This window comes from Aspergillus aculeatus (assembly GCF_001890905.1).
Source record: "Aspergillus aculeatus ATCC 16872 unplaced genomic scaffold ASPACscaffold_4, whole genome shotgun sequence".
Classification (NCBI taxonomy): domain Eukaryota; kingdom Fungi; phylum Ascomycota; class Eurotiomycetes; order Eurotiales; family Aspergillaceae; genus Aspergillus; species Aspergillus aculeatus.
The window spans coordinates 732,104-1,660,172 of record NW_017962979.1 but is presented as its reverse complement, the minus strand read 5'-3'; the positions used below and the strand labels follow the sequence as shown (position 1 = coordinate 1,660,172).

General features: G+C 52.9%; 310 protein-coding genes and 5 non-coding genes across 315 annotated transcripts; 158 read left to right on the top strand and 157 right to left on the bottom strand.

Annotated features, from left to right (window-relative positions):
- Nucleotides 1-1,207: 1,207 nt before the first annotated feature.
- ASPACDRAFT_76768 (uncharacterized protein) lies at nt 1,208-2,458 on the top strand (the record flags this gene model as incomplete). Its single annotated transcript, XM_020204784.1, has 4 exons — nt 1,208-1,572; nt 1,635-1,908; nt 1,968-2,303; nt 2,374-2,458. Coding segments are annotated over exons 1-4 (803 nt in total), but the record flags the coding sequence as incomplete, so codon positions are not given.
- Nucleotides 2,459-3,313: 855 nt separating this feature from the next.
- On the bottom strand, nt 3,314-6,170 carry ASPACDRAFT_76767 (putative C6 finger domain protein). Its single transcript, XM_020204783.1, has 6 exons — nt 5,828-6,170; nt 5,639-5,751; nt 5,336-5,580; nt 5,094-5,286; nt 4,426-5,015; nt 3,314-4,363 (listed from the first exon to the last, which is right to left on the bottom strand). The coding sequence occupies exons 1-6, from the start codon at nt 6,155-6,157 to the stop codon at nt 3,468-3,470; spliced, it is 2,367 nt and encodes a 788-aa protein (XP_020058723.1). The 5' UTR covers nt 6,158-6,170; the 3' UTR covers nt 3,314-3,467.
- A 6,111-nt stretch (nt 6,171-12,281) lies between these two features.
- ASPACDRAFT_41208 (uncharacterized protein) lies at nt 12,282-13,999 on the top strand (the record flags this gene model as incomplete). The annotated part of the gene is made up of 3 exons (XM_020200911.1): nt 12,282-12,357; nt 12,430-12,603; nt 12,660-13,999. The coding sequence occupies 3 exons, from the start codon at nt 12,282-12,284 to the stop codon at nt 13,997-13,999; spliced, it is 1,590 nt and encodes a 529-aa protein (XP_020058722.1).
- A 6,880-nt stretch (nt 14,000-20,879) lies between these two features.
- ASPACDRAFT_41206 (cation:proton antiporter) lies at nt 20,880-22,736 on the top strand (the record flags this gene model as incomplete). Its single annotated transcript, XM_020200910.1, has 2 exons — nt 20,880-21,974; nt 22,026-22,736. 2 exons carry the CDS (start codon nt 20,880-20,882, stop codon nt 22,734-22,736), a joined length of 1,806 nt encoding a protein of 601 aa, XP_020058721.1.
- Nucleotides 22,737-24,925: 2,189 nt separating this feature from the next.
- Nucleotides 24,926-25,939, top strand: ASPACDRAFT_41205 (GPI anchored serine-threonine rich family protein; the record flags this gene model as incomplete). Its single annotated transcript, XM_020200909.1, has 5 exons — nt 24,926-24,980; nt 25,035-25,113; nt 25,170-25,304; nt 25,364-25,722; nt 25,797-25,939. 5 exons carry the CDS (start codon nt 24,926-24,928, stop codon nt 25,937-25,939), a joined length of 771 nt encoding a protein of 256 aa, XP_020058720.1.
- Nucleotides 25,940-26,946: 1,007 nt separating this feature from the next.
- ASPACDRAFT_76763 (WD40 repeat domain-containing protein) lies at nt 26,947-29,753 on the bottom strand. Its single transcript, XM_020204782.1, has 7 exons — nt 29,420-29,753; nt 29,082-29,224; nt 28,069-29,011; nt 27,724-28,009; nt 27,451-27,651; nt 27,315-27,390; nt 26,947-27,222 (listed from the first exon to the last, which is right to left on the bottom strand). The coding sequence occupies exons 1-7, from the start codon at nt 29,422-29,424 to the stop codon at nt 27,080-27,082; spliced, it is 1,797 nt and encodes a 598-aa protein (XP_020058719.1). The 5' UTR covers nt 29,425-29,753; the 3' UTR covers nt 26,947-27,079.
- Nucleotides 29,754-30,281: 528 nt separating this feature from the next.
- On the bottom strand, nt 30,282-32,390 carry gem1 (ERMES complex Ca(2+)-binding regulatory GTPase GEM1). Its single transcript, XM_020204781.1, has 2 exons — nt 32,332-32,390; nt 30,282-32,276 (listed from the first exon to the last, which is right to left on the bottom strand). Exons 1-2 carry the CDS (start codon nt 32,339-32,341, stop codon nt 30,385-30,387), a joined length of 1,902 nt encoding a protein of 633 aa, XP_020058718.1. The 5' UTR covers nt 32,342-32,390; the 3' UTR covers nt 30,282-30,384.
- A 740-nt stretch (nt 32,391-33,130) lies between these two features.
- ASPACDRAFT_76761 (SYLF and SH3 domain-containing protein) lies at nt 33,131-34,972 on the top strand. The gene is made up of 4 exons (XM_020204780.1): nt 33,131-33,245; nt 33,328-33,431; nt 33,510-34,576; nt 34,638-34,972. Exons 1-4 carry the CDS (start codon nt 33,203-33,205, stop codon nt 34,657-34,659), a joined length of 1,236 nt encoding a protein of 411 aa, XP_020058717.1. The 5' UTR covers nt 33,131-33,202; the 3' UTR covers nt 34,660-34,972.
- A 2,949-nt stretch (nt 34,973-37,921) lies between these two features.
- On the top strand, nt 37,922-40,557 carry ASPACDRAFT_24572 (putative telomere silencing protein Zds1; the record flags this gene model as incomplete). The annotated part of the gene is made up of 2 exons (XM_020199274.1): nt 37,922-40,285; nt 40,345-40,557. Coding segments are annotated over 2 exons (2,577 nt in total), but the record flags the coding sequence as incomplete, so codon positions are not given.
- Nucleotides 40,558-41,372: 815 nt separating this feature from the next.
- Nucleotides 41,373-41,914, top strand: ASPACDRAFT_41200 (SNARE domain- containing protein; the record flags this gene model as incomplete). Its single annotated transcript, XM_020200908.1, has 3 exons — nt 41,373-41,398; nt 41,562-41,670; nt 41,756-41,914. The coding sequence occupies 3 exons, from the start codon at nt 41,373-41,375 to the stop codon at nt 41,912-41,914; spliced, it is 294 nt and encodes a 97-aa protein (XP_020058715.1).
- A 7,569-nt stretch (nt 41,915-49,483) lies between these two features.
- ASPACDRAFT_115185 (arrestin family protein) lies at nt 49,484-51,541 on the top strand (the record flags this gene model as incomplete). The annotated part of the gene is made up of 5 exons (XM_020195884.1): nt 49,484-49,542; nt 49,626-49,769; nt 49,834-50,152; nt 50,211-50,639; nt 50,693-51,541. 5 exons carry the CDS (start codon nt 49,484-49,486, stop codon nt 51,539-51,541), a joined length of 1,800 nt encoding a protein of 599 aa, XP_020058714.1.
- Nucleotides 51,542-52,883: 1,342 nt separating this feature from the next.
- Nucleotides 52,884-55,062, top strand: ASPACDRAFT_76747 (PH domain protein). Its single transcript, XM_020204779.1, has 4 exons — nt 52,884-53,173; nt 53,259-53,384; nt 53,464-53,556; nt 53,616-55,062. Exons 1-4 carry the CDS (start codon nt 53,048-53,050, stop codon nt 54,816-54,818), a joined length of 1,548 nt encoding a protein of 515 aa, XP_020058713.1. The 5' UTR covers nt 52,884-53,047; the 3' UTR covers nt 54,819-55,062.
- Nucleotides 55,063-55,702: 640 nt separating this feature from the next.
- Nucleotides 55,703-56,915, bottom strand: ASPACDRAFT_41197 (uncharacterized protein; the record flags this gene model as incomplete). The annotated part of the gene is made up of 2 exons (XM_020200907.1): nt 55,703-56,432; nt 56,506-56,915. 2 exons carry the CDS (start codon nt 56,913-56,915, stop codon nt 55,703-55,705), a joined length of 1,140 nt encoding a protein of 379 aa, XP_020058712.1.
- A 1,562-nt stretch (nt 56,916-58,477) lies between these two features.
- ASPACDRAFT_41196 (lactoylglutathione lyase GLO1) lies at nt 58,478-59,680 on the top strand (the record flags this gene model as incomplete). The annotated part of the gene is made up of 4 exons (XM_020200906.1): nt 58,478-58,511; nt 58,599-58,634; nt 58,722-59,435; nt 59,499-59,680. The coding sequence occupies 4 exons, from the start codon at nt 58,478-58,480 to the stop codon at nt 59,678-59,680; spliced, it is 966 nt and encodes a 321-aa protein (XP_020058711.1).
- A 239-nt stretch (nt 59,681-59,919) lies between these two features.
- On the bottom strand, nt 59,920-61,525 carry ASPACDRAFT_41195 (uncharacterized protein; the record flags this gene model as incomplete). The annotated part of the gene is made up of 2 exons (XM_020200905.1): nt 59,920-61,417; nt 61,509-61,525. The coding sequence occupies 2 exons, from the start codon at nt 61,523-61,525 to the stop codon at nt 59,920-59,922; spliced, it is 1,515 nt and encodes a 504-aa protein (XP_020058710.1).
- Nucleotides 61,526-62,351: 826 nt separating this feature from the next.
- ASPACDRAFT_115172 (uncharacterized protein) lies at nt 62,352-64,783 on the top strand. Its single transcript, XM_020195883.1, has 5 exons — nt 62,352-62,498; nt 62,551-62,760; nt 62,813-63,261; nt 63,316-63,543; nt 63,617-64,783. The coding sequence occupies exons 1-5, from the start codon at nt 62,394-62,396 to the stop codon at nt 64,512-64,514; spliced, it is 1,890 nt and encodes a 629-aa protein (XP_020058709.1). The 5' UTR covers nt 62,352-62,393; the 3' UTR covers nt 64,515-64,783.
- Nucleotides 64,784-64,891: 108 nt separating this feature from the next.
- Nucleotides 64,892-67,706, bottom strand: ASPACDRAFT_25504 (calpain-like protein; the record flags this gene model as incomplete). Its single annotated transcript, XM_020199339.1, has 7 exons — nt 64,892-65,908; nt 65,971-66,162; nt 66,223-66,328; nt 66,381-66,641; nt 66,699-66,963; nt 67,013-67,199; nt 67,275-67,706. 7 exons carry the CDS (start codon nt 67,704-67,706, stop codon nt 64,892-64,894), a joined length of 2,460 nt encoding a protein of 819 aa, XP_020058708.1.
- Nucleotides 67,707-69,137: 1,431 nt separating this feature from the next.
- Nucleotides 69,138-71,126, bottom strand: nimX (cyclin-dependent serine/threonine-protein kinase CDC28). Its single transcript, XM_020204778.1, has 4 exons — nt 70,703-71,126; nt 70,075-70,583; nt 69,845-70,008; nt 69,138-69,773 (listed from the first exon to the last, which is right to left on the bottom strand). Exons 1-4 carry the CDS (start codon nt 70,737-70,739, stop codon nt 69,503-69,505), a joined length of 981 nt encoding a protein of 326 aa, XP_020058707.1. The 5' UTR covers nt 70,740-71,126; the 3' UTR covers nt 69,138-69,502.
- Nucleotides 71,127-71,646: 520 nt separating this feature from the next.
- Nucleotides 71,647-72,935, top strand: alkB (oxidoreductase, 2OG-Fe(II) oxygenase family; the record flags this gene model as incomplete). The annotated part of the gene is made up of 2 exons (XM_020200904.1): nt 71,647-71,938; nt 72,112-72,935. The coding sequence occupies 2 exons, from the start codon at nt 71,647-71,649 to the stop codon at nt 72,933-72,935; spliced, it is 1,116 nt and encodes a 371-aa protein (XP_020058706.1).
- A 546-nt stretch (nt 72,936-73,481) lies between these two features.
- On the bottom strand, nt 73,482-75,226 carry ASPACDRAFT_58687 (cytochrome P450; the record flags this gene model as incomplete). Its single annotated transcript, XM_020203378.1, has 3 exons — nt 73,482-74,648; nt 74,727-74,981; nt 75,050-75,226. The coding sequence occupies 3 exons, from the start codon at nt 75,224-75,226 to the stop codon at nt 73,482-73,484; spliced, it is 1,599 nt and encodes a 532-aa protein (XP_020058705.1).
- A 1,338-nt stretch (nt 75,227-76,564) lies between these two features.
- Nucleotides 76,565-77,730, top strand: ASPACDRAFT_41189 (MDR family NADP-dependent oxidoreductase; the record flags this gene model as incomplete). Its single annotated transcript, XM_020200903.1, has 3 exons — nt 76,565-77,324; nt 77,375-77,541; nt 77,596-77,730. The coding sequence occupies 3 exons, from the start codon at nt 76,565-76,567 to the stop codon at nt 77,728-77,730; spliced, it is 1,062 nt and encodes a 353-aa protein (XP_020058704.1).
- A 1,512-nt stretch (nt 77,731-79,242) lies between these two features.
- ASPACDRAFT_41188 (uncharacterized protein) lies at nt 79,243-79,661 on the bottom strand (the record flags this gene model as incomplete). Its single annotated transcript, XM_020200902.1, has 2 exons — nt 79,243-79,334; nt 79,460-79,661. The coding sequence occupies 2 exons, from the start codon at nt 79,659-79,661 to the stop codon at nt 79,243-79,245; spliced, it is 294 nt and encodes a 97-aa protein (XP_020058703.1).
- Nucleotides 79,662-83,146: 3,485 nt separating this feature from the next.
- Nucleotides 83,147-84,651, top strand: ASPACDRAFT_41187 (putative salicylate hydroxylase; the record flags this gene model as incomplete). The annotated part of the gene is made up of 5 exons (XM_020200901.1): nt 83,147-83,212; nt 83,277-83,334; nt 83,388-84,126; nt 84,201-84,532; nt 84,608-84,651. The coding sequence occupies 5 exons, from the start codon at nt 83,147-83,149 to the stop codon at nt 84,649-84,651; spliced, it is 1,239 nt and encodes a 412-aa protein (XP_020058702.1).
- A 423-nt stretch (nt 84,652-85,074) lies between these two features.
- ASPACDRAFT_1879632 (TAPT1 family protein) lies at nt 85,075-88,888 on the bottom strand. The gene is made up of 3 exons (XM_020198172.1): nt 88,598-88,888; nt 85,649-88,226; nt 85,075-85,534 (listed from the first exon to the last, which is right to left on the bottom strand). The coding sequence occupies exons 1-3, from the start codon at nt 88,612-88,614 to the stop codon at nt 85,310-85,312; spliced, it is 2,820 nt and encodes a 939-aa protein (XP_020058701.1). The 5' UTR covers nt 88,615-88,888; the 3' UTR covers nt 85,075-85,309.
- A 1,012-nt stretch (nt 88,889-89,900) lies between these two features.
- On the top strand, nt 89,901-92,209 carry ASPACDRAFT_58683 (uncharacterized protein; the record flags this gene model as incomplete). The annotated part of the gene is made up of 8 exons (XM_020203377.1): nt 89,901-90,165; nt 90,221-90,357; nt 90,415-90,497; nt 90,559-90,656; nt 90,712-90,832; nt 90,887-91,709; nt 91,773-91,878; nt 92,127-92,209. 8 exons carry the CDS (start codon nt 89,901-89,903, stop codon nt 92,207-92,209), a joined length of 1,716 nt encoding a protein of 571 aa, XP_020058700.1.
- A 117-nt stretch (nt 92,210-92,326) lies between these two features.
- ASPACDRAFT_115161 (putative alpha-amylase) lies at nt 92,327-95,245 on the top strand. The gene is made up of 9 exons (XM_020195882.1): nt 92,327-92,978; nt 93,031-93,069; nt 93,126-93,241; nt 93,296-93,404; nt 93,454-93,682; nt 93,741-93,903; nt 93,963-94,109; nt 94,164-94,404; nt 94,498-95,245. The coding sequence occupies exons 1-9, from the start codon at nt 92,811-92,813 to the stop codon at nt 95,203-95,205; spliced, it is 1,920 nt and encodes a 639-aa protein (XP_020058699.1). The 5' UTR covers nt 92,327-92,810; the 3' UTR covers nt 95,206-95,245.
- Nucleotides 95,246-96,347: 1,102 nt separating this feature from the next.
- ASPACDRAFT_1265 (uncharacterized protein) lies at nt 96,348-98,785 on the bottom strand (the record flags this gene model as incomplete). Its single annotated transcript, XM_020196943.1, has 2 exons — nt 96,348-98,239; nt 98,296-98,785. Coding segments are annotated over 2 exons (2,382 nt in total), but the record flags the coding sequence as incomplete, so codon positions are not given.
- Nucleotides 98,786-100,189: 1,404 nt separating this feature from the next.
- ASPACDRAFT_76740 (uncharacterized protein) lies at nt 100,190-100,933 on the bottom strand (the record flags this gene model as incomplete). Its single annotated transcript, XM_020204777.1, has 1 exon — nt 100,190-100,933. A coding segment is annotated over one exon (744 nt), but the record flags the coding sequence as incomplete, so codon positions are not given.
- A 3,325-nt stretch (nt 100,934-104,258) lies between these two features.
- ASPACDRAFT_115157 (putative MFS transporter) lies at nt 104,259-106,247 on the bottom strand. Its single transcript, XM_020195881.1, has 5 exons — nt 105,965-106,247; nt 105,895-105,909; nt 105,439-105,840; nt 105,003-105,359; nt 104,259-104,864 (listed from the first exon to the last, which is right to left on the bottom strand). The coding sequence occupies exons 1-5, from the start codon at nt 106,151-106,153 to the stop codon at nt 104,520-104,522; spliced, it is 1,308 nt and encodes a 435-aa protein (XP_020058696.1). The 5' UTR covers nt 106,154-106,247; the 3' UTR covers nt 104,259-104,519.
- A 715-nt stretch (nt 106,248-106,962) lies between these two features.
- ASPACDRAFT_t96 lies at nt 106,963-107,033 on the bottom strand. The gene has a single exon. It is a non-coding gene; the product is annotated as a tRNA-Gly (tRNA).
- A 102-nt stretch (nt 107,034-107,135) lies between these two features.
- Nucleotides 107,136-110,043, bottom strand: ASPACDRAFT_115155 (putative DUF21 and CBS domain protein (Mam3)). Its single transcript, XM_020195880.1, has 4 exons — nt 109,649-110,043; nt 109,329-109,542; nt 108,593-109,262; nt 107,136-108,542 (listed from the first exon to the last, which is right to left on the bottom strand). Exons 1-4 carry the CDS (start codon nt 109,892-109,894, stop codon nt 107,480-107,482), a joined length of 2,193 nt encoding a protein of 730 aa, XP_020058695.1. The 5' UTR covers nt 109,895-110,043; the 3' UTR covers nt 107,136-107,479.
- A 1,635-nt stretch (nt 110,044-111,678) lies between these two features.
- Nucleotides 111,679-113,372, bottom strand: ASPACDRAFT_76738 (putative C2H2 finger domain protein). The gene is made up of 3 exons (XM_020204776.1): nt 113,254-113,372; nt 111,970-113,191; nt 111,679-111,919 (listed from the first exon to the last, which is right to left on the bottom strand). The coding sequence occupies exons 1-3, from the start codon at nt 113,340-113,342 to the stop codon at nt 111,902-111,904; spliced, it is 1,329 nt and encodes a 442-aa protein (XP_020058694.1). The 5' UTR covers nt 113,343-113,372; the 3' UTR covers nt 111,679-111,901.
- A 593-nt stretch (nt 113,373-113,965) lies between these two features.
- Nucleotides 113,966-118,457, top strand: ASPACDRAFT_76736 (HECT domain protein). Its single transcript, XM_020204775.1, has 3 exons — nt 113,966-114,326; nt 114,391-118,087; nt 118,154-118,457. Exons 1-3 carry the CDS (start codon nt 114,121-114,123, stop codon nt 118,274-118,276), a joined length of 4,026 nt encoding a protein of 1,341 aa, XP_020058693.1. The 5' UTR covers nt 113,966-114,120; the 3' UTR covers nt 118,277-118,457.
- Nucleotides 118,458-118,693: 236 nt separating this feature from the next.
- Nucleotides 118,694-120,042, top strand: ASPACDRAFT_76735 (uncharacterized protein). The gene is made up of 5 exons (XM_020204774.1): nt 118,694-118,760; nt 118,885-118,953; nt 119,008-119,352; nt 119,422-119,581; nt 119,637-120,042. The coding sequence occupies exons 2-5, from the start codon at nt 118,918-118,920 to the stop codon at nt 119,924-119,926; spliced, it is 831 nt and encodes a 276-aa protein (XP_020058692.1). The 5' UTR covers nt 118,694-118,760; nt 118,885-118,917; the 3' UTR covers nt 119,927-120,042.
- Nucleotides 120,043-121,678: 1,636 nt separating this feature from the next.
- ASPACDRAFT_115144 (uncharacterized protein) lies at nt 121,679-123,611 on the top strand. Its single transcript, XM_020195879.1, has 2 exons — nt 121,679-121,913; nt 122,046-123,611. The coding sequence occupies exons 1-2, from the start codon at nt 121,892-121,894 to the stop codon at nt 123,524-123,526; spliced, it is 1,503 nt and encodes a 500-aa protein (XP_020058691.1). The 5' UTR covers nt 121,679-121,891; the 3' UTR covers nt 123,527-123,611.
- On the bottom strand, nt 123,573-125,153 carry ASPACDRAFT_115141 (uncharacterized protein). Its single transcript, XM_020195878.1, has 2 exons — nt 124,124-125,153; nt 123,573-124,033 (listed from the first exon to the last, which is right to left on the bottom strand). The coding sequence occupies exons 1-2, from the start codon at nt 125,017-125,019 to the stop codon at nt 123,739-123,741; spliced, it is 1,191 nt and encodes a 396-aa protein (XP_020058690.1). The 5' UTR covers nt 125,020-125,153; the 3' UTR covers nt 123,573-123,738.
- ASPACDRAFT_115140 (hydroxyacid-oxoacid transhydrogenase) lies at nt 125,111-127,016 on the bottom strand. The gene is made up of 3 exons (XM_020195877.1): nt 126,354-127,016; nt 126,242-126,300; nt 125,111-126,197 (listed from the first exon to the last, which is right to left on the bottom strand). Exons 1-3 carry the CDS (start codon nt 126,770-126,772, stop codon nt 125,191-125,193), a joined length of 1,485 nt encoding a protein of 494 aa, XP_020058689.1. The 5' UTR covers nt 126,773-127,016; the 3' UTR covers nt 125,111-125,190.
- Nucleotides 127,017-127,250: 234 nt separating this feature from the next.
- On the bottom strand, nt 127,251-128,527 carry ASPACDRAFT_41174 (uncharacterized protein; the record flags this gene model as incomplete). Its single annotated transcript, XM_020200900.1, has 2 exons — nt 127,251-127,579; nt 127,663-128,527. 2 exons carry the CDS (start codon nt 128,525-128,527, stop codon nt 127,251-127,253), a joined length of 1,194 nt encoding a protein of 397 aa, XP_020058688.1.
- Nucleotides 128,528-129,241: 714 nt separating this feature from the next.
- Nucleotides 129,242-129,815, top strand: ASPACDRAFT_1854328 (uncharacterized protein; the record flags this gene model as incomplete). The annotated part of the gene is made up of 3 exons (XM_020197385.1): nt 129,242-129,467; nt 129,526-129,621; nt 129,684-129,815. Exons 1-3 carry the CDS (start codon nt 129,378-129,380, stop codon nt 129,813-129,815), a joined length of 318 nt encoding a protein of 105 aa, XP_020058687.1. The 5' UTR covers nt 129,242-129,377.
- A 353-nt stretch (nt 129,816-130,168) lies between these two features.
- ASPACDRAFT_41172 (putative MFS sugar transporter) lies at nt 130,169-131,840 on the bottom strand (the record flags this gene model as incomplete). The annotated part of the gene is made up of 3 exons (XM_020200899.1): nt 130,169-130,330; nt 130,410-131,680; nt 131,747-131,840. 3 exons carry the CDS (start codon nt 131,838-131,840, stop codon nt 130,169-130,171), a joined length of 1,527 nt encoding a protein of 508 aa, XP_020058686.1.
- Nucleotides 131,841-134,541: 2,701 nt separating this feature from the next.
- On the bottom strand, nt 134,542-136,261 carry ASPACDRAFT_115135 (uncharacterized protein). The gene is made up of 4 exons (XM_020195876.1): nt 135,885-136,261; nt 135,441-135,813; nt 135,265-135,382; nt 134,542-135,212 (listed from the first exon to the last, which is right to left on the bottom strand). The coding sequence occupies exons 1-4, from the start codon at nt 136,038-136,040 to the stop codon at nt 134,792-134,794; spliced, it is 1,068 nt and encodes a 355-aa protein (XP_020058685.1). The 5' UTR covers nt 136,041-136,261; the 3' UTR covers nt 134,542-134,791.
- Nucleotides 136,262-137,728: 1,467 nt separating this feature from the next.
- On the top strand, nt 137,729-139,887 carry ASPACDRAFT_76732 (putative isoamyl alcohol oxidase). Its single transcript, XM_020204773.1, has 3 exons — nt 137,729-138,216; nt 138,287-138,487; nt 138,542-139,887. Exons 1-3 carry the CDS (start codon nt 137,963-137,965, stop codon nt 139,782-139,784), a joined length of 1,698 nt encoding a protein of 565 aa, XP_020058684.1. The 5' UTR covers nt 137,729-137,962; the 3' UTR covers nt 139,785-139,887.
- Nucleotides 139,888-140,676: 789 nt separating this feature from the next.
- ASPACDRAFT_115132 (arylsulfotransferase family protein) lies at nt 140,677-142,426 on the top strand. Its single transcript, XM_020195875.1, has 2 exons — nt 140,677-141,565; nt 141,644-142,426. The coding sequence occupies exons 1-2, from the start codon at nt 140,747-140,749 to the stop codon at nt 142,322-142,324; spliced, it is 1,500 nt and encodes a 499-aa protein (XP_020058683.1). The 5' UTR covers nt 140,677-140,746; the 3' UTR covers nt 142,325-142,426.
- Nucleotides 142,427-142,826: 400 nt separating this feature from the next.
- Nucleotides 142,827-143,363, top strand: ASPACDRAFT_1854323 (Bys1 family protein; the record flags this gene model as incomplete). The annotated part of the gene is made up of 1 exon (XM_020197384.1): nt 142,827-143,363. One exon carries the CDS (start codon nt 142,827-142,829, stop codon nt 143,361-143,363), a length of 537 nt encoding a protein of 178 aa, XP_020058682.1.
- A 441-nt stretch (nt 143,364-143,804) lies between these two features.
- Nucleotides 143,805-144,881, bottom strand: ASPACDRAFT_41167 (uncharacterized protein; the record flags this gene model as incomplete). The annotated part of the gene is made up of 1 exon (XM_020200898.1): nt 143,805-144,881. One exon carries the CDS (start codon nt 144,879-144,881, stop codon nt 143,805-143,807), a length of 1,077 nt encoding a protein of 358 aa, XP_020058681.1.
- A 1,143-nt stretch (nt 144,882-146,024) lies between these two features.
- Nucleotides 146,025-147,246, top strand: ASPACDRAFT_50932 (zinc-dependent alcohol dehydrogenase; the record flags this gene model as incomplete). The annotated part of the gene is made up of 4 exons (XM_020202415.1): nt 146,025-146,175; nt 146,227-146,594; nt 146,638-146,716; nt 146,765-147,246. 4 exons carry the CDS (start codon nt 146,025-146,027, stop codon nt 147,244-147,246), a joined length of 1,080 nt encoding a protein of 359 aa, XP_020058680.1.
- A 65-nt stretch (nt 147,247-147,311) lies between these two features.
- ASPACDRAFT_41165 (putative C6 transcription factor) lies at nt 147,312-148,892 on the bottom strand (the record flags this gene model as incomplete). Its single annotated transcript, XM_020200897.1, has 3 exons — nt 147,312-147,653; nt 147,703-148,144; nt 148,192-148,892. The coding sequence occupies 3 exons, from the start codon at nt 148,890-148,892 to the stop codon at nt 147,312-147,314; spliced, it is 1,485 nt and encodes a 494-aa protein (XP_020058679.1).
- Nucleotides 148,893-149,750: 858 nt separating this feature from the next.
- Nucleotides 149,751-151,044, bottom strand: ASPACDRAFT_115127 (sulfotransferase family protein). The gene has a single exon (XM_020195874.1). It carries the CDS (start codon nt 150,879-150,881, stop codon nt 150,108-150,110), a length of 774 nt encoding a protein of 257 aa, XP_020058678.1. The 5' UTR covers nt 150,882-151,044; the 3' UTR covers nt 149,751-150,107.
- A 68-nt stretch (nt 151,045-151,112) lies between these two features.
- Nucleotides 151,113-153,274, bottom strand: ASPACDRAFT_1886662 (uncharacterized protein). Its single transcript, XM_020198435.1, has 4 exons — nt 152,374-153,274; nt 152,185-152,305; nt 151,825-152,105; nt 151,113-151,764 (listed from the first exon to the last, which is right to left on the bottom strand). The coding sequence occupies exons 1-4, from the start codon at nt 153,226-153,228 to the stop codon at nt 151,204-151,206; spliced, it is 1,818 nt and encodes a 605-aa protein (XP_020058677.1). The 5' UTR covers nt 153,229-153,274; the 3' UTR covers nt 151,113-151,203.
- A 691-nt stretch (nt 153,275-153,965) lies between these two features.
- Nucleotides 153,966-155,610, bottom strand: ASPACDRAFT_1886661 (cytochrome P450; the record flags this gene model as incomplete). The annotated part of the gene is made up of 2 exons (XM_020198434.1): nt 153,966-154,316; nt 154,393-155,610. 2 exons carry the CDS (start codon nt 155,608-155,610, stop codon nt 153,966-153,968), a joined length of 1,569 nt encoding a protein of 522 aa, XP_020058676.1.
- Nucleotides 155,611-156,617: 1,007 nt separating this feature from the next.
- On the top strand, nt 156,618-158,093 carry ASPACDRAFT_58664 (uncharacterized protein; the record flags this gene model as incomplete). The annotated part of the gene is made up of 1 exon (XM_020203376.1): nt 156,618-158,093. The coding sequence occupies one exon, from the start codon at nt 156,618-156,620 to the stop codon at nt 158,091-158,093; it is 1,476 nt and encodes a 491-aa protein (XP_020058675.1).
- A 370-nt stretch (nt 158,094-158,463) lies between these two features.
- Nucleotides 158,464-159,684, bottom strand: ASPACDRAFT_41160 (uncharacterized protein; the record flags this gene model as incomplete). The annotated part of the gene is made up of 3 exons (XM_020200896.1): nt 158,464-159,300; nt 159,373-159,477; nt 159,529-159,684. 3 exons carry the CDS (start codon nt 159,682-159,684, stop codon nt 158,464-158,466), a joined length of 1,098 nt encoding a protein of 365 aa, XP_020058674.1.
- A 484-nt stretch (nt 159,685-160,168) lies between these two features.
- Nucleotides 160,169-161,960, top strand: ASPACDRAFT_50929 (uncharacterized protein; the record flags this gene model as incomplete). Its single annotated transcript, XM_020202414.1, has 3 exons — nt 160,169-160,496; nt 160,563-160,809; nt 160,871-161,960. The coding sequence occupies 3 exons, from the start codon at nt 160,169-160,171 to the stop codon at nt 161,958-161,960; spliced, it is 1,665 nt and encodes a 554-aa protein (XP_020058673.1).
- A 460-nt stretch (nt 161,961-162,420) lies between these two features.
- ASPACDRAFT_115124 (FPP/GGPP synthase family protein) lies at nt 162,421-164,589 on the top strand. Its single transcript, XM_020195873.1, has 7 exons — nt 162,421-162,757; nt 162,825-163,072; nt 163,150-163,304; nt 163,380-163,540; nt 163,603-163,704; nt 163,771-163,955; nt 164,056-164,589. Exons 1-7 carry the CDS (start codon nt 162,646-162,648, stop codon nt 164,386-164,388), a joined length of 1,296 nt encoding a protein of 431 aa, XP_020058672.1. The 5' UTR covers nt 162,421-162,645; the 3' UTR covers nt 164,389-164,589.
- Nucleotides 164,590-164,728: 139 nt separating this feature from the next.
- On the top strand, nt 164,729-166,017 carry ASPACDRAFT_115122 (DUF967 domain protein). Its single transcript, XM_020195872.1, has 2 exons — nt 164,729-164,963; nt 165,068-166,017. Exons 1-2 carry the CDS (start codon nt 164,928-164,930, stop codon nt 165,656-165,658), a joined length of 627 nt encoding a protein of 208 aa, XP_020058671.1. The 5' UTR covers nt 164,729-164,927; the 3' UTR covers nt 165,659-166,017.
- Nucleotides 165,756-168,311, bottom strand: bipA (Hsp70 family ATPase KAR2). The gene is made up of 4 exons (XM_020204772.1): nt 167,936-168,311; nt 167,699-167,863; nt 166,535-167,640; nt 165,756-166,481 (listed from the first exon to the last, which is right to left on the bottom strand). Exons 1-4 carry the CDS (start codon nt 168,118-168,120, stop codon nt 165,916-165,918), a joined length of 2,022 nt encoding a protein of 673 aa, XP_020058670.1. The 5' UTR covers nt 168,121-168,311; the 3' UTR covers nt 165,756-165,915.
- Nucleotides 168,312-169,210: 899 nt separating this feature from the next.
- On the bottom strand, nt 169,211-172,292 carry ASPACDRAFT_76728 (putative translation elongation factor EF-1 subunit). Its single transcript, XM_020204771.1, has 5 exons — nt 171,962-172,292; nt 171,796-171,867; nt 170,765-171,544; nt 170,532-170,714; nt 169,211-170,474 (listed from the first exon to the last, which is right to left on the bottom strand). Exons 1-5 carry the CDS (start codon nt 172,185-172,187, stop codon nt 169,267-169,269), a joined length of 2,469 nt encoding a protein of 822 aa, XP_020058669.1. The 5' UTR covers nt 172,188-172,292; the 3' UTR covers nt 169,211-169,266.
- Nucleotides 172,293-172,633: 341 nt separating this feature from the next.
- On the bottom strand, nt 172,634-176,830 carry pan2n2 (poly(A)-specific ribonuclease). Its single transcript, XM_020198433.1, has 4 exons — nt 176,370-176,830; nt 175,011-176,308; nt 173,841-174,956; nt 172,634-173,785 (listed from the first exon to the last, which is right to left on the bottom strand). The coding sequence occupies exons 1-4, from the start codon at nt 176,496-176,498 to the stop codon at nt 172,855-172,857; spliced, it is 3,474 nt and encodes a 1,157-aa protein (XP_020058668.1). The 5' UTR covers nt 176,499-176,830; the 3' UTR covers nt 172,634-172,854.
- A 423-nt stretch (nt 176,831-177,253) lies between these two features.
- ASPACDRAFT_115110 (uncharacterized protein) lies at nt 177,254-178,250 on the bottom strand. The gene is made up of 2 exons (XM_020195871.1): nt 177,791-178,250; nt 177,254-177,711 (listed from the first exon to the last, which is right to left on the bottom strand). Exons 1-2 carry the CDS (start codon nt 178,143-178,145, stop codon nt 177,389-177,391), a joined length of 678 nt encoding a protein of 225 aa, XP_020058667.1. The 5' UTR covers nt 178,146-178,250; the 3' UTR covers nt 177,254-177,388.
- A 616-nt stretch (nt 178,251-178,866) lies between these two features.
- ASPACDRAFT_1854309 (Zn(II)2Cys6 transcription factor) lies at nt 178,867-181,543 on the bottom strand. Its single transcript, XM_020197383.1, has one exon. It carries the CDS (start codon nt 181,503-181,505, stop codon nt 179,016-179,018), a length of 2,490 nt encoding a protein of 829 aa, XP_020058666.1. The 5' UTR covers nt 181,506-181,543; the 3' UTR covers nt 178,867-179,015.
- Nucleotides 181,544-181,741: 198 nt separating this feature from the next.
- On the bottom strand, nt 181,742-184,974 carry ASPACDRAFT_115105 (ESCRT-0 subunit protein HSE1). Its single transcript, XM_020195870.1, has 9 exons — nt 184,480-184,974; nt 184,320-184,369; nt 184,213-184,247; nt 184,058-184,133; nt 183,861-183,959; nt 183,672-183,792; nt 182,996-183,613; nt 182,741-182,941; nt 181,742-182,687 (listed from the first exon to the last, which is right to left on the bottom strand). Exons 1-9 carry the CDS (start codon nt 184,517-184,519, stop codon nt 182,104-182,106), a joined length of 1,824 nt encoding a protein of 607 aa, XP_020058665.1. The 5' UTR covers nt 184,520-184,974; the 3' UTR covers nt 181,742-182,103.
- Nucleotides 184,975-185,967: 993 nt separating this feature from the next.
- Nucleotides 185,968-188,674, bottom strand: pakA (mitogen-activated protein kinase kinase kinase kinase STE20; the record flags this gene model as incomplete). Its single annotated transcript, XM_020199313.1, has 4 exons — nt 185,968-186,072; nt 186,127-186,461; nt 186,521-186,620; nt 186,674-188,674. 4 exons carry the CDS (start codon nt 188,672-188,674, stop codon nt 185,968-185,970), a joined length of 2,541 nt encoding a protein of 846 aa, XP_020058664.1.
- Nucleotides 188,675-193,582: 4,908 nt separating this feature from the next.
- On the bottom strand, nt 193,583-195,824 carry ASPACDRAFT_115103 (putative nucleoside transporter). Its single transcript, XM_020195869.1, has 3 exons — nt 195,017-195,824; nt 194,278-194,959; nt 193,583-194,222 (listed from the first exon to the last, which is right to left on the bottom strand). The coding sequence occupies exons 1-3, from the start codon at nt 195,359-195,361 to the stop codon at nt 193,729-193,731; spliced, it is 1,521 nt and encodes a 506-aa protein (XP_020058663.1). The 5' UTR covers nt 195,362-195,824; the 3' UTR covers nt 193,583-193,728.
- Nucleotides 195,825-197,490: 1,666 nt separating this feature from the next.
- ASPACDRAFT_76723 (putative RNA binding effector protein Scp160) lies at nt 197,491-202,073 on the top strand. The gene is made up of 5 exons (XM_020204770.1): nt 197,491-197,713; nt 197,776-198,232; nt 198,300-198,553; nt 198,608-200,876; nt 200,928-202,073. The coding sequence occupies exons 2-5, from the start codon at nt 197,860-197,862 to the stop codon at nt 201,911-201,913; spliced, it is 3,882 nt and encodes a 1,293-aa protein (XP_020058662.1). The 5' UTR covers nt 197,491-197,713; nt 197,776-197,859; the 3' UTR covers nt 201,914-202,073.
- Nucleotides 202,074-202,734: 661 nt separating this feature from the next.
- Nucleotides 202,735-203,313, bottom strand: ASPACDRAFT_58652 (cytochrome b5-like heme/steroid binding domain-containing protein; the record flags this gene model as incomplete). Its single annotated transcript, XM_020203375.1, has 3 exons — nt 202,735-202,908; nt 203,002-203,128; nt 203,195-203,313. The coding sequence occupies 3 exons, from the start codon at nt 203,311-203,313 to the stop codon at nt 202,735-202,737; spliced, it is 420 nt and encodes a 139-aa protein (XP_020058661.1).
- A 2,080-nt stretch (nt 203,314-205,393) lies between these two features.
- ASPACDRAFT_76720 (putative ubiquitin C-terminal hydrolase) lies at nt 205,394-209,385 on the bottom strand. The gene is made up of 3 exons (XM_020204769.1): nt 209,025-209,385; nt 208,755-208,955; nt 205,394-208,675 (listed from the first exon to the last, which is right to left on the bottom strand). The coding sequence occupies exons 1-3, from the start codon at nt 209,253-209,255 to the stop codon at nt 205,820-205,822; spliced, it is 3,288 nt and encodes a 1,095-aa protein (XP_020058660.1). The 5' UTR covers nt 209,256-209,385; the 3' UTR covers nt 205,394-205,819.
- Nucleotides 209,386-210,028: 643 nt separating this feature from the next.
- Nucleotides 210,029-212,805, top strand: vps27 (ESCRT-0 subunit protein VPS27). Its single transcript, XM_020204768.1, has 5 exons — nt 210,029-210,170; nt 210,250-210,382; nt 210,459-210,740; nt 210,807-211,575; nt 211,640-212,805. The coding sequence occupies exons 1-5, from the start codon at nt 210,103-210,105 to the stop codon at nt 212,569-212,571; spliced, it is 2,184 nt and encodes a 727-aa protein (XP_020058659.1). The 5' UTR covers nt 210,029-210,102; the 3' UTR covers nt 212,572-212,805.
- Nucleotides 212,806-213,149: 344 nt separating this feature from the next.
- ASPACDRAFT_1865946 (uncharacterized protein) lies at nt 213,150-215,951 on the top strand. The gene has a single exon (XM_020197869.1). It carries the CDS (start codon nt 213,592-213,594, stop codon nt 215,599-215,601), a length of 2,010 nt encoding a protein of 669 aa, XP_020058658.1. The 5' UTR covers nt 213,150-213,591; the 3' UTR covers nt 215,602-215,951.
- A 386-nt stretch (nt 215,952-216,337) lies between these two features.
- ASPACDRAFT_76718 (BTB domain and ankyrin repeat protein) lies at nt 216,338-221,944 on the bottom strand. The gene is made up of 3 exons (XM_020204767.1): nt 218,655-221,944; nt 218,480-218,597; nt 216,338-218,419 (listed from the first exon to the last, which is right to left on the bottom strand). Exons 1-3 carry the CDS (start codon nt 221,716-221,718, stop codon nt 216,544-216,546), a joined length of 5,058 nt encoding a protein of 1,685 aa, XP_020058657.1. The 5' UTR covers nt 221,719-221,944; the 3' UTR covers nt 216,338-216,543.
- A 3,184-nt stretch (nt 221,945-225,128) lies between these two features.
- Nucleotides 225,129-229,122, top strand: ASPACDRAFT_76716 (putative autophagy protein Atg13). Its single transcript, XM_020204766.1, has 3 exons — nt 225,129-225,830; nt 225,918-226,016; nt 226,110-229,122. Exons 1-3 carry the CDS (start codon nt 225,603-225,605, stop codon nt 228,729-228,731), a joined length of 2,949 nt encoding a protein of 982 aa, XP_020058656.1. The 5' UTR covers nt 225,129-225,602; the 3' UTR covers nt 228,732-229,122.
- Nucleotides 229,123-230,322: 1,200 nt separating this feature from the next.
- On the bottom strand, nt 230,323-232,820 carry ASPACDRAFT_41140 (WD repeat NOL10/ENP2 family protein; the record flags this gene model as incomplete). The annotated part of the gene is made up of 6 exons (XM_020200895.1): nt 230,323-232,259; nt 232,319-232,372; nt 232,432-232,501; nt 232,560-232,640; nt 232,704-232,732; nt 232,784-232,820. The coding sequence occupies 6 exons, from the start codon at nt 232,818-232,820 to the stop codon at nt 230,323-230,325; spliced, it is 2,208 nt and encodes a 735-aa protein (XP_020058655.1).
- A 365-nt stretch (nt 232,821-233,185) lies between these two features.
- ASPACDRAFT_76715 (uncharacterized protein) lies at nt 233,186-238,310 on the top strand. Its single transcript, XM_020204765.1, has 5 exons — nt 233,186-233,554; nt 233,606-233,894; nt 233,962-236,793; nt 236,843-237,496; nt 237,546-238,310. The coding sequence occupies exons 1-5, from the start codon at nt 233,513-233,515 to the stop codon at nt 238,175-238,177; spliced, it is 4,449 nt and encodes a 1,482-aa protein (XP_020058654.1). The 5' UTR covers nt 233,186-233,512; the 3' UTR covers nt 238,178-238,310.
- Nucleotides 238,311-242,895: 4,585 nt separating this feature from the next.
- Nucleotides 242,896-243,499, top strand: ASPACDRAFT_41136 (uncharacterized protein; the record flags this gene model as incomplete). The annotated part of the gene is made up of 2 exons (XM_020200894.1): nt 242,896-243,248; nt 243,304-243,499. 2 exons carry the CDS (start codon nt 242,896-242,898, stop codon nt 243,497-243,499), a joined length of 549 nt encoding a protein of 182 aa, XP_020058653.1.
- Nucleotides 243,500-243,686: 187 nt separating this feature from the next.
- On the bottom strand, nt 243,687-246,485 carry ASPACDRAFT_76713 (translation termination factor GTPase eRF3). Its single transcript, XM_020204764.1, has 6 exons — nt 245,011-246,485; nt 244,898-244,950; nt 244,683-244,844; nt 244,307-244,630; nt 244,089-244,250; nt 243,687-244,027 (listed from the first exon to the last, which is right to left on the bottom strand). Exons 1-6 carry the CDS (start codon nt 246,416-246,418, stop codon nt 243,962-243,964), a joined length of 2,175 nt encoding a protein of 724 aa, XP_020058652.1. The 5' UTR covers nt 246,419-246,485; the 3' UTR covers nt 243,687-243,961.
- A 397-nt stretch (nt 246,486-246,882) lies between these two features.
- Nucleotides 246,883-249,230, top strand: ASPACDRAFT_41134 (RanGTP-binding protein; the record flags this gene model as incomplete). The annotated part of the gene is made up of 6 exons (XM_020200893.1): nt 246,883-246,903; nt 246,956-246,987; nt 247,051-247,108; nt 247,172-247,240; nt 247,308-247,342; nt 247,394-249,230. 6 exons carry the CDS (start codon nt 246,883-246,885, stop codon nt 249,228-249,230), a joined length of 2,052 nt encoding a protein of 683 aa, XP_020058651.1.
- Nucleotides 249,231-249,634: 404 nt separating this feature from the next.
- On the bottom strand, nt 249,635-251,339 carry ASPACDRAFT_76712 (BSD domain-containing protein). The gene is made up of 2 exons (XM_020204763.1): nt 250,350-251,339; nt 249,635-250,262 (listed from the first exon to the last, which is right to left on the bottom strand). Exons 1-2 carry the CDS (start codon nt 251,332-251,334, stop codon nt 249,901-249,903), a joined length of 1,347 nt encoding a protein of 448 aa, XP_020058650.1. The 5' UTR covers nt 251,335-251,339; the 3' UTR covers nt 249,635-249,900.
- A 785-nt stretch (nt 251,340-252,124) lies between these two features.
- Nucleotides 252,125-252,934, bottom strand: ASPACDRAFT_115068 (tautomerase family protein). The gene is made up of 2 exons (XM_020195868.1): nt 252,693-252,934; nt 252,125-252,630 (listed from the first exon to the last, which is right to left on the bottom strand). The coding sequence occupies exons 1-2, from the start codon at nt 252,816-252,818 to the stop codon at nt 252,367-252,369; spliced, it is 390 nt and encodes a 129-aa protein (XP_020058649.1). The 5' UTR covers nt 252,819-252,934; the 3' UTR covers nt 252,125-252,366.
- A 925-nt stretch (nt 252,935-253,859) lies between these two features.
- Nucleotides 253,860-254,673, bottom strand: ASPACDRAFT_76710 (uncharacterized protein; the record flags this gene model as incomplete). The annotated part of the gene is made up of 5 exons (XM_020204762.1): nt 253,860-253,948; nt 254,017-254,113; nt 254,186-254,337; nt 254,423-254,602; nt 254,661-254,673. The coding sequence occupies 5 exons, from the start codon at nt 254,671-254,673 to the stop codon at nt 253,860-253,862; spliced, it is 531 nt and encodes a 176-aa protein (XP_020058648.1).
- A 561-nt stretch (nt 254,674-255,234) lies between these two features.
- ASPACDRAFT_76709 (nitronate monooxygenase) lies at nt 255,235-256,543 on the top strand. Its single transcript, XM_020204761.1, has one exon. It carries the CDS (start codon nt 255,302-255,304, stop codon nt 256,436-256,438), a length of 1,137 nt encoding a protein of 378 aa, XP_020058647.1. The 5' UTR covers nt 255,235-255,301; the 3' UTR covers nt 256,439-256,543.
- Nucleotides 256,544-258,178: 1,635 nt separating this feature from the next.
- On the bottom strand, nt 258,179-259,510 carry ASPACDRAFT_58639 (uncharacterized protein; the record flags this gene model as incomplete). The annotated part of the gene is made up of 6 exons (XM_020203374.1): nt 258,179-258,324; nt 258,369-258,558; nt 258,611-258,769; nt 258,832-259,017; nt 259,266-259,401; nt 259,482-259,510. The coding sequence occupies 6 exons, from the start codon at nt 259,508-259,510 to the stop codon at nt 258,179-258,181; spliced, it is 846 nt and encodes a 281-aa protein (XP_020058646.1).
- A 1,268-nt stretch (nt 259,511-260,778) lies between these two features.
- ASPACDRAFT_76707 (serine hydrolase domain-containing protein) lies at nt 260,779-262,296 on the bottom strand. Its single transcript, XM_020204760.1, has 2 exons — nt 261,074-262,296; nt 260,779-260,998 (listed from the first exon to the last, which is right to left on the bottom strand). Exons 1-2 carry the CDS (start codon nt 262,160-262,162, stop codon nt 260,861-260,863), a joined length of 1,227 nt encoding a protein of 408 aa, XP_020058645.1. The 5' UTR covers nt 262,163-262,296; the 3' UTR covers nt 260,779-260,860.
- Nucleotides 262,297-263,486: 1,190 nt separating this feature from the next.
- Nucleotides 263,487-265,540, bottom strand: ASPACDRAFT_76706 (uncharacterized protein). The gene has a single exon (XM_020204759.1). It carries the CDS (start codon nt 265,460-265,462, stop codon nt 263,507-263,509), a length of 1,956 nt encoding a protein of 651 aa, XP_020058644.1. The 5' UTR covers nt 265,463-265,540; the 3' UTR covers nt 263,487-263,506.
- Nucleotides 265,541-265,958: 418 nt separating this feature from the next.
- ASPACDRAFT_115054 (putative pyruvate dehydrogenase E1 component alpha subunit) lies at nt 265,959-268,011 on the top strand. Its single transcript, XM_020195867.1, has 4 exons — nt 265,959-266,307; nt 266,373-266,506; nt 266,584-267,038; nt 267,128-268,011. Exons 1-4 carry the CDS (start codon nt 266,200-266,202, stop codon nt 267,625-267,627), a joined length of 1,197 nt encoding a protein of 398 aa, XP_020058643.1. The 5' UTR covers nt 265,959-266,199; the 3' UTR covers nt 267,628-268,011.
- On the top strand, nt 267,775-268,558 carry ASPACDRAFT_76686 (thiamine-binding protein). Its single transcript, XM_020204757.1, has 4 exons — nt 267,775-267,898; nt 268,003-268,108; nt 268,185-268,287; nt 268,370-268,558. The coding sequence occupies exons 1-4, from the start codon at nt 267,833-267,835 to the stop codon at nt 268,431-268,433; spliced, it is 339 nt and encodes a 112-aa protein (XP_020058642.1). The 5' UTR covers nt 267,775-267,832; the 3' UTR covers nt 268,434-268,558.
- Nucleotides 268,559-276,453: 7,895 nt separating this feature from the next.
- Nucleotides 276,454-278,058, top strand: ASPACDRAFT_76674 (class I SAM-dependent methyltransferase). Its single transcript, XM_020204756.1, has 4 exons — nt 276,454-276,599; nt 276,699-276,778; nt 276,838-276,999; nt 277,082-278,058. The coding sequence occupies exons 1-4, from the start codon at nt 276,574-276,576 to the stop codon at nt 277,765-277,767; spliced, it is 954 nt and encodes a 317-aa protein (XP_020058641.1). The 5' UTR covers nt 276,454-276,573; the 3' UTR covers nt 277,768-278,058.
- Nucleotides 278,059-278,426: 368 nt separating this feature from the next.
- Nucleotides 278,427-281,591, top strand: ASPACDRAFT_76669 (uncharacterized protein). The gene has a single exon (XM_020204755.1). The coding sequence runs from the start codon at nt 278,491-278,493 to the stop codon at nt 281,410-281,412; it is 2,922 nt and encodes a 973-aa protein (XP_020058640.1). The 5' UTR covers nt 278,427-278,490; the 3' UTR covers nt 281,413-281,591.
- A 1-nt stretch (nt 281,592) lies between these two features.
- On the bottom strand, nt 281,593-282,878 carry pup1 (proteasome core particle subunit beta 2). Its single transcript, XM_020204754.1, has 3 exons — nt 282,715-282,878; nt 282,576-282,623; nt 281,593-282,426 (listed from the first exon to the last, which is right to left on the bottom strand). The coding sequence occupies exons 1-3, from the start codon at nt 282,838-282,840 to the stop codon at nt 281,782-281,784; spliced, it is 819 nt and encodes a 272-aa protein (XP_020058639.1). The 5' UTR covers nt 282,841-282,878; the 3' UTR covers nt 281,593-281,781.
- Nucleotides 282,879-283,197: 319 nt separating this feature from the next.
- On the top strand, nt 283,198-288,455 carry ASPACDRAFT_76667 (FG-nucleoporin NUP159). The gene is made up of 3 exons (XM_020204753.1): nt 283,198-283,570; nt 283,638-284,319; nt 284,373-288,455. The coding sequence occupies exons 1-3, from the start codon at nt 283,484-283,486 to the stop codon at nt 288,242-288,244; spliced, it is 4,641 nt and encodes a 1,546-aa protein (XP_020058638.1). The 5' UTR covers nt 283,198-283,483; the 3' UTR covers nt 288,245-288,455.
- A 283-nt stretch (nt 288,456-288,738) lies between these two features.
- On the top strand, nt 288,739-289,914 carry ASPACDRAFT_1854279 (uncharacterized protein). Its single transcript, XM_020197382.1, has 2 exons — nt 288,739-289,014; nt 289,189-289,914. The coding sequence occupies exons 1-2, from the start codon at nt 288,822-288,824 to the stop codon at nt 289,722-289,724; spliced, it is 729 nt and encodes a 242-aa protein (XP_020058637.1). The 5' UTR covers nt 288,739-288,821; the 3' UTR covers nt 289,725-289,914.
- A 256-nt stretch (nt 289,915-290,170) lies between these two features.
- On the bottom strand, nt 290,171-291,730 carry ASPACDRAFT_76666 (telomere maintenance protein PBP2; the record flags this gene model as incomplete). The annotated part of the gene is made up of 3 exons (XM_020204752.1): nt 290,171-290,193; nt 290,259-291,150; nt 291,224-291,730. 3 exons carry the CDS (start codon nt 291,728-291,730, stop codon nt 290,171-290,173), a joined length of 1,422 nt encoding a protein of 473 aa, XP_020058636.1.
- A 1,077-nt stretch (nt 291,731-292,807) lies between these two features.
- ASPACDRAFT_41120 (uncharacterized protein) lies at nt 292,808-293,908 on the top strand (the record flags this gene model as incomplete). The annotated part of the gene is made up of 2 exons (XM_020200892.1): nt 292,808-292,993; nt 293,057-293,908. 2 exons carry the CDS (start codon nt 292,808-292,810, stop codon nt 293,906-293,908), a joined length of 1,038 nt encoding a protein of 345 aa, XP_020058635.1.
- A 232-nt stretch (nt 293,909-294,140) lies between these two features.
- Nucleotides 294,141-298,936, bottom strand: ASPACDRAFT_24799 (RecQ family helicase MusN; the record flags this gene model as incomplete). Its single annotated transcript, XM_020199291.1, has 4 exons — nt 294,141-294,673; nt 294,723-294,801; nt 294,865-298,451; nt 298,510-298,936. The coding sequence occupies 4 exons, from the start codon at nt 298,934-298,936 to the stop codon at nt 294,141-294,143; spliced, it is 4,626 nt and encodes a 1,541-aa protein (XP_020058634.1).
- A 594-nt stretch (nt 298,937-299,530) lies between these two features.
- On the top strand, nt 299,531-301,734 carry ASPACDRAFT_76664 (putative Kelch repeats protein). The gene is made up of 3 exons (XM_020204751.1): nt 299,531-300,042; nt 300,098-300,243; nt 300,296-301,734. Exons 1-3 carry the CDS (start codon nt 299,598-299,600, stop codon nt 301,724-301,726), a joined length of 2,022 nt encoding a protein of 673 aa, XP_020058633.1. The 5' UTR covers nt 299,531-299,597; the 3' UTR covers nt 301,727-301,734.
- A 1,817-nt stretch (nt 301,735-303,551) lies between these two features.
- On the bottom strand, nt 303,552-304,624 carry ASPACDRAFT_41117 (aldo/keto reductase family protein; the record flags this gene model as incomplete). Its single annotated transcript, XM_020200891.1, has 2 exons — nt 303,552-304,492; nt 304,573-304,624. The coding sequence occupies 2 exons, from the start codon at nt 304,622-304,624 to the stop codon at nt 303,552-303,554; spliced, it is 993 nt and encodes a 330-aa protein (XP_020058632.1).
- A 559-nt stretch (nt 304,625-305,183) lies between these two features.
- Nucleotides 305,184-307,208, bottom strand: ASPACDRAFT_115029 (pyridoxal phosphate-dependent decarboxylase family protein). Its single transcript, XM_020195866.1, has 2 exons — nt 307,077-307,208; nt 305,184-307,012 (listed from the first exon to the last, which is right to left on the bottom strand). The coding sequence occupies exon 2, from the start codon at nt 306,835-306,837 to the stop codon at nt 305,317-305,319; it is 1,521 nt and encodes a 506-aa protein (XP_020058631.1). The 5' UTR covers nt 306,838-307,012; nt 307,077-307,208; the 3' UTR covers nt 305,184-305,316.
- Nucleotides 307,209-307,413: 205 nt separating this feature from the next.
- On the top strand, nt 307,414-309,262 carry ASPACDRAFT_58626 (proline iminopeptidase; the record flags this gene model as incomplete). The annotated part of the gene is made up of 9 exons (XM_020203373.1): nt 307,414-307,456; nt 307,535-307,779; nt 307,836-308,080; nt 308,151-308,236; nt 308,290-308,454; nt 308,514-308,534; nt 308,586-308,724; nt 308,790-308,886; nt 308,951-309,262. 9 exons carry the CDS (start codon nt 307,414-307,416, stop codon nt 309,260-309,262), a joined length of 1,353 nt encoding a protein of 450 aa, XP_020058630.1.
- Nucleotides 309,263-309,496: 234 nt separating this feature from the next.
- ASPACDRAFT_41114 (guanine nucleotide exchange factor MON1) lies at nt 309,497-311,699 on the bottom strand (the record flags this gene model as incomplete). Its single annotated transcript, XM_020200890.1, has 5 exons — nt 309,497-309,505; nt 309,572-309,806; nt 309,896-310,077; nt 310,161-311,029; nt 311,093-311,699. The coding sequence occupies 5 exons, from the start codon at nt 311,697-311,699 to the stop codon at nt 309,497-309,499; spliced, it is 1,902 nt and encodes a 633-aa protein (XP_020058629.1).
- Nucleotides 311,700-312,014: 315 nt separating this feature from the next.
- Nucleotides 312,015-318,513, top strand: ASPACDRAFT_115023 (cellular morphogenesis regulator DopA). The gene is made up of 7 exons (XM_020195865.1): nt 312,015-312,299; nt 312,381-312,505; nt 312,565-312,714; nt 312,777-315,007; nt 315,119-315,348; nt 315,400-316,865; nt 316,920-318,513. Exons 1-7 carry the CDS (start codon nt 312,209-312,211, stop codon nt 318,177-318,179), a joined length of 5,553 nt encoding a protein of 1,850 aa, XP_020058628.1. The 5' UTR covers nt 312,015-312,208; the 3' UTR covers nt 318,180-318,513.
- A 240-nt stretch (nt 318,514-318,753) lies between these two features.
- On the top strand, nt 318,754-319,569 carry ASPACDRAFT_76661 (uncharacterized protein). Its single transcript, XM_020204750.1, has 3 exons — nt 318,754-318,982; nt 319,068-319,173; nt 319,232-319,569. Exons 1-3 carry the CDS (start codon nt 318,828-318,830, stop codon nt 319,310-319,312), a joined length of 342 nt encoding a protein of 113 aa, XP_020058627.1. The 5' UTR covers nt 318,754-318,827; the 3' UTR covers nt 319,313-319,569.
- Nucleotides 319,570-319,802: 233 nt separating this feature from the next.
- Nucleotides 319,803-321,062, top strand: ASPACDRAFT_1854269 (putative HIT finger domain protein; the record flags this gene model as incomplete). Its single annotated transcript, XM_020197381.1, has 2 exons — nt 319,803-320,123; nt 320,278-321,062. Exons 1-2 carry the CDS (start codon nt 319,856-319,858, stop codon nt 321,060-321,062), a joined length of 1,053 nt encoding a protein of 350 aa, XP_020058626.1. The 5' UTR covers nt 319,803-319,855.
- Nucleotides 321,063-321,410: 348 nt separating this feature from the next.
- On the bottom strand, nt 321,411-323,480 carry ASPACDRAFT_50902 (putative glycerol:H+ symporter (Gup1); the record flags this gene model as incomplete). Its single annotated transcript, XM_020202413.1, has 4 exons — nt 321,411-322,409; nt 322,459-323,040; nt 323,099-323,166; nt 323,219-323,480. 4 exons carry the CDS (start codon nt 323,478-323,480, stop codon nt 321,411-321,413), a joined length of 1,911 nt encoding a protein of 636 aa, XP_020058625.1.
- A 351-nt stretch (nt 323,481-323,831) lies between these two features.
- Nucleotides 323,832-325,075, top strand: ASPACDRAFT_1854267 (acylphosphatase). The gene is made up of 5 exons (XM_020197380.1): nt 323,832-324,125; nt 324,231-324,261; nt 324,357-324,369; nt 324,450-324,519; nt 324,609-325,075. The coding sequence occupies exons 1-5, from the start codon at nt 324,111-324,113 to the stop codon at nt 324,786-324,788; spliced, it is 309 nt and encodes a 102-aa protein (XP_020058624.1). The 5' UTR covers nt 323,832-324,110; the 3' UTR covers nt 324,789-325,075.
- A 1,934-nt stretch (nt 325,076-327,009) lies between these two features.
- Nucleotides 327,010-328,213, top strand: ASPACDRAFT_58621 (alternative oxidase; the record flags this gene model as incomplete). Its single annotated transcript, XM_020203372.1, has 3 exons — nt 327,010-327,272; nt 327,334-327,624; nt 327,703-328,213. The coding sequence occupies 3 exons, from the start codon at nt 327,010-327,012 to the stop codon at nt 328,211-328,213; spliced, it is 1,065 nt and encodes a 354-aa protein (XP_020058623.1).
- Nucleotides 328,214-328,950: 737 nt separating this feature from the next.
- Nucleotides 328,951-331,286, top strand: ASPACDRAFT_76658 (uncharacterized protein). Its single transcript, XM_020204749.1, has one exon. It carries the CDS (start codon nt 329,247-329,249, stop codon nt 330,798-330,800), a length of 1,554 nt encoding a protein of 517 aa, XP_020058622.1. The 5' UTR covers nt 328,951-329,246; the 3' UTR covers nt 330,801-331,286.
- A 435-nt stretch (nt 331,287-331,721) lies between these two features.
- Nucleotides 331,722-332,537, top strand: ASPACDRAFT_41106 (uncharacterized protein; the record flags this gene model as incomplete). Its single annotated transcript, XM_020200889.1, has 1 exon — nt 331,722-332,537. The coding sequence occupies one exon, from the start codon at nt 331,722-331,724 to the stop codon at nt 332,535-332,537; it is 816 nt and encodes a 271-aa protein (XP_020058621.1).
- Nucleotides 332,538-333,443: 906 nt separating this feature from the next.
- Nucleotides 333,444-336,830, top strand: ASPACDRAFT_1080 (KAR9 family protein; the record flags this gene model as incomplete). Its single annotated transcript, XM_020195309.1, has 2 exons — nt 333,444-334,070; nt 334,245-336,830. Coding segments are annotated over 2 exons (3,213 nt in total), but the record flags the coding sequence as incomplete, so codon positions are not given.
- A 310-nt stretch (nt 336,831-337,140) lies between these two features.
- Nucleotides 337,141-338,052, bottom strand: ASPACDRAFT_41104 (GNAT family N-acetyltransferase; the record flags this gene model as incomplete). Its single annotated transcript, XM_020200888.1, has 3 exons — nt 337,141-337,308; nt 337,404-337,513; nt 337,653-338,052. 3 exons carry the CDS (start codon nt 338,050-338,052, stop codon nt 337,141-337,143), a joined length of 678 nt encoding a protein of 225 aa, XP_020058619.1.
- A 413-nt stretch (nt 338,053-338,465) lies between these two features.
- Nucleotides 338,466-340,016, bottom strand: ASPACDRAFT_1886615 (uncharacterized protein). Its single transcript, XM_020198432.1, has one exon. It carries the CDS (start codon nt 339,956-339,958, stop codon nt 338,513-338,515), a length of 1,446 nt encoding a protein of 481 aa, XP_020058618.1. The 5' UTR covers nt 339,959-340,016; the 3' UTR covers nt 338,466-338,512.
- Nucleotides 340,017-340,247: 231 nt separating this feature from the next.
- Nucleotides 340,248-340,777, bottom strand: ASPACDRAFT_41102 (succinate dehydrogenase assembly factor 3; the record flags this gene model as incomplete). The annotated part of the gene is made up of 3 exons (XM_020200887.1): nt 340,248-340,333; nt 340,389-340,488; nt 340,550-340,777. The coding sequence occupies 3 exons, from the start codon at nt 340,775-340,777 to the stop codon at nt 340,248-340,250; spliced, it is 414 nt and encodes a 137-aa protein (XP_020058617.1).
- Nucleotides 340,778-341,064: 287 nt separating this feature from the next.
- ASPACDRAFT_41101 (S-adenosylmethionine-dependent methyltransferase) lies at nt 341,065-341,919 on the top strand (the record flags this gene model as incomplete). The annotated part of the gene is made up of 1 exon (XM_020200886.1): nt 341,065-341,919. One exon carries the CDS (start codon nt 341,065-341,067, stop codon nt 341,917-341,919), a length of 855 nt encoding a protein of 284 aa, XP_020058616.1.
- A 253-nt stretch (nt 341,920-342,172) lies between these two features.
- ASPACDRAFT_76656 (mRNA splicing protein SMD1) lies at nt 342,173-343,134 on the bottom strand. The gene is made up of 3 exons (XM_020204748.1): nt 343,013-343,134; nt 342,901-342,950; nt 342,173-342,694 (listed from the first exon to the last, which is right to left on the bottom strand). Exons 1-3 carry the CDS (start codon nt 343,024-343,026, stop codon nt 342,393-342,395), a joined length of 366 nt encoding a protein of 121 aa, XP_020058615.1. The 5' UTR covers nt 343,027-343,134; the 3' UTR covers nt 342,173-342,392.
- Nucleotides 343,135-343,379: 245 nt separating this feature from the next.
- ASPACDRAFT_114999 (uncharacterized protein) lies at nt 343,380-346,655 on the bottom strand. The gene is made up of 3 exons (XM_020195863.1): nt 345,862-346,655; nt 343,966-345,780; nt 343,380-343,893 (listed from the first exon to the last, which is right to left on the bottom strand). Exons 1-3 carry the CDS (start codon nt 346,216-346,218, stop codon nt 343,405-343,407), a joined length of 2,661 nt encoding a protein of 886 aa, XP_020058614.1. The 5' UTR covers nt 346,219-346,655; the 3' UTR covers nt 343,380-343,404.
- A 208-nt stretch (nt 346,656-346,863) lies between these two features.
- On the bottom strand, nt 346,864-349,790 carry ASPACDRAFT_76655 (uncharacterized protein). Its single transcript, XM_020204747.1, has one exon. It carries the CDS (start codon nt 349,742-349,744, stop codon nt 347,045-347,047), a length of 2,700 nt encoding a protein of 899 aa, XP_020058613.1. The 5' UTR covers nt 349,745-349,790; the 3' UTR covers nt 346,864-347,044.
- A 1,461-nt stretch (nt 349,791-351,251) lies between these two features.
- On the bottom strand, nt 351,252-352,768 carry ASPACDRAFT_41097 (uncharacterized protein; the record flags this gene model as incomplete). The annotated part of the gene is made up of 4 exons (XM_020200885.1): nt 351,252-351,588; nt 351,650-351,709; nt 351,762-351,842; nt 352,329-352,768. 4 exons carry the CDS (start codon nt 352,766-352,768, stop codon nt 351,252-351,254), a joined length of 918 nt encoding a protein of 305 aa, XP_020058612.1.
- A 9,103-nt stretch (nt 352,769-361,871) lies between these two features.
- Nucleotides 361,872-363,457, bottom strand: ASPACDRAFT_1886611 (uncharacterized protein; the record flags this gene model as incomplete). The annotated part of the gene is made up of 6 exons (XM_020198431.1): nt 361,872-362,312; nt 362,441-362,511; nt 362,612-362,991; nt 363,053-363,120; nt 363,212-363,248; nt 363,332-363,457. 6 exons carry the CDS (start codon nt 363,455-363,457, stop codon nt 362,029-362,031), a joined length of 966 nt encoding a protein of 321 aa, XP_020058611.1. The 3' UTR covers nt 361,872-362,028.
- Nucleotides 363,458-363,805: 348 nt separating this feature from the next.
- Nucleotides 363,806-365,826, bottom strand: ASPACDRAFT_1879587 (glycoside hydrolase family 15 protein; the record flags this gene model as incomplete). The annotated part of the gene is made up of 4 exons (XM_020198171.1): nt 363,806-364,618; nt 364,669-364,994; nt 365,048-365,541; nt 365,604-365,826. 4 exons carry the CDS (start codon nt 365,824-365,826, stop codon nt 364,141-364,143), a joined length of 1,521 nt encoding a protein of 506 aa, XP_020058610.1. The 3' UTR covers nt 363,806-364,140.
- Nucleotides 365,827-366,276: 450 nt separating this feature from the next.
- Nucleotides 366,277-368,194, bottom strand: ASPACDRAFT_50896 (sugar porter family MFS transporter; the record flags this gene model as incomplete). The annotated part of the gene is made up of 5 exons (XM_020202412.1): nt 366,277-366,528; nt 366,582-366,658; nt 366,721-367,066; nt 367,124-367,596; nt 367,660-368,194. 5 exons carry the CDS (start codon nt 368,192-368,194, stop codon nt 366,277-366,279), a joined length of 1,683 nt encoding a protein of 560 aa, XP_020058609.1.
- A 1,636-nt stretch (nt 368,195-369,830) lies between these two features.
- On the top strand, nt 369,831-371,006 carry ASPACDRAFT_76649 (V-type ATPase assembly factor PKR1). Its single transcript, XM_020204746.1, has one exon. The coding sequence runs from the start codon at nt 370,113-370,115 to the stop codon at nt 370,650-370,652; it is 540 nt and encodes a 179-aa protein (XP_020058608.1). The 5' UTR covers nt 369,831-370,112; the 3' UTR covers nt 370,653-371,006.
- A 626-nt stretch (nt 371,007-371,632) lies between these two features.
- ASPACDRAFT_58610 (anaphase promoting complex subunit 2) lies at nt 371,633-374,625 on the top strand (the record flags this gene model as incomplete). The annotated part of the gene is made up of 2 exons (XM_020203371.1): nt 371,633-372,211; nt 372,286-374,625. 2 exons carry the CDS (start codon nt 371,633-371,635, stop codon nt 374,623-374,625), a joined length of 2,919 nt encoding a protein of 972 aa, XP_020058607.1.
- Nucleotides 374,626-374,887: 262 nt separating this feature from the next.
- Nucleotides 374,888-376,316, bottom strand: ASPACDRAFT_41090 (TauD/TfdA family dioxygenase; the record flags this gene model as incomplete). The annotated part of the gene is made up of 4 exons (XM_020200884.1): nt 374,888-375,251; nt 375,355-375,627; nt 375,706-375,971; nt 376,041-376,316. 4 exons carry the CDS (start codon nt 376,314-376,316, stop codon nt 374,888-374,890), a joined length of 1,179 nt encoding a protein of 392 aa, XP_020058606.1.
- A 3,910-nt stretch (nt 376,317-380,226) lies between these two features.
- On the bottom strand, nt 380,227-381,668 carry ASPACDRAFT_1854247 (Ty1/Copia family ribonuclease HI; the record flags this gene model as incomplete). The annotated part of the gene is made up of 3 exons (XM_020197379.1): nt 381,118-381,668; nt 380,570-380,872; nt 380,227-380,460 (listed from the first exon to the last, which is right to left on the bottom strand). Exons 1-3 carry the CDS (start codon nt 381,367-381,369, stop codon nt 380,227-380,229), a joined length of 789 nt encoding a protein of 262 aa, XP_020058605.1. The 5' UTR covers nt 381,370-381,668.
- A 5,468-nt stretch (nt 381,669-387,136) lies between these two features.
- On the bottom strand, nt 387,137-387,517 carry ASPACDRAFT_1854244 (uncharacterized protein; the record flags this gene model as incomplete). The annotated part of the gene is made up of 1 exon (XM_020197378.1): nt 387,137-387,517. The coding sequence occupies one exon, from the start codon at nt 387,515-387,517 to the stop codon at nt 387,152-387,154; it is 366 nt and encodes a 121-aa protein (XP_020058604.1). The 3' UTR covers nt 387,137-387,151.
- Nucleotides 387,518-387,784: 267 nt separating this feature from the next.
- Nucleotides 387,785-388,410, bottom strand: ASPACDRAFT_41085 (uncharacterized protein; the record flags this gene model as incomplete). Its single annotated transcript, XM_020200883.1, has 3 exons — nt 387,785-388,016; nt 388,081-388,096; nt 388,206-388,410. 3 exons carry the CDS (start codon nt 388,408-388,410, stop codon nt 387,785-387,787), a joined length of 453 nt encoding a protein of 150 aa, XP_020058603.1.
- Nucleotides 388,411-392,771: 4,361 nt separating this feature from the next.
- ASPACDRAFT_1854241 (FAD-dependent oxidoreductase) lies at nt 392,772-394,642 on the bottom strand. Its single transcript, XM_020197377.1, has 3 exons — nt 393,723-394,642; nt 393,424-393,630; nt 392,772-393,314 (listed from the first exon to the last, which is right to left on the bottom strand). The coding sequence occupies exons 1-3, from the start codon at nt 394,413-394,415 to the stop codon at nt 392,874-392,876; spliced, it is 1,341 nt and encodes a 446-aa protein (XP_020058602.1). The 5' UTR covers nt 394,416-394,642; the 3' UTR covers nt 392,772-392,873.
- A 5,472-nt stretch (nt 394,643-400,114) lies between these two features.
- Nucleotides 400,115-402,943, top strand: rfeD (putative transcription factor RfeD). The gene is made up of 5 exons (XM_020204745.1): nt 400,115-400,710; nt 400,922-401,090; nt 401,143-401,294; nt 401,379-401,783; nt 401,833-402,943. The coding sequence occupies exons 1-5, from the start codon at nt 400,597-400,599 to the stop codon at nt 402,496-402,498; spliced, it is 1,506 nt and encodes a 501-aa protein (XP_020058601.1). The 5' UTR covers nt 400,115-400,596; the 3' UTR covers nt 402,499-402,943.
- ASPACDRAFT_1854239 (arginase family protein) lies at nt 402,943-403,987 on the bottom strand (the record flags this gene model as incomplete). Its single annotated transcript, XM_020197376.1, has 1 exon — nt 402,943-403,987. The coding sequence occupies one exon, from the start codon at nt 403,985-403,987 to the stop codon at nt 403,085-403,087; it is 903 nt and encodes a 300-aa protein (XP_020058600.1). The 3' UTR covers nt 402,943-403,084.
- A 467-nt stretch (nt 403,988-404,454) lies between these two features.
- ASPACDRAFT_41080 (uncharacterized protein) lies at nt 404,455-406,302 on the top strand (the record flags this gene model as incomplete). Its single annotated transcript, XM_020200882.1, has 1 exon — nt 404,455-406,302. One exon carries the CDS (start codon nt 404,455-404,457, stop codon nt 406,300-406,302), a length of 1,848 nt encoding a protein of 615 aa, XP_020058599.1.
- A 410-nt stretch (nt 406,303-406,712) lies between these two features.
- Nucleotides 406,713-408,215, bottom strand: ASPACDRAFT_76646 (uncharacterized protein). Its single transcript, XM_020204744.1, has one exon. The coding sequence runs from the start codon at nt 407,755-407,757 to the stop codon at nt 406,951-406,953; it is 807 nt and encodes a 268-aa protein (XP_020058598.1). The 5' UTR covers nt 407,758-408,215; the 3' UTR covers nt 406,713-406,950.
- A 1,579-nt stretch (nt 408,216-409,794) lies between these two features.
- ASPACDRAFT_50892 (aromatic alcohol reductase) lies at nt 409,795-410,839 on the top strand (the record flags this gene model as incomplete). Its single annotated transcript, XM_020202411.1, has 3 exons — nt 409,795-409,827; nt 409,885-410,144; nt 410,218-410,839. 3 exons carry the CDS (start codon nt 409,795-409,797, stop codon nt 410,837-410,839), a joined length of 915 nt encoding a protein of 304 aa, XP_020058597.1.
- A 543-nt stretch (nt 410,840-411,382) lies between these two features.
- ASPACDRAFT_50891 (cytochrome P450) lies at nt 411,383-413,016 on the bottom strand (the record flags this gene model as incomplete). Its single annotated transcript, XM_020202410.1, has 2 exons — nt 411,383-411,810; nt 411,885-413,016. The coding sequence occupies 2 exons, from the start codon at nt 413,014-413,016 to the stop codon at nt 411,383-411,385; spliced, it is 1,560 nt and encodes a 519-aa protein (XP_020058596.1).
- Nucleotides 413,017-413,857: 841 nt separating this feature from the next.
- On the bottom strand, nt 413,858-415,024 carry ASPACDRAFT_41076 (zinc-dependent alcohol dehydrogenase family protein; the record flags this gene model as incomplete). The annotated part of the gene is made up of 3 exons (XM_020200881.1): nt 413,858-414,032; nt 414,094-414,451; nt 414,511-415,024. 3 exons carry the CDS (start codon nt 415,022-415,024, stop codon nt 413,858-413,860), a joined length of 1,047 nt encoding a protein of 348 aa, XP_020058595.1.
- Nucleotides 415,025-415,742: 718 nt separating this feature from the next.
- Nucleotides 415,743-417,496, top strand: ASPACDRAFT_24798 (uncharacterized protein; the record flags this gene model as incomplete). Its single annotated transcript, XM_020199290.1, has 2 exons — nt 415,743-416,161; nt 416,317-417,496. 2 exons carry the CDS (start codon nt 415,743-415,745, stop codon nt 417,494-417,496), a joined length of 1,599 nt encoding a protein of 532 aa, XP_020058594.1.
- Nucleotides 417,497-418,226: 730 nt separating this feature from the next.
- ASPACDRAFT_1854235 (GFA family protein) lies at nt 418,227-419,097 on the top strand. Its single transcript, XM_020197375.1, has 3 exons — nt 418,227-418,452; nt 418,533-418,732; nt 418,789-419,097. The coding sequence occupies exons 1-3, from the start codon at nt 418,309-418,311 to the stop codon at nt 418,895-418,897; spliced, it is 453 nt and encodes a 150-aa protein (XP_020058593.1). The 5' UTR covers nt 418,227-418,308; the 3' UTR covers nt 418,898-419,097.
- Nucleotides 419,098-419,680: 583 nt separating this feature from the next.
- On the top strand, nt 419,681-420,799 carry ASPACDRAFT_58599 (mandelate racemase/muconate lactonizing enzyme family protein; the record flags this gene model as incomplete). Its single annotated transcript, XM_020203370.1, has 1 exon — nt 419,681-420,799. One exon carries the CDS (start codon nt 419,681-419,683, stop codon nt 420,797-420,799), a length of 1,119 nt encoding a protein of 372 aa, XP_020058592.1.
- Nucleotides 420,800-423,060: 2,261 nt separating this feature from the next.
- Nucleotides 423,061-423,725, top strand: ASPACDRAFT_114962 (CVNH domain-containing protein). The gene is made up of 3 exons (XM_020195862.1): nt 423,061-423,257; nt 423,376-423,557; nt 423,613-423,725. Exons 1-3 carry the CDS (start codon nt 423,116-423,118, stop codon nt 423,616-423,618), a joined length of 330 nt encoding a protein of 109 aa, XP_020058591.1. The 5' UTR covers nt 423,061-423,115; the 3' UTR covers nt 423,619-423,725.
- A 1,482-nt stretch (nt 423,726-425,207) lies between these two features.
- On the bottom strand, nt 425,208-427,277 carry ASPACDRAFT_58597 (uncharacterized protein; the record flags this gene model as incomplete). Its single annotated transcript, XM_020203369.1, has 2 exons — nt 425,208-425,693; nt 425,796-427,277. 2 exons carry the CDS (start codon nt 427,275-427,277, stop codon nt 425,208-425,210), a joined length of 1,968 nt encoding a protein of 655 aa, XP_020058590.1.
- Nucleotides 427,278-427,573: 296 nt separating this feature from the next.
- On the top strand, nt 427,574-429,316 carry ASPACDRAFT_41069 (arylsulfotransferase family protein; the record flags this gene model as incomplete). The annotated part of the gene is made up of 3 exons (XM_020200880.1): nt 427,574-428,138; nt 428,200-428,265; nt 428,328-429,316. 3 exons carry the CDS (start codon nt 427,574-427,576, stop codon nt 429,314-429,316), a joined length of 1,620 nt encoding a protein of 539 aa, XP_020058589.1.
- Nucleotides 429,317-429,775: 459 nt separating this feature from the next.
- ASPACDRAFT_41068 (uncharacterized protein) lies at nt 429,776-431,591 on the top strand (the record flags this gene model as incomplete). Its single annotated transcript, XM_020200879.1, has 6 exons — nt 429,776-429,876; nt 429,942-430,450; nt 430,503-430,908; nt 431,002-431,154; nt 431,262-431,327; nt 431,393-431,591. 6 exons carry the CDS (start codon nt 429,776-429,778, stop codon nt 431,589-431,591), a joined length of 1,434 nt encoding a protein of 477 aa, XP_020058588.1.
- An 841-nt stretch (nt 431,592-432,432) lies between these two features.
- ASPACDRAFT_76644 (uncharacterized protein) lies at nt 432,433-433,886 on the top strand (the record flags this gene model as incomplete). The annotated part of the gene is made up of 2 exons (XM_020204743.1): nt 432,433-433,348; nt 433,430-433,886. Coding segments are annotated over exons 1-2 (814 nt in total), but the record flags the coding sequence as incomplete, so codon positions are not given.
- Nucleotides 433,887-434,920: 1,034 nt separating this feature from the next.
- On the bottom strand, nt 434,921-436,272 carry ASPACDRAFT_76643 (uncharacterized protein). The gene is made up of 4 exons (XM_020204742.1): nt 436,116-436,272; nt 435,670-436,042; nt 435,481-435,598; nt 434,921-435,404 (listed from the first exon to the last, which is right to left on the bottom strand). The coding sequence occupies exons 1-4, from the start codon at nt 436,257-436,259 to the stop codon at nt 434,960-434,962; spliced, it is 1,080 nt and encodes a 359-aa protein (XP_020058586.1). The 5' UTR covers nt 436,260-436,272; the 3' UTR covers nt 434,921-434,959.
- Nucleotides 436,273-438,264: 1,992 nt separating this feature from the next.
- On the bottom strand, nt 438,265-439,179 carry ASPACDRAFT_58592 (uncharacterized protein; the record flags this gene model as incomplete). Its single annotated transcript, XM_020203368.1, has 3 exons — nt 438,265-438,296; nt 438,354-438,377; nt 438,666-439,179. The coding sequence occupies 3 exons, from the start codon at nt 439,177-439,179 to the stop codon at nt 438,265-438,267; spliced, it is 570 nt and encodes a 189-aa protein (XP_020058585.1).
- A 521-nt stretch (nt 439,180-439,700) lies between these two features.
- On the bottom strand, nt 439,701-439,813 carry ASPACDRAFT_t95. The gene has a single exon. It is a non-coding gene; the product is annotated as a tRNA-Leu (tRNA).
- Nucleotides 439,814-440,687: 874 nt separating this feature from the next.
- Nucleotides 440,688-441,410, bottom strand: ASPACDRAFT_58591 (uncharacterized protein; the record flags this gene model as incomplete). The annotated part of the gene is made up of 1 exon (XM_020203367.1): nt 440,688-441,410. One exon carries the CDS (start codon nt 441,408-441,410, stop codon nt 440,688-440,690), a length of 723 nt encoding a protein of 240 aa, XP_020058584.1.
- Nucleotides 441,411-442,435: 1,025 nt separating this feature from the next.
- Nucleotides 442,436-444,446, bottom strand: ASPACDRAFT_41063 (uncharacterized protein; the record flags this gene model as incomplete). Its single annotated transcript, XM_020200878.1, has 3 exons — nt 442,436-443,490; nt 443,890-443,997; nt 444,110-444,446. 3 exons carry the CDS (start codon nt 444,444-444,446, stop codon nt 442,436-442,438), a joined length of 1,500 nt encoding a protein of 499 aa, XP_020058583.1.
- Nucleotides 444,447-445,183: 737 nt separating this feature from the next.
- ASPACDRAFT_58590 (uncharacterized protein) lies at nt 445,184-445,906 on the bottom strand (the record flags this gene model as incomplete). Its single annotated transcript, XM_020203366.1, has 1 exon — nt 445,184-445,906. One exon carries the CDS (start codon nt 445,904-445,906, stop codon nt 445,184-445,186), a length of 723 nt encoding a protein of 240 aa, XP_020058582.1.
- A 236-nt stretch (nt 445,907-446,142) lies between these two features.
- Nucleotides 446,143-448,469, top strand: ASPACDRAFT_114953 (ankyrin repeat domain-containing protein). The gene has a single exon (XM_020195861.1). It carries the CDS (start codon nt 446,263-446,265, stop codon nt 448,048-448,050), a length of 1,788 nt encoding a protein of 595 aa, XP_020058581.1. The 5' UTR covers nt 446,143-446,262; the 3' UTR covers nt 448,051-448,469.
- A 165-nt stretch (nt 448,470-448,634) lies between these two features.
- On the bottom strand, nt 448,635-449,640 carry ASPACDRAFT_41060 (uncharacterized protein; the record flags this gene model as incomplete). The annotated part of the gene is made up of 4 exons (XM_020200877.1): nt 448,635-449,060; nt 449,284-449,386; nt 449,449-449,510; nt 449,608-449,640. The coding sequence occupies 4 exons, from the start codon at nt 449,638-449,640 to the stop codon at nt 448,635-448,637; spliced, it is 624 nt and encodes a 207-aa protein (XP_020058580.1).
- A 414-nt stretch (nt 449,641-450,054) lies between these two features.
- On the bottom strand, nt 450,055-451,843 carry ASPACDRAFT_76641 (uncharacterized protein). The gene has a single exon (XM_020204741.1). The coding sequence runs from the start codon at nt 451,721-451,723 to the stop codon at nt 450,362-450,364; it is 1,362 nt and encodes a 453-aa protein (XP_020058579.1). The 5' UTR covers nt 451,724-451,843; the 3' UTR covers nt 450,055-450,361.
- A 1,763-nt stretch (nt 451,844-453,606) lies between these two features.
- Nucleotides 453,607-455,120, bottom strand: ASPACDRAFT_76639 (uncharacterized protein). The gene is made up of 2 exons (XM_020204740.1): nt 454,725-455,120; nt 453,607-454,651 (listed from the first exon to the last, which is right to left on the bottom strand). Exons 1-2 carry the CDS (start codon nt 455,102-455,104, stop codon nt 453,760-453,762), a joined length of 1,272 nt encoding a protein of 423 aa, XP_020058578.1. The 5' UTR covers nt 455,105-455,120; the 3' UTR covers nt 453,607-453,759.
- A 1,254-nt stretch (nt 455,121-456,374) lies between these two features.
- On the top strand, nt 456,375-457,018 carry ASPACDRAFT_41057 (60S ribosomal protein uL24; the record flags this gene model as incomplete). Its single annotated transcript, XM_020200876.1, has 4 exons — nt 456,375-456,396; nt 456,456-456,502; nt 456,560-456,622; nt 456,752-457,018. 4 exons carry the CDS (start codon nt 456,375-456,377, stop codon nt 457,016-457,018), a joined length of 399 nt encoding a protein of 132 aa, XP_020058577.1.
- A 1,170-nt stretch (nt 457,019-458,188) lies between these two features.
- Nucleotides 458,189-459,052, top strand: ASPACDRAFT_1854223 (uncharacterized protein; the record flags this gene model as incomplete). The annotated part of the gene is made up of 1 exon (XM_020197374.1): nt 458,189-459,052. Exon 1 carries the CDS (start codon nt 458,216-458,218, stop codon nt 459,050-459,052), a length of 837 nt encoding a protein of 278 aa, XP_020058576.1. The 5' UTR covers nt 458,189-458,215.
- Nucleotides 459,053-459,176: 124 nt separating this feature from the next.
- ASPACDRAFT_1854222 (uncharacterized protein) lies at nt 459,177-460,436 on the bottom strand. Its single transcript, XM_020197373.1, has one exon. It carries the CDS (start codon nt 460,326-460,328, stop codon nt 459,228-459,230), a length of 1,101 nt encoding a protein of 366 aa, XP_020058575.1. The 5' UTR covers nt 460,329-460,436; the 3' UTR covers nt 459,177-459,227.
- Nucleotides 460,437-461,068: 632 nt separating this feature from the next.
- On the top strand, nt 461,069-464,140 carry ASPACDRAFT_58583 (uncharacterized protein; the record flags this gene model as incomplete). The annotated part of the gene is made up of 3 exons (XM_020203365.1): nt 461,069-461,496; nt 461,550-463,668; nt 463,748-464,140. 3 exons carry the CDS (start codon nt 461,069-461,071, stop codon nt 464,138-464,140), a joined length of 2,940 nt encoding a protein of 979 aa, XP_020058574.1.
- Nucleotides 464,141-466,221: 2,081 nt separating this feature from the next.
- ncr1 (sphingolipid transporter NCR1) lies at nt 466,222-470,474 on the top strand. The gene is made up of 3 exons (XM_020204739.1): nt 466,222-466,517; nt 466,582-470,023; nt 470,087-470,474. Exons 1-3 carry the CDS (start codon nt 466,245-466,247, stop codon nt 470,188-470,190), a joined length of 3,819 nt encoding a protein of 1,272 aa, XP_020058573.1. The 5' UTR covers nt 466,222-466,244; the 3' UTR covers nt 470,191-470,474.
- ASPACDRAFT_1854219 (uncharacterized protein) lies at nt 470,432-471,043 on the bottom strand (the record flags this gene model as incomplete). Its single annotated transcript, XM_020197372.1, has 2 exons — nt 470,432-470,452; nt 470,573-471,043. The coding sequence occupies 2 exons, from the start codon at nt 471,041-471,043 to the stop codon at nt 470,432-470,434; spliced, it is 492 nt and encodes a 163-aa protein (XP_020058572.1).
- Nucleotides 471,044-472,069: 1,026 nt separating this feature from the next.
- Nucleotides 472,070-476,262, top strand: ASPACDRAFT_114950 (putative importin beta-4 subunit). The gene is made up of 3 exons (XM_020195860.1): nt 472,070-472,384; nt 472,454-474,782; nt 475,009-476,262. The coding sequence occupies exons 1-3, from the start codon at nt 472,339-472,341 to the stop codon at nt 475,973-475,975; spliced, it is 3,342 nt and encodes a 1,113-aa protein (XP_020058571.1). The 5' UTR covers nt 472,070-472,338; the 3' UTR covers nt 475,976-476,262.
- A 295-nt stretch (nt 476,263-476,557) lies between these two features.
- ASPACDRAFT_114947 (uncharacterized protein) lies at nt 476,558-477,401 on the top strand. The gene has a single exon (XM_020195859.1). It carries the CDS (start codon nt 476,978-476,980, stop codon nt 477,317-477,319), a length of 342 nt encoding a protein of 113 aa, XP_020058570.1. The 5' UTR covers nt 476,558-476,977; the 3' UTR covers nt 477,320-477,401.
- A 3,758-nt stretch (nt 477,402-481,159) lies between these two features.
- On the top strand, nt 481,160-482,372 carry ASPACDRAFT_76632 (PLP-dependent cysteine synthase family protein). The gene has a single exon (XM_020204738.1). The coding sequence runs from the start codon at nt 481,182-481,184 to the stop codon at nt 481,980-481,982; it is 801 nt and encodes a 266-aa protein (XP_020058569.1). The 5' UTR covers nt 481,160-481,181; the 3' UTR covers nt 481,983-482,372.
- A 250-nt stretch (nt 482,373-482,622) lies between these two features.
- On the top strand, nt 482,623-485,047 carry ASPACDRAFT_41048 (putative C6 transcription factor; the record flags this gene model as incomplete). Its single annotated transcript, XM_020200875.1, has 6 exons — nt 482,623-482,721; nt 482,778-482,890; nt 482,958-483,046; nt 483,100-483,767; nt 483,906-484,663; nt 484,789-485,047. The coding sequence occupies 6 exons, from the start codon at nt 482,623-482,625 to the stop codon at nt 485,045-485,047; spliced, it is 1,986 nt and encodes a 661-aa protein (XP_020058568.1).
- Nucleotides 485,048-486,165: 1,118 nt separating this feature from the next.
- On the bottom strand, nt 486,166-487,009 carry med7 (mediator complex subunit MED7; the record flags this gene model as incomplete). Its single annotated transcript, XM_020203364.1, has 2 exons — nt 486,166-486,690; nt 486,746-487,009. The coding sequence occupies 2 exons, from the start codon at nt 487,007-487,009 to the stop codon at nt 486,166-486,168; spliced, it is 789 nt and encodes a 262-aa protein (XP_020058567.1).
- Nucleotides 487,010-487,302: 293 nt separating this feature from the next.
- Nucleotides 487,303-488,436, top strand: ASPACDRAFT_41046 (phosphatase PAP2 family protein; the record flags this gene model as incomplete). The annotated part of the gene is made up of 4 exons (XM_020200874.1): nt 487,303-487,449; nt 487,513-487,606; nt 487,666-488,005; nt 488,061-488,436. 4 exons carry the CDS (start codon nt 487,303-487,305, stop codon nt 488,434-488,436), a joined length of 957 nt encoding a protein of 318 aa, XP_020058566.1.
- A 190-nt stretch (nt 488,437-488,626) lies between these two features.
- Nucleotides 488,627-490,001, bottom strand: ASPACDRAFT_25131 (NAD(P)/FAD-dependent oxidoreductase; the record flags this gene model as incomplete). The annotated part of the gene is made up of 2 exons (XM_020199308.1): nt 488,627-488,847; nt 488,912-490,001. The coding sequence occupies 2 exons, from the start codon at nt 489,999-490,001 to the stop codon at nt 488,627-488,629; spliced, it is 1,311 nt and encodes a 436-aa protein (XP_020058565.1).
- Nucleotides 490,002-491,060: 1,059 nt separating this feature from the next.
- On the top strand, nt 491,061-494,067 carry optE (small oligopeptide transporter, OPT family; the record flags this gene model as incomplete). The annotated part of the gene is made up of 12 exons (XM_020199281.1): nt 491,061-491,333; nt 491,386-491,619; nt 491,684-491,830; nt 491,887-492,085; nt 492,139-492,653; nt 492,703-492,924; nt 492,974-493,027; nt 493,083-493,164; nt 493,221-493,337; nt 493,432-493,616; nt 493,701-493,751; nt 493,831-494,067. The coding sequence occupies 12 exons, from the start codon at nt 491,061-491,063 to the stop codon at nt 494,065-494,067; spliced, it is 2,316 nt and encodes a 771-aa protein (XP_020058564.1).
- A 456-nt stretch (nt 494,068-494,523) lies between these two features.
- On the bottom strand, nt 494,524-496,560 carry ASPACDRAFT_41043 (uncharacterized protein; the record flags this gene model as incomplete). Its single annotated transcript, XM_020200873.1, has 2 exons — nt 494,524-495,342; nt 495,397-496,560. 2 exons carry the CDS (start codon nt 496,558-496,560, stop codon nt 494,524-494,526), a joined length of 1,983 nt encoding a protein of 660 aa, XP_020058563.1.
- Nucleotides 496,561-497,264: 704 nt separating this feature from the next.
- ASPACDRAFT_25511 (Zn(II)2Cys6 transcription factor) lies at nt 497,265-499,022 on the bottom strand (the record flags this gene model as incomplete). Its single annotated transcript, XM_020199342.1, has 1 exon — nt 497,265-499,022. One exon carries the CDS (start codon nt 499,020-499,022, stop codon nt 497,265-497,267), a length of 1,758 nt encoding a protein of 585 aa, XP_020058562.1.
- Nucleotides 499,023-499,714: 692 nt separating this feature from the next.
- ASPACDRAFT_76627 (F-actin-capping protein subunit alpha) lies at nt 499,715-501,290 on the top strand. Its single transcript, XM_020204737.1, has 7 exons — nt 499,715-499,880; nt 499,960-499,978; nt 500,085-500,200; nt 500,258-500,347; nt 500,410-500,462; nt 500,527-500,664; nt 500,723-501,290. The coding sequence occupies exons 1-7, from the start codon at nt 499,824-499,826 to the stop codon at nt 501,072-501,074; spliced, it is 825 nt and encodes a 274-aa protein (XP_020058561.1). The 5' UTR covers nt 499,715-499,823; the 3' UTR covers nt 501,075-501,290.
- A 36-nt stretch (nt 501,291-501,326) lies between these two features.
- On the top strand, nt 501,327-502,571 carry ASPACDRAFT_114930 (PEX11 domain protein). Its single transcript, XM_020195858.1, has 3 exons — nt 501,327-501,591; nt 501,687-501,886; nt 502,119-502,571. Exons 1-3 carry the CDS (start codon nt 501,435-501,437, stop codon nt 502,515-502,517), a joined length of 756 nt encoding a protein of 251 aa, XP_020058560.1. The 5' UTR covers nt 501,327-501,434; the 3' UTR covers nt 502,518-502,571.
- A 327-nt stretch (nt 502,572-502,898) lies between these two features.
- On the bottom strand, nt 502,899-503,599 carry ASPACDRAFT_114929 (uncharacterized protein). The gene has a single exon (XM_020195857.1). It carries the CDS (start codon nt 503,440-503,442, stop codon nt 502,912-502,914), a length of 531 nt encoding a protein of 176 aa, XP_020058559.1. The 5' UTR covers nt 503,443-503,599; the 3' UTR covers nt 502,899-502,911.
- Nucleotides 503,600-503,743: 144 nt separating this feature from the next.
- On the bottom strand, nt 503,744-505,062 carry ASPACDRAFT_114928 (D-2-hydroxyacid dehydrogenase family protein). Its single transcript, XM_020195856.1, has one exon. It carries the CDS (start codon nt 504,894-504,896, stop codon nt 503,871-503,873), a length of 1,026 nt encoding a protein of 341 aa, XP_020058558.1. The 5' UTR covers nt 504,897-505,062; the 3' UTR covers nt 503,744-503,870.
- Nucleotides 505,063-508,486: 3,424 nt separating this feature from the next.
- On the top strand, nt 508,487-509,704 carry ASPACDRAFT_41036 (uncharacterized protein; the record flags this gene model as incomplete). Its single annotated transcript, XM_020200872.1, has 4 exons — nt 508,487-508,504; nt 508,581-508,653; nt 508,722-509,210; nt 509,325-509,704. 4 exons carry the CDS (start codon nt 508,487-508,489, stop codon nt 509,702-509,704), a joined length of 960 nt encoding a protein of 319 aa, XP_020058557.1.
- A 588-nt stretch (nt 509,705-510,292) lies between these two features.
- ASPACDRAFT_1854203 (uncharacterized protein) lies at nt 510,293-513,200 on the top strand (the record flags this gene model as incomplete). The annotated part of the gene is made up of 8 exons (XM_020197371.1): nt 510,293-510,445; nt 510,508-511,152; nt 511,221-511,305; nt 511,366-512,423; nt 512,475-512,660; nt 512,724-512,890; nt 512,951-513,069; nt 513,128-513,200. Exons 1-8 carry the CDS (start codon nt 510,331-510,333, stop codon nt 513,198-513,200), a joined length of 2,448 nt encoding a protein of 815 aa, XP_020058556.1. The 5' UTR covers nt 510,293-510,330.
- Nucleotides 513,201-514,770: 1,570 nt separating this feature from the next.
- On the bottom strand, nt 514,771-515,504 carry ASPACDRAFT_114927 (uncharacterized protein). Its single transcript, XM_020195855.1, has one exon. It carries the CDS (start codon nt 515,419-515,421, stop codon nt 514,783-514,785), a length of 639 nt encoding a protein of 212 aa, XP_020058555.1. The 5' UTR covers nt 515,422-515,504; the 3' UTR covers nt 514,771-514,782.
- Nucleotides 515,505-516,315: 811 nt separating this feature from the next.
- Nucleotides 516,316-516,983, bottom strand: ASPACDRAFT_114926 (uncharacterized protein). Its single transcript, XM_020195854.1, has 2 exons — nt 516,770-516,983; nt 516,316-516,692 (listed from the first exon to the last, which is right to left on the bottom strand). The coding sequence occupies exons 1-2, from the start codon at nt 516,880-516,882 to the stop codon at nt 516,500-516,502; spliced, it is 306 nt and encodes a 101-aa protein (XP_020058554.1). The 5' UTR covers nt 516,883-516,983; the 3' UTR covers nt 516,316-516,499.
- Nucleotides 516,984-519,197: 2,214 nt separating this feature from the next.
- Nucleotides 519,198-522,282, bottom strand: ASPACDRAFT_1879572 (WD40 repeat domain-containing protein; the record flags this gene model as incomplete). The annotated part of the gene is made up of 9 exons (XM_020198170.1): nt 519,198-519,653; nt 519,705-520,164; nt 520,213-520,480; nt 520,544-520,800; nt 520,939-521,163; nt 521,200-521,429; nt 521,487-521,809; nt 521,864-522,113; nt 522,144-522,282. Coding segments are annotated over 9 exons (2,607 nt in total), but the record flags the coding sequence as incomplete, so codon positions are not given.
- Nucleotides 522,283-523,003: 721 nt separating this feature from the next.
- On the bottom strand, nt 523,004-524,714 carry ASPACDRAFT_41032 (sugar porter family MFS transporter; the record flags this gene model as incomplete). The annotated part of the gene is made up of 5 exons (XM_020200871.1): nt 523,004-523,735; nt 523,788-523,800; nt 523,854-524,084; nt 524,141-524,486; nt 524,537-524,714. The coding sequence occupies 5 exons, from the start codon at nt 524,712-524,714 to the stop codon at nt 523,004-523,006; spliced, it is 1,500 nt and encodes a 499-aa protein (XP_020058552.1).
- A 1,423-nt stretch (nt 524,715-526,137) lies between these two features.
- ASPACDRAFT_50875 (glycoside hydrolase family 1 protein) lies at nt 526,138-527,961 on the top strand (the record flags this gene model as incomplete). The annotated part of the gene is made up of 2 exons (XM_020202409.1): nt 526,138-526,200; nt 526,255-527,961. 2 exons carry the CDS (start codon nt 526,138-526,140, stop codon nt 527,959-527,961), a joined length of 1,770 nt encoding a protein of 589 aa, XP_020058551.1.
- A 239-nt stretch (nt 527,962-528,200) lies between these two features.
- On the bottom strand, nt 528,201-530,002 carry ASPACDRAFT_114923 (uncharacterized protein). Its single transcript, XM_020195853.1, has 4 exons — nt 529,664-530,002; nt 529,483-529,609; nt 529,294-529,420; nt 528,201-529,230 (listed from the first exon to the last, which is right to left on the bottom strand). The coding sequence occupies exons 1-4, from the start codon at nt 529,823-529,825 to the stop codon at nt 528,330-528,332; spliced, it is 1,317 nt and encodes a 438-aa protein (XP_020058550.1). The 5' UTR covers nt 529,826-530,002; the 3' UTR covers nt 528,201-528,329.
- Nucleotides 530,003-530,542: 540 nt separating this feature from the next.
- ASPACDRAFT_1886572 (Spg1/Tem1 GTP-binding protein) lies at nt 530,543-532,108 on the bottom strand (the record flags this gene model as incomplete). Its single annotated transcript, XM_020198430.1, has 4 exons — nt 530,543-531,126; nt 531,177-531,251; nt 531,302-531,594; nt 531,658-532,108. The coding sequence occupies 4 exons, from the start codon at nt 532,106-532,108 to the stop codon at nt 531,028-531,030; spliced, it is 918 nt and encodes a 305-aa protein (XP_020058549.1). The 3' UTR covers nt 530,543-531,027.
- Nucleotides 532,109-532,989: 881 nt separating this feature from the next.
- On the top strand, nt 532,990-534,898 carry ASPACDRAFT_114918 (ribosome biosynthesis protein RRB1). Its single transcript, XM_020195852.1, has 3 exons — nt 532,990-533,321; nt 533,392-534,652; nt 534,708-534,898. The coding sequence occupies exons 1-3, from the start codon at nt 533,123-533,125 to the stop codon at nt 534,730-534,732; spliced, it is 1,485 nt and encodes a 494-aa protein (XP_020058548.1). The 5' UTR covers nt 532,990-533,122; the 3' UTR covers nt 534,733-534,898.
- Nucleotides 534,899-535,568: 670 nt separating this feature from the next.
- ASPACDRAFT_1886570 (uncharacterized protein) lies at nt 535,569-538,086 on the top strand. The gene is made up of 6 exons (XM_020198429.1): nt 535,569-536,023; nt 536,086-536,525; nt 536,592-537,279; nt 537,359-537,468; nt 537,644-537,743; nt 537,804-538,086. Exons 1-6 carry the CDS (start codon nt 535,792-535,794, stop codon nt 537,962-537,964), a joined length of 1,731 nt encoding a protein of 576 aa, XP_020058547.1. The 5' UTR covers nt 535,569-535,791; the 3' UTR covers nt 537,965-538,086.
- Nucleotides 538,087-543,107: 5,021 nt separating this feature from the next.
- Nucleotides 543,108-544,575, top strand: ASPACDRAFT_41026 (putative GPI-anchored cell wall protein Pst1; the record flags this gene model as incomplete). The annotated part of the gene is made up of 3 exons (XM_020200870.1): nt 543,108-543,189; nt 543,307-543,682; nt 543,783-544,575. 3 exons carry the CDS (start codon nt 543,108-543,110, stop codon nt 544,573-544,575), a joined length of 1,251 nt encoding a protein of 416 aa, XP_020058546.1.
- A 254-nt stretch (nt 544,576-544,829) lies between these two features.
- ASPACDRAFT_41025 (DUF3431 domain-containing protein) lies at nt 544,830-546,040 on the bottom strand (the record flags this gene model as incomplete). The annotated part of the gene is made up of 4 exons (XM_020200869.1): nt 544,830-544,950; nt 545,022-545,603; nt 545,689-545,830; nt 545,914-546,040. The coding sequence occupies 4 exons, from the start codon at nt 546,038-546,040 to the stop codon at nt 544,830-544,832; spliced, it is 972 nt and encodes a 323-aa protein (XP_020058545.1).
- Nucleotides 546,041-548,218: 2,178 nt separating this feature from the next.
- ASPACDRAFT_1854192 (uncharacterized protein) lies at nt 548,219-550,622 on the bottom strand. Its single transcript, XM_020197370.1, has 7 exons — nt 550,501-550,622; nt 550,170-550,411; nt 549,999-550,109; nt 549,788-549,932; nt 549,584-549,738; nt 549,369-549,526; nt 548,219-549,312 (listed from the first exon to the last, which is right to left on the bottom strand). Exons 1-7 carry the CDS (start codon nt 550,607-550,609, stop codon nt 548,448-548,450), a joined length of 1,785 nt encoding a protein of 594 aa, XP_020058544.1. The 5' UTR covers nt 550,610-550,622; the 3' UTR covers nt 548,219-548,447.
- Nucleotides 550,623-551,280: 658 nt separating this feature from the next.
- Nucleotides 551,281-551,994, bottom strand: ASPACDRAFT_41023 (uncharacterized protein; the record flags this gene model as incomplete). Its single annotated transcript, XM_020200868.1, has 2 exons — nt 551,281-551,859; nt 551,941-551,994. 2 exons carry the CDS (start codon nt 551,992-551,994, stop codon nt 551,281-551,283), a joined length of 633 nt encoding a protein of 210 aa, XP_020058543.1.
- A 1,406-nt stretch (nt 551,995-553,400) lies between these two features.
- Nucleotides 553,401-554,895, bottom strand: ASPACDRAFT_114902 (DUF3425 domain-containing protein). The gene is made up of 2 exons (XM_020195851.1): nt 554,599-554,895; nt 553,401-554,540 (listed from the first exon to the last, which is right to left on the bottom strand). Exons 1-2 carry the CDS (start codon nt 554,744-554,746, stop codon nt 553,660-553,662), a joined length of 1,029 nt encoding a protein of 342 aa, XP_020058542.1. The 5' UTR covers nt 554,747-554,895; the 3' UTR covers nt 553,401-553,659.
- A 217-nt stretch (nt 554,896-555,112) lies between these two features.
- On the bottom strand, nt 555,113-559,972 carry ASPACDRAFT_25385 (uncharacterized protein; the record flags this gene model as incomplete). The annotated part of the gene is made up of 3 exons (XM_020199328.1): nt 555,113-556,936; nt 556,998-559,535; nt 559,610-559,972. The coding sequence occupies 3 exons, from the start codon at nt 559,970-559,972 to the stop codon at nt 555,113-555,115; spliced, it is 4,725 nt and encodes a 1,574-aa protein (XP_020058541.1).
- Nucleotides 559,973-561,067: 1,095 nt separating this feature from the next.
- Nucleotides 561,068-563,459, top strand: ilv3 (dihydroxy-acid dehydratase ILV3). The gene is made up of 4 exons (XM_020204736.1): nt 561,068-561,211; nt 561,287-562,689; nt 562,758-563,076; nt 563,141-563,459. Exons 1-4 carry the CDS (start codon nt 561,141-561,143, stop codon nt 563,187-563,189), a joined length of 1,842 nt encoding a protein of 613 aa, XP_020058540.1. The 5' UTR covers nt 561,068-561,140; the 3' UTR covers nt 563,190-563,459.
- Nucleotides 563,460-563,471: 12 nt separating this feature from the next.
- Nucleotides 563,472-565,046, bottom strand: ASPACDRAFT_1854188 (uncharacterized protein). Its single transcript, XM_020197369.1, has 6 exons — nt 564,763-565,046; nt 564,669-564,708; nt 564,430-564,554; nt 564,158-564,353; nt 563,770-564,073; nt 563,472-563,690 (listed from the first exon to the last, which is right to left on the bottom strand). Exons 1-6 carry the CDS (start codon nt 564,978-564,980, stop codon nt 563,659-563,661), a joined length of 915 nt encoding a protein of 304 aa, XP_020058539.1. The 5' UTR covers nt 564,981-565,046; the 3' UTR covers nt 563,472-563,658.
- Nucleotides 565,047-565,411: 365 nt separating this feature from the next.
- Nucleotides 565,412-567,620, bottom strand: ASPACDRAFT_114895 (putative GABA permease (Uga4)). Its single transcript, XM_020195850.1, has 7 exons — nt 567,412-567,620; nt 567,212-567,357; nt 567,102-567,149; nt 566,893-567,040; nt 566,219-566,838; nt 565,781-566,165; nt 565,412-565,727 (listed from the first exon to the last, which is right to left on the bottom strand). Exons 1-7 carry the CDS (start codon nt 567,497-567,499, stop codon nt 565,549-565,551), a joined length of 1,614 nt encoding a protein of 537 aa, XP_020058538.1. The 5' UTR covers nt 567,500-567,620; the 3' UTR covers nt 565,412-565,548.
- Nucleotides 567,621-568,293: 673 nt separating this feature from the next.
- ASPACDRAFT_114891 (uncharacterized protein) lies at nt 568,294-569,673 on the top strand. Its single transcript, XM_020195849.1, has 2 exons — nt 568,294-568,455; nt 568,509-569,673. The coding sequence occupies exons 1-2, from the start codon at nt 568,354-568,356 to the stop codon at nt 569,286-569,288; spliced, it is 882 nt and encodes a 293-aa protein (XP_020058537.1). The 5' UTR covers nt 568,294-568,353; the 3' UTR covers nt 569,289-569,673.
- Nucleotides 569,674-570,582: 909 nt separating this feature from the next.
- On the bottom strand, nt 570,583-571,451 carry ASPACDRAFT_76612 (uncharacterized protein). The gene is made up of 2 exons (XM_020204735.1): nt 571,405-571,451; nt 570,583-571,219 (listed from the first exon to the last, which is right to left on the bottom strand). The coding sequence occupies exons 1-2, from the start codon at nt 571,433-571,435 to the stop codon at nt 570,663-570,665; spliced, it is 588 nt and encodes a 195-aa protein (XP_020058536.1). The 5' UTR covers nt 571,436-571,451; the 3' UTR covers nt 570,583-570,662.
- A 951-nt stretch (nt 571,452-572,402) lies between these two features.
- Nucleotides 572,403-573,690, top strand: ASPACDRAFT_41015 (lactonase family protein; the record flags this gene model as incomplete). The annotated part of the gene is made up of 4 exons (XM_020200867.1): nt 572,403-572,546; nt 572,610-572,718; nt 572,777-573,250; nt 573,335-573,690. The coding sequence occupies 4 exons, from the start codon at nt 572,403-572,405 to the stop codon at nt 573,688-573,690; spliced, it is 1,083 nt and encodes a 360-aa protein (XP_020058535.1).
- A 992-nt stretch (nt 573,691-574,682) lies between these two features.
- On the top strand, nt 574,683-575,776 carry ASPACDRAFT_76611 (putative catechol dioxygenase). Its single transcript, XM_020204734.1, has 2 exons — nt 574,683-574,941; nt 574,997-575,776. Exons 1-2 carry the CDS (start codon nt 574,691-574,693, stop codon nt 575,679-575,681), a joined length of 936 nt encoding a protein of 311 aa, XP_020058534.1. The 5' UTR covers nt 574,683-574,690; the 3' UTR covers nt 575,682-575,776.
- A 421-nt stretch (nt 575,777-576,197) lies between these two features.
- Nucleotides 576,198-577,205, top strand: ASPACDRAFT_1854182 (carboxymuconolactone decarboxylase family protein). Its single transcript, XM_020197368.1, has 2 exons — nt 576,198-576,278; nt 576,337-577,205. Exon 2 carries the CDS (start codon nt 576,354-576,356, stop codon nt 576,984-576,986), a length of 633 nt encoding a protein of 210 aa, XP_020058533.1. The 5' UTR covers nt 576,198-576,278; nt 576,337-576,353; the 3' UTR covers nt 576,987-577,205.
- Nucleotides 577,196-580,221, bottom strand: ASPACDRAFT_1897353 (putative C6 transcription factor). The gene is made up of 4 exons (XM_020198724.1): nt 579,311-580,221; nt 577,615-579,228; nt 577,480-577,563; nt 577,196-577,426 (listed from the first exon to the last, which is right to left on the bottom strand). The coding sequence occupies exons 1-4, from the start codon at nt 579,920-579,922 to the stop codon at nt 577,343-577,345; spliced, it is 2,394 nt and encodes a 797-aa protein (XP_020058532.1). The 5' UTR covers nt 579,923-580,221; the 3' UTR covers nt 577,196-577,342.
- Nucleotides 580,222-580,449: 228 nt separating this feature from the next.
- Nucleotides 580,450-582,057, bottom strand: ASPACDRAFT_114883 (zinc-dependent alcohol dehydrogenase family protein). The gene is made up of 2 exons (XM_020195848.1): nt 581,189-582,057; nt 580,450-581,099 (listed from the first exon to the last, which is right to left on the bottom strand). The coding sequence occupies exons 1-2, from the start codon at nt 581,574-581,576 to the stop codon at nt 580,618-580,620; spliced, it is 870 nt and encodes a 289-aa protein (XP_020058531.1). The 5' UTR covers nt 581,577-582,057; the 3' UTR covers nt 580,450-580,617.
- A 187-nt stretch (nt 582,058-582,244) lies between these two features.
- On the bottom strand, nt 582,245-584,287 carry ASPACDRAFT_114880 (putative MFS transporter). The gene is made up of 3 exons (XM_020195847.1): nt 583,793-584,287; nt 583,674-583,736; nt 582,245-583,620 (listed from the first exon to the last, which is right to left on the bottom strand). Exons 1-3 carry the CDS (start codon nt 583,983-583,985, stop codon nt 582,362-582,364), a joined length of 1,515 nt encoding a protein of 504 aa, XP_020058530.1. The 5' UTR covers nt 583,986-584,287; the 3' UTR covers nt 582,245-582,361.
- Nucleotides 584,288-584,535: 248 nt separating this feature from the next.
- ASPACDRAFT_114879 (glutathione synthase) lies at nt 584,536-586,469 on the bottom strand. Its single transcript, XM_020195846.1, has 2 exons — nt 586,070-586,469; nt 584,536-585,950 (listed from the first exon to the last, which is right to left on the bottom strand). The coding sequence occupies exons 1-2, from the start codon at nt 586,369-586,371 to the stop codon at nt 584,702-584,704; spliced, it is 1,551 nt and encodes a 516-aa protein (XP_020058529.1). The 5' UTR covers nt 586,372-586,469; the 3' UTR covers nt 584,536-584,701.
- A 497-nt stretch (nt 586,470-586,966) lies between these two features.
- Nucleotides 586,967-588,457, top strand: ASPACDRAFT_114876 (sideroflexin family transporter). Its single transcript, XM_020195845.1, has 4 exons — nt 586,967-587,191; nt 587,240-587,373; nt 587,438-587,532; nt 587,606-588,457. The coding sequence occupies exons 1-4, from the start codon at nt 587,088-587,090 to the stop codon at nt 588,284-588,286; spliced, it is 1,014 nt and encodes a 337-aa protein (XP_020058528.1). The 5' UTR covers nt 586,967-587,087; the 3' UTR covers nt 588,287-588,457.
- Nucleotides 588,458-588,589: 132 nt separating this feature from the next.
- On the top strand, nt 588,590-591,575 carry ASPACDRAFT_114875 (AFI1/MesA family protein). The gene is made up of 3 exons (XM_020195844.1): nt 588,590-589,554; nt 589,617-589,677; nt 589,734-591,575. The coding sequence occupies exons 1-3, from the start codon at nt 588,935-588,937 to the stop codon at nt 591,393-591,395; spliced, it is 2,343 nt and encodes a 780-aa protein (XP_020058527.1). The 5' UTR covers nt 588,590-588,934; the 3' UTR covers nt 591,396-591,575.
- Nucleotides 591,576-591,718: 143 nt separating this feature from the next.
- On the bottom strand, nt 591,719-593,427 carry ayg1 (heptaketide hydrolyase ayg1; the record flags this gene model as incomplete). The annotated part of the gene is made up of 6 exons (XM_020200866.1): nt 591,719-591,824; nt 591,950-592,023; nt 592,135-592,267; nt 592,405-593,144; nt 593,200-593,274; nt 593,335-593,427. 6 exons carry the CDS (start codon nt 593,425-593,427, stop codon nt 591,719-591,721), a joined length of 1,221 nt encoding a protein of 406 aa, XP_020058526.1.
- A 1,254-nt stretch (nt 593,428-594,681) lies between these two features.
- ASPACDRAFT_114870 (DUF3500 domain-containing protein) lies at nt 594,682-596,310 on the bottom strand. Its single transcript, XM_020195843.1, has 2 exons — nt 595,930-596,310; nt 594,682-595,861 (listed from the first exon to the last, which is right to left on the bottom strand). Exons 1-2 carry the CDS (start codon nt 596,144-596,146, stop codon nt 594,771-594,773), a joined length of 1,308 nt encoding a protein of 435 aa, XP_020058525.1. The 5' UTR covers nt 596,147-596,310; the 3' UTR covers nt 594,682-594,770.
- Nucleotides 596,311-596,691: 381 nt separating this feature from the next.
- ASPACDRAFT_114867 (putative C6 finger domain protein) lies at nt 596,692-599,446 on the bottom strand. The gene is made up of 7 exons (XM_020195842.1): nt 599,210-599,446; nt 599,015-599,127; nt 598,092-598,958; nt 597,947-598,033; nt 597,596-597,891; nt 597,108-597,531; nt 596,692-597,043 (listed from the first exon to the last, which is right to left on the bottom strand). Exons 1-7 carry the CDS (start codon nt 599,351-599,353, stop codon nt 596,866-596,868), a joined length of 2,109 nt encoding a protein of 702 aa, XP_020058524.1. The 5' UTR covers nt 599,354-599,446; the 3' UTR covers nt 596,692-596,865.
- Nucleotides 599,447-600,154: 708 nt separating this feature from the next.
- ASPACDRAFT_41003 (fumarylacetoacetate hydrolase family protein) lies at nt 600,155-601,573 on the top strand (the record flags this gene model as incomplete). The annotated part of the gene is made up of 3 exons (XM_020200865.1): nt 600,155-600,509; nt 600,569-600,904; nt 601,026-601,573. 3 exons carry the CDS (start codon nt 600,155-600,157, stop codon nt 601,571-601,573), a joined length of 1,239 nt encoding a protein of 412 aa, XP_020058523.1.
- A 200-nt stretch (nt 601,574-601,773) lies between these two features.
- ASPACDRAFT_41002 (RibD family protein) lies at nt 601,774-602,676 on the bottom strand (the record flags this gene model as incomplete). Its single annotated transcript, XM_020200864.1, has 1 exon — nt 601,774-602,676. The coding sequence occupies one exon, from the start codon at nt 602,674-602,676 to the stop codon at nt 601,774-601,776; it is 903 nt and encodes a 300-aa protein (XP_020058522.1).
- Nucleotides 602,677-603,193: 517 nt separating this feature from the next.
- On the bottom strand, nt 603,194-604,450 carry fhpA (flavohemoprotein; the record flags this gene model as incomplete). Its single annotated transcript, XM_020203363.1, has 1 exon — nt 603,194-604,450. One exon carries the CDS (start codon nt 604,448-604,450, stop codon nt 603,194-603,196), a length of 1,257 nt encoding a protein of 418 aa, XP_020058521.1.
- A 1,686-nt stretch (nt 604,451-606,136) lies between these two features.
- Nucleotides 606,137-607,503, top strand: ASPACDRAFT_41000 (N-acetylglucosamine-6-phosphate deacetylase; the record flags this gene model as incomplete). The annotated part of the gene is made up of 2 exons (XM_020200863.1): nt 606,137-606,508; nt 606,577-607,503. 2 exons carry the CDS (start codon nt 606,137-606,139, stop codon nt 607,501-607,503), a joined length of 1,299 nt encoding a protein of 432 aa, XP_020058520.1.
- Nucleotides 607,504-608,087: 584 nt separating this feature from the next.
- ASPACDRAFT_1854168 (F-box protein) lies at nt 608,088-609,562 on the top strand. The gene is made up of 2 exons (XM_020197367.1): nt 608,088-608,617; nt 608,690-609,562. Exons 1-2 carry the CDS (start codon nt 608,143-608,145, stop codon nt 609,538-609,540), a joined length of 1,326 nt encoding a protein of 441 aa, XP_020058519.1. The 5' UTR covers nt 608,088-608,142; the 3' UTR covers nt 609,541-609,562.
- Nucleotides 609,563-609,863: 301 nt separating this feature from the next.
- Nucleotides 609,864-610,358, bottom strand: ASPACDRAFT_40998 (nuclear transport factor 2 family protein; the record flags this gene model as incomplete). The annotated part of the gene is made up of 1 exon (XM_020200862.1): nt 609,864-610,358. The coding sequence occupies one exon, from the start codon at nt 610,356-610,358 to the stop codon at nt 609,864-609,866; it is 495 nt and encodes a 164-aa protein (XP_020058518.1).
- Nucleotides 610,359-612,012: 1,654 nt separating this feature from the next.
- ASPACDRAFT_40997 (uncharacterized protein) lies at nt 612,013-612,959 on the top strand (the record flags this gene model as incomplete). The annotated part of the gene is made up of 2 exons (XM_020200861.1): nt 612,013-612,171; nt 612,231-612,959. 2 exons carry the CDS (start codon nt 612,013-612,015, stop codon nt 612,957-612,959), a joined length of 888 nt encoding a protein of 295 aa, XP_020058517.1.
- Nucleotides 612,960-613,490: 531 nt separating this feature from the next.
- Nucleotides 613,491-613,564, top strand: ASPACDRAFT_t97. Its single transcript has one exon. It is a non-coding gene; the product is annotated as a tRNA-Ile (tRNA).
- A 283-nt stretch (nt 613,565-613,847) lies between these two features.
- On the bottom strand, nt 613,848-615,944 carry ASPACDRAFT_76600 (class I SAM-dependent methyltransferase). The gene is made up of 10 exons (XM_020204733.1): nt 615,857-615,944; nt 615,731-615,765; nt 615,570-615,628; nt 615,381-615,427; nt 615,252-615,287; nt 615,020-615,138; nt 614,875-614,900; nt 614,736-614,766; nt 614,299-614,653; nt 613,848-614,225 (listed from the first exon to the last, which is right to left on the bottom strand). Exons 1-10 carry the CDS (start codon nt 615,911-615,913, stop codon nt 613,992-613,994), a joined length of 999 nt encoding a protein of 332 aa, XP_020058516.1. The 5' UTR covers nt 615,914-615,944; the 3' UTR covers nt 613,848-613,991.
- Nucleotides 615,945-619,986: 4,042 nt separating this feature from the next.
- ASPACDRAFT_114859 (putative chromosome segregation protein (Pcs1)) lies at nt 619,987-622,383 on the top strand. The gene is given in 6 exon segments (XM_020195841.1): nt 619,987-620,015; nt 620,034-620,036; nt 620,082-621,199; nt 621,253-621,693; nt 621,745-622,131; nt 622,194-622,383. The coding sequence occupies 3 exon segments, from the start codon at nt 620,257-620,259 to the stop codon at nt 621,966-621,968; spliced, it is 1,608 nt and encodes a 535-aa protein (XP_020058515.1). The 5' UTR covers nt 619,987-620,015; nt 620,034-620,036; nt 620,082-620,256; the 3' UTR covers nt 621,969-622,131; nt 622,194-622,383.
- Nucleotides 622,384-622,677: 294 nt separating this feature from the next.
- Nucleotides 622,678-624,410, top strand: ASPACDRAFT_76598 (galactokinase galE). Its single transcript, XM_020204732.1, has 3 exons — nt 622,678-623,350; nt 623,401-624,282; nt 624,338-624,410. The coding sequence occupies exons 1-3, from the start codon at nt 622,695-622,697 to the stop codon at nt 624,372-624,374; spliced, it is 1,575 nt and encodes a 524-aa protein (XP_020058514.1). The 5' UTR covers nt 622,678-622,694; the 3' UTR covers nt 624,375-624,410.
- A 286-nt stretch (nt 624,411-624,696) lies between these two features.
- On the top strand, nt 624,697-627,011 carry pfa4 (putative palmitoyltransferase with autoacylation activity Pfa4). The gene is made up of 5 exons (XM_020195840.1): nt 624,697-625,201; nt 625,346-625,517; nt 625,624-625,920; nt 626,013-626,091; nt 626,177-627,011. Exons 1-5 carry the CDS (start codon nt 624,792-624,794, stop codon nt 626,569-626,571), a joined length of 1,353 nt encoding a protein of 450 aa, XP_020058513.1. The 5' UTR covers nt 624,697-624,791; the 3' UTR covers nt 626,572-627,011.
- A 710-nt stretch (nt 627,012-627,721) lies between these two features.
- Nucleotides 627,722-628,507, top strand: ASPACDRAFT_1854162 (uncharacterized protein; the record flags this gene model as incomplete). Its single annotated transcript, XM_020197366.1, has 3 exons — nt 627,722-627,890; nt 627,978-628,045; nt 628,162-628,507. 3 exons carry the CDS (start codon nt 627,722-627,724, stop codon nt 628,207-628,209), a joined length of 285 nt encoding a protein of 94 aa, XP_020058512.1. The 3' UTR covers nt 628,210-628,507.
- Nucleotides 628,508-628,966: 459 nt separating this feature from the next.
- On the top strand, nt 628,967-629,799 carry ASPACDRAFT_1854161 (type 1 glutamine amidotransferase domain-containing protein). The gene has a single exon (XM_020197365.1). It carries the CDS (start codon nt 629,013-629,015, stop codon nt 629,769-629,771), a length of 759 nt encoding a protein of 252 aa, XP_020058511.1. The 5' UTR covers nt 628,967-629,012; the 3' UTR covers nt 629,772-629,799.
- A 113-nt stretch (nt 629,800-629,912) lies between these two features.
- ASPACDRAFT_40990 (WD repeat protein) lies at nt 629,913-631,494 on the bottom strand (the record flags this gene model as incomplete). The annotated part of the gene is made up of 6 exons (XM_020200860.1): nt 629,913-630,065; nt 630,120-630,246; nt 630,303-630,643; nt 630,712-630,778; nt 630,869-630,980; nt 631,191-631,494. 6 exons carry the CDS (start codon nt 631,492-631,494, stop codon nt 629,913-629,915), a joined length of 1,104 nt encoding a protein of 367 aa, XP_020058510.1.
- Nucleotides 631,495-632,363: 869 nt separating this feature from the next.
- On the top strand, nt 632,364-633,831 carry ASPACDRAFT_76596 (copper acquisition factor BIM1-like domain-containing protein). Its single transcript, XM_020204731.1, has 3 exons — nt 632,364-633,012; nt 633,076-633,389; nt 633,449-633,831. Exons 1-3 carry the CDS (start codon nt 632,799-632,801, stop codon nt 633,650-633,652), a joined length of 732 nt encoding a protein of 243 aa, XP_020058509.1. The 5' UTR covers nt 632,364-632,798; the 3' UTR covers nt 633,653-633,831.
- Nucleotides 633,832-634,989: 1,158 nt separating this feature from the next.
- Nucleotides 634,990-636,872, top strand: ASPACDRAFT_114847 (proline dehydrogenase family protein). The gene is made up of 2 exons (XM_020195839.1): nt 634,990-635,738; nt 635,822-636,872. The coding sequence occupies exons 1-2, from the start codon at nt 635,158-635,160 to the stop codon at nt 636,669-636,671; spliced, it is 1,431 nt and encodes a 476-aa protein (XP_020058508.1). The 5' UTR covers nt 634,990-635,157; the 3' UTR covers nt 636,672-636,872.
- Nucleotides 636,873-637,796: 924 nt separating this feature from the next.
- agdC (putative alpha-glucosidase) lies at nt 637,797-640,920 on the bottom strand. The gene is made up of 7 exons (XM_020204730.1): nt 640,677-640,920; nt 640,010-640,617; nt 639,708-639,951; nt 639,581-639,652; nt 639,053-639,526; nt 638,889-638,997; nt 637,797-638,823 (listed from the first exon to the last, which is right to left on the bottom strand). Exons 1-7 carry the CDS (start codon nt 640,885-640,887, stop codon nt 637,923-637,925), a joined length of 2,619 nt encoding a protein of 872 aa, XP_020058507.1. The 5' UTR covers nt 640,888-640,920; the 3' UTR covers nt 637,797-637,922.
- A 2,476-nt stretch (nt 640,921-643,396) lies between these two features.
- On the bottom strand, nt 643,397-644,716 carry ASPACDRAFT_1879545 (fumarylacetoacetate hydrolase family protein). The gene is made up of 4 exons (XM_020198169.1): nt 644,510-644,716; nt 643,900-644,454; nt 643,723-643,819; nt 643,397-643,658 (listed from the first exon to the last, which is right to left on the bottom strand). The coding sequence occupies exons 1-4, from the start codon at nt 644,535-644,537 to the stop codon at nt 643,451-643,453; spliced, it is 888 nt and encodes a 295-aa protein (XP_020058506.1). The 5' UTR covers nt 644,538-644,716; the 3' UTR covers nt 643,397-643,450.
- A 284-nt stretch (nt 644,717-645,000) lies between these two features.
- Nucleotides 645,001-645,501, top strand: ASPACDRAFT_58526 (uncharacterized protein; the record flags this gene model as incomplete). The annotated part of the gene is made up of 3 exons (XM_020203362.1): nt 645,001-645,130; nt 645,193-645,242; nt 645,328-645,501. The coding sequence occupies 3 exons, from the start codon at nt 645,001-645,003 to the stop codon at nt 645,499-645,501; spliced, it is 354 nt and encodes a 117-aa protein (XP_020058505.1).
- Nucleotides 645,502-646,181: 680 nt separating this feature from the next.
- Nucleotides 646,182-648,055, top strand: ASPACDRAFT_50849 (Ygr210 GTPase family protein; the record flags this gene model as incomplete). Its single annotated transcript, XM_020202408.1, has 10 exons — nt 646,182-646,217; nt 646,287-646,348; nt 646,497-646,765; nt 646,852-646,945; nt 647,003-647,034; nt 647,091-647,302; nt 647,360-647,565; nt 647,620-647,799; nt 647,850-647,970; nt 648,029-648,055. 10 exons carry the CDS (start codon nt 646,182-646,184, stop codon nt 648,053-648,055), a joined length of 1,239 nt encoding a protein of 412 aa, XP_020058504.1.
- A 110-nt stretch (nt 648,056-648,165) lies between these two features.
- Nucleotides 648,166-648,850, bottom strand: ASPACDRAFT_1854152 (uncharacterized protein). The gene is made up of 2 exons (XM_020197364.1): nt 648,310-648,850; nt 648,166-648,224 (listed from the first exon to the last, which is right to left on the bottom strand). Exons 1-2 carry the CDS (start codon nt 648,673-648,675, stop codon nt 648,213-648,215), a joined length of 378 nt encoding a protein of 125 aa, XP_020058503.1. The 5' UTR covers nt 648,676-648,850; the 3' UTR covers nt 648,166-648,212.
- A 195-nt stretch (nt 648,851-649,045) lies between these two features.
- On the top strand, nt 649,046-651,289 carry ASPACDRAFT_114837 (SET domain-containing protein). The gene is made up of 4 exons (XM_020195838.1): nt 649,046-649,483; nt 649,618-650,207; nt 650,288-650,876; nt 650,936-651,289. Exons 1-4 carry the CDS (start codon nt 649,148-649,150, stop codon nt 651,059-651,061), a joined length of 1,641 nt encoding a protein of 546 aa, XP_020058502.1. The 5' UTR covers nt 649,046-649,147; the 3' UTR covers nt 651,062-651,289.
- A 590-nt stretch (nt 651,290-651,879) lies between these two features.
- ASPACDRAFT_40980 (uncharacterized protein) lies at nt 651,880-652,498 on the bottom strand (the record flags this gene model as incomplete). Its single annotated transcript, XM_020200859.1, has 3 exons — nt 651,880-651,991; nt 652,070-652,154; nt 652,246-652,498. The coding sequence occupies 3 exons, from the start codon at nt 652,496-652,498 to the stop codon at nt 651,880-651,882; spliced, it is 450 nt and encodes a 149-aa protein (XP_020058501.1).
- Nucleotides 652,499-653,934: 1,436 nt separating this feature from the next.
- ASPACDRAFT_24821 (carboxylesterase/lipase family protein) lies at nt 653,935-655,590 on the bottom strand (the record flags this gene model as incomplete). Its single annotated transcript, XM_020199293.1, has 1 exon — nt 653,935-655,590. One exon carries the CDS (start codon nt 655,588-655,590, stop codon nt 653,935-653,937), a length of 1,656 nt encoding a protein of 551 aa, XP_020058500.1.
- A 1,934-nt stretch (nt 655,591-657,524) lies between these two features.
- On the bottom strand, nt 657,525-658,580 carry ASPACDRAFT_58520 (putative 3-beta hydroxysteroid dehydrogenase/isomerase; the record flags this gene model as incomplete). Its single annotated transcript, XM_020203361.1, has 2 exons — nt 657,525-658,111; nt 658,166-658,580. 2 exons carry the CDS (start codon nt 658,578-658,580, stop codon nt 657,525-657,527), a joined length of 1,002 nt encoding a protein of 333 aa, XP_020058499.1.
- A 3,005-nt stretch (nt 658,581-661,585) lies between these two features.
- ASPACDRAFT_1886530 (zinc-binding alcohol dehydrogenase family protein) lies at nt 661,586-662,662 on the top strand (the record flags this gene model as incomplete). The annotated part of the gene is made up of 1 exon (XM_020198428.1): nt 661,586-662,662. One exon carries the CDS (start codon nt 661,586-661,588, stop codon nt 662,660-662,662), a length of 1,077 nt encoding a protein of 358 aa, XP_020058498.1.
- Nucleotides 662,663-663,627: 965 nt separating this feature from the next.
- ASPACDRAFT_50846 (uncharacterized protein) lies at nt 663,628-669,313 on the top strand (the record flags this gene model as incomplete). The annotated part of the gene is made up of 5 exons (XM_020202407.1): nt 663,628-663,653; nt 663,783-663,838; nt 664,896-668,326; nt 668,637-668,735; nt 669,128-669,313. The coding sequence occupies 5 exons, from the start codon at nt 663,628-663,630 to the stop codon at nt 669,311-669,313; spliced, it is 3,798 nt and encodes a 1,265-aa protein (XP_020058497.1).
- A 1,438-nt stretch (nt 669,314-670,751) lies between these two features.
- Nucleotides 670,752-675,499, top strand: ASPACDRAFT_1886529 (uncharacterized protein; the record flags this gene model as incomplete). Its single annotated transcript, XM_020198427.1, has 3 exons — nt 670,752-671,197; nt 671,269-673,695; nt 673,769-675,499. Exons 1-3 carry the CDS (start codon nt 670,931-670,933, stop codon nt 675,497-675,499), a joined length of 4,425 nt encoding a protein of 1,474 aa, XP_020058496.1. The 5' UTR covers nt 670,752-670,930.
- On the bottom strand, nt 675,475-676,514 carry ASPACDRAFT_1854147 (uncharacterized protein). Its single transcript, XM_020197363.1, has 2 exons — nt 675,952-676,514; nt 675,475-675,894 (listed from the first exon to the last, which is right to left on the bottom strand). Exons 1-2 carry the CDS (start codon nt 676,427-676,429, stop codon nt 675,773-675,775), a joined length of 600 nt encoding a protein of 199 aa, XP_020058495.1. The 5' UTR covers nt 676,430-676,514; the 3' UTR covers nt 675,475-675,772.
- A 333-nt stretch (nt 676,515-676,847) lies between these two features.
- ASPACDRAFT_1854146 (uncharacterized protein) lies at nt 676,848-677,546 on the top strand (the record flags this gene model as incomplete). The annotated part of the gene is made up of 2 exons (XM_020197362.1): nt 676,848-677,259; nt 677,291-677,546. The coding sequence occupies exons 1-2, from the start codon at nt 677,156-677,158 to the stop codon at nt 677,544-677,546; spliced, it is 360 nt and encodes a 119-aa protein (XP_020058494.1). The 5' UTR covers nt 676,848-677,155.
- Nucleotides 677,547-678,567: 1,021 nt separating this feature from the next.
- Nucleotides 678,568-679,842, top strand: ASPACDRAFT_1854145 (formate/nitrite transporter family protein). Its single transcript, XM_020197361.1, has 4 exons — nt 678,568-678,876; nt 678,939-679,059; nt 679,116-679,472; nt 679,547-679,842. The coding sequence occupies exons 1-4, from the start codon at nt 678,589-678,591 to the stop codon at nt 679,714-679,716; spliced, it is 936 nt and encodes a 311-aa protein (XP_020058493.1). The 5' UTR covers nt 678,568-678,588; the 3' UTR covers nt 679,717-679,842.
- Nucleotides 679,843-680,133: 291 nt separating this feature from the next.
- On the top strand, nt 680,134-680,205 carry ASPACDRAFT_t98. Its single transcript has one exon. It is a non-coding gene; the product is annotated as a tRNA-Ala (tRNA).
- An 828-nt stretch (nt 680,206-681,033) lies between these two features.
- ASPACDRAFT_58516 (uncharacterized protein) lies at nt 681,034-682,031 on the top strand (the record flags this gene model as incomplete). The annotated part of the gene is made up of 2 exons (XM_020203360.1): nt 681,034-681,244; nt 681,304-682,031. 2 exons carry the CDS (start codon nt 681,034-681,036, stop codon nt 682,029-682,031), a joined length of 939 nt encoding a protein of 312 aa, XP_020058492.1.
- Nucleotides 682,032-684,292: 2,261 nt separating this feature from the next.
- On the top strand, nt 684,293-687,376 carry ASPACDRAFT_58515 (non-ribosomal peptide synthetase; the record flags this gene model as incomplete). Its single annotated transcript, XM_020203359.1, has 1 exon — nt 684,293-687,376. One exon carries the CDS (start codon nt 684,293-684,295, stop codon nt 687,374-687,376), a length of 3,084 nt encoding a protein of 1,027 aa, XP_020058491.1.
- A 1,014-nt stretch (nt 687,377-688,390) lies between these two features.
- Nucleotides 688,391-693,059, top strand: ASPACDRAFT_1879541 (uncharacterized protein; the record flags this gene model as incomplete). Its single annotated transcript, XM_020198168.1, has 15 exons — nt 688,391-688,658; nt 688,710-688,936; nt 688,990-689,269; nt 689,325-689,558; nt 689,621-690,339; nt 690,389-690,551; nt 690,602-690,841; nt 690,888-691,086; nt 691,138-691,209; nt 691,274-691,324; nt 691,376-691,440; nt 691,492-691,676; nt 691,730-692,163; nt 692,217-692,303; nt 692,366-693,059. The coding sequence occupies 15 exons, from the start codon at nt 688,391-688,393 to the stop codon at nt 693,057-693,059; spliced, it is 3,918 nt and encodes a 1,305-aa protein (XP_020058490.1).
- A 2,025-nt stretch (nt 693,060-695,084) lies between these two features.
- On the top strand, nt 695,085-695,747 carry ASPACDRAFT_40969 (uncharacterized protein; the record flags this gene model as incomplete). Its single annotated transcript, XM_020200858.1, has 1 exon — nt 695,085-695,747. The coding sequence occupies one exon, from the start codon at nt 695,085-695,087 to the stop codon at nt 695,745-695,747; it is 663 nt and encodes a 220-aa protein (XP_020058489.1).
- A 1,157-nt stretch (nt 695,748-696,904) lies between these two features.
- On the top strand, nt 696,905-699,285 carry ASPACDRAFT_40968 (S53 family peptidase; the record flags this gene model as incomplete). Its single annotated transcript, XM_020200857.1, has 9 exons — nt 696,905-697,113; nt 697,168-697,431; nt 697,482-698,016; nt 698,068-698,264; nt 698,313-698,450; nt 698,500-698,676; nt 698,735-698,910; nt 698,979-699,153; nt 699,213-699,285. 9 exons carry the CDS (start codon nt 696,905-696,907, stop codon nt 699,283-699,285), a joined length of 1,944 nt encoding a protein of 647 aa, XP_020058488.1.
- Nucleotides 699,286-699,394: 109 nt separating this feature from the next.
- Nucleotides 699,395-700,608, bottom strand: ASPACDRAFT_114832 (GNAT family N-acetyltransferase). Its single transcript, XM_020195837.1, has 2 exons — nt 700,001-700,608; nt 699,395-699,920 (listed from the first exon to the last, which is right to left on the bottom strand). Exons 1-2 carry the CDS (start codon nt 700,497-700,499, stop codon nt 699,664-699,666), a joined length of 756 nt encoding a protein of 251 aa, XP_020058487.1. The 5' UTR covers nt 700,500-700,608; the 3' UTR covers nt 699,395-699,663.
- A 2,502-nt stretch (nt 700,609-703,110) lies between these two features.
- On the top strand, nt 703,111-704,461 carry ASPACDRAFT_1854143 (intradiol ring-cleavage dioxygenase; the record flags this gene model as incomplete). Its single annotated transcript, XM_020197360.1, has 2 exons — nt 703,111-703,342; nt 703,405-704,461. The coding sequence occupies 2 exons, from the start codon at nt 703,111-703,113 to the stop codon at nt 704,283-704,285; spliced, it is 1,113 nt and encodes a 370-aa protein (XP_020058486.1). The 3' UTR covers nt 704,286-704,461.
- Nucleotides 704,462-705,377: 916 nt separating this feature from the next.
- On the top strand, nt 705,378-706,268 carry ASPACDRAFT_114831 (uncharacterized protein). The gene has a single exon (XM_020195836.1). It carries the CDS (start codon nt 705,493-705,495, stop codon nt 706,048-706,050), a length of 558 nt encoding a protein of 185 aa, XP_020058485.1. The 5' UTR covers nt 705,378-705,492; the 3' UTR covers nt 706,051-706,268.
- ASPACDRAFT_1854141 (uncharacterized protein) lies at nt 706,256-707,315 on the bottom strand. Its single transcript, XM_020197359.1, has one exon. The coding sequence runs from the start codon at nt 707,144-707,146 to the stop codon at nt 706,349-706,351; it is 798 nt and encodes a 265-aa protein (XP_020058484.1). The 5' UTR covers nt 707,147-707,315; the 3' UTR covers nt 706,256-706,348.
- A 1,691-nt stretch (nt 707,316-709,006) lies between these two features.
- ASPACDRAFT_114830 (MBL fold metallo-hydrolase) lies at nt 709,007-710,416 on the bottom strand. The gene is made up of 2 exons (XM_020195835.1): nt 709,694-710,416; nt 709,007-709,574 (listed from the first exon to the last, which is right to left on the bottom strand). Exons 1-2 carry the CDS (start codon nt 710,264-710,266, stop codon nt 709,143-709,145), a joined length of 1,005 nt encoding a protein of 334 aa, XP_020058483.1. The 5' UTR covers nt 710,267-710,416; the 3' UTR covers nt 709,007-709,142.
- A 1,309-nt stretch (nt 710,417-711,725) lies between these two features.
- Nucleotides 711,726-714,109, top strand: ASPACDRAFT_1886521 (uncharacterized protein). The gene is made up of 4 exons (XM_020198426.1): nt 711,726-711,984; nt 712,043-712,159; nt 712,216-712,605; nt 712,666-714,109. The coding sequence occupies exons 1-4, from the start codon at nt 711,882-711,884 to the stop codon at nt 714,051-714,053; spliced, it is 1,998 nt and encodes a 665-aa protein (XP_020058482.1). The 5' UTR covers nt 711,726-711,881; the 3' UTR covers nt 714,054-714,109.
- A 1,348-nt stretch (nt 714,110-715,457) lies between these two features.
- Nucleotides 715,458-716,388, bottom strand: ASPACDRAFT_40961 (BTB/POZ domain-containing protein; the record flags this gene model as incomplete). The annotated part of the gene is made up of 4 exons (XM_020200856.1): nt 715,458-715,745; nt 715,815-715,960; nt 716,024-716,144; nt 716,203-716,388. 4 exons carry the CDS (start codon nt 716,386-716,388, stop codon nt 715,458-715,460), a joined length of 741 nt encoding a protein of 246 aa, XP_020058481.1.
- Nucleotides 716,389-717,351: 963 nt separating this feature from the next.
- ASPACDRAFT_40960 (uncharacterized protein) lies at nt 717,352-717,988 on the bottom strand (the record flags this gene model as incomplete). Its single annotated transcript, XM_020200855.1, has 2 exons — nt 717,352-717,513; nt 717,560-717,988. The coding sequence occupies 2 exons, from the start codon at nt 717,986-717,988 to the stop codon at nt 717,352-717,354; spliced, it is 591 nt and encodes a 196-aa protein (XP_020058480.1).
- A 680-nt stretch (nt 717,989-718,668) lies between these two features.
- Nucleotides 718,669-719,874, top strand: ASPACDRAFT_40959 (FAD-dependent oxidoreductase; the record flags this gene model as incomplete). The annotated part of the gene is made up of 1 exon (XM_020200854.1): nt 718,669-719,874. The coding sequence occupies one exon, from the start codon at nt 718,669-718,671 to the stop codon at nt 719,872-719,874; it is 1,206 nt and encodes a 401-aa protein (XP_020058479.1).
- A 1,715-nt stretch (nt 719,875-721,589) lies between these two features.
- Nucleotides 721,590-723,652, top strand: ASPACDRAFT_40957 (fungal specific transcription factor domain-containing protein; the record flags this gene model as incomplete). Its single annotated transcript, XM_020200853.1, has 3 exons — nt 721,590-721,778; nt 721,843-722,875; nt 723,585-723,652. The coding sequence occupies 3 exons, from the start codon at nt 721,590-721,592 to the stop codon at nt 723,650-723,652; spliced, it is 1,290 nt and encodes a 429-aa protein (XP_020058478.1).
- A 972-nt stretch (nt 723,653-724,624) lies between these two features.
- Nucleotides 724,625-725,372, top strand: ASPACDRAFT_40956 (uncharacterized protein; the record flags this gene model as incomplete). Its single annotated transcript, XM_020200852.1, has 2 exons — nt 724,625-724,907; nt 724,978-725,372. 2 exons carry the CDS (start codon nt 724,625-724,627, stop codon nt 725,370-725,372), a joined length of 678 nt encoding a protein of 225 aa, XP_020058477.1.
- A 1,438-nt stretch (nt 725,373-726,810) lies between these two features.
- Nucleotides 726,811-727,833, top strand: ASPACDRAFT_50838 (SDR family oxidoreductase; the record flags this gene model as incomplete). The annotated part of the gene is made up of 1 exon (XM_020202406.1): nt 726,811-727,833. The coding sequence occupies one exon, from the start codon at nt 726,811-726,813 to the stop codon at nt 727,831-727,833; it is 1,023 nt and encodes a 340-aa protein (XP_020058476.1).
- Nucleotides 727,834-728,665: 832 nt separating this feature from the next.
- ASPACDRAFT_58504 (putative secretory lipase) lies at nt 728,666-730,150 on the top strand (the record flags this gene model as incomplete). Its single annotated transcript, XM_020203358.1, has 1 exon — nt 728,666-730,150. One exon carries the CDS (start codon nt 728,666-728,668, stop codon nt 730,148-730,150), a length of 1,485 nt encoding a protein of 494 aa, XP_020058475.1.
- A 4,346-nt stretch (nt 730,151-734,496) lies between these two features.
- On the bottom strand, nt 734,497-735,369 carry ASPACDRAFT_40953 (zinc finger MYND domain-containing protein; the record flags this gene model as incomplete). Its single annotated transcript, XM_020200851.1, has 4 exons — nt 734,497-734,574; nt 734,635-734,722; nt 734,789-735,266; nt 735,351-735,369. The coding sequence occupies 4 exons, from the start codon at nt 735,367-735,369 to the stop codon at nt 734,497-734,499; spliced, it is 663 nt and encodes a 220-aa protein (XP_020058474.1).
- A 755-nt stretch (nt 735,370-736,124) lies between these two features.
- ASPACDRAFT_1897318 (uncharacterized protein) lies at nt 736,125-737,405 on the bottom strand (the record flags this gene model as incomplete). Its single annotated transcript, XM_020198723.1, has 1 exon — nt 736,125-737,405. A coding segment is annotated over exon 1 (1,179 nt), but the record flags the coding sequence as incomplete, so codon positions are not given.
- A 1,878-nt stretch (nt 737,406-739,283) lies between these two features.
- ASPACDRAFT_40951 (Zn(II)2Cys6 transcription factor domain-containing protein) lies at nt 739,284-740,952 on the top strand (the record flags this gene model as incomplete). The annotated part of the gene is made up of 5 exons (XM_020200850.1): nt 739,284-739,417; nt 739,492-739,769; nt 739,813-740,154; nt 740,266-740,402; nt 740,551-740,952. 5 exons carry the CDS (start codon nt 739,284-739,286, stop codon nt 740,950-740,952), a joined length of 1,293 nt encoding a protein of 430 aa, XP_020058472.1.
- Nucleotides 740,953-741,896: 944 nt separating this feature from the next.
- Nucleotides 741,897-745,242, top strand: ASPACDRAFT_50836 (uncharacterized protein; the record flags this gene model as incomplete). The annotated part of the gene is made up of 3 exons (XM_020202405.1): nt 741,897-742,869; nt 742,926-743,001; nt 743,055-745,242. The coding sequence occupies 3 exons, from the start codon at nt 741,897-741,899 to the stop codon at nt 745,240-745,242; spliced, it is 3,237 nt and encodes a 1,078-aa protein (XP_020058471.1).
- Nucleotides 745,243-746,413: 1,171 nt separating this feature from the next.
- Nucleotides 746,414-748,204, bottom strand: ASPACDRAFT_40949 (uncharacterized protein; the record flags this gene model as incomplete). Its single annotated transcript, XM_020200849.1, has 3 exons — nt 746,414-747,164; nt 747,253-747,921; nt 747,990-748,204. 3 exons carry the CDS (start codon nt 748,202-748,204, stop codon nt 746,414-746,416), a joined length of 1,635 nt encoding a protein of 544 aa, XP_020058470.1.
- Nucleotides 748,205-749,142: 938 nt separating this feature from the next.
- Nucleotides 749,143-749,703, top strand: ASPACDRAFT_40948 (uncharacterized protein; the record flags this gene model as incomplete). The annotated part of the gene is made up of 2 exons (XM_020200848.1): nt 749,143-749,610; nt 749,683-749,703. The coding sequence occupies 2 exons, from the start codon at nt 749,143-749,145 to the stop codon at nt 749,701-749,703; spliced, it is 489 nt and encodes a 162-aa protein (XP_020058469.1).
- A 451-nt stretch (nt 749,704-750,154) lies between these two features.
- ASPACDRAFT_40947 (uncharacterized protein) lies at nt 750,155-750,961 on the top strand (the record flags this gene model as incomplete). The annotated part of the gene is made up of 1 exon (XM_020200847.1): nt 750,155-750,961. One exon carries the CDS (start codon nt 750,155-750,157, stop codon nt 750,959-750,961), a length of 807 nt encoding a protein of 268 aa, XP_020058468.1.
- A 585-nt stretch (nt 750,962-751,546) lies between these two features.
- ASPACDRAFT_1854134 (uncharacterized protein) lies at nt 751,547-753,293 on the bottom strand. The gene is made up of 2 exons (XM_020197358.1): nt 752,725-753,293; nt 751,547-752,663 (listed from the first exon to the last, which is right to left on the bottom strand). The coding sequence occupies exons 1-2, from the start codon at nt 753,193-753,195 to the stop codon at nt 751,578-751,580; spliced, it is 1,557 nt and encodes a 518-aa protein (XP_020058467.1). The 5' UTR covers nt 753,196-753,293; the 3' UTR covers nt 751,547-751,577.
- A 1,788-nt stretch (nt 753,294-755,081) lies between these two features.
- ASPACDRAFT_t99 lies at nt 755,082-755,153 on the top strand. Its single transcript has one exon. It is a non-coding gene; the product is annotated as a tRNA-Arg (tRNA).
- Nucleotides 755,154-755,587: 434 nt separating this feature from the next.
- Nucleotides 755,588-757,519, bottom strand: ASPACDRAFT_1886517 (uncharacterized protein). Its single transcript, XM_020198425.1, has 2 exons — nt 757,405-757,519; nt 755,588-757,344 (listed from the first exon to the last, which is right to left on the bottom strand). Exons 1-2 carry the CDS (start codon nt 757,457-757,459, stop codon nt 756,035-756,037), a joined length of 1,365 nt encoding a protein of 454 aa, XP_020058466.1. The 5' UTR covers nt 757,460-757,519; the 3' UTR covers nt 755,588-756,034.
- Nucleotides 757,520-758,808: 1,289 nt separating this feature from the next.
- ASPACDRAFT_1854132 (uncharacterized protein) lies at nt 758,809-759,904 on the bottom strand (the record flags this gene model as incomplete). The annotated part of the gene is made up of 2 exons (XM_020197357.1): nt 758,809-759,652; nt 759,726-759,904. 2 exons carry the CDS (start codon nt 759,902-759,904, stop codon nt 758,833-758,835), a joined length of 999 nt encoding a protein of 332 aa, XP_020058465.1. The 3' UTR covers nt 758,809-758,832.
- Nucleotides 759,905-761,081: 1,177 nt separating this feature from the next.
- ASPACDRAFT_50835 (acyclic terpene utilization AtuA family protein) lies at nt 761,082-763,360 on the bottom strand (the record flags this gene model as incomplete). The annotated part of the gene is made up of 7 exons (XM_020202404.1): nt 761,082-761,647; nt 761,729-761,868; nt 761,949-762,152; nt 762,224-762,861; nt 762,937-763,115; nt 763,181-763,255; nt 763,315-763,360. The coding sequence occupies 7 exons, from the start codon at nt 763,358-763,360 to the stop codon at nt 761,082-761,084; spliced, it is 1,848 nt and encodes a 615-aa protein (XP_020058464.1).
- A 225-nt stretch (nt 763,361-763,585) lies between these two features.
- On the top strand, nt 763,586-765,669 carry ASPACDRAFT_1865825 (uncharacterized protein; the record flags this gene model as incomplete). Its single annotated transcript, XM_020197868.1, has 2 exons — nt 763,586-764,790; nt 764,869-765,669. The coding sequence occupies exons 1-2, from the start codon at nt 763,837-763,839 to the stop codon at nt 765,667-765,669; spliced, it is 1,755 nt and encodes a 584-aa protein (XP_020058463.1). The 5' UTR covers nt 763,586-763,836.
- ASPACDRAFT_114819 (fungal specific transcription factor domain-containing protein) lies at nt 765,606-768,569 on the bottom strand. Its single transcript, XM_020195834.1, has 4 exons — nt 768,485-768,569; nt 767,968-768,425; nt 766,655-767,888; nt 765,606-766,569 (listed from the first exon to the last, which is right to left on the bottom strand). Exons 2-4 carry the CDS (start codon nt 768,236-768,238, stop codon nt 766,002-766,004), a joined length of 2,073 nt encoding a protein of 690 aa, XP_020058462.1. The 5' UTR covers nt 768,239-768,425; nt 768,485-768,569; the 3' UTR covers nt 765,606-766,001.
- A 340-nt stretch (nt 768,570-768,909) lies between these two features.
- ASPACDRAFT_114814 (CVNH domain-containing protein) lies at nt 768,910-770,156 on the bottom strand. The gene is made up of 3 exons (XM_020195833.1): nt 769,667-770,156; nt 769,421-769,602; nt 768,910-769,348 (listed from the first exon to the last, which is right to left on the bottom strand). The coding sequence occupies exons 1-3, from the start codon at nt 769,806-769,808 to the stop codon at nt 769,340-769,342; spliced, it is 333 nt and encodes a 110-aa protein (XP_020058461.1). The 5' UTR covers nt 769,809-770,156; the 3' UTR covers nt 768,910-769,339.
- A 1,431-nt stretch (nt 770,157-771,587) lies between these two features.
- Nucleotides 771,588-772,539, top strand: ASPACDRAFT_58494 (aromatic alcohol reductase; the record flags this gene model as incomplete). Its single annotated transcript, XM_020203357.1, has 2 exons — nt 771,588-771,617; nt 771,685-772,539. The coding sequence occupies 2 exons, from the start codon at nt 771,588-771,590 to the stop codon at nt 772,537-772,539; spliced, it is 885 nt and encodes a 294-aa protein (XP_020058460.1).
- A 745-nt stretch (nt 772,540-773,284) lies between these two features.
- Nucleotides 773,285-775,615, top strand: ASPACDRAFT_58493 (uncharacterized protein; the record flags this gene model as incomplete). The annotated part of the gene is made up of 1 exon (XM_020203356.1): nt 773,285-775,615. One exon carries the CDS (start codon nt 773,285-773,287, stop codon nt 775,613-775,615), a length of 2,331 nt encoding a protein of 776 aa, XP_020058459.1.
- Nucleotides 775,616-776,622: 1,007 nt separating this feature from the next.
- Nucleotides 776,623-777,765, top strand: ASPACDRAFT_1886511 (zinc-binding alcohol dehydrogenase family protein; the record flags this gene model as incomplete). The annotated part of the gene is made up of 2 exons (XM_020198424.1): nt 776,623-776,962; nt 777,032-777,765. 2 exons carry the CDS (start codon nt 776,623-776,625, stop codon nt 777,727-777,729), a joined length of 1,038 nt encoding a protein of 345 aa, XP_020058458.1. The 3' UTR covers nt 777,730-777,765.
- A 1,458-nt stretch (nt 777,766-779,223) lies between these two features.
- On the top strand, nt 779,224-780,780 carry ASPACDRAFT_24860 (uncharacterized protein; the record flags this gene model as incomplete). Its single annotated transcript, XM_020199297.1, has 1 exon — nt 779,224-780,780. The coding sequence occupies one exon, from the start codon at nt 779,224-779,226 to the stop codon at nt 780,778-780,780; it is 1,557 nt and encodes a 518-aa protein (XP_020058457.1).
- A 195-nt stretch (nt 780,781-780,975) lies between these two features.
- Nucleotides 780,976-781,980, bottom strand: ASPACDRAFT_50831 (SMP-30/gluconolactonase/LRE family protein; the record flags this gene model as incomplete). The annotated part of the gene is made up of 1 exon (XM_020202403.1): nt 780,976-781,980. One exon carries the CDS (start codon nt 781,978-781,980, stop codon nt 780,976-780,978), a length of 1,005 nt encoding a protein of 334 aa, XP_020058456.1.
- A 1,698-nt stretch (nt 781,981-783,678) lies between these two features.
- Nucleotides 783,679-787,280, top strand: ASPACDRAFT_76581 (uncharacterized protein). The gene is made up of 2 exons (XM_020204729.1): nt 783,679-784,000; nt 784,068-787,280. Exons 1-2 carry the CDS (start codon nt 783,782-783,784, stop codon nt 786,939-786,941), a joined length of 3,093 nt encoding a protein of 1,030 aa, XP_020058455.1. The 5' UTR covers nt 783,679-783,781; the 3' UTR covers nt 786,942-787,280.
- An 843-nt stretch (nt 787,281-788,123) lies between these two features.
- ASPACDRAFT_1854122 (intradiol ring-cleavage dioxygenase) lies at nt 788,124-789,936 on the bottom strand. The gene is made up of 5 exons (XM_020197356.1): nt 789,627-789,936; nt 789,409-789,564; nt 789,209-789,351; nt 788,974-789,139; nt 788,124-788,907 (listed from the first exon to the last, which is right to left on the bottom strand). The coding sequence occupies exons 1-5, from the start codon at nt 789,874-789,876 to the stop codon at nt 788,444-788,446; spliced, it is 1,179 nt and encodes a 392-aa protein (XP_020058454.1). The 5' UTR covers nt 789,877-789,936; the 3' UTR covers nt 788,124-788,443.
- Nucleotides 789,937-793,531: 3,595 nt separating this feature from the next.
- ASPACDRAFT_24706 (MFS transporter) lies at nt 793,532-795,427 on the bottom strand (the record flags this gene model as incomplete). The annotated part of the gene is made up of 3 exons (XM_020199283.1): nt 793,532-794,539; nt 794,592-794,981; nt 795,038-795,427. The coding sequence occupies 3 exons, from the start codon at nt 795,425-795,427 to the stop codon at nt 793,532-793,534; spliced, it is 1,788 nt and encodes a 595-aa protein (XP_020058453.1).
- Nucleotides 795,428-796,904: 1,477 nt separating this feature from the next.
- Nucleotides 796,905-799,065, bottom strand: ASPACDRAFT_76578 (sugar porter family MFS transporter). The gene is made up of 5 exons (XM_020204728.1): nt 798,740-799,065; nt 797,937-798,673; nt 797,830-797,881; nt 797,429-797,779; nt 796,905-797,375 (listed from the first exon to the last, which is right to left on the bottom strand). Exons 1-5 carry the CDS (start codon nt 798,905-798,907, stop codon nt 797,085-797,087), a joined length of 1,599 nt encoding a protein of 532 aa, XP_020058452.1. The 5' UTR covers nt 798,908-799,065; the 3' UTR covers nt 796,905-797,084.
- A 3,897-nt stretch (nt 799,066-802,962) lies between these two features.
- ASPACDRAFT_40931 (Zn(II)2Cys6 transcription factor) lies at nt 802,963-804,686 on the bottom strand (the record flags this gene model as incomplete). Its single annotated transcript, XM_020200846.1, has 2 exons — nt 802,963-804,517; nt 804,589-804,686. The coding sequence occupies 2 exons, from the start codon at nt 804,684-804,686 to the stop codon at nt 802,963-802,965; spliced, it is 1,653 nt and encodes a 550-aa protein (XP_020058451.1).
- Nucleotides 804,687-805,331: 645 nt separating this feature from the next.
- ASPACDRAFT_76575 (uncharacterized protein) lies at nt 805,332-808,178 on the bottom strand. The gene is made up of 7 exons (XM_020204727.1): nt 808,065-808,178; nt 807,897-807,951; nt 807,696-807,795; nt 806,550-807,605; nt 806,402-806,493; nt 806,042-806,349; nt 805,332-805,986 (listed from the first exon to the last, which is right to left on the bottom strand). The coding sequence occupies exons 1-7, from the start codon at nt 808,153-808,155 to the stop codon at nt 805,595-805,597; spliced, it is 2,094 nt and encodes a 697-aa protein (XP_020058450.1). The 5' UTR covers nt 808,156-808,178; the 3' UTR covers nt 805,332-805,594.
- A 1,259-nt stretch (nt 808,179-809,437) lies between these two features.
- ASPACDRAFT_50825 (flavin-containing monooxygenase) lies at nt 809,438-811,489 on the bottom strand (the record flags this gene model as incomplete). Its single annotated transcript, XM_020202402.1, has 6 exons — nt 809,438-809,637; nt 809,704-810,396; nt 810,446-810,514; nt 810,568-810,733; nt 810,790-811,148; nt 811,228-811,489. 6 exons carry the CDS (start codon nt 811,487-811,489, stop codon nt 809,438-809,440), a joined length of 1,749 nt encoding a protein of 582 aa, XP_020058449.1.
- A 2,056-nt stretch (nt 811,490-813,545) lies between these two features.
- On the top strand, nt 813,546-815,986 carry ASPACDRAFT_1854116 (putative phenol monooxygenase). The gene is made up of 4 exons (XM_020197355.1): nt 813,546-814,713; nt 814,794-814,816; nt 814,876-815,404; nt 815,530-815,986. The coding sequence occupies exons 1-4, from the start codon at nt 813,591-813,593 to the stop codon at nt 815,916-815,918; spliced, it is 2,064 nt and encodes a 687-aa protein (XP_020058448.1). The 5' UTR covers nt 813,546-813,590; the 3' UTR covers nt 815,919-815,986.
- A 9-nt stretch (nt 815,987-815,995) lies between these two features.
- On the bottom strand, nt 815,996-818,306 carry ASPACDRAFT_76574 (putative extracellular exo-polygalacturonase). The gene is made up of 8 exons (XM_020204726.1): nt 817,580-818,306; nt 817,116-817,485; nt 816,991-817,049; nt 816,763-816,923; nt 816,506-816,694; nt 816,331-816,432; nt 816,191-816,265; nt 815,996-816,131 (listed from the first exon to the last, which is right to left on the bottom strand). The coding sequence occupies exons 1-8, from the start codon at nt 817,884-817,886 to the stop codon at nt 816,084-816,086; spliced, it is 1,311 nt and encodes a 436-aa protein (XP_020058447.1). The 5' UTR covers nt 817,887-818,306; the 3' UTR covers nt 815,996-816,083.
- A 334-nt stretch (nt 818,307-818,640) lies between these two features.
- On the bottom strand, nt 818,641-820,072 carry ASPACDRAFT_114789 (mitochondrial pyruvate carrier family protein). Its single transcript, XM_020195832.1, has 4 exons — nt 819,605-820,072; nt 819,492-819,507; nt 819,249-819,385; nt 818,641-819,174 (listed from the first exon to the last, which is right to left on the bottom strand). Exons 1-4 carry the CDS (start codon nt 819,793-819,795, stop codon nt 818,991-818,993), a joined length of 528 nt encoding a protein of 175 aa, XP_020058446.1. The 5' UTR covers nt 819,796-820,072; the 3' UTR covers nt 818,641-818,990.
- Nucleotides 820,073-820,361: 289 nt separating this feature from the next.
- ASPACDRAFT_40925 (L51/S25/CI-B8 domain-containing protein) lies at nt 820,362-820,856 on the top strand (the record flags this gene model as incomplete). The annotated part of the gene is made up of 4 exons (XM_020200845.1): nt 820,362-820,447; nt 820,525-820,631; nt 820,699-820,731; nt 820,798-820,856. 4 exons carry the CDS (start codon nt 820,362-820,364, stop codon nt 820,854-820,856), a joined length of 285 nt encoding a protein of 94 aa, XP_020058445.1.
- A 177-nt stretch (nt 820,857-821,033) lies between these two features.
- Nucleotides 821,034-822,113, bottom strand: ASPACDRAFT_58480 (DODA-type extradiol aromatic ring-opening family dioxygenase; the record flags this gene model as incomplete). Its single annotated transcript, XM_020203355.1, has 4 exons — nt 821,034-821,497; nt 821,584-821,744; nt 821,842-822,014; nt 822,075-822,113. 4 exons carry the CDS (start codon nt 822,111-822,113, stop codon nt 821,034-821,036), a joined length of 837 nt encoding a protein of 278 aa, XP_020058444.1.
- Nucleotides 822,114-823,309: 1,196 nt separating this feature from the next.
- On the bottom strand, nt 823,310-826,077 carry ASPACDRAFT_24971 (putative chitin synthase activator (Chs3); the record flags this gene model as incomplete). The annotated part of the gene is made up of 3 exons (XM_020199300.1): nt 823,310-823,443; nt 823,502-825,652; nt 825,708-826,077. The coding sequence occupies 3 exons, from the start codon at nt 826,075-826,077 to the stop codon at nt 823,310-823,312; spliced, it is 2,655 nt and encodes an 884-aa protein (XP_020058443.1).
- A 2,434-nt stretch (nt 826,078-828,511) lies between these two features.
- ASPACDRAFT_76570 (uncharacterized protein) lies at nt 828,512-829,431 on the top strand. The gene is made up of 3 exons (XM_020204725.1): nt 828,512-828,714; nt 828,778-828,962; nt 829,043-829,431. Exons 1-3 carry the CDS (start codon nt 828,677-828,679, stop codon nt 829,168-829,170), a joined length of 351 nt encoding a protein of 116 aa, XP_020058442.1. The 5' UTR covers nt 828,512-828,676; the 3' UTR covers nt 829,171-829,431.
- A 1,499-nt stretch (nt 829,432-830,930) lies between these two features.
- On the top strand, nt 830,931-831,553 carry ASPACDRAFT_40920 (SNAP receptor SNC2; the record flags this gene model as incomplete). Its single annotated transcript, XM_020200844.1, has 3 exons — nt 830,931-831,032; nt 831,219-831,450; nt 831,534-831,553. 3 exons carry the CDS (start codon nt 830,931-830,933, stop codon nt 831,551-831,553), a joined length of 354 nt encoding a protein of 117 aa, XP_020058441.1.
- Nucleotides 831,554-832,924: 1,371 nt separating this feature from the next.
- Nucleotides 832,925-836,653, top strand: argEF (bifunctional acetylglutamate kinase/N-acetyl-gamma-glutamyl-phosphate reductase). The gene is made up of 3 exons (XM_020198722.1): nt 832,925-835,792; nt 835,845-836,085; nt 836,153-836,653. Exons 1-3 carry the CDS (start codon nt 833,363-833,365, stop codon nt 836,206-836,208), a joined length of 2,727 nt encoding a protein of 908 aa, XP_020058440.1. The 5' UTR covers nt 832,925-833,362; the 3' UTR covers nt 836,209-836,653.
- Nucleotides 836,654-837,740: 1,087 nt separating this feature from the next.
- Nucleotides 837,741-839,858, top strand: ASPACDRAFT_40918 (Rad21/Rec8 N terminal domain protein; the record flags this gene model as incomplete). Its single annotated transcript, XM_020200843.1, has 4 exons — nt 837,741-837,802; nt 837,895-838,384; nt 838,441-839,013; nt 839,076-839,858. 4 exons carry the CDS (start codon nt 837,741-837,743, stop codon nt 839,856-839,858), a joined length of 1,908 nt encoding a protein of 635 aa, XP_020058439.1.
- A 2,173-nt stretch (nt 839,859-842,031) lies between these two features.
- On the top strand, nt 842,032-843,569 carry ASPACDRAFT_58474 (DUF3237 domain-containing protein; the record flags this gene model as incomplete). The annotated part of the gene is made up of 5 exons (XM_020203354.1): nt 842,032-842,100; nt 842,230-842,721; nt 842,812-843,132; nt 843,190-843,484; nt 843,541-843,569. 5 exons carry the CDS (start codon nt 842,032-842,034, stop codon nt 843,567-843,569), a joined length of 1,206 nt encoding a protein of 401 aa, XP_020058438.1.
- A 4,587-nt stretch (nt 843,570-848,156) lies between these two features.
- ASPACDRAFT_76564 (methylisocitrate lyase ICL2) lies at nt 848,157-850,369 on the bottom strand. The gene is made up of 6 exons (XM_020204724.1): nt 849,935-850,369; nt 849,579-849,867; nt 849,105-849,517; nt 848,620-849,043; nt 848,317-848,570; nt 848,157-848,263 (listed from the first exon to the last, which is right to left on the bottom strand). The coding sequence occupies exons 1-6, from the start codon at nt 850,353-850,355 to the stop codon at nt 848,256-848,258; spliced, it is 1,809 nt and encodes a 602-aa protein (XP_020058437.1). The 5' UTR covers nt 850,356-850,369; the 3' UTR covers nt 848,157-848,255.
- Nucleotides 850,370-850,879: 510 nt separating this feature from the next.
- ASPACDRAFT_40915 (zinc finger MYND domain-containing protein) lies at nt 850,880-851,622 on the bottom strand (the record flags this gene model as incomplete). Its single annotated transcript, XM_020200842.1, has 3 exons — nt 850,880-850,984; nt 851,052-851,210; nt 851,281-851,622. 3 exons carry the CDS (start codon nt 851,620-851,622, stop codon nt 850,880-850,882), a joined length of 606 nt encoding a protein of 201 aa, XP_020058436.1.
- A 1,702-nt stretch (nt 851,623-853,324) lies between these two features.
- ASPACDRAFT_50819 (asparagine synthetase B family protein) lies at nt 853,325-855,545 on the top strand (the record flags this gene model as incomplete). Its single annotated transcript, XM_020202401.1, has 6 exons — nt 853,325-853,490; nt 853,540-853,997; nt 854,049-854,132; nt 854,182-854,443; nt 854,539-854,923; nt 854,999-855,545. 6 exons carry the CDS (start codon nt 853,325-853,327, stop codon nt 855,543-855,545), a joined length of 1,902 nt encoding a protein of 633 aa, XP_020058435.1.
- A 3,497-nt stretch (nt 855,546-859,042) lies between these two features.
- Nucleotides 859,043-861,024, top strand: ASPACDRAFT_114756 (fungal specific transcription factor domain-containing protein; the record flags this gene model as incomplete). The annotated part of the gene is made up of 2 exons (XM_020195831.1): nt 859,043-860,562; nt 860,646-861,024. The coding sequence occupies 2 exons, from the start codon at nt 859,043-859,045 to the stop codon at nt 861,022-861,024; spliced, it is 1,899 nt and encodes a 632-aa protein (XP_020058434.1).
- Nucleotides 861,025-863,248: 2,224 nt separating this feature from the next.
- ASPACDRAFT_58472 (cupin domain-containing protein) lies at nt 863,249-863,908 on the top strand (the record flags this gene model as incomplete). The annotated part of the gene is made up of 3 exons (XM_020203353.1): nt 863,249-863,346; nt 863,544-863,775; nt 863,879-863,908. The coding sequence occupies 3 exons, from the start codon at nt 863,249-863,251 to the stop codon at nt 863,906-863,908; spliced, it is 360 nt and encodes a 119-aa protein (XP_020058433.1).
- A 1,955-nt stretch (nt 863,909-865,863) lies between these two features.
- Nucleotides 865,864-867,950, top strand: ASPACDRAFT_25432 (serine/threonine-protein kinase; the record flags this gene model as incomplete). Its single annotated transcript, XM_020199334.1, has 3 exons — nt 865,864-866,431; nt 866,495-867,809; nt 867,863-867,950. 3 exons carry the CDS (start codon nt 865,864-865,866, stop codon nt 867,948-867,950), a joined length of 1,971 nt encoding a protein of 656 aa, XP_020058432.1.
- Nucleotides 867,951-868,233: 283 nt separating this feature from the next.
- On the bottom strand, nt 868,234-869,110 carry ASPACDRAFT_58470 (uncharacterized protein; the record flags this gene model as incomplete). The annotated part of the gene is made up of 3 exons (XM_020203352.1): nt 868,234-868,287; nt 868,396-868,735; nt 869,091-869,110. 3 exons carry the CDS (start codon nt 869,108-869,110, stop codon nt 868,234-868,236), a joined length of 414 nt encoding a protein of 137 aa, XP_020058431.1.
- On the bottom strand, nt 869,096-872,012 carry ASPACDRAFT_114742 (ferric reductase family protein). The gene is made up of 2 exons (XM_020195830.1): nt 871,384-872,012; nt 869,096-871,329 (listed from the first exon to the last, which is right to left on the bottom strand). Exons 1-2 carry the CDS (start codon nt 871,542-871,544, stop codon nt 869,418-869,420), a joined length of 2,073 nt encoding a protein of 690 aa, XP_020058430.1. The 5' UTR covers nt 871,545-872,012; the 3' UTR covers nt 869,096-869,417.
- A 182-nt stretch (nt 872,013-872,194) lies between these two features.
- Nucleotides 872,195-873,343, top strand: ASPACDRAFT_76555 (copper transporter family protein). The gene is made up of 2 exons (XM_020204723.1): nt 872,195-872,918; nt 872,991-873,343. Exons 1-2 carry the CDS (start codon nt 872,476-872,478, stop codon nt 873,103-873,105), a joined length of 558 nt encoding a protein of 185 aa, XP_020058429.1. The 5' UTR covers nt 872,195-872,475; the 3' UTR covers nt 873,106-873,343.
- Nucleotides 873,344-873,629: 286 nt separating this feature from the next.
- On the bottom strand, nt 873,630-875,417 carry ASPACDRAFT_114738 (Gfo/Idh/MocA family protein). Its single transcript, XM_020195829.1, has 3 exons — nt 875,094-875,417; nt 874,894-875,027; nt 873,630-874,817 (listed from the first exon to the last, which is right to left on the bottom strand). Exons 1-3 carry the CDS (start codon nt 875,201-875,203, stop codon nt 873,703-873,705), a joined length of 1,359 nt encoding a protein of 452 aa, XP_020058428.1. The 5' UTR covers nt 875,204-875,417; the 3' UTR covers nt 873,630-873,702.
- Nucleotides 875,418-875,781: 364 nt separating this feature from the next.
- ASPACDRAFT_114733 (putative GPI anchored protein) lies at nt 875,782-877,123 on the top strand. Its single transcript, XM_020195828.1, has 2 exons — nt 875,782-876,448; nt 876,509-877,123. Exons 1-2 carry the CDS (start codon nt 876,032-876,034, stop codon nt 876,803-876,805), a joined length of 714 nt encoding a protein of 237 aa, XP_020058427.1. The 5' UTR covers nt 875,782-876,031; the 3' UTR covers nt 876,806-877,123.
- A 763-nt stretch (nt 877,124-877,886) lies between these two features.
- Nucleotides 877,887-879,508, top strand: ASPACDRAFT_1854096 (uncharacterized protein; the record flags this gene model as incomplete). Its single annotated transcript, XM_020197354.1, has 2 exons — nt 877,887-877,917; nt 877,977-879,508. 2 exons carry the CDS (start codon nt 877,887-877,889, stop codon nt 879,374-879,376), a joined length of 1,431 nt encoding a protein of 476 aa, XP_020058426.1. The 3' UTR covers nt 879,377-879,508.
- A 209-nt stretch (nt 879,509-879,717) lies between these two features.
- Nucleotides 879,718-880,865, top strand: ASPACDRAFT_40904 (palmitoyl-(protein) hydrolase; the record flags this gene model as incomplete). Its single annotated transcript, XM_020200841.1, has 5 exons — nt 879,718-879,800; nt 879,868-879,879; nt 879,989-880,079; nt 880,154-880,207; nt 880,281-880,865. The coding sequence occupies 5 exons, from the start codon at nt 879,718-879,720 to the stop codon at nt 880,863-880,865; spliced, it is 825 nt and encodes a 274-aa protein (XP_020058425.1).
- A 354-nt stretch (nt 880,866-881,219) lies between these two features.
- Nucleotides 881,220-882,277, bottom strand: ASPACDRAFT_1854094 (uncharacterized protein; the record flags this gene model as incomplete). The annotated part of the gene is made up of 4 exons (XM_020197353.1): nt 882,095-882,277; nt 881,985-882,003; nt 881,827-881,907; nt 881,220-881,725 (listed from the first exon to the last, which is right to left on the bottom strand). Exons 1-4 carry the CDS (start codon nt 882,134-882,136, stop codon nt 881,220-881,222), a joined length of 648 nt encoding a protein of 215 aa, XP_020058424.1. The 5' UTR covers nt 882,137-882,277.
- Nucleotides 882,278-882,444: 167 nt separating this feature from the next.
- ASPACDRAFT_114722 (putative short-chain dehydrogenase/reductase family protein) lies at nt 882,445-884,023 on the top strand. Its single transcript, XM_020195827.1, has 2 exons — nt 882,445-882,862; nt 882,933-884,023. Exons 1-2 carry the CDS (start codon nt 882,682-882,684, stop codon nt 883,775-883,777), a joined length of 1,026 nt encoding a protein of 341 aa, XP_020058423.1. The 5' UTR covers nt 882,445-882,681; the 3' UTR covers nt 883,778-884,023.
- Nucleotides 884,024-884,954: 931 nt separating this feature from the next.
- ASPACDRAFT_58462 (nascent polypeptide-associated complex subunit family protein) lies at nt 884,955-885,961 on the top strand (the record flags this gene model as incomplete). Its single annotated transcript, XM_020203351.1, has 3 exons — nt 884,955-885,000; nt 885,484-885,654; nt 885,717-885,961. 3 exons carry the CDS (start codon nt 884,955-884,957, stop codon nt 885,959-885,961), a joined length of 462 nt encoding a protein of 153 aa, XP_020058422.1.
- A 532-nt stretch (nt 885,962-886,493) lies between these two features.
- ASPACDRAFT_114721 (uncharacterized protein) lies at nt 886,494-888,884 on the bottom strand. Its single transcript, XM_020195826.1, has 2 exons — nt 888,642-888,884; nt 886,494-888,527 (listed from the first exon to the last, which is right to left on the bottom strand). Exons 1-2 carry the CDS (start codon nt 888,722-888,724, stop codon nt 886,970-886,972), a joined length of 1,641 nt encoding a protein of 546 aa, XP_020058421.1. The 5' UTR covers nt 888,725-888,884; the 3' UTR covers nt 886,494-886,969.
- A 1,036-nt stretch (nt 888,885-889,920) lies between these two features.
- On the bottom strand, nt 889,921-892,240 carry ASPACDRAFT_114720 (putative MFS transporter). The gene is made up of 5 exons (XM_020195825.1): nt 891,935-892,240; nt 891,567-891,857; nt 891,387-891,487; nt 891,184-891,331; nt 889,921-891,131 (listed from the first exon to the last, which is right to left on the bottom strand). The coding sequence occupies exons 2-5, from the start codon at nt 891,760-891,762 to the stop codon at nt 890,086-890,088; spliced, it is 1,491 nt and encodes a 496-aa protein (XP_020058420.1). The 5' UTR covers nt 891,763-891,857; nt 891,935-892,240; the 3' UTR covers nt 889,921-890,085.
- A 1,015-nt stretch (nt 892,241-893,255) lies between these two features.
- ASPACDRAFT_1879516 (uncharacterized protein) lies at nt 893,256-894,799 on the top strand (the record flags this gene model as incomplete). Its single annotated transcript, XM_020198167.1, has 5 exons — nt 893,256-893,285; nt 893,350-893,459; nt 893,812-894,116; nt 894,155-894,353; nt 894,406-894,799. The coding sequence occupies 5 exons, from the start codon at nt 893,256-893,258 to the stop codon at nt 894,731-894,733; spliced, it is 972 nt and encodes a 323-aa protein (XP_020058419.1). The 3' UTR covers nt 894,734-894,799.
- A 414-nt stretch (nt 894,800-895,213) lies between these two features.
- ASPACDRAFT_24842 (uncharacterized protein) lies at nt 895,214-898,801 on the top strand (the record flags this gene model as incomplete). Its single annotated transcript, XM_020199295.1, has 3 exons — nt 895,214-895,573; nt 895,625-896,677; nt 896,738-898,801. The coding sequence occupies 3 exons, from the start codon at nt 895,214-895,216 to the stop codon at nt 898,799-898,801; spliced, it is 3,477 nt and encodes a 1,158-aa protein (XP_020058418.1).
- A 698-nt stretch (nt 898,802-899,499) lies between these two features.
- Nucleotides 899,500-899,872, bottom strand: ASPACDRAFT_40899 (uncharacterized protein; the record flags this gene model as incomplete). Its single annotated transcript, XM_020200840.1, has 2 exons — nt 899,500-899,691; nt 899,756-899,872. The coding sequence occupies 2 exons, from the start codon at nt 899,870-899,872 to the stop codon at nt 899,500-899,502; spliced, it is 309 nt and encodes a 102-aa protein (XP_020058417.1).
- A 415-nt stretch (nt 899,873-900,287) lies between these two features.
- On the top strand, nt 900,288-904,346 carry ASPACDRAFT_24847 (DNA repair ATPase SMC5; the record flags this gene model as incomplete). The annotated part of the gene is made up of 7 exons (XM_020199296.1): nt 900,288-900,480; nt 900,673-900,965; nt 901,034-901,948; nt 901,996-902,883; nt 902,944-903,016; nt 903,075-903,202; nt 903,255-904,346. The coding sequence occupies 7 exons, from the start codon at nt 900,288-900,290 to the stop codon at nt 904,344-904,346; spliced, it is 3,582 nt and encodes a 1,193-aa protein (XP_020058416.1).
- A 21,424-nt stretch (nt 904,347-925,770) lies between these two features.
- Nucleotides 925,771-926,851, top strand: ASPACDRAFT_40895 (uncharacterized protein; the record flags this gene model as incomplete). The annotated part of the gene is made up of 2 exons (XM_020200839.1): nt 925,771-926,026; nt 926,106-926,851. 2 exons carry the CDS (start codon nt 925,771-925,773, stop codon nt 926,849-926,851), a joined length of 1,002 nt encoding a protein of 333 aa, XP_020058415.1.
- Nucleotides 926,852-928,069: the final 1,218 nt, after the last annotated feature.

Below are 928,069 nucleotides of genomic sequence, written 5' to 3'. Positions count from 1 at the left end.
GTTGCAACTTGGCCCATCNTAAAGCCGGTTTCATCAAAGTTGAAGACGTCTTCTTCAAGGATTCCGTACTCTGATATAGCCTCTTGAACGCGGTTGAACCAGGCCTGTATAACCCGTGGATTCTCGCACTTCGCCCGTTTGGCATCTAGCTGGCGGAAATAACGACCTTTCAAGGCTTCATGGCGTGCAACAAAGTTTGTAACCCATCTCTCTCCCACGGTTATCGGTCTCTTCTGATTTCCACGCTTTTGAAGCAACATATTGGCCATCTCACGAACTGCGGAGTTTCTTAGAGGTGCGCCGCGGGCGTCAAGCGAGAGAATCCACTTCTCAAGTATTTCTTCCTCTCTCGCAGTAAGTTTATGAGAATTGGGGCGAGTTTCTTGACGAAATGAACGGCCATTTGCACGGTGTTGAAGAGTTGAGCGAGGAACATCAAAAACGTCAGCAGCTTCACGAATTAAGGCAACTTGACCGGTCTTTATAGCTTCAAGGGCAAGGCAGATTCGGCCCTCTTGGTACAACAAGTCTTTTGATGATTTCGGCATTTTTGGTGGTGTAATTGACCGCTGAATTACTTCAGTTCTTGGAGGTGGGAGGATTCAGGGGGTGGTGGCTCGCTCGCTTGCGTGGCTCGCTCGGTTGACGATTACGTTAGATATCAGGCGTGGACTCTATCTCCATAATTCCCAGTTGCTGGCTTCAGAACTGTCTCGAGAGAGATTCGTCCACAGGATATAGAATTAAAAGAAAGCGGTCCATCATGAGGATTTCTCCACTCAAGATGCAAGCTGGATTCTTTCCTATTGACCTCTATTCCTTCTCAAAGTCAAGGTCTATAACATGAAGCTGCTCAAGATTTAAGCAAAACTTGAGACCATGTTCTGACTTTATCACTCAACATCTATTAGTTGCGATTCGAACTGAAATAGGATAGCCTAACCAGTACTTTGCCAGACTGGGGATGGGCGTCTTGTCGTATGGCGGCTTCTCACAACCTACGTAGTATTTTAGTCTCCCTGGTCACCTGTTCATATCTTTTGTCGCCCCCTCGAAGCATTGACTACAGATTCCTCAACACTACTTCCCAACATCTTAAGCCCAAATCAAAACTCATCATTTGAACTCTTCATGCCGTAAATATTATGCATCATTATAGTTCACAACCACTTCCAGATACCCCTCTTGCCCGTCTATCCTTAGCCAAGTTCTCCCATGTCACCACATCGTTGAGCCACAGAGGCCCATTGAACTGGGGCCATATCATAGGGAACAATGATCTTACAGCCACTTTCGAAAAGCCCCGGGTCACAAACACTTTGTCTGGGAGTAGTATTGTGCTAAGGATCTTTCGTTTCCACGATATCATGGTGAGACTCCGCCAGCGCTACCCTTTTACAAGCTTCATGCTAAGAAGTGATCTATGCCTAGGAAGAGCTCGATCTCTCCTTCTTTGCTATGGCTGCCACAAAGGCCCCATCTCAGCCTGCCCAGGGGCAAGCATCGAAGCCATCATTCGCCGTCGTCGTGAAGCTACCCTGTGTGGCAGTGAAATATCCTCGCGGAAACATGGTAGGATTAGATTCTCAGGCCCGCATATACAAACCACGAGACTAGGCCTGACCTGCGCATAGATCCGCCGCTTTCAGATCAAATTCTCAGCCGAAAAGGACTACTATGCAGCTCTAGCCATCCTCAGCGAGATGAATTGCCCATTTTCAGAAGCTAGTCCCGCCTCCATGCACAAACAGACCTCCTCGCAGTGGAACACAGGATCCTTCAGACCTGGCTCTATGTTAAGTGAGCTTACAGTACCGAATGCCATGATACCGTCCAACAATGGTATTGGTTTTCCTGTGTATGCACCAGGCACATGTGCCCGTCTACCGACGCCAAGCGTCACAGCAGGTATTGATCCCCACAGATCATGTCAGTCCGAACAGCATGTGGCTAACGAGAGGCTCAAGGCACATTGATAACGTCCGCATCTTCATCCACCCTAGGCACCAGCCATCCGTACCAAGCGACAAATACACCCAGCAGTCTCGCCAATTACGTGTATACAGACAGCAACCTTACGCAGTCCCTCAATGGCCAATGCCCACCCTCTGCCCTACAAATCCAAGGCACTTCGGAGGCTGACCCGTCCAGACCTTCCACTGCCACCCTTCCCCTGGAGACAGCGAACCTGGACCCGCCTCCCGCGAGGGTTCTTCCCTTTAATAGACCGCTCATGAAGAGGACTCACACAATAGCCACGACCGGCATCCCCGCTGGAAAAGTGGCAGCAATTGAAAGCACAGGTGGATATCTCCGACGCGCGCGGGGTAGAACTCAACTCCCATGAAAATCCTCTCTAACTTGGGTATACAGTGTCTAGACCATATCCAGAACTAGCCCCTGCAAACAAAACACAACCTGCCTCATCAACGGACCCCCCACCCCAGACTGAAACTCCCCGAATCACCGTCCTAAAGTACTCGAACCCAGCCGCACAAGTCCCAGCCCCAGCCGCTATCCCAGGCAGGTCCCAGCCAGTCCCTAGAGTCCCCATACCCCCTTTGCCCTCCTATCCAGGCCTCACCGCCACCGCAAGCAACGAGCAGCAGTCAGCTACCTCCTGTGACCAGCACCAGAAGCACTATCCTCTCGAACCAGCCATAAACAACACCCTCACCATCACAACAGCTGGAGCCCCACAGCAAGAGCCACCCCAGGGACAACAGCAGCAGACACAGCAGCAGACACAGCAGCAGCAGACCATACCACTCCCAACCCCGGAAGATCTCGCATCGTATGGTCCAGCATCCACGACGGAGCGCATGCAACTCGTTGAGTCCTGGATATGTCGCCACGTAGAAGACGATGGCTTTCTCATGCTTTGTGAGGATGTGGAGGGTATATGGCAGCGAATGAAGTTGGGGGTGGGCAAAGGAGGTACGTGATTTGGGCTGGTGAAATTTCTCCTTTGATACCTTGCTATTCTTGTTTCTTGTTCATCTCTCGCGCGATAGTTTCAAGGTCTCGTCAACTCTTTCGTCTTTCTCTCATTTCAGAGAGATGTTGTTGACGTGAAGCATGAAATGCCGCGATGTTGCTATATTCTTTTTGCGAGCCGTCGGGTTGTGGAGGGAATATCTTGTTTGATCTCACTATATTACCACCGACTAGGGCAAGAAGTAATAGAAAGAAGCGTGGGAATGCAGGCAAAGCATGATTTGTAATGAATAGAATTCACCTAAAAATACACGATCGCGGCAAGTAGCACCATGTGGATTGCCACGCGAAATTGCTAAATTAAAAGCCAATGGTTCGGAAATAAACAGCAATGCTTTCCGTTTTGAAAAAGTAAAAGTGGATGGGAGAAGAGAAAATGTTTCCAGCTCAAGATACAATGACACAAGTAGATAAAAGTTCCGAGATATAGCAATACCCGGTAAGTAACAGTTCTAGAAATTGAGGGTGCTTTACCGGGATCGATGATAGATCAAGCCAGCAAAGACGTTCAGGTAGCCTTCTCTCGTGAGGAGGGTGAAGTCCACAACCATACGACCCTGGGGTTGCGCGCCAGCAGCCAGATTGGGTGAGGTGGCGGTCAAGTGATTTTCAGCGGGGGGGATAACAGGGGGCGGGGAGGAAGCGTTCGCAGCCGCAGCCACTTGGCCCTCGGCGCCCACGGCAAGGTCAGCCAGGTGCTGGAGAGAACGCTGCTCATTCGGACCCAGGACTGGAGGAGCTGCAGAGCCGCTCTTGACGCCGCCGCCAATGGTTGAGTCTTGAAACTGGCTCTCCTGTGCTTTGGTGCGTCGCCATTCGATGAAGGTGCGGATTTTGGTGTCCCAGGCTGGGGTGTAAAAAATGTCGCCAAATTCGCCTGATTCCGCGGCCCGCTTAGCGCGGTGATCAATAATCTCCTCGACCTTCTTGATTGAGTCCCAGCACTCGTTGGCATATTCCGGGAGGACCGTGGCCTCGAGCAGGGTCATACTTGCCACAGCCAGACTGTGGATATCGAATGGAGACGTGAGACGGTATTGTGAGCTGGCTCTGTGCAATTCATTGACAACCTCTTCGGCGGCGTAGATGATCTCGTAGGGCGTGTAGATAAAGATATGGCGCTTGATCAACAATCGCAAGGTCCAGTACAGCTGATTCTGCAAGCTGTCGAGGAAGCTGGAGGGTGCTCCGTCCTCTACGTTCTCGGAAGGTCGCCGATAATCTCCAACCTCTGCGGCCTCCCCAAGTAGCTCTAGGCGCGCAGCCATGCTATTAGCAACTAACCGGCCAGGGCCAGTGTTCGACTGGCAAAGATTCTGCTCTTCTGTCACCAGGTTTGCCAATTCGACGAGGAAGGTAGAATACGCTAAGCAGGCTTGTGGTTAGTCCACGTTATCAGATGATGGAATGTTGCAGTGTGGTACATACAGCAAACTCTGGCAGTAACTGAGCCAAGAATTCGTTCGTCGCCACGGTTGCGAACGTCAAGCGTGTTCAAAACACTTGGGTCAGCCACACTAATAGCATACCACCGCGCCATTATCGCCAAGGACACCCAGCTGCGTCGGGCAAGAGATGCATCAGAGTCAACGTCAGGATCTGTAACCCGCTGAGACTTCCACAGATGAAGACCTTTAACCAAATCCGAACCGAGCTTGGTTGCTGACTGGATGAGAGTATGTTTGGGCACACCGTCTTTCATAACCATGTTGTCCGGTCCACGAGCATCGCAGTCGAGGATCATGAGTAGTATGCTCTGGAGCCAGATGAGGTTGACTGTGGTTGACCGCGTGATGGCTGGCTGGCGCGTGTAGTATAGAAGCAGATCCTGTGCGTTTTCGTAGGAGGTGACTCTCTCAAAAGAGCCGCTAAGGCGCTCCAAATTGGCGCGCGTCACAGTGTAAAGGCTGTACAGAAAGATTTCTTGCAGCTCACGGCCACAACGGTGAAGAATCTCAAGAAAGCGCTCTTTTGAGTTTGGCAGGATTGGGAATACGGGGTGTATCCTTTGATAATAGCTGCTGGAGTTTAGCACGTGGCCGTGTAGAGCGGGTGCATACAGCACTCTCGGAGAAGCTGTGGGCAAGGGCACTTACGCGTTCAGAGCACCTTCATCCACATCCACGGGAGTCATATCTTCGTCCAGTGCTTGCTTCGGGACATCCGGGATGTCGAGGCTGTGGGGTAAGTCATTTTCATTGCCAGTTGCCCAAAACAGATTCCCAGGTTTAGGTGCTGTGTTGTTAACCACGGAAGGATGGCATGGGTCGGTCGAACTTTCTCCTGCGTCTAGGTATAATTAGATATATGACATGATGATTATGATGAGGTAACCAACCAAAAGCTGTCTGAGGGCGTGTATTGAACGATGGTTGCGTGAACGAGGCACTCGGAAGCCCGTCAAACATGGAATACGTCCTTTTGCGACCGATGGGACCGTTGTCAATTGGAGGCGAAAAATCCTGGTATGCCCGAGGGGAGGAGACTTCGTTCATCGGCTGATACGGCATGTCGGGATGCACCATAGCAGGTTGCATTTGACTCTCCAATGTGTGTAAGCGCTCCGCCAATTCTTTGATGTAGCTATCACTCCGCATCAGCGAGACCCTTTTTGAAACCCGACACGCGCAACCATTCTTACCCTTTGCTTGGACCTCGTTTCATCGGGACTCGACTGAACTGACAGACAACTCCAAGGCGACGACAGTTGGAGCATGTTTCGACGCCAGACTCGGAGCTCGCATCGCAGCGGACCTAATTGAGAGGTACTGTCAGTTCGACCGCACCGCGTCGCGCGTGGCGAGCAAGGGAATTCGGGAATTCGCGTTACCTTCTTGCGCCGACATTCATCGCATGCGCGAGAGATTTTCGATCTCTTCCTCCTCGCGCTCTGGTCTCCGTAGCTTAGATCGTGGTTTGGATCGACACCGACTTGCTGGCTTGGCGTAAATTGGAGCATGTGCTGTTGTTGATGCTGATCTGGGGATGCAGGCCGACCCATGTCAGGACCACCGGGATTGGAGGAACCAAGGACCATTGATTGACCGTGGTGAACTCCATTATTTGAGCCGTCAGCAAGACCAGGGCCAGAGGTTTCGCGCGATAGCTCGGCGGACAAAAGTTCGTCGGCAGTCAACTGTCGGTTGGTGTAGTATTGCATGGCGCCCTGGCTCATCTGCGCCGCGTTGGGGGATGGATAGGAGTGGGCCGGAGGCATATCAGGATGCTCGCGGGAGTTCATCTTGGCTGTAAGGATGATAGCTATGGGAAAATGATATGGTGGATGGTGGAGCGATGCTCCGGTTCGATGGAGGAGAGAGTGTGTTGAAGGACGGAAGACGCGAGAACAGCAGGCAAGGTTTTACAGGCTAAACTTGCCTGGGCGGGGAGATTTTTGAAGGGGTTAGCGCCGAATGCCGTCGGCGACGAGCAGGACACGACGAACATTATTTCGCGACCAATTCACAAGATGGGTACATTATCATCGAGTCTGATGCAGACTCGGGGAGGTGGAATTTGAGGATATAGTTTCATACTGGGATGATCGCGCCGACGCGGAGGGCCGGCTTTTTGTTTCTGCGTCCGTCCAGCGAGCGAACGGATTAATACTATTTCCCACCGGCCCAGAACTCTTCGACCATCAGATATTCTTGCTTGGGAAGAATCCTTCAATTGGGTCTGAACGGGTCTGAATGGATGGCTTCAGGGCTTCTCGGATGTCGGTGGGCTAGTTCGATCTTTGCCTTGACTGTTGGCGATACGAAGTCACACAAAGCCATATGAAGCTTTTCTGCCTGAAGATCTGAACCTCGCCAATGTTCGAACTCGTGATTCAAAAGCCTTCATTTCTACCACTCCTTTACCCTTGAGGCTGGCTAAATGGATATTCTCTATGACATGCAAGCACTGGTTGATTGACTTAAACGTAGTTCAATGAGGACACTTCGTCTCGCCTTTGAGGACGAAAATGAGATATAGACTTTGTATGACTTCATCTCACGTGCACGTCTACGCTACAACAATGATAAACATCCCCCTTTACTCTGCGATTCTCTTCACAAAAGGCTCTAGTCAAGCTTAAAGATGTGCTTAAGTTAATAAGAATCGCCTCACTGATGATCGAATGGTCTGCATGTGTCATTTGTGGTCTGGAATCCCATTGACAATTTACTTGTTTTGTGTGAAGATGGACCTTCCACCACAAATAAGATATTTTCCGTTTATCTTGTAACGGAGTAGTTCATTGCCTGATGGCTGAGCTTCTGGATATTTAGACGTTATTCCAGGGTGATAGATATATCTGTGAGCAAGTGGAACAATCAATGGCTAGAAGTAAGAGCATTTTCGAACACAAGATCCAGAAATTGAGAAAAGCGGGACTAGTGCCTGAGGCTGTCTAGATGATGTCCTGATCCCGTATGTAAAAAGCGTTCTCGAAGAACACCGCCATTAGCCTTCAGCCATCATCAGCCATCTCTCACCCCGGCAGTCACCACGATTATCACCACCACCGCCAACAGAGTCAAGACTCGGGCCACAAAACACTGTCGCTTCAAATCTCCTTCTGGCCTCTATTCTTCCTCCACATCGCGGGCACGGTCCGTTGGCTGGGGCAGACCGGTGCACAATGGTAGGCTGTGAAACGGTCCACCCTGCGTACATGGGCACTGCGATTGGCGGATCACCAGCAGTCTCGTCTATCTAAACTCAAGCCAAGCATTTGATATCACTGGTTCTCATCGCCGACATGCGATCTCCCGACACACCACTTTTCGCTGGAATCTTTGGGATTAGCTGAGCTGGAGTCTTTTCAGATGAGTCTTTGTGGCGGACCGCATCGAGTCAAGACCTGAAAGTACTTCCATGCAAGAATTGAGAAAACAGAAGCCGATGGACGCACTCATGTAGGTACACGTTTTGAACAGCGTTAGCGATCCACTTTCGCGAAGCCACTCGGGTGAAGGGGAATGGAGAATACTGACCTAGTCGACAGGGTACCTAGGCAACCTAGACTAGATAGGCATCGTGCGGTAACTAGGTATGATAAACGGAATATTGGACCAGTTCAACAAGTGGAGTCACCGACTCAAAGCGTCCACGATTCTATACGACGAATTCTATTATACCAGAATGGCGAGCCAAGCCAATGCCATATGTCTCAACGGAGTTTGAGGCAAAAGATAGACAGGACTCGATGATTTGAAAGAATCAATTCCGCTGATTCTCCTACATGAGTGCCAACCATTGCTTTGCTAGTGACTTCTCGTGCTGATGATGGTGTTTCGGCTATTTTTATTGTTGGCTGGTAGGCGCCGTGTTGAAGATGAACCGGGGTCACTAGTACATACATAGTACTTGTAGAAGCCGATTCCCCCCCTCTAGCCCTGTCGCAGCGTCGGATTGTTTGTCAGGGCGGCCTGCACATATATGAAGCTATACATGCCTTCGAAGCATCTGCTGCCGTGAACCACGATCTTTGCCCATCTATTCTTCATCTGTCCAGCTGTCTGTTCTGCTGATACGAAGTAGCGCCTGAGGCCATACGAAGCAGTATTTAGCCACATTGCCAGGGCCCGCCTTCACAAGGGCCCCCGAAGGGGCCCGACTGATCCTTGAAATGGTCACTTTCATTGGTGGAGGGACAATCCACCAGCATCGTGTAGATCAGGCCCCGCCGCATGACCGACCGTCAAGAACAAAGCTGCAGTTGCCCCAAAGCAGAAACTGTGACGCCATCCCGCAGTCCCCAACAACTCGTGATGTTCAACGATGGGATCTCAAAGTCTCGACGACTTGTTAAACCGATCTGAAGACATAACAGACATCTGGCTGATCATGATGTAAGGCCATTATCGATTGAGTGATCTCAAGAAGAGCCTCTCCTCTAGATCTATGCCAGGCAAGCCTGAAGATAAAACATGTATCGAACCTGGATTGCGATGCGCGGTGCAATGGTGATCCTCAATACCAGGAACCTGGCCTGGGCTGGTCATTATTTCGCGGCCGGCGGTCCGCGTTGCCTACAGACGGTTCGCCCTGTTACAATACCAATACATCCATATCCTTTACGCCGACTTTACGCAGGGCCTGAGCCTACTTTACCTAACTGAATCTGACAACGATCACGGAGCCAGGAGGATTCTCGATCGAGACAACTTCAAGAACGTAGCACTGCAGGGGCCGGAACCACCGACAAGTCAACCTGGCTCCATTACTGAGCACCCGAGCCATTGAATAAGAGCGTCAGCCTCCAGACTGCACGTTAGCTAGTGCACGCACAAAGGTACGGCATACACTGTATTTGTGCCCTCCGTTGTCAGGGCTGATTGATGCATGCAAGACTCGACTTGAATTATCTACCGAGTATCTGTCTTGGTTCCATGCTATCGAAATCAACCGTGGGTAAAGTGGCAGTCAGCCAGTGTCTTATCCATCCGCACGTTCCTATTTTCCGCCAACAACTTTGTTGGATGGCTGGCCGGAACAAATTTTTCTTACCCCCTCAGACTGCATGGAAGGTTTTAATCCTCTTTTCTAGAACTTTTGACTGAAGTGAGCGTGGCAAATATTCTCTTTCACTGATCTGGCCGACTACCACTGGATGCTGTACTTTTTCTCTCTCCCAAGGCAACCGGAATCATTGGATCGGAATCTCGATTCAGGGATCCCACCAGTACATACATACAGTATTGACTTACACTGCAGTAGTCTGTCTGCTGGCGCCAGCCGATTTGGTTTACCCACTAAAACAACTGTCAGGGCCTCGTTCGTCGCAGCAACAGGCTCCTTGGTCAACCACCACTACTTATACAACACATATGACTTTATCTGTCTGCCTCTGACTCGCCGTATGTCTGTGACTTGATGGGTAAAAGGCCGGTCTGCCCGTCTGGGTAAAAGAATCCCACCCAACGGGCCACCGCCAGGTAAACCATTGTGGTTGTGGTCAACCGGGCCGGTTGCTTTGCTCTGCCCCAGGAATTTCGTAACGGGATCCATCGGTCACCCGACAGAGTTTGGTTCGCCCTCATGAACAAGCCTCCGTAAAACCAATTGAGGTCTCCATCTTTCTGGCTCCCAGTGCCCACCCCCCTCTCTTAACCCTCTTTAACCCGCATGTTCGAGCCCTAACCTAAGGCCCGAAGAGGGTATTCTCCGTGCCTTATCATTATCTCCTGCACGCAAGCTAACGATTTTCAGTGGGGCTAGCTTGAGGGTGGGCGTGAAGCGCGGGTTTAAACAACGGTCTAGTCATTGGAGTTGAGAATAGTTGCAATCGTGGAGAAGAGAGAGAGAGAGAGAGGAAAATCCGGATGAGAGAAAGGAAACAGGCAGCACGAAGGAAAACTTCCAATGCAACAACAGGATTCAAAGTATCGGGAGATCTCTCCTTGCATTGGGGTCTATGTACTGTGTGCATTGTTCGAGTTTGAGATTGCAATTGCAGCTGAAATGCTTAGGTTTTTATCATTTTCTCTTTTGTTGTGAAGACCGTAGCTGTAAGTCACAGCTCCGACACCTCTTACCCTTCTGGTGGTAGCTGCAGTGCACCAGGGCGAGAGCATTGGTAGGGTGTGAACTTGCATTGCATGCCTCGGAGAGACCTCTCTGTTCGAGACAGGCATGTCGGTTGCGGAGGGGGGGGGGGGGGGAAAGAAAAAAGGGCTAGCTAGGATGGGACGAGACCGCTTTGACGTACGACGCAAGTACCATTGCCATGTTGAATGTGTGTTCTGCCATCATTGCGAATGTTGATCGAGCTGATGATGATTCGAGATGACAAGGCAAGACAGGACAGGACAACCAAACAGAACATTTACCAGTTTCATACTGTCTGGTATGTCTCATTCAGCCACAAGGCTGACATCCAGGATCGCGTTCCTTGAGTTACTAACAGATTCGTTTCGTGTGTGACCTTGTGTGTACAGTGCCTACATTTCTTTCACACGAGGCTCGTCAAATGGTCAAACACAGAGAGAGAGAGAGAGAGACACACACACGCACGGAGTGAAACCCATGGAACTGGGGAACGGACGGTGGAGCGACAGAGAATCAAGATTTTTCATAGCTGGTGAGTTTGCCGAGGAGAAATACTAAGTGATTTAGTCGATGGTTTGGCGCAAGACAGATCTACAATATCATTATCAGTACTTCAGCAGCAAGATCATTATCGTCCCTGCCATCATCTGCACCATCAACATCATTTTCAGCTCGTCAGAATTGAGCAGAAATGATCTTGATTGGGGCAACATGTAGGAAAGTCAAAGTACTGTACAGGAAGTAGTAACTTAACTAACTTCAACTTCATACAACTCCGAACCGCGTAAGATTGTTACCAAAAATACATTCATTACTCTAGTTTCTTCTTCTTGAGGAGAGCAAAGAGACCAAAGATGCCACTCCCTTGCGGCCGCCGAATTGTTTCCACTTTCACACTCGCCGCTCTCTGGATTGAAGGCTCCCCCCCCAGAGGTCTGTCTGACTACTTCTTCCCGCTTTCCCCTCTCCCGTTTCCCCCCCTTCTCTTTCTCTTCTTCTTCCTCTTTCCACAGGGTTACGTTCGCAACTCTGCCTTCAGATCGATCGCTTTTTCCCTTTATCTTGGCCGCCACAGCCGGTATTTGGTGTCCTGTCTCACGGCCGGCGCCAAACGGTGCGTAGGCTTTGGCCCCCCTCTTCCCTCAATCCTCTTCTTTCTCCCTTATTGAGATTTTCCTGCTTCTTTTCTTTCCCACCCGTTGTGGTTATATGCTTGTGTCTCGTTCAAGACGATAACTGTTCTCGCTACGGAATCAACTCCCTTACTGCCTACTCTAGCACCTGAGTGTTGCGCTCTGCAGAAGAAAAGAAAGACGAAACTCACTACCGCTATCCCGTCGCACATTGCGCCCATTGGCAATTGAAAGCACCGGTAGTCTGTATCGACGTTGAAACCTCAGTTGCGATTCAACCCCTTTGACAGGTGAAAATCGGCGTTTCTGTGACTCGGTCTGGTACAATTTGGGATATTCCCCGGAGATACCCCTGCTTTGTTGGAGTTTTCCTTGGTTTCTGTTGGTCCGATCTTCACGACGGACCACATACCTATACCTCGAATTCTCGCCTTGACGGCCCTTTTCCTTCTCCCCCGACAGGTCTTCCTGTTCGGCTTATATCATATATCATAAACTCAAAAAAGGAAGAGAGGCGCGAGACTTCTCTTCCCCCGCTCTCAATTACACACCCGATTCTATACTACCTCTTGTCGCGAATCATCGCATGTTCCTCACCCAGTAACCGCGGCGATGCTTATCGATGGCGAGAAGTGGGCTTGTGAAGCTTGCGTCCGGGGTCACCGGGTCAGCAGCTGTCACCACAGTGGTAGGTGGTCCATGCGGGCGTCCTCCGCTTTGAGTTGTGCGATTGCGTTGTTCGCTAACCTGGCTGCTGCAGACCGCCCCTTGACCCACATCAACAAAAAAGGCCGCCCAGTCTCCCAATGCGCTCACTGTCGCGGCCTACGCAAGTCACGGACAACCCACACCAAGTGCGAGTGTGGTGATAAGAAAAAGCATAGCCACAAGAATGACACAGATCCCCATGCTGCTGATAAGCGGGATCTCAAGCGTGAGCATGATGGTGTTGGTAGATCGGTTCATTGTTTTCTGATATGGATTTTACAGAGGACTCCCGTCCGAGATGTGGCTGCACTCATGGACAGCGCTGTACTTGCGCGTTGAAAAAGGAACCCCACCTGGATACCGTCCCGGAAACCGGCCTTCCGCCGCCGCCAGCCACGGCTTTGTTGGATCAGCCCAAGAAGCCCCAGCTGACGTCGACCAAATCGGAGAGCACTCTCACCGTTTTCCGGGATGGTCACCACAAACCGGCTCACAAGCATAATGACATGGCTCACAAATGTGGTCTGCCCTACACGATACCTCGTTCTCACACCATTCATTCGACGACCGACGTGGCTCGCCGCTCGGTTGACCACCTTCCTCTGGCCCAGCAGACCTTGCTTAATGAATGTCTGGCGAACCAGCAGCCCCCTGAGCAGTTGACCAGCCACCGACTCCATCGCCGGGTCAAGTCCGAACATGGGTCTCCGGAGAGTGCCCCCGTCGTGCCGCCGAACGCTGTTCCGACGACTGTTCCCCCACTCGACCTCTCGTCGTTTTTCCCACCACCCCAGACTATGGAGAAGCCCAGCGACATTAGTGTCCCCGGACCTGTCTCCACCATACCCATGGCGAAGACTCCCCTGGACCAGCTGGTGACCAGCGGCTTGCCTGTCTCGTCGTATTCTACTTTCCCAACAACAGCCACGTCTCCTGTCAATTGCATGGCCTTCCAAGATCCTTATAAGGAGGCCTACTTTACCTCGCCGGACAGCGACATGCCCATTGGATTCAGCGCTCCCCCTGTGGACTGGTCGAGCTTTCCCCTGTATTCGGACGTCCCGGCTGCGGCCAGTACGCAAGCTCCCTCCTACGCAAGCTTCGACTATAATGCAATGGCCCCTGGCTTTCCGGCCCCTTCTTCATCTGGAGACATTTCTGAAGTGGACGATTTTGCCCCTCTCTCTGGTCTAGGCCGTACGGGCAGTGATCTCCACGACTTAACCAGTGTGAGCGAAGGCTCGGACATTGACCATTATCGGATTAGCTCGGCGTCGTCATTCATCGGTCTGCCCCAAGCTCAGCTTCTGTCATCCAACAATCTCGAGTCGATCGACATTGACGACTTCCTCAAGTCGGCCAACGAATCCACCGCCGCGCTTGAGCATCAGCTCCAGGCGAACATGGGGATGGAGTCCAAGCCTCTCCCCTCGCAAGATGCCTTTGTTGCCATGTCGACTCCTGAAGTGTACAAACCCATGACCACCCCGACGGCCAGCATGCCCATGACAACGTCTGCAGCGGATTCGATGTGGCCTGTGGGGCTGTACGATTCCAGCGCGACCTCTATGGACGAGAACAACACGGAGGCTAACTTCTTCGTGCAACCCTGGGTACAGTAGGGGTTCAATTACCGATAATCCTTGTGGTCTGCTAGCAGCACCTTACCACCACCTCCACACCGTCTGAGTGACGACCACCAACGTCTTCATGACCTTGATGAGAGATGATGATAAATGCCTGATTCTTATTGTTCGATTAGCCCGGTCCGCGAGTGACACTAAACTATAGCATCAATTGATCTAAAGATTTTTTTGGATTATGCGTCCGTTTGTTCTCTTGAGTTTATAGACTCTGTCAGCGGCGACAGTTTCACAGTCTGTCTGTGGCCATCCATTTACATCACATAACGTACATACTAGTCATATAGATATCATATCTGACCAATAGACCTGTTTACTGGCACTGGCCATCCATCAAAGAAACACGTTCCGGGTATGAGATCACACTGAGTAGTCACTGTACCTTTGCCCGATGCAAACCGTGTATAAGCTTGACTCCCCCGAGTTGGACTCAGCAGAACGCAGAACGTAGCGGTGAGCCTCACAGGTACCGCCCCGGGAGCTCAGAGCAGCGGTGTAATAGCAGGTAGATACGTATGCATTATGCAGCTTGCAATACAGGAGGTATGCGTATGCCATCCAACCGTACAGCTCCATCCTTCCAGTCAAAGATGACTGACCTATCCCAGAATCCAACCAATAACTGGCCTTGCCGAATAGCCGGCTGTCTTTCTCGAGACATTGCGTTTGTTTGTTTGCTCTTGTTACACCGTCGCGGTCGATTTGTGCAACGTCGCGCCGGTGGCCGCCCGGGATGTGTCATCGCTCGGCCGATACAAATATCATGATCGCGCGGGAGGAAGTAGCGGACAGGTTGCGGATGGTCGGTGTAATCCATGGACTGTGGACTGTGGACTGTGTGGCTGGACTGAGGGAGAAATCGTATACATATACTAGCCTGGAGGTATACACCTGTTGCCCTTTGGGGAGGGGAGGGGATATTGGGTGGATGCGGAGGGCCACTGTGTATTCCTTTTCTGGGCTTCAAATCACCGATTTAGATAGCCCATTCTGGTATCCCCTGTAGCTCGGGAGGGTCATACGGGTTGTAACTGTGCGGGTTCTTGATCGGGAATCGGTGCAGGGTTGGTTATGCACTTTACAGGAAGCACAGAGGAATGGTAAGTCAGCTTCTGCTTTTAACCCCATAGTTTCAGTATTATTCGGTGGAGATGGGTGACTTGGTGTGTGGAGCGGATGTACTGTATATTCGTGTGCACTATTTGTATACCGTACTGGTGAGATAGCCTCAACTTGTTAACAAGCGAAACCCACCCATTCCTCTACTCCGTACTGTCACCATACATGGCCTAAAAACCAGCACCTAGAATCACTGACTCAGACACACGCACAACCCCAGCGATGTTGCCAATCCAACCGCCGGTAGGATTCTCAAACTCGTCTGTTGATTTTGCTTCATCGTGGTCTACCAAACTTACTCCGCACCCCCAGAAAAGAACCAGAAAGCCAAGTCCCGACAAGCCTTACACCACGAAAGCTTGTTGGCGGTCCCTTGCATTTAGAGGGGAAGGAAGAGGAGGGGGGGAGGTTGGTTGGGGTTGGACTGTTGGAGCCTTTAGGAAACAACAGGGGGGCAGCAGCCGGGGGATAGGAGGTCGAGGAGGAGGAGGAGGAGGAGGGTTTATGCATGGATGTACTGTACTGTATGCAGGCCGGGTGGAGTCGATGATGAGATGGATGGGTGCGTCTGTGGACTGGATTGGAGGCGGTAAAAGCCTCACTATTTGGTTTGGTCCGGGAATCGACCTGTCTTTTGGAGGGAGGGGAGCGGTCTGTGCTGTGTGTGGTTTGTGTTTTACTGGTCTGAATACACCGATAGGCAACATTGGGATGGGGAGTAAGCATACGAGAGGGTGTAGTTGTGGATTGGTTCTTGGTGCATGCATGATACTCCGTACGGTGCTATATATTTTGGATAGGTGGTTTGGGGGTGACAATTACATGATAACTTATAACTTATGTATAAGTTGGGCGGTTGAGTGGCTATGCTAATGAGTCGTACAATTCGTGTTCTTTGTCTTGCGATCTATGTAATAACATCTATAGTAGTATATACTTTAAGGACATAGTACTGTGCATTGCTCTGGTTCTCTCCAAGCGGTGCAAATGTGACGCGATTGACAACTTCACAAACGACAGCTATAATACCATACATGCTAATCGGGGCAGGACTCGTACAATAAGATAGGTATTGTACTGTACTTGCCAATACAAAAAAGCATCCAGATGCGTACGCATGGTACGGATGGCAAGGCTGCTATGTCCGATCACTAACTGACAGAGAGGCTCACTAGCACTTCTCAAGATAATCTCTGTATCGGCTCCGATGACCCGTGTGGTCACCCCCGAAGGCGAGGCGAACAGGACATAAACTCTCCGGGAGCCTTGAGAGTCTGTGTGCTTGTTATCTCAAGCAAGCCCGCACGGTTGTTTCATCCCACTGCGCGCTGCCGAGGAAGGCAAGTCGTGCATACGTCGTTAGTGACTACACTATACGCCGGAGGAATCTGTCCCAGGGTCGTCTTTCCTACTCCCTTGCGTCGGAAGATTCCTGGTTGCTGAGCTTTGTGGACCTAAGTCTTGTTTGCATTGAGCGTTTACAAGAATCTGGCACTTTCGAGATAACAATGACAGTTCAATTCAACCAATTAGGGGCTTATTAATTCCATTACATATTATGATTTAATCAGACATAGAATATTGGTACAGCGTCGAAGCTGCGAAGAAAGTACAAGAGAGCTTACAAATATCAACTAGGATCCCCACATTCTTCTCCAAGGCTCGGCCGTTGCCTCAGTGTCCTTGTCCTTGTCCTTGCCCTTGCCCTTGGGCCTGAGAGTGTCCTTGAGTCTGGCTCTGGCCTTGGCCTTGACCCTGGGCGGAACCCTGACTGGGCTTCTGTCCCTGTCCTTGGGCCTGCCCCTGTCCCTGGGTCTGTCCTTGGCCCTGAGCGTATCCTTGAGCTGGGGTCTGTCCTTGCTGAGCGGACCCGTGAGTCTGTCCCTGTCCTTGGGTCTGCTGTCCTTGGGTCTGTGCCTTTCCTTGGCTTTGGCTCTGAGCAGAACCTTGGCTGGGCTTCTGTCCTTGAACCTGGGTCTGTGGCTGTCCCTGGACCTGACTCTTTCCTTGGGTTTGGCTTTGTCCTTGACCTTGGCCTGCGGCGGAACCTTGGCTTGGTTTTTGTGCCTGGGCCTGACTCTTGCCCTGCGCCTGCCCCTGTCCTTGGGTCTGTGTCTGCCCAGGTTGGGATTTTCCAGATCCAGCAGCAGATGAACCGCCTTGAGGAGTTTGGCCGGAGCTCGTGGTATGACCAGATGGAGATGTGGTGCCCTTCGATTGACCTGCGGAAGATTTTCCAGTACCGCCGGTAGTCTGGCCCTGGGTGTCCGGGCCTGCCATAGGCCCGTTGTAGACAGGATCCCCTCCGGGACCGACGCCGCTAGAATAGCCTTCAGAGGCAGAGCTCTGACCCTGAGGGGTGGAGCTACCGTATCCAGATGACTGACCCTGAGGGGTGGAGCTACCGTATCCTGAGGATTGTCCCTGAGGGATCGAGCTAGTGGATCCCGAGGACTGGCCTTGGGGAGCGGAGCTACCGTAAGCCGATGACTGACCCTGAGGAGTAGGGGTTCCAGAGCTAGAGCCGGAAGACTGGCCGTGCGGATTAGAGCTGCCGTAACCGGAGGGCTGGCTTTGAGCAGTGGTTCCAAGGTATCCAGCAGCTGCAGATTGACCCTTTGGAGACACAGTGCCAACATAGCTTGAGGCTACAGAACCTTTGGGGCTGGATTCACTGGCACTAGCCGGAGCAGCGGCCTGGGTCTGAGAGGGAAAACCTCCCGTGTAGCTGAAAGGAGTCGACTCATCGTCGTCATCAGATGCTGTTCCGACAGGGTTGTAGCCCGGGGGAAGCAATTCTCCATCAGCATCCAGACCATACTCTTCGGCAAGTTGGGAACTGATTAACTCAGGGTCCACAGATTGACCTTGAGGAACCAATGCGCTTCCGGTGTTAGGGGACTGAACCTTGGGCCGTGTTCCGCTAGGCGTGCCGTTGCTTGTAGTCGAACCAGGACGAGTGGATTGGTCCTGGGGACGGGCGCCATTGGATGCACCAGTGTTCGCAGAGCCCTTAGATGCTCCGGTGCTCGCAGACTGGCTTTGAGGGTGTCCGTCACTCGGTTTTCCTACTGTCGCGCTTGATCCGTCCGAGCCGGGTTGTCCCCGAGGATACGCGCTGTTGGTTCCTGTGTTTGTGGATGGAACCACTGGAGCCGAATTATCTTGGGGACGTGTACCGCTAGATGCTCCTTTGTTCGACGTGGAACTCTGAGGACGCCCTGCGGCAGAAGCACCGGTGTTGGAAGTTGAACTCTGTTGCGCTGTTTGTCCCTGAGGCCGGAGCCCACTAGATGCTCCAGTGTTAGAGGTTGAACCCTGCGGTGAAGTTTGTCCCTGAGGACGCGCTCCAGTAGATCCCCCGCTGTTCGTAGCTGATCCTGGAGGGGCCACTTGAACACCCGGGAAATTCCCTGTGGCTGGTACAGATCCACTACTGTAGCTTTGCGGGACAGGTTGCCCGTATTGAGCCGATTCGTCATCAGCCGTGGATTGTCCAAAGGGGTTCAATTGTTCAAAAGGAAACGCCTGGTCGGAGGACGTAGAAGCACCATATCCTGAGGATTGACCGTAAGGCGTAGGCTGACTCGCCGGATTCGCATCGCTGTATGCGGCAGTGCTCGTAGCCGAGGCTGGGTGAGTAGGCTGGCTTTGAGACGGGGCGCTCGGGAGACCAGTGTTCTGACCACCAGGAGCCGTTTGTCCGTTGGCGCTAGGCTGACTTTGACTCGACAGGCTGCTGTAACCGCCAGGGCTCTGACCTCCAGCACTAGGATGGTCTCCAGCAGCCGTGGTAGTCGGAAAAATCGCCGGTTTGGTGGTCGCAGAGCTTGCAGAGGTACTGGAACCGCCCGCGGCGGTTGCTGCGGTAGTGGTGGGTGGAAAACCGTTGACGGCAGCTCCGTTCATCATTGCTGGAGCATGATAGTTGGCGGTACCGAGTTCCTTTGCCGCAGAGCTAGGCCCGGAGATAGGTACTCTCAACGAAGAGCTGCTGGATGGGACATGTACAGAGGCCGACGAGACGGCGGCAGAGCCGGACCACTGGACAGTATGGCTTGAAGACGGTGTCGGGGAGGCTCGTTTCTCAAATGCATCATGAAGGGGCAGGGCCATGATGGAGCCGCAAAACCCCAGGATGAGATTCGCTGTCTGGACCTTCATGGCGAGGACTTGTTCCGAGAACCAAGCGCTGTACCGAGAAGATCAATCCCTGTCTGAACGTAAACTACCCCAGTCCCCACACAAATGAAAGACAAGGGTCGGAAGTATAGCTGAAGGGAGATACGTCGTTCTGACAGAGCACGAGGGATCGAGCTCGAGCAAACCCAGGGGGACACTGGATCTTAAATAAACCAAGCAAGACAGTAGCTTGGTACTTCGGTTCTGTTTATGGCCTCTTGTCCAATGGTTGTCCAACTCATGACCCCTAGAATGGAGGTCCCTTGATAGCCAAACATTTGAGCTTCGACGCCATATGGTAGCCCCACTATGAAAGGGCACCGATCAATGGAAGGCTATCAGTGCAGTGAATAGTGGTAGTTGCCCAGGTTAGGCTAGCACGTCATAGAATCAGCCTTTCCTGATGCGATGATCAGCGATCGAATGAGGCAAGCGGAACACATACCTCTTGGCCTAGGGCAACCACGGCCAGAAGAGGACAAACACCCACGGTAAACAATCAGCTTGGTCGCACATGAAGCTGCGCTGCGTTGGTCGGCCTCGAGCCGTCAAATATTTCCCAAACCTATTGCCAATCTGGGCCTAGTATAGGCCGATGGATTCTTCATTCCTTAGGCCCGTATTGTAGCCATTGGAATGTAGTATTTCAGACATATTTTGTATGTTTGTGGCACCCCTTGATTCCTGGAGTACGTAGACTTTCAGGAACACAGAGCTTGGGTTCCTTTGTTCTATTCAGAATTGAGTTTCACAGTTCAGTCTACAGGGCTATTGATAGACCAACCTTTATTGACTCGGTACCTTGAAGTGGTCAATGATCATCCGATCACGGATCAGGCTCATGTTGTACAGTACACAAAACCGCTGCCATTGACAGGCACGACAAGAGCGACGAATGAAAGAGGCTAAACGCAAGCACTGAGACTTGGAGTATTGCTTTGTCTTTGTTGGGTCAAGCCAGCGATGTGCAGCAGTTGGACGGCGCCCAGTGCCGCTCAAGATGTGTTGGGCTTGGCGAGATTCATGGGTAAATTGTCTCGATTTTCAAGATGAACATCAGCGACCTGCCGAGTCAAGAAGTGAGTCGCTTGAAGTGATCGCGCAGAGTTCTCTCCCAATCATAAGCATGGACCATGACACAATGAGAATAGCCAACTGGGGGTAGGAGTATTGAACTGCACTTGGAATAGATTAGAGAAAGCGGTAAGCGGAAGGTGGATTCAAGGCGGAAGGCGGAAATCGGAACCTTAAAGTGTGGGATGGCCAAGCCCGGGACTCTTGGCAGAAATCACCCACCACCTTTCGTCATCTTTCGAAGCTGTTTAGGCATCACCACCAACTGCCATCATAGTTATCACCACTCGTGCAAATACCTCAGAACAAGAGCCCTTAAGCTACTCAAACTGTACCAAAGGACAGTAAAAGTTCATCGATGGAGTCTTCTAACCTCAAAAGCTCAACTTTCAATCACCGCAAACAATCATTGCCTGACATATAGGCCTCCCAACCTTCTTTCTTATTATAAAGATCGATCATCCAATTTAGTGCCATTATCATCATGAGCTCCACTGAAACCGCATTTGCCTACGAGGAGCCCTCCGTTCACATTATTCTCAATCAATCCGGCTTCCTGCTAGTCCTCAATTTGGTCAACGTCTGCCTGGACAAACTGCTCTACTGCGGGCTTATCGGCCAGCTCTTCATCGGCATTCTCTGGGGTACCCCCGGGGCGAAATGGCTCAGCGACGACGCGGAGACCGTGATTCAGCAGCTCGGGTACCTTGGCTTAATTCTGTTGGTCTATGAAGGAGGTCTCTCGACTTCACTCTCTTCGCTGCGAGCGAACCTCTTCCTTTCGGTCGCCGTGGCATTGACCGGGATCGCTACCCCCATGGCTCTCTCCTTCATCCTCATGGAACTGGTCTCAGCGACTCCCTTACAGGCCTTTGCTGCTGGAGCGGCCCTCAGTGCGACCAGTCTGGGGACCACGTTTACCATTCTTTCCACCACGGACCTTGTCAAGACACGGCTGGGTGTTGTAACTACGAGTGCAGCGATGCTCGACGATGTTGTAGGGCTTGTGATGGTTCAAATCATCACGAACCTTGGTGGCGGTGGCGGCGATTCATTCAGTGCGGTGACTGTCATTCGACCGATCTTCGTGTCGCTCGCCTTTGGTGTGGGCGTCGTGCTTGTCTGCCGGTACGGTGTGACGCCTACCCTGCGGGTCCTCTTCTTGCACCGCGACAAATTTCCCAATGCTCTGAAGACAGTCCAGTTTGCTTTCCTGGCTTATACGTGTCTCTTGGTGGGGCTGGTTGCTGGTGCTACCTACGCAGGGACATCTAGTTTGTTTGCTGCATATCTTGCGGGTGTCTCAGCGACGTGGATCAGTGACTTCTTCGAGCAAAGCTCAGCAGCCGAACATCACACTTGTTTGGGATCTACTGCTGGATACGAATTGAGGACTCAGAATGCCTCCCAGGAGCGTGCGTCCAGCCAGGGAAGTGTGACTTCCGAGCGGGATGGGCAAGGAAACCCCTCGCAATCCGGTGACATGACCTCGTCTTGTGCAGAATATCCCACTGGCTCGCTGATTTACGAGAGGTACTATGCGGAACCAGCCAAGAGAATCTTAATTCCGCTCTTCTTTGTAAGTCATGTTCACTCCCTTTCTCGCCATGACTCGACTGATGTAGGCCAGGCCTCGATCGGATTTGCTGTCCCAATCACGGAAATGTTCAAGGGGGATATTGTCTGGAGAGGGGTCATCTACGCCATTCTCATGTTCCTAGGGAAAGTCGTGACAGGTACCTGGCTGGTCAGATTTACCTTCGGGCCGGTGTCGAGCTTGGTTCGGACATTGACAGCATTCTTCTCCTACGTCAAACTGGTCTGTGCCCGTTCACCGCAGGCTAAAACAGCAAAGGTGAAGAACAAGACGGCAAAGAAAGAGAAAGCACGCTCGAGGGACTCGAACACTGTAGCCACAGATCAATCCACAGATAAGGTCGCTGGTAGCGGTACGTCGGCGTCGAACGGCAACAATTCTTCCCAGGGAGCTTCCGCCAGCTCAACTGCGAGAGATCATCCAGGGCCTGAACGTGCCAGCTCGTCTAGCTCTCTTCCCCCCAAACCCAAATCTCTGTATCCATCGTCAATATTGGGTCTGGCAATGGTAGCGCGAGGGGAGGTAGGCTATCTCATTGCGTCTCTCGCAGAATCGAAGGGGATTTTCGGTCAAGGCCCAACTGGCGGCTCGTCAGACACTTATCTGGTCGTGGTTTGGGCGATCTCGATCTGCACCCTTCTTGGTCCCATTTGTGTAGGTACGCTCGTCCGAAGGGTAAAGACCCTGCAGCAACAGCGGACCAACTCGGGTGGCCCAGATCCGCTGGGCGTGTGGGGCATTTGATCATAGTGGTTGTCCATATGCGCTGGTGACCACCTAGTTAGGACTCGGTGAGAAGTCCAGTTGTGTGTATCCGAGCTGCTGTATATAGAAACAAGCAAGACATGCATAAATCGTACAATGACACTGGAACATAAAACCCGAGTACAAAACTAGCAAGGCAGATGAATATATTGCCGAGTTTAGGTAGGATCTGGCTGCGAGTCTGCTCGGCACACGTTGGAAAATCAGCTCCACGAGTTGCAATGATTGACTCACGTCCTCCAGCTTGCGTAAGCCTTCGTCCAAAGCAAGTATACCTGATCAATACAGATTATTGTCGGGACAACTGGATGTTTGAGCGGGCCCAAGGAGGTGACTCGGGGATAAAGACCCTCTATTCTTATTCCACATGCATATCCGATAAGCACATGCGGATGAAGCATTGGGTCAGAGATCGCACTAGATGAAGATCACTAGGCTGGCCTCGTTCCCTTTCTCGGAGACGTCGGTAGCTGACTAGAATTTCAGCAAGTCATCGGTCATGTTTAAAAGATGCGTTGGCCCCGATGCCGTTCGGTAACCGTGGATGCGGGCATCCACTATACCGCAAATCAGTATTCTTCTTGTGATTGCATATGAAGAGTGAGAACAATATCAGATGACAATGTACGACACATCTGTCATGATCACAAAAACTGGGAGCAATTATGTACTCTACCTGGTACTGTCCTGGCATCACTGCCTTTCGAATTGACTTCCAGGCACCGTCCCAGGATCCAAGCATTGGCAACCTTCAGGACTATTTACTCCGGCACGGTTTCCCGTGTGCTTGCGACGGAAGATGTACTCTGGATCAGTCGGCACTTACGTTCCGCGTTACTCTAGGAAATAATCTGTTCAAAATTCTGTCGATAGTCAGAGTCTGTTGCTAGCTCCCAAAGTCAAGCTCCGTGCAGTTGGGGGTCAATGATCCGTCCAGGTGAACACTAATTGATAGGTTTTTTTTCTTTCGCGTACTCGCAACATGCTTAACTTTCGGGTCCAATATGACTTGTCAGGTCAGCAGTGCATGATCTGATGCGTAATATTTGGTGACTGTCCACCGGGCACTTAGCAGTGAAAAAAAACTGCCTGGAGTGTCTGACGCTCGCGAACGCGAAACATTATGGTGCTGCGTAACTCAATTGTCCTGAATTCAATTGAGGGCGCCCAAAAGGTCATTGTGACATGAAGGTTTTCCTCCTTCAGACAAATCAATTATTGTTCAACAGGGTTCTCTAGGTCGAGCAGTGGCTTGGCAGGAAATGGGCGCACCATTACAAGAGCCTTGAATGAAGAGGTATCGCACCGATCGGAAGCACTCAAAGTGTTGTTCTTTTAAGATTATGCATCTATTGCCGCTATGTATGCATCAGCTGCGGTAGGTTGAGAAGGCTAGTGGAAGAGGGAAACCTTAGTCCAGATCCGGAATTCACCATTGGGACGCGGCACGTACGGCGGCTGTCTCTGGAAGAAAAGAAAGCGCTCCTTAGACCATTACAGTGGCGAGCGATGAAACGTCATTCCCCTCGAAGGGAGGAGAGGCGTGCCCTGTGCACACGAGGAGAGGGGAGGGATAGGGAGGGGATACTCCCTGGCTCGACTGATAGCAAGCAAGTAGGAAATCTCCTATCAACCTCCTGTCAACCTCCTCTCGAAACCCTTGTGTAGGCACTGACCACGGTCACGAGAATCAGCAATTGAACGCGTCTCCATGGGAAAATAGGTTTGATGAAGGGAATCGGACCAGTCACCTGCAGGAAGCCCCCCTCGCATGGGCGCACAACGGGAAGTGAACAACAACCACATCCCCCCAAAATAGACACAGGGCGTTGACTTTACCCTTCCGCGTCCTTCCTTCTTTCCTTCGTACTGTTTTCTTGATCTTTTCTTTCCGATCAGTCAATCCGGTAGGAGAACGGAGAAACAAGGACGATGACAGGATAGTGGGAGGGGTGGAGAGGATAGAAAGGTAATTGTACCGTTAGATGTTGCGGTGTGGTGTGTGTGGTGTAGAAGAAGTTATAAAGCTGTCGTGTCCCAGACCAGCAAACTCCCATCCATCTTTCCAAGCCAGTGTATAGCTTCTCCCCAATTTCAATTCTTCTAGTGTCTGCTGTGCAGTTTCCCCTCTTCATCTCTAGTTCTAATATCTCCTGAGCACCTTCACCATGCGTTCCTTGAGCCTCCTTCTTGCCATTGTCGCCTTTGCTGCTTCGGCTCTGGGTAGGGTTCCCGATTTTCGATCTCTGCTGGCCCTAAACTGACAGGACTCTCCAGCTCTCACGATCACCGCGCCCAAGGCTGGGGACCAGGTTGACTTCAGCAAGTCGTACAAGTTCCAATGGACAACGGTTTCGTGCGTTTTCCTTCTCCAGATTGACCCGTCATGCATAAAACTGACGGGCTGCGCAGTTCTGATCCGGACGAGGTCACTTTGGTCCTAGTCAACATGGCCTCCCAGCCTACAGTCAACAAGGTCATCACCCAGAATGCCAAGGTCTCGGATGGCTCCTATACTGTGGACATGATCACCGGGATTCCTGTTGCGTATGTTGTATCCTTGACTCGAGGTGGAACGGCAGCAAGACTGATCAGGTCGATGATAGTAATGGCTACCAACTGAATGCTATTGCCAACACCACCCAGAACACTGGCATCTTGAGCCAGTCGAATCAATTCAACGTGACTAAGGTTGGCAAAGTTGAGACGGGTAAGGATACTTCTAATTCAACACTATCATCACCACCATCACACATCTCACAATCTGCACCTACATCACCTACATCACCTACACCTACACCTACACCATCATCACCACTATCATCACCAGCACATGCACATGCACCACTATCTTCCAGCACCTACACCAGCACTAGATACAAGGCACGCCCCTGCATCTATCACAAGACCTCTTCACCATCTTCACCATCATCTAGCACCATTCCCTCCGCCTCCGTGAGACCGGGTGAGTACAGACAGGATATGAGATGAATGAAGTTATCTAACCTGGGTTCAATCTGTTTGTTACCTTAACAACAGCCACAGCATCTGCCACTACTGCCACCAAGACCGCTGCCTCCGCCACTGCCTCCGCCGGAGCTGCCGCAAGCGCAATGACCCTGAGCGGTCCCCTCGCCGTGCTCAGCGCCCTCGTGATGAGCATCTTCGCCGGAGCGTTGTAAACGACCCCAGTCCAAGGAAGGTACAGTGACACAATTCACAATTGACGTCGCGACTTTCGCCATGCGTTCCCGCTGTCACTGCACCAAACTATCACCCTCATCGTTTCGCCTCCGAGTAACGACCTCCCAACGCTCAGCCCGGGCGTCTGTCCTACCTACCTACCCAGTCCTCTCCCACTCTATATTTAAGATTCTAATCCAGGGTAAGGGTTGTATATACGCACTCATATCATCGCCAACTACACCATGAGTGGTACACACAAATTGCTTTGCTTTGCTTTGCTTACCTTGTCAGCTTTTGCCTTTGAATTAGTTGCATCACATCTCCTTCCACCCAAAACATACCAGCAATTTTGTTTACTCTTCCTTCATCTGCAACTGCATACTCTCATCATACTACCCATTCGATTTCCCCCAGAAATCCCTCTCTGACTTCATGCCCTTTGATCCTTTGCCATCACCCCTCCCCTCCCCCTCCCCCTACCTACACGAGTGACGCAACACGATACATTATCCATTTATCCCAACCATTTATCCCACCTGTTAATTGATTGACGAAAGCACAACCCCCTGTTACCTTTTTTTTTCTATTTCAATGTATGAAGATGTTTGTGACTCCCTGCCTGCAATCTTACCGTCGATGGGGTTTTTTGTGAGGTTGATAGTCGATACTTTATCTAATCATTGGCATTTCTTCTACACCCCCTGCCGATACAGTGATAGGTCACCGTAGTATAGTTCCAAGCTCCTCTCTTCGTTCGGATCAGATTGCTTTTCTCCCTACTACACTTAACCAGTCTTTTGCTGCAAGTTATCTTTAGGAAATAGGGTATCTCAACCAGGCCAGAGATTGGATAATGGCCCAAAGCAAAGGGGGAATGAGCTTCAACAGACTTGACTTGAACTGCCGCTTTCTGCTCCTTTATTTTGGTGCAACCGATTTAATAGCACACCCCTTCAATCATGGAAGAACAAGAATAACAGATATCCAACATAACTTGAAATTAGCGGTTTCATTTGGGTATAGATCTCATGAAGAAAGAAAACACATCATACAGATATTTACAAAGATCAAGGATGGGATTGGGAGGGAGCATGGCCTCCATTTTCTTTTGGTTTCTCTTCCCCACGCTGCTCCGCTCAAAGAGACCCCATCACGGAGTCTCCCAGTGCAGAACCGGACCCCGACGCCGCTGCACTGGCGCTGAAAGCCGGGGATGAGGTGTGGTCGTAATAATTCTCGTTGATGCCTTCGCGGGGACGGTCCCACGTGCGAATATGGCCTGCGGCGGGTTGGGGGTCAACGCGCGATCTTGATGAAGCATATACTTTCTTTGCGCAAAGGGTTGGGGAAGGGTAGGGGTGGGGGGTTTACCTTCAAGAGAAGACGTCATGATGGAGTTTTCTTGGAACCCAAGCCAGCAGATGGGGTCTTCTCCGACGATCTTGGACTATAATGATGTTTCTTAGCTGCCAGTCTGGGAAGTTGGGGAGGGGGAAAGAAAGCTCACCATGATCGGTGGCAACAGAGCCGTCCGCGCCCTGGGCTCGACGGGATGGCGAACGGTCGGATCATAGCTGCTGTAGGTATCGGCGGTCTGTTGCGAGTCGGACCGGACTCGGTTGCCGGCGGCACTATCGGCGCGATGACGGTTGTTGAGTTGCGTGTTGGTCACGACCATGCTTGTCCGCTGGCGCGCGTTCGCTTGGTGCTGGAGGAGTGTAAGTTTATGGAGCAAGCTTGACTGATGGTGTTCATCTGGCGGTGCGGAATGAAAACCTACCACTCGGGGGCGGTGGAGCATGCCCACGCTGAAGTCCCATAGTAACAACCGGCAATCATCACCAACACTGCCGAATCGATAGTTTCTCTCGTCGCAGCGCCAGGGATCGAATGCTACCGCAGAAACCCATGAGTTGTGGCCTTGGCATCGGGCTACGATCTTTCGTTCTGGTAGGGACCAGATCGTAACCAGATCATCTTGGCCGCCGGTCACGATGTATTTGCCGTCCGGCGACCAGCAAACACATATTAGACCACCATAATAACTGCGAAATATGTCAAGAACCCTAGCAGCAGTCAGCGATCTGTCTATCAACAGTGGCAGTACCAAGGATAGCCTGCATACTCTTCTCTCAAGTAGTCCATCACCCGCAAAGACCCGTCCTCCAGAACAATGGCCAGGTGTCTACGGTCCGGAGAGAACGCAAAGTGGGAGATCTTCTGATTGGCGACTTTCCATAAGGAGACCGGATTCGTCTTCTGATTCCTGGAGTTGACCGACTTGAGAACCTGCAATGGCTGCCGGCCCGAAGATTTCAGCATCTCAGCCGAAGGGCTGCTGAGTTCGGGTGTGAAAAGTGCATCCTCCTTCTCCTTATCATAAACTACCAACTGGCCGTTGGCGTGGGCGGCCATGAAGAGATTCTCCGACCCTGGAATCCACTTGATATGAGTTACGGCAGAATTGGCTACAACCCCGTTCTTGTTGATGCGCGCGTATTTCTGTGAGATCGGCTCGTACCATATAATGTCCCCGGCCGATGAACCCATGACGATATCGATGTGCGATGAGCTCTTCGTCAATTCGTTGATATCGTGGCTCAGAATGTGCGCTTTTGTGAAGAGAATTTTCGCCAGCGGCTCTTCTTTTTGCTTCGAACTGAGATCCAACCACTGGAATGCGCGGTTGATGTTGGCGAATGCGAAAAAGCCGTCTGGGTTGCGATCGTTCAGGCGTTTCGTCAGCGCTTCATGGGTAATTACCCGTGATACGAACGACGAGCTGCTCTTCACAATGTTGTTCTTCGGTTTCCTCCTCTTGAGGCCTTCTTTAACCACCGGCGCGGCCAGCGCGGGGTTCCCATCGCCAAACAATGGTGCTGTGGCATTTCCGTTTGAAGAGTATGTAGGGGCCTTGCTTTGGTTGCTGACTTGGACTAAAGAGAGTTTCACGCCCGAGGTTGGCGGGGTCACGCCAGTCGCGAGCGGGTTCGGGTTCACAACAGGCGCTTCCGAGGGATGGGGCGGCGGCGTTGCGAGGTGGAGGTTATCTTTGAGGTGATAGGTGCCTATCGCAAGAATTTGTGTCAGTGGACTCTCGATCACATGTCTTATGTGGGTGCGATAGAGCAAACGCACCTTCTCCAACCTGCAAAGAACAACCGCCTTCGGGATGGCTGATGATGTTGTTTGTTTCTACCACAGGCACCGCCATGCCGTTTGATGCACCAGCTGCATAGGCGACAGGGACGGTGTAGCGAGGTGGGGGAGGGGGAAGGACGCTGAATTGAGGGTTATCAGTCAGAAGGGAAGCCACATAACAGAGCCGTCATATTATGTCAAAGGCTGAGGGAAACGGGTCTGCCTCTGGAAACTCTCCAGGGACTCTGGCGCCGGACCTATGATGCTGCGGCACAGAGCGGAGATAAGGGAAACCAAACGGATGACCAGGGTGCGGTCGGGGTGGTGTGTCTTACAACATGGCTGCGGTTGCAACAGTGCCTCCACGGGAACCAATTGATGGTGAAAACAAGGATCCTCCGGGGTTGGTATGATATGATCGGGGCGTGATATCACGAATTTAGTGAAGCTAGCAATAGGCGGGCTAGTCAGGCAACGCTGAATATAAGTCCCCCAAGAGCGGCACCAGCAACGGGTGCCACTCAGGGCGGCTCTTTATACTGATATCGTTTATATAAGGAGGATTTTGCCGGGGCAACTTTTGCGCTTAGCCAGTATTGCAGGTCCTGAAGGGGGAGAGAAGCGACAATCGGTGGCAGAGAGGTAGCTGGGACGAGGAGGAGAGTTGGTCGAAACACAGGGACAATCCGCGGCCGTCCTTGAGTAGTTTAAGTAGACTTCGAGGCGGAGATTGAGGGGTGACAGGGGATATTTCCGGGCACGAATCGGCTGAGTTTGTGTCTTGGGAGAGAAGAGATCGGGATGAAGCCAGAGTCACTTTGGAAGTCACTTGGAAGGAAGCCTGGCAGGCGACAGACGGATGACCGGGACCTGGGTGGGAGGCTGGAGCTGACGGGCAGCCAACCGGTGGTCATGGTTATTCCGGGGTTAGTTTACGTTGGTTGAACTAACAGTATTAATTACTCGTAGACGGTTAGAGGCAAGTTCGCGCGTGGGGCCGGCCGGCAACTTTAGCATACTGGACTACGTAGCAGGTACGGAGCAAGTCCTCAGCCGATCCACGGCGGGGTTCACCATCAATGGTGCTCTTGGGCCCATTGTATTGTACTTGCCTACCTTACTCTCTATGAACGCTTTCCGATGCTTTCAATTTATGTACGTTAGCATTAAAAAGGCTCCAATTAAAGTGCATGGTTTCGTACAATATCCCAGGGCAATGCAGGTAGGCAAAATTGTCAAGGGTATCTAGTTTCTAGGTTTACAACTATCGGTACATAGTGTTGGGGAACCAGAAGCGCCCTCAGACCCCACTACCACTAACTCTCCGCCAGATCATCACCGCTGCTGCCCCCGCGCAGACAACCGCCCCCAGTGCGATTCCCCACGACATCCACTTGCCCTCGACATCTTCCTCACTCCGTGGGAAGGCCGTGCTAGGCTCCATAGCCGCCTCGGCAATGTGAACAAACACTTCTTGGATTGAACTCCACGTAGCGCTGACATGAAGAGGTGGACTGGGCATGTTCAGCATGGCCGTGTATTCATGAGGTTGATGCTCCGCCCGTTGGGTGGTTCGGTCCAGGTCCGCTTTAAGTGCAACAAACACACTCGCAAGCTCTTCCAAGTGCGGATACTTGGCCCGCAGAGCTGGAATATACGCAAACGAATCGGGATCAGAAGAGTCGTACGTGTAAACAATGACATCGCACTGGTCGAGAAGCTTGACCTGATTCTCCAGGATTGCAGGCTCGAGCTCTCCAAGTTCGTCCAGGATCAGATAGCATTGCTTCCCTCCAGGGAGCTCGACTGTATTCACAGCAGTTCGTGGCTGAATGGTGGGGTGATAGGTGGCGCTAAATCCTCTCGAGAGGAACGCATCCAACAGAGCCGATTTGCCGGATCCCGGAGCTCCAAGCACGTGGCCAAGAACGACGTTGCGCCCCACGCGTCCGGGCCGTCTCCTTCGCTTTCGTGGCCGCGTGACTTTAAGCGCCGCCGTTGTCGAAGGATTGCTGCGGTCGGATGACTCGAATCCCAAGTAGGCCAAGTACTCGAGCGTGGTCTTGGGCGATGTGAAAGTGGTCATACTCCATTGTGCCAGCCAGCCCTGAAGGGTGACGTGACCGGCCTCGTTCCGAACGGTGGAAGATGGGAATGAGCCATCCGCCCAAGAGGCAGGCAACCCTGGTGTCGGCGCAAATAGCGACGCCAACTCGGCGTCATTCAATCCACCATCATTATCCTTGTCGGAGAGAAGAAACAGGTTAACAAAGAAACGATAGCCCTCTGGCGACAGCTCAGCTGATGCGTAAGGGGGAACTTCAAATCTCGGATGGAGGAAGTTTTCTTGAAGGGACAAATTATCCGTGTACTGAAAAGCCCGTAGAATGATCCAGACTGTTTCGTGACGACCTTTTTCAGCATACATCTTGTTGAGATGAAGGAACCCGCGGCAGTCAATGCCTGAGGGAGTGACCGAGTGAGGATGTGCCCTTTGGATGGTCTCCTTGATATGAACAAGATCTTCTTCGCTCAGAGGCTTCTCGAAACAGCGCATCTGAAAGTCCTCCATTTCCTTGTCACTAAGATAACCATCCCGATCTTTATCACTCAGATAGAATATGCGTTGTAGCGCGGCGACAGCAGCGGGCTTCAGAGCAGACTCCTTCGAATCGAAGAGCGGTGCGATGGGATGCGTGACGGCTTTTTGACAGAGAAAGAAAGCCTCGTTGACATTTCGATGCTCGCGGGCACTGGTGCGTATACATGAATCGATCTCCTTGAACTCTGCCATTAGCGGGAGCATCTCCTCCTCAATGACTTGTGTCTCCGTGTGGTCCGCAGCCAGGTCGGACTTGTTCGCGCAAAGAACTACCGGTACATTAACCCCCAAGGAGCGGAAATACGGCAGCCAGAACAGAGCGACTCTTTCGTAACTGTAATGATCCGAGTACACAAGTAGGATCACATTGGATTTTCTGATTTCCCTTGCCAAGTTGTTCCGCTCTTGCGGAAGCGCGGAGGTGTCCACCACTGTTGTCGTTGTGACATTTTCGGGGGTACCGATGGTCGGAGGTATCGTGATCTGGGGTAGGACGGGCTGAATCTTGTTTGTGACGAAGACACCTTTGACAAGAGAAGTGATCAAGCTGGACTTGCCAGTGCCTTCGTCTCCACAGACGCAGATTCGCACTGGAGTGCTGTCAGCAACCGTAGATCAGGGTCAATTGCGGTCGGCTTGTCGAACCTGTAGCCATCGTGAAATGGGTTAGGAATGCAGCTCTGCTATCACCCTCCTCTGATCATTGAGTCATGCCTTCCTGATGTTGCCGACATGAAAACCAAGAGTTTTGTCTTGCTTGACGAAGGGTACTTTCAGGTTCCGATCGGTGACGGAGATGATCAGCGGAACCTCGGCGGTGGCTGTGCCGTTCTCGCAGCCTCAGGTCTCGATCGGAGGGATTGCATGGATGTGCAGTACTACTGTGCCGTACAAATCTGTGCAACACTTAATGCGCACACAATATGGAAGCGAAAACATGATCGCATCATATCAACCTACTGCGCTATAAGGTCGAGGCCTTCCTAACGACTTCCATTTGTCTGAAAGACTCAATTGCATGAGTTACGGCAGCCGGATGTGAAGGAAGCCGACCGCAGCAACCGCAGCCACAGGACGTAATAGAGACAAAAAGCGCATACCTACTCTTTGGGCTCAATATCGCGGGGCTGAGCACACGCTCAGGGTTTCTTTTGAGCCAGACAGGCCAATGCTCACTCAGCGACTTTTCAATAGAGCATAGGGCCAGCGAAATCAATTCCAGCATGCTGCACTAAGTGCATGGTGCCGCGGTTTCTTTTGGTCAGCTTGAGTTGGCAGGAGAAGCATAGAATGATCGTTTGCGAAAGCGAGTGGATGTCAGCCCGTCATTTGGGTTCCACTTCCGGTCGCTCCCTCAAGACCAAAGCAACCTACGGTTATCAACACCTTTCTTTTCTTTACTGCTCCCTGACTCTTAACTCTCTCTCTTTCATCCCACCCCCTCCTTCCTTGCTTCCTCTCCTCACTCTCTCCTCCCCTTCTTCACGGGCTTCTCAGGTCCGGAGTGGTTTTCAAGATGCCTCTCGGAATTCACAATCCGCTCCCTTCATCTCTGTCAAGTATGCATTACTCCGCCCGCTTTCCAACTTCCCCGCAATCACTTGCGAGGCTATTGAGCGTGAACTAACCCGCGGACAACAGGCGAATGCAAAAAGGTTGGGAAAATTCTTACGTCCTTCGTGGACCCCCGACAAGCATTTGGACCTGATAAGGTCATTCCCCCTGAAATTCTAGCAGGAGCTAAAGTAAGTGGGCAAAAGAGCCTTCCTTTGTCATACCCATTCCGTGGCGTTCTCGTCTCAGACTGACCGCTCTATCGCCAGGGTCTCGCCATTCTTACTGTCCTGAAAGCCGGCTTCCTGGGCTCCGCTCGCTTCGGTTCGGGGGTTGTTGTAGCCCGCCTCGCAGATGGCTCTTGGTCGGCTCCGTCGGCCATTGCGACAGCAGGGGCCGGCTTCGGGGGCCAGATAGGGTTTGAATTGACCGACTTCGTTTTTATCCTAAATGATGCGGCTGCTGTGCGCACGTTTTCTCAAGCGGGAACCTTGACACTGGGTGGTAATGTTTCGATTGCCGCTGGACCGATCGGACGCAACGCCGAGGCCGCAGGCGCTGCAAGTACAAAAGGTGTCGCGGCGGTGTTCTCATACTCCAAGACCAAGGGTCTCTTTGCCGGCGTGAGTCTGGAGGGAAGTATGTTGGTGGAGCGCAAGGATGCAAACGAGAAGATGTACAACAGTCGAGTGTCGGCCCGCCAGCTACTGAGCGGAACCATTCGGCCTCCTCCTGCCGCTGATCCTCTTCTACGTATCTTGAACTCGCGCGCTTTCTATGGCAACTCGAGACAAGGAGATACTATGTATAACGACATTCCTGTCTATGATGATAGCCATGATGATGTGGTATGGGAGGGTCGACGAGGCGATGCCTATGGAGAAGGTCTTCGGCGCGACCGGACTGGGGTGAATGGCAACGACGACTATGAGTACCGAGATCGTCCTCGTCGTGCGAACACGTGGGCCGATGATATCTATGACCGACCCGCGGGAGGTCTGAACCGGTCTTCAACGACTCGCAACAGCAGCCGCCCGGATACCTACGAGTCTTTCAACCGCAGCCGTAGCAACACCGCCCCTATTGATGAAGACTATGTGTATTCCGACCGCAAACCCAGCCGTCCAACAGCCCCGAAGCCGATCTTTGGACAGAGGACAGGGGCTGCCCCTACACTCCGTCAGGACCAGGCAGTTGCGCTGTACACATTCGATGCTGATCAAGAAGGCGACCTGGGTTTCAAGAAAGGCGATATCATCACCATCCTCAAGCGGACTGACAAGGCAGAGGACTGGTGGACGGGGCGAATTGGAGACCGAGTTGGAATCTTTCCCAGGTAAGCATCACCGTCCGTCAGATTCAATTTCCTGCGCCGGATACTAACCTGCCATGCGTAGTAATTATGTTGACCCTGCTTAAATACTTGATTCCCCTGCTTTAATTTATGCGAAATGACATCTTTATGACATCCCTGTTTCTGTCTTTCTCTCAATGCCTTCCAGAATACTCGTCCTCTTTGACCTTTCAGTTTCGCATCGGCGATTTTTCTCTCTTGCAAATATGTCAGCTCTGCAATTCCAAGGGTCCGCTTTTGGCATTTCATATCAGCACCGGAGTTCAAATTGAGTTGACCAGTGAGCACAGGTTTTGCTTGCACGGATAGGGGATGAGCCAGGTATTCACATTTGTGGGTTGTGGTTCCGACTGGGCTGTCCTTCGGGTGCGTGTGTTTGTGATTGTGCTTAGGTACTGCTTCCAATTTATACATAAGATGTTCTTTTCCAGTATGGGATTAGCCGGCAGACCTGGCAGTTTTAGAATGACTGAATGACTTATCGTTTACCGAGTTGAGATGGAATGATTGGAGAGGTCTCAGCCCCCTTTGTATTGAGGTTAGCTGCCGCTCAACTGACATAAATCAACCCCCCTTGCAAGGGCGCCTGGCATTGAACACAAAGACTCTGGCGTGATGGCTGGATGTCGCCAGAAAGTGGCTGCTGTCGTCACCAGTCGCTTTCAAGCGTAGGTTTCATAGGCATGTCCCTCCCTGTATGTCCGTCCATACCCCGTATGTTTGGAGGTATTAATGAATGTACATTCTTCAAAGAGCTTGAGACCGACTTTCCTCCCTGTGGTATTGCATCCTTGAGTAAGCGAGGTCATCTGGGCCTTTCCGCCTGAGCACTTACAATCATGGGCTGAGCGCACTGGATGGACCACAATCCTCACGTGTCAGGCATAACAACAATAGGGTCTTGCCTTGAAGGAAGGGCGGCAAACGGTGGGATGGAAAGTCGATAAACATTCCTGTCAGGTTCTTAATCCTTCTCGTGCTGCCACTTCAGTCTCATTAGCTTTCATTCTTCTCTCCATCCTTCTCTTGGCTACCACCGACGGAGTACTAGCGGAAGTGGGGGTGGGTATTTCCTTTCCTCCCTGGCGAGGCTCAACGATACGAGACATCCTGTAGTAAGAACGTACTGTACAGAACCTCTGAGCCGAACACTAGCAGCATGACTCACCCACAGGACAGCTCGAGCTGGTGTCAAAGCCTGATTCACGAGGCCAGGGAAGGCCTTACAATGACTTTTTGCATGTTCCGATGACAGCTCCATCGTGAATCAAATGATACACATAGAGCTCGAGCGAAAAGCTGACAGCTGAAGGTTGCGTGGGTACCGTACCTCGTACTGTAGGCAAGGCAGGAGAGGAAATCCCTAGTTAGCGTGAGTATAGTAAGGAGGGAACAAGGAAAAGACATCCCTTGAGCCCTCATGCTGCTGCATCATGGGCCGCAGGGCTTCAACGAACAGGTTTAAGAAGGGAAATCTCATGTTTTTAGGTAGTATATAATGTATTCAATTTATATCTTAAGCCACAGGTTCTTTGTCTAATGCGAAGGTAACAGTACAAACACCAAGTGAAGTAAGTGAGGGGAAGCATTTTGACCATGGGGAAAGACCGTGCCACTTGTCAATCCTAACCCACCAGCAGCACGGGGGTAATGTTGATCATTGATCGCCTACTGCAAGCAAGCGCGCGAACGAACGAACGAACGGAGGGGAGGTGGCCTGCCAGTTGATTAAGTTATTCCATACTGCAGTGGATGGATCGATCATGGATCAGCTGTGGAGAGGGCGGGCGGGCTGAGTCAGCCGGTAGTTCGGCCTGCGCGGAATCCAATCCATTAAATTTAGTTAGTTGATGATCAATCATTATTCATCCCATCCCATCCCATCATTCTAACATCCATATACTTCCAAGCTAGACTACTTCGACTACTCATCAACGGGTTACTGTGGGAAACTCTGTCTTTTTTTGTTTCCCCATTCCTCGTGGGGACTGTACCTGACAGAACTCAACGGTGTACCTGAGATACTAGGTACTACTCCGTACCTACCTCAACCAAACAAATCCGCCCAATCCAAACGGGAACCAGACAAGACGAATCTTCCAGATTCGACTGCGGTTGTAAATGGACAGACAGTAGATGGGTCTTTCTCTGATACAGTCCGTCCACCCCACTCAGGAGTGTATTCTCCCCTGATTTTCCCACCTTTCTTCCTTCTTTTATACATTTAAATTGCTGCTCTATCTCAGAAGAGCCAAGGACACCCTCACCTGTGTCGCGAAACAATATTAGTTGCTAGAATCTCCATCTATTTTTGTTCTGTCGACTCCGATCATCGCGGCCAGACCGACCACCGAACCAGCAACCAACCAGACCAAACCAACCACTTCTCGCAGGGACCACCACTCATGATTACTGGTACTCTTTCTTAGTACTGCTCCTAGTACTGCCAGTACAATAATAATACTCAGTACAAGTGGTGCTGTGCAGGCAGACAGGCAAGCAGTGGTGGGTACAATACTTACCTAGTACCTACCTGGGGACTCTCCAGCCTTTTACTACCTACTTGCTACCTACCTAACTACGAGCAACTAAACTACAAGGTTGTGAACATCTTTTCTCTCATCCTTTCCCTATTATCCTTTTTCTTCACCACCAACCAAACAGCAACCACGGCCACTCTCTCCCTCCTCAGCCTCGTTCGCTGGCCCTCCTCCTCCTCCTCTTTCTCCTCTTCAATCCCTCTTTTTCTCTTCACCCCCCCCCCTCCTCCTCTCTCTCCACCTTCAAACCGACTGCTCGTCACCATCCTCTCCTCTCCCTCTCTCTCCCGCCGTTGGCCGCCGGATGCCTAGCCGTCATCGTCATTTCTCACTCCTAGTCACCCTGGTGGTTGCTCCTCTTCGTCGACAATACGTTCCCCCGCTCTGATGATTCCATGACTATCCTCTACTTGTCTACTTTTGCGACCCTGGTGGTACCTTGACCTCCTCTCCACCAGGCGAAGTTCCTGGTCCTTTGTCAACCTCGGGACGCTTGCCTTTTAGCTCCCTCCCCCCCTCAAATTATTTGCTCCCATGCAGGTGCGTCACGTTCCCTTCCTTGTCTTTCTCTCCGCCCCTGGTCCCTGTAAATCGCCCCATTCAAGACTGGTTACGAGCATTTTCTGTTTCTGCTTTCGGTTCCCTGTCCTTCTACAGCTTTGCACTCGTGTGCGCTGCTGGTACTATTGCCCTTTGCCCCGTGGGTTGTGGGGTCCTCAATAAACCCCCCTGTTTCAACTATTTACGATTGCGGGATTGCGTCTAACAACCTCCCCTCTACGCGTAGGCTTCACCGAGCCCCTCTGAACCTGGAGGAGGATACACGACGCGGCGAGGGCATGTCCCCCAACTGTCAATTAGCGACCCAAGTCACCATGTAACGGAAGCCATCGGGCACATGTACGAAGATGATTACGACAAACGCGATTCTCGGCGCCTCAGCTATATCTCCTCCCCCTTAAGTGAAGCGATCACAATTATCCCTCCAAATCTTGCCGGCTGCGAATCTCCTACCTCTCCCCAAAATCTACAAGTGAAAAACCAGCTGAGTGAAGTGAACCAACGGCAAGTGAATGGGCAAACATGGGCGCAAGGTTCCAAGTCTGTGGAGAGCAGCCCGACGTCTCCCGCCTCGACCGCCTCGCCCGGCTCCACCGACACCGCTACTACCTCGTTCCCTCTCAACGACATCGATTACGAGTCCAATCCAGCCGCCGTGGCACAAGAGCTGAGCAACTTGGCTGCAATCCGGCGGATGTCAATGGACGTGGCAGCCACCGGGGATCCCGACCTGCCGAGTTTTTCAGTGCCGTCGATCCCGCCCTCTCCCTCCGACGATGAGAACGATGCTGCCCGCCTTTTCTGGGTCCCCGCCCGGTTACACCCGGAGTTGGCACCCAAGGAGTTCAAATCGTTCCTCGAGAGCAAGGCAGATATGATCAAACGGAAATCCGGGGATTTCTCGACCCTAGGCTCGGATGGCGAAGGCATGCGAGGAGGACTGAGACGGAAGCGGTCCATGCTTTCAAGGCAGATCGACAGCTCTCATGGCTACACGGATGGTGCGGAGCGGCTCGAGCGAAAACGCTCACAGACACAAAAGGACTCGTTGGGTCCCAACCTGCATGAATTGGAAACCTTGGTAGATGACTCGAAGTCGCGCACGCCGAGCGCTTCGTCAATCCTCAGCGATATCCAAAAGCTTGGGTTATCAGCCGACGAAGATAGACCGATACTTCCTCCAGCCCCTCCAGGTCACAGTCTTCGACGCTCAACAAGAACCCAATATCGCAAGGCTGGAAGCCTACGAAAGGGAGAGAAAGCCCCATACTCCAAACGGGCAGGGAAATCGGCGGACGGAAACGACCCTACAGGCGGACAAGCAGCTATAGGTCTGACACGGGTATCGACTGATCCCACGCCGAGTGTGACACGGTCGCAAGCCTTGGCCAAGTCTACTCAAGGAACCCCGCATACCCCTGACACAACATCCAGTTTCACGTCGGATTCGGCTTCCGAACCAACACCTTCAGTAAGTGACTCCGTTCTTCCCGATTCATCAGATCGGGCAAGCGCCCCTCCACCTGAACGTCAACAATGGCATTCGCGAATCAGCTCGAATGGACGCTCGACATTGAACATTCCATCCTCCGAACAGAGAATTCCCGAAATAGTTGAGACCCCACCGCCCGAAAGCAATGCCACACCCCCGAGCCCGAGTTCTCAGCAGCAGATCCCGCCCTCAAAGAGCCCTTCGGCAGCAGATCGATCACACGAGCGTCCCCCTAACAAACGTTCCGGACTCAGTCGCACACATGCAACAGATGCCGCCCCCACCCTTAACGAGTTCGCCAATAACCCGCAGCCCCTGCCCGGTAATACTATGCGAACCGACAGTCTTTCATTCATTCCCACAGTGTCGGAAGATCGCAAGTCAGAGGAACGCAAGCCCGAAGAAAGGAAATCCGAATCTAAGAAATCAAAGGACAAAAAGGAGTCTGAAGGAGGACGCAAATCGAGCTGGCACTGGCTTTTGGGCAACGAGGAGAAGGACAAGGACAAGGATAAGAAGAAAGACAAGGACAGCGATTCGAAGAAGCACAAATCGAAGTCTGCGGACAAAGCACACGATGCGTCTCACACCCCACCCTTGTCGAGTGAGACTATCCAGCGGGGCCGCGAAAGCCTTGTTATGGACCGACTGGACCCCAAATTAGAGGATGAACGACGCAAAGACAACACGCGGAGAGCTTCCGGCGAATCGAAGAAAGAGAAGGAATCGGGGCTATTCTCATCCATATTTGGTGGCAGTAGGAAGAAGAGCAACGGCGATAGCGGGCATCATCACAAGAAGAGCTCCTCTCGTAATTTGTCCCCTGAGCCGCCAGTTCGAGAATTGCGGCCAGATATTGATTACGCTTGGACTCGGTTCTCTATCCTGGAAGAACGAGCAATCTACCGGATGGCACATATCAAGCTTGCGAACCCTCGACGCGCGCTGTACTCGCAGGTCTTGTTGAGTAATTTCATGTACTCGTACTTGGCCAAGGTGCAACAGATGCACCCGCACATGATGCTCGCAACGTCAGCGGCTCAGAGACAGCAGCAGCGACAACAGGAAGAGTACCAACAGTACCAGCGGTATCAAGAGGTAAGTTCTTACTACCAAGGCTTTGACAGGCATCTGCTGACGTTTCCTTCTACTTGCAGGCCCAGGAGCAACAGTACACAGACAGTTCCTACGATGATCCTCAGATGTATGAATACAGTGACGAGCATCAAGACCAGTACCGATCCCAGTCGCGTGGGAGCAAAGATGGCTACGACAATGGGAATACATACGGCCCTGGCCATAGTCAATATGGGCATTCAACCTTTGGAGATGATATGCAGTTGGATGATGACGAAGACGATATGTGGTGATTGTGAATGGACAGGCTCTTTCTTCCCTTGCTACGGTCGAATAGTTGACGAGCATTTCTATACCCCTGCTTCTGTCGAATCGGGCGCCTTTTCGCAGCTTTGTACACTGGTGTTAGCTCCTATCTTTGGACCCGCGATATGTGGCAAATAGCACAGCGAAAGAAAAGGATATGAGGGTTTCTGTTTCATATTCCACTATACTCACAGGGAAAGCTGCTGTGAACCAACTTTATATAGTGCACCTTTGCATATTCCATGATGAGGGTATGGGGTAGTGCCTGATATGACCTGTTGTTGTTGTTGTTGCCTTGGCTTGATTTGATCGCATAGCGAGAGGGGTTTGCTTGATTTTCTATTCTTTACTGTCTGTATTAACGCTTTATTTTATCATAGAACCTGACCACCGACTGGAGGCTAGTAGCCATTGGCGGGGTTACTTGATATTGGCTGAGGATGTTCAGGATGCTCTGTAATTTTCAGATTATGTAGTTTCCAGTGCAGTCCTTAAGTGAATTATCCACCGAGGAGGGGCCGCGACCTGGCGATGAGTCTGGCACGTGACAGCTGTTTTCCCCACAAGCCTCCGCAGCGTCATCCAATCCACTCCCGCCCGGCCATGGACTCTTGACTTCCTTCTCCGTACTGCCTCATACCCCGGTCCTTTTCTTCATCTTTCTTATCCTAACAGACAACGCACTCCGCTTTACTTACCTGACCTAATACATCTCACGAACCGGATCTCTCTACAACTCCTAGGACAACCTTGCACCTTTACCCTCGCCCCGGCCCCGGAACGAACCGAAACAACCGCGAAAATGGCCGAAGCCTACGAGCGCGAACAGTATGTTATGTTCTTACCTTGATTATTCCTGCCCCCCGGCCCCTCTTCAGCTTTGACGACCAAAATCGAGTCCTTGGGCATCTTGGACTTTTGTTTTTGGAAGTCTAAGATGTGACGTGACGTTCGGAAGATATAATACTAACTCCAACTGGCACTCGGTTAGACAAAACAACGCCCTCCTCAACTCCCTCTCCTCGAAGGTCTCGGCGCTCAAGTCCGTGACGATTGATATCTATGATAATGCGAGGGATCAGGAGACGTTGGATCATTCGGTTAGTTCTCTTTTTTCTTGGTGTGGGGGGAAGGAGAAGGAAGGTGTTTGTTTTCAAAACTGACGTTTTCTTCGCTGCTGCACAGAACCAAGTTTTTTCCTCCCTGTCCACAAATTTCAAGGGCAGCGCCAGTCGGTTGACCCGCATGGCGCGGCAGGGCGATACGGTGGCCGTGCTGAAGGTCGCGGGCATTGTGGTCGTGGCGGGCTTGCTGGTGTGGATTGTTTTAGGGTGGATTTTTTAGGTCCTCCCATCTGGTTAACTGGTTGGGTTGGGTTGTGGGATTGTAATGAGTAACTCAGCTGGAGGCTGGGGGTTGAGGTTTCATGGGGTTGAGGGCTTGGGTCGCTCGCTGGTTTGGCCGCATTGCGGAGCGGAGCGGTGGTGGCTTTGCTGCTTGCTGTTTGTGGTGTGCTGGTCTTGAGGGGGGATGGGACACTAGGGACTAGGGTGGGTCATCATGGCTAGCTGGCTGGCTGTGTTTTGTCTTCTCAATCTTTTTTATGTGGGAGGAGGACGGGGTAATGTTCTGGACAAGTCGACTTGCGGGTTCCAAGGGACTTTTCTTCTCGTTTTGGTTCGTTTTAATTCTTATGGTGATGATGGGTTGGGGTTGGGGTTAGACTGGGTTTAATGTATAGCGATGATAGGGGGTTTGTTGTTCCCCTTGCTTTACTTCTTGGTGGTGTTCATAGCTTGTTTTCACTTGGACTGTACTTATAGGTTCGACTTTAGGGTTATTTAGACCGATGCATTTCTGTGGGTTCTCTCGCTTCTGGTGGGGGGATTACAAGGGTGTAGTGGGTATGTATTGTCTATTCACTAGATTCAGTTACGGGCCGGCGTAGTGGTCTGGGTTGGATCGTTGCAATCCTCTGGTAGGTCTTGTCGTTTTCTGATAGCCATGCCTTCGGTCAGTTGGTATAGACATTAGCTGCTAGATTGGTCGAGCCTATATTGTTTGCTGGATGTGCTGCTGCTGCTGCTGCTGCTGCTGCTGTGAGGTTAGTTGGGAAGATCACAGCGTCGGTTGTCTGCTCTCTTCTTGGCGGGTGCAGTACAGTTGAGCTAGAATCTGTTTTACCCGGAAGATAGGAATAGCTCACTATCTGTGGTTGTCGGAAGGCTCGTGCATCGCTGCCGTGGATGTATGCAACTCGTCTACAAACTATTTGACCATCCCTCGCTGCCTTGATTCGCCTAACATTGGGTCTACTCTCCTGTCAGATTCTGGTCCACATCAGAGACGCGAGTGACAGGGTGGTGATGGCGACGGCTAGAAAATGCTGGTGTCTGTTCGAACATTAGTGACAGCACTGTGGCTATGGCAGGACATGTCGAACATGTATCTATTCTCCCTGTGGCACCGCTAAAGGAAGCAGTATCAGTGCGTGCGAAGATATGATTCAACAGGGCAAAAAGAGGTGCTCCTAGACCTGGCACAGCCACGGCGGCGACAAAATCAGATCCAGACAAAGCGTCTAGTTGTCAGCATTCGTGGCAAGGCCTGGAGAGCAAACCGGACGGACAAGAAAGCAGCAAGCTCGATCAGTATCGAGTCGAGCAACAGTGGAACCAACAGCAAGCTTGTCGATAATGAGGATTGCACAATTAGTGGAATGCGGGCCGGCGAACAATACAACCATCCCCAAACTAGGCTCGACTCAAATAGGAAATAACTGGAGCAGGCTATCCACGGACGCCGACAAGCCGGGGCTACGATATCACATTGCGAGAGTCTTTCACCAATGGAAGCGGCTCTGTTCCTCCAGTTCGATCATTGGTTCAGAACATTATTGTCTGTCTGTGGTGTAGGAGCTCAGGCGATGGCACACGCTTGTCCGCTGCAAGCCAATGCTGTGGCCCTGAGAATCAACCGCACTAGCACAACATGAGCACCACTATTGTGAGAGGAGGCTGTGTGGGATTGACTGGCTGAATTAATTGGTTGCAAGGCTTGCTTCCGACATTAATTGTTGTTTAAAGAATAGCCGGGATGAAAGCGAATGGGAACCGACAGCGGTGGTTGTGCATGTGTATCTTGTGAGGGAGGCATTCTGGAACTTTTGTACAGTATCAGCATGCCGGTCAGCAGACAGGGCCAGGCCCTTGATTGGGTACATGTATACGCAACAAACGCCACAATGCGCAGGTGGCCTGAGAGGTTTCGCGGGCCCTCGCCGGAAATACCTTCTTTGGCACTTCCCCATAACGGATCGTGGGGGTTCAGTGGAAACCTCTGCTTCGATGGCCCTCCGGTCCAAGCTCAATATGACGCATACCGGCTGATCCGGGTGATCGTGCTAGGGCGGGATGGTGGTTCTCGATGCAGCATGCTTTGCGTCAGAGCTGTTGCGTTCCCGCGGTGCAGATCCATGATGGTGAGTATTACATGGGGGGACCAGGGGCATTGGCTTAAAGCATCTCTGAGGACAAACCTGCGGTTGAATCCAGGCTGTATTATCCAGCAGATTGGCTTATTCGAACAACGACGCCCGGGGTGTTGAGAAAAGCCAGGGAGGTGGGTGGCCGATCATGTTGATAACAGTACGTCATGGCCGTCTGTCCGCCACAGAGGGTTTGGAGACGATGAAGTCGATTCACGAGCGAAAGGTACCCCCTCTGCCCAAATCCAATCGTCCGTCTTGGGGCATTCCTTTCAGATCTGATTCTTACCCGTGAGGGGGGTCTATCGCTTTGAAGTCAGGAAGTCAGAAGGTCGTTCCAATGCTGGATGTGACCAGCGGGTGACTGCAGTGTAGATGCAATTGCACGATTATCTAATCGCAGTCTCGACCCCGGCGATATTATATGATAAGAAAGAGTGGATGAAAGTGGATGGGAAGGGTAGATCTCACCCTGATCTGCATGTGGCATGTGACGATGCCCCAGCTGCAAAGGTATTTTCCGGCCCCAATTTGTCTTTATGCGCTTCAGCAGTCGGAAAAGCATCACGGCAAGCTTGCCTTCTGAAAGACCATCAGAAAGGGGCATGGCGCCATTTCTCTCACACGTGAGCTCATCCTGTGAAAATGGGTCGATCGTGATATAGTTAGATGGTGGCGGCAAGGATTGCAGCGAACCTCGGCTGAAAGGTTCGCGTAACTCGGGTAAATTGATAACGAGATAGAGATTCCAGTGCGACAATCGGACAATTGATAAGGAGAGAAGGGGAGTGGTGGAGTGGTGGTTCCTGATAAGGAGTGAATGAAAAGGACGGTCGGGAAAAGAAACCGGACTTGAGGTTGAGGGCCGGCCACGTGCTGTCCGCCGCTGCCGCTTGTTGGTCCTTAGGCACCAACAGGCCTCATTCGAGAAAGAAAGGCTGGCAGGCAGTGGAGGACTGCTGCCCAACATGTACACAGCAACAGCAACAATCAATCTCCTCCGGTGGGCTCTTAAAGCGTCCGTGCTCGGTACCTGGCTAGGCTGCTAATAGTTCCGGTCATTATCATCAGTTCATCACCCTACAACCGCTAGACAGAACCGTCTGAAATCCGAAGCACACTAACTGGTCACTACTGCTGCAGGGGGAGAGTGGGTTGGCTGACCGTCCAACTTTCCTGACTTCTATCTCGACTCTAGAGTACTTCCCGAGCCAGCATACTTGGTCGTGTCGATCCGCTACGGAAGCCAATTTCTGGTACAGGAGTACTTCTGATCTCATCGTCTGGATCTTCATGATAAGTCGATTGGTCTATTCGGATTTTCCTATCACTGACAGTGATATGATGGCAGGTCTATGCCGAAAGGGGACACCGGACAGGACAGGGCTGGGCCGCAGGCCAGAGGACTCGGCAAGCCGAAAAGGGCCTATGGGCCCCTGGATCTTAACGGAGCACGGCATTCCGTGCCTTGTCTGACTCTTCGCTCCTGAGTCTTGAGTCTTTGGGCCCGTGCCTCGTCTAGACTGGATTGGTAACTGCACGATCAGAACTTTTTGGTCGCCCGGCTGTGGCGATAAACTGGCATGGACGACGCTTCATCTTCGAATGATCCTTACCCAATCCAGGCGCGGAGCTTACGTGCCCGTGTCGAGCACGTGCTGGGATTGTGTGGCTGCAAGATGAAATCTCCCTTGAAAACAAGCCTTACAACTGTAAATGCCAAGATCCATGAGAACTTTGTATTTGACCTCTACAGAGTTCATCACAGCGAAAGGGAATCATGATGATTTCGTACCAGGTTGCGGAAGAGTGCAAGGCGAGAACGAGATCTTAAAAGTTTACCTTCGGGAGGATTTTTGAGTGATCATGATTTGTGGTTTGCAACATCCCGAAGCCACAAATCGCAGGTGGGCCGCCAATTTGAATTTGTTCTTGTATTCCGGCCCACCTGATTGACTTTTCTGGCTCGGATGATGTGATCACTCGATGTGGTTCTGCAAATCACTCCTTCGATGATCTGGTTCGGGCATTTCTTTTGACTCACCGCGTCGATTGGCATACAATTGTCTCATCTGTCATAGTCCCATAGATAGCGATTGCAGACTTGACCATTCACTGACCGTCAGGGACCAAAATCCCTCTTGACAACGGAGCAGTGGGCCCAGGCTCTTGTCAAGCCGAAAAATCCTAGCATCTGCCAAAACTGAAAGGGGCCTGGAACATGCTTATCGCATCATAATTTGCGTCAAGAGTCGCGACAATCTCCTTCCGCAACGAATTCAATCGGCGTCACTCTTACGGTATATACCGGCAGATTTCGATTGCGCTCTTCAATTCCGAGGAATATCTGAGACCGCAATTTGTACTCATAGTCTAGCTTGCGATAACCATCGAAATTTCGGGTGGATGACAGCCGGCCGCCGAAAAGGATGCGGTTTCCCCCGACCCTTGCCGGAACAGTCCCCGAGAGCGCCCGATAGCGGTGTATGTTATTGATGCATCGACAAGTTTAGTCTACCCGGGTCCACCGTCCCAAGTCGGATGGACTAGGTAAGGAGTGGTAAGTACCGTAGGTAGTACATAGTAAGTCTAGGTGGTGAGTAGCTACGGAGTAAACCAGAGGGTCCGACTACCTAGTAGGAGATCGAAGTGTCCGTTCTAGAAGCCGGTCGGTCGCCCTCTCACATGAAATGTGTTTCTGATGCACCTCCTAGTATATGGACTCTGCTGGCGCCCCATTACCCTTGTCAGTTGACCCCCAGTCCTAAGGGTTGCAGCCGAGCTTGCTGAAATCATGTCCAGTGCGTGTGTGTTCTGCATCCTCGTGCGCTGAGCTGCAGCAGGGAACATTGAAGCTTTGGACATCGTCGTTGGCTGGAGCTGTGCTGAGCAATACAAACTTTATATTCTGAAAATAGAACCTGTCATACTACCACGGTCATGGCAAGCAACTGCAAGTTGACATCGGGCTGTTGAGCATACTTTTACTCACATTTGTCTCAGAATCGAACGGCCAATGTAACGCTGATAGTTAAAACTCCACACATTGTGCGTAGATTACGCCAACGCCCCGCCAATATCAAAAGTTTCGAATCTGCCCCTCCTTTGACTGAGTGAAGCTAGATAGCGCAATTGGGTGGTCTTATGTACGAGTATATCGGTCGGTCACACCGATTCATGTTGCTAACTTCAACTGTCAAAGATACCCGTGGTGGAGTGTGGCCCGGAACGCTAATGGTGCTGCCCGAAAGAAAATCAAATGGATAGATTATTGTTCTCCACTTCAGGCATGGGTTTGCGAAAACTTGAGCTTCATCCTTGACACTTGAAGCTCTGGAAGGGTTGCTGTCACATCGATTCCAACAGAGACCCCTACACCTCACTAACTTTGTTCCCAAATTATCCTTCCCCTTGCTATTGCTTTTGTGTGCTTGTTTCGCCCCCTCTCCAATCATACCTATTCCCGAGAGGATTGGCATGGCTTGAGCTGTTGGCTGGATGTCATGCCACCCGGCAGTTGGCCTCGGGGAGGACTGCATAAATTATTCCGTAGGGAGGAGAGGAGGAGAGGGGAAATCGTTGTAGCAAGCGAACAACATATGATCACGAATGTTGCAGGGCCCCCAGTAGCATGATAAGCAGATAGATCACCATCCTTGTGGGGCACCAGGAGTGACGAAAACTAGGGTGAACTGGAATTGGTTACGATCTTTTGCATACTCCCTGCAGGTGGGATCCAAAGCTGCTGCAGTGCGACCTGCGACTGCATGGCTGTGCGTGCGTGCGCGCGCGTGTGTGTATGCGCTTCGATGTCCATGAAACCGAGGGGTAGTGTATGTGAGAGCTCATGAGATCCAGTAACAGAAGAGATATTGGCTGCTTCTCATATCCAAAAGAGATTCGAGACATGGATGAGGTCGGGGAGTAGCAGCGGGCAGTAGCAGCGGGAAGATGCGACTTTGAGGGTGATTTACCTCAAGGAGACTAGACTACTCCGTAGACCGCGTATCATCATGCGGGAAGGATGATCCCGAGGTATGCACACATACAGCTGAGATACTCCGTGCTCATACTGTGTACTGCCACTTCCACAGTAGACTACGCATGTCCTCTGTAGATGGTGCGAATAATCCCTATCGCCATACTGATCGGCGCTATCGTTACTCTTCAGTGTGGCTGGCGTACCTGAATTACGTGTAGGCTTTGGCCACCGGATAACCAGACAGCCGTCTAGGGCTGATCTTACGAGGGCGTGATCGACTCAACCCCGAAGCATCTCAGGCGACGGAAAAATTCTCAGGGTCAGACCTAATACTCATGAGACTAATAAGGTCCTCCGGATCCTGCTGATTGCAGATGTCACTGTATGCTATCTCTTGGCTTAGGATTACCTTGTACGAAGTAACTCTCCATACTCTCTGCCATTGTTCTGCTCCTGCACTCGCAAACCAATTTTTGAGGTAGGCAGTCAATCCGTCCCTTTCATCTTCTTACCCTTTCTTCATTCACAATATCTGCTTTGTTTGTTGCTCGAATACAACCTTTGCTGGCCTATGCCTTTCTTTCTCTATTGTCTCACTCTATGGAGACTTCCTCAGTGAATGACTCTGTGGAGAAGAGTTAGTCTTTGTTCATCATCGATTGACTAACCGCCATTCCAGAACCTTTCTGAGTTTGATCGCATTATCTCATTCATCATCTCATCCTGTTCTATCTTTAGTCGACACGACATCTCAGTGTCGGGCTTAGTCATCTCCCTCTCTCTCTCTCTCTCTCTCTCTGTGGAGTTGATCGCATCAACTCCGGTTCTCACAATCCCATTTGCCCTCCTACCTAAATCCAATTTATCCATCCTTCAAACTACGTACTACTCGGACTAGTTGGGTATTTTACTACGGTTCCCGCCTTGCCACAGCCGGCCTCACGAGCGACACTCCGAAAAAAGACCCAGTGACGGAAACGGCTGCACTTTCAAGGCTCCACCACCACCATTTCCTTGCTTAGGCTGTGGGACCCGTTGTCGACCCCGTTTGGACTTTTGGTCTGCAAATCGAATCTGGACGGCACTCCTAAGCAGTCCCAAGCAGTGCACTCGAGAAGCCAGCCCAGCACATCACGGCCAGGCTTATTCTTCTTTTGAATTTTTTTTTTTACACCTTTTTATTTTTCGGCCCCCCGTCGCATCATTGCGGGTTTTTTTCCCTCTTTTCTTTTATCTTCTTCCTTTTTTTCATTTCCCGTTTTGATTTTCCCTGGCTGGGTCCTCCCTTTCGCAAGTCTAATTTAATACATCTATCTCCCCCTCCCACATCCACTACTCACTTTCTGCCATCCCACCTTTCCAGACATAACTACACCTTCGTCTTACCTGGCCTACGTTTGCTCTCCTGACAGCTGCAAATAAGCAGCTGTTAGAATAAGACGTCATGGCTCTCAGTTTCTTCGGTGCCGGAGGCGCCAGTCACGCGAAATACTTCGATATTCGGTGAGTCACTTCCATCGCACTTACTCCGGTATGCCGGCTGCAACTCCGATTTGACTAACATGCCCCTCCCTTGCGCCATACAGTCTAGATGAAGACTATATTGTCTTCCGAGGAGGTGAAGAAGAGGCTGCCAGCGCTCATTTGAGTGGAAAGCTACTTCTCTGTCTCTCTGAACCTCTCTCTATTAAGCACATCCGACTCCACCTCACCGGAATCTCTCGTGTCTGGTATGTGATGCCGTCCGACCCGTCGCAAATTCCCGAATCTCGCTCACTAACAATCTTTTCATAGTTGGCACTTGCCTTCCACCACTGCCGGCGGTGGTAGAAAGTCCTGGAGGGAGAAGGTTTTCTACGAAAAGACGTGGCGATTTAGAGAGGCGGGTAAGAGCAAAACCGAAGTTCTGCCGGCCGGCAACTACGAGTACCCGTTCGACATCGTCCTCGAGGGTTCAATGCCAGAGAGTGTTGAAGGTCTTACCGACACCTATGTCACCTATCGCTTCAAGGCGGAAATCGGACGCAAATATATGAAAGACATCATCGTTCGCAGGCCTCTTCGCATTATTCGTACTCTTGAGGCCAGTGCCCTCGAGCTTGCCCACGCTATGGTAAGCAATTTCAACCTCAGGAAACTTTGCGATGCCCACTGACCCGCAAACGTCGCAGTCGGTTGAGAATGTTTGGCCCAACAAGATCGAATATTCCATCAGCACCCCGACCAAGGCTGTCGTTTTTGGGACCAGCATCCGTGTGGATTTCAAGCTCATCCCTTTGCTGAAGGGACTCAGAATCGGCCAGATTGTCTCTCAGCTTATTGAGAGTCACGACCTCACCCTCAACCCTGAAGATCCTGACTCGATTCGCAACACCTACAAGAGTACTCGCACTATCTTGAATGATGAGCATGAAGTTGACGAAGAGAGTGGCCTCGATGTTATCGACGAGATGGCTGAAGGATACCAGTTCACGCGTTATCTGGACCTGCCGAAGACTCTGGCTCGCTGCTTGCAGGACACAGACACCCGGGGCATCAAGATCCGCCATAAGCTCAAGTTCCGTGTTCAACTCCTTAACCCCGATGGTCATGTTAGCGAGGTACGCATTTTTCAGTTCCCGATACTCACAAATCTCTTTCTAATTTTCAACAGCTCCGCGCTACACTCCCCGTCTCTATCTTCATCTCCCCTAACCTCGCCATCGATGAGAACAACAATTTGATCGATCAGACCCCTCAGTCCGCACAAAGAGCAATCAGCGACATCGCTCAGCAAGCTCCTCCCTTGTATGGCGAGCACCAGTTCGATCAGTTGTACAGTGAACTTGACCCATCGGGTTACCGAACACCAGGACCGGGAAGTGGTCCTGGCACTCCTTTCGGAGCCCTTAGCCGCAACATCTCTGTCGAAAATCTTGCTTCGATGAATGCGTTGACCAACACCGATATCTCAGCGTCTGCATTGCATAGCCGTCTGTCAAGCCTTCGTGCCAACCTACACAATCACCCCTCGCCGCCTGAACACGAACATCATTCAGATACTGAAACCCGCCGCCTTGGCGTTCCTCCCGATTACTTCGGACCTTCTTCCGGGGGCTCGGGCTCAAATTCCCACAGTCCCGCCAGTCCAGAGCTTTCCCGACGCCCCTCGGATGAAGTCATTGATCACGACCCTATTCACTCCGGCATGGCTACTCCCTACCATCCCCAGTACGCCGAAGTCGAGACCCTCAGCCGTGTCCCTAGTTATTCTACAGCCGTTCGTACCAGTGTGCGCCCGTGCGACTCTGGGCTGCCGGATTATCAAGCGGTGATCGCCGAGGACGTTGTCTCTTCCACTCCCCAGTCCCCCCAGCAGGCTTACATCCGCAGCCGTGGGAGCAACACATACCTGCCTTCTTTGGACTCCCTTCAGACTCGTACTGGCTTTCTCGGCTCTCGTGCTCCCCATCACGACGATGATGACCGACGCTTGCGTCTCGTTCAAGCTCGCGCCCGGTAAACCTAGGTCGCTTGTGATCAACGACTCAACGTGCTTCTTTCGAGTTTTATCACGAGATACGCAAAAACTACGATTCTGGGCGTGGCCGGCTCCCCTCCCGCTTATCAGCAAACATACTACAACCGCACATAATTATCCACTACGAATGGACGCGGGACGTCTTTAAACATCGCATTACACCCTAGCTCATGTCATCGAAATACAATCCGCACACACCGTCTCCTGACAACAGCATCGATCTCACGACGGTACTTCTTAAACGCATGTTGCATGGTTGGATTGGCGCGCAAGGATAGGAAGATGGAATACATGGCGTTTGCAAATAAATAATAGAAGGACTGGGACATTACGGACAAGAACCTGGCGTTATCTTACTTTGCTTCTCTTCTCTTTACTTCTTTACCTCTGGATCTCTTCTCTGAAATCTTCATTCGGAAGATGAGTACATTACGAGTTACGGTCATGACCAGCAGCAGTTCATATGATCTCTGCATTATGTATTTCAAAGCATCAAAAAAAAAAAAAAGAGAAAGACACCATGAGACTACATAGTTCATCATTATGGCTCGATCTGAATTGAATCATGAAACTTGAAGAAGATATTCCGGTCATATTGATACGTGAGTTGTCAAGTTGTTTGTGTAGAGTGCTCCTTGTATGCCCTCCGCTGCGGAGGGAGGGATGATATCATTTTGGGGATGGGGTGGCGGTGCGGGCGGCAGTTTGTGCCGCGCCCGATTTGGAAAGGTGTGTGAGAGGAAATAGTGGGGCCGGAATCGGGCATCTCCATTGCACTTCTTCCCCAATGCTGCAATTGGCATGCTTGCTTGCAGAGTTCCCGATGCATCTCTAGGCTCTCTGGGCTCTCTGGGCTCTGGGCTCTCTCAATTGCATCTCGATGATGGCCTAACTGAATTTAGCTGCCTGTCCGGATTGAGTGAGGTACAGTACAGTCCATGCTTAGCGAGAAAGAAAAGTCAAAAGGAAAAGAAAAGGAGGGGTCGACGACAATCCATCATGGGCGGTGACTTCATCGGTCGATCCCCTTTCCTCTCGACGAACGACGAGCTGCTCATAAACTCGCCTTCAACCCCTCTTCTATTCTCTTGATCCTCGATCGTCTGCTTCTAAACCATCTCTGCGTATTGGGAGAGACTGACTGCACTGTATGTCATTTTACTTTGATTTTTTACCCTTCAGTCCTGTTCCCCCTTTTCTTTCCCCATCCGTCGTCGTCATCCGACAGCCGTGACTGACATTCGCAGTTCCTATTCCCGTTCCTGACCAGAGAGCCCCACCTCCGCTTCAGCGTGGAACTCGACAAAGACAAGCCCCCCTAATCATCCGACTAGTCTTCGATCGCGCTTCCGGCTCCTCCACTCCTGCGCATCCGCAGCAGCGGCATTTTTCCCTTTACCTGTCATCTTTGCCCTCGATCGACTCGACCGCTCCGACCACCAGGTGTTTGCGAACCATATCCATTGTTCAACCCAAATCATAGCAGCAATGTCGGCCACAACCAGCCCCATCGAGCAAAAGCTCCCTGAGCGTACGGCGACCATTGGGAGCACCATGACCCGGCGCACCTCGGGCAGTGACGACGAGGCCATTCCCGACTCCGATAGCAATGAGGTATGCCGCGATAAGACATTAACCATCGCAAACCTCGAGGACATATGACTTACGGACTGTGCTAATTGTTATTTCTGCTCGTCAGACCACCAACCTTCTCCTTGAACGTCTTCGAGCTTGGAAGCACATGTGTGGATACCTGGAGGACTATGTTTCGACAACTGCCAAGATCTCGAAGTCGCAAGCGAAGGATTTCGAGAAGGTCTTGAAGGTGCGCGAAGCTGGGACCTTCGCCTATTCATGAAACTGTGTCGCGTCAGATGCTGATTGAGATGTAATAAAATGCGCAGACTGTCAATGAGCCGCTCCGGGAAGGGCACCACTTCTCTCAAAGTGTGGGCGGAGTTGCTTCATGGTTCGAGAACGTCAGGTCCAACACTCAGGTATGCTGCCAGAACTTGGAATCTTATCGAATCAATCACAGCTGCTAAGAGATGCGCAGGGTATGGTAAACTTGTATCTCGACTCGGAGAAGAACCTGAAGGGGTCCGTACTTCCGACGCTTGAGCGCCTTCACAAGGAAATCAAGGCCAAGTCCAAAGAGCTCCAGGGTGGAGCTGCGAAGGGTGCTAAGGCCGTCGATAAGGCTCGAGGAGTCACTCAAAAGCATATCGAATTGCTCGCCCAGCACACGGCCACGCTGGACGCGGCCCACGGTAACAAGATCGACACAGCGCACGACCCTTACATCTTGCGTCGGGGTGTTGTTCATCGCCTGAACAAGCAGATTATTGAGGAGAATAACAATCGTCAAGACATTATTGCGGTACAGAACAACTTCCAGCAGTTCGAAGCCCATGTCCTGCAAACCGTTCAGAGCGCCATGGAGCAGTTCACAGTCTACATGACTACCCAGCTCGACCGCCACCGGACCATGTACAGCGACATACTTGCCTCTGCACAGCGCGTTCCGCCTGACTTCGAATGGGTCAACTTCATGACCCGAAACGACCATATTCTCGTCAATCCTGACGCCCCTCCAAGATCTCTCGCCAATATCACTTTCCCCAACCAGGATCACCGTGCCACCAAGCCTCTCATTGAGGGCCTCCTTGAGCGCAAGTCCCGCGCCATGCTTAAGGGCTACAGCAGCGGCTATTACGTCGTGACCCCCGCTCGTTACCTGCACGAGTTCAAGGACAACGATGACCTTCGCAAGGACCCTCATCCTGAGCTTTCCCTCTATCTCCCCGACTGCGTCATTGGTGCCATCGACGGCGTCAAGTTTAACGTCAAGGGCAAGGACGTCTCTGGAGGCAAGGTCGGAAACGCCTTCCACACCAACACCGAGTTGAGCTTCAAGGCCACCAACCCGAACGAGGCCGAGAAATGGTGGACCATCATCAAGGACGCTACTCGTGGTCCGGCACACACTAGCAGCAGCACCACCACGTCGCCGATCACCCCCGCCCCCATCGACACGAATCAGCCCCCCGCCTACGCTGAGAAGGAGGCTGCTTCCGCCGGCGGCGCCACTCAAGCCCAGACTCCCATCACCCCTGCCAGCGCGGCTCCCGCCAGCGCTGGGCCTGCCGGTATCACCCGCACCGATACCAGCGGTACCGGCACTTTGCCCACCGTCAACACCACTGCTACTGCGGCTGGTGCCCAAGCTCCTTCCCCTATTGTGGAGAAGACCGCCTGAGCGGTCTGTTAATGTAGTCAGTCGGGTTTTCCCCTTGGATCTAAGCACAGTTGACTGCTTTCTGTTTTCGCTCTAATTAAGCGGTGAATTATGTTGGTTGTTCAAAGGAACCAAATCACTTGTGGCCTCTTTTGTTATCCTTTGCCTCTGATCTCCGAGTCCTATATTTTCTCCCCATTTGCCTCCAATTTGCCAGGAGGCGTAGCTTGATTGTATTGATTATAATCACCAAGCGACAAGCCGCTGCTCTGCAACACGTTTTTCTAATGTATTGAACCTTGGATGCTAGTGCTATTGTTGCTAGTTTGGCTAATGAAAGCTGGATTGTATTGGTCTACTATCATGAGTGAGCGACACCCTGACTTTGTGTACCATGTCCGTAGTATTTCCTTCGTTGTGAAAAGGACAGAAAGGTAAACGAGGTTGTAATAAATTGATCCATGGACTTGATGGTATTTGAACAGTAGAAATAGCGACGAACGGAAGACGCTTCGAGGGCACAATAGATAAAAAAGTGCGAATGGGAATACATACGCTTGAACTCATATCACGCAAAGCCCAATCTGTGCCCAAATGGTTGATGACAGTATCATCAGATAGAAGAATGATGATGTTCATGTTGCTGACGGTGATGAACGACGACGATGACGATGATATTACGAGCGCGCTCAGAGAGTTTGAAAGAAGAATAGATGGCTGGAGATTCAGGTCAAAAAGTTAGGTAACCAGCTTGCCAGACCAAATGTGGTTTCCGGATTTGGTATGGGGAATTGAGTGAGCAGCTGGACTTCTGAAACACGGGTGATCTGAAAGACCATTAGGCGTATAGCGGCAGCAGCTGGTTGGATACGAGGGCAGGGGAAAGTGGGAGCGACGACGGGGCTCTAGAAGTCCTCCGGACTTTCTAGGTCCTCCAGCTTCTGGCTTAGGAACCGACCCAGGGCGGCGGATTTGGACTCTAGGGCGAGAAGTATCTCCGGCGAAGCGGAGAGGTTCAGCGTTGCCAGACGGGCAAGGTCGCTACTACGGTCGATCTCGTATTGGGTCTCTAGGTGCGAGTCTGTTTGCGTGTCGCTTGTGTCACCGCCGCCGCCGCCACCACCACCTGGAGCGCTGGCGCCGTTACTTCGGCCGCCCCCGGTGTTGGATGATACGACGCTGGCGTAGGTGCGGACATTGTGGGTGTTGTTGGAGGTGGAGTCGGGGGTGTTTGCGCCTGATGCATGGTGGTGGTGGTGGTGGTGGTGCGTGGAGCCGTTCGGGGTTGCGTGTGTGTGACCGTTTGTGGTGCTGGCGGATGCATCCTGGGCGCTGTTGCTGCCCAACTTGGACGGTCCGATGGCGGCCAGAAGGACTTTGTCGGCTATTGGGGTGACAACGGCGACCGAGTCGTCGAGCTGAAAGACAATCGATCCGACGTCGCCGAGGGAAACGGAGGGAGTGGTCACGTATGACGAAGGATGGCTGGCGGGGTTCACGCCGGTAAGGTTGCCCGTTGAGGCATTCTTTGCGTAACAGGTATAGGCTGCGCCGTAGGTGGCGCTTAGATTGCGGAGTTGGCGGGATGACAGGGTCGAGGCGTAGGCGAAGATGGCGCCGTTGGTAGAAAAGACTCTGTTAAGTATGTGTGGTTAGCAGATGTCTAGTGGCGGTAGGTTTTTTGCAGTGGACGGATGTATGTACACACATTATCGACGTGATTTCGGGAGGTGAGAGGTTGTCTTCTAGCAGGTCACTCAGGGCCTCCGCATCTAGCATCTTGATATCTGGAAGTCCGGGAATCATGGCGATTGTGTTGTCCGTGGACGGCTCGTGGCAAGCTTCTGGTCCGGTGTTGCTGCTGCTACTGCTGATATGTTCCTCGATGACCCAGTCTATCGGCGGGGACCAAGAACAGTCCTCCGGGAAGAAGAAGCAGTTGTCCCAGTAGTCGCGGTCGTTGTGGTCGTATTCTATCGGGTCCTCCGAGTATCCAAGGAGATCTTGAGCGTATTGAACTGGGCTTCGTTCCCAGTATGGACGGTACGGGGGTTCGGGGAGAGCGCTGGGTTTCTGACTAGGATAGTCCGGTCGGACCGGTTGCTTGAATTCAGCCATATTTTCTCTAGAGCAGTGATGGAACAGGATTGCTACTGGGGATGGATGTAACAGAAGGAGACGAAGTTGTTGTGCAAACCAAGTGCGCTATCGTTGTGGGGAGACAGTTCGATGTTTTGGGGGACAAAACTCTGGGGGGTGGTACAAGTGATATGCGAGGGATACAAGATGCTCTGGTTCGCTCAAGGCTGACACTAGGCAAGCAGCTCGTAGGCCCAGACTTTCTTTGCATATAGAACATCATGGTAGTCATAAGCAGCAGGTCGGTGCGCAATGACGTTCCAGAACCCGGGGAAGTGAGCCGCGGAGGAGGAGGGGGCGCATGTCTCAGGGAAGAATGACGGCCCCGGGTGCATGGCCAGCATAAGAGGCAAACGCGAGAACACGAAGCAGCATCATAGTAGGCAAGGCAAAGTCAAGCGAGAAGAAGAAAAGAGAAAGGAAGAAAGTTTAGGGGCGTGGCTGTTCAGGTGGCCAACACGCACCAGAGCCAACATCTGCCGCGTATGCGAAGATCATCTGGCAGAGGATGATCCTAGAGAGACGGGAGAAGGGAAATGAAGAGCAGGTCAGAGCCACAAACCTTATTGTGATATATCTGATGAGTTCGCGTCAAGATAGGCAGAGGAATGCAAAGAGTGGTGCACCGCAATGGCTTGGGATTGAGTTCGAAGGAGAGATGTTGAGAAGTAGGAGGTGATGGTGGAGAAGGTCGAAGCCCGACAGACCGACAGACCGACCGACTAGACAAGACGCTCAGCTACGGTCGTTTGGCCGGCAGAATCCTTCCTGACGTGGGGGGTGACTTTCCGCCTTCGGTCACCGCCTTGTCAGCTATCAAGAGAAGCTCGAAGAATACTTCACAGCCATCGGACAGTATCATGATTGCACTAGTCAATTGAGATCATTTGATGCAGTAAGCGTTAAGTTTAGCAAGAACGACAATATCTTAGCACTTTCTTCTTTTTGACCCGCTTCTCATTTGAGGATCTACGACCCAACATCATTCCGAGTATTTAAGAATCACCTACGGAGTACTTCGTATTTTGTTGACATTCTACACCCCCCAAGTTTCACCAAGTTCCAAACTACTGGCAAAAACAGCTCTTCTGAATCTAAAGATATCTACCCAGAGCTTGATCAAACCATCTACTCATTTTCATGAATACTTTATTGGATTCGCGATAGCTTCATAATTGGGTTCACTAATCATGGGAGTGGATTATTAAGATAGCGTCATACACCGTGGACCCCACCTTTTTTTCGCGGGTTTCTCCTCATTGCTTGAACGTTTATTTAATGGGTTCGTTAGTTCTTCTTGTCTACCCCTCTTCCTGAACTTCCTCCCCTCCATTCATGTTCTCCCTTCCATTCTTCCGCTCCTCTTTCTCCCGGGTCCTCATTCCTAAATTCCCCCTTGTGCCTGGTACGGATCTTCTCCATCCATCTCCGAAGCTTAAACCTGGACTGTATCTGGACTGGCAGTTAACCCCACTTCCCCCCAAGCTAATCATGCTAATCGGTCCGGGATCATTGCAGGAACCAGTCGATCACTCGCAACCATGGCCACCGACACCTCCAAGTATAAGCTTCACCGTTAGTAATGGCCTGAGCGATCCTTATCTCACAGACACATTGAAACAACAGACTAACCGACGTCATGGCGGTTGGGAAAAACCATAGACACCATGATTCGGGTCAAGGACCCGAAGAAATCCCGTACGTGATTTCTCCCTTCCTGGCAGCAAAGTGTATGGAGCAGGTCTTGGCTAATGAGCTTTCTCTTCTTTTTTTCCCCCCGACTAGTGGAATTCTATCAGTTCCTGGGTCTCAACCAGCTGCAACGGCTCGATTTCCCGGAGAACAAGTTCTCGCTGTACTTCCTAGGGTACAACGGGCCGCAGTCGCTGCAGGGCGGGGACAGCCACTTCACCGACCGGAACGGGGTGCTGGAGCTGACGCACAACCACGGCACGGAGGAGAACCCCAACTATAGCGTGGCGAACGGCAACACGGAGCCGCACCGGGGTTTTGGCCATATCGCCATCTCCGTCGACAACATCGAGCAGGCCTGCCGGCGGCTGGAGGAGGCCGGCTACGAATTCCAGAAGAAGCTGACCGAGGGCCGCATGCGCCACATCGCCTTCGTGAAGGACCCCGATGGGTACTGGGTCGAGATCATCCGCCGCCACGATGAGGACCGCGGCACCACCACCGACCCAGCCAGCTACCGCTTCAACCACACCATGCTCCGCGTCAAGGACGCCGAGGCCAGCCTCAAGTGGTACCAGGAGGTCCTGGGTCTGACCCTGCTGCGCACCAGTGAGAACGAGGCCGCCGGCTTCAACCTCTACTTCCTCGGCTACCCCGCCGCCAACCCGGAGCTCAAGAAGGACGCCAAGAACCCCGTTGCCGAGTGGGAGGGCCTCCTCGAGCTCACCTGGAACTACGGCACCGAGAAGCAGGAGGGCCAGGTCTACCACAACGGTAACACCGAGCCTCAGGGTTTCGGTCACATCTGTAAGGCAACATCGTCCCTCAATTCTGCCGGTAGATATCTTGCTAATACTGGTTTGCTCCAAGGTGTCTCCGTTGATGATTTGAATGCCGCCTGTGACCGCTTCGAGAAGCTGAATGTCAACTGGAAGAAGCGTCTTACTGATGGTCGCATGCGGAATGTGGCTTTCGTCCTCGACCCGGATGGATACTGGGTTGAGGTGGTCCAGAACGAGGCACTCAAGCCTGCCGAGGTACCACTGGTGTAAATTAGCGTTGCAGCGCCACCCCGGCGTTAGATTAATGTGTGCATTGATTCCTTCTGACTTGAACTGTATTTTGCGAGAAAAAAAGCTATGACATGGGAATATTATGATATTGATATCTCACCAATGAATAGGTGACTTGATCAGTAGTGGAAATCCTTGGGTCCATAACTTCTTGAGGCCCATCAATGACCCAATATACCAGCGCCGTTCCGATTGTAGGTGGGTATGCATGAGCTAAATCATGTTTTAGCATTATCAGTCTCCATCATCACGTCCCGCAGCCATTCCCCAGCATATCTCTCTGCGGAGGTAGGCCAGGTCTCCGCCCCAACCGTCACAAGTGTGGCTCTGCTCTCCCCGAACCCCTTCTCCCGACCCCAAAAACAAGCTCGCTGCATAACATCCACCATATCGACCGCCTGTTGCACCAGGACACGCTCCGAGTGGGTTTTTCGTCTAGCCGCAGTGGACTTTCGCTTCGCTAAGGTCTTCTGAACCGGGGCCGGAGCTCCTGGCTCCGTCTTCTCGACGGCTTCACCGCGAGCAAATACCCTTACCCACGGTAGTGTCACATCCAAGCGCTTGACTCCTCGGTTGGGGTGGTTCAACACCGCCGGACCGCTAATTCCGTAATCAAGTCCGTACGGCGGCCATCGCGAGACCGACTTTCTGCGACGGATGGCGGTCTGATTTGTTTCCTCGTCATCCATATATTCTTCTTCAGCGGTGGCAGCGGCAGCGGCAGCGGCGGCCTCCTCGCTGAGGTATGCCAGCATGGGCGACAGTGGGGGTGATGTGGCTGGACTTTCAGAGTGTGCTGATAAAGCCGACATACTGCTGTCCGACAACGAGGGGTAATATTTGTAAATGCTTTCCTCAAAAATCTCCTGCGATGTCTTCGGCTGCAGAACGGGAATCGGATACTCCGGTCCTGTCAGATACTCGGGGAATGTGCGGGGAACGTCTTTCCCCGCGGAACGGAGGAAGAGAATCGGAGAGGCGAAAGCATCGAAGTATCGTTCTGGGGCTGTGAAGTATGATCGTCGAGCTTTGAGAAGGGGGATCAAGTCGTGCGGGGCGGTGGGTGGTGTACTAGTTCTGGCCGCTGCGGTTCGCTTCTTCTGAGTTATGACGTCGGCTGCTGGGGCTGCCGTCGACATAGTTGCCGGACTCGACTCTGCGGCATCAGGCATAGTAAGTAGACAATGCTCGTCAAGGCCAGTCCAGTCGCAGACTGGTTCGAGTGCTGCGACAGCGTGGACGGATTGTGCTTCTGTAAGGGAAAGCATTATGGCTAGCGAGCCGCCGATGTGCGTGCCGATGACCCCGAGGCGCTTCGGCCGCAGGTATTGGTGGATCCAATCGAAGCCTGCAAGGGTATCATGTACTGGGGTTGGATATTGATGAATAATCTTTTCTGGCGATGCTGGTTCTGCGCTAGTTGGTGCATCTGCCACAGAATTTGATACGGGCTTTTGTGCTTCTTGAGATGGGAATGGAGAATAGCCCAGCCGATAATTAATGGTTACTATGGTCGAGAAAGTGCTAGATGCGAGATCTTGCGCCAGCGACAAGCTGGTAGCGCTTTTTCCAGGGGAGACTGAGCCATGGTCACGTTGCTTGGAGATTTCAAATGTCTCGTGTTCGGCAATTTCAGGTTGCGTGAACAACGGTCCTGGAGGTAGATGGATGATCACACTCCCGTTCTGAAGCGGCAATTCATCTGGATGAGTTATTCTGTGTCATAAAGTCAGCTTTCTTGAGAGGTTTGTTTGTGACGTGGTTGGTGTTGACCTTACTGTAATGTAATCTGCCCATTATTCCCTACCGGGATATCAACGGCATAGTTGCTATACGTCGATGACGCGAGTTGCGCGCTTCTGCAGAACGAACGGGTAGATCGAGGTCGCCACGCAAAGATGGCGGTGTAGCTCCTCGCTGAGGCAAGCCCTGGCAGCGAGAATAGCAGGTGGCGCATAGCACCCTATGAGTAAATCTTATAAGGCGCAAGATGAAGGATGGAGTTGAGGATTGAATCAAGCATTGTTGATGTGGATTCGTTCGGCAGCCACAGTGAAGACCCCAGACGCTAACCATTTTGGGAAGTGATCCCAGGTCCGAGTTCATTTCCCAATTTGGAAGTCACCTTCATCCTCGCTCTATTCCCACCTGAGGTCAACAATGCAGTCTCCATTCTGGATCTTCAGCGAGACCGACATCATGCATTCATACTAGAGCTCTATGCGACTGAGTTTCAATGGACTCGGAGCCAATTTGCTGATATACGTCAGTAAGGCAGCTAGTATCCCTCACGATGACGCTAAGAAGCAGCGATGAATTGATTGGGAGGGTACTTATTATGAAACTGTGGCAAAGACAGAAATAGCCAGGCCTCCTTACATCGGCCTCAACTACTCCACCATGGCCTTTTCCGACCATGATAGACAAATCTTGCCAAATCCCGTTCCTGCTACTGCATGCACAGATCGTCTGGTTCAGCCAATGATGTCAACGATATCCACCCCCGCCTGATTGATTGCCGGTGGCTTATGAATGCCTGGACCGCGCGCCGACATGATTTCAACGTATTCCACCGAACATCGACTGAGGTGCAATTCTAGGGACCCAAAAAGACGGCAAGAAGACAGAGCCTGAAGAAAACCCCTCGGTGACGATACAAGTGTCGGAATCCAATACCGGCGGCCGCAGTGACATGGCAGGCGTACAGCCCGAAGCCTCTGCGAAACCAGACCAGGATGACCTTGTACCTGGCGTTCCAGATGAAGATCTGTGGTTATTGATCCGACGCTTCAATAAGGTACGCTTACTCACAGCCATGGATCGTGCAGTGCCCAACTCATGACTTCAAGCAAATATATAATGTGCAAGCCACGTTTGAACCTCGTGCGGGTGACCTCGACCTCAATCCGGTCCAAGATGAACAATTTCCGCCAGAGAAAGTGCGAATTACACTGGAGAGGCTCTATGTCTCTGTTATTGTAGGGCTGATCACGTTGTATACTCATGTCGTCAGGTTGCGGTCGTGGAATGAGCCCCGACGTACCTCGGCCTTTTGTGCAGTACGTTGTCGATGCTTGAATCAACGCCCTATAGACTACTGACAGATTCAAGACCTACTTCATCGCATGGTTTCGAGGTAGCCTCGTTCCCACCATTTCTCTCTTTCTTGCTGCTTTGATTCTGTTTCCGTCACTACGGCCTTTATTATTTCCTAGTCTTACTCCCGAAGACAACGGGGCCAAGACCCAGCCGCAGCAGGCCACAGACCAACCCAGCAAGCACAAGGGCGAAACTGCGGAGCAAGAAGCCAATAGTCTCATGAACAACATTGCTAAAATTGCAGTGAAAGCGGCGACGAGCAGACATGGCCAGGAAATCACTGGTGATAGTCTAGAAGAGACGCTTGCTTCAGACTCGACCACAGATATCAATACCATCCCAGATGCTGCGGTGACGGGGGACGATACCAAAAGGTCCATGAGGAAGGCGGTCGCCAATGCCACCACCCAAGCGATGCGTGTAATCAGTGACGGTACCGACATTTACGAGATGTTCTCCAAGTACGAGGTCTGCACGCTGGCAATATGAGTACGTTCAAGCTAACCATCACGCAGCGTCCTTTCTCCGACGCCGCCCTTCACCTCTGTGACGGCGCAGATTCAGCTAGTTGGTGTTCTTCTCTTGATCTGCCTGCTCACCTCCATCGTATCAAATGACTTCATTGTCAGAGCCAACAGCTTCACCCTCGGCTTTATCTTCTTTGGCGGTCCCATGCACCAGTACTCTATGAATTACCTTAATGAGAAATTTTCCGACTGGAAGAAATTCCTGGATCCACGAGAGTACGTACACTATGCCGTGGAAAGAACTTAATGGTTATGATCAGACGTGCTAACCTAGACACTATTCATTCAGAACCATTCTGAAGAACATCCCCAACAACGCTCAACTAACACTTACCCTCCTCCGACTCTGCGAAACCAACAACACTCCGCTCCCCTCCCCACCATCCTCCCTACAACCCCACTCCAACAACCCCATACCATCATGGATAACCTACAAAGACAAGCTCAAGATCACAGCCACTGCAGCAGCAGCAGCTAGCTCAACCAGCCTCACCACAACCGCCATCGCTACCACCACCACATCCACATCTACCTCCGAGCCCTCCACCTCCAAGCGCAGGAGATTCCTCCCCCGCCTCCTCCGCATCCTCCGCACAACCATCACACTAGCCACAAAGGGCCACTCCGCATTCAACCAAGCCATGGCAATCGCAGGCGCCACGCAGGGCACCGGACGCCTCCTCCTCACCATGCACCGCCGCAATTGGGAATGGGAGACCTCCGGCCCCGACACCTTTGACGCGAAATTCGAGCGTAAGCGCGGCACATTGGTCATCGACTCCTCCCCCTCCCCGTCCTCCTCATTCATCTCCCCAGAAAACGAGCCTTCAACCGCTCAGCTAGAAGAAGAAGAAAAAGGTGAGAACTTAAATCCATCTCCGATCCTCTACTTCAGCACCCTCCACTCCGCCACCCTCGAGGACCGCCGACTCGAGCACCAGAAGAAAGGAACGGTCTTGTTCCAGATTCCCATCTCCCAAATCCGAGGTCTCCGGAAGACGGAAGGGCTGGGTTGGAAGGGGAAATTGATCGTGGAGTTGGCGGCGGGGAGCAAAGAGTCGGTGGATGGGTTGGTGATCTGCGGGGCCGAGGAGAGTCAGACGTATCATGTCACCGGGATGAAGGCGAGGGATCAGTTGTTCAATCGGTTGGTGGCTATGGGGGGTCAGGCGTGGGAGAGGGTGTGAGCTTTTGGGTATGGTCTCTTTCGTCGGGGGGACATTTGGATATGATTCCCTCTCATTGTCATTTTGCTGTTTATATGTTCTCATAGGAACTTACATGTGTGGAAACTTTTGCTATACATCCATGCATGCATTATATGGATCTTCTTGGTTTGTCGCTGGGCAATGGGCATCGTCTTGGCTGCAATGTCTGGGTCGGTGATCGATTTGGAAATTGATATGACAGGGATATATTTAGCAGAATGGAGAAAAAGCAATCATTTGAATAAGCTGTGTAGAATGTATCTATCCATGAGAGAAGTATTAAAGATCCGATAAATAAATCCAGGCCTCCCTTACTCTGCACTGAGCAAACGAACCAACGCCCACATTCCAATGCCTTAAATACCAGACAGAATCCGAGGCTGCTTCTCCGAAGTCGCACTCACGGCCGGATCATCCATGTCTAGGCAAGCCTCCGTTTCATCCTCGGGGACAGGACGGAGAACCTCCAGCGATAGCTCCGAGTCCTTCGAGTAGACCCGCAAACCCACCACGCAGACGGCATTCCACGGATCCCCGTTCGCATCCAGCTCGCTACTGCACGACAAAGTACGGGCCGGGGTCCTTGGTTCCGCGGCCGGCTCCTCCGGGGGCATATCGAGATCGGAATCGAACTCGAACCCCTCGAGATACTTCAGATCGGGGTTGGGAGTGTGGACCGGAGCGCGCTTGTCGCGAATTGAGAGGGAGACTCGGCCCCTCGGGTGATCGTGGCCGTTGACAACATGTGAGCTGCTGACCTGGATCGTAGGGATAGAGCCGTTCTCTACTGGTTTTGCCTTTGCTTGTGAGACATGATCATGATCATGATCGGTATAAGCGTCGTCGGTGTGTTCCGCCGCGTCGGATCCCTTGTGGCAGGAGGCCCCCCGCGCAGCCTCTTCGGCGAGTCGCTCCTCGCGTCGGTGCCGTCGTGCCTCGCGCTTGCGGTCGCGGATCCACTGCTTCTGCAGTCGCTTCTTGGTCTCCTCGCGGAGCTTCCTTCGTTCGACGGCCCGCTGTCGCTCTTCCCGCTCCTCGCGGGCTCGTTTCTCGTTCTCTGTCTCAGGCACGATGCCCTTCGCGTGGGCCAGGTCGTACGAGAGGCCGATCTGGACCAGCTTCTCCCGGCGGGTGGGCGCAAGGCTACGCACCACGTCCTCGGTGGGCATCTTCTCGTTGTCGCGGTAGGCCGTGACTTTCATGAGGACATGATAACGGCCGGGCTCGAGGTCGACTTCGACGTTCACGCCGCGGTACATAAGATCGCTGCTGTGGCTGCGCACAAAATAGTCGTCCTCGCCTTCCCTTTGCAAGCGAAACTTGAGGACGAAATCGTATTCACCGGCTAGTCCTTTGTAGTACCGATCGTCGAGCTAGGAGTATAAATCAGTGACCCATCATAGTAATGAAGAGCACAAAACCATCCGTGTCATACCTGCGAGAGAACGATAACTACAGGCCCACCTTTGCTCACGTTGATGACGAACTTGGTGTTGTGATAGTCGGCGGACCAGGGAACATTTAATGTTGTCCATTGTTGAGTAACTGTCCAGTCATCATTAAAGAGGCGAGTTCGGTCGAAGTGCTGGTACTTCTTGAGAAGGTCATCATATGAGATCCAGAAAAACTGCAATTTCGTTAGCATGCTACGCTGTCCCGGTGCTGGAATTGCATTCGAGAAACCTACCCCATCGTTGCCAAACTTATGCCCTAACTTCGCCATCCACTCGGGTGTCCATTGTTCAGAGCCGTCGCTCCAAGCGCCATTCCATTCCTTTTTGCCCCATGGGTTTCTAGCTTTGAATCAGCATTCTTGCTCGCAAATAAGGCATTAGTAGCTCCTACCTTAGTCGCAGCAAGCGTTGTCCGTCGATTTCCCGCGCCTCCATGATGGAATAGGAGTGATTCTCCGAAATCCCCCTCCTGTCTCTGGGAGGCCCTCGGTAGCCCGGGTCCAGCCAGTTAGAGAACAGACCGCAGCCACAGCCGAAGAGGAACTCCTTGTTGACCTTTATGAGCTCCTCATTCCAAAACCGGTCTTTGTCTAAGATGTTACTAGAGAGTAAATCTGAAGTGACCCCACCAGTCAGGTCCTCAAGGGCCTCGCTGCGATGCGGATGACATTAGTAAATGCAGTCCAGGCAGGATGTATATGTGTCTTACCCTACAAATCCACCCTCAATTGCAGAGTAGTCACCATGAGCCTTGGCGTAGGCTTTCTCGAGCAAGGGCAGCCAAGTCTCGTTCTCATCCACGCACTGAGCAAAGTACAAAGCTCGAGAGCCCGTCTGCCAGGCTTTGCGATACTCTTCTTCGGTGTCTTTCCTGTTTATGTCGTCCCAAATTGGCCGCTCATCCACGGATTCGTCATAATCGGCGGCCCGCAGATACAGCTTATCGTCCACAATACATTGCTGCCAGTCTCCATCTACAAGATATTAGTATTTCGTCAAATCTGTCGAGCCGAATCGCCTCACCTCTGTAGAATACAAATCCGTATACGCCAACCTTCTCATTTCGAGCAACACAAACATCTTCAATCAGGCCGGGCTTGTTGCCCATCGTACACAACGCGGCCATCAGCCAACAGTCACCGTCGCGGCCTTGGCGTACATCAGAAGCAGTAGGCCCGTTGACGTAGAACTGCGGTTTCTCAAAGATTTCCTAATAATGGGAATGCTGATGAGTATAGCTCGACTGACCACTCCACGTTTGCCCGCTTCAGTATCTTAAACTCACCGTTACCCTCTTCACGCCTCTTGGCCGCAACTCCAAGTTTTGGTCCATCAGTCCATCAAGATAGTTCCTCCTTCCGCGCTTGAGATCTGCGGCGATATCGAAATGCGGATCAGAGTACTTCTGATTCAGCCGCTCGCATTCCCTAGCGATGCGCTCAACTGAACGTTGACACTCCTTCCGTGCTTGTTCGTAGGACTTTCCGGCCACCTGAGCTTGGATCACCCCCTTGGGTGTCCTCGCAGCCTTCGTGCGCGCATACGGATTGTCCGGCAATACGGTGTTGACCAGCCCCGGAAACTTGGAGTTGAAATCATTCCAGAATTGCTTGACAGTTTCCTGGGGCGGTTGGTTGGTCTTCGTTCGCATCCTGCTCCCGGAGCGTGACGAGAGCGGGGGAGTATATGCCATATCGGTATGGTCTTCACAATCCATTTGCGCAGTAGATCATCAACAAATCTGTTCTACAAGAGCAAGAACGGGTCCAATGCATGAACTAATCAAGGTTGTTTGAAGGTGAAACAGTTCCCCAGAACCGGTGGCCTCCCGAACTCTTATAAACAAACCCCATATGGGCCCAAGCCCGCTGGTCGCTGTTGCCCATATTAAATTGAATCCACGAGGTTCTCCACACAGCCTCAGGCCGGAAGTGCGTAAGGCAGGCCAAGCATGATTGGAACTTTCTCTTGCATGACAGGGGAAGAGAGCCGGTCGAATGGTTCGAGGCCAGGTCCGAGCGCTTACCAAGCGCTCGTATTGCTGAACCACGCGCACCAGGCCTTCTAAAATTAATGGCCACTGATAAGGCCGAAGGTGAGCTCAATAGCAGAGCCGCCGATCGTTTCACATTGGTTTTTCGGCCCCCAGTAAGCACGGCAGAAAGTAAAACGACGCAACTTGAACTTTGACGGGCCAATGTAAAACGTGGGACATTAAGCATAAGATGCTGACGGAACGGGAGAATTGAAAGATTACAGCTCGTGATGGCCCAGTGTCTGGGATGTGGTTAAGGACAGAAACGGTCATTAGTCCGGGTACCGTGCATGAATGTGTGGGCTTGGTGCATCTCCGAGTCCAGTCGAAGTGCATCTCGCTTGCAAGCGCTGATCCTTTCGGAGCTGCCGGGGGTTTGTGGGTTGGTTTAGGATGGAGCCATGGACAAGGACGAAATGCAAGATGTGTTCACCGTGAGCTGGAAACTTGAACGCAAGAGAGATAAAATGATTCCGATTGGGTCGATGGAGAAGAGGGGTTGACATTCTGGCTGAGCCTCCTCAGTAACCGGCTGATACGAGCAAGCAATATACATTTGCACACTCAGCCTTCTGCGGCTGAATCTCACTGCTTTTCTCATTTCGGCTAAGTTTTTGACCGCTCCTTTCCATGATTTGAATGGCTTTCCACTGTGATTCACGTCATTAGGGGAAGTACCTTGGAGGAATACATTTCGGTGTAGCAAGTAAGCCACGATCTGTAAATCAGCTGCAAGTGCAAGCATCCCTTTGCACCCATGCAGGAGATCGGAAGCCACATGTCTATCACCTCGGATAGCACTCCATAGTGTGTGACACTAAGGGGCTCAGCCTGGATTCTTTAGATAGAGACAGTCAAAATACAAAAAAAAAAAAAAAAAAAGAAAAAGAAAAGAAAAAAGAAGAAGAAGAAATGCAGTCGGGTTCAAGACGTTCGTTGTTCGTGGTAGAGTGGTGGAATGGTAGAGTAGGGAGGGAGGAAGGCAGTCGAGGAAGGGAAGGAATGAGACCACCCCGTGCCATCATCGGCTTGGTAGTTGAGCACAACCTCCACCCCCTCTCTCTCTCGATTACAGAGTAATCAAACACACATCCTGATAATCGATGAAACAAGGAACAACTTCATTCATTCATTGTCACTGCTGCTATAGAATGACCTCCTTTCTTTTTCTCCATTTACTCAATTATGGGTATGTACGCGTTAGTCAAAATACTCCTTGCGATAGCCAGTAACCTATTCTCGTTCCTGCCAGATCACTCCACAAACAACGCCATTGTAACAGAAGCAGAAAACGATGATGAGAAATGTTAGGAAAGAGCGGACTGTAGCAGCGACGCGGACAGGACTCAGCCTTGAGGGGAATAGATGCAGAGACCGCGGTGCTGTCCATGCCACTGTGCGTCATGGCATCTGCCACCGTCGTCCGCATTACATACATGCCTTAAACATGGTCGTGGTAACGTGCGGGCACGGTTGATTTAGTGGAACCCGTTTCTTGTCGTTGTCCGGGTGCGACCGGAGTAATATGAGCTGCCATTGGCGAAGTAGGGGTGCATGCAAGCCTGCTTGGCGGAGATACGCCGGGCAGGATCGTACTCGAGAAAGGCATCGAGAAGGTCCAGGCCATCCTCCTCGAGTCCAGGGACCAGAGCACGGCTTTCGTCACGCTTCCATTTGGGGAACGTGGCTTTGAAGTCGGGGAAAGAGGTGACTCCGGGCCAAGCGGCCTCGTCAGGAGTACCGAGAAGACTGTTGGTGAGCGAGTGGTAAGCGACTGAGCAACGTCATTAATTCCTGATTTTTGGAAAGGGCAGACATACCGGAAAATCTTGAAGATCTCGTCGATCTCCGAGTCACCAGGGAACAACGGCTTACGAGTGCACATCTCCGCAAAGATGGCACCGCAAGACCACATATCAACACCAGTGGAGTATTGGCGTCCACCCAGAAGGATCTCAGGGGAGCGGTACCACAGAGTCACAACCTGATCAAGGGAAAATGGCAAGGTTAGAAAGTCAAAGCATGGCATGTCCGAAGAATCGTGAAATACCTCATGTGTGTAGGTTCTGAGAGGAACACCAAACGCCCGAGCCAGACCGAAATCGGCCAGCTTGAGGTTTCCGTCGCGGTCAATCAACAGGTTCTGAGGCTTGAGGTCACGGTGCAGGATGCGGTGGCTGTGGCAGTAGCGAATGCCTTCCACCAGCTGAGCCATGAACTTCTTGACCATGGCATCGCCCAGTCCCATGTTCTTGCTCAGCGCAGAACCTTCCGGCAGGGCCTTCCCACGTCCACCCTCGCTCACAGGAAGAGCCTCCATGTATTTCTTCAGGTCAAGGTCGAGGAACTCGAAAACGAGGTAGAGCTTGTGGCCGTCGGCGTGCACGATGTTCAGCAGTCGGACAATGTTGGGGTCGTTCATCTCCTTCAGCAGGGAGATCTCCCGGATAGCGGTGCTGGGGACACCCTCATCCTCGGCCTCTAATCGGATCTTCTTCAGGGCGACGATTCGGTTGGGATGAGTGAGCTCACGGGCTTTGTAAACGACACCGTAGGTTCCTGCATTACACAACCAGAAATATTAGACAGTTTCCCAATGGGGTTGCTCTTGCACCAAAGTAGGAAGTTAAAGGTGCAGATGTATGATCGAGGACATCTTGGGGGGGGTGGGCACATACCCTCTCCGATTTTCTCGATCTTCTGATAGTTCTCCATTGTTGGCAGTAAATTGACCCTTTGAGGAAAACTGGTTTCCCACACACAGTGATTCTATAACGACAATTTCGAACCCCAAGAGATGAGACACCGTCAAGCTGTGGTCAAGCCCACCGACACGCGGGGTACAGGAAACAAGAGAGTGTGTGCACTGCACTGCACGGCGACGGCGTTCCTGTTGCCGGGGGAGGGAAGAAAGAGAAAACAATGGTTGGCGTCAAGCAACGGCGAGGAGGGAGAAGAAGGGCCTCTCGAGGTGCACGGGCTGAAAGGGAATAGGAAGAAAGGAGCCAATCTGGGAGTCGAGGAGAGAATTGGTCTGGCCTGGAGCTTCAATCGAATGTAGATTTACTTACCTACTTACCCTGGAACTTACCTTTACCTGTTGGAGTAGGGAGGAACTGAATCGACTGAACTGTCGTCTTTTCATTCATCCCTGCTGGTGGGGAGCCAAAGGCGGTCAGTAGCCGCCGTACACAAACAAACCCAAAATCCGCGCGTGGCACCGAGGGCGGTGAGCGCGTCCCCAGTTGATTCCCGCTCTGAACTTTTTTTTGGGGTGCCGGTTACAATCTTTGCCTAGTATGCTCTTTGTTACTCTTTTTCGTCGAATAGGTTCGGATCTTTCTTTGCGGAAGCAACAGATTTGTCCTCTACGCGACATTGGTTTGCTATTTTCAGCATTTATGACTGGTTGAACCATCGACCTGCAATTCCGAGGAGCGATCTGAACTGTCATAGCAGCACCCATGCAATAGTGCGGCCTTGCAGATCCTCAAGAGACTAACTGTGTGATGCAGTCCAGTTATAGGTCAAAAGAGATCTAGTTCGACTACACGCGAGGAAGGGAGCAAAAACACAGAGAAGAACGGGAACACAAAATCAAGAAAAAAGGGAAAAAAAAGACATGGCACAAATAAAGGACCTGAATGCCCATGAGCGACCTCCGGAGGCTGTCAAGCAACGCTACAAGCAATACCAAAAGTCCACGCTCACAGACATAAACTCGGATGGTAGCATTCTGGATCTTCAGGCGCTAGATGCTGACCGGCTGCCGGAGGATGTTTCAGTCACGCATTGGATCTCCGGCAAGGATCTTCAGCCCGTATTCGATCAATTTCTGGGGACAAGCAAGGATGGTGCGGAGGGATCCCTGAATGCGAAAGATATCCCTGTCTTCTCTCATCGCTCTGTGACCGGTCAGCACTATACACCACCATCTAACGCTTTTTTCTGTCTCCCTTTCTTTCCTTCCTCTGTCTACTCAGCAAGACAGGAAAGAAGGCGAGGGAGAAAGAAGACCCCCCCCCAAAAAGCATCCATTGTAGAAACAAAGAAAAGAACAACTGGTCGTCCTAACAGGCACATGTAGGTCTCCAAATGATCCCCTCCCTCCTCCCACCGACCGTACAAATAGAACTCCTCTCGCGGCTCTTCCACCGAGACCTATCCAACCCAAGACACAAGACCAACCTCCACCTGCACTACGAGCTCACGTATCCCCGCGCCGGGGAAGCAGCAGCAGCAGCAGCAGCAACTACTACCTCGACGATCGATTCCAGCGTAGTAGACCCCGGGCCCCCTCCCCCATCCTCCTTCTTTGCCGACGACCCAGCGCGAGCTATCCACCCGAAAGACCCCAGCGTGCACAAGCCACTCACCGTGCAGAGCATCCTCAACAAGAAACTGCGATGGGTGACGTTGGGCGGCCAGTACGACTGGACCGCCAAGGTGTATCCGGCCGAGCGGCCGCCGGCGTTCCCGCCGGACATCGCGAAGCTGCTGCACACCATGTTCCCGGAGACGGAGGCGCAGGCGGCGATCCTGAACGTGTATTCGCCCGGCGATACGCTCAGCGCCCACCGCGACGTCAGCGAGGAGTGCGATGCCGGCCTGATCAGTATCAGTTTCGGCTGTGACGGCTTGTTCCTGATCGGCCATGATGATGGCGCCGGCTGCGAGATCGTCCGCCTGCGCTCCGGCGATGCGGTGTACATGGACGGCACGTCCAGGTTCGCCTGGCATGCCGTGCCCAAGATCGTGCCGGGGACGTGTCCGGCCTGGCTCGCGGAGTGGCCTGGCGCGGCGGATGGTTCGGATGCCACCACTCAGTATGAGACGTGGAAGGGGTGGATGGAGGGCAAACGAGTCAATTTGAATGTTCGGCAGATGAGCCTCTCGGAGCCTCGTCCGTGATGGCGGAGATGAGATGCGAGGAAGTCTGCTAGGTTCATGATACATGCGTATGTTGCATGTGCTGGTCCGCAAATCATGCAGTTGTGGCGGCTGGTGATCCCAGTCCAAGTTGACAAGTGTGCATGTCACACCAAACCCTACCGTGGGCTTGCATACCTCTGCCTCGAAGAGTGCTCATAGGGGGTTCGACCGAATGCATTCCCAACGCATTGGAAACACTCTCATCATTCCGTCTCCGAAGGGGCGGTCCATTCGCATTCGCTCTTCCCCTTGTCCAAGCGAACCACAAACAAAGCAGACAATAAACCACAGGCGGAAGACCCCAGCGACAGTATCTGCAGATACTTGAACAATGTACAGCCGATTGAAGCCTGTCGGGCGATCATCGCTTGCAGCTTATACATAATCAGACAGCACATAGCATTTTCCCATTCCTGTACATAGAAGCTTAAGTCTTCAATCCAAACAGTCTAACCTAATTAGTAGCAACGAGATCAAAAGTAACATAAATAAATACAAGAATTTTTTAGCAATCAGGTTCGGCGCCTACCACCCCTCCAAGGGTGTCAATCTGACCCGCACCCCGTCCCGCGGACTTACAGTCGCACCCTCGCGGAGTTCGAGCTCAGCGTCCGGATTCTCCAACTCAAACTTGAAACGACCGACAAAGGCGGCCAGCATACATGCCAACTCGGATTTCGCGAAGCCCTGCCCAATACAACTCCGGGGTCCATGCAGGAACGTCAAGAAGGCGTAGTTACTGGTGGCCCCGCCGGTATTGGCCATCCCGGGTCCCAGCCAGCGCTCGGGGTTGAATTTATCGGCGTCCGAGCCCCACAGTTCCTTGAGGTGGTTGATTATCGCGGGGAACAGGAAAATGAGCGTGCCTTGGGGAATGGACTGGCCGGCGAGAGAGGTGTCACGGTTCGCCATGCGGATGGTCACCGGGGCGGAGGGATGGAAGCGGAACACCTCGTTGCAGACGGCATGCAAGTAGGGCAGATTGTCGAGGACCTCGGCTGAGACAGACTCTGGATTCTCGACGGAGATGGAGGGAAGGTTGGCGCGGATCTCTTCTCGGAGGCGGGTTTGCACGTCCGGGTACTTGCACAGTGCGTAGATGCACCACTGGAGGGCGGTCGAGGTGGTTTCGTGTCCGGCCGCGAGGAAGGTCATCATCTGGTCGACCAGCTCCTCATCTGTAAAGCTGCCGCTCTCGAGTGCTACGGACATAATATCGACCCCGTCCTTCGCGTGGCTGGTTTGCTCGTGGTCCCGCAGGTCCTTTGCCTCACGGAGCATCTGCAGTGCGACAGCGCGGATATACTCAGCCCCCTCGCGGATATATTTGTTCCTCTGCAAGGGCAGCTTGTGGACCCATGTTGGTACTCCCATCACAAGGCCCAGAAGGAAAAGACCCAGCTCCACTTTGGACGGCGGCGCACCGTTAATCCTACCGTACTGTCTGGCCAGCTCATTGGTGGGATCGCGCAGGGAGTTGAAGTCGCGGTTCATTCCAGCAAGACCGATAATGTCGAGTGTGGCTCGACTTGACCAAGTTGCCACGCGAATAACGTTGTCCGAAGAATCCTCACGCGCTCGTAAGTCCTCTTCGATGCATTGCACCATCTCAATGCTTTTCGACCAGAAGATCGGATACAGGTTCTTGATATGACGGTAGGAAAAAGCCGGCATCAGATTCTTTCTTTGGTGCTGTTTTCAGTCAGCTTGGAAAGGACATGCGATTTCTGCCCTTGTTGTGACACTTGCCTTGTGCTCGGCACCTTCTACCAACAGCACCCCCTTTTGGCCGGTGAGACGTCCCAGAGACTCCCGTACTAAGGCTGGTTTTTCGAAGTCATAGACCTTGGTCACCAAGATCTCACTCAGTCCCTTAGGACTGGTCACTATCAACCGCTCCAAGTTGCCAGTCATATAGTAGCGGATCAGACCATCATTTGGGATTTCTTCTACCCATTTAGCCAGTCGCTTCCAGTCATGCCTCAGAATCAGAGTGCTAGAATTGCCACGAAGCCATGATCGGCCCTAGTGGAATATGTAAGACCGTGTTCCATTTGATAAGAGTATATACACGGAAATGCTGAGACACTCACGGACGGGCTCGGAATCCGCTTCAGAGGTGTTAAGAACTCCGGGTAAAGAAATACTCGGTACACAATTCTGCCAATTGTGGTCAAGGCAGACAGGTAGAAAAATGTTGGCCACGTCGCTTTAAAGTAGGCATATGCAGCAAAGGCGATATAGACCGGTGTCCATGGTATGCCAGCCATTCTGCCAAGAATGCTGGAGGAATGGCTTTGTCCAGTGGCTGAAGAAGGTGATTTAGTACCAGATGAGTTGGGAGACTATTAGTTAAATAGAACGTTGTGAAAGGCCAACTAGTGGTAGCGTTGCGCTGTTTGACGAGTGTCAGATATAAGTATCATGATTATCAGTGAGAACAGCTATTTATAACATGAAATCGATGGAGAGATACGGATATGGAAAGGAAGCCTCGATGACACGCGGTTTCAAGGGGCAGTTGTAGACTCCCGACTCCCGACTCCCAACTTCCCAAGTCTAGGTACCTAGAGTGGATCACCAGGATTTCAGGCTGTGACCTCATCGGGATTCGGCGATAAAATGATAATCGGTTTGAGGAATATCAGGGGTGTTATTGGTCAACCACCACGTGGGGGTGGAGACCTCGTCGGAGTCCGCACAGCTTACTGAATTAGGAAGGATCTATTAACCGCCGCGGGCCATGGTCAGGTCACGGGTTGGATTGGGGGCCGACTCTATCAGATGTCAGTCAATAAGTAACCCCGTACCACCAGCAACTTACATTTCCTCCCTGTTTATCAGTCGAACATGAGTGACTTCACTCACCTCACACACTTCTTATTGTGTGAATTGCTCCCTCCGATTCCGACCGATCGCCCCAGTCATGACTCTGCCTATCAACTGCTGAGACATATCGGGTTAGTGGGCAGCTTGTTCGACACCTTCAGGCACGAGATGCGTTATGAGGATGATCCAACACAGCATATTTGAAAGACTTCAGGTTCCATCACTCAAGTCAGATGGGCGCCTTGTGTCCTACCAACAATCCAGCAATCTGTGTGCACGCGCCAGTTCCAGTCTCGCGGATGCCCTGGGCAAGATTGGGCCCAACGACAATTGTCTAGCAACTCCGTGCTAGGGTGGACTATATGAAGCAAATTCGTATGGTTGGGATGGAAGCTTGCGGAGCGCAACAGAATAAGTTACGAAGCCATATCCTTGTTCCAGCTAGCGCCCCCGGAGATATGTTCTGCTTCCTTCGTCCTCCGCCAAATCACAACTGTCGGATTCATCGATACGCAATCCAGCCCAGAGCACAATTCTTGCTACAGCAGTTAACAGGTTTGAACTGCATGATAGCTTAATCAATGATGCGACAAGGGTGACACAAATGATTATCAATCAGGCCATACCCCACCGACCAGCCGAGGTTGGCCAATTGTCCCGCTATCGTCATTGATTTACCCCTCCCGCTCCAGTCTTGATTTATAAGTCGAGGATCGCCCTGTCCTACCCACTACTCTCAACACCCAAGCCTGACACCCGTCAAAATACTAATTCTCACAATGCCTCAACCGAACAAAGCCATCATCCTCAGCAAAATCCCCAGTGGGGCGCCTGTCCCGGGTACCGATCTCACCGTGGAACAACGGGAGATTGACCTCGACCAGCAGCTGCCTCCGGACAGCGTCCTCACCAAAAACCTCTACGCCAGTCTGGATCCCTACATGCGTGGTCGGATGCGTGACCCCAGCATCAAGAGCTACAGCCCGCCTTACCAGGTTGGCGAGCCAATCACTGCCTACAGCATTGGGCAAGTGATCCGGTCGGAGAACCCCAAATACAAGAAGGGTGATATTATCTGGTGTATCCTCAAGATCGAGGAGTACAGTGTTGTCACCAAGGAGCAGCTGGCATGGCCCCAGACCGAGAAGATCGATGTGAAGCCTGGACTGTCGCTGTCGCATTACGCCGGAATCCTTGGAATGACGGGTCTGACGGCTTATTCCAGTCTGTATGAGATCGGGCAGCCTAAGAAGGGCGAGACCATCTTTATCTCCTCCGCCGCCGGCGCGGTGGGTCAGGTGGTCGGCCAGCTGGCGAAACATGAGGGATTGAAGGTGATTGGCAGCGTTGGTGATGATGATAAGCTGCGGTATATCACTGAGGAGCTGGGCTTCGACGCGGGGTTCAATTATAAGAAAGAGAAGCCCGGCGACGCTCTGGCTCGACTAGCACCCAACGGAATTGACATTTACTACGAGAATGTTGGGGGCGAGCACCTGGAAGCGGCCCTCACTGCCATGAACCCCTTCGGCAGGATTAGTATGGCCTCCCTCCTACCTTCTAGGTCCCTTCGCTGACGCATCATGCAGTCGCCTGTGGCATGGTATCGCAGTACAACTTGAAACCCAACGAGCTCTATGGAGTCAAGACCCTGATGAACGTGGTCGGCAAGCGAATCAGGATGCAGGGATTTATCGTCGGAGACGAGAATATGGGCCCGAAGTATGCGAAGGAGAGGAACGAGAGGGTGTCTGCGGTAAGTTACTTGGCTGGCTCACGAGGACCCATTCTGACCGCAGCTATGCTACAGTGGCTACTCGACGGCAGCATCAAGACGAAGGAAGACATCACCACTGGAATTGAGAACGGACCCGAAGCCTTGGTCTCGATGCTTCGTGGCGGGAACCGCGGAAAGGCTATTTTGAAGATCGCTGACCCTGAGTGAACTACACAAGGCGGGAGAGTATCTAACCTTTAAGCCCACGCTGCCTAATCACTCCGGACCATCATATGTCTTGCCTCTAGTGCTGAATACACATGAGTCTCAAATATGGAAATCTTGCCGTATCCCGCCGACAGGACTGAAATTCGGAGGCCTATGATTACCTTATTGCGCCACCATCTGCCGTAGTTCTATCTGAGAAGCCTCCATCAGAGCAATGATATACACTACTCAAAAAGCGCATAGCTCAACCATTACCAATCCACAAACCCCTTTCCCCCTGCACGTGCCCAACGCGATGGGTGGAACCACCATACCCGCCAAGCGAGGCGCTAAAGCTGGATCCGACGGCCCGGCCAAACCTTATCCGCCCCTGTGCGTTACACAACCGACCGCTGCACGTTCGTAGCTGTGGGCTGTGGGCCCCGCCCACTTTTGCTGACTCCCGAGGGGAGGGAGGCATAACAAGCTTCGAAGCAAAGCCCAATCAATCCCCTTTCCTGTCAGAATGTCCGAATAATCAGGTTCTTCGGATCCAACGGGCACTATTAGGTCTCTTCGAGTTGTTGAAAGGGAAAAGGCTCGCCCGCCTCGGGCACTGAGACTAGTATTCTCAGTGCCCTGCTCGCTGGATTTGTCTCAGGGTGTTTCATCCGGTGAGGGTCTCTTGAGATTGTAATGGACTCTTACTCCTTGAGTGCAGATCTAAGAGTTTGCTTCTGGCTTGGGCAGGGTATCTGCTGACTTGCCGAAATGCGGCCGGGGACGGGAGAGTTGTTCTTGGTGCGGTTATGGCAAAGTCACGGTTGGATTCAGTTACGTTTGGAAAGTACCTAGGCGAGGATCCAGCTAGTATATGTCTTTTGATAAGATGTAATGTATGGTCTCCCTCCCTTCCGAATTTGTTTTTCGAAAGATGCGCTGAGTGGTTTACACCCTGTCTCAGTGTCTACAAAGCTTGTCAGTGAACGGAGCCCATGTTCTGTAATGTATAGCGGACATGACAATCGCGCCCAAGGGATATTGGTAATAGCGTTGCCTCCTACTTTCTACTTCATTAAATCCTATCCGCTGTGGAACAGGGTAATTGAAGTGAGAAGTCTCGTGTAGAGCCGCGAATCGGGGTTGAGCGTCGCTCAGGAGAGATCTATGTAGAAGGGACAGTGGGACTGGGATCTGTCTCAATGTGATAGATTAGGCATGGATTGTCTATGGCACTGTACAGTACAATTGGTCAAGTAAGATACTCTGAGTTGGGTCTTCTGCCACGGCCACCTTTCCAGGTTCTCTTTTTATCAAGACACATGAATCAATGTTGACAGTTATCCAGCACTGTCGATTCAATCCTCCGTGTACATGCATTTGATACCGCCCGACGTCTAGGGATTCTTGTCCCCTCACGCTACGTTCTTACTGCGGGCCTCACAATCTTCACCGGGCAGAATCTGTGAACCAGGCAGCAATATCAGTCAAAATATGTCAGAAGCTCTGGTGGTTTTGCACGTATGCCTGCTTTCACAGTTCCCAGGCCATTTTTGGCCCTCCGTGGTTCTCGACTTTCCTGTCGGTTAGATACACCATTGGGTTCCGCCGGAACTCAACTGCCGCTGTGGGAGGGTCATGAGTCGTCAGCCGACTGGGTTTCATAAACTATCGCATAACAAGAGAAAAACGAATGTTCCAAAGAGAGCAGCACAAGAACAAACGGATGAAAGCGAGTAGGAAAACTTACCATTCACAACCAGCTCAGGCTTTTCCAGAGCCAGGTGAAGCCCCTCATAGTCTACGTCCTCAATATAGGAGGTAGGAAAGAAAGAGCGGATGGCTTCGGCCCACTTGTCCTCGGGTATGTAGTAGCTATCACGCGAGCGCAGGAACAACGCCGGCCCGCTGAACCGATTCGCATCGTCCTCCCGGAAAGGGAATTCTCCCATCGCTTCGCGGGCCTCCCACAGGATATTCTGCGGAATCCGCGGCCTTACATAGGGGTGATCGTCGTGATTCCAGATTTCGGAGGAGCCAAGGCCTCACCCCTGCATTCTATTTGGGGAGGTTAGATCAGGGCCATAGACTGGGAGATCAAAGCCAGATAGAAAGAATCGATGGACAACCCCGACGCTACTGGAGAGCATGATGGGGTAACTGACCCGATCCCAATAGTACATCACTCTGCGCGCTTCTCGGAGCTCGGTAATGCGCATCTAGAGGATTTGCCGATTGGCGTGGAGCCATTGTAAGTAAACCGGCGGAAGGGGTTTCCGGACAGGCGAAATGTCAATGGAGACAATATTGGCCACGAGTTTTGAGTCGTAGAGGGCTAGAGTCATAGCTCTTGGCTCCCCTGATGGCTGATTGTCAGTGACTATGAATGCTAATGTACCCTGTTTCGAAGGGTGAGATGACCCACTGGGAAGGCTTACATCTGATTGCCGACAAGAGACACATTTCTGAGGTTGTTCTCCTTCATGAGTCCTCGGATATCTAGCGCTAATCTGAGGTAGTCATGCCTCTATTTGGTGCCAGATTCGCCGTGGTTACGAAGGTCCTGTTGCCTGGGGCGTCAATTGCCTGGGCACGAAGCTGAAGGGTTCGGTGAGATTAGCACTTACCAGATTATACACATCTCGCCTAAGCTCGGTGACTAGAATCCTATGTGGGGGAATTCGGTGAGCATCCGGTAATACGTAGTATGAGGAACAGGCCCAAAGCATCCATACTTGCTAATTGAACGTAGTTCTTCTCTACAGCTGAGGAATCCATGAAGAACTATAGTGGGATTCGGTGAGTCCCCAAGCTGATCAGGATGTCCCTTGTAGACATCGAAAGCTATCTTTGATTTGGGGTTTTCTGTGTCGGTACGAATGAACCTCTGGAAGGGCATGAATTTGGAGGACTGTCGGGCATCACCAATCTTGGCGACAGTGATAGATGTGAAAACATTTCTACAGAGAGCAGCCCTTGCCAGGCGACAAGCACAGAAATTGATATCAAGTCTCAGGTAGAACCCATGCGAGCTATTTCAGAGCTTCCATGTCTCAGAATCTAGTTTGGTGGTTTGTATCTGGTTTGTATCTGGTTTGCATCCTCATCGGTCTTTTCCGCCCTGCATGTTCGGACTGCGCTAAACCATATTTGACTTAGTGCTTCGGTAGTCATCTATAGGTATACAATACTGACTAGAGTATCTGAGTATGTGCAGCATTCCTTGTACAAGAAGAGAATTGTTACCTGGGTTCGAGGTGAACGTTTCAAAGGACTACCAGAGGTCATACTTGAGGTTCCTTACGGTTTGTGCCCGGAGAGCTTACGGGAAAACCAACCATTCTATTCTCGCAAGGACCTGCCTGACATCTTCGCTCCACCTGATGCGAGATTCTACGTCATCCATGAGATCCTTGAGCCTAGAGCAGGTCGATCCCATACCTAATGTACTCGGTAAGCCAGCCTTTCTGATGCCGGCACGACAACATCTGTTTTGAGGGCCAAAACAAATTAGATTAGAGGCCAAATGCAGCGGCTTCAACAGGAGCCAAATGAAATTGCAACGGCTAACCGGCACATGAGACCAGAATGAGGATCGAAGCTATGGCGCAAAGACGCCCGCCAGTCCTGCTGATCTCGTCTGCACGGAAGTGACGGCTAGCCCGGACACCAAGTCTTGAATCCATGCTTTGACCACAGACCAAATGCGAGACAAGTCGATATCGTCGTCCAGTGGTGGGTAGTAGCTGTCGACAGAAATTGGATCCTTGGCTGGCTGCTGCAATGAGTCTGATACGAGTGGTCACGCTCCTGCTCGTATTGCCTGCTATCTGTGAAACATTGAAGACGATTATCCAATTGAGTTCGGGATGGTTGGTTCGAGTTTGGTGTTCACTGCGCACAGAGGGCTGGGATATCGCTGGGGGCAATATCCTAGTCAGCAAGGACTCGCAGAGCGTCTGGATCTGGACATCGGCTTGTCCTGGATCATGCCTTGCCGAAATGTCAGGATCTGATGCAAATTCAGGCAGGGGTTGGGGGCAATCCTCGAAAGTGGAGGTGGAGCGCCATGTTCGAATTGGTGGAATTTCGCAGACTAAATGAACAGTCAACGGATCTGTGAGCGAATGGTGTCAGTATGGAAGTACGGGAAGGTGCTACATCGGGGTAGGTTTGGAGGTCTGAGGAGATGATCTCCATGGGCAGGATGGACAGGTGAGAGGCGGACTGAATCTGGGGATGGATTGGAAATTCATGGGGAGAAATCGGCAATTGGAAGGGAGACCTCGATGCCGGACCAGTCGGCAATTGCTACAAAGCGGAAGAGCCGGGGCAGCTGAGTCACCATTTTCCACAGCTCTCATTGGATCCAACTGTCGAGCTCGCCTCTATAGAGTGGGCACTAAACCCAATTGGAGGTAGCGTGGTCCGGAAACCGGTCGCTGGGAGACTCGCGGCGGAGTCTCATTATTTCTCTCGGTGCTGCAACCCCAGACAGAAACATCATTATTGTAGGTACTGTGTATGGAGTATGTTGTTTGCTCCTCTCGAACCAGGATGAAGATGCACCTGATGCACCCGATACTTGGCCCTTCAATTGAAAGCTGATCACGGTTCCACATCTTCCTATTCCCCCTCATTTCTCCCCTCGCGGAGGCTTGGAGGCTTGAGATGCCAGAGGATTACCACCCGGCCCACCCCTTCACCCACCTCCCCCCTTAGACTATCCGTGACTCTGACTCTTCCCTCTCCGCCCTCTCCGGTCAAAAATGGGGATTGCCAAATGTTGGTTCATCTCCATTGCGCGGTGAATGGCAGGTTTCGTCTGGTGGAGAATGCTCGACTTGGGGAGATGTCGCGTCCTGCCGCCAATCCCGGCCCCCCCAGACAGAGAGCTTTCACAAAACAATCATGTTTGACCCAGCTTCGTATGATCCCGCTCTCGGCCGTCATTCCCCAGTGCGTCGAGATCGGAGGAGGTTCGGATCGATGGGGTTTATGGAAGGAGGTGTTTGTTTGCCATGAAACGCATTCTTATATCAATCGCAACTGCTCCTCCCCATTCCTGACTCTACCCTGTGGCAAACCAATTCGTTGCCCCAGATTTTGTACGGTACCAAAATTGGCTCCTATATCGGATATCGGCGCATCCAGCCAGCGCAAATTTTTATCAAATTAAATTCTCCTTTTTCTTGCCCGTCTTCCTTCCTTCTTGCTTCCTTTCTTTTGCTATCCTTTGTATCAATATCCTAGATAACCATGGCACTTGCGCAGGCCAGGACTCCCCTTGAGGTGATCATCGTTGGGTAGGTTATTCATCCATTTCCCGCTGTCACGCTGCAATTGCCACTAACATCGTTCTATAGAGCGGGTACGCCAAGATGATTCTTTTGGCAAGAAGATTGCACTGTTGCTGACAGACGCAGGCATTGGCGGCATGGCCGCAGCCCTAACTCTGGGTCTACGAGGACACCAGGTCACGATCCTGGAATCCGCGCCTAAGGTATGCCAGTATCGTTATAGACCTGGTTATGTTGAGGGTTTGCTCTAACAAGAAGGCAAAATAGCTTATGGAGGTTGGAGCGGGCATCCAAGTCTCTCCTAATATGCTCCGATTGTTCGATCGTAAGCATCAGTCCTCTGGCAGTCTGAGTGCTCGAACTGACCTCAAAATCCAGGCTGGGGTGTCTCTCCCTCCATTCACGCCAAAGATGTTGCCCTCGAGCACATCCACGTTCGTCGGTGGCAGGATGGCTCGTTACTGGGTACTATGCCCGTTAACAAGACTTACGGTCAACAGGTGGTCATCCACCGCGCGGATCTTCACAACGCACTCATTGACCAAGCGCTGGCGCTGTCAAATGTGAAACTGCGTGTCAACTCCACGGTCACCGATGTTCAATTCGACCCGGCAGCGGTGACGCTCGCGGGCGGCACCGTCGTCAAGGGCGACGTTGTCATTGCCGCGGACGGCATCAAATCCGGCATCCGGGGTCAGCTCCTCAACGACTACTCCTGCAAGGCCATCCCCACGGGCGATGCCGCCTACCGGATCATGCTTCCTCGCAGCGCGCTCGAAAGTGATCCCGAGTTGAAGGCCCTGATGGACGAGCCCCAAGCCACGCGTTGGCTCGGTCCCAATCGCCACATCATCGCGTACCCCGTGCGCAACCACGAGCTCTACAATGTCGTGTTGCTGCACCCCGACAGCCACGGTGTCGAAGAGTCCTGGACTACCAAGGGCTCCAAGCAGGCCATGATCGACAACTACCGGGGCTGGGACAGTCGCGTGACGAAGCTCATCGACCTAGTGCCCGACGACGAGGTTCTCGAGTGGAAGCTCTGCCTTCACGCGCCCTTGAAGACCTGGATCCGGGGTAACGTTGCCTTGATCGGCGATGCCTGCCATCCGATGCTGTACGCCATCGCCCCACGCTACCACACACGTTCCCCTTTCCCACCCAAGTCACTTCACTAACCCCTAGAACTAGTCCCTACGTCGCCCAAGGCGCCGCGCAAGCCGTCGAAGACGCCGCCGCCCTCGGCATCCTCCTCTCCACCATCCCCTCGCGCGCCGCCATCCCCGCCGCCCTGCGCGCCTACGAGCAGTCGCGCAAATCCCGCGCCGAGACCGTGCAGCAGTCCGGCTCCGAGAACCGCATCACCCTGCACTTCCCCGACGGGCCCGACCAGATCGCCCGCGACGAACAGTTCCGGACCTCGCTGACCAGCGGCTCCAACCCCGATCGCTGGTCCGATCGCGAAACCCAGAGACGTCTCTGGGGGTGGGATGCCGAGAAAGCCGCCCTGGACGTGTGGAATGGTAAGCTCTCCCGCTCAAAACAAATCCCTCTCATGCGAAGGAACCTCCGAACAGGGCACTAACACCCGTAAATAGAAATGCATGGCGACGCCGTCTCGGAAGTCCGTCACCATCTCTAAGCCCTTTTACTTCAAACTCCTAAAGCTTAACGTTTCATCGATTTCCCCTCATCTCCTGTCTCAGGATATGATGTGAAAGCTTTTTCAACCACGGATGATACCTAATGTCTTCAACGGCCTTAATCTAAATGATTCAACCTCGTTTTTTTTTCTTTCCTTTTTGTCGTCGACTATTACGCCCTTATTTGGTTTTTTTCTTATTTCAGCGGGTTTTCATGTGGATTGTCAGCGACTTCAACTCAACTTGATTTGTCGTATACCCCCCCCCTTGTTTTTCTTCTTGTTTTATTTATGTGGGTTTTATGGGCATGAAGGACTTGTTGGGCTCGGCTCTGGGGGTGGATGTTTTGTATATAGACTTCTTGTGTGGCTTATAGATTTGCTGTGCTTAGTGGCTTAACTTATTTTGGTGCATTGAATCAGTGCATTGTAGTATTACATCTGTGTCAAGTAGTTGCCTAGTGTGGTGTATGGTTGGGCAGTCGTTGAATGGCAGTGCCATTGCACTAAGCTGTCGCTCACAAAGACAAACAGCGTGTAGAATACTCTATCATGACTATACATACATTTGGCACAGCCAACCACGGCGGTAGATGGCAGGGCTAAGAATATACACATCAATCCCCGCCAGGCACTGGATGTCTAATCACCGACAACCTCACCAGATCCGCTTGGCGACCATCTCGTACCGCTGCACGTGATCCAGATGCAGCTCCTCCTTGCCACCACCAGCCTTCGCGTCCTTCTCCTCCTTCGCTTTGAGTCTCCGCAGACCATCCGGGTCATCGGCGTAGATCCACCGCCGGTGATCGTCGTTCACCTCGACGACGCCCCATCCGCCGACTCGACGGCTCCCCTCGACGGCGAATTCGCGGGGACGGGGCTGTGCTGCTGCTGCTGTTGGCGCGGCAGCCGGAGCAGTGATTCCGGAGGGAGCAGGCTCGTTTGTGGTAACGGCTGTGGGCCCTGATCCGCCGGCCGTGGAGGAGGTTGAGGCTGGGACGGCGGTGGGGTGGGCTTGCTGTTCTGCCTCGCGCAGTTTCATGGCCTTGTACCGGGAGCGGGCCAGCGCGAGGAGGAGCATGCCGAGCAGTAACTTGAGGATCAGGAGGACGACGTAGCCGGTCAAGATGAGGACGATGGTAAAGATGTAGACGGATGAGGCCGGGGTGGGCATGGTGTTGGCGAGCATCTGGCGGAACCAGGCCCCGGCGTAGGCGGTCGAGGTGGGGATAAAATTCCGGAAGGTGAGCGGGGGAGGGGAGGGCATGGGCGCGGGGACGTATTGGCTGTGGATGGCCGTGAGGGAGGTGGCTTCGACCGCGGTGGACGAGGCGGGCTGCTGGGGGAGTAAGGCGGCGATAAACATCTGGTAGGTCTGGACGCTGACGCGAAAGAAGAGGCAGGATAGTGGGATCACGGGCAGTCCGAGCCGGCGCATGAGGTTTTGGTCCGCGAACGCATTCGTGTAGTAGTCCTTGGCCAAAATGTCCAGAAAGCGACCGTAGATGGCCGGTCGGGTGTTGTTGAACTTGTTGATGTACGCGTGCTTGAGCCAGTCGACTAGCATCTCCGAGCCCAAGACGACGAGGAAGGGTCCTAGGACTTGCGCCAGCGTCGGGAGGTAGGAATTGGCATGGCTGAAGGAGGCAATGATAGATGACGGGACGATTGTGAAGGCCTGCGGGAGGATCGAGGATGCAGTTCGTGGTGGAGTCGACAGCGGCGTGCTGTTGGTGCTGGTTGAAGTGAGGCTAGATCCCAACCCACTGAAGATATTGAATGCCCCAGTTTCCACAATGTTGCGCGATGCGATGATCGTCAGCATGAGCCAGAGTTGGAAGCGTTCTACCACGTCCGCGCAGGTGAGCTGGAAGAGGTTCTCCTTTTCGAATTTTTTGAAGACCGTGGACTTGATCTCGACAAATTGATTGGAGAGCAACAGGGTGATCAGCGCATTGGAGTAAGAGTTCACCGCAACGTTCAGCGTCATCACCTGATAGAACAGTGCTGTCGAATGAATGACTGTGTAGCCTAACGCCAGCAAGAAGAGCCCAAACGGCCGGAAGATCTTGCTGCGGCCGTCGGGTCGCCGCTCCAGCGCTTCACGCGAGAATAGGCACTCAAGCACGTCCTGACCGATGGCGCCAAACAGTCGATCGCTGACTTCTAGCACATTGTAGATCACGTACAGCTTGATAGCTGCCTGTCCACGAATCCAGTGGTACATCCGGCTCGCATCGAAGCGCATCAGAACGCAGCAGGTAGCGATCATGAGCAAGCCCTTGAGGATGTCGGCCTTGTCGTCTGGCATTAGAGCTGACGGTATACTCTTCTGCCGCCGATGCTGCGCTCGGTGTCCGTGAGATCGGTGCCTTTTTCGAGACTCGGTTGCCTTGGCGCTGGAATCTCGTTCTCCGGTTGCCGTTTCGCCTTTGTGTGAGCGTCCCACGTCGAAGCCACGCGGTGGCTCGTCGATAGATGCGGTCCTGTTGCGCCTGCGCCATACCCGGCCCACGCCTTTGATAACGAAGCCAGACACGTACCGAAACTCTACACCCAAGTTCAAAATCCATGACTCAACGAGTATGTACAAAGCCTTCAGAAACCGGAGCGGGAGAATGGTAAAAGAATGCAACCACGCGTCTAGACATGCCAATATACCGAACCAGAGTACCTGCTCTACCGCCGGCGGCAGCATCAGGAAATTCATGAGTCTTTCAAGCTTGACTCGAGAAGACTCGTAAGGGAAGTCGGTCATTGCAGAGCGGTGAATGTACAGCGGTGATGGGCGACCCGATGCCAGCTCTAACTGGAGGTAAGTTGGAACGGATAAAGGCGGCAGAGGGATATTCGGGGGCATCGGTGAAGGCAAGGCCTGTTCTTTCATCTGTGGGGAAGGTTCAAGGTGTTTCGAATCCGATTCCCGAGTGATCGAAAGGCGATCTTGTTTTGTGCGAGACGCCCATGTCTGAGCCAGCCTGTCGTTCGTCGCCGGCAAGGTCTGTCGGCGTGAGCTAGGTGTTGACACCGCCCGTGAGTTTGATGGTCGATTTCGCGAAGAGGATGACGCAGGTGTTCTCCCAGTCGAGACGGTCGAGGTGTCGATGGAAAGATCTTTGGGCAGACGGAGTTTAGGTAGAGTATCGGATGTAAAGTTACGTTCATCCACAGACGGCAGGCTTGTGGGCTCTGGCGTTTCAAACTGCGCAGCTGCTCCATGCGTTCCATCCGATACTGCCCGTCGTCCGCGTTCTGATTGCTCCGGTGGCGCTGCACGATACGGGATAGACTGCGGTGAGGATGTGAGTTCCTGCATCTTGGCGGGAGATAATTTTAGCACGCGGTCTGGGTCCTTGTCGTGGTTCCTGGAAGGGGATGTGTCTCGCGACCACTCGGTGAGCGTTGAATGCGCTGTCGAGCCTTCGAAGACATCCACTAGGGATGTTCTCGAAGTCGTGCGACGACCTGGGGTTCGGGGGGGCTCCTCCGAATGCTCAAATACCATCCCTAGCACTTGATCCGACGCCAGCGCGAACTGACCGCTTTTCCGGTCGACGCAGGGGGTATGTTGGCTGGGTATTCCGTTAGAATCGTGTTCAGAGCTGTCACCGACTCCATCTGGCAGCAAGGTGGCCCTAGAATTAATCCGGTTGGCGTAAGTCGCTGTAGCGTCCGGCGCCGGCGTTTGTCCGCATTGCGCATCGGAGCCCACCACGGGCTGTTCGTCAATCTCCACGGGTTGATTCACACCACTCAAGACTGTTGGTCGCTTTGTTTTTGGTGAATTTGGGCTTTGAATTCCAGAGGCCAATGCATCATCTGCTTCTGGGCTTTGTGGTGTTGCTGGTGTCCATTCCTGCTGAGACGAGCCTGTCGCCTCGCCGTTAACGAAGTCCCGCCCTCGTTCGTTGTGACTTTCACGCATGCCGTCTATATTGGCTACCGTTCTTGGCGAGTCATTGCGTATAGATCTTGAATCAGCCGCTAGATCTGCGTCGTCTTCCGTGCGGAGCATTGAGGAAACCAGGGTCGCAATCGAGGAAGGCAAGGACACGATGTCAGCGGTAGCGCTCCGTGCGCAATGCAATCGGTCAACCGTGCTTTAAGGAGGGATCAACTTCATTTCGGGGTCAGATAGTCCAGTGAAAAGTCGCTATTACAGCCTACAAGGCAGGCCAGAGGTTGCGACCGTTGATAATGAGGATAAAGCGAGTCAGGGTCTTTGCTGAATGAAAGAACAAGCCAAGGGGGAGCAAAAGCCCGGGGACAATCATGAGGCGGTCAAGAAAGCGGTGGGGTGGGCCTGCTGTCATTGTAGCCCATGACTAAGCAGGGTCTTACTTCCCCACAATCTTGGTTTTGTCTTGACCTATCGTTCTCTTCTACAAATCACTCACGTTTTCTGGTGTTCCCCCTGCTCAATTGATCTTAGATTGGATGTATGTCTGATCTCATGAATGGTTCTGAGCCCTGATCTCAAAGTTATTTGTTGTGTTATGCTCTCACTGTCAAAGTCCTAAGTCCACACTTCCTATACTACCGAACTCGATAAATAACCACCACCAATTCGACTCCTTCAAGATGCCATCCATGCCATGCTGCTCCAGCCAGCGACTCAAACCATGCGCACCCCTCAAAATCAAGGGAACCACAAGCGACACTATTTATATATAATTAGCTATCAAGATCCGCTTACCTCAGCTTCTATAGTATATAGCCGAGGTGGCGTTTCCTGTGTCTGTCCCTGAGCAGTTGAAAAGTGACGCTAGTCACCTCGCCATCGACGGCAAGCATGGCGTGCTCCTCCACCACAATCACCTTCTCCCACCCTGGTTCTGCCCTGTCATTTGCAGCCATCAACCATGAGAAGGCTTGGGCCACGAGCTCCTCCGATCCAGGGCGTGGCCATGTGGGTACTAATTCAGTGAATTCTGTTTTTCTCCCCCGATGGTGTCATCGGCTCTTCCGGATAGTTAATGATGGCCAGCCAATACTGTCGCGCAATGGTCATGAAGGCCTGGACATCTTGCGATAAGCGAACTTTTTATCACGTAGCTCCGCATGTCATTTAATGAAGGCGCGCTCGAAATGACTCCATCGGGTTGGAGCTTTTTTTTTTCTACGCGAGCAGTCATCCCCTCCTTCTTCCTCACTCTCCCCCTTGACGCAGCTCCAAGCAAGGACTTGCTTCACTATCGACCTGAGAATCTCCCCGTACGAGCACAGCCTGGCTAGCTCTGGCAACGATGACGATTGCATCGGGCAGCTCAGAGACGTTGAGGGCGGATAGGAATGTGGATGAGACCACCCCCCTGAATCCAGCAGCTTTGGATACAAATGTCACAAATGTATCGAATTACCAAACTGTCTTCAAAGGGTCAACAAGTGATGTCCAAAGCAGCCATGACACGGACGAAGAACGTCCGCTAGTCAGTCCAGCAGAGTCCTCGGAGAACAACAAAGTGCAGGCGTTGGCTAGTGTCAAGACAATTATCGCTGTATTGCTACTGGGTATGACAGAACGACTGGCTTGATCATGATTTCGCTCAACGCTGACCTTGAGTAGGTGAATTTATCTCCAATGCAGACACCACTCTCGTTATGGCTACGACGGGGAAGATCTCGTCCGAATTCGATCGTTTGCGTGATGCCAGCTGGCTGGCCACAGCTTTCACGCTCGGCCTCTGCGCGGCACAACCCATGGTGAGCTAACATATTTCTATGGCTTCGAATGATGCGCTGACAGCTGTGGCCTGCTAGTACGGAAAGTTGAGTGATATCTATGGCCGCAAGCCGCTGTTGCTCTGGGCGTACTTTCTCTTCGGCCTCGGATGTATCATTAGGTGAGTTCTACGTCCCTTGCAACCACGTTTAGGAGAATCGCTCTGACTTAAGTCATTCTAGTGGGATCGGCTCGAGCATGTTAACTGTGATTCTGGGGCGTGCCATCAGTGGCTTGGGCGGTGCTGGAACAATGGCGATGGGTGTGATTATCATTACAGGTGGGATGGACAACGTCATGGCCAACTTTGATCATGGTTGCTAAACGCCTCGCAGATATTGTTCCCCGGCGAGATGTGGCCCATTGGCGTGCGTATGTCAATATCGCCATGACCCTGGGTCGAAGCGCAGGAGGTCCGATTGGTGGATGGCTAGCAGATACCGTTGGCTGGCGATGGTGAGCATTGCAGTCTATCACTTGATTCCGTTCCGCAACCTGACTGTTTGACAGGTCATTTCTTCTTCAGGGCCCTCTCACCGTGGTGGCTGCCTTGCTCGTCGTGTGGAAGCTCAAGCTTACCACCCCGACCACAAACAAGGATATTCGCAGGGTCGACTTCCTTGGGACGTCTCTCCTCGCCGTTGGTATCATTACCACGACTCTCATTCTCGATCAAGCTGGAAAGGCCTTTGCTTGGGTCTCTCTTACTACTGCTTATCTTGGCACCACTAGCGTGGTTGCATTTGTTTCGTTCATTATTGTCGAGCTTCATGTGGCTCCAGAGCCCATCTTCGATCTGCGCATCTTGCGCCGCACCAACGTGCTTCCCAGTTATCTCATCGGAGCTCTGCAAATCACCGCGCAGGTTGGTATGATGTTCTCAGTTCCCTTATACTTCCAGGTCACATCTCGCGCCTCGGCCACAGTCGCGGGCGGGCATCTTGTTCCTGCAGTGATCGGCAATACGCTGGGTGGCTTGATCGCCGGTGCCTCCATCCGACGAACAGGCCAGTTCAAGGTCTTCTTGATCGTGGCTGGGCTAGTTGCGTCGGTCACTTACTTCCTGCTTTTCCTCCGGTGGAATGGCAACACGGGCTTTTGGGAATCATTGTATATCGTTCCGGGCGGGATGGGAACTGGCTTCGCGTCGGCTGCGGCCTTTGTTAGTATGACTACCTTCCTTGTGCCTCAGGAGATTGCCATGGCCACTGGAGGCTACTTTCTGCTGTTCAACTTCGCGATGACTGCTGGTGTGACTGTCACGAACAGTGTGCTGGGGACCGTCTTCAAGCACCAGCTGGAGCAGAATCTAACAGGGCCCGGAGCAAAGAAGGTAATTGGGCCAATGCGCATCCTGTGCTGCGTGATTTCATTTATGCTGATTCGTTGACTGCAGATGATCGAACGGGCTCTATCTGATACAGATTATATCAACGGGCTCAGTGGACATGTTCACGGTATTGTGGTCCGCGGGTACGTTACGGGACTCAAGTACACATACTGTAAGTTGAAATGGCGGACCAACATTTGTCTTACATACTTACCGTGTCTCTTCTAGTGTTTGCTCTGTCTCTTTCGCTGCTCGGGTCGTTGGTGGGCTGGACAGTCCGAAAGCATCAATTGTAAAAACGATACCCTCACATGAACGCAGGCATTGGAAAGCCTTGGATATGTAGAAAAAGTGCTAAGCCCGGTTTGCACTGGATTAGAATGAATCAAGAACCTGTTAGAGGTAACTAAGTGAAAGCAGTAGGCACCATCCGTGACCAAGGCCAACTTAGACTGGCAGTCAAGACAGAAAATGCCTCAGAGCCAAAAGACGCGAGAGCTTGATCATAGGTTTGGCCGATGTTCACCCCACAGCTGTTCGGAATTGAATGCGGGGTGGTTTGATGTTGTTTAATAAAATTAGGCTTCTTCCAAAGTGCCGAGGCTTGGGCCCCTTCCTTCTCTTTGCAACCTTTCATTTCGCTTCCTCCACATCCCTTGCCCCCTAATTCGCTCAACACCCCGGCCATCACTCTTCTGCAGACAAGGCAATGTCCATCTGGACAATAGCGGGCGTTCTGCAGCCAATCTCTTGATGTTTCGCATCTGCATGATCGGACATAAGGCCACTTCCTAGATGTGATTCATTGGCTAGCTTGTGCTTCGGCTGCAGAAATCCTGCTCGATCGGAGCTTGAACCAATCAACTCGCTCGCATAAGACCGTCCCTGGCAGGCAACGATGCAAGAAAACAGTAGATCATAGGCGAGAAGAGGAAAAGACGGAGACTGCAGAAAGTCATCCGGTCATCCGTCCGTCTAGCAATTGAGAAGGCCCAAGCTGCTTTTGGGGCACCGGAAATGACATATAAGATGGAATTGCCGAAGACAACAATGCCGTGGCTGACCACCAGCCCCTGACAACTTCAATCGCAATTATCTGCGAAGATGAGGTTTTCGGCGCTTCAGACCCTTGTATCTCTGCCTCTCTTGGGCAATCTTGTTCGCGGTTTGTCTGCAGCGGAATGGCGGACTCAATCCATCTATTTTCTTTTGACGGATCGGTTCGGCAGGACTGATAATTCGACAACTGCGACATGTAATACAGGGGATCAGGTAAGTCTGGGCCATACGGCTACCACTACGAGCAATTCTCTGACCTCGCTAGGTTTATTGTGGTGGAACATGGCAGGGAATCATCAACCACGTAAGCCACTCCGCAATGCACAGTTTCGACATGAGGGATCTAACTTGTTCACGCAGCTGGATTATATCCAAGGCATGGGCTTCACAGCCGTCTGGATCTCGCCCGTCACCGAGCAGCTGTCAGCCAATACTGCGGATGGCGAGTCCTATCATGGATACTGGCAACAGAAGATGTAAGGCACTCTGTCGCCCATGACTTGCATACCATAATTGACCGAGAGGGGCAGCTATTCGTTGAACTCCAACTTTGGCACCGCAGATGACTTGAAAGCTCTGTCTGCTGCCTTGCATGAACGGGACATGTATCTCATGGTTGACGTAGTGCCAAACCATATGGTAGGTTTGTCTCCTCCAAGGTCGGGCGCCCAACTGACCGGAAATCCAGGGTTATGCTGGTTCAGGAGATAGCGTAGACTACAGTGTCTTTGATGCCTTCGACTCCTCGTCGTACTTTCACTCGTACTGCCTCATTACCGATTGGGATGATATCGATCAGGTCCGGACCTGCTGGGAAGGCGATACGATCGTCTCTCTGCCTGATCTGTACACGACGCAGTCGGACGTCAGGACGATCTGGTACGATTGGATTGAGCAACTCGTCGCCAACTACTCAAGTACGATCTCCATGTCACCTGAGCTTATAGGGACTATATGCTGACTCAAACTGCACAGTTGACGGTCTTCGCATTGACAGTGCTCTCGAAGTCGAACCAGACTTCTTCACGGGATACGTCAGCGCGGCAGGTGTGTACAGCGTTGGCGAGATCTTCAACGGCGACCCTGCCACTGCATGTCCGTATCAGGGATACCTAGACGGCGTCTTGAACTACCCGATGTGAGCTCTACCCTGCGCAGTGCAATCCACAAGAAAGCAGGCACTAAAAAGGAAACCAGCTACTTTCAACTACTCTACGCCTTCGAGTCCAGCAGCGGCAGCATCAGCGACCTGTACAACATGATAAACTCGGTAGCCAGCGACTGCTCCGATCCCACACTCCTCGGCAACTTCATCGAGAACCACGACAACGCCCGCTTTGCCTAGTGAGTGACAGCGTTGAACCTTTCTGAGTGCTACTTAGTAACCGAGCAAATCAGCTATACAAGCGACTACTCGCAAGCCAAGAACGTGCTCTCTTTCCTGTTCCTCTCCGACGGCATCCCGATCGTCTACGCCGGCGAAGAACAGCACTACTCGGGCTCCGGGGTACCCTACAACCGCGAAGCGACCTGGCTATCAGGCTACTCGACGACGGCGGAGCTATACCAGTGGATCGCGACGACCAACGCCATCCGCAAGCTGGCCATCTCGCTAGACAGCAACTACATCACCTACAAGGTACGTACCGTACAGCAAAACCACCTCTTCCCCATTCCTCTCTTGCCTTGCCCTCCCTCCCCAAAACCACCAGCCACTAACCCCTCCCCCCAGAACAACCCCTTCTACACAGACAGCAACACAATCGCCATGCGCAAGGGCAGCGACAACCTGCAAGTAATCACCATCCTGTCCAACCGCGGCAGCAGCAGCAGCAGCTACACCCTGACCCTAACAGGCACCGGCTACGCCGCCGGCACCACGCTCATCGAAGCCTACACCTGCACGACCCTCACCGTCTCCTCCAGCGGCAGCATCGCCGTTCCCATGGCCTCCGGCCTTCCGCGAGTCTACCTCCCAGCCTCCTCAGTCAACAAAGGCAGTCTCTGCGGTGGTGGCACCTCCGCAACCACCGCTACAACCACCACCACCCTCAAAACCACCACCACAACTACTTCCACAAAGACAACAACAACCTCCTGCACAGCAACAACAACTTCCCTTCCCATAACCTTCATCGAACTTGTAACCACCACCTACGGCGAGGAGATCTACCTAACAGGCTCCATCGCCGCGCTGGGCAACTGGGCCACTACAGCAAGCGGGAGAATCGCCCTCAGCGCGGCGAACTACTCCGCGTCGTATCCGGAGTGGTCCGCCACCGTGTCGGTGCCCGTGGGCACGAGTTTCGAGTACAAGTTCTTCAAGGTGGGCACCGATGGGAGCACGATCACGTGGGAGAGTGACCCCAATCGCGTGTATACGGTGACGGCGACGGCGTGTGCGGGGGCTACGGCTACGGTTGTGGATAGTTGGCGGTAGGGTTGGTAGTTTCTAGTTTAAGGAGGAGGGCGGGGGGGGGATTGGTTGGAATTATGGGTGGGAATAGGGGATAGGGATAGGTTTAAGAATTGTGGTGGGTTGGGGAGTATTTGCTCCTTGCTGCTTGGGGTTGGGGATGTTTTATGTTGAGTCGTGGAGGGGAAGAGCAAGCCTCTCGAGGATTATCCCACTTCATCATGGACTTTATTTGCGTATATGCTTTGGATTGTTTTTTTTTCTCTCTATATTTACTCCAAAGGGAGAGGGGCAAGAATGGAGGATATTGTACTGAATTTTGCATTTTCAAGAGTGTGGACTATGTAGAGCTTCGCTGCGTCTCGAGCTCAAGTCAAGAATCTTAGACTGGATAATCAAGGGTTATAAAGGTATAACTATCATCAAACACGTAAATTCACGGAGTAGACTCGCTCGGAGACTCGTCTACCGTGTAGTTCGTAGATTGGATCTTGAAAAAGCTTAAGGCAGGCGATTATGTAGTTGGACTATGCAGTTCGGAGAAGAGAGAAGAGAGTGACGGGGGTTGAAGAATGAAGGAACAGGGTGTTCGGTATCTCTGCGATGAGAGATGAGGAATGCAAAGGTATTATGGGAGAAGATGGCTAGAAGGGATGTTGTTGGTCGGGACGGTATGGTTGTACCGAAGGGGAGTAGGCCCGTTCGGTGGGTTGGTGGGGTTGGGATGGTGGGGGGTATGGGATGGGGGAATAAGCGTGCACGGCGGGAGGCGGTTGTGTGGTCGGAGCATAGGCTTCTGCTGGAGAGGACTTGGCATGTGTGGTGGTGGGAGTGAACATCTGGGCTGTCGAATGCGCTGTCACCGGAGAATACGCCTCAGTTGAAGATACAGCGTGGGTGACTGGAGAAAAGGCTACATAGCCGTGCTCCGGGGGCCTAGTCGTCTCCGGCATGCCGTTCTCTGGCAGTGAAGGATCGGGGTGGGGTTCGTGGTGTTGGCGCTCGTGCTCGGGATCGGATATGGCAGCATGCGATTCCTCGAATGGATTGAACGCCGTGTAGCCTTCATGGCTCATGGAGCTGATCGGGGACATGGCTTCCATAGCTGTAGCGGGCGGTTGTCCGGCGTAGTAGTTATAGATGTGTTCGTGGCCTTGATCGTGCTGGTGTTCGTGGCCGTAAGGTTCATGTTCTGACGGGTGTCTATTGTCAGAATCTTGATGCGATTCTGTGGCCGATGGGTTGAAGGCAATGTAATCGTCAGCGTTATGCGAGGCCTCATGCGAGCCAGCAGGGGAGGCTCTGTCTATGTGTTCAATAGCATGGGGCTCGTCGTGGTCCTCGTCGTGGTGCTCAGCGTGGTGGTCGAAGTGCTCGTCATGGCTGTGATGGTCGTCCAAAGGCGAATTGATGTTGGCAGAGGGATTGAACGCGACATAGCCAGCATCTTGATCATGTGTCGTCTGGTGTGCGTCAACCGGGTCAGTGGCACCCAATGCCAGGTCATCTTCATGCTGGCCATAACCGCCGTTGTATCCATTATGTCCGGAAGCAATATTGCCAGCGAGTGGCATCGGAGAGCTCCTGTCGGCTGGGCTGAACGCAGTATAAGGGTTCGCAGTCCCTGCACCGATCGGAGACGTCGTTCTTGTCTCCCAGGTTTCAGTCGGGTAAATAGGCGGAGGAGACCTCGTATTGCCAGGACCAGCTGGTGTGAATGACCGTCCAGGGTATTCATGATCCCCCACAGAATAAGGAGTGCCACTCAGCTGATTTGGGGAAGAGAACGGCTGATTTGGCATTTCCTCGACAGGGGAACGAATTGCGCCGGGTGTCAATGCTCGTGCGTTCGGTCCAGGTGCTGGGCCATAAGAACGGAAAGGAGCACTTGACTGTGAGTAGCAGGCCTCCTCGTTTGCGAACGGATTGTACCCTTCGCCAGGATCCTGCTGCTGGGTCGCATACGGCATGTGGCTATGATCAGGCATGGCAGACGGCGGTGCCGGCGTGTAATTGGATCGAGACATAGGTGTCTGAATACGTGGCAAAGGTGGTGCAGGTGACGCTCGATCCATTCCCCTATACCCTGGAGCAGGAGGCGGGGGAGTGAAGTTCTGACGCGACATGGGAGTGTGGGACCGAGGCATTGCTGGGGCCTGTTGCTGAGGAGCAGGCGTACGGGTTGACCGCGACATAGGGGTCTGGCTGCGCGGATCGATTGGCTCGCCATACCCCTGAGTCGGGGGCGCCTGATTGAAGTTCTGGCGTGGCCTCGGAGTCTGGGACAGCGGCATTGGGGCAGGCCCTTGCTGAGGAAGAGGCGGTACTGGAGGCGCCGGGGTTCCATGTCGATCAAGGGGGCTGTATGTGGACACGGCAGTACTACCAGACATAGACGCAGCATCTGAAAAGGAAGACTGGGTCACCGTGCGACTAAGTGCTGGGGGCTTATCATCGAATGTGGACAGGTCGGGAAGAGTTGGTTTGCGGTCTGGGGCAGCTGTGCCGGGGCGAGACGAGTATGCTGGCAACGTCGTTTGCGTGGTGCTCCGCGAGATACTCGTGACTATCGGGGTCTTATCATCATCGTGCATCCCGATTGTCGGCAAAGTGGGCTTCCTATCGATACCCATGTTGGGTTGGGTGGGCTTCCGATCCTGGAGGGCCACGCCTTTGGCCAGTGCCTTGTTGACCTTCTTCCGGACAATCTGCGTCAACCGCGAATTGATCTTGCGCTTGCAGTACCTCTTCAACGATCCATCCTCCGTGGGAATGTGGTGCCAGAGAAACAGCAAGTAGAGCACAACAGCCAGCAGCAGCTTGAGCATTGACAAGACCCAAATGACCAGAGTGAAGATCATGCCGACCAGAACAATGGCCTGTCGAGTATTGTCTTCCGCCAGGACCTTGATGTTGTGAAACAGCTGAGAAGCAGTAGATCCATCAGTACTATCCGTATTACTGCCACCCGGGAGCAAATCCATCTGCATGACCGAGTAGAGAGTGATAGCGTTGACAACCTGTCGCGGGCCGTCGGCGAAGATTGTACTCATACACGCTACAGCAAGGTCAGCCCATCAATCCTCGACCCAACAAACAGACACATGAACTCACATTCAAAAGAAAAGTACGCAAAGAGCGCGACATACTCCGCACCCTTTCGACTCTTAGTCAACTCCGCGAAGACCAAGAAGCGCCTCCACCCACGACCATTCTGACCCATGCGGATACTCTGGATGCGCACCGCGAGCGAATCCAGATAGCTGTGCGCGATGCTCCCCGAGCGCATCGCGCGAATGGCGCGCAACCACCGGTAGATCAGCAGGGCGAACGAGACGATAATGCAGACGGCAAAGATCCAGCGCGAGATCTTGAAGGGGATCGCAGGCTCAATTGAGCCCGCCCACCGCGAGAACGCCAACAGATTGACGGCCGTAAAGGTGTCCACACCGTAGACCGCCACCGAGACCAACAGAAACACATAGATCAGAAAGTACGAGAATCCCGACCAGCAGGATTCGGACTTGAAATCACTCAGGTTGATATAATCCCATTGTTCCTCCAGGGCCACGGGCCCTTTCTCGCGATCGCCCGAACAGAACATTATACACGGTGAACCACGACGTGTGGAAAGGAAAATATATTTTGCCGATAAAAAGAAGAGAGAATGTGTCGTGTGTGAATTTTGGACTTTCGTCGGACCAGCCGGGGAAAGTCAGTCACACGTCGCAGGCGTAGGCGACGTAAGAATGATTGGAGAGGTTTTTGTCTAGTCAGGGTCGGTCTTTCGACAATGGTTTTGTATGCGCTGACGAGGTTCAAAAAGAGCGACGGAGACGGGGAGGGGGACGAAGATGGCGGCAAGTCGCGTCAACAGCGCATAGCCGCTGGACAATGGGTGGATGTGTTAATCGACATGGACGAATCGTGCCTGAGCCATCGAAAGCCCGTCTGTGTGATATGAGGATAGCGCTGAAACGACAACGTGCGGCGGCGGCAGCAGCAGCAACAGCAGCAGCTGTCAGCGTAGTGGTAACGTTGCCAAGATAGGGGAAACAGTGTTGGGCGCGTGCGATTGATGTGCTTTCCTCACCACATACAACCGGCCAGAGAGTGTGTGGAAAAATCAGATAGCAGACGACAGACGACAGGAAACGGAGGAATAATTAGCTCTGCCCAAGCGCAACATCCACCTTCACCACCCAAGCGAGAGACACTCGGGGGTCGGGGAACAGGAATCGCATGAGTACGTAGTATGTGTAACTAGAAAGAATGTGGAGAATTGGCCGTCAGGAATGGGGGGGGAACCAGGCTGAAAGAAGGTGGCCGGCAAAAAGATGAAACATGGGGAGGGCGCTTGCCATGCACTATTCAATGATTTCAATCTATTGAGCACTGGTCCCTTGGGTCAGCCCAGTTGCTGATGGGGTGGATGGGGCTAATGGAAGCCCCTTATTGCGCTACTCTTCCAACTAGTTATCGCGTGCAGGAAGATTGAACGGGCACCGTTATCTCCCGAACGCTGAACCCCCTGATCCACTGAAGTGCATCAAAGTGCTGAGATCAGCACGGTCCCCCTTGCACGTTGCAACTGGTTCGTCTCTCTGCTTGGCAGTTTCAGAATGATCGTGTTCACTCACCATTTAATTGTTTGATTTGTTATCTTCCTCGATACTCCATAGATACTTGAACATACTGTCACAATATGGTAAGCGGAGGGGTTGGGGGTTGGGGGTTAGAAAAGCATCAAGCATGACAGGGTGATCGATCGGCTTGACCGATAAGTCAAGCCGCCTACCCCAAACTCAACTATGCCAATCGACGAGAAGAATGTGATGTTTGACTGAGCCACCAAGAAGGCTGGGCTAACACTAGAAGCAACGTCATCATTGCCATAAGCCAACCAAGCAAGCAAGCCAGATACGTGTCCAACAATTTCGTCTGCCAAACTTGCGCCCCTCCCTTCATTCAACTATCGCCACAAACACAACCCTAACCCATCCCCAACTCAATCAATGTCACATGGGTCGGAGGCCAGTCCGGCTGCTGCCCTGCTGCGTCTGGGACGCTGGGTCTTCGCATTCGAGATGCTAATGCGCAGCTTGCGGAGTTCCTCTTCCAGATCGCGGTTCTCCTTGGACCAGCGGATCTGATCCTCCGTGCGTGCTCTCTTCTCCCGGTCGTACATCGATTTGATCATCGAGAAGTCAGCGCGGAGCTTCTCCTCGACCTTGCCCGCGGGACTGGCCACCTTCGCCTTCTCGAGCTTCTCCGTCAAGTCGTTGATCCTCGTCTGCTGCTCGGAGACCTTGACCTGGCACTGCTGGAGGGCCGTCGTGACGGACCCCACGTTCGCGGTTGGTCGCTTGAGAATCGTCTGCTCGTCGCGGGCTTTCTCCTCCCACTGGGCCAGGCGGACCTCGAGGACCTTGTTGACTCGCTCCGCGGTGTCGGCCCGTTCCTGGCCACGCTGGGCGTCCCTCATCGCCAGTCCGATCTGAATCTGGAGGGTGCGGTTCTCCTCGGTGACCTCGTCGAGATTCTTCTGCATCATGAACGCTTGGCTTCGCGCCTGCTCGGCTTCTGCGCGCGCTTCCGCCACAGACAAGTTGCAGGCCACTTCGCCTTCCTGCATGCTCTGCTGCGCGCTGGCTCCGCTGAATTGCGCTTCCGCCAATTGTCTCTGGGCTTCGTCTAGGTCGAACTCTAACTTGGCCACCATCAGTTGTGCTTCGATCTCAATGGAGTTATTCTCTTTTTGGAGCGCATTGTTTCTCGCAATGGCGGCGGCCAGCTCTTGCTGCATCGCTTCCAGGGTCTGGCTATGCTGCAGGTTTGCTTGATGTGTGGCCCGGAATGCCTCATACTCTGCAATGATCTGCTGGTTATGAGCGAGGGCGACGTCGCGCTCCTGCTGCATAGTCTCCAGCAACTGGCTATGCTTCGGGGTTGCTTCGTGTGAGACCCGGAAAGCCTCGTACTCGGCGATGATCTGCTGGTTTTGAGTGAGAAGCTCCTGGTTCCTCGTAATGGCGGCGTCACGCTCCTTCTGCATGGTTTCCAGAGACAGGCTCTGCTGCAGGCTTGCTTCGTGTGCGACCTGGAAAGCCTCCGACTCTGCGCTGATCTGTTGTTTCTGAGCCAGAAGCTCCTGGTTCTTCATAAGAAGCTCCTGAAGCCGGGTTTCATTCTCACGGCTGTGCTCTTCTGCAGTGGCTAGGTGCTTCTCAACGTCGACAAGCCTGTCAGTACAGGCCTGGAGCTCATCTGTGCGTGTCTGTAGTTCATCTGTGCGTGTCTGGAGTGCATCCATGAGTGACTGCAGTTCCTGCTCCTGCTCCTGGCTGAGATGCTGCTGGCCTTCAATGGCAGCCTGTTGGCCGTGTGCCTCTGCGGCAAGCAGACGTGACTCAACGGAAAGGCACCTTTCGGTCCAGATGTTAAGTTCGTCGGTTCGGCTCTGAAGTTCAGTCTTCAGTGACTGAAGCTTCTGGTTTTGGTCGTCGCGCTCGGCCTCGTTCTGTTGACTATGCTTCCGAGCAGCGGATAGTCGTTTTTCAGTGGCTGCGAGCTTATCAGTCCGAATCTGAAGCTCAATCTTCAGTGACTGGATTTCTTGGCTCTGGGCAAGGTGCTGTTCATGCTCGGGTTTCGCCTGTTGACTGTGCTTTTGAGCAGCGGCCAGACGCTTCTCTGCATTAGCAAGCTCATCGGTGCGGATCTGGAGCTCACTCTTCAGAGACTCGAATTCCTGAATTTGAATATGGGTCTGTTTGGGCTCGGCTTCACCCTGTCGGTTATGCTCTTTCGCAGCTGCAAGCTCATCGGTGCGGGTCTGAAGTTCATGCTTCAACTGATCATGTTCCAGTTCACCCTGCTGACTACTCTTCACAGCGGTAGCCAGCCGCTCCTCCGCAGCTGCAAGCTCATCGGTACGGGTCTGAAGCTCACTCTTCAACGACGCAAGCCCCTGGGTCAACAGCTTCTCGCACTCAATCTCCACGCGTCGGCCACGCTCCTCCGCCGCGGACACACGGGTCTCAGCCTCGGAGAGCTTGTCAGTGAGGGTCGTCAACACATCGGTGCGAGTCTGAAGCTCATCCTTGACCGTCTGTAGCTCCTTATTTCTCGCGTTGCTCTTCTTCTTCGCGCCAGCCAGCTGCTTCTCCAGCTGCACGATGTGGTCTTTCAGGAACTGCTCCCGTGCCGCGTCCACTTCATCCACGACGACGAACTGGGCCTCGGCTCTGGCCATGGTGAGATTATTCTCCAGCTGGACGACCTTCTTCTTCAACTCGTCGATGATGCCCGCGTGCGCGTCATTCGCCTGGCGGAGCGCGCTCTGGACCCTGCGGGAAGTGAGGTCGGTCTGGTGACGGACGGTCTCTTCCAGCCGCTGCTTCTCCGCCTGGAACTCTGCCTCCCTCGTCGCCATGCACCGCTGCAGTTGCTCATTCGCACTCTCAAGAGACTTGGACAGATTCCGCAGGTATGCCTCGCATTCAGTGGGCCGGGGCTCGCCGTCCACCGCCAGCACCATCCCCCGGCGTAGAGCGGCGACTCTGTTGCAGAGAGCATAAAAAAGCCACAGCCCTATAACAAGGGTCGGGATCAAGACAGCCATGAAGGCAAGAACGCGGAGATGGCGGACCTCGCTGCCCACAGGTGGCACCAGCCACTGCGCGCGGTCCTTGATCGTTTCGTACAGCTCCAGCCCCGTCTCCACGCCGGAGCAGCGGTAGCTCGCTAGCCATTGCTTCTTGGTCCAACGATCCGGTAACCCACTGCGCGCCATGGCGGCAAGGCAGTCTTCGTAGCGGCCCCGTCCCATGGGGCTGAGGCCCGCGGTTATGCCGTTCAAATAATGGTGGCCTGGTATCAGCGCAGAGATGTACATCCACTTCGACCCGGCCGCTAGGGCCCAGAGGCGGCCTGCGGTACTTAAAGGCCGGCTGGTTGGAAAGAACCAAAGCATTCCGATAAAGGTCAGTTGGACCAGGTTAGAATTGAGGATTGTATCATGGGCGTTGGCGTAACATAAACGATAGAAGCTCGGGCGAGAATCGGGGGAGGACAGCTGCTGGACGGCCCAGTGGATATCGTGTAGCAAGGAGCGGATAGGCGAAATGATGAATCTCTGGGCCCCGGTCAGGGTCAAGGGCGCCAGGTCCGGCAGGAAACAGATGATGACTGTGATAAGGATTATGGCTTGGAAGAGTATGGTGCCCCCGTTGGTCAGATCGAGGTACGTCAGCACGTCGAGGCTTGAGGTGTGCGCCGGATCGGTGACCTGCCCGTAGAAGAAGATCTGTTCTGCGGCGGTTGACATCTTGTCGGATGAGGTCGAACCTGACGCTCAGAGGCTCTTGGGTGGAATGTTTTATGAAGTGATGAGAGGATAGGCTTTACACGTCTGTGTTGCTATGGTCAGTGGATGCTGCTCGCGTCTTGAGTGGTAAAGATGGATAGCTTACAAGTAGGAAGAAGTAGGATGATGAGAGACAGGTTGAGATCCTTTGGAAGACCTGAAGAATTCTATTCTTCTGTAAAGCTATCACAGCACGCGTCTGGCCGTCGAAGCTTCTCGGTGTCAATGTCACCAAAGCCTCTTCAGGCCTCCAGACATATGTCTGGGACTTTCAAGCGTCTTTCACAGGGAAGGAGTCTTGTCTTTCAAGCTCTTGGAAGGATGTAGAAGGTATCAAATGATTGCAAGTTTGCGAAAGAGATCTGTGGTTTGAAGGAGAGAGATGAGGGAGAGAGATGTGGAGGAAAGATGATGAGAAGAGAGGCGAAGAAGGAGAGAGATGTGGGAGAGAAAGGTAAATTAATAGAAGGCGAAATTTATGAAGGATAGAGTGAGGATGGGTTGCTACGGAGAGTAAGGGAGTCTAGTGAATATCAAACTCATGTTGTCGTGGGGGAACCAAGTATCGTCACCCATAGTAACATGATCACTTCATTCTCCCAGGCCAACATCAGGTAAGTGACCAGCAAAAGTGAATCTTTCATAGGGAAATTAGACTACTTTGGCCTTATTACTACTCTCGAATATCGAAGAACAACTCTGACAGCTTGTACCATACACAATTGGCTAGAACACCGAAAACAAGCACTGTATAAGAACCCTGCCATACAAGCTCGATAGATCAAAGAACCTTTTCCTGAATTCCGTGGATTTGCTACTTTGAACGCATATATGCACACCAAATGACTCTGCCCCATTAGATTGGCCTGCCTCCTCATCCATACCACCAGGCCAACATCCACCCCCGTTCTATCTACTTGGGCCCAACAATTATATGCAGTATATATCTTCAGCCGTAGCTTCATTTTCCTCAAGCCTGATTCTTCTTTGGGATCCTGGGCAATCCCAGCCACAACAGCAAGATTCCTCCAGAAAGCCCGATGATGAAGGGCTGCAACACTTTGACTCCGCGTGCCTGCGCAATAGCACCCACAGCGAACGGCAGGATAGCAGCGCCTCCGCCGCCAAACGCAGCCGCGAATCCAATGGCACTGACGTGAAGATGGCGAGGGAGGAGCTTGGTAGCCACCACCACCGCGGCCGGGAAGAACGGTCCCAGGAAGAATCCTTGCAGAGAAACAGCCACTGCGGATGAGTAGAAGTTCGGGACCAACCAGAGGACAAGACCTGCGGCGATAGCGCAGCAGGAATATATCTGCGGAGTGACGATGTCAGAAGAAATCGTGCATGGGTCACATTTAGGAGGGATTGAGAGTTGACGCATTGGATCTATGGAGCCTGGCGAGGCGAAGAATGACCGGACTGTGCAGTACAATGGGCAAGGGAAACATACTATAATTGCCAACTTCTCGCCGATGCGCGGAGTGATAAATCCTAGCGCCATGCGCCCCACCGTGATCCCAAGCCAAAACCCGGTAGCTGTCATCCCACTTGCGAAGGACTGACCATGTCGGACCTGGATCATGAATGTCACGATCCAGCCGCCCAAGGCGACTTCGATACCGACATATCCCAGCAGGAAGATGGCACAGATCCAGGTAACCCGCGCATAAGACTTCTTGAACAGCACATCACGAAGCCCTGCCTTGTTGTCATCATCTGACTGTGGCTCTCTCGCTTTGTCTCGTTCTGCCGATGCGTCCCAGAAGGCTGCGGCACAGACGGCCAGTTCAGTGGCCGCGCAGGCGATCTGCAGGCAGTAGAAAGAAGAAACATGTAAGCAAGAGCTTAGAACGATACAGGGGTTGGAGGGAAACCACCAATCTTACCAGAATATAGTAGTAATAGTACCACGGCACATGGGCCTTTGTGATCAACGACGTTGCGATTAGAGGGCTGATCACACCTCCAACACCATAGAGTCCATGAAGGAGCCCCAGAATCTGGTTAGAGTTGGCCATGTTACCTATCCAAGCATTCCACGAGGCATCCCCAAGTCCATTTCCGAAGCCTGCAAAGATGAACGAGACGACCAGGACCGGGTAGGGGGGGTGACAACAATTGATGATATACGCGATCACATGGCAACTGGGCGTCAACACGGCCACTCCTCGACGGCCTAGTTTGTTGTGAATTCGGCTGTTCAGAAAGGCAGCCGCGGTGTAGCCGACTAGCGGTGAAAAGAAGACGAGGGACACCACAGTGTAGGAGAGGCGGTAGTAGCTTTCCAGCTGCAGCAACTGTTCAGTGGCGATCCCACGGCTCTATGACGGTCGCACGCTTACATAGGGAATAAGAGGCTACTATGGTCAGTCTCGATCAAGTTCCAGATAAGAGGGTAAGGCGATCACTCACCCCGTAGGCTGCATCATTCATACCCATGACCAGAAAACTCCAGAAGGTGGCGAGGGTCTTAAAGACATTAGAGCGAGGATAGTTCCATCGCTCAGCCTCGTGGAATACCTGCGCCGGTTCTTCGTTGGAGTCGAGAGAATTCGCCTGATTCGTGTTGCGGAGGGGAATCGGCTCCTCCATTGCAGCCATGTTGGGGTCAAAAAAAATGAAGTGGAGTAGTGCGTTTGGACCCAGCAGAGTGAGGGGAAACTCGCACGAATATATATATGGTGAGGGTCACTTCCTTGCCAAGGCTGCCAAGTTGGTAGTGATGATAATTCCGATTCAATGCTTGATGGCGGTGGAGACCCCATCCTGGGTCCCTGGGCCCTGAGCCCTCGTGCTGGCTTATTACCCATTTTAGGCTTATTTGCACAGAATCTCCGCTTTTTTAGCTGGTACGCTACTTGTGCTGTATGAGGTCACTACTCACAATGTGCAGATATCGCAGTCATCCCGGTGCCAACACGAGGCACCAGCAATATAAATGTATATAATAGCTTTTGGTCGGTAGTGTATCCTTATCTGATCGAAGGGGACTCCTTGCATCAAACTTTATCTACGTACACCATGGTTGACGTCCCCTGGTCCGTTACACAACATCATACTCATAAGATGATTGGGGTTCTCAATATGCAGTTTGCTTTCCAACCCGGTCTTCATCCGACTGGGCTGGAGCTCCGATACATATATGTAGCCGATTTATTTTCTATCAGAGGTGGGTCTGCATGCACATGGAAGTATTGTACGTATGTACAATTTTGTGCGATCTGATGCCGGCGATGCGTCTTCATGCAGTTAGGCGGAACTGGATACACGCTCAGATTGAAGTGATGATAGCGGCTCTGAGAAACAATCTCTTAAGCACAAAAGTGTGTATTCCGTGCCGATGACGTATATCGGACGGAAAGATAGCAAGCATCGAAGAGAAAAAAAAGGGACAAAAAGAATGGTCATATTGCATCATCCGTGAATCGAACACGGGCCTCATCGATGGCAACGATGAATTCTACCACTAGACCAATGATGCTTATTGATACATGTTCGAATCTTAAGATACACTGAGTCGTTACTACAACGCGTGAGAAGAAAATAGAGCTTACCCACGAAGTAGTACACCAAATTACGTATAGCCCTGAACAATATGGCCGAGAGGTGTATTACTACAGTCGCTCCGTGTATGATTAAGGTATGAGACTCACGAACAAGCAATCTTGCAACTTCCATTTATTCTTACATTTAGTCAACCCGACTTCTCTAAATCATATTTTCCTTTTTCATCGACCTCGAATCCCTATCTCACAAATTGTGAATATTTCCCTCAATACGTATACTTCCTCCTTGGAAAAAAGGAGTGCTATCTATGCTGCTTTCCGAGCATTCTTACAAAAAATCAAATGAAGCCAGTCGAATGAATATACTGCATCACCCATTGCTCTGTCCAGCAGAGTCCACTTCAAGCACATACAGGGCGGGTTATTCTGGCGCAAGAAGAGGTGCATCCTCCGCGTGCAAATCACCACTTTTGGAGCCATGCCCACGCCGCTTGCGACGACGTTTCTTCTTCGATCCGCTGCCATCCCCATTGCCGAGATTAACAATCTCCCCATTCTGTTGAACAGGGAACTGGGTCTGGGGGGTAACATTGGGTGTATCAGACTCGGAGGAGCTGGTGGCGGTGCTAGTGGTATGGAGAACTACTTTGCGGATGCCGTTGACGTCGACCACCTGCTCCGTGATACTACCACTGCGGGCGGGACCCTTGTGTCGGTAGCTGCCGGGCCGGAGACGATCAGAGAGTTCGGAGTCGGTCGACTGGAAGCTATGCGCAGGGCTGTTGTCCTGCTGTGCACGAGTGCTGGGGCGAGTGTTATCGTCCTGTTCCTCATGGACAGCTTCCGGTATGGAGAGTGCCGGCCCGTCGCTCATCCGCGCCGTATCGGATAGGGAGCGACCATGACCTAACGTGCCGTAGCCTGCCCGAACGGCATATACACCGTCTCGCGCATCCATTCCGCCTTGCACTAATCCGGCACCAAGGCCGCCCTGCAAGCCAGAAGAAGTGCTTCTAACCAAGCCGTCCGCGCTCTGGCGAGACTCTAGATCAGTATGGCCAGATCGCGAGGGAGAGGCACTCCGCTTGATCTTCACACTCTGATATCTAGTCTGACGAGGCCGGCTGGCAAGATTTGAAGGGCCGAGATGCTTCAAGTGCTCACGAATTTCGTCCGTCGCACCTCGTTGAGTCACCAAGCCATCGGTGGAGTCGGAATTCCTGTCTGAATGGGGACGACGAAACTGGAAACGAGGCAAGGGCGCTTCGACAGAGCTTCGCCGGTTTTCCTTCGAGGCACCGTTGGTCGGGGGTTCCGCGGTGGATTCGCCTTCGATGTCGATCAGCGGGCCACCTGATTCGACAGGTAGCATCGGGGGGTCTTCCACAATCCGGCCTTTAGGGACTCGAGACTTGGGAGCCGGAGCCATACGACGGATCGCCTTGTGAACGTCGACAAAAACATCGGATTCATCGATGATCTCCCTATGATAGAATTAGCCATGCTCCTTCTCTGGTGTAGATGAAGTACATACTCTCCGATCAATTCCTCGATCACATCTTCCAAGGTGACAACGCCCAAAGCGCCGCGATCTTCACCCGGATATTCCGATACGAGAACCATGTGAGACTTGCCCTCTTGGAAAAAGTTGACAATGTCCAGACAGCTCGTCTCCGGGCGCGTCTCCGGAAGAGTAGCTAGGGCGAAATCCCGGACCCGTTTGCAATCTTCAGGGTCATAAGTGATGAGCATCTTGACCAACAGCATGCCGACGAAATTCATGTCATTGTCGGGCGCATGAATGGGGATACGGGAGTATCCCTGAGACAAAATAAGATCCATTGTTTCTTCGTCAAGTATAGTGTCCGCGGACATGGTGAAGACATCTTCCATGGGAGTCATGATGCTGCCAACGGACTTGTCCTTGAGGTCCAAGACAGCACTGATGATCGTGACCTCATCCGAGTTCAGCTGCTCCCCAGCTTCACCCAAGGTCTTATGCAGCGTAACCAGGGTTTTTAGGCCCGCTTTCTTGTAAATGGTTCCGTGGTCTTCCCCAAGCAGCTTGTCGAGCAATTTGGCAACAGGGTAGGCCACGGGAGACATGATGTACATAAGCGCCAAGACGCAGGGGGCCATCCATGCGCCGATAGGCAACCCGTACCGGACGCAAATGGATTGAGGCACGATTTCGCCAAAGATCACTAAAACACATCAGGCGGACGATAAGCAAGGACCTCTCGCGCCAAGGAAGAGGGATTTTCCCGTACCAATCAAGACTGTACTGCCGAGCACTGCTGGCCAGCCACCTCCCAGTGACCGATCGAGCACAATTGGAAGAGTTTCGTTGGTGATCACGTTGCTGAGAAGGAGAGTCACCAGCACCCAGTGCTTTCCCCGCTGCAACAGTCTCAGCACGCTTGCTGCATTTTTGCGTTCGCCCTCTTCACCAGAGGTTTGAATAACTTGTAGATAAACTTCATCCTAGATTCCCCGCGGGAGTGCATTCCCCAGAAATTAGCCTCCCGAAAGTGCTCGCAATGCGATGAATGAGGTCAAGGTAGACACGAAGGAGGGGAAAAAAAATTACCTGGCCCATTAAAGCTATCGTCAGACCAGCAAATGCACCACCGCTCAAGACCAGAGCAGCGGCAACTCCGAGATAGAGCCATAGACTAGGGTCGCTTGGAGGTTTGGGATCGACTTCGGAATGAATGACATAGGTAGGAGCGGCGGAGATGAGAGGCAGGTTCACACAGGCGAGAGTCAACAGCTTGGCAAGACCAAGGACGAGAGGCCGAGCGGCCAATATGCGGGTGGATGGGGATATCGCCATCACCGATGGGACAGATGAGAAAGAGGAATCTCGAAGAAAAACAGAAGGAGGGCCCTGAGCCTGGGCTACAACAAGGACATATTTATTTTAAAGACTAAGCAGTAGCGGCGGATTTTCGTTTGGGGGGGGATGGGGGGCGGGTGTGGGTGTGGGAGGGGATGAGATGCAGAGAGAGAAAGGTTCACGTTGCCTTAGTGGTCGGGCTAAGAAGGGCGCGGCGTGCGATCGGGTCAGTGCCGTAGTGGATAGAGTGACGTCGCCCCCAGTCAGGAAATAGGGAGAAAGGCGGCACAGGAGGTTAAGGAGGCGATCGCTCGTCTCCTATAAATATGATTTGAGTAAATCTTGTTCAGGAGTGCAGAGGGTCCCCAGGGGGAAGGGTTTCGCCTTGTGAAACTTCAGGAGAACCCCATACTGTTAAGATAAGACGGATGGATGATTGTTGATTGTTGATTGTTGTTCACGGACAAGAATTGAATTCTGGAAAGAAAGAAACTCAGCTCTAGCTCTGCACAGGGTCTAGCCCGGCGGAAGGAGTTGGAAGCTGGTGCCAGTGATGATGGGGGAATGATTGATACCTGAGGTATCCACGGTAAATAGCCGGTCGCGGCCGTGTTCGTCAGGCCCTCGCCTCGTTACAATTTCGATGAGGGAAAGGAAAGATCCGGGTAATCTGCCTTCGAACTCTCACCAATCAGATGCAGGAACTGCGATCTTGACCCAGAGGCTGGTCCGTGCCCCGTGACAGCTGTTTGCGAAGGAGGATGAGTCAGCCGTATAACCCTCTGTACATATACTGTTGTACAAAACAAACCATCTTACCTGGGTAGGAACCACACTTGGTCATTTTGGGATATTATAGATGACAACTAATTTCGCAATGCAAGCGCGTGGGCTATGCGCTGCAAAATTTTCTCGGTAGTCCAATTTCTTCCTCTCATCCTTACCTCGTATCGGAGTAGCTTCATTTCTCGTTAGGAAGGCATTGACCTAGCCGGACACAGCATGAGAGCACGTGTCTCAGTGCCTCATGAGATGTGGTTGGGGGGGGGGGGGGAGGAGGACGAGCCCAAGGTGACCAACTGACATATTCACAACCGAAGCTCGTCAACTACAAAATGAGGTTCCTCCTCCAGATCTTGTATATCTTTGTATGTCGATTGAGGCAAGCTTAAAATCCTGCCGTTCTTCTGAAGGGTTTTCTAGAGGAACTTGTTCACCACATAAGATTCAGGTTTGTGATCATTAGTGTCCAGCAAATTCGAATTTATTTATGAGCTACTGTAGGCTACCTACTCAATAGAGACATAAAAGATTCAAACAAGTAGCACTAGCCTACTGAAAGGGGCCCTGTGTGTCTAGTCTCCACTGCTTCAGAGCCCAGGCCAAACCCTGCGCCAGCGCTAATGAAGTGCTCTAATCCATAACAGTAATGGACTAGCATCATCTACCAGAATGAAGAGTTGCCTGCACACGTGCTCTCATCCGTTTCAGGCTATGGTCTACGGTCTACACAAAGAAAACCGCTTTAGCGAGCCCTAAGTGGGAGTAGTACAGCAAGATCAACAACAATCTTCGTCCTCTCGTCCTTTCTACACCTGGGACAGGTAAAAAGCTGGGTTAACTCTAACTGTCTCAATGTGACTGAAACCCACAACCCAAAACTGAGCCCGACTAGGATGTGTGTTGTACAGTTCATCAAGACATCGGTTACACACAGGTCATACGAGCTGAGCCGGCAGCGGAAAGAGCTCCTGTCTTATGTGGTCGATCCACCAGAGGTGCCGATTGATATCACCGGTAGAATAGCCAACCGGACATGTAGATCGTTGTGATTGTTTGATCTAAACTTTTGCCATACTAAAGTATGTACAAAGATGTACCCTACCACAACTCCAAAGTGTAATGCTCGAAATTTAGTGCAGAAACCCAAGAGGCAACGGAAACAAACGACCTCAACCAAATCATGTACTCATCAAATGATGCAGATAGAACATATGCATGAGTTTATTGCAGGAGAGGATCCTGGACCTCATGTTAGCTTGGTCGCTTAAATCATAGAGGGGAGGACATACGCGGAAGTGTTTTTGGTTGTTGCCTGCGCGGTTGACCCGAGCCATGTGCCGCATCTCTTGTCGAATAGCCCGAGTGCGCTCCTTACGCTCGCTTTCCACAACAAGGCGTTTCTGGGTGTCTGAAACACCGATCATTCCCGTACCGCCGTTGGCACGGGTGATGAGGGCTCGGTTGAGGTTACGACCGCGAGGTTTCTCATCCACATCCATAGCCTCGCCGTTCTCGATGGCGAGTTGATGGGCCGCACGCTCATCGGCAGAGGGGTAGTTGTGGAGGTTCTGGCGATAGTACTTGGCAAGGGAGCGGTGGCCAACGCTCTTCCCAGAAGGAAGGTGGAGTTCATAATCAGTGGCGTAGACCACGGGTGCGCTCTTGCGGTTGTCCAGCTCATCTTCATCGACGGATGACGCGGAGGTCTCAGTCTCCCAGCCCTCATCCTCGCCCTGAATCTTAACTCCTCCTTCCTCGGGCGTCTCGCTATTTGTGGACTCCCAATCACCCTCATCATCGGAGTAAGTGCTGCGGAAATCATAGTACTGGCCGATCTCAATCTGCTCATCCTCGGACTCGAAAGCAATCATGCAGTGGCCCTTGTCTTTCATGTGAGTGCGGATAGCGGCGGGGCTATTCTTGATAACATGACAGTAAGTGCATTCGCTGTTCTCATTAATCTTGCGGTAGAGGTAGTTGAGGAGACCTTCCAAGTCGGCCAGATACTCCTTCTCCGGGATGAACATGCCGTGGGCTTTGAGCATGTGCTCAGTGTTCTCCTGGATATCGGCTGCCGTGTTGGGGCAGAACAAGCAACGGGCAGACGAGAAAGAATCATCGGACATCTCTTCATCTTCACCCTCTTCATTTTCCTCTTCAATGGTGGCCTCCTTCAGAGTATCGGCCACCTTAGACACCTCTGCCTCACCGACGCGCTGGGGCTTATTGATAGGCTCGCCCAAGGAGAAAGTAGAGCTCATGACTGACGAGGCATCGTCGGCATGTTCGCGTTTCATACGTGCTTCGCGGGCCTTGTGCTTGGAGCTCTTGATATGGTTTTGATATGAGTTTTCGCTGTAGAAAGTCTTCTGGCAGGCGACGCAGGTCGTTTCAAAGGCGGCCTTGGCGGCGGCGGCAGTGGTGGTCGCTTTGGCGGCAAGAACCTTCTCGTTGAAAGTTTCCTGAGACACGGGAGGCAGAGATGCAATGCGACGCTTCATGTTATACAAGCTGGTTTGTAGGTGTCAGTCGCTGAGCTCAACAAAAGGCAGGACGGATGGCTTCCAACTTACTGCCAGTCTCGGCGCATGTGGTCCCGCTGCGCATCGCTGCCGCGAAACGCAATAAGACAGGTGTTGCAGGTGTATGGAAGGGATGCCATTTTTATTCAAAGTGACAAAGAGTGGCGCTCAGCAAAATGGGTATCACGAAAGTAGAAAAGTTGTGGAAGACGGGTAGAAAAAGTCGTTAGGCGGTTGTGGGTGTTATCAAAGCGGGGTATATATTTTCTTCACTGAACAAAAGTTCACCTCACAAAACAGCAGCTCAATAAAGATTGACCACTGTACTCTCGAAGAAAGTGGAACAAGGAATTTCAGCCAGACAAAAAGTTGTGACGAGGAGGGTGGTGTAAGAAACAACCAGAAGTTTGAGATATTCGCCCCTCGGAGAGTATTGATAATCAGCGCCGATAACTAATTAGTGTTCGTCCGACTTTTTGCATGCCTGAAAATCCTCGCCTTGCCGCTTTTACTCGTCGCTGGAATGACGTTCAGGCACGTGCCGTCCTGACTTGAGTAGGCTCAGAAACCGGGAGTCACGTGGCTCTCGGATTATTATTTGTTCCAGCTTCTGTTAGCCTACTTAGTAATTTGAAGGCCTGAGGCGGCGACCACGTCGGGGAATGCCCGTGAAGTGCCCAGTGCCCAGTGCTGTGCTGTGCGTGCCATGATATCGATCATCTGCCCTCCGTGCGCACGTCTTCCACCCCTCCTCACTGCACCACCGCGCATAAACAAGCAACACTACTATTACTGCTTCGGGCCATTCAAGATACCCCCTTTAACCAAGGTAAGGTATTACTGCCTGTACAAGCAACTTCCTCTTCCCCCTTCAATTTTCTGGTTGGGTGGTCGCGGCATGCTCCGCAGGTTGTCAAGATGACGAGGCTCCGCGGAGCTTCCGTGAGCTCATATGACGCCGCGCGCGGCGCTGGTTCCGACCGATCGCATCTACACCGATCCAAGCTCCCTCCCAACGCGCCGGAAATTGTTGTGTTGAACACAATCGATGTCTCCGACCCGGCTCAGGTTTTGCTCTGGTGTCGCGATGAGCGACGGCGCCAATTTAACCTTCTGGTTCGCAGGTGAGTGAGATCGGATGAAACGCAACTATCATACAATCCAGCAGTAGCTGACGGAAGGACCAAGATATAAGAACCAGCTTATGTACGGCTGCTTGAACCCTGGCTGTCAGACCCCAACCTGCGCGAGCTATCGGAGACGGATCACCGAAGGACCATATCGCCGTTATACAGAACTGAGTGCCCGGACCCTGGCTTGCTACTTGGCCAGTATAGACAATGCCGAAGCAGGACTCTGCTGCAACCCTCCTAGGGTACCATACGAACTGTCACCATATGAACCACAGCGCCGACCGAAACGCCGAAGTCGCACCCTGGTTGAACCTGCAGAGGCACTGGGCTCAATCGGGAGAAACCCCGATGACACGGCGGTCGTACGCCAGGACTCCCCAAGATCACACGGTCGGCTGATGCTGTCGAGCTCGGACAAGGCCGCAGACATTAGCACGCCTCAGGAGGCGGACTCGTCTGAGCAGCAAGCGGCATTGTCGGAGGATGAACACGCTGCAGCCCAGAGACAGAAGGATCCCAAATCGTTTACGCAAAACCTTTTCGACACCTTATCCTTGAGAATGATAGAGTGGTTACCTTTACGGCGGTCTCCGACCGCTCTCGACGCAAACATTGACCAGCACCACACTCGATCGGAACCTAGGCTGCCGAAGAGCGAGCCTGAGCAGACGCCTTCGCATTCTCAACGGACGAGACCACATATGAGCCGACAACGTACACCTCAAAATGCCATCCTTGCTGGTGGTACACCACATACTCCCTCATCGCGGAACGGCACTAGTCAGAACACCGCATTAGAGCTAATGGTACCGATTACGCTTACGGAAATGGATCAATGGCGTCGGAGTGGACGGGCGAATTTGGATGAGAAATCCCACCATGAACTGAAACCGGCGCGCAAGATCCCCGTCAACGCACATGCAGATAACGACGGATCGGCCAATGTGCCCTCACCACCCGCCTTGAGACATCGTCCTCAAAAGCATCGGGGGAGGGTCGGGGACATGGATAACATTGACCTGGCTTTGCAGCAGAAGAAGGAGCGGCGAGTGTCTTGGGATGGGGCAAAATACTTGAATAATGTTCAGTTTGTCGATTACTTGGATCCGGTCCCGTCTGTTGAAGAGCATCTTCCCTCGCAAGCTCAATCACCTACTGATCGGAAGCCCAGCCGTCGCAGCCCCAGCCGAAAACAGTCAGCAACGGCTGTCCAGTCGGTGAGCCATCTTAATAGCGAGGTGGTGAATGGATTGGCGCAGATGACGGCAACCTCCGAGGATGAGGAGGAGCGGTGGAGGAAAGAGCTTGCCCACATAGAGTTCACCGGCGGCTTTGAAGATTCCGAATGGCGCTTTGCGAACTCCCGACAGCGACAGGTTTACAATTTCATCGCACAGAGCGTGTTCTTTACCTTGAGCAGCACGAAACAGATACTGAGGTCGTTTCAAAAGCATGCGGCTGATTCATCCGAAGCGGATCAGAGCAGAGCAACTTCTAACCTTGATTTACGACAGCTACAGCCGTCGTTCATCAAGTTACTCAGTATCTGTCCCCGAGATGTTGTATTCCACAGCTTGTGGGTTGCGATGGAATCGTTATTTGTGCCGTCAAAAGAGCTATCGGCATCGGGCAGACGTTCGCGTCGTTCGTCTTGCAACTCCGCTACGTCCGCTTCTATCCCTGCTCCTATCCTTCGTCGGTCCAGTTCAGTGGGCATGGAGCATCTTACAGATACCAATGCTGCGGATGTTGCTACAGTCACCATGTTCGCTCTCGCGAGCTCGCTGCCTAGGGTCGATGCGCCTACATGGCGCGCAATCCTTCAGATGCGTGCTGCGGGCGGCGTGGCATCCGGCTCAGAGATGCAGAAGCATTCAGTATCCAGGTCTCGGGTAATCGTCGAGACTATCGACATGTTCGAGCATGAGCTTGCTCTACGACTGGTTGATCGCCTGGTGCGGGGTCTCACGGCACGCCTGGCGTTCAACGAGATCTCCAAAGCACGCCAAGTCTACTCGCGGGATTTTACCAAACGTCGCAAGGACAGCGCTCTGGACCGTCTTGTGGACAACCTGGTCCAGGAACATAACGTCATGTCAGCCGCCGGCACCACTCAGGAGCAGCCACCCCAGCCCGGGGCCCCATCGTTCGTCGCCGAATGGCTCCGGACTCTGCTGTTGCGGGAGTGGGATGGTAATCCCGAAATGCCAAAGAGCAGTTCTGCTGGCGGAGCTGTACAGATCCTGGCCAAGTTGTACAAGGAGCGGAACCGTCTCGGCCTTGTACCGGAAGACTTTCACACTTCATTTCTTGCCGAAAGGCTGGAGCCTCTGGATATGCCAGTGGAATGGCTAAATCGATTGCCGAGTAACAAAACCATGCATCTTCTGTCGTATCCGTTTCTGTTTCCGCCCTCCTCACTCGTTATCTATTTCCGCGCCTTGAATTATGCGGCCATGTCGAAATACTACGAAGCGGCGTTGACGACGACGAGGCACGTCACACAAACTGCGTTCGGGCCTATCCATATTCACGATGACGTCGGCCTGCTGGCACGTATGAAGACGTCGATGACCACCTACCTCGTTCTTACTGTGCGCCGAGATAGCGTCCTCACGGACGCGCTCAACCAGCTCTGGCGGCGCGAGAGGCGCGAGCTCATGCGACCTTTGAAAGTGCAGATGGGAATGGATGAGGGCGAGGAAGGTCTCGATCATGGCGGGGTCCAGCAGGAATTCTTCCGTGTCTTGATGGCAGAGGCTCTGGATCCAGCGTACGGCATGTTTACGCTGGATGGACGAACCCGCATCTCCTGGTTCCAGCCATGTTCCTTGGAGCCACTCTACAAGTTCGAGCTCCTCGGGCTGCTGATGTCCCTGGCTGTATACAATGGGCTTACACTTCCGGTCAACTTTCCCACGGCGTTCTACCGAAAGCTGCTAGGACTCAAGGTCAAGCAGCTTGACCATATTCAAGACGGCTGGCCGGAGCTCACCAAGGGATTGGAGGACCTCCTCGCGTGGGAGGAGGGTGATGTGGGAGACGTTTTCCTGCGGACCTACGAGTTCAGCTACGAAGTTTTCGGCAACGTCGAGACGGTGGACATGCAGAAAATTGATAAGGAAGCCCCGTGGCCGACACCGTTCCTGCCCCTCCGACCACCCCTAACCGGCACTCGGTCTCTCGGGTACTCGCCACCATGGTCGGAGGTCCGTCATTACACGGACCACGTCAATTTGAGTCCTCCCTCATCTATGGCAGCAGAAACGGCGGGTTCGTATCGGGACGTGGCCAAGTCCGTTGATCCCTTGCCCGCGCTGGCGGCTCAGTCGCCTACTCCCCCGGCAGAGGAAGCGTGTCTCGTGACGAACGCCAATCGCGGGCAGTTTGTGAAGGATTACATCTTCTGGCTGACGGACAAGTCCGTCCGGCCACAGTTCGAAGCCTTTGCCAAGGGGTTCTACACCTGCTTGGACCGGACCGCGCTATCGATCTTCACTGCCGAGTCATTCAAGACCGTGGTGGAGGGCATTGAGACGATTGATATGCGAGAATTGGAGCGTCACGCGCGGTACGAAGGCGGGTTCAGCGCGAGTCACCGGGTGATTCGGGACTTCTGGAGCATCGTGCGACGGTACCCTGCGGAAAAGAGGGCACAACTATTGGAGTATGTGACGGCTAGTGACCGAGTGCCGGTCAATGGGATTGCGAGCATCATGTTTGTGATTCAGAAGAACGGAGTTGGGGATGCTGTAAGTCACTGGCCCTTTCGCTCGACTACCGACTGTAAACTGTACAGTCGTACTGACAAACCGCAGCGCCTTCCCACGAGTCTGACGTGTTTCGGACGATTACTGCTTCCTGAATACTCATCCAGAAGTGTTCTAGAGGAGAAGCTGAGCAAAGCGTTGGAGAACGCACGAGGATTTGGCGTTGCATGAGAGGACATACATACCCAGGGGGAGCTGTATAGTTGTTATCTACTCTTGGTATTTATTCATTATAGTCATACATACCCGGTTTTTATAGGCATATGGATGGTGGGGACATTGGGGCATTATCTAGGGACTGTGGATATGGGAACTGGAATTACTCAGATACATATACTCGACTTATAACTGCGAGATTCGTGGTTTGTAATGTTGCCACCGGTAACCACTCCGTCAGTAAAAGAAGCAGGTGTGCGGGCGTGGGCGGAAGTGATTCGCCGCCTCCCCTGGCCCGCCACTTGTACCGTACCCGCTCTTTCGGGCTCTTTTCTCGGCATAGATTCATCCATCTTTCCTCTCCTCTCTTGTCTCTTGAACTTCTCATTCTCTTCCTCCTCAATCTGATTTTTGCCCCTCGTTGCGAATAATCATTTCCCTGTTCTGTCTTCTGCTAGACTATTGGAACATATCTCTTATATCTACATATATATTAGAAGTGAGTATATACCCCATTTACAGCGTCAGATTGTGGCGTTTCCCCTCCTTATCCAAATTTCACTATCAGCCCCGCTACCCCACGTTGCTCTGACTCTATGCTGACCTTGACCCTTCCACTTCAGACCCCAACTAAACCTACAATTACTAGACCGACCATGCCCCCAATCGTTCACTGCGTTCGCCATGCCCAGGTAAGTAGTCTATTCGCATCGAGACTTGCCTATGATTAACGCCTACTGCCCTAGGGTGTGCATAACCTTTGCACTGCCAACCACGTCATCCACGATCCCCTCCTCACCGACCTGGGCAACGAACAATGCAGCACCCTCCGCGATACCTTCCCCCGCCACGAACACATTGACCTGGTGACCGCCTCTCCCCTCCGCCGCACCCTCTACACCGCACTCCAGAGCTTCGAGCCCGTCTTCAAGGCCCGCCCCAGTCTCGAAGTGATTGCTCTCCCGGATGCCCAGGAGACCAGCGATGTGGCATGCGACACGGGCAGTGACCCAGATGTGCTGCGCAAGGAGATGGAGGAGAAGAAACTCCCTGTCGACTTGAGCTTGGTCTATGAAGGTTGGAACGTGAAGGTATTCTATTCCTGTTCAGTCTTTGCCTAAGATGGCCGGATGTGCTAATGGAGAGGGGAGAATGTACAGTCCGGCCGATTTGCCCCCACCAACAAGGCGATCAAGGACAGGGCCCGCGCGGCGAGACGGTGGTTGAAGGGGAGACCGGAGAAGGAGATTGTTCTGGTCACGCATGGCGGGTTCTTGCACTACTTCACGGAGGACTGGGAGGATAGCAGTCAGTTCCAGGGTAGGTGGTCATGGTGCATTTGTTGGAGATCTGGACGAAAGCTAACTCGGGATAGGAACTGGCTGGTCGAATACGGAGTACCGCACGTACGTGTTCTCGGAGGAGGAGGACAGGGATGATCTCGAGGGATATCCGCTGGGCGGGGACAATGCCACCTTGGTAGAGACCCTGGAGTCGCGGCAGCGCCGTGGGAAGTCGGGTCCGATGCCAAACCGAGAGCAGCAGAAGAAGCTGTATAAGATCGGTACGCAGGGCTGGGATGACCAGGGGTTGCAGCTGAGTACGGCGGAGCGTGAGGGTGCCAAAGTGCCGGAGGGCAAGGAAATAGATGGGGTTCGGGCTTAGATGGAGATTGCCTGGCTTTACACTTAAAGATAGGTTTTCTTGAAAGATCGTTGATATACTCGTAGTAGATAATGCATGAAAGACTAGATAGTATCAAAGAATCATCCCTTGTTTACTGGTATACGTGCACCGGCTCGCTGATAACGATCGAACAATAGCATTGTCCCTTCCAAGAACCATCAGGGACAAAGACAGCAACTGCGCAGTGGAAGCCTTTGTCAGTGAGGTTGTTCATAAAAGTCCAATCAGCCCAGTAACCCTGACCCTAACTCACTGTTGACATAACACACGATTCCCCACGCTGCGTGAATCTCAAAATCCCATATGACTGGTTTTGTTTACCCCCCAACATCCCCATGTTTCTCCCCTCACCTTTGCCCTCTTCTCATTCCCCCTCCCTTGGCCTTGACTTTTATATTCGCATATCCTGGGAGATGTCACCTCGAGGACTGACCCAATCAGATCGAGACATCATCTCTGCTTCCTTGATACATCCAGGTTCCTGTAGACCCGTTGGAAGAGTTGACCTTTCTAATCTTACGAGAGACCGCAGATACGCGTCTGTTTATCGCCTCGAGGCATGAGAGGATGAAGTGTGGAGACCACCCTGACCATACTATACTATACTACACTTTCGCCTTCATGACTCTCATGCCTCGTCCTTTCTCCCTCCTTTCGTCCTCCTCCTCCGCCCCCCTCCTCTGTTCTCCCTCCCTCCGTCCTTTCACGCCACTGCAGGATACTCGGTGTCGAGACCATACTCCACTATAACCTCGCCCGGGTATCCAGCATCCTCCGAACGTCCTCCTCCCTCCGTTCTCACCCCTCCGATCCTTCCCTCGGTTTCGACAACCTGACCACAAGGTAAGCTCCACCACTCCTAAGTCCAGCTAACACAACAGGTCCCCAGCGAACAGGCTCGCACCTCACCGCGGTGCTGGGGTCTAGTAGCCTCTCCACGAGGCGAAGCTAAGACGGGTCTTTAGAATGTCTGTCTGCCTTGAGCAGGGGCCGTGACATGCATGAGTAGAGTTTTAGCTTGTGTGCGTGGCTTGATGCAGCTGGTGATTGATACTAGTTACTAGGATCTGTGCGATCCTTGACATATCTGACGATCATTAGGTAGTATGCGCGCGATCCTGTGTCTATCTCAATAAAGAGGAGTCTGAGTACAAGGTGATATTTGCTTCTTTTGTGAATGCTAAGCAGTCGTTGTATGAACTTTGTGCTCCTCGATGCATGTCACGTCGCCTATAGTCTGTGCTTTACAGAATATCCTCCGAGGGAATGTTGGCAGAATGCATAGTGATCTACACGGTCAAATAACCACTAAGCCACACTCCACCGCTTGTTGATCAATATCTTTCGCAAAGTGTTTATACAGGTACCCAGTAAATATGCGTCTGCCTGGGAGAAGAAGGCTTGTACTGAGAACTCCGCTCTAGGCTGTCGACAGGAAGCCTCCCCCGGGCCGTAGCCGTAGACAGTAATCATCGGCATGTCGGCACGCAGAAAGAGTCGGTTCTATTCGACAATGCGACTTGAAACCATGGTGCCTATTTTGTCGGATCCTGCTTTTTTGCTTGGGGAAAAAGAAAAACACAAGATGATCCTGCCGGCAGGATTCCTGTTGCCTATGTAGAAGTCAGAAATGAATGCCAGTTATACTGAGGATATTTGACCTGTTGGTGAGTCGGTATGTACACAGTAGTAGAGAAAGCTATTTATAGCGGGTGGGGCAAAGCAGTGCCCCAGATGGCCTGAGGCAGCCAATTTCCATACCTTCCCGCGATTGTGTTTCATCTTTCATCAATCATCCAACAATCCCCAGACAATAAGATCCAGACCGACACTCCGGAACTCGTTCACTCTTTTGTCGAGTATATAACTTCTCCAATGGCATCCAGTCTGTTGGTGCCTACCTTTGGAATCTTTTCATGATCGGTGAATGAAGCAATCAGCACCATGCTCGACGAGAACCTCCCTAGTACGTCTTCTGCCTTCTGCCCTCTTATGCTCTTCTTCCCTTGTATACCCACCCGCTCACGACCCTCACGGCCTTCACCATGAACCCAACAACCACATCGCGACTGACTGACTGACCAACCCTCTAAAATAGCATTCTACCTCAAACCCTCCCGCCAAACCCCCCACCAAACCACCATCCACCTCTACCAACACGGCAACGACCCGCAACCGACCTACACCCTGCGACACCCGGACCCGACCACGATCGCGACCCCGGCGGACGCCCACAACCGCTACGCGGCCGCCCTCTACGACGCCCACGTCCCCTCCATCCTGTACGGGGAGGTCCTGATTCGCCCGCAATGGACCACCCCGACCCTCTCCGCCGACGCCATTCGCGCCAACAACGGCACCACCCCGGCGCCCGAACCCCTCCTCCCCACCACCTTCACCATCAACCTGTACAACCCGGACCAAACCGTCACCATGCACTTCAAGCCCAAGTCCTGGAACAGCCCAGCGACCTGGTGGTTCGAGATGCCGCAGCACAGCTTCCGGCAGCCGTCGTCGTCGCGGCTCGATCGCACCCAGGCCGACCCGGCCTCCGCCGACATCACCCCGAAGCTGCGGTTCGCGTGGCGGAAGGACAGCAAGCTGAGCAAGGATTTGACCTGCGTGCTGTCGGGCAAGACGACGACGCTCCCGGAGTCCAAGACCAAGGCGAAGGAGCCGGATATCACCGTGGCCATGTTCCAGTCGCTGAAGGAGCTGACCCTCTATGAGCCGAACCTTTACCGCGTGGAGATGGAGGATTTCAAGGGGCTGGAGGTCGTCTTGTTGTTGGCCGCCGTGACGATCAGGGATGTCTGGTTTGCGCCGCAGGGGTTGCGGGAGGCGTTCCGTGTGGGGAAGTCCGGGGCACCGGTAGCAGTTTCGGGGACTGGGGGTGGAGGGAAGGAGGGGGGCCCAGTCAAGCAGCAGAGACCTGTATTGGGTACGACGATGGGGTCCTCGGTGGCTATGGCATCGGGGGCTTTGAATGCTTCGCCCGCGTCGCCTCTAGCGCCGTCATCGTCACCGACGTCGCGACAGCCATCGCAGCAGCTGTCGAAACCCCTGCCGCAACCTGCGGTGTCACCGGCGGAGAATTGGCGCAAAGAGGAGGAGCGCCGAACGCGGCTGCTACTGGAGGAAGAGGAGCGGACGCGACGACAACGTGAGGCGGAGCGCCAGGCGGAGATTGATCGCGAGACGCTTCGTCTGCAGAGGATCTATGGGCAGGAGGAGGAGCGCGTGCGCATGCAGGCGTCCGGGGTGCCGGGGCCCCTGCCCCCGCGGATGAGTGCTGCTGCTGCTGCTGCTCCTGCACCGAGTCTCCCCCTGAGGCCGGCGAACCCGCCACAGCCACACAGTTATCCGTACCAGGATGGACGGCCCCGGATTCATGGTGCAGGGCGGGTGGATCCGCGGCACCAGTCGGTGGTGCGCTTTTCGTTGTCGCCGGAGCAGCAGCAGCAGCAACAGGAACAAGCGAAACCGGCGTTGCAGCCGAAGAAGAGCAGTTTCTTTCGATTACGACGGTCGTCGGCGGATGAGGCGAAGTTGAGTAAGAAGCGGAGTTCGATGTTTTGAAATGATACCCTTGCATATACTGTACCTGCATAAGAGATACGAATGGAGTCATTGTTTTAGGCGTCCCCCGTAAACATATATATTTTATAACCAGGACGCTTCTGTCCTGCTGTGAGTCCACCGTTGCGCTCACAAACAGAGAAGAAGTATACACAGCGTAGCCTCGGCCTCAACACCCTACCCGCTAGGACATCTATCTGATATAAAAGCAATCACAAAGGCCTAGCATCCACCCCCTCCAGCGTGATATTCACGGGCAGAATATTCCCCCGCGCATCGAACTCCATGCGATCGATACACACGACGCGATGATCCCGCGCCGTATCGTTGGGATACCGTCGGTGATAGACGATGTAGTACTCCTCACCGATCGTCAACACACTGTGATGGCCCGTACTCGTCCCGATCTTGTCGTTGCCCTGCAGGATTTTGGTTGGGGTGGAGGTAAACGGCCCCGTCGGCGAGGGACCCGTCACGTAGCTGACGCCGTAGGAGTTGTCACCCCAGCTGTACGTTATGTCAAATCAGTTAGCCCAGCTGCCCAGCCTGCCCACTCCCCCAGATTCAAACACACAACAAAGAAAAGGGAAAACTCACCCCCCCACCGAATACATAAAATAATAAACCCCGCCGCGCTTCAACACCCACGGCCCCTCCACATAATCGGGTGGGGTGATCTCCACAAACTCCCCCTTCAGGGTGGTCATACTCTCCGCATCCACCTCCACCACCACCGCGTGGCCCCAGCCCCCGAAATACAGCCAGACGCGGGGCGTATCTCTGTCATTGTCCCCGTCGCCCCCTCCGGAATCCTGTCTTGAAGATGTACTGGAAGGATAATCCACAAAAACCTGCGCATCGATCGCCTCCGCCCCCATCACCGTGCCATTCACCAGGGGCTCTCCGAGGACGTCCGCGAACGGCCCCGCCGGCGAGTTGGTGGTCGATCTGGCGACCCCGATGCCCGTGCCGTCGCCGGTGGAGAAGTACATGTAGTACTCGTATTCATCCTCCGGGGTTGGTTCTGCTGGAAGGGGGTTGTTTGCGCTGGAGTTGTTTCCACGTTGCGCAGCACCCTTGTCCTTTGTGATAGGCCGTCGAGTCACGGACGGCGCCCACGCCGCGCGGTTCGTGGACCAGGGGACCTGCGTGATGTTGAGGATGGTGGGGTGTTTGGTCCAGGTGATTAGGTCGGGCGAGCTGAAGGCGTCGAAGAAGGTTTGTTCCTCGTAGGCGGCGCTGTAGGTTGGGTAGATCCAGTAGTTCTGGGTCTGGGGTTGGGTTGCTGGGCCCGTGTGGCGGAAGAGGTGGGCTTCTGGGTCGGCGTACCAGGGCCAGGGGCCGGGGAGGGGGAGCGGGTTGCCTGTTTTTAGTACTTGTGGTTGTTCGAGGAGGGTTTGGGGGGTGGTTGCTTGGGTTGGGAGGGGGGTGAGGAGGAAGGGGAGCAGGGAGAGGGAGAGGGAGATGAAGGGGACGGGGAGGGGAGGGTGCATTTTGGGGATTGGTGGAATTGAGGAGGGATGAAGAAATTAAGAAGGGAACGACAGAGGGACAGGCAGATTTAAATCAGAGGATTCAGAATCGGTCGGATGATCTGCAGGCGTGATGGAATGCGGGGATGACCGGGGTATGCAACTAGTCATTGATTTAACTGATCTATGCAGCTAATACTCCATCGACTCCTCCAACAAGGCCCGCAATTCAGCCTTTTCCCCCTCCAACTCACTATTCAAGTTCGGCGCCAGATCCAACACGCGCTTCTGCGGCAGGGTCCCCTCCACCAACGACTCGATATCCCCCCGCTGGAACCCCAGATCCTTCAACCCCCGCGGCTGGTCGCCCAGCTTCACCAAGAAGTCCGCCAGCGCTTCTCCCAGCACCTCGCCCGCGCTCTCCCGTTTCACGTTCGAGATGTCCACGCCGAACGCCTCCGCCGCCGCCAGGTGTCGGTCTGGGTTCGACGCCGCCGTGAATCGGAACACCGCCGGCGCCGTCACCGCCACCGACACCCCGTGCGGGATGATCGGGTGGTCGACATCGTAGCCCGCGTGCTTGTAGCCCGGGTTCTGGCTCGAGATCGGATAGCTCATCCCGTGGCACAGATGCACGCCCGCGTTGCCGAACCCCACGCCCGCCAGCGTGGCCGCCAACAGCATCTGGGACTGCGCCTCGAAGTCCTCCGGGTCTTTCACAGCCCGGGGCAGGTACTTGACCGTGCTGCGGAGAGCCTGCAGCGAGAAGATGTCGGAAATTGGGTTGGCGCCCTGGTAGGCCGGGCGATTGATCGGGTTGGTGGGACGAGGGGTGCGCTCGTTGTACGGGATGGCCGTCCAGGACTCGAGCGAGTGGCACAGCACATCCAGTCCGGAAGAGGCATGAACAGCCGAGGGCATGGTTCGTGTGTTGAGCGGGTCGCAAATCCCCAGAGTGGGCTTGAGGTTGCGGTGCGCAATCCCCGTCTTGGCTTTCTTCGAGACCAGATCGAAGATGGCGGTGCCCGTGGTTTCAGACCCCGTACCCGCGGTCGTCGGGACGGCGATCAATGGGCGGAGGGCCTTGGTGACAGGCAGGCCTTTGCCCAGTGGGGCATTGACGAAGTCGAGAAAGTCGGCTTCGGGGTAGACGGTGTACAGATTCATCAGCTTGGCGGTGTCGATGACAGAACCGCCGCCTGCGCGGGTTAGCGAGGGATAGACAAGCAGGTAAAATACTTACCAACGGCAAGAAAGGCATCTGGACTATAAGGCTTGGCGAATGCGATCGCTTCTTTGACCCTGCATTGCTGTTAGACGTGCACGAACGGACGGAAACAAAGGTGGGGGCTCACGAGCTGTCCTTGGGCTCCACGCGCACTTTGTCAAAGACAGTGAACTCAATGCCCTCCCGCGACAACCCCTCGACAGCTTGTTTCATAGCATCCAACTTGGCGACATTCCCATCTGTCACAATGCACACCCGCTTGGCCTTCATGTTGGCAAAGTCCATGCCGACCTCTTTGGTGGCCCCCGGCCCGAAGCGGATGCTCGAGGCGGCCATCTCGAAGGCATATTCTTTCTGGCGCGAAGGGTCTGTCGGGGTGGCCATGTGACGACGGACATGTTCGCTGAGAGTGGGTGTGCGATGGTGATGATGGTGGTTGGGATTGGAATGGCAAGGACACGAGGGCGGATGCGTGTACTGGACTGTGCGCAGGAGGTTGAGGGCGCGTGTGGAGGCCGACGGGGCGATGCGGACGGCAGCGACCATCTTGGAGGATGATTATGTCGAGTGAGTTTCAGTGGGTTCGAGTGATGGTTAAGCAAGCATGAAGGTAACGCGAGGCTGTCCTACAAGACAAAAGGAGAGCGAGGAAGAAAGAGCGAGGAAGTTGAAGCAGCAGAGAAGCAGGAGGAACGGACGGTGTGGAGGCGGAAATGCGGGGAATGCGGTCGGCGCGAATGCCGAGGTCGGGGTAATTCTCAACTCCCCAAATTTGTGACCTTTGGCCTTGGTGAGTATATCATTGCTCGGTGATTAACTCAATCTGACTGATGCCATCGAAAGTAACTACGTCTCTCTTTCCTTCCAAGGTACAGAGGTACAGACTTTGGGTCTACATCTTGACGACCTATACTAAGGTACGGAGTACAGTGCGCAATTTGGCTAGTCGCCCGATTGGGAAATGCCGAGGTCGAGCCTTTCCCTCTCAATTCTACTATAATCTAATGAACTAACTCATATTGAATTACCACAGTCCACTATCTACTATCGTTCTTAGCTCTGTCAAAAGCTCCTCTGCCGTTATACGACGCTTCCACTCTCCATCATCATGGCCCTCTTGCTCGCATAAAGATCTTGTGAACAGATTCAGCGGACCCTCTTTCAAATCACCACCAAATAAGTCTACCAAAGCTGGTTTGACCTTGGATGGCTTGGCGGCGTCGACCACAGTCCTCCACACCAGCATATGAAAGTCATGACTGGACATGCTATCGAAAGCCAACTGAAGCAGAGCCATACCCATCGCGAAGACATCAGAGCTCATAGGATCAAACGTTTTTCTCAGTAGGATTTCTGCTACGTGTTAGCGGTCTCAGCTGTTATCACGTACAATAATACCAGGAGAGAAAGAAGAAGAAGGCAAGATTGTCACCTACCCTGTGAGAGATACCCCAGCGTCCCCGCGCTGCCGCGAACGTACCGCGAACGAGTGATCCGATCCAGGTCCGAGATCAGGACGCCCATCTCTCCGGTCGGTGTGCGATCATATACCATGTTTCCAAGCTTTAGGTCCTGGTGCGCAAAGCCCTGTCGGTGGAGCTGGACCAGCGCTTCGACCATCTGCAGCATGACGGGCAGCGTTTGTTGTGCCCGGTTGGTCGGCGGCAGTTCGTTTGCCCACAGTTGCAGACTGCCGCGTACCCTCGGCATGACCATCGCGTAGACGGCCCCATTATGCGCCTGAGTGTCGTTGGGCTGGGGGATCGTGAAGGTAGCGGTGGCCCTGATAATATGGTCGCCCTGCACCAGATTCATCATATGAGCCTCCCATAGCAGCCATGGGTCGTGCGAGACCTTGACTGCCACGTCCTGCTGACCCAGGAGATCCAGCTGGTGATCGGATGCGTCACTCAGCGGTATCCAGGTGCCACCGTAGACCAATCCACTGGCGCCGTGCCCTAGGATATCCTGCTGGTCTATCTCGAGTCGGAATCCGCCAGTGAACACCGTCGTTTGGTAGGGATCCTCGTCTTCCACAAGTTCGGATGAGGGAACACGAGACTTGAGGTCCGCGACCAAGACCTTTCGGGCTGTCAGGCCGGTAGAGGTCTGGCGCCGCTGCCGATAGCTCTTGTATGTTTCCCAGGATTCGATGCACTCGGGCACTTTTGGCCCTGGTGGGATGCTTGAACTACTATGTGGCTCCGAACGTGAGGTTGACGATGCAGATCCGAGCCAACTGAGTGACAGCTTGGAGAGACCGATGCTGGTTATCAGCAGGAACACAGACCGCTTCAGCATCTCCAGACAGCTGCAGCTTGCCTTTTCAAGAGAGAGAACAGCAAGTGAGTACGGGAGCTTGCCTAATCCCCTTTTCGGTCCTCAACGGCGGGCTTCATATGACTACAGGTCAGTCCATTATCGATCTGGAATAACCTGAGAGACCAGGCCTTAACTTATAGCCATAATTTCATATTGTCATAGTTCATCACTCTTGCAGGGACATGATTGATGAATGGGGCTCTTTCTTTCCCGGAAAGGTCGAGTTTGTGCTACTGATGCATCTTGATCTTACGGAACAGGGTTGCTTGCCTTTTCAAACTCTCTCGTGTCTCTCTGACGATCTGACGGTCTGAAAACATGCAGGATCTTACGAGGTGTCAGATACGAGAAGTCACATCCGCTGATCATCAGGAAACTAATCATGAGTCTCCGTACTCCGTACCCCGTTTTGAACTAGCATCTGCAGTCGTACGACTCGACAAGAAGATCATTGAAGTCAATCACTCGAGAGCACCAAGTACCGGTACTGTGCTTCGACCTACTTCCATGCCGAGTGCCAGGTGGGCGCATAACGTACCTACTAGTCAGTAACAGTAGATACATATTCAATATTATGCATCGATAGGTCAATGATCAAGTATTCTCTGCATAAATTTCCGCGCGACACATCGGCACTATTGATGATCGACTTGTCATATCTCCTCGTGATAGGATTCATCAAACGTGACTGCGGTTCCTAGTATATAATATATCAAACACTGAGACTCTAGGAATTAGCAACTTCCTGCTTCACCTTCGCAGTTCACCCGTCCTCATTTCTCTTTCTTCATTGCAGCTTTCGTGCCTTTACCCACCGCCAACACACAAGATGCAGCTCGTCTATCTCGTAGTCATGCTTGGTGCGCTGGTAGCAGCCGGCTCAACCGACCCGCATGACCAGCAAGCAGACCACTCGCTGGTAAACTTCCCACGGAAGACTCCATGAGGAGATCTGGAGCTGACGGTGTTCTTCATAGGTTCCTCACTCCGGTCACTTGCTAGAGACCATGGACTCGCCCTGCACCGAGGAGCCTAACATCCCTGGACCCAGGGTACAGACCGGCAAGCGATCGGTGAGTTAAAGGGGGTCACAATTGAAGTTGACGAGAGACAGACATGTTGACTTTTGTAACAGCTTCTTGGTGTGAACCGGAAAAGAGATTCCGAACTTCTCAGTGATCTGGTGGGCGGGAGCTTCGCTCCCGCTTTCCGCTCTTCCGCTTTCCTCTCAGCATTGTTAATACGCGTGGATTCCATCATTGGCTGAAGCAGCGCTTTACTGAAGGTTGTACAGTACCACAGAGGGAGGTGAGACATCTTACAGGGTGGTGATGCTGGAATCAACCCTTCGATCTATGTTCTGTACCCAGTAGGAGGTAGTTGGTTATATGTAAAGCACGGAGAACAGTACAGTACACTACGTAGTCTAATAATTGTCTGAAGCCGATCTCCGATAATTCGACGAGTGGCAAGCGTACTTCGGTGTGGGGATAGAGCGCATGACTGACTGCCATGGTCAACTCGTCTGTAAGGGTTGTATATGCCACAGTACGTGACGGCATTTCCAGATTGAATTCGCCCGATATCAACTAACCGGACAGATGACCACCGACCCCGACCTCATTCCACCTTCGGCGTCGTGACATGCGTGTGCCCACCAGTCTCCTCCGGGATTTCCCCAGAGGTCCGACCCGCCTCGCCAGTCTCTACTATTTTCTCATCCGTAGGAGGCCTATCTCCACCAAAGACATGCTGCATCTCCTCTAGGGAGTATTGCGAGGTCTGTTTCACAAAACCACCCAATTAGTTTACTCACTTTCACACGCCGATTCAGCAAGCCACGAGACAAATAAAAACGTACCTCTTTCAGAAACACGTACGCGTAGACCACCACCGCGTAATTGAAGATGGCAAACATCAGGAACATCCGCCACCCGATGTTATCGATCGCATGCGGCGTGATCTGCGACATCATGAAATTGAACAACCACTGCGACGCCGCCCCCACCGTGACCCCGATCTCCCGCATGCGGCTGCTGAAGATCTCCCCGACGTAGAGCCAGGGGAGCGGACCCCAGGACATGTTGTAGCTGAAGGCTTCGCAGTAGGTCATGAGGATCATGGCGATGCCGGCCGGGGAGGCGTGAGTAGCTGACGCGTTGGTCGGGTGGGTGGCGAGCACGCAGGCGATGATCAGCATGAAGGAGCCCATGGCGGCGGCGCCGACCATGAACGGCCAGCGGCGGCCGACGCGGTCGAGGACGAAGAGCTGGAAGACGCACACGCCGACCACTTTGACCAGCCCGAAGAAGCCCGTCACGAGCTTGCTGGAATTGCCGGCCCCGACCGCCGAGAAGATCTGGGTCGCGTAGTATGCCAACGACGTGTTCCCCGTCAGTTGAGCGGCGAGCTGGATGGTGAAGGCGATGAACAGGCGGTACCGGTTGGCCGGGAGGAGCAGCTCGCGGAAAGTAAAGCCCTCCTTGATGCGGGCTTCCTCCGCGATGCCGGCCAGGATCTCGTCGAACTCCTGTTGGAGCTCTTCGGTCTCCTCGCCGCCGCGGACCCATTTGAGCGATTCGCGGGCCTGGTCTATCCTGCCTTTGGATGCGAGCCAGCGGGCACTCTCTTTGACGGCCAGCATCCCGAACAGAAGAAGGGAAGAAGGCAGCAGTTGCAGGCCCAGAGCGATCTGCCATTGTTTCGTCGCGGACGGCTGATCCTTGGCCACAGCGTATGTGACCCAGTATGCGATCATGACCCCCAGAGTGAAGAAGAGCTGGAAGCATGCCCCGAGCCGACCCCGGAACTCTTTGGGCGACATCTCGGCCGCGTACACTGGAATCAACACAGTAGCAGCTCCAATGCCGAGTCCAGCGATAACACGACCAGCATAGAAGGTGCCCAGCGTGTGGGAGTTGATGACCTGCAGGATGGTGCCAACAGTAAAGACCAAGGAGCTAACAATGAGCCCAAGTCGTCGACCGAGATATTTCGCAATGGGAGTCGTGAAGAAGCAGCCGAAGAAAGCGCCTGCCTGAAGGATCGAAACAGCATTGGAATTCACCGAGGTCTTCTGAGCTGTAGTATATCCGAAATCATTCTGAAATGATGATAGGGTGAGGACGCCGCCTGATGTAGGGAATCATATGAGTATCCAAGGATTACACTTGTAAGCTTGAGTATGGCATCACCCACTGATAACACCGGTGTCAAAGGCAAAGGCAAAAGAGCCCATGCAACTAGCAGACACCAGGCAAATAGCCCGGAAGAGACCAAGCTTTCGCCCCATCGTGATGGCTAAATCGCTAGCCGGCTGGTTCGTGTACAGGTCAAGATCAACGTGCTCGAGCCAGAAGAATTTCGAGAGATATGAGAAGCAGACAGCGCAGGAGCGGCGGTTATATAGAACCGGCCGAGGGGCGGGAGATAATGGGAATCTCAAGTTATACCCCTGTCATTCCGTGATTGTCGCTTGCGCGTTCCTCGCGCCAGGGCTGGATTGGGCGATGATATTAGGTTAAGGATCCGTCCTTTCATCCCAAATATCTCTTGCCTGTCGTGCAATCAGATAACAGACCACGCGGTGTCAGTGCGGGAAGGCCCTGGTGTATGACCTGTCTGACCAGGCCTTGTCTGCCGTGTCCCCCGCTATCAAGTCATAGACGCAGCTCTAGTGTAAAAAAGCTGTCAGCGAGAGTTCGAGCTTGAGTCTTGATGCGCTCGACTCTGGGCTGGTGGTTGGCTCTGGATTGGCACAATTTGGGTGTCGATGACGTGATAGCCATCGTGACGGTTGCACCGAAGAGCCTTGGCCAGGATGGCAGTGGTTCAACAGGGTTGCGACGAGTTTGTGGCTTTTTCGCGCCTGGATGGAAGTCATTACACAAGTCTTCCAAGCCGGAGCTTCCAAATCTTAGCCATCGAAGCAGCGACCACCTTTGGTCTAGGATTGCTTGCTGGCATCGAAAGAGATCACGATCGATAGACTACCCCGCAATCAAAAGATCGACATGTGAGATGCACATGATTGGCGGGGCTGAAATTGGGGCTGGATCAACTGGGGTGGATAAGGATAATCAATCCTTTAGCTAAGATCACTGAAGTGGATGATGAAGATAATCATAATCAAAGAAGGTGTGGCATAGTAAACGGGTGTCTGGTGGCCTGATTCATCTGAAGTATGATGGCCTGGCAGGAGAAGCCTTCTTCCACCCAATCGAGGCAAAGGTCATGATGTAGGTTTGTGGCTGTTTGGCTGTCGAGATCACCATAGTGAGCCAGAAGCATTCTCCAGATGTAAAAGTAAGGTGGAATGTACTGCAAACTTGATGACCGGTAAGGTGATTGATTGTGGATTAGAATAAGTACGGTATGAAGTTTAAACAAGAAAGGCCCGGGCGAACAGCCGACTGCCTATTTGCACACCCACTTCCCAAAAGGGATGGGCTCGTCTCCTTCTTAAGCTCTGATGCCTAAGGCATGACATCGCCAGGCTGCAAGGATGCCTCGGCTCAGGGGGGAGGATAAGCAAACCAAACGTCCGCGGAGTCTACAACACGGATCCCATCTACTCTCTGCTCCGAGGCTGTCGGCGTCAGGCAAAGAAAGGCTAGACTAGTCCGGATGCCGCCGAGAAGAACTTGAGTCTAGTCAAGCTTATTATTAATTTATTTCCTGCACGAGCTCACCAACGTGAAGCGCACCAGGATTGTACTACTGCATCCTTGCAGGTTCCACCTCTGAGAATAGCATCCATCGTCGGGCCTAGCCCCCAAGTGCCTAAAGCCGACTGCGCAGAGAAAGCTTTGTCTACGAGGATAAGGGTGGACCAAACCGGAACAGTCAACAAGCTGAAGCCATCAGTACGGGTAATACGATGGATGCCGAGCTTTGTAGCACTAAGACACTTGACTCAATAGCTCCCTGGATGGAGGCCACACTCCAGGAACAATACGATCGAGTGACACAGAGAAATTGGAAACAGTGCCACCAACAAACCGTTCAATGCTTCAGGGTCGGAGTCATGATGACTCGTTCGAAATGATCGGAAATCCCGGCGCGGATCTGCATAACATGGGTGAATGACCTCAGATCCAAAACACAAACACAAATATGGGTTTGAATCTGGACGGATTGAGGTCATGTTCCGAAAACCAAAAATTGAAGAAGCTATGGATGGACGGTGGTTTTGAGTATGCTTCACACGCGAAGATCGTCACTTGCACCACATGGGTGCGGGTCTATCTCGTCATATCCAGTCGATTAAGCTTGAGGTGCTTCTGCAGTTGAGTTTGCCTCCATCAACGCTTGATGCTTCCGTCCGTTCCAGAAGGCATTGTTCCCAGAGACGCTTCGATTCACCGGCCAGAAAGACCAAGGAAACTCTAATCGGCAATTTGGCGGAACTCTTTTCCCTTGCCACCTTGCGCAAACTGGGTCCCTCGAGAAAAGAAAAAAAAAAGTCTCTGATCACTGTTCATTCTGTATCCCCAGTCACCGGAGAACTGAAAGCGCTGAACTCCGTCCCCGGCGAGACCGACCAAAAAAGCAGATCATGCAGATCGCAGGACAGAGGAGATAAGATAGGGACATCCTCCGCAATTCCCAAATTCAGGTCCTTGTCGAGTTGTCGCAGCAGAGACGGGCCAACATACCGTTCGGGCAAGCACCGGCCGGTGCAGAGCCGGGTTCGATCGATGGATTCATGGATGTTGGCGCGCAGTGGCCACTGCGTAAAAAGTTTAATCAGGGCGGGTGGAGACACCGCACGCTCTCCCTTGAACCTCCCTCCCTCCCTCCCTTCCTCCCTCGCTCCACGGTTCCGTATGCCAATAGACCGCTACTGTTCCATGGTTCACGACTGAGACATCCTGCTTTTCAGGGCATCCGCCTGGCTGTCACTTGCTCTTGGGAAATGACAAGGTGGGGTAGCTTTCAGCCAATCCCGCTGCCATCACCATCTCAATCTCCAGGGCTGACAAGCAGAAACAGGAAAATGGCAATGTTAATGCCTCAGGTGTATAAATTCTCCCAAAAGTGAAACCAAATCTCATTAAGTATAGTCGTAGACTGCCAACTATGACAGTCGGGCCCGTCGTCATCAGTATGGTATTCTAGATATCGCACATGCCAAGAAGAGGATAGACATTATCGGAAAATAGGAACCGAAAAGGAAGAGAAAGAAAAGATAGAGATCTAAAGAGCGAATGGTCTCGTCAAAGTAGGTTGTTCAGTGCTCGATCATCGTCCAAAAGATGACCCATCAGACACTACCGAGATGTCGACTTGTTTCTTGATACCACGGCCGGCCTCCAGCGCTGAGTTCTGCTGGTAGGCCTCACGCAGGATCTGTTCGACGCTGTCGGCGTCATCATCCCTCCGTTCCTGATTCTGTGATGGCGCAGTGCCATTTTTCGTGTTGCCTTTGTTGCCGCTGAAGGGTCCAGTGAGCTCGTAGGAGCGTGACTTGGCATTACTGGAGAACTTCCTCACAGAGGAAATCAAAAGTGGTCGGATACAAGGGATGGATGAGGTCATGATGATGATCACGTTCTCAGTGTAACCCCAGCGAATCAGTTCCACGCCTCCGGACGCGCCAATATCGGTCACACTAGGCACTTGGTCGAGTTTGGTGGTTTTGATGATAGACGCAATCATAGCGCTGGTGGTGCGGTCTTAGCGCGAGCCGATCAAACGAGGGATGATCCACTTACACAATACCCAAACTCAGCAGGATGATCAAACTAATCTTGATGCGAAGTTTGAGATTCAGGTTCCAGAAGATCACAGTAGGGAAAACTGCCAGGAACAAGTCGGTCGCGGTATTGATGGCTGGTTCAAACAATCAGTCCAGAGTTTCGGCCAAATGTGTAGGGGATCAGATGCGTACAGGACTGGAAGTAGGCAAAGCGAATGACCGCAACCGTGTTACCGCAGGTAGTCTCTGTTCCGGGAATCCATAACGCTCGGACATTGCGGCAAATACTAAGTGGTAAAACCGCGGCGATAATGTTGCAGACTAGCTGCAGCATCATGGCTGTCCAGAGCGCGATCTGGTATGGTTTCTTTCCGCCAAGGATTCCGAGCAAGTAGAGAACGAACGAGGAACGGGCAAATCCGGTGCTGAACGTGACGAGCGGTACCTGAATGGCAATGTCTTTCAACACTGCTTCCGTATCTGACAGTTCCAGACTCCTAAGGTCTTTGCCAAAGCCATGCCGGACGGAATTGGTTAAAAGCCCCATAGAAGAGAGGGTTAGAATCTGAAACGGAGACAGAAATCACATTAGAGGTGAATTGATAGCAAAAAGAAGGCCGCAGGTGAGTCACTTACCAGAGCCGCAATCATCAGCACATCGTCAATGTGGAAGTGACGAATTTTGATTTTAGCAGCGATGCGGAGAACGAGGATGAATGTGGTGATGCCGACGGCCGCCCAGAGACCACTCAACAGGGCCGGGCCGGCATTCGAAGAACTGTCGGAACTCATCTTGACAAGGAGCACATCCTGGCAACCTTCATTGCTTCAGTGCCAGGTACGAGGTAGATATATCTCCCGAGGGTTGCGAAAAGCCGAATTTGGGGTTGCAGTTTTATAAGCTTTCGGGTCCAGGGGAAATACGGTTTTGTGGCCCTGTCGACGGTGACTTGGCGAGGACAAGCAAGCAGTAAGAATACGAAGCACTGCAGTGGCAGCAGCCATCGGCAGCCATGGCAGTAGTTAAGATAATTTAAGACTGGCGTTGCCAGAGAACCGTGGCGCGGACTGGCGAGCACCCAGCCAAATTTTCGTTCCTTCTCCAATTTCTGAATCTAACCGTTCCTTTCCAAGTTCCGACACAGCCAATGTAACTCCAGCATGGCAGCTGCAATCCAGTGGTAATGCGGTCCCTTGCCTAATGGGCCGCTTGGTCCGATCACTGGGCAGGTCAGGTTCGGGCACTTCGATAGTAGTCTAGTGGTTCTGAGCTTCTGGTTTAGCGCCACGCTTGTGGACACAGTCACCACGAGGAGATGAGAACTTAAACCTCCCCCTGCAGAAATGATCATCACTACCACATGGCATTGAATCCAGTAACCATGCGCAAATGACGCCAATCTAGTCTATCTTTAGGGCGCCGTTAACAACTAAGTTAAATCTTAGTCTTTTAGTCGGTGTGTTCGATCTGCAGTGTCTGCCTCCAGTCTGGATGATCCCTTGCCCCAAGCGTTGGCTTCAACAGGATGCTGGGTCCATGGGGAAGTGTGGGAGATGGGAGGAGGAGAAAAGAGCAGTGGTGGGTCAAGGTCGAGAATGCGGCAGCTGGTAGGTAGACACATCGCGGTGACTTCTTTCGTTTGGAAGTTTTCCGCTGTCAGTCGGAAGTCCGTGACTATGGGTACGTGGCCCAGAGGGAAGCTATCATTAGTAGAGATACCATGACCATGGTTTTCAAAATCTCTTTACCCCTGAACGTGAACACGAAGAGAAGGTCCTGGCGCTGAGCAGCTGGAAGTTGTGGTCTAGCATCGTGAGACAGGTGCCTTGCCCGATGCGGGTGCCGGAACCGATAATGTTATTATCCAGGGATGACCGGATGAAATTCAAGCCCGCCTTAGCCGGATGGTGAAAGAAAAGCCCTAGTAGTAGCCAGCAGCCACCAATGACGGCCAGGGAGTTTGGCTTTTGGAATGGTGTAAAGCCTATTATGGCAGCATGCCAATTGTAGGGCTCGGAAGACAGCGGAGGGATGAAAGAGTGGATTCTGCAACTGATGGCTCCTTGGCGCAGTGCCACAGCGAGAGAGTGAGGGAGGAGAGAGAGATAGAGATGGGAAGCCGAAGATGGAATAGATGGAGGCAAGGAGCAGAGCCGGATTCTGCAGTGGACAATGGACAGTGGACAGACCTCGGTCACCACTGGAAATTGTCCCCACCAGGCCGAGTGCGGCACTTTGCCTCTTCCAGTTAGCCTGCATCCATCCAGATTGAGCAACTTCCGATTTGCCGAGCTGCGGTACACCTTCTGGCCTGAGTCCCGCTATCTAGACTCCAGGCTCCATCCAGACTCTTCCTCTTCGGTCCTCGGTTCTACCACTTCCTCTCTCCTGGTTGAACTCGTTTGACTAAACTCACTAAATTCACTAAATTACTAACCTGACTCCAGCAACATCATTATTCTCTGCCTGGCTGTGCCTGCATCGCACCACGGATCTTCTCCACTATTCTCCGTTCCCCTCGAACTAAACGCTCTTAGGGAACATCTCCGAGATGGCCTGCTTCCAATAGCTCAGCTCGTTGGATGGATCGTGATATGGTCTGTCCGTTTAGTACTCACCAACTTGAAGTATAAAGTACCTCTACTCCCTTAATCATCTTCAACTTCACATCCCAGTCAATCTTCTAGCAGTCCTTCTACTTTCCGTCCTCACAATGAAGGCTTCCTGGGCTTTGGCAGCAGCCACTGCTGCTCTCACTTCCACGGTCTCCGCCACCGACGCCAGCGATTGCCACTGTCTGCCTGGTGATGACTGCTGGCCCTCCACTTCCAGCTGGGATACTCTGAACAGCACGGTGAACGGTCGCTTGATTGCGACTGTTCCCATTGGTACTCCTTGCCATGCTCCCAACTACGATGCTGCCGCGTGCAAGGAGCTGCAAAGCAACTGGTACTACCCGCAGACCCAGTAAGTTCGCACCTCTCCTAAAGGACATGCACACGTCTTGCCACAAAGCTAATTCCACACCGCTTTACAGCATGGACACTTCCTCGTCTGTGATGCAAACCTACTTCGCCAACCAGAGTTGCGATCCTTTCACCTCCGTGGATAGACCTTGCCTGCTTGGCAACTATGTGGATTATGCCGTCAACGTCTCGTCTAGCGATGAGGTTGTTGCGGCGATCAACTTTGCCAAGTCCAACAACATCCGTGTCGTCATCCGGAACACCGGCCATGAGTGAGTTGCTCTGCACGTTGACATATGACGATCCACGGCTAACAGCAGCATTAGCTATCTTGGTCGTTCCACCGGTGCTGGTGCTCTGGCCATCTGGACCCACCATCTGAACAACATTGAGTATGTTGACTGGTCCGATTCCACCTACACTGGCCCTGCCTACAAGCTCGGTAGCGGTGTCATGGGATTCCAGGTTCTTGATGCTGTCCACGCCAACGGCCACGTTGTGGTTGGTGGTGAGTGTCCCACCGTCGGTCTTGCCGGAGGTTATCTCCAGGGTGGTGGTCACTCTGCTCTGAGCACCTCGTTCGGTCTGGGAGCCGATCAGTCTTTGTCCTTCGAGGTCGTCACCGCTGCTGGCGATGTTGTCACAGCGTCTCGCACCAACAACACCGACCTCTACTGGGCCCTCAGCGGTGGTGGTGCCGGTAACTATGGTGTTGTTCTGTCCGTTACCGTCAAGGCCTACCCCGATGCCACCGTTTCCGGTGCTGGCGTTGAGTTCACCGCGGCTAACGTCACTACTGACGTCTTCTTCGAGGGCGTCGCTCGCTTCCACGAGCTGCTGCCCGCTATGATCGATGCCGGTACCACCGTCATCTACGAGATGACCAACAGCATCTTCCTGATCAACCCTTTGACCGGTTTCAACAAGACCACCGACGAGGTGAAGACCATCCTTGCTCCTTTCCTCTCCGCCCTGACCGACCTGGGCATCACTTATGCTGTCTCCTACACCGAGTATGATTCGTACTATGAGCACTACGAGAAGTACATGGGTCCTCTTCCCTATGGTAACCTGGATGTTGGTACCTACAACTATGGTGGTCGCCTGATCCCCCGTTCCGTTCTGGACTCCAACGTGACTCCCTTGGTCTCTGCTCTCCGCAACATCACCAGCGAGGGTATCATCGCTGTCGGAGTTGGTCTCAACGTGACCAGCTCCAACGACGTTGCCAATGCTATCTTCCCCGAGTGGCGCAAGGCTGCCGTGACCATGCAGATTGGTGCTGCCTGGAACGAGACTGCCCCTTGGTCTCAGATGGTCGAGGAGCAGTACCAGATGACCCACCAGGCTGTGCCGCAGCTCGAGGCCGCCACTCCCGGCGCTGGTGCTTACCAGAACGAGGCGGACTTCAACCAGCTGAACTGGCAGGAGACCTTCTTCGGCTCCAACTACGACAACCTGACCCAGATCAAGAACAAGTGGGATCCTGACCACGTGTTCTATGTTCTCAAGGGAGTGGGCAGTGAGTACTGGACCGTGTCGGAGTCGGGCCGTATGTGCAAGGCTTAAATTTCTGTATATGTGTCTTCTTAGGATTACCTTGTCTTCTTGGATGTATATAATGATCGACGTGAACTATAGATTAATTAATTATAGACTCGGATTGCATTTGTCGGGGCATTTTTGTTATAAGAGAGGTTCAGTCGCTTTAATTTTCAGAATGCCTAGGGCATGCTGGTAATATATACCGTCGATCTACTCTTCAACGTGAAGACGTACCGTTCAATGCCATGGTTTTGACATTGAACATACTCTGCAATCATCCAGAGATAGCGAGAATATGCCAGAATGCATGCGATACGTCAGTGTTGTGCTGCTGCTGCTGCTGAAGTGGTGATGAATGATATCATGGGCGGCTAGGGAAAGCATGCCGGACATGAGCTGTCAATTTTCACTGCTGAATTGTGAGCCACGAGTCAATCTCATCCAACATCATGCAGAACTATCGGGTGCCTGCCTTCCTACAACATACGTCAAGGGTCCAAAGCCTTCAATAAACGATTGTTCTGCATGATCAGCCTTAATTAACCGAAATGGAAGACAGGAGATTAAGAGGACAATCCATTGCGCGTCCGGTGGCCATGGACCACCAATCAAGGGGTCTAGCCCGCTCTCCGCCTACCGGAACAGGCAAGAACCATCACCGCCCGGGGGATGATCCGACAAATCGAGTCCACTCGACTATACTGCCTTGAGTCCGGTCCCTCCTCCTCTTCCCTTCTCTGTGCCGTCCCTGTTTTAATATCTCTTGGCCCCCTCCCCCTCCCCCCGCTTTCTGCGATGTTTTATATTCTTCTTGACCGTCGCTGTCTTCTCTACAGTTGATTTCTGTCATTCTTTCGACCAGTCCTTACCTCTGCCCTTTGGGGATACGCTTCCCCTTTTACCCCCCCCCCCCCCCCTTCCCCCGTATTTAACCGTCTGTATATACAATATCCCCACAAATCGCCGATGATCGATAATCGACCAGCATGATCCGCACACTCGCCCTCGCCAGCAGCGCGGCGCTGCAACTTCTCCTCTTCCTTGCCTCCCCTACCGCCGCCGACAATTTCCCGTATGTCGGATACCGAACCGCGGCATTCCTGCCCCCCCAACTCAAAGTCACCAAGACCGGCGCCACGGACCCGGGGTACATCTTCGTCGGGCCGCGGGGCAACCAAGGACTGGGGACGGCGGCGCTGATCTACGATGAAGACGGGCAGCTGGTGTACGAGGGCCCGCCGGAGGTGACGGCCAACTTCCGGACGCAGCGGCTGTACAACGAAGACGTGCTGACGTTCTGGGCGGGGGACATGACGGACCTGGGGTTCGGGTACGGGACGGTGCACATCCTCGACAACACGTACCGAGAGATCTACACGGTGACGCTGGGGGGCAACTTCGTGTCGCCGTTCGCCGAGCCCCGCGACTCGTACATCGACCTCCACGAGAGCCACATCACAGACCGCAATACGCTGCTGGTGACCGCGTACAACGTCACGCAGCACGATCTGACGGCTATCGGGGGCGCGCCGGACGACTACATGCTGGACGGCATGTTCTTTGAGATCGACATCGCCACGAATGAGATTGTGTATGCGTGGAGTGCGTTGGAGCATCTCGCGGAGATTCCGTTGGAGGTCTCGAAGCAGGGACTCGGCGCCGAGTACGGCACCAAGGAGAAGCCGTGGGATGCGTATCATATCAATTCGGTGGAGCTGATGGATGAGGGGTATATCATCTCGTTGCGGCATTACTGGTCCGGGTTTTATATTCATAATAATGGCACGGTGATGTGGCGGCTTAGTGTAAGTTCATCCTGATCTTTGTGCTTGAGTTTTGAGTTACTTCGCTGTGTACGTTGTGTGAGGTCTAACCTCGTCCAGGGGGAGAAGAACACGGGCGACTTCGAGATCGACGACAAGGCGGTCTTCTCGTGGCAGCATGACATCCGCGTCTACAACCAGACGGCCGAGGGCATGGTGCTGAGTCTGTTCAACAACGCCAACACGCCGACGGAGACGGTGGCGGCGACGACGGGGCTGAGCTTCTACGTCGACCTGGTCGCCCACAAGGTATCGACGCTGCGCGCGCTGTCGGACGCGGGTGACGTGATCCACAGCGTCAGCCAGGGCAGCTTCCAGCTGCTCAGCCCGGAGTCCGGACATGTGGTGCTGGGGTACGGGTCGATCGCGCGGGTCAAGGAGTACGACGCGCAGGGCCGGGCGGTGCTGACGGCGCAGTTTGGCGAGGACAACGCGGTGGCCTCGTACCGCGGGTTCAAGTGCCAGTGGAAGGCGACGCCGTTCTGGCCGCCGGCGGTGGTGGCGATCCGCACGTCGGACGACCAGGCGACGGTGTCGATGAGCTGGAACGGGGCCACAGAGTATGACAACTGGGCGATCTACGAGGTGGCGACGGACGGGGAGGCGAGTTTCGTGAAGAGCGTGCCGCGGGCGGGGTTCGAGACGACGGTGCATTTGAGCGGGCTGACGAGTCGGTCTATGCAGGTGGTCGCGCGTGAGGGGAATATTCCGTTGGGCATGTCGGCGGTGATAGATGTGTAGGGTGTATAGATGCATAGCTAGAGCTAGACTCGCTGCTGCACATTGTACATTAGACTGTACCTTTATATTGAACAGACGCAATAGAAACTGCTTACCTTTGGCTCTGTTATACTCTGTTATACTCTGCTCCTACACTCCTATGCCTGTACTCCACTGTACAACCGATGAAGGAGCACAGTCGAACCGACAGTTACAGCTGACGTCGACCATGTCGTAACCGTACATGGGTAGATCGCACAGGGATCCGAGCTGTCCAACGTGCCCAGCTGTATAGCATACACCTTCAACTGGAAAAGATTGAGCTATATGAACTACACAGTCCTAAGCTATATAAACACATCCACCACCTCACCACAAACCTCATTCCATCACCAAGCCCTAACCAACCAACCCACCAACCAACCAACCAACACAACAAGCATAAGTAACAAGCATACAAACACCCTCCTCACCTATCCCTTATTAGAACCCGAACCCCAAATCCACCCCCAACACCAAAAAAATGCACTTCTTAACCCTCCTCCTCCTCCTCCTCCCCCTCCTCCCGCTCACAACAACCGCAACCGCAACCGCAACCGCAACCGCAACCCCCGACCCTCAACCCCTCACTCTCAAGCCCGCCAACGCCACAATCCACAATCTATGCCCCTTCCCCATCTACTTGACAGCAGTCTCCTCCACCACACCCCCCGAAATCCCCCTGCCCCCAAACACCACCTGGACCGAACCCTACCGCCACGACCCGCAAACCGGCGGGATCAGTCTGAAGCTCACCACCGTCCCGAACGGGCTGTACACGGGCGCGGCCCAGACCATCTTCGCGTACAACTACCTCGAGCGGACGGGGCAGGTGTGGTTTGATTTGTCGGATGTGTTTGGGGATCCGTTCAAAGGGTTTAGGGTTCGGTTGGGGCCGATGGGTCCTGCACCGGGGAATGCGTCGGAGATGATTGTTTGGGAGGATGGGGTGCCGCCGAGGGGGAGTCAGGTGAGGGTTGTGGGGTGTGAGGTTGGGTTGGGGTTGGGGGTTTGTGTTTAACACCTCTTTCTCTAGCTGGGGTTGGGGGGGGGGGAATGGGGGATAGGGGATGGAGGCTGATGGTCTTGGGAGAGGGGAAGTGGATTGTTTATTTGGGTTATTGGGGGCTTTGGATTCTTTGTTTGTTGAGGTGCGGTATAGGTATAGGTTGGAGAAAGAGATTGATAGTCTTTCGTTGTAGGGGTGAAGTATGATGCTGTCTGGATTTGATATTATTGAGCTTGTACAACCAAGGAGATGTGTGGAGAACGGAGACGCGAGCTACGATGGGCAATTCGATACTTGCTTCTAAGAGAACGAGAGTTATGATTCAATCTCAATCATGTTGAGCTAGCTGTTCACTTACGATGTAGGACATACGGCAAAGGAGGTACGATCTACAACCGCAACGGTTCGCTTGAAAGCAGGCTACGAAGGCTGGCTACGAACTACGGCGACGACCTAAATGCCCGCATGTTCCGCCATCTCAATCATCCGGTCCAATGCCTCCAATATCTGGGCCCGGTCCTCCGACTCCACGCAGCCCAGCGACCGCCGGCACGTCACGACCGACACATACCGCAGCACGGGACAGACCCCCTTCATATGCTCCAGCACCTCCGACCACAGCGTAGCACTGCCGTGGGCGTACGTCACGCAGATCTGTACGCGCTCCAGCGTCGGGCCGTACCTTCCCAGAAACCCCATCAGGGCCTCGAGGTTGATGTACGAGCCCGCGACCTCCACCCGCTTGAGCGGCGCGGGCGCACGCAGCGGCGGATCCTCACCGGCCCAGATCGCGCAGCGCAGGGGAATCACGTAGGAGCGGAAGAACACCCGCGGCGAGACGATATGTTTGAAATCCTCGAGCTGCGGCGCGTTCTGCAGGATCTCCGGCAGCAACACCCGCAGGTACTCGATGGCGCCGTTGTCCTCAGGCTCGTAGACATGCAGCTGGCGCAGCCCGGTCCAGATGCTCGAGATGCCTGGCGGCAGGTACGGTTGGGGCCAGTCGAGGAGCTGGATCGCGCGGCGCCCGGGCGCCTGTCGCTGGAACAGAACCAGGTAGCGGAGCTGGATCTGGCTGACGGCCAGCATGCGGCACAGCGCGTGCAGGCTCAGCATGTCGTCCATGCGGTCCGCCTGGTCCGGCGCGCCGTAGTAGAGTACCATCTCCCGGCACCGCGCCAGCTGGTGCTCCAGGGTCTGGCCCAGCTTGCGCAGCGCCGCGTCCGTCCAGAAGCTGTCGCACGGGGATTCCGGCGGATACACGGCCAGCCGCTGCGGGAATTTGTGGTAGAACTCGCGGTTGGCGATCTCGTCCACCTTGTCGTAGCCCCGCGCATCGAGGGTCATCGACAGAGTGCGCAAGCCGCACCGCGCGAAGGGCTGCAGTGCCTTAGCGCTTACCTTTCGGGATACTGTGCGGAGGCTGGTCAGGGTTTCAACCGGGAGGTGCTGCGCCATCTGCCAGAACAGCTCTACGGGCATATTCTCCAGATCGGGGGGAGGGGCTGGCTCGCCAGACTCCGACTCCATTTTAAGATTTCTACAACACGGATGCGTAAAGACGTCAGAAGGGTGTCGGAAGAGGTGTCAAGAACAGAGGTGTGGGGGAGATGGCGCTGGACGTGTGGGCCGGCGAAGCAGAGTGCTTCTGTAGCATTTATACTCTCCATGATTGCCTGCAAACTGGGATTCATGTCTATACTGTCGTTAGTTCTTGATAAACACCGATCAACCGAGGAAGGACAATAAGATTGTTGGATCTGACAAAGAGCTAACCTTTTTGTCAAGTCGCTGTGCCAGATCAGATCCCTTCGAAGTAGACCTTATGCTTTGTACAGCTCTGAAAAAAGCCCACTATATTCATTGTGTCTAGAGGGGTTGACGTCCGTCTCAGCCATCTGCCTTGTCGAATGATAGAGCTAAAGAAAAAAAGGTTGGACCCGAAGCGACGGCAAACTTAAAACATAGACATCGATTGTCGAGGTTTGAGTTGATCGAGCTGAGATGTATGACCCATAGTCGCAAGGCAAGCCTGGTAGCTTGATGGCTTGTGTTGGAGACCATCGTAGCTGTGGAGACAAACATTGTTAACTATGGCAATGAGCGTTGAAGGCGACGGAGAAACCGTTCAGGTTAAAATAGTCATCTCAGCGTGAAAGCTTGGAATTTCCAACCATTCCGCAGGGTGAGGAGCCAGACAAGACTCCAAAAGTAGTCCTGAACAGCATGCACATTGCTTTGCAAGGCAACCGGAGAAAACCCTCGGAGAATTGCTGCATGATGCATGCATCTAGCCACTGTGAGGGGTAGTCCATAGATTGGTAGATGGCAAAGAAGTATTGATGTGCATAGAGTGAGGAGAAGAGCAGAAAGCGGGGAAGAACACGAACAGACAAAGCAAGCAACCACCAACCACCCCGTAACTTGACCTCTTCTCCATCCACTCCATCCATCCTGCATGCATGCATGCAATGCTTGGGCCCCTCGGAGAAATACACAATCTGCACGGCTGAATCAATGCAAAGGCAAGCCAATCGGAGAAATAGCACCATAGGTCCCAAAGTCGAACCAGATTGGAGCTCAAATTTGACGACCGCCATGTCTACTTAAACCTTCCACCAGAGCACATTCTCAACGTCAGCTCATACTAAACAATCTTCTTGTGAAAAAGCAATGACCGTGGAATCCATCCCTCAAATCCAGACCGTAGCTCTGGTCAATGAACTCGGGGGCAGTGTCGAGTTTCGCGAGGACTACCCCGTTCCTACACCGGGTCACAATGAGGTTCTAGCCAAAGTGCTATACACAGGGGTTTGCCAGAGTGGTCAGTACACTGTTCGGATGATAACCCCATACTGAAATCCATGAAATGCAGACTTGCACACGAAGAACGGCACGGCTGCCTCGTCCGAGGGCACTCCTATCACAAACATCAAGATCCCCCATGTGGGCGGCCATGAAGGCGTGGGACGAATTGTGGCGCTCGGCCCAGGGTGTGGAACAGACCTAAAGGTCGGAGGGCTTGTCGGAATACGATTCTCAAGTCGGATCTGCAGACGATGCGAGTTTTGTCTGGCTGGAACCGAGCAGTACTGCATCAAAAGCACCAACCATCTCCATCATGAGGATGGAAGCTTCCAGGAGTACATCGCGTTGGATGCTGACTACTTGACGATCCTGCCGGATGATATCGACCCTAAAGTCATTGGCCCCGTTCTGTGCGCTGGTGTGACGGCTTACAAGGTACTTCACCTCACTCGCCACAAGTATATCGCTGACTGTATAGGCTGTTCTCAATGCAAACATCCGGGCGGGCAATTGGTTAGTGGTGGTCGGCGCAGGGGGAGGCCTCGGGCACTTGGCAGGTGGGTTGTATCAGAGCAGAGCAACCTCATAGAATGCTAATTGGTTAGTGCAATATGCGAAAGCACAAGGAGCACTTGTCATCGGCGTTGATGCCGGTGACAAGCGGGACTTTGTCCTCAAGCTGGGCGCTGTCGAATTCATTGATTTTACCACAACGGACCCGGTCCAGCGCGTCCATGAGATCACCGGACTTGGCGCACATGCGGCGGTGGTGACCGCTGGCAGCGCCAAAGCTTTCGCTCATGCGTGCGAGATGCTACGAGTCGGAGGGGCTTTGAGCTGTGTGGGAATCCCTCCAGGACGTCCAACCTTGCAAACGCCGATCGCCACCATTGTGATCAAAGGGCTTCGGATCACCGGCAACCTGGTCGGATCACTGAAAGAATGTATGGAGGCCGTGGATCTAGTTCGTCGCGGGGTGGTGAAGCCAGAGATCAAGGTCAGACCGTTCAAGGACTTGCCTCAAGTCTATGAGGAGATGGAGAAGGGCGATATTACGGGGAGAATCGTGCTCCAGATATCAGAGTGACCGAACATATTGCTGAGAGTGTAATCTATTCTGTGCAGCATAGGTAGGCAGACAGCCACTTCAAATCAGCTGACCAATTCAATCCGGCGTGGAGTGGTGAGGAGATCTTCCACATTAGCTTCCTCGGGCTCTTCCGTCTGACGGCTCAAGATTTGCTCTGTAAGCCTGTTATTATTACCATAGCCGAGGCCCAACAAGCGCGCAGGAGCTTTGACCAAAGCTTCGGCCGTCTTAGCCCGGAGCAACGCCTTCAGCATGGGATCTTGCTCCAAGAAGGGCAGCAATTTCTGGTACAGAGCATGCAGAAAGTCCTGCGGCCTCCACTGCAAGGTCGAGTGCACAGCGCTCGACCCCGGCAGCAGGATAGTATCTGCTAGTGAGTTCGTCACCTCGAAGCACTTTAACAACTGCCCGCTCTCAGCGTGATTCCCAATCTCTGAACCAGACAGAGCTTACCTGGTCACGGCCCAACGGGAGCAGGTCCGACTCGGTAAACCCCTGCAGAGAGCAGAGGAGAGAACGGCCCACGACTGCAGGAAAGCGGAAGGTCATGAGCTCAGTACAGGAAGTCGACGAGAGCAGCCGCTGCGACAGTGCTTTCTGCCAGATCATCGTGCGCATCCATTCTTTCGTAATGCAGTAGTCCGCCAGACGCGTTGACGGGCCGCCCTCTTGCCCTAGAGACAGTACTGCCAATGCCGCCTCGGCCTCTGCCAGACATTCTGCATTTTCCGAAGTGCCTGCACTCCCACGCCCGCCGCAGGTCACATCGAAGGTTGCAAACAGCCGGCCCAGCTGCAGTAAGCCCTTCACCTCTGCATTACCCTCGGAACTGAGATCAGGGATCACGACGGGAAGTGTATAGGACGGTTGTAGCCCTAGATGCATAGCATAGCCCCTGCGAGCTGTCAATAACAGCAACCCTTCGGCAGACAGCACCATTACCTCTCCGAGATCCAGAGCAGGAGAAACACCACCTGCTTGTTTGCAATCACATCAAAATCGCAGGCCATGCCCCCGGCATTCAAACCCAAAAGCCTAGCCCCCCCGATGGCCTCCTGTATGAAGGTCATAGCCGTGTGGCGTCGGTTGATCTTGGCGTGGTACACATGCAGGAAGAACGAAACGAGGATACTTCGCACGTCGGGGCGCTCTCGATAGGAGCTCGCGTCCCGCAGCCTCATACACTCGGCTGCCATGATCGTGCAGTCGACGGTGGCGTTTGTAGTGTGCAGTGGTGACAGTTGCAGCTGAGCCATGGTGGCGGCAGAGAGGGCCAGAGCTAGACAGAGAGTGTCGACTGGCGGTGCTGATTTGAGCTTCTCGAGGAGAGCGGGGGCATCGATGACCGGCCAGACGCTGTAAGAGGTTTGCCGGTATAGCTGAACAACATACGCCAGCGCTACGAGAGGGACTGCAGTGTGGTACTTTGGGGGAGCATCGTCAGGACTTAGAGACTGAGGGGCTGCATGTGTTTTGGGAGTAGACCATCGTCTCGCCTTGGGACCTCTGCGCCGGACGGGTTTGAGGTAGGTGCAATTGACCGGCTTGGGATTCTGGCGACAGGCATCGCAGGGACGAGCGCCGCTGCATTTGACTTTTCGGGCAATGCATTCATCACAGGCTTTTTTGACGAGGTGGCGCATTGTCGAGAGGAGAGTGTGGTAGGCGTCGTGAGGAGAAGGAGAAGGGAGGAGAGGAAAGGAAAGAGGGGAAGAAGCGGAGCAATGCAGATGATACTACTAATATGTAACTACTGGGAATCGAACGACTTGCTCTTTCCGCTTTACATCCAACTTGACGCCGCTTTTTGCTCACTAAGCGGCCCAGAGTGTGGGAGGAGTATAAAAGTGCGTGTCCTAAGTAATTTTGTAGTACTCCTAGATCACTCCAGGAATAAATACCTTTAAAAACAAGTTCAGATAATCTATCTATTTTTATATTGTCTAATTAGGCTTAGTTCTCAGCTGGCTCGCGTTTGCATGCTCTCAGAGGAATAAAGGTTTATAATCAACAAAGGTCTTCAAATTCAGAAAAATATTCAATAAATTTATCAATCTATAAATATCTGATAAGAATCCATAAATCAAATATCTGAATCTAAATCTGATCTATAGGCTCTGCCGACTAACCTAAAACCTGCCAAGAAACAGGTCGGGTCCAACCCGATCTGTTAACCCGCGGGTTTTGGCGAGGCCTCATCTCAACCTGAATTTTTTTTGCAATACTTCGCTATCCACAATGGATAGCAGTGGATGATACTTTATAGTAGAAGGTGTACGTAATTCATGCAACGTATCATGAAGGATCGAAGCCAAGATGTCTCAAAGGAGAACCACTGATGACTGCGGAAAGGAGGTCACAACGAAACTCGCCTGAGGCAGGGACAAACAAACAGAGGCAAACATGGATGGATCACTGCACCTATGGTCTGTACAGTCCGCCCTGCGCCACGGCATCTCTTCGGCTGCTTCGTTTTTACAATGGATCAACTTCTTGATCATAGCGGTTGACCACACGGAGGGGCGCTGCGTTCGATATAAGCTCACTCGCTCTCTTCTAACTTGACTGCTAGAGAAGGTAAACACATTATATGAACAGGGCGTACACACTAGCTGAAGGAAAACTCGAAAATCATCCTTACAAAAGGATGTAGTACATATGTTGACAACCCTACCAGCAAACACCCGAGATGAAGCACTAGGACTATCTCACCTACCACGACAAACTGCTTCATACAAGATACACATACTTTACATTCCCCATACCTTGCCACTTCTGCCCACTCGCGCCCTCAGGTCATCACTTCACCATTGAATAATCAGTCCTGCTCCCATCGTCACTCCAAGTCTTCAACCCCATCACCTCCCATAAACCCACCACGCCCCCACCAACCCCATCACAGCGAAGACCACAGCCCATCGCACCAACCCCCGCTTAATATGATAAGCAGCCACGCGATCGATCGCTTTGGAATCATTAATTCTCGGGAAAGGAATATCCTTGGGGACCTCCTTGCCCAGAGCCCGACACAGTGGCTCCCACCCATCCTTAACACTGAAAAACACCAACTGATCCGCGGGCACCACCTCCTTCAGCCACTCGAGATGCCGGTCATAGATCCAGGCGTTATCGCGGCTATTATTGTAGATCCGATCCCACTGTCGCTGCAGCAGGTCGATGTATGTCACGAAGTGCCGCATCCCAGGCAAGGGGAGCAGAACCGCCCCCAAGAACCACAGCTTAGCCAGGGAGCTGATCTGCTGCATACTCTGCACCCAGCTGTCGCGATCGCGCACGGTCACGATCACTTTGGCATTGGGATAGAGCTCGAGCAGTTCGGGGACAAATTGGCTGGCCGGGGCGTCGGTGATCGCGCCGTAGCCGGCGGTGCGGGCGCGCAGCAGCTGCAGGGTTTGGGGCTTGTTGCCCGCGAGCCAGGTGCGCAGGATGGTGTTCCACGATTGGATCTCAATGGGGGGTCCCATCGTGGTTTGCGTGCCCCCGTGGTAGACGGGAGCGTCCAGGAGGATTTCTAGGGCTGCAGTGAAGGATGCGGTTCCCGTGCGGGAGAGCCCGGCCCCGATCACCTGCAGGTCAGTGCCGGGGCGGGGGACGGACGCTTGTTGGCCCATGTTGTATTTCAATTCAAGCGTAGAAGGTAATAAAGATTGTGTTCAAGGTTCGATGGTGAAGTTAGAGTGGAGGAGAACCTGGGTTTAAATGAATGCCCTGAGGTGACTCTCGTTGGAGATGAGGTGATGATGGGGCAGTGCTGGAACAGAGCTAGTGCTGACCGCCACGGCAGGGATATAAATGTAGTTAGAGAATGACACCTCACATAACTATACTTACTAGACACGTTGGTAGCACGGTATTTCACATTACGTATAGTATACGTGTTGTCATTTATGTACAGTCATGCCATTACTCAGCCAACTACCCTCCACTGCACACCTACGCGATGACCTGCAACCGACTCGGCAACATGACATCCAGGGCCTTGTATTGCGTCTCCTCCTTCTCCTTCTTCTCCTCCTCCTCCACTGACAGCAGACACAGCCGGAGCACCCGCGGCCCCCAGCGGTGGAATTGCGGGGCTCCCAACGCGGCCACGCAATAGGTCAGGGACAGCAATCGCGAGCCGTAGCTGACTTTCTCGATCCAATGATCCTGAGCAAGGGTCCAGGTACCTTCGTGTATCTGCAGGTGCCGGGTGGCCTCTACAATGGCCGTGTCGATCCTCTCCCCCAGCGGAAGGCTCCACGGCAGCGAGGCGATGCGCTTCAATGCCAGCAGCGTATACCCGGTGACTTCCGCCGACGCAGCATCGCCCGTGATCTCTGCTGCGTGCGGCGTCTGAAGCAGCTGCACCGTGATCTCTGCGAGCACCCGCAGAATCCCCTGGTGACCCATCAGCTCCGGCAGGATCTCCGGCAGGTCGCCGTGGTCCCACCGTTGCAAGGCCAGTACCAGTGCCTCGGTGAGCAGCATCATCGAGTACTGCGGGCGCAGATTCTAGCACCCCAAAGTCAATATCAATGTACAAGATCTCAGTGTAACACGAGGTAAACTTACCCATTTGTCAGTCAATCCCCCTCGATGCCACCGCTGGCACAAATACCGGAGCACCTTAGAGATCTGTGGCTGGTGGCGAGCCGGATTGCTCGACGTCAGCAGCGCCTTGAGAACGTTGCAGTTGGCGCTGAACGAATCCGTCACTTCCAGATCGTAGGTCTTGAAATGTGCCTCGTCCTCAAACACCTCGACCATGCGGTCACAGCTCGTCTGGCGGCCCGTGCTGTTGAGAAAGAAGATGCACTTGGCCGTGTCGTCCGCGTCGGGGACCACCCCCGGGGCTGGCAAGGTTATAGTAAGTATATAAGGTCATGAACACCCTACAAATAATTCAGGGACCCAGACGGATTAAAAACATACCAAACCCGCACACTCCATCTGATTCCTCCAGCTGCCGCGTCACGAATGTGGTAAGTTTGTGAACGGCATCCTCGCCTAGCTGCTGCGTCGAGTGTCCAGACTCCAGCAGCGTCGACAAACACTGCCATGCGCCGAGCATCAGTAATCATTTCTTATCAAAACAGTTGTGTCATATTGATCGACACATACCCAGGAAATTTCGAACATCGTGATTGGAAACGCACTGGGCACCATTGCCCCAACTCCCTGCTCGACAACAAACCGCAGATACGCCTCAGCCCTGGCATCCCACCGCGTAGCATGCATGAGGTATGCGGCCGTCGAGGAGGGCGAGTTCAGCATCGCCCCGTGGGTCAGGTGGTGCGCGACGGCGTCGAAGTCGATGCGCCCGATGAAGGCCTCGAGGGAGTGGAGGAGCGTGGTTTTGCGGGTCGAGTAGAGCATCGAGGGGTGGAAGCGAGCCATCTTGCGCGCGTTCAGCTGCATCAAGGCCGCGTGGCCGGGGAAGCTGGCGCGGAGGTCGATGCCTCCTTCGGCTTTGAGGAGGTCGAGGAGGCAGGGAATGAGAATTTCGAAGCCGACGTGATCGGTGGCAAGGACTGCCTCGTTGTCCCAGGTGGAGAGGGCGGAATGAAGGTAGCGGATGCCCCGGTCGATGCGTTCTTGTAGGTCTGATGGCGAGCAGGAGGAGGAGGGCGTGACAGTAGGATTGTGCGCGTGTTTGCTCAGAGCAAGCACCGCAGCCATTGCGTTCATCACTTCGTCCACGCGACTGGCGCGCGAGGAGCCAAAGCCCCCGTCGGTCGATTGGCTGTCCAGCACAGCCTGGAAGCATTCGGGGAAGAGCCATTGTGAGTGCAGGTGCTGGGCTGCGTCGCGATGGTCATTGAAGACGCCCTCTGGTTTGATGATCAGGGCCAGCCAGGCTGTATCGTAAATGCACGGGGTCATCGAGCTGGATCCATGGTAGGGGGTGTCGAGGGAGGTGGTGAGGTACTCCATGATGGAGTCCACCTTGTTCTGCAGTTGGAGTTCCTGCGTCATGACTGATGGAGATTTATTACAACAGCAAGAAGGGGAGTAAGTGATGCAGGAAAAAAGCCCAAGGTTCAGACTGAGGATTTAAGTCCTGGGAGCTGGTGGGCTAAATATCTATTACTCTAGCAGTAATGCATATCGCAGAACGCCCTGACCAAGATGTACTATTGTCGGCACACTTAGAGACTAAATCCATCCTTCGAACAAATGAACCTAAGCGACAACTCCTGAACCGTTTACGCCGGTCTAAGCCCTGCTCACAGATTAATCGACGCGGCCCTTCGTAAAGCAAGGCATTGCACTCACTGCGGCCATTCTCCTCGGAACTGCCGACAACAAATGAGGATTTTTTGGGGGCCGTTAGGATTCAGGAGCCGACACTGTCAGTGCGTCTTTCAGCATTGGCCCGCGAGCTTATTGAGCCATCTGATAGGAATTGATTTCGTGTTGTGCTTACGCTTAGCGCTACTATCAAAGGTGGGCTGATGGACTGGGGGCCAGAATAGCTTACAAACATGCGGTAAATTATTTTGAGAAGCCTAAGTGTATTGATACACTAGCATACTATAAGTCCCTAAGCGGGTTGTGATTACGAAAATAACTGACACCAGGGACTAGATCCAAAATGCAGACTATGTTTACCCTTACGTACAATACGACAGACGAGTTTTAGACGCAGCCCCAAAAGGGCACGCATGATTCAATTAGGCAGCTAGGTTTTTATCTCATTCGTCGTAAAGTCATCACTTGACAAGGTCAACTCGAGGCTTGATCCACAACATCAACGGCTGCTTCTCGACCATCATCATCGTGGGAAAATCGTCAAACCACACCGCCTTGCTCGGCTCCTCACGCAGATCAAATGCCCACAGCGTGCGCGTCAGAATCAACCGCATCTCCAGCCACGCCAGCGGCCGGCCCAGGCACACGTGGAAGCCCACGCTGAAGGGCTTGGAGGCGGACAGCCGGTCGTGGGCGTACTCTGCCGGACGTCCTTCGCTCTCCGACAGCCACCGCTCCGGGACGAAGGTCCCCGGGTTACAGAAGTACTTGGTGGAGCGGTTGACCGAGAAAGTGCGGACGCCAATCCGGGTCTGGATGGGAGAATGAGTTAGGACTGGGTTGTGGGGAAGATAATGTACGAGGGGAAACAACACAGAGGGTACTCACGCCTGCTGGAAGATCAACCCCAGCATATTCATCGCCTCCTGGGGGCACCATACGCGGTAGTCCGGCCGGTACAGGGTTCGCCATGCGAAGCCCTTCTTGGATGACGGCGTCGAGGTATGGGAGCTGAACGGCATTGATCTTCTCCAGAGTGATCTGCTGCTCGGTCTCGTAGGCCTCCCGAATCTCGCGGGTCAGTCGGTCGAGAATGGGTTTGTTTGCGGGCTTGCAGAGGTGGTTGAAGATGCCCGTCATTGACGTCGCGGTGGTTTCGGAGCCTCCGACGATGATAAACGTAAACGAAGAGAGAATCTCATCGCGGGACATCGACTCGAAGTTGGGATTCCGCTTCATGAAGGGGGTCATGAAATCGGGGCGGTCCGTCTGCGCGTCGAGCCGGCGGTTGATGCAATCAAAAGCATATTGCTGGTGACGCTTCTGGCCGTCCATGATGTGCCCTGGCAGCAACTTCTCCAACACGAATTCCAGCCACGGCCAGTATCGCGGCGCAGCAGCGATGGTCATCCCCTTGAGAAAGAAGAACAGGGTGCGAACCCAGTCATGATACTCCCCCTTGGCGAGGCAGCCGAAGGGCTCCCCAAAGGCAAGATCGCCAATCACATCCATCGTGAAGAAGTTCAGCCAGTTCGTGAGATTCACGAGCCCACAGGCCTCCCCCCCACCGGCTTCCTTGGTCGCAAGGCGGCGCAACTGGTCGATGAAGACATCCGCATGCCCCTGGACCAGCGGGGCCTGCTCGCGCAACGCATTTTCGGTGAAGCTGTGGCTCATCAGGCCGCGCACGCGCGCGTGGAACTTGACATTGCTGGTGGTAATGATGTTATCCGCGATACCGTCGGGGGCTTTCATGAAGATCGGGTCGCGAATGGCGCGCTTGTGGCCCGGTCGCCAGGTGTAGATATCGTGCCAGGCCTCCTCGCTGGCGAAGGAGATTTCGTCGGGCGCCATGCGGAAGTAAGGCCCATATTGTTCGTGCAGCTCGCGCTGGCGTTTGACCAGCGAGCCTGCAAGCAGGTTGTAGACGAAGGGGATTCGCGAGGCTGCCCACAGACGCGGCCCGGGATGTTTGGCCAGCGGATGGAAGTATAGATTGTAAATGATCTGGTAGAGTGGGTAGACCAGCAGGCAAGCGACGACGACCGCGATCTGAGCCGGGCGACTGGAGTAGATCTCCAGGAATAACGTTTGCAGTAAGGTCATGGTGCAAAGGTTTAGACCAGTGGGTGCATGGAGTGTGGGTTGTTGAAGCCAGGGCTGGCAGCTGCATTATATACATACGCGCCTTCTTCGACACCAGCCAGCTTTTCTTGACCCTCCTATTCTGACGGTCTCATTCCTGCAAATTTTGCAATTGACAAGGTAATATGTAATCGTCTTGTAACCATACGAGCATACGAGCATACCGTATTACTGTGAAACCCATCCCAAAAAGCACGGGCTAAAGTAGGGCTTGATTAGCGCTGATTTCTTCTCTCCTTCTGCCCCCACGTTGCAATCGGCCCCTCCGGGGCTGCAGACTAAGGCTCTGTACGGAGATGGCCTGTGGTATACCTTGCTTGTAGTCACCAAGGAATGAGGATGGAGGATCAAGAAAGGAGGGGTAGGTAATTGATCCAACTGTTGGTTGGTCTCTTGTTCCTCCCAACTTATTTGTGGTTCATGCCACGACCTCTGGACTCCAGACTCGCCAAGTGAATCTCGCTGGTCTTGTCCAACATGCTCTCCCTTACGATTACACCGGTGCCCGTAGCGAGCCCACCCGTTGACAAGGGGGACTGGAATGGCATCGCGAATAGTTCCCTACTCGCCGCATTGCGGACTCGGCCTTTTGATATTCAGTGCGATGCTTTCGAGTACCAGGTTTCCCACAGCAACGGCTCTGACGGGCAACTGGTCCACCAGGTTCTGGACCTGGTCTGTCAGGTTTGGTGGGAAGGGAGAATGACATACAGCAAGGTGCGTATCCAAGTCCCATACCGTCGTAAATGTTGACGTATGTTGACCAATGCCAGCATGCGGACGAAAGTGTTGCCCGTCTTGCCTTGATTCAAGGATTCGCAGAACTCACCAGGAAGATACAAAGAGGTGATCTATCCCCATGGAACGAGAGCCCACATCTTCAGTCTGCCCGTGCCCCGGTGGTAATCACGCAGATGGCGGCACGAATTATGCTCCCTGATTGCCACAGGGACGTAGATGCACCGCCGATGGAGACGATCGCGCGCGACTATCTAAGCCTGCGAGGGCTGCTGGCTCTGCCGTGGATGCAGATTCTTGAACCAGAGCTGCAGGCCGCGATTGCCTCCCGACGACAAATCCTGATCGCAGCAGCGAGGGACGAGACCAACCTCTCCCCCGTAGCCTGCTCACTTGTCCGCGTGGCTCTAGCAACTGAACCCGACCACGCCCCTGTGTCTCTGGATCCACAGGCACAAAAGCAGGCGAAGAGGCTCAGTCAGTTCGCGCAGTACTTCGCACGCGCGGATTACCTCTCCGACCAGAGCAGCATCGCCATCAAGGCGGCAATCCTCGAAGGCTCGTTCTACACCACTTTGTTACAGTCTAAGCGAGCTGCTTGCATGTTCCCTATGACCGAGTCCCCCGAGCAGGACAGGTATCTCCAGTACATCCCAGTGTTGATTACCATCCCCAGCACGACCTCGGAGGGCTGCTACACGCCGCAGTGGCTGTTCGACCTAGCGCAGTGGTCCATGTACATCTTCCTAGTGGACGAGTACATGGAATCGGTGGTGGTGCACTTTTCCACCGACGAGCTGGCGCAGTTCTGCGCGGGCCTGGAGCTCATCCATCCCTATCCAGATCCAGGAGAGTCTATCATCGGCGTGCCCCAACTCCTCTCCCATCAGGCAGGCAAACAACCACTGCAAAATGCAGCAGCGGCCCCCAACGTTCAAGCCGCACTCTCCGTCTACTACACCTGGGCACGGGAGATGCTCAACTGGGACCGACTGTCGCGGTGCAGCGCGACCGACATGAACGAGCTGCGTTCGGAGATCAAGAAGTACCTCCTCTTCCACGCTCACCAGATCCAAGATAACCTCCGGCTGGCCGATCAGCTAGGCCGGGCCCCGACGCAGAGCAATACCGAAGCGTCCGTGGCGCGGTTCGAGTCGCCGCGCACCAGCTTCGCGACCTGGCTGCACAGTGTAGGCGCCGGCCATGTCTCTGCCCCGGTCAGTCTGGCATTTCTGGCCGCGTATATGGGCAGTTGGGTGCGGAACAGTACCAACGGCGATGACCCGCATCAGCGTCGCGACTGCTGGAGCAGCGTGATGCAAAGGGTGCTGGCTCACGAGATGAACCAGCACGTCGGCGCCTACTGCCGCCTGTACAATGATTACGGCTCGGTGCAGCGCGACCTGCGCGAGGGCAATCTCAATAGCGTGCACTTTCCAGAGTTCTGGACACACGAGATAGCAGCTGAGAGCGAGCGGACGGGGACAGACGACTGCGTGGCCCGTCTCAAGGCCACTCTGCTGCAAGTGGGAAGACACGAGCGACGTATGGCGGAGTCGCTCGGGGACGAGCTCTATAACAGTCTCGAGGGGGAAGACAACGACCAAGGCTCGCGCATCGCGGGCGCTTTGCGGGTGTATTGTCGCAACGCAGAGCTCTTCTCGGATCTGTATCTCACGCGCGATGTGACCAACTCGGTCAAATGAGCGGTGGTACTTGTTGCTGGGTTGTGTAGAAAATGTACAGGACATAGCATGGTTAGTTAGCTATACGATGATGATTTAATTCGACTAGTGCTTATGCCTTATGCCCAAGGTCGAGTTGGTAGTGGTCAGACTCCCTTGCCCGCCAATCGTAAGCCCTAATCCACTGTAAGCACGCAGTAACGCTGCTGTTGGTACAAAACTAGTTGGCCTTAAGCCATAGAAGATTGTGTCTGTCAATCAATGGTCTCATTTTAGCGCAAATACACGCGGCTTTTTCAGCCCCCAACTGTATTAAAATCCACTATTTACTCCGCCCGATGCTGGTTGTGCAGCCCCTTCTCCACATCCAGCCCCTCTTTGTATTGCCAGCTCACCGGCTGCTCTCATCCTCTCGTACCACAAACTTTGAAGACACAAGGATACTTCTTGTCCTTGTGGGAGAGGTAGACCCCTTCAGATCGCTCATGTTAGCGGACTCCAGGTCCTCGCTGAAACTATCCGACCGTACTGCCTCTGCACGGTGATTGCCCGACCGACCCCCCGTCTGCAGCAACTCGGTGTCCTGCAGTCGGTTGAACGGACGCGCGGCAGACGACACCCCGGTATTGTGGCTCGTATCTTTGGACCCAGTCGCCTGTGAGCCAAAGGTCGAGTTGTAGCGACGACGAAGCCGCGAGGAGACCTGCGGCAGGAAAGGGAGGCACGCAATCAGGATGCCCAGGGTAGGCTCGAGCCCCGTAATGAAATCGACCAGGGCGTTCTGCTTGGGCAGGTCGTCCGCCATATAAACGTACGAGGCGATGAGCCGCACGACCGTCAGCGTGCAGACCACGACACCCAGCCCGAGCACGAGGCTGAGCCCCCATTTCTTGCTGGTTTTGATCTGCAGCCGCCACAGCAGGGGCATGGGGAGCACAACTACCAGACCATCGAAGAGGATGGCCGACGCCGCCGTGTAGGTCTCGTAGGCCATGGCATTGCCGCAGTGCCCCTTGCCCACGCGGAGGAAGACGTACGACATGGGCTGGCAGATGGACAAGGCGATGATGAAGACAGTGATGAAGTTGGCGATGTTGATTCCAATCAGGACCATAGTGAGCTTGCAGAAGGTGCGCACCGGGTGGAACAGTTGCTGGTAGAAGAGCATCATGGAGATTCGGATCGAGGTCGTCCCTGCGTTCCAGAGGATTTCCGTGGGCGCGAAGAGCTGGGAGTTGCTGTCAGACACACCGTGAAAGCAAAAGCAAAAAAAAAAAAGCCCCGAGGCGACCTGACTCACCTTCCAGGACTCATTCAGATCCCCCAGTGTAAAGTGGCTCGTGGTCATGCCATAGCCGTGGGCATAGGTATCGTACATGGCCACCACGAGGCCGATTGTCGCCAACTGAACCCCCGTGAGCTACCGGTGACACGGATAATTGGAGGACATACGTACGAATCCGAAAATCAAGACATAGTCGCTTAAATCAGAGTGTTTGGCACGGATGACAAGACGGGAAACGAGAAGGCAGAAATCCAAGATCAGCAGCAAGATGATGATGCCGATGAAAGCCTTGCCCTCATGGTTGGCAGGGTCGATGGTCCAACCCATGATGCTGTCAGGCGTTGAAAGACAAGAGATCGAGATAATTCAAAAGAAGAACATACACCAGAAGACGGACCAGACACAAGGACGCTGAGAGAGGTGGGACAGAAGAGAGGTGCATGGCGGGATTAAGAGCTTTGACATGCCCAGGGATCGATAAGCGCCAGACTTGACCCCCACCGTGAAGGATGCAGCTAAACCTGCATGAGGCAGACTGAATCATGGAAGAGTGTATCTGTCTGTACTGTACCATCTTTACAGCTTACATCGTACATCTTACATCTTACAGCTGGCATGGGGGAGGAGTTCGCTTATCCCCTCCTCTGTTTAGTCGCTCGACATCCTTGCCAGGGTTGAAAGAACTCAGCCCCCTCCCCCTTTCCTTTTCTTGGGGTCCTTTCCTCCAACCCACAATCCTTCGTTGGGGCCTTCAATCTACTGTTGTCTCATTGCCTCACTCTCACTCTCACCGAGGTGTTCTGTTTGCATCATGTCCGAGTTTGAGAAGCAGCAGACAACCACCATCATCACCGCTGGGGACGATGGTAAAAAAGCAGAGATTGCGTATCCTACGGGTCTTCGCCTGGTCGTCATCATGCTCTCCCTCTCATTGGGAACCTTTCTGATGGCGCTGGACAGCACGATCATCTCGGTGGCTACTCCCAAGATCTCGACCGACTTCCATGCCTTGGACGAGGTGGGCTGGTATGGCGCTGCCTACGGGATGACTTTGTGCGCATTCACCCCGGTGCTGTCCAGTTTCTACAAGCACTTCAACCCTAAGATTGTGTATCTGGTGGTAATCATTGTTTTCGAAGGTATATAGTTATGCTATTTCTTCCCCCCTTTAAATACTTGATCTTATAGAAACTGACAGTAGCAAGTGGGATCGGTCGTCTGCGCTGCGGCGCCCTCGTCGGCCGCATTCATCATCGGTCGCGCGATCGCAGGGCTTGGAGCTGGGGGATTGCTTCAAGGAGCATTCGGCCTGTTGACCTATGTCTGCGATCTCAAGACCCGTCCACTCTTCATGGCCATCATTGTCAGTCTGTTTGGCCTCATGTCGGGGCTAGGCCCGCTGATCGGGGGTGCTTTTACGGTCGATGTGACATGGCGCTGGTGCTTTTGGATGTCAGGCCTTCCCCACCCCTGAAATCACCTCGTCTGTAACTAACCAGGTCCATTTATGCAGTAACCTTCCAGTCGGAGGCGCAGTGTTTGTGCTTGTCGCGCTGTTCATGAAACTCGTTGGTGTGGACCCTGGGCCTCGCCAACTGCCTCTCCGCGAGAAGCTGCGCGGTCTCGATGGACTCGGGGTTGTTCTGCTGTTATCCTCTGTGATCTGCCTCTTCCTCGCCCTCCAGATCGGAGGCAATCAAGTGCCCTGGTCCGACTCCAAACCGATTGGTCTGTTCGTAGGCTTTGGTCTCCTGGCGATTGCCTTTGGATTCTGGCAGTGGAAGGCCGGCGACCAGGCGACGATCCCCCTCCGGTTCTTCCGCGACCGAACCGTCATTTGGGGCAGTCTGTACCTGTTCTGGGATAACATGGCCAACTACATTGCCATCTACTACATGCCGTACTACTTCCAAGCCGGACGTGGGGCCACCCCCATCCGCAGCGCCGTGGAGTACATCTCGCTGGCGGCGCCGCTGATGGTCGGGCTTTTAGCAGGGGGAGGCATCACGACAGCCACCGGCCACTACATGCCGGTCATCCTCTTCGCGCAGCTGCTGACAGCCGTCGGCGCGGGTCTCCTGACGACCATCCGGATAGAGACGAGCACGGCGCAGTGGGCGACGTACATGGCCCTGACGGGGGCCGGGCTGGGGCTGGGGGTCAATGTGCCGCATATCGCGATCCAGGCAGTCTTCGAGTCTGACAACGACATCTTCATCGCCAATGGGATCGCGAGTTTCTTCGGCCAGCTGGGCGGTGCTCTGGGCGTTCCCATCGCCAACGCCATACTGCTGAACGGCCTGCACACCGAGGTGCCCCGCTACGTGACGGGCATCTCGGCAGACGCTGTCATGGCGGCGGGAGCCACCGGCGTGGAAACCCTGTCTTCTTCCCCGGGGGTGATTCGCGGTCTGCGCGCGGCGTGGTCGGTCGCGGTGGCAGATGTGAATATTCTGCTTGTGGCTATTATCTGTGTGTCTGTGCCGACGGCACTGGGGATGAAGTGGTTGAATTTGAAGAAGATCTCGGCGGAGAGGGATGCAGAGAAGAGAGAAGCTGCTGCTGCTGCCGGTGGTCAGGCTGCTCTTGAATCTACTGATTAGACTCTGCTCTGACTGCGCATAGCAGAGACAGATGGTTTTCGATAAGAAGCAGACAAACAAAGAAAGCGTTACCATTCATCATAGATCACTAGGCCAACATTGTATAGGTACTCCATTGAATCCTCCTCCTCCTCCATCTGACATCGATAGACCGACACCATAGCCCCTGAATAAACGCATTTCGACGGGTTCCTTCGTTTTTTTTCTTTTTTATTTTTTTATTTTTTTTATTTATTTTCTTTTGCAAATATGGGATCACGTATTGCAGTACGGTGGTGTCAATTTCGCGTATTAGCGGCATACCATGTAAAATACAGTAAGAGCGGCCGCAATACCCGGGGACAAAATAAGCCCCCAAGGCCGTCAGCAAGCATTCGGAGTTAGTTTCCTGCAGCAAGGCGCACGGTGCCATCTCCTTCAGGGCCACGGCCCGCCTCCTCGAGGATGAACAACCTCACATCCGCAACGGGTGCTCGAGCCCTCGACGGCCCCCAATCCTTCGGTGGGGGCAGTGGCCCCTGCTGTGCGCCTTGGCCTGCCATCCATTGGCTTGCATCGCCAGTATCGTGCTGTCTCCCGTGTGTTGACGGTTTGAAGGAGGCTGAGCAAGGTGCCGTCTTTGCTATTCTCATGGCTTGGCTGTCCAGCACAGTGCATGTCCGATATATCCGGTATGTCAGGTGTCATGATCAGGGCGGGAAATCCTATGCTCGGCCGGCTCCTTTTCGCCCCCACATGGCTCCATATATCTAGATCGACACATGGGGAGCTGTCCGAGACAGAAGAGAAAACGAGACGTGAGCACCCAGGGAGAAAGTTCCTGTCACATCAATTCAGCGATGGCTATTGACGACACCCAAACAGGTCCTTTCATGGACATCCTGTCTGTAGCAGGGGCGAATGATCCCGGAAGCAGCAACACTGGATCGCCTTCGAGTCCTTCCATCCTCCCCCCCAGTCCGAAACTCATCAATTACCAGCGCCTTCCTGCCTCGAATGGAAGCTATGGTGGAGGGATTAGCCTTCCTCCAGCTATGAAGCAACTGGTGGAGGAGTCCCCCGAGCAGCAGCTTTTGGAGGTGGATCCCCTTGCCAGTACTACTCAAACCGAGGTACGTCTTTACTCTGCTCATGCGTTATAAATCTGTTGCAACGCGGTTGACCAACCCGTGCTTGGCGTGACATGCAGCCCATCATGGCGCCCTTCCGGTACATGTCGTCGTTGCCTTCCAAAGGCGTCCGAGATCAGTTGCTGGAAGCCCTGAATGTATGGGTCGGGACCCCGCGAGACTTGCTCCCTCAGGTCGGCGCCATTGTGGCCGATATCCATAATATCTCTTTGATGTGAGGGCTGCCATGCTTTCCATGATTTGATTATAATTTTTTTAATGGGAGCTAAAGTTTCTGATCGCTGGGCAGGCTGGACGACGTGGAGGACGGATCCCCACTGCGCCGCTCGCGGCCCGCCGCACACACGGTATTCGGCATTGCACAAACCATTAATGCTGCCTCGTATCAGCTCGTCGACGTGATCAGCCGTGCATCAGAGATGGGGACGGAGTGTCAATCCATCATAATAGGTGCATGCTCTCCGGGTTCTCCCAGGCCGGCCAACATACCCAGATAGCTAACGGCACCCCAGACGCAATGAAGAAAATGTTGATCGGCCAGAGCCTGGACCTACATTGGGTCCAACACGTCTCCCCACCAACCCTCCAGGAATATCTCCAGATGATTGACGGAAGTGAGCTGCCACTTGCCCTGCATTTTCAACCACTCCCAGAGCAACCCATTAATAATTGTGACTCAGAAACCGGCGCGTTATTCTGCATGATCGAGCGCTTAATGACCTCCCTCAGCCATTCAACCACCACGCAACCCCCTACCCCAAGCCCAATCTCTTCCTCCCCAGTCTCCAGCCTCAGCAATCTCCTCATCCTCTTTGGGCGTTTCTTCCAAGTCCGCGACGACTACGCAAACCTAGTAGATGATCAGGTACGCCCTTCTCCTTCTCCAATTTCAACCGACAGCCCCCATCCCTGCGCACCAAACAACCCATAGCAATCCCCTGACTGACTCTGCTGAAAAAAAAAAGTACCAAGCGGCTAAAGGCCACTGCGAAGATCTCGACGAAGGCAAATGGAGCTTCATCCTGCTGCACGCGCTGGAATACGCCACGCCGACCACCCGCTCCCTTCTCATGAATCTTCTCATGCAACGACACGCACTGGGCTGCGCCGGCCGCGGACACAAGCAGCTCATCCTGCAGATCCTGCGAGAGGAGACCAAGTCGCTGGCTTACACGGCGAGCGCGCTGGAGACGCTGCGTCAGGCGATTGAGGGGGAGATTCGGCGGGTGGAGGTTTTCACCGGGGTGGCCAACCCGTTGCTTAGGGGGATGGTGGAGCGGTTGCGGGTGAGGATGTAGGTTTGGGGGGATCGGTTTGGCGTTTAGGAGATGGCGTTTTTGTTGTGAGGCGCGCTGATAAGCCAGTTTTACTTTAGCTGTTAATTGCCATGATTCACATATTGCATGCATGCATTCTTAGTTCTGTCTATATTAGCCTCGCTGGCTAAAGAGCAAGCACACACACAACCACAGGGCATGGAAAATAGGACCGGATTTCTGTTAGAAAAACACAATTCTCCATTCTCACTGAATACTAGAACGAACGACTCGAAGTTCCGCCTTCCAATCCCGAACCGCGGAACCGCAACTCCGACGTCATCGGCCCTGATCCACTTTTCTTCGTGTTGGACCTTCCTCACTCCCTTTCTCTTAGCAATTCCCCGCGGGCGAACCCCGATGCAGGCCCTGGGACGTGGAGACACCGGTACAATAGGCTATAAAAACCCCCCATCCCAGCTTGTCACATAACCCAACTTGACTCTTTACCCCGAACAAACCCTTTCCCTCTATATCCATACTATACCAAACCAACCCACCCACCCACCACGATAACCAAAATGGAAGACCGACCCCTCACCCAAGTCAGCACCGACGTACGTTAGATCCCCCGCGGGGCCCTTAAAAGAAAAAAAAAAACATCCCTCCCGAATACACTCACATAACCAACCCCCAAAAATAATACTAACAAATATCAAAGCCAATCACCCTAACCGCCCACGAAACCTCCCCGGCCTTGATCTTCAGCACATTCACCTCCACCACGGCCTTCAACCTCGGCCTGGCCCTCCGGAACCGGATCCTCGGCCTCCCGGCCACATCCCGCAAACCGGCCCTCATCAGCATCACGCTGACCACGGCGCCCTTACCCGCCGCCTCCTCCACGGACGCCACGATCCCGCCGCACGTCGTCTTCCAATGCGCCACGGAACCCGGCACGATCCCGGACAACGAGGTGTGGGTGCGCCGGAAACGGAATACCGTGCTGCGGTGGGGGGTGAGTAGTTGGCTGATGCGCAACAAGTTGCTGTCCACCTTGGCAGATACGGAGAAGGGTGGGGTGGAGGCGGCGTTTGTCAAGAAGTATGCGCTGCGGTCGAGTAATGGTGGGGCGGTGGCGGATGATTATGCTATTCATGGGGGGGGGTTCCCTGTCCGAGTGCGCGGGGTGGATGGGGTGGTGGGCGTCATTGTGGTCAGTGGGTTGAAGCAGGAGGATGATCACCAGGTGATTGTCGATGTGGTGAGGGAGTTTATTTCCCAGGGTGGTGGTGCGGAGGTGCCCTCTTAAAACCTCGAGGGGGGAATGTCTCTACAGTATTCAGGATAAGGAAGGTTGTATAAATGGACTAATCAATCTCACACTACTGTCGGACTTCAGTCTGGGAGTCTAACTCTATTCATTTCAAGTGACGGGTCAAGTAGAGAGCATCGGTGAGAGCATCTAGGATAGGTATCATATTTAAACTATCAAACCAAAACGTTGGTTGGTCTTGAACAATCAAGCAATGCAAACTCCTTAAACAATCCCTCTAAGAATAACTTATTTTACAATTCGTCATGGCCATACGCCTCGTCATCCTCATCGGCCGGGGCAGAGCCATACAGCTTGCTGGTGATGGGGTACGCCACGTTGGACAGCTGCTCCTTCTGCTCCTCGAAGTCCTCCGTGGTAGCAGTGGCAGCGTTGTCCTCCAGCCAGTCAGTCACCTCCTTGACAGCATCCAGAATGGTCTGCTTGTCGTCCTCGTCGATCTGGCCGCCCAGCCCGTTCTCGTCGTTGACCTGGTTCTTCAGGCTGAAGGCATAGTTCTCCAGTCCGTTGCGGGCCTCGATCTTGGCCTTGATGGCCTTGTCCTCATCCGCGAACTGCTCCGCCTCGGCCACCATGCGCTCGATCTCCTCCTGGGACAGACGGCCCTTGTCATTGGTGATGGTGATGGACTCGGCCTTGCCGGTGCCCTTGTCGCTGGCGCTGACCTTCAGGATTCCGTTGGCATCGAGGTCGAAGGAGACCTCAATCTGAGGAACACCACGAGGAGCCGGGGGGATGCTGGTAAGCTCGAACTTGCCGAGCAGGTTGTTGTCCTTGGTCAGGGAACGCTCACCCTCGTCTAGAGCCCGGTTAGTATCCGACGGACCAAAACATCAACACGAGTCAACTTACAAACTTGGATGAGAACGGTGGGCTGGTTGTCAGCGGCGGTGGAGAAGATCTGGGACTTGCGGGTGGGGATGACGGTGTTTCTGGGGATCAACTTGGTCATGACACCACCAGTGGTCTCGATACCGAGGGTCAAGGGGTTGACGTCCATCAGAACGACACCACCGGTACCCTCCTCACCAGACAGAACACCACCCTGGACGGCAGCACCGAAAGCGACAGCCTCGTCGGGGTTGATACCCTTGCTGGCCTTCTTGCCACCGAAGAACTCCTCCAGGAGAGCCTGGACCTTGGGGATACGGGTGGAACCACCGACAAGGACAATGTCGTCAACCTCGGACTTCTTGACCTTGGCGTCCTTGAGAACCTGCTCAACAGGCTTCAGGGTCTTCTTGAACAGATCCATGTTCAGCTCCTCGAACTTGGCACGGGTCAGGGTCTCGGAGAAGTCCTCGCCGTTGTGGAAGGCCTCGATCTCAATGCGAGTAGACATCTGCGAAGACAGAGTACGCTTGGCCTTCTCGACCTCACGCTTGAGCTTACCCATGGCCTTGAGGTCCTTGCGGACGTCGACGTCGTTCTTCTTGTTGTACTGCTTGACAAAGTAGTCCATGACACGGTGGTCGAAATCCTCACCACCAAGGTGGGTGTCACCAGCGGTAGCCAAGACCTCGAAGACACCGTCGTCGATCGACAGAAGGGAGACATCGAAAGTACCACCACCAAGATCGTAGACGATGACCTGGCGCTCACCATCAGTCTTGTCCAGACCGTAGGCGATAGCGGCGGCGGTGGGCTCGTTGACAACACGGAGGACGTTGAGACCGGCAATGACACCGGCATCCTTGGTGGCCTGTCTCTGGGCGTCGTTGAAGTAGGCGGGGACGGTGACAACGGCGTGGGTAACCTTCTTGCCGAGGTAGCCCTCAGCGATCTCCTTCATCTTACCCAGAACCATGGCGGAAACCTCCTCGGGAGTCAGGATCTTGGGGGTCTGGTTGACCTCGACCTTGACAACGGGCTTGCCATCCTTGTTGACGACCTTGTAGGGGAAGTTCTTGGCGTCCTTCTGAACATCGGTGTCGTCGAACTTGCGACCAATCAGACGCCTAGACATTTGTTAGCACCACTCAATCCGATCCCCACGAACCCAAGAGAAAAACTCACTTGATGTCGAAGATGGTGCGGCGGGGGTTGGCGGCGTATTGGTTCTTGGCGGCGTCACCGACGAGACGTTCCTCATCGGTGAAGGCAACGTAGGAGGGAGTGATACGGTTTCCTTGGTCGTTGGCGAGAATTTCAACCTTGCCGTTCTGCATCACACCAACACAACTGCAGGCCACATGGTTAGTCTAAGTTCGCGTCTCAAAGACCGCACATGCTCCTTCGATAGAATCAACTCACGAGTAGGTGGTTCCCAAGTCGATACCAATGACAGTGCCGTAGTTATCTTGTACTGACGAATCATCCTGAGCGTGTGCGGTTCCGAGGAAAGCCAAAGGCGCAATGAAAACAAGAAGCAGATAGAAAACGGTGGTCCAAGCCGTGAAGGGCTTGGCCGCACCCTGGCGAGCGGAAACGCGCGCCATGGTCGGTATGTGTGTTTGTGTATGTGTATATGTGTGTAGTTACAGTCCTCACCACAGGACACGTAGCGATGTTTCTTTCGAGATCACAAAATGTGAAACTCCCTTTTCTCTCGTCAACAGTGTGTACCTGTCACGCGAAGAGAAAGAAAAGAAAGAGGATGATAGGGAGAAAGGGAGGGAGGGAGAGAGGGGGGGAGGTTGGGTGAAAAGAAAGGCGACGAGGAAAGGGAAGAGAAGAGAGAAAGAATGTCTGGGAGGAGCTTCAGCCAGCTTTGTATGTTCCTTCTTGTATGGGATGGCGGCGGCAAAGAAAGCGCAGCGGCCATGCTGGCCTTTTCGCGGATATGGCATTTAAGGTTACTTCTCGCGCTGTGATTGGTGGAGAGCGCGTTCAGGGCGCCGGCTGACTCAGCAATGCAGGAACACCGCCCGGGATTCTGCCGGCCCAATTTTCCAGGCGGTTCGTCGAACTTGCTAGAATCGCATTCCGATTTGTTCGCTTGCTCCGCCTTCCCGAGGTTCGTCCACCTTGCAGACACTCGAACTTGTCCCGATCTGGCCAGTTGGTCATTTTGGAGACCGTATTCTCCGGTCCCAATCCTGCTCATTCCACTCATTCTTGCGGCGTTCCATTGCTGTCAACCTACAGGAATCAGACAACTGTCCCTATTTCCTGTCCGCGGGGTCGGGTGGCTGTCCATTATCCCTACTCCGGCCTTTTCTTCATCCTCATCATCAACACTTTGACTCATAACCAAGCCACCAGGGTCTCGAGTTTGAGGAAAGTGGATACCTCTCCACTCAGGAGGCTTCCCGGCTTCCCTTGCTTTCAGTTTCGGCCACTCTGTTCAAGACCCGTGAGTCCGTGACGCTTAAGGCCAGTTTCAGTTGGTTTTGTCAGTATGTCACAGGGTCTGACAGGGCTAGTCTAGAAGGGACTACGACGGCCACGGCTGTCGTGGCATCTTCGAGATCCTCTATCTAGTTCAGGCCAGGCTGGCAAGATGGACATCACGCATGGATACTCAGCACGAGTCATTGTCCAGTATACCCCCTGAGACTTCAGAAAAAAAAAAGTAGAAGAAATAAAGAACTGTCTATGTAGTAAATGCCGCATCTACATGCGTAACAACCGTCTGCTTCTATCTACTCCAACAAGCCAGCGGCCACGGTCTCGCCTCCGGCTCGAAGAACAATCCGCGTAGGCGCTTCTAGAGGCACCGCTTGGTCCATTTCCACGACAATCCGCGCCACTGTACCTGGCGCCACAATCTTGGGCTTCTTCTTGAGGATGTTGCCAGATTGTTTATCCAGAGTTGCCACGAGCCGACTGATCCGTCCCGGCACATGCAGACGACCCCGGTGGATGTCCACCATGCTAGGCAGCAGGTGGTCGAAGGCCAACACTTTGCACGTAAAGGAAGTGACATTGGCAATCGGCGCGGACGCCCGGCAGATCACATCACCCGATCGAAGGTGGATGGGATCAATGTTGGCCAGGTTCAGGACGACGTTCTGACCCGCCACGGCCCAGTCACTGGGTTCTCCGTCTACTTCCAAGCTCCGGATGGTGGCAGTCTCCCCGCTGGGCATGGTCAAGATTTGATCGCCCACTTGTAAGCTACCCGCATCTATGCGGCCAGATATCGACAAGGGGTTCTGAACGCTACCACGGAACACATCACCAATCGTCATTCGAAGGGGTTTGTCAACCGCATGGGAATAAGGCTCCGTGGCCTCAAGCTCGTCAACTAGGGTGCGCCCTTGGTACCACGACACGTTCGGGTCATCGCTGCGTCGGGTGACATTATCGCCGCTGATACCAGAGCAAGGCACAAAGTTGATGTTCTTGGGCTGGAAGCCGGCAGTCGTCAGGAAAGACGAGACCTGCTGCTCAATCTCGTCGAAACGCTCTTTGTCCCACTGTACAGAGTCCATCTTGTTCACAGCCACAATGATCCTCTGCACGCCCATACTCCGCACTAACAAAGCATGCTCTTTGGTCTGTCCCTTCAGCCCGGACTCGAAGTTGCCGATACTGGAGTCAATCACAAGGACGGCAAAGTCAGCCTGACTGGCACCGGCGATCATGTTGGGCACAAAATCACGGTGGCCGGGAGCATCGACAATCGTGAACACCGTCTTCTCCGTCTCGAACTTGTTGGTGGCGATGTCAATAGTCACCCCTCTTGCTCTCTCTTCCGCACCTTGGTCCAGGACCCAGGCGAGAGCAAACGATCCTTTCCCAATCTTCTCTGCCTCTCGCTTGTATTTATCGAGCGTGCGCTGGTCGATCGCCTTCAGATCAGCAAGCAAGCGGCCCATCAACGTACTCTTTCCCGCATCAACATGGCCTATCCTGCTATTAGCAGGCGATGCCATCGAAAACGCTGGGGGCTGAGTTTACTCACCAATAACCGCGAAATTCATCGCTCTCTTCCGTTCCGCTTTGCTATACTCTGACAAAACATCCAAGTTCTTGCTCTTGATATTCACCTTCTCCTCAACGCTGAGGTCATTCATCCCACCCGTCAGGTCAGCCTGCGCTTTCTTGTTACCTGCCGATTTGGAAGCAGGCTGTTTCGATTTGAAGCCTGCACGTCCATTAGGGGGAGATCCTATATCTTGCGCCGAATAGCCAAACCTTTAGCAGAGCTTTGTGCGTTAATGACAACATCGTCGGGGCTGGGGCCTGCAAAGTCAAAGGGTTCAGTGAGATCCTGTCCGTAGATTCTGATCAAGTCAAGAGTGTTTGCGGATAAGTGGCTGGGCTCGGTCATCTTCAGCCGGGTCGCAACCCCGACAATGGCGCTGGCAAATGTGGACGGCGGTGCGCGGATGTTCACGGCAGCCTGCTCTGTCTCCTTGCCGGTCGCAGGTGTCTTCGGCTCTGGGCTCGTAGTTGTAGCTTCCTTCTCCTCCTCCTTAGGGCTTTCTTGCGGCTTCGGCTCCGGTGTAGTCTTCTTGCTCGACAAGGAGCTGCCCTGACGAGATCCTTTGCCGAGGGAACGCAGGGATTGCAGCCCCTCCGATGCCGGCTTCTGCGACTTACCACTGGCCGCCAGCCTCTCGCGTAGAGACAAGGGAGCACCTTTCGGCTCACTGGGGGCCGTTGGAGGGGCTTTCTCAGCATCAGGTGTATCCGCAGCCGCAGGTGGGGTCGCAGCAGCAGCAGTCGCAGCCTTGTCACCCTCTTTCTTCCTGCGTGCAGCAGCCAACGCGGCCAGCTTCGACACTTTCCCTCCACCCGCGCCCTCGGGCGCACCGCCCAGAAGACCCAGTCGAGGGTAAAGCGGCTCCACAAGGATCTCACCCTTGCGGTGTGCCGGGACGTTCAGCCAGGGAGCGTCGCGAAAGAAGTCTGCCGCCGAGAAGTGTGCCGCCGGGGAAGGGGACATTAGAGGAGGAGCGGGATATACTGGCACTGGAACAGAAAAAAAGCCTGTTAGAATAAAAACGTCCCAGAGCTTTGTGGCGAGGAAGACAAGAAAGACGTCAGTTTAAACCAGTCGCACATACACCCAGTGAAAAAGAAGGACACTTCATGTACTCACATTCCAAAAGATGAAGATAACCAAATAGCCCAGAAGAACACCACTGCTATGTGGGCCCGAGCCCAACCACCGACGAGAAAGAAATACGAAATGATTGAAGAACGTTGCAAGAAAGGCTTACCTGATGTCCCTTTCGTCTTTGGAGCGGCAGGAGGAGCGGCCTGCTTCTTCTGAAGTTCCTTGACCTTCTTGCCTGGAGCGAAGGAATGCGGTGGTTAGTTGGGTCTCTGCAACAGGATACCAGCCCGGGGAGGAGGAATTCATCCTCTGGCAGCGAAAACACGCACCTCTAAGGTAATTCACCGACTTCTCAATATCATCGTAGTAGTGGTAAAGTGCATCCTGGACCTCGCTGCGGGTGGCGGTGACCGAGGGATCCCCCGCACGCAGCTGGTTCAGCACCTCGGTCGTGCACTGCTCTAGAAACTCCTGCTCTTCGGGGTCGGGGGAGTAGTATCCGTCGTCATAGTCATCTTCATCGTAGCTTACAGCCTTGACGCGATGGCGCGACATGGTGAGATTGTCAGTTGTGCCTGTCGAGAGAGGCGGGGCAGCTTTGCGGAAGGAGGGGTTTTCGTTCAGAGGGGGAAGGCGAACTGGGCGAGTCGAATGGATGCACCGGTTCGATAAACAGATCTTAACAGGTCAGATATTCTAAGAACTTAGGCCGTTGTTTGCAGAAAACTTTATCTGGCCCATCAACAGACTGGTTGATGAGACTGAAGGGGGAGATAGTGAAGAGAGAGAGAGAGATTGGCCGGGTCAGTTTGTGGAAGCCGCGAGCTGAGCTGAGTTGAGTTGAGTTGAGTTGGAATGATCTGAGATCCTCCCGCAACCACGTCATTCCCCACCCACCACCAGTTCTTCCAGTCACCGAGGAGATATTCGTCAATAACGTTACAGTATAATAGACACGTCTCTTAGTTCTAATCAAAGGAATTACCCATGTCACTACAGCAAACCCCAATCAAAAATATTGAATCTAAGTGTAATTTCTATTTCTGATTAAAGCGCGAAGCATGGCAAGCCAATTGTCAGCGATACCCAACTGCGACAGTCAATGGAGACCCCCCAATCGAGGTTGCTTTCTATCAAGCGATTCATGGTATAGGTGTAATCAAAAGCAAACATGTCCTGACTGGAAGACCGTTATCGCTTCCATTCAAAAGCCGACGACTGCCTACTTCAACGGGCTGGCACCAAAAATGTCGCTTGCGGCAGGGCTCGCAAAGCTGCCGTTACTCGGAGTCAACGCAATCGAGCGTCGAAACGCTTGCCGCGGGGTTGCAGGCGCGCTGCCGGCGGGGACTCCAACGTCGGGGGTGCTGGGAGTATTGCGGCCGCTGCCATTCTGCATCGTCACCGCAGTACCGGGACGAGAAAGGACGGTCGTGGTGCCGTTCCTGGGGGGCGGCCGGAATCCAAGCTTGGACCCTTCGCGGAAGATTTCCTCCAGAATCTGGGATACGACCCCGGCGTCTTCATACTCCTTGAATTTCTTCCAGAGGCGCAGCGCCATCCGCGCGTCCTCGATCGAGTCATGTCCTTGGTTATTGTTGTCGGTGGGCTCTTCTTGAATGAATTCCTTGAACACAGCCCAGGCGAGGTATCGGAGACTCAGACGTCGATTCTTCCCAGGGTGGAAGAACAGATACTGCGTGTCCACCGTTTGGTTCTTGGGAACCTGAATGTTCACTTTCCGGAAATCGGAGGCCAGGCCGTGCCCGACAAACACACAGCCTAGATTCAGAAGCAGCCAGAGCTTCTTATATGCCACTTTCAGTGGAACGAGATTGTGTGGGCTAGTGCGGGGATCAAGGTCTCCGGGCTTGATACCGGAATACTGCGTAACATAGTCCACAATGGGTTCTTTGATGTTGATATAATCGTCGATGAACGGAATGCCCTCGCGAAGCCCGGAGCCTCGGAGAACAGACACTCGAGCCAGGCCACTCTTGTTCGGCCGTACCACCTCTTGCGAGCCGTCTGCCTTGACATCGATTTCCGCTTTTTCGAGATCGACGAACTCCGTATCCAGCGCAACAGGGGTGCCCGGAGTGGGCTTTTCCTCCTCGGTAAGTGTCACGCGCGAATCCACGGCTTGGCCAGCACTAGAGAGGGGCGTTAGTGAATGAGATGCCACCAAAAGCTCGAAGGTAAACTTACTTCATAGACCAATCACGGAACAAAAGGGTGGTATCAAGCGATTTCTTCCAGGAGTCGTCCATGGAATGACGTCCATCCTTGACTTGGTAAGCCAAGACACATGGTACTTTCCACGGCTGATTGAATCGGAGGGCTTCATCCCTGTCAACCTCAGTCACGAGGAAGTCATTGAATAAATGCCACTTATTCGTAGGGTCTGCCTCAGGTGATGATATGGAGACATTGATGAAGGAGACCAGATGAGCTTTCTGATGCTCAGGGATGTCGATCTCGCAAACCAGCCCCACCAGTTCATACACCACAAGCCCAGCCATCTTGGACTGGAGTCGCAACTTGAGCTCGTCGCCCTCGAAGCACAGAGCCTTGCCATTGTCGACCGCAATTCCAATTTCTTCCGGCAGCCAGCCAGGAATAGCCCACAGGCGGCGACAGATGGGGTTACTCAATGCTGCGTTGAGCATCAAGACCGGAGGCATACGGTGTATACTTTTCCGGATCTTCACTTGTTGGTACCGTCGACACAAATTGCACCAACCTCTATTCTGGGTTTCTCGCTCTATGCTGGCTCGCAAGATGTTGGAAAAGCGGAAGGCAGGGTTCCGGCGAATTTGCTTTAGGTCAATGGCGGGGTACACCAGCTCGTTGACCAGGGAGTTACCGGGCCTGACAATATCGTTCTGGCAGCACATGCATCGTATAGTTTCAGAGGCAACGGTGTTGAGTCGCTGGTCGAGTTCTTCCGAGCTGGGTAAGATCATCCGGTGATCGTGAGAGATTTGTGTCAAGAAGAACCTGTTGACCGCTTGGATGGCCGTGGAAAGAGACTTGGTCGTCAAATTCTCCTCGAATAAGCCCAGGCTCGACGCTTCACGAGAGCTACTGAAGGTCTTCAGGAGATTGGTCGCCTGGCAATTTTGACCGTTGGCTTTCTCGAGCATATCAAATAGATAACCCATCTCACACAGAAGACAGCTCTCGAATATGCAAGAGCTAGCAGCGTGATGGAGCGCAACATTGCGGATCATGGGGATGAACTTGAAAAGTTGAAGGAGAGCATTGGTAAAGGAGTTCGCAATGTGTGTCTCGAGACCAGAAAAGGTCGTCTGGTTATAGAATCTGAGCTACGTTAGTCATGCATGAGAGTGTACCAAGAGATGCTGTCTGACATACCGGAAGTCGAAGTCATCAACACCAAATCGACTGTACTTGATTTCGACGTTACTGTATTTCAGAAGCGGGTCATCTTCAGCTTCACCGTTGAGCTTCGCAGCAGCCAAGGCCTCCGTTGTGTCGCTGATGGAACCATCGGACTTGACCTTGCTCTGCTCCCTGGCCTTCTCACTCAAGAATCTGGGAGCGATGAGAGCCGTGTCCGCCGTAGATAATGCGCGAGTGTTCTCCACCTGATACCGCCGCGTTTTCTTCGGGTTCGCCGCATAATGGCCGATCTCGGCCGGACGTAGGTAGGCGAGCAAAGCTTGGTCGACGGGGGCCGGGGGACTACCGACCTCGAAAACGAGATGACTCGGCCACGCTGAAAACAGCCGATCGTGGTAATACGGCATCCCGATCATACTCAGGGGCGTTTCCGGAGACCAGTCGACCGGCGGCGGCCGCGGCGTGACATCGGCAAACTCGGTTTCTTTGCTCATCTCGTTGAAATGCACCTTCGCCGGGGAGCCCCACAGATGGATCTGACACTCCGCATCATTGATGGCGAGCGCTTCTCCCGACGGCGAGAGGTCGATGCCCAGCATGAAAGAAACATTCGCCTGCCGCAGGTTGATCGCATTGGGATTCATCAGATCGACGACCTGCAGCTGGCCCGTCTGGGAGGCGACAAAGCTCGTCGTGTGCAGCTTCGGGTGCATGCGCACGTAAGCGGCACCCGCGTGGAAGGGGATCGGGGGTAACGGAGAGAGTGTTTTCAAGTCGTAGACATTGGCGAGAGGGTCCACGATCGGGGCCCCCAGGTGTCGGACCGAGAAGCCGCAGGTGACCAGCAGATCGTTCCGCGCATCCATGTCGTTGACGGCGGTGCCGTGGGCTTTCCACGACTTGACGACGCTGAAGTCATTCAGACTCAGCGCGTTGACGGAGCCGGTGTCGGTGGCCGCGCAGAGATACCGGCTCTTCTTCATCATGGTATAGTTGTAATCCGTCGGCAACTTGTCGACAATAATCCCCTTGTCGATATCGATGGTGAACATCACTTTCTGGCATCCAGCCACGATGATCCGGTTCGTTTGTGCGGTGAAACTCATGCAGCGAAGGTCGGTCATCTCTTCGTGAGCGATGTGCCACTGCGTCAGGCCGCGTCGGGTGATCATGTGTGCACTCTTCGAGGAGATCGATAATACGCCTCTTTCGTGGAAGAGGATTTGTCGCACCGCGCCTTCGGCCACGGGGTGTGCCCGAACAGAGGTATACCTCTGCATTTCGGGACCGTAGAAGGAAGTAATTCGGCCCTAAGCAGCCAGAAGCTAGATCAGTATCGCCAGCAGTATGTCAAGGGTCGATCAAGTGTACATATTCATTTCCGGCCCACAGAAGTTCCATCACATCGTCAAAGGCTATTGTGGTCGCGACCGTCGGCAACCCGTGCGGACTTGGAGGGGGCACGGGTATGCGCGACAATTCATCCCAATCAGCTTCCATGGCTTGACATGGCACCCGGGCAGATACCCGGGCTTAAGGATGTTTGGGGGAGGTTTGAGCTGGGTCGGGATGTTCAGCAGTAGGTTTGGGGCATGTCCATCTGGGAACAGGCGACAAGGTGCATGGTTCGGCGGAAGCGCGAGTGCGGGGATAGAGCTTTGGTGGTGGTAGTGGTGATGGTGGTGGGTGGTGGTAAAGGTTGAGAATCTGTGGTGTCGTAACACAAGGCGCAGGGAAAGAATGTCGCGTCGAGTCAGTCGAGCAGCTCGCAGGCTCTCTTAATCAACGGCGACTTAAGAGACGAAGTGCCTCTGGGGTCGAGCGGATTTGACGAGGTCTTGAAGACGGCAATGGAGGGTGAGGGAGACCAACACATCGTCACGTGAGCGAGGCAGGCGGGACGGACGAGGAATAAAAGTATTGCCAGCAGCAGCAGCAGCAGCAGCATCTTCATCATCATCCATATCTCATCAGTGAGTCACCTCGAGATGTGATCTAATATTTACTATGTTCTCGGGACATATCCAGTATGTACTGCATACTGACATGACATTCTCCGCGAAATCTCAGTGATGATATATTGAGCCATGAGATAGTATATAAACTGAAGCAATCCCACCACAAAGGCGTAGTAGAAAACAGTACAAAAGCTATTCTGTACGTTCTACATATTAAGAGCAAGTCCGGACATACCTGTGTATACAATGTATAAAAGGTTAGATCGATCATATCCACCTACAGGCAAACTGAATTAACACAACATGTATAACTTCAACATGCATACATATAGTTGGATAAAGGGGGTATACTGTAACTACCGCCACGCAGCCTACCATGATCTAGCTGCCAGAAACAAGAATGATAACCAGCCCCCAAACCTACAGTGTAAGTCACGTCCTAACCACCAACTCAGGCGACACTCCCTCATCATACCCCTCCCCAAACGCGCCCCTCTGCACCGCCCCCCGCCCGCCGACCCTATCCACCCACGCCGCAAGAGCAGGCAACCTCACCAGCTCCTCCGCCTCCAGCCCAACAGCCCTAAAATTCCTCACCCACGGCCAAGCATTCATATCCGTGATCGTGTACTTCCCCCTCCCCGGTCCCGCCAGGTACTCCCTCGCCAGGCTGGGATCCGTATACAGCCCCGAGAGATGCGCTTCGAGGACGTGATTCACGCGGAGTAACTCATCGTGAAATCGCTTCTTCGCGTCTATGCCCCCTGCATTAGAGCCAAAGACAGTCGAGCCGAACCCGATTCAAGAGTAAACACGGAAAGAGGGCGAACTCACGATCATTCTCGACCTGGTTCCGCCGGAAATAATTCCACTGCCCCTGAACCATCTGCCCCGACGCACCCCAGAAGACCAGCCACTGCAGCAGTTGACTCTGCTGCAGCGGATCCGCGAACCCAAACCTATAGGAGTGATCGACCTTCTGGAACAGGTACAGCAGGATAGCGGAGGATTCCATGACGACGTGCGGGTTGGGGGTGGTGGTATTGTCGATCAGGAGGGGGATGCGGCCTATCCACGCAAAACAGGGGATGAGGTTAGGGACTTGGTTGTTGCATGCAGTGCCTGGTACATGTGGATTTGGGATTGTCGGGGTTGGGGAAGGACAAGGCAAGGAAGGCAAGCTGACCATTCGGATTCAAGCGCAGAAACCATGGTTTCTTCTGCTCGTTCGTGTCGAGGTCGATGAGGCTGATGGTGAAGGGGAGGCCGTAGGTATCTTTCAGCTCCTCGAGGTAGATGTGGGCCTTGCGGCCGTTGGGGGTTAGGGCGGTTATGAGATGGAGGCCCTGATTGTATTAGTATTCGAGAGTGTTTGGATAGCTAGGGAGGAGGGGTGTACGATGGCGTTTTTGACGCGGTCGGGGGTGTCGGGGGCGTAGAATTGGGTCATGGCGTTCTATTGTCTATATTGACGGTGTCAGAGGGGAGAGGAGTGAGAATGTAGGTACTCGAAGGACTAATTGACTGAGGTGACCAGGATGCACAGCTTCCTGTAAGCTAGTTATCGCCGTAAGCAGCGCTAATGGCGTGCTTATTGGCCTTGTGATAAGACGGTATATCAAGAAGCAATTGATGCTGATGCCACCACCATGAACTACGCGTAGATTCTTGTTTCCCTAACCAAGCTGGATTAAGTCTCTAAACTAGAAGCGAATGCCGCAGCAGGAGCCTTACTTGAGTTGGGGCAAGCATCAGGGCTACTGGTTGCAGTGCAAGTTTGCATACCACCAATTCCTAGCAATTCTTTGCTTTGGATTCACGAGTAGAAAAGGCACACACAATTCATGTACGAAGTACGGTTGCCGTTGCTGTGGCGGGGGATGAATAGGTATATACCTATATAGAATATCCCGCCGGATCTCCGTGGCGCGACGGAGGTTTAATCAGCCATGGAAAAACAACGCATACAAAGTCCGAGCAGCGTCAGCTTACAACTTCCTCAACGACTGATACTGAGGACAGACATCTGAACCGACAGCACGATTCAATACACGCCTGCTTAATGAAAGGAGCTATGTGAGCGCAACTCCCTTGATCGCTTCGTCTTCGGTTCCTCTACCCACGCATCCCCCTCCTCCACACCGCTGAGATCGTTCGACGATCGCTTCCTCTGGCTCTCCTGGCCACTCGGACCAAGTCCACCCAGCGAGACCGACGGCGGCGATGGCATGACACCCACCGATTGAGATATAGGATTCATCATTGCATCGTCCCATAACAAGCTTAACGGCATAGAAGTCTGGCCTGGTTGAACCATACAGGATGGCCCAGTCACGCCGGGCAGGGAGTCAAACGGATTCAATGACAGAATGGGGATGGGGTTAGCCAACGATGCGAGGCCGAAGTCTCGCAAATTGGACGCCGTGGTTGGGGGGCTCGTGACGTCTTGCAAGTCCAGCCACTCAAAGTCCGTATCGTGGGCGACGGGCACGAGCGACGAGGACGAAGACATCGGCTCTGTGGTGGGATTTCTCGCGGCCGGTATCTGCTGCAAAGGCAGATTGAGGTCCAATGCACCAGAAAAGCCGTGGGAGGACTGATCTCGGAAGCTGGAAACCACCCCCTCGAGTCTGCTGCAAGCCGTCTTCAGCTGACGCTTTACTGCGCGCCATCGGCAATCCTTTAAGAGAGTCTCGTGATCGAAGAGCTCTTGCATCCTCAGCCCCATCTCTAATAGCCTGGAAAGCCTATCCCGCCAGAGCTGCTGCTCGACTGTTGTGGCACGGTCCCATAGAGTGAGCATATACATGAGAGCCCGACTCACAGCGTCCAGGCCAAGCATGTAGAAATGAAGCGAGGCGGACACCGTGTTAGCTGCGTGGCCAAAATGATGTTGCGAGAAGGCTTGGATCGCGGGGAACAGCTGCTTCAAATCATGCATAGAGGTCGTGAGCCGTTGAAAGAGCGAGTCGCTGAGGACAAGAACCTGTGCGGTGTCGTTTCCCATCTCTTTTCGTGGGAAGAGCAGATGCAAAGCAACAGCCTGGTAGAAAATGAGCAGTATGGGACCGCCCCAGCAATCACCCGATCCGTGTTGCACCGTCGCAACGACATCCAGCAGGGCGTCACGAGCCCCCGCGCAAACCTGCGCCAGACTGCGGCCTTGGTGCAGGAGGCGATCGAGCCGGTGCAGGATCGACTCTTGCCACGGTTGCGGCACCGGCGAGCCGCATTGGGGCCGTGGATAGACGGCGTACAGACGCGCGCTCAGCGAGGTGACATGTGCCAGCAGCCACACCGACTGCAAGGAAGAAGATTGCGACTTCAGGGTAGAGAGGTTCTCGGTTGCTCGATCGAGTTGGAGCAGCATCGACTCGGCCTCTGAGCTGGCAGGGAGTACCTGCATGAGCCGCGCGGGCAGCAGATCTAGCAGAGGCATATCCATCTGGATATACGACCATAGCGTGAGGGCCAACATCACCCAGCATATGTTGTGAATCAGCTCTGCCTCCACTGCGCCGTGATCAACGCCATTGATGTGCGTCTGCCCGGCCAAAGACGACTCTGACAGTTGGCACTTCAACGTCGTGATGATACGGCCTGCGTATCCCACATAGCATAATGCCCGACGCGAGCGCCCGCGGCAGGCATGGTACCAGCCCAGAAGTAGGAGACTCTGCGCGGTGGTGAGATCCCCCTTCCCTGCAGGAGCACTGGGTAATTGCGCGATGGCCCACTGCACCAGGCGATCTCCCTTGACAGATTCCTCGGCAAAGTGATGGGCGTCCGCCAGCAGGATCGCCAACAATATCCGATTGGCCTTCTGGCTGCGCAGGTCGCGGAGAAGAAGTGATTTGGAGATTAGGATCGATAAGGGATGGTTACTGAACCAGATCTCAAGATACTGGGAGATGAGATGCGGGTTATAGTCATCCCAGATATCCAGGTCTGAGGAGGAGGCCGGGGGACTATCGAACATCGCCTTGGTAGTGTCCTGCAGCATGGAGGCGTGATAAAAACTCTCCCCGGGTCCGAAGAAGGGATGACAGCCTAGGTTGCTGAATTTGACGGCGACAGTTTCAATCAACTCTTGCATGGCCAGAGCTAGAAGGCCGGGGTAACTGATACTCCCTGTCGGCGCGGAGGCAGAGCGCTGCGGGCTGTTGGCTCTCCCTGCCATAAGACGCCGATTAAAGGTGGCTACCCGGTCTTGGAATATATTCGATGGAACAGGGGTAGTGGAATCACCATCACTGAAGTTCTCGCGAAACATAATATCCAGTTCTGCCGCCAGGCTGGTGGTGGTGATGGTAACAGCAGCAGCAGCAGCAGCAGCAGCCGTAGTAGGAGCAGGAAAAGCAGCAGTAGCAGCAGGAGGTATACCTGGCGAGGTTTTACCCAGGCAAGGACGACCCTTGGCCCCCTCCAGGCCATAAACACATTCAATAGATCGATCGCGACATGCCGTGCAAATGCGCTCGCCAGAACAGGCGATCTTGCGGGCGCGACAGAAGGTGCAACTCCGCCGTAACTCAGCTTTCTTGACCATGGTGGTTGTTGAGGCCGTTAAGGTGGTGAAATTAAGACAAGGCTTCCAAGGTTAGCTTCTTCCACCTTCAAGCGCGTAAGCACTGAGCCTTAAGTGGTTAGCTGTAGTGTACTTATGGATCGATGCAGTGTCGCGCGTCTGGGCTTGCATGGGTCACTCCTGAGCTGCATCCCGATTGACCTGATCTGATAGACTACCTAAGACTTAGGTCACTGATGATCCATGCTGGGATGGATGTACAATAGATCGAGGTTGGTCTATACCTCATATTTCTGCACGAGTCCACGAGCTAGCGATGACCAGAATCTCACCCTCTACATGCTACGTGACATATTGGGTCAATCTTTCATACAGACAGCCACGATCATCAAAACCAAATGCAAAATCATTTGCAACGACAGAAAACAAACGCTATGGAACACAAAGTGGTATGAAAATGGAAAAGCTCAAACGTCTTCTTGCTAAAGCTCATACTACTGGAACAGTTCCAAACCACCCCTCCACTACCCGATCTCGAGCCTGATCAACAAGCAATGAATACCAGGAGGAGAAAACCTCCCATACCACAACAGTCCGTCAACTCAATATTAAACATGCTTTACCGGTAGTACGAAGCAGGGTTGGACACATCGGTTTGCGAGGGGCTGTATGCCTGGTAAGAGCCTCCGCCGGGGGTCAGAGAAGGGTAGGGTGTGGGTGTGGATGCTGTGCCTGGCACTGGAGGAGGCTGGTGCATCGGCGCTGGCTGATGGGTGGGGTAGGGGGGCTGTGCTGGGTGGTGGGAGGCGCTGGCTCCGGCCGGAGGTCGGTTGGCGTCTTCAGGAGGGTAAGAAGATGGGGGGAATTCCGGCTGCTGCTGCTGCTGCTGCTGTTGCTGTTGCTGAGCCGGGAAAGGTGGCTGCGCAGAAGATGGCGGTAAGACTTGTCCGGGGTACTGAGGGCGATGTTCGACAGGAGAGTCGTAGACAGAAGTGCCTAATTCTTGGGGATTGTCATATGTCGACTCGGGGCGGTGGTGTGTGGGCTGGTAGAACTCATTCGAGGACTGGCGCTGCTGTTGCTGATACGGGGCGCCCGCGGGAGGTGTGACACGCGGATCAGGGGATTGTGAAGTGGGAGGGTACGCGTGAGCTTGTTCTCCTCCATAGTAAGGGGTAGGAGTGGACTGCGCAGGTTGGGCTTCTGTTCTCATGTTAGATGGCGGGATCACCCGATGGGGAAAGCATTAGGCGAACCTGAAGGACGAGGACTGAAGTATCGCTGAGGATCAGTCTGGGGCGGGGCTTGCGGATATCCTACCGGAGCCGGATATCCGTAAGGAGCTTGAGCCGGCCGTCCATACTGGGGTTGTGCAGGGTGGGACATCGACGCCTCCAAGAGCGACTCGTAGTCGCGGCGGGCTTTGATGAACTTCTCATTGAGCTGCGTAAACTCATCTATAGTCCAATCAGCAAGTGCAAATGCCAAATACGGGGTGCAAGAACACCTACCCTTCTTTTGGGAGTATTTGCCAATGAGCTCGATCAACTTCGGCCGGATTGCCAAGGTCGAGTGGTACAGAGTCGTGATTTCCTCATTGTCCTGCACATTGAGCTCGGAACTGCGAGTGCTTAGAAGTGTGAGAAGCTTCTCGACGTTCTTGATCTGCCCAAAGACCTCCCCCTCCATCTGAGCTTCGCGCTGCAACTCCTCGACCGTAGGGTCGGGCAACTTCTCGACATAGTTGAGAGGGAAAATTCCCGTCTGGCCCCTCAGCGAACCCTTCCACCAATCCTTGTAGACCGATTCCAGAACAGCAATAACATCTCCCTTGCGGAACTGCAGTTCACCGGGCTCGGAGGGCTGGAAATCAAATAGTGCCCGCACCCGCGACACCGTGGCCGCGGAGGTTCCGGAGGGAACAGGCTGGGCTGGTGCAGCCACCGGAGACTCACTGACGGGGGCTGCGGCACTGGAGCTGCTGGCTTGCGGCTGGTTCTGAGGAGCCGCCGAGGGCTTCTCCCTGATCGAGAGCGCAAGGGCCATCTGTAACTCCTCTTCTTCCTTCTGGCGATCTGCCTCGGTGATCTCTCTCTTGCCTGGTTTCGAAGGAGGTTGCAAGTTCGGATCTAGAGCGAAAGCCCATATAAGCCTCCACGTCATCCCGACTAGTTTCCCCTGACTTACTCTGAGTCTTCAACTTCATGAACGCCTGCTCCATGATCCCGAAATCGGGGTTACGAGCAAACATCTCCGTCCATTCGTGCATGCGCTCCAGGATCTTCGCTTTGACCTGTTGATGTGTGTTCTGTTGGGCGCGCCAGACTCATCAGTAACTTTTCCAGCGATACACAGCAAACATGCGATGTTACTCACCCGATCGCCCGCTAGACGCAGCAGGGCATCTGTGAAACTTCTCGACGCAAGTTCACGGTGAATCTTCGGTCCACAGTTCTGCGCCAAAGCATTCGCCAACTAAAAACCTCGAGCAATACAAGTGTCAGCACTGCACACTTCAACCGATCAAGCCCTCCCACCACTCAGCAAATTCAACTGCATCAAGGACCTCAAACCTCCAAAGTATATAATTGCACATTGGCATTTCTATGCGCAAGCCTCTTGATCAAGGCGGCCACGGCATCCTTCGCACTAAACAGTCACCCCAACCCACTCGTCAGCCCCAATCCCTCTTCGAGAACACAACTAGAAAAAAAAAGCGGAACCATACCCGGACTCCTCCGCAGCGACCTTGTCACAAACATCCTATGCGCCAGATTGTCAGAAAACCTCCCCCTGAGGCAAAGGAATCCAGCATGTTGCCGGAGAAAAGCGTACCAGAATATACTCCCAGTTTTCGGCGGTCAGGTTCTCGTCGGTCGCCTTGGCTATTGCGGGAAGTTGTATACGTCAGCGACATCGACCGAGTGGGCTTGAGCGAGGTATGTGGGTGTAATGAAAGGCAAAGTGAGAGTGAATCGGACAGGATGTTACTGACCGACTGCGTCGTCGAATGCGTTCTGCTGCGCGCGGAACATTTTTAGTGTTGTGCCTTTGAGCACCACGGTGAGGCGATCGGAGAGAGGTCGGGGAGGTGGCGGGGATGCGCCGTTCGAGTAGCGAGTGGAAGGGTATGCAGGTAGCGCTTGCGCCACTAGGAAACGATATGAAGTGAATGAAGTAGTGGTGGTGGAAGTAGTGTTGAGGAAATGACTCGTGGTTTCGGTGGAGCGAGTGGCTTTGCTCGTTTACTGGAGTCCGAATACCCAATTGCGGGGAGGTACAGCCTCGATGATGCAGTTGCGGAAGTGTTGTAAATACGTAGGTATGGATTAGGGGGTGAGGAGAAAGCGGTAGCAGTGGTTGGAGTCAGGAGGTGTAGTAGATGTACCGATACTGCAAATATGAGCCCTGTAAGTAATTATGAACACCACAGTAAGGTGAGCAAGACGAGAACAGGGGGACAAAGTGAGAACTGGAAGCACGAAGGCTGCAACCTGATGAACGCTCAGCAGGTGACGACTGATGAATCGCGCAGCCCCAGGGCGGAGAGCTGTCGCCTAATCGGGTCTAGTGCGGTCCTGGTACTGCCCTGAGCTCCCGATGACGATATAGGTTATGCTACCAAGTACGAAGTACTACAAAGAAGATCCAGACTGGACGAACACCCTCAGTCCACATATGGCACTGAATTCTATGAACACAATCTATTATTCTTCACCCTAAGTAGAACGGTACAAAAAGAGCCGTAGCAAAGTTATCTCGGGTTTCCGAGGGTAATATGGCTTGGAAGCCAGCCGAAGCAGCAGTAGGGACTGTCGCTATCAGAATAGAATCACAAAGCAGATCAAACAAATCGAATCAAGTTCATGCTTTTGTTCTTATTTTATCATGAAGAATGGATGCCAGAAAATGCCTCATAAATCATCACCGGCCTGCACGAAAGCAAGAAAACCCCAAGGGCACCATCGCATCAATATGGAAACGGGAAGACGCTGCTAGTACATGCAAGTGCAGACTTGTCACTCGTAATGTGGCACAACAACATATTCGACTCGAACCGTAGTTGGAGAAGCAACCCGGTAAGTCCGCTAGTATGAATTTCGCACAAGGACAAATGCCGGAAGTAGAGAAATTTACAAACAATTTTTCCACCTTTCCAATGGCTGACCTGGGAAGACCAGCCATGCCGTCGAGACACAATGTGCATGTGTTCAATGGGCGAAGGCTCCAGACCTCCAGCTCCACAAGCACCGCAGTAAAAGGTAGGATGAAAGAAAGGTCATCACAAGAAGAATCCATCGCCGTCTAGAAAATCAGGGGAGATTCGCAGAAAGAAACAGAGAAGGATGAACAAGACGTTGGTCATTATGCGATGCCAGCATAAGATGTCCAGCAAATATGAAAACATCGGGAGTCATGGGTATCTGAGAGAGAGAAGACAGAAGATATCGACGTATATAGTAACAGTGAAAAGTCACGGTACCTAGGCACCCCCCTTTTGAGCCTTTTCTTGCGCTCGGTTGGCTCGCGCGGCCTTCACCAGCGGCGACAGATGTGACAGAGGGGCGCATAGGGACATGAACGGATGCTGACACTCAATTAGCAAGGGCTCAAACAGCCAGAGAAAAAACACTCGACATACCTTAAGCAGGTCATGAGCAGACGCTCTCTTCTCGGGGTCCACCTTGAGTGCAAGGTGCAGGAAGTCCCGGAAAACAGGAGACAGGTTGTGTTCGTCCTTGATCGTGGGCGTTCCGTTGGTTGCGATCAAGTACAGCGCTCGCAGAGGCGACTCGGTCAAATAAGGGGGCTCGCCCTCAATCATCTCAATTGCCATGATTCCGAGACTCCAGATATCGACCTTGCGGCCATACTCCTTTCGGGTAACGACTTCTGGTGCCATCCAATACGGCGTGCCCACCATAGTGTTTCGCTTATTGTGCGAGTCGTTGATCTGGGCACAGAAACCGAAATCGGCTAGAAGTAAAGTTAGACATACCGTCCGGTAAACACCAAACATGGAAGAAACCACTTACTCAATTTGATGTTGCCATCCAAAGATAGCAGTATGTTGTCCGACTTGATATCACGGTGGATGACACCTTTGGAGTGAAGATGCTGCAGACCACTCAGAGTCTTACAAATGTCAGCCTTTGAAACAACGGCTAGCAACAGACATTGTAGCTTACCTCTCTGCACACGGCAGCAATCTGCCCTTCACTCATGATGTTGAACGTGACCACATCTGTCAAACTGCCACCTTCCATATATTCCATCACCACCCATAGGTCCAGACCGTGAAGATAACTGTCCAGGAAATTGACGATGTTCTTGTGCTTGCTGTCCTTCATGACCAAGATTTCGTTGATGATAAGGTCTTTCTTGGGCTGCAAGTCCAAATTCATCTGCTTTATAGCGACACAACTATTGGAGTTATTTTCATACGCAGTGAAGACGCCGCCCGATGCTCCCTGGCCAATCTTGTTAAGGTGGTGGTAAAGCTTAGTCGGGTCGCCGGGAGTGCAAATCGCGAGTAGTCGTTGTCTAACGTCCATGATGTTACTCTGGCGGGCCCGTTGCCGCGGACGAGCAGCGGGGGCGGCGCCGACGGCAGCGGCAGCGGCAGCGGCAGCCGGAGCAGCGCGTGCCTGCTGCATTGAAGCAGATGTCTCTTCCACGGGAGTAATGTGCTGAGGAGGTGCTTGCTGCGATGCTTGCTTCTGAGCGGCCTGCTGCTGACGCTGACTGCGGCTCCGCTCAAGCTGTTTACTGACAATCGCCTGCTGGGCTGCAGCCATGGCTTGCTCCTGTTGTTGCTGATACTGAGCCGGAGATGGCGTTGTCCAGGGCACGGGCGTACCATTTGCCTTGGAGTTGGATCTGCTGAGCGGGTGTTGTTCCTTGGGTAGAGGCTCTGTCTCCGGAATTGGCGGTGTTGCATAGGCCTGAGCATAAGCATCCTGAGCTGCGCGAACCGGTGCTGCAGGGTAGGTAGCTGCGGAAGGAGGTTGAGGAGCGGGGCGAGCTGGGGTGATCGTGCCTGCGCTTGGGGGCTTGGGCGGGGCCCGGTTGGGAACAAATCCACCCACCGATGGTGACATGGCTTGGCCTGCTGCAGGAGCACCGCGAGGAATCGGAGGTGGCGCCCGGGGGTTTTCGAAGCTGCCTTCATGGTTCTGAGGGAATCGAGGACTTGTTGGGGGGGAGACTCGCTGCGCGCCAGGACCATAGGAACCCGTGCCGGAGGCCGGACTGGCTACTGACTGGTGTTGCGGGTATGCATGGTCAAATTTGTGCCAAACCTCATCATCACCCCGGGCATTCTTCTCGTAGAATCTCATGATATCAACCATGGTCTGGGGGTGCTCTTCCTGCTCCTTCTTAGAGATACCGCTCTCCTGTAATAATCGTTGCCATTCTTTCGGGAGACCAGTAAACTGGCCGGTCTGGTTATCGTAGCCGACATGCGTGACGTGGACGGGGTTCTCCGGGGCGGAGATTTTGATGCCTCGTGGGGAGCCGAGCATACTGTTGACAAAGCTGGAAAAACTGCTCTTCTTGCTTCTGCCCGCAAATGGCCTGGTCGTTGTGTTACCCTCGTCGGAGAGACGCTTCGGATTTACCGAGCGGTCGTTGTCGGTCGCCCTGTGCACAAACGTCTCCATTCGGCTCTGTAAGGTAGCCAGGCTAGCCGACTGTCTCAATCCTCGGGTTTCAGGGCTTGTGGCCGACCGCAAGGTTGGGGGCTTCTCGGGAATGGGATCAGACTCGGTCGAAGTCTCTTTCAAAGAGCTGAGCATGCCCCGACTATCAAATGGGGTGCCGATCAGTTCATCTGAGCTTTGCTCACTGAGAGAAAATCGGCCGGCGGGGGGAGGGCGGGACTTGAAGGAATTATTGCTGGTCGGAAAATAGCCCGACTCGTTGCCAGAGTGTGCTGGAGAAGGATTGCCGCTGTTCTGCTCGAGGGAGGATGAGGATGATCCGTATGCGTTCGATCTCGTCCGAGTGTGCTCTCGACCTCCGGCAGCGGCAGCGGAACGAGGGTAGACGGGGGCTGAGGGGTGACGTTTGAGGGAGGTGTTGCTCTGCTGACTCTTCAAGATGCGGGACGTGAAGCTTGGAGGGTCTTTGTGAAGCTTGCTTGACGACCGTCGAAATTTTAGGGAAGAGAAACTATCGTGATTCATGACGTGCGGTTTAGGGGGGGGGGTGAAGGGAGAGGTGGAGTGACAGTTCGAGCGACTGGTGGCAGCAGGGTTGAGCGACCAAGACTGAGGTTTGATTGGAGGGAGAAGGGATGCCACTGAGTGAGGCGGTGCGCACTGTGCTTCTTCACTACCGATCACCTTTTGTCGACGATAGGTGTCGAATGGGGACTTCTGGCGGGGAGGGGAGGGGTGGGTGCAATGCTGCACGGTCAGATCGATAGCCCCAACGGGGAGAAGGAGGAGGGGGGGGGGGTTGTGAATTTTGATGGAGCAGCGACGGAGGAATCAGATATGTGAGAGGGATCCAGAATACTTGGACAGACGCAAGGGAGGGCGCGAAAGAAGCTGCCGCGGGCTACCGTCAACCATTAGTTAGCACGTGGAGAGAGAGCATTAACTAGGCGGTGACTGAGGTTGACTGACCTGTCTTGTCTCTGTGTCTGTTTCTGTCTGACTTGTCGGCGGTGGTAACGGGTAAAAGGAGAGAGGGAGATCAGACAACGCAGACAAAAGAGAAAGGAAGGTTTGGTATGGTAACAGAAACCTCACGGAATAATTCCCCCAAAAAATAGGTAAAATAAAAAAATATCAAGAACAACAAAAAGTCAGTGATGGAATTTGATTCTGTTGAATGCAGTATGCACTGCAGATAACCGACAGCTCAGCACACAGATCTGCAACACCAAGAAAAGTAATAACATAACAGTCACCGAGGAGGACGGCCAGCGATGACGGTGGGAGAGAGAGGAAGAGAGAGAGGGGTGGGGGTAAGAAGGGGGGGGGAGGTGGGCGATTCGAGAGCGAGGTGGAGGGAGAGAGGAGGGGGGGAGGAGCAGCAACAGCAGCAGCAGTAGCAGTAGCAGCAGCCGGTAGACTAGATTGAACGGTGGAGGAGAGAAGCAAGCGATTGATTATTGAAGCGAGTGCTAAAACGGCCCGTTGTTCTGTATTATTTTTACAACAACGGGTCCAGCCACAGACGGCAGCGGCTGGTATCAAAAACTACTGACTTACGGAGTGCACAAGGTAGTATAGCAGTGCCACAGCATCTACTACATACTCAAAGTAATCGCGCGGTCAACATTCCAATCATAATCCCAGCGCCATGGGAGGACAAACTGCCAGGCTTCTTGTTGTCCCATGTCCAACCCATACAACTGCTGGGAGACTACCTAGTACCTATCTCCTATCAGTCACAACAAGCAATGACGGATTGTCTAAAAGGGGATGTCGGTACTCCGTAGGTAGGTATTGCACTGCTGCCAGTACAGTCTGTAGTTACATACATACATACAATACTGGCCGGTACTTTTGTTGTCCCCCGTAAAAAAGGCGTACATCATCTGTCTCAGACTCAGATATACTGTGTAGTGTGTAGTGAGCAGTGCATCCGAACGGGCAACCCAGAGAATGAAAAAAAAAAAATTCTAGACACGTCCTTTCGACCCCAGTTGCATGTTGAGATGTGGAGCGCGAACTGACTGATTGATGCTCTTCCCTTTTTCTCTGGTACAACTCCACTCCTTTCCGTCACTTCGGACGAGAAAAAGGCCCAGGAGGGTAGGTATAGCGCTCCCTACGACTCAGGGAGCCGAAGGTCTCGAATCTGGTCTTAGTCATTTCTGGGTTCCCGTCCCCGGCCGGGGACTAATAACAAGTTAGCATCATCGTAATTTAGTAGGTCAGATAGATTAGATTGTCTGAGCTGCCCCGGACTTCGGCGATTCACTGGGAATAAGAAGAATAATCAGTAGTTGGAAGTGGGAAGCTTGCAGGATGAATGATGGTAATAATAATCAAACCGACAAGAATAATAATAATAATATGATACTTTATTACCTACAGGATGGAACGGTTAGTGGCGCGCTAGGAAGGGCGGGGCACAAATCAGTTCCAGTCCAACCAAATTGTGTGCCCAACATCAATCTGCCCTTAATACCGACAACTATTATTGTTCCATGCCGCAGTGGATACTTTTTCCCCTTCGACCTCGACGCCCACCGATATTACATTACTTACTATTGATTGGGAGGGCAGACAGAGCATAGCGTCATCGCTTTTGAGAATCAAGCTAGAAGTATCAACGTCTTTTGAGGTTGCTCCTCAACCATGTACTCACTAACTCAGTCTACTCCGTGACTGACATGAGTGAGCACTGAGCTCAGCTCATGGGGAGGACTGCGACAGGGAGGTTTGCTACCTCAGATCTGATGAATTCTGCAGGTACTGTGCGTGAATTTGAGGAGGGTTGCTTCGATCATACTCGTATTAACACGACACACACACACACACACACACACCACGTCCATTCGGAAATACCATTAGATTATTGACCACTTTCCGACCCCTGCACCTGCAGCAAAAGACTTGTTCTGTTTCCAGACCAGAGAGAGAAAGAGTCACACATCTGTTTCCGGGCTGCCGCTGCCTGCCCCCTTGATGCGCACCAATCTCAATCTTTGGTAGGATAAAAAGGAAAATGAGTGGGCTGAGGGCAGATCATATATGACTGATCATCATTTAAACCGACTATAAACCACGAGAAAAAAAATCCCGAGAACCCTTGCTAGGGGGTAGGGGGCTGGAAGAATGGAAGCATAGAAGACTGTTCTATAGCGATGGACAGACGACGATCTCTAGAGCCTCGTTTGAGAAGGACATGGGTAGTCACCACAATAGAGTACCGTAGACACACACACACACACACACACACACGCGCGCGCGCGCGCGCCCCGCGACGGAGCTCCTCCTCACTCATTGCCATTTCGATATATCACGGCTAGAACCTCTTATGTGAAACTTGGCTGATTTCATCCTTCTTCGACCAGTCTCATTTAGACTTTTGGTCGGGGCGGGGACCGGCAAATCCCGTCCTTTTCCCTTTTCTGCAACAAAAGTGACGTCTAAGTGTCCTCGATGCCAGGTTTTCCAAATTGCCATAAGTTATCGGCTGTTGCGATCGAATGGGTTGGATGGGATGGCTCTCATCCATGTAACAAATACTCAGTACTAAGATCTTGATACAATGGAAGGGGCGCTTAGACCGTCAATTATCATTCTTCTCGTACTTGAACATTCCGTACTTTTAACTCCCCTTCCCCTTACCCCTGGAACTCGATGGCAGAGTCGAATCGACCTATGTCCAATAAAGCTGCAGTATTTCGCAAATTATTGATTGAATGAAGTGTCACATCATACTGACCGGAGTGAGAAGCGGCAATAACCTTTGCTGATGGTGGAATCGAGATCCAGCGATAACGCACGGAGTCTATCGGGATTGGTAGTCATCAATCCAGCGAGGGGACAACTTGTGTGCAGGCAGCCGTGCTATAGACCCTGACTTTTGAAGTCGACCTAGGACATATTGACCTTCCAAGAAAGCTTCAATGGTTGGGGTGCAAATTCGACCATGCCCGTGATCAGATACCGAGGCTATGAGTATGTGCACCGTGGTACTGCTGTGGCCTTGGAATAAAGTCTAGAAATTGGGCGTCATCCAGGTACCTGGACTGCTAGAGGTCCGGCTTTCCTCTTTGAAAGCTTTGAGCCGGTACAGGTACAGTGCTGATGGGCATTGGTAGCCCTACTTGCCTATTGCACCTGGTGTGTTAAGACCACAGATGAACACTCGATGTGCGTAGAGAGAACATGTCCGTTTGCTTGGTGTTTAGCATAGACGTCAACCTAAACAGTCCTCTTCGGCTTATCTGTATACCTCCTACGGATACACCTACCCCTCCATCCACCAACCAGCAAAACCACAACCAACATCAACAACCAATCGCAGTAGTCCAGCATATCCCCAATCCATACATAAAGCTCTGCTCTCCATACCCAAGAGAAATATCTCAGGCGACCCAAACAAAACCCCTTCTTCGATCTACAAAAATCCAAGTGGATAACATCTCAGGCTCGGCCCGGCACTGTACATTCTGAATCCCACAGCACACGCTCGCTCACCCACTCAGAGACGGGATCGTCACTCCACGATGATCGTGATTGACACCGTCATACGGCCTCAGGTTTCTGTTGCCACTTTGCGGAAGGGGAATGGGCGATTGAGCTTCCAAGCACTCTCCCTACCAACAACCGCTCCGTTTCATAGTGCACATCTCACGTCACTTAGTATGGATGGGGCTTTTGGGCATATACCGGCGGTACTTGTATACTTCCATGTGTAAGTGGATACAGCTGCAGCTGCATCCCCGAGATGCCCATCTTATATGCGTATGATAGCTTTTCAGCGGTCTTTCTCTTTCTCTCTCTCTCTCTCTCTGTTTTGTTTTTTTTTTTTTTTAGCTCGGGTTTAGCGATGATGTCATTTTTCTATGCCATGCGCCACTTGCGAATACCAGGTGCTTTGTTCTCGACGGTGATATGTGCATGCTGCGCGTATTTCTGATTCGGCTTTGTGGTTGAGAACACTATCATCGGCACGTGAGAGCTTCCGTCGATGGATGATTGACTTTTGACACTCGGAGGCTGCGGTAGCAACTGTATTTCCCAGAGGGTATTGGGGTTGAAGAAAAGAAGACTTGCGTGGCTGTCGCTGTATGTACTGTACATACTTGCATCCACTGCAAGTGGAGTAGAGATTCAAGCTTTGCGGGGTGTTGGCCACCTGCAAGTAAGGTTGGAATGACATGGCCGCTTACCTACCCCCGTCCGCTTTCTCCCGGGACGAAGCGAGGGGGGTAAGGTTTGATATGCAAGGCTGTTCTGTACTGTACATAAACGTCCTGGATGGTATAAGCTCAATGGGGCTGGTGAGACTTATACCTGCGGGATTGGGGAGATCCATCCCTGCCTTGCGTTTACTAGTTGCATGCATGCACACATGCGAGTGGTATATGGGATGGATGGAGTTTGAGAATAAGGTGATAAAATGAGTAGTGAATATATGTATTCCTATTAAGGTGTCCCAACCACCTTCTCGGGCATTATGTCTTCGTTATGTATGTATATATGGAGATGAAAAGAATCTCTCTAGAAAAGTCCTAACCCAAACAAACTCAATCCAATCGCAAAAGCCTTCATCGTCCGACATATTTCAGTTCGAGCCATCTCAATGGGATGAAGGAGATGGTGGTGAAGACCAGCGCCAGCTCGTTGGCGATATCACCGCCGTCGTCGCCGATCAGCTTCGCCAGAGCGCCGACGTAGTAGGTTTCATCCATTCCGACGATCCAGCCCGCGGCGCCGCAGAGGAAGGAGGTCAGGCCGGCGAAGCCGATGGGCATGCGGGAGGGAGTGTCCCAGGCGTCGAGGTCGTAGTTGGCTAAGTTGCCGCCGCGGAAAAGGTAGTGTTCGCAGAACAGGATGACGAAGAAGGAGGTGTTCCAGTAGCCCAGCAGCGAGAGGAAATTGTTGAGCACAGTCAGCAAGTGGTCGCGACCGGCGATACCGATGGCGATGATGCAGCCGAAGACGATCACCGTCCAGATGGTGCGGGGCACCTTGCGGAAGGGCGGGGCGAACAACTGCGCGCTGATGGAAGCGGCGTAGATGTTGATGCAATTCATACCGACTGGGATGGAGTCAGTATCGGATTATTTTTGGTACGTGTGATGGGGAAAGCTTACCATTGGCCAGAACCATCAGGACTAAGCAGAATTTCGCAAACTTCTTGGGATGAATGAGCTCCTGCAGCATATAGCCGATGCCGCCGTCATAGGCAGCGGCCCACTCCTCGTTTGTGTCCAGCGCCGAGGCAATGCATGCGCCCAGCAGCAGGCCAATGCAGGTCGGCAGGGAGATACCCAGGGTGGTGAAGAAGAAAACCTTGACCCGGGAGGTGTTGACCGGGTAGTGCACGTAGAAGTCGGATACGATGGAAGACCACGAGGCACTGGATCCGTAGATGACACTGATCAGACTCAGGACTTGTCCGGACTTGGTCAAGCCGGAGACTGTAGCGGGTTGGGCGAGGTTGGCATGGTTGCCTGACTGCCCATAGACGATCATGAAGATGATGAAGGCGATCAGCCACATCCACTGCTCGAGGCTCATCACCACTTTCAGGCCAAAAAAGACGATGGCCAGACTGAGGCAGGCCACAATAATGACTCCCACGACGATCGAGATGTTTCCATCTGCGACGGCGACGAGAGCCTGGCCGGCGGTGATACAACTGACAGAGGACCAGCCCAGCTGTTCGACCACGTTGAGCGCGGCGATGATAGACGATGGGTAGAATCCTAGGGAATATCGAGAGATGGCGACTTGGCGAAGACCAGTACCGGGACCCAAGGTAGCACACCAGCCCTATTGGAGAAAGACGTAAGCACTCTTGACTGCCTATCAAGAGAATGGTATGCGAACCGTGATTGCCCCGCCCAGAAGTGTCGCGCAGATGATGATGGGGATGACCTGCCCCAAGCTGAGGCCAAACTCCCACCCCAAGAATCCCGTACTGAAACAGCTGAGGTTCATGGTCGCAGACGCCCAGATCAAGCCCATGGCCAGACTGTTGGGAGGCTGCTTCTTTTCCGGCGTCACTCGCTCGATACTGTTGGATTCGATCCCCAACTTCTTATCCAACAGAGCCTCATAGTAGAGGACCTTAGGGAAGAAGCCCGCGGGTTTCACCAGGGATTGTTCCTCCACCTCAGCTGTTGACAGCTTCGGCTCGACCTTGTGGCCCTCTTCCAATGTGGGGTACTCCATCCTTTGGAGGCTTCTTCTTGCTGCTTGCTGCTTGCTGCTTGCTGCTGTTTGGGGGACAGTTCGATCGCTCGCAGCAAGAGGAAGAAGGAAAGAGACTTTTTTTTTCTTCCCCAGAAAAATGCCAGGGCGTTATTTATATGTAGCACGGCTTATTCCGAAAAATTAATAAGAGAAACTGGTGTATGGCATTGAAAAGAGTCCCAGAAACTGCAGGCGGCGCTAGCCGAGGAATGGATGGGACCGTTTGGTTCGAGTCGGCAACTCCCAGGCACGCTTTATCTTTTGCCTTCCAGAATCTTTGGAATGTTATTTGTGGGACGCGGTTTTTTCTCTTATCAGTTGGCGATTTGCCCCCCTCAGTCTAACCTCAAATCAGCAGAACCGCGGATCTCATGATATTTCTTGGGTGATAAGAAGATGTTCCGCCGGCTAAAATCTGTTGGACTTCCCGAGTCTAGGGTTGGGCAGCACGTGGCAAGATACCATTCTTGTCTTGTTTTGGTCATGATGAGGCTGTCAAACCCGAGAGGAAAATTTAAAGAGGCAGTCTTTTGTCCATCAGTGCAGTGGCAGACAGGCAGAGACAGTCTACCTGTCTGGGTTAAGGTTGCGATCCACATCGGCCCATGTGTCTCTCTCTGCAGCACGCTCGGAGCGGAGTGGGTCGAGAAGTTTTCGACCTCGGTGACCTTATTAGAGCACCACCAAGACTTTGAACAGCGTTCAGTCTACTGTCAGACGGCTTGATTTGTACCCTCTCCGGCCTACATGCATTCAAGAAGAGCATTGTGTAGATAGGCGCATCTACAGGAGGATCCTTCGCGGCGGAGGGGCCAAAAGAGAGGAGGGGGAGCGGGAAAAAAAAGTGCAACCCTATGATAAGCTTGTCTTGGCAGAAACTCCCGCAGTGACCCTCTGCTTGAGTGGCGATTGTCCAATCTCGCCCGCGCGATAATATGAGTATCTGTCTCGGACTCTGGGCCAAACCCCGGCGGCCTATCGGACATCCCGCCACACTGAGCTCACTACGGAAGGGCAGCCCGTGCAAGGTCACCTCCACAAGTTGAGAGGATCTTGGCAGCAGCCATAGGGTATGCTGTGTCGCCTGTCTGCATGAGCCTTCAAACAAAGGAACGAGAGCTGGGGGTTCAATGATGGTCGTTATCAACGACACTTCAGCAGTGCGGAAGTAATGGCCGCCATATGAAAAGGCCATGCGCCGCATTTGAGACCGACTCGAGGCCTATACCCAAAATACCCAAACAAAAGCTTAACTGTACTTGGTGACATGATTCGGTTCAAGCAAATACGTTCTTCCGATCCCAAAATCTCTCCACATTCTGGTTCTCATAAGAAAAGCTTTGTGAGTTCACGTTTTGTGGGGTGTTGCTGACTACAGTAACGTCAGTAACTAGTTAGTTAGCCGGACTCAGCAAGACCATGGATGTGTCAGCCTTTGGCTCTCATTCGTTCCTCTCAGCCTCATTCAGCATGAAAGTCGAAGTCAGTCGGCTGTCATTAGAACAGAACTTGGACAGCTTTTCGAATGAGAAGAAGATAGCATCTGGAGTGTTAACAGGGTCATTCAGAAGCACGGAAAAGAAAAGATGCTATTGTGTGCTCTGAAACCCTGCTCAATAATGATCTGTGTGGTTATAGATCCAATTGGAGGGCACGGCAGTCATCATGGCAGTCATCTATGCCATGATGGCATAGCAGAGACAGCAGCAGTGTAAAGAGAGGGAGCAAGTGAGGGAGAAAGTAAGTGGTGAGTGAAAGGCGGCTCTGGGCGGTGGCACTCCAGACCATCGCCCAAAGAGGAATAATCACTAAGTTACTGCATGCTTCCCCCCCCCCCCGGGCAGTTGTCTGTCCTCTTCCCGAACTTCCATCTCTTCTTCCATTCCCTTCTTTTCCCTTTACCTTTACCTCTTCTCATTCTATCCTCACCACCCTCATCTTTACCTACTACCTCGCCATTGTGTCAATTCGTTGACCCTCTCTCCCTCCTCTCCCTCTCTCATTCACCTCTCCTCCCCCTCCCTCCCCTCTCTCCTAATTCCTCATCTCCCCCTCTTACATCCTACCTCTTGTTCCGCCTTCCCACTTTTTCCGAAGTCCTTCCCCCCCTCATTTTCAGTCCTGGGATGCAATAGCGCCTGCGATCTTGACTTTATTCATCGTTTCTACAGCCCTTAGCCTCAGCAGATAGCAATTGACTTTGTTCGCTTCTCAGCTGCTCCAGTTTTGGCTCTTGCATTTAGGGATTGGTGTGGTCAAAACAATCAGTCCTTTCCAATTCCCCGCTACTCGACATCCAATTATAATTACACGGACGCCTGCGTTTAGCTGGTATACTGCACCTCTCTCTCCATTGGTCCTCTCTTCCTAATCCTAACGTCATCGTCTGCTAGTGTCCGTCTGTATTCTTTTCTCGGCCCAATCGCCTAATCACTATCTGCGGTGCAATTCGTCCCATTTCGCTTTATCCTGCTACAATGGCTTCCGAAGCAGTCGCAGTCGATGTCAACGGTGGCACCAAGTCCCGGGCCGCTATGTTGGAGGAGCAGCACGCTCGCGATGAGGCACACAAGGTGACCGTGGAGGATGTAGTGGATGAGGAGGATCTCAAGCACCCTCCCCCATCCTCGGTGGTTGAGGCCTCCGAGTCCAATGCTTCCTCTCAGCCTGCGACTCCGTCCATCCCCAAGGCTGCCCCCAAGAAGGCCCCTGCTTTCGACGTGCAGTCCGAGGAATTGTTCCCTGCTCTTGGAAGTGGGCCCAAGCCCAAGGCCCCTGCCGTCTCGGCCTGGGGTGCTCGCGGTCCTTCCGCTGCTGCTGTCGCTAACGGCGCCAGTGGTGCACAAGCAGGTATGTGTCCAGTGGCCAGTTACATATCAACCTCCGATCCTCGCGGCTGACACAGGTTTTGAATCAGCTTCTGATGTCCCGAGAATCATGAGTCTGCCTGGAAAGCACATGGAGCAGCTTCGGCTCGCACCATCCCAGATGCTTCCCCGCGGCCAGATGAAGAAGCCTCTGCGCGACATTCTGCGCGACATTTCTCGGCGCTCCAAGGCCACCGTTGATATGCGCGGTGGACCGGGAGGCTCCATCATATTTGAGGGTAAAGGTTCCGCGGATGCCGTCAGACAGGCGCTGAAGGAGGTCGCACAGCAAGTCGGATCTAAGGTATGTCGATGACACTGTCCACCAACGGCATGAATGACTGACATCTCCATCTAGCAATCCGTTCGCGTTCCCATCCCCACATCCGCCCGCCCCCACATCATTGGTCGCCAAGGAGCTGTGGTTCAAGACATTCAGCAACGCACAGGCGCGCGTGTTCAGGTCCCGCGTGCTGACGAGTCTGCCTCTGCCGATGATTTCGATGACGATGATACCATTGACGTGTTGATCGAAGGTGATGCCGTTGCCGCGGAAATGGCTCGTCGTGAGATCGAGGCTATTGTTCGTGAGAGAGCTTCCAACATGAGCTTGAGACTGAAGACTATCCCCCCCGAGTTCTTCCCTTTCATTGCAGGTGCTCACAACGCGCAGCTCCGGGAAATTGAGCAGCGCACAAAGGCACAGGTGCACGTGCCGCGTTACGACACCTGGCAGAGCCAGCCTCCCCCTCAGGAGGCTGACCCCGGTCATGTTCAGTTCGCTCCTGTTTCGGACAGACACATTCACATCTCTGGTGAGCGCACTGCGGCCCAGGAAGCTCGCGCGGAGATTGAGAGGCTTGCTGCCGAGCTGCAGCGCCAGCTGACACTGCGCCAACTCGCCATCAACCGCGGTCAACATCAATTCATCCTCGGGGACAATGCTGATGCTTTGCATGAATTCCTTGCCGACACTGGCTGCGCCATTGTTCTGCCTCCCGATTCCGATGATAGCGAGTTCCTTACTATCACGGGACCTGTTGACTGCATCGAGAATGGTATTAACAGGGCCATGGATCTCGCCACAAGCATGCAAATGGCGAGCATTGACCTCTCCCGTCAACACCCCAATGCGCCTGCTGGACCTCATGCCCATGCTCGTGCCTTGACTCGCTACCTCAGACAGCGCCAGATTATCAAGGAGTTGGAAAATTTGTATGACGCTCGCATTGCGCTCCCGCCCAGTTCTAACGGTCCGGTTACCTGGGAGGTTTACTCTCGGGACGGCAAAAACACCATTCGTGCGCGTTCCGATATCATGAACCTCGTCCAAGCACACCCCCCAACCAGAATCCGTGCCGTCAACGTTGATCCTTACTATCACCCCTACCTGGAGTCTCGCACTATCCCTAAGCTCCAAAACGACTATGGTGTTCACCTCCTGGTGCCCGAAGACCTTGATAGCTCGGATGTGTTCATGGTTTACGAGGGCCCTTCGTCTAGCGCTGGCCAATTCGAGATTCCAAGACAAAGACCTTCCCCCGCAGAAGTTGCTACCTTTGAAAAGGTCCTCCAGGAAGCTCAGGACTACCTCCTGAGCGCTCTTGGTGACCAGAAGGAAGTCGTGGCGAAGAGCATCAACGTGCCAAGCAAGTACCAAGACAAGGTCCGCAAGTTCATTGCCCGCGAACAACAGTCTAAGGGCGAGGATGAGATTCCCGTCCGTGCCATTGTCGGTGAAGGATCCAGCCGCACCGAGGCCGAAGTTGCGCTTCGTGGTCCTTCCCGCCTCGTGGAAGACCTGATCTCCAAGATTCAGGAGTTTGTTGTGGAGCAGGAGAAGGATGACCTTGAGAGAGGCTACACTACGACTTTCGACTTCCCCCAGAAGTTCGCTAACTTCCTCATTGGCAAGAAGGGCGAGAACATCAACAAGCTGCGCGACGAGTTCGATGTGGATATCAAGGTCGAGAACGGCAAGGTTGAAGTTAAGGGCCCCAAGGCGAAGGCCGATGCTGCCAAGACCCGCATAATCAACCTCGGAAAGAAATTGGAGGATGAGACGACGCACACTCTCAAGATTCCCGCCCAATATCACCGTGAGCTGATCGGTCAGAAGGGTAGCCAGGTGAACAGACTCCAGGACCGTTACTCTGTCCGTGTTCAGTTCCCCCGCGCTGCCAATGACGACCAAGAGACTTCCAGCGAAGCTGGTGGCTCTCGCCCCAACCGGTCTCAGCAGGCTGCGGACGAAGTTATCATCAAGGGCCCCAGCAAGGGTGCCGACTCGGCACGGGATGAGATCCTGAGTTTGTTGCAGTGGGTCGTCGACCACTCCCACACCGCGACTGTGTCGGTGGCCCAGGCCCAGATCCCCTCTCTGATCGGGCAGCGCGGTCGCGAGATGGACAAGCTCCGCGCCGATACCGGGGCCCAGATTGATGTTCCGGGCGCCAACGATGCACCGGATGAGTCGGGCCGCGTGCAGATCAAGATCCGGGGTACCAAGCAGCAGGTTGAAGAGGCCAAAAAGACATTGCTTCAACGATCTGGCGAGTTCGATTCCATCGTCACCAAGACCATCGACGTGGACAAGAAGTACCACAAGTCCCTCATCGGCAGTGGCGGTAAGTTTGGTCCGCAATGCTAGTCGACGCAATTTGCTAATCAGTACACAGGTGCCAACATCCGTAAGATCGTTGCTGATGCTGGCGGTCCCACTGATGGCAGTGCTTCTCGGCTGGTCAAGTTCCCCCGTCCTGACAGCACTGAGTCGACCATCAAGCTGGAAGGAAACGAACAGGTTGTTGACAAGATCATCGCTGCCATCGAAGAATTCGTCAAGGAGCGTGCGGATCAGGTGACGGTGACTCTTGATGTTCCCACTATCCAACACCGTCTTCTGATTGGCCGCGGTGGTGATACTCGCCGCAACATTGAATCGAAGTTCAACATCACCCTGGACATCCCCAAGCAGGGCTCTGGCCGCACCGAGATTAAGCTCAAGGGACCCAGCCAAGCCGTTGCCGAGGCTAAGGAGCACATTGACGGTATGCTCAAGGATCAGCAGGGTGAGACGGTTGAAGTGCCCCGCCATCTGCACCATGTGATTGCCGACAATGGCTCGTTCTTCCGCCGTCTTCGTAACGATTACCGTGTCACCGTCGATCACGCTGGCCAGCAGGTGCCTGCTAAGCCCGTCTCGGAGGACTCTCGCGGCGAGGTCAACGGAGCCTCGTCGCTGCCACTGATCACGGATGAGCCCACCGATGCCGCCGAGGTCCACTCGTGGAAGGTGATCGACAACAGCCCTGCGCCCGCCGACTTGTCCGAACCTGCTACCATTCCGTGGGTGCTCGCCGGCACCAGCGACAACGTGGCCAAGGCCAAGTCGGCTCTGGAGAAGGCCATCGCCAACGCCTCCCAACAGTCTGCTACCGGTTACCTGATCCTGCCCGACCCTAAGACGTACCGTTTCGTCGTCGGCCAGGGCGGCAGCCAGATCAACGCGATCCGCAAGCAAACGGGATGCCGGATCAACGTCCCCAAGGGCCAGGCCAAGGGCGAGGCGATCGAGATCAAGGGCAGCAAGGACGGTCTGGAGGAGGCCAAGGACATGATCCTGGAGGCAGTCCGCGCTGGCACGAGCGGCAACTCCCGATAAATGGATTGACGACGACATACAGAGCGCAAGAGAACAAGACGTGGTTTCACCCAGGAAAGGGTTTTGGAAATAATCAGGACGCTTTTCTCTTCTCCCTCCCTCCCTCCCTCCCTCCCCTTCTTATGGACCCCTCAGTATCATTAAACATTTCTACACCCACGATTACCATTACTTCTTTTTTTCAACTTTACAGTTCTATATTTGTGTTGTTACGTGTTTATAAAAAGAAGACTGTTACGATCAGAGATCCCATGAGCATTTTTTTCTTTTTGGGCAGCGGTTGGATTGTCTTTTTTTTTATCTTTGTGCCATGATTTATGCATGAGCTAGCCCTATCGACTCTCATCTTACTCTACTCTACAACTACCTCCAGGTGTAATCATTTGCAGCGCAGTAAAAGGGGGTATAATGCCTTCTGACTTTAAGTGACACTCTTTTCGCGTAATCGTTCACCAAAATTGAAACTATATCTGAGATTGCACACGGCACCAATGGAACATGGTAAAGATATCTTCCACCTTCCACCGTTCACTCCCCAATCAACAAGGCTTCTTCCCCTGAACCTAAGCCACTTGAGTCTCTTCTCTCCAGAACCAGAGCATACACCCACTTCCACAACATTTCGAACCCACTCATCTGGCAAGACCGGCAAAAACGCAACAAAAAAGGGGGATCTTCTTTCAAAGCCGTAGACGTGGAAAAAGGAATGGGAATTAAGAAGATACGGTATGGATTTTGAGCACACACATCAATAACAAAACCGGAAATAAAACAACCCAACACATACGCACAAAAAAACCCACAAGACCAGAAAAAAAAGTCTACTGCTCAGACGCAAGCGAAGCCTTCTGCAGATATTGGTAGGCACCATAGGCGATCAGACCGCCGACGACGAGGAAGGCGTAGAGGCCGACGCCCAGACCGGCGGCGTCGCCGGAGGAAGAGCCCGAGGCGGCGGAGGGGTTGGCGTGCGAGCGGGGGGCGGGGTCACCGGGCTTTTTTTTGAGGAGGTGTTAGCATTGGGTTTTGAGGAGGGGGGGGGGTTTGTTTTTGGGTTGAGTTTGTAGGGTCAGGCAGGGCCAACTAACCATGCGCTTCACGTTCCCCACGAAGAGACCGTCCAGGATCTCGCGGGCTTCGTCGCTGTGGCCGACGTCCTCGAAGGCTTCGGTGCCGTCTTGGCCGGCGACGTCGAGGAGGACTTCTTCGCCTCCGCTGTTTTTGGGGCAGTGTCAATCGGTGTTTTCCCATATGGGGGGAGGGGTGGGGAGGGCCACGTACGGGTGCTCGTCAACGAAGGAGGAGCAGTCGTAGACCTTGTCGTGAATGACCATGTACAGGTCCTTCTTGGTGTTGTGGCCGGTGACTTCGGCGAGGGTGAATTCCTTGACGTCGGACATTTTGAATGTGGTTTTTGGGGCTGGGGTTTTTGAGGGGAGTGGTTAGTGAGGTTTGGTTTGGTTTGGTCTGGTTTGAGGGTTGGAGGTGCGGTTGGTGAGAAGTGGGTGGTGAGGACTTGGGGGCAAGGCAGACAGGTTAGGGGATTGGTGATGCGGTGATGGTGGCGTGGGAAGAGGTGATGTTTCGCGCGATGCGCTTGGTTGATGTACAGATCTCCAGATACACCCGTGTGCTTGTATTACTTTGGGATGCGCTGCTCTTGGGGATATCGGGGTGGGAGGGGGAGTGTGAGAGATAGGGAGTGTCTCTTGGGAAAGTGGGAGAGTAGCAGGGAGAGGAACTCACCAGATAGAACTGAAGATGAATGCGAACAGAGACAGGAAGCAGAAGCAGCACCGAAGGAGAAGGAGAGAGAGGGGAAGAAGAAGACTAAGCGGAGAACGAAGAGGAGAAGGAAAGGGAAGAGAAGGAAGAGAGAGTGAGCGAGGGAAAGACGGCGAGATAGTCAAGAAGAAGAAGAATAATAATAATCAATCAGTCCGGCCCATCAGTCGGAGTCGATCAATTGGCTGTGGCTTCCTGAGGCAGCCACCTTTGACCCAGACCAAACCAAACCCACACCGCATTCCCGGGGACCACTCCCGGACTCACAGTTAGCCTTGGGAGCTTCCAATCTTCTATTACCGAGCTTCAAAGGCCTGCATTTCGATGGAAGCCTCCTATCTCATCTCATCTTTGCTTGTGAAGCACCGAGTTGTCTTTGCTTCCTCTGCTGAGTTCCGTTGTCATTCCCAACACCTTCCCGATTGGGCAATCTTGAAAAGTGGCCTGATAGGGATTGGTCCGTCTACACCAATCACAGCACGCTTATTCCCGTCTTAGTCAGAGCATAGAGCGCACTATCCCGGATCAGGCAAACTTTGCCTGTGGTACCAAAAAAAAAAAAAAGGTAAAAAAAAGGGCGAAGAAAATACGTTCAAGGGTAGATTGCAGGAAGGAACTGCAAGGTGTGTGTGTATAAGAAGAAACATGCAGCGAACAGAGTCTGTCTATGTACTGCACATTAGTAGCTAGCTACGTTGTTTGTTCAATCGTCGGTGAGGATTAGACCCTGAGGATTCGGAGAGGGGGGTTGCATACGGGAATATGATTACTGGGTAAGGTTGCTGATCCCCTCGCGAATAGTACGGAGACCTCACAGTAAGCCTAGTGTGTCGGTGTCGGAGATGAATCTCCACCACCTTATCTGACAGTCTGATTGTATACGATGATAACTACAAACAGTACATATACTGTACCACCACCCTCTCTTTCCAAATGCATCACTATGTAGATACGAAAATAATCATTAGATACATAGATACATCCAATCCCAGATCAACTACTACATACAAACTACTTAAGCACAATATACGTACATAGCACTAGTACCGAGTACAGTATCAGACAGAAAACCAAACAATTCCCGACCTTGGAGCCTGGAGGGGACGGACTCCCCGCTCTCGATAGCCGTTACCCGTAACCTCGGGGAAAAGATCGCCCCGTTGGCCAGTTGCCCGCCACCCCCGGGAAGCCCCATCGGGACTTTCACTCCCCAAATCCCCCCCACCCCCTCGCGCTGAAAGGAACCCCTTCCAGAGCGGAAATTCAGAGCAAGGGCGGAATTCCCTACTTCTTTCAGTGCCGAGGAGGAGTTGTCGAAGGTTCGATTGTCTTCCACGGGAGTTAGACATCACATCCATCAAGTCAAAGTGCTCCAGTTCTCGTTGGCTCGTTTGGCGGACTATCACGGGTTTGGTTTGTTTAGTGCGACGGACTTTCCCTATACTTTCTACTAAGTTGCTCTTGGTAGAAATGCGTGTCGGAGCTGGTGCCCTATGACAGGAACCTTCTCGTACCTAGCTTTTGCAAAGTCCGTTCGCCGGTCTGTGGGAGAGTCCGGCGCACTACGTAGGATTCTTCTGAGCCCGTCGGAGCTGACTGCGTCATTCCCGGGGGTGCCTGTAACTAACGATTTAGTCGACTAGTTCGTCACCAGTACTCCGTAGTCTTTTTTGCTTATTCCAGTGCGAGCATAAGTAGTCGGAATCCATTCATTCCCGCTGCACACACAACGCTACCTATTCAACATCCATGCATCCATGCTATAGAGCAGATCTAAACTCGGAAAGGGCTAAATCACAAGGGACAAAGTTAAGCAATAAGATTAAAACAAGGTATAAGATCTCGTCACATGCTCACATGCTCACATCCCGTCATTATGCAGTCGTGTCTTCGCCAGAAAACATTCCAGTCAACGCAAAGCAAAGGGGGAAAAAAAAGAAATATGCAGGCAATAGTTGTAATCATATCATGCCAATCGGGAGTCGGTGGTTTGGCGTCGATCCATCCCGCTCACGGAATGGCACTGTAACACAAATTCAAGCAGATTGGAAACATAATCGCTTGAATGAAATGAGGATTGGAGGATCAAGGTAAAAGAAAAGAAGATGCTCAGCTGTGCCCTCATTTCGCAGGCACTCGCTCATAGAATACAATGTAAGCTTGCTCGTTCTGCAACCGCTCCTTCGGTCGCAGATCCCGCGGGTTGAAATCCGTCACCCGCTCGTCATCAAACTTGCGCCAGCATTGTCGCTGCGCATCTCGCACCAGAGAGATGTAATGTCCGCTGCTCATCGAGGACCCAAGATGTCGCAGCACGCCGTAAGCATCATACGTGAAGGGAGGGGCGGTCGCGATCGTCGTCTCCGAGGGTGCGGTTGCTGAATGACCGTTCGGAATGGGGGTCGGAGTCGGCTGCGAGAACACGAAGTCGTCCATCCGCAGCCCATGCAGCGGGAAATCTATCGGGGTATGGATCTTCCGCGCGCTCTGCGTTTTCGACGCCGAAAATCGCTTAAAGTGAATCACCAGGATCTGAGGCGCCCGCGTGATGATGATCTGTTTGGTCGCAACCCGCTCACACTTGCAGTACGGACATTTCCACACCTCGTCGCCGCTCAGCATTTCCTCCTGGCAATAGCTACGAAGGCATTGGTAGATGTCTCCCGTTCCAGACGGAGGAATCTCCACGCTGATACTATAAAAAGCTTCGTACGTGGTGGACGTCCGTTTGCATGTGGTGCAGCGCAATCGACTCGCATGTTGCCCGGCGAAGAGTGAGGAGATGAAGGACTCCTCGCGATGACAATACCGATCCCACTCAATTTTGGAGACCTTGGGGACCGGCATTCGCTCCCGCTGCATCTCTTCTTCGAAGGTCAGAGGGCGGAGCTGGTTGCGCTGCCAATTGATGTTGAGGTCCTCGTGCAGGCAATCCACAACGAAGTCGAAGAACTCCTTGGCATCTTGCTGGCGATCGATCGCCCACTCTTGATTCAACCTCCCGCAGAAGTTTCGAAATGAGGTAGGCATGATTACCTCAACATCATTCTTCCACAGCGACCGGATCAGATTCGCAAAAAGCCCTGGCATGACGCCCTGGGATCCTTTCCAATTCTTCTGGACATAGTACCGAAACCGATTATCGATGAAGAACTTGCTCAGCAGTAAGGTCGCGCTGAGACATTGGAGAGTCGAATTCATGTAACAGGTCACCCCGAAATTGGTCAACCCAGTGCGAGGAAGCTTGAGCCGGCTCAACATGGACAGGGGGGTGTAAAGTGCCGTTTTCGTGGCCGAACTCTGCCGCTCCAGAGTAGGTTGGATGTGCCGGCCGTCCGATACGCCGCTATAGCTAGGCCGTGGAACTGCCGGAGGCGGCCGCGAGGGAGCGACAGGCACAGGAGCAGCGTAATTCGGTGCAGCAGTGCCCGCCGGTCGTATGTGTGGTACCACCATTGACTGCTGAATCGCACCTGGTTCGGGGAAGCGCCGCAGGAAGTCTTCATAATTCTGAACAAAGGGCGATGCAGGAACCTCCTCCTCTCCAGCAGGCTCCTCCGTCAGTGCTTCTTCATCTTCTTCGACATATGTACTGGCATCAATTTCCTCTGTCTTGGACTTCTCCATCCACTCAGTGAGCTCTTGGTTATTCAGTGGTTTGTACTCGCGCAGTCGTCGTTTCCTGACCTCTAAGCTAGAGTTAGCGCTGACCATCGTAGGCACTCTTCCAAGCGGTCGCCCGGGCCTTCGCAGTGGTCGCTTTGGCTGCAAGGATCCCATCACAGCAGCGGTGGAGGATGTGGCAAGTGATTGTTGGCCTAGGAGATCAATCCATGCGTCGAGGCCGCCTAGAAGTAATGCTGGTGGTCGACCGTCCTTCAAGGGTTTGTAGGCGTTGAACTCGTAAAGCGTATCGTAGAGCGCTCGGAGATGAGGCGCTGTCGTGCCAACGGGAGAGCCAGCAAGATAACTAACCGATGATGTTTTCTGGTCATAGTACACAACCATGTCAAATTCATTCCGGCGTTCGAATAATGACTGCTCATACTCCGGCGACACCACAAGACGCTCCTCCAACTCTTCAGCTGATACGTTCTCCTTTAACACCACCGGCTCAACACATATGATTGAAGAGGCATATATATGCCCATTATCATACTGCTCCCGGGGCCGCACATCGATCAGCAGAATGTTGTATTTGCGAAGGTAATCTAGTAACTCTGTCGGATTGATCGTAGTATTGTGTGGGAGGTCAGCACTGCTGCTTCGGATCTCCTGCACTTGATGAACACCATTTGGGGTTCTGGATCGGTACGGATTATCATCAAACCCATTCCGGCTCGGGCTCCCATGTGAGTTTGCGAGCTGAGAATACCGTGGGTTGACTGGGCGAGAGCTTTCCGTCGAGGTCCGCGGCGGGTTTGAGGGTCCCTGTGATGGCACTGTCCAAATCGGACTATAGGCTGGGTCGGGTGCCCGTGGAAGAGATGTGTTGAGAGGAACCTTTGGGGGAAGAGCAGGAACCGCATGGGGGGATCCCATGCTACGAGGCCCTAAGGGACGTCGTGTCGGAGAGCTCAAAACGGAGCCTTGCGGCGACGCTTGAGCCGAAGTTTGCGACGGATTAACTTGCGGCGCGGACTGTAACATATTGCTCGTCCCATTTTGTGTGGGCTCTAAGAGAGTGCTGTCAGGGGGTGACATCCTTAGCTTTGCGAATCTTTGTGCGAGTGCATCAGATGGAGGACTGGAGTATCGATTCTGCTTTGTCTGTAGCTCAAAATCTTGTTGATGGTGTGACAAGATCGGCATCTGCGTCGAATTGCTCATGGAAGAGGCAGCACTACTCAGAATTTCTGACTTTGGCCGGCTTGAGTGTGAATACGGTGGTCCAACCGGTTGCACTTTTGTCATTAGATTGTTCTCCACGATCTGTTGTTTGATATCATCCATCGTCCCTTGTTTCGTCCGCACCGCCTACCACAATTGATTAGTCCCCGATCTAATAGTCCAGAAGCTTAAAGAAGGCTTCTCGCGTGAATTTGCGACGACCTACCATCATCAAATCGGCAAATCTCTTGAACCATGCCGGTCTCTGACTGGCTGTCGCACGATAGTCAGGGTGGTGGGGAATAATGTTGATGGTTATCTCGGAGGCACGAAGGTACTGCACATAGGCTCGATCTAGTTGATCGCTGTCGGAAAGCTCCCGGGCTTGGTTTATGGCCACTTGCGCTCGCTCAAGCAAAACACTAAGCTAAAGGTCTCAATCAGTATAAACTGCGATACCACTGTGGCAGGCGCTACACCCAAATCTCAAACATACCGAGGCATTCTCATTGACATCCAAAGCTGCCGCTTCATCCTGTAGATCCTTTATGTTGGGAAACAACGGCGGTTGGCTTGCCGGGGCGCTCTGATTGTTGCCGACTTGCTGCGATGCCAGTCCGAATGGCCGCCCGCTTGTCGGCATGACTCCGAGGGATCGAGGACGCCTGGCATTATCCCACGGGGCGAAATCCGGTGGAGAGGGGAAAGCCGCTGCATCTGAGGACATGATACAAGACGGCGATTGAGAGAAAGGGAGCTTCAGTACATGACCTGAAAGTTGTCGGAGCTAAGGCGGGGATGGATCGGTAGTTGTTCGAAGGTGGCTCGGAGCGGGAGCAGATCGGAGGGGTATCCCACGACTCGACGGGGTATCCAAACGCACGAAGAATGAAAGGACAGAGAGGATTGTTGAAAGACGGGAGAAGAAGAGAAAGATGCGCCAAAGACGAAGTCCGACGGAGAATGGCGGGAGGAAGAACGAATAGACAGGAGGAGAAAAGAGGAGAGGAACGAGGTGGTCAAAGGCAGACGAATTGCGGGATGTTGTATGATGGGGTGGGTGTATGTACAGTATGGTAATGGATTCGCAGGAATAATGCCCACTTCGCCGCCTCACCGCCCTAATTAGGCTATGACGCCACATGTTACGGGTACTTACTATTATTGTTTGCCTGGGGCCTGACCCCCCGCTGACTCACCGCCCCCGCCAGTAACTAACTAAGGACTGCCAACATGCTTGTCCCATGGAAGGTAACTTATGGACTCCGTACCTAGCAGTACTAGACTAAGGGTAAGCTTGGTTACCTCCCACTTACCTTACTTACACTCCCCCGACATTATCCCTCCATGCATTTGATCTGCCTGGAGCTCAGTGTTATGTCTCTATTGCTGCCTTGATCGCCCTTTCTTATCGGTCTCTTCTCATTCTGCGCGAAAAAGCCCTTCCGATTATTCACCAAGTTTCAGTCTCCACCTCCTTCTCCTGCTGCTGCTTCAGCTGCTGCCCAACGTCATAGCCATCTGGTACCTCCGTCGCCGTCCCCGGCAGATCGTCAATCGCGCACCATCACAACATGGCGGGGTGGTTTTCGTCAACGTCTTCGCTCGATGATCAAGTCGAGAAGGCGACTGCCTCTTCTTTGTAAGTTATGGCTGTTCCCTCAGCATGCTGCCATGGATTGCGGTCAATCACATGCTACGACTCACTGACACGCCAATAGGGAAGACATCGCTCTCAACCTCGAAATTTCCGACCTGATAAGATCAAAGAGCGTTCAACCGAAGGAGGCGATGAGATCTTTGAAGAGGCGACTTGAGAATAAGAATCCGAACATCCAACTAGCGACCTTGAAAGTGAGTCGCAAGACGTCGACCCTCCTCACACTCTGCCCTGGGTCTAGCTTAGAGCTGACAGTGAAATGCATCGCAGCTGACAGACACATGTGTGAAAAATGGCGGTACTCACTTTTTGGCGGAAATTGCATCCCGGGAGTTTATGGACAACCTTGTCTCCCTCCTCAAGACCGAGGGCCTCCCACTGAATGACGAAGTGAAAGCGAAGATGTTAGAATTGATACAAGACTGGGCCATGGCAGCTCAAGGCCGTATGGATCTGAGCTATGTTGGTGAAACTTATCGGAGGCTTCAGGATGAAGGCTTCCGGTTTCCACCCAAGACCCAAATCAGTGGAAGCATGCTGGAAAGCAGTGCGGTGAGTTAACCTTGGTACTGTGATCGCTACGGCGCCCTCGAACTGACATAAGTGTTCCTGCCAAAGCCTCCCGAATGGATTGACTCCGATGTCTGTATGCGTTGTCGCACTGCCTTCAGCTTCATGAACCGCAAGCATCATTGTCGCAACTGCGGCAATGTCTTTGATGCACAGTGCTCCAGCAAGACGCTTCCTCTGCCTCATCTCGGAATCCTTCAGCCTGTTCGGGTGGACGACGGGTGCTACGCCAAATTGACTTCGAAGGCATTTTCATCTGCGGCCCTTTCCGATAGGTCTGCATTCAAGAACAATTCAATCACCAAGTCTAGCGTCATGGAGCCTCGTGGGGGACGAGCGGAGAGCGGTTTCGATGACGATTTGCGTCGTGCTTTGCAAATGAGCTTAGAGGAGGCTCAAAATAGGGGCTCAAGCGGTTACGTTCCACAGAACAAGATGGTCCCGGAACCCCCCAAAGCCGTCAGTCAGCCCAGTGTAGAGGAAGAGGAAGATGCCGACCTGAAGGCCGCCATCGAGGCATCATTGCGGGATATGGAACAACACAAGCAGAAGCACGCAGCCGCCCTCAAGAACGCCCCGGTGGCTGATACGTCGACTCTTGCGGGCGCAGGGGTGGCGCCGATTCCCAAAAATCCCTATGAGCTTAGCCTTGTAGAAGTCGAAAACATCCATCTCTTCGCAGCTCTCGTTGACCGACTGCAACATCAGCCCCCGGGCACTATTCTACGGGAACCTCAGATTCAGGAACTATATGAGAGCATTGGAGCGCTCCGGCCTAAGTTGGCTAGAAGCTATGGAGAAACGATGAGCAAGCACGGTACGTATGTTGTGCATAATGTTTTGGAGGATTTGTCGCGGCAGCTAATGAGGCGTGGGCGTAGATACTTTGTTGGACCTCCATGCCAAGCTATCGACGGTCGTTCGCTACTATGACCGCATGCTAGAGGAACGTCTCTCTAGCGCCTACGCTCAGCATAACTTGGGTTATGGAGGGGTCCCTAGCGGATCCCCATATCCCAATATCTACCCCACGATGCCCGCTCCCGCAATGGAGGCGAAGTCAGGCACCGAGAACTATTATTATGGAAATCCCAACGTCACGGAAAGTTTCCAGTCTTCCGGCACGCCCTACTCGCAGCCTCCGTCAGAGAGAGAACGCGCCAGAACCATGAGCCCGAGTTTATACCCACAGCCCTCTCAAACTATGCCACCCAACGCGCCGTGGACTGGAAACCCTCATGCGGTGGCATCACCTCACATAGGCGGCGCCAATGCGGCACCCCCCAGCAATCCTTCGGCCTATGCGCCACCCACGCAATTTTATGCACCTCCACCGCACCCGGAACAAGACCCGAGTCCATACCAGCAACCGCGGCATGGGGAGCCGGAGGCGCCTTATCAACCGTCGCCTGTGATGCGACATGACTCTCACTATCAACCATCGGCCCCGAGCGTTCCGAGCGCCCCGGATCAATCACCCCCGGCAGACCCAGTGTCGGCCCCCGCTTACTCGCACTATCCTCCGGATCCTAATTCAATGCAACCTGGCGGTCAACCGTCAGCGCAGCAGCAGCAGCAGCATCATCAGCAGCCGCCGCAGCCCGCGGACCCGTCGGGATCGTCATTCTATAGTCAACAACAACAGCCTTCTCCCGGCCCTACAACTTTCGCAGGATATCCACAGGGGATCCCAACACATCCCAACCCACAGGGAGGGGAATATCCTTCTGGTAGTGTGCCTGGTGCGCATCCATCATATCAACAAACAACCCCGTCCCAGCCGCCCGTCGAGGAGAGTTTGATTGAGTTGTAGAGTGGACTGGGTGAATAGGGTGAGTGGTCAGTGCGGTGAGGAGCGGTCAAGTTGTGGTTTTTGAGGAGGGGACGATTCCTCGATTGGTGTTTTATTCTTTATGTTTCATGTAGGCTTTTGGCACAATGATACCAGATGGATTGGTTACTTTTGCAGGCCCCGAAGTTGAGTTGACGATGTTCTACCTATTTTTCCCATTTGACGACCAGGATGAATGATTGTAGGAGAATGAGTAAAGTAATAATACAGGAGTGGCGATGCTTTCGTGCTTTTCAATTCCACAGGGCGAGGCCAACCTAATCCGGCCTGGTTTGCTGGTCTGGACTTTTTATTTTTTCCTTCCTTCCTTCTCCTTCCTTCGTTAGTTCCATTCTGCTGGTTCTTCTTCTTGCTTCGGGAATCCTTCTTCATTTCTTCCACGTCTTCTTCTTTCTTTCTCCCCTCCCGCTGATTCTCCCTCCCTCTCCCTCTCCCCTCACCAAACGTCACCTCCCTCGTATCTAATTGCAACTCTTGCCTCCATCCCCATTCCTCCTAAAGTCACTTTTGCTCTACCATTTTGTTCTTCCCCTCTTTGTCTAATTCTTCATTTTCTCTTTCTGTCATAGCCAACCAGCTCAACTCCCTGGTGCGAGTGGTGTAACCGGACTCTGCGTCATTTGTGTCTCCCCCGCAATCGGCGGGAATCTGGACCGTCACCGATTTGTCTCCCCCCTTCTTCTCTCATTCTCCCATTTAACCCTCCAGTACTTCTTCACCACAGACCAAGAGACTAAAAGCAACACTACTTCTGCTGCTCACTGACCCGCCCCGTCGGATACATACAATCTGCTGTATCACTTGGTGGATGCCTCCTCCAATCGCCGTTGAATCGGGGAAACTTCCCGGCTGCTGCTCGTCACCCGATCGGGGCCAGCCCTTCCTTGCTTAAGCCTTAAACGCCTCTTTCTTTTTTTTTTTGTTTTTGTTTTTTACCACAAGTACCAACTACGTACTTTCTCCTCTTCTGCCACGGCCGCCATGCCGACTTCCAATACTTCTTCCCCCGTCAAGCGCCCCGGACTGGGCCGTCGTGCGGTTTCCTCTCACGCCGTTGTCACGCGCACCCCTTCCAACCAGGGCGAGCTGTCTCAGTCCCAGTCCTCCAACACCACCCAGAAAGCCCCCTCAAGGCCCCATCGTCCCCATCTAGTCGGCGGGGGCCATCGCAACCATCACCGCAACCCCTCTTTCGGCAAAAATCTGCACAAGCTACAAAGACACCTCTCCAGCCAACAAATAGGCCCCGAAGCTACCGTCCGCGTGCATCAGCGCAAGAAATCCGCCCCTGCGACACCTGCCGCTAGCCCGCGGGGGCATCACGTTCGTTGGGATGGAGTTGCGGAACATTCACACCTCACAACAGGATCAATGAAGAAGAACAATTCGAGTCCGGCCCTTAGACGCAATACGTCAGTCGTCCTCGGAAAGAAAGCGCTGGTCACCGACCGTCCACATACGAGCTCCGGAAAGAAGAAAACCGTGGGATTCGAGTTGGCGGATTCCGACGACGAAGCTGATTGGGAAGATACTACGCAGTCGCCTGAAAGCACGAGACGCAGCTCGGTGGCACAATCTAAAGAGAGTGTGGAGAATCCTGCTGTTCTGGTCGACCCCCTTACCTTCGTCAAGCGCTCTTACCCGCAATTTCCTCGAGCCACCAGCCTGCCAGAGTCGACGAGCAAGAGTTTCGGTGACGACAACTATTCCGACGAAGAAGATCACGACGACGAGGACCACCACGACCACGACCACGACCACGAAGAAACCGCACAGCAACGTCCGTCCGATTCTGACGAGACACCCGTCGAGACTACCCGCCCTAGTGAGAACGGCGTCATCGCATCGCGGATTCTGGGTCCGTCTATTTCTGCCAAAGCACCACCGGCCATGTCGTCTATTTCTGCGACCGTCAAGCCGACCGTGATGGATCAGTCTTCTCGCAATGTATCCCTGACCAACTTAGCGTCTGGCCATGACGGTTCCCGACGACCGATGTCTTCGTCTATCACCACGTTGGCAAACACGCCAACCCATGCTACGTCCTCATCCATCGAAGGCGGCGTCTCCAAATTCCTCATCAATAACAAACCAACGACGAACTCATTCTCCCGCATAGATTCGGATCCGAACACTCCATCCTCTTTCCTCCCACACTATCATCCCCAAACTCCACCATCGCCAAATCGCGCAACTAGTACGAAAAAGCCACGAGCGTCGCCACCTTCAAGGCCCGCTGGCGCAGAACCTCATTCTCGCACACAGCAAAAGCTGTGGTTACAGCGAACTGCAGCATTGAACACATCACCGCCCGACGGCGTGTCCACCGCAGCCCCTCCCTCTGTCGTGGACCCGATCTTTGCTGCTCCTCACACCCGACCGGGCGCTGGGGCTTTCGAGCCGGGCAGGGGCCTTGTCAACGGATCCGCTCGAGCCAGTGGAACAGTACATGACAATGAAACCAAGCACGTTCGGAAAGCATACGAGAAAACTACCCTGGAGCTGACCGTTGTCCGCCGATTCCAGTCTCCCACCGGCGACAGCTTTAGGCGCTTAAACGCCATCCTGAATGATTCACGAGGCGCGACTTCAAGCCTAGACCGATATTCGTCGCTTGGCAAACCCATCAAATCTGCGCCAGCTTTGACTCACCTCCGCGACAGCAAACAACAAGACGACAACCAAGGCAGCGCCAGCCCCGAACCCAGACAATTAATTGGACGAAAGCATGCGGACATGCATACATCCGTCTCTCAGACTTACCTTCCAGAACCCGACGACCTCGTGAATGAGCCCACCGACCCGCCCCCCTCCGGCAGCAAATCCCAACATCCCTCTCACCGCATTCTCTCTACATCCGATGAAGCCGCCCACCCCGACCCTGCCACCTCGGAAAGAGTGCCGGGCTCGGAAACATTACAACACTCTGACGAAACCGAGCTCATGATGCGTCGCATCTGGGAAAGTCGGGAAGTAGCGACAGCTGGCTAGTAAGGGACGAGCGGAACGAACCCTTCTCTGTACAATTATGCTTCTTTCATTACCTTTCTTCTACCATATTTCCCCCATTCGATATTATCCCTCGTGTACAAGGTGCTAGCGGGGGGTTACCGTTCCTCTTCTGTTAGCGTTTCGAACAGCTTCCATATTATATTTCGCCTGTGGATTCGCATGCTTCTGGGTCCATTCTGAGATTACCGAGTTATTTCATCATTAGCCTAGTTCCCTCGAAGTCTTTCCCACTTCTTCAACCTATTAACTAATTCTATAGCGATGATCTATTGTTTTGAATTAATTCTTGCCGCTAGTACTTTGGTCATATTGATTACGACGAATGCCCGCCTTCATTGAAGTATAGTCATTTTCAGTATCTGCATCGCTCCCTGTTGATTGATTCCCAACTAGTCCATCTTGGTGACTTTTTTTTATATTTGTTTTGCTATTCTCTGTGCAAGTTCTCCTTCTTGGACCTGTGTTCTGGTTCCACCACTAATGCCGAGTTGTTGCGATAGCTATAGAGAGTATATCATACTGTCATAGTTTCCTCGTCATTCTTCGGTTCGAATGGGTTCGAGCGGAATGTAGTTCTAAAGAATCCGTTTTATTCATTATCTAGATAAGGCGGTGTTTCACTTTCATACAAGTTACGCAATACATAATCCACTGGGTCGATTAGAAAAAGGAGATATATAGAGAGGAGATGTATATCATATCTTGTGTGGTGCAAGTAGTGTGTCTATTGTTATGTCATTGTGGGAGAAAGAGTTTCCTTCCCTGAACCGAAAGGTAAAAAAAAATTCTATGCAGAAAGCTCATAGCAACATGAGGGGGTGTAAACGTTATTGACGCACACACACCGCCGGGAGGTGGTACAGGTGGATGTTGTTTGTATATGTGTATGTATTTAGATGTGTGAGTGTGTGAGATTCCATTTCAAGCGGAGGTCTTTTCCCGAGGTTTGCCGCGTCCACGAGAGCTGTCACCGCTACCACCACCTCTACCTCCGCCACCACCTCCACCTCCGCGTCGTGAACCACCGCTTCCACTGGATCCGCCGGCCGCGGCTCCTCGTCCATCGAGATGATTCCCGTTCGGAATGGTTCGAGGTTGAGCGTCACGACGAGGTGTCAGATGAGGATGATGGCCGTTCTGTGCGGATGGAGTGATCATGGTGGTAGATTCGTTACGGAGAGGTTGGGGTTGTGCGGACGAAGTCGATGCGTCTGCCGAACCAGCAAGGCCTTTTCCGCGCTTTTTGCGGTGCGGGAGCTGTTGCTGCTGTTGCTGCTGCTGCTGTAGCGGTGGCTGCTGACCTAGGTCTTTGCCCTGTCCTTTTCCTTTGCCTTTGCCTCGGCCCCGATTTGACCGCGAGGTCCCCTTCTCTTCTTTGTCGGCGGCGGACGGGGCCGTCGTGTCGGGGTCCGGGAGGCCCTGGATGCGTCGACTCTCTTTATCCCACCACGCTTGGAACTCTTGCTCGAGTTGGATGTCTTCGAGATTGTGTTTTGCGGTCGCTGCTTCGCGGATCTCGTCCTTTTCGGTTTGTTGTTGCATGAGGATCGTGGCGAGGGAGAGGGAGCTGGAGGAAGGAGAGTGAAAACTCGTCTGGTATGGTTCGGGGCGCGGGATGTGGCGAATAGACTGGATAGCCGGTTGGGGAGTGGCGAGGGGGTTGGAGGAGGCTGGAGTTGGGGTGATGGATTTCGAAGGTTGAGGCCGCGAGGGCGTATGTTGAACATTGGCGGGTCCCCCACGGCCTGGGGTCTGCGCGGGGATAGAGCTGGGTTTCGTGCGAGCTGCCGAGAGCGTCCCGGCGACAGTTTGGCGGAGGGTCATGGAGGGTTTGGGAGAAGCCTTCGCAGACTCTGCAGCAGGACTACCTAGTCCACTCGCTATAGGAGCAGGTTTGCCTGGGGTGGACATTTTCCACGGATTTTCAGGCGCCTCTTTTGCCTTTTGCTGAGCAGCAAGCATCTCCTGCATCTGCTGCTGCTGAATCTTCCTGCGCTCCTTCTGCGACATCTTCGGCGCAGGGTTACTGGTACTCTCTCGACGAGCAGACATGCCTAGGCTGAGATTTGAGATCCGGTTGCCTGAGGTTTCATTCATAATATCCTTGAGATTCTTCTTTGACGTGGAAATTGCCGATGCGCTCCATGGGGTCTGGGTGCTCGAGCTTGGAGGTGAAGAGAATAAATCTTGTTTCCTATGGCGTGCTGCGGCGCGGGATGCGGAGGGTGATTCTGAGAGAGCTGGATCCAACGGCGAGGCCATATGGGCATCTAAATAGCTGGCATCCAGGGAGCCCCCATCATATGGACTAGCTCGGAGAGCTGGTGAGTCGATGGATAGCGGTGTATCCGCTGCGGCGACTTGTTTAACATCACGAATTGCTATCTTGCCTTTCCCAGGGTCGGTGAGGGACAGCGAAAACTCGTCGTCCATCTGGAACATCAAATCGGTAGTCGACTGTCTGGACTTGAGTAGCGGACTGCGAGAGGCGGACTGCGCTCCATCCTGGGCTGGGCCCGGTTTGACCTTTGAAACCGAAGGGGATGGAGCCTTCTCGTTGCTTGTTGCACGAGGCTTTCCTTCAGAGCTGTCAATACGATTCAGGTGCGGTCTCAGCCTCATGAAATCGATCTTCCGCCTCCTGTCACCTTCTATGGCAGTCGCAAGCTCCGGATATCTCTCGAAAATAGAATCCTCGGAATTGCGTCCTCTTGACACAGGTAAACTGGTCAACTGATTATCACGACAGACAGAATCAAGGGTTTCGAGCAAGGACTCATCGAGATCTGCCAATAACCTACCGATTGTAAGCATTCCTGCCTGTTGTATCCATGGCATGTGCGAAGATAAAGCTTACCTGTTTGCCAGTAGATCCTCGAGATTGAGGCAGATATATTCTAGAGCCGCATCCCTAAACTCTTTCACGGAGCATGGCGTGACCACATTAAGCAAGTGGCAGACATTGCGGGTATGCACTATTTATCATACATCAGTACCTCACTCCGAGCGGCGCAACCGATCATGAAGCTTACCGAACTTCCCAAGCATTTGTTGACAGATCTGAGCCAATCGGTCAATCATCAGCTCATTCGCTACAAATGCAACATCGATTATCAGATCAATGAACTCGTCCAAATCCTTTGACTTGACATCGTCGAAAAGCTCCTCCTCGGTGTCGGCATATAGGTACCGAAGTACAAAGTCGAACACATATTGGTCAATATGCTTGAGGTCAACATGAATAATGGCGTCTGTATGAGCACGGCGCGATGAGAGCCATCTACCACCTGAGCGACCGAAGAATAATGCACTGAAGAAGGGGCACCTCTGACACAGGACATGGCTATGAGCCTGGACCTCACCCCCTTTCAAGTCGATGATCACATCTCCACTGTCGAAGAAAGCAGGATCACGAATCGCGCGCTCCATGTCATGCCGCAGAGCCTTTGTCGGTTCGATCATCAGCCTGGAAGCTCGTTCCAGAGTTGGTAGATTGAGATGAGTGGCGACACGCATCACTTCGCTCCGGACCTGGCGATATTGTAAAGACTTCTCTGATGACTGTCTAGCCTGGTGCCAGACATTCAATATCTCATCTGTGTACAAAAACAAAGCTAAATTCAGAATGGTGAAGATGTCCAAGGATTGAAAGGTAAGTTGCATATGGCCCTCATTGTCACGCTCAATCGATAAGATATCAAGTGAAGAAGGACGATCTGTATGCCGGAAGCTATGAAGGATCTCACGAAGGACTGAACTCCGTCCAGTCAAGATGAATTCGTGAACAGGAAGTCGTATGTCCGAAGATGTTGTCTTGATCCAGATGACTCCGGGAAATGCGTGGGTTTGCGAAGATTCGAAGTAAGGCTCGATTTCCGAGGCTTCCAATATCGCTTTCTTGATAAGGAAGGCTGGGTTTGAGTCTTGGCTATCGCCTCCGACCACATCCACCGAGCTGACTGTGTCTCTAAATGAGCTGAAAGGAGACAAGGGGAGGTAGTCCGCCCATAAGGTCGGCTGAGAAACAACAATCTGCTCCTGAGTTACCTCACAGTCGCGCTGTACGGCTGCAAAGGCCCCATAAGCATTGCTGGAAACTCCGATCACTCGAGACAACCCAGGTATCCTAGCAAATTTGTAGTCCTTGGCCGAGTCTTTTGACTTCCTGCGCTTCTCTTTGCTCCAAGCAGAACCGGATACGGTACAAATAATGACCGACCCATCCTGCCCAACGTCAAAATCCCTTGCTGCCATATGAGATCTTTTCACAGACCAGATCCTAGTCGGTGCCGACATGGAGTTCCGAGGTTTGAATGGATTTGTCGTCGATGTTGACGTTGAGGGGACCTCTGTCTTATTGACTTGCACTGTGTATACCTCTCCAAAACTTGACAGAGCGCAGATGGTATTGCCAGCGGATTTGACTTTGACCACTTGGTTAACAGAGGAGCCATATCTCGTGGCCATGAAACTATCTTTGATAAACCTGGAACTGACATCTAGCGGGAAAGATAGTTTCGAGTAACCATACTGGGAAAACACCCATACTTCATGGTTCTGAAGAAGAACCGATGTTGCCTGGTCGATCGCGGATACACTCTGAATGGGAGCACTGAACAAAGATGCTCCTACGCGTCGAGGAATCATCTGCATTTCAAGCGATCGAGCATCGGAGTCAATCAGTCCGAGTTGTCCTTCGTTCTTGCCGAAAGTATAAAGACCAGAATTGCTGAAGACAACGGAGTGAACTGCTGATGCAGCCGCCCCGATGATTAGCTCCTTCTTGAAAGGATTGAAAATTTGTCGGGGTTGCTTTTGCAGGGGCACATCGTCCTGATTGTTGGACCTTGGCAAGCTGTACCCCAACTGACCGTACTTGTTGCTTCCCCAGCTGAAGATTTCCCCATTCTCGGTGATTGCAAGAGTGTGGTCCTGGCCTAGGGCCACGGAGACCACCTTCTTATTGGCAAGGCCTCCGCCCTCGATGCAAACGAAAGTGAAACGTGTGGTTTCGTCCCCAGTGCCTAGTCGTCCACCGGGGCCAAAGCCACACAAGAAAAGGTTCGACTCGGGATCGGTGGTAAGGATAGCCGTATGAAGCTTAGACATAACAACATCTTGGATCTTGATATGTTTGTTTTTCACAATTGCAGGAAGATCATTGGCACTTGCATTGTCTGAGTCCTGTTGAGCATCGGCCTTGCCAGCCTCCGATCGCTGTTCCTGAAATTCACGGAAAAGTCGTTCCAGAAGATGCCCTGGTCTCTTGAGGGTAATACGCTCTGGAAACTGACGATCATCCTGATCTCCAACACCAAGATTCAGGTTCTTGTTACTGCCGAATGTAAAGACCTCGTCGCCGTTTAGATTGGTGCTTGGCTTCAAGACACCCCTGCTAAAGCGGCTGTCGTAGTCAGGATCATCTTCCTCCGATGAAAGCTCAGAGGTGAGATCGTTATGCTCAACCTCCGCAAACGATTTTCCGGATGTGAGAGAATCAGAGCTTCGTTTAATGTCTCGCGCCGCTATCGTGGCTGCGTACACATCAAACGGGCTGTATCCCTCTCGATCCTTAATTCGAATCAAACTTCCAACCGGGAGCCCGGAGTTGCCCGCTTTGCTGAAGTCCGTGGCGTCGCGCATGTCCCGGACCATCAGGGCCTGTGCGATTGTAGCGTTTCCCGCATAGAGGGCTCGATGCAAGGCCGTCCAGCCGCTCTCCCAGTCTTGCGCATAGATGTCCAGGAAAGGAACCTGGAGCAAGGCAACGGCAAAGTCTATCGCTGTGGGTTTTGTCGATGATGCCACAAGGTGTAGAAGTGTGCGCCCGTATTTGTCCCGGACGTTCAGTTCTTCCCTGGACAGGGTCTTACCAGTGCGTAAATTGACCCCACGCTCGGGAATCGGAGTCCCGGGAGAAGTCCCACTCAGCTTCTTGCTTCTGGTTGGAACCCCCGGCGAAGATGTCAGTCCTAACCCAGGGCTCCCAGCCTTCAAGCTGCCTCCATTCCCTGCCGTTCCAGTGGCAGTTGCCAGGAAGCGCTGGAAGCTCTCGACATCATCGTAGAGAAAGAAACCCCAAAGCTTGCTACTCATGTGCCCAGAATTTGTGTGTCAGAAACTCTTATCAACGCAGGACCAGAACGTCGCCGTGACCGCGGAGGGTTGGCGGGCGCACTGGCAGAAAGACTGCGGGTGACAAGAGTATTCTAACGGGACAGAAGGAGAAGTCGACCGCGGTCAACTCTTGGCCGAATTGTTCTCTAAGCGGTTTGATCGACGGTGACAAGCGCGATAGACGGGAAAAGTCGAAGAGAGTGAGCGGGTGCGGATTAAAGGCCAGGCGGAAGCGAGCGTGTCGCGAGTGAGAGAAGTTGTGGTGGCGATGGATAAAGCTAGCAGTACACGATAAGTCCAGAACTCGACCGGTGGAGGTGGGGGGCGGGCGGAGGAAAAAGGGACGACACGTCGATTCGACTTTGAGACTGGTACGCGACCGTGTTGAGGATACGGGAAGGGGAGTTGCAAGTGGTATAAGGCGACGGATGGGAGGGGAGGTTCGAAAAGTGGGAGCGAGAAGAGGGGGATTGAATCTGACTGGAGTGCAGGTGGTAGTTAATAGCAGTAATAATCATGGATCATTGATTGATGGCTTTCGACCCGTGGATAAGACCGTCCGGGCGGTGGCCAATCGGGGATTGTACTCCCCTCCATGCCCCCGGACGAGAGGCCGACGACGAACCTCTCTTTCTCCTTCTCCTTTTTTTCCTTCTCAGTGCTGGCTCTTCTTTCCGTTAGGGCTCTCCAGGGCTCTCTAGCTTCTAAGAGGTTCCGTGCTCAGCTCAGATGATTTACCTCGGGATATATGCTCCCCGCATCGCGGGGTATCCGGCTTGAGAAAGAGCATGTCCACCGTATAGTGACTTATAGTGGTATAGTATGGAGTAAGCGCATCTGATCAACAGGGGCAGTAAATCTCGTCCCGATCGCTAGTTTTGCATAGCTTCAGGATATGACGCCATATATCTTGAACTATTGGGGAAGCTCTTTCCATCTCGCTCCTCATCGGAGAGGTCACCGATGGTGGGCCCCGTTCGGCATTGCCTTGCCTTGCCTCGCCTTGGTCTGTCGTTTTGAAGATGAGTGACTTTAGGTTGACTCCAGGAATATCAAGGACAGTCTCACATCCGAGGACAAACATGTATTGCGGCTGTGTGGTCGGTAGAGGTACGCTGGGAAGTTCAAGGTTGTGTTAAATAGTTACCAAGTTGGGTCGGTTGGAAGGTAGTCAACGCTGCAGACCATAAATGAGGCTGAAGACAAAGAATCACCCGATTGTGGCTGATGATGGTCAAGCCCCGATTGAAACACATACGCACGTAATAACTTCCTCCGTACGGAGTACTCCATGGCACAATGCTCTAGGGTCATAATCTACCATCTGAAAGAATGTTGATTCTGCTCAAGAGGTGATGAAGGTGGTGTCCGACTCATAGATTGGGGGTTGCAGAATTAGCAGAGACGCCTAGAATCATCGGACTAAGCCTCCATCCATTATCAACCAGTGGATTACATTATACAGGTTCACACGATTAAAACTACTCCAAAGGGGCTTGTTATCTTGTCAGTCGAGGGTTCATGAGTACCTACTTCAATTTTACTTACGCACTTTATCAGACTTCCAACACCTGCAGAGGTATGCTACGTGCGCAATGCAGCTGTGATCAGCTCAGCACGAAAAGGTGGATTTGTGTGGTGGAAGCGACCAAAAGGCCAAGGGTGCTTGACTAGCCATCATTAGCGAAAAGGAAACAGGACAAAGGTACGACCGAAGCACGGAGTCAGCCAGCTTCACATTTCATGCATACAGCTGCATCACCAACTGGCCCCAAACAAACTGGACCAAGTCGGTGGTCGTATGTCGACCGAGCGAGCTCTCGACCTTCGGGCTCGGTCGCTGGTACTTAATCCTGGTCGGGGGTCTGGTCCATATATAACTACTAGCCCTGATTAAAATCATGGGTAGCTAGCTATCCACGCTCCCATCCAGAGTATCATCGAAGAGTCTAGGTTGTCCAGAGGCCCTAGCCAGCCGCCTTTGCAGCAGAATCCGTAGTTCCGGTGCATCATGCCGGTAGTGCGTTGTACAGTGCGAGTCCTGGGATTGGCTCTTGTTGCTGGGGAGAAGCTCCTGAGAGTTCACCCCTAAGGTATCGCTAAGGCACTGTGCCTTGTAGACCGGGCAACTAGCATCTGCTCTCCACCTAACCAGCAGGCCGTTGCAAGTGAGGCAGCCAGTCCCAGGAACTTGGGGAAGTGGTCCATGCTGGCGGGTGCTCCAACAGGGGATGGTGGGAGCCCCATTCCTCTCTCCATGTTGCAGGTAGATTAGCACATTTGGTTGGAAGAGAAATTCGCCGCTGACCGGAGGGTTTTTCTTAGGGGGTGGGGAGAGAGCGATGAGATATGAAGGTTATTGGTAGAAGAACTGGAAGAAAACCAGCTGCAAACCACAAATACACAGGCCGATCGATGTCGCAAGCAGCTCAGAACAGCAAAAGAGCATGTTGTCATGGGCGGTGATTATCATGCAAGTTGATTGATCGCCCCAAGCGCACGCCCGCAGTACCCGGCTAGCCCAGATCGGGACTAGAACCTGCTTCTTTCTATTGACCCTTGTTCATTTTCAATATGAATGCATACTGGTACCGAGTATGTGTCGAATCTACGAGTACGCACATACTGTACATCCATATGTAATTATATGTAACAAGTAAGATGAAGAAGGTATGGAAGTGACAGCCACCTGACGGAGCAGATAAATGATCATCATGCCGATTGTGGTCAGGAATCTATACTTAGGTAACTACTGTTACAGTCCAGTCTATCAAGCCATGAAGTCATGAGGAGGATTTTCTTATCAGTGCCGATTACCGTCCATGACGGCTCCACGGAGCTGTTCGATCAAAGACAGGCTGAAACAAACTTTCCCTGTCTGGTATGCTTATGTACCGTCATGCTCCTGACCGCCTTCCAATTTACTGAGACCTTTTTTTAGTTGCAGTGTTGTGGGTGCAAGAGGTTTGCCAAGTGGAAGCAAATTAGTGCCAAAAGAAGATAGAAATTGAAAATCCAAGACAAGAGAGCTTAGTACCTAGTACTTATCTATATCGCTTGCTGACTTCTTTCTCTAGAGCCTCTTTGAAAGGGCAGTGGTGGCACCCGTCATCAGCCTGACTGACCGCTTGCACTTGCACTTGACCCTCGAGTCACCGGGTGTGCGTCACAGACCACTTGGTTTCCGTACGGTACAGTACAACAGTTCGCCCTCTCATCATCCATTGCTCCTCCGCAGCCCAGGTTCCGTCTGGCTCTCCCTCCCTCTCCCTCTCTAAGTTACTACTACTAGCTTACTTAACTTATCTTCCTTCTGCCATTGACATTACCGCCATCCTTTCCCATCTTTTCTCCCTTTCTCAACTTTCTTGCTCTGTCCCCCATCCCCCTGGCTGCATTTTTGAACCAGACCTTCTCTACATTGTGAAGCAGGATGGATTCTTGAATGCTTCATTTCCCTCAACGTGAGGACGCCGTGCACATCCCCTCTCCCTTTCTCCGCCCAAGTCGGTCGTTAATGCGGAGAAGCCTCCCAAGGTTGTCTAGGCCCCATGCTCCGAATGCTCTTCAGCATCTTGTTGCCTGAGCACAGCAAACCATGAACCCGATCCTCTCTCTCACATCTTCCATTCTGTGCCTGTTACCTAGCGCCTAACTCCTCCCCCCTTACGGTATCATTGTTGTTTGTTACCTTATACAACTTCTTTTTGGCAGCTTGGTCCGTTAGCATGGCTATCCGCAGCGCAACTGGTACCTTTCTATTTCCTTGATCCAACCAGATCTGCTCCACGGTCCTTTTGGATTCTGTGTCTATATTCAACTACTTGCTCTTTATATGATTCTCAAACTTACAACAAAACATCATGCATCAACATCCTCGATCACCGGCCCCTCCGCCACCCGCATCTGCAACCAGGTCGAGCCGCTCGGAGGACAATCGAGAGCAGGATACTCGTCCAACTTCCCCAGCCTTCGATCCTAGAACATCAAGCAGAGGATTGGGGATAGAGACGGGCCCTGAGTCGCCAGAGCAGAGCCAAGCTCGACGGCCCTCAAAAGAAGCCATAGCTAAACTCAACCAAATCATATCAGTAGGGCTCCCTTAACGTGCTTGATCTGGTCTCGTTCTTTTTCTTTTCTTTTTTGCTGGTGCTTTGCTGATACAAGTATTACTCTAGAATTACCATACCAAAGCCGCTCTGATAATCCTTCATTCCCGCGTTGAGCTCCCTCCATCCTTCAACAAAGGCTCCGATACTCCTAGGGTTAACCGCTGGGTACGTTGCTCTGATACCGCCCCGTTTGTCTTCAGCTCTCGAGACCGCCCAGAGTAGATCTGACATGCTGATCACAACTAACACACTCGGTAGTTCAACGTTGAGCTAGAAGATACTGACGTGCTGCGAGAACAACTACGAACCTGGAGAACATGTGATGCTAGTGAGAACCGGCCTCCGCCGCTGATTATCGAGACATACCTAGACACTAAAGGGCTCACCAACAACCAAAGCCTCGTTGCCTTGGATGAACATGGGAAACGATTTGATGTTTTGGAGTCTCTGTCCTCGTCTCCAGAAAGGCGATCTACCGCGCCCCTCTCGGCTGGGTCTGACGATGTGATTCTGGAGCGGTGGAAGGTGGAACTCGGAGGCATGTCTGATAAACTACCGACGGATCTTGGTTCTGTTCTGCCTACGATCTACAAAAAGAGCATCGTCCTGTTCAGGTCCTTGTTCACATATTCTAAATTCTTGCCTGCCTGGAAGTTTGCGAAACGCACCGGCAGACTTCGAGCACACCCGGCCTTGCGGATCAAATACCGTATTTCGGCGGGGAATCCCGATGCAGGGAGCTCGAAGCCAGATCGGTTGACGATGCCACTGTTTGAAAGCAGCGGTAAAGTTGTGGAGACGTACACCTTTGGGGTGACGGATTCACCTGCTGGTCCATTCTCTGTCGAGGTCACATATCGAACGAGCTGCGAATTCCGTGTAGATGATTCTGAAGCCCTTCTTAGTTCGCGTTTCATGGGTGCCGATGATGAAGGCTTTCGTCCCTCACTTCCAAGTCGAAATTCGAATATGAAAGTCGCCAATCCGGAAGTAGGGTCAGTACCCCTTGAGAAACGGACTGTCGAAGATCCAGACTTTGGGCGTGCTTATGGCAGCCTTTCGACCTTCCATAATGTCGGGCCTACCACTAGCGCCAGTCCCATATCAGCCCTACGTGCTGCACAGCAGGCTGGCGCCACGTCTCCCTCACCACCCGCATCATCGTCTCGGAGGCCTCTTTCTATGAACAAAGCAAGTCCTATAGGCCGTGCGGCTATTCTCGCCAATGAAGGTAGCCCGGGCGTCGTTAGGCGGTCTTCCATCTCTTTCCAGCCTTTCAAAGCTCCGCCATTGTCTGCCTCTCCCTCACTTGTCGATCCTCCGCTTGTGGCTTCTCCGCGGTCGACAGCGGCGCCTCGTATACCTATTTCTGAAGCCAAACCCGTGCCTCCCCCGTCTACGACAAGCTCTACCCGAAAGTCATTGCCTGGCACCGACGATCAGACTGTTGCTCCTTCGAGCTCTGCATCGCCGCGACCTGCTTCTATCGCAAGATATAGCAGCGCTTTCTCGCACCGCCGTGCAAGGCCTTCTTCCGGTAACATCACCAGGCCTGAAGATGATACCTCAAGCGGGAGAGCTAGTGCCACCTCATCAAGCGCTCAACCTGGCTCTGGTTTACTTGCGGAAGCAACCGGGACAAGTGCCGATTCACTCCACGCTGACGATGAGAATATTTCGGATTTTCTAAAGTCGCTGGATATGCACAAAGATCTGCTGAGCAACTCGAAATCGACTGCTCGTGACGATCAAGGAGGCCGAACAACGGCCCCATCTGCTGCGTTGAGTCGCTTTCAACGCATGAAGGACTCCAATGCTGCTCTGTCGGATTCCATTACCTCCTCATTGATGCTTCATCGCTCGTCCATCTCATCAAGCAGGCAGTTGTCTAGTGTTCCGCCAATGGTAGCTGGCACTTCAATTTCTACGGCTTCCTCACCGGGAAAGCCTATTTCCCCCCACACCCCCCACACCCCGGCTATACCCTCGCGCTTGAGCTCGAACAGTATTGTTGACTATAATGATCCTGGGAACAACGATCGACGAGAGTCACATGTCGACCACAGCTCGCCCCTCGATGAGAACGTCAGTGAAGGAACGACCATGGTTAACCCATCGAACGTAAATGCAATCGATATTCCTACGTCACCCACGTCACTCTTTCCACCCACGTATCGTCGGCCAAGCTCTGCTGCTCACCGTCGACGGACAATTACTACAGATGACGAGGAAATTTTCCCCTTCAACCTTCGCAGCATAAGTTTGGGAGCTGAGGACAGGTCCAACAGCAGCCTCAGTGCCATGCAACGTCAGCATGATTACGAAAGCGATAAGGCCAGTTCAAATCAGACGCATAGAGTGCAGCAGGCCCCGCCCGGTACTGAGGATCCATCCTTGGCACCTAGCACTGCAACACGCACGATGGGCACCCATCGAGGTGCAGCCGCGTCGGGGCCGTCAGCAGTCACGTCGGGTCACCATGTGTATCAGCCGCGTTTTAGTCTTTCCCGTGGACGAGGCCTCTCCGGCCCTCAGTCTCTCAGTTCCGGGTCAGGTAGCCTTGCACGTGGCTCAACAATTCCTTCATATCTCACCGAGCGCGATCACGATCGTGACGGCAACGCCAGTGGGAGCAACAGCGGTACCTCAATGATTGAGGGCCGACGACCCAGTACCGGCCGCAATAATCCTCCGCAATCGCAAGTTGAGGAGGACGAACCGTTGCTGTTTGCGATGAGTGATTTCGGGGCCTCTCGCCGAAGCTTTGAGGAAGGCAGGCAAGGCAATCATAGCGCTGACCCCACTGGTAGTTCCGGCGGATCGAGACGAGGCGGCGGCAGGCGAGGCGGCGGTCTTTCTGGCTTCTCCGTCTGGCCATGAAAGGACTACAATCAACCTCTCACACCCACACTTTAACGTTGATTATCTTCTCAGATGCTTTCTGCGTCGTGGATGTTTGATTTTTGACCGCTTTCTCAACCATTTCACATACCACCTCCAATTTCCTTCTATTCACTCACACATTGTTCACATCTTTGGTATTGTTTTGATGCTCATGTTCTTCCATTTTTATCTCAAGGCGGCTGGTAAGTTTATAGACTGGATCTCCAAGCACTTCCGCAATGCGTGTCTGGATCGGCGAATAAGGTTGACTTGATGTCCCGAATTTCTTGTTTCTTGGGATTCAAAGCATGTTTGTTATACTACGTTCTACTTCCCCCTTTGCATTCTGGCGTGGAAACAGCGTCCTTCGTATTTCCTTCCTCCGTTCTTGTTTTTTTTTTTTTTTTTTGGATTATCCCTCTTGTATCGAATCTTCGAGCGTCATACAGTTAATATTTTTATGGGCATTGATCTGTCCTTTCTGATCTGACTCTATTATCTTATCTTTTATCTATCTACATTGCTATGATTCTCACTTTTCCTCAATTCGTCATGTTTGTGCAGATCCTCGACCTTGCGTTACTGGGACGAAATCCTCTTCCGACGCTATGACAACGGGACTTAGAGAGGCGGACTGTAATATGCTTGTGGGGTGGTACTAGTTGAAATATGAGCCTTTGGACATAATACACCAGCTTCTGAGAGCCGTCTTAGTATACGGCCAAGTGAAAATTTCTGAAATATGCATTAACCTAACCGCCGGGGGTATGAATCTATGAAATGAGAAAAAAAAAGGAGAGAAAAAAGGAAACTTTTTCCAATGCCTTGGGGTTTTTAGTGAAAGGCAAACGGATGCGCCACCGATTCCTTTGCTGTGCCAATGTTCAAACTTTTTAGGTATGGTACATGTATCTGATTTGAAGACAGTTTGACTCATAAGATTGGAGATAATGATGTAGTGACTCATTTCCAGCATCCGAACAGCCTGGGCTGGGCTGCTGAAGCCTAGACTAGAGCCCAGGCTATCGTGCACTTCCAGAACCGGTTAGCCTCTCGTTTTGCTGAGCAAAAGAGGATGTGATTTGCCTGTGATGGGCTGAGCCTTGTGAGGTAGGAGGTAAGTGTGAGGTCGATGGTAGGAAGGTGGGCGGGGCTAGGGAAGATCATGGATGGTAAGTTAAGAGGAGGGGGCGGAAATCCTCATGGTGGGTATAAGGGTGGTAGTATAGTTGACATGATCGGGGTTGATGTGGCGGATCTTGTCATGTGACATGCGCCAGGAGGCCTCGTGCGTAAATGTTGTGAGTTGCAGCTGGACAAAGGAAGGGAGGGGATGGGAGGGGTCCAGTCAACCAGCTGATTCCGCACGATGACGACAAGGCTGTTGCGGGAAGCAGCTGGGGCTAGAAGCTGCGGGCATGGATTGACTCGGTATGTAGGATGACAGACCACCACCACCACCACCACCACCACCACCACCACCACGACTACCAGCGGTAGCAGGAGCAGGAGCAGGAGCAGGAGCAGCAGTGGGTGATCGGCCGAGCTGGCCAGGCCCATGGGACTCGATGGGTCGGAAGAGATGGGATTACATCTTGCGGAAGGTGTTACCGGAAGCGCTGCGACGCTCCTTGGCCCGGAAATTGTGGGAGGATGTGGACTGTTGCTCGGGTCGGTTGAAACTCTTCTTCGCTTGCTGTCTGCCAGCGCCGGGAGTGAAGGTGACTTCACGCTCGCCTACCACCCCGCCCCGACGAGAGGGCTTATCCCTGGTGCGCATGTTCTGCGCGCGCGAGCCGAAGGAACGGTCACGGGTCGAACTGACGTTGGTCGAGGAAGAGATCTCCATGCGGGGCGCTTCCTGGTTGCGGCCCTGCTTGTTGCGGCGGTAGGAGGCGGTGGAGATCTTGTTGGAAGCGGCGGGCTTGGACCTGTACTGTCCGACATCACTTTCCGAGTCGGAACTGTCCGAGCTGCCCCGGACGTCGTCGACCATCTCCTGTTCCACGGCGGTGAGGCCTCTTTCCTTGCGGGGAGGCGCCTCGACCGCGGTGCTGGGGTTGAGAAGCTGGAATTCGCGCGATGTCTCGTCGATGGCGAAGTCCTCGTCCTCGAAGAGCTTGGCGAAACGGGAATCGCCCAGAGGGTTCTTGTCGACTTCTTCGGCGGTGGTGGCGGCGGCGGCGGCGGCGGCGGCAGTAGGAGGAGCATCAACCATGTCATCGTCGCCGCCCCTCTTGAGGACACGCTGCGCCCTCTTGCGCTCATTCTTCTCCTCGATGCTGAGCAGCTTCTCGGCAAGTCTCTGGTTGACCTTGACGGCGGCCTTCTTCTTGCCACGGATACGGCTTTCACGTTCCTTTTCGATCTTCTCCCTAACACGCTTGGCACGCTCTTCTTCCCACATGTAGGGGTTGGTGATAAGCCTGGCCTCTTCGTAGAGCTGTTGAGCCACAAAGTAACCGTGCATGTAAGGCCGCAGAAGGCTGGTCCGGCCAATGAGGTGATCCAGGTTGAGAGTCTTGAGTTGAGGAACGGTCAAGAACTTGTAGTTGTCGTAAACAGAGCCCGCCTGGCTGGGGTTGAATGCGTTGGGGTCGTTGGGGTCTTCCGCCATTTCTTCAACAAGGTTGTCGAGGAACGAACACCAGCGAGGCGATGGTCCAAGCTGGGGAATCAAGAACGAATGCTGCAAAGGCCCTTCGTTGGCCGTGAGAAGCATTCCACTATCCTTGCACCAAGCAACCGAGTTGATGTCCACAGCAGGCTCAACAGATGTCCATGGGCTTCCATCGCGGGGATCCCAAATCTTGATGATTTTCTTGTCCGCCGAGAGAATCTTGGGTTCCAGGGTCTGTTCGCGGGAGGCGGTGGAAGGCTGGAGGAATTTCAATGTGTGAATGGGGAAGCCATATCCCTGGTCCTTCTTCAACATGGGTCGGGACATGCGTAGATCATAGAGGAAGATGAGTCCGTTCGAAGAACCCGTACCGAGCGTCAGACCAGATCTGTGGAATTCCAGCGCTGTAATTTCTTGTCGAGACTCATCGGGACCGTGCGCGGGCGATACCAGAGTGCCGATCCTGCTTCTCGCCCTAGGATCGAAGAATTCGACAGTCCCGTTTGAGGTACCGAAGGCAAGAAGATTGTGACTTTCCTCGGCGATTGCTCCTGTATTGACAGCGCCCGTATTGATTCCACCCTGCAATGTGCCTCCACCAGCAGACGTAAAGTCATCGCCACCCACATCAACTTCGAAGCTTCGCATGTATCGTCCCATTTCCAGGTTCAATCGAAAAACTTCTCCCATGCCGTCGCCGTTGACACCAACCGCTGGCACCAAAGCTTCTGTTGACTGTCTATCGTATACCAAGTCACGTCCGTATCTGGGGAGTCTCGTCTTGTGGTGCATGCCCGAGGGAGTGTGAAATTCGAGGGAGCGGTCGGACTGGAGGTGGAGGGACTTGGAGTAGTCCGACGAGAGTAGAAGGAAGGTAGTGTTTTCAACATCCGTGTGACGCGCGTCTGCGGGTGGAATCAGCAAAGAGAAGACTTTGAAGTAGAAATTCCCATCAAAGACTTACAACTCAGGGACAGAGCTTGTAACGAGTGAACGTGCATCTGCGGCTTGTACGTTCCTGCGGGGATGCGGGTTAGTTGATTGTTCGGAGCAGTCGATGCCTGCGCAAGCGCATACCTGTACTCATAACCCAATCGCCATCTTCACTGACGCGAATGCATCGACTGGCTTCCTCGAACCCGAAGTCCTAGTGGAAGGATTAGGGACTGATGAGAGCCGAACATGGATGGTGGTCGGGTCCTGACCTGCAATAATTCAACTCTGTTCGCCCACTCCGGATCATTCTTCAAACTCCTCTTTCTCCGCCTAGCAAGCCATTCTGGGAGCTAGAATCATATACCATCAGCATCAATCTTGCTGTTTTTGCTGGAATGCTATCAAGTTCTTACCTCGCGGGCAGTATTGGAGCCCGAGATCGCTGCGGGACCGTTAGTGTCTCATTCGGAAATTTATGGTCTGTTAAGCTCACTGTAGACCGGAACCTCCGACTGATTGGAGAGCTTCATGGCGAGGTGAGAGCGTTGAAAATCGCAGCGCAGCGCCAGTCAAAGTCGATAAGGGACTTTTTTTTTCGGGCAAAAAAAGTTGCCGCGATCCAGAATATTACGGTATCGATAGCTGATGGAGGTGAGCACGTGATGCCGCGGAAAGCCGTTTTATATGATTGGCTGGGGCGGGCCGAACCAAGCTCCGTTGCTGAGTGGAAACTGGAACTGAATCGGTGAAAGACTGAATGGGCGAAATGGAAGGGCCCCATCGGAACATCTGGGGGAAATCAGCGGCCATTTCGCCTCTTCGGGAATTGCTGATATCGTACCTAATCCATCCATCCATCCATTTATCCATCCTCATTCATTCCCTCCCGTCTCCCTCGCTCCTTAGCTCTCGTATCTCTTCTGCTGCTTAATGGCGCGTGGTATTCTTTGACAAAATACATCAGTATCCTATATATACATACGCCCTTACCCCCTTACTCCGGTACTACCTCGATCGCGAACCCTTAAACTTCCAAAGAGCGATGGCTTCAGGAAGCTGATCTGTTTACTGACTGCTAAAAGTTCCATGTTATCGCACTGAGATATGACCATTTGGGGATGCGCTCCTGGAGATGAATTCTATTTCGCCAGTGGAAGCGTTCCTGGCTAGCTAAAAAAAAAAAACCATCGCCAGTATTTCCAAAGGGGCTTTTAATATAACCATGGACTTTCCAGGCGGGTCCGTCACCAACATACGCGTCATTGTAAGTCATTTGCCCGCAAGCACCTTAGCATCCATTTAATCTGATCTCCAGGATGGATTCTCGCAAATATATTGGAGAATTTATACCGAGGAGCCTGGTATAACCAATATACCAGGCGAATCTCCTGCAAATGGCTATACCATTTTGAAACATCTCAGCCGCCTTAAAGATCTTGAGCTCAGGCTGAGGAATCTGGATTGCTTGGTCTCAAGCTATCCTCGAAGACTCTGTCTCTGGACGTTCTCTTCTACTCCTGGATTCGAGGCCCTGGCCTCTGTGGCAGCAAGTCGGGGTAAAGATGACACTGGCAGACTTCTCGTCGGCTCTACTACGTTGAAAGGTACGTGATCTCTTGAAGCGCAAAGCTATTCTTTTCGCTGCAGTGATGCTAACCCATAGCCTCACAGTGTCTTCTTCTGGCAGTGTTTCCTCGTCAGATTTGGTCAAGAATCTTTCAGCGGAGCCTCAACATGCGACAGGCGCAGCCGGGCCGCAAAGACCCAGTGCGCCTACACCATTCGTCACGATCTACGCTTCGTTCATTTCAGCTCTGATGGGAACGTTAAGTCTTCAATTGATACAGCAAATCGGTGCAGTGCCGCTGGGGTCACGGACCCTGCTCACGTTAGACGAACGAGGTCTCCACGAGACTGTCGGCTACGGTTCTGGGAGCCTCGCTTTCGCTCCAGCGCTGACTACGCTCCAAGTTCAACTGATATCTGCTGGGAAACTAACCGTGGCTTTGCAAACCGTACCGCAACCTGGTCTGCTGAGATTATGCAATCCTGAAGATTCTCCAGAAAGCCATGACGTTCCTCCTGGCACAGATCTCTGGCTTTCTCCAAGCGGCTCGATAGCCAGACTAGTGACGACAAAACTAGCTCAGAGGGTGGGTTCTTCTCCGTACCCTTACAGCATCGGGGGCGTGGGGTCTGATAAGTCGGACCCGGTGAACCGCAAACAGTGGATGGCCAATGTGCTGGGCTGGCTTGCCAATTTTGGTCTTCCAGTGAATGGCATCGGTGAAGATTCATGGGTGGAGGTTGAAGTCTGGGAACCGTTCTACTCTAGGCTGGCTGGGGAGACATGGCGGCCGAACGATGGAGGCTTATCAACGCTTCCTCTCAAGCGAATTCTTTGGCCAGCTATATACTGCTTCAGAAGGACAAAATCAGCATCTTCAGACTCCTATGGTGAAATGGAAAGCGTCTGTGCTGTCATTGATAACCCTCTAGAATTTGCAGAAAGGTGGCACGTATTAGAGAAGCCCAACCTTAACGAAACGAGCCCTAAGCCTCTATCTATCGTCCAGGAAACAGAGACCAAGGACCAAGATGCACCCACTCCCGATACGGCTGGTCTACCTGAAGGACTGGAAAGCCTTTCTCGGGCTTCAGAGTACCCAGACCTACAGACTGCAGGCCTTGTATATCCCACGCCACCAGACGGGGCCACGACAGCAGGGCTCAATCCTACCACAGTCTCCTCAGATGCTGTTTCTGAAGACTTATACAATGGTTCAGCCTTTCCTCAGCAGACCAGGCAGATTTCTTTTGGCCAGCCACACAACAAGGATCGCTCTGCAATGGATGTGACAATGGGTTTCGGTCCTTCGGCAGGTCTTGCTGTTGGATCCGGACTGTACGATACCAACGATGACGATGATCTGTTTGGTGATATGAACGAGAGGGATTTTGGAGCTAAGGGGATCACGGATGCAGACTTCAGCTTCTTCGATGAGCCGGGGTTTGACCGTATGGACGAAGCAGATCACCCAGATCCCATGCATGAAATGCCGGATTTTGCTGTAACAGAGCAACTTGAAACACAACCTACACCAGCTGAGCACACCTTTCCCGGCTTTGTGCAAGAAGCTGTTGAAGATCAAAGGTTTGAGCCTGAAGCTGACAAAATGGATGTTGCTACGGAAACTCAGAGCGAACAACCTCCGCATGAAAAGGATGTCCCTCTGCCATCGCCCCAAGAAGACAATGTCGGCACTATAAGCCCTCCACTGAGTCCGGTTGAGGTCAAGAAATTTCTTTTCCCTGAGCCACAAGCCGAGAGTCATCCATCACCCCAGCAAGGGCAGATGCCGGGGTATTATAAACCCATTCATTTCAAGCAGGGGATTTCCAGTTGGGATCGAAAATACAGTACTGAAGGAAAGTTCTGGTTCAAAATGCGTGGGAAAGACCTCATTGAGAACACCACCACTACGAGCAGTGATATCCCAACCATCGGCCTTCCTCGCCACACTACATCGAAAAGAATTGCGGGTGTGAACCCATCCAATGAGCATGGCAGTCCGCTGGACGACATATATCAGGAAGCAACATCAGACTCCGAGTTAAGCGACGCTGCGAGCATTGACGACGTTGAAAGTGAAGCTGAGAGCGATCTTTCACCGGCTACATACCCCACTCGCAAAAGAAAACGCAGTCTTTCAAATTCCGGTACCTCATTGGCTTTGTCCCCAGAAAAGACTTCGATGAACGCGGAGCAAGACACAGCAACTCAGCGTCCCGAGGATTCCGTCTTCTTGGGAAACTTCCTATCAACCTTTTCCGACTGGTCCTTGACTGGTTACTTCTCGCTCTCTCAAAACCAGACATTCCCTGCCCTTCTTCAAAAAGAATTGCAAGTCCAGATTGCCCAAATCCTGGTCGATCAAATCACACAATCTTCTCTCGACCACAAGTATGATGGGACTGTTGGACTCCCAGGCTGTGGGAATGAGGCGCATTCCCCGCAAAGCGTTGATGACGAATCATTCATGGGCGGGCTAGAAAGGCTCGATTTGAATAGCTTCGTCTCTCTGCAGGATCCTGTAGCACTTTCGCCTACCACTCAGGCCCGACAATCTTCGCAGCGGAGAGACACAAGCAAGGGCACCATTTCTCGCCTCGGCCCACCACATCTACGCGTCTGCCGCGGCAAAGACTTTCTGGAAACACTACCACCAGCAATCCCATTCTGGGAAACGTTTGGGTTAGGACCGGCCCATGGCCAGAAGGATATACTAGCTTATTGTATCCATCCCCATACCGCCACAGAAGCTGCGGATACCTTTTTAGACCGTCTGGGCTTGGTATATTCTGGCTGCAATCTTGGTAATCATGATCGAGGGAATGGCTCAAACCTGTTCAGCCGTGGTATGGGCTCATGGGACATCGATTTGTCACACACGCGCTATTCATCTATCATGCAATCCTTGAAGACGATCTGTGAGGACTTAGGTATGTCAGCTCTTTTTCATTTTGAGGCCCAGTGCTAACCCAGCTGTAGGGACGGCTTTGCTACAGAGTCCGCCCGGCAAGGATAACAATCTGGTCGTCTATATCGTCAACCCCTTTGCTCACGCTGCGGCCTTGGTCGATATTTGTTCGGCCTTCTGGAGTCTATTCCAAAGATATGTGGCCGATGCTGACAGGCAGCAGGCCCGCCAACTCAACGAGCTTGTGTTGCAAATAATTCCCTTCGACTTTCTCATGGCAAATGAATCTTTAGTCGTGCCTCCTCAAGCAGAGTACTTGAACTTAGCCCTCGAGGTCTATAGCCGGTGCCCACCGAAATCGCCTCATTCTAGCTTGGTCAATGGCGCTCCTCCAATGCTTCTTGCAGAACCACTTCCCAAGGTCATCAACTTCAAACTCTCATCTGAGAAGACTTCTCCACTGCAAGAAGGCAGGTGTCTCCATATCGCGTGCTCCAGAAGTCAGGATCAAAGGTGGATGAGTGTGGCCTGGTCAGATAACACCGGCGCTCTGCAGCGAACCATGTCCTATTGTCTCCGCTTTCGCAACTCGTCCGCGGTGAGGAGCATCGCGGAAGTTCGCGGTGAAATCTGGGGAGCAACGAAGGACATAATGGACAGGACCCAGGCGCGCTGGCGGGTCATTGTCGCCAACACAGATCCTGTGGATCAGGAAGAGGTTGACAGTAAGTGTGCCACTGCAAAGAGTTTTCCTATGGTTACTGACAACTTCAGCCTGGACAAGCCTCACAGAACAGTACAACAAGTCTAGATCAGCAAATATAGAATTAACGATCTTGAGTGTCGGTACCACGCCCGATCTTACACTTGAGCCACCGTTCTTGCCCCTGCCCATGAGCGCAGTTAATCCTCTTGCTTCAACCACCCCCATTGCTACGCCGAATCCTAGCATTTCCTCACCCGACCAAATCAGCACTGCGCCCACTCCTCCAAGCGCAGCGAATGTACCTCTGAACGCCCCCACTCCGACAGATACCAATCCTGAGATAGAGTCTGAATCCCTCCTCATGGACATATGCGATGAGACGTGGGGCGTTGTTCTGTCCCATCGTCTTAACAGCTCTCTGCATCAAACCGAGTATCGACCCGCGCTGGCCAGCGGATACCTGCTTCGCAGGAAAGGCTCTACCGACGGGGACGGGGTGTATACCATGGGTGCTAACATCATCTACACAAGGCGTTCTTCAGCTTCGTATGACGCCGTTCTTCGAGAGATACTGGGCATGTACCGTGATCTTGCGACTCTAGCTCGGGCCCGGGGCACTCGGGCCGTGCAACAGGGTACACTACCCTGGCACATTGCTACTGTGGTCAAGGCTCAGGCGCTTCTGAGCTATGCTCTCTGATTATTCTTTATGTGTTATATTAGTTCATTATACCATGTCGCGGCTGGTGTGAAGATACGGCGTATGGTGTTTTATCTACCTTATTAGAATATGATCCCCAAGCGATCTGTATATAACTATGGTGCCTTGCTTTCGTTCATCAAGCAATATGTGGGAACGGTACATCAAACGTAAGCGGGCGGTTGGATCCGCGTTCAAATAAGTTTGACTGTTGTTGACCGATTGTCGAGAATATCATTCCATACCTTGGCTAACGAGTTCAGGTAGCTCTTAATCACGCATGCGCTGTTCAACACATCGAAGCTCTCTGGACAGAGACTATGCATGTAAGTCGATGGTTGTTCGGCACTCGGAATCTGATCCTAGCCCAAGTTGCGAACGCGAATGATGGTTTGTGAAGAGCTCCGGCTATAATTCTGTCCACAAAGCACAACAACCGATGTGGATAATCTCCACCAATCCAGCTTTGAAGCCAGCTCGCGACCACCGGACTGCCCCCTACTCCGACTCAAGGATAATATATCTTCCAAAGCCAGTCGTGGAAATCTCCTTCTAAGCCAACCCGAGATCTCCTTTCATCCCAAGCACCGGAGATAACTCTTTTCTTTGTGGTTTGAGACATCCCATGGAGACTGTCTACTAGATACGGAAGATACTGGAGCTCTTCAACAAATTCTTTGACAAGAAAACGAGATGCACCTGTTAGGAGCAGGGTCCGCAGTCCCAGAATAATGCTTTGCGTTCATTATAAAAAGCGATCATATCTTCTGATCATTCAGCTCTTCCTCCCATCACGACTTTCACCTTATTCACACAAAAAAACACAAAAACACAAGTCAAAACAACACAACACAGATATCATGCCTACTAACAAACAGCGCGTCCAGCCCAAGTCTCGGCGGCAGGCAAAGAGACAGCGACAGGCTCCCTTGACCACCGCTGCGCAGAACGCCAGTCCGACCATGTGGCACGATTACTACAATGTCACCACCCACGATGAAGTGACCCAGAACGGAGCCCACCACATCTCATGCAGAGCGCAATGCCGCTACTGCTGGATGTTCTGGACCAGCCGCACCTCTTCCCCGTTCGCCATTAGTCTGCAGCTCCATCTGCACTTCTGCCCAGGTCGCAGAAAGCGTGTCGCCGACCAGAAGAAGAAGTGTCAGTTGGGTAAGTGCCCCCCCTCCTGCGATCTCCCCGCAAAAGATGAGACATCGGCCAAGCGGGCTGAAGAATGGCATTACGATGGAGAACAGTGCCAACCACCCGAATACAGCAAGCTAACAACGGACCAGATGCGCGAGCGGTTCGTGATTGGCACTAAGGGCTTCCGGTTGAAGGCGCAGTGCCGCGACTGCGACCAGAAGGTCTGCAATAAGCGGTATACGCTCTGCAACCATCTGGCTGGGTGCGCGATGCGCCGCAAGTTCTTGCTCTTCCGGGGTGAGAAGGCGGGTCGGTGGGCGAAGTGCCGCGATTGCGGTGAGGTTGTGAAGGCGAATCGGGGGGTGAAGATGGTGCATCTGGTCAAGGAGTGTCCTGCTAGGAGCTCTGAGTGAGCTTGGATGCTGTTTTCAGATTCCTAGTTGCGCTTGTTGAAGTAGAGGTGTTAGACGTATTGAACTGAGTATTTGTTTTGGTTCACCTTAGCATAGGCGGGATAGCCGCATTCGAATGCTAATTTATCTGAATTGTGATAATCCGAGTTCATTGACCATTACACTAGAGCTATGAAGTAACTGATAAAATCTTATGTAAATCTGTTGGAAGATCGATGGATTCTTGTCACCGCCGCGGTGATCGAATACGGAAACAGACTGGCGTCCTCCATCATAAACGATCTTGGATAGGGATGGCCGTGTCGCTGTCCCAGATTGCGGAGGTGCGGTTAGTCCTATTATTGACGGCCTTATGGCCCATACCAGCTGGACGGCCTACCGGTTGTGTGTGTTCGCTTGTTCAAAACACCATGACAAATGATAAATTGCCTAATATGGGAAGGACAAGGTCGTCTCCGTAAGCCCGCTGCGGAGGTGGATCGGCGTGGGTGCGTGTAACGCCTGAGGTCATCTGGGTCATGTGGCGTGCAAACGGAACTGCGAGTATGTAACCACTGCGAATTCTTGTAGATTTCTTCCTTCCTCACCACTGCCATGGATCTTGAAGGCATCAAACTTCCCTTCCTGGGTCTGTAAATTCATCAGAATCTCAACCGTATCTCCACGTTCAAGCCGTCGCCATGAGTTCTCTTTGCATAGTCAACTCCTTCACACGATCTTTCTTCCTACATGACATTCTCCCCACACAATGTGTAGATGAATATCTCATCTAAACCGTGTTGAAATTTTCTTTGTCGGTTAGTGTCCACTGCACGACACATCAGTCTTCAAAGTCCCCGCTTGCATTATCCGCATACAAGAAAAGGACCATACCAGACATACAATGAACATTCAGGCCATATGGTAGCCATGCCGAGTCTTCCAATTTGCACACACCTCAAGAGAACTCCTTGTCCTGTAAGTATGTCTTTGAGATGCGTTGATAAAGAGCCAGGTTCCAAATGTCTTGCTCTTTGAGCGCATACATCTTTCTCTGGAAACCTATTCTACATTGGACATTCACTGGCGATATTCGCAAACTCTTCAATGGCAGATCCTGACCCTGATGAATGGAAAATCCGGGGTTTCCCTTCCGAGAAGATCGGATTGAATGTTGGATTCTTGCTTGCGAAATTGTATAAAGTCCCGTCCAAGACTCCTCTTCTCGTCACAGTTGTGTTCTTCACTGACCGGGATCGCCTGAACAGCAACGTCAACTGACACCTCTTCAACTCTCACCCATACATCAAACTCAGTCCTCCCAGGTAAGAACGAGACCATGTCTGCGCCGGAGTGCCGAAGCTCATTAACCCAGCAGCAGAAGCGGACGAGGACCTTCTGCAGCACTTCGACGTCAAGGTCGGCAAAGATGGGACCAAACTCCTCCAGTGTCTCCTCTGCAAGCGCCTCATGCGCAATGTCACCTTCTCGTTGAAATGGCATCTCCAACACGTGTGCGAGAGAATAAGAGAGAAAGACAAAAACAGATCAATGCGCTCCACCGCGAGGATCACGCCCCGCTCCCACTACGACGACGAAGGTCTGGTTACTCATATCAAACACACCCGAATCGTATGCCGCCACTGCCACGAAGCTGTGACCGACCGCGCGCAAGCAATGAGGGCCCACGTGCAGACCTGTCTTCAGGGCAGGACTCAACCGGTAGAAGAAAACGCCTTCGCCGCCGAACTGCGACGAGACTATTTCGAAATCTCCCCCGGCGAGGGCGGCGGCGGCGAAGGGCGGTCCGTCTATCGGAAAGCGACTTGTCGCCACTGCCAGGCTGTCATGCAGGACCGCCAGCAAACGATGGTCAGGCATCTGGTTGGTTCTTGTCGTGCAACAGGTGCATACGGGCGGGTAGAAGGTAAACCCGATACTTCGGCGGGGAGTGGCGCCGCCTAAAAGTCGGCTCTACTGCCCCTGGAAGATGGGAGGATTATAAGGTCTTTGGGTCCTCCAATACCTAGTACGTTCTAATTGTTCTTTAAACGCCCGGACATATCCACCATAGCGGTAATTAATCATTATAAACTCTTTTAATCTTGTCTTACAGCGTGAACATATAATGTTTACTACTATACCAGGATCTACTCTATCTATGCCCTGCGATGTACAACTATGAACCAACCTTTTAACTGTATAACTTGCAGTCATGTTTCTTCGACTTGAAAAGCCCTTTTTCTGTGTATCATGTGGGCTTTATTCTTCAGAATGCGAGCCATGCCCTTGTGCACTCGAGCTTCTTGCGTGTTAATTACGAATCGGAGACTATGACCTCTCCTAAGCACAGACTCTTTGTGGCAAGACTGGGAGATTCCAAAATACTTTGGCGCTCTCATTTCCAATGAGAAGCACCTTATATCGATAGTAAAAGAATTGAATGATTTTTCCCGACGAGAGAAAAGCATCAATTGTGCACGGTTCTGGTGGGTATTTGCTTGCAGTTACAAGTTAGTATCGAAATTTGTCACCTTATAACTTTCTGTGATACAGAAGTATATATCCAGAGATTGGATGCGAGCAAGGTGCAACTAAAGTGGCCGTACAGCTGCTGGCCCCTCACATTAAACTTCCCTATGACTTTCAACATCTCTACTTTCAATCTGTATTCTTGCAGCAGCAGCTACATCGAAGCTATCTTTACTCAGCAACCATGAATCGAGAGAGCACGAGACTCCTCATCAGCCATGGTAGTAGATGGAAGATAGTCACATGACCGCTTATCTATCTAATCAGCCGCGCGATAACTAGCCCATCCATATCGGCAGAAAAAAAAAATTCAGAAGCTATCTGAGTCCAACAAGACTAGCGCCAGCGCTGTTCCTTTATTATTCGCATTACATTCTTCTTATTTGCATCAATTAGATCTCCATATCACTACTCTCTTTAGAGCCTCACAAAATCCTCACCCACGCCACCCCCTTCCCCTCACGGTACTCAATCACCCGGCAAAACCAACCGAGTCCAGTACCCCGCCATACCGCCGCCCGCAGCACAACACAACAACAATCCTCGACCCAGTCCTCGAAACTCCTCCTTTCGCGCAACCCCCAAACTCAGACTTACCTCAAACCCGCCCAAAAGCCCACCACCACGACCACCACCACTACCAAAATGTCCACTCACCCCGAAGAACCCACCGCCACCCCCCCGGCTGGAACCAACTACCTCGACCTGGGCATCACGCTCGCCCTCCACAACTGGCCGGCGCTGACGCTGGCCGTGCAATCCCTCTGGGGCGGCCCGACCTCGGTCGACAAGCGGGACTGGCTGTGCGGCGCGATCTCCGAGATGCTGGCGACGCGGCCGGAGACGGACTCGTACGACCTGGAGGACGTGCTGGTGCAGGTGATGACGGACGAGTTCGACGTGGACGTGGACGACGAGAGCGCCGCCGCCGTCGCGGACCAGATCATGGAGATGAAGGCGCAGACGGAGCGCGGGGAGTACGCCGGCATCCAGCACATGTGGGAGGTGTATCAGCGGAAGGGCGGACAAGCTGCTGCTGTGGCGGGGATTCAGCGGGCGGCGGGGGCGGGGGATGGGGGAGGAGGATAGTGATGATGATGAGGATGAGGAGGATGAGGAAGATGGAGCGATGGATGTGGATATGGATGATGCGGGGGCGCCTGCCTTGGTGCGCGCCCCCAGGGAGAAGGTGGAGCCGGAGGTCGATGATGATGGGTTTACGACGGTTGTGTCGAAGAAGCGCCGGTGAGGGGGTTTTTTTTTAATACTTTGGGTTCGAGGTTGTGCTTGATACTTAATGTTCTTCTGAGCTGGATGTATTTCGATTCCCCCCTTTTTTTTCTTCCTCTTGATATAGATAAATACACTGCCATGGTTACTATACTATACTGTACTAAAAGACTTCTTTCGGTCTTTGTGTTGTGTATCTGAAGCAAGTGTTGAGTGGGCATGGCGAGTTTTATGGCGTGATTTTCTAGTCGCTTTATATCGACCCAGCAGGAGCAAAAATGGAATCAAAATTCTCACAAAGAGAAAAAAAAATAAAATTCATCATCATCAACCAACGTTAAGCTTGTCATTGTGTCGAGCCCGTGGTCCCGCCCATGCCACCCTAGATTTGTCGAGCCCGACAAACTCTTTTCCTGTTGGCCGCGGTAAGAGTGATTGGGAGCTTATGCAATGGATGCCAATAAACCGATTATTCGCGCATTTACTCGGCAACAACTTCCTCGTTCTCGATAAGCTTGGTGATCATACCGATGGCAATGGTTTGTCCCTGAAAAGATGGGTTAGCGGCGCGCTTGATTTCAGCTTGTCTGGAGAGATCGGCTACTTACCTGGTCACGCAGGGTGAACCGTCCCATCTGCTCCGAGTAGGAGAAAGGTTCACAGCAAACTTGTCCAGCCGTCGAGGTGACCTCTACTCTGGCAATAACAGTCATACCCTTGCTGGCGAAGGCGGGCGCCTTCTTGCTGCGACGACCGGTGCCGGGTTCGAGCTACGAAGATAAGCGTTAGCGGAGGAGCGGGCATTTCGACGAGAAAGCGAGCATACCTTGTGCAGAAGAGCGGCGATAGTGACTTCTTCAACAGCCGAGTGCACGTGCATAACGCAGTTGAACCCGGCAGAAAGAATGCCCTTGATCTCGAGCAACTTGATCTTGGCCTCGAAAGAGTGGACGGAGTGGACCAGACGCCTGGGAGAGCACAGGACGAATCCGGGAAGAAGATCTTCTTCTTCAACACCGCGAAGACGCATGCGGACTTGGTCACCGCAACTGCCGGTGGCGATTTCGTCTTCGGTTTCACCATACAAAGCAGCAACTTCACACTTGGCAAGGCCGGGCACCACCACCATTTGGGAGCCCTTCTTGACGATCTGTAGCAGTGTTAGAAGATAGACACGAATAGGAATGGTAGGAGATACATACACCACTGTCGATCTTGCCTTCAACCATAGTTCCCATATCTCTGTACTTGGCGCTGACAGCCATGGCGAAAGGAGCATTCAGCTTTCTAGGAGGGAGCTCCATGTCGCCGAGGTACTCCAGCAACGAAGGTCCATCGTACCAAGGGCACACGTCCTTCGTGACCTATATTGGCCAGTTAGCAGAGAGATTCCGTGATATGAATGACTTATACTTACCCGGTCCTTAATGTTGACCATAGTCTGTGCACTGATGGGCATGAAGGTCAAATCTGCATTCAAATGTCAGTATGTCTGGCACTTCCTACAATGATGATGAATTGTGTACTGACCGGCCTTTGCGTAGCCCAATGCCTCCAAGAACTTGGCCACCTTTGTGGTGCAAACCTTGAAACGCTCCTCGCTCCACTCGACGGTAGGGTCGTCCATCTTGTTGACGGCAATGACCAGCTTGCGCACACCAGTGTTTCTGGCGAGCAAAGCGTGCTCACGGGTTTGGCCGCCCTTCTCGAATCCGGTCTCGTACTCACCCTTACGGGCAGAGATGACAAGGACACCGACATCGGCCTGGGTAGCACCACCAATCATGTGGTGCACGTAGGCCTTGTGACCAGGGGCGTCCAGAATACTGCAGCTTCTGGTGACACCGTTCTTCAGCTGGAGATCGAAATGGGCGCGGCCAACTTCCACGGTCTTGCCCTTAGCGCGCTCCTCGGGGTTGAGATCCAAAGCCCAGGAGAGATACCAGGTCTCACGACCCATTTCCTTGGCGTCTCTCTTGTACTTGTCCAAAGTACGCTCATCGACCATACCAGTGGCGACGAGAATGCAGCCTCCCAAGGTGGATTTGCCGGCATCGACGTGTCCGATGAAAACCACGTTGACGTGCTCCTTCTTCTCAAGCTCGCCGTACAGTTCGTTCAGGGTGGCCTCGTCGACGTCGGCCTTCTGCTCCTGGGCGACAGCATCGGCATGGCGAGCAGCCTTGACCACCTCGGCTCTGGAAGGGCTGGAGCGGCCAGGGGATGACCGGCCGGAGGCGGGAGCAGGGGAGGACTTGCCACTAGCAGCAGCCTTGGCCTCCGCCTTCTTCTCGGTCTTCTCGATAGCCTTGGAAGCCGTCACCTTAGCGGCGGCGTCGGCGGCAGCAGCACCCTTAGTGTCACCGGGGGTGGCCGTACCCGAAGTCGCGGGGCTGGGAGAAGCGGAAGTGCCACCGATGGAGAGGACCTTCGTCTTCGGAGCATTGGGGGAGTCGCTGGCGCCGCTGACGCTGAGAACCTTAGCCTTGGGCTCGGCGCCAATGCTCAGGACCTTAGCGGCGGGCTTGGGGGCAGCGGGCTTGGGCTCCGCAGCGGGCTTGGGTTGTTGCTGAGCCTGCTGAGCCTGTTGGGGCTGCTGCTGATAGCCACCGTATTGTTGCTGGCTGTAGTATTGGTTGTAACCGGGCTGCTGAGCATAGGCTCCGTATTGTTGGCCGTACTGACCGTAAGGCTGCTGCTGCTGCTGCTGCTGCTGCTGATATCCGTATTGTTGGCCGTACTGGGGATATCCGCCGTACGATTGCTGACCGGGAACGAATGATGCGGCGCCGGGGGTAAACGAGGCAGCGCCAGGAGTGAAGGTCGAGCCTTGGTAGCTGAACTGCTGTTGCGGGCGACGGCCGTTGTTGTTCAGGTTCACACCTTCGGTCTGTCTGGAGAGCTCATCCTCCCAGGATTCGGGGGTTTGGTTGGCCATGGTGTAGAACGCTGGAAAACCGCAAAGAGAGCAAACAACTCAAGAAAGGTCCCAGAGATATCAAAAAACAGGTCTGGAAGACGGGAAAGAGGGGTGAAAGACAAAGTGAAAGGCCAAATGAGGGGCGTTTTTTCTCCGGAGCCCGATTGATTTTGCTGCTGGCTGACTCAGCTGCGTCTCTTCCCCGCCTCCGCGTGTGTTGCGTTTGCCGCGTTTGTTGCTGGTTACGGCGACTTCACGCCGAATAATAAAACTGCAAGCTCAAAGCAGGTGACATAGAAGAGAAAAAAAAAAGACTTCAAAAATCCATGGATGGTGCTCAACTGCTAGACTAAACAACAGACAACGTGGTGGCTTATCACCGATCAACACCTCAGAACAACCCAAGGCCGCTACGGGCCAGTTGCATATAGCAGCTATCGCCGATCTACATCACTCTGCAGCTGCCATAGATCTGAGGTAAAATGGATGTTTTTTTGGCCAGAGTAAGCTCTCCTGTCTCCTGTCACGCTATCTACAGACTAATTTCTTTCTTAGCTCACCCAGCAGGCAATGAACTATGCCATTCGGTATGACTCGGCGATTCTTGGCCTGATCTTGTTGGGCAGCTAGCTGACTGAGTGGACTCATAGCTCGGGAATAGCCATAACAGCCAAATATGCCATCCGTCAGTCATCACGGCTGCTCAAAGTTAGTTCAGAACCTCGTCATTTGCCAGAAGTCCCTGGAAGCTTCGTCACTGACGCAGTTCAGAATGTCGATAATTGCGAGGAAAGAGACGAATTGCTCTCTCTGCAGCACCGCTTGGAGAGCAAGATCCAGGTAAGCTTCGCGCTCTCCAAAACTTCTACACGCGAGTATAGAATAGTGCGCTAAAGACGGACGACAGGTCATATCTCCTGCTATCGACATGATTGAGCTTATGTGAGTCTCATATCCACAGCGTAGTGAGAAACACGTTCTAATTCCCCGCAGCGCTGCAAGAGGAAACACATCGCTCGAGTCAGCAGTATTTCTCACCAAATCTCTACGATGGGACATACAAGCTCTGGGCCAGCGATTAGCAAAGGCTGCAACATCGGAAGAGCTCTACGCCCGAGGAGCGAACCCCAACCGCGATCGCTCGCAGCAGCAGAAAGAAATCCAGCATATCATCCGAGACATCAAGAAACTGCTTGTGCGCATCGAAGATGCAGTGCCCTTGATGAACCTGGCTATTACGACCTCTGGCGCTAAGCTTTCAGTCAACCTACCATCGACTGTGTCGCCCTCTCGGTTGCTGCAGGCGAGCACGTTCTTGACCGCAGGCGATACCCAGTACTCCATGTCTCCGTCCCACGCCGTGCAGATTGGTCCAACATTTACGCTATCGATGTACATGCTCTTCGCAAGTCATCTCCGCCCGCATGACGAGGACGGCATACGCGAGGCAACTTGGAAAGAGGTCATGCACAAAGCCCGCTTGAAACTCCGTCGGGTGCCCATGGACCTGGCAACACATCCGCAGCACCGGCAAACGCGGCACATAGGTTTCCCCGGTGACGCACGAGTGGATGAGTTCGCCTACCAAGTGCTCATAGTCGAGGACCTCGACGACGGGCGAGTGCACACTTTCGACGAAGGCGAAGCGCAGCCCGAGCACTTCGAAGGAGTCAACACCGCCGGACTGCGCGAGATCCTCCCCATCCACCAAATCTCCAAGATCTTCTACGCCGACACCGGCAAGATCCTGAACATCAGCACCGAGGGAGAAACGAACAACCCCGTCCTCCTCCTCAAACGCGACATCAACGCCATCCCGCCTCGACGCATGCTGGAACGCGACGAGTCGGAGCTAGGCCATGTCTCCGACAGCCAGGACGACAACGACGAAGACGAGCCCGACGAGCTCCAAGCCCAACTCGACGCCCAGCTCAACAACAACAACAACCACGACGACCACCCCAGCTTCCACGAAGACTCGATCCCTTCGCAATGGCGCCTGCCCAAAGACCTGGACCCGGAATGGATCGCCTTCGAAGTCTACACAGAAGAAGAGTCTTCCGACTCGGACACCTCCGACACAGAAGACGACCCCGCCTCCCAAGCAATGGCCAAACTCTCCCTCAATCCGACGCACAACTCCCCCGTCCCGACCCCAGCCTCCACCACATCCTCCTCCACCAAACGCTCCCCACGTCTCCAACCCCCGCAAACCACAACCGTCTCCAACCCGCACTTCAACAACATCCGCACCTCGCTCTCACTCCTCGAGACCCTCCTCCGCCTGACCTCTCTGCAGCAATTCCAGCAACAATCCCACCTCTCCATCAGCGACGAGCTTCTGAACTTCTTCCTCGAGGAGTCCTCCACCACCGGCGCCGGCGGCGACGAGCAACACCGCCAGCGACTCCGCACCGACGCCCGCCGCCGCGTCGGCTGGGACCCCTACGACGAGAGCCCCGTCAAGCGCCGCGGCGAGGACTACCAGTACGCCTACGATGCCCACGACCATGACCACGACCACCGGGGCACCACCCCGCTCCGCTACGGCCGCGACGACGAGAGCGAGTACCCTTTCTCCCCCAGCGACCGTGTCCGCGGCTTTCACCTCCGTTCCCGGGAGGCCACACCCGAAACGCCCTTGTCCTCTGTTGCCACTGGTGGGGGTGGTGGCGGGCGGGCGGAGAGGCATCGTCATCACAGTAAGCTGCGGATGGCGGGTGGCACGTCGTCCTCGTCGTTGCACGCGGAGGACGGATCCTCGCGCAGGGGGTCCCCGCTCTCGAGACGGTCTACCCCCGTGCCCAGTGTTGAGGGGTCGGAGCATTAGAGCTCACGCACGCCCTTTGACCTTGCGTGTGATAGGGCAGGATATCCCGAAATCATGTATTTATTTCTTGCTCAAGACAGCCCGTACATTGTCACATACACTAAGTCTCAATGACGCAAGGTAATGATCTGATCTACGAGATTTTGACGAAAGATGGTGTGCTCTGCGAAACTATGTTTTGAATACTTCTTAGTGTTTGTGTGGATTCAGTATCTGTCAAGGTCGATGGTAGACTTCATAAATGGATGGATTATCACTCAGCTGCGCCACTGTGCCACTGCCAGGCAAACCAAGTTCCCTCCTCGATTATGACTAAAATACCACTAATGGAGGAAACTGGAGGAAGGCAGCAGATAAACACTGGAGCTAGTTGGATACGCACGGTTTGCTGACGGGTTGAAGGGGGGGGGGTGGTGACAAATACGTGATCAGAATTGAGGGGAAATGAGATATGATATCAAAACGGGGATTCTTAACGCCATCACAATCAAAGAGTTTGGAATTGAGAACAGGCAGCCATAAACTCCTTGCAAAAAAGGACTAGGTAATAGTAGGAAGGGGATTTCGAATCCTTCAGACCAGCCAGCGGTCAGGTGTATGCGGTTAAGGTAGGGAGGAGAGACTTAAAAACGCGGAATGCTACTGGGTGGATTTACGCGAAAAGAGACAATTACTCCCAGTCGTCGTCGCTTTCATCGTCCTTGGGCTTCTCCTTGGGGCTTGCGGGGGTGCGGCTGGTGGCTCCGCTGACGAGATCGTAGCTGGATTCGCTGTCGGGTTGGGATTGCTGGTCGTTGGAGCGACGGGGCTCGGTTGGGTTGGCGGTCTTCACGATGGTGGTGGTGGTGGTGGCGGCGGGGGCGGTAACGGTGGTGGCAGCAGCAGCAGCAGCAGGGACAGGGGTGGCGGTCTGAGTAGTAGTGGTGGGGATGGTGGCAGTAGTGTTCGATTTGACCTGAGGGGTGGACGGGGAGTCGGTCTCCTCGTCGGAGTCATCGTCCCACTTCACTTCCTCGTCATCGACGGTTGCACCTATAGCTCATTGTCAGCAAGAGTAATCTACAAAAATAGCCGCAAGCCAACATATTGTAACCATGGCAAGAAAGGATATAGACATACCCTGCAGAAGTTCCTTGCGCTTCTGTTCCTCAGTCTCGATAACCAGACGAAGGAAGTAGTATCTGCACCAGAAGGTAGCGTATTCCACCTTCTCGGGAACCAACTTCTCCATCGCCGAGCGCAGCTCAGGATACTTCTCGAGATCGGCCGCGACCGCCTCGGTCTTCTCCGCGATCATGAACTCCTGCTTGAACGCCGGCCAGAGCTCGCTGACCGGATCGTTGGTGAAGCTCTCGAGGGTCGAGTGAATGACGTGCAGCTGAGCCTCGAAGCGCGTGGCGTGGATGACCCGCTTGCCCTCCGCGTCCTTGCTCTCGAACAGGAGCTTATCTCCGGAACCCTCACTGCTCGGAGGCACGATGCTGACCGCCTCGCGCAGTTTCTGGCCGATGTTCATCCCAAAGCGCAAGATCGCCTCATCGGCAGCCTCCTCTGCCTTCTCGATTTCTTTCAGTCGACGGGCTGCCTCGGCCTTGAAGCGGGAAAGGAACCCCTCACCCGGCTTGGAAGCCGAAGCTGAAGAAGCATCGGCAGCGCCGCCGGCATTGAGGCTTTTCTCCCCAACAGTCGACGATGCATCTGCCTCGACCTTGGAGGAGGTACCGGTCGGCGTAGACGTCTCGTCTTTGCCGGTGGTGCTGGCCCCTGAGCTGAACGCCGTGCTCAAGGAGAGACCCCGCGTGCGCCCGACGAGATTGCTCCTCAGGTCAGAAAGGCCCTTGGCGGCCTCCTCGCTGGCAGCAGCATACTCCTGACGGGCCCCCTCATAATAGTTCTCGCCCTGCTTGCGGACGTTATCCCAGAGTCCACCGATGCGTGCACCCCAGGGGCTGGCGGAAAAGGCGCGGAATGTTTCTTGAAGCTCGGCGTTGAGATCGACGTTGGAGCGCTCCGTCTTGGCGGGCTCGTTCTGGTCCGTTTCCTTCTTCGAGGCATCGTTGGAGGAGAAGATCTCCTCCTGGATGTGGTCGTACGCTACATCCATCTCTGCCAGTTGGAGATAGCGAGCAAGTTGGAGTTGAAAGTTGGGAACTCAAATGACGGAGCGGCGGGTCAATGGGCGGGCGGGCGGTTTGGTTCCCGGGGTTACAACGGCCCGATCGCCCCCACGTAGTTTCAGGGTCTATTTATATTAGTTAGTTAGATTACTGGAATGTTTTGCTGCGAGTCCCGTCCGCTTGTCTTATACAGGTGCTGCTGCTTTTGTAAGAATAACACAGCTGAGATACTGTTGTCCAAATATTCGATGGTTCAGATGCAGTCTCTAGCCTTAATAGCAAGTCGAAGTTCGTTATATAGATTTGTTATAGCGCCTGGCTGGTTGGATTTTGTTGATGAAACATGGCGACTTTCAGGTCTAAAATGGCTGACCGAACCAGGTGCTTATCTGACATATCCTGCGCGTTCGATCCACGGTTTGCCCCTGCTTCGCTCAGTCTGCCCTTCGTCTGCCCACCATTCACCCATCGTCCACTCATCCTCTTTCCACGATTTACCACCGTCTCCCACTATCTACCCACCAACTGTCCACCACCTAAGGCCAGATCAAAAGATCCTGTAGTGCACCTGGCATTATTAATTTCTCGTGGTGATTGGCAAGACGGGCGGGACGAATATGCACTGGTTGGAAAAGAGCCCTTCGACAACCATACAGATGCGCAGTCCTCTGCCTGGGTTTCCGGCGTTTTACTTTTTTACCAACACGTAGTACTCAGAGCACTATAGAAAAGATGTAACCCGGCTTGGACGGACCTCTACTTCCCAGTTTCCTTGTACTGTGTCTTCACAGCTTATTTCATACTCATATCCTTTCATCTTGGGTTTCTCGCCAAGAAGAGATGCTGATTTGCGGACAGGATTTGAAATATAATCTTATTATACCTACGGTCTGAGTCCGGTCCCTAATATAATACGCTCCTGCTAACGACGCTTCGTCCTGTGTCTTACTATCTTTCTAAATAATTGTTTAGATAGATGACACGGTCGGTTAGAATATAAAAACCAGCTCTCGTCATCATCAGAGCTTCCCTGTCAGGAATTGAGCTTCTCCCATGCCAAAGCTCCAATCTTCGGGCGTGTTCTCCACCGCACTGATGATCAAATCCTCTCCAGACACACCGCATTCTGCAAGTTTCTCATAGAGGGCCTTGAATGCAGCTTGCTTCTGTTCTCTGTTTCGTCCCTGCTGAATTATCTGAATGATCACAATGCCACGGCCCCTCTTATATCCCAGGTTTGTATCTTCGCAGATGAGCTCATACTCTTCGTGTTGCGTGATTATCTTAGAAATAGCGTCAAGTGATGGCCAGTAAAAGGTTCGGAAACGTTGAAGCTTGACAGTACCTGATAGCGGTCACGTTCGGGAGCTGCAAAGTGCTTGAGCATGACCTCCTGGATCGCGTTGGCCAACCTCTGGAGCTGGTCCGGGGTCCTCGTCCCCTTCACCACATCAATTCGAACCAAGGGCATCTTAAATGGGGGGAGGTAGCCAGTTCAGTCTTTGTAGTAAATTCAACGGAAAGCTGCAAGTTGATAATCTTACTGCACAGCAGTGTAATAAGCTCCTAGGATACTGATAAAGAAATATGCACCGCATTTAAAGCTCGAATGGTGCCGATACGTGATCCCGCAATATCCGCTAGAGCCAGACCTATGACTTCATCCAATACACGACTAAATCAAGAATCAGTTACATAGTGCAGGCTCTCTTCCATACTTGTACTATTTGCCTTGCTACCTTCAGAAGCGTACTTGCTTCTTTTGTCCATTCATTTGAGCAAAATGATCACCGCATCGACTGTGACTGGTAACCAGAACTTACATTGTCCTCCTGAAGAACACATCATTAATCTAACTAACGATCCCAATTCAATACTTCACACTCTATGGGGGTTGAGTCAGAGTATTCCTGTAAACATAGGCATAGGCACTCAGCCAGAAGTATAGATACCATGTTCTAGCTAACCTACTTGAGGGAATAGGCTAGAGGACCATGACAACATGTGGGCTTCCGTACACAAAGTTTAGGTCATTACACCTTTATAATCAGGGCACCTAGACTTATTTCTTAATGTTCTAAAATCCTTAAAGCACGAGAATAGAGTGCTTCGAATAGAGGAATCTCTCGGTGCTGTTTGGATTCTGCGACCATGCCATTGCCTCGTGTTTCCTTAGTTGGCATTGCGTCCAACCCTATCATAGGACTCATCATCATGTTTTCCGCAACGATTGAAAGCCTCAATCAAGGATCCCGTCTAAGGTTTCATTTCTTAAACTTTGGATTACAAGTCCCACGAGTCAAAGTACCGAAAGCAGAGTATTTCAGCATATAATTCTAGTCGACATATGTTGAGCAGAGCAAGAAGATGGCGAGCTGAAGGACACTTGTAACTTAAGTTCATCATGTACATGGTACTACAACAACCCCATTGGCAACGCCCGACAAGAATTGCACGGATCATTTTACTCCAAGATTCAACTTGACGGCTCACCATGCAGCGATACCAGATCTTAGAGCACACTAGGCCCACGCAGAGAGGGCTTGACATGATGATGAAGAGGAGAGGAAACAGACTTCCCTGTCGCAAACCCAATCACTCCTGCATATAATCAGAGCCCATCGCATCGATAGCAGGAGATGTGCAAGGAAGGGGAGGGCATGACTTACCACATGCAGGTCGTCCACCCGCATTTCCAGTCTTCTTCGATTCCACATTATTACCACGACCAAGGTCATCACACCCAGCGTGAATGACGATCGTACGCTAAGACGGGAGAATTAGGCATAACTGTTTCTTTCCCCCCTCCCAACAGAAGCCTCGCGGTTGTCAACTTACTCCTATAACGCTTTCAGGGCCCATCAGCTTGATTAGCTTGTCTTGCATGACTCCTACTGAGGCCCCCTCTGAATCGGTCCGGAAGTTTCCCAGATCCCCTACATGACGGTCGAGGTCGCTGGGACCACCATGTGTCTTTCCAAATGGGTTGACTGTAGCCTTTTTATCAGCACTCAGAGGTGGGCTGCAGTAGATTGGATGCGAAATGGTAACGCAATGGAGGGGAGGGAAACCTACAATGAGGCCCTGCAGAGGTGCACCCATTAGTGTTGTCACCGAATTCATGGATGTGGAAACCTCGGTCACTGTTCGGATCGTTTCCTCGGAGGTTCCATGTGATGGTGGTCGGTGCGACCTCATCGTATTGCTCGAAGGTCACAGTACCGTGTACATTCGAATCACCCCTTACGGTTGCAACTATTGAATATCAGTATCATGCAGTTCTCATGTCTCTAATATTCCTTGATAGACGAACTTGCTTTAACCATAATAATGTCCTTATGTGTTGATTAGACGTATTGAGAAGAGATATAATTTGACATCGAGAACCATCAAGCATGGTGAATAGATTCAGGCAAAACAGGCACAATATATGTACCTATATCTTCAGAGAAGCTTGATTCTCTCCATGGAACGAAAGTTGAGAGATCGCCACACTGATTCCAGCGGAACGGCGGAGACTTGCTGCGGCTATTGCGGCTATCTTCCGCGGAGATATCTGGCGACATCTTTCCTTGGTTCAATCACCAGCGGTGCGAGCGGAGGGCTTTTCAGCAAGAGAACCCGAGGGATCATTTCCGAGAACAGAGGCCTCAGCGTCTGCGCTATAAGTTGGACTGATGGTTTTTCCCCCAATGTCGTCACGACCGATAAAGCGGGAGTAGTAACATCTCGGATTTTGAGGAAACTAGCTAGGATATTGGAAAACAAGGAACAAATGCAGACTGGATACCCAATTGCCACCGGCAGATCGAAAATATACAAATATGCCGCTGGTGAACATGATTCATCAACGACGCTGAAACAGATTTACTGCCACATTCTTCCTTCCCAGGGTCTATATTAGCGCTTCTTCGTTGACAGATAACTGTGGAAAGGCCCTATCCACCGGACACAATGGCAGGACCGCGATCAATTCATCAGCTTTATCCTTGGACCCAGTCCCCCCTTATTGTCTCTGCTCCGATGCGAGATGTCTCCGGGCCGGCACTGGCAGTTGCTGTATCGGGAGCTGGTGGACTCGGCTTCATCGCGGGTGGTGATGACGTCTCTAATCTGGAATCCAAGCTCGTCGAGGCTCAGAGACTCGTTGCAGCACGCAAAGCTCGCAACCTTTCCCCGGATCAGAATCGCGTACTTCTTCACGACGACTCGACCCTTCCAGTTGGGGTGGGGGTCATCAACTGGGGCGCTGACCTGGACGTCGCGCTACCGCTGATAGTAAAATATCGCCCTTGTGCGGTCTGGCTGTTTGCCCCATCTACAAGCGCCGCAGACCAAGTGCCATGGGTGGAGAAGATTCGCGCAGAGACGGATGGCAAGGTGTCAATCTGGGTCCAAGTAGGGAGTGTTCAAGACGCAATGGATGCCGCCACTCAACTGCGGCCAGATGTCCTTGTCGCGCAGGGAAGCGATGGCGGCGGCCATGGTCTGGCCAACTCGGCGAGTGTCCTCGTCCTCGTGCCCGAATTGATTGATCAGCTGCACGCCACCACCACCACCACCACCATTAACAGCGGACCGGACTCGAGTTCGCCGACCATCGTCCCCAAAATCGTGGCCGCAGGGGGCCTGGTGGACGGACGCGGTGCCGCAGCAGCGTTTACTCTCGGTGCAGAGGCGATTGTGATGGGTACACGCTTCCTTGCGTCCTTCGAGGCAGACGTTCCGAAAGAGTATCAGGAGGCTGTGGTTCTTACCACCGACGGTGGCCTCAACACCATTCGTTCTCGCGTTTTTGACTCCGCCCGTGGAACGGTCAAATGGCCGAGCAAGTATCAGGCACGTGGTGTTGTGAACCGTACGTATACCGACTTCCAAGCGGGCAAGGTCACGGAGTCGGCCAGTTACGATCAATATCAGGAGGCTTTATCCCACGAGAAGGAGAAATACGGTCCACATGGGAAGATTGATACTTTCTTTGGGACTGGTGTAGGGCTAGTGAGAGAGATACTACCGGCTGCTGAGATTGTTCGACGAATAAGGCAAGAGACGGAGAGCATCCTGAGATCAGACCGCTTGTCTAAGCTCTGAGTTGCTGGCTTTTGGAAAATGCTCAAGGAGTCGACATGTCGACCTATGTCTTTTCTTATCTTTATCTGACTACCTAGCTTTCTAATTGTCAATGCTAGAATTGCTTACTCTTGATAAGGTGATTGCGGGGATTTCGACCAGACGGAAAAGAGATACAACACGTCTATGGTGGAATGTAGACCTTCTGTAAGCTACAGAAACACCAAATCTAGACCTTAAGGAGGAAGTGAGCAGACCCTCTGGCTGCACGCGTGAGAGCTTACATATCCGGTTGTACAAGGAAGCCTGGTAAGCTTTCGGTCAGTTAGGCTTATAATTTGATGCTTTTTGTATATGCTATTCGTAGACTGAATGTTGTAAGGTGCCTTATGTACGCTGTAGGTGCAGTTTGAAATAACTCTATGTCGCCGGGCACCTGACTTTATGACGTACTATATGCATACTCGCAGCTCGGGTATTGCGGGAGTGTGGCTCAGGGCGGGCGAGCAGGTCTCCTGTTCAGAGTCCATTCGATTGATTCCTTCGGTAGCACTTCATGAGTGGAGCAACAAGATGTGGAATACCAAATCAGCCCAAGCACCCGGTTTACAACTTGAAGGCTGGTTAGTCATGAGGTTATAACAGCTACGGTCTGCATTCGTAGCACTAAAAGCTAGAGCTAACCCAAATATTGTGTCAACCCACTGACATAATTGTGATTCTTAGAGCAGACCGCCACCATGTACAGTTGTGATACCCTCAAATTCCCCTCACAAGGTTATCATGATCCGAAATCCCAGTCAATGCGGGTATTGCGGGTTTCAGGACCCCCCACAAGATAGCACACGGGTTGCCACTAATTCAACTCTATGGAAGCCCGGGGCCGGTCAATATCATTTAGGTAAGGTCATATCTAGATGTCTCCATGAGACGTGACGAAGATAGTAGGAAGTACAACTTACATAGAGTCAGGTATGTCAAATGCGACAGTTGGTCATTACGACCCACCCGCCGGTATGCGGCTTGCCCAAATCGACCTTTCCCGACTTCTTCCATGGCGTATGCTTCGCCGATGGGAAAACCAGGGCCTGGTTGTTACCGTTCAGTAGGCTACTTTAATCATTTCCCTGCACTAGTTGTGCAAAGAGAGATACTAAGTAAGCCAGGCGAGGGTGGGAGGACATCCAGAACTATGGCCCGCGCCCGGATACTGTCTTCTGGACCAGGTTTATCGGTGCGAGTATTGGGGACTCATCAGTAAACTCTTTAATCATTTCATTGTCATAAAACATTAGATGCAGGTATCGCTTTCTGCAACACGCTTCTCCTAAACCTTTATCTCAGCACCACGTTGTGTATGAAACTTATCAGAGGTAAGGGCGCGTCGGTAGCAGAATACACGCATAGTCGCTTATAATAAGCTGCCCAGCTAGGATTAATTTACAGCTCTACGAGAAGTATCCTTTCCTTTCATCTACTAGTTCACCAAATACTCGCTTTGGCTGGGGAAAGAATGGTTTTTGGAGATTGGATAAATGGAACAGATGGTGTGAAAACGATCAACAAGCTAGATTTGCTTCAGAAATTCCTCTGCTGATAAAACGTACTATAATGGGCTGGGGGGGGGGGGAAGCAGTCAGGATAGCCACAAGATTTGCGCAACCGTAATAAAAAACAAGCAGAATATCGGACCGGATTCTTGATCAGTCCCCCAAATGGCGAAGTGTTTTCTCCAATTGTTCCTAACAAGTAACGAGCTGCCTACCAGGTTACAGGAAGCTCGATAACGCCCACGTCCTTGCGAGCAGGTGTCCACTTGATTTCCGATTTAGGAACCGCTAATTTGAGGTTCGGAAGGGTCTGGAAGAGCGTAGCTGTAAGGCAGAACAGCTTGTCAATACTGCTTACTAAAAGGATAATACATCAGATCAAGAGATATGAGTGGACTCACAGAAAACCGTCTCAAGCTCAGTTCGAGCAAGTCCCTCTGCAATGCAACGGTGGTCGCCCCAACCAAAGCCAAGAGCTTGCTCAGTGCCACGTTCACGGAACATATTAAAGGTGTCGGGGTCAGGGAACACGGTTGGATCACGATTAGCAGCTTGATTAGAAGCTATGATGCCTTCACCCGCTCTGACGATCTGTGAAAGGTTAAATGACATGCATACGAGGGAATGCAAAACAGCTTCTTACATTGCCACCAAGCTCAATATCTACCGTTGCTACACGGCGAGTGGCGAAGGAAGATGCGGTATGGTAGCGGCACAGCTCTTCAACAAACGCTTTTGCTAGCGAAGGATCGTTGATCAGACACGAGCGTTGATTAGGGTTATCAAGTAAGGTGATGACACCCTATGCATTCCAAGTTAGACAAAGTGGATTTGTCACTCCGGACGAAACGAATGAGGACTCACAAGAGATATCATGTTGATCATAGTCAGATTACCAGCAACTAAGATCAAGAAAGACAGCTGAACAACGTCCTGTCTCTCCAAGTTGCCTCGCTCCAGCTGCTCCTTGGCCAGAGAACTGATCAAGTCATCGCCGGGGTTGGCAATCTTTTGATCCAGTAGACGATCAGAGTATTCTAGAAGATCCCACTAAACAACATTGTCATGTCAGAGGATTGCCTTTAGCTCCCAGCATGCTCAGAGCAGGGACCTACTCGTTAGCGGATTGCGCCGCACCCGCAGTGTTGCTACCATTGGTCCGAGTAGCATTGCAGTTGGTGAGATACTCAAAGTCCTTGTCTGGGACACCAATAATATGATAGATAATCTATCACGTCTCATGGTTTAGTGGACCTTCGTGGGAAAAAATGGCCAAGGTAGAATAGCCCCATACGCACATGAGAAGGGATAGGAAGAGCGAAGTTCTCAACCAGGTCCACGCTTTCCTGATCTCCTTTGGCTTCAATGAGCTTTGCCAGATATCTCTGAACGGTGTCCTTGATAAACCCTTCACGGCTTTGTACAAACTCAGGCCTGAAGAATTTCGAGACCATAAACCTGATCATTTTAATGTCTGCAATCTCATGCATCTCGGCGAATCAACGGAGACGAACCTCTGGTGACCGTGGGCAGGTGGATCCATGTCTACAAAAGTAGGACGGTTCTTAGCCGCCTTCTTTGCGCCTTGCGAGATTTCAGGAAATCCATGTCTCTGGCGCTCCTTATCGGTGATGATGGTTAGTAGGTGACTCGCAATCGAAGAGGAGACATGGCGGATTCACCTTCGACAGGCGTGGGTCGGTCAAGACATCACAGACATCTTTGTGCCTGACAGCCAGGTACGGACGGGAGCCATCGAACAATTTAACCCGGGACACGGGGCACGATCTCAGCAGTTCTTGGAACGATTTGGAAGGCTGATCGCCGTTTTCTCCCTCGGGACGTGCGAAAGGGAACTCCAAGTGGGGAGAGCTGATTGTGCCTGCTGCTGCTGTCAGTCCTCATTATCCCGTTGCTCTAAGATTTGATGTATTCGTACTGGGTGCCATTTTAGGGCTTGCGTTTAGTTGGCTATTGCTTGGTCGTCTTGGCAAGTCGGATATTCGAAGTAGCTGCTTTAACTATAGAGCTTTGAACAATCAGATTCTGCCATATATATATGTATATGATGCTACTCTAAACGTCAACTCGTATAACGTCATGGCATCTTCTCAATTCCAGGTTCTTGGGTTCGTAGGTCATCCGGTGAATGTCCCCTCCGATCCAGCCGCAACAGCCGCTTTGTAACAGCCAATTGGTGATACAGGCAGAGCTTGCTGGTCAGACATTTTTATGATGTCTTCAAACAATGAGTTTGAATCTTGGAGCTTGAGAAAACCACGCCCTGAATGACTAATTTTCAGTGAGTACGTGGAGAACGAGGTCAATAGACCAACCGCGAACCCTGAGATGGTTGATCCCGCCGGGGCCAGTTGCCGGCTGTTGCGGAGCGGCTATTGCGGAAGGCTGCTAGGCCCAGATGGAGGTCTGGCCAGCGAAGTTGAGCGAAACAAGTGCAACAACTTTCAACCTTGTGAATCCTTGACCAAGTATCCACAACAGCTATTGTTGGCTGATAAGGGCCGAGTACTAGGTATCTGTTAAGATCTCCTGCCTCGCCCCGATGTAATATTCTTTGGAGATGATGCACGGTGACGCTATGACGAGATGCGTTACAAACCCTATAAACAGCATCATGATCTCAGCTACAGGGCTTTGGTCGGTCACGGAATCCGGATTTCGATGCAAGATGCAGCGGACAGAGACCTCATTCTTCGGGATTTATCAATAGGCTCTTAGGCATCTAGTTCCATCATTCTTGTGATTTTCCAGGTATTTGTCGATTGAGCAGAACAGGGTGAAACTTGATGAAGGATCGAATTGTGTAGACTACCAGGATAGATACCTGCTGGCTTTCGCCTTCTATTTTATCTCTTTTACATGAACAGTCTTCTCATGTAGCTTGACTGTTGCATCTGGCTCGATGAAGATGAGCTTCAAACATCTCAATCATCCTTGCCACCTTCTGATCGCCCGGTGGGAGGAACTGGGCGCCCAGGACTCCGCAAAGATCGGACTCCTTATCAATAAACTGCGGGACTTATTAAGATCGGAAGCAGACGGAAGAAGAAACAAAGAGAGAAGAAATGTAATCTGTTTTACTTACCCAGAACAAATTAGGTTTTCCACTCCAGAACAGCGTGTTTTTCCGCCGTCCCAAGGGCTCATTTTCCAGCGCTAGCATGCCACCAAGTCCCCAGTCATACAGGCGCCTGTTGTCAAAGATGCCAATGAATGAGGATTCGGGCTCGGACTCGCGGACACGTCTCTGAAGAGAGTCTCGACTGAGTGGCGCGAGCTGTGGCCGAAATATTTCTGCAATCGATTCGCCGGTGAGGAGCTTCCCATCATCTGCCAAGATCGAGTGTAGAACCTGTAAAAACTCCTCCAGGCATCCGTATATACCTTGTCCACCAAAGCATTCACTGACGCCCTCGGTCAGAAAGGGCTCCTCCAACTCTGTGAACGCCCCGGAAACCACGTCCCGCACCGACATTCTAGCCTGTCTGGTTTTGCCAGTTATGCTGGTCGGCCAGAAGCTCATCCGTTCAATACCCAGAGGCTGCCAGATGTGTCTCTTAATGTACAGTTCCAGGCTCTGCCCTGTAATGCGTTCAACGACCTGTCCGACCCAGTCAATCCCGGTGCCATACTCCCATGCTGTGTCCGGCTCGAACAGCAGCGGATAGCCGAACCGTTCGTCAACCGTTGCGCCGGAGTTGGGGACCCGTCCGTGATAAGCCGCGAAACGCGCAAGCTCGGAGTTGCTCATATCATAAGCCGTCCCACTGCTGTGGGTGAGCAGAGATCGGAGGGTGATTGCGGTATGACGTGGGTGAAGGAGGGGTCGGCCTGTCGTAGCATCCCAGCCATATAAGATCTCCTGACGAGCCAGTCCTGGTATCAGAGGCGACACATCCGTATTAAGCTCAACTAGCTTCTTCTCTACCAGCTGTAAGGCAGCAACAGTAGTTATAAGTTTGCTCATAGATGCGAAGGCCATAATAGATTTTGTGGTCAGCGGCTTTGCAGCCGATGTACAAACCTCTCGTCCGAAGGCTTTGGCGTAGCGGAAGCTGCCACTTTGATTGGTCGCGGCAACCACCACACCAGGCCATGTTCCATCTTCCACTGACCTAGAGAGTGCTGTTTCGAGGTCATCTAAAAGCCCTTGTGATCTTTTATGGCCGTTCATGGGCGGTCTTGAATCAATAGTCGTTTGGTTAGCTGAGGAAAATTATTCGGAATGCAAACGAGAATTCTGAGAAATTCGGTCCAAGTAGATACCAAGCATGCCCAAAGACAAAACCCGGGCTTGCGGAATGCCAACTTGTGATGGCCAGATCCCTTTATGTAAAGCCTGACGTCGTAAACTTGGGTGTTGCAAAGGGCAAAGATGAGAAGAGTTCTGCTTGTCCTTCCATCTCCTTGACCGGGTCTTGCGGCAAGTGCGGCAATTATGGATGTAGCGGCCCACACCAATAATGGGACTCGAGAGGACCATGTCAATCCAAGCCGCTGGAATCGGACGGTTCACACTATCGCAAGGGTCATAGTTACTGGAAAATGACATTGTCTACGTTTGTAGTACGGCCTCAAAACAGATGAATTATCTATCTTGTGGTCGAAAGCAAGCACACGAATAAGGCGCCTTTGCTAAGTGTGCAGTCTGAAATCTGTTCCCGTATGGAGGGAGTCTTGGGAATCGCCTACGGCAATTTATAGAACGGTTACCCAGCTTGTAAGTGAAGACTGACGTCTGGATGAAGGGGATAGAGTGTAGCTCGCACAATTATGTATGGTATTTCAACCATTGATTACGAAACGAAAGAGGCTCGCTTTGTGGCACCTGTAGTTTTATTACAAACAATATCTTTTTCTTTGCTTACCGCGAGCTGTGTCTGATTTATCTGAAATTTTATTGAAAGAAATAGAATCTTTTATATAATATTTTGTCATGGATAACCTGCGGAATTATGGCGGATTAGCGGCGGTCTACCTACGCATCCTCTGCGTAAGGGTCGTGAAATCAATGTCTTCTGGTTTCTTAGTACTTAACCACTAGGACCTTGCTAGACCTTCAAAATAGCAAGGATTAGTCTTGAAATCAACGGACTGCTACTATTCTATACCTAACTGACCTACTTTCCTCCTAACATTCCTATTGGAACTGTTATATACTGTTTTAAAAAAAGTATAGCAGATATTTAACTGCTGCTTGCTGGTTATAATCATATTATTATTCTCAATTGGATTATATTTTATTATATTAAACTGCTGGCTAGTATTATTATTCTAATATTTAACTATTCTTTTTTAAGATTATATTATTCTAGTCCAGAGCCAAGTTGGACCTAAAGCGGGAAGGGAAGATCGCTGGATCTCCGCAGCAATCCAGTTTATTAGTAGTCTACAGCTGCAATAAGAGGCACAAGTGCAGTGTGGTATGTAGGAAAGATGTATTAAATTGCTCGTCATTCATGTATTCGTATCATTATGTATCATATACTTGGGTGTCTCCAAACTCAGTCCCCGGAAATTACGTTTCCTTGGGAGAGCTGTAGGGTTCTCCAACTGTGTCCTGGCTATCCATCAAGAATACCGGCAGTGGAATACTTTCCATCACGCTTGAGGTGAGTAGGTCACTTCTCTTGATCACGCCGCGAGGACCTGAGTCATCTGGGTTCTGGGAACGATTACGATGCCTGTCTGCTGGCTGTGACGACTCGACCTGCACTATATCCCGCGAAGCGAGACGGTGGGCGGGCGTCCGGAAAGTGGTGCTTCCGCTATCCTGTCGTACAATTGGGGAAGATTCCGGAACAAGTTCAGTCAATGTCTGATCTGAGTCTAGACGCGTCTCAGAATCAAATGATTGAGTCTCAGATGCAACAGTCATGCGTTTGGGAGTTTTAGAAGATGACTCTGTAAATGACATGGTAGCGATGCTTTCATCGTTGCATTCATCCGGGAAAAGCTCGGCCAGTCTCTGGGTGTTCAGATTTGGCACTGGTCCAAGGGGGAACTGAGTGGCTGGCTGAATTCTGTGATAGTAGATCGATGATGCATCTGAAGTGGGATTATCATCTAGATGCAGCTGTTCCGACTCTTCTTCCATCTCCGGAGGAGCCATTGAAGGAAGAGCCTGTGAGCTCTCTTCTGTGGCACCTTCATGCTCGAGATTGGCTGCACCGGGATCGTAATGCGGTACCTTCCTTCGTCGAGGTGATTCGATGGGATTAGGCAAATCATCTTCTAGGTCACCGTAATCTGATTCTGCGTCTGTCTCATATACCACGGTTCTCTGAGTATTAGGGACATGTTCACTGATTCTATGATGCTTAACGGATTCCTCTGACTTCACTTGCTCAGATAATAGAGCGATGCTTCCTTGGTCACTGGCGGAATTGCGCGGTGATGGCGAGTCTGGAACCAAAGCCGCAGGTTGGGATTCATTAGATTCTGGAATTTCACTGGGTGGGCTATGAGACGCTTCTTTGATGCGTTGCAAAAGTGGCGATTCTTGCTTTATACACTGGCCTGCAGTGTCGGCAGCCTCGCGCTTATACGGCGAATGAGTCGCGGTACGGAACTGCGAGGAAGTGATGAATGCGATACCCGAGCTTTCAGGCGACTGAGACGACGGTATCTCACGCTCCCGCTTCGCCCGAGGGGTCACGGAGCCAGGGTCTGGAGGGTAATTTTCCTTCTCATTTTCCAATTTGACCTTCGTATCAGCAGCGATGCTCAATTTTCGTTTCTTGCCTCCGCTTGAGGCCTCTTGGTCGGAGAAATGATCCGACTGCGGGGCCAGATTACCAGCAGCGTGCCGATTTGCTTGCTTCCTGTCGTTCTTCTTTGGCGTGGTATAAGTATATTCCAGCTTTACCTCATCGTCCGGTTCTATCTTCAGATAGCGCCGCACATAGTCCATCTGTGTCAGAGTTTTGTTGCCCTTCTTTGCGTCCTTGTCTAATTTGTTGCCCTTGACGCCCCCGCCACTCTTCCTGCGCTTCGACTTCGAGTCTATTTCGCGCGGCCGGGTGGAGTTCGAGTGTCCGGTCGATGTACTGCTCGGCCCTTGTTCGAACCTGACCCCGCGGGCTCGGCGAGGCTGGCGACTAGGCCGATACTCGACATCGTTATCGGAATCGTCATCGAGATCGATCACTTCATGGTGGGCTTGCCGGCCCCGCTGCGGTTGCTTCTCATTGAGGTAGTGGAGGCTTTCATCTGAGCGGGCTGGCGGGGGTGTGGGCGTCACAAAGTCGATCTGCGTGAGGGTGGTTTGATCTAACGTGCTAGGGACATGATTTCCTTTGGACGACCTTGCGGAGAACGAAGAAGACGCCGGCGGGTCGCAGCAGGACTGGCCCTTGGCTGCATTCGCTATACTGATCGAACAGCGTGCGCCCGAAGAAGGCCTGTCCGGCGTTTGGAAGGATGGGCTGTGACTCGTCTGGGCGGTGGAAACAGTATTCTCCCCTTGGTTCATCGCAGATTGAAACGGTAGGATCGAGTTGAATAGTCACAGTGAGCCATAGGAAAAGGTTATAGCAGTCTTGATTCTGTGGACTGGGCGCTTGATGCTGGTCAAATGACTCTGACCGGGCCCGGGCTGCTGAATTGATTTCCCCGTTGAGGCAAATCGCGTCGCGCGTCGTACCCGTTCTTTGAACGTGGTCCGTGCACCCGCAGGCATTGAGGGCACTCATCCTTCGTCATCGCTTCTGCTGTATCCCATCTTCTACTCATCCAATGTACTGGTAGGCTGTGTTCAATCTGGAAGAGGCTCAAGTCTTCAAATATGAGTCGCGGTTCAAGAGAAGCTAAGATCCGGCTGTCAGAAGCGATATACCCTCTGTTCCTAAAGTTTTGAATGTATGTAAACGACCCCGGTAAAGTGTAAAAACCCGCCCGCGGAACTCTTGCATACATCCAGTGGGTCAGAAGCCATTGGCTGCTTGGAACACATCTACATTTCTTTTCCTCAATAGGCTCGGCCACTGACAGAGTGCAAAGCTACAGTATCATCTGCAAGCTTTAATCATGTATTGCGTCACAGATACGTTCCTCCCGAGCATGATCGTCCACCGCAAACTACGAAGACCTTAAATGAAGGTGAACAACCACAAAAGTCAACAGACCCCAGCCATACGTTAAGCCCAGCATTGTGATTACCGGGTACCGACTGCTTTCGAGCGATCTAGAACCTCTTCTCTTTGAGCGACTATGCTGTCAAGATCCCTGAAATTCAAGGCGCCGCTTCCGTGGACGCGGCTATGCTACTCTGACCGTCGATGTATGGCACACGTCGCCGATATCGCTGAAATACCGACTGTGCGTAAGATAAAGAGTGGACGTCGTGTTCATAGAACACTCCTGACCATCGAATTCTTAAGTAGGACGATGACAAACCATTCAAGGTCCCGATCGCAGAAGAAAGCTACGAAACATACAATCTCGAGGCACCTCCATACACCCTGGAGACAACGAAACGACAACTCAAACAACTATACCATGACATGTTCATGATCAGGTCAGTTTGGCTCTTCGTATTGGGTCCCAAAAAATGACACCACCAACCTAGAGTACATACTAACAATTCCCCCGCAGGCGCATGGAGCTGGCAGCCGACAAATTATACAAGGAAGGGAAAGTCCGTGGGTTCTGTCATCTATCTATAGGCCAGGAAGCCGTGGCAGTGGGAGTTGAACATGGAATCTCCAGGGACGACAAGCTCATCACCGCCTACCGCTCCCACGGCACCACCTTGATGCGCGGCGCCACCGTCAAGTCTATTCTCGGGGAATTGCTTGGACGCCAAGATGGCATCTCCCACGGGAAAGGTGGCTCCATCCATATGTTCCGAGAGAATTTCTTCGGCGGGAATGGTATTGTGGGATCGCATGTTCCGGTTGGAGCGGGAATTGCATTTGCCCAGCAGTACAACAATCGAGATAGTGTAACCGTCAGCATCTTTGGCGACGGTGCGGCAAACCAGGGTCAAGTCCATGAGGCCTATAACCTGGCCAAGCTGTGGGAATTGCCTATTATCTTCTGCTGTGAGAGTAAGTTTCGCACTCTTCTTTGCATCCCTACCCCTTATGGCAAGATTTCAAGTTTCCATTGTCGACGTAAAGCTAAAAGCCAACCCCAGACAATAAATATGGAATGGGCACATCCGTGCAGCGATCATCGGCAATGACCGATTTTTACAAGCGCGGCCAGTATATTCCCGGCATGCGCATCAACGGGATGGATGTCCTCGCGGTTCTGGCTGCGATGCGTTACGGCAAGGCATTCGTCCAAGCGGGCAACGGACCGTTGCTGTACGAGTACCAGACCTACCGGTATGCCGGACATTCTGTGTCTGACCCAGGCACGACATATCGGTCCCGAGATGAGATACAGGCTGAGCGGCATAATGATCCCATCTCCGTACTCAAGGATCAATTGACGAAATGGGGGGTAATCTCAGAGGAGGACGCAAAGGCGACGGAGAAGGAGGTTCGCAGCAAGGTCGACCGCGAGGCGGAAGAGGCAGATCATATGCCTGCCCCAGAGCCAAGGTTGGACGTGCTGTTCCAAGATATCTATGTCCCTGGTAGCGAGCCCCTGCAAAGGCGGGGTAGAACCGTCGACGAGACGTACTACTAAGACGAACAGGCCATGCCACTGAAGGGTGTCTCCTCATATTGAATTCATAGCATGTGATCCCCAGTCAACCCATGTAGGATATATCAGAGCGCAAGAGACCCTTTCCCCCCACACTCGTAGGAGACTCATCATAACCTCGACCCTCCTAGCTTCTAAGCAAGAAACAAGTCAGCTAGTACGAACCAAACAACCGACCCAAGTCAAAATGGTTTTCCAGACCCCGCCCATGACCACCCCGGAGTACTGCACCGCAGACTTCTCGCTTATCCCCGTACGTACTACTTCTACCAACACCTAAGACCCCCCTCAACTCTCTCCTTCGAAACCCATGAATCATCCATCAAAGCAGAATCCTCACCCCGAACGACCGAATAGATCGGCTCCAAAGACGTCTCCTTCTCCAAGCAAGTTGCCGAGATCCAGCGTCTGATCCAGAACACCGGCCTCAAGTCCCAGATGCATGCCACCGGCACTACCGTGGGTGAGTCCAGCCTCCCTCTCGATAAAACCTCTTGTTAAGAAGCGAAGAATTTCCTGACGATGAATTCCTTCTATAGAGGGAACATGGGACCAGGTGTCGCAGACCATCGGATGCGCTCACACCATGATCCATAACGAGGGGGTGGGCAGGATCCAGACGGATATCCGCATCGCAACACGGTACGTCAGATACGCTTTTATTTTTTTTCTGACATAGGGAAGGGGGAATGTTATGCTGACGCGTTGATGTTCCTGTTGACAGGACTGATAAGATACAGCCGATGGAGGAGAGTATCTCCTCCGTGCAGCGGGTGTTGTCTACTTGATTGTGATGCGAGTTTGTGTTCGGGGATACGAAAAGTGATGATTGGAGCTTTGTTTTGGTTGGTGGAGTGCGGATTGTTGTACTGGGATGGATGATGGACTAGTCTAGGTTTAGTAATGAAATCGTCCCTTTTTGTCTTCTTCGAAATGTAGCAGACCAAAGATTGTGACTGTAGGTTGTGGTGCTATGGTGATAGAAGCATTGGGGAAGTATCTGCTATGGAGCTGGAGTACCCAGGTAATTCGTGCCTAGTGTGTATTATAAAGACGATGTCTCTCTGAGAGTGTCGGAGTAGGCTCAGCAGAAGAGTTTTCCTCAAGCACCAACTACCCCTGAATAACTACTTACTGGCCGCCGGACAATCCAAAACCCCTTAAATAACCAGGCTAAGAGATATATCACGGTATGATATGATTATAAGACCACTAAAATCTTGGCACAAATGATGAAAGTAAGACAAGGACATGAAGAGCTCCTGTCCCAAGGAGGGACAGACATACAAGCTCTGTACAGGACATTGAATAAGTAACATTCTTAACAAATTACATTGTCCACTTTCCCAGAGTGGAATACTAAATGTATCTCATGGCTGCAAAATCAGCAGCGCAACCAGGACCGATCGCATTATAACCGAGCAGACTACTGAGCACATGGGCAATTGATAGATTGAAATCAATTCGACATCAAACAACGGGGTGATTCCTTCATTGAAGAGTGAGTCCAAGTGGCATGGAGAGCGCTTTCAATAGCTGCAGCTACTATGTATCGAACCACAACACCCAGTCACCCCCCTGTGGGCGGGACGTGGAGGGGTGGCGATGGTATGAAGAACAGCGATGTAATCGATTGCCACTTTGAGACACATACATGAAGAACTACCAGACGAAAAGCTCGGTTGCAGCTCCGATCAGCAACTTGACAAGGCAGTAGGCCTGGTGAAAAGCAGTGGGTGGTTTTTCTTGTCGCTTTCCTACTCGGATGGAGATTCGAAGCCTCTAGGAGTATTTCCCATGTGTTTTGCGGAGGGTCATTGTTGGTTCTGAATCTCTGCTGACATCGAGGATAGATCTATTGTACTGTACCTAGAAAGAGCTCAAGATAGTGTACGGTTGGTTGAATAGGGTCATGCACTCAGTGATGGTTGGGATCGGGGACACTCTGGCCCGTTGGTTGTCGAGGGAGTAGGAAAGCATTGACCATCTTTCATGTTTCAAGTAAAGCAGGCGTCGCATGTGCAACAGAGACTTGCCTGTCGACTTGCTAATACCAGCTCTGTAGGCGAGCGAAGAAGTCCATTAACGTGGTCGATTATCATAGGGTCTCCTTTCGGTGATAGTCATTGTAGGTTAAATTCCATACAACGGTGGATTCTTCCAGTATCGAGATAATTGCAGATATCCAGATGCAAGGCAAGTCTTCGGAACAATTGATAGAAGGTGTGTAGCGGGGAGGAGGGGGGTTGTTGTTGATTCATACGTAGTATGGTTTCAGTGACATACAAACTGTAACGTTATTGCATACAGTACGTCACACATACATGGTATATTCAACGTGTCTCACCGGAAGATAAGCAAAAGGACTGCTCAAGTCTTGAGAATCCTGGAATCTCTGGGGATCCGGCAGGCTGGGATAGCTCATGCTAACGGATAGGGTGATATTGGTGGTAGAAACCGACCACCTGGCAGGCGATGGCAGGCATCTTTTCCCGGGAAGTTTAGGCAACCCTGCTCTCGGTAGAAGCCTAGAAGCCTAGATGCCTAGATGCCCTGTCTTTGCTACACTGCCTCCCTCGAAGGACAACCTCTGCAAACACACACACATACACATATGATAGCCCTTTCATGCGGAGGAGGAAGTAAATTAGGTGGTACAAAGAGCATGGTGGAGGCCCACCTGATTCGTGCGAAGCCTCCTTTGTGCATCACGGTGGTGAAGAGAACAAACTCTTGGCATAATGCCCTTGCTCTTCCATTGTTCTCATGGGGCTCGACAATCTTCCCCGATCAGGACGGATGTGCGTAAACCTGGCCAGCGACAGTCACTAGTCTAGGATTTGTCAAGTCTAGGGCGGGACTTCCATGCTGAGCTGCTTCTGGTACAGTCAATCCATTCACAATGCGTTGAAGGTTCAATCTTGCCCTTCGCTTTGAAAGGTCTCTGAGGATGCAATTCCACTGGATCTATTTGTTAATCTTAAGCTGTCCACTGCCAGATGAAGTTTGAAGTTGCCCCAATGGAGAAATTGATTAGACATGCCGCGCTGAGTGATGCTGACATAACTGTGGCTCCCAGGACTTACATGTACGTATAGGTACCATCCTATGCGCTTGTTCATGAAAGCACCAGTCGGCGAAGTGTCGGAGATGAGGCGAGATGAAGCTATAAACAGAGTTGTTTCTACCCAGGGGAGGGAAAGAGGATCTCTTCGAGCGGCTCCATCCCCCACGCCGAGGACAGCCATAGGCTGGAATAGTGGTTGCGAACATGGGGTTCTGGTGGAAGATCATCTAAATTTTCCCTTTAGTCTAGTGTCCCATTTTTTTTATCTGGAACCGGCCCCATTCCCCTTGTGCTCGACCCAGTCGCGAGGAGTCGGACTGTCGGATGGTCTACCTTAGTAGACTATCGGGCAGAAACAACGAGCCGAGCTCTATGCAATATTAGGACCCACGCGCTATCAACAATATTTTGGCTGCTCATTGGCGAAGAAGAGTCCCAAGGCAGGGATCTAGAAGCCGTTGCGGTGACTTGTCCTTTCCTCGATGGCTATGCTCTCATGGTGCAGTAGCTTTCCAGCCGGCCACTTGCTATACTGTTCTAAGCATTAGTGAGACCAGTAGTAAAGTTGGCAAACAAAGCATTGCGAGCTAGCGAGTGCTTTTTTTTGGGATATGGGAACCTTTCAAATCCCGAAAATCTCTCTCACTCAAGCGATTGTTGCCATGACCAGCGTGCAAGTTCCTTCTTCCATCGCTTCGCTCTTCCTTGTCCTGCCGACAACTTCCTTCCTCCGTCCGCCTGAAGGGCCTCGGAGTGTGCATCCTACTTGCCTATCAAAAAAGCACTTACATCGTTCTGATTTTCGCCGAATAACATCGCCGCTTCAAGTGGCCAGCCTTCATGACAGAGATACCCATCTCCGCACATTGACTGTCACACTGACACGAATTGCCTTATAGGGAGTAGATGTGACATCACTCAAATATCCTCAAGCAGGATGGCAGATGGACTCCGTCATCGATGATTCCAGATTAACTTCGCCTAAGCTCCGTCCGATGGGGGTCGCCGACTAGGTTGCCTTCACAAGACTGGTGTTGACAGTTGTCACCTTGCCTACCTTACCCCACCATACCTATACAAGTCAATGCACCTGGATTAGGCAGGACTCTAAAGGACAAAGCTGATCAAATGTCAGGCAAATTATGGAGGTCTAGATCTGACACCTGGAGACCTTTGCTCGCCTCTTTGCTCACCGTTGAAGTCGACTAAAAGAGAGAGGTATCCACCACGACGAACATAGAGCTAACCAATTAGCCCTAGACAGAAGCCTTTTGTAGCCTCAGCATCAGGTTATGCCCCTCGGTTCTTGGTCGATGATGGTGCAAGGCCCCATAGTCTAAGTCCTGGGTCGGAGATGGGGGCACTCTCCGAATCGGGGAGTAACGACTTCCAGCTGAGCTGAGCCTGAGTCTCAGTGATTCCTGCCGTAGTGTTCTAACCCCCTCCCATGAACATCACAAGCTCACTAAGCTCATATACAAACAGTGACAAATCTCTAGGACGCGAGGAGTCAGCACTTTCAATTTATTTTTCTTTCACTGCTCACACTGGGCTTTTTGATAAGTTGTTATAGTCTAACTGTGTTATGTTCACTTCCGCCAGATGCTCTGACGATGGATTGCAAAACAGACAGTGAATCATGGGATCTGATTTGCAGATCGGCAAAATTATGGTCTAGACTAGATCTCGGTATCGAAAGAAAAAAAAATTGCTTGACCGGCCATTGCAGTACTATGGTAACGAGGTACTAAAGGCCCGAAGTTTGTACTTGGGGGGTTCGTCTGCTCGGATCCGGAAACGGAAATAGATTTACCTCAATGATCCACCACCATTTTGCAGTGACTCAAACTATGCTACTCTGTACAAGCTCTCTCTTGGCAGTAACAAGGCAGTGAGAGTAAGTTGCACCGCGGCCATCGCCCCATTGGCAACGTTTCCACAGACTGCTGGGAAAAGTACCTCCTTCTGGACTATGGTCCAAGATTTCACTTGACCACCAGCCATCCCCAAGAAGTGAATATGGACTGTGACAAGCAACCTGGAGGCTGCATTATGCGTAAAATGACCAGAATTTCATTGTATGCATTGCACTTCATGAATACCTGTGTATTGTACTGTACCTTAACGTGCTCTGTTTACCTCCTCCCCGTCTCTTTCGGCTGTTCGAAAAACTGGATCGCCGCCCCGCAGATGCATCCTGTAGGCGCGCGCGGTGGAAACGCACCGTGTCCGCTGGGAAGGTCCGAGAAACCTGAAAGAAGGACCAGAAACTTAACTCGGATTGCCTGCGACTGTCGTACGATCTTGGAAACCAGCACTAACTTAGGCATGGAAGCCGGCCGAGACACGCCCGGTGATACTCTACTCAGGGTGTGTGTGCACATGTATGTACTGTACATACAACTACGCATGTACAACATAATCTGCATAGGCCAACGCCCGGTTTACCATCTGGTATATTGTCGTGCCTGTAAAGGCTACGGAGCAGAGCCTGTGTATCTTATTTCGTCCATTCCTGCTACCTAGACTCTTGTGTCGCTGCAAGCTTCAAGAAGGACAAAGAATTGACAACAAGCAAACTCCATTGGACCGGCTCAGGGTAAGGGTGAACGACGATTAGCTTTCGCGTCCAGATGCGGGAGCTTCCCGGCATAACCGCAAGTGGAGTTTGACCTTTGGATTTGAAATAGTGGAGGCATCAACACGGAGCGGTCGAGGGAGGCCACTCGAAGGATGCGATGCTTACGATTCCACCATACTGTGTGGGTCAGCTAGCATCCGACAGCCAGGATCCGACAGACTGGATACGGCGGTAATTCCGTGCCTCCTGTCTATTTCGGCCATTGTACTGGAAAAGAGGGAAAGGCCGTGTCTTCGGATGCTCATGTTCAACACAATTTAATTCTTTATTTCTTTTTTCAAAAGACTTGTGTTGTTGAATGAGAGGGGTGGTGAAGAGGATTGTCGGACACGGAAACGCAAGTCGCAAGACTGGACATGTCTAGTCGCTTCACTCTCCTGCTCTCCCAGTCTGGTTTTGCCGGGCCTAAGCCTATAGTCAAACGTTTCTCATCTATTAAACTTTGGTCGCGTCGTTGAAAAAATTACACAGAGGTGTTTTACGGGGATCATGCAGCCTGCATACGCGCAACAGACCTTATTAGTGAGAGGTAGCTTAGTGTTCAGTAGTAGTTAGCAAGCAGCACACCATTCCAAAACTCAGCCCAGTCGGATAATGTGGGAGCGATCCAAGGATGGGACTTTCCAGTCGTGTGGCACCAACAGCCATTGGATCCCGGGTGGTTTTTCTGGAGATCTTCCACAAACTCACCTCCCTGCACCCTTGATTGTCTCCCAGTGTCGTACAAGAACCATTCTACAGCTTGTTACCTTTCTCCGAAGTACAGTACCCGCTGTCCCTTCCTTTTTTTTTCTCATACTTTTCCCTTTCGATGGATGCGGAGACTTCTGGTGTTGTGATAAGACAATGTATCAGCTTTGAACAACTGCCACTGTCTCAATAATGAATTAAACCTCCGTATCGTGTTGCAGATATCGGATATATCTTTCTTGCGCCATTGGGGTCAAATCCCAGCTAGGGTGGATGAGAGAACCCCTTTCAAGTTTCAACTCCCTCCTCTCTCTGATTAGCGAATCTAATCTATAGTGTAATGAGCCTTTTTCTCCACTATGATATTCAATACCATCCATGTACTCATACGTACATACCCCATTGCAGAACGCACCCGACAGGCTGGGACGCCCGTGCGCTTTTAGCCCGATGTTCTTCTACCGGCTACTTAGTGCTCGAGTACCGATGCGTAGTGCAATAGTGAAACGCAATAAGGATAAGACAAGCCACATATAAGGACTGCCAAATTAAAAAAGTAAACATACCGAGAGTCAAAACCAGGGAAGAGCCGTGGGGAATATCGACAGATATGATGAATGTGTTCATTTTGAGCTCCTCTTCAATTCATCCTTTTACCCCTCCCTCTCTGCTGCTAGTAAAACACTCCCACTCTTAGCAATTGCTCCGCGTAAACTCTACCATGGCATGATCCTGGTCTTAAGCGACGTCGGACCCGAACCAAGGATACTAGGAGGAATGTCTATATCTGTTCCAACGATCCAGGGATCCCTGCAATAAGCTTGGGACTGATTCGGGGTTCCCCCTCCCCGTGATGTTTAGGAACTTCGAAGCTCGGTTTTTTATCATCTCTCCGGGCAGGGGGGGGATTTTTTTTCTGTTCTGTTCTCCGAGGCTCAATCAATGTCTTGGGTTCCACTCTCTTTCAGTCTGTCTTGCTTCAGAATGAGAGACATAGTTGTTTTTTTTTTTGTCTTTTTTTTGTTTCCCTCTCATCTGTTCTTATGTCCTGTTTCTCTATTAGTAAATTTCTTTCTCTCTCTCTGTCTGCCCCTCCCGGCCCTACTCCCGGCTCTACTCTTAGATGGAAAGGGGGATTCCCGGTTTCTTACTACAGCTGTAAGTCACTAGATAATTATCCGTAACTACGTAGTAGCAAGTGCGGAGGGGTTTAAACATCGGTCGAGCGAGACTAATGAAAAGTACGAGTACGTATATCCATCGTACCTTTCACCATTCAAGGTAGTAAGTAGTATAGGCAGAGCACGGAGTACTAAATTAGTCACAGTAGTCGAATTTAAAAAACCAAAAAGTTATGTGTTAATGACCAGCAAGTTCTTGATGGGGCGGGCTTTGCGTGCATCCGTCTGGGTTGCTGAACTTGTTTGTCCCGCCGCCCGAACCGCCCACTTGGTTCGCAGGGCCGCAGCGGTAATCGTAGTGTAATAACGCCCCGTCCACCGGGGGGAGGGGCCTTCCTGAGCGCTAACTCGTCGTAAGTACAGTATTGTTTATACATACTAGAAACCAGAAGATGACGAGAAGTTACCTACCGTTGGAAGTTATCAAGCTCGTAAAACCACGTATTTCATGGGGCTATAATATCGTTCTTTATGATTTATGAATATTACAGCCATTCAAGATGATTTTGAATTATCATTTTTATTGGCATCCATTTTCTCCTGTCAAATTAAGTTAAACATTGGGAGTCGAATCCTTTCCACCCCTCCTCCTCCTCATCAAGTCAAACTTAATCCAGGCTGCCGGGTCAGTTCAGGTTACCAGGAGAAGAGGAAAAGACAGCCGATGTCTCCTACTACCTTGCCCATCATTGCCCCCCTCACTCCCTTCACGTTCTCTGCTTAGCTAGCTACCGTCATTAAGGGTGAAGGCTATGGCAGGTAGTTAATCAAAATTAGAGTAACTTATATACTACCCAGCATTTCTCCAGATCTGGGTAAGGTGCCTAGATCCTCACTTCCAGATTTGCAAATCCTTATATCGGTACAACAACAGACAATTCGTAACTCCCTCCTCACCATCCACCACCACATTGTTGCCCAAATTTCTCTCGTAAGAAACTTTATGGCGGCGTGCTGGAGAGGGAGACGTGATTGTTGTCACTGCTCATCTTGATTGTTTATCATCTGGGAACATTTACCGAGACCAAGGCTTGGATGCGAACTACTTTTGCTACTACTACTACTACTACTACTCCTGCTCCTACTACTACCAAGTTCACCCCACTCGAACCTGGTCCCTAAAAGTCTTGCTACTCTAGTCTGCCAGTCTAATGGCTGGTGCAAGGTCGGCCGTAAGCATATCTTTCCCTCTAGCTTTATGTGGAAAAAGAAACTTAATTCATTCCCTTGTTGCCGTTGTGGTCCTTATTGTTGTTGCTATTTGCCTTAACACACCTGCTTTCTCGTCAAATCGCCACCTACACTTTGCCCGCCCCCAACCGACCCCATCGAGCCTCTACTGACGAACAATGGCACAGGCATCGAATCGTGAAGAGTAAGTCCGATTTCATGTTCTACAACTCGATGACAGTCGGTTGAACCTTTCGAGGTTCTATTTCTCATAAGTTATACCGGTGTTGACTGACTATGGCAGCGAGACACAGTCGTTAACAGCAAGTGTGACGGACTATCCTATGGAACATGGAAGAAGATACCATAAATATCATGAAGGCTGTATGTCTGCAGAGGATCGACCATGTGGACACGGACCCCACCTAACAACATTCCTCCAGCATACTTGTACCCGAACGATGAACAGGAACTGGATCGAATGGATATGCAACACCACATGCTCAGGCTAGTCAACCACGGGCGCTTGTACTTCGCACCTGTCCAACGCCCAAAACGGATCCTCGACATTGGTACTGGTTCTGGTATATGGCCTATCGAGATTGGTAAGAATTCCCTCCTCAGATTTACCCTACTTACCTGTCATCCGATCGATCAACTCACATGGTTGCCGCTTCTCGCCCATAGCATCCGACTTCCCAGAAGCCGAGATCACAGGAACCGACCTGTCTCCTGTTCAGCCGCTTGAAGTCCCCGAGAATGTTCACTTCCTTGTCGACGACGCCACGGAGGAGGACTGGCTGTGGGACCCGGATCACTTCGACTTCATCCACACGGGACATCTGATAGGATCTCTACCGTCGTATAAGGACCTGCTGAAGAAAGCACACAAGCACCTTAAGCCGGGCGGCTATGTGGAATGCCACGAGTTCGACTCCCGACTCAAATGTGATGACGGTACGATGCCTCCTGAGGACCCTGACAAGTTCAGCGACTATGCTCTCCAAGATCTCATGGACCTGCACCACCGCGCTGGCCAGGTCTCGGACCCGCCCCGACAGTTCCGAGTGGCCCATCGCCTCGCACGCTGGATGCGAGAAGTTGGATTCGAAGACGTGCAGGAACATCGGTCCATGGTCCCTGTGAATCCATGGTCATCCGATCCACACCTGATGAAGATCGGGGCCTGGAGCGAGACAAACCTGCTGGAAGCGGTCGCGGGATGGTCATACAAGCCGCTCGCCATACTGGGGTGGTCGAAGCCCGAGATCGAAGTATTCCTGGTCGATGTTCGGAAAAGCATCCAGAACCGCAACGTCCACGCCTACTTCGAGTTCTATGCGGTGACAGGCAGAAAACCACTCGCTGGCTGAGTAGGTTCTGGTCTGCCTTCACTAATCTTAGCGGCATGACTCCTCACATATCCTCGGCTTACTTCTCTTTTTGTGGCATATTGTTTTCTTTTTACTCCTTCGTTTTCTTGTATTAGCTGGCGCTGGCTGACGAGCGTATGGCATACGATACCACTGCGGCAGAGAGTTTGGTGCATTGGGAGGCGTGTCTTGGTCAATTCACTACTTGGAAATATATTGACATTTATTTGTCATATTCTCACCTATTATTAGTGCTTTGTGCAGTATCCGACTGTAGGAGAAGACAGTGTTGGCCTATAGTATCCATGGCCAGTCTAGACTGGGGAGTTTTTTAGCCGGTAGCTTCGATTGTCACTCGTACTTATGCGGCGTAGTCGAAAAAGCCGATACGGCACAAAATGAATGCTCATAGCTCTAAATAAGACTTTCAAACCTCACGATCATGCCAAAAATGCAACAATCTTCTGGGTAGGTCAGGGTTATATGTATACTTCTGCTTGTTCAAGGGCGAGTGCAACAGGGCGAGTGCAATTACCAGGGCAACGAATGAGGAATCAGAATTCTGTGATTAATCATCCGCCGCTGCACTGCGATCTCCGGGCCCGCGGTCTACCGGCCAAGAGGTTCCTTCACTATCAAAATCCCGCGCCCGCTTGTCCCAAACCAATTTCAGCAGGGCTTAATTCAAGTTCGCTCTCCCTTCTCGCACATGTCGATTGCCTCATGTCTCTCGGCAGACATGCCTACCGGCATGCTGTACATCCAGCCTCATCATCGTCGGGGTTTATCGACCACGTCTGGATCAGCGATGATCTGTTGGCGTCGACCTTTCGAAGCTTCGTCAAGAGTCAGCGACGCCATGCAAGCCGCGTCCCGGGCCCATTGGAGGCCCGACGACGGCTGGCGAAGAGAAAAAACTGCGCTTTTGCTCCAGTGACCTGTGCGCTGCCACCGGATCCCCATCTGTTTGGGCGCGGCGGCCGACAACATTTGCTGTGGAACAGCGATCACGCGCCCGCATCTTCACCACTATTTTCTCCCTATGATAACCCACACTTGGTCGAACCCGATCATGGGGAGCATACTCGCGCTGCTACGACGAGGATAATTGGACATGAACTTCAATCAGGGGTTTCGCACTACGATTTACACCCCCCGCGCGCTCCAATTGCGCCTTTGTCGGACGAAAATGGGACATTAGATCCGGGCGGGTTTGTCGACTTGGGCAGCTCATCAGAAGCTGTTCCTCCTCCTCCTCCTCCTCTTCCTTCTCCTTCTTCTTTACCAGCCGACGGCAAATTAGACGATACGGGCGGATTCGTGGACCTGACTAGCTTGGCAGACTCCGAGCCTGGGCTTGAGCCTGGTTCTTCAGGGCGCGATGTCGAGGATTCCGATCTAGGTGGATATGTCGACCCGGCCGACTCGTTTTATACCTCTCTTTCTCAACCACGCGGCGGCGAGGTAAATAAGCCAGGCACCTATGTTGACTCGTCAGCGGAGCCTGCGTCTTCACACCCTGATAGTGATATGGTCGACTCAAGCGGATTTGAGGACCTCGTTAGCTCTTCCGCGTCTTCTCCCAAGCGGTCCAAGCGGGACCTTTCACACCTAGTTGACCCGAACGGTTTGCTTATCGATGTAGCCCGCTTCTCAGATGCTTCGCTTTCTCCGCGCGACCCTGTGGTCACTGATCAGAACGGATTTGTTGAGTTGAACGGCCTATCAGAACCGGCGGATGATAGCAAAGTCCTTCCATCCAAAGAAATTTTGACGAAGCGTTTGGAAACCTGCTCGTCACTCGAGGCGGTCACGAATTTGATAAATGCGATGGGTATAAATCTTCAGCATGAGCCTGGCTACAGTCGCATAGTATTCGATCATTACTTTTCGCAGCTTGCGCTGGGCAAATCAAACGCCCAGGAACTGTCTCTGTTTCTGGATCACCGGGCACTTAACACTCCAGGAGCCGGGGCTTTCCCAGTTGTTGCAAAGTACATTATTCAACCAGCGACAGACTCACGAGAGCGCACTGTATTGTTTGCGAGCATGCTCAGGGCTATCAGAGTCGGCGCGATAGTTCCGTCTGAGCTTCGGGAAGTTATCGGGATCCTGCAAAAGTTGCCGGATGTGGTGGTCACCACGACGAACAGGCCGACAGCCGAGACACAACACAATAGCCCAAGCGGCGTGATGGAAGCATACCAGAAAATCTGCGATGTTCTTGATTCCACAGCGAAGGGCGGTAAATACCCGAGTCTGGACGAGGATACAGCCAATCTATGGCTTAAAATCATCTGGGAGCGAAATGTACTTGCTGAGTTGAGGCTGGCACACAGGATCCTGGCTCGTGCTCGGCATCTTCGTTCCACTTGTGCCTTCTGGGGCCCCCGGTTCATCATCCGCTGGCTTGGACTTCAGGACGAGCTTCGGAGTGAAATCGTTCCCTCCTTCACAACTTTACTCTTCCAAAGGTTTCACTACAATGCAGTAGGTGCAACTATCATATCGGTTACAGAGTATCTAGTTTTGGCTCAGAAGCAGCATTTGCTTCCCAGGTGGCACGACTGTTTGACCTCTATCCGCACGGTCAGAGACATCCCTAAGGCAGGGGCGTGGGTCGACGCACGATCGCAAATTCCATCAGGATCGAGTCATTCTGGGTTGTCAGTTCAACAACGCTTTCTTCTGCGCCTTTGGGTCTTCCGTGCTCTGAACTTGAGTCATGCAGCCGGCCCAACTTGGGATAAGAAGCCTCACATGATAGGGATAAGGCATCTTATACATTCTGACCATGTGCGGCCGATTGAGAAATGGGGGGCGCGAGTCCTCAGCCTTTACCAGGCTTGCAGAACGAATCATAAGAAGAAAGACCTCGTGAGCAGTCTTTTAGATGATGCGCGTGAGTTGGAGCTGCCTGCCAATGGAATCACAATCTTGGCTCTTTCATACCAGACCAGAAATGCCCTCAACAAAACCACTAGGGCGGCTCTGCAAGCTTTAGAGACGTCGGACGTCTCTTTCAACGATCTGTTTCGAGACTTCGACACGCCCTACACTCTCCTTCTTCAGTTCGCACGCGCCTTTTCGAAGATAGCGCGGGAGATAGACATCGAATCGCCGTCTTTCATGGAGCGTGCTCTAGAGCTGGCCAGAATTGGAAACCGGTCAGAAGTCCAACTGTTGTTTCGGATTTTCGACTGGCATGTACCCCTCAAGATTGCCCTGGCGAGGTCATGGCAGCCTCCTCCCGATCCTTCCCATCATGCGCTCGTGGTCTACGAGCCTCGGGACAGCAGAAAGCACCCCGATCCCCACGCCGCGCTCAATATGATAAACACTTTTGCTGTGGCTCTGTCATGTTCACAAAATCTCACCCCGCGGCAATCCTATCGATTGATTTGTTGGCTGTACGTATACTTGATGAGGCATCAAGCACCTGTGCAACCGATTATTGTCCGCGCTATGTATCATGCTGGCGTCGTGCGCGCCCGACGAGAAATGAGGGGCATGTTCTGCGAGGCGCAGTTCAAGTACATCATGCAAAAGGTACAACAGGTCGAGTCACCGGAGGTTGTGAGAGCGTTGAGCAACCCGAATTTTGTGTGGAGGAATGAAGGAAGCGACTCGGTTGCTGGGAATTGATACCTACCTTCGAGTTGGGTTTACATGCACTGGAGAGCTTATCCCGCATTGCCTGGTAGGTGTGGTTCGAGGCATGCTGGGACGGTTATTCTGTATCGCTTTCTCAAAATGTTCTACATTTTCTACAAGACGTATTATACCCCTGGTTGTACATAGATACTCTTCAGACTCTTTAATCCGAATGGAATTGGCAATATCTAATGGCTCACTGGTAGCCCATATTCATTTGGTCCATAAAAAGCTTTATTCGTGCGTAACTCGGGCACAGAATTAAAAGACATGATTCTGCACCCCCTCCAAAAAAGGAATTACATAGCGCTTCAACTCCACCACCCAGCTGACCACAACCCCGGCTGGAACTGGTCCTGTCTAGATGTCCACCTCCATGAGATTGGGGTCCCCGGAGGCCTCCTCCACGGAGACATACTTTCGCATGTCCTCCTTGCTGATGACCTTCTGGTTGAGATAGGCGGTGGTGCCGCGGGGGAAGCGGTAGTTGCGCTCCTTCTGGCCGCGCTCGTTGGGCTTGATGTAGTTGCGCAGCAGCTGGGTGGGCTGGTCCTTCTCGATGACGCAGACGTCGACGTTGCTACCGGAGCCGAGATCGTTGAAGATACCGGCCTTGATGGCCTCGGCGCAGAGGGCGACGGCGCCGTCGCGGTCCAGCTGGGGCTTCCACATCGACTCGAAGACGGACATGGCGGCCAGCGAGCCGGAGCCCATGGTCACGTAGGGCAGCTTGTCCGTTGAGCCGTGCGCGTGCACCGTGAAGAGCCCGATGCCCGTGGGGTCCACGCCCGCCACCACCAGGTATGCCCCGATGTGGCCCTGGTACCGGAACAGGTGCTGCTTCAACATCGTCATGCAGGTGATCACTCGCGGCGGCCGCCCCGTCGACAGCGAGTGCAGCTCCACGTTCGAGCTGATCAGCGCGGTCGTGAATTCCGTGTCCGCCGCCGTACCGGCGCCCGCACACCAGATCTTCGGCGCGATGTAGTGTAGCTTCTCGCAGTTCTAAGTATTCCCGCAAATCCCCCCCGTTGTTGTTAGCCATTATTTTATTGAGAATTTTGGATTTGTTTTTGTGTGTCTTCTTGTGATTTTGTGGTGGAATTGGAAGGGTGAGTTTCGATATAGGGACGGTAGGCGGCGAGGCTTCTTACCTTGTCTGCTACTATCGGTCCACTGGTAGCTCTGGTATCTGCCGCAATCTGTAATCATCACACCGAGAACTTTAGCTTTCATTGTCCGCCTATCCATCGAAGAGATGGGATCGTATATCATGAGGGGGGCAGGACGTACCACAACACCATTGTCATATATACAACCCACAATCGTGGTACCTGTGCTGGTGGCCTTGGGGAGAGGCACGCCCTTGGCGTGAAGAGCCGCGTTACGGTTGTAGTTGGAGAAGTCGAAGCCGGTCATGATGACGGCGTGGAGATGGATGTGTTTGGTGTCGGGGATGAAGGCACAGTTGTCAAGATTTCAGTGATTTGAGGGGGATAAAGGGGGTGGGTAGGAGGGTTAGGCTGATGTATCAAGTAGAGAGAGGTTGAGTTCCGTTGCTTAAGCTTCAACGGCTACTGCTGGAGATGGACGGAGCTGGGAGTGACGAAGCTCCGGGCGCCTGATCTTGCCCGCCTCAGGCAGAAAGGCGGTGTGGCGCGCTTTCGCTCTCGAACCCTTGCAATTCCGCCGCCGCTGTTTTTGTCCGGGAGGCTTTTGGAAACAGCACCTTTAATCCTTCCTTTGACTGTCTTTTTGTTTCCCACGCGGCGCTTCCTTGTCCTTCGCCGGTGTTGTCTCCTACGTGAATTGTACCCCCTTGTCTGGGACTTGAGGGTCTCAACTGTACCGATCTGTGTCACCTTTTTTCTTCCTATCTTCCACTGAGGGGAGTTGACCACGATTTTCGCGCGCACTTGGGAGCTCTTCAATCGGAGTCCTCCAACTCCAGCGCCCCTCCTTTTCGGCTTCAACGCAACGTTTTTCCTCTACTCATGCTCCCAAGCGACTCTCGTTAGGCGATCACCCGCGTTCTCTCTCGAACGAGTACGACCGATATAAAATGGCTTTCAACTTTGGAGCATCGAACCCCGCCGGGGGTAGTGCTCCCCCCGAGCTGGGGCCCGAGCTTCCCGAGGGTACTGCTGAGGTAGGTCCCCTTGCAATTGCTTCCATTCACATCAGCGCTCTTCTAACTTCTGCAATGCTCTTTGTAGGACATCGGCTTCAAAGGCGTTGAGGGCGATTCCAACGTCCGAATCCTCCCCACACCATGGCCGGAAAACGCTCTCCCAGCCCCGACATGTTCGCTTCTGGCCGTTGCGCCAACCAAAGGCATAATTGTTGCTGCTGGACCCAACGTCCTCTCCGTCGCATCTTCTGACGCCGTAAGAGCCGCTATATGCGCAACCACCGAGGGCAAGGTCAAAACCAAGCCTTTCCAGCCGCAAGCGACCATCCCCCTTCCTGCACGTCCCACACATGTCACCTTTGCCTCAAACGATACCGCCCTTCTGCTGGCCACGGAGAATGGCGCACAACTGTCAGTGTTTGACACCTCGAGCTTAACGTCGGGGAATGCACAGCCAGCATTGTCGATTCCTACCAATGGAACCACGTTTCGCACCATTGCGGCCAATCCGGCGCCGGAACTCTCGTCCCTTGTTGCGCTGGTGACGACAGGCGGTGATCTTCTGGTAGCAGATTTGAAAGCGGGCAACTTGGTCTCGGGCCCGAACGGTCAAGTGCTGAAGAGCGGAGTCAGCTCGGTCTGTTGGAGCAACAAGGGTAAACAGCTTGTGGCCGGGCTGGCAGATTGCACGGGCTTTCAGATGACCCCGGATGGCACGCAAAAGGATGTGATCCCGCGCCCTCCTGATCTTGAGGGTGACTGTCACGGTATGTTGTGCTGTCGATACATAAACTTTTGTTCTTTGTCTAATCACATACAGTTTCCTCCATTGCTTGGTTGGAGAACGATGTCTTCCTTGTGGTATACACGCCAAACGCATTAGAGGATGACATGGGCCAGAACCCCCCTTCGTCCTATTATATCATCACACGTCGGAAACAAGCGCCTTTCTTGATTCAAAAGTTGCCTGAATTGTGCATGCCCTTTGGGGTCAAACGCACCCCAGCCTTTCAGTTCATTGCGCGCTTGCGTGACTACAAGCCTCACTTGAAGGATGTCCTCATTGTGTCTTCAACGGCATCCACCGATGTGGGCCTAATCACCAGGGCAGACCAGCCATTGGTAAAGATGGACATGGACACTACTGGACTCTTTGTCACGACTGAAGTGTCAGATGATACAAAAAGAGCGAATGTGCCACTAAAGGAATCTACCGATGAAACTTCAGTTATCGGTTTGGGTATCGATCTCTCTAGCAAGGAAGTTGTCGTTGCTCCGATTGCAGGCGAAGACATCGCTGAGAGCTCCACTCCGTTGCCGAATGTGTTGCTACTCAACAATGAGGGTATTCTTTGCTCTTGGTGGTTCTTGTATTCGGACGCAATTCGACAGAAGGTCCTTTACCAGGGTATGGCGGATCAGACGCAGGCGCCAGCTCAGCCAACGCCGCAAGCTTCTCAGCCTCAAGCTTCACCTTTTGGACAATCAGGTTTTGGTGGCTCACCGGCTCTAGGATCATCTGCGTTTGGCAGTTCTGCTGCCCCGGGTTTTGGGAGTCCATCTGCTCAAGCCACCCCTCAACAGTCCTCTTTCGGTGCGCCATCATTCGCATCACCGTCGCAGCCCGGGCCTTCCTTTGGCACGAATAGCCTGCTCGGAGGTAATAAGTCTCAGGGTGGTCTCGCCGCATTGGCAAAGAACGAGCCTGGGTTTGGACAATCCGGCTTTGCCTCGCTGGGAGGAGGGTCTGGATCCTTTGGGCAACCATCTACGCCTGGAAAGGGACTCAGCTCGCTAGGATTTGCACAATCAGGTTCTAGCTCCGGAGGTGGCTTCGGAGCGTTTGCCAACAAAGGTGGCACAGGTGGATTCAGTGCTTTCGCGTCGGCAAAGCCAGCAGGCGGATCGCCATTTGCGCAAACCTCCACTACGCAAACGTCCACTGTAAGTCCATTCGCCAAGATGTCCGGCACATCGACCTTTGGCCCATCGACGTTTGGCACACAACTTGGCGCGGAGTCTCCATTTACCGCTGAGAAGACGAGTGGGTCGACGGGTACTTTCGGGCAGAGCTCTACTCCTTTCGTGCTTGGATCAACATTCAAGCCTGATGGTAGTGCTGCCAATGATCTTCCGAAGCCAGATAAGCCTTCTGGATTGTTTGGCTTCAGTGAGTCAATGGATGACATGATGTCTTCCAGCAACAAGACCAGCCCGCCAACTGAGGAGATGGACGACATGGAAGACGAGAGCGCCACTTCGCAGCAGAAATCTGAGCCCAAGGAGGCTACGCCATCGTTGTTTGGAGCACTCTCGGCGACCCCAACCTCCGCACCGAAATCGTTGTTTGGCGCACCGTCCACAACTACAGATTCTGCACCGAAGTCGTTGTTTGGCGCACCGTCCACAACTACAGATTCTGCACCGAAGTCGTTGTTTGGCGCACCGTCGACGACTGCAGCTTCTGCACCGAAATCGTTGTTTGGCGCACCGTCGACGACTACAGCTTCTGCACCGAAATCGTTGTTTGGTGCACCTTCGACGACTACAAGTTCTGCACCCACATCGACCTTTGGTTCTCAGAAGCCGGTCTCGAATCCCTTCGGTCAACAAGCTAGCAAGCCTGGATTCTCACTGTTCGGTAATACAACTCCTGCCAAGTCGCCTTTATCTTCCTTTTCTACACCCGCAGACACCCAGACTCCATCGAAAATGGATGATGCCCGGACGCCTAGTGCTACACCACAGGGCGCACCCCTACCGCCAGACCCTATCAGCAAGGCATCATATGGGCCCGGTGATACGTCTGCCTCATCGAACGTCTCCAAGAGCTCTGTCGATGACGCGCCTCTACCACCCGATTTCACCTCAAGCAAGCCCGCTGCTAAGGGACCTGCAGAAGACGCACCCTTACCGCCAGACTTCACGACTTTCAAGAATGGAAAGAAGACAGACGATGAAGAAGAGGCAGAACCCGAAGAGGCTCCATTGCCTCCAGACTTCAGCATCCCCAAGCCACGTAAAGAATCCGAAGACGTTGCACCAGTCCCAGACGAATCCGATGGGGATGAATACGAAGGCGAGGAAGACGTATCTGAAGAAGGCGAGAGCGAGGAAGGGGAAGAGTCGGATTTTGCTGACAGTGGAGAGGATATCACCCACGATATCAGCCAGTCTGAGTCCAATGAGCCAAGTCCTAAGGCATTCCCTGGACCTTTCAAGCCCGGCGCGAAGCTCGCAGGCGGCCTGTTCTCCCCTGCTTCCAAGCCTGCCCCAGCACCGCAACCACAGCCTTCAAGGTCATTGTTCGGTGATAGGAGCAATCCGACATTCCCTGTACTCCAGAACCGAGAGCTTCCGAGGTCGCCCAGTCCAGTACGAGGGGCCGCGCCGAAGAGCCTCTTCAAGGGTGATGGAAAGAAAACTTTCGGCGCTCCTCAAAGTCCGGGCAGCGCTCTCATTGCAAGGAAAGCCTCTCTTTCTGAACACCAAAGACGCGAGAGCCAACTGAAGCCGAAGCCTTCCCTGAGGGAACCCTCGCAACAGGAGATTCGCGCGAGACAGTTGGAGGAGGAAGCGCAGGCTCTTTCCGACGACGATGAGGATGAGAGACTCCGTGCGGATCTTGCACTGCCTCTGGAACCTGTTCCTACCCTTGATCCTTTCTTGCCTCACCAAGACTATGCTGGCGAGACAAGTAAACCTGGTATTCCTGGCCAAATTGAACGACTGTACCGTGATATTAACTCTATGGTGGACACCTTGGGCATTAACGTTCGTTCGTTGTCTTCTTTCCTTCTCTACCAAAAGACGTCCAGAGATCCTCAATGGGTCGACACGCTCAAGGAGGACAATGCCAGCGACATTCTGGACAAAGAACTGGTTTTGTCTGAGATTGAGAAGTTTGATGACGCTGTCGTCATGCTTGCTGCTTCTCTTGAACAGCAGCGCGTGCAGGGTGTGGAAGAGAAGCTTGAGAGTTGTCGGGAGCTTTTGAGTAAAGACATTATCACTCTTCGGGGTCAGTGTGCGAGCATCCGCAAGACTCTTGATGCTCACACCGACACGACCACAATGCACTTCGCACCTCTTTCCGCGGAGCACGCCAACCTGCAGCAAGACCTGCGGTCGGCATCCACCGAGATCCAGGCGAAGCTAGCTGACCTAGAATCTGCCGTGACTCTTCTCCGCGCCAAGATTGCTGACGTTCCCCCTTCGGGTGGCTCTCGCCATGTGACAAGACGCCCCACCGTTGAGGCTGTTACCACTACGATCCAAAAGATGATGGAGATGGCCGAGACTAAGCGCACCGATATCGATGTCTTGGAGGCTCAGCTCAAGAGATTGGGAATCGACACAACCGCTCCGGCGGCCAGCCGGGAAGGGTCCCCATTCGCGACGCCGAGGAAGAGCACCGGCCGATTTCCCACTACGCCGGGATCCCGTGGGTCAGTTGACGGGCCATACCACACTCCCGACTCGGCTAGCCGAGCCATCAACTTCCGATCCAGCATTAACGGGTCAGCCAGGGCTAGTCGGCTCCGCAATGTGGAGGCAGTCCAGGACCTGGTCAGCTCAGAAGAAACGGCGCAATGGAAGACCAAGGTGCAACGCCAACAGCATATTGTCGAGAGTCTGAGGAGCGCCATTGGGGCGAAGAAGTCTCGAGTCCGGACGGTGAATGATTTGTAAAACTAGTGTTTATGTTTTCCTTTCTTGTGTCTTAGGACAATCTTGCTGATGGCTACTTACTATGAAAGTCATGTCGACGAAAAACAGCGGGTCTTTTCTGGCGGGGTTTGTTTTTTCTTTTGTTTTGGTTTTCTGTTCTACACAGGCAGATGTGAATGTTAGGTAGCGCGTCCCATCCGTCTCCACTGTACATAGGTCTCGATTGTAATGCTTGCACGTGCTTGTACGAGAAATACGTCCATCCAGGTATTGGTCAGGATTTTGAGGATAATAATCGGGCTGGCTACCTAGGTTGGTGTACGGAGAGCTGGAAATGGAATACGGATGATCTAGAATGATTCGATAGTGAAGAGAGCCTGAGGCACCAAGGTACTATAGTCCTCCTCACTGACATCATCCCGCCCAAAGTGGGAGTGACATCAACATGGAACACCATCGATAAGCCTTACCTTACCGATCTGCGCAGTATTTATGATTCTCGTCCCCTCTCTGTCCAACAGACCACCACCCAGCTTAGTTTGCAGCCACGGGCCTCTACATCACACCTCCATAATCACTTGATAGCCGCGCGCACAATATGTCGGAACAAAACGTGACGGAGTTCATCTACTTCCACGTCAAGGACAGCGTCCGACCCGAGGACCCCGCCCACAGCGACGAGGGCGCCGCTCTCCTGCAGGTCTTCCAGAACACCAAGCACCAGAACGGATACAAGGGGTCCGTCTGGGGCCGGGCCGTCGAGGATGAGAGTTCGATCGTTTGGGCGATTGGTTAGTTTAGCTCCTCTCTGTCTCCAGCCAAGCCAACTTACGCTACCCTAATATCCTTACCTACCTACCTACCTACCTACCTACCTACCTACCTACCTACCTACCTACCTACCTTTCTACCCTCACCACCTCACCCCACCCCTGAACCCCAACACAAACCTAACAGCACAACAGACTGGAAAGACGCCCACACCGGCGCAAACCCGACCACGACCCTCGCCCCCTTCCTACCATCGGACAACCCCGAAATTACCACCATCTTCGCCACCCTCACCCCTTCCACCACCTCCTCCTCTTCCGATAACAACGAGAACCCAACCACCACCGAGACCCTCCGCAGCAACCCCACCACCGAGCTCTGGACCCCCGCCTTCCCGACCTCCCTCACCCCCGAGGAAGTCAACGCCGTGCACGCCGACCTGATCGGCCTGCGCGCCGCCGTCACGGAGCACCTCCCCGAAGGGAAACGGGCGGTGTCCTTTGCGATGGGCCAGGTGGAGCGGCCGGGGACGATGACGCACGAGCAGAGCGAGACCGGCGAGGCGTTTGTGGTGGTCGTGGCGGCCGGGTGGGCCAGCATAGAGGTGCATCTGGCGGGCAAGGAGACAGAGGCGTTTCAGACGGCCATCGGGAAGGTCAGGGGACGGTTGTTGGCGCCAGTTAGGGGATTGGGGGGATTGAAGCATTTTGAGTTCGCGGGGGTGGAGTGAACTGACTCAGTGGGGTGGGGGTGGGGGTGGGGGTGGGCATGGAGGGAGATGGGATGGGAAGGCATGGGAAGTTTGAGAATGGTATAAACTAGGTATTCGTGTGTGCTTTAAGGTATTAGATCTGTGTGGCGTCGGTCTTTTTAGGCTTCGGGTTTGTATGGTTGGTTTTAGGGCTGGGCTTGTATGGTTGGGCGTGATGATGATGATGATGATGATTATGCCACAGAATTGAGATCAGAATTCGGAGCTGCTTCCTTTTTTCTAGAGATAAAGACCCGGAACGAAGACACAACAAAGAAATGCCCATTAGTTGGTGAAATGAGTAGCAAAAAAGACCGACGGGATGGATTTTAGTGGTCAAGTCAGAGAGAAAAAAAAAAAAAAGAAGACCCCCAAAGTGTGTAGGAAAAAAAGAACTAAACAAGCTAAAACTCCATACTACCCGTTTAGATACGATGCTTTTCGCTTTCTGTATTTACCGTGGCTTGTTAGTGGATGATAAATCGGATGAAAATATGGGGTACCAAAACTGACCGAGTCGGGAGTAGAGCATGTACAATGCCATCTGGTTGCACTCCTGAGTACCCGTGATAGTGACCAGACGCTCGTTGCTGTTTTCTTGGGGCTCGTTGATCTTGATCACACTGCCACTCAGGTGTCGGATCTCGTTGATCTTGGCTCCGCCCTTGCCGATGATCGCGCCCACCATGTCATTGGGGATGTAGATCTGTTGAGTCAGTGGCTGACCGGGCATGACGCCGCCGGCAGGGGCAACCGGGGCAGGACCCCCGGCGCCACCAGCACGGGGCTGCGCAGCTTGCGGACCGCCGTAGGCCGCGGGCTGGTGCGGGCCGGCTCCGGAGTACGGGGTGTGGGGAGTAGCGCCGTAGGGCATGTTGGGCTGGGCGACAGGAGTGGGTGCAGCTTGGCCGTGGAGGTAGGGAACGCCATAGCTGCCGGCCGCGCCGCGGTTGGGGTGAGGGTGGTGGCGCTTGAAAGTGTCGGGGTGACCGTATTGGCCGCCAGCGGGTTGAGGCACATAGGGAACAACCTGCATCCCTCCAGGCACGGCTCCAGCGGGCCCACCACTGCGAGTAGCGTAGGCAGAGGCTGCCGGTCCGCCGAAGCGTTCGGTCAGCTGCTCGACCAGGGTCACGGCAACATAATAAGTAGCGATGTGCACGGCGTCCGCAACGCCAAGGATTACAAGGGACCGCTCAGTCGATAAGGGAAGGCAGGCATCCGAAGCGTTGAGACGTGCGCCAGAAGCCTCCTGGATCTCGCGGATCCGGCTACCACCCTTGCCAATGATCGAGCCAATGAGGATATGAGGGATTAGCAAACGCAAGGGGTACGTCTTGGATTGGGCAGTTGAAGGGGCATCAAGGGGCTCGTTGTTCAAGGTACGGATGATCAAACCGAATGCCTAGCGTCCAAATTAGCATCACTGAACCAGGGCCGCGAGAATCACGTTTCTGGGGGATAAAATGTCCACCAACCTTAGCAGCAGCGTCCTGGGGGCCGCTGACAGTCAAGATACGCTCCACCGCACCCCGGGAGTAATCGCTGACAGTGCACTTGGCTCCCGACAGACGACGAATTTGGGAAACATTCTCACCACCTTTACCGATAACGGTCGCAGCCTCCTGGCTGGAGATTACAGCACGGATGTGGATCCAGCTAGACTCGTCCTGAGGGCGCTGCTCAGACTGGGCAGCTGCAGACTCTCCGTGAGAGGCAGTCGACTGGATGGGCTGCGTCTCCGAAGAAGCGCCCTTCGCAGTCGGAGCATCGGGAACCACGGTGTCTCCTTGGCCATCAGCGCTGGCGCTGGCAGCCGCTGCGGCGTCCGTCTTCACCTCGGTATACGCCTCAGCCTCCTCGCCCTTTACTACTTTGTCCAAAGCCGGACGCTTGGCCTCGGGCTGGTCATTGGGACCCGACGGCGAGGAAGGATCTTCCAACGGACGCTTGGTCGATTGCAACGCGGATGGAGAGGCAGACATGATTTCTGTATGCCCAAAGCTTTGCAGTCTTGCTTCACTTACACAGGAAGTCGAAGTCTCAAGAATAGCTCTCTTGTTTTTTTTCTTTTGTTCTCTGTCTTCTGCTTTATGTGATCGACTATGTACACCAGGAGTTCCCAATAAAACTTGCTGGTGCTGGCGATCGGGTGAAGAGGGAATTCTGGTGCTTGGGATGACTAGGAGGACTGGTGTGAATATGGTGGCGGGAAAGTGAGGTTGGAAAGGAGAGGTCGACGGAGGAAAGTGTGGAAGGATGCTGAATTGTCACGGGCCTTGGGTTGGAGCAGAGAAAGCTTCACCAAAGCGAGGTAGTGGCAAGGTAAAGGATGTAAGGAAAAGAAACCAATCGAATCGGGCACGATGGAACGAAGCAAGAGGTGTTGGATGTTGGACGGAGACGAAGGTGTGTTCAGGGTCCGGGCGAATTTAGATGCTGGAGGGTGGATAACGGTGGGGCAGGGAAAGGGAAGAAATGAAAGCAAGATTGAAGCCTGAAAAAATTCCCAAAGTCCCAATTTCTCCTTGTTTTCCTGCCAGAAAACGCGACTTGCTCAGATGCACAGGCTGTATGTACGTACAGCACGTCGATTACCCAATCACCTGCCGGAGGGGAAGTGTCTAGCGCAGGAAATTGGACGAGGAGAGACTCGAGAAACTGAGGCAGTCGAGAAAAGCCGATCGAAGCTCGCGGTTGTAGATAAAGATACGGATGTGAAAGGGGATATGATAAGGGGAAGTTGATGGGCGAAGGTGGGAACGGGGGGGGTTCGATGTCGCGGTGAAGAGATGAGGTTGCGGGAGTTGGTGAGGCGAGCTGTTGGCACGAGACACGCTAGTCCGTTTGCAGTCAAGCCGCCCATGTTCCGCTGTCACGTGTTAAGCCATCAACAACTACTGCTATCCCATTGTATATCAAGCATATTGACAGGTCACAATACTTCACACGCTGCCAGATTACGAGATTAGTGACTGTATTGAGCTCTACCTTGTTCCGGAAAATATTTGCGAAGGACGTCGAATCTACGCTTCCTTGCTATATCGTCATCATCCACTGCGATGGACGTCCCACAGGAAAGAGTCGATAAAATCCAGCGCTTCGCAGAGAAACGCCAACAAACAGAAGAAAGCCATGCCACACAGCCGCTAAGCCCAGCTAATATCCAGGCTTATAACAAGAGACTGGATGAAACTCTGCGAGAGCTACAAGAACAAGTCAAGCGTCAAGAAGATGAATTGCGCAAGGTGCGTATTATGACCAATACAGAGACAAACAACAGACATCATCAGCTAATACGCGGCCCCCAGCTACGCGAGATCAACTCCATCGATCTCTCCAGGATCGGTACCAGCACCTGGGCCCGAGTGTCTCAGGTGCGCCGGGCCAAAAAGGCGTATGACTCTCTCCTCAAATCGGAGACGAGATTTCCACCGCTCGGTTCTCCGTTGCCGTCGTTACTGGCCGTTGAGGAGACATCCCGCCTGGTGAAGGAGACTAAGATCGCCGCCTCGGAAACGGGTAAGAATCTCTCTAACACGCGCCAACGGTCGAAGACAGAGGAGGCGAACCTGCGCGATGCGCAAGCCATTCAAGATGGTCTGCAGCGACGGATTCGAACTGTGGCGAGTCAAAATGCCACGAAGGAAAAGAAGGCAAGCTCTCAACTAGCGCGGGAGCTCGTGGAGCAGAAGCAACGGGAAAACGACGAATATGACAAGGCAACAGAAGATACAAAGACCAAACTCTACGAATTTATTGATCGGTCTCTTGCATCGATGCTTGCAGCAGAATCCCTCGGCGGACCGACTGTAGGCGATGCACCAGATGTCTCAGACGCTACCTTGGAACTGGGCTATACCAGCCATGGCAAGCCGAAGAAGCCGAAAGTACAGGCCGAAACAACTGAGTTAGGTACTAGCCAACGACGCATCGATGAGATTCTACCTCGACAGAACGAGCAAGGAAGGACCTCCAATCGAAGGGAGGTGGCGGCAGTCGAGATGCGCAATCTTCTTGATGAGTTGTTGGAAGCAAGCCCCTCGTATGTGAACGTTCGAGAATCTGCAGCTTCCAGGTTTCTGGTACGAGCCAAAGTGGCACAGTTCCACCCGCGCGATGCGAGAAGGTTGAGATTAATTGATTTTGGGCGCACGCTATAATATCATCTACCTGTCCGTTGCAGCCGCGTCGACACTATCATGCGGGCTCTATATAGCGCTATAACATAGAAGCGCCATGTGCGCCTATCACACTATCCTTATCAATACTCATGAGACACCCGAATATAACGCCTATACATGCAATAGTCGCAATTAAACCACAGTCGCAAACGCTGATATATCGTAAACATGTCATTAATCGCTATGTCTCAGATGCACGCAAAGAGGTATCTCAGACAGGCATCATTCCAATCCGACTTGTCGCTGACTTCGGCTTGGGAAGTTTTCGGGCTGAGGTCGAAGAAGGGCGGTTGTCGGCACGGTCATTGGATTTCCTCCGAGCCCCTGCTGTTTTTGGTTTCGCTTTTGCTCCTGTGTTATAGCGACGTGGACGTTTACTTGTCTGGCGTTTTCGGGGCTTGCCTTTGCCTGACCCTTCGCCGCCGTTTCGAGATTCTTCAGTAGCATGCGGCCCTTGCTGCGACGAAAAGAACCTGCTGGAAACGACACTCTCATTCATATCGAAGTTAGACGCGTGGTCTGCCAGAAATCCCCCATCACTGAACTCATCCTCGTCCTCACTGCTGTTGAGGTAGATAACATTGTGATGGTTGGGATCGGGTACGACGCCATCGGCATCATCACGCTCTTTCCTTAACTCCTCATAGCGACGCTGCGTATCCCTAACAAGCTTAAGCAGTTGAGAGCCGTAACGGATAACTTTGTCAGGATCAATGCCAGGGATTGCAGCAAGTTCCGAAAGGTCTAATCATCAATCAGCGCCGACCACAGTGATGATACAAAGTAATCTTACCTTTAGGGAAGACAATGACCATCTCGCGCAAGATGGTATCAGTAAACGGCTGGTTGCGCAGGCCTTTTTGAAGAACCAACTTTTCAATTTGTCAGTGGTTGCCCTGGTTTTTGCTCTTTAGAATGAATGTACGGAATCTTACGTCTTGGCAGTAGTTCTTCGCATAGACCATGAAGTCCTCAGCTACCGCCTTGTGAAGAGGGTCAAGCTGATCGAAACGGCGGTCTTGATTGATAGGTGGACCGGGAGTGCGCTTTTTGTCTGGACGGGGCCTACCAGCGACGCGAATCTTCTCGAATCCGTCACTATCTGCATCATCAGTGGAGTCATCACCAGTTCCTTGGTATCGGAAACGCGCGAGTCGGCGCTGATTTGCGGCCTGTACAGGTGACGAGACGTTCGTAGATTGCGGTACGGTGTCCTTGCTACCATCGGTTCGAGAAGACCGCGTGGGCCGTCGACCCTTCCCACTTGGTGAGACGCGGACGTCAAGTTTCAATTTGACGCGACCACTTTCGTAGTCAGTTGCACGCGATCCCAGCTTGATGTACTGGATCACAAATTTGCTACCATTGATCACATTGTCCTCTCTCAAAGCTCCTTCCCTAAGAAGAGTGTAGAACAATCGTTCAACTTCTCCCACTGCTACACCCTTTCCGTCGCCATAGCCTGGGGCATTGCGGTGCTGAGGTGACCTGAACTTCTTAACTGTCCCTCGGAACATGTTCTCGCAATACGACATGGTAACCTTGTCATCCAGGTTTTGGAAGTAGCGAACGAGTTTAATCACAGAGGCAGCGTGGTCTGAGAAATCATGAAGTTCGGTAACAGAATCGGATTTGCAATTGTCGCAAGAAGCATTGCAGTCTTGTCGGCGAAACTTCTCATTGAAGTAGCCGAGTATTTGCACTCGTCGGCAATCGGTCTGGTTCTCGCAATACTGTACGACCATGCGCAGCATGAGGCGTTGTCTGTCCTTTTGTTCCTTGCTTCCATCACTACTATCGATCATGCGGAACAGAGTTGTTGTATCTTTGTAGGTGTAGAACAAGTAGCAACCAGAACGCTTACCATCTCGACCGGCGCGTCCTGTTTCCTGATAGTAGCCTTCCAAGCTCTTTGGAATGCTATGATGGATCACGAAGCGTACATCCGGTTTATCAATTCCCATTCCAAAAGCGATGGTTGCGACTATGACGTGAGTCCTTCCAGCTTGCCAGGCTTGCTGAATTTCTGCGCGATCTTCGGAGCTCATGCCAGCGTGATAATGAGCAGCTTTGATTCGATACTCCTGACGAAGTTTGCTAGCGACACTTTCACATGTCTTGCGCGAAAGACAGTAGACGATCCCTGACTTGTGACGATATGAACTGTTTATGATATCAGCCACGCTGGCCAAGAGTTCAGACCCCTTCTGCTTCTTCCGCACTTCATAGGATAGGTTCGGTCGGTTGAAGCTCTGAATCAATACTTCGCAGCCCTCCATCTTCAAGTTGTGGATGACGTCAAGTTTGACATTTTCGGTCGCCGTAGCTGTCAACGCCATCATCGGGACGCCAGGAAGCCGAGTTCGGAGTTCTCCAAGTTCCTTATAATCGGGACGAAAGTCATGCCCCCATTGACTGACACAATGAGCCTCGTCGATGACAATGCGAGCCAACTTACGATTGTTGCGAAGCTTTTCTAGGCTGCGAACAATGGCTTGGCTTTTGTTGACCATCTCCGGAGTAATGTAAAGCAACTCAATCTCTTTCTCAGGCCTAAAATCAGATAATATGCCTAGAATCCGCTGGCGCTCCTCTTTCTTTGTTTCGCCATTCAAAACGTACGCCTTGATATTGAGCTTGTTGAGATGGGAGACTTGGTCTTGCATCAAACTCAGCAGTGGTGATATCACGATGGTAACTCCTCTTGTCATCCCGCTAGAAATCACAGAGGGCAGCTGATAACACAGAGACTTGCCGCCTCCTGTAGGCATTAGCACGAATACATCTTTTCCACCAAGCGTTGCATCTATGGCCTCAAGTTGATTAAGACGGAATCCCTGGAGTCCGAAGCGGTCCCTTAGTGCAGCCTTCACATCTTTGGTCCATGCATGTTGTGTCCACAGAGTGTTCTGGCTTTGCTGCTTCTGCGTTGCGGGAATACGCGGGGTGTTCCCTGAGGTTTCAGCAAAGACCTTACGGTTCTGAAGCTCGAGATAGTTTGCCGAATTCGTAGAGGGATCTTCAAAGTACTCTGCAGCCTCTAGCATGTCTTCGTCGTCTAGATCGAATTCATCCATTTTCTCCGTGGCGACAGTCGGAGAACCCATCGTCCTCGTGAACGTATCCTCATCCGACAACATGGTCGTATCGTCATAGTCAAAGGTTCTGCGACTGGGGGTCGCGTTGGGGTTTTTGAACGATAGGTCTGATACTCGCGTGGAGATCTCGGAACGTGCGTCATTATAGCCGGTTGTCGGTCGTAGTGAGCCCTTTGAAACCGGCTCCTCAACATCTTTTGTGATACTTGATCGAACAGTGTCTGTAAAATTAGAGGATGTGGCACGAGGTGCAAGCGAGAATGAAGTTGACTGTTCTAGACCAGATCTAGAAGCACCTTTGTGCAGCGAGTCAAGAGATGATAAGATATCAGTCCGTTGCAATGCATGCCGCATATTGGATTCAATTTCCTCTAATTCTGCAGTCAACTGCCGACTCTCTGCAAGTTCCGGCATCGTCTGCGGATCGCCACCTTGTGAGATGGCCTGCATCAAGGTCTTTTTCAAGGCCTGTCTCTTGGTATCGCATGAAAAGTAGGCAGCCCTTTCTTGTTTCAGCTTTTCAATGGCCTCGATCTTTTCAGTAAGAGATTTGTTCTCGACAATCAACTCTGGCGCGGGCTCTCCCTTCATTGCTCGCTCATATACAATCTCAGAATTCTTCGTGAGGGTATCTTTGAATGTCACGATCATCCCTTCGATTGAAGCTGCAGACGAAGACAGAAACCTGGCTACATCCTTGTCAAGAGAAACAGATGGTGATGAATCCACAGTTGCAGATATGTGCGACGGCTGCTGTGAGCTAGCAAGGATTCGTGAGGTCGAGGGAACGGCCTCTGACATCCCAGATATGGGCGCAGCTTGCATTGGCTTGCGAACAATAGTTTCAGGTAAATGAGTATCCAGGGCGTCCACCTTTGGCAGTATTGAGTACAGAGACTCGTCGGGATTCAAACCCATGTCATCCTTAGCTTCCCAGTCATCGAAGAGATCGTCGTCACCATCTTCATCTGAATCGGCAATCACTTGGCTTAGGTTTCGGGAAGGCGTGCGCTGGTAATTATCTATAGTGGACTGTGGCAGTCTCTTGCGCGGAGAGGGTGAGGGAGCAGGCTGAAGACGTTCAGCAGTTCGAGCAACCTTCAACGAAGAGCGCGCTTTAGGGGCAGACTTTCTCGGCGAGAGAAGATCAGACATATAATCATCACTTTTCCGCTTCTTCCCACGTTTTTCGGGCGAGTTTTTCCGAACTGCAGCTTCTTCTGTCCATAACTGTTGAGGCTCGCCGAAGCCATCAGTGGTACTTGACGAGAAGGCAGTTGGATCGAAATCCCCAGTCAAATCAATCGTATCCACATCGAAATCAGAGAATGGCGATTGGACTTCGAGTTTTTGTTTCGAGCGGAAGGGCGTCACGGATGTCTTCTTGGGGCTGCGGACTGAGGAAGGAGGAACACTTTGTGATGCTATTGAGCGTAAGTAGCGCGTAATTATAGTAAGGAGTGTTCGAATCTAAGCGCACACCTTTTATTGACTTGGTCGCGGTAGTTGGCTCCTTCGCAGGCGCCTCTGGCGCAAGACGCTGCTTGGACGCTTTTGGGGTCTGGTTGGGGCTATCCTTGGAGAGGCAGAGCATCCGCGGCTTACGCCCAGACCCCGGAGTAAGTACCAGGCGTGCCATTTCTTCCGATTCGGAGTCTATCTCCCCATCATTGTTGAGAACGGTCTGGTCTTCGATACCGCGAGTAGGCTGCGAATCATCAATCGCGAATGGGCCATCTATTTGGGCGGTTGACGTAGGCAATGTCGTAACTGGGGAGAGTGGGAGAGCGCTCCGGGAACTAGTGGTGCTGTTTTGATACTCGTGCTCGGACGAAACCAGAGAGGGGTAGAGTGCAGGACCTTGCTGCAACAGCCATTTGAGATGAGCTGTCAGATTATTTTTAGTCATAGGGCCGTAGTCTTGCTCGCATGGCTTTCTCAGGAGAGGTAAACATAACAATGGCGATGGAAGTCTAGCCGCTAGAAACAAAATCTATTGTATGGATGAGAAGCATTGCGACGGGCAATACTCCGACGCGTCTCCGCGCGCTATCACGTGGGCGGTGACTGACACTCTCGGCGCAGCAGTTTCCAACTAGTAACTTAGGCATCTGGTAATCTTAGTACTTGGGGCATACATCACATACATTGATCGATACTATTCACTCGTATCCTGTCAACTCACAATATAACTGTACTGCTCATGTGCACAGATTGATGAAATTCTATCTTCAGCGAAATTCTTACTTTAGTATCATATTTGCTATTTATCGCAAGCATTGTTTCCGGCCAGAAGCCCGGCTCTTTGATAAATTACATGTCTCCTGGCACTGGGCTTGTAAAGCTATTACCTAATTTAGTAATATTAGGAGGGGCCAATGGCTCGACAATCTTTTTTTTTCTTGCGGCCGAGGAAGCCCCGCGCTATAGAAGAAATACTGTTCCCGTAGCATTATCGATAAGGCAAAATATCCTGAAGCTGGTGAGACTTATCAGCCACCCTGAAGTAACAAAGCCAAGGACAATTTCTCTTCAACCAGAGTAAGCAAGTACTCACTGGAGCCAACATCATGGGCAAGAAGAACAAGAAGTCCGCCGAGCACAAGGAGCGGGTAGCAGCGAAACAGTCGAAGAAAGCTGCCCAGAAAGAGAAGAGAGGCAAGACCAAGGGCAAAGATGCAGACAGCGATGCTGAAGATGCCGATTTGGACGCCATCCTTGCTCAATATGCAGAGGAGCAAGCCAGGTTCCTTAAGGTCACCGAGACTGTCAGTGGGCCTCCCACTCCTCGGTCCTCTGCCACCGTATTGGCCTCGCCGTCGAACCAGAACGAACTTCTGGTCTTTGGTGGAGAGTACTTCGATGGAAATCTAGCTACGTTCTTCAATAACCTTTTCATCTACAACATCAACCGTGGGGAATGGAAGGAGATTAACAGTCCCAACAGTCCTCTCCCCCGGAGCGGACATGCATGGTGCCGTGGCGGCAACACTGGAGGCGTCTACTTGTTCGGAGGTAAGTGATCTTCGCAGTTTGGGGTGGACTCAATTAGATTGACTCTCGTGTCTAGGAGAGTTCTCTTCCCCGAAACAGGGAACTTTCTACCACTACAATGATTTCTGGCACCTTGATCCCTCGACAAGGGAATGGACCCGTCTGGAAACGAAGGGCAAGGGGCCTCCGGCTAGAAGTGGTCACCGAATGACTTACTACAAGGTTAGTGTCAATCAAGACGTTGTCAATGCGCCAGAAGCTTATGTTCCCGAAGAACTACATCATTCTGTTTGGAGGATTTCAAGATACCTCGCAACAGACCAAATACCTCCAGGACCTGTGGATCTACGATTGCTCAAAGTATACTTGGTTCACTCCGAATCTTTCAGCAGCTTCGCAGAAACCTGACCCACGTTCATCTTTCTCTTTCTTGCCGCACGACACAGGTGCCGTTCTCTACGGTGGCTATTCCCGCGTCAAAGTTAGCGCCGGTGTCGGGGGAAAGCCAGTGAAGAACGGCCCTCAGCGGATGACCATGAAACCTATGGTTCATCAGGATACTTGGTTCCTTCGAATCACGCCTCCACCTGCTGATGCTCCGGTGAACACACTCCCGACAGTGCGCTGGGAGCGCAGAAAGAAGCCTGCTAACTCGCCCAACCCGCCTCGTGCCGGTGCCACCATGGCGTACCACAAGGGTCGAGGTATCATGTTCGGTGGTGTTCATGATGTTGAGCTCAGCGAGGAAGGAATTGACAGCGAGTTCTTTGACACCATGTTTGCCTGGAATACTGACCGTAACCGCTTCTTCCCCCTGACCCTGAGACGCCCCAGGGCACAAGGCAAGAAACAGACGGCAAACCAGTTCAAATCTCGCGACCGTAGCAAAGCTACCGAAGAGGAACTTCTACAGAACCTGAAAGCACTGGAGGCCAAGGGAGGCATCCGTGGTTTGGATGACGATGAGGAACTGCAATTGGCATCCAAGGCCGATGAGGAGCCGGCTGAACCAGAGAAACCGGCCGTGATACGATTCGAAATGCCTCATCAACGATTCAATGCGCAGTTGGCGGTGCAAGACGACACTCTATTCATCTTTGGTGGAACCTTTGAGAAGGGAGATCGGGAGTTCACGTTCAATGACCTGTACTCCATTGATTTGGTCAAGCTCGATGGGGTCAAGGAGATTTACTATGATGAACCTGGGAACTGGCATCTGCTCAACGAAGCAGATAGCGACGACGAGATGGATGAGGATGATGAGGATGATCTTGAAGAAGATGAGGAAGGTGATGAAGATGCCATGTCCCTTGACACTGCCTCCCCTGCGCCGACCGAGGTTACTGTACCATCGGTGACCAAGGAATTGGAACAGCTTGATGTGGAAGAGCAGGAGTCAGAGCCAACCGTCCAGGATAGCAGACCCCTTCCTCGTCCTTTCGAGAGCTTGCGTGAATTCTTTACTCGGACATCTGAAGATTGGCAAAAGATTCTGATGGACACTTTGAAAGAAAGAGGCGTCTCGTTGGACAAGAACATCAAAGAACTTCGTAAGGATGCATTCAACATGGCAGAGGAGAAATGGTGGGATAGCAGAGAAGAGATCATGGCTCTGGAAGACGAGCAAGAGGAGGCTGGTATTGGTGAGGTGGTCAGCATTGCTGATCGAGCGGACAATGCCGGAGGCGCTGGAAGACGCAGGTAACCTTAGATAAAAGCCTATGAGAGTATATCAAACAGACATTGCGAGGCGTAATGTCATGATAATTAATTTGATATCTTCTTGCGATGCTAGTAAATGACGATGACTACTGGGTACCTACCTAGTACCTCAGCACCTAGTAACAAGTCTGTGATTGGACTAGCTAGTCGATGATTTGGGGATTGATTACGTGATTCCCTCGCCTAAGAGCATAGGAATCCTTTCCCTTTTTCTCTTCAGTTCAGACTCTTGAAAGGAACATACCAGAAATGAAGAGTAATTCACGATGGTGTATCGTGGCAGGCCTTCGAAGTCATGCCGTGAATGTCGAAGGCGTGATATCAAAGTAAGCAGTTCAGACGCTCTGCCCAGAGCCTCATGGTTTCCGTCTAGCCACGATACTCACCGACACAGTGCGACAAGAAAAAGGATGGCTGCTCTCAGTGCTCACGCGCTGGGCTTTCATGCCCTGGATATCATAATCCCAAAGATCTGATCATCCTTAATGAGTCCGATGCTATTATCAAGCGAGTGTCGGTGAACAAGACCATTCGCCAATCAAGTTCTCCGGATCCGCTGTCAACTAGGCTGCTCCCAACAGTCATGCAGCGCGCAAAGGGCCTTTATATCTCGCAATACGTTGGCGCGATGCCAGCAACAAGCATTTTCTCTTTCATGCAGATCTTTTATCCACCGATAGTTCATGACATCCCGCTTCTAGAGACGGTCACCCGTGCTATCTTCATGGTAAACTTCTCTTTATCGCGCGGGTGCCATGGCGCTCTCCACCACGCTCGGGCCATGTACGGATCAGCTCTGAGGATGACTCGCAAGGCGCTCCAAATCCCAGACGAGGTCATGCTCGACAGGACTTTGTTCTCAGTCATTCTAATGTGTGTTTTCGAACGACTCGCAAGTTTTGAAAATGATGAATCGGTTGTTCCTCGCAGCCATTTGAGTGGAGCCTGTGAATTGATGTCCTTAAGGGGTACAGGACAGTTCGCGGATAAGTACAGTCCTACCATGCTTCTGCACCTTACTGAGCTTGTGGTACTCGATTGTCTCGCAAGAGGCTCTGCCATCCCGCTGCAGTTTTTGTCTCTGCGGCGGATGGCGCTCGACAATGCCGTGGATACATCATCTCTGAAGTGGAAATTTTGGGACATTATGCTGCGCTATGTACAGCTGGAGAACTCTGTCACGTCGGGCCATCGTTCCAATGGAGTTATACTCAGTGCAGAACAGCTTGATCTCGAACTCAAAGAGTTGGCATGTTGGCTACCAGCCTTCGTTTCAAGGAGACAAAGCCCGATGCCCCTAAATATGTCCTTTGCTGGGACTGACATCTACCCTGACTGCAAGTCTTTGACGAACTGGAACAATGTTCGTGTGGTTCGTCTCTTATTAGCTAGGATAGTGCGAGAGCAGGGTACTCAGCTACCTGTGTCGTCAGCCGATCAGACTTCACTTGACAACATGCTGGACGAGTCTAATCGGAAGGCCGTCGACCTCACCTCAGATATACTTCGTTCCTGCTCAAGTGAAGTTCTTTCGTCTCAGCAACCTTGCGACCTGTCCTTGAATACTCTACTTTGGCATCTATACGTGGTCAAAACACAAGGATTGCCGTTGGGTCATCTAGAGTCATCTCTTCATGGCCAGATGCTTCGACTGTCGACAATCCAAGCCCCTGGGCAACGAGCCACAGTGAAGAAAATATTAGCATCCTCCGACGAAGATTCACGGAATGTTTGGAGAATGTGGCTCAAATTTGGGAGGAACGAATTTCTAATTTAACATACGAAAATCCCTGGAACGATACCCCTTTTCAATACTCATTCAACCTCGCCGCGGCCGGGGGATATCTCGCGCCCGCCACGGGATACTTTCCGAGGATGACCTCGATCTCCTCAAGGTCATCCTCGGTCAGCTCCACATCCTGTACATTTTCCAGCACCCGTGCCTCGGAGCGCGCACCCGGAATCGGTACAATGACCGGCATTCCAGGCTTTTTACCCTGAGCCTTCAACCAAGACAACGCCAGCTGAGCCACGGAGCAACCCTTTGCCTCCGCGACGGCCTCCAACGCCTCCACCAGCAGACGATTCTGGGCGATGCTGTCAGGCTGAAAGCGGGGCACCGTGCGGTGGTGCGTTTCCGGCAGATCATCCACCGACTTGATCGTCCCCGTCAGCATCCCAGCACCCAGAGGCGTGTGCGCCACCAGGACAATCCCGTTCTCCGCGCATGCCTCCGCCACACCGTTCCCAAACACCTCCCGCGACCAGAGACTGACCTCGGCCTCGACCATATCAATCTTCGTCACTCTCGCCGCGCGGCGGATCGTGTCCGCCCGGACTTCACTCAACTGGATGCCTCCGATCTTACCCTCCTCCCTGAGCTCCGCGAGAGCCCGCACGCTCTCCTCGACAGGCACGTTGGGGTCCACTCTTCCCAAGCCAAAGACATCGATCTTCTTCTTCCCATCCAAGATCCTCAGGGCGTTGTCCACAAACTTGCGCAGCCCCGCGCGCGAACAGTCCATGGTAAAGGTCTTCATCGATACCAGCCCGGACTTGACCGTGAAGACGACCCGCTCGGCGTCCTCCGGATAGGCGGTGAAATACCGGTTCATCAGATGCAGGGAGTTGTTGTCCGGGGTGCCGTAGAAGTCGGCGCCGTTCCAGATATTCGCCCCAGCTGCGAGAGCGGTCTTGAGGACTTTGAAGGCTTGTTCATCCGGGGTGGGCCCGTATTGCCAGATCAGGCCTATAGCACAGTCAGAATATGCCCAGCATAATAACACGAACAATGACTATGAGAAGCATCATGTGCTAGTTTATACGCACGCATCAACCCCAGGCCATTCTGGCTGATCTCTTTTCCGGCGAGTGTAGGCATCCTGAGCGGTATGTGTAGATAGTAGGTTGTAATGTATAGGATCGGCAGAAGTGTACTGTAGATGTAGATGGTAGAGTAGCTGGATTCTGGGTTTATAAGAATGGATGCATATTCGACAACAGCAGAACAGCTCGCTTTATAACCACCGACAGAGGGTCTCTTAAGTCCATGAGAGTCTTAATCGCCGTTTCCATCTCCGTGATCGAGGGGAGTGATTGAGGGCGTTAAGTCCGCTGCTGAACGTCACGACCAGCTGGTTACCTGATTGGGAATAGCGTGAGAGTTACAGTGGCTCATTAAGTGATGCGGGATCCATCCATCCATCCATCCACCCACCACTGCAATCCTGCCGCTCCGCTTGTTGCAGGATCATTTCCCACACTTGGCTGCCTGTGCCGCGTACGTATTTCCTCTGCACTTCTTGGAGGCGTGTTTCACACACGCCGTTAAGCTGAGTCGGTTCGGAGTAGTTCATATTCGTTAGAAGAAATCTTTTCATCACATTCTCATGAATCCTTCGAGGCAACGGAGGGAGATAAAGCATCTAAGCCACGGAGAAGGCTGAAGAAATGTCTAATATGGAAAGACGGGTGCTGATGAACAGAACAGAATCATTTGATTATTATAATTAAAGTTTTCCCGACCAGGCAGCCCCATCGCAAAAAGGTCAATACAGTAGTACAGTACATAGCCTACGTGCTTTGGTCGGCCACGCTTTGCAGAACTTCCGTCACAAGCGCAAAATCTCGCTCTTCCTCCGCCCGCCAATTCGAGATAGCAATCCGACAAGCGGGTCTTCCATCCCATGAAGTGCCCGAGACAAACATCTTCGAAGTGTCGTTGATTCTTTTGGCGAGGCTTTGGTTCAGGCTATCATCTTTGGCACTGAAAAGCACGACCATGTAAGTTCGATCTAGTAGCGCATCTTTGCTGCCCGCTGCCGGCAGTATGTTGTACTTTGAATGGTCGTACAGCCAACCAGCAATCATTCTTGACAGACGGATCTGTTTCTGGAGCATATTCTTATAGCCATTCCTCCCGTACGTCACGAGAGATGTGTAGACTGGCAGTGCCCTGAAGCGCCTGGAGTTCTCCATCCCGTTGTTCAAAGGCGATGGTATTGAATTTCCACCACTTTGACCACCGGTCAAATACGCTGCATTCGCATTTTGGAAAACGTTCATGGCCTCTTCGGGATGGCGACAGAGGACAAATCCACAGTCGTATGGCACGTTGAGCAGCTTGTGTGCATCACATGCAATGGAGTCTGCCAACTCCATCCCCTCGCAGCCTCGAGCGATGGAAGCGAATTCAGCCGTGGGCTCGAGAATGCGACCAAAGATCCCGAACGCGCCATCAACATGAAGCCAGGCGCCGTATCTATCACAAAGCTCGCGCAATCTCCGCATCTCATCTAAGCTGGACGTGGCGAAGTGTCCGGTGTTGACCTCGCCGCAAGACACAGCGACGATGCTAGCCTTGTTGGACGCTGCCAATTCCGTTTCTAGTTGCTCAAGGTCAAACCGAAGGGGGTCATTGTCCAGACAGGTGTTCTTGACGTTCGCGCGTCCGATACCGAGGATGCCAGCTGCTTTTCCCATCGACGAATGGGGTAAAGTTGAGAGAACCTGGATCCCAGACAGCCCGGCTGCTTGCATGACCTCAAACAGACCGTACTCCCCAACGCTCTTGATCGAGATGCCCTTCTTTTCGGCGGCGGCTCGTAAGACGTATTCTCTGCCGCAAGCCAACCCTTGGACATTGCTTGCGGTGGCTCCGGTGGTGAAGGTGCCGTTGTGCCAATGACGCCTGTCCAGCCGTAGAAGATCCACAAGAAGACCCAAAGCGGAATATTCGACATCTGTCGCGATGGAATGCTCTGTGAGATGAACTTGTACATTTTGATCGTATGCAGAGACAAGGTTGTCTGCGAAAAGGGCGGCCGGAGTAATGCCGCCAGTGACGAAGCCATAGTAATTGGGGCTTATACTGCTACGATTGAAAGCAGGTACCATGTCGTTCAAGATATGTTGCGTGGCCTGGTCGAATCCCAGGCCTTCGTCGCTGAGAGACTTCGGCAGAGACGCTCTGGCTCGCGTAAGAGCAGCAGCATCCGGTAGGACGCCCGGTTCCCACGTTTGAGTCATCTTCCACAAGTCTTGTTGCAGACGGCCCTGCTCCTGCGCAGTCTTCTGGACATTTTCAAGATTCATGGCGATCATATCACCCGTTAGAAGAACAAAAAGCAACCAGTCTGGACTACCTCCGTGCAAAAGAATAGAGGGTTGGTGTTTGTTTTGAACGATTAGCAGAGTTGGTTCTTTTCCGATGCGATTATATATTATGAACCTAGGACGGGATCTGAAGGTTCGGCTGTACCTGCTGTGTCTGAACAACCGGGATTTGAATGAGCTTTGGATATCATGGCTTTCAATGGCATAACTAAACTCACATAACGTGGAAGCCTTATTATCTCCGAGTCAAGCATTCAATTGTCCGAAGTCTGTTCATTCGTTCAGGTTGGGGAAAAGTGGAGATCGGATAGCGGAGAATAAAGAGAGGGAGAAGTTAGACTAAGTGACTGGGTTCGTAGTTTCCCTCTTCGTATTCCTGGTACCGGCTCCCTAACTAAACTACTGCCGATAGCAGTCCGCCATCAGACTCTTTCCCCCTTTTACAAAACTCGAATCAATTCAAATCAACTCTTGCGTGATATCGTGCTACTCTCTACAACTTGTGGATTGGGAATATCAAAATTATATAAAATTTCCCCCCGCAGGTCTAGAACAATGGCTGCCAAGCTACTTGACAGGAAGTTCCACAACGTCCCAGGTACGTTCTGCCATTGTTGTTTATGTAACTCTACCAGCAAGACGTGCTGACGGGTGGGGGCTGCTTTTGCTTCGTTAGGGAGGCTTCGTGTGGCCGAGCTGTTCTTTGATGTCCCTCTCAATTACACCAAGCCCAATGAGGACTCTCTGAGGCTGTTTGCGCGAAGTGTCCGGCGGTTGGTCACTCCAGTCGAGCCTAGCCCCGGCAGTAATGACGACAAGCAGCTTCCGTGGTTGGTGTACCTGCAGGGTGGCCCAGGGTTCGGATGTCGTCCGCCTCAAGAATTCGGTTGGATCAACACCGTTCTTGATAAAGGCTACCAAGTACTTATTCTGTTGCACTCTTTTCTCCAAGAATCACATGCTAACCATCTCCCTAGGTTCTGTTCCTGGACCAGCGTGGCACTGGCCTTAGCTCGACCATCACAGCGAGCACGCTGGCGCAGAAAGGCGATGCAGTCAAGCAAGCGGAGTATCTGAAGCATTTCCGTGCAGACAACATCGTCCGGGACTGTGAGGCCGTCCGAAGATGCCTCACGGCCAACTATCCCGAAGACAAGCGCAAGTGGAGTGTCATTGGTCAAAGTTTTGGTGGCTTTTGTATCACATCTTACCTTTCCATGTTGTAAGTCAAGAACTCGGGGACAGTATACCTCAGGCAACATAAAATGCTGATCACGTTTTCACCATTGTAGTCCGGAAGGACTATCAGAGGCTTTCATCTGCGGTGGACTGCCTCCCTTGGTCAATGGTCCTGACCCCGTGTATGCACTTACCTACCGTACGCACTTTGCCTTTCAGATATAACCTCGGAAACAAGCTGATTCCAAGAAGAAAAGATGATCGAGAGGAATCAGGCCTACTATGCCAAGTTTCCCGAGGACGCTAAGCGAGTCAAGCGCATTGTCGAGTATTTGAAAGAGAACGAGGTTGCTCTGCCTTCCGGCAAGCTCACTATCCACCGATTTCAGCAATTAGGCATCGCCTTCGGCATGCATGGTGAGAAAACACGTCGACCTCTCATTATAGGATGAATTTGCTAAAAGATATTTTCGCAGGGGGTCTTGACAGCATTCACGGTAATTTGCCTGCCATTTGAAGGGTTCCGGCTTAGACTAACGATGAGACAGATCTTGTGCTACGTGCCTGGAACGATCTCGAGGTGTTTGGCTTCCTTACTCACCCAACCTTGACCTCGATAGACGGTTACGGCGGCATGGATAACAACGTCATCTATGCAATTCTTCATGAGGCTATATACTGTCAGGGGTGAGAGCGATCTCAACATCAACCAACCTCGAAACATCAACTAACGCACTTCCCCTTGACTACAGACATGCATCCAAGTGGTCTGCGGACAAATACCGTGCCGGACTCCCCATGTTTGACATCAGCTGGGAACAATCTCACTTCTTCTTCACAGGTGAAACGGTAAGCATTATGAAGCCTGTCAATGGCCAGCAGAATGTGCTGATAGACCAAATTTCTCCAACAGGTTCACCAAGACATGTTCGACTCGTACACGGAGCTCCAGCAAATTAAGGAAGCAGCAAAAATCATCGCTTCGACAAGTGACTGGCCCAAGCTCTACGATGAAGCCCAGCTGATGAAGAACGAGGTCCCTGTCTACGCGGCAACGTATATCGACGACATGTACGTGCACTTTGACCATGCGCAGAAAACTGCCGCCAAGATCAAGGGCATCAAGCAGTTCATCACGAATACCATGTACCACAATGCTATCCGTGCGAAATCGGATGAGGTGTTCCAGCAGTTGTTTGCCATGAGGGAAGATACCATTGACTAGACTAGGTCAAGTAAGTAGTGAATTATAGCTATATATAAGACTCTATTATCATTATTAGCTGAGCTTCTCCATCAGAGTAGCGGAGGTATGCGTGGCAATGAGAGATGACACCAAATGAACAATCCTTGTGTCGTGAGCAGCTCTCGTAAAGGCTATATACATCTATATGCGAGCCAAAGATGCTTGTTCGAAATGGTCTGTTCCCGTCTGCAGCCTTGAAGAAAGATATCTTACTCAAAAAACCTAAGAGAGGCGAGTTGCGTTAGTTTGACTGCGATTCATAATGTTGGGCACTTTTGACAAACGTACTGCACCGCCAATGATAAAAAGCCGCTCTTCCTCTTGTCGCACCCACTCAATGATCTTACTCACGCTCTGAGCCAGAGCGTTGCGATTCGCATTCGCGCCCGCCACGCAATAGAGCTCGAACATCGGAGTCACCCAAGCGAAGGAGCTAGACGATTGAGACACGCAATGGTGGACTTTGACGTGCGTATGCTTGGCATGAATGCTCGCATGAAGGTTATTGTAGGTTGACATCAATCTGCGAGTGATTTTTCCCGTCAATATTTACAACTCTTGATCTCGAATACGGTGCCACACAGCATATTACGGAATCCAGGGCAACTTTACCTTCGCCGGCGCGAGACAGTGGAAAACTCAGGGTCGTAGGACGACATGGTGAACTGGACATTCGCCCGCGACTTGTACAGGAAGTGATGCAAGACGGTCCCCGGGACGATGTCCGTCGTGCTGGGGCGGCCTTTCGCGACGGCTTCTTTAATGATCTTGATGCTGCCGGTTTTCTCCATTTGCTGGTGTCCCGACAGCCATTAGCTTCTGGATGCTGACACGAGTGGTGGTGGTGATGGTGAATTGAAGGGGTGAATGCACATACCTCCACGAATGCATCGCGCATGCCCTGCAACTCGAAAAAGCTTTCCTTGTTGGCACTGATCAGGACGATGGCGACAGATTCCTCTTTGGTGGTTGTTGTTGTATCGTTGGCGGCAGCGTTTGCGTCATCGCGAAGATCGAGGAAGCTGACGTACATGTACAGATAGCCGCTGCTGTTGAACCCCGGGAGGCAGACGGGGATCCAGCTTTCGCCGCCACCGGCCTTGACGGCCTCGGCTTCGAAGATCATGTTGAACAGGAGTTGGAGATCCCCGGGGTGGAGGGAGTGTTTTTTCGGCCGGACGACGTTGACGAGCCGGCCGCCGGCGACGACCAGGCCGTAAAGCAGGCTACTGACCTTTGTTTTTAGAAGGGTGTTGTTGATAGCTTGACGGTGGGATTTGCGGATTTTAAGGCATTCCAGCGCCGAGAGGAGCGTGGAGGGGGATCCCTTCGTAAAGCTGTCGGCTAAGGTGGATAGAAGCGTCTCCGATCCTTGGAGGGGCCGCTTCAGGTCGGTCGAAGGGCGGATGGAGAAAAGATGCGTGAGAGAGGGCAGGGTTAGCGTTGATAGAATCTGCATGTACAAAGCTTCTAACTGGAGCTTGAGTTGTGTATCGCTCTCGAGCATCCGGCTGATGGCGACAAGGTGCAGGGGCCCCTTTGTTACTATCACGAACTTGGTATCCCCCGCGGTGAAGCTGCTCAAAGGGTCCTTGGATTCCTCGTAGAACGAGATGATCGTTTGGATGACACCGATATATGTGGATATAAGTCCTCCATCCCCATGTCGTGTCCAGATCGGCTTGCCAGCAGCCGAGAGGATAAGATAGTGTTTCCGTTTCGCTTTCCAATTCGCAAGGACTTGCTCTGTGGGAACGATCATCAGTATTGTCCGGTACAAGTGTGGATTTTCAGCAGTCAACAACCTACCTTCATTTCCCCCTTCCTCATCCACCTCTCCGACGGGCTCGAACTCGCTTGCGAAGTCGTCCTCCACGTCATCCGCTTGGAACTCCGGGAATTGTAGGAGCCCCGTGCTATGCTTGCGGATGAGACCAGTATCGGTCGCGACAAAGTCCCCAAAGACATTCTCCACATCACCGATATCCCCTTGAGGTTCCGAGCTGCGGATACTCGCCGTGTCTCCAGTCTCGCTCCCGCGAGAACTTGTCAGGTGATTGAGACTCGCCTGGGCCTTCAGCGTCTCCGAGCCTTCGCGCACAACGTGACTCTCTTTCCCCGCATCATGACAACCGATATCCGTCAAGGATACCGCTGTTGTAGCTCTGGACTGGAGATTCGTCGGTGCTCCAGGGCGGGATGTGCATAGCGAGGCGCCTCCTTCATCCAGGAGGCGCAAGGTGTTCGGTCGCGGGGGTAAGGGCGGGGGTCGCTCTTCCTCCTGAGCTGCCTCGGATTCGTGATCCGCGGAAACGGAGGGCTGTTGCAATGGAGACGACGGTGGCGGCGGAGTTGCGGGGTTCTCGGTCTCAGGGTTGTTTGCGTCCTGCGCTGGACCATCAGCCGTCAAAACCATGTTCGTCGTCAGCTCCGACGCATCGAAGAACTGCTCCGATCGGGGGAGAGGTACGTCCGTGCGCGAGGATGGGAAATGGATGGGTCTAAAAAGTTGAGGGACAAATCGTTATGTCGCTGTAACCAATTGATTTACTGCACATGCGCTAAGGACGATAATGCACATGATGATAGTGGCAGACCCCAGCTTCGATGACGAGGCCGGTGCGGTGTTGGTGATGGAGAAGTCAATACTAGGTAGTTGATGACGAACGTGCCTTGCTTGCCTGGCTGGAACACAACTTGACGTGGAGCACGGGATCGACCCGGCGGAGCTACCGAAAGGCGGGCGACCGACGCCAGATAAACGGAAACATGTCCGCCTGCTGGCCTGGGAAACGAAACATGAGCCAACTGTTCCACCAGCCAGAGTTCACATGCTACTAGTCTTGATGTTCTACAACAAATCATGACGAACTGCGATCGACAAATACCTGCCCAGGAGATCATCTACTATCCGACCATCGCACAATGAGCCTCGATCCGAGCTCGTTCCCGAGGTCTCACTCCCCCGCAAGCTCCGAAAGCTCTCTTACGCGCTCCCGACTACGGGGGAAGGAAGGTCGGTGATTCGCGCATTGCTGCCCCTTTACCAGTTCTACAGTCATGCCGTCCAGGAACTAATAGACATGAGATTTCTTAGAGCCCTTACGAAAAGACAAGAATTACCGCCGTTATGCGTCGACTGTCGAGCGAGCCCTGTCGTTGTTCGATACCGCTTTGCAGGAGTGGGCAGATTACATCTCCTTCTTGAGCCGACTTCTGAAAGTACGATCACACGATCTCCGGAGTCACGCAAGGACACGATGCTGATGGTACCTTCATAGGCCCTGCAATCTCACCCCGCGGATATCCCTATTGTTCCTCATAAGGCGCTCGTTGCCAAACGGCTTGCGCAATGCCTCAACCCTTCGTTACCATCGGGTGTTCACCAGAAAGCGTTGGAAGTATACTCGTATATCTTTGCTTTGATCAAGGTTCGTCCCGCTTAGTGGCAGAGCCAAAGTGATGTTCACTAATTGGGGGTATTGTCGGCTAGCCGGAGGGTCTATCGCATGACTTACCATTGTATATGCCTGGCATTGCGCCCACACTTACCTTCGCATCTCTCACTGTCCGACCCCTGTTTCTGACGCTGGTGGAGACGCATATATGCAACCTGGAACCATGGGCGATTCGACCTGCCTTGAAGGCCATTATACTGGCTCTACTACCGGGTTTAGAGGAAGAGACGAGCGATGACTTCGAACCTACACTGCGATTGATCAATAAATTCCGCGATATTGCTAGCGCCATGGAGAAGCATAGAGCTGAAGGACTTACGAGTCCAGGAGGCCATTATTTCTGGCAGTGTCTATTTCTAGCCTCGGTCACAAGTCCCAGCCGACGTGCTGGTGTCCTCGCCTACCTGGGCCGCTACTTGCCTAAACTAGGGAACACAGACCGTCGGCCGTCCAAGGACGAGTCGAGTGACTCCATGGACATTCACCAGGGCATGTTAGCTGCAGCAGAATCGGTTATCGTACCCGAACCCGGGTTGCTCATACGCTGTTTTGCGACCGGTCTCGCCGACGAGCAGGTTCTCGTCCAGCGGAACTTCCTTGATTTACTGGTCACCCACTTGCCGCTCAGTTCGCCGGTTCTGCAATCGAAAATTACAGAGGACGATCTTCAGCGACTCATTGCAGCAGCTGTAGGAGTCGTTGCCAGGCGAGACATGAGTCTGAACCGAAGACTCTGGGCCTGGCTTCTTGGGCCCGAATCTTCCAATGACCGGCCGTCATTCGAAGCCCGCAATTCTATATCCGAAGGCACAACCCAATTCGCAAGCGACCGCAAAGAGCTCTCGCCTTCGGAGTACTTCAGCAAATTCGGGCTAACGCCACTAGTCAAAGGCCTTTTGCGGATGATTGAGCATGACACAACTGTACCGGCAGAGAAGACGAAGCCATTCCGGATCTCGCTATCGTTGTTGGACAGATGGGAGGTCGGTGGATACATCATACCGGAGATCTTCTTGCCAATCATCCGAAGCGTGCAAGCATTTGGACAGAAAGCTTCGAAGAACCATTTTGAGGAGGTCTTCCGCAGCGCCAGCTCATTCTTCGACGGCGTCGAAAGCGGCGTCATCTTCTCCGAACTCCTCCGTCTAATAGATTGGAAGCATCAGGATTTTACTTCCAAGATCGACGACATAGTAAGCAACCTGGAGCTCGCTTACTTCATCTTAGAGAATTTCAATGTTCGAGAAGAAGACATGATTGCGGTTCACATTCCTCTGTTGACACTATCCACCATTGTGAAGATGAGGGAGCTGTCTTCATTAAGCAGCTCCGCAGCGACCCCGGAGCAGCTGCAGCTTGTCTCAGCGGGGCTATCGAAGGTCATGGATTCTTTAACGGGCTTACTGATCGAGAGGTCGTTCACAAGAAAGTCCGATGCACCTGACAAAACCAATCCTGATATGACCGGGTCGGACATCTTGAATGTGATTCATACATTTTACAATCAAAGCAAGACTAGCTTAGACCCACAGCCTGTCCCTTTCGTCCCAAGACAGCTGGGTGAGCTCATCATTCGAAATGCCTACGAGCAAGCCATAACAGCCCTTGATGAAGGTGACACCACGCAATTGCACGATCGGATCAACCTGCTCATCATATTACTGAAAAAGCTCCCCCGAACACGTATATTGCGCGACCGGCGCTTGTATATCGCGTTAAGCGATCGTGTCCGTGCCGACCAAGTTGAGAGATCCACGGCCTGCTTCTCGACCATCTCGTCAATTGCGTCCGCAGTAACGAACCTGTACCTCATCAATACTACAGGATACTATATTAGCTACGAAGATGTGTCGGACGTCATTCCTGCGCTTGTGGGACAACTGTGGCAATTTCTATCCCCGATGAGCCCGAAGTTCCATGTCGAGGCTGTTCGTTGCTTGTGGCAATTACACACCGTCTCTTGGTCGGATCACCTAGTTGAGGCAGCCATAACATCCCTTATGGTTGGTTCATCGCCTACAGTGCCTTTTGAAGGGCTGGCAGGCGAGCAACTTGGAAGATATTTTGTCCTGTGGAACCACAGTCATCAAGGCAACTATGAGCTGCCGCCAAAGCGCTTGTATACCTCTATCGAGTCAGTAAAGGTGTACCAAGCTTCAATGCTTGAACGCCCGCTTTTCATCGTCTTAGACTTGCTCTCTCAGCCCTCGAACGAAAACTCTCGAGTTGTCCAACGGTGGCTTCAAGACCTGCCGGCTATGCACAAGTAAGTAAGATGTGTGCCCTCTAGCCTGACAAGGCATAATTTGACCCGACGGGATTATCCCTACATCTTCAAAGGTGTTTCTTCGTCATATAAATCACTCACAAACTGCAGGGTCTTTCGTATAATAGTCTCACGGCTGGATCGTCTCTTTCAGGGGTCAAATCGTGGTGAACGGGAAAGCGACAATCAGGTTTTGTCGCCAGATGACTACAAGGAATGCGACTATCTGCTGCGGACCATCTCCAATCTCATATCTACACTTGATCACAATGGCTGGGTCACTCTTCTCACTCAGACGCTATCTCAGGTTGACAAGCGTAAGGATGTGCATGCATCTGAAGGCATGTTAGGACTAGTCTTACCGAAAACACACTTGACTAACAATTGCACAGACAGCGCCGAGCTTCAGAGCCTTCATACCATCATCTACCAAGCCAGCCTAAAATTGATCAGCGAGCAGACAGCCACAGGTACTCATGACCTGGAGACAGTCAGACTGCAACAGACATCATTACTAGTCATGCGACAGCTCCTTCTCGGTCCAGGAGCCGAAGAGGTGATTGAATCTGGAATTGACTCGTTCCTGGTTGATAGGCTCTCTCGCGCCCTGGACTATGGTGAAAATGATTCAATCCAAGGAGACCTAATAGATACCCTTCTAGCGGCGTTGAAGGTCCGGTTTGCGCAAGCTTATCTGCCACCGCCCCCACCACGGCCGAAGCACCACCGGGCAAGCTCTCGTGAGCGCTTGACAAGTCCCTCTATCTTGTCCTTCACAAGCGACAAACCAGAGAAGGTACCTGCGCTGTCTGCCCTCCCTCAGCCACCTCAACAACTTCTCGAATGCCTTCTCAAAGGCATTGGTTCTAAGAGTTCAAGGGGAATTGTGGACAAGTGGACTGTCCTCCTTTGCGAAGTACTCCCACTGTACGCGGGGTCAATCTTTCAAATACTACTCATGCTTGTCGAATCGCTCTGTAAAGAGATCCAACTTTGCTATGCGAGTTTGCAACTCGCATTCAAGCGTACAGAAGGATGGCCTGATGATCGATCCGAGTATGCCACCATTGCTCTTCTCAGCGCTCTCGAGACCTGCATTGCTACCGCCCACGAGCGATTGCTAGTAGAGGAGGCCAATACTCCTGCTGTCAAGAGTCCTGACCAGAATCATGGATTCTTTGGCAACATGGTTTCAGGGGTATTCTCATCCGAATCGCACCACACGCGTTCGGCCGCAGCGAACAACCGGCTTACTGTCCTACTCTGCTTCCAAGATGCCGTGAGGCTCTGCTTTACCATATGGTCTTGGGGTGCCGTAGAGCGGAGTACGCTGCCACAAGACGCTGAATCGATAGCTTCATTCCAGTACACGTCTCTGCGTATGAGGAACAGATCGCGTCGCATTCTCGAACATTTGTTCAACGCAGAGGCACTCGAATGTCTAGAGACAGCTGTGGAGATGTGGACAAAATCTGACAGCGAGACCTCGTCTTTGATTATGAGCCTGCTTCACACCCTGGACGGATCTAGACCGAAGATCGCTATCCCGGCTGTATTCAATTCTATCTATACAAGAACCAATCCGGCGGCATTAGAGCCGAGCCGCAAATCGACACTAACTGCAAGCCTGACCGAGTCTGAATTGGCGGGCTTCCTGGTGGCATATGCGAGGTCGCTGGATGACGATGTGCTTAATGAGATCTGGGCCGATTGCACCACATTTCTTCGCGATGTGCTCAGCAACCCATTCCCACATCGGCAGATCCTTCCACGACTGGTTGAATTTGCAGCGATCCTTGGAGCGAAACTGGAGAACACCAGCTTTGGGGAAGATCGACGGATGAGGAAAGAACTCGGGGTACGCGATAATCAAGGACAATCAAACTCATTGAGACCTACTAACATCTGATAGGACGTCTTGCTTCGCCTTCTCACCGCAATCTGGACGAGCAAGCCGATGGGCATTGCTCAAGAGACTTCCCTTAGCCGCGGCTCTATCGACTATGACAATTCGCCCTCACCGAATATTGGGCCTGACGATATGCTTAGCATCCTTGCGGCATCCATGCCTGCATTCACAATCACGCTCGGAGATTCGGACCGAATTACTTCCGCAGTAACCGGTATCTCAACGAATGTGATCGGACCTCTCTTTCGCTCGCGACTCTTCCCGAACAACCTCAACCATAATTTCATGACCCTGTTTCAGCACATAGCTAAAGTATCATCTGCTGCTAAAGTATGGAAGAAGGATATAGCCGACGCATTTAACGATACTAGATTCTTCGGGATGCAGATGGACTTGGTTCGGGAGGGATGGCTGGGTCTACTGCGACAGTGGGTGCTCGCAGATAAAGATCGCTTGTCTGAGATGCTGTCTCGCCTCCCGCCACCAAGTACAGCAGGTATTATGTTCGGTGTTGGAGCCTCTGCTGCCCGCCTTGAAGCTGACCGCAAAGCGCAACTAAACCTCCGCCGCATCAGTCTCCTCGTTTTGTCTGCTAACGATGATTACTATATTGGAGAGCTACCCGCCCTTTTGCAGAAGTTGGAAGACCTCCTTGGGGCGACTAGTACTTCGTCTCCATCTTCAACCACTCGGGCTGAGATCTTTATGGTTCTACGTGCTCTCGCACTCAAGAGCTCTGCGACGGCGTTGTCCACATTCTGGCCGCTCATCAATGCTGAACTCCAAGAGGCTATATCAGCCGTACCGCTGGGCCAGCAACAAGATGTATACAACTCATATGCCTTGCTGCAGGCATGCAAACTGTTAGACACGCTACTTGTACTTGCACCAGACGACTTCCAACTTCTGGAGTGGCTTTATGTTACCGACACCATAGACGCCATCTACCCTCCGGAAGGCTTCGAGCCGATGGCCCTCGCGGATGAGGTCTCGCAGAGCTTGGGTATGCGTGGGCTTACATCGAATGATGGGGCTGGAGAAACGACCAATCCCAGCCAAGGAGCGAGACAACCGAGCCTTACTGCGGACTGGATCCGTGAGACAGCAAAGGATGAGATTGTCGATCGGGTGCTTCGGCCATTTTTCGACCAGCTCAGCATTCATGCATTTGAAAGTACCTACAGCATGGGCCAACCACAGTTGAATGCATGTGTGAATGATCTGTTGGCGGATATCTTTAATGAAAGCACCATGGCCAACTAGGGTTTCTGAGTTGTTCGCGTGCTGCCTGTGTATCATGATATTTTCTGTTTGTCTATTACAATTCGAACTAGCGTGACTGGCAATGCGCACGTACAGCAGCGCATATCTGTATTGTGGGATAGAAACGGCATTTCCAGCATTAATTTTCAGACGTCAGGGCGTCGGGGGCGTCGGAGGTGTCGATCCGCATGTTCCGTACGCGCCAGGGATTAAAGTAGCATTAGTGAATAGATGAGGTGGCTTGGATTCTATCATGTGACATTCTAGAGAAGCGGAAAAGATAATACGCAGAAATTCGCAAGGCATCTTGGAAATCGGCAGTTGAGTTGGGTGTGAAATGAATACTATAGAGTAATCGGAGATGTCTATTCTTGGGCCCGCAGTTTAGGTTAGCAATAACTTAGTACTTCGTACACTTCGTAACACCCTCGGCCCAACTGGCTGGCCAACAACGTCACTCTCTCCACCCAAGCTTCTTCCTCCGCATCCACCCACACCCCCCCAAAACATCTCCGTACTCATACTTCCACCTTCAACCTCCACTTCTACTTATACCACGTAAGACCTCGGAAAGTCACTTTGTACTGTGGCCAGCACTGCGATGCTTCTGACTGACTTATTTTCAAGATTCTCTTCAAATTCAGGACCATGAGTGCAACACGAAGAGTGTTATCGCCTGCATGGCGCGCCGTCGCAACCAAGCCGGTCTTCATTCCGACGCGGAGCTTCGCGGCCTCACCCTTAAGGAAGGAAGCAGCTACTACGCTGCCTGCTAAGAAGCCCGTGGGCGCATTCCGTGGAGGGTACTGCAATCATCCCATATCAATATCACGTTCTTAGAGACGAACTTCCGTCTTTCGGCTGGACTAACAATTCTCTTGATCACAGAATCTTCGGCTTCCTCTCCGGCTCGGTTGCTGCCGGCGTTGTCGTCTATTACTACATATTGGCTGAGTACAGAATCTCCAACGAGATGCTAACCGAAGATATCTACGTACGTTTCTCGCTGCGAATTGCCTTTTGACTTTACTTTTCGCTGATGTGGCTCCCAGGCTCTCCAAACAGCTACCCAGAAGCTGCAGACTTATATCGGCGAGCTAGAAACCAAGGTCGACCAACTGAAGAAAAAGTAACCTAGCATTGCATTTTCCTGTCGTCTGTTTCTTCTCTTCATTTATTAAGGGTTTGTTCTCTTTCAACATGCTTCTGCAGGAGTTCCTCGCCACGGGTCTTAGCATATCATTTTTGGTCCATTTTTTTTCTATCTGAAATGCAGTTTCTACGGGGAATGAGCATTGTAAAAACCCAGTCAACAAAAGACTGTATTGCATTTTGAAGGTGTATGCCAGATCTATGCATGCAAGTAGGTTCTACATCAGAAGGGATGTACAATGTGAAATGAAGTCGCTTCCAAAGACAGGCCGATGTCCTCCCTACTTCACTGTACCATACTCTCAGCGACGACGCGTTGGACTTGGGGAGGCGAGACAGACTGTCGGCGTCATCGGATAGACCTGCAGTGCAAACCTATCAAACAAGGCTCACCGCCTTTTCCTGCCAGTCCTCATTTTGTATTCTCGCTCTTATCGCCGCGATTCTCCCTCCTCGCCGCGGGTGGTTTCGATTATCGTGCATGCGCCATCGCAGAAACTCAACGACCCACCACACGAGGCACGATGTATCGCGTTGAACTTCTTCCCGGGTCCTCAACCCACGTCACTCCGGGCTGGACATACGTCCCGGATCGAGGTTTCGACCCCGCCAAAGCAGCCATCACGCCCACCATCGGTCGCAAACGCGGCATCCGGGACCCAGGCCGGACAGATCTATCATCCCGACAGACCAACGCGATCATCCGACATCTGGCCGAACTTGACCGCGAGAACCATCGCGATGTACAGATCCAGGTACCCGTGAGACAGAAAGAGCCCGCTGCCCCACGAGGTACGATCTCCCCCTTCTCTGCGGAATACCAGACCGGAACAGTTTGCTATGCACCGCAACACCGAGACTTAGACATCTCGTTCACAATCCGCGAAGCAAACATCTTCCAGACCACAGTCCTGAAGAACTAACAACTTACGTAAACCATGATCAGGAACCCGCACGAAAGTAACCTCCAACGTCCGCCGCATCCTCCAATCCCAAAAGAGCTTCCGCAACTACCTCGACGACGAAGAAGCCGCTCAAGCCAGCACCGCCGCCACGCCAGGAAACACCAGCGCAACAAACCCCTCCTCCTCCTTAGCAGCAGCGGCAGCAGCCGGTGGCGGTAGTGCTACAGGACACAGAAGCTCGATCCACCGAATCACGAAACCCAGCACAGCAGCAACGACCCCGTCCTCCCTCCGCCGCAGCTCCACCCCGGTCTCCTCTCGAGGCGACCACCACCACCGCAGCACGAAGAAACAACCCTCCATACCCCCTTCCCAACCACAACCGCAACCACAACCCCCATCCTCCCGCGCCTCAACCCACCCAGCAACAACCCCCGTCCCCGTCCCCGTCCCCGCCCCCGAAACCACCACCGGTTCCCCGGCTACCACAACCGACCACCCCACCCCGAAGCCAGAAGAAGAAGCCCCCGAAGAACCAAACACCACAACGCTCATCCGCTCCGAACACGACTCCAACCCGCTCCTCCGCTCGTATCTCCCCGCCGCCCCCTCGGAGCGCATCATGCAGGCCCTGCTGGCCGAGCCGCCGTTGACGTACCACGCGGCCCGCGCGGGCTCGCCGATCGCGCCCCGCCGCTCGCAGCGGCACTTCTGCTGCTTGTGCGGGTACTGGGGCAAGATCCGGTGCAAGAATTGCCACGCCCGGACGTGCGGGCTGGCGTGTTATAAGGTGCATGAGGATTCGAGGTGTGGGGCTTTCTTTTGAGTTTTGAGGAGGGTTACTCCACCTCATGGAAGGAGTCAAAATGTGGGAAGTCTGAAGGGGATTGTAGGCGGAGGGTGCATCTTAATTTTTGGGGGCGTTTTTATTTAATTGTTTTTTTTGAAACCAGTCCACTGGACATTATTACTATGCCTGTGTTACAGTATACCATGCTGGTTCTTTTTATATGTGTGTTTGTACACTACCACCCAAGTCGAGATATAATGAAACAAGAGAACAATGAGAGAGCCCGGTCTGGAATTGGGGTTTTACTCGATTGAAGTCGGAGACATATAGGTAATGTACTACATGAGATAGATGGAGGCAATAATCGAACAGCAGCGGAGGGGATCAACATTTCAGGTTGATGCCCGCGCGGGCTTCCTCCTCCCGAATCTCGAACATCACCTGGATCCCGACGAACAGCGCACCGCACGCCGTGATGATATACACGATGCCGGCCCAGGAGCCCAGGATCGACGCCACCAGGCCCTTGAGCCCGTCGATGCCCAGAGCAAAGCCGACGAGGTTGGCGACCATCATCATCAGCACGTTGGCCACGGCCCCGACGCCGGTGATCACGCGGTAGGCGGTGGGCCGCGAGCGCCAGCGACTGGCGGGGAAGAGCAGGCCGCCGATGACCTCGGGCAGCACGAACAACGTGATGAGCCAGCCCCACATGAGCAGGCGCAGGTTGATGTCGTGCCAGAGCGCGACGAAGGTGAACACGATGAGGGTGTTGAAGATCTTGCGGCTCTTGGCGGACACCCCGGACGAGGAGGAGTCGCGGCTGCTGCCACGGGACCCGCTGCCACCGCCCAGCGGGACGTAGAGGTAGCGGACGATCCACCGGTTGAACGAGCGGTGCCAGGCGCGCCAAAACGCCAGGGCGGAGTAGTTGTTGGAGACGCAGCGGATCATGTTCTCCGGTGGGTCGATGCCGTCCACCAAGGCCCAGAAGCGGAAGAAGCGCCATGGGATCAGGAGCTTGAGCCAGATGATGTGCAGGTTGAAGTAGGCTAGCATGCTGAGTTGGCCGGCTGTGTACAGCGACCAGTCGGGCGAGGCTTTGGAGATAGCGACGGCGTAGATATAGTGGAGGATCAGTTCCATCGCGAGTAAAGTAAGGAAGAAGCGGATTCCATAGAGGGTTGTTCTTGCGGTAGTGAGTGATGGCGGGGCGTATCTTTGTTGGGAGATGTAGTCATTGAAGGTCAGGATGGGTCCTGTCAGGTAGAGAGGTGCGTAAAGCACATAGGCGACATAGTAACGACCGTTGAATGCGGACAGCTCAGCCGGGATACTGACCCTGTCCCGCTCTGAGAGTGCTGCTGGATCGAGTTGCTTCTTCTTATGGCGGTCAGAAGGAGTTCTTCATACAGGGGAGACATGGACTTACTTCAATGGGGCTCGCGGCGGGGTAGTCTAGGCTCCAGTAGTAGTCCATGTTGAAGCTGATCAGACGGAGCACCGTGATGTTGAACAGAATCTCCCAACGGGGGATGATACCCCCAAAATCATCAAAAGAACGAGCCCAAAGCACCAGAGCGGGCACTTCCTTGGTAGCATCGAAAGCAGGTGTCAGGAAGGTAGCTAAGCGCTCGAGCGGATAGCCGGCACAGAGCTCGTTGGCGAACAGGGTTGCAATGTTGAACGTCCAGGTTGCTGCGGGAATGTATCTTCTAGGCATCGATTTGGCGATTCGGTAGTTGATGTAAAGGATCGTGAGAACCTTGAAAGCGGAAACGCCGTGGAGCGCAACGATGAAGACAAAGGCGAAGTAATAATCAAAACTGATTCGCTGCTTGAGGCGGGCATCTCCAGCTGCAACGGCCGGGGAGGCTTTTGCAGAGCCCAGGCCTGGGCTGGTTGGACTGACAAATCGATTGTAGGCTCGGCGAAGTAATGGATGGCCGACTAGGAGAATGAGGAGGTAAGGAACGTTCTCTCGGAAACCGGAGTACTGGGCATCGGAGTTGTCCTAAGCATCGAGGTAATATTAGCTCCGCACGGAGATAACCGAAACGACAGTAACGTACAACTTTGCGACCGGGGATCCAACCGTCCTCGAGTAAGTGAGAGTATGTGGCATAAGTTGGATGACTCTCTGCCGGAACAATCAGCATCTGGCCCTCACACGTGCACAAGAGGAGACGGACCTTGTGATACCCCAATGACAGTCGTGAACATCAATGGCACCGCGATCAAGAAAATGATATAGTAGATATAGAATTCGAAGGTGTTCCATCTCGAAGGCGAGGCATTGCGGGCAATGGCAGCAGAACGGGGATCTTTGGTAGAGGCAGGTCGCGCGTCAGCCGCGGCGACTTTGGCGGGAATGGTCGCAGAGGCCGTGAAACGAGTGTCGAGGGTGTCAAGGGAGTATAATCGCCGAAACCAGGCGAGCGGTGAGTCAGTCATTCTGGCGCCAGCATCTCGTGAGGAGTGACAAACCCCTCGAAAGTAGAGTGGACGAAGTGAGCGGGTAGAGAAAGGTGGTGGACACAGTGCGGAGAGTTAAGCAGGAGGAACTGGGACTCTGGGGGATCGATCGCCCGAGTCCATTTTTGGTTCAGGGGCGGAGCGGAGCGTGGCCGACTGCTGCAACTGATCCGCCGGTTATCATATCCTGTGCCATGATGAATCGTGTATAAAGCTGGTGCGACTGTATGAAACCTATTTTTTGTATTCAGCCAGACTGTATAATACCTTAGTCGTATACACCTCGACACACATGTAAAGCCTACGTCAATGCAATGAATAGATCGACCAGCCATGTTTATCTTTTGAATGTATTTCATGAAGGTGCAGGAGCATAAAACATTAATGCTGGTAGGCTGCTCGCTCCCCCGCCGCAATGGGACCTTTCCAGTTCAGGAAGCGGTATCAAGGCGGGCCCGCGGCGACATCCGTGGCTGACTAACCACATTGGCGGCGCATGATGAGCTGAGGTACAGACAATATATAGATTGAAAGACAGACATACAACACCAAGTATCCCTGATAATCTCACACTACAGGCTTGGATGAGAATTGTACTCATCTATCAATATGTCATCGCAACGAGTATGTTCCCAAGAAATCCCCTCTCTCGAAAGACGAGCGGACCTCTTCTAACCGCACTACGTCATCCAAACTTCATATCTAAGCTGCAATCACTGACATGAGTAGATCGCATTCAAAGTATCTGGGACAGTGCAAGGTATGCCTCTATACAGCACCCGGGACGCCTGTTCTTTTGTAACAAACTATCACATGATTTGATCGAGCATAAGCTAATATTCGCGGATTATGCAGGAGTGGGGTTTAGGTACGCCATCACTTCAACGACTAGACCCGGTCCCCCACAAAGTTGAACCGCTAGCTGATCAAACCTCTCTGCGCCTACAGAGACTTCACGCAGAAGCGCGCCACCGAGTACGGCTTGAGGGGCTGGGTGAAGAACACGCACTGCGGAAGGGTTCGTACTCCCGGGCATATCCTCCCCTGGGATTGCCTTTATGCCATACTCGTTTGGCCTGCAATATTGTTATCGCTGAGCACTTGTAGGTCGAAGGGGAAGCTCAAGGACCCGAGGAATCAGTGCAGAAGCTGCTCAAGGACCTCAACAGAGGACCCCGTCTAGCACATGTTGTCAAACTGGAGCAAAAGGAGGTTGGCGTGAAGGACGGCGAAGAGAAATTCTCATGCTATAAGACGTCGGAGTCGGGGTTTGCGAACATTGAGTGAGTCGGGCTGTGTATAGGGCACGTGCATGCCATGGTAGGTCGCGTGTCTGCGCTTGCGTGTACATTGAGAAGGAGAAACGCACGAGGTCGTCATAATTGAGAGAGTAACAGTGCTGGGTGCTGGATAAGAGATAGCATACAATGTGACTGACTTTGTAAAAGCGTTGTGTTGCATAAGATGTCCTATTCGTAAGAGCGCTTTTTTCAATTGGTGTTGTCTTGAAGTATAGAGACCACGGAAAAGCGAAGCTACGTAGCACTCCAACAAAATTGGAACAACAAATTCTCACCCCAATCCGAAGCAGACAAAAGGATTATGACGTCGCAGCCCTGGACACGAAGATTAGGTTATTGCCAACAGGTCTCCCCGACTCAATTCCGAGTTATGTTCAGTATGCCTGACTCACCCAGACTCAGACACGGCATCCCGGCTTCACCCGAGAATGCTGAGCCATCAACCCTCCAAGGTTCATAACCCCCTATGTCAGCGTCGGCGCAATACGAAAGCATTCCTGCGCAAATCCTTTCAGTCCGACTCTTTTCAAACAAGATACTAACATAGTCTCTGGATACACGATATCGACATTGATCAAGTCGTAGTCAGGTTGTTCTATATGTATAGTAGAAGCCGGTTACTCAACAAACCAATCAGTGGCGAAGAACCTTCACATAGTAGACACTCTCACGGAACCGAACAGTACATGAGCGATCGACTAGGCTACTGTACCAAACCAACGGGATATCCTGGGGTTTCACCGGAGCGACAGATGGGATCGCCGATCCTGGGCCGCCAGATCCCATCAAATGCCGTTCAAAAACCAACCAAGAAATTTTCAGACCCCAATATCCCAGCGCCGAGTTGAATTCGCCTTCCGGTGGACGCCGAATTCGTCGAATCCCGCCGCGCCCTTTCACTCTTTCCTCCCTCCCTCCGGAGATTTATCATTTCAGGTCATCTGGTGAGCGGGGAGGAGGGGGCCGATGCCTGTCTTTTCTCACCGGTCATGAAAGATGCCCCGTCATGAGTACTGTACCTTTTCTTGTGGGCGTACACGAGATTAGTTTTGGCCAACAAAGAAGGTCTCTTTATACATCTTCCTAAGTGTGAAGAAAAGGAGGGGGGGGAGGCTGCGTGGTGGCTTTTACTTTGCATGTAGCGGTACAGTACGGAGTACGTCCAGGTTCCTTGTTTGTAGTTCCTTTCTTTTCCCTCCCCAGAGGAAGGCAGTTGAAAGGGCTGCTAGACGGGCGTTGCAGGGATGGATCGTCTGTAATGAGTAGAAATCTAGACTTCTACGAATCTTCCACCCTTTCATGGTTCTTTACAGACAGTACATCTAGCGGACCCCACCTATAGTTCTGGTGCAGGGCAAAAGCTGCCAGTGCCACTGACCGGACCGGGATCTATACGCGCTAGTGATTAGAGTATACTCTACCCAAGTTAGTCCATTAAGACATTGATTCTAAACAATACACACGCAGAATAAAGATACGCTTTACAGAGTACATAGTAATAAAGACCGCGAACACCTTTCAAAGATAATATCTCTTGAGCTTCAACGAGAAGTGGCCTGATCCAGAGACAAGTATACTAAAGTATCGTTTCTCGTATAACCAGCAACAGGGAATGATTCCTGTAGGATGCGAAGAACATCCACCTGGCATGCCTTTTGAGGCTCTCAGATGATATCATATCGCATAGGTTACCTACTACAACAGCATAGTCCAACCCAACCCAGTGGCTGAGCAAGTTTGAGAGCATTACTAAACTGTGCGAAGGATGTGGTTCTCTTTTTTTTCTTTGCTTTGCAGTTTTCGACCCGCGTGACTTTTCGCAGGGCGGCCCCTCCGTCGCCGTCCCGCTGCGTGCAATTCCGGGGCGCCACTCCGATTTCTGCCGAGAACAGATTCAGTCAGTCCCCTAGGTAAGGTACTGGACCAGAACCGCCGGGTTGGGGGGAGTCATACTTGGTACGAAGTAGGTTCAGGTACAAGTGAATCTTTCTTTCTGTGTAATTTGAGTTTTTCGAGATATGATATAAATAGGTACCGGTCATGGGGGGGTGTGGCATTTTCAGTACATATTCAAATCAGGATCACTTCGATTTACATACTTCTTTATCACACACTTAAAAGCACTCACTCGAAGGCTTGCTCACACAACAACTACAACAGCACTCCAAACATCAACGCTATCTACAAATCACTGATCGCATACTACGATGAACTCCATGGCAGCTACGGCGCCCCTTAGGGTGGCCATCCCGAAGGCAAGCCTTCGCTTCACCATGCGAAGCAACCCGAGTGTCATCATCATGACCGGCCTCCGGTGTGGGAGCTCGACCCTGGGCAACAACTACTATCAGCAAACGTACAACAAGCGGTTCATCTCGACGACACAGAAGCAGGATAAGATCAAGGAGTTCTTCCCGCCACCGAAGGCTCCCCATGTCAAAGAAGTGGAGACCGCCTGGGTCCATCCAGTGTACGTGCCATTCGATCGTTCATCTTACGAATTGGAGCTAGGATGCTGATTTTTGCCACAGTTACTCGGAAGAGCAGATGAACCAAGTCACGGTTGCGCATCGCGACGCGAAAGATTGGGCCGATTGGATCGCACTCGGTACCGTGCGGGTGCTGCGATGGGGCATGGACTTCGTGACTGGCTACCGCCACCCTCCCGCGGGCAAGGAACACGAAGCCAGATTCCAGATGACCGAGCAAGCGTGGTTGAGACGGTTTGTCTTCCTGGAAAGTGTGGCTGGTGTGCCCGGTATGGTTGGCGGCATGTTACGACACCTGCGAAGCTTGCGGCGCATGAAGAGAGACAATGGATGGTAGGTTCTCCGCCGTTTCTTCCTGCCTGCAAATCATAGATGTATCAAAAACACAAACTAACCACTCTTCTGCAATAGGATCGAAACCCTATTGGAGGAAGCATACAACGAGCGGATGCATCTTCTGACCTTCCTCAAGCTCGCGGAACCGGGCTGGTTCATGCGACTCATGGTGCTCGGCGCCCAGGGAGTCTTCTTCAACGGCTTCTTCCTGTCCTACCTCATGTCGCCGCGCATCTGCCACCGATTCGTGGGGTATCTCGAGGAGGAGGCCGTGATCACGTACACCCGTGCGATCCAAGACATCGAGCACGGCAAGTTGCCCCACTGGGAAAAATTGGAGGCGCCCGAGATCGCAGTGCAGTACTGGAAGATGCCGGAAGGACAGCGGACGATGCGGGACCTGTTGCTCTATGTGCGCGCCGACGAGGCCAAGCACCGGGAGGTGAACCACACCCTAGGCAACCTCGACCACGCGACAGACCCGAACCCGTACGCGGCCAAGTACAAGGATCCATCCAAGCCCCATCCGAACAAGGGCATTGATAATCTCAAGGCCACTGGTTGGGAGCGGGAGGAAGTGATCTAAAAGGAACATCTGGTGTCACGCCGGCTGGACCGGGGCAGTTGTCACCACGGGCTAACTCATCATTCCCTGGAGGAATCTTGTTTCATGTATAGATGGGTGGACGGTGCTGGTTGCTCTCTGCCGGGGGGGGGGGGTTAGTTTTCGATAAGCAGCGGGCCAATGGGCACTGTACTATTATGTTGTAAATAATGGCATCTCTCCTCAGATTTCAATAGACGAATTGACTATGAATCATGTTGCTTCTGACCGAACGGGTTCAACCGAGGCTTGTGCCTGAAAGTGACGTGCAGGGTGCAGCAGAGAAAAATCGACTGAGTAAGAGTAGAGTAAGCCGTAAGGGGGTTCGCGTCAAAAGTACTCAAAAGTCTGGATGCGGGGCTTTTTCAGGCACGGGGACGCTAGACCAGAAAAGGCAAAGTGGCAATCACTCAACCACAGAACCATTCAACAGGAGACAGAGAGGCTTGAATCCGGTGCAATATCCACACGGCGCATGTTCGATGAGCATCAATCATGGGGTAGTAGCCTTGGAAGGCACCAGCCATTCCGGCGTTCCGGTTCCAAATGACCTCAGGGGCTCGCTTGTCCACACGGTGCCCGAAAAGACGGATGCACAAGAAAGAAATGACACTTCTATTAATACCGGTGGTGCACTATCAATGCAGACGTGTGTGATAATCACCCTGGGCTATCGACCCGCTTCCCCTTTTAGTGGAAAAAAAACGCCCCCCCTTTCGAACTTCCCAAATTCAATCTTGCCCCGATGATCGGTTGACCATCTCTAATTAATCACTCAACTCTCGCGTCTCAAACCTACGCCTTGTCCCTATTTTCGATCCTTTCGCGTCATTTCCATCATTCCCCATTACCCGGCGTACACCTGTCCTTTGCTCTTTAGTGTGAGAGGTATAACTCGCCTCATACCGGATCTGTGTCCTCTCGAACGCGCCGCCGTGCCCCCAATACGATCTATCTTTTGCAGACCTGCGAACCGTCACCAGTGAACGAGCCAACAAGGATAACGTGCGCAGCCATGGATGACTCTATCGACCCCGAATCAATCACCCCCCCTGCCCGCGCCGGTTCTCCCTCTCCATCGGTTCCAGCAACGCCGGCCATCTCTTCCTGTCCATCGCCAGACCGGACCTTTTCGTCTCTGTCCTCGCTCTCGGCCTCGTCTGCTACCTCTGCCGATGCCAGGTCATCGATTTCGACCGCCTCCAAGCGACGGGGCTACATTCGCACCCAAGGGGCCGAGTTCGCAGATTCGGCTAAGAACCGAGAGAGTGTGATGAGCCTGGGTAGCATCGCGCATCTGCAATACTACTTTGCGCGGACAGGCTTGCTGGATGGGAAGGGCGGTCAGGCCCGTGCATACAAGAAAAAGAAGAAGGATCCAGAAGAGCTTCCCAGGCTGCTGCTGACCCCCAATGCCCGGTTCATCGAGGAGTTGACGGTGAGCCCTACGGAGGAAGAAAGCATCGATCCCCGCGATTCCGGCTTTGAAGACGATGGGTCCGAGATGGATGAGGACGTCGAGGTGATGCTTCCACCCACCGTGAGCACGTACAGTATCAAGACACACCACATCCCGTCCCCACCGAAACTAAAGGCGCTGCGCAAGGACCTGATGGAGGCGATGGAGAAGGCCGACCGCGCGATCAATTCCCTCGACACCCAGAAGGATCCGCCAGCGGAAATGATTCCGCCCCGCATCAGTTTCTCATCCAACGAACCCGGCGACAGCGAAGATGACTCAACACCACAACCTCCTCCGGAGGCAGTTCCTCAGACATGGCAGGAGATTCAGGGCATGCGTGTCCTGGATGCCGTCACCTTAGCCATTCGGGCCGCGAAGATCTACTACACCGCACATGAGCGTCCTGAGCGACTGGCATCAATCAAGGACAAGCGGGAGATCCGAAAGGAGCTCTTCAGTGTGCTCGAGGTGATGAAGCGATGGGCCGCTCGGAACTTTGCCGACGGGCTTCGCGAGGACGAGCGTACTGCCATTATAGGCTGGATGGGCAACGTACGCGACATGCTGGCACGGGAAGCTCAGCTGGAATCATTTGAAGCCAAAGAGCGAGCTGCATGGATCTGGACGGAAGGTGAGTGGACAGGCAAAGAGCGGGACCGGGAGACGTTGTTCCTGCGTAGCCTGATCGGCGCCGACGCGCAGCTGCCCGCATGGACCGCTCCGGAGGATAACTCACCGCCGCCTGCCATGCTGGAGCGTCTGCGCGACGGCCGAGACCTGGTGCGGGCCCATAATTTCGCAATCAAAAATTCGAAGCGGCCGGTCTTCGACATCAAGACGTACCATCAGGATGTCGGGAAGCCATATCGCATGGCAGAGAACCTGCGATTCTGGATTAAGGCAGCTGAGCTACGATGGGAAACCAAGCTGGAGATCGATGTGATGGGGGTGGTACAGGGCAATAGCGACGAGGCTTGGAAGCAGTTCGACACCGCTCTGCTGTCCTGGTGTAGGGTAGTCCGTGAAGAGCTGGTGCGGGATTGGCGGGAGCGGCGAGCTTCGGCTGCCAGCCTTCCTAGTGACGATCTGGTGATCCGTCCTTTGTGATAGGAGGTGCTCGGTCGTCAATTGTGATCGATCATGGTCACGAATAGGAAGAGGGGGGCTTGTTTTTTTGGGGGGGGGATTAAAGGAAAGGGGAGAAGGGGAAGCCGAAAGAAAGAGGAGGGGAATTGGGGAAGGGGAAGACCGACGGGATGGTCGGTGGGTTCGTTCTTGCGCTTATTTTGCTGTCCGCTCTGGCCACATTGATACCCCTTGCTTGTCTGAGCTCAGTCAGGTTGGAAATAATTGTGTTTTACATTTCACCCCTCTGTCGCGATATGCTTGATCTTGCTTGTATCTCGGACGGGAGACACTCCCCTTCATTGTAACTATACGACTTTTGGCGCGGGAATATGGGCTACACTCCGTCTCTCAGGCGAATGTCGGACAGGTCGCCGATATCCCTGTGCTGAAGGGGGGTGCCCAATCCGGTGTCAGATTATACTTTCTTGTATCATTCTCAATACATAATCTTTGCTTACGAAGATTCAAACCTCGCTCACATCGATTGACAATTTGGCTGCCCTCGGGGGCTAGTCTAGCGGTCGGAGGTTGGAGTAAGATACGGTGAAGGGCTGGGTCGCGCGGGCTTGTTCCATGGATGCCGGAGGATTTACCAAACTTTGTGTTTATTGGTACACACAAAGTGGAAGCTGCTGAGCTCAATGAAGTATAGGATTACAAAAGTCGTGAACAACATAGTTAATGGGCATAATTGAACAGTGCAGATCAAAGGTATCAAAGTAAAAGATACTAGAGATCAAAGAGCCAAAAAAAAAAGCGCTACTCTTAATTGACCTGGACACATCTCCTCCGCACTATATAATTGACCGCGAGCAGCCTGGTCCTTTCGTCGGTTTCTCATCAACACTCATTACCCTTCTAGCCTTCCAGCAAGATCCTGCTGATAGCCAAAGAAAAAAAATGGCCGTCTCTTTAGAGAAACTGAACAACGAGACAATTATGAACAGCCTAGATAGCTCTGACGTCCGTTGCGGACGCTTTACAGTCTGTGAACGTATTGTGTCTGCAGACATGATGCAGCGGCCGGAGCGGCTCGACTACTCCCGCAAGTCGGCTCGACGTCCGTATACTGCGGCCGCTGAACGGATCGCCCCGGCACCTGGCTCATCACGATCAAGTGGGATTCCAGCCTCCTCAACCTCAAGGCAGGGGAGTCCATTCAGGTCCAGGAAGACTCTTGCACGTTGGCCCTGGCCCGCGCTTTCAAGGAGCTGCGGGTCCGGTTCCCAGTGCTGCAAGCACGTCTATAGCTGCGTCGACGTCTACTCGACGGTGGACCTGTACAGCAGTGAGCAGCAGCAGCAGCAGCAGCAGCAGCAGCAGCCCTCTCAGCCTTCTTCAGAGGTCGATGCGCCTTCTTCTTCACCACAGGATGGGGCCATCACTCTGAAGTGGTGGGTGATTGACCGGCGCCAGAAACCTGTCGACGGGGATGACATAGCTGATGACTGGAACAAGCTTTTTGCAGCATGGAAGTCTGTGATCCCGCGAAATGACTACGATGCGAAGGAGCTTGAGTGGTGTTCGAGCCATGAACCCAGGGAGGATGAAGCTACAAGAAGGGGAAGGCCGCTTGTTGGCTCGGTATCCCAAGGGGATGGGCCAGACGGTTATTTACCCTTGTTGGTCTTGGGGTCGTGTAGACTGTGTGGTAAGGATCATGAGCCCTATGCTAGCGATGCTTCTCAGGCAGCTCAGACTGCGGCTGACGACTAGTTCTTTAGTGGAAGCTTGTGACACTCTGTCAAAACAGGTAGGCGTGGTGTAGTTCCCAGTCGAAAGGCAGAGGATGGAATATACTTTATTCGTTCTTCTGCTTTCAACCTCAATGCTACTTTCAATACAATGGTTTCATAATAAGTTGAAGCACGTTCAGATATTAACTCTCAAGTACCAAACAGCATAACTACCTAAGCACAGTAGTGACTACGCAGACCGAAAGTAAGGAAGACAGAAAGAAAGGATGCAGATAATCGGCCCTTTGGGGCGGAGGATCAGCCCGGGGCCTGGTCGGGCACAACAATGGAGCCTGAGGCCAGCCGAAGCTACCGTGTAGGGACAGCATGTCTTCTGTTTCAATTTCCCCACACCCTTACAATCAGTACAATCACCCTCTTTTTTTAGTCTGAACCTTTCATACATTCACCATTGATACTGCTGCTGCCCAAATCAATTCCATATTTTCTCAGTATAATGTCACCGGGACGTTCCGGACTGGGTTCTGTTGAGCGCGTTGACAAGTTGAGGATCTCTATTTGGGCCCGACGCATTTAAACCTAGGCTTGTGCTGAAACCGGATAAGGGGAAGGGATAACAGCTATTACTAGGTAGCTACCTGGGTAGCCCGCATACCTAACGCCTACTACTCCTAGTCCACCCGCCGCGTTGGCGCATCCTGAGCCCATCAACCACATTCCTGAACCCACCCTTCATCATTGCTCTACTGCACGACTGCGTTAGTGCGTTAGTCACTCAGTCCTTCACACCCACACATCCTTTCGCAAGTTACCCACACTACCTCAATCAATACCCATACACATACATACATACCCTTTCTTACCTTTTCCTAAATCAAATCAAAACAACATCCGACCGCAGTCGCCTCGTGGATTTTCCCCATCCATGCGTGCCATGTTCACCGGGTCGACTGCAACCACTGCAACCGCAACCACTGCGACCGCCGACCCCCCGGATTCCGGGCTCAACACATCCACCACTACCTCGTCGTCGTCGCCGCAGCTCTTCTCCCCCCCTCCCCCTCCTCCTCCTGCTGTCTCCATTTCCGCTGCAGATGAGTCCTTCACGCGACGAATCAGATCCAAATCCTCTCTGCGCAGTCTCCGCAGCCTGGGAAGCAACAGTACGACGTACGACGACGACCCTGACGACACTCCCGACGCCAACGCCAACGCCGAGAAGACGCTCATTCGCCCATCCATCCTTCGTCGATTGTCCCCCGGCCTCGCCGCCCGCGTCAAGCTCCTCGACGGCAGCAACAGCAGCAGCAAGAACAACAGCCCGTCTCGAGTGGGCGCTGTGGGCCGCATCCCCGAGGAACACATTAAGGAGTTGGACAGCTTGCACCAGGACTTATCGATAAGGATTCAAAAAAAGGGTCGTACGTGGAATGGTCTGCACCGGGCCCACAAAGAAAGGAAACAACAACAACAACAGTCCCTTTTACAGCAGCAGCAGCAGCAGCAGCAGCAACAATCGTGCGATTTAAATCACTTGGAGGTCCCCGACCCAGTGCTCCCGGAAGAGCTACTAGCGGATGAGCTCTACGCAGACGAAGCTTGGGAACCTTCGGAGCAAGTCTCAGAACAGCACGTGCTTACCTCGGTTCTACAACCCGACTTACATTCGCTGTTGATCGCTTCGGTTCCAGAAGAGCTTTCTCAAAAAGGGGACTCTTTGAAAGAGTGTGGAGCGGAAGTAAGGGCAGACACGGAGGCAGAAGCAGAAGCCGAAGCAGTGCCGGAAGCCAAAGTCGCAGCTGAAGCAAAACAAGAAGAAGAAGACGAAGTGCAGCAGGACAAGGGAGCGATCGAAGAGCCACTACTCGACATGGCTGTCCTTGAACGATCTCGTCTGCCACTCCGCCCCGGATCAACGAATGGAATGCCGTCCACGAACCCGACCGACTTCGAAAAGTACCTCAAAAGCACCAGCGACAATGAATCCGCCCCCCCTCCCCCGCCGCCGAAAGATTCTCCCCGCCCCCTCTCAATCTCATCCGCGAATTCGCAGTCCTACTTCAACCCGCTCGGGCTACAACGCTCAGAATCTATATACTCGTTCTCAAGGGCTTCCTTTAGCAATCAGCTTTCGCAACTCACGTCCATCTCCCTTCCCCAACCATCCTTACTCGAGGCTGGTATCGCCTCCATTCCAACCGCCGCCGCCGCCGTAAGGGCCCTCACGGGAGCTGCGGACCAGATTCAAATATGGATCAAAAAGGCATCGGGTGTCTTGAGCGGGCTGGATGCCGAGGACGACGTCGAATGGGCAGCTGCCGGCGGGCGAGAAGGGTTGGATGGGGTTGACGGAGCGATCACCCGGTTTGAGAGTCTGATCAACGTTTACGTCAAGGCTATCGAGGACGTGCAGATGCGCGACGATATAGAGAACGTCTCCACTGATCAATTGAACTTGATTGTTGTACAGATGGACGGGATCATTCATAGCTGGTCGCAAATCAAGGATCGACTGAAGGGAGTCAAAGAACAAGTGGAGCTGGCGATGGAATGGGAGGAACTATGGAGCAATGTCTTAGGCGATGTTGGAGTGGAGGTGGAGAATCTCGGTCGGCTCATCTTCGAGATGGAAGAAAAGCGACACTGGACCATGGCGGGTGAACAAGATTCCAGTGCTACGGGACTCGACATCAATGAGCTGGAGACCATCGTCGAGGAAACGCCAGCAGGTGGCCGCATGTCGACCAGCAAGCGGTTCAGTCTGGAGCCTCTTTTCACGGCACCGACCTTGGATATGCCTATCATACAGACGCCGCATGACGACTCCAGCCACTCCAACTTGATCGCCTTGTTTGCCAGGATCCAACCGCTACGGGCATCGCTCGATTTCCTCCCCATGCGACTGTCCATGTTCCAGTCGCGGGCGGTGCGAATATTCCCCAGCGCCTGCCAGGAGCTCGAGGATCGACGCAGTCAGCTTGAGAAGGCCTACAAAGGGCTGGAAGCTGATGCAGAGGCCTTGCGGGACGAGCTCAGCGAGGACCGGTGGATCCTTGTGTTCCGCAATGCGGGAAACCAAGCGCAGAAGATGTTCGAATCGGTCGAGAGGAGCATTGGGAAGCTTCAGGAAGCCATCGAGATCAGCGCTCAGGTGCACAACCCAGCCCAATTCACGAAACGGGTCGAAAGTTACGACGCTAAGAAACAGCATTACGTTGCTGCGATTGAGCGGGTGGTGTCGATCATCCAGAAGGGTGTGAATGACCGTCTTACGGTCAACGGAGAGACTCTACGACTGTTGTCAGACATGACATCGCGGGTCGATGCTCTGAAGGCCAGCATCCGGGTAATGGATGCATCCTTGGAGGATATCAGCTTCACACGGTCTCAACACCTGCGCGACTCGATCTCGAGTATCCTCACCATGGATAGCCCATTGACCGGGAGTGTCCCGGAGACTCCCGGTAGCTCCCCAGCTTCATCGGTGATCATGACCCCGGCGAATGCATTAAAGCGATCCACCACGCCGGTCAACAACTCCAGCCGTCGTGGTAGCTCTGTCAGTTCGGTGGCACGCACGACCATGTCGAAGGTGCGACGATATTCTGGCTTGCCGCAAGTCACATCCACCTTAACGGCGAAGAAATCGGCGATTCCCAAGGCGTCGCTCGGGGTGACCTCGCCTACGAAGCACGTGGCTGCTACGCCAACGCCAGCGGCGCGCAAGCCGGTACCTCGTACCCCAGCTCTGCCGCCAGCGTTGGCCAATCGGCCGCGGTGGACCACCAGCACCAACACCAACGACTTGGACAAATACAAGTCTAATTCGCTCCATACACCTTTCCGCAAATCGTCCGCCCAGGGTCGCACGTCGCGCCCTTCCTCCACACTCCCCATGACCCCGTACCGCCGCGATATGTCAGTGTCACCGGCGCCGATGAGCGCGCGGTCGGTCAGTCGGGTGTCCAGCCGTCTGGCGTCGCGCAGCCCGTCGCGAGTGGCGTCTCCCACCCCGAACCGATCCCTTCTGGATCCTCCTCCTTACAGCAAGCTGCGCCGACCCGATGGGTTGGCCACTGCGCCCCGCAGCCGACAGAGCTTCGCGGGGCTTTCCTTCAGCCGCAGTGTTTCGCAAGATCACAGCCGCGCACTGGCGAGTCCGACCAAAGCGCCTCCGACGCCACGGCCGGAAACGTCCCTCGGACATGCGAGCAACCGTCGCATCAGCTTGATTCCCTTGCCCAAAGGCCGGACCGGCAAGGACAATGCGCCTAACACGCGCAGCAAGCTGGGTGAGCGACCTCCCTGGCGGGGCTAGTCGCGTCACATCTTCCGGGTAATTGCTTTTTTTTCCATCGTTGTCATGTAATTCAACTGGAGCATTGCGATTGGGGGTTTTTGTATGGTGATATAGCCGATTTTGCGTGTCTTTGCAGATTGATATCCCCCTCAAGCATTTTTTTCAGCGGTGTATGTATGGCATTGATCATTTATGGTGGTGTGGTTTTAGGCAAGTAATCATCTATATTTATCGTATCTATCACAGGCCAAGTGGAACAAGGATATTTACATGTTGCTTCCCGTGTTGCCCAGTGGGGTATATGTGCAGTGAGAGAAGTCCTTTAAACCAGATCCCGGCCAATGATCAACGCATCGACCAATTCCTCGCTGTTAGCCAGGCGCGCGGCGCGGGGCACGCGGCCGATGACCTGGAAGCCCAGCTTCTCCCAGATCTTGACGGAGGCGGTGTTGTTGGCGAAGACGAGGTTGAAGACGGAGTATTTGTAGCCCTGTCGTCGTCGTCAGCATCGTCAGTTTGGTTAGCCCAGCCGCACCCTTCACCCTCATCAACCCCGAAGAAAGCAAAAGAGAGGAAGGAACATACCAACACCGGCGCAACCTCCAAATAAGTCCGGCCCATCACCATCCCCACGCCGCGCCCTCGAGCCGCCGGAGTCGTAAAGAACCCGGCGTTACAGACATGCGAGCACCGACCTGTCCAGTGTCACCAAGTTAGCATCAGCCTAAGCATTCACATTTCCCCCAGGCCCCCCAAAGTTTGATTTCACCTCCCCGCATCCCCCCCCTCTCCCCCCTTCTTTCTTTTAAGGAATGTGGGTGGAAAAATATATACCCGGATAATTCGGCTTCACATAAAACGTCCCCAAACACACGCGCTCCCAATCCCGGCCCTCCACCAGGCCCCGGCCTTCCCCTTCGCCTTGCCCATCAGTGTCCTCGTCAACCAACGCAACGACCGCAAACGTGCCGAACCAATAATTCCGGTAGTGCTCCAGCGTCATCGGCTCCTCCATCGGGTACGTGCTGCCGCGGACGATCTCGGCGCTGAATTCCTTATGCAGGTACGCTATCAGCGAATCGGGGACGGTGGACGGCCCCCCCGCGATGGGGTACAGGGTGACGGGCGTGGCGTCTTTGAGGATGGCCTTTTTGGGGGTCAGGGTGGGCGCGGCGGTTTTCGCGGCGGTCGGCGCGGGGAGGGTGGTGAGGGGGTCTTCGAGGAGGGCGGGCATTTTTCTTTTCGTTTCGGTTGCTTGGCTTGTGGGAGATTGGTTTGGGGAGGAGAAGGGTTGATGGTAAGGACTGGCTTGAGGATGAGGATGGGAAGGAGGGGGGTTATAGTTGGTCAAGTGCTCGGTTGAGGGGAAGGTATGAGTGGAAAAGAAGGCCGATGTCAATCGGAGGGCGCGGCGCATGCGCGGGGAAGGGGAAGGGGAAATTTATTTTTTGGGGGCAGCGGGCAGGTTTCCCGATAACCGGGTGGCGATAAGATAGGGATCTAGGGGGAAATTTCACTTTGTGGTTCACTGGTTGCTAACGGTTGGACTAAAGTGGTGGGTTGGTGGGTGGGGCTGGGCTGGGCTGGGCTGGGTCGGCGCGGGATGCCGAGGATCTATCTTTACTGTCGAATAATATGGTACTCGTAGAATGTAGAATGTGGAATGTAGATTGTAGATGATAGATGGTAGAACATCACTCAAGATCCTGCCATTGAACGATCTCGAGTCCTTCATCAGAATCTTCATCTTCGTCTGGTTCTTCGGGCTGTGGTGGTGGTGGTGGTGGTGGTGGTGGTGGTGGGGTTTGTTCATGTGTAGGAACTGTCTCTGGCTCTGGTGGTGCTGTAGTTAGGATGGTTGTTTCTTCCTTCTGCTGCTCGATCTGCTTGCGCTTCTTGCTCTTGCTCTTGCTCTTCTTCTTACTCTTCTTCTTACTCTTCTTCTTCCCTCGCTTGCTCTTCGCCGTCTCGCTCGTCTGCGGAGCATCCCCAATATCCCCTCCAGCCTTGCCCTCAGCCCACGTCCGCAACAGCTCCGGATTCCGCAAGCACCATACCACCACCTCCCTGGCGGCCACACACTCTGCCCACCCGTCACATGTGCCCTTCTTCCTCTGCTTGCCTTTCTTGCTTGTAGCAGCAGCAGCAGCTCCCTCCTCCTCCTTCTCCTCCTCCTGCCGCTTACCCCACCCCAACACCTCCGCACACAGCTCCCCCAACCCCCACACCCTCCGTATCGACACCGTCGACCTTTCCAGAAAAACCGCCTCCGCCGTCAGGATCCCCGCATCCACCACCCGCTCGTGCACCATCCTTAGCAGCTGCAGCCCGCGCTGCAGCCCATAGCCCACGAGGACCGTGTCCGCGTCGACGACCCGCCACAGTGCCATTCGCGCTGCGTCGGCATCAGCCACAGTTGCACGGGTGCTCTTGTCGGTGCATGTTGCTGTTGCTGTCACTGTCGCGGTCCCGTCGGTCTGCATCCCCTCAGCTGCAAAACCAACAGCCAGATGCAGGAGCGCTTCACTACTCAAAAAGTCTGTGGCGGTTAGATGTGTCAAACCCGTTGCCTGTGGGTCGGTCTCGCAGGTCAGAACGATGGCTCTGCGTTTGGGCTGCGTGGGGTTTGCCGGTGGGGTGGGCTGGTAGTCCCTTCCGGGGGTCTGTGATGCTGTGGGGTAGTTCTGGGCTTGCAGGCGGGTTCGGGGGTGGCATCGGGAGAGCAGGTATTTGTATAGCAGGTCTTGTTCGAGGGGGTGGAGGGTGGAGGGGTGGTGTATAGTTTTGGGGAGTTTTAGGGAAGGTGTTGGGGTTGGTGGTGGGTTTGCTTGTTGCTTGGGGTGGGCATTGATGGACTGCTGCTGCGGAGTGGGTTTCGGTGTAGGGCTGGTTGTAGTTGTACTTGTAGTTGTAGCTTGAGGCTTTGCGAGGACAGCTGCCTTTCGTTGATGGACCTGTTGGTGTTGCTGCACGGCGTGCTTATCGCAGAACTCTTTGGAGCATATCGGGCACGCGACAGGATGATGGGCCCGGGCTTGCTGGTGGTTGCTCAACGCCTCGGCCGTCTTGAAGCTCTTCTTCTTGCAGCAGACGCATTTGAATCTGGGTGGGGAGGTTGCTGCTGCTGGTTTGGTTGTCATTGTGAGTCCAACTCGGTTAGAGTCTGGAAAGTATGAAATGCGGAGGATGAAAGGGCTGCGAGGCTCTCGCCCTTTTAACTACCCCGCAGCTTGCTTACACATGCTATCTTCTATAACTACCGAGTACTTACGATCAGGCAGCATCACAGATACAGTCTGCAAGGATCATCCATTATCCTTCCAGCGTACATTCTTCGTTGGTTAGTCTATATACAGTATATCTCACAATCTTACAATCTTATTCGTCCCTAGACATTCCCACACTGTGGCGCATCGAACGCAACCTCGATTATTCCTTGCCATGCCCGCCCTCGCCCTCGCCCTCCTCATTCTTGATGGCCTGCATCAATTCGTACAGCTGGCCAATCTGCTGGTCTACTCGGATTAGCCCGCATCACTAGAACCCCTCTGGCAGAAAGACAGAACCCACCACTCATCTTATCCAACTTGCCCTTATCGAGCTTCTCCCCAATCCAGGCATCGCCCTCCAGCTTCTGCGCGTATAATTGCCACTCCGTCAAGAAGCCGATCTAGACCCTGCGTTAGCTTCGGGGCAGCTCCTCCACCACAACAATATATGGGGCGACATACGATATGCAACGGGTTCTCCACGTTGCGATGCGCACGGAACTCGCTCTGGACGTACGAGTCGCCCAGCAGGCGCATCTGGGGGTCGAGCTTCTTGCGGTGCACGCGGAGAATGCGGCGGTAGAGGGGGATGGGGGGGAGGAGGGCGAGGGCCTCGGTGAGGCTGGACTTGGAGCCGATGGAGGCCGGGGTCGCCAGGAGGCGGGCTGTGGGATGGAAAGGCAGGCGCATTGTTACTGATGAATATTCTCAACCGACTCAATAATGATGGAGTCGAAGCAACTGCCCGGGCTGCCATCCGGATGGGACCGAATCGTTTACTGCCGCGGTAAATCCCAAGGCGGGGAGAGGTCTCGACCAATCGCATGGCGAAGATTTCTCCAGGTCTCCCTCCGCAGCGTTTTGATATCGATTTCGGTCTTTATCGGTACCAACCAGCCAGCCAGCCATCACCATTACTACAACAATTGCACAAACCCAACCCTCCTCACCATCACGCCCACCGGGCTCCCCACACAATGCTACCCACCCCCTGCACCGCGCACGTCCCCTTCGACACGATCTACGAACCTGCCGAAGACAGCTACCTCTTCCTGGACACGCTCTCCTCCGCCCCTGAAACCGCCTGGCTCACCCAACATTTCCCGGCCACTACCCCAAGCCCAACAGTCCTCGAAGTAGGCTCCGGCTCCGGCGTCGTCCTCGCGTTCTTGGTCGCGAACAGCCCCACGATACTCGGCCGCGCCGACGTGCTCTCGCTAGCCACGGACCTCAACCGCACCGCCTGCCTCGCGACCCGCGAGACCGTCGTCAAAGCCATTGCGGCGCAGCAGAACACAAACACAAGCCCCAACCCAAACAGCGCAGCCACCCCGTCTTCCCCCGCCCAAGAGGAGCAAGAGAAGTCCTCCGCCGTGACATCCGCCCACCTCTCCACCCTCCAATCCAACCTCGCCTCCAGTTTCAAGGCCGGCAGCATCGACATCCTCCTCTTCAACCCGCCCTACGTCCCCACCGACGCCGTCCCGCGCGCCCCGACCGCCACTGACTTTGTGACGGCCGGATCGCGCAGCGAGCAGTTCGAGCGCGAATCCTACCTCCTCTCCTTAACATATGCCGGCGGCAAGGACGGGATGGAGATCACGGAGCGGCTGCTGGCGGATCTGCCGCGGGTGTTGAGTCCCCGCGGGGTGGGGTATGTGTTGCTGTGTGCGCAGAATCGGCCGCGCGAGGTGGTGGAGCGGATCCGGGGGTGGAGGGATGGTTTGGATGGGGCGACGAAGTGGTCCGCGGAGATTGCTGGGTTCAGTGGGGTGAAGGCGGGGTGGGAGAAGTTGGTTATAATGCGGGTTTGGCGGGAATTTCTGGAATGATTTCTGTGGGGAGGGGTAGACTGTGTGTATATATATATATGGGTTTGGGGCCGGGGGGGGGGGGGGGAGGTGGATAGATAATGATTTATGATTATTCAGGAATGATGGCATGGTTTGATAGAGGGTTCTGCTCTGCTCTTTCTTGACACTGACACTTAATCTTCAGGGATTGTGTTTGAATTTCGAACTACCACAAACTACACAACCCAATACACTGAGCAGCAAGAACGAGATAGATCCGAAAAAAAACGAACTCCATATTTTCCCATGACGACGATGATGATGATGACTTTCAAGATAGAGAGAAAAAAAAACCTAGCAAACAAATGAACGCAATAGATCACCCTCCACCAATAGCAAGTAGGGTATCCCATCCCTCACCACCGCACTTCCTCTCCTCACCCCATCCACCCATCAACACACCCCAACTTCAATCCCACAAGCCCGAAAAAAGGACATCCTGGAAAAGAAATCTAGAACCCCCGTCCCCGACCCCTCCCGCGCCCGCGTCCCCGACCCCGGGGCCCACCTCTTCCCCCCCTACCCCCACGATCCGCCTCCTTGCGCGCCTTGTTCTTGGGCTTGGGCGTGTCGTCGATCAGCAGCGTGTCGAGCGGCAGGCTGTCCGGCAGGATGTAGTAGCGGATGGTGGAGCCGCGGATGTTGATGGTGTCGAGGCCGATGGGATCGCGGCCCTTGGGGGTCATCTTGACGGTGCGCAGGCTGGTGTTCATCTGCGGGGAGACGGAGGTGATGGTGCCGTGGAGGATGGTTCCTTTTCACCCACCGGGGAGTTTGTGTTAGCTGAGGTTCTCTAGGGGGAGGGCGTTGGGGTTGGGGTTGGGGTTGAGCTGAGCTTGAACTTGGGATGTGGGATTGGGATTGGAATTGGGATTGGGGTTCGTGAGCGTGGATGCTGTGTATGAAGTGTACTGCATGCAACCACGTCGCGTAGGAAGACGCTAGACAGCGAAGACTCACCATTCTTCAACTCGATCGTCACCGTCTCATTGGCGCATTTCATCAGGAACCTGGACCGGACCGGGGGCTGTTAGTGTTTCTTCCTTTCTCTGGAGGGTGGTAGGCGGCCTACCGGACGAGCTTCATCTTGGCAGCTGGATTAAAGCACAGACTCGAATTCAAGAACGCGAAACTGATACAGACACTGAAAGGAAACTGCTGGTCAATCCTTCCTTCGACCTTCGAACGTTCGCGTGGGTTGGCTGCGGTGATGTCGAGATCGCGGCGGCGCTCAGAGGCTGAGCTTGCTTGACCGCCTTGTCACGTGGGGGAGCTTGGAAGGTGGGTCTAGTCCGCTGTGCAAGCTGAGTCAGATGGCATTTATGCATGCATATCTCTTACTAGACAGGTCTACATCCTACTACATCTTACTCTCAAATCTCAAATCTCATTGCAATCCGAAATCGCTGGGTGGTATCTTAAGACCTAAATCACACCGACGCCTCTGTCCACCCACCCCAAAAATCACAACACCCCGTGTCGTGCCTTGTAAATCGCGATCTTATCATCGTAGAACAAAATCTCCCGCAGTCGGAACGACACCCGCGACCGGTTGAAGTCCACCTCCGAATCCTCGCCGTCCGACGAGCCCCGGTCGTCCGACGACGAGTCCGACAGCGTATGGATCGCGCTGGCCCCGCCGTCCTCGTCCGACTCCTCCTCGTCGTTGGTCTCGGAGCCCGGCCAGTCCTCCCCGCCGGGCACGAACCCCTCGCTGTGGCTGTCGTCCGTGTCGTAGTACTCGCCGCCGGCCTCGCCGTCCTTCCCCTCCAAGATCTCGTAGCATTTGTCCTGGACCCCGACGTAGGTCAGCTCGATCTCCGGCCGGATCGTGACCACGTCGAGAATGAGCATGGCCAGTTCCTTCGGGTCGCGGTGGACGTGGCGGGCGATGTGCGGGATGTGCAGGGCACGGAGCTGGGGCATGTACGGGAGCCTCTGGATGAAGTAGTGCTAATAACAACGGTGTTAGTGGACGACGCTCTTCGTTTTCAGTGAGAAAGCGAAAAGGGGACGCAATCTTACCCAGTCCTTAGCGTGAAGAGCAATGGACAGCTCCTTCAGCCGAGGCATTCGACCACTGCTCATGAACGTAATCATCTGGCGTGTGAACATCCACTTGTACCATCGCACGCTAGCCATCTCCGCGCCCCCCGGCGTGCGCTGGGTGCTGTCCACCAGGATCTTCTGCAGACTCAGGTGGTGATTACGAATCGCGTTTTTGTAGATCGCGTCGATGTTGACGATCGACTCGGACATCGGCGCCTCGTGCAGGAAGAGGGTCTCCAAGGTATTTGGCGCTAGCGTATCCTTGATGAACAGCAGCAGGTACGGCGATACGGCATCCGTATGGAGGTGCTTGAGTCGGAGGGTGTATTCTGGAGCCTCCCCACTCTTCGGCCGTGACGGCGACGGGGAGTACTGGCGCCGCAGAGCCCGCCAGAGCTTCTCGTGATTCTCGCATCGAAGGATCGTCAACGTGGTCAGCTTGCTCCAGTCGAGCGCATGCACTGCCACCGGGATCGACAGTGCAACGCGCTCTAGCTCGAGTGTCTCAAGTTGTAACAGCGGGCGATCGTCTTCGGGCGTCGTTTGTGCCCCCGTGACAGACCCCGATGGCCCGCTGGGGATCGGCGAGGGTCTAGTTTCTGGAGGGGAGGACGCGGGCGGGCTGGCGATGTGCGTGTGTTCCATATTTAGGGCCAGCCCAGTGACACCACCGCTCGGTTGGGGCGGAGAACCCGCTGTCAACGGGGGCCCGTCGTGGACAGGCACGTCACCCGCAGTCTGACTAGTTTCAGGAGGAGGCGTCTCAACAGAATCCTCCTTGGTGGGAGAGACACGGGCCTGTGATTCGGGCCGAGTGTGATGATCTTCAGACCTGCCAAGGACGACCCCCAGTACGCCCCCAGATCGGGGCCAGCCAACGATTCCGTTCGGCGGCGTTGGCTGCTCAGCTTGCCAGCTCCCTGCCGGTTTCAGCCATGCCGCTGGATACGCTTTGGAAGAAATCCCAATACGGAGTTCTTTCAGCCGACCGCGCGATCGCTTGACCAACACGCCCATCTCTTCCAAATACGACGGCTCGTCGATGTCCAACACGCTCAGACTCTTCAATGGTGGAAGGATCGACAGAGAGGGGTATTCGACGTGTCCGTATCGTTGCCACGATGCTGTATTCCCTGTAGATCCCAGAACCGTAGCCGGCGAATGAGGCAAGGTCACCGAGGACGCAGTCGGGCCTGAGGCTACCAGAGACCGCAGGGCATTGTCGGAGTTATCGTGCCAGCGCACCCAAACGCGTTCCAGACGACATTCGTGGCCCGGGCGAGTCGCCAGCGACGCCAGCGCAACCCAGACATCCCGCAAGACTCCCGTGGGCATGTCCCAGACGAAGGTCTCCAGGTTCACCATCCGAGCCACCGCCAGAGCTACCAGCGTCCCCAGCATCTTGCCCGTCTCCTTGGTCACCGCGTATTCCTGCACCCACATCAACGGCCCGTTGCCGACAGAGAACTTGCGGGTATACTGCGCGTAGTAGTTGCCGCGGCGGACTCGCGGTAGTGCGCCCGCCGCATGCTGACTGGGCGGCGCTCCGCTGCACCCGCAATGTGGACACGGCTGTGACGACCGTCGGCCAGGCACCTCGCGGAATATATCCTCCCCGGTCACGAGAGTCGCCAACCCGTACGACAGAGCATCCACGCCAGCCGGATGGTCGGAGGTTGAGAGGGCTTCCGGCCAGACGATGTCGAACCGGGAGTACATCTGCGGAATCGCCAGCGAATGAAGCGCAGAGCAGGTCAATGCAAGGGATGTGAGATCGGTCGTGTGGGTCACCTATGTTGTATCCCAGATCTGATTAGTATGGTTGACGTGTTTGAAGGGGCCGATATCAAGTGACCCGAGCGGGTTACACACCTCTTTCATGATCTCCTGCAGTATATCCATGGGCAAGTCAAGCAGGTTCAAAGGCTTCCTTTCCGACGGATTGGAAGCTGCATGGGGACTAGCACAGCAGGTCACTGCCGTCTTCGCTCCCCCAGTTTTGTGCGGGTTGTTGTGGTTATTGTTATTGGTGTTGTTTTCCGGAGACGCGCCAGCAGCTTGCGGCTGCTGGGGACTCGCATTCCCCGCATTCACAGATTCCTTCATCTGAGACTCATACGCGCTGGAGGTTGTGCTGGCACTCGAGACAAATTCCTCCTCTTCATCTGAGATACCATCGAGATCGGAGCTGACGCGAGAGCTTAGATTCAAGCTGCTGGGTCCCGCCATGGTGGCGGTTTTTGGTTGAAAGTGGACTGTCTGACAACTCTGTCCGTGGAGAGTGAGCGGTGAGGGGTTCAGGACATGCCAGTCACCTCCGACCACAACAAGAGTCCGCTCAATGAATTCCAGAGGTCCTACCCGTCAAATAAAGCAGTTGTCACAAGTAGAAGGCCGGGGGGCGGGGAAGGGGAACAATATAGTCAGGAGATGATGAGAGATGAGCTGGTGGTGAACTGCGGAACTGACGGGACAGGATCCGGGGTAGACGAAGGCAAAGATGGGGACTGGGTGGGAACACAGCCAGAAAGAACAGCTGAACCAGATCAAGCGAGCCCAACCCGTGCCGCAATTTGAAACAAGACTGCCAATCATCGACTGGTTGTCAACTGTGCTTTGCTCAGGACCGGCATGCATGTACGGAGTAGTAGATGAAGATGGAGTAGTGAAGGAGGAAGATCAGCTTTCAGCCTGTCCACTTGGCGTCAGCCATGCAGTAAGTCAGTTGAGTCTAACCAAAGCAGTCTAACTCAAAGTTAAGATAGTCAAGATGGTTAAGAAAGCTGCCGTGGTCTGAGCGCTGCATGCCTATCCTATCCAGGTCTAGTGCCGTTTCCCACCCCCGTATCTTATCGTATCCAGCAGCTCCCCATCGTCACCACTTCTTTCAGAGGTATACAGATTCTCTTCGTATCATGAACTATGCTTTGAACACTAAATCCATCAGAGGTTGACTGATACAGCTGATCGGAAAGAAACACAAGACATTCACTAGACCCTCCCACTATACCGACTTTTGAGATAAGAACGACCATCTCCAGCCCTACCTACATTCTTATTTACTGTTCGCATCCCCCGCATATAACACATCACAAACCCGACCAACGAAGCCCTCAAGCCCGGTCCCAGAAGAAGAGCTCGACCCCTGAGTGGAAGCCAAGCCCGTGGACGCTGCAGGCATCAGAAGCACCCGCGACCCGATCTCCACCCATTCAACCGAGGAGACGAAAAGGAATGTGATCTTGATCTCACCGGCCTCGGAGCTACCCGAGGACTTGATCACCTCGTGCACACCATGCTCCCGCCCACGTTCCGGATCAGGGCTATCCCCATCGAAGCTGAAGAACTCCGGCTCCGTCGGGGATGGGGGGCGCGAAATCACCTCATCTTCCGCGAGCGCCATGCAGGTCAGCCGCACTGTCGAGCGGACATTGGCGACGTAGACCGTCGCATGGCCACCCAACAGCACAGGTGGGGACAACGCAGATGCAAATTCGCTAGCCGCAAAACTGGCCACGAAACCGGTGTGGAACTTGCGCGGGGCAGGAGCTGAGTCAGGCGGGATCTTGATCAACACGGACCCTTTGCGGATTTTCCCGAGTTGGGGTCGTTCCCCGTCCGTTGAGAGTGGCCAGGGCTCGATCCCGATGGTCCCTACTTGATCCCGGGTTAGGCTCTGCACCGGCAGCCGTAGGTTGCGGACACTGACGGCCCGCACGCGCTGCCAGCTTGCCTGCGCCGCAAGAGGGGTCTTCCCGGGAAGAGAGCCATGAGGGAACGAACTCGAAAAGTCCCCGGATGGCGGCCTACTCCGGGAGGAACTCGAGGAAAGCTGTGTGTCCGAGCGTCTATCCGTCCGGTCTTTGGGGGGAGAAGTGCCGGATCCATGCTCCGTAGCAGTATTGTATAAGACAGGCCCAATGACTAGCTCATCACCGGCCGAGATAGCTCCATACCGGACTAGCCCGCAAAGAACAATGCCGTGCGTCTCGTTCTGTCGCTCCTCACCGGACAGAGAATGGACCTTTGACAGTGGGATGGCAAAGACCTCGTCAACGTCAAAAATCGTCTCAAACGCCACTGGAGAGGCGAGAGCCTTTGGTAAAGAAACGTCTCTCAAAGGCGGCCGTGCGGGTATTGGGAGATAACGAAGCAGAGCATGCAGCTTCGCTATCCCCGAGCCGTCCACAGCACTTGTAAGAACAATAGGTACGGTAGACTGCCAACTCTGTGTCGAAGCGACCAGATTTTTCACTTCACCTGCGTCCTTGACCCCAACATGTTGCAAGTCTCCAGCAGGGGCCGCTGATACAGACAACATCGAAGGCTTTCTGCCGGACGACTTCAGGACCGAGAGGATCTGCGCGAGGTTGTTTTTCAGGCCGGTGCGGGACGCGACGTCCAATTTAGTAATCACGATCACCGTAGGAAGCCCGAGCTTGGCACAAAGCTCCAGGTGCGACAGGGCCTGCGATAATTCAGTAGACTGCTCAGACGAACCGTGGGCAATATCCGCCACTGAATCATCGTCACTTGTAGCCGGGACACAGAGGATAACATAATGCGGAGCCCAGCTGATGATACCCCTGAAGGTCGACTTCAAATACCGGACCGAGCCTGGAAGATCAGACACGAAAGCGAGTCGGCCGCCCTCCGACGCGGCATGGATGTCATCCCATGCGGCGATATTGCCAGAAGCGTAGTTGATCACATTGATGGTATCGGAGCTAGACTCATTAGAGGCGTATCCAATCAGCTCATGGGCAACAGAGCTGGTGATCCCTGATGATATTTCGTGCCGATGCTTCAGTAACCCCAGTCGACTGGCCCCTCGACCATTGTCGAGCACAGACGAGGTCAACGTGCCCAGAAGTGAAGATTTGCCGGCTGCGCTGGGGCCCGAGATAGAGACGCGGATCTGCTCTGTCTTGGAAGAGTCGTCTAGCGAAGGCCGTCTCTTGGGGGCACTCGTCGGAGACCCGTCCTCCCCTGCGCCTGACTTCGGAGACTTGACCCGGTAAAATTCCCAATCAGGACTCACGAGAGCCTCGGCCACCCAGAGGCTATCCGTATGAACTTTGCCGATATCGGCATTCACGCTGCAGGAGTCTTCGACCCACTCGCACTTGCCAACAATGACCCTACGCAGAATCTCGACCTTGCAGCCAAGGCTGGCCGCCATGACCTGCAGAGTGGACAAACTTTCTTCCAGCTCATCCACGGTGAGTCCGACAAAGGTCCCGTCGTCGGCAACCCCTATCTCATACAGAGCTCCCTGACTCTCCTCGAGACCCGGGAGCAACCTAGCTGGCTTTTGCGGTGGCCCCAGCTGAGGAGCTGCGTCAGGGAGCACGGGCAGGACCAGGTTGGCAGTCGTAGATGAGTGGAATGGTGACGACTGCTGCAGGCGCCAGAGTAACTGCGTAGTCAGGTGCTGCAGTCTCTGTTGACGACTCTCCGTGGAGCGAGCCTGCGGCGGTCTGGCAGCTGATTCGGAGCTGGAGGGCGTCGGGCTTGCGTTGGAGAGGCTCGCTCGGAAATGATATGAACCCCCCACCAGGTGGCCCGTGGACATGGCGACAAACGGACGACGGGGACGCAGCAGCAAATGCAACTTATACTCGGTAGGACCCTCTTGTGGTTCCGGTTCCAGCTTTGCAATGCCATAATCAGAAAGCAGGTCAGGGTCGGCCCGGTCCAGCGTCGTGCTGGATCGGGTCCGAGGCACCACGCGGTTGCTGGTAGCCGCTGCCATCTGGGGTGTTGAGGAGCCTGATGTCGACCACGGCGAAGAGACCCTTGGAGGGTCGGGGTCATAGGTGAATACTGATGCCATTATGAATGGTGGTCTAGTAGAATTCAGTGGCAAGATAGTCGGAGTAATGTCGATAAAGTGTGGATGTGGACAGCAGTCAGCACGAATTGTATAATGCTAGCAGAGCCTCTAGCAGAGTCGCTTCACTGCAGGTTCCTATATTCGACGCGCTTTGGTATAGCCTAATGTACGTAGTCCTTCGCAATGACCATAGATCGATACTGTAACAAGCATCTTGGGAGGGAATACAATAGCTAGAGACAACAGACTAGGCACTAGTTGGCCAAAGGGACGTGTGAGAAATGCGTTTTCTGAATCGAATTGCAGGAGATATGTAAACGAAGAAACAACCGGGCTGATCAAGGGAGACAGACCATCTTCGATGCGAGTGTGACGTGGGTTGAGTGAGTCATGCGTCCTGGGAATTCAGGCATCGGGAGAGCTGCGGTCCTTACGACATCGACTTGGTCAGGTGACTTCGATGTAGAAGTCAGCCACGTGTCAACCTTAGTGCCTCAGGCTCAGATTCCCTGCTAGCCTCCAGGCCAACAAACACATGGTTGGGCTGCCAGGGGCTAGTGTAGTAAGACTAGTTAGCTGCTTTTCTGTTTGTTTCAGGTAGAGATAGCAAATATCAATAGTCTTCGATCCAAGGAAGCCCGACAACGTTAGTGCTTATCCCAGTCGTCGTCTTCTTGATCGGCAATGCTTTGGTATTCTTTGGTCATAAATTTAGCAGCGGGTCGTTTCATACTGCCCCCCTTACACGAAGTCTGCATTTAAGTCGCCAACAGTCAGCAGCACCATGACTCCAGATTTCGTATCACCCGTGAACTATCAGTTCTAAGTGAGACACTGTGTTGACAGAGGTGGACGGTTGTTGGTGGGGGTGAAGTAGTCGAAGAGAAATAGCGTTCTAGAAGTATTTGATGTACATCGCTGTCTGATCTAAATCTAGCAACAGGTATCCGGTCTAGATGACATCGCGAAGTCGCTCGAGTAAGATGACGGGCCAAGGTACTGTCGAAGATATAAATGGTGTATCACAGTAACACAAACATGAACAATCTCATAGGGTATTAAATCACGATAAATGAAAACCAGAACAATGCAAGAAATAATCGCTCCCAAAACGTGAACTGCAAAAAATGGACACTCCAAAATGTGTCTATTGGTAGATCCAGCGTACCCCTCACGCCCAGACTGGCTTGGGTCATTCGCCCAGCCAGATATCGTATTGGTAGGTGCCTTGGCCGAGCTGCACCCGTGACCTCGCGTAGAGTAGTCTGCTGTACACTTGAAGACAGCGTTCCTGCGGCTGTGCCTTCAACCACCGTACATCTGCGCTTTGGAGACAGGCCCTTGTAGTCGTAGTCTAAGAAAAGGGCCTGCTGTATGCTTTTTGGGGGTGTGGTAAGAATGGTAAGAAAGAGGCGCCCCCAACACTTCACTCAGCCGACGGCTCACGTGCGATGCCCTTACACTTCCCCTGAGCGACATGGATGTTTCGGGCGGTGGTCCGAGTAAAAACAGCACCACAGCTGGGACATTCTGCCTTCGCTACAACGCCCGATTTCTCTCGCTGGTGGCGTAGAAGGTTGCTAAAGGTGGAGAATTCGCGGCCATTGCATCCGTGATCCCAACATTGGGGTTTTGGCCGAAAGCTGATGACACGAACTTGCTGTTGTTCCGGATCCGAAGAGTTTTGCGCGGACTCGGGCGACGAGTAAACTGTACCTGTAGGCATAAGACCTTGCGGGTGTGGTATCGAGTTAGGGGTTTGTCTGCTTGGTTGTCATGTTAGGCGGGACCTTGATCAGTACTGAATAGTAGCAGACCACTTACGATAGGGAAGAGCTCGGTGCCATGTAGTAGTCCGGTTGGTTTGTAAGGTAGGACGATGGTCTGATGCCAGGTTAGCATCGAGATGCTCAAAGGAAGTGTAAGGTGGGCTTACGCTGGCGCGAATGCTGGATCTGGAATTGAGGATGGGCTGCCCGAGACGGAACTGCTGGGATACGAATATGGAATAGAGGTGCTGTGAAGGCCCTGGAATTAGTTTCCTTCTCGTCTCTTGATTTGAACATCAACTGTCGGATCAGTACCTTCGAGGTTGTTGTCGGCTTTGTGGCATCAGATATTGTGCCGAAGGAAGCCCTGGTTGATAATAGCTTTGGGAACCGGAAGGCTGAGGGGGATATCCAGCTGGATAACTCGGATGTGGCGGAAGAACTTGTGCTGGGGGAAATGGATGCTGGTCCATTGACATGGAGGAGGGATGAAGAGGTTGAGGCAGCCGATTTTGCCAGCCATAGTCTGTCTTTTGTCAGTTCAAAAGCTCGGGAGACCATGGAGTTGGTGCTCCGGCCTACTCTGTGAATTATGTGCCATGTTTGATGTCAAATAGGCTACTGATCCGGGATGCATCGATTGTGATGAGTCTCTCAAAGCTCTGGTAATAATCGGTGTTTAGTAATCGTTACCATCGGGGCTATAGATGGGTCAAGTCAAGTGCCCAACGTACCGTGGGGTGTCAAAACTGGCTTGTTCGGGGTTTCTGCTGCGCAGGAGTCCGGATGCCGGAAGTCCTCTCGGTTCACTGTCGGGCGGGACCAGCTCGGACGGGAATGGCGTTCTGGCGATACCAGAAATGGTGTGCAGCAAGGGCAGATGGTGCTGTCCCTCGTTTGTGCTGATGCTCGATCTTAGGCTTCCAGGAGCGTTAGACGCAGAGCCAGGGTGTGGGACACCAGCAGACCAAGCTGAAATGGCGGGTGTGGGAGCTGCTGAACTCTGAGGCGCTACGGACCTAGGCCGGCGAAAATCGTCCAGTTTGGCTAGATCGGACAGAGAAGATGGTGATGAGGATGACGGTAGATTCCAGCTGCGTGCGCAAGAGCCACTGAGCTGCCTGTGATAGAACTGCGGATATCCTGGTGAGTGGTGGATCCCCTTCGAGAGCATTGAAGATTTGCGTGGATCCGATGCTGAGAGGCAGAAAGGCAAGAGAGACAGAAGAGGCAAATAGATAACCAACACACAGTGGGTGTTCACCGGAGAAGATCAGGTAGGGAAGAGAAAACAGCACTGAGAGTGAGAAAGTAAGATGATTCAGAGGCAGCCGCCGGGTGAGGGATAGTAGAAATGGAAGTGGAGGAGGAAGAACGAATAGTCGACTGGAACAAGCCCGAAGCACTGATGATGATGATGGGACATACAGTTTGGTTGGTGGTGGGAAAGTAGTAGTCTTAGCACCCACGGACGGGAATCCTTCTCGGAATCAACAGCGCATTCTATATCCACCGAAAACGAGGTGACGGGACGGGTAGTAAGACCGTCCAAAAACTACTGGGTAGTTGAGAGACAGACACGACGGACAAGACAGACAGACAGTTATGTAGACAGGTAGACAGGGAGGCGAGATAGTGAATAGATCAATCCTTAGAACAATAGATCAATAGACATCAGAGGGGAAAGATAAACTGATCTCTTGAGTCCATTCCATGGAACCGGTCAGACAAGAGTATTTAACGGTCTGCTGATGGAGCAGCAGCCAAATCAGTCCAGAATAAGCGTAACGAACGGGGGCCGAAGAAGACTCTTGGGGTTTTGGGTATTAGGTAGGTACGGAGTACTACTGGGTAGTTCGTCCCTGGTATGGTCTTCACCAGTTTGACAGCTTATGGTGGGCGGGTATGCGTATGGGCGTATGGGTTGTATGTGGGTTGTATGTATTTTACTGTCGTCGAGCAATAGTTATGGAGAGTAATTACCGTCCTTCGTTCATCATGATTATTATAGTTGTTATTATTATCATAATTATTTCTGTCGGATTTTTCCTGACCCTGCGCGCAATTCGCGTGCTTCTTCTCGATGGAGCTACGGTTCTTTTTTTTTTTTTTTGTTTTTTTTATTTCTTTTGTTTTGTGTCTGTGATTTTTTTTTTCGATCACTTTGTTCTATCTCTCTCTTATTTAGGTGTAATTTTTGTAATTTGGACGTTTCGTCCTTATGATTTTCATCGTCTAACAAGGTTGGGAAATCAAAGTCCCCATTCATGATAGATGGTCGATCTATTTTTTCCACTGCCACGGGCTGGGATGAGACACGATCTCCTTCCTCCTGAATGAATCCAGAACCCAAAGAACCAACATTGACAGAGATGGATCTTGCGACCCCTGGTGGCTTTGCGTCTCCATCGGTCGCGCAGTTAGCGGCCATTGTTCGGCCGGGGCTGTGGGTGGGAATGAGAGAAAGTAGTAGTAGATGAATGGGTCATGGATCGGTGGATTGGTTGATAAATGGGGGTAGAGGGGTAGAGAGAGACGAGAGAGGGGGGAATGATGGCATGAAAGGTAAGTTAGGTTTGAGGAGCCCACTTGGACAGTGCAGTGCGGCGCTTGACAGACCAACTCCCCTCTCCCAAGGACAATGAAATGAATTCAATTGCGCTCTCTCACGGGTCTACCCACTTGACTGTTGAAATGTTCGTTTCATCATAGGCCATTTGCCTATGGTTTGCCCCCGGTTCTGACCTTCAATTCTGAGTCAGGAGGCTAGAAGAGGAATAGTCTCGAACCATCGCCACGTGAAGGTCGGAAGGTCCCAACGTAGCTCAATCGCATCAGCCTGATCCTTGGAAGCCACTTGCCGTTCCTCTGACTCCACCCGAGATGACGGGAGGGAGGGAGGGGAGGGTAAGGAGGGGAGAAACGAAGAGGGGAGGGAGGGGGGAAAGGAAATCTAAGAAAGTCAAAGTCAAAACAGAAGAGACCAATTGACATCAGTCATCCGCTACATGTCTGATCTTCCATCCCATCCATACCAACACACTGGGCAAGTCAGGCTGGAGCTCGGACAGGGGTAGTCGATGCTCGGGGAAATCTTCCAGGCCGCGGGAGCCTGGCCTGAAAGCCTCCTCGAACGTCTAGAAACAAGCTCCTAGTAACTATAGTAGTCTATAGTGAACAGTCCGGCTGGAGCTAGCTCTTCAACCCTTCAAGCCAATATCGAGGCGCACCGGGGAAGAAATTGGCAGGATCGAATATCAATCGCGATGCCGACGCAGCCCCCTTGGGAAAATAGATTGTTTGACATTCCCGCTGACAAGGATTGCTTTCCTCTGATGTGCCGTATCACTGGCTTCTAGAAAATGTAGCAAATAATAGAACATGATTAAGTTATTACATCCTCCGTAGTGTTGTTGGGAAAGGGGCCCAAGGGAATGGTGAGAAATGAGTACGAAGCAGAGAAGTATCTACGCAGTACCGTACCTACCGTAGTACTGTACCTATCTAGTACTATCCTTAGTACAGTACGTATGTAGATGGTTAGTATTTAGTAGTCTGGCAGTGAAGGAAGAGGGGCAATTGGGTGAAGGTTCCAATTGTCTAACAACGCTTCGTTTTGCAATCCGAATGGGATTTTGGGGGCCGGAACCGCTCAGCACCAGGATAACCCAATTCCCCGATTTGGCCATCCCAGGTGGGGCATTGCAGCGTCAAACTGGGGCATCCCAAGGCTAGAGTCTACAAGGCTAGTCACCCACCGCTGGTGAGTGGGTTTTTCGCAAGCAGCGAACGATAACGCCGCCTGACATTTTCAACGTGGAGCACGCGCGATCGTCATGATAACACAAAAAGGCATGGCCCTGGTTAGATCCCAAAAACCACATGGCGATAAGCAATGAGCGGTTAAATCCATCCTTTCCGGGGGTCGGGCTATGCATGGATGGTAGTTTGGGCCGACTGGATAGCCCAGGAGTCAGGACTCAGGACAGATGAAAAATCGTAAGGGGGATCCATACCTCGACTTATTCCGGCCGGTAGTCAATTGGCTCGTTCGATCGATCAATGTTTCATCGACTTGTGCCTGCTTGCCTCAGGGCTCGTTGTACGAGTGTACTCCGTACTCCGTACGTTGCCCATGAATCCAAAAGCTATACTAGAAGTATAATAGAGTTGTCCCCGCTCACTATGCTCACATCACCCACGGAAACACTTCATCTATCGATCACTTGTTGATCAATGTTATTGTACTGGTACTGAGTAGTGCAGTCTTCGGGTTGGTTGCCTCATACCTCAGACTCAGCACTCTTTCTTTCCTTCTTTTCTTCCTTCTCACTTTACTTTTTCTTCCATTTCTGTTTCATTTATTTTCTTTCTTCATTTCTTGCTGCTTCGGCCGGTTTTTGGCCCCCACGACATTAGTGGCCGCCAGCCACGCTACGCCGCGGAACTCGACTCTTGCCAGATTTGGGACCGCCCTTGGGGCTTCGTTCACTCGTTTCTTTTTCTCCCTTCATCAATCGATTGATTTAGCATGGATCTTCCAACCAAGGGTCTTCTTGGTCCTTTTTTTCTGGATTGTTCTTTAGCTTGAAGACATCACATCATGACAAGGCTCTCCCTCCCCACCTTCCTGCTAGCCCAATACGCATAGTCCGCACTCCAGACCAGGAGTCCACTTTTCGGTGATTTTCGACATGGTTGTCCGGAAGATACTGTACTGTACGGCGCTGACAGGCTAAGGCAGCAGCTACAGCAGCTACCTAGTTTCAACGCACATCTTACGGAGTATGTGCGTATTATTGCTCGGACTCTGCTTCAAGCTCTGCTCTAGCTTGTCCGCTAAGATACATCCATGCAGTACTCGTGTACTTCTAGAATTCCCCAAAGCTGACCGAAAGCCTGTCGCGCGTGGAGGATCGTCCGATTCCACGACAAGTGACGACACATGGGCCTCGCAGGCTCGCATAGCCTGCACTTTGTCCACCCACGAGGGGGTGATCTCGCAACCGCTGGAGGCTTCGCTTCCGCATCACTTTCTTCTCCCCTCTCTGCAATGACGCCTGAGGCGGAGAAAAAGCCTGGTGTTCCTTTGGCGGAGCTGTCACATCCGAAGGATTCCCGGATTCATGAATCATGACCTCGTTCTGCCTTGGACAGTGACCGCAGTACGGAGTTCGTACTATTCGTGCAAAAGCGCTCGCAAAGTATACCCAGTACGGAGTTCGGAGTATAGGTGGTGAGGTAAGGTAGGTAGCTAAGTGGAAGGTAGGTAGTCTAATTGACCAGATTGGGAACGCCTCAGGCGAGACTACGGACGGACGGTCAGAGCCGCCGACGGGTGGGGAGGGGAGCAGTTTGGAGAGCAGATGAAAGATGAAAGATGGGAAATGATCCGTTATGATCGCATCCACCATTACCAATCAGGAAATGATACCATCTCCGGAGCATGGCAAGGGCCCGATGGTCCGATCCCGTGATTTGTGATTGTGTGGGAGGTTGTTGACCGCCACGGCAATGATCGGCCAGGATCAAGAACCTCCAAAACACGCCTGCTGTCAACAGGGAGGACGGTCCGTAATCGAGGCGAAGAACCACACCTAACTTCCTATTTTACCCACCATCCTCGTATTCCGATCGGAACCAACATTCCCCCCTCCCCCCCTCTCTTCAATAATTAATTCAAATGAAGATGACAATAATAATAATATCTCTTCGCATCCCTTGCACTGCCTGCGATCCACCCTTCCGCCCGCATCTGGGCCGAAGTGTTGAATAGTTGAGACGAGATAGACGCTTAGCGAGCGCAAAGTACGGAATTGAGAGACATCCCCAAATTAAATGGCCCCTCTATTGTGCCGTTCCAGAGCGACATGTCGCGAGGCTGTGATTGACAATCAGGATGAGGAGGATGAGGAGGATTGACTGATCTTGTTTGCGGCCAATTCTACCTCTACGTACCCCTTTTCGTTTACGAACAGCGCCTAGTTTGCGACTGAGCTGAACTCCACCAACTAGGGATCATGCCAATGATGTGGTCTGGATGTCGGGTGTTTGTCGTGTGGTTTGGTTGGCACTTGTGACTTTACAATTTGACCGGGAAACATTGACTTTGGAAGGAACTAAATGGGGCCGTTTCTCGGCGGCATCCATCCGAAGCGCTGTGCATCTTGGACAGGCGTTTCCACCGTGTCTGATTGCCTCGTGGTGGGTGGTGCGTCGCTGTGCACAGTCCAGCGCTTCGGCAATCCTTAGGCACCAAGGCGTCTCGGCTGGTGCACGCGCTTGTCTTGAGTCGCTCCTCTCCCTTTCTCTTCCTGGCACGCCCGCAAGGCTCAAGAGGCCCAAGAGCCAACCAACAACAGGTTTGAGGGTTCGCGGAGGACTAGGTACCTAGTAGTACCGTTACAGACCCTCCGACGGCACAAAGAACGAACCTGCGCGACACCCGACCAGAATGCTACTCGACGGCGCGACTAGTCCGGGATCTGTCTGTCGATCGACCTTAAAGCCCATTCTCCACGTGCTGTGGCACTTTTAATGATCCTGCCTAGGATGCCGCATGCGGCCGAAATGAGTGCCGTCGTGGTGGGTAGTAGCCGTCATGCCACATGGTTGTCCCCCCTGGGTAGTGTACAGGACTACTACGTATATAGTAGTATGTACTAGTAGGGTTACAAGGGGGGTGGAGGGGGGGAGTAGGGGGTTTGGTTGGCTTAGCAGGGATGGTCGGGTTGGGAGGTAAGCAAGTTATCATCAACAACAGCAACAACAACAACAACAACAACAACAACAACAATATTATCATCACCATGAACTGTCATCACGAACCATGGCATGATGTTGCTCTGCTGCTTTCTGGATTGGGTGAAATTAAAGGCCAACTCCTTGTTGCCCTCGTGGGGTTTTAGCTTTCCATCCCGGGTCCCTGATTTGGAATGTTTCTCTCATTCTGTCCTTGAGAGCTATCGGTTCCGAGCTGTTCGGAAATTCGAAATCCATCTAATCTCAAAAGCCACTGGACAGCTTCCTCGATAATCTGCTTTTCCTTTCGTTCTGTTTTCTCCACCGCTATCTATCCAATTACGCGCCAGGATTGAGCGCTCGGGCTGAGCCAGAACCAAAAAGACTTCGACGAGCCTATCCGCTACCATAACGAGCTGCCCTCGCCATCTTCGTCTAAGCGCCTGTTGTTGCCTGCCTGCTAGCAGCTGAACCAACCAATCATTCCAAAACTCCCTATACGACCAGTCCTATCAGTGATTCCGGCGCCAGTCCCATGTTTTTTCCCATTGGTGTGGACGCCACGCGTGGGACGCCAACCCCACTCAGGAGAGAGACTGAGGAGCTCCAGCCGCCAAGCACAGGTTAGTGTCAATAGCCGGCATGTGGCCATGTGCCAGATGGGCTGTCTGTCAGCCACTTTTGATTAATTTGATCCAGTGACAATCGATTGTTCAGGATTAACGAAGGCATGACGCAGTCGCTGGCTGATTAGCTAGCTAGTTTACCTAACTACTAGCCAACTGGATTTTTTTTTGGGTCTCGACCAAACGAACATAGTCCAAGCCTTGCTGCACCTTCCGGCTTTCCATCCCCGGGGGCACAGCACTGGATAATTTAGCCAGATTATCTATAATTAACCCAGTCCTACTGATGTTTTTGATGTGGTAATTATGTAACATCAGTGGGTGCCAAATTAGATCTATGGGAAAAATGCAAGAGGAAAAAAGCTTGGGTAACTATACCCGGTCGGGAAGAAGCGATGATTGTCGACTAGGTACGGAGTACGGTGATGCAGGTTCAAAACTAGCTGGTCGGTCGTTGATCTTCCCCGATCTGGTTCGGAGTTCAGAAAGAGCCGCCTGTTTTGTCGCCTCGTTCGGAGGGAGGAAGGGCAATTAAGCATGGTCATAGTGGGGGGGGGCATGGGAATTAAGGGAGGGAGGGACGGGTATAGGTGGGGGGTTTAGTTCTACTATGTACATGTAAGTACTGTACTTCTGTGCGCGGGTAGGAGCCCTAGCTATCAGCCAGCTATCATGGATGCACTGTTGTACAATACCGTAGATCTATTTGTACTGTAAAATGTACAACGCAGTGAGTAGCGATTGAAGGATAGGTCTGATGTGATACGGATAGTTGATGCGAGTGAAGCTAAGCTGCACGGCTGGGGTGTAGTCATCGGCGGAAGCTCTAACTAAAGGGTTTTACAGTTTCTCCTTCGCTCCTCCTTCCTCCGAGGTTCCCCAACTTGTCGACTATCCCCATCCCCAATCCCCAGTCTCTGTATTCGTTCCAGCGGCTGCTCTTCATGTGGCTGTCGCTGGCGAACTGGAGATACTCCAGTATGTATGACTCGCCGGCTCGCAAGTTTGCGCTTAGCTCACACCTTTGCTCGCTAGAATCCGGTACCGCCCCCGCCGCCCGACTGATGATGGCCGCAGCTTACGACAACTGAACCCTCATCACCATATAAGCGTACAGCAGCACACGATGAACCCTTTTTTTCAGCTCACCCGCGGCCAATTCCTTACCGACGAAAACAATGAATTGGCCAAGAGACACATCCGTTCCAACATGGATGAACTCGCCCGCTTAGCCGTCCAGGCCGCAGAGGCTGCAAGTAAATGGGCCGCGGACGTGTATCGCCATTGGAAAAACAGGCCGACGGAATGCACAGCAAGGCTTTACGCTTCACCATGGACAATGGGTTCCAAGCTGTGGGCAAAGTTCCGAATCCGGATGCTGGGCTTCCGCGCTTAACCACCGCCTCGAAAGTCGCGACTATGGACTTCCTATGCCATACTCCTCCCTTCTTTGTCGTGGGGAAATATACGAAAGTTGGTAACAACAGATAGATGAGCAACGTCCTCGGTACGCCAGCTCCCAGAGTTCTCTCGTGGAATTCTGCGGCCGACAATCCGGTAGACCGACTGCTTCGACCTACTTCTGTTCGCACGGAACCTTCTTGTCGACGGCGACGCTACCTACTTCGGACTCCTCGCCAAGCAGCAAGAGGAGAATTGGGCTGGTATCTCGGGGACTGGAACCAAGGCACAGGCGTCGCTTACGTTCTCGCACGATGTGCTCCAAAAGATCCAATGTGATAGCGCAGGCGCGTCGGCAGCAATGGCGCTGATGGGAGACGTGCAGCATATGATCGGCAGCCGTACTTCCAGGCCCGGGGATTCGTTGCGCAATTCGCGGAGCTGGAACGAATTTTTTCTAAGGTGAGAGATGACTTTGTGCGGGCGCATGCGCGCAACGCGAAAGAAGAGACGGGAGCTCGCTCGCGCGTGGCCGTTCGATGTTCCCGGATCGCGGTGCGATTGTTTGGGGCTCGAACGCACCAAAGCCTAGGGGGTATCTCCATTATGCTATACAGGCGAAACTCGGCTTCTCAGGTGGTACACTTCGGCTGCGGGGGAGCAATACCCTAGGTTCGAAGGCAGGTCCGCGGCCGTAGAACAGGTTCACAAGCTGATAGGACAACGGGTATCGCTAATGGCTTTCATATAACATAACTCCCAGGTCCCAAGTGTCAGCACTGTAGCTCCGACTCAACCCGGAGAGACAAACTTTGGGGGACCGATATCGTCTGGCTGGATGGGGTGGATGCTCGGGCAGTAATTTCGGGGAGGTAGATCGATTTTACGATTTGTGCAGCTGCTTTCGTGGAGAGGTCTCGTCTCAGCTTGTGCGACTGAATCCAGGATCGATGGTGTGCGCAGGGCCCAGGAGACCCCTTTTACACGTGGGTGTTTCAGTAGCATGCTCGTCATTGAGCTTCTGAGCTTCTTGCGTCGAAGGGGTTCTTCTCATCCCAGAAAGATAAAGCTATTTAAGTCGTTGAGCTAACAAACTCAAGAGGGATCATAGTAAATGACTCCCTAAGCTAGTACTACTCAACTACTGTTCACACAGGCTATCTACGCTGACAAGATGTATTGATGGAGACTACTGTACACACAGACTCAGTAAGGAGGTCGGATGCAATGACCGGATGTATAAACAGTGCAGAACTGAGTACATTATTAGATAAGAGTCAACCACCGACTCATCCAAGCTCATTCAATCTACTATGAAACGTCTGAAGGCAACTGAACTCTCAGCATGGTATCTAAATCTATATACAGATGTAAAAATTCTATATCCAAGGACACGGGCAGTCTCCCCACGCCACATCACTCCAGACAATATATACAGTACTGCACAGTACAGGAGTCCTTCACTCCTCGAAACTCACCATCTTCCCCCTGTGTCCGTTTCCCTTCTCCCCCAGATCCGCCAAGTGCACCCCTCTATGCCGTCCCTCCATGTCCCCATCCGCCGAATCCTCCCCGAACCCGGAAACAACATCAACAGTCCTCACCACCGAAACCCCCTGCTCCAATTCCCATTCCCGCTCCCGCCCCGGCTCCCGCTCCCCCGCACTCAAACCCCCGACCCCACAACCTCAACACTAGCCGTATAACTCCCACCCCCGACACGGAACCCATCATAGAACACCGGATTCTCAATCACCGGCCGCGTCAGATGGATACTCACCGTCTGCGGGTAGTGCCGCGCCGCACCCTGCCGGCCCACCCGCGCATGGACGACACGCAAACACCGCGAACACGCCCGGCTGAAGAGCGGGTAGAGCGGGGGCATGCAGGCGCAGAGGATGGAGGCGCTGGCCTCGGTGCTGGCGAGGAGGGCGGTGGTGCGGGATTTGTCTGTCCGCGTCGCCCACAGGGTCAGGGTTAGCGCTATGCTGATGATTGTGGTGTGTTGATGTTGGGTAGGTTAGACCAGGGCAGGGTAGGGCAGGGCAGGGCAGGGTAGGGGAGGGTAGGCAACGCACGCGTTAAATCCCCGCCTCTCGTCAGAATCTCAACCACCGTGATCAGCTGGACGATGCTGATTACGACCACCCTACCTCAATTGTCAGTATCTTCAGCACATCCCTACCGAGTACAACCCAAAGAAACGCAAGGGAAAGGGGAAGGGAAGGGAAGGGAAGGGGGGAACATACACCAATCCCAGCCCGAACAACAAGAACAACCCCGCCTTCACCCGTCGCCGCAGCGTCAGCTTCGGGATCACGATCAGCGGGATGGCCAGCACGACCACGTGCGTCGCGACCTGGAAGGCGCCGTTGCTCAGCCACACCGCTTTTTTTGGTAGGCAGTGGGGTGCGTGGTCCGGGGCGACGGACCAGAAGTCGCGCACGGGCAGGCAGAAGAGGAATGCGCTGAGGACGATCCATGTTCCTGCCACACACAAGAGGCCGGCGAGGCTGTAGCTTGTGAGGAGGACGCGGCGGAGCCGGAAGAGCCGGGTGTAGAGGGCGAGGGCGGAGAGTTTGCTGGTCAGGAGGGTGAGATTGTAGAAGGGGAGAGAGAAGTATAGTCCCTTTTTTTTTGGTTAGTGGGGACGAGGGTGAAGGGGGGGGGGGAGGATGCTGGGGACGGACTTTGAGTTGGGTTTGGAGGACGTCGGGGGTGAGGGTTTCGCCCGGGTGGCCGAGGCCGTGGTGGATTTCTGGGGTTGGATGTTAGCTTGGGGGTTGGGGATGTTGATCTTGATTGTGAGGTTCTTTGGGTTGAGGGGGATGGGGGGCGAGAAGACTTGCCTACGACTCTGCAGGAGAAGAGGACGAGATTGGCGGCCTGTAGTGGTATATTAGTGAAACAGGTACATTGTTCCTCGGAAGGAAGAAGTATACAGCACTGGAGCTTCACTGCATACTTACCAAAGCCACCACAATTAGCAGATCATCCCACCCCGCACTCCGCAGACGCAGCCGAGTCCACAAGCGCAGAACCACCGCGATGGTCGCTAGCCCGGTGAGCGAGACCAGAAAGGCCAGCACTTGCATGGTGCATACTTCTCTAAGAGAGCGGAGTGTGTGTTGCGTGTCCGGCAGTCTGTCTCTATATCAATCGAACTTCCGTATCCTCAAAATTTGAATTGATATGAAAATGAAAGAGTCTAGACTACAAAAGTCAGCCCGAGTAGACCCGAGCCCTCCCCGACGCCATGGACAACGGTTCGATCGGGCTCCATACTTTGGATCGGGGATGGCGGGAGCATCTCTGCGTTCCATGGGTTGACCACAGCTCGCTTCCCGCAGTCCAATGAGATGCTACACAAGTGCAATGAGAACGGTTGTCAGATGCAAGCTAGACTAATTCGAGCAATCTGCCAGAAAAATGGAAGAAGTCATGATTTCATGAGATACCCCAGCCTTGCCCCCCCCGTGAATGCTTCCGGAAGGGTGGCGAAGACAATGGCCATAGAATTGTACGTTGTTCAACCGACCCTTGACATTTATGCTATGCAGAAATTTTCAGCCATGACCTTCCAGATAAGCTTCCCATGGAATATACTTGCTGCCCCCGAAGGGCTCGGAGAAGACCGATGCCTCGGGTACATTCGGCCGAAGACACACTACGATTTGACTGGTATAAGTCCTGCTCGTAGATTTCAATCAGGTACACACATCACTGCTGCTCACGCTCCCGAAAGGGTATAAATTGCCGCGTGGTGAGGCCAGACCAATCACTTCAGCTCGTCGTGCAGCTGCACCCGCCAGGACCCCACGACCGGCGTAGCATACTGCCCCCGGACGCTCGTCGCGCTACACGTCGCCGGGGCCGGCTCTGCCGCGGACGCCCCCCACGACGGAGGCACGGCACCGCTGCGTCTCGCCGTCGCCGTCAGGAACGCAGCGAACGACCACGTCAGATCGACCGCCGAGACTGGCTGCCCCGTGATGCGGTCGTACTGCTCCGCCAACCCGCCATCCGCCGGGGTAAACTGCTGGACCACTGCGACGAAGCCGTCCGCATACCGCCTCACGGCATCGCAGATGGTCGCGTATCCATCCGAGGCGCGTGGGTAGGACCCCGGGACAATGTCACGGATGAGATCCACGAAAAAAGGCGCAGACACTGCCGTCACCTCGATGACGCCTTGGCGGTCCCACTGGTACAAGGCATCGTACAATTGCTCGGCCGCGGCGAGGGTTGTGAGGTACCTAGCTTCTCATTAATGATAAGACGGGGAACGACTCAGCACGACACACACCATGGATGCCCCCCCTGATAGATATCCTCAACGTAGCGCCCCACCGCCGCCGCCGTGCCAGCCCCACGGCCCTGATTCACCTTGTAAAGCGATCGGAACGAGTCCACCACATGCTTATGATTCGACAGCGCGCGGGCGGAGCACGGCTGGAAGGTACCGCCACCACCACCTTCACTACTACCATCATCGCATGAAGCCTCCGGATCGAAGGTGTGGACGGCAGCAAGGATCGAATTCGCATCGAGCCCCGAGCGCCCGCTCTTGGGGATGTTGGAAATGACCGCCGCCGCGGTGCCGTCCCAGTACTGCTGGAGATGGCACAGGATCTGCGGCGCGATCGCGGCGCAATCGCGGCGCAGCTGGCGCACATCTCGCCCACCGCCTCGGCGAACGCCTGGCCCTCGACGAGCGCCTTGTGTTGGACGGCGGTGGTGAAGAACGAGGATCCCCTGACCTCCTCCCAGAGGTCGAAGGTGGTCTCGTTCCAGTACTGGGCCACGTAGGCCAGGTCGTTGCGGACGATGGGCCAGATGTTGGCTTTGGCGAGGGCGGTCTTGCCGTGGGCGACGAGGTGGTTTCCGTAGGCGATGAGGGCGGAGGCGCGCAGGGGGGGCCCGTCGCGCTGCGGGCGCCCCCACGCTTCCGTGAACTCGGTGATGTTGACGTGGAATTTGGGCTCGCCCAGGCCGGTGCCGTCGGTCAGGGAGCCGGAGGGGTTGGAGATGGTTTGCTGGGTGGCTTGCGAGGTGACGAATTGTTGGAGGATGCGCTCGATGGAGGCCCGGGTGTTCTCCTCGTCGTCGGTCAGGTCGGTCAGAAGGGCGGTGATGGCGGGGATGGTCAGTCCCGCATCTCGGGTCCAGGTGTAGAAATCTGCCAAGAATCGTTAGCTTGTTCATATGTGTGCGAAGGAATCGGATCGGAATGAGGCTTACAGTCGGGGTCTGATTTCGAGGGCGAGGCGACCACAATGCCCGGATACGCGCCCTGGGCCAGTGCTCCCTCCGCTCCGATGTTATTGAGGATTCCCTGCCAGGCGATTGGGGCTTCCTTTTCTATGAATTCAGCGAGGGTGGCCGCATCGAATGTTTTGGGACTTGACGTCGCAAGGGCCGTGTCGAGAATGACCTTTAGTAGAAGTAAGTGCTTGGACCACATGTTGGATGATAATGCCCTCCTTGAATGGGTGTGAGCGAAGCTGGAAAGTTGCGGGAGTGGACGGGGACAAGGCGACCTTTTGTGGTTGTTCCCCCCGCATAATGCAGGGCTGATCTACGGTTACACTGCATGCAGCGCATTATGGTCTTTGTCCTACCCACGAAGCAGCAGCATGAATCAGAGCTAGGATCTCTGGTTATACTCATGTGGTATCATTTCGGGCGCAGGGGACGCTCGAAAAAATAACCAGTCTACATTATAAGCACAGATAGGACAATCGTGAAAACTGGAAATCGTAATTCATAACCCTGGTACTACCTAATAAATGCTATGTATGAAGAATTGAAGCTGCTGCGCATCAATCCACCAGTGGATGTGGCACCGCAGAAAACTTGCACCCTACCTCATCCTAGATGAAACGAGGACAGAGGGAAAGACTGACAGATCTGCTCAAACAGAAGCGCCCTGGGTCTCCTCCTCCTCCTCCTCCTCCTGCAGTATCCGAGCCTCGACCGCCCGTCGAAGGTCCCGATCGGCCTCGCTGGAATTGTCCTTGAAGATGTGGTCCATCTGCTCGAGGGTGCGACCTTTCGTCTCGGGCACGAAGAAAAAGGTCCACAGGAAGGTGAGGACACAGAAGACGGCGAAGAAGACGTAGGCACCGTAGCCGGTGTCTTGGATCAGGGGTGGAGTGATCAGGCCCTGTCGGGATACGTTAATGGAAGCACGTCACAAAATCGAGCTGCTTCACTTACGATAATGAAGTTATTGAGCCAGTTGGAGCAAGTGGAGAGAGCCACTCCCTTGGCGCGGAGCGAAGAGGGGAAGATTTCTATCGGGTTGCTGTTAGCATCTTTTCTTTCTGCGTGTCGAGCAATGGGGGTTTCTGCCTACCGGACGGCATAGCCCAGCCAACAGGACCAATTGATCCCCCAAAGGCAATCATGTATACGAAAAGAAGAGCCACACTGGCCCAGCCGGGTCCCCGGTGAGCAGGCCAGTTGTCCGAGTAGAGGCCGACCAGAACGGAGATGATGATGTGGCAGAGAGCCATGATGGCTGCACCCCAGAGAAGCAACGGGCGACGGCCAATGCTGTCCATCGTCCAGATTGTAGTGGCCACACCGACTAGCTGTAGGACGTTGAGAATTCCAGACATGAGAAGTTGCATGTCGTAGTCTAGACCCATGGTTTCGAATAGTGTCGGAGAGTAGTAGATAAGGGCATTGATTCCCACGAACTATTATCATGTTAGACCGGGAAATAGTCTGGAACAAAGCGCTAGATGGAAGCATACCTGCTGAAAGAACATGAGCATGACACCCACATGGGTTCGCCGCCAACATCCGCTCTTGAAACAGTCGGCCCAGCCGGCCATCTCCAACAGCAGCGAGCTCTTAAGTCCACCACCCTGGAGATTGGGATGCTTCTGCGCGTTAATCTCCTGGTGAAAGCGTACTTCGGCCTTGATATCCAGAAACTCCTGGCGCACGCGCTTGTCTGTCGCAGGCAATTGCCGCAGTCGCGACAGACTCTGCAGAGCTTCCTCCTCTCTTCCCTTGGAGGCCAGCCACCGCGGCGAGAAAGGCAGAACAATGACACCAGCCACCAAGATAACAGCGGGAGCCATCTGAAGCAGGAACGGCAGGCGCCAGGCCCATTCGCCGGCCATGTATCGCGTGCCATAGGTGATCCAGTACGCGATGACAATTCCCAGCACAATGAAGAACTCCTCTAGCACTAAGAGGGTACCGCGACACTCGGGGGGACCTATGCGCAGCAGCAACCATTAGCATCAAGAAGGCCAGTCCGCCTCCAATAATGGATACATACTAATCTCCGAGATGTACAATGGGGCCACCATGGACAACATGCCGATCCCCAGACCACCGATAAACCGGGCAACTGTCAACATGGCATAGTCTATCGCCGCCGTCTGCAGGATAGAACCGATCAAGAAGATGATCACTGCCACGATGATGGAGTAGCGTCGCGAAATCTTATCCGCAATCCAACCCTGGTTCAATGCGCCAATGAGGGCTCCCAACTCGATCATTGCGGTCATCAATCCTTTCCAGAACCCGGAGCCTGAGTGTCCCTCGGCTACCTCGGGGAAGCGAGTCAGGAATTGCTCCATGACTAGGATCACAGAGACCACACCCTGGTCATACCCGAAGAGCAGACCGCCCAGGGTTGAGCATCCGGCACACAGGAGTACAAAGGGATTGGCGATGAGACCCCGGATCCCGGGTGGGCCGTAGGGCTCCCGGCCGTCGACGATATCTTCGGCATGGTGGGTGACCCCTTGGATGGAGGACCGACCATCTGCAATGAGGTCTTTTGTGGGTTGATCAGATTTGGTGGCCATTGCCACAAACGTGAAGGATAAACAAAGGGGGAAGAAGGAGGAGAGAAGTGCTTGGGGAGTGATCCCGAGTGGGACGGAGAGAGGAAAAGCAAGGATGTTTGATGCAGATGATCGACGTTACGAGAGAAGTCTACATGTCTACAGAGAGAGGTTACAGTGTTACTTATAGTCATACAGAATCCGGGGGCAGTGAATCTCATCGAAGCTTGGAACCAGTCGGAGGCAGCCAAAAGCCTTGGGTAACGGCGGGCGGACCGGTACGACTTGATTCGCCCAGGCCCTGATTGTTGTCCCCGGATGGTTCCAGCGCCATGAGGCAGAAGAGAGGAGAAGAAAATAACCCTAAATGCGGTGATCTGCAGGGTGGATTGTCGAATAGAAGAGGGGGGATGCAGGTGGGCCGGGGATAGAGCATCTCCCTTCGAAGCCAAGCGGCCAAGCGGCGAATCCCATCGAAGAGAGCGGACTGGGAATGGAACAAGATCGAATTGCCAGGTTGGTGTCTTATCAGATATCAGACTCTCTAAGCCCAACAACAGAACAGAAAAGAATCTGAAAATCAAGTCAGACCACCAGCTAGCATCCGTAGTCGATATTGTGCGATCTTCCTTGATTGTGTGTGCTTGTCATCGCGATGCAGCACGTGCCGTCGTCCATTGTAACAGCATGGGAGTCCATCCGCCGAATCCGGACATGCAAACGGAATCAGACTTGGCTTCAGTCCAGGTCGGGGAAGTTCCGTGGGGGTTTGTACGAGCAAACAGAGTTGTTTAGGGCCCCCATTCTCAGACTGCAGGCTGATCAGTCTGATCCCTCCGACCTGGTCGATATCTATGGGTCACGGGTAGGGAGGGTGACCGTGTCATCACTTCTTCAGCCGTGGAGATGACAGATGCATCTCTCAACGCACGAGAAAGAAAGTGAAAATGATGACTGCATCTTCCAATCACGCGTTGAATAGAGTTGTCCCAATCGGGGGGGTTGCGAATGACCGGGGATATTGGGGGGGAGGGGGTGGATGAGACAAGTCGGCAACGGAAATGGGTAGTTAGAGACGGAGAGCTGACGATAGCCGGAGGGGTTCAGGGAGAGAAGGAGAGGAGAGAGTGGAAGAGCGACGTTTTGGGATATGCTGTGCTGTAAGTGCCTGTCTGCCTCCCTGCCTGCCTGCCTGCCTGACAGACCGTTCGATCCCGTGATGATGAGGGTGACTTTGAGCGGTGTTGGTGTTTTGGTGCGGTCGTTGGGCTGCTGCTGCTTCCTCATCTCTGCTGCCCACCGCCAGAGCGGGCAGCTGGTCTCTGTCTCTCTCTCTCTCTCTCTCTCCCCCTCTTTTTCCTTTCCTTTCGTCTCTCTCCATCTCTTCATGAAAGCCTTTTTCTTTACTTCCCCAGTTCCCTCTATCCACCTTCGTCTACTATTTCCACTTTTACTGATCGATCCCCCACGGGGTAAAACTGTGGCTAGTTCAGTTCCTGGTCTACCAAAGTCTCCTTGAGTGATATTCCCCACCATCGGCTCAAGTCAAACGCCGACCGGCCAAAACTGATCGGTCGATCCTCCCCCGCAACCAAAACATTCCGCGACTCTCCCCTGCGCCGACTTTCCCTCCATCTTCCTCAACCCTCCTCCAACTCGCTGTCCTACACAGAAGACTGGACATTTGTACTCGCCCGATCTCTGGCTAGCTGCAGAGCCATCTAGTCTTTCAACGCAAGTCAGCGACCTCATACCGAGCCATCAACCGGCTGAAAGAGAGGGGGGGAAATAAGCACAGAAAAAGAAATCCACCACCGCTACAACGGATTCCACTTTCCGGCTGCGACGTCATTCCTCTTCCTCCCCCAGCTTCACCCAACCTACCCTTGCAGTCTCCCCCGCATTCGGCCGGCCAATCGAGCTGAAGCAGATCCCCGTTATGGCTTCGTTCATGGAGGACCTCTGGTCCAGCATTTTCACTCCGGGACCCACCCCCACGCTCCTTGTCGCAACCAACGTCACCTTTGCAGCTCTGCAGGCCTTGCTCTTGTCTCTCCTCCTGGCTACCTACAGCATTCACTTCCTGGTTCTATCCTTCCTATCCGGTGCTCTCTGGTGGTCCATCAACTGGTTTGCGCGGGAAGTAAGGCAGTTCCAAGCAGAGCAGGCGGAGAAAGAGAAGCAAGCGGATAAGGAACAGGACGAGAGCTCCGAGGACAAGCCCGACAGCAGCATCCGCAAGACTCCTGGCGCTATTGACGCCACCGATAGCGATACGGAGACTGAACAAATCGCAGGGCGCAAGGAGACGGCACCAGTGCCCACTTCCGCTCCGCGTTCCACCACTGCCTCGGCCACCCTCCAGCTCCCCGAGGCGCAAGGCGAAATCCGGAAGCGTCTCAGCGTCAGCGGCGAGAGCTCGGGCTACCAGAGTACCGATAGCGAATGGGAGAAGGTGGACGATAACCAGGCGGCCTAGGTATGCAACCACGCAGGTGCAGCTACATCTTGGGCCCCAGACCCGGCTCGAATTGCTTTTTGGTTACACCTCCCTATACAACCCTCAGAACAGACTCCAATACATCTGTCTCGTGGGGATCAGATACATATGTTCAGTATTTGAGTGGCCTTGTCTTTTCCTCGCACCGACGAGATACCCGTTAGAGAACATGCCTTGCCGGTAGACTGATGATTTGCCAACGTATCATCATGTTAGACTTATTCGGTGTATTTGAATAACCCATGGGGCATATAAGTGGTCTCTTACCACACTGGCGTTCAACAAACTGGCGGAGAAATCATAAGCCCCCAGTAGTACCAATATCGGAGAAGCTCTTACCCAGAGTAAAGCGGTTGCAGGCCGTGTTTCCATACTGCACAGCAAATACGAGGTTGTCCGAGAGTAAGGATCGGCTAGAGGCAGGATTATCCCGTATGACTAGCTAGTGCCTTTCATCCGATGATCTGACGCGGTCACTGCGTTTAATTTCTCGTACTACGGGTTCAATGTTTTCTTTGAAGCTGATGTAACATGAAAGCAAAAGCTCCCTGTGCTACCTCTGCATCACAGGATTGGCTCAAATTGTAATGTTGTAGGACTCAGTCTACTGTGGCAACTTACATCATTTCTTCAACTGAATCATGCACTTCCACTGCACTTAGTTCTGTGCTCTGGCTGTGCCTCAGCTACGTAGCTATATTCTGTCTTGCTTGGAGATTTCCTCATCGGGAAGGTCCTTATCGATAAGTCAGCTGACTCAGCCGCTCATCTCCAAACAATCAACACCGTCAATTCAATTCCAGCAATCTGCACTCCTTCGATCACTACAACATCCACAACAGGGTCCCTACACTACAATGCCGCCTCGATGAAGGCGCGCAGCGACCATAACTCACATCTCGCTCTACTATGATCCCCCTTGACTGATCCCTCACTATCCGGGCTCGAATCAAACCACAATGCCACCAACAACAGCACCACCCACCACCAGCCGGCGCAAACGCGTCTTCTCCTCTGTCCTTCCCCCCGCCTCGCTCGACGACTTCCCCCTGGCCGCAAAGTCTCACACACTCGGTCCTCACCCTCCCCTATTCTCCCGCTCCTCCGACCGCTCGCACCACCACCCCGAACCCGATTCCCAGCGCCCGGAGAACCCTACCTTCCGCACCTCCACCACCTCCCAGCAAACCGAGATCGCAACCTCCGACGATGACGACAACGACGGGCTCTGGCCCGAGCAGGCGACCTGGGACTGCGCCTGGCGCGTCGCGACGAAGTTCCTCGCGGTCCCCGACCAAGGCTTCGCGACACTCCTCCGATGCGAACAGATGGACCAGTCCCACTTCATGCGGCTGTGGAACCGCCACCGCACGGCGGACCAGGAGACCCTGGAAGCGTTCGTGTGCTTACTCGAGCCGTTTCTCGGCCACAGGAGGGTGCGACACAAAAGGGACGCGCTGCAGAAGAGCATCCTGGATTGGTACGGGTTTGAGATCCGAAGGCACTTTTTAAGGAACGTGAGAAGTGGGTTGGTTGAGGTTAGTTTGTCGGGTCGGCGGGAACCAGGGTCAGGGTAGATGTGCTTTTTTTGCTGACTCTTCTACTGCTGCAGACGCTCAAAGGACCGGAGAAGGATGGTCTCTTGCAGAGGATTGTGGTGTGTCTGCAAGTCATTCGGGGGATCTACTTCGAGCCGCTGGCGGAGATCCTGACCGCGTTGTATCGGGGTGAGCAGGAGGGTGTGTATGGGAAACTGTGTCGGTCGTTTCATATGATGGTGGCTTATGCACTGCCGTGGTCGCAGGCGTCTGCGCTGCTGAGTCGCGAAGTCATGAAGGAGGCGCTGGTCATTCTGGGGATCGATGCCCTGCGGGAGAGGGCTGCTGCGGACGGGCTTGACGATGTGGATGACATGGATGTGGATCGGCAGTGCTCCGTGTCCTACCAGGACTGGCGCGATGAGCCCTCGCCCTCCGCCAGGATGCAGATGTTGACGGAACAAGATTCTCAGGTCGGGGCTGCGCGAGAGCGGCTGCTGCGGCTCTTCAATGGGCTGCAGCTCGTGGGAATGGGCGGCGACAAGGCACAGAAGGTTTTCGCGAGCGTCATGGATGCTTTGATGACCGAGTTTGTTCGAACAGCGTATACGGGCCAGTGGGAGGGCCCGTCGCTGGCTTCGCAGCACTTGCGGCAGTGGATTGAGAACGTCTTTGCGCAGCTCGTTGTCCAGGTCCTGTCAATCATTAATGTGCCCGAATCTGGAGAAAAGGAGGTTGACAATCTTGACGTGACGCTGGGCGATGTGGAGAAGTGGCAAGAGATTGGCATTGCCCGCCTAGGAGCGTTACGGACGAGCGAGCTCTTTGATGTGATCGTGGAGTGGCCTGCAAGCAGCGGTGCGATCGAGGATCTCCGGCACTTCACAACCTATCCAGCCGCGCGATATCATCTGACACAGTCCTTCATTGCAGCCTTGAATCTCAGACTGCTGCATCCGGGGGCATCCACTATCGAGATTCTCCAGGTCTACATTTCTATCATCCGCGCCTTTAATCTACTTGACCCCAAGGGCGTTCTCCTCGATCGGATTGCCCGCCCTATCCGTCGATACCTCCGTGATCGAGACGATACCATCAAGGTCATTGTTGGCGGGTTACTGGCCGATCCTGCCGATGCGGATGGCCAGACCGCATCCCTCCACCACCCCGACACGCTGGTCGAACTATCCGCCGAGCTCACCAAGGCGCACCAGAACTCCCTCCGCGCTGACAGCGGCGAACTCGACTGGGATGACATGAACTGGATGCCGGACCCGGTGGATGCCGCGCCGGACTACCGGAAATCCAAGACGTCCGACGTGATCGGCAGTCTGATCAGCCTCTTCGACTCGAAGGAGATGTTCGTCAAAGAGATGCAGAACATGCTCGGCGAGCGCCTCCTCCAGAAGCGTGCCGACTTCGATCAGGAGATGTCTGTGCTGGAACTACTCAAGGTCCGCTTTGGTGACAACGCGCTGCAGGCGTGCGAGGTCATGCTCCGCGATATCTTCGACTCGCGCCGCGTGGACGGCGTCATCCGCAATGACCAAGGCTTAGCGAAGAGCCAGCAGCAACCCGAGAACCCCTCCCTCCACGCCAAGATTCTGTCGCATTTCTTCTGGCCCGACCTCCCCGGGCCGGAGTTCCGCGTTCCAGAGCCCATCGCCTCCCTCCAGCAGCGCTACGCGCAGGGCTTCGGCTCCCTCAAACAATCCCGCAAGCTCACCTGGCTCAACGGCCTCGGCCAAGTCACCGTGGAACTCGACCTGGAGGACCGCGTCTTCGTCGACGACGTCACCACATGGCAAGCCACGGTCATCTATGCCTTCAACTCATCCTCCGCGGGAACCACGACCAGAACCATCACCGACCTCGCCCACCAACTCCAAATGCCCGCCACCCTCGTCCGCTCCGCCTGCCTCTTCTGGGTGAGCAAACGCATCCTCCACGAACACCCGCGCGACACCTTCCGCGTGCTGGAAGTCCTGCCTTCCTCCTCTGGTGAGCATGACGGCGGCCCACCAGCCGCTCAATCCACCGCGACCTCCCCCAAGACCGAAACCGCCCCGACGACGCCGACCATGCACCACCCGCGCCGCCCATCCAACTTGGGCACATCCCCGGCCTTCGAGGACGCGGCCGAGGCGGCAGCGGCAGCGGCAGCGGCCGCCGCCAAGGAATCGGCCGAAGCGGCCGCGATGGAGAAGATGAACCTGTACTGGCAGTTCATCGTGGGGATGTTGACGAACCAGGGCGCCATGCCGCTGCAGCGGATCGTGATGATGCTAAAGATTGCGGTCCCCGGGGGGTTCCCGTTCAGCAACGAGGAGCTCCGGGAGTTTCTGGCGGGGATGGTGGCCAAGGGCAAGTTGGAGATTGTGAGTGGGGGGAATTATAAGATCAAGGCGCAGTAGGTGGGAAGCCATGGCTATGTTCTATCCCTTTGTCTGGAGAACTAGCAGTTGCCCTTTCCCAGCCAGCATCAGCATGAAGAGGAGAAGAGAGGAATGTACGAATTATGACTATAACCTAATACACACACACACACACACACACACACACACACACTATGACTAAGCCCCAGATGACTATTACCTTAGAGAAACAAATGGTATTTCATTCCCAACAAACAGAGAAACCAGGCTAAATCTTACAACACAAGTCCCAAAAACGAATCTACTCAGCATCCAAAGGCGCCACGGGCGGCTGATCATCGACCTGAATGCCCCCGCGCTTCTTCTCATTACTATCCCAGAACGGCAACCGCCACCCGCCCTCACTCTCCGGCGTCGCCAACCACAACCGCATCAGATGCCGCCGCGGCGTGGGCGGCGCGTGGTCCACGTACGCCGTGCGCGCGTGCAGCACGTGCGAATTCGCCAGGAACTGGATATCGCCGACCTCGAGGATCATGTGCAACGCGTGCCGGTTGCAGGTGGCTTCCAGCACCTCGAGGGCCTCGGTTTGGGCCGCGCTGAGCGGGGGGATTAACCCGGTTGACGAGAAGCGTGTCAGCGAGCGGACGTAGTACGGGTCCCACCTTATGACAGTTAGCTTGGCCGTCGACTTGGAGGTACAGGGGTACGGCTTGGAATTGGGCTTGGGGATAGGGTAAGGTAAAGGTAGGGTAGGGCAGGACTCACTTGGTATACACCCGCGGCTCGGCACCACCAGCACCCTCCCGCTCCAAATACACCACACTGGTGCGGATCCACTCCTCCTCGCCCTTGCTGGTCTCCCCCTTCCGGTCGAAGTACCAGATCGGCTCCGTCAGCGTCTTCAGCACGTCCGGCCGCTCCCGGGCCAGCGTGTTGTATACGTGGTGCGAGGAGACGAGGTCGGATTCGCCGCCCTCGCGCGCGCGGTGGATGCAGAGCAGGCCGACGATGTCCGAGTCGTCGGCGTGGAAGAATTGTCTATCCCGTCCCGAGCACATGGTCAGCTCTTTCGTTCTGGGGCGGGGGGAATCCAGATGAAGGGAAAGGCAGGCCTACCTCGCATTCGTACGATAGATGCGCACCGAGTCGATCTGCGTGGGATCTTCGCCGAGGTCCTTGACATGCCCCAGAACGTGACCGCGGCTATTTTGGCTCACAAAATACCCCAGGTACGTGCCTAGGCCCATGTACGCGACGGCGGATTTGTGATTGCCCCAGGCGTGCACGGGGAGGCCTTTGAAGAGGATGAAGCCTTTGCCGTTGAGCAGGTCTTCGCGCAGGGTGTGTAGCCGCGTGGAGAGGGTGGGGAGGGGGAAGTTGGTCTTTCTCGCTTGGTTAGCTTTGGTTCTTGAGAGGTAATGGTCCTGGTGGTGGTGGTAGGCCCTGCTCACCTTGCTAATACCCGTCAACGGAATCTTATTCGCCAGGAAGGCATCCGCCGCCGTCGAGAGCTCCTCGACCTCTTCCGGGGTAAACCGATGGGTCCATTTCTCCGGGTGCTCGCGGTAGTCTTCGGGCTTCCAGACGGTCGGGCCGGTGATTTCCTTGGGGAAGCGGTCGAAGGGGTGGATGTGTTCGTAAAGCGGGGGGTGTTGGCCGGTGGTTTTGAGGCCGTCCGGGAAGATGTCTAGGGGGATAGTGGTCGGGGGTTGTTGGGTTAGAGCCATTGTGAGGGACTGCTAGTGGTCTTGTGTCCGTGGACAGGGACTATAGAGGTCTGTTTGGATTTATATGCTGCAGTGGAGGATCAGAAACGCAGCTTGGATGAGCGAGGGGAAGGGTTATATACTTGCCATGCAACCCCGCTACCCCTCTACCCCTCGGCGCATCGGCGCATCGGTCCAGCCATGGTTCCAGAAATCGTTCCTGCACGCGATGATCATTGACTCTTCCCTGCACTTGCAAAGAGTGGAGAGGATGGCGTGCCTGGATGCACAATGCCTGGATGAGCCAGTTATGCTGCCGTTGGCGGGCGATCACGAAAGCCGTGGTCCGATGGCGCAATCTCCCGTGCTGATGGGGTGTTGTTCCTTTGCGAGGGTCCAACGTTTGAGACCATAGCATTATCGCGTCTCGGGCGAGAAATGCATCGGCCGGACTATCAGCAGGGGTGTATTTGCTGCAATGATGATTCTAGAAGCGTTGTTTGATGGAAAAGGGGATAGATTCAGAATTGCCTATTTAGGAAGGTCATAGTCGTTGGTGAGGGGTCACGTGCATTCTCACAACACTTCCGACCAACCTGACCCATCGAGATGAACTGTATGTAAAGAGCTGAACCGCATATCGATTGTGACAAGTTGTTACCACCTCTATCTAGCACCAGTGTTTCAATTTAGTTGTGACTCGAATATGTGAAATCAATCATCCGCCCATAATTCGAGCCGCCAAAACACCACCTAACAGCCCTTTTAAACCTCTCAGGTACCAAGCACTCGGGGAAAGCCAGGCTTCTGTCTTCTATCTCTTTCAGAGTCGTCTTTATCAGCCTTTCGGCTCATTATCTTTATCCTATTTAGAGTTTTACAGGGTGACTTCTGGCATCGCGGGTAAGAAGAGCAAAAGCAAATTGATATCCCGAAGGCAGGCCTTCAGGATGCGGCATCGCTTTATCCCACCCCATGATGTCTTGAGTTCAGGAAGACAAAGGCGGCGGGTGGTCCGTGGTCGTTGATCGCGAGGAACACATTGATCGTGATAAAGAGGCGCTTCTTCATTGTTAATTTTTGCGATGGATGTCCTCTGGTCTGGCCAGGCAGTAGTGGCCACACATATCGTTTCCACCCGAGACTGCTATATGGCAGCTGTAGGGGTTAGCATATGCTACGGATATGCGTTTCATAGACTTACACAAGGCCTGATACAGAACTGATAAGGACACCTTCATTAGGCGTAGCTATATATATCGTCAGCATATGCAGCGCATGTGTGCTGGCTATGCACATACCGCTGTTATTCTCTGCGGACACGCAAGGCGCACGGAACGCATAGGGTTGTCATCCGGCACTGTGATTAGGGATAGATCCTATATATGCTTAGCATATAAACTGAATAGGCGGAGTATATATTTACTATGAAAATACCTAAACTGCGAACGCGAATTAACCGTATTCAACATCCCCGGGTTATTGATGTCATTCTCCGCCCACAAACGCGCTATGGCGGACATGTTGAGAGCGTATGCACGGTATACGCAAGGTATGTGCAAGGCGTAGGCAGAGTATATAAACTGAAGGTAGATAGAATAATAATCAAATAAAAGGATCTAAAAAGACCTAAGATTAGCATGTGCTGGGTATATATTAAGAGGATGAAGATATCAAAGAAACAGATCATTGCATATGCAAAACACATGGAGGATAACAATAATGGAGAAAATAAAACAACACAAGACTTGCATATGCATCAGAAGAAAAAAGACAGAAAAGCAGGCCTCTTGGGTATAAGGCGCAACATAGGTAGTGAATATTGATTGCATCAACCGATGGTGAAAAAAATGAAATAAACACGTACAATATAGCATTCGCTTATACTTGAGTAACCTATTCACATGGACATGGCCTACCTGCATACTGTTCTTCGGTAGCTCATTGGTTTCGGTGTCTTTTTGTGCAAGCCATTATCAAAGATGTCAAGCCAGTCGATAGATGTTGGGAGAAGAGGCACTTCCTTTCGGGTCGGTTTTGAACCACCGATTGTTGTACAAACAACTGGGAGGATTGTCTGTTCAATCTTGACTATCACACGGAGAAGAATTTTCCCAATGTATTAGCCAAGATAGCCTATATCCGCCTGTCGATGGGCTGCCGTTCGTTAAATTGTCTTCTGGGGTCTGGTGTGCTAGAGTCCAGGTCTGTCCCAAAATAGCCTCAAGTCGGTAAATAGACATGGTCTGTCGAGCTTCGATGTTATCCGATCCTAGATCAAGCACTCGATAGACGTACTTCTCATTGGATTCATTGGACGACGTGCGGGAAGCTCATCGGTGTCCAGTAGCTCACTGTTTACCTCCCCTTCCTCCTCAATGTCTTCCCTATCATTGCATCGCAGGGTTTAAGATAAGAGCACCATTTCATGACCTTTGCAGATCATGCACAGCATAATACAACGCAGAAGTGAAGTCGATATAGTGTGCTTTTCCACAAGACGGATGATCGACGTTTGTTTAGGATCAAAGTTAATTACCTCTGGTTTGATACCGGGGATAGAATCATTGGGGTCGGGCCCGGTCAGGATCGCAGTATCATCGTCGTCCTAGGTGGCGACTTTTCTTTTCTTTCCGGCCATGCCAATTTCGTGACACGGAAGGACGGGTGGGGTCGATGATTTCTGCGGTTTCGACTTGAGTAGAGGCGGGATTCTCGCCTTCGGCGTTGACTGGAGTTTGGTCTTGACTGTTATGAAGTAAGATTTCTGGTGGTGGTCAATCAAGGTTTGAACCGGGGCCCGAGGCAGTTTCAGGGCAAATTTTGGGTAGATTGTGAAACTCGAGTGCTCTATCAATACTCTCTCTTCCTAGTTCGTAGCCTATGGCTTCTTTTTTGATGCATCGCCTGAAAAGTCTCCGCGGTGGGGACAGTGCGTGTTTTCTTTTGTTTTGGCAACGGTGAGGCATAGGGAACGAGGTAATAAGGAATAAGGAAATGACTGAGGAATTGGCCTGAGATGGACAGGGTGAGCTGGTATTGGAAAACAGGAGAATGGGGAAAGTTGGCAAGCGCGGGCATTTTCATTCACACCACAGGCGGCCTGAAGATTGATGCTCCGATGCGGGCTGGTCCTTTGCCTCAGTCATAGCATTTTTACGTGTGCATGCCGACTTTTTGAACGAGACAGGGAAAAGCAACAGAAGAAGTGGGAAGAGCGATTCATCAAGCTAGAATAATCGAACTATCAGCCACCGCAGCCGGGAAACTACGACAAAGGCCATAAAGAGAAGACATACCAATGGCCTGATGAATGAGACCGTTGTGCTTCTAACCATGAGGCACTCCAGAAGTCGCCGGAGGCTTCCTCACACGATTCCCCATATGTGTTGATTATTGCCTGAATATCGATATTATTCAGATGTCAATTCTCACCCGGCTAAGCAGCAGCTTCAAATCCCCAACACACAACCACAGCTTGGAGTGTATCCTTGCAAGTGTCGGATGCAATACAATCCAACCCCACATGAGGCTGGTTGGTATACGATAGCTGTAGCAGGAATAAGGTACCGACAGTATTTCATGAGGAGATAACGACCATGTCTCCAATGTCCGGGTGAAGCATCGACTGCGCAAGGATCGGCTGGCTAACGAGAACAAGCGCAAAACGGGGGACAGGCGATAGTCATGGGCGTGCGCCGATAAGCTCCATACTCACTCTTGATGTAACTGCATCTAGAAAATCGCAGCCGATGCAGTCGCTACTAGAGTATAACTAGGTAGTAGTAACCGAGCGACAGAGTCATTCCAGATGAGTCAACCAATCGCCAAATACGGAGCGCATTTGCTGGAAGTGGGTCTGGCCCTCCTGGAAACCACTGGTTACAGCCCTGAGCAGATGTATCTACCCCCATACTATTGAAGATCGCAATCAAGTCCGCAAAGCAGATTTTTTGAGGAAAATAGGATATACCGTATCTGTCCCGTAGAGGTCTGCTCTGGATCTGTCCTGTAGCTCCTCTTTGGTGATGTCCCCCAACTCGAAGAGGATACTCGCTCGCCGAAGCTGCAAGATGTCCTCTGCAGCTGTGCGGTGGAATGCCGGGCGGGAGGGGGACAGGCGAATCACTGAAGATTCAGATATATCTTCGGGAAGAGAGGCTGCCTTGGCAAAAAATTAGAGTTTGTCTTGCCGTCTGAAAGATAGCTCTCTTGTCTGGTGTCGAAATAGCATCGAGGGCGACTGCGTTGTTGAAATCCGTGTGTATAAGAACCTTGTCACCGACGGGCAGTCCCAGTTCCATTGCGGACTCGCGCAGGAAGACGGCTTCGCGATTGGCTTCACCACAGGCGATATACCCCGAGAGCGTGGCCGAGGATGCCATGATCGCCTGTTTCCGTGTGGCCCATGACACTGGCGATCCCGCGTACGTGATAACGTACGCTTCCATGGATTTCCTGTCGTCATCATCGGCGTATGAGGCGTCGACGTAGACCTCGAATTGCTTGCTGCAGCCACTGCCGTATACGACATCAAACGTAGATCCTTTGAGATAGCGTAAAACGTGTTTCGCTGCCTGCGCGTCAATTGCACACTAGCCCTGCTTCCGCAGGATGACCTTAAAAAAGGGCAAGGTGAAGGGAAGGCTCTCCAGCATTCTTAGTAGTTGCACTATGAAGTCTACCACTGGCTGCTGAGACTTCTAGCCAAAGGATAACACTGGCATTGAGGTTTGTCTGCACTGTTAGTAGGGCCTATTGGTTGTGGTATTGATGTTCTTTGTCCGCCAGATGATTCTGGCAAGCCGCTCAATCAACTCACGTCGCGGTCCGCCGAAATGCTCACCAGCTGGATCCACATTTGAATTGATTCATTCTGGCTGCTATCTGTGTAGCCCTTCTCCGCAAACAGGGTTGTCGAGGATAGATACTCCTCGTGGACACGGAAACGGAGAAGCCATACAGCAGCCTCAGTCGGACCGATATACTGGCTCTCTAGATACTGTTCGATCTCGTCTCCCGCTCTGAAGTAGAGTTTAGTACGGTCCGGGTCCTTATACACGTACTTGGTCATGTCCTTGAAGACTTGTACGCCCCAGACTTGTGTTGAGCATCTGAGTATCGGCTCGCTAGCTGCTCCGTGATCATGGCATTTTGTGCGTTGTATGGAGAGAGGAGTAGCACGTCTCCTCTCTGGCAAAGAGTTATTGCGAAGTTAACGGCAAGACGAGCCTCAGTGGTATCGAAGCATGATGAAGTAGGCTGCCGCCGTCGTGCGACCGGCAAACCTGGCCGCAGGAGGCAGCTCGACGAAGAGGGTGGCATCCCCACTCCTCGTCGTTGGCCCGATCGCAGGGCGCCGGCTAATCCCAGTCAGCCCAGGGTGTGCCCGCTGGCGGCGGGGGAGGTCCGGAGATTATGGGCCCGGGGACCGCGGGGGCTGCCATGATGTTGACTATAGTCAACTGTTGTACGCAACCCCCCCGGACGTAGGTGGCCGTGCGGGGGAGGACGTTCGCGGCTGCGACTGGGGCGCAGGCAGGTTCGGGCCTTCCCATCGACACCAAGAAAATCGATATTGTTTGTAATCTTCTCACGATGCTTTCCCAGCTCGACAGAGACTGGAGAAACGGCAAATTTCCTTCTCATCTGCGCTCGAGACCGTAGCTCTCTACGGCTCCTTCGTAGAAAACCTTCCACGTGGCCCGAGAAGAGGTGACTCATGTGTCAGTGGCTGTGCAGTTGATACCTCCGCCGAGGAGGTATGCCTCAGCTCTAGTCACGAGGATACATACCCTCATGGAGCTGTTCATCCAGCCCTCGCTCATATGAGGTAGACCATCTACCTTCCGCTTGGACAGGAGATCCTTCCCTGTCCATCAGGTCAATTTGACGAACGGAGCGACGTTGTTACTCTCGATGGAGCGAGCACTGGCGGCCGAAAGAGTTCCAATGGCAATTCGCACACGCCCCACCGATGAGTTCGGGCAAGATAGCACAGCCGACGAACGTTCCAGTCCGCTAGGCCGTGACTGCAAGATGTCTAGTCGCGGCCAGTTCGCGGGAATCATACTTTTAAGGGGGCCATGTTCGTAGCAGGTGAGGTGGAAATTGTGTAAGCGACGGATGAGCCGAAGCAGGATGCTATAGCTGCCAGAATCCTCCACTTGTCCCAGAGATCAAATTCATCCCACGGCCACGCCAGCTGGAACATCTCGTCGAGCATAGCGCCAGGTCGCCATATTGAGGGACCTGATTGGAGATCGCGCTGGATGTCCGCTGCACGGGCCCTATATGTGACGAGGACTAGAGCCCTTGCTGGTCAGCGGTCGAAAGCTGTGCGACATACCTCTATGGAGGGAGTTTCCTCGCTTACCAGTGTATCTGAAAGCCGCCAGCAAAGCCGCCAGTCTAACAGCAAGTTCACCTCCTATAATCTGTCAGCAAATCGAGGACTCAGGGGTGGGCTATTCGGAACGTGTTCTTGAATTCTTGGTGGTTGGATTGGTTGAACTATCTGAGTTCTAATCACGTGGGCAGGATTACTCAGGAAGGCCAACATAATCGATGAGCAGTATCCTGAGAATACCATGACATGTCACAGTTGGTGCTCGACACGACATACGTTCGGGTCATTGATGTCCGAAACTCCAGACTGCTTCTTTGACTGTAGTTGTGCGTGGTGGTCTATAACGGTTTCAGTCCGAGTATCGACGCTAGTTAGGGAGTGTAATGACTAAACAACGGGGACATAGATACAGCTGCTGCTGTGGCGACAGCATTGAAGAATGGACGAGGTCATCACATTCACCCTTCTCTTGGAGCGAAGGAAGCCTGTCGTACTGAGATTGTTGCATAGAGAAATTTTGACGCAGTCAGCCTCCGATCCTTGGGATGCATCGAGTGTCAGGGCCTTAGGCTTCTGCTTACATGTACCTCCGTATCTGTAGGAGCTTCCCGTCTGTTCGTCGCCGTTCTGTGCTGTTCGATCATGGGTGCAGCGAATTGATTCTTCCACCGTCGGGGGGGAGGGGGGACGGAGCTCTAGACCCTCATCCAGCATAACCCATTCGCCAGTTTCGGACTTCCACGGGCGAGTCAGCATGACTGTGGTGCTGGTCACCGGGGAGCAGGGCGCTGGGCTGCACATAAACACAAAGCCGATCCTGTCCTAGCTTTAATCATCAGAGTCAAAATTGATCTCGAACCTGTCCCCGACCTGGGATTGATACTCGGTATCCGCAAACTCCAAAAATCCCAAGTAGCGACGGTCGCCGGCGCCGGGAATCTTCATCATGCGGAGGCGGCTCAGGCCAGCCTCTATTACATTAGCGCTCTGCTCAAGATATTCCTCAGCATAAGGGGAGGCGTAGCCCAGAAGAGTAGCATAGTCATCGGAAGACTCGAAGGAGACACGGACACCCGAGTCCACCTGGGACCTAGACTCCCGTGGACACAACTGTCCGACCTGCACAACCACCCTTCCCGCCGGTGTTGGGATACCACAGAAAGTGAGGAAACTGCGCGACGTTGTCACGGTACATCAGAAGCAACTTACCAACCTCATCCGAGACATGGAAGCCACGCAAGTAAAGCTGAAGATAATCGGCCGTTAGGAGGCAATGCTTAAGACATTAAACCTCGCCATCTTGGGCCCCGTGGTGCACTTTGGTAAAGAGACTGGCGGCATGTGGCCTCACGTCGGGCTTGCAGGTGACTCTCAGCGACCAGATAACCCGCTGCTTCATGTGGTCTCGAAGGTTCCCGTCGTAATAGATTTCATAATCTCCAGTCCCTTATAGCAAACTGAAAATTGATAGGCACCATTGCTTAGGTCTTATTCGGAACAGTTATTGCATGAGGCTAGCAGTCCGGTTGTTCCCTGAAAATCTATGGTCAATAGTACGTTTGGAATGGACCTGGCAGTAGAAAATGATTGACTCAACATGAGTCTGCCAGCTGTGAGATTTGCTTGATGACCATTGGCACACCGGTACTGTCGACTGGGGGTTCGGCTTGGCGTTTGAGAGGCTCAATAACCCGCCGAGATCCTTCGTGGCCCAGAACGAGCTTCAGGAAGTTGTAAACAGTACCATAGATGAGGCCTTCTATTACCGCTGGGCAACCGACAATGTTCCGCATGAACTGATGGGCCCCGCGGCTAGGAGCTCTCTGCATCGGGCTCGCAGCTCTGACTTATCCATTCCATCTGCAAGTGGTCATTCTCATTTTCTGGATCGTTCTCGGGAGTACCGTCTTCATACACAGGCCTGTCACGCTTCCTGAACGACGCATAACCAAAGACTGCCTCCTCAATTTCGAGCGACTGCTTAATCTTGGCCATAGCTGTTTCGGCTGCCTTTCTTCTCCAATGCTTCAGCCAGTCCGCGTTGATGTCTCCGTTGGCAAGTCCCAGATTGTTGAGCTCTAGAAACACAGCCGGGTTGGTCCACTTAACTTCCAACAAGGGCATCGGATATGGCGCCGAGTCCAGTAAGTTGAAGAGTAGCGGGAAAAGTGCATGGCACTATAGAGTAGCGATTGGCCAGCCCGGACAGCAGAGAAAGAACGGTCATTAGTGTGACGGACGACCCATTCAGCCCAGGCGTCTGCTATGTGCCGGGTCAGTTCTTTTTGGGGTGTCCTAGCTGTAGATATGGGAGTCAAGCCTAGCAGAAACAGTGGCGCTCGATCATTCGTCTCTAGAAGCAGTAGCTAAGTTTGAAACCCCTCGCTGCGAGCACAGGGCTTGAGTTTTGAAGGGAGTCCTCAGTGTCCACGCCTCCTAGTGGGTGTCGATGACTGCGATTGAGACTGAGAAACTGAACCAGGCGTCAGATGTCGAACAGTCACCTCGAAAAGACGAGCTTCTTCGAATAGCTTATATGGATCCCAGGCCGAGGATTTAGGATAAGAAAATCGTAGAACAAGTTCTCCGTCTCCGTCTCCTCGAGGCATGCATTTTTTTTCACATTCACCTGCTTATGCCTATTCTCCTCTGGGCCTTCATTGACATCGTAGTTAGCATCAACACGTAGAGTGATGTGACTCTCGTTGCCGTTTTTCATGTTGCGGTTTAGCTGGCATATGTAGTTGAAAAATGTTTGCTGATGCAGCATCAAAGCTCTTGTAATTCAAGTCCAATCCACAGACAGCGCAGCCTTGAGCCTTGAATTTAATGATCCAGTACATCAGGTCATCAGGACCGCTTGATCCTTGCTCTTCCAATCCCTTGGATCTGTGACTATGCTGAAAATAGGCACTGATGGGGTCTTTGATTGATTCAGAGCGTACCGGCAAATAACAGCTTTCCGCGATCAGTACTAGGCTTCCTAAGATCAGAATGAGGTACCTACCATTTAGTCACGCCCAGTCAGAGCTCGGTAGTAGCTGCTTTTCATTGTCAAAGCTTGGATCCGTGACTTGTTACCCAAAGATGGGTGGATGCGCCGAATTGAGTTGATCTGGACGAAATGATGACATCTGACTTCTTATCGCGGAGGGGTTCCGCCCGGGGCTTGAGCTGTAGTGTGTTGAAGTCCTCGCTCTCGCCCTGGCTCTTAATCCATCCCTTGTAATCACTTGGCGTGGAGTTGATCTATTTGTCGACCGATTTGCTGCTAGCGCCATCGTCAAATCCCAACAGGAACAACGTTCCTATCCTTGAATAACATGCTGTGTCCGCAATCTGGCATTGAGAAATAGATTAATCAGGCATCTTGAAGAGTCGGATTGATAACGGGAGGATAACAGGAGGGATGCAGAAATAAAATGATATTCAAGAACGCCAAAGGGGCAGTGTTGACAGAGTCTCGCACGGTCGAGGAGTCAATAAACTGGTGGTTGAACTTGTCTTTCAAGGTTCTCATGCGGCTAATCGAAACATTGAAGCTTTTGGTAGGGCGAGAGGAGATTTGGTCTCGCACCAAGAGCTGTTGCAAAGGACTCCACTCTGCGTGGGCATCGCACAAGCTCCTTGGGATAAGATCGTTCTTCATCCTGCAAGATCTACTGGGAGCCTCTGACAAACAGACTGCTCAGGGGGTCTGCCATGAGCGTTTGATCTGCAACGAACCCAGTGGTGACACATCGCCCGTCACAGGCGAAGTAGCCGGGTTGAAGTAGCCGGGTTGAGGGACTTCTGCCCAGTGATCCAACACCAGAGACCATTAGGGAATAGCCCGATATGCTCGTACAAGGCTGCACAGCGTGCACTCAGTATAGGCTGGATGGCTGTCTGCTTGAGGAACGGACCCATGTTGCCGAGCCACGTTCCATGTTTTGAACAGTATACCGAGTGGATGATAGAAGATGAGGATGGTAGGCAGTATATACGAGAATCAGGATGATGGCTTGAGAGAAGGGTGATGGAAGATGAGGAAGGAAAAGGATGAGAGATGAAAAAAATGGACTGATGGAAGGAGATGGGGTGGTGGATGGAAAGAGGAGGATGAAGAAGAGGGAGAGGAAGGAGATTTAAATAGTGGAGGAAGAAGCCAGACCACCTTCGGGGAATTCACAGCTAGTCGTAGAGTTAATGATTTCCAACAATAGGACAATTTACATTCGATGAAAGTGAGACAATAGCTTAGCTTTGCAGGTTGCACGCGGTGTGTGAACGAAAGTAGTACTCATTGGGTGGGGAGAAAATGAATGAATCCTGCAGAAACGCCGCAGGCGATGCGTGAGCGGAAGCTCTGATTCGAAAAATCAAACGTCTCCTTATGGGTGAATCCAAGCGGAGCATTGAATGAGTCCAGCACTTGGGTGAGTTTCTGTCACTGCTGAAAAATAGGGCCATAAGCAAGGTCAGGAATACAAAGGTATCACAGCAAACAGGAGCCATATAAAGCGATTTAAACCTCAAAGACCGTCAGTAACCGGCCTATGCAAGCCATTGGTCTCAGTATCCCAATCACGTTTAGTACGAACAACCAGGCAAAGCCCAAGAGCTGCAGAATTCGTCGGCCAATGCGGTCGACCGTCATGACAGCGATTGCGCTGCCGACAATGGCACCAGATGAGACGACCCCAATGCTTTGGTATGACACGCGCAAAAGATACTGGTAGACGCCCGCTGGCTGAATGGCCTTCCCATACCAGATGGTATTGATGATCTCCGCATTCATCAAGCCCAGGCCATGGAACGGCAGATCGAGGCAAAACCAGCACAAATAAGTCGCGATCAGAGTGCGGAGGTTGTGATTCGGTTTGAGAAACATTGTAAAATCCTTCCACATACTTACACAGGATTTTGTGCCATTCTCGCTGGCTCTAGAGCCAGAATCGCGGGAGACAACTGGCGAGATAGTGCGATGTTCGCGTGTACGGGTCTGTGTGAGAGAGATCAAATCCCCTCCCAGACTGGACACCGATGTGGCTGATAAATCTGTTGACCGATAGAACTGGGAGACATCGGCGGCAGCCTGCAGACTATTGTTCATCACATTGGCAGTGTATCGTGGAGATTCAATGGTGGTCATCCGGAATCAAATCGCGACAAATGCCGGAATTGCGCCCAAGCCGACAATATACCTCCATATCTTGTCCAGGTCGTGGACGCAGGAGCCCGTACACTTCAGACTGTTGGCATCATCTGGGAGGCTGTTTCGGAAGCCAGCTACGGCAATGAGTGCCACGACGGCAGCTGCTGCCTCTCCAAGAGACTGGCAAAGAAACACAACTGCCAGCATGCGACCTCTTATGTGTGTCGGAGCAAGCCTGGAACACCATTAGAATTGTCTTGAGCCACATACTGCACACAAGAAGAACAAAAGGGTCATACTCTGAGCAGATCACGGCTGACAATGGATAGTCAGCCCCCACCCCCACGCCCATGAAGAATCTCCAAGAGCAGAACTCCAATCATGGACATGGAGTCATCCTTCCCAGACGATGCCATTGACATACCGAGAGTGCTGAAGATGAGGATGATGAGTACCCATCCATACATCTGACGGCGACCCCAGATATCAGCGGCGATGCCAAACAGGATCTGGCCCACCAGCGCACCCCCCAAGGTGGCAATGCCGAGGGCAACCTGATAATTGTGTAAAGTGTTAGACTTGAGCTTGATGTCGTTCCAGTAAACCGCACTAAGCATCGGAGTGACCATGTTGAGCAAAAAGATCTATAAGGTCAGTCACGGATATGTGCTTGACATTCAATTCACTTACACAGTATGCATCTGCGAAGAAGCCGGTACCAGCCACTACGATATCCCAAAGCCATTTTCCCTTCCTCGCTTTCTCTAAACGACTGATAATAAAATCGTGTCTTTGGGCCGGCTACAGGCGAGTCAGCAAAGTACTCAACGCTCGTTAAATGACGAGAGGAGGGTTATGACTACAGCATGATGTCTGAAGTCTTCGTAGTTTCCCCACGGATTCAGGTACAATTTGACCTGGAGGAAAAGACCCATAGCAATCGATCAGACTGGCAGGAGCTCAAAACCTGATTAGTCTAATTCTGAATTAGTGCCTCTGATAGCACCTTCCATCTGCGTACGAACCGAGTTGGAAGGCTGAAATAGATTGGCCTTTTTCTAGACTGCGGACTCATTTCTCTCAGTCAGAATGAATATCACCGCAGATCAGTCCCTGCAGTTATAGGTATACGATGATTGTGAGGCTGCAAGGTCGCATGGCTGACAGGAGGGCGGTAGCCGCTGATGTTGATGGGCCATATTTCTTCTGTCTCACAAGGCACTGGTGCCACTACTCAAATACAAGCAGACAAGAAAAGACGATATGAAAAGCAGCCTCCGGATGCTATCATTCAGGTTCGTGTTGAAAGCCATAATATAGTGGTACGTCTGGACGTCAGATCGAATTGATCGACTCACCTCAGCACGTTTATGACCAAAGCTCCTCGATGGTCTAGAAGGGGAAACTAGACCGGTGCTAAGGGGCTCGTACACCGCCACCACGAGACCTTGACCCATGAAGGTATTCACAATCGAAAGCTCAGGGTGCCTACCATGTGGTTGAGGCGATAAGAGTCAGAGCTCTGAAGACGATAAAGATATTGTGTCAATCCTAGGCCAGATAGTGGGCGCAGTCATGTTCGCACACCCCTATGAAGCTCATTTGCCCTCGGCGACAAACTATGGCCTGACCAGACTGAAGCGAAGGCACTTGACTCCTCCCATGGTAGCTCAGCCTCGTGGCATTTCAAAGTCCCTTGTGACTTGCCAGCGCCGGGATGCGGTGATCGATCCTGCAGACACATATTCATTCTGCTCCAATTCCCTTCTGCTTGATTGTGCATTCCAGATCTTCAACAATGAAGCACCTCTTGTTCTGAAGAATGCCCTTGAGGACAGGTAATAAGCAATGAGCTTTCCCCAGATAGGTCTTGGAGATGTCATGACAGCCGTTACTACTGTCTGGACCATCTACAAGAATGTCAAAGAAGGACCCGCAAGTGCTTCTGCCGACTATAACTCATTTCGGCAAGAATTTGGGGCCATTAAAGGATTATTAGAACAAATTCAAAAGACAAAGCAGGCGACCATCAAGGGCGAACGAGATTTGGGGGCCTTCTACAACCAGACGATTGACGAATGCGCAGAGTTTGTACATAAGCATTGGCAATTGACGCAGGATGAAAAGGCCGTGAAGGGTCGGCGTAACTGCTTCGGCACCAAAGCAACCATCCAAAGGTTACCTGGCCACTAGAGCGTGACGGAGCGGAAAGGCTCCGACGGAAGCTAGAGAGATGTCTGAAAATTGCGACATTAAAATCGAGTCAGGAAACGCGAGATGCGACATTCGGCTTCATGAAGGCAACGGAGAATAATCAATTGGAGAATCTCGAGATGCTGTAAGTCCATCAAGTACGTTTTTTCCCTGGAGGAAATGCAGTCATGGCATAGCATGCTAACGTTGGAAAGAACCATGATATCATAGATTTCGTTACTTTTGAGGCGATGTATGCTCGACAGTTCGATGGGGACCAATGCCTTTGACGCTCATGACCCGAATCACCGTGGGAACGGACTGAGGCGAGCTCTGCTGGAGTCAGAGCATATGCTGAGTGCGATACCCGAGAACAACAACGTGCTCAGCCAGGTGGGTAGTCAAAAGTATCAAAAGGTTCTAGATTGCATCCGGGACATATCTGAGCGACTAGGCAATTTCGCTCGGAGGCTCGACACTTACGATCCCCATGGTCTCGCACCACAGTCCCGATCTGGTTGGCTTCCACATACGATCGATAGTGACGATAGCAATACACTCGATGTCGCAGCTATATCGCGCTTCCTTCATCAAGTGAGCGACGATGTGCGCGATGCTTTGGGGATGGTGGGATACGGACACGATCTTGTGCCCAACCATGATCTCTATCAAAAATATCAAGTCTCAACAAAATCACGCCACTCCATCAACGACACAGCCGAGGAATGGGAACAGTTCCGACAATGGCTTGACTTTCAACTCGTTCACGCCTTCAATACGAACGCTGATGATTTGAAACTTCACCCGCCAGGACTGTCTTACCCATCAATTTCGAAGGAGTCCCCTTCTCCGGATGACCGCATATCAGGACCCATATCTCGACAGAGGTCCGCAGAGTCAGATTTGACCGTCAGGTTCCCTCAGTCGGTGGTTTCGATGCCGATGCCCAACAGAAGGATTTCATTGACAAGCGATCCGGTGCGGCTGTACGTGCTCGCGTCAATATGCTCTGCTTCCTTCTCGCTTTCCCCAGATCCAAATAGTCTCTGACTAACCGTTCTTCCATTGTAGAGAATTCCCCGACCCAAACGTCCCAAAACGTGTGCTACACCGTCCTCTCATGTGCAATCTCGTTGCTTGCTTCAACTCGCAAACAAACGAGCCTGTAGCGATCGAAGCAGTTGATGTCTGAAGACAGAGTCAGGGTCACTCCGAACAGTCATCTGCGGATCATCCACGGTCAAGAGCTCCATGCTCCCTTACGTTCCCAGCCGACGAGTCACTACAGCCCAGCTCGGAGTCTGGTTTCAAGGCTCGCACACGACAAAGATCGAAGACCACCTTACGATCACGCAATACCACATTTGCCCAAATTATTAATTCCAGGACATGAGCGGTACAGTCATTCGGAACGGGCTAAGGGCTGATCAGGCACCTAGGCTAACCTTCACAGACTTTGAGTCCTTTCAGGTAGTTCTGCTCCGCCGGGAGGTCATTTCCTGTATCGACGCGAGAAAGATATCCATCAATGCGACAGACTGCCACTCTAACTCGGCAGAAGCAATCCAGATACTTGAAGACCCAATTTTCATAGGGTCTGTCGCTGTTGTACTTCGCTTCCTTTCCGGGCACTTCCCGGCGAGCGAGGTTCATGGACATACCCAGTATGTCAAGAGTAATGCGTGGTTGTCTGAAGCCGGCTGATACGTTTCAGTGAGCGATCTTGGAGCGCCTACCGCCAAGTCGAAGCAGGTCAAATTCATATTTCAAGGCATGTCGCGGCGCGGCTCCATGGACAGCGCGACCAGTGTCCTCTCGCACGAGTCTAAACATTCGGCCTCCACGTTAGGGTCCAGTCAACGCACCAAATGTCTTGGGCTGGAATTCTATAGTGAGAAAGGTTGGTTCCACTGCATTGGAAATGAGCGCCTGCTGACAGGCATTTCCAGACTGTGGCGCATTTCTCCGAGTGATCAAAGGCACCGAAGCTGGTTGAGGTCGGGTGGGAGCAGTCCGTGAGGAAGAACGACCAATCACGTTAGATTGTAGGTCATCAAAAATACTAACTGGATTCCGATGCAATCATCGGAGCTCAGAGCCAGCACGCCCACGCGAGGCCATCCTCTCTTTTCTTTGAAATGAACGAGTCATACAGCCCCATATTCCCCTCAAATTCGGGGAGTCGGAGTGAAACAAGCTTTCGGAAGTTGGGGAGTTGATGAGGGGAAATCCCCCGCCCCTTCGGATGCGCCCTTCTCTTGCCGCTGTTGACCGCTTCCGAAATGTAGGCAAACAGATCAAATAGGGCAAATGGGACAAATGTCGGATAGCGCCCGGCAGTTGAATGCGGGGAAGCCAATGGGAAAGCAGTTGGATGCATGGGAGAGGAAATTGGGACAGGAACTGAGATTCGTGCAAATACCAGTGATTCTAGGTGTCAGCTGGGGTTGCAAGTTCTCAGACACTGAATCATCTGGATCATATGCTCTGGAATGACAGACAATATTCAGATTCATTCGAATTAACTCTGACTATGTCTGACAATATATTTGTGCGGCCCCAGCAGCATGTCCGACATGTCTCCGAGAGTATTTCATAGAGTATCAACATAGATATTGATCATAGTTGGTTCCAGACAGCAAAGTAATCACACACAAAACAAGACATCACTTCTATTTATAGCATTCTTCACAAATCAATTCAGACTGATGTCACAGTATGAATAAGAAGTAAATCTACATATTCACAAACAGCCGCCTTGCATAAATACAATTTAGAATTGAAACATGCTCAAAGCCACAAATCACAAACTATCTACATTACTATATACACCCCCAATTAAGATCATTGTATACAGCTGGCGCCCATTCCCCAAACAGCTCACGCCCCCTCAACCCCCCTACAAAGAAGCCTTACTCCCCCCAGCCACGGCCAACTGCCTCCCCAACTCCTGCCGCGCCTCCTCCACCATTTTCGCAACATCCACATTCGCAATCACCCCATTCCGTCGATTGATCTCCTCCTCGATCTTCTGGAAATCCCGCCCCACGCCCTCGGCCCGCCACTCGTAGCAGTCCCCGATGAACCGCGAGCTGCGCACCAGCCACTGCGACCGCTCGCGGCGGCTGGCGTCGAAGGCGGCGAACACCGCCGCCAGGTCGGCGTGGGTGCGCACGCGCTCGTCCTGCAGCAGTGTCGCCAGCACGGCGGTGTCCTCGATGCAGAAGCCGGCGCCCGCGCCGTGGTGTGGTGAGGTCGCGTGGGCGGCGTCGCCGGAGATCACGACCCGGCCTTTGTGGAAGGTCGGGACGGGGTGGTCGTTTAGGTCGAAGATTGCCCACTTTTCCTTGCTGTTAGAGCTGGTCTTATGTTTGAGGGGGTGAATGGACAATAGGGGTGAGTTGTAGGATTAGGGGTAAGGGGTAAGGGGTGAGGGTGTGGGTACGCACCACGCTGAGATCGGATTCCGTCAGTTTGAGCAGGTTGATCACGTTCGGTCCGAAGCCTTCGAAGTCCTTCAGGGCTTCCTCGCGGGTGCCCTTCCGGGTGAGTTGGGGGTACTCGGCCCAGTCGGCGGGGTTGGTGTGGAAGGCGACGATGTTGAGCGTCTTGCCGCCGTTGACGGGGAAGGTGAGCATGTGGCCGCCGGGGCCCATCTATCATTCCATATCAGCATTCCGCCAAACTTTAAGAACAGAAGGCCATCTGAGACTGCTGGCGATAACACAAGGCAAGGCAGACAACTCACATGCATACACGAATTCGAGGCCAGCTCCTCCCCAATGGCTTCGACCGCCTTCTCCATCGGCACCAGGCCGCGATAGGCGTACTTGTGCGTGTACGAGGGCTTCGCCGACGGATGGTCGGCGCCGACGATGATCTGGCGCACCTGGGACTTGATGCCATCGCAGCCGATGACCACGTCGGCCTCTTCCTCGGACCCGTCCGCGAACTTGAGGATGAGCTTGCCGTCGCGGAGGCGCTCGTGGATGTCCTCCAGCCGGCGCTTGAAGCGGCAGATCTCCTGCGGCACGAGCTTGATCAGCTCATCCAAAAAGTGCGCGCGGTGCACGCCGTTCTGGCCCAGGCTGTTGGAGATGGTGAACTCAATGTCCTGGCGGCGCTGGTCGGCGCCCGTCTCGTCCGCGCCCTTGCTGTAGTTGTAGCCGTCCAGGTAGTCGAACCAGACCTTCTGCTTGGACGGCCACAGGTTGCGCGTGCACACCTTCTCGAAGGCGCTGTAGATGCCGTCGTGGCAGAACTTCATCGCCTGCACCGCGTTCGGGCTGAACGAGACCCCCGCGCCGACTTCGGAGAAGGCGTGCGCTTGCTCGTAGATGGTCACGGAGATGTTGCGGTGGTGCAGCGCGATGGCCAGGGTCACGCCGGCGATGCCGCCGCCGACGATGGCGACGTGGAAGTTTTTCTTGGGGGCCGACATGGGGGTCGTTGGGTCTGTGGGTTGGGAGTGGTAGTGAGACAGTGGTTTGTTGGTGCTGTTGCTGTTGTTGGGTGAATAGGGCTATTCAGTTTTGTAGCGTTGACACAGGGACTGAGGAGTGTTTGGATGCGACTGACTTGGTATCTTGGGTTGGGACTACGAACGGGCCTTTTTATCTATCAGGCCAAGTTGGCTACTAACCCACCACCTCCCCCAACGATGTCATCGTGGGTGAAGCGTGGAGGTTGGTCGGATCAGACCCAGCGACGGTCGGTTCCAAAGTTCTGGGGCCTCGAGCCCCATCGGATGATCCCCGTGGAGCCTTCGGACACGGTTAGACGGCACCTACACTGCCTAGCCGATGGGGTTTGAGAGGGGGATTAACAGGAACCGTTATGGTTGTCCAGACCGTTGGCCGCAGTTTAACATGTAGAGATACAAAATGTAGAGATACAACATGTAGAGTATAGGAGGATGCGGACATGATGACCGCACCAGTGTGCCCTGACCTCCATGAGCGGGGACTAAGCCGACGTTTCCGGGGGATTTCCGCATCCGAAAGACTTGCTGATTGTGCTATGTGTATATTTGAGCCCCTATAACCAACACGGAATGATTTACAACCAGTTGACAGTTCCCCTTCAGACGTGCTGAAGGCAGGGATCATTCGGATGCGCGTCGTTGAAAAGAGCTGTTAACAGTTGACGGGGATGCAGCCCTGCAGTGCGGCGGTTGTCCCGCACACCAAGCGTGTTCTCGGATATCGACGTCATCGGGACTTCGGGACTGGGGAAACGGGCAATCGTACCAGAATCATGCAAAAGAGGGCAGTCTGAGGCTGCATTCTCTGTTTAAATTCCCCCGATGCGTTGGTTGCGTGGGCTCATTGCTCATAGACTTGCGATATACTGAGTATAAGTCCCGGCCTCTGTTGTGTAACAGTTGGGTGCATTGCCGACAGCCGAAGTTGGGAATGATCCTCTACAGTGAAGCTGTCCGTACAGTACAAGACTCAACTATCATGTGGTAAGATTTGAGACAGACAGGCAGGCAAGGAGGTTGGGGGCTCACTGATAGCTCACTCCAACATGATCCAATACGTACACGAGCATACCCCGGATTGACACACAGTTTCCCCATGGCCAAGACTCAACCACACACGGTGTAGCGAGCCGTAAGGCCGCCAAGCCCATGGATGGCATCCTTTCCGCTCCAGTTCTTTTTTGGCTCGTGACCGCTTACACGGGATGGATTGGCTGTCTTGGCACACGGTGTGTGCTTACTACTACAGTACGGCTAAGCAAGAGTGCCGGTACGGCAACAGCAGGCCGCGCAGCCCAGCCGAAGTGGGGGAACTCCAAATCAATCAACCCGATTCAATCAATGACTGACCTTATCGCATTCGCCCGAGAGTCAGTGGACGGGAAAAAGTCTTTGATTGAAAGTTCCCTGAAACCCTGCCTTCCCATTGGATACCAGCCAGGTTTTCCCCATCAAATTGCCCTGCCAATCATGCTGCTTTTCTTCACCTGCACCTTGCCCGGAGAGGCAACTGACCAGCTGCGACCTGCCCTGCAGTGCCTGCAGTTGTCTCTGTGTGTGGGTTCCATTTCGAGAAGGTCAGCACCGTGGGATATTTCGACGCCACCATGCAGGTTGCTCGCTGGAGGTACAGTACTCGGTACTTGCTCGTCCTTCGCTGACTGGTGGTGATGCATAAATTTCCTGTGAGGGAGTATCATCCTGCACACAACTCCTGAATTCGCATTCGCTGCGTTCTCTGCAAGCACGCAAGGATGGGGGGGAGATCTAGCAGAACCTCATCCGACCGCCCATGCAACGCAAACCAGAGCCAGCTGCCTTGCCAGTCCCACGTAATCTTAAACACACTCTTTGAAGCTCGGTAGTGCTCTCGTTTTAGCGGCGATCAATGCGCCCCTCTTCCGATGCTTTTTGTGCGGGCTGACAATTGCATTGCTTTTTCCAAGAATAGCTCTTCTTCCGCAATACACAAGTGTAGATGGTGATGTCGGTGTGAACCGAGGATGTTGACATGAATCTGCTTGGGAAAATCATACTTATAGGCTGTGCTGTCGATTGAGCACAGCTAACAACAACGACAACGACAAATACTGCTCCATACTGGTATTAATAAGTGTCGTATGCTTCTGAGCTCCCGAATCGTGACTAGACGGCCTACCACATCGGTCAAGGTCTTACTCCGACCGACTATGTCCAAGCTAAGCAAGCCCCCAACCCCTCATACTATCATCTCCCCATGTTCCATTCCTTGATGATGGAAGAATTGATTACCCGCGTGAGTCCATTGTCCACAGTACGACTTCGAGCTCCCGTACTCGGACTAAGGCAAGACCGAACAACAGAACCAGGAAGGCCATTCAGGGATCAAATGAATGACAAGACTTGTCTTTTATGTGTACTCCTGGGTGTCTATGCACTCTTCCCAATGATTCATGTAGCAGTAGTAGCTCCGTCGCACCCAGCAAACCCAACACGGGAAATACACAGCCAAACCCGTTTTTTTTTTTTTTCGCTTAAATGGCGAATTGGGCATGTATCCCACCTCCACTTCCACCGAGGCAGATTGCGATGGTTTAGTGTTGAGTCCGAAGGGAGGAGGCCCCGGGGGGGGGGGGTTCCGCTACTTTTCTCGGCCGTTGAACTTGTCCCTTGACCGTAGTCAATTGTGCACAAGCACAAGTACTGAACATGTATACTGTACGTGGAAGGAAGTACTCATAAGTCCTACCCTGTATGTATGTATATGTTTTTCCGAGGGAGGACACATTTCGGACCTTTCCACGTAGTTGCTCACGTTATCCTTCCCCAAAAGCCCAGGGGGGCACCAACCCCCTGCATCCATGGGATCAGCAAAGAAGTGACCATTTTGTGTTTCGAGAAGAACGAAAAATTTTCAACCTTCATCTTTTGCTTGTGTTTGTTTCTCTCTTTTCTTTTCTTTTTTTTTTTTTCACTGGGCTAAGGTACCGTTTCGAAAGCCCCACTGAGACGGGAATAAGGAACTGGAGTGGCGTTCGAGCTAAACTGGGTTTGCCACTACCTACATCTTTTGTGTCGTCTCAAACCGTTTCGGTCTTAGGCAGCTACCAGACAAAGCTCGTAGCTGGGTGAGCTTCTGGGTTGAGGTGCATGGGAAGCTCACCTTACTAGATTACTCACCCCTGGGGAGCTTCGGGGAGGGGAAGGGGGGTGTGGGTGGTAAGCTGGTTTTAGTGTTGGGGGGAAAAGAGCGGAAGCCTGGAAGGGATGGGTGTGTGTAGGAGGGGGATGGAGGGGAAGAGAGGGGAACTCAGGATGAAAGAAGGAGGGGAGATGTGATTGATTGGATTCAGCCTGCGAGGGGAGGGGTAAAAGTACTCCAGGCTAAGGTGGCAGCACATGGCCTTTTTTAGCCTATCGGTTCACCATTTGATCCTTTACCCAACCACGCGGTGCTTTTTCTTTTAGTATACCTACGTTAGTACATACTGCTACTAAGGAACTACCCTGTACTGTAGGGTTATCTTTAACTACGCTTTACTTGGACGGGAGTTCTCCGTGGAAGTCAGAGGGAATCTTCTGTAGCCTCTACCACCATGGAATGTCGACTAGATACCTTATCCGTGGTTGGTGACCTCGATAAGATTTACTCTCTCTTTCCCCCCGTGGTTCCAGAATCCTGAGTTATGCTCTCTGCCCAGTGGTCCAGAGCTGAGCTGGGTTATGCAGCAGCTGTCGTAAACCCCAAGAATGTGAGGAGGGGGGTTCCACCGGCATTCCCGAATTGCTGGTCGGCGATTACTGTACTGTACCGTACCCGTACCGTATGCTGATTTCCGCTAGACCCGTTCCAAGTAACCGGGCCGTCGACCGACGATGGCTGGTGGAATTTTTAGACCAGCTGGACAAATGTCATGGCTCTTCGATCTCTTCGCTTCAAGACTGTAAAAGGGGAAAGTAAAAAGGTTGGGGTTGGATCGCACGGATCACGAGTGGTGAGGTAGTGCTCTGCGACTCACCTAAATATATGAAGTATATGTCTGCTGCCAACTGCCAATGCTTGGAAATGGGCAGAATCGGAACGGCAGAGACCATTCAGAGGGGCTCCTGCCGCTCATCCTTGAGCTCCGGTACGGTCAGGTAATGGTCACGAAGACCGAGGCTGAGCTACAAGAAAAGTCTAAGTGTCACATCATTTAAGTTAACTTACCCTCACCCACGCACTTACTATTAGGTATAGGCAGGGCCAAGCCTGGAGGCCCTCTCGGCTCGACTCGACTCGACTCGACTCGACTCATACTTGTCGAAGAACAACCGCTCCCCTTTGTTTGCCGCGAGAGTAGCAGAGAAAAACAATAATCAAGGCGAAGGTCGAAACTTCGGATCGAGCATCCCAGCTCGAAACTGGTAATTTCCGCGACAAGAGAGACAGAAACTTCATCCTCCCCGTCCTTCCCCCATCCATCCATGTCGTGCGTGCGGATATCGCGCTGTCCCACATTTAGCTTAGCTGCGACAGCAACACTTATCGATAGGCGCTATCGGCATCAGATACCCTCTGGCGTCCTGCTAGTCTCGGACGGGGAGGAAATCGTAATACATAGTACTCAGTACCAGGATCGTTGTTGGCACATGCTGTACTACCGGCATGACCAGGACGATAATAATAAAACAAGATTAATGCCTCATAAGGGGATTGCTCGGATGAGATTCCAGTCAGCTAGTCAGACTACTATAGGAAAAGTAGTGCCGCCCGAGCTACTACCGTAGTATGAGGAAGGGAGCTTCCTGCTTATCCAGCTGGAGCTTTTTCATCGTAGTTCCCACTTTAAACCTCGCCCAGCAGCAGCAGCAGCTTCCTATGGAGTATGGAAGTGTCTTGGTTTGCTATAAGCTAGACATAATTCAGAAACAACACATCAGGTAGTGACTAGTATATGAATGATTTCTTCTGAGTTCTCTTTCGTCTCTCTCTTTCTCTTCTGGATTTCTCCTCATCTTATTTCTCTTTCTTCCTTGTGCTTATCCTTCCCACGGTCCGGAACTCGAATGCTTATCGTGCCACCGACTGCGCATTTGTGAGACGCTTATCCCACCTTTATCGAGGGTTTGACAACAAATCCACCGAAAGGGAACCTTCTTTGTTCCACTTATCGCCGGCTCCGTGGGTTTTCTGGATTGTTCATTAATCCTGGACAACCACCCTCTCGGCGAACACAAGCGCTCTGTGAGCCACGCGGTCGGAGAAACCAGCATTGCGCCCATTGCAAGCACTGCTTTGCTCTGCTAGCTAGGTAACTAGCTACTTAGTAGCTAGCAAAGCATTTGCCAGCTGTTTCGCCTGTTCAATTTAGCTTTTTATTACTTACTGTACGTATGATTACTGACTGTACCACTGCAATACCTTCCAGTCCCACTTTTTTCGCCTTTCCTTCTCAATTTTCCTTCTTTTTTTTTCAATTCCTTTTTTTCGATTTTTTTTGGGACTCTTTCTCCTTTTGCTTAAAGTGGATATTTGCTCTCCCCCCAATCCTTTGCCTGTCAATTGTCCAGATTGTGTGCCACTAGCCTGTCTTAGGTCTAGCGGATAAGTGAAGCTCCTTGACTTTCTACCCCCCTCCACTGCCACTGCTTGTAGTGCTGCTTCCAATACTTACTACCTTACCTGCTTGCCTACTGCTGCTACTACTGCTTCCTCCATCATTTCCTTCTTCTTGCTGCTGCTGCTGCTCTATGAGAGATTGATTGCATTAGTTTCTACCCCCATACTCCGTTGCTCCAGATATCAGTGTTACTTACTGGTTTTGGAAATAGAGGCTAGATCAAGTGGTAGTCTAGCAGGGCGTCCGCTTGGCCATTACTCATACTGTTGCAATACTCTTCTTCTTTCTTTCGCCGCCCTCCGTCGTTCCCTTTCTTCCATCATCGCGTTTCGCCTCTCCAGTTGACTAGACTTGCTCGAGCTTCTTTTGCGAACAATCTGCTGGTGTTATTGTCCTGGTCGCAGCAGCTTATGTCGCCTTGCGGAGAGCTTCCAGATTGAATTGACATTGCCCTGAAAATCACAGCCTGTGTGCCTTGCCTTGTGTGTGCTGGTGCTTGATCCTCCCTTCCGACCAACCCACCCCACGCCGCCGCCCGAATCGGATCCATGCAGACCATGCCGCCCCGATCATCTTTAACCAGTTCGTTCTCCGTCACTGACGCCAACAACGAAGTGGTTTGCCCTCTGAAAAACAATGATGGTTCCAATTGTCGCAAGAGATGCCTGGGGGTGAGTTTCCATTTCTTCCAGCTCTTTGTGTTCTTCGTCGCCGTGCTTCTTCCCTCTCCCCGCCGATCGGGGCCCCACTTTTTTTATGCAGTGGGCAGCAAGCGCCATGCAAACTGAAGAGGGGCAGCTGCTGCGAAGTTCGAGAAACAGGGACGAGCTGGGATAAACGAAGACTGCTCAGGCCGCATCTAACCGGTTGTTCTTCGCACAGGAAAAGCGCTATCGCTCCATGCAGGAGCACATTCGCCGTGCTCACCCCAACCATTACATTCCGAAGCTCCCGGCTACCGAGGAGAGCTTTATCTTGATGGTCACAACCCCACCAGACCAGCGTGCTCACCTGTCCCCCCCGAAACCCGCTACTTCTCGACGACGCAATGGTTGGTTGATATTCTTGGGCAGATTGGGGATATTCAGCTGACTGGGAAGTAGATTTGGCTGATCGCGATATTTATGTTGCCGATGCTGGCTCCCCCGCAACCCCGCGGGGTATCGATGAAGCCCAGCCGGCCGCCGCTACCGCAGCCGTCGCCTTGGCTCAATTGCACCACAACCGCTTAGCATCTGACTGGGACACAGACATGGTATGCTATACAGACTGCTCGTTTGCGGATTAAGCAGGGGGGAAAGCGGTCGCGAAAAATCAGACATTGACTGGTCCGCCTCAGGAAACCCAATCGGACAATGACCGGGACCGGATCCGCTCCGTCGAACTGCCGTCACTGCGCGAGCATTTCAAACAAGAGTCATTGCCTCCATTCCCCGCGGCTCGCCCTCGAGAGCTTTTGCCTTCCATTCTGACCCACTCGCCGCCCGGGCGCTCCTCAACGTTGCCTCCAATCCAACGCAGAGACAAGCTGCCTCGGTCTCGCAAGTCGTCGATCTCGGGGGCACGCAAGCCGAAACACGAGCGCACTAAGTCGAAGGAATATGGACGGCGTCCGAGTCTAGGAGATCGCAAGGCGCTTTCTGCCGAGCCACAAACTGCAGCCTGGGCGCAGGGCAAGCGTTGGGAGGACCTCATCGAGGCGGCTACTTCTGCCACAGAAGCAGATGACGAACACCAGTCTGATGTAAGTCGGTTTCGGAATTCCCTCAGGTTACCTTTCTCACACCGACTAGGTCGGCCGGTCGCCTACGATGCCTCCGTTCATCTCCAACATCACCTCGGCTCCTGCGGGCAGCAACCGCTCTTCGCTACCCCCCGCATTCCAAACCCCCACCGGACTACCCCCACCTGCACCCTACCGGCCTTTCCCCCACCCCTTCGCGTCGCCCATGCACAAGTCCATGACCCCGCCGCCGTTTGATCGTAACCGCGACAGTGACTTGGAGCCATTCCCGTCCATCGAGTCGTCGATTGACTCGGCTTCGTCGACGTCGGGCAAGAATCATTCCTTCTCCAGTCACCTTGCGCCTTCGATCAATTCGGATTCCAGCCCAGTGTTGAATATGTTCCCGTCGGCGTCGCAACGGCAGCACCATCGGTTCTCCAATCCCACCCCGGCCTCTTACCGTAGCAAAGAGATTCAGATCTACTGTGCCAGCTGTAAGCGGCCTTGGGCACTGAGTGAATGCTATGCCTGCACGGAATGTATTTGCGGAGTCTGCCGGGAGTGTGTCGGGATGTTCATCAGCAGCCCCCCTGCGTCCTTCCGAAATGTGACGTCCAGCCCGGGGAGCGCCATGTCGCACGGGCCGACCAGCTATCCTAACCACCCGCGCGGCTGTCCTCGATGTCGCACGGTCGGAGGCAAATGGAAAGCCTTCCAACTTGATTTCAGGTGACCTCTTCATGATTCGAATCGGCGCCGCAGCTTGCGCTCTTTTGACAACTTTATGTTTTACGGATGTTACGAATAATGGCTTTTGAGGGTTCGTTGAAACTCATATCACGGTACAATGACATGACCATCAAGGCACAAGAATGACCCTGCATGCGGTCAACGACTACATGAATTGCCTTTGAACTGCTGAAAATATACTTACCCAGCCAAGGAAGGGCCTGGCCAATGATCCACCTCACGGCTGCTCCCAAGAAACCTTTAACGAAAAGCTGGACTTTTTTGTTCTGTATGTTGGTGCAATCACGCTGGGCGCTTTATATACACCACGGTGGAATTTTGTGATGTTCTCATGCCATGCTAACACGATTGGACTTATGCTACTGGCGTTTGTTACCTGGATACAATTTTTTGATGATATATTTGGACAATGATATAAAATTTTGTTGCAATATTGCCAGTGACTGCTTTCATCTTTTCATTCATAGGCACAAAACCCCTCGATTCCAGCTCTATCCTGTGACAGTAGCGCATATAAACGGTATCTGTGTCGATTTCTCTGCATGCCTTGCTGTGACTACACGGGGGCTTCAGATCTTGGACAAAGCTCCGGAGTCCAGGAGAGATCGAACAAGGGCTATAATCGCTCGCACTGCAATCCCAGCAATCTTGTCACCGTCGCCCGCATCCGGATCGAAAGAACACACGGTCAGTGACCGAGGGGTAGTCTTCTGCGGAACCAGTTCCATGCAAGCGATCAAATCCGATTCCATCAAGCCGCCTGGGGATGGGTAGTCATTGACTTTTCCATACGAGTCATCCAAGACATCCAGGTCGAGATGAACCAACACCTTGCCGTACGCTCGTTGCGCCAGCTGAGCCTTCAGCTCCCTCGCAAAATCGACTTTCTTCTCCGTACTGCCCCAGATGGCTTGCATGCCCGCATCGACCACCCGCTGCCTCTGCACACTGGTCTGATCTCGAAGCCCACAATACAAGAACCGCCGATTGAACTCCGCCGGCTTGAACCCCGGCACGCTGTTCATCAAGGTCTTCCAGCTCTCCCCGCGCAGCATGGACAAACCCATGGCATCTAGATACCCGTTTTCGTTCACGTCCGGCGAGTCCAGATCGTCGTGGGCGTCGAAATAGATGTAGGCCAGGTCGTCGTCCACTCGCAGCCCACAGGCGACCGCGACACTGGCCATGCAGTTACCCGACAGGATCAGGGGGAAGCGGCGGTTGGCCACCGATTGGCTGACGGCGGTAGAGACCCGGCGCAGGAGCTCGAAGCTACGCCCTATCTCGCCTTCGAACTCGTCGACTGGTGGAATTTCGATGAGATGGAACGCGACACCCAGGCGGTGGAGTTCTTGCTTGAGTCCGAGGGAGAGGATGCGGTAGGGTCCGTTGCCGACACGGTGGTCGCGCAGGCCGACGTGGTAGGGAGAGAGGATGATGTCAATTGCTTGGGGGCACAATGAAGCAGTCATGGTGCCGTACTTCGGGTAAGCTTCTCAAAGATCGCTTGTGTGGACGATGACTATATATATTCAATGGCTCCGGTCAACAAGCTGTAGTGGGCGGCTTGTAGCCGTCATTGAGATATATAAGTGGTGACTTTTCCTTTCCCAAGTTATACGGATCAAAGGACTCTTATCTTCTCAGCATCTCCATGCACCTCCAAAGACCTCCAAAGACCTCCAAAGGCCTCCAAGGCGGGTCTCCATAGATAATTTGAATGCTTGGCAGGATGGCTCGGACTATACCTTATCGGGAGATCTCCACCATGGAGTGACACAGGGCGCGGGAGCCCCACTGCATTATGAGCGTAACGGCCAGAACTCGCGCCTTCCGTCTTTCACTTGCTGCCCGCAGCCATCATCATCCCAATTCCTCTCATCTCCTTGTCCGGACTCAGCCCACTTCTATCTCTAACTTTCCTTTTCTTTCCTTTCATATGGCGGAGGATCTAAGCGATCCTCCCAAATACTGTTCTGATGTTCTAGACTTGCCGCCTCTAGATCCCCCGGTCCCTAACGTGGGGTCCGAGGAATCCCTGTACTTGTATGAGTCTCTGCTAACTGCCGACTCGAGTTTCCCTGCAGCATCTCTACCCCTGGAAGATCAATTCGAGATATGCCCAGTCTGTTGTGAGCATGTTTCATTGACTGCACCCTGTTCATGCTGGGGGCTCTTCTGCGACACCGACTTCGCGCAAAGCGCACCGGAAGCTGGGCAGTTTCTCCATAATTCCCACATTTTTGCGGCTTCAAATTCTTCCCACCCGGCAGATGGTCGCAGCTCTTCTCGAGGTCGTTCAGAAAAGAAGAAAAAATACCAGCGCCTATCGAAGGAAGCGGTGACGGTCCTGCGGTCATGGCTTTACAGCCATCAAGATTACCCCTACCCCACTAAGGAAGAGAAAGATGCCCTGCAGCAGCAGACGGGGCTCGACCGGGCTCAGGTATCCGACTGGTTCAGCAATGCACGACGGCGCACTTTGGTCGGGGAAAGTGCGTCCCTGGCAGTCGAACAAATGGCACCGGCGGCTGATCTCTCTCTACAATCACCCATGGAGAGATGGAAGAACTCCCCACCAGGAAGTGAGGCGGCTGCGACCTCAGACATCATGCGAGCTCTGAATACCATAGAACGTCCGGATGACGATAAGGAAAGTGCGGGCACCCCGGCATCTCAGTATGCCTGGTCGAGCCATAGTTCTAGCAACTCGTTCGTTGTTGGGGCTCCATCTACCAGCACGGTGGGTTATAGTCATTCATCGGGCTCTGAGGCTTCGTTTGGCCACCACGCACAATACCAGCCCGTGCGACGACCGCCAACTCCCATGGCTGGTCAGCGATCTCTGTCTCGTCGTCGCCATCGTCGTCGTCAGAAGCCTCCACGTCCCAACGATTTCCAATCACATCGCCAACCGATAGAAGACCGTCCATATCAGTGCACATTTTGCACCGACTCCTTCCGCACGAAATATGACTGGGAGCGACATGAAAAAACTTTGCATCTGCCTGTGGACCTATGGACGTGCGCCCCTGACGGTGGCATCGTTGTTCTCGAGGGAACCCGGACCTGTGTGTTCTGTCAAGCTTCAAGCCCAGAAACTGGCCACCTTCTCGATCGACACGACTATTTTGCTTGCCAATCTAGGGCCGATGGGCAACGGACGTTTTCCCGCAAAGACCATCTACGACAACACTTGAAACTCACACACAGTGCGGAGTATCATTCCGGCATCATGGATGGATGGCGAGCATCACGCACCATTGTCTCCCGCTGTGGGCTCTGTGACGCGACCTTTGCGACCTGGAAAGAGCGCATGGATCATGTTGGGGCTCATTTCAAGAATGGCGCCGACATGGCGGAGTGGAAGGGTGATTGGGGGTTTGCGCCAGAAGTCCAACGGTTGGTTGAAAATGCCATGCCGCCCTACCTCTTGGGCCACGAACGGCGCACGATGGATCCATGGAAATCGTCTATTGCGCTGCTGGGAGGCAGCGCCCCCATACAGGAGGACACACTGGGCTTGTCCCATATGTCGCTCGGAAACGGCGTTCCCAATGCCTTCAACCGCTACACAGATCTCCGTCGCGCCCTGATAGATTACATTTATTGTCAAACTGCCGCTGGCATCTGTCCCACGGATGAGAAGCTACAACAAGTGGCTCGTCAGTTCTCCTACGGTGGGAATGACCCTTTGGATCAAACATTCGCGGATTATGACCCTTTGTGGCTGGAGGCTGTCAAGCATGAGGCGGGGCTCGGCACAATGCAGTTTGGTCCGCAATAGGCAAAAATCAAGGAGTTTTGATGTATGATCAGCTCGAGTTCTCATGCCTTGAATAAAAGGTCGATCCAAAATTGGAACGCCAGACAAGATGAAATTGCAATTGCTCAGCGAATTTGCATGACGGCTTCTCAAGTGTTCAAGTGAGCTCTCTGCTTTCTTGACTGGAACCAGAAACTGAGACTTATATGAAAGCAGTAATGTGAAGGGGCTATACAATGATCTTGAACGTGATATGCATCTAAGCGGCCGACTGCTTCGCAGACAGTCACTCACGAAAGGTCCCAGTGTCTACTACCTGCATGACTCACGACCGCGCAGTCCTGCAACAGAAGATATCTGATCTCCCGGTACAAATACAAGCTTGTTCGCCGCTTGTGCAATAATCCATCATATTCTTTCTTGCAGACGGAGGGGACTTTATCAGGAAGTTTTATACTACTGAAACAAAACGACTTTACTACAGGGTCCAGCCCCTTAATTTCTATTTTATTTTGTCTGTTGTGGTTCCCGAGATATTTGAAGTGCAGTGGGGATCTTCTTTCTCTCGAACTATCCATCAATACAGTCCGAAATCCAAGAAAAAGGGAGGTGTTAGCTGCAGACGGACTGCTGGCTTACCTCACTGGCATGATGCCGGACCCGGGTTGTTTACTGAGAAGGTCTATCATTCTGGTGCGCATAGGTAAGATGCTCAATGAGGTCCAGATATCTGTCGAATATTGTGTGGCAAATTAGACACCTGGGAGGCCACGAGTCCCTCCGATGCTCTTCCCGGCAATGCGCGGCGGCGGCATGGCGACAATAGCACTCCTCCGCACAAATGGGGCACGGGCAGGGCGGCGGGTCCGCACGGATGTTGTCCTCGTCATCGGTTTCCAGGACCGAGACGCCGGTGCAGTTGCAGGACGGATCGGGGTCGTCCTCGTGCGCCTGGTTGTGATGGTCGCGCATTTGCCGCCGGGTGTTGCGGGTCCACCCGCACGGTTGGCCTGTGGACGGCGGCGCGCAGGCGCAGATGTACCGCCCGCTGATGGGGTCCTGCCGGTAGCGATACGGCCTGAGCCTTTGCCAAGGCCTGTTCATCATGGCCCGGTTGTGCCGAATGGCGGCGGCGGTGGTCTGGGCGTCGGTGCGCCACAGGGTGCCGCACCGCGGGCAGCCGTACGCCAGCGGCCGGCCGCGGCGCATCTCCTCGTTGCGCAGCCGGTCCAGGCAGTTCGGGTGGCAGCTCGCATCGCACATCGGACACTGCTCCTGGTCCGGGGGCGTTAGGTTGCTGCGCCGCGCCTCTGGCAGGCAACATTGGAGGCCAGCGGCGTCCGCGCCGCGGACTTGGTGCACGTCGAACGCCCGCCGCGTCACTTCATCGGCCGTGTACGCTGCCGCCTCCCGCAGGTGCGGGTGATATTCAGCGTGGTATTCACCGCTTGCGCTGGCCTCGTTGTCGTCGGACATTTGTTCCTTACCGTTGCTTGGCTTATGGATTTTCAGATCAGGTTACGCGTTCGCACGATCCCCGTGGGGCTTTTGGTTGTGGGTGATGATGGGGTATGATAGTGGGAAAGGGGGCCGGAATGAGACATCTCGTTGGTTCTTTAAATACTCGAGTCCTCGGTGCAGATTTCCTTATTCGAGGATAGGCTTAAATGACGGCTGTTTTGAGGAGCTGGAAAGGAAGATTTCCGATGCGTTTTTTGTTGATTGGATGGAGAGGTACCTTTTGTGTGTTCTTAGAGGAAATCGAAGGCGGTGTCCGCGTATAGAGGGAGAATGTCATTCCGGGTTCTACTGTACCTAATCGGCTAGCCAGGCGAATATCTCCAGCAGGGATCGAGGTGTCTTTGTCTATAGAGACCCAGTGGTGGGTTAAAAGGAAGTCCCGTACTGAGGCTCATACACCTGACTTGGTGGTAGGGATCTCGCTTGAGGTCTAGGTTGATAGAGGAGGTCACCGGTATCTTTGAAAGCGGTTCGTGTTTGCTGTGAGGGTGCGTGGTTTGAGGAATCGTTCTGAATGTCTGATTATGGGACTGGAACTGTGGGGCCGTTCATGCAATGCGGTAAGTAATAAAGATCAGGGTATTTACAGGTTCAATGTGTTCTCTACTTGGATAGTTGCGAAAAGAATAGAAAGTGTGAAGAATGAATCTTAACGGTGGCACGGGATTTTCTTTGGTGATGAGTACCCTTTTTATCTACATAGGCCATTTTGCGGACTGACTGGTTTCTCTGGGCCATACCAATACGCTTTCTGGGGCTTTTGGCCGTTATACTGTGCGACGATGAAGTCGAAAGCTGGGTTGATTCTTGGTTACTTTTGTCGTCGGCTTGTTGATACAGTTTTATTTCGACTTCCTGTGGGTTTTGAGGAAATGAAGTTGTAGCGGGAAGGGTATTTGTATTCCGGCTGGATTTGGGTGTCTTATAGTCCACTAAGTAAGGCAGGTTTGTTGTTTCTTTAGGAGTAGTACTGTTACTAAGCTGTAATTGGGGCGAAGTGGTAGGGGAATAGAAGGAGGGGTTCAAAACATATACATACACATAGGTTTGTAGGGTTTGAGGAGAGACGGGGTTGGTAGATGGAACGGGAGTAAAGTCTGAGGTCTGTGATGGGAGGCGTGATGGATGGATGACGGAAGGAGGTGGGGAGTCATTTATGCGTACAGATACATACAAATTGCTTAATGAATCGTGGACTGGATTTACTGAAGATTTAAGGGTAATGGCTGTTGATCACAGTAAGATACAGCACATACATGTTCAAACACTACACTGCGCACTGTGCCTGGTGGGGTTTGCTTGGTTACCCCGCGCGATACGCCGTTGGATGCGAGGTTCCATGGCTCGATGATTAGGCGGATGAAGGCGGAACCTGAGTATCGACCGGGGACTGCGATTATTGGGGAGAGTGAGGTGACTTGTCGACGTGCTCCGGAGAGGTTTGGGATTGGGGAGTGGGGTGTTTGTAGCGGTGGTGGAAGTCTGGCCAGGAAGATCTACAAGGAAAATGCCGGAGCAGTCGTGAGCTAAGGGATATATTCTTGGTGTGGGAGAACATGTGAAACAGGTTAATATAGGTGCCGAATATTTCCTTGTGATACTTCTCAGAGACGAGGGAGTAGGAACGATGCAAAGGAACATGCCATGACTTGGATCTATCTTACAAATCGAACTAGACGTCTCACTAAAATCTGACATCGTATCATCCACCCGCGGGCTCAATCGCAACAATTGGGATCCCGATCTCCATCCCCTGGCTTGTGACCTGAACTTATCCAGAACAAGCTAAAGACCCTGAGAATCACGGAATAAGCGTGTTGCATTGCCGGCCTTAGTCCGGAGATCGAATCTGTCTGCCTTTTGATCCTCGATCTCCGGCCATGTCCGCGAACCGGGAATGTTTAAATATTGCCAGCTTGTACAATTCTCTGCCCATCCATCCCAAAGCTCGTCAACCTCGTCAACACACAAAGATTACTACCAACTCAGAGAATGTCGTCAATCAAGCGCGTGGCCCTCGCAGGAGTAAGCCCTAACTCCCTTGAACATCCCTCAACCAAACCTCAACCTAACAACCCCCAGGCCAGCGGCAACGTAGGCAGTCAAGTCCTTCACGCCTTGCTCGCCCAGGACTTCACCGTGACCATCCTCACCCGCAAGCCTGCAACCGCAACGCCCTTCCCCGCAGCAGCCACCGTCAAGCAAGTCGACTTCACCTCTCCTGCCTCCCTCACTGCAGCACTAGCCGGCCAAGACGCCGTAATCGACACGACCTTTTCCCCGGACATCGACACCCCGCTCCGTCTCATCGACGCCGCCGCCGCAGCCGGCGTCTCTCGCTTGTTCGTCCTCACCCTCCACCCTTAACCCCCAACCACCAATATCCCCAAAACTAACCCTTACCTTTGTGCACAGCATAACAAGCGACTTCGGCCTTGACCCCACCAACCCAGGAATCCACGCACTCCCCGTCTTCGCCCGCAAAAAGGCCGCCTACGAAGCCGTGCAGCGTCACGCCGCCGCATCCCAACTCACCTACACCGTCGTCGCCTGCGGGGTCTTCCTAGACTGGGCTCTGAGCTCCGGTTTCGCAGGTCTGGACCTCCACTCCCGGAAAGTCCGTATCTTCGGCACCGGAGACAACGTCGTCCCCTGGACGATGCTGGAGGATGTAGGCCGCGCGACGGCGGCGGTGCTGCTGCATCCTCAGGAGACGCGGAATCGGGCGGCGTATGTGCATTCGGTGTATCTGTCGCAGAATCAGCTGGTCGGAGTGGTGAAGAAGGTGCTGGGTGGGGAGGGGTGGGAAGAGACGAGGGAGAGGGATATGCAGGGGTTGTTGAAGGGAGCGTTGGCAGACCTCAGGGAGGGGAGGGAAGTGACGGCTACGACGATTGAGGTGCAGATTCAGTATTGTATAGCTACGCGGGAGTTGGCGTATCCGTGGGAGAGGGATGATAATGAGCTGTTGGGGGTGAGGGCGTGGGGGGTCGAGGAGGTGGAGGGGTTGGTTGCCAGGGTTGTTGGTGGAGTCTGAGTTAGGGCTAAAGCGGTTGGGGGCTTACTATGCTATACCTTGTGTTGCGTAATATTCAAAGGGAGCTTTGGGTATATGTAAGGATCTATCTCACCTTGATGTATTGTTAGTGGTTACAACTCCCCACTCTATATCGACACATACGTCTAACTTGTTGCAGTGAGTCCATATTCTTCCTCAGTGTCAAATTCCTACTTCTCGGATTCTGGGCTCCGCCTTTCCATAGATAACACTCTCAACCCCCTTCTCCCTACCCTCACACTGACCTTTCTCCTCCCACTTCTCATTACTTGAAAGAGGTTTATGCATGTAATTTGCTTAGAGCAATGTGACTTGTACCCGGCCCAAACTTTCTGGATTACAGTCGCTCGCTGCGGATCCCAAATCCACCAGTGTACAAACAACTATACCGGGCGGTCAACCACTCGGTCCTCGGGACTAACATACATAATCCTTAAGAAATCAGGCTGAATCAGATCCACCATAGAAATAAAGACTATAATATTGCGAGATGTACTACGGCGACGATAACACGAACCCAAATCAACGAATCAGCCCTACGCGCGTCCCATTCCGCGAACACAGCGTCAACCCCCGACTCTCCTCCCACGGCCCGGGATCCCGACTCTCCAGTCCACGGAACTCCTGCACCATGCGCACCAGCACGTAGCTCGCCTCAGTCAACGCGTACCGCTGCCCGATGCAGATCCGCGGCCCGCCGTTGAACGGAAGATAGCCCCAGCGCAGCTGCAGTTGCAACTTGCCGTCCTCCCAGCGCTCTGGGCGGAAGTCGTCAGCATCATCCCCGTAGAGATCGGCCCGACGGTGCATGGCGTAAAGGTTGTAGGCGACGAGGGTGCCCTTGGGCACGAACGCAGGGGAGAGGCCGTCGTCGCCACCGCCCAGGGGGAGGACGGTGTCGCAGATGGCCTCGCGTTGGTTGCGGGGGACGACGGGGTGGAGGCGGAGGGCTGGTGGTTTGAATTAGCTCCAACGTTCGAAATCAAGTAAGCGTGACAAAGCAGCAGAAACAAGTGGAACGTACACTCCTTGATACAGCACTCCACAAACCTCAACCCCTGCAACTCCTCATAACTCGGCGGACGACCCTGCAAGCACTCCACCTCGCGGCGCAGCCTCGCCCAGATCGCCGGATTCTTAGCGAGCATGAAGAACAGATTTCCCAGCAAACTAGCCGTGGTATCCCGTCCAGCTAAGAGCACAGCCATCAACTCGTCCAGGATGCGCTCTTTATCCGATGTGCGCGCTGCCAGCTCGTGCGAGAAGATGCGCTTGCCCTTGGGCTTTTCCCCTTCTACCCCGTCCAAATCCTCCTGCTCGTCACCAGTCTTGCGCATCTCGACCGCACGCACCGCCTCCTCCACGAACACGCGCACGAAATCCCGACAGCGACGGTTACACTCATCCGCCTTGCGATCGCGGTAGAACACATTCAACCAACCCAAAGTACCCCGCACCAGCACCGCCTTCTGGGCATACTGGAACGCCTCCGCAAACCCCATCCCCTCTTTTTGGGTCTGACCCATCGGCGTGCGGAGAGTATGCACGGACTCCCCGAACAAGAACCCCGTCGCAGAGTCAATCGTATACTTGAAAAACCACTCCTGCAAGTCGACGGTAGCCCCATCCCGCGGCAACACATTCCATAAATCCTGGATGAGCTCCTCGAGCACGGCGAGGTCGGCGACGACCTGGTTCCGCGCGAAGCTGGGGCGGAGCAGGGCGCGCGAGGCGGCCCAGTGTGCGCCGTCGCTGTTGAAGATGCCTTGGCCCAGCAGCGGGCGGAAGGGCTCGGTGCGGTGGCGGAGCCCGTAGTCCTGGAAGTTGATTGACAGGATGGTCTTGATGTTCTCGGGCTCGATGGTCAGGATGATCCGGTGCTGCAGTTCGCGGGTTGTGAAGGTGTTCCCGTAGCGGTTGAAGAGCTCGCGGGCCCGTGCTAGGATGCGGTGCGCATGGATGGCGCGGATCATGCTGGGGAGGGTGTCTAGCCCTAGGAACGGGTCGCGGTTGAAGGACCGCGCGATGGGGCGGCAGCCATATTGTCGGGAGAGGTGGCGGTGGCGGAGGGTGCGGTGGATTCTCGTGAAGAGGTGGATGGTGGTGAGGGCTAGGGCTGCTAGGAGCAGGATTATGAGTTTGGGGGAGAGGGCCATGGTTGCTATGGGGGAGATGGATGGAGTGGAGGGTTTGTTGCATCTAGGCAGAAGCTATAGATGAGTTGGGTCACGTGATGGCTTGAGTCGTGATCTTAGCAGTCCCTGGTATAGACGAGGATGAGTGTCGGCTTATTGTACTGTGTCTGACATTGCGTCCGTACGGTTAATTAGCCGGTCGCATTCGAATTGGGATCAAGAAGAAGACAGATCTTCAATGTGGGAAGCTTCACGGCTCTCTACGCGGTTGTGAGCCTTCTCAGTGGGTTTCATAGTCAACGATCTTGTTCTAGTGATCGGATAGCAAGTTTGGGACAGTCATGATACGGGATCAACTTCGGATTTAAGCATCACTATCAACATCTTGAAAGCGTGATGAAGTATGCACACCATGGCAGCTTTGATACTGGACCGCTTCGTGGCTGAAGGATTGAGCCAGAACAGGCTTATCATTTACAGGTAGAATCGCTCCTATAGTGCCGAAAACAAAGACATTGTTGTCAGCAAGCAAGTAGCCAATCATATTGAAGAGCATTATCAAGCTTAAGGCTTCGAGAAACCACTGTACCGAGATACCTTACGAATGATAAACGCCTTAGTGTAATTGGGCCTGCAATTCGTACACAAAACCACCCTGATACCCACTCTTCCCTGCTTAAGCTCTGAATTACTAGCGGCTCGAATAGATTCTGAACGCCTTGCCTTGTCGCAGGTCCGTTGTAAAGACTGATACAACGACCAAGTATCGATCCCAGTCCTACTGGTGACTAGCAAGACCCGCATACAAGCAATGACATTCCATTCATCTTCTCTGACTTCATTCCGGCCAAATGCCCCAAGTCTACAGCTGAAGCACAATCTTCCCCACCTGCTTCCCCTGCCAAATATACTCGACCGCCTCCTCCGCCTTCTCGAACGGAAATACTGAGTCAATCAGATCATTTAAGTGAATCTGCGTCGCCGCCAGCGCCGCACAGAAGTCCTCCGTATCAAACTTCGAGCCCGCATTGATACCCCTGACACACGAATTAGCCAATCCCTCCAAACTCACTCACCCCACCCAAAGATCAAGCTTACCTCAAGACGACCCGCCGATCGATAATAACCGGCACCAACGCCGCCAGATCCTGCGCATTTTGCTTTCCCAGATACCCGACCTGGCTGACGACCCCGCCGCGCCGCGTGCACTTCATCGACCGCACGAGCGACGGCGTGCCCCCATTCTCGACCACAATGTCCACGCCCACCCCGTCCGTCAACCGGAGCACCTCCTCCTCCCACGCCGGGATCTTAGAGTAATTAACCGTCAACAACGGCGGATCCGCGTACTTCTTCTGCATGGCCACCAGCTTCTCATCGCTCGACGAGGTCAAGATCACGCGCAGGCCCGCCGCGCGCGCAAGCTTCAGCGCAAACACACTCACGCCGCCGGTTCCTGCCACCATGAAATCAGTCAACGCAGCACTCTCCAGAAAGACAATCAAGAAAGCCAACCCTGAATAAGAACCGTCTGCCCGATACTCATCCCCTTGAGCGCAGACCACGCCGTGACGCCCGCGCAGGGAATCGTCGCGGCGCTGATCCAGTCCAAATACGTCGGCAACTTGACGACCACCCTCTCATCGAACACGACGTGATCCGCCATGACCCCGTCCTCGTCGGCCGCGAGCCAGCTCCGGCCCAGCTCCCGGCCGGACACGAACTGCGTGTCGGTGATGGGGACGACGCGGTCGCCGACGGCCAGGCTGGTGACCTTGGCGCCGGCGGCGAGGACTTCCCCGGCGGCGTCGTTACATAGGATCCCGTGCGGGAGGACGGGCCACGGGTTCCCGCCGTTGGCGATGTTGGCGTCCCGGTAGTTGAGGGCGATGGCGTGGATTTTGATCAGCACCGAGGTGGGGCCTAGGGGCGGGAGGGGTTCGTCGACTGCGTAGAGTTTGCGTGTGCCGGGGGTGTAGTCGTCTGTTCGGCGGAAGGCGCGGCGGGTTGTTGGGAGGGCTGGGGGCATCTTTGGCGGTTGGTATTATGGGGATTGTGAGGTGTTGTGAAGTGTTTGAGGATTCGGTGTGAGAGAGGAGGGTGGGGGTGAGCATTTATGGTGAGCAAAGGGTTGTCTCCCCGGTGGAAGTGGGACGGAAGTAAACAGGGTCAAAAAAGATGTGGGGTTATTCCAACGTCATTTCGATGCCACAATGCATTTCCCCAGAATTCCTGATGCTTTGCTACGAGAGTGGAGATCAGTGGGAATCTTGGCGGGGAATGAATGGCATCAAGTTAGGGCTAAGGCCGATCGGGTAATGAGATCCGCCCCCAGGAGGGACAAGATAGCTTCATCTCACCATGATCAATCCACTTATCTTTCTGCACAACACCTGCGGTCGGCGAATAATGTACTGAAGATAGTGAGTTAATTCGATATCTCGAATATAGTAAGGTTATCTCCCTTGACAGCCAACCGTGCAGGGCAATTCCTATTGCGGTATGAGAAATGAGAGCCATCTCGAAATGGTCTAGCCTCGCCGTTTGCGGCATCCCCACTCCAGAGCCTTTGCATATGCCTATCTTCGAAATATCGGTGACGTCCCAGAATCTATACAGACCGGTGTCGAAGCAATTTATAACGTTGGGAACTTCCTCCGCTATGCGCAAGGGTCTCTCGTGCCCCTCTTACGAAAGAATCCTCCGCACCCAACCCCCTTCGAACCAATATCACCCCACGCAGCGCAATGTCAGAAGACAAGATAGATCGCAAACTAGAGGAAGCCGTCGAGGCCGACGTGCAGTCCTGTCCCGTGGAGCCCCTTGCGCCACAAGGCCTCCAGCGCCGACTGAACAACCGCCAAACCCAACTCCTCGCCATCGGAGGGTCGATAGGCACCGCTCTGTTCATCAGCATCGGCAACGGGCTCGCCGCCGGGGGCCCCGGCAGCCTGCTGGTAGCCTACACCCTGTATGCGCTCGTAATTGGATGTATCAACAACTGCGTAGCGGAGATGACGGTCCTGCAGCCCGTGTCCGGCGGCTTCATCCGGCTCGCCGGAAAATGGGTCGACGACGCCCTGGGGTTCATGGTGGGCTGGAACTTCTTCTTCTACGAGGCGCTGATGATCCCCTACGAGATAACCGCCATCAACCTGGTGCTGGGGTATTGGCGGGACGACATCCCCGTGGCGGCGGTCTGCGCCGCCTGCATTGCTCTTTACACGTACGCCCAGAAGCCTCCACAACTGCTATTAACCCACCACGATCAGCATACCTACCCCCAACCCCCACGAACCTGACACTAACACCTGAACACAGCGTAATCAACTTCCTCGCCGTGCGCGCCTACGGCGAGGCCGAATTCTGGCTCTCGAGCGGCAAGATCCTGCTGATCTTCACCCTCATCTTCTTCACCTTCATCACCATGGTGGGCGGCAACCCGCAGCACGACGCCTACGGCTTCCGGTACTGGCGCCACCCCAGCGCCTTCGCCGAATACCGCCACTCAGGCAATACTGGCCAGTTGGAGGGCTTCCTCGCCGCCCTCTGGTCGGCAGCCTTCACCATCGTCGGACCGGAGTACATCTCCATGTCAGCGGCGGAAGCGCAGCGGCCGCGCACCGTCGTGAAAGCCGCCTTCAAGACCATCTACTGGCGTTTCGGGCTGTTCTTCGTGCTCGGCGCGACCTGCGTCGGCATCGTCGTCCCCTGGACGGACCCCACCCTCCAAGCCATCCTGCACGGCCAGAGCAGCGCCAGCGGGGCCGCCGCCTCGCCGTACGTGATCGCGATGGCCAACCTCCAGATCACAGGTCTCCCGCACCTCGTCAATGCCCTCCTGATCACCTCCATCTTCTCCGCGGGCAACACACTGACCTACTGCGCCACGCGCTCCCTGTACGGCCTCGCCATTGAAGGCCGCGCGCCCCGCGTGCTCACCAAGACCCGGAACGGCGTGCCCGTCTACGCCTTCGGGGTCGTCATCTGCTTTCCCTTCCTCTCGTTCCTCCAGCTGTCGAACAGCTCCGCCAAGGTACTCAACCTGCTAGTCTCGCTCATGACGGCGGGCGCCCTGATCGACTTCCTGGTCATGTGCATCACCTACCTGCAATTCTACCGCGCGTGCAAGGTGCAGGGCCTCGATCGCGGGACCTTGCCGTATGTCGGGTGGGGTCAGCCGTACTGCGCGTGGGTCGGGGTGGTGGCGATGGTGTTCGTGCTGCTCGGCTCCGGGTATACCGCGTTCGCGCCGTGGGATGTCCAGACGTTCTTTGAGAATTATACCATGCAGCTGGTGGCGCCAGTGCTGTTTTTCGGGTGGAAGTGGGCGAAGGGGACTACACTGCTCAAACCGGAGGAGGTGGATTTGGTGTGGGAGGCGCCGGCGGTGGATGCGTACGAGGCGAGCTTTGAGGAGCCCATGCCTGGGTTTTGGGAGGAGGTGGTTGGGTTGGTGTGGCGGAGGGGGAGGGGGAGGGGGAGGGGGGACCAAGGTTGAGGGGTGAGATTTGGTACTCTCTGATTTGGGGTTTGAGGTGTGGTGTCGATAAAAGTGCTTGTGATCCTTGCGGTGGATATGTTGGTGATCACTAGGGCTGGATTTGGGCGTGAGAAAAGGGATAATTTTTCCATTTGCGCGGCTCGTTGGGCTAGCCCTATGTTTTGCCATCTGTCCGCCGATACACTCCACAATAAACAAAGCCTCACGCTCCCTTGCAAGAGGTGTTCTCTTCTCTCACAAGCAAAGTTCTGGCTTGGGCATCATGTCAGGAGACATATGGTAGCCACAAATAAGGAGATGAATCTGTACAAGAGGTAGCCCTGCGGTGTCCCGAAGGAGACCACTCGTTTCCCGACTGACTAGAAGACTAGCACATTTACACGGCGGAGATATGATCCGACAAGCATGAATATCAAGCTGCAGAGCAATGCACGTCAGGGTAATAATTGCCAATTACATCTTAAACTATTTCTCAATTGCCCAGCAAAATTGTCATTTTGATAACGAGGGCCACAGGACAAAAGCCTCAAGATGCTGCCTCCCCCTCGGAGAAAAGCAAGCTTACCCCGCGTATCTCCGACGAAGTGCCTCACAGAAATAGGCCTATCTAACCAGATCAGGTATATTGGATGAGCGCCAGATGCACGAGGCAGATCCACACGTCAGCCTGCTAATTCTCACTCACCCCTTCCAGCCCCGCACGCATATTCTTATCTCGACATCCGCACGCTAGATAACTTCACCCACACACTCAACCCTATTGCCCAACGCACATTGCGCTTCATCCGCACCCCGAATCACCACCCACCATGTCCACATCCACCCCGTCCACAACCCACACAGGCACCTGCCTCTGCCGCGCCATCCACTTCACCGTCGCCGGCCCCCCCACCGCAGTCTACTGCTGCTACTGCCGCGACTGCTCCCTGGGCGCCGGCGGGCCCTGCCAGATCGTGAGTCCCCAGCCCGCCCTACACTCATCAACCCCCCCTCCCCTCCCCGTCTTCTAGGTCAAAGTGTCCTGATAATACAGACCGCACGCTACCCCCGCTCCCAGTTCACCCTTCACGATACACAAGGGCAGCTATGCACCTACGCGATCACGGACACAACGAGCGGGGCGCCCAAGCACAAGTATTTCTGCGGAAGGTGCGGATGCACCGTCTACACTGTCCCGCGCGCGACCGAGGAGGGGGGGATTGTGGTGGTTAGGCCAGCGTTGATTCCTAATGGGTGCGTTTCTTCCTTGGATGATGGATTGGGTTTGTATGGTGTTGACAGCGATGTAGATTGGAGATCTTCAGGCCGCAGATTGAGTGTTTTACGCGGCATCGGCCGGGGTGGCTTTCTGGGTGTGAGGCGGTGGAGGAGAGGTTTGAGGGGAGTTCGAGGAGTTAGGGTTTTGGTCTGGTAATTGGATTGCAGTTATCGGCGTGTCTGGAACAGGATTGAGAGGTGGGGGCAATTGTGGATGTTTAGAAGGTCGTTTAAGAAACGCTTTCTAGGCGCAAAGGTTATACAGTTGGCTCGTATCTGGTGCTGTCTGCATTGTCTCAGTATTTGCGGATACGGAGGTGTTTTCCTGGGCTGTTGATGGCCACTCGCATTGAGGTGATTGAGCTGGTAAATTGACAGACATTTGCAATGGAAAACATTTTTTCTGTTCGAGATACTCTGGACATTGTAGGCCCTCTGCATGATCAGCACTAGGTCGAGTTTCCCCGCAATACGTGGTCCAACAAGATGATGCTGGGCTGGCGTGGCCAGTAATTTCGACAAATTCACCCATCAAACTCGATGAGGCAATGTAGAGTGCGGTAGATAAGCTCAGGCTCTCATGTTTGATACTGCACTCGGTCTAGTGACCAGCAACCAGCATTAAGCCGAGTAAATCAAGAAGACACTGCAAGTCGTAGACATCCCAAATGGGCAAATAATTCAGAACCCCAGAGCTGGGCGGATTGTCTACCCTTTCGGTAGTGCAAGACCGCACAGCTCGTGTGGACAACTTAGCCCTAAGGTCATGACCCTCTATGAAGAAGCCAGTACATGCACAGGATCTCAGCTGATCACTGCCAGGGTATATGAAACAGTCCTTTCCCTGGCTATAAACCAGACTATAAACCCAAAGCATCGGTATCCTTGTCTTTCTTTCAACCTACACACCGCTGGCCCAGCAATATGTCCACCCTCAAAATCACCCGCATCGACGTCTACCAAGTCGATCTCCCCTACGCCGGCGGCGTCTACCACCTCTCCGGCGGCCGCACCTACACCAGCTTCGACGCGACCATTGTCCGCATCACTACCAACACCGGCCTCGTGGGCTGGGGCGAAAGCACCCCCTTCGGCGCGACGTACATCACCTCGCACGCGCGCGGCGTGCGCGCGGGCATCGCCGAGCTCGCTCCGCACCTCCTGGGCCTGGACCCACGACGAGTCGACCGCATTAACGAGACGATGGACGCGGCGCTGGTGGGACACGCGCACGCCAAGACCGCCCTCGACGTCGCCTGCTGGGACGTCTTCGGCAAATCGGTCGGTCTGCCAGTCTGCGAGCTCCTGGGCGGTCGCACCAACACGCCCATGCCGGTGATCAGCTCGATCCACGTGGGCGAGCCGGCCGAAATGCGGCAGCGCGTCGCCGAGCACCGTGCCCGGGGGTACCTGGGCCACTCGGTGAAGGTCGCGGGCGATGATCCTGCCGCGGACGCAGCGCGGATTACCGCCTCATTGGCCGATCGCCAGCCCGGAGAGTTCTTCATCGTCGATGCCAACGGCGGACTGACGGTGGAGACGGCGCTGCGGATGCTAAGGCTGCTCCCGCCGGGGCTGGACTTCGTGCTCGAGGCCCCCTGCGCGACGTGGCGGGAGTGTCTCTCGCTACGGCGGCGGACAGACGTGCCCATCATCTTCGATGAGTTGGCCACGGACGATGCGTCGGTGATCCAGCTCGTGGCGGACGATGCCGCCGAGGGCATCGGGTTGAAGATCTCCAAGAACGGGGGATTGACGCGCGGCCGCAGGCAGCGGGATATCTGTCTCGCGGCCGGCTATACGGTCAGCGTGCAGGAGACCACGGGGTCGGATATTGCGTTCGCGGCCATCGTGCATCTCGGCCAGACGGTGCCGGCGCGGTCCCTGCGGTGTGTCCTGGAGAGTCGCGATATGGTGGCGCTCAAGACGGCGGATGGGGAGTTTGAGGTGCGTGATGGCAGGATCTCGGCGCCCACGGCGCCTGGGTTGGGGATTACGCCGCGCTTGGAGGCGTTGGGGGAGCCGGTGGCGAGTTACTTTTAGGTTGCTGCTCGAAGATATTTATAACGTGATTCGGTATAATACATTGCGTAGCTCGAAGTGTCATGGTGCCCTTGGATTTGCTGTCAGGAACAAGGTCGGTGGGATCTCACTCGTAGGGGCAGAAGCGTTATTTCTCCCTGGATTTTGATTTCGTGTTATGGGTGATTTCATCGAGCCGGATATATTATACCCTGACCATTTGGCATCCTCAGGGTGTGCTTCCTTGCATTTGGACTAAGGGAGCTGTACGATGTGCAAAGCACATCGATCTGCCACAAGTCGAATCTTATTGCTGACTTGCATGTTCAGCATTCTCGACCAGGGTTGAAGATTCATTGACCACGTTGGGAGATGTGGACCTCTGTTGCTGATGTTCAGATCTGTTGTTGTCGAGATACAGTCTTATATCGGTGAGACTTGCTTTCCTGCGAATGAGGTCGAACAAAAGCGCAATATCCGCGTCTGAACTGTTCTTCAGAGCCTGGAACAGCTCGACCAAAGTATCCCGTTCCGCCCGCATTTCTTCAACTCTCCGCTGAGAGGTCGAGCTCTGTCGCCCATCTTGGTCCGTGTCGAAGGTACAGGCGAATCGATGCTCGGTACAACATTCGCAGGCAGCGGCCTCGTCTCTAAGTCGGCACCATCGTCTTGTTAACTATGGTTAGGGATCAATGAGAAAGCAATGGATTGTTACTATTGTCTTTTGTCGCTGGCACTCGCCGCACGAATCCGACCCCTTGCGGAGGCGGGCTGTCATGACCTTGAGCCTAGTGAAAGATAAAGAGGACAGAGATGATGGAGCTAGGATGATAGGCTGCATAAGGAAGACTTAACATGTGTGTAACATATGATGCCAAGTTGTTCTACTCACAATCAGACCAATTTGAACAATCTCTGCTAGGGTGGAAGGAAGTCGCCCGACGGGACTTTGAATTATCTTCCCCAGTCACGGGTGCGTGCCGGCGCGTTAAAATCTCGGATTCTTTATCCGATCATGATTGAATCGGTGAACAAACATCTTCCATATAGTCTCTTGGTCATTCCAATTTTTTTTTCGTTTCATTTTTTATGTGTTTTTTTCTTCTTTTTCTTTTGGCATAATCACTTGTCAAGCCACCTCAGAAACCTCATCCACCTTATCTCACCATTTACCACCAAGCAAATCTTCCATCCTAAACTGAATCTTATTGCTCTATTCTTCAATCTCTTTGAATTCATGATTTTTACCTGCCTGAGTGAGCGACACGCATTACGGCTCCACGAATTCTGCTGAGTCAACGGGCAATCTAGTCATCCACCTACCGTTCAATGGAAACCAGCAGTACCGATATCGGCTATTTCTCTTGTACCTCGAGCTGCCGTGGGATGCTTTTCACAAGATTATGATATCGGACGGCTTATAGGTAGCAAACCGCTGAATATAGAGCCAAATCTTCTCCGAATTAGCGAGAGATTTCTAGGCATAGAGTAGTAACATGAATGAGGGTACATAAGCCCGGTGTCTGCTCGATCCAGAATTTGAAAACCTCGTCCGCGACCTGTTATCTCAGGGCGATACAAATGTCATAGCATTCGCCCTGCCGGTCCCCACAGACTGTGTCATGCAAGGTAATCCGCCAATCCCTGATCCTCGGACTAAACTTCTCGACACTGGGCTTCTGGGGGAGAGAATACTCTACTTGCGTACCTAGAGCACATATTCTTTTGGTGGAGATTGTTTTCGAACACAGCAGAGCTATGTATAGCATACAGTTCTTTAGTTATCATTTAAGGATCAGTGCTGCCTGTTTATAGCCAATACAGAGTGTATAGTTCTTGTTGTGCCCGGCCAGCTGCTGTGGGGCTTTTTATTATGTATGGCAAATATCTCTTATCATGGTATTTCCAGAGTAGATGTATAGTTCAAAGTGTGCTGATCAAAAGAAAAAAAACCATCATCGAGGAAGATAAGTTATAGAAAAATTGTTCGCAAAGCAGCGAATGAACTGTAGTTAACGCTTATGCCCTCACAAAAGCAATCAATTCCCACCGAGCCCCACCACGCAACGCAACTTGACATTCCACATCATACGAGTGACAACAATTCCCCATTCGCGCCCGTCACGACCCGCGAAGCAAGATGTCGTCATGCAGCCTGCATAGTGCAGTCGAATGCACCCTGCAGCGCCCAAAGGGCAGCCATGCGCAACCCCCACATCTCCACCCGCATATATAGCCCTAACCCCGCGACCTTCCACCACGATTCCTCATTTCCACCCTCGACCCAAACTTCAACCTACCCTCACCTCAACCTTTTTGAACTGTATATCAAACATCATGTCCTTCCACACCTCCTGCCAAAATATCCACCTCATCAAGGAGGACGGTCGCACCATCCTCCACGCCGAGGTCCGCCGCCGCAACAACGAGATGGTCGCGCGGACGTTTCCCTTGGATCGGCACATCGGGAATGCGAACGGTGAGTCCAGCTGTACATATCTAGCATCCACCTTTCTTTACCTGGGACTCGAAACACAATTTTTGTTGAGATTCCCGTGGAAAAGATTAGTGATAACTGACGAGTTTAATCACGACAGGAGGCTTCCAATGGGGCGGACACGACTTCACCCACAGCGCGCGCGACATCGAACTCGAACAGACCGAGCGGGGGCCACGGCTGACGGCCTTCCTGAAAGGTGCCGGCGGGGAATACAGGGAGTTGCAGGGCTTGTACCTGGCCGATCGAATCAAGAATGAGGACGGGAACCTGATCTATCTGGTGGGTTTGGAATTGTTCCCCGGTGTGGAGCGGGTTACTGACTACGTTCATCTAGAATTGAGTGATGCGACTCGTAAGGCTTGGGGCTGATTGGTTCGGATCAGCATGTAGGCAACAGGATACTAGGTAGTGGGGGTACATAATGGCATGATTTTTAAAGGCGGCTGGATTACGTTGTGTCGAGTGATGTATCGATGAGCGTAGGCGTTGAGACACTGTACACGGTACCGTAGTGCTCGTCAGGTTCGACTCACATGCGTCTTGATGAGGGGTGTAGTAAGGATGGTCGGATGGTCATGAAAGATATGTCACAGCGGGACATTAGAATACTCCTTACTCAGCCCCCCGAGCCCATGTCAAAGAGCTGGATTGTCGAGACTCCACTCGTAATCGACAGTAACGTTTTCTAGGGATCAGCCCGCAACTCAGCTGGGTCCGGATGATAACCCGACGGAATTCCATTCCGTGGAGGGTAACAACAAGATTAAAAAAGGGCCATAATATCCCCCTTGCATAGGAGGAGGATAAAGCAAAGCGAAACAGACCACGCACAAAATGGTTGATAAGAAGGTTTGTCAACTCCACAGCCGCCGGCCCTCGGAGGCCCCAAAATCACCCGCTGATCATACATAGAGAATCTACTACAGCTATAAGAGTATCGAAGCCTATGACAAGTACGATGACGATGTGAGGAAGTAAGTGCAAATCGACCTCCAATCCAACCAACCTGATGCAGCTAATTCCCGAACCCACGACAGAATCATCCAAGATGATACCGACCAGGACATCTGGATCTGCAACCGAGCGCTGCCTCCTACCTGCTACCCTCCGTAAGCCTGCGACCACTGGATTAGTTCGGTTAGAGACTGACAGTATCTTTCAGGCCTCTCAGTGAGGAGTGCATCAAAAAGCTGAAGGAACTGAGTGAGGATGTGATTGTTCATGAAATTGAGGGTTAAGGATCGGAGTGGTATACCTATGTGTGCTTCACTTAAAAGAACCCAATAATTAGCAGCTAGCTGTTCTATGGTCTCATCCTGTCAGGTAACGAGGTGCAGGTACTTTATTCTGTTCTGAAGCCCTGAATGTCATGAGTTGGTAGAAGCCCGGAATGTCTATCTGACATGATATCACGAGGAAGAATGTCCTACATGAGTTAGCATGTGCTACTTTGTGGTATAGTGAAAAGGTGCTGCGATATTGTACTGAAATTTGGAAGCAGATAGTCTGGCTCTTGGTAGAATGATTAACTTACACTTTGCTACTCCCGGTTGAGAACTGGCTAATAGAGGTGGCAAAGGGACAAAATGTGTATTGTACTGCGAAACACCAAGAAAGAAAGGTCAATGCAATAGAAACCTGCATGTAGGCTAACCTTGCTGTGGTAGATTTTGGCCAGTTGTATGGATGCAAATAACATGCCCAGAAGATCTGAGAAGATCTGATTAGGTTCCCCCTGCATGCACTTGAAGCCCCTAAAACTCTCACAAACCACCTGTACCTACTCCACCGCCCTATATCCAAGTCCATATCCCGACTTCAGCTAGGTACAAACAGCAACGACCAAACACCACACTCCCAAAACCCAGTCCAACCCAGGGTGTCCATAACCGTTACCGTCCCTGATACGATCCAACCAACAAGACATGATCAAAAATGCCCCCCACCCATCTGCGCCCCGAACTCGAAGAACTCCGGCCCGAAGAGCGGGTCTGTGGGGGACAGGGCCAGAGGATCCGGGATAGCGATGAAGCTGGTATTGTTGTACACAGTCGGCACGGCACCAGCAGCATTAATCGAGGCGGAGGGCAAAACCTGATTCGGTTCTGTGGCTCGGTAACGTTTCTGCCCGGTCCGTTGACGAGATCGCGTCACTCGGTAGGGGTACTCGAGTCGGGAAAGCCCGGGGTCTTGTTCCGGTTGTTGTTGAGATGGTTGGGATGCTGGCTGGAATGAGCGCTGGTGATCGCTTTTGCAGGACTGGGTCGGGGTTGTTGTTGTTGTTGCAGCAGCGGAGGTGGGGAACTCGAGAACCTCCCAGAAGCCGGACAGTCGGACGCGGAACTCCGTGTTGTGGTGGGTGCTTTGTTGGTAGGCTGTTGCGGTGTCGTGGATGAGTTGGTGGAGGGAAATGGACTTTCATGGGTGAACAGGATCAGTACCTGAGGGATTGTTCATGGATAGCAGAGCAAGGGAAGCAAAGAAAGAGATGAAGGAGGGGACGGGAAGAAAACGTACAAGTCTACGCAGCGCAGGCCAAATCGCCCCGAGCTGCTCGACCATATCGATGCAGCGCTGCAGTCGCTGCTTCTTACTTGCGCGCTCATCTGTCGACCCGGTGTATTGGAGCTGGAGCTCGATGGTGGCCACGATGGCAGCGCAGTACCCCACAATGGGATCAGTAATCCTAAAAGCTTTCTCTTCGAGGAGAATCAAGAGGTCGGAGATCCAGCGTGTGTGGTGGGTGATGAGCGAGGAGGTCTGTTGCAGATGGATCTCCGGCACGGGCCCTGTCTCTCGAGCACAGAGCATAACCAGGAGCGGGTGGTTGAGGAGGCAGACAGTGGTGTGGTACAGAAACCGACTCAGAAACCACGGCGCCCAGTACTCCCGGTCTGCGTTGATGTCTTCCGGGTTCTGAGCCTCGGGGTTGACCACTGCATATCGATGGAAGGAGGGCAAGCTGGCCCCGATCTGGAGCAGCAGTGACATCCGCTGGGAATATGCGGACTTGTACGACCACGGCGGGGGGTCGGGGTTGGCGTGTCCACGGCTGCGGACGTACGACCGTGCTTGGGACCAGACTTCACTTAGATGGATGACCGCCATCATGATCCCTTGGTCTGCGTACTGATACTCCTCGGGTGAAGGGGTCGGGCTGACTTTGCTGGGGAAAAGCCGTGGGGCGTGCTCGCGTAGGCGAGCATCTTCGGTCAAGAAATCGCTCATAGTATGTGTGGTTGTCCAGTAGAACTTCTGTAGAAGGACAATGCTCCAACGGCATCGAAGAGCTTCGTCGTCGTACTCGAGCCCTGCCCGTCCAGGCGGGCGCGTCGAGCAGGGTATTACATGCTCCCAGGAGACGAGCAGTGATATGTAGGAATGCAAGCGCTTAATATCATCATCGAGCCCTGCAGCCGTAGCAAGCAGGACGAGAGTCTGCAACGTCCAAAGAACCACGTCCCCGCTGAGGATATGCTCCATAACCAGCCGATGAGCGATCTGCCTGTATCCGGCATAGACCTCCTCTCCGCCAGGATGCTCCGGATGGGGCGAGAAGCGCCCCGCCACCGCAAGCAAGGCATAGACAAGCCCCATATCCCGGGTCTGGAGAGTGCTGAGGAAGGTGTCATGGTGGAATAGTGGGAAGGGCTGCGACTCCACCCATTGCAAGTACAATTGCGCGATCTCTGAGACTTGGACCCAGGGCGGCAGGGCTAGCCTAGTGAGGGGGAGCTCTGGTGTTGCTGGAGCACGGTTTATAGAAAGACTGGTTTGTGCGTCACTCAATTCCTGTGATATTACCTGTCTCTTGGGCAGACTGAGGCCAACTGCGCGACGATCGTCATACGAGCACGGTTGTCGTAATCGTGCACAGTGGGCGCATACGGGCCTCTGGCCGGGGCATTTGGATTTCTTCCTGCGACAAGGCAGACAGGCTTGCTTGGCCCTTGGACGGGGATTAGGAACGGAACTAGAGGTATTGGTGCTTAGGGACATCATGCAGCAACCAAGTAGTGACAGCAATCGAGCGATAAGGAAGACGGGGAGGAATACGGAGTTTTATAGTGAATGCCGTGCCAAGACGGCAGCCATACCGACCCGGCCCGTTTGACGTGATTATCTCCGAAATGGCATCAAGATGGAGAACATGGGGAACCAATACATTCTACGTAGAATATAGAGTACCTTATAAATCGTTGGTCCTGCGACTTGTGATAGCATGGTTTTGTTGGAAAAATCTATTCTCCATCACATTGATTCCCCTGAGTCCCCGTCTGGTGTCAATTACCCCAATGACTCGGCCTCAGATCGTCCTTCTCACCCTGGTTAGCCAGCTGGCTAGCCTGGCAACTGCAGACTGGCAGTATAGATCACGGCCAGACCTATCTCCTCCCAAGTTGAACGTCACTGTTCCCGCGGCCGCCTCTACGGCTCCCGGCTACATCTTTACCGCGCCGTACTTAGGGTTCGATGCGGGCAGTACCGGCCCCGAGCAGCCGGGCGCGTACATCTTCACCAACGATGGCGATCTGGTCTGGTCGGCCACTGGCTATCTAGCCGGGTGGGTGGCAGACTTTAGTCCTACCGTGGTCGATGGAAGGCTCGTCCTGCGCGCCTTTCAGGGGAGACTCGATGCCCCGCACGGACGCATGTACGGTGATCATGTCATCCTGGACGACCATTACGAAGCCATCAAAACGGTCCGGGCAGGATCGCATCGACTGGTCTCGTGCCATGAGTTCCAGATACTAGAGGGAGAGACTGTTCTGATTGAAACGCCGGTCTCAATCCCCACCGATCTCTCACCCTACGGGGGCGATGAGAATCAGACGTGGGTAGTGACGAATGGGTTTCAAGGTCGGTTTCCCTCTCTTCACTAGTCCTCATGAAGCTAACTTAAATCTTTCTGCAAATTCAGAGCTCGATATTCAAACCGGTCAAGTCCTCTTTGAATGGTACAGCTACGACCACGTTAGTCCCAAATGTGAGTACCTCAAGCTTAGGCAACACCAGCATAAACCCCCACTGACCCAATCTCCCGAATAGACACCCATTTCCCCCTAGAAGAGACCGGCCCATTTGGCGGACGCTCCTCCTTTGACGCCTGGAACTACTTCCACATCAACAGCGTCGACAAGGACGACGAGGGCAACTACCTGATCTCCGCGCGCAACTACGCGGCCATCTTCAAGATCAACGGCACGGACGGCGAGATCATCTGGCAGCTGGGCGGGCGCGCAGGCTCCGGCTTTGAGATCCCTGACAGTGTGCAATTCGCCCACCAGCACGACGCGCGCTTCCGGTACCGCTCCGCCGACGGCACCATCGAGCATATCTCCTTTTTCGACAACGCGATGCACACCGTCCCCGGCCATGCTCTGAACCCGTTCTCCCGGGCGCGCATTGTGGAACTCAACCACACCGCCAGCACGGCGTCCGAAGTGCGTACCTACACTCCCCCGGACGCGCTGGCCACCAAATCCCAGGGCAACGTGCAGCTGCTGGCCAATGGAAACGTCTTCGTCAACTGGGGCCAGGCGGGTGCGGTGACTGAGTATGCCGAGGACGGGGAGGTGCTCTTCCATGCGTTCCTGGACTCGGAGCCGTCGAAGAACGTGCAGAGCTACCGCGGATTCCGCGCGGAGTGGACCGGCTTCTCGCCCGAGGAGCCCGCGGTGCTGGCGGTGCGCAGCCAGCAGGATAGATTGACGGTGTATGTGTCCTGGAATGGCGATACCGAGACACGCACGTGGCAATTCTATTTGGTCTCGCAGGAGAAAAATGTTCAGGTTGTCACGTCGATCGGAAAGGCGAAGCGGACGGGATTCGAGACTGTCTTCACGTCGCAGGTCGCGACTTCTGTGGTCGGGGAGGACTCGGTGCGTGTTCTGGCTGAGGCCTTGGACTCCAGAGGCCGGTCGCTTGGAAGGAGTAGCGCGATCAAGCTGCAGGATGATGCGTTTTATCCTTGGGAGTCTGCGAATGCTGGTAGCAATGGTCAGTATGCGAGCGACCAGATTATACTCGAATTGTGATAGGGCCATTAGAGGTCAACGCGATGAGGTAGATAATATACGATGTACCAGACGTGGATTCCCCTTGGTTCGCCACCATAAAACTAGTTGTGGCTAACTCACTGGGTGATCTGTAGATAAGAAATGTGCGCAGCTGCCGAGTAGACTTGTTCCGCGTCTTGTAACATCTATCTGATGGTGTCATCAGCAATGGATATGCTCTCGTTCAAGCGTGCATGTCCGACTGTCGCAATGCCGTCTTTCGCCGTGTACACTGAGTTTAGCTAGACAAGACGAGCGTCTTCTCCTGCCTGCTCATCTGGGTGGCTGATGATGCAATAGCCCTAGAGCCCTAGAGTCGAATCTATGAACATATAAACCGAGAGTGGGAGCTACTCTCCTCTTAACTACGGCCACTCATCACTTTTCGTTCCTTCCCAAGTCCACCAGGGTGTCATAACAGTACCCTTTACCTACACAATGTTCGAGATCGCTGAGAAAAGCCTGGGCGGAGAGGTACTGGAGCTCGAACCCAGCAGACCGCAATGGACTAAATCGGCAGAACGACGTGTCCGTCGCAAGTAAGCATTGGCCAGCCCTTCCGCCCTCACAACCCTACCTAACATGTTTGCCCACTCGTACATAGAATCGATTTCATCCTTCTGCCCATTTTAGGCCTCGCGTTCTTCGCCCTGCAGCTCGACCGTGGAAACATCAGCACGGTGTTGACCTCAACAATCACCTCAGACCTCAACATCACCACCAACCAGATCAACGTCGGCTCACAGCTGCTGTCCGCCGGGATCGTGCTCACCGAGATCCCATCCAATATCTTACTGCAGAGGTTCGGCCCGAAATGGTGGCTGTCCTTCCAGCTGCTCGCCTGGGGCTTCGTGGCCACCTTCCAGGCGTTTGTGTCGAACTATGCCTCGTTCCTCGCCACGCGACTACTCCTTGGCCTGCTAGAGGGCGGATACATCCCCGGAGCTTTGTTCTACCTGTCGACCTGGTACAAGAAGAAAGAGCTGAGTTCCCGAGTCACCTTGTTCTTCTTTGGCCAGATGTTCTCCGCCGCCACCTCGAATCTGATCTCCGCTGGACTGTTGAAACTGGACCAGTCGCAAGGGTTGGCAGGGTGGCGATGGGTGTTTCTCGGTAGCATCCCCTCCTCTACCTCCTCTATTCATCGCATACTGACCCCTTACAGTTGAAGGCCTCATAACCATCTTCATCGGTATCATCTTCCTCCTTCTCCTACCCACAAGCACGACCAACGCCCGACCACTCCTGACGCACCGCTTCCACTGGAGCTACTTCACCCCGGACGAGCTGGAAATCATCCGACAGCGGTATGCAGCCGACGCGCACAGCAACCCCACCGACGACAGCCGCGTGCGCATCCGCGCGCGGGACATTTGGCGGACGGTGCGCAAGCCCACCATCATTCAACACTTTTGCTTCACGCTGGTGTCCATGAGCGCCCTGTCCGGACTGACCACCTACACCCCGACGCTCATCAGATCTTTTGGTTATGATGCCATTCACGCCAACCTGCTGGCGTCCGTCCCGGTCTACTGCAGCATGGTGTTGACTTTTACATTTGCGTATCTGAGGTACGTTCCTTGCAGTATTCCCCTCCACACTATACGTATCCTTACAACAGTCTTTCTTTCCCACCCGACTTGAATACTAACCTCAAAAAAAAGCGACCGCACCAACCAGCGTGGTCTCTTCGTCCTCCTAGGCAGCACCTGGAACCTCATCGGCTACATCTGCCTCCGCGAGATGCCCACCACGGCGAGCCGGCAGCATAAGTACGGGACTATCGTCGCGGCGAGCGTGGGGTATGCGGCTATGCAGTACGTCCTTGCTTTACCAATCCTTACCTTGCCACTACAATCCCTGCCATTACAGTTCCTGCCTTCCTTCTTTTTCTTTGTTTTAAGCAACTAATAGTATATCAAAGCATCCTAAACGTCGCCTGGCTAGCAGCGAACTGCACCACGCCCCAGGAAAGAAGCGTGGCCCTTGCGTTTGTCCCCCTAGCCCTCTCATTCCGTCATACGCGGAGAATACAGCAAGTTCTAACGCAAGCAGACTCGTCATCATGGCCGCCAATCTATCCGGGATCAGCGGGGGCCAGATCTTCCGGACGGGCGATGCCCCGCTCTACCGGCATGGGCTGACGGCGTTGTGTGCGCTGGCGGGCGCAGCGTGGGTGCAGGCGGTGGGGTTGAATGTTTGGTATTGGGTTGGGGGGAGGAAGGGCTCTGCGCATGTCAAGACGGCGGAGTAATCAATTGTGCTTTGAAGGTTGGGGGTGAAGATATGTGGGTGGAGGAGGCCAGGGAGGAAGGGCAAAAGCGCGGCGGGAGAGAGTGTAGGGCTGAGGGCTACGCCGGGCTGGGGTATTGAGTGTGTTGGGGTTGGGTGTCTGTACTACAGATAGTACACATGTAGTATTGTACTGTACTCGCTGCTAGGTGGATCCGGGCCGGGAAAATCATTGTCTCAGACGGTGAAGATTCGCATTTGATGGACAAGGGACTAAGTCTCTATCTGGTCCTGCCCGGGTCAGTTAGCTCTATTGCACTTTGAGGTGCCTTTGACGCGGTTGGTCTTATGATTGTGCTTCCTTAGTGTCGTTAGTCTTGTAATCCGGTCTCTTTAGTGCCTTTAGTTTCGTGATCTGGTTCCTTTAGTGCCGTTAGCCTTGTAATCTGGTCCACTTTCCTAGCCATCCTCCCTCGCAGCCCGGAGACACGTTGTCTCAGATCTGCCACGAGGCTGAGCGGGGTCAAGGGACTTGCTCACTCGGTCGTTGCTTGTTTCTTAGTGCAATTGCCTTGATTCGGGGGCGGATTAGGGCGGATAAGGGCGGCTATTCATCCGGAACGGGAACGGGACGGAGCGGGTCGGGACGGAGCATGATCAATGCTACGGCTGGGTGACTCGATGCAGGGGTTTAGTTCTACAGGGAATTAGGGCTGTCGCAACGGAGTGAGAAAAAGACATTGCGCTGAGATAAGCACTGAGCTTCGGGGCACAGAGGCTTCCACCCCTAAGGATACCCCGTGTAACACTGTTAGGATTGAGTATTAAGAAATTAAATGTCATCCGCTGAACAAAAAGAAGAACGGACATGCGGTGGGTCCGCGACTGCCACAATCGATTCATGCCCCTGCAAGAGACAATTCTGCAAGACTGCCTTGCCTCAGCCGGACGAACACCGAGCATCAAGGGGCACAAACAGCCCTCGGCTCCAAGCATACCCCGTCCAAGCATTCTCATTGGCCGTGCCGGAACTTTAGTTCCGCAGCCAAGATAAAGAAGTGGGCCTGGAGCTGAATTCTCAATTGCCTGCGCGCCGAGCTGAGCTGATCTCCGTGATCGGCACCAATCGATCGAAATCTCGATCTCTGCCCAGCAATCGCGATACAAAGTACGGTGCGTACGTCATCTATAAGTTCTCCATCCCCGCCTGCATGCGGTGATAACATCCTGAACCTGCCCCGGAGGACCCCAGAGCAGAACCTCCCATCCACACCGCAGAGCCATCACCATGGCCGAACCCCCGCAAAAGGGTACAGTACAGCCCTACCCATCTCCAGTCGAACCACTACTAACCCAACCCCAAGTCTGGGCCTCCCTAATCACCAACCTCAACTACCTGCCGGGCCTCCTAACCCTCGCCCACTCCATCCAAACAACCAACACGATCTACCCCTTCATCGCCCTCTACACGACCTCCTTCCCAGAAGAAGGCATCGCCGCCCTCCGCGCCCGCGGCATCCCCTCCCGCGAGGTCCCCACCATCACCCCGTCCGGGAATTGCACCCACGAGCACGACCCCCGCTTCGCCGAAGCCTGGAAGAAACTCGTCGTTTTCTCGTTAGAAGACTACGCCCGCATCGTCCTGCTGGACAGCGACATGCTCGTGCGGCAGAACATGGACGAGCTGATGGAGATCCCCCTCGATGAAGACCGAATCCTGGCGGCCAGCCACGCCTGTGCCTGCAACCCGCTGAAAAAGCAGCATTATCCGAGAGACTGGTACGCCACCCTAGATTTTAGAACACATACATCCCCAGCCTCACCCACACACTTACATCCAAGACTGACTTTGCGGAAAAGGACCCCCGCAAACTGCGCCTACACAGCCCAACACCCCACCCCGGACACCGCGCAGACCACCGGTCCCCCGGCTACCGCGGGCGTGGCGATGCTCAACAGCGGGCTGCTGGTCGTGCAACCCCGACAGACCGACTTCGTCGCGGTGCAGACGGCGCTCCACGACACGGAGCAGGTAAAAAGGTACGCGCTGGCGGACCAGGAACTGTTGTCGAATGTGTTCCGGGGCCGGTGGCGGGCGTTGCCGTATGTGTATAATGCGTTGAAGCCGATGCGGGGGGAGGGGGAGGGTACGCATGCGGGGATCTGGCGGGATGGGGCGGTGAAGAATGTGCATTTTATTTTTGCGGTGAAGCCGTGGCAGATGGACCGGGAGCAGGGGGAGGGGGATGAGTTGGTTGGGTGGTGGTGGGCGGTGGATGAGGAGAGAAGGCGCGGGGAGGTGGAGAGGGGGGTGGTGGATGGGTATTAGTATGAAGTGTAGCCCTAATTTCGGGGAGGACTGTTTCCTCGCGCTTTGAAGATGGGGGTTCTCGGTTGTTCTCTTCTAGCTGCACTGTACTCGTTTCCGCCGCCTGGTTGCTTAGGATAAAGTGCAGGGGGATCACGATGGAGTGACCCAACTGGCAGACAGTAGTTGTGAAAGTGGGGAGGCAAGCCTGCCTGGCGCATGAACAGGAAGAGCAGTTGGGTCTAGTCGATTGAACGACTCAACAACCAAACAACGAAACAAACCCCCTATCTCACGGCCGAAGTACGGTCGAAATGAAAGACACAACACGAGAACCATCACACAACAAGATCCCAGCACAGACAACCAGGAACACCCAAGGCATAAATACGAGAAACAACCCATACTAAAAGTCGACCGCCCCAATAATAGCACGCCGAACAAGCGAGACGCGATGGATCCGAAGTCCCGGAGATGAATGACATCTGGACTAGCCCCGGCCGCCGGCCATAACTTACTTTCTTCTAACTTAGCGAGGTTTAGGCCACGCTAACACGCTAGCCCCAAGGGAAGCAGGAGCCCTAGACTAGACTACCGGCAAAATAATGACCCACTCTGTGCTGAAAGGATTCCAGCAACAAACAAATCCAGTGGCTTGATTTATCTGAGACACCTTGGAAGTCTGCCTACTGTCTACTACTGCCCAGTGCATTCCCCCTTTCTGCGATTGACTGGTCGAGAGCCGAGACTCTGGTAGCGACGGTCGCGGGTTTGCCCAATTACAACTACCGAACGGCTACAAGCGGGGAGGACGCCCGTACAGTAAGTAAGTAATGTGGTCCCCTCCGTACCCTCCCCAATTTTGAGAGCGGGAAACCCGGCACTGAGTGGCAACTGGCACCACCACCGCAAGAAAAAAATTACCGGTTTTCTCTCCCCGCGCGCACCAGCTCCCCCGGTCCGCGGGGGGGGGTGGAACATGCCTGCCGGTAGTCCCTGCGTTGAAGACAGAACACATCATCCAAGAATCCATGATAATGCTAGAATAGAATTAAAAATGATCATAGGTAAATTAGAACAGCCTACGACTCGTCCCGCGCCGTCACCACAGAAAACTCAACCTGCTTCTGAATTCCGCCCTCCACAACCACCCCCCCTTCCTCATCCCGACGGCGGTCGGACCCCGACGGAGGCCGATGGAGATCCTTCAAGATCTGCTCGATGCTGTCGGCGTCGTCGCGCTGGCCCGACGCCTGCCGCTCGTAGTAGTGGCCGCCGGGGGCCGACTCCTTGCCCTTGGAGTAGGGGCCGGACAGCTCGTAGGAGCGCGACCGCGCCGCGGACGAGAGCTTCTGCACCGAGGAGATGAGCAAGGGCCGCACGCAGGGCACCGAGCTCGTGATGATGATGATCAGGCTCTCCGCGAAGCCCCAGCGGATTAGCTCCACCCCGCCCGAGGCCCCGATGTTGGTCACGCTGGGGACGTCCTTCAGCTTCGTGGTTTTGATGATCGAGGCGATCATGGCCCTAGTTTGGTGTTAGTTTGAGGAATTGATTGTAATTGCGGAAGCGAAGGCTTCGGGTTAGGGTAAGGTCCACATACACCAGACCCAGACTCAACAGCACGATCAAACTGATCTTGATCCGGAGGCGGAGGTTTAGGTTCCAGAAGACGATGGTCGGGAACACGGCGAGGAAGAGATCGGTCGCGGTGTTGACGGCTGTATCCATTGTCATGCCTTGTTAGTCTAGTTGACTCCAAATCTAAGGAAGAAGTGGGCTAAGAACTCACAGGAGGAAAAGTAGGAGAACCGCACCACCGCCACCGTGTTGCCGCAGGTGGTCTTGATGTTCGCATTCCACAGGATCCGATCATCCCGACAAATGCTCATGGGCAGCACCGCGGACACGATATTGGCCGCCAGCTGCAGCAGCATTGCTACCCACAGTGCGAGCTGGTACTTCTTGTTGCCGCCTAGGATCCCCAGCAGGTAGATCACGAAGGAGCATCGCGCGATGCCCGTGCTGATCGTCACCAGCAGCACCTCCAGCGCGATGTACTTGAGGATGTGCTCCACATTCTTGGTGGGAAGCAGTGTGAGGTCGGAGCCGAAGCCTTCGCGCACGGAGAACGTCAGGAGGACCGTCGAGGACAGGGTCAATGCCTATGCAACTGGGCGTTAGCGCTTCATACTCAGAAGGTTTGCGAGTGGACTTTTAGGAGCAATGCTGTCGTACCCAAGAGATGAACATCAACGCATCGTCGACATACAGCTGGCGGATCTTGATTTTCGCAGCAACGCGCAGGATAAGGATCACCGTCGCGATACCGACGGCCACCCATATACCCTTTTCCAGAGCAGAGCCGTCGGGGTTGTGCATCGTGTGAAACGGCAAGAGATGGGGGGGGACTGTAGCAATAGCGGCGACGATCGCCTCGAGCAAAAAAAAACGGGGATCGCCGTTTTAGTTATATTTATTCCTGAATGACGCTTGCAGGGATGTTTTTTAAACTTTAGGCACGGATTCTGCACACATGGTTCGAGAAACGAGACTGGGTTCTTTAGTTGGCCGGCTCCTGTCGGCTACTCTGAGAAATTGCTCGGGTGGGGACCTCATTATCTAGACCAAGCCACTAGACTAGACCAAATATCAGAGGGCACCAGTTACTCGCCACGAGGTAGTTCTGCAGAAGCAAGTTGCCGACCAACCTATTCGATGACTGCAGGAAATCTGCTCCACGCCATCTCGCTTGCGGTTCGATCCCCGATCCCACGGCCATGAAGGCGACCCGACCCAACTGGGAATCTGCTTCTGGTCCAAGCTCATCCAAGAAGTTGCGCTCCGTCCTGGATCCGGGATTAAAGTTCAATGACGCGGTGGGGAACCCAAGGATGTCAAAGTTTGGGTGACAAATGGATTCACCTGTGCGCTCTCACCAAAGCATTCAGTTCATTGGGTTGACCTGCACCGTTCCAAACTTTCACTCAGGACGAGCACTGAAATTTCAGCAGCAGGCCAGCGCCCCCCGTGGGCGTCCCAAGGGTTTGGCGGGAGGTACCCGCTGCCCTCCAGCCCTAATCGCCAGATTGGCCAATGCACAGGGATCGGCGAAGCAGGAACAGGTCAAGAATGCTTCCAGCGTTGCGCTGAGTGGTACGATGCGACCGATTAACCTTCGTACCTGGTCCTTGTTTTCCATGGATTCGGTGGCCAATTTCTGGGCGTGAACCTAACACGGAGGTGGGAGAGACAACCGCACAATGCAATAACACCGGTCGGCAGTACGGCCACAACCAGTCAAGGTAAGGTGGCCAGCAACACAAATGCGACTCTCCGAGATGCATCGGATTTCCTCCGCAATGACTTTTCTCCCCAGAGACTAGGCTCAACTCAGCGGGTGACTCTTTCCAATTGACCCCAAATTCAGCCAGCACCCTGAGTCAGTTCGAGTCGGTTCAGAGTTGTTGGCATGATCCCGCATCTCGGAACGCTCACGGAACTCTGGTTCCGGGTCGTGCGCCGAGCACGAGTCAAGAGGAAGGACCGGCGCCACAAAATGCAGCCCTAAACATGAGGTCCTCTGTCTCGGCTGCTTTCACCACAGAACGGAGATAAGCATTATGCTTGGAGAGCTTGAACTTGGAACAGCTTTTGGTGGTTGGGTAATCTTCCCTTAACGTTACCTTGTGAGATATACTGTACATTAAAACCTTACTATCGAACCCTTGATAACCGTCCTACCTACAACTTCAATGCTCTCACAAATAGCCCCGAGCCCGTACAAAATTCTAGACCCTGTGGTTTCCCTGTTTTCAGAACGGCCTTATTGCATTTCTCGGTGAGATCGCTGCTAGTTTTCGAGCCGTCGAGTTTAGGGGCGGGTCCATCACGGTCGTACGCTCTATTCTGGGAAGAACAGGTTCATTGTAGTGCTAGATCGGAAACTCTAAAATCGCGACTATTGCTCTGGAAACACTACTTTGCATGGATAACAGATATCTAATGTGTGGCAAATTGCAAGCTCCTTGCACATTAACAATAAATGCATACTGCCTCATTTGTACACCTTTTGTTTTCACGCGATAGACTGTACGCACTCTCTTATCTTGCTTTATGCAGGACCTGACATTCGATCATGCATCTTTTATAGTTCGAGACTCATTTCTTGCTGGTATGTACACCCCTCTGGCCATGAACCGGCTCGCACGCCGCTAGTCTTACTTATCTTACTTTCTAGCACTCATAGGGACCTCTCAGAACATAAACAGTGGAGCTAATTAGTTGATATGAGAACTGTCGATTCTATTATACCTGATAAGTGGTATCTGCAGAAGGGCTTCATATCTTGTCTGTACAAGCAGCCGTCGAAGTGAACTCAAACCGGTCATAAAAAGTCGTCCCTGGCCCCACATTTACCTGTAGGCAATTCATGTATGTATTGTCCACGCACATGAAAGGGAGTCCTTATCTTACCTTGCTTCTGGAAAATTGTTTTCCCTGGTTTAGGTCATCTTATTCATCTAGTCTAGTCTAAACTAGGCATACTTTTTTTTGTATATTTCGGTCATGATAAACTTACCGGTTAAGATCCGTCGCCATGTTCCGTGTTATTGAGCTCACCATGCTCAGCGTCTCGAGCCAATGTCAATGAGCTATGGCCAACGCTTGGCAGTGAGCCCCCCACATGATTTAGAGAAAATCAACAGTGGCAATAGGATCGGAGTCAGGGGACCCCGATAGCGAGCACCCGGTACCCGCCACTTCCATCAGACGAACCAGACTCACAGTCGGGGTGGTCATCGCAGCTATCGTCACTGCAATTGGTGTTGTTATCATCAACCATGTTGTACCCACCGCGGCCTCCGGCTTCGACATCGGCACAGTTACTGCCATCCTCAGGGGCATCAGCAGCCGTGGTGCCGTTCCCAAACATATTATACCCGCCGCGTCCATCAGGCGAAACAAAGTCGCAGTCGGGACGGCCATCCACGCAACCATTGTCGGTAGAATTGGCGTCGTCGTTGTCACCACCAACCGTGTTATACCCACCGCGGCCTCCGGCCTCAACATCGGCACAGTCACTGCCCTCGCAGTCACAGGCACCGAGAGTCGCCGCCGCCGCGTGACCCTCGGGGTTATTGGAGGCGGCAGGCTCAGCACCCGGATCGACAGACTCGATCTCACCCGCACCAACCTGGGAGGACACGTCAGCGGTGTTGTCCTCGGGAACCGGGGCGGCGTTGAGGACCATACCGGGTAGGCAGGCCGCAGCCAGGGCCAATTTGTTGATGTGCTTCATCTTTGCTCGTAGACTTTGTCAGTTTAATCTGTTGACGGTGAGAAGGGAGGTCAGTACGGTTTGGGAGGTTGATGAGGGTACTGGGGTTTGCAACATGACTTTAACGTTTATTATATACTGTGGCATCGTAAGGCTTTCTTGCCAACCACAAAGAACTGTTGTGGAGGATATCAGTCTGGCTGAATGATCAGCAACAAGGATAATATCTACAATCTGACGGATCCCGATATAGTGGCGCGCATGAATATCATTCTGAAATGGTCATTTTCAGACCCTGGGAGAACTGCTTTGGTGGGGAAAAAGCTGCCCACGGAAAGGCTCGGGAAGCAAACGGAGAACAAGTCCAGGGAGTCCTTTATCCCAGGGGTGGGTAGGTTCAGCATCGTTTGTTTATGATCGTTCTGAGGATAACATTTAAAAGAAGAAAATAACCAAGTGTAAAGGCTATGCACCATTGATGTCAGTTTGTTGATTGCTCACCATATGGGTTGCAGATGCATAATGAAAATGGCAAAAAGTTATGACAAGAGTGGGATTCGAACCCACGCCATCAAACGATGATCAGGAAGCTTGTAGAAGCTGTTTGCTAAGGTAACCTTAACCTGACGCCTTAGACCAACTCGGCCATCTTGCCTTGATGTCAGAAAGCGTTAATACAATGTTACAAGACTCACTGCGATAACTCCTGCTCAGCACAGGCACCATTGTAGCCCTAACAGCTTGCCTGGTGAAGCCAGTGCTGAGTTCAACGCGAGCAATTGTCTTGCAGATTAGGATGCTAGAGGAGTTTACCTGATCAATGGTCTTTTTTATTCCCATAATTTTATGCCGACAGTTCCAGAAAGCGACAAAACATCTAAGTAAAAAATGGTTGACTCATGCCAGAAGTATATATAGTCATACTGCAATCACGAACTAAAGGGATAGACAACTCGTCTTTCCTTTCTGTTATTGAATCGTTATTGTTAAATTTCATCTTTCTTGTTCTTGCCTTCTTTTACTTCTTCTTTCCTACATATTCCGGTAGTCACATATCGAAGAACTCCTGCAGTGTCATGCCAATGTGCAATACGCTTGTGATGCAAGGCTTCATTCCGGACGCCGACCATATTATGAATGTACGTGCGGTACTACACAGACAGCAACCGAACCACGAAGCTTCAACTCCTGCCTATTGTTTAGTATCAATCAATGAGATCAATGCACCAAAGCCTCGTCAGTTGATCGGGAAATCAAATGCCATGGTAAGCCACCATGATCAGATCACCAGGGACGCAAATAAAGACCAAGGACCAAGTACGTTAGCTAATGAACACAGCAAACATGCAACAAAGAAATCACCACCCGCAGTCTTGCTATAGTATATGGATGTGCTTCAAACACAGCCAGAGCAACAACAACTGTAGCCTTGACTCTCGAATCCCGCATCCATCCTTTAGTAGCTTGAGCCACCCACCCAGCTCCATCAGATACCAACCAACAATAAAGCATCCCCCCATAATCACCCCCTAATCCGCCTCCTCCTCCTCCTCCACATCATCATCCCCACCATGTCCATCACACCTCACAAACCAAAAACTCAAACTATTCTCCACCCGATCCGTATACACATAACTATGCTCAGGCCAACTATCCGAATTGACATGCAACCCATTGTACCCGGTCGCGCTATCCACCACCTGCACACGGAGCCAGTCGCCGTGCGCAACCGCCGACGCCGTGAAGCGCGCGCGCTTGCCCTGCGTATCCTGCGCGTCGGGCCACACCTGGCTGGGGACGCCCTCGAACACGTTGAGGAAGCGCGGCTGCCAATGCGACATGGGCGAGCCGCCCAGGTCGCGCAGGTAGAAGGTGCCGTGGTTCTTAACGAAGCCTTCGTCATCGTCGCAGTACTCGGTGCGGCACACCTGCAGGCGCCGTGGCTCGTGATATTGCTTGAAGGCTAGCCATTGGAAGGGAACCGCGGAGTTGCCCCAGGTGCTGTTAACCAGCGGGCCGAAGTCCGGGTGGATGAGGTGGTAGCATTGGCCGTAGGAGATGTTGAGCCGGGGGGGCGAATTTTGGGGTTGGGGTTGGTGGGCGGGGCAGGGGGTGGTTAGCACTTCGTGAGGCTTGTTCAGGTTGTTTAGTGGTTGCATGAGCTGTGGGAGTGGGTTGGGGTGGTTGGGGAGGGCGTTGGCTGTGCCTGCGGTGAGGACGAGAAGGGGGAGGAGGGTGAGTTTTAAAGTCATTCTGGTGTCTTTGGAAGGAGGGACAAATCTGTTCCTATTCTTGGGACTTGATGAATTGTTTGGAGAGGATGAGCGTGTCTGGGCGCGTTGGAGCAGGGATTGTCCTTGAAGAAGCGCATAGGGGTCTTAGAGAGGTGCCTTTCTTCTCTTTATATGTTAGGTCGACTTGCTCAAAGAGCCAACTTATCCTAGGCTCTTCAAACTGCAGTGAGGTAAGCTTTAAATTTCTTCTTGTTCATGTGTCCCGAAGCATCATGCTCTGGAACAATGCCTACTGACTGAAAACGGCATGCTGCTCTTAAGCTTATGCCAATCGAGTCTTACTGATGAGCACCGCAAAAGCAAGAACCTCTGTTACGGAGATCACAGCTGGGGATGATATCACGACTACCATCAGTTCAGACTGTTTTCGTCAAGTCCCCTTCAGCAGTGACAGCGGAAATCAACCGACGGCGGCGAGCGGATCTTGAGGTATGTTGGAAAGCGCGATCCAGACCTACTTCCTTGATTTGTTCAACACATGTTCCCCTAGAGCTTGATTTCCTCGACGGAATCAAGTAAATGAGGCTCTGAGAGTTATCGATCTGCACTTTTAATCTTGGACTCTGGATGGATTGTAGCCAATGTTGGACGTCATAGTCATGACGGCTCTTGTACCACGGTTGAAAATAAACTCTATCTGGCAATAAAGCTTGTCACCATCCGCAACCGGATACTTCTTTCCGCAACGACGACGTCAACGTCATACTTCTGGGTGAGTATTCATATGGGGACAGCACCTTACCTGCTCACCCATGATCATACAGTACTGGGATGAAGGTAGGTTTCTACTTCAAACCGGGCTCTTGTTAATGTGACGCCAATTTGAGAATTTACTGCAATAATCAAAATCGAAAGGAAAGATTTTAGAAGCGGAAATCCTTTATTGGGATACCGGGGACCAGCCCGGGTGGGAACATTTCCTTGACATGTCATAGAAAACGGAATGGATATTATATGAAGTACAAGAAAGGTAGAAAAACTATTCAAACAGGATATCGAACTCGCCACGAGTACTGTCTTACTACCCGTATATGGCCCCAATCGTGGCGCAGGCTTGCCTTATATTCCGCCGACCTGAACAGATGTTCGACCACGGACCACGGCTCACAACGTGCCTCTAGCTCCTGAAAGGTCATCACGTTGAGTTCCGGATGGTGACCGACGGCATTGCGCGCGGGATATCTGTAGCGCGTCGCCTGCGGAAGGCTTTTCGGTGGTAACAAAGTGGCACCGCGATCGAGCAGCATCCGCGCGCGCATGCGGAATCGTTGTGGCTCTCCCCACGCGTAATAATGTGAGCCCACATTCATTAGCGGGGTTCCGTAGGAGATTTGCGCATCGAGATCCAGACCGGCCCGGAGAAGAAGATCCAAAGTGGCCGCGGCTTTCTCATCGGCAGCATCGGTAAGCGCCGCAGGACTCCGCAGATTAACAGTACGTGCCAACAACAGCGGGTGCCGTACTGGCAGGAAGCCTCGATCCAGCAGCCACTGCAGGGTCTCGACCTGTGCGGTCTCGGCCGCAACCTTGAGCGCTTTTTCGCAGGTGATGGGGTCGACATGGACCGGCGAGAGCAAGAAATCCCATTTCCCGGTGTTGACGAGAAGATCGAGGACTGCGCGGCCGCCGCGGACGGCTGCGTGCGACAGGTGGAAGCGACCCAAATGACGCGAGAAGTCGAGGCCCTCGTCAATCAGTATCTGGATGACAGTGGTCTGGCCGGAGACTAGGGCATGGGATATAACCGAGTCATTGCTGTCGTTAACAGCGGTGGGGTCAGCCGCCGCGGCAAGCAGGCGGCGAAGGATGCGCTCGAGTGGAATGGCATACGTTAACGCCGGAGAAATGGTGGAGTCACCATACCGAGCTCTTTGATCTTGCTCGTTGGGATTTGCTCCAGCAAGCAGGAACAGAGAGACCATGCTCTCTGAGCCCTTGACAACAGCCTGAAGGAAGGGCTTCAGAGAATATTTCTGTGCTTGCGCCGGCGATACCTCGGCGCTATACGCGAGGAGCACCTCGACCACCTCATCGCGACCTCGGGCTCCAGCTCAGCAGAGAGCCGTCGGTAACTCACTCTACGACCGCCATCGAACTGTGGTTATTCGAGAATTGGGGTCGTGTCCCTGTTTCTCAAGAACATCCCGAACCAGGGCCGTATACCCATGTCCGGCAGCCGCGAACAGAAGTGAAGTTTATCCGCTGGATGGATCGTCTGCGCTACGTAGTCCCATTTCTCGAAAAGCAGAGCAACTACCTCGTCGTGCTTGAACCATGCGCTCTACTCGGGGGGACAGGTTGCCGCGTGATGACGCATTGACGGCTCTGACCCGTGGCGGTTAAACCGTAGGAGTATCTCTCCGGGAAAACAATCGAGTCTTTTGACCAGCATAACGACCACGAGGTGGTGCATTTCTCCGACTGCAACAGCGGATACCTTCGACCTGCTGGTGGGCGCGGACGGGCAGAGTTCGCGCCTCCGACGGGCGATGCTGCCACCGCAACCGCAGCCGCAGCCACCCGTCCACGCGCCACCGGACCCCTACTGGCGGACGGGGTTGCATACATCGCCTACTTCTTCACCACGCGGTCGGGGAGGATGTGAATGATTTTCTGTCGTACCCTTGTCACCGGGGCAGGTTGGTCATGCGCCGGACGCATAGCGAGACGGAATCGCAGGTGTATCTCATTCTCTCCGAGAAGAGACGGCGGAGACGGCGGAGATCCATCGGCGGCCGGTGGAGGCGCAGAAGGCATTCTGGGCGAGGCGGTTTCACGATTCTGGGTGGCAGACGACGCGGTTCTTGGAGGGATTGCATGCAACGGAGATTTTCTACCGTCAGGAGGTGGTGCAGATTCGTGCAGACATGTGGTCGAAGGGCCGGGTGGTTCTGCTGGGGCGATGCGGCGCATTGCTCGTCCCCGTTCAGCGCGATAGGGACGACGGGCGCCTTGGTCGGTGCGTATGTTCTTGCCGGTGAGATTGTAAGACATTCCGAGGATTTACCACGAGCGTTGAGGAGCTATGAGGAGAGGTTGCGGCCTTTTGTCCAGGAGATACAGAAGTTCAATCGGTCGTTCTTGGAATTTGCGTTTCCGGAAACAAGGTGGGTGGAGGTTTCCGAGTATCCGGAGCTGATGCTGGATTGCGATAGCTCCGGTGCAGGGGATGCTGAGCGCTAGCAGCATTCTACTTCACTGTAAAGAGAGCTCCGAGTTTGACGAGATCACTACCTGGAGTTATAGCGAGCCTGGGCTTCGGGTGTGACATTTGATCCAGAGCGTCCAAGTTCAAGATTTTGATCAATCTGCTCTCTACTTGCCTCCTCTTACCTCCTCCCTCGCACTCGAGACCCAGATAATTGGTACTCGCCAGTCGTTCACCCGTCTATACACGGTGCAAGAGAATCCATGTATAAGACGAAATTACAACCTCTAGATATGTGTGTTTGGACCGTCTTTCGGCGCTCCCAATGTGTATAGGTGCTGATTGACTGCACGATTGGTGCACATCTTTGAGTCTTACTAAAAAGAATGAGGCCCCCGAGCGTGGAGCACCGGGCGCGGGCTTTCTGGGTCAAGATTGCAGCTTGCAGGTTGGTGTCCTCGAAACCTGCTTTGCCATTCGAGTGGGAAAGGGGGAAGGGGGGAGCATAGCAAAAAGGTGAGTGAGATTAATATAGTTATACTATAGTTCAGGAGACGTATTCTCGATATATTTCAATACTACACTAGCTACGTCCCGGCGGGGGAATGTTAGGAATATATACATCGGTGTCTACTTGGCGCGTATCAGTGAGGACCCAGCTACTAGCAGCATACTCACTCGGTTCCGCGACACGGGTGATCCAGTCCGCATCGATCTCAGTGCCGGTCACACTGAGCTCGGGATACACTAGTCTCCAGGGCTCGGCTCTCAGATACGTGGACCTCAGGTTGATACCCCACCTCTGCAGGTCATCCCCCCAGGTGTCAGCCGTGGGCGTCAGGTCCGTCCGGCCGATATCCCAGTGGGCATTGCCGGAGCAGTAGAAGGCGCTGGTCCGCCAGGTACTAGACCCCGAATCGGACTGGACACGCAGGTTATTGCCGGCCGTGACGGTGTACCGGCCGTGGTACACTCGAATGGACGCGGTGCGCGCGTAGGTCCTCGTGCGACCGTTTTGAGTGATAGAGACAAATGGATGGACATTGGAAGTCTCCCCTCCCTCGTCAAAGTGCAGATGGAAGACGACCCACTGGTCTGCTCCCGTGCCGTCCGTCATATCCCGATACTGGTCGTACGTGCTGTCGCCCACCGTCCCCACCTCCGGGCCAATCCAGTAAGCCAGCTCCAGAATCACCCCCGGTACGATATAAGGGTTGTTGCCCGCGTTCGCTGCCGAATAACGCAACCAGCGCGCGTAATTGAGAGGGAGAGTACCTGCATTCACTGCTTCCAAGATTTTCTTCATCCCAGGGGTCTTCTCTTTCTCAGATTCGCCTATTTTTAAGAAGGGATAACCTGGTTAGCTGAGGGAGGGACTAATGAGAAAAACGGGTAGGACATCAAGCTGCATGCAATAGGGAGAACTTACCTATACCATTGATATATCGCTTACTGCCTTCAAGGGTCGACAGATAGTGTATCAACCACGTAACGTACTGTACCATGCGTATCATTTCCGGTCCACTTTGTAACATACAGCTCCCACCACTACCTAGTTACTTACATTACAGTACAGTACTTGCTATATAAATTCCAGCCAAGTCCTTTCCTCCCTTTTCTCCCGTCACTCATTCCCGCACTTCACCTCTGCGCCACTTCGCTATGGCCTGCTATCCAAGACTTCCATACCCTGATCAGACAGGCCTCAACGGTCAGTTGATTGGATGGACTCGAGTGGGCAATTTCACCGCCGTGGCCACGCTTCTGGACAATCCAGAAGCAGTGGATCTGCCCAGGCATGGAGAGACGGCACTCCATGAGGCAATTAGGTATAAACGACTTGACTTGCTCCGGTACCTAATCGCCCGTGGATTCGACGTCAATCAGAAGGGTCCTGACGCATATGGCGCAATTTGCTTAACACCTCTGCACTTTGCAGCCGTAGGGAACTCGGCCGAGGCGGTGGATATTCTGCTCTCCGCTGGGGCCGATGCCACTGTGGACGATGCTTCAACAGATGGGTCGTCAACGCGCGGCATATTCTCAACGGGAGAGGACAAGGGGCCACATACACCGTTTCTGGCTGCAGCAGTCTGGGGCTCTGACGCCGTGGTGCAACGCTTGCTCGACCGGCTGCCTCCAGGCACCATTGCTGATCACGAATGGCCCCTGGCTTTGAGTGCAGCCTCGTTGTATCGCCATCCCAAAGCTCTGGCCGCCATCCTCCGTCACTACCCCGCCCCGATGGTACCACAAGAGATTCTTGACCGGGCTTTGGTGGAGGCTGCCGCAAAAGAGGACCACAACGCTGATCTTGCGATGTTTCCGGCTCCACCCGAGGAATCGTGGCAAAGGGGGCTGGAGACCGTCCAACTCTTGCTCGCCCATGGGGCTCGCCCGAATCCACAGCGTCCTCCATTACCCCCATCCATCTATCGATCCTCTAGGGTCAAGCCCCGACCGATTATCGAAGCGGTCGTTGAGACCTCCATGGGCATGGAGATGCTTCAGATGCTCCTCGACCACGGCCTGGAGCTCCCTCAGCCTTCCTCCACCGAGAGAAAGCCAGGAGAGCCTAGTCTCTTTGCCCGGGCAGTGCACAACGGTAACCCCGATCTGATTCACTTTTTCCATGAGTATCAAGCAGCCGTGCTGGATGTCAACGAGGAACTCCCGGAAACGCACCTATGGACGGGCGGATCTCTACTCCATGCCGCCGCGAAAAATGGTCGTCCCGAGACCGTCCAATTCCTGCTGAACCACGGAGCGGACCCCCTGCAGATGAACGGTAAGGGGTGGCTCCCCATCCACCAAGCGTGTCAGCAGCGCCATCTCGCGGTGATTGAGCTACTTTGGTCGTGCAGCAGCAGCTCACCCACCATTCCAGACCTGGCCAACTATCGCACACGAGATGGACACACGGCGTTCCACCTTGCCAAGTGCTGGAGCGCTGCCGACGACCCCGCGGTCGAGGCGCTTAGCATGCGCCTCTTCTACTTCTTCAAGGACAAAGGCGCCGATCTGAGCAGTCTGAATGCCCATGGGAAAAGTATCCTTCACTACATTCCATTCTATGATGAGGAGCGGTTCTGCGCCATCATAGAGGCAGGCGCGAGGCTGCGACCGGACGCCGAGGGCCAGACAGAGCTTCACCACAGCATGCGCGAGCCAGACTGGGAGTTGCTTGATGTTAAATTCTTATTGCGGCAAGGCGCCTCCAAGGATATCAATGCGCAGGACAACAAGGGCCGCACCCCGCTGTATTTCTATCTGGAGTGGAATTTCTATGTTCCAGGCGATGAGCAACAAATGCGGGCGGAGGTTGTGGACCTCTTGATGGAGGCCGGGGCGGATGCAGATATCCCTGCGGCATCCGGGAAGACTGCTAGGGATGTTGCGAAGGCCAAGAAATTTCCGTATGATTTCGACAAATGGAAAACTGAGGGGTAATGATTTGATGTATGATCGTGAAGAACAATTGCGGGATAGGAGGCGCATTCAGTAAGGAGAATCCCGGAGCCACCCAATATAGCCACACACACATCGTTTACAATTGACGGGAGGCAGCGTGTACAGTAAGGGAAAGGAAAATGACGCCTCCCAGCGTGAATCTGCTCTTCGGTGTGGCTTGCTCGACAGAGGTGCATATGCGCAGCTGCCTGGGTCTTCTCGCCACTACCTCTCCACATCACTTCGTATCGTTACACCCATGCTATTTCGTCTTGCAGATTGGTTCCGTAGTATAACATCTAGTGAAGAGATCTACGGTCGAGACGTCGTGGATGAATGAACATCACGCGTAGCAGAAGAACTGCAAAGTGAACTCTATCTCACTTCTAAGCAGAGCCCCGGCCGGTAACTATAATTCTAAGGGCTACTTCTATAGTTTTGGTGATAGCTCTATGACTCGGCGCAGATTGCCAGATCCCTCGGCAAACTCCAGAAGCTTTATCTCGAAAATTCCATGGTGTTCATGGTACTTATCAATTGCTGCACCGCGGTCATTCGGCAAGGAGCAGTATGAATTTTAGTTCTCAATCCAGCTTAGGACGAATAGCTTCGGGAGCCTGAACATTATCAAGGTGAGCAGCCATATTCATCATGTGCAGGTTCGCAGGGCCAGTCTCGTGGGGCAAGAACAGGAAGTCTATGGGGAATCCCAGATCAAACGGCGTGATCGATTCGATCTGCCGACTGTCGTGCTCGTCCAGGGAAACCTTCAGGGCTTTGATGTTCGACTCTAGGTGTTCCACCTGGCGGCAGCCGACAATGGAAAAGGTGAAGGAAGCCTTTTGTAGAATATCGTACGCCAGCGCAAGTCCAGTGATGGTGGTATGACAACCCCAGCCGTGAGTGCCGCTCACACCCAAATACAACACCTTGCCGGCGACCACAAGCGGGTTCAGCGATTGCATGACCTCCTCGTTGAGAGTTGCGAAATCCCACCAATGCAAATACAGCTAATCGGTCAGTCAGTGTCAAAACGATGCCTGAAGCTTTCCTCCCCCCCCCCCTCCCCCCGGCCCCTCCAATTCAGGCAGAGAGGGGCGAACATTATCTTACCACTTCAAGATAGGTAGTCCAGAGCTTACGCAGACTAGCCCAACTGACACATGGAGACTCTTGGTGTTGTTGCCCACGAACTTGGCCTGGATCTGACCGGGCTGGTGGGTGCGATATTACGTGGAGAATCTGGTGGCGAGGACGATCTCGTCTCGATTTCCACGCTGCTTCCATGCACTCGCCGACCCAAGTCTCGGATTCCTCGTTCTGGTAGTTGTTGGCACTTTTGCAGCAGACAGGTCAGTCGGAGAGAAGGCTGATGATATAATCGGGACTGCACCATACGTATCGATGAAATTGCCGATCCTGCCCTCGTAGTAAGTGTCCAGTATGTTGAACACGGTCTCCTTATTGCATTAGCCCATGAAACGACTTCCTGGAATAGAATGGCCACGCCATTATGTCATGTCTTCATTTGGATGATAGTGATATAGACTTTTTTACCACGCCTCGCCGAAGTTCGTGGATCCTAGGCATATTGAGCTCACCTTTACCGACACCATCGGGGAAAGAAGCCTGCAGCGAGCGGGGAAGATCTTGGGAGGGGGGCGGCTGGAAGATATGCTGACTTCCCTGTGGACTGGTATAGCTGCAATGATAGGCGCTCAGCAGCAGGTAGGGGGTCAAGATGATGATGAGGAGGAAGCGGGGGGGGGCGGGGAAGGAAACAGGTGCAGTATGCCGGCCATTGCCGCTAAAGATAACTCATAACGATGCTGGACAAGGAGATCGGGATTCCGCCGGGGAAGAGTCTTTGGGTCTTTCAAGTGAAATGGGGTCCTTTGATGGCGGGGCTTTTGCATTCATTACTTTTGAGCTCGTGAAGGGGGAAGTCGGGTTTAGCGAGTCATTTCGGATACTGCGATATTCCAGCAGATGCAAAGCGTATACAGTACCAGGTTATATTGATAGAAGCAATGGTTTGTCGGTAGGTCGACACATGAGGAGGAATCGAACTCGCCCTAAAGGCCATGCTTGGTTCTCAGGAGCGGGATTATTTGCCCTTCAGATTATACTGCTGGTGATATCACAGGTGTGTTTCCATAGCAAGCAGTATCAGATTGTACTTAGTCATTCATAATATCTATTCCTTGATCTCGATTTGAACTCCTCATATAGCCTATTGACACGCCACACTCCGCACAGCTAGCAGCATCTCATCCACCCACATCTATCAACCCAGTATACTTCAGATCAATCATTTCCAAGGCTGGCGGGTGGGCATCACCAAATGGTGGTTTGTGAACGGCCCACCGACATTAACATATCCCCCGGTCCAAGGAGTGCAGACATTGTTGGTATTGACCCACAGAGCCTTGAGATCCGACCGCTCCTGCTGCTCCTTCAGAAGCTGGATGATGTTCTGCGTGTGGCAGCTCCAGTTGTAGTTGGGGGTCGATTGACCCGTGACCCCAGTGTGGCAGTACAGCATCCACTCGTGCTTGTAGCCCTTGGAGTCCACGGTGATGAAAGTCTTGCCGCCGAACTTCGGGCAGATGGTGCTGAAGTTCTCGCGCGCGATCTCTTCGAGCAAGGCTTCGTTGGCCGGCGAGGTGGTCGACGTGCCGGTGCCACCACCACCACTGCCTTCAAGCTTCTTGAGCTTCTCGTTGGCTTCGTCAAGCGCCTTCTGGAGGCGGTCCTTCTCTGCGTCGCAGGCTGACGTCAAAGCCGCCTTGTCTGCGTCGCACTGCTTCCGCGCGTCCTCGGTGATGGCGATCTTGTCCGCATCGCACTGCTTCTTCGCATCTTCGGTGACGGCAGTCTTGTCCGCGTCGCACTGCTTCTTCGCGTCTTCGATGATGGCCGCCTTATCATTCTCACACTGTGCCTCGCCTTGCTTCTTAAGATCGTCGCAGGAGCCTCCGAGGTCGACTTTCTCCTTCTCGCATTTCGCAACCTGCTCCTGCACAGCAGCCGCGGTCTGGTCCCGACATTTGGTGTTCATCTCCTCCTCCAGCTTCGCCTTGTCCGCATTGCATTGCTCCGTGACGGAGGCGACCTGCTTAGCACAATCCGCCTTGCATTGCTCGCCGATGCGGGTCTTGTCCGCCTCGCATCGCTCCGCCGCCTCCTTCTCGCACTGCGTCTTCGCCTCCTCGGCGGCCTTGTCGCAGCCACCCTCCGGCTCCGTGGGCTCCTCCCCAGCGACCAGCTTGCCCGTCTTCTCCAGCAAGAGAATCCCCTTCAATGGTCTGACTGAGTAAGCGCTGGAAGTGATGAAGTAACACTGCCCCTTGGACATCCAGGCAGCCGCGGGACATTGGGCGCCAGCGGCCGCGCAGAGCTGCGCACACTCGCGCGCGCTGGCGGCGGTCACGGGTTTAGTCGCGTAAGGCGTCGCCCACTGTCCGCACGTGTAGGTGAACTCGACGCCGTCGACGGTGCCGCGGCCAGATGGGCTGCTTCCACAGCACGCATCGAAGTTAGTATGGGGGGCTCCGCCGGTCATGCTCAGGCACTGGTTCGCGCCTGCACTGGCGGAACCGAGGGGAGCCTGCGTCGCCCATGCCGCGCTTCCCGCTGAGAGCACGGTGAGGAGGCGGGAGAGATTTCCCATCGTGATGAATTGTGTGGTTTTGATGACTAGCAATCGAACGATAGAAAGGTGGGAAGCGAGGATTGAAGGAGGAAGGGAGGAAGGTGTATCAGCAACTATGTGCTTGGACCCTGGCGTAAGACTCCAGCGACGCTGAAAGAAAGAAAGAGCAAATGAAAACGTTCGAGGAATGAGCTCTGGGTGGAGGTGCCTTTATATGATGGGCGAAGGCCGTCTAGAGACCAGGACACGCTGAGTAGTAAATCCCTCCCTTTTCCCGGCTAGTGGGGTTATCAGCCATGAGAATGGGGACCGAGATGCTCCGTGTGGTTCTTGACGAAGGGCGATCTGAACATCTTGCATGTGGGCGGATGCTAGTGTCGTGTCTCTTGTTGTTCTGTATACGGTCACTGAACAGTAAGATACGAGTCCATACTGCTCTTCATGCTGGGAATATGGTGGCTGGCTGTAATGCCCTGGTAAAACCACCCTCTCCTCGAGCAGCAATGGCCGTAGAGCGCAGAGAGCTCCCACTTTGCTTTTGTCACAGCTGAGAATCACAGTAGATCCACTTGACCTCTCCGCTTCTGCTTCCATCTGCGGAGCTGCGAAAAGATGCAACTTTGTGGAAGGTCCCGGGAAAAGGCGGTGTTGCTGCAGAGACGCCTCTGATTGTCCCAAATCGGGGCCTTCGATCAAAGTTCAGCTCTGTCATTCAGCTGTCGAAGCTGTGAATGGTTCTCGGGAAGGTAGTGATCGGCAGATAGCGTCCGATAGCGTTCGATCGCGTAGATTGTCACACGCTAATGTAGCCGATCAGTCCGTGGTGGAGCTGAAAAACAACAGATCCCTCCTCTCTCTCTCAGCCATGGCTTTGCGGTGGAAGAAATTGAGAGAGCGAGACGAAAGACAAATAATGGAGACATCGAGGATGCTGTCACATATTGGTATCTTACTCGCTGTGCCTCTGAGTTAACGACAGCTCTGCGGCTCGGCAATTAAAGTGCGGGAGAGTTCCATGGATCCGTTTCACGAAGGGAGTTCGTTCACTTTCAGCTCGGAAATGCAGCTCCCCAGGTCTCCTCCAGTCACAAGTGCGAATGACATTTTTTTCCGAGCAGATCGGTGCCGCCCAGCTCCGGAGATCCACTCGCTGTCTTGGGCACGGAGTCCTGAGATTGGATAAGTGTTTGGAAGCTAGAACGCATAAGGGCATGGCCCGGGACCAGGCGTGTGGTAACTTATCATAAAGTCATAGACAGTCTTCGACACGGTAAATTCCCACTTGAGCATGAAGCTGAGAATGGAGCAGAGCTCTACTCCGTACCTAAGATTTTGTCAGTGTATGGAAGGTGGAAATGGAGAGGGAGTGGCAGGATGGAACTGAGTTGCATGCGAGGGGCGGGCGGTCACCTCCAGTACACCGCCTTTGGTACTGCCCGTCTATCCACAATGACCGGGAAAGCTCAATTCTCCAACTTTTGCTTCAGGGTCTTCCGTAGCATCTTCTCTGCTCCCACAGTTGATGCATGCATGCAGAGACCCGAAGAGAAGACATCACACTGGAATTACAATTTTCTCCGGGCAATATCATTATATCACACTCCTATAATCGTCACTTATCCAGAAATAATGCATTGCGTCCAGCATCCCCAGATCGTCGAGGGTCCAAGCAGTAGCCTCCAATGTATTGTTGTTCCAAGAATACGTGTCTAGTGACCGTCGACATAATCTGTCCAGCTTGTTCAGCTTCGGCATGTCTCAAGCCCTCCGCGTCAATGGCCCGAGCTGGAGATGTCACGAACGGGATCTGCATGTTTTCCGACCGATGCGAGAATGTCCTCCGGTCCCTTGCGCTACAGGATCATATCTGAGTGGAGAGATTGCAACACAAGCCAAAGGGTCCATTTATTCACATAATATATAGGTATGTAGGTAAGTCAATCGACTATCGACGACACATTTCACACTGTTCAGTCTCGCTCGCGATATCTAGCATGCATGCAGCATGCAAACCCCAACTATGTACTTTTTCCAGCCCTCGGGAGAAAGCACTCTCACTCATCCCAGATGATGCTGCTCAACCCCTCGGCCGTGCCCACCGCACCGGGCTCCCCGACCTGCAACTCGGCAATCTTCTCGCCCAAGACGCCCGTGTCGGGGTCACGTGCCACGATCGCAACGTTGGAGCTCGCCTGGTCGCCAATGGCCACCAGGTCGCCCGCCTTGTTGATGACAAACGTCCGGGGGACGGTGCCATACGCGGAACTCACGCGCTCGAACTCAACGGTTGCATTCGCATGGCGGGTCAGCGTGGCAATGCTGTCGTAGGGCGCGAAGCCGTGGTCGGAGCGTACCGACACATACAGTCCATTCCCGGACTTGCGGATCTCAGCCAGCGTCGCCCCGGTCGGGAGCGAGTCGTTAGTGGTCGGGTAGGGCACGAGGGCCTGGAGCTGGCGGAACGAGAGGCAGCCGTCGGAGACGTAGGAGACGTCGAAGACCTTGAGGTGGCCGTCGAGTTCGTTGGCAGTGTAAAGGGTGGCGGCGCCTTGTTGTTGGGCCTGGTTGCGGTTGCGGCGGGTGTTGCGGCGGGTGTTGCGGCGGGTGTTGCGGTTGTTGGTGGTCAGGATGCTGTGGTGGTCGTCGGCAGACTCCCAGAAGAGACCGTGGCGGGGTCCGCTGCCCGTCGGGTAGGTCAGGTCAGTGCAGTGGGACTGCAGCTTGCCAGTGGCCTTGTCAATGGCGTAGACGCGGAGAAGGTCCGACCCCAAATCAGGGACGAGGACGAAGGCGCCGGTCGGGTCGAGGAAAACTTGGTGCGGGTGTGGGGAATCTTGCTGGGGGCGGCGTTTGGGGTTGTCATCGGAGAAGGTGTAGCGGAAAACCTGCAGGGGTTGCGACTCTGGGGTGAGGGGAAGAGTAAAAGTGGAGAGAGCCGAGCCGCCGCTGTTGAGGGGGTGGGATGATTGTTAGTGGGGGTGCCTCGGTAAATAGGATAAGATGCGGTGGTGAGACATACTAGTGTGCAATGGCCAGGTATTGGGCACCATGTTCGCCGGTGTAGATGACGCTGTTCACACCACCTCCCGGAGCTGCCTCGGTGCTGGCGATCAGCTTCAGGGTACCGTCGGTCGACGCGGAGAGGGCGTTCAGGGAGCCATTGGTCGAGGCGTTACCCGTCTCATCGTTGCAGTAAATGATGCGCGTGGCGGGGTCGAGGGTCAGCCAGCTGGGCATGGGGCCACAACCCTGGATCTCCGACGAGATGGCAAGGTCGCTGCCATTGCTGCTGTGCGTCAGTGAGAGGGAGTAGATCGTGCCGCTATAGTGAGTGGCATAGAGGTTGGTTGCCGACGCCAACGAGGCGGAAAGCGAGAACAGAATCGACCGCAGGGACATGATGAATAAATGTCCGAATGTGAGTTTGCAGGAGAAATCGGTGGCTATCAGGCCCTTAACAGACCCTTAAATAGTGTACGAGCAGGGGGTTTGAAGGAGGGGGCAAGATCGCGAGTGGAATGGATCTGCATTCTGCAGGTGTGTTGGCCGGTGCCTGATCTGCAGGGTAACTGGTGGCTGGCATCTGCAGCCCTGTTCGCGGGATTCTTATCTTCTGCTTGACAAATCGTTATTAAAACGTGAGGGTTCTGATGTTTTCAGCCTGCTTGGCATGTCTTAGAAAGGGGATTCGTACGGTAAGCTTGATCACGATAGAAATGCATCACGAAGCTTATGTTTAGCTCATCCGAGACATTCTTGGACCGCGCGGGTTTCCATGAGGTTGTGCTGCGACACCGCATAGACGTCTATGACCATCAAACTCCTATATTTCAGAGCGGTGGAAAGCTCCTTAGAGCTGAAATTGGTCGAAGGAACAGTATCCATTACCTGTGGTGGTTGTCCTACATGATGATGCGTGGTAACCCCCACGCTTTCCCTTCCGTGCCGAAGTATATATTTTAGCGCGCTTCCTGGTCTGCTGCAGAACAGCCGACCTACTCCGAAGTAGCTCCGAACGGGATGTCCTAACCCGAATGTTCTCACGGTGTAAAGTACTCAGTACCTTGATAGTGTGGGGGCTCGATGGAGCTTCTTATGGCGCTTCTTTACGAGGTGCTTCTTCTGCAGACCGGTGATAAGATGCAATGACGACGGCGGCTGATTTAGCTTGATTCTCACCGTTCACCGCAGAGAGAAATCAATATTGGCAGATTTCGTTCGGGTCTTGATGGAAAGAAAGATTCACATACTTTCTGTAAACCCTCCCATACATGAGTGTTATGAGATTGTGTTAATAGAATACAAATTGTTTGCCAGTGAGATCGAGTGTGGGCAGCCCGGGGCATAAACACCGAGGAACTGACGTAATGTACAGTACGAGCTGGAAAGTTGAAACAACCAAGAATGCGAACTCTGACCGCTTCGAGACATGCCGGCAGAACTGGCAGAACTGCTCGCTCTGAGCGGTGAGTGAGCTGAGGGTGGGTCTTCCGACCAGTCCCAATCAGAGGCTAGAGCCCAGCCCTAGCCTTACTCAGCCAGGTCACGTGGCGCACAACCCGCCCACATCGAATATTGAACGACCACAAAAGTCTTTTCTCCCGATCAACGACAATCCGACAACTTGAGCCCCATCCTCTTTCACGACACCCTCAAGGACCCCGGCACAATGGCTGTTCGCAACACTCAGGGTATGTTATCACTGCGCATGTTCGCTTCGATTGATTCTCAATACTAATGAAATGCACAGTCGCTTCTTCCCGCTCCAAGAGCCGTAAGGCTCACTTCAGCGCTCCCGTATGAGTTTTTCCAACGCCCTTTGTCGACGACATGAAGACTTACCTAGCAAATTAGTCCTCCGAGCGCCGCGTGATCCTTAGCGCCAGCCTGAACAAGGAGCTCCGCGAGAAGTACGGTGTAAGTTTGCGACGAACCGATCTTCCACTTGCCTGGTCAAAATCTGCCATTCGCCCTCGAAGTGAACGGAGTCAATTTTGAACACTGGGATCAGCCAAACGAACTTCTACTAATCACCCCGACCAACAGGTCCGCTCCATCCCTATCCGCAAGGGTGACGAGGTCCAGATTGTTCGTGGTTCCAACAAGGGCCGTGACGGCAAGATCACCTCCGTCTACCGTCTCAAGTGGTGCATCCACGTTGAGCGCGTCGTCCGCGAGAAGTCCAACGGCCAGAGCGTCCCTCTCCCCATCCACCCCTCCAACGTCGTCATCACCAAGCTCCACCTCGACAAGGACCGTGAGGAGATCCTCGCCCGCAAGGCCAAGGGCCGTGAGGCCGTCAAGTCCGCTTAAATGCGCGGTCCTCTGATGTGATTTTCTGGAAGAGCGTTTTGTGGGGTTCCGGGTGCATCCTATTTTTGCAAAATGGCAGGAGTTGATTTTTATCGATTAAAAACGACGCGGGATTCACGGAGGCCCTCCCCTTGCCTTCCCCGCTGATCCAGCCACTTATTCTCAAGGGGTATAGATGGACACGTCTACCCTGCGGAATCCTGGCGCAATCACGGACGAATGAAAAAATGAAATATCCATTCTTGATCTATATTTTTTCTTTCGCTGTGATTCACAATGGTGTGTATAGATGGGAGCGTTCTGCTCTCCATCTATCCGTCGTTCAAATGGGGTCTGTAAGTTCTTTCGATTTGGTGATTGGGTCGATGAGTTGGGGTTGTGCGCGCAGTTGCGACTGGGTGTTGTCTGATGGACACATGCAAGGTCGGGCTGGGGCATTGCTGCATTTCGTTTCCCTGCGTCCCTGTCGCGAGGCTTTGGACCTCTCGTAGTGCTTTACCTACGCCTTCCTAGGCTGTCATCTCGTAACCAGTGGCATAAGCTCTTAACACGGTAAGTCAATCGTAGCGAAAATTTGGACCTTCAACCGCAGCGACAACACCTGGGACTCGAGATGGTATCAACGACGTAGATTACCACGACCAAGCTGCATCTCTGGAATCACCGCGAATGCCAAGCAAACCCCTTCGAAAATTTTCTGGTCACGCTCATCTTATCGTCTCCGCATGGGGGGGGGGGACCTGCGGCCGGCATCAAGCACATTGCTACTTCTAGCAGCACTTCTCACGAACGACATTCAAGAAGTCCTACTTTCCTCTCCGTACCACACCTTGTATGCTTGGTATCAAATGAGTCCCAAGTCTTTCTTAGACGGCCCTCAGGCTTGTGATAGCCTTGTCGTTCCAGCCAACCATAACTATGGATCAAGACGGAGTATATCGGCATGCGAGATAGCTCCCGTAGTAGGGGCTATCCACAATCTTGTCCATATCCAACACAACAAAGCACACACTCAAAGAAGGCATCCTGCATCAAAGGTCTATCAGAGTCAGACGGCCCATGACATCATCCCATACAATGAAACATCACCTTGATGTGAATATCTCACGAAGAGCAAAGACCATGTAAATGAGCATTTCAGCTAATCCCTTGTTGACACACGACATGCAAGAGGCTTCTTTATCCGTCCTCAAGATCATGGCCTGGTCATCAATCAGGACAATGGTCCACGCTCGATCCTTTACGAACATATCGGAACCCTCCTGTTCCAGACTCTCGTGTTCGACCCATGCGTTCAATATAAATACACCCCTCCCACCTGTCCATCTCCTACAACCCAGACCTGACCTAGACCTCGGATCACACCTAACCTTACTCTCAGACCCCCGAAACTCTGCCAAAATGGTGCGCCTCAACTGGTCAGACATGACTCCCCTGAACTCGACGGTGATGGCCCCATCACCAGCACCCAAAGCCGCCCCGGCCGCCCCAGCAGCAGCACCCACCGCCACCCCGGCACCAGCGGCGACGCAGACGCAGACGCCGGAGTACCGGGAGCAGCCGTTCATCTTCGTATGCTCGCACCAGGAGCTGTACCTGGACAAGAAGTGGCGTCCGCTGTCCGAGGAGGTGATCCTCAAAAAGATCAACGATGCCTTCAAAGGCTCTGGTCGCCCGTGGCTCAAGGCAATTCAGTTCCTGAGGGTTCGGCGCGTCCAGCCGCCGAAGGAGAAGACCTTCGACCCGCCCCGGCGCCTGCGTCTGGACGTGAAGACCTGGCGAGAGCGGGCCGACCTGTACGAGAAAGACGAGAACCAGCGCGACTGGCTGCGTCTGCTCGAACAGCAGCAGCCGTATGGGGCGAATATTGAGGCGACTGAGCTTCGTCCGCGGCCGCTTAGGGCGAAGAAGACGGGGAAGAGGGGTGGGAAGAAGGGTGAGCAGAAGGGTGAGCAGAAGGGTGAGCAGAAGCCTCAACAGCAGACCCAGCACAAGCCTCAGCAAAAGACTGAGCCGAAGGCTGAGAAGAAATAGGTACAATACCTACGGCTTTAGGCAAGGCTGGTCAAATACTGTAGGTCTCGTTCACAAAACATACTTACATCATCAGATCCATTACGTTCATATAATACTTTCTCTTGTTTCTATTCATTATGTCTATCTATACTTACTCCAAATCGATATGAAATTCCGGTCCCAGTAACCAATCCTAATCATCCTTCCACCGCAGCAGCTTAAGCCAATTCCAACCCCAGCCCGTCTTCTCCTCACCATATTTCCCTGCACCACTACCATCCCCAACTCCCAGCACCCCAACACCACCCCCCAACAAAGCAGCACCATCCCCATGATGATCATCTTCCCCCGCAAAAAACCTCACCACCACCTCCGCCGCCCCCACCGCATCACTCCCCTCATCATCCGCCCCAATCGCCTGCACCCACCTCTCCACATCCTCAGCCTTCCACCCCTCCCGCCTCCCAAACTCCACACACGTCTCGCGGTTGACCTCCGCATCGAACTCAAAATGCCCCTGATAGGTCAGCACCCTGCCCGGGTCATAAAGCCCCTGCACCGCACACTCCTCACTCGCCCCGACCACGCACCACCCCGCCGGCAAAGGCCGACAGACCCGGACGTGGTCGCCGTGGATCATCTGGATGTTCCACTCCCATCTCCCTTCCGTGCCCTTTGCCCCTTGCTCATCGAGCTGGATATTCTGGCGGTGCGGAAACGCCCCGGGAAACGCCCCCGTAAACTCTGGGGTGAGGACAACACTCTTCAACCCGACCTCCTTCCCATGCGGAGCAGGCTCAACACTCACGTAGGGCTGCTGGCCCGCTGTGTGCAGCTCAAGCAGTGCCCGGGCGAGGATCTGATGTCCGAAACAGCTGCCGAAGAGCCGGACACCCTGATACTGAGAGTGGACGGTTTGGAGGAAAGTGATGAGGGGCGGGATCCAGGGTTTAGTGGAGTCGTAGGCCGCGGCGGAGGATCCCGTGATTAGGATGGCGGTTATGGGGATGGATAGCGGGTTTAGGGTTGTATCTTCGGCTGCTGCGGTGTGGGTGGAGGTGGCTCGGGGGGTTGAGGTTGAGGAGTGCTGGGATAGACTGGCGTAGGCGGGGAGGTGGCCGCCTACCACGTCGAAGGCTGTGGTGTGGAGTTCGTAGGCCGGGTTGATGGTGGCGGCGGCGGCGCGGAGGAGGTGTCGGAACTGCGTGCTGTAGAGGCCGCGGTGGGCGTAGATGGTGGGGACGGGGAGGTCGGTGTCGAGGATGGCGATGTGGATGTGTTTTCTGAAAGGCATTCTTGTATTTTGTTGTAGTATGAGATCTGGGTGGGACGTGGGAGGAGGAGGGGGGAGTGGGATCCTTGATGGGGTTCGAGGGGAGGGCTCATGCTTTTCACATTTCTCTGGGCTGGATCTCTTTACTTGATAAGGTAATTCTTTTCGAAGAAGACTTGCTCGGGTGCGCGGAGCTCTGCGGGGAAGCTTATCGGGGGTGGAGCCCTCATAGAGTTTACGTGCTGGACCTTGATTTATACTCGGGATACAAAAGAGGGCTTTCACCCTGCGCCCTGTGATTATATCTGAAAAGCATTGCCCGGAGAATCTCAGAGTCTCGTTGAGCAAGATTCCCCACAAGGTAACATTTACAGCTGGTTGTGTGCGTGAGTCTCGGCTCCTCTGCGCCGTTTGCCGCAATGCCACTCCATCGCTACCCCGCATACGCAATTCGTTGAGCGAAGAGATGACAGACGGTCTGATCAAAATGGCCGGATATCGGGCGAACACCTAAAAGGCGAGAAAGACTACTTATCCGGAAGCACGCCATGATATGGCTGCGCGCGATAGTCACCCTGGAGCCCTATAGGTGCTCACCAGCGGAGATAAGCAGCCACCAATTTAATCTATTAATAGCATGATCCGGTACCCCGCGATGAACCTCAACCTCGCAGTGAATCTGTTTTTTTGTTATTATATCTGTTCCTGGGTCATCTCCATCGCCGGCCCACCGTCCAAGCTGCAAAGATATCGTTCAGAGAATGGGCGAGTTCATCGTTTCTCTCTCGACGGAGATAGCACAATTTCTCCAAGCCGGAACGCGCCTGGTTGAAACTTTGTATGCTATTCATGATCTCGATGATGATGCGGAGTTCACAGACTCCTGGGATACAGATGCTGTCGCAGCTGAGTTCGGTGCATTGGGCGATAGGCTTTCCCAGGTCTCTGCGGCAAATGCAGAATCATTGACACAACCGGACCGATCCAAGAATGTTCGCGATGCATGTGAGGTCATCATCAAGAATATTCTTTGTCGCTTCGATATTCTGAAACAGCTCAATGAACACAAACTTCCCCATATTGCGAGAAACTTCAGAGAACTATGGCCGCGGGAAGATGTCGATGCGTTGGAGGAACGCCTCAAGTCTATCATTGCCACAATTGAATCGGAGGCGGAGTATCTACCTAGGTGAGAATGCGTTCAAACATCTGAAAGCAGTCAGCATACTGAGACACGGATAGTACTCAGTCAAAGAAACTCGTTGCAACCCGTGAAGCACTCGATGCGCTCGACATCACCAAGGATCATCGCGACCAGGACGAGCCGGACACACAGCACGAAGATGGAAAGCTGTCAGCTAGAAAGAATGCGATGTCGCTCTTTGGCAAGAATCCTGGACAGAAGAAGAGCATTCTCGAGGATGAAAAGACATATACCAAGGAGACCCTATTCTCCGACCAGGAGATGATCCTTCGGGACTTTCTGCTCGAAAGCCTGAAGTTCGGTTCCATGACTGATCGAGAAGACAGTGTTGCGGTCGCTCACGACGGCACCTTCGACTGGATATTAGCTGCCGATGGCTCAGGAGATCATAACAGCTCTAGCGTGCAGGAGTCGCTGGTGAGTTGGCTGTCTAGTGGGAACAACGACGGCATCTTCTGGGTCAGCGGCAAGCCCGGGTCCGGGAAGTCAACATTGATGCGCTTCTTGATGTCACATCCTACCACGAAGAAGTTTCTGGCGACATGGGCGGGAGAAGAGCCACTCATTACAGCGGGGTTTTATTTCTGGATTAGCGGCACCCTGGAGCAGAGGTCCCAGACGGGGCTAATGCGTCATCTGCTGGTCCAGCTGCTGGATCAGGAGTCTCACCTTGTCCCGGTCGTGTTTCCGGCGCGGTGGAAGCATCTCAGGCGCTTGACTACGCGAGAACGAATTAAGGCGACGGTCGCCTGGGACTTGAAGGAGTTGAAGGACGCATTGCGGTGGTTCATGCAGCACACAGCCGGTGAAGCAAAAGTTTGTCTGTTCATCGATGGCTTGGATGAGTTCGCAGGCAATCACGAGGATGTGATCTCATTTCTGCAGGAGCTCGTGTCCTCGTTCACTCACCTCAAGCTCTGCCTGTCCAGTCGGCCGCTGCCAGTGTTCCGTGAAGCCTTCGGAAAGAACCCTAAGCTGGAACTCCACGACTGCACGCGCCAGGATATGCTGGATTACTCTCGAGACCATCTATCTGCCAATCTGGACATCCAGTCCCTCTTCAGCAAGGATCCCGAGAAGGCATCGCAGCTCATTGTCGACATCGTGGATCGGGCTGATGGTGTCTTTCTCTGGGCAGCACTGGCGGTCCAATCCTTGTTACGGCGAAGTCATCTCGACTTCACCCAGCTCCATGAATCCCTGTTCCAACACCCAACGGATATAGACGACCTGTTCACATTTTTCATCTTCGAGCAAGCGACCACGGACCAGACAACCACCATCTCCCGCATCTTCCAGCTCCTCAACGCCCGCGAAGACGCCTGCAACGCCACCGGCCAAGAAGAAGCCATCACCATGCAACTATGGGAACTCGCCCTCGCCGACCAAGTCAAAGCCTCCGAGCTCAGCATCCCCGAAGACGTGCAACAGGCCAGCGACGAACAGATCCAACAAATCTGCTCCCTCACAACCAACCGATTCACCAACGAATGTGCAGGCCTGATTGTAACGCACCGCCCCAGCCCCTCAACCATCCGCGTCCACCACGCCACCACCCCATCCCCAGCCCAGCTCCTCGCCCAGCGCAAGGTTACATACGTCCACCGCACAGTTAAAGACTACCTTTCCCGACCTGAGATCTGGACCCGCCTCACCCACCCGCTGAAAGACACCTTCGACCCGCACCACTCCCTCCTGGCCTCCCACATCCTCCAACTCAAACATCCCCTCGACCCCTTCACCCGCCACCGCCAGATCGACGAATGGTGGCCCGCCATCCCCCTCGCCTTCACGCACGCCCGCCTCTCCCCATCCCCAGAGCCAGAACTGCTCCTCATCCCCGCATACGACACCGCCCTGTGCCAGCACTGGTCCTTCCGCGCCACAGCGGAAGCCGACCACTGGGCCAAAGCGCTCTTCTCGACGTACGAGATGCGTAAACGTGCGGCGTTCGAGCAGCCGCTCCTCTCCCTCGCGGCGAAGTTCGGGTTGGCGCGGTTGATTCGTGAACGGATCCGCGATGGGACACTTCGGCCTCTACCCGCAGCTGACCCAGTCCCCATACCCCCGCCAAAAAATCCCGCAAAGCAACATACCCCCCAAGACGAAGACAAGCCCGATGCCGATGGCGACGACCTCACCCCAGAACCAAAAAGGGTAATCCCCCCTCCTCCCCCACACCACAAATCTTCTCGCCCACCGCCGCCAAACCGTCTACCCGCTGTCCAGTCCCCAGATCATCCGCGACTTGCTCGAGGCTGGCATCGACCCGAACCAGCCGTACATCAACCTCCAGGGCAGAACGCGCACGCCCTGGATTGATGTGCTGGAGGGCTTGCGCGAGGCGGAGCGTCGTCGGTGGCTGCGGTACTATGATGTGGACCCGCAGGGGATGGGCCGGGTGGCGGAGATTGTGCGGCTGTTTGTGGAGTTCGGGGCGGATGTGAATGCGGTGGTGCCGGCGGATCGGTGGGATCCGGAGGCTAGTGCGGTGGATGTTGTGGGGAGTGTGTGGAGGGGGCTGGCGGCGTGGGAGTTTGGGGCGCTCAGGGGGATGTTGGTGGGGAGGGGTGGGGTGGGGGTTAGGGAGCGGGTGGAGGGGGTGTTTTTTCGGGTTTTTGGGGGGTAGGACATTTTTCTTTTTGAGAGATAAGATGGAAATGGAGCTGGGAGTGGTTCAAGTTGGGTTGGAGGAGTGGTTGGGATTGAATATTGGCAAGAGTCTAGTTCTTGGAGTGATTGTAAGCTAGAAGATAGCGAGCGGTACCATGGAGGTAGAAGATAACTGAAAGAGGGGTCGCAGAAAGCTCAAGAATAGTTGATAACAGGCTGAAGAGAGACCAAATGCAAATGGGATACACTATCAACAAGAGTAGGCCTACTTTTGGGATTGATTGTAAGCTACCTGGTAAAGAACAGAAAGGGGTATGAACGATCGAATAGAAGAGAGCACCCAATACAGAGCTATTTACACAAGACAACTTCATCTGAGCAGAGGCCTGGTCTTCGGAGGCGACAGACGCTCATCGGGCACCACACACTCACGAAACTGGATACAGCAAGCGCACTCCAGAGTGCAGTGGCCCGTAGACGGGGCTTGTTCTATCCTTCTTGGCTTCTATGGCATAAAGCCCCCTCTGACAACAACCACACGACCGTGCGCAGCAGCCCTCTGCATTGGCACATTGCTGTTGCGAGCCCACGAATTCGTACGGCTGGCCATACTGATTCTGTTATTCATGACCGACCAGAAACAGTTCCATGCGTGGACTTGTCGGATACGGACGCCGTCGGTACTCGTCCTGCAACCGAAGTTGATGCTTCCAGTAATCTCTGCGGAGCTCGATCACCTCTGCTTTCAGGTGAGGATGCTCCTGCGCCGGCTTGAAGTAAGCCGGTGGTGGCGTGCTGTCGTTCACTTTTGTGAGAGTTCCCCGGTGCCGGCGAGGCCTTTCTGAGGTGAGAGACCCGAGCAACTGCAGATGATGTAGGCGCTGGAGGATGAGGATGCCCAGTGCCGCCTCTTTGGTGTACTTTTCGGCCCATCTCTCGACTTCTCCTTGAGGTTTTAAAACCCGTGTCAGTGGGAACCAGTCGATGATACCGATTCCTCGCGTAGTTGTACTTTTCCCTGCATTCTTCCTCCCTGGACACAGACTCGATCTTGTCCACTGGCTTGGACCTGTCCGTTGCTTTGGTCTTTGACCCCTTCCAAGACCAGAATGGCATGAGGAATAGGGTAGAGGTGTCAGTAGGCTAATCGCGTAGCGTGCGGGATATTAGCAGAGTGCATGAGTGTGAGCAGTATGAGTAACAAGTCTATGTTTGAAAAATTATTTGACGGCATCGTGCCGCATGACGATGGCCTGGCTCATGGTATGATGCGATATTGGGTCATTGTGGTGGTCCAAGCCGCACATGTTGGTTCGAGTATGTATTGATGAGGGAAGAGAATCATCACGGTTATACCGAGATGTGAGGCAACGGGCTCATTACCGCTTCCATATACCTGGACTTAGGGTCGAGGTCAATGGCAAGTGCTACAGGCAACCATCTTACCAGGCAGTGGCAGAATTCATAGCACCAAAACTTACGGCTTTCTACTTTGAGCTTGCTTCAAAAGATATCAACGTCGTACAGACTCTGGGAACTGGAAACTGTTCTCAACGCTAGGCGTTGGAAGGTCTAGGCGGTGGCAGAAAGACTCAACACCACTGCCGGTAGGGCTTACCGCTTTCTGCTTTGCGCGTGCTTCCAAAGAAACCACCATCCTACACATCCGTTGACCTAAAAACTGTACTAAACACTGGTTGGAAGGCTCAGCTGTGGAAAGACTTATCACCGCCCGGCAGATCTCACCGCTTCCTGCCCCGAGTGGTTTTATCTTTCAGTACGCCTTGCTGCCTTGTTGCCTGCAATTCTTACGGCTAAATGCGAGTATTGTGCCTGACTTTGCCGCCCGACGGCTAAGGCAACCAGGGTCAATGGAGTAACCAACCAGCGCCGCTTACGTACGAACCGCGGCTGGTCGTCATTCCGAAGCTCCCCTGCTTGCTTGCTTGCCTGCTTGCTTGCTCTGTGCCTCCGCACCTTATTTACAACTCATCCTCGCCCCATCGCCCTCTCGGTTCCTCATCCCTCTTTGCATCAATTTTATTCAGCATCTCTCTCATGCCATCACTTCCTCACCTCCCTTCATCCGACTAGCTACAGCTTATCTCCCCTCAGGCGCAATGCGGGGATACCGCTTGATCCCCATCCTCGCGGGTCTTGGCGCTCTCCTACCCCAGACTCAGGCCCAGGACAGCTCGGGCTACACCGATATCCACGAGCCCGGCCGCTGCGCTCTTCGCGGGCATTGCGGCAAGAAATCATTCTTCGGCGGAGAGCTCCCTTGTCCCGACAACGGGCGTGCCAAACAGCCCGAAGCGGCGGTGAGGAAGAAGCTGGTCGACCTGTGCGGTAGCAAGTGGCAGGATGGGCCCGTATGTTGTGAGGATGAACAGGTATGTCATGCCACCCGATTTCGCCCACCAACGCAGGAACATCTCTGATGGCCCGGACTATTAGATCGATGCGCTTTCGAAAAACCTCAAACTCGCCGAAGGAATCATCGCCTCATGTCCCGCCTGCAAGGAGAACTTCTTTAACATCTTTTGTACTTTTACCTGCTCGCCCGACCAGTCTCTCTTCGTCAATGTCACGCAGATCGAGCAGAATGGCTCGGGCAAGAAGTTGGTCACGGAAATTGACAATGTATGGTCGGAGGAATACCAGAGTGGCTTCTACGATAGCTGCAAGAACGTGAAGAATGGCGCCTCAGGTGGCAAGGCCATTGACTTTATCGGAGGAGGCGCCAAGGACTATCCCCATTTCATGAAGTTTCTGGGAGACAAGAAGCTGCTGGGAAGCCCCTTCCAGATCAACTTCAAGACGGAACCTGCGGGTTCGGACCCACAGGGCATGGAAGCCTTGCCGATCAAGCCCAAAGCATGCAATGACCCCGACGAGGCCTTCCGCTGCTCCTGCGTCGACTGTCCGGATGTCTGTCCGGAACTGCCTGCCGTCAAGACAGATCGATACTGTCACGTCGGCCTGCTACCGTGCTTGTCCTTTGCAGTAATCCTCATTTACTCGGTCTTCCTATTGACCGTTGTGGCCGCATCGAGCTACTTCACCTATCGGGAGCGGCGGTACCGCAAGCCTGAGCGTGCTAGGCTTCTGCAGGATCCTGCCCCTAGCGATGATGAGGACGAAGGCGACATTGTGCGAGCAGGCGGTTATGTTGAACAGCCTAACGGTGTCTACAAGCTCAACTCTGCCCTGGACCGAATGTTCAATCGGATCGGTGGTGCCTGCGCTCGGTTTCCGGCGATCACTATCCTTACCAGTACTCTATGTGTTGGAGTTTTGAGCCTAGGATGGCTGCGGTTCGCCGTTGAGACTGATCCGGTTCGCTTGTGGGTGAGTCCAACCTCGGCGGCCGCGCAGGAGAAAGCCTATTTCGATGAGCATTTCGGACCATTCTACCGAGCCGAGCAAGCCTTCCTGGTCAATGATACCGGACCAGTGCTGAGCTACGATACGCTCAGCTGGTGGTTTGGCGTAGAGCTGAGGGTGCACCGAACATTGTCCCAAGGTCGGGGACTCCTTCTCGATGACGTTTGCTTCAAGCCTACTGGTGATGCTTGTGTGGTCCAGTCTCTGACCGGTTATTTCGATGGCTCGTTGTCGAATCTAGACCCCGACACCTGGCAAGAACGACTCCAGCATTGTACCGAGTCCCCTGGAGATGTAAGCTGTTTGCCCGCTTTCGGGCAGCCTCTAAGACCCGAAATGATTCTTGGTGGATATGAGAGTACCGGCAATGTGCTCGATGCACAGGCGTTGTTCACTACCTGGGTGGTGAATAATTATGCCCAAGGGACAGAAGAGGAAGCGAACGCCATCGACTGGGAAGAGACCATCCAGCAGATTCTTCGAGTTGTACAAGAAGAGGCCGAAGACCGCGGTCTCCGTGTGTCGTTCAACACAGAAATCAGCGTTGAGCAAGAATTGAACAAGTCCAGCAACACAGATGCTAAGATCGTGGTCATCAGCTATATTATCATGTTCATTTACGCGTCCCTGGCCTTGGGGTCGGTCACGGTGACCTGGAAGTCGCTGTTCACGAACCCGGCTAACGCTCTGGTGCAATCCAAGTTCACTCTTGGTATTGTGGGCATCATCATTGTTCTGATGTCTGTGTCTGCTTCGGTCGGCCTGTTCTCTGCGGCAGGCATCAAGGTCACATTGATAATCGCGGAGGTTATCCCATTCCTGGTATTAGCTGTTGGCGTGGACAACATCTTCCTTATTGTTCACGAATTTGAAAGAATCAACGTCAGCCATCCGGACGAAGAGATCGACGAGCGAATTGCTCGTGCGGTTGGCCGCATCGGCCCCAGTATCTTCCTTTCCGCTGCAACGGAGACAATTGCCTTTGCTCTAGGCGTCTTCGTCGGAATGCCGGCTGTGAAGAACTTTGCAGTTTATGCAGCAGGGGCTGTCTTCATTAATGCCGTCTTGCAGGTCACCATGTTTATCTCGGTTCTAGCACTGAATCAAAGACGCGTCGAAAGTCTGCGCGCTGATTGCTTCCCGTGCCTGACCGTCCGCAAGGCCCATTCTGGGATGTCTGAAGACCAGGTACTGGACGAGCACGATGGAGAAAGTATGTTGCAATCATTCATCCGCAAAGTCTATGCGACTTTCCTGCTAGAGCGCAAGGTCAAAGTCTTCGTGGTGATTACATTCTTAGGCCTTCTGACGGCTGGTATCGCTTTGGTTCCCGAGGTCGCCCTTGGCCTGGACCAGCGCATTGCTCTGCCTAGCGACTCCTATCTTGTGCAGTACTTCAATGACCTGGACGCTTACTTTGGAAGCGGACCACCAGTGTACTTTGTGACAAGGAATGTCAACGTCACTGAACGTCGTCATCAACAACAATTGTGTGGACGGTTCACGACCTGTGAAGAGTTCTCCCTGCCATTTGTCCTGGAACAAGAATCCAAGCGTCCGAACGTGTCTTACATCTCCGGATCAACTGCGAGCTGGATCGATGACTTTTTCTACTGGTTGAACCCGCAAGACGACTGCTGCACCGAGGACGGCGAAGTGTGTTTCGAGGACAGGACTCCGGCATGGAACATCTCTCTTTATGGCATGCCTACAGGGCAGGAGTTCATGCATTATGCTGAAAAATGGATTCAAGCTCCGACAGACGCTTCTTGCCCTCTTGGAGGCAAAGCTCCCTACAGCAATGCGCTCGTCCTCGATCCCAAACGGATCATGACCAATGCCACCCATTTTAGAACAACTCACACCCCTCTCCGAAGCCAAGATGACTTTATCAAGTCTTACATCTCAGCACGCCGCATCGCTGACGGTCTCTCCAAGGAGCATGATATTGACGTTTTTCCCTATTCGAAAACCTATATCTACTTCGATCAATATGTGTCAATCATCCGGCTGACCGGGACCTTGCTTGGATGCGCAATTGCTATCATTTTCATCCTCACTTCTGCCTTGCTTGGATCCGTGGCTACTGGAGCGGTGGTGACGACAACTGTGGTAATGATCATGATCGACATTATTGGGGCGATGGCAGTCGCCGGCGTTTCCCTCAACGCCGTCTCCTTGGTCAACCTGATCATCTGCGTGGGCATTGCGGTCGAATTCTGTGCACATATCGCTCGTGCATTCATGTTCCCTTCGCGGGCTATCTTGGAGAAGGTGCCGACAAAGTTCCGGGGCAAGGATGCGCGGGCATGGACAGCTCTGGTCAACGTCGGCGGGAGTGTTTTCAGCGGGATCACAGTGACGAAGCTCCTCGGTGTCTGTGTCCTGGCTTTCACCCGAAGCAAGATCTTCGAGATCTACTATTTCCGGGTTTGGTTGGCACTGGTCCTATTTGCGGCCACCCACGCTCTCGTGTTCTTGCCGGTGGCACTCAGTTACTTTGGTGGAGAAGGTAAGGAACTAGTGACAGCTTTGCGGTACTGTCTGAGAGACTCGTTGCTGACAACAAATACAGGATACGCTGATCCCGGAGCCGACGGAGGACTCGAGGAGAATCTTGCTGCGCGGGGCTACCGTTCCCTGCTGGTCGATGACGATTACGACTCTGATGAATATTAATTGTAGTACGGGAAGCTACGGATTTTTTGATGAATTCCTACTGTCGTAGGTGATCCACGATATCCAATGGAGGAGATGATTGTTTGCAACTCATGTCACGCATAGTAGTCTGAAATATAGTTTCATATTCTTTTCATTCTTTATTATCATTGCAATGTGCGGGCTGGGAGTTGTCATGGTTATCATCCAAGGAGTCTGGTTTCCGAGTACAATGAACTGTGTATCTGGCAGCAATCTATAACTAGACCTGCAGCTTTTGCGGCTTTCACTTAATTAGCTCTTCCTACCTGATTCATGCAATTTCAAACACTCCCTGTCTCTTCATCCTTGATACCAAACCGAACACCCGACGAAGCCTAGCTATCTGAATTTTGCACTTCACTTGTTCGAGCTGGGAGTCGATCACAGCCATATCCGCGTCCCAACTCAGCACCGTCTCGGCCTCGAAGGTTCTCGACGCCGACGCGTCCCCCCCGTCTTTCTCTGGCGGGCCCTTATTCGTGAAGATCACCTCGTCCCCCATCTGCAGGGCCCCGTAGATGTCCTGATTTCTTGGCTGTCCTCTGACGGGCTGGAACCAATAATCCCGCTGGAACGCGTCCAGTCTCTCCCAGCCAGCGGACTTGTTTTCCTCTTCCACTGGGGGCTCGATGATCAGCACCACGAAGCATCGGCCATTGCCGAAGATCTCGACGGTCACCACCCTGTACAGGTCTTCTAGGAGCGATGGGGGCCTTCTGACGATGTAGCCCTCACTCACGAGAAAGACTTTGCTGAGCGTCTCGAGCCACCGGTCCTGCCTGAGTTTCAACCTTGCGGCGGCGGGCAACATACTCGCTGCTTCTTCTGGCATGGTAGATCACGGGGGTTGATGCGTGGAGGGTGTACTGGGTATGTGAAGGTGTGTTAGAGTGATATCATAGGAATGAGGTGGACTCAACCGGTTGCGTTTTATAGTTCTCGAGTGAGTGAGGAGACAAGGCTTTTTGCATTGTTATTGATTAGAAAGCTCAGTTCTTGGAGCCTTTGAAGAAGGGAGAACTCCGCTGTGTGTGCTTGATGCTTTCAAAACGAAAGCTTGCAGTTTTATTGTATGGTTTTGTTTGTGGGCTTTTCTTTGGACAAGATGCGAGATGGTTATACGGTCTGGTTCTCTGTCGGGGTCGAGCCTGACATGCTTCTTCATCCGCGGGTAAGTCGTGATGATAATGGTTATTGAGAGACATGTTCCAGGCTACCCATTGATTAAGTTTTGTTCGCTTCGTGCACGAGATCCGGAGTGTACTGGATATGCTAGGATTGACCATATGGCACAGAATCCGAGAGGTTGCGTCGACTGCTGGGGGAAGTACATAGTATAGTACATTTAACTTGGAAGTTACCCCACCGTCTTAGCAGTTCATGCAGCAAATCAAAACGTGAGTGGATTGGATCAATCAGATTAACCAGCAGCTGATTGACCCTTTGCCTCTGGTCATCGGTTCGTTACCGACCATGAGATCAAGTCGAGGCGAATGCATGCAGCCTTCCGTGGTCCCATGTGGAATTGGGATGCATCTTGCATGTAAACCCTTTCTGTACAGTAGTGTAGATCCACCTAATGATGTTGATGTTGCTAATGTTGTTGTGAGCACAAACTGTGGAGTTCGGGCAGCGACCCAAAGAAGTAACCATGCTTACCATTACCACATCAAAACACTCTTTTATGGTGGTGTAAGTTACCCAGAGTCTACCGCGAAACTGAGTGGTACAGACCGCTAGCCCGGAAGGGGCTAAATGCGCGCCGCTGAACTCTCCAATTTTACCCACCCATAATTTTTTTTTTCTCTCTCTCCGTCTCTCCGCCCATTTATTGCCAATTTTTTCCCCTCCATCTCCCTTTTTTTTTTCTCTCTTCTCTTTTCTTCACTCTCCTCCCTCTTCCTTCTTCATCCCTCTCCCTCTTCTCTCCCTTTTCCTTGTTGTGTGTCTCTCTTTCCTTTTTGTGCCATCTTTGTTTTTGTGATACCCTACGAGTTGTCCAGCTTGTGTAGCCGGCTCTCATCAAACTCGTCAGTTCCTCTCTGAAAAGAAGGTTCTGCTCTTTTACCCCTCCGTGGGATCTTTCAAAAAATCTTTCGATCTTCACAGAAGTTTGTTACACACATCATGGATCAGCAACGGTTCTTGCAACAACTTCAGATTGTCCTGAATCGTGAGTTCTTCCTGGACACTGCTACAGTCCTGCTTGTTGTGAGTGGAGAAGACTAACTGTCCTATGTAGCCTCTCAGGGCAACGTTAAGGAGGCTACCGGCATCCTCCAGCGCGAGTTCTACAAACAGCCTGAGTCCCTTGTTTTCCTGATCCAGATTGCCACCAGCCACGAGGATGCCAACTTGAGACAGTTGGCTGCCGTCGAGGCCCGGTCTCTCGTGGTCAAGCACTGGGTTACGGTCCAGGCCAACCAGAAGCCCCAGATCCGTGAGCAGCTGCTGCGCTCTGCTCTCGGTGAGGCCTCTTCGTTGGTCCGTCACTCCGTTGCTCGCGTCATCTCTGCCATCGCCAAGATCGACTTGAACGATGGCGAGTGGGCCGAGCTGCCTAATTTCCTACTGCAGGCTGCTAGCAGTGGCAACAAGGAAGAGCGTGCTGTCGGTGTCTACATCTTGTTGACCATTCTGGAGACTCTGGGTGACGCGTTCGAGGAGAAGTTCGAGGACCTGTTCAACCTCTTCAGCAAGACCATCAGTGACCCTGAGAGCTCGGAGGTCAGAATCAACACCCTCATGGCTCTCAGCAAGCTCGCTATGTACCTGGACTCCGAGGAGAACATGGGCCCTGTCCGCGCTTTCCAGAACCTGCTGCCCTCCATGGTGGCTGTCCTCAAGGATGCCATTGACAAGGAGCAGGATGATGAGGTCATGCAGGCGTTCGAGGTCTTCCAGACCCTGCTCGGCTGCGACCCTGCTCTCATGACTGTTCACCTGAAGGACCTCGTTGTCTTCATGAACGAGATCGCCTCCAACACTGAGGCTGATGAGGACACCCGTACTCAGGCCATCAGCTTCCTGATGCAGTGCATCCAGTACCGCAAGCTGAAGGTTCAGGGCATGCGCATCGGTGAGCAGCTCACCCGCAGCGCCCTCCAGATCGTCACTGAGCTCGGTGACGCTTCCGCCCTCGACGACGACATTACCCCTGCTCGCTCCGCCCTTGGTCTGTTGGACATGCTTGCCCAGAGCCTGCCCCCCAGCCAGGTCGTCGTTCCCCTGCTCCAGTCCCTTGGCCAGTATTTCAACAACACCGACCCCGACTACCGTCGTGCTGGTATCATGGCTCTCGGCATGGTTGTTGAGGGTGCTCCCGACTTTATCAGCACTCAGATGAAGGAGATCTTCCCCATGGTTCTTCAGCTCCTGGCTGATCCCGAGCCCAAGGTTCGCCAGGCTACCCTCCACGCTGTTGCTCGTCTCGCCGACGATCTGGCCGAGGATCTGAGCCAGGAGCACGAGAGATTGATGCCTTTGCTCTTCAAGAACTTGGCTAGCGCCATGCAGGAGTACAAGGGTGAGGAGGATGGTCCTACCATTGACATCATGAAGGCTGGTATCAGCGCCATTGACGCCGTCGTTGATGGTCTCGATGAGAAGGATGTTGCTCCCTACCAGAACGAGTTGGTTCCCATCCTCCACAAGCTCTTCAAGCACCCCGACTTCAGAATCAAGGGTCTTGCTGCCGGTGCTCTCGGCTCTTTGGCCTCTTCTGCTGGTGACTCCTTCCTGTCCTTCTTCGATGAGTCCATGCATCTCCTTCAGGAGTATGCCACGGTCAAGGATAGTGAGGAGGAGCTCGACCTTCGTGCTAGCGTCACCGACGCTATGGGCGAGATGGCTGCTGCTGCTGGTCCTGAGCGCTACCAGCCGTATGTCGAGCCCCTCATGCGTGCTACCGAGGAGGCTCTCCACCTTGGTCACTCCCGTCTCAAGGAGAGCACCTACATCTTCTGGGGTGCCATGTCCAAGGTCTACGCTGAGCACTTCTCTCCTTTCCTCGACGGCGTTGTCAAGGGTCTGTTCGCTTGCATCGAGCAGGACGAGACTGATCTGGACGTCTCCCTTGGTGAGGCCGCTAAGGACCTCGTCGGCCAGGAGGTGACCATTGGTGGCCGCAAGGTCCGCGTCGCCAGCGCTGATGATGACGATGAGCCTGTCGGTGAGGATGGTGAGATTGAGGATGTCGATGTCGATGAGGACGAGGATGCCTGGGATGACATCACTGCCACCACTCCCCTCTCTTTGGAGAAGGAGATTGCCGTCGAGGTCATTGGTGACCTCGTCACCCACACTAAGGCCGCGTACCTCCCCTTCTTTGAGAAGACTATCGAGATGGTTCTCCCTCTCGCTGAGCACCCTTACGAGGGTGTCCGCAAGAGCACCATCAGCACTCTTCACCGCTCCTACGCCATGCTGTACTGCATTGCTGAGGAGAGCGGTCAGATGGAGAAGTGGAAGCCTGGTCTTCCCCTTCAGGTTGAGCCTGCTCGTGAGGTGCAGAAGTTCGGTGAGATCCTTATGACCTGCACTATCAAGATGTGGACGGAGGAAGATGACCGGTACGTATACATACTTCTGCTTTTTTGATCTGCACGCAAAGGTCTTGTCCGCTCATGCGGGTCAATTTATATGATGATCACCTCGTTTACCCAGCTCACTCAGACACACAAAAGTTGTGCATGCTGTCAACCACGATTTACTCACAACCTTCTGATATTTTGATTATCTTGCTGCTTTTATCACTTCATTCTCTGGTTACCACAGTTTCTAACCAGGCAATCTTAGGGCTACCGTCGCCGACATCAACCGCAACATGGCTGAGAACCTCCGCTACTGCGGTCCTGCTCTCATCGCCAACGAGACCACCCTGCACAACGTCATCACCATGATTACTGATATCATCACCAAGAAGCACCCTTGCCAGCTCGAGTTCGGTCCCGAGGAGGAGACCCTCGAGGCCGGTGAGGAGACTTCCGAGTTCGACTGGGTCGTTGTTGACACCGGTCTGGACGTTGTCTCTGGTCTGGCTGCTGCTCTGGGCGCGACCTTTGCTGAGCTCTGGAAGGTCTTCGAGAAGATCATCATCCGCTACGCCGGTAGCTCCGAGGCTCTTGAGCGTGCCACCGCTGTCGGTGTTCTCGCTGAGTGCATCAACGGCATGGGTGCCGCTGTGACTCAGTTCACCCCTGCTTTCTTGAAGCTTCTCATCCACCGTCTTGGCGATGAGGATCCCCAGACTCGCTCCAACGCTGCCTACGCCGTTGGTCGTCTCATCGAGCACTCCAACGCCAACGACCAGATCGTCAAGGAGATCCCCACCATCCTCTCCCGTCTCGAGCAGTGCCTCCACATGAGCGCCTCCCGTCTGCAGGACAACGCCACCGGATGTCTGTCCCGCATGATCCTCAAGCACCGTGAGAGCGTCCCCATCAAGGATGTCCTTCCCGTCCTCGTCTCGATCCTTCCCCTCAAGAACGATTACGAGGAGAACGACCCCTTGTTCCGCATGATCTGCCAGATGTGTAAGTACTTTCCAAGACATACATCCATTGAACACTCGACTAACTTCACAACAGACAAGTGGGAGGACCCCACCGTCCGCGAGCTGACCCCTCAGTTCCTGCCCATCTTCCAGGCCGTCCTCTCTGACCCCGATCAGCTTGAGGAGGAGCGCCGCGCCGAGGTCATCGAACTCGTCAAGTGGCTCAACCAGATGCAGCCTGGTTCCGCCCCTTGGGCCGAGCAGCTGTAAATTGCTGGCTGAGTGACGTGACGACAAAAAGTTTGATGAACCTACACAAAAATACCCCTTTACATTAATGGATAGACTGGGTCTCTTGAGACACAAAACAAAGGAGGGACGACATGATGGATGATGCTAGAAGATACCCCAGGGTCTGGACTCGAGGCCTTGTACGAATGCACTTTTTGATAAGATAGATCTGATCGATTTGGATATCACGAATCATGACTCTGCAAGAGTCTGATTGTAAATACAATTTTTTTTCTCATTTTTTTTTTCTCAAGCTTTATACCTCCACTTTTCTGAAGCGTAGTTGCATTGTAAAATGCTTGTATGTCTCTTGACGGGACAAAAAGTAGCTTGTGTCTTGCAAGCTTTGATCTTCCTATGTGAGGTGATCAGGAAGTCTTTCCAATCGACAAAATGGACGAGTCACTAGCTGGAAGGTGTTCTCATTCCATGTTCTCATCGTAGACGTGAGGAGATGGGAAGTACTCATTGTGATGAAAAGGATGCAACGTACTCGCCCGGACCTCTGCGCGTCGAAATAAGTTTCTTAGAAAGAACAGAAAATACTTCTAACCGATGATCTCTCTTGTGCTAGGTAGGGATTCGCAGATGAACCCCTTATCTATTGACGCAGCTCTTTAAAGATCACTTGTTCTTGGTACCTGTGACATATATTGTGCTCCCCTTCCACGACTTTGTTCCCGTTTCGGAACGGGGGTTTATTTCCGATAATAAGTAGTAGCTACAATCCACGGACCTCACACGGTGATGCATGGACATCAGTCGAGACTCAGATACGAACCTGCGAATCTATCGGCTCTGGACATTTTACAATTGCGTTCGTCCTCCGGAAAGCAAGGAGGGAGAGAGTGAGTGAAGAGCGTCCAAGCTTGGTGGAGTGTCACGTGACCCGGGACAGACATGCCAACGAGTCGTCGCGATAGATGGGCCTAGGCATATGTTCTTCGAACACGATGCAGGCTTAACTCTTTAGTTGATCATATGGTGCTGGCTATCAGACAGCGCATGGCTTTTGAGATTGCTGCCAAGCGGGGGGTGGACGGTGACTTGTTGGCCATGTATGAGTTGGAGGCGGTGAGAAGTGATCCCAGCTGGTACGTGGAGTGTTTGGGACTGAGCAGAGCTGCCCAGTATGAGATGGAGAGTACAGCATGCGATGCTGTCATGTCACAACTTAATAGGCATCTCGATGATCTCGGCATTGAGCCGTACTGCACGGCTCCAATGTTGTCTGGCGCCAAGTGGGACGACTTCATCAATGTCGCTCGCACATTCACTGCGAGGGCAGACGGGAGGGCAGCAGTCTTCCACCCGAGGCTTTAGGAGTGAGAGTCATTGTAGAATACAGAAGAAAGTGATTTCTCAATCAATCGAATAGGGAGATAAATGACACTGCTGTTGTGTGGTTGTTGTTGTTGTCGTTAGAACGGAGTAACTACGGAAAGGCGGAGCGAAAAAGGGAAGGCTTGGCGGACCGGACCGGGCGACGGCCTGACAGCCTGACAGCCTGAGGATCGTGACCCACGTATGACGTTGATGGCTGGGCCCCGACCGTTGGTTGCTCTCTATCCAACTCTCATTCCCTTCCATACTTATTCGCCCTCCTCTGTTCCTGATCCCTTTTCTCCAACCAGCCCGTCTCCAAAGCTGCCTGCTGCAATCTAGCTTGAACCACATCCAATACTTCCATCTATTCCATTAGACATCGCCCACGATGAGCGTCGGATCCTTCTCCTCTCCCGTCAACTTCACACTTCCTTCCTCCAGCTCGGGGTCTTCGATTAGGAAACCCATCAAGACAGTCTCCAGGCCTTGCTTCGGATGTGATTGCGGTGACGAAGAATGCGACTGCTGTATTTGCACTGTGATGTGGTATGTTACTTTTACCCAGAGGATCACGACTGAAATAGACAACTAACCGACATACATAGAACTAGCGTATACGCTTTTTTCCGCTATTGCACAAGCACTATATTGCTGCGCCACGAATACCCCTAGCACAGCGCCCAACCTCCTTCCAACGAATAACAACACAACTGTCTGTCCGGCGGGGTGTTTTCGGGTGGGTGGATCGGTGACAGATTCTAACTCTGATGACATGATGCTTTTTTCCTGTCTTGATATCCCTTCATTGATTGCTCAACATAGCACATAACTGTTTTCGTTTCCGAATCAAAGTCTTCTTTTTCTCCATGGCTCCAGTCTCGTTCTCTTCTGTAATAGAGCCACGGCCCAGCAGTTCTCATGTTCACTAACAAGACAGAACTACGAGAAAGAGCATCAGGTCGAGCCACCACCTTATCGGGCGTCGAAGTAAGTCTCAACAAATACTCTTGCCATTTTCTGGGTACGATAGATTCGTGTGGAGGTCTGTGATGGGCAAGATGCAGAAGGAGGTGGGTTCAGCTCCGATCTCTTGACATCCATCTCATTTGACAGGGCCAGACTTCTGGGGCCTGTGCGGGAGCTCCAATCATGTTCATGAGTTCATCAACAATCGCAAGGTCTGTCCCTTTCGAACTTCCCGACGCTGGTGAGCTCAGCACTGCCACAGCACGATGGTCGGCATTTCACGGCAGGAATCGTTCACAGCCACAAATTCTGGGGCCTAGAGATGGCAACACTCCAGGTCTTGATTGCAATCGGCTGGAAGGTCAGACGTAATCTCATGGCTTTTTGCGCCTCAAAGTTAAGCCACACATAAGCGCATGTGGGTCAAATATGGCGAGCTACGCGAAGCTAACGGCAGACTAACCAGGCCAGCGTCTCGACTACTGCACCTCACCAGGTATAAGTCCAGTCAAGGCACTATCACCCCTTGCTAGCTTTGTATTTCAAGGGCAACCGGTCCGTATCACGATGTAAGTAGTTTGGGGAGAGACATGTACCGACAGGGGTACAGCCTCACACGCTACACTTGCGTTACCCTCACAGTTGAAGTCAGCGCTCAGGATGGTTGAAGCCGAGCGAAGGTGCTATATAGGCGACAACATGGCTATACTTTCGATCAGTATCATCATCTCTTGCCAATCTTCGAGCCCCAGCATTCAGCAATGTCGACTTGGCTCCCTTTTGTTGTTACCCACGTGAGGAGTTATTTCAGGGATAAGAGCCCTGTCCAGGATGAACAAGAGAGTCCTCGCTTGCCATCAGAGACCCAGATTGATTTGGCCGGCAACACCTCTCGGGAGTCATTTGACGAACAACAAGAAGATTTCTCAGCCGCGGCTCCGACACGCAGGGGACATTCAAGCCCGACCAATGATCAAACATGGCAGAGTTGGGTGAAGCAAAAAACAGGTCGTTCTTACGGAGCGCCTGAAACACCAAAAGAGCCGTATGGCTTTTCCTATCAGAACCAGGAGCCCTATGGACTGCCATCCCCGAATGGTAGCATCAGTGAGGAGGGAGAAACCCTAGTGCCCTCGCAGTCAGAGTACGACTCTGAAGCAGAGGAAGCCGATGTGATTCAAGTGAAGCATCTCGATCAGGACGATATTATCAAGAAAATGATCGAAGCACTAGGCAAAAAATGTGATGATCAGCCAGGATATGTGTACACGTTCTATGATCCAGAATCTGAACCGAGCAATTCGTCTGTGAAGGTCGGCCATACATCGAATCCCAAAGTACGAGAAGACCAACACAAAAGATGTTGCAAGCGCACAAACTGGGAACTGAAATATGCCGACTCTTTGAGAGGGTACAAATGTGTGGAGAGACTGGTCTTGGTTGAGCTACACAACCGGCGATCTTACGATGTCTGCAACTGTGGGATAAGACACAGAGAGTACTTCGATGTTGACGAAGCTGATGCGTCTGGACTCATTGAATCTTGGCAAACCTGGCTGCGAACGTATGAGCCCTATACCCGTGGAGGGGTATTGAAGACTGTCTGGAAAGACCGACTGGACTTGTTCAAAAGCCAGTCTTCTAAGTTTTTCTTGTGCAAAACGTGCAAGGCCAACCGCACTGCCACATCAGACCCGAAGGCAAAAGATTGTTGCATTCGAGCAGGATGGAAAGCATGGACTAATCCAGCGCGGGCCACGTACAGATACCAAGCCTTCCTTGCTCTAATCAAAGACACTCGCACGTCTCACTATTTGACAAGGCCCGCCAGGTTCCTTTTGATAATCATATGGGCGAGGCTTCTCATTTCCGCCATATTTTATGGCGGTTTACTCATCTCAGCATCGTCGGACGCAATGTCCGTGGTGCATGCAGCATTTTTGTCGCTTGGAGTAGTCTTTGACCTTGTCGTCTCTGCTATCTTGTTCCTTTGGGTATCATTTGCACCGAACCGCGAGATAGCCCGTATTGAAGACACTGAAGCATCCGATTCCCCTCGCAAAGAGCGCAAAGCCGGAGCGGATTCAGTCAAGGAGTCATGCACTACTCCGACCAAGTCTACTAGGAAGAAAGCTGCGGAGAAAACACCGCCGTCAACTCCATGGAGAATTGATACAAAGACACCCAAGTCTTCTTCAGGCCCTCGCCAAGATAGGGAACTTAGAGCAAGGTCACGTCAAGAGCCGTCTGCTACTCCGACCAAGTCTCCTAAAACCAAACGTGTTGGCAGAAGATCGAGAAAGGTATCGGATAGTCTTCCGACGATTGGGAATGAGACACAAGCCACCAATCTCAGCAGTGACATAACACCTCCGCACCACTCGGGAACGACTTGGCCTATAGATACCTCGACTCCCCCTGCACTTGGCAAGATGCTTGAGCGCTCATTCGACTGCAATCAAGTCAGGTAGGGGTAAATGTATGAGAAGCGCCATATTCGATCTTTTTGTGAATGCCGTTCCATGGACACTAACTCACTATACCTACAAGCTTGCTTGTGTAGGTTCCGCTTGATGATCTATGTCTTCTACTGTTTTCTGTTTTGAGGTGGATTGATCTGCAGCTGTTTGTGATGACTTTTCCGCGGTTGGTCTTGGCATGACTCTTTCACGGCTTGTCTCGGCCCACTCATTCTCATGTTCGATGAGAGGGTCGAGACTCTTGCCTTTCTTTATTAGCGTTCTTAATGATCCGCAAGTGGAATAAGCTCAGGTATAAGTCGCTGTGACTCACGTTGATCCATCTCTAAGTACGAGCTCCATGGCTTCAACCACCAGAAACGTCCAGTCTTCAGCCAACACCCTTCAGTATACGTACTGCAAAAGCAAGCACCATGACCGTCGCACCCGCAACTGTATTCTCCAGCCTAGACCTGATCGGCAACACGCCGGTGGTCCGCCTCCGCAAAGTCGTCCCCGACAACCATGCCGACGTCTACCTCAAGGTCGAAACCGGCAATCCCACCGGTTCGCACAAAGACCGAATGGCGCGATCAATGATTGAGGAAGCCGAGCGACGCGGAGACCTCCGACCCGGAATGACCGTGGTCGAAGCCACCGGCGGGAGCACCGGGTCCGCGCTCGCCTTCATCTGCGCCGTCAAGGGCTACAAGTTCCTGGTGGTCTCGTCCGACGCCTTCGCCACCGAAAAGATCCGGACGATGCGTGCCCTGGGGGCGGAGGTCAAGCTCATCCACAGTCCCTCAGGCCAGATTACGCCCGATCTGGTCCCGTCCATGATGCGACGCGCACAGGAGATCGTCGACACCGGCGACAACTACTTCTACACGAATCAGGCCACCAACCACGACGCGCTGATCGGCTACGAGGGCATCGGCAGGGAATTACTGCGGCAGTTTCCCGACGGGATCGATGCCTTCTGCGGCGCTGTGGGTGGTGCGGGCATGGCGATGGCTGTCTCCAGGGTCTTGAAGGCTCAATGGCCCCAGACGCGCGTGGTAGTGCTCGAGCCGGCGTCTTCCCCTGTCATCACTGAAGGTCGCGCGGGCACGCACCAGGTCGATGGGATTGGGCTCGGGTACATGCCCGCACACTTGGATCGGGAGCTCTATGATGAGGCGCGCGGCATACCGGAGGAAGACGCCGTGCCATGTGTCGGCGTCTTGCCAGAGTAGAGGGTTTGTTGGTTGGAACGTCGACGGGGTTGAATGTTGTCGCTGCCATTGCACTGGCGAAAGAGCTGGGGCCGGGCAAGACGGTTGTCACGGTCGCTTGTGATACTGGGTTTAAGTACATGAGTGGCAGTCTTTTCGCCGACGATTAGGCTTCGAACGGCCTCAGTTATACTTGTATTGAAAGATTGCCTCGCAGTTCCGAAGATTTGATTATGAGTGAAAATACGGGCATGGGCCAGGAGTTGGAGGAATTAGCGGTGTCATCGTGGTTTATTGGGCTGTTCGTTTACTTTTCTCTTTCTTAGCTTGCTACCTTTTGCCTTGGTAATTATTGAAGTCATTTTGAGAAGGTCTCGTATAGCTCTGAGTGCAATTCATATACATTGAGGTTTTTGAATGCAATGGTGAAACACATTCAAGTGAAGCCGGAAATAGAATGGCCGAGCTCCAAGTCGCGGTCCGCTTACAAAGCACACAAGGCAGCAAAAACTTGCCACGGGGAAATTTGTCAGCGGCATCGGAAGACCCGGGTTCTTCATCCGATCTTCTGTGGTTGTGCAACCTTTTCTTTCAGCATATCAGACCCCTATAGATCGTTACAACCTCGATAGACTGCTTTAGCATTGATACCTCCATCTAAATGTTTCCCTCGCCGTCCTCGGCAGAGAAGTCTGACGAGGAGATCCGGAGACCTAGGAAGCGTATTGCGAGGGCGTGCGACTCGTGCTTCAAAAGAAAGGTCTGCCTCGCCACCTGGACTGTACTTCTTCTTTCTGGTCTCTGACATTCCTGTAGATCAAATGTGATGGCGCGCAGCCGCAATGTAACTGGTGTAGTCATCATGACATTCCGTGCACGTTCGAGAGGGTGACTGTGAGGAAGCGGAAGATCGCCAAACCTGTAAGGGGGTATGCATGGCCACCGAATCCACAAGAAACCCATTTGTCTGACCCGTGGGAATCTAATCGACCGTAGGAATGCTAGTCCAGGGGAGTCATCAGATTTAGCCGAGCGGATTGAGCGGATAGAGAAGCTCTTGGGTAGCAAGTTGATGAATGAACCCGGTTCGTCTAAATTGAGCACTGCCTCTTCCGCTTCGTTGACTGATATCAAGCAGCCCTGGCCGGAAGAGACGACAGTTTTCGGATTCGTGCACCAAGCAGTGTTCCAGATGTATCCTCCGAGGCTTCTCCCGCACCTTACAAGCAGAACTCGGGCTCGTCTTCGGTGGCTTTGCACTTTGCAGGGCGCGAGCTCGGGGTGTTCAACTTGTTCACCGGTATTCCCTTGTTGCTACCAGAGGGAAGGCAATGGGTTCAAGCGAGGACGGGCCAGAATGTTTCATTCAGCAGGCTAGTCAGTTCTATTAGGACTCCGTGGGAACGACAGAGGGCATTCAACTACGATGCTCTGATGATGAACTCCACCACAGAGAACGCATTTGAGCTTCCAGAACGGCACATCGTCGAGAGCTACTATAACATGTTCTGCTCGTCACTGATGCGGCTGATCTTCCCGGTTTTGGATCCGGTCCTGTACAGGGAAACCATCAACGCAGCATACGAGCAGCCACATGGCCGGCTCTCATATGAAAGGGCAAGCGTTCGAGCTTCTATCTTTGCGTTCGTGGCTTTTGCAAGTCTCATACCACCCCCTGAGAATGAACTACAAAGAGGGTTGGCCCCGGTGGATAACGAGGCTTATATTGTCAAGGCGCAGTATTTCGTGCCTCAGATCTTGCAAGAAACAAGTTCTCTGGAAGGACTGCAAGTGATTACTATGCTGGTAAGTCTACGCCTTTCGAGTTGTACATCCTGCCTTACCTATCAGCAAAAGCATTTGATGCTATCAATGTGTCTCTCGCTGGTCATTGCTGCTCATACAGGGGATGGTGATTGCATATCGTTTGCTAACCCTACATAGGCAGTGTACGAGCTTGTGACCGGAAACCTACAATCCGCGAACTACTACGGCGGGCTAGCCGCTCGCATGATCTTCATACTTGGAGGTCACACGGCGTTCTGCTACTCGCCCGACTATCTGGCGTCGCTACCCGACGAGACCAGCGTGCGCACCCAGCAGCACATCCGGCGCATCTTCTGGCTCTGTTACACGTTCGAGAAGGACGTCTCCCTGCGCACGGGGCAGCCGCAGACCTTCAGCGACGATAACTGCGACCTGACCTTACCCCCCAACTACATGGACACCCTACACGCGCACGGCGTGGACTGCATGCAGCCCATCCGCAAGACGGACGAGGACCCGCTCTACCCGGTGGACATCCGGCTCAGCATCATCAAGTCGCGGGCGTACAGCGCGCTGTACTCGTTCCGGGCGCTCAAGAAGACGGACGCGGAGCTCCTGAAGGAGATTCGCGAGCTCGACGACGACCTCGAGCGCTGGCGGCTCTCGATCCCGCAGCAGTGGCGCCCCACGCTCTCCTTCTCCCAGGAGACCCCGGACCCGGACGCCAACATGCACAAGGTGATGCTGCGGCTGAACTACCACCTGTGCATGACCATCATCCACCAGGCCAGCAGCCGCTGCCAGTCCTGGACGAAGGACCAGTTCGGGATCATGGACGGCGTGAATTCCAGCCTGGCCCTCTCGGTCGAAGCGAGCCGCTCCACCTTGCTGTATCTCCAGGCGTCTGAGCACGTTCTGGTGGCGGGCATATTCTGGTTAGTTCGATACCTTCCCCTCCCCAATACAGCCGATCCACCCAACCTCTCCCTCCCTCCTTCGCCTGTTCCTGTTCAATCAGCACACAGCGATGAAAAAGCATTTCCTAACACCCCCTAAACAGGACCCTCATCTTCTACCCTATGTCCGCCCTCCTCGCGATCTTCTGCAACATCCTCCAGAACCCCACCGACCCGCAGGCCACCAAGGACCTGGGTCTCCTCAAGACGGCCAAGGGCATGATGGAGCGGATCTTTCTGCGCCAGCCCGCCTCGGTCAACGAGATCGTGCACATCAAGATGGTCGCCGACTTCGTGACGGAGCTGTATCGACTGGCTAGCTGCGCGATCGAGAAGGCCTGGACTGAGCGGGCTGCTGCGTAGTCTCTCTTTTCTTTTCTTTTTTTTTTCTTTTCTTCTTTGCTTGATAACTCTTGATTTTCTTGTTAGAGGGGTCTGGCGTGAGGCGCTGGGTTGCGCGGGTCGGGATTGTCTTTGTTGATTTCAAGAGGGTCGTTGCATTGGGTCTACTGTCTAGATGGTACTTGTATAGACCTGGGATAGATAGAGGACGGAGAGACTTGGAAGATCTGGGTGATTTCAGCCCTATAAAGAGAGATGTGGGAAGGGTACAGTACAGCCAGGCGCAAGAGAGCATAGATCATTCATGCTTTGATTAGGGCACTGACATGAGTGAATATCCAAACTACGCTGCTATACATATAGAAATAGTGACAAGAAACCGACTAAAGACTACAAAAGGAGACAAGATTTTGGATGCAAGAATTTGATATTCATTTGAGCCATTCATCATATGCTGTAGCAAGGGATCCTGGAAACTGGGGCAAGTCAGCAATGCGATTCAAAAAGACTTGAATGACAATAATGGCTGAATTGAAGACATAGACAAGCTTTGAGAGCTTGTTTTCAGAAGAATGCGAATGAAGGATGCGTAATTGTAATCAAAAAGTACACAAGTACTCTCAGATGGGGTTGAAACATAAATAAACGCAAATCATCATAGTAGAAATGAGGATGTGGGCGGGTGTTCTGATAGAGCTTACCATTAGTACAGTAGACAGAAATCGAGAGGCCGAAAGAGTTCATTGAATTGCATTGCTGAGGTAGGCCATCATGAAGCCTTGACCAAGGAGGTATCATGAAAGATCACGGCGGGAGAAAAAATGAGTAGGAATTTAAAGGCGCGGGATTAGTGCGACACGTGATCGCACGAGGAACAATGACGGCCCGGGATTGATGTGGATAGCTCCGCGCAGCGCGAGGTGCATGTCGCGCTCGGCCGGCACGACCTGAAGCTCTCGGTGTAGATTCGATGACTTTGACCAATAGCCATGAGTTATGATCGTTTTGCCAAGTTTGCCTCTTATTGGAGCTGATTTGGGACTGAATCGTGCTCTTGTAGTACACCTGAGCAGCTGGACTCGGTAGCACTAAGCTGCGAGACATAGAATGCTGAAAAAAAGCAATCTTGTAGCAGATGCTCAACTGTTTATCTTCTCGTCCAACAGATCCCAGATCAGTTTTGCGTCCTCGACGGCTTGCTCGTCCGTGGCCAGGCTTTGTTTGCTATCCTTGTCGGCCTGCGCTGACGCTTGCGCAGCTTGGCCGTCAGCCTCGAGCCGCTCCAGAACTCCAGTGATTTCTGCCTTGAGCTTGTCCATTTCTTCAATCTCCTGCTTTGTTCGGTTCAATTGTTCTTCCATCATCATGATCAGAGACTCGCGAGCCTGGTGCGGCCGGTAAAGGTTCAGGAGGTGGTGGGCGTTGATGAACAGATTGCGCAGGTCTTCCACCTTGGCCTCGAACTGCTCCGGAGCGACCGAGAGGATGCCGACGAACTCTAGGAAGTTCAACAGTAGGGACTTGCTGATCTTGAGTAGATAATATGCGTGATTCAACGGTCGCGTCGGTTCGGAAGGTTTTTGTTCATCGGTCTCAGCAGGCGGGGTGGAGGGGTAGAGCTGTGTGATTCCCTGTTCTTGGAGCGATGGTAGACCTGTTGATAACTAGACGAGAGTTTGAGTAGCAGGCCTATTATCTGCGGGGGGTACGAGGACGAACGCTTTGAAGCTCCCCGAAAACGCTGTAATGTCCGGACGTCGGGATTGCTGGTGGTACGAGAAATCGTAGCTCAGACGGAAGGTCCAATTCGCGGAGTTCAGCTGGCGTCCATTTCTTCTTCCGCGGCTTGCCATCCTCGCCTTTGGAAGCTTCTTTCTTGATATGTTCCAGTCTCTTGATGTTGTCGGGGGTGAAGTGTTTCCATAATGGCGGGGGCGGAGCGAAGGCCGTCGTAAGCGTCCGGGGTTGCCCTGCTTCGGCCATTATAGCTGTGAAGTATTCGATTGCAGGTACGGTGGTCGACAGTTCAGTTGATTCGGCGATTGCGTCTGGACTCAGATGAAGCGGAAGAGTCAAGTTGGATTGAGGCGGCGGGAATGCGGAGACTGGGCGGAGGTGGTCCGTGCTCAGCAGGCGGCCAGCGCGGCCACTTTCCATCTCCGCTTCGCTGATCTTCCTCTTTGATTGATTCAAATTCATTAACACCCACCCTCTTCGGCGTTGACGATTTGCCGGCCTTGCAAGGCCTTTTTCCTATCTGATAGACTGCTCGAAATATGCCTCGCAATGGCTTTGCTGCTGGTACAGCATCCCCTCTTACTCACCAGAGCGAAATGACCGGCACGATGTCTCGTCTTTATCAGCGATCGTACCCCGTGCTGGACACCATCGCGCTGGCGTGTATTGTCGGTTTTTGGGTATTGGTAGGCACACGCTTCGCCCCGGTGACTATCTTGTTGAAAGCTAACTTTATTGCGCATGTGTAGATACAACTATTTGTTACCCCCTTCCACCGCATGTTCTCCTTGGACAACAAGGCAATCCAATATCCCTTCGCCGTCGTCGAGAGAGTTCCAGTCGGTAAGGTCTTCCATACTCCCGAATGATAGATACCCTTGTGGCTCACTATTGGCCTCCAGTCTGGTCCATTGTATACGCCGGTGTCATTCCTTTCCTGATCCTCCTCGTTTGGGCTGCGACGTTTCGACCCTCCCCTCACAAAGTTCAAGTCACCCTGCTGGGCTTCTTGATCGCTGTCATGTTGACATCACTCATCACCGATATAATCAAGAACTCTGTTGGTCGACCGCGGCCGGATTTGATTTCGCGCTGCCTTCCCAAGAAGGGAACCCCGGCAGAGTCGTTGGTCGCATGGACTGTGTGCACGCAGTCAAGTGAACATATCCTTCAAGAAGGGTGGAGGAGTTTCCCCAGCGGACACAGCAGCTTCTCATTTGCTGGATTGGGCTATTTGACACTGTAAGCTTTTACGCTCCATTATAATGAAAGGCTGCTAACCACTGTCGGATCATAGGTTCCTGTGCGGCCAGATGCGCATTTTCCGACCCCGAACCGACCTATGCCGTTGTCTGGTGGCATTCGTACCGCTATTGTGCGCGCTTATGATTGCAATCTCCCGCTTGGATGACTACCGTCATGACGTCTACGATGTTACGTGCGGCTCAATCCTTGGCTTCTTTGTGAGCCAATTCTCGTACCGCCGCTATTTCCCACCCCTGCGCTCAGTCACATGCGACGAGCCTTACGGAAGGGAAGAGATCTCAGGCTCTGACGGCTTTTCCAAAATTGCGGATGATGAAGAGCAGCAGGTAGGATCAGCCTCGCGCCAATGGGAGGCTCGGGAGGAGTCCTATGCACTTGCCGAGGCGACGTCGCCTCGTGGTCGGTAGTCATACTCTTTCTACTTGTTTTTTTGTTGTATTTTGTGATACCCTAGAGCTATGTAGGGGCGGTACATGGTTTTTATTTGCTTTTTGCTACTCTGATCCTGTCTACGAATGATTTGTATCTTGCATGTTTGGATAAATCCTATTCCTGGTATTATACATTTTGGAATTGTCTCTTCTTTACTTGCCCACACTATAACTTGGATATATTCCTGTATCTCACATTCGTCCATTCTCTCACATCATGGAAATCCATGACTTTGTTGGGACCCCCGAATCTGCCCAGCGTGTCATTCCAATCTCTGTTAGAGGCGATCTCTGGACTCCACCGAATCAGCTCGTGGACTTTCGCCGGGACCTTATCTTCCATAGCGTCGACGATCAAGCTTCCGATGGATGGCAGATATTTGTAACCTATTGTCATGATGATAGTCAGCACTTGCCCGCTTTCCCGGGATTTGCAATTCAGAGAACCTACCTCTGCCTGAAGCGCCGCAACCCAGAATAAGCGACTTGTGTTGTGGGTGACGATCAATGATAAACTCGCGATTGGCAGTATCGGCACACCAGCAGATGCGCGCAAAGCTGAACGGACGATTTGCAAGTTGAGGCACCGTTTCCGCAAGAAGCGCCCGTACTCGCTTTTCGGATTCCAGAGGCACTTGTGTCATCTCGAAGGGAAGGCTCTGCAATTTGCCCTCCGGGGATTGGATCATGTTGGTGTAGCCAGGATGCTCGTCGCAGATCTTTATCTCTCCCTTCTCCTCATCCGGCTCGAAGAAGAATCCTTTCTCGATGTTGAAGATAACGGGCATGTTCTTGTAGAGCGGACGCTCCTCAGGCGTCAGCGCGATATGAACAAGCGTCCAAGCGGTCGGACGCAGTTGATCCTTAAAGTCCAGGAATTGCCCTGCGTTTGCACCCGCGCAGAGGATCGTTTGGTCAGCCCGCCAGATCTTGCCGTCGGCCGTGACGGCGCCCTTGACGTCGTTGTTCTCGAAGATCAGCGTGATCACCTTGCCGGCCGGGTTTCCAGTCACGAATCTCACACCCAGTCTCTGGGCTTCTCTCGCAGCAGCCACGAGGGCATTGCGGGCATGAGCCCAGCCGGCACCGGAACGGAGGAAAAATCCCTTCCAGCCGGGGAAACCGCCCTTGAGCACCTCAGGTGCGAGGCTCTGGAACTGCTCTGGTTGAGTCATTTCGACGAGGTTCGGATCTGCCTCGGGCCTGACCTTGACACCCAGGCGGCTCAGTCCAGCTGGCGTGCAAGCCGACATCAGCAGGCCCGTGTCGTGGTAGTATGGCTTGAAGAGGGGGTCATTCAGCCACCCTTGGAAGGCTTGCTCGCCGAGCATCTCGTTCACCTCAATCTCATCCTTTCTATTGCTATATTGCCCGGAAGAAATGACCTTATTGACATCGTTTCCAGCCGAGATGGCAGACGGGACGGGGTAGGGGTCTAGGACTGTGACATTCTTGTACCCTCTGCGAGCGAGATGAAGGGCGGTGGAACAGCCCCAGGTGCCTGCACCGACAATCAAAATGGAGGAGTCTTTCGTGACCATCGTGGCGGTGTGGTGGCCTCGGATGCGGTATGTGACGGGATCAGAAGGTGAATGTGGCGAGGTTTATATGGAGAAGAAAAGCTGCCTCCTGCGTTGTTGGCCTCACAGGTAGGGATGGATTTGATAAGACCAGGCTGGTCTACAGTCAGACTGACTCTTATAAGGACACAAGATGCCAAGTCGCTGGATCATGAGATGTTGCCATTTTCTGGGTGATCGATAGCCAGGAAGGTCCACGCGATGCTTATCGATAAGAGCGGACATGCCTCCAGGTCTCCGACACAGCATAATTTACCCAAGGTTCCCCGCATTGGACTGTGCAGCGATACGATAAAAGCTTCCCTGGATTCTGTCCGGCTGCAGCTCCGATGGGCGGGGCCGCTCCTAATCGCCGACCTCGGCCCAACGCGACAGGCATGGGCTGGCCCAGAGTACGACAGAGTATCAATGCGACCAAAACAAAGGCTTATTCTTGCCCGGAGGAATGGTGTCAATTGTCAAGTGCATGAGGTAAAATGATTCCCTGGGGCTAGACCAACATTTGCTATCATATCAGCTTGATCGCCACAGGCGTTGATATGTGTAAAGACCATTGCATCCTGCAAGATATACCCGGGATTATCGGTGCCGCTCGCGGTCATTCGTCCGCTTGGACCTTACCTACTTGTCAAGTTTTGTCGCGTGGCTTGAGGATTACTTTCAGGTCCAATAGCGCTTCTCAATTTGCTTACCCCGTTTTCGACTCCGCATTATGGTCCATCCCGTTGAGATCGGCCTCAGCCGCCTTCTTCTATCAGGACAAGCCTCTAATCTACTGATTTCCCTACCGTCTGGTTGCATCTTTTAGTGCATGGTTCAATGGCTTATCTATTCCTTCAGTATGGAATTCTACCGGTTAGTCGCTCAAGGCGCGATGTCTGTCGCCGCTGGCTACAAAAGCCGGCATGGGAATGCCAGATGATTCAGTCTCCTCCGGAGAATAATCTTCGTCCGTTTTCTGCCCTCATCTGCTCTTCCAGGCGATAAACACTTCACACTTCGCCTGGCATACGTGCTCTCATGCCACAGATTCAGTCAGAGACAATGCCTAGCGCAGATGTCGAGAACTATGCTGCGGAGCCAGTCCCCTCTGGCGATGGCATCTCCAAGAAGCCCTTGAATAGCGCCGAGGCCTTGGAGATCGCCATCGGCGAGAGTAGTACCGTTGAATACACCATTGACTCCGACAACTCCCCATACCTGGAAGTACGGGCCAATGTGCCAAACACCGACGACCCCACACTGCCCGTCAACACGTTTCGAATGTGGTTCCTTGGCATTGTTTTCACTCTAGTAAGTCCTGCCCTTCGCCGAGATCTAGCTTGCATACTAACTGCCATCCAAGATCGGCACTGGTGTGAACCAGTTCTTCTCCATGCGATATCCGAGCGTGACCATCACCTCGCTCGTGGCGCAGCTTATCAGTTATCCGGTGGGCTGTGCCTTCGCGAAGGTTCTACCCATCATGAAGTACAGAATTGGGCGCTGGGAACTGGACATCAACCCGGACCATCATTTCAATATCAAAGAGCATGCGGTGATTACAATCATGTCGAATCTCAGTTTCAATCAATCTTGGGTAAGAAATGTTTGGCTTTAGGCAGTCTATACTTGGGGGTTGCTGACAATAGCACTCAAACTAGGCCAGTGCGATCATTCAAGCACAGAAAGTGTACCTTAACATGTCGACCCCAGTCGGCTACCAGATCTTACTCTCCCTGACCATGCAATTGTTCGGGCTGGGCCTCGCTGGCCTGACCTACCGCTATATCGTTGAGCCACCGCAGATGGTATGTACTGCTGGGTGATCCGAGTAAACAACAGATTTGGCTAATACTATCATCAGATCTGGCCTTCAACACTTGCCAATGTCGCACTTTTCCAAACACTGCACAGTGGGGCTAATCCTATCGCCGACGGCTGGAAGATCTCTCGATACAGGTTCTTTCTGTATGTCTGCCTCGGAAGCTTCTGCTGGTATTGGTTCCCGGGGTATATCTTCACAGGCTTGAGTACTTTCGCTTTTATCTGCTGGGCGGCTCCTAGTACGTACGCCATCTCTCCCCAAAAGGATAAAACCCCACTAACACTAGGGTAGACAACAAAGTATTGAACAACCTGTTTGGAATGACAACTGGTCTTGGCTATCTACCCACCACGTTCGACTGGAGCCAGATCGCATACAACACATCGCCGCTGACCATCCCGTTCTGGGCCCAGGCCAACGTATTTGCGGGGTGGTTCTGTCTGTTCGCCGTGGTAGCGCCCATTCTCTACTACACCAACACCTGGTATACCGCCTACCTGCCTCTGACGAGCTCTGACGCGTATGACAACACTGGCAACCTCTATAACTCAAGCCGTATTCTGGACGAGACCGGCACGTTCGACGAGGAGAAGTACAAAGCGTACAGCCCGATCTTCCTGCCCGTCACCTTCTCTCTCAGCTACGGAGTGGGCTTTGCTGTCCTGAGCTGCCTGATCACGCACGTCCTGCTACACCATACAAAAGACATCATCAGCACGTTCAAAGGCCAGAGCAAGAAAGACATCCACGCGAGACTGCTGTCCCGGTATCCCGATGTGCCCTGGTGGTGGTATGCGGTGCTCACTGTGCGTATTGTAACATCACTTATGCGTGTCGGTTGACTAACGTGTCCAGGTTGTCATCGTGGGTCTTTCCATCATGACCCAGTATGTTTGGCACACGGGACTCCCCTTCTGGGGTCTCTTCATCACGCTGGCTCTGGCGGTGATCTACGTGATTCCCGTCGGGACGGTGTATGCGATTGCAAATCTGAACAGTAACAACCTGACGGGGTTGGGTGAGATTATCTGCGGATACCTTCTTCAGGGGAAGCCCCTTGTGCTGTTAATTTTCAAGGTGCGTATCACTCTACCAAATACTACTGTATCATGCTAATAGATGCCAGTTCTACGCATACACCGGCTTGAGCCAAGCAATGTACTACGCAGCAGACATGAAGGTACGTCGCACGCACCCGCCTCTTCTGGCAATTATCTAAGAGACATCTCGTATAGCTGGGGCTGTACATGAAAATCCCCCGCCGGACCCTCTTCGTCGCGCAGCTCATCGCCTGCATCCTCGGCACTCTAACCCAAAGTACGCATCCACCCCGGCAACCCATCCTCACCTCTCGTGGACTAACCCAAGGACAGACGGCGTCCTCCTCTGGATGCTAGGCCACGTCAAAGACGTCTGCTCCGAAGACCAACCCGACAACTTCACCTGCCCCCAGGGCCGAGTCAACTACAACAGCGCCGTCTTCTGGGGAGGTAAGCTCCCTCCGAACCCCGAACCATCAACCCCCCTTCTTCCCCCCACGCCCTCCCAGATAACCACCAATACTAACAGAAGTGCAATGAAAAGCCATCGGCCCCGCGCGCCTCTACAACATCGGAGCCATGTACTCCGGCCTCCTGCACTTCTTCTGGCTGGGCGCCCTCCTCCCGATCCTAACCTTCTTCGCGCGCAAGAAGTATCCCAACTCGAAACTCCTGAAAGCCATCCACTGGCCGATCTTCTTCGCGGGGACGGGGAATCTGCCTCCTGCTGTACGCGCCCCCAACCCTCATTCCCTCGTCACTATCCTCGTCACTCTCCCATCACGAAACAACACAATACTGAATTGAATATAGACCGGAATAAACTACTCCACCGCCTTCGTGGTGAGTTTCATCTTCAACAAGGTCTGTGCCTTCCCACCCTCGCCCAAAGCCACCACCAGGGCCCCAACGCAACACCCACTAACAAAGTCCACGGTGCCAGCTCATCAAAACCCGCCGCCCCCACTGGTGGGCCAAATACAACTACGTGCTTTCGGCGGCGCTGGACTCGGGCGTCGCCGTCGCCGCCATCGTCATCTTCTTCGCCCTAACCTTACCGGGAGTCACGTTCAGCTGGTGGGGTAACAATGTTAGTGGCGGGACGGTCGACGGCAAGGGGACGCCGTGGTTGGAGCTGCGCGGGAATCAGACGACGTTTGGGCCGAAGGTTTGGGGGTGATTTATATCCTGTATCTACTGCTGGGGCTTGGATTGGGTAGGTTTTGGGGATATTGGCTTATAACCAGGATGTTTTGAAAAAGGGGGGGCGGAAGGTCTTGGGGTATTGGTTTTTGACCAATACTCTAGAGGATATAGGTATGAAATGAATCTGGCTTTAATCTATCATTCAGAGTTTGAAAGTGACGTTGACGTTGGGACAGGTAGGGTTGGTGGAACTAGAGTACCTAGTATTGATTAGGGTAGTGAGATTAGTCCTAGACCGGGCACATATTTGCGGCAGATAAACTTATATACTAGTGACCGAAAGCGATGCGCCCGCAAGTGCAAGCCCACAAAAGATCCGTCAACGCCTTCCACGAACACCCTTGAAGCAAAACCGGGAAAACGATCAAAACCCCGCTAAGTGAACATACATGCCCAATTCTCCAGCATAATGCAAACCATTCTCCCCCAGCTACTCGATACTCATATTCATGAGCCCGTCGTTCGTCTCGTTCATCCCCTGCAAGCCCACGCGTTTGGGGTTCCCCGAGTGGCCGCTGGTCGTGGGGCGGGCCCCGTGCTCGCTGACGCTGGGCCGGTCGGCGAACAACGACCCCAGGTTCGAGCGGGGCGCCCCCCAGATGTTGGGGCTGGTGTCCTTCACGGCGGGCGAGTTCGGCATGATCGGGCTACTCTGGGCGCTCATGCTGGGCGACACGGCGCGGCGTTTGAACAGGTTGGGGTCGAAGTCGTCGTCGCGCCGGCGCTTGCGCTTGATCTGCTCCCCGAGAAAGCCGGACTGCGTGGGGTGCGACGAGGAGGCTTCGCTGCGCGACCCGGGCCGTTCGTGCGGCTTGGCGAATTCGTGGTGGTTGTGGTTCTGGGTGGTCGTCGTGGAGGGGGTGAAGTCCATGGTTAGGTCATCTTCGGAGACCGAGAAGGCCCCGTGCTGGCGGGGCGGGGGCGGCGGAGTGCGGTACCGTTCGTCGAACGAGTTCCAGAAGTTGATCCCGCCCGAGTTCCGATGGGCCTGGTCACTGAACTTGGGCTCGTCGGGGCTGGTTGCGGTGGCCCCGGCAGTGCCAGGCCGGTCCTCGGGGGGGTGTGGGGTGGTGGATGGCATGAAGGATTCGAGGGATGGAAGTGCCCCCAATGGTGATTTGGGCGGTACCTCGGGCTCGCTCTCCCGGACTTGTCGAATCACTTCCGCTTCGCGCTTGGCTTCGCTGTCGATCGGAGCGCCTTCTTCCATCAACGCTGCTCTGATGCGGGCGAAAGTCTTGGTTTTTGGCTGGAATATACCATTAGTAGCTGGTATCTCCACATAAGATGCCGAATCACCTACCAGTAGACTGCCTCGGCGAGTCACAGCACGACGTATCACCCCCAGAGGCCCGCCCTCGGGGTTTGACGCATTAGGGCTCTGTCCCCGCATGGCGCGATGCTCTCCTTCATCACTGACGTCCGACAAACGCAAGTCCCGCGTCCCCAAGCTCAGACTTCCTCGGCGCGACGAGACGCTGCCTCGGGCTGCGAAGTAACCGCCGTTTGGATTCTCGATGCTCTTCATCACCGGAGGGGACAACGGCCCGGGACTTTGCTTAGAGCTGCCACTGCTGGAACTGTGCCGGCTGCGTCCTTTCCGGAAACGAGCACGCTGAAAGCTCATAAGGCTAGCCGCCGCCTGCGAATAGCCGCCCATCCATTCACTCCCGGGACTAGACACATTGCCCACCGCGAAAGGACTCACTCCACCTCCAAACTTCTTCGCTTGCGGTGTGTTGGTGATCATGAAGTCGTCCCGATCGCCGATCATGGGCTCGTCATCCTCCTCGCTACTGCTCGTGTCCGATTCCATCATGTTGATGCTCGAGACGGAGCTCGAGATCGCAGTTCGGTCGCCGGGGTTCGAAGTTGAGAACGGATGAACGGATGCCGACCCCAACGACCCGCGGCGTTGTGGAATATTTACTCCGCGCCCACCGACCGTAGGCGAAGAGTCTGGCGATGCTTCGGCAAGTGTGGAATGGTGAAGGTTGGTACAGGCACGGGAAAAGTCGAGGCCTCGTGAGCGACGGGGCAGCACCGAGCCCGGCGAGCTATAGATTTGGGAGGAATCGAGCTTTGGAGAAAGCGGGGCACGGTTGGACGCGGACAAGGAGCTGGAGCCGGGTGTTTTGGAGGGAAGGTTCAAGGGGAAATTGTGCATAAACGGTCGATGAGGGGTCTCCGGGGTGGATGAAAGCGAAGAATCATCCTTACTCGGCGGTCGGGAATCGAGGGGATGGTGGGGGGTCGCGGAAACCGGCTTTGCAGCGTCGGAGAGAGAGCGTGAGGCCGGCGATGGGCGTAGAGGGGGTCCTAGCGACCTGCTCCTGTCGACCGCATGGTCGGTGTCGATGCCTGATTTAGTGTTTTCGGTCCGCTGAGACAGTTGTTCGCTCAGCCGACTCGCAAAAGGTATGGCCAGGCTGTGCGACAAGCTCGAGGGGGCTTGCGATGATGACATAGTAGCGATGAGATCAGTTTCCAAACACGTGTCAAATGCTGCAGCTGGAATTATTCGACGAGAGAAATCATGGTGACAATCGATCTGGTTTGGTCTGGTCTGGTCTGGTCCGATCTGGTGGCGGGTATTCTTCGAGAATCACCGCAAGGTCCGCTCGTACTCGGGCAGATCGACGTAATGCCGCTGAAAGGGGCGAGGGGTTGTCGAGTCTTTTTGGTTATGTTGTCGGAGGATGTAAAGCTTTAAGATTATAGATTCATATATGCGAATGAGAAGTACAAGGGGGTACGGATAAGGAAGATAGATTAACGGGCGGCAGGCGAGACAAGGCGATCGGAATTGGACTCGGAGACTGGTGAATGAGTGAGTGAATTGGAATGCTGGGCGCGTTCTGGTTTCGGATCGGCGCGCTGACGTTCAACTTGCCCCAATCCGGCCAATCACTCCCAGTCTGCCCCGCCTCATCCAACGTAGCTGCTGATTGGCGCGGCTCTAATGCCTCAGCCGGACCCTGAACATCCCATCATGGATTATCTACTAACTCTAACTACGAGGTATATATACTATATACTATATACACTGAAATTATCCATCCTCAAAACACCTGTCAATCAAAAGAAAACCCCACAAGACTATCCTACAAAGTAACTCCTCCAGGATCATGCCCATTATATCAAGTATGGGAGGACAACTCCCATCACGCATCATGCCAAGCTCATCGCATTGCTAATCGGTGCCACATACCACTCCCAGTCGTTGCAACCTTGAATGTCATCCGAGGCATCTACAGGCGAGCCTTTGACCATATCGCTGTCTCGTGCCTGCCAGACCTTGACAATGACCGCTCGAGTCCGGGCAACATTGGAAACGCTGGACTCCGCCATCGCGGCTAACGCCCGTAAGACCAAGGGTCGTCCGTGCACCACTGTCTCACCACGGTTGGCACTCCAAACCTCGTCTTGGCCTGGATCCAATTCAACTGCAGCCACGAACACAGGCCAGGTCATGCTCACCAGCGAGCCCGAGTCGAGTAGATCCGATACGAGCCGTAAGATCTTCCGAACGTAGCCCACCACCAATGGCGTGGATGGAGACGCCCCATATAAGGCGCAATGTAGATATAACACGGCGGCAAGACGCTTCAGCTCAGCAGCCGATTCCAGGTTGCTGTCGTCGTCATCCTTGACTTCTTGCACAAGGTTCTCGAGCTTGCGCACTAAAGCTGCTGCCCTTTGCGAGAAGGATGCCCGGGCTGCATGGGTGGTCAAACTTCGTCTTGTGCGGCTCATTTCAGTGATCGAAGACAGAATAGAAACCAACTCAGGACTACATCCCATCCAAAGATCGATGTTCCGTTCGTTTTCGTGCCAGTAATCCGTCCCAAAACTCACTTCCTCCCCGCATGCAGTGCGGCCCATGACGTCCTGGAAAGCGAAAAATAGCTCCGCAAAGGCAGACACAGGGTCGAGGGCATCACGGGATTTCGCCAGGGAAGAGTTCTGTCGCTGTCTGCGAAGACGAATCAGATCTTTCGCTCCCTTTAGATGAATAGTCCAGCGTTGATCGCAGTTGTCGACGATCTCATAGAGACACAACATCATCATAATGGCTAGCACCTCAGGGTCTTCGGAGCATATTACGGGACCTTCCGTTGCAAGCCGGTGACGCAGTCCTCGCAATGCTTGTGCTTTAAGCCGAAGCCCGATGACACTGTACGTAGAATCGAAGCGCGACCAGTGGCAGGCCCCAAGGGCTTGTATCGCGGTAAACATGAACGGAGACGCAGACAGACAGAAAGGCAGAATGATCGACGCAAAGGGCGATGAGAGTCTGGAGCTTGCGGTAGTCCGAGGACACACCTGTTGAAGATAGTAGTCAAAGAGACATCGGTCCTCGGATGCAGACATGGGAGGAAACAACGACAACGAGGGAGTCAGTCGGACAGGCTCCGGATGGATGAATGAGGCTTCCAGCATGCTCATTGAAAGCGGCGAATCGAGGCTGGTTTCACTGACATAGCGTGGAAAGTGATGATAGCTCTTGTCGCGAACGACCAGGGCGTTCAACTCGTCGCATCCAACGTCGACTTCGTATGGCTGATCAAATGTCGCGACCCCGCTATTGACAAAGCCCCACGATTCTATAAGCGGGACAGGACACCACTCCTGATCGTCGATGAAGATAGAGGGCGATGCCCCGGGCGACGGTTTTGGGGAAGGCCCACCGGTAGCGCGGGCCTTACTCCAGACGCCGGCTCGGCCAAAGGCAAGGCCACGGCTCACAAATTCGGATTCCCACTTGAGCACTAGTTGAGTTGTACAGACCAAGCCTTTCTCCAAGCACCGAGTGCATGTTGGCTTCTTCGTGTCGCAGCGAACTCGACTCGCGCGGCATTCTTTACAGCCGCCACGACTTCGGGTCTTGACCGGACCCACGCGGTCTGCAGCCTTCTTGCGCGGCATCCGACCGGTGATCCTTTTACATGGCCGGATCGTTAGATTCTGAGGGTCTCAAAGAGCCAAGAAACGGCTGATTGACCCGAGCAAGTTTCGCCAGGCAGTAGGACAAGCAATTTTGATGCCGCTTGCTGTGGCAATACCGAGGACAGCAGATGTCTTCAGGAAAAGTTTTGGAGGGGCAAACAGCTGTGCTGCGACGGGCCAATCGAATCTGCGGGTAGAACTGAAATGATTGGCCTGGCTAAATCACCGGATAAGAGCTTTTGTTGGTGTAATTTGACCTTTAATCAGCGAGGTGAGGGGAAGACAAGACGAGGCTTATCGAAATTCTAGTCCGAGTCATCGCCGGGTCGATAAGAGCGGAGATCCACGGAAGTTACCTTACCCCGTTCCGTTGGCTGCCTGAAACCACAGGCATGAATCAAGTGCAATGAAGCTGAGGGTCAGCAGGGGTTTGATGATTGTCTGTGGTTTGCTTTGGAAGGACACATATACAGAAGCCACATTGACCTGGCACGAACTGTAACCACAGAGATTATTGCTTAGATTGATAGACACACATAGTCTTTTGATGGTTGGTATCGACAGCCGCGATGCTGACTCTCAGTGGCCACGTGCGACCCTCCGGCGGTTATCGCGCTAGACCTCCGTGTTGACATCGGGGAGCTGTCCATGATCTAATCATCAGGCAGTTGCATTCATCCCACCTGCACGCTGGTGAGCATATTGTTTCTTGTTCACCCCTCAATCTACTAGCTCCCTGCAATTTAGCTTCACATTTCATATAATAATTGCCTAGCCCCCATGGCTTCCACTGTTGACATCGCATCCTCTTTCATCGAGGGTGCCCCGCCTGGAGAGGTAGGTCAATACCTAGTCCACGAGAGTTCAATCCAAAGGCTATGGTGAACCTGCTCAAGCTAACCTCGAAATCAAATAGCTTGCAGATGTTGTTGCAGGTACGCCCAGTCCTTGCTGCATCCCGTCCTTACTCTCGTCACGTCCCCCGTCGTCGCGCCGCATCTCACTCCCCACGGCAACCAGCCCAGAACTGAACGAGAACAGATGTCAAGTCCCTGACCTCCGACGGCCCCGATATCATTCCCGCTCTGGCCCCGGCCTTCGAGCGCTACAATGAGACACAGTTGGCGACTGTGAAGCTTCCAGGCGCCAGTCAGGAGGTGCGGCTGCGTCGGTGATACCCCTGAATGGAGTACGATCTGACAGCGTGCTCACAGGTCTTGATCTCCGAATACAACAAGCTGGAAGGAAACCGATACTTTGATGTGGAGAGCCAGACGTCTTTCGAAGTGGACCATGTCACCCAGGTTGGTTACTGCATCGTGCGTGGTGGGGTGGCTTGGCGGCTGAACTTGTGGTATCATTGTAGGAAGCCTCCGCTGCGCAATCATATGTTCTCGAGTCGCAGAACGCCGACTTGATGTGAGTTCGAGCTGCATCTTCCATCTTGTTATCTGGAGTGCAGCGTTAACCCGTCGCGAAACAGCAAATCACTCCTCAAATCTCTCGGCGCTCACGCCCTCGAACACTACCGGAATTTCTCGTACGGAGTCTACCCCATTGAGGACGATAGCGCCGTCGCTATCGTCCTCGTCGCCAACCGCTACTCCCCTAACAACTTCTGGTGAGATTTACTCATACTGCCCGACCGCCAACACCCGCGTTCTAACCGGATATACCAGGAACGGTCGCTTCCGCTCCATCTACACTGTTCCCGTCTCGTCGGAGTCGACCACGATCTTGGGTAAGATCCAGGTGGATGTGCATTACTATGAGGACGGAAACGTGGCGCTCAATACGACCAAGCCGATCAGCCTGTCCGTGACGTCTTTGGATGCGGGAGCCATCGTCTCGCGCATTGCCGGAGCCGAGCGGGACTACCAAGAAGAACTGAACCGGGCTTTCGTACAGATGGCCGAAGGATCGTTCAAAGGACTGCGCAGACAGTTGCCCATTACACGGCAGAAGGTCGAGTGGGAGAAGGTTGGCGGATACCGCCTGGGACAGGACATTTCTGGCGGAAAGGGACGGTAGTTCCAGTGTGACCTTTTTAACCAGCGTTCTTGTGTGTAGCGGGTAACTAATTTTGTTGGTTCATCAATGGGGCCAGTAAATATTCGGTGGAATGCGATCATGCGAGGAATGTAGATAAGCGGGATTCGCGATCCCGATATCGCCATTGATTAGCCTTGCAGACGCCGTGAGTAGCTAAATCCGCTAACGCGTATCTGATATGGGTGAACAATGCAGATTGCCCGTTTTCTTTCATCACTTCTTTGTGAACCTCTGTAAATAAGTTCGCCACCCACTCTCTCCTTCCATCCATCCCATCATTTATTAAAATAATAATCTTAATCATAATTTCACCCCTGCACCACCAGCCCACCCACCCAAATGCTCGACCGCCTCTCGCGCTTCTACCGCCTCAACACGGGCTACGAAAAGACCCTCCGTCTCATCCAGGCATTATGCCTCGTGGCACTAGAGATAGGCTCTCTGGACAGCATCACGACCAAGCGAGTGTCAGCCGCTAAGTCCCAACTAGCATTGAGTTCGTTCTCCCACCCTCTCTTCCCAACCTTTATCTCCTCACAAAACCCAGAATCGAATTGAAGAATCACAACAAATACTAACCTGGGCCCTTAGTCCGCCGCTGCATCCGCTTCTGGAATTTCCTGGACTGCTTCAACCGCGTCTCCTCGCTCCTGGGGCAGGACGCCCCAAATTCCCGCAAGAAGGGCCACGCTGCCGCTGCTGCTGCATCGCCCACAGGCTTCCTGTGGTTGCTCGAGGTCGCCAAGTGGAGTTGCTTCGGGGTGTATTTCCTGCTCGAGGATTTGACGTTGGTGAGCTGCCCTTTAACCCCCCGGTTATGTATTTCTTTCTCTTGCTGGGCTTCGCCCCTCTGTACCCTGATTGGAGCTCGTGTCATGGAGGGAGGTTCTCCTTTGTTATCTCGGGAGCTGCTTGACGCCCAGATTTCCATGTCCTACGCACTATCCATCACCTCACCGCAGCCCCCCCTCCGAGATGATCCCCTCCAAAGTTGAAAATGGATAAACTAACACGATCGAAAAGCTCCACGCCGCGGAGATCTACCCCGTCCCGTGGGCGAAAACGGTAACTGTCGAGGCGTTTAAATTCTGGTACTATGCGCTGGCGCTGTCGCTGTTTGGGGCGGTCTGGGAGTGGTATTCCGGGGGTGGTGCTGGGTCTGTGGGGAAGGGGGTGAAGAAGGTTGGGGGAAAGCGGGGTGGTGCTGGTGCTGCTGGTAAGGCCAAAGGGAGGGCTGGGGCTGGAGCTGCTGCGAGTCGAGTTGATACGTCCACGCTGCTCAAGAGGGTTGTTGTTGATGGGTGCGATCTGCTGATTCCGGGGACTTATCTTGGGTGGATGGGGGTTGGGCCGTTGGGAGTTGGGGTGGGGATGGTGGTTAGTACGGTTGTGTCGTTGCGGGAGATTTGGAGGAGTGTTTAGGTTGGGTGTTAGGTTGTTCTAGGTAGGGGTGGTGATGTGAGGGTTTAGGTTGTGGAGAGGGGGTAAGGGGATGGAGGTTATTGTACTGTATATAGCATTTTGATCGACGTATATGCTGTTGCATCTAGAAGGGTCAGTTGGTATAGATCACTGCGTTCTCTTGGTTTGAATGTCATGGTTTGTCGCCATTATCATGCTCTTTAGAGGAGAGCTGCACTTACTAGATGTCGAGCTGACAATCGCCTACTTCTACTACTCCAGGCTTGATGATAACATCGAAACATCATCCATATCTATTCCCCAATCTATCCCACTCTATCTATCTCTATCACCCCCAAACCACCCATCCCATCCCTTCTCTAATTCTAGCCCCCCCCCCATCCCTTCCCCAACTCTAAACAGATCCGCCCTCCCTCTCCCTCACCATCTCCTCAATATGCGGATTCAACCAATACTCCCTCAACACCGCGGCATCCATCTTCTTCGCCCCATCAATAACGCCCCGACACCGCGCCCCAGCCCCACATGTGCATTGGAACGGCTGATCCATCTCCCACTCTGACTGGGGGTAGAAGAACGTCAAGGGGTCCCCGGCCTGCAGGTCGCGGTCCGCCACGACGCGCACCTCCATGCGGTGCATGTCGAAGTCCACCGTCGGCGCGCACGAGTGGTTGCAGTAGACGAGGTCGGAGTTGAGCTCGATGTGCGCGTTCCGCGCCGTCTGCACGGAGGTGTACGCTTTCCGGGCCGGGGTGGTGCCCGTGATCTTGCAGAAGAGGGAGCCCGCTGGTAGGGAGACGAGGGAGTAGGCGCCGCTGGCGAAGGGGATGGGGCTGCGGTGGACGTGAATTAGGGTTGGGTGTGTGGGTGGGGGTGGAGGGGGTTGTTCCGTTGCGGTGGTTGTTGTTGTGGTGATGGTGGACATGGTTGGGTTGGGTTGGGTTGGTTTTTAAGTGGAAATGGAGGGTGAGTGAGGTGGGTGTAGTAGCCGAGGAATTCTATGCAAGGATAATGGGAAATGTTCGCTGAGAGTGGTCATTGTGACGGCTCTTGGAGCAACAAGGTCTACATTATATGGGCGCGGGGTAGTGGGGAAGGGAAAGGAAAGGGTGGCAGACATCAGCATGTTTGGGGGGGGGAAAGGAATGGGAATCCGCGGGAACGACCGAGGTTCAATTCCACGGCCTTACGTCCGGGGTCTGGTCTGGTCATGGGTCGGTCGATGACTCCATCACGTAATAGCGGCAGGTGGAATTGGATTTACCTAGGCAATTCTGAAAGAAAGCTGGAGACGGCGTCACCGTCAGATGTCTAAGAACCTCTTAGTCTGTTTGCGATAGATAGAATGGAACACTAGTTCAACCGGACGGTCATTTCCTGGCCATTCAGCCACCGCTCCAGATTGTCCGCGACCTCCTGGTACCAGCCATGGATCTGCTCATCCGCGTACCCCGTGTGCGGCGTCAGTAGGACCTCACTGCGGCCATCGGTGCCCCAAGCCGTGGTGCGCCAGGGACTATCCGCCGGCAGCGGTTCGGGCTCGAAGACGTCCAGCGCGGCGCCCGCGATCGCGCCGCTGTTCAGCGTCTCCAGCAACGCCGCCTCGTCCACCAACGGACCTCGGGACGTGTTGACCAGCAGCGCCGTCTGCTTCATCGCCGCCAGCTCATCCCGACCCACAATGCCCCGACTACGCTCCGACAGCACGCTATGCACGCTCACCACGTCGGCCGCCCGGAAGAAGGCCAGCTTGTCGGACACCGCCCGAAAGCTCCCCGCCGGTAGGCCCATCGCCTTGGCCTGCTCATCCGCCTTTTCCTGCGTCAGGTTCGTCGACCACGCAATCACCTCGAGCCCAAACCCCTGCACCGCGATTCTGCCCACCTGAGCCCCCAATTTCCCCAACCCCAACAGTCCCAGTGTCTTCCCGGCCAGCGTCATCCCCAGCGACCCCTGCCACTCGCCGCGCTTGATCGCTGCATCGTCGCGCGCGACGTGGCGCGCCGCGTTCAGGATCAGCGCCCAGGTGTGCTGCACGGTGGAGTTCAGCCCCGCGGGCCGGGTCTGCGTGCCGCCGACGGGGATCCCCCGCTCGGCGCAGTACTGGCTGTCGATCGCGAGGTTGCGCGTGCCGGTCGTGAGGAGCAGTTTCAGGTTCGGGAGCGCGGAGAGCGTGTCCTTGGAGAAGGGGGTGCGTTCGCGCTGGGAGATGATGATGTCGAACGGTCGGAGGCGCTCGATGAGTTGTTGCTGCTGGTCGGCGAGGCGAGGGTTCAGCGTGTCGGGGAAGTAGCTGAACTCGACGCGGGAGGTGAGGTGCTCGAAGTGACGCGGGCTGATGTTTTGGTAGTCGTCGAGGACTGCGACTTTGGGTGCCATTTTGATGATGCGCGTAGGTAACTTCACGGAAAAGGGACGGGATAGAATGCTTGGTTGCATTGGTGTTAATGGAGGGAGATGCACAATCGTGTTTGGGGCGAGGGACATTTCCACCCGGGGGAGGAAATACCCGGCTCACCCCGCGGTCTCGTCATTTATTCCCCGCATTTGCATTTGGTGTATAGTGCGCAGACTACCTTACTATATGCACTTCACAGCAACTCACTTCACAGCCTGGAAAGGCTTTTGGGACCAATTATTATCGAAATTGTGCATAAATGAATTTCACATGAGGTATACCAAGGCGAGGGGTCTTATACAAGATCGCAAGCTTAAGCTGTAAATTCGCACCTCCGAGAAGCTCTATCTCACTATTCATAAAAACAGTACAGCGGAGTATCTTATCCAATTATCTTATTGGATATCCATATAAGAATCTAAGGCAAGATGCCTCATTATAGCTTTACATGTAATCAGCAAATACATTACAAACATACGGCACCAATACTTGTAAAACCAGCCTCGGTTATAGTCATGTCCGTAGAAGCTACTTTCGCTGTCAACGCGATTCGGGCATTCTACCACCCTACCGTTTGAGTATGCTTCAACAGAGCCGGCTCTTAAACACAAAGACATTACACGCTAGGAGATAGCAGAATGATTTGGTCAGATCTCACCGCTTCCTGCTTTGAGTGTTGCTTCAAAAGTATCAACGTCGTGCAGACCTCTTTAAACCTGGAAACTGTACCAGAGGAAGGATAACCCGTGGCTGTGGCAGTATAACAGAGTCTCACCGCCTACTGTTCTTAGTATTACTTCAAAAGATAGTATTAGTGTCGTACAGACTCTTGGAACTGGAAACTGTACTAAACGCGTGTTGGAAGGATGACTTGACCGCCAGAATCACCGCCTGCGCAGCAGAACGCTCGAGACCTCGCAACGCTGATGCCCCATTTTCACAGTGAACAGCCCCAGAAAAGTCCATTGGAAAACTGTTCAATTTAGGCGGTGGCAGAAAGGCCGTTAAAGCGGCAGCCACGCAGCGAGCAATCGCTCCTTTGGCCGTACTACCATGTAGTTCCAGGGCTGGATGCAGCAGAACGTTCGCGACCCTGCAACACTGATGTCAAGAAAAAAATGCCAGGACAGCTGCGCTATGAGCTTGCTATCATTGCAGTCGATGAAGACTTCGAACTCATAAAAACATCAGCTACATTCATTTCCGAGTTCTAATCTTAATATCTGGCACTGAATGTATAGAAGCCTCTGGATATCAACAGTGTGCTTACAAAATTCCTGCCTTTCTTAGAGCAGAGTATATCCCAGCGCTTTATCTCGACTTCGATCTCACTTCTTCTTAGTGAAAAATTGCTACACCGTCTCTGCCCTCAATCTTTCATTTGAGGACCCGCTCTATCAAAGATACTAACTAAACCGTGGACTATCACTGCCACTGCTCACAGATTTCAGGCGCTTGACGCGGGGACGCTCTTCACCCAGGCTTGGGTACAGCAGCGCGTAGTCACTTCTGCGCCGTGTGAGGCCAGAGGCGGCACTGTCGCTACTGGCCGAGCTCTGGTCGTCACTCAGAGAGGGCATACGAGCCATCGTACCAGGACCCTCGCTAGGATCCTCGTTCGGCTTCTCATCCACTGACATCGGACTTGACAAGTTGCGCGAATCGCCCTCCAGCTCCCGTCTGGCCATCTCCATGAAGTACTCCCTCCACTCTTTCGCAAAGTCCCTAGCGTTCCGCACCGCCGCCACAGCCTTCCGGAACTGTCCCACTCCACGATCCAAGCGACTCCGATAGAGGTCCGTCAGCTGATAATCCGCCTCTCTGGATCCATCCTCGGCCTCGATCATATGCACCGCGTAGATCCTGACCGACGATTCGGACACCACCACGACAATGGAATACGTGACCTCGTCCAGCCACACGTCCTCCGCGCGCGCGGTGTGGAAGCGCAGCTTGTGCACCGCGCGCGCCCCCAGGGCCCCGTAGTGCATCGCCTGCAGCTCCGCGGCGGCGTCATGGTCCTCGTCGTCGATCTGCAGCTGCACGAAGAAGTTGGGCACCACGCCGTACGCGTCCGTCGCCGGCAGGATGTAGCTCTTCAGGTCGTTGGCGAGGCGGCCGCCCTCGTCGAGGGCGTAGAAGTCGCCGCAGTCGAAGTAGCTCGGCTGCGCCAGGAACATCCCCTCCACCAGCGGGTCCAGGCCGGTGATCGGCTCGCTCTCATAGGTGAGGACCGTCTCGGACGCCGCGCCCAGCAGGATGTCGAGCGCGTCGTTGAACTTGGCGCGCTGCTTCTCGAAATTCCGGCACGCTTTGAGCCAGACCTTCTGGTCATTGGGGTCCAGTCGTTTCACGGATTCGCGAGGTTTCCGGAGTCGTTCCCGCAGGGTGACGATGTTGCGCGGGAGATTTTGGCTGGATGAGCGAACCGCGATGCCGTGCAGCTTGAGGAAGTTGCGGCAGTTGCCGTCGTAGAAGGAGGCCGAGTTGCAGGCTTCTGCCGAGGCGGACCAGCCGAACTAATTTCATCGTTCCGTTAGTATAAGGTATTGTGTTTCAGGAAGGTTGTGAACGAGAACTCAGCATACACTTTCAATTTCACATAAATCTGGCCCACCACCTTTGGCAAACTCCTTCAGACTGCGTAACTTGTGTGGTAACTGCAGTCTTCTGCGACTCGCCTTGGTTTGCTTCGCCTTTCTCTGTTTCTCTTCTTGCTCCCGCTCTTCAGCAATGGCCTTCTCGCGTTTGCGGAACTCTATGATGGCCCGGTGGCTCAGGTAGATGTAGGGAAGATCGGCCCAGTACTTGGGGTCGATTTCGTACATCTCGTCGAAGCTGTCCGAGTGCGCAGCCGGCGTGGAACTGCCTGTGCTCTGTTCGATAATGCAAGGCATCCGGTCTCTGCCCGCGGTGCCGAAGTGCGCTTCGCCTATGATATTCAGTATGAAGCTCCCTATGTTGAAGAATGTGCGCAAGATGCTGTATGGTTGTAGCATGGAGATGAGTGGTATCAATTGTTGTTTCACTAAAGATTGGGATCGCTTCTATGAATTGTTGTTTTGTTGAAGATTGAGAGATCGCTTTACATGATTGATTTTCTAATGCTTTTGTTTGAACAGAAGACATAATCTCAAGCGAATGCCCCTTGTGTACTTGCATTATGGCATGATTCTGTCTGCATTATAAGGAGGGTGAACAAAGAGCAGTTGTATCAGATTGTGTGCAGCGGAGGAGGACAAAGACACTGTTGCTTTGTGAAAGAACTCACCCTTCAACGGAGCCCTCAGGGGTATAACAATGCTACTTTCATCCCTAGAGAAGCACAATCGCGACTGCTCCTTTCATGGAGTGGTTGTAATTAGATCCAAATCAGACAAAGCATGATACCCACTGCACCTCCAACGCAGCATCCGCGATACCTCAAAGCCCATGACCACCCAAAATGACTCTACTCGGAATCACCCTACGCAACAAAGAACGCTCATACCTAATCCACAGCAACCTTCACTCTCACTTATCATCATCACCATGTCCACCATATTCCCAGCATACTATCCAGAAAATCCTCATGCCGACCGAGCAACTCGTAAGCCCTTCACCTAGAGCTACCCTGACATTGCAAAACCAGCGATAGCAACAACACTGACTAACCACCACGCCAGAACATCACCGTCGCAGATCGCTTCAAACTCCTCAACTACCTAGGAGGAGGCGGCTACGGCGAAGTCTTCCTCGGTACGCTCATCCTATCCCATCCCATCCCAACCTCAACCCCCGCTTACCTTCACACTAACACCCTTCAGCCCAAGACCTCCAAACCAAAACAACAGTGGCCCTCAAACTCGAACATCTCAGCACGCGCGACACCCTCGAGCAAGAACACACGATCTACACGGCGATCAAAGGCCCCGGCATCCCGAAAGTCTACTTCTACCACCCGGGCATCGACGACTACCGCTTACTAGCCATCGAACTCCTCGGCCCCACCCTCGAAGATCTCTTCAATTACTGCCACCGCGAGTTCTCCCTCAAGACCGTGCTGATGATCGCGGACCAGCTGCTGCTGCGCATGCAGCACATCCACGCCGCGGGGTACATCCACCAGGACATCAAGCCCGAGAACCTGCTGATGGGGCGCGGCCGGAAGGGCAACACGCTGTACATCAACGACTTCGGGCTGGCGCGGAAGAAGTTCGTGAGTCGGCGGAACGTCAAGTGGTATCGCGGGAAGTTGGAGAAGGATGTCGTCGGCACGGTGTTTTATGCGAGTCGCGCGGCGCATTCGAGGCATTGTATGTTCTTCCCTCCTTTGTTGGTAGGTTTTGAGGTTGATGTGAGAGGAGAGGGGGGTTGACGGTTTTGGGTTTTGATTGCTGGGTCGGGGCTAACGTGAGCGATGGCGGCAGATCAAACCTACCGCGACGATATGGAATGTGTCGGGTACACACTCGTCGAGTTCCTGAAGGGCGAACTCCCCTGGGATTATCTGGGCCATTCGAAGCATCGACCTATCGGGGAAGCGAAGAGTCGGATCACGGTACAGGAGCTGTGTCGCGGCTTGCCGGAGGAGTTTGAGTGGTATTTTCACCATGTGAATGGGTTGCGGTATAATGAGTTGCCTGACTATGAGTTGTTACGGGGCTGGTTTCGGAAGTTGTTTGCGCGGCGGCGGTTTGAGTGGGATAATGTGTTCGATTGGACGGAGAAGAGGTTTTATGAGTTGAGGGCGGAGCACGAAGGTAAGGAGGAAGAGGATGATGATGATGACGACGATTATGTAGATTGATTCATGGGTTTTATTGTATGAAGTGAAATTGTATGTAGTGGTGTATCATGTCTCGTTTAGCATGCATTATTATGGCCGGAACATGATAGCTGGCCTTTTAAAGAAACAAGAAACAAGAAACTTGGAAAGTTGTTGGGTTCGACGATTCAGGGGGAAGAATGTGCAAGGGTACTGGGGATACGAGTTCCAGCAAGTCATCAAGCGCCATGCGAGATAAGATTTGACTGACATGTAAGGAGTAAACAACCTTCATTCGCATGCGCTAGCACAGTCCTGGCCGGCAGGCAGGTCGCGGTCCTGACTTGAAGAATGTTGAATCTGAGTGAGGACCGATGTGCAAACGAACCAGTCGAAATGTCAACATGGATACACCGGGGTCCAACATCTGACAGATCACTGACATAAAATAGAGTAGATAATCGAGTTTACAGGGGAATGTCCTCGCCCATCCCTAGTCTGGCATGCATGAGATGCATCATATGCGGGACCTTGCAGCATATCATGCAAGGCTCCCGACTGCTGGGATTTCCCCTTTTTCCATGTCGATCGTAAATCGTATATCCTACCTGCAGAGCTCACCCCGACACGACTAAACAAAGATATTTCTTCCTCAATACAGGCACAACATGAACAGCTCGATGTCTAGCGGTATAGGCCCGGCGCCATCGAATGATACCTGCCTCTCGGGGCAGCAAGCGGCCTGGCTCGCCTCTTCACCCACCTGCAATGATGGCTTTTACTGTGCGATGCCCTACAACCTGATTCAGTTTGGTGGCAAACCAAAGCTCACGATTCGTGTACAGGCCAATCGAGCGAGGGCGACCTCCCACCAGAGCGCTGTAACCCGACGTTCGAGTGCCACCTCAGAAGACTCCAAGAAGGGTGGAATTTCTGCGACAAGCCACAGGGCACGCTCGAGCCCGTGATATGCCCCGAGGGCAATTATTGCGCGCCCGGGGGAGCGCCGCCCGTGCCCTGTCCGCAAGGCTCCTTCTGCCCTGTGGGGACTGCCAACCCCATCAAGTGCAGGGCCCTCTCCCTTTGTCCGGAAGGAAGCTCACATCAGCGTGATCTGGTGGGTATACTCTTGTGTATTCTGCTGGACATCGTGGTGGTTCTGGTCTGGATGCGGCGCTTCTCTCTGTCATCCGACTTGACGAGACTATGGTCGTGGTCGAGGCTTTCAAAATGGAATGGGCGCGAAGATAAAGTAGGTAAAGTTGAGGAGCCGCAGGAGGAAAGGGGAGAAGAGGAACAAGGTGTGTCGAGACTGTTGAGCTTTCCCTTTCTGTCAGTGGACGATGCTGCAGCGCAGCCGCTGGAAATTACCTTTGCGGATTTGAGCTTCAGAATCCGAGGCCGACCGACCGATATTCTAGCTGGTCTGCATGGATCATGCAAAGCTGGCTCGATTCTGGGGGTCATGGGCCCCTCTGGCTCAGGGAAATGTAGGTCGCGCATAGGTGTTGGGTGTGGTCGCTCGTGGGTGTTGTTGAGGCTAAGTGTTTCTTCGTAGCGAGTTTTGTCAACATTTTGGGCGGAAAGAATAAGGCTAGCACTGGCGAGATCTGTCTTAACGGTTATAAAATGAAGCCGGCAGAGTATGTGCAGATACCATGGCCCTTATCTTCTGTCCCTTGGGACTGATTGCCGTTTGACAGGCTGCGAGCGCTGATTGGATTTGTCCCTCAAGATGATCTTGTTCTTCCTGAGCTGACCGTGCGAGAGAACCTTCTTCACTCGGCACGCGTCATGCTGGGCGGGCAGCTGGGCGACCATGAAATTCAAGACTATGTTGAATCGTTGATTGCCTGTCTCGGACTTGCAAAGGTGCAGGATCAGATGGTGGGTAATGTTGCACAACGAGGATTGTCTGGGGGAGAATGCAAACGGGTGAGTATCGGCCTTGAACTCGCCGCCGCTCCCAAGGTGTTGATCCTCGACGAACCGACCTCAGGCCTTGACGCGACCGCGGCGCTGTCCTTGATGAGGTTGCTACGTTCAATCTCACGTTGCGGAATCATGGTAATCTGTGTCATTCATCAGCCCAGGGCTGAGATCTTTGCTCTTCTGGATACCCTCATGCTTCTGAATTCAGGGAGACAGGTCTATTTTGGCGAAGCCGCCACCGCTAAAGCCTACTTCATAGGCCTTGGCTATGAGTTTCCTTCCTTCTGCAATCCAGCGGATATCATCATGGATATCCTCCCTAGTCACGCGTGGGAGGATACAGATCTGCCAGCCACGGAAGGGAAATCTTGCATGCCAGTAACAGGCATTTCTGACGCTGACGCGGGCGGAGCATCCGACACTCCACAACAAGTCCCTGATATTCTCCTCTCCATTCGGCAGCGAAAGGCCTCGTGGGCGCGACAAGTCTGGCTCTCGTTCTGCCGCGGAACAGTGCAACAGACCCGACAGACTGCAAGTTTCTGCTTGGAGATTGTATCGGGCTCCCTCATCGGGGTCATGATCGGCTTGACGGTCTTCGAATATCACGGCCACATCTTCCAAGGGATCTATCACCCTCCGTTTGAGTTGCTCTCCAGCGCCGTGAACTACCGCATGGTTGCCGAGCAGGGGTTGCTCTCGTGTTTGGGCATAGGTGAGTGCTCGCTGCTGCCTCCGAAGATCGAATTGAACGAGATCCGCTTACACTTGTCTCCGCACGTAGCCTGTGCAGCCGGTCCTCCAGGCGTCAAGCTGCTAGGTGAAGAGAGTATGTTCAGCCAGGTTTCCTTCATACTGCACCTGCTGACAAAACTTCCAGAGTTGATCTTCCGCCGCGAACAGCAATCCGGCCATTCCCGGAGCGCCTATTTCCTGGGCAAGAACCTCTCCGTGCTTCTGCGCATGTTCCTGTCGTCCTTGCACTACACTACCATCTATATGATACTAGCGACACCGACGATCTCCTTCGGATTTCAGCTGGCGATTGACTTTCTATACTTTTACTGTGCGTAGTCTCCCACTTCCTCTCTGTTGCTCCCTTGAATGGATAGCTGACCGAGGACAACAGGCATGTACGGTCTCGGCTGCATCGTGGCCGCCATAACACAACGTGAAGACGGTCCCTTGGTCTGCATGTTAAGCTGCCTTGTCATCTCTGCCCTCGGAGGCTGTGCGCCCCGACTGGCCTTGGTGAAGACGTGGCATCTAGGGTGGTTCTGGTATCTTTGGCCTGCGGTGAGTCATCATTTGACTGAGTGGTCGTGTGTGTGTGCAGCTTCTGATCGCTGTATCTAGACATGGTTTTCCGAGGCGTTCTACAACGAGAACACTTCCCCGTTCGCCTATCTGTATCAACTGGACGGCGCGTCGGATTTTATAGGTTACAAGAATAACCGGATTGGATTTGATATCGGGTAAGAATCACTGCCCATTCACATAATGATTGTTATCACAGGACTGACACGCTCGTAGACTGCTTCTGTTGATTGGGACGCTGTACCGGGTGATATCTTATGGGCTTTTTGTGTCTCTTGGCTGGAGATAGAGCTATCTTCCAATACACTGGCTGTGGAGCATCCATAGCTTGCGTTGCTACAGCTCCTTGCGGGAAAGAAAAAAGCAGAACAGTGGAATATCTTACAAACTATCCAGCACCAAGGTCTGGCGCCATTGAGATAGACATGTAATATAAGAGAAGTGGAGCAATACAGACATATATACCATAAACAGCACCGAAATCAAACCAAACACCCAAGTGCCAGCGTATCACGAGGTCCAGAAAAGAAACTCATCCAAGAGATCCACGGCATTATCTCGGGACCCTTTGACCTCTTTGGGATCAGCTCCGCCCCTATATAATCATAGCATGGTTTCTACCAAGTAGCCCAGCAGGCCGATGGGGCGGTGGAAGGCGACTCCACACTGCGCTCCGGCAGCACTGCAGTTCGAATTCCGGAGGAGGCGAACATCCTGCATCAGACCTAGTCGTCGGTGGCAGGACGGTTCTACCCTCTCCAGTGCTATGGGAGAAGGACTGGTTAGAAAGTCCTGAGTGTAAAAAGGGTTTTCGTAGTACTGGAAGGAGCCCCCTGGAGGAGCTCAACAATCCCGGGCTGTATCTGGGCAGTGTGAGTTTTTATGGTGGTTTTGCCTTTTAGGGTGCTTGAGGGCATACACAGCTACGCGGTTGGTGTGGCACCCACCCTCTTCCCTGCTAACTACTCTAAGTGCCGATAATGCGGGGCCCCGCTTTTGTACAACTATGTCAAATGCCCTGACGGAAGTCTGTACTACCGCCGAAGTCTTTGAGAGGATTCTTCTCCGACTGGATCTCGAATTCTTTTGACTATGTTGATGATGGCTGCCGGAACATGACCGGCTCGCTCCCACGGCATCACCCACCCGCCGGGACCTGACGCAACCCGACCAGAAGGCGTCGTCCACCCGGAGAGAAGTCATCTGGGCGGCGCATACTCTCATCATCATCATCATGATTGCACTCCATAACCATCGCAAGCGAGCGTCTTCATTCAGAGTGCATTGCGAAGCATTTGTGCGATCTTGAGGGAAATCCCCGCCGATCGGCCCCGGCCCGGCGTACTTTTATGCAGTCTGGGGGCGCAGTCTACAGATAATCACAGTGTTGAGATTGGTTCAACCAGTCCGATGGATTAGCATGACACTCTCGCTTTCGCGGACTACGGCTCGTCCAGTGCAGGGCATCATACCAGAGGTTCCTTATCTTGAAGAAGGGTGGATCGAACGAGGGTGGAATAAGTTGGCGGAAACACCCCGATGATTCCGAGACGATGAACGGCATATGCTTCTTGAGCATAATAGTTACGTCGATTCCTACTGGGTGAAGAAGGGGAAAGATACTCCAACATCTTCTCGCTTAGGATGATTTATAAAGCAGACCGAAGGGCTGCGATGAATTCCAGTAACAAGGTTTTGCTCTCTATGTAGAAGTGTTTTGGCAGAACTTTGACTATTTCAGGACAAACAGGCTTTTTTTGTGAGCATTTACATTGATCTAATATAGAATTTCTCGTAAAATATCATTTTTCTGGTCTTTTCTTCTTACGTTAGAAAAGGAGAAAAAGAGTAAGCAACATGTGCGCTAGAAGCTACGCGCTATGGGAGCACTGACATCCCTTACAGGCCTCCCCCTCATCCTCCTCCTCCTTCTTCACCTCCTTCTCCTCATCCTCCTTCTTCTCCTCGCCTTCAGGCCCAAAGCGCCCCAGGCTTAGCAATCTCACACACTCCAATAAGTCCAATTGAAAACCGACCAATCGAAGACCGGCCTTCGTATCGGACTCACCCTCACCCTTCCCCTGCGACACGTCACGTTGAGGACCTCCCGCGCGCACAGAGCGAATGAACTCCAGGAAAACTGTCGGGGGCATCCTCACGAAGGGCTGCACGTGCGGCGGGAACTCGTGAAACTCGTTGCGGCCTTGGTACACGAAGCGCCGGGCCGGCCCGTTGCCGTCCGCAGTCAAAGATTCGATGTACAGTCGAAAGTGAGACCCGGCGCAGATCATCCCACCGATCGGCTGGTCGCGACACTCGAGGTGCTCGTCCTGGCGCTTGCTCTTCCACTGCTCTTGGAGCAGCTGGAGGGCCGGCGCCCAGTCATCGGCCTCGAATCGGGGGTCTTGGGTCCGGAGCACCACGAGGTTGAGATGGTCGCCGCTCATGGTTTGGATCTCGACTTCCCCGTGCGGGGTGGTCTGGGTGATTGTTGGTTCGACGCGGGTCATCTTGGGATGTTGTCGTGTAAGAAACGCTGTTGCAACGCTTGGTAAGTAAAGGTTTGGGTGAGTGGGTGTTCGTGGTGGTGGAGATGATGATTTCAATTGAGGTCGGGGTTCATGGTCCTATTTATAGATCTGTGCTTGGGGTGGAATGATTTCTTCTTTCTGTGCTCCAGTGTTTGTATCTGTGGGTTGAAAGGAATCATATAAAGAGCCCTAGAGTCAAATGCCTGCTTATGGGAGAGTTGCTATAGAATGTAATCAAAGAAGCAATGGTTCGTATAAAGAATGGCATGGATGTGTATTCGTTAATCTTTACAGACGCTTTCGGACTTGGGACCAATTTGAAAGGAGTAGCTTGCCTTTGGAGGGCTTCTCGGCCAAAGGCCAAGTGCGCTTTCCTTTCATACCCCCTCGACTTCCCGGTGTCGGGACTTGAGATTGCCGGAGAATGACAATGCGCTTTACTGTGTGTATATCAGCGAAAAGGATCATTGTGAAACTAGCCAGTCTTTTTATAGCTACCAGCCGGCAAGCAAGTAAAGCACTTGACCGGTCTAATTAAGTTACTAGCTACCGAGCAAGTAAGGCAGTCGTCTGGCATTGGTATCCACAGGACTGAATTACAGCAGCCAACAAGGTCTGCATTGCTGACCGGTGCTACAGTTGGGGAATCATGATCCCGAGATTGAGAGATGTATTCAAATATGTGCTATAAGATATACAATGTCTTTTGGACATCTGTAACTTATAGCGTGAGGCTACAGTATGGGTCACTCAAGATCTACTCAGTGAGGTCATGTACAATTGTCAGTGGAGTCTTGATTAATAATTTTAGATCTGCCGGTTTTATTCCATTCTGTGAGTCTTATTTGCTAAAGGGTCTCAGATCATTCCGGTAAGCCCACATATTCATGGACTTCACAGCTCAGACCTGAGAATGACAAGATGGGGGAGACAGGCAGCAATAATTCCCTCTTTCCGCCGGCGCCCCTCCCTACACTCTTAAGCAACTATAAGCCAACAGCTATAGCAAAGATCTTCATCCTAGCTCTTTGAAATCTCGCTTCCATCGGTTCTCAATCTAAACTTTCCTCAGCTCAACGCGAGTGCTACCTTGAGGCAGCTCCGCTTTCACACGACCCCATTCATCAACAGTAGTCTGAACCGGAAAAGACGCCACATAGGTCAGTGGCCGTGTGTGAGCACCGCCGACGGTCTGGCAGGAGGTATCGCAGACGGTCCGGCAGGAGGCAGCGCAGACGGCTTTGCAGATTCTAGGTAGCTCGCCCGTTAGCCCTCACGCATACTTCAGTTCGTATGAATCTCGCCTCGTCATAAGCTTAATACTTACGGAGGGGAATCGAGTAAAAGCCAGGAGGCCGTCCACAGCATAAGCAAAGACGCTATTAACGGCAAAAAGACGATCAGCGCCAGCTCCCGAGCAGCGCTGTTGTCGTGACACATGATGGATAGAAGATTCTCGTTAGGAATAAGGAATCTAGAGACGGACAAAAAGTGCTGTTTATTGATCCCAAATATTGATAGGTCTTTGTAGTGCGTGGTGGGAAGGAAAGACGATAGTGTGTTGGAAAAGACCCTTTCCTAGATCAGATGCAGCTCCAGTCATTCCAGATGACGATAGACTAACATTAGTTAGGTTGTCTTATGACTAAACCGTCTTTTGAGTCATTGGATTACAGCAACAGGCAGGGCGGATCCTGCACAGTCGCCTGACTTACGAGGTAGTTTCACACTGAAATATCATGTCACCGAGGTCAAGAGATGTATTACCTCTATACTATACAAGATTATGCAATGTTATGGACACAACACACAACACACAACCACACAGACACAGATATGGATACACACACACAGTAGCAGGCAGATTTGGAGATAGGCTGGTTGGAGAGAAGGGACCAGGAACTGAGGAGGGCGGATCATTTTCTTGATTGCGATTCTGCGAAGCATATAATGTGCTGCCCAGTGAGCCCTGGCATGGGTCACGGGTCCACGGTGTGAGTGGCGCCTTCCGCTTTGAGCAAGCGGTGGTGGCGTCGTTATTCCTCTCCTCCCTCCTCCCTCGATTCTTCCCCTCCTCTCTCTCTACCGTGTGAGTTTCAATCAGTTCTTCTAGTTTACATGAATATACTCCTATTCATCTCACGTTAGTTTCTCGAGGATAGTCTCATCAGCGCTTCACTGTGGACTCGGGAGTCGACCTCCTGGGCGGGTTTAGTCAACCATCTGCTTGAAGACCATTGCAGTTACCCTGGCGCGATAATCGGGACGGCGATGAAATTCTTCTGTTCGGCAAGGATAATTATACTCTTTGGCATGGCAGGCCTCAGGCTAGGGAGCCGAATCTTTACTCTACTAGCAATTTATACTTGGGTTTACAACGGTGTTCATATCCACCTCTCCAGTTTAGGACACATTCGTATCTCGTCTTCACCCCGAAGCTGCTGATGTACGGATTTAGTACAGTTTGGTAGGAACACCTTAGCAATAATACGTAGACTGAAATGATATCACATTATTGAAGACGAAAAGAAGTTCCATTATCCAATAAGTCTCCTGATGTTTGAAACTTCATAAAGAGAACTCGACCTGAAGCCAGCCCCATCGCAAGCTTATTCGCCTTGCTCGCTGAGCACCATGGCCGAGCGTCGGGAGGTAGCCACAACATTCGCATTCCGTTCAGGTCTACCCAATTCTTCCCGTTCCCGTTCAAAAGCATGTATCCATCTTTCTCTTGTGACAAGGGTGTCTGTTGATCCCTCAAAGACTCAAACCGGAGACATCCAAGGTTGGTACTGAGACTCAATCCGTCCTGCGAGAATTCAAGTCCAGTGGTCTCTCTGTCAGTTCGCAATGTCTCCTGCAGGTTTCCTGTTGCCATGTTCCAGAGGCATAATGTTCCATCCACAGAGCTTGATGCCAAAAAGCATCCATCACGCGAGAAAGCCACGGATCCAACCGAGTGCGGATGGCCCTCCAGACTCTGCCGCATGATACCTGTTGCGGTGTCCCAGACCCGTACAGTAGTATCCTTTGAACCAGACACCAATGTCCGACCGTCGGATGAGAAGGCTACCGAGGTAACAAAGTCCGAATGGCTCTCCAGTCTCCGCTGTAGCATGCCTGTTGTAGTGTCCAAAAGGATCATAGTCGCATCACTGCAGCCAGATACGAGCTGCCGGCCATCTGGCGAGAAGGCTATCGGTGTCATCAGACATGGAATTCCTTCAATAGCACTGTGCAATAACCCAGTCGTTATGCTCCAGATTTGAATGCTTCCATTGTCACATCCACTCGCTAACAACAGACCATCAGTTGAGAATATCAATGATCTTATATAAGCCGGGTGGTCCTCAAAGGTACGCTGCAATATACCTGTTCTGACGTCCCAGAGTCGGACAGTCGAATCCTCCGAGCCGGATGCTAAAAGACGGCTGTTAGGCGAGAAGACAATAGCTCGTATCACGCCCAGGTGGCCTTTGAGCGTGTATCTCGGCGTTCCTATGTTTGTGTCCCAAAGTCGTACGGTCTTGTCGTTCGAGTAAGATGCCACTAGCTGGCTGTCTGGCGAGAAAACCACAGAGAAAACTGCATTTTGTGGCTTTGGAGCGTCTGCGTCGGTGCGCCTGATGCTAAGTCCCAGAGGCGGATAGTCATATCACTCGAGCAAGACGCTACCGATCGGCCGTCGGGCGAGAATACCACGGAGTTAACCCATAGAGAATGACTATCAAATGTCTGCAGTAGTGTTCCCTTTACCCTGTCCCAGACTCGCACGGCAGAATCTCGACAGCCTGCTGCTAGCAGCCGATCGTCTGGCGAAAAAGCGATCGAATTAATATCTCGGTTCCAAATCGAATGAGCTTCGAGTGTTTGCTGGAGTACACCGGTTTCCGCATTCCAAAGGCGTAAAGTGAAGTCCTCGGATCCAGATGCCAGTATTAGGCCGTCAGAAGAGAAGGCCACGCAATTAATGCTACCTGAATGACCCTTCAGAGTATGTTGCACTACGCCAGTCGCTATGCTCCAGAGCCGCACCGTTTTATCTTGGGAGCTGGATGCTATTAGTTGACTGTCAGGCGAGAAAGCTACCGAGCTGACCCAATCCAAATGGCCTTCGAGCGTCTGCAGCAGCATGCCTGTTGCCGTATCCCAGAGTCGTACTGTCTTATCGTATGAGCCAGATGCCAGTAACTGACCATTAGGTGAAAATGCTACCGAGCTAACTTCAGCGGAGTGGCCCTCGAGTGTTTGCCGTAGCGTACCTGTTGCCGTCTCCCAGACACGCACAGTATCATCAGAAGATCCAGAGACCAGCAGCAGACCATCGTTTGGCGAGAAGTCCACCGATGTGACCCCACTGGAATGACCCATCAGAGTCTGCTGCAACATCCCCGTCGCTGTTTCCCAAAGACACACAGACCAATCATCAGACCCAGATGCTATCAGCCGACCGTCAGGTGAGAAGCTCACAGAGCTCACTTTTCTCTTATGGCCCTCAATAATTCGCAATTCTGGACTCCATCCTTCCTCAACCCGTGGTAACTGGGTTATCCAATCCGGTAGTTCTGATTCATACCGCCTTCGAATCATAGACCTTTCAGGTGCGAATACCAGTCCTGAGAAATAAATTTGAAGTGGTGCCTCATCGGCTATCTGGCAGAATTTCAGAACAAAACGCTTCGCATCATAAACGAAATCGGACAAGACGGCAGCATCATCGCTCTATATATATCAGCTCATATTTGATAGGCTCACCCCAATATTACTTACTACTGTCACAATCCGATGAAGGAGGTCCAGCATAATCACAACCTCTGAGATTAGGCCTAGTAAAGCCATTGATTCCACCCATTGCAGAAAAAGCTCCTGGAGGAAGATCTGTACTTCCCCTGTCATAGATGATATGTCATTGCTTTTCTCAATATGGTGTATCCAGTAGCGACAAGAGTATCGTAGCTCAGGTGGTAGACACTGGAGGATATGTGCAGGGTCGATATCTACCCTTAGCATTCCAGGGCATTGCAGATTACAAATGTCTCTGCGTAGGTGACATCGCATAGTTCGGAGACAATGCTTTGTAATATCTTGATGCTTTCTTGACTCGTCCACGTGAAACTTGGAGCCAGACTGGACCAAGAAATCTCGAAATGATAGATGTAGAATCCTGATAGCTAGATCTTGGTTATCGGGAACACTCAGAACTGATCGAAAGAACTTCAATCGATGCCTGATTCTTTCCACTTCCCAGCCAATAAAAGCAGATAACGCCTTCGTGGAAAGTGGAGTAGCAAGTAGGATGATAATACCGACTATTTTATGAAACTCCTCTAGAAGCTGCTGCTGCTCCAGCTCGTCATTCTCTTGCTCGTTCAGTAATTGGGTCAAGATTGGATCGTATGTCTTATCCATTTTCGAAACATATTTCCCTTTGTTCTTGAGGAGTTCTGCCAGGCGTGATTGAGGATCCCATGATGAATTCTCAATATACAAGCATACAGTCGCAGCCGCAATGAAGAGTGGAACAGAAAGCATGACTATATCATGGATCACATCGTCTCCTGGCCAGCCATCAGGAATGCTTCTGTCCTTTCGGATTTTCGTAAAACGATGTCGCAGAAATAAGCGTATATCACGCTCCGTTACTGCCTCGGGAATATCGTGAAGGGCTAAATCCTGATATTCGTGACGTGCGATCTCTGAGAAGCCCAGGCTCATTGGTAACTCGGGCCTGCTTGTCAAGAAAACTCGCAGGCGAACCATTTTTGATTTTTTCAAAAGAGGAAGTAAGCCAATTATAGTGCGTATATCCCGGTCATGTTCGCATTCATCCAGAGCATCGATGACCATTACTATAAATTGTGGCTGTCGACTTAACTGATCGAGGCTGAGAAGTGGTTGAAGGAGAAGTTTGTCAAACTGCTCCCTGATTGATTTCGTTGCTATGTCGGGATCGTTATGAATCGCCTTCTGCACCTCGTCTTTCAACTCTGGAACTTTCAAAAAGAGTTGCCTTGCTAATGTCGGAAAGAATTTTCTCGCATTACCTCGATCTCCTTCGCCTCTCTTGAAGAAGAAACTAGCGCCGAGATGATTACTGTCCTTGAGGGACATTGCCACCGTCCGCGAGATCGTGGATTTTCCAGTCCCTGCCATTCCTTTCAACCAGAAAATGGACCTTCCATGGGAGGACAACAAAGCCCAATCCAGGATCTGCTGAAGGAGTTCGGTCCTGGTGCCATGGAGACAGTGGGCTTCGTTTCTATTAGAGAACGACTCGAAGCTGGCCTCTGTTGCGCTTTTTAACTTTGTAAGAACCATGTCCTCGTTAAGATGGTAGGAAGTCTGGGCAACGCCGACCATAAGAGAACTATGTAATTTCAGTCAACAGAAAGAGTCATTGAAGGCGATAGATATAACGCACGTTTGATCTACTTGTAGGCACAAGAGGAACGAAGACTTATATCTTTCAAGGCTCTGTGTCATATTGTTCACTTCGGTGCGCTTTAGGGGCCATTTCAATGCTCTTAATCCAAATTTCCTCATCAGATTACCTGCGCTCCTTGGATCAATTTTGGCTTCTAACGATCGGAGGTCAGAAAGGCATTCTGTAATCGTTTTCGCTAGGTGTGAGGAGGTAGGTAAGGCCTTTCCATCCCGACTGTGGAGATATACTAGAAGATCATGAAGAGTTCCTTGAAGACTTTTAATTGCCTCTTGTAGAGAAAATATTTCGTTCCGCGCATTCTTGACTTCTTGAACATAGCCCGCACAAATCCTCACGAGGCTTCCCGTTAATTGAATAACGGCGATAACACTCGCCGCCGATGATAATCCATCCATTTGGAATGAAACAGCAGGAAACACCAATCCGGGCGTGAACGGATGGAGACAGTACGGTGAGAATGTAAATTCGGGTGTCCAGGTTGGAAATCCACAGGAGATAGTAGAGTAGAAATTAGATGCGGGGTAGGAGGGGTGGTTCAGGCCATAGGAGCTTTGCCGAAAACAGCAGCCTTGGTCAGGATTACTGTACCTGCGGCCATGCGACGGTTTGCAAGTATACGGATAGGTCTCGTTGGGCTTGCTGCCCCTCTGCATTACTTTCCTGTCCTGGTCTGAGGGGAGACTTGGGACAGTCAGATTCCTTTTCGGTGGAGATTGTGGTTTCTTACTACCTTCATGATATGTTGCACCCGTATACATGCATGCTCGTTCAGGAAGCAGGAAACTTGATAGCTCTTGATTAACGGATGCAATGAACCTTTCAGTTGACAGTCAGAATCGTGTAAATAAGCTCATACGTATAGGAGCTCGCCCATCAACCGTCCGAAAGAATGTCCTTCTACATGCAAACAGCCACTCAGCATTCGTTTCGCCTAAGGGGGCGCCATTGTCTAATTTATAACTCGATTGATTTATTCGGTTTTTCCGCGATTTGAGGTATCTCACAAAAGTCCGTTCCGACGAAGCACCTGCATAGCTAGCTGCTTAGATGGACTCAATTGAGCTGATAGAACTTGATATAGACCGAATTAGGCTTTCCGCAGTCACCGGTCTCACTTCAAATCGCCTCCACCCTCGTCGACACAGGCCCCTCCTTCTCGTCCCTCTTTATCGAAAAGCGATCCTCCAACTCCACCGCAGCAGCCTCCTGCGTCAGAGCCTTCTCAATATTAACCTCCGGCGACACCTCCCACCGGCTGCCGGGCACCAACAACGGCGCGTTGGTGAACAGATCATCCATCACCTCCAGCGAGAGACCTTTTGTTTCCGGCAAGAACATGTAGAAGAACAGCGCATTGCCAAAATCACACACGATGAACAGCAGGTAATAGCGCCAGCCGATGCGCTCCAGCGCAATAGGCGTGACCTGGGCGATCATCGTGTTGAATGCGAACGAGACCATGGTCGCCAGCGAGATGCCCTTGGCGCGGGTGGCGGTGTTGAAGATCTCAGCGGGAATGATCCACGACATGGTCCCTGAGGCGCAGAAACAAAAGTTGAAGACCCAGGTGCTGGCAACGATGAAGGCCCAGTGCGCGGCCGTGTTGGTGGAGTCAGGAGGGTACTGCGACAGGAGCGAAGCGCCGATGATAAAGGCAACCCCACAGGCGATGTTGCCTCCGATCTGCAATGGGCGACGGCCCACGCGATCGATGAGGAAGAAGAAGATGAACTGCGCCAGCTCGCCGATGATCGAGTTGATGCCTTGATAGAGAAGGGTTTTTGAGGTCGAGATTCCGATTTGCGCGAAGATGGCTGGGGAGAAGTATTGATGGCGGAGACGCCGGTCCTGAGAGATGGTTAGACGAGATGCTTGAAGGATGAGTGGGATAGAGGCTCACATTTGGCTGGATGCTTGACAGGCACACGCAAGAATGATGCGACGCGTGTTGGAACGGTTAGCAAACAATTCCTTATAGGACTTGGCGGCGTGCTGATGTTCCTCCTCTATTTGCCGCTGAATCAACTCATACTCGGCCCGGACATATGGATCGTCAATGTTACCGTTGGCGTGCAGGCGAGCCAGGTTGTGCAATCCTTCTTCGTGACGATCGTGGTCAATAAGCCAGCGAGGTGACTCGGGGAAGAAGTAGATGCATGAAGCTAGGCCAATAGCAGGAACCAGCTGAAGTGCTAGACTGTCCGGAAGTGTTTTGTTAGGCAATTCCTAGTCTATTGAGGTAGTGTCGCTTACGGAAGTCGCCACTGAACGCTATCGCCAGTATTGGCCCAAGACTTTTCACAACCGTATCCGATCCAAGACGCGGATAATGCACCGATGCCCAGCATGGTTTGCTGAAGTGACCCCAAAATACCTCGGATGCTGGCATGTGCAATCTCTGCCTGGAACATAGGGACAGTTTCGACAAGAATACCTATCCCAAAACCAGCAAAGATGCGTGAGAACAGCAACATGCCAACATTGACGGCTGCTGTTTGGAGGATGCCTCCGATACAGAACAGCACAGATCCCAATACGAGGGTTGCGCGACGACCGAGTGGGTCGGTATAGCCCGCTCCGAGGGCTCCAAAGAATGCACCTGTACAGGATTAACTGCAAGCACATTAGGAGTGGAGGTTTGTGGCTTACCAGCCGTGAACAAGGACACAACTGTTCCGGAGATCACGCTCCCATTATGCGTTAAGAACTTATCGACAAAGGAGTCTGACGCAACGACGGAGGCGATGACACCCAGATCATAACCGTAAAGGAAGGATCCGAAGGCAGCAAAAAGAGCAACCACAAATTGGTAGACCTTCGGTTTCATTTTGTTAATGACCCTGGATTTGATAAAGCTTCGTAAACACTGTGGAGGCCGTGGAGATTGTGGAGAATCCGGGGTATCCCCATCATTATATCCCTCTATCAGCGGGGAAGCCACAGCCATGTCGAGGAAGTTGGGCGCCGCCTCAGCTTGCAGTGATTTTGAGCCATCCGGCAATATTCGCTACGGAGGATTGGTGGGGTTCAAACATGCATCTGGTTATCCCAGCGACTAATCTTTGGACTCATGATGGCTAAGTTACCGGCAGCTTGGATGCCAACCTTGACTCTCGCATGGCTTGTCCTGCTTCGGGCATATTTCCTGCGGAGGCGCGCGTCGCCCAGACCCTGATTTGCGGGCTGCAGTCAAAGCATTTGCGGGGTCGAAATCGATTCGATTTATCCGACCTTCGAGGATCAGAACATGTCGGATAATAATGAGGTATCTTTCGTTCGCAGATTCGAGGGACAGGTGGGATAGTACGGGTTCATAAAGGTTGATGCAGCCTCCGCTCTCGAGTATAGATGCGCGCAGACGAGTCCTGGTATGCATACCAATCATGCAATGTGGAATACACCCCCTTCTGTCAGGCTTCTTGAACTTGAAGCTCTGAGATAATGGTTCTCACTCTCCTAGTAGATGTGATGCTGTAGGGAGCTGCTTGTCAGGACAATCGATGCTTGCTGCTTGATTCATTGTCGCATGTAGGAAAATTTGCAACTGAGGTGAGGAAAATACATGGACGAGAGGCTCCAAAAGTAAGACATGTGCCAGCGTGGACTGAGACCCTTCAAGCTGGTTCAAACCAGCATTGATATTATGATGTGAGGAGACTTGAAACCAAGGCATATCGTCGCTGGGTAAGACTTTCGGGTGAAGATTGTCCGACGGGGCGGGGCCGAAATTGACTTGCCAATTCTAGCAATCAAAGCCATCTGGAGGGTCTGGTCTGTTCCAACTTCCTCCACTCATCATGGATCCCCGCAACATTCCCCACAATCCACAAGCAGACACGGCACACACTCCCCAAAGCTCAAGTCTCGTCGTTTGAATCACCTCTCCGGATTTCCCGACAATCCTTTCCGCTTTATCATCGGTAATACCTCGGGATATGGTCTGACGTTGTTCGACTCACCGAAGTTGCGGGGAAGTGTGGGGGAAGAAGCTATGTCGCCATGCCCACGGCGCACAAGGGCTCCTTCACACCCACACAGCACGATTTCAAGGTTGCACTCCATTCTGCAGATCTCAATCTTTTTCTGGTATGACCCTGGCTCTCCTAAAGCGGGTGAGCTCGGGAGAGAATGGTGCTCGCCCATGACTACAAATACAGGAAAGAACCTACCTAGTCCCACAGTGGAGAGAGTTCCTGCGACTCCGACCTGACAGGACAATCGACCAGGCAGACCTGGTCAATCTGGTTACCATGTTGCTCAAGAATACGATTCTGACCACGGCCTTGGTGGGGAGCCAGTTGGGAGAGGCGTTGGTAGCACACTCCAGCTCGCCACATGCTTCTCCCACCTTGACTGCATCTTTCGAGACTCCAGCCTACCGGTACAGCTCTTTCAGTTATACTCAGCTCACATCGAACCGTTATGCAACACCACTGCCTTCTCCTATCTCCTTTGCTACATCATTCGCTCCACCGTTCAGTGAAGCATCGACCCTCCTGCCCGCAGGTGTCATTTACACTACCTACAGCCTCGAGCCCACCACAACGACTGGTTCTGGGTCGGAAACTGAGTATGACCAGGAAGCATACAATGAGCTCTGGGCTTCGTTATCCTACTCTTCAGGGCCTCCCTTTACAACGACAGTCTCTCCTACCCCGGTTCCAACCAGTGAGTTGGTATTTCCACCTGCTCTGACTCCGTACCTGGCGAACCCGGAAAAGAAGCTTCCCGAAAACTTCATCTGGGGCGTGGCAGGCAGTGCATGGCAGATTGAAGGAGGCCTTCAGCTGGGAGGCCGAGGACCGAGTATTCTAGACACCATCGGAGCACTCCAATCGAACGACAGTGCTAGCGATGCCAATGTGGCCACCATGAACTATTATCTGTACAAACAAGACATTGCGCGACTGGCTGCGCTGGGTGTTCCCTACTACTCCTTTTCCATCTCCTGGAGCCGCATTGTCCCATTTGGAGTGGCTGGATCGCCTGTGAATACCGAGGGCTTGGCTCATTACGACGACGTGATCAACACCTGTCTGGAGTACGGGGTCATCCCTATCGTGACCCTGGTCCATGCCGACTATCCACCATCTGTGGTTGCGGACATGGGCAATTTGACCTCGCACTATCTATACTATGCCAAACAAGTGATGACTCGGTACGCCGATCGGGTACCATACTGGGTCACCTTTAACGAGCCCAACATCTCCGTGGGCAGCGTCGCAAAGTCCTACAGCATTCTCAAGGACATCCTCCTCGCACACGCTGCCGCTTACCACTGGTACAAGGAGACCCTGGGCGGCACGGCTCAAATCACCCTGAAGTTTGCCAACAATCTCGCCCTGCCTCTCGACCCCACAAACAGCACCCACACCACCAGCGCCCAGCGCTATCAGGCCTTCATCCTCGGTATCATGGGCAACCCGCTCCTCCTCGGCGAGCAGATCCCGTCCGAGGTGCTCAGCACACCAAACATCACCATCGACGCGCTGACAGACGAGGAGCTCGCCACGGTGAAGGATACCGTCGACTTCATCTCCATCGACCCATACACCGCGCAGTTTGCCTCTCCGGCGTCCGAGGGCATCGAGGCCTGCGCCGCCAACTCCAGTAACCCGCTCTGGCCGTCCTGCGCCACGCTTACCAACGTCCAGGCCAACGGCTGGCTCATGGGCGAGGCGTCCAACGACTACGCCTACATCGCCCCGCAGTATGTGCGCCAGCAGCTCGGCTATCTCTGGAACACCTTCCGGCCGAAGGGGATCCTGATATCGGAGTACGGCTTCAACCCGTTCGCCGACGCTAACCGCTCGCTCAACGCGCAGCGCTACGATCTCGAGCGCACGCTGTACTATCACTTCTTCCTGCGCGAGGTCATCACGGCCATCCACGAGGATGGCATCAATGTCATCGGTGCGCTGGCGTGGAGTGTCCTCGACAACGACGAGTTCGGCAGCTACGCCAACATGTACGGCCTGCAGACGGTCAACCGCACCGACGGCCGGTTCGAGCGCCAGTACAAGCGGAGCTTCTTCGACTACGTGGACTTCTTCTACCAGCATATTGCATCTTGATGAGCGATGAGTGGGACCAGGCTATCGTGACCTAAACGCAATCGACCACGATGCCCGGCGAGGTGGTTCTTCAGCCAAGGAGGTGCCTTGCTAGCAAGGCATCAATCCATTGATCCCTTTCCCTGAAGATATATAGCGGAAAAGAAACCAAGTCAGAAACAAAAACAGAGAAAATAAAACACATCGCAAACTCATATAGTATCACTCTCGCACGAAACATTGAGTTTAGTAATTATAGACTCGATGGCTCCCAGGCTCTGCCATGCTTCAGTATATCTCTCTCTTAATATCTACAGAAACAGAAATTAATTAGCCCAAAACACCAACCATCCACATCTCCCTCTCCCAAGGCCCAGCCCAAACCCATCTCACGAACAAGCCCGCCTCACCCTCGCCTCAAACAACACATGCCCCCCCTGCTGCCGCTGCAGCTCCTCCTCCCCATAAACCCCACAAACCTCAAACCCACCCCTCTCCAGCAAATCCACCCACTGCGCCCTCGTCCGCTCCAACGCCCCATAGTTACACAACATGATAAAATCCGTCTGCACGGCCATCAACCCCGCGCGCGTCTCGGGCACCACCCCCTCATTGACGAGCAGCACCGAGTCCTCCGCCATCGCGTCGCGCAGCCTCCCCAGAATCTGCAGCGCCTGTCGATCGGGCCAGTCGTGCAGAACCGTGCGCAGGAAGTACGCCCGCGCGTGGCGGGTGGGCTGCTCATCGAAGAAGTTGTGCGGTTGGAGGGTGATGCACCCCGGGAACGTGGTGAATACGGAGGCGGGGATGGAGGAGATGACGGCGGGGAGGTCTTGGAGGATTAGTTTTGGTTGCGTCCGGCGAGAGGGGTGGTCGGGCGAGAAGGGGTTGGATGTTGCTAGTGGTGGTGGTTGTTGTTGTTGTTGGATGGAGAGATGCTGGCACAAGGCTAGGAGGTCTCTGCCCTGGGAGCCGCCGACGTCGACTAGTGTTGCGCGGTTGGGGTCTTCTTCTTCGCTGCTGCTGGTGGTGGTGGTGGCAGGGAAGAGTTTCGATTCGATCGGGTATAGCTCGAACCACTGCTTTGTCGAGCTGCTGCGCCGGAAGTCCAGGGACATGACTGCGTTGAAGGCCTGCTGAAGGTGCGGGTTGGTGCCGAGGTGCTCGAAGAAGGTCTGCGTGGTGCGGTGCGTGTGTTGGAAGGGCCCGTTCGTGGCGTCGTCGGGGCTTTTCCAGGCGGTTTCGGCGAAGTAAGCGGGGAGTTGGGACATTGTTACTAGGGTGTGTGTTCTGTTGAACTTGCATTAGAAGGGTGATTTGAGGGTTAGAGGCAGGGAATTTGGGCGGACGTACGCGTGAATCACGATGGCGGAGAGAGGCGATTGTGAGGTGTATGCTGCAGCCAGAGGTGTGGTTCTGTAGGTTGATAGGGCGAATTCTTCGAAAATGTTGATGGCGGCAAGGAAGCGCATGATGCGGGCTTGGAGGTGGCGTTAGTTTGAGGATGAGGCTAGATGCTAATCTTGGAGGGTGATAACGTACAGACGAGGAGCTCGTCGCCTCCAGTGGACTTGGCTAGCTGGGCTGTGGTGGCCGTGCCTCCTTGTTGTGCGATGGCGTCGAAGAGTCCCAGGTCTACGGCTAGCCGTAATACCATTGCTTGGTGACTCTGTGGTGTGTCAGTCTCGATTCTCATGAATGAATGAATGGGTCACAAACGCACCCCGAAGACAGTCCGAATTGTGAAGTCGATCGGAGTCTCGACTTTGCGATGTAGTTTCTCGATACTCTCGAGGAGTTGCTTTCGCGTGGGCTCGTCAACGGTCTCCAGTGCTGGATAGTTCGCCAGAGAGTTGATAAGATGAAGAAGGTCGGAGTGGCTCATTTTGCTGCTTCACTTGAAGTTTACGACGTTTTGATGGGTGTGTCTTCGTTAGAATGCAGTGGTTACAAATATCCGGGTATCCTTCGTTGGGACAGCGAATATATAGTTTCTCATCTTGAGCCGATCGACGGAGATAAAGCTTAGGTGGCCGGGTAATTCGGGGATACCGAAACTACCCTCTAATCTTATTCACCAACTGTTCAAGCTCGTATGACTCCTGAAGCAAGTGGAGCAGACCCTGGGAGGCTGGGACAGGCATGGAGAGCTATGGTTGTGGAGTTCAGCTAACAAACAAGGCTGAAAATCCCGAGAACTGGGCGCGGAGAATTGCCATGTCCGAAAGCGATGCCGAGGCCGAACCCGGGCCCGAGCCTCACGTTGCGATAAGACAAGCGCTACTGTACAGCCACTCATTGTAGCTTGATTATCGTACTATACTTATGAGCTAGTATATTGCCAATCTTCGATCCTCGTATACGTTGTACTCTGAGGAACAGCTTAGTTCAAGTCTTTGATGACTATCATACTACAATAGATGATTCTATGGGACGAATGTGATTTCCGTGTAAGCTAGATCTGTGCGTTGTGCAAATCCGACAATTTTGATTCAACCCACGATCGGCATATGAAGATTGTAGTAGGCAAGTCCATGGCTCCTAAGACAGAGTCTGCAGGGTACCTACGTCGATAGTATCTACTCTTTTCAAACTGACATAGGTCAAATTATATTATCAACAAAGGAAAAGAATCTCCTCGAGGAGCTGCAAACGACACGAACAGAAGAAACATATCAGGCCAATGCTGGGACCGAGCACTCCTGCTCTATCGTGCAAACGACCCAGACGGGAAAAAATATTGACAGACACAGCCCGCAAATGAGCGCTTGAAAACAATGAGATAATGAACAGGTGAACAGGTGGGGAATTTAACACACTGTGAAAGTAGTAAGTCAAGCGATGAAATGAAGGAAAATCCAGGCGCACCCCAATGCTTATGAAGGACAAGATGGAAATAAGAGAGGGTGATTGAGAAAAACAGGTCTGAAAAAGAACACCAACACGGACCAGTCTAGCTCTGATCCTCGAGGATCCGGCAGAAGGAGCTACCGCATCCTAGCACCCAAAGGAGGGAAAACTTCGTTCATCAACATCACGTCGTCCTAGGCACGTAATCGTTCATCCCACTTCGTTTTGTCATGTCTCTCAAACATTTTTGTACAACAACAGAGGCTCGCCAATGTTTTCGATTTCAGGGATGGTACACTTCAGGTCAAAAGCTTTGGCGAGAACAATCTTGAAAATCTGCAGTCTGGGTCAGTTGAGTACGAACAAATGAAAGTTTTGCGATTGACCTTCTGGACATTGATGCTATGACTGGTGCTACTGAAGATCAGGCTGGCTTTCATTGCCTTGGCGAAGCGCTTGGCCTGTGCGCCGTTAGCAAACGTTTCAAGACTAGGGACCCGCAGTAGCTCACTTGAATGGAAATTTCTTCCTGGTCCTCCCGGGGAAAGTTGACAAAGTGATCATACTTAGTGCCAATCAAAAAGGGAATGGCAGTCTTGTTGAATCCACGGCCTTGGCGATACCACTCCTTGATAGAGTTCAGGGTGCTCTTGCGCGTGAGGTCAAACATGAAAAGAATAGCCACTGCGTCATTACAGACGAGAGGAAGCATGTTGACAAACTCGCGCTGGCCACCAAGATCCCAGATCGAGAATGTGATCTCCGTATTCCGGATCGAGATGGTCTTCTCCATGAAGTTGACACCTTGTCATCCAACATCAGCACGGCTCGCAAATTGGGGGTGAACACGATCTCATCCCCACATACCCAGAGTCTGAATATAATCCTCATCCCAGCTGCCTTCCACATATTTCACCATAAGACTCGTCTTTCCGATCTGAGCATCCCCCACCATCCCCACCTTGATCACCACACTGTTCTTCGCTTGCGACGATGTTTGCTTGTGGCTGACATCCTGTGACGGTTGTGATACGAGACGGTCTGGATGGTTGGAGTGGCCGGAGCTAGGCCTTGAGGAGGAAGGCAATTGCGAGGGATAGTTCGATCGAGGGGCTTCGCCGTCTTGAGAGTGGTAATCTCGGGCGGGGGACTGGAAGTCGTGGGAAGAGTAGTGGGCGCGGGAGTCGCTGCTGTAACCATTTGCGATCATGGTCTCGTCCGCCCCGGCGACCATTCCATGCTGAGTGGGTGTAGGGTGATCCAAGCTCTGCGCCTGCTCCTGCTCGAGCTGGTGGGCGGGCTCGGAGGCACCAGCCATGTTAAATTGTGACGTATCCATAACGCGGAGATGTGTGGATGGAGGTCTGGAGGGTGTTCCTGGATGGCGTGGTTTGGTTAGCGCTGGACGTAAACACGGTCGAGGTCCGGACGGAGACGGTGGAGCGGGGATGCTAAGACCAACCGAATTTGTGGGTGTGAGATCAGAGCGATGTTTGGTCGGAACGCATGTAGTGAAATTCGGTCGCAAAGAATAGGACTGCCGGATTGTCAGACAAATTTGTCAGCGCCATGTTGGCGAGTCAACAATGAGTAGCAAGGGCTGGAAAGTTTTTCAAGGAGGGTCCCTGGAGAGACGGGGGGGAGGGGTATTGTTGATAGAGTGATTAATGAGTGTATGCACCTTATGTTGCGAAGGAGCCCAGGTAATGTGACAGGTGCACTAGCAGCCAAGGCACGCAGCCATGGGACGATAGAGCTTCAAGGAAGGAAACGGTCCAGAAGCAGGGGCCTGACTTTGGGAAGCAACGGAGCAACAAACCAGAGAGATGAAAAGAACAAAATTAGATAAACGCCTTGGATAGAAAAGTAAACAGAGAGAGGGGTGATGGTTAATGGGGAGGAATGAGCTGAGCTGAGCTGAGTTGAGCTAAGAGAATAATTGGTAGCCCCTTGAGGGGGGGGGTGGGTGGGTGGGAGTGGGAGAAGTGGGTGTGGAAGCAAGCGGCAAGAAGGGAAATCGAAGCCTCAGCTCTCGATGGAGGTTGGTCGCTCTCAGTTTCTCAGTGTCTGCCTTCAACCACAGCCGCCGCCCAGCAGAAAAGCGGGCAGCCATTCTCCGATCGCCACTAGTCCGCGATAGGTAAAGTGTGCCTGTCCCGTGAATTTCGCCGCGGCGCAACAGAAAAAAAACTCATGGAAAAAATGTTCTCCGAACCCTAATCAGTCAATTTTCCACCCCCTCCTCTTCCTCTTCCTATCGTCCCGCTGCACGACTGGCTCGTCGACAGCCGTTTCTTTCCTTGGACAATCCCTACACATCAACCTATACACGATGTCGAAGAGATCTGCCGACGCCTCCGACGAGCAGTCCGCCGCGCTCAAGGCCGGCGAGCGCCCGATCATCGAGAACCCCCCCGATGAGATGGGAGAGTTCGAGGACGAGTACGAGGACGAGTTCGAGAGTGAAGATGAGGTTCTTGAGGCCGGTGTGGATGGTCGTCCGGATGCAGAGCGTGAGGAAGAGGAAAGAGGTACGCTACAATCTCTTACTGAACCACTTTGAGCCGCCCAGAAAGTCCTAACAACAGTCGCTCCCCGCAGAAGCCATGGATGTCGACAAGCAGACTTTCATTCCCGGAAGAACGAAGCTCGCCCCCGGAGAAGTTTTGTCGCCCGACCCGACCACGTACGACATGCTTCATACTCTCAGCACACCATGGCCCTGCCTCTCCTTCGATATCATCCGCGACAACCTGGGTGACAACCGCAAGACCTACCCCGCGACCGTCTACGCCGTTGCGGGAACACAAGCGGAGGGCAAGCGCGCCAAGGAGAACGAACTGATGGTTCTCAAGCTGAGCGGACTGAGCAAGATGGAGAAAGATAACGAGACGGACTCTGAGAGCGACTCGGATTCCGACGACGACATGGGCGAAGCCATCCTTGAGCACAAGAGTATCCCTCTCGGATCGACGACCAACCGTATCCGCGCTCACCAGACTCCCAACCAGTCGGGCGATTACTCCAAGCCCCCTCAAACCATCACTGCCACTATGCTCGAGAATTCGCAAGTCGTCATCCATGATGTCACCCCTCATCTCACCAGCTTCGATGTCCCCGGTACTATGCTCCCTCCCTCGGCATCCAAGCCCCTCTCTACCTTGCGCATGCACAAGTCGGAAGGCTACGCCCTTGACTGGTCTCCGTTGCAGCCCCTTGGCAAGCTGTTGACTGGTGACAACGACGGCTTGATCTACGTGACGACTCGTACCGAGGGAGGCGGCTGGGTGACCGACACCCGTCCCTTCACCGGTCACAGATCTTCCGTCGAAGAGCTCCAGTGGTCCCCGAACGAGAAGAACGTCTTCGCCTCCGCCAGCAGTGACGGAACCGTCAAGGTTTGGGATGTTCGGTCTAAGTCGCGTAAGCCTGCCGTTGATGTGCAGGTTTCGAACACCGATGTGAACGTCATGAGCTGGTCAAACCAGACTTTCCATCTGCTCGCAACCGGCGCTGATGACGGTCAGTGGGCCGTCTGGGATCTGAGACATTGGAAGCCCAGCGCTTCCTCCGCCCCGACCAAGGCTTCTCCGGTCGCGTCGTTCGACTTCCACCGCGAGCCTGTCACGAGTATTGAGTGGCACCCCACCGACGACAGTGTTGTCGCAGTCGGTTCTGCTGATAACACCGTTACGTTGTGGGATTTGGCCGTTGAGTTGGATGAAGAGGAGAACCGGGATGCTGCGATGCAAGAGGTTCCCCCGCAGTTGTTGTTCGTTCACTACATGGACTCAGTCAAGGAGGTACACTGGCAGGCCCAGATGCCTGGCACCATCATGGCTACCGGTGGCGGTGGCTTTGGGTAAGTCATGCTTTCTAATGTTCTTTTGAGGGTTGGATGCTAATAATTTGTGCAGTGTCTTCAAGACGATCAGCGTTTAAACGAGGAATACAAAAGTGTGAATTCGACGATAGCATACAGGTAGTTGGGGTTGCGTTTATACCACTTTTTATGACTTTAGTATCTGATGAATTAGAATCAATGATGGTCTTTCTGGTACAATCTCTGGTAGAGACAATCCATGGCAACCATATTGTAGCTCAGTGGTCATGTGACACCCATGAGCGCAGCCTGATGCATATTGCTGCATATCGAGCCAGAAATAGTATATTCATGGCCGATCTTCCACGTTCAGCTACGCCTATCGCCTTTTGCCAGTTGCGCTTCGCGCGGCTTCTCCTGCAACTATTGTAATGCTCGGAAAACCCGGTGATTTGTAACGCCTGCATGTTGACACCTGTTTTCCAACTTAGAGAAAACGCAGTGCAGCAGATCAAAATACATACAGCAAGGGAGGGGCAGGCCTGCGTGTCTTCAGACTTGACAAGCAAGAGATAAGCTATGATCACCGCGAGCTAGATCCACGCTAGGATATTCTCTCATCAAGAGCACTCGTGACTCGGGACACAGATTGGCTTTCCCAGGGTATGATCTTGCGAGCCAGTCAGCGGGGTACTATATCTAAGTGTGAAGAAGGGGTCATTGAGACGAGCTCTGGCGCGCACCAAACTCACGCTACGCTGACCCGTCAATGCCACTGGATCAGGTGGGAGATACGAGGTGAGGAGGAGGGCTTGGCTCGCGTCAAGATGTGGAACGCATTCTCCTGAACTGGCTAGGCGTGAGAGGCCGGGGAAATGCGGGGGGGAGTGACTAAGCCCCAGCACAGGCCATCATCGGTCTCTCCGCATCTCGAAAAGATCAATAACCGACGGCCCTTTCCTCTCGCCAGCAGATCTGTTCTTCTTCACATTTTTCCCTTTGTTTCCCTTAGCCATTCTATCAGCAACCGCTTGCTTTCCTCTCCCTGGTGATTCCCGTTGCCGCTTGTATCCAGTTGCCTGGATGAACCCGACGAACACGCCGATGTCCCTCTTTGCCTACTATACCTTCCCCGCAGCGATCAACGCTCAAGGGCCTCTGCCCCGCAATTGCTTGCCATGAGAATTGGAAGGGGATGTGAACGTTGTCGTCTGCGTCATATAAGATGTACTACCCGCGCTGGGGCGTCTTCGTGTAACGCCTGCACTCGCCTGGGGCGAGCTTGTCGCTTAGATCCGCCTTTTCGCTTCAAATCTGTTCGTCATGTATACCAGAAGAGCAATGGCACGGCATCCAAGTTTGAGCTGGTCTGGGACTCCCAGCAGACTTGGGTGAAGGTTCCTCACTCGTGTATGTGCTTGCCCTTTTGCTTATTCGCACATCCATTTCTCGCAGTACTGATTTTGCCTCAGTGACCTTCGTGCATGAATCATCTGACGACTCTGATGATGACAATACAAGCGACATTCCACCGGTCCGTCAGGGGGATGACCATGTCCCCTCAGATGAGACGCCGCAAGACATCCCACAGTGCTATACTGTATTCTCCCATCTACCCTTCCCAGAGATTATGTATTCACAGGATGAGAGCCTACGAGAACATCATCATGTCGATACTCCAGCACAAAACCCCACGACGCCCCCAATCACTGAAGTCCAACAATTTCCCGGCAAATCCTCAAGCCTGTCACCCCAAGTTATCCCCATACTCTCTCCGATAGCATCCGCAAGTACTTGGACGAGCGCAGCATCGCCGCTGAGTGTGGTCAGCCCCAGACAAGGCAGCTCGTCGTCACTTTCACCTCGCGAAGCCCACCTTCTCCGTCTCTTTATCCAGAAGCTTGCGCCATGGGTATGCTCAACCAAGTTTCCTTTCGCTCCATCATCTTCACTTTGCATGGAAGCTAACATTTTTCAGGCCGATATCTGCGACCTCCGTTCTCACTTCGGGACCGAGGTCCCTCGCCGCGCTCTCCGATATCCGATGGTTCTCAAAGCTGTCCTCGCCCTTGCAGCTCGACATGACGCCATTGTAAAAGGAGCCAGTGATTGGGAAGCATCAGAGTACCACGGCCAATGCCTCGAACTCCTGATCGCAGCTCTTGCCCTTCCAGAAGAGACCTACGATGACAACCTCCTCTTCACGGTTGTGATCCTACGGATGTACGAAGAGCTCGAGCTTGCGACCGACGAGAAGTGCCACTGGGTCGGATCCAATCGACTTCTCAATCGGATGTCTGATTCTGCGTCCTCAGGCGGGCTCGCTGAAGCCGTGAGCTGGCAGTTCCTTCGCCAGGCCATTTACGCCTGCGTCGTGCAGCACCAACCGATGCAACTCAACTTGGCGAACTATGAGCGTTCCGTTGTTTTCCGGCGGCGCGATGACGCTTCCTATGCGAATGTCATTATCTTCTACTGCGCCAAGATCTTGCGGCTGTGGTCAGGCTCGCATTCTGTTGACGAGACGGAGTGGCAGCATCTGGTCGACAGCGTGGAGCAATGGTACCACGCGCGACCGGTCAGCTGGCAGCCACTCCAGTACAAGGATGCAAATCCGAACGAGAATCGCCCGTTTCCTGAGATGTGGATGATCTCGCCGCAGGCAGGTAGGTTTGCCAACGACCTGCCATTGTCCTCTATGTCTGAGACGAGAAGCCTGGCTGACCTTTGATTTCAAACTTCTAGCTGTGGGACTGCAATATTATCATACGGCGTGCATATTTCTGAGTGCTTCCGACCGACACTGGAGTGTAGTCAGTGACTACGAGCTTGCACGACTCAAGCGCGTAGAAGAGGTTCGTGATTCTTTTCGTTATCATCCTTCTTCGTTCTCCCTCATCCCTCATCGTTCTCTCCTGTCGTTCTCCCTCGTTATTCTCTCTCGTCGTTCCTCTCGTCGTACCTTTTGTCGTTCTCCTGCATCTATCCCTGTCTGCCCTGCAAATCAAATAACCTCCGCATTCTAAACAGAGAACAATCTCCTCCCACCTCGTCAAGGTCATCGGCCTCTCGATGTCCAACGAAACTGTGGAAAACGCATACTTCATGGCCTGCCATCTTCTCCATCGCTGTACGCTTCATTCCCGCACTCCTCTTTCGCCTTTCTTACTAACTCCCCTCTTCGCCACAGACGGATACTGTCTCCGCCACGCAGCCGAACAACAAGGCTCCCTGGAATTCCTGCGCCGCATGGAGAAGAACGTAGGCTGGCGCACGGGCTGGGTGATCCGCGAGCTCGAGACCCAGTGGAAAGAACTCCAAACATTAGATACCACCTGGGGAGACGGATAGGCGTACGGACGGTCGGTCGGGAGGCGTTTTGCAATGCCTTTCTTTTTCTTTGGGTGTATATATAGCGACGACTCTTACTTTCACAACTTCATGACGACATGACTAGTACCTTATCGCTTGCCAGCGGTGTCTGGAGATCACGAAAAGAAGTCAGCCCATGGTAGAACGGTAGAGCGGGAACTAAATAGTTACTCGTACGGATCCTCCATGCTTTGGCTGAATTGCGAACCCACCGATTATCTTACTCCTCTTCTCCGCAGCCACGATGGAAATTCCACCTTTCGCCCAGCCGTTCCACTCTCTGCTACCGGAAAGACAACACCCGACACAAAGCCTCCCGTTCATAGTCATCCCTGCGTACGCCTCTGCCTTCAACAACATTGTGGTATCATGTTCCTCCACGCTTCAAGGAATCTTTATCTTTCTCTCTCGGTCGTTCGTTTGCTCATCCGTCCATCCGTCCGTTCGTTCTCAACTGCCGACTCCTCGTTAGAAGTGAATTGTAACCTTCGTCTCGTAGACCGAGCGTATGATCTGCATCCAGGAAAAGGAACTTAGCCTGAGCTCGCGCCAAAGCTTGAGTGGAGTCACAACGTACCTTTCGTTTTCGATCGCGGATGTCCGCCCAAGAGGCAGTTAGTCAGACTTGTTCTACATACTCAGAAGGATGGAGATTGCAAGAAGAAAAGTGAGAAGTTCCGATTCAAATTCTAATCAACATGTAGCACACACATCTTCGGACCACAAAGAAAAGGAGAAACGCTATCAGAACATTGAACCCTTGCAACCACCAGCGCCCGCGACCTCCATCAAGAACGCGAGAACAGCAACATCACCGAACAGAAAGCCAAACAAGAAAAGGTGAGTAGAGCGGCCCCCATCAGAGCAGTAGCAGAGCCCGAGCCTACAATCCCAACCACAAGGCAAGTAACCTGCCGGCATCGGTCTTCTCGCCGAGGAAAGCTTCAGCATCCAAGGTTGCACGCAAATCCGAGCCTACAACCCCACCACTCAAGACAAGGAACCGGCCGCAGCCAGTCACCTCATCAGGGGGCAGAATCAGCATCCAAGATTGCAAGCAAGCCCGAGCCTACAATTCCACCACGCAAGGTAAGCGACCAGTCGGAACTGGTCGCCTCGCCAGAGGGTAGAATCAGCGTCCAAGGTTGCAACAAAAGTGAGTCTCATCATCGGGGTACAGGAGAAAAGGAAAAACAAGAGAAAAACAAAAGGAGAACAAACGAAAGACAAAGGAAAAACAAAAGGAAAAGAGCCAGCAACCCACGAACTAGGCAAGCCTCCTCAGATCTGAAGCAAGTATGTTCAGTGGCTGTCTTTCGCAAAGCGAAGAACAGCATTTGAACTTCATATGCTCGACGGCAAAAACTGCATCAGTGCAACCTAGAATTTGCAACGAGAGGCAGTAGAAGCCAATATCATCATTGGGAATGTGTGTAAAAGGAAAAGTAAAAGCCAACAACCCACAAACTAGGCACGCCTCCTCAGATCAAGCAAAGGTGCACCTTTGCAAGTAGGTCAGTACTGTGTCAAAGCAGCCTAGAGTCTGCAGTGAGAGACAGTAAAGCCAACATCATCATTGGGAATGGTCAAGAAAAAGAGTGGTAAGGGCAGAGAAGATAGGGGAAGGCGGAGGTGAGAAGGGGGAACCAGGCAGGCCTCCTCAGATCCAGCAAGGTTGGTGTTACCATTGCAAGAAGGTCAATACTGCATCAAAGCAACCTGGAATTTGCAGTGAGGGGCAGTGAAAACCAAGATCATCATTGGGACTGGTCAAGAAAAAGAGTGTGTGGGTTGAAAGCACTGAAATTCCGCGCTTTCAGAAAGGGTTCCAAAGATTGAAAACATCTCGACTTCTCCATCCACGCTCGATGAGTGAGGACTTCACAGAAGGAAGAGATGAGAAAGGAAAGGGGGCTACAAGGACTGGGAAAAGATGAGTAGCGAGGATGTGAAGCTGGTCGTCTGGTTTTTCAACGAAGACGTCGCCTGCTCCCAGAGCCTCGAGACCCGGTGTGCTCTGCGTCCGTCTAGGGTGGAAGGTAATCGACACTGGTGTTGGCCAGCGAGGGTACATAGCGCCAGCCCACCCGGACGCAGAGTTGAGAGAGGAAGAAGGAAAGGGGAGGAAGGGTAAGGAAGGAATGGAAAGGTTGGAGAAGAGAAGAGAGAGAGAGAGAGAGGAAGGAAGGAAGAAGAAGGAGGGAGGAGGAGGAGGGGGTATTTAGTTTTTCGAAAGAGAGAGAAGTGTGATCTGGGCGGCTGGAATCACACAAGTTAATGGTCAACAAGACCACTAGGCAGCTGATATGAAACACTTGATATCAAAAAGAAGGGTCAAGCAACGATCTGGTTGGCCGGTAAGCGAGCGGCTGCCTGGAGCTTCTAAGTGAATATAACATATTTCACGGATTCAGGTAGAAGAAGGATAAGGATCCAGCGTGATCCGGTGGCCTGATTGGCTGGTATGTTTAATTTGATATCAAAAAGGTGATCCTACGTCGAACGAAGGTCTGGCTGGCTGATAAGCGAGTGGCTGCCTGGAGCAGAATTTGATATAACACATTTCACGGAGTCACGTAGAAGGATCCAAGAACAAACATGACATGAATGATCGGTGGTAGGGGGCCTGGGGGTGTATCTCGGTTGTTGGCAGTAGAATATGGGAAGAGATAGGCCTCGAGCGATGCACAAATGAATCCACGTATACCAAAGAAGTTCTCTGCCGCGAGAAGAAACGTAGTATCTGCAGTGTAGTGCATACTCGAGGTGTCTTCTCTTGTTTCTCCACAAGGGATCTAAGAAGAGCGAGTATCATATGGCTATACACTCGAGAGCAAGTGCAAACAGCGTACCAAATGATATGCAACACCTCTCCGGCCTACAGCCAGGTTTATCTACACAACGAAGCCTCAGGACCTTGACACCATGCCCACATTCAGAAAGGCAAAAATTCATTCTTTTCCTCGTCGTCATTGCAAGCACCGAAAGCTGTCAACCTCTTCTATAGGTGCACTTGTAGGAAAGGAACCTGAGCAACGCACGCCCACCGCGAAGGAAACGAGATACACGCAGCTCTCTATCGAGGACTCTTCATCTACTCTGATGCTAGCTATAATGAATCCAGCACCTGAAAGTTGATAAGAATTTCTAGCTTTGATACGCATCGAGAGAGCTGACTCGTACGTGGCTACAGTGTCAAAACACCTCGCGAGGTCCAGATCGCAAATCTGCCGAAACGAACGAGCCACATTGCGCCGACCGCGAGAACCCATCCAAACAAATGAGAACTAGACTTGATTGAAAAGGGGAAAGCGAAGGTGGGAGGCTACACGCTTCTGCAGACTGATTTCCCCTCGCGATATCCAAATCGCGGATCCACCGATCCAACGAATCGCGCCTCTACACCACCACAAACCAAGCGACCCTTCGTCAACCGCATGAAACAACCTCGTCAAACAGAGACCTCAGTCATGAGCATATTAAGCAAGCAAGTATAGGAGGCTACACAGTCCCAAAAGCTGGTTCCATTGCTGATCCGTCCATGTATACTCCAGAACGAACCTCGAGATAAAGTTGTGGCATCAGGGACCAGCCCCCGATCCGACCCGCCGGACAGGGCAAGCTCATCCGCCAGCCGGCTTGGCTTGCATCAGCCAGCATCCTTCCACCGACCGACCCCCCGTTGCGAATCGCATGCACAGGCGCCCGAATCTCGATTGTATGTAAAGTGCAGTACAAACTCATCTTCATAATTATATGCAGCTAACGAACACACGCTAGAAGAGACAGCATCAATCTGACGACCGCAACCGAACGAATCCCAACCCACGCAGACGATGCCGACAATCCACCTTCCGATCGGACGGCACCACTCCTACCCTTTATAAATGCTACTACTCAGTAGTATCCCCAGAAGAAACGAGGCGAAGCACACAGCCCAGCCACGAAAAGAACCAAAAGCGTCGAAGCGATCAACCCATTCTCCATTCGCAGAACCCCAAGCTCCCCATATTTCTTCTACGGCGCAAATCCACAAAACCAACACCTGACTCGCGAAAAACTCTGGTGCCTGAACAAGCACAAGAAGAATGTCCAGCACAGATAAAAATAGAACAGCATACCCCCGATGCACGAGCCGCACAGCAAATCAGATGCTTTTTCCCCGCCCCTTCGGCGGTGCTACACTACCTTACCCAATAAGTCAATCCAGTAACTTAAGTGATTAGATCTAAGTCCGAGCTCTAACCCGGTTTTTAAACTGAAATCTTCGGCGATAAAGGTGTGCGGTCTACACCACACAGTATGGAAACCTAAACCCTAGACGACCTACGCTAACTACACAAGTAGAAAACTCCGCTCAAGTGGAGGTCCTGGTTGGAATCAGTCCACGCTCCAGATAAAAAAGTGGGGATCGGTACTGCAGCACTGCAGCAAAAGAGGCAGTGTTCGGAGATACTTGGTTTGGATACTTTTCCCACTGTGCCAAAGTGACAGGGATTCTCTCTCTGCCGCTATGTTTGCAATGCAGTTTGGCCCAGTGCGTTGGCCTACATCCATCCCCTTCCAAAGAAATCTGGGCAGTCATGAGCATGACACAATCTCTTTTTCCCCTCCCAAATTCTGCATGGAAATCTGATCAACCACGGCAACTATCACCGTACCGGTAGTTCCGACGGACTCTCCACCATAAAGGGCCGGCATACCCACCACTGGCAGCCCACAAGGAGAGGGTCTCGGCAAAAATGAAAAACAAACCATCGAAAACACGGACCGAAATCCAGAAAAAGAAAACAAAGAAGACTAGCCTATAGTAGCGACGAAGTATCCCCGAAAGTATCCTAGTTGAACCCTGCAGTAGGAGATTTAGGCTGTCATATTTCTCTGCCGTTTCTTTGCATTCTGCTGGAGGCTTGGAGCTACTACTTAACCTCTGGCTGTCCCCGCTTCGGAGCTAAGGGTGATTGACTGCCTCGATGGGACGGATTGCTGGACACCTGATCCAAGCACCGAGACTTCAAAAACAATTAATAAATGTCCCAATGATTGGATCCGCGACCCAGAGAAATTGATTCTATTTCGTGAGCCATCGCCTGGACTTCACGAACTGACTGGACTCCCAAATATGAAAGCCGTGTCCGTGTTCTTATACCTGCTATGCCTGGTATCTCCGCCCGTCGCGGCTGATTCGGATTCCAATACCAACTGTGAGTTTTGCGCCGGTCATCACTCCCTATACACTATGCTCTATCCTCTATCCTCTATCGTGATCGCATTATACATACACTCCATCAAGATCGAGTGCTCACAGGTAAAATGAAAAGGTACCTCCAGCACAACAATAACCTCGCAGGCCGATGCCGATAACCGTCTCTCCTCCTGCTCCACCATCCATGGCACCTTGACCATCTCCCCGTCCGTTACCGGCACCATCACCCTCAAACAGCTTGAGACGCTTAACGCAGGTCTAACCATTCAAAATACCTCCGCGCTGACGGCTTTCTCCGCGGCGAACCTCGAAACCCTCAACGGACAGTTTTCCATCAAGAATAATGCTCAGTTGAGCACCTTGACCTTTTCCAATTTGCAAACGGTCAGCGGAGAGCTGGATGTCGAGGAAAACTCCCAGCTCAGAGATTTGGTGTTGGATGATTTGCAGTATGTGAACGGAGCGTTGATCCTGAGTGGGAAATTTGATCAGTGAGTATCCCTCTTTTGTTTCCCCTGGTTTCCATCGCGTTCAAGATAGGTTAGACCATATATTGCAATCGGAACGGGGCTGACTCTCACAATGCAAAAGGATATCATTTAGCGATCTCAAGCATGTCAATGGCAAGACGAATATCCGGTCGCGCGGTGGATCATTTCGCTGCTCGAGTTTGGCTTCCCTCCGGAGTGAGGATGGTGACGACGATGACGATGACGACCACAACAATAACAGCAACAGCAATGGCGTGTTCAGGGGATCTTATAGCTGCTCCGACGGCTCCAGCAGCGGGCTAACTTCGGGAGCCAAAGCGGGCATTGCGATCGGCGTGATCGTGCTTGTTCTGCTGATTTTCCTCCTAGTGTGGGTATTGATGCGTCGGAACCGATCAAGGCGCAAACGACGTAACGCGGCCCAAGACGAGGGCAAATCTGGATACACGGCTGTTGGAGTAGGGTTGTCGCATGATCGCAGGATCTCAAATATGGAGGAGAAACTGAAACCTCGAGTGTCGGAACCGCATGAGCCTGAACAGACGATCAACCTGAATAACATCCCACGGAAACCACTCTCGCCGCCTCCACCATCGTTATCGACCGACGCACGTCGCACACTTTCAACAATCTCGCCGTCTTCTCCCCCGGTACCGGCTACTTTGATTCCCGGCACAGAAAGCTCGTCCAGCTCTGTTCCGACGTCTGATGACCAAAACGCATTGTTCCTGCATGCCATCCCCCGACGGAGGCCATCTGAAACGGACGTCCCGTTATTGGATAGTGGGAACGTGTATGAAGTACCGGCCAGTCCGGTCGCGCATAGAGGATTGTATGAGTTGGACGCTGGGCCTGTGCGAGGGACGCACCAGCAACCAATCAACCACGAGTAATCAACTCATTGTCGCGTATGACGGCGCGTCACGAAGCATGATTGACGAGACTTCCGGAAACTGCTGGTCAGCACGGCCCAACAAATATACCCTGAGATAGCGAACATAACAAACAGCAGTCTATCATCTAACTGTACAATTAGATTGCAATTGAGAAATCGTAGCCAGACCGACTTGGGGTAACCTGAAATGTCCCCAATCATGATAGTATACATCATGCATTAAACGCTTAGAACCAGATTCGTCCATTATGATTAGAACGACGGCCCCAATGTGGAGCCCGGGTTCGCTCGCACTGCCTGCAGTGTCTCGCCCGAGGCCAACGGCCCACACCATCCGTACGCGTCGCACCGGCATTGTTCGTATCGAGGACAACTAATTTTCAGGTCAGTCCCTCTGGGCCGCTGCAAACAAACCACTATCACGCCCGCGCGACCGTCACTCACTATATCTCATCCATGCCGAAGATGATGTGCCAGATCTTCTCGTATACCCATCCCACGCCAAAGCTGTCTGTCAATTCCGTCTCGTCGGCCCACCGCAACATGCGCTCGTAGTCCGATCGGGGTCGTTCGAGGATCCGCTGGCGGCTGACAGCGAATTGGCCACAGCAGACATTGCCAATGTGCTCCGGAACCTTCTTCGCAGGGACATTGAGAAGCGTCTGGTAGACCTGGGGAAAGAATGCGCGAATGTCATCGTTCTCGATATCGATCTGCGTGGGGCTCCACGGGTGGACGCTCGTCGGGCAGCCGGGGTCGTGCTCGCAGCGCAGATTGACATAACCTTGCGCGTCGACGGCCTCTAAGCGGAGGTTTCGCAGTGCCGGTCCAGTGTGGGGGCCGAAAAGGTCATTGTGCCATTGATCGTAGTTAGAGTGGATGAAGATCGTGTATTTCGGTAATTGGTTGTAGAACTCGACGATGAAGGAGAGATAGGCGGTAGCCTCGCGACCGCGGATGGTGTAAGGAACTAGGAGATTTGGCGCGGGTTCGACGTCGGTGCTGTAGATGAATGGGATTGTTCCGCTGCGGGAGGATTGCCGACGTCAGCCAAATGAACAGAAAGCACAATGAAGGAATTTTTCGTGATCCCGGGGGTGGCGCGCCATACTGGTCGTTGCAGTAATCCAAAAGCCAAGTTAAGTCCTCCGCCCGCGTCGCAGCCAATACTAAGCCAATCTCGCTGGTCGCATTGTTGTACGTCTTGGTGATTTCCGATAACTGCTCGTGAATCGGGTTGAAGTATTCTTCTACTGTGGTGGTTGATTTGCGTGCGGTTAACCTGGTGTCCCGGAGAAAGAGGCCGGGGCGGAGGTAGGTCCGAACGATGACATACCTGGTTGAGGGTCGTAAGAATCGCCGCCGCAGATGAGCCATGAGAGAACGGAGGTGACCAGCAGCGCCAAAATTCCGAGTGCGGCGGTGCGGCGGGCAGGCCAGCGAAATAGCCGCCTCTTCGACATTGAGAGGAAAGGGGAGGGGAGAGGGGGAGGGGATTCACCTCTCGCGAGGTTTGGAGGCGAGCGACGCAAGGACGGACAGGGACTCAAGAAGACAGAGAGATAGGAGAGGAGGGGAGAGGAGAGGAGGAAAGGGGAGCGGGAAGAAGAAGGGAGGAGAAGAGGAAGGAGGGAAAGGAAAGAACAGCCGACGGACGACCAGATGAATTGCCTTGTCTTGTTCAGGACAATCGAATTATAACTAAACTAATTGTTAACTGGAAGCCCTGAGGTAATGAAGTCAATGGCAGCGGGCATTTTGCAAGCCCACAGGACAAATCAAGACGAATAATATGAGAGCAGTGGGAGAGGCTCAGGCCGGACCTGGAAGTGCAGCAGTGCTAGACGGTGCTAGACTCATCAAGGGCACAAACAGCACTCCAAGCACCCTAAATCAGTCCCGAATCAGTACGCCATGGCCCTTTTCCACGTAAGGGGCATGGGACACTAAACTGCAACTGGTCAAAATCAGTCAGTCCCGGGCCACTCAATCGCCAGGATCTGGATTCCGGTGGGACTCGCCAAGTTCTCGCCCCATGGCTGGCCACTTCGGCACTATTCCGGCTTGGACCATAGGTAGTTAGCCCTCCTTATCATCTGCATGCGATTGTCTTCCCACTCCAGTCTGGAGGTCCAGCCTCCGCGAACGGGCGCATTGTGGGTGATAGCCCGACGGAGAGATAGTCCACTGCTATTTTGGTCCCCCTCGAATGACTTTCAATCAAGCTTACACAAGATCATCAGCCGGTTGAGGTGCCCGCCACTGTCTTCCAATTCTGCCCGCCAAGAACCCACTCGTCATGAGTGTACGTCACCCTGCGAAACCACCGACATGAATACTTGACGGGTCAATTGGCGACCACCCTGTTTTGTATGGCAATGCATGCCACATCTCGCATAGATTTGTCGGGATTCAGCACGGCGCACAGTATGATCGGCAGCATGCAGGCGATAATTCCCGCCGTCAATCTCCGCCGACGTACACAACACTATGTTTATCGGCTATCTCGTGCAAACCGTCCTCACATGCTGCTTTCGTCCACCGCCAGAGTCAACATTCCGCGCCACCCTGTTTGTTGACAGCGTACACGCGTCTTCCAGCAGCGACAACGTCTCTGCTCCTGAGGTGACGTGACGACTTTCGTCCAGGAAATTTTCTTGGGGACTCTATTGTAAATTTATGGATGGGTATGGAGTACGCCTCTGGTCCAAGCCCACTCGGGAGATTGACAGCTTACTGGTGGGGCAGATTAACTCAAAGCTTGGAGGGAATATCCTTGCTTGCATTCCGGACTACACTAGCCTCACCCAACCAAAAAGTCCATCATGGCTACACTCTTGAAATGGGCCATGAAGCCGTTTCGGAGGGCCCTGTGCCCTCCCATTCGTTTCCCCACCAGCGGCTTCGACACTGCCCCTCCATCGGAAGTGCTTGAAGAGGAACGGTTCGAGCGTTTCAGACAGGGACGATACTACCCTGCGAATATTGGCGAGGTACTAAATTCCAAGTATCACATAATCGGTAGATTGGGTTTTAGACTACCTCAACGGTATGGAGTAAGTTTGTGTGGTTCTGCCTCTGCGAACTATAAAGTTACGCTGACCCACCCACCCAACCAGAGGTCATCAATATGTGTCACTCGAGATCTACACACGTGACGGAGATAATCAGGAAGAATTCCAAATCTATAAACACCTGAATCGGGGCAGTTCATGGCACCCTGGCCATGCTCACATACGAAGAGCTCTGGATGTCTTCACAATTCCCCGTTTGGGCGGTGACCCCCCATGCCTTGTGCAGAAACCGATGGGGGAAAGTTTTCGAGACCTACTATGTCGTAACCCCACTCATTGATTCACTGAAGATCTACTCAAAGCCGGTATTTTGCAGATTTTTCAGGCACTTGACTACCTGCACACAGAATGCAAGCTTGTTCACACTGGTAATGCACTCTTACAGCCTTGCCAAAAATCATCGTTCTGACATATGTTCGAATAGACATAAAAGCGACAACATCCTCCACGAGATAGAAGACTTCATCCACTTGCAAAGCTTCTCTGACGATCGTCAATGCAGGCAAATGGAAGCAAGACATAGTGATCCCGACGGGTGTCAGTTTAGAGCAGTCGGAAGAGTTCCTTGAAGGAAGGAATAAGGAGATGTTCTTGGCTTTCATGAAGGGATATTCCAGTGGCGGTCTGAGGATAAGAAGACAGCGAAGGAACTACTCCAGGATCAGATAGAGTATCATGGCTACACCGCTCGTTTCAATCTGCAGGAGAGGATGGAATGTAGAGAGGTAGCTTCGACAGTCTATGCTCTAATTACTCTAGCAGCGGCACCTCTCAGCCCAGATACTCTATATCAGACCTACCAAGCGAGATACTTCCTCAGCACCTCTACTACCTCCATCGAATCATCCGGAGAACCCCGAAACACCGTCAGGATATGTTGGTCCGGACGGACCAACACCGCCCGGCCCTGCACCAGCTGCATCAGCTCCAACCACTTTTCGCCTGCCTCTCCAGGCTGAAGATCGAAATCCCTGCCCCTTGCAACTAAATCAATCCTCAGTCCCGGCGGAAACATTGCCGTGGCCTCCTCAAGCACGCCCCTCCAAGCAACGGCGCACTCCCCATCCACAAACAGCGTAAACGCATCGAAAGCGCACAGGTCCAACACCGAGAAGCGCTTACGCTCCACCTCCTCCATCGACAACTCCCCCACATACGACGAATCGATGGGCCCCATCAGCCCACTAACAACAGGCTTCGAAGGCTCAATCCACGCGTGGGGAATTCGCGCCCCGGGCACACATTTTGCCTGGTAGACGGAAGCGCAGCCGGGCACGCGGGTATCCCCGTACACATACCCGATGTGCAGACCCAAGTTATCGAAATGCTCGCGCTGGCCCTCGATGCCTTCGTGTACCGCGCCGGCGCGTTCGGGGTCGGCGAGGGTGCGGTAGAGGTTCTCGCGCGCGACGTGCACGTCCGGATCGGTTGCGCCCAGCGTCTTCAGCAGGCGGAAGATCTGTTGGCCGTTTTTGACGCTCTGGGCTGCGTTGATGAGCGCGACGGGGTGGCGCTCGGATTCGTAGGTGTCAAGGAGGGAGGGGCTGGCGTGGCCGTGGTGGATGGCGGCGATTTTAAAGGCGAGGTTGTGGACGTCGCCCAGGCCGCTGTTCAGGCCTAGACCGCCGGTTGGGGGGAAGGAGTGGGCAGCGTCGCCGGCTCTAGGATGAGTTTAGCTGGGTACTTTTGGGGATGAGCGGGTTTGGAGGTTACTGACAGGAGTACGCGGTTGATGCGATAGGATTTGGCTACCTTCCGGCTGAGGATCCAGGGTCGGTAGCTCAGCACGTCGTAGGGGATGTGCGTGCCTATGGCGGCGTCGACGGTCTTGCGGCACAGGGACTCGTTCCACGATTCCACTGGGTACTTTTGGGACTATATTTGTCAGGTTAGACTCTCTTGATCGCACGCACGAAGGGTATTCGGACGTACATCAAAATTGCAGATTAGCACCTGATTGCCCCCGAGGTCATACCCAATGATGAAGCCCGACACCTCAGGATCCATCACCCAGTGCAGCATGCCCACCCTGTCCTGAACGATCGGGTAGAGGTTAGCGTTGATATGGATAGTCATCATCGTCTCGTCTAATTCTCAAGCGTCAGTCAGGCCGTCACAGAGGGAAGCTTCACAAACAAGAGTCCTCTCCCTCACTCTCCACCCCCAGAAACCGCCGAACAGCGCTCTTTGCTCCATCACAAGCGACCAGGTGTTTGCACTTGACATGGTATTCTCGCTGTGCAGCGCGATCCTCAATGGTTGCGATGACAGAGTCCCCAAGCTTGTTAGGTTTCAGCATGTAGCCTTTCACGATCTAATCACAATCCGGAGGTAAGAGACAACTTACATCCTCAAGCTTGACGAATGAATGATTCTTGCGCATCTCCACCAAGGGGTTCTTCACCAGCTGCTTCCGCACGTAGTCTTCAAAGTCCGGCTGCGGGATATTGTGGATCATCTAGCCTCAGCAATTAGCTTGTTGAACTCCTCGAGCTTGTGCTTCTGAGGCCTAGCATACCGTAGGCGTATCATCCAACACCCCCGGATCCATCCGCTCATAGGGCAACCGTCCCACCTGCTGCCCATTCAGATGTGTCACGAAGTTCACCCAAAAAGCATCCTGGCGGCCGGTGCCCAGACGACGGATCTCGTTCACGTCGAGGCCGAACTGGCGACATAGCTCGAGTGTTCTTGGGGACAAAGCGTGGGCTTTTGGGGCGTCGAGTCGTGTTGGGTAGCGTTCGCAGAGCAGGGATTCGACTTTGTTGATAAGGTGTTAGTTTAATCTTTTGTTCTTCCTACAGATAACTGACTGTCGGGATAGAGAAAAGAAAGAAAAGAAAAAGTACCTCCCAACTGAGCAAGTAAGTATGCCTGGAGTAGACCGCATGGGCCGCCTCCGACGATCAGGACGGGGACGTCGTCGGCGATCTCGTAGTCCTGTCTTGCTGGTGACATGTTGGTGTTTTCGAGGACCTTGAGTGTGAGGTTGTGGGTGGGTGGGCTGCTTACCTTTATGTACAGGCTGGGGACAAGGACTCGGGAAAGCTTGCAGGTTGTTAGCCAGTAAGTGGTTTGTTGTTTGTCCAGCCTGATGCTTGTAAGTAGTCCTTCCCCACTTCAGGTGGGAAAATGATGTGCGGGCCGCGGGGAAATAGCAGTCGCTTCCCCACTTGCCCCGCAGTCATAGTCAGTTTGAGGATTTCTCAAGCGTAACTTGTATGCCAGTGGTCGAGACGAGTTCCAAGTATGGTGGTGATATTGTTGTGCATTGTTAGGTTGATGTTAGTTCTAAAGTGGTCGAAGGAGGAAGAGTCACATATCTCGAAGTATCAGTAGGCGCTCACTTAGCCGTGCATGCAGAATCCAGAATTGAAGATCTCAGATGCGCAAGAGTTTGATTGGCCATTTAGATGTAATACATCACTCATTATCATCAAACTTATGAGAGAATATTGCGAGAACGAGATACTTAAATGTGTTTCCTCATGCCGCGACAACGTCACCGAAAGCTTTCCCCCTCCCTCACCTCTCATTGCCGTCATGGGGTCCATTCTCTATCATTGGGGTCATCTCCATCGTTAGCATAGCCTTCTCCATCATCTCCATCCTCCTCATCATCATCACTGTCAATGGCGTCGTTTTTCATCATGCTGCGGCGTAGCTTTCACCAACTCTATGCTCAGATCACGGCAGAAAGAGGCAGTAGCATCAAGAACATCCTTCAAGGTCGACTTACGCCCTCCCTCGCCTTTGTGCGCTGGCAAGCGAAGCAGGTTCTTGAGGGCAACTGACACAACCGTGTCTTGCAGCACCTGGTCACTCTCATCAAAGCAAGTATACATTTCCTTGATTGCGCGCATCAGTGAGGCTCTGTCCATGTCAACGCTGAGTGCCCTCGCAATAGCATCTCTGCAGGCTCTCCTGAGACCATCGGCCTCGAGGCGCTTGGCCAGTGCATAGAGCCGAGTAAAGAAGTAGATAGCGACCAAGGATAAATCTCGACCAGGCGCAGGACTCTTCGACTGAGTGCCCATGTTCTTGCTTTGGGTGTCCATGCGGCTTTCGGTTGCCAGTTTGCGCTTCTTGAGCATTGTGTTGCTAGATGGCTGCTTGGCGTGGTACACGTAAGACACTCCCCAGTGTAAATATCTGACCACATATTCGACCACCCGGGGATCATCTTGAAGCACCAGGGTGTAGCTCTTCTGTCCGAGGCTATCAGCTGGAAAGATATGGGCTGTACACTAGCAGAACTCTCACCGTCTTACTGCCCGAACCGTACTCACGCTTGATGAAAGCGGAATTTGAACAAGCTTCCAGAAGGGAAACGGAATACGCATATTGGCCGCATTCTATGGTCAGTTCAGGCGGACCTTGCTGGATACTTGTGCTAACCCTTTATGAGAGGAGTGTTCACCAACTTTCAACAAGAGAAGACTTACGTTTTCGCCTTTTCCATGATCATGTTTCGGAGATTTGATAGAGAGACAGCGGCAGGGTTGATGGCTTTCTTTTTTGAAGGCACCTCTGCATGGCTAGATGTAGGTACCTTTCTTTTAGTCATCTTGGTGGACACCAAATTGGTGACCTCTCTCCGGAGTTCTCCTTGATTTGACAAGAGGGTTAGCTCAGGAAATGGAGAAGATGAGAAGAAACGGGAGGAGTCAGGAACAAGACTTTTGGTTGGATCTGTAAAGTGGCCTAAAGGGGCGAACTCACTTTGCTGTGTTACCAACTTTGATCTGACATTCATCTGGTAGCCTATGCTTCAAGCTCACAGTGACATGCGACCATCTGTGTAGTGCGCTACTTAAACTTAACTGCAACGAGGTCAATTCTCTTGCGTGTATGTAACGCATAGATTTCATCTGGGACATAAGGCGGCTATTTTTCCAAGACCCATAAAACGTGTAAGATGTTGCCCAGCCGGGGTCGGAGATTGGGTATTGTGTAAGAATATGTGAAGCCGAATCTCCTCGTAGTCTACCTACAGGCTTGAAAGTTACATAATCTCTGGGATTGTAGAGATCTTGATAGATTGAACTCTACTTTTGACTGAGCAGCTCAATGGCACTTGGGTGGTCATGAGCTAAAATCACTCCTATGCTCCTGCTCACAGCCCCGATACAATTTCTCCTCAAAATGTGTCTCCCATAGCACCACCCGCCTTGGGGCTGAGTGAAGTTCGACTCAAGCAAGACTTCTTTTCAACATTACCAACTACGTGCTTTCAGAGCGCCAAAACTTAGTGAGTGGAGAAGATTCCGGGAGACATCACTATTGTATGTCTTGCTGCTGACAGATTCACTGTCTTCACTTGTACAACACCACTATACCACCTGCCTTGCATTTGAGAGCTCAACTGGAACTTGATGTTGCCGTTGGGTTTACACCATATGCCACCACACCACATTTCCATGATCATATCATCCAACCTCTCTGAATCATCCAAACGAGCAGCATATTCAGCATTTGGACTACGCCGAAGTTCAGGGAATATTCCTCGCAAGACCTCAGTCTGGTAACCACCAAACAGCGTCTACTTCAACACTAGAGTACCATATGGTATTTTACCACCTCGTCATAGGGCTGTAAATACTAGCCAATACACATGTTTCAGTCAGTGGATGACAAATACACCACCGCGCCAAGCATGGAGCCTACAAAACGGACCCTTGCGCTTCTCATTGGCCACGCCACGACTTAAGGTGCAGACCGGTCACGGAATTTCTGATGGGCCGGGGCGCCCGGTGGGCTTATTTGCGCTTAGTGGGAGGGTGGTGGTGCGTCATGGGCTTCACTCCCTATAGTCGGGCTTATTATATGGAGCCTAGAACGTTTGCATGGAATGATCTAGCTTAGAGGATATAGGTAGTGTGGTTTGCGGAGAATGACGCAGGTCGCGGAAGAGATCTAACACCACATCGCAAAGAAGGATCCTACGCTGTACTGTACATACATTGGACAATTACAATCTTTTCCTCCCACAAAAGAGGGTAAGGCCATCACAAATACCGCAAGAGCAACTTCTCCCCCCTCCGCGCCCGCCACCGATTCGTACTAGCCAACAACTCGGCGCACCCGCGCACCACCCATGGCCATTTCCGCAGAAAGTCCTCGGTGATTTCCCAGTTGCCGGGGTCGGACGGCTCCCCCCACACCAGCAGACTGTACGTCTGCGTGGGCGAGTCCCAGAACCCCATGATATCCAGACACAGCTCCTCGTCGTCGAAGCGGTCGGCCATGGCGACGAGGTTGTCGCGCAGCCGCGGCAGGGGGAAGAAGTCCAGCCACGGGTGGTGCGGGACGGTCTGCTGGAGTTTCGTGGGGCGCAGGTGCAGCGGCAGCGCGGTCGGGTCGAGGGCGCTGTGTGGCTGCAGGGTCGTGAAGGGGGAGAGGGCGTCGTCGTGCATCCACTCGGCGCCAGTGCCCATGCCCAGGGTGGCCATGTTGGTGGCGAAGGCGCGGTAGACGTTCATGCGGCTGAGCGTCAGTAGGTGGTCGAGGGTCGGGGAGCCGTGGATGTAGGAGGCGTAGGCGACGCGGGTGAAGTCGGTGAGGAGGGTTTGGAGGTGTCGTTGCGTGGTCAGGTCGGTGCAGGGTTTGCGGTCGGGGCGCGGGCTGGTGGTCGTGCTCGTGCTGCTGCGGATTTGCGATTGGGGTGGTGGTCGTGTTGAGAAGGAGAAGGAGGATGTGGATGATGATGCAGATGTGGAAGGAGATGTGGAGGGACTCGTGATCGAGTTGGGGGAGGAGATCGATGGTGAGAGGACCGTGATCATCTGTTCGTCGCTGCTGCTCATGGGTTCCTCCGTTTTGACCGTTCTTCGTATTACCTGATTCGGTGGTTGAGTCTGGGTTTGCCGCGTTGCTTGTTTGCGTTTCCCTAGAGGAGTACTGTCAGTCATGAGATAGTGAGTTTACTTGATAAGTGAGCAGCTCACGGTAGGCCCGCTGGTTTAGACGATTCTGTCGTCGCCGTCGTTCTTTGCGATCTCCCATGCCGGCCCAGTCATCCTCAGGGTCCACCTCAGAACTGGCCGTAACAATCGAGATAGCAGCGCGAGTGCGCTCTTCCTTCACCAGATGCATTTCCGATTCCGATCCCATCCAGTTGGACAGGTATGAAGTAAGTATCCTCAACTGTGACGGTTTGATGGTAGGGTGTGGAAATCGAACCCGCGATAGTGCAACAATGCAATGGCTGATTTAAGGTTAGTGAAAGATAAGAAGTTCAGAAGAAGGAACCAGGATTGAAGTCTAACCCAGGCTGGATCCGCCCGGGGGTTTTATGGGAGGAGGAAACCGGAGCTAAATTTAACCCCGTTGGCTCTCCACCCCCCCGTTTCGTCCTGTCATTACCATCATTACCAGCCAGTCTCATTTCTTGTCATTATAATGAACTTGAGTAGTATATACAGCTTGCAACATCACGCCACGCCAATGAACCCAGTCAATTTATACACCTTTCCTCTCCTTTCCCCAAATCATCTCTTCCAGCACTGCTTTCTCCCCACTGTTCTGCACCAGATTTCGAAATACACCCCCTTCAATAGCCATCAGCTCCTGTGGTGTACCGAATTCGGCTGCCTTGCCCGCGTCCAGAACCAGGATTTTATCGAAATCAGCAACGGTGCTGAGGCGATGCGCAATGACTAGAAGAGATGTCGCATTTCGTCCGAATTCCTCCCGGATTGACCGTTGAATTAAGGCCTCGGTTTCCATATCTACGGCGGAAGTTGCCTCGTCCAGAACCATAATTTTAGGCTGGGAGACAATGGCTCGAGCAAGACAGAGAAGCTGTCTCTGCCCTTGGGAAAGGTTGAGACCACCCTCAGAGACCATCGATGAGAGTGAAGCAAAGAAGTTCACTGTCTTGAGAGGGCCTGTGGTCGAAGAGGCAGACGAGGATGGTAATGTGCTGCTGTCACTGAAGGGCTCGTGGCTGGAATGTGAGGCCAAAGTCAGGGTATCCTCGAACGAGACGAGGTGTACTCGCTCTAGCGCGTTGTAGAGCTCTATATCAGTGTGTTCGTGGAATGGATCTAAATTTGACCGCAAGGTGCCCGAAAAGAGCACGGGGTCCTGTGGAATGATAGCAAGACGGCTCCGCAGAGCCTGGAGCTTGATCTGTGAGATGTCTAGACCATCAACAAAAATTCGACCACGCCGAGCCTCTAAGAAGCGGAACAACGCCAAAGTTAGCGAGGATTTTCCAGCCCCGGTACGTCCTACTACCCCCAAGCGTTGGTTGTGCTCCAGGCTGAAGTTGAGCCCGCTAAGCACTGGAGGTAGATCGGGCGCATATCCCACCACCAGGTCTTCCACTTCTACTCTTCCACGAGTAGGCCAAGCGGCAGGTGGCTCTACACCACCTTGGTCTTCCATGTCGATACCAGAGTATTCCAACACGCGCTCTGTGGAGTTCATATCTGTCTCCACATTTGCGTAGAAGCGCAAGCCCATGGCCACGGCATAATTATACTGTAGCGCGAAGCTCATTGCAAAGCCCGCCAGAGCAGGCGTGATGTGGGGAATGTACACAACTAGCGCCGCTGTGATCGTTGACAGAAGGGCGCCTGCAATACTCATCCGGATACCAAGCCAGCGATCCAGGAGCCAAAGGTACCAAGCTGTCTGTGCGTGTCGGTCAATTCGAGCGTACATGTCTTTGATGTATACCTCTGTCTTGTGGAAGGCACGAATGGTTCCAAGTCCGACCAAGGTAGATCCAAAACGCTCCAAAACCGGGCTTTTTGAGGTGCTTTCCAATCGTTTGATCTCTCGCATGCCAACCAGATATATCCTCGACAGCTGAAAGCAAAGAGCCAGCAGAATACAAGCGAACACCAGGAGAAGAGGTGAGACTAACAGTCCGGCAGCGAGAATACCTACCAGCTCCAAGATTTTGTAAACAAGGTGGCCAATGTCGTATCCAAGCCTCCAGTCAAGGATGTTGATGTCAGATGTGAACCGGTTGAGAATGCGACCAATGGGCACGGTATCCAGCCACCGCAGGGGAGACCTGAGGACGGTATACAGTAGATCATTAAATAGTTGACGGGAGGATTCCAGCGAAGCGAATGCGAGAGCTAATGTGCGAATCGTGCCCACAATACATGCAGCGACAGAAAAGCCAATATACACGGTCAGATAGAACATCAAATCCTCGTCGGCTTCGAGTGTCCACACTTCGCTGTTGGTGTGGTCACGAACACGGGCAAGATTCGGTGCATCAGACGATGGGGTGGACGCATTTGTCCAGACGCTGACCCACCAGGACTAGTATTGTTAGCTAGCTATCAAGAACCAGGATTTTGTGAGTTATCAGAGATGTCCATACCCGACCGACTAGAAGAGCCATGAAAGCGCTGTACGCCAGGAAGACCACTGTCCAAAGACGGAGACAGTTCCCCTTGGTCAGATACGCAACGTAGACTTTGGTAGAAACAGCCCCCCTCTCACGCTTCTCATCTTCAGTGAATCTCCTGAGGGTGTGAATGCTGGTGGCCGTCGAGAGACGCGAGTTCGTAGATTTGCGCGAGTTCGTGGACACACGCTTCGATGAGACTTTGGGTCCCTGCACCTCGGTTGGGGTTTCAGGCACTGTTGTTTCCGCAGTCTGATCCAGAAAGTCGGCCAGATTTTGGGCTGCGGCCAATTCCTCCTTCGTACCGGCGTGGATCATGATTCCATCCGCAAGAAGAACACAATAATCTGTCCGAGGCAGGCAAAGACCCACATGGTGGGTGACGAGAATCCGAGTTCTATTCTGACCAAGTTCTCCTGTCAAGGCACGCTCATAAAGGTGACGTCCTGTTTCGGCATCAAGCGCGCTGAATATATCATCCATAATCAGTATTCCTGCTCGCGAGTACAGAGCACGCGCGAATGATATGCGCCACCGCTGGCCGCCGCTAAGATTGATTCCATTGGCACCAATATCGGTATAGTCACCATCAGGTAGCATATCTATATCCTTCTGTAATGCAACAGCACGGAGGACTTTGCGGTACCGGTAGCGATCGTAAGGAAGGCCAAAAAGAATGTTATCCTTGATTGTCGCATTCTCCATCCATGGATTCTGGGCCACATAAGCCACAGCTGTGTCAATAATCCAGTCATGACGTGTTGCTCTCTCATCAAATCGTTCAGCAGACGGGGGGCTGTGCGGAATGGCCACCATTCCACCCAAGACATCGCATTCCCCTAGGATTGAGGCCAAAAGCAAGCTCTTTCCGGAGCCAGTCTTGCCAGCAATGACACTCAATCCTTTGGGCGGAAATCGAATGTTAAGGTTGCGAAGGCAAAATCGCTCTTCATCTTCCCAATCAGATTGCTCGTCTTCGTCATCCTGTGCCGGCCATGCAATCGTGGCGTTGTCGAACGATATCTCGTCGACATCGGATGTATAGGGAGCTTTTTCTGCCGAGTTCAAGTATTGATCAATGCGGGAAGCACTAATCTTAGCCTCCATTGCTTTGGACATTAGATCAGGCAAGCTCGCCAAAGCAGATTCTAAGGATCCAAAGACAGCAAGTGCAGTGAATGCTACCGACGCAGACAATTCGCCATGGGTCAGCGCGTACACAGTCAAAGACACTGCAGATAATAAGAGCGGTCCCATAATCCAGACAGAAACCATGCCAGTGGTGTATAGGGATGTCTTCCATAGGTACTTGAGCTCGATACGGCGTTTTTCTGACACTCGATCCTGCCATTGCTGTTCCAGAGCTGAAAACTTGATTTGTCGTATCCCATGTAGAACTTCCGCTACCACACTCATTCGTTTGTCGCTAGCGTTCATAAAATCTTGCTGGGCTGCCGAATATTTCTTGGTCAAGTGGGTGTTCATCGGTGTCACCAGAACGGCCGCAACACCACCAGCCAGTAAACTTCTCCATCCGATCAATTGAACCAGAAAGGCAGACGCCATGACCAGTCGAAGAATGCAAGATGGAATCAGGTAGTTATACATGACAAAGTCAGCGATGCGCTTGGAGTCCACGGTAGCTAGATTGATAACAGTTTGGCGGCTTCCTTGTTGCTCCAACGCTTCTGTCTCTTCAGCGTCATCATCATTTTCGTTTTGTTCACTGTAGTAGCTTAGTTGTTTCACGTCCTTGCACCGCAATGATTTGGCAAACACTAGAGCTGAGATTCCTTCGTAAATCGGAATCCATAACTGAGAATAAATGATCCACCATAACCATGATTCAATGCTGGAAGACAGAACTAGGACTACTCCCAGCCCAAGAACCCAGACCCATGTGGGGTTTGCGTCACCTAGAGAAGAATAACGATCCTCGAGTGACTTTAGGATCCCAAACAAAGCTACCTGAGGTCCAAATCCAAGCAGACATTGAATTATGCTTAGCGTGCCTTGTAGCATGAGAGGCCTGACATGTCCCAGTATAAGCGCCTTCCACAGCTCCCGAGAGTTGCGCATTCTTTCAAGCCGTGCATGAAGAGTTTGAGCGCGAGCGCTTAATGGCAATTTTGGGAGGTCATCCAGCTCCAAGGTCTTGTTCGTCGCCACAAATCGCAAGAGACCGTTGACCCAGCTAAACGTTATTCTGCCAAAAATGCTCACACTCTTTTCTTGGTCTACCACCTGTCCTTGGTGGTATACGTTGGGACGCCTGGGTATCAAGACGCAGAAGAAGCCTCGTAAACACGCCAGGCCAATCTGGCTCATCATGAGACTCGTGGACAAGCGGCCAAGTTCATCAAACTCTCCAGAGCGCCAGAGAAGCGCAAGATTCACACATGGCATCATTATCATCGCACAGCTAGCCGCAGACGCGTACATTCCGAGAATATATCGTTTGATTGGTGCCGATTCGAGGAAGAAACTGGCGGCTTGTAGACAAAGTACCATCTATTAATTGTTAGATCAGACTCGAGCTACGCTAGTGAAGTCAATGAGTGCGCTGATAGTGGTAGAGGACGTACCCATCCCCCCATCTGCAACCAGAAGGGAATAACATATTGGCGTTGACCCGATTCAATTGAAATGATAGCCTGCGACAATGATACCCCAAACCCAATGACCGATAAGAGTACTATAGCGACTCGCTGCCACGAAGCTGAGAATGCTTCCAGTGACCCTTGTGTGGCTTCTCCGTCCTCATCTTGATAACTCGACAGACCGAAGAGCGGCGTCTCAGACGTGTCTGGTAAATCGGATGCACAATCGATCTTCGGTTCTTGAAAGCGACGGATTATCGTGAGCAAAGCTGGTACCGTACAAACAGTTATTAGCGAAACACCCAAGGCGTTAATCACGATGGACACCATTTCGCGACTGAATGTCATCCCGCATGGAACCTCAGCACCTCGGTAGGTGCGAATTTGTCGACAAAGGTGAGGGGATAGGTGCGACAGAAAGACAAGAAGGCAGACTAGAGTAAACGCGTAGAAGTCGGTTCCTGGCTAATGGCAAGGGTGCTGCAGGGCTTGCATACCACCTGCATTCCTGCCGCGTTCCCTTGCTTGCGATATCAAGGAAGGCAGTAATGCTTCCAGTAAATACTTTGAATACAACAACATTCAAGAAAGGACTAGGCTAGTCCTCAGAAAAAGCCTTCAGTCCAAAGCTCACAAGATCCGCTTTGATCAGGTGGGAGGTTGTTACTGTTCTTCTGCCAGACGACGGTGCACATTGTAACACTTGAGCTCGCCATTGATTCCACATCACCCTACAAACAGGTTTCCAAGGTCGAGTATAGAACGATTGATTGTATTCATGTCGCATTTAGTACTAGCTTGTCATGGTTGGCTCGATAAACTTGATGCTGGTTGTAGGTAAGTTATCGTATACAATTGGTCGCACGAGAGCATCATTTTGCGGAGGGAGCAAGGCAATGTGTATTTTCCAGCAAGATTATAGGATATTATGAGATCGTAGCCATGTAACAGACTCATTAGTGGCCCTAGAAGATCGAGAAGTCTGAAGGAGCATACAACAAAATCGGTCAAGGGAAGACAAGTATCACAACAACGGGCGTCTGAGGTGTTTTACAGGAAGCTACTAAAGCGGCAAGAACCTCGGCCTGTTTTGGGCAAGCGTACCGTGACCTAATCTTACATCACAGCTGTGTCGGAAGCGGTGGAACTGATGTACCGGGCTACTAAGCTCAGAACAGCTAGCTTGGGGTAGCTCCCCAGAAAAAGCAGTCGAGACCGGCCTGAGTTATCCCAGCCGGGCCGATGATTGGGTAATGGCTGACAAACGATGGGCAAGGATTGGGTGGCGGGGAGAATCTGTCCAACTCCGGCCCCGACTTCGCTGCGGAGGCCCCCCGGCTCATTTTTCCCAGCTGTGTGTGACTCTCTGCTTGACCTTCGGATGATCCCTTATATTATTCCTGTTTGTGTTATGGCCCAGAGTTTCTAAACTTCTCTCTTACCCCTCATCCGACCCTTCTCTCCTCAATCAAGCTTCCGTTTGATACCCCGTGAGTTGCGTGCTCTCGATTCGGCAATGCTTCTCTCACAGACCCGCGGGCGTATGCCCGCCGCTCTCCGGAGCCTCAGCCAGCGCTCTCTGAACAGGTGAGTGATACCTTTGTTGTCTAGCTCTTTGCATGATACTGGACACATACTGACTCATGTCTTTGCAATACATAGCCGCTCGCTGTCCACCACCCTTCCCAGACACCAGAACGCCGACGACAAGGATGCCGGCCTCAACAAGGTCTCCCGCCATATCACCCAGCCCATCTCGCAGGGTGCCTCCCAGGCGATGTTGTACGCCACTGGTCTCAGCGAGGCGGACATGAACAAGGCTCAGGTTGGAATCTCGTCTGTGTGGTACAACGGTAACCCCTGCAACATGCACCTGATGGACCTGAACAACCGTGTCCGTGAGGGTGTTCAGAAGGCCGGACTGGTTGGCTTCCAATTCAACACCGTAGGTGTCAGTGACGGTATCAGTATGGGTACCAAGGGTATGCGCTTCTCCCTGCAGAGCCGTGACCTGATCGCGGATTCCATCGAGACGGTCATGGGCGGTCAGTGGTATGATGCCAACATCAGCATTCCCGGCTGTGACAAGAACATGCCCGGTGTGTTGATGGCGATGGGCAGAGTCAACCGCCCCAGTTTGATGGTCTACGGAGGTACCATCAAGCCCGGTTGCGCCTCCATGCAGAACAACGCGGATATCGACATTGTTTCCGCCTTCCAGGCCTACGGACAGTTCTTGAGCAAGGAGATCACCGAGCCCGAGCGCTTTGACATCATCCGCAACGCCTGCCCTGGTGGCGGTGCTTGCGGTGGTATGTACACTGCCAACACCATGGCCACCGCCATCGAGGTCATGGGTATGACCCTGACCGGTTCCTCTTCCAACCCTGCCGAGTCCCAGGCCAAGTACCTTGAGTGTCTCGCAGCCGGTGAGGCCATCAAGACCCTTCTCAAGGAGGACATCCGCCCCCGCGATATCCTGACCCGTCAGGCTTTCGAGAACGCCATGATTGTCGTCAACATCACCGGTGGCTCCACCAACGCTGTTCTCCACTTGATCGCCATCGCGGACTCCGTTGGCATCAAGCTCGACATCGAAGATTTCCAGGCTGTTTCCGACCGCACACCCTTCCTGGCCGACTTGAAGCCTTCTGGCAAGTACGTCATGGCCGATCTGCACAACATCGGTGGTACTCCTTCCCTGCTCAAGTTCCTGCTCAAGGAGGGTATCATTGATGGATCCGGTATGACTGTTACCGGTCAGACCCTGGCCAAGAACTTGGAGAAGGTTCCCGACTTCCCCGAGGATCAGAAGATCATCCGTCCCTTGTCCAACCCCATCAAGCCCACCGGTCACATCCAGATCTTGAAGGGTACTCTGGCCCCTGGTGGTAGTGTTGGTAAGATCACTGGTAAGGAGGGTCTCGTCTTCACCGGTAAGGCCCGCGTCTTCGATGATGAGGACGACTTCATTGCCGCCCTCGAGCGCAATGAGATCAAGAAGGAGGATAAGACCGTTGTTGTCATCCGCTACTGCGGCCCCAAGGGAGGCCCTGGCATGCCCGGTAAGTGACTACAACCAGTGCTTCTTTTTGACACCCTCAAGACCTCGCTAATAACTCTTGCCGTCTAGAAATGCTGAAGCCCTCTTCCGCCCTGATGGGAGCCGGTCTCGGTAACTCTTGCGCCCTGATCACCGACGGACGCTTCTCCGGCGGTTCTCACGGATTCCTCATCGGCCACATCGTCCCCGAGGCCGCCGTCGGCGGTCCCATCGGTCTGGTCAAGGACGGCGATGTGATCACCATCGACGCTGAGAAGCGTGTCCTCGATCTGGATGTCGACGACACAGAGCTGGCCTCGAGAAGACAGCAGTGGGAGGCCGATAAGACTGCCGGCAAGCTGCCTCCTACTGGTCTGACCCTCCGCGGAACTCTTGGCAAGTACGCTAGGTACGTATACTCTTTTCTGAAACATTCCATCATTAAAGGATTCTCACTAATGCTTCTCCCCTAGACTTGTCAAGGACGCCAGCCACGGCTGTATCACCGATGCCCTCGACTAAACATCACGCCGTGGACTGTAACTTCTATTCCAACTAACCCCCCATCTTCTACGATTATGTCTTATTAGCTCCTCCTCCATCCTACAGGATTGTAATCTGCTCTTTCTTGTCAGGGTGAGCCTGGGGTCTGGTTCGGTTCTTATATCTCCCTGGTTTTGGGTTCGGCGAATTTCTCTTTTGCAAGACCAAAAGCAAGATTTGTTTCCTGTGTTATATACAATTTCCTACTATCTACCGCCTCCTGTATGTTTTATCTACTGAAGAACAACCAATGATGATGATACCATTCTATTGAAACGTTGAAGAAAGAAATCTTTTATACATGCAACCAACCTTTAGCTCTAGCTTTAGCTTTAGCTCTAGCTCTAGCTCTAGCTCTAGCTCTATCACGCGCACGAATCTACTCCCGAACCCAGACCTAACCTATATACACCCCCCACCCCCCAACCTGTTCAACCAACTTCAATACCTAATCCAACTCCTTAAAGAACTTAACCACCGCTAAAACAAGCACAAACACAAAATCGTTAGCCCACCAACCAAGCCTCCTCACGCACGAGAAGATGTGGGGAATACATACCAAGCCTAAACGCCTCCGGGTTCTCGGAGATCAACCAATGGCCCGCCTCAACATCCGCGATCCGCGCTTGCGGGAAAAACGCCTTGATCGCGGGGATCGCATCGTCGGTCACGTAGCGACTCCGGGTGCCGCGGACGAACAGCGTCGGCCCCTCGTACTGCTTCGCGCCGGGCTCCGCGTATGGAAAGTCGGCCATGTCGACCAGCGACTCGCCGAGGACGGCGAGCGGGACGCGGAATTTCATGGTCTGGTCCTCCTCGGAGCGTATCAGGTTCGTGAGGAGGAATTGGCGGATGGGGAGCGACTTTTTCTGGTTAGCTCTTACATCATGGGGAAGGCGCAAGGGGAAGGAGGGGGGCTGTGTGTTGGGGGGAAACGGCAGGCATACCTCCTCATACTCCTTCAGGATCTTATCGGCATCGGACTGCTTGGTGACCTTGGCGGCTTCGACTTCCTGCATGCCGCGGACGTACTTGCCGAAGTCACTCTTGAGGGGCGCGTTGCGCGGGGCGTTGTCCACCGGGACCAGCGCCGAGACGAGACGCGGGGATTCGAGGGCGACGGTCATTGCGGCTTTGGCGCCCCTACATGGCGGGGGTCAGTGTGGTCCCAGAAATTCTCTCTGAATGTTGGGCTGGCAGAAGGGGGACAAGTTCATACATCGAGTGCCCGATCAACGCAGCCTTCTCCAGCTTCAACTGCTGCATGAACTGGACCACATCCTCCGCCATCACGGAGTAATTGTGCTCCTCGGCGTGGAACGAGTGGCCGTGGTTTCGGAGGTCCTAGCCACACCACCAAGAACATCAGAATCAGAACCTCTAGCCTGTGAGTTCAGGCCGTCTGAATAACATAAAGCCCAACGCGACTCAAGATAAGCAGGGCATATACATGCATACCACGGTGAAGATCTCGCATTTGAGGTCGCGGGCCAATGCGCTGCGTTGTCATTGTCAGTTATCCGCTACCACATAATACGCAGGGCTGTCTTACCGGCTGATGCTCCGGTTGTTTTGCTTCGAGCCGAACAGGCCGTGCAGGAAGATGATCGGGTCCCGGCTTACTTCGTCCTTCTCGGGCTTGAAGACTTGGTAAGACAGATCGGGGTCCATCCGCTGGGTGGTAGAGGAGAACAGGCGCGCGAGGCCCGCTGGGCGCTGGCTGGCCCCGGCCCTCTTGAACAAAATCCTGGAGAGCATATTTGCTGGCATTGGAGAGGGGATTTCTGTTAGTCGTTAGAGGTTGTCCGTAACTTTGACATGCATCCTCGAAACGCGCGATACGTAATTAGTCCGATAACCCAATTTGGTAGATGAGTCAGCATGGAGTTGATTATATGGTGCCTCAGGCATCAGTCGAGCTCGTTTTCCCAGTCAGGTCGCAGTACATCAAGCCAAGTGATGTCGGTTATCAAAGCGCTCAATTAGTCGGTGTATTTGGATCTCATGTTGGGAGAAGGTGGACACTGTATGGGTAAGGATGCATCATGGTTATAAGCTTAGGTGGCCGCGTTATGAAATTCGCACGGATATATATATATGCTGTATCACAACCAAGTGGAGGAAGGTACACCAACCCCGCGCCAGCAGCACCGATCTGCTGCAACAAAGCACCACCATTTCTTAATAGATTTGAAAAAGAAGGAGAATCGTAGTATTCAGCGATATTGGTCGAAATACAAATTGCAAATGAGATATAGAAATATCTATTCACTCCAAGTCTATGTCTTATCTATCCTTCATGTTTTTAACATCACAGCTCTATTTATCAGATTAAATGCTAGGCAGAAGGAGGGTCTTTGTTTCCAGACCGGCTCTCGTCGTTCTCAACTTGAGAATCAACCCCGTCAACGGTCATCTTGGGTCCAGTGTACCACTTGCGAGCAAACAGAAAGTAATACGTCATGCAAGCGACCCAGACGAAGCCATTAAGCACAATTGTGTAATTCATATTCGATGCTATATCATCATCATTAGCCAATTATCCTCGCTGGGAAGAGGGAGACACTCACGGCTCGGATTCGGGCCTGTGCTAGGGAACATTGACAAGATCAAACCAAAGATCAACCATACTACGGCCACGGTTGCAATCGGGCGACTGAACCACCCGGTGTAGAACTCGCCCGGACGGAACCGCTCCTTACCCCAAATCAACCGGCAAAGGATCGGGGTGCCCCAAGCGACGTAATTACTGGCCACGAAGAGCGAGAAAAGCGCGTTGGCGGCGACAGAATTGATCAAACAGAGTAAACCGAACACAATACAGACAGCTACGAAGCCGCACATCGCCCGTACCGGCTGATACTTGATGCGCTTGCTCACGTGGCGAAAGTAGTTTGAAAATGGCAGGGCACCATCTCGAGAGAACGCCCAGGCCTGGCGAGAAGCGGCGACAATCTATGTCTATTGTTAGAATATGCACATCAAGCGAAAGCTTCACCCAGACATACCAAGCTCAGCCCAATCAAGAATTGAATCACGATCAGCACTCCCATGAATCCCAAGGCTCCTTTCTTGCCAAGCGCTGTGAAATAGACCTGCGCCATGGGTTGGCCGTATATGGAATCGTATGTTGTGCTAATATCCTGGTCCATCACGGCGGCAATGATACTCAGCACCAAGAATCCCAGCACGCACGCACATCCCGATGACCAGACGATGCCTAGGGGCACAGCCTTCGCAGCATGCAAAGCCTCCTCACTCATATGCACACAAGAGTCGAAGAATCCAATAGACCAAATTGGGGCCAGAAATGCAAGGATGAAGGCCCATCCCTTCGGCCAAGTCGTCAAGTTATCCACATGTCCGTAGACCCAGCTGCCAGGATTGAGTGTTCCACCGTTAGTGACCTTGCCCACCGGCAGAGCAATGACAGTGGCGATAATAATGGCGATGTTGATGAAAATGCAAAATGTCTGGATCCGAGGCATGATGGGGCCTGTGTAAATGCCGCATAAGGCGTGAACAAGAATAAGGCCAACATATACACCGTAGATGACACCGTTCGAGGCTGACCACGCACCGTCGCGTGCTATAGAGACGCAGGCAAGAATCATGAGCGTAAGTGTGTCTGTCGTCCTGTAAGCGAATGTCTCAGACTCGTTGTTAACCTATATTTGCTCACAGTCCACCGAGCACATCCCCCCGACTAGCCCCATGGTGTTGCTGTATCCCACCAGAAAGCTTAACGCATTCTTATATTTGGGGCCTGCAAAGTAATGAGTCCACCAATATAGCCCACCGGCTGTGGGCATAGCTGACGACATATCGGCCTGGCGCAAGGTGGAAGTATTAGCTGCGCTCACAGCAACAATGTGATCAAGGTGTTCCTACTAATGCCAATCCTACGCAAAAAATGAAGAGACTCGCAATGAGCCAGCCCTAGGAGAATTAGCGATTCTGAACCCTGCACTGAGCATGTCTTTCGAGTTGGGTGTAATTACCCATGTCATTGCCGCGGGACCGGCTGGTAAGTTGAAGGCGAGGGTGGATGCTATCGAGGGCACCAGTCCCATGATACTAAATGCGACAGCGAAGATCTGGACCGTGGAGTATTGTCGACGAAGTTCCTGTTTGTACCCGAGGGTGGCTGAGGCATCGTGAGCCAATCGCTATCGGCATAATGAGGAGGCGAGTCACTCACCAAGTAACTGTGAATCTCCGGGATCGGCCAGCCCGTCCGCACTAGACGTGGCGGATGAGGCCGTTGGAGAATGCTGCTTGCCTGCCATTGCTGAATGCTGTGGATGGTGAGCAAGCAGCTTCACTATGAGGAGGGGGTAAAGGGAAGAAGGGAAGATGAATATGGTGATGATGATGAAAGGAGCGACAGGAGAAGGCCCCCGTTATTTGAAGGGTCAGAGCTTGAACTTCCGGGGCGCGGAAGGGAGAGGCAGGAGACGAAATGTATTAAAGTTTGCCAAGCAGCGGCGTACCCACGTACCCGTGGATGTCGAGGCCATTTTGTCTTGCCTCAAAGTTCAGCTTTTCCATGCTCACTGGCAAATGGCGTCTGTTAGTGGGATTTAGTGGTTGAGTAGTCTCCAGTACCAGGGGCGTTGAATGGATTGAATGGAGTCGATGGCCTTTCTTCCCCACATAGGAGCTGGCATGGGCCTCCGATCGGCGGGTCTAGTCGGTTGCAAAGCAATGGTCGAAGTGGAACCGGATGCGATCTCCTTGAGCAATCTGCCAGTCGTTGGACAAGTGAGATTTCCAGGCACTAGTTTAGCCAGGTTGATGCAGAATGCAAATTGCTCGCGCCTGCAAACTAAATTAGTTCCTGCAGCACCACGGCTGGAATAGAGGTCAGTGGCACAGCCTCGGGAACGTTAGGAAGCAGCCAGCCAGTTTGGTGCATTTTCCCGCGTCTGGTCTCCCTGTGTGATTGGCTCACCAAGCAACTGGCTCGAAGAGTGATGATGTCAGCACTTGTGCAAATGGAACAAACTAATACATTAGCTATGTTACTGGCGACTAACCACATATCGTTAGTGCTGGTTTTCATAGTTACTGTAAACCATTCCTTATCGTCAACAAACCCACCTCAGCCACTGCACCTTATCAGTTGATCCATTCTAGAACTATGCATCGAATTTTGCCCACCCTGTCGTCCAGTGATAGCGACTCTAGCGACACTGAATCACTTGCGTCTTCACTCCAGCCCACTGTGGTAGCTTATCCGGATGTGAGTCAACTAGACGCGTATCTCGTTCATTCAACGTTTTCTCATAAATGCAGGAAGAAGTACTGTGTCTATATCTCGAGGAAAATGACCATCTCTATCGAATCCGGAAGAATAACCGCATAGTTTATGCGCGGATCTTCGATGGAGATGTTATTCCACCCGACTACAGGACGGATAGCTACCGAATCCTTCTGCACCTGCGGAAATTCCCACGGTGGGAGGAAGAATGGACAACAATCACAGTGCGAAGGGGCGCTCACGGCCTTGAAAGCACTCTCGACGAATTCAAGCCCCATGGACTGAATCTCGCAAAGCTCGACGTTTCTACAGCTAAGTTTTACAATATCTCAGACCTGTCAACGGTTTCTCGGATCGGTGCTCGTGTGTTTCGAGTCAAGGGTGATGGCGAAATATGGATTCTGAAGATCGCGCAATTCAAACATGAGATTCGGTACCTACAGCAGGAGGTCGCTATCTACTCCGAGCTCTCTGCATCCGGCTTTCCACTCGCCCCGCGCTTTATTGGGTATGCTTATGAAGATACAAGGGAACGGACCATCGGCTTTCTTACGGAGGATATTCCAGGATATCCACCGGGCATACGAAATCTTGAGGAGTGTACGAGGACAATTCGCCTACTGCATGCCTTCGGCTTTATTCATGGGGACACCAATAGATACAATTTTCTCATCACCGATAAGGGTGCCCATGTAATCGACTTCGAATCCACAGTTGCGCTAGCCGATGTCGACTCGGAAGCAGCTTCCAGGGAGGTAGATGTTCTTGAGGTCAACCTGAGGGATGAGTCTGGGAGAGGCAGAAAGCACGGATGACGACGTGACGACTTTACGCGCTGATTAATCAGACTTGTCTCATGGATTAATGAGGGTTTGTACACTCACACAGCATCGTCATAGCTTCTTAGTCGCTATCCAGACACCAACGGCATTTGTGTGACGACCATTCTGTATCAACATGGTCCAACTTCCCGCTGTGGCATCTCAGATCTGGTTTTCCCTTATGTTTCTTGCACTTGATAAAACGTCCATCCTTCGAATGTCCGCACTAATAACGGACTTGTTCCTGAGTGCAGACGGCGTACGAGCGAATCTCAGTACCACTTGCAGTATTAGTTGCAGTACCAGTACCTGTACCTGTACCTGTACCTGTCCCAATACCGGTCTTGGTAGACTCTATGCCGAAGTCAGTATATCCTCTGCTGCTATTGAAACACAAGTGACTGACCTTTCTGCTCCATCTTCGAGTCGAAATGAGTATTTTGAGGTTGCTTATGAACAGATCTGAGGAAGTGTAACGACCAATCAGACTGTGTACTTCGTGCTCTAGTGTTTATTGATGAAGAAGCATGCAGGCAGAGGTGGAGAGTTGTATGCGCACTTGGTACATAGCCCTAGAGCGGAAACACAGCAGTAAATTAGGATTGTATTGATACTCCAGGCACCGGTTTAGACCAGGGTGTCTGCCTCGCTTTGCCCGTGTTACTCGGATAGTAGAAGAGCAGTCCATCATGCTCTACATTGACATTTACAGAAACACAAGAAGATTGAATGAACTACCCTCTCTGGTCTCGAATGTTACAACAAACGTTGGCTAAAACTTAACCAATATGTTTCAAGAGTCTCGTATGATCATATACTAATTCTATCTGCTTTAGTCACTCGTTCATAAATTTGACACGTCTTTTAATATAGTATGGTGCTTATATATTTCACGAAAATCTTGGTGAGTTGTAAAGTTCGTGGCCAGGGAGGGAAAATCAAGAGGCAGATTCATCCTCCAATCCAGTATCTTGATATGGAAGCATAGTTCGGCCCGATACTGCTAGTCGCTGCTTGATTTTACCTGTGATATGCATTATGTTGGTGTTCCTGAGTAATCCAGTCAAAAGGCCTTCACCTCTTGTTTATATGAGGAGAACGTAGCTAGTTCTAACCACCAAGAACAACCAAGAACCTCCAAGAATTTAAGAAATCGTTCCATATCAGCCCACCCCTGGTCAAGCCGCTTACACATGCCATGTTGGGCACTGTGCGCGAGCCCACTCAGTATATACTCCCTATCTACCTAAGCTTCAGCAACGAGTAATTGAAATAGGATATGTGGGTTCGATTAGCGTAGTAAGTGTGTTATCAAAATACATCAAATGTAAACGCCTTATACTAACAGAGTCCAAGTCTTGAAAGCAATCATGCATCCCATACAGCCGCCTTCGCCCGTTCCTCTTCCTCCTTCGCCTTGGCGGCTTCCTCGCGCTCTTTGTTTCTCCGCTTGATCTCCTGCTCTTTCACCGCTCGATCGTATGCCCGCTGCTCTTCCGTGCGCTTCGGGGCTCGAATACCCAGCGCGCCTGCAATCATTCGGTTCGCTACCGCCGTCTGCTTCTCGGGCCGTCGGCCCGACACTGGAGACTTGGAGTCTGATGATCGGGGCATGGAGCCGGCGTTGCCGTAGGAGGGCCATGGCTGGTTTAAGGTTGTTTGCGGAGAGAGCGGGGTAGGGGGAGGGTCGAGAGGGCCTTCGGAGGCGCGGATTGACGGCGACAGCACGGGGTTGTTGTCCGGCTCGTCGGGCTCGGAGGTGCTCTCATCTACCTCATCTTCCCAGGAATCTGCCACGGGGGCAGCTTTCTTCTTCTTGAGGGCGGAGTGAGGGAGTAATGACGGGCGCGCAATGTCTTTCACAGGACTGTTGGTGTTGAGAGCGAGCTCACGGAGAGAGGATTGGAGTTCCGAGGTCGCGGTAGCTACAGAGGCCGACATTGGAGAGATTAGCAAATAAGGTTTTTTAAGTACGTTACTTAGGAGAAGATATATGCAAATGAAATTGGTGGAAACGCCAGAGGAAAAAGCTGGCTGGAGGTAGCACACGAGGGGTGATGTGAAAGGTCGTCGGAGCTTGGGAAGAGAGACGGAAATAAAAGGTACAAACCGTCGGAGTTGACACTGGTCTGGGCTGCCATGTCTTCGCACTGATGTCGTAGGTCTGATGAAACGGCAGCGATCAGTTGGAGTTAAGACCAGGGCTGTATAGCAATCAGTACCTCGTTGGATGGAAGCAGGGAAGGTGAGATCATGAATGGCGTTAGTCGGGGAAGGGAACCCCGCCTTTGTGCCGCCCGCGGCAGCCTGATTGGCCTGGGGCAGCCACTGGAATTTTCTACTCCGTGTCTAAATGTCCATCACTCCGCCTTCCCTCCCGAAAACCTGGAGGAGGCATTTGTTGTTATCCTGATTAGGATATTGGTTACGTGCCACAGCTCCTATTCCCACATGCATGTACCCGTTACATGAGGAGCTCCATTCGCCTCCAACTGTATATCTGTGCACCCTTCGCCCCTTCTCCCCCTTATTTCACTCGAAGATCTGCAGTCCTTGGGAACCTTGTTCTAGTCAAATTTGAAACAGTCTGCGTCACTAATGATTAATGATGTGTTGGGGAAGCTCAGTCCGCCTTGCCTTATGGGTAATAGGGCCGTGGTAGCGGTGGACAGGCTAATGCTGGTGCTACTGTAGTTGAGGCCGAAGCTAGCCATGTCTTAAGTGCTAAGGTAATGACTAGGCTAATGTTTGAGCCTCGAGATACCAATTAGATGCCTGAGGCGTCAATGCCCTCAAGGTGCCGTAATCTTTTGCCGCTCCCCGCATTCATTGCTCTAGTCTGGCTTCGGCTGTCTCCAGATCCCGAGTCGGCGGTGCCTCGACTTTTTCCCTGCCGAACTAACGCTAGGAAATACTCTTCCCCCTCCTCCGATTCTCAGAAGTGATGGTTCTATAATGCTCCGTCTCTGGTCGTCAATTCGAGCACCCTCCGTTTCAGCATCGCCCACCCTTCTGACGAGCTCTTCTGGTTCTTTTAGCGCTCAATTCTGTCATACTCCGACATATCGATTCTCCGCTTCCCTCTTTACCGCAACCCCACCTACGAAAATGAAGCACCATCTCATGGTCGGTACCTGGACCCCTCCAGGACGCATCTACACGGTCGCATTCGATGACGAAGCCTTGACCCTGGACCTGGTCAAGAAGACCGACATCCCCGAGGCGGAGCCTATCTCTTGGATGACTTTCTCGGTAAGCATGTTTTTGCCTGCTACTTTGGTAGTTTGGCTCGGAAAACTAAGTCATTCTTAAAAGCACGACAAAAAAGCCATCTATGGCGCTGCTATGAAGAAGTGGAACAGCTTTGCTGTGAACAGTCCTACCGACATTGTCCACCAAGCTTCCCACCCCGTCGCTGGTCATGGTAAGGCATTGTTGCTCTGCTGCATCTAAGCTTGCGGAATCTGATCTCCCTCCCGCAGAATTGGCTGCCAGCGCTGATACCAACACCCGTGCAATCTTCGTGCTCGCCGCGCACAAGCCCCCCTACAACGTCTACGGCAACCCCTTTTACAAGTACGCCGGCTACGGCAATGTCTTCTCCACCAACGAGGATGGCAGTCTGCGCGAGAACATCCAGAACTACGAGTATGAGCCGAACACCGGCATCCACGGCATGGTCTTTGACCCCACGGAGACATATCTGTACTCGGCCGATCTGCAAGCCAACAAGATCTGGACACACAAGAAGGATGCTACCACGGGACAGCTGGAGTTGGTTGACTGCCTCGAGGCGCCCGCGCCGGGTGACCATCCCCGCTGGGTTGAAATGCACCCCAGCGGTAAATACCTCTATGTGTTGATGGAGGCGGGTAACCGACTTGGCGTGTACGTTATCGACGAGCGCACCCATAAGCCAGTCTTCACCCACATTACCTACCCATTGCTTCCTGGCGGTAAGTCTGAACCACCCCAAAAACCACCGAGACTCGATGTTTTACTTTTTGAGGCCCTCTGAGATCGACACTAATCCAGCATAGGTCTTCCCCCGCGGAACAAGTACCGTGGTGACGTGACTTTCACCACCAAGAGCGGCAAATATCTGTTCGCAACCACCCGCGGAAACTCCTTCGATATCACAGGGTACATCACAGCCTTCAAGCTGGGTCCCAGCGGAGAAATCGAGCGCCAGCTGTTCATTCACCCCACGTCGACCAGCGGCGGACATTCCAACGCCGTCAGCCCCTGCGATTTCAGCGACGAGTGGCTTGCCCTGTGTGATGACCAACTTGGTTTCGTCGAAATCTACCGCTTCCGCGACGAGAACCTTGCTCGCGTGGCTCGGGTTGATATCCCTGAAATGGGATTCGGCATGAACGCCATCTGGTATGATTAGAATGCAGACAATAGCCTGTAAAGTACATAGATAGATGATAATGAAGTCCAAGTCTAATTTTATTGCTTATCAATGTGGTTTACAAGCTGTCCCAAGCTATGTCTTATGTTCGGTTGTGTTTCATCCAATCAAATCGGAAAAAAACTTAGACTGTGTCAGCGCGCTGCGGTAATTGATCGACATGGAAGTTGTTTTTCCCTCTATGTACTCAATTTACTACCATGATTAGAAGCCGACTCCCCATGAGGCGAGTATGGTCAGATGTCTTTGTGCACCCCTCCGGCAGCTGGCGGACAAATTTTGCCTCATTATCCGCATCCGGCTCTGGAAAGTTTGGCACGTGCCGGACGGCAGACACTTCGGAGAAGGTCACGTGAGAAGATCGATCTGTGGTCGGGAACGCCATTGGCCAATCAGAAGTCGAGCAATCACGATGAGGCCAGGAACCGCGGGCGAGTTGGGGGGGATTGACAACTCCGGGGAAGAAAATCACGGGGGGCAGAGTTGAGTCAGCCGAGTTGAGCTCTTAGCCGCGGGTACGAGCGGGTAAGAGCTCCCCCGGGATCACCAGCGCGCGATCGCAGCAACCACTCCCATCGAACGTTTTACCCATACAGCTGCAATTTTTAGCTACCCCCGGAGTGCCAATGACCACTATATCCCACCAAGAAGTAGATTTGGGATACCTTGATAAGATCCTACCGTCTTTCGGCTGACGATCCGACAGACGCGACCATGAATTGCACGATCAGGCCATCCTCCAAAGCATCGGCATGTGGGAACAGTGGTTTTACCGTTGCGCTTCCCCCCACATCCCCAAACGAGCCGAACGATTTGCCGTCACGGTCCGTATTCAGACTTGCCACGCCTGGCTGAACCGTGTATATAGACCCCTCGAGTGCTCCAGACTGTCGCTGAATTCTCTTCCTCCCCATCTTCTCCATCATCATCACACAGTTTGTCTTTGAGCAACTTCCTCCCCTCACACACAACCGCCAAAATGTCTGCCGAACCTCGCTGGGACCCCAACTTCACTCCCTATGTCATCAATGCCATGGGCCCCAAGACTCCCGAGCGTGCTCGTGTGATTCTGGGCTCTCTGATCAAGCACATCCACGACTTCGCTCGTGAGGTCGAGCTCACTCCTGCCGAGTGGATGATGGGTGTTGAGTTCATCAACTCCATCGGTCAGATCAGCACTCCCATCCGCAACGAGTGCCACCGTATCTGCGACGTTATTGGTCTCGAGTCGTAAGTTTTCTTGACGTATCACATTTCGTCGCTGCAGTCAAGCTGACCTCTCTAGCCTTGTCGACGAGATCGCCAACAAGATCGTCACCGAGCAGGGTCTCTCCCCCACCTCCAACGTCATTCTCGGCCCCTTCTGGTCTCCCAACGCCCCCTTCCGTGAGCTCGGCGACAGCATCATCCAGAACCCCCTCCCCAACGGCCAGGTTACCTGGATGCACGGCCGCATCACCGACATGGAGACGGGCAAGCCCATCGTCGGCGCTGTCCTCGACATCTGGCAGGCGTCCGCCAACGCGATGTACGACTTCCAGGACCCCGAGCAGAGCGAGAACAACCTCCGCGGCAAGTTCCGCACCAACGAGAACGGCGAGTACTTCTGGTACTGCTACCACCCCACCGCCTACTCGCTGCCCACCGACGGGCCCGCCGGTGTGCTCCTCAACCTCATGGACCGCTCTCCCTTCCGCCCCGCGCACATCCACCTCATGATCACCCACCCCGACTACGCCACCATCATCAACCAGCTCTACCCCTCCACCGATCCCTACCTTGACATCGACTCCGTGTTCGCCGTCAAGAACGATCTGATCGTTGAGTTCAAGCCCAAGACCGACGACCCCAAGGCCACCTTGGACCTGGAGTACAACGTCACGATGGCGCTCAAGAAGCACCACCCCAACCCCAACTCGGCTCCTCCCGTTTCCTCCTTCGAGCGCTTCAACAAGGGTCAGAAGTTGTAAGACGTCCGAGAGAGTTGATTCTGTGCAAAATGTCTTGTGTATATAAATTTTAGCGATTGTGGTTTTCTTTTTGAGATGAATACCTCGAATGTTTCTTCTAGCCAATTGAAGTGGATCTTCTACAATAGAATTCTTTTCAAATAACCATCCAACCTTGAACCCATCAATCCCTTAGTATACATACTGCCAGTAACAATCCGCAGAGCCACTCCACGTGCGAAGCACGTTAAAGGGATGCAGCGCAAAATCCGGGGAAACTCGTCTTGCTCCAAAACAACAGACCAGTCATCAGAAGGGCAAATGTAAAAAAAAAAAAAGAAATCCAGAGTAAAAGATCGGGCCGAACACTCGGCAACGAGTGGGTACACATGCCGAACTACGGCACCTGGTCCTACCCGGCGGTGCCCCCACCCCTCCCAAACAGGCTAGCCTTTAAGACCATCCTCCCCCCGCAATCACCCGCGTTTCCGGGTGGAAATGCATGTTCCCCGCCGTGCGCCTGGCATATAACACCCGGCGCTACCCTTATCCATCCGCCCAGCCCACCTTCAACTCCTACCTACCGACAAACAACCTACAGTACACCATAACAAAACCGTACGTCCCCAGCCACTGTCCCTCACCCCATCTCGCGCAAACTAAACCTCTTCTTAAGCCAGAATCTTTCTCAAAATGCGCCTCCCCTACGCCCCCTCAACCCCACCAGCCGGCTCCCCCACCAAAGTCGGCGAAATCTACGCCCGCATCGCGGCGCGCCGCTCTCCGCGCCCGCTCATCCCGCTCGACCTCTCCCTGCTGCACTCGCCCCCCGTCGCCGATGGCTGGAACAGTTTTCTAGGCGCGATCCGCACGGAGACCGTGATCGACCAGGGGCTGCTGGAGCTAGCCGTGTGTCGCGTGGCGGTGCTGACGGGCGCCGTGTACGAGTGGAACGCGCACGCGCCGCTCGCGCTGAAGGGCGGGGTGCAGGCGGCGGAGCTGCAGGCCGTGCGGGAGTTGGCCTCCACGGCGGAGGAGGATTCCCCGCCGGAGGCGCTCCGGGGAAGTGCGCTGAGTGGAAGGCAGCAGGCCGTTCTCAAGTATGCGGATGAGATGACACTGCGGGTTTCGGTGAGGGAGGGGACGTTTGCGGCGCTGCGGGCGGAAGGGGCGGGCGGGTTGAGTGATCGCGAGGTGGTGGAGTTGACGACGGGGGTGGCGGGGTATAATTGTGTGAGTCGGGTGTTGGTGGCGTTGGATGTGGGGGAGAATAATGGGAGGGAGATGAAGAGTGTGGAGGAGTTGGTGGAAGGGTTGAAGAATTAGATTTCTTGTTGGGACATGCTTGGTTTTTTATTTGGTGATCGGGGTGGTGGTGGATGGGAGGGAGGGATGTATATATGTGGCTTGGATGAAAATATGATTCATGTTTGTTTCTAGCACCTGAGTTGGTAGCTCGACTGATACTGTTGTTGTGAGTGTTTGTGTTGCTTATACAGTTTACGTACAGACAGTATCTCAGAATGGCAGAGGGTATGGATGCTAAGCGCCATATGGTATATATGTTCATTGAGAAGAGTAGTCGTGATACCCAAACCCATCATAAGAATAAACTAATTAAGAGTGTCATTAGTGTTAATGTGTACTACCCGGAACCCACCGCAAACGCCACCATCCCAGAACTAAAAGCTGGCAAAGAAATCTCGATCCCACAGCTCCGATGCCCCGAAATCCGCCATGTCAAACAGGTTTCCGAAATCAAGCGGCTAGAACACTCGTCAGCATCCTGTCGTGTACACTCCCAAAGCAGGCAACTTACCGCATCCAGCCCGAACGAGGCAGGGTCAAAGGTGTCGACCGGGACTGTAGCATCCAACGACGGTTGGCCGGTAGCGGTAGCGGGCTACAAACAATTAGCAATAGAACTTCTCAGCGTTGTCATTCATCAACTTACCATCGCGGAACTGCCTGTCTGATCGCAGACCGCCGCCCACGGCGTCCCCCGCATCACTTGCTCGCACTGCCGCATGCAAACCGCGACATCCTGCTCAATCACCTTCTGCGGGTCCTGCCCGTTGATCCGCGCCTTGACAGACGCCAACACCATGGTGAGAAAGAAAAACGCCTTGCAGCCCTTGCCGCTGGGACCCATCCGGCTGCCAAAGGTGTCGATCGTCCGCTGCACCGCCTGCAGCATCACTTCCTGCTGCGATCGGACGAGATCATTGAAGGATGTCAACGTACTGGACGGGCCCATGGGCAAGGACTGCGGGAGGCTGAACTCGCACGACTGCAGGTACAGCTCCACGCACACCGTCAGGGCCGCATGGAGGAACTCATCGCGAAACATCCCGCCGCTGAGCTGCGCCAGCTGAGGCAGCGCCTGCTGCGTCTCCGTCGAGGGCTCGAGGTACGAGAGCATTTGCAGCGCCGATTCCAGGCAGATCTTGCGCGAGTAGGAGAACTTTGGGGTCCGGAGGATGCTGAGGGCGAACGGGCGGTTGAGCACGAGCAGCGATCGACGCATCAGGAATACCAGCATGGACTGTGCGAAGGAAGGGTCCTGGCCAACCGGGGCGGACATGGCCGCTCCCATGCGATGGAATATGCCGGCTCCCTCTTGCATGGATTGATTGATCTCCTCGCTCAGGCGCAGTGCTTCATCGTAGGAGAGGGTGAATTTCAGTGTGTTGATGGCTTTGGCGATGTGCACCCGCAGCGGCAGGGTCTGGTGCAGTAGAACTTGAAAGGTGCTGCGGGTGAAGGTCCCCAGATCCTTTGGGACAGGGTCGTCCGTCATGTATTCTGTGAGTTGAGAGTCATCGAGATTCGACGGGGCCTCGCAGTCGAATTCCTCTAGGTCGATGTTGGGCGGCATTCCCTTGTCGATCGACGATTGCAAGTCCAGCTCCACAATCGTGGCCCAGAGCCGGCGCCGCATCTCGGCCCAGAATTTGGTCATTTTGTGAAATCGGTAGGGACTTCGATGCAGGCCCATTGTCATCGCAATACGAATGAGGGAGCCGGAAGAGATCCAAACAATGTCTCCGTCAATAGCATCCGCTTGGCGTGCAATGAGAATCAGGCACTCGATCTGCAAGATATTGAAATCTATGGTCGAGCTGACCAGGGTCAGGGCAATCCAGGAGCGGACCCCTGCGATCCATTCTGCGGCGGCATCGTGCAGCTTTTCTCGACCATCGATCTTTGCCGTCGGACTAAGAAAGCAACTGCTGGCAGCCATCAGGGCTAGGAGTTTCGCAACAAAGCACCGGTCTCGTGGGCCCGACGCTGTCCAGTAAGCCTCATACTGCTCCAGGAAAGTCGGCACGTGTAAGATGCGGTAGGTCATCTCAAAGGTTGACAGGTACAGGTTCACCAGCTCGTCAGCAACATGGCGCGGCGGGACCATCTCCTCCAGATTCCAAGACTTATTGCGAAAGGCCCGTTGGTGGTCCTGCCGCTCGCGGGCCCACATTTCGCCTTTAAAACTCTTGAAGTTCTTGTAGTCCGGATTGCGCTTCAAGCTACTGCGCTGCCCTCTCATGAAGACAGAGACATCATCGAACTGCATGAGACAAGGTCAGCGACAGCCAATCACGACAATAAAAAAAAAAAAAAAAAAAAAAAAAAAGGCGCAGCTCACTTACAAAAGCCAGAGTGACGGCTGAATGGCAGCGTCCACAGTAGCGTGTCCGACTCTTCTTCCCACGGAAGCACGATCGCGATGATAGCTCCTTGACGTCGTCCGTGAGATTCTGGGCCTCTGGGGCGACGACGCGCCCCGCCGCCTCCGACGGGGCGTCATACCCCAGGCTCTCGGGGGTGTGGATGGGACCCGTCTTGGAGAGCGCGGCCTCCAGGAACTGCACCCGGTTGCGCAGCTCGTGCAGCTCATCGGAGCGCGCCTTGGGCTTCGTGATCTTGTTCGCCGACGACTGATGATGATGCTTGGAGTCGAACACATACAACCCGCCGTGAGCGGGACTGGCGCGACTGTTGGTGGCGGATGCCCGCGCGCGATCCGAGGGGGTATTCTCCCCGCGCCGTGCGTCGGACTTGGGAGGTTGGTGTCCGACGTAGATGCATTGATCGGGGGTCTTGGACTTGAGGCATTGGCCGCATGGCAGCGCGCGGTCGCATTTCAGCTTGCGGCGCCGACAGATGGTGCAAGACAAGGGCGGTCTGCGTCGCCGGGCGGGCGATTTCGCCGGCGAGGTTGGGCCGGATGGGTCGGGCTGAAGCTGAGGATCTCCATCCATGGCAGTGCTTTGCTGAGCAAGGGTTTGGGGGAAAGATGAGAGAGAAGAGAGATGAGATGAGATGAGATGAGACTAAGCTTGACCCCCGCGTGATTGCGCTAACTAGCCCCGGAAAGTTCTTAAGTATCCCCGTCAACAAACGGACTGCAGTAGTGAGCTGTCAGTCTCAAAACAGAGGATAAGCTGCGCCGGAAGTTGTCGACGGACATCCTCTATGTCAACGTGAGTCAATGCGTTTAATTGATCTGCACCACGTTTCCTTAACCAAGCTCGGCGCCTTTTCTGGTGGATGAGATGAAATGTTCGCTAGTGATGAGAAATCGAGCCAGCGCAGACTGAAATTCGTTTGCTCGCAGTTTTCGGAGTTGCCGTACTGGGCCTCTCCGAGGAGCCGTCGGACTTACTACTTTCGGTTAGCGCGGTGCCATAAGGCTGTATGCATTCATGCCAGATGATTGTGAACACTTTCGTACAGTACATTCCACGATGCAGCTGCTTTGAAGCGTGTTGTAAATGAGAGATACAATGAATATCTTCCTACATACAGCAAGCCAGGACGTCATGAATCCGCTATATCCAGACGTTCGTCGAGAATCCTACTCATAAGCGCACCCCTTAGGCAACAGTAAACCTGCAAAGCTAGTATACACTCACAAGCTTACACCGCCCTCATTCTCATCGTACGTACATGCCCTTCATTGAGACGCCCCAACAACATCAATCACCACTTTACCAAAGTGTGCACCACTCTCCACAAACTCGAAAGCCTCCCGCGCCTGCGCAAATCCAAACACGCGGTTCACAACCGGCCGGATCTGGTGCTTCTCATAGAACTCGACCATACTCTCAAACTCATCCCGGGGCCCATTGATAATCCCCTGCAGCGTCACATTCCGCCGGAGGGTCAACAAATTGACATTGACCCGATCCTCCGGCTCATCCATCTTCCCCGAGACGTACCCGATGCAGTTGATCAACCCGCCAAAGGCAATACACTCGAAGCTCTTCCGCAGCGTCTTCGCGCCCCCGGTCTCAAGGATGATATCTACGCCATTCCCCTCAGTGAAGCGATTGACCTCATCCTCCCAGTCGGGCGTGGTCCGGTAATTGATCGTAAAGTCCGCTCCGAGGGCTTTCGCCTGTTCGAGCTTGGCATCCGACGAGGAGGTCACAATAACTTGAGGGGTTGGCCACAGTTAGCACACACACACACACAGACGCCGATACCACCCTTCCACCTAACGAAACCCTTCAGAGAAGTCTTACCTCTAGCCCCCCACGCCTTCGCAATCTGCAACCCGGCCACCGCCACCCCACCCGTGCCCTGCACCAACACGACCTTCCGGCTCACATCCTCCCCCTTCTCCACCGCCGCCCGCAGGCGACCCTGCACACTCATCCACGCCGTGACGCTGGCGATCGGCAACGTGGCGCCCTCGGCATCCCGCATGTACCCGGGCGCCCGGACGAGCGCCTGCTCCGGGAAGACGCGGTGCGTCGCCAGCACGCCGGGGAGCGGGTGGCCCATGCCCCGGGCGAGCATCTGCGGCGTGACCTGGCCCGTGAGGTGATCCGGCAGGAAGGTGGAGAGGACGCGGTCGCCGACGCGCCAGCGCGAGACCGACGGGCCGACCTGCGTCACGACGCCGCACATGTCCGAGCAGGGTACCGTGGCGGGCGTCTCCTGCGTGACGGATTTGTGGTGGTTGTATTCGCCCTTCGTTACTGCTCGTCGGATTGCATGGTTAGAGGGGGGAAGGTGTTTCTAGACTGACAGTAATTAGGAAATATAATGGGGAACATGCTCACCCTCAATGTCGCGGTAATTGAGCGAGACCGCACGAATCTCGACGAGGACTTCATTGGGGCCTGGCGTGGGCTGCGGGGCGGTGGTTTGGCGCAGGCTGGCCAGGCCCGTTAGGGGGGTGGTCCATTGTTGGATGCTCATTTTGAGTTACAGGGGATCTTGATTAAGCTTCTCTAGAAGAAAAGGGAAAAAAACGTTTGGAGTCAGAGAATAAGAAACCTGAAGAGTAGGTGTCAATAAGAAGGGAAAGAAGGCAACAGAAACAGTTACGTTATCCTAGAACACCCATAAGTCGATGCCATAAGGCCCCACTGTCCGCAAATTATTAATCAACGGTTACGCTTACTGTTCCTGCTGGGTGGAGCTTATTTTAGGGGGTTTGGCTGAAGGCAAACCCCCGAATTGGGGTACAGAGACCCTGCATATCGGCTTTTATGCTCGGGTTAAATGTCTAGGGTGCCGTCAAGTGCCGTTTTGTGGGTCGCCTTTTTGAAAGCTACCCTTCCAACACCTACGATGTGCTAACCCTGAATTGTGGGCGATGGTGTGATGTGCATAACTTCATCATGGTCATTATGTTCAGCAAAACTAAAAACCTCCGAGGTGACAGAATAAAATAAATCAGAAAATTTTCACAAGAACCACCGAAACTCGACCGCGGCCGGTCCATCCCTCAACCGTTCGGTGGGCACATCCTGCGCCCGCATCTTGACGCCCTCGCGGGCGTCGCGGCGGCGATTGTCCACCCACATGAAGATGCCCAGCGCGGCCGCCAGGACGGCGCCCGTCGCCCCGAACGCCGCGATGGTGACCAGCGCCGGCATGTACTTGGGCTTGTCCTGGGCGCGGAAGACGTTGCTGGCGACCAGCCCCATCAGGTTGGCCAGGGGCACGCCGATGCTGGTGAGCAGGACGCGGCGGCCCTCGTGGGCGACGTTGTTGTTGTACCAGGTGCTGAGCAGGACGCTGGGGGCGGAGGTGCCCCAGGTCATCATGAAGGTGGCGAAGTAGGCTACGTGGATCTGGGCCTCGACGTCGGTGATGGAGGCGTAGATCATGAAGCCCGTGAAGGTGAGCAGGAACCCCAGCACGATGAAGGGGGAGCGCAGGCGGGCAGCGTCGGAGGCGAAGGCCAGCACGAGCAGCATCGCGGCGCCCGTCACATTCGGGGCCACCGTGTAGAGGTTGGTCTTCACGGTGGAGTAGCCGAGGCGCTGAATGATCTGCGGCATGAAGAGGGAGACACCCTGCAGGGGGACGCCCAGGCAGATTTCAATGCCGAGGAAGGCGTAGGTTGACGGGTGCCGGAAGATCTGCAGCGCGTCGCGGAGATTGAAGGCTTCATTCACGACGGCGGACGAGTCGACCTGGATGCGGTGATAGGCCAGTGCTTTCTCGTCGGGACTCAGGAATGTGGCTTCGCTGGCGGAGCGTGGGAGGTACCAGAATGCGAAGCAGGAGAAGAGGACCGTCACGCTGCCTTCGATGATGAAGAGGTACCGCCAATTCGGGATGGTCGAGTTCTTGATCTGGAAGACGCCGAACGCGATGAGCCCCGAGAAGGCGTTCGCAATGTTAGAGGCGGCGTAGAAGATGGCGAGGCGGCGGGCGAGCTCGCCGCGGCGGTAGAAAGTTGTCAAATAGTAGATGACCAGAGGGAAGAAAGCGGCTTCGGACATTCCCAGGAACCAGCGCAGCGTGAACATGCCGCCGAAGTTTCTGGCTGCGGAGGAGAGCAGCGTAAACGAGCCGAAGCTGAACATAAGGACGGGCAGGACCCGGGCTGGGCTAAAGCGCTTGCCCAGCATGGCAAAGGGCGGCGCGAAGATGACATAAGGTACGTAAAAGATGGAGAGCAGCAAGTTGTACTGATTCGGCTTGAAGTGCAGGTCTATACCCATTAGCACAAGTGTCTCCTATCGGAGTCAAAGAGTGGTCACCTACCAGTACTCATGCCATCCGTTTCGGCGTTACTGAGGTTGCCTTTGTCTAACGCATTGAAAAGATCTGGCCCGGCCCATACATCAGTGGGCGTAGCCTATGACTAGAGCTGATTGACCTACACATCAAAGCCAATACTGGCAGTAAACGCAGGTCAAATTTCCGACACAGATGCCTCTCTGCCTGGTGATCTGTGACCCGGACGACATCCTCGATGATCCCTGTCTCAGTGGTGTAGTGGCTCGCCTTCCCAGGCTCATCATGAATCGAGCTCGTCTTGGTGTCATGTGGACTCAAGCTAGAGCTGGATGCCATTATACTTCAGCCAGACGGGAGTGTGAGAATGAGGGAGTCAGAAAACGTGCAAGAATGAGGGATTTTCGGGGAGTGAGAAGAAGGGAGGCGGAATTAGACGAGGTATGAGCCAGGATGGTAGAGACGCAAGGGGATCAATTTCTTAAGGAAACGGCGTCATCGACCCTTGGTTTATACCAGAACCTTAGCATAGTATGTAACCCACGGCTTATCAGCTACCAAGGCAGACGAAGGATAACATGTCACATTGTGAATGAACCAAGCTCGATCTTCCCAGGTTTTTCTCCGCATATTGGCTGGCCGGATGCAGTCAGGTTGCATTGTCGCGGCGGGCTTATCAGTTGCTATCAGTCAGTAGGCACAACCCTTGTCGATCTGCGATAACGGGCGTAGTCGGAACCCTTTATCAAGATCCCTGCAATTCGTTTTCGTGGCAAATCAATCGCTAATTAAGATTGACTAATTTGCAAGTCAAATTGATCGGGGGGCCGCAATCACAATAAATCAAATCCAAGACTATGGCACACAAGGTAGTTTCAATGGGGCTGTTGGGGCTCTTGGAAATCTAAGGTTGCAACGGGCCCCGTGTGACTTCCCCGCAAAGATCAGCGTCGACGTCACTACAAATCTCTTATAAGTGCGGAGTATGAATCGGTAATTGGGGCCAGTGACAATGAGAATTTATAATGGTCTACATAGTCTAGTCGAGGATTGATCTAGTACAGAACAATGCTGTCCAAGCTGGAAAAGCCCGTCGCGACGCCCCCCTCATTGACATCTCTCGCCTTGGTCCTCATCAGCCACCCACCTTGCTCATTCTGCACGATGTTACCATTGGCTTGATCCCACAAAATTGTTCCATAGACACCAAGCTCTCCAATAACATGCCCACTGAGTACCTCCCCATCACTGCGGAGCGCCACGTTCTTGGCCTCGGCAGGTGGATGAATCAGCTCCATTAGGATCCACCGCTTCCATTCGGTCTCGGGAATCGACCGCAGAAATTCAGGAATAGCATCCTTGTACACATTGTTTCCACCGCCCTCACGCTGTGGCTTCAAGACGTGGTTCATGGCAGTTTCGAGGTTCAGAGCGAGCTTCTGCCCGCGGCCAGTGGACGAAAGGTCATATTGCGGAGCAAAAGTCGCTCTGACTCTCGAGATCGTGGCATCATCAGTGCCGGAAAGAAACTTGGCCAGGTGATCTGGTCCTTCCTGTTCGGCCAGAACCTGTTGGACGATCTTGCATCCAGCGAGTTGGTTGAGCACGGTGGGGCATTTGATAGCGGCAGAGCGCTCGAGGTGTGTCCGTGCTTGCCAATCACGCTCGGACTTGTAGTCGGTGGGTGCGTAGAAGCAACGGAGGTAGGCAGTCGTCACTTCGAACTGGGTACCACTAGAGTGCGGGGGCTGGTAGATAAGTGGCCTCGAGGGGTTCGAGTCGTGGATAAATGTGTGGTCGAGGATCTCGGAGCTAAGGACACGGAAGACAGGGATTTTGTGAGCCTTGGTCAGTTCCCGGGAAAGAGCCAATTGATCGAAGATATTCCTCTCGTTCTCCTGGACCAGGAAGAGAATACAGGTGGGAAGAGCTGGAGTGGACTTGGAGGGTCCGTAGGCTACGTGGGCTGCAGCCAGACCTGCAGCCAAGGTCTCCACGGCAGGGTTCTCGGGAGGTTGATTATTGTCCAGTAAAGGATGCGACGGGTAGGCGATGGGGTGGCCTGGTGGGGAATTAAGGAGCTCAGTGTGTAGAGATGTGACCAGAGATGACAAGCCGCCAAAGGACGAGGATATTGTGTTAAACTCGACTTGTTTCAGGCTGGGAGAGCTGGCATCGGACGGGGTATGGGCCATGTAATCAGAACGGTAGAGGCCGAGCGATAAGTTTTGGGTATAGCCCTCTTCCTTGACTGCCAGATGGACTTTCCAGAGGTTGGAGATGAAATCGTCGACGTCAATCAGACTACATGCAGGTATGTTTAGTTGGGGTCATTTCGAATGCCAAAACACGGCCATCTTCGCATGTACGCGGAAATATGGGGTGCTAGTCTCATTCAAGGAGAAGCAGAAGCAGGCTCTTACTCTTCCATGATTTTCCCAATCCAGTCTTCGTCACATGTGATCGCAGCGTAGAGTTGATTGTATACGGTCTGAAGAGCTCTTGCTTCTTCAAAACAAGCCTTGGGAAAAAGACTAGGAAACAGGGTCACTGGTGCATTGGTTGCCAGCACTCCTTGAGGGTCATTCTCCTTCGCGACGAAGGTCGGCGAGGGCCGGACGACGAGGCCATTTTGCGTGGCCCAGTCCTTGATTGTTTTCACCAGGAACTCCTTCTGTGCGGAATCCAAAGCTGGAGGATAGCTGGAGTAAATTGATTCTGTCATAGTCAAGAAGTGATATAGTGAGGGAGCATATAAGGAAGGAAACAAGCAGTCAATTGATCTTCAACTGCTGTTTGAATTGAGGATATTGAGGATCTTCCTCCGCGGGCAGAGGCACTGAGGGGCAATCTGAGGGGCATTATTAAGCAATGTGGGGAGATTGCTACCGCCTTCTACACCGCTAAGCGCGGAAAGCAAAAACCGACAGAAATATCACCCGTACCTGGAGTTTAGCGACCACCCGTTGGCTCCGTTGTGGTTGATCACCAGCCAGGAGATAAAGGCATTTTGTAGACGATAAATTCAACGCAAAAAAGGTCACTATTCAGCGACGGGGCTGCCTTAACTGTATGATATCTAGTCCAATAGTATGACGACGACAGACTGTATAAGACCCAGTGATCGACTGCACTATGGTCCAGTCCAGTAAATGTACTATACAGTACTTCAAGACCGCCTACCATTCAGCTGGGTGATTGAATCTCAACTGGAATCGAAATAAGGTTTGCGGTGGCAAGATGTTCCTGGTTGATATCGGCAAATCACAAACCCCATGTTAGATGGGTCTAGTGCTTATCGGCTCACCGCCCGGCATCGCACGTGAGGATCCTCGGCCCGGTAGTGATTTTCGCGCCTTTCAGGGACAAATCCCCAACATTTCTTTTCTCTCTCCGAGGCCCTTTTTCTTACCTGCTTGTCAAGCATCTCCGTGGTTCAAGATGTCCACCTCCCTTCCTGGCAACCGGGACCTCCCATCATCCCAGTATGATCTATCCACATACTGGGGTCGCGTGCGCCATGCGGCTGATCTTTCCGATCCGCGGTGAGTGAGGGTTGTCCCCGACAAGCGGTCTATAACTGATGAGCGTAGGATGATGTTCGTCTCTTCTGCTGGACTAGACAAGGCCAAACAGTTGATTTCTGCCTACAAGCAGAACCATGTTCCTGCCATGACGTCCGAATTATGGCACGCTAAGAAGGTGGTTGACTCGACATTGCACCCCGGTAGCTACACCTCTTCGCCATTCCCATTCCTTTTCCTTCGCAGCAATTCAACTGACCGATCTAGACACCGGCGAGCCGGTCTTTCTCCCATTCCGCATGTCCAGCTATGTCCTGTCCAACTTGGTCGTCACTGCGGGTATGCTTACGCCCGGTCTTCAGGTGCGTTCACCCTGTGTCTCCCCTAATACTAGCTCACCCCCGCCTTCTGACTCATCGGGATCCGATTATCTAGACCACCGGAACCCTTCTCTGGCAGATCGCCAACCAGTCCCTTAATGTTGCCATCAACAACGCCAACGCCAACAAGTCGACTCCGCTTTCTTATTCCCAGATGGCCAAATCCTACCTCATGGCCGTTTCCGCATCCTGCTCCGTCGCTCTCGGTCTCAACGCCCTCGTTCCCCGTCTCAAGGGAGTCTCCCCTAACACCAAGCTCCTTCTTGGTCGTCTGGTCCCATTCGCAGCTGTCTCCAGTGCCAGTGCGCTGAACGTCTTCCTCATGAGAGGCGAGGAAATTCGCCAGGGTATCGACGTGTACCCTGTCTTGTCTGAGGCCGAAAAGAAGAAGCGCGAGGAAACCGGCGAGCCTGTGCAGAGCTTGGGTAAGAGTAAGAAGGCCGCAACGATTGCGGTCGGAGAGACGGCTATCAGTCGGGTGCTGAACGCCACTCCGATCATGGTTGTGCCGCCATTGGTGCTGGTTAAGTTGGAGAAGACCGCGTGGCTGCAGGCGAGGCCAAAGATGGTGCTGCCGATCAATCTGGCATTGATCCTGGGTACCTCTTTGTTCGCATTGCCACTAGCGCTAGGTGCATTCCCTCAGCGACAGTCGATCAGTGCCAAGAACCTGGAAGAGGAGTTTTGGGGTCAGGGAGGCCAGGATGGGATGGTGGAGTTCAACCGCGGAATGTAAATCTGATCCGCGAGGGTGAAAATTGCATATAGATTAGATTTAGAGATATACTGTACTGTACACAGTGTTATGAGCATGATACCATTGCATACCTGCCTCTGAATTCAACCATCCATCAATTAAACCTGGAGACGAGACTGACACTTTAATATTACATGTAAAAAGTCATGGAAGACCGAAAGGACGGATTGTGGAGGAACAAACAAACAGTGCAAACTGACTCTTTCCGCCGCCTGGTAGTGTCTCCGAGATCGTCACATGCGAGAAGCCACTGACTGACTGCACTGCAACTCCGCTTTTTCCCCCCTTTCCTTTCTGCCCCCTGAGTTTCTTCCGCGTCCCGCGCATGATTGATTCTATTCCCAACGCTTGTTTACTCGTTCCCTGTCAATCTAGCTTCCTCTAGACTTCTCAATTGATCGTCGCAGTTTTGCACCATTCTTTTACAAGTCTCTTCCCCTGGTGGTCAGGGCTTCAGGGGATATGCCCCCTCTCCGCGGACTTCATTGAAGCTAAGCAGCGGTCGGTCGCCGCCGTGCTTCTCTCATCTGCCGGTTGTCTACCCTCGGCGACCACGACGACTTCACGCTCAACCTCGCACCACCTCACTGTTGTGCCTGCGTAATCCTCGATCATTCGACTTTGAAAATGAGCATCTCCTTACCCTACCGATCCGCCGACGATGCAGGCAATGGCCTCCCCCGACTTTCACCCGCCCCTTCCCTACTACACCATCGCACGCCCAGCAGTTCTCGCACATCTCTCCGCCAACCGTCGTTAGCCAATGTTCCAGCCACCGCCGCGTTATTCCCTAAGCCTCGCCGATGCAAATCACAATACCCCCGGGACTCCTCAGAGCGGCATGTCGAGTACATACTCGTGGCCTCCTTCCATATCGATCGCGGTCCGATCATGGAGCATCAGTATCCGACCGCGATCAGTGGAGATGAGAGCATGTTAGCGGAACTCATGCTGCCTGATCAAACACATGTACGAAGCCAGGATTGGACGATATTCTTTCTGCATAAGGACACAAGCGCAGATGCCGATGATGATGCCTCGGTATCTAGCAAAAAGCAGAAAAAGAAGAAGAAGGGGAAGCGCAGGGTTGGAGATGAAGCTCAGTCGGGTGAAGGGGACAGTCGGGACGACGACGAATCATTGGATGGGGAAGATAGCAGTGATGATGAGGAGGAAGGAGGTGAAGGCCCTCCTCTGATGTATGTGCTCAACCTGGTCAACACGAAACAAGACAACACAGTGAAGCGGTATGTGAACGCACTTTTTCGTTCCCTTTCGTGGATAAGGTCCGGATATTGAACAACCACAGCGGCGCAGTCGTGAAGGCTATGGCAATCTGTACGCGGCATTCTTTCCTTCATATCTACAAAGTGGGTCACCTCCCAGTCAAGAATAGGTTACAGTTACGCTGACACCCAACTCACAGCCATTATTGTTGCTAGCCCTGGAGGACTACTTCAAGAATCCATATCCCGAAACCCTCGCCACTTTATACAATGCTGTCAACAGCATGGACTTGTCGTTGATGCCGAGGCTATCACTTCTGGAAAGGCAGATCCTGCAGGCAAGCAATTGCAAAGATATGTTCATCGAGAAATTCGAACAAATGATACACCAACGGTCCTTGGAAGACGGCGCCCCGCCAGATGACGAGGACGATCCGCCGTCGCCGAAACGTCAGGCTCCCCTCCAATATACTCTTCCGCGCGACACCCACGAATTTGAATCTAGGGTTGTTTATAACGAGATCCCTATTCCGGTCAAAGTTCCCACGGTCATTTGGCCGGAGACTGTGGGCGACTTTTCTCTGATCAAGCTTATCCAAACCTTCTCCGCTCCGCATAACACTTCACCTCAAGCCTTCCCCGTCCATCCGCACCTGACTACTAGTGGCCCTTTTACGCATCCTATCATTGTCCTCGTCAATGCAATGCTTACTCAAAAGAGAGTTATATTCTTAGGTCACAATCGACCGTCCGGTGAAGTCGCGGAAGCCGTCCTTGCCGCGTGTGCGATTGCGTCGGGCGGTGTATTGCGGGGTTTCACGCGACACGCCTTCCCTTACACGGATTTAACAAAAATCGATGACCTGTTGAAGGTGCCTGGGTTTATCGCCGGCGTCACAAATCCGACCTTCGCCAACCATCCCGAGTGGTGGGATCTACTTTGCGATCTCCCGACTGGTCGAATGAAGATCAGTAGCTATATCGAGCCTGCACCAGTGACGGAAGGACTACTATACTTCCAGCAACAGGCTTCGTTACATCATTACCCGTCTAGCTCGAATACCGATCCCAGCGGGGATAATGTCTTCATGGAAGAGATCCAGCGAAGCATCACAAACCGTTACGGTGAGAACGCGATCCGGGCCAAATGGAGGGCGTACATCATGAAATTCACCCAAGTGGCCGCCGCTTTCGAGGAAATGGTCTACGGCGCATCGAATCTCTTCATCATTGGACCCAACGAAGAGCTTTCGCCAGAGAGCCCGAGCGGCGTTCAGGCTGACCCGCTGGATCCGACCACTCTTCGCGGCCATGGCTATGTCTGGCCCGATGAGGGCGCCAAGCAAAGGGAGCTGCTCGCCTCAGTCTCGCGAATCGAAGGATGGCGGACCACACGATCCTACTATTCGTTCATCCAGGACATCGCCGCCATGTACTATCCGGCCCGACCTATACTGAAACCCGACCTACACCATCACCACAGCCGGCTCCGCGCCTTGCGACTCTCTGCTGCCGATTCCGGCGCCATCTACATCGCATTCGCGCACGCGGTCAAGGACTACGCGGGCATCTGCCAGCTCTTGACCATCACCCCGGAGAACCAAGCCGGACTCTTCTACCTCAGCATGGGGCTTTTTCACCCCTACCCACCGGTTCGCGAGGCGACAGTCGACCTGCTCGAGCGGATTGCTGCCCACCCTGCGGGGCGACATTTCTGGGCGCAGCTCAACCGGTTCGCGAAATTGGCGTTCTTCCGCATTAAACGCGACCGCGACGCCTCAGCACAGAGCCCCGCGGGGTTAGGCACCGGGTCCTTTGGCCCGCGGAGCTTAGTAGGTGTTGCAATGGGGGACACTGCATGATTTTGTGTGGACCGTTCGCAGCCTCACATGCAACCTCCCAGGTTATGCCGGTGGGCCTTGCCCGTATTCATGTCACGACCATTTTATCTCCATCTTGTATATGTAGCTATGTTCAATTAGCTTATCCTTCTCTCCCTCCCAGTCTTGATACCTGGGCTGAAGCATCCAATCAAAGATCCCAAATTCTTAAAATTCTGCAGTAGGACCATGAAAACCTTTCAAATCAGATTTTTCTCATATGAATCATGTTATTCATTACTCGACCCGAGACCCAAGACCTCAGCCCAACCACCACATCCCCCCCTTCCCATTTCAACCCCGCTTTAATTCTTAAGCATAGCAGGCTTCGACTCCAACACCTCCTCCAACCACTTATACGACACCGGCAAGCTATGCGGATACCCCATGTGCGGGAGCCCGGGGAAGAACCTATTTGCCCCCGGAATAAGCATATTAGCCCAACCCACTCGAGAAACAAGCGTCTCGCGCTCATGCGATAATCCCCAGGTGGTAGGGTGGGGTAGGGGTAAGGGTAGGGCTGGGGGGATACGTACCGCCCTTCCTTAGGAGAGCCGTGATTAAAGAGGACAAGACAGTCTTCGATGGGGGTGACACCGTCGTCGACGCCCTATGTACACCTCCCCGCGGGGCGCGGGGGCAGAGTTAGTCTCACGTTTGCTTGGGCATCTTCCGGGTGTGGAATTTGGAACATGGAACAAGGGGAACTGAGGGCACGCACATTCAACAAAAGAAGTCTGGTGCTGGGCTGGTCGACGATGCCGGTCTCGACGAGCGAGAACTTCTTCTGGGCGTTGGCGCGGAAGTCGGCGACGTCGGTGTAGCCGTATTTCTTGGCCCAGGCGGGGGTTAATCTATTCCAATTCGTTAGTCACTACTGGGAAGTGGGGGGTTCGTTTTGGGGTGTTGATGAGGTAGAGATGTTTGATTTCCGGGGAGAGGGGGGGGGTTACGCATGCAGCCACTCGGAGGGAGGGGGAAATCAACTCACAAGAAAGGATACTCATGATCATCGACGCGGGTCAACCACTCCTGATCCATGAAGTAATGGCAGCCCGGCCCGTGGGCGATGCACCCGCGCAGGCGGTCGCGGTGGGTGTGCGCCGCGCGGATGGCGTAGAAGCCGCCCGCACTGAGGCCCCAGGCGGCGACGCGCGCGGCGTCCAGCTCCGGCCGGCTGGCGATGTAGTCCAGCACGGTGGTCCAGAGGCGGTCCGGGGCGTCCGGGTCGCTGGGGTCGGCGGGCGAGTCGGCGGTGCCGGGGATCTCGGCGATGACAACGGCCCACCCGCGGTTGAGGATCTCGTGGGTGCGCTGGCTGTTGTCGGGCCGGTAGCCGTCCAGCCCGGTCATCAGCAGAATGACGGGGACGGGGCTGGCGGCCGAGGCGTGCTCGGGCGTACGCACGAAGAGCGGGACGGTGGGCGCGTCGCCGCCGGCTTTCTGGGTGTGCGGAATGATCACCTCCTCAATCTTGGGGCTCCAGAAGGAGGCCGCCTGCAGGTACACGCGCTTCTGGCGGGCGAAGGCTTCCTTCTTGATGTCGTCCTTGCTGGGGTCGACGTAGGGGAAGCGCGAGATCCGGTAGACCACCGCGGCACGGCGGAGGAGATCCGAGGCCAATTGGGTGTTGTTGCTGGTCAGCGCCTCGCTGGCTTGCTTCTCGAGGGACTCGGCGATGGGGAAGAAGGCCTGCGTGTAGGCGTCTTCGTAGGCGTCGTTGATGTTTTCCTGGGTGGGCTTGGCTGAGCAGGCAGAATTGGTACACAGGGAGGAAGCCTCCTACCTTGATCAACTTCTCGAAGATGGGTGCGAAGTCCTCAATCGATCCGTCATGGAACGGGTAAACTGACTTCTCACACTGTTGAACGCTTCTTCTTAGTTCTTGATCGTAACCACACAGCATTCATCTTTATCATACCGCAAACTTCCACTTGGTCTCCCAAAGGGCCTTGATGGACCCCTTATGCGGGTAGACCGTGTTGAACTTCTCGCCCATCAGCCATGGAGCCATTTTTGCGTTCTGTTTCGTGATGTGCTTGTGAATCTAAACAGAAGAAGAAAATGGTTGAGATCGAGATATCTCTCGGATAGAGTCTAGCAGTCGAGCGGGCTTTTAAGGCAGATAGTAAACCTGAAAGAGCCGTATGCATGGCCACGACAGCAAAGTTAACGCACAGGAGATATGCAACTCTTGATGCCTGAAGTTAGGAATGCGCAGGCGAAAAAAAGAAAAAGGTGGTCGCGAATCGAAAGCAGGGGATACATTAGTGTTGGGAGTTTGGATTGGAGAGCATTGGACCCTTGTAGCCCGAGGGTTCTTAATGTATAAATGCTGAGGAATTTGAGGTGAGATTGTTTTGCTATGAGGCATTTTCTAGCGCCACGGGATATCGATCAAGAGCGCTCTCATTTTGGGATGTCACCATGAGACACAGAAGTCATATCCATAGAGCCTTTGTTGTGAGGTGGATGGATGAGATGGTGGGAGAGAGACAGAAGCGAGCCCCTCCAAGTCCTTACCGCTCACAGTAGTCCGTAAATGCCCATGCCGCTTGCTGAAGCTTTGGAGCAGCGTAAAAAACAGCATCCTGCATCGCATACCCCGCTATTAGGACAATGAACTCATCCTGTGGGAGATCACACCACAAGGTGCATTCTCTTTGTTCGGGAGTAGTGGCTGGTGCCATGTTGCATCTCCCGTGCATAATTGAGGCAGCTAGTAGCCAGCAGGAGGGAGTATATCTTGATTCATGGCTACGGAGGGGCTGCGTGCATCTTCCGCCGTATCAGAGCCTTTCATGAACCCCACCTTGGCCGGTCGATGGGTTTTGGGTTCTTTGTACAACGCATTCCAATATTTTGGCGTCAAGAGTGAGGATGGTTGGAAAGTTATCGATGCCGAGACGAGGCAAGGGGGAGAGAGCAGAGCGGCGGGGTAGTTGGTTGTTGTTGTTGTTGTTGTCTTTCGGCGCCTGAGGCAGACAAGATGGCCAAGGTTCGATGCTTCCGACTTCGGATGGGATTCAGCACTTGTTGTGGGGATGAAGAACTTCAAAGATCGTGGGAGCTGGGTATTCCGAGGCCACTACACTCATACTTTCCATCGAACCTTCTCCGATTTGCAAGGAGGTGGCAATTGCAAGGATGAATCTCGATCGAGACCAGGAAATCCCGATCGTGGGGTGTGGTGATGTTTGGGACCGGATGTTCCGACGTGAGGTGGGCCTTGCACGCACACGTGCTGCCAAGGAGATTAGGACGAAACCCGACATTGAAAGAAATCGTATATACGGCATTGATAACTATAGAAACACTATTCACATAACTTCATCATATTTACAAGGCTCGAGTATTTCACAGAGCAGATTTCTCCCACACGATCTCCTTCCCATTCAACCCCTCAATTGCGGGGATCTGCGCACGCAAAGCATTGCCGTAGTCACCGGCGTTCGGCGTCCGCATCAGGGTGTGGATGTGGAACTTCTTGGGCTCCTCATTGTTGAGGAACACGCCAGAGTGGTGGTCGAACTCGACCAGGATGACCGGGCTCTGCAAGCGGTAGTAGAAAGGGTCCTCGTTGCCATAGGATCCAATCCAGCAAAAGTAGGTCTCGGACTCGAACTGGCGGATGTGATCCAGCTTCAGCTGGCGGGCGCGGGCAGGCAGGTAGAGCAGGTACTGCTCGAAGATCCCGTACATGAACTTCTTCTGCTCTTCGTTGAATGTGCTGGCGGGGATACCCTCGTTGGGCACGACGCGGTTGTCCCGGTACGCACCGCAGACATGGCGCTGGTCGTCGCGGTTCCAGCGGCCGGGCGGCATCGCCGGGTCGTGCATCTCGGCGTAGACACGCGCCTTCTGCTGGAGCTCGGGGGACAGGGACTGCATGAGACGCAGACCTAGTTCCTCCTCCACCTGCATGATGCGAGTGCCGGCGTACGGGCCGGAGTCGATCTCGTTGGGCTCGGCGCCCGTGAACCACGGGGAGGCGACGATCTGACCCTTGTAGAGGAAGATGTTCAGGCAGAGGTGGTGGCCGTAGAAGGACCAGCCCCACGGTCGGTCGGTCGAGGGACGACCGAAGAGGACAAAGTTATAGGAGAATTCGTTCATGACCTTGACACCGTCGACCAGCTCGCCCAGGAAATGGTTGATGCGCATTGCCGCGATGGCCTTCTCGTAGCCTTCGGGAGATAGTGTGACCTTGAGGACGTTCAAGACGGCGTCGCGGAGCTTGCTGTCGATCTCATCAAGCCGAATTCCCTTGTTGCTGAGGAGGAATTCGGGGTTGGACCAGGTCCGCCACTCGGGGGAGTCGATGTGGTAGCACAGAGCTTTGCGCTGGTTTTCGTCGGCCAGGGACAGCACATTTTGAGTGGCTTCGACGATTGTGTCAATTGGGATGCCTTCGTCTTGGAGTTTGAACAGGTCGGGGCGAACGGTTCCTAAGGCAGCGATTAGCAAGCGAAATGGACCATTACTTCCATCGGAAGTTCCATCGGAAGTAAATTACCGTCGGTGGTTACACCCTTGAAGGGCTCTTGCAGCAGGTCCAGCCAGTGCATGTAGAGCGCGTGCAGCCATGGAGGCTGACGTTGCGTCTTGAACTCGTGTGCATATTCATGGGCATCCTGTGTACGCATCACCTGGAAGCGCTTCAGACTGAGATCGGGCAAGTATTGACGGTATTCGCCCGTAGGCTTCTGCAATTCGGCCTCGGAGTGAGTCATTGTGGCAGTGTTATGGCGGATGTGATGCGATTGTGATGGGGGAAGGAAAGAGAGACAGGAGGGAAGGGGAGTTTCGAGAGGAGAAGGAGGAAAAGTAATAGTATTTAGCTTGGGATGCGAGGCAGAGGCGAATGAATTTATTTATCCTTATCGGTTGGGGAAAGTTGTACCAGGTATGGGGTACGGATTCATCTTTCCGCCACTTCGTTTCCTTTCCCCATACTAGGCCTCCCCACTTTTCCCACAGCACCTCCCCACCATCCACCGTGGGCTCGGGCTAAATCTTATCCGCCCACACCCAACACCCAGACATTCAGAAATGGCTTATTGGTAATACGCAGTTCTCTAGAATCTGACCCGACGGAACCAACAGCTGACTATGGCAATTCGGTTCTTGGGGGTTGCCTGCTGGTTCTTCGCCTTCCAAGCCACCGCCTGGCAAATCTTTAATCCCCCCGTGGGGTCGAACATCCTTCGACCCCGTCATTCGGCCTTAAATCGGCCTAGCGGGGTTGCTTCGCAGCTCTGGTAGTACGTATCATCGTAGCAGCTTCAGCCAGATTATACATCATTTGCTCGATTTCACATCGAAATACCAGTATTCAAAGGGTATCCAACCGTTGGTGTAATACAGCACTCTGGCAACGACGCCAACAATCTCGTCAGTCATGGCTCGAGGTCACATTGCCCACATACACAATTCATAAGATACATTAAATCTACAACAACCGCAGGAGTTCCAAGTCCTTGGCTACAGCCGGACTATGAGGTGCGCAGCTCTCCAGGAACCGCAGCATTTCTTGGTTCCATTGCTCCCAGCCCGGGGGTAAGGTATCTCGCACGCGGGATTCTGGTGAATGGGATATACAGTAAAAGAGGAGTATTTGGCCGAAAAATCTAGGAGACGGTCAGTCACCGCGGCATGGAAAGGGGGAGCAGATTTGATGCTTGCGAGACTTACTGAGAGCAAAATGCGAATCGGATCGGAATGCAGCTCTTCATCCGGCGGAAGATGCCGCCAACAACAGGCCAGTTCATGGCGTTCAGCAGTCCGCTGCGGATTTGTTCGAGATCATGATCCGTTAATAAACTGGGTATATGGAGGGCTTTGTAGAGGTAGGGCCGACCGATGTGGAATTTGGCAATCATGTAGCGACCACGAAGCATAGCTTCGGAGACGGCAATCGCGGGAGAAAGGGCATGACGGGTCGGGTCGAACGGTAAGTGAGCTTCAGTGGCTGGAGAATCGGCTGTATCGTGGTCTGTAGAAGGGTTGGGTGGATTATCGGAGAACTGCAGGGCAGCAGGTAGGTTGACCCGCCACTGATCTAGCTGGTGGTGCAACTCTGTATTGATGGCTGGACGGGGGAATGTCCCTGAGTCGGCTGTAAGAGGGCTAATGTCAGTCCTGACTCGACGAGCGTAAAGAAGAAGAAGCGATCGACTCACAGTAGAAATACAATGAGTTTCGGATGCGTGTTAGTATTATACGGTGGGCGACCTGCGCAAGAAAATGGTATTGGAAAAATGAATCGTCTATCTCGTCCAAGGACATGGTTCGAGATGTGCCGAAGCCAACGCTTTCGAAGCTGATAAACTTGGGAATTGGGACAAGCTCTTCAAGGCGTGCAAGACCGCTCGGTGGGACATGTAGTTCTTGAATAAGGATTGTCTCATTCATGAGACAATTCCAGTATACTCTCGACTTCATGTCGCCTTCCCACTCGTCGAAGTGAACGTCACGGCTAAGGACGTCAGTCACCTAATCACCATGAGCAGGATAACAGGATAATCACATACTTAGTGAGCATGGAAAGACAGCAGGTAGCAGCACGATGGATCATAGCCCAAGAGTCTAAGGGCCGCAGGATCTGACTGTAGTAGACACTGCAAACGCGCGTCAGAATCCGAGGATCAATCTTATAGACTCGTGGAGTGATCGTACAATGAAAGTAGATAAAATTGGCAGCTTTGCAGATCATTGCCACACATCAAGAAGCCCATGCGTTGGCGAGCCTCGTTGAAGAAGCGTAAGCCAGGAGGTTCTTCATAGACGACTCCCATCCACTCGGGCGGCTCAAACCGACTAGTCCTGCTCCCTGGTAAAGGATAATTTCCCTCTTGGTAAGCGTGAATTGCAATACAGCCTAGGGCCATGATGTTCAGGGCGAGACAGCTTTCGATCGTATATCCGAAATTGTTTTCGATCGCAGTCCCCAGTGTCGAGGCGAAGTAAAAGTTCTTATCAATGATAGGCGTGTAAAGGTTAAACGTGGTGAAGAATGCGTCTGAAAGCCCCTTGATCATGGCCAATGGGAGTGTCTCCAGCCAGTTGTTTCCAGCGTGCGGAGGAAAGGGGCAAATGTACATCGGCAGCATAGGCCTTTTCATTTCGATGTCAATCACGTAGTTCTTTCCGAGCTTCTCATAGGCCTCGAGAAGTCGATTTGGGAGGATGTTTTGAGCTCCAAGCCAAGAGATCACCCCATGCTGGCTGAAAGAGACTGAAACGAGGCCAGTCGAATCCACTGGGCCTGAGGGGAGATAGCTTTGGCTATCATGTTCTAGATCGTTATTGAGTTCCACTGTTCTCGGTGTGAGGCCTTGCAATTGAGACCTCTCTGAGCCCACCGGCTCTTTGGAGTTGAGGTTACGCCGTGTTAGAGGTGAGACACCTGGCGACGTATCTAATGCATGAATCATTTCATTTCGAAGAGATTGAATGTCACCGGATATGGCAGTGGGAACACTTTCGAGTTTTGTCTCGAGTCGATGGAGAGTGCTCATAATCAGACTCAAAGAATGATCCCGCCTATGATGAGTTAGTCTGACAAGTCTATCATTAGTATGTGCCTCGTTGTCCCTTACTTGGAAGTCTTGCGCTCATTATAGACACATTCCAAGCCAAGCGACTTGCATAGTCCACATTTTGGCCGTGATTCATCACATCTGGTCTTTTTCAATCTGCAATTCTCACAAGCCTATGGCTAGATGTTATTCCAATTCATTTTACACCAGAGTTCCTGAAGGTTGTGGTAGAGCGATGTGGAAAGAGTAACCTACCACTGTGGCTATGAAATTCCGGGGTTTCTTCGCCGAGCCCGAGGCCCTGCTGTGCTCCGGGCTGTCATGAGAGAGGTGATCGGGAAGCTCTGGAGTCTGAGAGTCACTGTGGGATAATGACCCTGAGTAGGGACGTTTGTTCATGGTACTGAATCAAGAACAGTTTGGGTATCACGACATTGTTGCTTGAGTGCACTAAATGGTTCTGCGATCCGGATAAGTCGATAGATAGGCGGCTTCATGTGACTCGAAAATGCTCGGTCTGAAACACGTGACAGAATGAAGGGGACGGATATGTTTGCGCTGTTTGCTGCTTGCAGCTGCGATAAGCGGGCCTACCGGCACGTGCACTCGACGGATCGTGCGCTCGCACCGGAGTTTGCGGAGCTAAGTATGGACGGTGCATTTACCCCACGGCACTTCGACCTTGGCATCCTGTGTTACTCCGCACTTTTCAAGCAGTTTACGCAGTGCGGCAACCAGAGTGCAGTCCTGCCACTAGATATGATGCATTGGTCGTTCCGTGGAACTTGTGGACAATCTTTATGTATTCAAAACGATACCTCTCTCATCGGCGAGCGGAGCCATTTCTCACATTTTGTCTGTGGCTCAATAGATCCAGGAGCACTACAAGCCTTTCCGACAGGTTCTTGAACAATCACGTTGTAGAGATGAGATGGCCAACAAGTCGAAGCATTTGAGCATCACTAACTCAGAACTGATGTTTCTCCAGCGAACATGACAGCTTCTATTGAGTCACAGTTCTCTTGCAGAAAAGGGATCAAGGGTTACAGACAGTGTCGTCGGCAGCGCAATGTGGAGAGCATGTTCGGGATGTGGACATAAACGGCAGAACTCAGGAATAGCTTCTAACTCCATTGATATATCATGTTCAAATGCTCGGAAACTCGATATGATACACAATAACATTGCAATTGAGTCAAAATGGCCTCCTCCAATTATAGCGATCATTTCTCTATCAAGAACCTTCCATATGGCGTCGCCTCGTCTCCCGCGCGAGCTGGCCCGCAATGCGTGACTCGGCTCAACAACACCGTGATCTTCCTAGATGACCTCCAAAGAAACGGGCTATTCAACTCGGTCATCGAGCTTCCTTCTGGAATCTTCAAATCATCCACCTTGAATGACTTTGCTGCCCTCCCCAAGCCAATCCACACGCGAGTCCGTCACGCCCTGCAACTGGTGCTACAGAATGGAGTGGAAGAACTCCCCACAGGAAGCACTGCAGACATCAGCGAGGTCCAAATGCATCTTCCCGTCACGATTCCAGCTTATACCGGTCAATAGCCTCACTCTGAAGTACCCATCATAAAATAAAGCTAACGACAACTTCCGCAGACTTCTGCAGCAGCAAGGCCCACAACATCAATGCCGGACGAGCTATCCTCGGCCACGAGAGCCTGCCGCCATGCTTCTACCATATCCCCATTGCCTACAACGGCCGTGCCAGCACGATCTCCGTCTCTGGGACCCCAGTCCACCGGCCCCGGGGCCACTTCATCGACAGGACCATAACGACCCACAAAGAAGTCATCTACGCGCCAACACGCGCCTTGGACTACGAACTCGAATTGGGCATTGTGATCGGTGCCCCTCTGCAGTTGGGCAAGGGGCTTACTGCCAAGGATGCCGAGGCACACATCTTCGGGCTTGTGCTCTTGAATGACTGGAGTGGTACGTTGACTATGCAGTCTCTGTGAAGTCTTTGAAGATTGGTTTTCCTTCCATTGCATTTTTTACCTTGCATCTAGCATAATGTCCAGACAGTGAGTACTTGGCTGAACAAGCGCTACAGCACGCGACATCCAGGGCTTCGAAATGATCCCCCTCGGCCCACTGAACGGGAAGAACTTTGCCTCAACTATCTCACCCTGGATCGTCACCTTGGCGGCGCTGGAGGCGTTCCGCACCGACGGCCCAGAGCCGCAGAGCGCAGCCATCCCGCCGTACCTGCAGGACTCGGGCGCCTATAATTATGACATCCAGCTGAAGGTCGAGTTGGAGACTGCTTCTGGGGCGAGGACAGTCCTGGGAGAGACCAATGCGAAGGAGCTGTACTGGAGTCTCGGGCAGATGTGCGCGCATCTGACGAGCACGGGGTGTAATCTGCATACCGGGGAGATTCTGGGCACTGGGACGGTTAGTGGGGCTGCTGAGGGGTCCTATGGCTGTCTGCTGGAGGTGACCAAGGGAGGCAAGGCGAAGGCCAAGTTGACCGACGATAGTGAGCGGACATACCTGGTCGATGGGGATGTGGTGACGATGACGGCCTTGGCGGGCGAAGGAGTTGGATTTGGCGAGTGCACGGGGCAGATTCTTCCTGCTAAGGAAGTTCAGGCTTAGATTAGTGCTACTGTACAGAAGCCAACTAGGTGATCCTCGTTCCAGACATTAGATCCACCAAATCGAGATGCATGCGACGCAAGCACATCATACTCCTTTGATATAACTATCTGGGGGAGAACCCCCAGACCCCCCTTTCTTTTCAGCTCCCCAGTACCCTCAACCCCAATTCCAATGACATAGCACAACCACCATCTACCTTAGGTATCCACCTTAATCCTCCCACAAAGCACCACATCCTCCCCAAAAGGATACCACTTGACCTCTGTCAACCGCGACGCCGGCACAGCCAACCCACCCTCCCCCACCCTCCTTGGCGGACTCACCACCACCCCGCCCCTTCCCAACCACGTCGGCGCAATCGTCACAATCACCGAACTGACCAGATCCTGATACCTCGGCTCCAGCAACGAATTAATCACCGCCGCCCCGCCCTCAATCATAACACTGCGCACCCCTTCCTCCCGCCGCAAATACTCTAGCACCTGCCTCCAATCGAACTCCCTCCTACCTCTTCCAACCTTTTCCTCTTCCTCCTCATTATTCCCCCCCAAACCCCCCGGGGTACTCACCCCCCAAGGGACAGAAACAAACCTCCCTCCCACTTCCTCCAACACCCCCCGCTGCTCCGCCTCCACCTCCGTCCCCTCCGCAATCAGCACCCACGGCGCCCGCCCCTGCCCCTGCCGCACCATCTCCACGATCTTAGCTTGCGGGGTGATCCGCCAGCGCGCCGAGGGGTCCACGATGATGGGACGCGGCTGGCCGTCCAGTCCGTCGGCGCCGTACCCGCCCACGCCGGCGAGCCGGCAGTTCAGGCCCGGGTCGTCGGCGACGGCCGTGCCGACCCCGATCAGGATGGCGTCGTGGCGCGAGCGCAGGTAGTGCGTCATCGCCTTGGATTGCGGGCCCGAGAGCACGGTGCGCGTGCCCGGCGACAGGGCGAGGGAGGAGTCGAGCGAGGTGGCGAAGGTGAGGGTTGTGAATGGGAGGGTCGGTGAGGCGTTGTGGGTTGCTGAGGGGAATGGTGGGGGGAGGTGTGGTTCGAGGAACTCGCGGTCGGAGGGGGGGAAGGTTAGGGCATCGCGGGGGGGGTCGGTCATGGTTTAGTGAAATGTTTGTTTGGGTGGCCGCGTTGGGGTTGGGAGATTGGTGTATTAAAAATTGTGGGGTTGGTGTGTTGGATTCTTAAGAGTTGTTGATGATATCTTTGAGGTGTGAGGGAAGTGTGTTTATGCTGGATGGGTTGTTTGCGGGGAAAGGTAGCGATGAAAATTTATGGAGCCTTAGGCCAGCAACGAGGCATCAACTGTTAGTGCTGTTGTTACCCCACTGTGGGCGGGAGATAATTGATTTTACCCCTCACCGGTAGCCGTTTGAGGGGGCCTGGGGGGTCCCTTGGCGAACACCTTGAAGTTTTGTCAGAGCTTGCATCTCCTCATAGAACCTAGACATCTCGAGGCTCGAAGTCTGAAAGTCGGAATTTTGATTATTGCATCTAAAATCATGAGAGGAGTATCTAGGCTAACAATGCTATCTAAGAAATGAAAACAAATGCGATCGTGATCCGTGAAGATGTAAAGAATCTAGTTGACAACCACAATATGCACAACCACTTGCTTAGGCGGGAATACCACCGGTACCGAACAGCTCCATCTTGATGCGATCATCAGCGACGCCCGCGGCGGTCAGCTTCTGCTTCACGTCCAGCATGAACGCAGTCGGACCGCAGATGTAGTACTTGGTGGTCGCATCGTCCAGGTAGAGGTCCTTCTGCTTGTCCAGCTGGTTCACGTCCAGCCGTCCCGCGACATCGTAGTCCTCGCCCTGCTTCTCCTCGGCGCCGGGAAGGCTGGTGAAGAAGATAGCGTGCAGGTTGGGCACCTTGGCAGCCAGCTCCTTGATCTGCGGGCGGAAGGCGCGGGCCGCAGAGGTGCGAGCGCCGTGCGCGTAGGTGATCTTGCGCTGAGTCTGGGCCTCGGGGCCGTCGAGGATGGTGTTAAGGATGGAGGTGAGCGGGGTCAGACCGACACCGGCGGCCAGGAGGACAATCGGGCTGCTGCTCTGCTTCTCCTCGTCGGAGAGGAAGAAATCACCGAAGGGGTGAGAGACGCGGACGATGTCGCCCTCCTTCTTGAGATCGTGCAGGACGTTGGAGACGTAGCCAGGGTGGCGCTTGGCCGAGGGCTCGGTGGGCTCGAGGCCGGCCTCCTTCTTGACGCTGATGCGGTAGTATTCCGGCACGGGCTTGTCGCTGAGCGAATACTGGCGGCTCTGGGGGTAGTTGAGCTCCGAAACGAAGACCTCCACGGAGATGTACTGTCCGGGGCGGAAGGACGGCAGAGGCTTGCCATCCACAGGCTCCAGGTAGAACGAAGTGATCTCAGACGACTCGGGCACCTTCTTGGCAATGCGGAACTCGCGGAAATCGGTCCAGCCGTCTGCCTCCTTGTAGAGGTCGGCCTCGCGATTGATCATGATGTCGGCCAACTGCCAGTAGGCGGCACCCCAGGCGTCGTGGATCTGGGGCGTCAGGGCGTCTCCAAGGACTTCGCCCATGGCCTCGAGGAGGTACTTGCCGACGATCTTGTAGTGCTCGGGCCGGATATAGAGGGAGGCGTGCTTGTGGCAGATCAATTCGACCGCGGGGCTCAAAGCACCCAGGTTGTCGATGTTGGAGGCATAGGCGAAGAGGGCGCCAGCGAGAGCGACGGGCTGGTGGCCATTGACCTGGTTGGCAGTGTTGAAGACGGTGTTGAGCTCGGGGTGTGCAGCGAGCATATTCTTGTAGAACACGGTCGTGATGGTCTTGCCATGAATCTGCAAGACAGGCACAGTGGCCTTGATGATGGCAATTTGCTCTTGCGTGAGACCCATGATGTAATGATATCAATATGGCAGGGATGTTCTGATTGATGCAATGTCAATGTGGAAATGTATGTCTTGGAGAATGCAAGGGAGAGAACAATCTCATCAGAGAGTCCACGGGTGTATTTATATGCTAATGGGCAACCAATTGGCCCGGGAGGTCAACGCAAGTGGATATGCATGATGTGGCGGACGAACTTTTTTCATGCGGTTTTTTGAATCGGGCGGAAGAAAACTGACATCTCCGCGGAGAAGCTGGGGAAGAACTGAGTTGGTACAGTTGGTACCTCGCCAACCAGCCCAAATCGAATCAGGTTCCTGACAATGTTAAGCGGAACGGTCCATTCTCGGTCCTGGTGTCTATGGAATGGGTTGGCTCGCTGGATTGGCCCTTGAATGCGCGGCTTGCAGTCTATAGTCGGGATACATTATAGTAGCTAAGACTTTTGCTGCAATGGCCGTTCGTAATGACTCTCCGTCCTAAGACCATATTCCACACTGGGATGTATACAGAGATTAAACACGAAGTCATCAGCGAGGATATGGGACGACCAACCAACAGTCACGAGGCAATAAATTATTATACGAAAAGGATCAGCCCATGTCCGACCGGGAGTTTTAGGGGATTCTGGCGGAGGCCGAGTCTCGGCCGTTGTATGATTAGAGTATGGTTTACCGCAGTCCAGGAACCATGGGTACAAATTGGCATGGTGCGGGTGTTTTGAGTCAGTGGGACTTGGAAAACTTCATCGCGAGGGACGCCATAACTAATACTATGTGCTAACGGTAGGTTCTAGAGCCAGCAAGAAAATCAAGAGACGGAAGAACGGCTCCTGCGGGAATTGCGGAACACGCGGCCGCCCTATCAGAGACTTCCCGACCGTGCTGACCTGGTGTGCACTCATTAGTCAGAAACAGCATCAAATTGCATAATACTTCAAGGCACATGAGAACTGAATTAAACTAATGACTTTACTTAATAAGCTATGTCGTGTCTTCTCACGTGATATGGTGCCTCGCCTGCCTGAAGTGACGGTGACATTAGCCTACCGAAGCTAACCGAATGCGGAATCCCCCGCTGGCTGCCCAGTGCAGTGGCCGGCTGGCACTGTAACATCATCCATCATACAGTGACCTCATCCTCAATGTCGGCATGCGGCTATCTTAGTCAGGATCCTCGCTGATGCTGCTGATACTGACGCTGAACCGCCGATGATGCTGAAGGAATGCTTTGCTGCATCTCGCAGGGCTGTTGAGAAGCCGGTCATCAACACATCAGCACATCAGCTGCCCTTGTGCTGGATTGCGCTCCACTCGAGCCCTCCAGTGCATAGAGTCATATTCGTGGCAACACTCCTCACTATGACTCGGTATCAGTAAAAGAAAGATAACTCTAATTTGCCGATGTCACCTCTCGGTCTACTACGTGACGTTTCGGGTGTTCCTTTCCGGTTCCATGCCCCTCCACGCTTTCTCCAAAGGCATTGTCTGCTGGATGTCACCGTCCTGCTCGAGTTGTCTTTTCCAGGGTTGCCTCGCTCGCCTGTAACTCTGGAACTATTTACCATGCACGTCGTCCTGCTCGTCGCTGTCGTCTTTTCCTTTAAACCTTTCCGCAAGACCTGAGTCTGCTCACTTCCGGTTGCCTGATCAGTACTGATTCAAACTTTGAACACGTCCCATCTCATTATCAATATGCCGGGGAAGACTGCACCGCCGCGCCGGATCACCAAATTCACAAATTGCCGGATTGTGAAAGGTAGCGAGCTAGTCAAGGAAGACCTTTGGATTGACTCATTATCCGGGAAGATTCTCAAAGATCAGGAAGCATTCTACGACTTTCATCTCTCCCCGGATGAGGTCATTGATCTCGGCGGGCGCATCGTCGCCCCGGGACTTATCGATGTGCAGCTGAACGGTGCACAGGGCTTTGACTTCTCTGTACCCCAAGCTACCACCGAGGAATATGACAGGGGTCTGCGCATGGTCAATAAGGGCCTTGCCCGGATGGGTGTTACCTCATATCTCCCCACCGTTGTGAGCTCCACGCCAGAGGTTTACTGGAAGGTATGTCTACGCAAAACAATCCCTGGCTTGCAGATATCGGGACTAACCAGTAGTGATCATTGCTCTAGGTTCTACCCTCGTTAGGTCCCACAGGAAGCGATGCCCAGCCTCAAGATGGCGCCGAGTCACTGGGCGCTCACGTGGAAGGGCCGTTCATCAGCCCCGGCCGCAACGGTATACACAATTCCGAGGTGCTTCGTGCAGCGCAGAGCCTAGAAGACATAGTGGAATGTTACGGCTCGAATAATTTGACCGGGTCATCTCAAACGGTCCGAATGATCACTGCGGCGCCTGAAGTTGGCAACATGCTGGACCAAATCCCATCTCTTACCTCGAAGAACATCATCTATTCGATCGGCCACTCAGACGCAACTTACGAGCAAGCCCTCGCCGCTACCCAGAGCGGCGCTACCATGATCACCCACCTGTTCAATGCCATGCGCCCGTTCTATCATCGCAACCCCGGGGTCTTCGGCCTGTTCGGTCAGACCGACCGCCCGCGTCCCTTCTACGGTGTCATCGCTGACGGCATCCACTTGCACCCGAATTCCATCCGCATCGCTTACAACGCTCATCCGACCGGGCTGGTCCTTGTGACGGACGCGATGAGGCTGTGTGGGCTCCCTGACGGAGTCTATGACTGGACCAACGGGGACCGCATCGTGAAGACCGGCGCACGGCTGACCCTGGAGGGTTCAGACAAGATCGCCGGAAGTTCCGCGACCTTGATCGAGTGTGTCAACAATTTCCGTCGGTGGTCAGGAGCCTCGACTGCGGATGCCTTGAACGCCGCTACCGCCACCCCGGCGCGTCTTCTGGGCTTGGAGGGAGTCAAGGGCTCACTGAGCAAAGGTGCGGATGCGGATCTGATCGTCTTGGATGATGAAGAAGATCCTTTTTCCGGCCCGACCTTGACTATTCGTCAGGTGTGGAAGCGGGGTGTGAAGGTATTCGACACTGAACGTGATGCTGGGGTTCTTCCTTCGAAGGCCTAAGGTCTTCCTTTCGAATATTTCTCTTTGTCTAGTTTTGCCTCGTTGAGCGTCGGAATTGGCAGTCAAACCATCAGATCCGGTGACTAGAGCACTAAACTGTGGGGTGTGACGGTAAGCTTAAGCTACTTGCTTCTTGATATACACTTGCTTCTAAGACAGGGGTAATGGCGCATCGTGTTTTGCAGCATAGCCAAGTAGATATTGAATACAAGAATAGAGGTATTCTATTTTCGCTCTAAGTCTTGCCATCTGGAGTATGATTTTCAGGTGTAGCTCTGTAATAGATTCTGATTGGATGCCTATCTTCTCCGGTGAAGTATTTTGTCTGAGGCAGCGAGGCAGCGAGGCAGCTCGGATGGCTTGTGGCTCCGGGTCACTGGAGCTGTCTTGCGACCTCCACAATCCAGTCAAAAAAAACTCCCTCCGACAATATGCTAAATCATATGGAGTTAAGATTTTGCCAGGGCTCGCAAGGCTGCGGTAGTCCACAACAACAAATAGCCCATCAAGAAATAGCCAGACCCGCCTGGCCCGCCGCCCCCAAACACCCAGTCGTCACGTATATACTTCCGCAACGCCAATGTCAGACCGCTCCCTACCCCGTCCTCTTCTCGCATTTTCACAACCACCTCGGCAAAAATGCAGCTTCTCCAACTGCCCACGGAGATCTTACGGGTTATCATCAGCCAAATCGACTCCCGAGCTTCACTCGCTCGCCTGGCGCGGGTATGCCGATTTCTCGAGGCGCTAGTCGACCCATTTCTCTACCAGTCCGTCTACCTGCGCAATCACGACGGTGAAATATTCATTCGCGCAGTCGAGCTCCGCCCAGCCCGAGCGCAGTACATCCGCGAGCTGCTGATCCACTACCACTATGTCAACGTCCCCAACCAGCAGGAGTACTACCCGCTGTTAGTGGAGAGTCTGGTGCCGACGATCTGCCGGCTGGTCAACCTCCGGCGGCTGACAGTCAAAGGGCTTCTCTACGATGCGCCGCAGGACTACGACGATCCGGACCTGGGCAATGTAGAGAGATTCGACGCTTACGCAGCGGAGTGGTTCCGGCTGTTCGAGCATGCTGGTGGCGCGGATGTCCTGCCTTCCTTGGAGTCATGTTGGTTTAGCCCCAATCCCCTTTTTTCCCTGTCCTAAATACATCACATGATGCTGATTTTCCTCACTAAAGGCCAAATGATCATGGACGATGTGCCCTACGACCCAGAGATCCGCACGGAACTGTGGAGCTTCGATACCCGGAGCGCCGTCATGGTTCACCCTCATCTACGGAACCTGACCCTGGTCGGAGCGCTCGTCGGGGGCCTGGATCCCGCCCTGCAGTACGAGCCGCGCTCCACACGGCTGGAGAGTCTAACCCTGCTCTGCTGCGACGTATCCTCGGACGGTTTGCGCGAGCTGCTGCGTGTCCCCGAGGCCTTGAAGCACCTTACCTGGAAAGGTGTCCCGGCGACAGCTCCCCCGGAGTTCTGGCCGGGAGACCGACAGAGCTATGTCGACGCTATCCGCACACATGCAGCCTCGCTGCTCAGTCTGGATTTGGACTTTTATGCGATTGGTGGACATCATCCGCCGTTGGATTTTCGGCATTTCCGCGGTCTGCGGCAGCTGACGATTGACCCGGGGGTGCTAAGAGGAAGAGGTGATAGTACGGATGCGCATGGGAATGCGCGACACTCTACGGAGTGCCTGCTTCCTGGCAGTCTACAGAGGTTGGTTCTTCGGGAGTATAGAGAGTACAGCGTGCCAGACCAAGAAACCCTGCCGCTCGTCTATCGCTGGGTGTCATCGGGGGCGCTGCCCAGTCTGCGGAGCGTCACGGTTCAATCGGCCAAGTTTTCTCGAAGCGAGATCTTGCATCGTGCCCTGAATGCGAAGATGTGTTTCGATGACGCTTTTCAGTCGGTGGGCGTGCAGCTAGAGTATGAGAAGGTCCGGTCCAGCCTGGCAGAAGAACAGTTTGGGTTTGACTGCCATTGTTGCACGTACGCCTTGCGATGGAATAATGGGCTGGATTATTGAGGTGGTGTTGCACCAGAGGGACATTATGAATCTCCACTGCTGGATATACACAGAAATATCATCGCAGTCCAGTTGTCAAGTGTAGCAGGTTATGCCTGGATGTGTAGCAATCGATAGCACAATAGATCAGTCCTATCACTACAGGCCTACAAGAAGCCAACATGCCTTCTTCAGGCTACAAGCCCAGCAGTTATACTACTTGGTGTACTTTCCTCACTTCGATAACTAAGGTACCTAGGCAGTGTCCCCTCTCGCCCCCTTTCCTCTCCCCAACGCAACAAGAATTCACCAGCCCACCACCTCTCTACCTCCAGCCTTCAAAACTAATTCCCCGTCATAACCCCCCAATCCCCCTCCGTCCACACCAACCGCATCCTCCACCGCTTAATCCTCCACACCCCGCTCCCACCCCCATCCCCATTTACCCCCGCAAAGTCCCTCGCCACATCAACCGAATAAAGTGCCCCGCTCGTCAACCGGGTAGTATCAGGCTGATTCCCCTGACCCGCCCGGAAATGCTGTGCCAACGCCGAGGCGGTCACGGTCGCCGTCACACTATCCTCTGAAGAGAGGTTGATGCGCACATTACTCAAAAAGTGAGTGGTGTCCAGCGGGGCAACGGGGTCCCAGCTGCCGGCCTTGATGGCCGCGCGGCCCTCCATCACGCGGCCGTTGAAGTCGAAGACGGCGTCCTCGAAGAAGGCGGACTCGAATAGAGAGAGGTTATTGTCGTCGTAGGAGAGGACGGCGCGGTAGAGCGGGTCTACGATCGCCTCGCGGAGGGGGAGGGCGGGGAGGGCGGTTGGGGTGAAGGACATGGTTTTGGCGGGGTTGGTAGGTAGGTTTGTAGATTAGGAATTGAGTATTGAGTGGTTCTGTGGCTCTTTCCCAACTTTGTTCTTAGAGGGATTTCTTTGACTTGTTTGGGCTATGGAAAGGCAGGGGGAGGTACTGTAGCGACTGTGGTTGTGGAAGGGGGTTATATACTACTAACCTAGTATACCAATCTTTCGAGTTTTCTAACGGGACCACCGACGGAGATTCAGACATCTGATGAGACCGGCCGTAAGACACAATCTCGCTAACAAGGCCGGAGACCGAAAGGGAAGACCGAGTCTCTTACTGGGTTGTTCGGTCGAGAGGGTAAAATCCGCGACTGATCTCCGTAGCCCTAACCGTGGGGGACGGGCTGTAGTGCCGATCAACGTATGACATGCTGAGGAGATTCTCATCGTCACCTGGAATGAGATGATCACGACGGGGTAATAGACTGGGAAGAGAATCTATGCATCGTGTTTGAGAGGCATAAGCCCTGCAGTGGCGCTTGGGAATTGCTTGTCTCTTCTTGGCTCTCCCCTCCCGTCCCGTGCCATGCCGATCCCGGCCCAGTGGTCTCACAGCATGGCGCCCTCAGCTTCACCCATTCTCGGATCCTATCTACACGGTCTGAACGGGTGTGTGACGGTATACATCGCTCCGTGGAGCCAGCGGGGATAACCCAATTGAAGGCAGCCAGTTCATCCAGGAAGAGGGGCCTCGTTTACATCGAGGCCATCGCAGCAGCCAACGCCCTTTGGCTGGGCCATAGAAAAAGTCAATCGGCGCAAAGCGACGAACTGGCGCTTTGACTTTAAAGAGAAGAGGAGGGAGTCGCTGATCCCAACCAATCTACAACAGTTTACAGCGCTGAACCTGCCGCAATTGCACTTCTTCAGTTCATCTCATATGGGCCCTTTTACCCGGATTCGTATGCCACCACGGAGTATCTCGCCCAGTGCTGGTCACGGATGTTTCGAACGGAATTATTGGTTGATCTCGGGAACATCGAGAGCAAAATGATGAAATCCTCAGATGGGGCTCTGCATGAAGCGGTGGTGACTCTTCGCGAGAGCGATCCCCCTCCGCTGTTGGCTCATGTCGTCTTTGTCCCGAACCATACCGTCACTGACTCGGAGGCTTTCCTCGGACACTCTCTTGCAGCATCTATCGGTCGCGGAGTACAAATTTTCTATCATCGCCAATTCCCTCGACTACACTCCGTCACTACTAGCCATTCAAGCTTGACCGGAAGGCCCTCCAAAGCATTCCTCCTGCCGCGATGCACCGTGTCCTCCTCCTAGGCATCGAGACAATGCCTCAACTACGTCGCGTATGGGAAGAAGTTCTCTACTGTATCTTAATTGATCTATCTCTCTACATTTACTATAGATCACCAGACTCAGAAAGTCGTATTCTAGTTACTTGCTTCATGGAATAATTACTCCATAAACTCCGTACTCAGTATGCAGTCCTCAACTGGCGGAATATACAAGCCGGGACCCACACCGCGGCGTCATCCGGCCCTCTCGGCCACCACATCTGGCAGCCGAGGTCCCTAGATAAGACTCGCGGCTCATCCCCAACCTCTAAAGCATCAACGAGACACACACACCCCGGCACAAAATTGACCGGCTCACCCAAAAGAAAAAAAAAATGTCACGAATGTCCCCCGCGCTCAAAGCGCTCATAAACTCACCCGCCGCGCGACCCAACACCCTTCCAGCGCCCCGCAACATCCAGTCCGTGTACGCGAAGATCCAACAAGAAGCCCAAGCCAAGGGCATCTCGCAACCCTCATGGCTGGCCTTATCGGTGCGTCTTGCCCCTCTCCCAGCGCCTCCCCGGTACCCCAGACTAACACCCCGGGATAGACAGCAACAACAATGACCATGAACTCCCCGGACTCCCTAACCCTCCTCTACGAACTCGCCACCTCCTCCTCCTCCACCCCCACAGAAACCTCGACCTCGACCTCCCCCACAACCGAACCCTCTTCCCCCCTCGCAACCGCCGAACTCATGCGCGAAGTCGGCCTCAAATGCATCAGCTTCAACGGCATCCCGCGCACGATCAACTGTCTCAACGCCTTCCGCGCCAGCCTGCCGGAGTCCATCACCGCCCAACTCTCCACGACCCCGATCCGCGAACCCACCCCCGCCAACATCTCGGCCATCCGCGCCCGCGGCCGCGCCCTCTGGGACAGCATCTACCGGCCCTTCGAGCAAAAACTCTACGATAAGCTGGCCCGCGCGCACCCGGACCTGCCCGTGCACATCCTGAATATGAACTACGGGGCGTTGCTGGCTGATCCACCCGGCAAAGGAAGGGTCGGGCGGGTGCTCACCTCGCTGGTGGCCGTGGCGTGTCTGCGGGCGCAGACGGGCGTCGGGCCTCAGGTTACCTCGCATGTGTTCGGCCTAAGAAAGGCGGTGGAGGATGGGAGCTGGGCGGATGATGTTGAGACGAAGGCGGGCGCGGAGTGGTTGGCGAGTGAGGCGGGGAATGTGTGGATTCTGGAGAGTGTGGATGCGATTGTGGGCGCGATTGGGGGTGGGGAGGGGAGTTTTGCTCCTGCGGGAGGGAGGAGTGGGAAGTTGTGATTTTTCTTTGGGGGTTGTATATAGGTTATAGGTGGGTTGTTGGGGGTAAATGTTTCATGTACTTATTATGGTTGTATGGGTATAGAGTTGCACTAGATGGGATATATATCTTACTGGTTCGTTCAGTTTCTCAGTCTTCTGCTTGCGTTTCTCGGAGTAGGACTGGTATGGCTATGAGCACTACAACTCGGCAGTAGAGACAACTAGAAGGTTGGTATGATTATCAGAATGAACGGTGACCTTCCCTCTCATGAGTCCGTAGCTCATCCCACCCATCCCGGCCTTTGACGCAGCTGCTGAAGGCTCAGTCAGATATCCATGATACCACTAGTGGGAACTAAGACAGTGGGTCATCCAACACACCAACCATCTGTCAATTGCCGATTCGGCAAGTCATTTACAGTGACCAGCTCTCTCCAGTCCTACTGCCCACGGTATTAGGTCAATTCCTACACAAGGCGTGTACTACATTCTCAATGCTTCTATACTTGGCTTTGTAACATCAAGCAAGTAGCCACAATACATCAACTGGGTCCCATAGCTCAGTTGGTTAGAGCGTAACGCTAATAACGTTAAAGTCGAGGGTTCGAGCCCCTCTGGGACCAGCTTCTTTTTTGCTTTTGATTATATTTTTGCAGGTTGGATAGAGGGGCTTCGGCACTTATCGCTGGGTTTTGATGCTGCATCGTTGAAGGCAGACTACCGGCCAGCTCGTGGCGGAGGGAGGTATCTATGTCATCCTGACTACCCTTCAAGTCCCTACGAGCTGTGTACCGTACAGTAGTTACCTCACTGCGCAGTTCCATCCTACCTCCCGACAATCATCTACACCAACTTAACCCCAAGCCCCAGCGCAACGATGGTCAAAACAGTCTAGTAAAAATAGTAGTCATTCTCATTAATAGTAGCCAACGCTAAATCATCATCGCAGGCAGGGAGAGGAACACGACATCATCAACGTCATCAGCATCAACGTCATCATCACGAAAGCCACCACTTCCAAAAAACCAGCACACCCAACAACACGAAATGTCATTCCGGCTTCTGCCCATACACGATATGGACCTTGGTGTAGAGGTGGTTGCTGGGGTCGCGCAGCTCGTTCTTGATCCCGGCCACGAACACCTCGATCTCGGGCCGCTGCCAGCCCATGACGCGCGTGAACAGCGCGTAGCAGTAAGGGCCCATGGCCTCCAGCATGTTGACCTGGTGGAATTTGCCCAGGTCCTTCATCTTGGGGTCCTTGGCCCAGGGGCCTTGGGGGAGCTTTTTCGGAAGTTGGTTAGTGAAAATGTCTCACTGGGAAAATTAGGATTCCAGAGGGTCAGGGATTATTAACCTTATAAATCTCCTCCCGCACGTTCACGAACCCCGCCTTCTCCATCTTCTCCTTCCACCCGTGCACGCTCTGCATGTCCTTGCCGTACTTCCGCGCCGACTCGTGCATGAACTTGATCCCCTCCAGCAGCGTCGTCGCCCTCTGGTGCGTCCCGTCGTCCGAGTACGTGTTGACCTCCATCGAGGCGATCTCGAAGTACCCGCGCGGCCGCAGGTTCTCGAACGCCTGCGCCATCAGCCGGTCGACGTCGCGGATGCAGCCCTCGAGCTCGCGGCCGTGGATGTAGTCGAACGGTTTGCTGTAGGACCAGGGTTGTTCGAAGTCGTCGATCTCGAAGCGACAGTTGGGGGGGACCCTGTATTTGATGTTAGCACGGGGCGTTCTGATTTTGATGGCTGGGGGGAGCTAAAGATAAAGCTCAGGGGCGAGATACTTACCATGATGGTTGAATAGGACTGAGGTCGTTGCCTGTATCCAGAAAAGAAAAAGCCCCAGTTGGTCAGTCATATCGTTCGTTTGTCTGACGGGAAAAAAAAGCGCGCGGTCATAGAAGACTAGGTGGGTAGCTGGATTTACCGATAACTTCTGATCCCGCGTTCGCACTGCCGGAAGATACACCGTATTAGCCATTTCGTTTCCCAGATCGCCCCTCCTCCACTGCAGCTGCAGCCTAATTTCAAGTCTGTGGTTCTCTCCGCAGAATTGTAGGAATCCGACTTACTCCGCAAAGTCTATTGCCCAGATCCCCGTGCCCGTGCCCAGATCCAAGACGCGAGCCGGGTTTTGGACAGGCGCCCGGTGCAATTCTCCCTTCAGGAGCATGCTATAGATGTGATGGCTCTGTATCCAGTGTCGTCTGATTAACATCCATCATTCGTTGTGCGGATCTCCGCCGCTTCCTTCGGTCTTCTCCGCTGGAGATGTGTGCGTATATGTGAGCGTGGTGTACTAACCAAATCGAGGCGATCTTGCTCTTGTTCGTCATTGGGCTGCAACCTTGATCAGTATGGGAGTTCCGAGGTCCGAGGTTGGATTGCGTCGAGAGCGTTCAGGGCCCTCGCAGCAGAAGGAGTTTATCATACTAAAAGATATTCACCCTCATGGTAGGAATGATATCTGCGACCGTTCTGGGAAGGAAAAGGAACCCAGTTAGCGAAGAGGACGAGGAGATGAGGCGACGAGGAAACCTAGAAGTACCTCATAGCTGGGAAACTTATTAGCTCGGGCTGGAAAGAAGAACTGGATAACCAATGTGTGATTTACTCAAAATACATACGCATAGTTCATAGCACTCGATGCGAGACTGGAAGTATAGCTGGCATCGTCCAGCCTGTTAATAATATTAGCATGGTTCTCGTCAAGGGTTGTAGTGGTAGTGATCCAGCGCGAACCAACGGAACGGGGGACGTCAGTCGTGGGCTGGGAAACTTACGAGTCGGGATAAGTGGAGTCATTGTCATCGAAGTCCTGTCCCGCCAGCACCTGCGGGTTAGCTATCTATCTAGTCGGGGCTTTTTGAGAGGGAAGGGGGAAAGGTTTGTTTGACAGAGTCACTGACATCTGGCTCAATGATACTGTCATCAATCTCATGTGGAGGGGCATTGTCGGCGCTCATATTGAAGAAAAACAAAAAAGGTGAGGTGCGGAATATGTGGCGGTAGTGGTGGTAGTGGTGGTGGTAGTGGGTAAGGCGAGAATTAGAATAAATTGTGGATGATGAATTGATGATTGAGCAATTGAGCAATTGAGCGATGGAGCGGTGGCCAGAAAGTAATTACCACCCCGGCTGAGTTCTTGGTAACTTATCGAATGGCCCCGCTAGTGCAAAGTGAAAATAATCAAGTGTCAAGCAGGGACGTTGAAGAGAGAGGATGGATGGATGTATGTAGTAAAATTCCAGAATAAAAAGGGGGACCCGATGGAACTCTCCTAAATTAGTTAAGCATAAAATAGTAACTAATAGATGGTATGTGGTTAGTGAAAAAGAGGGAAGGACAGAGATAAAAAAGAAAGAAAAAGAAAAAACCAAGAAAAAACAAGAATGAAAATCGAATTTCGGAGTAGTAGGAACTCCGATCTTTAAGCCAGTTTTTGTTGAGAAGCAAGAGTAATGAGAATAGTAATCGGATAGGAGAAGGTCATAAGACACCAACAGAGAAGAAGATCCAAGAAGTAAGAAGCCATGCAATGATACGGAGATACGGAGTAGCAATAACAATAATATAATAATAAGGGGAGGGGGTTATTTCATGGGAATCTCAACAGTCGGGTCGGGCTCAGCTGGCCAGTGATGAGATGCGACAAGAGACTGGGCCGAGGAGGAAAGGAAGTTAGGAAAAAAGCCAGACATGCATGCAGCCAAACCTTGAAAGACTGAAGAAAAGGATACTCAGGCAGGGCCTGTTCCCGTCTGTCTTGGGAGTTCTGAGAGCTTTCATGCGGGATAACCGTTTGAACCCCAGTCAGTCGCCCACCGCAATCCTTCGTCGTTGGCTGGCCCCGGAGGAGGCTTCGTACAGCTAGCTCGAGTACGGAGTACAGTAGCGCCCGACAAGCGGTTCCATACAGAGCTTCCTCACTGCTTCACGATGCAGTGGAGAAGGTGGTGGTGGTGGTGGTGGTGGTGGTGGTGGTGGTGGTGGCGGTCGCTGTCGCTTACGGGATGCGAAAAATGTAGGTCCGTGCCGCACTGCTGCTAGAAGATAGATCGTTGTCTTTAGGTTAAGTTGGACGGAATCTGTCTGGAGGCTTGGACATGCAAAAGTGCAGGGGTGTCGACCAGTTCAGTGGCTAACTATACTTGGTACTCCGAAAAGTCTTGGAGGTCTAGGTTCGAGCGAGAGTTGATGACAGCAGAGAAACGCGGTCGGTCTTGGCCTATCGGCGATAGGCGGATAGAGCTAGGTAGGTTAGGTAAAGAGTGCTGATTACTCCAACCATTGAACCGTATAATTCAACTGTCTTGCAACTTCAACCTTTGTTATGTATGATCGAAGGTTGTCAAAAGTACTCAGTATGAGTACAACATGGCCATTCTCCACATCACCATTCTTCAGCAAGAGAAACGATCGGTGATGGATACACCCATGCGAGCTGTATGCGAGCAAGCCCACGCAGCCAAGCCGAAGACCGAGGTTTTAAATGGGGCAAGTCCTCCGCTGATGATGCAGTGGATTCAGAGGTGGACTCGAGACATGCCGACAGGAAAAGCCATTCGTTACATTCAATTGGTTCAACAGCCCTAGGCGGTGTAACGTACTTTGTTTCTTTCCACAACTGCTTTTTCCACTTCTTGCTACCTACCGCAGTCAGTCGAAATGCAAAGACTCGGGATCAATAGGGAAATGGAAAGCAGCCCAGGCTTCAAAAGTCGAAAGTCCCTGCCATGTGTCACTCTTCTTGTCAGCATGCCGTGGAATCCAAAAGACCCATCCGTGTTGGTTCAGGAGTCCAATGTGCGAATCGGTGTGGATTGTGGAGAACAAACGGGACCCTCCTTCCATCTTTTTCACCTCTCGAGTCTCTCAAGCCAGTAGTCTAAAGCATTTCATTCGAACGGCCCGAATGCATTCATGCACAGTCTCGGCTCTGCTTTTGTCAGCCTATGACCTCGCATAACACATCATCCAGGATGACTTTGCATGGATCAATTGGGTTCTGTTATCCGGCATTGCGCTCTGACAGTCACCATCGTTTAGTATGTCCAAAAAGGAAAGTTTCCTGGTCATCAGTGGTCATGGTGTGATGCCTCTTCCTGTGCTCCAAAGTCAAAAAACAGACATCCGGACGGCCCCTGCCGGGCACCGGTAGTGGGTCTTCTTCCCCCCCTCGTCAAGTACACGTTGTAGTCTAGTTAGTGACTAGTCCTCCGTACTCAGATGTATGAGTATGTGTGTATCCTCCCCGCTAACCGTTCCCCAAGTTGTGCTCTCAAGCCCGGCAACGATTTTCCGTGAATTTCGACCACAACCAGCCATGCTATCTATGCCAATTGCTAATCCCCGCATCGATATCTATCAAGTGCCATATAACCTACTACTTCCACCCGTTTGTATGCGCTTGCCACTGATATGCAGTAACCCACCCCTTCGATTGTAGCCCTGAGTTCACGAGGTCCAAGCGGAGACACCCAGCACTCGCAGGAGCCGGCATGGATCGATCAGAGCCATCTGGCAGGAAAAGCTGAGCAATGAGCAAGGCGGGACCTGCATGGGACATTGCATCCTCGCTTTTGATCGTAAGAACTTGGGCTTTCGAATCGAAAAGTCACTCACAGAAAGGACTGTACAGTACTTTTGAAGAACCGACTTCTGTACGGAGTACCGTGTATGTACTTAACATCGACCCTCGCCTATCCATCCCATCACTGCAGTTGCATCTATGTCTCAGGTGAATCGATCAATTTTCACCGCATGAACCCATGATCATTGCTGAAGCATCCAGAAACACGTTTGCCACCAATTACCAGACCTCGCCCAGTCCAGCACATAGAATAATGAACCGACCATTTTCCAAGCCTGGAAGGGCCAGAAGAGCAGACAAAGGCGCATCGCATCTCCTCGCCCTGGCTTCAAGTTCCTATGCTGACTGCAGCCCGCCCACCTGACGGTGACACCTTCGGCGAAAGTGCCAGGTTTAACCATGTACAACGCAACCAATCTCTGCGACTAAGTAGCTAGAAATCGGCTGCTGGCTTCAAACTCTCCCACTGTAAGTGCACAGGATATACTCGGGTCCCCGCAGCTAGTACCAAACGGGCCATCGGTTAAACCTACCACAACCGGGCGGTCCAAATGGCCCCGACTTGACTTCAAATGAACAGGACAGGCCTTTCCCCCTCAAAGTTCGAAGGGCCCAAGCGGTGCTCTCATGTTGGGCGTAGCATGGGCAAGGATTCGACCTTGAGTGGTTTTTATGGCTCAGATGGGTCGGGGAGAGTCGGTGCTTTACCCGCACAGCGTAAGACTATCGAGGGATTGGAGAGGTTTCATTAAGGAAAAGCTAAGGTACTTAGTATCGATACTCTGGACTCCTACTGTGTCAAAGTACGGATTTTCAAAAGACACTAAGCAAAACTTGGCGGGGAGCGACTGGGTTCACGGCGCTACACGGAGTCGAGGCTCAGGAAAGGGATGGGCCATGTGGTTGACAGAAGTGGAGATTGGGCTTAAAGCCCTTTTAGAAGCGTAAGTTACGTTTCGTGATGGCATGATGCTCGGCTCTTTATGGTTATCAGAGTCTGGGGTGGAGTGGGATACTTTGTAGAGCAGTTTGTGCGCTGGGGGGGGTGCAGCTTAGATCGCCCTTCCCTCGGCAGTTGCACAGCATGGCCATCATAACAGAATATACATGGTGTACTTACTAGCACTTAGATGACGACGTTTATACCCTACATCTACATCTCTTCTTTACCGGACTTCCATAGTATCACAGTGCTCATAGATCTCATCTAAGCTTAGACAGTCAGGTACATAGGTAAGATTGATTACATTTGAAGGGATATGATGATTAAGAAAGTGGCTGCGAAGTACCGTACTGTGACGCTCTAGCGAGGATAACATGCAATGCCGGAACAAACAGTGCAAACAACCACTCATCGCATCGGATCGTCACAACTTTCTCCCGCGCCGACGCGCTGGCAGCTCCGCCAAGCAGTCGAATGGTCGGGTTATCATTAAGATCCTCATATGTGACTTAGCAGAACCATTATTTTTTTTAGCGGTAATATACTTGTCTAGATCCTGAGGTGAAAACACTGAGAAGTAGATGCTGATCAAACAAGTAGAAACGCTCCCAAACTCTTGCATAGCTTGGGGCCGCTTTGATTTTAGTTGTTTACCCGCCGAGCTTTTGTACCCCCGAGGTCGCGTCCAGATCAGCGCAGCACGTATCGTTGGCGCAGCGCAGCGCATCGCATCCCATCACACGAAATCATTTCTTCCTATATATACCGCGAAAATGCCGAAACGAAAGGCGGCAGCTGCAGCTTTGTCCAGCCTGGCTGGCTCCGATGACGAGAGCATGATCCAGGCTGACGGCGCACAAGAACGACGCGACGGGGCCCGCCCGACGAAAAAGGCCCGGGGGAGGCCACGGTCAAAATCGACGGACTTGAAGGCATCGCCACCACCGAGACGGGAGTCCACCCACGTACAACCGGAGCCGGAGGGCTCGAGCAAGAAGAGCGGAAGGAGGGGCAGGCCCAAGGGCAGCAGGAACTCGGTGCAAGCGGCACCGCAGGATGAACCGGAGGAGCAGGAACCGCCCGCGGAGGCCGCCAGCGAAGCACAAGCTCCTGCGGTGGCGGAGTCTGCAGCGGTCTCCAACGACGAGCTGGCTGAGTCGCAACCGACCGCGGCCAAACCTTCCAAGCGCAGCAAGGCTTCGAAGTTGGGCAAGACGGGCGGGGCTGGTTCACGGGCGCGCAGCAAAACGACCGACAAGCCCGTCGTAGCGGACGGCGAATTCGAATACACCCCCTCGAGCAAGCGACGCCAACAACCGCCGCCGTCGGAAGAACGCGATGCGCCTCCGCAGAAGACGCAAGGCAAGAACAAAACCGGGACGAAGGACACGCGTGATCAGTCGGAGGTGGAGGATAATGTGCCGGAGGATGCAGCGGAGGAAGTCGATGAGACGGTGCTGCAAGACGCGCCACCAACTGGAACCCGCTCGCGCTCGGCCTCTCCGACTAAGCGCAGGCAGTCTCTGAGAGATGCGCGGGTATCTCCGTTCAAGCCGCGCACCAGTGATGAGCCTGAGCTGCGACGGAAGATTGGAGAGCTGACGAAGAAATGCGATACCCTCGAGAACCGCTACCGGACACTCAAAGAGATTGGCATAGTTGAAGCGAATGCGAATATGGAGAAGCTACGGAAGCAGTGCGAGTCCATGACTGCCGGTGCGTATACCATCATATGCAGACGGAGGGTAGAACCGACTAACGCGATGCAGCCTCAAATAATCTGATTGCCGCCCTGAAAGCCGAGTTGGAAGCTCAAAAGGCTCTCGGTCAACAAAGCCGCAAGCTTCAGAAGCAACTGCAGGAACGGGACGCGGAAGTCGCTCAGTTGAAGACCCATGCTGAGGAGACTGAAACCCAACTCTCCTCGGCTCAGAATGAGGTCAAGGCGTTGCAGACGAAACTCTCTGCTGCCCGCAACACCGCCGCAAGTCTCGAGACCGCGGCTGCCAATTTGAAGGTTCCTGGTAGTGCGATCAAGGGCGGCGGCAACCGCGTCAATGCGGCAGCCAACGCCGAAGCTGCGCAGGCAGCCCAGTATGCGCAGCTGAAGGAGGATCTCTACAGCGATCTCACTGGTTTGATCATCCGTGATATCAAAAAGCGACAGTCGGACACTTTATATGACTGTATCCAGACCGGCAGCAACGGAAGTAAGTATACAGGCTCTACGGTGCATTGTGTTTGCGCTGACTCGGCTACAGCTCTTCACTTCAAACTGGTTGTCCCTCATGTATCATCAACCAACTACGAGTCCGCTGAATTCCAGTATATTCCTCTGTTGGACGATAAACGCGACCGTGACCTGATCGATATTCTTCCTGAATACTTGACGGTTGATATCACTTTTGTGCGCCAACAAGCATCCAAGTTCTATACTCGCGTGATTGATGCTTTGACGAAACGGAGGAGTACTGCTGCCAACTGATAGTCCTGGAGGCTAATGAGCGTCCGCAGTATTTATATGGTGGAATTTATGTGGGGCGATATTAGGCGTGGCCCTCGGGGGAGACCTAGCCGAGTTGTCGGAGGGCCGCAGAGTCCGTCATTGGATTTGATCTTGATTTTTTTTTGATTTTTTCTTGGGCTTTCTATACCAACAGGCGTGTCAGTTTATCTTTTCTTTTTGTGTAGTATCAATGTGATCCCCAACCGATGTGTGGCTTGATTGAGTTGAGTGGGATATGAGATCTCCGGTAGGTAGCTGTTCCGCACTCCGTAGAGTGTGTTCGGCATCATATGGGATGATTCGGCTGGGAGCCTTAGGCGAAGACGGGACTGCGGCAAGCGACGGGGCGGGATTGCGGGCCTCCGTGGGTGCCCCTCGGGGTGGTCATTCACTCACTGGGGCAGGGTCTTTTCTCTCTCTGCCTGGCTCGCTTTCGGCGTCCGCCAACTTCGACCTCGCCAAATTTCCCCTCCTATCAGAGTTGTCGCCAAAATTGTCGACTGGGTCAGGAACCGTCATAGCCCATCGCCTAGTCAATTAATTAAACTGGAAACCAGCTGGCACCTCTCCTCTCTTCTCTTCGATTGACAGACTATTTCACCTGAGACTCCCCTGACATCCTCTTGCTTCGACTTTTCTTTTTCTTTTCCCTCCCCGCTCCCCCAATAACTTTCCCACCGCATTTGCTGTGCACCGTACCCCGCCATGGCTGCCCCGCAAGAACTTGTCCCCCAGACCGAAACCATCGCGGAGGTTTACGCAACCGACGACGCCTCAACCACTTCGGTCGCTCCGGAGCACCAGATTCGTTTCAATGCCTTGGTCTCCAAATTCACCAAGCTATACTCTCATCGCCCCGATTTTGTCGCTCGCAGTCCCGGTCGCGTCAACATTATTGGTGAGCACATTGACTACAACCTGTACGATGTCCTTCCGACTGCCGTCAGTGTCGATGTGATCATCGCCGTGAAGGTGGTCCCTGCTACTGGCTCAGAGACTGTGGTCAAGATCTCCAACGTGAACCCGGAGAAGTTCCCCACGCGCGAGTTCACCGTGCCCCGCGACACGGACGTTGAGATCGACCCCAAAAAGCATGACTGGGTCAATTACTTCAAGGCCGGCCTGTTGGGCGCCCTGAAGTTCCTGCGCCAACGGAACGCCGACGGCTCATTTGCGCCGGCTAGCATGGAGGTTTTGCTCGATGGAAACGTGCCCCCTGGTGGTGGCATTTCCAGCAGTGCTGCCTTTGTGTGCGCCAGTGCTCTAGCCGTGATGAAGGCCAACAACCACGACGTATCCAAGCAGGACTTGCTCGATCTGGCCGTTGTTTCTGAGCGCGCAGTCGGTGTTTACTCTGGAGGGTAAGTGTTGTCCTTTTGGGTTTACTCGCTCCCATTCTGACGTTTTACAGCATGGACCAGGCGGCCTCCATCTTTTCCCGTCGCGGATACTTGCTTTACACTCAATTTTACCCCAACTTCTCGGTCCAGCACGTGCCCATCCCCAAGGCGACCGAAGAACTCACCTTCCTCATGGCGCAGAGCTTCGTCACCTCCAACAAGGCGGAGACCGCTCCCCGCCACTACAACCTCCGTGTTGCTGAGTGCACTCTCGCCTCGGTGGTGCTGGCTGCCCGCCACGGTCTGACCCTGCCTAAGGACAACAGCTCGCTCGGGTACAGTCTCCGCAACTTCCACAACGAGCTGATGCGCAAGGAAGGTCGCTTGGGCGACCCCTTGGAGTACCAGATTGACTCCGTGATCCAGAGCGTTCGGGAGACCTTGACTCAGGAGACCGGATACACGCGGGAGGAGATTGCCGGTCTGCTGGGAATCACGGTGCCGGAGTTGGAGTCCAAGTATCTGTCCTCGTTCCCCGTCCAGGCCGAGCGCTTCCTCCTGCGGCAGCGCGCCCTGCACTGTTTCACCGAGGCTCGTCGGGTGCTGGACTTCAAGGCCTGTCTCGCCAAGGCCCACACCTTGGACGAGCGTCGCATCCAGTACCTGGGCCAGCTGCTGAACGAGTCCCAGGCCTCCTGCCGTGACCAGTATGAGTGCAGCGCTCCGGAGGTGGACGACATCTGCGCCATTGCGCGTCGTGCGGGCACCCTGGGTAGTCGGCTGACGGGTGCTGGCTGGGGCGGTTGCACGGTGCACATGCTGCCTCAGTCCAAGGTCGAGGCCGTCACCAAGGCTCTGAAGGAGGAGTACTACCTGAAGCATTTCCCGGACATCAGCGAGGAGAAACTGGCGCAGGCAATGGTGATCAGCAAGCCATCGAACGGAGCGTTCTTGTATGTTCCCTCCCTCTGATCGTCAGTCATGGTTACATATGCTAATTTGTTCTAGGGTGACGGGCGCGGCTATTGCGGAGGTTGAGGTTTAGCGGGTTATGTTTTGCAGCGTGCAGCGTGGTCCTATCTAGCGATGATGTAATATAGCTCATTCTGAGTATGAGTAATTGATGATTACATTTGGAATGACTCTTAAATTCACTTGACCTCCATCAGCCTGCGTTATAGCAATTTGATGTCTTGTTAGCAAGAATGGCCATTTCAGATAAGCTTGCCATGATGTCATCCCAGTTCTGCATATCAAGCAACCCACAAAACAAACAATCCAAACACCAACCAACCAACCCCAATCCAAGCAAACAAACAATGCAAACAAGCTACCCCAAGATTAGCGTATCAGCCAACCGATCATCCCTCCCCTTTACTGTAGTTCCTCTTCGCTCTTATCTTCTTACCCCGAACCAGAAAAAAATAACCAAGAACAACAAAAATGTCATGAACCAACCACTATGCCCACCCCTTCTTCATCACCATCATTCTCCCTCTCTAGACTGGCCACCCCGGCCGTCGCCACCCTCATAAGCTTTCTGGCGTATAGCTCGCAGTACCTCCTCAACCACTTCGAGCCCGCCCCGCTGCGCCGCGCGGAATGCTGGCGGCTGAACCTGCTGGCGGGATGTATCTGGATCTGCTACTATCGGACCTGCACTGTAGACCCGGGTCGGGTGCCGAGCGATTGGAAGCCCGCAGCGGCTGCTGCCCCAGAGGATCGTCAGCAGCAGCAGCAGCAGCAGCAGCAGCAGCAGCAGGCGCGCAAATCCCCGCCGAATGGAGCTGTCAGTAACGGAGGCGGCCGATGGTGCCGCAAATGCGAAGCGTATAAGCCGCCGCGGGCGCATCATTGTCGGACGTGTCAGAGGTTTGAAGCCCTTTCCCTCAGCCTTTTCCTAGAAACATCACGGCCAAGACGATGGGGGAGTGGGTTGTGATGGTATTTCTAATTTTCCTTACGTATTGATGGCCGCTCGCTAACCGGAGTATTACATCTTGGGGCAAAATGCAGATGCATCCCCAAAATGGACCACCACTGCCCGTGGACCGCCAACTGCGTGTCGCACTTCACGGTGCCGCACTTCGTGCGGTTCTTGTTCTACGCGGTGGTCGGGATGGGGTATCTGGAGGCCGTGCTGGTGGAGCGCGCGGGGCTGGTGTGGCGTGAGAGGGCGAGGCCTAGTGTTCGTTAACCCCCTCGTTTTCCGGCTACTAGCAGAGCAGAAAAAAAAACCCCCAAATGGCAAGGTCTTGGACTAACTCTGCAATCTTGGGTGTTGTGGGACACAGTATCTAGGCCCCACCGCCCTCCAGCTCGCGCACCTCTTCGTGCTGCTGGTCGTCAACAGCCTGACGGTGTTCATGCTGTTCATTCTGCTGGTGCGCACGGTGTGGGCTCTCGCCCTGAACACCACCACTATCGAGGAGTGGGAGATCGAACGCCACCAGACGTTGCTGCGGCGCGCGAGGCATTTCGGCGGGTATCTGCAGGGGCCGGGGGGTGTGCGGGTGCGGATCAAGCGCCAGGAGTTTCCGTATGATGTTGGGGTGTGGGGGAATTTGAGGCAGGGAATGGGGTCGGCAAATGTATGTTTCTTTTCCCTCCGGAGCGTAGAGATTGGGGGAGGAGGAATGCGCGAGGTGGTGGTTTGATGCTAATTATATGGTTGATGGTACAGATTCTAAGCTGGTTCTGGCCACTAGCGAGAACCCTCGACCGGAGATCGGGGTTGGAGTTCGAGGTCAACGGGTTTGAAGGTTCGTTCCCCATTCCCTAGCCTTTTGCCAGAGACGGCTAGAAGCACAGCACTCGATCATAAACGATGGCTCTAACAAACCCCAGATCCAAACACAACCTGGCCCCCGCCCGACCCAGACCGCATCCCCTGGACTGCTCCCGCAGCAGCAGGTGCAGCGCCAGAAAACGGCCTTCTGGCCGCCTCGTCATCGGGAACAGGGACACCCCAGAAGATCCTCCGCCGCAAGCGCTTCCACCAACGCTTCGACCGCACCCATTCTGTCCGAAACCAGGAGACACCCAGCGACTCCGACGCCAGCAACAGCGACAACAGCGGCAGCAGCGAGCCCGAGGACGCAGTTTCAGACGACGGGGAGGAAGGCTGGCGCAATGCCGACGGCGACCGGCTCAGGGACTTTGGGGTCGAGGAGGAGGTCGAGTTCTACGATGAGGAGGATATCCCGTTGGCGGTTCTGATGGCGCAGAGGGGGTATTCTTGATGGGTTGGTTTGGATGTGTGTATGAGGGGGAGTGGATGCACTTGACCAATGTGTTTTGCTGAGGATGGGAGTTGATATCACATAGCTTATGGGATGAGGCATACAATACAGTAGCGATAGAGCTTGAGGTCTCCTGGGGAATTCGGGGGTGTGGTATTGTGCTGGTCGGTAGCGGCGAGTAGGAGAGTAGTCCGAGAAGTTCACAGATTTGGTGGCTCGGTAAATCCGAGGTTTGATCCAGGCCAACCGACGGCCCGGAAAAGGAACCCTCAGCAATAACTCGGAGGATGTGTTCGGACGGTAGGTAGCGATAAGTCTAGGCTACAGCTCGGACCTTGACGGCCGAATAGACTGTGTACAGTTGTTTACTATACAAATCATCTTTAACACAGTGTCTTGGGTAGGGGTATGTCTTGAAGCATGAGATTATGAACACTGTCACAATGATCACACTTTCAGTCTATAATACCAACCATCATCTGTGTTTCCAACTCGCTACTTAGTCATGTCTCACATACCACGTACGCAGCTGGATGGACCAGGTATTGCCTGTAGCGTATACCGCTATCTTCAGTATCTTCTGCCTCCACCGTCCCGAGGTTATACTTACACTTCAACGAAATCCTCATATTATATCTCCACATGAAAAAGACAACAATTGTTTAGAAAGGTATCTTCTTTCCCCCAGCCAAAGCGGAATGAACCCCCTTCCCTCATCAAAATACAAAACATACCAGCCTGTCTCAAGGAACCTCCGCAATGCTACGCCTCAAACCTTCCCACGCAAGGGATACTTTCCCAGCAAAAACCCCTAACAACAAACCAACCCAGTAGCACTGATGTATTTGGAGATGTATGAGCGCGCGCGTACCTACATCCAACACGCGCATCTTGACTCAAAACGCGCACGCATCCGCATCCCCCCAGCGACATGCACCCCCCCCCCCCTCCTCGTTCCCTCCCTTCCTCCCTTCTTGATCCAAAACCCTATCTCCACCTAGAAATTCCTCAAATACCATACCCAGCGCCACAGCATCCATCTCCAACCTTCCAACAAAATCCAACCTGACAAAGCGCACGAAAGTCACGCCATCCATCTCCCTCCCAACAATTCCATTTTGACACACAACAACCCCCAAAATCCTTCAAGATGCATCTCAAAACCCTCCTCCTCACCCTAACCGCTACCCTCGCCGCCGCCGAACTGATCGAATACTGCCCCTTCGCGCAGGACAAGACGGGCATGCTGCAGCACCCCTACTGCTGCGACAGCTACACGCCGTCGGCGGTGACCAGCCTGGCGGTGGAGGGGAATAACTGTATGCTTCCCGTATTCCCCTATTTCTTCGCAGAATTGCCATGTGTCTTGGAGAGAAAGCGAGGCTAACCTGATGGCGATCGTACAGGCCAACAACTCACCGAGCCGGCAGCCAAGTGTCCTAATGGCTTGGGGGTGAAGTGTTGTTATACTATTGTAAGTTTATCCGTCGGTTTTGTAGGGGGAAGGGGGGGGGGGGTCAATCTGTTGGAGGAGAGAGGAGATAATACGGAAAGACATGATGCTAATTCGGGGGTTCGTGGGGCATTCAGGGCCCGAAGTTTATCTGTACGGCGGATGGAGTGTTGGAGGATGATTAGATGGGTTTTTATTTGGTGTGGCATGGTGGCTGTGGTTGTGGTTGTGGATTTCTGGGGATGGGGGCTGTGATAAATAGTGTCGGGTGTGAATTGGGTGATCATTGGAAGGGGGGCGATGAATAGTGTGGTATAAAAGTTCGGTTAAGGATGCTGCTTGGATAAGTTGATGGATCGATTCGACTAAGGTATGAGGAACTTTAAGAGAACAGGCTACTACTTGTGAGGGTTAGGGATTCCCTTGACCGGCCAATTGAAATACAACTTGGTGAAATAATCGACTTTCATATTGCTGGAATTCAACGACCCTTAAAATAAAAAGCTTTATTGAAGTCCTTCAACTTCTGAACTTTTTACATCTAACAAGAGTCATTCAGGTATGCTTTTATATGTTTGGTCTTCAATTCCTTCGAGGTGGTTGGTGAGTTGTAATTTCGATAAGCAGAGAGGGGAACTGCATCTGGGCGTTGCGGGATAGCTCCAAGGTCGTGTTTGGTAGGGAACAAACATCATGCTGTAAGCATCTCTTGGGATAAATCCAACAAATCACTTCTCAATGTCGTGAGCTGCTATGTCTAATGATTAATCATGTAGGGCTAATGTACCTGACAGTAACGTAAGAGTGACTGCGTTGGAGGATTATTGAGATGGGTGTACCGTACGTCATCGGGATGTCATCCCCACCGAACCCTCAAAAATCACCAATACTTAATACCGCACACTATGGACACCTCCGATACTCTACCAAACTATCCCTCAAGTATCTACAACCTACAACCAATATCACCACAGCACTACGATTCAAAATGCCCACCAAAAAAGTTCTCATCGTCCTCAGCGACGCCAAGTCCTTCCCCCTAAAGAAGACCTCCGGCGCCGACGCCGGCCAAACCGTCGACCAGCCCTCGGGCTTCTTCCTCATGGAGCTCGCCAAGCCCCTCCAGAAGCTCCTCGACGCCGGCCACGAGGTCACCTTCGCCTCGCCCAAAGGCGAGGAGCCCGTCCCGGACCCCAACAGCGAGTCGCTGCTGGCCTTCGCGGGCAACTTCTACGAGCGCCGGCGCGAGAACGCGCTCATCGAGCGCATGAAGCGCGAGAACGGGTTCAGTCGGCCGCGCCCGCTCGCCAGCATCAGCGACGAGGAGCTGGCCTCGTTCGCCGGCGTGTTCATCCCCGGCGGCCACGCGCCGCTGGCGGATCTCGGCGACAACCCGGACCTCGGCCGGATCCTGCGGTTCTTCCACCGGGAGAACAAGCCGACGGCGGTGATCTGCCACGGGCCGTATGCGTTGCTGAGTACCAAGTTTGCCGGGGACGGGGACTTTGTGTACAAGGGGTATCATATCACCTCGTGGAGTGATGTGGAGGAGAAGGCGATGGAGACGCTGCTCGGTGGGGAGATTGAGAAGGTCGAGTCGCGGTTGAAGGAGGAAGGGGCCATCATGGAGACGGGCTTGTCGGAGAAGGTCGGGTACACCACCCTCCATCGCGAATTGGTGTCGGGGGGTAACCCCATGGCGGCGGATGAGTTGGGCCAGCGGTTTTTGAAGATGCTCAGTGTTTGAGGGCTGGCTTGTGTTGAGTGTTGTACCTATTAATGATTATTGTAATGATGATATGATGACACATGCGTCTTTCTGCGTGTGAAAAAGGGTTGATATGAGGTCCGGTAAGACAATCTCATGTAAGATGCGTGTTTCATGAGTCTAGTAAGGCTTGAATCTATCTTTGTTCTTGGATCGTTTCTCCTTCTGTCGCGTTCCCTTGGCCGAGCCGTCCGCCTGCGTTGTCGAATCCCCATCCTCTGGCTTCCAGACACGGACACACCCGTCCTCACCGCAGGTCAAAACGGACTGGGACTAGACACTGCGTTAGTTGACACGGCAACGGAGTTTCGTGGGAAGATCATTTACCTGCTCATCCACGTAAACCGACCGGATGACCTCTTCGCCGTGAGCGCCTGGAAGACGCCACGAGTTGTTCTGATCGAATTGCCACGATGGGGAGGACACAAGTGGGACCAGGTCCAACCGTTGCTCGCTGTTGAAGTTAGCTCAAATCTAATTGCACGCGTCGGGGAGGGTGGGTATGCATACATCTTGTTGCCTGCGGCGATGTACTGGCCCTGACTGTTCTGGCACAGTTGCACAATGTATTCGCAGTGGAGCGGTTGTCGCAAGTCATTGAACTGTATGGGCTCAGCGCCCTCCGAGGTCTGGTCATCCGGATTGGTCGTGGGATGAATTGCGAAATCCTCATCATGACTGAGGGCATAGACGGTGTTCTCGTCCAGGAACCCGGCATGGTGCACGGAGCCGTGGTTGATGACTTGCACCAACGCCTCATCCTCATCAGTGATGGTAGTATCGTAAATGTTTACCAGCCCGTCCGTACTGCCGGAGAGTGCGATGTGGCTACGGGTGGGGTGATATTGGAGCTGCCGGGCAATTTAGCAGGTGAAAAACAAAGGATAATAATCAGCACCCAACGCGGCCGGCCACTAACCTCGGTCACATCGTCGTTGTGACTTTCCACATATTCCAATCGGGGTTGATTCGCCGATCGGATGTCCCTGATGCTGTTAGTGTGCTGCGAACCTAGTCCAACGATGCCATCCGCAGATGTCTTCCCAAACACAAAGTCTTATGCTTGGCGCACTTACCAAAAGGCGACCACGGCTTGCTGTCCGTAATTCGAGGCAACAAGCTCGGTTCCTGCAGCAATATCATGGGTTTGCGGAGAGCACGCAATGGAAAGTACGGGAGCCTGGATTGCTATCGCGACGACGACAAGGGTAAGCGAACACTTGCAATGCATAACAGACAATACTTGGTTCCCCCGCATTACTCATTACACAGACTGAGCCAGACACCTCGTGGCTTCTCACGTTTATCCAAGAGAGTTTCTCCAGCACCATCTGACACCAAGCTAAAAGGGGAAAGAAAAACGACCACCGTAGATACATAAGAGAAAAAACAACTTACAGGGTTGCATTTCTACGGCGGGCTTCTTCCCACTGCGCAAGTCCCAGACCTTGACCTTGCCATCTCGTCCCGCGGTGGCCAGAAGCTGCTGGCCCGCATCGTAGGTTCTTAGCGAGGTCACCACCTCGTGGGCACTCGGGGTGACTATGGATGAATGGCTGAGGCCATCCGCACTGAAAACCCGCAGCGAGTCGTCCGATGAGATTACGGCGAATGACCCGGGACCTGCTGCGGCAATGGAGTAGATGTAGTGGCCTTCGGCCAGGGACAGTGACGATAAAGCCGTCGCCTGAAGCGTGTGCATGGTTAGACAGATATTTTAAGCAGTTCTTCTTCTATACTTCGTTGAGTAGATCTTTTGCGATGGATCTGAAATCTTCCGGTTCGTCATGGAAGGCGGTATAACAGTGGTCCGTGTTTGCACTGTTTGTGTGGGTGTGCTTCTTGCAGCTTCATCGGATTGGACTCCTTTCTTCATAGTGTTAAAGAACAGCTAGAGAACAGAGTTGTGAACCATCCCCGGATCTAATGTCTCAAGGCGGATTGAGGATTTCTGAACGAGATGAGTTCCGATCTATCAGCACGCATTGCTCCATAGTAGCAGCCAAGTTGGTCATGTGACTGCATTATAGCATCGCGTATCACGTGACGATACTGTGACTGGTCGGCTATTCTTCTGTTAATGGATAAATTCTCTGTTATTTATTTAACATATTTACAGCAGCCAATAGCTTCTATGTAGCTTGAGCTTGGTAGAAGGGATAAATAATCTCACGCCGAGCTGTGTGATCCGCTGTGGATGTTGAAGCGGGGAAGCCTGGCTGCCTGGTTAACCAGGCCAAAAGACCAATTCCTACCGAACCTGACCTGTGAATGCTGCTTCACAATTGTTCACATTGACGCTAAGGTTGCTACATACTACAGACTGCAGTGCTGGTGACATGGTTATTCTTGTCACACCTTTGGCAGTCGATCTCTAAGCGCCCAGGCCCAATAGCGCCCGCATTTCTCCTCTTCTAGCCTCCGATCCGGGCGCTACCAACCTCACGCCTCCACGAATGACATCCCAGAACGCCATCTCTAACCTGGCCAACGTGATGCCTCTTGCAGGCCCGTGTCTTGGACCGAGTTATAAACCAATCCCAAGCTCCCAGTCACTGTCTCTCTCCGCCTCTCGGGTGCAACGCATGGCCTCCGGCTCTCCAGACTGGACAGCCTTCCACCTGAACAGTGACCCTGGATGGTCGTCGCTGCGGGCGTCATCACATCGTGCTCTGCGATTTGACTCGTCAGACTGGACCTGCAGTCCCCGCCATCCTCACCATGCAAGCGCCATCGCAGGAACTGCCCATGCCCTCAGTCTGGCACTCAAAAACTCCCGCCAACCCTCCTGATTCATGGTGGCTTGTGTTTCAATGATTATCATTCCTGCTCCCGAACTGAACCGCTTCCTTCAGTCGCTGGGACTGCAACCTTCGGAAGAGCTGCTGGCAAGCTTTGACTGGAGCGTATAGATCTCTTGGTCTGCAGTTGTTTGCCGCTTTGCTCACTTCTCCTCCTTTTTGACCTTGGCGCCCCTTCGCGGCTCGCACTCCCAACTGAGACAACATGAATTCCTTCGAGATGTCGATATCGCGGTGTATCGCAGCGATCACGCTGCTTTCACTCAGTCTGGCGAACGCCCACAGTATCATCACCTACCCCGGTTATCGTGGCAACAACCTGCACACCAACGGCACGGTGCAGCAGACGAACGGATTGGGTGTTGGATGGGAGAACGGCTCATACGTCTATCCCTATGGGATGCAATGGATCTATCCTTGTATGCTTGACAACCTGCTCTTTTTTTTGCCAAGCATCTTCCATCGCTAATACAACTGTTCAGGTGGTGGGATGCCTACGTCGACGAACCGTACCAAATGGCCCGTCAACGGAGGCGCGATCGCTCTTCAGCCCGGCTGGTTCCAGGGTCACTCGACGGCCTTCATGTATATCAACATGGGCCTGGGGACGGTCCCTGACAACATGAGTCTTCCGATGGTCCCCGTCTTCGAGATCACGGGCCCCAGCAACAACCCGTATCCGGGCACGATCTGTCTGCCGCAGGTGCCCTTGCCCGCCGATATCAGCCCCAAGGTGGGCGACAACGCCACCATCCAGATTGTCGAGGTGGCCAAACACGGTGCCTCTCTGTACGACGTGAGTATTTTCAGCATTGATTTGTCTTCGATTCACCCGCTTATCGTGTCTGACCCTAGTGCGTGGATATCACCTTCGCCGAAGACGACGAGGTCGCCGAGGTGACCAAGGACAACTGCTTCAACTCGTCGGACATCGGATTCAAATATGTCTTCGCCTCGAGCTCATTAACGGCGACTAGCGCCGCTCCACTGCATGGCCCTAGCCAGGCGCCAATCGTCTCGGTGCTGCTGGCGATGGCCCTGGGAGCATGGATCTTATAACGAATTGAGCCCTAATTAGCATTTGTTCTTTCTCGTGTTCACCTATTTTGTCATACCCTCAGCTGCGACTAGCTTTTTTTCTTTAGTTCTGAACGTTGGTTGCATGAATGCATAATCTGCCTGCTATTTTGGCATTGACGACTATACGAAGACCTCGTGTACATCCTTGTCATTTGTACGACTAAATACCATTGATGAAGTCAGTAGACAATGTCGCGTATCACTAGTGAGCCCAATGCTCGGACTATCGCGTACACCATGGGAAGACGTAGCGAAGCTAGCGAGTCAACAAACGAGGCGATCTCGTGAAGTCAGCTCGAGACCGTCGGCGATGTCGCGGAGATGCTTCCGCGGTTGACCGGATCAAGGCCGGAGGCTGTTCTCAGGCGTAACGCTTCGGGAAACCTAATCGTAGTGGCAAACAACCGACACGTTGAATCTATGTGCATGCGTTCTCGTCGAATGGCAACACCTCCAAAGTAAGCCCTCCTTATTGCATGTTGCCTCAGGCATGCTGTTCCCCCGATAAGATGGATAACAACCCCGGTCTCCGATACCCCGAGAATCAACCGCCTTTGCAACCAGCGGGGCACGTGCCTGGCTTTTTTTTCTCTGTCGAGCTCGCTTAACCGGGCCGGTTCAGCCACTTGAACTCCGGTGGGGCAGTTGAACCAACCGGCCCGTCCACCGGCGGACTCCTTATCGACTTTTATCAGCTTATCGCTGCCGATCCATACAGATTACATGGTAGATGTACTGTGTAGATTGGGGCATTGGAGTTTGCCTCCCATGCATTAACGCATCAAGCACTTTTCGAGACGTCAATGTTGAATCAATGAAATGCACCAGGGGAGGAAGAGGGGGAGGTTCATCAAAGATTGAGAATGTGTTCATTGGACCTGATCCGATTCACGGTCCTTGGAATTTGCCACCGGTTCATGACATAAGTTCCACCAAGTTGAGCAATTTGCTCCTTAAAATGGAAAAGAAATGCCCCCCGTAGCGGGTTGACATCACGAGGGGATCACGAGGGGGCAATTGTAGATGTACGTCCGCATACTCATAACTCAATAAGAGTAGTCATGTGTCCAGCTGCCGCCCCCTAGTCTGCTTCTGAATAATAAGAAATGGGTAGAACCGGCATTGGGTTTGGAGCTGCAGCTGCTACAGCTGCTGCCACTTCATAGATCTCGGTCGATATAGTAATAATGTAAGAAGAAGTAATGCGGCGACCGGCAAGGAAGACCGCCCGGTTTCCACCGGCTACTGGAGCGGATTCCCCTTCCCCCCTTCCCTTTATCAGTTCCCAGAGAACTATCTATACAGGACTGTAGGACGACAAAGAATTAAATTTCTTCTTTCTCAAGTACGACTTCTGGTCTCTCATCTCTAGACTATTTTACACACTAGAAACTGTCCCTCTTTCTCTCTCATACATCCTCATCCATCCTCTAACCAGACCATACATTACTCTACCACCCTCCACCTTATCGATAAACAACACAATGAAGGCCGCTCGCCGCCCGATGCGGGCGCTCGCCAGCGCCCCCGGCCGCCGCTATGTCAGCCGGACCAGCAACGCAAAGTCGTCCGTCGTCGCCTCGCCCGCCTCCTCCACCACCACCCTGCAACACCAGGTTTCCGCGTCTCTGCAAAGCACCTCCTCCTCCACTCCGTTGGCCAAGCTGCCGCTGTCGACCGTCCTCCGCTCGCTCGTCATCCTCTCCGTCTCCTCCTCGTCGCTGCTCCTGAAACCATGCATCTTCGCCCTGTCGACGCTGGCCCACCCCAAGTCCGCCCTGTTGGACGTGGCCCGCAACCCGCTCCTGAACGCCGTCGTCAAGCACACCATCTACAAGCAGTTCAATGCCGGAGAGAACAAGGTTGAGGTGCAGCGCTCCATCCGCGACATCAAGTCGCTGGGCTACCGGGGCGTGCTGCTGGGCTACGCGCGCGAGGTCCTGGTCGGCGAGGGACAGGTCGACCCGTTCGATGAGCAGCTCGCCCGCGAGGAGATCCAGACCTGGCTGGACGGCACCCTGAAGACGGTGGACATGGCCCAGGAGGGTGATTTCGTGGCTCTCAAGTATGCTCCCCTTTCCGTCTTGCCCCAAATCCCCAAGATCAACCCCGTGAAGCTAAGCTAACCAATTCCCCCCTCCAAAAAAGATGGACTGGAATGGGCCACCAAGTCCTCCACTACCTGCAAAACAAATCCGACCCCTCGGAGCAGATGGACAAAGCCATCAAGCAAGTCTGCGACCTGGCGATTGCGCGCAACGCGCGCCTGCTCGTCGACGCCGAGGAGCAGGCCGTGCAGCACGGGATCGAGAACTGGGCGCTGCGGTACCAGAAGTACTGCAACGCGCGCACCCCGGGCAAGGCCATCTTCTTCAACACCTACCAGGCCTACCTGAAGTCGACGCCCGCCACGATCGCCCGCCACCTGGAGTTTGCCCGCGAGAACGGCTTCACCGCCGGCGTCAAGCTGGTGCGCGGCGCGTACCTGAAGACGGAGCCGCGGCAGCTGATCTGGGACGTCAAGGAGGACACGGACGCGTGCTACGACGGGGTGGTCGAGGCGCTGCTGACCCGCCGCTACAACGCGATGCTCCGCCCGGCCTCCGACAAGCACACCGAGCAGCTGCCCCCGCTGAACGTGATCATCGCCACCCACAACCGCGATTCCGTCCGCAAGGCCCACGCCATCCGCATGAAGCAGGCCGCCACCGGCGAGTCCCAGGGCGTGGATCTGAGTTACGCCCAGCTGCAGGGTATGGCCGATGAGGTCAGCTGCGAGCTCCTCCAGGGATTCCCCGGTGGGGAGGGCGCCGCTGCCACTGAGTCCCCCAACGTCTACAAGCTGTTGACCTGGGGTACCGTCAAGGAGTGCATGGGATTCCTGATGCGTCGCGCGGTCGAGAACACCGAGGCCGTCGGCCGCACCAAGCAGTCCCAGGAGGCGATGATGGGGGAGTTGAGACGTCGGGCGCGTCGGGCTTTCGGTCTGCGCAACTGATGCTTCACGATTTTGACTGTGCTTTCTTGTTTTTTTGCGGATTATATCCTTTTCTATTTTGCGTGTTGAGAATATTGGCGTCCTTTTCTACTGTCTGGTTCCGGTCTGAGTCCCTGAGCGTCTCATTGCATTTTAGATGGCGTTAGCATTAAAACTTCCTTAGCTTCTTGTTGGTGACTTGAAATGAGATCAAGATTCGATACTACTCCTTTGGTCTTCTGGGTTGTTCTTCGTAGTCGTATCGTTTATTCTTGGTCGTTGGTTGAGAACATTGTTGTTGGGATTGAACATAGCATCCGCCGTATTCCACCCGAATTACCTACCTACCTTCGACCAACTCGGGCTTGCTCGTTGAGCCTTACATAGACAGGAGAACTGGGGACCCATGCGGCTGGCCCAATTGAGATATACATCTCTCTCAGCCTTATTTGGTGCATGGGCGGATCCGGACGTAGACGTTAGTTTCGCCGTGTCAGGGGCCGGCTTTTTGAGTCAGCGCCAAAGTAGGCAATCGATAAGGCCAGGGCCAATCTAGGATGGTTCGATGAATCTTTGGTCGGTAGTGGGTCACTCTCGCTATATGACGACAAGTAACGGGGATAGGAACTGAAGGCCGCCATGATGAACAACAACCCCTGGGTTGGATTGCCCTTACACCCGCATCAATATTTGGATCGGAAGAACCCGAATCAAACCACGGAACAAAACACTCACCAGATCCACAGGCTCTAAGGGGAGATGGGGTTTCAGCCATACAGTCTCAAGGCATCAATGAAGATGCCTTTTGGGAATGGTTGCTCTGTATACGTATACTGAAGCTGACGATTAACCGCCAAGGTTTGAGGTTGACCTAAAAGAAAACAAAGAAAAAGAAAAGAGAGAAAAAGAGAAAAGTTCGCTTGATCTTGTCCATCTAGCATTCATTCTCCGAAGAGACCGTACACTTCAATTGATTGCTTCCTTTTATCCTTTGCATCTCGGGCTAGGATTACTTGTTTGGTCTTGTCCGATGCATGGATCTTGTAATTATTTTTCTCTGGTAGGGCTTTTCTATTTTGTATCCTTTAATTTTTATTCTTTCTTCGGAAGTGCTTCGAGGACTGTCGCAACTGGAGATGATTGTCTGATTCTTGCATATATTTGGTTGAGTATATAAATTCAACGCGGAGAGGCCGCGCAGTCCAAGTCATCTATTCTAGTCCTTGACACAAGATCCAGACCAGAAGCCGATGGTCCAACCACCCCACTCCCTCAAAGCTTCACCGTCAGCGACGACCGCAGACTGAACCCATCCCCATGCGTCTTCTTGCCCGACTCCCCTTCCCCCAGCACCGTGACCTTCTCCACCCGCAACTCAGACCCGGCATTCTCCACCGCAACCCGCAGCTCGCGGCCCTTCCGGCTGTAATGGAAGGTCACCTCCGTCGCGGCGGCCTGCTCGACCGAGTCCCCATCATCGAGATACAGACTGCCGGCCGCGGTGCCATCCAACCCGGGGGCGATGAGCAACTCGAAGCCCTTGGTCCGGACCTCAGTCGTGGTCATGGCGCTGGCCGAGCGCACGGGCACGATACTGCCCCCGCGGACGTGGACAGGGATATGCGTGTAGTCGACGTCCGTCAGGGTGAGATTGGCCCCGCGGCCGCGCACCGCGCGGCCCGTGTACCAATCGTAGAAGACGTCGTCGGGGAAGTACGCGTCGACGGCCGTGGCATTCTCCTGGGTGACGGGGCTGACGAGGAGGGCGTCCCCGAAAAAGAACTGGAGGTCGTTGGCGAAGGTGCGCTCGTCCTCCGGGTACAGGTAGAACAGCGGCTGCAGGAACGGTTCGCCCGTCTGCGACTGCCGGTGGAGCCCCGTGTAGATGTAGTCGAGCAGCCGGTAGCGGATGTCGATCGCCTTGCGCGCCGCCTCCGCCACCGTCGGCCACACGTAGAACTCCTGCGAGATGTCCCCCAGCTCGTTGTGGTTGCGGTAGAACGTGTAGAACGCCCCCAGCGCCGCCCACCGCGCGCACAGCTGCTCCGTCGTGTTGCCTCCGAACCCGCACACGTCCGCGCCGACCATCGGAATCTGGAACATTGAGGCGAACGCCAGGATCTGCGCGATCGAGATCCGGTAGTGCTCCCAGTCGCTGATGTTATCGCCTAGCCTGCGGTGGAAGTTAGGATGTGGAGGTTTATGAGACGAAGGTGGGGGGGGGGGGGGATGGCGTACCAATGTCCAACGTGCGATCCCGCTCCTGCGTAGGTACTCCGGGTGATGATGAAGGGTCGGACGTCGGGACGGCGCGTGGCCATCGCATCGCGCGACGCCGTGCTCATCACTGGGATTATGCGGTTAGCGTGAACTAGAGTTTAAGAGACTGTAGTTGGACTCACTCGTTCCGTACAGGTTGTGCGTGTCGTACTCGACATAGCCCTCCGCGGCGTGGACGATATCGGTTTGGATGGTGTTCATGCTGATGACCCCGGCTGCATTCTGGATCTTGTAGAGCGGGTCGGTGAGGTTGCGGTTGGCTAGCCCGATCTTCGCGCCTTTGGTCCCTTGGCCGTTGACGGAAGATCGCTTCGACGCGGAAGGCTGGAAGTCCTGCGGGAACCCGGGTAGTGGGCGGGGGCTGCTGGATCGAACAGCCGGGGCGGCAGGGGGCAGGTCGTCGGAGATGGCGAACGCGGCCGGATCCGCGCACGGGTAAGGGCAGAAATTGGCCGCTTCGTTCATGTCGATCCAGAGACCGTCGATGTCAACCCCCGAGGTAGCATTGAAGAACTCGGCGAACTGCGCGTTCCAGAATTCTTGGGTATCGGGGTTGAACCAATCCGGGTAGACGGTCACGCCGGGCCAGACGGCACCTAATTGTTGCAGGTCAGCGTTGAATATTCACTGCTTGCGAAGGATGGCAATACCCTCGTATAGACTTCCGTTCTGGTGGTGGAGGAAGACGCCTTCGCTTACACCAGTGGTATATGCCGAATTGTCTTTGAACGGACTGTCAGCGCTTGCAATCGAGAATGCTGCTCTGAAAGTACTCACTGCTGACGCTCACTGCGGGATCAACCATCACAATGTACTTTTGGTCGTGACGGTGCAGATAAGTGACCAGCTCGCGCATTTTGTTCAAGGGAAATCTCTCCGGGTCGAGAGTGAACACTCTTCTTCTATCCATGTAGTCGATGTCGGTCCACATGGTTTCCAAGGGGATTCCTGCTTTGCTGTAGTTGTACACCACCTCTGCTACATTGTAGACATCCTGGTAACCGTATCTGCATTGGTGGAACTGAAGAAAAAGTTAGCCGTTATTGTGAACCACAATTCTAGGGGTGGGGAAAACGTACGCCCAAAGTCCAATAACTCTGCATTGCCGGAAGACCCACGACCTTGGCATATTCGATACTCGCCTCTTTAGGAGTAGGCGCAGTGAAGAAGTAGAAGTCAAAGACGCCGCCCAAAGTGTTGTATTCGAGGTACTGCTGGCCGTCGTCGGTCTTGTTGATCTTGATATCCATGCCGTTGGAGTTCAGTAGCAGAACACCGTGGGTGCCAGATTCGCCACGGTGGTCATAGTAGACCGGATGGCTGCCGTAGAGGTTGGTCCCGTTGGGCGCGCTGTAAGCGTCACGGTTCCAGAGCGTACGGGTGTAGTTGTCTGTGGGCAAGCGCATAGGATCAGAGTGTTCGCCAAGACCGTACAAGTAGGGCTCGTCGGGAAGCCAGGTGCGCAGGTTCAGATACTGGGATTGGAAAACGAGGTTCGATGCTGAGGAGTCGAAGAGTATCTCGTCGTCTCTTGAGACGACAAACGAGAATGGCTCTTCGACAAGGTCGAAATCAAGCGCCGATGTGTCGCTGGACCCGCTATCCCCGTCCACGCGGGGAAGGACAGATTCGGGAACCTGGTATACCTGTTCATCGGCATCGTAGATGATTACATGGAGACGTTCATCTAATGAGAACTGTGAGCGAGTTCCGCAGCACAAACCCTGGTTTTGCAGCAGTTCATACCGGTCTGATATTCCACAAGAAGCTTGAGGTCACGCAGATCCGTGCCATAGCTGTTGCAGGGCGAGCCAGCTAAAGTCAGGTCTGCCGTTAGAGAGTTCGCCTCCTTCTTGACATTGGAGGCCTTGTAGCCAGGACAGTCATGGTGAGATGCCTCCGATCTGATAACTGCGGCGCCCACTAGGGGGACGAGAACAAATAAGGACCCTAGCATCCTCAGTCAAGACCGTGCCTTAGGAATAGCGCTGTTTGAGAAAGTGTGGTGAGATCGACGCCCGATCATCAGGGTATATATAGGCATGCATTCGGTCAGAGTTTGCTGACAACGGATGCAGGGCATGTTGATCCAAAACCATCAGAATGCAGGCTGCAGTACAACATTGACCCCACCAGCCCTCACCATGCTCGAAAATGTTCTGATGCCAAGACCAGCCCAGTCAAGTAATTTGCCGACGAAGACCGCGACTCAAAGTCCAGAAGTTGCTGCCAAGAGGCAGGTTAGACAAGAGTAGGAAGGCCGAGGTAGGGGTAGAGCGGAGCCTGAACCCTTAACGAGGTAATTGGCACCCTTTCCCAAGACTGTTTCGGTCAATTATCGGGGATCATCGCCACTAGTGATTTGGGAAGTCGGGACTCATGCGGGGGGTGGGGGTACAAGTCGGCTGGGCTTTTGCGGTGGCTTGCATCCGTCAGAGCCGGCCACCTCACAGCGTGGTGTGAATGGTTGCATAGGTATGTATCATTTGTGACGTCGTCTGTTCTTTTTCTGGTGACACTCAAGCGACAGGTGCGGTGCAGGCAATTATTGGGAGGTCGGGACCCTTAAGCTGAGGTGAGGGGAAAGTTTGGCTGCTGCAGCTGCAGCCGACGTGGGGCCAGCACGGGCCGTAAGACGAACACCATTGCATCACAACAGATAGGAGAAATTAACTAATGGTTGGGATCGTCGTTCGAATTCAGTTGTGTGTGCTGCGAGAGAAGGGCGATATTGTATAGATACTGAGCATCGCCATGGATTGAGATTAAAACCAGGTGGCTTAGAGATATGGATAGGTGAGGAAGCAGTGCCAAAACCCCGGGATCGGATCGGACTTGGAGATGCAAGTAAACCGAGCCTTACCCAAAGAGGAAAATACTTCAACCACAACAGCCAACTCAACGAATGTTTGTGTACCATGGCGTCTCCGATACTTCTCCCTTAGTGGTCGGTCAGCCTGCACAAAGGAAGTTCTAGAGCACTCAGAGTTGTTTCCAAACGTGCACTCGTCAAACCTACCACGACCTCCTGGTGGGAAGTACTCGCCCACCGCCGCTGATATATCACTAACGCGCCTGACCGACCCTTAACCCGTCGAATCGCTACATCAGAGCGACTCCTCGAAGAACCCTGAAGCTGATGTCTACCATTTAAGTGGGCTAGTGACCCGACCAAGCTGATGGACAGCCCCTTTTCGCACCTGCAAGTACACCGGTAGACCGGTAGCGTTTATCTCTGATTTTACTAAGCCACGGGGCTCGTCAACCCCAGAAATCATTACCAGACTTTCTGAGTGCCTATGTCGAGATAGACCCCCATATCAGCTTAGCCCTCCGGGTCTGAACCGTGGCTCCAGGGCGCCAAGGTCTACGGAAATTTAGCGGGAATATCTGTGGAGGACATGGACAAAGACCGGCCGAGGGACGTTGGGGGTTTGGCATTGCACATAGTGCTGGGTGGTCGGGCGGAGCGGGTGAAGTGCGGGGACTGGGATGGGGGTGGTCGGGGGCTTGGGGAAGTCCTCGGGACGTGTGACGTGGAGGAGGCGCTTTGAACGGCGTGAAATTTGTGCTTCGAGTGTAAAGACTCCTAATGAAATACATAGTTTCCTGTGTGTAGGAGAGGCTTGACAGGGTAAACGAAAGCGCTGTAGTAGCCGTGCAGGTAGGCTTAAACCGCCCCCTAGCTCAGGGGTTGGGAAATGTCGAAGAGGTAGTAGCAACAATCGCATGCAGACTTGGTACCATTGAAGACATGAATACCTGCCTTGTTTAGCACAGAGAGATTCTCCGGGCAATATATCCGCATCACTTGATCAAACAGTAATTGTGTAGTTGAGTTGTTTTGTTTGCTAACATGTGCACTGCAAGTTGTCGGGTTGTCCTTAACGCAAAGGCGGGAACCCGAGCCGGTCGGCCCTCGGAACTGATTAAGTCCGGCGGAATTGATTTTACCCACCCTTTCCGGTCGGATAACCCGGGCGCGCAGCGGTTCAGATTGCGATGGCACATAACGTTGTGATCAGGATATCACGAAATGTGTGTAAACAGGTCGCTTATCAACACTGACGGTCCTCGGAGTCACTGGTAAAGAATAGCCAGGGTTGTAAGGGATGAGGAACAGTTTTCGCCTCATATCAATCTCAACCACCGGAGCACTGGCATGTCTCCGGCGCACGGCAACTGCTGTGTTCAGCGATTGTGGGGAGCTGAATTAGTCATCGTGGGGATGTGGCCTCGAAGCTACGTACGCATCGGCATGCATCCAGTTGACGGAAATGCCGGTAATGCTTTGTCCATCATGAAGCATGGAGCTGCGAGAAGGCATTACGCATGATGTACAGAGGGCGGATGTATGCTAACCGACTAAGCTTCGGTTTTTGCGCGTAACCTAGCTGACCTATTCTGAGCTCTTTGGGGAATGTTGAAGACACAGGAGATGCTACGCTACGAATGGATTCATTAAAGCACACGCTTGACAAAATCTATTATCTATACTATCGTAAACTTGCTATGACATTTCAGGCCTGGTTCTCAATCTTGGTGATCAAAGTGCCGACGTGAGGCTGCAGCTCAACTGCAAACTCATCGCCGTGCTTCAGGAACTCCTTGGGGTTCTTGGCAGCGCCAACGCCGGGGGGAGTACCGGTCAGGATGATGGTTCCAGCGGGGATGGTGGTGCCCTGCGACAGGAAGCTGACGAGCTGGGGAACGCTGAAGATCAGGTCACTATACACATATTGTTAGCCTCTATGTTGCGGGCGAGATTTTCAGGACCATCAGCCAAACATACGTGAGAGGGCAGTCCTGCAGGACCTTGCCGTTCTTGGATCCCTTGATGTGGAGCTTGCTGGCGTCGGGGACTTGAGCGGCGGAGACGAGGACGGGACCTATTTTTAATCCATGTCAGAGATATGCTAATATGATGGGGTCGAAGGTGTGCTTTCTGGTGCAGGGAGGTCATGCATACCGATAGGGCACGAGGTATCGAATCCCTTGGAGAAGCACCACTGGCTCTGGTTCATCTGGGAGGTCCGGCTGGAAACGTCGTTGGCAGCCGTGTATCCGAGCACGTAGTCCAGTGCCTCCTCCTCGCTCACATCCTTCGCGTCACGGCCGATGACGATGACCATCTCCGACTCGTAGTCACCGGTGTTGTCCTTCTGTGTGATCTTGGGCAGGACGGTGGGGGCGGGCCACGGGTCCGAGAGTGCCGTCGGGGGCTTCATGAACAGCGTGGGGACGGTGGGAATGTCCAGCTTCATCTCAGCGGCGTGGGAGACGTAGTTCAGGCCAATGCATCGGATGGTGCCGACCTCGCTCTGTGCCAATGGGGAAAGAATGCGCTCGATGGTCTCGGTCGCGTCGGTCTTCTGGCCGGGGTTCAGGACCGAGGTGCCGGAGAAAGGTCGCACAGCGACTTCCTGGCCCTTGTAGACAGCCAAACCGACATCAATGGAGGCATCGACGGGCTCGCCGATAAGGATCTTGGAGGGGTTCGACTTGGGAACGAAGCGCACAAGACCTGGTTGGGGGTTTAGCAGCTAGAAACATTTTCTGGGTCAGAATTGTTCACGTACGCGAGAAAGTGGATGCGATTTTAGACATGGTGAGTGAAGGATGGATATGGGGTATGTGAGTGTATGATGCGAACGTGGGAGATGTGTAGAACAGTGGATTCCACGCTTTTAAGAGGAATGCGGCATATAACTACCCCGACATCGCAGCTGCCACCCCTCTTTTCTGGTGCGGGGAGGGGTAAAAATAAGAGGTGGGGCAAATGGCGAATCGAGGCCGGGTGGGAAGTTCGGAGGTGGTTGAACCGTTTGGTGACTTGGTTTCTCTTCTCTCTCGGACAAAACCCGGCGATGACTGACTGCTACACTTTACACTAAACAGCCCACTTCAACACTTCCCCACGCCGCGGTTGTGGGGATGTCGCCAGCGGGGATCTCGGTCGGAGAAAGCGGCGAAGTCGCAATGCGCTCTGCGCTGATTTAAAAGGCTACCAGGTACGCCGTCGCAACTTTCGTAAGAATCCAAATCAAAGCACATTCTAAAATCAGTCATCATGTCTCCCAAGGGCCCCTTCCGTCTCGTCACTGTCAACACTGCTCCCGAGAGAGCTAAGCGCTTGATCGGTCGCCTTATCGAGGCTCTTAAGGACCGCTACACTATCATCCACGTTGACAACTGCGAGAGTGAGTGAATTGATTGTCTGAACGTCTTTGTCATGTACTTGACTGACCACGAGCTCGAACAGAGATCGAGGAGGTCGAACCCAAGGTCAAGGAGCACATGCCTGACGTTTTGGTAAGTTGAATTCCTCTGCCACGAGCACCTGTTCGCTGGCGGGTGACTTTCTACCTCTGGGATGTGTCCTGACTTTGATCTACAGTTCAGCGCTTCCATGTGGACTGCCGAGCAGGCTCAGGAGATCCACTCCATTGCTCGTTCGATCAACCCCACCATCAAGCTCCACGCCATCCCCGAAGGCCTTCAGGTCGAGCGCGGCCCCGATGCCATCGTCGAATACCTTGTCGAGAAGGTCCCTCCGTTGTTGGATGCTTAATTGGACATGATTCTGAGGGTGTGAGGGTGCCAGGGGCAACTCACAGTTTATGTGGTGGAATTGATGATACTCTACGTCCTGTATATAGTTTACTTCCCAACAATGTCTGCGAAACCGCGACAATGCAATCCATGCATCATGATTGTACTTGACGGCTGAGGCTCGTGGCTAGCGGATGTAAAGCGGTGCTTTGTCACTTTATAGATGTCCCCCTTGTAAAAGAATTGCTCATCTCGACAATTGAGCACGCTGTGCACAAGAACCGCAATACATATTTTGAGAATACTAACAAGACACTGCAGGATGGTGACTATGCAGAGGTGGGTATGGACAATCTCGTGCTCTGGTACATGTCCTGCAAGCTTTTCTTTCTTGTCTAATAAGAGCCAGCAGCCTCCAGACTTGCCAGCTCTCCCACTCAATCGTGATCCCAGCCCTTCGAAAACGAGAAAACGAGACCGGGGGTGGTGATGTGTGCAGTGACCGCCGCGGTATCCCAAAACGGTCATGCAGTCTGCCAGACCGCCTTCCTCGTACAGCCGGCAGAAATTGAATGTTTCCCCGCTCCTGCAGAAATGCTTTTTCGAACGAAACCCATCATAACCTAGACGCAAAAGAACTATTTACTTATTTCCGAGTCGTCGTGCACTTCATCTACACCTGGGATACTATACATAAAGATGCCAAGAGATCCATTGATCGGCTTGGTGGGAAAGGTCTTTTTTATCTTCTCCATGCCACCCACCGTCTGATCCACTGCTGATTCCAATGAGGGGAACCTGTAGCCGTCTAGCGGAAAGTCAACCACCCTCAACAGTTTGACCGATGCTTCCTCCAAAGTTGGTATGTTCTGCTGCTACTACAGCTAGTCTCTTTGGCGCTCATCGTATACTTACTGTCATAAACACTGCCTAGGAAACTTCCCGTGTGTTTTGACACCCACACACCCACCGATCTGCCCACCATCCACCGAACAGCGCTGATTCATGCCGCAGATTCACCACCATCGATCCCCAGCGCGCTATCGGATATCTTCAAATCGAATGCGCCTGCCAAAGACTGAACGTTTCCGACAAATGCCGACCGAACTACGGAGGCTGCGTGGAGGGCCGCCGCTCGGTGCCGATCGAGCTCTTGGATGTAGCTGGTCTGGTTCCGGGCGCGCACCAGGGCCGTGGCTTGGGGAATAAATTCTTGGACGACCTGCGCCATGCCGATGCGCTGATTCATGTGGTAGATGTGAGCGGGACGACGGATGCAGAAGGTACAATCATATATCTGGGGGTTTAAGCTGATTGGGCCTCGAGGGATAACTTGGTGGACGGAAAAGGGCTGATCGGATGTCTGCAGGCAAGGCCACACGCGGCTACGATCCCTCACAAGATATTGAGTGGCTTCATTCGGAGATTGTGCGGTGGGTGCTTGGCAACCTGATGCAGAAATGGTACGGTCGCGTTTCGGAATCACAGACTAGATGGAGAAGCTGATTTTGTGACTCCAGGGGATCGATCAAGAGGAGACATGTTGCTACAAGTAAGTTGACAGCGTGGTGGACGAATCTGTGGCAGGTTTTCTGACGCTCCAGCTAGAATCAACGGCCGTGGATACATTGCAGGCTCAGTTCTCCGGTTACGGAAGTACATCCTCCATCGTTGGACGGTGCCTGGATAAATTGGCGCTCAAGGAGCCTTTGGAGGCCTGGTCGGATGAGACAGTGGAGAAGGTGGTCACTACTTTCATCGACGAGAAGTTCCCTACCGTGTTTGCCTTGAATAAGATCGACCATCCCGATGCGGACAAGGTGTGTGCTTCCCCGCTCGGAGTAGATGTGCCCTTGGACTAATATGCGGGACGCTAGAATATTAGCAAGATCGCCAAGATGCAAGATCCGAAGTCGATCGTGCTGTGCTCCGCCATCTCGGAAGTTTTCCTGCGCCGACTTGCAAAGCAGGGCTATATCAAATACATCGAAGGAAGCGAGTTCGTAGATATGCGAGAGGACCTGATTGATATGGGTGATCCGGAGGGAGGTGGCCTCAAGGAGATGGACGAGAAGCTGAAAACGTACGGCACACTGAACTTGACTTTCGACGGAAAAGCTAACCTTGAGACTCCCAGGCGTGTCGAAAACTTGAAAGATATGGTTCTGTATCGATTCGGGTCCACCGGTGTGGTCCAGTGTCTTTCGCGTGCTGCGGAACTCTTGGGGCTTGTACCCGTGTTCCCTGTCCGCAATATCCATACCTTCTCATCCGGAGCTGGGACGGCAGTCTTCCGAGACTGTGTCCTCGTGGGCAAGTGAGTAGTCACTGGATCAAGCTAACAGGGAATGTGCTGACAACGAGTAGAAACAGCACAGTCGGCGACGTTGCCCGCAAGGTCATGGGAGATGTCCCCATCTCATACATTGAAGGAATCGGTGGCACTCGTGTCTCCGAGGACGAGATTGTGGAAGTTGGGAAGCACGACGTAAGTGGATTCTGTGGTTTTTTAACGGTCATGCAAAGACTAATCTTGCCTTTTTTAGATTCTTTCTTTCAAACCTGGCCGATAGATTCCCCCCATATACAATCTATGTACAGTGAACATGATAATGAAACTATAAACCGAGATGATGCTACAATCACGAAGAGAACACGAGCGTTTCAACTGCAAAAACAAGTAGTGTCACACTAACTGGCGTGAAGCCAGCAATCCTCGTCCGTCGGTTCTTAATGACCTCGCTGAGAAATAGGTGAGTTAGCCGAATTCGTCCCAAGACACCGGAATCACATCACATCAACAAGAAAGTGAGGGTGTGCAAAATACCTGTCCTCTCTCATCATTCATCCCGATGACCGGCTCCGGCGCCTTCGGATGTTCCTTCTTGGCCTTGCGCTCGTGCTTCAGCCCCCCGCGCTCCGTGGCGCCCCCCTGCTTGGAGCTGTCCGGCACCCCGTAGCTCGACTCTCGATCCTCCTGCCCGGCCGCCGAGGCATCGGTCGAGACATCGGTCGTGTCGCGCTTCTTGGTCCGGTTGACGGCGTGGTCTTCGCTCTTGGTGCCCACCCATGAGCTATTCAGACGGGCTTGCGCAGTGGTGGCTGGGGCGGCAATCCGAAGGGCTTGTTGCTGCTGCCTCGCGAGCAGACCGGGGAGTCTCGAAGCGATGCGTGTCGTGGTGAACATGGTCATTCTTCCGGTTTCGTAAATGTGTTTGGGGTTGTAGATATCTGGCTCGTAGTGTTTGCCTTGACTCGACACTGGAAGGGAAAGATAACAAAGTTGGGAAGATAATAGATTGCAATTGTTATGAAGAGATCCGACTTGTATGAGAAAAATGACATCAACGACAATGCTACCTACCTCCCAGCTGGGTTTTATACTCCACGAACCCAGTGACTTTTACCCCGGTAATGGGTCATGACCGTCTCTTGGCGCGGCATGACGTCTCCATGCCGTAATGAGCTTGACCCTAGGGCTTAGGGTTTCTGGGCGGGGAATGCTTATCGATAAGAGACGGAAAGTACGGGGGGCAGGGCGGAATGTCAACGTCAAATCAAAACATCCCCCTTCCCCCACCCTTTTATACACTACATGCTTAGTAGATAATGCTATATGCTGTGATGCAGATAGCTTCTAGCACCGAGTCAACCCATCAGTCAAGATGAAGCGCGCGCACTTACCGATCGAAACGCTGCCGGCGTGGATGAAGCTCAATGGAATCGGGGTGGAAAGCGTTGTCTTCGGTACTCTCGGCGCCGATGATCATGCTGGTGCTCCTACCTCGGACAGCAGCAGCAACAGCAACAGCAACAAGGGTACAGGGATCATCGCAACGGAAGACCGCGCCGGGGGCGAGTCCGCCCTTGGCGCCGTGGATACGGGGGTCCTGTTGAGGGTGCCCCCGGATTTGATCTTGTCGTTGGAAACGGTGCATGGGTATGCCAAGTCGGATGGCCGGCTGAGGGCGGTGCTGGAGGCTGTTGGGGAGTTTGGTCGGGTAAGTTTTTCCCCTTGTTCATTGTTATTATCCAGATTCGGGGGGTTCTTTGGTTTTGGAATTTTTGGACTCGAGGGGATGGGGGATGGGCTTGGTGGATTATATATGAGTGACATGTTAACCAAAGAAGCCAGACCCCGCGTGGCGCGATCTTGATCTTCTTGCTCATGCAGCTCACGCACTCCAGTCCGGATTGCACGACGCACAGCCAAGCGGTCGGGGTGGCGGGCCCCTGGACGGAGTATATGAAGTACATGCCGCGGGAGATTCCGTTGCCCACGTTTTACTCGGAGGCGGAGTTGGAGCTGCTGCGCGGGACCTCGTTGCGGCTGGCGGTGCATGCGAAGCTGGCGGCGTTGGAGAAGGAGTTTGCGCGGCTGCGGGAGGCGACGCGCGGGATTGACTGGTGTCGGGAGGTTTGGTGGGGTGGCGATGATGCTGATTCTGACGGTGACGATCTTGAAGGTAATGGTGGTGATGATGTTGCTGGGGAGGAGGCAGCGCGGCTGACGCTCGAGGACTGGAAATACGTCGACGCGCTGTATCGGTCCCGGATGGTCGATCTCCCGACCAGCGGGCATGCGATGGTCCCCTGCATTGACATGGCGAATCATAGCTCTGAAGAGACGGTCAAGGCGCTGTACGATGAGGATGCGGAGGGGAATGTGGTGCTGCAGTTGCGGTACGAGAAGAGAGTGCGTGCCGGGGAGGAGGTGACTATCTCGTAAGTCTTCATCCTGTCGCATATTATGAGGGTTTGGGCTGCTTGGGTGAAGGTATGGGGCTTACTCTGGACATGAAAAGGTACGGCGACGAGAAACCCGCGTCGGAGATGATATTCTCCTACGGCTTTCTGGATCGAGAGACCACCGATGCGAAGCAAATCTTCCTGGATCTGGATATTCCGGACGATGATCCGCTGAAGGTTGTTAAGAAGGCGTTCTGCAAGGAGCCCCCGGGTGTGCGGGTGTATACTTCGGCTACAGATTCCGAGTCCGTGCCCACCACGGCTTGGGAGAGCTCGATCATCTGGTGGGCGTGTGTGAATGAGGAGGATGGGTTGGATTTCACGGTCCTCCAGACCAATGATGGTGGGCGTGAGCTGAAGGCTCTGTGGAAGGGGGCGGAATTGCGGGATTCGGCTCATCTCAGCGAGCTGCTCCGTGCGGATCCGCATTGGGATATCATTCAGCTTCGCGCGGTGGTACTTATTCTTGAGAGGCTGGAGACGCAGGCTTGGGTGCTCAGGGAGACGGGGTTGATGGTCTCTGAAATCGACGAGAATGAGGACATGCGGGCGATGTTCAGGCCGGATGTTTATGATATGGTCAAGCGATTACGCGTGTTGGAGATGAATTTGCTGGGTCGAGGGATTGAGGGTTTGGCCATGCGGGTATGTTGCCTCTGACGCATATTTTTCAAGCGATTGCGTTGCTAATTGGAGTGTTGCAGAGAGACGAGCTCATGGCCAGTCCGGCGGTCAGTCAGTATCTGGGGCAGCAGCAGCCGGAGACGGTTGGGGCGGAGGATGTCTCCAGCCAGCAGCAGTCCGAAGATGTTGAAGAAGATTTCTCTTGATGCGTATCCTGAGGGGTTCCGTCGAAAAGACGACCGTCGAAAAGACAACTGGACTAGGTGTTAGAGATCTAGTTCACTCAAGAGAAGCCATACGCGTACGACGGGGCAGTATCCATCCGATAAGTGATAACATCGTATTAGTTATAGGCCAACATATTCCATAGGTGAACTGGCTATATGTGAGCTGGCTACCTTTTTGAACCCGCTTACCACTACATTAACGAGATCAGTATATTTAGATATTATAGTCTTTAATCAGAATGATTAAATCGTGTAAAAAGCTTAGTAGAATATGAGATTTAAAGTAAGTACGTTATCTACTCTAAATAACATACAGAATAGTCAAAAAAAACTATTCTTTTGAAGTCTTCAAAGTAAATGAAAGTTCGTAATCTAGCCAAAGTATAAATCTCTGCATTTCCACTTTGGAACAGATACACTAGCTAGGACTATCCCTGGGTGGTCCGGTAAAAGCCAACTGACTGTAAGGGGCCAGCAAGATCCCATTATCATCTATGATGCATGCACATCTCTACGTAGTTGTAATACACAGGCTTTTGAATTGAAATCGCAATAGAGTAGTCCTTAACCAGTATAAAAGTCTTCATCAATTGCCTGATTATCTATCTGGCACCTACCTGACTTTCTCAATACCGAACAAGCAACTCACAACAGTAAAAATGACACATATCATTCTGTTATCTCTTGCCCCTCCCCCCGGATCTCATATGTTTCCCATATACACTACCCCAATAAAGAAATATTTTATTTGCAGCAAACTTCCCTCCCCAAGCGAAAGGTCCTTACACCCCCACCCTTCACTCCGCCGCACAATTAAAGCTCTTCGCCCGATCATTCCACCCCAAGTACGCCAGATTCTCATAGCCGGGGAAATGGATCTGCAGTTCCTGGCCATGACAGCCCGATTCCCTGGGTTACATTACAATCAATCATCAGGCCACGAAATTGAAAAGGTACTTGTCCTCCCGAGGAAAGGGGGAAACTCACGAATAAAGCGTACACCAACTCCCCCGATCCGAACCCGCGGCCGAAACGCCGCGATCTCCCGGGGGGAATTGATCGGTGATGGTTGCTTTTTTGTGTTTGTGTCAGTCATAACTAATCAAGCTGGGCTTGGTGGGGTATAAAGAGGTAGGTAGGTAGGTGAGAGAAATCAGACGTACTGCACTGCCCAAAGGGAGAGGCATAGTGGACGCAGTAGCCCCGGAAGAGCGCGTTCTCGCAGAGGTAGAGGCCGGAGTTAGCGTTGGTGTTGAAGAAGACGTGCTCGGAGGTGGTGACGCGGGTGGTGGTGGTGGGGATGGGGGCTTCGAGGATGGTTTGGTCGGCTTGCTGCTCGTGGCAGGGGAGGCTGATAGCGGAATGGGCGAGGACAGAGAGGATGATGGCGGCGGTGGTGGTGGTTGGAAGATGCATTTTGATCGTTGGAGGAATCAGTGGAAAGGGTTTGAAATGCACTTGCCTTGCTGGTCTGGGGATGGTTTGATGGGGGATGAAGAAGCAGGGTCAACACGACTTTATATACCTTTGCTCAGGTGTGATATGAAGAACTGGATATGGCGCTGTCTTTCCTTCACTTCAACTTGGCTGTTGGAAGCCCAAAGGCGAAGGTTGCCCTCGAACATGCTTATTCGTGTTGGACTCCGTGCATCTCGAACGCGATTGGATTGTGCATCTGTGAGTTGAGGTGTAGAATCCTGCGAGATGAAGTGGTGCTTCGTATTTGAGGAGCCTCATTCCTAAGACTGCCCAATCGTTAGGGCTGCTTTTGTCTATCCGGAAGGGCTGCGTGTGGGATATTACTAGGTGCAATGTAGTACTCTAATCGAGCCAAGAAACTCGACGCCACGGACTGGCCGACGCCAAGAGACTAGGAAGCTGTCAAGACAATCTCAATTCGCTAGGATGATGTGTCTAGCAAAGCCAAGAACGGAGGATGTACGCCAAGTCTCGGACAGGAAGAGGACTGGATTGGCACTGAATGCAGGCTAATGCACTGCCTGCATCTTCTCGAGGAATGCTTAACGGCAGGACGCGAAGAGAACAAGTTTGGACAAATCAGCGATGGGCACGTTGTGAGCGGTGCAGAAACCCATGTTTGAGGCTGACAGGAGAAGGATGAGTAAGGGATCTAGAACGTTCACATCCTCCAGCTGAAGAGGGTGCATATATTGATACGAGCGTTGGCGTCCTGACGATGAGGGAAGTGGCTAGTTTGTAGTGGAATGGAATTGTTCTTCCTTGGCAGAGTAGCTATTCACTACTAGGTATTCTTTATAGTATATAGCCTTTTAGTATCATATTGAAATACGTTAATTGATTTTCAATTATAGACACAATGATATTAGGGTTGTACTCTACCTGGCTCCCAGTTGATTATTGACTTAGTAGCGTTCCAGCTCGGATACTTATATTGACTGTCCACAAGCATTTCCTTTCCATCTGTATATCATGGCCCCTGGGCCTTGTCATTAGAAACCCCAGAAAATAGTCTTGCAAAAAAAATAATCGTGCTTTGCCTTGCCTAATCTGCGGCCGACTACCCATAAAGTAGTTCTTAACAACCCGGCCGCTTGCATGGCCGACCCGCTTACCGAATACGTCACCATCATCAAGCAAACACTATGATCATAAGATGTATTACGCTAGAACAAGGACTAAAAGTGCACGACAGGCAAATAGTGATTGATACATACAGTACACTGATTTTCGATTCCAGACCCAGTGACAAGAACATGAAACGGATCCTCAGCCTCACAAGCCATGCTCTAGCATCCCACAAGCCACAGTCTGTCCAAACCCACCCCGTCTGGACACTCTCCCTCTCTTCCCTCCTAAAGCGCAGCACCCCTCTAGTAGGGGGTCTGCTCATGGAACCACTTCATCATAAACTTGACCTGCGGCTTCTCCGCGATCGCCACGTCGCCAAACGCATTGCCCAACTCCATCACCACCTGCGTCCCGTTCTTACTGTTCGGCCGCCACACTGGCAACGTGCCGTTACCCGTGTACGACCCGCCCTCGTTCGGGTTCAGGGTCTTCGCAAAGTTCGCCCAATACGCCGACATGTGCTCCTGAATCTCCCAATCCGCGTCCGTGAACGGGTAGGTGTCCACATTCGCGTACAGCGCGTTCAACGCGTACATGATCTCCGACTGGTGGAAGGCGCCCTGGTTCTGACCGGGCGGGGCGTGCGTCCAGTAGTAGGTGTAGAAGTCGGAGGTGGCGGCCTTGTACCAGTCCGTCGCGTAGGCCCAGGAGCCGATGAGCGAGGCGTCGCGGGCGGCGGCGTTCCAGGAGCGGTCGGCCGTCGCGGCGGTGCCGTTGTCCGGGTACAGGCGGATGTACTCGTCATACAGGTCCCCGTACTTGGCCTTGGTGTAGGCTTCGTACTGCTTGACGGTGTAGGAGGTCGTGGTCGCGGCGCCGGACTCGTCCTTCGTGTTGCCGGTGATCACGGGGACGTCGTTGGCGGGCCCGTTGATCAGGGTCTCGAGGTAGGTGGAGGGCAGGACGTAGCCGTCCAGGACGGGCTTGAAGATGAGCGGGTAGCCCGCCGAGAGGGCGGTGATGGGGTCGATCCAGGTGCTGTTGACGCGGTCCTGGGAGCCCACCAGCAGGTCCTCCATGCTCAGGGTGCGGAGTTCGGCGATGCTGCTGGCGTTGTGGAAGGTTGTGTAGTTGACGCCGTGGAACAAGGCGGTGGACATGTTCACGTAGGAGGTGGCCAGGCCCGCCAGGAGCGGGTCGTAGGGGTACCGGATGCCGGACTCGGAGATACCGCCGTGGAAGTAGCCGGTGAACAGCGGGCTGTTGACGGCGTGGTAGACCTGCGACGAGCCGAAGGACTGGCCGGCGACGACGACGCGGTCCGGGTCACCACCGAAGTTGGCGATGTTGTTGCGCACCCACTTCAGCACCTCCAGCTGGTCGAGGACGCCGTAGTTCCCGGACGTGTTGTGGCCGGTGAGCTGCAGCCCTTCCTCGTTGAGTTCCGGGTGCGCCAGGTAGCCGAAGGCGTCGTCGCGTCGGTTGAAGGTGATCAGGATCACATCCTTGAGCGCCATGCCGCCGCCGTACCACCATGCGTCGTCCGAGGTCTCGTCGCTGCCTTGGTTCCACACCATGACGGGGAGTTTGTCGCTAGCGCTCCCTGCGTTGGTCCACAGGTTCAGGCTGAGGCAGTCCTCGCTGATATCCGTGGCGTATTGGCTGGGGCAGGCCGGGCCGAACGCAGTCGCCTGCAGCGTCTCGTTCCACGGCGTGCGCGGCTGCGGAGCCTTCCAGCGGTTCTCGTAGCCCGTGTCCGCGGCGAAGGGAACACCCAAAAAGGCGGTCACGTTGGACTCCGAGACGCCGAAGTACTTCTCCAGGGTCGACTGGTTGAAGTATTGGAAGCCCTGCACGGGACCGTAGCTAGTTTGAATGACTTCATCCCACAGCTGGGCGTGGACAAGGGAGGCGCCTAGAGCCAGGGAGGCCAGGCCCTTGGTGGCGAGGGAAGGCATGCCTTAGTTTGTTGGACTTCTAAGGCAGGAGAGGAATGAGGTGGAGGGTGGTTAGAAGAAAGTTGGATGGTGGCAAAGAGAGAAATGCGAGACTTTATAACCTGCATCCCTGCCAGCCAAGGCTGAGACGGACGGCCGTTAGATCTCCGTGACTACCGAGGGTGGTCTGACAGACTGGAACAAGCACACGTGGGGACGTGATTGAGAATAGTGCTTCATGCGTAGTCTGCATGACGATCCTTGCCGCAAGTTGTTGGACGCGCACTTCTAGAAACCATGGTGCCTTGCGAGACGCATCAGATATGCCTCAGCGGGGCGGACGGCAAATTGACGGAATGTCGTCATATTCCCTCTGCATTGGAATATAGCCCCGGGGGTGCTATAAGCTGGACTCTTCACGGAATACTCCTCCGAGTCGAAGGATGCGAGACATCAGCATGAGCACCTGCAGATTGTCAGACAGGCAAGTCTCGACAGTCTGAATGACCAGAAAGTCTCACTGATCAGGTATAAGACATAAGAGATCAAGGGTACTCAGTAGTGAGAAGTGAATTGGTTCAGGCACTCTCGGTTGCCCGCTTTTGCGCTTCTCATTCCGGGCAGGCGACGCGTAGTCGGATCTGAAGCAAGCGACCAGAAGATAAGGTGGGAGGATTCGGAGACTTGGCGGGATCGGCCGGCCCGCTTTACTGTCTGCAGGAACCAACTCCGCAATGCCGGAGACACGGCTCGGCGACTACGCCTAAGGAAGGTAGCCCCGCACGAAACATCCCTCTTGGGCGCGGGGTTGCCCACAAAACCCGAGCTTGGCTCGCAAACTACGCCCATTTTGGGATTTCAGTCTCGGTCAACGCAATTACGCGGTTTGCAAATATGCCCGTGTGACTTTAAGGCGGAGTGTATCAGCAAGAACGAGTATTCGAACCACGAGGCTAATGAAACGACAATAAACAACACGGTAAGAAAGCCCAGAAAAATGGTCAAGTCGACATCTGTAACTGAATATCCTGTTCTTCAAGAAATTTACGAGATGTGTGCATCAGCGACCACTTCTGGAATTGGCTCAGCCACGGGCCGTAAATCCTCTTCGACTGGTTCTTTCCAACCATGAGTCTTCTTATTGTTTCTCTTCTTCCTCAAATTGGTCCTACTGGAGGAGACTCAAGCATCATGGCCCCAAAAGACACCTTGCAAAGGTTGCCTCGCGACTGGAGCTTCCGGAACAGGCTCCTGTAGAGGTCGCAGTGGCGGTTGACCTTCCCACGACCGAGAATTGGGTTGAGGCTTGAACCCCGATTCCTGCGGCGGTTCTAGCTCCGGGTCGGAGAGAATCTCTGGCACTGGCATAAGTTCAGACTCAAACACTAGTTTCAGCTCTGTTGCTTTGCCCGACTCACCAAGTTCGAACACAGGATCTGGCATAGGATTAGGATCGCATACGCCTTCCAGTTGTACCAACCTTTCATCGGGGATATGGCCTTAAGGATACGGTCGAACCTTGACTTCATGCAGGGCTGTACTGAACTTCTCCCTCTCCCTCACAGAAAAGGGCCAACGTCTTATCGAAGATGAAGCGATCAAAATCTCTAAGGCCAGTTCAAATTGATCTCGTCTATATAAAATATATTCAAATGTTACAGATCTCAGGTAATTCTACTATCTCTATCCGCCTCTATAGTAGGTTGATTTTAACCTATGTTGATCAAAGAATAGGTGTGGTAGAATAAATATGTTTAACAGGATTCAAACTCGAAGCCTCAAGTCTCGCCAACTAATTGGCCCTGAAATGTGGCATCAGCATCAAGAAGACCAGCTTGGGAATCCCGTACGCGAAAATATCGACAGCAAAACTCTCGGCTCGCTTGTTTCAAATAGACTATTGTCTAGTGCTTTAAGATCATGAAAATAAGATCTAGCTACAAGCATTCCATGGCTCAACCTGACAGAAAGCCCAGTTGCTGGTCCATCACGCTCCGCACCATCTCCTCCCAAGGTCGCCATTGCATTCCCAGTTCGACTTCGGCTTTGGTGGTATCAGTTGGCATAGAGGCGCCCTCGGCACCCTCGGTAAGCTTCACACCAACATTGGGGTAGAGCTCGTGCGCAATCCGAGCCACCTCTTTCCATGTTGTTGGCGGCCCCGAGAGTAGATACTTCGCACCATTCTTGATCCTCGAGTTTAACGCCTTGATATGGGCCTCGGCAACATCTTGGACGTGCACACCCGTGATCCCTCCAAGTGGGACGCCTCCCATCACACTACCCCAGATAATTCCATTGGAACCTGCTTCAATCTCTTTGCCGGAAGCTTGCACGAGATTGTGCCCAAAGACAAATGACGGATGAAGAGTGACCAGTGCGTAATGCGGATTTTCTGTCCTCCAGAAGTCCCATGTCGCGGTGTTCGCAAGCAGTTTGGACGCTCGGTACAAAGTCATCGGTGTCGCTGCAGGATTGTTGGGGTTGACAAAATTTGCTGTGGGATCTACAGCGAGATCCCAGTCGTTGTCCTCTGTGGTAACTGATGTTAGCATGGCAGGGGTAGCAGTCCTAAACCTATGTGTAGCAAACTTACCTCTAATGACACTGCCGTCGGGAAGTCCAGCAAGAGGAATCAGGGAAGCGATAGATGAAGTGACCACAACCTTCTTGATGCTGGGAACCTTAGCTGCCTCTTTGAGCACAGCCAGAGTTCCATTCACCGCGGGGGGAAAAAACGCTTCCTTGTCTGTGCCGTTGGCGAGAGGCGATGCTACGTGGAGCACATAGTCCACTCCATCAAGCTTCCCTCTAAACGCAGCCTCCTCGGTGATGTCTGGGATGATGACAAATTCCACTTGTTCGTGGTACTCTGACAACAATGATTCAAGTTTCTCGGACTTTTGGCGAACGCCAAGTCGAAGTTGGTATCCGGACTTGAGAGCTTGAACAGCCGTGGCACTGCCAATGAAACCGGTAGCACCGGTCATGAAAATCAACGGAGAAGGCATGCTGGAATGGTACTTTGATACTGTTGAATTTGGATAATGGTTTATTTTAAACCGGTAACTGGGCGACCTTTATAGCATGAGAGAAAGTGATTACTAAAGACTGTCGCCGGATTTGTGTACAAGAATATCCGATATGATGGTGCCATGACTGCGGCACCCGGCTCATAGCGAACCTGATGGTCCATCACCAGTATCCAAGTCATGAGCAAAGAGATAAGGACCTCAGACATTACTCATCATCCGCTCCATGGACGTGGTCACGTAATCCCTGAGCCCTTCAACCTGGAACCGTCCAGAAGATATTCTAATGTATCACACATGGTGAAAGGGGTCATCGATACAAGGTGGACCCATAGAAAAGAACTTTTGCATTGATAACCGGCAGCGTCCGATTCGATGATCGGGGAACTTGTCAGTAAAGAGCCTCGGGACAGTCCTGTATTCAATATGCGTCTATACACACGCCTATGATTATCAATCCTCTTCATATCATTCCCTCCATAATGTCTACTCAGAAGGCCGTCATTTTACCGAACCTAAGACTGCAGGCTTGTCCAGTTGCCGTGTCATTCTCAAGCGCCGCGATGATAATGCCCTTTAAACACTGTTAGTGTGGGTTTGAAACCTAGTGACTGGCCGTACATCGACTTCCTCTTACTGTCCGGTGTCATGCTAGGCGGTGATTACTCTGGCGTTGTTGAGGCTGTTGGTGATGATTCTAAGCTATGTTGGAAGAAGGGAGACCGGATCCGCGCTTCCGCCCATGGTGGTAACCCTGCTAATTCTGAGGATGGCTCTTTTGCCGAGTATATTGTCTGCGATTTCGAATTTCTGACTACCTTAGCTTCCAGGAAGCTGCACTTTTGGATTAGGTATCTAGGCTGTCGGCCAGTCTCTGACCTAGACTTTAGCACTGGACCTCCTGAATATAACCCATTTAGCATGTAACTCCTACCGACTCTATAGTCACGCAGATCGACGCATTTTTCATGTAAGCCTAGTTGAATATGATTGCTGACATTGGGGGTTTTCTACGTTCCTAGTTACGCATGTAAATCTAATTGAATTGAATCTAGAGAAGTACATTCTGCGCCAACATCCCTAGAGTATCACCATTAAGCGACCTTGATCGTTGGTGGATAGGTAGCCAGCGTCGCCAAGGGCTACTTGGGGCCTAGGGCGACTGGTCTGGATCCCAATTCAGGGCAGGGTTAGGCTCGTATTCGTACCTGTGCCTACGTTTGGCATGCACGGAGATCGGCGGTGCGGCGGAAGCCGGAAGCCGAGTCCTTAGGTGGATAACTTACAAGCCACAATCCTCCTTATTTGATCATGTCCTGCTCCGTTGATTGGTGCTGCTTGTCCTCACTTTTAGCTTTTCTTGTATTCCAAACTCTAATGCCAATATCCGTTTTGCATAAATTCTTTTTCTTTTTCTTTTTTTTTGGATTCTAGCAGTCGCCCTTGCTTTCTTAAAACACATTTGTAAGCATCTAGGTTTGGGCAGGAAGACGGTGGCAGTGATTAGTGAACATGCCGAGCCGAAGGTTGGACCTTCGGGGCAAGGAAGTTGGAATCTACAACCGTTTGTCCAATTCCAGAAGAAATCCAATCGATTGGTCAATTAGGAAACGCCTGTCGGATTCCAACACAGTCAGTAGGAACGTAATGGTCATCCGAACGAGCCAGGCAAGCCAGCGAGCCACATGCAAACACCATATATGTTTTATGCATACCAATTACTTGAAAAGTCTCATATCTCTACCATTCCCCCCTCAATCAGTAATATACTAAGCGAAGTGTATAAGGCCTCTTAATAGAATAAGATTGTCTACAGTCTATAACACATACAAAGGGAAATCTGTTATTTGTACAAGTAATCCTGAATATAATACAGCCGGTAATATATTATGGTATATTCTGCATGTTACTATTCTTGAGAGGTGTAGGCTAGTTCTGCCTGGATAGGACCCTTCTTCTATTGATTTTGTAGCTTTTATACGAAGTTAGAATTGATAAAATCACCAATAATTGATCCGCTATGGACCGACAAGTGTAGGTAGAGTGACCTGCCTTCCTTTATTCTGGTGAGTTCGTTCACGGTTTGTAATGATTCATCCTAACGTTGACAGCTTTGACCAGCAGATGAGTAGGTTTGGGTCGGACACCTGTGTTTCAAGGCGATGATGTGGGGGAGGCCCTGCGCTTTCCGAAAATTGTGTGAGCTTCAAAATCATGTTTATCAGTGATAAGGAGTGGCCAATGAACGCCTGTGATGTCTATCCATACCGAGGCCCCTGGTCTGGTTCATGCTTGACTTGGTTATTCAAAGCATGTCAAACACCAGCTCTATGAGAGCTGGTATTCAGCAATTTTTATGTAGTTTTTGTGATTTTTGTGATTGTTGTATATCTTACAGAACGAAACTGTATGCAGAAATCTACTAAATGATGAAAGTGGGGTTAAAGAAGGGTCTAATGGGAGGTTGAATGTTGGCAATCGGGGATATCACTAATCAATATTGCAGACTACTTCGTCTGGTATGGGTACCGCTGTGGCTCGTCGGCCCAAAGCAGCGGTTTGTCAAACAATCATTGGAACCGCGCGATCGATTTGTCAGCCTTTGCCAAAATCAATGGCGTCCAGCGAACTGGAATGGAGTTTATCCCTTCTTTTTTTTTCCCAAGTCGGCGATTCAAGCGGGATTCATATCATAGTAATGTGGTGGTTTGTAAGCGCTGCAGCTTCACAATGATTCGCTGCTGTTCCAGGGATACTGCGAATTCTAACGAGCCATGGGCTAATCACCTGGTGATTATACCTTGCGTCCGTCGACCTGAGGTTCGTTTGACCTTCCAAATAGTCAACCTTTCAAATACCTACCTTAACGTTGGTCTCCGCCAGTTCTTTAGTTTAATTGAGTATTGCGCACGAGTGCTCCAATCTGTCAGTGTTTCCTATCTTCGTCCTGAGATCAGAACATTGCCAAAAAGCCACCCGGCCCAATGAAAGCGGTCATCACACATCGATTCTTGCCTAAGCGTCTCCTGAGTCTCGCTCTCCGGAGCCCTCTTGGGCAGGGCGCGCAAGTCAAGGATGTCCCAATCCCAAGCATCACCGATGATGAAGTCTTGGTCAAGGTACGCGCTGTCGCGCTGAACCCCATCGACTTCAAAGACATTGATTTCATTTCCCCGCGCAACTCTGCCATTGGCTGCGACTATGCGGGCGAGGTGGCTCGGGTCGGCAAGAATTCAGGACAGCGTTGGAAGGTTGGAGACAGAATCGCTGGCTTTGTCCACGGTGGCTTGTATCCCGAGGTTGGCTCCTTCGCAGAGTACCTGAAAGTCGATGGAGACTTGGCCTGGAAGGTGCCGGACGAAATGACCCTGAGCGAAGCCACCACCTACGGAGTTCCCGCCGCCACCGCGATGCTGGGCCTTTCGTACCTTGATATTGCCCGGGTGGATATTGAGAACGGACGCAGCAAGCAACAAGGTGACCAACCGACCATTCTCATCTATTCAGGAGGCTCGAACGTCGGTCTCTTCGCCATTCAATTAGCCAAGAGAGCAGGATACACGGTTGTGGTCACGGCCTCGCCACGTTCCTTCGACCTCGCAAAGCGCTATGGTGCCGATGCAGTCTACGACTATCGGACATCTGCCTCCATTGGCGAGATCAAGAAAGCCTATCCGAACATCACCAAAGCTCTGGACTGCTTTTCCGAAGGCACTTCCGCCGCCTTCTGTGCTGATGTGTTTCGAGAGGACAGTGGCAAAGTGATCACGCTTCTTGATCAAGGAAAGCCGCGGAAGGCAAATGTGACTTATGATTTCCTCATGGTTTACACTGCCTTCGGTCGCAAGTTCCAGTTGCTGGCGCCCCTTGGCCCCGTGTTCCCAGTGAGGCCGGCAGACCGCGAAGTCATCGCCAAATTTTATGATAATCTATCCAGCCTGAATCTGCGGCCTCCACCCATCACAACAATTAAGGGCGGATTCAACGAGATATTTGAAGGTTTAGATACACTTCGCAAGAAAGAAGGTGGAGGTACAAAGCTTGTTGTCGAGTTTCAATGATTATTGTGATCCTACTCTCAATCGCTAACGACCCTTGTTGCGCCTGCTCTCTTTCTATGATCCCACCGTCGTCTTTCTTCTCTCGTTGTATTGCATTGGGGCTCGCGGGATTTTTGTCAGAGTCTTGCAAGACGTATCGTTTTTGGACATTGAATTTCAATCCCATTTTTTTCATTACATGACATTGCCTCTTGCTGACTTTCTCCCCTCATTCCATTCATAACGGTGGGCTCTCGGCGCTCCAAGCTAGAAAAGCCCAACCACTACTGATTAGGTAACCTAGTAGCTACTCGATACTAGGTACTAGGTACCAGTAGTAGTCCTTGGTAAGTTACATCTCATTTCTCCTTCTACAGTCAGTGATATTACTCAACGTCAAAGCTTAGCTTCGACTCCAACTACTACTAGTAGCATTCAACCTCCACCCCATGATTCTAATCATTTTCACTTTCTTTGGATCATGTCTGTTATCTCACATTCTCTCTCCATATATCGATACAACATATCCAAGCTACATCACCCTACCGCTAACTGTTGGCTACTTTGTAGTGGCAATACTACCGCTGGCTACCTAACCTACCTAGTAGTTCAGGCAGCCACTCGTGGAGATAGCGGAAGGAATCTCTCACCCGGGTCACATCTGGACGGCTATGCGTATCTGCTGGTGGGTTGCCTACCTCGAGTCTCCTTCTAGGCCCCAGGACCTGCTTTAATCCTCCTTTACTCCTCCCTGCGTTGGTTGGAAAAGTACTGTGAGGCGGGCCAAGCCGCACGCACGCCACTTCCTTCCCGTCGGTAGGAATTTCCTATGCCCACCTTGCTTATGCCTTCTCCCCTACGACCACATCAAATCAGCACGCGCCGTTTGGGAGATGTGTGGAGTCTACCCAGGAGTACATGTCTTGTGTAGTGGTTCCTCCTTAGGGCTGACCTCAAAACTTAGTGAGATAATCGATTGTTCAGACATGGATAAAACTTGTTCGAAGGCAGTGTATTTTGCAGGTGTACAAACAACACCGAAGATAGACAGATTCAACCACAGTAAGACTAACAATGCTCGATAATTCTTGATAAGAAGTGGTGAAATTAGGATGTTTAATGAGGGCTAAATTGTAGTAAGAGATACTAGTCCGGCAATCCCCGAGTCCGGACTAAACCGGAACTCGAGCGTCCAAAGTGAATCTGCGTCGACTGTCTCCAAGTCCTATCAAGAAGCTATGTAGATCCTGCTAGCCCTCCCTATCGCAAAAGAAGACGCTTGGAGAGATAATTTGTTCATGAAACCAATCGTAGCTCTGATGTTACATAAATATCTTGCTAGCCGCCTATTTTGCCGCATGTTGTGAGACTGCCATGCAAGGCTCTTCACCACTCCAGAAATCGCTTCCACAAACCCCTCCTGTATTCCTCGACCGGATTTCGGACCAAAGCTATCTGTACCATGTAGCTAAACCGTCAGCAGGAGGCGAAAGCGGGCGGCACTATACCCTGCAGGGGTAGAGAGGCTACCCGATTGCTACGTGTTCTGCATGAAACTAGAGCGCACGAGTGGGGAAGTGATAGGTTTGCTCTCTTGCCCCTCATCTTACTGGCTCATGTGACTCCTGGTGTCATTTTTTGGCGCCCGTCTGGAGAGGTTAGTAGCCAGAGGGGTCACTGGCTTTAGATTCGAATTTCCCCTCGTCGACATGTGCCATCAACCATCCCAAGTGCTTCGTCGATATTCACCATGACGGGTGAAAAACACCATTCTTTAACCCGGTGGTGGAGGCGCAACAAAGGAAGCAAGAACCACTCCACAGCCGAGGGAAATGGATCTTCTCACTCTCCAGCCCCTGAGCCACTCGTTGTGGGCTCTGGAACACGAAGTCCGGCGGCTGTGGCTGTAGAGTCGCTGACTGCCTCTGCCACGTCCAACCTGGTCGCAGAAGAAAAGGGAGAGTTTCCGACCGAGCCCCAGCAACTATGGGATGAATCGTACGAAAGTCTCAAAAGCGAGCAGCCCTCACTGTTGAAAGCCTACGAGAATATCCTGGCTCGTGAACTCAACGCGGAATCCCCACCAAAAATGGCCCACTAGTAACGCTTCATTCTTCAGAAGCATCCACCTCTGTGGATTAGCAAGATCTGATCGAGCAGAAGGATGCGGGCATGAGACGGGCGCAGATGAGAAGGATAGTTCAGAAAGGGCTGGACAGAACGGAAAGGGAAGCAAAAGTCAAACAAAGTGTAGGAGAGGGGATGAAGGTCGCCTTTGCAGTGAATGAGATCATGAAATTGGCCTTGAAGGCATGTCCAGAAGCTGGTCTTGCATGGTCGGGAATTTCCCTGAGCCTTCAGATCCTCTCCAACCCTGCAAAAGAGACAGAATCCAACCGCAATGGGCTTGAATACATTTGCAGCCGCATGAATTGGTACTGGGAGCTATCCAGTCGCTTTCTGGGTGAAAGTGACGTGGATGCCGCGCTCTACGAGGGGTTGAGATGGGAACTCAAGGCGCAAATTGTGGGCCTTTACAAAGCGCTGCTCTTGTATCAGCTCAGGAGCGTCTGCTCATATTACCGGAACCGCTTGGTTGTCTTTCTGCGCGACATGGTCCAACTTGACGACTGGGATGGGAGTCTAGACAACGTGAAGAGCCAGGAGGCCATTGTCCGCGAGGGCTTCAGGTCCTATTTTGATCAAAACACGCTGGACTATCAGAAGAAAGGGTCTTGGTTTCTGCAAGAGATTAGCAAGAATGTTCTGGCACAGGCCCTGCAGCAAAGGGACATGCAAGAAGAAAATGACGACAACAAGTGCCTGCAACATCTGTTCCTTACAGATCCCGCAACGGACATGATGAAGATCCAAGAGGAAAGAGAATCCCTCATTTCTGAATCCTGCCATTGGATCGTGGATCATCCCCAGTTCACTACCTGGCAAAAGTGCGGGACAACTCGGCTATTGTGGATCAAGGGTGGTCCTGGAAAGGGAAAGACGATGCTGTTGATGAGTATTGTCAATCACCTTTCACAATCAGTGGAAGACAACAACATCTTTTCATTCTTCTTCTGCCAGGAGACTTCCAAAGATGCCAATGCGCGAGTACTTCGAGGGTTGATTTACCAAATCCTTTATCAGAATCGCGCGCTGATCGCTCATCTTCGCAAGGTGTATGACACACAAGGGTCAAAGCTTTTCGAGAGCAGCAACACCTCCACGGCGTTAAAGGCCATCTTCGTTGAGATGATCAGAGATCCAAAATTGAATCGAGTACACTTAGTGGTGGATGCTCTGGATGAGTGCCAGCCTGAGGATCTGAAACATCTCGTAAGCCTGATCAATGAAAGTGTGTCCAAATGGCCGCATGTCAAGTGGCTCGGCTCGAGTCGTCACAGTGTTGAGATCGAAAGGAGTCTCCGGACGAATGAATACGGACAGGTCCTCGACCTTGAAAGAGATGTGGAAGATCTCATTCACAGTGGGCTGAGTCTCTACATCAGTCACAAATTGGCGGATCTCTTCAAACGGTTCGGCGACACTTACGCACATGAAGGATCTGGTGCTATTGCGGAGCTTAAGGATCTGCAGAAAGAAGTTGCCGATGAAGTACAGGAAAGAGCCAATGGCACTTTTCTCTGGGTATCACTGGTGTTCAAGCAGATTGACGAGTCTCAGGTGGATGCTGATGGCGTGAATGAGTTTATCCGTCGGATGCCATCTACCCTGAAGGGGATGTACGATAGAATGATGGAACAAATCATCAACAGTCCAAAGGGGATATTCGAGTCCTGTCAACAAACTCTGTTGGCTGCAACCGTCGCCTACCGACCTCTTCGGTTAGGCGAAATGAGAGAATTGGCAGCATTCAAACCCCTTACTATTACCAAACGGATCATCCTGCGCTGTGGATTGCTCTCAATCAGAGAGAGCGATCAGACAGTCTCCTTTGTTCACCAGTCCGCAAAGGACTATCTCATCGACAAGGAGTCGAAGTTTTATTCCAGGGTTTTTCCCAATGGACATTTGGATGGCCATCAGACGATAGTCACCAGATCTCTCGCTACCATGGATCTCCTTGAAAAGAACATTGACAATCTCGACAGCCCGGGCTTTCACCTACCGGAAGACTATAGACCTCACTCTGATTTGCTGACTTCCTCTGGATATTCATGCATATACTGGATTGACCATTTGTGTGAAACAGAGGGTGAACCCGGCAAAGTCGGCCTTAGTGATGAGAAAATCATAGCATTTTGGAGGAAACACTTCCTCCATTGGCTTGAGGCGCTAAGCCTTCTCAAGAGCCTCCCGAAGGGTGCGGCTGCGCTCATGAGATTCACTTCCCTACTCAAGAGACGGCCATCAGGCTCTGATCTGCTCAAACTGGTCCGCGATTCACGCAGATTTCTGCTGTATTGTCAAGGCGTGATTGCAGACCATCCGTTGCAGACTTATTCATCGGCCATCTTATTCAGTCCCGAGCTGAGTCTCATACGGAACAACTTCAAGAACGAAGAGCCAGACTGGATCATAGCCAAACCAGTGGTAGAAGCCGAATGGGGAGCTTGCTTACAAGTGGTAGAGGGCCATCGTGATCGAGTTCGGGCAGTGGCCTTCTCCCCTGACGGTGAGCGTATCGTCTCTGGATCAGATGACACGACTTTGAGAATCTGGGATGCAAATAATGGCGCCCGCCTCAACACGCTCAAGGGTCATGAGGGGGCGGTCTGTTCAGTGACCTTTTCTCCTGATGGCAGGCATATCGTATCTGGCTCAGATGACTGTACAATCAAGATCTGGGATTCAATAAGCGGTGACTGCCTTCATACGCTGAGGAGCCATAGCAGGAAAGTCAATTCTGTTGCTATCGCACCTTGTGGTAACTATATTATTTCGGGTTCAGATGATCATACCGTTAAGATGTGGGATTTCTTTACTGGAGTCTGTCTGCATACGTTATATGAATGTGGCGGTACAATAGAATCGGTGGCTTATTCCCCCGATGGTCGCTACATTGCGTCAGGTGACGTACCGGGTGACATAGCAATTTGGGATGTTCAGCGCAGTGTTTGTATTCAGTTGCTAGATGATTGTACTGTGTGGTGCAACCCCGTCACCTTTTCACCCAATAGCCAACTCATCGCAACGCTAGCAGCCGATGAAATCATCGCGTTATGGGACATAGCCAGTGGTACCTGTCTGAAGAGACTCGATTGGGGGGGGTCTTCTGCCGAGGCCCTTATTTTCACTCCTGATGGAAAACGTATCATCTGCAGCTCAAACAATCGTAACATTAAGATCTGGGATATAGTCAGTGGGGCTTGTCTTTACACGCTATTTGGCCACACCCACCAGGTTTCTTCAATTGACGTTTCAGCTGCTAGCGGACTCATTGTTACTGGGTCATTTGATAACACCATCAGAATTTGGGACACAAGCAACGGTGTTTGTGAACACAAGTCAGGCGATCACACTCAGAAAATCAATTCAGTGTTCTTCCCACCTAATGGTGAACATTTCGTGTCGGCTTCAGATGACAAAGAAGTCAAGATTTGGGATGCAGCTCATGGTGACTTGCTTCATACTTTCAATCATTTTGATGCTGCTCTGTCAGTCGCAGTCTCCTATGATACCAAGTTGATCGCATCAGGAACATATTCTCTCATTCGGATATGGGATGTAAGCGGCACATGTCTTCATACATTGGAACATTTCGGCTTGATCAGATTGGTCGTTTTTTCTCACAACAACCAATTTCTCGCATCAGGGGGAGATGGCAGCGGAATTAAGATCTGGGATGTAAAGAGCGGTGCTTGCCTCCGCGAGATAGGCGTTGGGTCGGTCAGCATCGAAGGATTTGTTGAGTGGGTCAGCATCGAAGGGATTGTCATTTCCCCCAACGATCGACATGTCGTAACATTGACACATCGTCAAGACGTCATAATCTGGGATCTCGGCACCGGAGTGTGTTTAAACAAACTACGACGAGACTCTTTTGATAACTGGACTCGGTCTTACGCCTTCTCACCTGATGGAAAGCACATCGTCTCGGGATCAGAAGACAACAGTGTCAGAATCTGGGATGCAAGTAGCAGTATCTGTCTCCACACGCTACCCGGTCATGAAGGTCGAGTCACTTCAGTTGCTGTTTCACCCGCAAAGGGCGATAGGCTAATTGCCTCCGGGTCCGATGATAGGATGGTTAAAATCTGGGATGCGATGACTGGTGACTGCTTGAGAACAATTGGCCATGATCACGGTATCCGTATTGCCGAATTTGTTTCCGATGGCAATCATGTCTTGTCAATGTCAACCGAGGGCACGGTTCGACTCTGGGATGCAAAAAGCGGCGCATGTGTCAAGATGGTCAAAGACCAAACACCGTCTTGCCTACCACTGCAGAGATCGTTGAGCAGCGGCATAAGATATGAGGACATTGAGATCGATACAATTGCAAGTAATGCTACTGCATTAGCTCAGGGGCATAAGTACAGATTGGATAGGGACTACATGTGGATAACATGCCATGGCCAAAACCTCCTCAGATTACCCCTTGGTCATGAAGTAACCTTCTGGACGTACAGCTCGAATAGTCTGGTTATTGGTTTCAAAACAGGACGGATTATGCACTTCAAATTCACCAGAAAGGATCCAATCGCGAGGTGAAAATGCCCGACATCACAGAACCACTACCAAAGAGGAAGTTGTGCCCCCTCACCGACGTCTGCCCCCCATGACGGAGAACGGCACCTGTCACTCTCTTTACAGCTTCGACATTGGAAGCAGAAGGGGATGTTACCTTAGTCGGAGCGACTCGGTCTTCGAATGCAAGAAGCAGTGAAAGCCGGCTGACCGCGAAGCCATCGGCAAACTTCACGGTAACTTATCCAGCCTGACCTGAGGCTTCCTCCCATCACAACGGGTGAGGGCGGATTCAATGAGATATGGAAGGGCTCGATACACTTTGCAAGGGAGAAGCTTGAGTCACAAGCTTGTTGTTGAGTTTTCGAGTTTCAGTGGTTGATGTGACCCTACGTCCAGTCGCTAACAATTGGTTGAGCCTGCTCTCTTTCTAAGATCGCACTGGCGTCTGTCTTCTTGTTCTCTTGTAGTGGGGTCTGCGAAATGAAAGAGTTGTCGAACTCTTGCGGAGCGTTTTGTTTTGGACAATAGTCCTTAAGCACAGCTTTCTTTTCACATAAAATAACCTCCGAGCTGTGATTAAAGAAAGTCTCTTTGCGGAGCTGATGGCAATTCACTATGGTATCAGCCTACATAGTACTTCGCCAACTCGCCATCACAGACAGCACCCTCAATACCCTCTTCTACGGCCACACCCTCCACCCAGGTTAGAGCTCAGCCGCCCCACTCTAAACCCCTCATGCATGATTGCTTAACAGAATCTTTATTAGATTCTGTTAAAATATTTTTATATAAAAATTAAATTTTAAAGGGCGACGAGTAAAAGATACTCTTTTATCATTTGCTTATCCCGGCTGATAGAGCACTCATGCGACGAAACGAAAGTTGTCTCTCCGCGATAGTGAGATTGCTCAGCGTCAAAGCTTAGCTTCGACTCCAAGAGCTCCAACCCCACTCCGTTGTTCCAACTATTCACTTGATTTTGATCTTCACTTTTATTTGATCGAGTCTGTTATTTCTTCATTCTCTATCCATGTATATCCATACATCACTTCACCGCCAACCGCTGGCTACTTCGTACTGGCAGTGCTATTATGACAGAGGCTCGGAGGCCTGGCTGACCTAGTCAGCCCGCCACTCATGGAGATACTAAGTGGCTATGCAGATCTGGTGTTTTCCCACTTGTCTAACTCGAGTCTCCTTCTAGGCCTCAGGACTTGTTTCCTCCTTTACTCCTCCCTGCGTTGGATGACAAGTGCTGTCGGTGCTGTCAGTCGGGCGAATCCGCACGCCACTTCCTTCCCGTCGGTAGGAATTTCCTATGCCCACCTCGCTTATGCCTTCTCTCCTACGACCACGTCAAATCAGCACGGTCATCACAGTCGCTCATGCAGTAGTCGATGTAACTATCCAGAAATCCAGAGGCTTAATTGGTTATTTGCTATGAGAATGGACGCGCGTCATAAGATCTCCATCAGCCGCAGCTGCGAGAAAAGGAGAGCGACACGGGCGATGCACTGAATATAACCCGCAACTTATGCCCAGCAGAGCGTGCGACACTCTCGCCGTTTGCCTGAACTTTGTCTTTATCATTCTGAGAACAGTTGGCCTCTTCCATCAGTCGCAAAGAGAACGGGCACGATGACGACCCCACAGTCAGAGCAGGATGAATATAACTTGCAGGAGGCATGGGACCGGGTCTGCACCTCGTTCATGCAGACCACCAACGCCGACCTCAAGAGCGCCCCCACCAAATACACCATCGAAGAGGTTCTGGACCAGATCCGGGCCAAGCAAGACGAGGCAAATGAAAAGAATGCCAAATACCAAGAACTCAAGACCGTGATGAACAAGACGTTGACCTTTGTTGGACTGTTGGGTGGCATTGCCGCACAAGGCGCGAGTATGGTAAAGGGCCCCAGGCTACTACCACCCACCTCACGCCAGGAGACAAAGCAACTGAACTTGTGATGACGCAGGTCTTCGCCCCCAGCAGTCTTTGCTTCAACGCGGTCGCATACCTGATCAACACCGGAGCCAAATATAAGCGGATTTTCAGCAGTTTGGCGGAACTCTTCCGGAAAGTGTCTGATATGTTGGACCGCCTCCAGATCTACATGCGTGTGCCGCCGGATGCGGTGGACATTGCCCTGAGGAGGATCATCAACGACCAACTGCTGTGCTTCGTGGATATTTGTGCACTCTCAATCAAGGTGCTGAAGGGGCACAAGGTTCTGATCGCTATCAAGGTTTTTGCCTTTGGTGAAGATGAGGGCGTCAGCGGGCAGCTGGCTCGGTTGGAGAGCCTGGTCGAGCGAGAATCCCAGATGCGGGCTACTCTGGGGTTTGAATCGCAGAAGATTAGCGAGAGGGGCATCCTCGAAGCCAAGGAGGGAACCAAGAAGATCAATGTCACCGTGACCGAAATTCTCGATTTGGAAAAGAAACGAAATACAGATCATCAGACGAAGAAGGAATTGGAGGATCTGGACAGGACGCTCGACAAGCCGAGCGAAAGCTGGCGGGCGAATCAGTCCAGGTTCCGGCGACTCCTGGATAAGAGGGTCGCTGGAAGTGGCGAGTGGCTCGCAGCAGATCCCTTCTATACCTCGTGGGCACAAATGGAAAACCCATCGATGTCAATACTAGGGATCGCAGGAGGGGAGGGATACGGGAAGTCGTTGCTTTTCACAAGTGCGATCAAGAACTTACAGGAGAGCCACTCCCCGATAGCGGATGATTCAAGGCGTACTTCAGTTGCCTACTGTTTCTGTGACCAGGAGAGGGGGACTGCTGGATCGCTGATCCGGGCTCTGAAAGTGCTTGCATGGCAAATCGCGAATACTGATCCGGTTTACCGCAAGGAGCTGGTTTCCACCCAAACCGCCAGTGCTGCCGCGGACGTGGGAATGCTGTGGAATCAACTATTTGCCAAGTCGTACAGGACCGACTCGACCTTTTTCCTTCTCTTGGATGGTCTTGAACAAGTCAACCGCGAGCAGCTCAAACAGTTTGTTTACCTCCTCGCGCACTTGCAAAATGAGTCTGCAACCTTGGGGCGACTCAGGCTCCGGATTCTCCTCTCTGGACAGGATGACGCGGTCGGCAGGTTCAAGGACCAGCTTGGGCACGAAGTGGTTCCAGTCATCGATTTGGCGCTCAAGAACAGTGCGGACCTGCACCAATTCATAGAGAACCGCATCGACCGGCTGGAGAATCTAGCCGGCTCATCGGAGGACAGTCGCGCCCTTCGGAGCCAGGTGATGGAAGCCCTGACGGCAAAGGCGCACGGCGACTTCATTAATGCCGGGTTGCTGTTGGACGAGGTCGGCGTCCAGCAGCGCCCAAGCGACATTCGAGCCATTCTGTCACGCTCGGGCAGCAGCAACCGCGAGGACACCTTCGCGAGGAAAATAGCACGATTAAACGAGACTCTCCGCGAAAACGATATCACCGATCTGAACGAGATTCTCACCTGGATGATGTACGCTCCCGACCCGGTGCTGCTCGCCCAGCTGGAAACCGTGCTGCTTCTAAAGAACGGGGAGCGCTCGCTAAAACCGCTGTGGATGATCATCACTGACCACTACTCCGCTCTCATCTCGGTCGTGGGCGTGGCGCGCGGCGATGTGAGGAAAGATTTTCCCCCGTACTCGCGGGTGGTATTCGCGTCGGACGCCGTCAAGCAGTTCCTCCGCGATCGAGCGGGAGCCAGGGCTCAGAAGATGGCCATCCTTCACGAGCCAGCATCGAGTCTTTCCGGGCAGGCCACAGAAGGCGAAATCCGCATTGTCCGTCGGTTCCTGGAGTCGGTCTGCGACCCCGACCTCTTCCGGAAGCTTGGCTTCGAGCAGTATTTTGGCCAGCTGCTGAAGGGGAAGACGGCCGCACCGATCGGGATTGACGCAGAGGATACGGCACATCTACGAATGCTCAGCACTTGTCTGAAGGTGATCAACTCAGACCTATCAAGTGGCCTGGGACCCCTGCTGGGATATGCAATGAATCATTTCGCCCACCATCTAACCCAATTGGATCCTTCGCTGGTCGAAGTTCAAGATAAGCTGGCTCTAGGGCCCCCGTTAGTGAAGCTGTTCCAGGATCCTCAGACTATCCAGCGCTGGTGGAGACGTGCCGGTTACTATGACGCCCAGTTACGATTGGCTTGGATCTACACAGACTCATACTCGGAGGTCGTGGTCAAATGGCTACAGGAATCTGCCATCATCAAAGGGCTCTCCGAAACGCAGAAAGACTGGGTAAGAAGTCTGACTACTAAGTCGGAACCTGATGCGGACCTGTTGGAACATATTGCACGGCATTGGACAGCGGAGTGGCTGCTCCACATCGAGGATCTCAAGGATATATACTCCGTCTTTCCCAATGTATATGGGTACTTCAGTAAGGTACACTTCGCTCTCTAGAATTCACTCGGTTCTTCCAGAATGCTAATCATTGGATTGGGTCTATGTTATGTAGGTCGAACATCGAAAGAATCCACAGGTGCATCGCGTGACCGACGATTCGCAGATTTGGGAGCTGGAGATCTCCCGAATTTTTGCCGCGGTCGACTGGGGCAGACAGCAAGTAAAGCCAGAGGTTCCAAAAAGCAAGGCCATCTTCATTCTTGCGATGACATTGCACGCCTACAGAAAGTTTGACGAGGCAATCGAGCAATACAAGCTCGCGATTTCCCTTACACCGGGCGATTGGAATATGCAGTGGCGCCTTGCAGAAGCATACTCCGACAATCAGGACTTTGCATCGGCCATACAGACGTTGGAGGCAGCTAAAGGTCTGGCTGAGCTGAACCACATTCCCGAAGGTTCTCCTGACGAGCCCGTCTGGTTCCTTGCTTCTATGCGGCAGCAGCTGGCTTGGTGGTACAATGCCAGTGGCCAACCGGACCGGGCATTTGCCATGTACGAGGCTCTGATGCAGGACTACTCCAACAGCTACCGTCCCGTTCTCGAAATCATGCGGATATGCCGCAAGGGGGCCCAATACAGCCGTCTGCTGCAGTTCCTACAGTCTATGGAGGATACTCCAAGTGACTTTCCGCCACTCAACCAGCTCACCAGGGCATATTGCTTACTCAGCGACGAGAAGGACTTCCACGACATCCTCTTCACTTTGGTGCGGAAGAATATCGAAACCTTTGGTATGGCCTGCAATCACTATCGCATGTCAATCGCCCATGCGGCAGATCAGTGTGTCAAGGCCAAAGCGGCGGGTGACGAAGAGTGGGCGGAGGTTCAGCAGGGCCGCCAGGGAACTCTCATGTACTACCATGCGCTTCTGCGCTACGAACACTCCAACCAGGATGTTGCGAGCAGGATGAATGCCATCGAAGAGTGGGAACGTCTCTGGCAAATGGAACATACAAACCCCCTGGAACACGTCTACTATGCGGTGAGACGGAGGCTCCCACTCGCCTACTTTCACGAAGCGCGGCAGCAGCAGCAGCAGCAGCAGCGATCTGAACGCACGGAAGCCCTCTGGCTGACCAAATTGGAGCAACTCGCGGAGCTGAGCACCGCGGAGTACCACACCTGGGCCGACAAACAGTATCCCGCGCGGCTGCTCGCCCGATATCATGCCCTGCGGGGCGACTTGGGGAAAGCCCAAGCCGTGCTGCGCGCCCACGTCAAGATCGGCCTTGACATCCTCTCGGACACGGACCCGCTGAACGATCCGGACGGATATTTCCGCCTCGCGTTCCACTTCATGTTCTTGGACTTGGACGACGAGGCCCTCGCGGCCTGGTCGATGATTGTCCCCAAGTTCCACTACGGCGCAACAGGAGACAATCATGTCGAGAACAAGAAGCTTGAGGGCCCTCTTCTGGCCCGGTGTGATGGGAAGTGCGGGACCACCTGGACGTACGCAAACGACTTCTATGTCTGCAAAGAATGCCAGGATGTCCAATTCGACCGAGCTTGCTTGGAGCGGTTGCGCCAGGGGACACTGGAGCTGTGTGATGTCTGTGCGCCGGACCATGAAATGCTGTACGTCCCCGCATATGATCCGGCCCGACGGGAGAGGGTCGGTGAAGGCAATATTCAGGTGGGAACCGAGCCTGCGATCTCGGTTGAGGAGTGGGTCGCGCGGACCAGGCAGTACTGGGGAATTAAATCCTGGGGTTTTGGGGTATGCTGGACGGCTGTATACTCTGGCGAGGGGTATTGCGCCCATCCTGCACAGCCATAGTTTGTCTGTCTCAGACATAGGTTATATTCTACCTGATGATGGATTCGACCATAGTACTCAAAACGGAAGAGCGCTTAGTTTCTCAATTCAGTTCTGCGCACAAACCTGAGGTTCATGTTGGGCATATACAGCCACACACCACCTCTATATTCACCCGGGTATACCGCCTACGTTGTGTTCAACGCACCATCCAAGGTGACCGTCGCGAGAAAGATATTTATGATTCTGCACGAGCTCCATCCACAGGCACCACATGGGTGACCGGCCAATCCATCAGCTGGCAAGCTCAATCAAATCCCGAATGACGCTGGCATGGACCTCGTCGTATGTGTAGGCCACAAACGGCATCATCCACCATACACATGTAATTCTTCTTTGCACCGTGAGCCGCCATTCTAGTCTCCGCGTCAGTGTCCGAACTTGGTTGCTTCTCCATTCTCTTCCTTTCTTACCTTGTGGACCTTGTGAGTCGGACAACAACGCGGTAGGCTCAACAGCCCAATGGCTCGCCACCGACACGCCAAAGGGGGCATCCGCCCGGGTCTTGACTCCGGTCGGGGTATCTCGTAGCCAGGTCTCGAAGTGGATATGCTTTTGTCCCCATCCGCCTGCGCCGGGCATAACCGTGATTGCCTGGCTGAGGAGGTATGTTTGGATTGGCGGGGTTCGGGTTCCCGCCTTCGCTGGAGTCTGGAGCCACTCGTCCTCGTACCGCTCGGATGCGGTGGGCGCGAGGCTCAGGCCAGTGACCACCGGATTTAATTTGATGAAGAGAGGTTGATCTTGGAGCAGCTGGCGGATGGTATCCGGGTTGGCTGACGCGGGGATTGCGGTGGTCACCGTGCGGTTGTTCGAGACCCGCCAGGTCATGGTAACTGATAGAAGAGAGGCGACTAAGAGCCCTGTCCACATGAGTTTGGAACGCACCATTGTTGATTGCGGGGCAAGGAAGATGCGGAGTGAGTGGGTGAACGATGAGCTGAGCAGAGGACAGAATTGCGGGAACGGATTGAGCTTGATGATGATCATAAATGTCAGTCTCACGTGATTCCGTAAACAGCCGCTCAGTTGTACAAACGCCGTTGAAGTTACTGTAGTCCAGTCTTGAATCAAGGCTAGAGAAAGCTAAGGAAGGGCTGACCGTGGCCCACCTGCAGCTGCCAAAGTGCCAAAGTGCGGTCCATCGGATACAAACAACGGACAACAGACAATCAACTCCAACGAGACCCTATCCACTAATGCAATCCATGATGCAAGTTCATCCTGTTCAGGTGGTTTGACACCGGGCAAAGAGCCGGTAATCGCTTTCAAATTTCAAGTTATTATGCTCCAGGCCGACTCTACACAGAACTTTTGAATCGGGAATAAACAAGATAGAGAGTTGCACAGATACAATGCCTCGCACATTACCCTCCCCTCCTCGCTTCTCCGGCTGGATCACAGGTTGATAAACCCGGTTTGATTGCAGTTCCGTCTTGCCTGCTCTCTTAACATTTTCGCATTCGCCGCAAAGACAATGCTATCGACGCTTCCTGCTGCGCTCCACTCCCTCTTTGGCAGCTGGGTCAACCCTCTGCCCGATGTCCCGTACGTCTCCTGCTTTCCGACCCTGGGCTCTTGTCGGAGCGATGGTCCCAAGATTTCTACCTCACCTCCATGGGGGCCCTGTTCGACGGCGCGGCTGAGGAAGGGATCTTATGGGCCCTGATCGGGGCCCTGCCTGTCGTCTACCTTCGTGATCCGGTCATGATCCGGCGGCTGTTCGTCCAGAATGCCGACTCCATCAGCCAGTGTGGAAGCCAGACCCCAAGGCCCCTTTGGCACCGGCACGCGCATCATGCGCAATGCCCTGATTACCGCCGATAGGGAGATTGCCTGGCAGTGGCATGCGGATATGCTTCGTGGGTTTCACCACCGCCGGCCCCTGGAAGGGTTCCACCCGAAGCTCGTGGCGATCGCGTGGCGCCACGTCCAAGCCCTTCTGCAGACGGGCACGGGCGACGACCTCCACCTCTACCTCCAAAGCTACGCCCTGGACATGGTGTGATGTCTCGGGCTCGGCCTCGAGAATACCACGCGTGGCTTTCCAGCGCCCACGCTGGTGCTCCTGTGGGCGCTGCGGGAGCTCTCGCTACACCAGGAGGCAATGCAGAGGCTGCGGGTGGAGCTGCGACACAGTCTCTGGCACCAAGTCGCAATAAGCCATACTAAGTTACATGACTACTCGAAATCGGATCAAGAACTGGGATGGAGAGAAAAAGAAAAGGATATGAGAGCAAAAAAACATACAACAGAAGGGATTCGCTGGTGGTCACCCACCCAACTACTAACCTCCCGGCGTGTGGCTTAAGCACGGCTGAGCGGACGGGAAGCCCTGTTTTCCACACCCTGTGGTCGTATGTGCTAGAGTGAAATTTGCATGAAAATATATACCTCAGCCACGTTTCAAGCAAAACAGTGAAAACATCAACAAACCTCTGCATAGTAGGTGTAAAAAGAGCGGTCTGGATGGGCGCTCAGCAGGTTGTGTGGAGAGTGCAGATCTGACTCAATAGCAACCAAGCAACCAAGCAACCTAAGATTCCCCGGAGTACCCGCTCAATACAGCTTGGTACAGCAAGCCTTTGCTTATATATCACTAGTTTCCCGTTAGGTCCTCGACTAGCCCCCTCGCTACCGAAATGGGCCTATGAGGGGGACTGTGTTGGGGTAACTAGGCCAAGAATATGGCCTTTCCGTCTTTCCGCGGAGGACCCCCCCATCAGACTAGATAAGCTTCAGCGTTGTGAGTTGTCGGATTGCGAGACTTATCTCTGATCTGCATGCCCGGATCCGAACCTTATTCCTAGCCGAGAGGCTTCCCCGACGATCTAACCACTCATCCCACTGCCCATTCGTTGCATCGGTCTTGCTCGTATCCGCAGAGAGGTCCATAATGCTGACTGCTGTGGGGGTCTGGCCTGGAATTTGCCGACCGGTCGCATACCAAGGGCTCACACCCACAATAATACTGCATACATATACCCGGTCTCGCTGCTCGTCCCTGCCTTCCAATTCAGTGTGCTTCCCTCAATTCCCTCCCACTCACCATGTCCTCCATCAGCCTGGATTCGTTCTCCCCGGCCGAGGTGGTCGAGCTCATTGCCCGCACCGGCGCCACCAAGGGCCACATGCGTCTGGACAAGGTCTTCTTCAGCGCTGTATCGGCGGGCTCTCTGCTCGCCTTCGCCTGCGGAACCTCCTTGAGCACCAATTCCTCGCCGTGGTTCACGGAGAATGCACCCGGGCTGCTCCGCACCATCAGCGCCTTGGTCTTTCCCTACGGTCTGTGCATGATCATCCTAACCGGGGCTGACCTCTGCACCGGTTCTTTCATGGTATTTCTCGATCCCCCTCTTGGAGATGTGGCTGCATGAAATCTAACCCCCAGGTCTGGCAGTTCACAACCGTCGCCGCCCTCCAACGCCAACTCCCCTGGTGGAAAATGCTCCTCCACTGGTTCGTCACCTTCTGGGGCAACCTGTGCGGCTCTCTCTTCGTCGTCGCCGTCATCTTCGGCTGTGCGTCCTTTTCTTCCTCCCCCAACCTTTGACCTGAATATTAATTTTCACCCCAGACGGAGGCATCTTCACCGCCGACCCCTACAAATCCGAAGCCATCGACTACGCCACCAAGAAGCAACTCACCCCGTCCTTCCACGAAATCCTCCTCCGCGGCATCGGCTGCAACTGGCTCGTCTCCCTCGCCTGTTTCTTCGGGTTGCAGGGCCGCGACCTCGCGTCCAAGATCATCGGCATCTGGTGGCCGATCTTCGCCTTCGTGTCCATGGGCTTCGACCACGTTGTCGCGAATATGACCTTCATCCCGCTGGGGATCTGGTTGGAGGCCCCGGGCCTCTCGGTGGGGCTGTATATCTGGAAGGGGATTATCCCCACCTTGATTGGGAACATACTCGGTGGTGGATTTTTCGCTGGTGGGTTTTCTTCTTTGGGTGCATGGTGGGAAGGAATGGAGAGACGTGGGTTGTGCTGACCATATGCGTTCCAGGGACTTATTACTGGTATATGTACCTGGTCGATGGGGGCAGTGTGTCGTTGGCGGGGCTGAGGAGGCGGAAGTACAGCGGGGAGGTGGGGTCGGGGGGGTCCAGTCCGGGAGGAGGGGAGATGGTCGATGTTGAGGCTGCTGTTGCGGTGGGGGATGTGAAGAGGGCTTGAATGGTGGGGTGTGATGAGATCATGATCAAATGAATGCTGTCTCTGGGACATCTAGACTTTATATGAATTAGACTTTCCAGTGTTTCATTACTAGCTCACACAACGGAATTCTCCAATTGGCGTCAGGGTTAGTATTGGCAATGTTGTGGCATTCTATATCTGTAGGCAAGGGTAAAGTGATGCACAAGAATGCCCAATCATTGTATTGAAAGGTATGTTTATGGTAAACCTATCTGGCTAGTAGTATAAGAAGTGTAGAGTGCCCTGTATGTATACTGTATCTGGCTCCACGAATTCCCAGAATATACAGTTTTCGTCCATTGTGACAAAAGCACTCCTATTGTGTTTTGGGTGATTGTGCCAGTCCTAGTAGCAGTAAGAACAGAAAACCAAGTTGGAAGCCTCGTCTCAACAATTGGGGCTGTGGTTTAGTGGTATAATATTCCCTTAGCATGGGAGAGGTCCGGGGTTCGATTCCCCGCAGCTCCATCTTTTTGTTTCCCCTCCCCCTCTTGCTCTCCATCTATTATTGCCTCAGGCATGGAATATCCCGTCCCGTTGGTTGTGCGGACCAGTGTGAGCAATTTGTCTTATTAGTTGAACAACCACGAGCTAGCCACACTGCCCATGTGCGATCGTTCCAATAGTCTCCATGCACTAGCAGTAGTTACAGACCGGACAACCCGCCGCAAAATCTGTTCTAGCTATAATCGTGTTGTCATGGGACTGCTCGCTTGCAGTAGCCTCTTACCTCTAGCTTAATCCGGGACCGGTGGCTGTAACCCCACATGGGACGAGGCCAGCACCTAACCCTGATTTCTATAGAATATACCCTTTAAATCAGCCAAAAAGCAGTCATGACAGTCTGCGGTAGCTTGCCGTTTTCTACATCACTACACCGCATATAACTAACCCAGAATCCCACCCAAACCGTCGAGAAAATCATCCAGGTGGACAGTTTCTTAGTTGAGCCGGAGGGAAACCCGGCCCAGCCCAACGACAGGGGTATGTTCTTAGTGAGCACTAGCCCTTGCCTATCTCATAGCTTCCCCCAATGGTAGATAGGTAATACAGGCGAGCTGTAGAGATCCCTGTCGATGGCTAAATTGAGCACAGCCTAGCATGGCTGCGGGCGTAGACAGTGGGCAAACCGGTTATTCGACCATAACAGACGAGCTGCTAGCACGGTGCAATGGCTGAGGCGGAGTACCCTCCAAGATCAATTACGCTAGAGGGAAGCCCACTTCTTTAAAAAGATCCTACGGCGCTGCTGGCCGCTGCCACTGGTTATCTGGCACTCGATACCTCTCACGCAAGATGGCACTCCCGGGACATGCATGGAGCAGCCCGCTACTCTTATGGCTTCTAACAACGTCGCAACAGGGTCTCGTCCGCGGCGAAGGTTTCACCTTCCCTACCACCGACGTGGACGAATTCATTGTCGGAGACCTGGTCAATGTCACCTGGGACTCGGTCTCACCGCGCATCTCGCTCTATGAGATGTGCGCCACGGCCGTCCTCTTAGAATGTAGGTCCTTCAGCTCTATTACCCTAGACACAAGCACCGCCGACACTGATGATGCAAAGCCAACGTCTCCAACACACAAAGCTACGTCTGGAACGCCACCCGAGACCACTACACAGAATCAGGCTGTGCATTCGAGCTTGTCTCCCTCACCGACGACGGTTCTCTCATCCTCCCCAACCTGACTAGCGTCCCCTTCGGCGTCGACCCGCGATACACCAACGACCCCGCACCGACCTCCTATAATTTTGGTGGCACATCCTCCTTGACCGCGACTGCAACCTCCTCGGCCACCTCCACGTCTTCGACAAACACCCTTTCCTCCACCACCGCAGCCGCCAACCCATACTCTGCAACCGCAGAACCAGCATCAGCGACATCATCCTCATCCACCTCTAACGAAAAACCCACAGCCATCGCAAAGGAAGGCCTCACCACCGCCCAGAAAGTGGGAGTCGGGCTCGGAGTTCCGCTGGGCGTTCTGGTATTGTCACTGGCCGGGGCGTTCATCTTCATGTATCGCCGTCGGCAGCGACGAGGGCGCGGGGATGGATCGTCTGCACAGCTACCATTGCCGCCACCGCAGCAGCAGCATTTGTATCATACTGTTCCGTTGATGGCTGAGCAGCCGAAATCCCCGTTTGACGGGTCACGGATGTCGCGGTTGTCCGGGGCGGAGACACTGATTGCGGAACTTCCGGCGGCAGATGTGGAGGCTGACTCGGAGAGGGGGGATAGTTTGCGGCCGGTGAGTGAGCTCATGGGGACGCCGAGGAATGAGTTGATTTGATGATGAGGGGTATTGGTCTGGGCGTGCAAGGTGGGGGTCTGTTGGTTATGGTCTCCGAGCGTTGAGGTTTGTTGATGGATGGTGAATTAGGCCTGGTTACGGGGCATGTAATGTCTTAATGTAATGGTAATAATTCTAATGAATTACGCAGCGATAGCCCGATGCGTCTTTTTGTTGCTGATTCAGATCCTGCTGGGAGGCAAAAACACCCAGGCCTAGGTACTTGCTGCTTGTTATCTTTGATAGAGGATACCTGAGCGTGCCCCAGACTACTCTGAATGATCATGGGCGGAGGAATCACATAAAAAATGAAGGCAATACAAAGTATATGTTAGCTTTTGAGTTTGTAGGTATAGTACCAAAAGCGACCCGACTGACCAGGTATCTGATTACCTTGTGACTGTATGGATAGGGCTATTTCCGTCACAGTCGTATATCGTGAGTTCGATCCTTGGTGAAGTCTGATCTTCTCCGGGGGCGAACGAATAGTGCAAACAACGGAACACTCCAAACGTTATTGAACAAATCATACATGAACAGCACAGGCATTGAGCATCGCTCTGCCTGGATTTCGATTCGACCATTCCAAGCCCAAGCAGTTCACAAAGTCTGATCGAGGTGCGGAATGTGTCAATCGCCCCCAAGGACTTAGCCCTACCACTCTCCCCAATGGGCACCAGATACCTTTTCGCCCAACGGTTAAGAGCTTATTTCTCTTAGTATCTCTTTTTGAAGGGTTCTATCTCCCTAATCATATACCTTGATTGGTTAAATCCAGTGAGATACTTTCACTCTGGGTCATATGCAATGAACGTTGTTTGCAGTTCATAATCTTGGACTTTAGAAGCTGTTCTATCTCATATCCTCTGGTCATGGAGGATAGAGTCTCTATCATAACACCACTTTAGCCATCTTTGTTTTCTCCGAGCTTTTACCTTCAGCCATTTTTTGTTTTATCTATGAGAAGAAGATGGCCCGCTTGTCTACAGAGATGACACATTCAGTCAGAGTGAAGTATGATAACTTGTCGAGTCATGATGCCAATCCAATTCAACCAAGAAGATGTCCCACGACAAATCAGCTCAAAAGGCATTTCCTATTGCTACCAACAAGTGGGTCTCAACGATGACAGACAGCGACTTGGATGTTGGGACTCATCACAAGCTAGTCTCAGTTGTCATGTCTCGATGGATTCATGACCCAAGTAGTAAACAATCGGGGTATTTCTTATCCAGTAGAAGATGATATCACGACCACTGCAGTCGCATGCTCTAGACGTGGAGATCAATATGTGCTGGATTGAATTAGCCCGACCCATGACGCCGCGTCCAGGTAAATGCGCTCGCAAGCTGTCGCGTAAACAATGGTAAACAACTGCAAACAGGCTTGGACTGCAAACCTACGCCTCAGAAACCGTTCGCCAATCCCAGATCACAACAACTCGTCATAAACATCGCGCAGGACAGACTCATGTTCACGGCTCAGCTGGGGTCAGGGGTTTCGGAAGCCTCGTGACGTCGGAGGAGCATTGGAGAATCCCGACTTCCCGGTGTCGGACCATGGAACCTGGCCATTCAGTCAGTAAACAGAACATGTGAACGCTTATGCCCGTACAATCCGGAATTGTCTGCACGTGTCCCACCTTGTACCAAAGTCTGAATGCGGCAAAGTCAGGGCCTGCCGACGGGTGTTGCCCTTCCTGGCATAGCCCTTTATTTCAGTAGGACGATGAAAGTTTGCTGTACACACTAGATCTGTGAATGACAAAAAAGCCTGGATACCTTCAATGTTGTGGCTTGAGTGATGATATCTGCAAGCATCTGCAAGCACTACAGTCAAGTCTTTGGCTTATTTTCTGTTTGTTGTCGTATCCTGATGGTTATCAGATCAGACCTCGAAGGCCAGGCACCGCGTCATGGCACGCCGCAAACCATGGAACTTGTCAACCCGATGCTACAATGATGCTATTCAGACTTGTGACACGTAACACAATTATCCCATGACTGGCAGACTGTTGAATCGAAACAGACATAGAGAATTTCAGGTTTTGAGCCAAGGAGAAGCATCTCATATCTTGAAAAGGTATATACCCCGCCAACCTGGAGGCTGAGGGCAAAGGTATAAGCGGCCCTGTTCCTCAGTTTTTGTGCAAGCTGTGGACCTTTTCGCATTGGTTATTACGAATTCCAAGTCCAAAGCCGAGCGAAGAACTCAAAACCGAACGAAATAGCTTGAGATCTTATTTCAGACCGACATCGAAAATGGGGTCCTTGTTTGAATCCACTATCGACAAGATCATTTCATCCCACGCCGCGAAACGCCCCCAGGCGATGGCTGTCGAAGATGGCGACCGCAAACTATCTTATCAGGAGCTCGAGCAGAAGGTAGCCAGCCTCACCTCCATGCTCGAGGAGCACGACCTCAAACATGAAGAGCCAGTTTGCATCCTGGCGAATCTCGGTGTTGAAGTCGTTGTCGCTCAGCTGGCTCTTATACGCCTTGGCTTGACATGTATTCCCTTGATTACATGTACGCCCAGGCTGCGCCTCATGAGTATTCTCAAAGATGTGGGTGCAAGATATGTTCTTTCGGACTCGGAAGGCATTCTTCTGGATGGTGAATTTACGGTCCTTCCCATCACAGTCCGCAATGAAGAATGGCAGACCCGTGATGCGGACCGTGCTGGCTGCGCCGACGGTGTCGATGGCACTCAAGACGCATTCGTGGAGTGCCAAAACCCCAACTATCGCAGCCACATCCTGTACACCTCTGGATCTACCGGAAAGCCCAAGCCGGTGCAGGTCATGGAGCGAAGCATTCTGCATTTGGCAACCAAGAGTCCGCTCGGAATCCTCGACCCGACCGACAAAGTCGCCATCATCAACAATCCCGGCTTCGACATCTCCCTGTTTGAGATCTTCTCCGGCCTCATCGGAGGAGCGACGCTCGTGATCGTGCCTCGCATGGTGGTCACCGACCCCTTCACCTTCCGCGAGTTTATCGTGGAGAAGAGACTTTCGGTCATCTATCTGACCGCCACCTTGTTCGGCATCATCGCCCACGCCTGCCCGACCACCTTCCACAACGTCAAGCACCTTTTGATCGGCGGAAGTATTGCCAACGTCGGAGCAGTCAAGGCTGTCGTAAACTCGTCTCTGCCCCCGAAACATCTCTGGAACACCTACGGTCCTACTGAGATCACGACCCATGCCGTGATGCATCTGGTCACCCCGTCAGAGTTCCAGTATGATAACATCGGCCTCGGAAAACCTTTCGGCAATGGACGCCTTCGTCTGGTGAATGAGGATCTCAGTACCATCACCGCCCCCGGCGTCGTCGGTGAGATTCTTCTCACTGGGCCCGGCTTGACACGCGGATACGTGGGCCTCCCCGAAGAGAATCAGTATCGGTTCGTGCAGCTCGAAGACGGCCTGCGGTACTACTGGAGCGGTGACCGAGCCAAATGGAGAAAAGGTGAGGCCGATGTTCTCGAATTTGCCGGACGCACGGACTTTCAAGTCAAGCAGGGCGGCTTTCGCGTGGAGCTTGAAGAGATCCAGCACATGCTACTCGCTAGCGGTCAGCTCGTGGGCGCTGTCGTCGTGCAGGTACCGGGCAGCAGCGTGAGCGTGGGGGCGTTCATCGTTGCGTTTGTCATTCCCGCTATTGCTGATACTCTACGCCTCGGAAAGCTCGACGAATACCTTAGGGAAAGGCTGCCCGCATATATGATCCCCAGCGATATCGTGTTCCTCCAGGAGTTCCCCTTGAACGATCATGGGAAGATTGATCGCAAGGCATTGATTCAGAATTATCTGACGGAGCGCGAGCACAAGAAGTTCGAATGTAAGGACAGCCGTGACACCACCGCCATCGTCAAGGGCCTATGGTCCTCGTTGCTCAACAAACCGTCTTTCGCCCAAGATGACGACTTCTTCCGATTGGGGGGCACTTCCTTGCAGGCAGCGGCCCTGATTGCCAAACTGCGCGAGCACACGGGCCGAACAATCTCCATGCGAGGGCTGGTGGAGAACTCCCGTCTCCACGAGCTGGTCGCTTATCTGGGCGAGTTCGTCGAAGGCGGCAATGCTCCCGACGAGGCCGATACTTGGATCGCTGATGCCCGACTGGCCGATGACCTGAAGATCAATCCGACCTGGTCCGCCCGGGAGTGGGATTCAGTCGTAGACTGGACTGCTCCAGGGGAAGGCCGTCTTTTCCTGACCGGGGTCACCGGGTTCGTGGGGGCGCATTTTTTCTCTCGCTTGCTCAAGATGCCGGAGGTGCAGGAGGTCGTCTGCCTTGCGCGCGCGAAGGGCGGCCAGACCCCCCGGCAGCGCGTCGAGAACACTCTCAGGCGTTATGAGTTCCACGAACGAGTGGCGGATCGCCTCGACAAGCTGACCGTCCTCGAAGGCGATATCACGCAGAAGGAGCTTGGGTTATCCGCCGGCGACTACACCCAACTGGCGGACAGGACCAGCGCGATCTTCCACATCGCGGCCAAGGTCAACTACTGCGAGCCCTACTCGGCCCATTTCGAGCCCAACGTTCTCGGAACGAAGAACCTGCTTGAGCTGGCGGCGCAAGGTCGCCGGAAACCCTTCCACTACATGTCCAGTCTCGACGCGTGGGGTGCGACCGGCCTCATCTACGGGACACGGGCGCTCCTGGAGGACGAGCCTCTGCTCCCACACATTGGGTCCCTTGCATTTGACATCGGCTACGCAGCCAGTCAGTGGGTCGCCGAGCAGATGGTCCGAGGCGCGCGCGACCGCGGCCTTCCCGCCGTGATCTATCGACCCGGGTTCGTCCTCGGGGACACCCGCCACGGCGCCGGCAATCCGGATGACTTCGTGTCCCGCCTGTTCATGGGATCGATCCGCCTCGGGGCGTTCCCGCATCTCCCCAACCAGCGCATGGAGTTTGTGACGGTGGACTACGTCTGCGATGCGACATTGCACATCGCTGCCAGGAAGAAAAGTCTCGGCCGCTCGTACTGCCTGGTGCCGCCCTCGCCCGCCGTCTCCGTGGATATGGAGGGGACGTATGAGATCTTGGTCGCCGCAGGCTATTCGCTGCGCTTGCTTCCGTACTGGGACTGGGTCCGCGAGCTTCAGGAGATCGAGGACCAGGACAATCTGTTGAGCCCGCTCCTCCCGATGCTTCAGGAGCCCGTTATCAGTGGGCTGTCGCGGTTCCAGACCAGCCGACAGACGCCGCGGTATGATTGCTCCAATACCCTTGCCGCGCTCAAGGATGCCCCGGATATTAAGTATGCGCCGCTGAGTGTCGATTTGCTGAGCCGGATGCTGCGGTTCTGGTGCCGCATGGGGGCTTTTTGAGGCGGCTTAGGGCTGATAGCGGAATGGGGCGGGGAAACGGATGGGGTTTGCTAGTGCTGACGGCGCAGCTATCCGGGCTCTTGTTCTTATGCGCTCGGTCAAAGCTGTTGGTGTGAATTGTTGCGTCCGTAGGATAAGTGAAAATTGGGAGATGATCATGTAGGGGGGATCTAGTAGTATAGATAAATACAAGTGGAATTGCCAAGAAAAGCTTGAAGGTCCGACGAGCTGCATGAGTAGTCTGAAATAGAACTCAAGCTACCGTGACGAGGGTTCCGTACCGTTACGTTGCTATATTCAGATGGAATATTCTTCGTTATCAATTGCAGTGCTAATCTAGATTGGACGGCCCAACCACAGAGCTGATTGGGATTCACTAATCAAGGCTAAAAAGGCGTGAGCCCCAGCACCACACACCGCCAATCTGCTCTATAACATGCCAAGGGTCTGCCCCTCACAGTACCGTAGTGCCTTAGCTGATCAAGCTTCGGATGCTACCAATGATAACTCGTTTGTGGCTGTTCGTTCAGTCTTCCCTAGCCACAATGCTTGCAAGCTCCACGCAGCTCATACCTATCATATTCACAACTTGTGCCTCACTTTTTGTCCTGATCGTTCCCTTCAGGCTCTGGAAGCTTCATAAATTCGGTACCCAGAATCCTTCATGCTGGCTGGGACGTTTCAAGACCGTCAGTACTACCTTCCACTTTCACCAGAACTGAGCAATTAATGTAGGTAACGCGCTAGATCCTGGCAATTTCCCTGTCCGTGGTTTTATCTTACTACTGGATCCAGGTCTGGGCCCTGGATATTGAAAATAAGACTGAAGTCCTGATATCACTCCTCGCGTCTATTGTTGCTGGGTTAAGTCTAGGCTTGCTCTTATACAAGAAGCGTCAACGATGCTATGGACCCTCCGTTCTAGCTTTGGTGTACTTGGTCGCGGCTACTATATGCGACGCCGGTTACCTGAAGATAATCTACGAAGACGGCTCGAACGGCACTGTCTCGCACATGCTCTTTACTCGCTGTTCGATGCACATTATGCTTTTCGTCATTGAGCTCTGCACCTCTCGATGTTCAGACTTCGACGGTGTGGCCAAAGACCAATCCCCAGAGGAGGGCTGCAGCCTCATCAGCCGGACTTTATTTCTATGGATCAATTCCATCCTTCTTCAAGGATACAAGAGCATTCTCAGTCACGAAGATGTACCACCACTGCGCCAAGATATGAGCCCAGCGAAAACACGGCAATCGATGCTAGAAACATGGTCTCAGCGCAGTGCGTCCATTCCCCTTGAGCGATCATTTGCATTTTGCTAAATGAGACCAGTCAAACCGGAAACAAAGCGGACCTTGCCAATGGCTCTCTACCAATGTCTCAAAGGACCCTTTTTTGCAGCTGTTCCTCCGCGACTGTTCCTTCTTGGCTTTCGCTATTCTCAGCCGATCCTGATAAAAGAGTCTATCAGATACGTTGCTTCGGGCCATACCGGCGCTGTTAGTGGGCGTGGCGCTGGACTCATGGTGTCTGCGGTCGCCATCTATGGTGGTCTCGCTGTAGTTCTCCCTCCACCATTCACGCACCCCCTTGAACTAATCTCTGGATGCAGCTCTCGACCGCTATATACCGACACCGCATCAACCGATTGAAGCTCATGACGAACAGTGCGCTGGTGGGTCTGATCCACGACAAAACCCTGAAGTCGCCCAGCATCACATACAACAACGGCGAGGCGACGACGCTCATGAGCACCGATGCAGACAGTCTCGATGGCATCGCGGAGATGGTCCATGAAACCTGGGCTCAGGTCGTCGAGGTGCTGATCGGGATAGGGCTTCTGGCCAGCCAGGTCGGCTGGATCTGGCCCCTTCCTCTGTTTCTCATATACCGTGGGCGCGCATGTTTTTGCTACCTACTCTGAACCCGAGGCTAAAAGTTGCTTAGTCTGTTCGCACATGAGCCGATTCGTCGCAAAGAACCTGCAACCGCGGCAAAAAGCCTGGAATTCAGCTACGCAGCAACGAATAGGTGCTACTAGCTCTCTATTGGGTGCGATGAAAGGAGTGAAGATGCTTGGGATCCAACAAAATCTCACCGATCGCATTCAGGACCTGCGGGAGGAAGAGCTACTGACTGCCTCCAAACTGAGATGGGTGATGGTATACTACAATGCATCGGGTTTGTTATGCACACTTCTCCATCTCCCTTCGACCTTGAGTAGGAGGCTAACGGGCCAACAGCCAATGCGCTCGGGATATTCTCTCCAGCGATCACCGTGGTGATCTATGCTCTCATCGCGGTCGCTCGCGGGGGCACCCTGGATACCGAGACGGCATTCACCACCATGGCCATCCTGAGCATGGTCACGCATCCAGCCAATATGGTGATGACGATTGTCCCGCGTGCGGTGGCTGCATTTGCTGGCTTTGAGAGAATTCAAGCCTATCTACTCCGCGAAGACCTACCTGCTAATCGTGCGATATTAGCTGAGGAGACACCTGGCATGTTGTTCAGGAACGGGGCAACTGGCGGGACAGCACAGGCAGCCTCTGCTCTCCGAATCATTCAGCTACACATCGGTAATGAGCAACCGGTATTGGAGAACATAGACCTCGATATAGCCAAAGGGTCATTCGTTATCATATCAGGTGCAACTGGGAGTGGCAAGACGAGCCTGCTGCGCGCTACCCTGGGAGAGTTTGTCCCTGCTCATGGATCAGTCAGTGTGTCCCCACGGAAGATAGCTTATTGTGCGCAGAAGCCGTGGCTGCCCAACGAGACTATCAGGAAGGTAATCTTCGGCGCTACCGAGTTCAAGTCTCTAGATAGTGAGAAGTGGTATCATGAGGTCACAGAGATGTGCTGTCTCACCCATGACTTCGACTCCCTTTCTGATGGAGATCAGACCATGTGTGGTAGTGGCGGACTTAATCTGTCCGGTGGACAGAGACAACGAGTGGTATGCTTGCTGCATCTCCTCCCCACTGCTTAAGCTAACTTTTCTCCAGGCCCTTGCACGCGCACTTTTTGCCAAATGCGATCTACTTCTATTAGACGACACCTTCAGCGGCCTTGATGGGGAGACGGAGCAAAGGGTGTTTGATAACATCTTTGGGCCACAAGGACTTATCAGGACATCGAATACGACTGCTGTTCTTGTCTCAAACTCAGGTACACTACCCATAACTTCTTCAGGAGTCCAATTACTGACTGCAGGACAGCTCAATACTTCCGATCTGCGGATCACATCGTGGTTCTCGGTGAGCATCGAATCGTAGACCAGGGACGCTGGGAGAATCTGAAGATCAAAGCTGCATCCATCGAGAAGTTTTCAGGCAGTCAAAACACGCGAAACAATGCTATTATGACCGCCAAATTCGAGAAGCTTGGCGCCCAAATGCGAGCCACGGCTGAGACGGAGTTAGATCTTGCGAGACAGACTGGGGACCCCGCTCTTTACGGTACGGGTACGCCTCGCAAAGCAGTACATCACTGACGTGGACACAGCATACTCTCTGAGATTCATCGATGCCATCAACCTCGCTCTGCTGATTGCCACGAGCGCATCATACAGCATCTTCATCACCATCCCGCAATACTGGTTGAGATTGTGGACCGAGTCCAATGGCAGAAATACCGCATTCTATTTGTGTGGATTTCTGTTTCTGTCGACTATGTCGTGGATGTCGACTAGTGTCATGATGGGGTACGTCTATCTTTGCTTCGAAGATGCTGTTTTAGTGTTGATAATCAAAAGAATTCTCGTGATTCGGATTGCACCACAGTCTGGGAAACGGCTGCATCAGCGTCTTCTGGATATAGTCGCAAAGTCAGTAGCATCAGTTCTCACTTTTTGAGATGAGACATAGCAGGCGATACTAAGCATCTTCCAGCGCACCTTTGTCCTACTTCTCCAAGACCGACAACGGTTCAACCTTGAACAGGTATGATTTAGCTTCCGTGGGTATCGATCAATATATGTTGACGCCTACCAGATTCAGCCAAGACATCCAGCTCATCGACAAGCAACTTCCCACAGCCTTTCAGACTGTCATGACTCGTAAGCCGCCAGCCTCTGACTTCAGAATATTCCGAGCTAACAATCCAGCAGAAATATTCAAACTCCTGATGCAAATCACCCTACTCTGCATCGCCGACAAATGGCTCGCGGTATCCCTACCAGCGTGCGGGCTTCTCGTCTACTTCGTACAGAAAGTCTATCTCCGGACCTCCCGACAACTCCGCTTGCTGGAGCTGGAATCACGGGCGGGTGTCTTCTCCAGCTTCCTGGAATCAGTACGTATACCCCCCGCTCTAAAGACGATGCATTTCTCTAACCCAGGGAACAGATCGACGGGCTCGAAACCATCCGCGCGTACGGCTGGTCCAACGCCGCCATTCAAAATAACATTCAGCACCTGGACCACGCGCAGCGGCCGGAATACCTCCTCCTGTGTCTGCGGCGATGGCTGAACCTTGTCCTGGACTTGCTGGCTGCTGCCCTAGCCACGATCGTCGTGGCTACGGCAGTCGCATTGCGCGGACAAGTGAGCGGCGCGCAGGTCGGCATCGCACTGAACGTAATGCTCGTGACGAACACCACGCTGCTCAGTCTTGTGGTCAACTGGACTAACCTGGAAACCTCCCTGGGCGCGATCGCGAGGTTGAAAACGCTGGAGGAGTTCACGCCGACCGAGGGCGGGAAGGCGGGGGGCCTTGATCCGCCAGCCCAGTGGCCTTCCAAGGGGGAAATACAATTCGACAATGTCACTGCGTCGTATCAGTATGTGTTTACCGCAATATACTCGTCAAAGTTGCCAATTAACCCAATGTCAGTACGCAGGCCAACGCTTTTGCGCTCCGGAATCTGAGTCTGAGGATTCCCGCCGGCCAGAAGCTCGTTGTCTGCGGCCGGACAGGGAGGCAAGTCACCCCTTTTCCCCCCATTAATATGCATCCCGCTGACGTACATGATTGAATGACAGCGGAAAGAGCACATTGCTCCTCACCCTCCTGCGACTCCTGGAACTTCAATCCGGCAGCATCAAGCTCGACGGTCTCAACATAAAACAGGTGCGACTCGATCTCCTCCGCCAGCGCGGCTTCATCGCCGTCTCGCAGGACGCTCTCCTCTTTCCCCACGAGACGCTGCGCTTCAACCTCGACCCCGACTCCGCCGCATCAGACGAGATTCTTGCCGTTGCATTGGAGAAAGCGGGCCTGTGGAAGCATTTTTCCGCTGTCGAGACGCGCGGCGCAGACGATTCGTTCGCAACTGTCATCGACATCCTGGAAGACAGCAGTGAGCACCCCGTGCTGGACAGGAAAGTCTCGTCATTCTCGGAGCTTTCCGTCGGACAGTGCCAGCTGTTTGCGCTATGCCGTGCGCTGATCAAGGCGCAAGTGCTGCGGGGACGTGGTGTCAAACCCGTGGTTGTGCTGGATGAAGTCACTTCGGCGCTCGATGCGGAGACGGAGACGACGATTCACCGGATTATCGACGAGGAGTTTACGCAGGAGGGACATACTGTTATCGTGGTGGCGCATAGAGATGGGGGGCTGGTGGAGCAACTCATCCCGGGAAGGGATGCTGTTGCCGTCATGGCGGATGGCAAATTACTGGATGTTGCGGAGGATTTTGCATCAAATGGTGTCTCGCAGATTGGACAGGTGGAGTAAATGGAAATTCGAGTAGTTGAACATGAAGAGCAGGATTGATATTGTGGGGTCTAGTAGACAGTGTGTAACCACAATTTCAGTCCCCGAATCATTCCCTTCTAATAGCCCTAATCCTAACAGCAGAGACCCCAACGAGCGCCAGCGCGTAGAACCCGGCAGCAACCAAGAAGGGCAAACCCACCCAGACCTCGCCCAGCACCATTCCGAGATGGAACATGCCCGCGAGAAGAGGGCCCGCTATCAACATGCCGACTGAACTCACCACCCCGATCAGGGTGTAGACGGTGCTCAGCGACGAGGCTCCACGAGCGATGCCACTGGGGTACAAGCGGTCACGAGGAAGGAGGACCATAAGCTAAAATGATGATCCCCAGACCGAGGAGCGGCAACGTCGGCGCAAGGAAGATTACGAGACTGCCCAGCGTCATCAGTAGCATGTTGAGCTGGGTGAGGCGCTTATCGCACACAGCGGTCGGCGACTCGAACCTGCGATCGAGGTAATACGTCACAGCGGGGAGTCACTCGTTGAAGACATAGTGATGGTAACAGTTAATCCCAAACGGTATTTAGCAGTAAGCCTTACGCAGGGATGCAGATAAAAGCTGCAAGCCCGATTGACCTCTGTTGTTGCCTGCCTGCAGTGCTGTATGCGGATTGGACCATCAATTCAGCCATGTTTCATCCACAATGACAGTACAGCTGCCTGGGCTAGACTGTCATATTGTTGAAATAGATGCACGGGCATGTTGGCGTGATCGCCCTAATGGTTACAAGTTTAAGCACTAGTGAAGAAGCTTCTCCCCCATTGGAATCTATTCTCCGTCTACCAAGTCTCCCCACTTTCATGAAAGCTTCGAAGACTCATTGGACAGTATATCTCCTACATCTTATCCTCTGATGCTTTCCATCACTATATCTATGCAAGGCTGAGAAGTTGAGATACATATTAGACAATATAGAACGAACTATTGCCAATATAGTGATCAATCGTGCTTATATGTCGACCTACATACCACCTTCTGAAAGTACCCAGGCCATCCCTTTAACAAGCTCTAAATCCAGGGCCGATGATGGCTCCTGGCTCTCGCTTCTCCAGTCTCGGCCGAGCTCGCTAACAAAACATCGTTTCCCATAGCATAGCAGAGCGCATGTTTGACTTACTTCGTCCCACAGTTTAAGATAAAAGATAAGACACTAGAGTCACGGAGATTGTAACACTAAGAGTCCCAGATTCACCGCGTAATTTGATGCGTATCTTGGTACCTAGGGTCAATTAGTATATATGGCCGTACTCTAGGCGAAGAGACAAGCCTAAGGTGCCGAGGGCAGCCGAAGATAGATTCTGAGCTGCCGACAATCGTGATTGACGTAAATTGGCGACGACAAGGGATCGCGTTTGACGACTATCGACAGCGTGGGTGAAAGCTAGGCAGACAGTAGGGCTTCCCCAATCGAGACTACAGCCCGATTTTAACAACTTTCTCAGCAATTCACGTTGCATCCCGTTACGCCGGACCTAAATTATTCAAGGTAGATGGGATGGTAATACGTTTTTTTGAAGACTGCTCATACTAGTGTACATGGAAAAGAACAATGAAAAAGCAAGCGAAACCAATCAACTAGCTACACCGCTTTGGTCATCTCGCTGTCTATCTTTAAATGGCTTCTAATATGTCTATGTTCATGTTATCTTCCAGCATCCCACACGAGCACTCATCGTGTGCCCCCTCACATTAAAAGCATATGGAACTGACCCGGGAGAGCTTGTTAGACTTGAAGTCATCCGGAATGGTTACATTTACGAGGATCTTTCGATCCTCACCCAAGTGCAAAGAAAATATTTAGCTGTGATACAGGTAGCCACGTGACCATCATGAAGTTTTTGTAAGAGTTTCGAATTGTATAGACGTTGACTAGTAAGGGCATAAGTCGAAAGATGTACAATAAATCGGCTACTTCTGACGCTATGTCTGTTCGAACTTTTGCTTGACGAGAGCAGCAAAGTTATCCCCCTATTTTGTCGCAATGGCATCTGGCGGTATGGAATCTGAGCGAATCCGATCCACTAAATACTCCACCACACTGAAGACAGGGCTGACGCCGGTGCGTATCGGTTTCGTGAATCGTTCGAGCGGCTCTTGTCGGAAGCCACATCCTACACCACTGGCATTGGGAAGGGCATTTGTCATGCCTAGTCCTAAGATGGTAGCTGAGACCAGTATCCCAAAAGTACCACGAAGGGCAGTGTGGGCATTGGTGGTAGAAGTGGCTGCTCTGGTGGTGCCGCTCAATCTCGACTTTGCTGCCAAATCGCATGTCACATGGCACATCTCCCGGGCCGGGTACTTCGCAAATGAACTGTTCGTGTTCGTCAGATGGTTCCAGTCGATAGCACATGGGAACATGAGGACCAACTTGCCGGTAGCCCCGCTGCACCTCTGGGGCGACGGGTGGGTTATGCTGCTCTGGCAGATCAAGACCTTCGTCCACATCGTCCCCATCGGGCCCGTTCTCTTCGCCGCAATGCCCAGTGCAACAGAGCTCGCTGCGCAGAAACCAAAGGGCTCTGCATTTCGTGCAGCCAAATCTGGTGGGAAGACCAATGGCATCGATTCTGGCTGCGAAACAACGCATTCGTCATGGTGCATCTCGCCACACCTCGAGCACCGCCACAATAAAGTGCCCTGAACCGGATGCTGGTGCTCGTGACATATCTCGCATTTCAAATCGCTGTACCCATCCATGTCTGAGGGCACGGATTCTACGACCACCTCCTGCTGTCTCCGTTCCTCTAGTGACAACATTTCTAAACGGACTTTGCTCTCCGGGTGTTAACTGCCCTTATATGTTTGGTGCGATAGAGGACCCAGGTGGGGATCTTGGTGAATGTCGAGTTGATTGACTACGCGCAGTTTTCGAGTTGCGACTATTGGCTAAATCGTCACAGCCTGATAATTTGGGTCATTTATATACACCTGCAGAGCCCAGAACGCAGAGCATAAACAGGAGAGATGATCCCCTTGTTGAAATCTGAACAAAGTATTTGTGCTTCTTTGTATAATTCCGTCGTGTCTTTTATTTGTTGTCTGGTCGGGGTAGGCTGCATGGCGCCTACCTTGTATTCTTTATTTCCAAGAGATCTTCCCACTGAAGCTCGAATTGGTTATCTGATGTGAGGTTGTGTATGGTGGTCTTTGTCGCTGAGTGTGTACGGATAGCCCTACTTTTCACCTTCGTGTTTGTACAGTCCGCGGTAACCGGATCGTCGGTACGGGCAACTCAAGTCTAGTAAGACCGATACAACAAATCTTAGGCTTTTGATGACCTGGTATCTCAGCGACTAGTCAGATATGTTTCCACGAGCGCAGAATAATATTTTGTGGTGAGTGTAACCAAGCAATTCATCCAAAAATTGCATGCCAAGTTCCCAACGCGCCCTCATCTTTTGTTACGTTTGCAAAGAATCCTCCGTCTGACAACAGTCTAAGACGACGGTACTGCTCTCGAGCCTATGCTAAGCATTTGTGAATTGTCTGCCGCAATCAAGCTTGCGTGATGGGCCACTAATGCAGGTCAAGTGGAGATGGTCTCAGCACTCAAAGCGGGCCATGTCCCTGATAGGCGAATCAGCACGGCAAGGTTCTTATCGTATCCTCACCAAGTGACTAAAACGGCATATTGAGCTATATTCAATCAAGGCGCTAGATGAACCCTTCCGCAGGACCGATGTCACCTCCGTCGGAGGAAACGGAGATTGACCGGCCCACTGAGCCCAGATGACGAGATTATAAATGCTCCCATCGGACTGCCACTGCTTCATCTCCGCGGTCAGGCTGCAAGTCAAAATGATTTTTCTGTCCTCCTTCGTCGCATTGTCCTTGGCGGCATTGTCGGGGGCCCTCCCAGCATCCGATCATGTCGTCCATGAAAAGCGCAGTAGCGCCTCGACCCTGTGGCAGAAGGCTGCTCGTGTGAACGGGACCGAGAACGTGATTGTGCGAATCGGGTTGACTCAAAACAACCTCGACCGCGGGTATGAATACTTGATGGATGTGTATGTGGTCCTTTTCCCGAGCGTATATCGATCGCAACTAACGAGATACAACAGATCGGACTCAGTTTCTCCTAACTACGGAAAGTTCTGGACGCCAGAGAAAGTGGCCGAGGCTTTTGCTCCCTCGAATGAAACCGTCACTGCTGTGAGGCAATGGCTCATCGAAGCCGGGGTTGACAGCTCTCGGCTTTCCCAGACAAAGAACAAGGCTTGGATTGTTTTCAACGCGACGACTGCGGAGGCAGAGACTCTCCTCCACACCCAGTACTATCATTACAAGAACGCGGTCACTGGTTCGACCGCCATTGCTACCGATCAGTAAGCCTCTTTGGCTCTCCTACACGTGGAATCTGTATTGACAAAGTTAGATATCGTCTTCCCCAGTCTGTCACGCAGCACGTGGACTACATCAAGCCCGGTGTGATCCTGCCACTGACTTCACGAAAGCGACAGGCCGGCCGAAAGCCTCTGCGGTACCAGCCTGCCAAGAAAACTACCCCAAACCCTTCCTCGCTTGCCACCTGCGATGAAGCCATTACCCCTGCTTGCGTGGCGGCATTGTACAAGATTCCTGCGGCAAGCAGAGATGTGAGCGCCAATAACTCACTCGGGATCTTCGAGGAGGGCGACTACTACGCCCAAGAGGATTTGGATTTGTTTTTCAAGAACTTCACACGCTGGATTCCCAGTGGCACGCATCCCAAGCCTGCATTTATCGACGGGGCCGAGGCTCCTGTTCCGGTTGATGAGGCCGGAGCAGAGTCGGATCTGGACTTTCAGCTGGCATACCCCATTGTTTACCCCCAGGAAATCACATTGTTCCAGAATGATGACTACAACTACGCCAGTGAAGAGATCTACACCTCCGGGTTCTTCAACACCTTTCTCGATGCGCTTGATGGGGTAAGTGCCCTTCCCTCCCCAAGGCATATCGCGCTAACTGAGGTCTCTCAGTCTTACTGTACCTACTGTGCGGACGGCGAATGCGGCGATGCATCGGGCCTTGACCCCGTCTACCCCGACACAAACCAAGGAGGGTACACCGGACAGCTGATGTGCGGTACCTACAAGCCCACCAACGTTATCTCTATCTCCTACGGCCTGCAGGAAGACGATCTTCCGGAGTATTATCAGAAGCGTCAGTGCAACGAGTATGAATAAACCCCTCCTCCTTGACAGTCACGAATCTAATATCCTAGGTTCCTCAAACTCGGTCTTCAGGGTACTTCTATCCTGATCGCCTCCGGCGACGACGGCGTCGCGGGCCCGCCAGGCGATTATACCGACGATGGCTGTCTTGGAAACGGAACAATCTTTAGCCCCGCGTTCCCCAACAGGTGGGTATCGGTTACCTTCCACTAAGCTATTGCATGCTAAGGAGCACAGCTGCCCGTGGGTCACCAACGTTGGTGCGACAAAGCTTTACCCAGGGTACACTGTCGCAGAAGGTGAGAGTGCCGCCTACGACCCGATCGGCGACCCATACTCCATCGCGTACGCCTCCGGGGGCGGCTTCAGCAATATCTATCCCATCCCAAGCTATCAAGCGGCGGCCGTCGCTGAGTCAGTCGCCCTAATCTAACTACCAGCCCTACCTTCGAAACTAACCCAATGTACGCAGATACTTCAAAAATCACAACCCACCCTACCCATACTACAAGGGCGCAGCCAACATAGGCAAGAACGGCGGGCTCTACAACCGACTGGGCCGCGGATACCCCGACGTCGCCGCCAACGGTGACAACATCGCCATGTTCAATGCGGGCGAGTACATTCTGGAGGGCGGTACTAGTGCTAGTATGTTGCCCACTACCAACCTCCTCCTGGAACCCAGTTAGAAGACGATAGAACTGATCTATGTTCAGGTACCCCAATATTCTCTTCGGTGATCAACCGCATCATCGAGAAGCGCATTGCTGCCGGCAAGGGCCCTGTGGGATTCCTGAACCCGGTGCTCTATCGCAATGCGGATGCGCTGAACGATATCACCAACGGGACGAATCCCGGCTGCGGGACGGATGGATTCTCGACTGCTCCTGGGTATGTAGCCATCGCGTTTTTGCTCAATTTACAAGGTGATGCTAACGGTAAATTTGTAGATGGGACCCCGTGACGGGACTCGGAACACCGAACTTTCCTAAGTTGCTGGAGGTGTTTTTGAGTCTGCCGTAGCATGGAAATACCTACTATGGGGGAACTGAACGTACCAATGAGGGTAATTCATGTGGAGATCTGTGTCAACTCTATAGTCTGGTTGAGATAGATCAAGAATGCATGAGATGTCTCCCTGAAATACAACCTTCCGCTGTACATGTTCTATATGATAGGGTAAACTGATAACTGTTCATACAGTACAGTAGTTGAATCTTCTTCCCGCCGCACTTGATTGTACATACAGGCTTGGGTAAAACCTTACTTAAAGCCTACCAGATAGATCACATAAATTCCGAAACCTTGAAGATGTCCTAAACACTACTTATCGCCTAGTAGTGGTTATGAAGCACGCTCCAAGCCATACAACCGAAACAAATAAGACACACTGACAATTTTTCAGAAACCCCGCCACTGAACAACGGTAAGCGACTTCCACCCCCCGCCTCTGTTCTCCGGGTAGGGCGCCCAGTCTTCCAAGGTGCAGAGCACCTCGAAATCATTCTTCTCGAAAACGCGGAGACTCCCGACATTTTCGACAAACGCCGACGCCATGAGTCGCTTGGTGTTCATTCGCGGGACTCCCCAGTCCTGGATCAGCGTCCGCAGGACTAGAGTCATGATTCCTCGGCCGTGGTGGGATGGTGCCAGGAAGTCTGAAAACGAAAGCATAGTTAGACAACAAACCCCCAGAAGCAAACAACCAATGCAGTATGCAGATATCCGATGTACTTACAGCCAATCCCCCACGCAATCCCCTCGTCTCCCGGCGGCAACTCACTATTCAGACGCTGCGCCTCAGCTCGCTCCGGACTGTCATGGCGATACTCGTAGAACATGTACCGCGCGATCTCAATATCCCCAATCAAGACATCCTGTTTTGGATGGCCCGTCTGTGGGTCCTCTTCTATGACTTCCCGAATGACCGTAAAGGGACACAGGTCAAAGTGCTGTTGCTGCTGGACCGACGTCTCGAATTCGGCGCGTAAAGCCCGAAGGACGGGCTCAGCGGCCGCGCATTTGGATTTGACCCATTCTTCTTCATGCTCGCGGAGATAGGGGTACGGGGGGCCGGTAAGATTGAGGTAGATGCGCGGGTCATTGAGGAGTGGGACTTTGGCGGCGATGGTCTCCTTGAGTTGGTGCAGTCGGTGCGGGGTGAGGATGATATGGCTGAGTGGTGCCGGGAGGCGCAGGTACGGCTCTTGCGTCTCGGGGTTGTAGAGGATGGGCATTTTGAGGGGCAGATTTGGATTTCGACTCTAGACCTGTATCTGTTTCTCTGGCGAGATCGCGGGGATTTAGAGGCTTATTTATAGATTCTGGGAGTGCTTGTCGTTCGCCCACGAAAGTGTTGCTAAGCTCACTTGAGCCTCCATGAGTCATTCCGAAGCCGATCCCGAGGCCGCCCCCTGCGATTCTGTTCCGCATCGCTGGATGAAGCAGGCTGCGTATAGGATTCTTTCATGTCAGCCATGTAGAACACCGGAAAAGCTCGATAGTGCAGAAAGCAGAACTCATAAAAAAGTCTAGTATTGTAGCATAGTGGGTAAGAAAAGTATTTTTAGTAGAAGACAGAAAGTCTGGAAATACAGTACTGCGCAGTCCATGATCTCCAAAATATGTTTCCGCTCAAGTGTGTACTGAGCCGAAGCCTTCGCGGGCATGAATTTCTCAGTCTGTCCCTATCATTGTTCCAGACTTATATATATGCCAGGAAAGGACCATAGTTACGTTCTGCATCACCCTCTAATCCACCTTTCCCCTCCACTAAGCATATACCCAAGGGGCAGGGGCCATCACGCAAGCCGCCATCACTGGTCATTCAGCTCGACTCAGAGTCCCCTATCACTCAATGGCCGTGCATCTAGTGGCGCTTACATTCAGGCTGATATCATCCGAACAAGGTAGCAGTGTCACGCTGAGAAAATCGAAGGGAATTTCAACTCGCCAACCCCAACCTCAACACAACACTTCCAGCCCAGCCATCCGCAGTCAGCGGGCAGGTGAAAGGACAATAACACATGATACGAGTGTCTGCATAAAACCTTTCAACATAATAAGATATATACACCCATATATACAACTGTCATCATGCAGATGAGACCTGTCTGTTACCTCGCATACCATAACTACCTTCTCGGCGTTCGAAGGAGAAAGTCCGATCAGAAACAGAACGCGAGACACCGTCATGGGAAGGGGGGGCGGCATACCAGACTGATTATAGCTTCTTCACCGCGACGGAATACGCTGTGAGCTTCCGATCGGTTTTAATGGCTTAGAAACGTGATGAATCTCTCTTACGCGGTGGGAGTGTAGAGATTGGCGCGCCTACTACGCCTATCCCATATTGGAAAAGGAGAACCGGAGTGTTGCACTGGTGACATGAAGGACAGTCTGTGAATGCATGCCATGAATTGTGGACGTTACGGTACACGTAAGGTAAACTAAGAGAGCCGATGCTGTGATCCGGCAAGAAATGTGCTTCGTTCTGGATGTTATTCCATTGCTGGCCGGAAAACTCCAGGTTCCGGCCCCAGGTTATGAAATTTGGAACAGGAGCTTGAGGAAATGAAATGGTTTCAAACTATGGTTCGAAATAGTACTATCGAGATTCTCAATTGCCATGAAAAATCCTGGGACGTTAAGCACAGTGGCACTATGTATCAGAGGCAAATACTTCTAAGAATGGATAAAGGTACGAATCCGAGTTTTCATACAGATTACTGCTCTCAAAATGATGCCGACGTACCCATACGCATGTTTGGATTCAATGTGCGATATGACTTCCTGCCCGTTGTGAGCTGTAATGGAGGAATTCAGGCCTGCGATGAAAGTGTAGCCCGGAGTCCCCGACCTGGAATGGGACACGAATTACTTAGTATTGAAAGAAGTGTTTGTCCCATGCGATGGATACACCTAGAACACCAGGACCGGCTCCGGGCTGTGAGCCCAATTGCCGGTATCATGATCCACATATGCTCAGCAAAGTGTTCTATATCACTTATTATACACAAAGACCCCAGCCGCGATCGGCATTTCACTCTGACTAGCGGTATAATATGTGAAATAGCGTACATTCAGAACTCATCATCACACGGAAGATAATTAAAGTCCGTTCCCTTCCCTTCACTCTACTTCCCATGGGAGGCAAGACTCTCATGCAACCTGCAGTCTGCATAACAGGATGCATTCAGCCAATTGTGCAAGCTTGAACCCTTTGTCAGACAATCGATTCACCAACAGATTCTTTGCATCGGACTCATGCACCTGAGAAACTGGTCTTGGCAGAGCGCTGGACAAAGAGACTGGCACGGGTACGGCCCGATTCCGCTCCAAGAAGGGCAAGTCTAATCGCCCTGGCCTGGGGTATAGTATTTTCTTGGCGACGCCAAGAGGGATAAAGGGCTTATGGTTGATTTTAATAGAGTGAAGCAATATTAGTATGCTTGGCGACTTGGAAATGGGTTCAATGTGAGTGGTAGGAAAGGACGCGCGTCCAAAGGCCCCACCGGAGTTAGACCCTGCCCTACCTTTTCCGAGCCAAGACGCTGACGACGACGTTTGTACCATCATGTCCCTCGCCTACAAACCGGTACGGAAAAGCGCCATCGATACTCATCTTCACTCATAGTTGGCGGAAAGAAGACAATGAAGATGTCTGATGCCGACGATGCACGATGATACTGGACCTTCCGTGAGAAGAGGAGAAGTATGAGAAGACGAGGTATAAAAGCGCGCGATGTCTCACTGGGTCTTGAGAAGAATCATCTCTAGCAACAACAGCAACAGCTCCTCCTGAGTAGAAGCTTGATACTTACCATTTCTTGTGCCTTCGCATCAATCATGGTCCTTTTCTCAAAGCTCGTTGTCCTAGGGATGGCCGCCGTCGCGGTGGCTCATCCCGGCCATGAGGACATTGGCTCCAATGTGGCACTGAAAAGGAGCTTCCTCCGTCACTCTCGCAACAGCTTGTCCAAGTGCGCGGAGAAAGCTGAGTTTCGTGCGCTGCAGGCTCGCGCGGCTGCTCGTCGCCGGGATATCGCAAGCAAGAAAGCCAAGAGAAGCGCAGACGAGGGTAAGTACTGCAACAGCAAGACAGCCGTTCTTCTCCACGAATGGTCCTAATACATGTAGTAGGCTTCCTTAAAGCCCGGGACCTTACAACTGTGATCAACACCTCTCATCTCTCCAGCCTAACCGGTGTAACCGCCGACTCGTCCGAAGACGTCTTCTTCTCAGACGATGTGTCCTGCATTCTGTCCCCGGAAGGCGAGGTTGGCCCCTTCTGGGTCAAGGGCGAGTACATCCGCTCCGACGTGACCGACGACGAGCCCGGGGTGTCCGTCGTGATGGACGCGCAGTTCATCGACATCGACACCTGCGAGCCGATCGAGAATCTGTACTTCGACGTCTGGAACTGCAACTCCACCGGCGTCTACTCCGGAGTCCAGGACAGCAGCAACGGGAACGGTAATGACGCCAGTAATCTGGACAACACTGCGCTGCGCGGCCTGCAGCCCACCGACGCGGACGGGGTGGCGCAGTTCACCACCATTTTCCCCGGCCATTACAACGGCCGCGCCACCCACGTGCATGTCATTGCCCACATTGGCGCGACCGTGCTGTCCAACGGGACCCTGACCGGCGGTAATATCGCCCATATCGGCCAGCTGTTCTACGACCAGGACCTCATTACCCAGGTGGAGGCGCTGTCTCCGTACAGTGAGAATACCGTGGCTATCACCCTCAACGCCAATGACCGGGTCCTGGCAGCCGAGACTGAGAACAGTGACTCGGATCCGGTGCTCGAGTACGTTCTCCTTGGGGATACTGTGGAGGATGGACTCTTTTCGTGGATCACCATTGGTATCGATACTTCTGCGAGCTACAGCGCGAGCTACGCGGCCACCTTGACTTCGTCTGGTGGTGTTTCGAGCTCCAACAGCGGTAGCAGTGGAAATAGTGGCAGCGGAAGTAGTGGAGGTAATGGCGGTAACGGCGCAAGTGGCCCCCACTAAAGGTCTCGAGTCATTGCAGCCTAGGCTGTGAAAGCAGGAAGGCAAGGACGGACGCATGAAGAGTACCATTCAATGGGGAAGGGTCGCGGCTGTGGCCGTACTTGGACGAAGGACTGGACTATCATCGCACAAGATACACGCTATGTTATTCGCTCGTTTTTAGTCCTGGATCCACGCGATTGATTTACAATCTACATATCAGTTGATTGCCATATCGACTCTTTTAACCTTCCTTTACATTTCCGAATAAACCAACGAGCCCTGAATGGCAGTCATTTTAAATAAGCAGCCACAATTATATGACGAGTCGAGAGTGCTAACATATATTTCAAAGCAGTCGACACAAGCGCCTCAAGGACCTGCACCCATACACCTATTTTCTCTAGCGCCGTTACCTTGCTCCGATACCAAAACCGCCACATTACAGATAGTACGCAATTATGTCTAGTTCTATCACGAATATAGAGTATATACGTAACCCCCAACTCCTCGCTTTACCACCATAGTTCAGGACTCCAGGCCTGAAGACAAATCTTGAACCCATTTTCTCCGGTCCACGACTCTTGCCGGCCGACATTGTCCCCATTCCTCGCCACCTGATGGGTCATCACTCCGCCGTCGTTGGCGTACGCGACCCGGATTGGTTAATGCAGTGGAATTTTCTGCGCATGTTGAAGGACGGGAATGACTGGCGTGAAAGCAGTGAAAACCCCAATGATATGAAGTCGAAAATGAACGAGACTGCAAGCTGAAGGATTTGATATTGATTGCGAGCAATGTAAATGAGATGATGGACCTAGTCTGGAGGTCCCTAGATATAGATACATGCAGTTGTTGCTCTACGCTACAGACCCTTGTTGGAGGGTATCATTCAGAATGGATGGTGAGATGGGCGTTGCCTGCATCTGAGAAGATTCCGAAAGGTGACAAGTAGACGGTTTTGATTATCATCCAGATGTGTTGATGTTTCTGATACCATCGACTAGGGGTGTGATGCGATGGTAACCTGATGCGGTTAGCAGGGGCGCCCCCATCCATACCACTTCCAACCTAGCGCTGACGACTAGAATGACTCAACGAACACCGACCCCCACGAGCTTAATTGTTATTTAAAGTATGCTGTGACTGTGTCAAATCCATCTCTCATAGTTTACTTCTCCATTGTTGACATCATATCTTTTTTGCACAATTTCACTGTGATCCAAACATGTCGTTACCCACAGATCCCGTCCACTGGACCCGAGGTGAATTCCTCATCTCCACCGATAAGAGATACCTCTCGCCCACGGCCATCAATCACGCATTCGCACAGGACTACATGTACTGGGCCAAACCATTTCCCGAAGAAATTCTAAAGAAGGTCATCGAGAATTCATTCTGTTTTGGCGTCTACGACATCCGCTCGCATCGACTCTGCAATGAAGAGAACGGCCACTCACAGCAACCGGTCGAAGACTTGAATGCAGCCGATGTGAAGCAGATCGGGTTCGCCCGGCTGGTAACCGATCGCGTCACATTCGCTTATCTGACCGACCTATACGTCCTGGCGGAGTACCAGGGGCGAGGGCTGGGTGGGTGGCTCATCGATTGTGTGGATGAGGTGGTCCGCCCCCTGCCGTACTTGCGGTGGCTGATGCTGCGGACTTCGGCCGCAAAGAGTCAGGCGTCGTATGAGACCCGGCTCGGGATGAAGGTGCTTGATACTGGGGATATCGATAAAGGTCCGGTCATGATGGGGAGACAGGGAACGGCTGGGGGAGTATGAGTGTGCAGGTTAAGAGGGGAGGTGTTCGGGCTGGATGGCTCTTCTAGACTTGCACGTGGGAGTAGGATAACAGACGATTATCGCGTTTTGTTCCTAGGGAGTACATACTTACCTTCGAAGAGGAGATATATAATAGCTTCGTGCCGCATATTTTGCCTTTCACAGCTAATTCCATAGACTTCTCCGCAATACAGGTGCAGAAATGCAGCGCCAACTTTGATCTTGATCGTTTTCAATCTAATTTAAACATCAAAAAATAGTGTTACATGACACAATCCAAGAATCCGTGCCAACCCAATCATTTCTTATGCTCCCCAGCAAGCTTATCATACATCCCCCCAAACTGCGCATACCACTGATCAACGACCTCCTGACTCCACCCCGGCGCAATAACATCTTGCCCACCCTCCAACCCCTGGACAAAAAACTCCATAAACTCCTCCACCGTCAACGCACTCGGATTCTTATGCTTCTTATTATCATCCGGATCCGACCGGTCGCGATGCAGATCTGTTCCCACGGAGGGCGGCACGACCTCCACGACCCTGATTCCTTCATACCCGCCCTTCTCCAGCTGCGTGCGCAGCGTCATCGACCAGAAGTGCAACCACGCCTTGGTGCCATTATACACCGGGTTGATGACGGCGAACGGCACGAACGCCAAAATAGACGAAACATTCATGATCGTCGCGCCGTGCGGGTGTGTCCGAAAATGCTCCAGCAGGCCTAGCGTCAGGTGCATGGGCCCGCGGATATTGATGTCGATCTCCTGGTCGGCCTTGGCCAGGAAGTCGGCGGGTGCGTCCTCGAGCACATCCAGCGGGCGCTGCACGCCCGCGTTGTTGATCAGGCAGTCAACCTCGGGGTATTTGGCCGTGAGGCGGCGGATGAAGGCCGGGATCTGCGCGACCACCCCCGTGTCCAGCACGAAGTAGTCGGTCGCCCCGATCTCTTGGGCGGTTTGCCGCAGGGTGTGCTCGGTGCGTCCGGCGATGATGACTTTCTTGCCCTTGCGCAGGAGGTAGCTGGCGATGGCTTTGCCGAGGCCGCCGCCGCCGCCGGTGATGAGGGCGCAGTTGAAGGTGAGGTTTGACATTGTTGTTTTGGTTTGTGGTGGTTTTTGGTGGTGCTGTCCTTCCTGACTGAGATCAGGGAGTTGGGAGGCAGATTCGCTCGATTTGTGCCCTGGACTGTTGATTGCAGGTAGAGAAGATAGCGGGGTACAGTATTTGTATGTGTTGGATTCGATGTATGACGCAGTTCACTTCAAACGGGCTGGTTCTCGAATTTGCTCATCGGCGAAGATCCCCGACAAAATTCGGGGAAGCCCCACCCGCGTGAGGAGTTTGGAGACTCGGCATTTGGGGATTTACTTTTTGCTCGTCCAGGGTCTAGAACCACGTGCAGGGAAAGCCACAATAACCTTATTCAACCGATTCTGTGAGGGCTTATTTTCAGAATTTCGTCATTCCTTTGCTTTTCTAAACTTTGTAATTGTCGTTAGTGAGGCAAGATACAGCCTCAGGGAATATCATAGACTGCAGCATAGCGGAAGGTGGTCTGGAGGGAGTGCTCGCAAAGCAACATTGCTGGTGAAGAGAAGCTGAGAATGTGCTCAGAAGAAGCTCTGTCACTAGGTGCGCCAAGGTGAAAATCTCCAAGTGTTTATGACTCAGGGTTTAATTGTGTCCGTACCCTGAAGTGCAGCGCATTGACTGATTCAGGGTACACTGCGCCCTACCCTAGCGCTGTCGCGCCCTGTACACCTTAAACTTTAAACCCTACGTGATGACGATGATGATCTATCACCCAGTTCGCAAACCTTTCGACCACATTCCAGAACCTCTTCAAGGTATATATATCGACCAAACGAACCGCTCTCTACGCGTCACCGTGATCACCGGTTTCCATAGCGCGACCGAAAGGAAAGATGGAAAAAGGCAATCCCCGTCGCGATGTTTCCGCAAGCCCGGAACAGAAACATCTCGACGACAAAATCAGAAAGAGGGTTTCAAGGGCCTGCGATCGCTGTAGAACGAAAAAGACAAAGGTACAGTACGACGACACCACAGATTGAGCTACTGTGCACTAAGACCCCTTGCAGTGTGACGGTGCAGACGCTTGCCACCGATGCAAGGCTTCCGGTACGAACTGCACATTTAAAAGGACTCGAAGAGCCAAGGACAGGGTCATACCTAAAGGGTAAGGCACCGAAGGCACTACATGGGCGCGGATTCGACACGACCGCGGCTGACATGGATAGATACGTCGAAATGCTCGAGAGCGATCGCCAGCGCCTGATTGATGGGCTCCGGAAGTTATATCGATACACCAGTGGAGGATGTCGCCGGGACTCGTTGATGCTTCATCTCAATGGACAAGAGCAACCTCTCATCCATGAGATCCTGAGTCGGCTGCAAGTATTACCAACAGAGTCAAAAGATTGTGACCCTCCTTACCATCGGTCTACCACTGAGACAACGACGGATTTATCTGCGACAAGTACTTCCAGCGTGGATGAGTCCAGGGAGAGTCTCTGTGAAGACGGAATAATGTCTTCGCAGACACTCACGGGACTTGACATCTCAATGACTGAACCGCTTTGGTCGATGCTAGACTCCGCACACACAGTTCAGAACCAGGACTTAGTGACAATATCCGACGCGACGACAGACTCCAAAGTACTACCACTGTGGGAAGATTGGCCTATGCAGGTGGCCACGGGCCATTTGTTCTCAACTACATTCAGTCTTGACAACGGATGTATAGATGAAACGCAGTGGCCTCTATATAGTTCGATAACCGACTAGATAGGTCTTACGTGACTCGGCGCTTGAGGAATGAAGATAATCTTGTAACTAGTGTAAACGAAGCAACCCAAAATCAACATCCCATTACGTAAAGTGTTAGAGCGATCTAGATCAACAAGAGCAAAGGAATCAAAAGCGAAGGAGTTCACAGCTTGATTCTCCGAACTCTATCTGCCCCACCCCCAAGTCTCCGAATCCCCGAATCTCCAACTTTCTACTTTTCCCAGCCCCGTCCCGTCGACCCGCCCTCTCAAATCCTCCCTGACTCGGACCCAAGCCCTCTCACTCTTCCCCAACGGCATCCCGAAAATCGTTCAGATACCGCCACCTTGCCCGTTCGGCCAGCCCCGCCTCCCGCCAACCATTGAGTGTCCGATGCGGGAAGCACCAGCCGGCATCCCCATCCTCGGCGCCCGTGAAGATAGGCAAGAGACTGTGGTCGTGAGCCGTTAGCACCAAGACCCGCTCGTCAGCGTCAAATTCGGTGAGGCCATCGATCGTGCGAAGACACTCGTCAAAATCATGCGTGAACTCTTTTGCTGGCTCAAAGAACGGGCTGTCGTTCGCGCCGGGATGACGACCCAGGGAGTGGAACAGGTGACCGGGACAGACACTCCCGAATCGAGGGTGGGAAGGCAGCGGAGATGGCCTGATCATCTCTGGTATAGGACTGTGCTTTGAGGGTCGGAACTCCCCGGGGTGGTGAGCGAAATCCTATACGTCCCTCGTGGGATTTGCGTCAGTGGCTGGACTTTTCGCCGTTGTTTTTTTTTTAGGGCTGTGTTGCCGGACGGGGCCAGGGGCCACGCAGACTCAAAAGCTAAGGTACTTACCGCACCCATGAGAACAAATGAGTCCGACTGCACGCGAGCCAATCCAACCATGTGGTCCGGTGTATGGCCCGGGGTATGCAGGAGATGGAAGCTTCCATCGCCGAACCAGTCCACGGCGGGGAAGCCACCGATCTTCAGCCGCTGCTCGTCGAACTGGATTTCTCGCAGGTTGCGGCCTTCCCAATCGGCCGACTTCACCGGAGAATCACGCTGCTCGGGCCATCCCGGCGTGAAACTGCTCGTGAACCGCGGCCCCACGACCAGCTCAGTCGAACTGGGGAACAAGGACGGATCACCGGTGTGGTCGAAATGGTGGTGCGACCAGATAATGGCGTTGACTTCGGCGAGAGGCACCCCGTTCGCGACCAAGATGTCTGAGACATTGTGCGGGGAGGAGATCTTCCAGCCACTGCTTGCAGTGTTGGTGCAGCGCTCGGCAAAGACCGGGGCCAGGTTCTGGAAGTCGGACCGGATGGACAGGTCGAACAAGATGCGCTGGCCCGATGGGTGCGTAACGAGAAAGCAGTATGAGGGCACAGCCATGCGGTCGTAGCCTTGGATTGCCGGGGTCATGAATTGCTGCGCTGGGAAGTCCAGACGGGCGCCCCTACATGTTGTTCGATGCGTGAGCCGGGCTTTTGGTAACAGGACAGTCACCGGGAAGGAACCTACGAATCGATGAGGCAGACCTCGACGGTGTTGGCGGACTGTGGTAGATGAAGCGACGCCATTGTTTGTGTTTACTGGTGAGCAGGAGTAGAAGACTATATATGGAGTCAATTCCAGACTTGGAGTTGTTTGTTGCAGAGTTATAAATTGATTCCCAAGCTCCTTCAGTCTGTGATGTAATCCAGTTGAGAATCGATAAGAGTTCGGGGTAAATAGTTGGGGCTCGACCCGCCCGCAAGCTTTCGGCTAACCCCACCAATCCAGCTATCAGTAAGTCATGGTCAGCGGCATTTTCTTGAGAATAAGTGAACCATTTCATGCTGACCTCATCGACTGACATTCGAAGAGTCTATTGAAACAACGCCTCTTGGCAATAAACGTCTGTTCAAAGGTGGTTGTTCGCAATGAGGAATACTATCGGTGGCGCTGGTGGCGGCGCCGTCCAGTTCGCCAAAAGTGTCATCGTCGGCCACTTCTGTGGATATGCGCAGTGTGTATGAGTCGGGGCACAAGAAGGGCTTGGGCTTCATGAATCAGGGTTGCATACTTGAGAATGTCTTCCGCTGAGGTTAGAAACCTGATACGTACAGGATGGTTCGCCTTGTTGAGACGTTAGCCTGGACTACTTGTATGTGACAAATACAGAAGGCACAACCTGATATTTCGACAGTAGTTGGCATCGATAACTCCAAGAAACTGGAATTGATCAGAAACTGTTTAGAGTATGACCTTGCTTTTGCAAATCGTTCAAGAACAACGTGAAGTCTGGAGGTCTCTCTGCTAAATTGTTTGTGTGGATGGGAAAAATATATCAAAAGAAGAAATAGATCCAGGATGTCATCGTGGCGACATGACCTTAGCGTCTAGATTTTCTTGATCTTCTTTGACGGAGGTGCTACATGCTTGTATGATTCCAAGAGTTAAACGTGCAACAGATTGATTTGTTTCACCGAACCAAATGTATATCGAGCAAGGAAAGGGAAAAGTGAACAAGTGGGCCCGGCCTCTGCCTGAGGCGGAGACTCCCGGCTTACAGGTTCCAGGCAGGACAGGGTCCCTGGACTCAATAACTGCCATCTTCCAGTGTCCTCATCGTCGTTCTAAGGCTAGAAGATGTGGTTTTTATCCTGATGCTCACAGGAAATAAAACTTCTTTACAAATGCTGATTACTCGATCTAGTGTAAAGTATGGTGGTGAAATTCGATGCATCACTGGCGCTGACTAACCACACCCCGACCCCAACTGACGTAATCCCAAATCCCCAATCCTTAACTTAACCCCAAAACTACTGCGAGTGGAACAATTCCCTTCTCCAATCTGCATTCTTTAGCCACAAACGCCCCTTCCCCCTCTTCTCATCACCCGTGATCCGCGAACCCCAAATCTCCTTCCAAACCTGCGTCTTCTCTCAACGAGTTATCTCCCTACCTAATCGAGCTTTCCCCCTCAATCCTCCATTAATTGGAGATCCCCAAAGCTCAGCCCCCACATTGCAACGGACTCTGCAGTGGCCAAGCCATGTCTTCGGGAGCAACAAAACGTGCCGAACGGTCGCTAATTTGTAATTTGTGCCTGCGTTCGTTTGCACGATTAGAGCATCTGCAGCGTCATCGGAGAACCCGTACTGCCCCCATTCCAGAGGTTCAACGAATGCCTTCGGCCGACCTAACCTAGAATAGATACCAAAGAGAAGCCTTTTGCTTGTCTCTGCGGCCGAGCTTTCACACGAAAGGATCTGCTGAGGAGGCATGAGCGACTAAATCATGGGATTCGTGATGGTAACTGGTCGGTCGACGGTACGTAAGTCCCCTCCCCAAAAACCAAACGTTGGGCTAATCGGGGCACCTAATAGGCGAGCAATCTTTCAACATAGCTCCAGCGTCAACTACGACAGGTCCTTCCTTACAGCATAGGGCTTCCGCGCAGTCTGAACAGGCGCAGCCTCCCATCACCACCAATTACCCGGGGTTTGCTGATCCCGTACCCCAGCAATCTCTCCCGGTGAATGCCCCACTGAACTTTGACGATCTTATAAAAGACTATGATGATCCGGTGTTGGACTTTTCAAGGTTTATGGATATTGTGAGTTCGGACTTTGACTGGAGCATAATGAATCCGGGCATAGGGACCAATCATCAAGAAGTCCAGCCTATCGTCCCGGTGAACGCTATGCTCTCCGATCAGATAGACGTGACCCCAAATCACAGTCGTCCAAGCGTACCCGATGGTGCGACTGATAATGGTGTGCATAACCCCAGCAAGGTTTGTTACCGGACGAATGAAAGATACTGACCTGAGATAGACGACTTTCAAGAGCTGAAGCCTACGCTCGATCCCTGGGTGGTCAGTGAAGCTCAACGAATTGCGATCACACAATCACTGGCTCCGTTCCAGACTTCCCTTTGCAACTTCAAGCTCCCATCCAGATCCGCTCTCGGGCGGTATGTGAAGGGCTACGTAGACGGTTATAGCAATCATCATCCCCTCGTCCACATACCAACGCTCAGCATCGCCTCTCCGGAACGAAGCCCAGAGTTTGTTCTAGCGCTTCTAGCGATGGGCGCGCATTATCGGTACGAAACAAAAATGGCTCGCCGGTTGTACCACGCAGCTAGGTCGGTTGTTGTTGCCCGTCAAACCCGCGGCGGGCCGCTCTCGATCCCAGCAAAGGCCGGTGTACCCGGGCGTGGTACAATGGACCAACTGCGCGCAATAGTCCTGGTGGCAACGTTCGCATTGTCTCAAAAGGACAGTGATTTCATCCGCGAGTCTCTGGAGTGTCAGGGATGGATTGCCTCGCTTCTTCGTAGCGTTCCTATGCCACAACACAACCACGCCAAGGTCGGAGACAACTGGCGGCAGTGGGCCTCGATCGAGGAAGACATACGCACCATTTTCAGCGCATACTGTCTGTTGATGAAACAAACAATACTATACGACACGCCTCCAATGGTGTTGAGCCACGAGCTCGATCTCCCTCTGCCCTCCTCGTGCCGTGAATGGACAGCCGCGACGCCATCGGAATGGCTCGCTGCTCGGACCACGGTGCCACCCGCGATCTCTTTCAGGGAATGCCTCCGCTCACAGCTGGCCACCACCCAGCCCCAAGTTCCCACCCCATTACTTTCACCGATGGGAAACTATGTTCTTATGCATGCGCTCCTCCAAAGAATCTATCTGGCAAACTCCCTCTCCCAGGACGTAGACCGCCCCTCCCTCTCCGCCGCGGAAACCGACAGCCTCGAGCGGGCCCTCAACAACTGGCGAATCACCTGGAAGGCGTCCCCAGACACCGTCCACGATCTGCATGACACCTACGGTTCCATGGCCTTCGCCTCCACCGCGTTGCTGGGCATGGCTCACGTCCGTCTGCAGTGCAACCTGGGTCCCTGGCGCCAGGTGCAGAGCTGCGACCCGCAGACGGTCGCGGCCAAGCTCCACGAATGTCCGCTGCCGAAGCGGAGCCCACATCTGCCTCACGCCTTGCTCCACTCCATCCACGCGCTCCGCATTTCTGTCCACATGGGCGTCGCGTACTTTTCAACGCGCCAGTCCTTCTCCTGGAGCTTGTATCATGTTATCTGTGGACTGGAATTTGCGGTTTTCACCAGTAAATGGCTGCAAGTGGTGGCTCAGAACTGCACCATGGTGCCTCTCACCGGTAGATCCCTCTGTCCAACCGCAAGTTGACTTCTTTACGTATATGGCAGCGCTAAGATGTACTGGCAGACTACGAACGACAGATCATCCAATGGATCATCAGGGTAGTACGGGACGGTTTCGAGTCCCACGATGAGACAGCCGGCGACGATTACCAGATCGAGGACGACGATCTCCGCCGCCCACAGGAAACAATCCGCTTTCTGAAATTCGCGGTGCCGAAGTTGTGGGCGCAGATGTTCATCGCCTGTAATAGCCCCTGGCCCATTGCTCGAATGATTGGGGAGAGCTTGGAGCATTACGCCAATCTCGTGAGAGATGACGTCTGACTACAAGGGTCATCCACGCCATGGGCGATGGTAATGACATTCGTGCCACAGTCGCGAATGGTTGTCCGCATTATCTAGGTCTGTCTAGAGGATGCTCTAGACTCTGCTTCACAGCAACATTAGCTGACCGGTTGGTTCAAGGTGCTGGTCGGAGCTTTTCGGGGTCAAATGACCGATTCCCCGTGCACGTCCATTTAGGCCACTCAGCCATACCGTTAGATCCAGGGTTAGTATATGGAGTGCCCATTGCCACCACGGACTGAAGGCTATTGCTGCATGGGCGCTACATGCTATGAGGAATTCCGGAAGTTGTTGGTGCAGTTCCATCGAGCTAGCGCATCATCATTGACAGCGAGACAACATATGATGCCAGATGTTTGTGCAGTAGCCGTGAATAATATTGGAAATTGGATTCCGATTATGTGTGCCTCTGGAGTGCAAGGATTCACCTGCCTATGGCGATGTGGATGCACCTGCTGCCATGTGACTAAATCCTAACACTGTTGTCGTCCGAGACAGCATAGCAGGGACTTGAGCTACTGGGATTATGACCTGGACTGTAGAGCTCTGCAGTGAATATGATTGAAGTGAACAATTGAGCATGTATTCCTTTGCCGAAACAGGATTTTCGTACAGAGATTTTCAAGGCCAGCTGAATTGGCCACTTACATGGCTGGTCTCCTTCAGGTATTTACTGTCGGACTTCGGCTGAGTAGGCCCACGCATTCCTACTTATTATTGCAAAGCTAGTATTAATCGCGAGCAAGGAAAGTCAAAGCTATGGTCTCAGGACACTTTCTCTCGACGCGACGATCTCCAATTTAGGTCATTCCCCAGACCGATTCGTCTTCACAAGGGTCTCGAGTGTACACACGTGGACCATCACACTAGCAAAAAATACGCGGGATCGAGTTGGAAAGTCCGTTAGCTAGATTCCCAACGAACACTAACCCGACCGAGGCTTTTGCCTGGCATTAGCCAAAGAAGCCGATATGTGCTTTGGCGCCGGACCGTCTGCATGCCCGGTACCATGGCCCAATCGAGACACCGTTCATGATTAGTGCGACGGGGTGTGAGAAGTAATTCGCGAGAAGGTGGGCACAGACTACTCCCGCCAGGGTCTCAGTCTATTCCCGGACGTCGCCGCATGTTGTGCAGGCTGCGCTTGCTTCCGACGCTCACGGGCAAGCTGATTTTCGAGGTTGTTGCACTCGCTGCGCAGCGCTTGAATGGACCTTGTGGAAGCCTTGCTCGCCCCGTGCATCAGTCGCAGCACGCGGACAGACACATCATCGGTAAAAGGGCTCTCTGAAGCGTCGTCGGCGAGGAAGTCGTCGAGATGTTGCACCAGGACACCCGCTATCTTGTCGCGTACGCTCTCAGTATTTGGCACCTTGTAAGCCAGGTCTACGGCTGTCGCAAATCCCTTAGGAGATCATGGCATCTGGAGTGTTTCGTCGACCTTCTTCTCAACGAGAGCCTTCAGCCTCGACATCTGATAATATTCCGCAATCTCCGCGACTTGGATGTGGGCAAGAAAGATCTCAGACAGAATTGGAGTCGAAGGATTGGGGCGTGAAGTGGTTTCGCCTTTGGAGGCAGACTCTTCTGACAACCATCACTGGTTAGCTTGCATCCTAGAGACCTTGGTATAACAACGTAGACACAAACCGGTGGTGCTGGGCTTGCGCTCGTAATGAGTGGTATAATCCCCGGTATACAGGTATTCCACCATGTAACCCACAGTCGATGCCTGAAATCCGTCAATACGGTAGACACCTGTGCATGCCTCCTTCACACAGTCAGCTTCGGCTGCCAGAGTTGTTTGGTATCAAATCATATATCCGTACCTGAAATCGTCCCTCGCAGGCAGCAGCAAAAGCTTTGACCTGAAAGCAAACGACCGCCTTGTGGACAGGGAAGGTGGTTCCGTCACATTCGAGGGCGAAGTCAGTGTATCTCCCATTTTTGACCTGTTTATAGAGCGCCTGGCTTAGGATAACTGCGTGCGTGGCCGTGCTGAAATCCTGTCCCATAGTGACTGAAGATAGGAGGAAACAACACGGGTATCTTAAAGAAAGGTGGCTCAGATTTCAGACCAGTCTCGATCAAGGACTTTGCGGATAGGGACAGGTGTGCAGTGAGATGAAGTGGGAGGGTCAAAGGTCGCGTTGACTGGGAAATCTATAGCCTCCCTCTTGAGGTTGAAGTGGAAGAGAAAGGTTCTGTAAGAGGATAGTGAATGGAGTTAGTAATAGTTGATGTGACTTCACGGAGATGTTGAGACTGTTCATTCAATGTATGCGACTATCACATAGTGAATGTACGAGCCAGCCGCCTGGATGGACCCGGCCTGAGCCTCTTCCTCGACCTTTCATTAATCTGGCTTCGGGTTCTACCATCTCTTCTCAGACATCACACTCCCCCCCTGTAGGCTCTTTCTGCAGCTATGGTGGAGTGCTATTGCTTTTTAATTGGATAGACATCAAAGAACCCGTAAGTATATTGATCCCAAGTGCTCCTTGTTGGCAACAAATCCTGTCTCCTTGCACATTTCAGCTCACCTTGCTTGTAATATCCAACCACTGGTTCTTCGACTGGCAGGATGTTATGGAGTCAAGTCTTGTTTAACTTGTCTTTCCTACAAGAATGTGTGCGGCACAATCTGGCATGGTTATGCCATGCCGGCAAAGCCATTTACACTATCCCTATCTCTGAGGAGAAAGGATATTAGAACTAACCCGCCTCACTCTGAGTTCCTACTTGACATATATACAAGATCAGAATCGCAGGCCGAGAGTCGTCCCCACACTATCACGGTGGCGCATACAAATCCCACCCCCTGCGAAGCCCGAGCCCTAGTCCTCACACTCACACTCACAAAGTCTTCGCCATGAACCAATGATACTACGACTCTGACAGGCGTAAGGCGCCCGCCGATCTGCACACAAGTCCAGTCCAGCGCTTCCAAGCTCTACCCCTCCATCGCCAAGGCCGCACTATCCACCACCGCCGCAATCTTTCCTCACCAACATAGCCGACTGGCTCAGCATCGGTGCGTTTTTCAATCGGGATCTGCTATCTGGCTGTGAGTTGTATGGACTCCGGGCCAGCGAGGAATGATGCACATAGTCGAAAAACAAGGGAAAGGAGAGTGGTTGCTTTCCTAGTCAGTGGAAGGGAACCCAGAATTTTGGGTGTGCATACCTGCACATCATTGATCGGAGACTCTCCGAAGGCCCCGAGCACGGATTGACCTTCGGGGAGGACCAAGACAGCAAAGTAGAAGAGGTGGAGAACCCCGCCTTGGTGTCCCCGGGTTCGCCGCACCGCGTGGGTGAGGTGCTTGGGGATGGCTTCGCTGCCGACGATGCCGCCGTAGGAGTGCATCACAACCACCAATGACTTCTCCTTTTTCTCAGCAAGGTGTTGGACGGCTGTGGTGACAGCGTCCGCGGCATCTTTCAGTGTGCGAGAAAGAAAGTCGCTGTCGTTGATGCCGGTGCAAATGCTTGGGAGTTTGGGGTGGACGAAGGGATATCCCGCCTTGCCAAGGCCGGTTCTGAGTTGTTCATAAACGAGGGGGGTCTGGAAGGAGCCTTGAATGAGAACGATCGTCGGCGTTGAGGTGTTCATTGCTAAGTCCACGGATATTCCGAGGAGGATATATATGAAATGAAAGATAGGTGGAGAAGTTCAAGGTGTTTACTTGGTTGGGAGGACGAGAATTAGATCTTACATAAGCCCTAATAAATGGATCTGACATGGGGTGAGGTGAGATATGAGCCATATGGTGGGAAAGAGACCTTTCACATAGCAAAGCCTTTTCAGCGTGTGATGACGCATAACTTGTGAAAAAGAATGACACCAACATGCTACGGCAGTAGCCCGACTCGCAGTTGAGGCAACAGGTGGCTATCAATGTTGGTGTTAATGCATCAGTTGGGAACCAAGAAGGTACTGGCAGCTCGCATTACAGATGTCCAAAGACTCATGAGGGTCAATTCGTCGGGCCGACCTTCCTCATGCGAATCAGACTACTTGCTACTTTCCTTGACAAACAGCTCAATCTGGCTGGGTACAAGTGATGTCCGAGTTTGCCGAGCCCGCCTCGGACATTTGGTCGGCCTATTGGAATAGACCGAGCTATGAGTGAGGCCCCTCCTTGTATAGAGCTTTGCAGACCTCTTCCTTCTCGACATCTATAAATATGGATCTATCGTGTGCAGTAAGGTGGAAGTTGACCACAAACAGAAATACATATTTCTCCTCCAAGGCTTTGTCTAGCTCAACAATCACACTTCCTCGAAAGCATAATGCCACAACACATCGCTATCATCGGCGCGGGTCCGTCGGGCCTCACTCTCGCAGCGCTGCTGCAAAAGCATGCAATTCCCTTCACCATTTTCGAGCGCGAGACCTCGTCCTGCTCGCGATTCCAGGGTGGATCCCTCGACCTTCACCCCGAATCAGGCCAGCGGGCCCTACGGGAAGCGGGCCTCTGGGAACAATTCCAGAAGCACGCCCGCTACCATGACCAAGACTATCGCTTCGGAGACAAGACCGCAGCAACTTGGCTCTACCACCAAGCATCTGCCAACGCCGAGGGCCGCCCGGAAATTGACCGGTCATTGCTGCGCAAGATCCTTATCGAATCCCTGGACCCCGACAACATCCGCTGGGACCATTCCGTCTCTGAAATTGTGTCCCTGGCTGATGGTAGCGTCAAGCTCTTGTTCCAAGGCCGAGAGGAACCAGTGTTCACGAATCTGGTAGTCGGGGCGGACGGAACGTGGTCCAAGATCCGCCCAATGCTGACAAGCTGGAGGCCTGAATACACCGGCTTGACGGTGATTGACTGCCGCATATCCAACATCGATGAACGGTTTCCCGAGCTCAGTGAATTTGTGGGCCGAGGAACCTTCTTCTGTCTTTCCGAGGGAAGCGGAATCTTCATCCAGCGCAACGGAGACCGTAGCGTACGCGTCTACCCTTGTCTCCGCGTGGAGGAGAAATGGGCATGGAGTGACCCCTCCTTCGACTGGGATGATCACAAGAGAATGACAAAGTTCTTGATTGAGACTTTCTTTGCGACGTGGGATCCTCGTCTCCAAGCTGTTATCAGGAATGTGGATGCGAATATGACGCCCCGTGCGCAGTATCGCATGCCCTCGGGACTGCGGTATCCGCATCGTCAGGGATTGACGCTGATTGGAGACGCTCTACATGTTATGTCCTGGTTTGCGGGTGAAGGGGCAAATTTGGCAATGCTGGATGCGGTGGACTTGTGTGAAGCGATTCTCGCGCACCCAGGAGATCTGGAGCAGGCGGTGCGCAGCTACAAGGCAAAAGTCGTCGACTCCTGCCGGGCGGATGTCACGAATGAGATGTCGCAGGAGCTTCTAGTCAAAGCGATGGCAGATGATGCTCCTAGGGCTTATGTGGAGGCGATGGCTGAAGCGATGGATGCTTGGTTTGCCGGGGGCAAGTTGCTGGGCAGGGTCGAAGACAACCTTTGCTAGACGAGTTGGGTTTGACTTCTATACAAGTTGGAATTTAGCCAGTAAATTCGAAGCTCTAAATTCACTTTTGCCATTAAGGATTATAAATGGAATTCAACATGACTTGAAGCCCAAATATAAGAAAAGCATGGGGTCAGCAGCATCCTCGCTGATAAAGCTCCTTGAGCTTTGGGAATCTCTTCTCCGGGTTGAGCATAAGATATAACTTCAGCCTGCTTCTGAATCTAGCTGCGACTGTGCCAGAGAAACCCGCGAATCGCAAGATCATTACAGTTCCAGAAAATTGGCATATATGCCCACCCTCGGCGCATGTCGTTGTAGACTAGGTATCCTAGGTTGGCAATAAGTCATCATAACTGTATTGAGTCGGCAAATGTACTCTGGGAGATCTCTGCGTCGGTCATGTGGGTGCGGCCGATCACATCACCGCTTTCAAGGCGGCGGATTTTATCCTCAAACCAGGTCCCACCTGCATGGGCATCCACGCCCTTCACGCTGCTATTGCTTGCGCTGGTGTGAGAGGGGGCACTTATAGTCGCGTCTCCGGGATGCTCGCAAAACCGTGCTTGTCTGGATTTCTCGAGCAGGGTCATGCCGGTGTTTTCCCAGGTGGCAATTTCAATCACGCACATGGCGTAATGGATCACAAACCGGAGACGGGATTTTAGATTTGGCAGGCTGCTATTCTGGTGACTGGACCATTCGACGGGTGAATTTGGCTGCTCTTCGAATAGGTTTGAAGGAGCCGGCAACTGAGGTAGTCATAAGGAGCACACTGCGTGAGCCTAATACTCCGAGGTGAATTAGAGGGCCGGTGTCACATTTCTCACGTAATGGGAAATGCATCAGGAATACCATTTTTTTCGAGCCTCAACGTGGCTCTTTTTTTATTACCTGTGCAGCCTTCAAGTGGAGATTCCCCCAGCAAGCGGGCTTCGCGCTCTTAAGCAGACAACCTTGACTTTATTCAGTTCGAGGCTCTTAGTCAAAATGACCAGTTTGGATGCAAGACTGGACGAAGGCCTTCGCACGGATTGCAGGAAGGATAATATCCTTCGCACAACTGCTTTGGCACCGCCTCAACTATGAACACAACACGGAGTTCCAATCCGCATGGGACAACATTATGACTGAATTATGCTTGCTCAACGGGGGCATAGACCCTTTCTCTAACACAACAGAACTAGGAACATCGTTCCAGAACAGCGTAGGGTAGCATTGACCCTCAAGTGGGCGAAACTATAAACGCCTGGGATTTGTTTTCCGGGGAGAGCTGGAACTTAACAATCTGAACCATGAAGCATGACCTATTATTAAGATTGTACTATCTCGAGAATCACATTCCAAGCACCTCGGTACCAAAACATGACCGAAATGCGGGAAGCGGACTTTACGCATAAATTGCCGAGCCCGGCGGTAACCGCGATATATCATAAGTAGGGCTCCCTGCCCCACAGTAGGCAACCTCCGCAATTGTCCGAACAACCGTACTCAGCAAGCTTCCTCACCCCCAAACAATGGATCCTTCTCGAAGGAGAATGAAGCGGGCACTGAAGCCGGGTGCAAAGAGAAGACGGCCTCCACTGGCTTGCATCCAGTGCTATCAGCGGAAAGTCAAGTGCGGCAAGGAATTCCCAGCCTGCAGTCGGTGTGTGGGGGCCGGAATTGCCGAGGAATGCACGTATCGAGAGGGTTCGGCTCATCAGAAAGAAGTAATGACCAGCCCTGCCCGACCTAACAATCGAGAGGTTGCGCCAGCGCCTAGAGCTTTGTCGTCAGAGAATAATCTACAGAGAGAATCCCAGCCTGCACCCGCTGGAAATTACGACATAACTCATCTCCGACGCAGAGGCGGCCACGTTCAGTTTTATGGTTACAGTTATCACCTGAACTTCTATCAGCAGGTAAGATTCAGCAGCTTCTTTCCAGATAGATAAGAAGTAGGCAGTATAACACAAAAGAGCATAGTTTCCCGAACTTCGATCATACATTGCTGGTGTGAAAGCTCAGTACCCTACGATAAACGGGGCGAGAGACGGAGTCTTTCCACCAAATCATGAAAGCACTACCTTTGGCAAACACATCAGTATCCCGGTGGGTACAACAGCTCTCAAGGCTGTGATACCAAGCAAGTCCGTGTCGGATGCGCTAGTACAGACTTATCTTGATCGTTTCGAAACTACACATCGCGTGCTGGACCGGTCGGCTTTCATGGCCGAGTATCATCGTCACTGGAGTGATCCCACGTCAACAGCTCCCTTCTTCCTCACTCAGCTGCTTTTGGTCCTTGCTACTGGTGCCAGCCTGAATTCTGAAACCTACCTCGAAAACAAATCCAACCCATCAATCTACATGCAAACAATCAAATGGATCGAGGTCGCTGAATCATGGCTGACTTTCGCCAACGATGTTGTGCCACATTCTCGCGAAGCAATTGCGGGTCGATGCTTAGTGCTTGTTGCCAAGCGAGCGAACTACATACAAAGCAGCTCATTCTGGACCGGCAGCGGCGAATTGATGCGGCTGGCCATGGCAGCGGGATACCACCGGGAGGTGAGCCCAGCAGCTCGAATCTCCTCCTACGATCAGGAGATTCGTCGGAGGCTATGGACGACCATCGTGGAGCTGGATGTACAAGCCGCCCTAGAACGAGGCATGCCGCCCACTCTGCGACCCGATGGCTTTTCTACAAACTATCCATTGCACATTAATGATGACAAGCTCTGCAATTCTCTTGACTGTACGGAGGATATCATACCTCTAGCGAAAATGGCTGATACCTCGTTTCAGGTCGCCCTGCTACAATCCTTGCCGATCAGACTTGCAATATGCGCATATGTCAACGGCTGCGATGTAGCGATGGAGTTTGAGCAAGTGCAAGAACTGGGGGAGGCTTTGCACAACGCGCTTCAAGCTATCCCGGACTGGAATAGTCGCGCAGCAGATCCACGCCAGCAAAAACTGGCGATGTACTTGAGCACCCTGCTGAAGATTCATTTCTGTCAGTATTTGCTTTTATTGTTTGCCAAGTTCAGTTGCCAGTCCCCGCACACGTTCCAGTCAATCATATGTCGCAGAGCTCGTTTGGATGCTAGCACAACAGTGTTGGAATGCCACCGAAGGCTTGTTGACGATGAAATGGTGCCGAGGCACGCTTGCCAAATAGGGTTGATGGTCGCTACTTTGAACATATGCCATGAGATCTCTCTTTCTCATGGCCCTTGTGGTGAGTGAAACTACCGTGCTTTGAATCAGAGATAAAAGGAAAGGGAAAAGGAAAACGCCTTCCTTTCTCCCTCTCTCTCTTTCTTTCTTTCTTTCCGGATGGAAGAGTAGACATAGTATGTTGACATTTCGCTCCGAGAAGAAGCCATCTCGATAACCACTTGCTTGGGAGTGGCAGAGCACCTCCTTGGAGCAGTTGAGCAGGTGCTAGATATACTGGAAACAAGGATAAGTAGAACCCTGCATGGATTGAACGAGTACTATCTCCTCAGCATGATCATCGGTCTCGTCAAAACCAGGATATCCCCGGAGACGAGGGTCGTCAATGACAACGAAGCTGCAAATCGAGCAATCCAAGTCTGCACTTTCCTACATACCGCTCGAGCTTGTCTACTGACTGGTGAATGGCCGCTGCCGACGTTGTACGTTTCCTTTGCCATGACCCATCCGCACACTCGTCATCTCAACTAATGAAGACGTCACAGCGAGGCCTACGTTGACGCGGGAGGACATCCCACCCCGACGATACAAAACGATGCCTCCGGAGGCTTAGACTCAGTGTCGCGCGAGCATCCCCTTCCTAACAACGCCATTACTGATTGTGTTTCCCAGATCGGAGACACTTTGGCCGTGGTGGATGATGACTTCTCTTTTGATTTCTTCCTTCAGGATCCATCCTTCTGCTTCTAGTCCTGAGCTGTGTTTCAGTGCAGGAAGAACCACCGTGTCACTGCTTTCTAACCTTTTATCATTCGAATGTGCATTCCTTTACTCTAAGCTTTCCTTACTTTCAATGCATGTTCCTTCACACGGGGACCTCTTAGGACTCATCTTTTGGATCGAGACCCGTGTATGATCAAATTATATTTATACCAAATTATTGTTGGGGGTTAATTCCAACATTATCAACAAGCACCTGAGTAGCTCCCCTCCCATTAAACAAATTCGACAAATTCGACAATCGAAACCAAACCGTAGTTCTTCCCTTCCATCCTTCCCCATTCCCTTCAACCCTTCCACAACCATAACATACTCCTCCAAGAAACCCCAATCCGGCTGCTCGGGAAGGCAATTGGCGGTTTTCTAATACGGTCGGAATTCCGAAGAGCCAGATCATGGTCGGCTTTTCCTCGAGCCGAGTCGCAATGAAGTAGGTAAGGCATTCTCATTTTTCCGGTTACATCTCAAATTTTCAAGTGCGCGTTGTAAGAGATATATTTCGTCTACTCTGATAGCAGTATTTGGAGTCTCAATTACCCTTTGTCTTTCACCGCAGAAGGTCTTCGGTACAGCCGGAAGCCAAGCCCTGATCTTGGTGGCGGGGAGTGGGACCTCTACTCCTTCTGTTCGGAAGTCCGAGCAAGATGGGCTTCGGTGGATACACCCTAAACACTGCCCGAGAACAACTCCGGGAATAGCCCGGCCCCTACGCGGCTACTGAATCCCCCAAATCCCCCCGGAATTGAGATCTCCGGTAGAATACTGGGATTGAAGGTCGAACTTCTCTGCAGAAAACACATCCAACATGGCGTTCAGACTAAAAGTCCTGGCAGGCACCACCTTCTCTAGCATCATCGGCATCGGATTGGGGCTACACCATACGACCGCCAACATCCACGCGGTCCCGTTGACTACTACAGACCCTATCTTCGCTTCCAAGTTCTACAGAAGCTACAACCCGAATAACAATCCGACAATCCATGACTTGCACATCATCAGGGTCCCATTGAGCGAAATCGATCCCGCACTCCTTGAGGATCCGCCGAGACTGCTTGAGCGATATTGTGGGGGAATATGGGCAGGAGCCGGTAAGGCACTGGAAATCTTGACGCACAAAAGCCTTTGTGTTTCTAACCCTTTTCTCCTTGTATCCTTCAGGATTTGCCCTACAACGCATGCTTCGCAAATGGCTGGACAAGCCTAACACGGATACCACCCAGCTCTGGTCGCCTTCCGAGCTTCTCCGGTCCGATTACCAGGTAGGGACTGACATAGTCGCCGAATTGGAGGTCATCGATCAGTCTTCAGATTCGATCCTCATCCGAGGAGGGGACAAAACTTGCAATCGCGGCCTGCGGCCCCTGGACGCGTTAATCGAGGTCGCCGCTCGAGTAGACAAGGAGAATAATGTGGTCGAGTTCGGGTTCAAGTCGCTTTTCTTCCAAGGGATTGGCCGGACGGATCAGCTCCCTATGCCAGGGCCGGTGGTGTGGTTGCATGAGCTATACGCGAAGATCTTGTTGAAATCGGGTGTGCAATATGTTCTTAAATGATGGCCAAATAGAGGAAGAAAAAAAGCATATGCAGATAGATGAATTGAACTTCAACCTCTCTTCTCTGAACCCCAGGAGCGCAGTCCAGGCACCGAAGTGCCGCCTCTAATAAGATTGCTGCACTTCTGCGAAGTACACTTACTCCCTGAGAAATTGGGGAACCAGACAATTGGGCAACTCATGCACGATGGAAACTTGAATCGCTAGCCTGTGCAATCACCCCGGGCCCCTGACATAGCTTTCAGATTGCACATAACATAGCGCTGTTATATGATCAGCGCATACTTTTCCCACTTCTCAGTGGCATAATCAGACTGCAGTCCGCCGTAAATACTATTGTCGTCGCTTGTTCCCACGGGGTATTTCCCGAGATTAGAAAAAGATCATTCAATCGCTGTGCGGCTGGTCGTTTCCCAACCCGGGCTTCCGGCTCCCCGAAAGAAGGGTCTGCTTTAAGGCAAATTGACTGATTGAACTGCACGCTGCCATAGGCCAGACGATTCGGGTGCAACGTCCACCACGACATTTATGCCTCCCTGTCGTGCTTGTTGATAAGGTCAATGGCCTTGGCTGTACATGCGCATTTCTCTATTCGCGACATCCCGCTCAGTGACCAGTGACAAAGGAGAAACTGGGATGCCCACGTACCGGCTAGCAATTTGCACGGGGAGGTTTTGAATTCTGTAGAGATGGGGTCCAGCTTGCCATTGTCAATTGCATGGATCTCGAATTAGTCAATCTAAGTCAACATAATGGGAGTTGGCAATACGTGTCGCACTGGAAAGAGAGTTTGAATTCCTGAGGGACACCCCAAAGAAATTGGGCTTGATGAATACTTTGGATGCAATTGTGGGCTAGCCCTAGAGATTACAATGAGGTCATAAGCGGGGTTAAATCAAGGGAGTCGAGTTGTCAAAGGTCCATACGGAGTATATAACCTAAACTTGGCGTCCGGTGCCCCCACGTGACAGACGGCAACCATCATCATCTAGCGTCAATGTGATGGTACGGATATGACACTACTAGGGCGCAAAGAGTCTTCAATATCATTCGCTGCTCATTCCCTCTCATGCCCGGGTCCAGCGGAATCCGAGATCTTACCCCGCCGAACGCTCGTATCGACGGAGATGGCGGGAACGTGCGGGAGGATTAGCCCTAATCGGAAGGACAGTACCGAAAGCCTAAAGCCCCCTCCCCGGTACGTACTCGAAAGATTACGATGATCGACGTCAGTATTCTTTGTTCGAGAAGTCATCGTCGTATCCGTGACACCTAGCCCGCAAAGCCCGTATCCCTTGTCATGCCACTCATATATCCACGCGACATGGCTCTGAGATTAGCCCATGTTCGAAGACCTCACTTTAAAACCATATGCGGGCTGCATTGATCCCGCTCCATACAAACAAGTTCCTAGCTCGACCAGTCTCTCTACATTGCAATGCCCGAAACAATCCTCGTCACCGGTGCCTCCGGCTTCGTCGCCTCGCACGTCATCCAACGATTCCTCGCAGCGGGCTACAATATCCGTGGCACCGTCCGCTCCGCGTCGACCGCCGAGACCGTCAAATCCCGCTATCCGCCCGAATACGTGGATCGTCTCTCCTTCGCCATCGTGCCGGACATAGCTGCCCCGGGGGCCTTCGACAAGGCTGTCCAAGATGTCTCCGGGGTGATTCACACCGCCAGCCCTTTCTCCCTCACGGTGTCAGACAACGAGACCGACCTCCTCCAACCGGCCATCCAGGGGACACTGAACGTCTTCGATGCCGTCGCCGCTCACGGGCCCGCCGTCCGCCGCGTCGTCGTCACCTCCTCCTTTGCCGCAATCCTCGATCTCAACCAGGGCCTCCGGCGAGGCTACCGGTACACGGAGGCGGACTGGAACCCGTGCAGCTACGAGGAAGCCAAGCTGACCCCGGACGTCAGTTTCGCCTACTGCGCTTCCAAGGCTCTAGCGGAACGGAAGGTGTGGGAGTGGGTCGACAGCGCCGCCAAGGCCAAGCCGCTCACCTTCGACGTGGCCACCATCTGCCCGCCCTGGGTGTTCGGTCCCGCCCTGGGCGACCCAAACAAAGGGCACAATCGGCTGAATGAGTCCGCCGAGGCAATCTGGAATCTGGTAAACGGATCCCGGGCGGAGGTTCCAGAAAATGATTTCATGGCGTTTGCCAATGTGCACGATGTTGCGGAGGCACACTACCAGGCGTATACTCGGCCCGAAGCGGGCGGCCAGCGGTTTCTTGTCGCTGGGGGCCGGTTCCTGTATCCGGAGGCGTGTGAGATTATACGCAAGCGGTTTCCGGAGCTGAAGGACAAGGTTCCGTATCAAGAGGGTGTGGCTCCGGTGGAGACGTATGTAGCGGATGGGAGTAAGGCGGGTAAGGTGCTAGGGTTGCGCTATCGCAATTTGGAGGATACTTTGGTGGAGACGGTTGAGGATCTGTTGAAGAGATTTGGATAAATCATGGATACAAGCGTCGTTTCTGCTCAAAAGCATCTTGCTGTTTCAGGTACAATGTTATCAACTTCATTATCTTCTTTAAGGTTGTCATACTAAGGCATATGTAAGCCGTGCCTCAAAGCTATCATATCTTCATACGGCCTATGTGATCAATGAAATATGGCTTGATTGTGCTGATCCCGCAAGAAGCCCATTTGATGGCTGGTCATGGACATAACTAACGAAGATTACCTTTCCTAGAAACCAGTAGCATTGTTGCTCTTGCCAGAGAATCTGAGGGTAATATCATGTCCTGGAAGGCACAAGATGTCCGCGATCGTAACCTAGAAGCTCACTGAGTAAATGGGAAATACGTTTAGGCCTAGTCAACCCGCCCAGGATCTCAAAGCCAGGCAATAGAATCAGACCAGGATTATGAATGTAGATAGAGTATGCCAAGTGAAAATTACGTATACGCTCATCGAAAGCACGATGTTAAGCCTCACCAGCTGACAGGCCTTGGTAAAGATTGTTAAAGCTTCTGGAAGGCGTATTACTAATACGATGCGGTGCTTCAATCCGCCCTGCATCGCCCGACTCCGAGCCCTAAGCGCAGCAATCAGGGTGGCGTACACTTTCCAGCGAGCCTTGTAGATGAGCTATACGAAGCCCTTCGGTGTTGAAGTTGCCTATCTGACCTCATATAAAGGGTGTAAGATAGGTGTCAGCTAAGCTGTGCGGGTTCGGGTATAAAACCAGGCACCATGTCTACTGCTATTGCGAAAATCATCAAACAATTTCCACAGCACACTCCAAGTTCGGACACATAGTACCACAGACCGACACGGGCAAGATGGTCGCATACCTTCACAATCTAATATTACTCCTACTGGGAGGGACGCTGGCTGCCGGCCAAGCGGTCACAGTCGCAGCAACACAGTCGACAGGATGGAACTCCTCTTTCGAGCTCAGCGCCGATCAGGTCAAGCAAGCCAACTTGACCAGTGACCTCGCGGCAATCGTCAACACGATCACCAAGTTCGATCGCTCTCAGCTGGCCAACGGTGGCGCACACCAGGACGATTTCTACAAGATCCAGGGCCTTTCAAAGGACCAATGGCCCACGGAGCCTGGAAAGACCCTCAAGCTCCAGGAGTTCACCAACCCGTCGCCGTTCTCCATTCCCGCCAAGACGGCCATGTCCCGCATCATCTACAGCACCACCAACCTCAACGGGACTCTGATCCCCGCTTCTGCCTATATTTTATGGCCATTCCATCCACGACGATTTCACGGTCTGAACAACACTACGACGGCTTCATCCGCCCCCGTGGTACTCTGGACCCACGGAACATCCGGCTGGTACGCCAACGGCGCCCCATCGACGCACCGCGGGCTCTTTTACGCAGACTTCGTCCCGTTTGCGCTGGCGGAGGCCGGGTACGCGGTCATCGCTCCCGACTACGCAGGGCTGGGGGTTGACGCCTCCTGGGATGGAAGCTATATCCCGCACCAGTACAACATCCGCGAAGCCGGTGCGCGCGATGCCCTGAATGCACTGCGAGCAGCACGGGAGTCTTTTCCCACGCTCTTGTCACGCGACTACGTATCAGTGGGCCATAGCCAGGGCGGTGCGGTCGCCTGGGGCCTGTCCGAGATCCTGGCCCGCAACGACTCCCGGTTCACTGATGTGACAGCGGGCTACCTCGGTGGGGTGGTTGTGGCTCCTCCGACGGCATCCTTATCAGTCACCATTCCGGGGTTCATCGCGTGGATCGCCAAGGAGCTGGCCTCGGTCTTTCCGACCTTCGACGTCAGTGATTGGTTCACTCCCCTCGGCGTCAGCAGGATCGACCTCTTGAATCAGATCGAGGGATCGCAGATGGTGACATTTGCCATACTGGGCGACTCAGAAGCGGGGTTCTTGCAGTCTGGTTGGAACGAGACCTGGTACGCGGACGCATTCTCCAAGCTCGCTAACCCGGGAAGGCTGCCGTTCAAGGGGCCGCTTCTGATCGTGCAGGGCACAGAAGACTCATCGGTCATGTACAATACGACCAGGACGACGGTGCAAGATACTTGCAAGCTCTACGCAGCAGATCTGGAGCTGCTGGCTGTCTCACAGGGCGGCCATTTCTCCGCCATCAATGCGGCGAAGCACACCTGGTTGCGGTGGATCGAGGATCGATTCGACCACCGGCCTCTTGCCAAGCGTGGTTGTGTCGAGTCCCAGTTGGATAGTCTGCTGCCAGCGGAAAACTATCAAGTGCAAGCCAACTCGTTCCCGATGTGGGCGGGGGAGGAACGGTTTGCTTATGAGGTGTCGACCGCACTCTGATCCTGACAATTTCATCTCAATTCGCAGGGTGACGGCGTATGTGGTGGGGTCCGAAAGTGTGAACTCCCGAACAGTGTCGCCTTCTTTTATATTCTGCTGTTCGTATGGTTCCTGCGTTCCGTGCGGTATAGTAGATTAGTGGTGGTGATTCCGCAGTTCTGCAGCAGACTGCAGACAACAACGTGTTTTCCTCAATCCACCTATGGTATAATGTCCCATAATTTGCCATTGTACTACAACCGGCACGTAGAGAGTCGTCTCTGAAAAAGGTCTCTGACGGTATAGTAGAATGCCAACAACAGGCCTTGCGATTGCATTGAACATCTACTGGATACTCAAACCCGGGGACGACATGGCAAGATAGTTACTGGTTATTAGGTACATGAGCTCATGCTAGGCCTGAGGCCTAGCGCGGTCAAGAAACAGGCTTTGAGAATGACATGGACTATGAAATATATTCAAAGTCCAGGCTGCTTCACAATCACACTCCCAGGACGGTGGCGAAATAGGGTACCTATGGAAGAGATGGCTAAATATCACCCTCTGGTGAGCTATTTATATTCCTGGCTGCTCAGAAGTCAGCAGCGTATCCATGATAGTTCTGTTGAAGAAAAAGGAAGGGTTAGGGAGCCTTACACTTGCAATTGACATTCAACCATGCACTGCATATCTCATCAGAATTGAAGCCTTCATCAACAGCCGAAAGGAACCGAGGATGATATCCAAGGACACAATAGTACTTAAACCACGGATAAGCTATTTGTTTCCAGATATAATACTGGACTGCTGATGCAAGCATAAGCAGGCTAACGTGTAACGGGTGTTAGTTAGCAATTCTATAGCTGGTGGCCTCGTAGCTGGAACCAACATGCGGGTCTTCTTCTTACCGGCTAGAAAATGTGTCAATCCAGAGGTCAGCGAGTGGAGGGCCAAACGGATAGGGGGTTCAAAGAGGAGCCAGGTTATACGTGAGTGTATAAAAGTGAAGTAGTACGAGGGAACTTACGTATTTGAAGTTGAGCTAAAGTGCTGTGGCATTAGCGGTTCCAGGACTGCCAACTCAAGTCAGAGTTTTCAGGACACTACTCACACTGGCTTTCGCGTCTAGTAACTGTAATTGTGTGTTAGCCTTCTCCTCACCCATTCAATCTCATTCCTTTTCATTTCTCTTCCCCCTCGACGACACATGGGTTGTCTTGCGCAAGTGACGTTCCCAGAGAATGCACGCGGAACAGCAGTTTGTGGACTTGGTGACAGCTTACCTGCCTCTTTCCCCGTGCTCGGTTTGAGGGTCCACCCTCCGCAGAGAATCCTGCTGCGAGCGTGCAGAGGAGCAGCAAGACGTAGGTTGCACGCATGGTCTGGAGTGTACAAAAGAGAATGGGAATCAGATCACGAGCGAGGATGAGTTCTAAAGGAAAAGGTGGCCGAGTCTTGCTGGGCGCCGGGGTTGTTTTAAATATCCACAACACTTCGCCACCTTCATTCCGGCCTGAATACTACTTTAACGTTGATATATTGATTCGATAGTGGCAATAAAGTCATCTAAGGTTCCATCGTATCCGGCAGCATTCACTTGCTCTTGGTCGATGATGATTCACGGGCGCGCCCACCAGTGTACTCGCCAGCCAATCGCTACTGTCACTGTAGCTTATCTTTACAAGAGTTTAATAAGCGGTGAAAAAGCATGCAGAGAAAATACATAAACGCTTATTGCTCTGTAGTAGTAGATCTTATTAGTGAACAAAAAGGCCGATTATTGTATTTAGTAATGTGTTTTGGGACCACTCTGCAGATAACATCTTACACGGTTCAGCTGTAGTCAAAAGCAGGACTTCGGATCTTATATTTTGTATCTTGTTGTTGATGGAGGGGCGTGATCACTGTGCCATTGTAGTTTTTTTTTTTTTTTTTTTGTTTCTTTTGCCCACCCCCACGGCAATATTAAATACTCATAGTATTAAACCCTTCTTGAACAAGTATGATTCGAACTGCTGTTGCTGCTTTAATTAAGCAGGGGGAGGCTGCTGATTGCCAAGTCTCTACCCTCCATGGCCACCAAGATTCTCCAACTGATAGAACTCGTTGAACTGTAAATGAGTAGCTGTAGTTAGAGGGTGGAAGACAAATTCTGCCCTCCAGCCGCCAAACAATTTCCATCTTTGGTGAAACATAACGTTTGTGGGGTGGATTCATGGTCTCTCGTATCGAGGCTTCAACCTCGGTATGAGTTTTATGGCCTTCCATCTTGCACCAGCGTATGTCTATATGTATAGTACATCATATCTTCCCAACATCTATTGTTCATCTATTATTCAATACTTCAACTGAGGCACTGCAATAGCCGGACTCCATTGGCCTGATTTCTCTCCCACGTGTAGATCTTATAGGCAATAAAAATAAAACGGTGATCATCGCATTACACGGGACAACTCTATCGAGTCCGCCCCTTGCGTTGTTGCAGAATGACACCTCCGATCCCTCACCGACGATCTGTAAAAGGTCGACGACTGATTTCCAAAACATCGCGCACTTGGAAACCCTATGATCAAACCTGGTCCATATCATTGTAGTGTGGAGTCAGCTCCACCATACTGAAAAGTCCTTCACATCCCATCCTGCATTCCGTGCCCTCTTCGGTCAGACAAGACACTCATCGCCCACGGCAAACCCAATGCCCTCTCTTTTCCACTAGACTCGTTCCTAAATCGCGACCATGAATCTCATTCTAATCAGTTTCATGCTCTCTGCGCTGGCCTCTCTGGCGCTCGCCAGGCCAATCGTCAATGACACACCAGGGGTCAGCCATGCCTCGAGCGAGGTCCATCACGGCCAAGTAGGCTCAACCAGTGAGTTGCCCATCGTACTATTCTTATGCCTGGAAATCTGCAATCTAGCCATGGGCTGACCTAATCGTCATCATCGCAATAGTTCTCCAGCACCCATACCATCCGTTTCAACCCGACAGGGGTGTTCATCTGGGCGAAGTCGTCGACCCGCGGTGAGGGGCCGGGAGTAATGGATTCGTAGTTCTGCTCGGGACCGTTTCGGGGCCTGGTGCATGATCAGGAAGACAACAACTGAACAGTCGAGCGGGGATTCTGTGCGGGTGGGATGGGGGTTTTTCTGCGGATGGCTCGCTTGGACGAAGCCAGCGGAGAAAAAGAGGGGATTGCCCAGAGCGAATTGACGACTCAAGACATGTCGAAGGTTTGACTGAGCTTTTTGTGTCGCCTGAGTGAGGTTTATGGTCGGTATGAACGATGGTTTGCACTTGCAAGGCTCCCTGAGTCTATTTACTGGTTGGGTCTTCTTTGCCTCGTGATGTCTCTTTGTGTCTTTGTGTTATTAGCCTTCTTTTGTCTAGTACCACTTGATGCGAGTCTGCATAACTCATTTATCAAATCAACAGACGAGGAGCGGGGTGTTAGAGGCAGAACGCTGTAATTTTCCATAGCCTTAGTTCGACCGGCGCCGGCAATCCATGCGCTATCATCATCTCGGGCTCTCTCTAGTTAGAGGGGGAGTCCATGGCGGTATCTCAATCTTGTCTTGATCGTTGATATTATTGTTAACGACGCTGATTTGTGTTATTGCATTGGTCTGATTGGCCGCCGGCAACATGTGGCGCGGAGATGACTACTTACCGCAGGTTGAAACTGAGACTAACGACGAAGCAAGTTCCTAAGTCAATGTGTTAAGCAGACGTTCAGTCCTTTGATTGATTTGAGAGAGGTGGCTTTTATTATGAACGTGAGGGATATGTTGTGATACGCGCCAAGTGTGTGGGAGGGAGGAGGGACAAAGGAGAAGAGTGGAAAGGGGGTAAGTGGAAACTGCTTTCCACAAGAACACCGGCAGGAATCTTCTCCTCTAATGTCGTGGTCAAATGTGGCGGAGAATAATGAGTCCTTGGCAGCAAACCCCCCAAGTCGAAGTCACTGTCCTTGTCATGAGGCTTTTCATGTATTCATGTGGGGTACAGTACGCCTAAACCACGCCCGGCAAGGAACTTGTGTCACCAACCCCGCTGGGACCCGACGACCCGGGATGCTGTTGACAGGTGGTACGAAGATTTCGCAGCCTACTACACACATGCTTGAAAGGAATACGGTGCAATTCTCGTCAGACGAGATAGAGGCGCATATCAAGCAGTGACACACATACGATAACATAATCATCATGAGCTTGGTCACTCTGACAAAGCTTAAAGGCGCATTGTAGAGCAAATCTGAGAAAGACACAACACAACCTAACCTTTCCAGCAGCAAATGTCTCCCTTCACATTGGCCTAAACAATCGGGAATTCAACCACAAAGGATGGCCGAACCCCCATCATCCATTGCCTAGAAGTTAAGCATACGACGCTCGTCCATGCGGACACAACCGTGCTTGTGGTCGCGCCAGTGGCCGCGTTGACACTCCTACCCAAGAGACATCAGTCACTTATTTTATATCGTTGCACCGGGGATCCATCAACTAACCTTGTCACAATACCAAGCCTCCTTGCACTTGCCGCACCTGCGAAGCGCGTGTCCCATATCCGATTGGATCTGACCGCAGTGGAAGCAGCTGCACAAGCATCATCAGTGTCGAAAACACATACACCAGCAACGAAAGAATAACTAACCTCGGCACTTCGAAGCTTCGTGGCATCCCAGCCTGGTAATGATCCAGAGCAGCCAAGAACTGCGCGCGACCCGGCGAGCGAAACGCCTCGTCAGCAAGGGCAACACATAGCGCGCGTTGCAGGTCACCTGCGGGACCAGCGCACGGAGATGCTCCAGAGAGGCAGAACTGATCCGGCCGCCGGCCCGCATGATCAAAGCCCCCATGATGATGGTTGTGTACTTGGGGGGGTCGAAGAGCTCTTTGTCTCCCTCCTTGGCGCGACACGCAGCGAGCATCTGTTCCCCGAGGCCGTCGGTGTCGAGCTTCTGGCGGATATATGGCAGGACCTCATGTCGCAACATGTGTGCTCGGGCAGCGGGCGTGGTGGCGGTTTCGGGGCCCAAGATTGTGTCCTCCAGATTCCAGAACCATTTCTTGTCGGCCTGGCCCGTGTAGTGGAGCATATCGCTAAGGAGGTCCATGTCCCGATCGCCTTCGAAGAGGCCTGGCGAGGGGGAAGCAAAGAGGTTAGCTTCGTTGATCTGAGGATAGAAAGTGACAAAAGGAAGAAAGTGAGGTTGAGACTTACGCCATCCCCAGCGACCCATGATGATGACGGTCGGTAAGTTGACAGTAGGGGAAGAGAACACCGTAAGCTGTAGGAGATACTTGAAAGATGTTGATTGAAAGGAACACGAAGATCAATGATTGACACGTCGGGTGGATGGGAAAGGCAAGTGAGACTGAGGAGGAAAGAGGGAAAGAAGAGTGAGGAAGTGAGAGGAAGAATTGAGATCACAGGGAGCAATACAAACAAAGGTGTTTGCACCGGTGGCTGCTTCTGGATGCACAACCAAGGCGTCAAATCTCAGTGAATGCGAGCTAGACATCAACAATCGAGTATGGCGACCAGAAGAGGAAACCGGACAAAAGGTTATTCGAGCAATGGTTGATATCATTAAGAGATACTCGCTTCCCATAGGCGAAGGCACACCCCGCTCACTGAGAAGATCCGTGCTAACGGCCTCGTGAAGAACACAGCATGTGGAAACTCCTCCAAGAACTTTTTGTCATACATTCACTTTGCTCGGGGCTGAGCAGGTTTCGGCTTCAAGGGTATATACACTTACATGAAGCACTCTGCGAGGAATGTAATCTTGAACGCTCTGAGCTAGACTGGATACACTATATATGGTACAGTAAAATCCCATGACCTATCTTTTCGAAGCTGAAAGCGATAGGCCTATGGTGGACACAGGTGATGTATTACTCAGATATTGCTATACATTAGTATCGGTGTACAGGATTCAATGAGGCATATGGTGTCAGGTTGCCGCTAACGTGGTGACATCCCTTATGCAGAGATGAAACGGCCAGGTTGGCTCAGCCACTTGTCCATGAAGTTGAAAGCAGTCTTGACAGTGTCACCGTACTGTCCAGGGTAGCTCTCGCAGGCGGTACAGGTGTCAATGGTGTGCTGGGCTCCCTCGGTAAAGGCAATGGACTTGTCCTTGGTGGTAGCAGCCAGGTAGATCTTCTCGGCGTTGAGGTACTCGTAGTGACCGGTGTTACCCATGGTCAGCAGGGGCTTCGAGATGCCAGGAACACTGCCAATGGGAGCAGTCTGCGACGAGGTCCAGTCGACACCAGTGATGTTATCCGCGGTGACTCGGAAGTTATCAGCATCGACGCGAATAGCAAAGGTCGACAGAAACCGGGTGATGGTGGTCTTGAGGGCTCCATCGTAGAAGGAGTCCGCCATGCTGGGAATGCCGGCCGAAGCGACGCGAACCGACGGGACAACCTGAGTAGTGTTGCTGCCGTCCTTGTGCAGGAGAGGCCACTTGTAGATAGTGTGAGCCAGGTAGCGCACGTCCTGGGTAATGAGCTTGTTGTTGAAGCCGAGGTAGTTGGCGTCGGGGATGACCAAGCCTTCGTCGTCGCTGTAGTCTCCGTTACCGGCGGCAATGAGCTCGTTGCGCTCGGTCGCAGAGGCCAGAATGCGGTTCCACCGGGCGGCAACGCCAGCCAAGAATTCCCGAACGAAGGTGGTGGTGTAGTTGGCCCCGTTCTCGGTCCAGCCGTTGGCCGCGCTGTACAGGTTCAGCTTGGAGTTGATATCGGCTCCGGTGGTCTCGTTGGTGATGGCAGGGTTGAGAGACAGCAGAGTCATGGTGGACAGGCCAAAGTTGGCATCGATGAGCAGCACTCCGTCGGCAGCGGGCAAGCCATCCATCGCGCTGGAGCAGGGGTACAGCTTCTCAGTGCCGTTGCAGGCAGAGGCTCCGTTCTCGGCCACGTTCTGATAGGCGGCCATCATCGCACCGCCGCCGGAGTGACCCCAGATGATCACCTGATCAATGTCGGTCAAGTTGCGCAGGAATTGCACTCCCGTTCCGACGTCAGTCATCATTGTCTCGAAGTCGAGGTCATTCATGAGACCGGTTTTGCTCTGGGCGTTGTTCAAGCAGAGAGTGGTGTATCCACGGACGGGCAGCTCGCTGCAGGGGTAGAAAGTGGTGTAATCCTGCTCGGCGTGCATGACCAGGATGCCGATCCGAGCCTTGGCTGGATCAGCACTGGCAAGGGGACGAAAGAGACCGCCAATGACGCCCGTGCCGAAAGTCACCAACGAGGGAATGGGAAGGCTAAAATTTCCCAGGGAAGTATGCGTGAACTGGGTGGGCCATTTGCTGGAAGCACTGGAGCTGGCGCTGGCAGAGAGGCCGAAGCCGGCCAGGGCCGCGAGGGCGGACTGCTTGAATGATGGCATCGATCTTCGAGGCAATGGAAGTGAAGAGGCAAGCAAGATGTTCGCAGACGGGGATATGCTTGTCAATCTGTTGTACCTGCAGGAATACCCTTGTCCATATTTATAACCATCTATAAGGTCGGCAGGGGAATCCTTGCGAAGATTAAGTCCGAGGTATCCCCCGGCACGGACTGGGTAATGGCTGTACTATAACCTGGATAAGGTAGGGTCTATTTCAGCATCCGGTCTCTCTGCCGCGCCTGGTTTGCGGAAGCTTTCCTGCATTGAGTTGTGAGGACTACGATCAGTGGGCCCCTGCGCGTAAATAATCTTCCCGTCCACTCAATCCCCGGACTTGAGTATGGGAGCTGCGCCATTTAACGGCGGTATCGGAGCAAGTTGCCTTCTGCAGACCCGGCACATGCTGATCGCTCGGGCCGTGCCATAACTTGGTGAATTCGGCAGGCTGGTCGTACGAGTACATGTGGATCACTTGAAACATCCTAGTGGTCAGATAAACGACATAGTACATAGTACTACTAAGTATGTAGAAAAGTCGACTTCGACTAGGGTTTTGAGTTTTCCCGGAGATTGATAACACCGAACACAGCAGCAGTTCAGACAATTCGAATTACCAGCCGACATCAGCCAACATCGATTGTGCGGCAATCGTCAAGCCGGGCAATTGGATCTCCACTAACCCAGGTTCCAGAACTGCTTCCCGCTTCCAACAATGACTGGCTCAAACTTAAAACCTTAAGAATCATTCCTACTCAGCACATCGATGACCACGCAATGCTCACCTGATGCAAAACATAAACATAACCTACCAGCAGCCTTTGCGAAAAGACACAGCGTGAATCGACAGAGAAGGAACACGATCGGTTGGTAATCCAGAACTCTTGGCAACCATCTACAGAAAGCATTGGTAGTGGTAGCAAAGAAGATGAAGAAGCATCGGTAAATCTTGAAAATTAAAGCCCGCGTGAGAAGCTAAGACTTTCACCAGATCCGTCTGACCGCGGTATGCTGGAGGGATAATTGAGAGCCATACGCTAGAGGTATCAAAAGAGCAACATTCACCAGTACGGGAATGTCTCTATTTCCTTCTCTTCACCGAGAAGATACGACACATATCTATTTCTGCTTAGCTAGAGCGCGTCGGTGAGAAGGCGGGTTGAGAAGCCTAGAGACGGGGCTCAGCGAGAAAGGCAAAGCAGGAAAATTGAGAGTTAGTCATAGGCTCAGTTATTACTCCGTACCCCGTGGCACTTGAAAAAGAAAACAAGCATGAGAGGCAAGAAAGCAACTCTTGAACCTCCCAGTCGAAGAACAGCATTTCAAGTTAGAAAGATGAGTAGACAGGTTGACTAATTTGCTGTTTCTGACAAAAGCTTTGAGATCTCCCTCCGCCGTGTGTGTCAACTAGATATTTCCTCCAAAAGCACTGATCGAGACGGGCCCCTGCTCGGCACGTCACGTGAGTGACTGATAGCACCCACTGTAAGACCATATAACACCGAGGCATTCTCAATTTGCGACCAAATCTGCGACCAATCCTCTTAGGTGGTTAGACCATCGGTGACCGTCGTGCTTTCTCCTGTCTTTTTAGTGCTCCGCCAAAATCTTCAGTTAAGGCTGATGGCTGCACCGAGTCATGCCTCGACAAACAAAGGCTGCAGATCGTCAAAGATCCCTGTCTAGTCTCTCTTAATGACTGCTGCTTTGCCTGATTTAGCGATTGCTTCTTTTCTCCTCTCTTAAGATCTCATGCAACGTCTCTTCCTCCACCTCCTCTCTTCCAAAGCTTTAATTCCCCGCAACCGTCCGCACTCTGTGATGAACCGGGGAAGAACCCGCCGCGCCCGACTGAAACGGTCGAAAACGGGGTGTCGCACGTGCCGGTACGCAGTTCATCCGCGCTCGACAAGTAGCCATTAGTCGACTAGGCAGCGAACAGGCTGACACTTGACGGCAGGGCCCGTCACGTCAAATGTGACGAAAACCCAGGCAAGTGCCAAAATTGTACCTCGACTAGACGGCAACGCGACGGCTATGATACCCATCGGCTGCTTTTCCCCACCAGACAAACGCGCCATTCCGAGCGACTGCCACTGTCACCTCCGGTCGCAGTCACCGTCCCGTGGTCCAGTACCTCCGATGAGCGCCGCTGCTTTGGCTTTGTGCAAGCCCGCACGATTCCCGACGTGCTCGGCTACTTCGACTCTGATATGGGAGCAATTTGTGCTGCAGATGGTGCGCCGGGAACCCGCGGTTTGGCATGCTGTCATTTCTTTAGGCGCGGTGCACCAACACATGGAGCCTGGGTTGATGGGCGGGTCGACCGTCTGGGAATTGATGGCGGTCGCGCAGTCAACGAGGTCCTTCGCCTGCCTGCGTCGACGGAATCCACGGGACACACAGATGCGGGAGGTGACATTAGTCTCTTGTCTGTTGTTCACCATCAAGAACGTGGTGCGGCAGGAGTTAGGCACTGCCGTGCAGCATATCCGTGCTGGCCTGCGCATTCTGGATGGAGATAAGCTCTCAACTAGCAGTGCCGGTCAGCCGCTTCATCTCTTTTGGCTGCATGCCTTCCGACATCTCGATACCCAGATCGGCAGTGACCGCTTGTTAATGGGTGAGTGCAGTGACGCTAGCAGCAGCACAGAAGACGCGTCTCGAGGATCGAAGGTGGCGGTCCAACCGGCAGTAGACCCTACATGACTGTCATGGTTCTCGCACCCCCAAGGCCCTTGCACCGTTTCTTCCGCCCGCCACATGCTGGAGCCCCTCTATAACCGCTTTTTCAAGTTCATCCGGCAGTGCTGGCGGATGTCCCGAGCGGGACTCCAGTCTGCTACCGCCACGCCTGTCTTGGCGGAGCAGGTCAGTCTCACCGCGCAATACCACCGCGCCCGGCACTTTTGGCGCACCTTTCGTATGGAGCAAGATCCCAGTAGGTTCAGCCCCAAGGATCAGCGTGGAGCCGAGGAGCTCGAGATCTGGCTGATGGCCGTTCAATCTCGGCTTGCAGACGGGGCACCTCCACGGAGACCCGGCGGCGCTGCAGCGGTTTACACCGCAGTATCGCGACTTGCTCAATCGGGAATCAACGCTTTCTTGCGTGCTTCCACAACGACCTACGTTGCTGGTCGATATGGGCGTGCTGCTGACGATCTTCTTTGTGGGCGACGGCTGCCAGGACCTCTCCGTCCGGTGGGAGGCCCTTCGGGCGCATTTTGCCTTGCCCCACCAGGAAGGCCCATTCAGAGCGCCGCTGATGGCCGCCCGGCTGAAACATTTGATTTGCGCCCAACTGAGGGTTCGCGTTCGGGCCGACCTGGTGGCGTCGTTCGGACTCGCTTCGTATCAGCCGGTGAAAAGCTGCTTGGAAGAGATAGAAGAGCTGGTCGAAACAGAAACTGACCTGACCTAAGAGCAAATGCGGTCTGAGCTCCTATGGCAATGAAGAAGCCCGAGAGAGATCAGCGCACATGTTGTCCGCACTAGATCGGATGCACGACCACTGGGGGTCAGTAGCGAGAATGAAAAGGATTGAGGGGTCTGGAACCCCGTGACAGTACTGGTATAGTATGATTCGCGCCTGATTTGCTGATTTGCTGATTTGACTCGCGGACTTTGTTGCCGGGGTCCACTTCCTGAGATCTGGGGAGTCGATGACAATCCCAACGGCGGGCCGGGCCCCGGTGTTCCTTCGACCTTCCAGATCCCCAATTGTTCTATCCCACTGAGTTGGCTGGATGTGACGAACCGGATGGGTGTGGTATTGAAGACATCAAAGTTCTTGAAGTTCTTGGTACTGCCGAGGCCGTGGTCTTCCGACTGAGCGTTGAAGTACATACGTTTTCTCAAGCCCGAGTATCATGTACTGTACATACCGTATCCTTTCATGGATAGGCAGCAGAAATGTGGTTTTGTCCCGGTTTAGAGCTCTTGCTTGGCAAAGATAATACGGAGTACAGCTGAATCGTTCCCGATGGTTTGTGTCTCGGCTAATCTTGCCCGCCCTCCCGTGAACTGGAGTGAACTCGTAACTTATTTCCCACGCTATTTCTCAGCTTCTCGCAACGGCGCAACGCCACATCAATAGACCATTGGAGCAACAAAGTCCGCCTTGCTCGAACAGGCAAATCTCGGCAACCGCCAGCAGCAGCCGAGTTGTGATGGCGCAGCTGAACCCTAAGCCACCTGATGTGGCAGCTTATCATCTACAACGCTTGCAGCGCTTTTGCCCCACCAAACACGGAGTCGCCGGGACTATACGACTATTTACATTCGTCCCCTTCCCCTCCCACAATGGGTGTGTCTCTGCCACAAGGTAATTGAGAAACCCAACATACACGAGGGTTTCCACTCAAAATGAACGTCTTTGGCACCTACACGGACTCCGCCGCCACGCCACTCCTAGGAGGGGAGTGCGGCAAACGTCTGATCCCCCACGTTATCGACGCGACGGCCAACGCAACTCCCGACGCAGAGTGTCTGTCCGTTCCTCGCAGCAACGGCAATCCCCAGGCGGGATGGAAACGCGTCAGCTGGGCGCAGGTCGCCAACGCCGTCAACTACGTAGCGCACATGCTCACCCGGGAGGGGGGCACTCCGACTCCCGGGACGTTTCCCACCGTCGCCTACATCGGTCTGGAGGACCCGCGGTATCCGATCTTCGCAACCGGCGCCGTCAAAGCCGGCTACCAGGCACTCTTCATCTCTCCGCGGAATTCGGTCGAAGCACAGCTGAATCTCTTCGAGAAAACCGACTGCAACCTGCTCTATCATGAAGCACAATACGCCGCGATGGTGCAACCGTGGGTCGAGAGGCGCCCCGGGATGAAGCGCGTGGCCGTCGCGCCATGGGACGAATGGGTGAGCACGGAGGTCGCACCGTTCCCCTACACCAAGACCTTCGAGGAGGCCGAATGGGATCCCTTTGTGGTGCTGCACACGAGCGGCAGTACCGGGCTGCCGAAGCCGGTCGTCATCCATCAGGGCACGCTCGCCCTGAACGACCTCCATCGCTATGTCCCGGAGTACGAGGGCAATCTGCCTTGGTTGGCGACCTGGGCCAAGTTCCCCAACAAGCGTTACCTTAATATCTTTCCTTTGTTCCACACTGCTGGCATCGCGCCGACGACCTTGATGGCATTCTACTACGATGCGCCGATCGCGTTTCGGGATCCTTCCGTACCCATCACCGGTGATAACGTGGTGGACTGGTTGCAGAATACGGACGCAGGGTTTACGCTGATGCCGCCGGCAGTCTTGGAACAGATGTCGCGGTCGGACGTCGCGATCGAGGAGCTGAAGAAGCTCCATGCGGTGGGATTTGCAGGGGGTGAGCACAGCCTTTCCCATATGAGGATAATTGCTGATTGGGTCTTCTGCCTTTAGGCCCCGTCGCTCCGGATCCCGCCAACCATCTGTTAAGCCATGGTGTGAAATTGGTAAACGCCATCGGCTCGACCGAGTAAGTGAAATTCGCCCGCGCTGCGGACAACAATTGCTCACTGAATATGTCAGGTATATCTACATGCCATACTACAACCAACCCGATGCCACCCTGTGGCCCTGGTTCATCGTTCCCACGGAGCTGATGGGCATCGAATGGCGCCCGTTCGGTGAGGACACATACGAGCAAGTGATTGTGCGCAAGGACAAAAATCACCCCGGTCTGCAGGGCTGCTTCTACGCTTTCCCAGAGCTGCAGGAGTTCAGTACGAAGGACCTGTATCGGCCTCATCCCACCCTACCGAACCACTGGACCTACGTCGGGCGAGCGGACGACATCATCATCTTCTCCAACGGCGAGAAACTCAACCCCACGACCATCGAAGGCGCCGTGATGGGCCACCCGGGCGTGCGGGGCGCCCAGGTCGTCGGCAGCAGCTACTTCCACGCTGCGCTGATCATCGAGCCGGCGCAGCATCCGACGAGCGAACAGGAGAAACAGCAGTTCCTCGATGACGTGTGGCCGATCGTGGAGAAAGTCAACGTCGAGACGGTCGCCCACGGCCGCATCTCGCGGGACTACATCTTCCTCTCCGACGCGGAACGGCCCTTCCCGCGGGCCGGCAAGGGCACCATCCAGCGTGCCATGGTCGTCAAGGTCTACGCCGAGGACATCGAGCGCATCTTCGCAGCCAGCAGTGACGCGTCTGTGGTGGCAGTGGACCTCGACTTAACCTCCAGCGAGAAATTCGAGGACTCACTGCGCAAGCTGGTGCATAGTGTGCTCAAGCTGCCCACTCTCTGCGCCGACCAGGACTTCTTCTCCGCTGGCGCAGACTCCCTCCAAGCCATCCAACTGGCCCGGTCACTGCGGGCGAGCCTGGAGAAGGCAACCACACTCCCCGATCACGCAGCCATTGACGCTCAAACTATCTATACCCACCCGACCATCTCCCAGCTCGCCACCTACGCCTACTCCCTTACCACCAGCACACCCTCATCCACAGTCCAGTCCTCCCCCACCGACGAAATCCTCTACACCACCCTCGTAGAGAAATACACCGCCACCCTCCCCGCGCTCAACCCAACCAAACCCTTCTCCCGCAACTCCCCACGAACCCTCCTCCTGACCGGCACAACCGGCACCCTGGGCCCATACCTCCTCTCGACCGCCCTGCGCAACCCCAACATCCACAAGATCATCTGCCTCAACCGCGACCCCAACGCCGCGACCCGCCAACAAACCACGCACAGCACGCTCTGCCTCCCCACCGACTTCTCGCGCGTGGAATTCCACACCGCGGACCTCACCCACCCGACCCTCGCCCTCCCCTCCGCCCTCTACACCGCCCTCACCCAAACCGTCGACCAGATCATCCACAACGCCTGGCCCGTCAACTTCAACCTCGCCCTCTCCTCCTTCGAACCCAGCATCCGCGGCGTCCGCCACCTGCTCGACTTCAGCCTTGCATCTCCCAAGCACATCCCGATCAGCTTCATCTCCAGCGTCAGCACCCTCGCCAACTGGCCCTCCCCGGACACAGCCATCCCGGAACAGGGCTTCGAGGAATGGAGCTATGCGGTCGGCGGGTACGGCCAGTCCAAGCTCGTGGCCAGTCGGGTGCTGGAGACGGCCAGTCGGGTCTCCGGCGTGCCCTGCAAGATCATCCGCGTCGGACAGGTTGGTGGGCCCCGCGGGGAACCGGGGATGTGGAATGTGCGCGAGTGGGTGCCCAGCTTGGTTCGCAGCTCGTTGTACCTGGGGCTTTTGCCGGAGACGCTGGGTGGCTTGGTGGCGGCGGGCGGGTGGATGTGTGTCGAGGATGTGGCCGGGGTGATTTTGGAGGTTTCGGGGGTGGTGGAGGGGTCTCGGGCTGTTGGCAACGTAGGTGACGCTGAAACGGGTGGGGAGGAGCAAGGCGCCGGGTACTTTCACGCCATCAATCCGCATGCGGTCGATTGGGCCGGTCTGGTGCCGGGGTTGCGCGAGTTCTACGGCGACCGGATCAAGAAGGTGGTTCCGTTTGAGGAGTGGGTGGATGCGTTGGAGGCCAGTCTGGGGTCGATGGCGGCCGAGGACGCGGAGGTTAATCCCGGCGTGAAGCTGTTGAGTACGTACCGTGAGGCGGCGCGGGAGACGACTGCCCGGGCGAAGGGCTTCGAGACGGCCCGCACGGAGGCGGCGAGTCCCACGATGCGCGGGGTGCAGCCTGTTACCCCGGAGTTGATGAGGCATTGGTGCCAGCAGTGGGGTTTCTGAAGGGGTTATGCTATTCTACCTTGAGACTGCATCTGTTGAGGTCGGAGTTTGGCCGAACAGAATTAATCTTCACTATATAGAGCTTCTAATGCTACCATGCATTCTACATTTCACTTTCCAGGATAAGAAGGATATATAGGATCTCATTTCTAAGAGTATATGATCAAGGCTGGTTTAATCACATCGTTATGCTTCATAAATAGCCCATAAGTAATCTCCCTTGGGCTCTAGTCCTGGATCCAACTAATCATAATTACACAGTAGAATAGGAATCGAGAGTCCCCCGTTCAGTCCCTGGGAGCCTGTGGGGACAACCACCTTCGAGAACTCGGCCATCAGGGTCCGAGTTCATCGTCACTACCTCTGACACCGACTTGTGTACCTTTATTGGTCTTGGCTTCGACAGAACCGACTATGGACGGATAATACAGGTCGAGACCCCGACAGTGGTCCAGATGACGGAGGGTCGGACGCCGATGTGTTTCCCGGGCGGAATGTCTCGCCGCTGGACCCCCGTACCAAGATGGAAATCCCTTTTCGGCCGCTTGTGGGCCAGGATGCATATACGTCGGCATCTAGCGAAGTCTTCGGCTGAGTGATGCGCAACTGTGAAGGCCTGCCGCCTGAAAGCATCTTCCGAGACAAGTGGCTGCAGGAGGAAGAAGAGGATGATGAGAGCGACTCGTTCCACTCCGCCAATTACCCTGACTCTAGTGATGCTGACTGCTGCAATGATTATGGCAACAATGATGCCGTTAAGGATACGCGAGTAGGGCGGAGTGTTCAGGACCGGCTAGCCGCAGCGGAGAGGCCGTCTTGCCGGGTGCTGATACTGGCGCGTTTCTTACAAGAAGACCTCATTTCCAGCGAAACAAATATTTATTGAGTACATCATTAAATAAGTATGAGATCCTTGCAGCTCTGAATCGCAGTGGGGTGGGTTTATACTCTGTGACTGCCACCCGCCCATCCTGCGAGCCCGAGCATCCAATGGACTCTCAGACGGCTTTGATATAAAGTACGCCTGATGGAAAATCTACGCAGATCCACTGATGCCCCTAGTCCACTACCCTTCGACATTCAACTACGTAGCGATCACAAAAAACTTAGTTCAGGGTTGGAGAAGCTAATGATAACCGATAGTTATCGACGAATCAGGCCACAGGTCAGCTCACGACCACTCCAACTGCCAGACCCTCACCTTGTCGAACGATCGCGGCCGGTATGATATCTGCACCCTGTCACCGCCTCGCTTAACCACGACGTCCATCATAGCCGACAGAGACGTGGAACAACGACCGGCGCGAGACGCCGACATTAGCGGCAGTCCGTCCTCCAAGCCGGCGTCGGCGGATCTCGATCCCGCCACAACCCCGCGAATCACACGCCGGTTGATATTGGATAAACTGAACCCAAAGTCCAGAATCTCTTGCTCGCTAGGGCTGAGCACCCAATGCCCATAGATCACAAAGGTGCCGCCCAAGTCGAGAAGTCGCCCGCCCAGCATATCCTGCAGCTCACCCGCGACTCCCGCACCCAGGAACGGGCGCAGATACTCCAGCCAGTCGCTCGCCCGAAGGCGCTCGCCGCCACGCCACCGTCTCGCCATATCAATGACAATCTCATCCAGCGGGCCGTCCGCGTCCCGCCCAAACCGCCCCGTCATCTTCCGCAGACAGCTGTCCACCTGCAGCAAATAGGCGCAGCCCCGCATATACGGGATCAGCTCCGCATACCAATCGTCATAGAACTCCGTCTGCGAGTCGCGCGCATCCATGCCGATGCGCGGACTGGTCCCGTATGCACTCAGGTATGCATTGACACGATTGCGAAGATAGTCCGCCCCGCGGAGGCCGAAGCGATAGGGGAGGTAGGCGGAGTAGAGCTGCGCGAGCCCTAACACCGCACCCGTGAGCATTGCGCTACATACACTCTTTCTGCCCGACACATGATAAAATCCGCCTTGGAAACTTGAGAACTCATACCTTCAATAAACACCCATTATCGTACCCATCCGCCTTCGGCCCCATCATCACAAAGCTGTGAATCATCTCGTGCGAGAACAGCGCCACCAGCTCCTCCTCCGTCTCGTTCCGGCTCGACTCATCGTACTCCAAAACATAACTCTGCTGGCAGCCGTGGCCCCCGAACCCGCGAAGCACCCGTCGGATGAAGATGTGGTACGATGTCGCATTGGAGTCCCGGAAGAACACGGCCAATTTCGGATACAGCAGGACGCTGTACGCATTGAGCCGCCGCAGGTTCTCCGGGAGCTGGCCGAACCAGAAGATCTGCGCGCGCGGAGCAGCAACAACGCCGCCACAGCCGCGGCATGGATCACTCCGGATCGGTCCGACCATGTACACCGAATCGACGAGGACGGTCGGCGGGCCGATCTTCACCACGGGGTCCGGACCCTCCCCGAACGACCAGACGGCGCGGGTGGGCTGCGCAGCCGCCGGCGCGTGCGAGAGGTCCCACGCCACGACATGCCGGTAGACCCGGTCGTCGGCCGCGGGGCGAGGCAGGAACCAGCGCCCGTTGCCGATCAACCCGCCTGGTCGCGGCGGAGGTCGACCCGCGGGCCGACGGGCGTCGTGATGTCCACGGGCCGCGGGGCGACGCCGAATCGCAGCTGCACGTCGCCCACCGTGTCGCGGTCGACGCGCCATTCCTGGTCTGCGTTGGTTGAGTAGTGGTGGGTCGGGTCGATGAAGTACAGAGGGAGGGGGCCGGCTGCGTCGGACGCTGTGATGTCGCGCTCGGTGTATGGGTGGGCGGGGACGTTGCCGTAGTAGGTCTCGAAGAGGAAGAGCGGGTGGTGGGCCGCGCAGTGCGGGGCTTGGAGGGTGAGTTGCACGGATAGTCGGTCGGCTTCTGCGGCGGTGGTGAAGTGAGGCGTGATGGTGAGGTTGAGCGTGCTGGGGCTGCTTCTTGAGGGTAGCTCGGCACAGTAGTTCATCGTGGCATGGAATGAGGGTCCGTGGGAGTAGGCTTAGGGCAAGCTTGGGGGTTCGGGTTGACAAGGGCGAGAAATGTAGCTGGTGGGAGGCGAGGGCGGGGGAGGTTATCTTTGAAATATGCGAGATCCCAGTTCTAAATTGCCCCTCACCGGGTTTAATCCCTGCTTCTTGTGACGCATAGGGATTTAGTATATCGACGCAAGCACTATAAGAGCACTAGTCACGGCACAAGCCACGATGCAGCACTAATTGGCCGGGTGAAGCCAACCCCCTACCAGTAGCCATGCCATTGCTTGGTGCACGCGGTCGACAGTTGACTACGTTATCAGTTGGGGATGGGTTAAGTTATTCGTTGTCTCACTTCACCCCTCATTCCAGTTTGTTGGCATTTTTGATGCCGTCTGTTCTCTAGACGTACAAAATGAAGCCAGCGAAATGCAGGTGAGAAAAACATGGATAACATGATGGAGGGACGAGGGGTGATGCTAACGGGTGCTGATCGTCAAGTGATCATTATGGCTCTTTCGTGGGCCTCTTTGTCTCGCACCACATTTACAATGAGTTGACCGTACCGTAGAACCATTTCTAGCGATGCGGGTACACTTTGACAAAGGGCCGGGGTGTATGAATCTGGAGAGTGTCTTTTATAAAGCTTCACGGTCTTTCCCGCTAAGATCTGGCCCCGGTGCACTCCCTTTCTCCATCTACTCGTATACATACACATTAGCAACATCACGACATCTTACGACGAACGAGCTCCTGGCCTCGACATGCCGTATGCATCGGTTCCAATCTTAAGTGTGAGCAAAATATATATATAAAAAAAAAAGAACGATTCACGCATGCTCCCCGGGAAAACGCTCCATGGCAAACAACGGGACCGCGGGGAGCCAGACGGTGAGAGAGCCCTGCGTCAATTCCGTCGAACTCCGACGTAATGAGACAAGCTAATAGAACTCGAGCACTTCTCGAGTTGTCTCCGGCTAAGCACCCCAAGAAGAAGACAAGCGACACGAGCAGCGAAGCGCGGAAGAACTGTGCCTACCACGCGCGCGATTGTCCCCTGGAGAGCCCCAGCGCCGGGATACTACCACCCAGCCCCCGGACGGTGGCGATGAGCCTGGGCCCTCACTATTACCATACCCGTACTATCGGGTTGAAGAACGGATCTCAGATGACGACCCGTGAATCTTTAACGGGAGTTTACTGGGCTCTGGATACGGTGTTCACAATATTCCTGGACGACGAATCGCCACTCGAGGTGGTCGGCCCACTCGCAGCAAAATGTCGCTCTCTTCACGCCAGCCATGAGACCCCCGAACCATTCCAACAGGTGGTCAGGAGGACCGAGGCAGCACCCGAGTCAGCATCGCAGCGTCATTCGTACCAAGCACGATATGATAGCGTCAGCTTTCCGAGAGTTGCTTAGTTGTCAATACAACGCTTGTCCTGCCGTCCTAACATATATGAACCATAGACAAAATGGAACAGTGGGTAAGGAGCTCACAATAAGGTGTGTAGTTGCACGGTCTGGCAAGAGAGGTATGGGAAGTTGGCAGGCGAGAGAAGGGGGAAGTCGCGGGCATATGACCTCACTTGACATGAGGTACTAATATTTAGGTGGAACATTGGCCGAAGGTACACGATATTCAACATACACATGGTTCCGCTGTCAACACGATGATGGAATCCTGACGCGGATATGAGATCCGGAAGACGAGTCATCGTTAAGGCCGTTCCACTACAATCACCGCCCTCTCTGACTCTTCCAACAGCCCAACCTCTTCCTTCTTACCTCTGCTTCTCAATCTGTCCTTCGACGGTTGATTTAAGTTACTGCATCAACAAACATGAAATCGTTTTTCATAGTTATAAGAAGACTATGGGAAGCCCTTTTCCAAAGACAAAGACAGCAATGCAGATTCGTCCTAATCCCAGAGTTACTAGAAATGATTCCCCTTCAGCTCAACATGCGCGAGTTGCTCTTATCATCTCGAGTCTGCCGCCATTGGTACAATGTTATCCAACAATCCAGCCGAATTCAGAGAGCATTGTTCTTCCGTCCCAGCCTCCCGCGCGCAGCAATCGGTGAACCGGGGCTGAAGAATCCACTGGTGCGGGACAAGATATGGGATGAATTCTTCGTCCGCGTACTCGACTCGCGTCGGCGACCTGGGAACGAAAGACACCATCTTCCGAAGATAGGATCCCGCAAACGGGAAGATGCGTATCTACGTCCTGAAGCCAGCTGGAGGAGGATGCTGCTGCACCAGCCGCCTACCTCATTCATCCGGTTCCTGGATCCAGATTGGTGCTGGTCGGTGCCGGGGATTCCATACAGCCATGCATATTGGTCGAGGCCGGCGGCAGAGAGTGGAGGAGCCATCACGGTGGGCGATCTGGAGCGGTTGATCGACGCCGGGGCGATTGTTCCATCGGCCAGGCCGTTTGTTTGCTGTCCGGAGGTCATACGCCAGCCGGTCCGTTGGCGGGAGGCGTACGGCTGGCTATCCGAAGGCGACAGTTACCGCCGGGCGTTCGTGGATCGTTACCTCGAATGCTACGACTTGATCATCTATGTTGACGATGAGACCAACTGGCACTGGCAACGGACTTCCACACCTACGCCATTCACGGAGTGGGTCATGTCTGCAGGCCTGAAGCTGCGGAAGCTGGAGACCCCCTCTGAAGCATTGATCAATGGGAAAGAGGGCGACAAGGTTTATCGAGAATTGGCACTTCTTCGTGGTTTCTGACATAGCACGCAGTTGCTCGCTTTGTGGCGGATAATAGATTGCTTGCTTCTAGTAAAGGTGTTTTACAACTTTTGTTCGTGATGTGGAGCCCTTGGTCGGTTGGCCGCTAATAGTCAACCATACCGGATGGCAACCACCAAGCGCACTCATCGTATGCCAGATACCACTTACATTGAACGATAATAGCTATTGTAGTAAGCAGTGTACCTTAATCCAAGGTGCTCATTTCATTTAACAATATTCACCTAGTGCTTTCAGATATTTCGACTTTGGAAACATATGATTGCAGGTATTCTCCAACAGCTTTTCTCACCAATGTTATTTTAGGGCTCTAGACGATAGTCATAGCTTTCAGGATTTAAATTGAATCGAGGAGCTTGAGTTGTGTATCTAAAGATCTGTTTATTAACTCTTTGCATTGAGATCAACACTTCGGTATGACACCTTTCCTGTAGCTTCTATTTATAGGTCAATGTGAGCGGTAAACCAACCTAAGCACTAGTGTTCGAGCAGGAAAACACGAACTCCTCTGTCCACATAGGCTGTAACCTCGTTGGAAACCCGAAGTAAATCAGAATATAATAAGGCGTTTTCAATTATCCTGTATCTAACGCTCTCACCCTGACTCAGAGACCTGCATCCCCTCCGGGCCGAAAGACCGCGCGAAGCTTTCCTTCTCAGGATCCTCCGCCCACGCCCGGTACGCACTCCAATGTACCACCGGCGATTGCTCACACATCTCCGACCAGCTCATGTTCGAAATATTTACATTTATATAGACCCCCTCCGCCTCTTCCAGATTCCTCCGCTCGTATCCATACCCCGTGGAGAGGTACCCAAACGAACGGCCCGTTTCGTCCTGAAACCAGACATCGCCGCCCTCGTACGACGCGACGATAACAGCCTCCCAATCCTCCCGCTCATCGGCCGGCTCCATGGCATCCGCCAGCGTCCGGCGGTCAACGGCCAGGAACTGCAGCGGCGGGCAGTGGTTGCGGTGGTGGTGGGCGAATTCCTCGGAGGTCTCGAAGTACGCCAGCAGGCCCTGCATATCCGGGGAGGCCAGTCGGTCCGCGACGTCGACCCACATGTACTCCTGGTCGGGGCACGGGAACAGTTCCGTGCGGATCTGGCGGAGCTCGGAGGGCGTCATGCGTTCGAGCACGAAGATCACATCGCTGCCCAGGCTGCCGGCGATATCGTCCGGGTCGACGATGGGTTCCCCGCCGCCGCCGTGGGCGTGCACGTCGTACATGGCTGGGTTGTAGCGGTATGGGCCCCGGGGCATGCGGTTTGAGGTCCGGGAGTATGGGTTCCAGGCGGCCGTCCAGAAATCTCGGACCTTCTCGAAAGATAGGATATCCAGCTCCAGTCGCTTGTCCCGGGGGTCGAACACGCTGTACCCGCTGGCGCCCCTGGCGCGGACGACGTGGTAGCCTTCGGAGTCCTCGTCGATGAAGAGCGCGAAGGCCTCGTCGATATCCGGGTGGCGGATCTTGAGCGCCTGGAACATGCGGTAGAGCTGCGCGCGGGAGCAGGGTTCTTGGTGTGGCGGCCAGTTGTGAATGATGATACGATGCCCGATCATCGTCTCGAGGTTCTCCTGGACGACTGGCGGGAGGTGGATGAGTGAGATTAGAGTCGGGGTGGACGGGTCGAGCTGTAGCCCTGATAGATGCGGTGGGAGGACGCCGTTGGGTTCCTATAGCCTTCTCTTAGCATCGTTCCGTTGAACCATGGTCGCAACATGGGTGTTGGATCACCTTGAATGTCGGTTCTTGGCTCCGCTCGGGCTGGATGCGGGGGTATGTCGGTGGTAGTATGCCGCCCTCAGCCACCACGGCTAGCAGCATATTGGCCCGGCCAAGCGGCACCCGCGCAGCTTCGGGGGAGGATTCCTTGGACGACTTCCAGGCGATGATCGCTGTATGGTCTATGCGAGACTGGTCGTCGAGGAATATGACTGGATCATTTTTGAGTATCGTGAAGATTACCGATGTTGGCGGCACGCAATCCATCAACCACGGAATCTCTACCATTTGCCGCAGTTCCGTCGAAGGACGATCTGGCCAGTTTTTATCCACGGAGCTGAGTTCTGTCATCATCTCAACACGCTCTGTGTCCTCCATGGGGCAGATAAAGACCACCTGCCATGTCTGAGGTGCAGTCCTGCGGAAACGAGAGAATTCAGAGAGGCTGGGGAGCAGCCAGGATGGAGGGTTTGTGGTTGTCATCTTGGCTTGCCGCTGGTATTGAAGCAAAAGGGCGTCTTGGAGATTGACCAAAACAAAGTTCAGTTTACAGAAACTGATGAGGGAGGATTACTAAGCCAGCTAGGCAACAGTGGTTTAGTGTCTCGATTCTGCCTGTTGAGAATGAGTCGGGCACTTAACAGGAGATACATAAGATGAGGAACTCGCGTGCTTAGGGCTATTGTAACTGAGCTCCTTGGGTTGCCCGGGACCGGTGAGCATCCGAGTATATGTAAGTCACTTGCGTTTGTTTTACTTCATGTACAGTAGTGGAGACGGCTCTTTGCCCCTGAGAGCGCATTGCTTTTCTGCACCCCACTTTTGCCAAGAAAGTTGTGTCACATCAATCACACTTCAAAGTGTACAGCAGAGCAACAGTCTGAGCATCAATTAGGGCTGACTTTTTGGTGGCGGGGAGCGAGCCGTTCTGCCGCTCTGTTATGTCACCCCAAGTGCAGTGCAGAATATGCCGTTGTGACAATGGAAACCTACTCACTCACAAAAATGGTGCAAGGCTAGATTCAGAGGTGCTTCATTCAGTGTAACGCTTTGACTCCCCATATCATCACCTCCTCTGTGAGCCACCTGTCTGTCACAGACATATCTGCGCACAGCCTTTCAGGCACTGGGAGACATATGTCAAAGCTTAGATTTAGCCCACTCATCAAACCCACATTCCAGAACAGTAGTCAACCTCGAAAACGAATAGTAAAACCCAACTGTTCAACAACCTTGCCCTGCCATCATTTGACACGGAAGATACGAACCTGAAGCGAGATAATCTTCACAATCTCCCTTTCCGGAGAATCCTGCCTGACACGCTCCCACAGCTCCTCGCCGACCTCCGGCTGCTGGATGATTGTTTCCACAAACGTCAGGAGCACAAGATCTCTCGGGCTGAACCCGGCCTCGGAACTGTATATGCCGTCGATGAAGTAGTTGATCTGCTTGGATGATGCTTCGAGCGCGGTCTGCTGTGCCCTGGTCACTCCAGCCTTCAGTGCTACGGGCACATGGTGGGTCCATTCGTAGGTCGATTGGAATTTGGCTGTCGTTAGCATGATCACGAGCTCGCGGTCGCGGTCTGCGAGGGATAGGTGGTGGAACTGGGCATTTCCCAGAGCGGTCCAGTGGTCGACGGTGGCGGTACTGTGGGACAGCAGGATGATGATGTTGAGGGTGGGATGGGATTTGGCGTGCGGGGTGTGGTAGTCCGGGTAGGTAGGCGGGGCATCGCTTGTTCTAGGTAATGGGTCGTTTCTTAAGTAATATTTCCCTAAGTCCCGGTCTGTGGGATAGATCTCGAGATTAATACAAAATTTTCTGGTGGAATGTTTTGGACTTTCTTAGAGTCCCGATATATAGTCCTGCTCGCTGTACGTTCGGCCCAGCGCTGTACGGAGTTACCGAGGTGAGGTAGATTGTATAATATCATCAGCCTCGGCTCCGCAAAGGGTAAATCTCTTCTATACCAACTCGCATGACTATTCCCCGCGATCCTCATAAGTCTATGTCTTCATGAGAAATAACGATGAAAGGTCATAAAGATCATATGTGCGTCTGTAGCTCTTTTATCAACAAAGTTGCTGCCAGCCTTGGTGCTAGGAGGTCTCGACCAGGATGTATGATCTTATCATGATGCTTAATAAATCGATTTTGAGCCTGTGCCAACATATTAATCATATATCAGTGAATGACCCCTCGGACAAGGATCTGGTCACGATCTGCTAGCTCGTTGATTGGGCCGGACGCGAGATGCAGAGCGTAATGCTCGCGGCCGTCCCAGGCGATCCGAGGAGGAGTGGGTGATGGGGCCGCTCTGATGATATCCTTGATTAAACATGAAAATCATCGTTGTATCAACAGCTGGCCTGCTGGCCCAATGGTAAGGCGCTTGACTACGAATCAAGAGATTGCAGGTTCGAGCCCTGCGTAGGTCAATTTCTTTTTGTCTTTTTCCCTCGCATGCGGTCCAGCTTGTGGTGTGTAGACCCTCTGTTGCGGGATCTTATCTCTGATCCGCAAAAAGGTATCCGGCAAGAACAAGGCTTTTGCTTGGTAACTGCAGACCAAAAGATCATAAGTTAGTACATAGTCACAATCTTTTTCTTGACTGGTTTCTGTCCAATCTCGGATTGTGTCTGGTCCGGTCGCATGCTAATTTGCAATATTTGCAATTACAGACATCCACAGTGGACTGTGAAGTGGGAGCAAAATAGTCTGTAACTGTACCACCCGCTTCCTGATTAACCCTCGCTTTCTCTTTTCGGATGAAGGGGCATGGACGTTTCAACTATGTACTCAACGTTAACATAAGATCTTTAACATTTGTAGTAGATGTATTCTTGATCCTATGCCATTAGCCAAATTTTGGGTGGAGCTATAAGATTTGTGATTTATCCAACATATATCTCACTATATATGTACAAGTTTATGATCTAAAGGGCTCGACAAAAGCAACACACAAATACAATAACAAGCCTGTGCCTATCAGAACAGAACCTATACGAGCTAGCCTAGATCGGAATGTGAACCGGTTACGTTTGTTTTCCTGTGGTTTGGACTGTCTCCTGCTCCCCGGGGATCCAACTTCACGATGGAAAACTTCCCAATACTAAGCTCTGTGTTCATATTTGGTACTTCAATAATGATTACTCGGAGGCTAGGTAAAGGCTAGCCAATAGCCAATTTCTGGATGCCAATGCTAGTGTTTACACTTTAGTAAGGACAGGTAGGTGCTGTACATGCATCCGAGTTCGCGAAGACGAGGATCACCTGCTTAGCGCCGGTGGGCAGCCCTAGCCCCGGCCGGAGGGCTCACTCACCACCCCAACTCCGTCGGCGCCGGAGTCGCCGCCGCGGGACCCTCTCCGGGCACCGCCGCCACCCGCAAGAACCCCTGGACCTCCGCGTCCGCGTCCGCGTCTGGCTCCGGCGTGGCGGTCACGGTGATGACCTCGCGATCCAATGGCACCATGGTTACGGGCGGAATATACCAGCTCTCGTCGCACACCGACCAGCCGGGATCGATCTGTCGGACCTCCTCGGGCAGCAGCACCCACGGCCGATAATCGTCGCGAATGACGGTGCAGCTCGGGTCGTAGAGCGGGCACTGCTGGCCACCCCGGTACTGCGGCCAGGGGATCAGCGACTGCGTGTCGTTGTCGTTGCCCCCTCCTTGCAGGTGGTGGGGCATGAACTCGGCGAAGTTAAAGGGGTAGGTGGTGCCGACGGTGGGGTACTTGGCGTTGCGGTGGTTGCGGACGGAGGAAAGGGTGGCCGGGTTGATGGAGAGGATCTCGTTGCTGTGGGAGACGCCGCACTGGGAGCCCGGGTGGGCGCGGCGGTTGCTCCAGGCGTAGATGGAGGTGAAGGAGAGGTAGACGGTCGGGGAGATGAAGGTCTCGCCGTTGACGATGGCGGTGCTGGGCCCCGAGGGAGAGACGGTCGTTCCGTTCTGCTGGCACAGGTCGCCGTCGGCGGTGGTCACGGGCCAGTAGAAGAGGGTGGCTGTACCGGGGAGGAAGTGGCACGCTGAGCAGGGGTTTTCCTCCGGGTAGGAGCGTGTGGTTGACGGGCACGAGTACGGCGGGATCGGGCTATTGGTGTCGCCTGGGGGTGCCGCGGTGATGGTCTCGTAGTAGGAGGTTCTCAATTCAGAATAGGTGGACCAGATGGGGATGCATTCGCTAGTCTGCAGGGTGCAGTCTGGGGTAGGGTCCGGGGGATTGCGGTATAGGGTTTCGGTCTCGGTAAAGGTTTGGTACCCCTCGGAACAGGGACCGTTGGCGTCAGGGTAGTACTCAGTCGCAGTTTCGCGAGGGCCCACCGCACGCGGGATCCCGTCGCAGAGGGTGGTAAGAGGGCCCGTGTGGGTGTTGGACCAGGCTTCGGGGGCGACCGAGGTGCGGCAGGCCCCGGCGCTGGTGGCGTAGGATCCAATGGACTCAATCGTCGCGGTAGGGCCGAGGGAGCGGAGCTCCAGAGAACGACTCGCCCATTCGATCCAAGCCGCGTTGCAGGTGACTACTGCAGCGTCAGGGCCAGTTGTAGGTCCATAGAAGTAGTCCGTGGACGTCGGCCAGAAAATCGAGGTATTGAGAGTGATAAGCCATTGACCGCTGGTGGTGACTGTTTCAGACAGTCAGTTGGGATACGAGTAGCTGGACTAGGGCTAGAGGGCGGGCATACCATCTTGGCCGGCGGCGAGGCCGAACAGCAGCGCTAGGAACAGCATAATGTACATGATGCATGTACAATACAATTCACCAGTGAGGCGTATCCATCGAGCAGAGAGACTCGGCACAATTTATACCTGTGCGCAAGGACGGCAAGAAAAAGAAAGGAAAAGAGCCCCCTTCCGAAGTTGAATAGCAAGCACTCTGCAGATAATCTGCGGGGCCACGCGCTTGGCACAGCTGAACATTGGTCTCTGCGTGAGACAAGCGCAGACCCTGTGTGTCAGGGACAGAGTTTAGAGGACAGGTTCCAGCCAAAAGCAGACCTCAGGTAAGCGGGGACCCCGACGAAACCTGAAGTATTGGCTTGGCGTGCGGGGTTTTTCTGTACCTGAAGTTGCGAGCTCGAGTTACTGACTCAAGCTGATTACTGATCGGTGATCAGGCTACCCGGGTGCATGCAGCCTTCCAAGCCAACCATCTGCTGTATCTATCATAGAAAAGTTGGTGATCAGTTGAGCATAACAGGGTCCAACCGGGATATATGCAGGTATGGTGTGGTAGCTGAGATGTTACACGTACTAGCATGATATTACTAGCTTTAAGGAAGACTAGCCTTAAAAGCTCAAAGCTCTTAGATGCATGCTGCTGACTTTTGTCCTGACGCTAAAATCTCACCCTTAACTCAACCGCAGCACCTGGTTTGCTTTTGTCAACCCACGAAATTACGTTCTCAATTTATGGAAATCATGGAGACCTGCTGGGGTTCAGATTTCTAGGACTGCCTGTGTAGTGCAATCACCCACAGCGTACATGTCAGAGCCCAGCTCACGAGAGGTGATATAGATAGCTTGTAACATATATATAAATCTAAGCAAGTACTCAGCTTGCCTTCTCCAATCTAGACCTGTCCACGGGACGCTAACAACCTTACTAGTAGCCATCGAATTCTGTGGACAATGGGCAATACGAGATGCATGAGGTAGCATCACTAGCTACGATTCTTGACTATGTCACCAACTGAACAGCCCGGTCTCCGCCCATCAATGTACCTCTGTACTATTTCAGGGCTCTAATGCCTTGACAGACCATCTGATAGTGCAGGTGATTCGTGAGCCTCCTCCCATGTCTCAGTCTGTGGGGCCCTTACTGACTCTTGCTTTTGATCTCCGAGATCCTTGGCTTGGGGAACCATTCTAGGAATGCCAAAGTGACTGTGAATGGTTATGCTTCTACATGGAAGATCTAAGTGTAGAATCGTTACCAGTGGGGAGAGGTTTAGAATATGGCCTTGCTTTTAGGGTTCAACGAGGGTGGTATAAGAGGGATGGCGGGTGCCGATGGCAAATTTCCTCTTGGGTGCTTCTGGCACCCCGGAAAACCTGCTTGCCCTAGCAGACAAGCGTTGGCTTTCACCCCCTGCCCTATCCTTAATCAAAGATTAATTATTCCCTTCTCGCCTTAGCTCATCATCCGACGGCCATATCACAGGTAGTCCACGCTCCTTCCTCAAGGACAAAGTCTCCTTCTTCCATTCCCAAAAACTAGACAGCCTCTTTTCTCTGACCAGATGACCCATCGTGTCCCCTGGATCGGTAAAATGTAGACGAGCCAACCAAGTAGCAAGGTCAAACTCGTCAACCAGCTGCCCGTCCACAAGCATCCGGATGGTTCCAATATGCTCGTACAGGGGCTGTCCGTACTTTGCGGTGTGATAACTCATTTCCAGTAGAGCTCCTATCTCCATCTTCAAATATTGACAAAGCCACTGGGGACGCGTTTTATACGACGACAACGGCTCCAAACCTGCGCTTGGATTCCTCATGTCTCGACCGCAATGCCACCACTGCCAATGCTTGTATAGAACATCCTCTGGCGGGAAAAAAAGCTCTAGCTCTGCAGACCGGAAGTCAAGGACCAATGTTTCGATCACGATCCCTCGATCCTGGAAATCCTTCGTGTCATCGCGACGTCGATGATCGGAAGACTCCGCAGCAGCTTGCTCCCCTTTGCGCTTCTTTTCGCCCACGGGACCATAGCGGACGAACCGCTCCAGGGCCGCGTAGAAGGACCAGTGGTAGCCTAGCCGGCCTCCATCGCCCATTTGGCAACGCGCGGTGTGCTGCTCGATGATGTGACCGAACAGACGCACATGCGCGTAGAGGGTCGAGACATGGGCTGTGAGACAGGGCACGGAGAGCCATGTCAGGTAGAGCTTCAAGTCATCTTCGACGGAGATATCGAGAGTATAGTCGACTCGCCTGTGCTCGAGGATGTGGAGAGTCTCGGTGGATAGTTGGTGATTGGTGAGAAGAAGAGATAAGACAGTTTGACGAGCTGGGCTTGTTCTTCTGCTTGTAATAGACTCCCGAGACCCATGCTTTGTAATTCATGTCGCGGTATTTGGCCCCGTCGGAGGATAAAGGGGCCACAGGCGGGTTAAGTGGGGTATAAAGCACATGCTCGATAATGAGCTTCCGCAGCTCAACCGGGATGTTGAGGAGCAGAGACATGACTGGATCAAATTCTTCGTAATACTTCCGAAAAAGAAGATACAGGACCGCCAAGGAGATTGAAATCGACGATCTACTCCCACGGAGATGAACAAGTATATGATTAATACCGACTGACTCAATCGCGACAAGACAGTTTCGGGCAGTGTGTTGATAACGAAATCGAAAGGGAAATAAGAAAACATCCATGTGCGCTACCTCACCGCCTTGGATAGTACGATTTCAAAAGTCCTAAATTTGGGGCCTACTGCCAAGCGACTACTGTTCATTGTGGGTAGGCTAAAAGTCTCCATCTCTATGTTTCAGGGCAGCGAGACTTACCAAGACTCATTGGTTTAGTCTTCCCTTATAGTATTATCCTGTTGCTCTCTAAGATGTCAACAGAATAGTCGAGGTCATTTGACGGAGGCCGGAGGCTTTATCTGCTATTGATAGGTCTGCAACGGCTATGTGAAAGGTTCCGCAGTTAGAACTTGAAAGGTTCTCCGAAAGAAGTAGATGCGAGTCCACCATAGAAATAAGGTAACATAAAAGACTGCCTACCCAGGGTCATGGTACAATGTTCGCTCCTTGCCCCTTGATTTCGACACCAAACCTGGCTGTATTTTCTGCCTTCTTCGTGGCATCGTTGAGTCGATCAGACCCAGAGTAAGGGCTATTCTGCCATACGTATACTCAACCCACACCACTTAGTGATCACAGCCAGTGGGGCAGTATTGACCACTATGGCTACCGACAGCGTATCAGCGACCGGTTAGACTCAACATCAAGTGAGTTTGAGGACCATGAAGTCAACACGAGAGTACAATAGGGCAGGATCTAAGATTTCTGATGAGCAGAATGCGTTTGGGATCTGCCCTTAAGCAGCTGCTGGGCAATGAATTGCAACCCTATGGGCCCGCAAGAAAGTTACCCAAAAGGTTCAGAATCTACCACCACTTCGGATCAATTCAGATCCCTGCTTGAAAACACACACGAAGAGAAGAAAAATCGACAAACCAAGAATAATGAGATTGGGATGAACAGCATTCAATCTTACAAAAGATCACTGTGGTAGATAGCAGTTGTAAAATATCTATGATATACAATACCAACAAACCTTACGGTTTAATGTCCAGTGCTTCAAACCCTACTCCCCATCGGGCTGTAAGTACGGACCTCACGAAAAAACACCATTTCAGAACAGCCCAATAGGAAAGTCAATGAGTTTGTCCCGAATATAGTCCGCAAATCCCTTGCCGAAGCCATCCAGGCGACTGGAGCTGCTCACCCCGCGACCCAGAATCCCGTAGACAACGAAATGCACCGCCTGGATGCGCGGAAACTCCACCCGCTCGACGAAGAAAGTGTCCCGCCAGTCAGCCCCGAGAAGCGAGCGCAGACGCTCGATGGTCATATACGACCGGAGCCATTGCCAATGGCGGTTGTCAGGTACAAATATCCCGAGGTTTAGATTTGACCCTTTGTCACCCGACCGGGCGAGCGCAACATCACCGAGACGGATGGGCCTGGTGGGCTCTCCTGGAATATCTCTGTTTCCCGAAGAAGAAGGATCGTGACTGTGACGGATGTCCAGTGCTTGGTATTCAGGTGGATGACCGGTATCATAGGATCTGATGGCAGTGCCGCCGTCGACAAAGAAGTTGATAGTTTCTTTGAGGCTGGCCTGATCCACGAGCGCAGGATAGTACGCAAGGAATGGTCGTGGGACGGCAGTGCGAGTATCGAGAGAGGAGTGATACCCTATGTGGTTACATTTCCATTAACAGATTTGATGGCGTGTCTGGAGGGTGCTGAGGACGGCAGAGGGGGCACAATTCATACCCGAAAAATGCCTCAGCGAGATCTCCTTGAAAGCACTCGTGATAGCTGCCACTGTCTCCTGCGAGCGGGCAGCGATGAAAACACGCATATATGTCGTGCTCTCAAGCTGACTGGCAGGATTATGGGCCGGGGTTCCTACTCTGGCAGGGAAGGTTTCATTAGATACCTACACTTACTCTTTGGGAAGGTATTGAGGGATGATGGCTAAAGTATTTCTTACCGCTGAAACTCCAGTGTCTCGACCTTATCCATTACTGCCTGTGACACAAAGTGGCGGACTTGCTTCTCGATTAAATCCCACTTCTGAGAAGTGGCGTAACCCGTCGCGTTCAGAAGCACCTCAGCCTCGAACCCTGCTTCGTAGAAGACTGCGAGCTTGGTGGTTGGAGGAGGCGGCGATCCTCGGATTCCAGAAACCCGAACCCTGCAAGTGATTGATATGAGAATTCTTCCTTGCTGTCTGTTCACGTTACAGAAGGGATGTTATTATCTTACCGGTCCTGGCCCACCTCCTCGATGCAGACATCGCCAACGAAGGCGCTGACATCACTGTTGAGATAGGTCTCTCCCTGCAGCTCATAGAGAAACTGACACCGAACAGTATCTACGTTGACCATGCCCTGGGTGTGTTGGTGCTTCGTAATCACACAAGAACCGTCATCTGCGATTTCGGCAATTGGGAACCCCGGTGCCACCAAGCTATCAAGGTCGTATCTGTAGAACCCAGCGAAATTCCCGCCGGTGACGTAGGCAGAGCATTCGATCAGGTGCCCCGCAATTAGGGATCCTGCGAGACGGTCATAATCCGTCTCAGACCAACCATGCCAAAACCAAGCGGCAGCGATGACAGGACTTGCATCCGCCACCCGGCCGCAGATAACAATGTCCGCCCCACGTCGGAGACCATCCACAATCCCCCGCGCTCCCAGATATGCATGGGCGGAGATCATGGGGATCTTCTTTTCCGGGTCGTCGAGGAAGGCGTACGTCAACTCGGGGGGTTTGGCAGATGGGTTGCCCGAGTCCAGATGCTGCAATTCCTCCTTCGTCGTCGGCATGTGCGGCCCCAGGTCGGGATATAGATCGTCTCCGGAGACGTATGCCACCGTCAATTCGTACCCTTTCTCTGAGACCTGCAGTGGACAAACCATTGACTTTAGTTGGGAGGACTTCTTGAAGAGAAAGAAGGGTTCGGAGGGAATAACTACCAATGCCTGAACTTTCAAGGCCAGGGCTTTAGGGTCGAGAGCACCGCCGTTGGTTACCACGCGAATTCCCTTTTCTGCGATCACATCAATTGTCCGTCGGATTCCTTCCCAGGCTGTTTCTTCGTAGCCGGGGTGATTTCCCTTCCTCCAGGCTTTGGCGTTGTTCGCAAGATTGACCTCTTATTTGATTTCTCGTATGAGCTTGTGAGAATGTAACCGTGGTTCAAGTTCGTTGTGGACTTACCTGCGAGGTAGTCGCCGGTGAGGAAGTCAACATCACCCATCGTCGCCTGGCGGTACATCTCATATGCAGGGTCACCTGGGCGAGTGAGATCAGCAAGGAGAGTACTTCACGGCTCTAGACATTCAGATGCAGACCATGATAACCGGAGCAGTTGGCCACTCGAACAGGACGAGTATTCATCTGGCGGGACACGATCCTTGGATTCTTAGGATGATGAAAATAGGAATTGTTCACGAAAAGGTAGCTGATGTTCGAATTAATCTCATCAGAGGAACAGCAAGATCTTAAAGAAAGAAATCCACAAACCCAAAGCTAATTTTGTCCTGGAGTAATTCCGGGTTTACCAGGAATCTACCATGAATCCATGGAAGTACATAAGACCTCATGTCGCTATAGTGAGAGCCCCGCGGCATGAAAACCCCGCGGGCCGTGGAGTTACCGGCCCGTGGGGCTCCACAGTCCGTGGAAATATGCCAACTGTGAAACTGCATTAACTCGTTGAAAAAGGACAAGTGGAAAGAAAAGGGGGACGAAAGCTCGATGCAAAATGACAGTAGTAGCCGAACTTGAGATTAAGGTATAAAGAGTATCATATCCTCTCGTTCGGCCCTAGCCTCCAACCTCCAACCAGTTACGCCCCCCGCCACGGCTCTTTTATGTTAACAACGATGGCACCTCACCAAACTATCCCCGGAACCGACATCTACGGCCCTGGAACCTTCATCGACAAGGAAGTTCTCCCTGTTCCGGTCGACGCCCGACGCGTGTTCGAGTATCTGGCCTCGAGCACCCCTGGCTTCACCCAGGACCGCGCCGCATGGGATACAGTCCGCTTCACCGGGGGCTCTGAACCCATGATCCCCGGTCCGATCAAGGCCCCCGTGGTTGCTGCTGCCCTGCACGCGATGTGCGGTCTGGTCGCCAACGAACTGCTCGAGCTGCGCGACGGAAGACCCGTCCACGAGAGCACGGTGGCGGTCGACACGGACCATGCCGGCCTGTGGCTCGGCTCGACGTTTACCACCTACATCAACGGAGAGGATGTTTCCACGCTGGCTCGGTCCAATACGCTGGCTTCACTCTTCGATCGGGATTTCGAGCAAGGGTTTGGGAAAGGGTTGGCGGGCCGAGCGACAGCCATCTACCAGACCAAGGATCCCAACGTGTGGTACCAACTTCATGGCTCCCTCGATGCCACCCGTACTCTGCAGTCGATGGGGATCCCCACGGACGTCAAGTTCGACACCATGCAGGAGTACTACGAGTACATTCAGAGCCATGTCATCCAGTGGAGTCCCGACGAGCTCGAGATGCACAACGTCCGTCACGGCCTGTGTGGCAGCATCTGTTACTCCCCGGAGGGGTGGCGCAAGACGAGCATGGGACAACGGCTGGCCGCCCATCCGCTGGTCAACTACACCTGTGCAACCTACGCGGCGCCGACTCCGCCCGTACCATTACCCCATAACCCTGCAGATCGACGGCCCTTGGCCGGGATTAAGGTCCTGGAGATGGTGCGCATCATTGCCGGCCCCACGATCGGCGTGACACTGGCGTCCTACGGGGCCGATGTTATCAGGGTTAATTGCAGCAAACTGGCGGATCTCAATGTGAGCCCCTAGCATCAACTAAACACCCCCTCACCTACCTTTCCTCTCGTTAATCAGACCCTAATCATCCAAGTCCAGGTCCTCCAGCTGACCTTGAACGCTGGAAAACGCACAATCGACCTCGACATCTCGAACCCAGAGGACAAAACTCGCCTGCTGGACCTCCTCGCAGAGGCGGATATCTTCGTCCAGGGGTTCCGCCCCGGCTCGCTCGCGCGGCAGGGGCTGGACCTGAACAGCATGCTGGAGCGCGCCGCGACGCGCAACAAGGGCATCATCTACCTCGACGAGAACTGCTACGGGCCTGACGGCGCCTTCGCCGAGCGACCGGGCTGGCAGCAGATCGGCGATGCTGCGTCGGGTACGTCGTATGTCATGGGCCGGGCGCAGGCCCCCGAGACACTACCAGCAGGCTACAGCGTCCTGCCCCCGCTCCCTGTCTCTGACATGACGACGGGCCTCGTCGGTGCCCTGGCGGCCATGATGGCAGTGCGCGACCGCACAACCCGGGGCGGCTCGTACCACAGCGTCAGCTCGCTGGTGGCCGCGGATGCGGTCGCGCTGGACCCCGAAGTCGGCCTGTATCCGCCCGCGGTCGTGGGGCACACTGCGCAGCGGTTCGGGTTCGTGCCCGCCACCCCGGATCAGTTCGTGTCGGAGATCATGATCCAAGTGCTTGACGGGTGGAAGCGGGGGTTTCCTGCGAGTGTGTATGGGCAGGAGGGGTCCCGGTTCATGACGGTCTTTGAAGACGGGCCATGGGGCAGGCAGACGCTTTTGAAGCCGGTCGCGAGACTCGGAGATGCGGAGGCGTCGCCCCGGTGGTCGAGTCCTTCGGTGCCCAATTGTTACCATCGGAAAGATATCCACTGGCTGTAAAATAAACTTTAGTTGGATTTACCATGTAGTTTAGCCTACCGATTATCAGCTAGACCTAGGGTTGTTCTGATTGTCTTCGTTTGCCTTTCTTTCTTTCGATTTTCTTTATTGCTGTCAGATTTAGCATATTACACTTCTTCGCCAGAACAAGGATTGTTGACAACGTTTCAATCGATTAGGCTATCTGAGTGATTCATCTGGTTCGCGCTGAAGCAAGTGATGAGCAATGTTCCGAGCATGGAGTATGAATCAGGTTCAAAGCACGGTCGCATTTCACCAAAAGGGGTTTCCCCTAACCGGACATGAAAAGAATTGTTCTTTCTTGATGATAGTCAGCCTCCAGTATTTGGGTCCTGACTGTTCCAGTAGTATGCCGGTGGAACCCCAGCAAGCATATCCTGCCAATTCCAGAAGAGCGGGGCCGGGGGGAACAGGAGCTGGTCGTCGGTTGTAGGGTTCAGATCTTGACCTAAAGATATTGAGGATGATGGCACTGGCCCACCACCGCCCCTCCAAGCATGAGAACTGGCCGCCTCGCTTGGATCAAGGCTCCAAATCCCCGAGTCCGCTCCGGGCAAAGCACCCGGTTCTTGCGGTTCAGCTTGCGGCTCAGGCGGGGGTCGTCCGGCGGATGATCGCCCCTCCTCCCTCCCGCTTCTGGAGCCCACCTCATGGACACCGCCACGCTCGATAGCTTCCCTGGCCGCCCTCTCGAACCCCGAACAAACAGATAGGACGTAGTCTACATATGTGTCCGGCTCCTGGGAGGCGAGCTTGGACAAAAACCCCACGGTTCGGGTGATCATGAGCAAATCAGATGCGGCAAGCGGGTGGTCGGCTTCTAGCATGATCTGGGAGAACAACGCCACCACTGCTGCTGCGGGAAAGTATACGATGCTCCTGGAACTATGTAAGCCTGCATGAAAAGTAAAACAAATTGAGATAGAACTCCCTTAAGAAGGGAAGTGCAGTTCTAACAGCGTACCACTCGAAGGATTGGCCGAAGTGATTGTCGTCAATTTGACCGAGTAGATCAACTGCCGACCTCGCTGCCTCCAGCGATTTGGCGGTGAATTCGTCAGAGCTCAATGACGGACTGGGAAAACCATCGCCTTGTTCTGAGGTCGTACGTTGCGGTCGTGAGACCAAATAGGCCCGAGAGACGCTGATGTAGAAGCAGTGGCATGCAAAGTGCAGTCTCATGATTTGCGGAAGGAACGGGTGATGTTGCTCGGGAGAGAAAGAGAACCTGCGTTGCGGTCGTAGACTGTGGCCAATGCTATCCTTCCAGCGGTCGATTTCCTCCAAACATGCCCGTGCAGCATGTGCTCTCTCTGATACGGGCTTGTCCAGCGCTTCCTTTGTGAACAGCAGATCATAGGCCCTCCTCTGAATCAGTGCAAATTGAGCCAGGATGGAGAACAACGGCAGTCTCTCTCCCTGGTATTCAATAATGCCCAGGCCAACATGGGGACGGGATGCGGGCAATGGGGTATCGAAATCGCGAATGTCTTGTGCCGCAGGACGGCCCGTGCGTGTGCAGACGTCGGCGTCCATGATAAAAGCAAGCCAGAAGACTCTTCGTCGCTCCTCGACTTGAAGGTCAGAAAGACCGAAGGAGTTCGACTTGTGCAGACCGATGGATTGAGCGAACCGTATCGCCGTCGCGGTAAAGATGAATAAGGGCTGAGGATTTGGTGTGCCTTGAAAGAACAAGGCTAGACCGACCATGGTCTGGACAGCGAGGAGATCGCTGGTCCGCATAAAGAGCTCTGTAGTGGCACTCATGGCATTGCGGATGTGGCCCATGCATTGAGGCCATCCATCTCCGCCATCGCCGGCTTTCTCCGCGCGATGTCGGTATGCAAAAGCAAGGACCACATTCAATGCGCCCCACCACGAGGGACTAGGGTCTGGGTTCCAGGAGAACTGCCGATCCAGAAGCCTCATGAAACCTGTGGGATCAAATAACGGCGTAGCCTCATTGATGAAGTCGAAGTATTCGCCAACTAGTTCCAGGACCAAGGGCTTGGAAGGTAATGGTTGTAGGCCGCTTTGGTTCAAGAAAGTCGAGGGCTGAAGACCCGGTGGGTACCAGTCCACTAGTCTCCACCTGCTGCGGCTTCGATGAGCAATGCTCCTTAGCGAACGATCGCCCGTTTGGCTTTCGAGTGAGCAAGCGCCGTCGGGTGAAACGATAGACAGATAGGACGAAGCGCCTGGCGGGGGGTATGGTGTCAATGACGCCGCTAAGAAGAACCCAGACCGTGAGTCAAAGATGAAAGGGGAGAGGCTGACCGAAGAACCGCATTGCGCCTTTTGAGTTATGAAGAGCATACGATCTTTTATCTCCTTCTCCTGTCTCTACCGGGACTTGAGAGACTGGTTGTGTAGGGGAGGCTGTGCTGGTGCTCTCGTGGTGGGAGGTACGGGTGTTTGCTGAGTCTGCTTCATCACCAGATAGATACTCCAAATCCTCGCTGCGTGAGTCGAGTCGTGGTCGCTTGGCTCTGGATGATTGTTGTAACCTTCCTTCCAGAGATTCGACGCGTTTCTCGATGTCACGCATGTCGCTATCACTAGAGAGAATAGGAAGCAGGGGTCCATGGCCTTATCATAACAAAGACTTACCGATGCGTTTTCTGGCGCTGTACTCGGTCTTCATATTTGCACGGTAGATTGAATGCTTTGCATGAGGCACACACAGGCCGATTGCCATCACACCTAACCTTTTTCTTCCTGCAGATGCTGCATGCCTATTGAGGTGCGACAACGGTTAGCGTCGTCTGTGGCGCTGAGGTGAGACCATTGGCACCTTAGCCAGGCGTATCGAGCCGTCAGAACTTATCTTTTTACCCATGTTGCCCTAGGGTCGCCTTGTCTCACACTTCTTCCTCTCTGCAACTAGAGTGTTTTGCAGGTTGCTCCAACGCTTATAGTCGCCATCAGGTGTCTGGGAAGTTTTAGTGTCAAATGTGTCACTGGGAGTAGGATCCAGGCTCCTTATTCTCAGTATCTCAGATTATATCTCTTATAATGAATTAGATCCCGAAACACGCCCCTTGACAACCGCAATGTGAGGACAGTTCGGGCGTCGGATGTGTACGGAGACCCTGGTAACTTATGTTCGTTACGGGTCTTCGAATTTTTACGTAATACGGTGTTTGACGTGTTTGATCACTAATGTGAGAAACAATGTAGGCTGCACACGCTACTGGGAAAAGACAAGTATCCCTAATTGAATATTGTATGGGATTCTGGTCTTTACTATATCTCATTTCTATCTTCCCAGAGACTTCAAATTCGTGGATATGAAAAAAAGGTTATGTCTTAGCACCAAGGCCTTAGAGAGCTATGGTGTTTGAGGCATCTGAAATTAAGTGGTGTGTACATATTCCGTTCAAGATGACCCACCAAGAAGACAGTTTATCTAGGACCAAAAACCGGTAAGAAAACTGGCAAAGATGATGGTAGAACTCTAGTTGACGGGACTCTATAGGCCAGTATACTCGACGGTGAACCGGCCCTGGTTCAACCCGCGTAAGAGCGAGCATCAAGACGAAAAGTTGGTACATTGATTTCCGAGCTATGCGATCGGCTCGAACTATTTTCAACCATAATAACAGAACACCATACCCCTATGCTAAAATGTGTGACTTCAAATGATAACTCAGGCACCCTATCGAGACGCATATTCATTAGTTTTCAGTCCAGTGTGTGTAGAATCAGCCAGGTAGACGGCTCAACCCACCAAGAATCTCAAGCGTCCATCCTCGTTGGCGATTTTGTCAGACAGCATGATGCCCTGAAGACCCCGGGAACCACCATCGCGGGTACGTAGGTTGGCGACAAGCTTGGGGCCGTGCTCGGTCATCTCGAGGCGGACATCGCTCGCCGAGTCGGTGAAGTTCTCACCACCCCAGATGAACCAGCCTGATTGATTTGGTATCATGTTAGCATATGACTGGTAAGGAGAAGCGGGGTAGTGTAGGCCTACCATCCGTGTTGCCAATGTGCTGATCGAGACGGATCTTGCGGTGGTGGAATTCGCCGTGTCTGTCGCGGGCAACGCAGCACAGCATGGTGCTGCCATCCTCGTGGACGATGTGGATGTCCTGGCAGGAGGTGTGGAAAGACATGATGGATGTGATTTGGGTTGTAGAGTGATTGTGAAAAACGATGGAGGAGGACGATGTGAAGATGAAGGTGTGTTGGGGAAAGGGAAAAAGGAGGAGGGGTGGGATGTGGGGTTGTTGTTTATATACGTAGCTCCGTCGCTCCGTAGCTCTTCCCCTTCATCACCGCCCGCATTGCTGCCCTACCCACCAAGCCTCGGGATAGACGTCGGCCAAGACGCGAAGTGGCAGACTTGCCTCATAGTGGCTGTACGGATACCAGTCAAGTGGGGCAGAGGGGTGTCTATCGCTTCGCCTCGCGTCACAGGCGCACGGCAGATAGGCAGCTGTGGGGGAGAGAGGAGCTGCCTGCTTACGGATGGAGCTTGATGCAGAAATTAGAGGGCTTGATTGTGGCTACTACCGCCACCCACATAGCTGCTGCGAGTTGGCAGCTGCAGCCGCACACGTATGGATCCGGCTAGTAAATCAATTTAGTGGGATCGTATTCTAGAAGGTCTCTTGTTGATCACCGCAAGGGTAGGAAAGGACGGCGGGGAGGAAGTGGGGTATCGGGACTTTGATTCACCCATCATTGGTGCCATAGCCTAGACTATCGATTAGTGACTTTCAGGACAATGATCATTCATGAGGAAAAGTTTCAGATTCGAACCCTGTCTCCATCTTAATGTCTTGGCGTGGTGAGCTGGCATCACCGTCAACTACTAATTTTAGCATCGCAGACCACCAGCCACATCAGCCACAATGGTTGCCTGATCGTGGCGCCACTTGTTCTTTGAGAAGAACAACAGATGGCGCATAGCCCGGTGGAAGCTACATTACTGACTTAGCATGGACGAAGGTGTTTCAATACCACTTGGTAACTGTACACATCTTAATAACCTTATTTATCGGTAAAACAGCAGGTTACAGCACAAGTTATCAGGAGCATGGTCACGTGATGGCGGTGGAAATGTGCAACATTTATGTATAAGTGGGCAGGCGTTGCGTATCATGTGACGTACGTGGTTTCTGTATCGTGTATACATTACTAGCGCCCCCGAAGCTTTTTGAAACATACAAGACTCATGTTGTTCAGCCCAGACCAAGGATACTAATGCTTATATATACCTTGAAATAAAGATTACACAACTGGAGACTAATGTATACTTGACTCTTTCATGCCTATTAATTTGTATATTAGCGATCAGGCATATTTAGGTTATGTTACTACTCAGTTATTTCAAATGACCAACTGGGTCCCCGAATATATATCCCAGACAAGACGTTATGCTTGTATGCAAAGTGCAGCCAGGTGTCATCTGAACCTCCTTTTCCTTTATGATATACAAGTGTAAGGGATTGCCATCACACCCCATTACCTGCAGTAGCTTGTCTATATAGCCCCAAGCATCAGGGATCTATCAGAGGTCACCGGCGTTCACTACCTCTACCTCCCGGGCTCTTCCGACAACACAACTGCCGTTGTACAGTAACTTAAATTGCTAAACCGGAACAGTTCCGCTAGCTCTTCTAAGCATTGCTCATCTACGCCATCTCTTGTGTATTTTGAGATGATCGATTGCGACTACAATTTAAGTGCTGGAGGAACCTGCTTATCAAGCCTGCAGCTCGCAAACGCAATCGCACCATCAAACGCGGGGTAACGCCATCTGTTGTGATACGCCAGCAAAGCACCCTCAGCCCCTCATCGGCCCCTCATAAATTCACCCAACACCTCAGTATTCCACATCATCTATCACTCCTGATTATCCCACATATCATAACTCTTCGTCTGACACAATGTCCTCTCCCAAAGTAGCCATTGCCGGTGTACGTCCTCTCAACATCCAGGAACCCCACCTCAGACACCATACAACTAATAACAGAACAATCGCAGGCAAGCGGCAACCTCGGCCCCAGCATCGTGCAGGCACTCGTTGATGCCGGAATCGAAGTCACAGTCCTCACACGCCAGGACAGCAACAAGACCATCGACAACAACAAAGTCAAAGTCATCCCCGTCGACTACGACTCGCGCGAATCCTTGGAGACCGCCCTGCAGGGACAGGACGTCGTGGTCGACTCCCGGGCCATCCTCCCCAGCGAGTCGACCATCCGGCTGATCGACGCGGCGATCGCCGCGGGCGTCACCCGCTTCATCCCCTCCGAGTTCGGCACGGACACCCTCAACCCGCTCAACGAAGCCCTACCCGTCTTCGCCAACAAGGTCGCCCCGCGCAAGTACCTCGAGCAGATCGCCCAGACCTCCCCGCTGAGCTACAGTCTGCTGTTCACGGGCCCGTTCCTGGATCTGGGCCTGCGCTCTGGGTTCTTGGTGAATCTTGCGGGCCCGGTCGCGGAGCTCTACGATGGCGGGGACCAGAAGGTCAGCAGCACCACGTTGCCGGGCATCGGGCGGGCAGTCGTCGGGATTGTGAAGAATCTCGAGGCCACGAAAAATGCAGCATTGTATGTGAGCGAGGTGGATGTCACGCAGAAGCAGTTGATTGCGCTCTCCGGGAAGACGCTGGAGACCAAGGTCGTGGCTACCGAGGAGCTGGAGCGGATTGGACGCGCGGAGTTGACCAAGCCTCAGCCTCATCCTGGCATCGTGGCGGTCAATTTAATCCGTCGGGCGCTGTTTGGAGAGGGGTATGGGAGTCTGTTTGACGAGCAGAAGCTCGCGAATGAGTTGCTGGGGTTGAGGAGGTTGACGGAGGAGGAGCTGCGGGAGTTGGTGACTAGTGTTTGAATTGAGTGATCATAATGGTTTCATGTTGTCGTTAGGTCTGTTGGAAGTAAACAGCATGTTGCTTGAAGGCTGTCTTGTGAGAGGGTCATGATAGGTATCCTGCGGCCCTAACGACAGGGTTGTGGGGTAGTGAGTTTTGAGATACCATCCCCTCATGTCCTCAGTGCAATGCGATTGCCGTCAAGTGTCTAAAATAGCATGAGCTAACTCATCTAGGTAGAAATGGCAGTGCCCCATCAATGGGATTATCAACCATTCCCAAAATCGCCCTCAGGAGGCCTTGAGGGACCGGATACTGGGCTGGTAAGTGGACTGGGTATGGGTGTAGAAACTTCGCGTGATGCCGTTCATCAAACCGGGTTCCAGGGGACTCCTTGCCCTGCTAAAAATGGTGCTTCGTGGAAACAATGCTGCTTCACGAAAATCTACCTCAGGAGAACAATGTGACTCTGATGAAAAATAGAGAACAGAGAAGTTTCTGCTGTGCTTTGTACTACCTCTTCGAAATACAACGCACTGATTTGACCCGAAAAAAGGACTAGAAACGAGGATACAGAAAAGACCCATTCCGGAGGGTCAGAATGGAGCGACTCTAGGCCCCTATCGAGAAGTATATATAGGCCATCAAATCACGACGAGTGGGTGATTCTGACACAATACACACGAGTCTTGTTCAATCTTGATTGATACAACCACGCTCAAACACACACACACACACACAAACGCTAAAACGCTAACCGACAAGATGTCTGTTCCAACCCACGTTAGCCAGTACGCTCAGTACAAGCAGGACACAAACGACGTTGCCGCATGGCTACTGACCGCCCACCCGGACTTCAAGGGGCCCCAGGGGCCCGGCCGATTGAAGGGCAGGGCGCGCAGGGCCGCCAGGGAGGAGGCAGAGGCAGGTAATGCAGCACCTCCCCAAGACTCACAAGAATACCCTCTAACTCTGCACGAGTTCGTAGAGCGGGCGACGGCAATTGTCGCCAGCCGACACGTCAAGGAGGTGCCGCGGCTGGTGGCCATCAAACTGCGGCGTTCAATCGTACGCCGCCGGTACCAGCTGCGGCACTATGAGCACGGCGGCGGCGACGCCGACTCAAACGCCAGCCACGCACATTTTATCGGCGTGCTGGAGGACGTCGAGAAAGTCCTCAGACCCATCTTGCCGAAAGAGTTTCGGGCAAAAGCGGGTCAAGCGGCGGAAGAGGATGATATCGACGCCGTAGCGGCGGCGCTGGTGAATCGCTTCGAGGCCTTGACGGTCGAAGATGTCGCGGACGAGGCTCCGGACTGCCACGCAGCGGCTGGCTCCTCTCAAACTCCGCCAACCGTTGCGGTGAAATGCAAGATTGCGGAGGAGGAGGCGATTACCCCGTCTCCAATACATGCGCTGGAGTTGTTGCTGGAGGACCTGTTCTTAGTAACGCATTACGTGCAGGAATCTTGGCAGGCGTATCGGGAGGGGCGGATGACGCTCGAGGCCGCAACGCTGGCGACTGAGATGGCTCACCACCTCTTCTTCGACACCGAGCAAGAGCTCCGGGTAGCTGGCGGCGTTGAAAATTGCCCGGACGGTTGGGTAGATGCGCTGTACAAGATCTGCGAGGTGCGCCAGAAGGCGCAAGAAAAAGGAGAAACCCAGAGCGATAACTCAGGGTTTCCCCACTTCCTCCAAGACCTTATCTACACCTTGGAGGCGCTCTCGGCTGTTTTGCATGCTAGGCAGGGCTCGGCTCTTTCGGACCTTCTTCGCGTCCCCGTACCAACCTACGACTGGGCCAGAGACGACCGGCGCCTGCTCCTGCGGTTGCTCGTCGACGAGGCGTTAGTACAGAATCATGTATTCTTGGCTACGCCTGAGGCACACTCACTGTCAGATGTGGACCAGTGTGGGATGTATCTGTGCCACACGTTTAGGACTGGGACCCCTTCGTTCACAGCACTTTATCTGATCATGGTCTACCTCAAGGTGCGACTCACCATGGGTTCGGAGAGTGGCAAGGCATGGCCTGAGCTCCGTGACTTTATGGAGGCCACGAAGCCTCAAATGAGTCAAGTCCGTCAGCGCTACTCGTATCTCGCAAGTACAGAAGAGGAACGCCGGCGAGTACTACAGGGTCACACCTATTGGCTGCAACAGGCGGAGATTGTGTTAGACGACAACGGCGCGGACTCCCCTCCCACATCCGCCCGGTTCAACTCACGTAGCTGCGTTCCCTCGCATCGCCGCGTCTCTTGGTTCCGCTCAAATCCCTGGCTGTGCGGACGGCTGTTGATGATCTACAAGATCATCGCCTACTGTGGTGGCTTGTACTGGTCCAATTCTGCCCCAGCTCCACTCGCAGTATGCCATCGTTACCACGCAGCAAAGCGAGAAAAGCTAGCGCCAGATGGATGGTCGTGGCCCGGGTTGGAGCGTTTGATAAGCCGCCACCCGGACATGTTCTGTGGCCAACAACGGCCGAAAGTCTGGTACAGCTATTCCAGATCGCTGGCCCGGGCCCTAGGCGGAGTTGAGTCTGAAAGGAAAGACACTAGAGGAGGCGCGAGAAGAGGCGCGAGAAGAGGCGCGAGAAGAAATGCCCGAAGAGGCACCGGGGGAGGGATGGAGGATGTCGATCTGGCCAAGCGATGGGAATTCCCGCTGCTCATTAGCACACTTCGGGAAGTCCAAATCCGCTGGCTAGGAAGAAGGCACAAGTGGACCGCGGACGAGATCACGCGCGTTATGCGAGAGTCTCAGCTGTGCCAAAAGTTTGTGAAGTCCACCATCCGCCGCGGGGCCGAGCCGAAGCTGACTATGGTTGACGCCTTGAGACGCCTGCGAAAGTGTGTCAATGCGGAAATCGCCGTCCTGTATGAGGATGCCTGGCTGCAATATCACAATTCCTCTATGGAGATTTGCACCAGGATCTGGACGGAGTTTCCAGCGGTACGCAAGGAGTCAGAGCGATGTGGTCACACGGAAGAGGTTGTCCACATGATTGTGCATACGCTCTTGTCAACCCATGATCGGGACTTGGTCAAGAAAGCAGCTCGAATCATGCAATCTGTTGTCTCGGGAGTATGAGCCTCGAAAAAAAAAGAAGAGAAAAAGAAGAAAAAGCAAATAAAAAAAAACAAGAAATAAAAAGAAAAAAGAAATGATATTTCAGATATACAAAATTCACATTCCATTACTCCACATCCCACTAGACACTATATAATAGGTCTCATCTCTTCAGCTGATACATGGAAAGGAGTATCATAGCTATAATGATCATGACAGCAGACAGGAGCAGTAACCTTCGAGTTATGATTGAAACTCTCCCATGCACTTGTAGACCGACTCTAGGCCTGTTCTTCGAGTGTTAACTGTAGACAGTGAGCGCATACGAAACGAGCGTCAACAGATCCACCAGAATATTTATTGGCAAGCGATGAGCCATGCTTCAGGTGGAATTAGACGTTAGATATCGGGTGAGAGGGTCAAACCGTGTTGAATTGATAAAAGGTAGATATCTTGGTCAGACGCAATGCTGCTATAAGCCTCGCACCTACTCTTGCTCCTAGCCCTTCCCGCATTACTGCTGACGTGCCGTTTTGGCGGTAAAGCCATCGGCGCCACGCCACTGGGTTCCCCGGAGCCCTAGCCTGCCCCAGATCGTGTCCTTCCTCAAACATACACAGGCCGGACGTCTTGCTTGTCTTCTGTTATGATACGGGGAAAATTCGAAGTACTAATAGTTGCACTGAGACGCTTTTGATCTTCTACCTAAGATGGGCCAGTGCCAAGATAAGTCTTTATGGCCCAGTCATTTTAAGCTGTCTCATCAATCTCTGCCTCAAGGACGATGAAAAATGTTGATTGCAAAGGCTGTTGAGGATGTTTGATGAAGTTCACCACAAAAGAATTGTACTTGCATAAGCCTGCACAACATCGTTGATGCTTATTCAGGATACCCACCTCCTTACAAATCAGCACCGGGATCAGCGCAAGCTTCCGGTGTTAAGGAAGCGGGGAAATCTTGCCCATTAACCTCCCCCACCCCCAACAACTTGAAATTGAGAGACAAACCTCTCCCGCCAATCTGCACTATGAAGGAAGCTGTCATTGACAAAGCAGTTACGGTCGCAATTCACGAAGTGGACACCCCCGTCGTGCAGCCCGGCCAAGTGTTGATCAAGGTTGTGGTCTCTGGTACGAACCCTAAAGATTGGAAAGTGCCAACATGGCAGCCCGATGCACCGGCTACCAACCAGGGGGACGATATTGCGGGCTACGTGGAGGCAGTGGGGGAGGGAGTGCCGAACTTTCATAAGGGTGATCGAGTGGCCGCCTTCCATCAGATGTTGACTCCTGGGGGCAGCTGGGCGGAGTATGCCATTGCCTGGGCGCATACAACCTTTCATCTGCCTGAAGGAACTACCTTTGAAGGTATGTCAAGCGAGACCTTGAGCATGTTCTTGTATGATTGTTGGAAGAACTCCAGGTGACATCAAACAGAGGCCGCCACGATCCCTCTCGCTGCCACAACATCCGCTGTCGGGCTTTTCCAACGACTGGGGCTGCCTCTTCCGTGGAGTCCGGCCACGCAGCCGCTGCCTCTGGTCGTCAATGGCGGTTCTTCAGCGGTCGGAGCTTTCGCCATCAAGCTGGCTCGTCTCTCCAACATCCACCCTATCATCGCGGTGGCTGGCAAGGGTGCCTCGTATGTCGAGACCCTGATTGACCGCTCCAAGGGCGATACGATCATCGACTACCGTGACGGGCACGAGGCAGTCCGTAAAATTATCAAAACGGCTGCTGGTGGCCGGCCAGTCCATTATGCCTTCGATGCGGTCTCTGAAAAGGGGTCTTACCAGAATCTCGGCGCTGTGCTGACTGCACCGGCAAAGATCACCGTAGTCTTGCCAGGATGTGATTCCCAGGGCCTCCCAGACGGAATTCATCTGTCGACAACGAACTGCGGGTCAGTTCACCAGCCTTCAGTTCAAGGAAAACTGGTCGGAGACGTGGAGTTTGGTGCGGCTATATTTGCCCTATTTAGCAGGGGTTTGGTCCAGGGTTGGTTCACAGGCCACCCTCACGAGGTGCGCCCCAACGGACTGGCTGGACTGGAGGGGGCTGTGAAGGACTTGCAGGCTGGCAAGGCTTCAGCGGTGAAGTATGTCGTGCGCATCGCCGATACCCCAGATCTGTAGAACAGGTAATCATTCGATTTCGGCGGACGCCGTTGAGCAGCATATGTACATTCGGGTTCAGTAACAGCTATATAAACGATACCAGCTTTTGAAGGATAAATGGAGGATATTGAAGGGTGCGAGTATGGACATATATGCTACATGGAAATCCATCGAGGCATTGGAATTACTGAAAGTGTATGGTTTGCAATATCAAAGTATATTAATCACCTTTAAAAAAGAACCTTCTATGGCTTAGACTGGGGTTTCACAGAGCCTTGGGGTTAGCGTCTCACATAGTAGACCTGATGAGAGCGTTGCACCGCTCGGCCAAATGGATTGTCAAGATATCGATCTAGCAGATAGTTCTGCTCTACAGGATTCTGATTTCTGCCAGGTTCTTTCTAGAGTAGACTTTTTCTTGCATGCTCCTAGTCGAAAGCACTTTGGTCGGTCGATACCTGGATACTCCTGATAAAGCTCCGGATGAATAATATACAAAAATTGAAGACTACTTGCACTGATGCTGCTACGATGGGCCGGAACTTGCGTACAGGTATCCCACAAGGCAGCTGAATGACAGTAAGACAAAATATTTTAAAATTGCTAGAATTTCCCATCCTAAAATCAATAACTCTGCTCACAGATTCAATCCTAAAATCATGATTTTTATACCTAGGTATTGCTATTGATTAATCACCAAGTGAACTTGTTGTCAACTTATAATCTAGCTGACCGAGGAGTGTATTTCCTGGATGCTAGAGTAGGTTACATACCAAGACAGTATATTTCGCGTGTATATAGCCTAACACAAGATCACAAAGAAGCTCCTACAGTCTAGGCGGAATTTCAAGCTCCTTGCTGTTGTGAAAGCAAATCGTGACCAGGGCTATCTTACGCGAGGGCAGAGGCTGTATCGGGATTTTGGGTAGCTGCAGTGGCACGAAAAAGGTGTTGTGAATAACGGCTGTCTACTAGCATGAGAGACATGACGAATCTTCTTACTGGTCTCCACTGAAGGGCCATCGTGAACTTTCGACAGCTACACAAGAAGCATAGACCCAGAGGGTTTCGTCGACAATTATGCAATCACCTATCCCAAAACCAGCGTTTGGCTACACCAATGAGTGTCCTACCGTCCAATCATCGAATAAATCACCTTTATATCAGCTTATCCCTTGACCCGGGCGAATCATATCACATCTTCACTTCATGTCAAACGCACTCCCTCTTACACCGCTGATTGCCCCTGGACCTAGCCCCCGCAAAGAATGTCGGGATGTATCCGCTCGTCAAAGGAGGCGAGGACCCGGGTTTCCACAAGATAACAGGTCAGCTTATACTCGCATAAATCAAGTTGCATGAGGTCATGCTCCAGCACTAAGCTGACGGACTAAACTGTCCAAAAGGTCCTAACAACCCTGTTTCCCGGCCACCTTTCTTTCAAACCGCAGCCTTGTATCTTCATATCCCTATCTCAAATCCAGCTCTCGCACTCGCTACTTGATCATCAAAATGTATTCGTCGGCCAAAAGTTTCCAGCTTGCTCAGAGGATCTTCATAATTGCCCCCGCCTTTACACTCTACGGATACAATCAGGCTGGGCTCTCTGCCCTCCTCACCCTCTCGGATGTGATCAGTCTCTTCCCACAAATCGACACGGTCAACACCCACGGAGCTCAAGAGACACAGAATTCCACCATCAAAGGGCTGATCAATGGAACTTTGATGTTAGGGGCCCTACTGGGGGCATTGTCATGCTCCATTATCGGCGATAAGCTCGGTCGGCGCAAGACTATCTTCGTTGGAGGCTGCTGTGCTGCGGTAGGTCAAATTCTTCAGTGCACGGCCTTCTCCTTGGCCCAGTTCACAGTGGGACGCATCATTCTGGGATTCGGGGTGGGCCAGTTGAGTGTCATTGTGCCAGTGTGGCAGGCTGAAAGTTCTTCTGCGGGGAAACGGGGGCGTCAAGTCATCACTTCAGGCATCTTCATCTGTGTGGGATTTTTCTTGTCCAGCTGGATCAACCTGGGATGTAGCAAGATTGCCTCACCCCCCCTTCAGTGGCGGATCCCGCTCGCCATCCCAGTGGTCTTCTCGCTAGTGATCTGCTTCTCTATCTTCACATTGCCGGAATCACCCCGCTGGCTGGTCCAGCGCGGACGGATCTCAGCCGCCACCGAAGCCCTCGCCGCGCTCAACGACATGCCCAGCGACCATGACCTGATTCGCCGCGAAGTCTCTCGGATTGACGCTTCTCTCACGACAGGTCCTACAATCTCCTTGCGGGATGTCTTCCGAAAGAACGACCCGCACCGACTCGGCTACCGCTTCGCCCTGTGCCTGGGTATCCAGACCCTACAGCAGCTGGTGGGCGGCAACATGATCTCGATCTACACAACAACCATTTTCCAAGACAATCTACATCTACAGGGCGACACTCCGGCCATTGTCGCTGCGAGCGCCTTGACCTGGAAGTTCCTGTGCTCTTTCCTCTCCTTCGCCGCGGTCGACCGGCTGGGTCGCCGCTGGATCCTGGTGACCAGCGGGACGGGAATGTGTCTTTGTATGATCGCCATGGCGGTGGCCACCAGCTTCCCGGCTTCCAACCATGCTGCCTCTGTCACGGCGGCTGTTTTCATCTTCCTCTTCAACATGGCGTATCCCATTGGCTTCCTGGGCGGCAACTTCCTCTATTGTACGGAGATAGCGCCCGCGCCCCTGCGTGCAGTCATGTCGTCCGTCTCGACCGCCAACCATTGGATGTGGAACTTCATCATCACGATGGTCACCCCCGTGGCACTGTCGACGATTGGTTGGCGGTACTACATTGTGTTTGCCTGCACCTGTGCATGTGTACCCGTGGTCGTGCTGCTCTTCTTCCCTGAGACGATGAACCGCGACTTGGAGCTGATCGACGGGGTGTTCCGGGAGGCGCCTACCATCTGGGAGATCGTGCCCATGGCCCGGCGGTTACCTCAGCAAGGTAGTCCATCGGCGCGGGTGGATAATGATCGAGAGAAGGCGGTTGAGGCAGAGGCGACGACTGAGGAGCAGCGGGAATTTGCTTGAGGTCTACAAAACCATAAGATGTAGATAGTCTAGGCCCCATTGGGGTATATCAGAAGAAGCTCGTGCGAGCTCATCGCGTCAACAGATTGAATCTATCTTACGATACTATTTCTTGGATGATCATTCACAGAACTCTATATTACTATCTATCCAGCCTAGCTCATGCATGGATACATACTATCACTACCAAATGTCCTACTTCTCCTCCTCGTCATTTCCAGCCAAAACCCCTTGCCAAAACCATTCCACCACCAAAACCGTGCCCGTCTCACTCTCAACCAGAAACAAAGTCTTCCCCTCGGGTCCCCCAAATGTCAAATTTGTCATCTTCTTCCCTACGCCCGCATCCCACCGAATCCGCCACCCCACCTCTCCATCCGGCCGATGCACGAACACCACCCCTAACGTTGAATGCACAACAAAGATATTCCCCGCCACATCCATTGCCATGCCATCCGGCCCACCAATCCCATAGTAGCTGGCAAACCGACCCACGCGCTGCACGCTCCCATCCGGATGGAAAGGGACGTACCAAACCCCGTTGTCGCGGGTCATGGCAACGAAGACGGCGGATTCATCGCGGCTCATCACCAGTCCGTTGGGAGAGGGGCCGATGCCCAGCACACACTCTAGCTTGACATGCTGCTGGTTTGCCTTGTGATTGCAATTTTCTGGTGGAAGATCGAACCGAAACACCCGACCCGTCGGATCATGCAAGCCCGTCATGCCTTGGTCGGTAAAGTAGACCGTGCCAGTGGAGGTGACCACTAGATCGTTGGGGCCCTTGAGCCTTTCGCCGTGAAAGCGCGTGACCAGTGGCGTTGGAGAGTCATTTGGGTCTGGATGTGCGGTCGGGTCGAAGGCAAGGATGCCTTGCTTGAAGTCGGCGATGAGGATGCGGTTCGTTGGATGGTGGTAGGCCAGGCCGTTTGGCTCGCCGTCGTAGGCGAGGACGAGTCTCCATTCCCGGGTTTTGACGTTGATCGAGAAAATCCGGCCGTAGGGGATGTCGACGACGAACAAGCGACCCAGCGAGTGGATGTAGAGGGGCCCTTCGAGGAAGGAGTCGAGCGGGTGGCCGCGCTTTTGGTGCAGACTATGCTCGGATTGCCCGCCGGGGCGGCGGTATTGCGTAGGGAGGTTTGTCCATTCGGTGGCCTGAATGGTGGTTGGTATGGTGGGTTGGGATTGGAGAGACATGGACGTGGTTGTGTTGATGTTTGGTAGCAACGCTAGTCAAATGATGTGCTCTCCTGTAGAGAGTTAATTCTGTGTACTGATCTTCTCTGTTCTTCTCGCTCTATCCCTTGGGGTACGCCTGCGTTGAAACGGGTCGTATCCGTGTCTCGTGGGACGCATCAACCCCATACCCGAGGGTGGACGGAGCATATCCGCATGGGTCGACAATCTCGACGGATGATTTCCGTTTCGACATGTGTTAATTAAGGTCATGATGCTCCCACCATCAAGGCAATCAGAAAACCGTACCTTAACCCCTCTTCCCCCTTAACCTCCCCTAGCCTCCATCAACGCCCGCCCCAGCAGATTCAACCACCACTTCTCCCGCCACAATCCCGCACACTCGCGCCCAAACCCCAACCCCCAGATTCAATCGCGGGGACTTGCCTCGACGATTTCTCGTGCCCCCGTGGCGGGTAAATGCCGGCAAGGTCGGGATTTTGGGTGAATTTGAGATAGGTCCCCTCCGCCACAGTCGCATACCGCTCCGCCTCCTAGACTGTCTCGTTGAAACCGGGGATCTGGCGACCCACGTCTCGTAGCTTGTTGGGTTTCATTTTCCAACCCGTTTGGAGTTTCTGGGTCAGAGGGTGGTCGGGGCCGACGAAGAGGAGGGCTTTACAGTGCATCATATAGCTATTTCTCTAGCCTTGGTTAGATGCGGGCTGGTGCAACGACTTGATTGTGATTGTTGAAAGGGGGCAAATAGGTCAACCTCACTGTTCTGTCTTCGCATAGGTGGATGTCTTGTCACCATTCTTCCAGACGAAGGATGCTGGATACCACTGGCCCAGGTATGCATTTTCATCTTCCAGACGCCAGAATAGATGGGGTCGTTGTTCTCTTGATCAGCTGAGGTCATGGTTAGCTTTGTGTGAGTACGTTTGCCATGGATATCTTGAATTCGATGTTGAGTACTCTGACAAAGTTCGTGTACGTTGTACTGTATAAGTACTCTGTTGTATTCTATGAGTCATATTGCAGGGCGAGCTTGGCTTGGGCGTGCGTTTCAAAACGAGAAATCGTCAGAGCACTCGCATTGATGGTTCATAGATGATGAATCGAGATAGCCTAGAATTACTGAGCGAATCTGCTGTTAAAACCTGTCAGAGAGGCCGACAAAACACAGGAGAATATTGATATGTTTGGGCCTCAATCTATGGCTTTGCTTCAACCCGGAGGCGATGATATAACAAGGTCGAAACTGAGCACTTTCTTGTCTTCAAGCCATCCCTTGCGTCTTTACCTTAAGTTCCTGATGGCTGAACCACTTCATGTTCTGATTCTTGACTTTCTTTTCGGATGGAAATAAGAACCAAGAAAGGGACTGTACTGCACTCCTACTATAGCTACAGTGACAATATTGCTGTCAGTAGGTAAATAAATGAACTATCCCAGATAGGTTAGAGGGAATCGGAGCGGGGAGCAAATCCAATAACGTCATCGACTCATTTCCGTCTTTCCTCACTTTCTTCTTTCTCTCTGGCGCCATTCTGTGACTGGGTATCTTCCTTTCCCTTCCATCGTTCGATGTGTCTAAGGACTGTGGCTCCTCCTGTCGATCACCAATGGTCTGATTGCTGGGGTTAGTTTATTTAAGCCCCATGTGAGCGCCGCCCACCCCGTCGCTCTTGAGCCGCGACCCGCATTCCGGCTTTCAGATTCCCGACAGCCATGAGCGACCACACAAGCGATATCTTGCAGCATACTTGCTGAGCTACGGCAAGAAACTCATCTTCTCCTATCCATACATACATTTGCAATGTCTTTTATCTTTGGACGACGACATTCCATCGCCTCCACCGCGCCGAACGAGGGAGACGCAGTCCCGCGGGGCAACGGTGGGCGAAGATCATCTGCTCCGGATATTTCGGATCATAGCCACGGTCTCCGTGCCAAAGGCGTGCTCCATGATATTTTCCACAAACACCACGGCTCTTCCAATTCTGATTCCCCGTCGAACCCTGGATCCCCGCGTCGGGTAAGGTTCCAGCTCGATTGTGCTCTAGATGAGGCTTATACGATCGGCGTGATTAACACTGCTGTAGACAGATAGTCCACCATCACAGACGTCGGAGAATGCCCCTGCAAGCTCTCACACCCGCCATGACAGTGGGGTACACGAGTCTTCGGCCGAAAATCCCCCAAACCCAGATCCCAAGCCTGGCCGTTCGCCGAAACCAGGCCACCATGCGCCATCGCCTCATAAACACCATCTGACGATGAAGGATGTGGAGGTCATCTTCTCAGGAGCCCCGTATTTCATGCTGGAGAAAGGAAAGCATGACCGCTGGTTCCCGCAGGTCATATTTCCATTCGACGATCACGATCTGGCCATTCAATGCTTCTGGGATAGGAGGCCTCTCCCCCATGCCTCATACACCTTATGCACTTTGCATGCGCACCTTCCGGTACCGGATGACTGGGTCATTGAGGGCGATGTCCCGGCCCATCTGGGCAACTGGAAACGAAGCGATGCGCCCAAGCGAGCCACATTCGACGTGGGAGTACAGGAAATCCCCAATATGCTGGCGATGCATGGGCGGGATCCAGGGACGGTCGGGTTCGGCTATTTCTTGGAGCTTCCCGTGGCCGACGCGGCCCGCTATCCGGGCCCGGGGGTGCCAAGGCCTTCGCCAGACTACTTACATTTATCGAGCCTGCCAGCGACCGAGTCGTTCGAGTTGTTGGAGCGTTACGGCCAGCCATACGCCCTTTGTTCGGATGGTACTGTCCACGATCGCAAGAGACTATTGCGCGAGGGGCCGAACTTTTGGAAGAAAATTGGTGTCCGTGACATTGATTTGCAGGTCTTAGTGCAGCGGTTGCAGACACTGAAGCATCTGCGCTACGAGATCCTCCATGGGGATCGACCGAAGACGATACTTGACATCGAAGGGACACGTGAGCTCTATAATGAATTGTTCACCAAATTCCTCTACCCGCCAGTGCGTTTTCTGCTTGCCGACATGGGCGATCCGCACAGCCTAAAGGTCCAGATCAAGGCTTTGACTGTCGTGCTGGCCACCCCCGGGGCATGGCTGGACTTCAGTCTCATCGACTGGCGACTGCACATTGGCCAGCTGCTCTGGGAGCAGTCACCGCACATGGACGGCGACTTCATCGACATTGCGGCGACGGATAAGCCATGGGTGCATACGACCCTCGAGCGCAAGTGGTTTCTGGTCCAGATGCTGCTTGCTGCCGAGCTCCTGCTGCGTTTAGACGCGACTGTCCGCGTCGGGATGCTCCAAGAATCGCAGGACATCAACATTTCGCTACGCGATATCTATGAGTTCGACCGGTTGCGAAACGGCAAGCTGAACTGGGATCTGGTCGTAGTACGGCGATTCATGGACAGATTCGATTTTGATTATCAGCTCGAGGATGGCAGCGCCGGTCCAGAGAACCACGAAGAAGCCGGTCATTCACATGAGAAGCATCATCATCGGTCATTCTTCTCGAGCATCACTCACCATTCGTCTTCGGCTACCCCTCACAATGAGTCAGCGTGGCGATGTCATCTGCTGCCCAATCATGTGATGCAGCAACTCAAAGGGCTTTTTGTCTTCGCCGACAACCTAGGCTGGCCGCGCTTGGACAATTTCAAGGAGACCCTCAGGTCAAAGATTGGTGGAGACCAAAACGGCCAAGTCATTAAGGAGGTCTTTACCAACCCGGAACTCAATACTATCCCGGCGGGGTACCAGATACCCGATTTGCGGAAAGCCATGTATAGCAGAAAATCTTCTCGACGTCTCTTGCTTCTACACCATATGGGTGATGACAGCAATCGTAATCACCTCGGCGGTTGGGCCACCAGAAGCTGGCTGTCCGGTTTTGTGATCCCTGGCTCCTCCATCAGCCACTTACTCATCAGTACCATCTTGGAAAATGATCCCGACGCCATGACCAAACTGGGGCCGGTTGTCAATCTTTACGGTGGCTTCACGTACGACGGGCGGAGCTGGTGGAGCAAAGAATGTATCGTTGGCAGAGTGGTGGCTTGTTTGGAAGGGACCAGAGTATGCTTGGCATGGCAAGCCAGCCCGATACTGCCCACAGACTCGGAGACCTCTCAGCCTCTGGTCGATACGTGGTTCGAGGTTGAAGCCAAAGACCCGCAGAACAGACCTGGAAAACCGAGGATTAAGCAGGGATCCAAGCTGGCCCTGGAATCTACACCCCTGGGTCCCGGAGACTTGACCAGCGGCGCCTTCAGCTTGCCCCTCGACGACCAAAGCGACTGCTCTGTGAAACTGAAAATCGCCTTCGAGGAGCTGACATTCCAGGTCAAGGCCCAGCAACCCCCGGCCGCTGAGCATCCGATCACAGTGGTCGAGCAGGCAACTGCGCGCTTTTCACTTTCCTCTGACACGGCGGCCCCCGCCACACAACTCTCGTTCCCATTGAAGTACAACGTACAGTTCATCTCCTCCCATGAATGTCGCCCGCCTGGCGGCATGATCACCAGTCCCCACGCTCAGAACGCCGCGAGCAGTAGTAGTGGGAGCAGTAACAATCAACCCAACGAGCGATCATCTTCCCCGTTCAGCGCCTCGTCGGACCGTCACCGTCACCACCGTCTCCCGGGCCACCCGCTGCATTGCCGCTACGCGTACCGCTGGGTCCACCTTCCCTCCCTGGCGGAGGAATTCTCGACGTCGGACCGCGTTCGATCGGCCTTCGACCTGGAGGAGACCATGATCCTGGACGCGCGCGGCTCCCGGGAGAAGGAGGCCTTCGCCCGCGCGTGGTGCTCCTCGGTGGGGTATCATGCCATAGTCGGTCGCGCGGGTCGGACGTGTCTCTCGTGCTGTATTCGGGAGGCGCGCGCATTACAAGTCAAGGTCGTCATCCGCACGGGCGATGGCCCTGTCACTCCGACTTCATCTGTGCATGTACTTTATGGGGGTGAATAGGTGTTAGCCTGGGCTAGTTTGTTAAAGCTGGTTCGAGGTGTCTGATTTTGGATAACTGCGACTCTGTATTAATGTGTCGGCCTGTTGCATAATGTCTTCACAGATATCATTCCAGCTGTTGGGCTTTCTGGTTAGCCTTCTGGATATTATTTATCATTTTGCTACGTACGGGAGATAGGAGTGGGATTTCTTTTTTGACCAAAACGTCAGAAAAATTACCTCGTGCATCTCGGTGTTCCTTCCTCTTACTGGTCCTGTGTCCACACACAAGACGATATGGGTTTTCGTCCCTAGTTTTTGTAGTTGGCTATAAACGCGAATATCGACGACCGCTCTTTCCTTCGAAGTGGGGCTCAAATTGGATAATGTATCTCAACTCGGGAATGACACGGAGGCGTAGCCTTCAACCAGGGGTTACATGCATCCACCTTCTCCATGCTTCTTCCAAGCAGTAAAAATTCACAACTGATGGCGTAGGCACTTCAAACCCTTCGTTCAACAAAATGTTCAGCGTAAGGTTTTAGTTCAGTCCACCTAGCTGTCTGTCACCCTTCCGCCCCAACCGTGGTTCCCAGCCGTTGCACTCCCGGTGGAAACCTCAGTGCTTGCTAGTCCTTCCACTCACGCCGGACACTTTCCCCTTAACCCAAAACCCTAAGCGTTGAGAGCGTCCACTCGGCTACGCTCTACGAAGACCTATCGACGCAACGGGATTTGCCAATCTCCGTAGCTGGGCTTAAAGCACATGTACACAGATACGTAAGTTCACATGCTTAGGGTTCAAAACCAGGTTCTGGTTTTCAGCGAGGACGCTGGGGTCCTGCGGTGCTGTGGTTCGGTCTCTCCTGGTCCCCAATATAGTCATCTCATGGTTAAGCATTGGTGAGTGACAAGGTCGGATCTCGGCTACTGATGGTATTATTACTCTGAGTTTTCTTTCTTCCCCCATGTTCGTCATCATCCAATCTACAGAACTTCAGCGACACAAAGTCACAATCATGTTTGACGGAAGGTTTGTGCGGCGCACCGGACGGAGAGACCTGCTATACAGTACGTTGTTCTAGATATCCTGACACGAAGGGTCCTGACGGAGAATGGTGGGAGACTGGGCTGCGATCAGATCGGTCGACTGTGCTTGGGTGCAGTGTTCTTCCCTGGCGCAGCGACTTGACCGTGGAACACCTTTATCTCGCAGTGGGTGATGTATACATAACAGCAGCATGTGCATAACACCTCGCCCACCCTCCCGCAGGTGAGAATAGTCCCAAAAGATATGATATATTCGGAAATCTCAATCATCCATATCAAGAACAGACGAAGGGAGTAGACGAAGCGAAGTGAACAACAGCAACAGCAACAACAACCCTCAAATCAAGCCCCAGCTACCAGCATCTCCCCGCCTCAAAACCAACTAAACCACGACTAACAACCAACAGAAGACTACATCCTCTCCAAACCCGTCATGCCCCACCCCGAGCCCCAACCCCCACTAAGCTAGCTACTCAAGGCCGACCACCCTGACCCGGAGCCCCTGAGCTCTGCCCACCAGGCGCACTTCCACTACCGGAACCGGAACCGGAACCACCGCTACCCCCACCAGAGGAAGAATCATTCTCCACGCCCCCATCAGCCGTATAGTAAGCGGCAGGGGTGATGCTGGACGACTCATCGGAGTCAATGGCCAGGGAAATCCACCCGAACACGCCGTCGCTGATCGAGTCGCCCAGCAGCACGTACTCGACGAACGGGTCGATGGTGTCGGCCTCCTCGGAGAGGATGGAGTCGTTGGCGTTGGTGGTCAGGTCCTGGGTGTTGGTGCTGTAGGGGCTGGTGGCCTCAACCTCGGCGATCAGGTCCTGGTCGAAGAAGAGCTGGCCCACGTGGTTGGCCGTCGTGCTGTACAGGCCGTCCGTCAGGGTGTCGTTGGCGTTGGTGCTGGTTGTGGTGTTGGGGTTGTGGCTTAGGACTTTTTGCGCGGGTTAGTATTTGGGGAGAGTATGGGGGTAGGGCAGAACGCGGGCAAGCAACTCACCGTGGATATGAGTCGCGCGACTGGTATAGTGACCGGGGAAAATGGTTTGGAATTGCACCACGCCCGAGTCGTCGGTTTGCTGGATGCCGCGCAGGAAGGTCGCGTCGAGGTTGGAGGCGTCGTTCGAGTTGCCGTTGCCGCTAGCTTGGATGCCGGAGTAGACGCCCTATTTGAGCCGGGGGGGTTAGTATGGTGTGGGTTGGTGTAGTCAGGAGAAAGAGTAAGAGAAACGTACGGTGGCGTTGCAGTGCCAGAAGTCAATGTACACATCCGGAACGGGGTCGCAGGTGCTGCTGTCCACCAGCTGGATGTCCAGGTACAGAGGGACACCCTCCTGGGATTCGACGATGTCGCTGCGGATCAATTCGCCGCTGACGTCTGATGACATTGTCAGTTGGATGATGGCTGGAGGGGTTAAGAGGCAGGAACACGCACAGTAAGGACCCTGGGTGACGTCCGGGCCGAGCACGCAGCTGGCGTTGGAGGCGAACAAGGTATCATAGTCCTGAGTGTTCTCGGTCACATCCAACGAGGACAGGTGGGAGGTGTTGAGAATAGTGGTCAGGTCGCGGGCCTTGAGGAGAGGTGCACCTATTGTATGTGAGCATGCATGCTTCGTTGGTAAGTGTAAGATGGTGATGGGCCATGCGTACGAGTGGACAATCCCTTGCGACGGCGCAGAGAATCCAGCGTCGCCTGGCGACGCGCGATGTTGCTGCTCTCGTGGCCACGGGCCTTGAGCTTGCTGGCACACTGGCTCAGGCCACGGGCGTGCATGGGAGCACGCTTCAAAAAGGCAGCGCGCTCCGCAGCTTCAGCGCGGACGTCGTGGCCCGGATGGGCAGAGGTCATGCCGGCTAGACCAGCTAGGCCGGCAATCACGGTGGCAGTAACGCGAACCATATTGACGAGAGGTGCTTTGCAGAAAGAGAAGAGATTGAGTGAGTGAGTGGAAGAGTGAATGTGATGCTGTTGTTGTCTTCTTATGAGATGCAGCAGCCAGCGCCCGCTTTTATATTTTCTGTCCTTCTCCTCTGAACCTCGGAGTGACACGGATACTGACCATTCCTCCGTGATGCTGCCGCTGCCAACCCCAGCTGACGCAAGCCATTTGAACCCCCGTCTTGCGCATTTGACATGATAGCAGTTGACAGGGAAATAGCACGCACATACGCGCCCGCACATCCACAGAGCCACAGGGCCCAGTAGACAAACAAGCAAATTAGCAAGCTAGCTAGCTAGCTCCAAAGCTGGCACAAGTGCTGTTAGACCCGCCGGCGGGGACAACCCCCCGCCAAGGCATCACCCTCTTGGAGGCTAGAAAAACCTCAGAAATCTGATCGATTGCCTCATCCGCATCTTCTCCCTAGAATCCAAGCAGAGATCTCAGAGGAACGGGCCAGACCCGTTATCCATCGGGGTAGGATCATCGGCCGCTGACGACGCGGCCGGGATCCACCCTCTCGCGCTTCTCGCACCACAAACCCGGTCACTCTCACAGGACGAGGGTGTCCGTTTCGTAAGCGGATGGCAGACAGGCATGCTTAAAATCGACGAGACTGGGATTGGTCGACAAAGACATTTTGGGGTTCAGCCACATGTCTCATCAGTGGGTGGTTAGATTAAGGCAGCGGAAGATGGACCCTGCAGTGTGCTGCAGTACAATATCTTCGGCCGGCGATTTCAGGGCTCGGGTGCTCAATCGAAGCAAACAGGATTAAACACCCCTACCGAAAAGAATTTACTCTTGAACCCTAGTAAACTCTCAATAAGGAATACAACATCCCTTCCATTCCGCCTACAGAGGAACCTACTCCATCCTTTAGCCAGTCAAACGGTATCCAAGATCTCCCGCGAAAATCATCTCAGAAAGAAAAAAAGAAAACAGATTGAGAAAAAAATAAGCATAACCATAAAGTTTGAAACACACCCAACCACCAACGACCCTTGTTTCCTGACTCCAACTCCCCAGCAGTTTCTCCACCAGCTTACGCCATCCTTCTGCAACTCCTAGGAGCCCCTAGGGCTTGTCCCCGTCACCCTAACGGTCTTGGCAATGCACCGGGCGGATTTCGCTGCCCCCCGCCAAGCCTTCTCTCTCTTTCCCCTCCCGCCGGAGCTGAGTAATTTGCCCCGTCTCATTTGTGGAATATCCTCGGTTGCTGGAGATGATCTGCACGGGTATACGTACTATGGACGAGTTGGTCCCGTACATGTTGTTTATCTACGTTTTCTGTCCTTGGCAGGGCGGCAGCAACTACAAAGTACAACTTTATGCAGGGCACCCAGTACAACTAAGGAAGATTATGCAGCACCCGGGGATTATAGGGTTGTGAGTCAGCGGGAAGTCTATTTTCCAGTGACGTTGGCTCTTGGGTCGGTTGGTTTCATCGGGAGAATGGCCGGGGTGTGTATGGATGGACTGTTGATGGAAGGTGAGCGTGATCGAAAGCACGCAGTTCATATGTGCTCCGACACCTGGGTTTGCTTGGTGATTGTTGGATTGAATATCAGGGTATATTTCTTAGTTCGAAAAACATGCATGCATACTGGTCCAGGTAATGCTTGCCTTTTGTCTACTATCACTTATTGCAAACGAGGTCACGGCTCTAGTGGGATGAGAAGTGGAAAAATCGGAGTCGAACAGGGTCCATCCTAGCCGAGGTAGGAACATTCAGTCGACCCTGATTTGGAGTCGCCGGGTGTCCCCACCTTCGATCTGAAGAAGGGAACAGAAACATAACGGCATCTAGAAACGAGATACCTGCCGAAGACGTAGCCATCCTTGGCCATACGTATCACATTATACGCGCAATAAACAGCTAGCATCGAATTAGGCCAATGAAGCAATAAACTACGAGATTTGTTTAGTTCTGGGACCAGAAGCTCTTCGGGATGCTAGAGGCGTAGCTTCCAGGCTACGGAGTATGTCGACGATGCTATGCCAAGTTATAGTGCAAAATCTAGGAACGGAGTTTTATACACATAGTAATGGAATTTTCACCAGTAGACCCTATAGAGACAAAGGGTTTTACTATGGTTTTGACAGACAGAGACTTCACAATACTTCAGGATACCTAAGTCCAATTTAATCGACATTTCAATTCAAAGAAAGTAAGAAAACATAGATATTCTTGGTGTCTAACGGTGAGAAATTAGAGCGTTTTCAAGTCTGGAATTACTTTGATCGAGCAGCATAATTTGCAAGAAAATAATGCTTTCCGACCTGGTTGCCCTATCAGAACTCATAACCGGCTCTTCCCCAACATACAAGATACACAACTCAGCGGCAGGAACCCGCCAGAGAAAAACGCCTTCATCTTCACTGTGGCTCTCTATCCCTTCCGATTTTCGCACGTTCTTCAACACACGTTGGTCACCTTCGCAGAGCAGCCTAGGCTCTCGACCTGATCAATCCCGTCCGAATTACATATTTCGAGCAAAGTAGAGTATGTGTAGAATGCACTTGGACAGTGGGAAGCCTTGGACACAGCGTCGAGGACAGTAGAGCGCGTCGCCACTGGCCACATCCAACTCTAATATCAGAGAGTGAGCGGTAACTGCTCCCCTCGTGACCGTTTATACGCCTTGCTAATCAACTGGGCGATGGGTCCTGGCCCAGAGAACTTGTCGAATTCAAGCATCTTTTCCTTTGTTTTTCTCCTTTCTTCTCCCCCTAATTTTTCTTTCTATCTTTTTCCTTTTGTCTCCTCTTTTTCCCTTGAACAAGGCGCTAGTTGGCGAAGAGTATAGACAGCACATACATACCGTACCCAGAGAAAAATCGAGCATCAGGCATAGACAAAGCCGGGCCGGTAGTCTTCTCCTGCTACAGCTGTCTCAGGCTTGGGATGAGCCCCGGATCCTGATTTTAGTGAATGTAAAGCATGATCAGGCTGCTTCAACATATATTTACTCTGCTCCGACGTCTATGTTGGCATTCAGTGAAATGTTCCTCGAGCCCGAGTCCCGGAGGCACCATATGTTGCTGGGTAGCAAGTGTGAGGAGAAGAAGGTCCGAGTCGGTTTTCACTCCGAGGGCACGCACCTGATTGTAGACGAAACGATTGACTGGCCAAGTTTGTTAAATAGTAACGGCAAGGGTAATGGCTCCCCTGAGCTACTGAGCTGCCCCTGATTACGTGCTTTCCCGTCCGATGCCGGTGAGTGTTACTGTGGATTTCTAAAAAATATATAGTAGCAGTCACGAGAGTCGGTACACTCAGCCAGCCATGATCTCAGGTTGCTCGGGTCGAAAGGATTCCATGATTGGGCGTGGGCATGGAAATGACTACCTCAAGCCCATGGCCTTGCTAGTATTCAAGGCGAGCGTCTGTTCGTGCCTCTTATATAAGAGGTACTAGTTCGATTGCTCCAGTCCGATCTAATTGACCCAAAACCCACTGAAGCAATACGCCTGCCAAGCAAAGCGAACGAGATAGATAAGAGCGTAAGTGTCATATCTCTTGAGCAGGAACCTAAATACGCCACAATGATCATACGTATACCTTTTATTAACTAACCAACCAAGTATCTACCCACATGACCTCTCTAGAACTCATCCCGCAGCGTAAGGACTCATCTTGCGCAGCCGCTCCCCGAACCGCCACAACAGAAGCGGCGCAGGGATCCCCAGCCCAATCGACACAAACGCTAACAGACTATTGCCCCACCCGTACCCGAGCGCCTGGTACATGTAGCTCGCGAACAGAGGGAACCCAAAGCCGGCCAGCGAGCGCATGCAGGCCACGGCGGCCAGGGCACTGGCCGCGAAGCGCGTGTACGAGTCGACGATGTACGTCTGCACGCACTGGAAGGTGATGATGTTGCCCAGCCCGTACAGCATCGCGCCGATGTTGGGCGCGATCCAGTGGCGGTGCGTCTCGGCCGTCCAGCCGTAGAAGAAGAGCCCGGCGGGCACGAGCACGGCGCCGAGGTACAGCAGCGGGACGCGGAATTCTGGCCGCCCGACGCCGCCACTGCGGGCCTTGAGGCGGCGGTAGATGCGGTCGTTGAGCGGGGCGCAGAGCTGGGAGCCCAGCCAGAAGCCCAGGCCGAGCGAGATGTAGTTCAGGCCGCCGATACCGGTGGATTCGTGGTAGTACTCCGGGCTGGTCCACAGGGTCGGGAACGTCGCGAGCACGAGGTACATGGTTCCGTAGATGTAGGCGAGGTACAGCGCCAGCAGTTGCACGATGGGCTGCGTGCCGAGGAGTCGGAACGGACGCATCAAAGCGCTCCGCATCACCTCGCCCAGCGTGCGGTTGGCGCGTTCGTGTTCCGTCTGGTAGGCTTCGTCGGACGTCTCTTTACGCAGGCGCTGGGCGCGTTTGCGGAGAATCACCGGCGCGTAGGTCTCGCGGAGGAAGAACAGACCGGCGAATTGGATCATGGCGTCAGCGATGGAGGTGGCGTAGAACACCCAGCGCCATGTGGTATTCTCGGCAATGAATCCACCTGCAATGGGGCCGACGGCGGGACCGAGGAGCGGAGCTAGGCTGTAGATAGCGACACTTTTGCCTCGCTCTTCGGGTTTGAAGCAGTCGGAGAGTACACCGCCGCCGATCTAGCACGTAATTAGCCACGAAACAGATATCCAGTCAAGATGCAGCACTCACTGCCAACGGGGCACTTCCGCCCAGGCCGGCCAAAAACCGGAAGACGATCATCTGGGCCTTGTTCTTCGAGAAGCCACAACAGATGTTGAAGACGAGGTAGAACAGGTTGGCGAGTTGCAGCACAATCACCCGCCCATAGATCTCCGACAGCGGACCCAGGAACAGCGGGCCGACCGCGTACGCCAGCACAAACACCGACAGTGTCATGCTGAGGGTGACCTCGTCCGTGATGTGAAAGTCCGACCCGATAGCCGTCAACGCGGGTGCAACCATGGACGACGACACCGGCGAGATGAAAGTGAAGCATGATACCGTGACCACGGCCGCCCACTTCTTCTTCATTGGCCAGTTCTTCGGATTGTCGGGGTCATCGGGCCCATTCCAGGTCACCTAATAAGAGGAATATCAACCATCTAGATCACGAAAAGTACAAGAGCAGCACATACCAGCTTAGGATCATTTTCAGACCGTGCCGTTCTGGACTTCTCCAACGCCGCCGCCGCCGCCGCCGGCGGGCCAGCAGCTTCCAGATCGCGATCTCGCTCATTCACAATCCCACCGCGGACCTCCACAACTGGCTCGGCGCTCTTCTCTCCATCTTCGTCAGGGTCCGTCTCTAGCGCATGGTCACTGTGATACACGGACTGATCATCCAGATGTTTTCCCGAATGAACCCTATCGATCTGTGCCGTGCTGTGCCTGGAGCTAGAGCGCCGGAAAGACCCAAGCCTATATGGACGCTGTGGCTGGGTGCCCGGCTCGGTGCTAGATGAAGAGGACGAGGATCTCGACCGCGTGGATCTACTCGACTCGGATGGTGCAGCGGGTTTGGACATTACCACCAGATTAACTCACCCACACATGTCAGGGTGTATTGCTTGGCGGCCAAGAAACCAGAAAGAGGACAGAAGAAAGCTTAGCGGCTACCAGAAGGAAAGAGGGAAAATTCGAGAAGCACACCAAGGGTAAGAAAAACCGGCGGGCCGCAACAAGATCTGGGGACACTCCATTGTTATAAGCCCTACTACCTATCAATCAAGGGAGATACGAAAACCCCGACAGTGGGAAAAAAAGAGAATTCGGCGACCCAATTGGCAGCTACGCAGCAAGCAAGCAAGCAAGCAACGTGCGGTGATAACAGACAGATTAAGTCCGGTGATGAGTTTTTGCAGCAGCAGTCCATGATTGTGTACTTCTTATTGGCTGCAGAGTGGTGGAGTGACTGTTTCCAGGCAAGAGGTGGAGAATGCGTTGCACCCGAGGCGGCCTGGGCCGAGGCGACGCTGGCCGAAACAGGCTAGAAACTGGGAATGATAAGAGTCTGCGTTGTTGCGGTGACTGCTGGCTGCGTTGGTCATATGTACGTCGATATGATCGAAGGTTGCGGGTGAACCAAGTGATAAGGGAGAGCGAAAACAATGAGTCGCAAACAGGGAATTGGAAAGGTTGGAGGAATGGACGGATCGAAGCATTCTGGATGAATACGGCTATTCGGAACTCGGCACCATGTCACCTGGTTTATTCTCCGCCTGTCTCAGTAGACCACCGCTAGAATCACAGCCCTGGTTGTCAGGCAGAATTACAAGCTGACACATCCTCCGTTACGTCACTGGTCAATCTTCCTCCGCAGCTCAACTCATTGAATTAGCACGGCTGCTCTGCCTATTCAACTCTTCTATCCTCTCGAGCACAGCCCCCTTTTCCTCAAAGCCAGTTTCAGTTTGGTGGAAAGCCGTTAAAAAAGAAAGAAAGAAAGAAAGAAAGAGAAAGCCGTGGTTGACAGTCCGACTATGGCGAATCCGGGTACATCTGGATATATACAGGGAATAAGATAGCGTCAACGACAGGCAGACACATGTACCAGCAAGCCACTCCCAAACCACAGCCATCACCTTACCTGAATCTCTACCTGAGCACAACAAATCATTGGTCACGAGGTTTGAGTGGGCGCCACTAGTGGATGGATCAAATGGCTGCAGGGCAGCATCCAAACGTTACATACTTTAAGTATAACAAGATAGAACTAAACTTAGATTGAGTAAAGTTGAAGATTACCGACTGGACGGTCAGACCGGAAGTCTCCGCAGAGGCAGCAAAAAACAGGCTCAACAATCAATTAGGGCTGGTCGTCCCCGAGGCCACCGGTCTCCCATGTGTTTCGTCAGGGCGATCTTGGAAGCCTATCGCATACTATGCATCATTTATCATGGAGTTTATACTGAACTTGCTCTTGCTCGGGGTTGCTGTTCCTGAAATTGTGCAAAATGAGCCCTCCTACGTGCTACACTACGCAGTCCAAACACACTGGCCAGCCAAGTATCAAAAATGACCAAGTGACTGTCATTAGATTTGCACTCACCCAAAGAGCAAGTGAGTAATTAGAACCATTAGTACATAAGCGTAAACCCATGGGTATTCATCCGTCCAAATCCTAAAAGCACACCAGCGCCTCACAACCTTCACTACCAACACCTGCAGTCTCTCGCAGCTCCCCTAAACCTCCTGGTGAATCACCTCAGCCTCCGCCTTCTCGGCAACGGTCTTGTCGGTGATGCCCATCTCAGAGGCAAAAGTGCCGTGGGGCTTCCATCCTGCCGAGGTACGGGGGGTGGTCTCCTCCATCATCTTATCAACCTGCTCCAGGGTGAGACCCTTGGTTTCTGGGATGAGGAAATAGGTGTAAACGAAGCAACAGGCGCACAGGGAACCCCAGATGAAGAACACCTTGGCGCCCAGGTCACCCTTGTCCTTGTCGACCATGTAGGGGGTGATGACGGCAATAATCTAGGAAGGGGTCAGACGCACGAACCCAAGACACATCGGGGTTGAAGACTTACGCAGTTCCAGAGCCAGTTAGAGGCGGTCGACAGAGCCACACCGCGCGACCGAACGGGCAGAGGGAAGATCTCACCGATCACGACCCAAGCACCAGGTCCCCAAGTAGAGGCAAAGAAGAAGATGTAGATACAGATGAACGAAATCATAGCACTGACGGCTGACTTGTTACTACCGTCAGTGACACCGATAATAGCGACGATGAATTGACAGATGACCATGCCCAGAGCACCCCACAGGAGAAGTGGACGGCGACCGATGCGTTCGATGGTGTAGAAGGAAATGGGGGTAGAGCAGACGTTGACAATAGTCGTGATCATGCTGATGAGGAAGGGGTTGGAAATGGTTCCAAGCTACCGGCCATGTTAGAAAAGCTCATGGTTGGGGAAAGGAGCAAACTCACCGACTGGAAGAAGGTAGTTCCGAAATAGAAGACGAAGTTGACACCAGTCCACCTTAGCAAGTCAGTATGGGCGGGTCAGATAATCCGAAGCGTACTGGAAAGCTTACTGTTGCATCATCTGCAGGGAGGTACCCAGAATAGTCCGACGAAGGTTGCTGTTAGGAGTCCAGAGGCTACCACGGAAGCAGTTGAACCAGCTGCTGAAGAAACCACTCTGAGGGATAACCTGCATTTCATACTCGTGATTGGCGACAATCTCCGCAAGCTCCTCCCGGATGTAGTCGGAATCCTGAGGCTGGCCGCGGACACGTGCCAGGACTTCAGCGGCCTTGTGGAGGTCGCCCTTCTTGACAAAGTAACGGGGCGACTCAGGCAAGAAGAAAAGACCAATGCCGAGAATCAAAGCCCAAGCCATCTGGAGACCAATAGGAATGCGGTAGGAACCCGAGTCGGTACGGTTCTCCGTGCCGTAGTCGACACAGGAAGCCAGCATGAGACCGATGGTGACACAGAACTGGTATCCTGACACAATGGTACCACGAACCTTGCGGGGGGCGATCTCGGACATGTACAGGATGATGATGGCGGAAACGAAACCGACACCAAAACCAGCAATGAGACGGCCTACCACCAACAGAGCAACACTGCTGGAAGCTGTCTGCAAGATGACACCGATAATGAAGATACCACAGCCGCTGATGATGGTGAACCGACGACCGAGCCAGTCAGACAAGTCACCGGCGATGATAGCACCAAAGAAAGTTCCAGCAGAAAGGATCGAGGTAATCAGAGACTTCTTCCAGGAGGGCACAACGAATTCATCGGTGGGAGTAGTAGCATAATCCTAAACCAGCTGGGGTTAGTGTCGCGTGACGGAGTTGATGGGGATCGCAGAGGCAGAAACACATACCAGACCCTCGAAGCGTTCGATGAAGTAGCGCATACCCATGACACCACTGATGTAACCGGAGTCATAACCGAAGAAGATACCACCAAAGGCAGCAAAGGCACACATCAAGTAGGCCTTGAATGTGACGGGGGCCTCGACCCGCTGGCCGTTCACCGTGCCGTCAGCCATGATGACTGGTAGGAGTTGAGCAAGCTGTGGTGATGTGATACTCTATGTAAACCAAGAGGTATAGACAGAGAGATAGTCACGGCAAGGAAAGACGTATGGCACAGGTGTCGAACAAAGACACACCAAGGAGATGAGCAGTGTGAAGGTCGAAGGAAGAGAAGGAAGAGAGTTGCGGTGAGCAGATGCACAAACAAACCGGGGGGGCTGCAGGCGATTTTATAATCTGAAACCCGATCAGGAAGGGAAAGGAAGAGGGAGAGGGGAAGAGGATTGCATTCGGGCCAGACCCGGACCCGGGGAAGAAAGTGGATGGAAATTGCCCACGGGGATTACCCCAACCGTCGGGATCGTGAGGGAATGCAGCAAGAGTGCAGTGAAGTGAGTGAGTCTCCGTTCCTTCCCCCATTCACTTGACTTCTTTTTGCCTTCGTCTTGCCCCGATTAGGAATGGACCCTTTCTCGGTCAACGCCGCCATCTTCAGCGATTTGCCATCGTTCCGAGGACTGCCCGAGCAGACCCTCACTAGCTGGATACTAGAAACTTGACCAGTCTAGGGTCTGGTGCTCCTCGCATTCCTTCTCGATGACAACCGCTCCCGAGTCCAGTTTTGGAGCCGAGGGAGTCCAACCCTGGGTTTGTGTTTCGGTATCCACTTTGTCAAGTACAGTGTACTTGGAAGTGGATGGAAGGGTGGTTTTCTTTTTTTTTTTTTTTTTTCTCTTCCAGCCGCACATGGTACGACCGTAAGCATGGTTATTACTAGTTGTCGCTGGTTTAAGGCTAACCTACTATACTCCGATTAGTTCTAGTCAGGCCAGCCCAACCAGCGAGACACTATATACAGTACTCCCGTACACCCCTGGGGTAAATGCAGGGCATGTTGACTAAGTGGGAGACTAGGTGTGTGTTTGCAGCAGTAGTTTGGGGTAGTAGTAGTACTCCAGAGCAGTAGTACGGGGTAAGATCCCGATTCAGTCAAAAGGCGTCAACCATGTGCCAGGCGGGAGGTGCCTCGGGCTGACTGGACTGACTGTCTGTCTTTCTGTCTGTTCTCTTCCATTCTCTCTCCCTCTCCCTCCAAGTTCCAACTCTATTGTTCCAGCCAACGAAAGGCTCGGGTCATAACCGGCGGGCCACTCGGGCAAGGCCCTCTCGTCGCTTGAAGAACCACCGCGGTGATTGGGTGGAGCGAGCTGGGGTCGGAAATTTTCCCCTACCACGTGTGCCGTCTGGGGGGGTCAGGAATGAGGTCTCCACCAGCACGGGGAGGGATTGGTGAACAATGCTGGATTTTAAGGTTAGGCGCTGGGTCGGGGCTAACCGACTTCAGCTCCAGCCCGGGGGTCTAGTCTCAGACAGTCAGACTCTCACTCCCCTCCGAGCCCCCATCACGAGTTCCAATCCGGGGTTGAATTTTTCAGGTAAGCGAAATGCCCAGACCTGGAAACTGCAACCCTAAGCCCAGCCTGAAGCCCCAGGGAAACAACTTGCGTCTGACCACCACTGACCAACCACTACTAATTTAGATTTACCTTACCATCGAGATGTTCTGTAACCTTTTGACTTTTGGATTTGACTTTGAGATTTGCCTTCTGACATCTTAGCTTTCTTTTGTCATTTATCGATCGGATCTGACCGACATGGTGGGAGTAGTACACGTATCTAGGATCTGGGATGGTAGACGAGGATATCGCCACGGACTGGGGGGAGTACAGCAGGCCCAGAAGCGAGAGAGCGAAAGAGAGAGAATCGGGAGGGGGTGACATGCCAAGAGACTTGGCAATCACAAAGGTTGCACCCGCAGCAGTTTTTTAATTTTTTTCTCTGTTTTGCCCCTTGGCACCACCCACCCGACTTTACCCCCTCCTCCCCCTCCCCAGGTTTGTTGTGCCCAGTGTTTGTTGTTGGTCCCTCCCCCGTTCCTTTCAAATGCGGGGGGAAAGAAAAATCGGAGTTGAATCCCGTGCACTTCTCTCAAACTTCCAATCCATGGATCTGTTCCGGTGAGTGTTTAGCGTTAGGTAGCAAAGGAATATGACAGTCAATATGAACTCATATCATTGCTGTAAGCTAAGGTAGTGCTGTGATCCCGCTACAAATAGCTTACCAGGCTACCAGCAGGATACGAAGGGCATTTTCCTTCCCAAGACCGTGGAACAGACCTCATTGGGCGTATTCGCGCCACCTCGTGTCTTGGCTGGGTTTTTGCCGTGTGGCACACACACACACACACACACACATTCTGTTTCTCTCTGTCACCCACCCACCCACCCCATAACGCTCCTTTCCGCCCCCAGACTTGTCCTTCCTTCCTTCCTTGCTGGCTTGCTTGCTTGCTTGCTTGCCGGCTTGACTAGCCTGCTGGTTGGACTTTTCCCTGGTAAAAGTGGGAATGGTTTCGGAGTCGGGTTTGTTCCCGGAACTGCTCCTGGGACCACCATGCACCCTGCAAAATGGTCTGATGCGGTGTCATGATTGTGTATCCCCCCTTCCGACCACATCTGGGGATTCTCTTGGCAACTTGAAGTCATTTCGGTCGGCTTCTCGCATCGAGTCACGCCGCATTTTCACGGAACCGAACAACGGGACTACTACCTAGTACCTAGTAGTCATTGGTGACTACTATCTTGGAACCCCCGGCCCTGAGTCCTCCTCCTCCTCCCCCCCCCCCCCCCCCAAACCTGACTCTCTGCACAACACACCAATCAATCCCTGGCATCGATCATTCCATGGTTCAGAGCATCGGAGACAGGTAGCACCGTGACTGGTCGTTACCCCGGGGAGGAAGAAGCCACCGTTTGGATGCACGAGCCTCTTCCTCGCTACTAGTTTGGTTGCGCTGGCGGGTTGGCCTCTTGCCTTTTGAGTCCTGTAGGGCCGAATGGTTGGGCATGATCCAGCTCCAAAGAACGCCAACGGGGAAAAGACCAATTGCAGCTGGGGTTGCGGAGAAGGGACATCGTCCCCGTGTTTTGCTCCACGCGAACAATCCCCGTCCCAAGCTGGCTCTTCTTGCGCTTGTCATGCGCATACTAATTTCAATCCTCCCATCCCGAACTTTCTCCATATTACTCATTACTCCACACCGGGACAGGTCTTAACCTCTCACATCGTATTTGTTTATTCGTGTCTCAAGCGAGACTGCTCCCCTCTGTCTAGTATGTCCCCTTCAACCCCATGACCTAGACAAGCTTGCGCCAATCGATATGGCTATTCCATAAGCTTCCTCGTCCTGCAAGTGGCCGCTGACCCACAACCACGCGACCCCCCTTGCGTGCATTCTGGGCCCGTTGGCAATAGACTAGGTGGGATTGTGTGGCTTTAGGCAGGGTGTGGGGTGGGGGTTCGTTCTTGGATGGACAGCAGACTCGGCACTTGCTGTCGGATATCATGCTCCATAGAGAGCGAAGTAGAAGTCTTGGCTAAGACAATTGAGTAAAGCCTGTTTCTGAAGGTTTCGGCCACCATTCCCAATATTCCCAGCTTGGTGTCCGTTCCAATCTCCCGAACCTGGAACATTTCTTGAGATATGGATACCGAGTTGTGACTGGAAAGACTGCTCTTTTACATGCCGACCATGTGACTAGGTACCGGGGTCCACCATTTCCCACGCCGGGGCTGCATCTTTGAAGCCGCACCGGACTGGCTTTGCCTTTTTCATAGGGTGATAAGACCTAGGGGAAAGGTGTTGACTCGTGTGGGTAATCCTTCACCTATGGACCTTGATGCACGGGCTGTGACAACGGCATGCCATTTCCCGAATCCTAGATCAAAAGCTCGAGATTGCGGATCCCGACGCGATGCCGAGAGAGACCGCTGCTCATTTTACTGCCGATTAAGTAATCAGAACCTGGTGTCGTCAACCTAAGGACCCGCTCTTGCACGCGTTGTATCGATTGATTCCCAATTCACTAGAGGATCAGAGCAAGAGTGGGGTTGAGTCGTGTGCGTAATCCTTGACTTTGTAATGCCAATGCACGGACCTTCAAAGATACCTTGAAAGGCTGCCCATTTCTCGAGGAGATGTATCGTATGGAGCTGGCCGGTGCCAGTTTCAGGGCACAACTGATCTGTCGGGAAGGACTCCAGCCTGGACCAAAAGAGGAGCGCACGGCCACCCGGCCATGGGTTGAGTAAGATCATGCAGATACCGCTCTACCTCCTCCTCATTCTTGAGAGTCGAACGTCCCGTGATCCTTGTCAACTGTTCACTCAGCTGGTCTTCAAGTAGCTGCTGGTCCGACAAAGAGTTCGCAGTGGTGGTCAGCTCGGCCCGGATCCGAGCTCGCAGATCGCCCTCCAGCATCTTTTCGGCTAGATGGGCATGAAACGCTGAGCTATACGGCCCCTCGCAATGAGGCCAAGCATGAAGAGCCACGATCGCTCGCCAACGGTCACGGAAGTCCGGCGATAAGACGGCTACCAAGAATAAGGGTGAGATAATCCCGTTGTCGAACATGATCGCCGGCCGTTGGGGGCCAAGTTTTGCGATAATCGCTTCGGATGTCGAGAGAATTTGCTGACATTCAGAAGCAATGCTCGCGATGTATGCAGGTCCAGGGAGCGCGAAGATCGTGCGCAGACCCAAACAGAGCCAATGGAGATTGACCTTTAGTATATCGGCCCCCACCTGGTCCCTGAGTCCAAGGGAGGCGTAATGTCGGAGACGAAAGTCCCGCATGGCCCGCTGAGCTTGATCCACCAGCGAGAGGAGTGTCAACTGCTCGCGGTACAACGAGGCGTAGAGAACGGGATCGTGCTCTTTATCAGACGGCCAGGCCCGCCTCATGTACTCATGCGTCAGTGTCGTGAGGGGATCAAGTGCCCTGCGTCCTTCCGCAACGCTCCGGATTGTTCGCCACTGTGCAGCAGTCGAATCCAATCGGGCCTCTTCCCGAATCTCAAGTAACGGTGCCTCGCAGCCGAATTGTGTCGAATGTATGTCGAGATGTCGTAAAGCAGTGACGATGTGCCAGTCGACGGGCGATCCCTGTCGGTTTCGGAACACCGGCTTGCCCTGGCGATGAAGCTCATTCAGAATGCGCAGGCCGCCCTGCAGGTGCAGGAAGGCTGCGTCGAACTCCCTCCAGACCAAATCCAACATGACAAAGAGGATACAGCAAAGCAGTACCACCTGCGGCAAAAGTGGGTCCTGGGGGTTCCGTTGCCTGAGCAGGGCAAACGCGCGCGCCGCCTGATCGGAAGCGAACAGGTTCCACGGACTCTGCTGTTTCTGCGGGCGCAGCCCCATGCCGGTGATCTGACACTCCTGGTGAGCAGCCGCCAGCGCCATCGTAGCGTGACAGACCGCCGGGTCCAGCTGGGCCATCTGCAGCACTAACTGGTGCCACAACGGGGAATCAAATGCCCCCAGAATATCCGGGATCGTGCGTCTTTGGAAGAATGCGAAACATCGTCGTTCATCGGCTGTGGTGATGCAGCGGATCTTGGTTGTGACCGTCAACGGCAGCTGGGAAGATAGTACCCGCTGCCGTTGAGCGTTGTTTGGGCGAGGTAAAGGGGAGGGGTCGTAGCCCTCGCATATTCTTCCTGTGGAGGTGCAGTTGTAGCAATGGCCAGGGGTCTCGTCGCATTTGACCCGACGTGCGCTTGTCATCCGATTAGTTTTGATCCGATCATATCCATGCTCATAACGGCCGCTAGCGAGGAGGACCCTTACCGGCAGGTTCGACAGCCCGTGCGCGACCGTGTGCCGCCTGACCGACGTCGCTTGTAAGAAATAATAGCTTGGGCTTCGCTGCTCTCGAGATGATACATTTCTTGTAACTTGTGAAGGATGGGGGGAGGGACGAAGGATCACAACGGACCGGTCCGTTCAACAAAAACTTGGATCGATGGAGACTCGGTTAAGTGGCGTGTCGGTCCTGGCCCCTCAGGAGAGCCGGTCGCAACACTATCGCGTTAGGTTGGCGATAATTCGTCCTCGGGCCCCATTTCTACTTACTCCGTAGTACTAGTACCCATGTAGTTGGTGGATCTTCATCTTTTCGGACATTCGACCACTCGGAATCCATTTCCAATAAGAGACGCGGCAAGTCATTTGTCAAGCCACGCTTGGCATTCTCTCCTCGTTGATGTTGATCTGATAGGTGAATTGCCTCGCATCGAAGTCCATCTTCGCCCCTGGCCTTCGCAGTGGCATGACGGGTAAGAGCCCGGGTGTAATGTATTTGTAGGAAACATGGTGAGTTAGCATGAAGAGATTGGAAGAGGAGAGATAAATGCTGATGGAAAGAGCAATTGGGGGACTGAGGAGGAAGCGGCAGCTGAGGCCGCCTCGGCTGACTAATATCTGACTGAAAGTCGGTTCTCTGGTTAGGGAGCTGTCCATGTACTCGGTAAGTTGTAAGTCCAATCATTGGATTGCAGTAGTGAGTGTTTTTTCAGAATGTCCTCCGTGAGGGCTTGTCTAAATCCTCTCCTAGATATATGAGCTCCCTAAGCAGAATTGCTAATATACAAACCTCCGAGCCCTACAGATCTCATCCCAAAACTACCCACGAAACTCCGAACCACCTACCCGTACCCCATTACCACCTCCCAAGTATGAGCGCAAACCCACAAACGCCGTACTAATACATACAATGAAACAGATCAGGCTCGCCAACGCCTCTCACAAGCAAGTGCTCTAGGCCATACAGGCATGCATTGCTCCTAGGCTCAAGTCAATCTTTGTCATCATTCAGCAGGACCTTCAACTTCTCCAACTTGTCCTCGCATTTCACCTCCAGCCGCATGACCACATCCCTACTTTCCTTCCTAGTGATGAGCAGGTGACACACCAGCCAGAAGTTATAACCGTTCTTGTAGAACCCCATGGAAGCCCATTCGTGGTTAGATACGGCACTTTGCAGCGTAAGCCAGTGTTCGCGCCAGCGGGCTAACGCGACGCGAATAGAACCCAGCACGGAATTCTCCGGCGCGTTCTGTGACCGAGCTTTGTCGGTTGATGCAGGATCTGAAAGCTGGGTGGGTTGGGGTGGGGACTGGGATTGGGGCTGGTTGGATCGCGTGACGGAGGCAAGAGTCATATAGGTATCTATGAAGGCGTATAGGACTATGATATGATTAGCAGTTGAAGCGGTGTTGAGTTCAGTGTGGTCATGACGTACGGTGGATGAGAATGAACATGTCAAGGATATTCATGTTTGGAAGTATCCCACTAGCATTCGTCGAAGAATCTGGAGAGAGTGGGAATGACATGTTTGGAGCGTTCGATCCGTCGAACAGACTCTGAAAAGCTTCTTTGATGGTAAAGCCTCGAGAATAATGGAATCCGATGTCTGTGTATGGATGTTCTAGATTGAAAAGTGCCTCTTGGCAGGGAAAATCACAATCCATTTCCACATGCGACAGGCGACATGGGTAGTTCTGGAAGAAGCAAAAGGCACAGTCGAGAAGAGAGATAATGGAAATAGTTCTATCAGGATTAGCAAGTAGTTGCGATTGAGCACTTTTTGTGAGGCCATTACCGAATGCGACACTCTGTCTGAATCCATTGCTGCTCCGAAGTAACGTCGGGGTGTTGGTGGCGACACTTGGTAAGGTTCATTCGACGAGCGACCTTCTCAGTCAGTTAGTAGCCCATTCCCCATGCGATAGGCCGGTAAATAAACATACCTTGGTGATTTCACTAAATCGGTTCTCCATGGCTCGATTGTGCGACATGCGAGAGCCTGACCAGTATTGCACAATACATATTATGAAACCGGCTTGGAAGTTCAAAAACTGGACCCAATCGTCTCCCTCATGAAAGACGTTGGTTTTTCCCTTGCAAAAAGTGGAGGCGATATCGCTTTCTGGAGAGAAAACCTCGGCTGAGAAAATGTAAAGCTCCACGAAGTCCAACAATTGCTTGGCAGCATACGTTTCCTGTTCATCGTTCGAATACATGGCACCCATGAATACCAATCCTGCCAGTAAAGGCAGCGGAACGGTATTCAGTTGGAGCGAGGCAAGGTGGACCATGGCGCAACTCGGATGCCAGTATCTGGCATACATCCAGACAAACTTCTGGATGCGTGCTGTCGTCAACAAAAAGCTAGCATTAGCGGCCAATCGCTGCTTCGCGTTAGCATCCAGGGGAACGGCCCAGGCTCTTGATAGAATCGCTTGCGAGAGTGCAGCAGCATAGGGCTGCTCCGGTCCATACGGCGGTTCGCTGGGATGCGTCACGCTAAATTGGCCTGGCGGGAGGCCCGCGCTGAACTCAGACCCTGTACTATACTGAGACGTGCCCATAAACTTCGGTGGGCCCTCGAACGGACCGTTGAAGAAATCAAGAAAGTTATCGTGGAAAAAGGAGCGTGCCGTAGGATCGGCTTCAATGAGTGCCGGGGCGATATCCAATTGATCGAGTCCCATCTGATAGTCCAGCATTGTAGACCTTGCTTCCTTTAACCCCATCTGAGTATGATATTTCATGCCCCGACTGCGGTCGCTGCAAGGAGGGAGCCGAAACTCTTCGGTAAAGCTGTCGGAGCCACCATTCAGAAGAAAGCTGATCGAACCGCGATCTGAGGTCCCAACGTAGTCCTCGCGATTGTTCGATTTTGCGCCTGTGTCTAGCTCGAGACCAGCGGTCTGCTTTTTACGCTCATTATTGCACGGAAAATTTCTCTTCTGGCAGGAACCACAGGGACTTTGCCCGTCGCATCGCAGCTTCATGGAGGTGCACTATGACGAGAGAGAACTTGAATTAGAAACCATGCGCTGACGCTCCAGAAGCAGACGGCAGGAAAGGTGAGGAAGAAAGAAGTGACTTGCCGACTGGCAGGCATGTCGTCGCCTGCCCCTCTGCCCCGTTTCCGGGATCTTTTGGTCTCCGCGCTTGTCGCAATCCGTGTAGTGGTCGCGGAGATTATCACTATGAAAAGACGCGTGGCCATCAGCAACAAAGCACGCGGAGCTCGTACGACGCGGGGTATGAGGGACTGAATCAATTACAGCGCCCCGAGACATACGCACCAACGCGCGAACGACTCATTGCAGAAAATGCATGAGTAAGGCTTGACACCGGAGTCTATCCGAAACCCGAGAGTTCGTCCAGAATCAGTGAGCTGTGGTGGAAGAGAACGGGCCCAGAGACATGCAATGACCGGGGGGTCGTGGGAACAAGGGAGTGATTGGACTTACGTCGGAGGTGATGGCGTTTGAGATGGTCAATGCGCGTGAAACCTCGCTGACAGATGGTACAACAGAAATGCTTGCTTGAAGCAGACTTCATGGTAAGTAACTGGTGTGCATCGGGGAGAAATGGAAGGATTTGAGCCTGTGGAGGGCGAGAGTGGGGTAAACGGAGGTGGAAATAGTGGGGTAAAGGAGGGGAGGGATATGGGGAGGGGATCGGGGCAAAGGGCAGATCGGGAGCGGGCGGTGGAAACTCGGACGGAGCTGGTGGTGATGATGCCAGCAGTGGAGACGTGCCGGTAAAAGCGCTCAAGAAGCCCGGTCGATCGAACCGGGAACGACACGTCTGAACTGGTAGTCCAAAGAGAGTGGAGAGGTTCTGAAGGAGGATGGATGGATGTCTAGAATGAAGAAGGTATTAAGACAGATGCAGTCAACATGAAACAAGTACAGTACGATGGAAAGAGAAGAACAAGAGCGAGATGGATGGATCTTTTAAGAAAGAAAGAGTCTTGGCATGACAGACAGGTTGGACGCTGGACGCTGGACACTGAAGTCTAGAGAGGTGGATTATTATTGATGGACGGACTGATTGTTTGATGGACTGATGGACTGCTGGTGGTGGTGGTGGTGGTGGAATACATACATATCTCTTCGTCTCTGCAATTCTGCTGCTTCAGGCGCCCAGGCTCATGGCTGCCAGTGGTTAGAGCTGGAGGGGCTGCATTTCTTCACTGCAGTTTCCTTCCCGCGCTCGATAAAGTCGCTGGTTCGCCTGCACACGCTAGACCGTTTTGGTTCCCAGTCCCGCCCACTGCAGCAGTGACTGGCACTGACTGCACTTTTGCACCCCCACAATTTGCTTCCACTCGGGCTGGGACAACCGGACAACGAGACCGACAATTAAGCCTCGACGTTTACGCAGGGAAACTTTAATTTCTCTCTTCTCTTCGCATTATCCTCCTCCCCCCTCCCAATCTCACCTCCCACGAGTGACGTCCCACTTGCACTACCAACCTTGGTAATCATCTCAACTCTACGGAGTACGCTGTAAAAGCAGGACTGCCCGTTGTTGTACCTCTGGCGACTTGCTTGGTCCAAACGCCACCAAAGTCTAACCCACCTTGGGCCACCGTTGCTCCCCCAGCTCTCGAACTCACACTAAACGCTGTACAACACGCTCGGATCATCCGGTAGGCTGGAGATCTCTGGTTAATAACTACAGACGGATCTTAATTGTGAACAGAAAGCTAGAATGTCATCATAGGTAATCAGATTTCCATAGAAAGGAAAAACAAAACGGCAGAGTCGCACGGGTACAGAAACCAGCCACTCCCGAAGTCAAACACAACCCCCCCTTCCCTACCTTCCTCTAACTATTATTGATTGCCCATCACATAGGCAACTGGAGGGAAGTCCATCTGGTCGTCGTCAAGATAGTCGACATTGATAACCTTGTTCTTCTCATTCATGGTCCACCCGTCGCCAATCCAGCCATTTGGGTTGTTGTCGACATAGTCATACGTGTAATCCTCCCAGCGTGGGTGCGCGAGCGTCTTCAGAGCATGGAGCGACGAACCTGGAATGGTAAGAAAATGCGCACAAATCATAAACCCAAGAAGAAGGAAGGGGGGAATCTACGTACCAGGCCACAGTGCCGTCACTCGTCCGTTCTCTCGCCCTCCTTTATACCAGCTGCGGCAGCTCGAACTAAACACGGTGCGTGAGAAGTACTGGTCGCAGTGCCAACTAAATTGCTCCACGGCTTCTTTCCGGACACACATTGCGCGGATGTTGTCACGTTGCATCTTCTGTACACAGCACGTGAAGTAATCGATCTCTCTCTCTATCAGAAGCAGCAGGTTTCCCTCGCCCAGGGCCGCATTCGGGCCGAGACAGACAAAGTAATTGGGGAACCCGTCAACTGCTAAAGACAGGTAAGTCTCGGGCGTTTTCTCCCAACGCTGGGACAAGGACACTTGGTTGCGCCCAATGATGGGGAACCGGGGTGTGAACGTGGTATCAAACCCCGTGGCGCATACCAAAACATCGGTGGGATGATGGACACCGTCTGCTGTGATGATACCATTCGAGTCCACCTTGACAATTTCGCTTGAAATGACGTCAACCTTGTCATCTGTCAAGGCCTCCAGATAGCCAGGGCCTGGGGTCAGGCGGCGGCAGGCAGGAGGGAATGAGGGAAGAAGGTTCTCAAGGAGTTCCGGTTTACGTTGCAAGCGTCGTTTCATATTCTGTGTGAAGACACTTTCAGAGCCTAGCTGCTCAGGGGTTCCCAGAAGGGTTGCACCATGGATGGACTGCAGCTCAAGCTCGATTTCTGATGTCGTAAGCAGCTGCCGAGGTAAGAGGTAGTTTGGAATCATTACCTTTGCGAAACTTCTGGTAGGCGTTGTGGTCCGTCTTGAATGCTGCAATCTCCTCTGAAGAGAAGGAAACTATGATTGACAGGTCAACCAGGGAATATTCTCTCAAAGCTAAGCAAGCTTACAGTTTTCGAGCTCAGTGCCACGCTTGTTGATCTGATTTCGGGCGAAGGTAGGTGCCAGCCAAGTGCGACCTCTGATATAATGGTCAATATGCGCCACTTTCGGCAGCATGCCGGGAACGATCTGAATGCCACTCGATCCGTTCCCAATCACGGCCACTTTCTGGTTCTGTCGGACGTCAGCCACCCTTTCTCTTGGTCATAAGAAAACTGGGTTCGACTCACGCTATAGTCATATGACTCGTCCCAGTTAGCACTATGCATCAGTTTCCCCTTAAAGTCATGGAGGCCCGGAATACTCGGCCACTTCCAATCGTTCAATGCCCCCGTAGCCGATATGAGCACATCACATTGATCTTGGTAGGTCGACCCACTAACAAGGTCTTTGACCTGTAGAGCCCACTTGCTTGTGGCATCGTTCCACGAGGCCCCAATGACTTGCTGTTCAAACTTGATGTGCTCCATGCACCCATACTTTTCAGCCACCCGCTTCCAATAGCTGTGAATCTCGGGGGCTGCGGCATAGAAGGTAGACCATTCCTTGTTGGGTTCAAAGGTGGCCTGGTATGTGTGAGCTGGAATATCTGCAAAGTCAGTATGTTAGCGGATTGCATCTCAATGTATCCAAGTCTCCAACCATGAAATGGCAGGGGTACTTGCCACATGCACAACCCGGATATCTGTTCTCGAACCAAGTGCCACCGATATCCGTATTCTTCTCGTAGATGCAGAGATCCAAATTCTGAATCCGTTGCCGAAGTCGGATCGAAGAGATAATGCCCGAAATTCCTGATCCAATTACGATGACTCTCAGCGAGCGGTGCTCATCAACAGCCCGCTCTTGGACAATCCACTCATTGACTGGAGGCGCCGCAGCACTGTTGTGGGAGGTGAATCCAAAGAGTTGCGACCATCGTTGGATCATGGTGGATGATGAGACTAACTGACCGTGTGCAAAAGGAAGTTATTCTGCGAGGAATCTAGGAGGGAAGCACTGAGCTTGGACTATGCCTATTTATTGCCCCAATCTTAAGACGAACGGTCGCTTCAAGCGAAGCGGAGCTACTCTTCCTTGTTCGGGCCTCGGGGAGGGGTTTACGTCTCCACGAGAGCTGAAGCAGGTGATGGGACCCCCTCTTTTACTCTAAGGGTGGTAACACGGACGTTATCGTAGATTGTTTGCGTTACACGGTTGACGCAAAAATATTAGCCCCGACTGGGAAGGAGCGAAATGGGCGGAGCTATACCCACTCAGCTCACGGGAATCCCCCCTCCCCGCCCCCAGCATCTGTTGGCTTCGTCGAAGACGGTCGACGGCCTGTCAGTTGGGACCGGGGGGCATGAGATTTAGCACCTACTATAGGTAGGTCTCTGAATGGGTGGGTAGGCCGGACTTCCCCCGGTCTCTCGCTGCGTGCAATGGAAATCACGATTTTAAACCGGTAAGACCCACCTCCCGTCCCCCCGCCAAAGATAACCGAGCTTCACATTCGGACGGTGGGGGATGGGGACTGGCTTGCGAGACAGACAGATGAGGGCGCTGGTTGGCAATCATACTATGTAGAATAATTGACAGGGATCCCCGCACACGGAGCCCATTATTGTGGTTATCTGTCAAACCAATCATTCCGCCTCGTTCTGAACGGATGACAAGATAGTGGGCATGATGTGTGGAAGAGATGGCTTGCCGACAAGTTAGCTTCCTTCGCAGACTGAGGGAACAGTGACCGTGGTGAATACCTTCTCCTTTGAGTTCTAGTCCACATCAATCTTGAGTAGTTGGGAGACTGTCCGCAATGACGGATCCGACAGACGCTAAGTAGAGTCTGGAATCTACCTCGGGAAACCCCCGGCATATGGTAGAGAAGCAATCAATTGGGTCTGAAGATGCACTGCCCTGCATGGAATGGGGTATTCCCGGCAGTATATCCAGCACGGCGGAGACGATCGGCTGTCTGGATCAGCCTGATCATCATCCTTCGCTACCCGTAATTCCGTAAAGCCGCCGACCTTGCAGGACCAAGCATGATTGATCGTATCAGAGGGCATCTCCTGTGCCGGCCAAGCTTACCCCGTAATTTTTCTCAACGTCCCCAGTTTTTCCCCGCCGGGGTTTCTCTCGGGGCTAGGCGGCTTCGCCGGAATGCGCGGAGAAAGCGGCGGCAGCAATGGCACCAAGTTTGTTCTAGTGGTTGTTGTCTTGTGACAAGAACGAAGATTTGCCCTGTAGGAAGATGCAAGTATACCCTGGCGTATGGTGTATTGATTTGATACCTTACGGCGGCTGTGACGCGTTCCCGGTTTGCAGTACACAAATACCGGTATGTATGTACACCATACGTGGCATTGAATGTCCGTACTTCGAATTGTCAGTAAGTTGCCCCGCATGGTTGGAACACAGTAAGCATTGAGTAATTCAGCCACAGATCTCAGGCTAATTGCCCGGAACGTAAACTGCATCGATGCCAGTAATGCATCTCATTGGGCCGGTTGCCGACATCAAAGTCTTGCGTCCAGAAAATGGAACAGTTTGCTGTTGTCAATCATTGATCATTGAGACTCGGTGTTGGAGAAGAACATCTCTGTGGACATGACGACCAATTGTGACGTACTGAAAGCCATGAAAATGAAAGGAGATCGGGCTGTTCAGGTACCGAGGAAGACCAAGTGAGCCACGTAAGGACGATCAAGGGCGGATTAGTGAGGGACAAGTAATCCTCAGTCAGCGCCCCAGAGGGCTCCATAACCCGCCCACTCGCATACCCTAATTGTGGTCCAGGCCAATCACAATTCGTTTGTGGACCTATCGATGGGGTAGGAGCTTTCTTCTTTGGGAAAACGATGGGTATCCCCAGAGTGGCTTTTGTCTCCGTCAAAAGTCTGGGTCCAGGTGGGTGTGCTGGTGCACCTTCCAAGTCAACCTATATAAAATCATCGTCACTATCCGCGTAGACCTTTGCGAAGTAACTCAAACTCCCTATGTTCAAGTCCAAGTACGCATTGCACGCACCTTACTAGTATTCTCCATGCCCGTCTTCACCGAATCCGCTGCCTCCACACGCGAGCTTCGCGTTCTACCCTCTTTCGCCCCACCACTCCCCCGGCTCAATGCCCCCTTCTCGCACCAACAGAATCCCGATAGATATGAAGTAGTTATCGTCGGCGCTGGACCCGCCGGGCTCATGCTGAACCTTCTGCTCGCCCGATACGGCCTCAGCGACGAGTCCCTGCTCTGCGTTGACGCCAAACCAGGTACTCTGAAATCCGGTCAGGCGGACGGGCTGCAGCCGCGCACCCTGGAGGTCTTCAAGAGCCTGGGACTCGCGGACGAGATTCTCAATGACGGCTGCCACATGGAGGAAGTGGCCTTCTGGAACCCGTCCGCCAACCCGGACGAGATTATCGAGCGCACTGCCATCGTGCCAGACGTCGCCGTGCCGGCGCGCTACCGCCACGAGGTCACCATCCACCAGGGTCGGATCGAGCGCATCCTCGAGACCGACCTATTACGGTATTCGTCTCGCGGGGTACAGCGGAACACCCGACTTGTTCAGGTCGAAATCGACGAGGCCGGTGATGCGGAGTTTCCCGTGGTCGCGGAGCTAGAGACCAACGGCGAGCGGCGCACAGTGCGGTCAAAGTACTTGATCGGGGCGGATGGGGCGCACTCGATGGTGCGTCGGTGCATGGGACTGCAGTTGGTCGGCGAGTCGCTGGATCACATTTGGGGCGTCGTTGACTTAGTGGTGGACACGGATTTCCCAGACATCCGGCGACGGTGTGCGATTCATTCGCCGGCGGGGTCAGTGATGATCATCCCGCGGGAGCGGATCGCGACGGGGGATTACTTGACTCGCCTGTATGTGCAGGTCCCTGAGGAAGCGGCCTCAGAGGAGGGGGATGTTGATGAGAACCAGCGGCCAGTAGACGAGGTGGCCGCGAAGGAGGATGCGCGGGCTCGCAGAAGCAAGGTGACGTTAGAAGGCATCTTTCAACACGCGGCCGATGCATTCAAGCCATATTACATCCAGCCAAAGAAGGGCGGGGCAGTGGACTGGTGGGCGGCGTACCAGATCGGTCAACGAGTCTCAGATCGGTTCACTGTCAAGGATTCCAAGGGAATCGAGCGGGTGTTCATTGTGGGAGATGGTACGTCCTCTTCTTCATCCATGGCAAACCTCAGGCTTCTCCGGCAAACTAACCAAACAACCAACTCTCCTACTCTCCAGCCTGTCATACACACAGCCCGAAGGTACGTATCACAGCCCCTGCACGGAGTTCTCCCATCAACTAACAGGAAACACAAACTAGGCTGGCCAAGGCATGAATGTCTCGATGATGGACTCATACAACCTCGCCTGGAAACTCGCCTACGTGATCAACGGCCTCACCCCGAACTCTACAACGAACGCTCAGACTCCAGATCCCATCCTCGCAACCTACCACTCAGAACGCCACACCATCGCCCACCAACTCATCGAGTTTGACCGCGCCTTCTCCTCCATGTTCTCCGGCAAGATTGGCAGCGCCCAAAACAGCCTCCCCGGGCTCACCCACGACCAATTCCTCGAGGTCTTCAGCACAGGCAACGGCTTTACCAGCGGTTGTGGAATTGAGTATCCGGAGAGCCTGATCGTGCAACAACAACAACAACAACAACAACAACAACAACAAACAAAATCAAACAGCACCGTAGCTGCAACTGCAGCTGCATCTACCACCCCCACAAACCCGATCCAAGGCACCGACTACCTTAGCGGGATTCTCCGCCCCGGTCGAAGACTACTAAACGTGACCTACAAGCGTCACGCAGATGGGAACAGACGAAACTTGCATGACGGTGAGTTGCTTCCTCAAAGCCCCACTCACCATGAACTAGTACACCATATAACACCCACGCCTGACACACTCCCTCCTCCCCTCGGTGCCAAACCTCATATCCCCTCAAAACTAACCCAGAACCAGACTTCCTCTCGACCGGCCGCTTCCGCCTCCTCGTCCTAACGTCCACCGACCTTCTCAACCCCGAAGGCACTTCCGCACAGACCCTGCACGTCCTCGGCTCCCGCGTTCTCCCCAAGTACCCGGCGTCCGCGATTGAGCAGGTCGTCATCCACCCGCGCCTGTCCAGGGACTTCACGTGGCGGGATACGCCCGCGGAGCTGAAGCGGCACTCCGAGATGCGGTTCTACAGTGGCTATGAGATGGATGATGTGTATACCATCTACGGGGTGGATCCGTCGCATGGGGCGGTGGCTGTCGTTCGGCCGGATGGGTACGTCGGGGTGGTGGCTACGCTGGGGGATGTGGCGCGGGTGGATGCGTTCTTGGAAGAGTGCTTGGTACGAGTTTAGTGTGGGAATTGGGCCATGTATAGTCCTGAAGGTGCATGTACAGAGAACCTTATGCTTCGGTGGTCAGAGATTGATTTATAGCATTCATTCAGCATACAGCTTTCTTTCTCTTCTAGCTATCAAATGGGCTCAATATGTACAATTCCTCGAACAGGCTCGGGTCATCTAGCTCGAAGTCGCCGTGCAGTTGACGCTCAAGTCCGAGGTATCCACCTAATCCAGCATTAGCGACAAGATCGAACCAGGCACAACTCGCGGGGCAATCAACTTACGTTATTGCAGACAAAGTCGTTTGTGCCCTTGGGGCTGACGACATTGATATTGTCCGTGTAGATGTTCGAGCACACCTATCACGACATCTGTCAGCTTTCCGCGTTCTTCTGACTCGCCTACTACAAATCCAGAAACTCACCTCAGGGCTCGAGCAAACCAGGGTTCCGACATAAGGATTCTCCTTTCCAGAGGTCTTGCCGCGGAAGTTCTTGAACCAGACGTCGGAGATGGTGAGACTGCTCTGTTGGTTTGTCATGACACATTAGAATTCGACCACCTCCAGCCGGAAATTTTTGGGGTTCTGGTATACGCACCGGGTATTCGTTGCACAGAGTCAGGTTGCTCTGTCCGTAGCATTGGGTCACTTCGATCGCCCAGTCGACGTTATCAATGTAGGCGGTGTCATAGGTGACATTCTGCACGCGACCGCTGCCACCGCCACCCTGGAGGTCCTCGGAGAGAGCGGACGAGACACCGGGCCAGACCTTGATGCGAGCCATGTCCTGTACACGGGTCAATACTATTGCCGAATTGGCTCGAGCGGGTGTGTTTTGTATGAGCCTTCACTTACCGAGGCATTGTACATGGAGATGTTGTACACGAGGATGTCCTGTACAATGTCCACTTCGCCCAGGTATTGTCCGAGAGAGCCTACCGAGATACCGTGCGAGCCGTTGCAGTGGAGGTTTTGCACCAGGATGTCAGTGCTGTTCGGTTTGAAGGAAACGCAGTCTACCAATCCAGTCTTTGTTAGAGGTTGTGCGCTATTGATTGGTTTCGCGAGGTTTTTGAGACGTACCATCGCCATTGTTGATCACAGAGTTTTGGATCACGATGTTCGAGGACCGGTAAGTGTCCCTAGTAGAACAAGCGTCAGCCGACACCCTCTACTGCAGAAAGTTAACAGGAAGCAAAGCAACGTACCATCCATCCGTGTTCTTAGCAGTCACGGACGGGTTCTTGGAATATCCAGAAATGTTGATGCCATCATAGAGAACATTTGTCGAATTGGCGATGAGGTTGTACCATTGTGGGGAGTAGCGCAGGTTCAGCGGGCCAATGGTACCCCCATTCAAACCAATAATGCCAAACAGAATAGGGCGGAGGATAAGAGCGTCTTCTGCGTACAGATCGTACCAGACTTGACCATTACCGTCCAGAGTGCCGCCTCCATAGACGTTCACGTCCTCACCACCGAGCTGGAAGAAGGTCGTTGCATTCTGGAAGACCTGTTGGAAAGCATTGGCTTGCCAGTAATCGGTGTCGTTGGTGAATTGGATGGTTCCCTCGATATCTGTTGAGCAGGTCAGGGTTAGTCACCATGACATGGACATAATACAGAAGAAAAAGAAGGAAGGCAAAAATAAGAACGGTCAACCTTGACTCACCAAGATCAATGTGCTTCAGGAAAGTGAGATCCAATGCCGTGCCGATGATGTATTCCTTGTCGGCGTCGAAGACAACCTTTCCTCCATTGTTGCATTGCTTGATGGCAGAAAGAATATACGCCGAATCGTCGGATCCGTCCCCATGAGTGCGAACATGGCAAGTCTTGGTTCTGGATTTGCTCGTGGGCAGAGGCTGGAAGGGCTTGTGAGGCCCGCAGGCTTGGTTTCGGTCGCGATTGAAGCCTTCCACTGTAGCGCCCAGCGCAAGAAGGCTGAGCGCTTGGCTAAGGAGATGAGAGGTTCTCATTTTTGAACTGGCAGCTCAGGGAAGTAATTATTGGGAGAGGTAAAGGGAATAGTCGTGAACGAGAACCTGGCCGCTGTGCGAAACCTTTCTCCGCCCTCTTGTATTTATATATTCCCAAATTCTCCCCGGGCGTGCACAGGCCCGTTGCAACATCAGCTCTCTCAAGGCGGGGAAGCGTCTCCCTGAGCATGAATGTATCCGGGGAAATGAAAACAGCCGATGCGGAGAGTGTGGAGAAAGCGCGGAGCAACAGCCAAGCTCATGATGGCAGTTATAGTGGTCGAGCGACGTGATAGGAGGGCTAACTCCCGCTGCGATTGTCCGATTGGGGGAAAAATGGCACCAGCAGGAGATTGATGCGTCCTCGGTGGCCCTTGATTGTGCTGTTCCCCCTGCAGCATGGCTGGTCGGGTTTGTTCTCTTCCATATTATCATTCATAGCAAGTGGCCGCGGTGGCTTGCGCTGGCCCGCTATCCCCGGGATTTCTGACGATGTTTGGCTCAAAAGACCTGGGGTTGGTACTCGAACCGGTACTGGCGCATTCCTGTGACTCTTAATTTGGATTGACTTGAGCACTGAATGACGAGGACTTCCGCAGTATGTGATAGGAATAAGCTGGTGGAGATGAGCAGAGGGAGGTGTGGAGGGGGGAAATGAAAAGTGGAGGAGAGCTAAACATATGACCGCCACTCAGGTGACCAGCTTCATGACCTCTCCATTTCCCCATCTTTGAAGATAGCTTTGCGGTTACTTCAGACCGCTACATTGTCTCAAGCCAGATATCATTGAGCTGTTGCTTCTTCCCCTATGCAAAGGTACGCCGTTGGCTGAGGCCCATATAGAACTATTGAATGGCTTGTGAAATCGCCTTTCAGCTTCAAATCTTTCATTCTAGTCAATGGAAATATATACATGCGCAAAATGGTAAAAAAAAAAAGTCCTAGCGAGATTCCTCCGCGCCTCCACGGTCGCTGCTCCTTAGACCATCCGAGTGGTACACCGACAATCTTATGTTCCGAAGAGATGAAAGGAATCTAATCTAATTTTGACGGAATACCAGCTTACATGATCAAACCCCCTTCTCGGTCGCAAAAAAGGGACATTTAAGCCGACTTCTTGACAGCGGCTTTGGCGGTAGCAGCAACAGCCTTGGCATCATCAACCACCTCCTTCTCCAGATCCTTCACAGCCTCCGTGGTAGAGCCATCCACGCTACGGCGGTACTGAACGATACGGGTGACCTGGACGACACCGACGATGCCAAGGAAGAAGTTGACAGCAGCAAGCCTGGACAAAGGATTAGTCAGTCTATTGACTACTAAGTCGCGGAAAGGAATTGTCGATTGAAGAGGTAGACGTACAGGTAGTTCTTGGGAGTGATGATCATACACCAGCGAGTCCAGATAGCACCGGTAGCCATCAGAGCACCGTTCTGGGTCAGGGACAGCTTCTCGGCGGGACGGCTAAGATCGGAAATACCGGCAATGACGAGAGCCCACTGGAGCGGACAGAGTCAGTGATGAATGATCGTAGATTCCAAGTATAACGGATAGGCGACGCCGATGAGGGGTGGGAATTTCTCGTCGTCACTTGAGGACTCATACCTTCATAACCGGGGCCCTAGCGAGTGTCTTATGTTAGCTTGGTTCTTGACGTCCCATATCGATTGCGCCCGACGCATAGTGCAAGTCAGGTCCCTCAATGGCTGTTAGCTCACCAGAAATGCACCGTCTTTACACCGACCGGGCTGTTCCATAGACGCTGGAAAGTGCTCTGTTGCTCGGCCGCGGCGGCATCTGAGCTCTGGAACCGGAAACCCTGGGCGCCAGGCCGACGGAAGGGGCCATATGCATTGCGGAAAGCAGCGCGAGAGTTCTGGAAAAAGCGGAGACCGACACGAGACGACATTATGAAGGGGTTTGATATGAATTTAGACTGAGCGCGGCGGGCGAAGGTGTGTGTTATGGGAGAGTTCGGAAGGGGGAGAGCGGAGAGTGTCGGGCGGGACCCAGGTACAAGAGAGCGGAGAGAGGGAAGCGACGCAAGGAGAAGAAGAAGAAACCCTCTTGGTAGCAATGACCACAGGTAGAGCGAAGGGTCAGGAAATTCGAGATCGAAGGTAAAGATAGACTAAAGGGTAGTCGAGATGAAGCGATCCGTCGAAAGGCCCCGACGTCGGCCTCACTCTGTTGGGGTTGCGGCTCTTTTCCGGCTGAGGTAAGCGGTGACAATCACGCTTGACTGGATTGGTTCTGCCGGGGTCCCTCTCAGAACCTCACTCAGTGGGAATCAGTTTGTCGGTAACTCCTCGATCAGAGCTCCCAGCACGCATTGTCAGTTTTTATCCCCGCCGTCTTCAATTGCAACTCTCCGAGTTATCCAGAGTCAATACTGACGGGCGCCCAGTTTGTCTGACGGTCTTTCCCGCGTGTTCCCGACCCATCCCGCCCTTTGCGATCCGTCACCACTTCACAATGTCCTCCAAGTACGCTTTCACTAAGGGTCTGAAGGAGCTGCGCTTCCTTTTCTGCCAGACCTCTCAGGAAAGCGCCGCTACCCGGTTAGTCGACTCTCGCGCGATTATCAGGATGTGTCGTTCGCGCCCAATTGCTGACGGAGCTGGATTGTTTGCCTTAGGTCGTTCCTGCAGCGCGCCTATCCCACCATGAAGAAGCACAATCCCTCCACTCCTATCCTGATTCGCGAGGCAGCTGGTACTGTGCCCAGAGTGTACGCCAGATACGGTATGGCCCGACGATCACCTATTGTGGACAACCCTGCTCGCAGACTTGAGCTAACTAGCGTATGCAGAGCTCGGAAGAGAGAAGCAGGAAGCCTTGACCGGTAAGACCTTTTGAGATCGACCTTGACTCGCAACTGTGATAACTGACGAAAATTGCTGCAACACAGGCTTGACGGACCAGCAGGTCGAAGAGAAGATTACCCAATTGGTGAAGGCGTCTTCATAATCAGTCCTATTTATCGCGCCCATATATCTTCATGCAACCATGTTCCTGCCTTCTTCCTCTGCGCTGTACCTATAGATGAATCTGAAGACCCTATTCTCGCCACGAAACGCCGGAAAAATTGCCGAACCTATTAGAAATTTGCAACTCTATTGAATTTACCTGGTTTATCAACACAGACTACAGCGAACTAGTATTGTTGGCGATCTCGCCGAATCTATATTGCGCCCAGCTCATACTTCCTTCCTTCAGGGTCCACAAGCGCCTCCCCTTGTCGTCTCCGGCAGCACCAGCTCCAATATGAATGGGGAGCAAATGGTCAAAGGTCGGGTGCGCCTTGCGGGCATCGGGCCGCTTCAGCAGATCCACCAAGGCCTGCTCCCTCTCCGCCGGCTTGGCGGTGGCCGCATCCTTCAGAGCCTCGTCGAAGCTGGCGGTATACGGCAGCGGCCGCGGGTCACCAAAAGAGAACTGCAGGTCCCGCAGATTGTGAACTGCCATCCCGGAGACAATGATCAGGATGTTCTCCTCACGAAGCTTCGACACCGCCTGGCCAAGTCGGTAATGCTGAACGGGGTCTTCCGTGTCGAACAGCGAGACCTGCACAATAGGGACATTCAACGGGTTCTTCTCGGGCTCAAAGGCTATGAACGGCACGATGTTAGCTGGCCTCTGTTTTTCCCCGCCCCCCTCCCTGACCTCTAACATCATCAGAGAAGAGGCAACTTACCACACTTGAAGCTCGCCCAAACGCCATGATCCAGCCCCCTCTTCACCCCTTCAGCCTTGATTCCCGCCTCACCCAGCGCACTAAGCACCTTCTCCGCGACCTCCTTACTCCCAACATTCGGATATTTCTCCTTGTAGTAATGGCTCGGAAATCCGTAAAAGCTTCAAGGGTCGTCAGTAACCGTCCCTCTGCACCTTTGTAGCCTGTCGACTCCATAATCACGAAGAAAACCGGGAATTGCAAAGGAAAAGAACATACTCATAGATCAACTCCGTAATCTCCGCCGTATTCACCTGGATCGTATCCCGTTTCCCTTGCCAATGGGCCGAGAAAACCACCACCGCCCGCGGCTTCACTTTCGTCGTGATCTCCCGTCCGATCTCCCCCAGCTTGTGGTACGCCGGGTGCTGATGATCGTACATGATATTCGGCTACACCCACAAGAAGACTTAGTATATCGCCTCTGTCAGATGGGGAAGGGCTGGACGTACACCCCCATGACTCAAGAAATACACCGGCGTTTTCGACATGGTGGTGGACTCGACCGTAGATCGACCTACTGCGGAGGCGACCGGTGAGCTGAAGAAGCGACGGAGACGAAACAGGTTGGCGGTTTTGGGGGTGGTGGTACTTTGCGAGCTTGGCTCGGTGATGGATGCGCCCGAGTTCGCAAAGCGGGTAATAGCAACAGCAAGTAGGAGGGCAAGCAAAGATATTAATGCAATCGTTGAAGGTTTGCGATGGGTGGGTTGGTCTTCAGGCGCGGGTGTGGTGGGAGACATATAAAAATAATCAAAAGAAAGATATCTTCCGGTCTACAAGGTTCAGTACGGTAGTAGTAAAAAGCACGCAATAAGGTGTTCAGCTTCCCTTTCTGGGGAAAGTTTAGAAACAATGCGACTGGTACTGCAGAAATTCGAGATCAAACCACCAATAGGAAAAAGCAACTCGGGCGTGATTTATAACTGGCACTTCGTACCTAGAACATGCGAGAGCCGATCTTGCTAATCCACAGCACATCCGATCGGGTGGTGACCAATCCCTCACTCGGGAGTGCGGAATTGCCCCGCGCCCTCCCGACGGAATTGCCTCCCTCCGCATGCGTGTATGGACAATGGACAACATACACATTGCACGACAATGATCCTTGGGTCCTAGCTCTCATACACTTGAATATGAGTCCTGACAGGTGGTTTTGACACGGGTTCTACATGACCAAGCTTGCATCGTAGATTAAGACAAAGTGAGAAGGTGCTTGAAAATATATATAAAGAAGTGTAACAAGGTGCTCAGTCTGAAAGACTGAAAGTGCTTCGCATGCCTGTCCCATCTTTGGACATTTGAAGCGGTGACCCCAAGGTTGGATATCCTAGTATTAAAGTTGTGGTAGTATTACTTGTGGTTAAGCACATGATGAAAATAAGCTGCTGGGGCAAAACGCATGACTGAAAAGCCTCAGCTATGCTGACACGCTGATCGCAAGTGGAAATGCATTGGGGGAATCAAGAAAGAGAAAAGAGATGAGCCCAAGTGCAGATCAACCAAACCATAGCCAATGCGTCTTCAGCAAAGAGAAGTGATTAGTATGTATAAAGCCTACCGATCCAGACGAGGCGCTATGGGCACGTGCCATGACATATCGCATCAAACGATTAAAATGATGTAAGTCTTCGTATCAGTAAATGGAGAAATTCAACCCAAGAAAAAAGATATATATGTGGATGATTCACATAAGAACACAATCTCCGTCATTCTGCTTTTGCTGATTGACGGCAGACCGAGAAAGACGGGTCTTCTGCATACGAGCTCCACCCTGCTTAATTTCCTCAAGGCGTTCACGAGCCTTAGGAAATCCTTGTGCTAAGCGACGAGAAAAGTGTCAGTACCAATCCAGAGTTATGCCAGGGGCAGTACTAACCAGCTGCGCGCCAATACCATCGTTTTGCGTCTTCCAAGTTTGCGACAACGCCAATTCCAACTTCAGTGAAATAGCCCATCGCGTACTCAGCCTTGGCAAGGCCGGCAGTGGCGGCCTTGCGAGCCCAGAGATACGCTTCCGTATCACTCTGTTGCAGGATCCCCTCCCCACCCGTCAAATACCACCCACTCAGGGCCAATTCGCTCTGATGTTCTCCTTGCGCAGCAGCATGTGTGTAGTAAATGATACTCTGCCGGGGATCCACAGGACAACCCATCAGGCCATACTCATAGGCATTGCCCAGGTAGAATTGGGAGAATTTATACCCTAGTTCTGCGGCTTGATGGAACAACTGGCTTGCGTAGGCTTCATCGCGTGCAACCACATCGTTTCCTCCGTTCGCATACATCAATGCTAATTCGTGGAGAGCATGAGGATTCTCTGCGTCTGCGCGGTCTGCTGCACGCTTAAGCCAGGCAACTCCTTCACGCGGGTTTTTAGCTTGGCCTAGTAGACCCTTCAACAGAATCATTCCCATCTTATACATCGCAGGGGGGTCACCAAGGGCAGCTGCACGTTTATACCATTGAACAGCCTTGAACGGATCTCTCTTAGTGCCACCACCTTCCTCTTGACCTATCTCACAACAAACCGCAACACGGTACGCCGACTGAGCGTGTCCTTGCTTCGCAGCAGCATAATATAAGCCAAAGGCTTCCTTAGGGTCAACCTGTAGACCCATCTGGCCCTGACCGTAGCAGTCGGCCAGATAGAATTGTGCATCGGCGTACCCGGCAGAAACCAGTTTTTTGACAATCTTATAACCGTCCATGGTGTACTTTTCTCGGGCTTTGGCTTTCGTCTTTGGATCCATCCGACTAGCATCAACCAGAACAGTCGAGGCCTCAACCAGCTTTTGCGCAAAAAGCAGCTGGGTCTTGCGGTCATTGGGTTTCGCCTTGACCAACTGCTGTAGGCGCTGCAACTCACCTTGTGTCACCGGACCAGATGGAGCTGATTCAGCTGGTGGACTTTGCGGTGCTGCCGGAGGAGATCTTGAGCTGCCGACGCTCTCGTATTGGCGCATTGGAGCAGGCTTGGCTGCCTGCTCAAGACCGGGCCGAAACGGAACAGGGTGGTGTGGAAGAGCATCTGGGTTCTGCTGATCATCAAGCATTTCGGGCTGATTGATGGGTGGACTGTGGTCATTAACGGCTCTATATGGTTGAGACTGTCCATTGCCGTAGGGAGGAGTGTCCCTGGTAGCGTAGCCTGCTGCACCATCCGCATGCGCCGGTCCAGGAGGACTCCAATTGTCGCTTCGTTGCATGTATGGGTCTTCGTAAGGATCTGCGTTATATGCATAACCTGATTCCTCGTGATGACGTGCACCAGGGGGTCCTTCACCCCCGGGCAAATCAAATTGAAAACCTGCGTTTGCAAATTGATTGGGCGCAGGCCCTCCCCGCGGATCAGATTGAGGGTGCGCGTAAGGATCGTCTGCCGGTTGCGGATTAAAAGCGGTGTACTGGGCCTGATATGACGTGGGCGATGCAGGGGATGGCTTGATCTTCGGCTGTTCCAAACCAGGCAGGCTTTCATCAATAATACCGCCCTTGGCAGGATCAGGCATAGCATCGAAGTTGGGCATATCAGGCTCTTCCGCCTGTTTGCGATTATAATAGCTATCCACCCATGCCGCGGTGTCAAACCTTTCATGGGGTCCTTGTGGGGCTGCATAGCTGGGCTCTTGATAAGTGGCCTGTCCTGGGTATAGTGGCTTGGGAGGTATGCTTTGTGCCGGTGAAGAGACAGGCATGGTCGCGCTCCTGTTAATATGGGGGACAGGGGGCGGCTCCTGTGGGTCCGTATATGGTCCATTGCGCCGTTCAAAAGAACCCGGAGATGGGCGACCTGTGCTGGCGGACCTCGCTGGTGTCCCTGGAGTGATGCTCCTACTTCTACCCGGAGACATAGGGTGGGTGGGCCGCTTAGCATGAGAAGTATGCGGGCGATCCGGAATCTGTGTAGGTACTGTTGCACCGCCATTGAGACTTATAGCAGCCATCCCGCTCTCAAGACCTACTGGTCCACGCTGGTCTTGGGCGGGAAATGAGGTGTTGATGGTAGGCGGTTGCGGGGGACGTCCGGCTGAATCAAGATATAATGAGCACGTGAGCCGATTTGGTAGAATATAAACACTCACGCAGTCTAATACGATCCTGTCTTGGAGGTGGGATTCGATCCTCGGAGCCACGGCGACCATCATACCCTTGCGGTGATGGGCCTCCACGATATGCATGGCTTCGGTCATCCCTCGGGGGGCCGTAACCACCGCGCGGGGCACCGCGGGGCGTTGGCCCATGTCCATATGACCTCGGAACTGCACCTTCGCCAGCATATCCATATCCGTGGTTGTCATGGACCCCATTGGGGAAGCCACGGTAGTTGTTATCATAGCGACTCTCAGGGTAACCATCTTGTGGCGGGTAGCCCCTCCCACTGGGGGCAGGCTGAGGGGGACCGTAGTTTCGTACAGGCGGAGCCCTCTGTACTGGACGCTGCTGATATGCCATGACACACTCGAAGACCTCATGCACAAGGAAGCGAGTGAATCTGAATGTGTGCGGCGAGTGAGAGACGCGTGTTCTTTGTTCGCAAGGTGTAGCGACAGTTATATTCTGCGGGTTTGGATTGATTGGATCAAATTGTTTGTCTCTGTCGTCTAGCCAAGCTGCAAGATCTAGTAAGGAGGAGAAGAACCGGAGCGATTCTGTGCTGCAAAGCCCTGCACTGGTCGCAAAAGTCGCAATAGGGGCGCGTGGCTTACTCAAAGCTAGGTCCGCACGAAAATCATTCCAACACAATAATTTAGGAGTTCCATGTGAGATGTACGATCATCGGATACAAATGGGCGCGCGCGATAAGGAGTCCAATCGGCCTTCATTGAGACGAGAGACAATGTCAGTGGGGAGGCCATGGGCGCAAAGAATTGCAGAAGCGGAGAGCGCAAATGCGCAGAGCCAGCTTAACTCACCCAGAACACGCGCAATGAATGTCGCCTGCTTCAGAGTATGGAAATGGGTTCGTTTCCGAGAGGATCCAGACCCAAGAACACAATCAATGAAAGGAAATGCTCAGTCAGCTGTAAAGAACGTGTGTGAGCCCCAGGAGTGAGCCAGCAGCAGGCAGCACATGGACAAAAAGGAAAAGGAGGAAAGAGGAGGAGTAGAAGGCGCGGTTGCGTGTCGCGCAGGTGAAGCAGTTGAGTGGAGGGAAAAAAGACAGCCCAAAAAAAGAGGGGAAGACTATGGCCCGCGGCGGTAATTTAGACAACTACACTATCTCTATCTGGGGTGATTAGCAACAAAGATAGCGTTCAAAGAGAAAAGAAAAAGAATGAGAAAGGAAATAGAAACGGACTTTTCAAGATTTTTATGATCCATCATCCTTTTTAATCTTTTTTCCCCCTTTGGACCTATTATCCCTCGTCTCCTTTAATTTACATAGCAGTCCACACCTCTCGCATAGCTGATTTGTTTCACGCTGACCGGCACCTGACGCTGACGCTGAGGAACAGTTCTCCCTCCTTTGGCTGGAAAGACCCACGTTCGTTCCGCCAATACTCGCGCTCATGTCCCACTAACTGAGCCTGTCCCTTGTGGCCGACAATGACTGCTCCTTTCTCTCATGTCATTCGGGCCCTTCGCGCGCTTAAGGGTGGGCGTTGTCTCGGCAGCGTCGGAAAGTCGGTTGTTGATGAAGATGGGTCTTCTTTTTGATGGTCACCGAATCCGCAAGATTGGGGTGCAATGACCTCTTGGCATGGCGCTAACCAAGGGACCAAACTACTCCGTACAATTGTGACGTTTTAGTCGGTCCGAAGAAGGGAAAAAATAATCAAGTCACGGTACACATATTCCCGACAACGGCCTCGAGTGACCCCGAGCACTACTCCTTAAGGGCACACTCAATCCTAAGCCCACAACATTCAACGCATGTCTATCAGTGATCCCTGATATGATCCCTGATCGAAGAGCACAAAGCACCATCGATCGTCAGGGGTCGATGCTTGCAACATCAAGCAGATCATGCCGAGCCTCAGGCGGCAGCAAAGAACCAAAGACAGGGCGGTGAGAAGTGCTTTTGCTCCACATTGCGCCTGTCCCCAGCAGAACAATTGGTTTACCGTATTCTATCCAAAGCCCCGGCACAAGTCTCCGTCTGGAGTGTAGTCGGGCTCGCGCTTCTTTAATTGGTCTTTCCGTTTGCTATACTGTGGCACCGGTTTCATTCACAAATTTTGACGCCCGATAGAAACAATCCCCATCAGTGCCATAAGGCACAGGCACCAGTTTTCTTCAACCCTTGGGTCTGTCTTGTACTACAGTGATCATCCAGCACAGTTGTGTAGCTTAGCAAAGGTAGTGATGATCTGGAGATGATCTTCATTAGTATCGGCATTTATCCCTGCTGAAATCACACATAGTATAGTTTTATGGTTCTGATCTTGGAGCTCGGGGCAAGTAAGGATAAGCTTGCACTGGGAATTGAAAATTCATGAGCGTAATCATGCATCAAAAACTCATATGATGATATGCCCCAGGGCCTGATGCTTTAAATATAGTTACATGGAAAAGAGATGTCTAAGACATTGGAGTGTCAAGGATGCGGATGCGGGATAAATTCCTGCCAGGACATAACCTGATTGGAGCTGAATACCAGAACCTCAGACTGTACCATACTGCAGAATGTGTGCCGCAGAGTATGAGGCATAAAGGCATAAGGCAGTCAACCACATACCAAGTGGAGCAACAAGGCTCCTCTCCATGGGCTTAGTTGCTTTGGTAGCAAATCACAGTGAACAAAACCTGTTGTCGATGGGTGTGTAATCCAATGTCGGGATTGGCGGATAACGACACAGCCACATGCTGAGCCACGAGCACTAGCCTCAAAACTGTGCCACACGCTCGCTGTCTACCAACACCCGCGCGCGCGGATGACGATGGACTGATGCTCAATCGAGAAGAAGCATATCGAAAATCGCAAACAATCATAGTCAGCCCGAGGAGTGTCTCGCGAACTCGGCATCTCTGCACCTCTTCACCCCGAAAGCTTAGCAGTCTTGACATCATCGCTCAAGACGGATAGTCATCCTCCGAACGCTTCGCCATCATGTCTCGTGCAGGAACTTGGCTGAAGATGCTGGGAGTGTAAGCTGGGTTCCCAAGCGCACCACCTCAATTATGTCTGAATTAGCTTCTGACGGTCAATAGCGGCGTCGTTTGCTGCGTGGGAGGCCCGGCCTTCGTGCAATACATCCGACCCACGGACGAAGAATTGTTCAAGCGCTACAACCCCGACCTTCAGAAACGGAGTCTGGAAGAGGGCGACCGACGAGCACGGGATTTCGATGAATACGTTACCAAGTTGAAGCAGTGGTCCAAGTCTGACAAGCATAGTATGTTGAGATCTTTCTCTATGCCGATGCTGCATGAGAAATCATCGTTGTGCGGCGTGCTGACACCTCTTGATGTGTAGTTTGGATTGCCGCGCAAGAACAACAGGAACAGAGACGCTTAGAGGCGGAAACACAAAATACGCAGGCGAAGGAAGACGCCAAGGCGCAAAGAGAAGAGATGCGGAAGGAGTTGCTTGGTGGGAAATAAGAGCAAAGAAGGTATCAGTACGGAAGCAAGATCTATCATGAAGCCTCCGGCTCTCGATCGTTTCTGGTGAAACGAGAAGGGCGTTCTTCTCCTCTTATCAACAACGCCATGTACTTATACCCCATATAAGAAAGTTGGGGAAACTCAAAAGCAGTCTCTCGAATCGTCGTGGACCCAGGCGTGTGCGGAGTTACATGGGCGATATTGTATTATATTTCATTTCATTAATGTGTGAACGACTGACTGGAAATCCACTCTATCTGTATTCTTTTACTGATGCTAAAGTTGAGATCATGGATTGGGCTAAGGAAGACTACGGCAGACCATTATCAATCGTAGAGGGTTCTCAAATTTATTGTGCTTCGCTATATTGATGGTGCGGGATTGCTACTATAGCTCCGATTCACGAAATTGGTATCAGTCGCGTAGTTCAGGGTTCCTTATAATTTGGGACATTTATATGGCCATACAGTGACTTGATCAATGTTATAAGTGTCTACGAGAAGCTTCCGAGTCAGCTTAGCTACTCTTCGGAATATCAAACACGAATCCGCTCTCTCTTTCCATGGCATGGTATATCTTGGGGCTTGAAACGCAGTACCCCAAAACTATCATGTATACCCCAAATGATGCATGTCCAGTACAGTACATATCTATCTGCAGGACAAGTACGTATGCTTTTCAACCGGGGTATATGAACACCTGGCGATGCAGCAGGATATGTTGTGCTGGAAGTGACGTATTTCATAACTCGTGCCATATCCCCAGCATGTCTACCAAGATTTGCATTCTTGCGAAGAATACCTGACCATAGATGTGTCAAAACGATGACGATGATGGGAGATCTCAACAACCGTTATTGAGGATTGACATAAGTGATTGGTAGGGTCCACGGTCTATTCCAGATTCGGATTCAAGCGCGAGGGATCGCCACGTGAAGCCGACGGCGGGCGAAACACTGCATAGCCACTAGGCTGAAGGTACGGTGCTTCCAGCCTCCTCCCGTTCCTTTAGCAACACATGACTTGGCATGACAATTGGCGTACTTCTGATGCCCAATGGGCCACTTTGGCGGGAAGATGTCGTCGCTGTGTTCGAATTTGGGAATGAATGAAAGTATCAATGGTCCAATTTCGTAGAGACAGCCAGTGGGTGGCATGTCATGTATGTAAAGTAGATCTGTCACAGCAACTGTGTTTGATTATTGTTTGGATAGGTGGTCGGCTAGCAGGTCGCATATGCATGTGGCCTCTCGCAGAGTCGCAAACCTTTTGAGAAAACACCATGTTACTGTAATAACACACCCTTCTTGCGACTTCTTTGTTCCATGGGTGCTGGGTTCGAATCCATTCTAGCATAAAAATAGCTGCCTGCGAGGCGGGCTGTCTTTCCCAGCCAATGCTTGGTCACGTGTTGCGCCCGCCCCCCCGACCGACCCGAAACGCCTGTAATCTCCAGACGGCGGGCGGCGATTCATCACACCTTGTCAGCTTCCCTCCAGCAACACATCTACCTTACTCCACTACATCAATCATTTCACAATCTAATCACTTTCCACGACTAAGCAGTACATTCGATTCCTCATTCTCCCCAGACGACTGCACGCCGACCTGCTAGACTTGTTGCCACGACTCCCACTTCACCCCCTGCGGAAGGAACAAACAAAAGAGCTCATCAACCTCAACACCGCAATTTGGTGATTTACCAGACCCGACATCTCGTCTCCTACACACAAACCGAGTACATCGCGCATCGCAGTCATGTCTGAGCAGCCTTACGATCCTTACATTCCGTCTGGATCCAACGGACCCAGCGCTACCGCTGCGCAAAATGGCGACCCTCGGACGAGGGAGATCGACAAGGTGAGTTAACGATGGGCCCCTTTTCCATGCGATGTGCTTCCAGAGCGTACTTGGGGAGCGCTTGGATAGTGCTTAGCATCAAGAAAATGTGGTTGCTGCCTTTACTTGGGCATATCGTCTGCTCTGACGGACTACTGCACGTTATCGAATGAGCTGTCTGACTGACGAGCGTGTTTCCTCAAACAGAAAATCCAAGAGACCGTCGACACGATGCGCTCAAACATATTCAAGGTCTCGGAGCGTGGCGAGCGCCTTGACTCGCTTCAGGATAAGACCGATAATCTGGCAGTATCAGCCCAGGGCTTCCGCCGTGGCGCCAATCGGGTGAGGAAACAGATGTGGTGGAAGGACATGAAGATGCGCGTATGCTTGATCATCTGTGTCATCATTTTGCTTGTAGTGATTATCGTCCCTACTGGTAAGATCTACATCTATAACCTTGATCCGCTGTCCACTCGGCAATTGGTTTCCGGATGCGCTAACCCTTAATTTCAACCACAGTGATCACCACCAGAAAATAAGTTACGAACGCAGCGACAGTCATGATTGTCTTGGGAATGGATGACGTTTTTCTTCTTTTTCACTTGGTCCTGGTTTATCTGTGTTGTGCCCGTGAAGCTTTTGTTTCCAGCTACTAATACCTCTTGCTTTTTCTCGGGCGTCGAACTATCCCTGTTCTCACGAATGAAGTCTTCTTGCCTCGCCGCACCATTGACGCCATGGGCTGCTCTGGGGTCCTGAGGCTATGCCACATGAATCCATCGACTGTGAAGATGTAAATGATACTCTGGTGCTCGCTCATGTCCTAGTATATCAGTGCGCTTTGTCTTTCTCACTTCGTTTCCTATGCTACCCTTACGGGTATGCCTGATGTTGTGTTGCTGCGTGTCCTTCGTTCTTTAGCCTCTGAATGTCAACAATAAATTCCTCATGAAACTTCGATCCAAGAAGAAAACAACAAAAGATGCAATGGCAGATCCAGCCTGTTTAGCCTTAAAGTTCCAAATCGCACCACCCACACGTGATTCCGAAGCAACGGAGAAAGAGCTTCGGCGGGGACGGAATGCTGTGGACCATACAATGAGAAAAGTATCCATAATGAAGGACAGGTGGCCAGTGAACAGGCTAGGAGGAGTGTTCGGTTAAGGGAGGATCAGATAACGAAAGAGAACCAGAGTCTGAGAGACACTCATGGAGATGGCACTTGAAAAGGGAAGTGCGCTGGGGCACTGCGGGCAGTGGCTCCAGCCTCCAGAGAGCATTGATGGCAATGATTCGCTAGGGAGAGGGTAGTGGGTGGCTAGTAAGATCAGATAACGATTCTCAGAAATTATTATTGTATGATGGAAATTGATCCGGGACGTTTCAAGACTCCATTTTGCAATTTTCATTACGTGTGGGGATGGATACCGGGAGGGCAAGCATTGCCAGCAAGCCTAGGATGTTGGGGGTGGGTTTCTAGGTGTGTAGTGCTGAGAACCTGTGATTGCTGGGAACTGCTGGGAACTACTGGGAACTGCTGGAACTTGTCTCTGAGAATTTCATGGGAACCAGAATGGGGCCCTGCCGTATCCGTAGTTTGATCCTGGATCAATCAGTTCACCTAATATGAATGATGTGGTGAGTCATGCTGGGAAAGAGGAGCTCCGAAAGTCGCAGTCGCAGTGGCAGCGCGCACGCACGCAGGCAGGGCCAAGGGCAAGTTGTTCGGGCAGTTGTGCGGCGCCGCTTCCTTGCGCAATTTATTCCACTGGCTCGTTCGAATTTCCCTCAATTCCGAGCTTACCCAAAGATTAGGACTTTCCAGCAATGGTTGTAGGGAAAGACAAGTATAAAGAGGGGGAACGTAGGAAGGGGGTCTGGTCGCGAGTTGATGTAGATGTAACTCTTTTATCTTAAGTACTTGCAGGGAGGGAACGATCTCTCCCGGAGTGGGCACTAACTCAACTAAACCAACTTCTAGTTACTGACTAACTTACTACTTACCAACCTGCGTGAGTCAAGAGTAGGTTTCCGGCCGATTGCAGAAAATGGAAGACGCCCGCTCCGACAAGTAGCCGATCATCACTTTTACCATCTCGACCATCAAAACTCTTTGGAGCCTGCGGCAAATTCCCTGGCTGCACCCGAATTGGCTCCCTCCACACAACCAACCTTTTAACTCATTCCTCCTTGTCACTTTTCTCCTCCTTCTCCTCCTCCTCCCCCCTCTCCCTTCTTCCTCCTCCCTCTAACAATCTTCTTCCATTTTTCAACAGCTTCATTCATACTTTCGGGCTTCTCCCCCCTCCCCTCAACCTTTCTGTTCGAGTAGGCGCAAAAGCTGCCGCATGTTGGCTGGCAAGATGTTCTCCCTTCGCACTGCCGTGCGGAGAGCTTCCCCCAGCAAGCCCCTCCGCGCGCTCTCCGCACCGCTCGCCGTTTCTCGCGCCAGAATCGGCTCCCCCTCTGCCCGTCACTCACTCAAAGCTTCTGCCGTTCCATTGTTGCAAGGGCGTCAATACTCTCGTGCTACCGATCCTCAGCTTTCATCCACCCGCTCCACGGTCGTTCAGTTGCTGAGCAACATCGGCTCCAAGCGGGAGGTTCAGCAGTACCTCTCCCACTTCACTTCCGTCTCCCAACAGCAATTTGCCGTCATTAAGGTTGGCGGTGCCATCATCACCGAGCACCTTCAGACTCTCTCCTCCGCCCTCGCTTTCCTGAACCACGTTGGCCTCTACCCCATCGTTGTCCATGGCGCTGGTCCTCAGCTCAATCGCATGCTCGAGGATGCTGGAGTGGAGCCTCAATTCGAAGATGGAATCCGCGTGACGGACGGAAAGACCCTGGCTCTGGCCAGAAAGTTGTTTCTCGAGGAGAACCTCAAGCTGATTGAGGAGTTGGAGCGCATGGGTGTTCGGGCCCGTCCGCTCAATGCCGGCGTCTTCACCGCCGACTACCTGGACAAGGAGAAATACAACTTGGTCGGAAAGATCAATGGTGTTAACAAGAAGCCCATTGAGTCTGCCATTGAGGCTGGCTGCCTTCCCATCCTCACCTCCATGGCCGAGACCCCCGATGGTCAGGTTTTGAATGTCAATGCTGATGTCGCGGCTGGTGAGCTCGCGCGTGCCCTTCAACCCCTCAAGATCGTCTACTTGGCGGAGAAGGGTGGCCTGTTTAACGGTGACACTGGCGAGAAGATCTCCGTGATCAACCTCGACGAGGAGTATGATCACTTGATGACTCAGTGGTGGGTGCGTCACGGCACTCGTCTGAAGATCAAGGAGATGAAGGATCTCCTCAGCGACCTTCCTCGCACTTCTAGCGTTGCTATCATCCATCCCGCCGACCTGCAGAAGGAACTCTTCACCGACTCTGGAGCCGGTACCTTGATTCGCAGAGGCAACAAGGTCCACACCAAGACCTCCCTGTCCGAATTTGAGGATCTGGACAAGCTCAAGGATGTCCTTGTTCGCGATCGTGAGGGCTTGGACGCCCGCGCTACTGTCGATCGCTATGTTGAGGGCTTGAAGGAGCGCGACTTCAAGGCTTATTACGATGAGCCCATGAATGCGCTCGCTGTTGTGTTGCCCCCTCAGAAAGACGCCACCTCTTCGCTGGCACACTTGGCTACTTTCACCATCACCAAGTCCGGATGGCTCACCAACGTCGCTGACAACGTCTTCGCCGCCATCAAGAAGGAGTTCCCTAAGCTTGTCTGGACTGTGAAGGAGGACGATGAGAACCTCACTTGGTTCTTCGACAAGGCTGATGGCAGTCTTAGCCGTGAGGGAGAAGTCCTCTTCTGGTACGGGGTTGAGAGCGGTGAGGAGGTCAAGCAGCTCGTTCAGGAATTCAACGAGCACGGCCGCCAGATGTTCGGAGACATCAACCTCGAATCGCGGTTGCATCGTGCTGCCCAGGCCGCCACCCACATCGGTAAGGGTTTCGGTGCTAGCGGTGCTTCTACTGAGCAAAGACGTGCTTTCTCCTCGACTAGCAACGCTCTCCGTGCTGCTCGTTCGACTCGCCCTACCGTTCCTGTGCAGGCTTTCAGGACTTACGCTACTACCAACCCCAACCCCCCTCTTGGAGAGAAGAACATGTCCAACACCCGCCCTTCCAAGGTTGCTCTGATTGGAGCCCGCGGTTACACTGGCCAGGCTTTGATCAACCTGATTAACGCTCACCCTCACTTGGACCTGCGTCATGTTTCTTCTCGTGAGCTGGCTGGCAAGAAGTTGCAGGGTTATGACAAGCGTGAGATTATCTACGAGAACCTCAGCCCCGATGATGTCAAGCGCATGTCTGCCAACGGTGATGTTGACTGCTGGGTCATGGCTCTCCCTAACGGTGTCTGCAAGCCCTTCGTCGATGCTGTTGATCAGGGTTCCGAGACCGGCAACGTGATCATCGATCTCAGTGCCGACTACCGCTTTGATGAGAAGTGGACCTACGGTCTTCCTGAGCTGGTCAGCCGTTCCAAGATTGCCCAGGCTACCCGTATCGCCAACCCTGGATGCTATGCGACTGCTGCTCAGGTTGGAATCGCTCCTCTTGTCCCATACCTCGGTGGACAACCCACAGTCTTCGGCGTTTCCGGCTACTCTGGTGCTGGCACCAAACCCAGCCCTAAGAATGACGTCGAGAACCTTACGAACAACATAATTCCCTACAGCTTGACTGATCACATCCACGAGAAGGAGATCAGCTCACAACTTGGCGCCAGCATCGCTTTCATCCCCCACGTTGCGGTCTGGTTCCAGGGTATCCACGTACGTTTGGCTCCTACTTCTGTCCCTTCTTCATTGGCTAACTTTGGTCCAGCAAACCATCAGCATTCCCCTCAAGGAGGAGTTGACTTCTCGTGATATCCGCAACATCTACCAGGAGCGCTACGCTGGTGAGAAGCTCGTCAAGATCGTTGGCGAGCCCCCTCTGGTGAAGAACATTGCCGGACGCCACGGTGTTGAGGTTGGCGGCTTTGCCGTTCACTCCAGCGGCAAGCGTGTTGTTGTGTGTGCTACCATTGATAACCTGCTCAAGGGCGCTGCCACTCAATGTCTGCGTAAGTAGCCCTGAACTAATTAATGGCTCTCCTGATTCAAAGAACGATGCTAACACTCCGTGTACAGAGAACATGAACCTTGCCCTTGGCTACGGCGAATACCAGGGCATCCCCCTTGATTAGGTTGTTTGCACTTGTTATTTAAAAGCACCATGTAACATCCATCTAGTCGAAGGGTAGGTATATAATCCTTCAAATGCAGGAAAACAGTTCTTCTTAATCCCGAGGAAGTATAGCCTCATGTTTCGAGTTTTGCTCTTTTTTGCATGTCCCATACCCCACGTGCATCTTCCCGGGTTGCCATGGGTCGGAGATATCAGTAAACACTCTATCTCTTTCTTCATATTCCATGGTTTTCTCCTGGTCTCTGTTTTTCATCTACTGTCTTCTGGTTATGAATAGATCGATCCTGGCAATTATTTCAACCTGTCTCCTTTTCTCTTAAAAGCACTGGACAGCGATTGCTGTTGTATTGTATTTCGTCTGGTTGGTGCTAATGCAGTGTAGCTGGCCAGAGGAGCGCCAAAAGCTGATTTAGTTATTCTCATCTTATGCGGGTGGTCTCAGGTGTTCTCACTTCCTTGTCGACTTGCTAGCCGGGCGTCTTTCCTTACGGTGGTTCGGATGCCTCTTCCCTAATACAATCCCCGATAGACAGCGGCGAATCATTTCATCAATAAGACATACTCTTAAGCTCAGATACTCACATCTCTTGCGGTTCATGTCCCTGCAGATTTGAAAACGTCGTTCGTTGCGGAAAGTCGGAGTGACCTCACGCGCCCAGACTCGTCATCTGAATCCTTTTCAACGCCGATACTGAAAGTCTCTTCGATTAATCTACCACTCTTGAGAGCGTGTCTTGCTCATTCAGGCACGCGTTACTTTCGTGTACGAGCTTCGCGTCCATATATCTAGTATTTGCTTGACTGTTACCTTTCCCAAGGACAAGTACTTCCCACACCTCTACCTCATCCCCGAGCCCAAATAACTTCACCTTTCAGGACAGCTCACTTTCCAGAATTGTCAGGGTTCACACCACAAGACCTTGCCGGACGTCATCTGCTCTCTGATCTTAATACCAGCAGTATTGGAGTCTCCAATCATTCTTTGACTTCACGTGCTCGACCCCAACCGCACAGCAGGCGGCTTGGGGCCGGTAGCATACAGCTCTTCGTTCAAAAATGTTCTACAGTCATGAAAGTAAGTCAACCTTCTAACTCGCGGAGGTTCACGTACTAGCTAAAGCATTTTCATTCTTCTAGTACTTACTTCTCCCGAGTACGGCGTGGCGACAATATGGTTCGCTTCAATTCCACGCGTCGACTCTACGCTTGAAAAACGTATAGAGTGGCTAATATGACCTTCGTCTTCAGGCTAGTCGCAACCCTGGGCTCGAAGTCTGTCACCAGACGTCTAAATAGAAAGACTATACTGGATGTGGATGTCCCCAAGGCGTGCGGCGCCATCATGGAGCCGGGGGCACCAATGGCACTGAGGCTTCAGGGAAATCTTCTGTAAGATGCTCACTGTCCAGATCGTGGTATGGGCTGTTTCATTTGCTTACAAGACACCCAACTACCAGATACGGGGTTTCAAGGGTTTACAGCCATCAATGCGGGTATACGCTCACAGATGTCCAAGCCATGCATGACAAAATGAAAACAATGCTGAAGACTCTACCGGGTGGTGGTCTGGACGCCTCTGCTGGGAAGGCTAGGTACGTCTCGTTTCCGTTAATGGGGGTAGCAGAGGGGCGTCTTTGAATTCTCTGACCACCGCTGGTATGATACTAATGTCCCTCTTTTATAGGCCCGAGCAGCTCATCTTGCCTTACGATCCCTCGTTCCTGCCTGATAGCCTCCCTGGGCTTATCCTTGACCTCTCGAGCTTCAATGCATTGACTGAGGTCGACCAGAGCGCATCGACCTTTTTCAATTGGCCAAAGACACCCAATTTGAGTCAGTCGGTCGTCTCGCAAAACACAAGTCTGCAATTGAGCCTGCCATCCGATGACAATTACGCAGGAGGCTTGGGGGGCTTCGCCTCGGATACCGATACTGTTGGGGATGGTCCGAGGTGCATTGCTTCGGAAAGGATCAGACCTTTTCCGCTCGACGAAGAGATGGGTGTGATTCTTCAAGCTGATTTCGAGTTCGACGAGGACGGAAACATTGTTGAGCTGGGAGCAACTCCCCAAGTTGGGAGTATATTACACAGTGTTGCTCACAGCCACCACGAAAGGGGGATCGCGAGTGATTTTGGGGTCTGTGCTGAAGAAGATATCATCATAGATGATCAGGTATACCTTTCGTGATGACTATATGTGACACAGTACTAACTCGGAGTTTATTCAAGATCAACATGATCGAGGACGGTCTCGGATTAGGCGAGAAACCCGAGCAGATTACCCGAGGTGCTGGTCATTTGCCGGCCAGATCAACACCTTTTCCCGACATGGTTCTAGATGACGAGGCTGCCCCAGAAGCACATGCAGTGTCAATGGCTCAGAAGCAAAGAGCCCCGAAGGTTATACAAGCGGATGACCAGATCGGGCTAAGAAACAGTGAACTAGCTCACCTGAACCAGAACTTTGTGGAACTTATGGCGATAGCCTCGAAGCAAAAGTCGAAGAACAAACTTCCTACACTATCGAAGAAGAACGCAGCCTTCTGGGTATATGGTCAGGGAATTGGCTCTGTTGGGAAGGGAGTAGGCAAGTCTCATGCGAAGCATCCATTGCATCTCTTCTCAGGAGAGCAACTTTACAACACTCTTACAGCGACTGCTGCCAGTCTGAGTCCTAAGCGTGTTCACGACTCCATAGAAGATGAGGAACAAGAACATACCGGAAGACGCGTACGAGCTAGGAATAATGGCCAGCCAGCTGATCAAACGGAGTTTCCCAACAATGATGATCTTTGGAACCAGGTTGGTTCTCTCATGTTTACCTGCCTTGCATAGAAGATTGGCTACTAAGCTATTTTGTGCAGGATGTTGAGATGGGTCGCCATGCCTCGTCAGTACTCCATGATGAAGGCTCCTTTCAGATGCCCTGGAATATTACAGCCTCTATACATAGCTCTCGACAGGGATCCATTGCTCGCAACATCCTCCCCGGTATTGGAAGTGTTAGTGACTTTTCATCACACGGCTTCTCTGACACAGGTCTTTTAAGGCCACGCAGCCGCATTACAAGCTCGAGCCCTCTTGCTGGACGTGGCTTTCCATTCGATATCGAAGCACTTGACAACCTGCAGCTCCCTGGTCACGAGCTGGAGGATGTAAACATGTTTGAGGACTTTGACATCTCGCAATACCTGCACACAGAACCGGAAGCAGACCACGGTGGAGTCGCCCGTAACAACGCAGTCGAAGCTATCGCGGCCGAACCTGGGCATGCTTCTGCCAGCCTCCCAACCCACGGGGATGACTCGCAGAGATCCACTCTCGACCAGGAAAGTCTGAACTTCCTCGACTTCCTCATCGCTAAGATTGCAGCATTGGCTCGTACAGATGAGAGAGATGGCCAGGACTTGATGCGCCCATCCTCAAGTCATTTTAGTGGTATCAAGCAAACAATGCACTTTTCTTCCCTTCTTCCCCCCGCCAAGACATCTCGCATTGTGGCTACCCAAGGTCTAATGCACATCCTCGCCCTGGCTACCAAAGGCCTGCTCACGGTCCATCAAGATGAGGCACAGTATCTAGGTGGTGACAAGTATGGCGAACTCTACCTGTATGGCGAGATTTATCTCAGTTTGCCAGAGATCTGAGAGTGCGCTTTGTATGTGAGCACATCAGCCGTCTCAGCTGATTCGGACAGCAGTCGGTACATACTAAAAACTCTGTATTTTTATGTTCAACATGGTCTCTCACATTCCTGTCTCTTCCCATCAGACTGCCCTCGTTTTTCTTTTCTATACTGATAGTTCGTGGTATTCTTTCCAACTTCTATGGTGTCGGATGGATTTACAATACGGTATTTAATGCTCATACAGATGGTGGTTCGCGAGCGGTTCTTCGTCTCACCCGAAACTTCCATTTGCAACTCACTTCGATATTTCTCTTCTTTACCACTTTTTCTATTTCTTCTGATTAATTATTGCGATCACTGAAGATTTCTCAATGAAATCCTTGTTGCCATGTCATTGCAAGCTCGAAATTCCCAAGACTTTTCATCATTAGCTGCTGGTGATGACTCAAGGATAGCGTCAGAGAAGGGTCGACGGTCTTTATTTGATGAATGGTAAGAATGTATGGATGGTTTGGTAGCGAATCGTAACAGTCAACGCCGACGAGGGCAGCGTTAGGCAGGAAGTATAAACTAAAAAAAACAAAAAGAAAGCCAATGCACATGAACAAGTAGGCCCGCATGTAACAGGGACAGAGGGGGGGGGATTGAGGGAATGTGACAGCGGTCTGGGGAGCAGTTCCTTCGCTTGGCATACTTACAGCTTACTCCATAACTACCTTATGAGGCTGGTCTTCACCATCTATTATAAGGCTTGATACCCGTTATCACCAATATTTCTGACAACTGACGACTTCTATACTACTTGGTGAACAATGGAAACATTACACCTCTTCCTACGGTGTCATCCCTCTACACGAGGAAATCAATTCAATGTCCAGCATTTCAGAGCATAGTAAGACACGGAAAGGCAGCACGCGTGGTTGAGGTGGCTGTGTAACCCCCCAGTGTGTCCTGACACAACATCTGATTCTGCAAGCCGCAGCCTTCGTCGACAAGGATAGATGGCCTTCGCAAGAAGAGAGGTGCATACGCAGATCTTGATGCGTGATGCGATCTCAATCTCTGTTTTATCACTTAAGTTAGTAGTTGGTTCTTTGGATTCCAAACACGGCCGACGCGGTGGTAAAACTGGGAACAGGTGGTATGATATGCTCGGACCCGTCTGGTCATGTTACTCTCTTACTTCGATACAGCCGGAGGTGGTATTCGTTAGTTTGCCAGTACTGCCAGTACTGTTCAGTAAGTTACCAGTACACAATTTTTGGCAGAGGTCTGTAAGGTCAGAATTTACTACTCCTTGGGATATACCGTGGTCGAAGAAGGTCAAAATGCGGTTGAAGAAACTGCATATCTAAACCTGTCACCCCAGGAGGTTGCTGGCAGCACACCGGCTTATTTTTAGGAAGAAGGAAGTGGACTCGGTCAGCCTGCCGCCTGATAGCCTTGGTTTTGACTTTGCGAAGAGGACTCATGAGTCGATCGTGTTTGAGGGGGTCGAAGAGGTGGTGATTGTCTTTGTGTCTGGATGCTGATGCATTTCATTCTCTATTTCGTCCGGTTAGATGAATCTGGTAGTTACGATAGATGAATGGTACAGTACAGGATAAAGAAGCAAGAATATTTTTCCATGCTCTGGCATTTTTCCCACCCTACGAAGAGGAGACTCGATCGGGTGAGTGGCTTGGTTAAGTTACTGGTTAGTCAGCCCAGCCCAGCCCGAATGCCAGGATCCAAATTACGCGGGCGATGTGTAAGGTCTCGTCCGTCTCGTCCGTCTCGTTCCGTTTTTAACGAGTTCGCGTAAATTAACCGCCACTTGCCGTCAGTTTGTCTCGTTTTGTTCTCGTTACCTCGTTCTCGTTCTGGTTTTGTCTTGTCTTGTCCCTCTCCCCCTGCTCTCTTCTCTCTCTCTCTCTCTTTTCTTTCTCTTTCCCACTCTCTTCCCTTCCCTCCCTCCACTTTCTTCCCGTCCCGTCAAACATTCATTGATTCTTCCTTTTCACTCTCGCTCTCCCCCCGAGTTTTGGCTGCCTTGTCCTCGTCCTGCTCCCTCGTTTCGCTCCCTCTCCCACCCTCCCCCTTCCCTTTAAATCATCCTCTTGAGATCCTGTGAGATCGTCTTGTAAATCAGGCGTGGTTTCTTTCCCTTTCACCCCCCCAATATCGATTTATTCACCCCATTTGTCGTGAACATGGGTCGGACAGTCGACCAGGAAGTTCACGCGGCGTTCGTCGAGTTCCGCGCCAAGGAAGACGATAAGGTGCGTGACTTTCGTATTTCCCGTAATATTTCCAAACGCCCGCCTACCAACAGAAACTACCCCCCCCCCCCACCGTCAGCACCCGTCATCGTTACTGACATAACGATTCTGTTTGTTTGCTCTTCGCAGTGCCTTTCCGTCCAGTGTATCTATTGCCAGCAAATCCGCGCAAAGAACACCTCGCGTCAGAAGCAGCACCTGCTCGAATGTCCCGGCCTCCGTCATACCAACCCCCAAGCTCAGTCACAGTCCGCTCAATCCACTACTAACGGCATCGGTGCTGCCAACGGATATCCTCCCACTCCCAATGGCGCCTCTGCCACAGCTCCCGGCGCTGGGCCAGGGCCAGGTGCCCTCGCGACCCCGAATGGACCCATGATGTCCAACGGTGTCAATCCGCATGCCACTCCGATGCAGACGCCGCTGCAGAATATGCAGGGACGCGCTTCCTTGCCGACGTCAGGCCCTGCCGGGGCCACCTCCACGGCCGCTGCCGCGCAGCAGGCCCCTCGTGCGACACCCAAGTCCAAGCCGAAAAACTCGTCCTCCAACCTCCCCGCCCCGCCCCTCGATGACGTGCATGCTGCTTTCGTAGAGTTCCGTGCGAAGGAAGAAGACAAGGTAAGACCCACACCGGGTTTCATGGGCGAGCGAAAACACGCGCGCGGCCTGCACGGAAGTTCTGACGCGAACTTCTTCTCTTTCTTATAGTGTCTGTCCGTCCAATGCATATACTGCCAGCAAGTCCGCGCGAAGAACACGAGTCGACAACGCCAACATCTGCTGGAATGCCCCACCTATCTCAGTGTCATGAAGGACTCGATCCCCGCCAACAACCTTCTCCACACCTTCCCCGAGGGCGACGTGGCCCGCTCGCTGCAGATCCCCGCGCCTACTCTCGAGTTGGACTTTCGTATGAGCATCAAGATGAACCCCAAGGTCGCTGTGGGCGAGAGTATCTGGGGTCAGCGTGACTGGGTGACATTTGTGGGAGGGCAATGGGCAGGTCGATGGGGCAAAGGCATTATTTTGGTAAACACCTTTCGTGCGCCAGAAGAGGGCATTCGCATCATGCTAACCTGATATTAGCCTGGGGGACAGGATTCTCAGATCGTGACTAAGGAGTCATCCACCAGCCTTCGAGCGAGCTATATGCTTCAGACCGCCGACGATCCTCCCGCGTACATTATTGTGAAGACCAATGGATGGTTGACTGGTTCTAAGGACGTCTTGGACAAGGTCAACGACCCGACCGTGGCCGATGGTGTCAACCCGAACACGTACAAATATCGCATCAACCTATCTATGGAGACCGGAGATGAACGTTACGCATTTTTGAACACCCTGATGTGGATTGGCAGTGGCTGTCGCCGGAACCAAGAAGGTTAGTCGGACCTTCTTCTCCTACTATGCCCTACCATCACTAATGCTCTTGAACAGTTATTTTCGACGCCTTCCGCGTCAACTAATTTGCCATAAAATTGCAGCTGTTTTGTCCGTTATTAAGCGAGTAGCAAATTTGATTTCATGGGGGGAAATTGCGGTCCATCTTCTCTCTGCTCCTGGGGAATTGCTTCAATCCCTACTCCTTTTTCTCAGTCTATATCTTTCATCTGCCTCCAGCCGAACGGGTGCGTTGTGTGGTATCTATGAATGTTTTGACCGTTGTAATCCGCCTGAACACCCTGTTCTTTCCTATCTTGTGGGGATACAAGTGACAATATCTCATCATCAGCCATAACAGTCACGAATCTGCTTATTGATGTGTTTGTTCCGCCATAGTGGCAAATGCAGCACATTGCAGCTGAAATGTTTCATCATGAGCTTTCTTCTTATGTTTTTCAGCCTCAGCTGCTCGGCCTCCGCTTCTCTACCGGTGCTATCTCATTTCCTACTTGTGTAAGATCTTCAATCTCCTTGTTTTTGCCGTGTTTGTCATCGCATCCAGGAACCCAAATTGCCATGACCAATGTCATTCTGTCCGGGGTCATAATTTTTTCTTCTTGTTGGTCTGTACCCGTATCGAAATCTCGGACATATAATCTCATTCACAGAAGGGAATGTTTCTCTTCTTGCGCGTGTGTATATGTCATATGTGCGTGTGTGCGCGCGTGTCTTATGTATGTGCAGGTGAAGATCTTAGGGAAGTCTCACGATAGTCAACTAGGTGGTAGAAACGATTGTTGCTGCAGCTTGTTGGACATCTGGCATATCGTTTAGTTAGCCCTTCATAGCATTAATAAATTCAAAGAGAGAGGCACTTGTTGAACCCCGGTGTCTATACCTGCGGACCATAGATCTAGACCCTGAAATATATTTCCCTTACTGGGCGGAAGTAAAGTAAGAGTGGTGTTGGTGCATTGCGGGTTGCGGTTCGGTATTTCGGCGGGTATTTACCCTAGTGAGGTATGCTTACAGAATACCTACCTCGTCTCGTACCTGGTTTGGTTACCGAACCTCATCATACCCAGCTCCGTACCCGATGGGGGAAAGTGGTAACTCACGTTAGTATGGTAGTAACTTATCTTGTTATGGGACATCAGGTACCATGTTGACACTTCCATTTCTGATCTTTGGTTACGATTTTGCTGGGTACTGAGTCCCGAGCGATGCGCTTAAGAGGGTGTGTTCGGGGATGGTGGGTGTAATTGCTAATTGCTTTTGTTTGGTTCTGGGCTGGGGGTTGTCTTCGAGAATAGGATGATCTCTTTGGGTGTATTGGATGATACTGAGAGTCAAATCCTGATGAGTGTAGACAGAATTTGTTTTTGTTAGATACAAAAACGTGCTTGTTGTTGTGTGGGCTCGCAGACTGCTTCCTTGGAAGGGGAGGCTGTACTGCACCTGCACATTTGTTCACACCCTCTTTTGGATACATAAAGTAGCATTTAAGAGATTGTTCGTACGATGAAGTTGGAACTAGCTCAACTCAAATTCCTCAAAGTAAAGAAAAAGAACATGCGTCTTACTCGTGACAGAAATGAGAACCACATAGAAACGCTGCTCAGGATTTGAAAACATGCCGCAATACAGTCAAACATAGGAGAGAAGAGGCATGCATGCAACGGAGACCAGGCTGTAGCTTACTAGGCAATGGCTTCAGACTGCATCTCTGCCTCCCAGTTGTTTAAATCACAGCGTAATCGTTAGGCAGACAGAGATCTTTCTTGTAAGCAGCCCCACAATCGACACCGACACCTTCTGCAGCTGCCTTGATAGGCTCGATGAATGACTTTTGAAGCGCATCAGGGACACATTCGCATCGAGCAGCAGTGGGCGGTTCCAATTCTTTGAGAAATTTGCACACGATGATAAGTAGTCCGAGGTTAAGAAATTTCTGCGCCTTGCATGCGAACAGTTCCATCAACTCCTGATGGAGTCGATCGGTATGCTCCGCATGGCACTTCAAGAGACGCTCTAAGCTTCCAGGCAGGATATTCTTCAGAGCCTTGTTTGGCTCGAAACTCTCGGAGCGGAAGTTTAGGATATTGACAACACGCATGCGTAGCTCTTGCAACTTCACAAAATCTGCTAACGAGCCAAACCAATTGTCAGGATGATCAAGCTCAGACTCTGCCTCTCCGTCATCATCTTCATCAAAATCAGATTCAAAGTCAGGAAATGACTGGCCGTGAAGCCCGAGCTCTACCAGGCTATGCTTTTGCGTTGAAAGGGATTTGTAGAATGCGCTGGGACGAAATCTCTTGAATGACTCCACAAGCAGTTCTATGTCGTTATGATGCCATTCGAAAACTTCGAGGTTCTGGAAGGCTGTTATTAGTTCTCTCATGCCATACCTTCCGTTGCCCATTATCACGACTTCAGTGATGGACAAAGTCCCCCGTTCGAACCCAAGGTCAGGCACTGTATCACCGTTGTCTGAGTCCAGCAAACCGCACCACAGTGTGACCTGTCTCATAGATGGGGGATCAAAGAAAGGTAGGTAATCGCTCGCCTGGGATGGTACCCACAGGTCAGCTGGACCGGTCTTAGTACTAAAGCCATAGAGCTCCTGCAATATAAATGTGAAGGCTGCCTCTGCTGCCTGTGACACGATACTGCGAATGAATTTGCCAACAAGCGATGCGGACTCCACGTAAAAACCAGAAAGATCTGGCAAATATGTCAGAAGAACAGCAATCCATGCATCGCAACCACCTATAACCAACTCCTCTTCCCATTCCGTAGTTTCTTCTGGTGACTGGCTGATCTCTGCAACACGGCTGCCGATGCTAGGGATATCATTCCTTGTAACCTCAAAGTTGGTACTTGACGCTCTGATATTCAGAGCGACGTTGGTTATAGCAATAGACGGGTTACGCTGGACTGTGGTCAAGAGAGGCTCTATTTGCTTCTCATTCAAACTTATCACGTGGTAGGCACGAGAAAGAAACAACGAACGCCAGCGCTTACGCACGAGAAGCAGAGGCATGTAATCATTATGATTGAAGCTTTGCATTTTCTCTTGCCCAATAAGTAGTAGAATCTCATTTGGCAGCTCTTCCATGTTGAAACTCAGTTTAGGAGGAATAATCAGCGTATCACTCAGTTGATCAGCCCCGTGGTGGCCGAGGGATGGCTTCCTGGTCTCAATGCTCGGGCCAGACAGAAAAAGGAGGAACTATAGAGAGCCTCACTTTTCGACGAATCTGTTAGCTGATAAAGTAAAGAGAACAAGAGAAGTGATACACGTGGGTATCAGGCATGGAAGGAACTTTCTTACCTTGAGTTGGATCGCCCGTCACTAAAAAGAAAAGTATACCTTGCGCTCAGTTTTTGGGATAGCAGTTCCACAGCAGATTCTGGTAAGCCAAGACTTGTGATGGGTGGTATAGAATGAAGAGAAAGGTAAAGTTAAGGTTCAGGATTCGTGTTGATTGTTTATTGGAGAAGTAGAACAGAACGATCACTGAAGTCGGAGAGACGAGTGTAGTAAGTGAGGTGGTCCTGTAAGTGGATTCTGCGAGAGCGCGAGGGAGGACTAAGTGACCGACACTCCACCTTCTGCCTTCTTTCCTGTCTTCCACACTACCTCCAACCTTTCTTTAACTCTCTTTATTTATGTTCTTTTGCGGCTATCTCAACCCCTCTCTGAATCCCAAATTGTTTTCACACCAGCCCACTTGCCACTCCGCAGATCTTCAAGATTTGATCTTAGCATTTTGTGAGAATCGATTTCACATCTAGAGATTTCCAGAGAAACAGCATCGACTTAGCGGTGCCCAATGTCAAGATAATTTTGACTTGACTGCGGGACAAAACGGAGAAGTTAGCTTCAATGAGTTACAGAAAAGGACCTGAAATGAGTCAAATTGGGCTCACAACTCACTTCCTCTTGCAAAATGAATTCATTCTGCTACCCGTTCACCGTTCCACGGAGACGACCTTGAATGCATAATATGAAACGAGCGAAGGCATCGCGTCAGACACATAGTTCTGAGAAGCTTGGATGGTGACAAGAAGGGCGTGGAGGACATAGAGCTTGTCGCAACCAAGGCCATGCGAGTCTCTCGAGAAATACCAACACTTGTCAATGTATTGCGCTATAGTGCGGTGTGCGCGCTACAAACAAGTAGGATAGGCAGCTCCGACGACACTTAATTGCCGAGAGGCATGCTTCAGTCCATCGGATGACTTATCGGCGACTGGGTCACTGGTTTGGGCAGTGGAAGAGGGGTAGGTAAGGAGAAAATCCTCGGATAACGCATAATCCTGCAACTGGTTGAAATATGAGAAAACAGGAGTGTTCAATGAAGAGAAAGCTATGGGAGATGGGTGGAATATAAAGAAGAAGAAAGGGGAAGAGGGAGCGTTGCTCAATTGGAAGTTTCCGAGCCCGCCAGTCTCGTTCTCAAGGCTCTCTCGATAGCTACTTCCACTCTCAACCCGATGAGATATCTGGTTTCTCGCCAGAGATGGCTCGATCAAGTTTCGTCATAATCTTACAAAAGCTTTGATAACCACAAGACGAGAAGGTGTCCTTCGAGAGATGATGTGAAAGCTATGGCAGTATCAACTGTTTCAGTGCGTGGAGGTCGGTAGATGTAGGCTATATCGGGATTCATGTGTTAAATTACGGGATTGGGTGAATCATTCACACCGAAGTTTGTTGTTGAGTCTCATTTATCATTAAGTTACAAAGCCATTCAACTAATTCAGAAACCTGCGAGGTCATTAGCTAAAAGTCTATAATCAGCACCGATACTCTCCACTTACCCTTCTCTGTGTTGCCCTCGCCCATACTCTTGCTGCTGCTACTGCCGCTCTGGATTGCCCCAAGAATGCCGTCAAGATAGGGCGCACCACTCCATTTCTGGTGTGTAAGAACATCCACGCCCAGCTCCTTTTCCCGAGCTTGAACCATGCGCACGTAAGCGAGCATGCCGTCTTCCTTGAAAGCCCGGGAGAGTTCTGTCGTGATAGTTGCGTTGCTGTGCAATCCAGCGAGCGAGATGAGTTGGAGTACGAATCTAAGCAGGTAAGTCTTTCTGATTTTCAAAATAGAAGTGACTGACTGACCCATGTTGCGCCAAATCCCAAATGAACGACTTAAGAGACGCTTCGTCGAAACCATGTCCCATCCAATTGAAGGACGGACTCAGGTTGTATACCAGCTTCTTACCGGGGAACGCCTTGCGCACCTCTCCTGCCAATGACCCTGCTTTCGCAACGTCTGGGTCACCAGTCTCGACCCAGAGAAGATCCGCATACGGTGCGAACTCCCGTGCTCGCTTCGTAGCTGCGGGGAATCCAGCACGATAGTGATAATATCCTTCCCTGGTACGGGGGCTATCACAAGACCAGACAACCGGTTTCTTCGTGTAATCGCTGGCTAGGACTCTGCGGCGAGAAATTGAAAGATCAGGGCTCGCTTGAACGCGCTTCTTGTATGCGTCCCGGGCGGACCGAGGAGCCTTTTCTGCTTCGAGATGTGCTTCGACGGCTATATCACACCACGTGGTTAGTTCCAGACGTTGAGGGGGAAACTGGGATAATCAACAGACCTTCATCAAAGGTGACCAGCTTGTGTTTCTTGACCCACTCAGATTCATAGGCATCGATCTCCGAAGGGGCAGCGCCCTCCCTTTCCATGGCCTGCAAAGTCTCGGCGAGTGGCTCAACCTCCTCCGTCACTCCAAGAATGAATTCGTGGTCGCGCACATCGATAGCACTGCTGATGAGCCGTCCACTTTCGGAATCTGTGCGTGCAATAAGCAGGTTCTCGGTTCCCATCAGATCCCACTGGAAGCGAGCTGCGACCAATCTGTTGATATGCTCCCCAATGGGCACAAGTACCTTGCCAGCTAGGTGACCGCATTTCTTTCCCCCATGAAGCTGATCCTCGAAGTGCACTGCAGCGGCACCATTCTCCGCGAAAAGCTTGGCTAGCTTCAATACAGCGGAAAGCCCACCATGTCTGTATGGAACGTTAACAACGTGATCATGGCCGAATCCGTCCAAGTGAGCACAGCACATACCCCGTGTCGCCGTCAGCCACAATCGGACGCAGGTAATCAATGTACGGAGTCGAGTTCCGTTGCTCAGCGGTCAGCTTCCGTCTAGCGTCCCACTGTTTCCGATCGTGTAGCTGTTGCGCCTTGAACAATCGCTGGACTTGATTGGGTACTGTGTTGTATGGATAATCGCCGAAGTCAGGAGACACCTCGTTCGTCGTCGTTAGGAGTGACGAGCAAGCCCATCCCGAGATGTACAGGACCTCCTGGTGAGGTGCCTGCTGCGTCATCTGGACCGGGTCAATGGCGCCCACTTGGCAATAGTTAGCACACCAAGAAAAAGAATTGATAAAGGCCGAGGAACCACTGTAGATACATACTCGTGTGAACCGGCTTTCCTTGCGCTGCCTTTTCATTCAAGAGATGGAAAAGCTTCCGCGCCATCAACGAACTCGGGTATGTTTGTTGAAGGGAACCGCGTTTGCTGACGACATCCGCGGCGGAGTAAGGCCGCTTGATGCCCTCGAAGCGGGGAGATTGCCACCATTCTTCCACATCCCTTATTTGCTGTTCGTGGAGAGCATCCTCAGCTGCCCCGGTCTTGTCTGCTGTCGAGAGAAGTTGGTATGAATCCGCAGGTAACGTTGCTGAGACGGGTGGTTCCACGGGGGGGAGCGATGATGCCGACATCCGCGGATAACCGCATGTGAAGGAGCGCACAGCAAAGCGCGACAGACTGCTCTCAGCGACGGGTCGGAGAGGAATATATCGAGGGAGCCGACGAGGAAAAGAGCGAAGCATCATTCAAGGAATCGTGGTCGGATACCACAAGGTTTACCTTCTGTGGAGAAGGGAGGGATGTGTGTCTGGGGAGAGGGGGTCACTTTAAGGTGGCACTCGGTCCGAGCACCGTCGCAAGCCGGCCGATCAAACCAGCCTCGGTCTGGGGGCGGGCAATCCACACATCCCGCAATACCCGCTTATCCGGGGTGGCTGGTACTTACTAGCTTGAGGATAGTAACTTACACTATTACAGTATTGACTAGCTAGTTCACTACTGAAATTTGGGAAACAAGATGCAATACTAACTGAAATTGTATTTTTGTGGTTTCAGGTTTTTATCTTTCCGTGAAACTCGTTCAGGCTCATCTGAGTGGGAACACATACAGTAGGTCCAGCAGTGAAAAAAGAACAGAACATCTCGTTCGTGATAATGAAACAAGGTAATGAAGCCAGATCATGAAACAAGAGGTGATGCAGAGATCAACCGTGTGCTCGAAGCAACTTCCTCGTTATTATGCCTTGGCCCTACAGTTCAACAAGGCTTACTCGTGCCCCATCTCAATCATGAGGGAACGGAAGTTCTGATTCTGAATAACCTTGCAGAACTCCTTGTGTTTGTTGATGTTCCAGCTGCCCGCCCTACAACCCTAGTACAGAGTTAGCAGACTCATCTTTGACCATACTGATTCGATCTATCGAGGGAGGTCTCCTTACGCTGTTACAGTATCCGATGACACCGCAGCCATCGCAGGTCGTGATCTGGTCAGGCTCATTACGACACCAATGACACCTCTGATGGGCAGCAAAGCTCAGAGGCCAGGTTCTCATCTCATCACTGAGTTCCAGAAGCTCATCCAACGATGTTGGGATGATCTTGATTCGCATGGTTTAGTACCGGTTTACCAGGGAAGAGGCGTGATTGTCAGGGCTTAAAGATCCATACCTTGAGTTGGCGATATTCGTAGACACGGATGCCATAAACCTCAATTCCAAACTGGTGCTTGCGGGCGTGCATGATGGCGATGGTATTTCCAACCTTCAGGTGCGGACACTGACTTAGAGCACGACCTCGATCCGGTCCCTCGAATCGCAGGGTGACAAGATGTAGATCAGTGCTGCGGGTCCCGATGACGAGGAAGGGCGAGGTCTCGTAAGCGAGGATTTCGAGAAGGAGACAGCCATCTATTCCGGGAGTAAGTTCGTGGGTGTCGAGATCCTCGATGGGGATAGCGGCAAAGCCGGGGAAGCGATTGGTGTCTCTGAGATCAGGGTACGAGATAGTCATCTTGAAGGGTAGCGTTGATGATCAAGTTGTAGGAAGTTATGATATTCTGGGGAGCGAGAAGGATGGGTGTAGATAGAGTTGTGCTCACAGAGGAAGTACTCACTATGATGGGACGTGTTCGAAATGGGAAGGAACGATGAACGACTCAGCGAACGACTCAGCGCCGAGATGAAAACTCTTCATTAGGATACATTCACCAAGCTACAGCAGCCTAGTCCACATCTACAATACTTAGTCACTGGATGCTGGAAACCCTGAACACTTTTGGTAGCTTTGATCTCGATCTAGTAATACTTTGCACTTGCGAAGTGACGAATATGTCTTTTAGATGTTAGACTCTCTGTGTTGAGGAAATCTCTCACACTTTTGTTAGGCAGGTCACTGCTATTGTATAGAAGTTTTGAGCAGTTGTACAAAATTCTGTAGTTGAGACGAGACTATGCCAAAGTTATAGTTAAAAAGGCCAAGTCGCTAGCCAGCTATGAATACAATCACAAAGAACAACCACAAAGAGCACCTACATCAAGAATGATATTCATATAATCTACCTGAGATCATTCAGCTGGCTAGCCTGTACACTCTACTCTCAGTTAAACAAGCCTTAAGATGTTAACAACTTGGACCCGTAAAGATACAGGATGTCCTTTTATTATAGTTGAAAGCAGCTGGTCCGCTTATATAGAGCAGCTATCAATGCCGATGATACTGGAATATCACATGGAGATCAGTCCTGAAATCCTAAATTTAAGATTGTTGGAGTAAACACCCCAATCTATACCTGTCGAATAGACGGATCGGTAGACCCAGAATGATCGTGTCATGGCAAACGCGGGCACTATGTCTCTTGTCCTACAGAGCTTTGCAAAAGCAAGCTACAAGAATTAAAGAATTGGAATTAGCTTGCTAGGTTTTCGAGCACAAACACCTACGCCATACATCCGCTATGCTGTTGGCTGACTCGAGTATCTGGGAGCCTGAATGCAGCATGACGGCAGCCAACCGAGCTATGTCTTGCTCTGGTCATACATCAGATACATAGTTCTTATTCCAAGGCCAGTGCCTGTATTAAAATGTCATACATATGCTGGCCTTCTGATAAGCGGTGAAGCCCAGCTGCACGCTCGTTCGTCTTCCGATTTGCCAATATGTAGGTGGATATGCCGATACTTGGAATATCATATGAGACAGTAGCATCTCGAGTGTGCGTGCAGGATCGAGAATGCGTCCACTGATGCTATGCAGTTGACTTGCATGGTCTTACGTTGCGTCAAACCATTCAGTCGGTATCTGACTCTCTGACGTGTCAGGCCGAGATTCGTCTTTTGATTTAGGTATCCTTGCATTCTATTTCGGTCTACGATTTATTCATGCTACGATAATTTTCTGCACAAATCTTCTCGCAGTAGACACGAAACGCCTTTTATTGAACTCCAATGAAGAGATTTCAAGAACTGCCCAGAAGTAATGGGAGAGCAGTGAAGCACAGGTTTGTGCAACAGCGCTAGCCTCTTGAAGGTTTTTGGAGGAGCTATAGGATACCTAATATTGGCAGGTGGCACATGATACCAGGCTATGGAGTAATCTCACCGATGAACATGCTGGAGCATAAAAGCGGAAGGAGAACCTGGCATTTGGAATGAAAATTATAACCTTTGTTGGTCTTTCTCCAGACGAAGCTCAGGCAGAATCGAACCAAGGCGACATGTGTGGACTGACGGCGTTCTTAGGTCTGAATGGAGTCGTTCGCGATGAGAGCACTACTGTGTCATCCCACAGGCTGGCATGTCAGATCAACGACAGTCTAGACTTGGTCAAGCATAGAGGTCCTGATGCGCGTGGCCAGTGGATCAGCCCTGACACTCGAGTTGGTCGGTCAATCACTTCCTATGTCTGAAAGGAGGTTAACATCATTTCAAGGCTTTGGGCATGTACGCCTTTCAATCATTGATCTTAGCCCAGCCGGAAACCAGCCTTTCCACAGTAAAGATGACACTATCCAAGCCGTCGTCAATGGAGAACTTTATGACCACGAGCGAATTCGAAGTGAGCTGGCCAACGAATATGAGTTTGTTAGCAAGAGTGACTGTGAGATTGTCATTGCCCTATACCACCGTTATGGACTGTCATTCGTCTCTCACTTGAGAGGAGAATTCGCTTTGGTACTTTGGGATGCGAAACACAATCGTTTTATAGCTGCGCGAGACAGATATGGCATCAAGTCGCTCTACTATACCATTATCGGTGGAAGGCTTCACGTCGCAACTGAGATGAAATCTTTCTTGCCATTTGGATGGGTTCCAGAGTGGGACATTGCCAATCTTAAAGGGGTGGGATGGATGTATGGGGCGAATATGTACTTCAAGGGAGTGCATCGTGTAAGTTTTCGATTAGAGACGAGCTGGACCGAAGCTGATGGCTATTTCTAGATCGAACCTGGTCAAATGCTCGTGAGTGACAACTTCCAGCCATTCGAGTTGCAGACATACTGGGATTTAGAGTACCCCGACAAGGCGAGTAATATCCACTCCTAGCAGACTGTACGACGCTGATCGTAGATAGAGGCTGGTATATGCAGGCACCGAAGCTGAGGCAGTCGCTCGAGTGCGAGAATTGCTGCTTGATTCGGTGCGGCTCCGACTTCGCGCCGATGTGGGTGTTGGTGTGTTCCTGAGCGGCGGGCTGGACTCGTCTGCAGTTGCAGGCATGACAGCGCATTTGATGAAGCAAGGAACAAGACTTGGAAATGAAACAACTGGTGATACCTCGAGGCTAAGCTGCTTCACGGTGCAATTTGAGAAAGAGTCGGGGATCGATGAGTCCGGTTTGTTTTCTCCCGATCGAGACAGTTCTCCCCCTTATCTTCTCCAATCTGACAGTCCATAGAGATTGCTCGGCGGACTGCGGAGTGGCTTGGAGTGGATTTCCACGCAGTGTTGCTGGACGAAGAGACCATCGCGTCTCGACTGGAGGATACAATCTGGTACACGGAAACGCCGCTCCCTGATGTGGACGGGATGGGTCGACTGGCCGTTGCAGAGGCCGCTCACAACGCAGGAAAAAGAGTTGTTCTCACCGGCGAAGGATCAGACGAGCATTTTGCAGGATACAGTGACCTGATGTGGAGCTATTTGAGTGAGCCAGACCACGCATGGCCCGCATCTTTACTAGCCGTCAACGGCAGCCGAGAAGAGATGGAGGCAACCGTCAATCAAAGAATGGCACAAGCGGTAGCAAAGGTAACCGCCAAGTCAGGGACTACACATAGTCTCAGCCATACCTCTATATTTACAGCACTTGCTTGGTTCGGTCAAATACCCTTTCAGGCATGGACAGAGAAATACACCCAAGGTGACTCAGAATTGTCCTTTTGACGAAGCTTTCGTGAGAAGACTATCAACGACATGGAACAGAAATGGCACTCGCTAAATTCATCTCAATACCAGTGGACCAAGTCAATGCTGGCAAATGGTATTCTTCGTTATATTGGCGACAATATAGACATGGTATTTCAGGTGGAAACGCGGCCACCGTTTCTCGATCATCACCTCACAGAATATGTGAATACCATACCGCCAAGTCTAAAGATAAGATATGATCCAGAGAGAAAGATCTTTCGTGAAAAGCATGTTCTTCGCGAAGCCATGAGACCATTCATCACCGAAGAGGTTTCTAATCGCGTGAAGCAACCATATCTTGGTCCAACTAAATACAAGGAAAATGGACCTGTGTATCACACTTTGAAGCGGTTACTTACAGAGACCAATGTTCAGAACCTGGGCTTTGTTGACTGGAGCAAGGTCCAGCACACCTTCACACGCGCATTTTGTGACGATGACCCCAATGCTTTTAGAAGTATCCTCTTTGTGGCTCAACTTGTGGTACTGGCCCAAAGATTTGGAGTAAAGCCGGCAAGCGCGATTTAACATCCTGCTTCATTAGAGATTAGTGATAGGTGAAGCCAAATTGCAAGCATAAATTTCTCGGTAAGCCTGCTATGATGAAACCAACTGTTGCAGCTAGCTCAGATAGTATGTTCACTTGCTGGGTACAAGGTTTATAAGTTGGAGACCCCATGGACTGAAGCAACAGTAGCTTATGAGAAGCTCCCATCGACTCTAAAACAAATCCTTCATCAGCACTGAACCTGGCAAGTGATGGAGATCATGGGTGGTCTACTCAGACTAGAAGACTGAGCAGAGTCAGGGTCGCGCATGTCGCTACAAGGTGGTCACGTTGCTCCCTGAGCACGCTTGCTATTTCCCCCCCACACACTTCGCATCAACGTCGCGTGAGTCCAGATACTGAGGTCTGAGAATCAACTGGCGATGGCTCGCAAGAATTCCGGCAGCCTTCACGTTCCCTGCCATTCGATGGAAGGCTTTGGTCCTGTCGCCAGGGTGGGTATCGTATGTCCGAAACCCCACCTGGCAAGCAAGCGATGTCGGAGACTCAGATGGGGTCTGCTTGGCTATGCCCACTACTCTCATAGCTTCATGTAATGCCAACTACGGTACTTGAGTATCAAGGCTTTAGGTACTGACCTTCGATTATCTCTGTGCACTAAAGGTGGTTTCAGAGGACTCGGACTAGAATGTTTGCACCATCTTCCTGCCAGCTCTCTGATAGCGTGCGGAGAACTTATCGGACCCCTCGTTGATCGACTACCTTGCAATCCCCACTCCGCTCCCGTATGGGGGTCCAAGAACCAACCGAAGCTCGACGATAATGAGCGCGCGGCAGAGGCGACATCAAGCGATCGCCTCTCAATGACGGTCCCTCTTATGAAGTTGAAACATACGTCATGTGTCATCTTCCTTCGATACATATTCATGAACTCAGCCTTATGTTGAAGCATGGGTCCAGGATACACCAGTTCTGTTGCAAGTGCTCGCTCGATATCTCTCAGGTAACCAGCACTGCATACACTCCGTTCATCCGTTAACGATCTCAGTGGCATAGAAAGCTTGATGTCACACCTGATGTCACAGACCACTGCGAAGACTATAAACGACTAGGATGATCTAGGTCGCTAACAGTCGTTGCTTGGGCAGAAGTCTAAATTCTGCCACAAACAGTGCAACAAACACGAGGTTGGTAGCTATCTCGATGGTCCATGTCCATCCCAGGCCAGTGGGTCTTTCGGGCTGTCCAACATCGTCCAACATGCGATGACCCTGCAGTGGAGGTCTAGAATCAGAGCATGGCACTTGAACTCGTGGAGAATAAGTTGACGGTCTGGTCGACTGACCACATACCTTCTTGAACCGAACCATGTGTGATCAGTGACCCCCTCACATAAGGCTTTTCGCCGAGGATTGGGGGTCGGTGCTTTCGAAGACTACTGCTGGCTAGACTTTCTCTTTGTCCAACCTAAGCAAGTGTCCGACCGTCGAAGGGGAGTGAAATGCACAGTACATAGTAGCAAGGGAGAAAGGGTTGATATTGGTTCTTGTTTTGGGTGGACTGACTCCACTCCGCGGAAGCTGCGGTAGTTATGTTGCTTGTTGTATGCAGTGTCAGACTGCGAGAGACATCGGATCAAATGTTGTTGGATTCCCATAGAACAGTAGTCTAGTGAGTAATAAAAAGAGGTTGAGGTAATGCAATCGACTGCAACTGTACAGAAAGTACCGAGGCGGGATGGTCACGGGGATCTCCTCCCACCATTCCGGGTAGCCGTGACCAGTCGAACCTCGCCGATTTCTCGTTTCTCCAGCCCGCTCTTCGTGTGGCACCCCCTCAATTTCCTGCCGACGACTGTGGCCTCCTGCGCGCTGGCCTGCATCTCTCTGCAATGGGATTACTGGGGTAGCTATATTCCATTCCGTTGTTCTTTGAATTGCCCGCCTTGAAAGATTGGTGGATCCATGGTTAGGACGGACTAAGGTCGTTAGGGATGTTGAGTATGGGAATGGATTGTTGTTTGCCCCCACCCTCCACCCCCTCCCCCCTCCATCTCCATCTATCATCATCGAATAATGCAGGAAATGAACAATTTCCAGCTCCAATCGTTCTGGCTCCAATGCAAACCCGGCTTTTGTCTGAGCTCCTGCCTTAAACCGACGAATCCGCGTTGTACAACTCGCACCAGCTGTCTCCGCAATCTGCTGCTCTAGTGCGACTCTTATCACCCTCATGGCGCTTTCTCCTCACTGTCCGGGGCCTTGTCGGGGCACTGAGTTATCTATCATCCACCCACACCTTTCCTATCTCCGCGCTTACTCTGCCATCTGGCTCTTCTAAAGAGCCTTATCTCATTCACAGCCCGGATCGAGCAGATCGTGATTTCTTGCTCCTTCGCCCGCCTAGATTATACTCCGCGGCATTATCCCCCTGCCCGAATAAACAACCACACTTCTAGTCTTCTCTCTCCTCTCCATCGAATACTACTACGTTAAAACCTGGCGGAGTCCATGCCATCATCAGGTCTAATTTGGGCATGGAACACATTAAGATCCCTTCCCCGTCTGCGATCATAGACATTCAACCTTCGCCTCCGTCAACAGAAGGGTCTTCTCAGCCTCCTTCTTCCTTTCAGAGGCCCACCTCAAGCCAGCCTGGTGCCTCCAGGGATCCTAACAAACCGAAGCAGTCAAAAAGCCGTAACGGTACGGTACCATTCATTCCTAGTACCCTAATGAGACGACAGACGGGAACAGAGTTGCTCTCGGGTGAAACTACAGCATCAGAGAGAAGACGGCACGGACGTTCTCAGGGTGCGCAGTGCGCTGACGTTCTTATCATTTCTATAACCCAGGCTGTATCACCTGCAAGGCAAAACGATTGAAATGTGACGAATCCAAGCCGACGTGCCTTCAATGTAAGAAACGGAAGGTGGAGTGTGGAGGATACAAGAAAGATTTCAAATGGCGCCCCTTCGAAGAGACTAACATTGGCTGCAAGAACGTGTCGACGAAAAGCAAAAAAGGTATCTTTACTTGATATGGAACCGTTGGGTTTTGTACATTGCTGACATGAATGTCCCAAAGCCATCTCATCATCCCCGGGTCGGAAGTCTAGCCTTGACTTGTCTACGTCTCCGGACTCGCAGTCCACTGAGGGATGGTCGAGGACCCTGTCTAATTCTTTGCCCCTCTTCTCACCAGGGAGTGAAAGGTCTGCACTCGCGCTTGGCTTTTCGAAAGGAAATGAGCAGACTCCAGGGCGTGCAAAGGTGGATGCAGTACCAAGGCAACATCTCTTTGTCCCTACGGATGATCTCATAGGCCCGCTAGATATAGCAAGCCTTAATGAAGGCATCCTAACCCCATCGCTAATCGAGATTCCACCCTTGGAGCCATCCTCCTATATATCCGATGTGTCACTGTCTAATGCGGGGATGCAATCTAGACCGACCCTAGGTGGCGTTTCCCAACACGACAGCCCACCAAGGCACCACAGTTTTAGCTTTGAGGCCTTGATGGAGGTCGAAAACGATGACATTGAGGAGATTATAAGGAAGTCAGAACTTCCTCTGGGGTCGACTTTCTTAAACAGCACAGAGTGCATCAATTCTGGGCAGGCCAAGAATACAAATCTTACCCCGAAGATCCTCTCAGAGCCAAATTTTAGCATGGTCAGTCCCGAAATGCTGGTGTTGCAGTTCGACAGATTCACATGTGGGATCCTGTCTGTGAAGGACGGTGCCCACGAAAACCCATGGCGGACACTGATTTGGCCTCTAGCCAAGGAGACCCCAGCGCTATATCATGCCGTATTTTCTCTAGCGGCATTTCACTCCAGCAAGGAGATTCCCAGCCTCAGGGTTCATGGGATGGATCACATGCGGCAGAGCATCACCTACATGGTGCACGACATACAAAATATGAGAGCAGATGCAGCCTTGGCCACGAGTCTCGCGCTGGCATTTGCGGAGACGTGGGATCAGCATACGCGCACATGTATCCAGCACTTGCGGGGAGCTAAGGCGTTGGTGTCACAGGTTGTAGGATTTGGTCTTCAAAGCGGGATGTGCGGCAGTGACCTGGATAGAATTCGGTTTCTGTATAACACCTGGCTATACATGGATGTGATTTCTCGCCTGACATCCCGGGAAGAATCCGGGGATCAGGAGGTAGATACTTCTGTTTTCCAGTTGCCCAAGGATGCAGTGCACGAGATCGACCCTTTAATGGGTTGCGCGACAACCCTTTTCCCGTTGATCCACCAAGTCGCGCGCCTGATCCAGCGAGTTCGCAGAACCGAGTCCAACTCCCTCTCTATTGTCTCGCAGGCCATAGAATTGAAAACCCTGGTTGAGCAATGGGAGCCCCCCCGCTGCTTCGAACCCCCAGATGACCCCACATCGGAGGTACAGCATAGTATCCAAACCGCACACGCTTACCGCTGGGCGACATTGTTGTACCTTCACCAAGCGGTTCCTGAAATGCCCTCCGAGCCAGCATCGGAGCTGTCCAAGCGTGTCTTGATGCTGCTGGCCACAGTTCCCCCCAGCTCCCGTACCACCATCATCCAAATGTTTCCTCTTTTGGCGGCTGGGTGTGAAGCAGAGCAAGAGGAGGATCGCCAGTGGGTGCTCAATCGATGGCTAGCAATTCAATCACGTCTCATGCTTGGGTCTATTGATCGTTGCATCGAGATTGTCCGAGAGGTTTGGGCTCGCCGCGATGCCGCGGGGCTTGAGCAGTCCGACCAATTACCCACGGAAAGGCTTGAGATTGATAAGACAACAAATGTAGGCCGTGGGCCAGCTGAGCGTGGCTTCACCAGCAGCTTTGCTAAGCCTTGGAGAAGATCGAGTATGGCCGATCGGGTACCTCCTAAGGGCTCTTCGGGGAAGCCACGACGGACCTCGGCAATCTCTCCGCTGGAAAATATCGAATTCGAGAGGACTGTTCGTGGAAATTTGCATTGGGTCAATGTGATGCAGGAATGGGGTTGGGAAGGTAAGATATCTTCTTTGCATTTCTTCTGGTTTCCGTTTTTTTTTTTTTTGGGGTCATGCACCCCAAAAAAAGCCTCTCGTTCATAACCTTGCGACGGACATCGGCTCATATGTACAGTGTTTTTGGGGTAAAACTTCACTCGAAAAGCAATATTCATTATCAGCAGATTGAACACGGTGGATCCTCCACGGTTGATCTCCGCGGACCAGCACGACTGTTGTCTCTCCCTCCTTTCGAGCTTGCCTGCTCGCGTTGCACCGTCCGGTGCTCCGGAGGTCGAGGAGTCTCGGTCGCACTGTCTTCGGAATCCGCTTCGGCTTGGTGGGGAGGCCTGCTCTGGGTCAAGTACGACCGGAGGGAGGCTAGATATGGCTCTAGTTCGCTCGTCACGGCCACTGTCGCCATTGTTGCGCGGGGCTGTGAAGCGGCCTCTTTGGGATCTGCGGAATGTGCCGCGAGCACCACGCAGTGGGTTTGTGACTTCTTGAGGGTATAGCTCATCCTCAAAAGAAATTGTGGGCTGGGCTTACAGATCTGGACTGGGAGTGATTAGCATGGTGTTCCAGAGTTTTGGGCTTTTTTTTTGGTTTGGTTGAGCGAAGCAATCACATTCTATACGGCCTTGAAGGCAAATTCCCAAGGATTATTGCTGCAATGGGTTTCTTTTGTATTTGTTGCGATGGACTTTGGCACGGATCTTTTGGCGCGTAGGACAGGGCCAGATGCCTGAAAGGAGCTTGTCGCTGTACGGAGAACGGTGACAGGATCGCTAGGAGTATGAAGTATGTTGCTATCGACCCTCAAGTATCTCGATCGGCAGTTGGCGCAGTGGACAGTGAACGGCTGATCGAATACAACTGTCTACTTAAGATATACCGTACCGGTGGGGAGGGAGATTGCGGAGTCCTTAAGCTTGTGTCGCCTGGGTGCTCTCGCTGGATGATTGGTGACTGCACGGGGGAGGGCACAGAGGACGGTCACAATTCGCATAGGGCGGATTTGCTTGCGGGGATTGGTGCGAGATTCGACCGATGTAGTTGCTTGGGCTGTTTGGTATGTTGCCTTCGAGAGTGTCGTGAGTGCTGATAAATCGTCTCTCTCGCATCAGCTACAAAAGACTGAATAGAGGTCGAGGGGCGGGGAGGGCAGAGGTAGTAATTAATAGCGCCAGATCAAGCGGGTGAGAATAGAACACTATTTAATACAGTCTGAAGTGTGGGACCCGACGCCGCGATAACCTCGGACTTCTTCTCCCTGTGATTTTCGACGTATAGGGAATGGTAGTTTTAACCTGTTATGAGGGGGGAGAGACCAAGGGAAGATTTGACTTTTGATGGGCTGATTCGGGTGACGATGGTGCGAGAGTGTGTGAAAGAGAGAGAAGGGGGATGGTGTTGGATGACGGCAGAGGTGCATGAGAATTAGATGGTGCTTTAGGGAAAGGTCAACACCTTTGGGGATGTTGTGCTGTGCTGTGCTGTGGTGGTAGCAGGAGAAGAGGTGGGTAGGAAAATGGACCGGCTTGCGGAGCAGAATACAGTAGGCATAGCCGCAGGCAGGCCGGGTGAGGATGGAGGAAGAGAGAGTAAGAAAGGACCGAATGTCCTTCTAGTTAGGTGTTTGGTTACTTGCTTGGGCCTTCGCTTCCCTACACCTGCACAGAGTGCTTAGGACTAAGGTACGCTTTGCTGTATTGTCTTTCTGTATGGTAGAACTGGCATGCACGGGCCAAAAGGGTGGATAATGCTCTCTGAGTGTCCCTGTGCTGTGTCTACAGTGCACCCACCCCACTCACTCATCTGCTTTACCTTCACAGACGTACTGAGATCGCTTGACTTTACTCAACAATCCATCGCATTCAGACCTAATGCGGCCAAGATACGAAGGACAGTATAGTGAGAGCTGTTCGTGACCTTCCTTACCTGGCAGTAATCAGTGGGATACGGTATCCAAGCCAGAGTGAGGTGATTAGATAGAAGTACTGTAGATAGCGATTGGGGGAGTGGGGGGGGGGTGTTTATCGCCCATGCATGCCCTGCCCACTTCACCCAAGTCTCACTCACTCACCAAACCTCCACCTGACAAGCAGCGGAAGTACTAACCCGTCCAGGCAAAATTTTCCTGTCTTCGGTCCAGCTCTCTATCAATACCCACAAGCAAAGGTCCTGCCCCTCTCGCCTTTCACGTACACCACCACCGGTATCAACTTTCTTTCAGTCCTGCAACCCCAAGCTCCAGCGACCTGGCTAATATCTCCCATCCAGGTCAATAGAACAGCAGACCAGTCCACAAAAAAGAAAGCACTAACTCGCCTCGAAAGTTGTACAGTACTGTACCCCTCATCCAAGCAATGAGAGCCTCTCTCTACCCCTCATCTGAGAACGAGGAACCCATCATGAATCTCCTACTGTAGAAGGTGGATCCGTGCGCCATGGTGGTTGTCTCTCTCTTTTCCCTCAGAAGGGCAAAAGAACTGAGATTTTCCACTATCATTACACTTAGATCAGAATGATTGCGATGATAGTCGGGATGTCTCGAAGGGCATCAATCAATCTGGTGGTATATTTATTATAAAAGAGCAGCAGCATCCCCAGGGTACCATTGATTCAGATTCGAAGTCCTCAAATCTGAACAATACTTATTCCATCGATCCTCTGTTTACTTATCCTGCCTACGCACGTGTCCACATCCATACAGACAGACCAATCAATCTTGCAAAGATGCCCGTCGCGTTCAGATACCACCAGCAGGCGCAGTCGACGTTCAAGCCTCCTCTCATCGCGAATGAGAATGCCTTCCTGGGGGACGTGGATTCATCGTACGTTGTTTTTTTGTCTTTGTTTTTGCTGTGTTGTTGCTTTCCTTTTGTGAGATAAATAAATCAGGGTTTGCCTTTTGCCAGTGATGCAGGTGTGCGCACAGTCTCCATCTCATCTCCCTTGATGCAAGGGTGGTGGTGGTTGCTCGGTTGCTTTCTCTGGCTGGTTGCTAACCGGGTGAAACAACAACCTGCAGGGATGATTACAACCCGGAGAAACCCATGTCGGCCGGCTTTTATCGCCTGGAGAAGGGCACGCCACTGACTTACGAGTACTCCTACGATGAGATGAAGATTATCCTCGAGGGGGAGTACGAAATCTCCGACGAAACCGGGCAGAAGGTCACGGCCAAGCCCGGCGATGTCTTCCAGTTCCCCAAGGGTGCCAAGATCACCTTCACCACTCCCTCCTATGGGCTGGCTTTCTACGTAAGTGCCGAGTTTTCTCCTCTCGCTGCCCACACTCCTCATTGCCGACCAATCGATTTAAGAGAAAGAAATAAAAAGTCACTAACTGCAATGGGAATGGCAGACGGGTCAACGGGCCAAGGGCGTCTTGTAAAGAAGCTGGGATGAATGGAAGAAAGGAAGCGGGGAGAGGTTGTTGATGATGATGATGTCATTTCCGATGCCTTGGCCTTCCTTGCTGGATCAAAGGACGGGAGGGCTGAAGGATTTCAGCCTAGACCAAATGATGATAAGAGTGAAAACGAGAGCGGAAGAGAAGAGGTTGGGCTTTTGTGCCGTCGATAAATGGGTCACATCTCGATCCATGGTTCATCGGAGGGGATGGGCCCCATTTGCCCTCGCACCTTTCCAAGTTTGTTGACGGCCGTTGCCCAGAGATCAATCAACCCAGAAAAATAAAACAAGGCAAAGGAATGATGAGGATACGATCAGGCATCTGGGTTTAACTAGCTGGTATGGAAGTGCATAGTAGAAAGCAGAACAATGAACACATGCGAGACACTTGAAACATTTGGGACCTGACTGGGATTCATTCCTGTATTGTAGTCGTACGTAGCGATGATTGCCGGGGAGACCTCGGGCACAGTCGGTAATAGTCATCTGTACCCTTCGCAGGGGAAGGAAGAGGTGTGGGGAGTGGGATGGATAGACAGGCACCGATATTGTGGAGTGGAGATAGAGAGGGTGAGAGAGAAAACGGTATCGGTCGGGCTCATCTCATTCTCGGATGACAATGGATGAATACTCTACCTCATTCTCTCGACTCTCTCTCTCCCTCTTCCGTATGTTGCAATTCGTATCATTTCTATTGTTAACAATCATATTGTCAAGCACATTCACCTAGTAAGGGGAGCCTATCAGTCCCATTCTCCCATCCACTTTATCCTGTCACCATCCGATCGGACCCATGGATCGCGGTCGATCGGACTAGATATCAACTGACCCATTGAAATGCCAGCTGAAAATCGACAGGACTAGGATTATAGATCTGGTACCTGCTCGGGATTCCTCCTCAGCCTCACGATCACCCCCAATCAATTAGCCAGGAACAAGATTTAGATTGCTGTGCAATATCGCAATGCCAATGAAGATCGGAACAAGGGAGTTGTCCCGGCAACCGTCAGCTCCTCGAGGGGTACTGCAACCCATCGGAGGATTCTCGTTGGCTGACAGCCACGGGGGGTGGAGGGAAGGGCAGGTACTCGAATAAGAAAAGAGGTGGAAGAAGAAGCCGAAGGGGAGGGAGGAGGAAGTGGAGGAGGGGGAGAGGGAGAAAAGAGGCAAAAGACCAAGAGAATTGGATGAGTCCACAATAGTCCAGACAAGGCAGGTGGTGGACTGGACGGCGGTACTAAATGTGTGTGGCTGGCTCAGCCTGTCTATAGGCGGGGAACTGTTGCTATTGCTGCTATTGCTGCTATTGCTGCCACTGTTGCTCTTTACTTTTAAGAGCTCTGGTTGCTGGCTACTGCCACTTTTACCAAGGGGGAAAAAAAGAAGGTATCATCATCGGGGCGCCTTAAGCTACTCTACTCGACTTCTTCTACAACTTCAGCGCTCCTTCTCTTCTTCTTCTTCTTCTTCTTCTTCTTCTTCTTCTTCTTCTTCTTCTTCTCCTCTTCTTCACCCTCACTAGTTTTGCGCACAGTTTCGGCTCGCCCCAGTTGACTCAAACGCAAGGCCTACAATAAGAAGCTCTATTATCATTCCATCGAATTGACTGATCTTTTCTGCTCTCTCCCTTCGTACCCAACAAGGGCGATCCAGATTGACCGGTACTCGTGGCGCTGCGTTGCTGCTTCAACCTGGCTTTTTTTCTGGCTTTTCCCCTGTCTTCAGTTTCTGTCCCCTCTTCTAGCGCTTTTTTGGTCGTGACTTGACTTGCGCCTGTCTGCTCTTGTGTGGTTGGGAATTCTCCTAAATCCCCGGGCTTACTTTTTGTCACCAGCTGTCCCGGTCGGCGGAGTCACACATCGGGCACCCAAGGACCACGCGATTGCTGATTGCGCCCGTTTCGCCCGTCCCTGAGCTTCTGCTCTTGCGCCCATCATGGCTCTCAATATTGACACAAGTGACCGATCCGGTTTCCGCCTCCCACATCCGCCACCCCTCCTTCATACACGTGCCGGCAACGAACTGCTGGATCGTCCTTCGACGCCGGCTGAGACTGTCTTCACCAGCCCCGTTCAGACCCCTCAAGGAAGCCCCAGCAAGAATCGTCTGCCCCCCGGCGCGATCGATCTGCCCAATGTATTTGAGAAAGCTCTGAAACTGAATCCCACCTCGCCGACGAAGAACACAAATAACCACTATGACCATCCCATGTTCTCTCCGCCCCGGGCGGGGGAGGATTTCAACGAGAGCGTCATCCGACAACCGCCCGCCAGCCCTACGCGCCGATCCAATAAAGAAAACACGCCTCCGAACTCGACGCGTTTCGCTAAGGATCTGGGTCCGAACCCTGCAGCCGCCGCGATATCCAGAAATGAGCCATACCAAACCCGCGATTTGGAGAGCATCCAGCGGCGACAGGTCCCCATGCGGGGTTTGACGCCGGAAGAGCTAGAGAAGCTCCAGAACCCCCGGGTCAAGCGTCTTGTCAACGTCACCCAACTGTGTAGGTTTCCCCGTTGAATCTTGTGCATCCGAAGCGTTTCCACCCATCGTACTGACTACGTAGACTTCCTTGATCATTATTTCGATCTGCTGAGCTATGTCCACAATCGACAGAATCGCTACACGCAGTTTCGCGCCGCGTACCCGGAACCACCCCTGACGTCGATGGAGGAATACGAACCCGCACTCATGAAATACTTGGGTCGGGAGCGGGCCCACCTTCGCAAGCGCCGAACCAGACTTCGCCAGCATGATTTCCAAATATTGACACAGGTCGGACAGGGAGGATACGGGCAGGTTTACTTGGCACAGAAGAAGGACACGCGCGAAGTGTGCGCGTTGAAGGTGATGAGCAAGAAGTTACTCTTCAAGCTGGACGAAATCCGCCACATCCTCACGGAGCGTGATATCTTGACAGCGGCCAAGAGTGAGTGGCTGGTGAAGCTGCTCTACGCTTTTCAGGATGAGGATCAAATTTACTTGGCGATGGAATATGTCCCGGGCGGTGATTTCCGCACCTTGTTGAACAACACCGGAGTGCTGCACAACCGCCATGCTCGGTTCTACATCGCGGAAATGTTCAGCTGCATCGATGCGCTCCACGCACTGGGATATATTCACCGCGATTTAAAGCCCGAGAACTTTCTGATTGATTCGACCGGTCACGTGAAGTTGACCGACTTTGGCCTGGCAGCTGGAATGCTGAACCCAGGCAAGATCGAATCCATGCGCGTGAAGCTGGAGGAGGTGGGTAACACTCCGGTGCCGTTCGGACGTCCGATGGAACAGCGCACGGTGACAGAGCGTCGCCAAGGCTATCGGTCGCTTCGTGAGCGGCAAGTCAACTATGCGAAGTCTATTGTCGGATCACCAGATTACATGGCGCCCGAAGTGCTCAAGGGAGAGGAATATGACTTTACGGTGGATTACTGGAGCTTAGGATGCATGCTGTTCGAAGCATTGGCGGGTTACCCGCCGTTTGCGGGATCGACAGTGGACGAGACCTGGCAGAACCTGAAGAACTGGCAGAAGGTGCTGCGCAAGCCCGTCTATGAGGACCCCAACTACTTTCTGTCGCGCCGGACATGGGACCTGATTACCAAGCTGGTTGCTGCCAAGGACCAGCGGTTCAAGAACATCCAGGAGATCCATTCCCACGACTACTTCAGCGAAGTCGATTTCGGTCGCTTGCGCGAGCAGCGTGCGCCGTTTGTGCCCGAGCTGGATTCGGAGACGGACGCGGGATACTTCGACGACTTCACAAACGAGGCCGACATGGCCAAGTACAAGGAAGTTCATGACAAGCAACGGGCCCTGGAGGAGATGGCGGAACGCGACGAGAAGATGGGCAAGGGCCTGTTTGTAGGATTCACATTCCGGTGGGTTGATGTTGTCTCCTCAGTTGCCAAACGCCATTACTGATTGTGAACAGACACCGCAAGCCTGCCATGGACGGCATAGGACGCAGTTCCCCGCGCAAGCCGATCGCAACGGACGGCAGCTTCGGCACGATGTTCTAGTTTTATTTTGCATGGGTCCATTCTAGCACGAGCTGGGTCTCGGGTCGGAGTTCAATTGAGCGAGTATGACATGATATTTTAATGGCTATGGCATGGGGATGGCATGAACATGGTAGCACGGGTATGTGCCAGAGAATAGGAGGGGAGAAGTGTATGATACAGCGTATCGTAGAAATACATGCCTAACGGTCTGCAAGCATTTGGGAGTGGTAGTCGTCGCAGTACCGTCCTCCATTTTCCAAGGGGGGGGGGCATCAATTCTCGTTGATTTGCTGCACCATCTTCAAAATCTCCGACTCATTATCCCCAATAACCGCCTGCCCATTCGTCCAATCGACTGTCTATAAGAGAAGAAAAGGTTAGCACAACCCATACCGTCCAGTCCCAGTAACCCTCTCCCTGATCCCCCTCCCAAACCCCAAGGCATAAGGATGAAAGAACATACAATCGGCCTCACAAACACCCCCTCCGGATCCCCCTTGAACCGCCGAATCGCCTCCTCCGCATCCTTGGCCCCGCGCACCACCTCCCCGACGGCATACCGCATCCCCTTGTCCGGTGCCCCAGCCCCCGCGGGGTTGCCCGTCACGTAGTCCAGGATGTTGCGCAGCTGGTCCGTCGTCGGCGGCGCCGTCGTCACCTCCAGCTGGAACTCGCCGCGCCCGCCCGCCGGCGCATCGGGCGATTGGGCCAGCGTCGATGCGCGCTGCAGGATCTTGTAGGCGTTTTTGCTCGCGGGGTTGCTGGGCGTGTGGAAGAGGGTTATGGGGTCGAGGGTTTTTGGCCTTCTTTGTTGTTAGTTTCTTTTCTTTTTAGTTAGGATGGAGGAGGGGGAGATAGCTAGGGAACTTTGAGATGGGGGCTCAAGGGCTCGGGGACGTACGAAGCGAAAGACCATTTTGATTTTTGAGTGGTTATACTTGTAATTGTGCTTGTTGTTGGAGGGGATGAGGTTGGGTTTGGGTAATTGGGTTAGTGGGTGGGATTGGTGCTGGGTTTAGTGGTGGTGGTGGTGAAGGTAGTTGTGCAGTGCAGTTGAGTAGGTGCAGTTGGAGTCGGGGTCTGCATTGGGAAATGGCGGTGGTTAGTGACTACTCCAGCTGAGCGGAGGTACGGCGGGTGTTGCGGGTTGCTGATTACGTCATGGGGGACTGAGTCATCTTTACCACGATCGATGGCTGTGATTGATACTCATACAATTGATTGTTGCGTTTGCATTTGCATTTGCATTGTTTGGTTCTTATATTCTAGGCCTTGTTTATTTGCATTGAGAGTTCTGGTGGTAACCTCCGGGTATTGGCTCTGCGAATAGCTAGTGCTAGTAGAGAGCTGCACCTGTAGTCCCACTGGCCATTGTTTTTCTTCAGAGTACTTGCGGGAAGCCAAATATCCTGCGCTTCAACATATCAACAAACAATCATGGTATCTATCATTATCGTATATACATCATTTACCACCAAAAATGCTCTACCACCCAAATTGCTCTATATGCAAATATATCCCCTGGGCGCCAGTCCCCTTGTGCACGGCTCGCTCGTCGCTCAGCGACACCACGCTGCGCCGCGTATCGTCCGACAGCCCCTGCGGCCCACAGACCACCACGGCGCTCTCCCCCTCCGCCCGCTCGAGGACCTTGCGGATAATAGTCCGGACCTGAGGCCGACCAGACAGAATCGTGAGGGGGCGGGTGGTGGGTGCCGGTTTCGTATCCGGGGATCCTGGCGGGCCCGCGGCTTTCTCGGACCCTGACGGTGCAGCAGCTGTCGCGGCGTGTCCCGAGCAGGTACACTTGCTTGTGATCATATCTTCATCCTCGATGGCTGCCGTGCAGCAGCAGCCTCCGCCGGGTAGACAGCCGGTGTCATTGGTAGAGAGAGCATCCTTTTCCACGATCTTCTCGGTGTATTTCTCGTCGGTCGTTTCCATGGATGAGCGGGACTGGGCCACGGCGGTGGAAGGCGTCTGTGCGCAGAGGGTGGCTTGCGTCGGCTGCTCCAGCTTCTCGTCGCAGGTGATGTAGATGCTCAACTCGATCTCGCGGATGAGGTCGGCGTTGGCACGTTGGCACTCTTCCGCGTCGGCCAGGACGGACTGCAGCTGGCTCTCAAACCAGCTGAGCTGGGTGCGTGATTTGATCACCAACACGAATCGGATTCGCTTGGTGGCCGCGAGGTGCCTGGGCGAAGCGTCACGTTGAGCGCAGTCTTTCTTCCATTTGGCCACAATGTCTCGCAAGCACGGGATGGTATAGGTCACGCCCATCCCGCCCGCTAGGAGGATGACACTGTCGAACTGCTGCAGCGGCCTCATCTGACCATACGGCCCTTCAAGGAAGACCGTTCGCGTCTGTTTAGTGGATGCGGTCTCTCCGGTCCCAAGCACATGGTGGCGCTTCGACGCGTAGCGGAAGAACCGACGGGTTCCCCCTTTCTCGGCGCGGACGAAGACTTCGAGCTTGTTATCTTCAGTGATAGATGCGATGGTGAAAGGGTGGCTTTGGAGCGGAGCGATCGAATGGCATGTGAGAAAGACATGTTGGCCTGGCTTCCAGCTAACCCCGGGATTCTCAATCGTGACGCGCGTGACGTTGCCCGGTAGAGGCGTGAAAGTCGCTCTGTTGGCCCAGAGGGCATGGCTTGGAGATTTCGAGCGATGGAAGATCGACAGATTGATATATGTGGCCCAGATATAGCGCGCCACGCGATCGAAGACGAGGAACCCTATCGGAATCCAGACCCAGACCTTGACCTCCGCCGGTGCATGCAGCCAGACGGCCGCGATGAAACCAACAAACGTGACCAGATGTTGCAGGACAAAGAACTCATATCCAAACCTCCGGATCGGGGCGGCGGAGGTGATCACAATCCAGGTCAAAATGACCCACGCGGCTAGTCCTCGAGCAATCAATGGGTAGTTCTTGATTTCGTAGGAGATATAGTTGTAGCGACCCCAGTCGCGGAACCAGAAGGCCATGTGGATCGTGGCCGTCAGCCAGAGCGTTCGGGCCACCCAGCGATGATACCAATTCAGCCGTTCGTAGCTCATGCCTACCAGGGCACCGATGAGATTCTGCCTCCCGGCTAGCAGGAAGATCAGGGGCAACTGCGCGATGGCAACGAATCCGGTCCGGTAGCCCACATCCTCCCAGCTCCATTGATCCGTGGTATCCAGCTTGTAGAAGCAGAAGACAAGTACGACAACCAGATTAGCCAAAACAACAGCCACTGGCCCCAATGGCGCGAAGTGGAAGGTATGGCTGCGGATCGATACGGGAGGCAGCGTCGCATAACTTGCCTCGCGGACAATTGCCGTGAGAGTGGCATATGTGTTGAAGAATAGTGACTTGGGCTTGGACGGAGTGAGGGAGGTATCCCGAAGTCTGCATAGGTGAGCACCGCAATATTCGGCCTGCATAAAGAATGAATGTACTCACCTTTGGTAGGCGAGGTAGCGGTTGAGCAGATTCACCACGGTACCTGCGGCGATCGCACTGCCTATGACCACCCAGTACATTTTCTGGAGATAGAAGAAACCGGGCACGCCAGCCCCCATGGACATGTGGCCCATGCCCGACATTGACATGTCCATGTCCATCTTGGCGGTGATTGGCGAGAGTCGAATATAGATAGATGGACAATAAGCGACACTATCCCCGGGAGGAGATGGTGAAAGACTATCGATATTCGGAGGGGGAGGGCTGGAATATCAACGCATCTCGTTTAGAAGCAGCAACACATCACACACAACCTGTCTGTTACTGAGAGGAGGGGGGAGATTGTCGGCTATTCAAGATTTCATGTCGCAGTGGTGTGCAGCGTCATGAGTACATGTAAGAGTAAGTGGGTAAGTTGAGTGATGAGTTGGAAATTGGAATAAAATCATGGGTGGGGGGACATGCATGGTAGACAAGGCTGGATGGGACCATTCCACAAGAGTAGAAACAGCCATGCCATGCCATCCATCCCCACCTGTCTTGAGCCATGATAACCAGGAATTGATAATAATCTTCTCACTCTGTAAACGGAATTGAAGTAGTCATAATCTGCTCACCTCCACCGCCCGCTTGTCCGCTGCTTTCAGCCTAGCGGGCGATTCCGCGCCCTGTGATTGGCTCTCTGGACCTGAAATGTGCTCAAGCGCCAAACCGAGTCGGGCTAAAATGTGCTCAATCTCGGAATGAACGCCTTCGCTTCAATTTAGGTAGAACATGATTATCGTCCCGGCTGGTTTTAAGGATCCAGAATTGACTGCCAGGTGGTGGCCCGCCATGGCTAAGATATCGTCGCGGGTCGGCCCTCCTCTTGCTCCTCCTTCTTTTCCTCTTTCCTGGTCCTCTTCCTTTCAACATCCTCTGCTGTCCTGATTCCCTGATGCTCTCCCGTCCTACAAAAACCACCTTCATCCCGAAATCAACCTGATCGCCTTATATGCGAGACCACCACCACCACTACCACCACCACCACCACCCCCCCTCTATCAGCCCGCCAAAGCCAAATCAACCTACCCCTCCGACCCCGCGCTTATCATGGACATGAGCAGCATGGATTCCAGCTCTTCGTCCTCATCCATGTCCATGGCAATGGTCTTCACCAACAGCCACTCCACCCCGCTCTTCTCGTCGCAATGGACGCCGACCTCCAGCGGCAGCTACGCGGGCACGTGCATCTTCCTGATCGTGCTGGCCATCATCGGCCGACTGCTGGTGGCCTTCAAAGCGCTGATGGAGCAGCGGTGGCTCAGCGCGCACCTGCAGCGGCGGTACATCGTCGTAGCGGGCAAATCCACCGAGGCGGGCCGCATCGACGCCGACCCGGACGCTAAGGGGGCTACGCTCATCACCGCCCAGGGCGTCGAGGAGAGCGTTCGCGTCGTGCGCCGCACCGCCCGCGAGCCCCTCCCCTGGCGCTTCAGCGTGGATCTGCCCCGCGCCTTGATCTTCCTCGTCATCACGGGCGTGTCGTATCTACTGTACGTATCCATTTCCTCGTAGTGCTTTCATCATCGAGGAAAGTCACTTAAGCTAATGGTTTGTGGTTGCAGCATGTTGGCCGTCATGACCATGAACGTGGGCTACTTCTGCTCCGTCTTGGCCGGCGCGTTCCTCGGGGAACTCGCGGTGGGTCGGTATACTCAGTGGAATGAGCACGATCACTGAAATGCTTTTCCTCGCTGTGTTCTTTTTGTGTTGGGTGGGCGTTGGGTTTTGCATGCATTGCGGCTTAGCATGGGGGTTTGTTTTATTTTGAGATACCTTTTTCGACACGAACCGTTTACGATATACTTAGTTGATGATGGGCTCGTCTTGAGGCATAGCTGGTGTTTTCTATGTCTCGTGGGGTGAATGGGCGGTATGTTGGGTGGATTGTATATAGACATAGATGCCGAATATTCATATATATGATCATTAACCGCAGCGATCAGTAAGCCTCCATGTAGAACGTTACGGTCTGCAAGAATATAGCCCTACATGCTCAGCCGGCGAGTGTAGCTCGCGTTGGCCGGCGACAGCCGCAATGGCATGATCAACAGTCGATCGGCCGGGTCCCATTGGCGCGGAAATAGGCGTCCTGCCAAGATTCAACGTTTGTTGCTCCATTGCGATTTAGGGAAGTCCATGCGAAGCTCACAAGAAGACAAGAGAGCGAAGATCAAATACACTGAAGAGTCAGATGAAACGCTCTACGAGATAATTGTTCATAATTCGAAAGCACATGCAAATTTAACCCCTAACACAAGTTAAAAACAAAACCCCTCACACATCAAACGCACTCGTCGGCCGAACCTCCAACCCCACTCGCCGGTACGTCTTATCGACCGCCTCCATCTGCCTGATACTCTCCCCGCCATCAACCCACACCCCGGATCCCTTCCTCCCTTTAATTCGATTCACAAACTCCTCCAACTGACACCGCCACGTCGTCCACCACTCCTGATACGTCTCCGCCCGCTGATCTCCCGCGGGCCAATTATACGCCGTGAGGTACTGCACCTCCTCCCAGGTTTTGGACAGCTTCTCCTTGCGGTAGAGGGTATGGGTATCGCGCACGTCGATGCGGTGGTACACCGTCGGCAGGATCATGTTCCAGATCGTGACGGTCCGCTGCACGAAGTGCTGCGTCTCCGTGCCGCCCTGCGAGGCCACCAGGATCTCGGCGAGGGTGGCATCGGTCTTGGGCCATGCGAACCAAGGCATGACTCGGGACCAGGTGGTTGGTAGCAGGGAGAGGATCCCGCTGCCGTTCTGCGTTGCGGCCGCTGCTGCTGCTGTGTATGCCAGATCGCCTGCGATGTGGGCTGTTTGGAGGCCATCGGCGGTCTGGTATGTGGCGGAGATGGCGGTATCGATCTGCTGCGCCTCGTGAAACGGAGAGGAGTCATAATTGCTGAGCGGGCGTGGTGGGGTGTACTGGCTTTCCACGACTACAAGGTCCTCCTCTCGCTCCGTCGAGAGGTTCAGAACCTGGCGCACGCAGGAGAGCGGGTACGTCGCCAGATCCATCAGGCATCCGCCGGACAGGGCGTACTGGAAGCGGATGTCATCTCGCGCGATGTAGCCCTTGGGCAGGTAGAACTGCGAGGATGTGTCGACCACGGTGCCAGGGCCCCAGGGGGTTTGGCGGGTCAGGGAGAGGAAGGTCTGCCAGGCCGGGTGGAATTGGTGGTGGAAGGCTTCGAGGAGGACGGGGCCATTTGGGGCGGTTGCGAGCGGGTGGGTGAAGAGCTTGCGGGCTTCGGTGGCGTTGGAGCACGAGGGTTTCTCCAGGAGGACGTGCTTGCCTGCTTGCAGGGAGCGGAGGGCCCATTCGTAGTGGTGCGAGTTGGGGAGCGCGATATAAACGGCGTCGATGGTGGGGTCGTCGAGGAGCTCTGCTCTGGTGTTAGATTTGTTCTGTCCTCGTAATGCCAATTTCCCAGATAGGCCAGGTGATGGGTCGTGCTTGACCTTGGTATGAGCTATGCACGATGGGGATGTCGTGTCTCTTAGCATACTGCTGAGCGCGGTCTGAGTCGCGGGCAGCAACCGCTGCGATGATGACCTCGGAATGGGACTTGGCCGGTACTATTACTGAGTTCGGGCTAGAAGGATATCAGTCGAGATAGAAACGCAAGTACTGCATACTGGTGCTTCAGGGATTGGCTTACGCTATGTTGGAAGCTCCGAGTAGACCGATGCGAATGGCGCCATCCTTCTTCGCGGGAGTGGGTGGATTTAGAATATAGTAGATCCGTTGGAACAGGCTCATTGATGCCATGGTCAGTGGATTATTATTAGTCTTCTCCTTGGGCTGATGTTTCGATGTGAACTGGAGATGTGTGTCATCTTTGGTGGTGAGTGCCCCGAGTGACTTGGCTAATGGTTACTCCGCACGAGAATCTTTGGTTCTACCTCGTACACCAGCGACGGAAGAGGAAGTTCGGTACATTATTTAGGAAGGTTCCCATACGATGATACGGGCAAGCTAATTGACTTCCTGCAAGCTGATATTCACCTCTTCTACCTCTCTACCCTTGAATTAATGAAACTCACCCAATCTCGTTTTGGTCAATAACTGATTGATAGCTCTATCTGATAAGAGCGTGTGCCTCAAGCGAAGAGAGGCTCGGGAACTGCCTCGGATTTGCCCGCGCCCTGAGAAGAAATGAGCACATTTCTTAACTCAATTCGGCTTAGCGTCACCCGGGGCCCGTTCCAGCCTTGACTGGGAGCTAGCTGGAGAAATGCCAATTCCACCCTGCAGGAGAACCGATGAACAACCCGAAACTGAAATGAAGATGGTGGATGATTGCGGGTAAACGAACCCTTTGGAACTAAACTCAGGGCCCAATTGATGCAGCCATGGGTCCCTTCCATCTTGTAGACTAAGTAGTTTCGGTCTTGGTCATTAATCAATGTGGCGGAACCGAACTGACAGAGCTCTCCCCATTCCTCCGCCGAACCCGCCGTCCAAATCCACTCACTGCTGACGCTCCCACCTGCGCCATTCTTATATAAAGTTTTCCCACTCTCCTCCATCCTTCTGTAGCAAGATCTGTGCCTCTGTACCTCTCTTACTCCTCATTCACCGACACCAAGGATCACCATGAAGTTCTCCATCCTCCCGCTGGCGGCTCTCGCCCCCCTGGCTGCTGCCCACTTCGAGCTCAAGTACCCCACGAGCCGCGATGGCACCGAAGACAACATGGTCAACTTCCCCTGCGGCAGTGCGGCCCAGTCCACCAACCGCACTCAGGTCTCCATCTCCGCCGGCTCCTTCCCCGTCGCGCTGTCCATGGGCCACTCGCAGACCGCGGTCGAGGTGCTCCTCGCCCTGGGCAGCGACCCCGGCACCAACTTCAACATCACCCTGCACAAGACCTTCGAGATCGAGGGCCTGGGTGCCTTCTGCCTGCCCCACATCACCTTCGATGAGTCCATCCTCGGCGCCAACATTACCGATGGCATGAACGCCACCGTCCAGGTGCAGAGCAACGGCGATCCTTCTGGAGGTCTTTATGCTGTATGTCCATCCTGACTCTGGGAATCATGATAGATTTGCTAACAAGTTGGGCGAAATTAGTGCGCCGACATCCAGTTCTCCTCGACCGTGAGCTACGACGAGCCTTCGACCTGCAAGAACAACACCGGCGTCAAGGCTGTTGAGTTCACCGGCGCCGCCGCGGACCGTAACGCTAACGAGTCGACCGCCACCGGCGGTGCCCAGGACGGCTCCTCGTCCAGCAGCAGCAGCAGCTCTTCCTCCTCTGCGAGCGGCTCCAGCAGCACTGCTACCTCCACTGGTGCTGCGGTTCCCCTGCAGACCGCTGCCTGGGGAATGCTCGGTGCCGCTGTTGTTGGTGGTCTTGCTGTTCTGTAAACAAGACAAAGACTTCCGTGCCACATCGGAACTCATAACTTAAATCGCAAAAGATACTGCTCTGCGCAGATGGTTTGGATGGAGAGAGAGAGAGAGAGAGAGAGAGAGAGAGAGAGAGACAAAAAGAGACCGAGATGATAACAAAAAAGCCAACGAATGACATTTTCGAAGGAATGATCATGATTTGACGATAATTTCCCACACAACGCTTGTTTATATCGTGGTTGTATCTACCCTGTACATATTCATTTTAGTTGTCTATGATTTTCGATACTACCTTAATATGAAAGACATGGACATGTGACCAGACTGAAGGAGACACTTCGTCTCTTGCTACTTTACTTGCTTTGAAGTTCTCGTATGTGCCTCAGTATTGGATGCATGTAATCTGGAGTAACAATTTGCTTTTAGTACAGTAAACAGATACACTGGATAACCTAACTTATTGGAGTAAACTCCCATACGCTTAGGAACCCGCGATTGTAAGGCAAAACAATACAGAATCCCAAACAACGTTAATTGCGTATTCGACCGGCTCCCCAACCCAAAAGCCAGTTTACCTGCAGGTTGTTCAAATTTTCCTTGGCCGGACCCTTCCGTTCGGATACACATACCTTTAGAGGTGATTCGTGACTTACCCACCCCGGCAATCATGCAGTGCTTACAGAATAAACGACCCCCTCGTTGATCGATCAAACAGACCCGCGCAGATATATCTAGTACCGTCACATCCCAACACACCGTCAGAAACGATTTCAACTTGATGCTCAGCCACTTAGTATCGTACCATGCACCAATTCCTATATTTGTAGGCAGCAGCAAACCTCTGTCCGTCGCAAAGTCGCAAAGTTTTCCTAATACGGCATCGACCGCGGAGTTTCGAGCCTAGCCAATATAAAAGCCGTTGGCCCGTTTGTCTGGGACCTTATCTTATCGCCCCCAGCCGGTTTGTTCGTTCCTCGTCAAAACAATCTCGACTTTTACCAGACTTTCTCCCTATTGTTCTTCGACTGTCACGTGAATCTGGGGTATCTTCTCTCCTTTTCGATTAGTGGTTGTTGAGGTCAATTCCTTTGCAAACATGGAGAATTACGAGAAATTACGTTCAGCAGGTGAGTTTATCTGGGGTCCACGATTCGGGACCACCTTTATTGATTTACACGCCCTCCAGGATATTTGGAGAAGTACTCTATAGCCCGCCATCCGCTCGGGTTCTACTACAATGTCGGCGTCACCGCCACATACACGCTACCGGAGTCCTACACGCGTCCGCTGCGGGACTATGTGTACAAGGCCTGCGAGATTCTGATCGGCCAGCACCCCGTCCTCTCGGCGGTTCCCGCGAACGAGGAGTCCGACGAAGCATACTTCGTCCGCCTGCCGGAGATCGACCTCGCGCAGCCGGTGAGCTTCCACAAGCGTCTGCGGGGATTTCCCGAAGGGGACGCCACCGACACGGAGCTGGACGAATTCCTTCAGACGCAGCACAGTACCGGGTTCACGACGTCGGGGGCACCATACTGGCGCTTGGCGATCTTCACGGCCGACGGCGAGGACGATGACGATGCACCGGCGCGGCGACGGTTCACGGCCGCGTATATCTTCCACCACGCCCTGGGCGACGGCACGTCCGGGAAGATCTTCCAGGAGACGTTCCTCGAGGCGTTGACCGCAGCCGGGTCGGCACTGAGCAGCGCGGCGCCCGGCGAGGAAGCGAAGCAGGTCGTGGCCACGCCGGCGGGCACGCCGCTCCCGCCGAACCTGGAGGCCGCGCATCCCTGCGGCATCTCGATCCCGTTCCTGCTGGGCGCGGTAGTCAAGATGAAGTTCGGCGCGCGGGACCGCGGGCTCTGGACGGGCGCGCCGGTCTTCACGCCGCTCGAGGCGCGGGCGCGCCACCTTGTCATCCCCGCCGCGGTGTCGGCGGCCTTCCGCCAAAGCTGTCGCCGCAACGGCGCTACCGTCACGGTCGCCGTGCAGGCGGCCATGGCCCAGGCGCTGTTCGCCCACCTGCCGCCGCAGTGCACCAAGCTGCGGCTCACCGGCGCCATCTCCGTCCGCAAGTGGCTCACCCAGCCGATCCCGGAGAAGTCGCTGGGCGTCTGGGTGATGGACTTCGGGGAGAGCTACTGGCGCAAGAGCCTGCCCGTCACCGACGCAGGGGCCTTCCCCTGGAAGGAGGCGCAGCGCTCGCGGGAGACGATCGAGCGCGTGCTCGCGATGAAGGGGAAGAACACCGGCGTGAATCTCCTCAAGTACGTGTCCGGTTTTTCGGAATTTTTCCGATCGAAGCTCGGGAAGCCTCGTGGGGAGAGTATCGAGCTTTCGAATATCGGGGTCCTGAGTGCGTCGGATGAGGCCCAGTCAGACCCTTCGAAGCCCCAGATGGGTCGGGTGATCTTCTCGCAGAGCCCCAACGCTGCGGGCGCCGCGATTGTGGTGTCGGCGATTTCGGGTGGTGATGGCTGTTTGGTCCTGTCGTTTACATGGCAGAAGGGTGTTGTGGAACCGGAGTTGGTTTCGGGCATGATTGACTCGGTGGAGAGATTGGTTCATCTTGCGGCACAATAATTTGGGGGTCAGGGGGGATTTCTTTTGCTGTTATTCATCACCATATATTGCGATCTGCGGCTGCGAAGGGCCTGCGCATAGTATCTAAAACCCGAGTACCGTTAATTCTAATGTTAGCTATCTTGATCCGCAATACCGAGTATTTAGCGAGTGGATTCAGGCACCAGGGGCCTCGATCCTTTGGATCCTTGGGGTGGGACAGCCGAGGCGGTGAGTCGGCGAGTCTGGCGGCAGAATTGCGGGGGAATGGGACAAAATCCAGGGCCCATCTTTCTGCAATTATAGACTACATCGTGACTACCTGTGTTTCTCTCGTTGACGAAAGACTAGAATAGACCAAGATGTCTTCCCGCGCTCCTTTCGTTGTTCCCGCGCTCACCAAGCACACCGCCACGGTGATTATGGCCCATGGCTTGGGTGACAGGTAAAGTGTTTCCCGTCCCTATACAGAAGATCCCGTTCTTGGACTAACATCTGGTGAATGGATTTAGTGGTGCCGGATGGTATGTCCCCCTTGGTTTCCATTCACGGCTGCATACCTACGAACTCAGATTAGCGCGACGGATTACAGTACAATGGATGGAGTTCGGCTGAACATGGCAATCTTGACAGGATGGCACTCGCCCAGAACTGGCGCCGCCGTGGCGTTTTCGACGAGGTCGCCTTCATCTTCCCCAACGCGCCGATGATCCCCATCACCGTGGTACGAGCATACGCGATACCTTCTGACTCAGTAACGCAATGGACTAATTCGAGCCCACATTTGTCATTGATTAGAATTTCGGAATGACGATGCCCGGTTGGTACGACATCACCAAGCTCGGCCGTGATGTGAGTTGCCCCTCGCCGCGAGAGATGTACCGTACAGGGTGTGGGGACGATGCCACTAAACAACCGTTCATAGTTGGACTTCGAAGAAGCCATCCGCAACCAGGACGAACCGGGCATCCTCCGCTCGCGCGAGTACTTCAACAGTCTGATCAAGGAGCAGATGGACAAGGGGATCAGCGCGTCGCGGATCGTGCTGGGCGGGTTCTCGCAGGGGGGCGCGATGTCGCTGTTCGCGGGGCTGACCAACAAAGAAAAGCTGGGCGGCGTGTTCGGACTGTCCTGCTACCTGCTCCTCAGCGACCGGATCAAGAACTACATCCCGGAGGGTTTCCCGAACCAGGGCACCCCGTTCTTCCTCGCGCACGGCCAGGAGGACGAGGTGGTGCGCTTCGACTTCGGCAAGCAGTCCAGCGAGAAGCTCAAGGCGCTCGACCTGGAGAAGGTCGAGTTCCACTCTTACCCGTACGTGCTGTATTCCCCGTTTGAGGCTTCGCGTCGTTCTCGCCGTAGCGATCTTCCGGCTCACACTCGCGGTTTTCCTAGTTATTTGGGCCACTCCGCCGATCCCGAGGAGATTGAGGATCTCGAGAAGTTCCTGCATAGTGTTATCCCCCCGGAGGGCGAGGGCCAGACCGATGGTGCTGCTGCTGGCTTATGAATCTATGATCAACATGATCAATATCATCGTCATGATACCTCTGTACAGACTCGGGGCCATTGGAGGGTAGGGTCTCCAATGGTCAGTTTTAGCCTCGCTTTAGCCATTGTTGTTCTGTTGCTTGCGGTTCTGCTCTCGCGATTCGGTGGTTCCAAGGGCAAGGGCAACCCGCGGGATCCTGTTGTCAGGAAACAGGACTGAAATACGTTTCGCCTTCGCCTTCGCCTTCGCCCAGACACACAAAACTAATCAATCTGCATGAAATCAAAAGGGTACTTGCTGTGCCTCAGTAGTAGTGATCATATATACTCGCTTCTCTCCCCCCTCCCCCAACCGCAAATAGAAAAAGGCTATCTAATTCCCCCCCACCAAAACCCTCCGAATCGACCCCTCCACCGCTGCGATCATTGCCTCTGTGTTCTTCACATCAAAGGGCACCAAATGCCGCGAGCCATGGTCGTAGAACTCCGCCTGCGCCGGGTCGCACAACCCATACAGCCGCATGCTGTGCGGGTACAGCGGGTCCTGTTTGCCCACGATATGCGTCGTGGGGATCGTGATGGGGTACTTTTTAGTGGTAGGTTCGATCAGCTCCATTCCCGCTGCGTCGAAGGGGGAGGCGCCGCAGATGAACACGGCCAGCTTGAACAGCGGTGCCGCGGACGGGTGCTGCTCCGCGTGCTGGAGGATCATCGCGCTGGCCAGGGCGCAGCCCTGCGAGAAGCCCATGACGCCGTCGAAGGGGCCCTCCGTCGCGACGATCTGCTGCACGTACTCGATCGCGAGGCGCAGGTTGTCGCCCGGCTGCGTGTCGCGCGGGTAGTGGCTGTAAAAGGGGCCGTCGAAGACGTCTTTGATTTCTACCCGTTGAGGTTAGGAGGTTAGGTAGGCTTGAGGGGGTTTTGGGGGGGGGGGGTCGGTTTGCGAGAGATCGAGCTGGATGAGGGGTTAGCTGACTTACCGGGTTCACCCTCGGTTTGCACTCGTCCATTGATGAAGGTGAATGTGTGGCCTTTCTTCTCGAGGGCGTAGGTTATCCCGCCTGGTGATATATAGAGGATTAGTATCGCTTGGTGGTGGTGATGACTCGGGTCGACTCCCATCGGGGGCGCGGCATACCAGCCTGGATCTCGAAGATCTAGATGCCCGCGAGTCAACTTGTTGTGCCCCGCCAAACACAATCGGAGGGGGGGCTTGAATATAGATCAAGACTGCATGGACAGACGTACTTCTCCGCTGGTCCCAGCACCGTGTAGACAGAGGAATCGCATTGTGGATTTTAAACTTTGGTTATTGTTTGGTTATTGGAGTGCTTGGAAACTTGGGTCGAAGTGGGAGGAGTAGGAGATTCCAGAGCAAGTAAAGTAGCTTATCAATAAAGGTACCGATCAATCAAACACAGCCCACCCACCCGAGCCTGATGGAGTGGCATGTCGGGTTGACTCCGACAACGGCTCCAGCGTCAGCAGTGCCCCGACCATTCTAGGCTAGCATGCTTAGCAGCTAACTTCCATGCCATCCAAAAGTGTCTGCTCTGCATTTCGCAACCTCTGTCAGATTTGATTCTCACGAACCACCCCCCTCCCCCCCCCGGCCTTCGTCGCATCATATCCTACTACTCGATTCTCCGGGAATCGCATTGGGATGTCAATTATGACATATCCTCCGATTGGACATGGCTTCCCGTACCACAATCTGGCCGCGCCCGTGCTTTCCGGAGGCGACTTTTTGGGCGTCTCCTGAACTTGCGGCTTGAGAGAAGCTCAGAACTCATACTCTGTTCCCCTCAAGCTGTATTCTTTGTAGGGTTCTCAAGATGTCAGCTTTTATGTCATTGTCTCACAGGGCCACTTGGGGCGCATTGCAGCACCCCTCGGAGTACTATCATAATTTTGGCCCTACCTTGAACGAACTCTCGTTCGGTCTCCTGGGGTGGTCCTTCCAACCTCAGCGGGATATTGTTGACCTCTCGGGGAAGGTCATTCTTGTCACAGGAGGTATTTTCCGCTTTGTCTCTATGAGTACACAATGCTAGAGGTGCATGCTAATATTCACCGCTTGAGATAGGCAACACCGGCCTCGGAAAGGAAACCATCGTCCAACTCGCTCAACACAATCCATCCCGCATCTACCTTGCCGCGCGTAATGAGACCAAAGCCCAGGATGCCATTGCCTCGATCCGGGAGAGCATTCCATCTGCAGTCGACATCAGATACCTGCCCCTCGACCTGGGATCACTGAAATCGATCCGCGCCGCGGCCGAGCGCTTCCGTGCGGACTGCGACCGTCTGGACACCCTGATCCTCAACGCGGGCACGATGAACAACCCAACCAAATACACAGAGGCCGGATTCGAGCTGCACATGGGTACGAATCACATCGGACACTTCCTGCTCACCACCCTGCTGCTGCCGATTATGCAGAAGACCGTGGCGCTTTCTCCGGACGTCCGCGTTGTGTCTCTGAGCTCTGCTGCCAATGTGGGCAGCCCTCCATTCGAGGTTATGACCTCCGCGTCCGCTCTGGCAGAGACTTCAGGTATGGTTCGATATTGTGCATCCAAGGCGGCGAACATCCTCTTCGCGGCCGAGCTGGCCCGCCGGTATCCGGAGATTCTCTCCGTCGCGGTGCACCCGGGCGCGGTGGCTAGTGACCTATATGAGCATACGATGCAGAGGAACCCTGTCTTCAACTTGGGGCTGAAGGTCATCAAGAGTGGATTCTGTCGGTCCCTGCGCACGGGGGCGCTGAACCAGCTGTGGGCTGCGGGAGCGAGGCGGGAAACGCTGGTTAACGGCGCTTACTATGTCCCCATTGGGGTTCATGCCAGCGGAAATCCGTATGCCAAGGATGTGGAGATGGGAAGGCGTCTGTGGGAGTGGACTGAACAGCAGATTGCTGAGAGGGGCTGATTCCATCTGGTTGTTTCCTTCCCTGACTGATGACTTTTAGCATCTCTTGTATCTTGGACTGTTCGCATTGTAGCATAGCGTCTCTGATGGGCAGAGGTCTCAATTGATAGTTTACATGAACTGGGATATAAATATTTGACGATAAGGACTAACGTCTCGAAGAACTCGAAGATATTGATGCTACGTCATGCCTGCACCTCATGGAGATCATTGGGAAAGGACCGGCGGGCGCCGCGGGAACATCAGATTACCCGAATAGGAATGAGATGCCCGGGCTCGGGAGGTGAATATCCAGGGTCCCTGACAATCAGCCACCACTGGCCACAAATCAGCTCAATAGTCTACAGTTTAGTAGGACGATCGTTCCATTCATCATTGCAGAAGTTTTGTCAATGCTACACATAAGTGCGCCGACGACCTGCCATGGACCCAGAACTGCAATATGCGTTCGATCCGTGACACCGATTGTCAAATGGTTTGCTGGCCGTCAGCAGCGGGCGATCGTTAGGGTTTAGCCGAGGAGCCTCTCTAAACTCCCTCTTCGAGTTTTTCGCCCACAACCACCATGGCAGATCTCCGATCACGATGATAGTAGCAGATCCAAACCATTGAGGATGTACCTTGTAATCATAACCATCAATGTAGAAGCTTGAGAAGCTATACGTAGTGTAGAGGCCATGCGACTCTTAGCGAGGGGCGCGGTGGTCTCGCCGTGTCGGCGTTGCTCCCCACACAAACCCGCCCGGCGCATCATCAGCGACGGTTGCTGCTGCTTGCGTTCACCACCACCACCCGTCGTCTCGTCGTTGTTTCCTCCCACTTCCACTCCTTCTCCTCTTCTCCCTCAGCACCATTCATCATCATCTTCGGTAGGTCTTCCCCCCCTCTGTTTTTGCCAGCCTTATCACCAGAATTCTTGCTCGTCGCCCATCTGGTCCGTTACTTCAACGAAGAAATCCCCAATTTTCCCTTTATCCCACCCGACCGAGAAAAGTGTCACATCACTCTCACCTGACCTCTCCACCCACTTCCATCACTACCACCGAACCACCACCACTATTCCCAACACCTCCACCACACAAACTCTACGAGTCTTACCAAACGTACATCTCTGACAAGTCTTCTTCGATTTTCGCTTCTAGGTTCAGGTTCGAACGACCACTCAATTACCTTCACAATGGATCAGGCAAAGTTGGCTCGGATGCAGGCTAGCGTGCGGATTGGTATGTGCCTTTTTTGAATCTTCTGTTATAATTTTCCCCGTCGACCCCGATGCCCCTCCCCTCCCTCGTCATTTGGAAGGCCAGCTCCCAGCTGCTATGGCTTTCCTCGCCAACGCAGAGCTCCTTGGCCATCGCAAGTCCTCCGCATGAGAAAAGACTCGCGCGACTTGCGTTCTACCCCAATCCTTTTTGGATCTTCAATTTACCTAATGTTCTCAATGGAAAAAGTGTTTGCTGACATATCTCTCTTCTGCGCTTGGTAGGGTACGTATCTCCGAACAACTTCAAGCAACTTCAATGTCCCTGTGCACATAGAACACTGTTCAACCATCCATCCTGTCCCTTCGACATGCAGAATGAAGCGCGCCCGCCCCACCACCAAAACTCAGCCCGCAAATTCAACCTCCCCCCCCCCTCTTCTCACACATGACAAATATCACTATCGATCGAACCATCGCTAACCTTGTATACCCCAAAACAGAGGCAAGGGTACTCCCCGCCGCAAGGTCAAGAAGGTCCACAAGTCCTCCGGTGCCGATGACAAGAAGCTCCAGGCCACCCTGAAGAAGATGAACGTCCAGCCCATCCAGGCCATCGAGGAGGTCAACATGTTCAAGGAGGACGGCAACGTCATCCACTTCGGTGCCCCCAAGGGTAATTGTCCTTCTTTGCTGCTCACCACTACAAACCAATACTAACTCCTTGTCCCCAAACAGTCCACGCCTCCGTCCCCTCCAACACCTTCGCCCTCTACGGTAACGGCGAGGAGAAGGAGCTCACCGAGCTCGTCCCTGGTATCCTGAACCAGCTCGGCCCCGACAGCCTGGCCTCCCTCCGCAAGCTCGCCGAGAGCTACCAGAACATGCAGAAGGCCCAGGGCGCCGAGGGCAAGAAGGACGATGAGGAGGATGACATCCCCGACCTCGTCGAGGGCGAGAACTTCGAGAGCAACGTCGAGTAAAATTTGAGATTCTAATATAACGAATATTACTTCTGTTGTTTATTTTGTCAAGTGTGTGAGTTGGTGTCTGGCGAAGGCACCTCTCTGAACCTCTCTGCGTGTGTCTGTCCCCGTGAAGGGGCGATCTGCATTCATCAGTACTACTACTTACTACCCCCTCTTCAAGAAGCTGGAGTTTCTTTTTGTTTGCGGGATTTTCGAGATCTTTTCTTTTACCATTTCGAAGAAATCTAGGTTGAGACCCTAATTTGTTCGAGGTTAAATTTAACTGTTGAAACAGAGAATCAAGAACTGCGTCTGTGTGATGTAGTGGGAATGCTGGTGGTCAAGGACGGTGGTTGGCTTGCATGCATCGCAGGGTGTATCTGTTTTGGGTAAGTTACTCGTGGAGTATTATGGCTCAAGCTATAGTATCGACGAGAAAGAGATCGGCAGTCGATCCGAGTGTATAGCATTGTAAGGGTTGCACCTTGCCGGGTAGTGTTGGTTCTACGTCCCCCAGCTCGTCAACCTACATAGACCCTCTCAGCAAAAGAAACCCTCTTTCGTGAAAATATGCAGACGTCCTTCATTACCTAGTAGTCTATACGCAAAAAGTTCCATGTGTCCCCTATGCAATTATTTTACCCCCCCCACCTCCACGCGCACAAACGAGTGCAAGCAAGCAGAAGATCCGTAACGCCCTTTTCACTCATCAAACACTACAACCACAAAAATGCAAGTAAAATTGGAAAGTTCATCAACAGAGAAGACGACCAAAAAGGAGAGTGGGCGCGGAGAATAATAATTGAACTTGAGACCAGACTTTTTTTCTTTTCTCCTTTGTTTGCTCTCATCGTAGAGATATCAAGACGTTTAAGCAACCACCGTTGGTGCAGACATGAGAAAGGGTTTATAGTACAGGATAGATATGGTGTTTTGCTTGCGCAGTTGCCACCAGCTGGTCTGGGCCCGTCTGTCTGTCTCTTCCACTTTTCTAGCTCCGAGTCAACATCAACATCACATCAATCAATCCCAGGAGAACGGGCGGCGGGGGTCCAATTCCTTCAGCCCCATCGAGGAGCCGGAGTATTGGAGGGCTTTTGTTGTTGCCGTGGTATCATCGTTGGGGTACTCGATGGCTTCCAGCGGTGTTCGGGAGAAGAGGGGGCCTTTATCTGGGAAGGCTGAGCGGTGGTGTAATTGTTGTTGTTGTGGTTGGTGTGATTGCGCTGCGGGAGATTCAGTAGCCGTGGTCGTTGCTGCTGCGGCCGCTGTGGCGGACGTTACGACAGCTGCCTCCGAGGACTCTTCCTTCAGGCCGCAGATGTCTGAGCCAATGATTTGGTCGATCATGTACCAGAACCGCCAGTAGGTGTTGGACTTGTCATAGTCAAAGGCGCCGTCCTCGCGCAGTTGCGGGCCGTCGCCCACGATATCGCCCGTAAACCAGCTGAGGATGGGGATGGAGCGCAGCACCCGTTCCGTCAAGGTGGGCTGCGGCGGGAGGGCCTCGGTCAACGGCCGCAGTTTCGTCCGCCGCACCGTGGGGATATGGGTCATGAAGTCGGATTCGGGTTTGGGTGGCGCAGCGGAGGGGGCGCTGGTGACGGAGCGCTGCTGCTGCAGCTGTAGAGGAAAGCTGCTGCCCGTCGGCGGCTGCTCGAGCCCCATGGCCGTGGTCGAGCTGGCCGTCGGCGTGGAGTCCATCGAGGCCCCTTCCTCATCCATTAGATCGGCCGGCACCGAGGAGGACAGATTGCCGAAGGCAAACGACCGGGGCAAGGTCTGGCGCTCCTTGTCGGACCCCGTGGGCAGGAATGCGGTGGAATGCGAGGTCGTCAGCGTCCGGGGCGCCTTGGACTGCTGCACGCGCAGCGCCTCCGCCGACCCGGCCACGATGGGCGCATCCTCCGCGGGGCCGCGCCCATGGTACAGCTCACAGAACACCAGGTGCCCGTCGATCTCCTGTGGCGAGAAGAAACACGCGCGGTCCGCCGCCGTCGTCGAGTCGAAGGTGACTTTAATCCAGTGGTACCCGCCCGCGTAGCGCTTCGACTTCCGGTTCGCATCCGCCGACAGCCCCGTCCGGATCACCACGTCCCCGCCGCTCAGCAGCTGCGAGAACCCCGTGGGCGCGTGCGGATCCGTCCGCGGGTAGTCCTCGCAGATGAACCCCTGCGAGATCCGCTCGTACTTGTCCAGCACCTTCCACTCCCCGTCCTTGCTCTTGTACCCGTACAGGATGCACTCCGTCGCGACCTTCTCCGCTTCCTGTTGTTGCTGCTGTTGTTGCTGCTGTTGTTGCTGCTGCTGCTGTTGTTGTTGCTGCTGTTGCTGCTGTTGCTGCTTGCGTAGGCTCTCCACGTTCGACGCCGACGCGGATTTCGGTAGCGTGTGGCTGCGCACCTTCTCGTCCTCCTGCTGGGCCGCGAACAGGCGCCCGAACTCCGTTACGTTGGGGTTCTCGCGCTTGGCCGCCGGCGTGCCGGTGCGGGTGCGCGACCGTGTGTGTTCGTACCGGGCGTTGCGGCGCTTGCCGAATGGGCCTGATTCCTCGGGCGCGCGGCGTGGATTGCGGGATTCGCTGTGAGAGAGAGTTACTGATTAGCATCGCTCGCTTTTCATGATCCCCCCAAAACGTTCCATGTATCTGTGACAGCCAAGCCCCAATAGAGGATGTGCGCTGGTTCCCACTTACTCCTTGTAAACATAACCCCAGGGTAAAAGCTCGCCCTTCTCATTTCTTGCACGCTCCTCCGGGGGGACAAAGTGATATTCCATGCTGACACGGGGAAAATTCGAAATGCGCTTTTTCGTAACTTGAAAGAAAGAGGCCAGAATTATGGCGGTCGATGCAATCGCTGAGAAAGAAGGATGTGCAAATAAAAAAAAGGGCTGGAGAACGGGGTGGATTGATGGAAGTGGAGTGATGAAGCTGGGTAAACCAGCAGCCCAAAAGTTTTGGGGTTTCCGCCGCCCCATAAACAGTCGTGTTAGCCGGGATACCGTCACGTGAGGGGGCGGTCTTGGTATGTAGATTGGAGAGAGGTAGATGGGTTATGAATTGGACAACTTCTTTTACATATTTGTTGGCGCGAAGTTGCCATTTGAGTTAGATTAGATTAGGGGTAAGTGATCTTTGTGTGAATTGTTTTTGAGCTTTTTATTTGACAATTGGGAGGTGCTGTCAAGGTCCTTATGCTAAAGACATATTTTTTGTCGAGTCTGTGATCTGCTTTCTATGGGTTTAAGGTACCAGTATGCCTTTAGCATGTTTTGTCTCACAAATGAAGGCTGCTAATATTTCAGGACTCTTGGGCATGATCATGATTATCTATATGAATTCTGTCATGCATAAGAGCAAAAAAACTTCAAGAAGTGATGCGACTAATCAATCACTGGATCGAACCTTGTGACAATATCCCGAATCGCAGTGACCTTGTCAATACTACAAATTTCAAGACCTCAACCAAAACGCATGCAGAGTGTCGAAATGGCCAAACCGCACACACATAACCATCAGTCAAAGTATACATCTACACTTGCCGCAGGAAACTAATCTGTCCAGGATCCCCAGCGAGACCGCACACAGCGCCGAAGTCTCCTACTTCCAACCGCCTCATGTCAACATAACCCACAAAATCCCCCAAAGGACAAGACAGCCCCGGCCCGGACTTACAGTATGGCAGCGGCGTTACCCTCTCATTGATAATCACTCGTAGGAGGGTATGCCCAGCATCGTCACGCGCACCCTCGCCCCCGGACGAGCAGGTCATCCGCTCCAGGACAATCCGCCCACCCATGGGCATCAACAAACTGTCGTGGTTGTATATGGTGCTGATGATGACGACTATGAACGGGACAAGCAATGTTCTATGAGGAAGACCGCGAAACATGTCCGCTACAAGCCTCCCCGGTCAGTAAAAACACGCCTGAGACTGTGCTGTAACAAGTGGAACCAACGCATGCGACAACCGCCGGGCTGGATTTCTCGAAAGATCGACGAGCGGACCCGCCAAGAAGTCCGTTCTATCACCGCAGGGACCAGTTCTTCATTTGATGCTCATTATGTTTCTTTACAAGTGGGTCTAACTTCGGATGGTATGTGCCCTCGATAGATAAGTTAGATTACATGATATCGGTCAAGTGCTATAAACAAACCGAGGACTCTTGTCTCCCAGCTCTTCAATGGCTTCATCGGTCATGCCTGCAACCTTGTCGTCTTCCAAGCCCTGTTGTCTTCGCTGATTCTTGCAGTGGTAGTACCACCATATGAGCCCATAGACCACCCCGGCAAAGCCAACCAGAGCGAGCGTGACCGCATTGCCGCGAACATAGCGCGGTGCCTCCTCGGTTTTGTACAGGAAAGGGGACATGACGCCACTGATGTTGCCAAACGTCAGCTGCAGACCCGTCGCAAACGTCCGCTTCCCATATCGCGGCAGCGTGGTCGGTAGCCATGCAAGCGGCAGCCCCACGGTCACATATAGCCCCAGGGCGATAAGCAGTGCGCCGAAGTAATGTACCCCGGATGATGAGTCGGAGATCAAGACCCCGTACCCGACAACAGAGATCACAGCGAAGATGCAGACGAAGATCCCACGGCGCTGGGTCCGATCGCTGATCCAAGCGACCAGAAGGTATACAATGGCGCCAAGCGCATAGCACGGAATGGTCAGTGCCTGAACTTCAGCAGTGGACCACTTGCCCATTCCCTTGATGATCGTGGGCAGAAAAGTGCTGTAGCCGTAGAGCATCGTGTCGACTCCAAATTGGGCAATGCAAAATGCGTAGATCCTCCAGTCCAACGCGCCCTCCTTCACATCCGCCCAGTGAAACTTCTGCGCGGACGGAGTCTGGCCGACATGGCGACGGCGCAGACGGACAACCATGGCTTTCTCCTCGTCATTGAGATAGTACGCCGTATCAGGCTCGTCGGCGAGGAAGAACCAGGTCAAAACCCCCAGAATGACGGTGGGAATCCCTTCGATGATCATGATCCATCGCCAGCCCCGCAGGCCCGCGACGCCATCCATGAAGCCAATGCCGTACGCAAGAAGACCCCCAAAGGCACCAGCGGCTGCGGCGCTGCTGAATAGATAACCAGTCCGGAGTGCGATCTCCCGCTTGCTGTAGAACAGCGTGAGATAAGTCATCAATCCCGGAAAGAGCCCAGCCTCGACAACACCTAATGACATGAGCATGAGAGTTGAGGCGAGAAGCGAATGAATCAAACTGACCTAGAAGTACACGGCAGGCAATCAAGCCGCCATAACTCTGCGTGATCCCCGTCAAGGTAGCTAGAATGCCCCAGATGATTGAGATTGAGGCAATGTACCGCGAGGGCCTGAGCTTCTTGATCACCAAGTTGGATGGGACTTCGAACAGCTTCAGATAGATGTCAGTGGTTGCCTTAGACTAACTGGTCTGAACGGGAGCGTACGCAGTAGGTAACAAACAGAATGGATACTGCGACCTGATACTGATTGCCCACCAGGCCTAGATCTTCTTCCATGCCATACAAGCGGGCATTGCCAATGTTGACTGTTGGATCGTATTAGCAACCGCTTGTAGACCGCCAGCGAGCCTGACAAAAGAGCTCCTCTGCATAAGATAGACCCACCTCGATCCAAAAAGCTGAACAAGTACAGAAGCACAACGAAGGGAATGATGTGGATGTCTATCTTCCAGATCAAGTGGCGTGCCCCTTTTTCGTCTGACAGAGATAAGTCCGATCTATCATCGCCGTCTACGCCCAACGAAGCCCGTGTAGGGGATCGTGCTTCGGCGTCTGCCTTAGGCTCTCTGTTGTAATCCATGGGAGGTGGTGGTGGTGGTGGTGATTGATGGCTGCCTCGGCTGGGATCCCCGCAGGTGTGTCTGGGCGCTCAGATGAACTTCCCCGTGGGGTGATCTACAACAGCACCATGTATCAGAATGCAGTCGAGGGTATCGCAACTCTTGTATCAGAGAAGGCAGGAGACCACGTACGCTGACAGCCGTCACACCCAGTACGCTGCAAGTGAGAGGAGGCAAAAAGTGCCCTAGAAAAATTGAGAGATTTCTAATCGCAGTGGCCAAGGATCGCCAAGGATTTAGACCCAATGTTTCTTCTCGTTTTTCTTCAGCAGCTCAGGTGAGCAGATTGAGGATAGTTCATTAAGAGGACTTATGCTTATGGAAGTGTCCTTTTGCCATGAGATAGTCGCATGAAATCAATAGCTTGCATGAGTTAGTACTGTTGGGTGGGCGTTGTTGGTGATGCGTCTTAAAAGACCCTGAGCTGGATCGTCCTTGATCAAACTTAAAATGGATTGCGATTTGCACCAGCTCCATGGCTCACCACACGGGTCAACATTCTTGGCAATGCAAGGATGCAATAGTCGGAACCTGCATGATAATGATGAAAATGCCCACAAGGAGTTAAAGCAATCTATTGCAGATGATCAGATCTGCACTCGTCAATCACTAGTGAGAGCGTCACTGTGATGCGCTCGCTCGAACAATCGACTTTCCATTCATTCCTGTCCCGAGGAACAACAGTACCATGACCCTATGCCAAAAAAAAAAAAGCACGTACTTGTAGGAGCCATAAGCAGCCACAACCTCTATCCAAGTCGTTAATTTGCAGACACTGCTTTGTCAAGCACCCTGTAGTGCGAATCATTGACACAACTCGCACTAAGCCTCTAGAGCTCCAATGAGCAAGACGATGCCAGCCTGATCCAGAGCATGTACCGCGCAGCTGAGTACCTAGGGAAGACTGATCATTGGCTTGCTTTATAAGAAGGTAGCACGGGAGTTACTCCCATGCACCGATCTCTACAGTTGATCGGATGCTGCAGATAAGAGAATAGAGTAGTCAGTGCTTCAAGCAGCGGGAATGAAGACTCCTTACGTGTCATTCTCCTCGAATCCCAGCGGCCTTTCTTGTGATGAAGTTGCTGTCACTCTTACAATCAAGTATCGTCGTACGGGTTTCTGAGCTGGCCCTAAGTGCGCACCCACGTCTAATATTTGTGCCAATCAAGCGCCGTGAAGCTTTGAGTTGAAGTGTCAAACCGAGAGTCATCATCAAACGACGCTCTGAGATGTGTGAATGACAATCAAGTAGTTTCTCAGATGACTGATAATCGAAAAAAAGGTTCCTCTATTTAGACGTGACTAGTTGAACTTTCGTCAAGATCGGTAAAGCTTGTTAAAACGACCTAAAATCCGTATCGAAGTAAACGAGTCAGTAACTGGTGCGCGCGATTAGTTTTAAGTTGACATGACGTCAAAGATCATCTTGCAATATCAGATATCTAGCATCATGCCTGCTCTCTTGTCATTTCATGGACACGTTAACATAGTTGGAGTTCCCAGGTTAGGTCGGTATGAGCAACTCAGGCTGAATCCTACCATAGCTTTCGCCCAACGTGTTCCAAACTTATGGAAACTACCAGTCCGAGATCTACTCTCAAGGAGTCACCTCAGGCGTCACTCCTGCCGTCACCATGGATCCTCGCCAACTTGAGTAACAGGCAAAGACGGCCCTGGAAATCTGTAGCTTCAACTGTGTTGCGAGTGGAACACGAGAAAAAGTCACGATGGTCAGACAGCGGCCGGCTGGCATTTCGTCAATGAATGATGTTAGGTCTATCCCCGCGCAGCTGAAAAGCCGAATTGCTGAAATAGTATCACATTAGGGTCCGCCAAATGCTAAAGCACGTGGGCTGAGGATTCACCTATCTGTGATCATATACAGGTTGCCCATTTCTTGAAGATGGTAAGCTAGCATATCACAGTGAATTTTTTTCGGAGAGGAATATTTCAATCCTCTTCTTTTGGCGCCTGTTGGATTGCGATCCATAGTCTACGAAGACAAGTAAACAGGACTTTGCAGAGGCATGTAGGAAGATTGGAGTCCCGTATACACTCAGCACAGTCAGCAGCAGCTCGACTGAAACTGGCGAAGGCCAATGCCGACGGCAAGAGATGGTTCTATACTGGCCAATGAAGGACGACATCATAATCTCGTCGTTGACACGTGCAAAGGACAACGGCTTCGGTGTCCTTATAATCACCCTGTACACCTGGTCACTCGCTTGGCGATCGGCTGACCTGGACAACGTCTATATTCCATTAATCAAGGGAATAGGAAACGAGATCGAATTCACCGATCCAGCATTCCGTGCTAGATTTGAGAATGGATCTGGCCGGATAATCGAGATAACATTATGGGCGCATCAAGACCATGGAGCTCGCAGATATTCTCCGGAACTCCACACACTTGGGATCAGCTTAATTCTCTGGGGAAGAACTGGGACGGTCCGCTGCTCCTGAAGGGAAATCAGCATGTGGATGGTGCAAAGCTTGCCGTGGAGGCGGGCTGTGGTGACATTGTCGTGGCCAATCATGGAGATAGCATGTCTCAACATCAGATGGAATCTTTACGCTATTCATCGCTACCTACCGGTAAGCCGACAGGTTGATGTCGCAATCGGCTCTCTGGAAGTACTTCCCGAGGTGGTTGATGTTGTCGGGGACAAACTAATAGTTCTCTTCGATTCTAAGATTCGAACGAGTGCAGATGTCATCAAAGCACTCCGTCTAGGAGCAAAGCAGTTTTTGAATGGCAGGCCAGTCATTTATGGGCTAAGTATCAATGGGAAGAAAAAAGTTATCAGAGGGCTCCTGGCGGATGTTTGGCAAAACATGGGGCTAACGGGGATTCGCTCTGTGACGGAATGCTACCGCGACAGGTTCCGAAAGGTAGTGTATCCCGGAAATAGGCACGCTACGATTTAAGAAAGTCAATCGTAGTCTCAATTTCCCTTGAATGGAAACAGACGAGGTGGAGCAATGAAGTGTGTTTACTTAAAGAGAGTTTGCGAAAGACTGATAAGATCAAGGTACCAACTGTAAGTTACCTACTGGACCGGTGTTGCGCTAAGAGAAAGAGCCGGAGGATCACATGTCAATGCCGGCATAACCCCTTAGGGAGTGATTGGTTCTATCCATGATTGCTTCCCCCAGTCGCCACTTGCGCCCAATTCCAGGTCGCAATTCTGGCTTTTTCATCAACCAGGAACCCCTCCCCCAGCGCAACATTCGATGTTCTGTTTACCAGAAAAAACCCCTGTTAAACATTGAGTTCCTGCGACAACTGCCGCGCGACTTTCTCTCTTTCTCACCCCAAAGTATTCGACTTTCTGCCCATGGCTGAAACGAAATTCACGGCACATCGGTCAAATCGGGTCAATTCGACTGCGACTCTGATGGGTTGAGATGTCTAGACTCTTCAGTCTCCGGAAAGCATGGAAACGGGATGATATCGAGCAGGCATACGAGCACCTCGGTCGTGAGAATGACACCCGCCACGTTCCAGCTACGTCCGGCTTGCCTCTCCTTCCGAGGCCGCTTGCCTCTATGGTATCATTCATGACTCAGTCGACTTCTCTGTCTCTTCGAATTGGGTCATTTGTCGGAGGCGCTGCGATAGATGGTGCGAGAACCACGACATTGACCGGGCTGGAGCTCAGCAGAGCAATACTGGAGGGAATATTGACAAGGGCTGGGCGCGATGTTGTCATCAGGAGCAGCGGAGAGTATGGCAAAGCAGAAGCAGAGTCATTACTCGAACGGAGCGTAAGTCGTCCTTGCCGTGTTCTACCTTTATCAGGCTGACATTCGATTTAGCTGGCTACTTTACATTCCACAATAACCTCGGCATCCTTTTTCGCCGCTGCCTCGTTTCATTTCTCCTCAGCTACACTCTCATCAGCAGCCAACATATCCCAGTCACTACTCTCCACATTGGATGCAACCCTTGGCTCTACTGAATCGTCTAGGGCAATTGCTGCAATCGTAACTCTCTTCCGGAGCGAGCTCAGAGACCTCAACGATTCCGAATTCGGGACTGAACTGCGAGCTGGAAGAGTTGGTGTCGCGGATCTATTGGTTGGGTGTGTTGGATTTGCACTGCTCCAGCGCTGGGGCCGGAAGAACACAGAACGGCATGCACGTGGAATCGGGGGTGTGGAATCCGTATGGGATGTGGTTATCCTGGACAATGGCGTGAGAGCAGATGTTGTTGGTACACATCAGATGGAACAGCCGAGGGCTGCTATTGATGAACTGCGTGACGAGACGAATCGCTCATCATTCATGAGTACTGGGAATGATGAAGAAGTCTTCGATGCTGTACAGCGACCAGCAAGCATCGCTGATACCGCAGAAAGGTCCCACTTCTGTCTTCCCACCGAGAACTCGCATCAAATATCCGATGATGATATCCGGTTGTATATCATGAGACAATTGCCTGAAGGTTGCCGTGCTTCTATCAGAACCGACCTGGTGCAGGCCAGAACTATCACGGTTGAAGTATTTGAGGATGACGTTGGAGAAATAGCTGCCCCACCAGGTACAATGATGATCGAGGAGAGACACCATGATGGTAATCTCTCCAGATCTTCCAGCCAGGGCCAGCTTCCCAAACATACGATGGTGTTCAGGACCGCCTTCACCAGGTCTAACAATGCCGATGTGAGGCCAGCCAGTCATCAAGAGAGCATGGCATGGCAGGAGGGTGACGAATGGGAACTTTCCCGGTCGCATCGAAATCTCGGGGATCCGTCGTTCGCCACAATAGGAAACAGTCTTGACGACCCATCAAACGATAGGCTAGTGACCACAGAGCAGCTTTCACCCAATAATCACTTGGAGGATCCCATTACCAGTAAAGCTCGAAGTGTCAACCTGAATCCAATCAAGCATGATCGCGGAAATTCGGACCCCCCGTCTCTCGATAAGCGAGCAGCCACATCTAAAGATAGTCCTGTGAGGTCTTCTCTCGCGAAAGGAGCGCAGAGGGTCAAGTCTAGCAATCCTGGTAAAAAGGATACTGGCAGGCGCCCATCCACGAGACTCCCTGCAGAGAAAGTAAAACCCCCACCATCGTCCGAAAACGCGATTCCACAAGGGAGACCTCTCAAGGGAGCAGCAAACGCGCGAAAGACATCAGCACAACAGAGTACTACCAAACCCGACCGCAGCGGGGCTCAAGAAGCAGCAGCGACATCACCAAAGCGGGGACCATCATCACCTGTAGCGAACAGAGGTTTGCCCAGAACCCCTTTGCAAGAGCATCGTGTGAAATCCGCAGCTTTTCCAAAGACAGGCCGTTCTGAACCCCACGAGGGTAGTCACACAGGCAATTCAAGAACGGAGTATTACGCCATACACGAAAAGTCAGAGGAATCTCTTGTTAACCAGACGAAGGCCTATGCTCAAGAACCACCAAACACACGACCCGGGTCCCCTGTCACGAGAAGGACCCATGTGCGTAGTAGCAGTTCTCTGTCACTGACCAGGTCGGAAAGTGATGTGACCATCTACATAAATAAGGATGGACGTCCCAGCTCCTCTATGTTGCACCATCACCCTCGAGCATCATCCCCGAGCATATATTCTCTTGCCACAGCGGGGTCTGAAACATCACTTCTACTCGCCCATCGTCCTCGGAAAAGTGCTTATGATGATATAGAAGCACTTCAAAGCTTGAACCGGGATGGCACCGTGCCCGGTATCTTCCCTGCAAAGCACTTTGTGCAGAACATCCGACGTTTTTGCAGATTCTCCTCGGCTTCATATGGATCGCATGCCTTGAAAGTCATGGGTGTTCCGCGACTGACTAGTGCTCTACCCATTGAAGAGGTATCTAGCCCGGAACATAGTGACTTCTCTGATCACACAGGCTTGCCGGCTTCCACGATCCTCTTGTCCTCCTTCGTCGATTCTGCGGGTGGAACTAACGCCGCAGGGGAAACGGAAAGCGGCATTCCTTTAGTACACTACCTTTTCCTTGATCATGAATCGAAAGCGGTGGTTCTGACTCTGCGAGGGACATGGGGCTTCGAAGATATTCTGACCGACATGACCTGCGAGTACGATGACCTTGAGTGGCAAGGTAGGAATTGGAAAGTCCACAAAGGAATGCACGCTTCAGCCAAGCGTCTTCTGATGGGAGGAGGCGGTCGAGTCATGTTGACAATCAGAGCTGCACTAGAGGAATTCCCAGAGTATGGGCTGGTACTGTGTGGACATTCGCTCGGGGGAGGCGTTGCTGCACTCCTTGCAACAATGATTTCCGAACCCAGCAGTGATGCTTTTGGTGCATCGTTCACGACCACTTCCTATCAGAACACGAACTCGGGTTCATCTGATAGCGATGAACAATCCTGTGGCAAGGCCTTCTTTGTTCCCCCCGGTCGGCCTATCCATGTCTATGCATACGGTCCTCCCGCGACGATGTCGCCTTTCCTGCGTCGCGCAACGCGGGGATTGATCACTACCATTGTTAATGGTCAAGATGTGGTGCCTTGTCTCTCGCTCGGCATTTTGCATGATATGCATACAGTAGCTGTAGCGTTCAAGGGTGACATTTCTGGCGCTCGCTCCCATGTGGGATTTCGAGTTTGGGAAGGCTTCAGGCAGAGTATTGTGAACAAGTTTTACGTTAACGAGCCGCCTATCCTCACACACGCCGGTCATGGCGTAGGAGAAGATGCGTGGGCATGGAATACATTGAAGACGCTTCGTGAGGAAATGAGCGCGCCCAAACTGCTACCACCCGGTGAGGTATTTTTGGTGGAAACAATGAGGGTTTTGCAGCGAAACGCTTTCACATCTGAAGTGAGCAGTGATGGCCATCCAGTGTTAGGTCGGCCTGCAACCAGAGCACAGTTGATATTCGTTCGAGATGTTGAAGCCTCGTTTGGAGAACTCAGGTTTGGCTCAGGAATGTTTAGTGACCACAATCCAGCAAGATATGAAGCGAGCCTTGCTGCACTTGCCCGTGGAATTTTGGATGAGTGATATGTTTTGGCCTCATGCCTACAACATAAAGTGGTGCTTATGATCATGTATTCATGGAGCTCGAAATACCGGTTCCATTTAGTCTTCGTTATTCTTGGCTAGGTAGTGGACGGGAGAAGAGTGATCATATACAGTCGAATACTAGTTTTGGAATAAACCATGCAATCCTCAAGATATCGCAGCTTCAAATGTTTGGTTCGCGCAATATTCGCGGCTCTCTGGTAAGATGCCTAAGAATAGCCCTGATAGTGCCACCATGGCACGAGAGCCGACCTTGGATACAAGAATCACATGGTTCGGCTTGTATTCATTGAACGATGAATAGCTGGTCCGATGTTGGTCTCTTTCAAGTTCATCTCGCGTTCGATACCCACTCAGAGCATCTCTTCTCGAACTTGATCCAGTCTTATCTGGAGACTCTTCGTTCACGTATGTCTTTGTTTGGTCAAGACAGCTCTGAAGTCACCAACAGTGGCCAGGCGAATTCTGCTCACCGCATCGCCCTGGACGTAAGGGAAGAGACAGCCCAGTAGGACCTTGCGCCATAGGGCTCTGCATGAGGTGACGATCAATCGCCCAGACATTCGTCACTTGAATGCCAGTCCTTGGCACAAGGCTAGCAGGCAGTAATCGAACCAACCAAGACATTGGGCAGTGACATTATCTTTTTGAGCTCGCATTCTTTCAGACTCAATCCTTCACTTGTTGTGCGGCGGCTCCTTCTTCGGCTCACCGGTTTGGTTCTGGGTTCTTTCTTCAATTCTGGCTTCCAGATTCTGAAGCTGCTTCTCCACGAGTTCCTTTTTGGCCATCAGGTTTTCTCGCATGCCTCTGAGCCCGGTGATTCGCTCATCGATCGTCGGCTCAAGTGCCTTTTGTTCTTGGACTTTCTGCAGGTGAAAGAGATCAATAACAAAGAGCTTCCCGCGACCGAGATGGGGTCAGAACACATACCTGTTGAAATTGATGTTGAGATTTCTGCGAGGCGCCAAAAAGGGTACCGGAGATAGTGATGCAAATCACGGCGCCTGCTAGGGTAGCTCGTGGGATATCTTTTGGCATACGAAACATCTTGAAGGTTGGAGCACTTCCACGTCTTGTGGTAGTGGGGATTGAGATTGACTTCGCCGTCAATTGGGAAACAAAGCTGTCGCAAATACAAAATCACGAAGAGGAGAGGGGGCGAGGGCGGAGCATAAGTTAGCAAGTCGATAGATAACTTGCAACAAAGAGCTCCAAAGTCCCCGACCGGCGAAAGGGTGTCAAAAGTCGGCGCTAACCCCAAACGGGGCTAGATGGGCAGGCAGGTCCAGAGTTTCTTTGTTCCCCCTCCAACTCGCGTCGCGTCCGCCCGCGTGCCCGTATCTTTATCACCGTTCCCATATCACTAAGGCGGTGTCAACAATCAAAGAACCTCTTTCCCCCTCCTCTCCCCTCTCCAAATGCGCCGTTGGTAATCGCACGGCGTGCTCGCCATCAATCAAAAATGCCCTCCGAACGGTCCGTTCCTCGCCGTCGCACCCGGTCGGAGGAGGAGGATGAAAGCGATGATGCATTATCCTCTTCCTCCGGGTCGGCTCCTAACACTTCAAATCCTCGATCACCAAACCCGAACAAGCGCCGCAGACTAAGCAACGACGAGAATGATCAGCCCGATGAGGATTCCGAACGCTCTGCCAGTGAATTAGGCGATGACGAGTCCAGGGACGAATCATCCTCCTCGGGCTCAGCTACCGTAAAACCGACTCCCCGAAACTCGAACACGAGCCAGCGCTCCAAATCGAGCACGCAAACCGCTCGACAGAGTCAAGGAGGATCAGGGGACACTGCTAGCGAAGAAGAGGATGACTCCGACGGATCTGAGGCATCAGGAGATGGCAATGAGGACGACAGCGTACCAGATCCTACTCAGGCCGGCGGCGCGGATGGCACCCAATCTCCCGAGACCAGCGCAAATGAATCGCAACCTGCCGATTTGAACGAGCTGACACCGGAAGGTTACAAACCCGGTGCCATCGTTCGCATCAAAGTCACCGATTTTGTCACTTATACATCGGCGGAGTTCTTCCCGGGCCCGAAACTGAATATGGTCATCGGACCCAATGGAACTGGCAAAAGTACACTTGTCTGTGCGATATGTTTAGGACTAGGATGGGGACCGCAGGTACGGACAATCATAAAATGCACTTTCTCAATGCTTATGGGGGTTTCTAATCAACCTCTACTTGTTAGCACCTCGGGCGCGCCAAAGATCCTGGCGAATTTGTCAAGCACGGTTGTCGAGAAGCTATCATCGAGATCGAGCTTGCAGGCGGAAGGCGCTTTCGTCGCAACCCCGTAGTGTCGCGGACGATCAAACGCGATGGCAACAAAAGCTCCTTCACGATCAACGGGAAGCAGGCTTCCCGTCAGCAAGTGTTGAAACTCGCCCAGTCCTTCGCCATTCAGATAGATAACCTTTGCCAATTCCTTCCGCAAGACAAGGTCAGTGAATTCGCTGCGCTCACGCCGATCGAACTCCTCAACTCGACACAGAGAGCTGCGGCGGGTGATGAAATGGTCGAGTGGCACGAGAACCTCAAAAGTCTGAGAGCGGAGCAGAAAAAGCTGCAGGCGGATAATCAGGGCGATAGGGATCTCTTAGCGAACCTCGAGGACCGACAAGAGATGCAGAGAGCTGATGTGGAAAGGATGCGCCAGCGAGCTCAGATCAAGCGAAAGATTGAGATGCTGGAAATTGCTCGCCCGGTCACGCAGTACACGGAGCTTCATACGCAGTTCAATGAAATGAAAAGAGAGCGGGATGTGAAGAATCAAGAATTGGCGGATCTAGAAAGAGAGCTTGAACCTGCCTTGCGGTCCTTGAATGAGAGGCAGGATTACTGCGTCAAACTGGATGATGTCATAAAGCACAGAACTCAGGCATTCGAAACCGCGGAGAAAAAGGCATCCACTGCCGCTACGAAGATTGAGCGGTTCGAGGAGCAGTTCAAGGATTTGGACGACCAAGCCGAAGCTGAGAAGAGAAGTGGGCAGAGTCACAGGCAGAACATCAGTAAGATTCAACAGAATTTGAACAAACTCCGGCGTTCTCTGCAAGAGGAAGAGCCTGCAGCCCTGGATTTGGACTCCTACAACGAGAGAATTGTAAGTATGCTGAGGCAAATCTAGGCTCCCTTGCTAATATCGGCCAGCGGGAAAAACGAACGGAAATCAGAGAAATCGAGGCGCAGGCAAATAAACTCAAAGAAGAAAGGCGGCCTCTTCTAGAAGCACACAAGCACGCAGCGGATCAGATTCGGGAGGCAGAGGGACAGCTCAGGAATCTCGATTCTCAAGCTGGCCAGCAGGAATCAAAGCTGGAACGCATATCTGCGGACTCTGTCAAAGCTTACCGATGGCTACAGGAGAATCAGGGCCGGTTTGAGAAAGAGGTCTTCGGTCCTCCAACCCTTACCTGTTCAGTCAAGGATCCTGAGTACGCCCATGCTGTCGAATCGTTGCTACAACGCACGGATTTCACTGCATTCACTACGCAAACCCGGAATGACTTCAGGACGTTGCAGAAAGCTCTGGTTGAGCAGAGGCTCTCAGACATCAGTATTCGTACCTGCTCTATTCCCCTAGATAGTCTTCGCTCATCCGTGTCCGATCAGCAAATCAGAGATCTTGGATTTGCTGGATGGGCCAAAGATTTCTTGAGCGGACCTGAGCCTGTGGTAGCTATGCTTTGTAGTGAAAATCGCTTGCATCAAACACCTATAAGTCTTCGGGATATCAGCGATGAGGAGTTCACGCAGCTGCAGGACGGACCCATAAGCTCCTGGGTGGCCGGGAAGCAAACTTATGCTGTGGTCCGGCGACGGGAGTATGGTCCCAGTGCAACTTCGACTCGAGTGAGACCGGTCAAACCCGCAAAAATCTGGACTTCACAGCCGGTGGATGAGTCTGTGAAGGAAGACATAGTAAGGAGGATCAAAGCACTCGAAGATGAGGCCAGCGAGCTGCAGGAAAGGATGAACAATGATAGAGCCAGACTCGCTCAGCTGGGTAAACGATATGAAGATATCGATAACGAGAGGGTAAGCAGGAACATCATGCGTTGTGCCACTACCTTCAGTGCTGATTTTGACCTCGTACAGAGACAACTCGAGCAGGAGAAAGGCGAGAAGCAAACGGCACTTACAAACTGGAGAGCAATTCCGGAGAGAATCAGTAAGTATAGAGCTATGCGAGATGGGTGCTGGTTAGGATGCTAATTCGATTGAAAAAGACCAAGAGGAACGCAAACAGAGGGAGATCCAGGCAATGATTGATGAGGTGAGATTGAGGGTTAAGGGAATTCGCAACCAACAAGCCCAAGTATCGATCAAAAAGGCCGAGGCGGCCATCGAATACGCGGTAAGTCTCGGGACAGCCCTCGAAAATGCACAGCATTGCTAATAAGCGGCAGGCTGCGGTCAATGTTCTCCATCGACTACACGAGGAACTCATCAAAATCAAGATTCGACACATCGAAGGCATCTCCGATCTCGAGGCTCTCAGGGCACGTAATGTGCAGCACCAGGAGAGGCTGAATGCAAAGCGCGACGAAGTGAAGGCTGCCCAGCAGCAAATCAAGGACACCACGGAGCGAATGAAGAAGCTGTACAAGGAAGCGCAAAAGATCCTTGCAAATGCTAGCAGACAACCTGATCTGGCTGAATTTATCCCCACTCTGGCCAACCACGCCACCGATCAGCTCGATGCGGACATTGATGCCGAGAAGGCGCGCCTCGAGCTCACCCACGGAGGCAACAGCGGCGTGATCAAGGAGTTCGAGGAACGGGCTCGTCAAATTGACAAGCTGCGCAGCAAGCTCTCCGATTTCGACAACAAACTGGCGGACTACAACCACGCGATCAACGAGATCCGCGGCAAGTGGGAGCCCAAGCTCGACCGCATCATCAGGAGCATCAGCGATGCCTTCTCCGACTCCTTTGCTCGCATTGGCTGTGCCGGCCAGGTCACCCTGGACAAGGCCGAGGAGGAAACCGGCCCCAACGGCGAGGCGGCCGACACGGACTTCGACCAGTGGTCGATCCAGATCCACGTGAAGTTCCGCGAGCACGAGAACCTGTCCCTGCTCGACGCCCACCGGCAGTCTGGCGGCGAACGAGCTGTCAGCACGATCTTCTACCTCATGGCACTCCAGTCGCTGTCCGCCTCGCCGTTCCGCGTCGTCGACGAGATCAACCAGGGTATGGACCCTCGCAACGAGCGCATGGTCCACGGTCGCTTGGTCGACATCGCCTGCGCTCCGTCTGAAAGCGGCGGCGGCGGCCAGTACTTTCTGATTACCCCCAAGCTCCTGAGTGGATTGACCTACAAGCCTGGCATGCGGGTCCTTTGCATCTACAGCGGAGAGCACATGCCTGAAGACTACAACGTCCTTAGCTTCGGCGAGGCGGTTAACAAAATGAGAGCCGTGGCCGGCCGTAGTAAGGGCAAGGGAAGGGCGATCGACGGTGTCCGAAGCAACGGGGACGTCGGAGTCTACGGTTGAATGATCTGAAACACATCACTTCGTCCTCGTATCTTTGGATAGGAGTTTTTTTTTACATCGTTTCTTGCGGGAGTTCGACTCGCTTGTGATACCTTTGTTCGGTTTGGGTAGGTTAACGTTACGACGCCGGAAAGAGGGCCATGATGGATTTTCTCGCAGTGGCCAAACTTGCTTTCATTTTTCGGATGTACATGACAAAACATAGGGAAAAGTGGGAATCACAAATGGGACATTCCAAAATTGTTGTCATTTGCAAAACCAAAATTCAGTAACCCTCAAAGAGTTTTCTTTCTAGGGAAATTAGGAGGAGCTTGATCACAGGGATGTGAGCTCGCTATCTACATCATGGATTCTGAGCGCTGCCAACCTGTAAGATCTATACATGCTTGAGTGCGCGGTCGAAAAGTATCAAGGCATAGAAACCATTTGTCTAAGATGATAACCTCTTGTACTTAATCTCTTTCCCCTTCCTCGCCCTCAAGACCTTGAATGAGCAAATAGTAACAAGCAAGGCTTGTTGGGATCAACATGAGTTCTCTTCTCTGGCGAACCACCTCATTGATATTCTCAGCAATGATTTGAGACTATCAGCTATCCCTTTACTATCCGGCGGACCCTCACCAATCCATAGAACTACTCTAGTCGCTTTCCAGACTCGGTACAGTCACGATTTAGTTGTGTCCTCTTGGAGTTCACATGGGAAGTGCTCCCCCTCCCCCCCTGATATCTAGATGGGGAAGGATATACCCTCCCTGCGCACACAGAATACCAAGGCACAATGATACGAAAAAAGATTTGGAATTCTAGGTTTTACAGAGAGCACTTTCAAACCGGTCCGGTTTAGCACCAGGGTTATCCCTGTATATTGGCAGGTGTATTCATGCCACAGCACAAATGTGATTGCGTAGAGCCTTGAAAAGAAGAAGAAGATGCATGTTTTCGACATGCCTTCCTTACTTATCCCTTCATTGTTGCGTCAATCCATAGAGGACTCTATATTGCTGTTTCTTGCCAATCCTCAGGCTAAACACTTGTCAATCTAACCGGGTCTTTTTAATGAGCCGCACGATGCCTGTTATTCGGCGGATGTACTCCGTATACTGTGAGTATATATATCCCTGAGTACAGTAACTACCTCCTACACGGTATACGCATGACAAAGCCAGTACCCACCAATAACAAGATATTTCAATACAGAGAACAGGATTGGCACAGCTCAGAGAAAATCAACCCATCGCGATGCACAACTACATCATGATTATCATATCCTCTCGCTTAACATCTCCCAATCGATCATCCGGTGAACAACAACCAGAAGAAAAAGAACTCGCATAAGACCGTCAGCAAAGATCAGCCATCCCACATCCCCATCCAGCGTGATCGCCTCCCTCCCGGCGCATCAGATTAGGACTTTTTTTTGGTTGCTGCTTGTTGCATACGGCGACAAAAGTTGCTCGGATAGAAAACACGGCATTTACATAGGTAGTATAAGCCAAATTGTCCTCCAAAGTTTCCATTCGGCCCAAAAGGTATGGTGACAAAGTGAGTGGAAGACTGGACTGGACGACGACGACAACAGGCAGAGTTCTGGTGATCACCGCGCAGTTGCATTACATGTTATCCGACGAGACGATGAAAGTTATAATTTGCTTTCTCAAACCCTTCCCCTCGGCAAACTGCACTTTATTTGTCCAGTTAATAAGGACTTGAATGTGATAGCTCAGTCCTAGTGCAAATTGGTAACTAGCCAATCCGATAACTACTTGCCAATACCGTGACAAAGTCCATCAAGCGAGATCAAGCAGAAGATAAAAAAAAACCAGGACACAGCAAGCAGGCCCAAGGATGATCACCCGGGGATGATAGGTGATCTGATCGCCCATCCACTGTCTTTTTCCCCGCATCATCCAACTGGAACTGTCGAAGCACTTCCAATTCTCTCTTCTCACCTTACCTACAGCACAAGTACAGTACACCTGAAGGGCTTTCTGGTTCTGGCACTCTTTGACCTGATTTTTCCGTTTTTTCTTCTGCATATTCCTCATAGGATTTGACACATCCCAGCTGTGGGTTCCCGTCAGGGAATTTCCGCTGCGGTGATCGAAATATCAATCTGAACTTGTGTTTCTCACACTGCATGCATGCATGCGTGGAGTGGATCAATCACCAATGTAAAAGGCAATTTAAGTAATACAGACCAGTGACACGGCCATAGGCACCGCGGGAGGGGGGGGGGGGGAAACAAACAGTATCTGCAAAACAGAAGAAGCAAACAAAGGGCGGAGGCAGATGATGAAGAAACACTACTACTACTTACATAGATGCTACAATGACTAGTATTACTATTACTACAGTACTCAAGAGTAGCACACAATCACAACCAACCCAACAAACAACCCCCACTTTGCCTATAACAACGGTGCAGGGCAGTACCTTTCTTCACCTGCAAGTCTGTTAAGTGAAACAACACCCCATTCACACATAATCCTGTGTTCATCTACAGCCTGTGGAGACGAGTATCTACTTAGTGATAGTATGCAGATAACTTCGTAGAAATCAAGCAAAGACAAACCGGGACGTTGTCGAGTAAATTGGAAGCAAGAGCCCCCCCCCCCCTCTGCCCCCGCATATTGATCCCAATCTCGCCCGTTCCAACCCGCGCCGCCGTCGACGTCGTCGTCGGTCCTTCGTCGGAATTGCAACCTATCCCCATGCCTATACCTATAGAATCTTTCAACATCCTCAAATGAATTCTCGTCTAGAGCCGCTGAGGGGGGAGCTAAGTTTTCTCTTCTGTCCCATGCATGTAGCAGCAGCAGCAGCAGCAGCAGCAGCAGCAGAAGGTTTTCAGACCTCTAAAGGATGATATCAGAAGTTCAGCGGACCCCCGGGCCCCAGGCGGTACTGTACATAAAGTGTATACCTCTAAGTATGTGCTGGCCAAAGTTCTAAAGTTCTGCAAAAGGAAGCAAAGCGCTGAGATCGACACGACCATCGCCTCCATCGGGTGTGCGGGGAGAATTCCGTGATTGGTGCAATATCCTGCGAAAAGAACCTTGTTCATTTCTTTTGGCTGCCAGCCAGCCAGCGATCTCGCCCGTTGAGAGACCATTTTTTCCGGGGGATGATTTCATGATCGCGTTAGCCGTCTGCAGTGCAAATCCTTTTTTCCTTAAGACAGGGGGGCGATCCGGAGTCGCCGAATCGAGGGGAAATGACCAACAAGCGGTAGTGGATGGTGGATGAGGATGAAAGTATTGAAGTAGAGCAGGTGGTTACTATGGGTATGAGTACGTGGTGATAGGGCTAGACTATAGTGTGTGGAGATTGGAGAAATTCTATGCTACTATGTACCATAGTATATGTTCATTTAGAGCCGGTTATTGTGCTGAGATCTTGACGGTTTGAATTTGGACGGTAGGTTATGGTTGGATCACTACTTTCTATACAATAGGTTTCGTGAGATGGCCATTTTGACGTTGATTTGGTTGGTTTGATCGTAGTTAGCCCTCCAGTTCAGTTTCTACTAATGATATGTAAGTCCCCCTCCCATTCTCTTTACCACGTTGTCAGTGTAGCTTACAATGGCAGAATCTTCTAGTTCGTGGCAAACTTCTTACCTTTGTTCTTATACCGAGTACTATGCTTTATTTCTTACTGATTGACGGATTGTCCACCAACCAACCAACCTGTCCCTAAATTGGGGCAACGGGAGAAGGGACGGGAGGGGGGGCGAGGGCTATAGTATATCTCGAGTATAGAGGCATAAATTAACACCTCAAGATAGTAGCAAGGGCCAGTCCCCCCCCACCCCTCCGCGCCAACGTGGCCATTCGCGGCGAGCCCTAGAGGAGAATCATCTCCGTCAAAGAACCATATCCTATTCAAAATGAGAGGTTGCCATCACCTTTCAAGGTAGAGAGTAAGTTTCGGGACAGTGATCGATGGGCGCATGCCGTGCATGGCTGTCTAGAGCTGGCCAAAAGAAAACTAACTTCAAGCACAACAAGGGCCAGTTCTTGTTTTTTGGACTGACTGCCTTGTCAGAGGCAGTCTGTGTGTAGTGCTTCCATGACGTGAAAGTCAGATTGTTATGCTAGGGAAGGAAGGCAAGAGGGATGTTCAAAGCGCATGCATGGACCGGACTGGACGAGACTAGATGGTGGTCGATATGGCGCCACCGTAACCCGACTCTGCTTCCCGGGAGAGTGAACGATAATCAAGGCACTGGTGCAACAAAAACCCGGAGTCTCGGGTCCGTCTAGATGGGGAGGTCTATCTCTCTAGTATCTATTCCGTACCCTTGTCGACAAGGCAAGGAACGGTTGGTGGGTGACGGTAGGAGGGGGCCGATCCGATGGGGGTTGGGAAGAGGGGTGAAGAACAAGATGATTCTCACACCAACAGACTTGGTCACCGCTGGCATTGTCCTTCCCTCCCCCCTCCTCCTCCGCGTCATGGGCTGGCTCGCTGCCGGCTATCAAGAACGCGGAGAGGTGGATCAGCAAACGATCATGAAATTGGCTAGTCGAGGCGAGCAGATGGCAATCCCAACATGGTTTAGTCGTGGATTTTAGTACCAACGGCTTTGCCCCCCTTCCCCTCCCTCTCCCCTCTTTGTGTTCAGACAGACAAACGATCGATAAGCGAAGACACTAACTGTGGTAGTTAGCACGAGGAGAAAGAAGAGGGGAGGAAGGGGGCTTGCTTTAGTCGACCTTAAGAACCAGATAGGGCAGAAAATAACGGCGGGAATCTTCATCATGAAGTGGAAATGGCAACAGCCCGTTTTGGACCTGTTCTGCCCCGACACAATGGCACAGGCAGGCAGGCGTAAGCTGCGACCAAGAAAGAGCCCGCGTCACCACCGGCCTGTTACCCGCTCTCTCTTTCTCTCTCTGCTTCTGGAGTTACTCGGAGTTGCGTTGCATTGCGTTGCGTAGCGATGTCACTTTCTTGTTGCCCTAGTCGCTACAACGTAAGAGTAAGAGGAGGGTTACAGTGAGTTAGCGGACGATCCTACCTCCCCATCCATCTCTTCCTTCCATGTACTGGATGGAGGACAGCGACACGGGACCCTGAGCCAATGCAGGCAACCCGGTCGATCAAGGACCAGGCAAAGTCAACCTCATGCAGCGAGGATCGAAGGAAGCGCGGCCGATTATAGCCGTGTTGTAGGTATGTACTTTCAGGAAAAGTTACTCCGAAGACGGACGTGCACAAGCTACGCCCACATCTACATACACAGAACTGCATTCCTCCCACCGACAACTTGACGCTGCACAGCTACAGACCCAAAAAAAAACGAGTGAAACACATGTCCTGCACCGGTCAACACTACCTGGAGAGTAGCTAAGTATGCGTATGCGAGAGAATCCGCCATGCGTAGTGTGCAGAAGGGACACACCGGCGGCCAAAGAAGGCTGAAACAGCCCATATGCACTCTCAGTCACATCTCCCTTCTTTCTCTCTTTCTCTCTCTCTCGAGCAAGAAGGGCGCGTACTTAGGCCTGACTAACAATGAGTCATCAAAAAGAAAGCCATTGCATTGAACAAGAGACAAGAACCCCTGGATCAACAATGGCTTGTGGTTGGCTTGCTCGTGTGCGTGCAACTTGGATACCATCCAAGATCATCCTATGAGGGCCTTTTTCTGCGCTGCCGGAGATGATCTATTCAAAGCCTCTAATGATCATCTGACATTTCGTCTTGTGATGAGATGAGTGCGATGCACAACCTAAAGTCGCAGGCACAGCTACACATCTCTCTCTCCCCCTCTCTTTGTCGATTCTGCAATCCTCGAGGATGACTGTTCCGCATGTCACAGGAAGAAGCGATCCAGCCAGGGAGCATCATACTAAAGCAGTCACAACTTCATCCTGTAGATGAGAGCAATGGAGAAAGGATATCTTTGCCACTCTGCAATACGGTCGAAAACATAACTCTACCGTCCACTGGCAGGATCTTCTTCCCTTTCCCCATAGTAAGCTACACTCCCTCATTTTGCCTAATGCGGAGATAACACCCACCATCCATCTCTTGCTTCTGCTGTTTTGCGAGACAAACCAGCCTACCTCAACGAGATCTTCGCATTCACATTCAGTCTCGTACTCAGAGAAGAAGGCAACATGGTGGAAGTTCCACTGCAATTTTCAGCCAACTGGTAGACTATAGAGTACAAGTACAAGAGGCGAGATACGCGGTACTCGTGGACAGAGGGGGGCGAGGCTCTACTGCGAAAAGGCGTTTGAAGAAGCACCCACTATGCGGCAGTTGAATACGTAGTTTACGGTTGGTTTACTGGAGCTAAACCAAGGCCGGTCAACAGGTAAACGGCCGAGAATAAACGATAGACAAGGACTTGATAACTACGGTACCATAAGGCTCATTATGGATGAGACCTGACTCGGTAAAAAGAAAAAAAGAAAAAGGGCATGGCAGGAGACAGACACGAGAGAGTTGAGAGGCGACGTGGCTGGAAAATGATGTACGTCCTAAATTGGTCCGCAAAGTCCCGTGTCGATCCTTTTCTCGCCGGCGGAATAGAGAGAGAGGGAAAAGTAAACAAGAAAAGGCAGGACTGGAGGCGACGATTCGCTCATAGCAAAATCCAGTCCCAGGTCGTCGAGTAAGCACAGGAGTAATAACAGGGTTCATTATTCATGAGGGTAATTTATCTTTCATTTCTCCCTCTCTTTTTGCTTCGCCTTCAGCCGAGTCGAAGCCGATGGAGGAGGGGGGACAGGAAAACTAATCCCTAATCAGCTAGTCAGGTCTCTGCAATCCTCGGTCATAAACCTTTTTCTGGAGAAGTTTTCTGGGTCTTCCACGGGGCACGACTAGTCTTCTTCGGGTAAGGCTCCGGCATGCCACGCCGGAGATCTGTTCGTCATTGTTTGGTAGCAACTAACTGGGGGCCGCTTTACCGGACAGGGTAATGGAAACGACCAGGGTGTGTGTGGTTGTGTGTTTGAGTTGTCGTCCAGAAGGGGGAGAGGGGGAGGGGGTCGATCATACATGACATTTTTCCAGGTGGAAAAGGTTATGGAGAGTTTAGAACAAGAAAAGGTACGTAGTACTTGCACATCACTACATCCCGACCGTTCTCACCTCTCTAGGATCATTAATCAGTATAAGTGACTGCCATCATCCGAAAAGGAGAAGAGAATAATCTCGCCGAAAAAGTAAGAAAAAAAAATCCCAGCTGACAGGCAGACAACAACTGACACACACATAAGTGTATGCGGTAAGGGTACTCCATGTGTGTATAATACCCGGCGCGAAGGATGATCGACTCGTCCCTTCCCCTCCCTAGTACCCGAGAAGGAATGTAATTTCCGTAACTCCCGTGAACTTGGGAGTTTTCCACGTATAATCTTCGCCAATCTTCCTTCGGCATAATCCTTGTCTCAATACTCGATCGGAGAGAGTAGGTGGGAACCGACAAGGGGAACGAAATAATCTCGAGTAAAAATTAATTATGATAAAATGGACAGAAGAGGCTGAAGCTATGGCCACCACACTTTACCCAGGGCTAGAACCATTTGCGATCATACTCAGTATGACTATCTGAGACTCTTCTCCGATCCTGATTTAGTTCGTAGACAGCTATGCTTAACATTGACACTATCACGATCTGCTGACTTCGACCGGCTGGCGATAACTCAGCAACGGAACACACTCCTCAATAGGACCTAATGACAACTAACTATAGTATATCAAATTATGACTTGACAGCTTCTTCCCCCCATTCCGTTCCCAAACTTCAATTCAACAAACTTTTCCCAACAATTGAATCATAATTCTCCGATCTATACCTTACTTTCCAGGAACCCAATCCTCTTCAGACGCACGTCGATACACAGCACTCAGTGTATGCACATCAACCACCAAGTTTAACTCCCCGGCGCACCGGAATTCCAGTCAAGTATCCACAGATCCAGAACAGTGAAACATCAACTTTCAATTCATGCTGACCTTGCACATTTGCCTCTCCCTTTGCAATCCCAGTAATCAGACATAGCACATAGCACATAGCACATATTATCCAGCACAATAGAAAGGAAAACACCCACCCAACCCACCTGCCAGGCCAAAAAAGACTCACCACAAATTCAATTTCACGACCTACCAATAACAAGACGCCATTTCCCGCGGGTGGGATTTAAAGTTTCCATTGACGTGTCGACGTGAACCTTGTATGGAACCTAGCCTCGAGGGCACTGATTTCTTTTAGAGGATGTGTGTGTGCGTGTAGGTGTGGACTTTGTTCCCCCCCTCATCCTTACTACGGCGTAGGTAGATACCTTTACTATATAGCATCATAATGGGAGCGGGGAGGGGGGGGTTTCGTTTTGCCTGGCAGCTTGCTAATTACCATGTAACCTACGTAAGTGATTCTTTGAAAGGTTGCAAGAGCTTATCAGAATCCCCATCCTACAAAGCGGGAGAGAGAAAACCTATACCCGTAGGCTACCTTTTCATGCCAAGAAGGGTTGAAATTTGAAGCTATGCGAGTCATGACCCGTGTGTGCTGCGGCGGCGGCGGCGGAGGATTTCCGTTATAACCCACGTTGAACCTGCGGCCCAGCCTTGGGGTTGTTCCTGTTCTTTCGACCGGGCATTTTCTTTTTTTTTTTTTTGTTGGATATTTGTTTTAGGGCAATTTTGTGGTTCTCTTTTTTTGCGGTGCTTCGACACGAGGTACGTATTGTGCTCGTAGATAGTCGATGTTACTGCCATATGGGTATGTGGGGCTTTTATATGGGATCGGTTTTGGGGAGGGGGGGGGAAGATATATACCATGAGATTTAGAGCGACATATACGAAGACGCCATACGCCATAGTGTGGCGTGGGTGGATAGCGGGATGGGGCTTGAGAGGGGGAGAGAATGAGAAGGAAGAAGAGGAGGAGTAGGAGGAGGAGGCGACAGGCGATGTTGGGGATGCTTTGGTTGTATCGGTGAAAGTATCATTGAATATTAAGTTGGCTGAATGTTCAATTAACCTTCTTGGTGGATGTTCTTGCGTACTTGATGCCTTGTTGAAGTTTCCTGTTTGTATTGACTAATAGATATACATCATCTATGCAGTGTATAAGAATAAGTTGCATACATATCGACGATCAGTATCATCCAGCTTGCCATGAGCTTTTTTATCCCCTTAAGTGCTCGCCTTCTCTGTAGTGTCATCTATCTCAAATCCCACGAAGTACGGAGTAGAGGGACGAGGATTTGTTATGGGACTTTATGCGACTTATGTGACTCGGAACATTAAGGGCTGTGTCGCGTGGTGTGTCACCAGGGATATCCTAGCATAATCAACAACTGCCTACTTGAGACGAACGACAGGGGAGAGAGGGCATGAGGTCCGCGAAAGAGAAACAATTCGAGTTCTCACTACGTAGGACTCTTGCACTCAGTGCTCAGTCGCCATCCGATCCTGACGGAATCCTGACGGAATCCTGACGGGATCCTGGACAATGACCTGGTAGCATGACTGACCTAATCGCCTTCAATCCCAGGATTATCCTGGAACAGGACCACGATGCGCATGACGGACAGAGACCAGCCATGCCCTCTAACTCGCCACTACCCTATAGTAAAACTCCGACGACCGCTTTGAAAGATGTGACTAACCTGCAGGCAGGAGGCCACCCGCCCACTGTCAGACGCGAGAAACGACGATCGAAATGCGCATCCTTCGAGCCTGGGAGGAGCCCAGACTGGACGGCAAGCAAGCCGTCTATGTCTTTTGCCACGACCCGGCTCAGAATATCCTGCTCCTCGAGGGGGCTGCGATGGCCCGTCCTCTGTCCAGAACTTGAATCTGGCTTGAGTCGAAATCCTTCCTTGCTCAAAGCCACTGATAGCTCAAACCAACGGTGTGTGTGTGCGTGGAAGCGGCGTGACGTGATCTGTGCAGGCCGATCGAATGAAAGCTAACCTAGTTGTTCTCTCCTCGTGGAGCACTGAATGGCGAAAAAGAGAGGGAAAAGAGAGAGCAGGTCGGGGATCGGTGGTCGGGACCGGTTCCATGTTGATGATACCTCGTCCAAAATCAATCAATCTCCGAACGGGCAACGGGCAACAAACAAACAATAAACGGGCGGGCGGGCGGACGGACAGCCACATGGTCGACGGCTTGTCACACCATGGTTCATCGATGATAGTCAGAACTGAGTTTGCTTGGGTCCCATATAATCTCATGTAGACAGTGCACCTGTGGGTTGCTGGAACTAGTGAGGGCAGAAAGGGCAGTCCTGAATCGGGGATGAGGGGAAGAAAGCGGTTAGTACCACGTACCCATCTGGTATAGAGGTTCCGCAAAGCACATGGCAATCTCGATTGGTGATACAACGGGCAAGCAAGGGAACTATGCTTGATCTGGCAGATTTTTCCCCCTCCAATCTCCAAATTGTACTGTACCCAGACTCCGATGGATGCAAGTTACCAGGATTGAAACAGTTCGGCGGACCCCGAGAGGAACAATGATCATCGGAGATCAAAACCACCGATGTCATCAAGATATGAATCTACCTAAACAATTCATGCCCACATGGGAACTTTGAAGAATGAAAGGATGTTCCTAGTCTCCTCGTGGAGTCTCAGGCATATTGCTTCGAGTGCCGCTGCCCCGCTGTGTGGAGCTCGTGGTGGTGTGTGTCCTCACGCTTGATCCACTGGCACTAAGCCCAAGATGAGATCGAGCGTTGAAGCGAGATGGAATGACCGTGTGCTGCTGCTCGCCTGGCTTCTCGGTACGAATTGCCAGGGCAGACTCTGAACAGCCGAGCGGAAATGGGGAGGAGGGGGGGCGCGAGGGGGGCAACGGAGCGAAATTTCCAAGCTGATTGTAAGGAAGATCAGCACAGCCGGTACGTCAGTGTCGTATCTTAGTGAGTGGAAAGTCCATGAGCCGACCGACTCCATCCGGATCCGAACGAGCTGGAGATGCAAGCAGATTCGATGCAGTCTGGAAGATGACCCCACCACGCACAGGTCAAAGTGGAGATTCGGCGCCCAATCTCCGGGAAGTTCTGTCTGGCCCCGATAGTGCGGTGTACAGTAGATACCGAGGTTCTGCCTCGCCCAAGTGCGGATTCCGTAGATTGAGATGAGTTAGACAGAGGACGAATGTACTGCAGTAGCCGCCATAGTATCGTCAGTAAGCCCACTCCATGCATAGGACATCTAGTCCGTAAGAGAACTGTGAGTACTTACAAACAATGAGTACCTCGGAGTGTCAGTCACGACCATGCGGACCCATGCAGTAGCACGAGCAGCGAAGGAGGTCGGTCCATGACGCTCTCATCACACGTTCGACAGGTGCAGTGCAGCAATCACGTACGTATCCGTGGAGTATAGTCGTTGAGGATCGACCGCCAGCCCGACCATGGTGGGCGAGATTGGCTCCAGATCCCATCTAACCTCTAGGCCAGGCGTGGTCCTTTCTCGCTCGAACAGTGTTAACGACTCTTGACATCGGCTAGGCTACTAGGCATAGCATGATTCGGCTCAGGATTAGCCACAACGCCGTCCAAGTGCCCGAATAACAGGGCAAATAGATTAATTTCCATCTGCTGGAACAGTCAGAGTCAGAGTTAGGCGATATCCACAACATCGGCAACCAAAGCTCCTCATTCACATGTTCACTTCTTTTGCCTGGCCTGTCACCGCCCTTCCTGCGGGCTGTCATCGAATGTCACCTACATCATTGACCCTAATCTTGATCCCCTAGGATTTGTTGCTTATTCATAAACCAAGCAATGGCGGATCAAGTGATCAGAAGGCAAGGGCCAATACCTTATCGAATCAGAAGTTAGTTTATGATGCAGGTTAGAATTACTATGTATAGATGATCGTCTCCTTTTCGTCCGGCTGGGGAGGGGGAAGATGCATATAACAAACATTTAATATTCCGGAGTAATGTGACAGGTTGGTGCCGCCCAGCCCTAATCTCACCTATGTGGCGTACTCGGAGACATGTGCAAGAGTTGGGGGGTTAAACTCTGCTAATTTAGTACATACATCTACTAAGTAACTACTCTTGACGGGATACATGTACGTAGGTACGACGTGATGTAAGATCCAGTTAATTTAAACTGAAATGGAAGACTTTGAGGCTACTTACTTTAGAGCTCCTGACCTACTCATAGATTACCAAGTCCAGGGCCTTGCACAAGTTGGAGGCTTGGAAGGGTTAATTGCGAGTAATTTGTGTGTGCGTGCGCGAGCGAGAGTGGAAATTGGAGACTCGAACAATAATACCGCTAGTAACCACACTACTGCAGGCTTGTCAGAGGGTAAGCGTCTTCGATAGTGCATCGGCTTTGATGCCAAACTCGGGAAGGGCCGGCCGATGCTGCAGGCGGAGCCGACGTCTGCCACGTGAAATGACTAGGGTCCAGAACTCCAGAAAGGCCGCTAGGACCCTCTAGTCTGCATTGGGCCTGGATCGACCGAACGCCCGCTCCAGCAGTTCTTAGCGGAAAAGAAAAAAAAGAAAAAAGGAAAAACAAGGGGAGATTCTCATCGGCCGGTCGGCATTTTTCTTTTCGTTTAGGTCAGGTCAGGTCAGGTCAGGGGGGCGCCGGGGCGGCAACTTGCAACTGCGTGTGCCGTGACTAAACCAGAACCAGGCTGAGACTTTCCGGGTCTCATACCCGCCGCCGCCGCCGTCGTCGCCCACACAACCCCTTGTTCCCATCCCACAGGTAACTTGACTATACCTTACAGGCTACTGTATATACTTCCGTACACAGACCACCATCAAATATCACACATTTTGATCGCACAGCATCGGAAAAGAAGTCAAGTCTGAGAACTAACGTATCATTCCCACCTCTCCCTTTTAGCGATCTCAACTATAGAGCCCCGAGCAACCAGCAACCAGCAACCACGCCCCTGGCTGCCTGGCTGCCTGGCTGGTCCCGTTCGTTCCCCACGAACCCCACCGTCTCCCTAGCTGGGTTCCCTGATGACGATCTGCGCTCGACGCCTTGACTAGCCAACGTGGCGCTCGGGGGAGATGCTGGTTCTAGACAAGCTGAAAGCCGTCATTCCTGCCGGCTGATTGAGAGTATCGGTAGATCGTTTGTTCCAGTTGGCGATACCTCCAATCACAGGCTGTCAGACCATCGATCACGAGCGCACTCGAAACTCTCCAGTGACATCTGTCAGGTCTGTCAGACTTTCGGATTCTAGATCTCACTTTTTATTTTCCCACCTCTCGGTTTGGAGCAATGAGGTTGCGATCTACGGAGTATAGTTGGAGCAAATTATACGGTGGGAGGATCAGGGGACGGAGGGAAGGAATGGGACGGCTCAAGCCGTCACACCCCAAGCCCAGCATGATTTTTGCTCACTGCATGCGGAATGGCATCCATGATCCCTACGAAGGGCGCTTGCGGTGCGGGTGGTCGAAGATCAGCTGCTGCTCTGCTGCTGTGACTATGAGGTTGCAGGAATACGAGAGAGATCGTAGGTCGGAGGGGAGACATGCTGAAAAAGCAAAAGGGAGTCCAGTACGGAGTAGTTAACAACAATCGTACATTTGTGTGTTGGTGCGACGGTGCAGGATTACTGAGTACTATGGAAATGTGCAAGGAATGATCAGGGATGGGTACAGTACGTACTACGCAGAAGGTAGACGCCGTGCCGAGTCACTGGAACCGTGCTGGTCCCTCATGTCTTGTGCCTCAGGCATCAACAGTCCCACCTCCTCCCGTAAGCGAAGCTGGAAACGAAGCAAGGTTTCCCCTACCGACACTCGTGGGTTGCAAATCCTGAAACCGGCGCCAACTCTGCGCTTTGAGTTTGATCGACGACCTTACCGCCCGCCTCTCCTTGGTTCATATACGTAGGCTCTCCAGCGACGGGGCTAGAAACTGGACATCATGGATCTGGGCCCCGGAATAAATGAAACAGGCGAGGGAATTCCGTCAGTGGCTGATGGATACCACCGTCGCTGGTTGGTGTTTGCTCTTGGCTATCAAGTAAACTTCCAAAACACTCAACTTGAGTTCCGGATGCCATGGTTATAGTGATGCCGGCTATTATCGTAAGCGACACTGGTCGCGAGGGAGTCAATGGTTGTAGAATAATGGTACCGAGTAAGACACTACTGGTACAGCAGCAGAATGTCTGGGATAGAAGATAACTAAGCAATACTGACTCGTGGCTTTTGTTGGATAGACCGTCTCTCCGGGCAGAGATGGCCCGATTGACCAGCGCGAATCATTCCATCATGGTTACTATTATTAAACAAAGGTATTCAACTAGTTGTCAGGGGAGGGCGCCACAGGTCTCGATACCCGCCACTAAGCAGCATGCAGTAGTATTCCCGGCGACTATGTAATCTTGGATTGTCACTCTCAGCGGTCAAAGCTGGGAGCGTTGGAGAGCGTTGGGATGATCGGCGCGCGCATCATTGTCAATCTCCATCAAGCTGATCTCGGGATATCTCCGTCGGGTGGCCGAAAACACTACCATTGCCGAAGACACACTGGCTGAATCATCCCTTACAAATTCACAAACAATGAAACGAACGCTAGGGGCCAAACTGCACTATGGGTTCGGTTTGGAAAGCAAACCCACATAGCAACGAGAACACACCCGCGGAAACAAGCATCCCACCCCGAATGCATCACATCTGATTCAGTTGTTCTTCGAGGCTGTCACTTGCGACTCCGGCAAGGTTAACGCGGGACGAGTTGTTATGCACATACGCGTTTCACGGCAGGGGAAGGGGGATAAGCCTATTTTTCAGTCGGAACTTAAGGGAAAGGTGGGTTGCAATAATATACGTGACATTTATTGCTTGCACAGCATGTGTCGTGGAAAGTGCCTCAAAAGAGCAGTTTCCACGTTTATACGCATCGATCTGAAGGGGGTTCCTGTGTGCCTGCAGTTGTTAACAAACTTCAGGCAGCCAACCCGCTCACTCAGAGTTTCCTGGGCACAAAAATTGTCCCGCATGTTTGACGCGGGTTGGGGTTATGCGGAATCTGCCGAACCCTCCTTCTTGCCCCTTTTTCTTTTTGGGTTTGAGAACAGCCTCGCGGCGGATGCTGATTGCTGAGTGACTGGAGAACATCAGTTCATCAGTTTCGTCGAGATATCCCAGATCAGGTAGGTCCCCTATTTTTTGGTCCAAGATGCTTGGGTTTAAGCTCAGATGATTAACACGTCCCACGCGCTTAAGTAAAGGCTATCTTCTGTGGCCTTACCCTTTAGGCCCTTGGGGATGAGTTCAAATCATCCGTGTTTAAATCTATCCATAAACGGAGGCTGAGACGAGTAGGTAGCAGTAGAAGGTCATCGATTACATCCTCATGAAGGTGACGACCGGGTGTAGCCGCATGGTCGCTGGTTATACTTCGCACACGAGAACTAAACTAAGGCACTATTGAGCACAAATTACATAGTATGTATCCGAGTTTAGCAACCGGAGCGACTCTTCTGCCCGCACCCACTCTCCAAGCCGTCCAGCGTTGTTCTGAAGGAATCGCTCTCGCATTCTCTCTCTCTCGCGGAGCCGGCCGATGCTATGCAAATTGAGTTCGGAGTTTGATCGTCTCCCTCTCAGTATTCCAGGTTTCGATTACGACAGTGTATCCACACTCTATACAATACATAAGCCCCTCAAGCTTCATCTAAGTTGAACGGAAGCGGTGCCAATTCTGAGATGGCATCGTTTGAAAACGTTTCATGGGTTTATATCGGCTGAAGAGAGAAGAGGGTTCTCGCCCACGCTCGAAGACATTCTAGGGCGTATCAAGTCTGAGAGCCGAGGCCGGGAGCCGACGACCGAGCATTCAGTGAGTGACTGAGTGCGTGCGTGGTCAGTACTTCGTAGTCCAGGACGAAACATGTGGTTGGAACACACCTCCCTCTCCATCGCAATAGCTCTGCAGCTTACTCAAGTGCCCCGAATGCGTAGGTCAAATTGGGCACGACACTGGGGCTCCGAGGCCGTGGGACGGGGAATGAGGACTCAAGATCGGAAACTAGCTGCCTGGAGGGCGATGGGAGGCCCATTGTTCGCCCATCGAATAAGGCTGGAAAGCACATGGGAGAAAATGGAGACGAACAGTGAGACTAAGCTCTAAGTGTGATAGCAATTCTTGCGCTGCGCTGATTTCAATGCGTCGCGCAGGAGCCGACGGGGCCCGCGGATTGCTGCGGATCCCACAAAATGAACCGGCGGGTGAGCTTCGCTTCGCCGACTCCACGAGACCAGCCTTCCACTAGACTAGCTAGGCTGCTACTTAGAGCCGTCTTCCTCTTCCCTCGTCTATTAAAGTTTGGGACCACTGGGGAATTCGCACATGGATATGGGTCTTTTGGGTGGGCAGATTGAGCGGTCCTCGATGCGTCGACCTGGGCCTCATAACCCATTCTACTTAGTGTCCCACAATAATAATCCCCTCAGCAGCAGCGTTACTACTACTGCAACGACACCACCCAGCAGCAGCAGCAGCAGCAGCAGCAGCAGCAGTGGCATTATGGACACCATCATCGTTAACGTCATCACCACCACCACCACTACCAACATCACCAACATCATCACACGAGCTCGGCAGCGTGGTGTCCGTATAGAGAATAGATCCGGATATGTTCGTCTATTGGAGACAATCATCCTTGAAAGTACTCAGTAATCTTGCAGCATCGCTATGTGCGTTGTCGAGGAACCTGTTCATCTCCGGCACTGGGAGTTTTATTGGTTGATTAATGATGATGTAATTCGGCGTCGCCGACGGTTGGCATAGATTAGCATGGATTAGCATGGTTGGCATGTTCTACAGAATATCACTTGTCGAGGATCCCCCTGCTTTGGATGAAATGGACTGTGCCATTGTGATGCAGGTTGTTTCCAACAAGGAGCTTGGCAATGAGTTACCCGGACGGGATCATTACCTCATTTGATCGCCAGACGCCAGACAAACAACAGACATGGCCTGAGGGCTGTGGATGGTCTTCGCCCCTCAGAGACCGCTCAGGTACGTATGCAGTAATCGGCTGGGGCGGTGTGACCCGCCACTATCTGATGATCTTCCTTCCTTCTTCCGACCCATCACTGCATCACTGCAACCCTTTGGAGACAAGGCGTGCCACGCATGCTTGCCTGACTCTGCGCGTATGAACCAGGGGTTGAGAAGAACAAAACCTCAGAAGGTCAGATGCTCAAGCATGAGACAATTCGTCTGACAGACTGATCTCCAAAAAAGCCAAAAGGGCAAATCTCCTAGTGTACAGCTACAGCACCGCTGCTGCTGCTGCACTGCTGATCATCGGGTAGTTTGTGGTGTCCACCTCGTCTCTGTAACCCTTTCCGGATTCGCCTTCCATGGCCGGCCGAGGTATTTTGTTTCGTGCACAGGCAGGTACCGACCACCAAAGCAACCCAGTCATCAACCAAGGGATCTCCCGAAGCCAGTTCTTGTCTATTCTTATTCGGGCTTGGACCGTTCTCTTCTGACCGTGGAAAAGCTGCGTTTATGCGTTTACATCAGCTGTCGGTCGCCTTCTGGCTCGAACTCGTACTGTCGACGACGAGTTCGACCCAGTAAATCCCACCGCGGTCGATCCTAATCCCAAAAGCGATTGACAGCGAAATCCCCCCTCATCGGCATTTACGATCGGGTCGGGCCTGGATATGGACAGCATACATACACTAGCCGCGCATGCGAAACAAAAAAGTTTGACACGGATACTCCATACATACATTCAGTGGACGGTGTACGGCTGGAAGAACTGGGCACTGGACATGTTTCGTTGTCGACGTCATTGATCAGACACAAAATACTTGTATAGTCGAGTCAGAGGTGATCAATCACGGGAGGGGGTTTTGGTCTGTGTCTTCAAGGTTGCTTCCATCAAGCCCCCAAGAAGAGACGTCTTAGTCATAGACGGATTACATGCACTCCCATTATGCATAAGCTATCCATGCATTTCGCCTGTTCCTTGCCTTGCAGTTGGTAGGTCAACTTGACTTAATTCTCTGCACAGGCCACCCAGTGCCCAAAATTCAAGCGATATACCGGTCGCAAATAAGCAAACAAAGTCCATCCATCACACGGACGAACATTTAACCCTAACACTTAGTTAGTCAGCCACCTCCTGGGTCAGGTTTCTGAGTACCAGTGAGGCTTTCAGGTCTTTCGCCAATTCTTGCTCCATCTGTTTTTTTTAAGGTTTGCTTGATGTCTCTCGTTGGCTGTCAACGCCACGATAATCTCCGGGAGGCCTCTCATTCTAGGATGATCCCTTGGACAATTGGCCCCCAAAGCAGGCGCAGAAAGGAAAGGAGTGGCAGACCGGCATTAGGCGATAATTCGTCCAAACTTTCCCAAGATTTCCCTTGTAGGCAGCCTGGCCTAGCTGTTTGTGGCTTAGGGGAGCGCTCCCAAACCAAGACCTGCCATCTGCGCATCGTGCCGCAACTCCGTCATCCGGCCCCAAGGGCTTGGTTTGTGGATGGACGCAAATCACGGACTCATTACCCTTTTAGAATTGTGTCGATTCAGTCACCTTGGTCAATAATCTCACTCTGCCCATCTTGAGATCCATCCTCCGATCTACAGCCCTGCCTTCGGCGCAGATGCGCCTATTTTGGGGTGGTGGCAGGTTCTCCCTCCGCCCCCCTTTTATGAAGGGTTAATGAAGGTCGATCCCGTAAATTTGCACTGATGAAATGATATCTACCCTGGGGAATGGACCAGTTTCCCGCTAGAAGCTAGAGAGAACGGATCGAACTCGAGAGCAACCAGGGTTGGCATGGGACCTAGGACACTGTGAGTTCCCCGGACTGGTGGTTTCGACTACAGCAGCAAGCCATATCTCGTCTCTGTTGAAGTCATGACTGTATTCAAGGTTGATTGATGGGTTTGTGTACCTGGAAAGGGTGGCATTTCTCGGGCGGCAAATGTTCCTCCACTGATCTACGACCGCAGGCTCCTCCGAGAGACAAAGGGACCGACCGATCTACAGACGAACAATGACGATGAAGATGATGAAGACGATGATGATGCATAGTACATAATTCAAGGTGGGAAGTTGGTCTTGGAAAATGAGATCAGGTTCTCAAGCGATGTGTGTGATCGTGCGGCAACGATCAGCCGTTTATGGGGCATGGGATCGTTGTGACAGGTAAAACCTGGACGGAGGCTAGCCCTTTTCTCTCTTGTCTCCTTGGGTCTTTTTCATTTTTCATTATAATGATGATTATTATGAATCCTCCAAACGATCGGCTGGTGAGAGGGGCCCTCTCTGTCGAATCTGGCCATTACCGCGATAATACCGGGTGGGTAATGGGCATGGGATCCATGGGGGAGGGGGGCTAGGAGGGCGCCGGCTCACCCCCCCCTCCCTTCTCTTCTCTCACTCTCCCACTCTCCCCATGATGGATGATGATCGATGATTGATTCCTGGCGGGCGCATGATGGAGAAGGAAAGGTGTCCGTGGATCTGCACTAGCGCCAGACTTACTGTAGCCGAGCCCCGAAAGTACCGTTGGTTTTCCATCGGCCGATCTGTCGGCCTCCGTACGACGCAGTTACGTACGCCTGCTTGGTCTTTTCATAGGAGCGCTGTCTGGGCAATTTATTTTCCCTTTTTCTTAATCCCCCCGTATTATTATTTTATCCTCTATATTGCTCCGTCCACGAACGGAGGTGTTTCCTACTTCTATACAGACACTCCACTAGCTTATAGTTGAACGGAAGAATAGTAGGTAGAAATGTCTCCGACGTTGAATCCTTTTTCATCTTGCTTTGATGTCATGGGTCTAAGTCTAGGGTTTCGCTGATTCAGCGAGCAATGGAAAAGGCTTCTTCCGACAGTAGTAGTGCTGTCGCTGTCTTCCAACGTTCTGGTCTTCTTAGTCTTTCCTGATCTTTGGGAACCCGTCGACTTGACCCAGGGTACAGTACATACAGCCCATCGTGCGGGTGTGGATAGGCGGAGGAGGCGCACGTTATTTTAGCTCTCGTCGAGCCTACCCAAAACGATAAGCTAATGGCAAATCATCCTTTTTTAGTCGCGTAGCTACTGTACGGTATGCGAAGGAGGAGGATGAGGGGAGAGAGGGGACTCCAGTATAGGCGTGGGGACAACACATGCGTTACGGTACCAGTCCAGCAAAGACAATAATGAAAGGCGATTTTTCCCCTCGGAATTTATTACGTCGCTTATCGAATCAGACGCGGCCAAAATAATTAAACGAAGGGACCGGAGAACCACCAGCGCAAGTCATCGCGTGTACTCCGTACCGGGTCAGTGGTCATTAATTAAGCTTTGAGACGGTGGTATCAGCCCTTGTCGAAGCGAATCGAGAATGACCGACGATGGATTTTCCCTGTGGCTAGAGTAGTTAGTGGCCACTGCGGGCTTTCGGGGGGAAAAACATATACGTACTGTTACAGTTAAGCGGTTGTAAGCAGCATTAGCAGCAGCAGCAGCGGCGAAGCGCGCGAAAATAAGGAATGTAGCCTATAGTAAATTATACTTTGTGTCGTCTATGTAGTTACATGATGTGTGTGTGTATGTGTGTAGGACAGAGTGTTCTGTCCCTGGCCAGGCACAATTTTTTTGCCATTTTATTTTATTTGTTTTTCTATCCTCTCAGTTGCATTATTTTCAATGAATAAATCCAAATAGGGGAGGTTCGCGGCGGCGGCCTCTCCCGCTTTTCTCCTTCTTTTCAGTTTCTCGGCTCCATCTTCAACGCACACACTGTCTTTCTCTCTCTCTCGCTCGCTCTCTTCCTTTTCTAACTCTCTTTGTGGTTCCACTCGTCGTCTAACGCTACGGCTGGAGTTTACCAGCGCTATAATTAACATTTGATTGATGTGCAGTTTTTAATAAAATATCTAGTATTCTTTTCCAGTTTTGACTAGGATGGAAGTCCATCTTTCCTCCCACATCCCCCCTCCACTTCCCTCCACTTCCCTCCACCTTCCCATCTCCCCCTCCTCCCCCCTTCTCCATCCTTTCCTTCCCGAAAGAAAAAAAAAACCAAAAAAGACCAAAAAAGAAAAAGAAAATTAATTCTTTTTTCTCGAAAATAATTCCATGATTGTCAACCCTGCATCTCCACCATCGCTCTGGGTCTATAAACCAGTTCCTCCTCCTGGTTCTCATATCCACCCCCACCCTGTCTCGACTACCGTGCCTGGATTGTTTCTTAGATTGGATCTCTTATACCCCGTTCCATCAGTTCCCCTCCAGACTTCTTCATATATGAACTCTGGGTAGCCGCCTTTTCCTGAACCTCAAGAGAAATAACCACTTACCTTTTCTCCTTCTTCCCGGTCCAGCCTCGAACTTCACCAACACCAACAGTTGTCCACCACTACCACCTCTACCACCACCACTACCACCACTACTCTCAGCTAGTACAACGATCCTCACCGTCGCCCATCATGGATCTCGCCAGCCTTATCACTCAACCGGGACCAGATCCTCTCGCAATGAGGATGTCAAGAGCCTCTTACAGCCCCCCTGCGCCTCGCGTGGCTTTGTATAAGCGCGCACCGGACTCATACTTCGCTTCCGTGCCGGTCTCTTACTCCCGCGCCCCTCCTTCCCCGCCGGTCGAGGAAATGCCCCCCAAATGCTCTCTCCCTTCTATCTCGACCCTGCTCGAAGGCGCAGATGGTGCCTCCATGCATGCAGCTAGTATGGCAACCTCCCCATACTCTTCAAAACAGCCCATTTTGGACCATCATTTCGGTCAGTGCTGACCGTCGCAATGCAGAGCGTGCAAGAGTTACTCCAGTTCAACGCGAGCTGGACACCCGCCTTCCTTCGCAATCCTTGGATGCGATGAAGGCCAATGGCCCCCAAATCGGCCTGCCACCTACGCCTCCATTGCGTCCTGGTTCAGGGTTCAACAGTGTCAGCCACTCTCCCACCTCATCGATCTCCGCCGTCAGTGACGGTGCCGCCGCGAACCGCGCAGAGCCATACTCCAAGGCGCCGGTGAGACTCCCCAGTCCATCGGATCGGTCTTCCATCTCTAGCCAGGGCTCCGTGGCTCCTGTCTCCGCCGCGCCTTACGTCTCCCCCGCCCCGAGCGTCGCTTCTTACTCCTCTCCCATTGAGCCCTCGGCCCCCTCAGCCATCTACTACCAGAGACCGACCTCCTCATCGTCCACCTACCAGCCGTCCAGCAGCGTGCCTCCCTCCACTGCGCCTCTGCCAACCGCCGCGCACCAACAGATGATCTCCCCTGTCACCCCGGCCTGGCAGCATCACCACTACTTCCCTCCCTCCAGCACGACCCCCTACCAGCAGAACCACGACCGATACATCTGCAGAACGTGCCACAAGGCCTTCTCGAGACCTTCCAGTCTCCGCATCCACTCCCACAGCCACACCGGAGAGAAGCCTTTCCGCTGCACCCACGCGGGTTGTGGCAAAGCCTTCAGCGTGCGGAGCAACATGAAGCGACACGAACGTGGCTGTCATACCGGCCGGCCCGTTGCCACCGCCATGGTATAAACATACCATTTACCGGCAAACCGAGAAAAAGCACAAAAGCCATGAGAGAGGAAATTGTTTCTTCTCTCCAGATTTTTCTCCAAATACCCATGACTCCCAGCGACACTTCTTTTGCTCTGCATTGCTTCTTCTGATGATACCCTTTTGCTTTGCGTGTTCATATATACCATTTTATCTTCTTTCTGCTTCTTTGCGTCGAACAAAAATCTCTGTTTTTGTGTGCAAAAAGCTTAGGAGGGCGGGGAGCTACGGTGTATCACCAAAAAGAGGTCTCCATACATATTTTTCTTCTCTTTCTCACCCTGTGTATATTTGAATGATTTTTTTATACCTCATCACCCCGCCCAACACCATTCTTGTTTATTATCGTGCGAAAGGAGCAGGCATCGCTTGTGGATGATGGTTTTGGGAGAAACACACCATAGTCGTTGTTCCGTGACAGCTAGAGGCTGTTGCAGGGAACGAATATGGTGAACAGAAGCTGGAGTCCCTTGATTCTAGTTTCTCTTTTCTTATTTGTTTTTTATGAGTTTATTTTGTTGTGTTATGTGTTTCCTTGTGTCGTCTCATTTCCTTTGTATCCAATGATGTGACATGACCACCTTGTGAACAAAAGACTATCAATATTCAATATCATGATTATCTCAAAAATTACTTTTCGTCTTCCGTAGAGGATGATTGCAACTGGATGTAACTCAACGGAAGTCTCTAAGAGGAAGGGAGAGAGTTCACGCCGAATCAAGCGCAGTCAATACCTACTAGGGATGAAACCCCTCTTTGTTGTGAGTTGTCACTTTTTCTTCTCATAACCCAAAGTCAACTCAGGCATTGACCTCCCTTCCTCGTCTCCTCCCGAGCAAACCGCTCTACCCTGCCTCCATGGGCTCAACCCCTATGGGCAGTCCAAGACCGTTGTCCTTATGACTCCAAATTATTATTACACATTACATGTCCCAAACAAAGAGCACCCAGCCTCCTCGGCGGCGGCTCGGGACGCAACTCCGTCACCACAGTCACATCTCCCCATCAGCCATCGGCCATCATCACCGCCCCGGTAAGCACCCTCCGTGATCAGACGCTTTTGTTTTCTTCCTTCCATCCGAGTCGAACGTAACTGTACACGCAAACCTTAGTCGAAGACATCGAAAGTCAATATTAAGTTAAGCAGGAACCTTGTGCCTTGTACTGTACTGTACTGTATGTTTTTTGGGGGGGGGG

Coding starts and splice junctions, on each gene's coding strand:
- ASPACDRAFT_76767 (XM_020204783.1), bottom strand. CDS start 6,157: ATGCAATACTACACCAACCGACAGTTGACTGCCGACGAACTTTTGTCC. Junction 5,752..5,827: donor ATGAATGTCGGCGCAAGAAG/GTAACGCGAATT, acceptor CCTCTCAATTAG/GTCCGCTGCGATGCGAGCTC. Junction 5,581..5,638: donor AAACGAGGTCCAAGCAAAGG/GTAAGAATGGTT, acceptor GCGGAGTGATAG/CTACATCAAAGAATTGGCGG.
- ASPACDRAFT_76763 (XM_020204782.1), bottom strand. Junction 29,012..29,081: donor TTCTTTGCAGGTTGGAGAAG/GTGCGTTTGCTC, acceptor TTCTTGCGATAG/GCACCTATCACCTCAAAGAT. Junction 27,391..27,450: donor CTCTGTTGCCACCGATCATG/GTGAGCTTTCTT, acceptor ACATCATTATAG/TCCAAGATCGTCGGAGAAGA.
- ASPACDRAFT_76761 (XM_020204780.1), top strand. CDS start 33,203: ATGCCTCTCGGAATTCACAATCCGCTCCCTTCATCTCTGTCAA. Junction 33,246..33,327: donor GCTCCCTTCATCTCTGTCAA/GTATGCATTACT, acceptor CGCGGACAACAG/GCGAATGCAAAAAGGTTGGG. Junction 33,432..33,509: donor AAATTCTAGCAGGAGCTAAA/GTAAGTGGGCAA, acceptor CTCTATCGCCAG/GGTCTCGCCATTCTTACTGT.
- ASPACDRAFT_76747 (XM_020204779.1), top strand. CDS start 53,048: ATGTCGGCCACAACCAGCCCCATCGAGCAAAAGCTCCCTGAGCGTACG. Junction 53,174..53,258: donor CCGACTCCGATAGCAATGAG/GTATGCCGCGAT, acceptor TCTGCTCGTCAG/ACCACCAACCTTCTCCTTGA. Junction 53,385..53,463: donor ATTTCGAGAAGGTCTTGAAG/GTGCGCGAAGCT, acceptor TAAAATGCGCAG/ACTGTCAATGAGCCGCTCCG.
- ASPACDRAFT_115172 (XM_020195883.1), top strand. CDS start 62,394: ATGGCAGGCGTACAGCCCGAAGCCTCTGCGAAACCAGACCAGGATGAC. Junction 62,761..62,812: donor GTACCTCGGCCTTTTGTGCA/GTACGTTGTCGA, acceptor GACAGATTCAAG/ACCTACTTCATCGCATGGTT. Junction 63,262..63,315: donor ATTTACGAGATGTTCTCCAA/GTACGAGGTCTG, acceptor ACCATCACGCAG/CGTCCTTTCTCCGACGCCGC.
- nimX (XM_020204778.1), bottom strand. CDS start 70,739: ATGGAGAACTATCAGAAGATCGAGAAAATCGGAGAGG. Junction 70,584..70,702: donor GATCGAGAAAATCGGAGAGG/GTATGTGCCCAC, acceptor TGTGTAATGCAG/GAACCTACGGTGTCGTTTAC. Junction 70,009..70,074: donor TCAGAACCTACACACATGAG/GTATTTCACGAT, acceptor TCCCTTGATCAG/GTTGTGACTCTGTGGTACCG.
- ASPACDRAFT_1879632 (XM_020198172.1), bottom strand. Junction 85,535..85,648: donor CCCACCCCACCGCCGTCCCA/GCCTCAACCTCC, acceptor GCAGCAGCACAG/CCCCGTCCCCGCGAATTCGC.
- ASPACDRAFT_115161 (XM_020195882.1), top strand. CDS start 92,811: ATGAGGTTTTCGGCGCTTCAGACCCTTGTATCTCTGCCTCTCTTGGGC. Junction 93,242..93,295: donor GGATACTGGCAACAGAAGAT/GTAAGGCACTCT, acceptor CGAGAGGGGCAG/CTATTCGTTGAACTCCAACT. Junction 93,683..93,740: donor ACTCGTCGCCAACTACTCAA/GTACGATCTCCA, acceptor CAAACTGCACAG/TTGACGGTCTTCGCATTGAC.
- ASPACDRAFT_115157 (XM_020195881.1), bottom strand. CDS start 106,153: ATGGCTGCAATGGAGGAGCCGATTCCCCTCCGCAACACGAATCAGGCG. Junction 105,360..105,438: donor ACTATTACTACTATATTCTG/GTAAGATTGGTG, acceptor TACTGCCTGCAG/ATCGCCTGCGCGGCCACTGA. Junction 104,865..105,002: donor GCGAGAAGTTGGCAATTATA/GTATGTTTCCCT, acceptor GTCACTCCGCAG/ATATATTCCTGCTGCGCTAT.
- ASPACDRAFT_115155 (XM_020195880.1), bottom strand. CDS start 109,894: ATGGCGATATCCCCATCCACCCGCATATTGGCCGCTCGGCCTCTCGTC. Junction 109,543..109,648: donor CGATAGCTTTAATGGGCCAG/GTAATTTTTTTT, acceptor CGGGGAATCTAG/GATGAAGTTTATCTACAAGT. Junction 109,263..109,328: donor CGGCAGTACAGTCTTGATTG/GTACGGGAAAAT, acceptor GATGTGTTTTAG/TGATCTTTGGCGAAATCGTG.
- ASPACDRAFT_76738 (XM_020204776.1), bottom strand. CDS start 113,342: ATGGCATCCCTTCCATACACCTGCAACACCTGTCTTATTGCGTTTCGC. Junction 113,192..113,253: donor CACATGCGCCGAGACTGGCA/GTAAGTTGGAAG, acceptor CCTACAAACCAG/CTTGTATAACATGAAGCGTC.
- ASPACDRAFT_76736 (XM_020204775.1), top strand. CDS start 114,121: ATGACGAGGCTCCGCGGAGCTTCCGTGAGCTCATATGACGCCGCGCGC. Junction 114,327..114,390: donor TTTAACCTTCTGGTTCGCAG/GTGAGTGAGATC, acceptor GGAAGGACCAAG/ATATAAGAACCAGCTTATGT. Junction 118,088..118,153: donor AGAACGGAGTTGGGGATGCT/GTAAGTCACTGG, acceptor GACAAACCGCAG/CGCCTTCCCACGAGTCTGAC.
- ASPACDRAFT_76735 (XM_020204774.1), top strand. CDS start 118,918: ATGCCCCCAATCGTTCACTGCGTTCGCCATGCCCAG. Junction 119,353..119,421: donor ATGAAGGTTGGAACGTGAAG/GTATTCTATTCC, acceptor GAGAATGTACAG/TCCGGCCGATTTGCCCCCAC. Junction 119,582..119,636: donor GGATAGCAGTCAGTTCCAGG/GTAGGTGGTCAT, acceptor AACTCGGGATAG/GAACTGGCTGGTCGAATACG.
- ASPACDRAFT_115144 (XM_020195879.1), top strand. CDS start 121,892: ATGCTCGACGAGAACCTCCCTA. Junction 121,914..122,045: donor GCTCGACGAGAACCTCCCTA/GTACGTCTTCTG, acceptor CCTCTAAAATAG/CATTCTACCTCAAACCCTCC.
- ASPACDRAFT_115141 (XM_020195878.1), bottom strand. CDS start 125,019: ATGCACCCTCCCCTCCCCGTCCCCTTCATCTCCCTCTCCCTCTCCCTG. Junction 124,034..124,123: donor TTTATGTATTCGGTGGGGGG/GTGAGTTTTCCC, acceptor CATAACGTACAG/CTGGGGTGACAACTCCTACG.
- ASPACDRAFT_115140 (XM_020195877.1), bottom strand. CDS start 126,772: ATGGTCGCTGCCGTCCGCATCGCCCCGTCGGCCTCCACACGCGCCCTC. Junction 126,301..126,353: donor GTGGAGCCCAAGGACAGCTC/GTGAGCCCCCAC, acceptor ACAGCAATGCAG/GGTCAAAGAAGCGATCGCAT. Junction 126,198..126,241: donor AGATGCCTTTCTTGCCGTTG/GTAAGTATTTTA, acceptor TAACCCGCGCAG/GCGGCGGTTCTGTCATCGAC.
- ASPACDRAFT_115135 (XM_020195876.1), bottom strand. CDS start 136,040: ATGAGTTCCGACAGTTCTTCGAATGCCGGCCCGGCCCTGTTGAGTGGT. Junction 135,383..135,440: donor CTTTGCCTACTTCCAGTCCT/GTACGCATCTGA, acceptor TGTTTGAACCAG/CCATCAATACCGCGACCGAC. Junction 135,213..135,264: donor CTGCTGAGTTTGGGTATTGT/GTAAGTGGATCA, acceptor CCGCACCACCAG/CGCTATGATTGCGTCTATCA.
- ASPACDRAFT_76732 (XM_020204773.1), top strand. CDS start 137,963: ATGAAGGCTTCCTGGGCTTTGGCAGCAGCCACTGCTGCTCTCACTTCC. Junction 138,217..138,286: donor TGGTACTACCCGCAGACCCA/GTAAGTTCGCAC, acceptor ACCGCTTTACAG/CATGGACACTTCCTCGTCTG. Junction 138,488..138,541: donor ATCCGGAACACCGGCCATGA/GTGAGTTGCTCT, acceptor CAGCAGCATTAG/CTATCTTGGTCGTTCCACCG.
- ASPACDRAFT_115132 (XM_020195875.1), top strand. CDS start 140,747: ATGATCCGCACACTCGCCCTCGCCAGCAGCGCGGCGCTGCAACTTCTC. Junction 141,566..141,643: donor CGGTGATGTGGCGGCTTAGT/GTAAGTTCATCC, acceptor AACCTCGTCCAG/GGGGAGAAGAACACGGGCGA.
- ASPACDRAFT_115127 (XM_020195874.1), bottom strand. CDS start 150,881: ATGGGCCAACAAGCGTCCGTCCCCCGCCCCGGCACTGACCTGCAGGTG.
- ASPACDRAFT_1886662 (XM_020198435.1), bottom strand. CDS start 153,228: ATGACGCAGGAACTCCAACTGCAGAACAAGGTGGACTCCATCATGGAG. Junction 152,106..152,184: donor AGATGGAGTGTGCGGGTTTG/GTATGTTTTTAA, acceptor TAACCTTGCCAG/CCCCGGGGGTGGTCCCCGAC. Junction 151,765..151,824: donor GGGGATTGACTGACAAATGG/GTAAGTTTACCT, acceptor TTGGGGTGCTAG/AATCTGCGCCCGCAGTACTC.
- ASPACDRAFT_115124 (XM_020195873.1), top strand. CDS start 162,646: ATGATCAGGGCGGGAAATCCTATGCTCGGCCGGCTCCTTTTCGCCCCC. Junction 163,073..163,149: donor CCAGTACTACTCAAACCGAG/GTACGTCTTTAC, acceptor CGTGACATGCAG/CCCATCATGGCGCCCTTCCG. Junction 163,705..163,770: donor TCTCCAGATGATTGACGGAA/GTGAGCTGCCAC, acceptor ATTGTGACTCAG/AAACCGGCGCGTTATTCTGC.
- ASPACDRAFT_115122 (XM_020195872.1), top strand. CDS start 164,928: ATGGAAGACCGACCCCTCACCCAAGTCAGCACCGAC. Junction 164,964..165,067: donor TCACCCAAGTCAGCACCGAC/GTACGTTAGATC, acceptor CAAATATCAAAG/CCAATCACCCTAACCGCCCA.
- bipA (XM_020204772.1), bottom strand. CDS start 168,120: ATGGCGCGCGTTTCCGCTCGCCAGGGTGCGGCCAAGCCCTTCACGGCT. Junction 167,864..167,935: donor GACTTGGGAACCACCTACTC/GTGAGTTGATTC, acceptor TGTGGCCTGCAG/TTGTGTTGGTGTGATGCAGA. Junction 166,482..166,534: donor CACCGTTCTCATCCAAGTTT/GTAAGTTGACTC, acceptor ACCGGGCTCTAG/ACGAGGGTGAGCGTTCCCTG.
- ASPACDRAFT_76728 (XM_020204771.1), bottom strand. CDS start 172,187: ATGTCGCGCCATCGCGTCAAGGCTGTAAGCTACGATGAAGATGACTAT. Junction 171,545..171,795: donor AAAGACGAAAGGGACATCAG/GTAAGCCTTTCT, acceptor TTTCTGTTCCAG/TGCCAGTATATCCCGCTCCT. Junction 170,715..170,764: donor CGCACAAAGCTCTGCTAAAG/GTTTGGCTATTC, acceptor ATGGACGTGCAG/GCTTCAAATCGAAACAGCCT.
- pan2n2 (XM_020198433.1), bottom strand. CDS start 176,498: ATGGAAGCTGATTGGGATGAATTGTCGCGCATACCCGTGCCCCCTCCA. Junction 176,309..176,369: donor TGTGGGCCGGAAATGAATAT/GTACACTTGATC, acceptor CTGGCTGCTTAG/GGCCGAATTACTTCCTTCTA. Junction 173,786..173,840: donor TTCCGTGATTGGTCTATGAA/GTAAGTTTACCT, acceptor GCCCCTCTCTAG/TGCTGGCCAAGCCGTGGATT.
- ASPACDRAFT_115110 (XM_020195871.1), bottom strand. CDS start 178,145: ATGGTCAGCTTGCCTTCCTTGCCTTGTCCTTCCCCAACCCCGACAATC. Junction 177,712..177,790: donor GAACCAGGTCGAGAATGATC/GTGAGTTCGCCC, acceptor CAGGGGGCATAG/ACGCGAAGAAGCGATTTCAC.
- ASPACDRAFT_1854309 (XM_020197383.1), bottom strand. CDS start 181,505: ATGGTCAAGAAAGCTGAGTTACGGCGGAGTTGCACCTTCTGTCGCGCC.
- ASPACDRAFT_115105 (XM_020195870.1), bottom strand. CDS start 184,519: ATGTTCCGCGCGCAGCAGAACGCATTCGACGACGCAGTCG. Junction 184,370..184,479: donor CGCATTCGACGACGCAGTCG/GTCAGTAACATC, acceptor TTCCCGCAATAG/CCAAGGCGACCGACGAGAAC. Junction 182,688..182,740: donor CTTCAGTCCTCGTCCTTCAG/GTTCGCCTAATG, acceptor ACATGAGAACAG/AAGCCCAACCTGCGCAGTCC.
- ASPACDRAFT_115103 (XM_020195869.1), bottom strand. CDS start 195,361: ATGGAGTACCCCACATTGGAAGAGGGCCACAAGGTCGAGCCGAAGCTG. Junction 194,960..195,016: donor TTCTGGGCGGGGCAATCACG/GTTCGCATACCA, acceptor TTTCTCCAATAG/GGCTGGTGTGCTACCTTGGG. Junction 194,223..194,277: donor CCTGATGGTTCTGGCCAATG/GTAAGCTTTCCC, acceptor ACTCCATCCCAG/TCGGTATGAATTGCATCAAC.
- ASPACDRAFT_76723 (XM_020204770.1), top strand. CDS start 197,860: ATGGCTTCCGAAGCAGTCGCAGTCGATGTCAACGGTGGCACCAAGTCC. Junction 198,233..198,299: donor CGCCAGTGGTGCACAAGCAG/GTATGTGTCCAG, acceptor GTTTTGAATCAG/CTTCTGATGTCCCGAGAATC. Junction 200,877..200,927: donor GTCCCTCATCGGCAGTGGCG/GTAAGTTTGGTC, acceptor ATCAGTACACAG/GTGCCAACATCCGTAAGATC.
- ASPACDRAFT_76720 (XM_020204769.1), bottom strand. CDS start 209,255: ATGTCCTCAGATGCAGCGGCTTTCCCCTCTCCACCGGATTTCGCCCCG. Junction 208,956..209,024: donor ATGTCAATGAGAATGCCTCG/GTATGTTTGAGA, acceptor TGAGACCTTTAG/CTTAGTGTTTTGCTTGAGCG. Junction 208,676..208,754: donor GATTTGCCGATTTGATGATG/GTAGGTCGTCGC, acceptor CAATTGTGGTAG/GCGGTGCGGACGAAACAAGG.
- vps27 (XM_020204768.1), top strand. CDS start 210,103: ATGGCGGGGTGGTTTTCGTCAACGTCTTCGCTCGATGATCAAGTCGAG. Junction 210,383..210,458: donor TCCAACTAGCGACCTTGAAA/GTGAGTCGCAAG, acceptor AATGCATCGCAG/CTGACAGACACATGTGTGAA. Junction 210,741..210,806: donor GCATGCTGGAAAGCAGTGCG/GTGAGTTAACCT, acceptor TTCCTGCCAAAG/CCTCCCGAATGGATTGACTC.
- ASPACDRAFT_1865946 (XM_020197869.1), top strand. CDS start 213,592: ATGCCGACTTCCAATACTTCTTCCCCCGTCAAGCGCCCCGGACTGGGC.
- ASPACDRAFT_76718 (XM_020204767.1), bottom strand. CDS start 221,718: ATGAGTAGCAAGCTTTGGGGTTTCTTTCTCTACGATGATGTCGAGAGC. Junction 218,598..218,654: donor ACAAATGCTTGGGAAGTTCG/GTAAGCTTCATG, acceptor TATGATAAATAG/TGCATACCCGCAATGTCTGC. Junction 218,420..218,479: donor GAGGATCTACTGGCAAACAG/GTAAGCTTTATC, acceptor TACAATCGGTAG/GTTATTGGCAGATCTCGATG.
- ASPACDRAFT_76716 (XM_020204766.1), top strand. CDS start 225,603: ATGCATCAACATCCTCGATCACCGGCCCCTCCGCCACCCGCATCTGCA. Junction 225,831..225,917: donor AACTCAACCAAATCATATCA/GTAGGGCTCCCT, acceptor GTATTACTCTAG/AATTACCATACCAAAGCCGC. Junction 226,017..226,109: donor CTCCTAGGGTTAACCGCTGG/GTACGTTGCTCT, acceptor CACACTCGGTAG/TTCAACGTTGAGCTAGAAGA.
- ASPACDRAFT_76715 (XM_020204765.1), top strand. CDS start 233,513: ATGGACTTTCCAGGCGGGTCCGTCACCAACATACGCGTCATT. Junction 233,895..233,961: donor CGGCTCTACTACGTTGAAAG/GTACGTGATCTC, acceptor ATAGCCTCACAG/TGTCTTCTTCTGGCAGTGTT. Junction 236,794..236,842: donor GACGATCTGTGAGGACTTAG/GTATGTCAGCTC, acceptor ACCCAGCTGTAG/GGACGGCTTTGCTACAGAGT.
- ASPACDRAFT_76713 (XM_020204764.1), bottom strand. CDS start 246,418: ATGGCCAACCAAACCCCCGAATCCTGGGAGGATGAGCTCTCCAGACAG. Junction 244,845..244,897: donor TGGTCAACATTAAGGACCGG/GTAAGTATAAGT, acceptor TGGCCAATATAG/GTCACGAAGGACGTGTGCCC. Junction 244,251..244,306: donor TCGCCGCTCTTCTGCACAAG/GTATGCTCGCTT, acceptor TTATCTTCGTAG/CTCGAACCCGGCACCGGTCG.
- ASPACDRAFT_76712 (XM_020204763.1), bottom strand. CDS start 251,334: ATGGATGTAGCGTACGACCACATCCAGGAGGAGATCTTCTCCTCCAAC. Junction 250,263..250,349: donor GCGCAAGGAACTTCTGCAGG/GTATGTCTATAT, acceptor AATGAGCTATAG/GTGCAACCGTCGATGACGAG.
- ASPACDRAFT_115068 (XM_020195868.1), bottom strand. CDS start 252,818: ATGCCCTTGGTTCGAATTGATGTGGTGAAGGGGACGAGGACCCCGGAC. Junction 252,631..252,692: donor CCGAACGTGACCGCTATCAG/GTACTGTCAAGC, acceptor GCTATTTCTAAG/ATAATCACGCAACACGAAGA.
- ASPACDRAFT_76709 (XM_020204761.1), top strand. CDS start 255,302: ATGGCAGGACCGCGATCAATTCATCAGCTTTATCCTTGGACCCAGTCC.
- ASPACDRAFT_76707 (XM_020204760.1), bottom strand. CDS start 262,162: ATGAACGGCCATAAAAGATCACAAGGGCTTTTAGATGACCTCGAAACA. Junction 260,999..261,073: donor GAAAACCTAATTTGTTCTGG/GTAAGTAAAACA, acceptor TAAGTCCCGCAG/TTTATTGATAAGGAGTCCGA.
- ASPACDRAFT_76706 (XM_020204759.1), bottom strand. CDS start 265,462: ATGAACCAAGGGGAGAATACTGTTTCCACCGCCCAGACGAGTCACAGC.
- ASPACDRAFT_115054 (XM_020195867.1), top strand. CDS start 266,200: ATGCTGTCAAGATCCCTGAAATTCAAGGCGCCGCTTCCGTGGACGCGG. Junction 266,308..266,372: donor ATATCGCTGAAATACCGACT/GTGCGTAAGATA, acceptor ATTCTTAAGTAG/GACGATGACAAACCATTCAA. Junction 267,039..267,127: donor TATTATCTTCTGCTGTGAGA/GTAAGTTTCGCA, acceptor AGCCAACCCCAG/ACAATAAATATGGAATGGGC.
- ASPACDRAFT_76686 (XM_020204757.1), top strand. CDS start 267,833: ATGGTTTTCCAGACCCCGCCCATGACCACCCCGGAGTACTGCACCGCA. Junction 267,899..268,002: donor CAGACTTCTCGCTTATCCCC/GTACGTACTACT, acceptor ACGACCGAATAG/ATCGGCTCCAAAGACGTCTC. Junction 268,109..268,184: donor TGCCACCGGCACTACCGTGG/GTGAGTCCAGCC, acceptor TTCCTTCTATAG/AGGGAACATGGGACCAGGTG.
- ASPACDRAFT_76674 (XM_020204756.1), top strand. CDS start 276,574: ATGGCACAGGCATCGAATCGTGAAGA. Junction 276,600..276,698: donor CAGGCATCGAATCGTGAAGA/GTAAGTCCGATT, acceptor TGACTATGGCAG/CGAGACACAGTCGTTAACAG. Junction 276,779..276,837: donor CCATAAATATCATGAAGGCT/GTATGTCTGCAG, acceptor ACATTCCTCCAG/CATACTTGTACCCGAACGAT.
- ASPACDRAFT_76669 (XM_020204755.1), top strand. CDS start 278,491: ATGTCTCTCGGCAGACATGCCTACCGGCATGCTGTACATCCAGCCTCA.
- pup1 (XM_020204754.1), bottom strand. CDS start 282,840: ATGACCGGCTTCGACTTCTCCAACTACAACCGTAACGCGGCTCTTCAC. Junction 282,624..282,714: donor TATATGACAATGGTGTTGTG/GTACGTCCTGCC, acceptor TGATGATTACAG/ATTGCGGCAGATACCAGAGC. Junction 282,427..282,575: donor GACCGATAGTAGCAGACAAG/GTAAGAAGCCTC, acceptor GGGAATACTTAG/AACTGCGAGAAGCTACACTA.
- ASPACDRAFT_76667 (XM_020204753.1), top strand. CDS start 283,484: ATGGCTTTCAACTTTGGAGCATCGAACCCCGCCGGGGGTAGTGCTCCC. Junction 283,571..283,637: donor TTCCCGAGGGTACTGCTGAG/GTAGGTCCCCTT, acceptor TGCTCTTTGTAG/GACATCGGCTTCAAAGGCGT. Junction 284,320..284,372: donor TCTTGAGGGTGACTGTCACG/GTATGTTGTGCT, acceptor AATCACATACAG/TTTCCTCCATTGCTTGGTTG.
- ASPACDRAFT_1854279 (XM_020197382.1), top strand. CDS start 288,822: ATGTCGGAACAAAACGTGACGGAGTTCATCTACTTCCACGTCAAGGAC. Junction 289,015..289,188: donor TTCGATCGTTTGGGCGATTG/GTTAGTTTAGCT, acceptor ACAGCACAACAG/ACTGGAAAGACGCCCACACC.
- ASPACDRAFT_76664 (XM_020204751.1), top strand. CDS start 299,598: ATGGGCAAGAAGAACAAGAAGTCCGCCGAGCACAAGGAGCGGGTAGCA. Junction 300,043..300,097: donor AGGCGTCTACTTGTTCGGAG/GTAAGTGATCTT, acceptor TCTCGTGTCTAG/GAGAGTTCTCTTCCCCGAAA. Junction 300,244..300,295: donor ACCGAATGACTTACTACAAG/GTTAGTGTCAAT, acceptor ATGTTCCCGAAG/AACTACATCATTCTGTTTGG.
- ASPACDRAFT_115029 (XM_020195866.1), bottom strand. CDS start 306,837: ATGAATCTTGAAAATGTCCAGAAGACTGCGCAGGAGCAGGGCCGTCTG.
- ASPACDRAFT_115023 (XM_020195865.1), top strand. CDS start 312,209: ATGAGCCTCGATCCGAGCTCGTTCCCGAGGTCTCACTCCCCCGCAAGC. Junction 312,300..312,380: donor CCGACTACGGGGGAAGGAAG/GTCGGTGATTCG, acceptor GAGATTTCTTAG/AGCCCTTACGAAAAGACAAG. Junction 316,866..316,919: donor GGATGAGGAAAGAACTCGGG/GTACGCGATAAT, acceptor AACATCTGATAG/GACGTCTTGCTTCGCCTTCT.
- ASPACDRAFT_76661 (XM_020204750.1), top strand. CDS start 318,828: ATGAGTGCAACACGAAGAGTGTTATCGCCTGCATGGCGCGCCGTCGCA. Junction 318,983..319,067: donor GTGGGCGCATTCCGTGGAGG/GTACTGCAATCA, acceptor TCTTGATCACAG/AATCTTCGGCTTCCTCTCCG. Junction 319,174..319,231: donor TGCTAACCGAAGATATCTAC/GTACGTTTCTCG, acceptor TGTGGCTCCCAG/GCTCTCCAAACAGCTACCCA.
- ASPACDRAFT_1854267 (XM_020197380.1), top strand. Junction 324,520..324,608: donor AGAACACGCACTGCGGAAGG/GTTCGTACTCCC, acceptor GAGCACTTGTAG/GTCGAAGGGGAAGCTCAAGG.
- ASPACDRAFT_76658 (XM_020204749.1), top strand. CDS start 329,247: ATGGATGACTCTATCGACCCCGAATCAATCACCCCCCCTGCCCGCGCC.
- ASPACDRAFT_1886615 (XM_020198432.1), bottom strand. CDS start 339,958: ATGACAACCAAACCAGCAGCAGCAACCTCCCCACCCAGATTCAAATGC.
- ASPACDRAFT_76656 (XM_020204748.1), bottom strand. Junction 342,695..342,900: donor GACGATCGAGTTGAAGAATG/GTGAGTCTTCGC, acceptor GTGGGTGAAAAG/GAACCATCCTCCACGGCACC.
- ASPACDRAFT_114999 (XM_020195863.1), bottom strand. CDS start 346,218: ATGGCGGGACCCAGCAGCTTGAATCTAAGCTCTCGCGTCAGCTCCGAT. Junction 345,781..345,861: donor TGCAGGAGATCATGAAAGAG/GTGTGTAACCCG, acceptor GATACAACATAG/GTGACCCACACGACCGATCT. Junction 343,894..343,965: donor CTCTTCACGCTAAGGACTGG/GTAAGATTGCGT, acceptor CGTTGTTATTAG/CACTACTTCATCCAGAGGCT.
- ASPACDRAFT_76655 (XM_020204747.1), bottom strand. CDS start 349,744: ATGGCAGCGGCTACCAGCAACCGCGTGGTGCCTCGGACCCGATCCAGC.
- ASPACDRAFT_76649 (XM_020204746.1), top strand. CDS start 370,113: ATGGCTTCGTTCATGGAGGACCTCTGGTCCAGCATTTTCACTCCGGGA.
- ASPACDRAFT_1854241 (XM_020197377.1), bottom strand. CDS start 394,415: ATGTCGGCCCCCAAGAAAAACTTCCACGTCGCCATCGTCGGCGGCGGC. Junction 393,631..393,722: donor CCTCGAATTCGTGTATGCAT/GTGAGTTGTCTG, acceptor ATGGAATGATAG/ATGGGCCCCGGCGGCCACAT. Junction 393,315..393,423: donor CGGAATCCGATCTCAGCGTG/GTGCGTACCCAC, acceptor AGCAAGGAAAAG/TGGGCAATCTTCGACCTAAA.
- rfeD (XM_020204745.1), top strand. CDS start 400,597: ATGCCGCCCCGATCATCTTTAACCAGTTCGTTCTCCGTCACTGACGCC. Junction 401,091..401,142: donor TACTTCTCGACGACGCAATG/GTTGGTTGATAT, acceptor ACTGGGAAGTAG/ATTTGGCTGATCGCGATATT. Junction 401,784..401,832: donor ATGACGAACACCAGTCTGAT/GTAAGTCGGTTT, acceptor CACACCGACTAG/GTCGGCCGGTCGCCTACGAT.
- ASPACDRAFT_76646 (XM_020204744.1), bottom strand. CDS start 407,757: ATGTCCGACGACAACGAGGCCAGCGCAAGCGGTGAATACCACGCTGAA.
- ASPACDRAFT_1854235 (XM_020197375.1), top strand. CDS start 418,309: ATGTCCACATCCACCCCGTCCACAACCCACACAGGCACCTGCCTCTGC. Junction 418,453..418,532: donor CCGGCGGGCCCTGCCAGATC/GTGAGTCCCCAG, acceptor CTGATAATACAG/ACCGCACGCTACCCCCGCTC. Junction 418,733..418,788: donor CCAGCGTTGATTCCTAATGG/GTGCGTTTCTTC, acceptor ACAGCGATGTAG/ATTGGAGATCTTCAGGCCGC.
- ASPACDRAFT_114962 (XM_020195862.1), top strand. CDS start 423,116: ATGTCCTTCCACACCTCCTGCCAAAATATCCACCTCATCAAGGAGGAC. Junction 423,258..423,375: donor GCACATCGGGAATGCGAACG/GTGAGTCCAGCT, acceptor TAATCACGACAG/GAGGCTTCCAATGGGGCGGA.
- ASPACDRAFT_76643 (XM_020204742.1), bottom strand. CDS start 436,259: ATGCACAACCCCGACGGCTCTGCTCTGGAAAAGGGTATATGGGTGGCC. Junction 436,043..436,115: donor CGTTGATGTTCATCTCTTGG/GTACGACAGCAT, acceptor CCAGTTGCATAG/GCATTGACCCTGTCCTCGAC. Junction 435,599..435,669: donor GTTCTCCTACTTTTCCTCCT/GTGAGTTCTTAG, acceptor CAATGGATACAG/CCGTCAACACCGCGACCGAT.
- ASPACDRAFT_114953 (XM_020195861.1), top strand. CDS start 446,263: ATGGCCTGCTATCCAAGACTTCCATACCCTGATCAGACAGGCCTCAAC.
- ASPACDRAFT_76641 (XM_020204741.1), bottom strand. CDS start 451,723: ATGGGAAATCTCTCCCGCCTCCTCACCGTGCTCTCAGCGGGAAGCGCG.
- ASPACDRAFT_76639 (XM_020204740.1), bottom strand. CDS start 455,104: ATGTCCCTGCGGTCGATTCTGTTCTCGCTTTCCGCCTCGTTGGCGTCG. Junction 454,652..454,724: donor TACCTGGCCATTGCACACTA/GTATGTCTCACC, acceptor CCCCCTCAACAG/CGGCGGCTCGGCTCTCTCCA.
- ASPACDRAFT_1854222 (XM_020197373.1), bottom strand. CDS start 460,328: ATGCCTTTCAGAAAACACATCCACATCGCCATCCTCGACACCGACCTC.
- ncr1 (XM_020204739.1), top strand. CDS start 466,245: ATGCGGGGATACCGCTTGATCCCCATCCTCGCGGGTCTTGGCGCTCTC. Junction 466,518..466,581: donor TATGTTGTGAGGATGAACAG/GTATGTCATGCC, acceptor CCGGACTATTAG/ATCGATGCGCTTTCGAAAAA. Junction 470,024..470,086: donor CAGTTACTTTGGTGGAGAAG/GTAAGGAACTAG, acceptor CAACAAATACAG/GATACGCTGATCCCGGAGCC.
- ASPACDRAFT_114950 (XM_020195860.1), top strand. CDS start 472,339: ATGGATCAGCAACGGTTCTTGCAACAACTTCAGATTGTCCTGAATC. Junction 472,385..472,453: donor ACTTCAGATTGTCCTGAATC/GTGAGTTCTTCC, acceptor TGTCCTATGTAG/CCTCTCAGGGCAACGTTAAG. Junction 474,783..475,008: donor TGGACGGAGGAAGATGACCG/GTACGTATACAT, acceptor AGGCAATCTTAG/GGCTACCGTCGCCGACATCA.
- ASPACDRAFT_114947 (XM_020195859.1), top strand. CDS start 476,978: ATGGTGCTGGCTATCAGACAGCGCATGGCTTTTGAGATTGCTGCCAAG.
- ASPACDRAFT_76632 (XM_020204738.1), top strand. CDS start 481,182: ATGACCGTCGCACCCGCAACTGTATTCTCCAGCCTAGACCTGATCGGC.
- ASPACDRAFT_76627 (XM_020204737.1), top strand. CDS start 499,824: ATGGCTTCCACTGTTGACATCGCATCCTCTTTCATCGAGGGTGCCCCG. Junction 500,201..500,257: donor TTCCAGGCGCCAGTCAGGAG/GTGCGGCTGCGT, acceptor GCGTGCTCACAG/GTCTTGATCTCCGAATACAA. Junction 500,348..500,409: donor AAGTGGACCATGTCACCCAG/GTTGGTTACTGC, acceptor GTATCATTGTAG/GAAGCCTCCGCTGCGCAATC.
- ASPACDRAFT_114930 (XM_020195858.1), top strand. CDS start 501,435: ATGCTCGACCGCCTCTCGCGCTTCTACCGCCTCAACACGGGCTACGAA. Junction 501,592..501,686: donor TAAGTCCCAACTAGCATTGA/GTTCGTTCTCCC, acceptor CTGGGCCCTTAG/TCCGCCGCTGCATCCGCTTC. Junction 501,887..502,118: donor TGCTCGAGGATTTGACGTTG/GTGAGCTGCCCT, acceptor ACGATCGAAAAG/CTCCACGCCGCGGAGATCTA.
- ASPACDRAFT_114929 (XM_020195857.1), bottom strand. CDS start 503,442: ATGTCCACCATCACCACAACAACAACCACCGCAACGGAACAACCCCCT.
- ASPACDRAFT_114928 (XM_020195856.1), bottom strand. CDS start 504,896: ATGGCACCCAAAGTCGCAGTCCTCGACGACTACCAAAACATCAGCCCG.
- ASPACDRAFT_114927 (XM_020195855.1), bottom strand. CDS start 515,421: ATGACCCGCGTCGAACCAACAATCACCCAGACCACCCCGCACGGGGAA.
- ASPACDRAFT_114926 (XM_020195854.1), bottom strand. CDS start 516,882: ATGTGTCACGACAACAGCGCTGCTCGGGAGCTGGCGCTGATCGTCTTT. Junction 516,693..516,769: donor CTTTTACTCGATTCCCCTCC/GTAAGTATTAAG, acceptor CGAGCTACCTAG/AATCTGCAAAGCCGTCTGCG.
- ASPACDRAFT_114923 (XM_020195853.1), bottom strand. CDS start 529,825: ATGAGCCACTCCGACCTTCTTCATCTTATCAACTCTCTGGCGAACTAT. Junction 529,421..529,482: donor AGGCGACGAGCTCCTCGTCT/GTACGTTATCAC, acceptor GCCACCTCCAAG/CCCGCATCATGCGCTTCCTT. Junction 529,231..529,293: donor TCCGCCATCGTGATTCACGC/GTACGTCCGCCC, acceptor CAAGTTCAACAG/AACACACACCCTAGTAACAA.
- ASPACDRAFT_114918 (XM_020195852.1), top strand. CDS start 533,123: ATGTCGAAGAGATCTGCCGACGCCTCCGACGAGCAGTCCGCCGCGCTC. Junction 533,322..533,391: donor GCGTGAGGAAGAGGAAAGAG/GTACGCTACAAT, acceptor CGCTCCCCGCAG/AAGCCATGGATGTCGACAAG. Junction 534,653..534,707: donor ACCGGTGGCGGTGGCTTTGG/GTAAGTCATGCT, acceptor TAATTTGTGCAG/TGTCTTCAAGACGATCAGCG.
- ASPACDRAFT_1886570 (XM_020198429.1), top strand. CDS start 535,792: ATGAGAATTGGAAGGGGATGTGAACGTTGTCGTCTGCGTCATATAAGA. Junction 536,024..536,085: donor GGTGAAGGTTCCTCACTCGT/GTATGTGCTTGC, acceptor ATTTTGCCTCAG/TGACCTTCGTGCATGAATCA. Junction 537,744..537,803: donor CTGCCATCTTCTCCATCGCT/GTACGCTTCATT, acceptor TCTTCGCCACAG/ACGGATACTGTCTCCGCCAC.
- ASPACDRAFT_1854192 (XM_020197370.1), bottom strand. CDS start 550,609: ATGTCACCAGCAAGACAGGACTACGAGATCGCCGACGACGTCCCCGTC. Junction 549,527..549,583: donor TGCTAATCTGCAATTTTGAT/GTACGTCCGAAT, acceptor TGACAAATATAG/TCCCAAAAGTACCCAGTGGA. Junction 549,313..549,368: donor CGCATCAACCGCGTACTCCT/GTCAGTAACCTC, acceptor AACTCATCCTAG/AGCCGGCGACGCTGCCCACT.
- ASPACDRAFT_114902 (XM_020195851.1), bottom strand. CDS start 554,746: ATGCATCTGGTGAAGGAAGAGCGCACTCGCGCTGCTATCTCGATTGTT. Junction 554,541..554,598: donor TCTAAACCAGCGGGCCTACC/GTGAGCTGCTCA, acceptor GTACTCCTCTAG/GGAAACGCAAACAAGCAACG.
- ilv3 (XM_020204736.1), top strand. CDS start 561,141: ATGCTTCTCTCACAGACCCGCGGGCGTATGCCCGCCGCTCTCCGGAGC. Junction 561,212..561,286: donor AGCCAGCGCTCTCTGAACAG/GTGAGTGATACC, acceptor TGCAATACATAG/CCGCTCGCTGTCCACCACCC. Junction 562,690..562,757: donor GGGAGGCCCTGGCATGCCCG/GTAAGTGACTAC, acceptor CTTGCCGTCTAG/AAATGCTGAAGCCCTCTTCC.
- ASPACDRAFT_1854188 (XM_020197369.1), bottom strand. CDS start 564,980: ATGCCAGCAAATATGCTCTCCAGGATTTTGTTCAAGAGGGCCGGGGCC. Junction 564,074..564,157: donor TCCTGAAGGAGTATGAGGAG/GTATGCCTGCCG, acceptor AACCAGAAAAAG/TCGCTCCCCATCCGCCAATT. Junction 563,691..563,769: donor CCCGGAGGCGTTTAGGCTTG/GTATGTATTCCC, acceptor TGCTTGTTTTAG/CGGTGGTTAAGTTCTTTAAG.
- ASPACDRAFT_114895 (XM_020195850.1), bottom strand. CDS start 567,499: ATGGCAGGCAAGCAGCATTCTCCAACGGCCTCATCCGCCACGTCTAGT. Junction 567,041..567,101: donor TTTGCGTAGGATTGGCATTA/GTAGGAACACCT, acceptor ACCTTGCGCCAG/GCCGATATGTCGTCAGCTAT. Junction 566,839..566,892: donor GGGGATGTGCTCGGTGGACT/GTGAGCAAATAT, acceptor ACAGGACGACAG/ACACACTTACGCTCATGATT.
- ASPACDRAFT_114891 (XM_020195849.1), top strand. CDS start 568,354: ATGCATCGAATTTTGCCCACCCTGTCGTCCAGTGATAGCGACTCTAGC. Junction 568,456..568,508: donor CTGTGGTAGCTTATCCGGAT/GTGAGTCAACTA, acceptor TCATAAATGCAG/GAAGAAGTACTGTGTCTATA.
- ASPACDRAFT_76612 (XM_020204735.1), bottom strand. CDS start 571,435: ATGGCAGCCCAGACCAGTGTCAACTCCGACG. Junction 571,220..571,404: donor GACCAGTGTCAACTCCGACG/GTTTGTACCTTT, acceptor CGGCCTCTGTAG/CTACCGCGACCTCGGAACTC.
- ASPACDRAFT_76611 (XM_020204734.1), top strand. CDS start 574,691: ATGTCTGCCGAACCTCGCTGGGACCCCAACTTCACTCCCTATGTCATC. Junction 574,942..574,996: donor GACGTTATTGGTCTCGAGTC/GTAAGTTTTCTT, acceptor TGACCTCTCTAG/CCTTGTCGACGAGATCGCCA.
- ASPACDRAFT_1854182 (XM_020197368.1), top strand. CDS start 576,354: ATGCGCCTCCCCTACGCCCCCTCAACCCCACCAGCCGGCTCCCCCACC.
- ASPACDRAFT_1897353 (XM_020198724.1), bottom strand. CDS start 579,922: ATGGATGGAGATCCTCAGCTTCAGCCCGACCCATCCGGCCCAACCTCG. Junction 577,564..577,614: donor AGACAGGCAGTTCCGCGATG/GTAAGTTGATGA, acceptor AATTGTTTGTAG/CCCGCTACCGCTACCGGCCA. Junction 577,427..577,479: donor CCTCGTTCGGGCTGGATGCG/GTAAGTTGCCTG, acceptor CGAGTGTTCTAG/CCGCTTGATTTCGGAAACCT.
- ASPACDRAFT_114883 (XM_020195848.1), bottom strand. CDS start 581,576: ATGTGCGGCGTCGTGACGCAGGTCGGCCCGTCGGTCTCGCGCTGGCGC. Junction 581,100..581,188: donor GAAGGCGTGGGGGGCTAGAG/GTAAGACTTCTC, acceptor CAACCCCTCAAG/TTATTGTGACCTCCTCGTCG.
- ASPACDRAFT_114880 (XM_020195847.1), bottom strand. CDS start 583,985: ATGGCATCCAGCTCTAGCTTGAGTCCACATGACACCAAGACGAGCTCG. Junction 583,737..583,792: donor GCCAGTATTGGCTTTGATGT/GTAGGTCAATCA, acceptor GGGCCGGGCCAG/ATCTTTTCAATGCGTTAGAC. Junction 583,621..583,673: donor AACGGATGGCATGAGTACTG/GTAGGTGACCAC, acceptor TAATGGGTATAG/ACCTGCACTTCAAGCCGAAT.
- ASPACDRAFT_114879 (XM_020195846.1), bottom strand. CDS start 586,371: ATGACAGAATCAATTTACTCCAGCTATCCTCCAGCTTTGGATTCCGCA. Junction 585,951..586,069: donor ATTGGGAAAATCATGGAAGA/GTAAGAGCCTGC, acceptor ACCTGCATGTAG/TCTGATTGACGTCGACGATT.
- ASPACDRAFT_114876 (XM_020195845.1), top strand. CDS start 587,088: ATGTCCACCTCCCTTCCTGGCAACCGGGACCTCCCATCATCCCAGTAT. Junction 587,192..587,239: donor GCTGATCTTTCCGATCCGCG/GTGAGTGAGGGT, acceptor TGATGAGCGTAG/GATGATGTTCGTCTCTTCTG. Junction 587,533..587,605: donor TGCTTACGCCCGGTCTTCAG/GTGCGTTCACCC, acceptor CCGATTATCTAG/ACCACCGGAACCCTTCTCTG.
- ASPACDRAFT_114875 (XM_020195844.1), top strand. CDS start 588,935: ATGAGCATCTCCTTACCCTACCGATCCGCCGACGATGCAGGCAATGGC. Junction 589,555..589,616: donor CAAGACAACACAGTGAAGCG/GTATGTGAACGC, acceptor GAACAACCACAG/CGGCGCAGTCGTGAAGGCTA. Junction 589,678..589,733: donor CTTTCCTTCATATCTACAAA/GTGGGTCACCTC, acceptor CCCAACTCACAG/CCATTATTGTTGCTAGCCCT.
- ASPACDRAFT_114870 (XM_020195843.1), bottom strand. CDS start 596,146: ATGACTCACTCCGAGGCCGAATTGCAGAAGCCTACGGGCGAATACCGT. Junction 595,862..595,929: donor CAAGGGTGTAACCACCGACG/GTAATTTACTTC, acceptor TCGCTGCCTTAG/GAACCGTTCGCCCCGACCTG.
- ASPACDRAFT_114867 (XM_020195842.1), bottom strand. CDS start 599,353: ATGAACAAACGTCCCTACTCAGGGTCATTATCCCACAGTGACTCTCAG. Junction 599,128..599,209: donor GGAATTTCATAGCCACAGTG/GTAGGTTACTCT, acceptor ATCTAGCCATAG/GCTTGTGAGAATTGCAGATT. Junction 597,044..597,107: donor CGATTCGCATTTTGCTCTCA/GTAAGTCTCGCA, acceptor ACCGTCTCCTAG/ATTTTTCGGCCAAATACTCC.
- ASPACDRAFT_1854168 (XM_020197367.1), top strand. CDS start 608,143: ATGCAGCTTCTCCAACTGCCCACGGAGATCTTACGGGTTATCATCAGC. Junction 608,618..608,689: donor CCTGCCTTCCTTGGAGTCAT/GTTGGTTTAGCC, acceptor TCCTCACTAAAG/GCCAAATGATCATGGACGAT.
- ASPACDRAFT_76600 (XM_020204733.1), bottom strand. CDS start 615,913: ATGAGCGCCGACAATGCCCCTCCACATGAGATTGATGACAGTATCATT. Junction 615,139..615,251: donor AGCAAGATCGCCTCGATTTG/GTTAGTACACCA, acceptor CACTGGATACAG/AGCCATCACATCTATAGCAT. Junction 614,226..614,298: donor TGCGGGAGGAGATTTATAAG/GTTAATAATCCC, acceptor CTTCCGAAAAAG/CTCCCCCAAGGCCCCTGGGC.
- ASPACDRAFT_114859 (XM_020195841.1), top strand. CDS start 620,257: ATGCCGAAACGAAAGGCGGCAGCTGCAGCTTTGTCCAGCCTGGCTGGC. Junction 621,200..621,252: donor GTGCGAGTCCATGACTGCCG/GTGCGTATACCA, acceptor AACGCGATGCAG/CCTCAAATAATCTGATTGCC. Junction 621,694..621,744: donor CCAGACCGGCAGCAACGGAA/GTAAGTATACAG, acceptor ACTCGGCTACAG/CTCTTCACTTCAAACTGGTT.
- ASPACDRAFT_76598 (XM_020204732.1), top strand. CDS start 622,695: ATGGCTGCCCCGCAAGAACTTGTCCCCCAGACCGAAACCATCGCGGAG. Junction 623,351..623,400: donor GTCGGTGTTTACTCTGGAGG/GTAAGTGTTGTC, acceptor GACGTTTTACAG/CATGGACCAGGCGGCCTCCA. Junction 624,283..624,337: donor CCATCGAACGGAGCGTTCTT/GTATGTTCCCTC, acceptor AATTTGTTCTAG/GGTGACGGGCGCGGCTATTG.
- pfa4 (XM_020195840.1), top strand. CDS start 624,792: ATGCCCACCCCTTCTTCATCACCATCATTCTCCCTCTCTAGACTGGCC. Junction 625,202..625,345: donor CATTGTCGGACGTGTCAGAG/GTTTGAAGCCCT, acceptor GGCAAAATGCAG/ATGCATCCCCAAAATGGACC. Junction 625,518..625,623: donor GTGAGAGGGCGAGGCCTAGT/GTTCGTTAACCC, acceptor TGTGGGACACAG/TATCTAGGCCCCACCGCCCT.
- ASPACDRAFT_1854161 (XM_020197365.1), top strand. CDS start 629,013: ATGCCCACCAAAAAAGTTCTCATCGTCCTCAGCGACGCCAAGTCCTTC.
- ASPACDRAFT_76596 (XM_020204731.1), top strand. CDS start 632,799: ATGAATTCCTTCGAGATGTCGATATCGCGGTGTATCGCAGCGATCACG. Junction 633,013..633,075: donor GATGCAATGGATCTATCCTT/GTATGCTTGACA, acceptor ACAACTGTTCAG/GTGGTGGGATGCCTACGTCG. Junction 633,390..633,448: donor ACGGTGCCTCTCTGTACGAC/GTGAGTATTTTC, acceptor GTCTGACCCTAG/TGCGTGGATATCACCTTCGC.
- ASPACDRAFT_114847 (XM_020195839.1), top strand. CDS start 635,158: ATGAAGGCCGCTCGCCGCCCGATGCGGGCGCTCGCCAGCGCCCCCGGC. Junction 635,739..635,821: donor GGTGATTTCGTGGCTCTCAA/GTATGCTCCCCT, acceptor CCTCCAAAAAAG/ATGGACTGGAATGGGCCACC.
- agdC (XM_020204730.1), bottom strand. CDS start 640,887: ATGCTAGGGTCCTTATTTGTTCTCGTCCCCCTAGTGGGCGCCGCAGTT. Junction 639,952..640,009: donor AGAGTTATTGGACTTTGGGC/GTACGTTTTCCC, acceptor CTTTTTCTTCAG/TTCCACCAATGCAGATACGG. Junction 639,653..639,707: donor TCCCGCAGTGAGCGTCAGCA/GTGAGTACTTTC, acceptor GTCCGTTCAAAG/ACAATTCGGCATATACCACT.
- ASPACDRAFT_1879545 (XM_020198169.1), bottom strand. CDS start 644,537: ATGTCTAAAATCGCATCCACTTTCTCGC. Junction 644,455..644,509: donor AATCGCATCCACTTTCTCGC/GTACGTGAACAA, acceptor ACCCCCAACCAG/GTCTTGTGCGCTTCGTTCCC. Junction 643,820..643,899: donor CGATACCTCGTGCCCTATCG/GTATGCATGACC, acceptor GATTAAAAATAG/GTCCCGTCCTCGTCTCCGCC.
- ASPACDRAFT_1854152 (XM_020197364.1), bottom strand. CDS start 648,675: ATGACCATGTTCACCACGACACGCATCGCTTCGAGACTCCCCGGTCTG.
- ASPACDRAFT_114837 (XM_020195838.1), top strand. CDS start 649,148: ATGAAGCGCGCGCACTTACCGATCGAAACGCTGCCGGCGTGGATGAAG. Junction 650,208..650,287: donor GGGGAGGAGGTGACTATCTC/GTAAGTCTTCAT, acceptor GGACATGAAAAG/GTACGGCGACGAGAAACCCG. Junction 650,877..650,935: donor TTGAGGGTTTGGCCATGCGG/GTATGTTGCCTC, acceptor GGAGTGTTGCAG/AGAGACGAGCTCATGGCCAG.
- ASPACDRAFT_1854147 (XM_020197363.1), bottom strand. CDS start 676,429: ATGGTGCGTTCCAAACTCATGTGGACAGGGCTCTTAGTCGCCTCTCTT. Junction 675,895..675,951: donor CGACTCACAAGGTCCACAAG/GTAAGAAAGGAA, acceptor CGCGGAGACTAG/AATGGCGGCTCACGGTGCAA.
- ASPACDRAFT_1854145 (XM_020197361.1), top strand. CDS start 678,589: ATGTCCTCCATCAGCCTGGATTCGTTCTCCCCGGCCGAGGTGGTCGAG. Junction 678,877..678,938: donor TCTGCACCGGTTCTTTCATG/GTATTTCTCGAT, acceptor CAGGTCTGGCAG/TTCACAACCGTCGCCGCCCT. Junction 679,473..679,546: donor CGGTGGTGGATTTTTCGCTG/GTGGGTTTTCTT, acceptor TATGCGTTCCAG/GGACTTATTACTGGTATATG.
- ASPACDRAFT_114832 (XM_020195837.1), bottom strand. CDS start 700,499: ATGCCCATCCTCTACAACCCCGAGACGCAAGAGCCGTACCTGCGCCTC. Junction 699,921..700,000: donor GATTGCGTGGGGGATTGGCT/GTAAGTACATCG, acceptor TTTCGTTTTCAG/ACTTCCTGGCACCATCCCAC.
- ASPACDRAFT_114831 (XM_020195836.1), top strand. CDS start 705,493: ATGTCGTTACCCACAGATCCCGTCCACTGGACCCGAGGTGAATTCCTC.
- ASPACDRAFT_1854141 (XM_020197359.1), bottom strand. CDS start 707,146: ATGTCAAACCTCACCTTCAACTGCGCCCTCATCACCGGCGGCGGCGGC.
- ASPACDRAFT_114830 (XM_020195835.1), bottom strand. CDS start 710,266: ATGACCCCGGCAATCCAAGGCTACGACCGCATGGCTGTGCCCTCATAC. Junction 709,575..709,693: donor CATTTGTTCTCATGGGTGCG/GTAAGTACCTTA, acceptor AGGGACGTATAG/GATTTCGCTCACCACCCCGG.
- ASPACDRAFT_1886521 (XM_020198426.1), top strand. CDS start 711,882: ATGTCTTCGGGAGCAACAAAACGTGCCGAACGGTCGCTAATTTGTAAT. Junction 712,160..712,215: donor TGGTAACTGGTCGGTCGACG/GTACGTAAGTCC, acceptor GGCACCTAATAG/GCGAGCAATCTTTCAACATA. Junction 712,606..712,665: donor CGATGGTGCGACTGATAATG/GTGTGCATAACC, acceptor GACCTGAGATAG/ACGACTTTCAAGAGCTGAAG.
- ASPACDRAFT_1854134 (XM_020197358.1), bottom strand. CDS start 753,195: ATGACAACCACAAACCCTCCATCCTGGCTGCTCCCCAGCCTCTCTGAA. Junction 752,664..752,724: donor GCCAAGAACCGACATTCAAG/GTGATCCAACAC, acceptor AGAAGGCTATAG/GAACCCAACGGCGTCCTCCC.
- ASPACDRAFT_1886517 (XM_020198425.1), bottom strand. CDS start 757,459: ATGTACATTATGCTGTTCCTAGCGCTGCTGTTCGGCCTCGCCGCCGGC. Junction 757,345..757,404: donor CCTCGCCGCCGGCCAAGATG/GTATGCCCGCCC, acceptor TGTCTGAAACAG/TCACCACCAGCGGTCAATGG.
- ASPACDRAFT_114819 (XM_020195834.1), bottom strand. CDS start 768,238: ATGCGTGACATCGAGAAACGCGTCGAATCTCTGGAAGGAAGGTTACAA. Junction 767,889..767,967: donor AGGCGCAATGCGGTTCTTCG/GTCAGCCTCTCC, acceptor ACCCCCCGCCAG/GCGCTTCGTCCTATCTGTCT. Junction 766,570..766,654: donor TTCGGCCAATCCTTCGAGTG/GTACGCTGTTAG, acceptor ACATAGTTCCAG/GAGCATCGTATACTTTCCCG.
- ASPACDRAFT_114814 (XM_020195833.1), bottom strand. CDS start 769,808: ATGTCTTTCCACACCTCCTGCCAGGACATCCACATCGTCCACGAGGAT. Junction 769,603..769,666: donor GCACATTGGCAACACGGATG/GTAGGCCTACAC, acceptor CAAATCAATCAG/GCTGGTTCATCTGGGGTGGT.
- ASPACDRAFT_76581 (XM_020204729.1), top strand. CDS start 783,782: ATGTCTTTTATCTTTGGACGACGACATTCCATCGCCTCCACCGCGCCG. Junction 784,001..784,067: donor ACCCTGGATCCCCGCGTCGG/GTAAGGTTCCAG, acceptor ACACTGCTGTAG/ACAGATAGTCCACCATCACA.
- ASPACDRAFT_1854122 (XM_020197356.1), bottom strand. CDS start 789,876: ATGGTTCGCGTTACTGCCACCGTGATTGCCGGCCTAGCTGGTCTAGCC. Junction 789,352..789,408: donor CGTCACCCAGGGTCCTTACT/GTGCGTGTTCCT, acceptor CAATGTCATCAG/ACGTCAGCGGCGAATTGATC. Junction 788,908..788,973: donor TCGCGCGACTCATATCCACG/GTGAGTTGCTTG, acceptor CCGCGCAAAAAG/TCCTAAGCCACAACCCCAAC.
- ASPACDRAFT_76578 (XM_020204728.1), bottom strand. CDS start 798,907: ATGGCTGACGGCACGGTGAACGGCCAGCGGGTCGAGGCCCCCGTCACA. Junction 798,674..798,739: donor TCGAACGCTTCGAGGGTCTG/GTATGTGTTTCT, acceptor CAGCTGGTTTAG/GATTATGCTACTACTCCCAC. Junction 797,780..797,829: donor GAACTACCTTCTTCCAGTCG/GTGAGTTTGCTC, acceptor CATGGCCGGTAG/CTTGGAACCATTTCCAACCC.
- ASPACDRAFT_76575 (XM_020204727.1), bottom strand. CDS start 808,155: ATGAAGTCTGCTTCAAGCAAGCATTTCTGTTGTACCATCTGTCAGCGA. Junction 806,494..806,549: donor GATTTAGTGAAATCACCAAG/GTATGTTTATTT, acceptor CTGACTGAGAAG/GTCGCTCGTCGAATGAACCT. Junction 806,350..806,401: donor CAGACAGAGTGTCGCATTCG/GTAATGGCCTCA, acceptor TAATCCTGATAG/AACTATTTCCATTATCTCTC.
- ASPACDRAFT_1854116 (XM_020197355.1), top strand. CDS start 813,591: ATGCCCGTCTTCACCGAATCCGCTGCCTCCACACGCGAGCTTCGCGTT. Junction 814,817..814,875: donor GTCATACACACAGCCCGAAG/GTACGTATCACA, acceptor AACACAAACTAG/GCTGGCCAAGGCATGAATGT. Junction 815,405..815,529: donor CAGACGAAACTTGCATGACG/GTGAGTTGCTTC, acceptor ACCCAGAACCAG/ACTTCCTCTCGACCGGCCGC.
- ASPACDRAFT_76574 (XM_020204726.1), bottom strand. CDS start 817,886: ATGAGAACCTCTCATCTCCTTAGCCAAGCGCTCAGCCTTCTTGCGCTG. Junction 817,486..817,579: donor CCTGAAGCACATTGATCTTG/GTGAGTCAAGGT, acceptor CCTGCTCAACAG/ATATCGAGGGAACCATCCAA. Junction 816,924..816,990: donor TGTGATCAACAATGGCGATG/GTACGTCTCAAA, acceptor CTGGATTGGTAG/ACTGCGTTTCCTTCAAACCG.
- ASPACDRAFT_114789 (XM_020195832.1), bottom strand. CDS start 819,795: ATGTCGTCTCGTGTCGGTCTCCGCTTTTTCCAGAACTCTCGCGCTGCT. Junction 819,175..819,248: donor ATCACTCCCAAGAACTACCT/GTACGTCTACCT, acceptor TCCTTTGTCCAG/GCTTGCTGCTGTCAACTTCT.
- ASPACDRAFT_76570 (XM_020204725.1), top strand. CDS start 828,677: ATGTCTCGTGCAGGAACTTGGCTGAAGATGCTGGGAGT. Junction 828,715..828,777: donor TGGCTGAAGATGCTGGGAGT/GTAAGCTGGGTT, acceptor GACGGTCAATAG/CGGCGTCGTTTGCTGCGTGG. Junction 828,963..829,042: donor GTCCAAGTCTGACAAGCATA/GTATGTTGAGAT, acceptor CTTGATGTGTAG/TTTGGATTGCCGCGCAAGAA.
- argEF (XM_020198722.1), top strand. CDS start 833,363: ATGTTGGCTGGCAAGATGTTCTCCCTTCGCACTGCCGTGCGGAGAGCT. Junction 835,793..835,844: donor TCTGGTTCCAGGGTATCCAC/GTACGTTTGGCT, acceptor ACTTTGGTCCAG/CAAACCATCAGCATTCCCCT. Junction 836,086..836,152: donor CGCTGCCACTCAATGTCTGC/GTAAGTAGCCCT, acceptor CTCCGTGTACAG/AGAACATGAACCTTGCCCTT.
- ASPACDRAFT_76564 (XM_020204724.1), bottom strand. CDS start 850,355: ATGCTTCGCTCTTTTCCTCGTCGGCTCCCTCGATATATTCCTCTCCGA. Junction 849,868..849,934: donor AGGAAAGCCGGTTCACACGA/GTATGTATCTAC, acceptor ACTATTGCCAAG/TGGGCGCCATTGACCCGGTC. Junction 849,044..849,104: donor GCTGGTCACCTTTGATGAAG/GTCTGTTGATTA, acceptor GGTGTGATATAG/CCGTCGAAGCACATCTCGAA.
- ASPACDRAFT_114742 (XM_020195830.1), bottom strand. CDS start 871,544: ATGGACATGGACATGTCAATGTCGGGCATGGGCCACATGTCCATGGGG. Junction 871,330..871,383: donor CGCTACCTCGCCTACCAAAG/GTGAGTACATTC, acceptor TCACCTATGCAG/ACTTCGGGATACCTCCCTCA.
- ASPACDRAFT_76555 (XM_020204723.1), top strand. CDS start 872,476: ATGGACATGAGCAGCATGGATTCCAGCTCTTCGTCCTCATCCATGTCC. Junction 872,919..872,990: donor ACGGGCGTGTCGTATCTACT/GTACGTATCCAT, acceptor TTGTGGTTGCAG/CATGTTGGCCGTCATGACCA.
- ASPACDRAFT_114738 (XM_020195829.1), bottom strand. CDS start 875,203: ATGGCATCAATGAGCCTGTTCCAACGGATCTACTATATTCTAAATCCA. Junction 875,028..875,093: donor CTCGGAGCTTCCAACATAGC/GTAAGCCAATCC, acceptor ATATCCTTCTAG/CCCGAACTCAGTAATAGTAC. Junction 874,818..874,893: donor CGTGCATAGCTCATACCAAG/GTCAAGCACGAC, acceptor ACACCAGAGCAG/AGCTCCTCGACGACCCCACC.
- ASPACDRAFT_114733 (XM_020195828.1), top strand. CDS start 876,032: ATGAAGTTCTCCATCCTCCCGCTGGCGGCTCTCGCCCCCCTGGCTGCT. Junction 876,449..876,508: donor CTTCTGGAGGTCTTTATGCT/GTATGTCCATCC, acceptor GGGCGAAATTAG/TGCGCCGACATCCAGTTCTC.
- ASPACDRAFT_114722 (XM_020195827.1), top strand. CDS start 882,682: ATGTCAGCTTTTATGTCATTGTCTCACAGGGCCACTTGGGGCGCATTG. Junction 882,863..882,932: donor GGTCATTCTTGTCACAGGAG/GTATTTTCCGCT, acceptor CGCTTGAGATAG/GCAACACCGGCCTCGGAAAG.
- ASPACDRAFT_114721 (XM_020195826.1), bottom strand. CDS start 888,724: ATGGAATATCACTTTGTCCCCCCGGAGGAGCGTGCAAGAAATGAGAAG. Junction 888,528..888,641: donor TGGGGTTATGTTTACAAGGA/GTAAGTGGGAAC, acceptor TCTCTCTCACAG/CGAATCCCGCAATCCACGCC.
- ASPACDRAFT_114720 (XM_020195825.1), bottom strand. CDS start 891,762: ATGGATTACAACAGAGAGCCTAAGGCAGACGCCGAAGCACGATCCCCT. Junction 891,488..891,566: donor GTTCAGCTTTTTGGATCGAG/GTGGGTCTATCT, acceptor ACGATCCAACAG/TCAACATTGGCAATGCCCGC. Junction 891,132..891,183: donor TGCCTGCCGTGTACTTCTAG/GTCAGTTTGATT, acceptor TCATGTCATTAG/GTGTTGTCGAGGCTGGGCTC.